The 1,153,433-nt window shown below is 38.8% G+C and overlaps 4 protein-coding genes across 47 annotated transcripts; 3 read left to right on the top strand and 1 right to left on the bottom strand.

Annotated features, from left to right (window-relative positions):
* Window positions 1–123,724: 123,724 nt before the first annotated feature.
* Window positions 123,725–138,337, top strand: Ogfrl1 (opioid growth factor receptor like 1). 2 transcript variants are annotated; one of them, XM_038343926.1, is made up of 7 exons: window positions 123,725–124,081; window positions 128,217–128,303; window positions 128,461–128,539; window positions 131,606–131,684; window positions 131,784–131,850; window positions 131,967–132,112; window positions 137,061–138,337. In XM_038343926.1, exons 1-7 carry the CDS (start codon window positions 123,839–123,841, stop codon window positions 137,725–137,727), a joined length of 1,368 nt encoding a protein of 455 aa, XP_038199854.1. In that variant the 5' UTR covers window positions 123,725–123,838; the 3' UTR covers window positions 137,728–138,337. The 2 variants fall into 2 exon arrangements, with proteins under 2 accessions (XP_038199854.1, XP_038199853.1); XM_038343925.1 differs by having other exon boundaries at window positions 128,458–128,539.
* A 376,748-nt stretch (window positions 138,338–515,085) lies between these two features.
* On the top strand, window positions 515,086–515,680 carry LOC119823116 (peptidyl-prolyl cis-trans isomerase A-like). The gene has a single exon (XM_042055698.1). It carries the CDS (start codon window positions 515,110–515,112, stop codon window positions 515,602–515,604), a length of 495 nt encoding a protein of 164 aa, XP_041911632.1. The 5' UTR covers window positions 515,086–515,109; the 3' UTR covers window positions 515,605–515,680.
* Window positions 515,681–662,253: 146,573 nt separating this feature from the next.
* Rims1 (regulating synaptic membrane exocytosis 1) lies at window positions 662,254–1,135,432 on the top strand. 43 transcript variants are annotated; one of them, XM_042055795.1, is made up of 34 exons: window positions 662,254–662,417; window positions 744,311–744,391; window positions 833,930–833,998; window positions 866,585–866,798; window positions 869,028–869,039; window positions 921,469–921,806; window positions 925,572–925,808; window positions 926,328–926,410; window positions 976,826–976,893; window positions 980,419–980,529; window positions 981,882–981,981; window positions 985,369–985,492; window positions 988,611–988,657; window positions 993,844–993,956; window positions 996,168–996,298; window positions 997,555–997,726; window positions 997,826–997,979; window positions 998,955–999,026; window positions 1,002,906–1,003,062; window positions 1,003,908–1,004,033; window positions 1,005,566–1,005,628; window positions 1,009,894–1,009,983; window positions 1,019,539–1,019,622; window positions 1,026,821–1,026,892; window positions 1,032,914–1,033,096; window positions 1,034,110–1,034,222; window positions 1,048,969–1,049,081; window positions 1,054,950–1,055,116; window positions 1,076,073–1,076,308; window positions 1,129,865–1,130,003; window positions 1,131,244–1,131,356; window positions 1,133,027–1,133,128; window positions 1,133,933–1,134,072; window positions 1,135,214–1,135,432. In XM_042055795.1, exons 1-34 carry the CDS (start codon window positions 662,254–662,256, stop codon window positions 1,135,430–1,135,432), a joined length of 4,407 nt encoding a protein of 1,468 aa, XP_041911729.1. The 43 variants fall into 43 exon arrangements, with proteins under 43 accessions (XP_041911729.1, XP_038200100.1, XP_038200102.1 ...); XM_038344172.1 differs by having other exon boundaries at window positions 925,572–926,410; XM_038344174.1 differs by lacking the exon at window positions 1,019,539–1,019,622 and having other exon boundaries at window positions 925,572–926,410.
* On the bottom strand, window positions 676,304–676,825 carry LOC119822452 (stathmin-like). The gene has a single exon (XM_038341780.1). It carries the CDS (start codon window positions 676,754–676,756, stop codon window positions 676,304–676,306), a length of 453 nt encoding a protein of 150 aa, XP_038197708.1. The 5' UTR covers window positions 676,757–676,825.
* Window positions 1,135,433–1,153,433: the final 18,001 nt, after the last annotated feature.

Raw genomic sequence — 1,153,433 nt, 5'->3', positions numbered from 1 at the left:
ATGGCTCATTTTTCTTCATGCCTTCAATCTATGACTGTTTGTACTCTATCTCTTTAAAGACTTTGCTTTATTTTTTAAAGCCATTTACTTTTTTGTACAATGGTCTATACATTTTTCTCTCTCTCCCAAGTCTACATACATTTTTTGAACACACTGTATCTCATTTATGGGTCTTTTATGTCTGAATCTGTCCTATTGTGTATCTGTAATCCTTTTCTGTCCAGGAGCACTTCTTAAAATGCTAAGTAGCATGACTAGGACTAAGACTGCTTTGCCTTTTGGCTTTACCCAGTCCAACATGGTGGAGGTCTGTTCAGCGCCAGCTCTGAGAGCCTTGCTCACAGTTCCATTTCTAGGCACACAGCAGGCTATGTTGCCATTAAGCAAGCTCACAAACCCCATTCAAATGCTTGGCCTTCTGAAAGAGCCAGAACTGCTCATGCAACTAGCACAAACCAGGAAGCTTTTTTAAAGGAGCCCAGCAGTTTTTGCTGCTACTGCTGAGTCAGGAAGCCTTCTCTTAGAGGAGTCATATCTCTGCTCCCTGCCAGCAAACAGAACCTATCTGAAAAAAAAATGTGGCTACCAAGAAGCTGTGCTTGACTCCCATTTTTATGGGTCTAGAAGTCCTCCTTTTTTAAAAAAACTTTGTTAAAGGTCTTATGTGGATCCATGCCTCAGATGGTGGGTGCCATCAGGCCTGTCTTTATTAGGGTTTATTGATGTGAAGAGACAACATAACCATACCAACTTCTATAAAGGAAAACATTTCATTGGGGATGGTTAACAGGTTGAGAGCTTTAGTCCATTGTCATCATGGCAGGAAGTATTGCAGCACACAGGCAGACATGGTGATAATAAAGGATCCAAGAGTTCTACATCTGAATCAGCAGGCAGCAGGAAGAGAGAGAAAGAGACCTTAGGCCAGGCTTGAGCATTTGAAACTTCAAAGCCCACCTCCAGTGGCACATTTCCTCCAACAAGGTCACACCTGCTAATAGTGCCATTTCCTAGTATCCTATGGACTACATTTTCATCAAAAAACCACAGGTTCCTAACTTCATCTATAGGTTAATCCATTGGTACATTCATAGCTAAAAGGATTATTGGGGAATGTACTAGTTGGATGTAGGTCACTAGAAATGTATATTTGGAGGTATTTTCTGATGCTGGATCTTTTTCTTTCTCTTGCTCTCTCTGCTTCAAGGATACTAAGAAATTAACAGTTTTCATTCCTGCGATGGCTAATCTTGTTTGTCAACTTGACATACCTGGGGAAGGGGAACCTCAACAAAGAGTTGCCTGAATCAGATTGATCTGTGGGGTAATTTTCTTGATTGCTAGCTTATGTAGGAGTGTGTGTATGTGAGAGTGTATACACAGGATAACCAATGTGAGGGATACCATACCTATGTATGTGGGCCTGGACAGCATGAGAAAGACAGCTAAACATGTGCCTGAGAGCAAGCGAGTGAGCAGCATTCCTCCATGATTTCTGCTTCAAGCTCTTACTCTGTGGGACTTCCTGCCCTAATTCCCCTCAATGATGTACTGTAACCTAGAAAATGGAATAAACCTTTTCCTCCTCAAGTTTGGTTTTAGCCATGGTATTTACCACAGGAACAAAAAAGCAAACTGTCTTTCACCATCATGTCTCTGCTTTGTCACAAATCTAAAATCATGGAGCGAGCTGTGAACTAAATTGTTGGAGTCATAAGCCCTGATACACCTTCTCTCCTTTGAATGATTTCCTCAAGGACTTTGTCACAGTGATGAAAACTGCTTGGCACACTTTCCAATTCAGGTGATACAGATCAGTGTCATGCTGATGACAGAGCATTACATGGACACATGGACAGTACAGGAAGTCACACGTCAGAAGACTTCTGCAACAGCCAAGACCCAACTTCAGATTTCCTAATATTAAACTTTCTTTAAAAATAGTGTCCCAAAGTTCTACTGGCTATTTCCAGAGTAACATCTGCTGATGAGGGTAATATCTATCTATATTTATATCATCTATATCTATGTACATATGCACCAAGAATTTCATATATGTGTTGTTTCACCTACACCCGAGAAGACTAAGGAAGACAGAGCACCTATCTGCCCACAGTTGGATAAATTTTCAGTAAGGAAAAAAGAACAGATGGCTTTGTCTTGTACCGTGAGGCAGACTTTGGATCGGAGTTAGGTAATGAGAGGGCAGAAAGCTTGTTCACACTGTAGAAGGCATGGTAAGGAAGGTCTATGAGAGTGAAAGAACCACCCCATACAGTCTTGAACTAAACAAATGAAGAAGCCATTAGCCCACCGGAAAACTTTATGTTCTGGCTGCTCTAAACTCTTCTCATGCACAAAATGTTCTTTAAGATCTTTCCCAAACCACATTCCTAAGAATCAACTCAATGACCTTTTCCCCATTAGTCATTTAACTCTGCACATTCGGCCCACAGACCATATTTCCAACCCATCTGTTTGTAGCTAAAGAAATTATTTCTAATTGAAACCTTTGTTACCATGATTCTTATTTTAAGTATCTATCACTTAACCATATATTGAACTTAAATATACATTTCATCTTGTAACATTTTTAAATGTTAATGGCTCATATACTAATGAAATTATGACAGAGTGAAATAGAATGGAATTGTTTTAGTTATTTCAGTTGCTGTGATAAAATACCTGGCAAAAAGTAAGTTATGGCAAAAAAAAAGGTTTAATTTGGCTCACAATTCTGGAGTGGATATATTCCACAATGGTGGGGAAGGGATATCAGGCCCAAAGTGAAGTTGGCCTGGCATTCAGGAAATCAAGAGCTCATGTTTTATCTGCACACAAGAAGGAGAGAGAGAGAGAGAGAGAGAGAGAGAGAGAGAGAGAGAGAGAGAGAGAGAGAGAGAGAGAGAGAGATCAGGAAGTGGGACCAGGTGACAAAAACCTCCAAGCCTGACCCCAGAGAAATACTTCCTCTGGCAAGGCTCCATCTCCTAAACCACCAAGCCCTTGTGAGTCACCAGATGTAGGTGCTGGGATCTGATCTCTGGGTCTCCATAGGAACAGTGCTTGCAAGCCAGTGCTTGTAACCCTTGAGCCATCTCTCCAACCCCAACTGGTATGTCTTGCTTGGGTAAAATGCACAGAATCCTGTTCTATTATTCTGAAACTATAAAGATAGCTATATAATCCCTGTTCTCAAGAAGTTTGAAGTCTTTTTACACTGCATAACATGGCAACTAAAACCCATTCAGTTATTCACATTTAAAGAATTTTAATAATTTAAAGTGATTTGTTAGTAATTTACATATTAGGCAATTTATAATAAAATGAAGTTTACACAATTTAAGTAAAATTAAACAAAGCCTAAAATTGTTTCTCAGTCATTCTGGCTGCATTTTATGTGCATAGTAGCCACATATGACAAGTCCATCCTTTATACTAGAAAACTCAGAGCCTGTGTTGTCTGTGTGGGTGGAGGGGAACATGAAAAGGGGGTGCAATGCCCTTGCAGGAGTGCTGTGCAGAGTGACGAGGACCCGGGGTTTATTTGAGGGGACCCTGACTAGAATAAAGCACAGGTCTATACCTTCCAGGGAAGATGAAGGCTAAGTCAAGACCCAGAAGGTTAAGTAGCAATTAAGCTGGCAGAGACAGAACAAATGGTTTTCTGGCCAATGAAAGATTTTAGTTTTTTTTTTTTTTTTTTTTTTTTTTAATTCAACATTGCACTGTCAGATCAAACATTCAGTACTCGTGTCTGTCCTCACAGAACCAGAAATATTAAGCAAATATCTGGGAACCACAATGATAAGAGGCCAGGGGCTGAGGGGAGAAAACGCCTACAGCCTTGGGTGTTTCACTCTGGGTTGCCACAACGCCAGCTGCCGTCAGCGGGTGTGAAGTCTACTCCTGCTTTGATCATGTGGCCTCACTAATCAGATTCCAACTGTCGCTTCAGCTTCACAGCACACTGATGCAAATGTTCCAGGTTCTGGCCTGGTCTTTTTAGAGGGTCATCTCTTTATTTGATTATAGTCCCATCCTTAAAAGAAAGAGTGTGTCTGGGAGCAGTGGCAACTCTAATCATTGCGGGGGTCTCTTTTCCTGCCATGGCAAGTTCCCAACTATGGAAGAATAGGTTCACAGCGCTCATTATTTTCCTAAGAAAGACTGTGGTAGAAAGATAATTGAATATGGAGATAATAATCTCATAACTTGTCTTCCATATTTCAAGAACATAAGTTTAGTGCTTTCATTAATATGGTAAAATCATAGATATTAACAAGGATTTAATAAGCTATCCACACAAAAATTCATTCTCAAAGGAACACATTTAGAAAAATATTATTCATTAATTCATTGGCAAAGGATTATATGAATTCAAAAAGGAATTAGAACTGATTGACTTAGGAAGCTAAGTAGGAGAACATATACATTTTCCCTTCTGAGGTCAGCAGTTTTTATTTTGCTGAGGTGAATGCGATTAAGTGGTTGGCGTTTTACTGAAAATAACCATAGGCACATTTAGTACACCCTCACCTAAACTGGCTCCTTCCTTTCCTTAATCTTTATTTATTTGAAAAGCTCCATGACAGTTCCTACAATTAGAATGAGATTTCTGTCTTATTCCTTCAACAAGACGGCGGTGGGGAGGGACAGGGATAAAGCCTGGCATTGAGTATTTAAATTGCATTGTCTCCTAAAATGTCTTTGCTTCCTGAATAACATGGGGCTGTCTGAACATTGTTTCCACTTACTGTTCTACTTGGAGTCTATTACAGACTTCTCCCAGGGCTTTGCATCTGCTAAGCTTCTGTGGGATACAGAGGAATGTCATGCCTATTATCACCTTGGAGCCACGCAAGGGCTCAGAAATATAAGCCACACACTAAGTATTACCTCGGCTTCAGACGGGGAAAACAAGTCTCAAGAGAGGCTGAAATGGGGATGCGAGATCAGGCAGCTGTCCCTCAGACTCACTCTGCTGCTCCTGAGAGCTATTGTGGGTAGTGTCCTTCTCGCTCTAAGTAAATAAAGTTGGGGGAAGGGGTGAGCACTGGAATGGTGTCTAGCGTAAAGGTTAGCCCGTCCTTCCAAGAGCTCACACAGGAAGGCACAGCTGCTGGTGGATTCTTACTACAATTACATATTTGGGCCAGTAGTTGCGGTGGTAACTGGAAAAACAAAACCAACCCAGAGGAGAAAATGCCCAACCTGTAAACAAAATAGAGGAGGCTCTATCCATTCTGGGAAAAGCAGTTGCTTTGGTTGTCCTTGATTACCATAATATATTATCTGAGATAATCAACTTATAAAGATTAAAAGGCTCCTTTTGCCTGTGGTTCTGGAGATTTCAGTCCAGCATCGGGTAGCTCGTTCCTTTAGACCTAGGCAGAGCTACAAAGTGTGGTGGGAGGCATCAGAAGCCAGCGAGGAAGAGAGATGGAGAGGGCTGGTGTGTGTCTCACCATTCCATGGAGACTTTTCTCTAACTACTCGGCAACACTCTTGAGGCCTCCCATCCTAAAGATCCCACCACCACCACCTCCTAAAGCATCTCCCGAGGGACCAATCGCCCAACACCCAGGCTTTCGGGGAGCATTCCTTCAAAGCATAGCATAGGTGATTTGCAGTGGGGAGAATGTGAGAAAATGCTGGGAGGCAGGGAACAGTCTGAGTGTGGGAAACCAGCCACACACTTCTGGTGCTTCTCAAAGACGTGGATTCTTATGGCACAAGAAACTGCTGTGTTGACTGCTATCAGACATAAAAGAATACAGTGGTCAAACACCCAAGACAAATTTTCTCTTATGTCTTTAGGAGAAAGGAACTGGAGCTGAATTATGTCCAGTGTCCGGCATCCTACGTCATATCACAATCAGAAAATGAAGGGTTAACTGCGATTTTAAATGCTTCATTTAATACACAAGTTCTCATACCCTTTAACACAGATTAATACAAATTATACATTTCTAAAAGCCATTGCTCTCGTGGATTTGATTTTCTCAATTCTTTTTTAAGCATTTTTTTTTCTAGAAAAAGCTATTACTATCTATGTCACATGGCATTAAATTTCCACAATACAGTTTGAGAAGAGCATCTCTTAACGTTATGCGACGTTCTCAATGGATTTCTGAGAATTCGTTTGAGTGACTTTATATTTGAAAAAGAGAAAAGGGTACTTTCAGCTTCTGGCAGCATACCCTCTTCAAAACAAGTAGAAAATAAATTTATTGAATTCTTGGTCTCGTAAAAAGTAAGGCAATGCGTCAGGCATGTTGTCCCCAATTTCCAAAAGGAGCCAGGGAGCTCACAACCAAGCACTGAAGTCATAAAGTCACACATAGGTACATGTACACACACACACACGCACACACACACACGCGCACACACGCGCACACACACACTCGGGGTGAGGGAAGACAGGATGCTGTAAGCTAATGTATCATTTCACTGCTTCTATCAGGAGACTAAGCTTCAGGGAAAGTCATTGAGGACAAGCCAAGCCTGTTACTACACTAAATTGAGTTGAACTATAGGCCTGATGGAGATGTTATAGTGAGCATGGGTACCATGCCCAGTGTCTAATAGAAACGAAAAGAAATAATCTCAGGAGAAAATATCTTCAACATAAGCCCTGGGTTCATCACAGGCCTGGACAGGCTAATTTTCTCTCACAGCAAGATCACCAAACACAAGAAAGCACATGAGATTTGGGTAAAAATCAGCAAAGAAAACAAAAAAGGTTTAGGCCTTTTGGGATTCTAAAATTCTAATAATAAAATAAAATCCTAAACTAATTGTGTGATTAAATTTTAAAAACATAAAATAATAGACTTCTACTTCCAGGAAGATTGGAGAGACACACTTTTCTTTCCACTAATGACTAAAAAGACCTGGGCATAAAAAACGAATCAAATAAAAGGAGCTGTAAAAGGCAGAGAAGGCAGACGAGCAAGGAACCCCAAGGACCCAAACAACAAACAGTGGTAAACCCCTGGGTACATTTGACCTCATAAGCCCCAGGCATGGAGTTAAATAATTCAGCAATCAAAAACACCAGAGTGTACAGGGGGAGCGCAAATGAATCTCTCCCCCTAGCCAAAGACTAGTAAAAAGGCGTCCCACCAAGAAAGTCATTACAAGGAAGCCTTGATCATTCTGCTCCTGCCAGACACCACAGGAAAACAATTAGTGATAGTCAAATGGGGGAGACAGATTTCTGCCTTCCTTGTGTTGTTAAGAAGTAACCAGACATCTGGGACAAGTTTTCATATGGGACCAGCAGCTACCTCCCCAGCGATACCTTCTGCAGAGAGCACCTGAAGTCCTAGACTTCCACCCACACCCAGAAAACTCTGCCCCAATTCTCTGTTGAGACAATGTTAAAGTGGCCTGGCGGAGTGGAGATTTTCACCATCATGGAGTGGGACTGAGACCATTGCTGCTTTGGGGTCATGGAGTCAAGTTGGGGGTAGGAACTACCACTGACTTCTGAGGGCAAGAAGACCCACCCTGGCTGCCAAGAGAAGCTGAATGGGGAACCTGGACTGATAATCCACCCAACTAACAGGCCAGAACCCCTCCTTTTCCATAAAGGATCAAAACAAAACAACAACAAAAACCAAAGAAACAAAAATAGAAAAAAAAACAAAACAAATAAAGAAAAAACATAAAAAGTAGGCTTAAAACAATTCAAAGTTTTATGATAGTGAAATCTGCAGGATTCAGTGGAAATTTTCTTGTACTAAGGACCAGGAAAATCTAATATTGAAAAGCCAATTGAGCCAGCTGGTGGTAGCACACACCTTTAATCTCATCTTTCAAGGGACAGAGGCCTGTGGATCTTCGGTAGTTCGAGGCCAGCCTGGTCTACAGAGGAAGTACTAGAACAGCCAAGCTATACAAAGAAATCCTGTCTCAAAATAAACAATCAAAAGGCCAAAAAATCAATTGAAAGAAAATTATAGAAATAATTTTGAGATATGAGAAAAACATATTGAGAGAAAAAGGAAGTGATGGAGAGAGGAAATGAGAAAATGAAAGAAGGGAGAAAGGGAGGGAGGGAGGGAGGGAGGGAGGGAGGGAGGGAAGGAGGGAGGGAAGGTCATAATAAACAAAACTATGAATAAACACTGAAACTTTTCCACAATTTTAAAAACTGTGTTTGACAGTAAAAGCAAAACACCAATACCATCTGTCATCACTTATAAAAGCATTGAAAAGCAATTCCAAATAGAAAAGATTAAAATGATATTAAAGTGAGATTTTTATATTGTACTTCATCTGGTAAAGTATCAGTAGGTTATAAATATTCCACATATAAAAATAGTTAGGGAAATCCCTAAAATCTTTATTTTATTCAAAAACACTATAGATTGAGCAAAATGGAATTCTGAATATGATCAGACAACCCACACACAGGAAAAAAGGAAATACTATTTGAAACAAAACACTCATACATTTGTTTAAACGTCATATACATGATAAATATAAAGATGATTACTTTAAGAAAATATGCCACATGGGGTGCTAATGCTGCCCCCAATAGTCATGAACTAACAGCAACTCCTATGAAACTTCCCTTCAAAGTAATCTTTGCCAGGAAGAGGCATCCTAGAGGTACTGCCATCACAGATGTGAAATTACAACATGACCCACATTGCTGAAACTAGAAACTGCAAGACAAGACATGGGCAAACATTCAGAGATGAAAACCAATGGAAAAAAACTCAAAATAATCTACAGCTGCCTTTCAACAAAGATGGCAAAAGTTTCCATGGGATAAGAGATAGCATCCTCAGCAAGTGCTGGGGGAACTGGTATCTACATGCAGAATGGTGAAGCTAGATCCCCATCTCTCACTGCATGAAAACCAATTACAAATGGATCAGAGAGACCCTCATGTAGGGCCTGAAACTCTGGAGCTCATAGAGGAAAGTACAAGGCAATCACTTCAAATCAGGAGCATAGGAAAGGGCTTTCCAACAAGGACTCTAATGACAGCGGAAATTTACCAAGAACTGTCAAACGAGACTGTATGAGAATTTCAAACCTCTGCTTAGCAAAGAAAACAAAAAAATATGAAAATGCAGCTTGTAAAATTGGAGGAACTCTTTGTAAACATTCAGCTGATGAAGCTTAGTACCTATAAAGAATTCCAAATAGTAAACTCTCCAAATAATCTAGTGAATAAATGGGTAACACATTTAAACAAAAAGTTCTCAAAAGAAAAAGTACAAATAGCCAATAAATATCTGAAAAAAAATGTTCGATGTCTGTCTTAGTTACTTTTTATACGTCTACGATTAAATGTCACGATCAAGGCACTTATAAAAGAAGAGTTTAATTGGCCTAACATTTCCATGGGGTCATAACCCAAGAGGGCAGAGTGAAGGTATAGCAGCAGGACAGCTGAAGGGTCACATGAATGACTGTCATCAGGAACGCCAATGGAAGCAAATGCTGGTATGGGCGTGGGAAGGCTGAAAACCTCTGACACATTGCAGGTGGCAATGTAAAATGACACGGTCCCTGGAGTAATCCAAAGCAAAACAAAACAACAGCAAACCAAAGTAACAACAAAGCTACGTAGAAATAGAACTCTATCTGATCAGCTATACAATTTTTGGGAATATTTTCTAAGAAATCCATGTTCATGCACAATGGGGTTACCCTCACATAATGTTTGTGGTTGCGCTACTCACAATAGCAAAGATATGGAACCAGCCTAGATGTCATTCACAGATACAAGAAGAAAAGGTGGCATGTATACACAATGGGATTTTAAAACATTCTTTATTTTATTTTTAAATAGCTGTTTTTGAGATGTTCATACACCAGAGTTGTATTTACTACCAAGAGTCATCGTTTTATATATACTTTAAATATAGATTTTATAGGCAACATCTTGTATTATTTCTTATAGCTGTATGTGAGTCAATAGGTTAAAAATGAAATAAAAAGTGTTAAAGTTTGTATGGACCATTCAACATCTACTTTCTCCTCCTTCTGTCACGAGATTCTCTGAGGAGTAAGACGTGAAAGTCACGACTCTGCTTGTAGACAGGCCTGAGCTTCTCCTTGGACTTGGAGTGTGAACGCGCACCACAGTCATAAAGCCAAAGGCTCAACCATCCTTTAAACTTGGTTGTTGCTGAATAATGTCTGTTGGAATCTAAGTCCTTTATTGGGGTTTCTAAGGATTTCTGACACTTCTCACTGAGTGAAGCCTCAGGAAGTGCTTTGTAAACTTCCTTAGCATACTCTGCATGGTTAGCAGGAGTCTAGGAAAGCCCAACTCCGCAAGGTCATGGGCAGCATGGTTAGTTTCCAAGAAAGACAAGCTAAATTAGCAACAGAAAGCCATAATTTCCAGTTTGGTCCCTTCAACATGCCATCTTTATTTTCACTTCTATTCTAAATGTCTAAAAACCATTCATCGAAGAGCAGAGACAGAAAAGCTTGTGAAGAAAAATACAGTTCTCACCGTAATTCATCCAACGCTTTCCATGAGATCTCTTCCATTATGTACAGCAATCTCTTATACCTGGTTTTCTTCCTAAATGCAAAAAAGACAATGGGAAGAACATCTGGTTTTTGTTTGTTTGTTTGCTTGTTTGTGTTTGCTTTTTTAGCATTTCAACAACATGGTAAAAAATAACATAAAAGAGCAAAGTGAGAGCCCACAAAAGTCTATTTAACAATTTATTTATAAGGAGTGCAATGGAAAAATAAACCCAGGCTTGCAGATCAAAATGGACACCACTGCTGATCCAGCTGCTGCCATCCTGTTGTTCTCCTGAGGGCACTGAGGACCAACTGCAAGGCTTGCTCTGGCTCAGACTCTGACTCTGACCTGGTGTAGGATCCTTCTGTACATCTGTTGCTTTCATTGGTTAATGAATAAGAAACTGTTTTGGGCCTGATAGGGCAGAACCTCGGTAGGCGAAGAGAACAGAACGGAATTCTGGGAAGAAAGGCAGAGTGAGAGACACCATGGATCTTCTGCTGAGATAGACGCTGGTTAAAATCTTGCTGGTAAGCCACAGTCACGTGGCGATACACAGATTAATAGAAATGGGTTAAATTCAGATGTAAGGATTAGCCAATAAGAAACTAGAGCGAATAGGCAAAGCAGTGTTTTAATGAATACAGTTTCTGTGTGATTATTTCAGGGGCTAAGCTAGCCAGGTGTCCAGGAAGAACAAAGGGGCCCTCCTTATAACACCGATCACCCAAGAGAGGTGTCTTCTCCTCCATTTTATTTGGTCACATCTCCAGAGAAAACCATTTCCATGGCAAGTCACCCCCAGAATCATTGGCTAAACCGATCCAGCTCCCAAAACCAAGAAAAGTAAATTTTATCATGTAAATAATAAGTAATTCACATTTAAATTGAGAACCTCTTAAACACATTCATTAGAAGGCAGGGATTTCTCCCCACAGAGAGAGGTGATCCAAAATTGCGGAACTCACGGATTCATGAACAGCTGGGAAACCTACATGGGACTGAACCAGGCCCTCTGCATGTATTGGACAGTTTTATGGCTTGGTCTGTTTGTGTGAGCCCTGGCAAAGGGACCAGGATCTATCCCTAGTACATAAACTGACTTTTAAAAGCCCATTCCATATGGTGGGATACCTTGCCCAACCTTGATGTGGGATGGTTGGGGTGGGGGTGGGGGCTTGGTCCTGCCTCAACTGAAAGTGCCAGGCTTTGTGGACTCCCCATGAGGGGTCTTATCCTTTCTGAGGGGTGGATGGGGGCGGGTTGGGAGAAGTGGGGGCAAGGGAGAAGAGGGGGAGTGATGGGGAAATGTGGTTAGTACATATAATGATCTAAAAAATAAAGTGAAAAAGAAGAGTGGTTTCCTGTGGAGAGTTTACTACATTCTCAAAGAATCGCGTTTTTATACAGCACTAACAGGTCCAAGGCTGATGACCTATGTGTCCATGTTTTGACGGTGCGGTAGCTTACTAGCCAGTCAATCATTTCCTTTCTATCTGCTTCAACTCCCAATTGAGTACGACCTGCATTTACTTATTTATTTTCTCTATTTCACACTGATAACATGGAATTTCACGTCTCCATCTCTGTGGTGGTTTCACTGGGCAATATGCTCCACAATCTCTTGTAACATGAGGGCCTGCTTCTTGGGGTTTCTGTCCTGCCCAGTTTCCACAGCCCTTAGCCCCAAAGAAAATCACACAGAGAGTGAATATTAGTTATAAACTGATTGGCCCATTAGCTCAGGCTTCTTATTAACTCTTGAAACTTATATTAACCTATTATTCTTATCTATGTTAGCCACATGGCTCAGTACCTTTTTCAGTGGGGAAGGTCACATCCTGCTTCTTCAGTGTCTGTACAGGACTGGGGAGGAATGGGCTTCCTCCTTCCCAGAATTCTCCTGTTCTCCTTGCCCCACCTCTACTTCCTGTCTGGTTGTCCTGCCTGTACTTCCTGCCTGGCTACTAGCTAATCAGCATTTATTTAAAACATAATTGACAGAATACAGAATTGTCCCACACCAATCTCCTATATTTGAAGACTTAGTCTGTAGTTGGTGATGCTCTTTGGGAAGGCTATGGGCTTGTAGCTGTAGCTCCAGGGGATCTGATGCTTCCTTCTGATCTCTGTGTGTTTCTATATATACAAGTATATGCTCAAGCAAAGACACACACATAAAGTAAAATCTCTGGGGAAGAAAGACATACTTGTCAACAATGTCCTGACTTTATTTCATTATTATCATATTGTGCTTTACAGCCAAGACTTAGGATGTTTGGAATATAAATTCTGGCTCCAACACATAACATTCTTTTCAAAGGTGACACAACCTCTGCCTCAGTATACTGAACATTAAAATGAGGTATCAATAGCACCTACTTCATAGAGTTATGATTACTATTAAAGCATTCATAGATTTCTTAGTTCATAAATATATTGATGACAATTAGTCATGCTGAGTGTTATAGTTGGGAAGCAGCAAATTCTACTATATACCAGTGAAAGAATACAAATTGGTCTTTTTTTCCTGTGTGTGAGGGGTACACATATATGTATGTGGAGGGGCACACATGTGTATATGAAGGGGTACACATATGTATATGTGAGGGGTATACATGTGTGTATGTGAGGAGTACACATGTGTGTATGTGGAGGGGTACACATGTGTATGTATGAGTGGTACACATGTGTGTATGTGTGAGGGGTATACATATGTATATATGGAAGCCAGATGTTGATGTTGGGTATCTTCCTCTATCCCTCTTCACCTCCTTCACTGACCTTTGCCCAGAGGGCCAGTGTGCTCCAGGGATTCTCCTGTTTCCACCTCCGCACTGCTAAGACTATGGGTTCTCAGCACAGCACTCGACTTATCATGTAAGTGCTGTGGATCCGAACTCAGGTCCTCATGTTTCTGTGGCACTTTACCTACTGAGCCATCTCCCTGGCTCCCGGGTTTGTCTTCTATTGGAAGAGGGATGAGAAAAGGAGGAAGAAGAAAATGAGAGAAAAGGTACCCTTCTTGTAGAGAGGGCACTTAACCTAAAAATTTCAGGGCTCTGAGGCATAAATTTTTCATAATTTATAACTCTTAAAAGGACTGACATTGCCAGGTATGACATCACATGCTTATAATCCCACATCTGGGGAGGAAAAAGGCAGAAGGGTTAAAATTTGAGGTCATCTTAGGGTACATAGTGAGTTCCAAGCCATTTTTAGACTGCCTGGACATTAAGCCAATCTAATCCATCTCTCTTTAGTGCACATTTACTTTATCAGTTTGAATCCTCTAAAATACCCTAACTATGATATATGATGAACCATATTTGGAGCGGGCTAATGGGCTGGTTCACCTGGTGCTAAAAAAATGCAGTACAAGAGAGTAATTTGGATATTGATGGGGTGACTATTTATAAGGAGGTAACAACCTTCCTATCATATATTCCTATCATATAAGGGACTTAATAATGTGTCTCACAAGACCTTTTAATAAGGGTGTGAATAGGACAAGTTTATCCCAGGACAATATTCCAATATGCCATTGCTGTGTGTTCTCACTGATGGCAAAAGGCTGGAGCTTCTCCGTTGCAATAAAAAATTAAATCACATTGTTTTCTTTCCTGATTTGATGTCTTTTTCTTTCTTTTTTTTGTGTGGGGGGTTGTTGACATCTTTTTCAATACACAGTTGCTGAAGGGAGTTTAAAGAAGCCTCAACTATTAAAAAGATTTATTTTTTAATCTTTAGATTGTTAATATGATTTATTTTCATGTCTATTTCTATTTGGAACTAAAGAAATCTGTCAGTTGTTCTTGGTTCAGAAAAGTCAGGCCATGCCCTTCCAAATTTGGGGAGACTTTAGGGTGTTATTCTCTATATTTAGGACAGAAAACCTAAATCATACAGATATGCTATTTTCTCAAATCCCCAAGGCTTAGTGAGCAATAGAATTGAAATAGCACCTGGTTTTCGTGACTTCCAGTTCAATGTCCTTTCTGGTGACTTAGAAGATGCTGGGTGAAATTAAAGCAGGGATGACGGAAAGGCCGTCCATCATCAGGTTTTACTCATTTTTAGTAGAATTAGCCTTTTAATTAGTTAATCTCAGCGAGAATATAAACTATTGATCATTTTTTCTTTAAGAAACCCACATGCTTGTTTTTCTCTGTGGTAGTTTCAAATAGCAGTAATCCCTAAAAGTTACACAATTACTTAAACATTGTTAATGTAGAAAGACTCTAGTTTCACTTTAAGGAATTTTACCTAACATCTGAACCTAACATATACATTAGTTGATGTTCTGCAAAGTGTGTTGGAAGCAGAGTGGTTGCTCACAGAATTCTGACAGGTTTTATCAAAAATAATTATCATAGGCATTTTTATTACTGTCATATTTGATGTAGAGGCATTACAAGTTACAAAGTTAGGATTTAAAATTTTTTTATTGTTTTGAAATAAGGAAAACAGTGTGTTTCCCCCAATAATAACCTTTAAAGTGATTGGTAATATCACCAATTATAAAAAGTTCTGTGTACTTTACAGTCACATACTTCCTAGAGAGATACTCTGGGTATAAAAAGTGAAAATGTAAAATGAATTAGCTATTTGGTTATTTCAAGCCATAAAACTGTGCTAGAAAAATAAAGATAAGGGACAATTTGGGATGCTCTTTAATAATATTGATATTTTAAGAATCAAATTAAGTAGCTAAAAGGAATAAAGAATTTGTGGTAGCTGGCTAGCAGTTCCCTTAAACATGGATGCCAACATTTATGAATCCAAAATTGCTAGCAGGGACAGCGTAAAAAAAACTAAAAAGATATTTTGAAGATTTTTTTTTTTTTAGCACTGGATTAGACTGCATTTTTAGTTTCACATTGGGTAACTGTGAAACTTCATTTTCAGAACAGGAATTTCAAATTATTTAACTGAAAAGTAAAACAGTTACAGGGAAGTTAAGGTAAGGGGATACATGTCCTTAGTAGATTTTAAAAGCGTGAAAGCATGCATGTATTTCCCATTATCTAAAATAAGTAGGAGATAGCTCCAGGGAAAATTTGATAAAACATATTCTATCTGTCATTGTAGGTGGTTTTCATTCTTTGAAAGGCACTTCTGGGGTGCCTTTTCAAATTATAATAGAAAATTTCAACTTTCACTGGTAAACTGTCTTATCTTGAAGAGTAAGGTAATTTTATGCTAAGAGAGGAAGACTAAATATTCATGTATGTTTTCAAAGTATTTACATGTGAAAATATTAGTTTATCATCTGCTGTTTAAGTACCTTTTATATGGCAGGACCTGTACCTCCCTCCCATTAAGAATAGAAAATGGGCGTGTTTCAACATCTTATTGGCCATAAGGAACCTTTCAGACCAGTGGTTCTCAACCTGTGGGTCTCCACCCCTTTGGGGGTCACATGTCAGATATCTTGCATATCAGTTATTTATATTATGATGTATAACAGTAGCAAAATTACCATCATGAAGTAGCGGCAAGAACAATTTTATGGTTGGGAGTCACCATAACATGAGGAACTGTATTAAAGGGTCACTTCATAAGGAAGGTTAAGAACCACTGTTCTAAATGAAGGGCAATATTTGATTCATGGTGGAATGACTTCAGTAGAGTATAGAGATGCATGCACAGAATATTGTAAATACAGGAGACAATGGTCATTCAAGGAAAAGGGATGTCATCTGGGTGGATGAGTGTGATACAAGTACAGGAAACAAAATGAGTAGAAGTACAGGTAAGAAACACTGCTTTCCTGGGAGCTGCTCGAGTGAGGAGGGACAGGTTCTTGCTTCTTCATAGGCCTAGAATGCCTAGAATCAGTGGGGCCAGGGGTATGGACTAACATCTCTAAAACAAGCTAAAGGAAATCTTTCTATTCTTGTGTTGTTTATATCACGTATTTTGTCATAGTGATAGTTATGTTTGACTAATACATAAAATTTGCATTTCTGATCCAGCTCAGCATGACCATATGGTTTTTAAGCTTTTGGGGTTGATTTGTAGGAAATATTTGAAAGGGTTTAAAAAGGCACAGAATCTCCCATTATCAGCTCAGCATATTTTAAGGCTCCTCTTTAAACAGAATTGTGGGCTGTAAAGTCTGTGTTCACGAGGTTCCAGGTAAGAATGAGGACACTATTGAGAATCTGACTCTAGTCTATCCATGTTACCTTAAAGCAACGACCCTGTATATAGTTTGTCAGTGCCTTGAGAACTCATGTAAGGCTGCATTTAAAGATAATGGACTAATTAGTTTGGTGGGAAGATTTCAAGACAACATGGATAGACTAGAGTCAGATTCTCAATAGTGTCCTCATTAGCCTGTGTCTTTTTATAGTTCTACTAGTTCAACTAGAGTTGAGCCCATTTATATTAAGGGATATTAATGACCAATGATTGCTATCTCCTGTTAATTTAGTTTTTGTTGTTGGTGATGTTAATTTGTGTGTTTTTACCTTCTTTGGGAATTCTTGCTGTGAGATCATCAATTGTCTGTGTTTTTGTTGATATAGCCAACTTCCTTGGGTTAGAGTTTTCCTTCTAGTACTTTGTGTAGGGCTGGGTTTGTGACTAGGTATTGGTTAAATCTATTTTTTTTCATGGACTATCTTGCTTTGTCCTTCTGTGGTGATTGAAAGTTTTGCTGGGTATAGTAGTTTAGGCTGACATCCATCGTCTCTTAGTGTCTGCATAACACTTGACCAGAACCTTCTGGCTTTCATTGTCTCCATTGAGAAGTCAGGTATAATTCTGGTAGCTCTGCTTTTACTTGTTACTTGGCCTTTTTCCTTTGCAGCTCTTAATATTCTTTCTTTATTCTGTATGTTTAGTGTTTCGATTATTATGTGGTGAGACTTATTTTTTGATGCAGTCTATTTGATGTTCTGTAAGCTTCTTATATCTTCATAGGCATATCTTTCTTTAGGTTGGAAAAGTTTTCTTCCATGATTTTGTTGAATATATTTTCTCTGCTTTTGAGTTGAACTTCTCCTTCTTCTATACCTATTATTCTTACATTTGGTCTTTTCATGGTGTCCCATATTTCCTTGATATTTTATGTTAAGCTTTTGTTAAATTTAATGTTTTTGTTGACCAATAAGTCTATTTCCTCTATTGTATCTTCAGTGCTTGAGATTCTCTCTTCCATCTCTTGTATTCTGCTGTTTATGCTTGCATTTGTGGTTCCTGATCACTTTCTCATGATTTCTGTTTCTATAATTTCCTCATCTTGTGTTTTCTTTATTGTCTCTATTTCAGTTTTCAAGTCTTGAATAGTTTCTTTCACATGTTTGATTGCTTTCTCTTGGTTTTCTTTAAGGGATTTGTTGATGTCTTCCAATTTTTTGTTTGTCATTTCCTGCATTTCTTTGAAGGAATTTCTCATTTCCTCTTTAAGGGCCTCAAACATTCTCCTGAAGTTATTTTTAGGTCATTTTCTTCTGCTTTATCTATATTTGATTGTTTAAGTCTTGCTGTTGTAGGGCCACTAGATTGTACTGGTGTCATGTTGCTCTTTGTAGTGTTACATGTGTTCTTACCTTGTCTACCAATCATTTCTTCTAATTGGTATAGTTGGAGCTGTCTGTTACTCTGGTGATCAATCTTCCAGGTGCCAGTGAATCCAAGGTTCAGATGGTTGCTCCTCATGGTGCAGTCAGTGCCATGTTTCCAGTTACCCCATTGGTCACTCCATGTTCCTGGAGGTTGCTCATAGCTCCTAGGGTTTGCCCCACTGCCATGGAGTTCACTGTCTCAGGCCTGCTCTGGCCTAGGTTGCTGACTCAGACCAGTTTCTGTAAATGTCCCTAGTCTGGATCCACTCCTGCAGCAGTTCCTGGTTTGGAGTTGGTCCTGCTAAAGTCTCTGGCTCTGATCTACTCCCTTGGAGGTCCCAGACTTGGGTTCACCCAGACCCACAGAGGACCTGAGTCAGGCCTACTCCCTCAAAGGTTCCAAACTCATGCCTGGACCCACAGAGGTCCTGGTTTAAGCCTAGTTCCTCGGAGATCCCAGACTCATGCCTGGTTCCACAGGGGTCCTGGCTCAGACCTACTCCCTCAAAGGTTCCAGACTCACACCCAGACACACAGAGGTCTCTGGATCCTGCCTACATCCTCATAGGTCCTAGACTCATGCCTGGACCTGTAGAGGTCTCTGGCTCTGGCCCACTCCTTCAGTGGTTGTTCCCCTGTACCTGCTCCTATGGAGTTTGCTGTCTCAGGTCTTTGCTAGCCTAGGCCACTGGCTCAGTCCTACTCCTGTGTAGTTCGCTGCCTCAGGCCCACTTCAGCCCAGGTTACTAGCTGCTTATTTATTTCAAAATCTCCTCCATTTTCCTTTGAACCAAAGCCTCAAGCATCTACCTACACTTGCTCCTTACTTGCTTTCTTCCCTTCCCTTTCCTGCCTCTCCTCCCTTTCTTCCTGCTTTTTGCAGGTGGAGCTCCTAGTACCACAACTGCTGAAGCCTCTGAGTGTGGCTCATAATGAAAAGAGTCTTAGAGAAAATGACTTCCTAGGTGTCACTATAAGAAACCAATATCCCAGAGGTGCTCTATTTGCAAGTGAAAGTTTTCAAGGTCAGTTTACAACTTTACACCTTTGATGCTATGATGGGTGGAATTTCACTGACACCTAAGATGGCTTCAAAATATTTTTCCTACTGTTCTACAACAAAGACACAGGCTAACAGATTGGATACAAAAACAGAATCCATCCTGCTGCATATAAGAAACACACCTCAACCTCAAAGACAGGCATCACCTCAGAGTAAAGGGTTGGGAAAAAATTTCCAATCAAATGGACTAAGAAACAAGCTGGTATAGCTTTCCTAATATCTAGCAAAATAGACTTCAAACTGAAATCAATCAAAAGAGACAAAGAAGGACATTTCATATTAGTTACAGAGAAAATCCATCAAGAGAAAATCTCAATACTGAACATCTATGCCCCAAATAAAAGGGCACCTTCATACATAAAAGAAACACTTCTAAAAATTAAATCATACATTAATCCCCATGTACTAATAGTGGGAGACTTCAGCACTCCATTCCCACCACTGGACAGGTCAATCAGACAAAACATTAACAGAGAAATAAGAGAACTAACAGATTCAAATATTATGACTCAAATGGATTTTAAGTGGATTTAGTCCATCATGTTGGAGTGCCAATCTGTAGATGGAGCGGCGGGGCTGCGTTCCACCACCAGGCTAGCTTTATACCCGAAATAATTACACAGAAACTGTAATTTTTTAAACACGGTCTGACCCATTAGTTTCAGCCTCTTATTGACTAATTAACCCATATTTAGTAATCCGTGTAAGACCACAAGGTGGTCGCTTACCAGGAGAGATCTTAACCTGCATCCATCTCAGAGAAGCATGACGACTGCATATGGCAACTGCCTGAAGTGTCTCCCCAACTCTGCTTCCTTTCTCCCACAATTTTGTTCTGTCTATTCCGCCTACTTAATTTTCTGTCTCTTAAAGGGCCAAGGCAGTTTCTTTATTAATTAACCAATGAAAGTAACATAGACAGGTAACTCTCCTCCATCACTGCCTGTCTCTATCTCCGGAGCACTGGGATTAAAGGTATTGCCACCACTGCCTGGCAAGACTGGTATTCTTAATATGTCACTGTCTTATTAAAGCTGAACTATCAACCCAAACTCTGCTCTAAACTTAGTATTTTGATGGTCAGACACAGGTAGCTTGTGGGAAGAGCAGTTCTGAGTGGTTACCAAGGCTTTGTCTGTGATGGCTTCATCACATCCCCCAACTCACTATGTTGTAACCCATTTCTGTTCACCATGTCCATCCTTGAAGCCCACTGTAAGCACTTAATATCTTCTAAAGCACCATCTTGATCTCACTTGGCATGTACTGCCAGTCTTACACCGGTCTCTTTCTCCAACTTTTCACTACAACTTTTAGAAATTAAGATCAAAGGAACCTATAGTGATTCATGAATAGATGACAATAGGATACTCTTACTAGTTTCAATTTTCTAAGTAAATAGGCCCATAAATTTCAATTCTATAAATCACTGGTGGTAGTGACACCCTTCATGTATGTTTCTATGATATTTATCAACTAAATAGCTGTAGAAATTTAACTCCTTTATGCCCTCAAATCTGTCACTGCATCTCTGCCATTTGATATGCAATAGGACACTGCCTGTATGCAAAGGGCCATGCCTTTTCTTGTTAAAGGTGTTTGTAGAGTTGGTGGCTAATGCTAGTTTGTCAAATAGCCCTTCTAAACTTATACTTGTAAAGTACACCCAAAATAAATGGATCTACCTAATTTTTATTGATTTAAAAAAAACAGACATCTACACAATATTCCATCTAAACATAAAAGAATATACCTTCTTCTCAGGACCTCATGGAACCTTCTCAAAAATTGACCATATACTCAGTAACAAAACAAACCCCAGCAGATAAAAAAAAAATGGAATAACACCATGTATCTTAGTGGATCACCATGATTTAAAACTAGAATTTACAGTGACACTAATTCTAGAAAGCCCACAAACACACAGAAATTAAGCAATGCTCACCTGAATCATCAATGGGTCAAGGAAGAAATAATGGGAGAAATTAAAGACTTCCTAAAATTCAATGAAAATGACCAGGAGCCCCACCCATAACTTGAGCTGGAGGCTCGCCTTACATCTTACACAGAAATGCAAAATTAAAGTTATGGGGCCATGGAAGCTGTCACCTGAATTTCAAAGGAAATACTTGGGGAACCTAACCGTATGACAGGCTGTGAGTCTCTTAAGGGCCATGCGTAAATCTGTGTGGGTAAAGCATATATGGAACAGCTGCCAAAGAAAGCCACAGGTACAAGGTGAGGTCAACCCAACAGGAGGCCATGTGGGCTACAAACAGCAAGGCCATAGGAGTTAGGCTGACCAAACCAGTTGGAGCACATGCCATGATAACATGTATACAAGATTAAATGTTTGCCCTTCTGGGGTTAGGCCTTGATTTGGTCTCACTTCTCCTTTACAGAGAAATGTTTTTTGGAGTAGAAATGTTTTCTATGTGCTGTTGTATATTGGAAGTGTGAATATGTTTCCTTTTATACAAAACAGTTTGCCCTGAGTCTCAAAAGTTAGAACTCTTAAGACTAGTATCCCTACTGTCTATTTGCTACAAGGTCAGTAGCTTCTCCCACTTGCTGTTCTATTTACAGTTCACTGATCCACAACCAGTTGACCAAGAACTATGAACTAAATGTCTGATGCTGTGAGCCAAAATAAGTATTCCCCTTAAATTGTTTATGCCAGGTATCTTGTCACAATGACAAAAAGTTTGATCAATGCAGAGGTCGTTGTTTCAAGGAGCTGCTTGTTTGACCCAGCTGCCCAGAACCGAAATAATCACTCAGAGACTGTATTAATTAAATTACTTCTTGGCTCATTAACTCTAACTTCTTATTGGATAACTCCTACTTATTAAGTTAACCCATTTCTATTAATATGTGTATCACCACGAAGTTGCGGCCTACCAGCAAAGTTACAGCATGTCTACCTCTGGTGGCAGATCCGTGGCATCTCCCTGACTCTGCCCTTCTTTTTCCCATCATACAGGCTAGCTTTCCCCACCTAGTTCTGTTCTTCCCTGCCACAGGCTCAAAGCAGTTATTTATTCATTAACCAATAGAAGCAACACATAGACAGAAGGTCCTCCTACACCAGGTCATCGTGAAGAAAAAAAGAAACTATGAGGTTAATAGGATCACCCAAAGAAGGCATATACAATAGGAAGGATGAAAGTAAACCCTGAGGATCAACATTGAGAGTCCATGAAAGTCAACAAAACCATGGTCTATGAAGCTAAAAAGAACACAGGCATATTGGGTGAGATTAGAAACCATAGCTGACATGGTGGCTCAAACTAGTAGTACCAACACTTAGGGGGTTAGAAGTAGGAAGGGCTGAAGGCTAGTCCCAGCTGTATCAGAAGTTCAAAGGTAGTATGGGCTACATTGACAACCTGAATCAAAAAATAAATTGAAATCAGAAATTTTCCTTAATAGTTTGATCATAATATAAAATTATGTTTAATCTTTCAAAGAATTAGACTTACTCATTTGTGTATGTGGTGGGGGGGTCAAATGTGTGGTATAGTGTTCATGTGGAGGTCAGAGGGCAGCTCATGGGAGTAAATTTTCTTCTTTTAGCTGTGGGTCTCAAGGATTGAATTTAGGTCAGGGAACAAGAGCTATCTCACCAGCACCTGTAATCTTTTAACACATCATTGAGTTTGATTTACAAGTATTCCACTGAGGAGTTTTACATTATATTCATTATTATTGGGGTAGCACTGTTTTCATAGATGAGTTTGGACGTGTTCCTTCATTTGAGAAAACTCATGATAGTTCTTCAGCATTCTTGTTGAAGCCAGTAGTCTGGATCCAGAGTTTTTTCCCCCCTGGAAGACTTATTGTTTGTCATTAAGCTTTCTAATTTTAAAATATCTTCTTTTTTTCAATTTTGATATCTCATATGTAGTCAGAGGCTGTTCGTTCATTCCCAGCTGCTCAGACCCAAAATAATCACACAGAAACTATATTATTTGCAATGCTGTTTGGCCAATAGCTTAAGCATATTTCTACCTATCTCTTATATTCTAAACTAACCCATATCCATTAATCTGTGCATCAACATGAAGTTGTGGCCTACCAGCAAAGTTTCAGCATTCTTCAGCTGAGGCATCTGTCTCCTGTGGCAGCTACATGGCTTCTTTCTGACTTTATCTACTCTCTCTCTACATCTTTGTTTGGATTTCCTGCCTTTACTCTGTTAAGCCATTGGCCAAAAGCAGTTTTATTCATTAACAAATAAAAGCAATACATATACAGAAGGACTTTTCACACCAGTCATATGTGTCTAGAAAATTATCTATTATTGAATATTTTTTCCAATTTATTGGAGCATAATAGTCCAACTTATTCTCCGGTGGTTTTCTGGATTTTGGTGCATACTATCCTCTTTCTCTCTTATAATTTTACTAATTTAGGTACCTTCATTTTTTGTGTGACTTTGGCTATGGATTTGACACTATTGCTTTGTTTTCCAAAGAACAAACTCTTTGTTTCAAAGACTCTTTGCCATGTTATTTTCCTTCTGTTGTAGTGATTTCTGCTTTGGTATTCATTATTGCTTTCCTTGTACGTATTTTGAGTTTTCCTTGTTCTTGAATCTTTAAGACCTTGAAGTACATCATCAGGCCATTTATTGGAGCTCTCTATGATTTGTTAGTGTCACTCATAATTGTAAACTTACCTGCAGGAACAGCCTTTGTGCTAGCTCACAGATTTTCATAAGTGATGTTTTCATTTGAGTCTTTTTAATTTCATTTGAGAATTTTAATTTCCCTTTAGATTTCTTCTGTGACCCACTATTCTTGTTCAATTTCTATATTTTTAATATGGTTTTGTATTTCCTTCCACAATTGACTGCTAGCTCTATTCCGCTATGATCTGATCACACACAAGAGAGTTATTTCAGTGATTCCCTATTTGTTAACACTCATTTTGTGGTTGAAAATATAATTAGTTTGGAGATGTGTTACTCAGCTGCTGAGACTTTATGACCACTTGATGTCTACCTGAGGCTGCCCTGTCAGCTTTTTGGACTGAACATTCTATCTCTACTGATAGTGGGATACTAAAATTTCTCATTGTTGTTGTGTCTGACATCTCTGTCCCTTTTTGTCCAGGAGTGTTTGTTTCATGAAATTTGGTTACAACATTTTATGCACTGATTGATCATTTTTAATGTCTTCCTGATGGATTACTCCTTTTGTTAGTATGCAGTGACATTCTTTTTGGCTTGCCTAACATAAGTATAGCTGCCCCACCAAGCTTGATTTTGGATTATATTTTCTTAGAATAACATTTTTCATTTTGTACCCTTCAGTCTATTTGCCAGTGAGTTTGTGTATTTATTTGCATGTTACTGTTCTACCTGTGTGTATCTGTGTATATGTATAGGCAAATAACAACTAGGGGAGTCAGTTGTCTCCTTCTATCAACTGTGTTTTTTCCAGAGACTGAACTTGGGATGTCAGGCTTGGTAGCAAGTACCTTTACCTACTGAGCTATGTCATTGGCCCTCTGAAGTATGTTCTTATAGACATCAAGTAGTTGGGTCTTGCTTTTTAATCCAGTTGGCCAATCTGCTTCTTTTAATTGAGAATTAAAAACTATTTACATTTGGTGTTATTTTCAAGACCTACCTATAATCCTTGTAGGTTTGTTGGTTTTTTACTTCCTGATACACACACACACACACACACACACACACACACACACATTGTTTATTTATGTGTGCTTGAGCATACCATGAATGCATGAATCCATGGAGGAAACAAGGGGGTGCTGGATTCCCTAGAACTGGAATTATGGACTACTGTGAACTACCATATGGGTAGTAAAAACTTTTAACCCCTCTGTAAGAGCATAAGTACTCTTAATTGCCATCTCTCCAACTCCAAATAGGGGTACTTTTGACCTTTTTTTTCTTCATTTATACTATAGGTTTGGAGGTTTGTAATATTTATAATATTTGATTCTTAACTAACTTTCATATGTTCAAATGTTGAGTTGTATTGTATTGTATTGTAGTTGTATTGTAGAGCAATATCAAAAGCTGTGTTCTCTCAGGGGAATATGAACTGTCACTTCCAGTTTAACATTAGTGTCTTTTGCAGACTCTACAAGCTGGGAGAGCTGTGGTTTGGAGTTTGTCCCAGAGTGAGGCAGAGGTCTGAGGTGCTGGTGGGAGCTTTTTTGCAGTTTCTCAAGACACAGAGTCCAGACATAGGGAGAAACAATGCAACCAGATATACACAGTTCAACATTCCTTCATGTCTTTCCTCTTCAAAGCGATCGATGTTATTGGTCTTCTGTGAATCTTTCTATTATTTTTATTTTATTATTTATTTTCATATGTATGGGTTTGTTTTTTGTTTTTTCCTACATATGTGCTTGTGCGTTATGTGTGGGCAGCGGCTATGGAGCCCAGAAGAAGGTGTCAGATCCCTTGGTACCAGAGTTACAAATGGTTGTGAACCCCTCTGTGGATGCTGGGAATCAAACGCAGGTCTCAAAGCAGCCAATGCTTATAACCACCAGACCATTTCTCCTGTCCTTCCTGTGCAGCTCTTAAGATCCTTTAAAGTGAGGACAAGAGGCTGATGAGGTGAAGCTATTAAATAGTCCAATACCACCATGGCAAGCTTGATCCAACAACCACAGGAATAATACAATAGTCAATCACTGTAAAATGTACACTTTCTTTTTTTAAAGGGCCCATAGACTATTTACACAAACAGACACATATTGGCTAAGAAGCAAATCTCAACAACTAAAAAGATTGAAATCATAGTGTCTATTTTCTAACAATAGTTAGAACTCAGTAAAAAACAGAGAAAGACTGTGTGTTTAAAAGTTAAGGAACATATTTCTAAATGTCTTACAATACATCAGGAAATATTTAGAACTAAATGAAATAAAATTCTTTTATTAAAATGTGTTGGATACACCTAAGCCAATGTTCAGAGAGAAACTACTAGCCTTAACAGTTGTATTAAATACTAAAAAAGTTAGGTACAAGTAATTAAATCATTTATGTTACAGCAGTATAAATAAAGAAAATAAAAGTAAACAGAGAAAGCAAAAGGATGCTTATAAAATAGTATGAATTGAGTGATGAAACACCAACAGCCACTAGAAATGTCCAGAAATATGCAGCATGGATTACTCAAATAGGATCCATTCAACAAACTGCTAATGAATCTAAGACAAGAAAAAGGAGCATAGAAATTGGGGATAGGAAGATATTTAAGAGAATCAAGGGGAAAAAAGAAAAGTAAGAGACTCAAATGAGGAATTTTAAAGCAGCATTTGCAACAGGACTGGACAACACTTAATAGATATCACTGGTCTTATAGCTGGTAAGTTAATTCAGTGATTAAAACCTTCTGACTCAAAATGCAGCTGTCACAGATTGTTTCTCCAGCTTATTACAACAAGTTTCACATGGTAAAGGATTCCCATCGGACATATTCCAGAATAGAGAAAAAAGGGAGGTCACTTGACAACTCATTAGAAGGTGTGAGCAAAGCCTTGCTAACAAGCCTAACAAAGACTTTGAGAAAGAAAAATCTAATCCATAAGTTTAGAAGAAAAAGCTTCTTAAACAATTATTAGCATGGGTCCCACAGTCTATAGGAAGCAGAAAGCAGAGGCAGGGAGCAGGTGGATGGAGAAGAAGCCTAGGGGGATAAGCAGGGGCAGTCGCCAAATGATCCTGGTGAGGGGTTGTCAGGCACCGGTGGGTGGCACAGAAGTCATCTTTACCTTCCATGTGATGCTCACACTTCTTGCCTCTTGTCCAAGGTGTGTGGAGGAAATAACACCTTCAACTTCTCAACTTGCTCATCAAATAACTGTTGAATCTCATCTAAGAAGTATGCTGACCTAAGAAGTAAAAAGTTAAGGTATGGGACTGGGTGAAGATGGCAGCCATATCCCTGCGCATTTCCCCATAAAACCCTCTGAACAACAAAGAAACCGTGGGTCACAGACAACTACCATCAGGTGACAGTATCCCCAAGGATCCAAGATTATGAGTGCCTGACGGCAAATCTCCAACAACAAGAAGGCAGCAGGTCAGCACCATCCAGAGGAAGGAAAGCAGTACGGATGTCTGGCCAATCAGATTTCAAAATAGCAGGCATAGGGGCTGGGGCATAGCTAAGGAGCCGAAGCTCTTTTTTAGCAGGGCTCTCTCTCTCTCTTATGTTCCAGATAAATAAAACACCATGATAGCAAGCATTTACCCAGAGAACTTAACTAGTCGGGGGAGCACGGCTACTGAAACTGGGAGGGAGAGATTGTTTTGGACCAAAGTGTCTGCAGCCAGGTATAGTCTGGACTAAGACTGAAGGACTTAGATGCTCTGTCTTTCATTACTTCTCAAAGCTGCCCAATAAATGCCCCTCCTGGACAAAGTTCGGGCTCTAATGTGAATTAAGAAAAAAAACCTGTGGAGATGGGGGTCCAAGTGTTGGGAATCTACTACCAGGTGCAATGGATGGAGACTGGTGAACGCAAAGTCTTGAAAGTGATGGGGGAAGAAGGGAACCCAAACCCTGCAATGCAAGTGTTCATCGTTCCTCAACACTTTACAAAAGCAACCAGAAGAGGGCAGCCCAGAGACAGTAATTAATTTAAAAACAATTAAAACTATTCTAAGTCTAGCTCTCTGTGCAAATGCTCAGAAAAATCTAATTATATGTAAAAAAAAAGAGCAACAATAAAATATGGTGTTCAAATCACATTTAAATATGTGAGGATAAAAGGGTGGGATGCTGAGAGATCATGAAGGCGTTCTCACAGCGGCAAAGAAGCACAGCCCAAGCTTCCAAATGAGCTAAGAGACGGAGGAAACGCAATACGCACGAGGATGAAGAAGCTTGGGAGTTAAGAGGGAGACACTGAGCAAGATTTAGGCATAAAAGACAGAAATCCGCTTAGAAACCAGCCGGAAGAGTAGCATCGACAGACAGACGGGTGCCTGACACAGTGGAAGGTAAAATGATAGTGGGGCTATCTAATAGCCCCCACTCAGCACAACAAGAATTGTCCCATTGTGTGAGGCAGACGTTCAGAAGGAAGAATCATTTCCAGCTGCTGCAGGGAACTCTGCTATTATTCATACATAAGGAAGACACTGACAGCAGAGCCTTTGTTATTTCGGTGTTTAGCAATCATACAACCGTTCTTTGACCTTCGTCATGACACTTGGGTTGTCCCATGATCTTCTTCATCCCCTGGTACCTGATGGGACGGTGGGCTCTGCCGCCCGAAGCTGGTGAAGAGAGACTGTGAGGCAATCTTGTGGGTAGAGAGCGACCTTCTTCCCCACTGAATAGGTTTCATTTCTGAGTGGCAGAAAATGCCTGGTGTGGACGGCAGAACTTCCTGCCCTGCTTCCCATAGCAGAGTCAGGCTGGCCACCCTCATTGGCCTTCCCATCAGGTTTCTTCATTTTCATAGGAACCAGATGTAGATTTGGAAAGCTATGACCTCTATAGACATCCTGAGTTTTCTGCAGTCTTGCAGAACCCCTGTCGTCTATATAGGGATAACAGCTACTCTATGACACTAACACAGACTACAGTGTAGTGGGTTTTTTCCATTCTTTTATTTTCACTCTCTGGAGGCTTTATACCCAGCTGCCAAATAGATATATGGAGACTTATTCTTACTTATGAATGCTTGGCCTTAGCTCAATAGGTTTCTAGCCACTCTTTCTGTTTAAATTGCCCTGTTTCTTTTTAACTACATTTTCCCTCTATGCTTTTACATTTCTTTATTCTTTATATCTTTCTTCCCTTCTTACTCCATGGCTGGTTGTGTAGCTGGATAGCTAGCCCCTGATGTCTGTTGGGAGAGGGGCCACTTGTTGGTCCCGACTGCCCAGCTAGCTTAGCCTTGAAATAATCACATAGAAACTGTATTAATTAAACCTGCTTGGCTCATTAGCTCTAACTTCTTATCAGCTAACTCTTACATCTTAATATAATCCATCTCCATTAATCTGGGCATTACCATGAGGTTGTGGCCTATCAGCAAAGTTTCAGCACATCTATCTCTGGCAGCAGCTCCATGGCATCTCTCTGACTCTGCCTTCTTCCTCCCAGCATTCCATTTAGTTTTTCCTGCCTACCTAAGCTCTTCCCTATCAACAGGCCTCTGAAGTTTTCTTTATTCATTAATGGTAATCACAGCACACAGAGGGGACTCCCACATCACCTTCCCTTTTCTGTTTAAATAAAAAGGAAGATTCTAACTTTAATGTAGTAAAATTACATATAATAAAATAGTTATCAAGCAAGAATTACAGTTACAATATTTCTGTTTACTTTGTCTTTTAGCATAACTAAGTAAAACTATAGCTATAAATTCTTCAACTCCATCAAAAGCTCCAGAAGGGTATAATATTACCTAAATAAACAGGAAGTATATTATAAGCAACTTCCAAAACTTTAGAATTGACAGAGATATCTTGCTACCTGGATAGTCACCCAAAGTTCTTCTGTACCGTTGGGGTTTTCATCTTTAGCCTTCAGGCCCATAGTATCCAGCAGACTTTTTCACGAAGCAGGAAATTTCAAAGATAGTTCAATCACTTTTTTCTATATCCCGCAGATCGTCTCACAGACTTCTTTCATGCTCCGTCCATGCTTCTTTCATGAAGCGGGAACCCTGAAGGACCATCTCACCTTTAGGCAAGTTCAGCAGTCATTTCTCTGTGGATCCTACATGTCCTCTTCATCTAACAAACTCCATAAAGAGCCTCTTTGATGCCCATCTTTCTCTTGGAGTAACTGGTGCTGCCAGGAGCAGATGTGTCTCATTGTCATGAAAATTCCTAAGCTCTTAAACCATTTTAAATGCTATATTCTGAAGGTCTCTGAAATATTTGAAGAATACCTATCTAACTTAAAGATATATCTATACATCTAGAAAATCTAACTAACATGACTACAATCTTGACTATTATAGATGATTATCTATTAACCTATATTTCTTAATTATATATTACATTTTTAAATGAGCTACACAATCACAATACCTTAATCAAGAGCAGAAATATACATATAAGATTGATCTGAAATTGTATCAATAAACCAAGATCCATACCAATGCAAATCTTTATAGCATATCCCCCTTTAAATGTAAATAAACATTTTATAGACAATATTTGGGAATATGGGCATAGTTTTTTCCATACTGCTTCCTACTGACTGGGACACTATTAATCAGGTATTTTTTTTTAATGTATTCTGTGTGCTAGGTTCATTTCAGTCACCAGTTGGGTGAAGTAATTCCTTGAGGGTGTTCACAGCAACCTTTCAGGGATTCTTGGTCTATCAAACCATATTGGTCTGGAAGCAATCCACAGGTTCTCATCTTCTATGAAAACAAAAGAATAAACTCTTTTTCAATACAACATATCCTTAGATTCAAATTTTGAAATCAAGATACCTTTATGTTGGTTTAACTTAGCAGTCCATAAATGAAATGTCTCTCTTTACTTAGCTCATTCATTGTCAAAAAATTCAAAGATAACACAATAATATACATAATTCAGACTCTCTGTGAATTTTCCATTTTTATGTGGCTTTTTTTTTACTCCTTTTAATCTATGACTAGCTGTACTTTATCTCTTTAAAGATCTTACACTTTTAAAAAAAAGGATTAGCTTTATTTTATGACTCTCCATACTTTTTTCTTCTCTTTTCCGAGCCTACATATATTTATCCAACACTATGACCCATCTGGATTTGTCTTTATTGCATATCTGTAATTATTTTATGACCAGAAGTGCTTCTTAAAATGCTAAGTGCTTCTTAAAACTTAAGCCATGCCATTATTAGGGGAAATACAGAAGTTCCTGCTTGCCTGCCCATTCTAAAACTTAAGCTGCGCCATTATAATGGTATATACAGTACTTTCTGCTCATTCTGCACAGTCCAGCATGGCAGGGCTGCTTGCATCCCCTGAGAGACATGCACAGTGCCCCATCTTTAGGCACACAGCTGGTCAATGTTGCCATTAGGCAAGTTGCATCAATCTGCTCACAAACCCACTCAAATGCTCCATAGTCAGACCTCCCGCCTAAAAGAGTCAGAGTTCTTGCAGCAAGGCCCATGGTGGGAAGCTGCTGTTTTGAAACTGTGTGCCGCTACCACTGAATCAGTAAGATCTCTCTTAAAGTAGCTGCAGCACACCTCCAGCAAACAGCAAGAAGCTGTGTTAAGCTCTGTATTTTTGTGTCTAAAATTCCTCTTCAAGCCCTCTCAGCTTTTACATGGATTTAATCCACCATGTTGGTGCCAATCTGTTGAAGGAGGGGCCACTTGTTGGTCCTGACTGCCCAGCTAGCTTAGCCCTGAAATAATCACAAAAATTGTATTAATTAAATCATGCTTGGCCCATTAGCTTTAACTTTTGATTGGCTAACTCTTACATCTTAATTTAACCCATCTCCATTAATCTGGGCATTATCATGAGGTTGTGGCCTAACCAGCAAAGTTTCAGCACGTCTATCTCCAGCAGCAGCTCCATGGCATCTCTCTGACTCTGCCTTCTTCCTCCCAGCATTCCATTTAGTTTTTCCTGCCTATCTAAGTTCTGCCTTATCAACAGGCCTCTGAAGTTTTCTTTATTCTTAATGGTAATCATAGCACACAGAGAAGACTCCCACATCAGGTGTCCTCCTCTCTTCCTTTTCTCACTCCTCCCTCTTCTTCTCCTATTTATTCTCTCTGCCTGGCAGTTATGCCTATTTTGCTCTCCTGCCTAGCTATATGCCATTCAGCTCTTTATTAAACCAATCAGGTGTTTTAGACAGACAAAGTAACACAGCTTCACAGAGTAAAACAAATGGAGCATAAAAATGCAACACATTTTTACATCATTAAACAAATATTCTGCAGCATAAACAAGTGTAACACATCTTAAACTAATATTCCACAATATTTCCCCCTCTTTTGTCTAAATAAAATAAAAGGTTTTAATGTTAACATAATAAAATTATATGCAACAGAACAGTTATCAACTAAGAATTACATTTATAATATTCAGTCCATTTCTATTTAGCAAATTCAGAAAAATACTCTATTATCTATCTTATCTCCGATATTTCAAAGTTTAATACCTAATTTGCTTCATATCATAACTAAGGAAAACTACAACTTTATCTCTATCAAAGATCCAGAAAGAGGTAATATTACCTATCAACAGAGACATCTGGCTGCCTGGACAGTCACCCAAAGTTTCTCTGCAATGTTGGGGCATCCATGTTCAGCCTACAGGCCTAGAATATCTGGAAGATTTTTCAGTGAAGCGGGAAATTTGAAGGACTGACCCACCTTATATTGGCAAAATTTGCCAGTTGCTTTCCTATATGTCCTGCAGAATATCTGTCAGATTCTTCTGTGAAGTAGGAAATTTGAAGGGCTCTTCTGACTTGTCTTATCAAAGTTCAACAGTCTTTTTCCCTGTGTCTACCTTGTCCAGTCTATCCAGGATATTTTCAGCAGTCAATGAAAGATAAGATCTTGCCCCAATGGCTACCCTTGCAACATTGAAAGCAAACTCCATATGGAGCTTCTTTAATGATCATCGTCCTTTTTTGAAGTGAATTGGTGTGGCCAGGAGCAGATGTGCTTCACTGTCATGAGAAACTTTAGGTTACTAAACATCTTAAAGGCCATAATCTGTAGGATTTTAAAGTGCTTGAAAATTATCTATCTGTTTAAAATAAATCTGTTTAATCTAATGTGACTATAAGTTTGATTATTATAGACTAATTACTAATGTCATTTTAAATTACACATTGCATTTTTAAATGAGCTGCATAAGCACAATATCCCAAACAAGAGTAGAAACATACATTCAGCACAATAAAAATAACTTTAAATTTGGTATCATTATACCAAAATCTGTTCCAATGCAAAATATCTGAAGTTTATAGTTGTCCTTTTATCCTAAATCTATATTCCCCTAAATAATAACAAACAACCATAATCCACCAAATAACCAAAAACCACCCACTCCATCTCTTGGGAACATGGGTGTCCTCTTTTCTAGACTGCTTCCTGTTGTCTGTGGGTGAAGGCATCTTTAGAGGACACTAATAAAATCAATATAATGGTCAAGTCCTGGGAGGACCAGCTGTAACCTTTGTTGATATGTATCTCTTGTCAAGATTTGAAGGTCTTCCCCAGTCAAACCTGGTTCATATCAACCCTGAAAGAATCCACAGTCTCTTGTTTCCTGTGGAAACAAAATAAATCCTCTTCTCCAAGGCATTTTTGACTTCCATTTGACAAATACATTTTTACTTCCACTTTAAAGTTAAAATAGCCTTAAAGTATCTAGGCTGGTTCAATTTAGCTGTCTTGTTCACAATCCCATGTCTCCCAGAAGCTGTTGTTAGCTCATCAGCCTTCAAAAATTTAACATCAACACAATACCATATAGGATCCAGTTTCCCTGTATGTTTTCCAATGTTACATGGCTTTTTTTTACATTTACCCTCTCTTTTAAGACTTTTATTATTTTTAAACTATTTCTTTCTATGACTGTCTATAACTTTGCTTTTTTTCTTAAGCCTACACACATTTTTAAACACATTGAAACCTGAGAAGAAGTTTTTTTTTTAATCTGAACCTGTTGTACTGTGTATCTCTAGGTTTTTTTTCTTTTGTCTGAATGAGCAAAAGTCTTCTAAGCAGTGTGGCTGGTACCTTTACTTTGGCTTTGGTGACTGGTTTCCCACACTTCTTGGGTTATTGAGAGCCAAACTTAAAGTTTGAAGTCTGTTTGGAGGTATGTGACCAGAAACTGATTCAACCTTTCAGAATAGGAATGTCAGTGCCCTGCACTGTGGCATGCATTTTTTAAATTTCGTTTCTTTGTTCCTACTGAGCATGAAAAAGGCAGTTTAAGTGCTCTCTTGTACGGCAGTTTCTAAAAGGAGCCATATATTTTTTCCAGCTTTCTCAGGCCCTCCATGGAAACATAGGCCCCATGTTGGGTGCCCAAATGCAGTTGTACTTTTGTCCCATTTGGGGGCTTACCACCCAGCTTCCAAATAAATTACAAAAGGACTTATTCTTACTTATGAATACCGGGCCTTAGCTTGTCTTAATTCTAGCCAGCTTTTCTAACTTAACTTAACTTTTTTCTCTTCTTCTACATTTTGCCTCTGAGCTTTTTACCTTTCATTATTCTGGTTATGTGGTTGGGTAACTTACCCCTGGCATCCTCTCCTTCTCCTTTTCTTCCTCCTTCTTCCTCTTCTCCTTTTTATTCTGTCTACCTGGCAGTCCTTCCTATTTCTTTCTCCTGCCTAGCTATAGAACATTCAGCTCTTTATTGTACCAGTCAGGTATTTTAGACAGGGAAAGTAACACAACTTTATAGCATTAAACAAATTCAACATAAAAGAACACAACACATCTTTGCATCACTAAACAAATATTTCACAGCATAAATGAATGTATCACATTTTAAATTAAGATTTCACAACACCAGAGCTTTCTTTTATGCCTTCTTTTTTATGCCTTCCTCTAGCTAGACCATTGCCTAGTTAACAGTTCTTTATATTGAATTCTACAAGCTTATATTACAACATTCTACAAGGTCGAACAACAAAATGGTGTACATATTGTGTTTCCCTGATCTTATATCAGTCCCTGAGACTACAGAGGAAAATCAAATATGCATACATATGTGTATGTGCTTGAAAATCAAATATATATATATACATATATAACATATTTATATTTGTATTATCTATATTTTAATTTGTGAGCTAGTGAAGGTTTTAAAGGAAGATTATTTTTAAAAATCCTTAATTTTTAATTGTGAGCTGACTGGTTATAGCTGTATTTATCTTAAAATAATGTTCTTAAAGAATCATATTCAAATAAGTTTAGACATGCAACTTTTTTTAAGAAAAGGGACAGCCAGGATGTTTGGGACATACCAGTCAGGGGTACTAAGAATAATTTCACAGGAAACCCATGGGGAGAGAGATCTGAGGAAGACTAAGGGGAAATGAGCAGAATTTTGGACTTCACAAGGTTGATACAAAGAAGACATGGAAATGTAAAGCTGTAATTGCCCCTATCAGGGGTAAGGGGAGTTTAAATCAAGGGTTCTGGGCTTGAGCATGTAAGCAGGAGGAGCTGACATTGGGAAGAAGGGGGAAGTTTGGATATTCATTTTGTCTTGGGTAGAAGTGACATCTGGGTCAAAATTTCTGGGAGGAATTGAAAATAAAGGCATGGAACATTGGGGGAAACTACCACCTTAGATGCAAGTGAGTCTTTGTACAGTGTTTACTGTATTTAGTGAGTGTCCACTGTTTTCCCAGATGGGATGGGTGTACAGCAGACTCATACATAGACATGGTTGTACCTCAGGGACACAGAACTATGGGCAAGCACACCCACCTAGAATGTGCACTCTGCTGTTCCCAGGGTTTAACTTGCTGTCCAGGCTTTTGCCAACTGAGTGGAAAGTTTAGAAACCAAATTCAGAAAGTCTGCTACACAGCCAAGTCCTTCCTGCTGCTTTTGTATCCTCTCTGGACATGGCAAGCACTTAGTGATGTTCCTTCTACTTCTTCTGTTTGGTGTAAGAGCTTAGCTCCTTATTGACGTGACTTCTGGAGCAGGAAAAGTGTTTTTCTTCTTCCTTTAGGAGTCCTAATTTTAACAGGTAGAGCATCTTTTCTCTAAAGGGTAAAGATTTGGCTATAGGACTTCAGACAGCAGCCAACTTTCAGTCTGAGTTCAGCGGTGTTTCTCGGTGCCCTGAAGCTGGGCTCTGTAAGAGGTGGGCACTGTAAACACCCCTTTGAGTATCCATTGGGCTTTCTCTTGGGCTCAAACCAAGTAAGAGTCAATTAGGCAAATGGAAAAATTCCCAAATCATGAAGAGAAACATCCATTCAAACTCTTCTTTTCCTGGGGGAATAACTAAATTTTTTTCTGGCGATGATATAAGAAATGCCTAGCATGTTGGTATTCATCTAACCAATGGCCACCCTATCAGATGCTGAAAAATGTATTGTCAGGTGCTAGAGAATGGATTGGCATGTCCAAGTGAGACAGTCCAAATACTCACTCTTTGGGTCTTAGAATGAGAAACCCTAGTTTAAATGTCATCCCAATATCTACTGCATTTTGCGACCCCGAGAGAGTCACCTAACCTCTCTCTGCCTTTGTTTCCTCCTAAGTGACACAGATATATGACACTCTAGTGGCTCTTTTCAGACATATCTAATATGGTTTGAAAAGTGTATGATCCCATAGTAGACACCATGTAAATGTTAATATTGTGCACACTGAGCATATTAGTACATCTCACATGCACATATCCTGTTAGTCTTGATTTTTGTAGCTGAATCCTTGGGCTCAGGTTTGCAGAAGGTTTCACACCCTTAAGGAATTTTCTTTATTTAAAAGACAGTGTTTGCACCTGTGAAAATACAGTGAAGAATAAACATAGTTTTTTTTTTTTTTGAAGCAGTTGCATAATTAGGATAACATTGTAGGGGAGAGGGTAGGCATGACTGGTGAGTAGGATTTCCCAGGACCAGACTATTAGTTGGAAAACAGATCTGTGCATGCAAGGAGACCTTTCACAAGAGGCCACACCTCCCAAATCACTTTTGTAACCCAGAGGAATGACCAGGTTTTCAGGCTTGAGTGGCAGGGGCGATGATGGTGTTTCGTAGCAAAAGCCAATGGAAGGAGGAAATGAGATGCTCTGCAGAACTCCTTTGGCACAGTGCCCAGCACAGAGATACTGCCCAAAGCATGTTAGCATCCTTACCTAGTCACACCAGAGCAAAGCCCAGAGACGGTGGATGTGAATTAATGTGGAGGCATGCAGGTTCTGTCTCCTAATTTCTGTATGTATACTTGGGTCCTTGTGCCCGAGGTAAGCAAAATATATTTTTACAGCCTCAAGATTTAACTTGAGTTCTCACTATGATTTAAGCTGTGATTAGAAAAAAAACTGGGATGATAAACCACAGTGAGACTATAGGCAGAGGCTTCAATAAGGCTGAGAAAAGAAAACAAGCCAACATTCTGTCATCGTTCCCTCTGATTACAAGTCTCCCTCAGAGTCCCCTTTTTCTCTTCTTTTAGAAGAAAGGAAAACAAAAGTCTTGACAGCTGTGGTTGAGAAACCGTCGATGGCATTGCTGTAACAAGCGCGTTCGTTATGCAGAGAAGCTTGCCAGCAGCACTAACGGCCTTCACAGAGCCAGTGCCTGGGGAGCCTTGGTTGCATTATGTCCTGCATATACAGTTCTGTGTGCTTAATTTGCGAAAAATAGACTTAATAATTTGTCAACTGTTGTCTTGTTTCTAGACTCTCCGCTCCCCATTACGCTTCCCTTAAAGCACCATTTGCTTAATCCCAGCCCGGGCGCAGGAAGTAAGAATGCTAGCTGAAGTTTTACACCGCTTACTCCAAAGTCCCAGAGCTCAATGGGAAAGAATAAACAAGCCCTAGCTAATGGCGTTGTTTCCAATGTTTTCATCAGAGCCAGTGTCCCTTTAAACATGGCGCATTGCCGTGTGATCATTTTTCTTTCGGTGTCAGTGCAAACTGAGCTCCTGTCTCAAAGAACCCTTGAGCGACAAGGTGGCTTAGTGTCGGCCTGGTGGCTCTGCACACTTGATAGATGAGGACGGGAGGACTCGTGGAACTCACAGCAGGCTACGGTAGAGCTCGGGATTCCACAAGGACACGGATTCTGTTGCTCTTTCCTTCAGTTGCCCGTGTTTCCATCCTCACTTTAACCCGAATGTTCTTTTCTGGGAAATGACCGGGACTATTTAAGGCGTCAAGGGATTTCTGAATTGGCAAGGGCCTTCGGGAGCATTTACTCAAACCAGAAACTAAGCTCAGATGTCCCCAAGGTGGTGAATAAGAATGAGAGAGAAGGCCCGTGCCTTGCTCATGGACCTGAATCTAGCCAATTTCATCCATTTAAATAAGTCAAGGCTGGCAGATGGAAAATCTGAAATGCTTCTGTCAAGATAAGGGTGACAGGGCCCATCCTTGCACAGACATGCTCACTTCCTGCTTCTGCTACAGCGATTCTCTGGGCCTAGGGTTTTTCTCTGAGATTGGAAATATTGGAATGGATGCTCTGAAGGTTTTTTTTTTTTTTTCAGTTCAGGCTTCTGATAGTCTCATAATCCTGAATACAGATATGAATCTGTCCCATAGGTTCTTTTTACAAATGTGAGAAAGAAGATTATTTTTCTTCTGAAGAACCTATGGTGTTTCCTGAACCCAACTTTTACATAGCCACTCCTTTCTCTCAGAACCTTCTTTACCCTCCCTTTTCCTCAACCATGCTTCTTCTGGAATGTAAGCACCAAGGGAGGAGGAAGCCATCACTGCTATAGTCTGCCGCTTGGTGAAACCATTGGTATATTAGGCACTCAATAAATATTCACAAACCATGAATTGAAATAGTCATGGGCCCCACTTGTTTCCTTTTCCTGAAGCTTTGTCAAACCACAGTTCAGTCTTCGGTCTTAACTTGTAGGCTCAGTCTCACTCTGAGCTCTCAGTAGTAAATCTGACACACAAGACACAGAGGTCTGTAAGGTCACTGGGGCTCTGTCCTTGAGACAAGCTCTAGACTTTGGTGCCTGTCTTTGTTACAGCCTCTAAAGAGCATCTTGCCGAAGAGTCGGCAGTTTGGTGTGCTTTGTTCATGCATGACTGGGTGTCAAGTTCTGTCTTTGCATTCACCTTCCAGGAACTGCCGATGACTTCACTCCCTATGGCTCTTACTCCACCATAGAAAGCAGTTCCTGCAGGCCCAGTTTTTCTCTGTCTCTCCCTTTAAGTCAGTTGCCTCATGATCTGGTCTGCCCACTGGGGAAGTCACTCCCTTCGTACTCTGATACCTTAAGTGTCTATTAAAATGTTTGTCTTGGGATGGGAAGAAATCTCCTTCAGTAAAGGACTTGCTTTGAAAACACGAGGACTGGTTCAATCACAGAACCTGTTTCAAAAAAGAAAAAGCCAACTATGGCATCACATGCTTGCAATTCCAGCACCAGGGAGATATTAACAGGAAGGTCACAGGGCTTGTTGGTCCGGTCAGTGAGAGTTCCTGCCACAAAAGAACATGAGTAGCAACTGAGCAATAAAACCCGAGGTGTCCTCTGGCCCCACACAGGCAATGCATGCACATGCATGCTCATCCACATATGTGTACACAGTCACAACCACGTGATATTTGTCCTGCTGATCCAGTCTATGTATCTGCTGGTACCTCAATGTTTCTTTTATGTGATGTGTCTTTTGTTAAGTTACTGCCAGCCTGGTGGCCCATACAGTGCTTCATCACAGCCTGGCATCGGTGTGGGAGAGGCAGCAGAAACAGGTAGATTCCACCAGATTGCTGGCCAGTCAGGGTAGCCTGGCTCAGTAAGAAACCCAAACAAACAAATATAACACTGGATAGCATTAGAGGAAGAAACCTGATGTCTGATGTACAGCATGTGTAACCCCTAACATATACATACACAATACCCAGTCCCTTAGAAGCAGAAAAGAGTTTCCAGCCAGAGAGGAGAATCAGATGTGTGGGGTTGCCATGGGATACTCCAGGAGTAGTCCTGGAGGCTACAGGTACAGGTTATAGAGGAAAGTTTGGACCTACAGGAAGGGGAACTTGCTAATGTTCCAAATTCTAAAACATTCTTTACAGACTCATAAAACTCATGCACAATAAGATTTGTGAAGACCTTCATAAACTTAAAATCACTGATAAGTATGAGGATGAACAAGATGGTTTTGTTTAGCAGTCTCCTCTGCATTTGGTGCCTGGCATGGTGACCCAGACAGAAGAAGTTAAGAGGTTCAAGCTACACTTTGCCAGTGGCTGCTGATGTTTGGCTAGAGATCAGTTTGATGTGGGATTCCCCTCTGTATGCTGTGAATATATTTTATTGCCATTGGTTAATGAATAAAGCTGTTTCAGGCAATGATTTAGCAGAGCAAAGCCAGGCTGGAAGAGAAATATAGAGAGAGTTGGCAGAGTCAGAGAGATGCCACGTAGCTGCCAAAAGAATAACCTGCCGACAGCAGTAAGCCACAGCCTAGTGGCAATACACAGATTAACAGAAATGGGTTACTTTAAGATGTAAGAGCTAGCTAGAAAGATGGCTGAACTGTTGCCTAAATAATGTTGTAATTAATATAGTTTCTGTGTGTTTATTCAGGCTGCACGGCCAGAAAACAAATGAGCAGTCTCTGTTTCCATCAGCTGATGTATAGGAGGCAAGGTATTCTGGGGACAAGCCTTGCTTTTCTTTATGCTGGACTTTCAAGTTCTGGTACAAGCATGCAGAAATGCTTATTCTTGGTCTTCTTAGAAAGAGTCAGAAGGAGACAACACCATGACCCCTTTTTATTCTCTTTCCATCCCACCCTCCATTCTTCCTAAATTGTGTTACCTTGAAGAGACAGGAGTAGGTAGAATGTGTGTTACTAGAAGGAGGATATGGTTGGCACAAGGAATGATGAACTTGATAACTCAATGAAAGAACATACCAATAAAACAGTAGAAGAAGCTTATGTGTGTTCGAGGAATGGAGGTAACACAACTTGTTACCAGCAGAGGCCTGGAAAGACTTCTGGATATTTCTAAGAAAGAGAAAGATAAGTACCTTTCTGGGATGATTTACAGGCATTCTTTTCAGAGTTTCTTCAGTTTCTTTGTTCACTCTATAAAGAATAAATATATAGAAACATATACACATTTGGAAGACAATGTGTTCAGAACTATTTCCCAGTGATTATTTAACCGTATAACTTTGTACTTTTAAGCATAGAGGCCTCTAAGAAATGAGAAAAGTACTGAATATTGAAAGCAAACTGACATGAACATTCATTAGTGGCTAGTTCATTAAGCATGCAGTGTAGTTTCCTATTGGTTGGTTGTCTCCGCTGTTAAGTCATGGGAGTACAGTTGTCCAATGTTGTCCTTTAATGGGAATAATGAAGAACCAAAAGCCAAATGAAGATAATTGCAAAGCTGAAGTGATCCACTGTCCCCCCCAGAGTCACTAAGCAAAAGTGCGAACATCAGATTGTTCTGCTTCCTCACGAGAAGGGGCAGCCTCAGTGCTGGGAGTGGAAGATCACAGCTGGCCTAGGTGGAAGCCCCAGGGTACAACAAAGCAACCTCAAGGCCTTGGGGATACACATAAGCAGCCTCAAGGCCCTGGGGTACATATAAGCTGCCTCAAGGCTCTGGTGTACACCAAAGTAGCATTAAGGCCCTGTGCACACCAAAGTAACATTAAGGCCTTTCAGCAGCAAAGCTGTACTGTATGGGGTTCTTTCCAAATGAGTTGATTTTAGCTGATTTTGTCACAAAACCAAACAAAAAACGACACGATACACTATGATGGATATATTAACTCACTTAACTAAAGCCAATATTTTCCTGTCTTCTGTCTGTCTGTCTGTCTGTCTGTCTGTCTGTCTGCCTGCCTGCCTGCCTGCCTGCCTGCCTGCCTGCCTGTCTGCCTGCCTGCCTGTCTGTCTGTCTGTCTGTCTGTCTGTCTGTCTGTCTATCATCTCTCTAGGCATCTCTTTATCATCTACCTATCTTTCTGTCTATCACCTTTCATCTATTTGTCTGTTTATCCCATAGCATTGTGTTATAAACTTTAAATATACAGCATAAAAGTTGCTTTTAAAGAACTAAAAACAGGCCAGTGAGGTACTTTGGTGATAACAAGTGCCCTCTGCAAAAGCCTAGCAACCGAAGTTCAGTCCCTGGACCCCACGTGAAGGTGGACAGAGAGAACTGATTCTATACAGTTGTCTCCTGATATTTGTGCCTGCACAGCCATCTCCTATAACAACAAAAACAATTTTAATAAAAAAATTGAAGAGCGTAAAAACAATAAAAATCAAAATAGTCTTAGAATGTTTCCAAAGATGTAAATGTAGAAATGTCTATGTTATCTTTTCAGAAAAACTTATTTTTCTTAAGCATTAAAGACTTTAAGGAATACTTCCCATCTCTTACATCTTGAGAGAAAAGCTCTTATCCAGAGGCAAGAAACAGTTTATTCTAGATGATCCATTAATCCCTGGACCAAGCCTATAAATGAAATGGTTTATGGAGAAAAGAATTAAAGAATTTACAGTCTTTGTCAAAACCTCAAAATAACTTCCATTACTTCTCTGTTTCAAATAAAGATTCACAGGCACATCCAGGGAGTAATGATTTTCAAATTAAAAAGTTTTATGTGCTTTTCAAATAGAGAACTAAATTGGGATGTCGGGCTCTTTCTCTGAAGAAATGGAAAGAATATTCTGGAAGGGGCTGTAAAAGCAAAGCGGCAGGGAAGGAGGGAGAACAGTCATTGAGGAAGGCTGACTGAAATGTTCACAGGCACGGTGAAGCCGGGTAGTCCTAACTCTTCACTGCTAAGAGAATGGCTCCCTGCGCAGCTCACATGGAGTAGAGGGTGGGTCTAGAACTCATTTGTGAGTATCAGTCATACATGTTAATAGCAAAACAGTCTATAATCCAAAATAGTTTCTCAAGCTTCTTCATTGCCAAGAAAGGGGGACATGTTCTTCAGTAGTGTACCCACGAATGAGTTTCCAATACTCTTGTATATAACCCTTCATGTATGTTTCTATAAGTAACTGTGAAGCTCACTGACACACACAAACACACACACACACACACACACACACACATGCACGAACGCACACACACACACGCACACACACATACACATACACACAGAGAGACCAGAAGTGATCATTATTCTCTGAACCAGCTTTAATTGCCAACTTGACTACCGTATAGTTGTCTGAAAGGAAAATACCTATTTAGAAATTGCCTCTATGATTGGAGTGGCCTGTGCTGCCACTTGGGACATTTGGGCCTGGCCTGTTGCTGAGGACCATGTCTAGATTCATAGTCTTATCACAGCTGGGGTCTCTGTTGTCTGTACCCCCATGTTGCCACCAAAAGGCACAGGGATGCCTGGGGTCTAGGTTATAACCTGTGGCCATGTTTATGTCCAAGGGTCATGCTACCACTGGGGCCTTGATGATCTGAGGGGCCTGTGCTGTCACAAGGGGCTATGGTAATGTTCAAGCCTGGGCTGCTGCCAAGGTCCATGTCTGAATCTGTGTTCCTGCCTCAGTTGGGGTCTGTGTTGACATACACAGCTTGTGTTACCACATGTGTCATAGGAACCATGAGTGTTGAAACCTAAGGGCCATGCTGAGTCGGCCCCACCCTTCACTGGCCCTGGGCTGGCTGGCTGTCCCTGCCCCTTGTTGGACACGAGAGCAGGAGACCTGGCTCTGCTCCTCATGGGAGCTGGCCCCCGTACTCAGGAGAGATGGCCTCACCCCTTACTGTGGGTATAGAAGAGTTAACTTTGATGGCTTGGGCCAGAGAGATAGCTGCGGTCTCTATGACTTGGGGCAACAGCAGTTCCTCGAGGGTCTAGTGACGACAGTGGGCCAGAGGCCTTGAACCAGACCGATGACTCATGGCCATGAACATTTGCAGGTGGGCTGATTGGACAAAAGGGTTTACTGCATAACACACTGAAGCCTCAGTGTTAGACGGATGTGAGATGAAGAGGTGGTGGAGAGACACGAAAGACAGAGTTTTGTTTTTAATTAAATGTTGGGGTGGTTCTTTGGGGGAGTGCTGCATGGGTGAGGGGGGATATGGAGGCACTGTGAAGTGAGTGGGATTGGGGTGCATGATGTGAAATTCCCAAATAATCAGTAAATAAGTTTATTATTAAACAAAAGGAATTACCTCCATTGGGTCAGCTGTGGGCGTGTTTGTGGAGGGTTGTCTTAACTCTTAATTGATATACATAAGAAGGTGTTTGGTTGAGGGTCTCAGTAGTTGGCAACAAGCTGAATCATGTTGAATATGTCCCTTCTATGTTGATTTTTTTCCTACCACAATACTTTGCTTTTAACAGACATAGAGATCCAGGTTAGAAAGATGACTAAAAATTCATCTAAATTTTTGGCAATCTTTTCATTGAAAAACAAGCACACATATTGAAAAGTCCACAAGTCTTTTGTCTCTTGATAGCTTTCCAATAACACATACACACACACACACACACACACACACACACACACACGTTAAGAAACGGGACATTTGTAGAATTGCAGAAGATCTCTTGAGCCCTTTTCAAGACACAGTCCACTCTACCCTCCTAAGGTCAAATATTTTCATCTCTACCTGGTAAATCAATAAACTTAGATCTGTGATGGATGAAGGTCCATGCTGTGTAAGGGATTTGACCAAGAGCAAATTATTAGTGAGAACCTGAAAAGATGGTCTTGTGTGGTCCAATTAAGTGTTTTCTTATTAACTAAATTAATTAATTAACTAACTGAAGATTATTTAATCCCATCTTATTTAACAATATGTCAACCCCAAACAATGTAAAACTACAGTAATGGTCCCCAGAATGTTTTGTTCATTGAATCAAAGTGATTATTCCTGCCCGGTGGTAGCCTTGTTCTTGAGTGTTTGTGCATCAACAGATACAGCATCTTTTCTTATTTTTGGATATTAATCATAGTTTTTGAAGTTGCTCCCTGACTTAAGTACTGTCTCTTTGTTTTCGGTATCTTCCCCATTCTCAGTGCACAGCTATGAGTGCTTTGAGTGAGGTGCTGGGGGCTGCCTGTGTGGGTGGCAGGGGCCTTTGTAGGGAGTTTACCTTGGGGGAAGTTGGATGTGAGCCACCCATCCTCCACGTTTCTAGATTCTCTGGGATTATTTTATTTTGCTAGGTAATTCACCTTTCAAATGCCTGGAGGAGGGCAGGAACTGCAAGTATTTTGAGAGCAGCTTGCTGGGGGGTGATGCAGGGCTGCTCATCATCCAGGCTTTGACGAGCTCCAGCTCCATCTGTGCCTCGTTCCCTTTCTCCTTTGAGGACGACTAGCAGCTGTCTCATTTCTGTGTCACCACAGCCATGATCAAACACTTACCTCTTGTTTAATCTTAAGTTGCCCTGGTTTGTAAAAAAAATGTGTTATTGCTAATTATTTTGGCTCTATGGTATTATACTTTACATACATACAGGTCATATAGTTTAAGCGGGCAGATAATGAATGTTTGTAATAGCGCACATTCTGATGGATTTTGATGGGTTTATCAAGATAAAGAATAAGCACCACTTTGGGAACTTCCTTCTGTACCTTGATCCGTGCCCATACAGCCAGCAGGATAAGAAACTAGAAACACTCTGGACCTACCTTTTCCCGACTGCCTTAGGAACTTCCCCTGCTGTTCTATCACGCACACACACACACACCACACACACACACACACACACACACACACACACACACACGGCGGGTAGGTGATGAAAACAACTAGGATCCAAACCTGTTCTGCCTAGGAAACTCCCCCAACTGTCCCAGTCCACACAGACCCCAAACACCCCATCCACATCCCCCTCTGCTTTCCAATCCCCATCTTAAAAAAAAATCTCTCCTGACAACAGAATAAGAGAACTAAACACCACAGAGTCTACTGCCTTGGGGTTAGACATGACAAGGGGGACAGTGATACCGATAATAAAAATATCTTTAAAAAAAACATAAGGACATACATTGAAAACCTTTATTCCACTAACTTGGAAAATCTAAAAGACAAGGATGCATGTATAAATACAACAAAATGAAACCAGGATGAGATAAATAATTTAAGCAGGACAGATCTACAACTGGTAATAAGAAGAAAGCAATAATAAAAAGTCTCCCAACTAAAAACCAAAAGCCTAAGACATGATGGATTTACTGAAGAATTCTACCAGACCTTCAAAGAAGAACAAGTCTCAATACTATTCATGTGTTTCCATAAAGAGAAAAGGAAAAAATGTACCATATTTTCTAGTTCTATCTATTTGCCTGAAAATTTCAAGATGTCATTGGTTTGTTTACTGTTGAGTAGTGTAAATGTACCACATTTTATTTATCCATTCTTTGGCTGAGGGGCATTTTTCCAGCTATTATGAATAATATTGTTATGAACCTAGTTCAGCAAAAGTCCTTGTGGTATGAGTGTGCATCCTTTGCGTATATGCCAAAGAGTGGTATTGCTGGGTCTTAAGGTAGGTTGATTCTCAATTTTCTGAGGAACCTCCACACTGATTTCCAAAATGGCTGAACAAGTTTGCCCTCCCACCAGCAATGGAAGAGTGTTCCCCCTACTCTGCATCCTCTCCAGTATAAGCTATCATTAATGTTTTTGGTCTTAGCCATTCTGACTAGTGTATGTTCATAAAGCTAGTATATTCCTCATGCCTGAAAAAGACATACACACACACACACACACACACACACACACACACACATTATTCAATACATATACATTAGATTTAAAATTAGTGCATCATAACCAAGATGGTTTCATTTCCACGGGTGAGCTGGTTCAACACATGTATTTTAGTGAGGATTCACTAGAGGCACAAAACCAAGGAGATTGTGTGTGTGTGTGTGTGTGTGTAAACGTTAGAGATCATGAATTTGAGAGGAAGTTGGGGCCACACAGATAGCATTGGAGAGTTAGAGTGGGGAGAATGTTGGGTAGAAATGATGGTAATAGAGCCCTCATATACGAAACTCTTAAAACTTTTATTCATAGAAAGCTATGCTTTAGAGGGATGTGAAAGGACAAGTCACCCATTTGGATAAAGTATTCCTATTCAGGTATCCAGCAGAGTTTATAACTGCCAAATATTTCTAGTCAATAATCAAATAAATAACAGATCAGTAAGAATACAAAAATATTAGAACACAAACTTAACAAAAATTACTCAAAGCATCAACTATACAAAGGAAGATACTTTAATCTCATCTTCAAAATTTTCCTTCAAGGAAATGAAATTGAAATCAAGAGATAGGACACACTGCTGACATGGGAGAGGGCAGGTTGGAAGTTGGGGCATGATATCAAAGACAAAGAGGAATAGGTAGACATTTTAGCATGGTGAAACAGTTTTATATCTTTTTATTAATTACATTTCTTCTTTTGAGATTTACATGCATGCATATAATGCATTCCACTTGTTCTCAACTCCACCCTCTGTCAACTCCCTCTCTTCCCTGGTCAGTTCCTCACCCCTACCGCCTCTCTTCCCTGGTCAATTCCCCAACCCTACCTTCCTCTCTTCCCTGGTCAACTTCCCATCCCTCTCTTCCCTCTTCAATTCCCATCCCCACCTCCTCTCTTCCCTGGCCAATTCCCATCCCCACCTCCTCTCTTCCCTGGCCAATTCCCATCCCCACCTCCTCTCTTCCCTGGCCAATTCCCATCCCCACCTCCTCTCTTCCCTGGCCAATTCCCATCCCTACCTCCTCTCTTCCCTGGCCAATTCCCAGCCCCACCTCCTCTCTTCCCTGGTCAGTTCCCCATCCTGACCTTCTTTCTTCCTTGGTCAATTCCCCAACCCTACCTCCTCTCTTCCCTGGTCAATTGCCCAACCCTCTTCTCCCTCTTAAATTCCACATCCCTACTTCTTCTCTTCCCTGGTCAAGTCCTCATCCCTACCAATCTTCTTCCCACATTTAAATCTTTTTGTTTTTGTTTGTGTCCCTCTGGGTTTGACACAAATGTCTTGTGGCCTTGGGGTTGGAATTATCCACTGGAATCTGGTGAGTACACAAGTGGGAACATAATGGAAGACAGTGGCTCCCCCTGTCCCAGAGTCAATCAGTAGTGTGTACTATATCAATAAAGGTGGGTTCCCATAACTTACTGCTGAGGACTTGTCTTGAGGAGACCTAGTAACACGCTGCTTTGAGTTCATGATTATATTTGCTCTGTCTTATCTAGAAAATGGGATTTCACTGCTCTATTCCTTGTCTTCTGACTCCTATATTTTTTCTGTCCTTTCTCTGTGTCTCTCTCAACTGTTCCCTAGCCTTTAGAAGACATAATATAAATGACTCATTTAGACCTGGGCCCTCATCTGTCACTTGTTCTCAACATGTGCCACCACTCTCTGATTAGGGTTGAAAGTAGCTTTTGACTAAGAGTATAAACAGATACATTATGAGGAATACACACATGTTCCTACTGAGTCTTTTTAGGGTTGTTTGTACATAACTGTGTTTGGGGATGCCCACCTGGGACAAACTTTCGGGGCATTCATCCCTGGAGAAGCCTTATTCTTCCTTTTTCAGAAGTCATCTATCTTCATCCGCAGCTCTTCATCTAGGGGTGGCAGTGCGGTTAGATTTTCCCCATCCATACTGCCACGTTGGCATCCGTATGGCACACTCACACCCGTGTTATCAGATAGCAACTGGTACTGCTCTGTTCCAGGTCTGTTTTAGGCAACCATATTGTTAAGGTCTCATGGGTGAAACTTCTGGTTGTATTTTGAAGGCAGGGCAGACATCCTGGCCCTCTAGTTTTTAACGATCTTTCTGCCTACTTCTTCCTCAGTGTTCTCTGAGCCTTAAGAGTAGGCATTTTACTGTAGATGGGTCAACTGGAGATGGGCACCTCATGGTCTGAATTTTATGGTTGTGGATTTTCAGTAGTAGTCTTTATTTATAAATAAAAATAAAAAAGTTTTACTAAGGGTGAGGCTATATTTAGTTTTGGATATAGGATAAATATTTAGAATGCAGTTATGGATTGCCTGGTTTATAAAAGTGGCAGAAGTAAGTTCTCCATTAGGGTCCATGACCCTACATGTAAAAAAAAATACAGAAAGTTATAGTTGAAAAAAAATTTTTTTTTGGTTTTTTGAGATGGGGTTTCTCTATAGCTTTGGAGCCTGTCCTGGAACTAGCTTTTGTAGACCAGGGTGACCTTGAACTCAGACAGATCTGCCTACCTCTGCCTTCAGAGTGCTGGGATTAAAGGCATGCTCCACCACCACCCCCCAGCTAGTTGAATTTTTTAATGAAAAACTTTAATTAAAGGCAAAAACATCTTTTATACTTTGTTAAAATACATTTTAACTGTTATTTTCCTACATCCTTTTTAAATAGTAATATGTATTATTTTAAAAATCTTTGCTTTACCTCAGTTCACAAAAAGTTTAGGACAGTCTTTTTGTAGAAGGATTATAGTTTTAGTTCCCAAGTTAATGTCTGTAGTCTATTTCAAGTTGTTTTTATATGACTAAGTGATGAAGAGTTGAGGTTCATATATTATATATACATTCCTGTGTGTCCCAGCGTAATTTGGAAGGCAAAAGTTTCTTTTGCTCTCTGGGTTACTGTGGGCTGAGAAATGAAGTAGGGTATCAAAGGAGCAGAGAGGAAGTCTATGAATAGAGTGAGGGAGAAATCAGTGTTGAGAGACAATGATGGATGGAGAAGAGGGGAGACCAAATCAGGACAGTCTTGTGAACCTTGGTAAGTTGTATTTTATTCTAAGGTCACTTAATTACCTCGAGGGTTTGAAGCAGACCTTGCGTGATCTGATTTGCCCTTTGTATGTGTTTAATATCTTCTGACTAGTTCAGTAAACTCACTCTGAAAAAGGTTGCAGCTGGCCATGTAATAGTAAACTAACTTTGCTTTGGTTCTACCTTTTCTTCAGTGAGGGATCATTTTGTCCCACAGTGCAGTAATTCTAATTAACCTTCTCTTTCTCTTGGAAGAGATTATAAAATGAGGCCAAAGCACTTTTTGGATGTTAGCTTATAAGCTGTGACTGCCAGAAGTTTTTTTCCCCCCAAGGCTATTAAAAATTCTACCTGGTGCTTTATGTCCTTCTGGCTCCCTTCCTTCTGGCTCCCTTCCTTCCTCCACTTTGTTGCCAAGGTAAATGCTGTGCTTGTGCCAATAAGGAAAGACTTAAGAAGACTTCAGTTATTCGAAATTGCATCACCTCCGTGATTATTACCTGCTTAATTTGAAGTGCATGAAATAATACAAACATGAAAATCTAAGACAGCATCTTTACACCAAAGAAAATTATCAACAGTATCCTATTTTTTATTTACATCATACAGCAGCTATTATCTATGCCTGGCATATTTTAATTAGCATAATGGTCTTTAGGCTTATTCACATTGTTGCAAATGACAGAGTTTGCTTTTTACAATAAAAGGATTGGATAGTGCTCAATTGTGTGTGAGAGAGAGGATGTATCTCTCTCTCTCTCTCTCTCTCTCTCTCTCTCTCTCTGTGTGTGTGTGTGTGTGTGTGTGTGTGTGTGTGTGTGTCTAGTTGGACTCAAGAAAAGCTCAATAGTAGGGAACTCATGCCTAGTATGTCCTAACCAAACACTGGTAACTAAAGGAGACACAAATCCTAGAGAAAAACCTGCCACTGGCTTTTCTCCAGACCAATAAAACTTCTAACTGTATCCTAAATACTTTACCTCCATAGGGACGGATAAATATAGCTCTTACCCATCATCAAAGAAACTTCATTTTGCAACATATAGAGACTGTTACATGGATCCACAACTGGTAAAAATACAGAATACACACACACTCACACACACACACACACAAATATATTGTTGTTAAAATGTGTATATATATCACTCTATGATGTATATATGAATAAGAACATTATATCATATCTAAAAATTATTGCTTGTCAAGTTGGGCAGTGGCGATGCATGCCTTTAATCCCAGCACTCAGGAGGCCAAGGTAGGCAGATCTCTGTGAGTTCGAGGCCAGCCTTGTCTACAAGAGCTAGTTCCAGGACAGGCTCCAAAGTTCCAGAGGAACCCTGTCTCAAAAAACAAACTAACAAGAGTCATTGTTTATCAATTAAAACAAAATGGTGCTTAAACAATGAAGGAGAAAAAAGAATGATGAGGAGGGACAAAAACTTTTTAAATTATGTATTCAAACTAGATAGACAGAAAGGTAAGTTTTTGGTAGAAAATGAAGAATGAAGAGACATTCGCTGTCTCTATATACCCAAGTTATGTGCTTGTAGCCAACAAATATCTGTATTTGCTGAAACTGCATTATTGTGACTGATTCCAGAGTAGCAGTTTAAAACCATTCTAGAGATGAGGAAAACTGGAGGTCCTGTGCACTTGACCGCAGTGCTATAGCTGGGTCATTTCTAGTTTAAAACGGCAAAAAGGAACCATTTGGATGATGTAGATATTTTATATTTTATTGAGAGAAGTGCTTAAGATGTACAACTCAATGCTTTTCATGTGAAACTTCTAAGATATATGTGTGTTTAATTAAATGAAAGTTATACCTCACCTATTAATAAATAACATGATTTCCTTATGGTAAAAACTGAATAATACTGTGTTGCAATAATCCACTGAATATGAAAATAAATAAGTAGATTTTTATTGGTCTCTCTGACCTGGGGCTCTCTCTAGGAGCCTAACACAAAGGCAGCCAGCATTTGAAAGGAGACTTAGTTTCCCCCTTCAGCTTCTTCCTCTCAGATTCAGGAACCTTTCCAGGTGCCCAGCCTATTGGGCTTCTGTGGCAAAAGAACTACTTGCCTTGGTTAAACCCCCTAATGATTTCCCCAAACCACCAAACCATACCTAACCTTGGGACTCTTCTTAGCCACTCACATGACCCCAGTAAGAAAACTGGTCTCCATGGGTCTATCCCCTTGAAGATCCCTCAGACTACCTAAGCCACTACTCAACTTCAAGCATCTGGACAGGTGGGATACACACATACACCAAAAGGAAGCCAACACCTAGTTCCAGATACCCAGGTTCCATTACAAAAACATGAACATTTTTTAAAAAGACAGTTTATCACCCCAAATATCAACTCCACTGTAATGGCACCTAATGAGAACAACTTAGATGAAACCCATGGCACTTAATTCAAAACAGCAATTATAAATATGTTCAAGGAGTTCAGAGAATCCAAAGAGGACATAAAGACCCAAATGAACTTAAAGAGGATAGGAACAAACATGTTAATGAATCCCAAGAAAACAAAAACAGTTGAATAAAATAGTCAAGACCATTCATGATATGAAAATTGAATTCAACAGAGATAGAAATATTGGAGAAAACCCAAAATGAAGTAAAGTTGGAAATGAGAAATCTCATTTAGTCAAAAAAGAAGTCAATGGAAAACTCCCTCAACAGAATGGATCAGGTTGAAGATAGATTATCAGGGCTTGAGAACAAAGCAGGGGAATTGGATCATTCGATCAAAGAAAATGATTTAGAAGAAAACTCATGAAGGCAATATGCAGGAACTTTCAGATACCATGTAAAAAACAGTGAATTATAGAAATGGAATAAAGAGAAGAATTCAAAGTTAAAGGCATAGAACATAGTCTGCAACACAAAATGATAGAAGTAAATTCCCCAAATCTGGGGAACGTTGTGGCCGTTCAGGTACAAGAAGCACATAGAATGCTAAGTGGAACTAGAAAAAAAAAACTCCCCATGCCATATTATACTAAAAATGCTAAATATACAGAACAAAGGAAGGGTCTTGGAAGGTGTAAGAGAGAAGGTCTAAGTCACAGATAAAGGCAGTCCTGTCAGAATAGCAGAACAGACACCCTAGAAGCCAGAAGAGCTGGACACCATGTTTCAAGTTCTGAAAAATGACAAATACCAACCCAAACTACTTTACCTAGGAAATCTGTCAATCCTAATTGGAGGGGGGAAGAAAACCTTTCCAGGATTAAAATCAGGCAAAATAATCTATGAACACCAAATCAGCCCCACGAAGAAGGATTGGCACAATCACAAGGCTATGGGGGAAAGTAAATTACTCTGGAACTAAGAGCACTGATTAGGCACCTATCTATTTATGGTAATTCTGAATATTAATGACTATAATTCCCCAATCAAATGATATAAATTGGCTGTTTGGATTACAAACAGGATCCAATTTATTGTTGCTTGCAAAAAACATATCTCATCAATAACTGTCAATACTTTAGAGTGAAAGGGGGTATGTACTGCAAAATAATACCAGGACACAAACAAGAAGGAATTGCTTTTCCTATATCAAACAAAATAGACTTCAAGCTAAAGTTAATGAAAAGAGATGAAGAAGAGATCACATTCTGATCAAGGAAACCAAGAGGACATTATAAATCTAAACATATATACATCAAACTCAGATGGACTCAATTTCATACAACAAATAATACTAGATGTGAAGCCACAGATTAACATCAACACAGGGTAATAGTATGTGACTTTAATGCCTTACTTTCCCCAATGGATAGGTCATCCAAGCAGAAAGATAGAGAACATCAGAGCTAAGTGTCATCATAGACCAAAAGCACTGACCCAAAGTCTAAAGACTATTCCACCAAAATACTATTCTTGGTAGTCCGTGGAAGTTTCTCTAAAATAAACCAGATGTGGGAGACAAAGAAAATCCCAATAAATTTAGAAAAATTGAAATAGCTCCATGTATTTTTATCTGATAACAGTAGAACAAACTTAAAATCAATAGCAAAAGAAAGTCCAAAATGTAGACAAACTCAATAAAATTATATAGCACATTGTTTAATGATGAATAAGTCATGGAAAAAAATCAAGAATGAAATCAAAAAATACTGGAATCAAGTGAAAATGAAACTACAACATACATAACTGAAGTCATAAGAGAGAAATTTATTCCTGTATATTGTATTACATTACAAAATCAGAATGAGTTCAAATAAACAACTTAGTGATATAGCTTAAGAGTTTAAAAAATAAGACTAAAAACTAACCCATAAATATTAGATGGTAAAAAAATAAAAACAGCATAGTAATGGCATAAAAACACACATGAGAAATCAGTAAAGTATAATAGAAAATACAAATTTAAGTACACATAATGATAACTACCTGATTGTTGATAAAGTTGTCAACAATACACGGAGACAGCATCTTCAATAATTGGTGTTTAGAAAACTGGGTGTCTACACGTACAGGAATTACCTCAACATAAGACCCAAAACTGAAATAAATGAGTGCAAGAACTATATTACAATATATACGCACAGATAGGTTTCTAAATAGAACTGTGGATACTCAGGAAACAAGCCCAACAATTGACAAATGGGACTTCATGAAACTAGACGAGACTCCATGCAACTTCTGTATAGCAAAAGAAAGCCAACAAAGACACAGTGCACAGAAGTGAGAAAAAAACTGTGCCAGTTATATGTATAAAAGAGAATTAATACTCAGATGTTGGAGAAGGGAGGCTGCTAGTTGGCTCTAGGCCAACCAGCTAGCTTAGACCTGAAATAATCACACAGAAACAGTATTATTTTAAAGCACTGCTTGGCCCATTAGCTCTAGCTTCTTATTGACTAACTCTTACATATTAATTTAACCCATTTCTAGTAATGTGTATATTGCCATGTGGCTGTGGCTTACCAGCTAAAGTTCTGGCATCTGTCTCTGGTGGGGCTACATGGTGTTTCCTGACTCTGTCCTTTTTCCTCCCAGCATTCAGCTTAGTTTTCCCTGCCTAGCTAAGTTCTGCCCTGCTATAGGTCCAAAACAGTTTCTTTATTCATTAATGGTAATCACAGCATATAGAAGGAAATCCCACTTCATTCAGAATACATAATGAGTTTAAAAATTAAACATCAGGAAAACAATCCAATTAAAAGCAGGATACATATCTGAACAGAGAATGTTCAGGTGAAGAAATACAGTTGGTGTTTAATAAATACTTCAAAAAGCATCCAATATCAATATCACAAACCATCACAGAAATTCAAGTTAAAACTACTTGGATATCCCATCTCACCCAAGTCTTATGACTATCATCATGAAATCAAATTACAAAAGAAGTTGGTGAGGGTGTTAGGAAAGAATTACCTTTAGTCAGTACAGATGGGATTGCAAACCTGTGCAGCTACTGTGGAAATCAGTGTGGAAATTCCTCAAAATTCTATAAATAGAACTAGATATACCTCTCTTGAACATAAACTCTCTTGAAGATATTCCAGTTTAATTGCAAAGGATATCATTTAAAATATATCTTTGCATATAAACTACAGAAGTTCTTATTATGCACTTCAACTTTCAGATCATCAAGCATATTGAAGTTAGGTGAAGAAACGAAGGTTAAATCAAGTTGCTAAAGGCCAGTGATAAGTTATGCACACATATCTGCCAACCCATTACTCTGACACTGAGGGAGAATGTCAAGTTCAGGGCCAGTCTAGGGTACACAGTGAATTGCCTTAAAATAAATAAAATAAAAAGGAAAATACAATAATAAATATAAACATACAAAAATAAGTTACAGATTTTTTTTCAGTGAATGAATTCTGTTTGATCAGTGTCACCTGTTTGTCACCATAACTAAAATTTGCAGCACATCTGTATAATTTGTCCAACACTGGAAAATATTGGCTGCTCAACGAGACTCATGTTAATAATCTCAGCATCTCTTCATGTCATTTGCCACACTTGTTTTGACTTCCACACTAATCTAAATTTCATTTTAAAGTTTCCAAAGTTATAGTATTTGCTGAAATCATATTGCTAGAATGGAAGTAGGATCTTTTTATATATTTTTAAAAAAGTAAAGCATCTAGAAATTATAATGGAAAAATGAAGACTGGATTGATAAGCAAGTATTGAGCCCCAACTTCCCTAGGGGTGGCTGAAGACAGAAGCAGAGCCCGTGATTTTGATAGATTCATAAAACAGCAGGAGATAAGGGTTTTAGTCTAGCAAGGCGGGAAGGAAGACTCGCATACTAAGTTAGGATACCTATGGGGATGAGAGCTTGAGATAGAGAGAAAGTCATCTCCTGGTGAACAGAGACAAAATGAAACAACAACAAAAATCTTAGTCCTTGGTGGGGGCCTTGAAAATAAAGAATTTGAGTCTCTCCACTCATTTATTCAGGGTTTAAATTTTTTTCTACACCTGTGCAGTTTAAGAAAGCTATACTAGGGCTGGGAGATGGCTCAGTAAAGGCAATGCTTGCTGTTCAAGCATAAGGACTTGAGTTTGAATCCTAGCATACCCTAGCTGACTGATGGCTCCCATCTCTACTTTCAGATTTCACAAGCAAATATATATATATATATATATATATATACACACACACACACACACACACACACACACACATTCAATCACGTGGGCCTTGTGGTGTAGGCCTGTCACTCCAGGCCTACAGTACAGGAGGCTGAGATATAAGGATAACAAGTTCAAGGCCAGTCTGGACTACAGGATGAATGTAGGCCAGCCTGATCATGTTAGTGACCCTATGTCTCAAAACAAAAGGTACAGAAGGATCAGTAAGGTAAGCCTTACTCGTTGCTGGTTGACTAGCATGTGTGATGCCCTAAGTTCAACCACTGATACCATCCCTAGAAAAAGAAGCAAAGGAAAATGTATTCAACTGAATTTCTTAAAAGTATTAGACACCATGCAAGATATTGCAAATAAATATAAAATTGAACAGAAAAGATGTTCTTGGCATTGTAGACCCTTAAAATCTACCTAGGAAATAAAACATTAAGTCAGTAGCTAAATGCTGTGGAATGTTTTTCTGTGTGCTCTGAATATGTGTTGCTCTCATTGGTTGATAAATAAAGTTGCTTTGGTCTATGGCAAGGCAGGATAGAGCCAGGTGAAAAAGACAGCCCAGACAGTCACCGAGGAAGCAAAACAAGCTGAAAATGAGGTAAGAAACCATTAACTACATGGCAAAGCATAGATAAGAAACATGGGTTAATTTAAATGTAAAAACTAGCTAGTAATAAGCCTGAGCCATCTGCCAAGCTTTTATAAGTATTATTTTTTATTGATTTTTCTTGAGTTCTACATTTTTCTCTGCACCCCTCCCTGCCTCTCCCCAAGCCTTCAATCCTCTCCCAAGGTCCCCATGCTCCCAAGTTACTCAGGAGATCTTGTCTTTTTCTATTTCCCATGTAGATTAGATCTATGTATGTCTCTCGTAGGGTCCTCATTGTTATCTAGTTGCTTTGGCTTATGGCAAGGCAGGATAGAGCCAAATACTAAATCTAATCAAAGTTACACGAGAAGAAGGGAGGAACCTGGGAGACATATAGGCCCGCTTTAGGGTTCAGACTGAATGCTACAGCAAGCAAAAAGAACTTCTGTTTTAGGGTATCCTAGGATGAATGATTGAATTCTCTCATTTTTTGTTTTTCTGAATCAGTCTCTTTTTTCTGCCTTTATTCTAATTCTCCTGTTTTAGTTCTAATTTCTATCCTCCAAATTTTCTCCCTTATAGGAGGATTGGAGTAATAATAAAAAATTATAAGAGTTATCTCTCACTGATCAAAAGCACATTTCTAGGGTAGGCAAATAAGGAGCCAAGCCATTTACCATGGTTGCAACATAAGGTTTTCAAGGTTGCAAGAGTAAGACTGTGACCTGATGAGGGTGCACAGTGCCCAGTGACAAACTTTTGTACTTAGGTCTATTGTTAGCAGACTTGGCAAGTGAAGAATTGGCATACTATTCTTAGCGTGCTTTGTGTATACTAACCTTGGTTGGACATCTATGACTCTGACCTTGTGCATAGCTGTAAAGTTTTAAATTTATGATCTCTTTACAAAATGCTTTTAGTCTAGTTTGAACTTGCTTAGAGGTGAAAGTGAGCTAATTGTATGCAGTTAGTTTGAGCAAAGGGACAATAATCAATAGTCATTGTGGGACAAAGAAATCTAGTTGTGAAGCAAGGCCTACTATATTTTCTATATATTAAAATTATATAGTTAAATGAAAAGTCATCTTTCTTGCATCCATGCCCAAAGGATTAAGATGTAATCATGACATTACATATAGACACCACATGAGTTTACACACTACAATGCAGGTATTGGGGAGACACTAAGCTGCATTAGTAAAAGTGAGAAACAGTTTACAGAATTGATGATTCTGTAGGTTTTACCTGGATGAGTTTAACCTCCATCAAAGAGTCACTCCTCTGGTGGGTTGGCATCTGAGCAATGGTTGTCATCTGCTGTAACTCTCACAGCCTCTGAGAAAGACACCAGTCAGCCACAGAGGAAGCAAGACATGTAGAAAATGAGGTAACAAACCATGAACCACATGGCATAGCATAGAACTATGGACTAATTTAAATATAAGAGCTAGCTAGTAATAAGCCTGAGCCATTGGTCAAACATTTGTAAGTAATATTAAGCCTCTGTGTGGTTATTCTGCAACTAGTGTGTGGAAGAAAAACCTCTGTTTACAGTTAACATTATTTCAGAAGCATTGCCACTTCCCCAAAATATCTTTTTTATAAAATATGACCTCAAGCCTTCTGTCAGTCCTACCTTCCCATCTCTGGTCCCATCCTCTCTTGTAGGTCTCTGGGAAATTAGTTTTCTTAGTATTGTTATTCCTTATTCCTTTTCTCTTTCATAATGCCAGGTATTCTTTTGCAATCCCCAAATTGTAACCAATTATTAATTTATTTTTCTGTCTCTGGCACTAGCTATGGTCTCCTTAAGAATAGAAGATCATACTTATTTACTAGTAAGCCATCATCATGGTTAATATAAGGCTCATGATGATGTTGAAAACTTTCACATATGTTACATACATGGTGAAGTGCTTAGGCAATCATGCAGTTAATACAGCTCCATAGGAAGGCAATGCACAATGGTCCTTTGCCTCAAAAAGAAAAAAAGCAAAAACAAAAAAACTAACATCAGAAGAAACCTAAAATGCTATTAAGCAAAAACATTTTAACTCTGAAATATAAATACTTCATTGTCTCTGGGGCTTTTGTTGCTGTTATTAATAACTTAGTTGATTGCCATTGGAGTTTTTCTTAGTCAAAATACTGATTTTCTCCCATGCATCAGAAAAGTAAATAAAGTTAGTGGGAATTCATAAAATACTGAGGAAAATATTCTTACCTATAGGGCAGTGGTCAATCCATGGATTGTGAACCCTGCAGGGGTTGAATGACTGTTTCACAAGGGTGGCATATCAGATATCTCACAATCAGACATTTATGTTGTAATTCATAACAGTAGCAAAATCACAGTTGTAAAATACCAACAAAAATAACTTTTTGGTTGGGGATCACCACAACATGAGGAACATTAGTAAATGGTTGTAACATTAAGAAGGACAAGAACACCACTGTAGAAGCTTGTTCATTGCTGATCAATTCATCTGGAGAAAATGCTGTTCTTTTATTGGCATGTCAGGAAGGAAACATTAGTATTTTATAAGTTAGTATTTTTCTCCTTGGGTTAATACACCATAACTTCTGTTTGACTGTTATATATTGACATTTTCAGAGCAATAATACTTTGAACTGCAACTTTGGTTACTATCTAGGAGAATGCATTGCTTTAGTATGTCATGTTTTCCAAACTACTCTGAAGAATTACTGAATAGCATTTATTAAATATATATTCTGAAGAACATGTGAGTAAAAAATTCAGTATGTAATTGTTTATTTATATACAAAAGCAACTTACAATTGAGATGTCAGCTCTGTAATCATATGCCTTTGGGTAGAACATATTGCTAAAAATCGGTTCTCTGTAGCTCTGAGACTGAATATTTCAAGATATCATATGAAATAACCTGCCATTTTATACAGATTTAAAAAGAGAGAGAGTCAGATACAATAAGACCATAAAAACAGATGGATCTAGCTGTCTATTACTGACCTGTAACTGCAATCTGGCCTTTGCCTGAAGTCTTGATCTCGCAAAGGCAAATTCTCTTGCTATTACCAGGACCTCTATGGTATTTATTAGACCTAGTCAACAACTAGAGAAAAAGGTTGCAATTTGGTACATGTAATTCAAAAGAATTTCTTTAAGACTTCCTTGAGGTAATATAAGGAAGTTCCTTTGATTTCTACCTTAAAAGAAAATTGGATCTTAAATTTAGCTCTGCAGAAACATAATCTTTCGAAGTATCACAAATAAAACAGGCATACTGCCCGAGGACTCTTGCCTATTGTTCTAGCAGATTGCACTAACTATACTACGGAAAATGAAACATTCCTATGACTATCTGTCTCAAAAATTGCCCCAAGAAGGAAATCCACTATCTCCACAATTATTTTGAATTGGAAGTATAAAACAATGCTTTCAGACAGACAAAGAAGCAGGGCCAAAAGAATAGAAAAAACTAAAGAAATAGAACTTTTCTACATGCTATTAGTGAAGTAACATTCTTGGAAAACCCAAATCAATAATGAACATGCATAAATTACATGAGATAACAGGATATGAGTGTGATGCCCAAAAATTAATAATTTCATGGATACAAATACTTGTTAGTTAGGAAATGTAGTAGAAAAACCCAGTAAAAATTTTTAACATATATTTTAATTATTTATAATAAACAGATATAAACAAATATATTAAATATATTTAAGAGAATACTTAAAATGGATCTGAAAAGTACAAAAGTAAATTTTAACTAACAGAAAGAAATTATTCATTTTTGGAGAATGAATGACTCAATATAAAAGCTTATTTCTCTTCAAGTTAATATAACAGACACAACAATAAAATTGATGTTCAATAGTTGCATAAATTGATTCTAAAGTTCATACTGAAAAATTAACTTACAAGAACAGCTTAGAAAGTTCATGCTGAAACAGAAGAGTAATTAGTTTTTTATCAATTTTTAAAGCTAGAAGAACTTCTGTATTTAAATTGGTAGCTGTAGTTCAGCTGTGAATGAATCATTTATGTCAACCTCACTCCATTCAAAGCTCTAGAAACATCTTAGAAGAGGGACTGGGAAGAGTATAAATCACCCAATAGGTGAAGAGCTCTGAAATGCTAACCTCTAGATGTGGCATGACTGTTGCATACATTAATTTACCACAGCTGTGATTACCTGCACACGATCTGATCAAGATCATGCCATTCGAAATCCCAGCATGATGGATGGAACAGAGTCAGGGGTCCTCTACTGTAACTCCCTTTAGAAGAGCTATTGGCAGTTAAAGGTTGCTGAGGGAGGACAGTTTTTCTCTTTGGTGATGTGACTGCCAGTAGGTTAGCCATGCCTCAGTGTATGGGTAGCCCACACCCATGTAGCAATAAACAGACTCGGGGCCTTATTCAGAATCAAAGCAACAAAACAGGACATGAAGTTGCAAGAGAAAAGGGACAGGATACTAAGGAGGGCTTGATAATATTTACTTATTTAGTTAGGTTTCTTGTTTATTTGTTTTCATACAGGGTCTTTCTATGTAGGCCTTATCCTTGAATTCACTATGTGGATAAGGCTGGCCTTGAACTCTAAAGATCTGCCTGCCTCCACCTCCAGAGTTCTATTATTAAAGGTATATGCCAACATTCCCAGTACTATTTAAAACAAAATAAAATCATGCTTTTGCAAGAAAAGCATCAGTAAAAGAAATCTTTTAATTTGAAATTTTAATTTTAAAAATAAAATTACCTACATATAGAGATTTAAAATAAAAGTACAATCTCAAATCATCTGGAAAAGCATGGACATTTAAGTAAATTATGTTGGAACAAGTAGGAGTTTGCCCATACTTTATATCTACCCTAGACTACACTGGAGTTATCAAAGTGGGCCAGAAATTTAATATTAAGAACTACAACTGGCAGAGAACTACTGGATCCTTAAGTAACCTGTGAATGAATTATGACCCAAATTCTAGAGCCATTATTAAACTGATACATTCATGGTCATTAGAAATACTTGAGTGACCAAAACCACTACATCTTAGCCACTGTTTTATTACTGTGAAGAGACACAATGACCGAGGTAACCATTATACAAATGAAAAGCATTTAATTGGGGTCATGCTTATAGTTTTGGAGGATTAGTCCATGATCATCATAGGGAAACAGAAAGGCAGGGCTCCAGAGCAGTAACTTACATCATGGTCACAGGCATCAAGCAGAGAAAGACTGAGGCTGGCATGGGCTTTTGAAACCTCAAAGCCCACCCCAGCAACATACCTCTTCTAAAAAGGACACACCTAACCAGCATGGACACACCTACACAACAAGGACACACCTAGTGCAACAAGATAGCACTTCCTGATCCTTTCAAACAGTTTATCAACAAAGGACTAAACAGGCAAGTATCAGGGCAATTCTCATTCAAACCACTATGCTCTATTAACAAAATCAAATGACAGATATGAAGAAAACATTTGCTACACTCAAATATTTCCAGACACCGGATGACCAAGACTTTTACTAAGCAGCACGTTAGTTTTTCATAGACAATTCTAAGACTGTCCCCTCATATTTAATTTTTAAAAAAAAATGGATCTCTTAAAAATATTAACAACGTAACAAAATGAGCAATAGTTACAATCCCTTCACAGAAAAGGTATGAGGATCCCAAATATATAATTTTATAACGTCTGGCATTAATAAGAAAAATGAAAATTTAAACTTTATTGAGATTCCATTTTTTGGTGATAGACTGACAGTTTGCATATAAGGCTATAAGTTATGAATTCTCAAATATTGTTGATGAGAATGTCAATGCTCCAACCTCTGGGGAAGGTATTTGGCATTCTGTAACAATACCACACATGCATTTACCCTCAACCCAGCAGCAATTCCCACCTGTGGGAATTTAACTTGAAGACTCATTTCCACAAATGTGAGGATGGAAAGGAGCCAGCAACATAGGCAGAAGGTTATTCACTGAAGGATTATTTATAATAGCAAACTGTTGGAAACAGCCCAATTGCCCAGCCACCAGCAACTGGTAGAATAAATTATGGAGCATTCATACATGGAATGCTATTCACTCTAAAAAAATATAGATTGGGGAGAGTTCTATAAATTGATATGAAGTGGTTTCCAGGATGCAGTGCAATTTGGAAAAGGTATTGTTATATATAATACAACCTTTTAAAATATTTATTTGTATTATTTTTATTTATATATATGTGTGTGTGGATGCTATGTGTGTAGGTACCCATGAAGGCCAGAAGAGAATGTAGGGTCCCTTAGAGAGTAACAGGTAACTGTGAGATACTGGGTGGGCCCTGCGAACTGCATTTGGGTTCTCTGAAAGAGCAGCAAGTGCTCTGAACCACTTGAACCATTTGTGATACACTCCATCAGCTGTAGAAAGAAGAGCCATTGATTAGGGGTGAGAGAATTCTAGAGAATGAAGTTAGAGATTACACTGTTTTAGGGAAATGGTAATAACAGGATCTCCTTTAGTGCCCGTGACCTTTCAGACATGAGCAGTTAACTGAATTTACAGTAAATTTGACATAAACTAAATTTGTTGCTATTTATTGCATGCGAATGTCCTTGGGATAATTGTATGGTGTCATGAGTAGAGAGATATTAAGGGTGTGATGGAAACACTGTTGTTTTGGGTGTTGCAGGCCCTTATGATGCTTGTGCCTTGTTTTCCCCAAGTGTAGAGCAGGGGAAGACGTAGGGAGGGAAAGAAATGGCAAATGTGGCAACAGCAAGCAGTGGGTGAATCTGTAATCCCCACCCTACCCCATCCCCGTGTGTGCAGGTGTTTCTACTCTGTAGAACATCTTAGGATAACTTTACACCATTTGTGTTCATGGGATAGACAACAACTTTTCCTCAAAACTAACTGCAAGCTCATGGCCAAATTAAAGAAGTGGAGACAAATGTTAATTTTTTTTCTGTTTGTCTGCATAAGTATCCTTTTCAACCACCTGGATTTCGCTAAGCTGAAACACTGTGGTAGAATAACTCCCAAAAGTCACGAGGCTTTGTGACATGCCTCCTAAATGTCTTTACAATACCTTAAGGAGACTTGAGGAAAGAGAACTGAGAGGTATTAAGACAGGTAGACAGACCTGCAAACAGACAGGACTCTTAGATTGGGGCAATATTTTGTAAGCTGTTCTCAGTTTGCATTGACACAAAATACCTGTGTGTGAACACTTCTGCTGCTGCAGCAGCTGCTGCTGAACATATCCTTGCCTTTGACTCATCACTTCTTACCCATTAGTTGTAATGAAGCATCACTAAATTAGAGGTTTTCGCTTCAGAAAATCTTGAGCTGCTCCATGGCAATTTATGGGGTCTCAGTGGCTTTTCCCCCTGACTTTACTGCCTCATGCATTTGTCTTAAATGCACTCATTACTTCGGCAAATGGCAAATGTGTGACTTGAGGTATCAACAGCTATCTATGTCCATGTAATTTATGACCGAGGCTAGATTCAGGTGTGAGAAGGAGAAGTGAGCCTCCCCCTCTTGTAATTAGTGACCTGCTGCCCTTGTCAGTAAGGTGAAGTACTACCAGAGACAACGTCCTTCACGTTTTTCTCCTACTTTTTATTTTCATCTTCTTCTAATTTATTTTCATCTGCTGAAAACAAATCTTAGTCACTTGTGTAATGAAGGAAAATTAGACAAAATTCAAAGCACCATTACTTCAGATCAGTAATTTTTATTCTGTTGAAGCTCTCGGAGCTTGGGTTTCGGTAGAGGGCCTGATGGGGCACAGGGAGGGAATACCTTCTTTTCTCCCTTTCAGTTTCATTCAGGGTGAGGCCCCGCTCCAAATTAGAATGTCAATCCATGGTAGTGGGACTAGGTGGTCATCTGAGGTTTCTGGAGCTTGAAACTTACATATTTCCATTACCATGTTAAAGAAAAATAAATTTTAAAATATTGACAGAAAATCAGATGCACGCATAAATGCTTACTTAGAAGAAAAAGGAAATGTGTGTGTGTGTGTAAAACACTTTTAAGAGGTAACAATTTTTTTTTTAAAAAGGTAACAATTACCATAGAGGAATTCTGAAATAATAAATTTTATTATGCAACTAAATATATTTAAAAATTGTTTCTCTATAATTTTTTGATCACATTTTCATGAACCATTAATTTTGTAATATTTCTTATAAAGGCCAAATGAAAGTAGTTTAATATTTCTCCCAGCATGGTTAATAGAAATTTATAGAATTAAATAAATTATGTATTTTCCTGGATTTGGGTAATATAATGAAATTTTTGGAATTACTTTCAAATTTGGAAAAATTTTCTACAAGTCTTCTTTAGATGCAAATGCAAAGACTTTGTGACATTATTATATGCATGTGGTGTCTTGATTAGTATTACTATTGATGTGATGAAATACCAAGACCAAAAGCAACTTGGGGAGGAAAGGATTTATGTGACTTACATATCCCAAGTCACAGTCCGTTGAAGGAAGCCAAGGAAGGAACTCAAACCAGCAGAAACCTGAAGGCAAGAGCATGGCAGAGGTCATGGAGGGTGCTACTTACTGGCTTGCTTCCCATGGCTTTCTCAGCCTACTTTCTTAAAGAACCCAGGACCAACAGCCCAGGGATGGAACCACCCACAATGGACTGGGCCCTCCTACATTAATCACTAATTAAGAAAATGACCTAACAGCTTGCCAGCAGCCAGATCTTTTTTTCTTTTTCTTTTTTTTTTTTTTTTTTTTTTTTTTTGGTTTTTCGAGACAGGGTTTCCCTGTAGTTTCTAGAGCCTGTCCTGGAGCTAGCTCTTGTAGACCAGGCTGGCCTCGAACTCAGAGATCCGCCTGCCTCTGCCTCCCAAGTGCTGGGATTAAAGGCGTGCGCCACCACCGCCCGGCCAGCAGCCAGATCTTAAGGAGGCATTTTCTTTATTGAGGTTCCCTCCACTCTGATAAGCACAGTTTGTGTGCTTAACCTTAACAGTTTTATCTGTCTGATAATCGGAACAGTATTTTATATGCTAATGTATATCTCCAGGTTGCCAGATCTGACTTTTCTCTGGATCACCTCATAGTTCTTGCTTGGAAATTTTTGGTGTTTTTGGGTGCATGCTCAGTGAATTACCATAGGAGAAAATAGGAGGTTTTCCTCAAAGCAAGTCTAAATTAAGTGATTTTTCCATACATGGAGTCGACTATGCTCTTCATAAGTATATTTCATTGAAAACAGTGCTCTCCACAATAGCTCTGAGACCTTCTCTCCAAGTGAGCAAGTACGATAAAGAAGCCACAGTAGAAATGGCTGTGATTGTGGATGATCATAATCAAGAGAACTTATTTCACAAATTTTGAATGTGTGTAGACAGCTCACTAGGGAATAATTGTTAGACTTATGGTAAACCCACCTCTGTCTGTCAGCACTATGGAACTGTCGTTCTCAGCCCAGAACCATATTTTGCGGCTATCTTTACTCTTCCTGTATCACAAACATCTAAGTGTAAAAAGAAAGTGTCAACGGAAGCAGGTCTTTACTCTCTTTTAGTGTGTTTTTATTTGCATTTGCTCTCATGCAACGCTAAAGAGATAGGAAAAGAATTAAACTTTGGGGGGCTCTGTGGTAGTGGTTATACAGTCTCAAAGTGGAGCCTAATTAGAAGATCACTAGGGTGTTTATAATCCTACAAAATAATATTTCAAAGGACATTTTCAAGAGTGATAAAAGTTTAATACCAACCAAAAGTCTGTTAGCTGAAAGGGATTAATTATGACATTAAAGGAAAGTGGGAGGGATTCAATGTAATATCCACAAAGGTAAAACTGCATTAATGGAACATTACAAAATCCAACAGAAATAATTGTAAACAATAAGAGTAAATATCACTTTGTACATTTCCTCTCTTCCCAGAGAAGGATTTCTGAGGAGAAGTTTTGGTGGAATATTTCCTGTGTGAAGGAGGTGGCAGGTGGCTGCCATTTGAAGTGTGAAAACTGCACAGACTCATGTGGATATAATTCTGAAAAAAATAATCAAATGACAAAATTAAATTTAGAAATAATTTTCTCTACCTCTTGTAAGTTATTTTGAGCAGAAATTTAGAAAGATATCAGAATAATAAGAGATAATAAATTATGTCTTACATAATAACTGCCAACATAAAAAAGAGATATATTAAAATATCTGATTATATAGACAATGAAATGTTTCCCTTTCAAATTATATTAAATGTAGATACTTTCTATAGCCATTAATTATATATACACATTTAAAATGATTTTCACACAAATAGCTGGTCACAGCTTAGTGATAGGACATTTGACTAGCATGTGCAAAGCTCTAGGTTTAATCTCTAGGACTGACAAAGAACAAAAAAAGATTCTCACACAAATCTTCAGCAGTACATCGCATGAAATATAGCTATCCTTAGAGCCCAAAGGAGTGTGTGGTCATAAACTTTCAAGCCAACAGATTAGGAAGCTCAAGCTTATGCTTTACCTTTATTTCTGTCACTGTATTAGATGCCTTTCTATTGCTGTGATAAAACGCCATGATCAATGCAACTTACAAAAGGAAACATTTGGGCTTATAGTTCTGGGGAATTAGAGTCTATGATGACAGAGCAAAGCATGCAGCAAAAACAGCTGAAACTTCACAACTCAAAGGAAAATCAGGAGGCTGAGAGCACTAGAATCTTTTGAAACCTCAAAGGCCACTCCCAGTAATACAGCTCCTTTACCAAGACCACACCTCCTTATCCTTCCTAAACAGTTCCACCAACTGGGAACCAAATGTTTAAACATATGAGTCTATGGGAGTCATACCCATTCAACCTACCATAGTCAACAACTCACTTTTAGGAAAACTTTAAAATTATCTTCAGCATCATGACAATTCTACTATAGAATATATAATTATTTTAAGTTCCAATGTTTTATGAGTGTCTGTATATCTACTTGAACATTAGTACTCTTTTACTCAGGAAATGCATTAAATCAGGGTACTGAAAAATAAACATGAAACAGAATGAATTAAGATTACTTATCTCATAGCTAAAGTAACTAACTGGCAAGGCTAATGACCCATAAGATTACTTTAGGCTATCTCATCTCTCTGTCAACCATAATTTTTTACTTCTTTTTACTCTTCTCTCCTGGAAGATGATTTTATCTTGTACTAGACTGAGAGCATTAACAGCCATTAGACCCTATCTTCTTACCCAGGAAGCTACAGAAGTCATTTGCACTTGTACTGCCTGCCTCTTCCTTCCTTGTTCTGATAAACCAGTGTCTCTTCTGCAAGAATAAAGAACTTCGGCTGGGTTTATAGCCCCTTCCCTCTCACTCTGACCACCATAGTGACATTTCCTACTTCACTCCATGTCACTGCACAACTTCGCTTTCCATCTATATGTTGACAAATACCTGATTTATATGTTCAGCGCAGACTTATCTGAACTCCAACTTGTGTGAATAGAGTATCAGATTATAATTTATGTTCCTTATATACTTAAACTTAGACTTTATAAAGTCAAACTCACCTACTGCCTCTCACCTTTCTCAGTTTGGGAATAACAGTGTATTCTGTCTCCATCTGTGGCATCTATACTTAGTTCAAGTGAGAAACCTCAGCCTCATCCCAATTCCCATTGGGCACCAACATCTAAGCCAATCAGTCCTGTTATTTCTCCCACTCTGTTATGTTGTGGTTCAGGCTCCTGCTTTTTTGTTTCCAGGGTAAGCATCTTTGTCTATCCCACTGTATTTTTTTTCACCTGGGCTTTTGTAACAATTTAATGAGTTTCCTGCTTATACTCCTCTCTATTTATGTCTCACTAATCTCCCAGAATTCAGAGTATACAAGAAAGGTGTTGGTATGGAAGTAAAACTAGATTTAAGTTATTCAAACAACATAGGAAATGATGGAGAACTGTAGTGTGAAGCGGCAGGGGCTGCGTCCTGCCACCCGGCTGCCGGCTAACTTTGCACCCGAAATAATTACACGGAAACTGTATTCTTTTAAAACACTGCCTGGCCCATAGTTTCAGCCTCTTATTGGCTAATTCTCATATCTTGCTTTAACCCATATTTAGTAATCTGGGTAGCACCACGAGGTGTGCCTTACCAGGAGAGATCTTAACCTGCGTCCATCTCGGAGAGGAGCAGCATGGAGACTCACTATGGCGAATGCCTGAAGCGTCTCCCCCACTCTACTTCCTTGTTCCCACAATTCTGTTCTGTCTACTCCACCTACCTAATTTTCTGTTCTTAAAGGGCCAAGGCAGTTTTCTTTATTAATAATGAAAGTAACACATAGACACTCCTCCATCACTTCCCCTTTTTCTGTTTAAACAAAAAAGAAAGGCTTCAACTTTAACATAGCAAAATTACATATAACAGTTATCAAGCAAGTATTACAGTTACAATATTTAAATCTATTTTATCTTTTATCATAACTAAGGAAATCTATAACTATCTATTTATTCTTCAACTCCATCAAAGACTCCAGAAGGATACAATATTACCTAAGTAAACAAGTCATATGCAACTTTCAAACTCTAGAAATGACAGAGACAACTGGCTGCCTGGACAGTCACCCAAAGTTCCTCTGTACCGTTGGGGCATCCATCTTCGGCCTTCAGGCCCATAGTGTCCAGCAGACATTTCCATGAAGCAGGAAATTTCAAAGACACAGTCACTTTCTGCTGTGTCCTGCAGAATGTCTCGAAGACTCTTTCATGAATCAGGAACCCCGAAAGACCATCTCACCTTTAGGCAAGTTCAGCAGTCCTCTCTCTGCGGGTTCTTTGTGTCCAGTCTATGCAACAGTCCAGGCAAGAGCAGTTTCTTGCCCAAATGGCTAACAAACTCCATAAGTAGCCTCTTCGATGCCCATCTTCCTCTTGAAGTAGATTGGTGCTGCCAGGAGCAGACGTGTCTCATTGTCATGAAAAACCCTAAGTTATTAAAACATTAAATGCCATATTCTGCAGTCTTTGAAAGATATGAAGAATGTCTATCTAACTGAAATATATCTCTACATATCTAGAAAATCTAATAACATGACTACAAGCTTAACTATTATCAATGATTATCCATTAACAACCTATATTTCCTAATTATACATTACAGTTTTTAAAATGAACTACAATCACAATAGCTTAATCAAGATCAGAAATACATATACATATAACAAATTGACCTTAAAATCCATACCATTGCAAATTATTCATCTCTATATCATATCTATATCATATCCCCCTTTAAATGTAAAAGAACATTTATAAGCAATATTTGGGAAAATGGGCGCAGTTTTTTCTCTCCAAACTGCTTCCTGCTGAATGGGGGCGCTGTTATTTAGGTCTTTCATGGTATAACCTGTGTGCTAGGTTCCTCTCAGTTGGCAGTTGAGTGAAGTAATTTTTTGAAGATGTTCACAGCAACCTTTCAGGAGGGCGTGGTCTATCATACCATATTGGGATAGAAGCAATCCACAGAGTCTCGTCCTCTGTGAAAACAAAAGAAGAAACTCTTTTCCAAAGCATCATGTTCTTAGATCCAAATCCTGAAGTCATACCGTTAAGATGTCCATTCTGGTCTAGCCTGGCAGCCCATATAATGAAATGTCTCTCTGTACTTAGCTCCTTTACAGTCAAAAAAATCAAAGAAAACACAACAAAATACATAATCCAGACTCTCTGTGAATTTTCCATTTTTACGTGGCTTATTTTTACTCTATCACTTTACTTCTTTTAATCTATAACTATCTGTACTCTGTCTCTTTAAAGACTTTAACCTTTTTTTTTAAGGCATTAACTTTATTCTCTATATTTTCTTTTTCTCTCTTTTAAGCCTATGTGAGCCATTTAAAGGCCTTCTATGTCTGAATCTTTTCTATTGTGAATCTGTAATTTTTTACTATCCAGGAGCACTTCTTAAAAGGTTAACCACTTCTTAAAATCTTAAGTTGCGCCAGGTAGGGGTAATACGGTACCGCCTGTTTACAGCCAAGTCCAAACCTTAACTGCGCTGTTATCATGGTAATTACGATAGTTCCTGCCTGAGGTCAGCACAATTCAGCGTGGTGGAGCAGAGCCAAAGCCGCTCCTGCCTCAGTCATTTGGTGCCCCTGAGCCGCACACAGTTACAGGTACACAGCAGTCCACATTGGAGCTGCACTCAGCAGTTTAATTTTGATACTGAGCGTGCAGCACAGAAGCTCTTTTAATCCAAGTTACAGCCAAATCAGATGCGCAGAGCACTGCGCAGACTGAAAACACCTCTCTCTCTATGGCGGCAGGAATCCGCAAACGCTGTCCCGCTCGCCTAAGCCTGATTCCGCCATCTGCCCAGGTGCAGGCAGGGAGCAGTGAGCCATTGGCATGGTCTCAGAGTAATTTCTTTCCGATCCCAAGCGGGCAAGGTTTTTAAGTGGATTTAGTCACCACGTTGGAGCGCCAATCTGTAGTGTGAAGCGGAGGGGGCTGCGTCCTGCCACCCGGCTGCCGGCTAACTTTGCACCCGAAATAATTACACGGAAACTGTATTCTTTTAAAACACTGCCTGGCCCATAGTTTCAGCCTCTTATTGGCTAATTCTCATATCTTGCTTTAACCCATATTTAGTAATCTGGGTAGCACCACGAGGTGTGCCTTACCAGGAGAGATCTTAACCTGCGTCCATCTCGGAGAGGAGCAGCATGGAGACTCACTATGGCGAATGCCTGAAGCGTCTCCCCCACTCTACTTCCTTGTTCCCACAATTCTGTTCTGTCTACTCCACCTACCTAATTTTCTGTTCTTAAAGGGCCAAGGCAGTTTTCTTTATTAATAATGAAAGTAACACATAGACACTCCTCCATCAGAGAACCATATCAAGCCCTTCTGAAATATCACTACCTGAAAACATAAAATGAATGGTTTTGTAAAATTATTCTCTACACAGTTTTTGGTGGGAGGACTGAGATGGTGTCTTGCTATATAGTCCAGGTTGATCCTGAACTCACAATAATCCTCCTGCTTCAGCTTCCTGGGTATCAAGATTCGAAGAGTGTGCCATAATATTCCTGGCTTAATTTTGTTTAAATGAGTGAATCTACAACATAAACTATTTAAAACATAGATGCTATAACATAACATAACATGCAACATTATATTTTCTAATACTAAAATATCTGCACTTGCTTATATTTATGTCTAAACATTTTAAAATGGGACAAAGACTATATAAAGAAAAAGTAGAAAAGGGGGACTGTCCTTGAAAAGTAACAACCTTTCATGTCCTGTATCTTCCTTAGTCTTTCATTAAAACTCTTAATGGTTTTTTTTATTTATTAAAAATTTCTTCCTCCTCCCATCCCCCCATTTCCCTCCCACTCCTCCCCCTCCCTCTCCAGTCCTAAGAGAAGTCAGGGTGCCCTGCCCTGTGGGAAGTCCAAGGCCCTCCCCTCTCCATCCAAACAGACTAGGCTCCCAAAAAGCCAGTACATGCAGTAGAATCAAAACCCGGTGTCATTATCATTGGCTTCTCAGTCAGCCCTCATTGTCAGCCACATTCAGAGTCTGGTTTTATTCCATGCTCATTCAGTCCCAGTCCAGCTGGCTTTGGTGAGCTTCCATTAGATCAGTCACACCGTCTCCATGGGTGGACGCACCCCTCACAGTCCTTCCTTGCTCATGTTCTCCCTCCTTCTGCTCTTCATCTGGGCCTTGGGAGCTCAGTCCAGTGCTTCGATGTGGGTCTCTGTCTCTATCTCCATCCATTGCCAGATGAAGATTCTATGGTGATATGCAAGATATTCACCAGTGTGGCTATGGGAGAAGGCAAGTTCAGATACCCTCCCCTCTGCTGCCCAAGGACCTAGCTGGGGAAATCCCCTTGGACACCTGGGAACCCCTCTAGAGCCAAGTCTCTTGCCAACCCTAAAATGGCTCCCTTAGTTAAGATATCTTCTTCCCTGCTCCCATATCGACCCTTCCTCCATGTCAACCATCCCATTCCCCCAAGCTCTCCCCAATCCTCCCCTTCTCCCTTCTTCCTCCCCATCCCCCTTCCCTCCACCCCCCCAACCCCCGTGCTCCTAACTTTTGCCTGGAAATCTTGTCTACTTCCAATATCCAGGAGGATAAATATGTTTTTCTTTGGGTTCACCTTCTTATTTAGTTTCTCTAGACTCACAAATTATAGGCTCAATGTCATTTGTTTATGGCTAGAATCCACTTATGAGTGAGTACATATCATATTCCTCTTTTGGGGTCTGGGTTATCTCACTCAGTAAAGTGTTTTCTATTTCCATCCATTTGCATGCAAAATTCAAGATGTCATTTTTTTTTTTTTTTACCATTGAGTATCTTTATGGTTTCTGCTTTTAGGTTTCTGAGTCTAATTTGATTATGTGTAATGCATTGGAATATCTATTTTAAACATTATTGATTTCTTTCAGTGATAAATGAAGATTTGGTGCACATCAATTTTTCTTGATTGGCTTCTCTTTTGTCTTTCACAGTAACTATTCCACTACTGTTAGTCCTTCTGGGGCTCTTGTTGTACATGGAACAACACACGTTTCCTTCTATTTCATGTTTCTCTGGGTGTGGAAAATCTATCTTGACTCTTTCAGATCCTTCACCTTTCAATTTACTTACTTTGTGAGAGTTATTTCACTTTTGGTTTAGCAAAACTGAAAATGGTTTCTACTGTATAAATGGTTCATTTCCCCATACTTTCACTTTTGATTTTAAGATCTTCATACTGAACAAGTGCTTCTCTCATTACAGTAACTATATGTTGTGGTTCACTGTTATATCATGATAACAAGTTCTTGTGTGTATAAGGTTCTTTCCCTATATACACAAATTCAATATTTTAAATCTACATATTGAAAAGGAGCTTATCCATTATCATAACTTTATGATGTGGGTCACTACTTGACAAAACAAATATTATATTATACAACAAGATGTTCTCTCCCTCTCTCTCTCTCTCTCTCTCTCTCTCTCTCTCTCTGGGTGTGTGTGTGTGTAAGGTCCTTTCCTATCTAAATACACAATTTAAATGTTATTTTCATCTGTAGTGATATGGCGAGCAGGCCTGCTTTTCATCCTGCCCGGATCCCACATGGCTAGCTTTACACCCGAAATAACAACACACAAATTGTATTCATTTAAACACTGCTTGGCCCATTAGCTCTAGCCTCTTACTGGCCAATACTCACATTTTGATTAACCCATTTCTGATAATGTGTGTAGCACCACAAGGTGGTGGCTTACCAGGAAAGATTCAGCATGTCTGACCTGGTGGCTGGCTTCATGCGACTGACCCAGAGAGGAGAGGCATGGCAATTCCTTCATGGTGGTTGCCTCACTTCCCTTCTTCCCAGCATTCTGTTCTGTCTACTCCACCCACCTATGTCCTAACCTATCAGGCCAAGCAGTTTCTTTATTAATTAACCAATGAAACAGCAGATAGATAGAAACACTCCTACATCATTCATCTTTCTTGGACAATCCCTCAACTGTGTTTGTAGTTTCAAGGCAACCATCAAGTATTCAGAATAGCTGCTACCTACCCTCTTTTATGCTTTTAAAGGTTGATGATTTGTTTTTGGAGCTCACCTTGGAACTGATCTTACCACACAACAGTTCCATTGTGTCTTTTATTATTGTCACCCCATTTTAGACTCCTTGTTTCCTGTGCCCTATGTCTTTATCATTCTTGCTTAGTTACTTTATTTCCTGTGTCCTGTCTTAAGTAACTCCATGGACAGTGGCGTCTCAAAGATAAACTTTCTGAGCCTTTGCAGATAAGCTTATTGCATCACGATACATGTCTAGGAATCTGGTAAGGAAACAACTTCCAAGTTCAAGTTCAGGTCTTTTGAAGGTGATTTTCCTTGCAAGCTAACAGTCAACATTACCATCTTTTCTCTCTGAAAACATTTACACTCTTCTCATTAACCTTGGTGCTGGCCAATCTCTTGATATTAGGTTTTGGAACAAGTGTTTATTTCCCCTGCTGTGTTCTGCACTCCTTGGTCCTCCCAGTCAAAATACTGTAATGGTATTAGCAGCAGGATGCTCCTTGTCTTTCAGTCTCTGGAACTTTTATCTGTCTTTACGTCCCTGTTTTAAGTAGTCACCCATACATTTTCTTTTTTAAAGAAGTTTATACATAAATACAAAGTGTTTTAGTCATATTCAGTTTCCATTTCCCCCAGATCCCTTTCAAAATGTACCCCTCCAAACTTCCTATCTTCTTTTTTTCTCTGTAACTCACTGAGTCCAATCAGTGCTGCTCATTTTCATATGAGTATCGTACCGTCTGCTGGCGAATAGGCAACCTATCAGTAGATATACCCCTGGAGACAAATGACTCTCCCTTCTCGTGTGGCAATCAGCTGCTGATACTTTCTACAGCTGAGTGTGGAGCCTCACGGGTCTCTTCTCCCTCTATACTTGAGTCTGACTGCATTGGTCGTGTGTTGGTTTTATCCGAACAACCACAGCAGCTGTGGGTTCAGGACTGCTCGTCACACCATGTCCAGAGGGCAGCATCTCACAGCACTTCACCACCCTTCTGCTCTTACACTGCTTTTTAACCCCACTTTTCATGATGCTCCCCAAACCTTTGGGTAGGGATTGTGTATTGGTATCTCATTTAAGGTTTTACTTTTTAAATCTACACTTTGACCAGTTGTAAATCTCCGCATTAACTACTTCCCGTTGCAAAGCTCTCTGACCATAGTTGAGAGCAGCACAGATCCACTGGTGTAAACAGAAAGTTTCAGAAGACAGTTTTGACAGCAGGTCATTTTGCAAAATAGTTATTCTCACACTAGGGTATAAGACCATCACCCAGTATGAGTTTTGGATCAGATTTAGAGTACCAAGCATGCCTTTCCTCCTACGAAACAGTACTCAGTTAAAGCAGAAAGCTGTTGGTCACCCCAATAACAGATGTGCCACTATTGCACCAGTGGATATGTCTTTCATAGAAGGTCAGTACAATGCAAGCAAGATCCTGTGCTCGGGATCATCAAAGGTGAGACCATTGATGTCTTCTCCCCACTAGTGGCCTATCTAGCACTTTCTAGCACCATGAAAGCTGGGCAGCAGGAAGAAAGTTTCCTGGTTAATTCAAGGTCGATTTCTCATGCCCTTATATCAAACTATGTTATGTCTTTACCAATAGGTTCCCATCATGTAGTTATTTATGGTGAGCAACCAAGAACAGTGGTGCTATTCTGTGTTGTTTTGTATATATCTGGGCTGTCCCAGAGAGTTGGTACCTGCCTGGCACTGGGATTTATGTGAAACATATAGGAATACCATCATCCACGCTTTCAGGCCCTCTTAATTCATACTTCTTTTTAGAAAGGATGTATTTTGTAATTGCTTTACAAACTAGTGAGTTTCTAATACACCCTCATTTCCAGGTAATCCTCCCATACCCTCCTCTTCCCTATCCCCACCCTCATCCCCACTTAAACCCTTAATCTCCAGTGTCCCTCCCCACTTCTTTCATATCCCAGGTCTCCAATTGTCTCCTCCAGTAATATTTTTAAATGGGTGCATTTAAGAGAGTAGGGTTTCATATCACCATTTCATAGACTTTATTTTTGTTTACTACCTCCTGACTTTCCTTATTTCCCCACTCCCCTCCCTGTAAAAACTTTTTTGTCCCCAAAATTCTTCCCATCTACTTTCATTTTACCTATCTTCTGCTGCCCCCAGGTACCCACTCCGTTTACCCATTTCTGGATTTCTGGCTTTCACGTGCACACAGTCATAAGCAAAGTGCACAGAGCTAGGGTCCACGTACAGGAGAGAACACACAGCATTTGTCTTACCAGACCTGAGTGACCCCACACAGGAGAGCTGCTTTCCAATTTCATCCATCTACCTATAAATCTCAGATTTCAATTTTCTTTACAGCTTCTAAGTGTTCTTTCTTACTTCTAAGAATAGCTTTTCGTGGCTCTATACTGCTATCTTGCTGTGTGTGTGTGACATCTGCTTGCTTATAATTGGCACGGCTGTTGAAAAAGTTCTTTGCTCTTCCTAATATTATCTATGTTTCCTTGGGGCACTACATCAGGTTTGCTCTGACCTTATTTGTCCTTGAATGTCAGGAAATGTCTAACTTTTTTTCTCTTTTTAGATGCTAAAAGAGTAGGTTGGTAAGTTTGAGTTTCCTTCAAGGCGAGTGGCTGGAGATACTGTTACTATGCTGAAGACTTCTGAAGTCAAACACGAGACTTGGTTTAGCCAAGCTGTCAGCATCTCTGCTCTGGGGCTCCTTGGGCTATTTCCCATGATGAAAGCTGTTTGGGTCTGCTCTTCTGGACAAGGAGATAAGCAGTGTGTGGAGACTGTTTTCTCATCATACTTGCTTACTTTTGTGGTGCTGTGGGTTGGACTCAGCCTGCCAAGCATATTAAGCAGGCATCACCATAGTACTATGCTTCCACTCTTTATGTCCTCACACTTTTAAAAATTAACATTTCAAGTTAGCCTACAAATGAAGGGGTTTCATCCTGGCACCTCCTTTCTATCTCCCCACTTTTACAAACCCTTCCTTTGTGTGGACTCTAGATTCTAGTCCACCTGTCACACTCGACTTCTGCATGCACAGGAAGGGTCCTTCGTGCACTTCCTCCTCTTCGTTCTTCAGTCTCCCAGAAACTTACTGTATCTCTTTTCGTCAGCTGCTGTCCCTTAGTTTACTCTCTTTGACCTTTTTTATACTTTTACTGTCGCTCGACTCCAATGCTGGGAGAGAGAAAGAGACCAACATATGTTGCAATCTGTTAACTTGAGCCACCACCCCGGTCTGCATTCTGTTTTCAATTAAAAGTAATAAACTGAATTTTATTTGACATTAAGAAAGGACATTCAAACATTTCAAACTCTTAAGGCAGCTTTGTTATGTTTTGTAACTATGTCTCTCACTATTGTTCTGATTCCTGCATTTCTGAGTTACTTATTATAAGTTTTAATCATGTTTTAGTTCTAAGATTTAAATTTTTGTTTTTCCTCTTGTATGCATTTTAATCAAAGTGAAAATAATTTGAGAATGCATTATAGTAAAAATACTTCATATTGGAAAACACTTTGAAAGTACAGTATCCCCTCCCAAGTTTTTTTTATACCCAGAGCCTATTGTCTCTATTGTCTTTCAAACGGAAGAGCCTCTGGCTGGTTTTAGAATGCTTGGGTCTCTATGCAGTACTTTCTAATTAAACTTGGAGGAATCACCATTTGCCACATGTTACTTGTAGCCAGTTGGAGTCTTCACTAACACCTATATTTCCAACGAAACAGTGAAGGCACGTGGTCACCATTATTTCCTTTCCCAGTATGCTCATCATACCCGACTTGAATGTTGACTGGAGACATATCTTTGTGCACATTCCTTCTGCAGAGCTCAGTAGACATGGCTTCTTTATGCTCTACTTTAAACTATTACTCTACAAAAGAACTCTGTTGCTTTTCTCAATGGTAAGCATCTATTGAACCTTATGTGACAGAGGCATTTTCCCCTTTCCCTTGAAGAAAATCACTTAGAATATATAGCACTGGATACACTTTTAGATTATGATATTTATTTTGGGCTCGGTGCCTTATTATTATTATACTTCAGAAGTATTTTTTATTTTTTATTGTAATGCTTATTCTGATTCATTGATTGGATTTTGAACTCGAGGACTCCTGTATCCATGAAAGCTTGTATAGCATCACCTCTGCCACTCTTCCACAGCGATTACCTTCAATCTCCCTTAATATGCTGATCTTTGCTTTTGATTTTCCTGAGCTTATCACAAGCCTTCCTATGCATAAGCAATTTGCTTCTCAGCCATGCCCATTCAATTCCTTTCTGCATGTAATTTATTTATTAGTTCCATAATGGTGTTATTATGGTTTCAATTTGTTTCCTTATATTTTCAATTTTCATCTACCTCATCCTGCGCTGTTATCATTTTACATTTGAGTTCATATTTTATTCAGTTCATGCTTTTAATATGTATGGCTATAGTACGCAATGTTAGTTAAGAGTTCTTGTGTTCTTTAAGCCTGGCTGCTGTGATTTCTCTTCCTTGTCGCTGTTTGCACACTTCTCATGCCACTACTTTTCAACTTGTTGGTGATCACAGTGAACACTGTGTCTATTTTTGTTTCCTATTCTGGCATAGACTGGCAAAATTCCCCTTCAGTCCCTTCCATGTTTCCTGCGTCTGGGGACTTTTCCCTGCAATACACAGCACAAGAGCTTGCTAACAATGTATCTTCATTTCCGAGCAGCTGGGGGAATTAATGTTGGCAGATCAGCATGAGTATGGATGTACTGGTACTGGGTACAACCTGGTAGTTCAAATATTCTACCTTTGGGCTTCTTATGTTTGATCTTCTCACTGGAGTGTTTAACATCTTCTGCTCCAGCCGGGACGTGTTGGCATCACTGGGGAGCCCTGTTGTATCCGCGGTCTAATGCAGAGTTCTACTCGGGAGCTCTCTCTGAAAGTATTTCACTCTCCTGAAGATTGTTTCTTAGCACATAGTGCATTTCTCTGTGAACATCCAGTTAGGGTTTTCCAAAACTACTTGTTCAAACTTACTTCTGGTTGTTGCCTTTTGTAGCTAGGATATAGATGAATTTCTCCTACTGTAATCCCATCTAATAATCTTTCTGTTAATGTCTGAGTTTTGTACATTTATATTTGCTCTGCTACCCTTATACATTTGGGCTTATTTGAGCCAAGTGTTTTCATGGCTTCTGTTTACCTTCCATTTTATTTGCATTATTTTTCCTGGATCCTATGGGATTAGTAAACATTCTGTATGATTTTTCTTCTTCCTTTTCTTCTCTTCTTCTTCACCCCTTTCCTGCTCCAAATTCATCTAGTTTTTTTTCATGTTCTTTTGATTCATTTAGGGTTTTGGTTGTTAGAAGTAATTTATGTGCATAAACATTGGGAGGTTTGGCTGCTAAGAGCACTTACTGCTCTTGCAGAGGACCTGGACTGGTTCCCAGCACCCACATGCAAAGACACATAAGACATCTTTTAAAATAAGTACAGAAGGAGGGAGCAGGAAAAAAGAACAGTAAGGATGTCTAAAAATGTCTTAAGGAAACATACAAATATCTATTTTCCTTAAAAATTATAATACACATAAGTTTTTATATAAATATACAGATATACTTTAATGAAATATTTAAATGAAATTTTATTATCTGGGTTGATAATGTTCCCTCAAGAGCCAAAGAACACCTAACAAAAATGCTAACATCAGATATGAGAAACACTCTTTTAATTTGTTAATCAGGGTATCCAAAAGACTCCAAAAACATACAGGCTATTGTCATTGCCCGTAATTGCCTCCCTGCATCCCAAGTTGTAAGGTAAATTCCTATTGCTGAAGACATCATGAACTTCAGACATGGAGCCCAGAGGCCCCTGAGTTGGAACTGACTTGAATGCCTCCTCCATGAGGACCAGCTTTTATGGTACATGAAAGCACCATGCCAGCTTCTAAATGAGGGAAGAAACCAACAGCCCTATCCTCTATGATTCTTAGGAACCACACCAACAAGCATGGCAGTGTATAAAGATAACACAAAGCAATAGTGGCACACATGCCTTAGTTGTAACCAACAGCTCTCTCATTGGATTTAAGCCCTAATCCACAAGAAGGAAACAGTTCCTGATGCTGGAAACCTAGGCAACTACTCCAGGCTAGTGGAGTCATGGACCTTGGGGAAAAATGTACAGTCACCACTTTACTAAACCAGAATAATTCCTAACTATATTCTAATTTATATAACTGTATTATAATTCTATAATAATTTGTTCTTATATCCATAGGTAAGTGTCTTCCTCGCTTCCTCATCAAGGAATATTTTTTTTGCAAAAAAACAGAGACCTTTATGCAAATCCACGACAAATCAAAATACACATCTGTGGAGCCCAGTCCCAACAGATACATCTACAAAACAACTCTTGCACCCAAGGCTCTAGGATCATTATGGAAGAGGGAGATGATAAGATTGTAAGAACCAGAGGAGCAGGAGGCTTGAGTGAGAGTCTACCTTCTGTTCATCTCAGAAGCTGCACACGTCAAGTCTCACCAACATGGCTGCTTTAGTCTGAACAAGGACAACTAGACATGTTGACATGGGCAAGGAGAAGTCCATGAGGCCTCAACCCAACACAAAGAACTATAGACAACTAAGGAATGCTGAGAGATAAAGAAATAGTCTTCCGCAGGGAAGAACATAACAATCGATTATCTAATACCAAATGGTCAGCCTTGAAAACATACATACAAGGATGTATAATGGATACATTCATTATAAAGACTGAGCATGTTGTATTTATGAATTTTATATATATGTATGTGTGTGTCTGTGTGGTATATTTAATGTGTATGTGCATATACATACACACACACACACACACACACACACACACACACACACATATATATATATATATATAAAACACCACTTATGAGAAAAGAGGCCATGAATTTGAAAGAGAGCAAGGAGGAAAATATGAGAGGTTTGGAGAGTTGAAAAGGAAGAGAAAAATTATATAATTATACGATAATCTCAAAAATAAAAGAAAAAATAAATAAAAATATAAAGTTTGTCTTATTTTTTAACACACAGCAAATAATGGAATTTGAATATATGTATCAACATGCATGCATTTAACAAATTTTATGGAGTAAATATACCTGGGTAACAAACACAGATCAAGTAGTAGAAGTTGTTCCTAAATCTGTATACTCCTTCCCGGTCCTCCTTCCCTTTCGAAAGCTGGCTTTATGTCTTTTTTACCATTATGGTTTTGCCTGTTTTAAACTTTGTATGAATGAACTATTGTAACATGAACCCCTTGTGTCTGCCTTCTCTTGCCCTTTGTTTGCTGTTAGAGTCATGTGATACTGATTGTACCGTGTGTGGTGACCCAGGTGCTTCTCTTAGGTTGAATATCCACCATATGAGAACTGCCCATTTTGCAGCTGCCCCACAGCAGGTTGGTTTTAGGTATTTGGTGATTATATAAGTAATCCCGTTTCAAATACACTTTCATTTCCTTTATTTATTGTAAGATCACTTTAGTGTAATTAACTTACAAATGATACCAGATGGTAAGATTAAGGTAGCAACCCAAACAAATACTTGCCTAGTCCCCAACTCTGTACATCCCAGTGAACTTCTTTAGAATGGCCATTCTGGAGCCATAGAGTATTTTACTCTTTCACTATAAATTTCATTATTATGCTTTTATCAGTCGCAAAGAGAAGAGAACAAAGTATCAGTGTTGAATCTAGAAAACCAGGCTGGAGAGATGGCTTGGAGGTTAAGAACACTGGCTGCTCTTCCAGAGGTACTGAGTTCAATTCCCAGCAACCACATGGTGGCTCACAACCATCTGTAATGAGATCTGGTGCCCTCTTCTGGCCTGCAAGTATGCATGCAAGCAGAACACTATATGTAATAAATAAATCTTTAAAAAAAACCAGTTTTATAGACTGCTTCATGACTCATGTCCTCTTGTCTACCTCACTTCCTTCCTCATTACCCAATCTTACCATTTTTGGTCTCTTTTCAAAATGTTATACTATTCACACAATTATAGCTGTTTACATGTAAACACGCATATATTGTAGACTAGGATCAACATATGAAGAAGAACATTTTTCTTTTCTTTCTGAGTTTGGGTGGTCTCACTTAGTATTATGCTTTCTAAATCCATCCATTTTCCTTCGCAAATTTTGTGATTTAATCTTTCTTTAGAGTCACATACAGTGTGCTGTGGATACATACTAATTTCACTTTCAATTCATCTGTTTATGGACATCTTGGTTTCCATTCCTAGCTATCATAAACCATGCAGTAATGAATTTGGCTGTGTAAACAGCTCTGGTAAGATATTGAGTTTACTGGGCACATGCCTAGTATGGGCATATAGTTTGATCATATAGCAAGTTCTATTTTCAGCTTTTTGAGGAACCTCCAGACTGATTTCTACAATGACTACACGAATTAGCACTGCAGCCAGCACTGTAAAAGGGTTCCTCTTTATCCACAGCCTTGCCAGCATTTGTCTGAATTCCTTGATGATCGCCATCCTGACTGGGACGAGTTGGAATCTCAAAGTTTTACCATGCATTTCCCTGATGACTTGGGATAGTGAACACTTTATGAAATAGTTTTTGACCATTTCTGTTTTTTTTTTCCTAATTGAGAACTGTTTGTTCATTTCATTGGCCCATTTGTTGATTGGAAGTTTTATTTTCTTGCTAATTTTTGCAGTTGATTGTAAATTCTGAGTATCAGCCCTGAATCCAAAGCATGGCTAGTAGTATTTTCTCCATGTTGTGGGCTGTTTGTGGTGGTGATAGTTTCCATGGCTGTGCAGAATGCAGCATTTTAATTTAATGTAGACCCATCTGTTGATACATGAGGTTAGTCTCTGTGCTGTTCAAGTTGTGTTCATTTCCTTCTTGGAATCTATCTTTCATTCATGTTTAATTTCCATTTCTGTTGGGTTTACGACTCAGCGTTAAATATCAGAGCTACTGGATCTCATGCTATATGGTCAATATTTATTGCTGAAAGTCTTTTGAGAGGGAGTTTACCAATTTTTATTTCCATGTCAGGTGCACAAAAGTTGTACTATGTGTTCACTGCAATGTCAACACAAACAAAGCACTTCTTGTTTCATTAGATTTTACCTGTTACAGGGAGTTGCTGATGAGAATCCTACTTTACTGTATAATTAAATAGCGAGTTATCACCTTTAGTCTGACTTCCCTAGCAGTTAGAAAGACAGATTCTCAATTCCTGTGTTTGGTTTCACTATGGTGAGTCTAACTGTGGATGTATGTTTTTGCACTCTTTCTTGTTTTTTATAGTTTACTTCCAGCTTAAGGAGTAATATTCTTATTTAATTTAAGAGGACTCACAGCTCTTTTAAAACAATATTTCCTTGTGATTAAACTTTCTATTTTCTTTTCAGGATGACAGTACCGCTTACCTTTCTGTTTGTGATGCATAGGGTAACTTGATTTTTGAGTCCAGAAACATACTTTGCATCTTTTCTTTTACATTTTTATATATTTTGTTCTCTGTTGGGTCAGAAAATGTGTGTTAAAGTGGAACTTCTGTAGTTTGACAAGAGTAGATAAAGTGAAGATGTACGTGACATTTATTTTAAACTAAAACAAGTAATTATAAAATATCCAGTTTTACCATTTTGGGGTATATTAGAGATGTATTCTCATTGGATAATCCTTTGAAATATGTTTTAACGTGCAGTAGTAATAGTTTAATGGAAAGAAAGGAAGCATTTGTTCATAGAATAATTTAAAATGGTTTTGGTCTGTATGAAATTATCTCCCATTTCTTCTAGTATGAAGAAATTTTCTAAGTAGAGGGACATTTCATTCTATATGATACTGTACTTTCATATGTTAACTTTTTATCTAATTAAAAAGTTAAAATTTTTATGTAAAATGCATGTGAATATAAGATATGCAAGAATGTATTGTGAAATACATGTGAGTATATATGTATATACATATACATGCATATATATGTGTATATATATGAAATGTAAATGCAAATGAAGGATGAAGGGGAGGGAGAGAGAAAGTAAAAAAATAAAGGAGCGCAACTAAAGAGAAAGAATGGGAAGGGATTGGAAGGAGAAAAGGAAAAAGAGAAAGAAATAAAGAGGGAGAGGGGGAAGGAGGGAAAGAGAAAGAAACAGAGACGGGGAGGGGGTGAGAGAGGAGAAAGAGCGATTGAATCACTGAGGCATGTTTACTTGGGTTCTTTGAATAGTGCCTGGTCTTTAGTAACTATTTGCATACAGAAAAGAAACGGATAAATAGTTGAGCCTCACGCCATTTCTTTTTAGTGCGCTTGGAGCAGAGGGGACATTGCAGCAGGCTCACAGGTGACGGATCATGTTGGTGAGAAATGAAAGGTAGGTAGGATTGTTATCAGGTGTTTGCTGCTTTGTAACCTGCTTATCAAAGGCAGTGTTCATTTTATCTTCTCATATGGTTGTGAGTTTCCTGAGTTACCATATGTCAGCTCAGCCTTCCTCCACATCCTGTATTTTTGATTCTTCCATTGATACTGCTTACAACTCAGGGTCAAAAACAGTCATGCTGGAGGTGTGAAGCCTTGCACATGTGACCTGCACACTCTGACATGAACTTATTTTGAGGAATAAGCATGGGAGCTCTCCCCCGCTGCTGCTCTGGAATGTGAACTTCCTGAAGAATGTCTGTCCAAGGCTATGTCAGGGTGCGTGGCTAACATTTCCAGCATACAAGACCTCTATACCCCACTCCAAGTCGTAAGGCTGAACACTGAGGAATAATGAGAGAAATGGAGGGACCCCGGTCACATCTTACAGTCTTAGCCCCCCACTTATGTGCCCACCCCTTCATCTAGCAATTTTGAATAGGCTGTATTAGAAGCAAGGATGTGTCTGCAGATTGTGTATGCCTAAGACTCACCTGCAAGAGAATATCTATTTAATAACTATTGATCCAACTGTGCCATCACATTTAAGGAGAAAAGATTTGCCAATCAGGTTACAAAAATATTTTGATGGTCAGGCCTTAGTCGACGGTGCCGTGTTTTCTGAGTCCTTGAGCGCCATGAGCCACAACACGCCCCATAACCGAATGTTCCCTTTAGTTTCTCGTCATTGATTTGCCCCTGCTGGCAGCTTGTCATCAGCCACATACTTGAGGACGGGAAGCTGAACTTTGGCGAACTCCTGAACGGATGACTAAGTGGAGAAGTCAGTTCTGGATGGTTGGAGTTGACTCGGCAGCACCTCCACTTCTAGCACCAAGGAGTCGGACATCCTTGTATATCTCTATGTAAAGAATCCACGAGAGTGCACATAGCCTACCTGAATCCAGCTTTTCTATGCTGTGTCTGTCTGTCCTTTCTCCATTCCCTCCCTAACCCTCATAAGGTTTCCAAGACCAAGGTGCATGCTTGAATTACGCCTTCTATTGTCATCTAAGACCTGTTTCTACCAGGAAAAATTCATTCTACTAAGTAGTTAGGAGGAATATTCATTTCAATAATGATATTTAATGAATGTTGACAGTTCAAAACTTTTCCTTTCTCTTGAGACGAGGAGGAAGCTGGACTCAATCATGGCTGCTCTGATCACCATTGATGCTGGCACGTGCTTTCCTCTCTTGAGTCTGTTAATCTTATTGCATTTCCTTCCTCTTCTTTGAAAACAGGCAGCCTCAAATGCATTAAATTAGATATATGTATAAGTAGAGTAAATTATAAAAGTGAGTTGATTTTCCTGTTTGTATTATTGTTTTTCCATCTCCCCAGGTTTCTACAGCTAAGCTACAAGTCCATGACATATGATTTTTTGGCTCAATCCAATTGCCATCTGGTCTCTCTCTCTGCCCTTAATCCTTTTCCTATTTTCTCCTGTTCCCTCCCACCAAAATGCTGTCACCAAATCCATCTTCCTTTCCCTTTGTTGGACTGCTGCTACCACCTCCGGTGCTTTAAGATGCTGCCCTGAGCCATAAGCTGTTGCTTTCCCTGTGTGCTCCTACTCCGCTGTCCCTCCCTCGTCCTACTTCCAACCATTGCATTGGCTTCATCTTCACATTCTCACATTCTTACTTTATAATATCTCTAGTGCTCCTGCATCTTACATGTCTACCAAAATGAAAACTCGTGTCATTTGTTTACTTTTTTCCTACCCCTAAAATGGATTTACTTCCACAGCAAACCGTTTCCGCCTCGCACTCATCTCCCACCTGTAAGGAACCCGAGTTTCTGAACTCGGAGACTGTTATAATTACATCATATTGCTTTGTTAATTGTATTCCAGAACAGTTTAATGTCACTGCAAATAAATCCCTTCGCCCCCTTTTATCTAAACTGCAAGCATGATTAAATAGTTGTGTGTGTGTGTGTGTGTGTGTGTGTGTGCGTGTTTGTCACAAAGCCCTTTGCGGGAGATGGAATCCCATAAATTTTTAGCAGAAGACACTATCAGGATGGTGACAGGCCATTAGAGAACCAAAAAGACACAGCACCAATTCAGCAACCAATTAACTGCTTCTCTACTGAGCGTGGGATGTAAATGAGGAACCCAGCCTGAGACCTGTGTGTGTGTGTGTGTGTGTGTGTGTGTGTCTGTGTGACTGTTGGGCATCAAGTCCCTGCAAATGTACAGGTAGGAGAATGTATTGCAATCGGGCAAGGGTTCCAAACTCATTACTTACTACAGAGCATAACAGGTACTAAACTGGATTGAAGAAGGAGACTAGAGGAGATATCGTAAGAAAATAAAGTAGTCTTACTGAATTAAAGACCCTATTTTCAAAAAAAAAAAAAACCTGTTTAGCAGGAGCTGTGTGACTGGGCACGTGGAAGGAGCCCGGAAAGTCTCCTTGCTTTATAAATGACGTGCTTCAACTTGACAATAAATCAGCCTAGGAACCTTTTACAGAAAGAGATGTCACTATAAATTAGCTTTTACATTTTTGTCTTAAGTAGTATCATCATAAAACATTTAATCAAGGCACTAAACCTGTCAAAGTAGGTAATTTGACTCATAGGTTTTTTTCAAGTTCTTTTCTTTCAGGTTGCATTTTTTTCTTTCTCCTCATATATAAAATGTGGCCTGCGAATTTACCAGATCTTGTTATGGTGGCACTAAGTACATAATCTGTTCTTAAATGATAACCTCCAAAGTCAGTAATCACGTGTAATAAAAAATATTTTGGCTGGAGACCCACATGAAAGGAGCAGTGAGAATGCCTTGTTCTAGTTTGTTCTGCCACAGGAAGGAAGTCATTCTCAGCACGCAGCTGTGGTTTGTTTGCTTGCTTGCTTTAGGTCTTGCAGGCTTTCTAGATATTTCTCAATTCTGTGTCAAGGTTTAATAATTAAAATGGATATGCATCAGACTTCACTTACAAGGTGAAATTTGATCTTCTTCATAAACAGGGAAAGCAGGAAACAGACAAATAAGGGACATCCTGGGAGGGTCACCGGGTGCCACACTTTGTCTTGGCCTCTCCCACTGCAAAGCAAAGCAAGCGCTCACCTTCTTGCTTATCTTCCATCATTACGGACCCTCTTGTCTCCTCTTGATAACAGGCCAGTGGTTTCATTTCTGCAGACTCTTTGATCTGCAGGCTGCCTGGATGAACCCTTGCCTGCCTCCAGGTTTTCTCGCCCTAGTGATTGGTTCAGCTAAGGCCTCTCTGACTTTGCCCTTGAACTTAATTGTTTACTGTCTGCCTCAGTAATTACTAAGGCTGTACTCCCTGCTGCCTGCATCATTCTCCCCAGCCCATTTGAACCAGGCCAACTCTATCTAGCTTCCCACCAGGACCTTGGGATCACACACACAGCAAGGAGCAATGAAACCCAGCTTAACGTCAAGCGAAAGCACCACTAGCAGATGTCCTTTAAGTTCTGGAAAATGGCAAAGATCACAAAATTGTGACTCTTTTCGGTTATTCCAGACAAGGCTAAATTGGTTAAAAAGAAGGAGGAGGAAGAGGATGAAAATAATTATCACGAGGGCAGATCTGTAGATGCCACTTCCTTTTAAAACCTGAAGTAATAAATTCCTCACTATAGACTTCATATAACATCTGTTGACTTCCTTAGAGAGGAAAGGCTTCAAGGATGAATTCCTTCTCTAAAGTCCATTGTCTGTTTCAACAGATGACACAGCCCAGACACTAGGTGGGGAGCAGGTGTGCGAAGCTCTGAGTGTTGACTTGCATTTGGCAAAACTCTGGGCTGTAGAGTGAAGCCATTAGAGACGTTGTCAGTGAGATTGATGATGCTGTGCATTTGGAAACTGTCCTTGACAAATTTCATAAAATGTGCGATTCTTCTCCAAAGACACACCATGAGTTTGGGGCATAATGCAGCCCACAGCATGCCCTTTTGCAGAGACAATGATTCGATTAGCTCAAGGAGGCACATCTGGATTGAATTAAGACAGGTCTGGAATAATTCTACTGAAACGTGTCACTGCAAACAGTGTACAGCCAACTGGAAAAGGGAAGCATAAAATGAGTTGAAAGAGAAAGGAGGGTTTCTTTAAATAACATTGTGCTGAGCGGTGGTGGCACACGCCTTTAATCCCAGCACTTGGGAGACAGAGGCAGGTGGATCTCTGTGAGTTTGAGGCCAGCCTAGTATATAAGAGCTAGTGCCAAAACAGGCTCCAAAGCTACTCAGAGCAAACCTTGTCTCAAACAAACAAACAAACAAACAAAAAACCCACAAAAATAACATCATGAATGTGTTGGACTTCCCTTTCTATTGGGTGGGAACCTGGCATGTTGGGGGAAGTGAACCTCAGAGATGGTAACTTAGTCCCAGGGCTCAAAAAGCATAGGTAATAGACTTGAATACTTGAATACAGTGTGCTGTTCAAAGTGTGAACCTTGGTGTCTTGATCTGGGCCACATTTACCATGTGCATAAAAAGAAACCAAAGAAATGCCTGCCTAGGTTGGGCAAGTTCTTCATTTCTTGATAACTGATAACTTCAAATATGATTTTAAGTTTAAACAGGTATATAATGAAGTACAATTGTAAACTCACTGAGATGTTTATGGTGAAGGAAAAAATAACTGAATGAGGTTTGCAACAACCGAGTTGTCCCCTTGCAGAGCTCTACTGGTACAAATCACCTGCATACAGTTCTAACATGACCGGAAGTATCTGAAACGGCACCAGTCCAGATAGGAGAAGCCAAAACTTAGGAAGCTTGGTGCAATTTACAGAGCCTGGGACTGAAAACTGTGTAAGGTTGGATAAATGTTTTAGGCCTCTTCCTCTTTCACTCCTTGTTTTCCTTTTTTCAAACAAACAAACAAAACAAAACAAAACAAATTAAAGCAGAGATTTATTTGAGTTTCAGACTTTGGACATTTTAAGTGTCACGCAGCCCATCATATGAAGATTCCACAGGAGTCTTAAGTGGTTTCAGGTGTCCAGTGGAATACCTTCAATGACAAGAGATGTTCTTTCTGACCCGGAGGAATACCTGTTCTGTAGGAAATGGGAGCTTGGCTTCTGAAGTAATAAGGAAAGTTGGTCATCAAAGTATAATTATCATCAAAATCTAATATCTTAAATATCTCACTCAGTGCTCCGTTTGGGGAGCTTTAGTAGGCATTCTTGATTTTAAAGTGGTCTGAAAGGGATAGACTTGCTTTAACTCTACAGGGCAAGTCCAAATTCCAGTCAAGATTAAAAAGCCAATGAGGTCACACGAGCTTGTGACATCTGATTCAGCTGAGAAACAAGCAGAACTTTTGAGCCCTCCTAAAGCTGGACAGAAAATTTTTACTTGCTTTTAGGCTAGAAGTGTTGTTGGTTTGAGAACATCTCTTGCCTTCCTCAATTTCCCCTTTCCAGTTTCAGAGTAAGCAAGTGACCTAAACATAGGTGGTTAGCTCAGAGAGAAACAATTAAAAAGCTATTGCAAACACATACATACACACCCAGAGAGAGAGAGAGAGAGAGACAGAGGGGGTGGGGAGGGAGGGAGGGAGGGAGGGAAGGAGGGAGGGAGGGAGGGAGAGAGGGAGGGAGGGACGGAGAGAATCCACAACTCTCACCCTAAAGAAATTGCAACAGACAATTTATTCTGGGACCAAATTAGAGTGACCATGGCCTGGAAACACAGAGTTAGGGTACCCTAAATTCCATGTTCAATGTGGAAATAGTTTCATGAAGTTGTATCATTTTGCAGAACAAAGCAAGTCAAATCAAGGTGAGTTTACAATACAGAAGTGCGTACATTTAGAAGGAGGCCACAGCAAGTGGAAATAGCTTTGCAGTGGCCTCAGATACTCTCAGATGACATTTGACATTCTTAGCTTTGGGAGTCTGGAAGCCAATGAACTGTTAATTAATAGATTCCCAAAGTTGGGGTCTTGCTTGTTTTTTGTTTGTTTGTTTGTTTGTTTTTGCTTTTGTTTTTAATCTATTAGTCATAGAATGGTGATCCCCAAATAGTAACATTCCAGTTTGAATCTTTTTTTTTTTTTTTTTTTTTTTTTTTTGCTTTTGGTTTTTTGAGACAGGGTTTCTCTGTGTAACAGCCCTGACTGTCCTGAAACTCACTTTGTCAGGCTGGCCCATACTCTCTGTAGACATAGCTTCCGTCCAGAGATTCTCATTGACACAATGTTAAGCATACAAAAAACAAAGTTTTCATCTGACTTCATTATTCAGCTGTACCCTTTCCTGTAAAATGTAGTTAGCACAAGGGCTACTTCTGCCAGTTCAATACTGCCTGTATTCACTTCTCACATCTTTAACTTTGACCTCAGGAGTAGAAAAACACCATCAGGCTCTCTCAAAGTGTAAGAAGTGAGCCCAGTGTGGCAAATTTTTTTTCTACCAGTGCATGCTAATATGCATGTTTATGGGGTCAGGGACACATTCCCACACACTGAAGATGGAGGGAAACCATATAACCTTACCTTTGCGATTCTTCTTCCTGCCAGTACTGACTGTAGAATATGTCGTAGAGCCACAAGGTGAGGAAGCCCTGGGCCCTGCTCATGAACTGTTTCCTGAAAAGTTAAAAGTGCAGCAGCTGCTGTGGCAAGGAGTCTGGTCGAGTTCTTATAGGAGGGAGCTGCCTCTCCAGCTCAAGTGCCCTCTTCCTCTGCAAAGAGCGAATCGTCCCCAGTGTGGTGAGCACTTACAGGGATCAGTAGAGGAGAAGACAGAAGAAGCCTAATGAAGATGACTAAACACTTATCCATGAGTACCATACCAAGAAGAGGGGGCACGTGGTCTTTGATCACCTAGAAACACACAGCCTTCAGAGCTAGGCAGAGAAAGTGCCTGCCTGTGGACAGACTACCAGCAAGGGAATAAGATTTTGAAAAATCCCTTCATCAAAAAAAAAAGGATATCAAGAATTCTGGGTATTTATAATTACCATAACTCCCTAAAAATGAGAGAGTGACAGAAAGATAAGCCTCATGTAAGGGGAAGTTTTAGTAAGTGTGTACAGTTTCTGACCTTAAAGGAAAAATTGATTCATTTTGCTAAACAAAAGGAGGTGGTGGTGGTGAAAAAGGAGGAGAAGGAGAGCAAGAGAAAGGGGACAATGGAAGAGAAAGAAGGGAAGAAGAAATGAATGAATAAGGATGAAAAGAAAGGAAGGAAAAGAAAGAAAGGAAGGAAGGGAGGGAGGAAGGAAAGGGGAGAAAGAAAAAGACAAATGGATGGGCAAGATGTGCCTGGGCAGTTGAAAGCTCTTACTGCTCCTGCAGAGGATCTAAGTTTAGTCCCCGGCGCCTACATCTGGTGGCTCACAAAACCCTCCAGGTCACAGTAACTCCAGCTCTAGAGGATCCAAACCTTCTTCTGGGCTCCATGTACACCTGCATATAATGCATATAATGCAGCCACACACCCATGCACAGAAAGTCTAGCTAACAAATAAATATTTAAAAGAAGAAAAAGTAAAGAAACCCAACCAAAACAAAAAGGAGCTTTCAAGTTAAGTGAAAGACATGGACTATGTCTATGTTCCTTTGTACAGACAAGAACAAGACCAAAAGTAGACTGAGGTGTAGCTCAGCGGTAGAACACAAGCTTACCATGCAAGGCATTTTTGAGTTCCATTTCCACATTTCCAACATCACACACACACACACACACAAACACACACACACACACACACAAACAAGACACACCTAGAGTCACACCTCACCAGTATATATGCAGAGTGTACTTTAGCAGTTTTCTGCATCTCTCCTAACCCAGACAGACTGACAACCAAAATTAACTCTCATACTCTCATGGGTGTTTGAGAATGAACCATGGCTTTAAATGAAGAGCAGGACACTCAAGAAAGGAATAAGCATGGATGGAGAAGATTGCTCTTAGAGGTCAAACTGTGAGTCCTCAGAATAAAATCACATGGCTGAGTGTTGCTATGGAGGCACACATCTAGGATCCCAGGGCTTGAGAAGCCGATGCAAGAGGATTGCCGAATACCAGGTAAGCTGGGGACACAGAACAAGACTCAGCCTAGCTCCATGCCCTATTCCTAAAAAGAGAAGATGGAGAAAAGAAGGAAGCGAGGGAGGGAAGAAAGGGGGAAAGGAGAGAGAAAGAGAACATAAAGACCAGAAGAGAGTTCCCAGAGGCTGTCCAGACAGTGGTTGTGCAGACTTTACCTCCCAGCAGAGATGGTGGCCTGTCATCAATGGGCACTGTTCCTGTGACTTAATAAATGTCTCTTGGCTTTTTCTGCTGCTACCTGGTGGCCTGAGGTGGCAATAGTCTTTGGTCCCTCATGTCACCTGAGAACACAGCTGACAGCCTCTGTCCTCCTTTCCCTGGGGACTCTTACCCTGGGGACTCCGCTGTCGCCAAGGATCACTGTGACATCTATGTGTTTGCAGCCTGCAAGTGTGGCGGAGTTAAACTGTGGAGTGCTCTCTGAGTAAAAGCACCCCCAAAGAAGATGCCACTGGGGAGATGGTCCTCCTTTTTTTTCCTTCAAACGGACTGAGGAGACAAACAAATTTTAAATTTGTTCTTTAGTCTCCCTGCAGAATTTGAAGCTGTGACCTTCTCAGGAATCCCCTTCATCTATTTTTGCTTCTTTCCCCTTCTCGTAGACTCCTGCTATGCCACGCTTAAGCAGTAAGATAGATGTCGTCTTTGAAACATAGGCTAGGAGAGCCATCTTCAGATTGGAGGGGCTCAACATGTCTCCAGAAACTAAGTGGGAAAAAACTGAGTCGTATGATATTAGAATATAAGATAAATAAAATAGAGTAATAGTAAATCACTTACAAAGGAAAAAAAAATACAAACTGGCATCAACATCCCAGAGGCTTAATGGTAAGGGCACAGCATCTCCAAGGCTGATAATCAGACAAACTACTCCATTTCAATAGAAGATACCTGAGAGTTTACTCCAGCAAAGCAGGCATCCAGTCGAGGAAAAGACAGTCAGGAGCCCACAGGGTCAACCTGGAAGGACAAGGAAGGAAAGTCGTAAGATAAAGGTATGCAGAGGCTAGACCCAGAGCCGGACAGGAGGTGAGCAGACTAAAGGGCAGCTGAGAACAAGGACGCACTGAACTCTGCAAGATTGTCTTTGTTACCAAATAATAAAGAACTAAAGGTAAGGGAAACTCTTAGACAGCTCTAGAAACCATGAACAAAACATACACCAAAAAGCCATTTAAAGAATATGAGATTACAGTATTGGGTAATTTGAAATGTTCTGTAAAATAAAAGGGCAACCATTGATAATGCAACCCCAGGACTTGGGAGGTAGAGGCAGGAGAAGGCCACTTTAAAGCCAGCCAAAAGTGACTTAAATTCAGCCAGGACAACACAGAGAGATCAAACAAAAACAAACAAAAAACAAACAAACAAACAAACGAACAACAACAACAACAGCAAAACCCTAAAGGAAACAAAACCAAGACGAAATAAAACAAGAGAAGCCCACTTGTTGGTAAATGGCCAGCAGTACCACAGAGCTCATGGATTTGGAGGAGGAATAGATAGTTTTGTTCAGTAGTTAGCCCAATAATAAAGTACTGTTGATATTTAACAATAATAATAACAATAATAAATACCATTTGTTGCTTTCCTTTAGCGTGAATCTCTCCGTACATTCTGGGAAGATGGCAACGATAATGGCAATGTCTAAGTTAGCGGGGAGAAAGTAGGAGATGGGAAAGGATGGCAGAGTGCTCCCAGCCTCAGCCTACGAAGTGGACAGTTGAGACAGCAAGTTTAAGAATTAGAGATTTACTATTAGTTACTTAAGTTCCATGGGCATAGTACCAATGATAAACACTGGAAATACGGAGGGGGAGGGCGCCGGGCTGAGAAGGCATCATCTGTAGCATGAAGCCGGCTGAGACAGGAGTAGAAGTGCGTTCCAGATGAGCTCAGCGCATCACAGCACGGACTGCGGTGGTCAAAACGACGCCTCGGAAGTTTGGCTAGGGAAGAGCTGGGCAAGAGAACACAGAAGGCTTTTTATAAATTTCAGGACTCTTGATTTGTTCACTGTGCATGTCTCACATTGACAAGCCTAAATATGAAGTTATTTTTAAAAGCTGCCAGCCTCTAGAAGGCCAATTAAACCATAGGAACTAAGAATGCCTTTGGCCTAGAGCCCAGTGCAAATTTAACAGGAGGTACCTGGGGCAGAATCGCAAGGGGCTTTACAAGAACAGTGGGGGCAGTAAGGAAGCTGGGAAGGCATAGGAAGATGGAGCAAAGTAGTTAGGTCGACTTGGCAAAGGGCAGGGAGAGGATGCGTTCAACTATACCAAGCCTGGGAATCACTGATGAGTTACATCAGTGATTCTCAAACCTGTGAGTCAAGACTCTCCGGGGGTCAAATGGCGCCTTCACGGGGATTCCCAAAGACCATCATGAAATGTGAATGTTTACATTATTATTCATAACAGTAATAAAATTAGTTACAAAGTAACAACACAAATAATTTTATGGTTGGGGGGGTCACTACAACATGAGGAACTGTATTAAAAGATCACAGCATTAGGAAGGTTGAGACCCTCTGGCTAGATGAACCCTGGTCTGGACTTGGAACCGTTTGTGTCTCAAAGATAATTTCTCTGTGAAAAAAGCAGCTTCTGCTGAGACAGAACAAAGAAGCAGACTAGAGGTGGGTTCGTTAGCTGAACTACCCCCACCCCTGCCGCACCCCCCTGAGTACTAAGCAGTTCTCTGGCAAGAGAGGGAGAAAGCAATATTCATTCAAAGTTGGAGTCTGGCCAGGTAAGCAAGAAAGGTGAGGTACAGGCATATTCTAGAAACCCAAGAGAAAGAGTGAAATAGCAGGCCAATTAGCAAAAGGTGTATTAATCAAAAGCCAATTTTGCAAATGGTAAAAAGCATTTCAATTATGTAATGAGCAATTCTTTTAAATGCAAAGCAACATGTAAAAAGGGTGTTACGTGGTGCAATTCAAATAACTAGCTGAACATAAATTATGCTTACACTATGTGATTCATTAACTTGGACTGAAGGTGAATGCCACAGGCTGCCTGCTGAGGCTGAGGCTCAGACTTCAACAATTCCTATCCCGACTCACTGAAGAACAGACAAAGACTAAACAGAGTAGCCTAGCTGGGGCAGAAACCACTTGGTTAGCTTCCAGCTAGATCTGGAAACATTTTATAAGTGCTGTGGGATAACTCCATGGCGTTAGAAAAAGAGTCATCCGAACTTGGAATGTTCTGGAAAAGGCTTGATGCTCTTGGAAGCAACCCATTAAGAACTTCAGGAACTAGATTCTGCTTTACTCAGCTTTTTTGGACTGGCATTTGACACCTCTGGTCCCTTTCCCAGTCCTTGGCGGGTCTTGAATGAAGGCCTAGGCTTAGAAGGAGTCTTGCCACGTGATGCTGAACTGTGGTTCAAACTTTTCCTTCTGCATTGAGTCCTGCTTCTGACCAAAGTCTTAAAACCTGACAGTCTTGAACTTGTGACATGAAACTACTCATACGGGATTTGTAGGGCCTATAGGGCATCCCCGAAGGAGGTTGGCATCTTCTACCTTGCATGTGAAGGCTGAATCAAAGTCTGTCTGGTACTAATTCTGGCCTTGTACTATGGTTCTTTAGAGAGACAGAACTTATAGAATGTATATATAAAAGGGGATTTATTAGAATGACTTGCAGAATATGGTTCACCTGATCCAACAATGGCTGGCTGTAAATGGAACGTCTAAGAATCCAGTTGTCAGTTCATGAAGCTGAATGTCTCACCTGGTCTTCAGCATTCAGCATACACTGGAATCCAGGAGAAGGAGGGAACTGATTAGTGAGAGTAAGCTTCCTTCTTCTGTGTCCTTTATAGAGGCTGCCAGCAGGTGTGGCCCCAGTTAAAGGTGGATCTTCCCACATCAAAAGATCCCGATTAAAAGTGGATCCTCCCATTTCAAATGATTTAATTAAGAAAATAAATCCCCCGCTGGTGAACCCAGCCACTTGGGTTTTAGTTAATTCTAGATCCAGTCAAGTTGACTACACAGGCCTCTGTTTCCAGCGGCTGTTGTGAGCAAGGGCCGAAACACTACTTACCAAAGCATTGACACAAGTATTTTGTGGTGAAGGAGGAGCTGACAGGGAAGGAGATTTTGCCTGTGTGACTCTGGCTAACAAAGGCTTCGGAGGTCTGTGTGGCGGCTTCCACTTTGGGCTTGGTGACTCCTGGGACAATTGCCTAGTTATTGACCGTATTTGCTCCCTTGCAAGTGAACTCTATATAGGGAGAGACACACACACCTTTGTTTGCTGCTTTATGCACTGGAGTATTTGCTTAGTATAGTTTTGTGCTCTGAACTTTGATATAGACATGAGAGGTGGAAAACCTAACAGAGACAAGGCTATTTCCTTTTCCTCTAAACCGCAATGCACTTTAACTGCATCTCCTTTGAGATTTTTTTATTGTTGTTGTTTTTTTCTTTGAACCAGAGTTATTTATTTGAATGTCATCTCTTATCTTGGGCTTTTGGCCAGACCTTTAAAAAATGGCTGTGGTGAGTATATTTGATATGAAAATGTGTTTTTCATAGTTCCTCAGAGAGAACTTCTTTAAAAACCAGGGTTGGTTATGTCATATAAAACTTTGGGGTTGTCCCTATGCAGACGTAGGAGACTGCCTTCTTTTGCAATATTAGAACATCTGCAGCATTGTGAGTCAATTAGAGTTTGTCCCTTAAAAGGCATGGCCTTTCCAGTGTATCTGGGTTAGATCTCCACGCCCACCATAAGTGTGTGAGACAGCCTGACTCATAAAGAAGAAAGGTCATCTTCGCTCGCGGTTTGGGAAGTTCCAGTCTGTGGTTAGCTGGCCCCATTGCTTTTGGCCTTTGTCCAGGCAGTCACATCCTAAAGCAAACTGCTTATTTTATTAAAGTAAGAAACAGAAGAGAGGGACATGAAAGAGACGGGTTCCCGCTATCCTCTTTAAGGGCTACGCTCGGCATCCAGACAACCTTCCACTAACACCTTCCACTTAAAGGCTTCATTGTTTTCCATTGGCACCAATGTAGGTGTTTATTTATTTATTTTTACCTTTTGCTCTTTGGGGGCCTACCACCCAGATCCCAAATAAATACATGGGGACTTAATCTTACTTATGAATGTATGAATGCCTGGCCTTAGCTTGACTTGTTTCTAGCCAGCTTTTCTTAAATTATCCTTCTATCTTTTGCCTCTTGACTTTTACCTTACTGTATTCTATATACCTCTCTTCCCTTCTTGCTCCATGGCTGGCTGTTTGGCTGGGTGGCTGGCCCCTGGAGTCCTTTGCTCCTTGTTCATGTCTCCTCTTCCACCTCCTTCCCTCTCATATTTATTCTCTCTGCCTACAAGTCCCACCTGTTTCTCTCCCCTGCCTAGCTATTGGTCATTCAGCTCTCTGTTAGACCAACCAGGTGTTTTAGATAGACAAAGTAGCATAGCTTTACATTGTTAAACAAATGCAACATAAGAGATTGCAGCATATCTTTGAATCATTAACCAAATATTCCACAGCATAAACGGATGAAACACTTCTTAAATTAATATTTTACAGCACATCATTAACTGGGCACCAGGTACTACATTTTTCCTTGGAGAACACATCAAAACAAAAGCAACATATCAGATACCACCAATGACTTCAATTACTAGAAGGTACTAGTTATTGCATATGGAAATTCTGAAGCTAGTTAGGAGAATGTGATTGTGGGATAAAAGTCTATCAGTTCTAGTAATGCTTAGACTACTCTAAGTGACAGTAAGGAATAAAGGAGAAGCAAAAGCTCTCAAAAATATGAAGAAGATGTGTAATGGAGCAGGATGGGCATTGTGATGCATGCCTGTATTCTCAGCATCCGGGAAGCACAGACAGAAGGGTTGAGTGTTCAAGGCTGTTTTGGGGAGAAATAAAGAAGCTCCTGGCCAGCCTTGGATATTAAAAACAAGCAAACAAATGTTAGTGAAAACTCAGGCGTGGCTTCACATCTAGTAATTCTGACCCTCAAGGTAGTGCTGGTGTTTTACTGGGCTTGTTTGGTGGTCAACCAGATGTCTCTATCAGCTGGTGTGCGGTTTCTCTAGCTGCTTTGTAGGAGGGCCACTGTGGTCCTCATTCAATCTGTGGAAGAGCAGGGGAACAGAAATATGGGGAATTTACAATAGCACCCTCTGGGATATAGTCATCCGTGCTGCATGGTTAGTTGACAGTCATGTACAGAAAGTACCCTGCCAGTATCCAACTAGAATCAACTCAAGGGAGTTGATTATTCTACAGAGCTACCCATAAGTCCACACTGCAGGTAGGGTCCAACAAGGATACAGGCCTTAGCTTCATTCTCTGCCCTGCTGACCTTGGTCCTTTCACTTTGAGAGCAGCTGCATCTCCATAAACCATGCTGCTGAAAACGAAGCCTTAGATACATAATTCTGTTATGACAGAATTGGGTAGTTCAAAAGTTGAGGAAAGACTAGTGTGGTAGGGAGACAGAGTCTGGGAGCTGTTCCTGGCGGCATTCCCTTCCAGACTAAGATTTCATCTCTAGCTCTTCAGCATAGTGCCTGGCATTCACAAAGCGTGCAGCAAATTTTATTTTCTCTGTCAAATAAATTCGACTTGGAGTTCATCGAGTTTGAAAAAACATCGAAGCATCCGCCTGAGACACAGAATGAAGACTGAAGAAGGCCGCTATGACTAGAAATTCAGAGCTTTTTACAGGCAAGGAAGCGATTCAAGAAAGGGGCAGTAATTAGTGTCAAGTGCAAATGAAATCTGACTCTTTTCAGTGTAAAGCAGCCAGCATTTGTCTTTATCTCAATTAGGTACCTAATTCTCATTACTCTTAATCGATGAGCTACGATTTTCTAGTAATGTCTGGGCACAGTTCCAATTAGTGAGTTTTGTTCACTGCTAGTAGGTAGGGTGGGTAGAAAAGGAAGATAGATGATAGGTTAGAGAAGTATTCATAGACTTGTTTTGTCTTCTTGTGACAAATAACAGAACAAGCTACCACCGAGAGTCTTAGAATAAGAAAGTCACCTTACACCAAAGAGGAATTCAATACTCATTTTTCATCATTAAAATATTGTATTTTCTAAAATTATAAATAAGGAAAACATACATAGCACTGAGTTGCTCCAAAGGTGACCATTTTATCTTTTTAAAGAAATCTTTCTTTTATATTTTGAGATTATAATGCAACTATATTATTTCCTCCCTCCAAGCCCTCCCATATGCCTCTCTCTGCTCTTTCAAATTCACAGACTCTTTTTTTTTCATTAGCTGTTGTTGTTGCATTTGGTGTATGTGTGTGTTTGTGTACTTTTATATCCTTTAATACATAAGTACAACCTTCTTGATCTGTTTAATGTTAGTTTTATGTACGTTTTCAGGGTTGACCATTTGCTAGTGCATATAAATATAGGTCTCCACTCTCTAAAGGAAGACGATTTTATGTGCTCTCAATTCTAGTTGTCCAGTTGCATCCCATAAACCCTAGCTAATTATAGCTCTTTATAACACCCCAACACCCCCACATTAGATGTTTACATTTTTCAACTATTTCTAGACTGGCATCATTCCTTCCTCATCCTTTCACAAATATGAACATATTTTATGCCTTTAATACTTGTTACTAATCAATTTCCTTAATATTAAGCTACTTTTCTTAGTTCATCCAATTTGTATCCATATTTTGATATAGCGCTAATGAAAGAAAATGAGTTACCTCGGGCACAACTTATCCAAAGATTTTTTTGAAAGTGTATAAACTTTTATCATCTAAGTTAGAATTTGTGACTTATGTGTACTGAATTTATTAATACTTTGAAAATTCATGAATAATTCTACATATGATATTCAAAAAATTCTATGCTATTTATTCCTTCTTTATCAGTAATCAAGAAACAAATAGGAATTACATGAATTTAGAAAATATTCCTGGGTTTTATTTCTAATTATGCAATATTGAACCACATGTTATTTATATCCATAAGCTGTCATTATCCCTCGTTATTCTTCCAAATGGGGACTATCTGGAAACTGAAAAGGTATTGTGCTTAGTCCAGATTGTTCACATGATAGCGAGTTCCTTCAGACTTCCTTTCCAGTCTTCAAGCACGTTGTCTTCCTTTCCATGGCACGTTAGTTGAGCACACAGGCTCATTATTTTGACAGCTTAATGATCTGATCCCTTTTGCTTATGGCTTGAGACTTGAGAATCTTAGGGCCGTCTTCATTTTTTAAACTTTTATTTATCTTATTTATTTGTGTGGGTGCAAGTATGTGGGCATGCACGTGGAGGTCCGAAGATAGCTTGGCAGAGGCGATTCTCTTTCTCCACCATGTGTCTCAGGGATCAAATTTGGGTTGTCGGGCTTAGTAACAAGGTTGGGATTAAAGATGTGCACCACCACTGCCCGGCAAGGTGATATTTCTTTACTTGCATAAAATACCCTTTTCTATATTGACTCCACATAAATCAGAAAATAGAAACCACCTCAGAAACCTCACATAGAGGGACTTACATACAAAAGACTGATTTTTAAAAAGTATTGTGGGGTCAGGTGGTGGTGGCACACACCTTTAACCCCAGCCTTCGGGAGGCAGAGACAGGTGGATTTATGTAGAAGGAGCAGCGGGCTGCATTCCCATCTGGCTCCGGCACAGCTAGCTTTACACCCCAAATAACAACACACAAATTGTAGTCATTTAAATGCTGCTTGGCCCATTAGTTCTAGCCTCTTCTTACTGGCTAACTCTGACATCTTGATTAACCCATTTCTATTAATGTGTGTAGCACCATGAGGTGGTGGCTTACCGGGAAAGATCTTAACCTGCGTCCATCTCGGAGAGGAGAGCTATGGCGTCTGACTGAGGTGTCTGCCTCACTGCCTTCTTCCCAGCATTCTGTTCTGTCTACTCCACCCACCTATGTTCTGACCTATCAGGCCAAGCAGTTTCTTTATTAATTAACCAATGAAAGAAACACATAGAAAGAAGACCCACCTACATCAGATTTGTGTGTGTTTGAGACCAGCCTGGTCTACAAAACAAGCTCCAGGACAGACAGGGCTGTTACACAGGGAAACAGTGTCTTGAAAAACCATAAAAACAAAAAGTGTATGGGACCAGCAAGATGGATCAGTGGGCTAAGGTGCTTGTCACCAAGCCTGGTGACCTGAGTCCCATCCTTGAAAACTATATGGTGGGAAGAGGCAATCGTCTCTGGCCCTTGTGCCTCCGATCTTCACAAGCATGCCCTGGTAAATGTGCACACACAGTCAGTCCATCAATAAACGTGAATGCTGGAGAGCATGATGGAGTACAAGCTATGGGAAAAAGAGCCTGTGACTGCAGGGAGTCCCTGCGAGCTCCTGACTGGATTCACACACACAGTGGAGACCTAGGATGTCACTCACCCAGGGACACTGCTGGAGGCAGAAACCACACCACTGCCAATTTTGCTGACAGAGTTGCCACAACACTGAAGGCCTTGGGGCTGGAAGTGTAGCTGGGTGACTGAACACTAGCCTAGCATGAACAAAGTTCTGAGTTCAGGCTCCAGCATTGCAAACCATGGGCGACCTGAGGAGGGCCTTGAAAGCCTGGGAGCACGCAGCTGGTTGACGTAGGACTGCTTTTCTGCCAGGACCCTCAACTGTGTCACAACCGTAGGCAGTCACTTAAGCCTCAGGCTACCCACTGCTTTCAGACACAGTCATAATTTTAAAGGGGAGAGGGGAGGTCTCCTTATTTCTGTCTTTCCAATATCCTGTGTTTGCCCCTTTGTGAAAGACTCCTTACTCAGAAGTCATTAGGCTAGGAAATTTGGGGAAATTCAGCTTTCTATGTTTCAGTCCCAGAGCATGAAAGAACAGAAAGAAAACCAAGGCAGGGGCGGGGGCGAGGGGGGGCGGAGCGGGGGACGGGACCAAGTGAATGTCACGCATGCGTAGTCAGCCAAATCTACGGCACAATTCCAGTTCTTTCCTGTCTGCCCTGGAAATGGCTGCAGCATGTTGAAGTCAAGCATCAGTGGTTCCATATCATGTGTAACCTGGCAAACTAGTTTTTCCTTCTTAAACTTTCTGGATACTTCTTTAGATCAGTATCTCCTAGTCTATATTTCATAATACACATCTGAAAAAACCAGCTCCAAGGACAAATGAGTTTTGGAATCTTCACTTTATACATCCCGCTTGGAATTTCACACTTTAGGTTAGTGTGTAAAGACTAGAAAACCATCTGTTCTAAAGCATGTTTGACTCTTCTTGGCTTTGCCGATGTGTGCCAGAGTGAACACAGTGGTCATGGTATCTGATACCTGGAGTTTAGGATGGCGAGACAGAGAATAAAGTGTGTGTGTGTGCGCGCGCGTGTGTGCATATGTGTGCATGTGTGTGCATGTGTGTGCACGCGTATGTGCACGTGTGTATGTGCACTGTGTGTGCGTGTGTGTGCATGTGTGTGTGAGAGTTACTGCACACTCACCATTGCACGTGTGTTTTCATTAAAGGGAGTGAAGTGATGGAAAGTTCAAAGGAATAGTCTGAAGAGAAGACATGGTCAGGGCATACCTTTTGCGGAAGGCTGAGACCTAAACAAGCAGATGGAATCTGATGCTCGCCGATGCTCCGTGTCCTCAGCAGACCATGCATCAGGCACCGTTAGCAAGCTGTTCCTGGATCCTGATTAGTTCCATTGAGAGTATACATTTATAACTTATGAAGCAATTTGATAAGATCACATTTATGTCTGTTAAATCTGAAACTAAAAGTCTTTAATCTTTTTCTAATAGTTTTTTTTTTTTTTTTGCTGTCTTTTACAAAGGTATAATTACACGGCAGATTCACAAGGGAAAAAAAAATCCTTCCCCACTCATAGTCTGAAAGGCTCTTTGTAAGCGAAGTCAGTCACAGCTGCAAAAGCCCCCAAGAAAGAGGCTGTGGAGTTGGAGGAGCTGACAGGAAGCTTGTGAGTGGGAGTGGAGCTCTGTGTTAGGTGCAGAGCTCTGAGGATGAGAGCGAGCGTGAGCGTGGGTCACAGTCCAGGCAGTGGAGTTCACTGAAGAATCGTAAATAACTCAAACTGACAGAGCACGGATTTTTAAAAAACAACCATTGAGTGCTTACTGGATAGTGATAGGAAAAGCACAAAACAGGTTGACCAGGTCAGAGCCTTTCACACGTTTGTTAGAGAGAGGAGGGGGCCGGATTGCGGTAGCGATGGACAGGAGTAAATTAACTGGGAGAACTGAATGAGCTGGCCCATGTATTGGAGACAAATCGGAAGAAATGGGACACATTTGAAGGGAGCAGTATCCGCACAGGACACCCCAAAACCAAGTTCTCAGCGCAAAAGAGACTTATTTGCCCCAGAGGAACAAAGGTCAGGAAATAAAAGGTAAAGATGGGAGTTAGAGGTCAAGGGAGAAGGGGAAGGGAAGGAGAGAGGGGGGAAGAGATATTTGTCCCAGAGGAACGAAGTACTATCTCTGGTTAGAGAGGAGACAGCCATGACACATAGGAAAATGGCAGTTTACGAAGGGAAAAAAAGGGGAAACCCAGTGATAGAATGAGGTGTTTAATTTTAACTGGGTATGTTAATTAGGGCAGTCACAGGGGGCTTTTGATTGCTGGACTTTAATACTTTGACAGTTAGACCTTGGTAGTCAGCCTCAGGAGGAGGAAGTGGCCAAATAAGGAAATAGACCTTGGTGGCTAGTTTTAGGAATATAATCTAATGGTTTTTTAGAAAGGCAGAGGGAATGGGGAGAAGGGCAAAGCCTGCCTGCCAGAGACATGTTTGCCCTGCTTGGACTGGCTAGAGCCCCTTCAATACTTTTAAGAATCTTCTATCTAGAAGGGTCTCTAAAAATATGTGCAAAAGACCATGACAGTTGTGATAATGTTATGGAAGAATTATAAATCGAACGAGGATCTGTAGAAGGCAGTGTGTGAGGCTTCTTAGAAAACATGACATTGAGCTGGCCTTGGGGTGCAAAAATTTAAAAAAAAATCCGATCTATAAGCACTGTGCATATTAGCCCCATCCACACACATATCCCTTTTGTATCTATATTAGTCTCTCTATATTATTCTCTGAGTTCATAGTTCTGATCTAATTCCAGTTCAATACAGACTTATCTGTTCTTTGGCAACTAGAAACCCGGTCCCAATGTATTTCCTTACTTGTATAATTCTATGTTACCCAAGACATCTCAGAACTGCTAATTCATATTCCTGTTGGAAACATTATTTAGAATGTATCTGAACACTTTTATCTTTAGTTTGTAATAGTATCCTACTAAAATACTGATTTCTGGGGCCGGCGAGATGGCTCAGCGGTTAAGAGCATTGCCTGCTCTTCCAAAGGTCCTGAGTTCAATTCTCAGCAACCACATGGTGGCTCACAACCATCTGTAATGAGGTCTAGTGCCCTCTTCTGGCCTGCAGACCTACACACAGACAGAATATTGTATACATATAAATAAATAAATAAATAAATAAATATTTTTTGAAAAATAAATAAATAAAATAAAATACTGATTTCTGAGATTCCTTAGTTAATTCTGTCCTCTGTTTCACTGCGGTAATTACTCAGAGGTAAGGTTGCTAACATTTGTTCGACTTTGTAGTCTACTTGGCAGTGCCTCCCCTCACCTGACAAAGAGTGAAATGCACTCCTGATCGGCTTTTCTTCCTTAGGCTTTGACAAATGCTTAGAGTTGTCTACCTACTGCCACAGTCACAGCAAAGAGTGGCCCTGTCACCTCAGTATACTTTGTGTCCGTACCTCTGCAGAGAGCCACTCCCGCTACCTCTAAACAGTTACCTGTTTTATTTTGACTTTGTATAGATGAAGCAAAACAATGGCCTTTCAATCTGGCTGCTTTCACTTGGCAAGTATATTTGGGATTCACCAGTGTGCTTACAAGTAGCAATAGCTCATTCTTTTTTAATGGTAACTAGTATTTGATTGACTGGTCATGCCGTGTTTTATCTGCTCATAGGCTGAAAGACATCTGAGCTGTATTATGAATAGAGATACGATAAACACTCAGGTATAGGATTTTCTCTCTAAATTCTTTTGGGTAAAGACGCCTAGGAGGGGTGGAATCTTTTCTCCCTGTTTTTCAGTCTGGTTAATTACCATGGGCAGGGGTCCAAAGTTAATTGGTGCTTTAACAGGGCTTGGGATACACAAAGGTTCACGCTCTTCCTGCAGCTCCCTGCCTGTGGCTCTCACCCCTTGCATGTCAATTTGACTGACTCATAGTTGGTTTGTTTCCATCTGTTGTCACCCGCTCCTACCAGTGTTTACCCATTTCTGAGTTCCTTTACCTTCCCTGTCACAGTTCCTACATCTGTGGACTGCCTGGGATTTTTCTATTTGGTGTCTCGCGACTTGTTTTATGACCTGTGATCTGCCATTAAAAGCCAAGCACCTGGTTTAGGATATATCCAGAGACAAGGAGACCCAGTGTCTGCTGGAAACAGGTACAGGCATCCTGCTGCTGGAATTCTAGAGCGAGTTTGATTAGAAGTTGGCTCTCCTTGATTTTCCTTGGTGCTGCACTGGGATCAGATTCCTTTGCAGAGGTCAGGTGGGGTGGCGTAGGCCTGTAATCCCAGCCTGGGAAAGATGGCCAGTTAGAGGCTAGCTTGAACTAATAACAGTGAGATCCTGTCTCAAATAATCAAAACAGCCCCCCTGCACCCATAAAACAGAGACGCACGCACACACACACACACACACACACACACACACACACACACACACACAAACACACACATCTTTCTCCCATGTAGCACACTGTTTTCCAGCTGGATGCTCTTTGCCTGGAGTTCCTTCTCAATATTTACTTCGCCGTCAGCTTCAGAACACCATCTAGCTCTGCATTTACCTGTTTACCTGTGATCTTGGTCTTCTTCTTGCAGCACCCCGCTGTTACCTGTGACTTACTTACGGGGGCTGGCAACAGGGAGGGTGGCTCTCCAAGGTAAACATTCCTCTTGGGTGGCACCGGATCTAGGGTTGTGGCCCTCTTCATCCTCCTACTTATCATGCAGCTGGAGTAGTAGGCAGGGCTCATCCAGGACTAGGGTGTCTAGGCTTTCTCATTTCGTCAGGGATTGCATCATTTTTTAGCACTGAATATTCTAGAAACAGAATGATTATTTTCTGTTTCTCAGTTTCTGTGAGTTTCCAAGCATCTTAAGCATCTCTGTGTTTCTTATTACTGCACCCCACGTAGGTGAAGGCTTTTGTTCCAGAGGATAGATGTAGGAGAAAGGTCCTGCCTGGTTGAGAATTCTCCTTGGACAGAGTTGGCAACCATGCCCTCTCTATGCACATGACCAGGAACACACATAAATAGTTGGGTTGATGGATTGCACCCCGCAGGAATGTGCACCCTCCCTTTTACCCAAAGTCCACAAGGGCTGAGCACTTGTCACTCAGCCCACATTCAACTTCTACTTATCCCACTGAGAAGCCGAGTGCTCTTTATCAGGGTTGTGCATGGTTAGGTTCTCCTTTCTTTCCCTGCAGCTGCTTTTCTTGCCTTAAATTGTAGATTTGTCAATTGTTAATATTCTTTCAAGATCTTCTTTGAATTTTGTTGTTTTGTACTAATAAAAGTAATTTCAATTACACACACACTCAGCTCATCGCTGCCATATGATGGCATCCTCTTCACTGGCTTACAATAGTCGGCTGTCAAAATTAGACATCACAAGCAGAGCTGGTTGTAGTTTTAAGGGACAAGCCTGAAGAAACAGGTTTCTTTTTCATGCAGCACAGGATTATGCTGTGGAGTCTTATTGGCTTGAAGCGCATTGGCCACCATACTGGTAATACTTTCCTAATGATGATAGGTACTTGACAAAGATTAATCTATTGACTAGGTTGGAGACCTTAGGATCCAATCCCTTCTCAAAGTTATTCAGCTGGTCACAAAGCCTTTATTGTGTAAGCTTACAAGATACATTTCAGATCTAAACTATTGTATGCAACTTTGGTTTTGTTGCAGTAGATTAATTCAACAAATGAAGAGAGAGCAGAGCAATTTGGACACAGAAATATAAAAGATACATTGAGTGTCTCGTAAATTAATTCCCAAGTATTTTCAATGCAGTACAACTGTCAGTCATGCTAACAGATCCACAAAAATTCTCTGCTTGTCTTTCTCCACCATAGTATGTTCTCAGATATCATTAGCATAACAATTTAGACCAACTAATGTGATGAGCATTATAATGTATCTATTAATTTATAGCTGTTATAACGCCACCTTGGTAAATAATGTCTGTCACATCACCTAATAGTAAATGAAGACTTTCTTTGACTCATAGGTATTATAAATATGATTTGCTGTTTTTGTGGCACTCAGAAATGTTTATCTAACTATACTGATCTTTGCATACCTTACCAAACATCCAGGCATACGATTTGATTGCAAAGAAAATCTCTCTTTAAAATGTAGACACTATCACCTTTAACTTGTATAATTTTTTATTAAATAATGTTCACATTACTAATTTCATTGTTGCTTTGGATACCAAACTATTACAAGTAATTGAAGTAACTATAAGAATGCTTCTGGAAGAATTATGTGTAACGAGTTAATTTAGATTTCTATTGTTTTCATCCCTAATAGAATTTTGTTCAGCTAGGCATGGTAGCTGTCAATATCAATATCAAATCTATGGACACCAAGGCAGGATAGTTACAAGTTTAGGGACAGCCTAAACTACATAGGAATAACAACAAATAAAAAAAAAACACCATGTTTGTCTTGAATATAATATAAAATAACTTTTTTGGTATGAATTCTATAAGATGCAATTCACGGAAGCACCAGTACAATCAGCATACATGAGCTCTGTTCCCACCAGCACTGCCGTCACAATCTTTCCCAGCCCCACCCCAACCCCCTTTTCTAAGCACTGAAGTGGATTCTCTTCTTCCTTGCTCTCATTTTCCTTTCCTCGAAGAGGATGTTAGTGGAGTCCTGGAGGCTGAGACCGTCTAAGACTGACTTCCGTTATTCAGGATGCTGCTCTTGAGTCCTTATCCTTGTTATGACAGTGTCAACAGTTTGTTCTAGAATCCTCGAGTAGTGTCGGTTGGGTGGGTGTGTTCACCAATGGCTTCTTCCGGTGGACCTCGAGAGCTGATGAAGCCAGTGAAGCCTCTGGGATCATCTGCTGATATCCATTATGGTTTTATTTCTCGAGGTTTGTGGTTGTCAGCTTTTACCACTTGTACCAAGTGCTTGAGAGGAACACCTTTAAAAGAGAACAGGTTTTGGGGGGCTCCATTAACACAGTTAGCGTCCTCATGATCCATTTGCCCCTCAAGAGAGACACCAGCTGAGAACCAAGCATTTAATAGATAAACTTTTTGAGGGGACAACTCTTACCTCCCATATCAAAAGGTTAAATAGAACTGCTGAGACATTGAGGAAGTACACGCCCAACCTTCTGATAAACTAACCACCTGCTCCAGACTCTATTAACCATTTTAGATTTTTCCCTAGCAACGCAAGCACTTGGCATCCCCAGGGGTTGATGGGTTAGCACAGGTGATAAAGACACACTGGCAAAATTAAGCTCCCACCTTAAAATCAAAACATTGTAAGGGTTGGGTAGGGAATAAAAAGATATTTTACATTGACATTCATCAATAAATGAATCAGGGAAGTATATATCTTAATTAAGGGAGCCAATGAAGATAGGCAAGAGATTGGACTCTAGAGGGGTTCCCAGGTGTCCAAGGAGATGTCCCCAGTTTGCTCCTTGAGCAGCTGAGGAGAGGGGGCCTGAACTGGCCCTTTACTATTGCCACACTGATGATTATCTTGCATATCACTATAGAACCTTCATCTGGCGCTGGATGGAGATAGAGACAGAGACCCACATTGGAGCACTGGACTGAGCTCCCAAGGTCCAAATGAGGAGCAGAAGGAGGGAGAACATGAGCAAGAAAGTCAGGACCGTGAGGGGTGCGCCCATTCACCGAGACAATGGGACTGATCTAATGGGAGCTCACCAAGGCCAACTGGACTGGGACTGATGGAGCATGTGATCAAACCGGACTCTGAACATGGCTCACGAGGAGGGCTGACTGAGAAGCCAAGGACAATGGCACTGGGTTTTGATTCTACCATATGTACTGGCTTTGTGGGAACCTAGTCTGTTTGGATCCTTACCTTCCTAGACCTGGATGGATGGGGGAGGAACTTGGACTTCCCACAGGGCAGGGAACCCTGACTGCTCCTTGGACTGGAGAGGAAAGGGGAGGGGGATGGGGAGAGGGGAGGGAAAATGGGAGGAGGTAAAAATTTGTAAAATTATATAATTTAATAAAAAATGAAAAAAACAAAAAAGAATATATAACATAAATAAAAATAAATAAATAAATAAATAAATGAATGATCTGGTGATGTTATCTGACACAGATCAGGAGAAAGTGAATGGGCAAAGCCACACCCATGTGGGATAGCTGAGAGACTATGGAAATACAACTGTAAAAGACTAGGAACGGGGACACTGAATATCGTATGTCAAAGATATAAACTAGCATGTGACATTTCACAGTGGACATATAAAGGACATATGGCCTTAAATGAAACCCCAGCACTGAAGATTTTTCTATATAAGGCACAAATAAGAAGCATTTATTCAGGGTAATTCCAAGGTTTTAAAGGAAATGACTAAGTGAATGACAAGCAAGTTGAGAAAGTTGCTGATTCCAGAAGGGAGAAAGATCAAGGGGTTAGCTTAGGATAGCTTGCTTGACCAAAGCTGAGGTCCAACTATCTTTGTATCAGTCTTTGTTTTCTACCCAATAGCCAACATATGATTTTTAAATAAGCAATACTGAAAGTCCAAGATGGCAGGGATGTTCAAGAGGAATTGTGTAGAGAGTAAAGTGGTCTTAAAGTTGGAAGATGTGAACAAAAGTACTTAATACGTGACCTATGGATGTCATATATCCCATGACATTGTATGCTGTTTTCCATGTGGCTGTCCTGACTGGCAATGTGTATCCATGGCAGAGGTGTAATGAAGCCTGTGCAGTTGCAGCATCTTCATCAATCCTACACACACAGAGCAGACACACACACACACACACAATCAGAACACCATAAAATGATGCTGTTTATTTTCTCAGAAGAGTTACAGTCCCAATTTTCACTATAAAAATTTTTCTTTGAGTTGCTAGAGAGAGTAGTCAATACAGTTCAACTTCTGAAATATGAGAATAATATAATCTATTTCCAGATGTTCTTGTCAATGGTAGAAGCTCCTTGGGAAGATGCAGGTACCAAATAGTGTCCATCGTGGAAGAGGTTTGGTATATTAAATTTAATATAGTGATACATGATGGACCCCTTAAGGGTGTCAGTGCAGGGAGAGGAGCAGGTGGATTGGGGATGTGGGGAGGTGACAATGTGGGTTCCTGAAAGCGGTGGGCATCGAGTGCAAAGGCATATCCAGTCACCGAAGTGGTAAATTTAGAAGGACTACTGAAATGTCATAGAAACTCTGAAGCATATTCAATGACTTCTAGCAGTTTCAGAAGAAGGCAGAGCAGTGGAACTCAGACAGCATGGAAAAAGATGCATAATGAGGTGGAAGCACTCAGAACGCCTGTCATTTGTAAGTTGGTTTTGAGCAGAAGGTAAAAATAGTGCTGTGGCTATAGGCACCTCTGGCCAAGTGGATCGCTTTTCAAACTAAGGCTGATGGTCACACTCTCGCCCTGTCTCTGTCTCATCCAAAGGTAGAATCACTCATAAAGGAGAAGTTGACAGTGTAAAAGAATGGTAGGTGCTGGGGCAAGGATGTGTAGGATTTCCCTAGAAAAGGACAGAAACCTGGATGCCAGGAGTTCTGGTTCAACCTCTGTCCTGAAAACAACTCAGACTAACTACCAAAATATTGATCTCTTTCCAAAGATGGCTAAAGTACTGTGGGATGCGCATGTTTCCACAAGTGTTCTTGGTATGTTTGGATCAACTTTTTCTACTGAATGTATTTAGTTTTGTTTCTTCCCTGAGAACATCTCATGCTACAATCTCATGTCAGTCATTATGAATAAATATTTCTTGTGAAACTTGCCACTGTATTATGCATTATACGCATGGTACACTGATTGGCCTCTGTTCTAAATAGCTAGAAGTGGCATTTTAATGATTAAAATGGAACCTCGAAAGTTCTTTATTGAGAATTATTTCATTTAGATTGCTACAACTCTTAGGTGCAAGTCCATAAATCTATTACATTCTCAATATTTTTCTTTTTATAAGAATACAAAAAATGGAGAAAAGTTTATTCTCAAATGGACTACTCAGTGAATTGAAAGGCTGACCATAACTTGGATTTCATACTGTTGTTTTGAGGTGGGGGCAGAAAGTGACAGGGTGACCTAATATTTATTCTCAAATAAAAACAATGCACTGACTTTATTTGTCAGGTGTGGTTGGCATACAGATGATCAGACACTATGTGTGTTGTGTCTCATATTTCCTACTGATCGTACCATCTCCAGTGAAGAGAAGAAGCAATGGTGGGGGGAGGGGTAAAACCAAGCTCTTGGATTCTCCCTCTCTCCTCCCTCCCACTAAGATTCATGAAAAATGGATGTGTATTTACACCCGCAGTCTCTCTACTTCCTCCTTCTATTCCAACTTGTCATTTTTTTTTAACGTTCTACAGAAACAGTACAACTCAAAGCTTACACCATTGTCCCTTAAGGAAGTCTTAAATTTCGTTGCACTTTCAAAATACAAAACAAAACCACCCCTTTCACGCTTTAAAGAAGTTACACAGAAAGCTAAAGACGCACATCTATAAAATCTGTAATTGTGCTGCTATTTAATCACGATTTTATAAGATATAAAAGAAAACCGGAGAAAAGTTTGCTCAAAAATAGATTACTCAGTGAATTAAAAAGCTGGTGGCGACGAGCAATTAGTGAGCTGCCTTTGTATCTATACTGTTTACCAGCAAAGTTGGTGGAAGCAATAGACAGCCTTATGAACCTATACGTATATTTAAGAATGTGCTGACCACTTTAGATTTCCCTGGCAGTGCAGCCACTTGGTTTCACCGGCGTTGTTTTCTGTTCCCAGTTTCTCAGGTATGTACTACTATCTCACTATAGTTGCAATTTTCATTTCCACAAATAGCTAATGAGTTGAAGCATCTTTTTATATTCTTGCTTGATTTGCCCTTTGGATACATGTGTATTTTTTTTCTGGTGAAGTCTCTATTAAAATCTTTTTAGATATTTTTAAATGTTTTTTTCTTTGATGTTGATTTTAGAAATTTTTCATATATTCCAGATACAAGCCTTTTTTGTGTATAATATGATTTTCTAGTATCTTTCATTTTCTCAGATGTGTTATTTGCAGAGCAAAAGTTTGAAATTTTAATTAAAAATTATGACTTTCCAGAAACTCCATAGAATGTGCTTCTGGTTTCGCATTTAAAGATCTGTGCCTAACACACAATATCCTTCGGAGGACAAGTGCACTCAGCAGGCATTGATGGGTTAGATCAGAGGTTCTCAGCCCGCGGGTGGTGACCACTTTGAGGGTCACATATCAGATATCCTGCACATCAGATATTTACATTATGTTTCATAACAGTAAATTACACTTATGAAGTTTCAACAAAATAGTTTTATGGCTTGGGGGGGGGGTCACCAAAACACGAGGATTAAAGGGCCTCAATGTTAGGAAAGCAGGGGACCACTGGGTTAGAGTGTTGGGTAAAGTTACACCCGCAAAGCAGAGCTCCAAAACAGAACTATTGCAAGAGCTGGGCCGGGAATTTGAAGATATTTGGTGTAAGGAATAAATACCAAGCTTATGAGTTTGCTGATACACTAAGCTACGTTGTTTCCTCACACTTATTAGAAAGCTTTGAAAACATGACTGTAATATGTCACCTGTAGTTCTGGGGAGGAAACTACAAGTTCCATTGTAATTTGTTAATGTTTATTAAAAGCAATACTTGGAAAAACAATATTATACTTTCAAAAACTGGGGAATCCAGATTTCCCCCGAGAACACCAAGTTTTGATTCAGCCTTAGATGGATTCAGATGGAAATGTCACAACAGAGGCTAGCTTCAACGTTCCCAACACAGTTACAACCCACAATGCCCCTGTGCTTTCTTTCTCTCAACTACGCTGTAACATCCCATAATCCAGCAGGAGACAGAGCAGGGAGTCGCCAGCAATGCACCTTCCTCTTGCCATCCTGCTGGCCCGTGGCTTACAGCTTGTTGTAGATTTGAAGGATCCTGCCTGGGTTGTCCACTCAAGCAATCAGTTCCTTGATGGGCAGAGAAGCTAGAGTCTGAAGTATGTTGTTGTATGTGTGGTATGTTGAATCCAGAAGAACGTTTCCCAGGGGTCAGAAAGCACATTGCTTTTCTCCTCAAACTGTATGAAAGGAGGTTGTGGATTTCGGGAGCTAAATATTTTGAAGATGTAGCTCCCATAATGTCCCCTGATTCCATGCTCACCAAGCTTAGTGGGGCAGACACTGGAGGGCCACAGGCCTAAGTGCATTAGAAATTAAGAGGTGGGATGCAGTTTCATGCCTTCTCTCTTGAGAGTTTCCCAAAGACCTGATAGGCGAACTCCACACACTGGTCCTTTAAGGTTCTGAGACTGTTCAGATGACTTCAGTGAGCTTGTCCTGGAGAGTACCACTCAGTGAACAGTAGAAGAAGCCAGCTGGGCTCTCAAAGAGTCGCTGATGCCTGAAAACCATCCTAGTTACTTATCATAGATTTGTATTATATCACTGTTGATAGGCAGCTAGGACACTTGAGACAGCCATTACATTACTTTGTAAAATTTACTTTGTAAATTTTAATGTCAAAAAGCAAGCCTTACTTGCAGAGCTGTGACTAGGTTTCCAGAGCAGTGGTTTTTTTAAAGGAAATGTCCACTCTTAGGGGTTTACTGGTGCCCTGAGCCTGCACCAAGGGAGCTTAGCTGTGCTGGATGTGGGCCAGCAGGGATGGGCAGCATGCTGCTGGTGATGGAACCAGCTGATAGAAGTGAGAGGCGACAAGCCCTTGACCTTTCTTTTCTCTCCCAACCACCAGCATTCACACGTGTGGTCTACACCAGCGGTTTCCCTGTCCTTTTCTATTCCAATTTAGTATCCATTTTTATCATTTTACAGAAATTGGTCTAAGGTCACAGTGTGCCAGGTCTGATGACCTCATTTTAACTTTTCTCCAGTCTCTTATCTCCTTAACTTTCCACAGTCCTCTTGCAGGCAGAAACCTGTCTTGTTCGGTGTGATTTTCTTTCTTTCTTTCTTTCTTTCTTTCTTTCTTTCTTTCTTTCTTTCTTTCTTCTTCCTTCCTTCCTTCCTTCCTTTCGTTCTTTCTTTTGTTCTTTCTTTTTTTGTTAGCATTTGTCACAGATCACAATGACTGCTTCCTAGAAAATACAAAATACATTTTTATTGCAAGAATCAATAACCTTTTCCCATTAACAGAGAAAAATTATTCCCTTGTTTTGTGCTTTAGCATTATTGTTCCAAAGAATCATATTTTTTTGTCTGTATTTACTCATGGACATACCCGGAAGTGAAGGACATGGCTCATATCACAGGAAATCAGTAGGAACGTGAGGAATGATTGACATTGGTGACTGGCATCAACTTTATGATGTGTCCGTTACTCTAGCAACTTTGTAACAAATCACCCCCCAAACACAACAGCCACAAACAATGATTACTTATTTTCTTTCCCACTTTCTGCTGGTCAGGAGTGAGGGAGGGCCATACTGGTTGCTTTTCTCTTGAAGTATTTGAGGAACTTACATGAGGAAGTAAGGTGTCAGCTGGAGAGGTAGGAACCTGAAGGTTTGCTTTTGGATTAGAGAATCCATTTCCAAGGGACTAGTCAGTCCTCACAGCTTGGCAGCTAGTTTTCCTTAGAGCGAGCAGTTCAGGACACCAGGGTGGAATCAACAGTGTCTTTAGAACCTTGTCTGTCATGTGTCATATGTCAGGGCACATACTTTATGAATCATACAGGACTCTCGGGTAGTGTGACAAGTGATTGAATGTCAGGAAGGGAGGCAGCTAGAGCTTGAACACGGGTCACAGAGTTGAGCCTGGAGGAAAACAGTTTGGAGCTGAGACAAAACTACACAGATATCATCCTAGGAAAGCAAATATCCAGTACAAAGCCTGAAAAGCAAAACAAACAAACAACAAACAAACAAAAAACCCACTGTTATTGTAGAGTGAATTGTACGTCTGGTGTATGTCACGTTCTCACGGCTCAGTTCCGCTCTGATGCAGCGGTTGGCTGCCTATGACGAGTTACCCTCTAGGTCCCCAAGCAACACACCCTTATCAAAGAATGTCAGGCAAGAGTTTGGGTCGGTTTAATCTTAAACTGTCTGGACTGTCCCTTAGGCAGAGTGTGAATGTTCAGAAGCTGTCAGCAAGTCCCAGATAAAGTCATACAAACTTGTCCTCTGACCGCATATCCCTGGACTGGGTTTCAGGGCTCTAAGACAGCAGAGCCACTGCTTCTGATATGTTCTCATAGCTGCACCTGCACAGAGGGTTGACTGGAGAAAACACATAGCTTGAGGATTATTTCAAAAGACAAGGAGAACAGGAACTCCCAGGAAGCCTGGCATACACCCACACAAACCACGTGTTCCTTGGTTGTTAATTTTGTAGCCAATGCCCTTCAAATCTGGAAGAAAGCCCAGCAGGGGTTTACATATAATTTTTCTTTCTTTCTTTTCTTTTTTCTTTCTTTATTTCTTTTTTGGTTCAGTTACTGAAATGCTTTTAAGTGATTAGAAAAATGTAAAGGACCAAGAATAAGAATTATGAAAGAAAAAATAATGAAATAATTTTTGAAAAGATTAAATGATACATATTCTTTAAATTCATGAGATCAAATATTCTTGTTTCATAGGTTTATATTTTTTCAAAATAACAATATGCAGATGAATTATCCAGATGAGAACTATTAACTATAGTTTTGAACAAGTGCTATGTTTAACTCTGAAGACTAGTCTACTCTTAGTTCACAGGTTGACTTCCTTGGTTTGGTTATTCAAATGATAATCTCTTACCTAGTTCTTATCATATTAGTTTCAGCTTGATTTCACTACCAGTATGTTTAATAACACCTTACTATGTCCTAATGCAAAGCACACATTATAAGACCTTTAACCTTGGTCTTAGTAGGAACTTTGGTTTGATTGGGCTATGTGCTGCAAAAATACACAAGGGGAGGGTTGAGGAGAACTTGAGGGAATGGGATAGTCGAGATGGAGGAAGGAAAGAGATAAGAGCAAGGAAAAAGGTATCTTGATTGAGGGAGTCATTATAGGGTTAGCAGAAACCTGGCTCTAGAAAAATTCCCAGGAATCCACAAGGATGACCCCACCTAAGACCCTAAGCAATAGAGGATAGGGGGCCCGATCTTGGCTTGCCCTGTAGTCAGACTAATGATTATCTTAAATATCACCATAGAACCTTCGTCCAACAACAGATGGTAACAGAGGCAGAGACCCACATCAGAGCACTGGACTGAGCTCCCAAGGTCTAGTTGAAGAGTAGAAGGAATGAGAATATGAGCAAAGAGGTTAAGACCATGAAGGGTTCATCCACTGAAATAGTTTACCTGAGCTAATGGGAACTCACCAACTCCAGCTGGACTGGGAAGGAACAAGCGTTGGACCAAACTAGTCCCTCTGAATGTGGTTGACAGTTGTATGGCTGGGACAGACTGAGGGGCCACTGGCAGTGGTACCAGGATTTATCCCTACTGCATGTACTGGCTTTTTGGAATCCTATTCTCTTTGGATGGATACCGTGCTCAGCCTAGATGTAGTAGGGAGGACCTTGGACCTTCCACAAAACAATGTGCCTTACCCTCTCTGAGGATTAGATGGGGATGGGGTGCAAGGGTGTGTGGGGGGAATGGGAGGAGGCGAGGGAGTGGGAATTTGGATTGGTATTTAAAAAAAATCTAATAAAAAAAAGAAAATACTCAATGGCCTTGGCTCTTGGTTTGAAAACTAGTTTTTTTTTTTAGAAATAAACCAGTAGTTTAACAGTGCTAAGTTTTCCCTAGTCACCTACCCCATGGTAGGGACTTTCAAATGTATAGGTTTTCACATTTAAGTGAAACAAGACTCATGTTAGGATCAGTATTTCTTGGATTCCCCCAAATGCAGAATTTTGTCTCCTCACATCAGCTAGTGCTGCAAGTGTCTCAAAGAACCTGTTGCTGGAGGGTCCCCTCCTCCCACCAGCACTTCATGACAAACACCAGAAGCCTTACAGGAGTACAAAAACAGGTTGTCTTGATGAAACTGACTAGCAAGTGGTCTTTGAAGGAAGGAAAACGAGCTGCTTTGCCCTGGTTACTCTGAATCCAGCTTGCTCCCTGCTTGCTTCTGTACTCCAGCCACACTGGCTGAGGGCCAGTCTTGGTTTTGCTTGATGTTGTTGTCCACCCCCTGCTGTAGCCAGGAACACTTTTCTCACTGCTCCTTGTTCTGTTTCTTCTCCTTCAGTCCCTCGCTTCTTCACTTGTGTGTCACCTCCCTCAGAGAAACCTCCTAAAGCCACGCCACGGCCGCTGCATCTTGCCTCTGTTGTACTTCCCATTTGAATGATTATTATTGTTTGTTGAATTGCTGTCTTCCCCAATGCACTCTCAGACTCTTGAGTCTGTGACCCTGACTTGCGCAATGGCCATCCCTAGTGAATGCTGGTGAAACAAATTAAGTGTTGGGAAACCAATCAAACAAACTAAAATCACATACTCATTATATTTTGTCATTTTGATAGATTAGAAGTGGTAATATTTAAAGTACCCCAGGCATGCCTCAGAATCTTGGCAGCAGTTTGACTGTCAATGAGAGAGAATTTAATTCAGTTGTTACCAAAACTTGATAGCATGATATTTGCAATTTTCTATTAATTATTAAAAATATATAAATTTCTTTGTTACCTAAAATTTGATTTCGTTAAAGCAAGGTATATGTTCTTTTATGTTTGTATTCCATTTACAACAACTTTGAGAGCTCTAATTCTGACCTAGAAAAATGGCTAAAATTGCTAATGAGAGAATTTTAGGAAAGCGTTAATGGGTAGAAAATACACCAGCAATGAAATCCTATAAAGATAAGAAATAACAGGCAGGATAAAAATAGCCTTTCCAAGTGCGGTATCCAGAGAGAGAGCAGATTTTGTGGGCGGCACCGTGGTGGTGATGGTGAAGCTGCACATGAAGAAGAGACAGAACTGGGAGGTGGTAGCTAATGTAAAAGCAAGCCTTAATTTGTCCTTATAAACAAAAACATTTACAATTTCCTTTTTTGAAAAGGGGAGATGATTTCAGGAAATTTCTAGCAAGCCCTGGTCTAGTCAAAGATGCCAGAAGTGGTTGCGTAGGTCATAGCCCTTGTGAAGGTGTCTTCTGGGTCCTTGGGCGAGGCCTCCAATCCAGTGGGATAAAGAGCACCTCCTTCTCAGGGGCACAGTGGCTCTGCAAGGGTTAGCAGAGATGTTTACTGTGGTGAGTTAAAGGACTAGCATAGCACACAGCTGTTTCTTTGAGATGCCCTTTTCTTCGCCCCCTCTAGGATTTTCTGGGAGCTGTTGAAGGGTTAACTGCTGAGGTTAGGCAAAGTGGGCCTTCATCTGACCTTTGTGCTTATTTGGAAGATTCTCAAAGGACATATGCACCAACAAGACCTCCTTTGTCGATATTCTTAAAACACAGCTCACTGTAAAATCAAATGCGAGCTATGCCAGCCGCATTTGGGAATCCATCCAAAGGCTTCGTTTCTGGTGTGTCCATTCTTCTTGAAGACCTCTCGATGCTTCCCAGACAAAAGCAGAAATTACACTAGAGAATGGCACTAGTGCCTGGGTGACTCCAGCGAGAATCTAGATACAGAGAGGCAGAAGTCATGCCTCATTGCTGTCCATTCTGACAGTCCTTTCTCCCCATTCAACATACAATTTACATTAGAGCTAAATCTGATATTCTTCAAGGATGTGTTAGATGAATGATGACTAGAAATAGCATTCACTGATAAATTAAGACAATTTCTGGTACAGGGTTAAGTGCTGAAATTTGTTTTGTTTTGAGACAATTTCTCCCTATGTTGCTTGGGTTGGTTTTGAACTTCAGGCCCCCCTAAATTGAGCCCCCCACCTAAGTCTTCCAAGTCACTGTAGGGCTTGTGCTGGCTAGTTTTATGCCAGCTAGACACAAGGCAAGGTTATCTGAGAAGGAGTCTAATTAAGAAAATGCCTACATAAGCTAGGACTGCAGGCAAGACTAGAACATTTTCTTAATTAGCGATTGATGGGTGAGGGCCCAGACCATTCTGGGTAGTGCCAACCCTGGGCTGGTGGTCCTGGGTTCTATAAGCAAGCAGGCTGAGCAAGCCATCAGATACAAGTCAGTAAGCAGTTCTCCTCCATGCGTATCAGCTCTTGCCACTGGGTTCCTGCCCTGTAGGAGTTCCTGTCCTGACTTCTGTTGATGATGAACTTTGATATAGAAATATAAACCAAATAAACTGTTTCTCCTCAGGTTGCTTTCGGTCATGGTGTTTCATCACAGCAACAGTAACTGTGCCTAAGATGGGGTCAGACTACCATATCCAGGAAAATGATAAAGTTTTGAAAATATGCTTAACTGTTAATTCAAAAATGTCATATACTCTCAGAGGTAGGAAAATTTTTAATTAGTTATTCATCAAGTTATTCCTTTTTCTACAGGACCTAAGAGACATTCAGAATTAACTATTAAGAACATATTTTGGATATAATGTAGGCAAATTATTGCTTTAAACTTACTTTAAGTGTTTTACTTACTTTAAGTTTACATTATGTTTTTATGATATTTCATATAAAACAATACTATTAATAAACACATTTCACAACTTGGCAAGTGATATATAACCCTAAAAAGCTGATAAAAATGCCAAAAAGTATAGGAAAATATAAGAACTTAACTGAAGCAGTTACTTATGTTTATGTATGTAAATATATATAGGCTTGTATACACACTTCCCACTGTATAGCAGAGCATTTCAGAATTTAGTGACCCAAAAACAATAGTCATTTTATTAAATATCATGACTCAGAAATTCGATCAGCGCTCCATTGTGTGCTTATTTTGTTCCGAGTAGGATCAATGAATCCTACTGAATGAGATCTGTCTGCTGAATGGATTCAACATGAAGTAATTCGCATTTAACAAGAGATACTGAGAGGCAGGGATTAGTTGGCAGCCCTAGTTAGAGTCCTGTTCCAGTGGCCTTTCCAGAAAGGCAGTATCAAGGGAGTTGAGTTTACATGTTATCCCCAACCTATCAGAGGAATAACCCAAAATAATATGTGGGGAATGCAAACTTCCTTGTGAAAATCTCTGAATATCTCTTATTTCAGGTTCTATTTTTCAAGGTTAGAAGCAATTCAAGAGTGAGGGTTGAAACAGTCTTTTTCTTTTTTAAAAAAAACTTGAAATTAAAATATGATCCCATCATTTTTGCCCTTCCCTTTCCTCCCTCCAGCCCTTCCCACGCACCCCCACCTCCTTGTTCTTTCTCAAACCGTAGACTACTTTTTGTGTGTTTTCTTTAATTGTTGGTACATATGGTGGAAGAGGAAGGGAAAAGTTTGTTAGAGCCAGAGGAATAGGAGTGTGCTGTGAGATTCCCTTTTCAGAAATGTCTGGGAGGCTACATCCATGAAGTCTCATGAACATGACTGTCTAAATAAAACCTGAACATGGATGACACCAACAGACATGTGAGCCCACAAGGGGAAGATTCCCACGGGGCCTTAACCCTAGAAAAAAAAAAAAAAAACAAAACCTGCAACCAAGGCATCTGGAAGGAAGGGAAACGATCTTAGCTGCAGAAAAGCAAAGACAACGCAACTGACTTTATTCTGCCCACAACTCGGCCAACTGGTGGAGCATCTGGGTACCTTATCCCTAGACTTTCAGCATCATCAACTCTGGACCAGATAAACGTCCACTTTTGCAGTATGTTCTAGTCCAGTACCAATGGATTTTAACAGTGTTGGATTGATTTGTTTTTGCAGCTACCCTATAATTTTTTTTTCGCCAAGTCATTGTCAACAAAAAGGACACGATGATGTTTATTTGGGAAGAGCAGAGCATTGAGGAGAGAGAAGGCACATCAGAGTAAACTGTGGATAAATCCAAGACGGATTGAGGCAAGATATGATTCTAAACTCAAAACGAGATGAACTTACATAAGCTTCTTGGATATCAAGATTTTAGGTTTTGGAGGTGGGAGGAAGGAGTTGAGATGGATTCAGTTGTATAGTAGGTAGGATTGCTAAGAAAATGTTCTGAAGAAGCATTTGCATGGTCTGCAACAATCTTAATGCTAAGAATAATTTTTTTCTCCAGTGGGAGAGGTGTGCAAACTATGATGATCTTTTAGAACAAATAAATCTTATGAGCCAAGAAACGACTTACCTCAGACAGGCATGAACACCATGTCCCCAAATAATACTGTCTGGCTCTAACTTTGTCTGGGTCTGACAAGAAGGATTTCATCTTAATATCATCAGTTTTTATGATATCCTGACCAGAAAACTCTTTTTGTGTGTATTATGGATCCATTATTAGTTTTAGAGCCTCTGCTAGTCATGAAGTCATTAAAGGTCAAACCAGATACCACTCGAGAGAGAAAAACCTGGCGTCATTTCAAAGATGAGGAAACTGGGGACTCAAGAAGCTATGTGATCTATCCAAAGTCAGAAACCAGTGACAGACACTCACCCCATTGCAATGTTTGAAAAGAAGCAACCTTGATTTATCTGTGGGGAGGGCACCCTGCTTCCCTGGGTAGTCCCCTAAGCAATACCCACCTACCTTCATTTGTACCTTTTTAATTACTAGTTTTGAGTACAAATGACTCATTTAATAAACAAACAAACAAAACTAACCCATTTTTTGTGTGCCTATTCAATAATGTTTTCTGAGCACCAAGCTCCCTGTATGAGCCCAGGCAATGCTCCACAACAGAAGTCCCATCCAGACTAAGAAGGAAGAGGGCCCCAGCTTCATGAGATTTGTTTTGAAGCACTCTTACTGAATGGTTCCCCTTAGAACTATGAGCCTGAACTCCACTTAGATTCTGAGAGTCAGATTTTTCTGCAGAGAGCTCACATGTGGAGTGGGTACTGTTAAAACTACACAGAGATGACCCATGCTGGTCGAGTTCTTACTGCTCCTTTGTTTCAAGGGAAGTTTACTCTTTGGCTGGGGTGACAGATAGCTCTGACTTTTATTTAGACCGCAAGGACTCTCGGTGGCCCTAAGTACTGTTCCTGAAGCTCGGATTTCCTGTTTAGAGGGTGCAAGGTCACCATTAGCTTTTGTCTTCGGCTGCTGCGGCTAATTTGTCTTCCTCTTGGACCAGCCAGTGGGGGCGGGGGTGTGGGCAGGACCCGACTGCTAATGGAGACACCTCCTTCCACTCTCTGACCTGGGCGGGATCAGTCTTCCCGCTTAGCTGGGAGGAGCCCCAAGGGGGCGGCACCCGGGCCAGACGGGGCGGGGCAGCTGACCCTTGTCGACTCCTGGGGGCCGGGGAAGGGGTGAGGGCGCGTCCCGGAGGAGCTGGTTGCCAGCGCTCTGGAGTGGGTTGGCTCCTCGGGGGCGGGGCGGCGGCGGGATGGGCGGGCAGGGACGCGTGCGGCGGCGGCCCCGGGGCGCCCGGCTCCTCCCCGCCTGTGCGCTGGAGCGCCCGCGGCCGCGCTGAACTGTGCCTCGCGGGCCGTGTGAGCTGCCGCCTGCGCCCCGAGCGGAACGCGGCCATGCCCGGGCCCTAGCGCTCTGCCGCAGCCTCTTCAATGGGCAACCTGCTCGGCGGGGTCAGCTTCCGCGAGCCCACCACCGTGGAGGACTGCGACTCCACCTGGCAGACCGATTCGGAGCCCGAACCCGAGCCAGAGCAGCCGGGGCCGGCAGGCGGTGGCGAAGGCCAGGAGCACGGCGAACCGGAGCAGCCCGAGCAGCCTCCCGAGAGAGCCGGAGGGCGGCCCCACTCCAGCTCCGTGCCCGAGGACAACGCCGAGGCGGCGGGCGCCGAGCAGGTACGCGACCCCCGGACCCGGACCCGGACCCGGACCCGGGGTGGTCCCGGCGGGGCTGAGCGCCCGGGCACCGGGGAGGGGGACAGAAAGCGGCTCCTTGGGGGTGCAGGGAGGGATGCTAGGCGTACATGGCCCGGGCATCCGATCTGGGGGAGCCTGCGGTGGCCAGGATTGCCTGGGTGACTCGCTGCTGACCCAGGGCCTTGCTGTGATTACCATGGGGAAGTCCCCCAAGGCAAACCCCGACTTCTCTAGGTGTTATCTTTGCTTCTGCAGCGCAGCTGGGTGATGCGAAGGTGGGGTGGGAGGAACCAGCCTAAAAATAGATGATTGTGAGGACCCGACCGGTGCGTTGTTACTGTTTTTTTTTTGTTGTTGTTGTTGTTGTTTTAATATTCAGAACAAGAAGGAACTGCATTTGCCCAGCGGCCCGCAGTCTCCCCCTCAGCGGGGGTACACGGCCATTAAAAGTATTGCAGAAAGGTTCCCGTGCAAACTTGATATGCCTGGGTTCGTTTCCCCAAGAGATACCTTTCAACGGCTTCAAGACATTCTTTAAACATTTTGTTTCACCCAGAAGACTTGTTGATCCAACCAAGCTTAAATCACTAGACCAATACCGTTAAGGAGGTTGTGGGGGAGGGGGAAAGGAGAAGAGAGCCCCTTTACCTCTCCTGGCCTCAGAAACTTTTAAATGGAAAGACTGTATTTTTAAAAAAAGAAGTCTGCAGTGTGTTTAAGGTTAACGTCCCCCTGTTACCACTTAAGAGAAAATGGAGCCCCAAGTCCAAAGTGACTTTAGGGGAAGTCTCATCTTCTTGGGAGCACGACAGAGCCTTCTTATAGGAGCTAGTTGAGCGTGTTATTGAAATGGAATGCAGTTTTTGGGGTGTGTGTGCTGTTTTAATTACCATTTTAGAGAACTATGAGCCTTCTAGGGAGAATCCTGCATAAAGCATAAAGGGAAAGAAAGCTGCAGACCTAAGTATGTCTGTCACCAAAGTGAGCGCTTTGGCCCTGATGGATGGGATGGGGCCATCCTTCCCTCGTGCTGTGGTGTGCATCTAACATTGTGTGCTGAACCCTGAAACAATATTACATGTCATATTTCAGTTTTCATATTTCCATTTGTCTCCCCAAGTAAGTAGCTATTGACAGAAGTTTGGAATAAAAAAAAGGTATTGATCTAATTAATGAGGTCAGTCTATGTTAAAATAGCATGATAACATTTCAGCCAATGCCCCCCCCCTCAACCTGAGTGACTAGTAGACCACCCATTAATGGTGACTTTTTCCTCTGTAAGTACCACCCAACTTCTTAAATAATCTCTTGGTTTCTGTTTGGCCCTTCACACTGTTTGTTCCTTGCTTGGAACAGCCAGCTCCCCCTTTAAAGTAGGTTGCAGACTGGTTTCTCATCACCGCCTTTGCTGATGTCCTCTTCTCTGTAAACATGAGACAAAGGATGGTACCATTAACTGAGAAGACGAAGCCTAGGGCGAAAGATGCTTTAGAGGTTAAGGCGAGTCTTAAGTTTGCCATCCTATTAAACATCCGAGAGGGACTGAAGAGTAGTTAATGCTCTCTGTAAATAGTTGGTCTAGTACTGGAGCTGTAGGCAAGCATTTAGGAGTAAATTAAAAATCAGTGCAAGATAAGAGGTCACCAAGGAGCCATGAGGGATGAGGACAAACCTTCTCACTCTAGACTAATGGTTCCCAACCTCCCTAATGCTGTGACCCTTTACTACAGTTCCTCCTATTGTGGTGACCCCCAACCATAAAATTATTTCATTGCTACTTCATAGTGTAATTTTGCTGCTGTTTGGAATGGTAATGTAAATATCTGATATGCAGGATATATGATCTGTAACCCCTATGAAAGGGTTGTGACCTACAGGTTGAGACCCACTGCTCTAGACAGAGGGTGTGATGAAGAAGAGGAGCCAAAAACGAGGGGACAGTGACCCGGGAAACAACACAGGAGGAGAGTATGGTATTCTGACAGCCAATGCTAACATTGCTTCAGTGTGGAGGGCCTTAAGGGGTTCAGTACAGCTGGGAAGTCACCTGGGATGGCCATTGAGACGTGATTTTTACCAGACAGAGATTTATTTGGAAAGTTCCTAATTGTCCCATTTTAATGTCATGGCTGTGGGCAGAGCCTTATTTAGGTTACGGGGTGGGCTCTAGAATATGATTCTAGATAGAGAATATGCACAATTCTTGGGTAATGATTTACATCAAAAGGGAGTGGAGGCATGGTCTGTATTTGAGGCAGACTTGGGTTAAGCGAGAGATTGTGTCTTAAGTTTGGAGAGACTGAAGCATGCTTGCTGGATTCGGGGAATGGCTTGAAAGAGGGAAATTTTGATGGCCCAGGGGGAAGGGAGTGGTATGGTAAGGTGCAGAATCCTCTCTGAGGAAGTGAAAGAGGCCAGAACTGAACAGGGCAGATGCTGGCAGGGTGAAGGATGCAGGCGTTTACTTAGCAGTCTGTCTTGGGGACCAGGCAGGCCATGAGCCATAATCTTCATTTCACAGATGATAAAACTAAGATTCAGCTAAGTGATTTGCTTAAATGCCTCACAAATATGAAGTAGCAGAACCAGGACTTACCTAGTCTCTTGGCTCCAGTTCTTGGGTTGTTGATCTTTGTAACAAGATTCTCAAATATTCATCACTTCCGTCACTTTTAGCAGGGAGGACACTGGTTCAGACCTAATTAGACAGGCGTGGAAGCAGCTAGTTCTTGCACTGTTGCTGGGATCCGAGCCTCGTTTAGTTCCTCTAAGCTCCAGCAACCTTGTTTCTAAGGTGCAAGCAATAGTGACGGTCAGTGAGCTATGTTGTAAGACCCAAGTGAAGTAATAAGGGACGTGGAAGTGTTCTGGAAATGGGAACGTGCTCTTGGCCAATGCAGGTGATGATTCATGTGGTTGTAGCTCGGGATAAATAGATTCTGGAACTTGCTAGGCAGAGCTATTTTGAAAAAGTGTGGCAAGACCCAGAATGGAAGCCTTTCCTTGCTTATGTAACACGACAGACAATGTAGCTGCCGTTAGATGTCGGAGGATTCGGTGCTAAAGTAGCTCTGTGCTTGTAGTAAGAGTGAGAATCACACCACCTCAGAGACGTGTGAAGATGGCTTAGAAGGATGCCAGTCTGTCAGCACTGAGAGAGGGCGGGAGATGAAGAGCGAGAAGGGACTGGGGGGGGGCAGCTTTCTTAATGACGATTCATATTCTAGCACTGCAGACTTTTCCGTGTTCCATCTCGTCGTCCTGCGTCCTGCGTGTCACCGGGCAAAAGCATCTTGTCCTACATGATGTGGTCTCGATAGCTAAAGGATGCCGGACCCGCGTCTTATCCACCGGCAGTGACCTCACAGGGGTGGCCCTCTGTTTAGCAGCATGAGTGACTTGCCACACAGAAAGTACCTCAGTCAACGTTCATCCCACCCGAGAATGAGCTCTGTCTTGCTTTGTGCATTTATCTCAAATTTGCTGATTTAGGTCCCTTTGATCATTGAATGGGCAGATGATTATTCATGCCTTGTGTTTGTTATGGTGCTTTGAAGGAGTTTAGAAAGCTAATTCAGTTTAAAACCCCCTTCCCATTCATAAATATTCCTTGACTTTCAAGTGCAGCTCCGAGATGCAGATTTAATGAGAATCTTCTGTGTGGAATTGAATTGCCAACTTAACCCTTTCCTTGTGGTGTATGAAATAAGTTTGGTCGTCGGCTCCGTTTCACATCTGGTGAAACATGTTTGCAATTCATTCTGAGTGCTGTTCCGGATCGATACTGATTCTTAGCACTTACCCCCCAAAGGCGTTGAACAGTTTGCTATTTAGTGAATTGAAAGCTTTTTATTTAGTGATCGAGCTTAGGACGGGAATTCGTGACACCAACAAGGAGGTCATGCCAGCCAGCACGGCTTATGGGCATCAGCAGAGAGACGTGATAGTTTCCTTCATCTGGACGGGCTGTCAGTGTTCAGGGCTCTTGATGGATGTTGAGTATTTTGGAGTTTGGTCTGGAGCTTTCTCAGTTCCTATCTCTGTGTCAGTGAGGTGAGGGTCTCAGTATCATGCTCTGTGTAAGTGCGTGACGGAGTTTCACTTTGTGTCTTAGGGTGGTGATCCCACGGAAGCAGCTGCTAAACCAAAGAGGAGCTTCTATGCTGCGAGGGATTTGTACAAATACCGGCATCAGTACCCAGTAAGACAACAGAATGCTTTTTCCCCCTTAAATGTAAATGCTTGTCTTTCTGTTTTTCTGATTTTACTCTGCTGGTAAGAAAATGTAACGGAAGGGTCCTTGTGCCTCTTTGTGTGTTCCCTTATACTGGAGATTAATTTATCTTTTCCTTTAGCAGAACTTCAAAGATATTCGGTATCAAAATGACTTGAGCAACCTTCGCTTTTATAAGAATAAAATTCCATTTAAGCCAGATGGTAAGTAAGCCACCTTGGTAAAAAAGCAAATTTTAAATCCTAACAGATATTTGGGTGTTCTTTCCTTATCTCGACTTTGTATATGTTTGCTGCATGTGTTAGCTGGTTACCTTTGTTTTGCCTTGTTATCTATGCGGGCTGATGTGTCCCTAGAGCCCAGGTTTTAGAGTTGTGGTCATCCATTTAGTGAACTGTGGAGAAATAGATACTGGTTGACTGTATCTTCTCGTTATCTGTGTGTCATGGCTGTTCCTGAAAAGGTAATGGGGCAGTTGTTTTGTTTGTTTGGTTTAGTTTATTTTGGGGGGGAAGGGTAGGCTGTAGAAGGAGACTGCTCTTTCATTTCTCAGCCACCCAGACCCAAATAATCACACAGAAACTATATTAATTATAACATTGTTTGGCCTATTAGCTCAGGCTTCTTATTTACCAACTCTTACATCTTAAATCAACCCATTTCTATTAATCTGTATATCACCAAGAGGCTGTGGCTTACCAGGTAAGGTTCTGTTCTGGCATCTTTCTCCTTTGGCAGCTACATGGCGTCTTCTTGACTCTGCTTACTCTCTCTATATATCTCTGTTCAGATTTCCTGCCTGGCTTTACTCTGCTAAGCCATTGGCCAAAACGGCTTTATTCATCACAAATAAAAACATCACATATACAGAAGGACATCCCACATCAGTAGGCTTGTGTGTGTGTGAGCAGAAAAGAGGAGAGACTCGAGGAGCCATGGACTTTCAGATGATTAGATTTTGAAGGTGGTTGAATTCAGCTTTTCATCTCGAAGCTGCAGTAACCGGGACGTGAAGCCTAAATGACTGACTTCCTGGGTCGTTGAATTGAGCTTAGAGAGAGCCTAAATTCCACTGTTCTTTCTGCTATGCCATACCTAAACATTAGAATATTAGTAAAGATATTGTTTGTGTCTAGAATTACCTTTGCCACTTTTCATAATCAAGAGCTAGGACACTACAGCAACCCCAGTTCGAACCCTGCCAAATAAACGTGCCTCCCTCACACCCGTGAAACCTCCTTCCGGGCATAGGAGCTTTTCCAAACCCAGAGCGAAAATTCACAGTTGCTATGGTAATTTGATTACAAACTTGAAAGCAAAAAAAAAAAAAAACCTGAGGCAGCACACTGTGCCCCTCAATGGGTGTCTGAATTGTGTGTAGGCAAAGTAGGAACCAGAGTCTCCTCGGAGGATCAGTGTGAGGTGACCAGGTTACCCTGATTCCTGTCATTTGCTCTCAGTAAGAGTGACATTCACAACAACATGAGTCAGCTAGTGGGGGTGGGGGGGGTCCTAGATCAGCGGTTCTCAACCTGTACATCATGACCGCTTTGGTGGTCAAACAGCCCTTTCACAGGGCTTGCCTGAGACCATCAGGAAACACAGATTCATTATGATTCATAGCAGTAGCAACATTATAGTTATGAAGTAGCAACGAAAATATTTTTATGCTTGGTGAGAGGGTGTGTCACCACAACATGAGGAACTGTATTAAAGAGTCGCAGAATTAGGAAGGTTGAAAACCACTGCCCTAGTCTGTAGACTGGGCTGGCTAGTTTTATGTTAACTAATACAGGCTGGAGTCATTTACGAAGAGGGAACCTTGATTGAGAAAATGCCCACATCATATTGGTCTGTGGGAAAGCCTAGGGCATTTTCTGCATTGATGTCTAAGATGGGAGGGCCTACCTCCCAAGCAGCTGTGTCATCCCGGGTCTCATGGTCCTGGACGGTATGAGTTAGCAAGCATGTGAGCCATGGGAAACCAACCAGTAAACAGCATTTCTCCATGGCCTCTGCTTCAGTTACTGCCTCGAGTTCCTATCCGAGCTTCCCTTCAGTTCCAGGCTATGATCTCGAAGTGGGAGGGAAATAGCCCTTCCCTCCCTACGTCATTTCTGGCCATAGGAACCCTAAGACATGAACCTTTAGGAGTCTTGGGATATCCGGTGATTAAACCGGAAAGGGAGCTCAAAGACTGGGTGTGGTATTTGGGAGAGGGAGTCCTGTTCTGATGCCCCGAGACGTGTTGCCAAAATGGCCAAATCCAATTAAACATTTTGGTGTCCCAGAAGTCTGGAGGCAAGCCTGTGGACATAGATGCAGTTTTATTTACTATTGATTAAGGAAAAAAATGCAGGAGAAAAATGACTCCAGCGTGTTAAACCTACAGTATGAACCTATGAACCTCCAGTTAAACCTACAGTATGGTGTGATTCAGTACAACTTTTCCCATTTCTGGTAGGGGCCTTGGCAACAAGCTGCTGATCTTTGAGGAAACAAGAATGAGATGAGCTGTGGGCTTGTTTGTTGTTTGTTTCTGTAAGATTAGCTACCTGGCCAGTGATAAGGACCCTGACAGACCTGAGAATAAAGAGGATTTTATTAAGTTCTTATAGGAGAACATGGGGCCATAATAAAAGGATTTACTTTCTATAGACACAAAGACCAGTGTTCTCTCCTAGGCTACTTTGTTACTAGTGTATGTCTGAAGAGATTTTTATCATCATTAATAATAATAATTTGTTAGTATGTGACTTTAGACAGATATATCACTTAACAGCATTGTTTTCATTAGTAATTTTTTGTTGTTATTAATCGGAGATGGAGATGATCGTGCTATTTGGAATAGTTTTTCTGCACAGAGGCAGATAGAAAATGTGTCAGACTTTGATAGTCCATTGTAACACTCAAGTCTGTGTTATAGTAAAAAGCACCCGTGGACAGTATATAAATGGTGTGCTTGTCTATGTTCCAGTGAAACTTTACTTACAAAATGATCGTTAGACCATCATTTGCCATCCTCTGCCTTAGAGTGCATCGCCCAGTACAGAATTTTGTAATTCAAGTTACTGCTATGTGTTTTTAAATTAGGCTTAATGCATTACAGAGTATATGCCGCTGAGTATTTATTCCTCTTTCAGGAGTGTTCTTGTGTGTTGTTGCTTTTAAACTAAATGTTTTATTATAAAACTCAGGTGACTTGTATGTTAAAATGCCATCACCGTGTTTTCAATGAATGGTTCATTTTCTAAATATTTGCTCTTTAGGGGTTTACATTGAAGAGGTCCTGAGTAAATGGAAAGGAGACTATGAGAAGCTGGAACACAACCACACCTACATTCAATGGTCAGTTAAATGCTCTCACCTTGATCTGCGCCCTTGTTAATCGTGTGTTCTTGAGACAGTGTTCATTGAAAATTTTTTATTTTATTTTTAACCAACTAGGCTTTTTCCCCTGAGAGAACAAGGCTTGAATTTTTATGCTAAAGAATTAACTACATATGAAATTGAGGTAATGCAAACTTAATTCATCTTGCATGAGGTAGCCAATTAATATCCTTTCTTTATTGTCCTGATAGCTACTGAGTCATGTCAAGTAACTTTTTTTTTTATTTCTTCTTATAATAGGAATTCAAAAAAACAAAGGAAGCAATCAGAAGATTCTTCTTGGCTTATAAAATGATGCTAGAATTTTTTGGGATAAAGCTGATTGATAAAACTGGAAATGTTGCTCGGGCTGCAAACTGGCAAGAAAGATTTCAGCATCTGAATGAGTAAGTGAAGCCCCAGTGGTAAGCCAGTGGCCTTCTCCTGTGGCCTTATTCTCTGGAAAGTAGGAAGAGCTAGCCATTGGGCAAAGGACTGGCTAGACACTGGGCATAGGAACAGCTAGCCATTGTGCATAGGACTGGCTAGCTGATGGGCATAGAACTAGCTAGATACTGGGCACAGGAACAGCTAGGCATTGGGCATAGGGATAACTAGCCATTTGGCATAGGGATAGCTAGACATTGGGCATAGGACTGGCTAGCTGATGGGCATAGAAATAGGAATCAAAATCTAGTCAGATATGCATTTATCCCTTCTTGTACATTCTAAAGCAAAGCACAGAAACTCCAAAGGACAAATTCTACACAGAACGTTGGCTTTTCTGCTCAAGAGCAGTTTCTTCTTGAATCCTCTGCCTGCAGCCCAACGTGGCTTTTCTCCCTCTCTATGCCACGTTTCATGGAGTTTATAGTTATTGCTTGCTTGCAGTTTTTTATGTCTTCTCTCCTAGGCTATAGGCTGCTTTCGGTACAAACAGTTTCTAATATCTTCATGCATGCAAATATCTTATATTAAATTTGTGACTGAGGTCTATCATGTATAAAAATGGTTTCATTCAATATGGCCATACTTCTGACTAAAATAGAGGAAAAGTTATTCGCATGAGTTAGGTAAAAGACAAATACCTATTTGTGGTTAATTCCAAAATCCACAAAGGAAAATTGAATAACTTTCTTGGATGGGTTTAGCTGTACTCTTTTGTTGAATATGTATATGGTAATTAATACTTATAACCAAAGTTTAGTTTTAAAAATATTTTCTTCATATGCACACTGGATTTCTTCCCATTTTTAATTATAGAGTGACTTAGGAGTACTGGACTATAAACCAACAATTTTAAGAAACTTTTTTTAGCACCTTGTAATTAGCTGAACTGGGCAAGTATTAAGGAAAAAAAAAAACTAACGTAAGTGATTTCTCTTTGGCAAAAACAATCAGAGTTTTGGCATCAGCTCTTTAAAATGTTTGCATCTTCCTAGAATTTTCCCTTGCTTTGGTAGAGGGGTGGAAATACTAGGGTTGGGCGTCTTTTTCCCGTGTCTTAAGTGACACTATTCAAATTGGTTCTGCTCAGGCCTTGAAAACGTGGGCATAAAGCTTTACGCTCCTCACTGGAGACCCGCTAACTTAGAACTCGGGATAAGTTTGCTGTGTGAGCTATTGAAAGGCAAGGACGTCTGCATCTGCCTGTGTCCCACAGACAGTCAGGTCTGGATGGTTTCTAAGCAACTTTGTCACGCTGTTGAAGAAGGCTGTGTGCAAGGTGGCCTTTAGCAGAGAGTGAGCACACCTCACTAATGTGTGCAAACCACTAGCACTTTGTCGCTTCTTGGAATGACAGTCGTGTTTGGCATATCGTGGCTGAAGTTGTAAATCCTAGACAGAATGCGATCAAAGGCTTGAGTCCTCCCCAAGGTATCGTCGTCAGGTCTTTTCATTTATAGCCAAAACCAGAGCCTCTTCTGAAGGCTTTATTTAATTAGGTTGTCTCTTAGCCTCGGCTGGAAGAACGGCCTGAATTTACAGCCCTTACGTACTGCCCCACCTAGCTCTCTCTCCTCCTGTCATCTAGTGTCTCTCTGTTTTCCCAGCTCTCGATGATCTCTCCGAGGAAAGCATTTTTTTTTATTTGAACAAAATACTTTACATGTATATGTGTATGCCTGCTTGTCTCTCTGTGTGCCACATATATGCAGATGCATGCAGAAGTCAGAAGATCCGATCCAGTGGAACTGGTATTCCCAGGCAGTGAACTGCCTACGGCAGGTGCTGGGAACCAAATATGAGTTCTCTGCAAAGACTGTTTTTGAGACAAGGTCTCCGAGTCCAGGCTGACTGCAAATCTGTCATCTTCCCAGCACTGCCTTCCAAATCCCGGCGTTACAGACGCATGCCACCGCATCTTCCTAATTGCCAGAAGTTTTTATTTATTGTAATTGGGCAAATGCTGTGGAATGATATAATCTCCTCCGTCTTCACTTTCATTTGGATTCCTCTGTGACTTATTCTTAAATGTCATTGCTTATATGTGACTGAAGCCGCGTGGCATCTTGAACGCTTTAGAATAGGCATGGATTCGGTTGTATTTATAGCTCAGCGGAGGAAAACTATTTAATCAGAGAAACATGAAGTAATGTCGAGCGAACAAGTGACCGTGGTAAAATATGCTGGTGAAATACGTCCAGGCAGGAGTGCACAGCTGTGCAGATCAATCTCCAGGCAGGAGTGCACAGCTGTGCAGATCAACCTCAAGAAGCTGTTCAGGTCCTGTTTGCAGCGAGCCGTACTGACTCTTAGCTTAGGTTTCATTTCCCTCCTGTGTTCTCCCTTTTCCTGTCTAGGCTTTTGGCAAAATCAGCCCTGCCCTTTTGTCTCTCGAGCTGCCCTTTCTCTGTGCTCAGGGCTGCGGACAGCTCCAGCAGGACTTAACTTCTTCTCTTTCCGCCACTTCGCCTTTCCTTGGGGCATTTATTTCAAATCATCCTGAAGCACCCGATGATAGAGAGTTTCATTCTAGAATCCTGGCCTTTGTTTTTGCTCTCTTTTTCCTCTCTGTAACATAAATACTTTAGCTTGCGAATTTGTGAATGTCCAGATGCAGATGAACGTGCATGCAAACACCAAGTTTCCTGTTCATCTTAGAGTGGGTTTTGTTGCAAACCTGGTATCTGCTTCCTCACATTTCGAGTTTTGTCAGTACGTTCTTTCAATTTAAGAGCTCTACATTGATGTGACCGCTAAATCAGTCCTGTGGTTAGTGGTATGGTTTCTTAATATTACCCCAGTCACATTGTCTCCAAACAAAATTTAAACTGTAGATTTGAGGCTCGGCAGTTAAAAGTTGCTGCTCTCGCAGAGGACCAGGGTGGGGTCCCAGCACCCACGTGGCACCTCGCTGCCTCTAACTCTGGTTCCTGCGAAGCTGGCATCCTCTTCTTACCTTCTTGGCTCCTGCACACACACGATGCATATAGACTTACACAGCACATATAAAGAAGCTTTAAGAAAATTGTGATATTACAGATCCATAATACGAAGACATATGTCTAAGTTTCACCTTTCAGACGAAGAGAAAATTAAAATGTAAAATAATACTTTGAGGACAAACATCCAAGAGAATGGAGAGAATAAAATTTGTGTGAGCTTATCTATCCCAGTCGTTGGTTAGCTCAAATAATTAAGATTTCTCTTTTATCTGTATTCTTCTTATTGAAATATAAGACCATGGAACAACGTGCACTTCCATATCTCAAATAATTTGACATCTTTCTGCAACATTCCCAGATCATTTGGCAATTACTTCTAATTTAAAAATTCAAACACTTTTGGAAACGGGGGCAGATACATGTAGCACTTTCAGGAAAGTCCGATGTCCGATACAAAATAGGATTTAGGAAGTTAGAAGCAAGTGCTAACTCTGTTGTGTAGCAATCTTGGTAAATGCATAGCTGACCTGTTACCATCCGGCACAGTTGTGTAATGGGGGATCTGAAGGCTTTGGTCAGGTGTGTGCATGCAGGCAAGTGTGTTCAGCTGAGCGGGGCTGGGGAGGTAGGCTACGACTTGAGACAAGGTAAAGTTGGAAAGCACTAATCCAAGAATGGCCTCAGTTTTGAAATAAAGTCTAAGTGCCTTGTGGGAAAAATGCATGTTTGGAGTCAGGGTTGTTATAAGAAAGATCTAAAGCTTTTTAATAAGGTGAGAATGGCCAAGATGGAAGAAATAGGTTCAACTGAGTGCAGTTACGGTGTTAATGCCAACTTCTGTTTTAGTAGGTAATAGTGTTAACAGTAGAGATGAGAGCTGAGGGTGGTGGGTGATACGTCCTTACAATCCCAGCACTAAGGATGTGAAGACAGATCCTGAGATTGCTGGCCAAGCCCCCTGAGGCCGATGAGAGGTCCAGTCTGAAAACTGGCTAAACGGTGGCAGAGAAACAATGCAGAGGACCCATATGTACTCACACATGTGTATACCCGCACACGCATGCACATACAAAGTAGTTCTGAGTTTGTCCCTGTCTTTCAACCTTAGCGTGTCATTGGGGTCTTACCCCAGTGCAGTTAGAGTGTAGGCTTTCCCCCATCTTACAGATGAAAACAGAGGCTTAGCTGGCCATCATAGTTTCACATTGCTGTGAAGTAGCAAGGCAACGGTGTGTGACCGTCTCTGAGGGCCGTGCTCTCTCAACAGCTCAGGCGGGCCCTGTCCAGTCAGATCTGTTTCCCTGTCCAGTCAGAGAGCCGTTCTAGCCAGATAATTGAGCATGGCTCTCTTTGTGACCTAACCTGTCTGGCAGATTTTGCTGGTCAGTTGGTACTGCCATTCTCCCTTGAGCTGCTAGCTAGTGCGTCTCTGGTTCGCCCTGGCTACCTGTGATAAATACATACATCAGTGATGTTGGAAGCGCCAGAGCTCCCCATGGATGCCGGAAGTCACGGGTTGTACAGAGCCCTATATGAACTCTGTTTTGTTCTTGTAGATACATATCCATGATGAGGTTTCTAAGTTAAACACAGTAAGAAACCACAAGAACTAATAATAAAGTCGAGCTGTTATAACTTTGCTGTAGTAAGGGTTTTGTGCACGTCTTATCACTCTTTCGTCTTTTTCTATACCATCCTTACTTCTTATGGTGATACCAGCTAAGCTGATGCTTGGCGGTTTGTTGCAAGCTGCTCTCGTAGATCCCTGCGCCGCCCCCCCAGATATGTTAATAAACAAGGTAACACCAGCGAGGATGCATTCAATTCCAGTAATTCTTTACATAGATAATCTTTTCAAGAGGAGAGTTGGTTTGTGCATTTGAGTTTCACATAGGTTGCATTGCGCCGAGACCTCAGAGGCAAATGCAGGCTGTTCTCTCTCACGGTCTGTAATTCTCTGTTTCAGGTCCCAACACAACTATTTAAGAATTACCCGGATTCTGAAAAGCCTTGGTGAGCTTGGGTACGAGAGTTTTAAATCTCCTCTCGTAAAATTCATTCTCCACGAGGCTCTGGTGGAGAATACTCTTCCCAACATCAGGCAGAGTGCTCTGGAGTATTTCGTGTACACCATTAGAGACAGAAGAGAGAGGAGGAAGCTCCTGCGCTTTGCCCAGAAACATTACACACCATCAGAGAATTTCATCTGGGGCCCGCCTAAGAAAGAACAGCCAGAGCGGGGCAAAGCCCAGAAGATGCCTGCTCTGCCCGCTTCAGGTTCGAATAGCCAAACGTCTATGCACAAGAAAACCAAGGACTCCAAAAGTTGCTCAGTCGCTGCTCACCTAAATAGCAAAGCTGTGGAAGAAAAAAAGGGAGCCCCTAGAGAGGCTGTGGAGGAGACAGAGAAGCTGAGCCCGGAGCCCCGCAGTGAAGATAGCAAACCGCAAGACCCAGAGCCAGCCAGTGCTGCTGAAGAATCAAATCCTCCCCCCGAGGAAAGAGTTACTGAGACTGCAGGGAAAAGTGAGTGTCCAACTTCTTCTGAAAACGTTGAAGATGGGGAAAACCAGAGCAAAGACTCGGAAAATCCTGAAAACACCAGTTGCCACGATGAGGTCGTGTCGCAGTGAACGTCACAAACCAGTTCCGGTTAAGAGTGTAAAAAACTCCTGTCTAATTTACCCTGAGGTCACGTTTAAAATGTTAGCCATCTGTGAATTTTGTTGTAAACCCTTTGTTCTTCTTTTTTTTTATTTTGGATCACAATGAAATTGGATATTTAATAAGAAGTTTTTAAGACCAGATCCAATAAAAGAATATATTTAGGATGTGTTTTTTTCCAAATTCTGTATATAATAGTTACTTTAAAAGTATTATCAAGTCATCTAGAACTAATTGAGTAGCATTTTGTATTCAGCCTGTTCTCTTGAGAGATTCATGTAGAAATCAGGACCCTCTCGTGATGCGGTCTTACCGGACTTTTAAATTCATTTCGAAACTGGAAGGATGAGTAGGTCTTCTTGAATGTATCCAGAAAGTCGTCTGGATTCTTGGTTGCAGCTCCTTGGTGTTCTTAGCTTTGGGTTCTGCAGTGGCAGTTCTTCCCGCTAGTCTTCGTCAGCATCCTCAGGAGTTTCCCAGCACACGTTAGGACCCATGTCCAGCTGGGGAGAGGGAAATTTTTAATAGTCTGATTTCAAGATTTTTTTAATGCTTAGAATAATAAAAATATTTTCAGTATTAAGCGTTTAGAAAGGACGTGTGTGTGTGTGTGTGCATGTGTATGTAAATACAGAACAAAAATAGACTGTTTTTTTGTGGCTGTTATATATAAAACTGGTGGTTGATTAGGACTACACTCACTGAGGAGTATTTTTAAAAAATCACAAAAATGTTTTCTAAAGATGTCTCCTCACACGGTCAACGAGCATTTTCGCCCTTTGAGCCATTCATGCATCAATGCCATGAGCACTGTGGGATTGCCCGTGTCACTCGTCCACAGTGTCTGTGTATGTGTGTATATGTTCATCTGTAGTTTGTCATTTTGGATCTGAGAACAGTTTGCAGTTCCATACACTCACTTTTAGTAAGAACTAGTATATTACAACGCATTGGCTAACAGTCTTGTTTTGTACAGTTGTTGCTAATTACTGCAGATCCGAAGACAATCGGAAACACTGTGATGGGAACTCCAAAACATTCATACAAACACAAACAAAGCAATGAACGGAGAATATTTTTACTGTTTTTTATTTAGCAAGGAATTGACTTTATAAAAATCTCTCTTCGGCTTTTAAGAAAAGTCCTATAGGCTTTCCCCGCCCCTCTCCTACCCCAAGGGATTTTTACTGTTTCCTCTTTCATACCACATCACATAATCATCTTGTTGGTTTTTTCCACCCACAGTTTTAGTGGTGATTCCTACAAAATACTCCCACCAATCTCATTCTTTTAGAAATGAGATCTTATTGTTTTTAAATTTACACAACACAGTCCAGTTGCTTATCCCGGATTGTGTGTGTGTGTGTGTGTGTGTTTGTGAGGGGGGGGGGGAGAGTATGCCGCGTATGTGTGTGTGCATATGCACACACGTGCATGCATGCATCATGGTGGCACTGGTGTTGTGTATCCATCCCAGTGAGTAAGATATGAAACACTTCAGCATTTAGTTACTGCAGTTCTGCAGAAACACTCCTACATCACAGCTTTAGCTTGTTGAGTTTACACAGGATTCAGGGAGGAAAGAGGACTACTAAATTAGGCCAAATTGTAGGGCTATGATCAGTTTAACTCAAAATATCTTAATTTTGAACACACAATGAAGCATTCAGACCACTTTAAGTGTATTTAGTATAAAAACCATGGTATCAGAGAGATGGCTCTTCCAGGGTTCAGTTCCCAACACCTATACTAGGTGGTTGGTTCACAACTACCTCTAGTACCAAGGGATCTGAGTCCTTGTTCTGGCTTCCAGGGAAACTCCATACATGCAGTGCCCATACATGCAGGTTTGTTTTTTTTTTTAAAGAAAAACATGGGCCAGATACTAAAAATATTTTTTAAATACAAGATACCAGGAACCAAAATTAATACAATCTAAATCACATAGAAATTATGGTATACCAGAACCCTTAGAAATGAAAACATTTGCCAGTTTAGAGTTTAGACTATTATTTCTTATTATGATTTGTTATTATGTTAGCTTGTGCTGTTTAATTTGAGAATATTGAGTCTCAAGAGGAGAACTCCCTGGCTTCCATCTAAAATAGTGGCCTTTTCTCAATGATGGTTATTTAAACTGCATATTCATAAAGTGGTAATGTTTCCTACATTTGATCTGTAAATAACAAAGAGAATAACTCAGTGAAGAACAAGTTAAAGGAACTCATTCCTTTTTGCTGATAAAAGTTGAACGTCTCAATTTTTTTCTATTAAAAGCACTTTGTACATTTAATAGTTTTTTAACATAAGATCTATAGGTGATGTATTTCTGTGTGTGTTAGATATCAAACAGCCCTCTGAATTTGACTTCTATGTTTTGTGTTTTTCAAACTACCATATGCTTACAGAAATTTACTAAAAAGCTGTTTCAGAAAATGCTATGTAGCATGGCCAAATAGCTAGACGCATTGCTGAGCTTCCATAGGTGTTCTCCTATGGGCTTTGTTGTACCATGGGCTGTAAGTGTTGCTACTGATGAAATTACATAGATGTCGTATTGCTTGATTAGCCTTGTGCATTTCTAATATTTTTGCTTTCATATTTCAGAGGAGAAAATATATGTGAAGATATTTTGAGATACTGTAAAGCAACAAATAGTTATATATTTCTGTATGGTGGAGATGTTTCTGACATTAAAGATTATTGTATCGTTCTGCATTTTTGAGCTTATTCTCACAGGAAATTCTAAATAATCATGGTAGACCTAAAAAAAAAAAAAAACTATGTGCTTCCCCTAAATTAAGTCTAGTTGTTGACTTCTAAAATTATAGTGTATAGTTTTATTTTGTTTTAGGTTTTGAGGACTATATTTTTTTTTCAGTTTTAAGGAGAGAGGGTGTATAACTCCAGAGTTACTAAGAAAGTTCTCAGGGTTTTTCTTTTCTTTTCTTTTCTTTTCTTTTCTTTTCTTTTCTTCTCTCTCTCTCTCTCTCTCTCTCTCTCTGTCTCTCTGTCTCTCTCTCGGCATTACATATATAAATACATGAAGATGAAATAAAAACTGTCACAGCCGTGATGCTTTATACCACGCTCTTCTGATTTGCACAGTTTACGGGAATGAAGGTAGGATGGGGTAAGAAGAAACCATTTTGGTAAATAAACCTACATGTTAAATGGTTCAAAACAAAACAAAGATTATTTGGTGGTTAGTTGTTTTAAAATCAAAGTTTCCCACTTATGCTAAAGTGATGGAGTTGAGCAAATTTAAAACTATTCTCTAGCTGCCTCTAAAATCTGTTATGTAACACAAGAAGGGCATTTTAAAAATCTAACTTATAACTGCATCCCTAGGCCTTTAAGTGCTACTTAGAATAAGATCCCTTGTTGCAGGAATGTTGGTGAGTAGTTGGTCTTCTGTTTTTCTATCCTTTGCCTCTCTCTCTCTCTCTCTCTCTCTCTCTCTCTCTCTCTCTCTCTCTCTCTCTCTCTCTCTCTGTGTGTGTGTGTGTGTGTGTGTGTGTGTGTGTGTATGAGCTGAAATCTGACATGCTAGAATCATTCAAGGCAGGGGTAGTTTTAGAGGAAGATGGCTGGAATGAGTGTTGGACCTAGGAACCTAGCTGTGCACATCTGCTCACCTCTTTGAGCATTGAGTTCATAGTATTTGTTGCAGGCACAGATTGGTGTGGGAAATCTCTAGGGTGACAGCGAGTAGAACCCTGCCTCCCCCATTGTTCTAGTACGCCAACCCACCCAGCAGATTGTGTTTCAGGGACAGGCTGCTTTGAGAAATCTCATTATTGAAGTTAATAATATAGCTCTCATAGGAATGCCTAGAGGTTTCAGATGTGCCTTAATGAACGTAAATGGTCTTCTCTCAGAAGTTTGCATTACTATGCCATTGTAAACTCTTGTCTTGGGGAACATCCCAAACCATGAGCATAAGTCGTGTTAATAAAACTGAAGTTGGTGCTTTATCATTTTGGAGAAATTGCCACTGAATGACAAGAGCACCAATTCTTAAAGTGTATTCATCGCAGTATTCAACAATATGTCACCTTTGCCCAAAGGGTTCAGAGGGACAAAGATTCACCTGTTGTTGTGTTAGCTTTAATGTTTCCCAGTTCCTTGACATGCTGGCTCATTGAAACATCCTTTGGTGACTGCAAACCATAGTGATCTGTTTTACTTTCTGTTCTTGCATTCGGATGGCTACATCAAATAGAATGTTATTAGAGAAATTATTCAAGTCTCTGTTCTAGCAGTTGTTTCGAGGAATCTGAAATTCGTTTGAAAAACCATGTTACTTTCTTAGTAGACACGTTTTAAAGGCTTGTTCCTGCTTCCTTTCCTATCAATTAGAGAAAGTATTCGGTGTCATCTGCCAATTCTTTTGTGAATGTTTTTCTTTTTTTTTCTTTGAATTAAAGTTTTCATGTGGAAAATCTTGTGATGGACTTGTGTGGTGACACTAACCCTGGCTGACTGAGAATGGACTTCGGAGGAGAGGTGATTAAGGATGTGAGCATCTTGGGAGGCATAGCAAACCCCTTTCTGTGTGCATTGGGGGGATCTTCACAGGTGTATGTGGATCATGAATCTTCTGGACCTGTGCCCTCTGCTGCCCAGCCGTGAGAGGCCTGCTTGAACCTCATGCCCAATTGCAATGGATGTTGTTTTTCACAGAATATTTGATGTAATTTATTTGCTACCACTTTATAGCAGTTTAGAAATTTATGCGCAAATGGGCACCTGCTATGTAAGTTAGTTCTGTCGTTATATCTATCCTGGGAGACACTAAAATATGACCCTTCACCTTGGTTCTTCAATCAAATTTCTTTGGAGCTGTTCTCCCATAGACTTATTGTATTAGCCAGGGTTCTCTAGAGGCACAGAGCTTATAGAATACATACATACATACATATGCATACTTATATATTCTTTTTGCTTTGTTTTTTATTATTATTTTTTATTTTTTATTTTTTGGTTTTTCAAGACAGGGTTTCTCTTGCTTTGTTTTTTGAGTCAGGGATTTTTTTGTAGCTATGGAGCCTATTCTGGACAGGCTGGTCTTGAACTCACAGAGATCCTCCTGTCTCTGCCTCCTAAGTGCTGGGATTAAAGGCATGTGCTACCACTGCCTGGCTATATACTCTTATAACAGAACTTTTAGAATACATATATTCTGTTGGTAGACAATGTTTGCCCAGGAACAGAAAGTCCAAGAATCCTGCAGTCCAGTCCATGAGGCTGGATTTCTCAGCTGGTCTTCAGTATACACTAGAATCTGTAAGAACAGTGAAGGAATTGACTTGCAGGCAGGCCGAGAGCAAGCCTCCTCCTTCCATATCCTTCACAGGCTGCCAGCAGAAGGGGTGGCCCAGGTTAAAGATAACTCTTCCCACCTCAAAAGATCGGGATTAAAGGCGTATCTTCCCACCTCACAAGTTTTTTTAAGGAAAAAAAAATCCCTTGCAGGTGTGATTGAAGCTTGATGTCAGCTACTTCTTTTTCTAAAATATGCTTTAAATCATAGCATCTTAACGATGCACTTTAAATGATGATGATTAAATAGTTTTAATGAAGAAGGCTGTGAACTATAGACAACTAATAAATGCTGTGTGAGAGAAATAGTCTTCCCCAGAGAAGAGCATGGTGATTGGTAATCCAGTATAGTCAGCACTGAGAACATGTGCGTGTAGATAGCATATGGACAAGAAGATTGTATTAATAGTATCTGTGTGTGTGTGTGTGTGTGTGTGTGTGTGTGTGTGTACACATATGTATATGTAATAGCAGGAAAAGAGGCCATGAATTTGAAGGAGGGAGAGCAAGAGGGTGAGCACATAGAAGAAAGAGTTTGGAGGAAAGAAAGAAAAGGTAGAAATGGTGTAATTGTTTTCTTAAAAGAAAAATTTTAAAACATTTTATGGAGGTTATATTAGCTAGAGAAACCAGTTATAGAAGACCCTTTAAGCCCAAGGAATGCTCAACTCCTGGGCTCATTGGCCAAAGGAGCATATTTTTAATGCTAACTGACATAGTGTTATGAGATCAAATATTAGAAGCTTCAAGAACATACCCGAATCAAAGTGACTGGAAATGCCAGGATTATCTGAAGCAGGTGAGGAATGGGTTAGAGCTGCGGGATATGTTATAAGCATCAGCTGGGCGTTCTCTGCCCGGGTGCTCAGCGATTGGCCCAGAAGTAGACCCATTAATGCTCTCCATGAACTGTGAGTTCCACGTTGACACCTTCAGTAAGGCTAATGGAATTAATCAAGTGAGCAGTACCAAATTAAATTCTTTTTACATGTAGACAATCAGGGTTGTTGAGATGGCTTGACGATAGGTCGCAAATGGAGTTCCTGTCTCCCACACTATCTGGTTGTCTGCATTATTTCAGGGTGTTACAGCTAAGAATCGAGGGAGGGCCAGAGAGATAGCTCAGTGGGTAAAGGTGCTTGCTGCTAAGCCTGATAACCTAAGTTAGATTCCTGTAAACCACAAGATGGAAGGAGAGAGCGGACTTCTCTGCAGGTTTCCCTCTGGCCCCCACACGTGCACAGTGGCACACACATACACGCTCGCAGGTGCGTATGCACAAACACAGAGTAAATGAATGTAATAAGAGAAATCACAAAAGGAAAAGCAAGTGAGAGCAAACGTTACATCCTTGGCTAAGTTTTTAATTCTTCTTTTAAAAATGCTTTTACTTGCTTCCTAATTGACATACTGGTCCATCCTTTATGTTCCCTAAGGAGATTAAAAAAAAAAAAAGGTAGTTGTTGGGTCTCTTGTATTTCCAGTATTTTGGGGAAATGGGTGTGATTCTTATAAAGATGTGGCCTTTCCTTGTCACCCAGCTCCCATCCTTAGGAGTCACTGGGCCTTCTCTGCACCCTGCATTCCGCTCTAGCGTGAACTACCCAGTGCTGTGCATGTTTGTTACTGCAAATACCATGTGTGTATGGTAGAAGTTGTAACCAGTTTCTGGATCTGTATGGTACTTGGAGAGTCTTCTTTTGTAATTCTGTGACTGCATAGCAGAGCTATGCCACACAAGTCTAAAGAGCAATAGTTTCTGCTGCTAATTGCTGAATGTTGTTTCGAAAATAATATATTTAGACTTCCTTTAGAATTGCTATTTTTAATAACTATTGTGTTTAATAACTATTAAACCCTGTAAATTAATAAAAGCCAGTTGACCTGAGGGGACAATTTAGTATTGTGCTAGATAACACTGTGTGTTGATTTTGCATGATTAAAATATGGAACGAGAGGGGTGCGTTCACTCATGGAAACGGTGGGACAGAACTAATGGGAGATCACCAACTCCAGTTGGAATGGGACTGATGATCATGCGACCAAACCCGTCTCTCTGAGTGTGGCCAACAGCGGGGGCTGACTGAGAAGCAAAGGACAATGGCTCTGGGCTCTGATTGTTCTTCATGGACGGGCTCTGTGGGAGCCTTCTCAGCTTGGTCGATCACCTTCCTGGACCTGAGGGGAGTTGGGAGGACCTTGGTCTTAGCATAGAGTGGGGAACCCTGATGGCTCCTTGGCCTTGAGAGGGAGGGAGGGGAGGTATGGGTGGAGGGGAGGGGAGGGAAGGGGGAGAAGGAGGGGAGAGAAGGGGGAGAAGGAGGGGAGGGAGGGGGGAGGAGGAGGGAAGGAGATGGAAATTTTTAAATATAAAAAAAATAAACCATGAGAAAAAAAAAAAGAAAAAAAAATATTTTTAAAGAGCTAGAAAAAAGACTTGCTGTTGTCCAATGGTTAAGTATAATTATTTTAGTGGTTAACATCTAAGATATCTCCTTGAACCTTCTAAAATCAATATTTTATTATGAAGGCTAAAATCTAACTGCTATGAAATTTTTAGTGTGAGATTTTTATGTGCCAGAGCATATATGCACACGCTTGAACATATATCTTGCTTTTCTTTTCATTTTTAATGCAAATTCAAAGATGTTTCTGTGCAGGTTAAGGAGCATAAGCAGCTCATGGAGATAACTTTTTTTCATTTCAGCGGGGTAAAATTTGTAAGAAATTAAGTTTTGTGTAAGAAAAATGTGGTCATGAGATACAGGTGAGGAGACTCTAGAAGTTCTCAACCTTCCCAGTGCTGCGACCCTTTAATACAGTTCCTCATGTTATGGGGATAAAATTATTTCATTGCTGCTTCATAACTGTAATTTAGCAACTGTATGAATAGTGATATAATGTCTGATATGCAGGATATCTGATATGTGAGCCCTGTGGAAGGGTCATTGGACCTCCCGCCCCAAGGGCTCACAGCTCGCAGGCTGAGAACCACTGCTCCAGAGTCACAGGGTGATCTGGATGGGTAAAGGTGAGAGAAGGCAGCATATCTGAACTCGGCCGCATTGACCTGTTTGGATGGGAAAATACGGGATTGAAGAACTAAGAACCACTTGTGCTAAGAGAACGAGGTCACCTTGTACACAGTGGAGAAGAGGACAGAAAAGCGGAGCAATCACAGCGGTGGCTGAGCAGGATGTTAACCACAGTCCTTTAGATGAGCCAGCAGGGAGGATGCACGTGTTCTAGCAAGAGAACACAGAAGGGCTTTCTTTTGCCCACAGACTGAAGGCAGTGTAAGATCTACTGCAAAAGGATGCTTTCAGGCTAGCCAGGGATGGAGGATGAAGCCCACCTCTCTCTCAGAGGGTAATATTTAATAGAGAGACCTTATAAAAAATAGTCACAACGTGTGCTTTATTTTAAGCTCCCAGTGCACACCACACAGGCATACTAGTACTTTAGAAATAAAAGGGAATCCCCACCTGGATAAAGTGCTGAGAGCAGTTTTGGGTTTTGTGGGGGTGGCAAGGGTAGGAGGGCTGGGGGTTTAGGGTGGGGTGGGGTGTTGTTGATTTTGGGTCTTAGATGGTGACTGAATCATCACACCATTACGGAGGAAGCATAAGGATTATCTTGCTCCTCAGATTATCTTCATGAATATGTAGGATTAATTGGAACAACATTTTAAAATAGGACACGGAAGAGAAAGATTAGAAATACAAGGCTTGGATTTGCCGGCTCGGGAGCACAAGGCTTACTCATTTTGCTGTAATCGTTGGCGTGTTCTATCTGGATAACACTGTTGTGTATTCAACAAAGAAATACGCAAGTGCTTAGAAGGTGTATTAGGTAATTTTGTTGGGGTTGAGCTGGCTGATTTAACCCACCCTCAGCTTTGGAAAAGGAGGAGGTGCGTAAGCAGAAAGGAAGGGGCAGAGCCGATGATCCAGTGATAGACTGTGATACTTTATTCTTTTGGCTTTTGGGGGGGGGGGGCTGCCATGCAGCTCCCAAATAAATCACACACGGAGGTTTGTTTTTAGTTGTGAATGTCCGGCCTTAGTTTGGTTTGCTTCTTGCCAGCTTTTCTTAACTTTAAATTATCCCGACTACCTTTTGCCTCTGGGCTTTTCCCTTTTTGTAGTTCTGTATATCCTACATTCATTCTTATTCCATGGCTGGCTAGGTGACTGGGTGACAGCTTCACAGAGGTAAACAAATGGAGCATAAACAAAAGAAACACACCTGAAAATAATATTCCCCAGCAAAGCGAGCTCACACTGAGGGGCCTGAAAGCCTAGAAATGGATGATAGAACAGTTAGGAAAGAGAAGCTCAAGATACCATCTTACACCTGTCAGAATGGCTAAAATCAAAAACACCAATGATAGCCTTTGCTGGAGAGGTTGTGGAGTAAGGGGTACACTCATCCATTGCTGGTGGGAATGCAAACTTGTGCAACCGCTTTGGAAAGCAGTGTGGCGGTTTCTCAGGAAATTTGGGATCAACCTACCCCAGGACCCAGCAATACCACTAATGGGAATATACCCAAGAGATGCCCTATCATACTACAAAAGCATTTGTACAACTATGTTCATAGCAGCATTATTTGTAATAGCCAGAACCTGGAAACAACCTAGATGCCCTTCAGTGGAAGAATGGTTGAAGAAAGTGTGGAATATATACATATTAGAGTACTACTCGGCGGTAAAATACAATGACATCTTGAATTTTGCATGCAAATGGATGGAAATAGAAAACACTATCCTGGGTGAGGTAACCCAGACCCAAAAAGATGACCATGGGATGTACTCACTCATAATTGGTTCCTAGCCATTAATAAAGGACATTGAGCCAAAAAAAAAAAAAAAAAAGAAGCATTACTGGAGCTAGAGCAGGTCCAGAGAGAGTTGTGAGGTCACTATGAGGCCTCCAACATCTGCTCTTCCTTTTCAGAGGCAGGCACAGATGGAATGGCTGGAGAGAGAGAGAGAGAGAGAGAGAGAGAGAGAGAGAGAGAGAGAGAGAGAGAGAGAGAGAGAGAGAAAGAGAGAGAGAGAGGGCTTCAACTGTGGAGTAATCTTGCTCATGTGTCTGCTGAGATCCATGTGCAGCTGCTGAATGCATCCTCCATCTTGGACCAATCCCTCAACCTGGAAGCCTTGAAGGCTTTCTACACAAATCCTGTCCCAAACTGATAGCAGGACCATTGCATGTGAATCTGACTATCTAATGATGTTTGATCCTTCCAGATGGTACAGCCTATCCATCTGGCTTAGTAAACTCAAACTTGGTAAATTTAAAAAAAGAAAAAAGAAAAGTCCTAGAGGAGAGAAAAGGAAAGACAAAGAGACGTTGCTTAACAGGCTGGGAAACCAGGTGTACGTGAGTACAAACACCTCCATCATCTCTTAGAATTGCCCAAGTTTGACCAAGTTTACAAGTGTGGCCTTGGTCAAGTTTCTCAGTCTCTGGGCTCTAGTGTGTGTGTGTGTGTGTGTGTGTGTGTGTGTGTGTGTGTGTGTGTGTGTGTCTGTGTGTGTGTGTGTCATCTGTGTGTCTCTGTGTGTGTTTTAGATTAGGGAGAATGTCAGTCTGGCTATGTATTCCAGGTAGTCCCTTAAAGGATTAGCTGCTGGTGTTCAGAGCAATGAGATGCACAGCAGGAATTGTAGAACATTGATCTCAGCGGAAATCAGTGTAATCTCATCTATGCTAATCAGGTGTAGAAACCAAAACAAATACTGTAAAGTTTATTTATAATTCCAATGGACTCCATGGGGTATATAAAATCGATGGTTTATCTCAGATGTGTTGATAAAATCAGGCAGGAACTTTTCCTTTGTAAATATCTGGATCAGCTCCTGATCACTTCATTAATAACTGGAATGGCTCCTAACCAGAGGGTGGTCTGGGCTTCTTTTGGGGCACTGTTTGGTCCCTATTGAAAGCGGGACATTTTAATTTGTAACTCTCCAAGTGGCTATTCACTTCATGTCCTAATGGGAGGCCACTTAAAAGTTAAGTTTAAAACTAGGCATATAATCGATTCTCTGAGCAGAACAGCTTAACTGCCGTCATTTTTTATAAAATTAGAAGGCTGAATAATTGTGGCTGATAGTAACACTTTGAAATTCTAAACTCTAGGCATCGGCATGCTGTGTATTAAAAGGGGGCTTATGCAGCCTTTTCAACACCATTATGAAACAAATTCACATTGATTCGGATAGAAATGTACCGTTTTCATTTCCTCTAGAAAACAAAAACCTCAATTTATTTCAGGCATTTGCCCTAATTTTCTTGTTTTTGTATTTGGAAATCTGAGGGGAAATCACAGATTTTCACTGCTGGCGGAATGTTTTATAATTTACAGGTAATCATGCTGAGACAGGAGGTGTACTGACTTCCTCCACACCCACGGGGCAAATGTGGGAACCCGAGGTAGAATTCAGGCAGGGAGGAGGGGCAGGGGTCTGCTCAGTGCGTGTGCTCTACGGCTCCTTTAACTCCGTCTACGTTTTTTAATAATCAGAGTAAATGTAAGAGCATCATTCCGGCAATGAGCTGGTCTTTGCTGTGGAAGTAATTTGAAACCGGAAGACTGAACTGAAAGAGCCTTCACTCCTTGAGCCATTTAGTCCCCAGCTAGCGCTTACAGTTAGCGGAATGTCAGATTTCCATTTGGGAAACAAACCAAGGGACCTCTAAAAATGGTCTTGGGATGCAATCGTCTCTGACAGCATACCATAAGACTGCAGTTAGCTCTCTGCGCTCGTCTGCAGAGTGATGGATCCTGTGAGCCTGTGGTACTGCTCTAACCCTGACATCCCCACCCCCACGTTTTATTTATTTACTTTTTCATTAGTTAAAATCTGGGAAGGGTACAGTGTCACCCGGCTTCCGTGTCCATAGATGCCTTTAAGAAGAGCCGTGTGTTCTCTTTGGTTCCAGAGACCTCACTTGTAGCCAGCAAAAAATGGCCTTGCACCACAGCCTTCCATACACAGTTGCCTTTCATAAGTCCTGTTCCTGAGAGGCCTCCGCAGACCTGACATTTCATCCTCTCCTCCAGCGGCATTGCCTTAGCTCCAAACTGGAAACCAAACTTCCTGTTCACCGATATATCCAGTGTGGTTTCGGATTCTACTGACTCAATTTGTCTCCACCTCGTTCGTGCGCCATTACTATTGCCACCTCCACGGCCTTTGTCTGCTCTTACAGATGCCAGACGGTTCTGCTTCCAATGGAGATAGCTTCACAAGATGCCATCGTGTCCCTTTATATTCTGAGTGAGGGAACATGACGCCGACAGTAAACACTGAGTTATTATTCACTGAATTTCACACACAGGACAATCACGTCTTGAGGCAAGATGTGTATGTGGTGGACAAATACTTGCGTTATATGGAAACAAGATCTCTTTCTCAAGGCAGATAGCTTTAATAATGAATTAGTTGGGGCTGGAGAGATGGCTCAGTGGTAAAAGATTTCCAGTACCTTCATGCCAGCTCGCAACAGTCTTTGGGGATCCGGCAACTTCTTCTGGCTTCTGTGAGCACACACACGGCACAAAGACATATATACTTGCAGGCAAAACACCCATACACATAAAATAAAATTTAAAAAGATTCTAAAAGAATTATTTTATGGCATTACTATTTTTTATATTGGGATATTTTATGAAATATCTAATTGGGAAGTGTTTGATGATTTGCTCTGTAAACTTAGGTCATGGTTCTTTCCTGCGTTCTGGGGTCACTTAGCAGTTACTGTTTTTAATATGATTTAGTGGCAGTTTCAGATTCAAGGGTCGGAAAAGAAAAGGGAAACTTGTGGTTCCACTTTTACTGCATAGCTTCATCTTAAATCAAGTCAAGTAATTGTAAAGCCACGTTCTGTAAATCAGAGGGCTACCTGGCTGTGTCTGGCTGAGTTACGTGCATGCAAATCAGGGTTAGCATGGTATGGAAATTTCCCTGGAAGAAAGCATCTGGACCATTTGGCAGGATAAAGGTAATTCCCTTGGCAATTCAGAGCAAAGATGGTTTGCCCTCTCTGTTTTTACAAGTTGGAAATCAGCAGAGACCACATGCATAGGAATACATTTCTTTCAATAACCTTTAATTTCCAGATAGTATTGTATCTTTCATTTGGGTTTTTTTTTTTTTTCTGGATGTTGACAACCAAATTAAAACAAAACTTTGACCTAAAGGTTCCCTTTAAGTAGAAACACCGTGGAGGTTCAGTGGATGGAAGCAATTGATTACTCAAGTTCCTCCAACGTGCAGAAACATTGTTAGAAGCCCTAAGAAAGGTTTGAGTGCTTTATTGACTTCAAAAAGCACTTGCGTTGAACATGATGTTGTGAAGAGGGTGAGTGTTGATTTTGTTTGTCCTTCTATTGCTCATAGTGATAAAAATCTAATTATAAAAGTTTGAGGAGCTCACAGACTCATGCTCACCCAACTCAGATTTGTAAATAAATGTGAGGCATGGGTTCTAGCACCTCCTCCGATCTCCAGGAGTCCAGTCCTGCTGATTGTCTGGGGCCCTTTGTGCTGGACAGTGAATGCTGTTTCTTTTATTTCATGCTTGCATTTCTTTTCCTGGTTTAAATATCCAGAATGTTCAGAACTCAAATAGAGCCAGTAAAAGGCCTCTTTGGACTAACCTGTCTTCTTTCCGCCAACTGCTAGTCATTTGGGTTTTGCACTCCGCTTTCTGGTCTTTACCAAGGCGGCTCTGGGGATGTTGGCACTAAGGAATTCTACTCGGCATCTATGTCAGCACGAACAACTGAAGAGGCCTGTACTGGTCTCAGGAGTGGCTAACCTGGGCTACTCTCAGACTGGAAACTGCTAGGGTTCCACAGGCTTTCCCTGGCTTCTTACTCATAACCCCGGCGATATTCATGGTACAGCCAGCCTTAAGCCGTCACAGGTAGCAGTCACATCCTTGGGGACCCAAGACTGTGGGCTTATGGGCAATATAGAAAGCATATGGATGATGGAAAGAAATTTAGTCCTGAAATCTTTAATCTCATTTTCCCCCAATTAGTCCATGTAGCCTTGGGAAAGGTTACTTATACATTGTGAGTGTTGATTAATTTATAAGGTGAAAATGATACTTGCCTTGCACAGACTAAAGGTTATAGAATTAGGATGTCTTTTCCTGAGGCAGAGAAGACAGCTACTGTTGTTGACTGGCACATATTTAATATTTGTGGCATTTCCCAAAAGAAAAGAGTCAAAAAGGGAAGAATAGGGTGGTAAGGAAGAAAGAAAGGGGACCAAAGCCAGAACCAGTTCTCCATATGCTTAGATCCCACTTGGACTTTTGTTTGAATTTATTTCCCAATTAGATAACACCTAGTCATTTCTTATCTAATATGATTGATGTGGAATAAATTGGTGCCACAAATAGAAACATTATATAAGTATGTGTGTTATATTTATTATTTAATTATCACAAGAATCGTGAAAAAAAATCTTTCAAATTAAGGAAACCTATAAAATCCCCATCAGGGGATTTAGCCAGAGAAATAATATGATTTTAATGTTTCAGGAAGTTACTTTCCTCTCCATCATCAATATTTTTGTGTGCAAAGTCTAAAGATGAACGAGGTATTTTAGATTTCCCAAAAGTGTTTTAAAGACAATTTTGTCCATGTAGGTAAAACTCTGCTGATAAGACATGGCTATCTATAGCCAATCTCTAGGCTTCCTTCAAGGATTTATAATTACATAAACGCCATTGCTGATTCAAACTGAAGTATGGGGGTTCTGCTAAAAGAAATGCCTGCAGGGAAACATTTTTATAGTGTCTATTACCATGATAAATCAGATAGGTTTTAAGTGGTGACTATGTATAACTGTGGATGGGGTCATCCATAAAACAGCTGAGCTCGGCCCCAGAGACATAATTATCTTGGTCAACAGCTTTATCACTGACACGAGGGAAATCTGGGCACCTTAGAGTCTCCCTTGCCTGTGTGCTTACTGGCATCCCTAACAGTTGTAGCTGAGGTAGGTTTCATGTAGATTTTTCCCCCTACTGTGACAGAAAATTAACTTTAAATTGGAAATGCTTCCAAAGTAGCAAAGTGTCTCTCCCCCATTATCACCTGTCCTCCACTGCCACCAAAGTGAAGGACTTCTTGTTAGAACAAAACAAACAAAACTGATAAATCCTGGAAGACATTATCTCCCATAACAATCAACTTCTAGGTCAGATGTCTAAAATAATCAGAGATTAATTAAGCAAAGTATTACAAGATCTGTACGTAGAGAACACCAATGGTTGTGGTGAAGAATTGGAGAGAGCGGTGGAAGATGGCAGTCCAAATTCTAAATGCTTTCTTGGAGATGCACAAGTTGTAGATAAAACATCTGCTGTGTGGCTGCAGAGAGGCGTGGAAGCCTTCAGACTTGGTCCAATGGTAATGACATCAGATTAGCTAAGTATGGAGAGGTTACAAAAACACTCCCACGGGAATGAGAGTGCAACAGTACACAGAGACTAGACGAAGTAGAGAAGTACTGGTTTAGATTTATAGGAGAAATCCTAGACCCGACCGTTGCTTACTAGGCATCATTGGGAAGGGCAAGAGTTCCCTGTAGCAGGGCTTCAAGGGAAAAAGAGAAAGGATGCTTCAGAGTGAATAACGTGGGTACAGAGTATGGTATTCTGAAAACTATAACTTAGAACAGAAGCTTTGCAGTCTGAGACCGGAGAAGGACCCCTTCCCCCCCCCAACACACACATACACACACACACACACACACACCCTCCCTTGTGCACTGGTAGAACCATTTTGAGAGTTTTCGGTAGAGTTCTTTGCTGCAAGTGGCCTTGGGGCAGACATAAAAAAGCTTTACCTTTTTATATCTTCCAGCTCCAAAGGCTTCCTCTTCCCACTCACTTGGAGAGACATCACCCCCAGGTCTGATTGTAATTTTAATGCAGGAACAGACATTGGTCTCTTGAGTGGGAAGTATATGCCTGCTCCCGATGCCAAATAAACTGCTACAGAAGGAAGTGGAGAGAGCTCATATTTGGAACCTGTAACTTGACCTCTGAGAAAAGAAGAATGAGAGCAAGTGGGTGTGAGCATGAGCTAAGAGGCTGCGATAGAGACAGGCATGGTAGGGCCAGAGCACCCAGGCTCACTCAGTGTCCGTACCCCTGCAGCCCCTAGCCAGCACGTTGATTGTTTGGGTTCCCTTATGTTCTACACTCCCTTCTGATTTAGGAGGGTCTTCTGTCTATGTATTACTTTCATTGGTTAAATAAAGAGACTGCCTTGGCTTTTTGATAGGACAGCAGCTTAGATAGGTGGAGTAGACCAAACAGAATGCTGGGAGGAAGAAGCAGAGTCAGGCAGACGCTATGAAGCTTCAGCCCGAGATGGACATAGGTTAGAATCTTTCCGGTAAGCCACCACCTGGTGGTGCTACACAGATTACTAGAAATGGGTTAATAAAGATGTGAGAATTAGCCAATAAGAGGCTGGAACTAATGGGCCAGGCAGTGTTTTAAACAAATACAGTTTCCGTGTAATTATTTCAGGTAAAGCTAGCTGGGCGGCAGGACACAGCCTGCTCACCTCATCACTACAACCTTCAAAGCACCGGATACATTTGCTGGAAGCTCAGCAGCTACTAGATAGAACATTTCCTATGCAGACACCTGCACTGGCAGGGCAGCAGGTTGTTTGGTATTGGGCCATTCAGCTGTGAGGTGTGCAGACTCAACTGGCAGGAACAGCCTGTGAGGTACTGCTCTGCTCAATGCACGGAGGGACTGGAATATGGAAAATGCTGGCAAGAATTCAGCCCATTGGGAGTCATTGTACCCTGTGTGCCAAGGTGAGAACAGCAGAGTGTTCTCAGTCTGCAATTAGTTAATATATGCCTGCTCCCAATGCCAAATAGACTGCAAACCAACGAGTTGGGGGTAAAAACTAAATGTCCATCCCCAGGCTCTTAAAAAGGAAGACATAATGACTGGTCTTGTGTAGCTTGTGTTTGTTATTTATCTCCTTATCCAAGCTGGTGGCTAGGTCTTAGTAATTATTTCAATGAATATTATTGTGGCCAAGCAAAGCAAAATAATTCATACTCAAACCCCTGGCACTCTGTTGTAGTGTCATAAAATTCAAAATGACTCTTTTCTGGGAGTCATAGTAAAAGAGAATAAGAACATCTTGAAGAAACAGAGAGAGAAGAGCGAAGAGATGCCCTTCTTAAATCATGAGCGAAAGGTAAGAGAGCTAAATGCTTGGCAGCAATGCCTCTGGACAGCCAAATGCAGCTGGTCTGTATCTGCAACCAGCTGAAGGGCACTCCTTGGGGCAGATTCTGCCCAGTACATATAACTTGATTAGATAGTACTTTGTCCAGGAGAAAATCAATCACTCCATGCCAGGGACCAGGGCCTGGCAGGCAGAATGCAGAATGACTTCATCCTTTGAAACTAGCCTTTTGCCTGCTATGTGAGTATGCCACCATGCAACTCCCAGCGAATGTGTAGGAAGACCTCTGAGGGATGACTCTCCAGTAGACACACAGGGAGACATCTGAAGTATTTTAGCAACAAGCTTATATCTCCATGAACTACGGAGCAGATAACCTGGAATTCAAAGGAAGAACAAATTTTGAAGTGAAACCATGCTATATATCATTTGGGGCAACAACAACCCATCAATAAGAAGCCTTTCTCCTGATCCCCCATATGTAATTTCTGAATACTGACTGACATGATCCACGGAGAATCAATAGCCTCAGTACTGATGGAATTTCATTCCCTGGAAGCCTTTGGGGTGTAAAACTCAGAGTCTGTTTTATTGATTTAAAGTCAATAAGAACCAAGATGTTTCTTATAGCTTGAGTTTACTTGCTATACTTGCCTTTCCTGAATTATAGAATTATAGTAACTCTTGAGAAATAAGCCTACAAGCACAACCTTCAAAATGATGATGGATTCATTCCTAATTATGTACATGTAAGTGGATTTTCACTTACTCCCTAAGAATGAACTGTCAGACTACAATCTGAACCTTGACTTTAATCCTGTACATTTTGATCAGCAAGATCCCTAACAAGAGGTTACCACACTCACCATATGAAATCCCAGTCATCCAGAGTTCTTAGTAAAGATTTGGCGTTTCCATGTGGCCATGTAAGCAGACCTCTTGTCAACAGTTTTAGTATAAGAAGCAACAATACATGAGATGTTGTGGTTGTTATATTAACAGATCCTCTGAACTACTAGTGTCCGCAATAAACATGTTGATTTTGTTAATATTCATAGTAACAACACAGAAAGGTACTTGAATATTGTATAATCTGACTTTGAGATGACCAAATTCACCTTGGCTGAAATTGAAGATTAACTTGTAATTCGTTGGGAAAAATAAAAATTTAAAAAAATCAAAGTCAGAAACATCCAAAAACAACTAAGAAAAATTAAATTAGTGGCATTGTCGTTTAATCTAGACTAAATATGATGTTTTTAAAAGCATTTCCTTGTGAATAGAAGTTCAGATAGAAAAAATGAAAATTAATTTAAGCATAACACCTAATAGCCTCTAACTCTTTCAGGAATTTTCTAGAAAAATATTTCATTTTGTAACAAGTAAAATCAAATATAAATATGGCAATATTTTTGTGTGTTATGTGCTACAGATTTTAGTACTATTTCCTCTAAAGAATTCAAGCATAGGAAAATGGATTCTTTTCCTCATACTCCTTTTTTTAGAATTATGAAAAACATCCCAAATTCATAAACAAGGAAATTGGAGCTCAAAAGTTTACATGATTCCATAATACCACAGCTAAGTGCACTTCAATGGCTTCAAGATTTTCTTCCATCATAGAATGTCTTCCCCTTATTCTCCAAGCCTCAAAACATTTCTCATACTTTCATCAAACTAGGACATTGTTTTTTCATGACTGCTTCCCGCTCTTCAGGCAAAATGAATGTTTAGAGTCATCTCTTATTGTACAGTTTCTGAATCCCATTCTTAGAATTTTGAAGGGTCTACTTAGCCTATGTCAAAACACAAGCCAAGTTTGTTCCAAGATATACCAGAGTAGTAGCCATTATGGCTGCAGCATACGTAACTCTTCAATTTCTTTTGTCTAGCTCTTTAAAGGTCACATAATTAATGGTTGGAACAAACAGCAAAGATGTGGAGGAACATATTATGACATTATGACAAATGAATACTTTGCTTTTCAGCTAAAATGTTTCAAGACTAGGAAACAGAAAAGGAGGGGGAAGTTACGTTGGACATAAAAGTTCAACCCTCACTAAATTTTACCCCCTTTTCATAGTACATCTAGGTGCTACTGTGTCCTGAGGTAACTCAAGATGCCAGCTACAGCAAAAGATTCAATAGAGGTCAAGTGAGAGGCAGATGTCTACCATGAAAACTGATCTATCTTCCTTTATCAAAAGGGAAGGAATAGCAGAGCCTTCTGCAGTGAAGATTCAGGGAGGTGTCAGCCTCAGATAGTTGATGCCCGATGCTTCCTGTTTTCAATCATGAACTTTAGAGGGGTAAACAATGTCTGCTCATGTACACTGGCAAGGCAGAAAGTCATCTTTGAAAAGTGTCCCCCAAACACAATGGCCAAAAACAAACAAAGTTTACCTTTCTCCTTCATGAGTAGTTTTACAGCAAATGGTTCAGTGTGTGGGTATATCTGCTTCACACAGCCATTCAGACACTAATGTCTTCCATCATTTTTATGGTAAAGGATGAGAAAAATGACATACTCTGTACCCAATCTGCCACCTATTCTTACAAATGCATTTTATTATGATACATCCATGACTGTTTGTCATCTTCAACTATTTGTACACCACAGATGGGGGCTGGAAGGTCACAAAGTTGCTGTGATATTCCCAGAAAACACCTGCATCAGACTTTCTGAGCAGCAGAGACTGGGCTGTGAGCACACTGAAGCTCACATCTGGAAGTGGAGAAGAACCTATCATCAGCATTTCAAAATCACCCTACCAACCAGCACACCCACTCCTATACATTCTTCTGCAAGAGCCTGAGTTCTATGTTTTCATGTATACTGAAGATGCTAGGAGTTGTGTTCTTGGCTACACAGCTAGGAGGCTGTCCTCAACCACAATGAAACAAAACGCAAGGATCTGAGGACATTAGCAGTCTCTACAGCATGATGTATTTATTTTGTCTATTTGCTTCAACTTTGATCATTCATGGCATGTTATAGGCAAATGTCCACCTTTTATTGTACATAAAAAGGTATTCTTGCTACAACAGAGACCAACGCTTTCTAATATTTGCCTGGTAGGACCCTGGGGTACAGTTCTGGGGGAGAGAACACTGTAAGCACTCAAATGAATATTGAGACAATCCAAAGAGAGCCCACCTTTTTTTTTAACCAAACCACACAATAACAAAAGAAAGTAGTCCATACACAGTTTGAAAGTCCTATTTACAAAGTATTGATGCTGAAATATGCCTGAAGCTCCCAACAAGGTTCCACATCAAAAGGAAGGAGAAAGGTGTGTATGGTCAAAGATTTAACAAATAGTCACAATTTCCAAAGGAGATCTTGCAGCTCATTTATTCCACTATCACCTAAGGTTAGAAGTCTAAAAGGCATCTAAGCCGATCTTCTGTTAGATGGTTCCCGACAGCAAGTTTTACTTCCTTCTTTGATTCCATTTTAAAAGCCCAAGTTGATGTACACTGCTCATCCCTCTGCTACGGTTAGTTTGTTGTCCCATTCCCAACACTTGGGTTATAAGATGGTGCCGAGTGAGTAATGAGGAGTCAGATTTTCTAGTCTTCTCTTCCACATTCTGGCACAAGAACGTGCATTCCTTCCACACACCTAGTCATCTTGTGCCTCTTCCCTTCTGCAGTCAAGTGCACTGTGTGAGAAAAATGGATATCTGAGGTGAAGCCGAAGTCCCTCTGAAGGTTATAAATTAACAAACGAGCTGCTGCAAGAGAACAAAATGCTGATTGCCTCCATTTGTTGAGAGTGAAAGTGTAGGAAGCAAATATGAAGTGGAAACCTGGAAAGCAAGGGAGAAAAGACGTGGAGGTAGGAAAGCAAGCATCCGAAGTAATTGTGCAAGGATATAAAGATGGTCTATTTCAGTAAGTCATGTGTCATTTTCTGGACCATAGGGTATTTTACCGGGGAAAGTATGGAACCAAACCTGGGAAGTGAACAAGTCTGACGTCTTTCTAGTAAGCACAGTAACTGAAGGTTTCTGAGGAGAAGGGTAGTTTGATATGAGAGCATCTTTACAAGGATGCTCAAAAGGTGCTCAGCACTTGGTGAATGGTTTGGTGGCATGGAGACAAGATGGAAAAGGAAGGGTATCATGAGGGACAACTTCAAGGAGTTATATTCCATGTGCTGAACAAAAGCTCATTGGTAATTTTAGAGATGCTATAATCAAACAGTGATGGATTAGGAAAGAACACACCAATTAAAATGGTAGTTGTAGGGCTAGGGAGTTGACTAAGTGGACAAAGCCTTGCTGCACTAGTGATTCACATCCCTAGCACCCACAAGAGCTGGCGTTGTGGCTCTTCCTAAATTGATTCCCCATAACGTTGAAGAGATAGGACACGGAGAGAGTGTGGCTTTCTCGGATGTTGGAGACATGCATGTGGTTGTTTTCAAGCAAGAAAACAACAACAAACAAACAAACAAACAACAACAACAACAACAAAATAAGTCATTTCTACTACAGTACATCAAAGTCCCACACAGTCTGATGGATATTACAGAAAGGGTAGTAGTTGACAATGATGGTACTTTCAAAGTTCTCATCAGACATAAGGATCCTAGATTTTGAGGTGAAGCAACAGAAATATAACTGACCAAACAGTTGGTATCATATGGAAAGAAATCCTGGACTTGGGGCTATGCTATCATGAAGTCTACCGAGGCTCTGGAAGCTACTCTGTGGCACTGGCAGAGCAGAGAATGCTGGAGTTAAAGCAATCTTCAAATTTAAACAGAGCCCCAAGAGGAAAGGAAATACTGGGTTAGCTATTGAGGCTAAAGTTCCTCCTATGAAAGACATTTCAGAAGCTAGTATTCTAGATATTTGCCTCGGAAAACATTAGATGGACTTTTACATTGGTGAAGAATACTCCAGTCACTCTACTCAGAGAAGATCAGACAAGGCAAAAGCAGCCACTGGGCTCACATGGTCAAAATGACTGAATGACTTAACTTTATTATAGCTGGAGATTGTATTTGTAGTATAGAAATTGCCTAAGGTTTCCATGGCCTTCTGAAATCAGGAAATGGTTTTGTGCTTGCAACTCCTGCTGACTGATGCAACAGGCAAGCTACTCTTTGAAAAACAGCAAGGAATACAGCGAGCTGTGTGGTTGTGTGTGTGTGCATTTGCAGTATGAATATCACACCTAAAGAAAAATTAAAGTCTGAGAATAAGTTTAAGTTTTGGGGGTTTTTGAGATAGGGCTTTTCTGTGTAGCCCTGACTATTCTGGAACTCATTATGTAGACCAGGCTGGCCTCAAACACAGAGATCCACTGCCCTCTGCTTCCCAAGTCCTGGGATTAAAAGCATGGGCCACCACTGCCCAGCAGGTTTAAGTTTTCGCCATACTTTATATATTATCTTTTTGTATTGGCTTTTAAAATAATATTTGGGAATTTATAATATAATTCCTTAATTTATCCCTCTTCCTTTTCTTCCCGCCAACCCCTTTCATGTACCCACATCCTTCCTCTCTCTCTCTCTCTCTCTCCCTCCCTCCCTCCCTCCCTCCCTCTCTCTCTCTCTCGCTCTCGCTCTCGCTCTCTCACTCAAATTCATGGCTTCTTTTTTTTGATTGTTGATTTGTGTGTGTGTGTGTGTGTGTGTGTGTGTGTGAGTGTGTGAGTGTGTGTTTCTAAGTATATATTTACCAAGTCTGTGTAATGTCATTGGTTTGTATATGGTTGTAGATAACCAATTGGAGGAGACCATTTCGTCCCAGTTTCAGAAGTGGGCAGAAACACTGTGAGAACTGGAGGAACAAGGAATTTGCTGTGAGATTTCGCCTCCTAGGAATGTGAGAGAAGCTTCATGTGTGAAGTCCCACAACGATGGCACTGATAGACATGAAAGAAGGAATATCTCATGAGTCCTCGAGAGAGGACTACAGGCAACAAAGCAATGCTGACAAATATACTGGTTTTTATAAGACGACAATTCTCTCGTGAAATTATTGCGTACTGGGACTGAATGATAGTTTATTACTGCTCCCAGAATGCTCTGGCTGAAAGAAATGAAAAATACCATTAGTTGAGGACTGTGGGGAAACAGAATTGCCTTTCTAGAAAGATACTAGCATGAAATATTCTCTTATAGCAATGCACTAATTATATGCAAAGAACCTATAAGATAATTTTTTAAATGGTGAGCTTAGTGACTGGTACACATACAGTGCACCAAATTTGTGAAACTTCCCTATTTAAGGGAACTATGTGGTCCTAGCGGTGAGGCACACATTCATCAAGAGGACATGTTGTAGCCCATCTGTACTGAATCTGGAGGGACTGGATCGTCTTCTTTTGTTTTGGGGCTCCAATAATAGTTTGTTGAAATGACTTTGGTTTTTAAGAGTCTAGATGAGCAGAAAGTCTGGCTACATTTTAAAATGTTTCTTTTATGCTTGGCACCAAACAAAACATAACTGATTGAAGGGGAAGAGAAATATAAATGAGGATATCCAGGGCTCCAGAGAGCAGTCTGTTGTTATTGCATAACAATGTAAATACTAGATAAAACATTTTTTCCATTGAATGATCCTCATAGATGTCTTTGTATTCACTTCCTTCATTTTTGAATTTTTAAAGTAGATATTATTATGTTTTAAAGACAAGAAAATGAAGTCACAGAAATAATCTTGACTCCACTTAGCTAATAAAAAATGTAGGTACTTTTTATATAAAGAATTAACCTTCCAAGAATTTTTAACAGAACAAGACTTTCAATATCACCAGATGATATAGAAACAGATGAACAACCCTCAACATTCCTTCGTTGGTTCGGGAGAACACAAAAATTTATGAATGTTTGTTTTTTTAAAAATAGTTGATTCTTTAAGATTGTCACCTGAAAAATCTTTCTATACATATTTGAAAAGCCCATCCCTCCACTTATTAACAAATCACTTTAAGAGGCATTTGGTTTTATTGTTTAAAGTTATCTTCATAGGCTGTGAATGGAGTTCTGCTGTAGAGTGTTTGCTATGCTCAAAGAGCCTCTTTCCATTAGTCCTTAACACTCTCCCATCACCCCCACAGCCAGAAGAAGGAAAGGAGCCCCATTGCTATCACGCCTCCATTACTTTCTAAAAGCCTCTCAGCTCAGTGATGAATGGCTGACTAGCCACTTTTGATGTAGTATGGCATTGCCATAGATACTATGCCTCTTTGCTCTCTTCTGGCTTCTTGGTTTCAAGTACCAGAGATGCAATCAAGCTAGTTCAAGAAACTTTGGTTTTTCTGGGTTACATGGAATGTGGAAAATAAAGCAAACAGGAACTCTTAACCAAAGGTTTTCTTTGGGCGGTACAAATGGAAAGAACTGAAGGAGAAAGTGGAGAAAGCACATGGAGGCTGGTGGGTGTCACCGGACAGGAAACACTACACTCTGGACCTGGGCCCTCTGATGGGAATACAGCTGGGCAGTCAGCAGGTCCTGTGGCTTCAGACAAGTCATAGTGAGCAATGCATAGACTCCCAGTAGAGGGTGGTTCCTCCTCCTGGCTCCCTCCTAACTCTTTATTGCAGATCACAGCTCGCTCCACAGGGTGTTAACTCCATCTCACTCTCCTACATCTGCAGTGTTTGCTTAGACCTTTTCCTTCAGCAGCCTGGAGCATCCAAGAAGACCTCCCGACAGTCAGGACTGTCTGACAGCTGTGAAGAAGGGACAATCTGAGGAGGCAGGTGAGATTTATGTTACAGTGACTTTTCTACCAACTGCTAGGATTGGATATTACAACTTCATCAAAATCCTGTAAGGTATCTATGAGATTATGACTCTCCAGTTTAGAGGTATGAAAATCAAAATAAGGAGTAGACTGAGATTCTATAGAGGCCGTTGGGCTCGAGAGGCTACATTTTGACTGGTATATTTTGATTTTGAAAGCACTTAGAAGTTTAGATTGGTGGTTCTCAACCTTCCTAATGCTGCAACTCTTTAATGTAGTTCCTCATGTTGTGGTGACCTCCAACCATATTTCATTGCTACTTCATAACTGTAATTTTGCTACTGTTATAAATCATAATGTAAATACCCATGTTTTCTGATGGTCTTAGGTGACCCCTGTGAAAGGGGTGTTTGACCCCCAAAGAGGTCAAAATCCATAGGTTGAAAACTGCTGGTTCATAAAGCTGAATAAAGTGATAAAGTTCCAGGAAAAATATACAGTGGGCTGTAGATAGAAGTTCATGTCCCTCCTGGTCCTGCAAGCATTCAGTCATAAATAAACACACAGAGATTTGTATTAATTACAAGCTGTTTGTCCTCTTAGCTCAGGCTTATTACTAAGTAGCTCTTATGACTTAACTTAGCCCATAATTCTTATCTATGTTTAGCCATGTGGCTTGGCACCTTTTCTCAGTAGGGCATTCTCATCTTACTTCCTTTGCATTTGGCTGGTGACTGTCTCTGCCTTTCCTCTCCCCAGAATTCTCCTAGTCTGGTTGCCCCACCTATACTTCCTGCCTGGCTATTGGTCAGTCAGTGTTTTATTAAACCAATATGAATGGCGAATCTTTACAGTGTACAACAGCATTATCCCACAGCAGTGGGCTGTCTTGAGAAGTAGGGCTAGACATTTCCACTGGGATCCAGGACAATGGTACAAAGTGTTCATACTTTCAGGGCATCTCTGTTGGTAGCTAAGGCACAAACAACACAAAATTCTGATCAATATTATAAATGAATTGATTAGAAACTATAGGTAGACCACAAAACATGTATCAGGGAATATAGGTTTCTGGAAATTCTTAGGAGCATGCTCTATGTGTGTACCAGCTCTGGAGTGTTCTGTTTCTGTGTTTCTGTAAATTCAAAACTGCAAGAAAGAGGGCAGGCTGTCTATGAGTTATCGAAGTGCTGGCTTTTAGGCTGCAGGCAGTAACAGAGAAATCAGTCAGAGGAGCCTGGAGTAATGTCTGGGTTTGCTTTCCCATTGGCGTGTACCATATAGGGCAAAAAATTACACAGAAGGATATTAAGATGCTATAAGGACTGGGAAGAATACTGAGCAGACACAACCACAAATGTTCTCATGCTCTTTTCATCCTTTTGTTTACCACAGCACATGGCTCATCGTTCATTGACTATTTATTTATATTTGCACCATTCTATATTGATGCAGCCAGCTATAATGCATTTCAAAGTAAAATATAAATGACTTTTAAGTCTTCTGTTCTGAATTATTTATGGCATGACTTCCTTTTTTTTGAGCAGTCTACATCTGATCATGGAAAATGGCAGTATTATAACCTTCTATCAGGCAAAATGTTAGCTCTGTATTCCTTTATTTACAGATACTTTGTGTGTGTCTGTCTCATATTTACCATTGTAGTGGGTGCTGTGGGAGACAGTGAAACCCTGTGCAAGATGGCATTACTGTATTCTAGTTGGTATTGGATGTAGGGAAAAATAAACTAGAACAGAAAAAGGTTTATAAATTCCACAATCAGATAAAAATATGTCCATGTAAATAAATGTAGTATGGTTGATAGTGTAGCTTGTGCTAATGTGTGAAGAGGTAGATACAGAATACATAATTAGATCTGAAAGGATATGTTTGATCTGAGAAAAAGATAGATTTGTGACTGGCAGCTAGTTGACCTACATCTAGACTGTGTTCATCTAAATGACAATTTCTGCTATTCATTTGTTCCAGGAGATAGGACAGAGATTGATTTAGACATCAATTATCCTTCAGTGTATCATATAAAAAAATTGATTCCAGGGTCATTCCCCTTGGCCATTGTCCTAGTATGTAGCCTTGCAGAGAGATGCTGTTATTCTGCCCTTTGTCACCATCACAGACTTGGTCCACCTGCCTACAGCAATCTTACCACTTGTTAATGTCATGAAATGCCTCTGGCAGCATAAATAACTTTACTACTAAGCTGTAAAGTAGAGCAAGGGATTAATATTGCATGAATTGCATTCCATTCACTATTTTCCCCTAATGGGAAGAGACCACAGTCTAATCTAGAAAACGTATCCTCAAAACTGCTGGGTAGCAGGTATTGAATGAACTGCATTAGCAAGCCCCACAGCTACCAGCGATTTTGATTGCAAGGTTGTTTTTAATAAATTCAGGTTTGCTTCTGAGGTCCTCATTTTCTTTAGGAATTCAATTGATTAAGGCAGCCTAACTCTCAGGAGGAACTACAAGAAATTAGATTTGGCTGTGAGGTCTAAGCAAGGCCCCAACTGATGATGTGACCCTCTCAGCATCATCGGGAGGCCAGCGTGACCTGCTCTGTTAGGGGAGGTAATTGACATGGAAAGCTTTTGAAAATTGAGGTTTGTAGGAGCAAGCCCAAGTCAAGGATGTTTTGTTTCATCCCAGGTATTTCAATAAGACATTAGTTGTCAGGTCCTAATGCCATATTATGAAACCCAAGTTTAGGGACGATATTAACCTCCTTTGCAAATAAACAGAAGTTAAGCTAGAAAGGATAAAAATAAAATTCCCTCTAGATCAGTGTGATTGTTCTTTAAGGAGAAGAGGAAGAAAAGGCTTAGCAGAAATAACAGACTCAGCTTCGTTTGATGTGAGTTTATTTCTCCTGGGCCATTTAATAACTACATCTTAAAATTTCTTCTTCTTTTTTTACTTTTTTTTTTTTGCTTGAAGACTGAGAATTCATTTTGCCTTTTATTGTAAATGATTTCAAACAAAACCTTCAACAAAATTAAAGATACTGGGGTCCAGTCTGAATTTCCCTGCCCAATGAGCTTCAGGCTTGCTATCCCCAGTGGAAGAAACACTTGACTGGCAGTATTGATTTGCCCATAACCATTCCCGAGGGCTTCCTAGGGAAGGCTCCTTTCCTGGATTATTAGCAGGAAAAAAAATTTCACCCTCTTCTCTGCTGCTTGAGAATGGATTCTGGAATGCAAATGAGCATAAGGTTATAGCGATAAGTCAAACTTCTGGTCTAGTTTATGAATAAAGTACTACTTTTCACCTACTATTCGATCATGATTGGCAACACGCCACTCATGAGACATTTCTAAGTACCGCGACCTACAAGGTAAGCACCTGGCGTCAGTCAAAAGCTATCACAAGAAATGGCTTTGCTTGGTAAGATCAGTGCCGCAGCTTTCAAATTCTGACTTTGACAATGACAAAGGAGAGTCGCTTGGAGGGCATCTTCTCACTGGCATTTCGGCGAAGGGAAGGGTTATGGCTTAGAACTACTCTAACCTTTAATGTCCATGTTGGATCTGTCAGACATTATTAATGCATCACGAATGAATTATAATACAAATGTTACTGTGATACAAATACAAAATTCTCATTTCCAGTCCCTTCCAGCCCTTGGGGAGCTAGGCTGTAAGTTTTAGAAACGTCTGAGCTATGGTCTTGTTTGTTCACATTTCTGTCCTCAGAACCTAACACAAGGAGATATCCAAAAATGTATTGTATTATTTTATATAAATATTTATATTCTTCTTAACTCTGTCAGGAACTCGACTTGTAAGTACTTAAGCAGAAAGGAAGTGGTCAGCCCTGGAACGGAATGTGCATGCTCGGCCTTAGGAGTGACATCAAGGGACCCAGATTCATAGGCTTTTCCCACTCAGTGCATTTTATTAGGTGGCTTGTGACCATGGGTAGCTTGTGGTGCTTATCAATCATCAAGAAGATTTCACTTCCCTTCTTTGGTTTGTGGTTTCTTTACACTGCTCTCAGGGAGTATGTTGCTTAGCTCTTGTCAACTCAAACTCGAGGCACATGAGAAGAAAGAACTTGAGGAATTTCTTCCACCAGACTGGCCTGTGGGCATGACTGTGTGGTATTTTCATTAATTTATTGTTGCCGTAGGAAGACTCAGGCCGTTGTGGATGTTGCCATCCCTGGGAAGGTGGCCCCAGGCTGTGTATGAAAACAGGCTGAGCACACATGGAGGGCAAGCCAGTAAGCAGAGTTCTCCTATGGCCTCTGCTTTATATACAGCCCCTGCCTCCAGATTCCTCCCTTGAATTCCTGCTTTGGGCTCCCTTGGTGATGGGCTGTAACCTATAAATCAAATCAAATAAGCCCTTTCCTCCCCATGTTTGTTTCTTTAGTGTTTTATCCCAGCAATGAAAAGCAAATGGGGACCGTGGGGAAGTTAGGGACCCAGGCAAAGTTGCAAGAAATTCTTTTATCAAGAATTTGTTAGTTTATATTTTAAAAATCTGTTATGAAAGGTTAAGAAAGAGTGTTCATAGACATTTAATTATACTTTTAGGTCGCTAATCTTTTAATGTGAAACAAGACCGTTCCTTTTGTTTGCAGAACCGTCTCATCTGATCCTGCACTTTCTAGCTGTGATTTCTTGAGTAGGGAGCCAAGATATAAAGACGCTTGCATCCAACCCCCATGGAGAACCTTTCTAGATGTTTAGGTTTGTCTCCTCGGCTGAACATAGTGGGGTTTCCTGAGATCCATTTGACAGGCTTGTTTGGTCATCTTTGTTTGGTGTTATGATTTCCCATTATGGGGCTTTGCCAAAGCTTTCAGGATACATTTGGCAAGAATCAAACCTTCATTTCTGCCACACTCACTTTAAGATTTATTGGAGTTGTGAACTTAAGATAACTGGTAAAATTGAAAGTAAAATGTGGGAATAAGACAGTAGGGCTGAGAAGCACACATCTCAAAGGGGTGAATGAAGCAGGCAGCTGCTCTGAACAGTGCCAGATAGCCACCATGGTTACTGTGTCCTTGGTGTCAGCCGATCTTTGAGAGAGTTCATGAGAAGCAGTGATTACTGATCTGCTGACTGGGTTCTCATAAGTGTAGCATCCTGCCTTTGCATTTTCATTGTGTGTGTGGGGGACAGACACCGTCATATAAGGACACACACCACAGTGTGGTGCGCTGTGGTAAAGACATGGGGGCAAAGAGAAAGGAGACAAATTGGAGCTGCTGCTTAGAACAGCAAAGGGTGGAAGGTTCTGGTAACAGAATATTTCAGATGTGAAGCCTCTTCCAGCTGTCCAGGAGTCCAGATTATTAAACACCGAGGAAAACACAAAGTTCTTCAAAATTGTTGCGTATTGTAGATGTTTAGATCAAGATCATTCATACCTGCCAGATGCTACTCATAGTTCACCAAGGATTTCAAGAGTCACCTAAGCAATAGGGCTCATTGAAAACAGCATGAATGATGAATACACTGTGAGAATATTTATGTGGTTCTATGAGTACATATTGTTTGGAGATAATGCCAGCATCCCAATGTTGAAGTAGTTCTAAATGCTAAACTGTGGCCCAATGGTTTTCTTCCTTATGACCTTCCACACTCATATGCACTTGGATAGGGCGTGTTAGGAGGAAGGAAAAGCAACCAGTGTGGATGATATACATCCTACCTCATGATTGTGTGTGTGTGTGTGTGTGTGTGTGTGAGAGAGAGAGAGAGAGAGAGAGAGAGAGAGAGATGTGTATGAGTGTGTGTGAGAGAGAGTGTGTATGTTTTTGAGTGTGTGTATGAGTGTGTGTGTGTGAGAGAGAGTGTGTGTATGTGGGAGAGAGAGTATGTGTGAGTGTGTATGAGTGTGTGTGTGTGTTTTAAAGAACTACAGCAACTAAACAACAAGGGAAAGTGAAAAAAAATCATGCAGGACCTTCACAGAACTTTAGAATAAATGTATCAAAAAATCCAACAATTTTCCTTCCCGAGAAAAAGAGCTGGCAATGAGCAGGCAATGCTTGCAGTTTTCCATTCTTTATATTATTTTCATGTACGGCTATTATCTCGTCTCAAGGCACTGAGTGACCTTAGAAGTAAACACCAAATCACTTTTTGCCCATCAAACCAGATAATAAAACACTGAAAAATGCCCTGAGTTGAGGAGCTTGGGATGTTGAATGATTTAGCCTTAAAAATGGAATTGTGGCTTATGTTAAACATGAAAAATGTTGAAAGAAAATACCCAATACAGTAGGTTTGAATGAATTCTGACCTAGATAAAGCATCTTAGTATCCCACAGACTCGGGGAGCTTCTGCCAGCTCCCACCTCCATCACTCATCACGACATAGTCTAAAGGGATTTGGCCAGCAGTGACTCTCCCTCCTGTGTACCGTGCTTTTGCCTGGCAGGTACGGCTCTCAGTGATAGATGTCACAAACATGCACAGCCAGTGTGGACATAAAAAGGCTGTGGCGTCTCAGAGGAAAAAAATAGCAGGGAAAGTGATAAAATGTGATGAACAAGCCTATTTTCTCACAGTTGCTAGCCACTTCACTCTTAAAAGGAAAAAAAGTATTATATGTTGGGAAACGTTATTAGGAGGAATAACCTTTAATTGAGGGTGATATATTTGACAGTAAATTGTGGGTGGGTGTTTAAGGGGATTGAATGCCACTTTAATGAGTTCCCATAAACTGGGAGGAAAGAATCATGAAAGAGTTGACAGTTATTCCATCATGACAACTTTCCTTTTAGCCTGAGTCACAGAGTTTGATTCTTTGGGCTTGACCAGGCACTGACAGGACTAATGTGTTGATTTAACATGATTGACTGAGTGGATTAAAGAAGATTTGAAAACATACTTGGCATGTCCAAAGGTCATGCATATACAAAATTTATTTACAATGTTTATTTATTTATTTTTTGCTAATCTTGTTCTTCCTATGGGTAAAAGCATTGACTTAAGTTCTAAAACTATAGGATTGATTATTGATCACTCATGTGTAATAAAATCAGAAAGCCAGTGCAAAATGGTAGATGAGGTAGAAATGATGAAGTGTGAAGGTCACACTGTGAGATGTAGCATTAACATGTAGACTCAGACAGCTGAGGTTGGGCATCAAGTGATGCAGTTGCACACCTGCCCTCAGTATGACAGTTTGCTTCAAGCTGAGAGTTTCTGATTCTGCCCAGTTCTGTATCTACTCTGCAGTCTTGTGTTTGGATCCCCAAATGGCATGAATGGAATCACAAAGAAACATTTACGTTATGGATGTGTTTTCCTTTAGTCATGTAAGTTTGAAATTATAGCTCTCATTGAGGTAATGCATCTTTAATGTTGAATGAGGAATTGTATATTGCTGCTCATAGATGGACTTTATAAAGTAATCCACACTAGCTCATAATTGAGTATAATAAAGGATTCTTTATTTAGGGATAGACTCACAGATCACAGTCCTTTGCATGAGCCAGGAACAGGAACCTGAATCCAGCAGTCAAGAGAGGGGGGGAGCATAAGGTTTACATCAGTATTTATAGTATAAGAAACAACACCCAAGTAGACTGGTATCTTAAAGGTTATTGGCCGAAGAAGCTCCCACAGCATCTCCCCATTTTGTCTAAATAAGACAGTTCTAAGACTAATACACAACTATATATAATAAGAACAATTATCAACTATTTTTAGAATTGCAACCAATATAAACAATATCAAGCAAGAAACATATGCTAAATGTTTTGATAATAATGCTATCCTAAGAAGTCTAAATCTTGTATTAGAAATGGGTTTACTAAGTCATGAGAGGAAAGTAACTGTGACTGTCTAGTTTTCAACCCCATCGAAGACCTGAGAAGGGAAACAATATCACTTGAGTAAACAGGAACACAATCAAGCAACTTCCAAAATATGCAATAAATGACAGAGACAACTGGCTACCTGGGCAATCACCCCAAAGTCTCATTTGCAACAAAGGAGCAACTAACTTTGGCTAAGGCCAAGAGTAACTGACAGACCATTTTCATTTGATGCTCTGGAGAGAATTTGGACAACTAAGTTTGGATAAATTATTTAGAACTACAGTAATTCGTTATGGACAAGGAAGATTTTATGATCCAGATATGAACATTGCCATTTCAACAGCCTGTATTAAAACACAGATAGCAGCAGGTGGGGACCCCCATGAGTCAAACAACTACTCTCAAGTGGCATTGACTATAGATGCAAATATCCTTGGGGTTTGAACTCCAGCTTTGAGATCCTCAGATCTCAAGGGTCATAGACAAGTATTAAGTCTGAGAATCCAGCAAATGAAAATGTGATTACTCAGAATTGTATGGGGAGTTTCTGGAGGAGATGGAGCTAGACCCATGTCTATAGCACCACGATACTTATTCAATGCACTAGATTTATAACCCTATTGGTGCTAAAAAATGCTTCAAAATGCCACAAGTCTCTTCATCATCATAATTAATATGATGCTCTCCAAAATAAAAGCACAATTTTTATTGCTCATGAGGCACTGCAACAGCTGGTTTGATCCTTTGCTCTGGATCTCATGTTCAACCAGCAGTCTGTAATTTCCTCAGGCACTCCTTTTTCCTTTCTATTGGGAATGAGAAGCATTTCCCTTATTTCATCTTCAGAGATTTTTTTGTGTGTGTCCTTTATAATTCTTCAAAGTGATTGAAGAGTGGCTCTGTAGTGACAGCAGTAAAGCAATTTGTGAGCCTTCAAAAAGATGTAGCTCAAGTAAAATTTATTTTTCTGTGTTAACAAAGTAACACATGACACCTAATATATCCTGTCCAGGTCCTCCTAGCCAGAACTCTGGCTTTTCCAGAAAGATGTCTCTGAAAGTGTGTCTTTAAAATGTGGAAGAGATACTGGTAGCACTAAAGAAAACCCTTTTTAAAATCTCTTTTTGTAAGAGCTATTAGGATTATGAGAGCTATTGGTTGGGCATACTGGTCCCACACTAAATATTACATTTCTCTTTTTGGATCTCTATCAAGACCCTGGTAAGAAGACTTTGCAGTTAACAGTTAAGAACTCTGATATGGCATAAATCATTACAGTAACCATTATCACACATGTAGACTACCCCATAAAATTGTCCTGCCTGTGGTACAACGAAAAAAACAAGAGTCCTTCAATGAAGCAAAATGGTGCAAAGCTGTAATCCTAGCAGTGGGTAAACTGAGGCAGGAGAATATTAAGGTCAGGGTTGTTGGGAGGTGCTACTGATCAGATGTTGGAGTCAACAATGGCCTGGCAGCTCTGTTGTAGGAAATCATACAGCCAATAGCCTTTAACCCACTGGGGTGTGGCCTCTTACACTAGTCATGCCGATGTAAGGCATGCGTCCAGCCTATTTTCCGGATGCAGGATTTGGTTTCTCTTCTCCGTGCCAGCAGAGGATTCTGATCTGTGAGTCTACCCCTAAATAAATAACCATCTATTATTCTAAATTCTGAGCTAGTATGGGATTTCTTTTAAGTGTCCTTCTTCATCAGCTCTCTCTGAGCTTGGTGCAAGATGGAGGATTTCTTTTCCCCCAGTAGAAGCTCCCTATTCTATCCCTGACCTTATCTGGAGAATGTCTCTAGGCCTGGATGTCTGACTTATCTCAAGAATGACTCTTGACACAATTCCCTGCAGAAGCTCCCCTGCTGCCTGTGTTAGATATTGTGCTAGGAGCTTTATGATAAGCTATGCTTCCACACGTGACAACTAAGACTTGTACTAGGAGCCTCGTGATAGGAGCCCGTTGTTTAATGCAGATTAGTTTGTGCCCCAGACACTGCCCTAACACTGTATGTCTGCCCTCACTCCTGAATAAAGTTGAGCTGTAATACTAAAGCAGGGTCCTGGGAGGCTATTTTCAGTGTACCACAGGCAGGACAACGTCCCCCCTTGTTGCTTCTGCACTCTGCCTTTGTGGCCCGTTAGCCAACAGATCATGAGGAAAGAAGGAACTCCCAAAGGGCCATTTTAGGATATTCATTGAGACCCTTTATCAAGATATAATTAAACAAGAGAAGAAAAAGTATGCTTTAAAATCTTTCTTCCTCTCTTCCTCCCTTCCTCCCTCCCTCCCTCCTGTGTGTGTGTGTGTGTGTGTGTGTGTACGTGTGGTATATACATACACATCTATACAAGCATTCCAGAACATGCATTTTGATTCATGATATAAAGTATGCTCCTTTCAAATGGAGCCCTAAGAGCTACTGAGAGGTAAGGAACTCAGGAACTTGTCTGACAGGATCTTCCGTGGAGGCACCAATTCTGTCTTGTTGGAAGTGAGTATCTGGTTGTCATCATAAAGAAATCTTTGATTTCCACTTCAAAAATTTTAGCTTAGTTTTAACTCTCCTCTGGTGTTTCTTCCTAGCATCCCAATCTTCACAGGAAGGCCTTCAATTAATTCTTTATCTTCCAGAACTAACTGGATACAATTCTTCCCTATATACATTGTCATCCCACCCCTACACAAGAAAATCTTTTGAGGTTTTCAAGATTTAACTTGGGCTGTTCTATCTTTACACCATCCTTCAGCCTAACTAAGCCCTGCGAAAGAGAGATGGTGGAGGAAGAATTTTTTTTTAAACTAAGGAATGGTCCAAACAGATTCAGCACTTTAGGGGGTAGAAGAGAGAGTTATGAAAATGTTCTTAAGCTTTTGGGCACTCACTGATTTCTGCCTTCAGAGAAACTTGCTGTTCCCTCAGGGACCTGCTCAAGCCAGCATCCCCTGGATTTTGTGTTGGCAGTCTGCCATTCAACTGGACCTCTCCGTGGAAATGTTTTCTCCCCCATTTAAATGGAGCAGAGAAACAAGACAGTCTGCTTTAGGATAAACATAGAGCACGATGATGAAGTTGGTAGCAGCAGAGCACAAAAGTCTGCAGGTGTCCTGACAAATTATTGATTCCAGTTCACTATAAATATTCCACTTGATTCAGGGGATAAAGTTATTGCTTTTTGAGAATAGTCTCCTAGAGGGAACACACCATGAGGGATTGGCTTTTCGAAGACAAATATTAGAAATTTCTCCAGGGTAGGGCAGGGATGTCTCCCTTGGGAAGCCATTACTTCCAGGTTGAGCTATCAACGAACTATTCCGGGGCGTTAGTCTAATTAAAGTGTCCACATTTTAGGGGGTGTAAAAGAGAGATGCTGACATGCCAGCACTTGTGCTGCTGACACAAATGTTCTGAGTGTACTTGATATAAATGGTGCTGACATAGGCCTTCTCCTTGAGAACAGCTGCTGGAGGTGCCTTCTGGCCAAATCCCTGTGGGTTAGCTCAGACCATTGTCTAGGCTGAAAAGGGGAGCATCATCTACCAAGAGTTAGTCCCTAGTCTGAAAGTTTGACCTACTGACTTCTCAATTACTTAATTTGCTCATATTAGTGAGTTCTTCTGTTGGGGCCCGGCTTCTCTTGCAGTCCACCATTAGAGGAAGATACTCATTTTCTTTACACAACAGGCTTCTTTTTCAAAACATCAAAGGTGAGTAGTACTTACTGAGTTTGGGGTAGAAAAGGAAGCCGTGATTATTATTGTGTAAAATTTGTTATTTTATGCAGATTCACATTACTCTCATTTGAGATTTACGGTGTTAACTGACACATTAGCCACCACTGCTGATAATTTAGCAGATGAAAGCAACAAAATGAAAGATTAAGATATTTATAGAAATTCACAGCTTCACTATAGTACACACTTAGACAAAGGGTTTAAGATATTCTGTCCCTGGGAACAGATCATGAGCCTCCTTCATTGATCCATTATGTGACCAGAAGTTGCGCTTGACTGCATTTGGAGCTGCGGTGACTTTTTGAAAGTGACCCCTTCATCCACAGTATTTTTCTTTAGTGCCTCTTACTGATAAAGCGCAAAGATCTCTGTCTGTTCTATCCTTGCCTGGAAGAAGCTCAGATGGAGCATAATGGACTTGAGAGAGCTGGACCCAACCCTGTCCCCATGCAGGATCTCTTCAGGAGATTCAGGTAGTGGTCTCTGAGGCCACCAACAGGGGTCTTTTTGTGTACAAAAAACAAAAACAAGACATGAACTAGAAGTTCCTTTCCTCTGGCATATCTGTTGTGCTACTATGGAGCCATTAGGAGTCCATCAGGCAATGCTTTGGGGACAAGTCATGGAATATTAAATGTATGGCTTTACTTCTTATCACTTTCAGAACAAGATCGTAGCCATGGTGATTGTTTTGTAAAGAGGGAGAGCAGATGGACATTATCCACAAAGTTTGGGCAAATCCTGAGACAGTATATAAAAGTTGGATGAACCATAAACAACCAAGAGCAAGAGGCTGTGTGCACGTTCTCTCCTGCTCACTTCCTGAGGGAGGATGGGTACAAGGAAGACCCTATTCTCTGAGCAGGGCAGCAGTAAATGAACTGCTCCCTCTGGAAGTCAGGGAGATGCATTACAAGCACATGGTATAGGGGCAGAGGGAGGTGTTCTGTGAAGGGGAAAATGGCAACAACAGGAGGAAGCTTTAAAGAGAGGTTTTTTTTTTGAGAAGGAAAAGGTCAAACTTGTAGAAGATGAGAATTCATAGAAAAAAATCACTCATTCGGGTAACAAAACTGTGGGTCGGGTAATGTGCCAAATACTGTTGTGGGTGCTTGGGGTAAGGCAGAAACAAAGCAAAAATTCCTTCCTCCAGCAGCTTACGTTTTAGCAGGGAGATACTAATATGTACATAGGCATTATGAAAGACCCACAGGTAACCTATCCTAATAAGTTTCATAAAGTTTTTTTTTCGGCAGCCTTTTGGCAGGAGTGCCTCACATGTGATTACTGGGAACCAAGTCTGTCCCCAGTTCCCCTGGCTCCTCTTAAGGTTTTCCCTGAGTTTCCTATGGCTTCCCCAGGAAAGGACTCATCTCAATTGCATAAGTTTATCAACTGTAATTTCTAGGAAGTCACTGGCAGAGTGAAATGACCCCGGGTATCTTATTTAGTTAGTACATTTGACCTCTGCTAAAGCCTCACATTGAATTGGATTTTAATTGTCTTTCCCCAAACTGTTTTAGAGACTATATTTAAAATGACATAATTGACTATTACCAAATCAAAACACACCAGTCTTTAGTGGTAAATTTAATGGAATAAGTCCACCAAGATGGAAATGTCACTAGCTTAAACGAGTCATGAGCTTTCATGGTCATGACCTAAAATGCCTAGATCTCTTTGGTCATAAATAGCAGATGACAAAATAAAATGTCTTTAACTGCAAGGATGGAGACATATCAAGCCCTCCTTTACTGCACTAAACAACAGTCCATGATCTTTGTTGACAGGAGGAGAAAGCCACATGTGAAATAATGACTTTAAGTGTGAAGGGTCACAGTCAGACCCTGACCCCAGCTGGAGCAGTAGACACATATAATTTTTATTAGCTTTAGTGATAGTCTGTGTCTGTGTCTCTTTGGAAGGAATTTTCTAAAGATCTTGGTTTATCTTTGTAGAAAAAACAAAACAAAATGCAGCACAGAATAGCCAACTCATAAGAACTGTGGCATACTTTAAAAGGGAGCAAAGATGGTTGGGGTGGTGGTGGTGGTAGAACATGCCTCTAATCCCAGCACTTGGAGGCAGAGGCAGGCGGATCTCAGTGAATTTGAGGCCAGCCTGGTCTACAAAGCAAGTTTTAGGGCACCCAGGGCTACAGAGAAACAACATCTCAAAATACCAGAGGGGGGTCTAGTATAATTGTAGTATCTAGTATAGTTTTATAGTCTTGGGCTGGGGAAATTGAGAGTTCATCCTCTCTCTCTCTCTCTCTCTCTCTCTCTCTCTCTCTCTCTCTCTCTCTTTCTTTCTCTCTCTCTCTCCCCCTCTCTCCAGCAATGATCTCAGGACATGGAATGCATCAGCAAGTGATCTCTCACTAAGCTGTATCTCCAACCCCATAGATTACATTATTAATTTCTTAGAGAAGCAAAACTTAGTAGCTCTGAGCAGTAGAAGCTTCAGATGGAGCTTGACTACAGTAACTCTCAATTCTAAGATGGTAGAGGTGACAAGTCACAGGACTTAGGGTAACACTGCCCATGCCTGTTACAACTGCTGCTCTAGGAGCAACCACCCTCACCATCTTTACCCTCCTCCGTGGCTCTTCTGCATTCTGTTCCATCATCTGGTGAAGCTGCGTTTGTGGGGGGTCGGTATGATGAGGGCTCCATGGCCCTTCTTCAGTTTGTACTCAACCTTATACAATTTGGTCTTCTTTCTGAGATCCTATGACATCCCATGTTCTTGGAGTACGTCATTGGTTTCTTCTCAGATCCCTTCACTTCCTCCTCACCAGCTCTTTACTTTTTACATAGAGTAGTATCCTGCCTAGTGACTGCCATGCTTCTCTTTAGTATATCTTCAATAACCTCCACTCTGTACTTTCTACTGCCATGCCCTTACAGTCTATAGCATTTCTGAAAGCTTCAGCTTCAAACACACTACTGTTTGCTAACTTCTGTCAATGGAGAACATCTGCCTATCAGTTTTAAAAGGCCAAAGCAGATTCATGTTCTTTTTCTTCTGTTCTTCCCATGTTTATTATAGCCTATACAGTGGCTTAGTCTTTTTAGCTAGGAAGTGTGGCTATAATCATCTTTTAGTTCTTATTATCTCTTGTCCTATATTTAATAACTCAGCTAATTGAATCTATTGTATATTCATGATTTTACATTTCACCCATATTTCCACTTTCTGAATTTAGGAAGACTGGACTATCACAAAAGCCTGTCAGCTAGAATCTCTCCTTTGCGTGTTTGAAGAAATGATCTATTTCTTACTATCTGCCAACATTGTGCTAGGAGCTGGGGATATAAAAGGAATTAGTCCAGCCTTCTAGGAATGCACAGTACTGTGGGAAAGAAGGATATAAGCTTTGGTGAACATCAGGCATATGGTTTGAAGTGAGGAGTGGTTACTTTTGCTTGCAGGAGGTAGGCAGAAGTTAACCAAAGCTTAAACGAAGAAGGTGATTTAGAGGCTACGGGTTTGGGCCGCACAGGGTTCCCCAGGTAGAGTGATGGGAGAGGGCTTTTTGGTTTGGGGATATATTACATCACAAAGACTCTAAGATTTGAGGAATGCTCAGCTGTCCATTGATCATGGATGTAAGGCAGATAATAGATAGAAAGGAGGTTAATATGTGGTGTGGGCCAGATAGTGAGGTGCTCAACAAAATATGGGGGTTATGTTCGACAGAGTTGGAATGATCAATTTCATCTCTTACATTGACTAAATACTGATGCTTCAGTAGGTTCAATAAACTATTATTCAATGCATTTCTACAATTGTTTTTTATCTTATTTCTGGTCCTGGTCTGAACTCTAACCAAAGTCCTTCTCCTAAGAATGAACAAATGCTTATATCTCACCTCTACCTTTCTTACCAGAAGCAAGTAAGACTGGCGATACAAGATGTATGCAAACATCTTAGAGAATAATCTCTGAATACTGATTTCTTTTTTCATTTTTACTAAGTTCCTAATAAATCTTGGTGTTCAGCCTTTTTGCCAGTTTGCTGTTTTAGTTTGGTTACTTGGCAGTGGTAAGTGTCTTCAGATGGGACTAGCCTTAGGTAACATTAGTGGTAAATCATTTTCACTAAGGAATATAATGGAAGTAGACAGAGCCCTCACCACTGGACTCGGATGCAGGGTATCAGCAAGCGAAGTTCTCCAGTCTGTCAGCTCTGTAGGAGTTCCTGTGTCTCATCAGTGGGTCAGCAGCAACTCAAACTATTGAAGTACTTCACATAGGAAAGGGTGTAAGTGCACGGCTGTAGATACCTTCCTATTGGTATAAGTGGAAAATGGGCAGATTATTATGGAATTGCATAACAAATTTTTATTGGGATTGGAAATGTTCTTTTGTGTCTTACAGCTTATTGCTCATGTTGACCCAAGCATATCACATAGACTTTCTGTACTCTGCCCCCAGAGATGTAGTAATTATGTAATTTGAACCTCTCTTGCTAATTCTTGACATGTGGTTTGTGGAATCTACTGATTGATTTCTGAAGGTCCTCAGGCCTGCCTCCTGAAGTGGATGCTCATTTTGAGTAAAATGTACATTTTAGCAATAGCTCCATCTCTCTCTCTCTCTCTCTCTCTCTCTCTCTCTCTCTCTCTCTCTCTCTCTCTCTCTCTCTCTCTCTCTCGCTGTCTTTTATCAAAACTCAAGTGGATCTTTCAACTTACTAGAATAAAAGTCTTGATAAATGTGCTAAAAAGTAGGGCACAGATCATTAAATCTCATAGAATAATACACAGAGTAAGAATGGATGATACTGTAGAGTTGGTAATAAATACAGAACTTCATTTATAAAATGTTAAAACTGAGGTCCAAGAAATTGTAGTGATTTTCCCAAGGTCAATTATACATGGAACAATATAATTTAGATTTAATTATATATTATCTTCTTTGTCAAGTTTTCTCTCACATTTTCATGTTTAACTTTAACTTTTTAAAATTTATTTTTATTGAGCTCTACATTTTTCTCTGTTCCCCTCCCTGCTTAACTTTAACTTTTGAGTTAAAATACAATTACATCATTTCAACCTTCCTTCTCCTTCTTCCAGCCCCTCTCATATCTCTTCTTTGTTCTCTCTTCCCTTTAAATTCATGGCTTTTTTCTTTAATTATTATTATAATAACAATTCTTTAGTGATTCTTTAGAAATTTCACATCATACACCCCAATTCCACTCGCCTCCTAGTCCCTCCATATCTGTCCCTCAATCCTACAGCAACCCCTTCTAAAGAACTTCCCCCCAAAATTAACAAAACAAAAAAACTTTTTTCTCCATCATTTTTCCACATATTGAACCTCACTTAATGATAGTGATTTTTCACTCTTGTTTTTATTGTGCTATACGTTTTTCTTTGCTTCCCCTCCTTTCTCCTCTCTCCCCTTCTACTCTCTTCCATGAACCCCATGCTCCCAATTTACTCAGCTCTTGTCTTTTTCTCTTTCTAATTTAGATCCATTTATGTCTCTCTTAGGGTCCTCTTTGTTGTGAATTGTAGGCTGGTTTTTCTTTGCTTTATGTCTAAAAGCCACTTATGAGTGAGTACATTATTATATTTATCTTTCTGAGTCTGGGTTACCTCATTCAATATTTTTTCCTAGATCCATCCATTTGCCTGCAAATTTCAAGATGGTATTATATTATTATTATTATTATTATTACTGCTGAGTAGACTTCATTGTGTAAATGTACCACATTTTCTTTATCCATTCTTTGGTTGAGGAGCATCTAGATTGGTTCCAGAGTCTGGCTATTACAAATAATACTGCTAGGATCTTAGATGAGCACATATCCTTGTGATATGAATGAACTTCCTTTGGATATATACCCAAAAGTGGTATTGCTGTGTCTTGAGGTAGATTGGTTCCTAATTTTCTGAGAAATCGCCATACTGATATCCAAAGACACTGTACCAGCTTGCATTCCCACCAGCAATGGAAGAATGTTCCCCTATCCCACATCCTTCGCAGCATAAGTTGTCATCAGTATTTTTGATCATGGCCATTCTTAGAGGTGTTAAATGGAATCTAAGAGTTCTTTTGGTTTGCATTTCTCTGATGGCTAAGGATGTTGAGCATTTCCTTAGATGTCTTTCAGCCATTTGAGATTTGGCTGTGTAGTGGTCTACTTAGGTCTGTACCCCATTTTTAATAATTGGATTACATGTTCTTCTGATGTCAAGTTTCTTAAGTTCTTTTTATATTTTGGAGATCAGTCATTTGTCTGACATAGAGTTGGTGAAGATCTTTTCCCATTCTATAGGCTGCTGTTTTGTCTTCTTGACCATATGTCTTTCCCAACTCTCCAATACCTGTTCATTTGGCCTAGTAGCATTGGGAGGTTCAATATGTCACACAGTATATCTTTTTGTTCAGTCAACCCCACCTACAAATGTTTATTGCAATGAGTCATTGGTCTGGTTCAAGACCTCTGGCCTCTGACATATCATCAATACTGGACTCTCACCAAAATTCCTCTTGGAATTCCTATTGTTGCCCAGAGTCAAGAAGATCCTGTGGCTATCGTTCTGCACAACCACTCCTTTCACTTGTTCCAGCAAGCCATAGATGGGGTAGATGTTAGGGAGTGTCAACCCAAGGGCCAGTATGGGGGTCTGGGTAGTAGCTGAGAGGGTCAATCTGGGCCTCTGGGACTAACTACACCCTCAGGCAAGGGGGAGGAGCCAATTCTCCTACACCCTTGGTGAGGGGTAGGATTATCTCTCTACAGTACAGGGAGGTCTAGCTCTCCCATCAGGGGAGGGGCCATCTTTCCAGCTGCAGTGTCAAGCATGGCACAGAGCCTGTTATCCCAGTGAAGGGTGAGCTGGCTCAGCGTGGCCCTCAGATTTCAACATGCATGGTTCCTATGGGCCCCTGTGGTAACATGGACATGGGCATCAACATAGACCCCAGCTTCAGCAGGACCACAAATGCAGACATGGCCCTTGGCAGCAGCTTGGGCCTGGACATCTCCATAGCCCCGGCGGCAGCACAGGCTACCTAGTCAGTATGGCCCCAGCGGCAGCATGGCCTTTGGATACCAATATGGCCCCAGGTAGGTAGCCCAGACTCCTGGCATTTGCAGGTGCTAGATGGTTTCAGGAGCTATAGACATCAATCAGCACAGACCCCAGCAACTATAGGGCCATTGACCCAAACATGCCCATGGCAGTAGCCCAGGCCCAGACGTCTCCCTGGCACTGCATGGCAAGCAAGCCACCTACATCAGCCTGCTCCTCACTGCCTTCGCTGCTTCAGTTCTGCCTCTTTCCACAGCACGTGAACCGCTCTTCTCTTTCTCTTCCACTTCTCCATCCTATACTTGCTCACCATCACAGCACCTACCCACCTGGCACTGCAAAACCCTGGGCGGGCCTGTGAATGTCTTCAGCTAGTCCAGACTCTTTACTGTTGTTACATGTATATGCATAAATATATAAATGCAATCCCATGAGCGCATATAATATTGCTGGTGTGCACATAACATTAGAATAGATTTGTAGGTGGTACAAGGAAGTGCCTGTCCCATAAAATAATGATTAATAACCAAAATGACAAAGGTGATAATAAAGAATGATTCTAGAGGAAAATATGAACATTTCTAAATTCAGGCCAAACATTAGGAGTGTCAAACCAAAATAGAAGAAATGTACTCTGTTACTTACCATTACTTCTTATGCAGCTAGAACATGCAAATTATGTCTTCAAATTCTGGATAATGTGAATGTCATGATTAGTTTTTGTCACCGTCACACAAACCTAGGCCTATATACAAAGAGAGAATATTAAAGGAATTGGCTTTATCAGTTTGGTGTGTGGGCACGTCTGTGTGGGCATTTTCATGATTGCCAAGTGACACAGAAGAGGTCAGCCTAGTGTGGGTTGGTGGCATCCCTAGGCAGTTGGGACGAGGCTGTATTAGAAAGGTAGATAGCAAGCCAGAGGAGCAAACCAGCAAGCAGCATCCTTCCCTTAGATCCTACTTCCAGCTCCTGTCTGGAGTTCCTTCCTTGACTTCCCTTTATGATGGACTATAACCTATGAGCCAATAAACACGTTCATCCCCAAACTGGTTTTGGCTACTGATTTATCACAGCAAGACACAGCAACTAATGAGCTTGCTGATTTTTTTGTTTTTATATTTATTTATTTTGCTGTTGTTTGTTTTTCGAGACCGTGTTCTCTGTGTAGCCTAGGGTGTTCTGGAACTTGGCTGTTCTGGAACTCGCTCTGTAGACCAGGCTGGCCCTCCAATTCACACAAATCCACCTGCCTCTGCCTCCCGAGTATTGGGACTAAAGTTGTGTGCTACCACTGTCATGCTTGCTCTTACTGATTTAAATCAGAAACATTTAGTATGTCAGGCAATTTGAATTGAATGTGAGTTTTTGTGTTTTTTTTTTTTTTTTTTTTTTTTTTTTTTTTTTTGGTTTTTCGAGACAGGGTTTCTCTGCAGCTTTAGAGCCAGGAATGAAATATTCTTGAAATGATGGAACCTCAATTTGTAGTCCTTAGAATAGTTTTCCTTTCTCTTCCATGGGGCAGCTAATTTTCTTATAGGCATGACTAAAGAAAGATACTTCAGCTAGCCTGAGCTATTTTTGCTTTGGCTACAGCAAGTGAAGAATCTTGTTTTATATCTCTCTTTAAGCCAACCATGTTGTCCAAACTGTATCCTCTATTTTGCTGATGTACAAAAGATTTTGGAATAATTTTGTTAGAGAACCAAAGTGCCCTCTACTGTTTATTTCCTATCATTACAGGTGAATGTCTGGTAAAAATCATTTAGATGCTCTCTAGAAATATAGCAATGAATTTATTTCTGATAAACTATAACTATTTGTGAAAAAAGAAATAGCTAACTAATGTCATGTGAGTTATTTATATGTCTTATAATTTGATCACTAAATAAAACCCAAGTATTTGCCTTAGTGACTTTCAATCATGTTTAAAATGTTTACAGTACAGTGTATACAGACATTTTCAACTTTTAGCATCAATTTCAATTCATTTTATAATTTGGTTTTCTTTCTATGCTACTTGAAATACTTTTAAAATGAGAAAACAGGGGTTTCCAATTTTAATTTCCCCAAACATAAAATTGTGAAAGGTTAATTATGACGTTCTCAATAGAATTATGAAATTTATTGAGAAAAGTCTTACAGTGACACATGGTTCACCAAACTACAGAAAATCAAGGAATACCAAGAATGGGAGAAATAGTCTCCCCAGGGGAGAGCACACCAACATTCCAACCAGCACTGAAGACACAGAAGCAAGTAACATCATACAGACTAATCATGATGTACTTGCGCATTGAGGAATACATGTATATATGTATTCATATATGTGTGTACCTATACATATATATGTATATAACAACACATTAAAAAAAGAGGCTATGAATTTTTAAAAAAAGAAGCAGCAAGGGGGCTGGAGAGATGGCTCAGCGGTTAAGAGCACTGACTGCTCTTCCCATGGACCCAGGTTCAATTCCCAGCACCCACATGGCAGCTCACAATTGTCTGAAAATCCAGTTCCAGGGGATCTGACACCTTCACACCAATGTACATAAAATAAAGTTAAATAAACCATAAAATTTAAAAAAAACAAAAGCAGCAAGGTAGGTATATGGAAGGGTTTAGAGGAAGGAAGGGGAAGGAGAAAATGATGTAATTATATTACAATCTCAAAAACAAAAAGTTTCAAAAGGATGTCATGCAATTGACATTCCGAACAACAGAATAGCCTTTCAAGGTCACATATTTGTTCATTATAAACATTTTTTTTAACCAACAGTATTGGCTGCCTCTCTAACGGATCCCAAGTGACTTCAGGTTTATATTGTCTGCACCGTACTAGCGGCATCTTGTAAATAAATATCCCCTGGTCTTAAAATTTCAGCCAGCTAACACTTAAAGGCTCAGGCTCATGAGAAAACTTTCTTTCAGAAACTCATGAATCTAATTCAGAGGCCTTCTCTCTCTTTTTCACTCTTTTCATATGACTCTTGCATCATTGCCAAGCATTTAGGTTTTTTTTTTTTTTCTAGCTTTTTAGTTCCTCCACAAAGAGACGAATCTTGGCTGCTGGCCTTTTGGCACTGCTAATATTTTCATAGACCTAGACTGAACTTTCGGTCTGTTCCTGGAACTTCGGAGGTTGACAATAGAAACAGTGTCTATTTGTCATTTCACCCCATGATTCCAATCCCTTTCACAAGCCTCTTGAGAGTATAGTAAGAGGCGGTTGAGGGACAGAGACAAGAAAACCTGTGTTCACTCCTCAACTGAGTCTGTTTCCATTTTATCCAGAAAGAAGAAGTGAAGCAAATGGGCATTATAACTGGTAGTGACAAATGCATCTGACTGGACTGCCGTCTGGCGAGCCTTGATCTCATAATGTAGTCACTGGAGCCTCTTTCCTTGTGCCAGTTACACTGCAGCAGCAGCCATGCAGGTTCAAGGAAAGAAGGGATGGGTTAGCAGTGCATGGCAGAAGCAGGAGGTACCTTACAGAGAGCAGGGGGTTCACATTTAACAAAACCACAGGGCTTAAACCTCCCTTGATGTGTGGTCCTTCTTGGGCCGTAAAACAGCACTTTCACTTCTTCTCAAGCCCAGGGAAACCAGCTGCAGGTGCCTTTCCCTTAACCTGCTGACGGAAGAGGCACTGGCTGCCTCACTGTTGGGTAACTGCTCTGGGCTTTTGTTCCAAAGTTCAGTCCATCTGGATAAGAGTTCAGTCTTCAACCAAAAAAAAAAAAAAAAAAACAAAAAAAAAAAAAAAAAACAAAAAAAACCAAAAAAGGCTCCAAAGCCACAGAGAAACCCTGTTTTGAAAAACCAAAAAAAAAAAAAAAAAAAAAAAAACAAGAGCTCAGTCTTCTAGAAAGGCTTCAAGGCTACTGGCCTTGTATGGCTGTGAATCTGAGTAACAGCAACTCCCCTGCAGGCAGGCTGCATTATCGCGGCTTCCTTTCTAAACCGTAGTATCATTCAAACCTACAGGTCATAAAAATGTCAAATGGATAGCTGGAAGATCACGAAAGGATAATTGATTGGAAACGAGGTTTTTCTGATAGATTTTCATGCCTGGTTTTTACTGTAACACAACCTAGGGTCACCTGGGAAGAGGGAAGATCAGTTGAAGAATTGCCTAGATCAGATTGGCCCATGCCCATGTCTGAGAGACTGTCTGGATTGATGATTCATGTTGGGGGGGCCTGCCCACTGTGGATGGCACCACCCTAGACAGGAGAGTCTGTGCTGTCTAAGACTGAGCATGAGTCAGTGAGTCAGTAATATTCCTCCATGTTTTCTGTTTCTGCCCTCAGCGATAGACTGTGACCCCGAAGTGTGAGCTGAAATAAACCCTGCCCTCCCAAAGTTGCTCTTGGTCATTGTTTATCACAGCAACAAAATGCAGTATGGAATAGTTTGTCACGTCTTCAGTGTGGCAGGTATATTCTTGGCTGCTAAGTCTCAGCACATCCACAGTGCAGACCATCTTGAGTTTTCCAGTGAGCCACACTGAGTGTTTTTTATAATGTGGGTAACTCATCCTGCTGTTGCCTGACATTTTGTGTGCCAGGGAAAAAAATAACTTTTATATTAGTTACTTTTCTGTTACTAATACAAAATATTGACAAAAGTATTCTAAGGCTGGAGGGCTTTATTTTGGTGCAGTCTGAGGGTATGGCCCCCTGTAGTAAGGAGGGCATAGTGGCAGGAGCATGAGGCAGCTGCTCACGCTGTGCTGTCAGGAAGCAGAGGGAGGTGGATGCAGTTCCCCAGACCTCTTTCTACCTTTTATCTGGTCTATTACCTCAGCATCTGGAATAGTGCCTCTTAGAGTTGGAAGCTTTTCCAGCCTCAATTAAGCTGATTTAGAAAGTCCCTTACAACCATGCCATAAAGTTTGTTTTCATGGTGACTTTAAATCTGTCAAGTTCACAAACAATATTAACCACGACAACATTCAAATCTGTAATGTGACATGCGCACACAGGAGTGAAAATGCAGAACCAACTGAACACAAGAAGAGCTGCTTTTGTGATTATTAAAGTCCTACTTTTTTTTTTTTTTGGTTTTTCGAGACAGGGTTTCTCTGCAGCTTTAGAGCCTGTCCTGGAGCTAGCTCTTGTAGACCAGGCTGGTCTTGAACTCACAGAGATCCGCCTGCCTCTGCCTCCCGAGTGCTGGGATTAAAGGCGTGCGCCACCACCGCCCGGCTAAAGTCCTACTTTTACATGGTTTTTGAAGATCATTTTCAGGCAAACAGGATATAAGTAAATGACAATTATAATTGGTTAAGTTCTTAATATCTTGAGGATCTGTATACATTTGACAAAAGCACTGATTTTGTTTTCATGAGAAAGTAGATTTGAACATTATGCAAAATACACATTATCACAGAACAATATACCTCATTAATATGGGTCATTTTCATGTAAAGATTAGAAATAAAATGAAGTAATTGTGGCTGGTTTCTAGGATAGAAAGGCAATGCCAGTGTTAGGAGCCATATGAGCAACTCTGAATTGTAGAGTTTGATTTCTAGATTCCCGGGTTTTATGAAGTTTATAGCTATTTTATTCCTGATTGTGAAAAGCTACTTAATCTCCATACAAGTTGAGTATTGTGAATCACTGAACATGACTGCAATTTAATACAGCCTTGAAGAGACATTGTTTCATTGTTATTCCTACTCCCTGTTCTACAATTATCTCTCAGGATGCCCACTCCTGTCCCTAACACCAAGGAAGGGGAAAGCGTGACACTGCCAAGGAATTAGCAGCTGAAAATGACCTGCTGCACCATCACTTTTTAGATTATTGTATCTCTCAGCAATGTCTACTCATGACAGTATCAATAAAGACAACCACAGCCAGGGGATCTGGGAAGACTGGAGGAAGGAAAACCATAAGCAGAATATATTGCATGAAAAATTGTTTATTCTTATGAAATTAAAAGGAAAAGAAAAATTAAAATCAATACACACATATAAAACTACAAAGAAAACATTGAAAGCAAAATAAGAAAAACTAAATATAATGAGGAAGTACTAAACACAAGTAATGACACAAATTATGGATGAGCATATAAAGCTAATAATAGTTCCTCTAGTTTTATGGACTTTTTGGTTTTGGTGGTGGGTAAGTCCACAAAATATATACAATACTGAAAGTTATGAAATATAATGTGAAGTTCTACAGCTTCAATTTTAAGTTCCATTTCTAACTGTGTAAGTTCATAAATTTGTAGTTTGGTTACTTTGGGTGTGTTTTTTTTGTATATTCAAATATTTTATAACAAAGTTTACAGTATTAAAAAAAAGACAACTATGCCAGGCACAGATCTCTGTGAGTTTGAGGCAGAGCCAGGCAGATCTCTGAGAGTTTGAGGGAGGCCAGCCTGATCTACAGAGCGAGTTACTGAACAGGCTCCAAAGCTACAGAGAAACCCTGTCTGGAAAAATCAAAAAGGGAAAAGACAACTGCAGTCTACTGTTTCTGCTTTGGGGGTGGGTGGATATACACCAAAGAGCTCCTAGCTGCTATGGAAGGCCAAGGAAAAGGGACCAATCCCTTTACATTACAATATAGTAATTCATATGGGTTTAGATTAGGATAAGAAATTCTCAGTCTAATTTCACTTCCTTATTCCAAAACAGTACATGGTTGATTGGGCTAGAGATATAACTTGCTTCCCTTGTGTGTGAAGCCCCAGGTTTGATACCACTAGAAAAGAAAAAGTCTAACGAATACAGTGGCAATCATATGCTCAAGGATAAGCATACCAAATAGTTGACCAATAGGATTGTGGACTCCACTGGTACAGTCCAATTATATATATTTTTCTTTTTTTGGTTTTTCGAGACAGGGTTTCTCTGCAGCTTTTTTAGAGCCTGTCCTGGAACTAGCTCTTGTAGACCAGGCTGGCCTCGAACTCACAGAGATCCGCCTGCCTCTGCCTCCCGAGTGCTGAGTCCAATTATATTTTTTAACACAATTCAAATGTCACGTCAACACAGATTTTAAACTTTATGTGGTTATGAGAAGGCAATGAACTGTCTCTTAAAGGTGGAACCTTCCATCAAGAGATATTGCCCTGAGCACTGCACAACTTACCTTGTGGACAGTTAAATATTTTAAGAGTTATGTGAATGTCTTCTTTTGTGAATTATTATTTCATGTATTTGTTGAAGTCTGTATTGTGGCAAGAGTCTTTCACACAACTGCTCATTTTCTCTTTAAGTGTCCAAAGTTCTTATTTGTCTTCATATTTTATCCCAATATGTAGTATATTCATCTATGCCTATATGGCTCTTTATTGTAGTTTTAAAATCTCTTAACACTTCCAAGTTTTCCATTTCCAAATAATATAGATATTCCACATCTGACCTTTTAAAAACATTTCATCTTCAGTATGTCAGTTGTCACTTTCCCTATTGAAGCTTATACAATATTCTACACCCTGATCACTGAGAATAAGAATGCTAATAGGGACACTATTTATATTATCCCCAAATTAGAAACAACTGGACACTAAGATTCATGAACGGTGGTATAGTCATATAATGATGTATTTCTGAGTAATCAGCAATGAACTTTAAATTTTCAAATACAAGTAGATTTCTGCCTTCAGGAAGTTTCTGGTCTGGTGAAGACATCTTCTGTGCTTTTTGCTAAATATATGCTACAGAGACCATGTAAGATTCTTCATGAATATCAACTTGGCTCTTTGGCCAAGGACAAGAATTGAGGTTCCTGTCCCTATAACTATCTGATCAGTATCTACCTCTGTCCTCACCATAATCGGATTAGATTCATGTGTGGATGGTGTGAGTGCATGTATGTGTATGCAGGTGCATGCCTGCTCACTTTAGAGGACAACCTTGACCGGCAGTCTTCACCTTCTATCTTGTTTGAGACAGGGTCTCTTGTTCACTGCTGCCTTGTCTATGCTTCCCATCTTACCATGGGGACACTGGGATTACAGATACCCACTTCTGTACTTGGCTTTACTTAAGTTCTAGGGATTTGAACACAGGACCTTATATTTGGGAAGTAAATGCTTTGCCAGCATTAGCCATCTTGCTAGCCCCAGGATTTAGAATTTTAATGTCAAGTCAATGATAAGAAGCAAGCCTGGCTTCTACTATGACATTAACAGTCACCATAGTCACCAACAATCATTACATTCCAGAAGTCTGGATGGGGTCAATAGCAGATAATTTCAGCACTTACTGTGCAGTGCATATTATCAATGTGGTAGATGCCATGGCTCAGCAAAGTTTAAAGTGATGGAGTGGATTGGGATGGTACAGCCCAGCATAACTGCTGACTGCAATGCAACTAACCATGTCTTATCAGAGGCATGGTATTTTTACACATATACACGACTGGCTTGTAACTAACCATGTCTTATCAGAGGCATGGTATTTTTACACATATACACGACTGGCTTGCAACTACATTAAGATTGTTTAAAAATTAAATGAGGTTTTTAAAAAAAATTTTATTAGTTCTTTGAGCACTGCATATTTGACCTTATTTATTTCCTCCAAGCCTTCCCAGACCCATGCAACCACCCCACTTCCTTATCTACTTTGTATCCTTTTCCCTTTCTATCAAGACCAATTATTCTTTAATGTGTGGCCTACAATGAAGTTGTGGTTGACTTACCAGGTACTACATACACAAAGGAGAAAAAAAACCAACAACAACTTACTAAGCTTCACGTTTGGAGTTGGGATTTGGTCTGGCTTGAGTTTGTACAGCTCCCATTCGCTGTCACAACCTCTATGAACAGATGCCCTACTGTGTTCAGAAGAGTTTCCTTGTCATCCACTGCAGGTACTTTGAAAGAGGTGTCTGTGCCTAGTGTTGAAAGCTTTTTAATACTGCTTAGCAAACTCATAGCTTTTTAAGAACTTAATAACATTGCCACCTAGTCCTGAATGTTGTCAGACTCAAGTGATAAGCATGATCATACTACACAAATATCTGGGTTTATCCCCATAAACTTTGGAATTTAAAATAGCATTTCCACTCTGAGCCAAATAACACTTTCAGAAACAGAGTTAAGGGCTGGAGAGATGGCTCAGTGGTTAAGAGCACTGGCTGCTCTTCTAGACGTCCTGAGTTCAATTCCCAGCACCGACATGGTGGCTCACAACCATCTATTACGGGATCTGATGCCCTCTTCCGGCACACAGGTATACATGCAGAGCACATAAAAGTAAATAAAAATAATAAAAGTAAATAATAAAATAAAATAAATAAAATAAAAATAAAATAAATAATAAAAGTAAATAAAAGTTAAAAAAAGAAACACAGTTAAAGTTTAAATTTCTTTTATTCTCTTAGCAAACTTGTTAAAAAAATTATACATTGAATTTCTATATCATGGAAACGAACACATCAGGAATTCACTCCTTTAAAACAGAATCTGTCTTTTCCCTCTCTAAAGGAAACTTAGGTCACTACTAAAAGTTAAAGTTTTAACTCAAACAAAACCAACAAAACTTTACTGATAAAAGTCTTTGAAAAAACTCGAGTAGGATATTTGGAGTGTAATATAAAAAGGCATACAATCTACTCAGAGAATTTTTCATCTTTAATTTGATTATTTTTAGATGACCCAGATCACATGTATCTTTTCCAGGCCCATTGTGTCCCAGGGGTACACTAAGATAGATGAGTAGTTCCCATTCTTCTGGAATTAGATTATCTGTGAGGTTGTGTGTCTTGGTTCTGCTGTGATCTGGGCTGAGATGGTCTATTCCTGAGTGGCACTGTACAGTGTTAAGTGGCATTGTTCAGCTACTGTAATATCAATGACCTGTAGGTCATAGAGACGGACAGTCCCCAGATGAGAAGTGCTCTGTGAAGCCTGATAACACCTCGGATTTGATCTATAAAGGGTCAATTTTTTTTCTTTTGGTTAAATATAGGATTAAAAGAAATTAAAGTGCTATTTGACACTGAAGAAATGTTTCCTTAATGAAAACTTTTAAAAGATAATTTAAAAAAATCATAAATCATTCTCCCTAGTAAAAATTTCAACTACAATAACCACTCTAAAAATTAAAATAACACTAAATGGACAGTCTATTTGTATCCCTGTCTTTTAAGAAATTTTACATTTTAATGAAATTTTAAATTTCAAAAGTTTAACATGATGGTGGACTAATTTAAATTTTTATTACATTTATTATCCAGTATGTGTATGTGCACAATGGTATGCAAATGAAGGTCAGAAGAACTTGTGGAAGTTGGTTCCCTCCTTCCAATATGCTGTTTTTAGGGATTAAATATCAGGCTTGGTGACACAAACCTTCACCCACTAACTAAGTCACGTCAAAGGCCTGAGGATGCTTATTTTAGATGGCTATGGAAACCCCTTAAGGTATCACAGGCAGGAGCTAGCTAGCAGTGGCTTCTTTCACACTTCCAGGAGTTGAGAGCTTCCATTTAGCTAGGTGAGCCAATCTGTTCTATCTTTACCTTTCCATGCAGTGCAGAAACATGCTACTCCCTCACCCCAAGTCTTCTTTGTTGTTTATATTAATCAACGCCAGAGTTACAGATATTGTAATTAACCTATTTATGATTTCAAAATAAAGAGTTTGTGTTGTATGTGTGGCGGGCTGCTTCCTGCCTCCCGGCTAGCTTTACCCAAAATAAATACATGGAAACTGTATTCTTTTAAACATTGCCTGGTCCATTAGTTTCAGCCTCTTATTGGCTAATTCTCACATCTTGTTTTAACCCATATTTAGTAATCTGTATAGCACCACGATGTGGCTGCTTACACGGAGAGATCTTAACCTGCGTCTGTCTCGGAGAAGAGAGGCATGGCGACTGCCTGAGGCTTCTGCCTGACTCTGCTTTCTTTCTCCCACAATTCTGTTCTGTCTACTCCACCCACCTCTGTTCTGACCTATCAGGCCAAGCAGTTTTCTTTATTAATTAACCAATGAGAGTAACACATAGACAGATAACCCTCCTCCATCAAGTTTGATTATACTCAAATTGAGAAATTTAAGTCAAACTAGTTTTGTAGAAATAGATTGCTCTAGACATACAATTAATGGCTTAAAGATTTACTCATTTAAAACAAGACAGAGATAATTGATAGATGAATGAAATATGCAAACCACTTATTTTTATTGAGTTTTAAACAATAGTCTTACAATAAGTTGTTCATTAAAGTTTGTTTTATTTTTCCAATAACATTACTTTTATTTGTAGTTTATTCTTTAAGTGTTTACAGCATTTTTAAAAGAATATACACATATGTGACAATAAAGCTATAAATTTAAAAACAAAGGTTCAAAGTAATTAAGTTTACTTGTACAGTTACAATGATATTTGCATTTATATTACATACACTAAATTTAATACAATTTTTATGTAACTGGTTGACAATATATTTTCAGCAAATACATGTGACATGTATATATAATACATAAAAAAATCCCCACTGACCTCTAAGCATGCTTACTCATACAAGTGCCACATCACATTCAGTGCTGTTACAATGAGAACCTAAGAGGAAGAAAATGGTTTACTCTTAAAGGCGGACCTAGAAAGGTTAATGATTCATCCAAGCTGAGTTGCTTAGCTAGTACTTCAACAATGTCTGTAACTGATTCAAGACTAGTTTGTCTAAATTCTTCTTTGAACTCTCATGCTGAAGTCACTGTATTTACATACATTTTTACTAGACCTACATGAAGCAATGCTTCTTATTGTCTTATATGCTGCATTTAGGGATCAGGGGAAATTAAGTATTCTAACATATTTAAGGCAATAGAATGTCTTTTAGTTTAAATGACTGAAGTATGCTAGTATACCAAAGTTATATACGTAAACAAATATGTACAAATAAAATTTAATATAAGCATTAAGTATTTTAACCTTTTAAGAGCCTGCTGTATAAGAACATACTTTATTTACATTATCTCTAAAAAGTCTTTTTTGATATTGATTAGAACAAAGGCAAAACTTGGGTTTGGGATGTAGTTCAGTGGCAGATGCTTGCCAGGATGCCTAAAGCAAAAGATTTACATTTTGGAGAAGTCTAAATTCTAGATGAAGTTAAATGACTTACTGGAAAAAGAATCAGGTTTCTATTTTTCAGGTTAAAATTGAACCTGGATGTTAGTTCTATAGATTGATTATTCTCTTCTTATATGTTCTAACTGTACCCCACAATTCTAATTTTTCTGGAAAAGTATAATTATATTGTTTTTAAATAGCAGGCTTTAGTCATATTGTTTACCATACCATTATTTCTCTATGATGATCTATACTGCCTCTGATCCCTGATAAAGTAACGAGTTCCAGACATCATAAAAACATAAATTCAGTGTATAAAATGCTAGCCAAGTTAATGAAAGACTGGTGGGCTAATGTGCAGGCATTTAGTGTTTTATTGCTTTCACACAGCAGACTACCATAGCAATCCATGAAATGAATATTGGTTAACTATTATTTCATCTTATGATTATATAGTAGTTTTTTATGAGATAATTTTTTTTGATATATCCCAGGCTAACCCCAGGCTAGCCTAGAATCTGACATAGTAGCCCAATCTGGTTTTAAATCACTACCCAACAGTCTCAGACTCCTGAGTATTGGTATTATAGGAACACACCACCATACATGTTCTTCTTAAAGAGTTAAAAAATAACCGATCTCACAAAGTGTCATGCATTTCTTATCATGAATGAGTTAGTTCACCCTTTTACCTCTTAGAGTTGATCTCATAACAGATCAGTGATAAGATTAGTTATAAGACACAGGTCATCTAAAATTCATTTCTCTTTAGTTGATTTCCAAGGCAGAGAGAGTAAACAGCCTTCTCCCAGCTTTCTTACTTTTCACAGCTGAGAGTGTAGGATGTTTACAGTATCTGTCACTCAGTGCTCTCTAGAGCAGGTTGGCGGTGAGCAGTACAAGCCTCAGGAAGCCCAGTAGCATTTGGAGAGACCATACATAATGCATTACAGCAGAAGTGTTTCTTACTAGGTCTGGAGTTGGTGAGAAGCTGCAGGCTGCCTACTTCCCTGAAGACTTCTCAGTAGCTCCTGTTCTGCACACACCAGGATTTTCCTGGGATCTCTGGGTTTGGCCCTAAACACGCAGGCATTTGACTAATTTTGAAATTTAATATTCTATGTTTTCCCAAAACAGTCTCAGAAGGTTCTTTTCTACTTACTACTATGCTTTCTAACTACAGGAAAATAAGTGCGCCTTCTCATTGTCTCAGCTATCTGACTTTGTTCTGCTTTACTCCTGCATAGAACTGAGAACAACTGTTAAACTCTGTTTGTAGACAGATGACCATCCAAAGGTTTAATTACTGATAGCCAGTTATTATAATTATGGGTTATAAACTCATACATCAATCAAATGAGCAGAGTAAAGATGTTGTTGGGATACAAATTACATGCATTAAAATGGTACACTAAATATCCTAATATAATGCTGGAAATTTAAAGTCTTACATGTAGAAGGAAACAAATCTATAACTGGAGGCATGCACATAAATAAAGCAAGTCAATTCCTAAGTCCTTCTCTAAGAATGAATGACTCAAATGGTTTGATGGAGGAGGGTCATCTGTCTACGTGTTACTTTCATTGGTTAATAAACTGCCTTGGCCCTTTGATAGGACAGAAAATTAGGTAGGCAGAGTAAACAGAACAGGATGCTGGGTAGAAGGCAGTGAGGCAGAAGACGCCATAGCTCTCCTCTCCGAGATGGACGCAGGTTAAGATCTTTCCCGGTAAGCCACCACCTCATGGTGCTGTACAGATTACTAAATATGGGCTAAAGCAAGATGTGAGAATTAGCCAATAAAAGGCTGAAACTAATGGGCCAGGCAGTGTTTAAATGAATACAGTTTCCATGTAATTATTCTGGGGTTAAGCTAGCCGTGCGGAAACGGGGTGGGACGAAAAGCAGGCCTGCTTGCCTCCTCACTACAATGGTTCTTCGAGTTTGTTTGCTAAATTGATCTGTTGGATAGTGAGAAAGAAAGTCCATCACTGATACGACACATTGTAAAACAAGCCTACATGATGAGACTACTACCTATGAGCCAGAATGGTGCACAACTCAGGAACGGACACAAATCATTCATTTATGCATTAGACAAAACATTTATAGGTGTCTGTCACACACCAGCAATGCTATAAAATGCTAGGTAAGATATAATAAATACTACCAATCTTTTTCCTCAAAACACAACCTAATCTGCAGGACATATGCAACAATCTCAGTGTAGGAGGTACTGTGATGGCTCAAGGCATACTCCTGAGTTAGATGATAACTGAGACAATGCTGACTATTCAATAAAGTTGTTCGATGGAGATGTGTTATGGGGACTTGAGAGGGCTGCACACTAAGGATAGCATATGTTGAAATTTAATAGAAAGAAGTCATGGAAAAATAAAAGTCTATATTGATACCTTCCAAAATTCAGCATCTAGATGAGGGGTGAGAAGTGAGGCTGGTGAGACAGAAGCTAGAGAAGGAAGATGGGTTACATAAATGTCAGGCTGTGTAAATGGGAAAATGGCATAGATTGTGGGTATTTTAATACTAAACCTAGAAACAAAGAGAAAGCAGAGAAACGGGGAAATCAAGTTAATTATTCACATAGGTTTTAGTGATAAGGCTTTCAGGAAAGAGAAGTGTTGAAAAGTCACATATCAAAAGTGACATACCCTGGAATCTGGATGGAAGGCTCCCAGATGCAGCTTGATGCATGTTGGATTCTGTTGCACCTGAAGGAATGGCATCTCAAAGAACTTCAAGAAGCCCATTCTTCATTCAACCATTTCTGCACTTTTGATCACCCATCTAGCTAGTCCCATAACGTCAGATCCTAAATCAAGCATCTCTCTTCCAAAGCAGTCCCCACTGACCTTTGGCTAAATCTGTCACCTGGAGGTACTGTCCATTCTGTCCTTGCCACATCACTATGCTCTGCATGTTTGTCCATCACTAACTCATAGTTCATGACCATCATTACTATAATTTTCTATCTCTTTATGAATCCAAGTTACTTAAAAAGTTTAGTTAAGTTTCATTCAACTTCATTCTATTTTTGAAGAAAATTCACAACATGGAGTCAGGGTTTATTGGTATAACCAATAAATATTTAAAGAATAAATATATGAATGTTGCCATCTAAAGTCTAACAATTTAATGACTTCAAGATAATTGATTTTAAATTTCTTTTAAAAAGAACCTAAAGAAAGAGAAAAGCAACAACAGGTTCTGAAAAATTCTTTTTAATTTCCAAGTAATTCGAAGTACAGCTACATTAGGTTTCTATGGCACTTGTGGCTAGGAGAAGAACTGACCACATCATAATCGATCTTTTCTTAAGTGACAGCAAGATCTTATGAAAAGTTAACATTCCAAGAGTCACTTGATTTTTAAATTTTACTTCTGTGATAGATTCCAAGTGAAGAAAAGTTAGGATGAAAAATAACTTCATAGAAGCAGTCCATGTAAACAGTTTAAAAATGGAGAATGAAAGGAAATGGCCTTAACAGTTCTTAATACTGAATAATCATTTAAGAATTTAGAAAGTTCTAAGTCCAACAGTCACTCAGTAACAACTAAACATAGTTCTGAACACAACTTCAGTTACAGTAACAAGGAATCTGGTCTGTATGCTTCACAAAAGCATCCTAGAAACTAAAACCTGGCCATTTTCAGTTATAAATAAAAAGATATTTTGGTGTACATTAAATAGAGTCATATTTGATAAGATTCTGTATTCCTTTCACCCATCCCCTGTGCTCACATGTAGAAAGAGATTTTTAAAAATACAAATGTAGCATGCTGTCTTCCCTGAAGAAACACACACACACACACACACAAAAAAAAAAAACTCGTTTTTGGACATTACTGGATTTTTAAAATTCTATATATATATATACACCCTTTCTAATTCTCATTTTTACACTTCAACTATAGCAGACTTAAAATAGGTATACATGTTGCACAAGAGAAAAACATGGTTATTAGCATTTTGAAGTTTGATGTATCTTGTATACTAGGACTTAGTCATGAGTAATTCCTAAAGAACCTCCCATCTAGATGGACAGTAGCTTCTTTGAATCAGATACCACGGGCTTATCTCCTAGCTACTGCACCTTCTGCTCCTTTTCTTTGTATATACCTCACTTAGGCTAAGTCGCCTATCATGTTCCATTTTACTTCCGCCTTGCCAGTGTAGAAAAAGAACACTTGGGCTGGTAGGATGGCTTAGTGAGTAAAACTGATTACTACCAAACCTGAAAACCTGAGCGCAATCCCCTGGACCAACATGGAAGGAGAGAACCAACTCTAGTAAGTTATACTCTGGTCTCCTCATGTGTGGCTTAGCACACATGTGCCCTCTTAACAACACACACACACACACACACACACACACACACACACACACACACAGAGAGAGAGAGAGAGAGAGAGAGAGAGAGAGAGAGAGAGAGAGAGAGAGAGAGAGAGAAGAGGATCATTAGCTCCTCATTGTAAACCCAAATATAACAATATCTCTGAGGACAATGAATTACATGGCTATTTCCAGGGAACATCTATGAAGAAATCACAAAAAACTTAATAGTACCCATTCTATTTAATAGTAACTTCAATTGTCACAAATTATTCTAGTTGGGTTACACTTACTTAGATGCTAACTGCAGTATAATGCACCTCACTACAGTACTATGTGTGCATAATCAGCAGTATGCCACTGTAAAGTGATTAAAAACAGTATTCTTACAAAATTCACAGAGCTTTATCTTACTCAAAAGTTCCTGAGTTTAATGAAAATACCCTTTGTTCCAAAACCAAAAGTTTACTGTTTAATTAACTTCTCATGTTCATCTCAAAGAAAAAGTTCCCTTCTCCTGGTCAGATGTGTTACCTACTCTGAGTCTGTTTGATGTGATTTTTCTGTCTAGATTCTTGCTATAACTGAAATTATCCTGTTTAAACCCAAGACTTAGCAAATAATATACTGTAAGGAATAGACAAAGTCCTGACATCTTTCTGCGAAATGCTGTGAACAGATTCAAATCAGAAAGCCATCATTTTGATGCAATATATCTGATCACATTTTCCTTAGCCTTGGGCTCTTGATTCCTTCCTGTTTTTTTCTTTTATACTTAACTGTTTCATTTATGCTATTGTGCTCAGAAGAAAACAATAACAAATGAACGCGTTATAACTGATTCATATATATTTTAAAATTCTCTATTGGTGTTTTCAGTGTGGAAAATCCAAGTTACACATACATACACACACACACACATTTTGGGAAAATCACAGTAGTATCAATCTTTTGGTTAAATCTTGTACATTAACTACAGGCATAGTGGTGCAACTTTAGAAACAACTGTCACTGTGATAGAATATCAAATTGTTAGTAGCATGACTTAGATACTGAGATTACTCTGTCTCTAGTGAAGGCTTTAGTACAAAGTAGCCTGTGTTTCAAGTCTACAATCAAGCAACAAAATAAGTGCATGCACACTTACAGAGAAAGAAGGGGGTACTGGGTAAAGATGATTTTAACCTTGTCAATATTAATTTTTAAAAAGAGAATCTATTTCTGCAACATTTATACCAGTTTAAAAATTGCATTAGTAACTGGTGTTAGTGAACTCAGGAACCTTTGAGTAAGATAAAGCTCTGTGAATTTTCTGAGAATACTGTTTTTAATCACTTATACAGTGGCATTAGTGAAATGGATTCTCATTGTCCAGCATTCATTTGAAAACTCTGGCGTCACAGGAAATGGAGTGAAACTGCTAACCCTGTCTTTGAGTAACCTCAGATGCTATAAGATGACAAAATAACATGGTGACACCTCACGATGTGTAAGGCATCTTCTCTCAGAGTATCTACCCTCAGAAGCATTTCTGTGATACTAGTAGTATACAGGCACTTCCAACTTTAACACACAACCATGTCTTCATTCTGTTGTTCTAATCCTTTCTGTAGGAAGAGGTTAGATCTTTCTCTCAAGACAAACGTAAAAACCAAATGTTGGTTGCTGCCTCCAGCAAAGCTGGAGTGACAGAAAGAGGGGCCTTTTATGATATTCTAAGGGATTAAGTGATCCCTTCTCAAAAAGTGGTCTTTCTAAAGAAACTAAAAAACATACCAGCAGGTGTCGCTACAACCCAAAGCACCTCTGCTTCTCCATCCTACAGGGAGGAAATGAGTTTTACATTGCAGAGGAGCTCAAGCAAAGCTTCCAGCACTGGTGGATGACACTGCCACACAGTGGCTGCGTAATCCAAACAGGAGAGAATATGCAAACCTCAGGTTAAAAATGCTGCACAGTAAATAAGGAATGGATGCTATAAATAATTTCAGATGCATTAAATAGATCTTTTTGGAGGTTAAGGACTTCGGAAGCTCAGGTTTGTCCTTTTCATAGGCAAACCTGAGGAATTACTATATGGTGATGCTTGATGAAGACAGATTTACAGGATTTATTTTAGAGGCAAAACTACCCAGGCATTTAGTAGCATTGTACATTTTCATTTAAATTCCTAAAAGCATACAACTACCTACAGAAATGTTTGTAACACTGCATTTTGGGTTTTAATGTAGATGTAATATAAGTGACAATAGCTACACAAAGGAGTGGCAAGGTAAAGCCACCTGTATGTAAATGCAAATAATTATGTGTATATAATTATTTTATCAGTGTTAAATTGACAATGATTTTAAATAGTTTCTATAGTGACTATTATAAAACTGCCAGGAAATATAGCATTAAAAATGGCAACAGAATTAAAATGTTATGCTAAAAATAATTTAATTTCTTTTTTAAAAAAAAGGCAGTTAGTGAGAGGGCTCAGTAGATAAAGTATCTGTTTTCCAATACTAATGACCTGAGTTTAATCCTGGGATACCCTGTAAAGGTTAAAGTAGAAAACCCACTCTATGAAGATGTCCTTCACACACATGCTGTGGTGGGCATGACCCCTACTCAGAGTGATAATACATAATGATAAAGGGCAGGAAAGGGCGGGCTAAAGAATGCAGACAAAAATAAACAGCAATAAAAATCAACACCACTACTTAGGGCAAGTCTAACCCAAAAGAATAGATGTGGTTGCACAAAAGCTAGACTTAGCTATATGCCTCCTATGAAGAACACACTATTCAGCCTCTGGTCCATGGCTGCTATATTTCCTTTTGTTTATGCTTTCATCTATTCATCTTACTTTTCCTAACAGCAGTTTGGTTCTTATCAACTTGTGACAAAGCAACTATCTCTGTATTGTACTGGCTTTTAAATTTTAAGGTCACAATGAGCAACAATCAAAGCTTACTTACTGCATTAGATGCACAATCTTCTACATGAGTAGGTACTGCACGTACTTCTCAGGAGATCATTTAATTGTCTTTATAAACTGATGCCAATCAATGTTACCACAGGCAACTGTGGAATCAAGAATGCCTGCTGCTAGAGCTATAATATGACTTACCATAGGAGAAAGTCAAGTAATAAAACACAGATATTACTAGGTTTTTGTAGTGATCAAAACTGAGGTCAATAAACATTCTGACTTAGTATTTTGTAGCTAATAAATTATATATGATGCTGGCATGGCTCACAAATTTGTTATGCTAAGCAAAGACCCCCCCCACCTCCAAAGCAAGCAAAGAAACAGTAACAACAAAACCCCCTATTTTTGACTTGAATATTTTAAGATAATTTATTCATGAAAGCAAACTGGCAATAACAAATATCTACATGAGAATATTAGTCAAAATGAAAGCAATTTCGTAAGCAATTTGGCATAATGTATTGTGTCAATGTAACACAGTTACTTAAGTCATCCACATGATATCCATTTGTGATACTTTTTAAAATATACTGTTACTTTCAATATTACACAATTGCATGGTTATAAAAATGGGCCAGTATTGAATATGTAAAAACATCAAATATTTATGTTTGAATAGTAGAATGGTAAAGCATTTTTCCTTTGTGGACTTTTTGTTATACGTTCTCAATGTTTCAATAACTTTTTATGACAAAGAAATACTGAGATCTCACAGACTCACGAAGCTGAATCTATGATGAAAATTCTTTTTCAGGAGATGAAGAAAAGGCCTTTGCTGCTGCCCAATAACCAGCTGCTTTAAAATAGCAGCAGCCATGAACACATTTCTCAGGTAACCTACTATGTTTGGTGGAAACAGAGCAGAGGATGTGTTATACTTTAGGAAACCTGACAGTGATCCTTGTCACAGCACCAAGGGCAGGATCCCAGGGCAGGATTTTGTGGCTATTGTATATTAACATGACACAATGTTTTCTTCTGATGAAAAACAGAACCGAGAAGAACCAAGTGAAGAAAAACATGCTAGGCTTATACAACAAACTAGCAGTGAAATACTTTGGGCACTGTCTCAGTGGGGAACTAATTTTTAAGTCTTTCTCATATCGACAAACATTAGAGCTACCAGTTTACCTTTTCCATTATATTAAAGTTGGAAACTCTTCTTCCCCTGGAAAAAAATAATGAGAAAAGGCACTGTGGCAAAGGAACAAGATTTTTATTTTCCTAAAATCAAAACTTCTAGCCCAGTCCACTCTTTTTCCTCTTTATTAAAAAAAAAGAAGTGAATGGTAATCCTGTCACTGAAATTCATGTGAGAACTGTATGTTTCCTTTCTAGTCCATCAGAAGACAGTGGAATTTTCAGGAAAAGCATGAAGAAGTCCAAGTACATCATACATACACATACATACACAAACCCCTGCCTGCTTCAAAATCTAATTGCTCAAGCCCAGTGCTAAAGTGTCTTTGGGCAGACACTTGAGAGGATGTAAGAGCAAACTTAGAAATAAGCAAGCTGTGTCCCTCCCTACCTCTCCTCCCACAGAGAAGGAAAGAAAAACCAACATTAACTGTATCTTCAGGAATGTGCAATTACCTTTAAAGTGGGCTAACGGAAGGAAAATACAGTCAAATTGGTTAGTTCTTTAACTGGTTGATCGTGAAGTACTGGGTTGGAGAAAGGAGACTGCCTGACTGACAAGAGATCTCCAGACTCCTCTAGGGTCCAACACACTTGGTGTGTTATCCTAGCTTTCTTTACCGATACAAGGCTGACACACTTCAGTAAGAGCTGCTTGTGAAAAACCTTGATGAATTTCCTTTATGCTCATTTTATTTCCTCCGTAAAGACATACTAGTAAGTATGGATATTATTCTCTTGCTGTGCTAAGACACAATAAGAGAAGTACAGAGACTGAATTTGGATTTTGGTTCCATTTACTATTTGAGTCACTTTGGGAAGCAATAAACTTTAGCACATATTCAGCTTTAAAAAGAGACACCATGGCCAACTTACATTAAGATATACCTCAAGTTTCAAAATGTAAAAAAGTGCTTCTCAATGAATGTATAAACAAAACTTAAGGACATATATATATATGTATATATAACACTGTTCTAGGCAATAGAGATCCAACTGAATTCCTGGCACCATAATACCTACAAAAAGACAAATATAATTATTTACAAAAATAATATATAATTTTACAGTGATGGTAAATTCTCCAAGTTATGGTATCAATTGGGAATGTCCACTTTAGATGGATGAAGACATGTAAGGCCATTCTTACTAAAGTGTTATTTGACTAGGAAAATAAATGAAGCAAATGTTTATCTGGAATTTTTACTGATATGCCTAACAGCATCTAGACATTTCCATATCTCTATGTGACATCCACACGTGTGCGACATATATATATATATATATTATATATATATATATTATATATATTATATATATTAGTAAGAGATCGAAAGGAGTCCAGAAGCAAACAGACCATCAGGAAACACAAAGGAATGCTAAAACATAGCAGTGTTAAGAAAAGGAAACATTTATTTTCCCTTGGGAAACTGGGTCACACACAGGCCTTCTAAATCTGCACAAAAATGCTCTAGCCTAGGATCCACAGAAGGTGGCAGGAGAGCTGGGAACCTAGAACCCAGCCACTTCAAACAGTAACCTCCAAGGGACCAAAGATGATTCTTTTCTCCAGTCTTTTAAAAGGGTTACAATGTATTAGACAAAGGAATAAGCTGTACCAGATAAGGGAGAATGAATTGAGAGATATGTTAAATATAAGTCCTGGCCCAAGTCCTTGTGGTTTTCCACCCACAGACCTTTTGAAACCTGTGAACAGGACTGATTAACTCAGAAGTCAGCTCAGGTATAGTGTGCATCTAAACAAAGAACTTTCAAAAGATAATTAATACGACCCCTTTGAGGCAACAGTGAGCAAACTGGTATTGCATAAGCAATTCTCTGAACACTCTCTAAAGAGCATCAGACTTGGGCAATGTAGTAAAAGATTGACTCATTGTTCTGCTAGGATTTTTGCCCTTGGTTAAAGAATCAAAATTTATATATGGGAGTTCTAAGTTTAAGAACATTGACTCCACACGGCAGTGCCATGTAAAAGCTATTGCTTGAATTACTGATATTACTATTAATCTACTAATATTACTAATAAATGTTTTAGAAAGCAAGTTGCTACAAATTCTAGTTTCTTGGGGTTTGTTTCACAATTCTACCAGCTACCCAAGTTGTTTATTAGACCTTGACATGACATTTAATTTTAGACTCTCAGCAACTCGAATGGCTTCCATTTCAGCATATACAATTTCTTGTCTCTGGTCTGTCCACCACCTATTCAGCAACTGCTTCTTTCCCCTTGGTAAAAGAATCAAAATTTGTATATGGCAAATTTATTCCACACAGCAGTGCCAACCTTACAATGTCTGCCAGTAATAAACAAGAGGAGAGGGCAGAGTGCTTGTTCTCATGATACCAATAACTCTTACCACAGAGTCCTACTTAAGAGGAAGAGATTGGCAAGTATTTATGAGTGAACACACATCTGACATCCTCTGCCTTGGAGCAGCAATTATGGTTTTATTTTTAAGGTATAAGAGAGAAGATAAGAGGAAATTTATGTAATTTGGGTGTTTGGTTTTTCTTTTTGCATATGATTAGTAGATAGAGAAAATGTGTTATGCAACACATATTTGACCAAGTCTCTCAAGATGTCCTTGTGGAGAAGTTTAGTCTGAATTTTAACAGTTAGGGAGAGTTGCATAAATGTGTCTGAAAGGAACTGATACTAACAGAAACCAGCCAAGCAGAGTGTTGAACTCTAGTCCGCATTGGCTGAACTTAATCTGGATATCTCCTATGTAACATGGCAAATTCTATAAGATTGCCAACTAAACTAGAGAATAAAGATTTCTTCAAATGGACATATACCTTAAAAAAAAAAAGCTTATGACTTTGGGTCTAGAAAGACATGGACTAAAGATTAGCATTGTGAATCAAATTAATGCCACTAGTAGGCAGTGTGTTCAAGAAACTGCCTATGCAGTAAAGGTGACGACAGCTCCTGGGAGGCTTAAGGATAGTTTTAAGTACCTACTCAAATTCTGGTAATGGAAGGACAGAAAAAGATGAACTGGGGCAACAGAGCAATTTAAGTGAGAATAGGGTGGTGTTTTTATTGCTATTAACCCAACCTGAGTAATACTGACTGAAAAGGGCAAAATTAAGGGAGAATCATGCTATCTTTAGAAATAAACCAAGTATTTATGGAACCTTTTCTGGCACTTTTCTAGTGCTGTGGGCACAACCCCAGGTTTTAAAGGCACAATCCCATCATCATAGGAAAACTAGCAGTTACAGTTCCAAGCCCAAACATCAGAGACCTCAATGTATTTAACAGGCACAGCACAAGTGCTGTCTATAATCACAGCCTACATCTACCAAAATGCTCCTGAGGAAGGGGGTCTATTTTTTTCTTTAGAGAAATCAAAAAATGCAAACATACTTCAAAAATTATCTTATTGGCTTAGCTGTTTTAGTTTAAATGGGATATAATTCACTTATCCAGAAAATGAAATTATGGGGGTTAATCCTTTCTTAAAAGCACCCTCCACCACAAATCAAAATGTACAGGCCAATCTACAACATCTGGGAAAAGAAAGAGAGATAGATAATGGTCAGAGATAAAAGGTATTCTAGATCTTTTGTAGACTTGAGGGCTTTAAGGTCATGGTGCAAGCAGCCTCTGTAGAGATAAGAAAGGATCACAGATATGGCAGATTATCTTATAAAACCCAACATTCTATTATACTTAAGTGAGATCTTACCTTAAGTGGGGTTCCCAATATACAACATTCTTTTTTGGTGCCTCTATTTGGATTTTATTTTAATACTAGAAAAAAGTCTCAAAATGAATATATGCCACCCCAAATTTGTGACCCTTTAGCTGGTCCTCAGTGAAGCAAAACATCTTTCATAGCAAGTTATTTTCTCTATGCCTTTCTGAATTTATGCCTCTTTATTCTCTTCATCCCTTTAGCTGTGACATTCCTCATTTCCTGTTACTGACAAGAATTACTGGCTAATGAAGACCTACATCATTCTTGTGTCCCAAACCTGAAACTACTTAGGTCTTGGAGGGAAAGGACTCACCGTGTTCCTTGGCAGATAGATATCCTTTGTACTACTAACCAACTCTGGTACTAACCCTAAGAAACTTGTGTCCACAGCTGCCTTGTAGAACTTATGTGACTAGGGCAAGCAGGAGACATTACCAGGAGTTACCTTTGCCTCTAGTTTGTATATTTTAAATTTTAATATAAAGCCATTTTGTACAAAGTTTTTAAAACTACCAGGTCTGTGAAAGAAAATAACTCCATTGTTTTTGGCCTAGCTGAAGACATAAGACCTGTGGTTGTTCAATAAAATCACCTTCCTAAGAGACAGTTACTTCCTCACTAATTCTCCTTAAGCAAAATATTTGAGATCAGTACGAAGAGAATACATACAGCTCTTTTTTTTCTACCAATTCCTTTTCATGCGCATGACAAAATGGAAAAAAAATATTACACAAAGTCAAATAAAGGAGGCAAATGCTCCCAAGTCCACAGACATCCTCACTCTTAAGGGCCCTTCCTTTACTGGGGGAAGAAAAAGAAAAGTTCCTTAGTTCCATTCAAATATAAAACCACTCATTACTACACTGAATTTTATAAAATCCCATTGTTAAATACTTCCTGTCTAACTCTTGCCAAATGGGAGGATTACTGCTGAAAGACACAAGGCATTATGTGACCTCCTCCCCTCCCTGATGAATGTCAGGTTACACTCTGGCATACATACAGCTCCATTTTCTACAGAGGATGCAGCTTTCCAGAGATGTGAAGGATCTGGAATGAAAACACTGGCCTTCATCAACCCACTTCCTCTATTGGAAGGGAGTCTCCCAAATAGCCACCTAAAGGAAACACTGAAATGAAGTCACCAGTTTAGTCATGGAAAAGTAGACTGACGATGTGACTGTCTCACAGCAGTGGCTCAGGTATAGCAGTCAGACCTACAAGAAGAGTCTCTGTGATATTTACTGCAATATCTGGGAATGAAACCCAGGGCCTTGTACACTCTAGACACAGACATTTACTAATTTTAGATGAACATCTGCACAGGTGCACACAAAGTCGGACTCCAAGTACTACTTGGAATTATAATGGGAAACATAATAATGACTAGAAAAATACAGTAATTATTTGTTAGAGTTGAAAATTTTTCATTTAACTAAAAAGGTACAAAGTTATGTACACAAAAGAAGTAAAATTTTCTAGCAAATATGGTTGGAAGCCATATTTGTTTAGTCAGCAAGGAAGTATCCTCACTCTGCTATGCAGTGCCAGGGACAATCTATCTTAATGATTACTATGTTAGAACAAATGTTTGTAACTACAAAAAAAGAACCTTCTGAAGCATTCCTTGAATATACAGCATTACATGTCTCTGAGATCTGTAAAGCATACAAGAGCCTTATTAATTCAGGAATGAATTTGACTGAGATGGCAACAGAGTACCTGCAAACATGTTAAGCGGTATTTTCAAGTGACCCATGTGTACAGCCTCCATATTCTAATTTGAACACATCCTTACAATATCCTCAGAGACAAAGCCACAGAAAGCTTGCACAATATCCTTTCTGACTAGGGTGTTTCACTCCTTATAAATATTTTTCTCATCACATGTTGAAATTAATTCCCCATCAGAAGGAATGTAAAAGGAAAATGATTGCTAAAGTATTCCTATATTACCATAGTTTTGAGGGAGATGTATGATCTGTGATGGTTAATCCTGGCTGTCAACTTGTTGAAATTTAAAACAACCATAGAAACCTCTATGCACTTCTGTAAGGGATTTCCCCCGACTAGATTTGGTTAAGAAAATGAGAAGACCCACTTTGAATGTATTTGGCACTGTACCATGGGCTGGGGTCCTGAACTGAGTGAAAAGAAAAAAGTAAGCTAAGGTAAGATCTAGGATTCATGTTCTACTTTCTGACTGTAGGTATAATGTGACCAGCCTACCTCATAACCCTGACAACATAATGATGGACTATGTTCTCAAACTGTGGCCCAAAACAGGACCTTCAATTTGGTCCTTGACTGGTATTTAATCACAATAAGGAAGATTTTAAAACAGTGACTGACTAATCAGAATAGTACTAGTTACTCACACTTAATTTTGCCAACAGCTAAAATGTTTAAATAATAAACAACTGGCCACTTATGGAAGAGCCATATGGAATCAGGGATAACATAAAAAATCAAAGACTAAAAAAGTGTAATTGTATGTATATTTGTTTATAAAATACCTTTGCGTCCTGTACTCATCTTCTGATTTTATGTTTAACTCTGAAATATAACTTAATTGGTTAAATTAATACTTTACTGCGGTTTAGATAAAACATTTTTTTTACACAACTGGCAGTCAAATATGTTTACCAAATATTTTTCTTATGGAAATGTATGTAGAAAAAAAGTATTTTTTTTTTCAGTGCAAGAGGAAGAGCTATATGCTTTCATTGCAGAGGAGCACTTAACACATGAAGAAGCCCAAGCTTGTTAACTCCTGTGCCTGGACAGAGCTTGTACTGGCTATGTCAACACAGAGTCCTGTTGTGGGACAATTGCCTGTATTCTGTCAATTATATTTTAAATAAACGCTGATTGGCCGGTAGCTAGGCAGGAAGTATAGGCGAGACAACCAGACAGGAAGTAGAGGTGGGTCAATGAGAACAGGAGAATTCTGGGAAGAAGGAATTCCTATTCCACAGTCCTGGCCCAGCCACAGAAGAAGCAAGATGTGACTGCTTCGCTGAATAAGGTACCAAGCCACGTGGCTAGCATAGACAAGAATAATGGGCTAATTTAAGATATAAGAGTTAATAAGAAGCCTCAACTAAAGGGCCAGTCAGTTTATAACTAATATAGACCTCTTGTGATTTCTTTGGGACTTAATGATTGCGGGAACTGGGTAGGACAAAAAAACCTCAATCAACAGAGTTCTTTTGTTTCTAGCACAAAGCACTAGCTATAGCCACCAGTTCTACCAAGGAGGTAAATCCCACAGAACCCAGCCCAGGGCAGGTAAGTAAAATGAGAAGCTACTTCATGGTGACACCAGGTTTACCTTTTTAAGAATTAGAGGAAAGTTGTCATCTCAAAGAAATATTTAAGGAAGACTAAAGGTTAAAGTTTGAATTCAGGGCTGGGGATAGAGTTGTGATATACAATACTTGTGTACTGTATACAAGGTCCTAATTTCAATTCATAGTACTGAAAAGAGAAGTTAAAATCCATATAAGAGATGAGAAGGCTACATGCCTACCCACGAAACTACAAAATAGGGGTGCAATAGAGAAACATCTTAGAGGAGAAAATCAAGTCTCATTCACATCCTTTACTCAAAAGTCTATGAAGGTCAAGTTCTAAACCTGAAAACTCAAAGTTCATGCACAATTTTATACACCATGCTTTGTTTCAAAAAATGTTTTAGAAAACAAAATGAGTTCCCCTAGAAATTTTTTTTAGATAACTTGGTGAAGAGGGGAGTTATGGAATAGAAAAATGATACCCACTATCATTGTCCAAAGGGTCCCTCTCTCTACAGGTCCTGTCTGAACCAGTCAATTTGGCCAGTGAGACTTAGAAGTAGCCTGGTGGTAAAGACACCAAGGCAGGCAGGAGATGATGGCAGCATGAAAAGGCCCTTATTGAACAGAATATATAATTTCATTCAACAGCTGCTGAAACTCATTAACTGTGCTGGCATGAATGATTCTTTACAACTACAAAAAGAACAGACAGCAGCCTATTTACAGATGCAGTAAGAGTGCTGTCCCTTGTTTGGAGCTTTGAAGGGACACAAAACAAGTCTGCATAATAAGTTTAACCTATAATTCAACACTCTTTAAAAGTGTAGCTTGCCATTGAGAGCTATTTTTGCACATTTTCAAACTTTACAAATATTCTAGCTTGTTTTCTCACCATACTTCTTCCAGACACCTTCTTACCTGCAGTAGGCCAGCCAATTTAGGCATTCTCTGCAGGTAAGCACTCACCTTGCACGCCAACATTTCTCTCCACACCTTCCTTGTATTTCATTTCTTCAACCAGGGGAGAGTATGCTTCATATGTCTTCCCAGCCCTTTCAGCTCAGACTGGTTGGTCTTTATCATGTGAGCCTCAGTAATTTACATTCTTACTTTGGATTCTGACACTTACTTAGAAGCTCTGAGTAACTCAATCTGTCTGGTTCTCAAGTTTCTTCATTTGTAAAAATAAGATTCCACTTATTTCACAATGCTACTGTGCTAATTCAGTTGTGACAGATACAACAAAGCACTCAGAACAGTGCTTGGCACATGGCATCTACAATTTTATTAATGCCACCAGTACTCCAGGGCACCAGGCAGCAACGTACTTTTGTCATAATCACTTCTACGTCATCTGAGTTTTCAGGTTTAGAACTTGACCTTCATAGACTTTTGAGTAAAGGATGTGAATGAGACTTGATTTTCTCCTCTAAGATGTTTCTCTATTGCACCCCTATTTTGTAGTTTCGTGGGTAGGCATGTAGCCTTCTCATCTCTTATATGGATTTTAACTTCTCTTTTCAGTACTATGAATTGAAATTAGGACCTTGTATACAGTACACAAGTATCCCTAGAGGCAAGAAGTGGCACTCGGGAGAAGTAAAGGTATATGTAAGCATCTTTCCTTGCCCTTCTTTCTCCCCTACCCTTTCTTTCCTCTCCACAGCATCCAACCCCAACAAACAACCAGAAGAACGTGTCCATGGTGGGTTGGGTAAATGAACACTGAAAGCTCAAGAACACATGGACGTTGTCCTTATCTCTTATGTTTAGAATTCCTCAATGATGCTCTTCTGCCTAAGTGTAAATCATATGTTGTCCAAAAGTCCTGATTTTTATTTCCCTTTCATTATCTAAAATGCTTTCTTGTTCTTTAATAGTCCATTTACAAAGTGATGTGAAACAAATTATTCTAACCTGGCTCATTTGCATAATATATTGGGGTTGGAAAAAATGCCCTGCTTAGTGGTGATAGTTTATTGTTTTTCTTCTTCTTAGAGTGGAATTCTTGTCAGACCTTTTCTGAGAGGACTGACTGGCCTCAGGTTGGATTCAGGCAATGTTGGCCACTGGTCCACCTAACACTGTCTCACTCTACCTATTAGTACCACGGGGGGATTTTTTTCTAGGTATATTCTCACTAGCCTTCCTACATGCGAGGCATTTACTAAAGCAAACTGATAATCATTAATCTGTTTTTTAAGTCACATTTTGGTAGAATTGACTTTGTAGAATCCTATGTCTAAGGTGTTATTAAACTAAATTCAAAATTCAAAGTATGTTTCATAGAAACAAATATTAATCTAATGTCGATTAGTACACTTTAACTGACCACTATTTCCTACAAGGATCAGGCTGCTTCTTACCTCTGGAACTCTCTTACTCACTGTATCCTTAAGTACTTTCCTTTTTCTTATTGACACAAATGACCATTTACTTACTGTTTCCTCTGCATTTCACATGGTGGACAGCTACTTGTGGATAAATGAGACTACAGTATGAAAAGGGGAATAAAGGAATTCTTCACCAAGAAAATGATATATAGAACCAAAAACAAAGTATGTGTGCATGCATGTGTGCAAGTAGCAAGGACATTATGTGTTTTGGAGTAGCGATGAGTTTGGAATAAGAACATGCATCTGTTCAGAGGAAGGACACAGTAGACTAGTGTAGTTGGGGCTTAAGGAGGTAAGGATAGCAGAAGATGGGTATAAGCCAGATCAGACTTGGGGCTCTCAAAATGAAGCCGTATAGTATTTACGTGTGTTGGTATTGAATGGACATCTACATCTAACATACAATCATTCTTACAACTCTAACTTCTCTGGCTCTAGTTCTACTACAGTCTCAGAGGATAACCTGAAGGATATTTTTAAAGTGGCTTTAGTCAAATAAAACATTCAATAATAATTAAATATACCAACAATGTGAACAGATTCTACTGTATAAAAAAGATAAATTATGCTTTAGTAGATTGCATTCTGATTAACTGAATTTACATTTTTAAAGTCTCCTTAAATTTTAAAAAATCCTAAGAACTCATTATGATTTTTAAAAAATTATTCATAGATTTAGACTGAGTTGTAAGAAACCAATAAAATCAACCCAGAATCTAAAGCTACATAGTGTGGAAATTTGGAAGATTTTGTTTCAAAACACAGTTAGACATTATGCTATGAGCAATCTATGCAGGTTTTCTACTTCTAGTTCATTTTTAGACTGTTGGAAACTATTTTAAGTAAAATACAGGTTTACTGATTAAAATTACATAGGTGATATGCCCACGAAAGCCATCAAAAATATATTTATAAAAATTATATTTCCTAGGTAGGCAGTTCATAATGATTAATTTCCAAATAATTTTAATGTAAGGTAGTAATTAAAAACTAAGCAATTTAGCAAAATGACTTCCTTGATATGTATTTAGAAAGCTCTACTATGTCAAAAACAGAATGCTCAACAACAAACATTTGAATTTGTAAATTCTACAAATTCCCTAACTCATTTCTGTACAGTTATAGTAAGAGCAAATATTCATCCAAACAGGACAAGGATGTTTTGATGACATTAACTCACATATCCTGCCAGTTTAATAAATACCTACTAACTGGGGAAATCATGACTACAAATGATAGTTTTATGACATTGAGTATTTATTTACATATTCACTGGTGGCATTTCTTAACTTGTTTATGTAAATTTTCTTTTACTTACAGACTTCTCATTTGTATTTTTCAAGAGTTTCACTCTTTGGCTAAAAATACACCAAATCAAAAATTTACCTACTGTCGTCAGCCTTGCAAAAAATCACTGAGTGTAACAACTTAAGATACAGTATCACACTGTTTTGTGTTTTCCAACAAGAAAAATTCTGATATTACTCAGAAATGAAAAAGGAATTTTATGGACTTTACTCATTAATCTTGCTACTCATGGGAGGCTGTGAAGTCTACGGAGACAATAAGTTCACATTCAGAAATTGTGCTGAATGACTCCCCAGTCTACTTTGTTTTAATTTGCATTTTGCAACAAAAAAACCCTTCATTCTAACAGTATTGCATCATTAAGCTTATATAATAATTAAATCTACAAAGTAGAAAGGCAGATTAAGTATCACTTGGCAACACTAACTTGATCATCACATTCACACTGCCAGACTTTAAGTATATATTAGTGACAGATAACTTGTCATGAATAACCACTAAGGAAGTCTATGAGAAACCAAGGACAATGGCAATGAACGTGAACTCTACAGCATGGACGGGCTCACTGTGAGCCTTGTCAGTTTGGTTGCTCACCTTCCTGGACTTAGGGGGAGCTGGGAGGACCTTGGACTTAACATAGTGAAGGGAACCCTGATGGCTCTTTGTCTTTGGAGAGGGGTAGAGTGGGGGTATGGGTGGAAGGAAGGGGAGGGAAGGGGGAGGAGGAGGGGAGGAGATGGAAATCTTGAATAAAAAAATGAGAAAAAGAAAAAAAGAAAAAAATATTCAATCCATTGAATACCATTAGCAAGATGCAATTGTCAGTGGGTTAAAAAATTCCTTTTCTTAAATGTATTGACTTGTGAATCCACAAATAAATGTTTATGTGTATGCAGTCTATAGTCTGCATGAGGAACTGAGGAAACAACTTTAGGAGTCAGTTCTTTCGTTCCACCCAGTGAAGCCCACAACTCAACTCAGGGCATCAGGCTTGGAAGCAATCACCTTTATCCAATAAGCCATTTGGCTGCCTCCAGATTTAGTAGATTTAAATAAACAAAAAAAGCACCACCACCACCACCAAAATACCCTTTTAATTTACTGAATTTCTGCCAATAAGAGTAATAAAAAATGAAGAAAAATAATAATCATAAAAACCTCAATCTCAAATGGCTTAGTTCTATATATGCTTAGCCAGGCATACAAACTATTATAATGTGTGTGTGTGTGTGTATTACATCACTAAGCTATATATGTGTGTATATAATATATATTATATATACACATATGTAATATACATACTAACAAGTCTACTTTCCCATCTATTTAGAATCTCTAGTACTTGTTCTGTACTATTTAAAGGGACATGTGGAAAAAATTTCATTTCCTTGAGCAAGTCTCTTAAGATAGTTCACTAGAAATCATCTTTAGGATTTTATTAAGACACATCAAAAGTTAAAAAAAGTAATTAACACCTTATTACTTTCCCAATAGACAAAAGTATCTGGCAACTTTAAATTAGAGTTATTAAATCATTAAAACCTGGTAATACTTAGGAAAGAGGTTTTTCTTGATAGGTAACATTCAGATAATACTTAGCATAAGAAAACAACACATTCTAACAGCCATGCAGGCAGATGGGGCTTAGAGGCCCAGATAAGAAATCCACATGGACCCTGTCAGGTTCAGTTCTCACAGCTTGCAGCTGTCTCTCAGAGAGGAGAGGAGTTACACATGTATGCTATTTATGGAGACATTCCTATAAAGTGCAGGTCCAAGTCAGAGTTCTAGGGTCAGGAAAAATTTTAAGTAATGTCACCTTCAGCTCTTATATTCCCCCCTTAGAAATCTCCTTTCAAAGGATGTTACAATTTCTGTTTTGGAAAATTACAAATAAAACTAAAATAAATATATACTACTTAGGGCTTTTAGGCATGCTGTTCACTCTTAAACCAACCTGAGTTCATTTCTCTAGCACCAAGGACGTTGTTTTAGTCTCAGTAACTGACTGGCTACAGGCTACTTGAAGACTCTACTGTGGCAGGGCATGTACTCAGTTTAAGAACCCCTGCCTAGCAACCACAGAGTTCAGGACGAAAGAAGTGGGAGGAGGAAAAGGAACACTGTTTTATGTTATGGTTCATGTAAGATGCTTTATTAAGCAGAATGGATGTGAAATTGAGCAGAATACATGTAAAAATAATGAACAAGTTAATTTATATAAAATGATACGTAATCTTAAGTGCATTGTAACTTTGACAATATAAATATAAACGTAATACTGCTATGTTTTAAACTTAAGTTTATTTTTATAAAATGAAGGGAAAAAATCCAGATCTTATTTCAACTATGAATAGCACATTGTTGATATTCTAAAATAGCATTTTAGATTATTACTGTGGAAATGAGGAACACAAAATGTAACAGGTATTAATTTCAAAATTCACCAAAATAGCTAATGGAGGTTTATATCTGTTGGCTTAGGGAATATCTAAGAAAATTTACAAGTTAAAAAAATTTCTCTAAGTAATTATTTATTGAAGGAAATAACCAAACAGAAGTGGAAAGTGGAAAATTTAGAAGTCAATGAAGCAAGAAAAGGAGTGTGAAATAATACAGGGGAGAATATAAAGAAAGTGAAGGTCAAAGAATTTCTTCAAACCTAGAGCATTTCCCTGGGAAAGACTACTAGGTTCCCTAGGACATAGCTGAGTTACTTAACAATAAATGTTTCAGTTTACCTATTAAATCAACATTGCGCTCGGTTCCAGACCCCAGGGCTCTCTGGCCAGCAGCCTGTGTTCCTGAGGTAGTCAACTAACTCCTAATGCCTGGTATGACTAATTAAGTTTTCTCACGTGATGGCTTTATGTATGAGGGAAACTCACTTCTATACACCCACCTCTCCATCCAGACAGCAACAGAGCCAGCACTTACGAAATGTAGCACAGTCCTTCAGTATGTCTTCCTTTAATAAGATCAGTGTGTTAAATGGGAGAATAGAAGCTGTAGTTTATAATGAAAATACTATCATTCAAAAAACTTATGTTTTAGAAGATAAAGATACTGCCTACTTCTCTTTTTATGGTTTCTCATTCCCGCAATTTAACTTAACAGTCACATTAAGTTATAAGAGGAACATAAATTTACAAAAAAGGCAAATTAGGAACTGTGTCCTTCAGAGATCTATGATAGGCTTCCCGTTCTGAATGTCTTCATAAAGAATGGAATTTGATACACTGACTATTTTAAAGACAGATGGCTACTTTATCAGTACAACTAAAATAAAAATCTCAAACAAAATCATACAGTATTTTTGACCAGCAAAACAAAGTCAAATATACTTTTTAAACACTTCATTAACTTAAAGATTAAATCAAGAAGGGATAGATGGTTTTTTGTTTTTTTTTTTTTTTTTGGTTTTTCAAGACAGGGTTTCTCTGCAGCTTTTTTAGAGCCTGTCCTGGACCTAGCTCTTGTAGACCAGGCTGGCCTCGAACTCACAGAGATCCGCCTGCCTCTGCCTCCCGAGTGCTGGGATTAAAGGCGTGCGCCACCACCGCCCGGTGGGATAGATGGTTTAATTCAAGTACTATGAAGCAGTAACTAATTATTTACTTTGGATTTTACTTTCTCTTTTCAAATAATTTAGCTACATTAACAGATTTTTTTATGAATGGCTCTAAAAATATCTACTCTGAGATTTAATATAAAAATAGTGAATCAAAGAGCCCATGCTTTAGAATGTGTTTTTTGAAACACTGTCCTAGTATACTTAAAAAATAATAATACTACATAATACCATACATTATCTCAAGAATACTGTTACTTTTTTAAAGTTCATATATTGCATATTCTAAGCACAGGAAGAACACTTCTGTGGTTTAGAAGTTGCTTGATTTATATCTTTTCCACCCAAGCTTTGTAAAAATAAATCAAAGAAAAAAGAAAGTATTGGTTTCAGCCAACAAGATAATTGCTCCTTGAAGTTGGAGGCAGTAGGCAGCTGCAAACATCCGACTGAAAGCCCATTTGTGGCTTCACAGCTTCCAGTCGAGGATGTTTACAGTCGCTCACTGTCAACATAGATATGCCTTCTTCAGCATTCTGTTTCACTGACCAGACAAGTCCCTTGTAGGTATTTCTGAAACATACAGGCAACATTTCTGTAAAACTGTAAAGCCTTGTTCACACAGACAGGCCCTAGAAAATGACTGTAATTCCAAACAGATAGATGATGCAGGAACATTTACTAAGTGTCAAACACGTTTACTAAAACAACATATGTAAATGTATTTCATCCACTCCTGTTGGCCATAAGAAACAAACAGGTAAGTGGTAAGGTGACTTACTAGGATTACAACATGAATAAGTTCATCAAAATCCTTCTTTGAGCAAACATAACCAAGAAAAAGTTTAATTATCTACACAGCATAAAGTGCACATTCAACATTAAACACTGAAGTAGAGGAGCTTAGTCTATCAAAACCAGGAAAGTTTTAACACACAAAAGACTTACGGGCTGCTTCTTCTGAAATCTGCTTCCATAGGGGCCTTGTACAGTCAGCTGATGTTTGAAAGAGTAAGCAGTAATCAGGAGAAATGCAAAAAAAAAAGAGCAAGGAGATGCAGGTCCACACGCTTCAGTCTGTGGATCACAATTTCCCACTGGAAAAACACAGAACCTATTGCTGGCAGCAGGGGCTGGCAGCGGTGACGCACATTAACTTCACATCTGAATGCTCTGAATTCCACTCCCATTCTCTAATGAAAATAAATGAGGAAAACGGAAGGTTAAGCTCTATCAGTCACTACTTTTCCTGAAGTAATTCAAAACCCTTCTGAGTCTAGTGAAAGATTAAGCTGATAGAGAAAAGTAGGTGTGCCTTTCACTGAGATTGGGTTTTAGGTCAAGTTGCCAGTGCCTTGGGATTTTATGATACAAAATCCCCACAGAGATCTTCATATTTGTGGAAAGTAACAAATGTGATGAGTTCCATAAATTTTCTTTTCAAAGCAAAGGGTAGTTCAATCCCATTATGGTTAAGAAAGTTAATCTTTGAGGCAGCAGGTGAAAACAAGCTGAATTATGTTGTGGCCATTCTCTTTATTAACTAAACACTTTGAACTATTAAAACTTCCTAGGGAACCACAATTTCTCAATGGGTCAAGTCACACAGAGGAACAAAGCAAACTCTATCAGTGCTGGCAAGTCTACATTCCAGACATTCTTAGCACTTGGCATTCATATACCACTGCTGCCCAGAGCTGAGTCAATCCTAAACTCAGCTACAGCCACCAACCTCCTGAACTTCTCACCAAGACACCCACTTTTTTTAAGTGGCCCACAAATAGAGAGGCATGGTGCTCTTTAATTAAAACATCAATACCAGAGCTGGCATCCCAGAGGATACTGTACATCAGTAACTGTTTACAAAAAGAATTTCACTCCCATAATTTTTCTCAAAATGAAGGATCTCAACGTTGCCTTGGAATCTGTTCACTTTTGAGTAGTAACTTTAAATTATAAATGATAAATCATTAATTTCCTGATATACATTAAGCAAACAACTTCTAATAATATGGAGAAAACATAAAACCAGCACCACTCCAGTCTTTTGCGCAACACTTTATGAATAAACATGAAAATATTCTTTAAAACATAAAAGACTAAGATCTACAGATACAAAAGCTCAAAAATGCAAGAGTATTTAGCAAGTATCAGTATTTCCCAGCCTATGAGTGCAGTTTTTTTTTTTAGCAAGATAAGAAGCATAGTAAAAATTCCTAACAAAAGTAAAAATTTATTCAAATGGATGTTGGATAACTTTGCCACTTTAGGTGAAGCTCTGAGTTATGTAGTTATTTTAATGACTTAGGATTTTGTTTTTGCTGTTGAGCAGCAGAGACTTCTTCACGTGGAACCATAATTCTTAAAGTTAGAGGCATGAGACAAGATAGATGATCTATTTTGTTTCTTCTAACACCACATACCTGGATTTCATTTTGCCCTACTGATTCCTCAACTCTTACTCAAAAAGATGGGAAACTGCTGGGTGTGTATACCTGGCAAAAGCTACCAAAGGCTTCTGCTATACCTTTATAGCAGAGAATCACTGACCTTATCTGAACTAAGTAAGTTTGCTTTTGACCAAAAATACTTGCCATTATCTGGAAAATATGAATATCTGTTTTTAAAAGTATGTGTTAATAAATGTGAAAAAAATAAGATTCAATTTTGTTCAGTACATCAGACTCTGTTTTTCTTACACAACCCTGCAACACAGAAAAGAAACTTCCAACTTCAGAAGTATAAGCACTCCAAAGCATCAGACCTGGGAGTCAAGGTCCCTAAGTCTACCAGCCCCAAAAATGTAGCTCTAGTGTCTTGGAATCTTCCTCCCATCCTTTTTGTTCTGGTGATTAACTCTGAGGATTAACTCATTCTGATGGAGGAGACTTTAAGCCTGGCCCTAGAATCTTTTAAAAACGTTTTCTTAGCTAGTAAAGGAAATGGAAAAGTACAAAGCGCCCTGCCCCTCCAGAAAATAACACTTTTCCTTCCACCCTTCTCTTCCCTCACCAAGTAACCTCCCAACTTCAGGTCTGCATGTTTATAGTGGTATTCTAAGAATGGGAGTCCCCTTGTAGCACAGGGTCCAGTGCTCAGGATCTGCATCCTTCTGTCCTTGGAACCCTAAATCTAGGAAGCCACATGAGCAGTACTGGTATTTTGCCTATCTTGTTTTGATGTTGACACACCAACTGTCTGTTTCCTCACGTGAAACATAATAACTAAATGTAGAAACAGAATTCCGAACTTTAAATTCAATCTCTACCTTCTCCCACTCATTCTTCTATGTCTCATTTTCCTCACAGTTTTAGTCTAAGGGTTTGTGTGAATCCTCATTACATTTCCTGCTAATCATGACACCAATGAATCTTCCTTGACTTTCTTTATTGCTGTTGAAGTAATACTAATAAAAACCTACCTGCTATCCCTTGTTTTGTGAAAACAAATAGAACCATGGGAATTTACTAGGAACATGGAGTTTGTTCATGCAAATAACTGTTAAGAAACTCAAATTCTAGGAAGAAAATCATTATCTTGGATAATAAAGAGTTTAAACTTATGAAGACTAAATCCTCTCCTAGTCTGGAAGTGAACATAATTATCTTGTTCAATTATCATTCTTTACTAATATGGCAGTACAAAATAAATAATTAAATGTATATTCTCAGCTTTATGACTTTTTAAATTTTGGGGTGTGTGCGGGTCCTCAGGTAACCTAAGCTGGCCTCAAACTATGTAGCAGAGGTTGACCTTGAAATCCTATTCTCTTGCCTCTACTTATCAAATGTTGAGCTGAAATTATAGGCATTCATCATGCTTAGTCTTGTACACATTTAAAACCTCAGTACAACTGAGGCTCACTTAAGTATTTATCACATGTCAAGGAATATCTACCATGCCATTTTCATCAGATCCCTGTCATAGCATGATAAAGCAGCTACCCAAATACATCATCAACATAATGCTGATAATGACACCAGACTTGCAGCACTGAAATCACATCCATGGCTTACTGCTCACTCCTCAATTTTGGTGTTCTAGATCATTTGAGGAGAATGGGAAGGTATGCATTTAAAATAAACAACAGAAAGTTAACAGCTTAATAATACTTGTATTTACATTATAAAATTAACATAAAATATTAACCAAAAAAAGAGTTAAAAACACCTTTTATGATGAAATAAGATGGGTTTGCTCTCCAAGCCAAGTTTTCAGGTATCTCAAAGGCATCAGGACCTTAGTCTCATCACTCATTCTCCACTGCCAGTAACTCTCCTCTGTTACTTTCCCTGGTATTCCTACTAAGGTGGAACCAACATTCCAGAAGGTCAGGCCTCCCAGTCTCCAGGCTAAAAGGGGACATTCCCACCCTATTCTATCTACCTCAGCTCCCTCCTTTTAGCTCCGTGTCAGCAATTTCTGCCTGGGCAACCTCCCTCAGACCACAGGCTGCTGGCTCAGCTCTTCTTTCCACTCTTGCTCCATTAGACTCCTTCCAAAAAACAGAAATACCCTCCTGCTTCTGCTGAAATACATACAGCATGCTTCTAAAGGAATATTAAGTACATTTAAGTTTTATTTTAACAATCACATGACAGAAATGAGCGCATATCCTGAACTACTTTAAAAAGAAACAAACTAAAGCTATAATTCCCACACTGTAAAAACTCAGTATGATCATTAGTATTATTATATTCCTTCAGGATAATATATTGTTTCAGATGTGCACAATTTTATAACAAATGCTGCCTTTTAAAAAATATTTATCTTACCAGGCATGGTGAAGCACACTTGCAATCATAGCACTCAGGAGGCAGAATCTGAGGCTAGCCTGGCTACGAAAAAATATATTGAGTATTTCAGGTCAGGCAGAGCTACACAGGGGAACTGTCTCAAAAATGAGTATTTGAGTTGGGGCTGCTTAACATTTGTAGTTTTAGAAGGACCAGAGTTCAAGACCGGCATGGATAACGGAGTAAGACCTTATTTCAAATAATAATAATAATAATAATAATAATAATAATAATAATAATAATAATATCTGTTAACCAAGATAAGTAACTGGAAAACATATATTTTTTAACTTAGGCTAATTGTTCAGAATTTATGTGTGTGTATGTGTGTGTATAAAATAAATATATATTATATATAAACAGACACATATATACATATACATAAAATATATGTATATTTATATTAGTAAATTAAGTAATCTGGTATTGTTAAGTAATCTGGTATTGATAAATATTATAGAGTAGTCTACTTCTTAACTCATTTTTTGGAAAGTATTTATAAAGCAAAGTTAATTTAGAGGTTTTTGTTTTGTTTTTCGAGACAGGATTTCTCTGTGTAGCCTTGGCTGTCCTAGAATTCAACGTTGTAGACCAGGCTAGACTCAAACTCACAGAGATCTGCCTGCCTCTGCCTCCTGGATGCTGGGATTAAATCTGTGCACCACTACTGCCTGGCATAATTTAGAGTCTTTAATAATAATCAATTGCCATAAAATACCCAGAATGCCATACTCCAAACTGATTCATTCTGTGAGCACTTATGATAATGCTTTCCAAATTATGCAATGACACAGTATTAGCCATGTTATCAAGTTAAAAGAAAAGTCAAGACAATAACCAAGTTATGTAAATATTACTATGTTAAAAACTCAAATTTCCTGCTTTTTTCTTTTTCTTTTTTTTTTTTTTTTGGTTTTTTCGAGACAGGGTTTCCCTGTAGTTTCTAGAGCCTGTCCTGGAACTAGCTCTTGTAGACCAGGCTGGCCTCAAACTCAGAGATCTGCCTCCCGAGTGCTGGGATTAAAGGCGTGCACCACCAACGCCCGGCAATTTCCTGCTTTTCTATATGGTGTACATGTACATGACTTAATATGAACTTTAACACAGATACTTAGAAAGAGCTGACCAATTTCATACATAGGGACTGATCTTTCACACCTCCCTACAAAGGCAAGTGTTTGAAAGGAAAGAAACTAGCTTTAGTCTTCCTTCTATCTACTGCATTTACTGAAGAGCCCAAGAGGTGTCCTGCAGAAAGTGGGTGCTCGGTATATGCTGGCTGGATCTTCAAGACATCAGTATGAGAATCCTTAAAATGTATCTTAATAACAATTAGCATCTTTTGAGAGCTTACAACTCAACAAAAACAGCCGAAATCACAATATGAAGAGGATGTTCCCCACTCTGTGTCCTGTGAGAATTCTTCAACAACAGCTGGTAAATCTTAAATAACAGGAAGACAAGGAGACACCTGGAGGCTAGAGGAGATCTGTTAACTTTAAGACTGAGCTACATTTTCTATGAAAGGCAACAGTAATACCTGCTCCTCGGACCCTCCTGGAGAAGTGACCAAGGTGTATGTAAAATGACAAAGGATATGTTCCCATACTATCATATTTTGATTATTATTGTTCTTAGGGAAGCTTATATAGAACAGTATATACTAATGGAAACAAACTACTAAAATGTTATTTGGGCTTTTAAACCAGCTGATTTAGACCAGCTAATTTAAACCTGATTTCATTAACTACACTGGATATCAATTTTCTCAGTAAGAGGGCTAATAAAATTTTCTATAAAATCCTTATAGCTATAAATTGCCATACTAATTTCTTGTTTTTTTTAATTTATGAGATACAGTGAGTACAGAGTACAGGAGGGTTGAAAGATTTTAAAATTAAAAATATACCAATCATGGAGGCAGATTTTTCTTAACTAGTGATTTTTTTCTTTTAATACAAAGTTACCAATTACCCGGAATTCATTCACCATCACTTTCCACACCCACATTTTGTTTTAAAATAGCAGCATTACACAGCTGTTTCAAAGTATAGTTACAGACACAGCACTTAGAAGCTAAATTATAAAGCTTCCTGTAGAAGAACTTATCTACAGTGCCATTTGGTAAGAAATACGGGATGGAAGCAACCACATGGTGGCTCACAACCATCTGTAATGGGGTCTGATGACCTCTTCTGGCATGAAGGCATACACACAGACAGAATATTGTATACATAAATAAATAAATATTAAAAAAAGAAATACGGGATGGAAACAAAGGACAAAGGAGGATTACATACCTTATGCTGAAGGTAAATAGCAATAAAGTACATAGAAAATCAGGACAAAAGTCTTATTTAACAGAGTCCAACCTTTAAATCAGCTTTCACAACTATATATCATTACATAAGAGAATAAGCAATTTACCTGGAAATAGCTCGCTTACCTGAAAATTAGACTTTCAGGAGAGTTTTATAGGAAGTTAATACTTGACTAAAAATGTTTATGGTTATCTAAAGCTCCGTGGCTCAAGTAAGAATTTTTAATTTTTTCATGAAATATCTATAAACCTGCAAGATAAAAAATACTCCTATTCAAAGAATAGTTATCCACTTAAGCACTCAGTGGATTTGTGATGAATATGAACTAAACCACTAGGGACGGCTGACATTTCCAGTGTGACTGGCTCAAATTTCACTTGTAAAGTTAAGCATTAAGAGTGGAAGTTAAAAGATAGTGCAGACCAAGTGAACAGCACAGACACAGGAACAAACAGCAGCAATAAACAAGCTGCACTTGTACAGCTCATGCTTCTGGGAGGAGAGTCCAAGAAAGCATGGGACCCTTTCTACATGCTGGTAAGCCCAGGCCTAACGTGGAAAAACTGGGCACAGTGGCGGTCTAAAGTCTAATGAGAACAGTGTCAGAGGAGGAGAAAAGTTTCCATGACAATAGCAAAGAATGGACAAGTACAAGAATTAGATACAAGGAAAAATAAGAAAGAAAATCTCCCTGCGCCTTTCTGTTTCCTAGAGTCCATGAATGCTTGAACAGAATGCCCAGGCTATGCAATGACTGGAAAAGCATTGCTAATTCACTTTATTTCATGGATGGGGAATTAAAAAAAATCTTGTCAGCTGTTTCTCTACTTGGGGAACAAACAATCACTTAGAAATTACTTTCTCCAAATCAACAGTTTTATGATTTAACTCAACATTTTGTTATTTAAAGGAACTATTTTTTCATAAATGTGAATGACTAACTTATTTTTTATACAACTAGTCAGATAAAAAGTGAGGGAGAGGCATAAAATTGAGTTACAGAAAGTTTAAAAATAAGACTGACAATGTATCTTAGGTTTTGTGAGTTGTCACAATTAATTAATTAATTCAATTAATTGGTCCTATTACAATTATAAATCAGGAAGAAACACTTTAAGGCACATGATCTGATCAAGGGACCTTTATACATGACCAAAATGGAATTTAAAAATAGGGCTAAAATCTCTCCAAATTCTTTCTAACTTTAATCTTATATTCTGTGGAACAAAGGTGCTGCACTTTTGCCTAGACAATTAAGAAGACAATATAAAAAAACTACTTTACATTTAAGTTTTTAAAATGTTGGACATTAATTTATACTCTCTGAAGAAAAACTTACATGGTAGTCAGCATTTTAAAAACACTAAAACTTAATTTCCTTTCTTTCTTTTTTACTAAAGCTATTCTTAAAGTTGCCTTTGGCGTTTTCTAAAAGTGCTCAGAAGTCTTACAGCTCTGGCAATTTTTTAACTAGTAAAATAAACAAAGCAATGGAGTACCTGCAGTCCTTCTAACAGTATCGTTTGTATTATAAGCTCCATCCACAAAGGCTACACAGAAAATATTCAGTATAAACAAACATTACTTAGATACCAGTGACATCTTAGCAGCACACCCAAATCTCAAAATGCAAAAGGAAGAAAATTTCCACTCCCACGATTCTCAACTCCCTGGCTCAGCACATGTCATGAAAAGAAAGTGACATTGCCTGTTACTGTGAATCTGGGGAGGAGGTGTGGGTGTGAAGCAAATCAGCAATTCTCTCCTTCCATTTCCCATCATTCTCCTGCTCCCAATTTATCTCTTCATTTCCACAGTCTTTTTTTCTTCCTTTTTTCTACATTTAACTGCTCTCTCACCTTCTCTTCTGAATTCAAACAGAAAAGCTGCTTTGCCTTTTAATTCTGTTACTATCAATCTCTAAGTTTCATATAATATACACATATAAGCCACTACTGAGTACTATTTTCATAGGAATATACAAACAGCAAGGGGAGGGTAAATTGGCCTGAGGTCAAATCTGGCAGAAAAAAAAAATTCCCCTATTATTTCCAAAGCCCAGGCCTCCAACTGAGGGAAAAGGAAAACCCTCCTGGGGCAAAACTGCCTGAGTCAGCCAGAAAATGCCAGGAGGAGAAAGACATGAGGGCTCCTGCGGCCCTAGAGCCGGAGCCTTCTGCACCAGGCAGGCTGAACCTTCAGCTGAAACCTGAGAGCCTCTGCCCTGTGCTTCCAGGGCCACTGGAAGGAGGGCATTCTGCTCTTTATACTGGGCCCAGCTCAGTTCCCTGTCCTTCCCTAATAGACCTGTCTTTCTCCAGATCCTGCACAGCTTTCTGTTGCTCCTGAGTACCAAATTGTTAGCTACTTTTCTTACACAGCTGTCTCCCCAAATAAAGATATAAATACTTGCACCATTACCTTCTCACTATAAAACGAAGACACCGTTTTACATGGAGAATATTAAGTAAACTAACAATGATGGAAGTGTTTAGGCCAGGGTTTAGTATGTGAAAACACATAAAGTGGTTAAATAAACCACCCATAAACATCTCCAATTCTGAATGACAGAAAATTCCTTATAACAAAAATAAAATAGTAAGTATTTACTTTGGTGAATGTATCACCCACTCAATACACTTACCAAAACGAAGAGAGTTTTCTGAGGAAACAAACCTTTATATTAAAATTATATTATTTCTAAATTTAAGATATAGCTATTGGTACAGCAATATGCTGAAATCACAGCATAGAAAAAAAGGAAGTTTGAGATGAGTATCCTTACATGACTGTTTACCACTGCACTGATTCACATTCTTTAGGTTTTATTGAAATAATATTATTTAGTCTGTTTCACTGTATACCCTCTATTCCAAAAAGGGAGAGTCTGAGGGGATGTCTAAGAGAAAATGATTACCCTTTTATTTGGAGGAGGTTTTATCAGCCCTAGTGGAGGACAGGGAAAAGCAGAAGAGAAGAGACAAAATACAGGACTGATGAGAAAAGAAGATCAAATTTTGTGGCAACATAAATGTTTGCTTTACTCATATTGTAGACATAAGTAGACGATATAATGGCATCAAAATTTACAGTAGAATGCATTTCAAATACGGAGGCACATATTTACAAAGTATAAAATTATCTTATGAAAGTGAAAAATCTAGATTAAACTTCAATTTACTTATTTAATAGCTGTTTTAAGGTAAAAACATTCAAAAATATATATGGAGCCTCAAAGATGAAGTATCAAAAAATAGCAGGTACATGTTAATTTTTCGATCATAATTTAGCAAAAAGTTAATATTTCCATAAGTATTAAATTATTAATTTAGGGACTGAAGAGATGGTGATGATATTCCAGAGGCCTGGGGTTCTATTCCTACTGCATAACTTCAGTCTCAGGGGATCTGATACCCTCTTCCAATCTCCACAGGCATCAGGCACATATATAGTGCAGACAAACATGCAGGCAGAACGGTAGTACACACACCTGATGCTGCAGGGTCATAATTTCAAAGACAGTTTAAGTTATGTGAAGATATTCCAAAGGAAAGAAAAAAACATCAATTTAGAAGTCATTTGAGCTAACCATATCAAAAAAATACTTCCATAGACTATTTTCATAAATGTAAGTCCCAGAAATCTTAAAATCTTAAAGCAGTTCAACAGATATTCTCTAGGTAAAGCAACAAAAGTTATCCTTAAAAAAAAGATTAGATTTTTTTTTGTATTTTTACAAATAGTTCATCTATAATAAAATTATACTCATAATAATTTAAGGAATACAATTTACTATGAAAAGAGTACCTTTGAATTCTTGTTCAATAAAAACCACTTGAATTGAAGATTTAAATCCATAATAGAATTAAAAGGCTCTTAAAAAGTTTGTTGAAAACTATACAATTTTAGGAGTTAAACTTGTTTAAATTTTAACACTGTATCTTAAAGAGCTCTAGTTCATGTATGAATCACTTAGGCAAGGAATTCTCATTACTTGTGTATGAAAAAGCAATACCCCACACAACTAATGACAGGAAAAGTCTTAAATTCAAACCTCTAACATTACTTAGCCTCAAATAAAGTTTAAGAAAAAGAAACAAACAAAACACAAGCAAAATTCACATTTTCAGAGAGACGAAAGGAAACTTTATCTAAATAAGTAGCAATTATGCCAGAGAATTTACATGCTAAGCATGACTAAAAGTAAAAATTCCAGAGCAGTCAACCATAGCTTTAGCACTTTGAGTATGATTAACAGAATGAACCTTCAAAGGTCAATTAAATGTCAACACACTTTAAAGAGATAGCCCTAAAGTCTGGTCAATGTATAATAGATCTCATAATTTCAGAGTATCCTTAACTTAGGTGTATGTGCATGTGATGTATGAACATATAGATGCAGTCTACAATACTGACCTGCCAGAGGAGTGGAAATTCACGAAGTATTTTTCACTCTAGAGTTTTTCTTTCTATGACATTTAGTTATACAATGATTTAAAAAATGAAGTCAGGAAATGGTGGTGTAAGCCTTTAATCCCAGCACTCTGGAGGCAGAGGCAGGCAGATCTCTGTGAGTTCAAGGTCAGCCTGGTCTACAAGAGCTAGTTCCAGGACAGGATCCAAAGCTACAGAGATACCCTGTCTCAAAAAACCAAAGCGGGGGAAAGGAGGTATATAAATACCACTGGTTTTCACGTGACATTGTAGTTTCTGTGAGTCAAGAGTAAGAGTGTGTGTGTGTGTGTGTGTGTGTGTGTGTGTGTGTGTGTGTGTATGTATAAGAGTGTGCCAAGCTCCATGTCACATATCTCAGAATTCCAGCATTTGGGAAGCTGAGCTACAAGAATTATAAATTCAAGGACAACACAGACTACATTGTAAGGTCCACTCCAGCCTGGGCTAAAGCAACACATTTTCTCAATAAATAAATAAAGCAAATAAATAATTTTACTTATGTTAAACATGTACGGACTTTTTAATCTTGTCACTGTTCCCCAAACAACACAATACAACAACCACTTACACATCATCACATTATGTTAGGTCTAAGTCATCTAGAAAAGCATCAAGAGTACACAAAATGTGTGGGAGTGATGTTCATATACTCAATTACTCTCCATAAAGGATTAAATAGTCACAGATTTTAATATCTACAGAGTGGTGGATCCTGGCATCAATTCCTTCCAACCCCAAGAGATAGTAAGAACTCACATCTACTATTTTACCATATGTGGGCTTTTTAAAAATTTTATCTCTAATGCCTACCAAGAAGCACTTAATTTGTCCCCCAACTAATCTTTTTGAATTCTTCTGGTTAAAAGGCTTTCCAGAAAAGGCATATGGAATTTAAAGGCAATAACCTTATATTTATAAATCTCTGGGCTAGAACAGGTCCTGACGCATTCAGTTCTTATAACATTTGCATCCAGGAATACTCAATCCCATCTTACCTATGCCAGGTCAAAATGTGCTAGAGCCTCAGAATAAGAAAGCTGGCTGATGCTCTGTACTGGCAGATCAGGAAAGTAAGTAACCTGACTTGGCTCATACAAACAGGGTTAAAGTCTTAAAACTTACTCAGTCCAGTGCTCTCTTATCAAGTACACCATATACCATTTGTTTTGCAGTAGGACTTTATAACTAGGTTATAATTGGCCAAATGGTTTTGGCTAACAAATGAATTCAAGGAGGGTGAGATTATTAAGAGTTTAGGAAACTGGGAACAGACTAGGGAGGATTAGAAAGTGAACAATGGACAGATTCTGGTTGGTGCAAAGAAGACAACACTAATGAGCTAAGCTACAGCAGTTAGTTGTTCCTGTACCTATGAGGACAGGTACTTTAGAGCAGAACAGGACTCCTTTTGTGGAGCAGCAATGAGAAGAGAAATGAGGAGAAAGGATTTGAGGGGCTTGATTGGAATCTGTTCACGTACGCTGATAGCATTTTAATGAGCTGCTATAAGGAGCAAACCAACTAACGCTAGAGAAAGTACTCTGACATAGGTAAATACTAACTCAAAGGACAAGGAGTGTTAAGTCCTCGGGTAGGAGCCTCTTTGACCAGAACCCATTCTTTGGTGGCAAACGACTGTATGAAAAAGTAACTCCTAAGCTGAATTCTGGATCTATTCCTAGCATCATGGGTAGAAATATATTCCTTTTAATAATTTCAAGAGCTAGACCCCCATCTACCTCCTCATAAGAAAAAGAGCTGTTACCCTTAGCCCAGAACGTTAAGAATCAGTGATACTAAAATCTAAAGCCACGGTTCAAAATTTGATGCAAACCACATAACCAGTAATTCTCAAAGTGGGTGTAGAAATATATGACTAAGTGACAAATACGATGGCCCCAAAGGAGATGAGGGTAAACAAAGTACCTGAGCCAGAGGCTGGACCACAAAACCCAAGATATTACAGCTGGCACTACAATCTATCTTTCTCCTGCCCTCTTTCCCTCTGCTCAACAATTATTGCTTAGTGATGTGACCTTCCATCGTGTTCAGATTACTTAGCTCATTCAGTGTTTACTTCCTCTTTTCCTTCTTCAGTGACTCTCCAGGGCTAAAAAGGAAAAATGAAAAAGTTAAAATTAAAAATTACATCTACTTTATACAGTATGCTCATATTAGCAGATGGTATTTTAATGTAAAATCTTGCATAATTTTCAAAACAACTCCCACGAGACAGCACTATTATCCTTGTATTTGTAGTAAAGGAGCTAGAGCATAGTTGGTCAGGGGTTCACCTGAAGCCACCTGGGCAGTAAATGTCAGCTAAGATTGGAATCGGGTCTGGTAGACTACTCAAGCCTATTCTATGAACTTTCTTTTACATTCCTTCTATGTTTCAATAAACATGAAACTCTTCACAAGTTGGAAGACATTTGAATACAGAGCTTAGAGAAGCCCTTACATAAATCAGTGGACAAAATGTGATACAAATAAAAGGCAGGATACATGGGTATACCCACACACTGCACCTAAATATTAAAATGTGAATGTTATAGGGTAATAAATGGACAGCTCTCTATCGAGTATTTTTGTTCTAGTCTCACAGGCTGCCATCCAAGGGTCCATTTTCAACCTTAAGCCTAAAATTTAGTTAACATGGTAAGTTCACTACATTACTCCTACAAACAGAACAGAAAGGAAGCGTCTGTGAACTCTAGCTATACTCTAACATGTCTTAACTTGGTTGCTATGCAAAGACAACAGATGAGAGATGAGACTATGTTTGGTGTCACATGGAAATGGTTAGGCACTGAGCCTCTGAGAAATTATCTTAAAAGAAAACACTAGCCTCAATAACACTGGCAAGGAAAAAAAACACTAATGCTTACAATTTTGTGTGACTATCTCTCAAACTGAAAGGAGCTTCTGAGTACAGATTCAGATTCCATTCCCAAACACTCTGATTCTCTACATATGCAGATGTTCAGGACAGTGAAGCTTTGCTAGCTCTGCAAGGGAATTTTGATACCAGTCCATAAAGAGCACACCTTGAAATATATTGTTCCCACCTCTGGCACTGTTACACAGCTAGGAAATCTGAGACGAGAACACAAATTCTACAAAGAAAGCTCCTTGTTACCAATGTTAAGTCCAGGTTGAGTGGTCACCTTGAAATAAAGCCACTCGACTTTCCCTAAGCATCTCACCTTCCAAATCGTAAGGCCTTACAATTCTCCTGACACTACCATTACTACACAGAGCAGGTCACACTGTAGTCCACACTGATCTTTCCTACACCCAGTGCCATCTGGGGCAAAGACCTTTGAAAAGATGCCATTTCTGGCATTTCATTTACATTTGATATTAGGCTGGAAATAATTTTTCTGAGGATTTACTTGATTTTAAAAATATTCCTTCGTACAAACAAATTGAAAGCTTTCATGTTATTTTCTAAATGAGTTTAAAAATGAGGCAGCACTCAAATGAAATATTACAGTTATGATTGGGACATTTAATTACACACCCAATCAATGCAAACAGATACTGATTATTTAAGAAACACACCTCTTCAAAGGCTCACGCTCAAATAAAACTAGGTCACGAAATGTGCTATGTTAATTCAACATTGTTATCATTCTCCTAGAAACACTACCAGTTGTCTTTGTCTCTAAATATGTATCCCTATTTTAAGCTATGAACTTTCAGGCTAGATACTAGAATTAAGCTTACTTTTTCTGTAAATTCTTTGATATCTCCCTTCTTTCCAGAAAAGCATGGTGATAATCCTCTTTAATAGGCAAAGCGAATTTTTAATTATTTTTATCTGGATACTGGGTATTTTGTGAGCAAATATTTGCTGAATAGCTAACTTCCACGCTTGCATTGTTTGTAAGCTCCATGGTGCAGAAAACATGGCAGTGGAGCACCTGACATCTAAGAAGCACTCTCACCAAGTGAGAGCACGGTGGTACTTGACATTGACAAACAGTTCCATTATACACTCCTGACAAAGTACATATGCAGTATGTAGAACAGTTCTGTTCGTGGAAAGGGAGGGTTTTAATTTGATGGCAAAATGTAGGTTATCGCGATAGCCAAAAGTTAAGAATTTCGTCATTTTCCACATCAATCTGAAATGACAACAGCTCAATGACAATGTCAGAACAAACCTTTTAATCATTCTTCAGAATTCTTCGCGGCACTCACACATCTCAACAAAGAAGATTATGTAAGTGAGCTGACTTGGCGTCAGTGATACGAACACAGTGGCTATTTTCAATCCTTCATTAAAATTAGATCAAGATGTACTAGCACCGCTACTGTGCCCGCCCGCCCGCAAGGGAGATTTACATTACTTTTAAGATTTACTTGGATTACAGATAAAGTTTTCTTTTCCTTCTTTGTCACAAGAGAGCCCCCCCCCCCTACACATACAAACACACACACACACACACACACACACACACACCCCTCACCCTTCAGCAAAACTTTTCAGCAGGAACCAGTAACACAGAAACCAAGGCCACAAACACAACACCTGCCCCGTTGGCTCTTCCCTTTGCGTAATAAATACTTCGTGCTTCTTCTGCACCGAGCGCAGAAGGGCTTGCAGGGGGCACCTGCCACTTCACCCTTAGGCTGCCTTCTGTCCCCGGCCCCAGGACTTCAAACGGCGCAGCGAGGGAGAGCAGTTTCACGGATGGCAGATCAAGTAATGGACACCTCGTTTTCATTCGAGACAACCTCTAAGGGCCGGGGCTTGTAAGCCACCGACTTAAAAGTTACTTCGGGAGTCAGGCTGGAGGACGAAGCCCGGGCGCCGGGAACCACGTCCCGGCCTACCCACTTCACAACTCCCGCAGCCCGACGAGGCTGCAGGAGAATCTCCTCCACCGGAGACTCTCGGAGCGGCTGTCGCCTCCCCGGTCACCCCGCGGTGGCGAGCCAAGCGCTGAAATCATTGGTCCAAGGTCAAGCCGAGCCGGTCGCCGGCAGCGCAGCTCGGCGACCTTCTAACCTCTCCACCCCGCCCCCGCCGGGCCCAGGGGCAGCCTGCGCCCCCGGAGGGTTCCCACGGCTACCGTCCCCGCGACAGCGGCACGCCAGCGCCTCTCGCCCGACCGCACTTGTATTTGTTCTCCCCGCCCGCTCCAAAAAAAAGTATTAAAGGCTCTCTCCTCACGCCTCCGGCCGCGCAGGCGCCCGAGCTCGCGGGCCCCGTCCCGAAGCCGGCTCCCCCGGCCGCGGCCCGGCCCCGGCCCCGGCCCAGCCCGCGGAGAAGCCGCAAACTTTTCCCGGCTCCGCCGCTCGCCGGGCGCGGAGTCCCGCCCGCCGCATTGTCTCCGCGGCCTCGGCGCTGCGGGCCCCGGACCGCCGCCACCGCCGCCGCGCTCTTTGTGTGTGTGGCGGCCGCGGCTGACAGGACGGTGGAGGAGGAGGGCTCGGAGCGCCGGCTGCCGGCTCGGTGTCCGCCGGCCGGGGACTGCGGCGAGAGGGGCTCGCCCGGGGCGTCCGCCGGCCCTGAGCCGCCAGCAGCGGGCCTGGAGCCCTTGCGGTCCGCCCGCCCGCACCGCCAGCACCGCCCGCCCGCCGCGCTCCCTACCTCCGCAGACCGCCGCGCAGCCCCGCTCCCGCGCCTCAGCCCCACTCAGCGGCCCGGCTCGCTCGCTCAAGAACCCGGGGGAACGCGCTCCGCCCCCTCGGCTGGCTCCCTCCAATGAGCTCAGGCTGCGGGGAGGCGGGGCCGTCAAATCAGATGTCGGGACGCCCGGCAAGGCGGCCAATAGCAAGCGACCCCGGATACACACCCGCCCTGATCCTCCCAGGAGCGAGCCGCTCAGAGGCCAGAGGTGGAACCTGATCGGGCCGCCCTGAGCGAGTCCAGTCCGGCCAGAGCGGCGTCGCGAAGGGAGTCGGCCTCAGTAGCTCCGCAGCCTGACTGCCCTCCTTGTAGGCAGGTGACGCGGGCGGGCTCTGTGGTTCAACAGAATCCCCACCCTCCACAGAAACTCCGCCCCTGCCAGACAGCGGCACGCATAGGTGGAAACCTTATTAATTTTTAAAGTTAAGTCAGGCCTTTCCTCTTTCCAAGACTGCATAACCAGATGGCACTCAAATCGGTGTTTCTGCAGTCTTGAGCATCTGTGGTCTTAAAGAATGACCCAGAACACCAGGTATCTTAGACAGGTTAGTTTCTGTCCGGAGACGAAATCCCAACCATCAATGGCATAGCAATGATATTTTCCCCCAAAGGAAAATCGCATTTAAGATTGAAAAGTGATGAAAGTACTTAAATCATTTTATTATGAACCTCCTTGTTATCGTTATGTTGTTGTTTTGAGTTAGGGTCTTCCTGTGTAATCCTATCTGGTTTCAACCATTATCCTCCCTCCACGTCGAGTGCTGGTATCCCAGGCACACCACAGTATCCAGTTGTGAACCTTGTTTCTACAGTAAAGTTGTACAAACTGCCTTCATGGCAACTTGAACGAAATACCCGAACTGAAGGATATAGATAGAGTAGACATGATCCTAAGATATTTCTAGCTACCTGGAAGAGGCTTGAGTAAGCCGGGAGTTAATGGTGTCCGTCACCCTTGCAATAAATAGAGGCTGCATAGTTATTTGCATATTTTACATGAGCCATGTGCTTGCGGTAATAAAACACCATGACCAAGGCGACTCACAGATGCAAGGATTACTTTGAACTTGGAGTTCCATGGGGATAAAAGTTCCTGACGCCAGAGCACAGGCAGCAGGTGGCAGTTCTGGCTGCAGGAGGAGAAGCTGAGGCCACAGGCACGTCTTGAACCATAGCAGGAAGCAGAGAGAGGAAACTCAAAGAAAGAGATCCTCCAGTGGGGCCACATTTCCTAAGCCTCCCCAACAGCATCGCTCGCTAGGGAACACCGTTTCAAATGCTGGAGATTATGGGGAACACCTTGTTCAAACCATTACAACCAGGATACCTCGTTTGTCATTGTTTCTGTGAAGTTAATAATTGCATTTTTGAGTTCCTTTCTGAAAATGGACTACATGGTGATGGAAAAAGTATTTGTTAACACATATTTACACATTTTAGAATAAAACTATCTATTTGTATACTTCAAATAGCTGACATGCTCATTTTATTTCTTTAGGCAATAAACTGCATTTAGGAATGTTTTTACATGTGACCTGTTCCTTTACATAAATTGTTTTGATGACTGCTGTCCTTTCTGAAAGCACAATTTCTAGAGTGAACGAAATGGAGACAAAAGGGAGGGAGGGAGAGAGGGAGGAGAGAGAAGAGAGAGAAAGAGCAAGAGAATAAATGCCAAGCAAGAAAAATATATTCTCTAACTACCCTTGTTTCACAACTGAAACTCACTATGACTGGCTTGATGAGAAAGGATGGTGTCCATGATGTCCCGGACTTAGTTTTGTCAAAAGATCCAGGTTCTGGCCTGATTTGGGGCACACTGGTTAATGACTAACTTTGTAACAGGAGAACAATATGCCAGGCTCTGCCTGCCTCTCTGGGTGAGATCCAGCCAAGATAGTTGTCAAGCACTTTGTTTCTCTAAGATCCTGTGCCAAGAGCGAAGCAGCCTAAAGTGTGTTATTATTCTCGACTTCCCTGTCAAAATGGGTGCCCACCAGCAGGCGATGAACAATTCCTCAGCCTTTGTGGTTTTTCAATCTAAATATTTTTGAACGCATCAGTTTTTTTTTTTCTTAAAATAGATTTGAATTGAGCTTCTGCCTACATGTTCTAGAAAAAAAAGCAGTACTTCTGTGCTAGGTACTGCAGCGTGAGCCTGTTGCCCCAGCCGCTGGAGAGGAAGGGAGCATCCTGTAGCTCGGCGGTTTGAGGATGATTTAGGCACATTGACTCACCTCAGTCTCTCCCTATCTCTGTTCTCCCTCCTTTCTTACTCTCTCTCTCGAGAAACAATCAGAGCACTATTTCTAACAGGTTTTCCTTCTTTTTTTTTCCCTCCTCCATCCCCACTCTTTTGAAATAGAAATGCGTTAAAAGACAAGAATTAAGTCTGGAAGAATTATAAATGGAAACCTTAAGAAATATTCTTTACTGATTGCTCTTAACATATGTCTCAAAACCGAGATGCGTCATAATGTCCAATGCAATACTGTTCTATTCATAATATTTAAAAATTCATGAATTTTTCAGCATATCCATATAAATTAATATATCTTATGCTTGCTAATGTGCATAGCTTTCCATGGAAATTATAGTGGTTGTGCCAAATTTATGCCTGTATAATCAAGTGCTGAGTTATTTTTGTAGGTATTTATTAGGGATTCACTTGAGGCTTTTGTGCTTCATTTTCAAAGAAGAAAGCAACATTTAGATATATGTTCACATGTTGGAATTGGTTAACTTTATTTCAAAACATGCAATCTAGTAAGAAGCTTAATTGTTTCCTCGAATAGACATACATATGAAACTCTAGAATATGAAATATACTAAGTTAAGTGGCTCCCCACTTAATTTCAGCTAAATATTATAATATATTATATATTAACATATATGTATACATGCACATAATTTTCTGAGTGGAAGTGATGGGAGAATTGGTCAATATAAGTACACTACACACAACTTATATATATATATATATATATATATATATATATGTATGTATATCAACGGCAGTGTTTGGTAATGTCTTACTAATCTATAAGTTCACACACGTTTTTTATAGGGAATGACCCTTTCATAAGTTCTCTGGGTAATACTTGTGGTTGTACTCAGATGTTATTCATTTACAAAATGGGATTTTGTAGTTCAGTGACTTCCATCAGTTGGCCACCATGGAACAAGAGAGTTGTCAAGTGAGAGAGGGCTAGTAGCTTTAACATACATTTAAATGTTTATTATAAAAACTGTGACTTTCAGATTAGGATTGCTAAAAATGATTTTAATACATAAATAAAGATCTTTTCTAAGTTGAGTCACATGTTGGTAGTAGTATTACTAGCCACAATATTTTGTGTACTTATTTTGAATTTAAGGTAAAATTTTCTTGGGACTGCATCGTCAGTGAGCATAACAAACAACTGGCTTTGGATTTTCTGGATCCTGATTATTGAAATGTCTCTGAGTTTTTGTGTCTTGGACAAAGCAGATTTCCACATGACTTGTCTTTAATTCACTGAACCCAGTTCATTCATATGAAAATGATGTTGTTAGTAAGAATGAAATAATATCTATAGAGAGAATAGAAAAATAATTAGCTCCATTTTTCTTTCTATTTCTGACATGGATGAAGGACAATTGCTTTTGTGAGGCATAGCACCAGATCCTTCAACTCTCCCTTTATGAAACTTACATTTTTTCCCCTGAATTCTTCAGTTTATTCATGCTGTTTTCTCCACTGTATGCTGTGTTTGTGCGGATAAATTGACAAATAACAGATTTTGAGCTGCATATAACACCTGGGTATGGTGAGCTAAACACAGTTTATGTGCAGTGAAGGCAATATTAAGGCTTTTTCTGTGGCTCTTCTTCACAGAGGAATAGAAGTCTGTTAGGTCAGGTATCACCCCTCAAAAACCTCCTCAGAGGATCGTGTCACTCTGTCTGAATTGTAGCATTGCCTCCTGGAGGGAAAAAGAAAACTCGAAAGATTCAGGAGTTACTGAAACATACAAGACTCACAAGCTCCCCAGAGATTACATAAGCAGCAAACCTTTGCTATTAGGTAGCAACAGTTCTATGGAACAGTTGCCAGCACATTCGCTGGGCAGGGAGCTCAATTGACCCAGCTTCCATGAGGCATTATGTGGGGGTGAGCTATTTGATGATGAACAACCTAAAATTATCTATTCCTGCCATTAGTAAACCAAGCTAGATGAGAGAAATCATTTCTTTGGTCTGTTGTTGCTCCTTTATTTTCCCAATAGATGTTTATTCTTATTTCCTCAGGGAAAAAAACAGTCTGATGCCCAAACAGACTGACAGAGAGATTCTATGCCCCATACTATGGGTGGAAATACATCCATTAGAGAATAATCTATCTAAGACTGGCATGCAAGCCTGGAGAGAGAGTCCCTAAAGAGCAGTCTTCCTTGCTGTGCTGGGGAATGGTGTCTCCTTACTGTCCTGGTGGCTGTGTAGTGGGGTGGGCTTTTATGTGACACAAGAACCCAAGTCATTCATGCTTCTTACTAGTTTGTCAAGTCAGACCGAGGTGGAATAGTTTCCTTGCTCTGTAGTGAATGGCCTTTCTGGGATGAGTAGATGTTTGACCATGCCTCTCCAGAGAAAGCACTACAACAGTGGTCAGAAAACAAAACAAAACAAACAAACAAACAAAAACCAGATGTGCTAGACTAGAAGAAGGGCATTAAAATGAGTTTCTAAAGTGACCTTAAAACACTTCAACTAAGTATGATAGTGACTTAAAATGTTACAGAACTTCAGCTTACATTTTTTTGTTTGTTTTTGGCGGTCATGTCTTCCTTACCGAGAACACGCACAAGGAAAATGCCAAGAGCTCCTTGGGAAAAGTTTTTGCAAGGATGCCGTCTGCTCTCCAGGTCAGCAGATCAATATGCAGGAAGATGTAGAGGGGGTAGGTTTCTATCAGAAAGGGTAGAAAACTTAATATCACTTAAATATTAAAACTAGTTTATTATAACACCAAGTTAAGGCAGACCGTCAGGTGGAGACAAAAGAAAGGACCAAAACTGAAAAGCTGGGTAGAGGCAAGATTAGCCCACTATCAAGAAGGCAACTGAAATTTCCTGGACCTGAAACAGAAATATACCAAATTAGTTCTAAATTGCAACCATCAAACTGAAAATAAAAATGTGTTTAATAAAATTACACCAATTACAGATTTTCTACAGTGAAAGAACCATCTGTATACACTCACTTTACACAGCTGACGATCAAGATGATAGATGATATAGAAATAAAGATAGAAATCTAGGGTAATTTCATCATTTAAATTTCACTTCTTTTCAATAGACGCTAAAGTCTTCTTTAGCTCTTTACATACAGAAACTAAAAGCATAGGTAGTTGAAAGATTTTTTTTTTTAATTTGGGAAAGCTTTTTTGTATTTGAATAAGAGGAGGGCTGTGATCTTGTTAGATTTTTGTGTTATCTCAAGGAAAAGATATTTCCATGCATTTGTTAAAAACTAGATGTAGGATATAATATATGCTGTATCACCACAACTGTTGGACTACAGTATGAAAATATGAACATGAAGAATATAGACGATGGCTTAAAAAACCCCAGCATAAGAGATATTTAATAAAATTATTATATGCACTTGACAAACAATTCATAATAAAGGGGTGTGTGTGTGTGTGTGTGTGTGTGTGCATTTGTACTAGAGAACAACTGTGTCCTTGGGTCCCACAGACTTCAGGGCAAGATAAGGATGGGGAAAGTGTTTGCTAAATGCCTATTTGTTTTTTTTTTTGATGAAGCGATTGTATCATTTAAAACTGTTTGACTCAGCATACAGGAAAACTCAATTGAAATTTTGCAAAGCGTGAGCTTTATGGCTTGAGAAATGAATGAAAATTATGGAGAAGATTCTGTGGAAAGTTACAAAAAGAATTAGAAATCTGGAACACAAGTGGTATGAGAAATGGTACTTTTTGAGCTTCCGAGCCTCCAGATTTTCAGATAAAATTCATTGGGAAATCACTATGCAAGAAAAGGAGACTGTTGTACCCCTGTAAAATGTTTTAGGGTCCTAGGGAGTATGTTAGAATATGCGTGTCTTTGATGGAGGTAAATCGGTCTGTTGGCGTGCTTGCTGTGCTGTGACTAGTCAAAGGCAAAGCAAAGCAGCACTTCTGGAAATCATGTAGTGTGTAGGTGTGTGCACGTCTTTGTGTACATGAGACTGAGCTGAATAAGCTTTGAATCACTGTCAGTTGATAAGAGGCAGAAGGGAAAATAAAGCAAAGCTGGGATAAGCAAAGAAGCATGGCAGAACTGCAAGGGTGCTGTCAACTGTGATGTTTAACCCTGGCATGTAAAGTTCTGCTATGTAACATATGTCATGTGGAGACAGTATGTGGAAACTAGATTAACCTGACTCAAAGCATTTTCATTTGATTGAATATCCCCAAAGTTGTCTAAAAGTCAAGACAGCAATAATGTTTGCTGTTGTGTGGTGTTTTATTCTTTTTGGGTTTTTTTTTTTTTTTTTTGGTGGGGGCACCACCTAGTTCCCAAGTAAACACTCACAGAAGCTTATTTTTACTTACAAATGTCTGGCTAGCTCAATTGGTAGAGCATTGAACTCTTAATACCAGAGTCATAGGTTCAAGCCCCATGTTGGACACCAAAATGTTGTGGGAAGATGTTTTCTCTTTGGGGGGTCTACCACCCAGCTCCCAAATAAATCACACAGAGGCTTATTACCACTTATAAGTGCCTGGATTTAACTTGGCTTGTTTCTTGCCTGCTTTCCTTAAATAATTCCATCTATCTTAGGCCTCAGGGCTTTTATCTTTCTGTTTCTGCATACCTCCTCTTTCCTTCTTATTCTGTGTCTGACTGTGTAACTGTGTGGCTGGCCCCTGATGTCCTCCTCTCTTTGTTCTATCTACTGCTCCTTCCTCTGTTCTCCTATATCTACTCTCTGACTACCAGCCCTGCCTGTCCTTGCTCCTGTCTCGCTATTGGCCATTCAGCTCTTTATTAGGGCCATCAGGTGTTTTAATTAGGCATAGTAATACAGCTTTATAGAGGTAAACATATGCAACAATACCCAAAAGTAACACAGCTTAAAATAATATTCCCCAACAGTTTCCCTTCTTCAATTATCTGGAAAGCACCTTCCTATCTATGCATGAAGACATTGACTAGTCAGAACTTTTTCCCATGATGTAGAGGCAGTTTGGTGTGATGCTTAGAGTTCCCTTATTTTAGTGACAAGCAAACAGGCCATCAGTTTCTCCAGGACATTAAATAAGGATGATAATAGTTATGGATGCTGTGTCACTTTCTTGCTATACTAAGGATAGAAGCACTTGGTTGTGAGAACACACTATGTGGGTTGCCAATGATCTTAGTTAATAAACTTTATTTTCCGTTCTCTGTGGGTTAATGGAAAGGAGATGGTATCCAAAACCAATTAACCAAGTTAGAAGTTAGATAAGCCCAATCTCTTGCCTCAGGTCCTTATATACCCTAATTATGAGCAAGTGTTCAACATACTGCTTTGAGCTATACACCGAGTGACGGTCCATAGATATAGAAGGTGGACTTGATTGTGGTTGCTTCAATCCCGCTTTTGAATCAAACACCCAGGTTAGTTGATTACCAGAATCTCCTGGCTGTAAACCTTACAATAATTACATACTTGAATCTCCGTCTCCCTAGAGGTCCTCATTGCTCTACAGGGTTTGCAGGCAAACAAGACAATGATGTGATAGCTTCGTGTAGAAAACAGAGAAACTTCCCTTGCCAAAGAAGGACAGAAAGAAGAAGGGCAAGAGGATGAAGGAAATGCTTTAAAGTTAGGAACTCCAAACCGTGAAACAATCTGTGAATATTTTCTTAATGTGGAGGTGGAAGGGTCATGAGGAAAAAAATTAAGGTTCAAGGGCAAGCTTTCAATGAAATCTTGAAAAAAAGAATAGCTTGAGAAAATTAAGGATATTTATCACCTCAAACTTTGATTTAATATGTCATTCGGCAAATATTATGTTTAACATATGAAAAGGGGTAGAAAATATGATTTCCCAAAGACAGATGATATATAGATGTCCTTGCCTGGAGATTTCTCTTTATATTTTTTTGTTTATTTTGTTCCATTTCATCAGGTTCATTTACAGCATAGGAAAGTAAGAGGAGATTGTGAAAATGTAAACACTTTCCTTTCTTCCTTTAAAATCCTAAGAAAAATGAGCAAATCTTTGAATCTCTGTCTCTAGATGACATATAGAATAAACTTAAAACAAAAAGCAGGACTGGGGACATAGTTCATTGGAAGAGCACTGCCTGACCTATGATAACCTATGATCCCAGCACAGTGAGAGAATAATAGTTAATGGATTAAAATCAAGGTTTAGTTACATTTTTGATACTCTTATCTTGCTATTATTAATGACAGAGAAACAGAAAAGTGCAGTGTACAGAGGGTTATGGCACAGAAGAATTTGTTATGTGCTTTGTTGCTGTATAGTTGCTTAAAAACGGTAAGTATATTTATCATTGAAAAATTTGATCTGTATGTATCATTCATCAAATGTTATGTTTCATTATTGTGGGATAGAGTATAAGTTGTTATTTGGAAGGATATAGTATAGGATACATTTATATGAAACTAATAAAATCTGGAAACATGTAATTATACATTTTTCTAAACTTTCTGACATGTTTCAAGTAAATCTGTTACAATTAAAATAATCACAAAGATGTTTTAAGGTGTGGGAAATCTTACTCCTCCTTTGCTACATAGTAATTAAACTTACAAATAAAAGAATAGTCATATGATATTATATCATACTAAAAACTCCTTACCTGGAATTTAAAAACAAAAGCTTAGTTGTCTGTTTTGCTAAAATAATTTAGATGACTTTTATGAGCAAATAAAAATAAGAATTTAATAAAGTAGAGATAAACAGAATGAAATACTTTAAATATCTTTTATTTATTCTTTGACAATTTCATATATGTATAAAATTATACCAGTAGTGCCATCTCTGTACTCACTGTTTCCTATTGCAAACAGAAGCTTATTTAATAAAGTTTGGGAGTAGCACTAACCAATGAATATAAACATAGTTATTTAGAAGATAGTTTGATAGTGTGACCATTTAGTAGGACAATAGTAGGTTCCATGTAGGGTCCATGACCTCCCCAGCCATGAACTTTTGGTGAGGTTTAGAGTTTCAGGCATAGGTTTCCTCTTGTAGAGCAGGCATCAAATTGAATTAGAAAGTGATTACTTACTCCCATAACCTTTGTGTTGCTGAACATATGTTTAACAATAAAAAGATGTGGTGCATTTGTTTATGTTGTGGAATATTTGTTTAAATATATAAAGATGTATTGCTTTTGTTTAATTGTGTAATGATGTGTTACTATGTTACCTTGCCTGTCTAAGGCACCTGATTGGTCTAATAAAAAGCTGAGTGACCAATAGCAAGGGAGGAAGCATAGGCAGAGCTTCCAGGTAGACAGGGTAAGTAGTAGGAGGAATTCAGGCTTAAAAGAGAAAGAAAAGAAGAGTACAGGGAGATGCCAGGGTCTGAACAGCTAGATACAGACAAAGTAGGATAGTAAGACATATAAAATGAAAGAAGGGTTAAAAAGCCTCAAGGCAAAACATAGATGAATAGAAACTGGTTAAATTAAGTTAAAAGTTCTAGTGTGAAAAGCTTAAGCTAAGGCTAAGCATTCATAATTCATAGGAAGTCTCTGTATCTTTATTTGGGAAGATGGTTGGCAGCCCAAAGAAGATGCCAACTCCATCTTTGTGCCATGATTGCATCAGTAGACACATTTTCCCTGGTAGGTCAGGGTTGCAGCAATCAGGATTTATCACTAGGTAATATCATTAAATGACTTTTCTCCCACAATAAAATTTAATGTTATAATTACTTCTAATGTTCTAATTTATTCTTGTTGGTTGTTTTTTCCTCGAAGGATATGGAAAATTATTGTTACCTGTAATATGACAAGTAAAGATTGTTTAAGGATTTTGTTTCATCCTAATCCATGATTAGGTCTCATTTTCTTCAGCAAATTGAAAAATTATACTTTGTGCTTGTTAGTGCTAGAATTCTTTTCTTTTTCATGCTACTTAAAAATTATTCTTTGAAAATGTCATGCATGCATTCAATGAAATATGAGTATATTCTCTCCCCCCCCCCCCCGTACCTCTCTAGCTCCCTCAGGACTCTCCAACTCATCCTTGTTCCAATTTCATGCCCTCTACTTGCTTTTTTCCCCTTTGAACCGCCGTGTCCAGTTCCAGTTAGTGCCGTCATATATACATGAGTGCAGGGCTAACCATGGAGTCTTGGAAACCAACCTGTGGCCACATCCCCTAAGAATGAGTCTTCCTCTAACTCCTCAGTTAGGGGTGGACTTTATGAGCTCCTCCCCCATACGTACTAAAATTCTGACTGACTTGATCTTTTACAGATAAGTGCAGCTGGTGTGAATTTAAGTGTCATGGCCATGCCATGTTCCGAATGCAGTATTTCACAGCTCCTCCCTATCCTCTGGCCCTATGTTCTTTCTCTTCCTCAAATTTCAGTGAAGGTTATCACACCTTATCCTTTTTCTCTAGAAACACGGTATTGACAAGACTGAGTAAATAATAAGACTTAATGTGCTTTTCCTGGGACCACACCTTGGCGTCCAGCACTCTAGGTCCTGTGTACTCTGTGTGTGGGTTAGTGCCCAGCCTGGCCACAATAAGGGAACTCAGAGCTGAGATGCGGGCCTCGCTGCACCCGGTTCTTGGCATCATAGTGTGGGTGCCTACCTCCCGCCCTGCATCTTGCATTCCTGGCTTCCTGAGGCACAAATGGAATGATGTGGAACCCCATGTCTGTTAACTTCACAACCTGAAGAGCTGAGGAGGTCAAACAGTCATGACCCTCGTGCCTTGAGCATCCAGGTGACTGCAGATAAAAAAATGATTGTTGGACCTCGATCAATATAAATAAAAATTAGGACTTAGCTAAAGTATACCTATTTGTAATTATTACCCTTTTTCTCAAAAACAAGTTAAAAATGGACTGATATTTAATTGTTTTATCATTTATGTCTAATAAATAAATAACTCTTCAAAGAGTCACAAAGATGTTTGGAGTAGGTTAGATAAGGACATGCCGAAAAAGAACTTAATAATATTTTCTTTGCAGTATGTGATAGAATTGGCTTTATGAGGTTAATCAGAAAGGCGTGTGTCCTGCTTAGTCTTCTGGTCGACTTGTCACTAGCTGGTGTTACCTCCATTGAAAACTTGCTTGTGGGTAAACCCAGGAGACATTTTCTTGATTGATGATTGGTATGGGAGGGCTGGGCCACTGGTACCACCCCTGGGCAGGTGATTCTGGGGTCTAGAAGAGAGAAGGATGATCAGCTCATGGAGCCATCCAGTAGGAAGCACTCCTCCACGACCTCAACTTCAGTTCCGGTTTCCAGGTTCCTGCCTTGGAATCCTGCCCTGCCTTTCCTCACTGATGGAGTGTGACCTCCAAGTGTAAGATGAAACAAGCCCTTTCTTCCCCACATTGCCTGTGGTCATGGTCTATCACAGCAATAGAAACCCTAACTAAGACAACAGGCAGACACTCTGGTAAATACTATGCTTTAACTGGTGTTGGGATCAAAAGAGAAAAAGGATTGCAGAGTTGGTTTGTGAATTCCTGTTTCCTTCTTTATACTTTCACGGTATTTTCTATTAGTAGTACTTTCCTTCTAATCATACAGTTGATAGTTGTTCACTACTTATCACTTGAAAACTACAAAAGAAAAAAGAAAGAAAATAACAAAAAAAAATTCAATAAAGTACAAAATGAATCTTTTCCCTCAGAGGACACCGTTTCCAACATAGGTCACTCACTTTAAGTTCTTCCTTAAAAGAAGGGTCAGTCTGTGCCTAACACCGACTTCAGGGCCCATCACACCGTGCAAACCATTTACCTAATCCTACCATCAAATTCCCTCCAAACCTAGGTTTAGCAAGGCTGTGCCGTGCATCTTACGTGGTTCTGTCTTCTTCTTCTCTCATGGCACACAGGGAAGGGAGGCTCCTGTTTTGTTTACTAGGCACAGCTCCCTTCCTATCTTTTCCACCTTTGAAGTGTGTAGTCACTGGTGAAAGGAGATAACAACCTTCACTAGACCCTAACGTATTGTGTGCTTTGCTCTTTTACTATTGGTAGTAAAATAAGTTATACAATACACCTGACAGCTTATGCTGCAGAGTTTTGACATCTTGAGTTATTAACACTGAGTTGAACTAAATACAGTAATAGCCCAGCAGTGGATGTAGGTCTGTGTCCTGAAATCCTTTTTTTTTTTTTTTGCTCCACCATAAGTTTATGTAACCTATATCATTTTATTTATTTATTTATTTATTTATTTATTTACTTACTTACTTACTTACTTATATATTTGGATCTGTCTGTAAGAAAATTACTGATTTGAAGGTCACATTACAGACTTCCAAACTTGTTTTACAGAAAAGCCCCAATTTCAAATTTGACTGAGTTAAGTGAAAAATACAATCTAAGAAAAATATTTCAAGACTCTTATTTTCCTTTCTTTCTACTTCACCTTTTCCCTCCCTATCTTTCTTTTTCTTTCTATCTATATCCCTTACCACTTTTTCTATTTCAGTTTTGAGATTCACACAAGGTCTTTAGATATTAGTTTATTATACTGTTAATCACAAATCTCCTTCAAATACTTTCCCGTGTGATTGTAGATTACATTTTCCCCAACGAAGATGGGGGTTTCAGTTTGATTTTTGTTGTTTTTTCTTATAAGGAAACTTAAATTTTACTCTCTATGGTCAAATTTATATTTTGAAAACAATACATTTTCATTACCTTCTGTACATTATCTGTATGTATATGAGCATCTTCATGGAGGTCAGAGGACAGCTTGTGGGAGTGGACTCTCTTCTTCCACCACAAGAGTCCTGGAAATTAAACTAAGGTTCTCAGGCCTGGCAGCATGCTCTTTCACCCACTGAACCATCTTACTGGCCTGGCAGTATTTTCCTTTCAGCATCTCTTCCAATGTGCTCACGTTTAAAGAAATGTTCTCCATCCCTGAGATAAACGTGTCCTAGTCCTGAGTGTCTAGGTGCTTGGTTTCAGTTTTTAATTTAGAAATATTTAATCATTCTATCATTTGTTTTGTTTTCTATTGTGAAAAATTGGTGGTGCTATTTCAGTTTGTTTGGGTAGGTTTTTTAATTATTTATATTTATTTTGTGTGCATTGGTGTTTAGCCTGCATGCATGTATATGTGAAGGTGTTGTATCCCCTCGAACTGGAGTGACAGGCAGTTGTGAGCTATCATGTGGGTGCTGGGAATTGAACCTGAGTCCTCTGGAAGAAGAGCCTGTGCTCTTTACTGCTGAGCCATCTCTCTAGTCCTTTATTTCAATCCATTAAATAACCGTCTCAGATCATTTATAATGAATTGCCTTTTATATCTTGATTCCAGTAATTTCACCTTTATTTCAGAATGAGCTTCTTAGTTTTGTTATTTTGTTTTATAGTCTAGTACAAGTGGCTTGTTGCACATCTTTTCCTTATCACTGCTAAATTTATTTTAATATCCCACTGAGAAGGTTTTCTTCATTAAGATTTTTGTTTTTTGCTGGTTTATCCCTCTGATAAATTTTTGGATTATTTTCAAAATACATTCTAGCACACTCATTGTCCTAGAATTTATTTGGAACCTTTGATGGATTGCATTAATTTCATTTTCTCACCGTTCAGGAGCAGAGAGCCTCTTGATGTGAAAGTCTTTTAATTTCCCTTGCGGTATTTTATAATTTTCACTGTTAGCAAAACACAATTATTTTAGAGATCAATTTTCTAATTGTGTGTCATGGTATTTTTTTTAATTGTGAGTGAGTTTTACTTCATTTTGGTTGAATGTTATTTTAGCAATATTGATTTTTATACATTTAATTTGAATTTGATCACTTAACAGTAGAGCCACTAGTCCTAGTGATTCCCAAGGTCATTTTAATTTCTTTAGATTACTTAAGTAATATATTATTTGAAAATTATTTAATCCATCCTCCTGTTTTTTTTTTTTAATTAATGAATGTGCCTTTTGCTTCTGGGTCTATTTGTATATATGTGTGTCTCGCTTGCCATGTCTGGAATATTTGGAAATGGTGGTAATCAATAATGATAAACTCTGGTTTCTTTTACATTTTTAATTTAATTTTTGAGAATTTTACATGTGAATACTGCATTTATATTATTTCTTCCTTCCCCCTCTCCAAGTCTTCCCATATCCTTTTTATCAAATTCATGGCCTCTAATTCTTTGTTATTGTTACACACACACACACACACACACACACACACACATCACACCTTCAAATACAACCAGCAGAGTTCATTAGTGTTGCTCATGTGGATGTGTGTTTAGGTATTATTCTTAGGATTGGGTAATTTATCAGGGCTCATCCCTGGAGAAGACTGAATTCCCCCTCTCTTAGCAGCTGTTAATTGCTTATAGCTCTTCATCAAGGAGTGAAGCCTTGGGAAAATTCCCCCATGTTAAGTTTATTTCCCCGTGGCTTGTAAATTGCTATTGTCATTTTTCAAAACTCTTTAGGCAGCTATATTATTGAAATTTCATGGGCCTACCTCAACAGCAAGAGAGCTGTCCTTGCAGGGGGAAGTAACCATGCCTGCCTGCTTTTATCATTTTCTTTAGCTTTAGTTAAATTTGGGTGAGAAGTTGGGAAAAGCTTCTTAGTGGCCGCTCGGCAGGTTCCCTGAAGTCCTAGTTCCTTAATTATGGAGGACACTTTGGAATTTTATCTCTACATTACAACTTATGCCATCTATGATGAGAATGAATAATTTAAAGAATTGATCACATACACGCCAGTCATTTGTGTTTTTCTCAAGCTTGGCGATTCCTGCTAATCCACTTCCTTAGAAAACAACATACTTTCTTGCTCATGCAGATGTTCCTGAAACTAAGAAAGCATGTCCTCTGCCTCTGTGTGGGGTGTGTTCTCCGTGCTCAACTCCACTCGTTCTGTGGAACACAAAGCACGTCACAATTTTATGTCATTAAGTTCCCCCCTCCCCCTGCCAAGTATTTCAGTCACAATGTGTGAACATTTCAAAACATTCTCATCTTACAGAAAACCAGAACTAGGCAAAAAGTACTGATTGTGACGACAGGAAGTCACTCAGAAAAATCAACAGTGTAATATAATTCAGATTGTTTCTGGGTAGGCCGTTTCCCCCTTCTTTACCCCCTAGCATACTTTATTTGGGAAAGGGCACTTGTAGCTGTTTGTGGAGTTCCTTCCACATCAGCTGCTCCTTCTGAGGTGAGTCCATGCCAGGCCTACCACTGTAGGTCCATCCAGAGGAGGGGGCAAAGGGAAGAGCTGCGGGTCCACTAACTAGGACACCCCTAAACCCAGTGTTGTCTGCATAATCAGTAACCCTGGTTAAATATTTCCATTCAGGAAGCTGGGAAGCATTTGAATGATCTTGGAACACTTATTTTTTATAATTGCAGAATTTTCAGTTGCTCCATTAGAGCAGGTTGCTTGTCCAGAAAATTAGAAAATAGGTTTAATGAAGATCTGTTACCTTAGAGGGAAAATGCACATGGATCTCTGGCTTTTATCAGTGCTTCATCGGTTTTAGCAACAAAATGAGGAGAGCTGCATATGGCTGTAGTACCTTGTGACTGAGTCACAGGCTGCATCGCCTCAGTTTAACCTTTGCTCCTTTGTCTGACTGAGAAGCTCAAAGTGGGAGATGTAGAAAGGAGCACTAGTGTCACGGTGTCACGGCAGCCAGCTGGCAGGGGGATAGTCCAGCCATATCACGCGTCCCCGCCCCTCACAGCTTTTTACTGCAGTTGTTCTTTGGGATGCACAAATCCAAAACTTGGTTGCTTATGTGCACTGGGATGTGTGTGGGGTAGCAGGAAAACTGTAACATCCTGAATACTCAAACATAGCTAGCTGGAGTTGACGCTCATGGATTTCAACAAGCCGTAGCAATTGAGAAAAATTCTGACAGTGCCTGAGTCAGAGACTGTTGAGTAATAAAGTTGCAAGACTGAGAAAGAACTATCGCCTTTTCTGTGGCTTTGGGGAGGCAGTGGGCTAAAGGCTACAGAACAAGCCCCAGACACAACTGCATTGTACTGAATGAACCCGAGCTCAGAACTGCTCTGTGACGCTGAAGTGTCTAGGGAATAAAGTCAAAGCATGTTACTTGGCATTTGAAGCATTCCGTGGTCGGATCAATCCCGCCTGTCTAGTTTCATCCCTCAGACATGCCAAGCTGTCACTCAGCGGCTGCACACTCCCGCTGCCCCATCACTGCCCTCACATACTCCCAGTGTTTGTGCTTTGATCAGGGTGAGAGCTCTTTGGTGTCACTCACGCATGCTTCATATCCTCTGCTTTTAGATGAACCACGCTTCATGGCTGCTGCTAGATTGTATATGTCTTAAAAATCATTGGTTCTTTCTTATTCCGCTTCCCACTTTCCACAATGCATAGATAGCATTGTGGCATTTCTGGGGGCATTATGAGCACTAAATACAATTGCAGGGTGCTCTAAAGAATCACAAATACTGGAAGATATTCTTCTCTGCTTCTTATGCTTCCTTGAAAAGGTAAAACAGCTGTGGGTGAGTCTGCAGGGGTGTGGGGGGGGGGAGAATGAAAGAGGGGAAGACACCTGGAGCAGGAAGATTGTGAATGTTGCCAATTCTTTATAAAGGATTTCTGGAGACTGTGATAAAACAGAGAAGCTTCAAGGTGGTTCTGTACCCTAATGGCAGTGAGAAGAGAAAAGCTCAGAATCTCAGCTAGATTTGAGAGAAAGTGGAGAAAATGGGCCAGGGTATAAGGAAAAACAGACATTGGGACTTGGTGAGTGAAAACTGTCTAGGGGGTTGTACACAAGATCATTGTGTACATTATTGTTTCAGCCTCAGGAGAAAAGAAACCCTTGCCTACTGAAGAGTCAAGAATAAAAAAAAAAAAGTGAGTGGAGGCATTGGCAGATAATAACAACCCCTGGGAGACAATGGCAGGAATCTAAAGCCATCTACAGCTGTGTAGTAAGTTTGAGAACAATTTGGAGTGCATAAGATTCTGTCTCAAACAACAAAACAAAACAACAACAACCACAAGCATAAATGAAGGCAAGTTACAATTATTTAATATTTATTGATACCTTCTAAAAGTATTATAAAAGCCAACCTTGTATTTTTGTGCCAGACTTCGTGGATTCAAATTCTGGTTCTCCCACACACAATGCATGCTATCTGCTTAACAGGATGTAGAAAACAAAGGGACTGTAAAATCAAACACTAATCACTCATAGAGTGTTAAGAATACAGGTTAAGGCACAGAAAACAGCATGCAAGCATGTAATAAAAAGAAATGTGAATTCAGTTTCCCATATAATCTTACTTATGTGGCACTATACATAATCCACTGTAATTCTATTTGGCAGCAACTTCAACATTAATGGTAATAGATGTATACTGTGTAGTTGAAAAGTTCCTCCTTTATACATCTACCTAACTAAAATGTTAAAATATGGTCACTGAATGTGTCCCTATAATGTTTGAGGCAGGACAATCATAGTAACATGGTATGGTGACCCCAAACTAGAAACTAGAGATGTCCTAACAGTAGAGTGTTAAGGCAATTGTTTTCTAGACACATGCAATGGCATGTTAAGTGTCAATGGAAATACAATACCTTACTTTACTTGTAAAATTATGCGTGAGACTGGAAAACACAGAGAGTGAAAAAAACAATAATACAGGAAATAATACAGAGAATAGAACTCTATTTAAATAATAATCAAGTTATAAATAAAATTTTTAAAAAATCAAGTATCACTAAAAAAACCTCGTAATGTTTTAAGTAAGTTTCCGGTTTTGTATAGTGCTGTATCCATAGCCATCCCTTGGCTACACATGGGTCATGGGCCAAGGGTTGGGCATGTCTGGACCAAATTTATAGCTCTAATAAATTCATTATGATGAACATAAGCTTCAAGCATAATGTGAACAAAATGACTCGTTATATTTTGAGGAATTTCCTTTCAAGTGATTAGATTTGTGGTTGTAGACACATCTCAGCTCTTCTAGATAACTAGCATTTGGAAAAAGATATAAAAGAGCCATGTGAACACCAAAAAGTTGACAGCCCCCCCCCCATTAGCATCTCCTAACTGGTAGAGCAGACAATTCTTCATTCTGTGAATATTTTACATATTTAAACAATCCTTAATTCTCCCCTCTGTTAGATTTTACAAATTACTTTTTACTAAAGAGAAAAATCAAGATTCGGTAAGTAACTTGCCCAGAACATAGGGCATTAATGCAAGAAGTAAGATTAAATGTATGTCTATATTGTTCAAAACCTATTTAGTTTCTACGACACAACACTGTCTGTAGATACAGTCAGATGGAAGATTACACACAGATATCTGTATCCTAATATAGAACCCCAAATTAGCATAAAAACAAACAGGTTCTTTATTATGAAGCAAGCAGAAAAAATGATTCTAGACAAAGCATATTCTGAACCGGGTTGAGTAATAGAACATGGCTTATTTTTATAATCATTTATCTGCAGTCATTTCATTGTGATTCAGATTGTAATTGAGGCACAGTGGGAGTTGAGAAATTTTGGGTGGTTCATTTCATTTACCTCTTTCTTTGTAAATTCACTGGTTGCTAGGAAGGATTCCCCTGTTTATACACCCCAATTCCTTTGGCACTATGTCATTCCTGCGATGACAGTGGCGGGTGGGGGAGGCTCTTGATGAGATCTTCTTTACACTTTTATTGTCAATGGAACTTAATGGAACAACTCTCCGGCTTCTTCAAACATAGTCTCTCAACTTCAAATGACTTCCAAGTATGTCACTACTAAATCGAAATTTCCAGGGAAAGAAATAAACCGTATGCTGCTTTTCCCCTCAGCTTATTCTAACCATATGCTACTAGGGATGGGAATGCAGCGATGCTATTAATTTAGACTCCCTGTGTTCCCAGGGCTACCATTCTCCTGCTAATTTAAAGAAATCTTTTCTTTTGGGCTGGAAAAATATTGTCTTTGAAAAAAAAGAATAGGATTAGTAGAGACCAATGGGACTGAAAGTTGTCCTCCTGTTCAAGGGGCCCCAACCCTAAGAACACCACACACAGAAGACCAGAGTTCACAGAGTACACATTACTCCATTGTGATGGTTGGGATGAAAATGTCCCCCTTGGTCTTGGGTGTTTGAACACCTGTCCCCAGTTCCAGTTGGTGGCACTGTTTGGGGAGGTTGAGGAGGTGCAGACTTGCTGTAGGACATAAGAGTTCAGAGCTTTACCTGACTTCTAGTCCACTCTCTCATCTCCATGTTTGAAGTGAGGATATGAGTGTTAAGCTTCTTGCTTCTGTTCCCATACCTATGGATTGCTATGCTTCCCTACCATGATGGACTCTTACACTTACCCTTCTGGAACCATAAGCTAAGCTACACTTTATTCCATGTGATGTTATGTGTTTTATAACACCTACAAAAATAACTAATATATGAATCTTGAAGCTTCATTTGGAGCTGTAGAACTCACAGGTTGGCTGTAGAATGAATGATAAAAGCCCAGAGACAAATATGGGAGTTCAACCTAGAAATAAGAAAAGCAAAGCAGGCAGCCATTGGCTCTTACCTCTACCTCAAACCAAAATGGTGATCCTGCCTCCACGAATCCTCAGAATGAGACTGAGTGTAAGACCTGTCTCTTCCTGTCTTATATTCCTCTCTAGTGCTGGTTTTAAAGGCATGCACTACCACCACCCGGCCTCTATGGTTAACTAGTTTGACTTCTGGGATTAAAGGTATATGCAAACACTGCCTGACCTGTATGGTTGACTAATGTGGCTACTTTGTACTGACCTTCAAGCAAGCTTTATTTACTAAAACACAAATAATATACCACTATATTTCCCCTTTTTGTCTAAAAAAAGGAGGGCTAAAACTAATATAAGAAAACTATATACAATAAGTACAGTAAGTATATACACTATTTACAGGCAGTAAATATGTCAACAATGTCTAGTCCACTTGCATTGACAAATTTGGAGAAAATATTCCATTATCTATCTTATCTTGATGAGTCCAAAGTCTTGTACCTAAGTTACTTACTATCACAATTTGCTTTCTGCTTCTAGTAAACAAGGACAACTATAATAATAGTTATCTGATCTTCAATTTCCTCAAAAACCCAAGAAGGAAATAATATTAATTGAGTAAGCAGGAAGTGTGAGCAAGTGTCTTTCAAAAACCATGAGAGATAATAGAAACAGTTGACTGCCTAGACAGTCACCCAAAGTTCCTCTACAATGTTGGGACATTTCTCTTTGGCCTACAGGCATAGAATATCTGACAGAGTTTTCTATAAAGCAGGGTTTTGAAGGACTGTTCAGCCTTGTCTGGACAAGGTTTGGCAGTCTCTTTTTTTTCCTGCTAGTCTAATTAGGACAGCATACTATCTGTAGTCGAGGCAAGGGAGTTTCTTGTCCAGTGATTTATATTTGCCACAAAGAAAGTAAGCTCCATGTGGAGTTCCTTTGGTGCCCATCATCTTCTCTGAAGTAGATTGGTGCTGCAAGGAGCAGACTTGTCTTATTGTCAAAATAAAAAGGACCTATGTTATTAAGACATCTTAAATGCCATATTCTGAAGATCTCTGAAGTGTTTGAAGATGACCAGTTCATCTAAAATATATCTTTGTTTGACCTTGAAAACATACCTAATGTGACTATAAGATTGATTGTAATAGGTAATTAGCTGCTTTACCTTATTATCCTAAACAGTTGGTAATAATAATTTTCAAGGACTAGAAATTTGCATTTCATTGTCATATGAGTTGTATAGGTGACTCTTCTGATATGAGACAAATATTTTAGATTTTACTTTAATAAACATCTTGGGTTTAGAGAAAAAGAGATCCACACTCCAACTCCAAAGTCAGCTTTAGGTTTTAATTAGACTGGGACTACAAAAGACCATTTGCATTATATGTCTGCTGAGAACAGCAGAAATAAACATATGGGAAGATTTATGAAATTTTATCCTGTTGGAATTATTATATACCAATAGGTCAAAGTACTCTTTCTCTTGAGACATTTTTTTCTGGGTCTTTTTTCATTTTTCTTTAGATGTCTCATTTGTCCAGTTGTCTTCAGATACCTGAACTGGATAACTTTATTTTGAAGAGACAGAAATTAAACCCTTCTACAACCCCTTTTGGGGAGATTCTCTTTGACAAGTTGTATCTGATCAAATGAAGAACATTTGTTAGTTTTATAAGTTAGTTTAGAATAAATGGCCATGATGTTTGACAAACTATCATCTCTTATAATTAGGAGGTGTTTCTTGTTCAAATTGAATCTTTATCAATTTTGATGGTGTCCATAGCTTTTCTTTTCCTGTGGAAACAAAAGCAAAATCCCTTCCCCAAGATAACACATTTTCTGATTTCCATTCTGAGGTCAGTATATTTTTAAAGTATATCAGCTGACTAATTTTATAGTTTTTCTACTATCCAATGTCTCTCTGTAGGTGTTGCCCATTGCTTATTAGCATTCAGAAAATTCAAAGTTAGTAAAGCATTGTGCAATCTATTTCTGGGTGTATTTATCATCCCTGTCTGTTTATTTAACATATCCTTTAGAGTGTGATTTGATCTTTCTATAACTGCCTGCCCTGTATTAAATACTTGTAATATGTTTTATATTATAATAAGTAAAAAGCGGTTTCATTTTCTTAGGCACATAAGCTAGAGCATTGTCTGTCTTTATTTGTACAGTCATACCATGATGATTGTAATTGCTAGTAAATGTGTGATTACCAAATGAGCCTTTTTCTAACTTAGAGCAGTTGCCCATTAAAAACCTGAATAGGTATCAATGGTATGTTGTACATATTTTAGTTTTTCAAATTCTACAAAATGGAACACATGCATCTGCCAGATTCATTCCTTTGAGTATCTTTTGTGTTATTTCCTGATGGCAGTGGTGTTTGGTTGTATAAAGGACAAGTAGGACATTTTCTTACAATTTCTTTGGCTTATTGTCTTGTGATAGAAAAGTCTTTTTTAAACCTTGGCTATTGACATGTTTTTATATGAAATTCTGAAGCCTTCATCATGCTTCCAATCAATAATTAATTGATTTCTATATTACCTTGTGATAAAGAACCTGGCAAACCTATATGTGATCAGATGTGTGTTACGTATATGGAATGATGCCTATTTCTGATTGTATCTTGTAACCTAATAAACAATGAAGTCAATTCTGTATCATCTGGCATACATTCAGTGGTTTCCATATGTAAATCAATTCTTTCTGCATATTGTAAATTGATAACTATGCTGAGAGGTTATTTAAAATTTCTTAGGACTATGAGAATAGCATGGAATTCTGACTTTTGAACAGAATCGTAAGAGTTTTGATCCACTTTACTTAAATTTTCTGATTTGTAACCTTCCTATTCTGATTCATTTGCATCATTATAGAATGTAGTGGCTTCAGTTTTTGGTATATCCCATATAATGCAATGAAGAATGCAGTTAGTTACTTTTAGAAGTTGAATTCTCTCGCTTTTGGGATAGTTGTTATTAATCTCTCTCAAGATCTTTGTCAGGGTTCACTTTCTTCCCATAATTTGTCAATTTCATCATTATTAAAAGGTACTATAATTTCTACTGGGTTTATTCCTGCTAAATGACAAAGTTGCAATTTTCCTTGTAGAATTTCTCAGAGACCTTTTGCACATAACTTTTTAATTTTTTAACTCAGTTTATGTGGTAAAATATCCATTCTAAGATAACATCTCTTTGCATTAAAATTACTGTAGGGGAATATTTGAAGGTAATATGACCAGAATACAGTTAAGATTCAGAGCCACACAATCCACTTGAACTTTCTGTAACTTTTCTTCAATCAAAGCCAATTCTCTCTCAGTTTTAGCTGGTAATTCCCTGGGACTATTTAAGCCATTTTCATCATCTAAGGTTTTGTTTAAATTAATCAGTTCATCAGGATCTATTTCAGTAATGTTCCATAGATGAGAAGTGTTTTCTGTAATCTTTGGAAGTCATTAAGAGTCTGTAATCGATCTCTTCTTATTTCTACCTTTTGGGGTCTAATTTTTGTAAGCCTATTTTATAGCCAAAATAATTAATAGAATCTCCTCTTTGTATTTTTTCAGGACTAATTTGTAATCCCCAATAAGGCAAACATTTCATTATTTTTCAAATGATCTTTCTAAAGTATCTACATTTGAATCAGATACCCAAATGTCATCCATGTAATGGCAAACTATAGTTTCAGGAAATTGCTTATGTATCATTTCCAATGGCTGATTTATAAAATATAAGCTAATTAACATTCTCTATGGGAGAATCTCCCATTGATATCTTTTAGCAGGTTGAGAATTATTATAAATAGACATGGTGAAGGCAAATTTTTCTCTGTCTTTTTCTTGTAAAAGTATATTGAAGAAACAAGCTTTTAAATCAATAACTATGAGAAGCCATACTTTTGGTAACAGAGAAGACAGAGGAATTACATACTGTAGAGAGCCAATTGGCTGATTCACCTTATTAATAGCTCTTAGGTCTGTTACCATTCTCCATTTTCTAGATTTCTTTTTAACAACAAAAACAGGGGAATTTCAAGGTCCATTTGTTTCTTCAATATGCTAAACATCTAGTTGCTTCTATACCAGCTGTTCTAAAGTATGAAGTATCTCTTGTGTTAAAGGCCATTGCTTAACCCATACAGGTTCGTCTGTCAATAGTTTTAGGAGTGTTGATGTCTTTGAAATATTAGCAGCTGTTTTGCCCTGTTCTTGTTCAACCTGAATGGTTGGTGACAGTTTTTTATAAAACTTTCTAATATTTTTCCCAGAAGCATATGTTAATTTATGGCTTTTATTTCTAAGATTGGGGAGTGTTAATTCATTGCTATTTTAGCCACATATTGTTTTAACATTTCCCTCTGTCGTTCTGGCCCTACACATTCAACCCATATCATGATCTGATTTATCTTAATATAAAAGTTCTGATCCCTAGAAACTGAACATTTATATCCTGAAGAGAACAATTTGGTTATCAAAGTTCTGATGAAATTATGTTACACCTGCACTCTTGTCTACCAGACCTTTAGTGACAATGTCATTCATTCATATTTTTAATTTTGGTCTTTGTATTTTTATAGAAGTTTGACAAAATACTCACTTTTTGGTTTCTCCTGAATTTTTTGTTCTCTCTTGTATAGGTGTTCTATTGTCTAGAGCAGTATGCTTTCTTACTATAGACATTAGGTTCTTTAATTGATCTGGAAAGGATCAATGATGGCAGGAAACAAATGAACCATATTTGGTATAGGGGGCTGCAAGAGGCCCCTCATGGAGTTTCCCAATGGCAAAGGATTACCTTGAATATTCCTCATTGACCTACATTCATTAGTACAATGCCTACCTTTGCCACATCTTCAGTATAATCCAGATGGGAGAAACATTCTGAATGGATTATTCTTTGAAAAAAAAAACATTGTTTCTAGGAATGCCCTGTCTACAGTCCCTTTTAAGGTGACCTTGTTTGCCACAATTATAACATTTGACATTTCATTTGTTCTCAAACTTCTGAAAAATCACTTCTCCTATCCATGCATCATCATGTTCATAAAATTCAATATTAATTGTATCTCAAATCCATTCCTCTGAAGATGTTGACCTTGCTTTTAATAGCCTAATTATACTTTTGAAAAGAGAATTGGCATTTTCAAAAGCCAGGATTCAATTATTATTTGTCTAGCTTCTGAATTTGGCATCACTTTATTTACTGCTGAAGTCAGTCTTTGTAAGAAATCCTTAAATGCTTCCTTCAGGCCCTGTATAACTTTAGTAAATGACTCAATTTTTCCCTATTTCTCCAATTCAGTCCCAAGCATTCAGTGATGTTGAATGACATATATCCAGGGTGTGGTCATCATATACAACTTGCCTCTCTATAGTAGCATAGTCCTCTTCTCCACGAATTTAATCTTGGGAGATTTCCCTACTTATATCTTTACTCCACTGTTCAATAATCTTCTCTGAACCTTCTCTGAACCAGGTATTTCATTGCATTTGTTGACTAGGCTCTAAAACAGCTTTAACTAACAATATACAGTCCTTAGAAATAATTCTATTACAAACTGACCACGAGTTTAATATTTGCTTCACAAAAGGTGAGTGCATACTATATGAAACTATTGCTTTCTTAAATATCCTTAAATCTAACATTGGCACAGAAGTCCAGTTAGCTGTAACAGAGTCTTTGCCTTTTGGCAATTCCTGTAAGGTTACTGGATATATTAAGGCTGGTTGTCTGAAAACCTTAGGCTGTTTCTCTCTATTCTTATAATGCAATGCTGAAATTGACTGTCCATTAAATTCCTCTATCTGGATTTGAATATCTCTGTGATCTGTTCTATTAGGATTTTTTTCCTAAGACCTGTATGTTAGCACTCAGACTAATCAACTTTTTTAGGGATAAGACAAAAATAATAAAGATGGTAGTGTTCACAATTGACATTACATAAATCCCATATCAATTAGATATCCTCTCATTAAATTATTCCATTTTCACACTGTCTATCATATCATCAAACAAAGACCCAAATCCCTCTACTGTAATGCTTTCCCCCATTTTTTAATATAAAGAAAATTTAATTCTCTTTTAACTAATTCCTCTCTTTAAGACTTCCCAATTGTCTTACCAAATCTACTCATGATATTGATGAAGACGTGGGGCTTATTGCTGCTCCATAGAACAGTAAAAGCCTAAGTGGATTTCAAGGCTTCTACCTTGTTTGGCAGCAGTCTGAGAATGGTGTTCAGGAAGAACCTGAAACCCCTGGAGGAGAGACAGAGAGAGAGGAGAGAGAGAGAGAGAGAGAGAGAGAGAGAGAGAGAGAGAGAGAGAGAGAGATAGAGAGAGAGGGAGAGAGGGAGGGAGGGAGGGAGGGAGAGAGGGAGGGAGAGAGAGAGAGGGAGAGAGAGAGGGAGAGAGAGAGAGAGAGATTATTTGAAAAACGCAAAGGAGTTCAGACAAAGCACGTGTACTAGGGGGCTGCCTGAAGACAGAACCAGCCAGTCTAGGGCTGACAAATCCTGTGGCACTTGAAGCCCATGTACTTCTGGAGTTTGGGTGGCAGATGAAGACTGTTTTAGAGAGGCTAGCTACAACAGGAAAATCCCAAATTCTTTCAGAAGCTTGAGGAAAAAAAGATAAGAAAGTCTAGCCAGGTAGGGTTGGAGCCCCATGTGCAGTTCTGGCCTGTATCAGTGGCTAAAATGCTACAGGAAAAATGATTTTTGGTGAATTCATACCCCAAATGTTGGGCACCAACTCTAGGACAAATAATAAAAACTCAAAGATGTTGACAGAGGTTTCTGTTCCACCAGGTCTCACAGCCATTTAGTTACAAAGAAAGACACAGAGGCTTACATTAATTATAAACTGGTTGACCTAGTAGCTCAGACATTCTTATTAACTAATTCTTACATCTTAAATTAGCCCATAATTCTTGTCTGTGTTAGCTACATGGCTTGGTACCTTTATCAGTGAGGCGTTCTCATCTTGCTTTCTCTGCAGCTGGGTGACAACTGCCGACTGAACCTTTCCTCTTCCCAGAATTCTTCTATTCTGGTCACTCTGCCTATACTTCCTGGATGGCTACTGGCCAATCAGCATTTTATTAAACAAGTACAAGAGACAAATCTTTACAGGGTACAGGACCATTGTCCCACAGCACAGAGACAGATATTGGGGTTCAACCCGAAGATCAGAAAAGTAAGGCAGCCAGCCACTGGCTCTTACCTCTACCTCAAAGTTAAATGTCTTTCCTACCTCCAAAAATCCTCAGAATGTGATTAAGTGTGAGACCCATCTCCTCTTGTTTTATATCCCTCTCTTGTGATGGGATTAAAGGTGTGAGCCACCATTGTTAAGCTTCTAAGGCTAACTAGTGTGGCTGTTGCGATTAAGGCATGTGCAACCACTTCTTGGCCTGTACGGCTGACTAGTGTGGCTACTTTGCACTGACCTTCAGGCAAGTTGTACTCATTAAAACACAAATAATATGCCACTATAGTTGGCCTTAGTTCACTCCTCACTGTCCATGAAAAGATTAAATCTAGAACATTGCATTCCATTTGACTGACATTGAATATATCAGAAGCAAAAGGCAGTCTTCATGGCACGCTAGAAGAGTATTTCAGTGCTAGAAAATGACAGTCTTTGAGGTAAATTCAACAGAATTTTAAGGTTTTACAGAAATATATGCAAAGTTAAGTTTTAGGCTTAAATATTAACAAAAATTAATTAATTTATCATGTATAGAAGCAGTATCCATAGATCAGATACAGCTGTTCATCTAGATAAAATAAAACAACAAAGATTACGTGAATTTTTTCTTGTAAATTAAAAAGAACAACTCAGACCTCTCAAGATGCCCCGGTGCCTAACGATACAAGCTTGATGACCTGAGTTTGGCCCCTTGAATCCACAGGGAGAAGGAGAGAAATACTCAGTGAAACTGTCCACCCAACCTCCCCATCACACATGAATAATGAAATATAAGATTTTAGGAAGCACAACTCAGAGATTTTCAAAATTCATGTTTCAGCTTCTAGATTAATTTTTTACTTTGTCCATGATGCCACTTATTATTTTAATTTTAATATGGTCATATTCATAAGTCTTTTAAGAGTATTATTGTTCTTTGAGTCTTGGGGAAATTTTCTATATTTTAAATTCATAAAGATTAATGTTTTCTTTTAGCATTGTTATTTTGTAAAAAAAATTGAATGTTTTTCTGTGTGGAATATATTTAGACACCTTTTTTTTCATCTGTGTGGGGAAAATTCAATAATGGTTATTCCACTTATTGGATAATTCACATTTTCCTGATTAATTTATAATGACTAATATTTTCTTAGGATGTCTCTGACATAGTGTATACTATGCCAATTTTTGGCCCCTGAGCTAATACAGATTTGTTCTGGTCAGTATGAGTACAGAAAATGGCATCCAACGGGACACATACACTTAACGCTCACTGTCAGGATTGCTTCAGCTGTTCCTAGCCTTTTAATTCCAAATTAACTCAAAGATGAATAGGTAAAATCCCTCTAAGCACATTATAGTTTGATTCAAATGCCATTGAACTTGTAGGAGAAATTGGGAAATTGTTCTTTTATTCTTTGGTTTTCTGACTTGAGTCTCCATAAGTACCTGTTATTAGAGTCCAAGAAGCTGTGGGTCTTGAGGGACCTTAAGGTTGAGTCTTGTTGTCCCCTGTTTTATCAGCAGCTGCTGTTGATGTATTGGCTTATGTTTACTTTGTATATTAAACTCATAATTAAGAAACTGTTGACTTCTCAGTATGCAAACTAATTCATACATCTTCATGGATGTTTTTATTCAATTATTGCATCTTGAAAATACACGAAAAAGTGAAAATGAAGAGTCATTCTAATTTTTGTATATTTCATTTATCCACTTGATCTTACTGCAACAAATGGGACTTTGGACAAACTATTCAGTAAAATGTTGATAATAATCACTTATGATCAACCTATAATACATATGAAAAGTGTATATAGATAATTCAATAATAAAGTAATATCTCTAAAAGTCCACAGCTAAAGACAATGCTTGCTTTCATCTTTTTACAGATAATTCTTATTAGAAAAATAAAACAGCTTTTCCTTCTGTGAGTACTAATTACTACAAGAGTAGGTGAAAATGTTATATATAGTTTCAGAATATACACAGATAAGTGTATTATTTACATTTATACTTGTTACTCTGGTATATAACAAATAAATTTTATGGTGTTGGATCATCCCAATGTTTGGATAAATCTGTCTTACTCATTAGATATTTATTTTTAATAGAAAACTTAATCATCTTTGCTTGTGTTTTATTTAGCATTTTTTATTTATTTTCATAACTATATGTTAATACTATATGTCTCCTTAACATTCTTTGCCTAGTATGCTAGTATTAATAGTTGGTTTGTTGTTATTGTTCTTTTTTTGAAACAGTGTTTTTCTGTAGCTATAGAGCCTGTCCTGGGACTAGATCTTGTAGACTAAGCTGTCCTCGAACTCACAGAGATCCTCCTGCCTCTGTTTCCCAAGTACTGGGATTAAGGGCATGTGCCACCACCATCTGACCTTTTTTCTTCTTTAGTTTTCTCCAATATTTTATATAAAATAATGTCCTAGTTTGGTTTCTGTTGCTATGATAAACCATGACCACAAGCAACTTGGGAAGGAAAGGGCTTATTGAGTTTATTACAGCCCATTATCAAGGGCAGCCACTTCAAGAACTCAAGGCAGGAACCTGGATCAGTAATGGAAGTAGGCACCTTGAAGGAGTGCTGTTCACTAGCTGGCTCCCCAATGGCTTGCTCAGCCTGCTTTCTTATTCTTTCTTATTTAATCCAGGACCACCTGCCCAGGGATGATACTACCTCTAGTGGGAAGGGCCCTCCTACATCAGTCATTGATGAAAATACTTAACAGACATGGCCAAAGGCCAATCAGCAATTCCTCAACTAAGGGTCTTTCTTCCCAGGTGGCTCCAGTTTGTGTCAAGTTGATAAAAACTAACCAATGCAAAGAATACTTGTTTTCTGTAGGAGCCAGATTACTCCTAAAGTGATTTGGGCCTCAGCTTTTCTTTAGGACTTAACAATAACCTTCTCTCTGCTTCCTTGGCATTTTGTGCTTCTCCATTAGATCTCGAGTTTTCCAGAGTGACTTAACCACTCAATTCCACTGAAGTTGTAAAGTTGACTTACCCAGTTTCTTCACTATTGTATGATGACCTTTTAGAATCTACTCATTATTTATATTTTCATATTGTTTATCATTTCAGCTCAGTTTCCTGAGTAACTCTGAAGGCTCTATCTAGTTTTCTTGATTCATTTTTATATCTATTAGCATAGTTTTCTAGTGTTTTCTATTATTTTCATTTTTCTCTTTCTGCCATATAGCTTTATAATATTGTTCTTTTGTTGTTGTTGTTGTTCTAAGTGAAAACACTTTGTATGTTAATCTTTTTGGGTTTTTTTGAAGCTTTTTGTTTCTTTTTGTTTCAAAGCATGCCTTTAGGTTTACTTACTTACCCATAAATGTTTTCTAGATTCATCACACACATTTTATGTCTATATTTCATCCTCTGTGCTTTTCAGGTCTCATATCTGCAGATTCAATAAAGCATGGATCAAAAATATTCTGAGCATCAGTAGAATATGTCATTTAACCTGTACTGACCTTTTTGTCCTTATTTAGCAAATAATGAAGTATACTAAAATTTAAACATCATTTACATTATCCTAATTAAGGTGATTTTAAAATATGAAATTGGGATGCTAATATACATGCAAACACAATGCCAGTTAATATAAAAGTTTTGCATAACTGTGACTTCTGTGTTCTGCTTTGGTTCTAAAGCTCACTCTTGCACAATATCACTATAGTATGTGCACATTATTTTTAAATATTTTGTGCTTTCTAGTATAATTTCTTATTTGATCCAAAGGTAACTTGGAAATATTTTTGCTGATGATACACATGCACTTCATCATAATTTTATTGGTAATTTACAATTAATATCAAGAACATGTTCTATATAATTTCTTTGCAACATATCGATGATGAGTATGGTATTGTAGATGATATTCTGAACATTATCTAATTTTGAATATATACTGATTATTTTATCTGCATATCTGTTCAAAGATGTTGTATATGTACATGTTTCCTAACTATGTTTTTTATATGTTTGCTATCTTTTTGTCCTGTTCTCTCTATTTTTAATAAAATTGTGTTAATTTTTTTGTATTATGGTAGGGACCAGGAGAGTTCCTGTGATTCTTTATGGTTGTTCCATTACCAATGATAATTTTTCTCTATCATTTCAACTAGAGTTTCATCAGAAAATCAGAAACAGCATTAATAATTGTGAAGAAGTGATTATTATGGGGCCATGTGTATACAGTTATAGCCCCTTATGACATGGCAGCCTCACATTGACAACACACACACACACACCCACACCCACACACACACACTTGCCTGTCTGTATGACACCATTTATAGTACCCCGTCTGAAAGAGGCAGGCCAGCAGTCAAGAATGAGAATGGATGTAAAATGGAAACAGCAAGGAGGAACCAGAAACTGGGAGGGCAAGAACAGACGTCTGTGTCTGTCCACTGACTTTATGGCTTTATCTCCTTGGTTGAAAGCTATAAAATATATTCACATTCTTTTAAATATTATTGCTTAATATATTTTAGGTACAGTTCCTTTATTATACTTATGCAAATGTATGGTGTTTTTTTTTTTCTTTGTTTTTTAAACCAGGATTGATCTAGCTGTCCTGGAATTTGCTCTGTAGACCAGACTGGCCTCAAACTCACAGAGATCTGGCTGCCTCTGCCTCACAAGTGCTGGGGTTAAAATGTGCACCACCATACCAGACTATTTTTCATTTTTAGAAGTTTTCTTTGATAACTGTTGAGATGTGTATAATGCATACTGACCTGTCTCTCCCTCTATCACCTCTAGTCCCCCAAATACCCGTTTATGCATTATTTTCCTACAAATCTATTTCTTACTTTTTTGTTTATTTTTATTGTCTACTGAATTCAACAATTTTTTATGGCCTTTGGGTTAAGAATAGCTGTTGGCAATTGATGGTTGCTGAAGGAGGGACAGTCACTTTTTTTTAAAGGAAGTGACCTCTGGTAGGTTTGTGTCCCAGTGGGAGAGCCTACACCTATCTGCATATTCCCAGCACTAATTAGACTCAGGGAGGTTTTTTTTTTTTTTTTTTTTTTTTTTTTTTTTGGTTTTTCGAGACAGGGTTTCTCTGCAGCTTTAGAGCCTGTCCTGGAGCTAGCTCTTGTAGACCAGGCTGGCCTCGAACTCACAGAGATCCGCCTATCCGCCTGCCTCTGCCTCCCGAGTGCTGGGATTAAAGGCATGCGCCACCACCGCCCGGCTTCAGGGAGTTATTAATAGTGATAATAGTTTTAAAAGAAGGCATGAAGTCCACAGGAGATATGCCACATCCTACATGGCATCAGGGACAGCCCTAACTGGGGTGACAAAAGAAAGAAGAAATGACAGTCAGACACATGTATATACAGAGAAGCTGGAAATGGGTGTAGTGGGTTGTTGCATACAGCTGAATGCTGAAGAAGGAGTCAGAGTTATTATACACTGTCAGACAAGGAGGCAGGAATAGTTAATGTCAGTAGGAACACTCTCTGTAGGGAGCAGTCTCCAGGCCATACATACCTGGGGGGAGGAAGCTATGGTGGGTGTTTTCTTCACACACTATCAGTGTCCACACATGGACCTGAGGAGGTTTGGTCATTGCTCTAAGTATTACCCCATCTTCCCTGGGAGAAGGGGGGCTGTGTCATTTTCCAGTGGGTCTGACAGGGTCCTTGACCTGGCTGGCTTACATCACACTTTCACTTAGGACACACTCAGGGCTTCCCTGGACCTTGCAGAGGTAGGTTTGGAGGTTCCGCATCGAGTTGGAAGAAGGCAAAGAAGGTATTTTGGTGTTGTGGATATGATAAAAATACACTACACACATTTATGAAATTTTCAAACAATAAAAGAATTCTGCAAAGCTTCCTTTCTTTCCTTCTCCCCTCTCCCCACTCCTACTCCTCCCTTCTTCCTTTAAAAGGCATCGATTTTCCTTTGAACTTTGTGTATTAATGTCTGTGTTTTTTTGTTTCCACTTGGTTTCCTTTTCGCATCTCCAGTTCCTCTTACATTCTGTCTTATCTCACTGCATGACATCATGGGTCGTGACCTCGGGAGTCTGCATACTATGGCCAGTGCTCCATATCTGCCTCTCCCTCTGCTAGCTCCTGTGGAAAGGTTTCCTGGCACGCAGCCATGCCCACTCAGTGGCATGCTGTCTATAGCTGTTTTCTTGCAACCGCAGCACAACTGAGTAGTTGAGCAAGAGACTGTATAGCCAAGCAAGCTAAAAAATAGTTATTACTCTTCACTTCACAGAAAAAGATTTATACTTACTTTAGACAAGTTGTAGTCCTTCAGTTTTGATTTCTGAAAATATACTTAGAATTATTTGTACAGCGTGATTTCCTCTGGAAGGCTGCCTATTTATGAACTGCATTTTTTGTGTACCTTAGAACCTTGGGTTGCAGACTCATTTTAAAGAGAAATGTGTTGGTTTTAGAACAAGTACTTTTCCTGTCTTCCAGTGTTTCCCTTTGCCAAGCCATCTTGTGGGTCCCACCTTCAAGCCCCAGAGCTATGGCACAGAGGTTAGTGTTGCAGTGGTCTTTTATGATTTGGATCAATGAGGCTTTCTTTCTTGATCATGGGACACTTGTGGGTCTCTTCATCAAACATGGGGTACTGTGTCTAGTTGCAAGATCACCTTCTTTCAGTATATCCAGATTCTCAGCTTGCCTTATGTCTTAGCCACTGGAATGCTGAGCAGTATGTTCCTAGACTCTTTACTAAAGAAGGCAGACCACGGTAGCTACTAGCTTCCATTCACACCGGTTCAGATTTTTGACACCATGAGGAAGTCTGTGCCTATTTCATGTTTACTTCTAAAATAAAATTTGGCAGGGCCTATAATTTACACCTGTTCATCTTTTTCACCTTGGTTGTTTCTGAACTACAGAATTGTTTACTACGCTTTAAAATCTGAGTGGTTTTATTTTTAGCTCTCTTAAAAAATAAATACAAATACTGCTGCTGTGCATTGAGTTAGAAGAATTCCCACAGACTCATGTATGTGAGCTTATGCTTGGACTAGGGGTGGTAGACTGTTTGGGAAGGATTAAGAGATGGGGCCTTGTTGGAGGAGGCATGTCACTGGTGATGGGCTTTGAGGATCCAAAAGACTCATGCAGTTCCCTTTGTTCTCTCTCTTTCTTCCTGGTGGTTGTGGATCAAGTTGTACGTTCTCAGCTATTCCTTCACTCTGGGCTCTAACTCTTTGAAATCAAAAGCCAAATTCAATTCTTTGATTTATAATCACCTTGGTCATTGTGTTTCAGAAGAGCAATAGAAAAGTAACCAAGACAAATGTATTTGGAGCAGAGGGACACATCAGAACATGAACTTATAGCATTGGCTTGACTATACATTGCCTCTCTTTTTCTCCCTGGCGCCCTCCCCCAACTGTGTATGTGTTTAAATTGTGTTGTGTGATAATATATACTTACCTTATAATTGAAGTCAGGGATTTAAAGAAACTTACTCAAGTGACTATGAAGGGGCCATTTTAATACCAAGTTGAATCAAAGTAACTTTTTTTGTAAATGCGTCATATTTTGAAAATTATAGTATTTAAATAGAATTACTCCAGTAATTATAGGATTTAAATTGAATTATTCAAGTAAATCAAATTTCTAATTCAACATAACATCAAAACAATTTCATAGTAAATTATATGAAACTGATTTCAGTAGAGAATCTTAGTTCTATATTAATATATGCCAAAAAATACAGAGTTGGTTTTGTCAAGGTAAAGAGGCATAGGGAATTACATGGAGAATGTATATGCTCATTTTGATTTATGCAGCTAACAATATTCATTAAGAGGCTCTTATTGGGCTGGAGAAATTGCTCGGTGGTTAAGACCACATAAGGGCATTGCAGAGGACCCATGTTCAGGTCCCAGTACTCGCAAATACTGTCAACTCCAGTTCCAGGACATCTGACAACCTATTCTGTCTTCCTCATGCACAGACACCTGCACACATAAGCATAAGCCTATACATAGATGCACATGTATGCACAGCTAAATATAAAGTAAATCTTTCAAAAATAGTTTCGCATGTAATCTAAACAGCTAATCATAACTCTTCAGCTTAATGTCTAGCTGTTAGGCTACTGTTTAATGTGTAAGGACACTAAGTAATCATTCACTGTCGGGAAATTGGTTATGATTTCCTTTTATAAATCTTTACTCTATTAGATTTCTGGATGAATCTGCTAGTATCTGTGAAGATCTATAAAGTGGAGGAGTCTGAATCATGAACCACTGCCTGGCTAGACACATCCACATTGGACTGCTAAGAGTAAGATGTGACTTGTGTTGCTCCAGTAAGACTTGGTTGTGGTATTGTCATTAATTAGTGTTATTGTGGTGGATGCAAAGCTGCATGCTACACTGACACCTTACACTTATTCTGGTAGCAAGTAAAAAGAGAAGGGTTTTCCTCTTTAAGCATAGACCTATGATTTTCTATAACTCTAATTAGTACATGTCAGAAGAAAGCAGAAATTTATGTTATATTCATGAAATGTATTTCCACACGATCAACTCATATGTTTTTAAAACTGAGAACAAGCTTTATTTTGGTAATGGAATTCAGATTTTATTTTCCATTAAAGTAAAACAGAACACTATATAAATATTTTCTTGGTGATTTGTTTCTGGTCGATGGCTGCTCATTTAATTACTTAAACTTGGTCTCATAAGCTGAAATGAGATTTGAATAAAGCTTATGAGAGTCTCAAAGTTTTCGTTTAGATGAGTATATGATATAGCTTACCAAATCTTAAGCTACCAGATAGAATTCTTGAGAAGAATTATTGTAGAAGTAGTAACATAAAGGATTTCAATAATTATGTAAACAATTTGCACTAGAATTTCTTGAAATTGCTTTTCCCTTTCTTCTAAGAGATATTTATTGAGCAGTTGCCATGTACAAAAACTACCATGATGGGTCTCTGTAGGCAAAGACGAAGAAATAAGAGTCATTGTCTTACAGCTTGTACCCTCCAGAATCTTAAATTTTGGAGACAAGATATACTTAAGTACATTATAAGAAACAATGCATGACACATACCAAAGGTTGTAGAGCAATAAATCAGGTAGGGTGTAGTTGGCATTTTCTTTGGGCCACCAACCAGCTCACAAATAAAGACATGGAGACTTATTATTAATTATGAATGTTTGGCCTTAGCTTAGACTGATCCCACTACTTCTTTTAACTTAATCTAGCCTGTTTCTATTCATCTACATTTTGCCTTAGAGTTTTTTAACCTTTAAAAAAAATTCTCTATGTTTTACTTTCCTGCTTCTTCTGTGTCTGACTTGCTGGGCCCTGTTATCTTTTTTTTTCTGTTCATAACTTCCACTTATACTTTCTCCTTCACTATTGGCTGCTTAGCTTTTATTGGACCAATCAGAAGCCTTAGGCAGGCAAGGTAAAATAGCGGCACATCTTTACATAGTTGAACAAATATTCCACAGCAGTAGGGAACTGAAGCAAAGGAATGATGCAGAAGATCCATCTGAGATAATCAGAGGGAAGTTAACCTTAGAGGAAAAATCTTGGGTGCATCTTATAGAGAAAAAGGAGGAGCATGTATACTTGAAAAAGTTTGAGCAGCTAGACACTAATGCTTCAAACTTAGCAAGATCATCTGGAGCAAGGTTTTCCAGATTTCCAATGCCAGAGGCTGAGACATTCTCATCACATTTTAGAGAAACACAATGCTGGGGTTGGATGACAAAATCATGATCCCTGAAATTAATAAATATTTATTTGAAATTCCTCTTTAACTCAAAATAAAAGTCTTTTGTGCATTATAATGAAGAGAGGAACCAGTATACATTTGGTTTTGGAAAACTTAATGGTTAGATTATTTATTTCCTTGTGTAATAAACTGGATTAGTAAATATCCCGAACCTCAGCTTTTTATGTTTACTGAGAATAATCATGACTCATTTTTTTAATAGAGTGATGGATCAAATAAGAATCAAATGATAAGGTATTTGGTGAGCTATAAACACTATGAAATTGTACAAAGGTAAAAGAGGCATGGCAAATAAAGGATAAATGGTTTGTTGTTACTTCTATCAAATGCAGGAATCCTTACTCTCTCCCTTCAATTTGGAAGGCCATACTATTTTGAGCAAGAGACCTGGCAGTAGTGGTGCTGAGTGTGCTGAGTGTATTGAACTGCAGTTTAAGAGATTGGTGGCTTCTGAATCTTATATATAGATTTTTCTTCTTAGGTCTGATCTGACATGCTCTATGGAAGACCAAACAGACCCATGAGAGATGTGTGTGAGAAACTCAAGGAAGCAACCACCCACTTTGGGTAAGACCCAGTCAAGAGCTATGACAAACTTGTCAGTTATGAGATTGAATCATCTTGGAAATGCATTCTTGAGCTCCTCAAGCTGACACACTCTGAGGGACACTTATGAACTGTCCTATAAGTTAAACTTTTGTGAATAAAGTAAATTATTATTGTTTTATTGTTTTAAACTACTATATTTATGCCATTAACATTCAGCAATGAATTAATAGGAAAGGGTACTAACATTATTTTAGAATATGCTATAAGAACTCATCATACATATTTTGTTTGCTTCAGCTATAATTTTATGCTGTGTTTGAAATTGTCTTCACTAGGTATATGCCCCAGCACAAGGAAAGAATCTTTAGTTAGTCTTGGCTTCAATCAAAGTAGATCTACCATTGAACTTTTAGCAGCTGATCCAATGACATTGAATTGTTTATGATAGATCACAGTGAGATATGAGGCCTGTGGTTAGGTTCAACAGAATAGCATCTTAGCAGAGAACCCATAGAAAACCCTCTACTTCTTTATGAGACATTACTCCTTTGGAAAGCAGCTTATGGTTTGCTATACACACTTTGTAGAAATTTATCATCTGAACCCCAGAATGCTTGATTTATTCAGAGAATTTCTTTCAATGTATCTTAAAGTATTTTTTGCTAGAGTCAAGCCCTCTCAAGTTTTTATCTCTTTCAAAATATCACTATTTTGCTATAGTTTTGAAAGAAAATTTTTATGAGTGATAGTTTTCTTTTGCCTTTTGATGTCTTAAAAGCATTATAGCATTGTGAATCAGTTCTCACTATTTACTTTGAGCAACCTACCTTCATTTCCATTGTCCTCCCTCCCCACATGCTAACTGTTCTTTAAGTATGTCTGTGTGCACGTGTGTCCCCTGTTTTTAAGATGTGTTTATTTCAGAATATTTATAAAACCTAAACTGTAGAATCAATCTAGGAATTTATGAACAGAGGAATGAATAAAGAAGATGTGGTGTATATACACACTGTGACTTTTTTAAATTATAAGGAATAATGAAAATTTGTCATTTTGTAAGAAAATGGATGAAACTTGTGAAAACCTTACTCAGAAAATCAAACCAGTTTCAGAAATATGGGTATCATATTTTTCTTTGATTTGAGGTTCCTAGATTTTATGTAAATGCATAAAATAGCATGTGACATGAAGGTAGAGAAAGTAGAAGTGAAACAGCTTAGTGGAATGTAGGGGACTAGTGGGAGGGGGAGGGCAGTAAGAAGGGTAGTAGGGTAGGAGGAATGTGTTAAGCAATTTGGGGTACTTCTTGGCAAACGACTCTTCAGATGTTTCCTTCACTGACTTCCTTTGCATGTACACAAGGATTCTCACACAAGGACATCTGACCATAGCTACCAACAGGATGGACATGCTGTGTTCTTTCTTTCTAGTCTAATTTCAATTCTTTGACAATTTGGAAAATTCCAATACATTTACCTCTAAATTCATTGATCCTTTCTCTTTTAATATGCTATAGAACAAATAAAGCAAGTTCTTCATTTTATTCTCTTATATTTCAAAATAGTGTTACAATGTATTTTAATCAAACTCAACCCTTTCAGTTCTTCCAAGATATCCACTCTTTCCATTCTCACCAATCAATTTTGAGTTTTCTTCCCTTCCTTCCTTCCTTCCTTCCTTCCTTCCTTCCTTCCTTCCTCCCTCCCTCCCTCCCTTCCTCCCTCCCTCCCTTCTTTCCTTTCTTCCTTTTTCCCATCGAATTCTGTGTGCATTGCAACTACTTTTGGAAGTAGGTCATGCTCTGGAATGTAGTCAACCTATCAGGGGGGTCACACTATTAAAGAAAACCATATTTTCTTCTTCTAGAAGCTACTAAATGCCAATAGCTCCTCAGCTAGGGATTGGATACATGTCCACCTCCCCTGACACAGTTTCCATGTAAGTGCATATGTTCAACTGCCCTAATGTGTCTGTAAAAACAGTTTTTTAAAAGTATCTATCACCTCTGACTCTTACAATATTTCTGCCCCATCTTCCCTGAACAGTCCAGAGCTATGTGTGATATGTATGTTCTATTTAGAGAAGAGCACCTCATGGCTTCTTACTCTTGGAAAACTGAACAGTTGAAGGTCTCTGTGTTAACTGTCATCTACTTCAAGAAGAATTTTCTCTGTAGAGGGTGGAGGGTATGGATCATTATAAGTCATTTTTTTTAAATACTATATACATTTAGTAGAATAAGAACTTAAGGTTTTCCACTAAGGCCTATAATATACCTTGCTAGGGATTATTGGCCCCATTAACAGTGCCAGGTATGGAGTAGGCCTTTGGCCCAATCAGGAAGTGATTGGTTACTCCCATGGCATTCATGCCACTATTGCATCAGTGGGCATATCTTCTCAGGCTAGACATTATTCTAACTCACAGGGTTCTTCGCTTGGTGAGATTGATAATTACTTCTTTCCTCTGGTAGAATGCAAAGCACCTTCTAACTTATGAAAGGTAGTAGTAAGGATTAAGTTTCTAGATTGTTACCAGTTTGATTTCTCCATGTTCTGTAAGTATGTGATATCTTCAGCAATATGGTCTTACCATCAAGTCTTAGAGGATGTTTTTCTTTGTTTTTATGTTTCTAGAGCTCTATTGAAATGACATTTCTCACCCATTTCTCCATGTTAACTAAGTTTTCCACAAGTTTATAATAATAGTTTTATTCTTTGTCTATTTCATATATGTAATGTACTTTATTTGTGTACTTGTCATCATTACCTTCTTTTACTACCACCTATTTCTACTGAAGATCCCTCCTACTTTCATCTCTTATTTTGGGAACCACTGAGTTTAGTAATGGTTGCTCGCCTGAGTAGGGATAAGGACATTATTTGCTAGAGCATGGGCAACTTAACAGTGGTTACACCAATGAAGAAACCCCAGCAACTATTTACTGCCAAGAACACTTTAAGAGACAGATGGGGCCACATGAGGTCCTCCCCATCCATGCTGCAATGTTAACAGATTGATCTTGCTCAGGTTTTATGTAGGCAACTACAGCTGCTTTGTGTTCATGAGTGCAAGGCTGTGTCATATCCAGAAGATGGTGTTTCACAGTATTTATTCCTGCCTTCTGGCTCTTACCACCTTTCTGCTCTCTTTCCCATGGTATTACCTGAGCCAACAGAGGTACCCTAGATGGGTGGACAGTGCTGTCCCCAGAAGCCAAAGGTTACTAAATGAAATCCCAGTGAAATACCTCATTGTGAGTTCTTGGCCATAGAGTCCCCAGATGCCCACTAAAGAATTCATGCTATTCACATTGTTTCTCTTTCCCATAAGAAGTATGTAAGACTCTATTACACCACACATATTGGCTGTAGGATATAGGGAACTCAAGCTGGAACTGAGCTGGAATCTCCTTCCCTGCTGCACATCTTGTGTAGCACCAGCAGGGAGAGCACAGGGCTGTTAAGGGAGTAACTGTGAATTCTGTGGGCTATAGTGCCAACATGCCAAGCAAGATGTGCCCACTGATACCACAATGGAACGATTATTATGAAGGTAACCAGGCCATTTTCTGATTCGATTTGATACCTACTCCATAAAAGGAATTCATGCATGGCATTGTAAACCCAGCTAAGAGTCCATGGCGAGGGAGGTCACTGGCCTCCGGAAGAACAAACAGCCTCTTTTTGCTAAAGGGATAGGCTCTCACCCTGCCTTCTAAATATTGATGTTTATATCCACAGCTTAGTGCTTTCTTCAGCCTTGATCAGAGAAACATCTCTTTTCAGGAGATAGTAAATAATGAAGAGCCTCAACTAAGTAAAGTGTTGAGAAGAGGTGACTATTGAGTGCCCAGTCCTAAGGAGGACACACATATTACAAAGTTTAAAAAATTAGGATATTTAAACACTGTTTCTGTTTGATATTTCTGATATTTTGGCTAAGTCCACATCTATTTCTACAGACTATTTACTGTTATTGTTATGCTTGATTTTATTCCAAATAATTCTGAATTGTGTGTCAGAAATGGTGTAGGGAAGAAATATGAATAATTCCTTGTTTAAGAGCAAAGTATGCCCATGCCTCTAACAGGCTATGTATAATGAAACTGAAATAATCTTATATAAAATGGAGTTGGGTCTTTGAGGTTTCTTGCAGCTTTTATTAGATTAAGCTTATTGTAGGTTTCAAGTGTTTTATAAAAGGGTTTGAGACTTGTTTTTTTTTCTTATTTTTTTCATGGTTTATTTTTTTTTATTTAAAAAATTTCTATTTCCCCCCCTCCTCCTCCCCCTTCCCTCCCCTCCCCTCCACCCATATCCCCCCTCCCTCCCTCTCCAGGCCAAGGAGCCTTCAGGATTCATTACTCTATGTTAAGTCCAAGGTCCTCCCAACTCCCTCCAGGTCCAGGAAGGTGATCAACCCAGCTGACAAGGCCCACACAGAGCCCGTCCACACCGTAGAATCCAAGCCCATCGCCATTGTCCTTGGCTTCTCAGTCAGCCCCCACCATCGGCCACATTCAGAGAGTCCGGTTAGGTGGCATGTTCCATCATTCCCATTCCAACTGGAGTTGGTGATCTCACCTTAGATCTGTCCCACTGTCTCCATGGGTGAATGCACCCCTCACGGTCCTGACTTTCTTTCTCATGTTCTCCCTCCTTCTGCTCCTCATCAGGACCTTGGGAGCTCAGTCCGGTGCTCCAATGTGGGGCTCAGTCATTTTCTTCATCAATTGCCAGGTGGAGGTTTCCTCACGGTCCTGACTTTCTTTCTCATGTTCTCTCTCCTTCTGCTCCTCATCAGGACCTTGGGAGCTCAGTCCGGTGCTCCAATGTGGGGCTCAGTCATTTTCTTCATCTATCGCCAGGTGGAGGTTCTATGGTGATATGCAAGATATTCATCAGTATGGCTATAGGAACTGGCCTTTTCAGGCTCCCTCTCCTCAGCTGCCCAAGGAACTAACTGGGGGCGTCTCCCTGGAAACCTGTTTATCTGAGCACTGGTACAATTCTGGAGATACCTTCAAGTCTTATTTCCCATTAGCAATCCTTTGATACTATCCTAGATTTTCAGTTTTCTGCAGTGGTGTTTGGCTTGATAGCTTGTAAAGATAAGGACTTCATCTGAAGCCCAAGCTGACAGTGATCCTGTCATCATCCTGTCTTAGATTCTCTACTGGTAGAATGGCAGACATAGACTACCATGCCTGGCTCCTTTGTTGTTCTTCTGGTTCTTCCACTTTGAATCTGACCATCTGAGCTTCATTACAACCAACACAACCTACCAATCCTTGGCTGCTTGGCTCTTAGCTTTTGTCATACTTCCATTCGGCAGCTAGGTGGAGGCTGAGGTGGATGTGAGGTGGCTTCTCAAATGTATTGCTATGCATCCAGTGTTTATTTGCTGCATATTTAGCCCACATCCCAGTGCATCTCTCAGCAGAATGAGGATCAACACTTTTGTGCCTTCAGTCATGTGGGAGGTGTAGGCAACTTTTGTTGCCCACCTGTTCTGCCTCATACTTCTGTGAGCTGTGCATTAGAAAATGTATTCTAACTGGACTTCCTTGACACATTTCATTCAATATGCCAGCCCCCATCATCATAAGATTCTGAACATAAGAATATTCTTCACCTGATAGAATCTGTCTTCTCATTGATGGGAGATAGTTGATTTATCACTCATTCAATCTGGGCTCAGAGGAGAGGAGACAAGCATTTGTTCAGTAAGTGATGGGAACTATAATATGATAAACCAAGGTGTGGGACAATGAATCAGTACTGATTGCCCTGTTCTTGAACACCACCACTGGCTATTGATGTAGGAGATTATGCTTCTTTAATGTCAGGTTTCATCATGCGAATAGCATAGATCAGTGAAAAGTAACAATGACATGTCTGTCCCCATCCTGGCCAGAAGTTTTAGAAATCATTGCATGGTTCTTCTCCTGCCCTCTTCTTCCCTATTATAAGATTAGTTGAGTCCTTGGTAACAGCAGAACCATGAGCCTTTTATAGAAAAGAAGACACATGGAAAAATATCTACTGATGTGGCAGGAGTGTTTTGTGGCAGGACCTCTTAATGAGCTGCATACTGAAACTGAATCAGAAAATAAAGCACTGTTATAAGCAACTAATATTTTTAAATTGTTGTGGCATAATTAAGTTAAATTTTACTTTCAGTAATAAGGAATTTAAAGGGTTCTGAACTGTACATTGTTTAGTTGCCAAAGTCAGCATGAAGTACCACTTCTGGAAATATTATATTTCTATACATTTATCCATGAAAATATATTTCTTGTAAGACTGGAGGTGGGAACTTATCTACAAACTAATTCCTCTGTCTCCCTAGACTTATCTAGATAAACTGCTTCATCTACCTTTTTCTCCTCTTCCACTTCATCCTACTGTTTTCTTTTCCAAATATAAAAAATATTATTTAATTACTACTCATATTTGTTTGTCTAGCACAGTGTCTAGCACAGCATTGAGACCACAACTTGAGCTCATACATGTTTATTCTTGTGTATAAGTGGGTCTATAATTTGAGGAAGCCAAAGTAATGTGGGATTCCCCTCTGTATGCTGTGGATGCCACTGGTTAATAAAGAACTGTCTTAGACCTGCACAGGGCAGAATAGAGGTAGGTAGGGAAAACTAAACTGAATACTGGGAGAAAGAAGTCAGACTGAAGAGAAGCCATGTACCCTGCCAGAAAAAGACACTGGATGGAACGTTAGTCAGTAAGCCTCAGCCACATAGCAATACACAGATTAATGGAGATGGGTTAGTTTGGGATATAAGAGCAAGCTAGAAATATGCTTAAACTACTGATCAAACAGTATTGCAAATGATATGGTTTCTGTGTACCTGCGGGTACCGGCGTGTACCGACGGTCAGAGGGGTTTGGTAATAACCAAAATAGTCCTTTTATAATAAATCAGTTTTAATAAAAGGGGAAATAAGGGAACTTACAGAACCAAGGGTCCAGCGGAGCAGAAGGTAACGCGGGGGATAGCAAACGGGGCTCCTCCCGGCGCCCCGATCCTTTTTTAAGGCTATCCTACTCCCCTGGGGCAGCCACACCCCTGAACGCAGGGATTGGGCCAGCTGCCCCAACATCTCTGTGTGATTATTTTGAGGCTGAACAGCCAGGAACAAAACAAGTGGCCTCTTACAACACCAAAGTGGCTAATTTGCAGCAGAATTTGACATTTTTATGACCTCATTTGACAACAGAATTTGATATAATCAGATTTATTTATATATAACACTTGGAATGAATTAGCTCATGTAAAATAGACCTTCACAATTTTTTTGTAATGGAAAACAAATTTTGTGGTAAGGGACTTATATACAATTTCTGGGTGATGGTAGATTACACGTTATATACATTGCTTTACATCACTAAACTCTGATTTCTAATGGTCATCTAGCCACAACTGTTTAAGATGAGACATTGTGGGCCTCTGTCATTAATGAGTTGTTTGTGGAATATGACTAGTACTTTTCCCTCACTGCTCATGTCATAAATACCTTCATATTTTATTTATATGGATCTTCCACAACCATCTTGAATACATGTGCAGCTTTCAGGAGCTGAGGACTTGTCTTCCAGAAAAGAATCACACATTTTCAATTGTAGCATCCACTGTGTGATTACAACAGGTCTCTCTTGTGATTCAGTTTTAGGTGATAACGACTCTTATTTAGAAAATTTGCCACTCTAGCATCAAATGATACATAGAAATATTAATATTATGCTTTTCATTTGCAGAGTGACTTCACTGATTAAAAAATACCTAATCTGTGAATTTAACAGAAAATTTAACTGTAAAGAAATACTATTTGTTTGAAGTGATTCTACTTACATCAGAAATAATCATGGGTTAGGGATTTAGCTAATTTACAATCACACAGTAGACAGCAGAGTCAAACCATTATCCATGCTTATGCAAAGACAGGAACTATGTGTTCCCTTGCATAACCCAAATAAGGATGAACATCTATGTTACAATGTAAATAATTTTTTTAAAAGCTTTAAATGGCATGGCTTAGTTAATGCTGGTCATGCTTAGTCTATAGAGAATTATGTTTTTATCCATGTGTTTAAAATTGTATTCAATCATAAGTAAGAGGAGAATAAGATATACCCCACAAGTTTCCTAATGAAACCCATGTCATTCATCATTTTTGATAGAACCTGCTTTATATTCTGATTATGTTGCTGCTATGAAATGAACAAAGAGTAACATGGAATTTGATAAAGACAAGAAAACTTTTATTAAACTTTTACAACTGTGACATAAATTATTCATGCAATTGCATGAATAATGGTCTCCATGCTGATTAAATCAGCCAAGAGGAGGCAAAATATTCACGTGCATGGCATGAGCTCCATTTTCAAACAGTTCTGAGATGAAAATGTAATATAAAACAACTCAGTAGTTGGTCCCCAAAAATGGAAAGAAAAAAAGTGGAGTACAGTATTAATTCAAAAGAAGAGGGAAAAGTTTAAAGCGCCCACACTTCTGAAATCCGTGAGCCAAAAGGAATTCCTCAAAGACAGAAAAAATAATGCCCAACTTCAAAGGAATTTAATGAAAGAGAGAAGCAGCAACAATGACTAGTGTATAAGAGAAGCAGACCCAGGGCTTAGTGGAGGGAAAAAATGGGCATTTATCCAATGACCCATTCATTGCACATCCCATCTGGGGTTTGAGTAAAATAGGATTCTCTCCAAATTGAGCTGTTGGGCACATGCCAGCTTGGGGAGGTGCCTTGAGAATGATCTGCTGCTGCAAAAGGTGTCATCCATGTCCCTTTCCCACCTGTTTTAAGACTCGTGCCTATCACGTATCCTTTCTTCAGAGTGTTCACAAAAAGAAGTGCCAGGGTTTATACTTCTCTTTCTACACCACTGAGCCTATAAAATGGAAGAGAAAAACCCCTGCCACCCACAGAATTCCAAAGAGCTGAGTGAATGCTGCACAACACACTAAGTGGGAAGGTGGAGGAAAATATCTCATAAATGAGCCAAACAAAGAAAAGGAGAGAAAAAGGGCAAAGCGAGGAAGGAGACTGACCAACATGGTAGCAGTCCTACCAGGAGGCATATATCCATCTACCTTAAGAAAGAGTCTTTTTAGAGGCAGGGGTGGAGGGGGCAGGCAGGATGTGATCTTCACTTCTAAGCAGTCCCTTGGGTTAGGAATTGAGAATGAGCCAATGAGGCTGGGGAAGTGTAGCTCAGTGCCCAGTCTCTGTGTTGCCCCACTAAACCATTTCATCTGTCCATTCTGATCATTAGACTGGATGTTTTGATTGGGTAGTCAGTGGCATGTCATCTGTTCCCTAAAACAACTGTCATCTTTACTCTTCTTTCTGGGTGCCGATGTTGCAGGGTGTTCTTGCTGCGTGTTCCTCCTTCTGTGTCTCCATGTCATGCTTTCTTATTTTTCTTCTTTTCTGACTAGATCGTTGATTTCCCTGGGGCATCTGCAAGCATAGGAGACCTCTAGGCCTGTCTCAAACTCTTTTGAGTGGTTCTTTCAGTATCTCTGTCTTGTTACATTTCCATTGCTGTAAAGAGATACCTTGACCAAGGCCACTTGTAGAAGAAACAGTTTACTGTGGGCTTACAGTTCCAGACAGTGATAGTCTATGATGATCATGCTGGGAGTATGGCAGTAGAAAGGTGGTCATGGCACTGGAACAAGAGCTGAGAGTTTACATGATGAGACTACAACCACAAGGAAGAGAGGTGGGAGGAAATAGAAAGAGAAAAGGAGAGAGAGAGAGAGAGAGAGAGAGAGAGAGAGAGAGAGAGAGAGAGAGAGAGAGAACTGGGAATGTCACCATGGACTTTAGAAACCTTAAAATCTACCCCCAGTGACACACCTCCTCCAATAAAATCATACCTTCTAATCCTTCCCAAGTAGTTTCACCAACTGCAGATCAAGTATTCAAATATATGGGCCAATAGGGGCCCCAGACTACTACAATTTCCTAGCTTCCCTGATGAGCGTGTCCCAGTTGAAAGGTTTTCCTGCCTCTACTTGTCCCACTTTCTCAGGATCTACAGCTCAAGGAGAGACATTTGGCATGGTGTTCCATTCACACATACGGGATAATGTTTGCAATGTTCAGGACTAGCACACCCACCAAGAGTCTCCAGCATTGAGCCCATCCCAGGTACTGGGAGATGTCTAGGGAGTCAGGGCCATCCTGAGGGGGGACCTCCCAGTGCAGAGTGGATGGAGGCTCAGGACACTGCCCAGCACCTACAGGTCTCTGGCTCTGGCAGTCAACAAACACATCCCTTTTACTGCTGACTGGTCACCCCATGAGAAGGGAAGGGTGGTGGTAACTCCTGGGACCACAAATAGGACCCAGAAGAAAAGACCGAAGTTAAGCCTCCTCATCAATACACCAAAGTCAGAGGCAGCCCTGTGGCTAGCTTGCATCCCTTACCATTTATGTGGGCGATCACAGTCACTGACATCTGTGGCTGGAGGCTACAGCTCCTTCTGTGACATAAAGATGGTGAAAGAAACATGGTGGAAGGTCTCCAGTAGACTTCAGTGCAAATGGAGACGGGGGGGGCAGCACTTAGTGTCTTTCACATAAAAACAACTCCTACCTGGGTCTAGCAGCATGGCTCTGTCTTTTCAGCTGTTCAAGAGGCTGGTGAGCTAGGACTGCCAATTCCAGGTCATCTTGGACTTCATAGAGACACTGTCTGAAAGCATGGAAAGTGTGCTGACCAATGAACATGGTGGCACATGCCTGTTACACTAACAGTGTACTCACCCACAAACTACCCCAAAGATTTTTTCCGGCCTTACTGCTACTGTCCCTCTAAATCCCCAAACACAAAAGCAGTATATGTAATCAACTAATCAGATTCATAGGATGTGAAAGGGCATTTGTAGTATTGAGTGGACACGCACTTCAAACTTTCCTGGATATCACCTCTCCAGCATCTTCCCAGCTGTGCACAGTAGAGTATGCATTCCTGTTAATAGCTCTGTCCTTAGGTTCTCTTCCTAGAACACAGAGTCCTCAGCACCCATGTCTGAGCCTATAGGAGAAAGAAAAAACACATTACTGACTATCATAATAGTTTCACAAATCTCACTCATTCTCAAGGAGGAAAAGGTTAATTAAAGACAGATGAACAAAGAGTGTATTAAATATAAATCCTTTTCACAAGTATGATCTATTGATGTTTCTCCACTCATGACTCCCCCAAGAATAGTAGTGATGATGGAAGTTATAAAATAATCCCACCCTTGTTGCCAAAGGTTTCTGTCCTGCCCGGTCCCACAATAAACACACAGAAACTATATTATTTGCAATAGTATTTGGTCAATAGCTTAAGTATATTTCTGGCTTACTCTTATATTCTAAACTAACCAGTCTCCATTAATCTGTGCAGTACAATGAGGTCGTGGCCTACCGGCAAAGTTTCAGCAGGTTCCAGCTCACATGTTTGTCCCTGGCAGTGGATACATGGCTTCTCACTGACTCTGCCTACTCTCTCCTCCTCTATCTTCTTGGAACTCCAGCCTTCCCACATCACATACTAGCTCAGAATTGATTATAATATAGGGTTATTTATTTAGAGGTAGAAGCACAGATCACAGTTATCTGTATGAATGGGAAACAGGAACTAAATCCAGCAGCCAGAAGATAGAAGGACGATGAACTTTATTTAGGCATTTATAGTATAAGAGGCAATGACAAGTGGGCTGGTATCTTAAAGGTTACTGGCTGAAGGAGTTCATACAGCTCCTCCCCCTTTCGTTTAAATAAGAGAGTTCCAAACCCAATACAAAACTATATACAATAAGAATTGATATGAATTGTAATTAGAATTACAATCAACATAAACAATATCAAGCCCAGGCTGTCTAAGATGAACTCCATCCTATCTAAGCACCCCAACTGCTGAAATCTCAGGCATGTGTCACCACACTCACCTTCCATGTTCAAATATTAATTCCATTTTAGATGGATGTTCAGTATTTGTAAATGTTAATGACTTGAACATCAAATCTTTAATGAAGCTGGTGAAAATTTTAAGTTTGTTAACTATGTCAGTGATAAATCTATATTTGCTCAAGAAAGACATGGTCAAACTGCTTGTCAAAGGGCACAAATGATAATTAAGTTTCTGATCTCAGAACTCATGCAATGTACTATTTGATAAGCTGTATAAAACTTTTATACAAGTTCAGAAAGGGAACAAAGTTGAATCAATCCAGTATAAATTTATAGATGCTATACAGATTGAAGTATGTTTGAAAAATACAAGAAGATATGTGATAGAAAAATCCTAGTTGAATATATCAATACATTAAAGTTTAAACATTCCTTTCTTATGGCAGATGGTCACAGGAGATTGTAGAACGTGCATGGATTGAGAAAGACTGTACATCTCCACTAGACATAAATGTTATCATTTTTCTTTACCCCTATCACATTTTCCATCTTGGAGGCCCAGCTTTGATCAGCAGAGAAATGAATATTGCTATAAGACTTAACTATATATAAAAGAGGGGCTTTTATGGTGTGGGGAAACTGTGTGTGTGCACATGTAGATATGATCAAGAGTACTCATGCATTTGACTTGTAGAAGCCGGGGTTGGTATGATGTCCACTGTCTCAGTTGCTCACCATCTGCTTTTTCCCCTTTCTTTCTTTTTCTGTCCTTCCTTCTTTCTCTCTCTCTCTCTCTCTCTCTCTCTCTCTCTCTCTCTCTCTCTCTCTCTCTCTCTGTCTGTCTGTCTGTCTCTCTCTCTCTTTCTTTTTAAGATATTGTAATTAGCTGTTGTAGCTGACAAGGCCCTGGTATTTACCTGCTTTCCCCAGTTCTGGGATTATAAGCATTCACCTCTCCATCTACTTTAAATATAGGTGTTGGAATCTGCACTTGGATCCTCAAGCATGTCTGGCAAGTTCCCATTCTTCCAGCCTGTGCTCTGAAATGTTTGGATGCCATTTTTTTTTAGCAGTAAAGTTTTAGTTTTAGGTAGCAAGGTGCTTGTGTTTAGCTGTGACTATAGCAAAAGATTATGAAAAACAGTCAAGAGAGAGACAGTTTGATGATTCTGCAAGGCAAACTGCTTGCTGAGCAAACCTGATGGCCAGATTGAGCCCCGTGACCCATCTTATGGAGAGAATCGACTTCCAAAGGTGTCCTCTGATTTCCTCACACTGACCATGGAGTGTGTGTGTGTGTGTGTGTGTGTGTGTGTGTGTGACCTCGTGTGTGCAGGTGCCCACAGAGAAGAGGGTGTCAGATCCTCTGGAGCTGGAGTTACATGTGGTTATGAGCCATCACTGTGGGTACTAGGAACTGGACTTCTCTCCTCCGAAAAAACAGAAAGTATGCTCAGTTGCCATTTCATCTCTCCAGCCCTCAATTTTAGTTTGACAGACTCTGAAGTAGGAATAAAAAGAGATCTCAGAGTGCCCTGCCTCCTGTGCTTCCCTGTGTGGTATTGTGTTTCTTCCACTGTCTTTGAGCTATGCTACAATGACAGAAGTTGTGAGAAACTGATAATGAAAATCACTCTTTCCATAGAAATAAAAGTTGTGTTTGTTAAAAGGCTATTAACCATTTTCTACGGATAGACATACTTTGTGTTTATTCTTTTACAATTTCTAATTAACATATAATTATGCTATTTCTCCTCCCCTTTTCTCCCTTTAACCCCCACATAGCTCCACTCCCTGTCAAACATTTTTCTTATCGAAGGTGATTATTATACATTTGTAAATATACACATAAAATACATAAAACCTCTTGAGTCTAGTTTTATTGCTTGTGTGTATATAATTTCAGAGCTGGCCCCTCTGTATTGGATAATACAGATAATAGAGGACTCATTCTTAACTCATCCTTTCCATCAGTTGCAATGTTTAAGTCTTTTTCTCATTAATCAATGAGTAAAATAAAATGTGATGTGGATTCATTATAAATGTATGTCATCATTTTCCCTTTGAAATGTATCCTTTATCAATTTCATTTCTACTAAAACATGTACAAGACCTTGAGATTCCTTGTGCTTATTCTTGTTGCAAGTGAAAAGACACTTTGGACGGTATGATAAACTGCCATGGAGCCACATATGTGAGATTATGACCATGTCTAGCAGAACGACACATCTGGATGAAACATGAAAACTCCAAGCAACCAAAACTCAGACAGTTGACTCTCAGCAGACAAAACATCTGGACTTTGAGAATTGATTAATTTCCATCTGTCTCTACTATTTAGGCTTCATTCAGATGCAGCTCTTTCCCTGACCCTAAAATCTTTCTTGGCACGAAATAATTTTATGTACTAGGTAAAGCAGATTTACCTTTATTTATTTGTTACTTTTCCTCTTTCATCCATATGATATACACGATTGCAATTTTGTTTTTACTTAATAGTTACTTAAGCTATTATTTAGAGCCATCATTAAGGACAAAGGAAAAGAAATATCAGCTTATATTTAGTGCACCTGAGCACCAATCATATCCTGGTCTTTGACAATAATTGATAGATCATTTATTTATTTTCATTTATTTCTGTGGATTTTTTTATTTGAAAGCTACAGACAAAAATAACATATTTTTCCGTTTTGAACTCAGTGTCACACACCTGGAAGAGAAAAAGTAACAGGGAAAAAAATCCCTCCAAACATTAAATTCTTATGACATTCTTTAAAGAGATTTAAGGAAGATACGTGGAAATATTCCACAAAGTTACAAGAATGACTAGGAAAGAAGTTAAGAGCCGAGGAAGTACAATGAGCCATGCACTTCAGCTCCTTAAATAGAGATCTGAAGTAGTAAGAGCCAAGTTGTGAAATCGATAACTTTTGCTTTTACTTTCTATTACCTATTTGCCACTTGGCCACCCTTACAACAACAAGGGGAGGGGACAATGAACGCAGAAAAAAAAAAAAACTCATGCAGTGGGTTGTCACACTTATATTCAGTTCCAGTTTATATTCAGTTTTGTCAATTTGACCTTCACAGGTCTGTAATTACTGTAATCACAGCTTGCTGAACATGCTAACAATCAAAGCATCCCAATTTGAACAGTTCAACAATAGCTCTTTTAATAGGGGGAAAGCGGTGCCAGGAAGCTTGCTTGATTTACTCCCAACCTTTCTGAAAACTCTGGAAAATGGGGAACAGGTATCAAATAATTAATCTTTGAAAAAAAAACCCCACAAAAAGCACTACACAGAGTGTATCTATTGCTGTCACCATTAGGACCACCATGTGACTGGAGAGAGAATTGCCTCCACCCTTCGCAGCTCTTGTTCTCGCTGAGGTTGCCTAATGAGGTACACAGAAACTCTGCAGTGCTTAAAAGATGCCTGAAAAGGTCAGCAAGTACCAGTGAGACGGGACATGGCTGCTGTTGTGGGTCCCTCCTCTAATTCCAGAGTGAGAACTAGGCTGGCTGACAAGCATGCTAGCCTCACACTTCTGCTGCCTGGTTGCCATTGTTGTCTTCTCCCTACACTCAATAAGCACATTTGCCTGAAGCTTCTACATCTTTCTCAAGGCCCTCCTAGAAAAAAAAATATGTATGAACACCGAAAAGAGTCTAAGATGAAGAAAACAGTCTTAGGCGGTGAAACAGTTTGCTGTCCATGTTTTCTGCTGTTTTATATTTCTCACTACTTCTTATAGGAATTGCAATCTACAAATCTTTTTATGGGCAGCTCTAGAATGTCAAGATTCAAAGGAGATTAAAAACATCGAGACAACATTATTTTTTTCTCTACTGATGTAAGGAAGGAAGGGAAGGAGGGGAAGGAGGGGAAGGAGGGGAAGAATAATAATAAATAATAAATAATATATCAATATAATAATAATAATAATAATAAATTGGGGGGGTGGGTAAATATGTCCTACCTGCCCAGAGGCCCCTTCTTCGGCTTTCTGCTATCCTCCTTGAGTATAATTGAGGTCTGGAGCTCTATGGAACACAGTGCAGAATTTAATGGCATATGATTCCATCCAAGGTCCCAGTGCCTAGAGCTACGAAGTGACTTAGCCAAGGTCATTCCCAACTCTCTGAGTCACATTTGTCTGACCAGCTGAGTCAACCAGAAACAAATGCTAAAAATATCCTGGTCAGCAATTGCTTGTCACTCTGAAACATTTTCCCACTGCCTCACTAAGAGAAATCAAGTACTTTCTCAGGGACTTTAGTGGTAGCAAAACCAGCCAACCCAGCAGTATAGGCCAGTGTCCACTCCCTAGGACCAGCCTTGGTTAGGAAAAAGATAGAATGCTCATGAGGCAGGTGGCACTAAATAGCAGCCAGTTTTCATGTAGGATACACAGTGCACATTTAGGGTAGGACACATGTGCCCACTGAGAAACACCTCCTTGGAGCCCAGACCCTCGATGCCAGAGTGCAGACTGTGCTGGGCAAATGAGAACATTGCAAATGTTCTATTTTCAATGTCTTTGTCAGAGAGTATGGAAAATTACCCTGATTGTTTGAGAATGTCTCTGTTGAAAAGTCTCACCAGTCCTGAAGAAAGTGATCAGAGACTCAACTCACCAGAGGTCCCCGTAACTTTTAATCAGTATTTTCTCCTTAGTTACTAACAGGAAAGATAATGGATGGAATCTACTTAGAAATTAAAGCTGAGTATCAGAACATTTCCGAGTTCAGAAGAGCCATTAAGCTGGAACAGACACAATATGTTGATTCTAAGTTATCAGAAGAGTCAGGCTAAAGAAAGTTTATTGAGTTGCTATCATATCCTTTATGACTTACAAAAATCCCACTATAGAAAGTACTACTAAAGTCCAAAGATGTTGACAGAAATTTCATTCCTCTCTGTCCCCCAGTCATTCAGTCCCAAAGAAACACACAGAGGCTTCTATTAATTATAAACTATTTGGCTTCTCAGATCAGGCTTATTACTGATTAGCTCTTACAGCTTAAATTAACCCATAATTCTTTGTCTGTGTTTAGCCAAGTGGCTTGGTACCTTTTCTCAGTGAGGCAGTCTCATTTTGCTACCTCTGCATTTGGCTGGTAACTGTCTTAACCTTTTTCTTCACAGAATTCTCTTAGTCTGGTCGCCCCGCCTATACTTCATGCCTGGCTACTGACCAATGAGTGTTTTATTAAACTAATATGAGGGACAAGCCTTTTACAATGTACAAGAACATTATCCCACAACATAAAGACACTGACAACAGAGTAACATACCAAACCTATCAAGGTCCCAGTGCTGTCTGCCAACTTAGGCTGCAAGCACATCATAGTATTTCAATGGTGGGGCTGGAGTTGAAAGCAGATATTGCTTTTCTAGAACAGCTGAGCTTCCTTCCTAGCATCACTGGGCAACTCATAAACACCTGTAACTACAGCTCCAAGGTGACCCAAGCCTCTAGCCTCTGTAGGCCATTCACAATCACTTACAACCCCCCAACACACACACACACACACGCACACGCACACGCACACACACATGCACACACACACACACTCACACACACACAAACACACACCCATGCACATGGGTGTTTTAAATTAAACTTACAACGGATTTCAATGGTAAGCAGTTGAGCGATGTTAGTGATTTTTGGTTTAGAATTTACCAACTACAAAGATAAATTTTGTAAATTTCCTTGTCTATCTTAAGAACACTGCAACTTAATAGAAGGCATGGGAGTCTGTTGCTCCAACAGAGCATGCTATTTATAGTAAGACCCATGCAACCCCTATGCCTCTCCTTTTTTTTCCTTGCAGAATGAATGGGTCCAGAAAAATCGGTGATTATAATAAATAAACATTTTAAGAGTGTCTTAACTGGACTGAAAGTGAAAGAATTCCCTCCAGTTTAACTCATGTTGTTTACTCTAAGTAGAGAATATGTTTCAGTTATGCTAAAGGGAGAAAATAGGTATGAATATCATTTGCCGTGTTCCACCCTGTATCTACCGCTACTGGGGATTGCATTATATGTCTGATTTCTCAGAGTGACAGACAAGTGGCCTACAGAAATGAGGAAAACTGATGTACAAAGCGAGGAAGGAAAATTTAAGACAAAGCAATTTCACTAATAAAATGCTCAAGTAGTCTGGAGTAATTTGGGTACTTGGTGAATCATTGCTTAGCAATTCATGAACACTGTGGGTGCCTGGAATGCAATTCCATTGTCCTCTATCTGAATTGCTTTGGGGAAAAAAAAAGGTCACATGAGCAGGAAAGGAAGTTTTGACTTTCACGTGCCTGTTATTGCTAAGGAAACCACTTCCTCGGCATTCACATATTCAGCATGTCTCTGCTTCTGGCTTCCACACAAACTGCATTTTGGTGCTGTGTTAAGAGATCAACAAGGGTGGGGAGTGTTTGAAAAGCTTTCCTCAACTTCGACATGTTGGCAGGACAAAAGATGCCCTTTCTTTTCTGAAGTTCTCGAAGTATCCTTGGATGGAGCCTCTCAGACCTAACAGGATGTCTGAGATCTGAGGGAAGTGGCCTGTGATCCGCCAGTAAACAAATGAGAACGGAGTGCAGCTTTGTTGGATTCTCTGGTTGGCAAAGGCTCTGAACTATCTCCTAGCTCTCGTTGCAGACAAAGAAACAGGAGATGAATTACCATGTTCTGGGACGGAGTGTTCTTTTCTAATTCAAACTGCAATAAGAAATAAAAATGATTAGACATCCAGTGTGTGGATTATATAACTCACTTCCTCTTTTTTCCCCTTTGTTTTGTTTTGTCTTTTAAAGGAGAAAAAGAAAGAATAAAGCTGAGTGAGCTTTTGAAAGACTAAACATATCAAGGACCTTCTTAAACACTCAACTGGGCTCTTATCTGAAGTGGCTATTTTTACCCAAATGGTCTCTACTATTTGATGTTATTTTTATTTTTATTTATAGTTTTAACCTAATAGAAAGTTTGTGTGTGTGTGTGTGTGTGTGGGTGAGTGTGTGTGTGTGTGTGTGTGTGTGTGTGCTGGTGGGTGTGTGCTTGCTCATGCGCACTGGAGAGATGGCTCAATCTACCAAACTTGCTACAAGCATGAGGCCCTGAGTTTCATTTTTAGCCCCTACATGAAAGCTGAATACAGCTGTGTGCAGCTGTAATCCCAGTGCTGGGAGGGAGAAACAGGAGGCTCCAAATATATCACTGGGTAGCCCATTGCTGAATTACTGAGTTCCAGGTTCAGTGAAAAACACTGTCCCCAAAACTCAGGTGGAGAAGCCAAGTGATGAGTCAGTTGTTCAAAGAGCTTGTCACAGAAGCTTGACGAGCTGTGTTTTTTGCCTGGAATCCAGGGTGGAAGGCAGGAACCGACTGTCGAAAGTTCTCCTCTGACTTCCATGTGTTAATGATCTCATGTACCCATGCTTGTAGATGCATAATAATAATACATTAAATAGTTTTTAAAATTAAGTGAAGGGTTGATGGAAGAATGATACCCGATGTCACCTTGTGGCCTCCACACATAAATGCACACATGCACACACAAGAAGGATATATATATTCATCTTTTATATGCTAAAAAAGAGGTGTAAACAACCTCTTCATCCAACAGTCTCTAAAGGTTTCTGGTTGAGAATAGGACACAGACCACAATTTTGCTAGAGATGTCTGCTTTCCTAATGTCTAGGCTCCATGGTTCATCCTCTACCTCTCTGTAACAAATTAGTTCATGAATCTTAGGTACTGAGAGGAACTGCTTTGTTGGGAAGAACAATTTGCAAACAAGGAGGCTCTGCTGAATGCACGGATGCTTTCTTGAGATGGCCTGGGGCGACTGTGGAAAAGGCAACTCTCCACCTTAGTCAGGCTGTCTCTGTGATAGGAGAGGCGCCTGGAAATCCCATGTGAGGGAACAAAGTGTTTGGTGATAGCTAAGTGGTTTAAGAAGCTTTGCTTCAGCAATCATGGGTTTCATTTTGATTTTTAGCATATAAAAGATGAATATATTTCTACAATGATGATCCTTGCTTACGCATAATCCCCAGAAGTTTGAAATAGTGCTTTATTTCTAAATAAAATAGTATAAAAAGTTTGAAAACTTGCAGCGCATTTTCTTTTCAGTAAGAACTCAGGTGATGATGTTGGATGTGGAGGGCAGTAGTAACAATAACAGTAGCATCTAAGGTACATAGAGAATTTACTATTAGTCACTGGGATGAACATTTTATATGTTGTTTCACTTAACCCTACAAGGACACTGTGATATTGGGTCTATTAGCATCCCCGACCTTAGTATGAAGATTGGAGGCTAACAGTGATTAATAAATTCTTAATTAGGTTCACTCAACTAGTAAGGGGTTGAAATTTAAAAGCTGGTGGCTTTTTCTCTCAAAGTCTGAGCTCTTTAGCTAATATGTGTCTGTAAAGAGAAGGCCTTTAACATAAACTGATTTAAGAGGCCAAAGGGCTAAAAAGGAAGGGAAGAACCCCACCCCTTCCTTCCCCGCTAAGTGCATAGGCACAACTCTTGTATGATTCTTTTGAACTACAAGAGGTGGATAATATAGTTCTCTGGAAAAGGAGGGGGTTGTCCCGGCCTCAGTCATTCAGGAAATGGAGGCTTCTACAAGAAGAAGGGACATGTGTGCCAGGCTAGACGAGAGCTGAGGTCTTGACCTGGAAAGCTGGAATGTGCTTGCCCTAAGACACTGACTGTCTTCTAGCATCTGATTATACCTGCTTCCTAGGGATATACTAGAATTTCAAAAGAATCCTGTGGTGGTCAGCCACGCTGAGGGAAAGCTGTCTTGTTGATCTAGAAAACTGTGATTCCTCACATCTTCAGTAATGTAATTGTAATGCTTAGTAAAATAAGACATGTTTGAAGAATACCAAGGAAAGGTTTACTGGACATGTTTGGACTATTAACTAAAATTACAATTTCTCTTCCTTTTTGATTCTTTGAACCCAAGGGAAAATTTTGCTAAGTGAAGGGCAAATCATGTGGTAAAACATGAAAGCCCTGAGGCCCGATCCCTACCTGCCTTGAGGAGATCCACCTTTCCATTTCAAATTAAGAGAGCCAGCTTTCTTCCTCCTTTCCCTCTTCCTCTTATTTTGTATGTGTCTGTGCATATTCATGTGTGGTACATGAATACACACATCTATAGAGGACAGAGGTCAACTTTGGGTGCCTTTCTCAAACATACTCAACCTTAGTTTTTGAGACAGGGTTTCTCACTGAGCATGGAGCCCACTGATTGACTAGCATGCCAGGCAGTCTCATCTTCACACACCTAGATTTTTATACAGGTTCTGGGGATCCAAACTCTGCTCCTCCAGCTTTTGCGTTAGTAAACTATGCCCAGTTCTTTTCTTTCTTTCTTTTTTTGGGGAAAGGGATTTTTAATTCCCCAATGTTTCAAAAACTCTCCTACTAGATTTGTATTTCCCCAAGGACTCAGAGTTCTGACTTAAGACATTAAAGTCATAATTAAACGCAAATGTTGTCAACACACCCTAGTTGACATCTTGCCCAGCTTTGTTAAAGAGCATGAACCTCCTTTCAGTTGCTCAAACCAAAAATTTCCAGTGATTTCTAAACTTCTTGTCCCTAAATTCAGTTACCATTAGAATGAGGCAACTTTGCCTTTAAGAAAACTGAGTCTGCTACTTTCCTTTCACCTGGGCTGGGGCAGTGCCTGGCCTAGCATTCCAGAGGCTTCTCCACTTGCCTCCTTGCAGTTCCCTTTCCGTCTATCAGTTAGGGTACAGCCTTTTCACAATCCAGTGTTTTATCCAAATGTGTTGAAATGTATGCAGTTCAGAATAAATCTCTAGCTTCTTTTAATCATGATGGTTAGTGCCACTTGGACCTGCCTGTCCCTCAAAAGTGGCATCTCTTCCATCAGTCCCATTCCGACTGGACTTGGTGGTCTCCCGTTAGATCTGTTCCACCGTCTCAATGGGTAAAAGCACTCCTCGCGGTCCTGGCTTCCTTGCTCATGATCTCCCTCCTTTTGCTCCTCATCAGGACCTTGAGAGCTCAGTCTGGTGCTCCTATGTGGGGCTCTGTCATTTTCTCCATCCAATGCCAGGTGAAGGTTCTATGGTGATATGCAAGATATTCATGAGTATGACAATAGGCTCTTTGTCTTTGGAGAGGGGTGGAGTGGGGGTATGGGTGGAAGGGAGGGGAGGGAAGGGGGAAGAGATGGAAATCTTAAATAAAAAACGAGAAAAAAAAATAATAAAATAAAAAATAAAAAAACAAACAAAAAAAAAGTGGCATCTCTTTACTCCCCACCCCATCCATCATACTCCAGTCCTAGTTGAGTTGTATTAGCCACTTTCCTTGATGCACGGACAAAATAGCTAACCAAAGTAACTTGAGGAAGGAAGGCTGATTTTGATTCCTAGGGCCACAGCGGAGACGGTACTGCCTCCAGCGTCTGTGGCCATCATGAGAAAGTAGAGTTGACATGAATACTGGGGCTATGCTCACTTTCTCATTTTTCTTTGCTTGTTTGTTTGGTTTTGGAGACAGGGTTTCTCTGTAGCTTTGGAACCTGTCCTGGAACTAGCTCTATAGGCCAGGCTTACTTCGAACTCACAGAGATCCACCTGCCTCTGCCTCCTAAGTGCTGGAATTAAAGATGTGTGCCACCACTGCTTGGCTCACTTTCTCATTTTTATTCAACCAGGGACTTCAACTAATGGAATGATAAACCCACCCATGGATCGTCACTCCTTCGTCAAGTCAAACTTCCAGAGTTTGTCTCTTAGTTAATTCTATATCTTTCAAGTCAAAAACTTGACATTTGAATAAATTATTTTAAGTCATACCATATCACTTCTGATACCTATAGGCCCGTTCTTATCTCATAATGTAAACTATCTTCAGTGTAACTTCAAAAGTCCCCACCTCTTGAACAGTTCCAAGATTTTTTGGAAGTGTAAGCAGAGTGTGTCTCTTCTAAGACTCGGCTAGTCTTAATAGTGACTGGTTGTAAAAATCAAAAGCAAGTTACATAGTTCTAATATATGATGGAGGAGGGTCATCTGTCTATGTGTTACTTTCATTGGTATACAATGATGCACAACAAATATTCCCATTCCAAAAGGGAGGAATAGAGACATAACAAGTAAAGATCTGCCAGGGCAAACTCAAATGCCAGCAGGGCAAAACAGCAATCCTGCAATTACGCGTTTGTTATCTGGAGCTCATGATGGAATCATGTAGTCTCCAATAGTCCTGAGTAATGTACTCCCAGCTATGCTGTCTATAACACATGTATCCTCTTTCTTGGGCTGGATCTATCCTACACCAACCAACAGGTTTCCTTCCTGAATGTCTCATCGTTTTGGCATTTCTAGCATCCTAAGATTTTCATTGTAATTATACTATGTCTTCCCAGACCTGTGCAGTGCCATTTAAGAGTTTCATGCCTCAGATTTTTTGGTGCCTTCAGTTTTCTGTAACCCTAGTACAAGCCTTGGTGACCTTTGTTCTGTTGACTAAGATTTCTGTCCTGCTCTGTTCCCGCAGGCATTAAGTTCCAAAGAAATCCACAGAGGTCTACTTTAGTTATAAACTGATTGGCCCATTAGCTCAGGCTTCTTATTAACTCTTATAACTTATATTAGCCCATTGTTCTTGTCTATGTTAGCCACGTGGCTCAGTACCTTTTTTGGCAAGGCAGTCACATCTTGTTTGCTCTGTGGCTGGGACAGGACTGCAGAAGGAACTTTCCTCTTCCTAGAATTCTTGTTGCCCTGCCTATATTTCCTGCCTGATTACTAGCCAATCAGCATTTATTTAAATTATAATTGACGGGATAGACCATTGTCTGATACCACTGTTCTACTTTGGTTTTCTCTTGCTGTGATAAACACTATGGCCAAATGCAACTCAAGGAAGGGAAGAGTTTGTCTGACTTACACTACCAGATAACAGCCCATCACTGAGGGCAGTTGGGGCAGGAACTCATGCAGAAATTAAAGCAGATACCCTGGAGGAATGTGGCTGACTAGCTGACTTCCACCTCTAATAAGACATGGGCGATACCTTAACTGACACTACCCCCCCTTCTCAGGTGACCCTTGGTGTGTCAAGTTGGCAGCAAATCCTGACAAGACAGCCCCTTTCGCTGTTGCGTTTTTCATGTCTGTACAACCTGTGCCACATGGATGACGCTGACAAGTTCTGCAGAAGGAGAAGCCAAGCTCTGCAGAGCACAGATGCAGAAGCCTCTCCATGCTTTAACGGGTGATCTGGGAAAATTACTTTCCCAGGCAGGAAACCTCTAGCATGGGATTCTTAATTTATGTTCTCTCTTCTCAAAAGAATTTACATGTTCTACAAGATGAAGCCTTTTATGACCTGGGCTTGCCTTGCAGATACCTTTTCTATTTTCCTTGGGCAGGGTATTTTTTTTCCTCTTTCATGCAACACATGTCTAACACTACAACTTCTTTTTAACCCTTCTTGTCTGCCCCTCTCAACTCCCTCATACCCTTTTCATCACCAATCCATACACCTTTTGCATCCTTTGACCCACTTGTACTCTTCCCTGTAGACCAAGATAAGAGAAGCTGGCAGTAACCACACCGCAGCCTGAATGGCAGTTTGTCTTGACCTTTCCTTTATCAAATTAATTAATCCGGTGCTTTCAAATTCAGCCTCACTCAGTTTCTTAGGCTAGGAACAGAGTTCAGGCAGATTATTTATCAGAATTGTTCACCACTCACCAAGGGCCCTGAGTCCAGTTCCTTCACCCTTTCTGTAACCTACGGCCTGTGTTCCCTGGGCATTCTGTCTTGTGAGTTCTGAATTCACCAGAAAGGGCCATTAATTTCTACTTACAGCACTTTAGGGGTTCTTTAGATTCACCTTCCAAATTTTTCCATGCTTCTCCTAGAAACCATATTCAAAGGCCTAAGAACCACAGGACCTGACATATCATAGTAGTGACCCCACTTCTCACTACCAACTTTCTGTATCAGCTACTTTTGTAGTTGCTGTGACAAAGGGTTGGCTCAGGACTGATGGAGGTGACATGGAAAGACAAGCTGGCAGGCATCTCCAAGAAGCAGACTGACCCTTTAATGAGAACGGACGGGCTGCTGCAGTCTCTCCGTGGGAGTGGAGACTGTGCACATGACCCAGGCCATTTAAAAGATGGGAAGCAGCTTTGGGGTTGGAAGAAGCCATTTTCAGTACAGTTCTCCTCCTGCTGACTCAAAATGGTAGAAACCACTCAAAGAGGCATGTAGATCCTCTTAGCTAAAGCATCCATAGGTTGTCAGTGAAATCAAGTTTCCTGTCCAGAGTGTCTCAGTCCACCTGAAACAAATGGTCATTAACTCTTCACAAAATATTTGACAAAAGTAACTTAGAGAAGGAAAGAGTTGTTTGGGCGTACAGTTGAGGCTATAGTCTATCAAGGTCAGAGGGCCTGGTGGCAGGAGATCGCATTGATTTCCCCATCAGGAAATAGAAGGAGATAAATGCTGGCATTTCGTTACCTTTCTCCCTTTCATTCAGTCCTGAGCTAGTCATTCCATGGGATGGTACCACCTACTTTTAATGGGGACATCTCTCCTCAGGTAAACACATCTAGAATTTACTTAAAGGTCTCTCTCCTAGTTGACCCTGAATCTGCCATGTTGACCATCAGGATTGATAGTCACATGGATCTTTGGATGTGCCAAACCGATTCCTGTGTTCGAGCACTTTACACAATTTGATCTCTTTACACTCTTGTATTTGCTTGTCTTCTTTAGCTGGGTTTTTTGTTTGTTTGTTGATTTGGTTGGTTCATTTCACTGTTGTTGCTGCTGTTAGTTTTTTTGTCTCAATTTATCACGTCTTTGGAGAACAATCCTCCAGACATCCTCAGGGATACTTTGGGAGCCCTGTCACTTATTTTATTACCTGCTAATGTGGGCTTCAGAGATCATGGACTTTACATGACTTGCTCATGTAGTTTGCTTGAGGGTTAAAAAAATGTGCAGACACAGGAGATGTCAATGAATACTCAAGGAGAAACGAACAGTTAGGTAGTTATAACTACATAACATGGTCCAGATCAACTGACATTACCACCTCAGTAACCTTCAACTCCAAGGTATCCCAGGAGAAAAGTGGTTGGACATAGGTTGAATAGAGGCTGGAAAGGACCAGGCTGCTTCTGTGTCTCAGTCACCAAAGATGAGTCTGAGAAGCAGCAGTAGAGGAAATGGTAGAAAGGATTCTAAAGTTATTGTTTCCTCTCCAGTGGCTCATGCTGAGTAAGCTGTTCAGTGTCTATTCAAACCAGTCAAGATTGGCTGGGGTAAGAAGATATAGTCCTCCAAACACTCAGCGATTTCAAACAACCGAAGTCTTCTCCTTGTGTATGATCTCCTTTCATCACTTCTATTTACCGTAGACCCCTACTGATCCCATCAGAAGCAGCTGACGGGTTGTAGACCAAAGAAGAAAGAGAAAAGAAAGTGTGATAAATTATAGGCTGCTTTTAGCACTTCCATCTAAAAGTGAAATATGTTGCATTTTATTTGTTAAAGCAAGCCATGCTACCAGCTAAATTCAATTGGATGGGAGAAAAAAACAGAAGAACAAGAACATATCTGATGTCTGCTACCTGCCAATTATCTGGTTAGTAAACACTCTGTTCTTTTCTCTTCCCACACAATATGTACCCTCACTGCCCCACTGAAGAAAAACATCACCTACATGTTATCCTGCCACAACAATGGACATTCAGCGTGGTTTCTTATGAGCCACAGAACTAGGAAATATAAAAACAAGCTGCCTGTCCTCTGCACTACTGACATGGGACATGGTATAATGATAAACACCTATTCAAAACTGGAAAGAATGGAGGTCACAGGTGATCACCAACCCAGAGACACTGTATGAACCCACTGGGTAAAAGAGATGGTCCTTGGGCGGAGTGAAATATTTGCTTGATTAGTTTCAAATTTTTCATGGAGAAGCCATGAGAAGTTTCCCTGCCTTTGATGTGTGAAACAACAGGAGCCTCAGGGTCATCTCAAGTCTTAGTGACTTCTTTAATCAAAGCCTATTCTTTCTTTGGGAGTATAACTTTGTAAAGATTTAGTAAATTTATGTCAGTTATTTCTTTTTCTTGTCTATGAAGACTGTTCTTTTCCCACCTTACAGTGCGTGTTCTGGTTTCTTCTGCTATGATAAAACCATGACTAAAAGCAACGTGGGGTGGAAATGGTTTATTACACCTTATAGGTTAGAGTCCATCATCAAATGAAGGGAAGGCAAGACTTCAAGTGGTAGCCTGGGGCAGGGACTGAAGTAGAGTAGAGACTGTGGAGTGTAGATGGATTTTTATGTACCTCTTACCAGTTCCCAAATCACGACAGAGAGCTTTATTAATTACAAAAGCTTGACAGAGATCTTATGTTTGTTCCTAACTAGCTCTTATAGCTTAAATTAACCCATATTTTTATTGATCTACGTTCTACCCAATTACTTTTACCTCTATCCTGTTTGTGTGTCTGACTCATTCAACATCTGTCTGGCTTCTCCTGCAGCTCCTGGTGACCCTGCCCTGCTTCCACAGTTCTCTTTGACTGACTCTTCCACCTATACTTCCTGCCTATCTAATGGCCAATTAGCTGTTTATTAAACCAATCAGAAGGCAACTTGGCAAAGAAACATCTTCACAGTGTACAAATAGTGGAGAGACACTGCTGGTTTTTTTTATACAACCCAGGACCACCTTCCCAGCCATGCTACCACCCACAGTGTGCTGGGATACCCACATGAATGATTGATCAAGAAATTTCCCATATGCTAATCTGAAAGAGGCAATTCCTGAGTTGAGGTTCCCCTTCCCCAAGTAACTCTACTTTGTGTCTAGTTGACAAAAACTAACCTTCACAGCTCAGGCCACAGGGACTGACTTCTATGATCCACATTATTCAGACTCGCTTATCCTCTGGATTTTGTTGCTTGGTAAATGGGAGACAGCGGTGATAAAAAAGGAAGGGGAGATGTGAATAGAACTCCCTAGTCCACTCTTGCAACAGCCTTTGCTATGGCTGCCTTCCTCTCTTTCTGGTTCCTGGTACCGTTTGGTCATGGCTTCAGGCATCCCCTGCATCAGCCACTCAGTTCCATCCCTTTGCCAGTGACTCCTGGAATGTGAAGCCCCGTGGTTGATGGTTCCCAAGAGACTCATTGTCCCTAAATAGCATCTTAGCACTGGCATACCTCTGTAAGCTGCATCATTGGTGAATGTTCTTCAGTTAAATGGTGTATATCCGGCTGCTTCCTATCAAGCTGTTGCATACAGCTGTTTGTCCATTTGAATCATACAGCTTGATGAGTTTGATATGTTTCTCAGGCTTTTCTCTTTTTTGAATTAAATTTGAAAACTCTTAGGTCTGTGGTATCTGATTGACCTGGAAACATTTACTATTCTTTCTAGCATATTTTCTTCCGTTAAACAGTAATATGACCATTCCGTTTAAATTAATTGTTGGCAGTTGACCCTATACTTGTTGTGTGAGTGATAGGAGATCTAGGGCTATATATTTGTATATCTGCCATTAATCTATTTAATATCTATCTATCTATCTGTCTGTCTAGCTCTCTTTCATCTATCTATGTGGATATTCTATTTATCATCTATCAATCTATCTATATCTATCTATAGTATCTGTCTATCTATCATCTATCTATATTATTATAGATACCTATTTATAATCTATCATCTGTTTATTATCTATATGTCCATACATGTTAATTTATCATATATCATTTTTATCCATCTATATACCTATTTATTATCTATCTATCTCTATCTATCTATCTATCTATCTATCTATCTATCTATCTATCTATCTATCTATCTATCTATCATCTATCTATCTATCATCTATCTATCTATCATCTATCTATCTATCTATCTATCTATCTATCTATCTATCTATCTCCATCTGAATAAGCTAATACAAAACAGAAGATGAGAGGTCTCACTATCTGCCATGGAAAGTTGCAGTCTCAGGAAGGAAGTGGTCCAAGGTAATCTTTATTGAAGTCTGTGTCTGGAAAGCTGAGAACCAGGAGAACAGATATGTAAACTCCAATCCTAGAACACATTACAGATATCTTAGCTTGTTCAGTGAGCCTCTTCCTCCTTCCTATCTTCTCTTTTCTATTAAGGCCCTTGGTTGATTTGGTTCATTCAACTATGTAGGAGGAAGACAGTCAACTTTGCTACATCCACCACTTTAGGGTTAATGTCATTTGCTAACCCTCTCATATATGCAGAATTCTGCCAACTACTTAAACTGACACCTTAGTTCAGTCATTGTTACATCTGGTGTTTCATCTCCCCTCGTAAAGGCATATTGGATTAAGTGCTCAGTCATATTGGATTATGACTTCATTTGAACTCAATCATCTTTACAGAGGCAGTATTCCCAAGTAGAGATATATTTTGAGATCTTGGAAGTTAGCATTTCAGTACGTATATGTCATGGCATTCACAATGCAGAGTATATGCCCTTTGAACAGTACTCTTTGGCCCTTATCTCTAGGACTTTAGTTTTACCTTTTGTCTATTAGGGAGATGAAGTTGCCTTCTGCTTCCTCAAGGGGTAAAAATTTGGAGAATTTTTATTTTCTTTCCTTATATATCATTGTAACTGCTCTGGCTATTTCTACCATTATCTCTTTCTGGGGTACCCTGTCAAATCAAAAGAATTCTATTCAATACATACTATCAGCACCTCTCATCCCTCCACTCTACAGATGCCTGGTATTCACTACCACATTGTGAGTACTGCCATCATTCTAGGTTCTGGGGACACTTGCTCTCTATGACTCAGCCCTTAGCCACTGACACCATTATTCACTGATGACACTCATGACTAACTGCTACTTTTTCTTTATTCAAGTCTGGCTGGTTCTACTGTAAAACAGCACACAGGTTTGTTGTCTGCACTCTGTACCTACCCATGTGTCATTGGTTTCTCGTAGACTGAGCATGCCCATGCATCAGGTTCCAGGGGCAAGGAAACTCCTGAGTCTCCGAGAGGGCTCCTCAGCTGAAAGTGGTGGTGGAGGACTGGGGAGGTAGAGGCAGAAGGACCAGGAATTCAAAGCCAGCCTGTGTTACATGAGACCCCGTCACAAAACAAACAAACAAACAAACAAACAAACAAACATTCTTTACTTGAACATATCAAACGGCTCATTTTCAGTTTATTTATTAAAATGAATTATATGGTTCTTTTTGACCAACAGGGACAGGAACCCTCCCAAATGCTTGGGGAGAGAACCCAAAATTTATGAACAGCACTAATTATTATTCTGCAGAATTAACCATTAGCAATTTGTATTTGGTTTTAGAAATTAAGGAAAAACTTGAGGGAAAAAGCATTTTTGATCATCTGTAAACCTGGGGTCAATGACAGCACCTTTGCTTTCTGAATGCTGCAATGTCTTTCTCCTCCCTTCCCCCTAAGATGTTCATCCTATTCCCTAAACCCACAGCTACCAGTGGCATGCCATTTGGTACTTTCCCCACCTTTTCTTTCTTTCTGCCAAATGGTCCAAAATCCTGTATCAAAAGAGTTGGGTCTTTTATGCTTATTGAACCTGTGATAGTCTGTGATGTAGTCTGTGTATCTTATTCTCTTCCAGATGCATTTTGAATGTGAAGTCATATTTAAATTTGTCATTTCCAAACACGAAAGGTATTATTGTAATGCACTGCCAAGCAGACTGGCAGATGTCAGCAGCAAATGCTAAAAAAAAAAAAAAATTTCTTCTAGAGCTCATTATTTTCATAAACGACTGTTTTCCAGCTATTATTTCGGGCACAGAATATAAATCCAACTGCAAATGGCAAAGCAGTGCAGTGGTCATGCTCTCGCCCCACTGCAGTGAGACATCTTTAGGAAGTTAAAGGATGTGTAGTTAATCGCACTACCTCACAGTCTGAAAGGATTCTTGATTCCGGGGAGCCAATTAGAGTCGTCCAGTTTAAAATAGATGTCTGCAGTGGGAATCGCTACCAGTCGGTTAAAAACGGAACCAGGTATAATGTGCACAGTGGAAAATGTGCATAAGATTACATTGTTTTGATTAGAGCAGACCTTTCCTCCGTACCTTCTCCAGGAAATAATTATTTTCTTTAAATCCCATCCCCCATTATTTCACTCTTGTCTCTCTTTCTAAATGATTAACAAAAAATACAATTTGAATCTTGTCCCCATTTCTCTCCTTAAAGGTACTGTATGTGGAGCTAAGGTATCAACAGGAAAGGGTCCTAATTCCCAGGCTCCAGACAGCTTAGCATCACCTCTCTATATCAATTCTGACCTAGTGCTCACATTCTTCCAGATTCACATGTAGGTATCTTAACCCAGAAGGGAAGATAATAATATAAAGGATGCCGTTGAGAAGCCCATATGTCATGAAGGAGATACGTAATGGAATTATTCCTCTTACAAAAGTTCCCAGGAAGCATGCTTTCCTTTGTTGCCACAGGAGAATATCGAGGGTAGGGGCCACCCACCAGCCAAATACTGGCTTTCCCGATAGCCAGAATCTGCCATTGTATTTGTTTTATACTTCTGAGCTTCTGTAACTGGGAAAAGAATTTTCAGCTGTGTATAAGCTGCCCAGTTTGTGGTATTTTCTTTCAGCAGCCTTGCCAGGCTGATACTCGCCCTGCTAAAGTTCTGTCCCAGGTCCTCCTTGGAGTATTTGCCAGTCAGTCAGAACTCTGCTTGAGTCTTCTCTCTGTTCAGCTGTTCTCATGGTTTTAACTTTTGCACGGTACATCTGATGCACTCACTATTCACTGTTTGTGATTGCTCTTTTCTCCCTTCCTAGATTTGGAGCAGAAATCTAACCTTATAAAAGAAGCATGAACCTCATATTGTGACACCTGGACCTTGTGATTGACACCTGGCATCATTGTTTTACAAAAGCGCCAAAGAGAACACAAGCTTCCTCATTTCCCTTGGTTTTGTGTGCTAAGAGAACTACATATGGTTTTTTTCCCCACACAATTTAGGTCATAATTCATCTCTACCTTACAGACAAGAAATCAGTTATTTCACTATTTTAAAGCATCTTACAAGGAATTCAAAATTATTATTCTTGTGACAAACAGTTGAGGTCAGGTATCCAGATATATTAAGCTGGTCCTGTGGGTTAGGGATAACTTTATCTTCCCAAATTAATATCACCAGGTAGGCAGTACACAAAAATATTCCTGAGCTACACAGCTTGCGAAGTGACTCTATTTCCTATTATTGTGAATGTTGGGTAGTCTGAGAAAGCCTACCAGGTCCCAGTGTGGGGATGCTACATGGTTCTTCTTTTCCAGACACAAGAGGCTGAGGAGACAGTGATGGAGGTACAGTTTCAACCTCTGCAGGTAAGAGGGAAATGGTTATTGCAGCCAGATCAGATTTCATAGCAGACTTTGTCAATGCCGCTCTCAATCATTTCCCTCGTTATTCCACAAGCTTTCTACGCCCTCCTATGATTCCCAGGCTCCCAATTGCTTGTCTAATTTATTCTTAAGCTTCTCAATAGAAAATAAAATACATTTTCTTAAAAAAAACCATACATTTGAAAAACGAGCCTTGCTTGATTTCCAATTCCTTAGTCTTCCACATTTGTAACCTGTTTCTTTTGTGAGAACTTTTCCACCCACAACTGCATATTTGCTCTAAGTTCTGGTCTGGGCAAGCTCTGGCTGCTACTTGCCTTCCTGGTTGCTGACTCATGAGTTTGCTCCATCCTTTTGGGTGTGGAAGCCGCTGGACTCCTGAGCATGCAGTCCCCAGCATCGCTAGCACTACCTCCATCAGTATGATGCTGGTCCTCCTATGTACCAAAACAGACACACCTAATCTGTTCCATGCCTCCTCAGAGGTCCTCTACCCAAACACTAACTCTCATTATCTAAATCAGAGATCCATTTTTTGTATGTGATCAGGTTATAAATATTCAGGCATACCTAGTTTTGACCACATAGTGTTTTGAGCTTTTGAAAGCAAATGCTTAAAAGGTCTTTGCTTTCTTAATTTCAAAGCCTTATACAAAGAGCTTAGGCACGGCTTTAGCACAGACATCTTACCTAATTGAAGTCACCGTAGTTCTGAAGGACTATGGGTTAATCTAAGCATGGCTGTCTGTGGAATGCCAAGAGGCAATTACACCTTATTGTCCTAAGGCATCCGTTGTGTGTGATGAATCAGCCCTTCTTGTTTGGATCCAGGTTGGTATTTTCTCCATGCATACTTGGGATACTTGAGTAAATGATCACATGCATTTGGTGGTTTGGATGACAACCCCTGGCTGGGAAAAGCTTTTGCATACATACACTTATCCACTCAACACCCATTAAGTCAGCAGTAACTGTGTGCTCAGGGTTGTATTACCCATTGTGAAATTAGCAATAAATGAGATGTGGGCTTTCGTTTACCTCAGAAGCATCATGCTCATTGGACTGGAAGAAATGATGGAAATAACTTAATTTCTCAAGTCATGCTCTAGCAGACGCAATGTGAGGACTCTAATGACTATTTCCTTTTCACCCGTGTAATAGCCATGCCATGGAAGGAGAGCAAGACTTTCTTTACAGGGCAGTATCTCTGTTATGCAGACCTGTGGATATTGGCTTAAGATTTGCTCAGCAGTACCTGCCCATAACTAGATAGAATTACACGTAATCTCTGCCTCGCATTGGCTAAGTGACTTTCAACAAGTGCCATTGTTGCATGAATTTAAGAGAGATGGGACATACAAAACACTCAGAGGGCTGAGGAGCCAAAGCTCAACAGAAGCGAGGCTTGCTCTGATATCAGGACCTTTAGAGACGCGTTGTTCATATCCAATACCAACCATGTATTTTAACTAAAAGCTCTTGATGGCAATAACATATCTATAATATTATCGAATTACCAATGCAATTAAAAAACAATCTATCCAATAGGTTATCTACCAATCTTGGAAACGTGTCCATTCTAAACTGTGGCAGACTTCATCTCAGGAAAAGAAACTGGCTGCAGCAAGGGAGGAGAGGAAAAAGGGGGGAGGCGTTATTTCAGCAAATTCCTGATTTAAACTTCTTTTCTGATTCTTTTAATGCTTCTCTTGAGCACAGCAGAACCAAGAAGGTCTCCAAGTCTCTGGATTCTGAAAAAAGAATAAAGCAACCACCTGTTACTGAATGTCCACTTTGTGCTGGGCTCTGCATACTTCACGTTCATAGAAGCTGTGAGTCAGGGTTCACAATGTGTAAGGAAATCTATAACACAGCCTGCCTGTGACTTGACCAAGTTCTCTTAGCTGGTGTAACAGCAGCCAGACTGTGAACACATGTGGATTTACTTCAGAGTCTGGCTTTTAAATCTTGTCCTCTTCACTTTTGTGAATTGAATATGCAATTTGAATTTTTCTTGCGTCACACTTAAAAGAAGAAAAGAATAATGCCTAGCAAGCTGGCACATACTTTTAATGGCTGCACCAGGGAGGCAGAGGCAGATGGACTGCTCTGTGAGTCTTCAGGCCCCTAGGTTGCAAAGGGAGATTCTGCTGCAAAACGACCACCACCAAAAATAAGAAATAAAACTCAAGAAAAGAACAGGTGCAAATTAACAATTTATTTTATTCAACCACTTATTTCTAAATGTTACCATTTCAATGATTAATCATATTTATTATATTGATTTATGTTCTTTGTTTTCACACTTAGTTTGAAAATTGACGTACAATTAACACTGCTTCATGTCTCAAGTGCTAGCCTGAGCCGCCACCCACAGCTGGAGGCTTTCACACTCGAAAGTACATCCCTAGTGATGACAAGCTGGAGTTACGAGAGCTTGTATTCATATGTCTTACAAGTCATCTTAGTTTTCTTATGTTATCTTCAAAAGTAGACAGTTCATGAGTATTAAAAGTGAAAGTAAATACTGGAAAAAGAGGAAGGGAAAAAGCCAAACAAACAGAAGTCATATTGTCATTGTTTGGGGCTCTGTAATAAAGCTGATTTTCTCAAGTGCCTCCCATCAGATTTCTAAAATATTTTGAGTCCAGCAGCATGCCCATTTAAGAACATAAGGTTCATTTACCATACTTCCCCCTTGGCCAAGCAGAAATCTAAAAATAAACCCTTAAGCTCTTAGGTCTGACCTAACTCTATATAAATATCCATTTGCAGTTGTTACTGTACCAAAAGAAAAATCCAGGGCCCTAAGTCATTTGTTGTAAAAACTGTCTCTGCCCTGAACACTTCCTTCCTCCAAATCACACCAAGACCAGGGGAGGGGGATGGGAAGAAGCAATGTTAGATTTCAAATGTTTTCTCACAAGGGAGCAGAAAGAGAAGTCTTCCATGGAACATTACTTCATCATTTTCCTTCTCATCACTGATTGAAACAATGATTAGTGTGTGAAAACTTGCTCCCCTACTATAAAGTTTTCATCTACAAACTCTGGAGAACTTGGGTCAGGGAAGCAAGGTCTTCTCTCCAAGTATGGAAACGCCCTGTGGGAGACTCCACGCTGTACAAGTGCCCCTGCTGGACCTTAGCCAATGTGTCCTCAATGCTGGGCACAGGGTGACAGCAACTAAAAGGAAGTGCTGTGGTAATTAATTTAATTTATTCCATAGGATTAGATTAAAAGCAGATTTCATACTCAAACTTTTAAAGGGAAAGGAGTGTGCATTATTTTCTAATATGATGGAAATACTTAAGGCGGGCCTTCTGGGGTTGGGGGAGAGGGAAAGAGACAGACAGACAGACAGAGAGAGTGACAGAGAGGGAGGGATGGAGGGAGGGAGGGAGGGAGGGAGGGAGGGAGAGAGGCAGACACACACACAGAGAGAGGCAGACACACACACAGAGAAAGGCAGAGAGAGAGTGACAGAGAGAGAGAGAGAGAGAGAGAGAGAGAGGGAGGGAGGGAGGGAGGGAGGGAGGGAGAGAGGCAGACACACACACAGAGAGAGGCAGACACACACACAGAGAAAGGCAGAGAGAGAGTGACAGAGAGAGAGAGAGAGAGAGAGAGAGAGAGAGAGAGAGAGCAGAGACGAGGAGAGGGAGGGAGGGAGGGAGGGAGGGAGGGAGGGAGGGAGAGAGGCAGATACACACACACAGAGAGGCAGACACAGAGAGAAAGGCAGACACACACAGAGAGAAAGGCAGAGAGAGAGAGTGACGAGAGAGAGAGAGAGAGAGAGAGAGAGAGAGAGAGAGAGAGAGATAAAAGGAAGAAATAGCTGTAAAACGTAGTTAACGCTCATGGACTTAAAAAGTTGCTGGACATCTACAGTTCCCTCTTTGAACCTGCCCTTAAGTGATATTTTAATATAAACAGAATGTGAAAATGAAATGCTAAAATATAACCAATACAATAATATTATTATGCTTTTGATCAGAAGGAGAGACGTTAAAATATGGCAGAAGCTTAGAAGACATTATCTTTAACTGCATATATTCTTTATACAAAAGCGCAAATATAGAAAAATATATTCAATAAGAATGCTATCATAGGGCTGATAAAGGGGCACAGGAGTATAATCCAGTGTTAGATAACTTTATTTTTAGCATGCACAAGGCTCTGTGTTCAATTCCCAGCTCCACAAAAAGGAATTATAAAAAAATGTCTGGTAATAAGTCTTGTTGTGAATATCCATATGGCTTGCAAAAATAAATAAAACTGAAAATAAAGAAAATAAAAATGGACAACAAATATTCTGTTTTTATGAGTAAAATGAAAAGTACAAACTATACAAAAATTACACAGAAGTTTTCATCCATGCAATAAACACAAACACAAAAAGGAAAAGATAGAGCTGGGGCAATGACTCAGCGAGGAATAAAATGTTCTTGCACAAGAATGAGGACTGGGATTCTGATTCTCCAAACCCACATAAAAGTTGTAAAGATAGGGAGGCAAGGTAATCACTGGAATTCCCAGAACTAGGGAGGGAGGCAGACACAGAAATCCCCAGGGCAAGCTAGATAGCTAGAGTGGCTGAATCTATGACCTCTGGACTCAGTGAGAGACCTTGCCTCATCAGCAAAGCAGAGAGCAATCAAGGAAGACACTAGATGTCAACTCCAAGTTGATACCCGTGAATACCTGCACCTGTGTTCATTCGCACACGTGTGTACCAAGCAGAGATGCACATAACAAAGACAGGCAGAAAGCAAGATGGAATAAGAGAGAAGAGAAAGGAAGGAAAGAAGGGAGAGAGGGCGAAGGGAGGAAGAAGGGAAGTAAGTAAATAAGGTTGGAAAGGAGGGAGAAGGGAGAATGCGAGAGAAGGGAGGAAGAGAGAGAGGAAGGGAATAGGAAGGAAGTCAACACCTTCCAGTACCGCTGAACTCAGTCCTGTACATGACTTCTGGGAGAAATCACCCTAACCCTCTTAGGGGTTACTGGGAAGTGGAGATTGCAACTTAAAACACAGAAATACTTTTAGGTATGATGGGGGAGCTAACCAATCCCCTTGTTTGAGAGGCGTGTCCCCTGGGGGGGGGGGCAAATACCTTTAAAACATCCGTGTGCTTTTGCTTTCGCTCTTTTTGTTTCCTGCGCTTCGCTGGAACTCTGGCTTTGTAAGTTTTTTTCCCTTTTCCTCCTTTTATTAAAGCTGAGTATTTTATAATAAAGCTAGTTTGGTTAATTCCAATTGCCGACCGACCACGCCCCTTCATAGGTAGCTATTTCAACTTTCAGCGTTACTTACCAGTGCATAAACAAGTGTACTACACTATTGATTATAAACATTCAAACATGGCAAGAGCCTGAAGTGAACTTGTGAATGAGTTGTGTGGCCACAGTATGGGTTACTACACACCATAAGAGTTAAGATTTATATGCGCCGTCCAGGAAGTCGGGGCTCTGAGCCTCTCCTGGATTTCCTCAAATACAAATCGGGGAAGGAAAGGGTGATGCTTCCTGTTGGTGCTTCACCAGGTACACAGAGACTTCTCTCCTACCCAGTGGCTGTGATCCGCTGCTTCATCTGAGTTCCAGCAGTAGCAGGGTGTGGATTGAAGGTTTCTTTGGGGATTTCAGGACTGATGGTGCTGCAGATCCGAGAGACAATGTGCAGGACACCCAGGAAGACCTTCTGGGTCTGCATGAGAAGGGCCCTGACACCTGGTGGAAGAGGATTATGTAGGGACATGCGGCCTGGTTTTTCCATCCGTTTTCTGGTTTCAGTTAGGCTGAGTGCCTGACATTGATTAGGATTCTGTTGTTCCTCCCTTTCACTTCATGCATTTGCAAACCACAACACCAATTATTATATATTTCCAAGTATCTTTCAATGTTAATTGCCTAGAAAATTGTGCGGGTGTTTAATCTAGCTATATTGTTTATTTCTGAGCTAGTAGAAATACAAATTAACGTGATTTTTTTAATAGTAGAAGATTTAAGAAATGTAATATAGTATATTTGATTTAGAATGCTTGAAGAGGATATTTGCTGTAAAAGTGGAATTTGAAGTGAATATAGCAGCCTTTATGGAGTGTCTACTGACTGATATCTATAAATAGCATCCATGCTTCCCTTCTTTGCTCAAAACAGTGGGATGAAGGATCTCTAATGACCGTGTGAAGGTAAAATAAAATTGCCTTCCTTGGACATGATGAGATATAATTTATGTATACTTTAAGATCCAAAGTAACATTTATTATCTCAGCAATTTGCTTTAGGCAACAAACTTAACTTTCAATGACACTTGGTGACTTCAATTAAATTCTTCCTTCTGGGTCATCTGTTTGTCATCATTCCAGAGAATAAGATGCTGACATTGAAGGATAACAAAAAAAGAAGGGGGAGGAGGAGGAGGAGGAGGAGGAGGAGGAGGAGGAGGAGGAGGAGGAGGAGGAGGAAGAGGAGGAGGAGGAGGAGGAAGGAAGGAGGAGGGGAGGGGGAGGAGGAGGAGGAGGAGGAGGAGGAGAAGAAGAAGAAGAAGAGGAGGAGGAGGAGGAGGAGGAGGAGGAGAAGAGGAGGAGGAGGAGGAGGAGAAGGAGAAGAAGAAGAAGAAGAAGAAGAAGAAGAAGAAGAAGAAGAAGAAGAAGAAGAAGAAGAAGAAGAAGAAGAAGAAGAAGAAGAAGAAGAAGGAAGAAGAAGAAGAAGAAGAAGAAGAATTCTCAATATCGATCAAATTAACCCATCGCCTGTAAATATGTCTGCTCCAGTTGAAACCTTGGTCATTTAGATGTGTGAATCCTGGCACACTTTTAAAGATTAGTGATACTGCTGTCTAATAAGAGATTAGAGACAGAGTAACGAGTGGTTGAAGCAGTTTCAGAGTTGGGAACTGCATTCTCCGGCTCCTCGTGTGGTGAGTGAGACAGTACAAGTTCTAATGGTTCTGGGTTGTGAAAATCCCTTTTTCTGGCCTTGTACCAAAGCACCGGGCCTATGTTCCTTTCATTATTCCTGTGTTCATGCACATTTTCAGGTCAGCAGCTAAGTTCTTTTATTAGCTCATTTTCACCTCATTACAAATAGAACACTATAGACAAAGTTCTGCTCTCATTTACTTCCCAGTTGTTATCTTCTTGATTCCTTAACATCAATTCAAAGCAGATAATGTTTTTCAATAAAGGATGAAAATGGATGTTTTGAGGCTATGGGGATGGCTCTGTGGTTAAGAACATCTGCAGCTCTCCCAGAAGACTCGAATTTGGTTCCTAGCAGTCACATCAAGCAGCTCACAGCTACCTGTAAGTCCAGCTCCAGGGGATCCAGTGCCTCCACATTCATCACACTCATATACCACGTACACACAGAAATAAAACATTTTAAAAGATATTTACCAAACAATGATTTTTTTTCCATATTGCTCAACCAGAGCCACTGTGTCCGTCCTGCACACTAGGGGTAGTTTGCCTGACTCTTCAAATGGCTCTGTGCCTTGCTTGCCTTGTGTACTGTAAATATTTCCCGTCCTATGGCTGTGGCAGCTCTCTCCACCTACCATTATTTGCTGTGTTTTATGTGAGATCTTTAGGGATTAAGATCAAAGGGGGAGTTCGCTCATGGCTGCTACTAAATACTATGTCCACAGTATTTCAAGAGTAACTTGTGCCCAAGGAAATTATTTTAATAAACTGTGACTCTACAAGGCGGTATTAATCAAATATTAAGCTCTAAGAAAATTCCACTTTGTTTCCAAAAGAAGAATCAGGAAGCCAAAGCACCAACGAATACATGCCAATCAAGGTACCAGTTGTTTGCTCCTAATAAAAATGCATGTGAAAATGGATGGTGTGCAGAGAGATTTATATCCATGGAAAACCTTTTGATTATTCCTACATGAGCAAGGTGTCCCAAAGCATTCATTCTGATTCAGGGCAGTACCCACCCTCCTTTGTAGGTCATTGACCTAGGTAAGTTCATGATCAAGGTAGACTGGTTTAACTTCAAGCCAAAGTTGCTGAATCTATTTCCTTTAGCTTTCTCATTTGCTGCAGTAGCCTGGAAAGCTGGGGGCTTCAGATGACTTCAGGAGTCTTCCAAGAAGACTTCCTATGAGGTACCAGATTCCTATGAGCAAAAACAGAAACCACTTTGTGTTTCAGTGCTGAGGTTTGAGGGCCAATTTGCAATCTTTTCTTAGAAAAATGACCTATGTCACTATAACTCTATTTTTAGAGACATCATATAGTATTTATTAAATGGTCTGTGGCATGGCACATAGCTTCTGAGTGCAGTACAAATTTTCACATTTCCAAATTATTATATGACAAATAGCAATTTTTGTGAATTATAGTAACATGTTCAATTTATCATTTGTTTTAGATTCCATGTTGTAATTTATCCTACATTATAACCTCTAACTTTCAAATATTTCATACCTAAGATAGCATTTACATATGATAAAATAAGTATTAAAATTTAGTTCTAGGTATATTTGGATATTTCATCACATGTGGCTAATGATTCTATAACTAGGAGCCCCTTATTCCATTTTTAATCATATTAGTTAAATGAATGCCAGTCAAAGTTTCTTTAAGGTATATCTACACATTTTCTAGAATTCTGTTTTGGCTAGCATCTCCCTGCCACCACACACATACCCCTTCTTTGGATTTCTGGTTCTATTACATATTTTGCCATCTTATTTTCTCAAGCCCAGTTAAATGATTTTTTTAAAAAAAATAAATTGCCTTTATCATGGTGCTTTGTCATAGCAATAGAAAAGTAAGACATCTTAAAATTTTGTATTCCACTAGACAAGAAATAGATACATTTCTAGATGCACATGGCCCAGCAGAGTTAAATCAAAGTGAAATAAATAGCTGAGACATATAAAAAACAGTGATATTTAGCAGAAATTAAAAATACCTCATCTAAAAAAAAAAGGCCAGGTCAAAATGCATTCTGTGAAGAATCCCACCAGCCATCCCGAGAAGAACCAAGACTCATGTTTTTCAGTAGAAAAGTAACATTTCTCAATTCTATACAAAGCCACATTATCCAAGTTCCAAAACCAGAGAAAGACACAACAATAAAAGAACACTGTGTATCAAGTTCCCTCATTGTAGATGCAAACATTTTCAACAAAATGTTCCCAAACCAAACTACAAAAACTCATCGAAAATATCATTTGCTATGAGTCTTAGTTGGGGTTTCTATTGCTGCGATGAAATGTCATGACCAAAAAGCAAGTTTAGGAGAAAAAAAGAGTTGTATTCTCAATGAAGGAAGCCAGGAAGGAACTCAAACAGCAAGAATCTGGAGGCAGGAGCTGATGTTGAATCTATGGAGGGGTACTACTTACTGACTTGCTCCCTCTGTTTTGCTCAGTCTCCTTTCTTATAGGACTCAGGACCACCAGACCAGGGATGGCACCACCCACAAAGGGATGTTCCCTCCCTCATCAATCACTAATTAAGAAAATGCCCTATAGCTAAATCTTATGAAGCCATTTTCCCAATTGAGATTCCCTTCCTTTCAGATAACTCTGACTTATGTTAAGTTGATATAAAACTAGCCAGCACACCATGTTCAAGCTGGCTTCATTTCAGACATTTGAGGATAGCCCAACACACATAACTTAGTAATTATAATTCATCATATAAATAGTATCAAAGACAGAATTCAAAAATCATCTTAATAGATATAGACTAGTCTTTGCAAAACCACAACAGTCCTTCTAATAAAACCACAGAGATGTAAGAGATGGATGGAGTATGTCTTAACTTAATAAAGGCTATATGACAACCCTACAGCCAACATCATGTTAAATGAAGAAAAACTCAGAAAATTCCCACAAGGTCCAGGAACAAGGAAAGAATGCATACTCTCCCCAAACCTACTCACTGTTGTGTTTGAAGTCTTTACTAAATCAGTTAGACATGAAATAAATGGATACTAATAGGAAAGAAAGAAATTGATGACACTGGAAAATATAAACACTTCAATGCATTAGTAAGGTTAATATTATGAAAATTATCATTCCACCAAAATTAATGTATAAATTTACTGTAATACCCATCAAAATGTCAACTCAATTCTTCACAGAAAAAGACAAACATACCTTACTTAAAGTTATACTACACAGCCATAGTAATAAAAATAGTGTGGTACTGAAAAAAGACTCATAGATCAGTGGAAATAGGATATATGACACAGGTACATGCCAATGCAATTATAGCCATTTGATTTTTTCATAGAGAAGCAAAAAATATATATTCAAGAAAAGATAGCACCTTTCAACAAATAGCACTGGGAAAACAATGTACATACACATAGAAGAATATAACTGGATCATTTTTTCTCCTCTTGCGCAAAAAAAAAAAATAACTCAAAATGGATCTAAGACCTCAATGTTAGACTTGAAACTACAAGAGATTAAGTCATGAACATACTTAAGTATATAGGCTTAATTAAGGACTTTCTCAATAGGATTCTGATTACAGAAGACAAGGGTAACCCTCAGCAAGTGCGAACTTATGAAATTAGAAGGCTTCTTCACTGCAAAGGAAACTGTTAGTTGAGTAAAGAGGTAGCCTACAGAATATCAGAAAATCTCTGCCAGCTATACATCTTATCAAGGAATTGTGTCTAGGAGATATGATGAGCTTATAAAGCAAACATCTAAAGAGCAAAAATGGTCAACAAAGCTGAACAGACAGTTCTCAAAAGAAGAAACATAAGCAGATAAAAAATATTTTAAAATGTGTTCAGCATCTTTAGCCATCATAAAAACACAAACCAAAACTATGATGTCAACTCATTGTATTCAGACTGTTTATTATAAAAAAAAAACCCAAAGAACTAAAAATGCTGACATGATGTGCAAAAAGCAGAATCCTTATTCACTGCTGGAGAGTGTATAAACTAATACAGTCACTATGGACACCAGTGTGGAGGTTCTTTAAAAATCTAAGACTAGAACTGCCATATGATATAACTGTACTATGCCTGGGCATATACCCAAATGATTCCATATTCTACAACAGATATGCCTAAACTGCCATGTTCACTGTGCCTTTATTCACAATAGCGCAGAAATGGAACCAACCCAAATGCCCATCAACTGATGAATGAGTGGGTAATGAAAACTGCAACACAAACACACAGTCAAATTGTATCTAATGGCAAAGAATAATGAAATTACGCGATTTATAGAAAAATCGATAAATGTGGTAAATATACTGATTGAAAGAGACAAAAATTACTAGTTTTCCTCCAGATGTGGATTCTAGCTGTGGGTTTTTAGAGCAATATGCTTAACACTGAGTTCTGGTAAAAGTCAGAAAGGTAGAAATGGGTTATTAGAGGGAGAAGGGAAGAGGCAAAGAGGCTTTAAAAAGGGGGAGTAATAGAACATGTTAATCATGAAAGCGAAAAGAAAAATACTGGATGGGAGATTGAAAAGTCTAAACAAGGAGCAGGGAATAGGGATAGGGAAGGAAATAGAAAAGAAGAAGTAACCAAAGGTAAGTATATTTATGTCTCTCTCTCTCTCTCTCTCTCTCTCTCTCTCTCTCTCTCTCTATATATATATATATATATATATATATATATGATACATGTTCCTGCAATATTATAAGGACATTAACAGACATATCAATTATGTATATATTAGTGCAAGAAAATAAGAGGAAATGTATGTTTGTACACTTTGAACTGAGTTTTTTAACTTCATGAAACTATGACAGTGAAGCCTAGAAAGATAAACCAGGCATGGTGGTACATGTCTTTAATCCCAGTACTCAGCAGGCAGTGGCCTGTGGGTCTCTATGAATTCAAGGTCAGCCTGATCTACATAAAGAGTTCTGGGCCAGCTAGGTTTACATCGTGTGACCCTATATAAACAACAAGGACAGCAAGGACAGCAAAATCTGACTAGAAAGACAATGCTCTATGTGGAAGGAAAGCATGAAATAATGACAAGAAGAGGGGTAAGTGCAGAGTTTTCTGCACCTTATGGTTAGACCTGGAGAGGGAGGGAGGGGGGTATGGGTGGAGGCGAGGGGAGGGAAAGGGGGGAGGAGGGGAGGAGATGGAAATTTTTAAATATAAAAAAATAAACCATGAAAAAAAAAAAAAGATCTCAGCCACAGTTGTAGAATGGGTAGCTGCTTTCAAGTCATGTTAATAGACATAATTTTTATTTTAGCAGACTGACTAGGGAAGGAGGGATGGTGGAGATTTTATTTCTTTGAGAACTCCGATGGAACTTAGAGACGAGAACATGGTGGAGTTCAAGGTTAGTCCTCATCACTGAGGCAGTGGACACAGGGCTAAGGAGAATGGTGAGGACACAAGGAGAACATTGTGCCACCGAGAAGTCCACTAAAACAGCAAGAGAGCATCATGGGCCGTGAGCTCTTTGCAGACATACTGGTGGATGCCCGGATGAGGCAGGAGAAGAGGTCAGTTTGAGTATGGTACTTAGCAGAGAAATGTCATTTGGATTGTCTTCAAATGTAGTCTCTTCCTAGGCTTTTGTATAATTTACAAGCAATTGTGCCAAGTTTGGACTGAAGCTGAAAGATGAGAATCCAAATACACAAGTTAAATAGCGTGTGTGTGTGTGTGTGTGTGTGTGTGTGTGTGTGATATAAAGAAAGTGGAAACTTCCTGTTTTGTGTTTTGAAAAAGAGTTTAAACAATCTCAAGTATCAATCAGTAAAAAGTAAGGCCAGAACCCCATCTCTGGAAGCTGCTCAAGCTGTGGTCAAATGGATGTGACTGGACAGCAACAAGGGACATGGTGGGCAGTTGGATGCACATGGTTTCTGAATCAAGGGGGAAAAAGTCTGATTCTCTGCTGCAGCTTTAGAGAGATTACTTTCTGAGTGTGGGCTAGGGAAACAGGCACTAGCATATAGGAAAACACATACAGCTGAGCTTAGGTCCTGCACAGGACTCTTTCCAAAACCCTGGGAATCCCAACAGCACGTTGAAGTTGAAGGGTATTTGCCTGTACTCGAGTTGGAATCTGCTATTGCCAACTTCTGATGGGCAATCTTCCTCAGATTCCATGAGCTTCTTGCATAAATTGTCTTCATCTGCAAAGGAAACTAGAACAAAGCAAAGCAACAATGACAACAAAAGCAACACAAGAGTGTTAAAAGGGTTGAATGAGATGGTACACAAGAGCAGAATTGTTTTTAGCAAGCAATGGTTAGCCATAGGGTACTAGAGATTATGATGACAACAACACTCTTTGTTCAAAGAGGTGGAAAAGTGGAAAATTCATCACACACACACACACACACACACAGAGAGAGAGAGAGAGAGAGAGAGAGAGAGAGAGAGAGAAATAAGTTAACGAAACAAACAAATCTAATCTACTGATATTTTTAGAAACTTTTAAAAATATTTCATTTTCCCATCAAGACCAGATTTTTATGCAAGCTAAATGCCCAGAGCAAAGGTATAAAAGTCAGACGGGGGCCAGAAATACAGATTTCACTGTGATATCTGCTTGAGCATTTAACTCCCATGAGGCTGACCTGTTGACTCACATCCGCTAGCACACTGCAAGGGAAAGAACTGTGTGCCAGTTAGGCTTTCAAACCCCTCTGAACTCCAGAGAGGCCTTGCAGTGGGACACTTCTCACAGACGGTGTCACAGTGAGGAGGGAAGAACAGAAAAACAAAGAAACTGTCTTCCTTCTGTGTGTCTCTGAGAAGTTTGGAAGTGATGTGATGGGCAGAAAGACACCTGGGAAAATGGGGAGAATTTAAACACTGGGCAGAGACCCGTAGCAGGGACCCAACACCATAGTTATTACTTTCACTTTGCTATTTTAAATGTTGTTATTTTTATATAAAACTGACAAGACCCAAGGACAGGTAGTTTTCATGGAAAATTAGAAATTTATGAGATGTCTCATTTCTATTTGAAAAATGAACACAATGCCCACTGTGTCATACACTGTTCTAGATGCTGGGCATATGATCAAGACTCACATAGTGATTCTGTGCTGGACCACACTTGTAAGAACAGCAAAGGGCGCTGCACCCAGCTTCTCTGTGGGTGGAAGTAGATGATGGCTCAAAGGAGTGACCATGAGTTCATGAGCTGAGGAACAGCAAACAGTGGTTTTTGTGTTTTAAAAGTTTTTTTTAATATTTTGATACTTCTTTTAAAATAAGTCATCACACATTTTCTTTCCATAAACAAATGGAAATCTTGGCAAAAAGAACTTAATAGCTGTCTTGAAAGAACCTCATGTTTTCCTCATACTCCAAGTAAATTAAAAATCTCTTAATTCTCCAATGAAAAGTCTCCCTCACTCCATTCCTGAGCCATCGCTTACCCAGCCAGCCGCTTCCTTTGCTCATTTCCCCTCCTCTCCCTCCACTTCATTTTGGGTTCATTTTCCTTTGAAACAAAGGTTTGTTTCTTTTTTTTTCAAATATTACTTTTAACAGTTTTTGAAAGCATTAATTTGTTTTAGGAGGAAATATTTTTCTTTAAAAAAAGGTAGATCTGTCTCTCTTCTTTACAGTATCTTGAAAATGAAGGAAATGAAAACCACCATGGCTTTTAAGGTGTGAGTCAAGTTCCTACATGAGGGATTCCAAAGGAGACAGTGATGTTGATCATAGTCTCAGATAAATCCAGAAAAACTAGATTCGGATATTCAGGTACATTTCAGGGGAAGATGAGCATGGATTAGCAACCTCAATTCATTCTTTCACTGCACACACACTTGCATGCATGCATGCACACATACATACATACACACACATACATACATACATGCATACATACATACATACATACACACAAACACATATGCACAAGAATTCAAGATGATGGACATAAAATGTCCCGAATTAGTCTATGGACTGACTGCAGGATAAAATGTCAAATTATTAGTAAATACAGACAATGCTATGAACCCAAACAGTAATATCAAATTTTCTCTCAGGAAATAGTTATTTTCTATTCATTTCAATGTAACTACAATGAGCGGTCTGTCTCAATGACATATATGTGATTTTCCTGGCTTCATAAGAGATATCTATTGAGTTGTAGAGTTATTGAATTGACAGAACAGTCTCACACACTCCCTTGCATGTTTGAACTGAGGAAGTTTTTAGTGATTGACACAATTCCAGACCACGTTCTGCCCAGCCCAGATTAGAGGCCCCAACAGTGGTTGTTGCTAGGGAAGTGGAACTTGCGAGAACGATGGCGGAGTGGAGAGTGGAGTCAAAGGACACAAGGAGAAATGACGGCGGGGGACCGGATAAAGCACACAAAGGCATCATCGTGCCATTTCATTTGCTGTGTATAAAAATCTATTCTGTTTTCTACGTATAGTCCCCCTATATTAACTCTTGAGCCAAAGAAAAATTTGCCTCAGTTATAAAGTCTCAATATTCTATATTTAAATAATTATGAAAAGTGCAGTATATTTTATACAAAAATCACCATGTGTGTCAAGAGATCTCTGCTAAAGATGTGTATTTCTGTAAAAATACTATAAAATTTCAATATGGAAAGAATTCATTAAAATATAAAAAGATTGCTTTAGTGAGAGTGAATTAAAATGCTCATGAATTTGTAAAAATTGTGACCTTCATGGCTGTATGATACAGTGTTTAAAATATAATCTTTTTGTACCTTTTTGGCTTAACATTTTTTAACAGTAATTCTTAACCTTAATCACCCTCTTAGCAAGTATAATTTGCCAAACTCAGTATATAGCTTCCAACATTAGCTTAGTTTGAGGAACATGAAGGTGTATGGGAATGCGCCAAAATGTTCTGTTAATTGGGTTGTTGGACACTGTTGGTTAGGGTCTTGACAAGTAATATTAAAGTTGACAGATGGAAACTTAAAATAATTTCAAAGTTATAATTTGTACTTAATTGAACAAAACTTATTCTGCTTCCTGACCATGAGAAAACCATTCTATTTATAATTCTGGAGCCAGGCAAATCTTACAGGCTCAGGGGATGGGGGCTGTGAGGACTTAAAGAAGAACCAGAGGACTTCTTCCCAAATGCAGGACACAGCTGAGCTGACTGCGTCCACTTTCAACTTTAATTCCCCCAGGGAAAGGGACAAAAAAAGGTTGGGAAGACGTTGAAACGCTTAGGAAAACCCCTGGTCACAGGGCCCAGGACAGCTGAGAAAATGTGTTTCTCTGTAACAGAAATAACTCCCTAATCCTATGGGACTTGCTCTTTCAGCGTTCTTGGTGGTTCCAGCACGCCTTCCAAGGTGGCTTTGAGGGATTAAGTAAGCATCAAATATGGAGGATGCACAGCGCCATGCAATTGGTAGCCCTGCTCAACTCTGTTGTTTGCTTTTGGGTCCCACATCCAGAGCTGTCTTAATGTGCTGCAATGCTTTTTAGCTGATTATAACTAGCTCTGGCCAAGAACACTGACAAACAATCCCCAAAGACCCTCACTCTTCAAACGGTCTACTTCTGCAAACAAACCAACGATACTTCTCACTCTTTGTTCAGATACATCCCTTACATCATTGTCTGGAACTTCACACCCGAGATCTCATTCTAAACAGTGAAAGATGGTGCGGGTTTCCTAAAAGCATGGGAATGGGGCATTCTTATGAGATTAAAAACCCCGAAATTCTATTAAGCATTAACTTTTGTGTGTCTCTCTGTCCTCGTATTTGTCTTTCCCTGTGTCTCCCATTTCTGCCTGCATTTGCTAGTCCTGTGGACTACTATGATGGTAAATGGGTTTCAGTAGGCCCTAAATGAAGCTTACTTCTCATTAAACAAAAAGTACGAGTAAGAGATCTCAAATGTTAATTGTTTTGACAAAATCTACACATTTTCAAGAGGGTCCTGAAGAAACATAGACCTAGCTCATAGAGGAACTTACTGCTGCCTCGGTCCCTGTCGATTTCCATCTGTTTTTTAAAACAAAGGCTGAGAGAATAAAGGAGATCTTAGGAGCTAGAAGTCCTAGTGAGAGTCTTCAGTATTTGGTGATTTGATGGCCCTTAAAGGCGGCTTGCAGTTTGGGGGACGAGACCATTCTTGGCTGAGGTCCCTGAGTCTACACAGGGCCCCAGGGAAACCAAGCAGAATTTCAAAACAAGCCAGTATTTATAGTATCCACAAGACACGGGTGACCTGCAGTTGGGGCTAGTTTCCTTTTCTTCATATAAAGGTGCAAGGGTGCCCCCTTGGGCCCCTGGCTATAAAAGAAAAAAATAATCTCATGCATTCTTGAATTTTCTGGGCCTTTAAGACAGGAACCTCAAAAGTCTTTGGCAATGTTTTAATTAGCTGAAGTAGCACCGGAGAGGTGATTGAAACTGGGTGATTGAATCACGTTGCTTTTAATTGCTATCTCTATCCTCGATTATCCTTTAGGTTCTTTCTAGCAGTGGGTGGCATCACTGTGGGCTTTCCCCATCTCTTGAACCAAAGCTTCTTGCTAATGCTGTATAGACGGGGTGATTGCACTGTGAGTTTGTCAGTCCTACAGTATTTTTTTTATAGAAATGGCATAACCTTGTTATTATTTCTTTCTTCTTAGCAGCCTGTAAAGGGTGTCAGAATATTTTCTGCCGAAACCACAGACACTTGAAATTCTGAGGCTTAGAAGAATGTTGTTTTAAGCTATTTCTTTTTCTCAAAGAGTGATGGAAGATTGGTATTAATACATCACACTTTAAAAGCCAGAGTTTTGGATCTAGAATCTGCTATCTTGAGACCAAGTTGAAGCTGCCATTTCACAATTCTTACAACAAATATATGGATGAGTCATAATAGATATTATTACCATTAATTGGCAAAACAATAGATGTCATGGAGACTAAGTGACATAAGAGGCATATGTGACAAAGGTGGGTCAAAACCAGGAAGAGACTCTGTCCCTTATGGTTTGTATTTTTTTGCAAAGACATACAGGAATCAAACCTGGAAAACTGGGCTCCAAATTACCTGCTAACATGATACTCAATGCCCAAACATTCAGTCTTGCTTTCTGGTTGGAGGGCACTTTATGAATAGAGAAAAATGAGTGATCTCCAGGGTGTGGTACAGAGCATCCCATATGCATCCTCCCTCAGTGACCACTGAATGATGATAGTCACATAGTCTAGTCTCTTCTCTCCCCAACTAGGGAGACTGTGTGTTATGGAATAAGGTTAGAACATAAAACATACTGCGGCTTCTTGCTCACTTTCCCTTACAGCACATGCCCTTTAAGAACCTCGCTGCTATATTGTAGGGCTCTCCTAGTAGCTATGGAGGAGCCCACGTGGTGAGAAACTGTGGGCCAGCGTAACCCTGACAACAGTGCGTATCCATTTTCTTGAACTCAAGCCTTCAGAGGACTGCAGACCTGGATGATCTCTAGCTGAAGGCTCAAATAGAACTGATCCAGCATAATCCAGATAAACTAGTCCCAAATTCCTAGCACAAAAATTATATGAAATTAAAAAATGTTTGCTGTTGCTTTAAACCAGTTGTTCTCAATTCGTGAGAAGTGGCTGTGACTGCTTCAAGGGTCAAATGACCTTTTTACAGGTGCCCCCCAAAATATCAGTAAACACATTTACATTACAATTCATGACAGTAGCAAAACTGCAGTTATGAAGAAGCAACAGAAACAATTTTATGGTTGGGGTTCACCATAGCATGAGGAACAATATTAAAGGGTCAAAACATTAGGAAGGTTGAGAACCACTGGTTTAAGCTGCTAAGTTTGGAAACATTTATCACAAAGCAACTGATAACCAATAGACAGAAAATAATAGACATAATTCCTCAATAAAATAATTTCAAGTATAAATGTCATGACAAAATAAAATTGGACAAATTTGTGAGAGGGATGAGGAAGATTCCTCTGAGAAGTTACGTTTGGGGAGAGCCAGGACCGATCCTGAAGAGGCAGCTGGAGAGATGGGGGAGAAGAAACTCAGTATGGAGCAGGAGATGCAAAGACCAAAGTAAAGAAGAAGATTCGCAAGTCTGGAATTAGAAAGAAAGCAAGCTTGGTGACCAAAGGAGAATGTTGAGAAAGGTGAAGGAAGATAGAGCCAGGGCCCCATGACAAGAGGCCCTGAAGGTCATGGCAAACCTTTGGCGAGTTTTGCGGTGGAGTAGTCAACTGATCAGTTAGACCTCAGAAAGGCTAGTCTGCCTGTCAGATGGGCACTGGGTGGGTGGAGGGTAGGAACTCACGCAGGAAAATCAATGAGAAGCCCCCGGAAGAGGGACAGCTGCTAACTGAACTGAGTGGCAGCTGTGAAAGTGAGGAGGGTTGGCTGGAGTTTGGCATATTTTAAAGGCATCACTGGGAGAACATCTTACGGAGCCTGAGATATAAGGGAAGATGCTCAGCCATGAGACTTGGAGCTGAGAAACCTGTTTGGCCTCGCTTTGTTATTTTGTTGATGCTTCTTTTCATGTTCTTTTTCAAATGACAGTGCCTCAATGTGTAATCCAAATTGGTCCCTAATTTACAATCTTTTTGTCTTCCCCTCGCAAGAGCTAGGATTATTAGCTTGTGTTATTGTACCTGGATACCTTCGGATTATTATGTGGGGCAGGAGTGAAGAGAGAGGTTAAAAACTGGACATATCCTTGTGGTCTAACATACTCTGTGGGAATTTTATTTAAGAACCATTCAATATTCTACAGCTTCAAGGACTTTTTACTACTAATGACCTCTCTCAAGTTCATAAGAGCTGGTCTAGTTGGGAAAGTCAGCAAATACCGGTGTAGACTTGGCTGGCAGGATGAACTCATGAATCAGAAGGAGTTTCTGCCATGGAGCGTACCTTGTTAACCTCTCCACAAAATACATTGTCCCCAGGGTCACAGGCCAGTGGAGTCTGAGTCCAGCATTAAGACTGCTTTCCTTAAAGGAGAAAATAATTTTCAGATGACTAATTCCTTTCCTACAGAAGAACAATTATGTATAGTATTACAACTTATATGGAAGTTCTTTATTTAATTTCTGTGTTATATAAACTCAAAGTTTCCTAGAGCCAGCAGGATGGTTCAGGGGGGTAAAGGTGCTTGTGGCCAATGCTGAAGACTTGAGTTCGAGCTCTATGGCTCACATGGTGGAAGGAGACCAAACTGCTGAAAATTGCTGTTTGATTTATGCACATGCACTCTGAGGTATGCATTCTCATTCCTGACACAAAATAAATAAATAATGTAATTTTAAAACAATTTCTGTATATTATCTACAGTCAATGATAAGGATTAACAAGTCATCTAAGACTTACATTCTTTTCCCATGGGCAATAAAGTTATGATAATACTAAAATCAAAAGGCTGTTGACACTATAATATAAACTGTAAATAACCTTCATAATTAAGTGCTAGACAGGCAGGATGGCTCATTGGATAAAGGGGGTTTCCACCAAGCCGGATAATTTGTGCTGGAATCCAGGGATCCACACATTGGAAGGAGAGAACCAAGTCCCAAAAGGTTTGCTCTGACCTTGACAAGTGTACATGGTACACACACCCCAACACATCCACAAACAGACAAACACATACATACACGTGATCAAATGTTCTAGAAAAAGAATTAAATACCTATTTTAATGCTAGTCGTGACTCCATGAATAAAACATGGTGATTTGCTAAGACACACACCTCTGTGTACTGTTTATGCTTGGGATCTATTTAGTAAAGAGTTCCGTTACGCTTTACCCCACAGACAAGGGTCATCGGAGGTCACTGTGGCGTCTGTCCTTCAGTCTCATGACAATCCCTCTACCAGAGGCTCTCTTACCATCCACATCCAGCCCCTGCTGCTTAACACACAGTCTAGCACATTTTGTAAAGCAAAATGAAAATTCATTCGAACACCAAACAGATGTGAATAAAAAGAAGAGGGTAGTTTAAAAATATTTCTGTTGCTGTCAGCAATTATTCTGTGCCATGAATGGCACTGGCTATTGGCACGGAATGTGAATGAAGCTGTCTGGTTACCGAGAAACTGGAAACAGAAAGCCTCCATTTTCAGTATATAAGGTTTCCGCTGGGAATTCATTAGACTTTCGAAACCACATTTTAAAGAAATCATAAAGTTTACATAAATCATGATTTTCCCCCTGTATTCTATCACAGATATGGCTTACACAAAGTGTTGCAAAAACTGTTTCCTAATATACTTAAAAAATATTTCTAGCCAGCGTGATGGCACTTGTCATTAATCCCAGCACTCAGAAGGAGGATCTCAGCGAGTACCAGGCTAGCCTGGTCTACAAATGATTTCCAGGACAGCCAGGGCTCTGTTACACAGACAAACCCTTTTTGAAGAAGCCAACATATATGATAAATGATATATGGTATATATGCATATATTTTTAAACACACACACACACACACACACACACACACACACACACACACACACACACACACACACACACAGGTATATATCTTAGAGTTGGAGAGATGACTCAGCAGTTAAGGGTGCCTTCCATTCTTGCAGGAGACCAGAGATAGATTCTCAGAATCCATGCCAAGTGGCTTGTCTGTAACCTCCCGCTCCACAGGATTTGACGCCCTCTTCTGGCTGTTGGAGACACTGCACTCATGCTCACAAGTGCACACATAATGAACAATGAAAATAAAACCTTTAAAGAATATTACTTAAACGTTAGAGTAACTGAATCCCTGTTTTTATTGATGCAAAAAATTTCCATTCAAACAGACACTTCAAATAAAACAGAAATTACTTCTCTCCTATGATATACTAACTTACTACAATGCTACCATTAGTGTATAGGAAAATAAAGAACCATAAATATACACAGCACACTGATTACATAGGTCAATCATTTGGTTACTGAAGTCAACATGAGTAAATTTTATGGGGAGAAACAAGTTTTTTTTTCTGCTTTCTTGAAGATGGATGTATATTGTGAGACTGCAGTCATACCCCTAACAGAGTCTTAACACTGCCTAGAATTGATAGCTTTTTTACAACTCTGAACCTGAAATAAGGACCCCTAAGTAACAGGTGTGACCCAGGTTTCTGTTGGAATTGTTCTAAGAGTGCTACATTAGTTAGTTAATGCAAAGCCCCACTATTTCTAATTTGAATCCAAAATACTACCATACAACAAGTCTTTTAAAAAAAATTACTTACACTTAGAGGGGCTTCGAACAGTGATCAGGTTGGGTGTGATGGCATGTGCCTAAATCGAGAGAGTCAGAAGTTCAAGGCCAGTCTGAACTATACAGACTTTGGAGCTTTTGTCTAAAAAAAGAAAAGAAAGGAAAAAATAAAAAGATCAATTTCTTGATAAAATTGAACAAAATCTAGTAAAACTATCACTTAAAATCTGAAGGTTACTTAGGACATTATTTATAGATAATGCCAAAGTCACTGAACTCTCAGCATCTCTTCGATGCCAGGCCTTCTATTTCTAGACAGTTGTTCCATTTACCCATGAGCTCAACCGTCAGTCTCACCCATCCTCCATGTATATTTACCCCCAATTACTTTTCACATCTTTTCAAACAATAAACCTTTAAATGGAGATGATCAGGATACCTAAAGAAAGCAAGAGATCCTTAGTGCATAGTGTCCAATGGAAACCTAGTTACTGGTAGACAGTGTATTTCAGCTCTGGGAAATGGCCAGAGACAGAATCTCATTCATGGTTTGTAACTTAGAGAATTCTGTGTCCTCGCTTTATACACAGGTGTCATGCATAATACACACACAAGTACAAAACTCACCTGCAGAATAATGATAACATATGGCCCTTCGATTAATCAGAAAACTCATAACTGGATCAATGTAAACTTAAATAGCTTAAAAGGAGGGCCAGGCAAATGGAATGTGAAGCTCTTAATGAAGTATAATGAGCAATATTGGAAAGCAACCAAGACTTTGTTCGTTTATTGACTGGTTTACTAAAACCATATCTATTAGACACATTTAATATAGGACTTTGTATACTGAAGTAATGTATTTTGCAAAATTGTTTCCCATTCCTTGGAAGCAGTCATGAGTTCTCGTTGGCTTCAGTGAGGAAGAAACAACCTGGGTTAATGAAAAATCCTTGAACATATTTACATAGATTTGCTTCACAGATTGCAGTAGCTGCCACAGAGGAAGGCAGGGTTCAGAAATGTATGAGCACAAAGTACAGGGCCCCTCTGTACTTCTATTTACATCCATGCAGAGTTTTTCTTTTTTGCAAAAAATTCTTCCCCTTATATGTGTGATATGCCACACAATGATAATTGTTTTTGTTTCCATTTGCTCTTACCCTTATAAAAATAGGCCATGCCACATTGTTTTCATTTCCTCACTATCAATTTACTTTCAAAATTAATTTATGGGCTTTGTAAAGAATTATAGTGGTCATTGTTATAATGAAATATAAGCAAAATAAAAGATAATTAAGAAAAATTGTCTAACCTTTTCATTTTTCAAATCTATAATGACAAAACACAAACATTATTCAACAAATGCTTAATGTAGAGCAAACATCCCTCATTTCATGTATTTATTAGCTTCAACACTCAAACACACACAATAAACAACAATCACAATGAAGACATAGTATATTCTCATCGCACCTGAAAGAGTCTGTTTGTCCTTTGGTGTTCTATTTCTTCCATCACCTCTACCCCTGGAGATAATTGATCTGGTGTTGGTGGAGGCTGCTTGATTGTCCCCAGCTGCCCTAACCTGAAATATTCACACAGAAACTGTATTAATTACAACACTTCTTGGCCAATGACTCTAGCATATTCCTAGAAAGCTCTTATATTTTAAATTAACCCATTTCTATTATTTTATATTTTTCCACAAGGCTAGTGGCCTACCAGCAAGGTTTCAGCTGGTGGCTTGTGTCTTCCTCCTCTGGCAGCTACATGGCTTCTCACTGAATCCACCTACCTTCTCCCAGGATTCTGTTTAGCTTTCCCACCTAGCTCTATTCTGCCCTATTACAGGACAACACAGATTCTTTATTTATTAATCAATAAAAGCAACACATATACAGAAGGACTTCACACACCATTTCCCCTTTTCTGTATAAATGAAAAGGAAGTTTTTTAACTTTAACATAGTAAAATTACATATAACAAAACAAGTATCAAGCAAGAATTACAGTTACAATACTTATATCTACTTTATCTTTTATAATAACTAAAGAAAACAATTATAACTATCTATTCTTCAATTCCATCAAAGACCCCAGAAGGATATAATATTATCTTAGTAAACAGGAAGTGCATTATAAGCAACTTCCAAAACTCTAGAATTGACAGAGACTTCTCGCTGCCTGGATAGTCATCCAAAGTTCTTCTGTAACATTGCAGGGACCAATCTTCAGCCTACAGGCCCATAGTATCCAGCAGACTTTTCCATGAAGCAGGAAATTTCAAAGTCAGTTCCACCTATATTGGAAGTTTCTTCTGTGTCCTGTACAATGTCTTGCATATTCTTTCATGAAGCAGGAACCCTGTAGGAGTGTCTCACCTTTAGGCAAGTTCGGCAGTCATTTTTCTGTGGGTCCTGCATGTCCAGTTCATACAGCACAACATCAAGCAGTCCAGGCAAGAGCAGTTTCTTGCACAAATGGCTACAAACTCCATAAGGAGCCTCTTCAATGCTCATCATCCTCTTGAAGTAGATTGGTGCTGTCAGGAGAAGGTGAGTCTCAGTGTCACAAAAAGTCTTAAATTCTTAAAACATTTTAAATGCAATATTATCTTAAGTCTTTGAAAGGTTTGAAGATTATCTAATTGAAATATATCTCTACATATCTAGAAAACCTAACTAACGTGACTACAAGCTTGACTATTATAGATGACTATTTACTAACCTGTATTTCTTAATTATACATTACATTTTTAAATGATCTGCACAAACACAATACCTTAATCAAGAGCAGAAATATACATATAACAAAGTTGATCTAAAATTTGTATCAATAAACCAAAATACACACCAATGCAAATCTCTATAGTAATCTGGTTGTTTTATTTTGTTTTTATTTTTTGCATTTTATGTAAATGAAATCATGGAGTATGCAACACTTTGTGTCTTAAAAAGAGATATTTCTATGTATATGATTCAATAATTCCCAATGAATTCCCTGTGATGTTTTGTATCTTTTCAGACCCCAGTGATTTTTCTTTCAGCTTATTTTTTTATTTTTTTATAAAAAGAAAACTATCTTTTCTCATTTTACATACCAATCCCAGTTCCCACTCTCTCCCTTCCTCCTATTCCCTCCACTTTTCTTCCCACCTCACTTCCATTCACTCCTCAGAGAGGGTAAGGCACATTGCTTTGGGGGAAGGTTCAAGGCCTTCCCTACTATATCTAGGCTGAGCAATGTATCCATCCAAAGAGAATAGGTTCCCAAAAAGCCACTGCAAGCGGTAGGGATAAATCCTGGTGCCACGCCAATGGCCCCATAGTCTGCCCCAGCCATACAACTGTCACCCACATTCAGAGGGTCTAGTTTGATCTTATGCTGGTTACTTCCCTGTCTAACTGGAGTTGCTGAGCTCCCATTAGCTCAGGTAGACTATTCCAGTGGGTGCCCCCATCATGGTCTTGATCTCTTTGTTCATATTTTCACACCTCTCACTCTTCAACTGGACTTTGGGAGCTCAGCCCAGTTTATATTCTATCAATTCTGCTTTGGCAAAAGTATTCTAGTTTTATAATCATTAACCATTGTATTCCTCTATGACTACTGAATTTTATCTGTGTGTGTTTTGAGCTATGCTATTGGGCACATATACATTTATGGTTGTCATATCTTACTGATAGATTTTGAGCTTTATGACAAATTTAACCTTCCTGATCAAATAACCTATGCAAAATCTTTATTTTGCATTTAATACTATGCTTTGTCTTAAAGATTAAGTTTTCATTGTCTTGCATATAATTTCCCTTAAGCTGAGTGAATTATTGTTAATATTCTTTTTGTATATATTTGGAGGCAGTAAGTTCTCTTAGGATTTTTGTTTCTTGTAAAATTTGGAAAACTTTTTATTTTTCCCTTTTTTCCTGGATTTAGAATTCTAAATCAATAGTGTATTCAGTTTAAATAAATTAAGGATAGTATTTAATTTTTTTTATTTTCTTCATGGTTTCTATTGTAAAGTATAGGGTCATTTAAATTGTTTTCCTGTGTGTAAAACACCATTTTCCTGTGTCTGATTTAATGATGTCCTTGTATTTTGCTTTCAGCAGTTTGATTGTGATGTGCTTAGACATGGTTGTGTTTTAACTAATCAGATTTGGACTTCCATAAGTTTCTTGGACATTCAAATTTATAGCTTTTCTCAATTTTATGCTTTTAGATTATATCTACACACAGTGTGTGCTTTACGTTTGAGGATGTTGAGCTTCTTCCTGTCTTTCCTCTCCAGAATTTCAGTTTTTCATATATATGTTTGAGATCATTCCACAGCAGGTCTCAGAAGCCTTCTTTTGTAAAGGATCATCCCTCTCCCCCTTCTTTCTCCTTCTTCTATTTTTCCCTGTTTTCCCTCTCCTTTTCTTTTTCTACCTGGATAATTCTTGTCAATTCACACTTGAGTTCACAGACTCTTTCCTCTGTTGCTTGCATTCTGTTATGAAGGCCAACAAGTAAACGTTTGCTTTGGGGAGATTGAGCAGAACTACACATTTTGTACAGTCTGCACGTGATCATTGCTACACTTAGGTTATCTCAGAGTTGACATTTCTTTGTCTTTTCCTTTGGCAGTCGTTCACACTTTCTAGACTCCTTGTTGAACAATTTTGGGTTATGGATATTGTGAGTACTATGTATTCACTGTTGGCTGCCATTTTCTTCTCATCCTGTCATCGTGTGGTTCAGAGACTGGCCAGAGATTTGAAGGAGAGAAGTTTGGGTTTTTATTTCTCTGTTTACTCTTTCTTGGGCCAGTAGAAGACATTCTGCTATGAGGCCTAATTCCTTGCTTAAGAAAAGTAAGACAAGTGGCCAAAGGATTTCTACCACTTTCCTGGTCATTCAGGTTTGATTGTTCATTCGCTGACGACTTTTCACTCACGAAAACCATTTGCATCTGTTTCACAGGTACCCAGGTATGATTTTTTTTTTGTGGCATCGGGATTTTCACTAGAGTTTTCAAAGGTGTTTTTTACATAGATTTTTTTTTTCTACCACTCACAGGTAAATATTTTCTACCCTGGCTCTGGGATATTAGTGTGCTGTGGAAGCTATTGAAGGGTCTAGAAGCTCAGCTTTCCATGTCCCTGTCTTGCTTATAGGGCAGCTGCCTCATTCTTTCCTGCATGTCAGGAGTTCAGATTCTGCCCACAGTGAGTTTCCTTGATAGTGTCGTCATCCGTTTTGAAAGGATCCCATCTTTAAGTAAGGTTTTCTATTCACTTCCTGTCACCAACTTTAACTTTGAGTTCAACTTTGGGTTTAATTTTATGGTTTGAGTGTGCTCAGTGGTTAAAACAGGGAAGGAATGTTTTACTTGGTATCTTTCTCTGTCAGGTCAACTAGAAGTCTTTATTCTTCTACTGCTTGTAGCCTATTAGCGAAGCTTTTCCTCCACAGCTGTCATTTTTGTCACTCCAGTCCCTGTTCTCTAGGCCCCTGTTTAGGCTTTATTAAACTTGTTATATATTGGTGCATTTATTTTCTAATTTCTTTTTCCATTGCCATTGTTTCATTATCCAAATTCGTTTTAGAGGCTGCTGTCTTAATATTTGTTACAGAAACTGGACTTGGTCCCGGTGCTAAACACATGGAAGTGTTTAGTGGCTCCTCAGTGCCAAGAACAAACTTTGCTTCCAAAGTAGCAATGACTTAAACCCTTCTACCCATTTGTGCTGTTATTCATAGCATGAGTCCTGGGTTTCAGGTGATGTCTCTGCACTCACTGTCTCTTTAGTTGGACAACTTCCTCACTGCTTTTTTGTGTTATTATAATAATGAGAAATGTCTTTTCCCAGTGTAAGTATGTTTTCAAATAATATATTTCCTTTCAGACAGAGTTAAGGGTCTCTTGTTTCCATGAATGGGGGGGGGGGTCCATGGACATTTTAAATGTTGCCTTTGTAGGTGTTATGAGTCCCTTTCTTTCTTCTCTCTCCCTTCTTCCCTTCCTCCCTAGATCTCTTCCTCCCTCCCTCCCTTCTTCCTATCTCTTCCATTTTTCTTCCTCCCTTCTCCCTCATTATATGAAGAAAAATTTATTTGTAAAACTTGTTTTTTTCATAGTTAAAAAGTGCTTTGCATATCAGAAAGAGAAAGTAAATTCTGATGCAAGAAAGGGGCATAAACAGAGACAGGAAGTAAAAATCATAATTGTCCCTGAAATTAAGAGGAAACTCGAGAATAAAAGTGATTGAAATCCAGCCACTTGATTAGCTATTGTGCTCGGGACAAGCCTCAATAGCTCCACGAAGGAACAGTTACTTAAAGCTAAACACAAACAACAAACAGCAAAGGCACAGCTCAGTTCTTATGCAACTGATAAATGCTTTTTTTTGAGTTGTGATTTGTTTCAAGTGGTTATTGCTTTTGTTTATCCTCATTTTTAACTCCCTTACATAAAACAAGAATGAACAACGAAGAGAGTTTAGTATTGGAAGTGTATCGTGTGGATAACACAATGACATATTTTGTTTGTCAGTCCCTAGTCCTTCATAAAGCTACAGTTCTTAACTCTCATGCCAAAGGCTTGCAAGCAGGTCCAGGTCTCAGCATACCTCAGCTTAGCTTAGCACCAAAACCTAGGAGAGTATGACCAAATAGGAAAAAATAATCATACTGCACTGAAGAATTCATGCTCAGATCCTTGGGAAAATAATCCTGAAATACTTTACATTTCACAAGAGCTACATAGGATTTTAACAAACTAACTTGATCCAGAATCATAATCATTTATAGTTGAAAAGTTTCTTTGAAATACAAGAACCAGGAAGGTGGAATTTCTGTCTAGTCTTCAGTGTTATGGTGGAAGCTGGGACTCATCTGTTTGCTTAGTCTAGAGTGCTCTCTCCACTGACTATGTGTTCCCACTAAGAACTGGCTTCTACTAGATGTATGTAATTTTCCCTATCATGGATGATGAAAATATTTTATTTATTTATTTTGAAATGGTGTCTTACTATGCAACCCTGGCTGGTCTGTAATTCAGAGAGACCTACCTGCTTTGTCTCCCTGGTTGTGAGATAAAAGGCACAAGCTGCCTTGCCCCACCAAAATTTTTAATTGGATGTTTTGCCTGCATGTATATGATGTGGGATGCCCTTCTGAATATGCGGTGTTTTCATTGGTTGATGAATAAAGCTGTTTCAGCAAATGGCTTAGCTGGGGATATGATATAGAAATGAATTCTTTACACGGGTATGGACTTTGGTTTATTGATACAAATTTAAGGTCAGTTTTGTTGTATGTATATTTACTCTTATTTAAGGTATTATGTCTAAACAGCACATTTAAAAATATGATGTATAATTAAAAATTACAGATCAATAGTGATTTATAGTAGTCAAACCTGTTAGTTAGGTTTTCTAGATATACCGAGCTATATTTCAGTTAGATAGATAATCTTTAAAAAGATGTTTTTGTCAATTCTAGAACTTGGGAAGTTTCTTACAAAGAACTTCCTGTTTACTTAGGTAATATTATCTCTTTCTGGGGTCTTTGATGGAGTTGAAGAATAGATAGTTATGATTGTAGTTTTCCTTAGTTATGATAAAAATAAATTAGATATAAAACTTTAGATTCACAAAGATAGGATAGATATTTTCCTTAATTTGCCAAATTTAAATGGACTAAATAATGTAACTATAGTTCTTGCTTGATAACTATTTTGTATATGTAATTTTACTATGTTAAAGTTAAAATTTTTCTTTTTAATTAGGCAGAAAAGGGGAGATGATGTGTATGTCCTTATGTATATGTGTTTCTTTTATTGGTTGATGAATGAAGCTGCTTCAGCCAATGGCCTAGTAGGTTAAAGTCAGGCAGGAAATCCAAACAGAGATATATATAGAGAGAGTAGGTGGAGTTAAGGAGACTCCATGTAGCTGCTGAAGGAGAAGAATGCAAGAACCTTACCAGTAAGATAAAACTTCATGGCATTACATAGATTAATAGAAATGGGTTAATTTAAGATATAAGAGCTAGCTAGGAATATGCCCGAGCCATTGACCAAACAGTGTTGTGTGCATATATATATATATATATATATATATATATATATATATATATATATATCTTTGTGTCATTATTCAGGTCTGGGTGGCCAGGAAAATGAAAGAACAGTCTCCCCTTACTGAATATTTGCACCACATGCCTGCAGTACCTGGGGAGTTCAGAAGGGGATGTATGTGCTTATGAAACTGAAGTTACAGATGGCTATGGGTTGCCATGTGGGAGCTGGGAACTGAACTTGCAACCTCTGCAAGAGCAACCAATGCTCCTAACCAATGAATCATCTCATCAATCCAGTGACAACGATTTAAAGAAAAGAGAACAAAAGAAAAAGATTAATTTTCTTTTCACGGTCCTCTTACTAGTTTCATGAGTCACCCCTCACTTCACACACACACACACACACACACACACACACATATTCACACACACACACACACACACACCACGCATATACACAAAGCAAATTAAATTCTATGTACCACATATGAGAGAAGGCATGTAGTATTTATCTTAGAACCTATCAACTATATACCTAGAAATTGTACAGTTGAGTCATATGGATCTATTTTTAGTGTCATCTAGAGACCTCCATAGGTATTGCCACCATATATCCACTTTATTGTCCTATTTCTTTATTGGGAGAGCTGAGCTATTTGGTATTTAACTTTAGTAGTTATGTTATTATATATATAATATATATGTATATATATATATATATGTCTGATAGATATGTCTTCTGGTTTTTATTTTTTACATTTTCTCCACACTATTCTATTTTACCTGAGCCTTTCCGATGAGACGCTGTCACTTAATTTGTGTCTTCCATTTGTGTTTAGGGTATCACCTGACTGCTGTGACAGGCCGACGTTGGGCAGACAACCTGGTGCTAACTTACAGTAGGAGACACTTGGGTAACTTCACTTGTGTTCTTGATAAGGTCCAAAAATGGCCCTACAGCACTGACTGACTTGGGAAGATGTAACAGGCTTTTAGGAGTAAATATATCAGTAATTAAGCAGTGAGGTGAGGAGGAGATTGGGGAAAATAAAAAAAAAAGAGGAAGTAAAAAGAAAAGAGGGAGTGTATGGCCTCGAGGTTGGATAAATTGTACAGAAACCATTATTATAGGGTGGATACAGAGAAGAAAAGTTAGTTTAAAAAGTCTATTCAAAAGAGATACAAGCTGAAATAGAACAACTAAACAAGCTGTCAAAGTCCAAACAAAAATAAACTACAAAGGAACAACGAAATACGAGGGACACCCTCAGTCAGTCGGGGTGAACTCGGTTTCTCCCTGCCTTCTCGCCGTCTTTGGGAGTGGTATTTGCAGGTGGGTTTGAAGCTCCTTAGAGGCTCTGAAATTCATGCTAGTTAAGTGGGTGTGTTCCTCTTGCTGCCAGAGGATTCTGGGTGCGATTCTGCTTCTGCTCGAATTCCCTAGTCCTAGACATTTCTCCCCCACTTTGTCAGTTACAACGTCCTTCCTATTTGGGGTTCGTGGGTTCCATTCGGGGTTCCTGTGACTGACACTGCAGGGTGGGGTTAAGAGGTCCACATTAGCTGCTGGGCGTTCCCCATTCTGAACAGCACCTTTACTAGAATGGCTTGAGGAGATTGTCCGGCATTTTTCCCCTTTATCAAGGTGTCACACAGCCCAGGAGATGGTCCGGGTGGTTTTTTCTCCTACTATTTACTCCAGGGTATAGGTGGAGAGCCTCAGCCTTAGACTAACTGGTCACATTGCTACATCCATCTCTCATTGTGGTTCCTCTAGGCCCTGGCCGGACTCTTTCCAGATAGCTGTTCTTGCAGGGTCCCCATCCAGGAGAAAGCAGGGCTTCAGCTGGATGCTTCTGGGTGCTCCTCTGTGGAATAACTCATTGAGGCTTAGTATTTTTCTCACCAGCTCCTCGCTTAGAAATAGAGTATTGGTTTTTATTCTCTTTTCTTTCACTGTGGTGCTCAGAGGCAGTTTCTAATCTATTATTTTATTCTGAAGGCCTAGATAGGAAATTAATAGTTAATTGCAGATTAACACATACTGGCTTTCCAGAAGTTTTTTTTTTTGTAATCATTTTCTTTTGTAATCATTTTTGCCCCTAATCATTGCATACCATTTCTGCAAAAATAAGGTTTTAATTATTCTGGCATACTACTTATATATGCACTTGCACAAAAATGAAGACATTTTAAAAACTCCTCCTTAAAACCATTTTCTCCTTTGCAGATAATATCTTTCCCACACCTACTGAGAATTCAAGACCACCTCTGACAAAGGAATTGCTTCAGCAACAGAGCTGACTCTCTTTAAAATGAGTTCCCCAGGAGACGGTTGCCCAGACACCCACCAAAGGTATATCCATGCATGTGAATCCTGTGTAGGATACAAACTGTACAGCTTACTTCTGGAAGACTCAAATGATTTGCTCCTGAATACTTTTCTCTGGCTTCTTTCATATGAAATCACATAGTTCTTGTCATTTCCACGTACTGTGTCTGCCTTCTTTCTGTGTGCTTCCGTGGCGAGTCTTATGGGGTTCCATCTATCAGAGTCCGCTTGCCCTTCTCCATGCATGTAACTAATTGAACTCCACTGTTGTTTTCATGGATGGAATTTCCTGTTTAACCCCGACTGCCTGTGATCCAAGTGTGCACTTCCAGATGCATGTGATGTCTGTACTTAGGTACCCAGTTGTCTTCCTGCCTCAGCGAGCCTAGCTCCCCCTACCAAGACATTGGGATTCGTCAAAGTCCATGTGACCTGCCTGGAGCTTACAATACAAGAATACAAACTAGTGACCATAAATGTTTCACAATGGTTGATATCGCTTTCTTGTGGTTATTAAACATCAGGGAAATAACAGAGTACATGCGAGTATGCCTTGAATATTTTTTTTCCAAAATCCTTTTAGCACTTTCAGGTCATCTTTCTCCATTTCTTCTTTTAATCCTACATCACAAAAGTCTTAATTTCTCTTTAGTAATGAGACTTTACTTCATGGAGGTTAGGGAAGGGAAAGACTTTGAAGGTTCAATGTTGTCAAACTTTTCACCAAGCAGGGGCCAGCAAAAATGTTGAACGATCCCATGAGCCATTTCCCATCAATGTTTCTATGTCTGTCACCTTACAGTGATGGATGCTACTCCTTTGGTCGTCTTTTCAAGCTCTTTTTTTTGACCAAACCCCTGGCACTCACCTGTTGGAGTAACTATCAGTAGACAGATCCCTTTTCTGTCTCCCTCCAGAACACTGATGACCTGTTGGTGTTGTTTTATAGAGAGCAAAGTCTACTGTATTGATAGACTCTGGTCACAGATAATTCGACTCAGATGTTAACTGGATCAATCAACCATGGAAAATTTTTTGATGCAGAATAGAAGTTCATGTATGCATGGGTATTGATCTGAGAAGCCTAAGATCATGACACTGGCATCCATACTGTATCAGAGTGTTGGGTCTGGTGGTACCCTGGCACCTGGTGGAGGCATCCTATGTTGACAAAGAGCAAGTGAAGCAACTTGTGTCTCCTTCCTCTGCTATAAACCAGTATATAATATAAACTAACCACCCCAAAGAGTCGCACCTCCAAATACCATCCCATCCAAATTTACAGGTTATGTTTCCAGCATATGAAGTATGTTGAAATATGACATAAGCTTTGGTGGGACACACATAGACTGTGACTCTAGGTTTCAACACTTGCCAGGAACTGTCTCTAGCAGCTCAACTCAACCTCTTACCTAGCCTCCTGTCTTCTCCCTTCCCCTTAACCATCACACTTGACCCCATGATCAGTAACTACCGTGTTATTTCAAAGGTAAATTGGACTGGATGGGGGCTCAATGGTGGACTGCTCTCTGGTATTCATAGCTATGGGTCCTTTTCTTTGTTTCTTTTCATATCATTTTACTTTAAAAAATTTATACTTCAATTTACATAGCAACACCAGTTCTCTCTCTTTCCCCTTCTCTTGTCCCCCCACCTCCCTCTCTTCCCATCCCCCACTCATCCCATACACTCATCAGAGTGGGTAAGGCCTTCCTTGGGGAGTTAACAAGTTCTGGCATACCAACTTGAGGCAGATTCAAACCCCTCCCCCGACATCAAGACTGAGCAAGGTATCTCACCATAGGGAACGGGCTCAAAAAGCCCATTCATGTGCCTGGGGTAGGTCCTGGTGCCACTGCCAGGGTCCTCCCAAACAGATCAAGCCACATAACTGCCACCCACCTTCAGAGGGTCTAGTTAGGTCTCATGCAGGTTCCTCAGCTGTTGGTCCATTGTCTGTGAGCTCCCACTAGCTTGGGTCAGCTGTCTCTGTTTTCTTTCCATCATGCTCTTGACTCCCTTGTTCATATGATCCCTCCTCCCTCTCTTCAGCCTAACTCCAGGAGCTCAGCCCAATGCTTGGCTGTGGGTCACTGCACCTGTTTCCATCAGTTACTGGATGTAGGTTTGTGTTTGTCTTTCTGGGTCTGGGTTACCTCACTCAGGATGTTTTTTTCTAGCTCCATTCATTTGTCTGCAAATTTCAAGACATCACTGTTTTTACCTCTGAGTAATACTCATTGTGTAAATCTACCTCATTTTCTTTATCCATTCTTCAGTTGATGGTCATTTAGGTTGTTTCCAGGTTCTGGCTATTACAAATAATGTTGCTTTGAACATAGTTGAACAAATATCATTGTGGTGTGATTGTGCATTCTTCAGGTACATGCCCAAGAGTGGTTTGTTGGGTCTTGAGGTAAACTGAGTCCTAAATTTCTGAAAAAAAAAACACCATACTGATTTGCAAAGCATCTATATAAGTTTGCACTCCCACCAGAAATGGAGGAGTGTTCCCTCTACTCTGCATCCTCTCCAGCATAAGTTGTCATCAATGTTTTTGATCTCAGCCACTCTGACTGGTGTAAGATGGTACCTCAGAGACGTTTTGATTTGCATTTCCATGATGGCTAAGGATATTGAGCAATTCCTTAATTGTCATTGAGTTTCTTCTGTTGAGAATTCTCTGTTTAGATCTATACCCATTTTTTAATTGTATTAGTTGGTATTTTGGTGTCTAGTCTCTTGAGTTTTTTTATGTATATTGGAGATAAGCCTTCTGTCAGATGCCCACATTTTCCACCCTGTGGGCTGCTGTTTTTTTCTTTTTGACCATATCCTTTGACTTACAGAAGCTTCTTAGTTTTAGAAGGTCCCATTTATTGATTTTTGCTCTGGTGTCTATGCTACTGGGGTTATATTTAGGAAGTAGTCTCCTGTGCCCTTATGTTCAAGGTCACTTCCCATTTTCTTTTCTCTCAGGTTCAGTGTAACTGGATTTATATTGAGGTCATACATGTCATTCATTTGTTTAGTTAGAGTTCCCCCAAGATATTTTATGCTATATGTGACTACTGTAAAGTGTGATGTTTTGCTGATTTCTATCTCAGCACATTTATTATTTGTATATAGGAGGATTATTGTTTTTGTAGTTAATCTTATATCCTGCCACATTATTGAAGGTATTTATCAGCTGCAGGATTTCTGTGGTAGAATTTTGGGGGTAACATATGTACTATCATATTATCTGCAAATAGTGAAAGTTTAACTTCTGCCCTTCCAATTTATATCTTCTCCATCTCCTTTTATTGTCTTATTGTTCTAGCTATGACTTTGAATAGATATGGAGAGAGTGGATAGCCTTGTCTTGTTCCTGATTTTAGTGGGATCACTTTGAGTTTCTCACCATTTAGTTTGATATTGGCTATTGACTTGCTGTATATTGCCTTTATTATGTTTAGGTATGTCCCTTGTATCCCTGATCTCTCCAATACCTTTATCAGGAAGGGGTGTTGAATTTTGTCAAAGGCTTTTTCAGCATCTAATGAGATGATCATGTGATTTATTTAAATAGTGGGTTACATTGACAGAATTTTGTACATTGAACCATCCCTGCATCTATGGAATGATGCCTACTTGGTCATGGTGGATATTTTTTTATGATTTCTTGGATTCAGTTTGTCAGTATTTTGTTGAATATTTTTGCATCAATGTTCATGGGGAGATGGGTCTGTAATTCTCTTAGTTGTGTTTTTGTGTGGTCTGTGTTATCAGTATAACTGTAGCCTTGTAAAAAGAGTTTGACAGGTTTCTTCCGTTTCTATGATGTGGAACAAATTGAGGAGTATTGGTATTAGATCTTCTTTGAAATTCTGGTAGAATTCTACACTGAAACCACCTGGCCCTGGGTTTTTTTGACAGTTGATGATTGATTATATTTCCTTGGGAGTTATAGGTCTATTTAAATTGTTTATCTCATCTTGATTTAATTTTGGTGTTTGGTATTAATCCACAAAATTGTCCATTCCTTTTAAATTTTCCCAATTTTGTGGTGTACATGTTTTCGAAGCATGGCCTCTTTGGATTTCCTCAGTGTCTGCTATTATGTCCCCCTTTTCATTTCTGATTGTGTTAATTTGGATAGTGTCTCTCTGCCTTTTGTGTAGTTTGCATAGGGTTTATCTATCTACTTGATTTTCTCAAAGAACCAAGTTATTGTTTCATTATTTCTTTTATTGTTCTCTTTGTTTCTATTTTATTGATCTCAGCCCTCGATTTGATTATTTCCTGTCATTTTCTCCTCATATCTTCATTAGGAAGGGTCTTCGTCCCTAGGGTTTCTATGTTGTTTGCAGGATTTAGTGTAAGTTCCTCACCCTATAGCCTCAGTTACACCACCCTTAAGGGTCAAGTGGAAATCCTAATTATCTGGATTTTCCAAGACCCTTTATTCCTCTTTTAGCACTCAGAGCTCTGATGGAACCATCAGGTAAAAGAAAAATCTTAAACTACCATATTTCTGTTCATTCAGCTACCATTGGAACCCCCATGCCTCAGCATCTTCTTTCTGTGACCATATTCCTTACTTTCATTCAGTCAGTGTCTAAAATCCTCCCACCATCTGGGGCTCTTGGACAGTCATCAGCACAACTCCATATCCTCATCACTTTTCTGAAATTTTCATAATTTTCTTTGACTAGTGTAGTTTCTCCAGAAATCACATTTTATCTCATATCCCTTCTGGGAGGTAGATAAACTTCCTCCTCCTCCTTGCTGCACTCAGAGCCCTGGCTCATCCTCTTAGAGCTCTCTAAAGCTTGCTTTCCTCTCGGATCCCAATATGCACTCTGCTTCAGTCTCTCCTCCTTCTGAGACTTCAGAACCTGCTGCAAACATACAGCTTAATGATTTCAGAACCCAGCTCTCCCCACCCATTTCTCTTCTTCTCCCACAAAGTGCCTTTTTAAATCCTACTTTCCTCTTGTTGGTAAAATAGATGTAATGAATTCAGCTCAGAATTTCTGGGGGAAATTATTAAGTGATGTTGAAAAAGCAGGCTGTATAAAGACTACCTGAGGTGCCTCTGAATAACTTAGCATTTTAAATTTGGAAACTGTGCCTTAAATAAAACCCCATGGAACAGGCTAAAACATGTAAATGTGGCACTACTTTTGTTAAGCTGTAGAAAGGTGATGAGGATGGGGAGCTCTCTGGAATAAGAGCAAGTAGCCTGGATGGAAGTTCTGAGATAGAATTTCTGCTGGGACCAGAACAGTTAGAAAACCATAGGGAATGTGGAGCTATATTCCTAAGTAAAGTTCCTGCCCTGAGTTTGGATCCCCAGAATCCATATAAAAAGAGACCGAGACCAGTATGCTGGAGTGTGTTTGTGACCCCCATGCTGGGAGTATGATGACAGGAGGGGTGCCTGAAGTATGTATCTCTCTCTCTCTCTCTCTCTCTCTCTCTCTCTCTCTCTCTCTCTCTCTCTCTCTCTCTCTCTCTCTCTCTCTCTCTCATCTATCTATTCATCTCTATCATTTATCTATCCATCCTCCTAATTCCTGTCTGTCTATCTATCTATCTATCTATCTATCTATCTATCTATCTATCTATCTATCTATCTATCTATCTATCTATATCATCTTCTGTATCATCTACATATCCCTAGAGCAGAGTTCATTTCAGCTATCTGCACTCACAGAACAGAGCCAATCCCCACCCCACACTCCCCAAAACCTATTCACACAAATGTGAAGCTGGGAATCCCTAAGAATTATGGGACTGACAAAAAAAAAATCAACATGGAGCAAATTTAAGAAGACAACACAACAGAACTATAAAGACTTGGGGAAGAGAAACAACGCTAAGCTAGTGATTCCATTATCATACATTGCTGCCAATCTCTTAGTTCCTCTACAGCTATTCCTGATCTACATAAGGCTCAAGGTCAAGGGAGCAAGGTTGCACTGTCTGCTCATGCTTTTTAACGCTTTTCATTCTCAATTGTGCTTTACTTTCCTTCCTTTTTCTTCTTTATTTCTCATACACTGTGTCTTTCCTCTTCCAGATACTTCTGTTAAAGTCCAGAGGTGAACATGGTTGACAGTATCTGAGTGTCTTTCTCTGCTCCTTGCCATTTTAGATAACTACTAACCCAAACTCCCATATCTCCTCTCCTTTTCCAACTTTTCCTTTGCCTCTTTTATTCCCGCTCCTATGTCTGCCACTCTCTTCCCCCTCTAACAGCCAAATACTAATCAATCATTAGTCTTGCTGTGACTGCTTACTCATACTTCTTTTCTTTTCCTTTCCACTCATGCCCACAATCAACAGCATATTAAAAGACATGGTACTATCAGGGTCTCTATGTCCTAAAACAGTCAGTTCCTACAGATGTCTCCTTTGTGGTTAACTGCTACTTCACCAGTGAGTGTATTAACCATGGAATCGTGACATTGCTGCAGAGATTCCCCAATTTACAAAGCAGGGACCCTAGTGCCATGGAGGAGAACATCACTAGGACCCTACTACAACCTTGTCTCCCCTTCACATTGCAAACAATTCGACTAAAAAGAGAGATATCTCAAATTAAAGGAAAAAGAAGAATAGGTTGGGGAGCATGTCTTAACGAATCCCTTTACTCCAGATGGGTAGATCCCATTCCTAAAATTTAAGTACCATGAAAAACAATGACAGTATGTCTCTCCCAAAAATTATGGGGAATGCCATGGAAGAGGGAAAGGAAGAATTATAGGAGCCAGATGGGTCAAGGACACCAGAACATGGCCCATTGAAACATCTACACAGGGCTTGTGGGGTGTCATAGAGACTGAAGCAACACTCAGGGAGCCTGTATAGGTCTGAACTAGGTCCTCTGCATACAAGTTATGGTTGTATAGCATGGTGTTCTTGTGGGTCTCCTAACAGTAGGAATGCGGATTGTCTCTGACTCATTTGGCTAATCTTATCACCCTTTTCCTCCTACTGGGTTGCCTTATCCAGTTTTGACATGAGTGTATATGCTTATACTTATTATAACTTGTTATGCCATGTTCATTTGATATCCCTGGGAGGCCTGCTCTTTTCTGAAAGGAAATGGAGGAGCAGTGGATATGGGGGAGAGAAGAAGTGGGAGTGTGGGGGAGGAGTGGAGAGAGGAGAAACTGTAATTGAGATATAATATATAAGAGAATAGATAGATAGATGATAGATAGATAGATATAGATAGATGATAGATAGATAGATAGATAGATAGATAGATAGATAGATAGATAGATAGATAGATAGATAGGTAGATAGATAAAATTGCCAATCTGATAGCAATGGTCATTGATGGAAACAACTTCTATAAAATATAGACATAGAACTAAGAAGAATGATAATGGATATGCTCAAACACTTAAAAGAGGATACAATAATGTTCAAGAGAGCACAAAAAGTTAGATGAAATGAGAAAGTCAATTACTGGTATGAAAATAGAATTCAGGGTTTGGAGAGTTGGCTTAGTGGCTAAAGAGCACTGGTTGCTCTTCTAGAGGACCCATGGAACCCACATGGCAGCTCATGACTGTCTGTAACTCCAGTTCCAGGAGATAAGACACCCCTACACAGACATACGTGCAGGCAAAACACAAGTGCACATAAAATAAATAAATAAATCATATATATATATATATTAAAAAAGAAAATAGAATTCCATAAAGAGGTAAAAATACTGATGAGGAACCAAATAGAAATTATGATGCAATGAAAAACATAATAGTTCAAGTAACAATTAACATTATACAGACTGAGTAGGCTGTACTCAGATTATATATATATATATATACGTATATATGTATATATGTATATATATATTTGCATATATAACAGGAATTAAATAAAAAGAAGCCCTGAATTTGAGAAAGAATGAGGGGATTGGACAGAAGAAAGGGAATGGGGAAATGATGCAATTATATTATAATCTCAAAAAACAAGGAAATACTTTGAAAACACTAGTTTTCTCTAGTAAATGGCTCTATCATGTTGAGTGCAGTGTCGAAAGTGCTTCCTGAGCACATTCAGCTACAGAAGTTCAGTGGGAACCCTCAACAATAGCACAGATAATGTGGAAGACAGAGTGTCAGGGTTTGTTTGATAAGGTAGAGCAACAGGCAAGAATTTTGGGATTCTACAGATTGCACACATAGAAGAGAAAAAGTTCATGCCAAAAGTATAGACAATATTTATAATAAAATCATAGAAGAAAATTTCCAAAATGTTGGAAAAGAAGAGGATTTTATTCAAGCAGGAAGAAACTCCCTGTGCCACACTGTTGTCAAAACAGTCAAGTACAGAACAAAGAAAGTATTAAACGCTGCAAGACGGAAAGGCAGAATCAAGAGAATAACTACTGACTTTTCTATTGAAGCCTTAAAATGGCTTAGAATGGTTCATTCAAACTCTTTGAAATACATAGCTGCCAACTCAGCTTAACATATCTGAAAAACTCTCTCTCTCTCTCTTCTTTCAGAGAAACAAAAACTTTCCATGGTAAAAACAAGATAAAGGAACTGTGTCCTCAGGGCAAGCCTACAGAAAATACTAGAGGGAGCTCTTTAGACTGAAGAGAAAGATAAACATAGCCATGATACTTCAGCAGAAAAAAAAAAGGATTCTAATAAACTCATTAAGCAAAGCAAGTCTAAGAAATCGCGAAACACTATAAAATAAAAACAAAATATCAGGAATCAATGTTTACTTTTCAATAGTAATTCTGAGTAATAGTTATCTCGGTCCCCACATCAAAAGATACAGACAGAGCTTGGGTTGGAAAATAGGATCCTTCTTTTTGTTGACTCCAAGAAACATCTCATCATCAAAAACAACATGATTGTAGTGTTTTGGATGAGAATGAGCCCCATAAGCTCATATTTGAATATTTGGTTCCTATTGATAGAACTGTTCTGAGAAGAACTGGGAGGTGTGGCTTTGCTGGAGGAGATGCTTAAGAAGTAGCTTAGCATTGTTCATCTTGACCTTCAGTTAACAGGAAGTGGTCTGAGACACTGGTTATTACTTAAGCACACATGAGACCTCAAAGCCTGCTTCTACAATGACAAACTTCTTCCAACAAGGCCATACCTACTTCATCAAAGCCACACCTAATAATAGTGCTTTTCTCTATGAGCTTATGGGGGCAATTACATTCCAACTATGACATATATTGTATAATCATAGCATTTTTTGTATATGATCTTGTCACTGTACTCTTAAATTTAGCTTTTAAGAATATTGTTAAAAAAATTTTGTGTTCATGGAAATTGAAATGTAGTTTTTTTCTTTTAAAAATATTTAATTTTTGAGATTATTGCATTATTTTCTCCTTTCCTTTTTTCCTCTTTTTGTAAATGCTGCCATATGCCTCTCCTTATTCTCTTTTGAATTCATGGCCTCTTTGTTCATCAATTGTTGTTACATGTATAATTGTATATGTATTTATATATATATTCCTAAATATAAGCCTCTCAGTCTGATTAATGTTGCATGTATGCTATTAGGAATGACCATTTGATATTGGATACTCCACGGGGAAGATTATTCCCCTCACTTTCAGCATTCCTTAGCTGTCTACCGTCCTTTGTGTAGGGTTGGGGCTCATGATCTTTTTCTTTTATTGTTCTTCCTCCTCCTGCTTTTCAGCCTCCTCTTCCTTCTTACTCTTCTCTTGCATTCCTTCCTATCACGTTTTGATGTAAGGTAATGCTAGCCTTGGAGAATGACTAGATGGTATCCATTCCTTTTCTAACTCACAAAACGGTTTGTTCGTTGGACAGGCATTCTCATCTCCCTGACACTCTTCAGATCCTACCCTATGACAGCTAGTGCTCAAACTGGGTGATGTCTTCCAAATATATTGTGAGCCTCAAAGGGAAATACAGTATCAACATCTTTAGAAGCAGAGAACCTTTCAAGACTGTCTTAGAAAGGGTTCTATGCTGTGAAGAGACTCCATGACCACAGCAATTCTTACAAAGGAAAATATTTAACTGGGGCTGGCTCACAGTTCCAGAGGACTCATCAGTTATTGTCATAGTGAGAAGCATGGTGGAATGAAGGCAGACATGGTACTGAAAGTTTTGCATCTTGGTCCACCGGCAGCAGCAGGAGGCTGTGTAGCACATTGGGAATATTTGGAGCATATATAGACATCAAAGCTCTTCTTCACAGTGACACACTTCCTCCAACAAGGCCATACCTCCTAAGAGTGTCACTCCCTATGGGTCAAGCACTCAAACACATTAGTCTATGGAGACCATACCTATTCAAACCACCACAAAGCCCTCCGAAGTATTCATTGCTCTGCTTGAAAGATACCAAGTCAACCGCTGGAGCTGCAGAGTTCTAGGGTTCCACATCAGAGAGGTGCCTTCACAATTTACTATGTTCACTGACCCCAGGTTAGGAATGATCAAATTCTACACCTATTCTCAGCTGATAAGATCTGCTCTGTGTATTTTCTTTTATTATAATTCTTCTTCTTCACCAGGACATACAGGTACAGCTTCTAGCCATCTCTACTACTTAGAGGTCAGAGGCTAACTATACTTAGCCTACACTGAACCCTTTCTTTTTTCTGTTACAGTTACCTTGGGGTCTTTTAAAACTGGCTTTCTTTTCTTTTCTCTATCTCCACATATTCTTGTTTTGGTTTTACTTTTTAAATTTGGAGAAAGGATCTTGCCATGTAAATCAGGCAGGCCTAGAACTTGATATAGTCAGACCTTGAACTCATGCTCTTCCTGCCTCAGACTGGAGGGACTACCCCTCACAGCTGTGTGTGTGTGTCCTTTTATCCTGATAACTTTAGTGACATGCTTTAATGTGAGCAATTGAAATCCTTTTACTATAGTAGAAGAAAACCTGTAGATTGTTGGTATTGTTCCTTATACTTGACTCACAGACTCAAGAGTCTGAGGCAGGAGGATTGCTGAGTTTGAGGGCAGTTTTGGCTATACAGTGAGTTTCAAGTCAGCCTAGACTACAGAGTGTCATCCTATCTCCCAAATCCAAAACCAAGCATAGACTGAGTCAGAACTGTCATTACCTAGGAGACTAAAATCATCATGGTGTACATGGTGAATTCCACCTCTCCTACCCCTGATAAAAAGAGAAAACATAGGGAAAATTGAATTATTATGTAGTTTTAAAATATACTAGCACTGAGTTTTCAATTGCATGGACAAGGAAACAAAAATGATTGTTATGATAAATAAAAATAGGCATGTAGAAGAAAAATTTTAACATCTGAAGACAAGTTTTTCCATAAAAATTTCTATAAAAATAACAGAAGCAATAGGTTACAATTAAGCAATATTTGACTTCAAATGAGATAGCAAGGATTGATCTTTTATACTTATTTGAGTCGATATATATTTGGCATATCTCCAGAAAGATTTTGGCTAGAAACAAAAACCTACAAAGAGGTCTATGTTTAAATACTATGGTTGTGACATAAACTGACAAATGCCAGGCCCTTCTGTCTGTCACTCTCCCAGGCAAAGAAAACAAAGCAGGGACCCAAGGGAAGAGTGGCACGTCCCTGGGAACACACAATTTTCTGGCTTTTGTCATTATGTCACACGTTGTTATTCTTTTAAGATACGCTCTTTATATTTTATACAAACCTCTCACGGATCTGGGGGCAGGTGACAAGCAGTCTAGAAAATAAAAAAAAAAAGAAATAAAGACAGTGATGAAATTCAAAAATATATCCCTTAATCAATCACATTGTGTGACATGAGACCTGTCAGTGTGGGCAGAATGCTAATATTGCAAGAGAGACTCGGAGAGAGTGGAAAACTTCAGCCTTTAATGGGCGGTACTTGGGCTTTGATCTGGTGGAAAGTAAAGGCAGGTTTTGCAGCTGACCCCTATTTCGCTTCCATTTGTAGCTGATAACAGATAAGAAACAGGAGGAAGAGACTGGAAAAGACAAAACAGTAGCAAATAGTACAAAATGTTAGCTGTTTTATCCACGATTCCTTCAAAATGTTTGAGGAAAAATTGTCAGAGTCGGGTAGCTGGAAGGGCAGAAGTGGCATGATGCCAACCTCCACCAAATGCCCTTAGGATTTAACCACTTTGAGGCCCATGGTCCAACATGGAGCAATGGTTGTGCAGTATAGGCTCACTACAGATCTGGATGAAGTGCTCACCTGGTCTTTGAAACTATTAATACATCTCTAAGTCTGTGAGGTGAACTAACTTAGGATGTTTATGATCTTTTGAAAAACTTTGGGTATCAACAGACAAAAGCAGATAAATTGTCAAATGGCATTATTAAAAGTCTGTTTGTGTATCTTTTTGGTCCTGCTTTTCCTTGTATCCCATTTTGGCAGGCAGTTTTCCCCTGCATAGTAGAAATTAGAGTAACTAGCAGATTGAGGATAATGTCTTAACAGTTCATTAACCCCAGCATTAAGAGACCTTCTCTTTCTAAAATTTCTAGAAGAAATTTTCATTTCTCCTTCTTGAAGCAATAGTCACTAGAAGAGGATGGAAGGTCTGCTCGCTCAGGCTGTATCCGGTCACTCACTGTTTCAGGAGTTAGGGTTGGCATGGATGTAGGCCTGGGACGTTATCCAACCTGCACAAATGGCAGGCTGAGTGTAAAGGGCCTAGTATGCCTATGGAAAATGACAGGCATAATCACCCTGCATTACCATCTCGGGCACCACCCATAATCTTTATTGTCAAGATGTCTCCAGTACTATAAGAGGAAATACCTTTATGTGAATAGTTAAAGGGAATTACTGTTAGAATGTTCAAGTAATATCTTCAAGGTACAAATAATTTTCTCTGAAAACATACAAAGACAACACCAAAACCAGTACTGTCGGCATATTATGCATTAGTTTCTACTTTTCAAATTAAAAAAAAAATGTTTAGAAAAGTTAGCAGATCACCCATGGAACTGTATGACCAGGCCACCTGTAACACAGAATCAGTGAGTGAGAGTTAGTGTCTAAATACATGGAATAGATTGCTGTCTGCAAGCATTTTAACTGCAAAGCAGAAAGGTCTATCAGTGGTTTGCCCAACTTAAAACAGGACAACCATACAATAGGTTGAATAGGGAACATTTAGCATAAAGAAATCCTAACTATGGCAGAGGCTAGCATTCAAGGGATAGTCAGTAACAATCAGAAAGACTAAAGACAGGAAGCTCAGCATAGGGGGCGGTCCCACTGCACTAGGAATGATCTGGAAAACTCAAGGGACAGTGCTCTTCAAGCTTCACTGGGAAGGCTTCATGTCCTGACTCCCTGGATAAATGCTGGTGACACGCATTTCACAGAGCCAAGGAAAGTTCTTCATAAAGTCTCTGTTGTGTAAATGTCTTCAGAGACTGAACCATTTGGAAGCCCCATAATCAGGAAAGTAAACCACACAAAATAGCTTCAGGAAGTCCCTGAAACTGACAAGACTCACTAGATCCTTCCACGTCAGAATAAGTAATAAAAGCTGAGAGTCTCTTTCAGACAAGACAAACTGCAAGGAAGATTCTGGAACTAGCCCAGCTGCCTGAAAGAAGCAGACACCAGCAGAGCTGCCTGGAACAGACTAGACCAACAGAGGCACCTGGAAATGACAATCTCCAACCTGCTGAGTTGCCTGCAGGCTGTGCAGTGTGCTCCAGTCTCCCAGCTTTTGTGAGCTGTCACCCATGCTGGGGTGGGCTTTGGTGACACAACTGTCTTTGAGTTATTTCTGCTCCTGTAACTTCTCACTCATACTCCTGTAAATAACACCCTTCCCAAAAAAAAACCTCTGGTTCACCACGTTGGATTTTGGTGGTATCTGCACTTTGTTCTGTGGCGGGCTCCCTATTTGGCGTGATGCATCTCCCCAGGAAAAGGCTTGTCACACATCTGTCTCACAGGAGGGACCCCACATCAGAAGCACGTACTGGGGAAGAAGAACTTTCTAGTATCATTGTCACTCTGCACTTCCGGAACGGGACATGGCAGATGCCACAAATGCTATAGGAATTAGAGACCTTCTGCCACAAATAATCCAGAAGGGTTGGAGAACTGCAATAGGAGCTACTCTCTGGCTCCTGCTGAGCGCTCTGCACAGGAGAAACTGCACACCAGCCCAGCAAGCCTGCAAGGCGCTGGGGAATGGAGCAGGAAGCTGCTGAGTGTGAGACCTGCGATCAGGAGACAGAAATCCACAGAGGAGCCACATTGCTGTTAAGAAGCCACATTGCTAGGCATTGTCATTAAGTCTCCATACCTTCACAAGAATAAGTTTCTGTTCCCTGAGCCTGATGTGTCCTGCAAACCATGTTTTCAGCCTGTGCTGAACTTGTAACCCCATGATTTATACCCACTCCTTTTGCCTTGTTAAGCCCCTGAACAACTGTGATGACTCTCCTAGCACATGATTTATTCTTGTACTTAACTCCCCTACAGACAGCCTTGAGACCCGAGTGCCCCCTCTTCCGTCCAGGTGTTCCTATAGCACAAATCTATTCCACAGCCTTGAGCACCCAGTCCCCCACTCTTTAGTCCAAGTGCTAAGAGCCAATTATCTCAGAAGCTGTTTTGAGGTCCTAAAGTTGACCTCAAAAGTGAGTGAGGGGCCGCTCTCTGAAATCCTGACTTGGGAGGTAGGGGCAGTCAGCTGTCCAATCCCTTTTGCACTTTTAAATGCAGTTTACTTTGATCAGACAGTCAAGTCGTGGAAATGTTTGTTTTTCCCCTAGGGTCTAACAGAAGCAAGACTCTTATCTCTTGGTATGTGTCTTCAACATCTCATTCACACAGAGCTTCAAAGATGAGAAACATATTTGAAAAGACCTGGATCCATTCTCATAGAGAAAAAAAGACAAGGTGAACTTGTAACTGAGACTCCATACATACACATTCAGAAGCACTGCCTGCATGCATTTCAGTGTTGTGTGTAAACAAACCAGGTTCACGTCCGTTGTTTTCTTTATTTTTTTTTTTCTGAGCTCTCTCTTCTAGTAGAGATGGTGAGGATGGACATAGAGCTCTACCTCTCAGTGGGTGCGGTGAACCCTGCTCTTCTAAACATCACTGGACCAGCTAGCCATAAGGGATGAAAGTGAGAAATGACCAACCAGAGTGGATTTCAGAAGCAGGAATCAAGTTTCAGTTATTATTTATTCTGTAGAATAACTTTAATAACAATCCAAGGGAGTTATTTACATGTTACCATTGGAGAGACTGGCTTTTAGTTTGCAGGAATGGCTCTCTGGCAAGCATGCAGGCCTGAGTGTGAACCTCCAGTACTAACTAAAAGCCTGACATGGCTGTTTGTGTCACTAACTCCAGTGCTGGGGTTGGCATGGGGGCAGGGATGGAGTCAAGCAGACACAACACAGAAGGTTCAGCTTGAAGCTTTGGTTTCTGCAGAACCCTAGGGAAGACCTACTGCATTAGAAAGTGAAGTGGGTTTTCTCTCCCTATAAGAACAGTCCACTCATTCCTCAGGGTTACTTACCTAGAGAAGCAATGATAAGATAATAATAATACTGATCCCATGGGCTTCTTGAATTACTAAATAGCTTACGTTGTACTTTATATTTTAACTGGCAATGCTTATTCAATAAGTTGATTCTAATTATAATTCTTTGATTAAAATAGTTTTTATATAAAATGGATTTTTGGTTGTTCTTTTAATAATAGATATATTAAAATATGTTTTGAGATGACTAAACAGTCTCATAAGTTTCTTATACTACATCTTCTTAAATTGCAATAAAAAATACAGATTATTATTTATATTCTTCATGGGAAAGACTCACCATAAGTAGCAATGCTAATATTCTCTATACTAAATTTATGTTATAAATTCTTCAGTATCTTTACCTAATTGGACATTTTCCATTAAAGAGAGTGGTTTGTTTTTTTTTAAAATCATAGATGGGACTAGGAATTATTACTTTGGCCACCAGATGGAGCCAATATTATTTCAGAAATGAGATGGATACCGATAATTTTCATACTTTTCTGTTGTCTATTAATCCAGAAGTTTTATATTTGATTCTGAGATTGGTGAAGGATTTCAGAACTAGAGTTCATTAAATGAATATATTCTCATTAACTGATCGCTATGTTCATCATTTTCTACAAAGAATCATCTAAACTTCTTAGGAGTAAAATGAACGTACTAAGAAGACATGAAGTGGAATTCTGTAACACAGGCTGGGATTGTTCTGTCTATGCCACTCAAATGTCGTTGTGGCATCTAGAAATCATTCGTTGGTGTTTTATTTTCCATAATCAAAGAATTCAATGCTGTTGCTATATATGAGAATTAAAGGTATATTTTAGGAACAAGAAATATTAATGGAGATATCAAAATGAGATTCAAAGGAGTCTTAAAATGGCTTCTGCTGTAAAAGCGTACTGAATATCTGTACAGAGTAATACTAAAAAGTGTTGACTGAGACAATGCAAATTTATGTGCTTGAGAGGGGAGCCTGAGGCTTCTTCAAGGTCTGAATAACCCCAAGTCAGTTCCCATCAGGCAGACCTAGACGTTTTCACAACTGCTAAAGTTGTTTGTAAAAGTTTGGATACATAAAAATTATAATGCTCTCAAATTAAACTTCTAAAAATGTGATATTCAGGACAACTTTTAGTATGTAGAAGAAAACATGCACACATATGTAGTACTAAGCATGCATTTATGAATGTATCTATCTTATGTTGTTTTGAGTTTACTTTTGTTTTTATTTCTCAGCAAATTTCAATATACAAAGTATGTCTTACAAAATTTTATTCATACATATGTGCACGTATGTGTGTATATGTGTTCATGAATGTATTTCTATGAATGCCTACATGTATATATTCATGTGTGCATACGTGTGCATGCATCCATATATGTGTATCTATGCACATATGTTTCATGTTCTATTCACACATTCTGACCACCACATCAGCACAAATGTCCGATATGAACATGGTATTACCGGCAAAAAGGACATTGGTACTGAAACACAGAGTATTAGAAAATGGTTAATTTAAAACAACGCTGAGGTGTCATCTTTGGAAGATTGTATGTGCTGATGGCCCTGTGGTAAGGAGCTCAACAACTTTTCAGAGCTAGTAACCCCAGGGAGTGGAATGAACTCAATTAGTCTAAGCATGTAGTGTGACAATGGATTTGACAATGAATTCATAGCTAAGAGGACAGAGGGAAATTGTAGGTGAACAGTAGGGAAAGCTGGGTGTTTGATGTGTGAGTTTAATGGACATAGATTTGAAGCATCGTGTGGTTCCTAGGTGACTATCAATTATAATGTAAAAATAGGGGGTTGCTGTTGCTAGGTTTATATCTAAATACAATTGTGCATTGATTGGGCTTTCAGGAAGCCCATTCTACAAATGTGAAATCGAGGCATGAAAAATGATGAAATAAACAAAACAAAACAACAACAATAACAACAGCAAAAATCAAGGAAATAAAGCCAGTAGTGAGGAATATGGACGAATATGGACTCAGGAGCAAAACTGAGTTCTTAGCCAACACTGTCTTTCCTAAGCTGTCTTCATTCAGTTCTCAATGCCTCTTCCTCCTACTGAAAAGTAAAACTGATACCACTGTAAGAAGGAAATAAGTGACCAAGCCATGAAAATTCAGAATAGTAAACATAAAGGACAAAAGTCTAACAAAGAAGACAGAAAATATATTGGCATGTGCTTTGTTTTGCTTTTTTGGTTAGTAGAGAGTGTATCTCTGTCTATAATATCTATCTATAGTGTATATAGATATAATAATATCTATTATATATTATAGATAAATAGAAATTTCTCTTTATATATGTAGATATAATTGTTTGTTATACATTTATAATCACATAGATGATGTATTCCTTATTTTGTGTGAGCAAACCAAATAAACTTGGCTATGAACTTTTGGTATGTTTAGATAAGTTGAACTGCCTGGTCAATTGTTATCCTACATGAACCAGAAGTGGTTGTCCCCCCAATGACCAAGTAGAAAGGCATCATCCCTGGTAGTGTTAGGACAATCTAACAAGGCACATGGTAGCCAACAATGTATAATAGCAAGTGCCATGCCTTGTCTTCTACAAGGGGAAAGAAGCACTGCTAATAGTATGATTGTAACAAAGCATATGTGAGCTTCTGATGACTTAGCAGGCCAGCTCAATGCAGCAGGCTGAGGTGATGTTTAGTGAATGTGCTATGTTTTAAATAGTAAGCAGAGAGACGATTCTCCATTGTAAGAAACTGAGAAGAAAGCATGAAATTTAAAACTTACAGTAACTTCAGATGTGTTAGGTATATTTCTTAAGACGAGCCTCTTCACCTACACAAATAATTCCAATCAAACCAAATTCGACCAAATAAAAAATGCCAGTGTTTAACGTAGCACTACTGGGTGACCCAAGAGAGAGCAGGGAAGACCACACGAAACCCAAAGACCACGTGCTTCTTTTCTGGGCCACAGCCTAAATAGACTATGGGAGTAGTCCACCGGTACTACTTGGTGGGCTTTTTTGACCCTCCCTGGGGAGGGGTCACTGTCTGTCGGGCTTTTCCATAGTTGGAGTCTGGACCAAGGCAACTCCCAGGGGAGGGGCTTGAAATGGAGCTACCTGTTCCATTCCTGCTCCATTGGTGCTCCAAGGATGAATGCCAGGGACTGGGGTGACGCTTCCAACCCGAACATTCCAGAGTTCATGGATATAGGGGCATCAGCTCAAGGCTGGCTACTTCCTGCTGGCATGGGGCAACATGGGAGAGGGGGAAAGCTGGAAGTTGGTGGGCTCACTCTCAGCGAGAGGTGTAGCTGGAGTGGTATCCAGTTTACTGTCATCCCGGAGTCCTCAGGCAGCTGCTTTTTGAGGGAAAGGAGAAGGTAGGTGGCTAGGAGAAAAAATATTGCTATTATTGGCAAAATATTGTTAATATGGTATTATTGTTATTATTATAAATGGGGCTAGCCATGGGAAGTCATTAACTTCCAGAAAGAATGGGACAGAGAAGTGTCCTGATTGTACAGGTGAGGTTCGGGTGTATAATTGGGACATAATAGCAGATAAAAGCAGATTTTAGTTGGTAGGTGTCCTTGATCCAGGAGAGTTGGTACCGATGGTGAAATCCCAGTAGCTGGTACAGGTGTTGGAGTTGTCTGGAGAGAGTTTTGTAAATTAGTCTTGGCCCAGACAGCAGGAGCTACCTGTACAATATGCTTGAAACTGGGTGAGATTAAAATTGGCTTTGGAGACTGTTGTTAGTCCTGGACTATGAACCCTGTGAAAGAGGCACACCTGTCTGTATTTTAGCAAGAAGCTCAACAAATGAAATAATGAGCTACCAGTACCTTAAGTCATCAAATGCCATTGGACAGATCTGGGAAAGAGAAATGAGCAGAAATGAGACAGCTTTTTAGCTATGCAGGCAATCTCAAGTCTTTTCCTAGTCCTTGAAAAACATCAGCCTAGAAGCAGTGCTTGCTGTTAGCTGCTGAGTACAAGAGGCCCAAAGAGTTTCCTGTGTTGGGGAAAGATTTAGTCTACCTGTCTCAGCAGGATGAGAGGATCTATTCCACAGGTGGCATCCAGGCAGCTGAAGAGGTCAAAGGCTGCTTTTTGCTATGTGCTTTTTGCTTCGCCAAACCCAAAGGCAAGCCTGGAGGAGGAAAGTCTTCTGTAACCATGCATCTTCTTGAGGAGCTATAAGATGCTGCAAGAGCTGACATGTCTCTGTGTTAGAGGCTCTTTTGTTAAATGCCATACTCTCAGATCTGTAAAGGCACTTGAGAATTGGGTACATTACCTGTTATTTTAAACTGAGCATATAAGCTAAATTGAGACATGTATTTTATCCAATTAGTTATAGGTTACCAATACTAGTAAATGTAAAAAGATTAAAAGGAATATTTTAATAAGTCAAAGAACACTAGCACACATGGGTACTCTTACACAAGATGACAGAGGTCAAAATGGAGGTTACCCACATGTTTATATTTTTCAGAGCTGTATTAGTCTAGAGTTATAAATTTTACCGATCTTAAAATGAGCACACATGCACACAGAAACATAAATTGAGCATACTATAAAAATATACCCACATTCTTTCAGAGACGTACTGTGGCCATATTATTCTAACAGACAGACAAATGAAACACATGTTAGAAACCCGTGTCAGCTGACCAACTTAAAAATCTTGTCATAGTTATGCAGCAGAAGCAGGGGAAGCACAGAGGTGGCCCCATTAATAACCAGATTAGCAGACGTTGTTAGGGGGAAACTGTGTCAGCTCACTAACTTAAAATCCTGGTGTAGGCAGGTGGCAGAAGCCAGGAGAGTGGAAAGATGGGGGAAACAGATCCATTTTAGAGAATTTTAGAGTGAGACAAACAACAAACAGCAGAGAGGGGGTGGGAGCTCGTGGAAGAAACTATTGGCTTTTGGGGCCTTGTTTGCATTAGATGTTAGATGGCCCCAATTTAAAAGGATTTTTGTAAAAGGCAGTCCAAGGGCGTTTGAGGAATTGGCTTTGAATCGCAAGAACCCATTTAGAAGCCCATGTCAAACTGTGGGACTCAAGCCTGTCGCAATGCATCCACCGCACAGTACTCCTGAGTCAAAAACTGGGTTCATGAGAAATGAGTGGCAGACGCCTATAAACACCCAAGTCTCGTCTGGTCGAGGCCTGGCTCACCATGTGGGTCGGACTTTCATGGCACAATTGCGACTTCAATGTTTGAAAGCACGGGAATCATTGACAAAAATAAACATGAATGGACCCCGTAGCCCTACATGCATAAAGCAAATAAAGGGGAACTCACTGAAACAAAGATGATCTTAGCCTGGCAGAGAGCGCGTGAGAAGGGCGATTTCCAGCATGTGGTTTTGGGCCGTGTGAAAAACAGACCTCCTCGGTGGAAACCTCCATATATTAGGTATATTTCTTAAGATGAGCCTCTCCACCGACGCAAATAATTCCAATCAGACCAAATTAAACCAAATAAAAGATGCCCGTGTTTAATGTAGCACTCCCAGGTGGCCCCAGAAAGTATGGCCAGGGGAAGAGAGCAGGGGAGACACACAAAATCTGAAGACCCTGTGCTCCTTTTCTGGGCGGCAGCCTAAATAGCCTGTGGGAGTGGTCCACTGCTTGGCGGGCTTTTTGATCCTCCCTGTGGAGAGGTCAGAGGTGGAGTCTGGACCAAGGCAACTCCCAGGGGACAGGCTTGAAATGGAGCTTCCTATTCCATTCTTGTTCCATTGGCGTTCCAAGGATGGATGTCAGGGGCTGGGGTGACACTTCCAACCCAAAGAGTAAAGTTGAGATTTAAACAAAACAAAACAAACAAACAAACAAACAAAACACTAAGCGCTCAGCTGACTGACAGTTTGTAATCCTTTCACTTTGGCAGAGGCGGTGAGATTTCTCAGCCCAGGCTGACTGTTTGGTTGCCAAATCGTGGCACATCAATACCCTGAGGAATTCATGGGGGTTAGAAAGCAGGGTAGGTCAAAAATGCCAAACAAAATAACAAGGAAATATCAAATAATGAAGACATATTGAGTAAAACAATCCAGGGTCTTAATGTTTGAGAAGTATGCAACAATATAGAAACAAATAATATTTCACTGTCTCTCTATATATTGCTTCTCATTTTTGGAGCTTAAGTATATTCAAAAATTATCACGGTAGATTTTTGATTATTATTTAAATGATTTAAGAGATTTTGATGAAGACTTCAATCAGTGTTTAAGTGTTTAATAAAATTGCTTTCCCCAAATAAAATTTCAGACTATCTTCCAAAAATAATTTTGGTCATCAGGCATAAGTTTAAAACACTTGACACTAGATAAAACAGAAAATGATGGTGGGCATTTCTTCTTAAGGAGCAAAGAACCTTTCCAGATATTAATTAACCTATCTAATAATTAAGTTCATAGAAGCGCTGGCTTGGAGACTAATTCAACTCTAGCATGGGGAAATAGGGCTACAGAGTCAGGAGGCCAGCTACCTTTCACATGTTAATTTCCTGCTTCTCTTTCTTCTGAATGTACAGAGTGATTCTTATGGGACTGGGACCTACCTGCTGGTTGTGTTGGGTAAGGCAGGAAGCAAAAGGGGTGGCTCAGCCCACTAATGGAGGCCTCCTCTGTGTACTTGCATTTTGTCTCCTGTTCTGGAAGCTGCCATATTCTGCAACAGGGGCAGAATTTCATTTGCATTCCAAAGCTAAGTTTGATTCATCATCCCAACAAGCAGCATCTTGACTCTCTCTCTCTCTCTCTCTCTCTCTCTCTCTCTCTCTCTCTCTCTCTCTCTTTCTTTTTTTTTTTTTAAAATCCTTTTCCTTGGAGTGCTAAGACTTTCAGCATTGAGCACTGATTAACAGGGAAATTCTTTTGTCAACTCAATAACCTCATTTTCATGGGAGGAAGGGACTTCTTTTCTGAGCCCTCTGGGAAAACAAGCAAATGATTCTCCTTTTGGTATTGCCTCCACAGTCATCACTGCAGTTTGCCCACCTGAGCTAGTTTCAAAGAGTTAGAAGTTATTTTCAATAAAGATCAAAATATTTTTACTTTAAGTCTTTGTTTGGCTAAGGAGACATTTTTGCAATGGCCACCTGTAAATCCTGTGTGCTGCAGAATATATTGAGGAATCTTGGTCACTTTGGTGTTTTCTTTATTCCCAGGGTTCTGAAGTCCCCAGCGGAAAAAGAGTAGATCAGTAATCAGAAAGTAAAAATAAACATAGTGGAAGTTAGACAAACCCTGTCATTTACACATTCATGAATAGTGGACAAAGTCAAGCCAAAGAAAACAAGCTAGCCACTAGCCTTCTCCCCGTGAAACACACCATCAAAGGGAAATGAGGGCTGAGGGAGAAGAGGAGCCACTAACTGCTGTGTTGCAGTTTCCTCTGAGATAAAAAGTTCAATATCAAAAGGAAAGCTCTTTAAGACTCTGGTTGTTCTGAAAGAAGGCTCCTCGGGAGTCAGGAAGTAAGCAATTCAAAAGCTTCAGGAAGTCCCTGAAAGGGAGCAGCTGCACCAGGCTTTTCTCTCCAACAGCTTAAGCAACCAGCATGAAATGCTGAGAGACACTCTCAGATAAGCACTCCCTTGGAGACACTAAAGCCAAATAAGCTGCCTGGAAGACAGAGCCCAGCCCAGCTGTGTGAACTGGGCTCAGATTCATTGAGCAGCCTGTTAAGTGCAGTGCACTCCAGGGTTCCAGCATTCTTGAACTGCCATCCATATCACAGTGCATTTTTGGTGACTCAAATCTATAAGCAATAGCTCCCCCCATATTCCTGTAAACAACCCCAGTAAAACTCATGGGTTTGCCAAGTCGGGTTCTTGTGGTGGTGTTGTTACTTGGGTCTCTCAGCGTTTTTCTGTCTGGGGAGGGCAGACATTTGTTTACATCTCCCTGGGAATTGGGTCACAGGACACCACCAAAGCATGTGCATTCCTGAGGTCTGGATGTCTCCTGCGAAGATGGCATAGTAGGGCTTTTAAAGGTCACACTGAGGACTGAATGAAGTTGTACAGTGTACAATGGCTACTATGGTACTTGGTATAGTAATTGTTAAATAGATGGTAACTGTTAGGAATATTTCCTAACGCGAGCTTCCTGCCGACATAAAATTCCCAATCAAGTCAAATCAAAACAAGCCAAATTAAGAAATATCCAGGTTTAATGGGAGTTCTGTGCTCTTGGGTGGCCCCAAGGGGGAACCGGTTAGCCCCACAAATGCAAACCCTGGAAGGAAGGAAAAGGGACCATGTGTTCCTCTTTCAGGGGATCACTTAAATACCTTGGGGAATGGTCCTGACCCCACACCCAGGGAGGGGTCAGGACCTGGCCTGCTGGGATTTGGAATCCAGACCAAGCTTGGGATAGATGTGAGGGGCTGGGGCCTCAGCTCCCAACTTGACATTAACTGTTCCTGTGATTTTCATACACTCAATAGAAAAGGTTCTTAGTCATATAATCCTCAAAAAATGAAATTTCTTCAGGTTTTTATGTTTAAGAGCACAATCAGTGCCTCGAAGTTTAGTTTACTAGAAATAAAGTAATATAGTTGACTAACCTCCAAATGTCTAAATGAGGCCAATTTTAGACGCTACTATAATTTGATTACATAGAAATACTTGAATACTTTTTAAAGTCAGGGTACACTCACAAAGGATTGGTCATCCACTAACAGGGCCTTAGAAGTGGCTGTCTTTGAGGAAACTATACCACGGTAGAAGCATATGTTCAGTGGCGCATGTCTGCACCACTGAGACTGAACACGTCTTTGCTGAGGTGAGAGTGTATGCTTTCAGGAAGACTCAAGTGTAAGACAGAAAGAACAGCAGATTTACAATGGGCACAGTCAGCTTTTATCTGATACAACCTTGCCCTGAAGCAAACCTGATAACAGGTGAAACCTAGTCTACTTTTGGCTTGAGTAGGAATCAAAGAAAGATAAACAACTGGTGATGGCGACCTGTTTGGGGACTGCTGGGTACCAGATGTTGAGGAACAGGCATCTGACTCAACAGGTTCACTAAGGTTCTCCATGGTCAGAACCATCTGAGGCCAATTTTATCCTGGAGGAAACTGAAGGCTAAGTGGCTGTGGAGGAAACATGGCTACTAAGAGGCAGAGCCGGGTGTCTTGTACTGTTTTGTTTTCATGCTGCCTCTATAGTCTCTCTCCTGCACACTACACACATACACACAGTCTTTAAAAAATCTTTTCTAGACCTTCGCAATACCTCCAGATTATAATTTTCCAGCATCCCATTTCTGTGAAATTACCGTGAAGCCACCGTCTTGCACTTGAATTCCCAAATCACCTTTTCAGCAGCCCATAGTTGAGCTCCACTTTTGATCTGGTTTCTTTTCTTCCTTCTTTTTATGTATTTTGTGTCTCTCACTTCATGCATCTCCATCCCATTCATTTTCCTGTTCCTTTGTATTTTCCCTCTATCCTTGCAACCTCCCACCTAAATAAAATAAAATTTAAGAGAAGGGCAAGAGAGGAGAGAGGAGAGAGGGAGAGAATCAATCAATCTTGTCATAGAAGCTGTAGTGTGACACAGTGAGTCACACAGTAAACCTTTTTATCCACGTATCTTTACTTGCAAGTGCTCATTGCAAAGAGTCATTGGTCTGGTTTGAGGGCTCTGGTTTCTGCTACACTATCAATGCTGGGCCCTCACTGGAACTCCTCTTGGTTATCCTGCTGCTGCACCGTACTGTGGAAATCATGTAACTTTGGGTCTGTAGGACTGAACCATCCCCTCACACGCTCCAGTTGGTTCCCAGTTTTCACTCCTTTCTTATCCTGGCCTCTATGGAATTCCCTACACATTTCTATAGTTGCTCAAACCATGAACTGATTTTTCTCCATACGGAGGCCTGCAAATTCTCTTGGTGCCTCCACTCACTTCTCAAATATCATTGCATATCAAAAATGTCTTAGCCATTCAAGTTACTAATGTCCTACCTTTGGTGGTTTGGATGAGAATGCCCCTCATTGGCTCAGATGTTTGAATACTTGGTCCCCAGTTGGTGGCACTGTTTGAATCGCTTTAGGAGGTATGGGGATTTTGGAGGAAGTATGTCACGGAGACAGGGATTGGGGCAGAGTTTGTGGTTTCAAATCCTCACTCCATTGTCAGCTTGCATTTTCAAAGCCTTGTGCTTATAATTCCAGATGTGAGCCCTCAGCTATAGCTGCTGCAACTATTCCACCATCTTAGATTCTAACCCTTTGGAACCAAAAGCTGCAATAAACTCTTTCTTCTATACATCGCCTTCACATTGGTGCTTTATCAAGCAGTAGAACAATAACTAGTACCCTACCCTTCCTCAAAAACATCCCAATTATTTTTAAAACAATATTTGTATTTGTTCCTTGAGAATTTACAGTGTATTTTGATAATACATACCCACATTCTTCCTCTAATTCCTCTGAGATTTATCTACCTCTTTCCATTCCTCCTAACTTAGTGTCATTCATATGTATGTATGTATGTATGTATGTATGTATGTATGTATGTAAGTATCTGTCACCAGATCCAATTTGTGCTACCTATATACTGACAAGTGTGGGGTCATCCACTGAGCTGTGGACAACCTATGAGAGGTCACATCCCTGAAAAAATAATTGATTGTTTCCCCCTTGGCAATCACAAACTGCCAATAGCAGTAAGCCCTCTCCCACCCACACTAGAGGGCTAACTGGATTCATCTAGCAAAGGTCTTGTGTGGGCATCTACATCTGCCGTGAGTTCATGAGAACAACTGTCCTGTCACTTTTAGAAGACATTATTTCATAACAGTTCTTCCCCATCTCAACCACCTAGGAAATCTTTCTTCACTTTCTTTTGTGATGTTCCTGGGGCCCTGTGTGCTCCCAAACATCTCAACCACTTCATCTTTGCACCCTGGCTAGCTGTGAGTCTCCGTGTCAGTTGCCATCTACAGTGAAGACCCCGTTCTGTTGTGTAGTCACCATCTCAGCAGCAGAACCTAAGGGATCGGATTGCTGTGCAAATGTCCTATTTCTCCAGGGGCTTCTCAGATGACTAAAGTGAGGGCAGCGTTCTCATTTCTAATCTTGACTCCATAATTTATCCTGACAAGCTCTCCACTGATACAGAGGAAAGCCTTTTATATAAGAGACGATTCTAGCATACCTAGAGTCAGCTCTGCATGGGTGAGTTCTTGTTTCCCTGTGTTCTCTGAAGTCTTATCTTACACTCCAGTTTTTACGGAGAGCCATACTTCACAGCATCCCATGAACAGCCAATATCTTAGTCAACACAAACTATGAAATCTGATGGTATCCTCAGCTTTCCTCAGTCAAAATTTCCTGATATCAAGACAGCATTCATTTTGCTTTGATCAAAATTTTGTCCAGATTTTGGATTTGGCAAATGAAATTATTATAAACACTAGTGACATATACACTAGTGATAATGTGATTGCTATTATCTAATTCTTTGTATATTTGGTATAGACAAGATAAACACTAGTTCCAAAAGAACCATCCCAGGCTACAAGAAAGTGGTTGTATACCTTAACCAGTTAGGGTATCACTGAAGTGAAGAGTCAAAAATAAGACAGGCTCACCTGCCACCGCCACCACCACCACCACCACTCAGATGTGAACTAAAGATCCTACTTGCATTGTTCCAGAGAGCATAAATGGCAACACCAACAAAGATCTCAGTATAACCAGGAAACGTTTTATTTAAATTCTGTCTTCCTTTTTCCAGGAGTCTGCTTTGATAAGCAAGGGAAGTTGTTAGGACATAGTAAAAATATCTAGGCAAGTTCAGTGGATACCCGCTGTTTGCTTTCCTATGTCCTGCATCCTTATTTTAGACAACACACGAGAATGCTGAGTGTGTTGTTCTTTTCCACACAGGGAGGAGATGACATGTTTGCACTGGGTAATCAGAGTGTTATTTTCACCTGGACACAGATTTGTCCAGTTGTTAACATGCAATCCAAATAAACCCAGCATCCACCTGGCAGACTGATACGGATACTGTGGAATGAGGTGTTGTGCCCATGGGAAATGCTAGATATGTGGGCGAGGCCTGAGGTTGATGGGACTGGTGGGCGCCTTCTCAGGTAAACGAGGAGAAATGCTTCAGACTTAAGCTGTCCCTGAAGAAAGCACACGAAGAAGGCAGAACAAGGGAAAGTTTCATCATCTGAATTTCCAGAGTTGGCTATGGTCAAAGTCAGCCAGCTCCATGAGACTAATTATATGAGCCAAATGAATTTCTCCCCTCTGTCTTTTTTTTTTTCTTTTTTTTTTCTTTTTTTTTTTTTTTTGAGACAAGGTTTCTCTGTAGTTTTGGTGACTGTCCTGGAACTAGCTCTTGTAGACCAGGCTGGTCTAGAACTCACAGAGATCCACCGGCCTCTGCCTCCCGAGTGCTGGGATTAAAGGCGTGCACCACCAACGCCTGGCGTCCCCTCTGTCTTAAATGGCTAATATAATTTGGAATTTCTTTCTCTTTTGACTGAAGTGTCCTAACTAATGAATCAGAGTTTCACACCAACATCTCCTAAATTATTTGAGATCTTATTCAATAACAACTAAAATTAATGTGCAAAATCATGACCTGACATTCTAAATGAGGAAAATTCAAATATGCTTAACTTCATGTTTTTCCTTGTCTCCCTCTCCTCCTTTTCTGTTTCTTCCTTCCTTCTCAGTCCCCATCTTTTTCTCAAAAAGTCCTAATGAGCTATAGGTATTGCATCAGAAGGTAAATGTTATAAACAGACATTCATTGTCAATAGTTAAACTTCACATTTTATAAGCTTCATATTTTATAAACTCCATGTTTCTTCAGACATCAAGAAAACTAAATAAAGGAGTATTTACCCTTCACATGCTCTACTACTTGGTTAACATATTTTTTACTAGAAGATTGAGTCACTTTTATGTATTTTTTCATTACTTTGTGTTTGCCCAGTTACTTCCTGATCAAATTATAGCCTTTCTGAAAATTTATTTTACTATCTGTAGTGAGAATTATGATATCTTATGCAAGAATGTATAAAATGAATGCTACCTACATGCATACACACATTACTTACACATATATATACACATATGCACATACAAGCACACACACACTACTTACATGCATACATGGACACATATTGCCTCCACACTGCCTGTACTAGGAGCAGGCGTGCAGTAATGGTAGTTATTTTTATATTATCACTATCACATTACTTTCACCCACTATTTTTAGAATCTGGAAGGAGAATGGCATAAAAAGGTATCCTTACTCAGTCTTTAAGAATAGCTAAGGAAAATAGGACATTGCTAAGTAAGCAAGAACATTTGTGTCTCCTGCCTACATTTGCAATAATCTGAATAGTCAACAAGAATAAGTTTCTTTTATGGGACTCTCCATATTTTCTCTCCTTAAGTCAATGACTTCTTATTTTCTCCACTGATTTTAAAGAACCCAACAGAAAGATAACACCGTTGAGGTGTGTGAGCACCAGTCTTAAAGGCCTACATAAGGGAGAGCCTTCTTCCCCGCAGGTTTAACCTACCTTTCTTAGAAGACAGCAAAGCAAACGTTCCTGGGTTAACTGCTCATTTGGCTGCAGATGACCTATAAGCAAATTTTTTTTACTGGCTCTGATAAAAGTATGCATTACTGTTTCATCATTTCAATTTGGAATACATATATTTTTCCAGTGACTTAAAAACTATAAATGTGCAAAGTACAGAATCAGGAAGGATGAGAGGAAGCTGGAATCAGATGGATGCAGGAAGCATCACCTAACATTTTATTAGCTTTTCTTAGGCTGAGCTCTTCTGGTTTGTTTATTATTTCAATGATTTTATGACAGATAAATGTTCATGCCCATGGCAATGTTGATCCTTAAAAAGAACTCAGAATTTTAAAGTACAGAGGCTTTTTTTTTTTAAATCATGCACTATGGCCTTGAAATAACCTTTTATCTTTAAACAAAAACAATGTGTTCTTTTGCAAAGGTTCGTGGCTTTATAAAATGCTTTTATGTACCTCAGATCACTTTATCTTCCACAAAGCACCAATTAACAGAGAGTTTGTGTTCATCTCGCTTTCTACTTTAAATATGTAAAATTTGAAGCTTTGTGAAGTAGTTTGCCAAAGCCTACAAAGTTATGAAAGGAGACAGTCAGGGAGAATCCGTGAAACATTTTTTTGCCATGTCAAATTTCAAGTATGGTTTTTGCTGTTGTCACTCATTTGTTTTAGGTTCTTCAACTTGAATATCATCATCTGGTTAAGAAAGCCTTGGTTTTAGTGAGTGTGGGACAATCGTCATTTTCATTTGACGGAAGAAAAGTTGATTAACTTTTTTTACTAGATCTGGCTCCTACGAGATACCCATTTGCCTCACTATCATTTAATAAGTAGAAACTACATTGGAATTAGTAGCAGTTCATAAATGAAGTAGGCCTCTGTCATGGAAGCATCTCAAGTAAATGATCCGTGTGCAAAGATTTGTTTGGCGCCCCTCTTTCATCAATAGTCAGTTGACCTTTGGGCCAATTGAGGCAGAGCACCATGGTGAAGAAAATGCCGTAGAACAAAATGCTCTGCCGTAGCATTCAGGAAGCAAAGAGAGAGGACAGGAAGGAGCCATGGGTCCCAAATTTTCTTCAGTATAAACCCCCATAGCACAACATCCTCCTCCTACCTCCTGAAGGTTTTACCATCTTCCCAAAGGCTACACCTGGTGACCAAGTACCTAACACACAGGCCTTTGTGGTAGTCCAGTTCTAAACTATAGAAGCTAGCTTATACAGTACACTTCATCTACTTTTCAGAAGCTAAAATCTCCAAGTTATACATGGTGGAGGCATAGGACTACATAATAACACCAGCGCACTCTTAGTATATGTGCTTCAGAGTGGCTGCGAATGAGGAAGACTCATGAATGTTTTTGTATCCTAAATTATTATAAAACATACTAAGGTGGTGAAAGAAAACCATTCTAAATGCTCATTACTTCTTTATCTTTTCTTTTTCTCTCTGGTTGAGTACTGATAACAACTAGATAATAGGATGCTATGCTGAACTATCCCATTTGGGCAGAATTGCTTATAGGTGATGCTGGATTGAAAATATAAGAGCTGGTATTATTTTATGATTCAATTTCTATATAATTTCCCCAGTATACTTTCTCCCACCTCACCATCTTTTCCAGTATTGTACTTTCCTTTTTTTTTGCTATTCAATTTTGATTTATCTAACCAGAAACATCACTAGCACTTCTCTGAAGTACAATCTACTTATCTCCCAGATGAAAGATTCTGAGGAGCTGACAGACCACCCGGAGCACAGTGCGCTTTTCTCAGCTCAACCTCGGGCACTTGGTTCAGCTCTGTTACTCTCGAGTTTTAAGTGGAAACTGCTACTCCACCAGGAAACACATGGAGATGTGGCCGTGGTTAGACTTAGCATTTGATGACTGAAATTTCAAATGTCGAAACGGGAGGATTCTCTGTAGAAATAACCACGAAAGGTAAAGGTTCGGGAAATGTCACCCAAATTGGTGATAAAAATGATGTTGTATATGAAAATGGTTAAAATCCCAGATGAAGCCAGGAAAAGCAAGCATTAGCAGATACAGAACTGGTCTCTTTAACGAACAGCTCGTTTACAGAGTCCCGTATTTCAAAAACATGTCCTTGGAATAACTGTCCAACTATTGTGAGCCGTTGACTTCCCCCTGCCCTCCTTTTTGTTCCTTTGGATCTGTCTCATTGACATTGTCTTCTACCTGTATTTCCAGTGTGGATGTGTTGAACGTGGCATGAAAATAACTCTAATTCAGTGACACACCTTTTTAAAGAGCTGCTCTCAGATAGCTGCTCTTGAGAGACTGGAAGCCTCATTTGCATCAGCACCTCCCAACATCACCAGGTTCTAGATTTACTTCATGCAGTGACAAGATAATTTGTGGAGTTCTTGGCAAGGAGGGGATGCATTTTACACTAAAAAAAGGTAAAGATCTATACAGCCAAAGCCAGGCTTGGAATACATTTTTATAATAATGTTTCCCAACAAAAATGAAACCTCCTATTTTCTAGGCACCTATCTTTTTCTCTCTCGTTTCACTCCGAGATTGGTTGTATTTCTGGCCAGTGGCGTATCAGCAAACACCATGACTACAGGTGCCTACTAAAAGCTCATCCCTCAATGCCTGTGCTCTTGTAATGATTCTTTCAAATAACATGGCACAGAGGAGGACAGCTCTGGTCTGGCCATCCTGCCATCTTGAGCTGTTCCCAGGTAACTGGGAAATGAATGCAGCCATGTGAGACTCAGCAAATCAAGTATTAAACAGTAAACCCACGGGATCAGAAATAACAAAGTATTATGGCTTAAGTAACTACATTTCAGAATGATTATTTAATCAATATTGCATAAATGAAATAACAATCTATAGGCTATTTGAAAAATTCACTCAAAAATGCACTTGCTGAAGAGAGACGAGCTTCCCAGTCAGGAGTGATACCTTTCTCTAATATATGTCTTAATTAAGAGATGGAACAGACCTGCATTTATGCATGTAGTTTTGTAATGGTTCAAAGCTCTTATGAGCAATGTCAATTTTAGAGATTTCAGCAATCTTTGCCTCTGGTTATTAGTAACTCTACTTTAAGAAATGTGAGTTACTACAAAAAATGAAAAAAGGAGAGAGAAGAAAAAAACCAACAACATCCTAAAATGGTCTGTTATCTTGGTCCTCCATTTGTACCTGCCAAAAGTTTTTAATATCTGTCTCCATCAAGGCTGATTATATTCATAATGTTTCTATGTACTTAGGAAAAGTTTCTTTTTAATACAACATAGGATCACATTTGGGGAACAAAAGTATTTTGGGAACAAATCAATAGCAAGATGTACACTCAAGGGAAATTATGGGTGAAGAAACAGGACCACTTTATAACTATTTGAAGTACTTCCCAGGTTAACTTTCTGAACTCTTCTAATACAAGGAAAAATACAAGTCAAATTATATAAAATAGTTTCTTAGAATTTCATGCCTGGGTTGCTATCAAATATACAGATAATAAGATTCTTGGGACAAATGAAAATGCAATTTTATTAACTCAAATTTTATTAACTCACCTTTTTATATTTTAAAACAATGTGCAGGTACCCGAAGTGAATTTCACACACATACAATTGCCCTAGTCAGCAAAAAGACAAGAAGCTACTTTCATTAAAAGCCACATCCACTGTCTCTGTCTTAGGAGAAATTACCCTTTAAAATAATGACAGTGAGAGAAGCATTTTGTATCAGCTTTCACCTACACAGAGCTTGGAAGTCACTGCAAACCTTTGGTCCCCTTTCTCATATATACAAAAGAAGAAATTAAAAATTAATTATCTTTTAGTACCGAAAATTCTGTTTCTCCCAGAATTTGGGTGAGTGGGTGCATCCAGAGTCCGAGTATGGCTTGCCTACCTTTAGCAGAAACTTATGGAAGGGACACATCAGAGGCAATTTGAGTGAATAATACAGGTTATGTCTGGATGCCTATGAGAATGAGATGATGAAATCTACACCTCCCGCAGTGTCCTAAAGAACCCTTTCAGATTCTTATGATAGAAACCCAGGGAAGTCCTATCGTAGAATGCTATCTAACTCCAGATCAGGGAATGCCTAGAAGAGTATCATAACAAGGCTTGTAGACTAGGTGTCTTTTTGCCCCTTTATTCTTCTCTCATACTAAACAACCTGACCATAGGCTCCCCTCCCTTCCTCCTCTTTTCCCAGTCTTCCATCTCCCATCTCCTCAAAATTCTACTGATCATCCAACGTTTCCCTTAGGAAAAGACTAGGACTCTCAGTAGGTGTCTCAAAAAAATCTAATACATTTCTTACAGTTCTTCAGATTGGATGTCCAAGGACAAGGGCCAGTATGGGTGGGCTGTATCAAGGGCTCTTAGTTGAAGTTGGCTACTGTTTCCTATGTCAGGGAGAAAGAGACAGGAAGAAAGACAGGAGGGTAGGAGAAGGAGAGGAGGAGAAGGAAAGGGAGGGAAAGAGGAGAGAAGAGAGGGAAGAAGGAAAGCGGAGAGGGAGAGGAGAGATAGGCAGGAGGGAGGAGAGGATAGAAAGGAGGGAAAAGAGTAAGAGGATGGGGAGAAGAGATACAGGGAGTGGAGAGGAAGAGGAAAGATAGGGAGGGGAAGGAGGGAGGATAGGGAGAGAAAAGATAGGGAGTAGTGAGGAGAGATAGGGAGGAGAGAGGAGAGATAGGTAGGAAGGAGGAGAGAGAAGAGATAGGGAGAAAGAAGGAGAAGGGAGAGAGGAGAGGGAGAGAGAGAGAGGAGAGATAGGTAGGAAGGAGTAGAGAGGAGAGATAGGGAGGAGAGAGGAGAGATAGGTAGGAAGGAGTAGAGAGGAGAGACAGGGAGGAAGAAGGAGAAGGGAGAGAGGAGAGGGAGAGAGAGAGGAGAGATAGGTAGGAGGGAGGAGATAGGACTCTCGTATCTTTTCTTGTAAGGTTACTGATCTCACCAACAAGGCCTCATTCTCATGACATCATAGAGCCTCAGTTAGCACCTACTAGATACTCACTGTCTCCAAGTAGCATCACATTAGAGATTAAACACATGGCGTTTACAATGCTGATAAGAAAAGGAAACCAACAACTTAACAAGTAGAAAATAGATTTAGATGTTATTATAATTTTTTAAAAAATCACTTTAAATGAGATTTGTCTAAACATACCAAATAAAAGCATCTTGTTCAAGATATGGTACCTATGCAAGTCACTTGACAATGTTATGCAAATTTCTAGTCCTTGAAAGTTATTATTGCCAACTATTTAAATAAAATAAGATAATAAGAAAATACAAGTTAGCAATTAGTCACCTATTACAATTGAACATTAGATATATTTTCAAGGTCAAATAGATATATTTTAGAAAGACAGGTGGTTTTCAAGCACTTCAGAGATCTAAAGAATATGACATTAAAGATGTTTTAATAATACGGGTTATTTTCTCTTTTTTTTAAAGTGATAATGAGACATGTTTATTCCTGGCAGCACCAATCTACTTTGGAGAAGATGATGGGCATCAAAGAAACTCCACATAGAGTTTACTTTTTTGTGGTAATGGTTAGTCACTGGGTAAGAGAAAGTGCTCTTGTCTCGACTGCTGACAGTATGCTATACAAACTGGACAAGCAGGATACAAAAGAAAGGACTTTTAAACTTTGCTAAGACAAGGTAGGACAGCCCTTTAGAATATTCTGCTTCACAGAAAGGTCTGTCAAATATACTAGGCCTATAGGCCAAAGATGGATGCCCAACATTGCAGAGGAACTTTGGGTGGCTGTCCAAGTAGCCAGCTGTTTCTGTCATTTCTCACATTCTTCTGGAAGTTGCTTGCTTGCACTTCCTGCTTACTCAATTAATATCATGTCCTTCTCAGGTCTCTGATGGAGTTAAAGACTTTATAGTTATAGTTTTCCTTGTTACCAGGTTCAGAAAAGAAATTCACTAAAGAAATGTAAAGTGTATAAGTTTGAGAGACATAAAAAGATATTTTTAGTAATGCAAGTTAGAATAGAAAGTGAATTAGGTACAACTTTTGGACTTACCAAGATAGAATGGATTTGGAGTATTTTCTTTGACTATCTTCATTGTTAGTGGACTAGATGTTGTTGATGTATTCATTGCCTGTACATATTATATATATATAGTTATCATACTTAATATATATATATATTCTTATATTAGTTATAATCTTCCTTAACTTATAGACAAAAGGGGAAAATATGGAGATACCTTGTTTGTACAAATAAAACTTGCCTGAAGATCAGAGGGCAGAGCTAGCCACTAGCTAACCATAGAGATCTGGAGGTCTGTACAGACATATAGGAAATGGCTTGGGGAGAGAGAAAGTGATAAGGTGCAAGGAAACAGGACCTCAGTCTCTTTATGGCTAGGAAGTTGAGAGGTAAGGTGGCTGGCTGGTGGTTTTGTTCCTCTGTCTCTCTGATATTCAGCATTTTCCCCAATATCTGACTCTGGGCATTTATTATTAAGACCTATCAGAACTTGTGCTACACCCACTAGCTTGGGTGGGCTGTTTCTGTGGTTTTGCAAATCAGATCTTGACACCCCCCTCCCAGTTCATATGATCCCTCTTCCCTCTCTTCAACTGAACTCCAGGAGTTCAGCCCAGTGCTTGGATGCCGGTCATTGCATCTGCTTCCATCAGTTACTAGACATAGGTTCCTGCAACCAGGCAGCATTATCCTCTCCCATCAACCATCCCCCACTGCACCAGGGACCACTGGCTTCACCGGTTCCATTCTGGAGGGACAAGTTCTTTTTTTTTCATGTTTGATAGCTTTATTTTTTTATATTATTAAAAGTTTCCTCCTCCTCCTCCCCTCCTCCCATTTACCTCCCCCTCCCCCATCCACTCCCCCTCCCTCTCCTGTCCAAAGAGCAGTCAGGGTTCCCTGCCCTGAGGAAAGTCCAAGTTCGTCCCCCACCTCCATCCAGGTCTAGGAAGGTGAGCATCCAATCAGGCTAGGATAAGCTTTTCATTTATTTCAGGTCTTACTCATTTACAACACTGCTGTAGCTTTCAGATGAAAGGCTCAAAGAAAGACCTCTGACATTTATTTTTCAGTGTTCCAATGTTCTAAATTTTATTGTATACGGTAATTCCTTTACTTCCTGTCATGCGAATTCAGTGATTCACATTCTTAATGTTTGAGAATTTGGTCATATGCCACCTACTTGTTTCAGTAAAACAGGCAGCTAGAGCACATTGCGTAAGACACCTTAGCTTCCTACAATGGTTTTAAATTTTTATCTATAATGATTTTAAAATTTATATTACATTGTGCATTTATTTGCATGTATAAACATGTCTGTCTCTGTGTGTGGGTGTGTCTATGCCATGGTCAGGGTACAACATGTAGCACAATAGTTGATTCTTTCCTTCCACCATGTGGGTCCCTGGTATGGTAGCAGTGACCCACCGGACCCTCTCAGTTTTTTCTTTTTGTCTTTTGAGATAGTCCTGGCTGCCCTGGAACTTGCTTTGTAGACCAGGCTGGTCTTGAACTCACAGTGATCCACCTGTCCACCTGCCTCTGCATCCTGAGTGCTGGGATTAAAGGCGTGCTCCACCACCGCCGGCTTGTCATTAAGTTTTGAGAAGTTTCAGTGCCCCAGTGCGTGAGACCGTGTTGCCTGGCAGAACAGATAGTAGAACAGTAACTGATATATGCCTAGGCCTAGGTCTTACAAAGCAAAGCCTAGAAGTGAGCAGGAACAGAGTGTAGAAAGGTGATAAAAGGAATGGATAATTGGACATATTTCCTTACAGATGTAAGCACTTTTCTGAGGCCAGTTCTAAAACTGAATTGATGGTTTAGGTGTAGTGGGATGATATTTATTAATATATCCTGTAACTGTAAATTTAATCACTGTTACATCTCCTCAGTTAAAAAATATAAAAAACAAAAATTCAAGCATACATAGTTACCAATCTCCAGGAAAAGACAAAGTATAGAACATCCTGATGTTGAAGAATGACATCATTTCAATGAAACTTTTGAAGCATTTTGACATTTTAAAGCTAAGAATTCATAAAAGGTCAAAGGATCAAAAGTTAATTCTAAATAAAGGTTGGCTTATGCATCTTAAGGCAGGCCAGCTTTATGTAACATTACTGTGGCCACTCAAGGCTGTTTGTGCTGTGGGATTGGTCTTTCCAGAGGAACAACCTTTGTCTGTATTTACTCGGAAACGTTCATAATGTGCTGCTGTCTCCTCCTGGTTTCCCAATTCCTGAGTCTTTGTACTGCCCTAGAACTCTTCAAAGCAATAGCTCATTGACATTTGTCTGTTTCTTTGCCTCTTCTGCTTTTTATTCCTTTATGTCTAATGTAAATGTGTTTACAACATTAAAAAAAGATCAAGAGAAATTGACATTTTCAAACAAGAGGAAGGATTTGCCTTCTGGCCTAAACAAAAGTACAACATAAATAACACAGTGATGTTCAAGATCTTGGGCATCTGGGGATGAGACACGTTGCTCCTGGCGAGCAAGAAAAAGAGGCAGGTGAGGCACATGTCTGCACTTTGTTTGACAGACACTGCAGAGGGATTCCAGGTCAACGAGTCACATGTCTGCACCGTGTTCATCCCCAGGGAAAAGCCTTGAATGAAGCTGTCTTCATGGTGGTCGGCTCTGCCGCCCAGGGTGACCCTAAGTGTCAGAGCTTGAGCCACAGGCCCGGAGAGTAAAATTACTAAGGTAGCTAGACAGAATGCTGCATGGGAGAATCCTGTGCACTGAAGGAGTTCTGCAGACATTCAAGGCACCCTTTCGATATTCAGGGGAGTCTTGGACACTGTACTCAAGCAAGCAACCATACAAGAGAAGAACATACAGTAAGGCTGGAGAAAACCAGTGCCTAGCATTCACACGGCCACGGATAATGCCAGTTTCAACCCGGCAGACTGCAAAATTGCATAATTAGTAGGTATATAGGGTCTTCCATTGTGGTGGATAATTCAGTTTAGACTGAGTACTGCTCCCTTTCCTCCAATATATCTTAGAAGCAACAACTGAAACAAGTTATCAGTGTAACTCATGCCTTTCTTAGAACAGAAGCCAAGAAAGTTTATAGTAATCCAATACTGATCACAGGGGCAAGACAGGACCTGGTATCTGTAACAGTCACTGATGTACATAATGTTATGGAAAGGCTATATTTCCAGCACCGGTAAGTCAATAGTTATACATGCGATGTCAAAATTATATTATATTATTATATAAATTTGACAGTGAAAAGCAGTATATAAATCAGTTATAGATTTGATATTAACATTGTTAAATACTCTGGAGGAGGCAGTTTTGTGTAAGGATTTATGAGACTGGTTTCATGTTTCAAACCGCCTGAGTTTTACTCCAGGTGTCAGGACTGGATGCTGGATGAGCTGCCATGAATACAAATATTCCTCTTGCCTCTCCTCTACTGGCCCCCTCACCGGGGTCTTCCTTCCTCTTTCCTGCACTGCGTCACACGGACTTAGCATGGCATCGCAGGGACTAATTTAGCTTTCCAGCAAACATTAGGTCACCCAGTCTCTATTTCTGGTTCCTTTTGTAAGCTGCTGCAGTTCTGGCTTCTGTGAGTCAAGGGGATTGGTCTAGTTCACAGAGTGTTTGCTTCTATCAGGATACATAGGGTGTAATCTCAGCATGTTTTCTTCACTCTTCTTTTTGTTTTTTGTTGTTTTTTTTTTAATTCTGAACCAGCAATATCTGCTCTTCTGCCCTCTGAAAGAATTCATAAATATTGGTCATTTGTCCTCTCACCGAACTTCTGCTGTGTTTTGTTTTTCAGAAAGTATGGCAGGTAGCATTTATTTGACTTGGGGACGAATCAAACTCTTCAAATTGTTTAAAAAATTAGAATCCAGATGAAGTTCACTTGAATATATCTGTGTATTTTAAGTTGCAGATAGATGATGTAGTCTTTCAGCAGTGAAATAGTTTTATAAAATTTAATGAAGTGCTTCCCTATACCATATTTGAATAAAACAATTCTGGCAGTCCATCCTCTCTCTCTCTCTCTCTCTCTCTCTCTCTCTCTCTCTCTCTCTCTCTCTCTCTCTCTCTCTCTCTCTCTCTCTCTCTCTCTCTCTCTCTCTCTCCCCTTTCTGTTTATCTATTATTATATCTTTCTGGTTACCTAACACATTTCCTTTCAGTGGTGAAAATTTTATAATTAAATGCCTTCCTATCTTATATGTGAATAATTTCCCTAACCCTGGAAATTGGTATATCTCTCTATCTATCCAACCATCCATCCATCCATCCATCCATCCATCGTCGTCTGTCCATCCATCATCGTCTGTCCATCAGTCTACTTATATACTTGCAGGCTTCCATATCCCTAGCTCTTGCATCTTCGGATTCACCCAATCTCAAATGAAAAATATTTTTTGAAAATTATACTGTACAATATTTTTCTTACAAACAAATAAATATGCTAATAGTTTGCACTGCATTTACATTAAGCTGAATATTAAAAGCAATCTAGAGATGATATAAAGGAGTCATGGAAGTTTGCACAGTTTATACACCTTCTTATAAATAGGAAAATGTACCTGGGAGTATTGAGAACAATTCTCCGACCCCCGTGCCCAAATATCAACAAATCTGAAAGTTTTACGGCATGAGAGGGACCTTGGTGGGTCCCATGGTGGGTGTGGGAAACAGAACACACCATGCAGAGAGAACTTGGGTATAGAGAGATTATTTAGAGGGAATTAGGAAGGTATAAGTTGGGGGAGAGGGAAAAAGAAAAGAGAGAGACAGAGACAGAGAGAGAGCGCGAGAGAGGGAGAGGGTGAGGGAGAGGAAGAGAGAGAGGGAGACGGAGAGACGGAGAGACAGAGAGACGAAGAGACGGAGGAGGAGGAGAGAGAAGAGGAGTGGGGAGAGACAGGACACAGAGAGAAAAGGGTAGAGAGCCTAGATCAGTTTGCCTGGGCAGAGGGAAAGACTGGGAATGGGTGGAGCTTGGCTCTTAAAGGGACAGGGTACTGACAGGGAAGGCCAGTATAATCACAAGACTACACATGTGCGTTCTGTAACAGCAGTGATACCTCTTGTTTCCTTTCATCATGCTCTTCAGCTGTCAAGTTCCTTCCACTATTTTTAGCTTTACCTCTTTCAGTTCTATTTTGAACCTTCATTTACATGTAAATAAGATATGGTAATAAAACATGATCTTCAATAAATGAAGTATTACTAATGTTGTGTTCACAGACTGAAGATAGCCTAATATTGCAAAGGCATGTTGTATGTTGAGTGAAATACACACAGACACACAAAGAGTACAAACTATCTTGTCACACCAAGATAGGGTGCTGTGCAGGAGTTCAACAGCTATATTTTGTGGTTTGGTTTCCCTCTTTGCCAGTAACCTACCATAAATAATTTAATATTGTGTCTCAAGCTCACACTTGTGGAAGAAACTCAATATCAAACCTGTTTAAACTGCAAGATGAGTTGTTGCTGCACAACTTTAGAACAGATGAACCATGTCACTAGTAGCCCTGCAAACAATTTGAATTCTTTAGCATTATGTCTGAGGTTAGTTACTTATTATATCCAAAAGATAGACCATTCATTGTTAGCTATATACTAGGGGTGCCAATGAATACATATGCTGTTGGGAGCCACCTTTTTGGGGTGACTTCTGCCACAATCCTCGGCATGGCGGGTTCATATGTTCAAGGATAGGGGCATGAGTATTAGAAATATTAGATAGGAGAAACAGAAACACAGAGACATAGGATAGTATCAGGAGGACAATTCAGTGAATATGGAACGCTGACTTCTGAGTTCTGTGTTTGCCATGTTTAATTGTCCATACAGTTTTATACCCCAATATAAAAAGGGGGAAGAAGACAAAAGAATGCTTTAACATGATACAAAGGACAACTAGAATGGTTACTTGCCCGAATACTTGAGATATCAAATCATTATTTCTTGAGAAAAGCATTCTGTTGTTTAGGCAGTGAACCCACCATAGACCAAGTATCCTAAAGGCAGCTACACCCTAAGCTAAACCTCCCATTTCAAAAGAAGAAACAGAAGTATGCTTGAATTCTCTGAACTTTGGTCAAGGTAGAGTGGATCTACCTTGAAGGGCCATTTTAATGTCCAAAAGACCAAGTAACCACATCCTAGTTCAGGGTGTGTAGCCACAGTTGTTGTCAAATAGCTTTGAGCAAGCTCAAACTCTCTGACCTTCAGACAAGGTGGGATGGGATAGGGTCACATTTTTGGGTCTCCACATGCAAAGAAAAGTATTGAGGGCAAGTTTAGGAGACAAAAGTGTTACCTAAATACACCATATAACCAGACAGAAATATATGTGTGCCTCAACATTGCTATTGAATTCTAGAAAGTGAAAAAGAAATGTCTTAAAAATAAACCAACCAAACAAACAATTTTACTGTTTGAAAAGCAGCCTAAGCAGAGTAAAGCAAATTGAAAGAGTGAATCACCAAATATTAAAAGTTGTGCCAAATCCTCAGGTAATATTAAACCTTTCTAAAGATACTTCTTGAGATTCTGTGGGTTGCACTTTGGGCTACTGATAATTTACTTTTTAAGTAGGGATGTTTTCAGGGTGAATGGAGATTACTGATTATTCTAGATAACAAGTGTAAACTTAAACTCTCTTGGGAAACTGGGAATATGGTATTGAGTGTCAAATAACAGATTTTTTGTTGCTTTTTTAGGTAGAGTTTCATTATGCAGTAGTGCCTGGCCTGAACTTTTCTGTGTAAGCCAACTGGATTCAAAGTAAAATGGTATATCTGGGGATTTATCTATGCTTGCAAGCTGACAAGTCAGCCTGTTAAATAATATATATGTATCCATAAATACAACAATGCATATGTTTATATGTCCATTTGTATACACAAATACACAAACTCATACAAAATTTCTGGGTGGACCAAGAAAAGAGTCTCCTATTTTATCACAAAATATTTCAAGTCAGCTTCCCATGCCAAGACTTCCCATATGGGAATTCTGTAAGAGCCGAGCGTAGCTGCACAGGAAGCATAAGAAAAGGAACACCAGACTGGAAAGCTCAGAACTTGCAAAGGGTAGCTGGTATGTTTGTCTACCCTCTTTTCTGGGTGTGTTTCGGGACATGAGGAATATGGTCAAGATATATTGTATACATGCATAAAATTTTCAAAGAATAAAATATGAAAGATGGGCTTGGCAATATGATTAAATGGAGATAGGTATATCTTATTCTGAAGTATATACAAAGCCTGTCTGGGAGAAGAGGGACAGGTGGCTGTTTTACCACTCTCTCTGCTCTGGATATAAATGAGTGGCTCTGGGGAGATAAATTGTGTCTTTCTCTCTGGAAGTTTCTATCGTTAGTGTTATTTGATGATATTTTAACCCAGATGCCAGCACTTTTTGCTATAAAAAAATACCATCAGCCGGGCGATGGTGGCGCACGCCTTTAATTCCAGTACTCGGAAGGCAGAGGCAGGCGGATCTCTGTGAGTTCAAGACCAGCCTGATCTACAGAGCTAGTTCCAGGACAGGCTCCAAAGCCACAGAGAAACCCTGTCTTGAAAAACCAAAAAAAAAAAAAAAATTACCATCAACAGTATTCAGAGTCTATACTCTATTGTTCCCTAGTCGATTGACAATAGAGTGTAGGACTAACTTGTCAGAACTAAGGAACGTTAAGGTCATGTTCAGAGTTTTCAGTGTGAGCTAATATTCTCCTAAATGTCTCAATGCCACTGAGGCCAAGTACATATGCTTGTGTTTGATTTGCACACAAAATGAAACCAGATGGGTTCTACACAAACTTCTTGGGTAAGAAACAGAAGCATTATGTCTGCTTTGTCATGGCCTATGAAAATCTGCTTGAACTAGAATAAAGAGAAAGAGTTTACCATGTGCCCACTGGGTGTCTGTCTTCATTTCTACCCCCATTGCTGTGATAAGGTGTTTTGACCAAAGAAATTTAAAGGAAAAAGGGTTGATTCTGGGTCACTGTTGAGAAACTTACTCAGCTCTAACAATCTATTCTTTCAGAAACACTGTTGTGTTAGTGAACCCTGGATTAAAAAAGCAAACCTCTTAAGTCCTCGATGTTTTGTAAAAATCCTTTGATCATCTGTAGTATTAGGTGCTAAGCCTCCATTTTCATGGCTTTAAAAATGGGAATGTTGACTCTCATTTGAGAAGTGTAATGAGACTCAAATGAGTCTGTAGAACTGAAAGAGTTTTGAGGGGCTGGAATAGGTGACTAGTCGGTCAAGAGCATTGTTACTCTTCCTGAGGACCGGAGTTCATTTCCCAGGACCCAGACTGGGTAGCTCACAATCACCTGTAATTCAGATCCAGGGTAATTTGATGCCACTTTCTAACCCCTGTTGATACCTACATACACATGGCATACACTCACATGAATATCCAGATACACATAAGGAAAATACATTTTTTTAAAGTTTTGAATTGAAAGGGTAGGGGTTGACATTCAGAACACTATAAGCCTAGATAATATTACATTGTATACTCAATGCTATCTGAATGCTTCTACTCTAAAATCTTCCAGCACTGCATTTTAATTAGCTATATTAATTACTCTATGGGGTATATATTATTACCATTCCGGTTTGTAGATGGAATTTTAATTCACCCTAGGGTTAAATGATGCAAAATTGCTAATAATATTTATCTGTCTTTAAGACTCGAATACATTTCTGTGGTAACAAACAGTCTCAAATATGAATTCCTCCAGTGGGTATATAACCCAGCTCTTCATACTGTTTTGAAGAGCTAATAATAACCTTAAAGAAAACCTCTTGTGCACAATTGATCTGGCCAAAGCTTCAGCACTTGCTGGTTTAACAAGATCGCTTTCATGTACTCAGTTCTGCTTTCCCATCTAGGTTAGAGGAGCTCTCTATTCATGCCAAAGAGCTTGTGGGTGTTGGTGAACTCTGCTAGGTATATTCCTGGATACAAGAGGTGCTAGGCAAACAAATTAAATCCTTTGATCTTTTGTAAAGAAAATGCCCTGTAATTGTCAACTCTTTAAAGAAATTCAGTTCCTTTCTAACAGGAGGGATCACAGGCCAAAGCAAACATTGATGATTTCCCTTGTTAATACCATGATGTATGTGTATAGATTCGAGATAAAAATCACTGAAAAGATGCTATTGTCCAGAACTAGTTCTATTAGAGTTATGTAGCTTCTATAACTGAAAGATTAGATGGGCAATTATTTTGTTCATCTCATTTTTACTTAGATTTTTAAAAATTAGATGAAAGAGACATTAATAACCAGCTAATTTTAAATTAAGAATCTGAAGAGTCCTCATTTCCTACAAATATGTGGTCCAAAGATGGGAAGACATACAGCCACATTAACTGACTATTATTTTAGTCTCAGTGTCTAATGGCTGCCACAGATTTCCTGGTTTAGGCAGTTTTAAGCCCTTCACAGGTATATTTGACTTAATCTCTGCAAGTCTACATCTTCTGTCTGTCTGACAGTTTATTGCTTTTTTTTCTCCAATTTATATCCTCTCCTTTTGCTAAAGCAACAGAAGTTTTAGCAAATCGTGTGTTATTTTTTAAAATTTGGTATGGTCAATGACTAGATTCTGGTCAAAAAAATGGGAATAGAAGTGGTACGTGTAACTTCTGAATCAAACCCATAAAGGCAGGGAAAACAGATTCTTTCTTTTCTTATTCTTTCCTGAATAGGATATAGACTTAATGGTTCCTGAAAGAGAAGAGATTAGAACAAGGCAAAAAGCCCAAGACTACAGAATTGTGCTATCACCCTAACAGCCCTCAATATTCCCACTGGAGAGGAATATTGAGTATTATATTCCCTCTGTTAGACAGTAGCTACTGTTCTTGCTTTGTTTATGCGTCCAAGGGAAGAACCAGCACGACTGATGTCATTTCCATTCTCATTTTAAAACAATTAAGCAGAGATACACAGAAATTAAATGATGGAGTGGTAGAGCCAGAATTTAAACCAAGGAGTCTGTTGCCAGATTTTGCCTTCGTAAACAAGCACCCTCCTATCAGCGATAAAGTATCATATTTGCACGTGTATGTATTACTTAATTTAACACATGAGTTATTGTGAGGGATTTTTTGTTTATTTATTTACTTTTTTGCTTTTCACTTATGTGTTTGAGAGCACATAGGGAATACATCTGAAGTTACCTTTAGTGTGGCCAGATCTGTGTAGGAAGCAGAAATCAGGGAGAAGCCTGGAATGGGAACCGATGAAGTGAAGAACTGAATGTGGTTCAGGAGATCCAATGCCGGCATGATAGACAAGGTCATAAAACAGGAGAGCTCTGTGATGAAGAGGACGTAGATCATAAGCCTTTTCATAGCATAAGTCAGCGACACTTCACAATCAGGGGAGCCCAACGTCTCACTGTTGACACTACCCGCTGAGTTCCACTGCACAATAAATACCATCTTTTCAAAGGGTAGAGGGATACACGGTGCTCTTAAAACTGAACCTTTGTCAGGCAATGCTGGCGCATACCTTTAATCCCAGCTCTCGGGAGGCAGGTGGATCTCTGTGAGTTCAAGGCCAGCCTGGTTTACAAGAGCTAGTTCCAGGACAGGCTACAGAGAAACCCTGTCTCGAAAAACAAAACAAAACAACAACAAAAGCAAACTGATGCTTCAATGACCTCAGGTTCTAGTTTGCTTTCTATTGCAGTATTGAATTGCAAGACCAACAGCAATGTGGGGAAGAAAGGGCTTATTTCACCTTATGACTTGTAGTTCATCAAAAAGAGAAGTAAGAACAAGAAAGAAAGCCAGGAGCCTGGAGGCAGGAGCTGAAACTGAGGCCAGGGAGAAGTGTTTGGGGATGGCTTGTTTCCCAGCATGCTTTCTTGCACTACACCGAACGACCAGCCCAGGGTTGGCATCAACAGTGGGTTATGCTATCCCCCACCAATCATTCGTCAAAGAAACGCCCTCACCCACTCACCCATAGGCCAATCTGATGGAGGTATTTTCTCAAATGAGGCTCCCTCCTCCCAGATGACTCTACCTCACGGCAAGTTGTCCCAAAAGTAAAGAGCACAGCCCTCGCCACAGCGGCTTTCAGTTTAAAATCTCGGCTTCCTGGCAGGCACCAAGAAGAATAATGGAAACTGCAGGTCTCCACCTCGGATTTCCTTAGCCTCTTCCGTCAGATTCTTGACAGCAAGGGCTGGATAAACTTTGGGGCTAGAAAGTTACCCTGGCTAAAATTAAGAGGCTCTTCAGTGCTTCAGCGTGACCTGCCGCTTCCCACACCAGCTGACCCAAATTCCGTGTCAGAGCAGAGGTGTTTCCTCTCGCCACCCTCCTTCACACCTCCGCATCTCATTCTCTGCAAGTGTGAACAGCCCCTTGAACTGAGCAAGTGCTGAGGTCGTCCGCAGGAATAGCCAGCCTTCCATGGCTGTTCCTCCTCAGGAACGGTGTAAAAGAGGTCATTGCCATATAGTTTCTTCAGTACATCTCTGTCCTTCCCTTCTCTAGTTTCTTAGATAATGGGAAGCTCCATGCAGCCCTGCCTTTGTGTAAGAAACCATGAAAAAGGGAATGTCTCATTAGGAGAGGGGACTTGCTTTTGCTTAGTCTGTGACTAAGGCATAGAAGAATTTCATGTTTAAGAAAGAGGAATTGACTCAGGGATAACAACAGGAAGATTCATCCAGGCCCCATATTTCTATCATCCATAGCTGCCTCATCACTGGAAGGAAATTTCTCAACTTCTAACTTTACAACTGTTTCTCGAGGAAAAGAGTACCGATGGCTTTCACTGTCAAAGAGTGCAATACAGTTTAGAATAGACTTGGCGCAGACTGTCATATTGGTAGCCCTCTGTGCTCTGTGTTTGGAGGAGTGCTCGGTGTGAGGCCCCCTGTCCAATGTGGGGTGAGATACAATGAATTAAATATGAGCCTTGTTCAAAAGGGGTCCATAAAGCTAAGGCAGAAAATAGACATATGCATAAATAATTCCAACTCAAGACAAATCCTGATATGTGCTTTAAAAAAAGGTACAAAGGAAACGCTAGGAGAATAGCAGAGAGGAAGGTCACAGCCCATAGCTTCTAAATGAGATCGCCTAGAAAAAGTGTGAACTTGTCAGCCCGTTGTGAGCAGTCAGTGCGAAGGTTGGTGCTGATTGTCAGCTTGATGGAATCCGGAATCACTTGGGATGGTGACCTAAATGAGGAACTGTCTAGTTTGGGCGGGCCTGAAAGCATGCCTGTGGAGAATTTTCTTAATTGAGTTCACTGAGCTGGGAATATCCACCCTGAATGTGGGCAGCACTGTTTCGGGGTCCTAGACTGTCAGAAAAGGAAAGAGTAAGCTGGACACAGGCATTCTTCCCTCTCGGCTTTAAAATAGGAAGATGTGACTTGATTTGTGTGTATGCATGTGTGTATGTGTCTGAGCATATGAGCACATACATGTGCAGGTGCCTGAGCAGGTCAGAAGAGGAAGTTAGATCTTCCAGAGCAGGAGTTACAGGCATATGTGAGCTGCCCCACCTGGGTGCTGAGCTCTGAGCTCTGCTCCATGCGAGTGCCATCATGATAATTGCCAAGACATCTTTCTAGATACATCTCTACTTTTGACCATGGAGGCAATGTAACCAGCTGTCTAAAACTCCCTCCACTGTGACTTCTTCAAAATGGGAGACTGTAACCAGTAACTGTGAACTAATATAAGCCCCTCCCCAATACAGTAGTCTTGAAAAAGCCAGCAAGTCCTGAAGCTAAGAATCTAGGTGATGAGCATCTCCAAACATATCTCTAACCAATGTCTACTGGGCATAGAGTAGACAATAAGAAAAGGGTAGTTACAGAATAGGAGAGGGGTGTCATATACGGTAAGTAAAGAGAGAAAATTTCCAATTTTGGATCAATTTACCTATGTGCTTTGATGTGGACATAAGGGTGGAGTAAAACAAATAAATAAAAATGGAAATCATTGGAGTTAAGAAGAAAAAGTGCTAGGAGAGAAGAATCATCAATAATGCCAATAGGTCACTTCTCTTTTATCTATTTGTTTTATTTTGTTGTTGTTGTTTGTTTGCTTTTTTGAGATGGGGTTTCTCTGTAGCTTTTGGGGCCTGTCCTGGAGCTAGCTCTTGTAGACCAGGCTGGTCTCGAACTCACAGAGATCGGCCTGCCTCTGCCTCCCGAGTGCTGGGATTAAAGGCATGTGCCACCACCGCCTGGTGAAGTTTTGTTTTGATTTTTTCACTTCTCTTATTTGTTCCTTCATTGATGGACATCTCTAACAAGGAAAATTTCCAAAGTGAAATGTGTCTGTAGAAGATATGAAGACACTAAGAGGTAGAGTGGGATAATTTGTAAGTTGATTTCCCTTGAGCAGAGACCCCGACTATCCCTGCATCTCTCCCATTTCTGACTGACGGATGGGGAAAATCCTGTTCTCAGTCTTTTCCAGAGGGATGGATCCACTATGGCAAACCAGCTCTGTTCATCAATATGTTATCTTTTAAAAATCCATCCCTGGAATAATTTTGTAAAAGATCTCAATCAAAGCAATGGAGACAAAAGTTTGTTTTTATTCCAGGAAATTAATAGATATAAAATATCTTTTAAATGTTATAGTCAAATAAAATCTGAAAACACTTGGATAAAAAGGAATTAAACACATTTTTTCCTTTCCTTAAACACTGTTTTAGAAAATTTTTGCAAAGTCCACTGGGAATCTCCAAATAGGATGAGAACATGAAATGTTCCCTGAAGGCTACTAACTCCTTTCTCAGTAAGCGTTTTATGAGCCTAGTGTTTTTTATCATAGACAGGTATTTAAGGAAATGCTGATCTAGGGTGTTTCGTCTGATCTATTTAGTAACGTTTTAGTTTAGAACTACTTTTTTTTATGGTTAACCAAAAATCTCATATTGGTTTTGGATAATTGCAGGTAACAAAACACTTTAATTAAGTATACAGAAGAATTATAATTCTAAAAAGTCTCCAACTCAAGGAAAAGAGGCAGAATAATCAAACATTAGTAATTTAGAAATTTAGAATAGATGTGTTTTGTTGTCTCATTTTTAAAAATTTTATTTCCAAATGAAATTTAAGAATGTCTTTATTTAGAAATAGAAAAATAGAAAATAAAATAAAAAATAAAAATGATTAAAGAGCTAGGAGAATAAAAACAAGAGAGTAGGGCACATTTTGACGTTGGCTTTCTTTTACAGTTTTTTTTTCTTTATGACTGAAGTTATTGTAGTCTGTGTGTGTTGGAGTTGTTTGCAGATACCACCAGGAAGTAGGAAGGGCTCTGATTCATACTTTAGAAGACTTAGGTTTTAATCCTGGCTCCCCTGGGGAAAGAAGTCCTTTAGCAAGTTGTGCTTATGTGCCATCTCCTCTCTCTTAAGTTTCTTCACCAGAGTCATGAGATGTTAGATGCTAGGAAGCCATTTCATCTGCTCTTCCCAACAGTTCATCTTTGTAACCAGCTCTCTTGAAAAGCAGTTCGATAAAATCAACTTGGTAAACGTAAGTCCGTAATGGATGTTAAAACACACTTTCAGCATAACTATAACACGCGTTTGTTACAGAAAACATGGAAAGCAAAGCTCAGAAAACTAAATATCCTCATAGCTTGTGTCACATCCTGATTGCTTTTCTGTGTCTCTGTTTCTGCTTTACAACGTCCGGCCATTGCATTGTGGTTGTGAGGAAGGAACCTGCCTCCTTTTCTTCTCCTCTGCCACCTGACAGAGGAAACCAATACTTAATATATATGTTTCATAGACAGGATGAAAGTCTGGCTTTTATGCTGTCTCCTCTCACCTTTTCCTATCTGGGTCACGTTGCTTCTCTCACTGGCCTTGAAAATCGGCTCTCTTTAAACATCACACGCCTCACTTTTTCAGGGTTTGACTTTGGCTACCACCTGGCTTTCAATCATCTTCCGAGGGTTCATTGATCCAGGACAGACCTTTTTCATGTGGACAGCTCAGGAGGAATGTTTTGTTTTTCTCTATAGTTTTCCATAAAAGAAACCCGAGACAACCAAGTAAATCGGCCCTAAGTAACAACAGTTGTTCTGAGTTGAGACCCGATTCACCTTGAACCTCTGGTTACTGCAATCCCAGACTGCAACACGGATAACCTGATGCTCTGTTTATTCTTGAGATCTTCCTGTCCACCTTCAGAGGAGTCGGCCTGAGGAGCAGTTACATTGCTATCCCTGATTCAACTTTGCTGATTCAAAGACTGATTTATGTTCTGCGGGCACCCTTCCCTGCTGACACTGCAGAGAAGAGCCCCAAGGGGTCATCCTCACAGCTGTCACACCGGCATCTGTGGGCTTGAGTTTTCCTCTCGGAAAAGTATAACTTGCTTTGCTAGCATGCTTCCCACCTCAACTTATTTTAGTATTAAATGCTCTGTTACATAAAGGGTGAGTAGCATCTTTCTCTCTCTCTCTCTCTCTCTCTCTCTCTCTCTGTATATGTGTGTGAGAGAGAGAGAGAGAGAGAGAGAGAGAGAGAAAGGGAGAGAGAGGGAGAGAGGGAGAGAGAGAGAGCACAGAGAGAGAGACACAGAGAGAAAGACAGAGAGCCAGTCTAGTAGTCTAATTTTATCAGTTGAATTACCTACGAGGGAGCTAAAAGAACGAACACCAGCCATTGCCACATAGGAATTGGTGAAAGGGATGGCCTCTTTCGCTTTCTTTTTTACTACTCCCAAAGCTCCTATTAGCACTTAAAAGCACCGTGTTCATTGTAACAGAATTGGATGGTTTTATACTCATTAGTGTTATTTTGGTGCACAATGTCACAAAAATTTTAAAATTAGTATTAAAAGTTTGTACATTGAACAATAGAGACTGATGAGACATAGTTTAGCCTGGAATGTCAGGGATACTGTACCTTACATGTTCACCCTCCATTTACTCTCCTGTGAACTCTAGGTGTGCCAAGGCCCAACTTTCCAGATCAGGAGTGGCTTCTCTCTGCTCTTCCTGTCCCCTCCTGCCCCTTGACTCAATGTACAATATGGGTTATAAATAAACCATGAAGGGATTTGGGAAGAATCTTATTATAAACATCCCTGTATTTCTAACTGTTTGAACCACATAGTTGCCATCTTTTTTTTGTTACTTTACATTTTCTAGACAAACAAAATTGCATATCTTTACTGTATATAGCATTTCTTGAAATACATATGCATGATGAATTGACTGATTCAAGTGAATTGACACACACATTTACGCCCATGCTTATGAGTGTTGAGCACACTTGCAGGTTCTCTTGGTGACTTTCAAGTATACAGTTCATTGTTGATAACTAAAGTTCTCCCTCAAGTCAGTACTAAAAATATTGTCTATATTCTGTCAATTATGTTTTAAATAAACGCTGACTGGCCAGTAGTCAGGCAGTACAATCAAGTAGCTTCCAAAGTGAGGAATATATGACGGAGACAATTAGCTACCTGAGCAATTATCCAAAGTCTCATTTTGCAACGTTGAAGCAACCAACTTTGGCTATGGCCTACCATAATTGACAGACCATTTTCAGAGGCAGGAAATTTTTCAAAACCATCTTATCCTATCTTGGCAAGATTTGACAGTCCTGCTTATCCATTTCCAAATATCATGTAACTTGTCAGTGGTTGAGGCATTGTCAGTTCCTTGCCCAAAGACCAGTCTTGCCAAGAAGAAAACAAGCTCCAAGTGGAATGTCTTCGGTGCTCAACATTCTCTCGGGAATAGATTGGTTCTGTCAGAAGCAGTCATGTCTCATGTCAACAGATCCCTTAGTTATTTAAATGGCATGTTCCACAGATCCTTGAAGTGGATGAAGATTACATATCTAGACAGAATACAGAATACAATCTCTATGTATCTAAAGAACCTAATTGATTTAACTGTATGTACACCAAGCGTGAACAACTATTGACCTATAATAATACCTGTGTAACTTAAAGACTAAAACTTCATGTCAGAATATTAAATAACCTGTAAACAAATATGCAACAAATGAGGACAATGACCTCAAAATGTAAACAATATATAAGTACCTTGATCAGAGGTAGGAGTAATATATAAGGCAATATGAAAATATATCCTAAAAGTTGTATCAATATACAAAATGTCCTAAACAGAGATAATAACATACATATATACAATCTGACAAAATAACTTTGTATAGGTGCAAATATAATTTGACCTTGTATCAATATACAAAAACTATACCAATGTAAATTATCCATGAATAATAGCTTACAAGTATTCACTCTATTATGCACTACTACTATCCCCCCTTTTTAAACATAGTTTTTACCCCAACCCTCTATATAATACAAGTAATAATCAACAACCCCTAACTAGTGTCCCCAACCCTATGGAAAACTTTTTTGGGATGGGGGTATCATCTTCTAGAATTGCTTCCTGCTGTCATGGGGGCGATGTTCTCTTAATGGGGGCCTGCAAAATTAAAGTGATGGTTAAGTTCCAAAATTACTGTCTAGTATAGTTGCAAACAATTTCCGAGCAGTTGATAGATAGGTTTTTTTTTTTCCAAGTTCTTATTTGAAGTTCTGGCCAGAATGTCATGAGAAGGTGCACCATTTCAGCAGCTGGTACCCAAATAAAGAAGCGGTCTTATAGTAGCACTGTCTGCATCACGATGTCATCTCAACTAGGTAGAGTTGTTGCTGTGGGGTCCCATCTTCTTCCTGGAAACTTCAAAGATTATTGCAAGAAAAGGATCTGTAGGAAAATCTATTGTTCATCATAAAAAACTTAAACGTCATCCATATAAACATACATTCAATGAAGAATATGATATAGACAAAAAAGACATGGAGAAAGTAAAATTTTTCCTAAAGTCTTTCTTCTGTCCCATACCACATGGCTCCTGATATGAGACAGAAACTCTGAATATTGCTTTTAACAACATGCTTGGATTTAGAGAAGTACAGAGCCATTGTCCAACTCCAAGACCAGCTGAATATATAGATATATATTCATATATATGTATATATATACATATATATGAGTGTGTGTGCATGTAAATGTAAGTGCAACCCATACCTGGATTCACAAACCATATTCTGTTTTCTAGATGCTCCTTAGTGGATAGTTTTTTTTTCTTCTGTCAGCATTCAAACAAACAGGGTCTCCTATATGGCTTTCCTTACCACATGTATGGTTGTCACCATTGTGGATGAGCTGTCATTTCTCTGTTTCAATAGGTTTCTCCTTTTCAAAGTGAATCTTTATTGATTTTGATGGTATCTATAATTTTTCTTCTCCTGTGGAAACAAGAAAATTAGAAGTAAAAATAAAAGAAATAGAGGTTAAAATAAAGCCATGTAAAAATAGGAAATACACAAAGAATGTGTGTTATTATGCTCTCTTTGAATTGTTTAAATGCTGAGGAAGGAGAAACAGCAGCTAAAAGATATCTGTTTATAAATGTTGCTGAATTAACCCAAGATAGGTAATTTGAAAATACCTTGACTTAAAAATTGAAGTCAAAAGGTATGTTACTTTAGAGAAGAGGATTTGCTTTTGTTTACACAGGAAATGAGAAGCTATGGATTCATTTTAAAGTAAGAAAAATCAGGTTTGGTCAAGGAAGACCACTGAGAAATCTCTGGTAGGAGCAGATTGCCCAGATGTCAGAGTTCTACATCCAAAACAGATACAAAACTGCTGCCTGAGGTGATCAAGACTCACAGGATACTCCACTCAGGACTTGATCATAATTCTAAATTTTCTTTAGGTCCTCAACCAGCAGGAAGTAGCCTGGAATACTATGCCCACATTCCCCCAAAATGGACTATGGATATTCTTGTGTTTTATTTTATTTTATTTTTTTAAAAGAGGGGAAAGTGGTGCAGAACAATTGTCTATATTCTGTCAATTATATTTTAAATAAATGCTGATTGGCCAGTAACCAGGCAGGAAGTATAGATGGGACAACCAGACAGGAAGTAGAGGCAGGTCAATGAGAACAGGAGAATTCTGGGAAGGAGAAAGTCCATTCCTCCCCAGTCCTGCCCAGACACAAGGCAGAAGATAGGTAGATGTGACCTGCCCCACTGAAAATGGTACTGAGCCATGTGGTTAACACAGATAAGAATAATGGGTTAATATAAGTTATAAGAGTTAATAAGAAGCCTGAGCTAATGGGCCAATCAGCTTATCATTAATATAGACCTTTGTGTTATTTCTTTGGGGCTAAATGGTTGTGGGACCTGGTGGGAGAACAGAAACCTCTGCCAACAGCTGTGTAAGATCTGGTCTAAAATAGCCTTTGTCCTTCAGCTTAAAGACATGGAAAACAAGTGCAGCTCTTTATTTGTATTCATGTGGCCACAAAGAATTCAGTTACGGGAATTCATGAGGCAGGGAAGGAAAAGGCTCCTCTACAGAGTGAAAGGATCATATGGGAAGGTCTTCCTAGACATTTAGAGGCTAGCTGTGTTTTCACAAAGTTCTAAAATACCAGGTGGATGGGGGGAGGTACAGAGAGACATGTTTTCCCTCCTCCGCTTCCCAAAATTTCCATGAACTACATGGAAACCACCCACCATATACACTTATTCAAGTCAAGTTTATAGATTAGATGTCCTTGTGTCTAGCCTAGGAAACAATTGTGCTTTACTTAGAGAAGGCCGCCTCTTGCTGTTAAGGATAAATCGCCCCCCCCCCCCCGGCTTCTCTCTGTACCCCCCTCTCTCTCCATTTCTTCTTTGGCATCAAGGCTTGGGGTAGTGATAAGGTTGAAGAAGAAGAACACATTTCTACTGCAAGAGCAAATATTTTGAAATATTTGGATGTCAAATCTCCTTGGCTGCCAAATTTCTTAGTTCAACTATCTTTTTATTTTCCTTAAATTTGAAGGTTTTTCCTACAGACAGAAAGCAGACTACTGCCTGCCTAACATGTATCACTAGAATTCTGTGCTGTTGGCCCAGGGCTTAGGTTAAAACAGATTACATTTTGACCATATGGTTGCCCGGGGGAGGGAGAATCGGTCAAACTTAGTTTCTGGAAAGAAACAAAAATTGAAATGGGGTTGGGGAAGTGGGAGCTGATGTCAGATGGGAATGCACACTAATTCCCAAGTAAAATCTGCAGTGAGACTGCAGGGTGGATACGGATACTTGCCTCCTAAATGTAGGCAGACTGCTGCGTGTTTTAGATGCAGGGATTACACAATCTGTTACAACATAAGTGGAAATCAATTTTAAGCTCAAAATGGATTTTCCTGGTGGGGCATGTGTGAAAGGCTCCTTCCAAATGAGAAAAAAAAAAAAAACCTGTGGCTATAGTTAACTGCAGCATATTTTAGCTGACTAAAACTCTAAAAAGATTGGTTCAGGTATGTTTCTCATACAGCTTGTTTTCCCAAAAGAAGAATCGAAACGTGGCCTAGTGAGTTGGCAGAGCGGGTAAAAGTGCTTGTTATGCAAGCCTGGAGACCTGAGTTCAATTCCCCTAAATCCACCTAAAGGAAGAGGGAGAGAACAACTTACTTCTCAATGTTGTTCTCTGACCGCCGTACACATATGCTGCACCGTTGCCCCCACATTGTGCATTCATACAATAGCGAATTAAAACACTTGCCAGATTTAACTTATACACAGCACATAATACAGAAGAAATGAGCGGACTATCTGAAACCAGATGATTGCTCATTTGCAAAGAAATGATGGAAGAGTTTCGGCCCAAATTCCCCAAAATACTGTTATACTGCCATTTTAAGTCTAAGCCCATCTTCTGCAAAGGCAAAAGGCCTTTATAAAGACCTTCCATGCTCTCCTACAGCAGCTATTCACCAAGAGAACTTTGAAGGGATGCTAACTAATTTATAATTTTCAGCCACATTTAATTAATTTTCCACCTCATTGCTGTTTACAAATGCTATCGCACATTGAGTAATGACTCTGTGCTTGGTTGCTGGGTCTCAGCACACTGCAAAGGAAAGCTGAAATGCAAGAGTTTAAGCTATGATTAAACCACAAAGAAATATGAAGACTTACTTACCTAAGGTTCCGAATCACACTGCTTTCATACAACAGTTTCTGATCTGTGGAATATAGATCAGATTTTAGGCTGTAAAATGTCTGCCAAATGTCTGACGTGTATGCATGCAAATTCTTTACCAGGTTTTGATTTCTTGCATGAGATCTCTGGTCGTACAGAAACTAATATATAGTAATTAGTAACACCAATTTTAAAAAGTTGCAAATACTATTTTTAAAATGATTATTTTTATTTTATGAGTTTTTGCCTGGATGTATGTTGACTGAGGTCTCTGTCCCACCCAGTCCTGCAGTCATTATTAAGTCCCAAAGAAACTCACAGAGGTCTACATTAATCATAAACTTGTTGGCCTAGTAACTTAGGCTTTTTATTAACTCTTATAACTTATATTAGCCCATAACTCTTATCTGTGTTAGCCACGTGGCTTGGTACCTATTTTGGTGAGGCAGTCACATCTTGTGTCTTCTGATTCTGGGTGATGACTGCAGACTGACTCTCTTCCCAGAATTCTCCTGTTCTCATTGCCCCACCTCTACTTCTTGCCTGGTAGCCCTGCCAATACTTCCTCCCTGGCTACTGGCCAATCAGCATTTTATTATACAAGTACAACAAACAAATCTTTACAGGGTAAAACCATTGTCCCACAGCATATGTTTGTATGTGTACCATGTGCTCGCCATTGACTAGAGAGGCCAGAAGAGTACAGTGAGTCCTCTAGAACTGGAGTTATTGACAGTTGTGAGCCACTACGTTGGTGACGGAAACTGATCCTACATCTTCTGTAAGAATATCAAATGCTCTTAACTCCTGAGTTAGCTCTCCAGCTCAAAATGACTTTTCTTTTCTTCTTCTTCTTCTTCTTTTTTTTTTTTTTTTTTTTTTTGCTTTTTTGAAAGAGAGGGGCAGTGAGGCTGGTGCTGAGGACTGAACTATGGTTTTGGGCATCCAAGACAAGGACTCCATCAACTAAGCTATGTCCCCAGCCATATGCATGTTAATTTTAAGAAAAAAAATAAGCAAATGAAACTACAGATAATCCTAAAAATTAGCATATCTTTTAAGGATATATGAGAGCATTTCTCTCAATAAATAGTCCTACATGTCTTACAGGAAATATTCTGAAAATGTGTCAATAGGAGATGTGGTCATTGTGTGAACATCATGAAGTACCCTTAATCCTAGACTATACAGCTTATTCATACCTGTACCAGATGTCATAGCTTACTGCTTTGAGTCATAAAGAACAAAGCAGCACAAGATAACATGGAGAAAAAAATGCTCCAGTGTGCCCACTGGTAACAAGAGGGAAGGCCAAGGGAACAAAGGATGAGTAATCTTCCTGGGCCATGCCCCTTCTCATCTGGGCTGCTACCAGGTAACTGCACTTGGGGTAGGTCTTCCCACATCAACTAAGGCAACTGGGACAATTCCTCTACTGAAGTTCCCAGCTAAGGTGTTTTTAATGTGTGGCAAGTTGCCATTAAAAGCAGTCTTCATGCCACAGTTTTGTCATAAGCCACACACACACAAAAGAAAGGATGGCTGCCTCTTCCAACAAGGAGCAGGTGCTCCAATATGTTTGTGAAATAGAGATATTGGAAAAGCAGTCAGACAATTTACATGTGCTTATTTTGTCTTATAAAATTATAGATTAAGGTTGAGCCATTAATCCGTCAGGCACACTGATGCACCTCAGGGGTGCCAAAGCATAATGAGGGAATCCTGCCCTCCCTACTCTCATAGAATTTATATTCCATGAGGAACTGTATATCTAAGATCTAGGCTGTGGTTCTTATGTATAGTAGCTTGTACTGAATATTGGAAGCTTGTGATATGACAGTAGCTGGGCTTTTTGGATATGGTGTACCACCTCCTTCTGCCAGCAGCACCAGACAGAGAGTCTGTGTCTTTCTATTTGTTTGTGTTTTATAAAATTAAACAAATGCTTCCTCTTGGGGAATACCACAATTTTTGGTATGTTCTTCCTCGACGGTTTTGATGGGCTTTAAAGGGAGTTGTAGAGGAGAATTTAAATATCAATGAGTAGACATTGACAATATTTTTGTCTAACTTGAGGTCCCATGACTTTCGACAAAGTCTTTAATTCCATATTGGCTTAGTATTCTTCACATTTTAAAATGAACAAAAAATATTGTGTCTATTCACATTATAGGATTGTGATAGATCTCTGAATAATTTAGCAGGTTTCTATTGATGTGAAATTGCTGAAGACAGCAATCTGTCCTGAAATTTTATTTTGCTTACTTATAGTTTTAGATTCTAGAAAAACAATCAATCATTTATAATCCTTTCTAAACTGGAAATTTTGTCTTGTTTCTATCCTGATAAAATGTCACTACTTTGAGAAAAAGTGATTAAATATGGAAGCATTAAATTCTCTTTATTGTTTGTTTATACGTATAACTAGAGGGGAAAAGAACATAGTTGTGTATTCTTTTTTAAAGTAGCAGATCAAGTTACAATTTCCATGTAATAAAATTTACATTTCATAAGTGACAGCTATATAAGTTTTGTTGAATTTATAGAATTGTGCATTTGTCAACCAAATCCAGTTTTTTGAACACTCCACCTTGCCCATGATTGTTAGCTTGACTGCATTTAAAATCTCCTGGGAGACAGGGACCTCTCAGTGTGCCAATGAGCTGGGTTCCTGATTATCAGAACAGTAGGGCCCACCCTGAATCCAGAGAAAGGGAGTTTCTTAGCTGAGGACTCAGAGTGACCAATGTCTTATGCTCCCAAAGACATGATTTCCCCACCATTGACAACTAAACTCCTAAACCGTGGCCTTCTTAAGTTGTTTGCCAGGTATTTTGTCACAGATACAGAAAGGTGTCCACAATATATCAATACTCCTGAAATATTTCTCAAACACATTTATTTTAAGTCTCTTCTTCCAGCTTTCACTTTTAGAGAATTTGCTCTGAGGCATGATTAATTAAACCTTAGAGAGAATTTGGAGTTCAACCTGAAGATTCAAAAAGCAAAATAACCAGCCACTGGTTTACCTCGACCTCATTCTGAAGTGGCAGTCCTGCCTCCAGGAATCTCAGAATCAGACTGAGACTGAGAGCTGTCTCCTCTTGTTTTATAATCCTCTCTAGTTCTGTACTTAAAGGCATGCACCACTGGGATAGAAGGCATGCACCACCCGGTTTCTATGGCAGGTAATGTGGCTACTGGGATTAAAGGTGTCTGTTACCACTGACTGGTCTATAAGGCTGACCAATGGAGCTGTTTACTCTCTGATCCTCAGGCAAGCTTTATTTAATAAAATACAAATGAAATGCCATTACATTGCTGATATGGATTCCCCTCTATATGGTATGAATATGTTTTATTATCATTGGTTAATAAAGATTGTGCTTTGGCCTATAGCAGGGCAGAATATAGTCAGGCTAGAAGATAGATATATAAAGAAGGTAGGTGGGGTCAGAGAGATGCCATGTAGCTGCTGAAGGAGACAGATGATGGGGAACCTCACCGATAAACCACAAGCCTCATGACAATAGATAGATTAACAGAAATGGATTAATTTAAGATGTAAGAGTTACTTAATAAGAAGCCTAAGTTAGTAGGCCAAGCAGTGTTAAAATTAATATAATTTCTGTGTGATTATTCAAGTCTGATCAGTCAGGAAACGAACGAGTAGTCTCTACCTACACATTTCTCATTTACTTACTGCTTTTCTATTGTTGCTATTGGAGTTTCATTTAAGTGGAACAAAACCATTACAGGTCATCAAATCTGGCCAGGTGTTTCCAGGTTCTTGGCTCACTCAGAACTTCAAAAGGAACAGCACAACCACATTACAACAAATCTACAGTACAGATTAAAGGGAAGTGCGTGTCTCTTTAATTAGATTGACAGTGACTCAAATAGAAGTACTCAAAAGGCCCTGATTGTTGTTCAGGGCTTCCTTCTATGAGATTCAGAAGGAGGAGTTGGCTCTTAAGGGGGGCATATTTTGGATGGTTCTAAGTTTTTATTGATAGATTAGGTCATATATTCATTTTTCTTGTTGTGCATATCTGCTACCATAATACAATACCTACTCATGCACAGACATAAGGTGGGTAACTATGGGGTTCTCCTTATGAGGCTACCAGAGGTCACAGATTGCCTTATACCACATCTAAACAAAGGCAGTTCAGGTTAGATACTGAGATATATTGGGAAAACAGTTCAATAGAAATATATAAATTTGATTGTTATTAGAGGCAAGATTAGAGTTCAGAGATTAGAGTACATGTACCCCTATGTGGGTGGGGGCCAAAGGGATTCTGAGCTTGCAAGAGGCATTGTTTGGAGAGGGGCATAATTGCATGACACATTCAGGTGAAGAAACTAGGCTGCCAATTATTTAAAGACAGAAACACATAACCCAAAACCAAATGAAGGTTCCAGAGTATGAAACTGTCCCCTATTCTTGCTTGCTTTCATATAGCCTGCAACCTTTAGTGTCTGGCCTTAGCCAGCACAGTGCTTTCAGAACCGCAGTACTATAGAATGTTCCTAATTCATTTCCTTTCCTTCCTAAGCAATAGCTACGGAATGGAGATTCACGTTTGTCAGGTGCACTCACCATTGGATGAACATTGGGAATTTTATCATTGCTGGGCTATTTTCAACAAAGTCCTATAAGCATTTAGAACCCAATAGTGTAGATGAAGCTTTTCGCTCCCTTGACTAGGTAAGCATATTGGATTAGAGTTACTGGGATTGATAAAACTTCACAGGAAATACTTCAAGAAACTGCCACAGTGTTTTCCACAATAGTTGCATCCTTCTTTATCCCCACCAATAATGTGTAAGGGTCCCACTCTTGCCCTGTGTTTTTTAGTATTCACCACGCATATATTTTATTATAGTCACTCTTGTGGCTGTGCATGGAAATCTCATTGTAGTCCTCAATTTTCATTTTTTAATAAATAATATTGAAATTTCACATGCTTATCAACTACTTATATATTTTCTTTAAATAAATATTTGTTCAAATAATTAGTATTTATTTTATTTTATTCTGTCCCTTAAAAAAACTTTTATTCTTCTCTCATACATTACATCCCTACTTTAGTTTCCCCTCCCTGCGCTCCAACCACCTCCCCTTTTCCCCAGATGAACTTCTCTTTTACATTAAAAAAGAAGAAAATAAATAAAATGATAGAGAGAGGAGGGGAAGGGAGGAAGCAAGGAAGGAAGAAAGGAAGAAAGAAAAAGAAAAGGAAAAAGAGCATGGTCCCAAGAAGATCCACCAAATGAAGCCTAACAAGATCCAAGACTGAGCACAAACCCTCATATGGCTGTAGGAGGAAATCCAGTAGCAGGAAAGTGTCCTAAGGACAGGCAAAAGAGTCAGCATCTCCCCCACTCTCCCATTGCTGGGAGTTCCACTAGAACACCAAGCTACACATCATAAGGCATCTGCAGAGGACCAAGCTCAGACCCATACAGGCTGCATATTTGTTGCTTCAGTTTCTGTGAGTTCCTACAAGCTTTGCTTGGTTGATTCTGTCACCATGTTCTCGTAATGTCCTTGACCCCTCTGGCTCCTCATAACTCCTCCATCCAGCTTTAATCCACGGTGCTCTGACAGGTTGTGGGAGGTTATCTATGTATTGTTGAAATTTGCTTTGTGACTGAGTATGTGGTCAGTTTTGGAGAATGTTCTATGAGGTACTGAGCAGAGCTATTCCTGTGTTTGGGTAAAATGTTCTGTAGACATCTGTTAGATCCATTTGGTTCATAACATCTGTTAACTCCAGGATTTTTCTGTTTAGTTTTTTTCCAGATGGACAGTACTTGGTGAGAGTGGGGTATTAACATCTCCTACTCTCAATATTTCAGGATGGATGTGTGATTTAAATTTTAGTAGTGTTTCCTTTACAAACGTGGATGCCCTTGCAGTTGGGGCATAGATGTTAAGAACTGGAAGATCATCTTTCCAATTAAAGAAAGCCCAGGGCCAGATGAATTCAGCAGAGAATTCTACAAACTTTCCAAAAAAAGAATTAATGCCAATACTCTTCAAATTGTTCTGCACAAAGAAATTGAAAGAATATGTCCTAATTCTTTTTATGAAGCCACTATTACCCTGATACTAAAACCACAAAAGATCCAACAAAACAAGAAGAAAATTATAGACTAGTATGCCTTATGAACAGAGATGCACAAATTCTCAATTAACTACTTTTAAAAAAATCCAAGAGCACATGTAAAAGATTATCCATCATGACCAAGTTCGCTTCATATATGAGATGGAAGGATGATTCAAACTATGTAAATCAATAAACATAACACAGCATATAAATAGACCGCCAGACAAAAATTATATTTTCGTCTCATTATATGCAGAAAAGAACTTTCACAAAATTCAACACCCCTTCATAATAAAAGTCCTGGAAAGATAAGAAATACATCTCAACATAATAAATGCAACTTACACAAGCCACAACCAACATCAACCTAAATGGAGAGAAACTCAAAAAGCATATTCACTAAAATTAGGAACATGACATGGGTATCCGTTCTCTTCATGCCTTTTCAGTATACTACTAAAGTCATATCTAACAACTGAAGGAGATCAAGGATATACAAATGGGAAAGGAAGAAGTAGAAGAATCTTTATTTTCAGATGGTATGATTTCACACATTAAAGACCTCCTAAAATCTACCAGGAAATTTCTACAGCTGATTAATACTTTCAGCAAAGTAAAGGATACAAAATTAACTCACAGAAATTAGTGGGCTTTCTATTAAACAAATGTAAACTTGACTCAGAAAAAAATCAGAGAATCAGTACCTTTTTGATTGTTTTGTTTTTTGTTTGTTTTTGTTTTTCAAGACAGGGTTTTTGTGTAGCTTTGGACCCTCTCCTGGAACTAGCTCTTATAGACCAGGCTGACCTCAAACTCACAGAGATCCTCCTGCCTCTGCCTCTCGAGTGCTGGGATTAAAAACATGCACTGCCACCGCCTGGCTGAGAATCAGTACTTTTTCAACAGTCTCAAAATTTATCTTGGGATATGTGTGTGTGTGTGTGTGGGCGGGGGGTGTTGAGATAACTCTAACCAAGCATGCAAAATGCTTGCATAATAAAAACTTTAAGACACTGAAAAAAATAAATTGAAGAACACATCAAAAATGGAAAGATCTCTTATGCATTGGTAAAATTAATATGAAAATGACCATTATACCAAAATTCAAATGCAGGTCTCCACAGATGTTGAAAGGACAATTTTCAGCTTCATATGGAGAGAGAGAGAGAGAGAGAGAGAGAGACAGAGAGAGAGAGAAACAGAGACAAAGAGAGAATAAACTTAGAGTTTATTAAATACCTAGTAAGAGGTTGGGGATGGGGCAGGGTCAGGAAAAAAGATCTACCAAGGTGGGGTTATAGAATATAGTGTTATGGAGAGAAAAGGGGGTGACCAAAATAGGACTGTTAAATAAGGGTAAAGGAAGGAATACACAGAGGGACAACTAACACTCACAGCCATTTGAGGAGCCATATGAAAACCTACTACTGTAGAAGCTTTTAAAATATATCAATATATGAAAGGAATTAAAATGTAGTGATCAAATACTGTGGAGAGGATGCTCCAACTGACACCTTTCCTACCAAATAGAACCTCCAGTACCAGGAATGGGTTATGTCTTACTGAATCACCAGCCGAAGGATCCCCCGTAGAATTCTCCAAATATCACATGCTCTTGCCAAGGTGGTTGGTTGGTCTCGGCAACCTGACGGTAAGGTCATATTGCTGAAGATAACATTCACTTAAGACAGTGAACCCAGAGAATCCAAGCTGGTGCCTAAGTAAAAGCTGCATCACTGCTGACTATGTCATATGTGATGCTGGAAGGTACACTGCATGGTAATGGAGGAGAAGAATAATCACCAATATCATCCATCTGCAAACCCTGCAATCTCCAACAGCTACCTGCCCTCAGGAGATACTGGTGCAATAAGGACACAGAAGTTATGAGAATAAGCAACCACTTCTTAATTAGTTTGAATTCCCACTTTGTGAGATGGAACTCATACCTGACACTGCTAGATAGAACATGACTTTCATTTTTATTTACTTATTTATTTTAATTTAAAATTAATCAGTTATTTTTTGTTTTATTGTTAAGAATTTTTTAATACCATCTTTTCTCATTTTACATAGCTATCCCCATTCCAACTCCTTCCCCTCCTCCTGCCCCAACCTTCTTACTCTACCACCCATCTGCTCTCCTCAGAAACAGTAAGGTTTCCCATGGCAAGTCCACAAATTCTGACACTTCACTTTGATGCAAGACCAAGGCCCTCCCCTCTATATCTAGGCTGAGCAAGGTATCCCTCCAAAGAGAATGTGCTCCAAGATGCCAGTTCAAGCACTAGGGATAAACCCTGGTAACACTGTCAGTGGCCCCACAGATTGTCTAAGCCTTGCAACTGTCCCTCACATTCAGTGGGCCTAGAGTGGTACTACATAGGTTCCTCCACTATCAGTCTAGAGTCAGTGAGCTCTCACTAGCTTAGGTCAGATGTTTCTATGGGTATCACCATCATGGTCTTGACCCGTTTGCTTATATTATCACTCCTTCCTCTTTAGAACTGGTCTCCAGAAACTCAGCCTGGTACTTAGCTATGAATCTCTGCGACTGCTTGCATCAGTTGCTAGATGAAGGTGCTAAGACTACAATGAATGTAGACATCAATCTGATTACAGAGGAAGGACAGTTCAGGTATTTTGATTTTTCTTATATCTGTTGAGACTTGCTTTATGTCCAAGTATTTGATCAATTTTGGAGAAAGCTCCATGAGCTGCTGAGAAGAAAATATACTTTTGTGTTGGGTAAAATGTTTTGCAAATATCTGTAGGGTTTGATTGATTTTTGACATGTAATACTAACTCCAGTGTTTCTCTGTTTAATTTTTGTCTGACTGGCCAGTCTATTGGTGGGAGTGTGGTGTAGAAGTCTCCCACTATCGCTGTGTGAAGGTTAATATGTGATTTTAGTTATAGAAGTCTTTCTTTTAGGAGCTTATGTACCTTCATTCTTGGTGAAGAAATATGAAGAATTGCAATATCCTCTTAGTGAGTTTTTTCCTTTAATGGGTAAGCAGTGTCTTTCCCTATCTCTTTTAGTTTTGGTCTGAAGTCTAGTTTGTCAAATATTAACATGGCTGCATCTTTTCCATTCTTGGGTCCATTTACTTGGAATATCTTCTGCGTTTTTACCCTGAGGTGATGTCTTTTCTTGATGGTAAGGTGTGTTTCTTGGATGACCCTGTCTTCTAATTCAATCTGTTAACACATGTCTTTTCACTCAGCAAATGAGCCCATTAATATTGAGAGCTATCAATGAGAAGTGTTTATTGATTCCTGTTATTTTGTTGTTATATTGTGAGTTTCCTCCCATCTTTTGAATTGAGAGATTGTTTAGCCCTTGTGTCTGCTGTGGTGTAGTTAGCCTCTTAAGATTGAAGTTTTCTATATACTGCCTTTTGTAGGGCTGGATTTGTAGATAGAAATTGCTTAAATTCAGTTATATCAGGAATATTTTACTTTCTCTGTCTATCTTGATTGATACTTGCTGGATATTGTAGTCTGGACTGACATCTGTAGTCAATTAGAGTTTGTAGAACATTTGTCCAGCTGTTCTGGCTTTCAGAGTCTCCACTGAAAATTTGGGTGTTATTCTAATGGGCCTGCCTTTACATGTGAGTTGGTCTTTTTTTCTTCCAGCTTCTAATATCCTTTCTTTGTTCTGTACATTTAGTGTTTTGATTTTTGTTTCTTGTGGGGTATTTTTTTTCTGGTGTGTCAATCAGGATGCTTCTTATACTTAGTTATGTATCCCGTTCTTTGAATTAGGAAAAATTTCTTCTTTGGTTTTGTTAAAAGCATTTTCTGTGACTTTAACCTAAGTTTTCCCCCCTTCCTCTATACCTATTATTCATAGGTTTGATCTCTTCATATTCTTAGGTTCCCTGGATGTTTTATACCTGTATCCTTTAAGATTTAACTTTTTTTCCATCTGACCTATCCATTCCTCTACCTTGTCTTCAAGATCTGAAATTCTTTCTTCCATATCCTTTAATCTGTTGGTGAGGTTTACCTCTGAAGTTCATGAATGACATCATAAGTTTTTCATTTCTAGTTTTTATTTCCATTTGAGTTTTCTTTATTTGTCTTATTTTTTGTTAAATTCTACTTTTGTGTCTTAAAGTGTTTTCATTCAGCTATTTGTGTTTTCAAGATGTTTGTTAAAGCTTTTATTCACAACCGCTTTTGAAGTTGTTGTCTTGGCTGTTCATATTTGTGTTTTTGTGCTGGAATCCAGGCATATGCAGTTATGATACCTGAAGTATTTCTTTGGTGTGGATATCTAGTCTTCTCTTTGTTGGGTGGATGTTCTGTTCTTTGGTTGCTTTTGTCCACTCTGGATTCCAAGAAACTGTGGTTACTATGGGATCCCTGACAGGAAGTGCTTCTGCTGGTAAGTGGGTGACAGAAAGGAATAGAGATAGGCTAAGAGGAAAGACTGAGACAGGTGTTGGGAACAGACCATAGGTCTGCACCTATAGGTAGAATTCCCCAGGCAATGGGGGTAAAGTGGCAGGATAGGCTTCTGCAGCAAGACTACAATATTTGCCTGGATTTGAATTCATATTTTGTTATATTAAAATTCAGGATGTTTTGTTATAGCTTTAACTTCATTAGCAGATATACAATTTGTAAAATAACTTCTGCCCATCTGTAGTTTGTCTGTTAATTTTTAAAATTTGACATTTTTCTTTAATTTTTCTTTTTTCTTTTGGGGCATGTGTGCTTCTGTGAGTATGTTTCAATTTTAAAGCAGCTATTGGAAGAAGAGTGATATTTGCCTATAATCTTTTCTTAATCCTGGGGATTAAATTTAAATTTTTTCTTAGAATTTTTATAATCTAAATTTTTGTATTTTTTCAATAACCTATTTTAAGTTAAGTTTTGCATGTGAAAGGTTTACAAAAGTTTTCAGGAGGGGGGGTCCTAGAGAACCAGTTGTGTGCTTACATAAACCTCATCTTTTCTATTAGAAAACAAGAGATTTTTTTTTACAAACAGCAGAGTCTTCAAGAGGGACTTCTGCATGGCAAAGTTGTGACAGTCGAGACCAGATTTACTCACCAACCTTGTACAACAACAACAATAAAAAGCAAAATACATAAGAAAAGATTGCCCAGTGTTTGGCTGTGGATCTGGGCATCTGCTTCCATCGCTTACGGGATGAAGGTGTATGATGACAATTAAGGTAGTCATCAATGTGAGTACAGGGGAAGGGTAGTTCAGGTATCCTCTCCACTATTGCTAATTTTCCTAGCTGGGTTCATCCTTGTGGATTCCTGGAAATTTCCCTAGTGCCTGGTTTCTTGCTAACCCCATAATGGCTCCCTCTTTCATGGCTTCTCTTTCATTGTTCTGCCTCTCTGTCCTTTACCCAACTTGACATTCTTATCACTATTGCCCTCTTCCTTTCTCCCTTTCTCTCCTCCCCACCTCCTTACCACTTTCTTCCCTCCCCTCTGCTGCCAATTTACTAAGGAGATCTTGTCTACTTCCCCTTCCTAGGGGATCTATGTATGTCCCTCTTAGGGTTCGGTGATATTATGACTAAAGGGATCAAGGGCATGATGGAGAAACCCACAGAAACAGCTGACCCAAGCAAGTGGGAGCTCACTGACTATGGAATGACTGCTGGTGAACGTTCATAAGACTTAACTAGGCCCTCTGAATGTGGATGACAGTTGTGTGGCTTGGGCAATTTTGGGGGCCACTAGCAGTGGAACCAATATTTATCCCCAGTACATGTACTGGCTCTTTGGAGCCAATTGCTTAGCCTAGATTCAGCAGGTAGGTCCTTGGTCCTGCCTCAAGTGATGTGACAGAATTTGTTGACTACCCCTGCAAGGCCTCACCTTCCATAAGGAGTGGATGGAAGTGGGTGGGTTGGGGAGGAAGCGGGGAGAGTAGGAGAACTGGAGGGAGAGGAAACTGGGATTGGTATATAAAATAAGATTGTTTTAAAAATAAAAAAAGTAAGAGAGAAAAGTTTGCTTTCCAATTCACTAAAATCCAGGCAAGGAAATACAGTGGCTGTAGAAGGCACTGAGAGTCAGGAGTGATGGTGCTGGGAAATGAGGTTTATGATTGCCTGGCTAATGCATTGAAGAAAATTCCAGGCATGGGGTAAGGATGTGTAGGCCAATTGGAGCCCAGAAAACTTCCAATGACTACCTAGATCCAGCAGATCAAGGCAATTAGAATTCTCAAAGGACTGTTAAACATGAGAGCTACTCACAGACAATTCTAGGTATTTGGAAGTTGGGGGGCGGCGTCCACTATGGTGTCTAACTGAGTATTTTTAGTATATGAATTTTAAGAGACTGGTGGGACACAGAGAGAATCTTCTGGTAAGATTAGAGGTGAAAAGTTCATGTGCCCCTCTTTTCTCTATTTCTTAAGATTTCAAATTTTATTTTATATGTATGGATTTTTTCTTGCATGTCAGTCTGTGAGCCGTGAGTATGTATGGTACAGGCAAAAAGAGGGCAAAAGATCACTTGAAACTGGGGTCAGAGATGTTTGTGAGACACCATATTGGGTGCTAGAAATGAAGCTGGGTCCTCTGAAAGAGCAGCCAATGTACTTAACAGCTGAGCCACCTCTCCAGCTCTCTTGTCTCTGTTTAGATCACCCACTCATAATTCTGCCATTTATGTGCTTTATTTCTATAGAGCTTTATTGGACAATTCCTGTAGTGAGGTCTGAAGGTGATGAATTCTGTTATAATAAGAAATTCCTTTCTCCTGAGAGACAAGCTAAAGGCTTATTTTAGTATACAGTTTGCTTCTTATATATTTGCTTGCTAAAAACACAATTTTCCAAGTTAATCTCCCGAGGAATTTTCCTCATCAATTTTCTAAATGGAGTCAAAAACATCTTTTCTATGACACCTATTGATCCTTTTAAGAACATAACAATTTAATTGATATCATCCCTTTTCGTACACAGTTTTCAATTAGTCCTGGCAGCTTCTCTCGTTGCTTTTCTCCTTGGTGGCTGAGTTGAAAGGGCTAGCACAGGACTCCACTTCTTTTTAATCAAAGATCCTGCTATAGATAATTTTCGGGGACTGATTAGTCTAAAGATGGCTCCTTCTTCTCGCTGTATCTTGAAGTGTTTGGCTGAAGAGAGACTAATTCATTTCTGCGACAGCTCAGAAGAGGGTTAAGGTCAGCTGCAGCTAATCCTGGTAAGATTTGAAGTTCAAAAGAAATGAAAATAGATTTTCATGGAGAGCCCTTAGATCCTTTCACATCCGTTCTGAAACTTAAAACCCACCTCAGGAAGCCATTATCCTGTCTTGTTTTGAGAAGGTGAGAGTTTTGCTAATATTCATTTAAAAATATTTCCTTTCTTGACATGTCTATTCCTTCATGGATTTTTGTGAGGATTATAGAGATTTTCTTTTCATTTTCTTGTTGTTTCTCCTTTTGTAAAAGACGGTAGATTCTCTAGAGGAAAGTAATACAATAAAATTCTTGTGTGAAGATGCAAAATCTAAAGGAGATCTGCTGGGGCTGGAGAGATGGCTCAGAGCATTCGCTGCTAGTGCAGGTGACCTGGGTTCGGTTTATAGCATCCCCACTGGGGTGTGCATCAGCTTCTAACTCTAGATCAAAAGAACCCAAACCCTCCTCAGACCTCCACCAGGCATGGACATGGTTCACACATACACATGCATGGAAAACACTCATACATCAAAAAATAGAATACAAATTTAAAAAGTAAAATAATAGGTATCTGTTGAAGAAGGTTATACAAGAAAGAAGGGGAGAAACGATACATACAATAAAGGTTCTTATATTTGAATGCACCCATTCAGTTCCTGGCTTAAGAATGACCGACCAACCCATTAGACCTGCAATAGAGACCTTGGCCTGAGAGCCACATTGCTTGAATTTGAATATTGATTCTTCTCCTTAAAAACTGCCAAGTCTTTGCCAAGTACCTGACTTCTCTGAATCTTTAGTTTGTCAAATACAAATGGAAATAGAATATTGTTCATAGCTTGTTATGAGGATAATTCAAGTCAACATTTATAAAGCACTTAGAATTGTTACTCGTGTGCAGAAACTATTACATAAATGTCACATAAAATATACATTGTAAATATATTTAGTGGGAAATTTGCTGACCCAGGAATCACCACATATTAATAACTATCATTTTATGCAAATATTAGAAAGGTTGAGCTTTAGTGGAAAATGTAATTTAAATATCTATGAAGTAATTTTTATAGAGAAATCAATTGTCTCCAAACATGGTAATTTAATATAAAACATGTTTCTATCAAAAGTGTGTTATGCACTCCTTGGGCATTAAGCAGAATGCAGTGTGTTATGAATTTAGATGAATTAAACCTCAGTCTTATTTAGGGAACACTCTAGTTAATGGAGCAATAAATGGATATTTTAAAAAGATTTTTAAAAAATTTTTAATCATGGAAGGAGTGTGCATGTGAATGTAGGTGTCCATGGAGGCCAGAAAAGGGTGTCAGATCTCCTGGATCTGGAGTTATAGGTGGTTGTGAACTATCCTACCTGAGAGCTGGGAGCTAAGCTTGGGTCCTCTGCAAGATCAGCAAGTGTCCTTAATCTCTGAACCATCTTTCCAGTGTCAAATGGATAATTTTTAAAGTGTTCCTATGAAATACCAACACTGTATCTAAGGAGTCTGAAGAAATGGCTCAGTGGTTAGGAATACTTGCCACTCTTGTAGAGGAACTGGGTTCAGTTCCCACCACCTGGTTACAACCACCTGTCACTCCAATTTTAGAAGATCTGATACCCTCTTTTGGTCTCTGACATCACCTATATGCATGTGATGCAAAAACATACACATAAAAAATAAAATAAGTCTTTGAAAAAGAGAATCCATCTAAGGAGTACAGGATAATATGTCAAATATAGGTGTGTGTGTGTGTGTGTGTGTATCTGTGTGTGTGTGTGTGTGTGTGTGTGTGTGTGTGTGTGTGTAGGAGTCCATGAAAACTCACTAGACTTGATGAGAGTAAATCAGTCAGGTGCAGAGGAGGAAAGCAGATTCCTGGCAGAGTGATAGTCCCATTTTGATTGGAAGAACAAAGTCAGGTGTTTGGCTTTGCTGCAGAAAAGGAAGGGAAGAGGTTTGGAATTAGTAGCAACATTACCTGTTTTTATTGTCATTTCTTAAATATAAATTATCTCTTTAGACAAGACAATATTGTATTTAAGGGAGTTAATAGCCTGGCGGTGGTGGCACACGTACCATCACTAGGGAGGCAGAGGCAGGAAGATCTCTGTGAGTTCAAGGCCAGCTTGGTCTACAGCAAGTTCCAGGACAGGCTCCAAAGCTACACAGAGAAACCCTGTCTTAAAAAAAAAAACACACAAAATTTTTAAAAGGAGTTAAAACGGCAGGAAATGAGAACACTAAATTGTGTAGACTGGATACTAATGTTGTCCATATCCTACATTTGTTCAAATATGGTCATAGCAGCATTATTTATAATAGCCAGAACCTGAAAACAATCTAGATGCCCCTCAACTGAAGAATGGATAAAGAAAATGTAGAACATTTACACAACGGAGCACTACTAAGCGGTAAAAAGCAATGGCATCTTGATATTTGCATGCAAATGGATGGCACTAGAAAAAAAACCATCCTGAGTGAGGTAAACCAGACCCAAAAAGATGAACATGATATGTACTCACTTATAGGTGGATACTAGTTGTAAAGCAAAGGAGAGTGAACCTATAGTCCATGACCCCAGAGAAGCTAAGTAACAAGGAGAACTCCAAGAGAAACATAAATAGATCCACCTGGGAAGGGGAAATAGGCAAGACTTCCTGAAAAAAATATGGGAGCATAAGGGTGGAGGTTGAAGAAGGGGTGGAAATGGAGGAGGAGGAGAAAGGGGGGAGAGATGAGGAGAACTTGAGGGAACAGGGTAGACGACATGAAGGAAGGACAGAGATGAGAGCAAGGAAAGATATATATTGATTGAGGAAGCCATTATGGGGTTAGCAAGAAACCTGACACTAGAGAAATTCCCAGGAATCCACAAGGATAACCCCAGCTAAAACCCTAAGCAATAGTGGAGAGGGTACCAGAACTGGCTTTGTCCTGTAGTCAGATTGATAATTATCTTAAATGTCATCATAGAACCTTCATCCAGGAACTGATGAAAACAGTTAGAGATCCACAACAGAGCACTGAACTGAGCTCTGCAAGTCTAGTCAAAGAGTGGGAGGAGTGAGAATATGAGCAAAGAGATCAGGACCATGAGGGGGATACCCACTGATAGCTTACTTGAGCTAATGGGAGCTCACCAAATCCAGCAGGACAGGGAAGGAACCAGCATAGGACCAACCTAGGCCCACTCAATGTGGGTGACAGTTGTATGGCTGGGGCAGACTGCAAGGCCACTGGTAAATGAGACCAGAGTTTATCCTGACTGCTTGTACTGACTTTTTGGAGCCCATTCTCTTTGGATGGATACCTTGCTCAGCTTAGATATGCTAGTGAGGGCCTTGTTCCTTCCTCAAAGCAATGTGCCTCACCGTTTCTGAGGAGAGGGTAGAGGTGAGGTGAGAGGGAAGTGGAGAGTATGGGAGGAAGGGAGGGAGTGGGAACTGGGATTTGTATGTAAAATGAAAGAAAAATAATTTTTTTTAATTAAAAAATGGAGAAAAAAAGAATCAGTTTAAAACCTGACTGGAGAGAAGCTCTGAGGTTGCAAACCTCATTCCCATTACCTGTCTATGGAAGACCTAAGTATCAGTGTTGACATGCAACAGCTAGATTCCAGAGAAGCTGACATTCCACATATGTGATATTGTGGATAGATACAGACCTCTAAATCTTGATTAATAGTTAACTGATCAGACATTCAAAGAACCTCCAATCCCTTCACCCTGTTCAATGTATTTAAGAAATCAAACTAGAGGTCAGAATGCTGATTGGGCACTGGACTAAAAGTCATGTGTCCTCTTAAAGGATACTCCCATCAATGTAGATTATAAAGGACCTTCTTGTTTTCTAACTTAATGACACAGATTGTTTATTTTCTGGAGACAGCTGAATAGTTCATGGGGTGTTTTGCATTTATTTAGACATAGGCCTATCTTTCTCTGATATTATTTTCATTATTTATTTTGATGAGTTTGGCAACAGCGTTCCCTAGTATCAGATTCATATTTATGTATATGGTCTTATATGTGGCAGTCTTTTTGGTCAGATACGGTGAATTCCTTTTAAAGCAAAATTGTTATAAGCCTTTATCACTATAAGTTACTTCTACCATGTTAATAGTCTTTATAACTGATAGAGTTGTGTTAGATTTCAAAGAATAAGTTTTTCTTTACCTTATCTCTCAATTTGGATGTTTTTAGTTTTTAAAACTTCTTTTGCATCAGACTTAATGGGTTATGGGTTAATGGGTTTAACTACACTTCAGCCTTGGATAAATGATTAAATCTTGCATCTCAGGTAAAAAGGAAGCTGAAAGATAAAAACCAAAACACCGTGAAAGTGAAAATTATGACACCTTGTTTTTAAACTTCACAAGCAGAAGAGAAACCCAAGTGTTCGATGTATTGCCACTCCTCAGTTCTTTTGCCTCAGGCAAAATTAATACCTCAGCATCCTCAACACCTTCGAGTCCGTTTCTGACCCATACACTTATTGGACATTTCTCATCGCCTCTGGATTCTGTCGTACAGGGAAGAGTCATCAGTGATTATGGCAGTTAAGCACAATAGCACCTACCATATGGGAAAAGAGTTATCAATAATATAGATAACTCCCTTTCACTAAAGAGCTCAGGTTGTCCAAAACATAAAATCTCATGTAAGAAAACACCAAATGACTTTCAGAATAATACTCAGCATATAGAAACTGTCTTACTGGAAAATTCAATTTGATAATTTGCAAAAAAAAAAAAAAAAAACCCAGAGTACAACAATACAGAGCAAACTGTGATGGTGGGTTATTTCTGGTGAGATAGGTCATGAGTACTAAAGACAATACAGAGATGGGAAAGTGGGAAAGAGAACAGTGTTGGCAGTGTATGTGCGGCACCATCTATTCGCTTCTCTCCTTGATTTCTTTTTTGTTTAACTCCAGGAACTAGGCTGGGTCTAATTTCTGTGGCGTTTGAAGTGGTTAGAGTAATGATGGGTGACTCTTTGGCGAGCCTGGGAAGGGAATAGATTATAACCTAGACACCTGGAGGGGATAATTTGTTGCTTAAAAATGCATCACACTCACTTCAAGGCTCATCTGCCCTGGCTGAGCCTAGAAATATTCCATCACTTTCTTACCTTAGTCCGTGGCTGTGGGCTGAGGAGTATGGCAGTGTATTTGATCGTTTTCTCTTCCACTTCCATTTGGCTGTCAACTCAGTACCATCACATTAAAGGTTTCTTTGAATTAATTGCACTTTTAATTTCTCCCTCCCAACTTTCATTATGATTTGATATTGGGAATTCCATAAAGCAATGTATGTCAAAAAAAAAGGTCAAGGAAGTGATACATTTTTCTTTTGAATTCAGCAGACAGCAATAGTTCACTAATTTCTGACTTTTTCCAGTATAGCAAATCATGCTTTTAAAGGGGGATAAGTCCTTTGAATTGTTTAAGTGCCACAATCTCTCAATTTTTCTGTAATAAGAACAACAAAATAAGTGTGTCTTTGAATGATAATAATGCCCAGACTTGAAATTTAATGCACAGTATTATTGCCAAGAGTAATTAAATTAGTCAGGGTTTAGTCATATGGAATATAGTTATAATAGCTGGTTTTAATGTCCTTTTCCATTAATTCTGTAATCTGTGATGTTTTATAGGCTTTCTAGTAATTGATTTTTCCTCTTTATAATGTGTTGTATTTTACTACTTTTTTGTATAATTGTCTTTTTTAAAAGCTGAATGCCAGATGTAAATTTTATTCTATTCAGAAGCAATACTTTTGCTTTCCTATGGATATTATCATATTTTATTTTGAATTAAAGCTAATTTTTTACTATCAAAAATATCTTTTAAAATATTTGCCTCTATCATTATCTTTTGTATCATATCTCCTTCTGTAACTTGTTATATTTGGAGATTATTCTCCCTGCTCCTTTTGGTGGTTCATTCTTTGCTTGGGATGGGAAGGGTTCACAATTGCCCGTTTGTACCTAGAGCCCTTTCTGCCAATTTTTGGAATATTCCCACACATTTCCATTTACCTGCAACTTTCTGATTGCCATGCAGTTCTCTAATCCCTTAGAATCCCTGTCTCAGCCAATCCTTCCGCCTATAAATTCTATCCTGCATCCCTGATTTCTCAGGTCCATCTCTTCAGCGCAGTAATGTTAACAGACATGCCTATGGTATTCGTCACTACCTGTGATCCAATGTGTGGAAACTGCTGTAGCAAGAAAAAAATCCAAGGAAGTATTCTACATCAGAAATTATGGGAGCAATTGAACCTTTAAATTTAAGGGTGTTACTATTGTAAACATTTAAAAGAGTTTAGAGGTATGAGCATTTTGATTTGCTTTTATAATGAACAATGAAGCTGCTTTCTACAATTTAGTTTGATTCTCAAGACAGATCATATTTTAATATAAATTTTATCTAAATGCAAATAAATAAAACAAACAAAATCCCCCCTTTGGGTTTTTTTTTAAATATATATTTTGGCTGGGATTCTATTTATATAAGAATGGGGTATAAATCCATTCCCAATCACTTGTCCTGTTTGGATGTGAAAGCTCAGTTATTAATATTTTATACCTGTCAAAAGGAAGATAAAAATCTGAAAACTTGTAATGTTTGCAGCAAATTATGAGCGACTCACTTGTGCTTAAAATTAAATCTGGAATCCTTTAGGAAATGTTCTGGAAGCTCTGTGAACTGAACGTGGATCTTGTCCAGATTCTCATTATATCTCTTCACAGCAAAATTGATGCTCCAAAATCCCGTTGTCTTATGCATCATTATTTTTGTAAGGAACAATCTAAAAAAAGATTCCTAGGCTAGTAATCATGGAAGTCTATTAAGCAATTTAGGACCAAAATAATGGTATGCATTATATATCTCCACATGTTTAGCTTTGAATGTTGTTATCTTGTAACTAACAACAATATGTATGTATATAAGTAATGAGCATTGTGATTTCATCAAATTTTTGGTTAAATTGACATCCATTTTACACATTTTCACCTATGATGAGATTTTTATTTTACTTGATAAACTGAGAAATTTTGGTAAAATTTGGTATTTTCCTGTACATCTCTGAGACTAGCAATATTTCTTGATCAAAGTGTTGAGCCTCAATTATCACTATATAGAATTATCTATTTGGTCAGTGTAGACTCACTAGGTCTCTAATGTCAATATCTTGGTCAGAAAGTTAAATATAGATGTATTTGAGGGTCATAGCTGGCATATAATTACAAGAATATCTCTGAAGAGCCAGTTGGGAAGGTTGTGGCTGATGGAGGTTTGACAACCAAGAACCAAACAGGAGTCAAACAGGTAGAAAGGAAGATATGCTCACAAATAGAAGAGTGTTCCATCTCAAGCAGAATGTGATTTGGATCAGACTGAATTTAAATAACATGGATAGACCCATGGAAATATGAATTTTAGACCCTAGAGAAGATTGTGTAGGAAAAGACGGACAAAAGTCTGTTCTCCAAATATCTGATGACCTAAGTAAAAGTGATGAACAGAGAAAGAAAATGTGGTTTACATAAATAATGGAGATTTTTCAAATATAAAGAGGAATGAAGTTGGATCACCTGAAGAAAATGGATGCTATTGGAGGTGCTGATATGTCAATTTTGCCAGTGTAAAAAAAAAAAAAAAAAACCACATACTTTTTCTTATTTATGGGCCTTATACTTTATAGATATAAAATGTATACACAGAAGAAAAGGTGGACTAATGGGAGAAGACAGGATATAAACGGGAGAGTAGGGAAACACAGAGGGGATAGATAAACTCAAAGTATACTTGCATGAAAATGGCCTCAAATAAACCTGGACTGTAAAATAAAATATTGTTAAAAAACTGCTGGGTCTCATAGTATTTGGCTTTGCAAACTCACTCTCTCTGATCCTCTTCCTATGGTGAGCTTTGCATGCCATCAAGAACTCTAGAAGAATGAAATGCTGTGTACCCTTGAGCCCCTTGACCAATGGACAGTCTTTACCTTGAATTATATTCTAGAAATGGCATGCCTAAAGAAATCTGTGGTGTGAATTTTGTTTTGTTGCAGCGGTTCAACACAGTAAGCATTTGTTGTGAGTTAGGGCACTGGCTTGCACCCTTGGAGCTACCAAACTGACCAAGTAGGCTGGGCCTTTGCAATCAAACAGGCTGGGCTTGCCTGAAGAAACGCATAGATAGCAGATAATTACATAAAAGTGTGGTGAGTGCCTTGACGAAATCTAAAAGGTGTATTTTCTGAGAGTAGAGAAACATTTAATAAAGAAAGAAGGGGCATTTGTCTGTCTTCACACTAACCGACAGCCTGAGAGAGAGAACGAACAGTTCATCCTTGTTTGCAAAGCAAAAATCCAAGTCAACTCTGACCACACAATACCTTGTCTCAAAAACAACAATCAAACAGAACAAAAATCAAGGAAGTTTAGAGGCTGGTGTCATTTGTTTCATCTTAGCAAAAATGATGACTATGCATCCTCATATTAATTTTTATTGTATGACCATAATTATAATGACAGACTCAAAATATAGAGCTACCGATGAAAAGATTTAAGAAAAAATTTTTTATTGTACAACTCTTGGGTTATAGTTAGAACCTAGTTTCAGGAACTAATTATCATTTATGGCTCTGGATATAATTCATCTGGCTCTGCATTTAGTGGCAGTATTCTCCCTTCTAGTTGGTGACTGTAGAAAACAGTTACTTTGCAATAGTATCAGTTGTCAATCCTTAGTTCAATTTTTTTCCTTCAATATTTGTTTAATGATAGAATTTCCAAATTGTTTCTCATTTAAATTGAACATAGTGGCACATTTTCTTAAGAGGTTGTTGCTGAAGAGAAGGTTCCTGAAGTTTCTGGTTTGTGCGGCAGATTTGTGTTCGAAGACCTTTGGAAGAGCCCAACCCAGTCAGCAACCCCAGATAGAGCTGCCTATGATCTTGCCTCTACGCACACTGCATAATGCCATAGCTGTTCGGAGCATCCTGTACGAAGCAGCCATTGCTTCTGCAAACTCTTTTATTTCTTGCACTCCGAGGGCCTCTTCCCTAGCCACCCATTGCCGTTCACCTGCCCACTTGCTGCATTCAGAAGAGTGGCCTGTCATGTACCGAAAATTTCAGATGAACTTTGCCCTGAGCAAGTCACCCACTTTCTCTGAAGCCTGATGGTTAAACCCTTTCCTTGAGCATTTTCTAATTTGATTTTCCTTGAGTGCTTTTCCAGTGCCATATAGTACTGCATTGAGTTTTCGTCTTATAATTGCTGTGGGTGTCACTGTTTAATTACCTTTTTATACTCCACGGTGTGATCTCTCTATCACCCGACTGTACTAATTGCTAGAGTAAGCTTTGTATAGTGAAGGCTATATGAAAAAATGAAAGGACAACTGGGAACAGATAGAGATAGCCTTGTTTCTCTCCTTCAAACCAGCTTCCTTATAAATCAAATATGCATTTAAGAACTCTCTGTGTGTGTGTGTGTGTGTGTGTATGTGTGAGTAGTTGACTCTCTGTGTACACGTGTGTATGCATGTATGTATGTTTGACTCTGTGTGTACATGTGTGTGTGACTCTGTATGCACATTGTTAGTTGTAGTTAATAAGATAGCCATTATTACAAGAAATATAGATTTTTATTGATGGCATCGAGATTTTGCATCACCTAGCTCAACTAATACAAAGAAATGAACAGGAACAGGCACTTACTCAAAGTCACACAATTAATTCAGGGTGAGACCTGTGTAAAATTCTCCTGTGCTAAGGACCTGCCCAGGACTTTCTCATTAAGGAACTAATTCTCTATGAATGTTTAAAGTAAGTTTAACATAAATTAATGTGTCTTTTCCTAAGGCTACCATAACAAATGGCCAGAGACTGGATGGTTTATAAAGCAGAGAACTTTTTACTACACAGTTTGGAGGTCAGAAGGTCAGGATCCAGCAGGGCTGTGCTCCTGGTAGGGACTCAGGAAGACAATCTTTCTCTGCTTTTCTCAGCTTCCAATTCTAGTTCAAGGTCACATAATCAATTCAAGGTGAGACATGTATAAAAAGTACGACTTGCCCCACATCCACTCCCCAGCTACCAGAATTCTGGTAGCTGTTTCCATTCCTGGCTTGTGGATGTATTGCTGACCCTCTTTTCATATTGCCTTCTTCTTCTCCTGCCTCTTACAAATGTGCTTGTTGGATTATCTCGACTGATCTCCCTCTCAAGATTCTTAACATACTTATAGCTGCAAAGCTCCCTCTTCCCAGCAGTCAAAGGTGTTAGCTAGTGGGGAGTTATTTAGCCAACTGCAATCTAAACAATACATTTTTTTTAGATCTCTAAAGTTCTATGATTCAGTACTTAGACTCAGTCAATAAAACCCAGAAATTATTTTCTAATGATTATTTATTCCATGGGCATATTATCTATCAATGTAATTTACTTACATTTTTAATAGCAGTTATGCTATGTGGATTTAACTTGGAAAATATTGGTCTTTTTACAGTTACAGGGTGTTGTGAACCACCATATGGTTGCTGGGATTCGAACCCAAGTCCTCCGTGAGAGCAATAAGCACTATTAAACACAGCCATCTCTCCAGCTCCCTCTACTTTTGGTGATATTTGTACTGATCTCCATATTTGCTGCAATAATTTATGTTCTCACTAACAAAATTTTTCCATAACATTTCTATATTTGTTTATTTCAGTGATAAGCATCTAACTGGGGTGAGATGTGATCACAAAGGAGATTTGCTGTCTTAGTCAGGGTTTCTATTGCTCCTATAAAACACCATGACTAAAAAGCATGTTGGGAGGAAAGGGTTTATTTGGCTAATACTTCGACATTACTGTTTATCACTGAAGGAAGTCAGCACAAAAACTCAAACAGGGCAGGATCTCAGAGACAGGAGCTGATGCAGAGGCCATGGAGTGGAGCTGCTTACTGGCTTACTTCTTGTGACTTGCTCAACCTGCTTTCTTCTAGAACCCAGGACCACCAACCTTGGGCTGGCACCATCACCATAGGCTGGGCCCTCCCACATTGATCCCTAAACAAGAAAACGCCTTGCAGCTGTATCTCAAGGAGGAATTGCCTCAGCTGAAGGATCTTCCTCTGATGACTCTTGTTTGTGTCCCATTGACACAGAACCACTCAGTGCACTTGTATAAGGATGATGCACACTATCTAATGTTCTTATTGGCTCTTTGTGCCTCTTTGGGGACTGTCTATTCAATCCATTTGTACATTATTGATGAGATGACTTGGGCTTTTTTACATTTTACTCTCTGTGTGTGTATGTGTGTGTGTGTGTGTGTGGTGTGTACCCCTGCATATGTATGGAAGTCAGAGAAGGATATCTGGTGCCCTGCTCTACTGCTCTCTGCCATATTTCTTTGGTACAGTGTATTTTTTAACCTTTTTTGATTTTTTTTGTGGATTTCCCATCATGTTTTTACGTCTCACCTATCTCCCCGTTTCTTTTCATCTGTCCTTGCAACTTGTTTTCCAAATCAAAACCAGGTGGAGGAGGACTGAGAAACCAAGGACAACGGCGATGAGCATGAACTCTACAGCATGGACGGGCTCACTGTGAGCCTTGTCAGTTTGGTTGCTCACCTTCCTGGACTTAGGGGGAGCTAGGAGGACCTTGGACTTAACATAGTGAAGGGAACCCTGATGGCTCTTTGGCTTGGAGAGGGAGGGAGTGGGGGTATAGGTGGAAGGGAGGGGAGGGAAGGGGGAGGAGGAGGGGAGGAGATGGAAATTTTTAATAAAAAAATGAGAAAATAAAATAAAATAAAGTGTAAAAAAAGAAAACCCCAAAACCAAACCAAAGACACCAAGCAAAATAAAAACAAGTACAATCAAGCAAATAAAAAATAAAAAATGATTAAGAAAAAAATGAATAAGAAGATTCTTGTCGTGGAAGCTGTAGTGTGGCCAGTTGAGTCATACAGTTTACCTTTTCATCCATTCAGCTTTAGTTTCAAGTGCACATTGCCTTGTGTCATTGGTCTGGTTTGAAGCCCCTGGTTTCTGCTACACTACTGATACTTGACTCTCACTGGGGCTCCTCTTGGATGGCCTGTTGTCCTGTGTCATGGCAATCCTGCTGTTTTGGATCCGTAAGTTCATCCCCTTCACACGCTCCAACAGTTCACAGATTTGTTGGATACTGGGGTGGGCCAACTCTAACCCTATTTCTGGGACTGGGTGCTAGCTGGGTTGGTCAGCTGGATAGTCTTCCCTCATTGTTACTACTAGGTGAGCTCTCCAGCACTGCCTAGGCTAGCTCACGTGATGAAGCCTGCTGCAAATAATGGGACCAGTTCTACTGCTCTCAGACCCTCAGATCTGGGTTCCCCTCACTCATATCACCAGGGCTAGGTCTATCGTTTGCCAAAGCAAGGCGCAGGACCCTATCTCCTAATTGTTGGAGTGGGATTACAGGGCCAGGAGGGTGTCAGCTCTCCTGCTCTTATGCCCTCAGGGCCAGCTCACCTGAGACTCTGACAATGGAGTCAGCGCTTGTCTGTAGCCCAGGTGGTGTGGAGAGCCTGCTCTCCTGTGCACTGCACTGCTGCTGGTGAGGGTCAGGGCTAGGTTTCCTATTCTTGCGATCATGGGACCATCTCTCTCACCTGCCACAGGTGGTAATAGGTGGGGGGAAGGGCATATTTCTTTCTCCCATGCCTCCATATGGCAGATAAGGGAAGGTAAGGTCAGCTTTCCTGTTCTTATTCCATTAGGGTAGGATCTCCTTCCTCCAGACCACAGGGTCAGCTCTAGTGTGCTTCCCAGGGGAGGTACATGCCTATGGTGAGGGGTGAGGTCATCTTTCCCAGGTGTTTGGGTGATCTCTTCCCATAGGTGTAGGGCTAGTCACCTGCAACAGTATCCAGTGAGGGACAGGGCCAGCACTCCCAGGACGAGCAAAGAGTTGAGGATGACTTAGCACAGCATGGTTCTAATGAACCCTGTGCTAACAAGACTATGGACATCATCACAGATGCCAACTGCAACAGGACCATAGACCCAGATATGGCTCTTAACAATAGCTTAGGCCCAGACACCACCCCACAGCCCCAGCAGTAGCATGTCTCCCAGGCACCAGCATGGTTCAAGGGAGCTGACTCAACCCCAGGAATCCACAGAGCCTTCATTGGCGACTGGAGCCAGGCACACCACACCAGACTCCAGTCTCCTTGGGCAATGGACCCAGACATGGTCCTGGGCATCGACCTGTGCCTAGACATCTCCATGGCTCCAGATGACAGCATCAGCCACCCAGAATAGCATGATCCCAGGCAGGACTTGTCCTTGCACATGGGTCTAAGTGTCCAACCAGACACTGTACATCAGCATGGCCCTCAGTGACAACAGGAGCCATGGATATCAACTCAGCCCCTGACTGCTATAGAGTCACAGACCCATACATGGCCCTTTGCAGCAACCCTGGCCCAGAAGACACCCATGACCCTGGGTGACACTGCAGGCCACTCAAATCAGGATGTCACCTGTGGCAGCATGGTCCTCAGAATGCTTCATGGTTTCAGGCTGTGGCCCAGACCCCATGTATCTCTGTGGCCCTTGACAGCAACATAGGTCAGGGACATCAGCACATACCCAGGCCATGGCGGGACCACAGAACAGGAGGACACCATCCTTGGCATCCCAGGCCAGGTTGTGACTAGGTGGCTGTGCAGGCCACCCATGTTGTGGAACAATCTTTTTGAACACTGTGAGAAATGCTACTCAGATTGGTTTAACAAAAAGCTGGATGGCCAATATCCAGGCAGGATTTTTGAGACAGAGAAGGCACTAAGAAGAAGAAAGGCAGAGTCACAGAGAGATGACATGAGACATAGAGGAAATAGGACATGCAGCCGGGCGGTGGTGGCGCACGCCTTTAATCCCAGCACTCGGGAGGCAGAGGCAGGCGGATCTCTGTGAGTTCGAGGCCAGCCTGGTCTACAAGAGCTAGTTCCAGGACAGGCTCTAAAAAAGCTACAGAGAAACCCTGTCTCGAAAAACCGAAAAAAGAAAAAAAAAAAAGAAAAAAAATAGGACATGCAGGGGGAGAGGTAAGAAGCTATGAGCCTTGTAGCAGGACTAAATTAATAGAAAGGGTTAATGGCTCAGCCGTTAAGAGCACTGTCTGCTCTTCTATAAGTCCTGAGTTCAATTTCCAGCAACCACATGGTGGCTCACAATCATCTGTAATGAGATCTGGTGCCCTCTTGAGGAAGAGACATGGTGAGTTGTCCTCATCAACTTAGACCATGAAACGCAGTATGGACAAGTTCAGCAGAACCACCATATACAGGCTGCCCAAGCATGCTTCAGTTTAAATTCAAGTTATAAGAATTAGTTAAAACCAAGTCTAAGCTGTAGGCCAAGCTTTTCTAATTAATAAGAATTCTCCATGTCTACCTACACTCAGATTGGCATGGCCCCCAAGGTTTGTGGATCTTGGATATCATTGTGATCCCAGGTGGCAACACATACCACAGGACTTTGCATGGCTCTATGCAGCAACAGGAGCCACAGACACCAAGAGAGCCCCCCACTAGGCTGCTCCAGTGCACCATATCAAGATCTGGCCCTTGATTGTAGCCCAGGCCCAGACATCTCCCTGGACTTAGATGACTACCTGAACATTAACTTCAATGTATTCCTTTCTACCCTCACCTCTTCAGATCCACCTCTTTCCACAGCCAATGAACCATCCTCCTCTGCCTCTTTTTCATCTGCCCACCCTGTATTCTCTCAAGGCTCTTGGTTGGGTCATAGATGGCACATATTTGAGTACAGGGCAGTGTATCTTATTAAGCCTAGAGATAGTCTGGTAGCCAGCAAGAGCCAGCAACTCCTTGTGGCCAACCTTGACAGTGTTGATGTTACAAGAGAGAATAGAACCCACTCAACTTTTTAAGGTGGGTTCTCAGGATTTGAGCCCAGGCTCTCATACTTGTACAACAACCACTCTTACTAAACCATTTTCAACCCTCTTGCTTTTTAATTAAAAATTATTTATAAATGCTAAATATTAATGTCCTTTCAGATGAATGCCTGGCAAATATGTCCCCCCTTTGTGTATGCTACATCTTTCCCCAGTTGTTTTATTTGGTTTGCAAAAGTCTTTAATTTCATACACCCTCATTTGTCTATTCTTTCTATAAGTTCTTGAGTTATTACAGTCATTCGCAGAAAGTCCTTGCTATGTCCATATCTTGAAGTGTTTGCCTCTAACAGTTTTGACATTTCAGGTCTCACATTAAGATCTGTGATACATTTGAATTAATTTTTGTTCATGGTGAGTGATGGACCCACTCCTTAATTGTGGCTATCCATCTCATGAAGAGGCTAGGTTTTTTATATTTGTCTTTTTCTTTCAATTCTTTATCAAGAAATCCTATGGCTCTCACTATGTAGGATATATAGCCTAGACAGGTCCCAGACTCAGGTCCTCTCTCTCATCCAACTGAGTGTTTGAATTACAGAAATGCAGTACCATGCTTGGCCAGTCACTTCCTTACATTGTGACTAGAAGGGTGATTTGTACATAGCTGAGAAAATTTAAACGTGTAAAATATTAAAGTGGTTCATGACATTTGATGGATTATCTGGCTTTGTGTTATCAGAGACAAATATGTACATGTAAAGATTTTTATTATATTCTTAATCATAAAAAATAGAAACATAGTCTTAAACATAAGTTATTAGATTAATATGCTATGAAATAGCTTCATAATTACTAAGTATGCACAAAATAAGCTGTATATATTTAGAAAAGGTAAATGTTTAATGTAAGTCATTAAAATGTTTACAAAATACAAAGTATAATTTTCATATACATAAAAATTACTGAGAGCTGAAGGGGTAAAGAGAAAAGTCAGGCAAATTTAGGAATTTTGTTGACAGAAGTTTCTGTGCTTCTCAGTCCCACAGCTATTCAGTCCCAAAGAAATACACAGAAACTTACATTAATTATAAACTGGTTGGCCTATTAGCTCAGAATTTTTATTAACTCATATCTTACATTAACCCATGATTCTTGTCTGTGTTAGTCACATGGCTCAGTACCTTTTATCAGTGAGGCATTCTCAGCGTGCTTCCCTCTGTATTTGGGTGATAACTGCAGACTGAGCCTTCCTTCTTCCAAGAATTTTCCTACTCTGGTTGCCCCACCTATACATTCTGCCTGATTACTGGCCAATCAGCATTTTATTAAACCAATACAAGTAACAAATATTTACAGGGTACAAGATCATTGCCCTCTAGCACCTTTCACCCCACTTTTTTCTTTTTAAAACAAGAACTCTGAATCTGATCTCCTTTGCTTAGCTTTTTTCCTGAATTTGGTGTATTTTTTACTAGCTCTTATATCTTAAATTAACCCATTTCTATTGATCTGTATATCACCACATGGCTATGGCTTACCAGCAAGTTTCAGGTGCCTTTGTTTCTTGAGGCATCTGAAGCAGGTACATGGTACAGGTACATGGCTTCTCCCTGACTCTGCCTACTCTCTCTTTACATCTCTGAATTTCCCATCTGGATTTACTCTGTTAAGCCATTGGCTGAAAGCAGCTTTATTTATTAACCAATCAAAGCAACATATATACAGAAGGACTCCTTATGGAGTTCGCTAGCCATTTTGTAAGAAACTACTCTTGCCTGGACTATTTGATGTTATTCTGTATGAACTGGACATGCAGGACCCACAGAAAAATAACTGCTGAACTTCCCTTAAGGTGAGATGGTCCTTTGGGGTTCCTGTTTCATGAAAGAGTCTGAAAGACATTGTGCAGGGCACAGAAAAAGTACCTGACAAACTGCCAGTATAGATAGAACTGTCTTTGACATTTTCTGCTTCATGTAAAATTCTGCCATATATACTGGGCCTGTAGGCTTAAGATGAGTGCCTGCAACATTACAGAAGAACTTTGAGTGACTATCCAGGCAGTGAGATATCTCTGTGAATTCTACAGTTTTGGAGGTTTCTTATAATGCACTTCCTATTAACTTAGGTAATATTATATCCTTCTGGGGTTTTTGATGGAGTTGAAGAAGAGATAGTTATATTTTCCTTAGTTATTATGGAAGACAAAAATAGATATAAATGTTGTAAGTATAATTCTTGCTTGATACATGTTAGATGTAATTTTGCTATATTAATGCTAAAACTTTCCCTTTTATTTAAACAGAAATGGGGAAATGGTGTGGGAAGTCCTTCTACATATGTGCTGCTTTTATTGGATAATGAATAAAGCTGCTTTCAGTCAATGGCTTAGCAGAGTAAAACTAGGCAGGCAAATCCAAACAGAGCTGTAAAGAGAGAGTAGGTAGAGTCAGGGAGAAGTTATGTACCTGCCCTTAGGAAGCAGAGGCACCGGAGCCTTGCTGGTAAACCACAGCCACATGGTGATACACAGATTAATAGAAATAGGTTATTTTAAGATATAAGAGTTAGCCAGAAATACACTTAAGCTATTGGCCAAAGAGTATTACAATTAATACATTTTCTGTGTGTTTATTTCTGGTCTGAGTGACCAGGAAGCAAATGAGCAGCCTCTGACTACAGAGTGTGACTTCCTTCATATTTTGTCGAATTTTCACATTTAGAGTTTGGCACATTGTCTCAGAAGTCAGGAAGAAGAAACACTGCATTCTGTAATGGCCATTCATCTGAACTTACAATAGTATCATTCAAGAAATCATTTTGCCCCAGAACAGCACATCCTTTTAGATGCTAATAAATTATAGGTGTTTGCTGTTATTGCTGATAATAACTCATTATAATAATTCTCCTTTACATTTCCTTTTACATCCCTCTTTAGTGGCCTTGTTCTTACAATTGAGTTTGTGTGTATATTTGGCTCCTATTTCAACCATGTATTTTTTGATCATGAATAATTGTCATTTTTCTCTTTCTGTTTACAAAGTCAGACTTCTGCTCACTCTGAATTTTTGCTTTCAGACCTGTTTAATTCTCTTGTGTGTGTGCTTTTCTGTTTGGAGATGAAAAGCTGTCCTATCTAAGAACACTGAGAAAAGCCTGAGCTATTTACTATATAGCTTTATGTTCTCCAGTAATTGTTTCCACTATGTGACTGGAGGATGCTCTGGGCAGAACATGGTTTACCTCAGTTATTATCCCTTTAAGCATTGCATTAAAAATAAATGCAGTGAGGTGAAGAAAGGTGAAGTCCAAAGTGAGAGAAAACATCAGCCACGGAGTTTCCAGAGCTTCTGAAGACAGATGCAGCATGGTCTACATACTCCTTCCTGCTTGGTTCTTCTGCATTGTCCTAATGGTGACAATGTTCACTTTTATAATAGAAATCATGGTACCAAGCTCTGACGTTATTCTGCAAGGTAAAATACCATCCTTCAAAATATACCAGAAATAATAACAGCACAGGGGCTCAGCATGGTACACGCCTTTAATTCCAGCACTTAGGAGACAGAGGCAGTTGGGTTTGTTAGTTTGAGACCACTATGGCTGGTCTAAAACCCAAGTCTAGTCAGTGCTGCATACTGAGATCTGTCTCAAAAAACAAATAGCTGAGGGAAAAAAATCTAAAATCAACACAGGTAACGTCAGAAACAAATACTAGAATGTAGATTATATTTAGCATCACCAAATTATTGATTATAATTGCTTAATATAAACTAATTTATAAATTTATATTCTTACTGTTATGATTTTAATATGACAAGATCCGAATTCTTGGTTTTCCTTCACAAACCTACCAGTGCATCATCTGTCAAACAAGACAGTGAAACCAGGTGGCTGTTCTCTCACAATTTTTTTTTTATCAAATCCCTCACAAAACTCTGCGATTTTGGTTTCAAATACCTCCTGTAAACATTCACTTCTTGCCTCTGTCACTTCTGCAAATATGTTCATCCTCCTGACAAGTTCATTGCCACTCTTGGCCTTCAGCATACGGGGAAAGCATTAACATGGTTGTCCACCCTGCTGTGTTTATATCCCACTCCTCTTCCTCTTGCTGGCGCTAGGCCCAGAGCACTCTGTGCTCTCTCTACCTCCCGGCTCTGCTGTGTACATATGTTGTTTGTTCTGCCCAGGGTACAGCGTGCACACCATTTTCCTCTGAGCATCTCCTACTCAGCCTTCAGAGTTTTGTGCAGCAGACTTCACTCCTACCCTGTGGGCAGCCTGCTCAGTGCATCCCTTCGAGGGAGTAAAGTCATTACTAACTGCCATTATAGATCCATCCTCTTTTCATTTACAGTGGGATCTCTTTGCAATTTCCCATTTATTTGTGAATTTGATTACTCTCTTATTCCCATTAGAACATAGGCTCTTCTTCTTTTTTTAACTTGTAGCATATAGAAGACATTGTAACCTTTTGTTGAATGGCTGAATCAATGAATGTGTATTTAATATTCCACAAGTGTTACCTTTATGTCAGATAGCCAGTCTACATTTTCCTCTCTTGGTGCTTCTTGTTTATAAAGAAGTCTGGCTTCCATTAAAAAAAGTAAATAAAGCCATTTATCTTTTAGTTTTAGAGAATACTAGAGAAAACCAGTTAGCCATAGGGCTGATGACCCACAAAATATACACAAGCAGAGCTCAAGAGAAGGAGGGACCCTTAGCCCTCCTTGACACACACTTGTTCAGCGATCTTTGCTTTCCCCTATAGGAGCTCTTCCAACTCTAAATTGTTCTATTTATCATGTCTACTCCATCTCCTTGCCTTCGACATTCTCAGCTATATGTCTCTCACCTGAGAAAATTGATTCTACCAAGAATCAAATCATTCCCTGTACACACATGTGCATCGTGTCTGCCTTCGTTTGAGACCAGTCGATGCCCCTGTGTCCTCAGGCCCAGATCCCCTCTTCACTTTAGGGTCTTGCTCAATCAGTTCATCTACCTGTTTTTCCTTTTCTACCTTTTAAAATTAATCCTACCCTTTAAAAATATGTAGTTATAAACCAATGTGTCACAAGCAAACTGTAACATAGTCAAAACCCAGGAATACCTCTTTGCAAAATGTGAGAAAATTAGATGTATTTATTCTAAATGTATGCACATTTGAATGTAGCCAACAATTTGTGCATCATCAGTGTAGGTTTAATGTTCGTTCTTAGTCTCTCCAACTTCTCTTTTACACTCCACATTATGATTAATTAACTTTAGTTCATCTTTCTTGGACATACCATCAAAACAAAATTTCTACAATCTCTATCCAGACAGGCTTTTCTTCTATGTATCTTCTGTGCAAGGAAAGATTTGAATCTTCCCCATCAACACAGAAGGCTCCATCTTGGATTTTTTTTAAAAATTTTTTTTGAATAGTCTATATTTGTTAATTTTCTCAAAAGAATTATATATGTAGTGTGCCCTTTTTTGGCAATGTTTCTCACTTTATAGAAAAACAACCGCGGCTTCTCGGGCTTGAACTTCACCTCCACATAAGTAGCTCTTGTTGGGACCAGTGCTGCCTTCTGCTTTCCTGAATTTCAGTTTCTCTTCTCAGTCATCACATCATCAGCCTACTGATAGGCTCTCTCAAGACTGATCGTTCTCTCCTGCTCCAGGTATTTGGTTCACCTTCCTCCCATTATACTTACCTCTTAGAAGCTGCTATCTAGTGCTTCCTGTCTTAGCAATGACTGTGATTTCTGCAATGACTTAATTTAATGAACTTAATTCCAGCACTTGGAATGCAAAAGACATTGGATTTTGAGGGTAGTTTGAGGGCAGCCTGATCTACATAGTAAGTGTCAGGTCAGCCATTGCTACAGTTTGAGATCCTGTCTCAAAACAAACAAACAAAACAAACAAACCTTAAAGCCCAAACCTTGTTTTCCTTGACTTCTGTCTCTCATAATGCCTTACAGTTCATTCATCAATTTTTTTTAAAAAATTGAGAATTTCATATGAGTACTGTATTTACATAATTTCTTCACATTCCTCAATGCCTTCCCTCTCTTCCAATGTGCTCCCACTCCCTCTCAAAATCATGACTGCTCTGTAATTATTATTGTTACCTGCACGTACTTACAAATATATGTATACATACATACATACAAATTCAACCTGCTGAATCCATTTGCTATTGCTCATTATGTGTATGTGTTTAGGTCTGACTGTTTGGATTAGGGGCCTGGTTCCTAAGGAAGACTGGTTCTCCCTCTCTTAATGACCACTAATTGCCTATAACTCTCCATCCAAGGATTGGGGTTTATTAGATTTTCTCCATCCGCATTGGCATGACAACCAGTTTTGTCATGTTTCAGGCCTTCTTTAAGTGACCATGCTGTTAAAACTTCACAGATACAGCTTCCCTGTCGCATATAGACAGACACACTATCTCCCAGCAGGTGCTCCATTACAGTCTCCATTCCCCCATGATGCTCCTGAACCAGTTAATGTTCCATTTGCTTTCTGAGCTAAATGGTGGGCCTGTTTTGTATGTACCAGCTGGGGTTGGAAGAAGACACTATGGGAATATTTATATTGTGTCTATTATTTTATCATAAGCCTGTGGGTGGGAGTGCATAGGGCTGTAATAACAACATTTAATATTAACTAATACTAATATTAATTTCATGTTAATCAACCATTGCCTCTTTTAAATACGCTATAGGCCACATCCTGTAATTTGGACATACCCCTCTCAGTTTACAACCTGATCCCTGTTCATGAAGTATCGCTTCGCCTAGTTTTCCATGGTAATGGGTTATCCCATGCTCCACCCTCCCTCTTAGCTGGACTTAACAAGCTGGTGGTTTCTATAATTCTGCACATGTGGGCACCTCACTGTTTCCCCAGCTCTTCACTGGTAAATCCTACCATGGCAGGACCCAGCAGGATCTGTGTCCACCAGTTCTCTCACGGCAGTGGTTTCCGTAAGCTGAGTAGTGCTACCCTGTTCATCATCCCTCTAGCTTGCATCTTCTCACAAAGGTTCCCTGGTCTTTACCGTCCTCTCCAAAGGACCATGTCTGTTCCATCTCTGATGAGGTCATTTCCTCTTTTGCCTCAGTTCCTTGATTTTTTTTTCTACTCTGGAAAAGACTGAAAACCTATCGTCTTGCATTGCCTGTAATATTAAAGCAGACCCTTTTTAAAGTAGGGGTCAGCACCCAAGAGATAAACCCTTCCATGCTGAGGTGATCTGTTCCCATTTCAGACTGTTGTGCTGTTTAATTGGAGGTTTTCAGGTGGGTATATCTGGCTACCACCGATGGGGTTAGAAATAATAACAGCAAGACATTCGATATTACAATACTAATAGCTGTTAGGAAACATTTTGATGCTTTCTCATACAGGCAAACGAGGGTGCGATGGAGCTGTAGTTCACAGTCACCACGCATGTGCAGGAAGCTGCAGTATCTTCGGCTCATCACCTGCTCCACACTGCCTAGTATTAGACTGTTACAATCCACTTTTATCACCGAGGGACCTAGTTCTAAAAAGATTTGGTGATTTCTCAAGGCCACATAGAGAGTAACCACAGAGGTGGGGTAGCACACCAAGAACAAGATGGGAAGTGGTCATCTACCCTGCCCCTGATTTAATCCATTATGCTATGGAAGGTGCTTCTGGTGAGGGTTACACATGTTATCAAAGCTTACAGAAACACCCACCCATCAGAGATGTATGCTATATTTAATTTCCTTTAACTGATCATGTTCAGATAAGCAAACCCAAATTCAAAATAAAGAATATTACTAGCAGCTCTTAAAAGTTCAAGCTGTTCCCACTATCAATACAAACTACCATCTTAAAACTTTTTATTCTATGTATGTATGTATGTATATGTATGCATGTATGTATATATGTGTATGCACATACCATAGCATTGTGGATATTGCGGATGCCAGAGGGTAGACAGCTTGTAGGAGTTAGTTCTCTCTCACTGTGCTACTCCCAGGCACCAAATCCGAGTCATCAGGCTCCCCAGCAAATGCCCCTCCCTGCCCAGCCATCCCTAGCATGATGCTCAATAAGTAGGTTTTGCCTATTTGTGCTTCTGATAAATGTACTCAGGCTATGATCTTGTTTCATTAATCTCGCTTATTATGCTTGGGAGGCTAAGCCGTATTTTCTATATTCACTGATCATTTGATTTCACTGTGATTTTTTCTTTTATATTAAGTAAAGGGACAAATGACTGTTTCCTTTCCTTGACACAGGAAAGTTTGGTGTTTCAAATAGAGATTCCAAAAATATTACCAAGTATGTTTAGAAGTATTGAAAAATAAGATTATTCTGTGCAGGCTAGAACTCACAGAGTGAACTTATAACAGTCCTAGTGGTGGATTTTACAGTTGATTTTAAAAGTTCAAAGAATTTACAATTGTTTGGTTTTAATAACATAAACATTTGTAATTGCTTGCTTTTCATAACTAATACATATTTATTTTGCTTAGAGAGGATCACTTATTCACTCCATTTTTGAAAAGAGTCTTCATATTCCTGATGACTCATACGTGATAGAATGGAAAAGCCAGAAGCAAAATTAATCATAAATATTTTCATGTTAAAATAAATCTTACATTCATATTTACAATAATAATATTAAATATAGGTTTGAAAATATGATGCTGTCTGAATTTTATAATTTAAATTATTCTTTATTAATTTAGGTTATTTCCTTTAATAAAAAGTGCCTTCAAATAGCCCTTTCACTATACAAACAAAAACCTGGGGGAAAGCAAACTTTTATATTTCATCAGTAATTCAATTTTTATCTCTTCAGATATCCTCCGCACTAGGCTTATCGTGGTATTCCTGTAGCTCCCTACTTTCCAGCCATAATTTGAACAAAGCAATAGAAACCAAGCTTCCAGTCGACTCATTCAAGTGCAGCCCCTTTCCCATAATAAATACTAAGACACGGAAAAGCTTGGCACACGATAATTGTTATTGTGGGTCAGCAGGGATTGCTGTCTTCACCTCTCTGGGGCATCCCAGGCTGATTCATGGAGCTTTTCCTCCTTGTCCCTGTGCACAGCTGAGCCCGAGTGCTGGTTTCCAGAAAGGCCTGACCATACCTGGCTTCCTCTGCTCGGAAGCTGATAGGCAGTTGGTGGTTTGGTAACCAGCCTAGGAGTCGGCACAGGAAGAGTATTAGGGTAGCTGTCTCACCCTAAAGCATAGCTTTTCACCTGTTTGGTGAGTCTTTTTAAGTTTTGAAGTTCAGGTCCCTGCTTCCAGAGATTCTGAATTAATCTTGGCATGAGATACAGCCTTTATGTTGGGGGTTTTAGACACATGAGACATGATTCGAGAAATATCAGCCTGAAGTTGTAACATTCACCTTTCTCTTTGCTCTGAAATCCAGGGCATTCAAAACATGGGACTCATTCCTCCTCTACTAAAGCTATTCTGCTGGTGCATCTCCCCACTCCACCCCATAACTAAATTTCTTGTCTAATTCTAAGAAGAGCACACATGCCTTCTTGCTTGGGTTTTGGCCCTGTGTCTGTCTAGCAGGGAAGAGCGGCAGATAGAAGGTGGTCAAGGAGTCAGTCTGAGAATGTCCCTGTTGGAGGCCAGAAATGCCAAAGAAGTTGCAGGTCTTCCTTTGTTGGCTCCTAAATGAGCACCTGTGCCTTCCTACATTTCTGAAAGTGAGAGGGCACACCTGAAAACCGCGTGGGCCAGGTGGATTGACTAATTTACTCTTCCATGCCCAGGGTCCTTCCAACAGCCTCTAGACTAACAATTGAATAGTGCCCTATTTCCGGGGACTCTCTCTGCTTCCAGTCTGCTCCGCACTCTCTCTCTTTCTTAGTTTCCAAATTTGAGTCCACAATAAACTCTCTAAAACTCACCCTCTGGAGTCCGTGAATTTTCTTCTTTGAATTTGCAATACCAAAACCCAAGAACCACTGGCTCAGGGCAGCTGTGACTGTTGTGAAGCTTTTGGGGACCATAGATCCCTCGAAAAGACTTCACTGTTTTCAAAGACACTGCCAGAGTCCTGCATCAGTTGGAATTTTCCCTCCTGCCTGGTTTTCACGGTAGGAGCTTCTTTACCACTACACCTGGCTCCTCTCAGGACCAGGTCACGAGAGTTCCATCCCTGATATCAGTATCAACCAAGCCTGAGTCCCATAGCTTTGTTTCTTCTGTGAGCCCTTGGGCCCCATCCATTTGTCCAGAGATCTTCTCTGTACATGTCAAACTGTTTGTACTTTTCATCTCTTGGTTCTTGCTTCCTTCTGAGCCTTATACGTGTGAGAGGAAGAGATGGGGAGCTTGTGCAGTCCAGGGCAAACAGTGAGGGAGTGTCTGCGATAAGGGTTTCTCTGTGTCAATCAGTGTTTGTTTCTGGTTGCTTGTCTTTTTAGGTTCTTGCCTTCTTTATGTCAACACATTTACTCACTGAGTATCTAGTGATTATGTTTTTCATTGTATAAGGTAATAAAAGGTTAATATTTTGAGCCTATTAAATACTTTATCTTCAAGAAGTAAGAGAGTTCACAGTGGATAAAAATCTTTTTTTTTTTGGTCATTTAGCCAATCAGTAGCATAAAGATATGATGCGAATATTCCATAATATCGTTGACACTGCGCAAACATATTCTAAAATCTCTTTTTCTTTAGCAGAGGAATAGTTAATAGTAATACAAAAGGAAAATCACCTCTGGAGATTAATTCCTTATTCCATACAACAAAAACTGAGTGTTTATTATATCATAAACATATAGTTGCCCTTAGGCTATAGTTTGATGAAATAGACAGACATTTGACTATACTATACATGAGTATGAGAGAAGGGGATAATAGAAAATGTGATGGAAACACAAGATCCACAGGCAGTGGAGGCGTCGTAGTGAGAAAACAGAGTTTTAAAATGTGCCTTGAAGTGTACATAGAATTTTAGCAGATGCAAAGGCGTATATATAGAGAGAGACATTCCTGACATAGGATGCCGAATAAAAGCCCGCAGCAGAGTGTAAAGGCCAGTGACTCAAGAGGCCTGTGGGCACAGTAGATACCGGGCCACCCAAATGAGGGACTGGTAGGAAAGATTCGTCGAGGAATTCACTAGGTGGCGCTCTTTCTTCTTTGGCAGTGGCTTCACAGTCATGCCAGAGTATTTAGAATTATTGCTGAACTTCTGAGTTTCCCGAAGTATGACGTCATAGTTACACTGTGAGAAAGCACAGTGTTTCTGCCCGTGTCCGTGAGGACAGTTCAGGAGCGGTGACAGTGTGGATTCTCACGTGACATACAAAACACGGACGGAATAATTGAGACTCTGGCAGGTGTGATTGCTAGGAATTTGTTTGCATGGATACAGTTTTGCCTTCATTCACAATTCTCCCATTTTATTTTAAAAATTTTTTCTGCTTCTCGGAAATGATCGCCTCTTGTTTATTTATTTATCTTTCAAGGCAGGGTTTCTCCGTGTGTTCCTGGCTATCCTGGCTCTGTAGACCAGGCTGGTCTCAAATTCACACCTGCTTCTGTCTCTCAAACACTAGGAATAAAGGTGTGTGCCACCACCTCCAGGCTGCTCATGACTTTTCAAAACTTACATTTGAAAATCTTTTACTAATTCTAGAATCAAACCTTGTTTTACTTTTCATTCGGGCAGCATGAATAATAAAGTCCTAGCTTTGATAACCTCCAAGCCAAACAAAGGAAAATACAGTGTGATGGGTAATGGTTTTACTAGTAAATAACTAGACAAAATTACAATTAATTCAGCCTTTAGAATTGAAACATAGACTTCAAAAATAAAATTATGCCACGTATTGAATACTCGGTGACTTCAAAACATGCAGCTCTTCAATCAGTTCATCAGGAATTATTTTTATCACTGCTTTTGACATCGTTGGAGAGAGATTGGCAGGTATTTGAGTAACATGTTCAGTGAACTGGCAATTTGAATTCAAAATTCTCTGGAATAATCACTCTTCCAATTACCTTAATCAGGCTTCAGGTCACATTTTGTTATTGCTGCTTCTGAATGCAACGAGAAACATTGTCCTGGTGTACCCTTTTAAAGATGTTCATTAAAAGAAAAAAAACAAATAGCCTGTATTTGTTTAGAGAAAACATTAAAAATGTTTTAATATCAATTCATGTTGGTAAGGTGATAATTTTATAAACTTCTAGCAAGAAAATGACAGCAAAGTTTCCTAAGTTCCTAAGTTTCCAAAGTATTAGTCAATATTCTCATAGAAGATTAAGGGAAAAAAATCTAGGGAAACGATAAAGATTTAAAAAATAAAATGAGCAAGCAAGTAAATTGTGCTGGAGTCTGTATGTCGTGTGTGGTCTGTTTATCACATGCAGCGTAACATAATATGCAGGCTGAAAGAATAATAAGAGAACAAATTAAAACTCACCCCGTGTGTACCCCAGTGGCCTTTGAGGCCCATTTCTGGCTTGTCTGGAAACAAGCTTAAGATAAAATATTTTAAGAAGCCGGTGTCCTCACATTTGGAACAGCGCAGCTGACTTCCTCATTTCTGCCCTTGCCCCGCCCTGCACGATCTCTGGATTCCTGGTCTATGAATGCTAGTCGAGGGCATCACTTACACTGTTCTTGAGGCCCAGAGTGCCTTCCCGACTGCCTACTCAACTGCTCTTTAACACTCAAGTTGGGTATGACTTTCTTTTGAAATATCCGAGTTTTCTCTTTTCCTTAACTGCTAGCATCTCACTGAATCAGCTGTTTGCTCTACAGGTGCGCGTTGATTCTTCCCAACTTCTGGGCTTCCCTTCTCCTCAGGGAACTGGTACACTTTCCCAACCTCCTAGGAGGTAAGGGGGTCATTTTGATTCGAGCCAATTAAGTGTGACAGGGAGGTCCACATGCTTGCTTACATCATAAAGGGCTTTCACCCAGTTTCACCCTCTTTGGCCAGGATGACTTTAAGGACTTCTACTGAGTGAGGATGGTGGTGGTACCTGGTGAGCAGAGCCTTGCTCCTATGTCACAGCTTGCACTCATTCTACTGTGAAGGAGAAATGAGGTTCAGTGTCAGGCCATATGCCAGTCTGGGCATATCTATGGCACAGGTTAGTATTGTTGGGGTTCTCCTTCGACCTCACTCCACTTCTTCTTCACACTAGTTTCCTCTGAAGCAACATTAAGACCCTAGGTGTGCTATGCATGGTTTAACACAGTGGACCATTTCAGTGGCTAGACACGTTCTTGAACACTCCATAAATAACACTGATACTAGTTAGTTTTTATCAACAGTTGGATTTGTGGGCATATCTACATGGGATTGTCAAGATTGCTTGATTTGGTATATGTATATGTGTGTGTGTGTGTGTGTGTGTATGTGTGTGTGTGTGAGCGTGTGTGTGTGTGTTGTGTGTTAAGGTTTACTTATTTCTTATGTATATGGTGTTCTGCCCTCATGCCAGAGAAGAGCACCAGGTCTCATTAGAGATGATTGTGAGTCATCATGTGGTTGGTGAGAATTGAACTCAGGACCTCTGGAAGAGCAGTCAATGCTCATAAACTCTGAGCCAGCTCTCCAGCAATGGTCAAGATTGTTAATTGATGTGGGAAGGCCCACCTTGATGGCAGGAGACACTCTTTCACAGGCTGGGCCCTGAATTATCTAAGACGGAGAAAGCTAGTTGAGACTAAGCAGCAAGTAGGCATCAGGGATGTGATGTGACAGCTGCCTGCTTCAGGTCCTGTCTTGACTTGGACCTTAACCTGAAATTGTAAACCAATGAAACCTTCGTCACTTAAATTGCTTTGGGTCATGGTTTTAACCGTAGCAACAGACACAAAGCTAGAATATCACATAGCCTTGTTTATGAGCATCACACAAATACATGAAGCACACCATTGCCAGTGACTCTCTGATACATAGCATGCCTTCAGCTTCTTCCTCTTTTGACCTGCTTCTCTCTCTGGGTCTTTACCTTAATTACTAGTTCCACATAGTCCACATAGTCCAGCCAGAAACTTTAATTTTTCTCCTATATTAATCCCCAAATTTTGTATAGGCATTATCAATTACTCTCCCAAGAGTTTCTGCATACAAGGACATTCTCCCATACTAACAACCATCACCCTAGCCCACATTACCAATTCCTCTCCCCAGACCAGTGAAGTTAGCTCTGAGCTAGTCCCCAACATTCAAGCCAGTCTGTGTTTTGTTCCCAATCAAAACTACTTTGATAATGTGCCACTGCCCTTAGTAACAGCATAAGCATTTTGTTGGCCTTAATGAGTGGCTCATATGTGGTATCTTTTTAGTCTACCAGGCTGCCTTTTCTCAGCTTAGACTTCTAAGATAAAAAATATTCCTTAACTTTTATTGTGTGCTGACTCTCTCTAAACGCTCATTTACACACATGCCAACTTCTTTGCTTCAGTTCTGACAAAATACTACCATTCTTTAGATAAAAGCTTATGATAATTTCTTTGTGTATGTCTACGTGGTGTTCTAGACATTTCCCCTATTCAAACTGTTTCGTGAATTAAGTTTGTATTGTTAATATTTACATAGATCGTGGCTACGTCTCCAGCTCTTTGTATGGTGGTTGGCACACACATAAAAAGGATTAGCTAGTTTCATTACTTAATAATCAGTAACCTGAACATTATTTTCAAGCATCATTTACTGTATTTTAAAGCTCTTAAACACAGATAACAAAATTTCTGCTGTTAGTGAAGTTCTACCACAATAACATAGAATGGGTGAATTAGAAAGACGGGCATTGTTTATCCTCTGTACTAAGCTAAAATGCGTGAGTCCGATGCTATTGGTGTTATCAGATGGACGTACAGTCTGGAGAGTCTGAAATATATCTGTTGTCATCACTGTGCATCTTCTCTAGAGCTATAGGCGTTGCATATAAGAGTTGAACATACACTACAAATGGATGCATAACGACAGGTGGTTTTTATTCTGCCTCTGAGCAGGCAGATGAAGCAAATGGAAAGTGGAGGGAAAGCTTGCACTGACTGCATAAGAGGATCAGCTCTTGGTGCCACATTGGAAAGGAGATGTGAGGACAGGAGCTTTGTGACAGATGCAGTAGCAAGCCATGTACAAGAGGGTGGTTTGGAGGGGGAGGGTTTTACAGAGCTGCTGATTGCAGACTCGTGTCAACTGAGGAACACATGTAATGTATTTGCTTATCTATCTATTGACTTATTTTTGAGAAAGGGTCTCATTGTGTAAGCGCTTAGGTGGCCTGGATTTTGCTATGTAGGCTAGACTAGACTCAAAATTATAGAGATCAGCCTGCCTCTGCCACACTACCACACCCAGCTTTTATGTAGGCACCCGGTCTCTGAACGCAGTTCCTCATGCTTTCATGGTGAACACTTTACTGACTGAGACATCTCCCCAGCTCCCTCAATATGCTTTTAACAAGTATTCAGTTGCTTTAATTGCTGGAGTTCTTTAAAAGCAAATCTATGCTGAGATGGGAACAAAGAGAAAAGAGATATTTAAGTAAGAAAAAATTGTATGGTATTTTCACCTGTCTGTCTCATTCCAGTCTTAACTGAAATCTCAGGAGAGATTTGCATTATGATAATAATTTTACACACAAGAAATCAAGACTCTGATAATGGATCTCAACAAATTCATAGCTAGAAGATGAGAAAGCTGGGATATCAGACAGGAATCTTACTCCTTTATACCACACGGTCTCCATTGTCCTTTTAAAGATACCACTGGGAGAAAAAGGACAAAGATTGTTTTATAAGTAAACTTTAAAAGTAAAAAATAGAAAACTAAAAGACTCCTTAATAAATACTTAATAAAGTATGCTTGTTTTAAACAGCCTTGTAGATCAGGAATCATTTTGGAAGAGTGAACAGGGAGTATGTTGTGAGATTGTGTATTCTAGAAATATCAATAGCTATACCCACAAATTCTCACCAGTGTAACTGCTTAAACATAAACTTAACAAGGACAATAGCAACAAGCATGTTAATATGTACGGGAGCAGAATGGAGCTAAGGAGACCTCAACCCTATGCGAAGAACTACAGGTAACGAAAGAATGCTGGTAGATGAAAAAAAATAAGCCTTCCTCAGGGAAGAGCACACCAATTGGTTATCCCAAATATGATTATGATTATGATCAACCTTGAAAACATATGTACAACTAATAAGATCATTATATCAAAAATTAATGAAAAAAGAGGCCTTGATTTTGAAAAAGAGCAAGAAGGAGTATATGGGAAGGTGGAGGAAGGAAAGGGGAAAGTGATATAGTTACATTGCTTTAAAAATGGCATTCTTTTCTAAGGCTTATAGTGGCTGGAGAGACAGCTAGGTAGTTAAGAGAACTTTGCTCTTGAAGGAAGCCCAAGTTTACTTCCAAGAACACATGGAAGCTTATGACCACCCATAATTTGTGTTTCAAGCTATCCAGAACTCCCTTCTGTCCTCCATGGGCACCAAGAATGCATGCAATGCATTTACATACATGTAGACACAATACTCATACATATAAAATAAAAATAAATACTTTTGAAAGCATTATAAATTGTAAGGCACAAATCTTGTCTTCCATATATTTTAAATTACAAACTTACGTGTTGACAACATAAAAGCCTGTTTCTATTCAAGCATGCTTCTTCTTGTAGGCTCCAAATCAACTGATATTGTCTTGTTAATTAGTTAATTAATTTATTAACCCATTCATGTTTTCAATTAACATTTATGAACACCGATGGGCCAACAGCCTAGAGGCTGAAATATAGATAAAATGGAGTCTTTGTTCTCAAATGGTTCATTCACAGTGGGCAAAAAGATGTGGTGAGAGAAAATGATACTAAAATAACAACAATCTGTTGATAGAAAATGGACTTGGTGTTCATGAGACACGAAGATAAGTCAAACAATTTAATTTAGAAGGAAAAGCATGAAAGGTTTTCAGTCAGTAAAGAAAACAAAACCATGGCGTGTGGAGGAACAGGAAGAACACTTTGGATGAAAGGTTGATCATAATCAATTATGTCTCTTGCCAAGCTGTTTGATATCCATATTTACATGATAAGGCATAAAACTATTGTCATGACATAAAGGGTCTTCTTTGTTGCATGACATTATACTATGAATGTACTGTAAAGGAATCAATAAAACATAGGCTGAGATTATAACTAAATTCAGATTGATGACCCTAGTTATTTAGCAAAACATGGTTTTGAAGAGCAAAAGATGGTAACTCCTCCATCATTATTATGGGCTAATTTATCTTTTGGAAAGCGTCATAAATTTCACTCATATGCTCATTTGAATGGAACAGTGGCAAAAAACATAATCACAAACATTACAGGGACTTAAAAAATTCATGTAGTCGGGTTTTGTGGTCATTGAACAGGGAAGATTTTGAGAGTTTACTTTCTTGATATGTATTTCAGGTGCACAATAATAATGATATTGTAACATGATAAAGTATTCAGCAATAATATCACTAAAAGTTGACATGAGGGCCTAAGAAATAAGGGAAAGGGGTAAAATTATGCCTACCACTAAACCTAATGAGCTGAGTTCAATAATTCCCAGGACAGTCAGGTGGAGGGAGAGAACCAACTCCCACTAGCTGTCTTCTGACTTTCACATGAATCATGAGGTGTTTTTGTGAGAGCTAGTGTGTGTGTACATGTACACCTATGTACACACACACAATATAAAATGATAAATAATTAGCTTCTCAATAGGGAAACGATGCTTTTTTTGTACACACGTTTCTGAAAACTTGAGAAGGAGAATTCATGAGAAAGAGGTTGAGAACCTATGGGATGAGATGATGAGCAACCAACATGGATGCTGGGAACCAAACTTGGGTCCTCTGTAAGAGCAGTGTGTGCTCAGAACCACTCAGTCATCATTCCAGCCTTGCCCATGTTTACTTGAATGCACTTCTGATCCTGAAAGAAAATCCAAGCTTCACCAACACAAGAAGATTAAGAAGCCTGTCAGTGCTTTAACACCTGAAAGCCAGCAGTAGTTGGTCAAAGTTATGCTTCTCTTCTATTTTTCATATATAAGATGATGAATAGAAATTCCTTTTAGAATTTAAATCCTACAACAGACTTGAGCTGCTGCATTTGGAATGACAAATTGTTTGATATTGATCAGTGTATCCAGAATCAGACAGGCTGGCAGGAGGGAGGATCAATTTCAGGTTCCAGGGCTAAGACCGACTCACTGCAAATGGTATTAAGCATCTTTGTGATGGATAATAGTCCCTCTATTATTAAAAAGTGATACTACTGAAAATAGCCCACAAAGATAAAAAATGGAGACATTTCTTTTTCAAGTTTCAGCCCAAGAATAACTGCAGTCCTCCATCACCTGTTGGGCTATTGTGAACAGAACTGTAATCTTCATACAGAGCGGTTTCCAGAGAGTTTTCTCTCTGCAAGTTCGGTGGCCAGAGTCAGAGGTCTGAGGAAACAGTTTTTATTTGAAGTCATTGCTAAAAGGAAAGCAGGGACATTTTCATTTAGAACTAAAAATGTTATTCATTTAAAATTAACATTTTAAAAAGTCAACCATTCTGCCCACTCTAATTGTTTTGAATTTTGTTTGACACAAGAAGCAATTGAAGAGTTTGTTAAATAAATATTCCTGAGCTTTGATCCAAAACTACCTGGTCAGATATTAGGGGCTGTGTCAGATGAAGGGCATGGTTTGTGAGATAAAAAAAGAGGACACTATGTGTATAGTTGTTTAACTCCAGAATTCCAGGCATCCAGAAGTGTAAAACTGGTCACAGTAATAAATAGTTGTGATTGTCTGGGAATCTAAGGGTGGCACTTTGTAAAAATCTGGATCAGAGGTGGGTGAACTGGTTATAAACTTGTACCTTTAGTTTGGAACAGCTAAGAAAAGGAAAGGAAAGCATAAATACAAACTGAGATTATTGACAGCGACATGCAAATTAGAACAGGGAGATGTCAAAGGTTATTGAATATTTGGTCATCAATCCCTGGGTAATAGAGGAAAGCACCCAGCATCTCTTGCTAATATAAACCTCTGGGGTTGTAAATGCTATTGCAGTTGTCTATTATGTCAAATGTTCTATATCATAATAAGTTATATGGTTTGGGGATTTTTCTGAAGTGTTTGTTGTTTTGTTTTGATTCTATAATCAGTACATGCTCCATAAACAAACATGCAATTTTTTTGTTTTAAAATTGTCTCTTACTTGCACTGAGATGGAGTAAAGATCATCATTGATTTTGTAGTAATTTTTTGTTAAGATTAATTGTCTCTGAACCTTTAGAGCTTCTCATCCATATCATGGGAAGCTATAAAGCAAAAATAAAAACTTTAAACAATCGTGAAATGATGAGTTCTGTACCTTTATTTGGTTTTAATAAATATGCACATTTGAACATCAGCCATGTGCAAACCTCTGTTGTTTCTCCATGTAATCTTTGACCAAGATTGCATTTGTGGGATATCTGTAAGATGGAGCAAACTGATTAAAAAGGAAATGACACATTTTTTAGAACACTCTGTCATGGCCTGTGAGCTGCAGAACATCACGCTTGTTTTTCACAAGGAAAACTTTCATATCCTGTATCAGGAAAACGAAAAAGAGGACAACAGTATGGTGTGGGCAGAGAAAAGCCTTTAACAGTGCCGAGGTGACCTCTGTGAACTTGTAAGAAATATGTTATAAAATAAGAAATGAAATGCATGCAGTTTTATGCCATGCATTGTTAATGAATGGTGCCAACACATGCAGGATTTAATAATCACAATTTTTATCTCTCTTCACAGCTCACACAGAGGGTAAGAAAAGAATCCAGGAAGATATGAAAACATGTGACTTCATCTACACAAAGGGTATACCTCTAATTTGCAGCGTGTTCTATTTCAATCCTTAAATAAGGGACACAATCATTTCAGCTCTGTGTGTCCTTCCTGCTTTGGCAAGCCCTTCCTAGTCTCCGTCTGTTACTCACTTGGCTGACCCATGATGGCCACTCACTCATATCTTCACGAATGGAACAGAATTTGGAGTGGTTTAAGCCTCTTGCAAATGCCAATGTCAGAACAACACCATTGATGGAATGACAGCCTCTGTGGGAAGATGTGGTGATCAGAGATGGTGAGGAAGATTTTAGGACAAAGAGACTGAATCAAAGAGATAATTGCCATCTGATGAGAATGACCATGGAATGACCAGCCCACAACCGCAGCTAGTAACATAATCAACATATCCCTTGAAGGACTTGTACCTTTGAGTACTAGGATTCTGCATTGTGTCTAGTAATTGTCAAACACGCTCCTCTTTTGGAAGAAATATTCTGGTAAAAGGCATCTTATTTTGATTTATTAACAGCAAGTTTGATTCACCAAATTTCACAGGTTTAGGTTTACCTATTTCACAAGCAACTTTCAAAGTAAAGGATAATGGTGAAAGAGCACACAAACTAAGTTATATATTCCTGCTGTGAGTGTGAGGGTCTAAAACAAATCTACTATAGCACTAGCTTTACTTTGGGAGGGAGATGTTAACATCAATTAAGTTACAGATTCATTCATTTATGGGGTATGTACTGAATTATTTATGAAACATATTTATTTCTTACAATGAATTTTGTATAACAAAAATATAAATATTCTGTGATATGGAACAAATACTTGTCTATCTTTAATAAAAAAAAAAAACCCAGAGCTTTAGATTTTTTAAATGGAGAGTTAAAGGCTATAACCAATAAAAAAAATTGGAAGAATGGCTATATTTTTAAAAAATGTAAAACAAATAAATAAATAACAAGGACACATATAATTTAGTTAATGAAGAAAATTGCATTAGGTCTTAGCAGAATTCAACTGTTCACATATTATTTTTGTTTTGCTGATGATATATTAATTCTGCTAAAGACAGTTTTGTTTCTTAATTTTCCCTGCCCATATTGCTTTTGCTATCAGATCATATTTTACTCAATATCTAATTAGAAGATTCTATTTTATCTCTTCCTTTTTAATTATTTAATATTCTATGTTCACATTATCTTGTTTGTTTAATTTCATTTTCCAAATGACTCTGGCACCCAGAGATAAAAATGATTTTGTATTTAGCCTTATGCTAAATTCACTTATTAATTATAATGGTTTGTGGAGTCTTTTGAATTTTCTATGCATATAAACCTATGTGGAATGATAAAGCAATTGTTTCCATTCAAATTTATAGAATTTTAACATTTTGTTAATCTTACCGCACCAATTAGGACACCAAGTATTTTGTCAAATAAAAGTAGTAAGAGCCTGTGTATTCTATATGATGTTCATTCTTTGACTGTTTTGTGGAAACCTTTTTCTTTCCCACATTCAGCGTATTTTAGAAAATACCCTTCAGAGGTTACTTTTATCATTGTTTTGTGATAACTAAAGCAATTTTTTTGTTTTGTTTTAGAAAGGTGTAATGGTTTGGATAGAAGTAGTCCCTGTAGACTTATGTGTTGAATGCTTGACTCATATGTGTGGCTTTGTTGGAAGAAGTGTGACACTCTGAAGGCAGGCTTTGTGTAGTGCACCGTGCCCATCTGCGGTCTATGCACTGCTATACAGTTCGTGAACTGGGCAAGGGACTGGAGATTGAAACACACAAAGACTCACAGACAGAGACACAGGTCATCCTTGATGCAAGAATGCCCCTTTTATTGTGTCCAGGGGCAGCTTATATGGGGATCCTTAACTGACAGCCATGCCCCAGCCAAACCCACCAGAAACCACTCCCCTGCCATCAGGAACTCCTGAGGGTCTCATGCTCAGATTAGCTGCAAGCTGTCTCAGAGCATAGGAAAACAAGTTGTATACAAGAAATTCAGAATCTGGGGGTTCACAGCTCCCAACATCTTTGAGGTCTTATATGCTCAAGCTACATCCAGTGTGGTACACAGTCTCTCCTTCTGTTGCCTGAAGATCTCAATGTAGAGTTCTCAGCTCCTTCTCCAGCATCATGTCTGCCTGCATGCCGTCATGCTTCCCGCCATGATGATAATGGACTAAACCTCCAAAACTATAAGTCAGCCTGAATTAAATAATTTATTGTTTTCCTTCATAAGAATAGCTGCGATCATAGCATCTCTTCACAGCAATAAGGCCGTAAGTCCAAAGGAAAAGTCTGTTTGGGCTCATTGTTTTAAGATGTCACGGTTCATCACAGTGGAAAAGTCCTAGCCTGAGGAGCTTGGAAGACTGATCACATGGCATCCATCTCTAGGAACCAGGACAGTCTGTAAAACCTCAAGGCTGGCCACCAATGATTGACTTCCTCCAGTAAGACTCCAACTTCAAAACATCCTAGAACATTCCAAAGCACCACTACCAGCTAAGGACCATGTGTTCAAGCACAGAAGCTTATAAGGGACACTGCACATCAAATGACAGTGTGTGAAGCATGTTGTAGAAAAACACAAATAGCTGAGTTAATAGAAGTCACTTTTGTGTGTTAAAGTCTTACCTTTGCCACATTTGCCTTTATGTGTCCAGTCTTACATAATTCAAGATGCCATCATTTTTTTCTGCTGTGTAGTACTCCATTGTATAAATGTACCACATTTTCCGTATCCATTCTTTGGTCGAGGGGCATTTAGGTTGTTTCCAGGTTCTGGCTATGACAAACAATGTTGCTATGAACATAGTTGAGCACATGCCCTTGTGGTACAATTGAGCATCCTTTGGATATATACCCAAAAGTGGTATTACTGGTTCTTGAGGAAGGTTGTTTCATAATTTTCTGAGAAATCACCACACTGACATCCAAAAGTGCTGGACTAGCATACATTTCCACCAGCAATGCAGGAGTGATCCCTTTACCCACAACCTCTCCAGCATAAGTTATCACCAGTGTTTTTGATCTTGACCATTCTTACAGGTGTAAGATGGAATCTCAGAGTTTTTTGATTTGCATTTCTCTGATGGCTAAGGATGTTTACCATTTCCTTAAGTGTCTTTCAGCAATTTTAGATTCCTCCATTGAGAGTTCTCTGTTTAGGTCTGTACTCCATTTTTTAATTGGATTATTTGCTCTTTTGATGACCAATTTCTTGAGTTACTTGTATATTTTGGAGATCAGACCTCTGTCTGATATGGGGTTAGTGAAGATCTTTTCCCATTTTGTAGGCTGGTATTGGCATAAGAACAGACAGGAGGACCAATGGAACTGAATCAAAGTGATATTAATCCACACACCTTCAAGCACCTGATTTTTGCCAAAGAAGCAAAAAATATCAAATGAAAAAAGGAAAGCATATTTAACAAATGGTGCTGGCATAACTTGATGTCAACATGTAGGACAATGAAAATAGACCCATATCTATCACCATGTACAAAACTCAAGTCCAAATAGATCAAAGACCTCAACATAACCAGCCACACTGAACCTTAAAGAAGAGTGTTCTATTGTTGATGGTCTGGGAGTGATTAGACACCTCTTCATGTCTTCACAGCAAACTGGACACCTCTTCTTAAATTTTTTTGTTGTAAGGGAGTTTGCTTATTGATTCCTGGCTGATTTAATAGCCCTGAAATAATCACACAGAAACTATATTAATTAAATCACTGGTTGGCCTATTAGCTCTAACTTCTTATTGGCTAACTTTTACATCTTAATTTAACCCATCGCCATTAATCTGTGCATCGCCATGTGCCAGTGGCTTACCAGCTGAAGTTCCAGCATCTGTGTCCAGTGGGGCTACATGGCTTCTCTCTAACTACTCCTTCTTTCTCCCAGCATTCTGTTTAGTTTTCCCTGCCTACCTCTATTTGCTGTGCAGGCCTAAGAGAGTTTCTTTATAAACCAATGGTATTCACAGCACAGAGAGGGGAATCCCACATCAAGTTTCCCCCTTTTATAAGTTTACTTTTTTAAAAAAAGCAAACTATCTTTTCTTCATTATACATACCAACCCAAGCTTCCACTCCCTCCCCTCCTTCCACATACCTCATACCTTATTCCCTCTACATACCTTCCATAACTCATCTTCTTAAAATTTTTGAAAAATATGACTTTTTTAGTTTTGAAAGTAAAATATAATTGCATCATATCTCCTTCCAATCTTTCACAAACAACATACCCCTTGCTACCTTGCTCTCTCTCAAACTCAAAACATCAATATCTTTAATAGTTATCTATCTGTCTGTCTATCTATCTGTCTGTCTATCTATCTATCTATCTATCTATCTATCTATCTATCTATCTATCATCTACCTACCTACCTATCTATCTTCCCAGTATATAAATGCAAACTGCTCGGCCTGTATAAAATCACTTGGGTATGTAGTATTTCAGGTCTGATGGCTTGGTTTTGGAGAACCAATTTGTGGGGCTCTTCCCTGGGAAAGATTATCTATCCAGCTCTTAGCATTCCTTGGTTGCCCATAGTTCTTTGTCTAGGGCTGAGGCTTTGTGAGCTTTTCATCATTCATGTTTGCTTATCCACTTATGTCATCCTTGTTCTGTCCTGCAATTTTTTCCAATATTTATATTGAGGCTACTTTAGTAAATGTATATAAATTCACAACTTCCTTGTCGCAATAACAGAACACTTTTTCATTGGGGGTATACTTCATATGTATTAAATTCTTGACCTCAATCTTACTTTCTGTGACATGACTGCAAACACAAGCTTTATTTAAAATGTTCACATCTACTTGTTAAACACAATCACCATTATATGGACATGCGCCCCATTTATTTTATGTTTTCTTTAATTTATTTAGGACACTTAAATATATCTTATATATTTATATATATATACATATATATAACTATGGTTATATTTGAATTAATGATTGTTGGTTGTATTTTATTACTGTATTCTGGTGTCTGATAAGTTCTGTTCTTCCTTTTTCCTCTTCTTTTTTTCCTTCATCATCCTCCATTTTCTTTTTCTTCATATTGAAATAAAAGAATTTATCCTTCTTAAAACTATTTAATCAGCTTCTTCTTTTTATCTTCTTTTAGGGTTACCTAAAGACCACTTGAACTATCAGAATATGGTAAAAATGAATATACTTACTGGTATATGGAATAAGAAAAGAATGCTTTAAGTCTAGAATTTTTCCATTTGGGGAGTTGATCACGGTTGTGTTTTCTTTTCATCCTATGTATAATTTAAACCACGCCAGAGCATTCTTTCACTGCCACATAGGCAATATATTGGCAAATGGACCCAACATTTAGCCACCCCCACTCCTTTATGAGCTTTCCTACATTTGCCATCTTTTGATGAGCTCCATTTTATTTTGCAGGCAATAAAATGGTTTTCACATTTTTCTTACTGTTGAAGAATCATCATAGTTTTTTTTTTCACTTTTGCTTTTAATTTCAGATACTGTTTTCAGGTTATATAAGATCCAATAGTCATTTATTTTATTTAATTACTTTAATGACAGTTTTTTATTTTCTTTTTATTATATAATTTCTGATGAAAAGATAAATTTCAGTATTATTGTTTTTCTTGAAAAAAATTTATATACCTTTTCCTCTTGCCTGTTTTAGTTGAAGAGGAGCAAGTTAGTTCCTAAGAATCAAACACAGGTCTTTTCACATGCTAGACAAGTGCTCTATCGCTTAACTAAACCGCAAGTCCTTTTTTTTGAAACAAGTCTTGGATATATTTCACAGACTGGCCTGGGGTTAAGGATCTTGCTATCTCAGCCTCTGGAAGACTGGGGCATCCTGCCAATCAAAAAAAGAAAAAAGTGTTTGATATTTCAGCAGTCAATTGGGACGTGGTATAATTATTTAGAAAACTTTAAAATAATTATTGTGTGAATGTGTGGGTATAAAAAGTATACCTGTGTGTGCATGCATGTGTACACGTGTATTTGTAAGCACATGTGCTATTGCATGCATGGGGAGGTCAAAAGACAACTTTGGTAAGTTCCCTCTGATGGGGAACCTCCTTTAGTCAATGACCTTTAAGAGGCTGGACCAGTTTGGAGTGTAACTTTTGGGTACCCAGAGAAAGCCGCCAGCGGGCCCAGCTCTCTCTCTTTCTTGTTCCCCTGCTCCACACTTTGTGGTTGGACCCCTGTTCCTGTTCCAAGAGTTTTTCCCTTATAATAAAGAATAAGCTAAAATACTCTTTCGGAGTTAGCTTGGGCTCATCTGACTCGCAATTTCCCTCACTGGATGTGTTCAGCTTTATCCCTCTTTTCATCTTTGCATGGGATCCGATCGAGGGATTGAACTTGGGTCGTCCATCAGGGTGAGCGGTAGACACCTTTTCCCCACCGAGTCATCGTTGTTTGATTGTTGTTGAGCAATCCTATGAATCGAGGTTCTCAAGTCTGTGACTTGATGTTTTTCTTCACTATGGAAAGCTGTGGTCATTGTCTCTTCGTTGCTTTAGTCATCATCTTCTGTTGCTTTTGCTGTTCTAAAACTTAAATTGTATTTATAATAAAATGTGTTACTATGCTTCATGATAGTTTCAGTTATTTTCATATTTTTTCATGCTTTAAGTTTTAATCTGGCTACTTTGTACTGACTTGTCTTGCATTTGACATTCATCCTGTTTAGGTATCTCTAGACTTTTCACCTTTTTTTAAATGGTCTTACATTTTTACATTTGATTTGTGTTACAATGACTTTTATAGATTTTATTAGATTTTTTTTCATGTAGCCCATATACTAAAATTCTGCATCTTTTCATTTATTCTTCTAGTATCTTCATTGCTGTCCTGTTAGAGTTCTTGTCTAATATGTTTCTAGCTATAGCATTCAATATTAATTAAAAAGTGCATTGTTACTTATTTTGGTTATTCCTTCTGCTAGACTTTTATTTTTCTTGTTTGTTGTACTTCCTACAATATTTACCATACCATATTTTAGGTAATGAGTATGAGAAAATATCAAAGTGATTTTGAGCCATTGGCTAGATCCATCTTCTGGAAGAGAACGTAGCTTGCTTTTTCACGGGTGGTGTGGTTATGCTGTAGAAACTAATTTAGATTTGTGAGATATGGTTTTTGTTTGCTTACTTTTTCACATTTATCTTCGTTGTCCTTTCTGCTTTTTCTAAAAAAAAAATGGTTCATGTCCATGAACACTGAATACAATTTCTTTTCTCTCAAGCATTATGAGTTTTTCTACCTCTCTCCATCTCTGCCTTGGGATCTTTTAATGCTTAAGCAATAGAACCTTTACTTTATGAAAATCTGATAGGATATTGCTTCCTCTAAGCACGTCCTATTTCTGTGTGTGCCAGCCTCACTGAATGCTTGGCCTACCTTAAAGCTCTGAACTCCAGCTACTGCCTCCCCAGCTTTGTGGTGCTGATAAAAGTTGGCCACTGATCCTATCTGTTAGCAGCTTTTCTGCCTTTGAAAAATATAGCACGTTCTTCCAGTGGGAAAGTAAGAATATACTGCTTTCCTCAATGTGTTTTCTCCTCTCTAGAATTCTGCTCCTCAGGCTCTGTCTTTGTGGGTAACTTGTAGCTTTTTTTAAAGAGATGAAATTCTGCTCTTTGGTCTCTGTCTCTGTTGGAAGTTCAATGATATTCTTGAAGATCACTGATTCTTTTTGTGGTTTGATCTGACTTTTGTTCTTATTCCTGTTAAGGAAACATTGATCACAATCAGCCATTCTATCTTTATTAAAAATGAAATTTTCCTTTCCTTTCTTTTCTTTCCTTTTTTTGCTATTGTATTTTGAATTCTAAAATTTACATTTTAGTTTTTTCTTAACATCTTTTTTCTTCAAAACATAGATTCTCTAGTTTTGTTTCAGGGGTGTTTTATAGTTAATCTTTAAAGCAATTTCTTTAAAGCTGCTTTAAATCTGCTTAGGTAATTTTGACACACAGGCATGTTGAATTTTTGTCTGTTTGGTGATTTATTCATTTAACTTGACATAGACCTAGTTCTTAAAATGACATGCTATCTTAATAGTATGTAGAACATCTTTTTCATTTAAACTAGGGTCTGAGGACAGTCCCCAATGACACCTACCAGCCAAGAGGTAGCATGGTTTGGTTTAGCTACTGTGAGGTTGTAGGGATGGTGTCTCTGTTATTTCTCTTTCTTTCTCCAGCAATCAGGGTTCCCTGCCCTGTGGGAAGTCCAAGGTCCTCCCTCCTCCATCCAGGTCTAGGAAGGTGAGCATTCAAACATACTATGGTGCTGGCATAACTGGATATCAACCTGTAGAAGAATGAAAATAGATCCATATCTATCACCATGCACAAAACTCAAGTCCAAATGGATTAAAGACCTCAATATCACTCTGAACACACTGAACCTGATAGAAGAGAAAGTGGCAAGTACTCTACAACACATGGGCACAGGAGTCCACTTCCTATGTATAACCCCAGCAGCACAGGCATTAAGGGCAACATTGAATAAATGGGACCTCCTGAAACTTAGAAGCTTCTGTAAAGCAAAGGACACTGTCATTAAGACAAAAAGGCTACTACTGACTAGGAGAAGATCTTCACCAACCCTGCAACAGACAAAGGTCTGATCTCCAAAATATATAAAGAACTCAAGAAACTAGACTTTAAAATGCTAATTAACCCAATTAAAAAATGGGGCACTGAACTGAACAGAGAATTCTCAACGGAAGAAATTCAAATGGCCAAAATACACTTAAGGTCATGCTCAACCTCCTTAGTGATCAGGGAAGTGCAAATCAAAACAACTTTGAGATACCATCTTACACCTGTCAGAATGGCTAAAATCAAAAACATTAATGATAGCCCTTGCTGGAGAGGATGTGGAATAAGGGGTACACTCATCCATTGCTGGTGGGAATGCAAACTTGTGCAACCACTTTAAAAAGCAGTGTGGCGGTTTCTCAGGAAATTCGGCATCAACCTAGCCCAGGATCCAGCAATACCACTCTTGGGGATATACCCAAAGATGCCCTATCATACTACAAAAGCATTTGTTCAACTATGTTCATAGCAGCATTATTTGTAATAGCCAGAACCTAGAAACAACCTAGATGCCCTTCAATGGAAGAATAGATAAAAAAAAAAAAAGTGTGGAATATATACACATTAGAGTACTACTCAGCAGTAAAAAACAAAGACATCTTGAACTTTGCATGCAAATGGAGAAAACAGTATTCTGAGTGAGGTAACCCAGACCCAAAAAGATGAATTTGGTATGTACTCACTCATAAGTGGATAAGTGGATTCTAGACATAAATAAAGGTTAGTGAGCCTATAATTCGTGATCCTAGAGAAGCTAAATAAGAAGATGAACCCAAAGAAAAACATATAGTTATCCTCCTGGATATTGGAAGGAGACAAGATTGCCAGGCATTCCTGAGCAAGGAAGTCAGGACTGCGAGGGGTGCGCCCACCCACTGAGACGGTGGGGCTGATCTAATGGGAGCTCACCAAGGCCAGCTCTACTGGGACTGAAAAAGCATGGGATCAAACCAGACTCTCTGAAAGTGGCAGACAATGAGGGCTGACTGAGAAGCCAAGGACAATGGCACTGGGTTTTGATCCTACTGCATGTACTGTCTTTGAGGGAGCCTAGTCTGTTTAGATGGGCACCTTCCTGGACCTGGATGGAGGGGGGAGGACCTTGGACTTCCCACAGGTCAGGGAACCCTGATTGCTGGAGAAAGAAGGTGAAATAAGAGAGACACCATGTTTCTGGGTCAATAGAATCTGTCCCTAAAGGAGATGCCACATACAATTTGTAGTGTGATGACCTCTGTGGCTTAGACCACACCAGCTCCCCTCCCCCATCCTTAAGCTCTAGAATCCATTCTTATGGAAAAGCTCACATGTAATTTGCAAAACTTTCAGTTGTGGTCTCATTTTAAATATTATTGTGATAGTTGTCACCAGGGAATTTTTCCCAAAGTTGTACAGTTTTTAAATATGTCAAGAGTGAACTGGTCAGAAGTTTAAACCAGCACCTGAACACTGTCTAAGTTGTTTTGAAGCAGATTTCTTTCTTGCCTCATGCTAGCCATGGCATTTGGGGGGACCCCCTACACCACACAGTATCAAATTTCTAAACTTCACACTCCTCTTTAGTTTCTACCACCTCCAAGTTCCCTTGCTAGTCAATTTGTCAAAATATTTCAATGCACTTGTGTTCCTTCAATCAGCCCTTTGTCCATTGTGGTCAAGCCTACCACTAATTAGCATTTCAGTAGTTTTTGGTATTTCCAGTCTTCTTCTCTTTTTGTTATCCCAGTAAAATAAAAATTGTTGCTTTTATCTCCAAGAAGACATCTAAATTTTAAAACTACATCAGAAACGCAGCTGATAGAAGGTATTCAAGATAAAAGTAAAACCTGGTTTCCTTATCCGCTGCCAGTGCACTGGGGAGGAGGGTGTGGCAAATTTTCTGCACAAAGTTTAACTCCTGAGAACGTTATATCTCCTACTATAATATTTTGACTTACGTAAAACCCTTTTTCCAATTCACTGCAGTTCTTTTATTGACATCTGTCAGGTCCCTTCAGGCAATGTCAGTGCCTATCTTAAGAGGGGGAGAGAAAGCAGAGGCTTGTCAAAACGATTCTTCCACTCTCAAGCTTTAAAACAGGCTGCGACACTTTATTAAAGTCATAGCTTTGAAGAGAAAACGAGATGCTGAGCTCTGACTCTGTGCTATCTGAGCTATGACCTACGTTCATAATTTTTGTCTCACATTCACAAGAGTTTAGTGATTCAGAAACCGTCGAGGCAGCCTGGCACCTCATTCACTTCCAGTGTGTTAGCAACAGGTCGGAGCATCACTGGGTCATCTCACATCTCGCATCTTCACTACCATTATGCTACTCTGAACTAGCAGACTCTCCTGTCTGGGCTCCCCAGGGCTGCAGGCATTGCTGTATGTTTCTTGTTTTCCTATGTGACTCATTTCAAAACTACTTTAAATCTGCATTTAGAATTATGCTTTTAGTAAAACGCAAAAGATTTATATGAACTGGCCTTTAGTGACTGCCCTAATTGTCAACACAGCCTTCTTCTAGGCACTGAGGGTAGCAGATGCAGAGATCCACAGCCAAGCACTGGGCGGAGCTCTAGGAGTCCAGTTGAGGAGAGGGAAGAGGGATTGTATGAGCTGCAGTGAGGGCGCAGGGGGCAGTCGGGGTCAAGGTTATGATGGGAAATCTACAGAGACAGCTCACCTGAGCTGATGGGAGCTCACAGACTCTGGATAGATAGCAAGGGAACCACCATGGGACCAGCCTAGGCACTCTGCAATTGGGAGACGGTTGTGTAGCTTGGTCTTTTGTGGCGCCCCTAGCTGTGGGACCCGGAACTGCCCCTGATGCATGAACTGGCTCTTTGGAACCTATTCCCTCTGGTGAGATGCCTTGGTCAGTCTTGATACAGGGGAGAGGAGCGTGGCCCTGCCTCAACTTGATATGCCATGCTTTGCTGATTCCCATGGGAGGCCCTGCCCCATCTGAATGGAGACAGAGGAGGAGTGGATGGTGGGGGGTGGTGTAGAGGGAGTTGGAGAAGGGAACAGGAGGGGAGAGGAGGGAAGGAAAAATGTGGTTGGTATGTAAAATAAATAAAAAATGCTGAATAAAAAAGAATTAAGTTTATAGAAAACAAGTATCACCTTATTTTAAAAATTTAGAACTCATAAGAAAATTCTCTTTTCCTTGGGAATGGAAGGGAAAAAATGGCTGTGGTGACCCACAGAGTGCCTCAGTTCCACAGTCGCCATGATAAAATAAGAAAGATGATACAGTTATAGAGAAGTCTACAGTAATGGTTGTTGGAGGAAGGCCGCTAATTTGGTTCCCGGCCACCCAGCTACCTTAGACCCAAAATAATCACACAGAAACTATATATATTAAGTCACTGTTTGGTCCATTAGCTCTAGCTTCTAATTGGCTGTTAATTTATCCCATTTCTATTAATCTGTGTATCGCCACGTTGCTGGAGCTTACCAGCTAAAGTTTCAGCACATCTATTTTAGGCAGTGGCTCCATGGTATCTGCAACTCCGCCCTTCTTCCTCCCAGCATTCAGCTTAGCTTTTCCTGCCTAGCTAAGTTCTGCCCTGCTACAGGTCCAAAGCAGTTTCTTTATTCATTAATGGTAATCACAGCACACAGAGAGGGCTTTCACATCAAATGGTAGCAGAGATACCGACATGCCCTGAGAGAAGAGGGCGTATCAGCTGACTCCCACCTGGGCTTCTGGCCATCGGCTCCCTCTTGTCCCACAGCTGCATGTGGTCTGAGGGGTGTTGGAGATATTGGAGTTGTAAGGCTAACTGAAACTGGTACTCCGCTGCAGCAGCTTTTATGAGGTTGCCACCCATGCTGAGATGGAACTGTACATTGATGAAGCTGCCCTGAGTTTGTCATGTTCCTGTAGGTAACCCCACTAATGTCATCGCTCCGTGATGGATTTCCGTGGAACTATTTCTCTTGTCTGCTCTCAGCATCCTATCTGAGGTTAATAAACATTTCCTCCTGACTTCTTGAGGTGGGGGTCAATGTAAAACAAATACATACATTTTACATAAGGAGTGAATTCATTAACGAAACATGGCAGTAAGAATACAGTTGTGATTCTTGCTTCACTTACTGTAACACGGCCATCTGTGTGCCTGCCCCATAGGCGATTTGGAGGTTCTTCTACACTTAATGTGCTTTGAAGGGAAATGATAAGGAGCCAGATGTTGACAGCTGTGAGTGCACACATCAGCCTTCCCATGGCTGATGGCAGAAACCGGATTAATGAGATGACTAGAAGAAAAGACAGAAGTGCAGAGCGTAACAGGTGAGCAGCTTTTAGAAGCCACACTGACTCCCTATACTTGATGGGATTTTATCCCTTTAAAATAAGTTTTACCTCATATCTATTCTACTCCCCTGGCCAGAAAAACCAAAACACCTCTTTTTTGAGATTATGAACTTTTCCTTGGAATGAGAACAGAAGACACTTTCAACAAGTATTTTTCTCATGTCACCTAAAACTCTTAAGTTCCTTTTCTTTAATAGCTATATTAATTCATTATAAATGAAAGATAATTTACTTAATGCCTTGCTGATGTTCAACTGACTTTTTATTATAGACATAGAGTTTAGTGCTTACAGATCTTTTTGTGCATTTTCAATGTATTCTATATGAGCAGGTATTGGGGTTTGGTGAGCACTTCTAGTGGAGTTCCAGGTTCTCCTGTCCCCTGTAAGGAATTGGAGGTCACTCATTCCTCTATTTCTCTGCCTCAGTTTCTGTATAATCTTTGAATGAGGTCCTGGTTCAAATATATATATATATATATTTATATTTAAATAAAGCTACTTATACTATGGCCAAATTATCTAAATTGCCTTCTGGAAACTTTCTGTTAATTAAAACTTCCATTAGAATGGATTCAGTTTCCTAGCTTTTCCTGTAATTACAAAGGGGGAAATGTCTTGGGGAAAGACTCTGCTGAACGGGAACTCAGACCACTCGTTCTCCCTCCTATACCTTTCTATCTCGCATCCACAATGGTGCTGAGAAGCCCCCCTGTGATACAGACTTGGGGCACCACTTGCAGAGACTGCAGTCTTAGAGCGGCGACTGACTCCTGGTACCCTGATAACAATATTGATGTTGCTATTTCTATTTCTGTCTGATTCTGGGACAAATGACAGCCGGTTCTGCAAACGCCGGAGCTGTTTCCCACTGCCAACATGTTCTAACAATCGCTGCAAACTGCCAGCTGCAGCTGCGGAGGGACAGATTTTTCTGATACTCCTGTCCTGAGGAATGGGGGAACAAAAAGGAATTGCTAAATGGATGTGGATTGGAAGCCAGTAACACAGAAGGCAGAACCTTTCCAGTCCCTGCTGCTTTCTTACTGAACTGGCATCCTGCACTTCCCGGGTAACACATACTGTTTGCTCTCTTTCCAGGTCTTCTGTTTACACTGTAGACATCACATCACATTTTTAAAAATCGTGGGTTTATTATTTGTCTTAAGAAACCAGAAGAATATTGCTGACTCCCCATCTCCGGAGCCGCCTTGCTCACTTTCTTCCTCTGAGGTTTCTGACAGGTTTACCCATGGAATGGATACTCCCGACAGCCGCTGCGTTTGGCACGCTCTTCTCTGTAGGTGGTTCTGACCAGAACCACAAAAAGGGAGTGGAAAAGCTGCTCAGAATTAGGAGTCAGAACCAAAACTCAGCCAGCGACAAGGCAACTGCCTCTCTGGGATCCTAGGGAGTGGGAGTGGGCAGGTTAATTGCACTCCACACTTCCCAAGGCCACCTGGCCATGGAGTTCTCATTTATTTCTGCCGTAGCCCTGTCAGGTTGATTACATACTTGAGGACGGAGCTGTTCTGCATAGGTTTGAGGAGCGGGTCAGCTGCTTAGCTCTTGGGAAGCATTAATGACTGGGAATTAGAGTGTCAGGAAAGTTCCAGGCTTAGTTGCCTAGGCTTCTGAGCTCCTGGCAGTGTGTGTTTGTCTTAAAGAGGAAGAGGCAAGTGGGAAATTGGATCATGGCGTTTCGTCTTAAATAATAAATGTGTATACCACTCCCCGAGGTCTTATTTTAGAGACCTTGAACAAAATTGCCTGCAATTCTCCAAACCTTACCATGTAGCTATTTTAGTTTCTATTTATTTAAGGTAGAAGTAGAAGATGCTGGGGACTTCAGGGGTTTCCTCTAGAACACTTAGCTAAATCAATGAAAACCAAGATTTTATTCAAGACTACCCGATGCCAGACCCCGGGCTCTTTCTCCCAGGAAGCATATTTCCACAGCCTTCATCATCAGTGAGAACATTGGGTATATCTTGTCTAATAACCTTGGCCACCATGGTAGAAGAAAGCACAGCAATTTGGACAAAGACAATGCCAGCTAGGTATGTTAGCATAAGGAAAGAGATAAATCATTATTTAGCGAGAGATGCCAACATAAGGAAGATCCTTATACTTGAAGCTATTAGAGCACTGTGGTAAAGATCTAAACCTCTTTTCATTCCTGTGGGCTCGGTGGCTATAACTCTTGTCCTTCCTGTCTGCATTACCAAGAACTTAGAAACCAGACTGTGTGTTCTCTTATCTACAAACCTTCCACACAGGTTCCCATTGCCTTGGTGATTAACCCCAAACTCAAGCAGCAAATTGAATTCTCCCCTTTCACTTTCCTTCCCATCCTCTCTTAATCTACACTTCCCTTCCCATATTGAATGGAGTCCCTGAGCAAGTCCCGCTGCTGCTGTCTCTGAGTCGTTTTGCATGCTGCTGCTTCACAGAGCATCTTCTCTTGCTCCATCCATCCTCCTCCAACTTCCCTCTCCAGAACTCAGCTATTCTCAGAAGCATTTCCTGCCTGGTCATCCTCATTGCTTCTCCTGAGGCTAAGAGTTCTTTGTGTTGCTCTAGGTTGGCACTGAGTGCTAGCTCCCTGCATCATGCCAAGATGTGACTCTCTGGAGAGACCATTAGCTCCCCATTTTACCCAATAGCACATGTTGGAGAGTTAACATGTGCTAAATTCAAAGACTCAAAGAAAGTTTGAGTGGGGCTCTTTTAGGTTACTTCTATAGTCTTCCCTTTCTTGGTACAGGAAGCTAAAAGGCTGATGGATTACTTTGCTTGAAAATATGTAACTTATTTAAACATAGACCATGTTCAAGTATATAGTGAACGTCTCCTTCAAGCTCCTCTTGGAGACTTGTTTTTAAAAGTTATTGAAGAATTCTGCATACCCCATCTGTACTCCTTTCTCAACTCTAGGAACTCCTTTCATTTAAATTAAAATGTAGTTATAATCATTTCCCCTTTTTCCCCCTTCAACCTCTCTAATGTACCATCTCCTTACCCTGTCTCAAACTGATGGCCCCTGACCTTCTTATCTTTAATATTTTATACAGGTATAATATAAAGTATGCTTTATGTAAATATACATTCCTAAATAGATAAATATAATCTTCTTAGTCTACATAGTGTATTCGTATGTATATACTTTCAGGACTGACCATTTATATTAGACTTTATTAAACAGGAAAACCTAGAAGAAGTGGATGGACTGCTAGATTCATCCAGAGCATCCAAGTTAAACTTAAAAAAGAAATAAAAAACCTACACAGACCCATAACAAATGAGGAAACTGAAATAGTAATAATAAAAAAAAACCCTTCTGACAAAAATAAAAAATCCAGGCCCAGGTGGATTCACAGCATAATTCTACCAGATTTCCAAAGAATATCTATATCTAGACCTTCTAAAATTATTTTTTAAAAATAGAAGCAGAAGGAGCCCTGCCAATCTCCTTTTATGAAATCAGTAGTTCTCTAATACTAAAACTAGGTAAAGACCCAACTACAAAGAAAATGGCAAGCCAGCATTGCTGATGAACATAGATTTAAAAAATCCTTAATAAAATACTTGTAAACCAAATACACACACACACACACACACACACACACACACACACACACAATGATTATCTGCTGTGCTGACTAATTTTATGCCAATTTAACACAAGCAAGAGTCATCTGAGAGAAAAGAACCTCAATTAAGAAAGAGTATCCAGAAGATCAGGCTATAGGACAATTTCTTAATTAATGGTTGATGCCAGAAAGCCCAGCCCATTGTGGCTGGTGGCCCTTTGTTCTATAACAAAGCAGGTTGAGCAAACCAGGGGAAGCAAGTCAGTAACCAGCACCCCTCCATGGCCTCCGTATCAGTTCCTGCCTCTGGGTTCCTGCCCTGTTGGGATTCCTGCCCTGAATTCCTTCAGTGATGGACCCTGATATGGAAGTGTAAGCCAAAGAAACCCTTTCCTCCCTAAGTTGCTTTGGCCATGATTTTCCAACATAGCAATAGAAACCCTTATTGCTAGTGGCAATAGAGTATTGTTGTGATAGACCTGACCATGTTGCTTTTGTGCGAATTGTGAAGAACTTTGAGTGAGAAAAGCCATTGATTATTTAAAGTTCGTGAGCTGTTCTGTGGGAGCTTAGATGCTGGGAGCCATCCCTGACGGTGGACAGGTCCCAGTAGAGGATGTAAAGAGTTGTCAAGGGAGGGTGGGAGCCAGGCATTGGTGGTCGGAGAATCTTGCAACCTGACTCATTACTTCCCTGCCAACTCCTCACATCCTCTGCTGAGACCTCTTCACCGTCTGGGATGGCTCCCAGCACTTGGAAGATATGATCGTTGGGAGTAATGTTGACAGTGAAAGCCTGGGCTGTGAAATTTCAGAGGGACTTTCGAGAGACCCTTAAAGACTCCATCAGGGATGTTTGCTATTTTGACTTAATTACCTGTGGTTCTTGTGAGCTGGGGTTGAAGAACCAGTTGTGATTCTCAAGAAAACAAAACAACTGAAGTAAAACCTTTGCTTTACTGGGACAATTGATTCTGGCTATCTAGAGTTGAGAAATCAGAGGTGATTAGAAAGGGACCAGCATCATTGACATAAAATCTTCTGGGAATATTTCTTCAGAGTCAGCACATGCAAATTGTGTTCAGAGGTGGCCAAGGTTGAACCTTGGACTAGAACCTCAGGCAATACTGTTTCTGAAGGCATGAAGGAGCTATGGAGATTAACCGTGGCTTAGTACTGTGAGGTCAGGAGAGACCATTGGTGAAGGTGTAGGCAGAGTAGCAGTGGAAACCCCAGGATTGAAGAGGTCATGGAGAAAGCTGAGGTTTTGTATCATAAAGAGAGCCCAGGAGCTGCTATTGGCGAAAGTGCTGCCCAGTTGCAGCAAAGACCTCAGTATTTTGGAGATGCTAATACCATGGGACAGCACCACGTACAGCAGCTATTTAGTGGAGCTGATCTGAGACTAGGAGGCAATCTGCGAGTTGCTGAGGTTGGAGCTGGAGAAGCGACCCAAGCCCTTTGGAGGAACCCTGGAGATTGTGAGTGAATTCCAGGTATTAGACATTGAGTTAATAATACACAGTTCGGTTTTGCTTTGATTTGATCGTGACTGTGTCCTGGTTCTTCCCTCTTGAAGAAAGAAAGTATTTAACTTACTGTGTATTTAACAGGAACCCACAGTTGAGAGACTTTGAACTTTTACAGTGATTTTACAGCTTTATAAAGACTTTTGGATTTTAAGAGGTTGAAATTTTAATGAGACTGGATTTTTCAGTTTTTAAATTTTTAAAGATTGTGGCACTTTTAAAATTAGGAATGTTTATATCATAATGTGGATATTCATGGATGAATTTGGGGTTAAACAAGAAAGGAAAGATTATGGATTAACAGTGATATGGATCAATTGTGCTGGTTAGTTTTATGTCAGCTTCCCACAAGCCAGAGTTATCTGAAAGGAAGAAACCTTAACTGAGAAAATATCTGGCTTAACTAGTGGTTAATGAGGGCAGGCCCCACTTCATCACCAATATCCCACCCCAGCATAAGTGCCAGCTCACAAAAGATGGGAAAGGGAGCACACTGCATAGTTGATGACAGCTCAGCAGATTAGAGTGTCCTTTCCAAGTGACTCTGGTCTAAACCACTTCCAGGCAGCTCAGCTGGTTTCAGGTTCTTCCAGGCCGCTGGTCCAGGTTCAGACTAGTTTCTTCATAGCTTGACTTCTCCGAGAGAGTTTCTCAGTAGCTTTGCTCGTTGCAGGGACTTTCTGAAGCTACTTTGAATTGCTTACCTTTCTGCTTAAGGACCTTCCCTACTGGGTATGATTCAATCTTTGAGGAATCTGTTTTATATGTTTAGTGCAAGACTCAAGACCCAATTTAGTCTATAAAGCATTGTATTTGTTGCTAGGTATAAGAAGTAAATGATACCATGCCCTGGAGGACTGAGAAATGAAAGCCAGACCGGCTTAAATATGCAATTCTGTAAATATTTGGAAACAAAATGGGTTTGTTGGTCTTCATGTGTACTTTGCTTATGTTTTTAGAATATAGGACGTTAGAAAACAAGGCTGGTTTAATGAAAATGATCAAGCTTGTGATTAGTATGTAATAATGTCAATTTCTTTTTCATGAACAATGTTCATAAATTCTCTTATCTGTTTAGCAAGAGTGACCTAAAAATGTATGGATCCATGGGTCAATATCAACCAGGAGTGACTGAACCACAGAGCAACCCAGGAAGCATGGCTTCTCAAAACAGCCTGTCACAATTTCAAGGTCTGCTCATGGAGTTGAGGCTAGATACCTGGAGGACTGATGATGCCCGGCGAATGGATGGTTCTCATGTATTCATGTGCAGTCCATCAAATCATGTCATTTATAATGCATTTTTGCTTATATTCATTTAAGAACTGCTCTAGCTGGGTGGTGGTGGTACAAGCCTTTAATCCCAGCACTGGGGAGGCAGAAGCAGGCAGATCTCTGTGAGTTTGAGGCCAGCCATATCTGTAGAGTGAGCTATAGGACAGGCACCAAAGTTACACTGAGAAACTTTGTCTTGAAAAGACAAACAAACAAACAAACAAACAAACAAAGAATTACTCCTTTAAGTTGTTGGAAAGATGGTTCAGAGGTGAAGATCACAATGCTGCTCTTGCAGAGGACCGAGGTTTGGGTCCCAACAAATTACACAGCTTGTCAAATCTGTACATAACTCCTTTCCAGGGGATCCATTGACTTCTTCTGACCTCATGTGTGTAGTGCACAAGATACGTGCATGTAAAACACTCATATACATAAAAATATCTTCTATTTTTTAAAAGCAGATCTCCTCTTTTTTAGCCTAACTTTTTAATACAGGACAAAATCGTGTATTACATATGTCTTATTTTCAGAATTATTTTAAATATTCCAAATATTTAAAATTCTTAATATTTAGTTTGACATACTAAACTCTCTATATGTTTGTCTGTTGTTCTGTGTATGTATGTATGTGTGTGTACAGACATACGTATGTATTATCTGCTGTAGAGACAACCCAATGCTCAGCCTCCTAACAATATGTGCCCTAGGAAAAGGCAGAGTTCAGGTATAGGAAGTTCACTCAGATTGGTCAGCTTCCCTTTAATTACAATAATATTTGCTTTGCTTCAATAAATGCTTTTATCAAGTCTTGAGTCCATATAAAACTTCACTTGAAAATACAGAAATTTATTTGTATGCATTTTAAAGTAAAATCCAACAAATTCTTAATTTCTCTACTTGGAATTAGTTACAGAATGAAACTTCATTCAGCCTAACTTAAAATACCTAATAACCCTGATTAATATTTGATATTTGAGAAAGTAAGTATTTTAACCTTCTACACCTTGGGGGCTTTTAGTTTGGGAATCTGTTTGCCGTTTCATTAGGTGAGCACTGCAATCAGACACCCATAGTAGCTATAGAAATTGCTACATTTAATGATTCAGGAATTCCCCTGAAGTGAAAGTAATAAGCAGACTGAATAATCTAAATTGATTAGTTTTGTTGGTATCATAACATCTCTTGAGACCACAATATTAAACTTATCACTTCAGCATTTTCCATTAATTCATTTCATGTCTAGTCTAGTATCCAAAAGCAATTCTGCAAATGCAGTTTAACATTTCATTATTTTTTTAAATTGCATTTAGCTTTAGTCTTTGGAGACTTTCAGTACTTAGAATTCAAATTCATTATGTCAATCTCATAACGAAATCAAGAGTCATTTCCAATATGAGGGCCATGTCTCTTGTTCTTGAATTATGTGATGAACTAATAGGAACCCTGTGCTGACTTCTATCAGTAAATCCAACAATGGCCTTTTCTTCGGGAATAAAGTTGTTTTGCATTGTGAATGACAAGATTATATGCATGTCCTTAGGGAGCTTACACACTTTGATCTTGAGAAGAAAACATACAAAATGATGATTTTTTTAAATGACATGACAAATTAAGAATGTTGAAAAATGAAATATAATTCATGTATTTAAATCTTGTCTCTCTGTGAGCCACTTAGTAAGCTGTCAGCTGATTCTGTGGATCATGTTGCAGCATTAGTGATTTTATTGTCATTTAGATTTATTTTCAAAGTGAGATAGGAAGTGCACAGAAAGACTTCATAGTGACATGTTTTCTTTAAACCTGAAGATACTGGGCAACTTGAATTTTACTGACTTTGGACTAATTTTCAAATCACATTTTTTTTTTCACAACAAGGATACATTTAGCATGTTAGCGTATAATGCTTTCGAATTTCAGCAGAAAGGGGTTCAGGTAGCAATCAAAACCGATGGGCGATACTGTGCGATAGAAAATGAGGAGGGGGAGGGACAGAAGAATGGGAAGAAAAAGAGGAGGAGGAATAGGAGGAGAAAAAAGAAAAAGAAAAAGAATTACAGATTCCCAAGGGAACTGAGAGTTTAAATTTTAGTTGAAGTGTTGACCCTCAGGGTAGAGGACACTTATGTGAGTCCCAATCGTAAAGCAATCTAACTTGAAGTTTTGATACCTGTGGTCAGATAAAGATGTGGCTCCTGCTCCAATAGAAATAGAATTCACTTGCTTGCTTTTTGTTTTGTCTAGATCACATCAGAGTAGATGGTTCCTACCTAACTATATGGGGGCAGACCTTCCTGGATTTACTGAGGAAAACATTAGCATCACCTGACACAGACACAACCAGAAATACTGTTTACCGGCTGTGTGGCTATCCTAGCACTGTGGATAGTACCACACCAGACTGGGTGCTATAAAAACAGCAGATTGAACAAGCCATGAGGAAGAAGACACCGAGCAGCATTCTTCTGTGGCCTCTGTACCTGTTCCTGCCTCCGTGTTCCTGCCCTGCTTAAATTTCTGCCCTGACTTCCTTCAGTGATGAACTGTGATGTGGAACCATAAACTGAAACAAACACCTTCCCTTCCCAAGTTGCTTTTGGTCATGGTGTTTTATTACGGCAATAAAAATTCCCTACTATGACAGCATCTAATAAAGATGGCACGTAAGCTAATCACACAAAACCAAGTGATTTTGTTTATGTGAAATGTTCTTAATAGGTTAATATATAGAGACAGAGAATAGATCGGGTGCTTTCTGAGGGCTGTATGATACAGGAAGATGTGGTGAGAGCTAGGGTGATAAAAATGTTCTAAGGTCCAGGTGAATGTGCATACCAGCAAGTGTGTTAAAACATAAATGCTGTATAGGTGACTTGCATATAGATTATTCACGTGACTTGTGTGTCAGCAAAGCTGGTATTACAAACAATATAAGAGGCCAATGTGATGGCTTAGCAGGTAAGGGCTCCTGCTACCAAGTCTTATGATCTAAGTTCAGTCCCTGGGTTCAACATGATGGGTGGGAAGAACTGATTCCCAGGAGTTGTCTTCTGACCTCCACATACATGTCATGACACATATGTCTAAATAAATACATGTAGCCTAAAAGTATAAGAATAAACAAATGTAAGAAAAAACCTTCTGATCTCTTTGGAAACCAAATCTGAGTTGGTCATTGTCCTGAAGTTCCTAGGAATCTGTCCATTCTGTTCCATCTTCTCCACCACACACATAGATGCACACATACATACGTGTGCACTACACGCACACTCATAACACATAGAAACATGCACCCTCATACATATGTGCATTCATGAACACACATACATATGCACTTGCACACACACACATGCACACTTCCACACATACATTACAAGAGCATAACTATACCCATCATCTTCTCTCCTTTATTCTACTTGATCACAATTTCCTTCCTTGCCCTCAGGCCACAAGTTTTGGACAGCTAGCGTATTTATATTTGAGTGGTTGAGTCCATGCCCTCTCTCTTCACAGGGTGAAGAGCAAATTGGGAATTGTTGTACAAGTAGCTCCAATGTCAAGCTCAAGTTTCTAGTATTTGGGTCTATTTTAGCTCATGAAAGAATCATTTCATTCAGAGACACAGAAAAGGATCTATCCTTCAGGAAGAAAAGATGAAAAGGGGAAGGTTCAAAATAATGTTTTGACAAAGAAAATTTACAAGGCATAAGACCCTTGTTAATTTACAGAAAAATTGATGGAATTGTAGAAGAACAGACAGGACCTAGACCACGAGGGCTTGTGAGTCCCATGCTTTGGAGACAGGGATCTCTGTCTTTGACAACTGAGATAGTTACAAGACAATTTTTCTTCTGTTTCATCCCAGGATCTCTTGATGGCTTCCTACTCTGATCTATATTTTCAGCGTAGGGTCATTTACAACTACTCTTTCCTCCAAACATTATTTCATGTTCCAACACAGTCATTCACTTAATTTTCCACCATGCTAATGGTAACCAAGGGTCACAAACATACCACCACTATTACTCTATGTTTTTTTGTTAAATATTAGATTGCTAAACGTTACTTTGCAAACATCTATAACTTACACTTGCTTTGTAGAGAAGACTATAAACAACTTAAAAAGTTTGCAGCTTATAGACAATTTGCATGAGTGGGGAGAACATGGTGTAATGTAAAGTTGCTATGTGAAACCAACACGAAAGTCTTAGGCATCACATTGATCGGATTGTTAGACTGTTAATTTGCATACGACAGCAACATCAGCAAATGGCTTTTAGTTACGGAATCCTGTCACACTTCACCTGACACCATTTTAATAAGATTCTGACAGGATCCAGAGAATCCGTTATGTTCCCTGCCACTCAGCTTACCCTTCAAGCATTGAGGTAATTATTAGGTTAGCTACACTAATTATTATCATGATATTTACAAGAAGTCTCAAGAACAGTCTCAAACAAAAATGGTCTCTACCTCTGGGTAAACTCCAGTATTTCAGTTGGTACTAGTACCCGTGTCTATCTCTCTAGTTATTATGTACCCTTGTTTCTTTCAGTGTTAATGCATCACTTATTTGTAGACCTGTGATGCTAAGGAGCACAGGTGAAAAATGAATGAAAGACTAGAGAGCTGTTTTCCTCATGGCCCCCCTTTTATTTTATTTTTTTAAACAATTCTATTTAGTTATCAAACATTTTTGCCCAACTTATTGATCTCTCATTGGGTTTCTTTGTGTAGCTCTGGCTTTCCTGGAACTCACTCTGTAGACCAGGTTGGCCTGAGATTCAGAGATCGGCCTGCCTCTACTTCCCAAGTGCTGGGATTAAAGGTGTGCGCCACCATTTCCTGGCATGCTCCCATTTTTAACACACTGCTAGCTGTGAATGGAGAGTCCTGTAGAGAGGATTAAGATGAGGTTGGAGAGATAACTCATTGGCTAAGAGCATACATTGCTCTTAAAGGACAAAAGTTTGGTTACCAGAACCCATGCTGGTGAGTTCACAGCTTCCCCTAACATTAGCTTCAGGGAATCTGGTACACTCTTCTAGTCATCATAGGTGCCTGAACCATGTACACATACACACACACACACACACACACCCACACACACACAATTAAAAATAAAAATAAATCAGTTTTTCTAAGAATAATTAAGGGTTACACAGACTAGCAAAGATATGACTATAGATAATAGACCATCAAGAATACACACACACACACACACACACACACACACACACACACACATCCTCAAACCACCCAGTGGGCTTTTGAAACCTCAAAGTCCACCTTCAATAATGACTTACCTCCTCCAACAAGGCAACACTTCCTAATCCCTTCCCAAATATTTCCACTCCCTGTTGGTTAAATATTCAAATATAGGGGCCTATTAGGTCCACTCTCATTTAAAACACCACAGTCTGGATTTTCTTTTTTTTTTTCTTCATTTTTTTATTAAAAATTTCCATCTCCTCCCCTCCTCCTCCCCCTTCCCTCCCCTCCCTTGCACCCATACCCCAAGATGGGGAGAGAAAAGCGTGAAGGGGAGAATGCTGGTCCTGGGGCTGGAGAGATGGCTCAGAGGTTAAGAGCATTGCTTGCTCTTCCAAAGGTCCTGAGTTCAATTCCCGGCAACCACATGGTGGCTCACAACCATCTGTAATGAGGTCTGGTGCCCTCTTCTAGCCTGCAGGCATATATTGTATACAGAATAAATAAATAAATGTTAAAAAAAGAGAGGGACACAGACTTAAAAAAAAGTTGCTGGTCCTAGAGGAAATTGATCACATTGCCTCTCTACTCAGGTACCAGCCCACGAAATGGTACAACCCCAGTAAGCTGGGTCTTTCTTCCCATCTCTACTATCGCAATGAAAAAAAATTCACATATGTTTGCCCACAGATCAAACTAACCCAGACAATTCCTCATTGAGACCCTCTTTTCAGGTAGTTCTAGGTTGTGTTGACAATGAAAACCAACAATCGTAATAAATACACTCATGTCATGTGACTGCACAGCACTTCATGTTATATTCTATGAAGGCTTCTTCTTTGTTTTAAATCTCTACTGTGGGCCCAGAGAGATGGTTTAACAGTTACGGTTAGTTATTGCTGTTCCAGAGAATCTGGGTTTGGTTCCCAGCACCCACATCAGACAGCTCATAACTGCCTGTAACTCCAGTTCTAGATGATCCTACACTCACTTTTGCCTTCTATGGACACCCTTATCCACATGTTGCTCATAAACTCATACACATAAAAAGTATTTATTTTGTTTTAAAAATTAGTGCATAAAATAATTAGCTTATTTACATTTCCACATACCCATGTTTAAATCTAGATTCTTCTGCTGAGAACAATCATGCAATATTTATTTTTCTGAGTCTGGCTTGTTTTGTTTAACATTCTATAGTCTGTCAAATATGTTTTAAATAAACACTGATTGGTTAGTAGCCAGGCAGAAAGTATAGCCCGACAACCAGACAGGAAGTAGAGGCCGGTTAAAGAGAACAGGAGAATTCTGGGAAGGAGGAAGCCCATTCCTCTGCAGTCCTGCCCAGACATGGAAGAAGGAAGATGTGACCTGCCCTGCTGAAAAAGGTACCAAGACATGTGGCTAACATATACTAGAATAATGGGCTAATATAAGTTATAAGAGTTAATAAGAAGCCTGAGCTAACGGGCCAATCAGTTTATAACTTATGTAGACCTCTGTGTGATTTCTTTGGGAATACCGGCTGTGGAAACTGGGCAGGACAGAAACCCTGACAAGCAGGCCCTCATGTTACAATGATGACTTCTAGTTTTATACACGTTCCTGCAAATGTCATAATTTTATTCTTTATGGTTGAATAAAGCTTCATTTATAATATATGCCTCATTTTCTGTATCCATATATATGTTGATAGACATCTAGGTTAGTTCCATATCTTGGCTATTGTGACAAGTGCTGTAATAAAAAGTGGTTGTGTAAGCAGCTCTGTGGTACTTAGAGTCTTAGAATAGTTAGGTTGCAGTGTATTTCTATTGACACTTTTTAGTATGGAGCCTCCATACTGATTTCCAAAGTATAAGTATTGGTACTTCACATAGAAGAAAAGTAATTAATTTGGACATGAATGCAATCCCAACATAATTTCACAAATAATGTCTAAAATGGACTCTCCATTTAAGGTACAAGCCAGGGTTTTGCCATGTATACAAAGCTAGTATCACCTCTTCACCACACTTCCTGTCACTGTCTCTGCACGGCTTCCTGTCTTGCTCCTTTGCTCAAAAGATCCTGGCTGCCTCTGAGTTCTTAGTTCATCCCGACCACCTCTCTCTGCATAGCTTTGTGCACGCTGCATCTTCCTACTGGGATTTTACCCACAAGTTTTGTATAGCTGGCTCTGTTGTTTGTTGCCTTAGTCGTCTACTCAAGTGTGATTTTACTGCTGGATACTTTCAGAGGTCGGTGTTTACAATAATATACCTTTGCTTCCCCTTCATAAAATGAACTTTGTTAGGAGAGAGAGGTGATCATGCAAACAACTGAGGCTATGATTGGACCACGAGGAGAGCATTGTGATGGCAAAGCCCCACATCAGTGGTAACACGATGGGCATGGTGTGGGAGAACATTATAGATGCCATAAAGCCATCGGAAACGTCAGCTTAAGGTAAAAGAACAGAGGAGACAGCCACCGTGGACAGCATGGTGGGGCTGAATGGGGACTTAAAGAGCAGGAGAGAGACAGAGAGAAAGGGTGCTTGCGGTATGCAGCCAGAGAGAGCTAACACAGCCTACACTCTACCAGTTTGGATCCCTTTGCCCTTCTTCATTTCCTTGTAGAAAATATAACTAGCATTATGGCTCTAATATATTACATACTTACGTATGCTTAGCTCTCCTTGCTCCATGAGGTCATAAACTTTGTCTCATCATTATAAATTTGGTGTCTGAACAATGTTTAGAACATTACAGCAGATTTTGATAATGATTTTCCAAATGAATAAATGACAAGCAGTGGCAGCATGTGTGCCTATTCAGTGGGAATATTGATTTTTTTTAGCTTGTCATAAAACAGCTATTATAAAGGGAGAATTTTTCTTGCTTAGTCATGAGAACTTCAGAATGCAAGAATAGTGGTGTGTGTGTGTGTATGTGTGTGTGTGTGTTTGTGTGTGTGTGTGTGTGTGTGTGATATTTATCTCTAGCATCTGGCATTGCTAGTAAGAAAGCAGAATATATTATAGAAGCAGACAGTTAAAAGCAAATGATTAATAGGTGGAAGAAACAGAGGCACAAATAACCCAAAAGAACAAGCAATGCCAGAATCTTTGGACTCATGTATAGGTACATAAACACACACACACACACACACACACACACACACACACACACATTGCAAATTGTGCCTTTGAAAGTATAGAGGAAAGTATTAAAGAATAAGGAAACTCTTTTGTTAATGATGATCACAAATCGTGTGTGTGTGTATGTGTGTGTATACTAGAGAGGTAGAATTTCTGTTTTTTGTTTGCATGTTTGTTTGTTTTCAACATTGGCAAAGGCACTCAGAGCTTTCTACATCCTGGGCAAATGTTCAAACAATAAGTTTCCCTCCCCCAACTCTTATTCCAGGTATTTTAACAGGGACATACGAAGTAGCCAGTGAGACCCAATAATCTGAACCATGCTTAATTTCCTTCAGACTTTTCATCTAGGTTAATTTTCACAGAATGTATCCTATAGAGAGTAATCACATGAGATAACAACCAGAATGGGGTAATTTTCATTTAAAAAAAAATGGGAGAGACCTAGGTTAACCAAAGTTGAACCATGTTTTATCAGAGGAATTCCTAGTATATTTAAGGTGTGTCTCACAAATCAGGGAAATATATACCAGGAAACCCGGGGGTCCACACCGTCCCCGCAGCTGTGGTGACTGAACACTAAGTGGACTCCCCTTCAAATTCTCCTTTCAGTGATTGTAAAATGTCAGTACTGAAAAACTACTGTGTTTTCAGCATGTAACCCGCACGAAAGAGTTCAGCTAATGTCGAGCAACCTTGCTCGTTCCTTATCTTCTGTTTTCATTTTCATTCTTGTGTGTGTTTTGGTAATGGAGCAGTTTATATTACCACTTTCAAAAAAATGTCTGTAAAGAATACAGCTCGCATTTTCTGTTCTTGGGTTTTGCAGCCACCATTTTGACCAGTCAGATGGAAAATCTGAAGAGAATCGTGTATCTCTGCTGAACATGTATCCTTATCATGACCCCAAAATAAGGCAGTACTGCAGCTAGTCATATGCCCGTTGCACTGTATTACGTATTACAAGTGATGTAGATAACATGTAATGTAATGCATAGTCCAAATGCTAGATGGTCCATCTAATGTAAACACTATGCTGTGTGTATGCATGTGAACATATTACATGGAGCCAATCTTATATATGTATGTAATCTTAACATACTTTTAACTTTTAGAAAGTCTAATATATAATGATGGAAAAATTTTCCCATTGAAGGAGGTGGTGAGGCCACAAACCTCTGGAAACAGATGAAAACTGACAGGACTTTGCGGTAAGTCACCCCCATGGCAATCAGCACCAGAAGACTCCTGTGTCTTTATTTTCCCCACCTTTGCTAATTTATAGGTTATGTGAAGAGGAGACCTGAGGCTGCTGCGGGCCTCTCTCCCACAGTATAGAGGCCTCCAGTAGATTATCAAGTCTGGCTCCAACCTTACCTTTTACTCTGTTCCCCACGAAAGAGGTGTGTGCCTTATGAGAGCTGCAATCTACTGAAACACCTTAGCAGAGGGGTCACATTCTTCTTCCTCTCTTCCAGTTCCCAGTATAAGGTAAAGGTCTAAGTCATTGGATTTGTTTTTCAACCACGTTTTCATAATAACCAATCCCGATTTCCAGAGAAAAATTATACATTTCCTGTGACGAAAGGAAAATGTTATTCTGCTCAACTGAAAAAATAATTTTATAAGGAGTTTTGGGTGTATAGAATGTCATAGTTCCTTTTCCTGTTGCTATTTTAAAACACGGTTGCAAAGGCATCCTAAAGGGAAGGGCATCAGTCTTCCGGGATCCAAGTTCAGTTCCAAGCATTTACTTTGGGCAGATCACAACCACCTATAATCTCAGTTCTAGGGGATGTAGCACCGTCTTTGGTCCACACATGACATAAACAGAGACACATGCATAAAAAAATATGAAACATAATTAAGGGAGAAAGTGCTTAATTTTACCCACAGTTTAAGAAATAGTAGCTCATGGTAGGAAAGTTATGAGAACAGGAGGTGGAAGCAAGTGGTCACATCAAGATCCAGAGTCTAGGACTTCAGCCAGAGGACGGTGCCGTTGACAGTGGATGACTTTCCTCTTCTCAGTTAACACAATCAAGGCAATGCTTCACAGGAATGCCCGTCTCCCACGTCTATCAAGCTGACAGCATTCAACATCATACAGGAAAGTCACAACAGTGCAGAAAACCCATAAAGTTGCATCTAGTTGCTTTTCACCTTATTACAAGAGTAGGGTTTACCTGCTGCTACTAGTGTATAAACAAGGGTCATGCTATTACCCATAGCTGTATGGAGAGGCTGCTTGTTGGTTTCCCAACTGCTCAGACAGACATAAACATACACTGTTTGAACTATTAGCTTAGGTTTCTTGTTAACTAACTCTACATCTTAAATTAACCCATTTCTATTCAGCTGTGTATCACCATGAGGCTGTGCCTACCAGTAAGATTCCATGGTGCTTATCTCCTTTTACAGCAACACACCATCTCTTAGATTCTGCCCCTCTCTCTCTGTGTGGTGTGTGTGTGTGTGTGTGTGTGTGTGTGTGTGTTCTGATGTCCCACCTGGATTTACTCTGCTAAGTCATTGGCCCCAAAAGCTTTATTCATCAACCAATAAAAGCAATATATACAGAAGGACATGCCAAATCACATAGCCTAATCACTGTTCAGAGATACTTAGGTTTTTACATAATGCCATTTTTCTCCCCCATAAGCATACCATGTTACATTGTGTCATGATTAGAGTGTTTGGGAGATGAAAAATAAAGATGAGAATAGCTATTCCTTCTATCTCATATAAAGAATACATACTAACAATATGGCCTTTATTGCTATTTGGTTTTCTTCTTTTGAGAGAGTCTCATTCTATAGACCAAATTGGTCACAAACTTATTTTTCATGCCAGTGTTCTTGTGGTCTTCAGGGTGCTAGGATTACAGGTGTGCACCATGCCTGGACCCTCAACATGATTTTTCATGATTGATGTTAATCTTGAGGTAGGGTGTGTCAAGTTTCTCCACCAAGAAGCCATTCTTTGTCCCCTCTTTCAATCTAATATTAATGGAAAGTAATTGCTGTGTACAGTGCACAATTAAGAATGAGGCCCCATCTAGAAGCACTGTGCATAATCTGATCAATTTTAACCATAGACTTTCATACATGTGTTCATTACCGAACAGCATTTTACAGAGGGAATATGCTGTTCTGTTAATAAAGATATTTATGGCTTTAGAAGGTAGCTGCCATAATATTACATTTTGGGCAAAATTATTTTCCAAAACCCTGAGTGAAGAAAACAAACTTGGTACTCTGTGAGAAGTACTTTGTGATCCTAGTCTCAAATCTGATGCTGTGGGTTTCAAAGCTTTGCTTTCAATTGCTTCATAATGGAGCATAATAAACATAAAATACATTTTTAAACAGCAAATAGAGACTAGGATACATCTGACAAAATTATTGAGACACACACCGAATTGGTTGTACAGCATGGAGATAAATTTCCACAGAATGTTATCGTTTTCCAGAATAATCTACCAGAAATAGACACCCTGGGCAGACTGGTCAAATATTTACCATTTGATTCCATTGCTGCCTTCAAAAAATGGCATGCCCTTCAGTCAGCCTTTATTGGTGAGTTCCCACAAGCCTCGAGGATGGCACGATTCTCTAAGACATCTGTGAGACGAGCAATAAAATTGATTGGGCTGGTGAAAACACACCCCCAATTTTATCCAAAGGACTTTTGCACAGGCTTCCTAAGCTAATTCATCTAACCTTCATTTGGAATAAAATAATAATTTTTCTTCATTTCTTTAATCCCCAACTTTAGCTTTGGATCTCCTGGTATCACCTGTGCAAGAAGTTCCCAAAGGGTATTTCTAGCTGCTACATGACAGAATGTTTAAAAATGGGGCAGAGACAGTGATTTTCATAGTTAATTAATCCTAGAGTTCATGGGTTTTAGTGACCTTGATGTTTATTTCCACTTTATTATTAATTATTCATGAAAGGAACATAGCTGGAACCCAAAGCACTCTAACAGAGTTCCAAGCAGCTTACCTTGCTCTTCTTCCACGTTGGCAGGGTCTGATTCTGTCTGGTGTACAGCCTTGGCCAGAATGACTCCAGGGTAAGTGGTTAGTGCTACCAACTTAACATTAACAGCACACTGTTGTCCCCGGGGCCTTGTCTAGGGCTCACACTTTCCCATTTCGGACTGTGATTTTTGAAAAACTTACCGAGAGTTAAAAGCTGGGGGATTAAAAACCACATGAGGAAGAGACGTTGCAAGTCACTTGTGGATCTGGATCAGCACCTGGCTCTGTTCTGACCATTTCTCAGACTGAAAAGTGCTGCTTTGAATACTCCAGAGGCTAAGAGTGGCAGGACAGGAAGATGAAAAGAATTTTGCTTCCTATAATAACACTGAGAAACTAAATTAGGAAATTCTACAGCCTTTTATTTGTGAGATAACCACCCTTGATTCTGATTGTTCAGACTTCTAGACAAAAGTTATTGTTATTTGAAACTCAATAACAATATATAAAAAAAATTCATGTGAAGGGATTTGGAACTTTTAGTTTTTTTTTAAGTTTTAATTTACTTTTGATTTGTGTCTGTGTGTGTCTCTGTGTGGGAATGTGCCCATGAGAATATGTGCCCACAGACCTCAGAAGAGGGGGCATTTCCACTCCAGCTAGAGTTACAGGCAGTTATGAGCTACTTGATGTGGGTACAGGGAACAGAACTCTGGTTCTCTGAAAGAACAGTAAGTACTCTTAACCATCAGCCCATCTCTCCAGTCCCAACTTGGGCCTTTTATTTGGAGTAGGGGATGGTGGTGGTATATATGGTTTATTGTCTTGATTGTGTTGCTTTGTTTTATTTTGGGAGACAGGGTCTCATGAACTCAGGTTGGTCTTGAGCTCCAGATCCTCCTGCTCTCTTTCCTAAATGTGGGATCACAGTTATATATCACTAAGTCTAACTTTTACTTGGTTTTTCAATGTGCGCTGGCTTGCTTGAGAGCAATTTTTATAAACAGGCAATTCCGCTAAATGCGTCTTAGTAGTTTCTTCTTGTTCTATATATATTTGGGGCACTGTCATAAACTATATTTTCTTTTCTAGGAATTCTGTACAACTCCATAATTGTGGGCCTCATTGTGTCTTTGGTCTTATCCTTTAGTTGTGGTGTATGCTAGGTAGATACGTGCAGCAAGGAAGATCACTTTTAGAGGCTTAAAGGATTTGTGTGTTTGAGGTGTAACTCAGTTGTATTAAGTTCTAGGTGACCCCTATGGTTTCAACATGACATGTCTCCTCAAATGCTCCTATGTTTAAGAGCTGGTACCCAGTAATTGTGCTTAGTAACGGAGCTTTTGACAAGTGACTGGACCATAGAGTTTCTGACTTTTTATTGTTCATTTTGTTATTGATGATCCATTGGGAAGTGGAGGGATCTTGGGAAGTGAGTACTAGTCAATGTATGGGTTTCCACACTTCCCCTTGGAGCTATATCTCGTCTCTAATCTACTGATTCATATTCCCATGAGGTAAGCAGCTTGCTTCTTCACACCCTCTCCACCCAGCTGGTTTGCCTCACCATACACCCATAAAGGTGGGGTCACATGATCGTGACCTACAACTTCCTAACCCATGACCTCATATACATGGTGTTGGTCTCTCTCAGGTATTGATCACCACTGCTGAGCCTTGTGAATACCAAACAATGCAAGTTGCAGGAATACAGGATAATTTAGGAACACCAAGCAGAAATAAGAGGTCTTGTGCCTCTGGAGAGACAGAAAGTCATTTTCTCTTTTAATTATTTGGCTTCTGGATCCTTTCGCTTCTGATGGTTGACCTTTGGTCCCATGGGGTATGTTTATTTTTGCAAATGTTTAACCCCTTTGTTGAAAGAAACGGAAAAGGTTTATGTTACTTGAAACCTTTAAATACTTGATACACATAACTGTGAATAGAATTAGATTCAGTAGGATTTGATTTTTTCTGTAATATTACAGCAATGAAAAATTTTAAATAGCACTAATTTCAATCTGCATTGAATTTGAACTACTCAGTGACTTGTGTAATCTATTTTATTAGTGTGTAATTGTTAAGAACAAAGATTTTACTTATTCATTTCTTGAAATCTACTAAATCATAAAGCATTATATTTTATCCATAACATGAGTTTAAAATGTTAATCGAAAGAAACATGGTCTGAAGAGGAGATAAGATTTTTGCAATCTGAAATAACTTTATTTCAAATATCTTAAGAATATCCCAAACCACTGAATAAAGACATGGTCAAATAAAAATAACATTGTTTATCCAGTTATTTAACACAATTAAATTCATTTTTAACAAAAATCAACACTTACTGAGAAATGCTTCAAAATCTCAAAGGATTCCATTAGAAGCTTTCTGCGTATTGCTGATGATTAGGTAGTTCTTTTCCAGATAAATGTGTTTCTTTCTAATTAACTTGAAGGCAGTAAATTTGAAATGGGATTTTATTGACCATGATTTTAGCACTTTCATCAAAAGGATGCATTGCTGTAGGGGCTCTGATCACCCTTCTCCAGGCAGAAGACAGGTTGGGCTACCCTCTTAGGATGGTGAGCGCCAAAGGAGCTCTTTAATAAATCCTGTGACCATGTATTCCATGTTTGTTGTATCTCCCTAGGCTTGAAAAATCTCTAGGCCTACTTATTCTCAATTGCAGGCCCCACCTCACTTGAAATGTAACTGAGTCTTCCCAAACCACAGAGAAAGCAGAAGCTAGGCCTTGCAGGTGGGAATGAAGGAACCTAGCCCCAGGCTGCGTCTAGAAGAGACCAGAGCCTCCCAGGCTTACATGAGGTCGGACCCTAACTTCCTCCAGCAGGTTGCAGTTAGAAACAAAGCCACTTTTTTTGTCCGAAGAAGGGAAAGAGTCAACTCTTCCTTTTCGTAAGGCCAAGTGCAAGTAAATATTCTCGATTACCAGCCCTTCCATTCTCCACTTTGTCTCCAGCTCTTAAAACTTCTCATCAACAGGGCCTTCAGCCCCAGATCCACCCTTCTCGGACATCAAGCCTTCGGGATTCAAGAGTCTGAATTTCTGGCCTCTCCAGCATGAGACAGCCATTGTTTGACTACCCAGATCACATTCTGTAAGCTGATCCAATGAGTTTCCTTTTAATTTGAGAGGAGGGGGAAATCCCAAACCTGTTTTGTATTGCAGAGCTGAATTCAAAGCATAGTTTAGGCTCTCCTGTAGTGAAAGGGTTAATGGCGGCTTCCCTATATGTCTTCCTCAGTCTTGCGAGTTTGCTTTCAAAGTTCCATAAAAGAAAAGGTATTTTTTCTCAGCATTTATAAACTGCTATTGGAAAATTATCATCATTAAGTGTTTTCCATTTTAAGGTATTTGACAGTTTTACATTTACATAATTTACTTGCAACATGATATTGCAGGAAGGGTGTGCTGCCAAGCTTTACAACACAGCCAGTGAATACCCTTCTCAGATTGCATTTGCCCGAATGGATTGGGCGCCTTTAATTCCCGGCTGGAACTGAGCCTCTAGAGAGCCTGTCGTTTATTTCCAAGACTTGGGTTGCACTTAACGATGGATGACACGTCTGTAACCGGAAGAGTTGTCCTGTTAAAACTTGTGACTCCATGTCCTCTCAGGGCTCCATTCTTTAACAAGCTCACTAAAAGACGTGTCCTTCTGTGTTAATGATTTTCTCCCAGGTTGTTAGGGACATTTTTTAAAGGGAGTAAGAGCATATCAGGGAATTATAAGAACACATTAGGGAAGTGGCTGTGGGTAAGGGGCTAAGGTGTTTTTCTTACTTAGAAATCAGTGTTCCCTCTTTTGTGGATTCTGAGAATTTATGAATGGACTTAGGGAGGTGCAGAAGTCTTTTGGGCTTTAAGCGTGCTCTCTGCTCTTCCAGGGGACCTGAGTTTAGCTCAAAGCACCCACACCCTCTAAATTTAGCTCCAAGGAGTCTGATGCCTCTTCTGGATTCCATAAGCACACCACATATGTGCCTCATACTCACATACACTCACATAAACATGTGCACACTCACGCACACACAATCACACACACAAATACACACACACACACACACACATCTTTCTCACACATAGGCACATACACATAAATACATTTTTTTTAAATCTTAGAAATGAGCTCAGATGGAAGCTCAAGAATCATGCTATTTGGACTTGAGAGAAAAGAGCAGGGCAGATAAGCTGTAAATCTTGGTAGTTCCCAAGACAGGGAAAGGGAGAGGGAAAAAGGTCAACTTTTAAAGTTAGGTATGGAGTTTAGTTCAATATACAGCTGTAGAAGCAGAGCATGGTGGCTTCAGAGAAACAAGGACAAACATGCTTAGGAATTTGGAATATGTGTGTGTGTGTGCGCGCGCGTGTCTGTGTATGTGCCTGTGTGTGTGTGTGTGTGTGTGTGCCTCTATGTGTGTGTACACATATATATACACACACACAGTCAGTCAGAATAGAAGCAGAACTCGGGAAGCAAGCAGGCTGAGCAGTGAGGTTCTGTAAGACACTGCCGCATGGGTGGGCTAATGGGGCTGATCAGTGTACTACCTCACTAAGGAGATATTTGTGAGCCACCATGTGGGTGCTGGGAATAGAAGCTGTGTGCTCGAAGAACAGCCAGTGCTCTTAACTGCTGAGCTGTCTCTCCAGCCTGACAGGTCATCTTTTAAGTAATGAAAACTACCACCATCTCATTATGCATTAAATTTCTCATGAGCACCAATTAGCCCGAATAAAGTTGATGATAAATGGAAAGAATTTCAATCCAACTATTTGGCGAATACTGCTTAATTAAAATTTCAATAAAATTTACAATACATCTTCAGTAAATTATAAATATTCAAAAGTGATGGCTACCTGATATTTAGGGATGTCTAATGAATTAGTTTGTTGAGTTTCACATTGTTGTTGAATGCTGAGTTAGCTACAGACTGATGTGAACAATGTCAACAGATAGCAACCTTATATGGCAATACTGTTTGTCCAACTTATGAGCCTATGTGTTTTCCCTCGTAACTTTTCTTTTTTAAAACGAAATAGTTTTTTAATTTTTAGCTTATGTGCATGAATGTTCTTTCTGTCTACAGGTATATCTGTGCATTATGTGCCACAGAGGCCAGAAGAGGGGGTCAGATCCCGTGGAACTGGAGTTACAGATGCTTGTGAACCACCATGTAGGCGCCAGAAACTAAATCTAAGTTAGCTGCAAGGACAGCAAGTGCTCTTAAGCACTGAGCTATCTTTTCAATCCCTAAAAATATTTATTTTCAAAATTCTTAATTTTCTTGGCCAATTTTCAAGACCAACTAACTCCAAGATGGAACTTCTTCCTGTCCCCCTAATAAGTTAAGGGGAAACAGTGTCAGAGGGAAGTTGAAGTAGGCACATATAGGGATAGCCTAGTAAGCTATATGGCATTATGGTTCTGCTTGGCTTGAACTACACACACACACACACACACACACACACACACACACACACACACACCTTTCCCAACAAGGCACTTAGCAACCTGAGAACCAACCGAACCACATGAGCTTCATGAGCTCCTCTCCAAGCACACTGACCACAGCTCCCTAGCAACCCTTAGTAACTCCCTTTTTGTAGCAAAGCACATCCCAAGATTTATCTTGGAACTGGGGGAAATGGGTGACTCTAGCCTAAACTGAATGAGCAATAATGACATTGTGTCTGCTTCGTGAACCTCAGGAAAAACTCCCTCTTTACCCATGTTATGCCTATGCATAATTGGACATGCATATAATTAAAACCAGACGCATCATGGCACCCTACATGCATAGTGAATCAAAACAGCAGAACTGTGATAACTCACTACTTGGGGGTAAATCCTCCTCTTCTAGGATCCCCCAACAACCCTAAACTGTGACAGGAGCTCTTGAGTAAACCTTGCTAAGAGCCTACAGCTCTTTTGGGGTATCGTCTCACCTGCACTCCATTTTACTTCTGAAGAGTAGTCTTGCTGCTCTGTGATTTGTGTGGGCTTCTTCAGTTCCTGGAATTAGATCCTTAGAACCTGGAAACACGGGGTCCAGACAGAGACCCCGGAAGCCTGTTTAAGTGAATCAAAGATCCCCTCTAGCCACAACTCTTGTCGTCTATGCTATGGAGTACCATTCTTCTCATTCCTTTCCTTTGCCAGCACGGAGAGGACAAACAACTCCACAGTGCCGCACTCAGAAGTCTGAGAATGTCCCCTAAGCCTTTGGAGGTCAAACCAAGGTTTCTGGCTTCTACACTGAAAAAGAATTTCAGGACTAATCAGTTTCTGAATTAGAGTTAGAGATTTTATTAAAGATCATTTAATATAAGCTTAGGCATTGGGGTTAGGAGAAAGAGAGGTGCTCAGAAGAAAGTGAAGATATGCCCGAGGGCATAACAGTGGGCTTCTCAGGGGAAGAGTTAGAGAAAGTTAGATATGCTTAAGTACTGTGTGCTCAGGAACAGCTAATTGTTTTTAGAATTAGCTCTAGTCCTGCCATTTTGTTGACTCTCGGGTTATGTCCCTAAAGACTGTTCAGAAACCCCGCCCTTTTTCTTTTGGTTCCATAATAACTCATGTAGGTGCGGTGGATCTGGAGAAGCTGTGGGTGGAATTCACATACGATAAAAATAAAACCAGGAGCCACTAGAGCATCACATGTCCTTTCCTTGTAAGCCAGAATTTAAATGTGATTCTTAGAACACAAAAGGTTTACAATTGAACAGGGAGAGCGGCCTTCATCATCAACTTTATTTGGGCTAATTGCTGCTCCATGAGAGATCTTATGCATAATGAGATGATAAAAAAGATAACCTGCCAGGCTGGAAAGCTGGCTCAGCAGGGAAGAGCACTGGGTGTTCTACTAGAGAACCCGGCTTCGATTCCTAGCAACCACATGGTGGCTCACAACAGTCTGTTATTACAGTTCCAGGGTGGTCTGACACCCTCTTCTGGCCTCTGTGGATTGCGTGCATGTGGTAAGATAGTCTTGCTGACAAAATATTCAGACACATAAAAATAAGAATAAAGAAAAAGACTGAAAATGAAAAACTTGATGTCCTGTCTACTGGGTCTGACCAAAGAGAAAAGGCTGATTAAGCAATGAGTGGGCCCTGAGCTGTGTTTGTAACAGGAACTATGTGGCTGGAGGTCCTCAGGGAGAGGGAGCATTGAACCTGTGACAATGAGATAAATTGGCTCAAATCTAGCAGATCAGCATGGCAGAAGAGGAGAGGAAGAAAGTATATGGGCTTGGCTGTGTGTGCGCAGTCAGTCCTTTGACCTTGAAAGCTTCAGCAAAAGATGCTGAAAAAAAATCCTTAGGAGACACTAGGCCGGTGCAGGTGGAAGACACCCTTGGGCCTGCCTTGTGCTGCTCGGCCTGGGCAGGTAGAGGACAGCCACGGGTCATACAGGTGCCTTATGGATCTGAGCCATTATCATTATGGTGAACTAATATATGGGGAAATGAGAGAGAGATGTAGAGAGAGAGAGAGAGAGAGATAGAGAAAGAGAGAGAGAGCCAGAGCACTCGTGCTGTGCAAAGAAGTAGATCTGAAGAAGCAAAGGTAGGGAGGAATCGGCTGACATGGGTGGCCTGCTAGCCACTGAGAGGGTCAGGGTGGACTTCCAATCCTGGGCTGCTGCCAATGGCCATGTCTGGATCAGTGGCCCTGCCATGCCAGAGTCTGTGTAGATGTCTGTACATCAGTCGCCAGCCAGGGTCTGTGCTGATGTCCGTGGACCCTATTGCTACCAGATGTCAATTCAGATATGCCTGGGATCTGGGATACCACCTGGGGCCGTGTTGGAGTCCAGGGATCACACTGACACTGGGACCATGCTGATCTGAGTGACCTGCTCTGTTACGTGGGGCCATGGTGACATCTTGGCCTGGGCAGCAGCCAGGGTCAGTAATGATGTCCATGACCTGTGTTGCCACCAAAGGTCACACAAATGCTCAAGGTCTTTGCTGCCATCTGCGGCCATGTTGGTGACAAAGGGCCATGATGCCACCAGGCCCATAAATATCTGAGTTGCCTGTGCTACCACCCAAGCCCATGGTTTCATTCAGGCCTTAGCTGCAACTGAGGTCCAGATCTGTTTGTAGATAATCTTACAGAAACTATATTATTTAAATTACTGCTTGGCCTATTAACTCTAGCTTCTTATTGCCTAGTTCTTACATCTTTTTTTTTTTTTTTTTTTTTGGTTTTTCAAGACAGGGTTTCTCTGCAGCTTTTTTTTTTTTAGAGCCTGTCCTGGACCAAGCTCTTGTAGACCAGGCTGGCCTCGAACTCACAGAGATCCACCTGCCTCTGCCTCCCGAGTGCTGGGATTAAAGGCGTGCGCCACCACCGCCCGGCTTAGTTCTTACATCTTAAATTAACCCATTTCTATTGTTTTATGTTTTATCATGAGGCTTGTGGCCTACCAGCAAGGTTCCTGCTAGTGGTTCACATCTTTTTCCTCTGTTGGCTCCATGGCTTCTCCCTGACTCTGCCTTCTTTCTCCCAGCATTCAGTTTAGTTTTCCCCCACCTAGCTCTATTCTGCCATATCACAGGCCAAAGCAGCTTTTTTGTTCATTAACTAATAAAAGCAACATATATACAGAAGGACTTCCTACATCACACATCTACAGTAGGTAACCCTACTGTAGCCAGGGTCTGTGTTGATGTCTATAATGCCTGTTACCATCGAAAGCCATGGGGATGCCTGAGGAATGGGCTGCCACCAATAGTCATGTTCGAGTCCAGGGATCATACTGCTGCTGTCCCTATAAAATTCTGAGTGGCTACCCAGGGCATGGTGACATTGGGCCCAAGTGTCTGCTAAGGGCAATGTCTGGATCTATGGTCTGGTTGCAGCTGCAGTCTATACTGATATCTGCTGCCTGTGTTAACACTGGGGCCCATGCAAATCATGAGTATTGAAGTCTGAGGGCTATGCTGAGCCAGCTCTGGTGGAGGGAGAGCTGCCCCAGTGATCCAACAGGGGAGACCTCCTTTAGTGTTTCAAAGTACTGCCATTTTATCTTCAGACTCCATTTTACCTGTAGGATGAAATAAAGTTCGCCTTCCTAAGCCCTAGGGGAGCTGAGAACTTTCTAATTGCTGATCAGTCTCCTACCTATCCTTAGAAATAGTCACCATGCAGCTTTAGTTTCTTAGAAACATCATGGCTGTTTCAAACAACAGAAGGAACAAATGAATCTCTTTGGTTGGACTGAAAACCTTGATTATATATCAAGTTACATATCAGTTGATAATGATGGAACATTCAAGGAGGCCCTAATTTCTAAATCCAGATTGCTGAAAAGTATACCTCAGCAACAAATGTTTGTGATCTTTGTTGTTATAAACCTCATTTTCCCCCTGCTCAGGGTGATGTGGGATGTCTTTTTATGTGGGTTGCTTTTATTGATTAATGAATAAAGCTGCTTTGGCCTATGGCAGGGCAGAATATAGCTAGGTTCGAATATATAAACAGAGAGAGTAGGCAGAGTCAGAGACACCACATAGTTGCCAAAGGAGGACATTCTGGAACCTTGCTGGTAGGTCACACCCTCATGATGATACACAGATCAATAGAAATGGGTTAATTCAAGATGTAAGAGTTAGAAATATACCTGAGTTATCATTAGAACAGTGTTGGAATTAATATAGTTTCTGTGTGATTATTTGGGTCAGGATAGCTGGGAAACAAAAGAGCTGTCTCTGATTACGTCCTACCTCCCTAATCTATTAGTGAGCCACTTTTGTGGTGACTTATCCATATCTTTGGAACCCATAAGTTTTGTCTCTCTCTTTTTTCGTGGCACATAAAGAGCTTGGTGTAACAAGTTCATCCATATATTGCTTTTCTTTTTAATTAAAATACATAAATATAAAGAAGTCTTTAGGGAATATTTACTTTTTCTGCTGCTGCGTTTGATTCTAAAGCATGCTTTGAAGCAAACAAACATGGACTGAAGTCTTCAGGAGGTTGTACCTGAGCCAGTCACATGACAGTTACCTCTGAAAGACTCCATGTTGAACTACTTCAGCAGATACAAATGGGCAAGGCAGCCTGTGCACTCTGTGGTTCCTTCACTAAAGCGTTGGCTGGCCAAATTCTATACCTAGTCAGGATCAACATATTCTATCGATGTAGCTCATATGTTATGGTTTGTCTTATCCATTTTATTGGATTGAGCGAGTCTAGAAGATTTGAGGACGCCTCTGGGCGTGTCTGTTGGGGGGGTCATTTACAGACAAGATTAGAGCAAAAACTCTTGTAATGGGTGAGTTCACTTATCAAGATTTGAGTAGACTGATGGGGGATAGGGGAATTGTGGACGATGGGGCAGGTTGGATGCTGTGGATCAACAGGAGTTTGACGTTGAAGGTGCATCTTGGTCCCAGCCCCTTCCTGTTATTCTTGTTTGCTTCCTGTACACTGAAAAAAATGACATGAACGCTGACACATCATTTTGCACATTGAATGAAATGGCCTGTTCCATCATTTTTATAGACACTGACTAGACATAAGTATATAAACATAGCTTTATTGTCATAGACATTGGTTATGGAATTACTCATTTAATCACCTAATGTTTTTTCAGCCTCTACTCTTCTGGATGCAACGGTGGCAGAAATGACATCCTCAGATTGCTCCTGAGTGAAGAGCTACAGCCTGACAATGATTAGGAGACGGTCCAACCTGCACACCAACAGGAGAATTGCTGAGGTGTGGTTTAAGCAGAAAGCAAGAAAGCTATTTAGATGCTGAGTGGATTGGGAAAGATAGCGACTAGCAACCTTTCTCACTCCTTACTTCTGAACCAGAGCTTTCCTATAAAGTGTCACAAAGGATTTCCAGCAAGGGCTCAGGGGTGGGAGCTTCGCTGATAACACAGGGAGAGCTTGTTAGGGCATGCTGTTTTTCTAGTAAGTTAACAAACATTGGCGGTAACATACTGGTTACAGAGCTTGGCACCTAAATTTCGGATTGGGGGGAGGCTTTAAAGCAATCTGCTTCAAAATGAAGCCAACAAGGTATTTCTGCCAAGACAGGATGACAGTGTTCTAAATGGAATCTTCTCATGATGGCACCAAGGTTTTTAATTTTTCTCCTTTTTATGTTATATCCTGTTTGCACTTGGTTAGTAAAATATAAATGCAATTTTCTTGAGCACCCAGCCTTTAAACAGCACTGTTTCCCAGAGAGTTTCATCTGGGGGATGTTTGACACACGTTTATTTATAGGGTGCTGTGACCCACCTTGCATGCTGCTGGGGATCACCTAGTAACAGAGCTAGTGTGCTTTAGCTGGGGCTTATGGAAAGCATATGTGTACCTGAGCAGCTGGTGTGGTTACTTATTTCATAATTTGCATTTTTTTCGGTTTTTCAAAACAGGGTTTCTCTGTGTAGCTCTGGCTGTCCTAGAACTCACTCTGTTGACCACGCTGGTCTAGAATTCACAGAGCTCCACCTGCCTCTGCCTCCCTGTGTGCTGGGATTAAAGGTGTGTGCCACACCACCTGGTATGATTTGCTTTCTACAAACCAATCAAAGTATCCTGTCCAAGCCTAAAGACCCTAAAACCAATAACCAGAGATCTCTCCCTTACAAGTCAAGACCAAAGAAATTTTAGATGTGTAAATATTTGAAATTAAATAGCAACAGTAAAGTTTTTGATTTTGAGAGGATTGAAGAAGTATTGTGGAAAAAGTCAGTTGATGGAATCTATGAAGAGGGGTATGTTTGAGTCTAGGATTCAAAGCTATGATTGAGAAGGAAATGTTTCCCTGCTTAAGAAGAATCTGTCTACAAATGTGTTTCTTGCTGCTTTGGTGTTAGTGGGTGTCTGCTGCCTGTCTATACTTTCATACTTGGGGAATTTAGTTTAGCTTCCTGTCTAGGGTCATTCGTTGTCTTCATTTTGTCAGACTAATATCTCTGGGCAAGTTCCAGTATTCAATATCCAAAATTCAGGAGGTTCTGGAAATATTTGTGAGTGCTTAACTGAAAAAAAAAAAAAAAAAAAAAACAACAATCCCAACTTGTCCTGTTGCATCCTTTGTCAGTTTGCTAGTATCTCTGTTAATATCCATGGGGAATCTATCTTCAGTCACTGTTTTGGGCATATTTTTATTTGCCATTTATAGTGTTTCTTTTATATGTTGCTTCTTTACCTTTTGCCAGTTTTTGCCTTGATAAAAATGTATAAAAGGTATATATTGTCCATATGATACTTTATATATTATTGTAACATGCCTATCTTAATAAATGTATATTAATTTTTCTCTTAATATGTATATTACAAAAATGCTTCTAGGTGCCATTGTCATACTAATTGCATATGTTTCTATGGGAGGTGGGGCATGTGTAGGCTTATATTCCTGTTAAGCAAGTAGGCAAAGACATTGTATGGCATATTCTAGTGATAGAGAGGGAGACCAAGAATAATTGGCTTCATTGGGACATTTTGTTGAAACAGTAACCAATTTTAACCGAGCTCCCCCTTGGCATTTCCCATTCCTCCTCGGTCCTCTACTTAACAATTCAAGTTTGAGAATTATTCTGAACTCATTGCATTAAGGAAAAGACACTGCCACAAAAGTAGCAGACGAGTCACTATTTCTGGCTTTTAAGTTTCCGGAACTCAGAACATGCAAGTATAAAGAATCCTATACTAGCCCTTCTATTTCCAAAATGTGCAGAATGGTACTCCTTGACTTTGGTGAGTGGCCAAAGCTTACTCACTAGGACGGTGTGCATGAACAGAGGAGTCCTGAACCTCCCTTGTCAGGAGTATATTCAGGACAAGGATGATAAAGTCTGATAGAAGAATGATTTTATAGTCTTATTCCACAGTAGACCCTTGTGTCTGGGGAAAGTCTCAAGAACGTTTTTCTATATTCTGTCTAGGAAATGAAGGTCCTAGATGTCCTATAAGTCTAGTTATCTGAATGAGTTCTATATTATTATTTGTTTGTTTCAAAATGTTTATTCTTGTGTGTGTGCATGATGAGTGGGTGGTGGCATATGTCTCCAATGCCTGTGAGGTGGTCAGGGGACAGCTCTGTCGGGTCACTTCTCTCTGGCTGTCTGCAGGTTCTAGAGTTCGACTTCAGGGTGTCAGGCTGTGTGACAAGCTCCTCAGTCCGCTGAGTTATCTCGCAGCTCACAGCCTTTATTCTTGAGAGTAGAGAAAAAATATCAGAGGTTGATCATGAATCTGTAGAAAACTTACAGATATCAACTCAGTGGTTAGTTAATACAACACTCAGGGATCCAGGCTCCTTGCTGCTTCTTCACACTACGTCTTCTAAATATGCAAACCTGATTCTCCAAATGAATACCAAGGAGGCCTCAGGAATAAGGCAGAGTGCAGTGTCCAAAAAAAAAGATAGATCAATTTTATTTCTAAAAACAGAAAGGCATATCTTGCATATACTCACTCTGTGTCCAGTGCTTGACTAGATAAGATGTCCAGTCTAGTCTTTGCAGGGGGAGAGCTTACACACATATGGTGGCCTTCTGTGACCTGGAGGCCACAGTGGAATCCAGGTACAAAAGGGAATCACATCTCTCAGCAGCATCCTCAAATCTAGGACACTGTGTTCCCCTCCTGATCACCCCGGGCATCAGGCAGCTTTGTGTTAGCTGCCTTGCAAAAGCTCCCACCTCATCCTCTGTGGGAGAGGCTAGAGCAGAGCTTTGGCTGTGGAAGGCAGGGAGCCTGTCTGCTGTCTTACGCCCATATCTGGTCCTGTGCAGCCAGCCGTGTATTTATAAGGCAAGCTGCTGGAGCTCCCACTTCATCTTCTTTTAATCTGCTCTCTCGCGGACTCTCTTTAAACAGTTCTGTGATTCTACAGGGCAGGCTCACTTTAGCTGCTATTGCTCACTGACCAGAGGCCATCTTTCCAGCTCCTTTATTTGGGCTATAACTCTGCCAGATCTGGGCTCGGCAAGCATTCTCTTCAAAGGGGAGACTGTAAATATTTTAGGCATTCCAGGCCATATGGTCCTTGATGCAGCTATTCAACTTGGCCACTGCAGCATAAAGCAGCCACATAAAATATGCAAATGATGAATGTGATGTGCCCCCAATAAAGCTTTATGAATTAAAGTCTTCTGGAAAGATTTGACCAGTGGGCTTAGTTTGCCAACTCTTGCCTGAATCTGCTCTTTTCTGGTACTGGGATGAGCTTGTATAGTTTTATATAGACTGGACACATGGTGTATACAAATATTATTTAGCATGAACTGTGAGAAGTAGGTTGAGCCCTGGTCCCAGGTATAGGAGGCAGACAGATCATAGGAGTGGGAAATGAGATTTTGGAAACTGCAGTGAATTTTATCTCATCCTTGGCATAAAGAATGGTATCTCTCTTCTTGGGATGTGAACACATAAATATTGGGCTTAGGGTCTGTGTTATCCCTAGAATCTGAGGCATGGAGACTCATGAAGATGTGTGATCCTGCCAGGGACCAAATGAGACTCTTAGACTGAATGCTCACTGTGGCTATTTGCACACGGCTACAGCAGCCACAGCTAACAGTTGCATCCTGGACTGAAACTCCCTTAGCCCCAAGCAACTGGAAGGTGTGGTTCTTTGAATAGGAATGGCCCCCATGGAACCCTATATTTGAATTCTTGGTCATGCTACTTGACAGGGACTAGGAGGTATGGCCTAGTTAGAGTACATGTGTCACTGTGGGTGGGATTTGGGGTTTCAAAAGCTCAAGCAGGTCTCAGTGTCTCTTTCTCCCTGTTGTGTTGTGGGGAGGCCACTTGGTCGTTCCATCCTCTCAGCAGCTCAGACCCGAAATAACAACACAAAAACTATATTATCTAAATCACTGCTGGGCTCATTAGCTCTAGCTTCTTATTGGCTAACTCTTACATCTTAATTTAACCCATTTCTATTCATCTGTGTATTGCCACGTGGCTGTGGCTTATGGGGTAAAGTTCTGGCATCTGTGTCTGGCAGGGCTACATGGCTTCTCTCTCACTCCTCCTTCTTTCTCCCAGCATTCAGTTTAATTTCCCCACCACTCGCCTACCTCCATTCACTGCACAGGCCCAAGACAGTTTCTTTATTAACCACTGGTATTCAAGGCATACAGAGGGGAATCCCACATCACTGTAGCCTGTGGATCTGGAGGTAGAACTTTCAGGTACCTCTCCAGCACCATGTCTGCCTAAGTGCTGCCATGTTTCCTACCATGACAATAATGGACTAAACCTCTGCACTTGTAAACAAGTCCCAATAAAATGCTTTATTTGATGAGTTGCCATGGTCATGGTGTCTCTTCACAGCAATGAAATAGTGACTGAGACAGAAGGTGTCAGTAAGTGTCCTCGTACTTGGCCTGGCAGATGTATGCAGAGGATACAGTGTCCTCCCCACAGAGCAGAGGAATATCAGTGATGGCCATTGAGTGTTTGAGTATCTAAAGGGGTCAAGTGACTGTAAGGAAGGCGCTCCTAAAAAGCTAAAAGTCTTGCTTGGAACAGGCTCCCAGGCAACGCCATGTTCTTTGTAAATAGGACCAGTTTTAGGCAGATATTTCTATGGGTCTGGATAATTGGGATCTACAAGGAAATGTAAGCCCATTTCAACTTTGAAGCAAGTATGGCCACTAAGATATTGGGTCAAGATTTATTTCTGCATCATACATGCACATTTATCAATGCACAGACTGTAGACTGTATTCTAAAGTCCCCTTGTTGCTTATCTTTTACAGCGGGCTTTATTTACTTATTTCCCTTAACATTTGAAAAGATACATGCTTTTCTATGTAGCAGTTTTTATAACTCTTTGTGAATATAGTCCTTAAATGACTTTTTGCAAATATATTCCTAAGAGATTTTCTGAGTTAAACTTCATGAACACTTCAAGATTCTTGGTATGTATTAACATTTTATTTCCAGTAGTGTGTGAAAGTACCTGTTTCCTTTAAGCCCAGTATTGGCAGAAGCCATTGCTAATTCAATAGATACTTAATCTTGCTCCTTTGATCACTAGTAATGTTGAACATTTATGTGTTTATCAGTCACTCATTTATATTTTATCTGGTGAACAATTTTACCTTCTTTCTTCAGATGAGGATCTTAAAGTTGAATGTTTATGCAAATTGCATGGAATCTGCTAGAAATACTTAGACCTTTGACCTCATTCCACTCTACAATAGCATTGTGAAGGAACGAGAACTGAAGGCATCCCAGCATTCTGTTCATTTTGGATTCTCTCAAGACATTCTCTCTCTCTCTCTCTCTCTCTCTCTCTCTCTCTCTCTCCTCTCTTTCCTACTCTCTCTTTATTAATTTCTGGAAATTACAACTGACACCAAAATCTCAGGAGAAATTTATAAGAGCTCACAAAGTCTTAGTCAAGGATGAAGGTCAACAGAGACAAAACAGGCACAATTCCAATCTGTTTTAATGAATTAAGACTGATGGAAGAAAATCCCTTCTGTGCAAGGGAGAAATAAAACTATTACTGACATATCCTCTCAAAAGAAAATTTGCTCAGTCTTTGACTAGTCTAAAAATGAGCCTAATATTTCAAGGACAAAACACATTTTTCCAGATGTAGCAACTTCTTTTCACTTGAAATCCATACTTATTTTCTATTTAAAATTAAATTTGTCAGCAGTAGGTATAAGGTTATTTTAAAAGATAGAATAAAAGAATAAGAATATCTTGGAGCAGATGTTTCTGAAAGAATGATTTTGTGTGTAATCCTTTTTATTGTCCGTTATAAAATCTTTCTAAAGTTTCAACCCCTGAGACTTTTGACTAATTTTCTGTCTTACCCACTGATAATTCTGTCTTTTACAACTCTTACTTCCTTCCCACTATAAATTTTTCATGCTGTTTTCCTCTAAGAATTTTTGTGTATATGAAGGGTATACAGGCTGAAGCGGGCACCATTGTGGTGGTTAGTTTTAGTTGTCAACTTGGTAGGTTCTAGAATCACCCACCAGATAAGCTTTTGAGCACATCTGTGAGGGATGAGCTGCTTACAACTGGCATCTGAGAAGGTCTGTGAGGGGCCATTTTGAACAGCTTGGTTTATGTAGGAAACCCATTTTAACTATGTGTTACCCTCTTTTGATTTTATCACTTTGGGTGGGGATCAAGGACTGTATTCCATGGGGAAAGCAAGCTGAATACCAGTCTTTATTTCCACTCCACCTTCTGCTGCCTCAAGCTCCCGCTTGCTGTCTTCCCCCCATGGCATTGTGAGTGTGTATCGACATTTCTCCCTTAAGTTCTATTTTCCAGGGAATTTCAGCAGAGAAACATAAAAGTAACTGCTACAACCACAGCAAAATGGTTACTACAGTGAAGAAAATGAACATGTGCATCATGTCCCAGAGTTATTCATTCATCCCTTTGAATTGTCATATAATAACGCTGTCCTGGTTAGTTTATTGTCAACTTGACACAAGCTAGAATAAACTGGGAAGAGGAGCCTCATTGGAGAAAATACCCTCAGTATAATGGCCTGCAGGCAAATATGAGGGACATTATTATTGTTATTGTTATTATTATGATGATTGATTGATGCAGGGTCCCAGTCCACCTTTGGGTGGTTCTGTCTCAGAGAAGGTGGTCCTGAAGGTGGTATAACAGGATGGGCAAGTCATAAGAAGCAAGCCAGTAAGCAGTGCTCCTCTTGGTCTATGCTTCAGTTCCTACCTCTAAGTTCCTACCTCTGAGTTCCTGCCTCTACATTCCTGTCTCTATGTTCCTGCCTCTACGTTCCTGCCTTGACTTCATTTAATGATGGACTGTAATGTGGAAGTGTCAGAGAACTAAACTCTTCTGCTTCAGTTGCTTTTGGCCATTGTGTTTTAAAGAGTATTAGAAATGATAACACAAAAACCCACAAATAATCCTTTTCAAATATTTTTTGAATTGGGGAATCTGTCCTAGATATTTTTCCCGTTTGTTCCCTTGGAGTCGATGGTGGGAACTGGCTTCTACAAAACATTGCTTCTGAAATATCTGGTCTTCCTGAGACTTGAAGTTCTTGAACACTTTTTTTCCTCATGATGAAACGCATATTTTCTTTCCAGTGTCTTTTCTTGAGTAGTAGTCTACTCGTCTACATTGGAAGGCTTAGGGACATGGGACAATGTGTAGATATTGGTTCATAGGACTTCAGCCTCTCAACAAGGAGCAAGAGTAGTTAGTTAGCAATGCCCAAGAGAAACCAAAACCTTGACAGCACCCAAACTCTGTTTGAATTTTAGGATAAAAACACCGTGGAGACTCATGTTTGGGCTCTTTCCAAAGGAGTGAAGCCAGGTGCAGATTTGGAACCATACCAAAGTGAGAGAGAAACAATGGCTTGGGAAGGTGGACTTTGCACATAATAGGAAGATATTCACTGCCCAGGTATCTGGAAGATACTTTCAAGTGTCTCCTACCCATGAAGAAGATTTTTTTTGAGGAACATGTGACTTTTCACCCTGCTTATGTTAGGAAGACTTAAAGGAGGGTATGAAATATGTAAGTGTATAACTATATCTTACATATATATGAAGAAATTACTTTGCAATTAATATTGAATATTAACTGTAAGAACCAATAAAGCACCCTGACTGCTCTTTGGACTGGAGAGGGAGGACGGAGGAGGAATGGGGGGAGGGGGAAGGAAATGAGAGGAAGGGAGGAGGTGAAAATTTGTAATAATAATAATAAACCAATAAAGCAGTAGTTCTTCAAAAACATCATGAACACAATAAATTTAAACTCCAAATTTTTAATTAACCAGTATATTTCACTAATACTTTGACTATTTTATAGTTCCTTCTTTCATAAACTAAACCTTGGAGTTCTTAATATAAATTATCTTTTTTATATTTCAAAATATTAAAAGAAACCTCTAAACTCAAATTCTGTTTTGCATCAATTTAGATTAGGCTGCTTGTTTCCTGATAGCTCTCACATGTATGCACATGCTCAAACTTTATTTTAGTGCAAGCTTTTAGTAGTCTAGACAGTAGCTATTAGTGTATTGAATACATTTCTCCTTCCTTAAAGAGAATTTCAATAATATGTAAATAAAAGAATAAAATAAAAAAATTAGAATCAAAATAAAGACTAGCATCAAAATTAAAGCTCAAATTAATGACTGGTCCTTTGAATCCATCTCTAGTTATTTGGAAATAGCTAAGTTATTTCCACTTTGTTACTGTCATCTGTCTGTGTCAATTCCAGCAAGAAAAACAACAATCCGAGCTACTTTTTCTAACTCTATTTTCTTTCTTAAGTGATGTATGATACTTCTAAGGTTAAAGTATTTGAGAAAGTGGTGTTCTTTAAGACACTAATAGCTGTGTATTCTCAATATCTGTAGACATCTAGAACTTTCACAAGGGGCTGCTCTGCATAATAAAGTTCCTATTAAGGATGAACTCTTCCTCATTGTAGTCTGAGCCATGTGATTTCACTTTAATTTAAATCTTATTTTAAAAGGTCCCTCTGAATGATGAGTCTTCTTAATTTAGCAGTTCCCAGCATCAATTAGAAAACTTCTGACTTTCTACTTATTGGTTTCATGCTGATTTCTTTAACTTAAACAATGAAATATTGATTTCATAATTAAAGGAAGAAGTCCTGAATGTTTCAATTGGTAATAAAGAAAGAGGACGTGCTTCCTAGTTCATAGAAGCCCATCAGGAAACATTAGAAGTGATGGACAGGGCAGATTACTGAGAGATGTCATCACTTTGGAGTTATGAGTAACCCACCACCTTGTTACTGAACAGACCAAGGGCTGGATATCACTTTGTTCTTCATCAGCTGGGTCTCTCTGCAAGTCAGTTTAATTTACTGAGACTCAAATTTATCACCATAAACAGGATGCACAAATAATCTTCAGAAGAGTTCTACAAACTTTAAATGTGATAATGACTATGGAATGTTATGATCTTCATATCCTAAACCAGGCACCCAACAGCTGACTTAAAGTTATCAATACAGTTATTATCTCGAAAGAGTATTTCTATCTTACTAAATGAAGAAAGTTAATTCCTAGAAGGTCAAGGGCATGCCCAAATTTCTTCAGCTTATATTTTCATTTGACAATAGATTTTACTAGTCTAATCCAGTTATTTAAGGTTAAAAAAAGGATTATATCATAAACAATGAGACATTTCTTGACATCTCTGTTGGCTAGTCTTATGTTTGCTTAATACACAAACTAGAGATATCTGAAAGGAAGGAACTTCTATTGAGAAAACGCCTCCATAAGATCCAGTTGTTAGGTACTTTCTTAATTAGTGATTGACATTGGAGGGCCAAGTCCATTGTGGGTGGTGGTATACCTGAGGTGGTGGTTCTGGGTTCTATAAGAAAACGGGTTGAACAAGCCATGGGAAGTACGCCAGTAAGCAGCATTCCTTCATGACCTCTGTATCAGTTCTTACTCTCATGTCCTTGCCCTTTTGAGTTCCTCTCCTGACTTCCTATGATGATGAGTAGCAATATGTAAGTGTAAGCCAAATAAGCCCTTTCCTCTCCAGCTTGTTATTCTGTCATGGTGCTCCGTCACAACAATAGACACCCCAATCAAGACAACATCCTTCTCTGTTCAGAAACATAAAAAATATAGTTGAAGGAGGCAAATGGAACGATAGTCTCATAAAGAAAACATATACTTATTTACATACACACAGAGAGAAACAAAATATATCTCATGCTTATTTCCAGTGTCGCTTTAGAGCACCTAAGGCCTGCATGATCAAGCTAATGTCTTTGTGTTTATGCTTTGGAGCATTCTGCCATGGAGAGATCAGCAAGTCCCTCAAAGCTACAATAGCTGAGTGCTTGGAGCACCCATGATTTAGTTGTGATTTTCCTCTAAGCTATGTGACAAGAAAAGAAAGGATTTCAAGGGGCTGTGTATATTTCTACATAGGGACCAAAGGCTGCCTCTTGGTACTATGATGATTTCAACTCCTAAAACTGAGAGGGATTAGCAAACAAGTTTTACAACTCAGTAGCTAGAGAGTAATTAGGACGGTTCATGTGAAAACGCTTCACTTAGCATGATGGAAGGAGAGCATAGGTGTTGGAGCTGAGGGAAGATAATCTATAAGAGTAAAACTTTTCATTTTCTTTTAATCTACTTTGCTACTTATTGTAGTAATTAAGTCTGATTTTCACCTCTATAATTGTATGCTGTTTTTTATTTGCACTCTTGGTCTTTGAAATAATTTTATGTTTGGATTTAAACCAACCATATAATTTTTTACTAAAAATCAACCAATTTGAAAGGGGAAATATGTCAAACATAGGCTGAAGAATAGGAAAAGAATAATGCTGCCTGAAAAACTGGAAGTGGAGAAGGTTTGAGAGGACAAACGACATCCTGAATATTTTAGTGATACTGAATTTGAGTTTGCCATCTCCTTGGCCACAGAGATGAAGTAATTTAGATACTGAGATCTGCATTATGCTTATTTATTATGATGGCGTTAAATGTTATGATGGCTAATTTTGGCTGGCAGTGTGACTACCTCTGGATCTAACTAACATCAAGCTGGTGGATGTTTCTATAATGGAGTTCCTTAATCAGATTATTGGAAGCAAGAACACTCACCCTAAATCTGGGCCACACTATCTGGTAGCATCCCATGTAAAAAGATGTAGAAGAAGGAAACTTCACTTTTGCTTGCTTGCCCTCGCTCTTGCTAACAAGGTCACCCGTCCTGTTAACTGTGAACAGTGTTGAAGCAAACTTCTTCAAGACTCCAATATAGACTAAAGACCAAGAGCTTTCCAGGAATCCTCCATGACTCCAGAGCCACGTGAGGTCTGCCGAGACATCTAGCCTCAAGAACTGAGCTGGAGTCTCTGCTTTTCCTTCGTAAAATAGCCATTGTTGGACTACTCACACCACATCCTGTAAGTCAGTACATATATACATACAACATCACTATATATTATATATCTTATATAATATGTATGTGCATATATAATCTGCTCTGTTCCTTCAGAGAGCCCTGACTAATACACTATGATTATAATAAATCACCGACAGTAAAACAAGGTCAGAGATTGAGAACAGGAAACATCATTACTATATTGCTTCTAGGCAATAATGAGTGAGGAGCAAAGATAATTATGGCAATTTCTTTAGTAAATCCAAGGCAACTGTCAGGATGTAGAAACTGCCTGTGAAAGGAAGGAGACTGGGGGGATGGAGACAAGTCAGGAAGGAAAAGATGTGGCTGGATACGAATGTCCTAATTTAAAGGCAGGTATTTGCAGAATGCTTGGAACTCATCCTGTTGTGATAAAATGAGTCTATCTGGAGAGCAGGCAAGCCAAAATAGGGAAAAGAAGGAAGGAATGCGTACAAATGGCATCCCAAGCTAAGTCCCTCCACTAGATTAACTCTCGTTAGTGTTTGTGAGAAAGCACCAACACACAGAAAACAGAAACTTTGTCGGCATTCTTCTCTTGTTTTCCAGGAAGATACCTTAATGAATATATTTAGATTTGACTCTGTGTATTTATAACGGCATGCTTAGAAGCTTTTAACATTTGTAAAAGGGCTACGTTCTTAAGGAGAATCTGCTAAACAAGTTCATCAAAATATTGTGCGTACAATAGGAAGAGATTATATAATAGTGTCTAGCCTGACAGTAAGATGAAATGCCATGTGTTTCCAAGGTGTTAATTGGCATTCTCAGAAAAACCACAGCATATTGGTATTTGGATTTTTTTCTATTAGATTATTAAAATAAAAGGCTATAGAAAAATGGCTCCCAAATGGCGAATATGCCCTATATTCAAGAGCTGCAATTTTGATAAACTTTTTACATGAATAAAACATGTTAATGGTTTGGTTTGTAAAAGCCATTAATACATGAAACATAACATTAATGAGAGTACGACATAAAAATTTATTGGAATTCATAAATTTGTTAAATATTTATATTGCATATATACACTAAAATGATTGCTTAACAAAAATGAAACAATTAAAAATATTAATTTGTAACAGTGAAAACAGTCTCAAAAACAACACGAAATTTACATAAAATTAAACAAAAAGAAAGTCAGCAAATCACCATTTATCCATTCACTCACTATGAAGCTACATGTTCTCAGCACAGATTGAAGGCAAGCTCTGTCCTGGGTACACCAGTATATGCAATAGATACACTCAGTGTGAGGACGTGGATAATAATCAAATAGGCATGCCAGGTAAGGGACATGGTGAACATTTAAGCAGAAAATAAATGAAGAGACAAAGGGTTAGAAGGAGTATTTTAGATAAACAGTTAATGAAAACCTTTCTAAAAAAGAAATGGTAGAATTAACAGTAAACCATCGGCAACCAGAACATGATTGGAATATTCCAGACACATTAGGGAAGAATGGGATGCAGGGAATGAGTGTGGGTGGGACAAGAAGGAGATAGAAAGTCAATGGAAGATTATCAACCCTGGAGTGAGAGGGGTCATAAGGAAGGCTAGGATTTATTTATTTGGAACTGGCAGCCATTGGAAATGTTAGTTAAGGAAGTGACATGACATAATGTATTTGAGCAAGAGTCCCTTGGATCTTGTGTGGAGAAGTGACTGGAGGGGGACAGGTGGAAGAAGGCAGACTTAAAGGATAGGATTTGAAAACAATAAACAACAAGATTTGCCCATTAATTTGTGAAGGGGAGTTAGATGTAGAAGGAGCTAGTTAAGCATGATTTCAAAGCTTTGAACCCAAGCAACGGGGTAAATAAATACCAATCTGGGAAGCACATGAGCCGTGGTGGCGGCGATGTGGTTTCAGGAGTGTGTGTGTGTGGGGTGGTGCACACAGGACTCTAGGGTCCATGAGCAAGGTCCTGAGTGGTGAGGGGACACGTGGCATTAAAGACGACGTTTAAAGCAACAGGTCTGAGTTTACCAATTAGAAACTATGCACGTGGTTAAAGAGAAGAAGTCTGAGGAGCCCATCCCCGCAGCGTCTTAAGGAGTCTCTTTCCACACTACAGTATGAAAATGTGAGAGGATCAGCAGGAGCAGTCAATGTGTCAGGAGATGAGAATGTGTTCCCAAAGGGAACAGTGACGGGTCAGGTTGAGTGAGCCACCACCATAATTGTCAGTGCAGAGGGGAAGAGAGACTCCTTGAAGAACAATGAAGAGACAGGAGGGTTGGAGAAGTAAAAGAAGAATCAACTCACTCAAAGTTTACTGTGCAAGGAGGCAGTAAAAAGGGGATGGATTTTTTTTTTTAGAGCAAGGTTTAGGGAAGGTTGAGTTTAAGTCACTAATGATTACTCAAATAATACATATGCCTGGGAGAGACAGTATATGAAACCTAGCTGCATTATTTTCAGTTATCCCAGGTGCTGCATTTGCATATCTGAAAATAAATTTATGTTTTATGCACACAATTATGATTAAAATTCACTGGGAAAAAAAAACTTGCCCAAAGGTCTGACAGCTCCTCTGTTGTTTCAAGCCCCTCTCCTGAGCTCTTTGTATCTAAATATTACACAGACTCCAGACGTGTTACAGGTAGTCACTTCATTTGCCTTTGCCAACACAACCCATCTCATTTTTAAATCATAAGATTAATGGTAGACATGGTTACCTGCCTGCCCAGCAGCCACGCTCCCTTCTTTCTTTTAGACAGAACTGTATTTTATTTTATTTTTGTTTTTGTTTTTCGAGACAGGGTTTCCCTGTAGTTTCTAGAGCCTGTCCTGGAACTAGCGCTTGTAGACCAGGCTGGCCTCGAACTCAGAGATCCGCCTGCCTCTGCCTCCTGAGTGCTGGGATTAAAGGCGTGCGCCACCACCGCCCGGCTGACAGAACTGTATTTTAAAGTAGAATGAGAAGTCATTTACTTCCAGCACTGCGAGCTCCCCTCCCCCTCTTGGGTATTATGTTTGCCATTGTGGTGGCCATCTTGTGATGAGAAGGCTAAAACCTTACTAGTTGAGGGGAGCAGAGGAAGAGGAGAACCTTGGTGTTTGGTGATACTGGTGAGCGCCTGCCACAAGCCAGTAAGCCTCTACTACTAGTCTTCTTATTGTCTGGAAACTAATTAAATGTCATCATTAATTAAGTCAGGTGTATGTGAGTATGCTGATACTATTACTAGTTACTGAAAGCATTAATTGTCATTTTTATATTAATTGGTGGCTAGAATTTGGAATCTCACTTACTCCCACTGAGGTAGGAGGCTATAATGTTATTAATAAGCATGTTATTATTAACAGTAGCTAATTGTTGTGCACACAGTACTTATGCACAAGCACTGCTCTGTGAACTTGAATTGTATCATTTCATTTATCCTAATAATGGAGGTCTTATTATGTTTTTCTTTTTTTTTCCATTGAGTTTTAGATCTGGAAACGGATGTTCAGAGAGATTAATAACCTCCCCAAGGTTTCGCAAGTAGTTATTAGCAGAGTTGGAATCAGAACCTATGATCTACCTCCAAAGCCTGTACTCACGGCCAAGTCTCCCCAGGGCTCTCAGGAAGGTCTGACTTGGCTGTTCCGTTAGCTTCCTTCGCAGTATTTTCTTGTTGTGCCTTCAAGCTGAATAAGTCCTTAATGGTAGATATTCTGTCTTAATTTGTTTTTTAAATTTACTTTTATTTTATGGATATGGCTGTGTGCCTGAGTATACATTAGGTGTACCAGAAGAGGCCACGGGTTTGCCTGTAGCTAGAGTTACAGATACTTTTGAGCCAACCCATGTGGGTGGTAGGAACAGAACCCTGGTGCTTTGGAAGAGTAGCAAGAGCTCTGAAGTGCTGAGCCACCTCTCCAGGCTCTGTCTTTGTTTATTCTTCCTTGTTAGTGAATTGCAAAGACTCAAACAAAACCCAAGTCCCCAGAAGGGAGAGGTTACTGAGATCATCAAGTCCCTCTTCCTCCTGAGAATTATTACAACTCTGCTGAGACCCTTTCCTCCCCTAGCTGTTTTCTGAGAGGATCAGGCTTCATTTGTCTTCCTTTCTTTTAGTGAACACCTTGTTTCCTGAATTTTATCAAACATCTTTGCCTTCTTTCACTGCTAACATGGGTTGTGAAAAATTCATAGACTATTTCTGTGCAGCAGGAAAAAAATAATATCTGTATATACCCACAGCAGGTCATAAAACACTTCATGTATCTGGATGCCAAATAGGAGGGCTCAATGGGCATGATAGAGTCCATAAAACATGCTGATTACCGTCATCATCATCATCATCATCATCCTCACCATCATCATATGTGACCTGCACATATATTAGTTTGTCTGCTGAGTTTTGTGAAATTGATGTGTCTCAACTACATTTTAAAAAGGTTCCAACAGGATAAGTAACTTGTCCAAGTTCAAGTTAGTGAACAGATGTGTATCATCTTAACACAATTTTTTTGCTTCTCCTCCCATGTAGTCTTCAGTTGTAATATAGACTTCTGTTATAATCTTTAATGTCCTTTTATGTTGCTTACTATTTTGTTAGCAACACTTAAAGTTAATGACTGACTCATAGTAACTACTCATGAAATAATGAGAAAGTAATTAAATTCTAAATTTATACTTACAATGTTACTAATATTCTTGAATAAAATGTTTAAAAATATTAATGTCAAACAAGATTCACACAAACCCCAACTTGCTTGTTGACCTCCTCTGAGAGAGATGATGCCTCCTACCCTCACTTTATACCAGGCTGAAGTCATCAGCCATGGACCTGCTAAGCCCTCAGAATTATTCAGGACTAAAGATTTTAAGCAATTATGGCAAATCAACCGCTGATGGCTGGGATATAAAAATGTATTTGCCATTCTGGATCTGAAAGACAGCAAAAGAGTTTGTCCTGTTTTAAATTGGATTTGTTTCTGTCAGAAGCTATACTGATACAGCAGAGGAAGAAGACCAAGGATGTCAAGAACAATTATCTAACATCATCACACTTGCTCTCAGGTTCTGAGAGTGGAAATTTGTCTGTCCTGGTGCCGAGGGTGGGAGAAATAAAGCCCATGTGACCCTCTTAAAAAAATTTCCCAGAACTTTCTCTTCTCTGAACATATTCCAGTCCATACAAAGTGGTACCCCTTTATCTCCAGTGAATATGTCTGTCCGTGAACTTGTCTTCTCAGGGAAGCTGCCATCTCACTTGACTTTTGCATTGCACAGTGATTTATCTTTCATGGAATATTACCTAGTATGCTAGTCCCACATTTATTCCCTCTTACAGACAAAACCTGGGCTCAGAGTGGCTACAAGGTTCACAACTCCCTGCTACAGAAACCTGAACATTTCCTGAGGAGAGAAGCAACCTTGCTGCCTGGTCCATGCTACCTGACCTCCACCCTTATCACAGATGATAGGATTGAATGAAGAAATTAATGCCTGTTTGGAAAATAAATACGCCAAAGTATGCATGTTTATAATTGTTCTAATGACCTAAAAATAATTTTTCCTACTAATATGCTAAGGTGTTTTATGAAAAACCAATATGCTTTTTAAATATTTTTTTAATGAATTACTTTAATGATCTTCCTAGTTCTAAAATTAAAATACATTTCTTTATAAATTCCAGGTTTGGATCTTTTTGCTCTTCCAGCAGTTAGTGGTAAATTGTTTTGTGTTCCTCAGAAATTCATCAATTCTGAGAACTCCCCTGGTGTAGTTTCCAGAGTGCCCTGCAGGCTAGCAAGCCAAGTGTTTAAACTGGCCAACAACAAATGAGAAAGGATGCCCAGTAGTTTAGGAAGAGGAATGGGAATGGGAAGAAAAGGAGAGGGTCACTGATTACATATGGGATGAGAATATAGTAAATGGGATTTGGTGTGTTCTGTCTTTATAAAGAAGCCAATAAGGAGAAGCACACAGACGACTGCGAGCTAGCATTTCCATCAGCAGGGTAACTGGGTATTAACCAGCGGCAGCTTTAGCCCTTCAAGAAATGGAGTATGCCCTGATGTAGTATGTTGCTTTTCCTGAGGGAATACATGACTTAGTTCAGGCAAGTCAGGAAGTAGTCGCGATCCATCTCACAATAACAGATGATGTTTGAAGAAGTTATACTGAAACCTACTTCTTTACAAGCTCTCTTACTTTTTCAAAGGAACGTTATGTAGGAATGAAGATCCAGCTACTTAATCATAGTCATTGCCACTGAAATATTATTGCTTTTAGGTCTCTATCAGTGAACCGAGCTAAGAAGTATAGTTGCTAATATATTGATATTAATGGGCATATGAGTCCACATAACTACTTACAAATATGTATTTAGAAATATATAAGTATCATCATTCAACCTGATGCCCTTGGTTCTAATCTAACTCCAGAATTTATTCTAGCCTTTTCTATTTGTAATCTATTATCTCTGACAGTGAGAAATCTATCTTATGTATTTATTCCCAATTCTGATTGTATCAGTTACTTTTCATTTCTATGAGAAAATACCATGCTCAAGGCAACATATAGATGCTTATTTGGACTCACAAGTCCATGTTGGGAGTTTCTAAGGTCATCACATAGGCAGCCAGTAGGGAGAGAACGAACTGAAAGCGACCCAAACTGTGAATTCTCAAAACCCACTGAGGTTCGTCTAGCAAGGGTTCATCGCCTAAAAGCTTCTTGACCTTGCAGACAGCACCACCAACAGGGAGCAAGTGTTTAAATGTGGGAATCCATGGGAGACGGTCCTCACTTAAATCCCATCCTCACTGTCAGAATTGCCATCTTCTAGCTCCATGAAATATCAAGTACATAGGTAAAGGCCGGTGTTAGTTGGCTGTTATGCCGGTGTTTTGCAATGAATACATTGCCAAGTGCATGTTCCAAAAGTTGTATCGGCTGTGTCCTTCGTCCCACTCTTCAAGTATGGTAGTTACTATTGCTCGATTGTATTTCTATCAGGTTCATTTTTAACTGTGACTTTTCATTCGGTGTTTTTCCTGAATCCTGCTTGATTTTTTTTCTTTTTTTTTCTTTTTCTCTGTTTTTCTTTCTTGGGAAGTCTAGCTCTGTGTGGGGCCCACCCAGACAATTCAGGATCATCATCTCACCTCAAACTTCCTAATCACACCTGCAAAGAACCTTTCCCCAAATAGGCTAGCATTTCTAGGATGTGGGAGTTAGGGTGTGAACTAATGTAGGCAGTCATTGTCAGCCTGCCATGCTGATACCACTAGTTTCTACTTCTCCAGAAGTTTCTTAAATGAATGAGCAAGCACATTTACATTTTCTTGTGCCATTTGCTTTTTAACATACAAGGTCACATACAATGGCTAATTTTTCCTAATCTGTCTTTATTTCACAACATATCCACAAAAATCCTCTATACATTCATGAAAACCATTTCATTTTTGACAACTTATAGAACACTGTTCTGTATTTATTCTATAACTTATTTACTCACTCTTCATGAATATGAGCATATAGATTGTTATTAATAATTCTTTATTTCAAATGGTAGTCTATGTGTGGGTGTGTATGCATATTTACAAGTAATATATAAGTGTATATTTTAGTATTGCTGGAGGTGTAATTTCAAGGATGTGTTTCTAAATGCAGTGTTGGGAGGATCAAGAGACAAATATTGACAGATAGAAATGAGGCGGCCTATCATAGGAATGACTCAGCAACCTAGGCCTTCGGGTAACTTGAGCTACACATAAGCTCTTTCTCAACAATGCACTTACAGAGCTGGGATTCCCCACCTGAAGAAAATTGCATGCACACCCCCTTTTGAAACAGAGCAGATCAGTCACGTAGATTGATAGTTCCACAGAAATTTTTAGTAAATCCCCTTTTGTGATCAAATACATCCGGAAACATGTCTTAATCCTAGAGTCAGTGAACTGGTCCAACATGAGCTTGTTTGGGGTGCATACATAGTAAGGCAAGCAGTGTCCCCAGAGTGACTTTTATGGGATCACCTGTTTATCATCTTATATCTATGCTGGATTGGATAGGCATATGATCAAAATCAGATGCAACATGGGAAACGACACACTCAGTACACAGACTTACATAACCCAAAGTGTCAGTCAATAGAGAAAGACACCCACACCCTACTTCTGCCAAACAACTTATCCTTTCAGGCCCCATAAGATAAGGCCTTATAAGCAATCAGATGTCCTCAAGCAATCTTGCTTAGAGCCTGCCGCTCCCTTGCAGTGGATTTAACTTGTACTTTTACTCTTCCTCAGGGTCAAATCTCTTATTACTTTGCTGTTTGTATGTGCTTCTTCACTTCTCTGAGTAGGAAGACCCCAGGAATCCTGAAATGCCCAGTCCAGACAGAGACTGACAGTAACAGAAGCATCAATGTCTCCGGTTTGCCTCCAAAAAGGGCTCATGCGGCTTGACACTCTGACCTACCACGGTGGTCCGTACTTCCCAGTATCCTTGTCAGAAATACCTTGGTTGTACTTTTCAAATATTCCACAAGTATGGTTGATAAAGAACTTTACAAATCGTTGTTCTTGCAACCAAGAAAATGATTGGGGTGTTGCTTCATTGAAGGACATTTTAGTGTCTTTTAATTTGTAACTATGTTGTGTGGATGAAGGACATTCTGTGATTATGTAAATTGTGCCTATATATAAATATAAAGACATAGATTAATACGTCACTGTTTATTCTATTTTAGATTAGAAATACTAAGATAGCTTTATGACTACTTTTATCCAACACCACATTTATATACTGGCTAGTAAAGTAAGCCATGAAAAAAAGTAAAAGATTAAGAATTAGGAAAAAAAAGGCACATTATTCATAGCTAATATCACTGTCTATGGACAAAAATACAAAGAGCCCAGAGTTAACACATTAGAGCTGTTGAGATTAAATGGTGTCATTGATTAACTGCATTCCACATTCCACAAAAACATAACTAGTAATTATGTGTGGCATGCTTGTCATTATTTTAAAATAAATTTGACAAGTACCTGAAAAAATACCATTAGAAGGGAAGGTTTAATTTTTAATCACAGGTCTAAGAGGGCTCAGTCCATGGTCTCTTGACTCCTTTACTTAAAATAGTTTAAAATGGGCACAAGTTATTACTGCAGAGATTTCCTTTTGAGCTATATACTCTAAAGAAATTATTTGATGTTTGTATTCTGAAATAAGAACAACACATCTGTGGCCATACATCCCCGAATGTGCCCAGTTTCATCTGAATTAAGTGCAGCAGTGCTCTGAATGGCAGCCTCTGTCAGACGAAAGCATTGCCTAGGAACGCAATTTCAGGCTTAAGACGTGGATCAGGGGTAGACTGCTGTCTAGCACTCACCCAGCCCTCGGTTTCTCTAAACATAGTGAAAATTAAGAAACATAAGCTAAATTTCCACCTACAGTGGAATAAATGGCAGCAGGCATGATGCTGAGCTTTGAGGTACATTGTGGTGTTTTCTCAAGAACAATCTGAGCACAAACAGGACTTTAAAAGTGTGCATACTCTATTGAGTTTACAAGTAAATAAAACTGAAGACTATGTTTAGGAATGTGCTACATAGATTATGTAGTAAAATTAATTTTTTATTGATTTTTATTGAGTTCTACATTTTTCTCTGCTCCCCTCCCTGCCTCTCCCTCTCCCTCTCAAGTCCCCACTCTCCAATTTACTCAGGGGATCTTGTCTTTTTCTACTTCCCATGTAGATTAGATCTATGCAAGTCTCTCTTCGTGTCCTCATTGTTGTCTAATTTCTCTGGGATTGTGGTTTGTAGGATGGTTTTCTTTGCTTTATGTTTAAAAACCACCTGTGAGTGAGTACATGTGATAATTGTCTTTCTGTGTAGTAAAATTAATTTTTGAAGTAAAGATCTGATAAAAATAAAACCTTCATTATAGTGATAATGATATGTGAGCTGGAATCATATACAGATTTAAGGCTACAGTCTGTTCTGTTTCTTAGCATGGTCTGTTTAGCTTAATTTTCTTCTTTCTTTTTGGAACTGAAGGAGAAAGTACAGATCTTATGATGCTAGACCTTCTACATGTATCTGTGCTGATTAGGTTTTTTGTCAATATAATACAATCTAGGTTTATATGAGAAGAGATAACCTCGATTGAGAAAAAATGCCTCCATCATATTGGCATGTAGGCATTTTTTTTTATTGTTGATTGATTAGGGTAGCCCCAGTTCTCTGTGGGTGGTCCAACCTTGAGAACCTTGAGCAAGTTGTCCAGAGGTGTGTAAGAAAGTGACTGAACTGTTGCAAGGAACTACTTGTTCATCTGACCACTTAGAACCAAAATAATCACACAGAAACTGTATTAATTAAATCTCTGCTTGACCCATTAGCTCTAGCTTCTTATTGGCTAACTCTTACATCTTAATTTAGACCATTTCTAGTAATCTGTATATCACCATGAGGTCATGGCCTACCAGCAAAGTGTCAGCACGTCTATCTCTGGCAGTGGATCCATGGCATCTCCTGACTCCCCCTTCTTTCTCCCAGCATTCAGTCTAGTCTTCCCCGCCTACATAAGTTCTGCCCTATCAATAAGCCAAGGCAGTTTCTTTATTAAACAATGAAAGCAACACATAGACAGAAGGACCTCCTACACCACTGAGCAAGCGAGTAATCAGCGCTCCTCTGTGGTCTCTGCTTTAGCTCCCCACTCCAGCTGCTTGCTTGATTTTCTGCCCTGACTTCCTTCAATAATGGGCTGAGATGCAGAAGTTGAAACCTAAATAAATCCTTGACTTCCAAGGTTGTTCTTGGTCATTGTGTTCATCATAGCAGTGAAAGCAAACTGTGACAGTTTCATATAAATAACAATGGGGAAAAGAGTGGCTACATCATAGCTCACATCGGTTTAGGAGATCGCTGCTATGGATCTTGTTTTACAGGGACGGGCACCCTCTGAACCTGTCCCACTTACTCTTAGCTATTTGCCCACCTCTGGATATTTTGCCTAGACTATCATTCTTCACTACGAAAATCTCAGATACAACTTTTTCTATATCTCAAGGTAAGAAAAGTCCCAGATACCCTGTAATATATTAACAGAGAGCAAGCAACTTTCTCAAGGAACAAAGAACTGTGTGGGTCATGTTAGATGAGCTGAGAAATGAATGAACAATGGTACAGTTCATTTTAAATAACTGGATATGGTATGGGAAAGGCTCTAGGTCAAACTCAAGAAACACAAAATGCTATGAGCTGCTGGAGAAGTTCATACATATCAATATAAGTCAACTTATTATGAATTTGATTTCTCATAGGTAAAGAAAGGGGTTAAGACATTTGGTCTAAAGAAAAATAGATTTCGATTAGAACAATAGTGGAAGTATTTGTGAGGTGCGCTTACTCTCTATTCTGGTTAAGAAAGGTCTAAGTGTGACAAAGAAGGATGAAGCCCCCAAGTTAATACACTGAGATATTGATCTGAGGACAAGGCTAGAGCTACCAAGGCAGGCCTTAGGCATGTTGGAAATGTTCCCTTGGGTACTGAACCTTCTGAAAAGAACTGCAGTGCACTTTGCCTGTGAGCAGGCAGGAGTGGAGCCAGGCTGCAGGAGGCCTGGGGAGCTCTAAGGAACATAATGGAGCATTCAGTTCCAATCAGGTAGAGCCACTGCTGGCTAGACCCTTTGTATGGTTGTGAAGGTAGCACTGGGCCCCTGTTCTGTGGAATTATCTATTCGATCCTTTACTTCCCTCCAAGTGCAGACATTCTTGGCCTGGCCCCTTCCTCTTCATCAATCACCGACACCGCTGTGACAGCCGTGTCTCAATACACTTCTTCTCGGGCACTTTGAAAAGTGCCCTTAAAAATAAATGCTGTTTTGAGATAAAATAAACCTCGGGAAGTTTCTACCAGTTGGAAATTAAACTGAAGTCTTTGAACGATTTTGCGTGCTCCTAGTCAGCTGTTCACTGTGATTATATCACAGATGCCATATTATAAGAAGTCTCTTTCTCAATTAATTTTGAGAGCAATGTGTTTGGGGAACCCTGGGACCATTCATCATGCAGGTCCTTCTGGTCTTTCTACCAGAAGGTCCAAGTTTACTAGAAAAAGTGCATCATCTTGTCCACATACATGAATCACGTGAATTGTTTGGGTGTAGAGTCGTCCTCTCTACATGCCTTCCTTCCCAGCCATATCCTTCCAGACCATTGGAAAGCAGCCTTTTCTTTCCTGTTTTTAGGCTAGAATTGGGGGTTGTTTGAAAAAGTTGCTGTGATGTTTATTGGATATACACAAAACAAAAGAAATAATGAAAATGTATTGGATGATATTAGAATATTTACCTTCAGAAAAGACTAATAGAGAAAGACTTCTTGAATATAGACATGATATGTTAAAGTACCAGGAATGAAAATATATATTTATTCAGAGAGCACGGGGAGGGGCTACTATTTAGGATAGGCATTGCATATTTCCTAAACAAATTAAAGATAATCCTAAAAGAGCTCATTCACAGCCCTGTGGAGACTTGGTCATAAATGCATAGTGCACAGAAGTATGATGGAGGTGTGTTGTGACACCTCTGGAACACACAAAGGAGAGCACACCTGAGCAGATTGTCATTCCTACTTAGATTCTTGTCATCCTCAGATCATATTGTTAGCAGGAGTCATAGGCTGCTCAAAAATATGCTCCCAATATAGCTCTTCATTCTTTCTGCCAATCACCCTCCAGACCTTCACAGTCTTCCTTACCTAACCTCGTGAATATTGTCCATATTCCACCAATAAACTTGAGGCAAAAATAAAGAACATTTTATTATTTGAGGAGAAATTTCTCCCCACCTCCCCCAAAAGAACACAAGTCCTCCTTTTCTGTGACACATATGTCTCTTTAATCTGGCAGCCAGTCCTCTTGTTTAATCTTAGACACCATAATGTTTCCCCAGGGATGTCTTAGTAATCTTTGAGTCTCTCTGTCTCCCTCCTTCCTATCTCCCCCCCCCCGTGTGTGTGTGTGTATTTGTAGTGTATGAGTGTGTGTGTCTGTGTGTGTTTGTAGTATATGTATGTATATGTGTGCGTGGTGTGTAGTATGTGTGTGTTTGTAGTGTTTGTGCTTGTGGTGTATGTGTGCACATGATTGGTACGTGTGTGGGTTCCAGTGCATATTCAGGGCCAAAACTGCCAGCAGGCACTTTCCCTTGTTGCTCTCTATTTACTGTACCAGTCTGCCACTGAACCCAGAACCCACCAAATCCAGCTCTCCTGGCTACCAAGCTTGCATGGTGTCTCCCTGTTACTGCCTCATAAGGAGCCACACCCAAAGTTCTTGGGGTTCAAACTCTGGTCCTCAGATAAATGCTTTCTCGACTAAGTCATCTCTCTGTTTGACTCCGTTCTTTGAAAACTCACCACTTTAGCATCTCTACCTAAATGTAGTTCTCTCTGAAGCTATAATTTTGTGAAAATGGACATAAAAATGTGTTTTCCTTGGGCTTGGCAGGTGGCTTAGTAAGTAAAGTAGTTTGCCATCGAACCTAATGTTTTGAGTTCTACCCCCCATGACCCACATTTCAGAGAGAATCACTTTGTTTATGTTGTACTTTAAACCTCTGCATATGCACCATGCCACATGTACACACACATACACACATGCACACACAAACACACGCACGCACACAAACACATGCATACACACACATGCACACATGAGCACACATGAGCACGCATGCATTCACACACATGCACACAGGTACATAGACTCACAGAAAAATGTTCTAAAACCATGTTTCCCTTGACTGCTATGATTTACTCATCCCTGGATTCTCATAAGGTGTAATTGACTCAAAACCCCTATTTAGACCTTGAGAGCTCTAGCTTGAGCTGCCGACTTCAGTATATCTCACCCCATTGCCCCCATCATTTACTCTGTTATAATCAAACATGATTTCTGTTTCTCCGTTGCTCGTACTCTGCCCTGTTTGATTTGATAACACTCACTGTTTACCTTCCTGGTTCAGATTTACCATACAAGAAAGAACTAAACTCTTATCTCCTTAATTAGATCCTTGCTCAGCATCTTGTACTTCCTTCCAATTGCATCCAACCATCATTGTGTCCTGTGGACATCTGTGCAATATATCCCTCCCCTTGTCCTGTGAAATTGCACTGATTATCTAGAGCTTACTAGTCAACAGTGAACTTCTTGGTGATACCGTTACATTATCTTATTTATTCCTCTACAGCACTCATCATAACCCAAATCATTATGGTTTGGGTATACTTACGGGCTTCTGATTGTTTTTTTTTTTTCTACCTGCTCCTACTAGAATGTCTCCCCCTGTAAAGGATGCACTTTGTCTATTTTTCTCCGTATTTACTGCACAAGCAGATGCTCACTGAATTCACAGTGAATGGAAGTGGTCAAAATGAAAGGCCTGAGTACATCAGTCCACTGGTTGATTTACCAAGGCAGGAGCAACAATAGGATATACAGTAGTCCCTACATATTGCAACGTGCATTGTCTCCTTAGGTTTCTATTGTTGTGATAAACACCGTGACAGAGAGAAACCTGGAGTGGAAAGGGCTTATTTCATCTTAAAACTCTCAGGTCACACTCACCACTCACAGAACCGTGGGCAGGAACTTGGGCAGTAACTGAGGCAGAGACCATGAAGATGTGGTTCTTTCTGGCTTGTTTTCCTGGCTTGGCCAGCTTGCTTTCTTATAAAACACAGGACCACCTGCCCAGGGTGTGCAACCCAGAGTGAGCTGAGCCCACTCACATCAGTCGTTACTGGAGGAGACTCCCCAAAATCTTCTCTACAGACCAGTCTTAAGGAGGTAGTTTCTCGACTGAGGTTCCCTCCTTTTAGATGCTTCCAGCTGTGTCACGCTGGCAGGAATACCAACCCTTGTACACGTCACTTCCCCTAACATTTTTAATAGCTTTATGAATTAGTGTCTGCTGAAGATGATGCAATGCGGTTAGGAGGGCTAATGAATTTGTCCCAAATAGAATTGACAGCCAGAAGAGGAGGAATTCCAGCTGAGGCCTTACCTTAATATTTGTGTTATTGATGCATTTTAGCTGAGCTTCCAGAGAAGAGTTGAAGACAGCAGAGGACTCCATCAGCAATGTATCAGACTAGTGGTTATTTCTGCTAATTTTTATGCAGGTAGGACTTCCAGTCTTCTTTTTTCATTTTATTTTGTTTATTTTTTATTTTTTGAAATTGAAAATAGAATCTTCTCTCATACAATCCATCCAGACTGCAGTTTCCCCTCCCTCTTCTCCTCCCAGGTCCCCTCACCCAACTCCCATTTCTCCCAGATCCACTCCTCCTCTGTTTCCTCTTCAGAGAAAAGTAGGCCCCCAGAAAGGACAGCCAAATAGGGACAAAACTATGTACAATAATACAAAGCAAAAGGCCTCATATTGAAGATGGACAAAGCAACTCATTGGAGGAAAAGAGTCTCAAGAGCAGTCAACTGAGTCAGAGACACACCCACTCCCACTATTAGGAGTCACACAAAAACATTAAGCTAACTACCATAACATATATGTGAAGACCTGGTACAGATCTGTGAACCCCGGTGCTTGCTGCTTCAGTCTCTGTGAGCCCATGTGACCGCTGTTTAGTTGACTTGTTGGGCCTTGTTCTCCAGGTACCCTCTATCCTTTGGATTGCATAATTGGGGGATGTTAAGATATTCGCTAAACTAGTTCACTTATCTAATTTGTCACTTGCCCTTTCACCCTATATCCAATATTACCCAACATAAAGGAAAACAGGGGTAATAGTATGGGTTCCTGGTCGCGAGCCACTGAAAGGTTTACAACGTAGAGATTTACATGAAGAAGTAAGTAAGCACTGAGAGATAAGTGGGTAAAATTCTGTCTCTCGATATACACATATTTCCCCAAATATACACTTGGGTTTCCATGTTAAAGTAACATGACCATGTGAAATTACCCTGTTCTACTTCCTACCTACAGCCAGTTGACGTTCTACCGATACTTGCGCAGTGAGAACTCAGAAAAAGTCACTGGTCACTTATTTCACTGGAGAGAGAACCACATCTAAAGGAAGTCATGTTCTGTGCATTGGTTCGTAGTGAGATGTAGAGCACAAGGTGTAGTCTCTCTCACCTGGATGTCTGTCCTAATCCCCAGAGCCTGTGGATATGCTATGTTATGACAAAAGGAACTGGGACTGGGGACCTTGAGGTAGTAACTCTGCTGGATGGCCCAGAAGGGCCCAATCTAGTCAGCAGAATTCTAGCCAACTGCAGTGACATCTGCTTTCCTTCTGAGGTGGAGACAAGCCTGCAGTATGTTGAAGGAGATACACAGTGTTTGCCTTTGATGATGGAAGGAAGGGCTTTTCAGACATAAATATGACCAACTTCTAGATGCTAGAGAAGACAAAGAACCGATTGTCTCCTAATGCCTTTGAAACTCTAGTAAAGCCTCCAGACACTTGGATCTTAGTTGAGACATTAGGTAGTCAGGCAGGCAGGTTTCCAAGGCATAACATACTAAATTGATGTTGTTCTATGCCAACCTTAAAATTAACATTTTAATCTTTGATTTAAATTTTACATAGAGGGCCTCAAAATAGAGTACATGTTAGTAACAGGTTGAAAGCTCTGGATGACTATCAACTGTTTATCAACTGTTTATCAACTGTTGGGACAGACTCATCTTTTCATTGAGCACTGGTTATCTCTGCTTTTTAAAAAGAACCTGTTTGCTAGCTTTCCAAACCCACTACCCCCTCTTACACACACACACACACACACACACACACACACACACAGTCATTTTTTCTTCATCAGATGATGGGTAAAATTTCATGAGAAAAGCAAGTAAGGACTCTGAGACTAACCTAGAGTTTATTTTATTTTTTTGTTATTATTAGCTAGAATAATATATCCTTATTAATTTGGAGTGCTCACTGAAAATTCAGAGTTCTTATGTCAATAAAAATAGGGCAAAAAAGGTTTCGAATGCAAAGTGGGGTTTTAAGGAGCTACCTGCTTTGCCAGTTTCTGGATGGTGTTAACTGTGTGGGAGGTATTGTTACTTTGTCTCCTTCATTACAGAAGGTATAATCTTCTGGTTTATGATTCATCTTACTTCCTCCCTTAGAAGAAAATAGAAAGCAGCTATACTGGGAATTAGAACTGTTATCAGGTGCAAAACACTTAATTAAACAATTCATTTGATTACTTCTAATCATGTTGAATTAATCTTCTTAGTTCTCCCCTTATATTAGTCAGGAAAGGTGAGGCTATGATGGGGTAATAAATTCTCAGTTTAACCAATTCTCTGTGGCTACACCAGCCCAAGTTATTTCTCACTTAAATATTGTAATTTTCCGAAATTATGTCTTCATACATAATGTGTAATCCAAGTTTTTTCTAAAGTATAGCTTGGTCTCTCATTTTGAGGCTTCTATGTATTCCTATGTAACAGAAGACAAAAAAACTGGGTCATCCTAGCAGATCCACATTTAAGTGCTTTGGGTTAAAAGTGACTGCTATATCTGCCTTAAAAAGTGGTCATAGGGGCCGGGCGGTGGTGGCGCACGCCTTTAATCCCAACACTCGGGAGGCAGAGGCAGGCGGATCTCTGTGAGTTCGAGGCCAGCCAGGTCTACAAGAGCTAGTTCTAGGACAGGCTCTAAAAAAGCTGCAGAGAAACCCTGTCTCGAAAAACCAAAAAAAAAAAAAAAAAAAAAAAAAGAAAAAGAAAAAAAAAGTGGTCATAGGGATTCTCTAGTTTCATGGCAGCTAGACATTTATGAAGATCACTAGATATTCAATTAAAAATCTTCCAGTTAATCTTAATACCCAATTTTACCAGTAAGTTCCCTGCATGTGTAAAATATCCACTAGCAAGTTAAGGAAAGAAAATTCATTGAGCTGTACTTTCTCATAAGATGCCCAACTTGGCTAGTTTTACAGTAAATTTCAAATGCAAGGAAAGAAAGTAAAAAATGTTCGCCAATGAGGTCTCAACGATCCTTTATATTACATACTATTGCCAATGCTCTCAGTTACTCACCAGAACTTGATGGTTAGACTCCATTGCTGAAGCAGAATGTGGAAATATCAAGCTAGCACTGATCTAAAAGCTCTATTCCTATTGGTTAGTTTTCATAACACTGAAAGGTGCTCTGTAGTCTACTAGAAGTAGATGATTTTCGTGATGTGCACCTATATTTGGTTTGCAAGGATTTCATGGATCATTTTTGCATCTATATTTTAGTTGAGATTTGCATTGTATACCAATATTTGATCTGTTTCAGAGAAACATCCAGGGAATGTGTATTCTGCAGAGTTTGAAAGGAATATTATGCAAACTTCTGTTAGGCATATTTCATCTCTGATGTTATTTAGCTTCAATGTTCCCATGTTTAATTTTTTTTTGTATGGCCAACCCATCAGGGTAAGTGGGATGCTAAAGTGATTGACTACTATTGTGTTGGCATAATCTGTGACTTAATGCCAAATTGGTGGGGATTTTTGGTATAAAATTGGATGCCCTGAAGTTGATACATATATGTTTAGAATTGTAATACCGTCTTTGTTGATGGTTTTCTTGATCAGAATGAAATGACTTTCTTTCTCTTTTCTGATTAGTTTTACCTGGAAGTCTCTTGTACATATTAGAACAGCATGGACTATTTTTTTCCTGGTCTGATTTGCTTAAGATACTTCTTTCCATTCTTTCACTCTAAGGTCGTGTCTATCCTTAAAATTGAGATGTGTTTCTTATTGACAACATAAAAGTAGATCATATTTTCTAATCCAATTGGTTAATTTGTGTCCTGTAGTTGTCAAATTTAGGCTTTTGATATTCAAACATATTACTGAAAGTCATGTAAAAATTGATACCATTTTATACATTTTTTGTGCTTTTTTTAACAAAAAAATAAAAGTCCTACTTTACAAAGTTACTTTCCTGGCTTCATTTACCACCTCCACCTCCATAACCCCTTGGGTCTGTTTATCCTTCTTTTCGATTTAAAGCAATCCAGGCAGTGTTCTCTGTAGGGCTGGTAAGGTGGTTATGGATTCTTTTAACCTACTTTTTATCATGGTATTTTTTTTCTTCTTCAATTTTATGCTGGTTCATTTTGCAGAGTAAAGTACTCTGGGTTTCCATTTGTACTCTTAAAGAATTTGAATATTGTTGCTCTAAGCTCCTTTGGGTTTTACAGCTTCCATTCAGAAATCTGTTATTCTGATGGGGCTTCCTTTAAATGCAACTTGGTCCTTTTCTCTTGAAACTTTGAATAGTCTTTCTTTGTGCTGCATATTAGTGCTTTAAATACGGCATGGGAATTTCTTCTCTGGTCCCTAGGATTTATTGTTCTGTGTGTCTCTTATTCCTAAATGGGAATCTCTTTCTACTGAGTAGAAAATATTCTTCTATGATTTTATCGACAATATGTTCTATGCCTCTGACCTTCCATGCTCATAAGTTGTAGATTTGGTATTTTTTTTATGTCTCCATGTTCCTACATATTTAAACCACAAGGCATTTAAAAAATTTATTATTTTAGTGAGTGATTCAATTTTGTGCATTGTCTTAAGCCCTGATATTTTGTCCTCTATATGATCCATTCTGTTAGTGAGGTTTTTAGTAGATTACTTTTTTTTCAGCTTCATTTCAGTTTGGCTTTCCTTCAGTATTTCTACCTTTTTGTTGGAATCGAGTTTTGTATCGTATATTGCATTTATTAATTCATTCCACCATTTGTTGGTGTTATCTTGGAGTTCAATCAATTTATTCCTCTACTTTTAAATTTTCTTCAGGTGTTTATTAGTGTCCTCTTAAAATTACCTGAGTTCTTGGAACATGTTTATAATGGTTCTCTTGAATGCTGTGTCTTGATTTTCTTCTAGGTTGTTCATTAGGAGATTTTATTTATTTTTTTTTTCTAGATAGAGTTTTTCTGTGTAGTTCCTGACTGTCCTGGAACTCCTTTTGTAAGCCAGACTGGCCTCAAACTCGGAGATCTGCCTGCCTCTGCCTCCCTAGTGCTGGGATTAAAGGTGTGCACCACCATTACCTAGCTTATATTTTTAGGTTTGTCATTCTGCTTTTGTTTTTGCAAAAGGGTTCAAGCAAAACACTCAAGCGTCTGGAGTTAGGTTGGTGTATGTTTTTTAACTTATTACATATATATGTGTATATATACATATATATATGTGTATATATACATATATATGTGTGTATATATATACACACATATATATACGTATACATATGTGTATATATGTGTGTGTGTATGTATTTTGCGTGTGGGGAAGTATTTATTTATGTTTATGAGCAAGGGGCTTTCATGCCAAGGTGCAAATGTGTAGGTCAGAGGAAACGATACCAATTATGTTCTCTCCTTACACCACATGTGGGGTCAAACTCGGGTCACCCGACTTGTTGGCCAGCAATTTTACCCATTGAGTTACCTTGCTAGCCTTTGATAGGAGTTTTTAGGCTGCTGGGCATAAGGTGGTATGAGAGAGCAGAGCTGAAAGGAGCATGTCTGTTTTCACGGCTGGGTGGATTGCTAGTGCGAGCCTCAGTGTCAGGCAGAGGGCTGGGCAGCCAGACTGGAACATAGAAAGGAGGAGATGAGGTGGTGGAATAGAAGCAGAGGAAGCTGGTTTTTTATTCTGTGTTGGGGACCATGTGAGCTTGGCACCTGGATCAAGACTCCTGGGTCAAAGTGGGCAGAGCTGAATTTTATTTCTTATTTTTATTTTTAGGATGTTTTAATTTTTATTTTATGTGTAAGTGTATTTATTGGCATATATGCATGTGTACCACTTGTAAGTCTGATGCCCACAGAAGCCAGATGAGGGTGTGTCAGATCCTCTAGATAAGGGTGTCATATCCCCTAGAACTGGAGTTAAATATAGCTATAAGCCACTCTGTTGGTGCTAAGAACTGAACCAGATCCTCAGTGAGAGCTGTAAGTTCTCTTAACAGCTGAGACATCTTCCTAGTCCATGAATTATATTTTTTAACTATGATACTAGACAACTTTTAGCAAAAGATATTTTTAAAACTTCTTTGTAGTAACACAAGTGGTTTATTCAAGGAATAAATCTATTTAGTCAATTATAAACTACATGGAAAAATTGGTTTTTAATCCTCTAAAAAGAAATTTGAGGCTTTGCAGACGCCGCTGTCCCCTCTCGCCGCTTGCTGCAGCCATGGTCAACCCCACCGTGTTCTTCGACATCGCGGCCGATGGCGAGCCCTTGGGCCGTGTCTCCTTCGAGCTGTTTGCAGACAAAGTTCCAAAGACAGCAGAAAACTTTCGTGCTCTGAGCACTGGAGAGAAAGGATTTGGATATAAGGGTTCTTCCTTTCACAGGATTATTCCAGGATTCATGTGCCAGGGTGGTGACTTCACACGCCATAATGGCACTGGCGGCAGATCCATCTACAGAGAAAAATTTGAGGATGAGAACTTCATCCTGAAGCATACAGGTCCTGGCATCTTGTCCATGGCAAATGCTGGACCAAACACAAACGGTTCCCAGTTTTTTATCTGCACCACCAAGACTGAGTGGCTGGATGGCAAACATGTGGTCTTTGGGAAGGTGAAAGAAGGCATGAACATTGTGGAGGCCATGGAGCGTTTTGGGTCCAGGAATGGAAAGACCAGCAAGAAGATCACCATTTCCGACTGTGGACAACTCTAATTCTTTTGACTTGCGGGCTTCTTACCCACCAGACCATTCCTTCTGTAGCTCAGGAGAGCACCCCAGCCCCATCTGCTCGTAGTACCCTGTAATCTCTGCTCTCACTGAAATTCTTTGGGGTCCATATTTTCCTCATTTCCCTTCAAGTCTAGCTGGATTGCAGAGTTAAGTTTATGATTATGAATAAAAACTAAGTAAGAACTGTAAAAAAAAAAGAAAAGAAATTTGATACCATATAAATTATGATCAGTGTATAGAATTCTATTATCTGTGATCTCTTTTTTCAGTATTCTTTTTCAAAGTTAAATATACAAATATTGACAGACAATATGACTTCACCTCTAAGAATAACTTCTGCTTTATTAATAAGATGCTTTTTGGAGCAGTTTTAAATTATACCATCACATTATACACAGAGTGGAGATTATGTATAAATAGTTGTGCTGAATAATTGATCCAGATTTTTCTCTGCAAGAATACATTATTTATAATAACTGTCACAGGTAGGCTTTTATTTCATTTTTAGGATATCTTTAAGCAAACAATATAAAAACTGACTTGAGAGATGCAATAGTGTAAATGGAAGATAATAATAATCCTTGGTCTTCAATGAACCTTTAATTAGCTGGAACTGGTGTTCTTGTTCTATGAGATTCTGAAATGCTGAAACATAGTACAGCTGAAATCATAGCAAACATCTCCAACCGTATGCATACTAATAGACCGGTCTCGTCATCAGTAAGAGCACAGAAAAAAGACATTTGGGGTTGGCTAAAATCATTAAGAGAAAATAACCAAAAGCTCTGCATTCAACTTTGGGTGATATTGATTTCTACCTGTATTATTGGAATCAATTCAATATTGTACAAAGTCTAAAGAATAATTTGCGGGCATGCAGTAGGTTCAGTGTTTCATATTCAGCAGGCTAATTGATAAATGCAACTAGAAAAATTGATTTCTACAAAAATGTATTCTGTAGTGTATTGTGTAGAAAACTCTAACAGAAACCTCTCTCAACAGTATGTGTTTTTTTTTAAATATTTTAGCAATTTATTTTAAAAAATACCACATTTATCATTAGGAGCTTTTATCTATTTTTTAATTTATTATTTTATATACCAATCCCAATCCCCCCAGTCCTGTTCTCCTATTTCCTCCCTCTTTTACATTTTACCCCTCCCCCACCCACTCCTCCTCCATTTCCATTCAGATGGGATAAGGTCTCCCTTGGGAATCAACACAGCTTGGCATATCAAGGAGAGGCAAAACCAAACTCCTCCCCCCTGCATCAAGGCTGAACAGTGCATCAGACCACAGGGAATAGGTTCTAAAGAACCAGCTCATGTGTCTGGCGCAGTTCCTTGTCCCATTGCTAGAGCCCCACAAAAGATCAAGCTACACAACTGTACCCCAGATGTAGAGGGTATAGGCTGGTCTCATGCTGACTTCCTAGCTGCCTCTGGAGATTTACCCCACCTTGCTCATATAATTACTCCCCTCTCTCTTCAGCTGGACTCTTGGAGCTTGGCCCAGCGCTTGGCTGGAAATCTCTGTATCTGCTTCCCTCAGATACTGGATGAAGGCTCTATGATGACATTAGATAGTCACCAATCTGCAGGGGAAAACCAGTTCAGGCACCCTTTACACTATTGGTAACCAGCAGCCTAAATACTGGGAAAATATCAACCCCACTTCTGACAGAGGACTGATCTCCATAATAGATAAAGAACTCAAGAAACTAGACATCAAATACCAAATAATTCCATTAAACATGGAGTACAGATTTAAACAAAATTTCCAGGAACAGAAGAATCTCAAACGACAGAGATCCACAGAGAAGAGTTCAGGATGTATATTTTTGACCTTATCATTCTTTGCAATAGCTAAGTTACCTTCCTCCATGTTTTTTATCCCCAAATTTGAGTCCACTAATGTTATTGAAATCATCTTACTTGTTGCTTTTTAGAGAAATAATTTTTAGAGAAATAACACAGAGTCCTCTGGAAATTTAATATGCTATGAAACTACTAAAAGCATCTTTTTCTATTCCATAAAATGTTCTGCTCTATTCAATGTAATGAATTAAAATTTTGTTTTCTTTATCTGTTGTCTTTTTCTATTCCATAAAATGTTCTGCTCTATTCAATGTAATGGATTTTGTTTTCTTTCTTTATCTGGTTGCCCTGTAACATTAAATGTTATTAGGATCTTTCTTCACAGACATTTTAATTTTACATACTTTAATCATCAACATTTGAAGAACAGCCAACCCTTTAGTTTCTAATCTTTAACCCAAGATTTCTAAACATGTTTGATAGTCAACACTGATACTATGGAAAAGCACATATTGTCTTTGCCATCTTAAAAGCACAGATATTACTGATGTATTTGGTTGTATATGATCTTCTTTTAATACCATTGGTGATAAATGGAATATGATTTCTGATGATTATATTAGCTTATAAGACTATATGATTATTATTGATTGGCCATTAAATTGTATGTGTTTTTCTGTGTAATCATCCATGTGTGCGAGTGTAGAGGCCAGAAGTCTTCTAGTGGCTTCCTCCATTCATGTCAGCCTTATTTATTTTGGAATAGGGTCTCTCACTAAACCTGGAACTCACTGTTGCACAACTAGCCTAGTTGGCCAGTGAGCCTCTAGGAATCCTCCTGTCTCCATGTTTCCAATGGCTGTAGACAATGCTATGCCACTGCACAGAGTTTTTGTGTAGGTGCTAGGGAAACTGAACACAGTCTTTCGTATTAATAAAACAAATTATTCTACCCCCGTTGCTACTGAATTCTACTTCATCCCTCTAAGCTTCAATTTTTGAGGTAGATATTGATTTTTTATTTGATAAAAAGACAGAAAAGATTCATTTGTATTGTACAATTTTGTTATGTTAGTGTCTTGGTTATTTTTTACTGTCAACTTGATATAACCTGGAGTCTCCTGAGAATAAGAAGTCTTAACCGAAGAACAGCCTCAATTATATTGGCCTGTAGGCATCTCTGTAGGGTACTGTTTTGATTGAGGATTGATGAGGGAGACTACAGCCCACTGTGGCCATCACCATCTCTAGACAGATGAGCCAAAGATGAAAAAGAAAGCTAGCCAAGCCTGATCCCTGAGTTAGCCAGCACAGTTTTCTTCTGTGGTTTCTGCTTTCAATGCCTGCTTAAACACCTCCCTAACTTACTTCTGTGGTGGAAATGTAAGCTGAAGTAAACCTTTTGTTCCCTAAATAGCTTTTGGCCAGTGTTTTTTTTTTTTTTTTTTTATCACAGGAACAGAAAAGCAAAAATGTTGCAGAAAGATGAGTATTGACTATTAAATTTCTATCTGTGCTGGGTATGGTGACTCTTGCCTGAAATCCCCAGCATTTGGAAGGTCAAGTCCAAGGAACCATAGAGAGTTAGAGGATAGCCTGGGGCATGAACCAAGACCCTGGCTCCAAGATTTTTTTTAACCTATCATCTTCAAAATATTTTTCCCTCATTTGATAGTTTCTATAATTTTTGGAACAAAATATTTGTTATAACATACATAGATCTAATCTACATGGGTAATAGAAAAAGACAAGATCTCCTGAGTAAATTGGGAACATGGGGACCTTGGGAGAGGGTTGAAGGGGAGCAGAGAAAAATGTAGATTTGCATAAAAATCAATGAAAAATAAAATGTATGCAAATATATATTCTTTAGATAGTTTGTAAACACTACTGGAGTTCATATTAGTTACTTAATTACGAATCTCAGGAGTCATAAACTGTACCTTAAAAATGTGTGTGTCTGTGTGCACATGTCTGAGTGTCCAATGGAAACTGCTCCAAATTTGATCCCAACACTTTGAACAACAATGTAAGTAAAGTAGCATTATAATATAGGTCAAACTATAAAATTAATACTTTGAATTTATACAGGTATAAAAGATTTAATAAATAAATTGAGGATAACAGAAAAACTAGGCCTACAAGAAAATCCCAAATAATGTACATAGAAAAAGAAAGGGAAGTAAATTTGTAGTGGAGAAACCTAATATGATAGATAGTATGTACTTTAACTGATAGGTGAAAATAGCGACAGACCTCTGCGCTCGCTAGTTTTTATGTCAACTTGACACACAGTACGATCATTCAGGAAGAAGGATCCTCAACTAAACACATAGACTTGTCTATGTTCTTATGCCTCCTCCATAGACTTGTCTGCAGGCAAGTCTGTAGGGTATTTTCTTGGTGAATGTGGGAGAGTCAGAACTAGAGTGGATGGTACCACCACTCAGCTGTGGTCCTGAAATAGAAAGTGTGTGTGTATGGGGGCAAAGTATTGAAAGAAAGCCTGTAAACAGTGCCCTCCATAGCCTCTGCTTCAGTTCCCACCTCTAGGTTACTGCTCTTCTTGAGTTCCTGCCCTCACTGCCATCAAGGATGTACTTGCAAGATTTAAGGTATAACAACAAGTTATTTTTGGTCATGGTGTTTTATCATAGCAATATAACTCTAGCTAAGGTAACCTCCATGCTTTCTATGATCTTTCTTCCCAAAGCATGAAATGCCAGTACAACCATGGGCAAAACATTCTAATCCCAGTGAAGGAGTATCTTATAACATTATAACATGCCTGAGAATGTCTTAAAACCTTCAAATATGTGAGATATATATATACACATTAAATATATGATATATATCACATATTATATATGTATATATATATTATATATATACATATTATATTATATATACCACATATTATATATGTATATATATATATCAAAGACTGAGAAGCCATCATAGGTGAAAATAAGTAGGCATGACAGTTGAATGTTATGTGGTATTCTCAGTGAGATACTGAGAAGATATAGTCCATTATTATTATGCATTAACTAAACCCCACTCTACTTTATATTTTTTTAAACCAATGTGATTTAACAAATGTATCATACTGATTAAGAGTGTTAATAACAGTTAAAATTGGCACGTGGTAATCTTATGAACTAAACTTATACTAAAAATTTTTAAATATATTTTAAATATTCATTGAAGAATCAACAAAATATAGTAGTTAAAGCATTGACTGGGGGTAACAGATACTAGCTTTCCAATCCCAACCAGAAAGAAACCTGGGACTATAACATTGACTTGTGCATTTGTGTCTAACAGACCCTTAATGAATTTGTCAAGGATAATTAATGAACATGCTATTTCATGCTGTGAACCTAAAGAGAAGACATAGTCCTTACATTGTTTGTTACTGTTTTGTTTTTGAAAGTGTCATCCTAGGCACTTAATTATTTAACAATCACATCAAGCCCATGAGAACTAAGCTGTTTTTTAAATGGAAAATCAAGCTAAGACAGGCAAGGGAACACAGACCACCTGCTCCTAGCATGTGGAAGGTAAAGGCAAGAAGATCAGGAAAAAAATCTAAGATCTGAAACTCCTGTTTGTAATAACTGTAACTGTCATAATGTACCTCAGACTGGTTAATTAAACAACATCAATTATTTTCTGATTTTTCTGAAGGCTGAGATCTGAGATTAAACCATTGACAGCATTGATTTTTTTGATGACTTTTGTTTGTATTCAAATACTAGTTATATTACATTAGAGCACACATGAGTGACCCTGTTTCAACTTTATTAAAAAAATCTATCTCAAAATACAGTCATATTTCGAACCATCAAGAGTCAGGACACTAACCTAAGATGGAAGTGGGTAACAATTCAGCTGATTTCTGCCCTGCCATCTCCCTGAGTGATAGAGCTATGGTTTTCCCATAGGTCTTTATTACTCTAAAGCCAATGCTTACTTCTCTTTATTATCATCGTGTCATAAGCTACCGATGGTTTATGTCTCCTGTAATAGTTTAGTTGTAGAAGAAGCTAAATTTGCACAGTTTATCTTCAGTTGTTTTTGCTTTACCTATTAATCCATAGACAACATTCTGTTTTAAATGAGATCTAGTGACATAGTGTTATAGCAGATTTCATTCAGATAGACTTTGGTTTATGCCGTTTTCTACTATTATGGAGCTATGCCTCTTCTCCCAGATTTGGAAATACATTAAATGACATAATAAAAAAGACATAAGTCTGAAACAAAATACCATGAGCAATGTCATATTCAGAGAGGATACTATCATATAGTTTTGTTTTGAAATTAAACACCAGATAAATAAGGGAAGGGTACAGGGAGGTGTTTTTGAAGCAGGAGGCCTGGTGGATACCTGTGGTTTATGCTCCTGCTGACTGGAAAGGAGAAGGAAGCTGCTTCATCAGTGGTATCTATGACTACACACTTACAGTTGAGTGAGACATAGAGGCTTCTGTGACAACCTTCCCACCACTTATCACATCCCTTCCACCAAAGTAACAACCTAGATGGAAGCCATCAAAGACAATGCTTAAAAATTGTGAGAAGGACACTGAAGTATAGCTCTTCACAATAAATGCTTACTGGCAGGATTGGATTGTAGGTAAGGAAGGACTCAATGAAGAAGAAGAAGAAGAAGAAGAAGAAGAAGAAGAAGAAGAAGAAGAAGAAGAAGAAGAAGAAGAAGAAGAAGAAGAAGAAGAAGAAGAAGAAGAGATGGCCACCGGGAGTTTGACCATGCTCCAGGAACTGTATGGACAACACAAATTGGACTTGGTGGTTTCTTTTGTGGGAAAGGCCACAAGGTATCCCCACTTTTTTGATTCATGACCTTTATGGAAGATGAGACTATGAAGGGTAGAAAAATGTCATTCCCTTGTCTATCCTAGGTACAAGGCTGAGGCTATTAGAAGACAAGTTAATAAGAAGGTCATAGATGTTTAAACATAATTTTTATTTATATATTTATTCATTTATTTTTCTGCATCAGTGTCTCAAGGCCCAGCTAACCTTAAACTCACTTCAACAAGGACCCTTTCTCTACCTCTCCTCAAAACCACAGGTCTCTCCTATACCACATCTAACCTTTCCACTCAGTCAGGTCTACCCCCACACTCCATACTTGGACCAGGAAGCACAGACCATACACAAGCCCAGTTCCCTCCTGACTTCATTCCACCAAGCCATTTCCAACCTCTAGAACGACCTGCTGGCCCATCTTCCCTTCTTCTCCAACCTGTTCTGACAATAGCAAAATTAGAACTATCAAAACAGAGCCACATGCATAGATCTCATTGGAAAAATACCAACAATGTGAAAGATCTTCCCTCCAAACTCACCAGTCCTGTGGAAATGTTTTCCAAAGAGTTTTACCCATATGAATCCCAGAACATAGAATTTAAAAGAACAATCACAAACTCAATCAAATAATTCAAGGAGTTTAAAGAGGACACAAAGAAACAGCTCAAGGAAATGAAGGAGAAAGAAGGAACTTAAGAATAAATGCCTGAGTGATGTCCAAGAAAACACAAAGGTGTGGCTGATGAGCATGACAAAGACAATCCAGGACTTAAGATGGAATTCAGTAAGGGGTCAGAAACATTGAAAAGGACTTATGTTGAAATGAAGATGGAATTAAAAACCAAATAACTCAACTATAAAATTCAAGGGAAATCCTTATAAGTTGAGTAAATCAAGCAGAAGATAGAATATCAAGACTTAAAGTAGAAGATCTAGACCAAATAAGAAAGAATAAAAAGTTAAACACATACACACAGAGACAAAGACAAAAAATGCACAGAAAATGTGGGACAATATAAAAACCCAAAATATCCAAAGAAATCTTCAAATTATAATAATAGATGAAGGAGAAGACTCTCAAGTCAATGACATAGACCTGATTTTCAAGATCATAGAAGAAAACTTCCCCAAAACATCATTTACCCCAATTCTCCAATCAAAGACACAGACTAATTGGATGGATCAGAAAGAAAAATCCATCTATCTGTTTTCTGTAGGAACCATATCTTAATTTTAAAGACAGGCACCATCTTATAGTAAATGGATGATTCAAAGTACTCAAATCAGATGAAACCAGGAAGCAAGCAGATGTCAATATCCTAATACTTGAAAAAAGACTCTAAACTAATCGGAACAGTTGAAGAAGGACACTTCATTTTAACCAAGGGAACAGTTAACCAAGAAGACATTACTATCTCAAATACATATGCCCTAAATTCTGGGACACCCAATTTCATAAAAATTTTACTACTGGATTTAAAGACACAGAGTAACATTATCCATTAATAGTTGGTGATTTCAACAGCTTTTGCCAATAGATAGGTCATCTAGACAAAATATAGACAGAGAAACATCAACATTAATTGACATCTTCCATCAAATATACTTAACAAATAGCTATAGAATATTCCACCCAAACACGAAGAAATACACATTCTACTTAGCACTATAAGAAAACATTTCCAAGACTTAAAGTTCTTGTCAAATAAATCCTTCACTTCCTTGGTTAGCGATACTTGCGTTCACTCATGGAGACGGTGGGACAGAACTAATGGGAGATCACCAACTCCAGTTGGAATGGGACTGATGGATCATGCGACCAAACCCGTCTCTCTGACTGTGGCCAACAGCGGAGGCTGACTGAGAAGCAAAGGACAATGGCGCTGGGCTCTGATTGTTCTTCATGGACGGGCTCTGTGGGAGCCTTCTCAGCTTGGTCGATCACCTTCCTGGACCTGGGGGGAGTTGGGAGGACCTTGGTCTTAGCATAGAGTGGGGAACCCTGATGGCTCCTTGGCCTTGAAAGGGAGGGAGGGGAGGTATGGGTGGAGGGGAGGGGAGGGAAGGGGGAGAAGGAGGGGAGGGAAGGGGGAGGAGGAGGGGAGGGAGGGGGGAGGAGGAGGGAAGGAGATGGAAATTTTTAAATATAAAAAAAAAATAAACCATGCGAAAAAAAAAAGAAAACATTTCCAAAATATGCAACATCCTAGAACACAAAACAAATCTTTACAAATTCAAAATTATTAAATTTAATAGATTCCAATGGATACATCTACAAAACACTTTCCACACCCAAGGCGGAAAGAGTGGCTGGAAGAAGAGGCAGAAGCTCAGGGAGTTTGCTGTGAGACTGTATCTCCTAGTAATGTCAGACATTACACTAATAAAGTCTCACAGACAACATGAGCTGAACAGAATGAGAACAATAGACATGCCAAAGTGGACAAGGGAAAGTCAACGAGGCCTTAATCCTCCACAAAGAAATACAGGCAAAGGTGAAATGCTGAGTGAGGGCTGGAGAAATAGTCTTCCCTGGGAAAGAGCACACCAATTGGTGATCCAACAACAAATTGTCTGCCCTGAAAACAAGCATGCAAGTAACATTATACAGATTGAGAAGGTTATATTTAGATGAATGTGTGTGTGTGTGTGTGTGTGTGTGTGTGTGTGCTCATGTGCACATGCATATCAACTGATAAAATTAGGAGTCATGAATGTAGAAGAAGGAAAGGATGGGTATATGAAAGAGTTTAGAGGTAGAAAACTGGTGAGAGAGAATTGTCTGTATTCTGTCAATCATGTTCTAAATAAATGCTGATTGCTATAGGTGGGTCAACCAGACAGGAAGTAGAGGCGGGGTAATGAGAACAGGAGTATTCTGGGAAGAAGGAAGCTTTTTTGCCATTCCTGCTCAGACCACTGAGAAGCAACATATGACCTGCCCCACTGTGAATGGTACCGAGCTATGTGGCTAACATAGATAAGAACAATGGGTTAATATAAGCTTCAAGAGTTAATAAGAAGCCTGAGCTAATGGGCCAATCAGTTTATAAGTAATGCAAGACTCTCTGTGTGATTTTCTTTGGGGCTTACCGGCTGTGGGAACTGGGCAGGGCAGAAATCATGTTAAAGAAAAGGGTATGGAAAATGATGTAATTATATTATAATCTCAAAAAGACAAAAAAACAGATGTCTCTGTGGAAAAAAAATCACATGTGAAGTCCCTGCCCTTCCCAGCCTACTTTAAAGAGGTGACTAAGATAAATGTTACCCCACTTTCTTAATTTCAGCAAATAAGATCAAATGGCTATTTAAATTATGTGCTTGTGGAGGGATTTGGTTGGTAAAGGCAAAGTGTGTGCCTTCTATAGGAAATAATTAACCTACCAAGAAGCACTTGGTTTCCTTTATGAAGTCTTAGAAGCCACTTTGCAATTACACAGCAAGCCGACCTACTTTTTTGTGGGGTGTTTAGGAATAGGAATGAACCGGTGGGATGTCTTTAGTTTTTCATGTCCAGACAGACGGGTACTATGAATAGAATGTGGGGAAAAAAAAGACTAGAGCTCAGGGAGCCTGAAAATCATGCGTGGTATAAAGCAAGCAGCTTGTTATTCTGACCTTATGCTAAAGCAGGGTCATACAGCTCTCACAAAGGTACCAACAGACTTTCTAGACATCCATCATTAACCAAGTCATTAGTGGGGTACACCATTTATGTAAGCACTGGGGTTGACCCACATTCAGTTCTAGGATGTATAAAAGAAGGGCTGAGCTCAGAAACCAACCACACCTAAGGGCACCTCACAGTGGGTTACTCCACCATAGCTGGTGGAGTCCAAGCCTGTCACTGAGGTGGGGCGAGGGTGGCACTAACTACAGGACAACAGTGAAAGCTGAGGTCAGAGGACTGGCAGAACAGAATGTGGCGGGGGGGGGGGCAGCTGTGGCAACAAACAGATGGAGCTGCTGTCACAACAACACTCTGTAAACACTATTTGCTTATTTATTTTCAATTATGTGTATGTTCATGTGTGAGTATATGGGCATAGGTACCTGTGGAAACCAAAAGCATCTACCTGAAAAGGCATGCAGGGAACTGAACTCAGGTCCTCTGTGAGCACAGTATACACTGCCGAGCCATCATCTCTCCAGCCCCCACCAACGGTTTCCAGAGCTTCATCTGGCTTTTTACCCCCAGGGAGCTTTATTTCTCTATTATAAGGGGACAAAGATAATTTATCATCTTCACCATCAATGATTTGCCTTTCTTACTACCATCAGGAGATCTGAAGAAAGTTCTGGAACATTTCCTAGAGATTTAGGTTTGGGTGTTTATCCCAAAAGTCCTCAAAGTTAACAATCATTTGAAAGGTGTGTGGGCAACCAGTGCGCCCTAATTTGGGGTAGGAAGCATAACTGATGAAACCAACTGTCATACATAAATTCATCTTCAAATCACTGATATTAAGAAGCATTTCAATATTAGGGTAGATCAGTAGTTCTTACCTAAGGGAAGTGTTGACCACCAGGGGATAGTTAGCAATCGTGTAGATTTTTTCTTTTTGCTACTTCTGAGGGTACTTCCGGCATCTAAACAGTAGAGGTCAAGAATGCCAACCCCACAATGCGGAGAACAGAATTGTCCAGTCACAATATCAGCAGCATTGTATCCTGCTGACCAGGGAGGCCCTGAATTCGATTATATTTCATTTGAGGATGCAAAGAGATGATTTGGGAAAGTTTTATGATAGAAAAATTATACCTAAATTAGGATGTCAGCACATATGCTGCAGGATGTGAGGGAAGAACCCTGTCAGGGCCAAATGGGATATGCAGCAAAGAACTCAGGGAGGAGGTGAGGCTTCATCTGGGCTTTAAGGATTACATAAGCAGAGAGGAGTCGTTGCTATTGGAGAAGAGCACACCTCACAACTAGGGAGGTTCACTGCTATGCAGCAGCATTCCACTGCTTCATTTTCATGTGAGTCATAGAGGGTGGGGAGACTTCAGGGTTTAAGCGAGAACCAGTGTTTCCCTCTCCTTTCCTGTACCTTCTGTATCCAATGAAGTGCGCTCTGATGGTCAGACTTGCAGAGAGGAATACTGTGAGAGGACTTGCCAGTTGTAAGTAGAAAGTGTAGGAGTCTTGAGGGCTTCTGTTATGGTGGCAGTGCTGGCTGGGTCTATGTCAACTTGACCCAACCTAGAGTCACCTTAGAGGAGGGAACCCTAGCTGGGAAAATGCCTTCATAAGATCAGGCAGTAGACAGGCAAGGCTGTAGAGCATTTTATTAGTTTTTTTGTTTTGTTTTGTTTTTGGGGGTGGAAGGACCCAATTTATTACGGATAGTGACACCTTTGAGTTGGTTGCCCATGGTATTATGAAGAAGCAGGCTGTTCAAGCCATGGGAGGGGGGATAAGCCAGTAAACAGCACTCCTCTGTAGCCTCTACATCAGCTCCAGCCTCCACATTCCTTCCATGCTTGAGTTCCTGCCCTGACTTCCATCAGTGATGGACTGTTACCTGGAAATATAAGTAAAACCAACACTCCACCCCAAGTAGCTTTGGGTCGTGGTGTTTCTTCTCAACTATAGAAACCCTAACTAAGACAGTGTCTAGGCAGGGATTTATTCCGTAAGCACTGGACCAGTGTATCCTAGTTCAGCTAGTTGGTTCTTCAAAACAAGATGTTATAAGCTCAGGCTTATAAGAAACAGGAATTTATTTCTAACATCTCGAGGCCAAGGAGTCCGATATTGTTGTGATGGCAGATTAGGTGTCTGCTGAGCGTCCACTTGCTGCTTATAGACAGGATCTTCTTTCCTGCCTCACATGGCAGGAGGGATAAAAGTCATTTTTCTAAGTCATTATTGCTGCAGGAGAAGGTTCCACCCTTGTGACCTAAACATCTCCAGCGGCCACACCTCCAACTTTACTTTGGGATCAGATATTAACATGGGAATTTTAAGAGGGAATAAACATTAAGTCTGTACTATTTAATCTAAACTTCAAATTTACCATTTCTTCAGAATATCCTGTAGTTGTGAACATGGGACTCTAACTCATTTGAGCTTATTAGCAGCATCTATTACATCTGTCTACATATATATTACATGTAATATATATATATATGTAATATATATTGTCTACATATATATTATTGCTCAGTAGCGAAAACTCTGTGACTCCCAATAATTCTGACATTTCAACCTGCTCAAAGACAGGGGACTTTCCCACTTCATAATTAGTACGTGTGGACACAGCACGGTAGGGACAAGGTTGGGAAAAGGGGCTTGTAAAATTGAAAGCAGTGATGAATGTGGCTAGCCTTTTGCAGAGGGACCTCACCATAGAACACAGTGGTAGTGACATTTTCCAACTTTTTACTTATTAAGCCAGAAGGTATTTTCAGGTAGAAGGGTTTTCATTTCAGCATTAGGATGAAACTTTTTCTATAGCTGGTTTGGACTACATGAATATCGTTAAGTTTCTGCTTAGTGGTTCCAGTAGTAATTAGATTATAGATAATAGTAAGTAGTGTTCATAGTGATTGGCTGTCCAGAAACAAGTGATCTGTATGTTCACAGAAGTGAAAACCAAAAGACTCAAGGGAGTAAGGGGAGGGAATAAATTAGTAATTCCTGTTTCATGACTAGAAATCCATTACACATTCTGGAATTCAATAGGGACAACCACCCTAAGAAAGGCAAAACATCTGCTCAGCTTTTTGCACCTGCTTCTTTCCTCTTTGCTCTGATGCTCCTTTCTTTAGAGTTCCTCCCATTTTGACTGTGTTATGTCAGGCCTACCTGGCAGAGAGAAATGCCCTGTGTGTGATAAAGCTGAGAGACCATCACTGTGAGGACGCTGCTCTTGTGGTGTAGCTTAAGTTCCCCAAAAGCTTCTCACGCAGATGTGAGTCCATGGTACTTTTTCCTTTCCTGACACTTCTCTTCCACCCTCTTTGCACTTGTCGCTGCTACCATTTCTACGGCTTCTGTGACTTTGGTTCCCATTCAGGAACATGGTGAGTGAGTCACTTTCCTCCCTTACTCCCCAGAGCCACTGGGGATGACATCAGAGATGAGGGGGAGAGAAACTGGCATCTCCAGAGACATACTTAGCAGAGGAGGGCATCCTCCACATATAGCCTGCCAGGAAATGAAGGCCTAGAAATGAGCATCAGAGTGACGTGAGGAGGTAGGGATTGGGAGACTTAGGCTGACCTTGTTCTGCTCGATGGACAAACTGCAAATTTTGACTGCTTTGGTGTTATTTATGATTCTGGAATGAGGGACGTGAGCCTGCTCAAAGAGCAACGAATTCTTTAAAGATTCTAAGGCGTCGATTAAACCACCCCGTTGTCATCACATTTAATCAACCAGGTATAATAAAAAATCACTGCCTACCTGTGCTGATTTCCTAGTAACTATTCCAGTTCTATTGAAAGGGTAACAAATACAAGATACTTGTAAGGAGGGGATGATGTTTTCCCTCATCTTTTAGTATCTCATATATATGTGTTCCTAACTATACTAACACATACTGAAAAAAAAAATCTCTTTACAGAAAATTCTATCTGATAACTGTAGATTTAATCACTCCTAATTACCCATATCCAGTTAATCAAATCATTCATTCATATATAAGGAAAATTAAACACTAACCTTAATTTTTCAATGTTCAAAATTAGACGAGAGGTTTGTGAAATTATCGGAGCGCTACAGGGCCTGTGGTGAGGATAAAACCTTCAGGAAAGGAAATCCCAGCTTGCTACAAGTTAATTACTCTTTCTTACTTAAACCTGCTGCTACGGCCCGCCCTATCTCCGCATTCCCAGGCCTCGCTCCAGAAATGCAGCTCTGCAACAGCTTTCCCTGGCGAATCCCCCCCCCTCAACAAAGCCCACCCCAGATCCCCACTCTCAGGCCTAGCTTCTAACTCAGCTCTCACGCCAGCATTCTTGCTGAGTTTGCTTCCAATCAGTCTTGCCAATGTCATCTTCTTCCCATCTCAGCACCGGTCACACATCTCTTGCGCTGGTCCAGCCTTTTCCAGGTGACACATTATTGCTGATTGTGATGGGCGCAGCTTCTCTGTCACATAGAGAAGTAACTATCTCACAGCGGATCCCATGGTCATCTGACTTTAGCAATCATTTACCCCACTCTTCCCCAGCGTTCTTTGAGCACTGAGCACAGGGGTTGTGTTGTAGATGCAGTCTATTTTCTGCATTTTGACCAATTGTTAAGGTCTTTAATAGTCACTATTTACTACAGAAAGAAATACCATTGGTGAGGAGGGGTGAGCCTTACATTCTGCGGGTATTTAGAATGCAGTTAGAGTTTTTTTTGTGAATTCCAAAAACGTTAAAAATAAATTGATTATATCATCCAGTTCTACCACTACACTGGGAATACAATACAAAACAAAACAAAACAAAACAACAACAACAACAAAAAACCCACCACGTGGGAGGAGAGAAGGATCTCTGGAGAGGAGGTTATTAGGACATGGTGATATGACGGGGGAAATGGGGTTAAGAGGACTTAACTGGGAAGAGAGGTCATCATACAGGCAGAAAGAGGGAGATGGAGAGGGGACAGGTAATTATCATCATGGATATGTGAAAAAGCCATAGAGAGAAAGATTATTTTATGTTTACTTAACTCTCTCTCTCTCTCTCTCTCTCTCTCACACACACACACACACACACACACACACACACACACAGAGTTTGTTCATTTTTGTGTTTGTTTGGCAGATTTTTTGCCACTAGGGAAGGCAATGACAATGCCCCTCACATGCGCCATCTTACAAAAACTCCAGTCATTGGCGTTCCTCCATTTGAGTTGCTGCATAGCTGAGTCAAACAGGTACCCACAGTCATATTGGCTGTTTCCATTGTCCTCTGTTTCCTCCCAGGACCAGAAGGTAAGATTCTGTTGCTGAAGACAACATACACTTCGAACACATGGTGTAGGGTTAAACCAGTACTGACCTAGAAGCATCTGCCTGAGGACTGGCTGGAGGTGAGATGCAAGCTGCAAGTGGAAAAAATAATCAACAGTTCAATTCTATGAGTAGTACAGCAAGAAATCTTTAAAGGTGCAGTATTGGTACTTAGTGTCTTCAGGATCACCAGCAGCCACCTAACTGGACTTAATAAATGCCACAAAAGGGGGGGCATTCCTGTTTATATTGTAAACCAGCCGATTACCCATGGCTGGTGATGCCATGCAACCTAGAGGAGACCCTACTACTGCGACTTCTGCAAGCCACTATAATTTATAAATACTTATTTTGATACCCAAAGCTACTTACCTTTGCTCCACATCAAAGAGACTTTTTAAGGAGCAGATGGAGATATTATAGAGAGCTACAGCTGGTGAAAATGCAGAAGACAATTGCTTGGTGTCCACGTCCCCCAATTACATTGTCGTCAGGGTTTCTGTCCTGCCCGGTTCCCGCAGTCATTAAGTCCCAAAGAAATCACACAGAGGTCTACATTAACTATACACTGATTGGCCAATTAGCTCAGGCTTCTTATTAATTCTTATAACTTATATTAGCCCATTATTCTTATCTATGTTAGCCATGTGTCTCGGTACCTTATTCAGTGGGGTAGTTACATCTTGCTTCTTCTGTGGCTGGGTCATGACAGCAGACCAAGTTTTCCTCTTCCCAGAATTCTTCTGTTCTTGTCGCCCTGCCGCTACTTTTTTCCTGGTTGTCCTGCCTATATTTCCTGCCTGGCTATGAGCCAATCAGCATTTTATTAAAATACAATTGACAGGGTACAGACCATTGTCCCACAGCATTACATCTGCAACATAACCTCAACACTTTAGGCTCACTTAACTTTAGGAAAGAAGAGGTGAAAATGGTAAGATCCAAAGGAGCAGGATTTAGGCTATGAGACTGTGCCTTCTAGCTGTGACAGGGAAGCTACATGCACAAAATTTCAAACATGGCTGCTTAAGGAAGACCTGAACTTTTGCAATAACAGTTGACATCTCAAGACAGAAGAATCTCACAGGGTCTCTCTCATAAATGAAGACTATAAGCAATTAACAACTGCCAAGACAGGGAGAATCAGTCTTTCTCTGAGACAAGCCACCTGATTGGTTATCTAATACTAAGTGCAGTTAGCCCTAAACTAGATGGACTTAGCAGGCTTGTGTGTGTGTGTGTGTGTGTGTGTGTGTGTGTCCGTCCAAGAATTTGAGAGGGAGTAGGACAAACACCAGAAGAACTGAAGAGGGTTGGAAATAGTATAAATACAGTAGTCATGTTTGAAATTCTAAAAACAAATTCATACTTAAATCACAAACCAAAACAAAACTGATGCCTATCAAATAACACACTGCTTTAACAGCTTTAAGGAAATGCACATTTCTTTAAGGCTATAGATGTGTCTTCAGATACAATTTCCTGTCACCTGCTTTCCACGCCAGGTGACTCCACTCCGTGTTTGTTTCTCTTCTCAGTAGGGGGAGGGTTGCCAAAGCCAAGTGCTCATGGCATTTTTCACAAAGCACCACATGCCTCTTGCTGCTCAACCGCCGGCCATGCTGCATATTGTGTTCTGTCCCTTTCACGGTGAGGCTCTGCTGAGTGGGGTCAGTGCAAGGATTTGCAGCAGTAACTTGTGAATGCACACCAGCATGGTGTATGGTGTTTGTGTATTTGTGAATGCACACTAGCTTGGTGTACTGTGTTTGTGTATTTGTGAACGCACACCAGCATGGTGTATGGTGTTTGTGTATTTGTGAATGCACACTAGCTTGGTGTACTGTGTTTGTGTATTTGTGAACGCACACCAGCATGGTGTATGGTGTTTGTGTATTTGTGAATGCACACCAGCTTGGTGTATGGTGTTTGTGTGTTTGTGAATGCACACCAGCTTGGTGTATAGTGTTTGTGTGTTTGTGAATGCACACCAGCATGGTATACAGAGTTTGTGTATTTGTTTGTTTTGCTTTAATTTTCCTTGACAAAAGACAGAGCAGTGCTCTGAAACTCTACGCTGTTAAGCCTTCCAATACCCCCTCCCCATATGAAGATGGGAATTTATAAGCCTCAAACTGAAAATTAAAATGTTAAGCTACTCTATTAGTGTTTGTTGTCTAAATTTAGTTGTAGTACATGGACAGGTTTTTAATTTAAAAAGTGTGAAAACAAATGGAATCCTAAACAAATTTCTTATTTTGGGGTAGTCTTGTGACTAGAGCCTCAAAAGCTGCAAGATCTTGCCTTACTTTTGCAAAACTTTTTCTAATAGAAAAGAATTAAGAAAGTGTTTCTACTTGTAATAATGCATGTATGTTTAATATCACAGAGTGGGCTCAACAGTTGCTGATTGGAAGTGGGCTCTTCTTTCTCCCGGTTTCATTCTGGACACCCTTTCAATTTAAAGTTGTATACTAACTTTACATGTCTTCCTTTTGTGAGATTAGAGGTGTGTTCTCTAAAGATCTTAACTTCAATTCCTGGCATGATCCATTATTTATGATTTCTGTTCCCCTTGCCTTCTTCGTGTGAGCCACAATTCTGTTTCTCTGCAATGACTCAGACTGAGTTTCAGAAATCTTTCTCAATACGTCTGTCTATGACATCTAAAAGCAGAGGTTCCATGACACACTCTGCCCTGGATCTCTTTTGTCCTATTATTCCGCAGTAGACATGGGTAGACAGCATTGACTGCTGCTTGCTGACTCTGGGCAGCTGCTCTTTTTCTCATTTAGAACAATAAGAAAGCTGATGCCTGGAAGGTAAGGCCATGGAACTGGCTTAACCAAACTGAGCCATGTTTTTCTCATTGTTGACAAAGATGTCCATTTCCCACTTTCTGATGTCATGTGACTTCCTAGGGTCTTGGAAAGATAAACAGAATCTGCCTGCTTCCCTGAGACCCTTATTCCCAAGAACATGGTGGTTACATGAACATGGTGGCAGAGAGGATGTGTGCAGGGGCTGGGACAGTCATTGAACTGACCCAGTGGCTCATACAAATGGAAGGACAAAAGGAAACTAACTGTGAGGCAGAGGCCATCACTTGCTGAAGTGTTCTCACCTGCATATCAAAATTCCTACTGCACCCTCAATCTAGGAAAGTTCATACTCGAGGCTCCTTTAAAAAGGAGGGCCTATTACTGCTTCCTAAGCATCCACCCTAGTACATCTTTCCTTAATTTTTAAATGATTTATTATGTTCTCTTGCTTGTGTGAGTTAATGTGCACTATATACATGGCAAAGTCAATAAGTGTGATTAGCAGCAAGCAAACCAGAATCACAGTGGCATACAAACATTTTTTATAAGTCAGATGTGGTCACCTTCAGTAATAATATGCTTTGGGAAACAATTTGAATATCTCAGAATGTTAATAAAGACTAGGCATAGAAAATATTGAATTCTCTTTGATAGAATCTTAAAATTTTTGAAATGATAACTACACACCATAATCAGTTATAAATTCTGAAAAATTTCCTTTTTGCCTTGACTTCACTTGGAAATGTTCAACTGAATTCAACAGAATTTAGTTTAAAACGTCTTAGAAGGATCAAAGACAATATAAAAATTAATCTATATGTTGCAGATTCCCATAGTAAAATGCTTCAAGCACACATATTTATTCTATTTGTTCTGCTTTTCCCTTCCTAATAGATTCAGGTTCTTTGGCTAGGAGGCAAGACCTTGCGCATCTTTGTGAAGAACTTTGTGAAGACTCCGGTATCTGGATCACAGCAGAAACTAGGATGATTTACTAATAAATGTTGACTTTGTATGGGGTTTGTTTAGATTTCTAAAGTTAAAACAATTTTGGGTGTCTGTTTTGTACTAACCAACCTCACTTAGCCTGTTAAGAGAATAATAAAGAAAAAAAAACAGTATCTTCAGGTCTTCTCTCCCTTAAACCAAGATCAATGCGATTGCTAGGATAACATCTAAAGGCAATTTGTTTCTTTAACTCAGCTCTGTTGACAATGAATATCAACCCATTTTATGTTCCTCCAATCACAGGTCCATTCATGAGGACAAACAGCAAGTGACAGAACAAGAGATGTGATCCCCAGTACCTTGTCCAATTGTCATCAAAGAGGCTTTCTCTGGCTAATGGGAGCAGATGCAAAGACCCACAGCCAAAAACACATGGCAGAACTTGGGGGAACCCCACAGCAGAAGGGAGGAAGTAGTGTAGGAACAAGAGGGGTCATGGACACTAGGGCACGACTCCCAGAATCAACTAAGCAAGTCCCATAGGGGCTCAAGTCCTGAAGTGGCAACCATGGAGCCTGTGTAGGTCTGCTCTAGCTCCTCTACATATATGTCATGGTTTGTGTGGCTTAGTATTCTTGTGGGAACCTAGCAGTGGGAGTAGGGGTGTCTCTGACTCTTTTGCCTACTTTTGAGACCCTTTTCCTCCTACTGGGTTGCCTTGTCCAGTCTTGATATGAGGGTTTGTACCTGGTCTTACTGCATCTTGTTATGCTATGTTCAGATGATATCCCTGCGAGGCCTGCTCTTTTCTCAAGGGTGAGGGATTGCATGTACATACTTCATCATCACCACCTCCCCTTTCCTCCAGATCCACTCCTCCTCCCTGTTACAAAGAGCATTCAATTAAACACACTAAAAATTACAATTTTTAATTAATATTCCTAAAGTTCTAAAACTGTACTTGACTGTTGTTGATCCTAAATTATCACTGATGGGTAAAGATACACTAATAGTGTCATCAGAGGGAAAGCCTTACATATAATTTGATAATCAAAATTTCATAAAATACATCAAAAGGTGGGTGTTAGAAAACATAGGTGGAAAAATACACCTTGACAAATGCACCAAATAAGACACTCTCAGGCACTAGGAAGTGGGATGCCGGTCCAGTCCTCTTGCTCTTTGGGAACTCAGCCTGTCCATCTGGTCATCTAACGGGAAGCCTGAAGTCTGTGGGTGATCTCACCGACCATATGTGCCACAATACCTAGAACAACTGGGGCTTGGGTAATGACACAGCAAGAGCCTAAATTTGGATTTAACTTGTTTGTGCAGAGCGGAACCTAAACCTCACAGTTATTTTTGCACGTTGCTCACTTTGTTTATCATTAAAGTTGAAATGGGGATGTAAAAATATATCCCTTTCCAACAGTGGCCAGCTGCAAGCAACCGCTTTAACCAATACTGTGGTTTTGGTTCTGTGGGCTTCTTTTTTCTTAAGTGGAAAATAATCTTGTAATTATCTTTGTACTGGGAAGTATTAAGGTCAGAGTCCATTGGGGGGTTGGCACGAGAAGTGTAGCTATAAATGACCTGGACAAGACTGTCAGCAAATCTCAGAGCTGAGATAAGAAAGCAAGAAGACACAGTAGTTGGGATGTGGCAGAAGCCTATAGGAAGTGATTAAACACAGAGCAGGCGTGAAGAAATTCAAAACAGATGGGAAATCAAGACCTAGTGTGATGGTCTTCGAGGCTGTGGGCTGAGTGAGCTCATTCTGTTTCTGCCCCTGTGCGTGCTCTTTTGAAAGACGGGATCTCATTTAGACGCTGCCATCTTCATGCATACTGGCACCATTTGTAAATACAGTGTCCATCACCGAGGAACTTGGCACTGGAGACAGCAATGTAAGAGAGTGTTCTGAACTTTGTGTCTTTGTCAAATCTGTTAAAAAATGCCAATTAGTAAATGTGTTTTATCTACAATTTCATGTTTTAATCAAGAGGCATGATTAACTAATTGCCAATAATACAAAGAATCTTAGATTTAAGATTGTTATAGGAGTTAGAGAGATGAATCAGTCATTAAGAGCACTTTGCTACTTTTCCAAAGAACTAGAGTTGAGGTTTTTTAGCCGACATGTTGAACAATTCTCAGCCACCTGCAACTCCAGCTCCAGGGCATCAAGCCCCCTCTACTAGCCTTCACACTTGTAAGCATTACACACACACACACACACACACACACACACACACACACACACACTTAAATTTTTTAAAAGGACTGATGAAGATTATGTTATAAAATGAAGAAAAATAAAATATTCTTTACATGAAAGGCAAACAAGGAAGTATCTTTAAAATGGCTGATGTACTCATTGTGAAAACAAATTTCGAAAGCTCCGAAGAGAGAGATAGGATATTTTCTATCTAGAGAATCATTTTCCATCTCAATATCTTTGTGAACAATTTGCACTGGATTAAGAAGCATTAAGTCTGATCCTCCCTTCTCAGACTTCATATACCAAAGAACTACATCCGATTGTGTAGAAGCAAATTGAAAGTCCAATTAAGCATTTTGTAAATACCAATATCTGGGGGTTTTGGTTTGTTTTTATAGGTTAGGAATCAGAAGCATCAGGGACTCCCCTTTCATTTGTATAATGTTGCTTTAAGTTCTAGGCTGGCCTGGTATCTAAAACCTGGCTAATCTGGCATGGAGATGTTATATTTACATTTGCACTGTATTTTAAGGTTAGGTTTTTCTCTATTTCTCTTACTGAACAGAAGGGAGAACATTTAGGTAGCATTAACTTTTATATTCAAAATCTACATGTCACCTTTAATGATGATCACAAAAGGAGGCAACTCATCCCTTAGTGTTTTAAAGGTTCTGAGCATGTTAAACATTGAATTCTCTCAATAAATATTTTCCAGTTTTAGCTATTATATTCCCATTACGATGATTTTTTTTTCTGTATTTCAGAAAGTGATATGGGAAACGAAACTTAGCATAGACCTGACTTATTTATGTAGCAGTGGTGTCAATGGAAAAAGGTGCTTCTGTAACTGGCTCCAGCCCCCAGAGACTGTGTTTCATACTGAAAGAGGATTCTCTGTGTTTTAGGTAGGCAGCTCTGGCTAAGGGGACAAGATTATACTTTAACTCAAGATGGATAGATGCAATGGAAATGACAGTGTCTGGGAGATGGCACGATCAATAAAGAGCTTGCCTCACATGCATGAGGGCCCAGGTCTGGACGCATTGGTTCAAACTGGCAAAGTTGTGCCATTACATGTAATCCCAAGGCCAGCGAGATAAATCTCGGGGTTTACTGGGAGTCAGTCTAGAAAAAGCAAGCACCTGGTTCAGTCAGCATCTCTCTCACAAAAATAATACAAAAAGCAATTAAGAGACACTCCTGATTTTGACCTCTGACCTCATAGGCACATAAATGCACATGCACCTGTACCACACTCTGTCTAACATGTATACACACACACACATGCACACACACACGGAATTAAATAAAAATAAATGACAATGAGTAAGTATAAATATGAAAAAATGGCCAGTGAACGACACGTACAAATAAAGAAAAGACTCCATGATAAGCACCTCTACACCGACAGTCCTATGACATTTCTCTGAAGTTTGTGGCAGAATTCTAATAAAATAAATCTCTGGATCCATTCACAGATATTAACTTTACTTATTAACTACAGCCCAGACAGAGAACAGAAATCACCTGAGTCATTTGATTGAGAAAATTTAATACTTAACCAGGTTTGCAGACATTAAGTAGGGTCTAGTTAATGTCACAGTTACCACAGTGAGCCATCAAGGACAGAATGGAACCCAATAAACTCAGATATAAAAAAAAAGTTAAGGGGATGTTTACAAAGACATGATCGCCCCAGAGGCTGGATAGATTGGAATCTAAGTTTTGTTAATTCATGTGACTCAAAGAAATTCTTAAAATGGGTGTTTAAAGAGCAAGACAGAAACTCTGACAATTGATAATGGAATCCAATCAAAAGAGCAGGCCTGTTGCATTATGATGGTCAGAGGCAGGAAAAACACACGACACATTTGCCTACCAGAGGTGTCTAACTTGACAGAAGCAGAAGAATGGGGAGCGTGTGAGAGCGTGTTGCAGCATGGGTAGGGGTCAAAAGAGAGGGAAAATTATAAACCATGCTGTGGGACATGTGTTATCCTGCTGCATTTTCAGTATGTGTTAAAACATTTTTTTCCAGGGGAGATTTATGGTGGGAAACATTCCTTAGAAAGATAACTTTTGTAAAATGGACTTCCCAGAGACACACAGCCTAAAATTTCACTTTTTTCATCTTTTCCAACATTCCACCTCTTCTTTATTCTGTAAATTTCATTACACCTATCAATAATGTATATCGTATACAGTGTATTTGGTGTATTGTCTCACTTCCCTACTTGCATAGCGCCGTTCTCTGCTTTAGGGCCATCCCCAGGACTTAGACAAATGCTTATTACTATCCATACACTATATATATATATATATATATAAAAATAAAGAAGCAAAAATATAATTGGCAAGGCTGGGGGATGACTCTGTAACTAAATCCTTACCACAGAAGCCATGAGGACCTAAGTTTGATCCCTAGCCTAAGAACCCTAGTTAATCCCAACACCCACCCAGAAGCCAGGTATGGCAGCCTGGAGAGAGGATGATCCCTGGAGCCGGTGTGTCTGGATTGTCAAATTCCTGGTTTAGTGAGGGATTCTGTCTCAAAAATAAGCCAGGGAGAGCCAGGCAGTGGTGGCGCATGCCTTTAATCCCAGCACTCAGGAGGCAGAGGCAGGCGGATCTCTGAGTTCGAGGCCAGCCTGGTCTACAAGAGCTAGTTCCAGGACAGGCTCTAGAAACTACAGGGAAACCCTGTCTCGAAAAACAAAAAAAAAAAAAAAAAAAAAAAAAAAAAAAAAAAAAAAAAAAAAAAAAGCCAGGGAGAGATTGAAGGAGCCACCTGATCTTTCTTTAGGTGTTTTCTCAGTCATGGAAAATATTTGGATAGTGAAGGAGTAGCTGGGGTTTTTGATTCCAGGAACTCGAAGATGATAGGATGATGGTGGAGTGACTTGTTACTATTTTTATGACCTTATTATGTCTGAGGAGTGCATGCCAGGAAAATCTTGCTATGGTGTCATTCTCTTTTATAGTAGCATAATGGGCTTTTGCTGAAACATGTTGATCTCTTAATAGAAATCCCAAAGGAAACATATGCCTACAGTCTTAGCATTCAGGAGGCCGAGATGATGTGAGTTAGAGGCTAATCTGGCTTACAGAGTAAGACTTTGTATCCCCCCAAAACAATAATATTATAAAAATAATAGAAAATAAAATGGTAGATCTCCTGCAGACTTTTAACGTGTTTTATAGATGCACTAGTGCCAGAGAGCATCGTTATAAATTGTTCAAATCTCCATCATCAACAGCGTGAAATGCATAGGACAGGTGTCAATGGGGCAGAAATGACATTCAGTGGGTGTGGTTAGAAAGGACATCCATTTCAGGAAAAGCCAAATTCCCTGCAAGAGCAACTTTTTCTAAGCCTGTTCTATAAAGCGACAGTGATCTAACACAGCTTGGTGTTGATTGGGGAAGAAGTCAACACTAACAGAAGAATAACCAACAGCAGCATTAATCCTGTGTGCCTAACTGCTTCGTGACCAGTCTGTAATTGGCACATGCTTTTGTGAAAACAAGAGGCTTATATTCAGGTTGAGCACCAGTTGTTTTGGGAATTTTTCAAAGCTACGATGTCCGTATTGTATAGGCACAACAATTAAGTCAGAAGTTTGAGGGGTTAAATGACAGCATTCAATAATTTTTTAAATCTCAATATAATTTAAATGGTAATCCCTCCTTCATGGGTTCACGAAACACTTTAAAAATGCCATGTAATATAGAAAATATATCTATTTTCTCAGTTTAATTTTGAATAAAGTTGCTCTTTATGTAACATTTGTACCTTTTCAAGAAACATTGGTATCATATTAGTATATGTTGAAAACATTTGTGCAGATAATTTATGGCAGACCTCTCATGTATGACAATCTGAAGGGATAAATATAAAATCACATCTCATTTGCTTTTTTTCCATTTGTGTTTTCTTGTTTACTATGAAGTGAACATCTGTTTGGATGGTTCTTTAAAGGTCAGAGAGCAGGCTTGTTCTTAGTGGTTATGGATAATTCAAATCATCGATTAGGGCCAAATGCCCTAAGAGGAGAGGGTAAAGGCGTTTGGGGAGATGAGTCACTTTTAAGCAGAATCTCGGGTTTATCTACTCTCACTGTGGCCTTGTGCTTTGATTTCAAAGTTTACTAAGGTAGTGATGTGGCCAAGTGTGATTCTGGAATTTCGAAGTCTAGGGACTCAATCTTGACCCTGCTGTCTTTTCTGGTACTGTCCTCCTAGTCTGTCTGTTCCCTGTGCGTTTATAGTCCGTACACATTTGTGTCTCTGCTGTTCTTATGTGAACACTCATAAAAGCAGCTCAGGACCTATTCATTTTAACTTGACTGTATTTTCAAAGACTCTAAAAATCTTAAATATAGTCACAAGTTAGGTCTCTAAGAGATGGATTAAGATTGGAATATAGCCAGCCACACTGAACCTTATAGAAGAGAAAGTGGGAAGTATACTTGAATGCATCTGCATAGGAGACCACTTCCTAAGCATAGCCCCAGCAACAAAGACACTGAGAGAAACAATTAATAAATGGGACTTCCTGAAACCGAAAAGCTTCTGTAAAGAAAAGGACACGGTCAACAAGACAAAATGACAGCCTACAGAATGGGAAAAGATCTTTACTATACCCACATTGGACAGAGTTCTGATCTCCAAACTATACAAAGAACTCAAAAATTGGTCATCAAAAAAAAAAAAAAAAACCGAAAACAAAAAACAAAAACAAAACAAAACCATAATCCAATAAAAACATGGAGTACAGACCTAAACAGAGAACTCTCAACAGAGGAATCTAAAAGGGCTGAAAAACACTTAAGGAAATGTGCAACATCCTTAGTCATCAGAGAAATGCAAATCAGAGCAACTCTGAGATTCCATCTTACACCTGTAAGAATTGCCAAGATCAAAAACACTGAAGACAACTTATGCTGGAGAGGTTGTGGGGAAAAGGTAACACTTCTGCAATGCTGGTGGGAATGCAAGCTGGTACAGCCCCTTTGTATGTCAGTGTGGCGATTTCTCAGAAAATTAGGAAACAACCTTCCTTAAGACCCAGTAATACCACTTTTGGGTATATATCCAAAGGATGCTCAATCGTGCCACAATTACATGTGCTCAGCTATGATCATAGCAGCTTTGTTTGTCTCATAGCCAGAATCTGGAAACAACCTAAATGCTGCTTGACCAAAGAATGGACAAGAAAAATGAGGTATATTCATACAATGGAGTACTACACAGCAGAAAAAATAATGACATATTGAATGTTGCAGGAAAATGGATGAAGCTAGAAAACATTATTTTGAGTGAGGTAACTCAGACACAGAAAGATAATTATCACATGTACTCACTCATAGGACGTTTTTAAACATAAAGCAAAGAAAGCCAGCCTACAAACCACATTCCCAGAGAACTTAGACAACAATGCAGACCCTAAGAGAGACTTACATAGATCTAATCTACATGGGAAGTAGAAAGGGACAAGATCTCCTGAGTAAATTGGAAGCATGGGGACCTTGGGGGAGACTTGCAGGGGGAAGGGTAGAGGCAGGGAGAGGAGCAGAGAAAAATGTATGGCTCAATAAAAATAAAAAAAAGATTAGAATGTAATTCAGTAACTAAACAATCACCATTCCCTACAGGACCTAGAGGTGGCTTTGAGGTTGATAAAAATTATTTAGCCTGAGTTTTTATGAACATTACAAACTTGATCTCTCTCTTTCTCTCTCTCTCTCTCTATATATATATGTGTGTGTGTGTGTGTGTGTGTGTGTGTGTGTGTGTACGTGCGCGTGCACATGCACACACATTTGTGCATATGTGTGTGTGTACTTGCACTCACACCTCATACGCACATTGGATGCTTTTATCCCAAAGAGAGATAAACTGCAGAAAGATGGCTTCAGGCTGGCTGACATTTGGTCAGCACAGGAGTTACTGAGTCTGAAAGGGAGGGGGTGACAGTTCTTTTCTTATGCTTAGTAATTCCTCTCTTGAAGCATTATGCTTTGACTGAGAGACAATCAGAAAATGTGGAATTGTTGATTGTCCATCCTGACTCAGAATACCCTCTTAACCTCACATCTTCCACACCAGTAGTTAAAGGTGGCATTGTAAGTCAAGAATGGATTTAAAATGCTGACAGATTGCTGAGATTATTATCAGAGCCCCACTTGTTTTTAGCTTTTGATTACTAGTATGTTGATTATTGTTATTTCTCTGATATTATTGGCTACTTTTACAGTGTTTGATAAAAGTAAAGTGCGTTGGGTGTAGTGTCACATGTTTTTAATCCCAGCACTCCGGAAGCAGAAGCGTTGTGGATGTCTATGAGTTCAAGGACAGCCTGTTCGACATAGCAAGTTCCAGGACAGCCAGAGACACATAGAGAGACCCTAGCTCCAAAAAATTAAAACAAGAAATTCATAAGTAGGTAAAATACAAGAGTATTATAACAGAAGACCATTTTGACCCACTATCTTCTTATTTTGAGTGGTACTTATGTATATCAATAGATACAAATACATTGCATTTGGTTTGTAATCCTCAATAACTTGACTGACAAATATTTATGTCTTTATGTGGATTAAACAGAGATGTATGAACTTTGGGAGCTCGGTCCGGTGCTCCAATGTGGGGCTCTGTCTCTATCTCCATCCATCGCCAGGTGAAGGTTAAGGCTCACAGTGAGCCCGTCCATGCTGTAGAGTTCACATTCATTGCCGTTGTCCTTGGTTTCTCAGTCCTCCTCCACCGTCAGCCACATTCAGAGAGCCCGGTTTGGTCCCCTGTTCCATCAGTTCCATTCCAACTGGACTTGGTGGTCTCCCGTTAGATCTGTCACACCGTCTCAATGGGTAAATGCACTCCTCACGGTCCTGACTTCCTTGCTCATGATCTCCCTCCTTTTGCTCCACATTGGCGCACCGGACTGAGCTCCCAAAGTTCTGATGAGGAGCGGATGGAGAGAGATCATGAGAAAGAAAGTCAGAACCATGAGGGATGCGTTCACCCACTGAGACGGCAGGACAGAACTAATGGGAGACCACCAAGTCCACTTCGAATGGGACTGATGGAACATGCGACCAAATCAGACTCTCTGAGGGTGGCTGATGGTGGAGGCTGACAGAGGAGCCAAGGACAATGGTGATGGGCTTGGTCTCTACGACATGGACGGGCTCTGTGTGAGCCTTGTCAGTTCGGTTGCTCACCTTCCTGGACCTGGGGGGAGTTGGGAGGACCTTAAACTTAACATAGTGAAGGGAACCCTGATGGCTCTTTGGCCTGGAGAGGGAGGGAGTGGGGGTATGGGCGGAAGGGAAGGGAGGGAATGGGGAGGAGGAGGGGAGGAGATGGGAATTTTTAATAAAAGAAATTTTTAAAAAGAAAAAAAAAACAGAGATGTATGGTGTGGCATCAACCCATCAACCATGTTCTACTATACTGTACTCAAATCCACGCTACAATAGAAGACCGCAATTACAATGCTTCTTTAAATTTGATAGAACATTTAGTAAAGAGAGTTGCTAAGATCTTAAAATGATCCTCTTTATGTAAATTTATTTGGCCATTGTATTAGGCAAGGTTCTATAGAGAAATATAACCAATGGAATGTATGCATGCTGCCAAAGGGAATCAATTAGCTTAACTTACATAATATGGACTGTGTAGTTCAGCCATGGTTGCCTATGAATTGGAGAGGCCGACGACCTGGTAGTATGTCTGTGATCCCATCTTCTCAGCACTTCCAGTCTGGCACTAGAGGTCTTTATGTTCCCTGTAAAGTTGTAAAATTGAGTCTGTGTTGAGGGTCTATGTGATGGCTAAACAGAAAAGAGGTCATGATTTCCCACCTAGGACCAGGGCCCTGGAATCCATGTGGAATAAGAGCACTGATCCTAAAAGCTGTCTTCTGATCTTCACACATGAATGTGTACACATATAAATGAATAAATAAACAAATGTAATTAAAATATTTTGAGTCCATATCGGAAGGGAGGGGTGGAAAAACAAACCTGTAGCCAGCAGATGATGGTTGTAGCATCAGCAGCTGCACTTGGAAAGGAACAGCAAAGTCAGGCAGTGTACACGATGCTTTTTTCTCGGGTTTCTCTGTATGTGAGCTGCCCTGTGGAAGGCGATGCCCACCTGGAGAATGGGCCTTCCCTTTTATCTAATCCCTTTTAGAAGCATTGCCAGAGGCTTGTCTTCCAGGTGACTCAAAATCACAGCAAGGTGAGAACCATCACAGTGGTGTATTTAATATTTAATATAATATAATATTTAACTTAATGCAATATAATACATGTAGTAAAAAGCTTATTAGCTAAAGATCACATCTTACAGCATTATATTTAGGGGAAGCAGAATGGAGGAGTAATCTAGGGTATGTGTAGCTTTGTTCATCATTCTCAGTTTAGTAAATATACTAAATCTGTAAAAATCTATTTGTGCTTCTTACTCTGGAATAAGCATAATTATACTTTTAATTCATTTCAGACCTAGAAGTCACCTGTTTTTTGCCAGCATCAATACAATGGTCTCAAGCAAGCTTGTTACCTTACAAACTGAGTAAAATTTTCCTTGTAATATTTCCTAATTCTATTACAAACATTTTGAAGATAAGCTTATCTGATTAATGTGCAAAAAATGTTTGTAGGAATAAAATAGAGGATTTTTATTTCATAAATGGTCTGTATAAAAAATGGTTTTTTAAATGCTGTCTCTATTATAGCAAGTCATTTAAATGTTACTATGAAGACAAAGAATATATAAAGATAAAGCCAGAGAGAGCCAAGAACCACTAAAGAAAAACAGGAAAATCAAGGTGTAGATATGCTCCTCTTAAAAACTGTCTTACTGGGGCATGGAGAGATGGCTCAGTAGCTTAGAGTACTCACTATTCTTTCAAAATACCTGGCTACGTTCCCAGGGCCTTCAGAACTACCTACAACTACCTGTAATTCCAGTTCCAGAAGTTCTGACATCCTTTTCAGGTCACTATGGGCAACTACACACCAATATAAAATCACACAGACACATTTAATTAATTAATTAAATCTTTAACTGGCTTGCAAGAGGACTAGAATGGGGGTCTAGTATGAGTTGTTAAACATAAGATGCCATGAGGGGACTAGGGAGATGGTACAACGGATAACAGCATTTGCTATTATGAAAATACTTGAGTTAAAATCTCCAGGACCTATATAAAAAGCTAGGTGTGACTGTACATGCACATTTGCACCCCCAGCACTGTGGAATACAAAGACAGGATAATATTTAGGGTTGCTGGCTCTCAACTAAATAGTTTTTTCTTTTCTTTTCTTTTTTTTTTTTTTTTTTTTTTTTTTGGTTTTTCGAGACAGGGTTTCCCTGTAGTTTCTAGAGCCTGTCCTGGAACTAGCTCTTGTAGACCAGGCTGGCCTCGAACTCAGAGATCCACCTGCCTCTGCCTCCCGAGTGCTGGGATTAAAGGCGTGCGCCACCAAGGCCCGGCCTAAATAGTTTTTTTTTAAGGACCTTGTTCTTGTTTTGGTGGGATAAGGCAGAGAGTGATAGAGCCAGACCCCTGACGTACTCTTCAGTCCTCTGCACACATGCCTCACTGATACACCCACAGACACACAAGCACATACAGCACACACATACACACACACACACACACACACACAAGAGATAGCACGAGGAAGCTAGACAGAGGCAGAGGACAGTAGGCGACAGTGAATAACAAGGGGAGTATCTCCTACTGAAATCCAACCACCTTTGACTTGTCTTTTTATGCCCAGAGCAAAACACATATACTTAATCACATCTTTTTAAAATTTAAAAGAATTTCATCCATGCCTATAATGCTTTTTTTATTAAATCCACACCTATTTCCTTTTCTTGAGTTCCTCCCCTAACCTCTTCACCCCTATTCTTTCCTGATTTTATATTTTCTACATCTAGCCCACTGGGTCCACTTAGTTCTAGAAGCTAGTATGTGCAGGGGTATATGGCCCTCTATTGGAACATGGCTAGCCTATCAGGGGCCATGTCCTTGAAGAAAGCTGATTCTTCATCTCTGAGCATCCAATAGCTCCTCAGCTAGGGGTGGGACTTCATAACAAGTTCATTCCTCCATGTTGAGATTTTTGTCTTATTCATGTTGTAACAGGACTGAAGAGATGGCCCAGTGGTTAAGAGCCCTGCTTGTTCTTCCAAAGGTCCTGAGTTCAATTCCCAGCAATCACACGGTGGCTCACAACCATCTGTAATGAGATCTGGTGCACTCTTGAAGAAGAGACCTAGTCAGTCATCCTAATCAATTTAGACCATGAAATCTAATATGGACAAGTTCAACAGAACCGCCGTATATGAGCTGTACATGCACGGTTCAGCGTTGCCAAGACACAAATTGCATTCAATTTCATTTGCATGTTGTAACAACCACTGTGAATTTTTACATGCAACTGCCCTGTTGTTTCAGGTAAACACTGCTCCGCTGTGGTCATCTACTATCTTTGCCTTTTGCCATCTTTCTGCTCCCTCTTCCTCTCCCAGACACTTGGGAGGATGGGTATAGTATAGACAATCCATGTAGGGCTGAGAACTCCTCATTCTGTATAGTCTTCTTGCTGACCAGTTGTGTGTGACCTCCTTTTGATTTCCATCTACTGAAATAAAAAGCTTCTTTGATGAGGTGATGTACTAATCTCTTGGTATAACAGGAGGCTGTTACAAGTCTGTTACATGCTGTCTATTTAGCAGAATACAGTAGCAATTTCTCCCCTAGGGCCTGCGCTCTACCTAACCACTGGAGCATCCCTTACGTCCTATCACAGCATGCTCGGTGACCCTCATGCCCTTTGTGCACTGTTGCGCCAGTGGGTGCATCTTCCAGACACATCCTCATGGTAGTTCACTGGGTCACAGCTGGGTAGGACAGGTAACTGTCTTTCTCCCCAGTAGTGAACATAGCACCACTCAGGACTATGAAAACTAGCATGCAAACAGGTAGTCTCATGGTTGGTGCCAGCTTGATTTCTCTCTGTCTGATTTCAAGTCTGAGATGTCTTTGGCAGTAGAACCTTATCATTAAGTTCTGGAGGACAACCAAGAACCAAGGCCTGTAAAGTTTGAATGTCTTTGGGACACCAATAACCAACAACTCCAATGGAGTAATCTTGCACTGGACTTTTTGTTTGATAGCCTATGGCATCTAGGAGAGGAATTATCTCCTGGAGAAGCTACACACACACACACAACACACACACACACACTCACACACACACACACACCCCACATATACAAAGTGCCTTCAGTAGTAGATTTCAAAGATCTTTAATGTTAGCTACCCCTGCCAATATCCATATCTTAATCTTCTACCACTAATCTGAAATCTGAAGGTGTACTATTAACCTTACTTTATATTTCATGTTTCAGTTTCGGTTGGTCTTTTCTAAATAAAACATTTAAATATGAAAGCCAATTAATGTTAGTTCACCATACTTTTATTTTCTTACAAAAAAAGAACTTTCGGATATTATCATAGAAGTTTTTAGCCTGTTCTTGTCCCTTTAATTTATTGTTCATGATTTTCATTGTAACTCATTTAGAGATTTCTTTTCCTGGTTACTAATCCCTTTAGAGCTGACAGCTGTATCATGAGTACCAATTCCATCATTATGATACACTAGTGTATCCTTCGGAGGAGAGTAGGAGAGGAAAAGCATCTAGATATTTTCCCCGAAGTGAATTCTAAATATGTTATGGTCAAGACTAACAAGTTGGAGTCAACAGAAACTCTTATCTCTAGACTCTTTGTAATGCTGAAGATACTATTTGGTTGGGAACGTATTAAAAAGCTTTAAAATTTATAATTTAGTCTAGAATTTTGCTTTTATCATTAAAAGATTTTAAAGTACCCCTAAGAAAACAAATGGAAAATGCAATTCTGTGGGTTTGTGTTGTCATGGATGTTGTTGGGTCTTGCCATGTTGGCTGATCTTTAGTTCTAGAATTTAAGAGATCCTCCTCTCTGGCCACACCCCCTGAATGCCATGAAAACAGTTGTACATGTCTGGCTATTCCCTTATCTATAAGAGTTAACTTTAAATTGTAAGATAAACTCTTAATTGAGATACTATTTGAGTTAAATGTAACCCTATGTTAGGTTTAACCAAGCATGCACCTGATTCTTTAAAAATTTTTCCTTGATAATTTTGTACACACACACACACACACACACACACACATATATATGTATATATATGTATATATATAATACATGTTGATCATAAATACTCCAATTGTCATCTCTTATCCCTTACCAATTACCTTCCCAGCTGCTGTTTCTTCACATGGTCCCTTCCTGCTTTAATATTTATTTAAATTATGAATCAATGCTGAAAATCACAAAGCTATCAAGATTCAGAATGTACCATTTCAAAACTATACAATCATAAAATACCTCAGGAAATGAATATAAGCAAAAACCTCTCAATAAAAGTAGAGTTGAGGGGTGAATATGATCAGAATATTTTTTATGTATTTAAGACATTTTAAAAGAATCAATTTCCAGATTCTGGCTATTACAAATAATGCTGCTATGAACATAGTTGAACAAATGCTTTTGTAGTATGATAAATTGATTTTCTTTTGTCTGAAGAGGTACTGATTTTAATGACACAGGTTTTGCCTCAGCAAACAACTTGAATTATTAGCTTTAACCACTTGCCACTATACAAAAATTTTAAAGACAATTTGTGAAAAGACCAACTTCCATTAATACAAGATATGAACAAAAGCTCATGCCCAGGGAGCCGGAAAATGGAGGCGACTCTGTTCTGGCCAGTGTGCTCCATCATGTACCCTCACTTCTAGGCTCAGATGGAAGCTGGGGCAGTGCTGGTGTGGAGAGATGTAGGTGTGTCCATGTCTGTCCTTCTGTTTATCTGTCCTTGTCCTCCCACCTCATGCCTTCTGGGTCAGCCTCAGCAAAGCTAGCAAGGGGAGTGCTACTTAGCAACTTGGTGGTAGACCATGCAAGAGGCTCTGAATAGACCTGATTTGGTTTCCACTCTATCTTCTATTTTTGTGATCTCCATTATCTATTTTCAGCTCTCATTTCCTTTACTATGGGATTGTGTAGTTTTTTTAAATACAGGAAAACCAATCTTTTCTTGACATGGGGAAGACAGAAAGAAAAAAATTGGATAATAGGAAATTTAAAAACTTGTGGCAAAATCATAATGTAAGACACATTCAGGTCAAATAGTGTGTGTGTGTGTGTGTGTGTGTTTGTGTGTGGTGTAGTGTAGTATAATTGCTACCTCTAGCTCTGTCTCCATTTGAATCATTCCACTCATGTCTCTACTGCTGGTTGACCTTTATCTGTTGACAACTTATGATGTATTTGTGACTATCAAATGTTGAGCTCTTTTTCCACTTTCAAGGGATTTGGCATTTCCATAGATATTTGATCTGGCTCATTGCAAGTTGTGTGTCACCCAAGGATAAAGGCCATGATCTACTTCTGTTCACAATCAAAAAGAATGTACAGCCTCCCAAGTTCTTGGGTAAGTTCATTTGTACAGAAATTGGAAGGAAAATCTATAAATCTGTTGTTCCAAAATGGCTTCTAAATTCATCTTTAAAGCAAGAGTCTGCATTAAGCATGGAACAGCAACATATGTATATTTTCCCCAGCAACTGGACCTGTAAACTCTTTCTGCAAGTGAACTGCATCTTCTTTATTTTACCTAATTGCAGTAACTGTTACCTGTGCCTGACAGATGTTGATTTTTTTAAAAAAATCTGGTTATAGGTGCTGCTAACTTTTGCTGCAAGCAACAGAATTCCAGATATAAAGCTAAAGAGCAAATATGAAATCTTTACCCAGAGATATTAAAGAAGAAAGAAAAGACCAAACATTGAAAAGGTTAAAGACATGCTGTGTTGTCCTTGAATTGGAATGATTGAAGATTTTAATATTATATGTCTCAAAATAACTTATATGTTCAATGGAATTCACTAAGAATCTTCTGAAGAAAAATTGATCATAGACAGCCAGTTCAAGAGCTAAATAAACGCATTTTAGAAACATAAATTCACAGTTCAAGTTTATCATTACAAAAGAACCACAGATTTTTTTGAATACATGTCATGACTGTGAAATAGCCTGCTAAGCATCCAAACTTAACTAAAGATGTATTGAAAGGGGATATGGAAAAATTGATATTTGCTAAGATAATCAGAACAAAAAAAATCTTCAAAAAGAATTTGTATGGAGATATTCCATGTGGGTGGATAAAGCTGCTACAAGACGCCAAAGTTTTTTCACCAAAATTCTAGTATAAAATTCAAAATTTAAGTATAAGCTGCATTGCTATGAGTTTTTGGTCAGAGTGGCCCTGAAACTTCAAAATCAACACAGACATAGGCCAATGTTTGTGATGATCCTCCAGAAGTGGTTGGTAAAAGCCTATCACTGAATATGGTATGCATGTTGGTTCTAGGACACAGACAAATCAAGAAAGAACTGGGGTAGAGTCTTCTTTCTGCTAGCTAGTCCCCAGAGAGCCAGAAGAGAGTTTGTCAGACTACTAGAAGAAAGTTTTCATCCACAGTCCTACTCAGATCTTGTGTGCGACAATACCAACCAGGCAGGGAAGACAGGGCCACTGGTGCCGTGGTGCCAAGTCTGTTATGAAGGTTACTAACCCCCTTCTGATTAGATTGGGTGGCTATTCCATGGAAAGGTATTCGTATCTGGTACTGTAAACCTGACCAACGTCCATAGCTGGGGAGTCAAAGGCCCACATAGGAAAGCTACTGTGGCTGTATTGTCAGATTGGCATTGTGTGCCTGTCCAGTTGCCATTTGAATGTTCATGCCAGTAGAATCATCTTTCTGCTAGCTTTGGTGAGAGAAGCCTCTTATTTCTTTACATTGAGTAGTCAATGTTAACTCCAGAGACTTAGAACTTGTCAATAATAGGGAATAAATAACTATTATATGACCAGCTATAAATGGGACATGTATACCTATTGATTTAAGACCCAGAGAACATTGTAGAAGGGACAGAAAGAATGTAGGAACTGAAGGAAAAACGGAGAGTAGTATGAGAAAGGTTGACTTATGGACACATTGCTCTACTGAGCTCACAGCTGCTTGGATTGCTTGCACAAGAGCTTCACAAAACTGGGTCTGTCAACATCCTGTCATGGAGTGGGGAAGGGCTTGTAGAGCCCTACCTCTCCCTGAAGATTTATATACAGGCAAAAATTGGTGGATGAGAGAGAGAGACTTTTCCTTCAGTAGTGTGGCTGCCAGTAAGTTGCAGAAGATCTTGTAAAGAAACTCTCATACTGCAATAAACAGCCAAAATGAAACACACTGAAACATACACACATGCACACACATATATACAAACACACACACACACATATATACATACATGTGCACACATACACATAAACAAACAGTTATGCAATATATACATATACATACACACATGTGCACACATACACATACAGATACACAAATATACACACATACACACACTCACACATACATACACACACACATACGACATGAAATTGGACTGGTTGTTAAGAGGGGACTAAGAGGTTTGGGAGGTGAGAATCCAGGGGTAAAGATGATCAAAATCCATTATGTATATAAGTGAAAATATCATAGTGAAACTCATGATTATGTATAACTAATATGTGCTAACAAAATACTAAAATTTTGAAAGTTACATTAGTTAGAAAGAGGCTGTTCTCAAAAAACATGTAAGAGAGAGAACATGAGACAGACTCTACAAAGACAAGGTAGAAACCTATAGTATCATATAGCATGACATCCCAGACCATTTGAAAAAAAAGTCTCATTATCTAACCTAGAAATAAGTGTATGATTAAATAACCACTTCTTTCCAATGTTGTTTTATTACAATTGATTTCAGAAACTTTAAATAGCTGAATGGGGGCTGAGGAACAGCTCTGTCACCAGAGTGCTTGGCTGGCATCTGAGTCTGGAACTCCAGAACTCGCATTAAGAAACACAAAACAAAAAATCCTGAGTTCACCTGCAAGTACCTATGAGATCCATGCAGAGGAATGGAGGTGGGAGAACCCCTGGGGCTCAATACAGCCACTCCAGCTAAATCCTCAGCTCCATGTATTGTGGAAAATCTGTCTCAAAGAATGAGATGAAGATCAACCGAGAAAGACATCTCATTTCCACTTATGACCTACAGTTGTATGTGTACGTGTGTACCCACCTATGCATGTCTAAACATACATGGACACATCCCATACACATAAAATAAAAATTAAAAGCTAAATTGAAGACATAGAACTATGATGGAAAACAAAAGCAATGTGTAAGGCTGTTTTACTGATCACAAATCCTTCATAGAAAACCATCTTTGTCAGCAAATGGCTATAATCCTAGGACATGGGAAGGAGAAGTAGGGAAGTCAAGCCTTGGCTATATAGGAGGCTAGAATCAATCCTGGGGTATATGAGACCCCATCTCTAAAATAAATGCAAAAAATTCAATAATAAAAGCACTTAAAAGAAGTGTCATATTTTTATGAGTTTCATGTGTTAATATGTTCAAAGGTAAACCATGGTGTATTAGAAAACATGTTATTGGCATGCAAAAGGAGCTTTTTGTCATTACTGTATAAAGAGTTAATAGCCAAAACCCATTAAATTTCACAGGGAAGGTAAGAAAAGGATGTCATGGCAGAGACTGCCAGCTGGGAAACCATTCCATCATTTTCTTCAAAAGTAACACAATTGTGATTTGCCTCATGGCTGAGTTTGTTTCAAGTCCCTTTTTGGTTCTAGAAGGGTATCTCTAGAAACTCCCCCAATGTAGAGAGCTGTTCCCCTACCCCAGCCTTCCAGGTTTTGATGGAGCCTGGGTGCTGCTCCACCATCATCCATTCCTGACTACTGAGGATCCTTTGGCAATGCTCAGCCTCAGCAGCAACATTTGCGATGGTAAAGCAACCAAGATCAGGACCCTTTCAGCCAGTCTGCATTTTTCCATTGCCTGCCAACTTTGCTCCTACTAGATAGTCTGATGATAATTCATTTCAAGCTTTGGCTTGGCCACCACCTGCTATAACAGCTCAGCTCAACCTAGTGCACAACCCACAATGCTTAAAAGGGGGACCACAAATGAATAGCATTCACACAACGAGTATTCATTTTTAGGAAAAATCAAGAAAATCTAGAATGATGAGATATATAGATTGGACCTATCAAATATTATTTATCAACCCTCTAGTATGAAATTAAATAAAAGAAAATGGCTAATTTGTGGCAAGGATTCAGGGAAATTACCATTATTACAAATGGCAACTAAGAATACATATCAATACCTCATCAATAATGTGTAATATACATTTTGGCAAGTCTTAGAAAATTTTTTATTTTTAGTCTAATAGTCAAAGTAAACAGTGCTGATATTTATGTATAAAGGTTGTCATAGACAGAATCTGGAAACAACCTAAATGCCCTTCAACCGAAGAACAGATAAGGAAAATGTGGTACATTTACACAATGGAGTACTGCACAGCAGAAAAAAAATAACGACATCTTGAAATTTTCAGGCAAATGGATGGAGCTAGAAAACATCACATTGAGTGAGGTAACCCAGATCCAGAAAGACAATTATCATATGTACTCTCTCATAAGTGTTTTTTAAACATAAAGAAAACCAGCCTACAAATCACAATCCCACAGAACCTAGAAAACAATGAGGACACTAAAAGAGACATACATGGATCTAATCTACAAGGGAAGTAGAAAAAGATAAGATATCCTGAGTAAATTGGGAGCATGGGGATCATGGGAGGGGGGTAAAGAGGAGGGGAGAAATAGGGAGGGGAGCAGAGAAAAATGTATAGCTCAATAAAATCAATTTTTTAAAAAGATGTTAGCTGCAATGTTCCATATGGTAAAAATAAAATTTGTAAGTAGATAAATGCTCTCCAGCAAGCTAGATTCCTAACCTTTAATGTAATCTTAATTATAGTCTCCATTCAAATTGTGTTTAGAAAGATTTAAACATTACATTTAAATACTCATCAAGTTTAATATAAAGTAGTATCACATGAATGGAGTATAGATAATTCATCTAGTCTTTGAACTAAAGACTATAATTGTGGGTGTATAAGTACATACAACTTTATATATAAACATTCAAAAGAATATGCCTCAAAATTATATTTAATATAAAACTTCCATAATCTTCCTTTTATCTTCTTCAGCTTCTAGAATTCTTCAAGAAGATATTCACTCAATCTATAATCAGGAAAAGAGTAATTTTGAAAAGGAAAAGTGGGCATTTGAAAAGCTGCAGTAGTTTTTGGAAATTGTATTTGTTATTACAGCAATCATTTTAACAATTAACTTAAAGCATGCTGTTATTTAGTAGACTGCATTGATTTTATTTTTGGTCTCTGGTTATGAAACGTTTTCCATTTTTAGTGCTTTAGAGAAGCTGCAGTTTCTACAGAGTAGCACGAAGCCAATACTTTGAGTGCTAAATATTTTTGAAACTTTCAACTAAGGGTAGCATTCACACAGAAATGTGTGCATTTAAAATGAAAAGTTTCATAAATTTTCCAAAACTGAAAACACCCAGGTAACCCATATGTAAGTGAAGGAACTGAAAACCATCAGAAATCAAGGGCTTTTCTTACACACACACACACACACACACACACACACACACACACACACACACAGGCCAATTTGACACATATATGTAAAGGTATGAACTATATAGTACATTTTCTTTTATGACTCGACCTTTGGTACACTGAAGCCGCTCGTGTGCCAGCCCTTTGTTTTAGTCTGATATTCATTCTCATTGCTATGTAGGATTCCATTCCAGAAGTTACCACACTTGCTTGCACATAGTGCTGTGTAAAGTGATGAGTTCTTTTAATTTAATTTTGACTGTTGCAAATAATGTCTAGAAAGTTTTCACAGATAACGTCTCTAGTGGATTAAGCGTATTCTTCAGTCAAGTGCATAACCAGGGGTGTAGCTGATTTGATTGTCATTATACAGATATTAGACATGTTTCAAAAGTTGCTTAGTAGCTGAAATTCTCATGTTCAGGGCTGGAACTTAGAGTGTTCCACTCTGCTACCCGAAAGCACCTTGTTTTCCTAAGTCATTTTGTTGGTGGTGCAATGGTCTCAACAACTTCATGGTTGTTGATTTTGTGTAACAGAAGCTTGCTTTTGCACTTAAGTTTGACCGAAATTTTTTCCCCATACACAATGAGCTGCAACTTAGTAAGGTGCAAACACACTGTAATCTACATTTGCAGCAGGGAACTAAGGTCCAGCCAGTGTTGAGCTGACAACTATTGAAGACATAATCAGCTAGCCGACAGCTGTATGTGCTCTTGCTCTGTCTGTCTGTCTGTCTGGGTCTGTCTGTCCGTCTTCCCTTTTCTCTAGCTGTTAGTATCAACTCCTCATGTGGTGGAACAAAGCGTAGAGAACAATTTTTGGTCAAAACTGTTGTCCAAATCTAAAATCGCAAAGCCATTTAAGACATGTAAACCAGCCTACAAATCACAATCACAGAAAACTATGAGGACCCTAAGAGAGATGTACGTGGATCTAAACTACATGGGAAGTAGAAAAAGGCAAGATCTCCTGAGTAAATTGGAAGCATGGAGACCTTGGGAGAGGGTTGAAGGGGAGGGGAGAGACAGGGAGGGGAGCAGAGAAAACTGTAGAGCTCAATAAAATCAATTAAAAAAGTGTAAACCAAATTTGTTGTCAAAAATTTTTAATTCTAATACTCTTCTAACGCAAGCTAACCAATTAATATGGTTTGGTGCTGCATTTCTTTGTCTTTTAATTATTTTCACAATCATATAAAACTGTGAGTAGATCCTGATTTTCAGAAATTTCAAAAACTTTAGTGAATTATTTTAGATTTATTCCTCCTTAAAGGTTTTGCTTTGTTTTTTTATCAAAACACAATGTCCATGTGGCACTTTGCTTCTGTGGAAAATTCCTCAAAGCTCAGAAAAGATGCTTTGATCCTCCCAGACCATTCTGTAGGTAGACTGGTTTTTATCTCACCAAAGCCTTGCCTCATTTGAGCCCTGTCTCACGAAGTATAATCTTTCGGTTCTGGTGTCTCTCTTTTTAAAAATTGCTTTCCTTCTCATAAATTTTATTACTTAGCATGTGCCTGATTGCTCCTAGAATGAGTACAAATGCGGTCTTTTTCCTACTTGTGCTCCAAAGCAGAAGAAACCAAGTCCCCCAGGGTTTGTTTCTCAAACTCTATGAGTGGATGTTCTTGCTCTCTTAAGCACCTGCCAGAGTTTTCAGATACATGATATTTCTGAGGTTGTTTTTAAGAGCTGCAGAGTCTCTCTTTTGAAAAGTTACTAAGCAACCTGCCTGTCCTCAGTGCTCTTTTTCCCTTTTGAAACACCAGCAGAGCAAGAAGTAGGAGGACCATTTAGGCTCAGTAGAGATTATGGGATAGGAATTATGAATTTTGTCACTGGTAAACAGAAAGAATAGATGGTCTGCTCCTTCACATGCACGCACGCGTGCGCGCGCGCGCGCGCGCACACACACACACACACACACACACACACACCCCAGATGAGATCACTTTAATATGAAAGTCCCTACAATCTTAACCAAACAAAAACAGATGACTCGTTTAGCATTCCAATAACACTACTTCTCCTCAAGTTTCTACACTCTTATAGAAAAGTCATATCTGCTCAGATATCATCAGAGACTAAAAATGGAGAGGACCCCAGCTTCAATCTAGTTTACAGGCAAGTAAGTTTGGAGGCATAAGATTATATACTATTCAGTGTTCTCAAGGTTCATTGTTATCTAACATTATTTCAGTTCTTACTTTTATGATTTAGTCAGTCACTAGAAACTCCTGAGTCTCAATCTTTGGCTCCTCTTATTTGTGTGTGTGTGTGTGTGTGTGTGTGTGTGTGTGTGTGTGCATGTCTCCCATCCCACTTCGTATGTATACAAGAATGTGTGTATTAAAAACCTTATATATAATATCTAAGGTAAAAATCCTAAAATCATAAAACTGAAATTTAAAATGACATACTAGAAATAAAGATCTGAACAACAGTTCATTTTACTTGAAAATCTATTCTCATTTTATACATCTATGTGAAGGTGAGGAAACACTGCCAGGCAGCCAAAAACAGGTAAATCCAAGGCTAAGCAACAAGGAGACTATGAAGACAGGCCGAATGATTCTTCTTGTCCTTGTCGATCCAAGCATAAAAGTTTAAAGGCAAGTCACCATATCAAACATAGATATTAATGCTAAATCAGAACACGAAGAAAAAGACATGTATTTTATTCATGCAGGTTTGAATTTTAACAGGTCATATCTCTAATATTTATGACTCATTCCAGGGCAAGAAACTGTGATTTGTGAAGCTCAGTTGCCTAATCAGTAATATTAAAATAATAAAACTCACAGCGACGGTGTGCTGGAGAGCATGTAACAATTGGTTCTCTAAAAATGTTTGCATATTTATACATGAATGTTTATTATACAATTTTAGACAGTTTACAAATAATAAGATATATAAAATTTCTTTTTGCAAATTAAAAGCAACCATAGTAATCTTTATATGATTTAATAGTTCTTTACAAGTTCATCATTTCTTTTTGATAATCCATAATGCTGCCACAATTTCAGACCTTGTTTGATTATAATTCAGCTAAGAAGCAGTCCATGTTTCTGATATGAATAATTATTATCATTTTATGCTCATAAAAAGATAAAAATGAGATAGCAAAGACAGGGTAGAATCTCACTTATTCATCAGTGAGGTAACTTTTCAAACACTGTAAAAATACGTTCTGCGTTTTTGTACTATTCACAATCTAGTAGCTGCTGGCACGCAGAAGCGATGCATGACTTGTTTAGTGTCTTAGTGAAACCAAGAGAAGGGTAGTGGTAGCGCAAGGCAACTTTAAACTACACCAATATCATCAATGTCTTAGATCTAGATAATCAACAATCAACAAGCTGCTATATTAGGAGTGGTTTGCAGCAAAGCTCATTTCCACACTCCAAAGACTCCCGTGGTGACAGACTCAAAGCTCCCAGTGGTGTTACTGAACCCAGGAATAAGGAAGATAATTATAGCAGCACACTCTGATATAGTAAAGGCCCTTTGTGATATAAGAATTACAAATAACGCTATGAACCCAATTTATAGAAAAGGTACTCAAATCACTAGAAGGCATTAAGTTCATAGGGTTCAATTTTGGCTAATAATTATTTTTATTAAGTGACTGAAAGTAACCTGAATATTTAAAAATTTAGTCTCATAAACTGGCATAATATAGTTCTAACACATGCTTGTTTAGTTACAAGACAGTAGAGGTGCTTAGAAAATATATAGACAGGTCTGAGAAATGGCTTAGTGATTAAAGCATCTGGCACGCAAGCATCAATCTTGATGGCTCAAGTTCAGGTCATTAAATTCCATATATAGTCCTGTCCTGACATGTCATTGCATGGCTGCCCACCTGCAATGACAGGGATGAGAAGGCAGAAACAGGATCTAACACACACACACACACACACACACACACACACACACACACACACACACCTCGGCAAAATGGCTTTGGAAAGTAGTTGTACTGGAGAGCTCTGGTTCAACCAAGAGACCCTGACTCTAGTTTGTTTCAGGTTCTGACTATTACATATAAAACTGTTATGAACAAGTGTCCTTGTGATATGACTCACCATTCTTTGGGTCTATGTCCAGAAGTGGTAGGGCTAGGTCTTGAGTTAGATCAATTCCCAATTTTCTGAGAAACTGCTACAGTGACTTCCAAAAGGGCTGTACATCCTCACCAGCAGAAACTGTCATTTGTGTGATTGGTCTTAGCTATTCTGACAGGTGTAAGGTGGAATCTCAGGGTCTCTTGATTTGCATTTCCCCGATGGCTAAGGATATTGAACATTTCCTTTGAAGTATATCTTGACCAACTGAAATTCTTCTGTTGAAAAGCCTCTGCTCAGATCTGTACCCCATTTTTAAGTGGATTATTTGGTTTTATGTGTCTAGTTTCTTGAGTTATTTATATATTTAGGAGATCAGCCTTCTCTCAGACGTGGGATTGGTAAAGATTTTTTGCCATTCCGCAGGTTGCCATTTTGTTTTATTAACAGTGTCTTTTGCTTTACAGAAGCTTCTCAGTTCCAGGATATCCCATTTATTGGTTGTTTCTCTCAGTGTCTATATGTCTATATTACTATTATTATATTTAGAAGGTGGTTTCCTTTGTCAATGCATTCAAAGTTACTTTCTATTTTCTCTTCTATCTATATATTTATGTTGAGGACTTTGATCTACTTGGTCTTAAGTTTGTGCAAGGTGATATATATGCCAAGGAATGGATAAAAAATACAGTATAGTCAGGCAGTGGTGGCACATACCTTTAATCCCAGCTCTCTGGAGAAGAGGCAGGCTTTTCTACAAAAACTAGTTCTAGGACAGGCCTCAAAGTTACAGAGATATTCTGTCTCAAAAAGCAAGCAAGCAAGCAAGCAAGCAAGAGCGAGCAAATAGATGGAACTAGAAAAATGTCATTGTTGGTGAGGTAGCATAGACCCAGAAAGATGAACGTTCTCACTTATGAGTGGATAGTAAGTTTAAAGTAAAGGATTACCATGCTATAATCCACAAACCCAGAGAGGCTATGTAACATGGAAGGTTCAAAGTGGGACACAAGGATCTTTCTGGGAAGGGGAGATAGAAGAGCTCTCATGTGTGAACTTGGGGGGGCAGGTGGAGATAGGAACATGAAGCATTGGATTGGGGGGGGTCAATGGAGGTAAGACTACTGAAGAGATGGCTGGAAAGGAGGCATTTAGGGGTCAGGTAGAAACTTGGTGCAAGGAAAACTCCCAGGAATTAACAAGGATGACTCCAGATAAGACTCCTAACAATAGTGGCTGAGTGGCTTTAACTGGCCATCTTCTGTAATCAAGCAAGACTTCCAGTGAAGGCTTAGGATGCTGGCCCAGCCACAGAGCCTTTGACCTACAGTCTGTCCTGCCTATGGGATATTTAGGGTAGCGGTTGAAAGGGTGACCTGGAGATTAAAGGGGTGACCAACCAATAACTGGTCCAGCCTCAGACCCAAACTACAAGAAGGAGTCCACTCTTGACACTGGTTGAAGTGCCAGGACCCAGAAGCTAGATGGCCTAAGAACCTAGAATAGAACCAAGCACAACTGGCGAAAAAAATGAACAAAGTGGTGCTTAATGATATTCTGCTATACTCATAGATTGGAGACTACCCCAATTGTCATCAGAGAGCCTTCATTCAGGAACTTATGAAAATAGATGCAGAGGTTCACATCCAAGCACTAGGTTGAGCTCAGAAAACCCTACTGAAGAGAGGAAGGAAGGATTGTATGAGCTGGAGGGTCAAGACCTCACAAGGGAACCCACAGAAATAACTAACCTGGGCTCATAGGAACTTACAGAGTATAGACTGACAGCGAGGGACCTAGGTGCATGGGACTGACCTAGGCTCTCTACATAATGTGTGACAGTTGTATAGGTTGGGCTACTTGTGGGATTCCTAGCATTGGCATCAGGATTGTCCTTAATGCTTGAGTTGGCTTTTAGGAAACAATTTCACATGATGAGTTGCCTCTCTCAACCTTAATACAAAGGGAAGAGCTTAATCCTATCTCAACATGATATGCCATGCTTTGTTGCCAGCCATGGGAGGCCTGCCCCCTTCTGAACAGAAACAGAAAACGAGTGGATTCGGGTAGGGAAAAGGGAATGGGAGAAGAGGAGAGAGAGGAAACTGTGGTCAGTATGTAAAATAAATTAATAAATTTAATTAATTTTAAGAGAGAGAGAGAGAGAGAGAGAGAGAGAGAGAGAGAGAGAGAGAGAGAGAGAGAGAGAGAGAGAGAGAGAGAGAGAGAGAGAGAGACCCTGCCTCACCACTGAATAAGGTGGAGAAAGGAAGGTTCTGGGAATTAGTCAACATCACCTTTGGCCTTCCATTCAACTGCACACGGGTGCCTGCATACTTGTGAGCAAACACACACACACACACACACACACACACATACACACACACTTTCATACATCACACATATACATGTTAAAAAAGAAATATAGGTAAAGTTCTTGCCCAAGGAAGATAAATAAGATCACCAGAATTATGTTTACTTTATAGCTAAAGGTATGCTGTGTTGGTCAGACAGTGGTGGCACACACCTTTAATTCCTGCATTTGGGAGGCAGAGTCAAGCAGATCTCAGAGTTCAAGGTCAGCCTGGTCTACAAAGTGAGTCCCGGGAGAGCCAGGACTGTTACACACTCAAATAAGCCAACCAACCAACCAACCAAACATACAAAAAAGTATGCTATGTTGTAAAAAATATCTGTGTCTGTTTTGGTGAGAAGGCAGAAGGTTCAGAATTGTTTGCAGGCCTAAAACTGTTCCCTGAGACTCTTGGTTTCTGCTTCTGTCAAGTCAGCAAGCAACCCAACATGCATCGCATCCCCACCGCAAGCATTAAGCACAGCAATGCATAATAGCATCTGCAGGGCAGTGCTTCACAGACAGCTCCGGCACTACATTGAAGAGATATATAGCTGCAGAGCTAGCAAAGCTATTCAAAGTTGTCATCTCTAAAGGAAAATGTTCCTGTCACTTAATTTGTGCTGACCCCTCCCACCTCCCTGACAATTCTGTACGACCTCTCCTGTCGCTACAGCTTGTCCCTGAAGCTTTAAGAACATCGTCCAGACTCCTTCCTACAGTGTTTGGACATGCTTATATTTGGGAGAAACAAGACATAAACAAATCAACATTTGTGTTCTAACACTTCTCAAACTGTTTTCCCAGTAGAACCACCCTCATTAAAATGTCACAAAGCCTGTATTTGCTGTTTAGATTAATTTTTACAGTTTGACTTGGTATGATTTTTGGAAATTTACAGTATAGTCATGAGGAAAGTGAGAACACTCCCAGTCAGTGTCACAGAAACTTGGCACAGGAATTAGAATGCACAGCTTGATCGAACCACTAGTAAAGGGTACAGAAAGGACTGAGCATTTAGCTACAGCTCTCGGTCAGACGGAACCTAGTATGGACCTTCAGTGACAGTGCTAAAGGTAGCTGAAGTAACTTCCCTCCTTCCTGAAGCCCTGTGTGGGTGGCTTAGGGATGTGGCGCATGCGGAAGAGAAAGAGGAGATAAACTAATACAATCTTTCCTATCCCCCTCTGGAGCTTCCTGAGTGGTTAAGGTGATGTACACACAACTTTCTGTATTCCAAATCTGATTGTAAGAGACTCGGACCTTCAGCAGTCGGATAAGAAGTGGGAAATGCTAGGAGATCTACTGTCAAGGGACTTGAAGCGGGAAGTCCTTGCATGTCTGCAAAGGGCGAGAACATCAAAGACGTACAATGGTCTTGGGGACAGTAAAGACGGCTCGTCAGCCTCTTAAATCATTGACAGACAAGTGTAGTTTATGGATGGGGTTGTGCTGTAGGTTTATGGATTGGTTAAGCTCAGCAGTGCACACTTTATTGTTTTTCTCACTGCCCTGAAATAGGTTCCACTAGATCTCTTAGCACCTGGCTAATGTTATCATATTTGCCACTTTCTGGTAAAAGACAATGGATGCAAATCCAGAGCGGTTCATATTTAATTATATTATTGCCATTTTAGAGCCCAAGATTGATCTGTACATTGGAATAGCAGTAGGAAGAGGGACGAGTTTTAATTTTAACCTTCATCTTTTCTCTTCCTTGAATCCTGTGCAGGAAAGAGGAAAAGGGAAGAGGAAATGGACAGGTGGAATCACTTTTTAGTTACCCAATCAGCTTGTGAAGGCAAACACGTACAAGTTCTGGAAAGATGCCCTCTGGAACTTCCCTACTGTGATCTTCCCTGGTATGAGTGATGCTCATCCTGGACACTTAGTCTTCTGCCTTAGGTAATACATCTTGACTTTTTTCCACCGGAGTCTCCCCTTCTCAATGCATTGCCCACGGGTCACTCTAGGTGCCTTGAGGCAAATTAAATGCTGTGGTGTATTCACTTGACACCAGATGAAATCAGACAGCAGTCTCTACGGGCTCTTTTAAGTTTGTGAGTGTTCTTTAATTAGGGTACAAAACAATGCATTTTCATACCTTCTTTGTTCCTGTTGGTCCTCGCCTCTGTCCCCGAATCCCTTCTCATCCCATAGTCATCCTACCGCCTTCGTGTTACATGCACTGTGTTACACCCCACCATCTCTTCTCTTTTTCCTGTAATCCTCATTCTAGGTTCATGATCCACACCCTCACATATGTGTACATGTGTAAAAATTTATACACATGCTATTAATATTTCTAGGCAAGGCGTAGATTCTCTCAATATTTATCTTGCTTCACTCCAAATAGTTTATGAGAAATTTCCAATTCCTGCAGTTCATCAGCTCTTTGGAGAGGTTGTGCCAGTCAAAGATGTCTTCCCATGTGCACGACACAAGAAGGAAGATTGATATGGAATACCTGAAAATGAAAATAAAACTGAAAATTATTTGAAAATTCTGACTAGAAATTGATTATTCTAAGCAATGTCAGTGATAAAGCATTTTTTTTCATGAAAAATACTTTGTTGGTCTGAGCTCTAAATAATTGCTACATTTTTTTTCAGTATTAATTATACATGGTAGGCTTCAAATTAGCATATTGTGATTACTTATCCTTCAGCAGACATCCTATTCTCTGAGAACACAAATTCGGAGAGTCTCAGATTGTACAGTTGCCCTCTGACAGACATAGAGTTCTTTTTTAGAGTAACTTCATAGACGTTTGCAATAGCAGGACTCATCTCGGGTATGGTTTGTATCTGTCTCCAACGTGATACTGTACATTCCTGATTTAAATAGTAAATTGAAATAAACAATGGCATAACCATGATTGTACAGGTTTTACCCAAGAACAGAGTTGGAACTGCTTCAATCTTTGTGACTCACTGGGATTTTATCTGTGTGTAAAGTTTAAGACAGTGAAGCAGATATAAACAGAAAGCACACATTTTAACAGTCCAGAGGTGTCACAGCTGGCTACAATATTAATTGCTTCTGTCCCTTGGAAGCTTACGTAGTTCTTTATGGTACTATGGAACCTAGGGAGAGCTTGGGGGAATGGGATGGTTGGGATATAGGAAGGGTGGATATGGGAGCAGGGAAGCATATATCTCAATTAAGGGAGCCATTTTAGGGTTGTCAAGAGACTTGACTCTAGAGGGGTTCCCAGGTATCCAGGGAGATGCCCCCAGCTACTTCCTTGGGCAGCTGAGGAGAGGGAGCCGGAAAAGGCCAGATCCTATAGCCATACTGATGATTATCTTGCATATCACCATAGAACCTTCATCTGGCGATGGCTGGAGATAGAGACAGAGCCCCACATTGGAGCACCGGACTGAGCTCCCAAGGTCCAAATGAGGAGCAGAAGGAGGCAGAACATGAGCAAGGAAGTCTGGACCGCGAGGAGTGCACCCACCCACCGAGATGGTGGGGCTGATCTAATCGGAGCTCACCAAGGCCAGCTGGACTGTGACTGAAAAAGCACGGGATAAAACCGGACTCCCTGAACATGGCGGACAATGAGGGCTGCTGAGAAGCCAAAGACAATGGCACTGGATTTTGATCCTACTACACATACTGGCTTTGGGGGAGGGGAGCTAGCCTGTTTGGATGCTCACCTTCCTAGACCTGGATGGAGCGGGGAGGAAATTGGACTTCCCACAGGGCAGGGAACCCTTACTGCTCTTCTGGAACGAGAGGGAGGGGGAGTGGACGGGGGATGGGGAGGCAAATGGGAGGCAGGGAGGAGGCAGAAATTTTTAATAATAATAATAATAAAGAGGCTTTGGGAGTTAATGAGTCCCATGACAAATTATCTATAAAGGTCCAGTAGATGGTGGCAGTACCAACAGTTTTCTAAGTGGACTTATGTTCACCCAACAATAGGGGAACCATGACTGGTACTATAAATCTAGCCCACTACTGAGGCCTGGTGAGCTCACAGACCTTAGAAGAGAATTTACTATGGCTATGTGGACAAACCAGCATTATTTCTTAACTACATTCTAAATATTATCCTTATACTGATAGATAAGTATAGCTGTTGTTCCTCATTGAAGAAGTTTCTTTACAGCAAATGGAAACCATTGTAGAAAACCAAAAGTAGACACAAAGCAAAGATCAATGGAATTGTGGGGAGCACAGCTCCAATACACACATCTGCATCACAGTTCTTGTGGGGACACTTACAGCAGGGGTCTGTGGGGAGGTGGGACAGAAAGCTTGTGAGAGCCAGAAGAGCAGGAAGTCCGTTGTGAGATTGTCTCTCATAGAAACGATTGCATAAATAAGACATGAACAATGGCAATACCAATAGTCACACATGCCAATGCAGAAAGGGAAAATCTCATGGGGTGCCACCATCTAGACAAAGAACCACAGGCAACTAATAGTTATTGCTGAGAGGAAGAGGATTAGCCTAACCAGGAATGAGCACACTGTTGGATTACCCAACACAAGGTAGTCTGCCTTGAAATTATACACAGACAAGAAAAAGGGACTCAGCAGTATGTACTTATATACTTATACATATATGTAATAATAATAATAAAAAGAAAAAATACCAATTTGAGAGTGAGTGGCATAGGAGGAGTTGGAAGGAAGAGAACTGGAAGGCTCTGGAGTGAGGAAAGGGAAGGAATAAGTGATATAACTGTATAATTATATTTTAATTAAAGTATAAAAAGAAGCACACAGTTTCCTTCATTCATGAAATACTTTACGAACCTTTACTAACTGTATTAAAATTCTATATTTGGGTTGGGAGATGCTCAGTAGTTAAAAAGCGTATGTCCAAGATTAAACTATTAAAATCCCCAGAACCTAAGCAAATGCCACGTGGTCATGGTGACCATGACAAACGGCACTCCAAAGGGAATCAACACTCACAGGAAGACATGACATCTTGAAAAAGGTGTTCCAGAGAGAGTCCAGGTCAAAGAGAAAACCAAACTTTCTATTGTCCTTTTATTTGGGAGAGGGAGCAAGCAGCAGCTGAGAGGCTTGTGGATTACAACTCTGTTCCACTAGTGTTCACTGTCCTGGATTTACAATGTACTGGAAAGGGATGAGGTTTAGTTCAATGTCATAGATACTCCCTCGTGTCCTATATACACCACAAAGAAGGCCATTCATTCTGGTGGCTTTTGTCCATAAAAGTCAGCATGAAGGTGACATTCAAGTATAAATTATTTCCCACATAGCCCCTAAAGTCCTCTGTTCAGTGCCAGTGAGCATTCGCCAAATCTGACGTAGGATGTTTTAAATTTTATTTATTTTCATTCATGTGTATGTGTGGGAGAGCCTGCATGGGTCTTTGTGTACCCCTTACATGTAGGAGCCCAAAGAGGACAACCCTGGGTTTCCTGGAATTAGTGTTACAGGTTTTTGTGAGCTGCTCTTTGGATTCTAAGAACCTGACCCAGGTCATCAACAGAAGTTACAAACGCTTCCGGTAACTGCTGCACCGTCTCTCCAGTCCCCATATAACATATTTTAATATTTTATACTTTCTTATTAAATGACTCTCATTCTCTGTTTGAAATCAAGTGTCAGTTCATCATTTAAACATTCCATAAACTCTTAAATTATCTATATATTTTTTTTTGAGACAGGGTTTCCCTGTAGTTTCTAGAGCCTGTCCTGGAACTAGCTCTTGTAGACCAGGCTGGCCTCGAACTCAGAGATCCGCCTGCCTCTGCCTCCCAAGTGCTGGGATTAAAGGCGTGCGCCACCACCGCCCGGCCAAATTATCTATATTTTTATTTGTGACATTCTGATTCCATTTTATGTCATTTTTATTTAACTTTGAATTGTAATTGATTGTTTTCACAGCTGTTCTCCTCACCAAACTTTAAACTTTTTGGGGTTGGAGCTCATATCCTATGCACTTCCATACTTTCTCTTAATGCATTTAATGAAACACATTTAAAATTTTCTCCAGTATGGCTGTGGAGACATAGCTTAGTCAGTAAAATGGTTGTTTTGCCATTACAGGAACCTGAGTTCGAGATCTCATGTAAGAACAGACAAGAGCTGGGAGTGATGGTATATGTTTATAATTCCAGTGCTGGGATTCAAAGACCAGCATCAGGCATGCTTGCCAGCCTAGCCTGCCTATTCTGCTTGGTGAATTTAAGACCAGTGAGAGAACTCATCTCAAAAGAATGATTTATTTACAAACCAAAGTTGTCATCTGGCCTTCACATCTATGCACACCCATGTAGACATGAACTTTCCACACTTGTGTGCCCAAACACAAATGAATACACACACACATATGTATGTATGCATGTATTATATATACATTAAATTCTCCAATTAGTTATCAATAATATATTTGAGGAACAGTTTGAGGGAATGACAAAATAATGACTATGTTGAGTGATGGTACTACTATAATAAGCAGTAGTAATAAGTAAACACTAGGTTTCTGAAAAGTCTTTAATAAATCTTAGAGTAATTTTACTTATCACACCCACACAGAATTTTAATGAAAAGAATGTGGAAAGATTTTTGCCTGACTTCAAAGATTCCAGCTGTATGAGACACCGGAATGGAGTACTTAGATAATGAAGGTGTTCTAGTCTGTGCTACTATAACAAGATACCTGAGTCTGGGTAGTTTATGAAGACTAGAAAGGGATTTTTCTCAAGGCTCTGGAGAACAAGAAGTCCAAGACCAAGGTATTGGCATCCTGCTACTTTATATCATGGTCAAAAGGACCACACAGGTGAGAGGGGGTGAAAAGTGGTAAATCTATGACAACCAGTCTAGGCTCACAAAGATAGTCTTTTTCATCCATCTCTAAAAGTTGTACTGAGCCATCGAAGTCCCTCCCACCAAGCCGCCTTTCCAAACACCACTGCATTAGGGATCCACTTGCCAGCACTACATTTTGGGAGATATACTCAAGCTACATCAGAGAGGTCCCATTCAGATGAATCACAGGAAATGACTTAATTAATTTATGTACAGGCTAAAGGTCAAGAGTCTTCCAATGCAACTGCCTCACAAAAAGAGTCAAACAGGAGTCAGAATCAGATTCCATCTTGAGTTCCAAATCAGGACAAGGAGATTGGGAAGTACAGGAGAATCAACCTATGGAAAAGCTGACCCAAGTCTGAGACCAGAGCAAGTGGGTAGGACAGAGGCCATCTGGTTCAGCCCTACTGAATTGGCACTGGTAGGAGAACAGAGGCATCACTGGGGTAGTACATACTCAGGGCTTTGAAGTCTATGGATGATGTCCACTTCTCTGTTTGCTTTGGCTACCTTTATCTCTTCTTTAAAGACTATACTCTATAAATTCCTATGTATATTTGGTACAGATAATTACATATGCCACCTCACTGTCCCCTCACTTGACTGCAAGTGTGCAGTTGTGTCCTGTTCTGTATTGGAGAACTGCAACAGCCAAGCAAAGGTTCAAATTCTCACTGTTAGAAATAGTTATATAATTTATAAAGAAATGTATTTAAAAATTGATATTATAACTAATTTTTATTTTATCTCACCAAAGATATTTTGTTTTGCTTTTCATATCATTTTAGTTTACAGATCTTCACCTAAGGACACAAAGATTTTCCCAGAGTAAAGTTTAAACATGATATGAGACAAAATTTAATGCAGCAGATAGGAAACTAAGCAATTGAATGTACTTTATATCCAGGATCTAAGCCACAACATGGCTCAACAGGTAGAGATATTTGCTGCAAAGCCTGATGCTTTCAATTCAGTCTGCACAAAGGACCCACATTGTGGAAGAAAAGAAAGAACTACCTCTTAAAAGTCGTGGCCCTGTGACCACCACATGCACACTATGAGCTGTACACATATGTACTAAATTAATAACTAGAATTGTTTTAAGTTATAAAATCCCAAATAAAATTTTACTTCTTTAATGAAGCCCTCCCATTTCCTAGTCAGAATCTCTTAAGACATTAGTTAGGAATAATATTTGAAGTACTGAAGTAACTGACAGACAAATATTTCTGAATATACTATAAAAGCAGCTATGTAAGAAAGTCAGGAACGTGAGGGGTGCGTTCACTCATGGAGACGGTGGGACAAAACTAATGGGAGATCACCAACTCCAGTTGGAATGGGACTGATGGATCATGCGACCAAACCCGTCTCTCGGAATGTGGCCAACAGTGGGGGCTGACTGAGAAGCAAAGGACAATGGCGCTGGGCTCTGATTCTTCTGCATGGACGGGCTCTGTGGGAGCCTTCTCAGCTTGGTCGATCACCTTCCTGGACCTGGGGGGAGTTGGGAGGACCTTGGTCTTAACATAGAGTAGGGAACCCTGATGGCTCCTTGGCCTTGAGTGGGAGGGAGGGGAGGTATGGGTGGAGGGGAGGGGAGGGAAGGGGAAGAAGGACAGGAGGGAAGGGGGAGGAGGAGGGGAGGGAAGGGGAAGGAGGAGGGGAGGAGATGGAAATTTTTAAATATAAAAAAATAAACCATGAAAAAAAAAAGCAGCTATGTACAACTTCAGAAGCCAATGCAGTGTGTAAGTTGTATATTAGTTTGCCTTCTGAAGTAATAAAATAATAAAATTTTGTCCTTCCAAGTGACCAATGACGTCTGACACACCAGTATGTTTGGGCTCCCAGCTTGTGTTATACACTTACAACCAGTGCTACACTCAGGGCCTCACTCACAGGTGTGACATTCAACCTCTCTTTTTAGAAAACAAGCTGACATCCAGTTATGCCAGCACCATTTGTTGAAGATGCTCTCTTTCTTCCATGTGTACTTTTGGCTCCTTTATAAAAAGTCAGGTGTTCATAGGTTTGTGGGTTAAGATCCGGGTCTTCTATTTGATTCCATTGGTCGACTTCTTTCTCTGTTTTTATGCCAATAACAAGCTGTTTTCAATACTGTAGCTCTGTAATAGAGCCTGAAGTCAAGGATGGTAATGCCTCCAGAAGTTCCTTTATTGTATAAGATTGTTTTGGCTATCTTGGGTTTCTTGTTTTTCCATATAAAGTTGATTATTGTCCTCTCAAGATCTGTGAAGAATTTTGTTGGGACCTTGATGGGGATTGCATTGAATTAATAGATTGCTTTTGGTAGAATTGCCATTTTCACCATGTTGATCCTCCCAATCCAAGAGCAAGGGAGATCCTTCCATTTTCTGGTATCCTCTTCAATTTCTTTCTTCAAAGACTTAAAGTTCTTGTCAAATAAATCCTTCACTTCCTTGGTTAGAGTTACCCCCAAGATATTTTATGCTATTTATGGCTATCGTGAAAGGTGATACTTCTCTGATTTCCCTCTCTGCTTCCTTATCCTTTGTGTATAGGAGGGCAACTGATTTTTTTGGAGTTGATCTTGTATCCTGCCATGTTACTGAAGGAGTTTATCAGCTGTAGGACTTCTTTGGTGGAGATTTTTGGGGTTGCTTATGTACACTATCATATCATCTGCAAATAACTAAAGTTTAACTTCTTCCTTTCCAATTCGAATTCCCTTGATCCCCTTATGAATCTGACAAGAAAGCACTGAATTTTTAAGGAAGGATCTGAGCAGCAGGCTTTTCTGATCTCAAGGTTGATAAAAAGTGAGGAAGTCAGTTGGCCATTCTGGGGTGTGATTCCTTGCTGGTGGCAGCATAGGTACCCACTTCACACAGCCTCTGTAAACATGTGAAGATAGCACATAGGAAGCCCAATGTAGCTGTATCTAACAGGGAATGCAGGTCGGCAAAACTCTGCCTGCTTGGGTTTCACTTTTGTAGAGCATGTTAGGGAAGTCTACTCTTTAACTTAGTAATTTCAGAAGATTTCAGAAGAAAAGACGAGAAGCACTGAAGGATGGTATGGAGTGTGTAAGCCAGAAAGGGGCATGTACTGTAGTATAGCATGGAAGTTCAGTAGCTGGGAAGAGCTATGTGTAGATCTAAAGAGTCTAGGTAAGGCCTTCTAGCATCAGGAGGCGCTACGTGTAGATAGATGGATATATAGTACTAAGTTTAATTACATCATTAAAAAATTGTTTGTGATTCCTTTCCCCATCTGTTCTGTAACCTCCTAACACACCATTGTACCATTCCACCCTCTCCACGTCCTCCTGTCTCCTTGCATTTCATGTTCTGCTAGCATCCTCTTTCCCTAACACATCTCTCTCCCCTCTCCTGGTCTCCTTCTTGGTTTCATAGTCTGCAATGCACACATGGATGCTGTAGACTCAGATCCATATCGGCTGGGACACTAACCTTTATCTTTCTGGTCAAGCTTATTATTTACTGAATGTATTTTCCAGGTCATTAATTTTTCCTGAAAATTTCCTTTTTCTTTACCAGTGAATAAAATTCTATTTTGTCTATATAATACATATTTCTTAACAGTTCACCAATTTATTTACACTCCTATTAATAGTAATAAGGGATCCTTTTTTCTCACATTCTGACTAGTATTTGCTGTCTCTTTCCTTCTTGTCAGAGGTAAACAGTATCTCAAAGGAGACACTAGGAAGCTCATACGTTATGATCAGTTAGGTTTCATCACAGGGATGTAAGTCTGAAATCAATTAATATAAAATACTGTGTAAAATCCTCCTGGACATGAATTACATAATCATCTCAGTAGATGTAAGAAAAACATTTGGAGGAGTTCAATACACCCTCACAAAAAGGTTTGAAGAAATTAGAAACAGATCAAACATATCTGAAAACAATGTTGTATGCAACAATGTTGTATGCAACAAGCATATAACCAATATTATATTTAATCTGGAAAAACAGAACATTCACTTGAAAAGCTGAACAATGTAAGGGTACTTGCTCTCTTCCTTATTTAATATAGACGTGAATTTTAGATAGCACTTAAGATAAAAGAAAGACATGAAAGAAATAAAAACAGAAAAAGGAAAACTAAAATTAAAGTTGTTCACAGATTGCTGGTCTCTCTGTACTTAAAAGACCCAACAAAAATCCACCAGAAGCTCTTAGTTCCAGCACACACAATCTGTATTTGTAAAATGGAGGACTTAGCATAACATACTGTAAGAGTTTCTTTGTTCTAAGACTGCCAGCTCAGCTCGTGTGATGTTGGCTTGAGCAGTCTCTGCTTTATAACCATAGCTCCTGCATCCTCTCCTCCAAGGGGCTAGGAAATACATGTATGCCAGTGGAAATGTAAGTTTGACTATTTATATGAGTCAGGGTTTTCTTAAATAACAGGATTTATAGAATGAATCTCTCTATATAGAAAGGGGCTTTATTAGAATGTCTTACAGCGCTATATTCCAGGTAATTCAATGTTGCTGTCTATGTTCAAGAATTCATTAGTTATTCTGTTCATGAGCTTAGATGTTTTACATGATCTTCAGTATATGCCAGAATCCCAAAGAAGTAGGCTCTCATGTCAGTGAAGGAATGGACTTGGTATCGAGGTGAGAGCAGGCAGGCAAAGAGCAACGCTACCTCCTTCCATGTCCTTCTATAGGCTTCCAGCATGTGTGGCCCAGCTTAGAACTGGGTTTTCCTTATTCAGATGAGCTGGATTAAAGGCGTGTCTTCCCAACTCAAAGATCAAGATTTGAAGTGGATCTTTCTACTTCAAATTAAGCAAATATCCATTATAGGCATGCCCCTTCTACTTTGGAGTTGTAGTTAATTCCAGATGTTGTCAAGCTGACAACCAAGAATAGGCATGACATTATTTCAACATTCATTCATGTTGGTTTTGTATATTGAGTTTTGTGAAAAGGAACTAATATAGTCCCAGTCTAATATAGTCCCCAATCCTTAAGCTGTTGAAGGAAGCCAAAGGCCAACTAATATAGGCTTTTCCCCTGATGCTACAAAGAATGAACGTTAATATTGTGGTCATTATTAGAAAAATAATGGGTCAGGCTTAAGTATCCTGTTGCTTGTAAAAATATACAAAAGTATAAAATTGGATTTATATGTGTCTCTTTAAACAGTATAAATGTTTCAGAGGATCCCGTTGCCATCACGGAGCAAGTCTCTGTTTGCAAAGGTTTGTCACTGGCAGAGAGCCTAAAAATAAAAAGAAGATTGCCTTACAATCTCCCTTCCTTCCCTCGTCACTCTTTCAGCCTTTCACTTAGCCCAGGTTAGCTTCCAATTTTTTTCCATCGTTGAAGATGGCCTTGGATGCTAGAGCCTTCAACCTGGCAAGTGTAGGAATTGTAGGTGTCAGACTCTATGCCTGGTGTGCTGGTTAGTTTTTATAAACTTAACACAAACGAGAGCCACCTGGGGTAAAAACAAAACAAAGCAAAACAACGACGATTCTTGATTAAGGAATTGTCCCAGTGGGATTGATCAGTGGAAGTGTCTGTGACACATTTTCTGAATTGTCAACTGATCCAGGGGCGCCCCGCCCACTCTGGGTGTTGCCAACTCACAGCAAGTCAATAAGAAAAGAAGCTGAGCAAGCCAGGAGGATCTGGCCAGTAAACAGTATTCCTCCACAGTCGCTGCTTCAGTTCCTGCCTCCTGGTTGCTCCTGTCTTTGCCTCCTGCCCTGGCTTCTTTGGATGATGGATGTTGACCTGCAAGCTGAAATAAACCATTTACTCCTCAAGTTGCTTTTGGTCATTATCTTAGCATAGCAACAGAAAGCTAACTAGGACACCCAGCTAAGTCACTTATTTTCATGCATCTACAACCATAAAATCTATTTTTGTTTTTATATTATAATAAAAAGTAAAATTGCTCCAGTCTGCCATGTGCTTGTTTTATTTTGGGTCAACTACCATGTTCTATATACAAACTAGCCAATTATTGAAATAACACAAAACTATCAACATAATACCTACCTAGCCCCACCCTCAATTCTTTCCTGGTTAACTCACATCTCTGAAGGTCATAGTACCACTATGGAAGGGAGTGAAAATGACTTATCAAGGACTATTAATTGAATGAGTGAGGCCAAGGTTGACTCACGATGGAAATGTGAAGTTACTTGAAGCTTCAAGAGGCCACTGGGGGCTGCTTTTGCTGTCAAATCAACCACATTTTTGACTTCTACTTGGAACTGGTGAGATACCGACCCTGGGTATTTGCACAGTGGTTATATTTATGGCGGTTACTTTTTGTGCTGTTTAAATTTTTTGGAAAGCATCCTCTGTGCCTAAACTTGCCTTCTCATTTCTTCAGTAAGTTTTTCTAAGTTATATTCTAAATTTCTATCCTTCATTTTCCAAGAAATAGCCAACCTTTTCATAAGTTTCCTAAGAATTCAGATATTTTTGTAAAATTTTAATGAAAAGAAATATTTGAGCTACCTACCCATGTAAAATATCCAAGAAGTGACCACCTTTTTGTGAGATATCAAAATATGTAAATAAGAACATCTCTGATGTAAAGGAGACAGAATATAACCTTCTGACCCACTACAGTACTCCCATAAATAAGGGCAGAAATTTCCTTTGCTGCTTTTATTTTATAATTTGAGACGACACAAAATATCTGTCATTAACACCCACATGTGAGAGGCTTGCTCAGTGCTTCAAGATGAATCGTCTAGAGAAAGTTCCCAGGAAGAGAATGTGCCTCATTTGCAGAGCACTGGCAGTGAGGTGAAGCCAACCCCAAACTTCCATGAACATCCCCAGCAAAGCAGAGGATCATGGGAGTGCTCAGACACCCTGTTGGTCCAGTCTTCTCTCATATCTTCAGATAGTCAATTCTAAAAGGAGGAGAAGGCACTGGACAACCAGAGATATACTCATTTGAAAAGAGCACGAGTTATCCCCAAACAGAAGCCACTGACTCTGCTCTTACTCCCATGGTCCCATGGTCCTCTTTTGGCATTAGTTCATGTAATGATAGAAGGGATTTTATAGTGTACTTCTGTCTCCACCAAGATTGCTTATAAACAAACTAAATGAAATGAAGAACAAAAACTGTCTTTTGAACATGACACAGCAGTGATGTAAAAGGAACTCACTGCAGCTGTGGTTATCTATACAAGTCCTGCATAAGATTGGGCTCATTTCACTGATGGTAGGGAAATGAACCATGAGACCTCACTCCTCCCAGAGGGACTATTGTTAGTTTGGGGAGGAGATGTCAGTTTCTTCAGTGGTGTGTCCATTGAAAATCAAGCAATTGAGCTAGTTTCACTGAATAATCTTGCACCCATACAAGGAACTTACTTTACTCAGGGGCCACACACAAAATGGAGAAATGAGAACAGAAGGGGGGCTTGTTGAGAAGAAGGGTGACAGTGGGAGAGATAGGGACTGAGAGGAGGGTATAAGACATGGAAATGACTGAAGTCCACTATATAAATGTATGAAACAATCAAGCAGTTTAACAATTTAAGATCACTTATGAAGCAAAATAGTTAAAATCCCAAACCTTCTTCTCCATGAATGCATGCGTAGAGCTAGGCTGCAGGTTTCAATGAAGTACCAACGAGCCACAGGCCCTGAATGACCTCTTCTCTGACATGATTGCTCACAATACCTGTAAGTATTCATGATATGCAACAGATAACTCCAATAGGTAGCTTTACTTCTATTTGTTGAGAAGAGGAAAAATCAAAACAAAAAACCAACCAACCAACTAAACAAACAAACAAAACCTTCAGGACTTGATTATAGTAAGACATTGGGTAGTGGGTTTGTTGATATATTATTTTCAATAAATCGAAAGTCTGTATAAAATATCAGTGGGTGTTCATGAAGGAGAATATTAGTGTCCCTGTTAACCTGTGGGAAATGTGTGAAATAAAACAGTGAAATAATTAAGTAAGGTAGTTTGTCTGAGAGTAGAAATCTGGTTCAGAGTCATTGCTTTTTCCCCCCCTCTCCTCTCACATAGGTTTCCACCCCAAGGCCATTCTCGCTTAGTGTGATCTGGTTACAGCAAAGATACTGATGTTGAGGCTGAGAGTTTATTGCATTCCATAAAAAACTTTCAACCAAATTTCTTGTTTCTTTGAGTTTCATGTCTTCTACTCTCCCTGGTTTGTCCTAGGAGGTCCCATTCACCCAGCTCTTTTCATAATTGGGTCTGTCATTGCCACACCTGTTTGGGCCTTGCAAAAGTAGTGCACAACACTTTTGCACAGCAACACAGGGCTCGTGTTGGATATAAGACATTTCAGGTCTGTCATGGTTTGTCTCAACTTGACAGGAACCTACCTGAAAAGATGGAATCACAACTGACCAATTGCCTCCTTCAGATCGGCTTGTGGGTATGTCTGTGGGGCATTTTCTTGAGTACTCATTGATGTGGAAGGGCCCAGGCCACTTTGGGCAGGGCAGTCCTTGGAAAGATAAGTATAAAAAGGTAGCTGAACAAGTCAAGATAAGAAAGCCAGTAAGCAGCATTCCCTCATGGTTTGCCTCAGTTTCTGTCCTGAGTTGCTACCTTGACTTCCCACAATGGTAAACTGTACAATATAAGCTGAAATAAATGTTATCCTTATGGCTTGCTTTTCTTGAGGTTTATCATAGCAACAGAAAGCAAATTCAAACAAGGTTGCCATGTAAAATAGAAATTCCTATTGCAGGGGGGCTGAAGGACTCATTTGGAAATCAGATGTTGTAAGTGTATTGCTGTGCTAGAATATCATTATCATAACTAGTATTAATTCTAAGCACTTATATCCTTCTGGAGTCTTTGTTGGAGTTGAAGAATTTATAGTCATAGTTGTCCTTAGTTATGATAAAATATAAAGTAGATATAAATATTGTAATTATATTTCTTGTTTGATACCCGTTTTGTTATATGTAATTTTACTATGTTAAGGTTGAAGCCTTCCTTTTTATTTAAACAGAAAAGAGGAGGTGATGTGGAAGTTCCCTCTGTGTGCTGTGTTTACCATTAATGAATAAAGTAACTGCTTTGGACCTATAGCAAGGTAGAACTTAGGCAGGCAGGAAAAGCTAGGCTGAATGCTGGGGGGGGAAAAGGCAGAGTCAGGGAGATACCATGGAGCAGCCAGAGTCAGACATAGCGAAACTTTGCCAGTAGGCCACTGCCACTTGGTGATACACAGATTAATGGAGATGGGTTAAATTAAAATGTAAGAGCTAGCTGATAAGAAGTTAGAGCTAATAAGCCAAGCACTGCTTTTAAATAATATAGTTTCTGTGTGATTATTTCAGGTCTAAGTAGTTGGGAACTAACTAGCAGACCCTTTCTCCTACAAAGCACCAATTTTGGTTGTTTTCCACTTAAAATTAACTTCACTTTATTTCTGTATTGGGGATTAATTCCCAGGCTTTGTGGATAACAGGCAACCACTCTACCACTGTGCTCTCTCCTCAGTCTAACTTCCCAGCATCTTCAATGAAAACTTAAAAAGTGTTCTGCAAACTGACACATGACTTAACTCACTGGCTTCCAAGCATCAGTCTTGGATTGTCCTCTTGATCCATCCTTGACTTTTAAATCTTTGGACTCATGCAATTCAACTCTTACTTCTTTTTCTGGCACCTGAGTTCATATTTTCAGCTAGTATTCTCATCCCACTATTTATTTATTCAGAGAGTTCACCAACTGAATTTTATCTGAAAAAAAAATGCTGCTGACAACACTCCAGGTCCATCTTCCATACTTTGACACATTCCCCATCAGGGTAGACCAGTATTCTGTGTATAATGGTTATAGCTTTGGGAACATTGCTCTTAGTTAGCCAACTGTGCCACGCCATAATTTATTTTCTTACACAAACTTTTATTATGCTGAAATTCGAACCTGGTTCGCCATCAGATTCTTTTTCTGGGCAGTGATTACTAACTTTACAGTTCTATAATCACTTCATGTAGTTTGCCACACAGTTTCATTTTCTTCTAGAGACTTCTTTTTCAGAGTTGGGGTCCTCTACTGCAGTGTGGATTGGTGTCTCCCTGTGTTTGCTCACAGCTCTCATCTTGTGATATAAGCAACTTCAGGATTCCTTTTGCCTCAGATTTTGGGTGGAGCCACCAGGTGCCAGTTCCATGCATTACTTTGATAACTTCTTTACTTTGTAGCTCACATTATTGAGAAACTTCCTTGGAAAGGACACACAAAAGATAGAAAATTGAGATTTTATTGATTTAAAAATATACTTATTTTACTTCTATATTATTTAATCAATTTTCTGAGTATATATAGAAATTTGAGATGAAAATTATTTCACTAAGACTTTTGCAAGTAGAGCCTAGAGAGATGTCTCAGCAATGAGGAACATTGGCTGCTCTTCCAGAGAATCTTAGTTAAATTCCCAGAATTTATATGGCAGCTCACAACTGTCTATAATTCTAGTTCCAGAGGATCCAATGCCATCATTTGCCCTCCAATGGAAAAGATGCGGTACACAGACATATATGTATACAAAACACCTAAAGTAAAGAAATTATATAAAAAATAAGTAAATTAAAAGAATGATTTTGTGCTGGGCGGTGGTGGCGCACGCCTTTAATCCCAGCACTCGGGAGGCAGAGGCAGGCAGATCTCTGAGTTCGAGGCCAGCCTGGTCTACAAGAGCTAGTTCCAGGACAGGCTCTAGAAACTACAGGGAAACCCTGTCTCGAAAAACCAAAAAAAAAAAAAAAAGAATAATTTTGCAAACATGGCTATACTGCTTTCTGCCTCTTAATGTAGGTGCTACAGGAAGTCACAGGATGTAACTCAGTAAAAATTTTTAAATATAGACTTAGGAGTAAAACTTTTAATAGGAGAAACAATAGTCAGTGTTCAGCCAGGCATATGTAAAAATGAAGAGAGCAGGTAGCCCTGGGAATCAACACTTGAGAGGTAGTTAGGAAAACGATTCTCAAAAAGGTTGTGATCGAGGAATGATCAGGAGAGACCAGCACAGCATTTTTCTCTGATAGCCAAAACACACTGCCTTTCAGCAAATGAGCAACATCCACCACCAAAAAGATGCCAATGAACGTGAAGGCTAAGTAGGATGAAACTGATAGACGTGTAGGAGCTCCGGCATAGACAAGTTAGAGATTGGTCGAATTTGGTCAGAGTTAGGAAAGTTTTCTCAAGTTCCTGATGTGGGCTCCCAGGCCAACAATCATACTGTTTCCTGAGATTAAGATAACAGGAGAATGGCTGATCTTGGAAAGTACAGTTTTGGAGAGTTCAACATACCTCTCAGACACCCCAAATCATTTTTAATGAGTGTGATTAAGGAGAGCAATCTTGATTCCTTGAGATGGTAGAAGATAAAGAGTTTCTTCAGCAAGGAGAAGCAGTCCTTTGTTGAGCACCAAATTTTAGTGATCAGGAGGAACATTGAAGGGGATGACCTTGGGGCAGCTGGTGCATATCACAGGCTGGCTATTTACACCCCACCCTGCTTCTCCTCACACTCTGTTCTCCCAATCTTTTCATGAATCTCTAATCTTTATTCCATATTCATAAAATATTGCAATTTCTTTTTATTATTATTAAAAATTTCTGCTTCCTCCCCACCTCCCATTTCCCTTCCCCTCCCTTATCTCCCCTCCCCCTCCCTTCCAGTCCAAGGAGCAGTCAGGGTTCCCTGCCCTGAGGGAAGTCCAAGGACCAACCCACACCATCTAGGTCCAGGAAGGTGCACATCTAAACAGACTAGGCTCCCCAAAAGCCAGTACATGCAGTAGGATCAAAACCCAGTGCCATTGTTCTTGGCTTCTCAGTCAGCCCTCATTGTCTGCCACGTTCAGAGAATCCGGTTTGATCCCATGCTTTTTCAGTCCCAATCAAGCTGGCCTTGGTGAGCTCCCATTAGACCAGCCCTGCAGTCTCAGTGGGTGGGCGCACTCCTCGCAGTCCTGACTTCCTTGTTCATGTTCTTCCTCCTTCAGCTCCTCATTTGGGCCTTGGGAGCTCAGTCCTGCACTCCAGTGTGGGTCTCTGTCTCTATCTCCATCCATCGCCAGGTGAAGCTTCTATGGTGATATGAAAGATATTCATCAGTATGGCTATAGGAAGGGGCCATTTCAGGCTCCCTCTCCTCAGCTGCCCAAGGAAATAGCTGGGGACATCTCCGTGGATACCTGTGATCCCCTCTAGAGTGAAGTCTCTTGCTAACCCTTTATACTTAACCCGAGAACCTCTAAAGCTAAATTAGTATAATCTCTATTTCCTGTTTTACTAAGCTGTTAAATAATTTAATGAAACATACACAATTGCAGTTGGGTATTGATTTATTTTGAATATCCCACCAACTCTACTTTAGTTTGCATGTATTATGCTACTTTTCTTCACACTTACATCATGAGTTATATTATTCTGTGCTTTAATATTCTTATAATTCTCTCTCTCTCTCTCTCTCTCTCTCTCTCTCTCTCTCTCTCTCTCTTACTAAAAGTCACTTTTACTTAAATCAGAAATGTCTATCAAAACATTGCTAGCAATTCATGATACAAATTTTGGTATATGAATTAATTTATGGTACACATTAAAAGCTATGAGACATTTGTTTTGTAATCAATAAGGCAGTGAAATTACTCATTAGTAGCCTTTTTAAGATAAGCTATTAGGTCTGCCCTTTCATCCTTCTTCTTAATTCCAGCAAAGATAATTTTTCATTCCAGGGATTTAGTTTCTGGAATTCTTCAAATACTCCCTCAAAATATCCTCTCCCTGGGTGTTACCTTTGCTAGCGTTAGCATCTATATAAGAGAATCCAACAGCCTGACTTATCTTCCTTCCAAATGGACCATAACTCCAGTCTTACGCTTGACTTCCTTTTCTACAGTGTGGCACTGGGCACAGTTCTGAGAAAAAGTCTTCTTATCTTTCTCAACACCACCCATTTTTAATTTGCTCCTGGCTGGTCAACACCAGAATTGCTATGACCCAAAGACGTATGTACTTTTCTCTCCTTAAAATTTCTTCATACACCTTTAACTTCAGAAAACTACTGACCTCAGGAAAAGAGAGGGGGACCCTGTTACCCTTTTCTGGTTGAATTTGGTAGAATACATAGGCTTTTATCTTTACAAATACTTTGTAAATTTCTAGTGAAAATTCCTAAACCTACATGTATATGTGTGCATACACATGTTCCTGTTCATATGTGTTTGCATATGCATATTTCCTTATGTATGTGTGTGTAGGAAAGTTTAAAATTTCAAATTCAATTTACTTCATAGACTGCTATGTATAGTATCTATTTCTTTTGAATGAGCTTGGGCATTTTGATTTTTAGTTACATACATAGTTACATATGGTTGTCATGTCACTTGGACAAATTGATGACTTTGTCATTTAAAATAAGGTTATTTATCTTCAGAATAGCCTGTGCTCAGAATTTTCCTTGGTCAGCTATTAATATGGCCACTACAGCTTGTTTTGTATTACAGCACCATGCTATATCATTTCAGTCATTTCTATTTGACTCATCTCTATGCCTTTGTAAGCTATAACAATTTATCCTAATGTGATGCATAGTGTGCTCAATGATACTTTAAAATTTTTACACTTAGAAAGCCTTTCCAATTTGGTTGTTGTATCGGACACTTTTATAGGTCACACTGAACAAGTACCTCAGAGGGGACAGGGAGGGGATTATTCTGTCTCGTGGTTTCAAGCGAGTTTGGTACCTGGTAGAACAAGAACAGAAAAGGGGAGGCATATAGGAAGAAGACAGGAAAGATACAGTCCTAAAGGCATAGTACTAGTGACCCATTTTCTCCAGTCTTCCCACCATGCAGAAGCATGTCATCACTGGTAGAACATGTTGCACTATATTTAATTGTATTGAAATGCTGAATATGGCAGGACACTTCAGGGTCTGGTTTGTCTCTGGAAAAAAAAAACAACAACACAGACTCATCCATAATATACTTAGAAATACCTTAGAAATCTCTTAAATTCAAACATAAACTTGTAAGTCAGAAATAACTAGAAAACACTCATACTAAGTGAGGTAACCCAGACCCAGAAAGACAATTATCACATTTACTCACTCATAAAAGGTTTTTGAATCATAGAAGGAAAGAAAACCAGCCTACACAAGTCAATAATCCCAGAGAACCAAAACAACAATGAGGGACACTAGAGAGACATACATGGATCTAATCTCCATGGAAAGTAGAAAAAGACAAGACCTCTTAAGTAAATTGGGAGAATGGGGGACCATGGGAGAGGGTGTTGAAAGGAAGGGAAAAGATGGGAGGGGAGCAGAGAAAATTCTGTATAAAAATGTATAGCTCAATAAAATCGATAAAATTGTTTAAAAAATAACTACTACCTATTTTATATCATAGACTGTATATATAACTGTATATAGACTACTATGTTTAATGTGGTTGTAGATTTGATAGCTGTTCATCTACTGTCACCTATTTCTTTTCCCGTTGTCTGATTGATTTATATCATTTTCTTGATCTCTGGTATTTTGAGCTATCTGCTGTATTTCCTTTGGTACTATATTTAGTCATAATTTGATTTTTCATTTTCTTTGTTTATCTTAGGGATATGTGGTAGGGATCTTTAGCTTACCATATTCTACTTTCAAATGGATATAACTGCTTTACATGTAAAATCAGGAATCTTACTTCCATTTCCTTGCCCTTTCATAGTCTTCATGATTTATTGTCATCTACTTCAATTGAACATCTTATGAATGCTGCAATAACTTATTGTTAAACAATCAGGTAGTCTATGAAAATAATGGTAATGTCAGGCATTTAGATTCGGAAGCTGGAGGATCCCCAATTAGAAGACAACTGGAGCTGCCAAACCAGTTCAGACCAGCCCTGGATGAGCTTAGCTAAACCCTGGGCAAACATAAAAAGTGGGGGAAGAGGAGTTGGAAGGTATGATGTCAGTTTGTATGCTAGAGTGCTTGCCTGGTGTATGAGAGACTTGGGTCCAACTCCAGAAGGGGAGTTCAACGAGGTATGTTTAACAGGTTTAAATAATAAGAGTATCCTACCCAGGCTAATGCCTTCCATTTAGATATGTATGTTTGTCTGGTTTTCATTTGCCCTCTTGCCTGGAGAATGCTCTGTGGACCTCCTCTTTCAGTAGCAGTTTTCTTGTGACAGGTTCATTCACCTTCTCTTTGTCTTCAGCTTTGCGTTTTAAATTTTATTTTTTATAGCTAACAAATCTTATATTGACAGTATTTTTCTTTCAGGATTTTCAATGTACCGCATCACTGGCATATTTATTAGCTTGAATTGTTTCCAACAAGAAATCTGCCATCATTATCCTCATTCCTTTTCAACAAAGTGTGTCTATTTTCTCTGAATGCCTTTGAGCTTTTTCTCTTTGTCAATAACTTTGAGAGATTTGATTAGAAAGACATGGATATGATCTTTTTCATCTCCCATTAAGATTTATTTAGCTTTGTCTGCCTGTGGGTTTGTAATTTTATCAACTGTGGAAAATTTTGGCTGTTAATCTTTAGACTTTTTCTATACCATCTACTCTCATGGCTATTTTGAAAGTGTGTTGTTGATAGATTATGAAAGATAATAGGATTACAGGTAGGTGATAGACAGATAGATATATAGACAGACTGACAGATAGCTAATAGAAATAGGGTAGATAGATGATAGAACACAGAATATATGTACGATAGAAGATAAATAGATGATAGAAAGGTAGATTTGTTAGACGAATACTTTACATATGCCTATACAAGTTTTATGTTACTGTTGTTTTTCTAGAAATTACTAGATTAAAAGTTTTTGTTAGTATTTATGTGTGTGAACGTTTGTCTGCCTGTATGGACTAAATGTTTACCTGGTGCTCTTAGGTGCTAGAAAGGGGTACCAGATTTCCTGGAACAAGTTATGGTTGGTTTTGAGTGCTGGAAATTGAAACTGGGTCTTTTGGAAGAATGCCTTAATTAGGATTTCTGCAGCTTGAAGAGACACCATGACCATGACAACTCTTAAAAAAGAAACATAGAATTGGCATAACTCACAGTTTCAGTCAATTATCATCATATCAGGAAACATGGTGGCATTCAGGCAGACATGGTGCTGAAGGAATAGCTAAGAGTCTTGCATCTTGCAGGAACAGGAAGTCAACTGAGACACCAGACAGTAACCTGAGCATAGGAAACTTCAAAGCCCATTCCCATAGTGACACACTTCCTCCAACAAGACCTTACTCACTACAACAAAGCCACTCCTACTAATGCTACCACTTCCTGTGAGATTATTGGGCCCATTACGTTCTAGCTACCACATTGAGCAACCAGTGTTCTTAACTAAGGAGACATTATCCAGTTCTGAGATTACTAGATTTAATTGAAAATTAATCTCAATCCTATCTATATGTTTGACATTTGTCAAAAGAAGCTTTAATTTTTTTCATGATATCTATGTTAATCCTTAACTTTTGAATTGTAAGAAATACATTTAAAAGCACCAAAATTCACTGCCAACAATAACAACTGTATTAATTTCAATAGTTTCTATTTCTACCTCATTTTGGTCCTATTTTCCTGCTACTTACTATTTCTACTAACTTTTGATTAGATACTAGATTTTGTGAATTCTACCTTGTTGTGTGATTGACGTGTGTGTGTGTGTGTGTGTGTGTGTGTGTGTGCTTGTGTGGTGTATATATGTGCAAGTCTATCTACTCACATGTGGACATACCACAAAGGGTTCTAAGGTCAGAACTGGTTGCCTTTCTAGGATGGCTCTTTATATTTTAAAGCAGGCCCTAGGCCTACCACTGTACTTGAAATTCATTGCTTTGGCGTGGCTGAGCAGCCCATTGAGCAGCAGGGATATGCCTGTCTTCCTTTCCTCCTGACCAATCCGAGGCTTACATGTTTCTGTAGTTCCCCTGGGCCTTTTGCATAGGTTCTGGGTACTCCAACTCAGTTCTCCTGGATTTCAAGTCAGGTACTTAAATGATGAAGCCTTTTCTCCAACAAGTAAAAAATTTACCTAATTATATCCCTAAATTACTTGGAATACAATGAGTTATGCTGATAATCCTTATAATGCCTCTCTTTGCTTGGTTTGGTGTTGTGCAAACTCTTGAACTTAAGATATTCTCCTGCCTCCACCTCTTGGGTAGCTAGGATTATTCATGTGCCAGTATGTCTGGTTCTTACGCACTTACTTTTAACAATTTTATTCAGTTTTTTTTCTGTGTGTACATTCACCTAAGAACTATATTCATGCATGCGGGTATGTGTGTACACCACAGAGCACCTGGGGAGGCAGTGGATAACTGAAGTTAGTTCTCACCCACCACCATGTGAGTGCCAGGATAGAACTTGGACTTGGCAGCAAGTACCTGAGCCATTTCTCCAAGACCGAATAGCTTATTTTTAAAGTTTGCTTTTTAAGTAACACAATGATTTTGTCTTCTTCTACACAGTTCCTGTCCACCAAGTCATTTTTTTGCTCACAGTATATTTTTGTTGTTTTTAATTGCCTTTTAAAAACTATACATTTTTAATTAAAATAGAATCACATTACTTTTCCCATCCCTTTCCTCCTTCCAACCCCTCCCAGGTCTCCGTCCTCAACCTCTCGCATAGCTTCACCTACTGTCAATTGAAAGTTCTTACTCTTTTATTATTATTGCTACATGCTAGGACAGTGGGTAAAAGATTTCTCAGGGTTCCACCCCTAGAAAATGAATTACAAGCAACTAATGATAATGACTACTGAAAGAGGGGAAATCAGCGTCTCCCAGGAACGAGTCTCCCGATCGCTTGCAATACAAAGTAGTCAGCCCTGAAACCATATAAACGCAAACAACAACAACAACAAAACAGATTCAGCAGGTTCTGTTTATATGGGTGTGCTTGCAGTAGGCTTTTTATAGCAAATGATAGTAGAATCAGTTTATACTTGTAAATCATTGATATGTCTTTTCTCTCAGGTTATTTCCCTTTACTATTATATTTTGACATTCCCATCCAATCATTTTCCGATTCAGAGAAAAGTATTTGTATAGAGTATAATTTTATCATAAAAAACTCCTTGGAAGTGTCAATATTACCACCTCCATCCATCTTTTCTTTTACAGTTGTTTTTACAAATTGCATAGCATCCTTTTGTTATTTTTCTTCTGTACTAACACCAACATAAACCTTGTAATAATAACATGCTGAACACTAATCAAAAATGGGAGTAGCCATTGGCTCCTACATGTAGTTTGTTATTAGTTGTTATTTTTTATTTTTTCAGATTTTTTTCTTTTCTATTGATTTTTATTGAGCTCTACATTTTTCTCTGCTTCCCTCCCTGCTTCTCCTCTCCCACCTTCAACCTTCCCCCGAGGTCCCCAAGCTCCCAATTTACTCAGGAGATTGTGTCTTTTTCTACTTCCCAAGTAGATAAGATCTATGTAAGTTTCTCTCAGTGTCCTCATTGTTGTCTAAGTTCTCTGGGGTTGTGGTTTGTAGGCTGGTTTCATTGCTTTATGTTTAAAAATAACCTATGAGTGAGTACATGTGATAATTGTCTTTCTGTGTCTAGGTTACCTCACTCAAAATAATGTTTTCTAGATCCATCCGTTTGCCTGCAAAATTCAAGATGTCATTATTTTTTTCTGTTGTGTAGTATTCCATTGTGTAAATGTACCACATTTTCTTTATCCATTCTTTGGCTGAGGGGCATTTAGGTTGTTTCCAACTCAAGTCCAAATTGATAAAAGACTTCAACATAAAGCCAGCCAAACTGAACCTTATAGAAGAGAAAGTGGGAAGTACACTTGAACACAATGGCACAAGAGACCACTTCCTAAATATAACCCCAGCATCACAACACTGAGAGAAACAGCTAATAAATGTTACCTCCTGAAACTAAAAGGCTTCTGTAAAGCAAAGGACACGGTAATCAAGACAACGGTGGCCTCCAGAATGGGAAAAGATCTTCACTAACCCCACATCAGACAGAGGTCTAATCTCCAAAATATACAAAGAACTCAGGAAATTGGTCACCAAAAGAAAACATAATCCAATAAAAAAAATGGAGTACAGACCTAAACAGAGAACTCTCAACAGAGGAATCTAAAATGGCTGAAAGACACTTAAGGAAATGTTCAACATCCTTAGTCATCAGAGAAATGCAAATCAAAACAACTCTGAGATTCCATCTTACTCCTGTAAGAATGGCCAAGATCAAAAACACTGATGACAACTTATACTGGAGAGGTTGTGGGGGAAAGGTAACATTTTTTCATGGCTGGTGGGAATGCAAGCTGGGGGAGACCCTTTGGATGTCAGTGTGCAATTTCTCAGAAAATTAGGAAACAACCTTCTTCAAGACCCAGCAATACCACTTTTGGGTATATATCCAAAGGATGCTCAATCATGCCACAACGACATGTTTTCAGTTATGTTTATAGCAGCATTCTTTGTCATAGTTATGTTTTTATTTTTATTGAGTGATAATAAAGCTATTTTATCTACAATAATGTTGAATTTTAATGCAAGTGAGGACGTTTTGAAATATCTATGTATCCTAATTAAAAACACATTTTGCTCTAGATTATGTGTTTATGAAAGGAGCTATTTCCATCAAATCTTTTGTTTTGTTGCAGCTGGGGTGACTTAGGAAGACACTTCCCTGATGACAGCTACCAATCCCCTTCCTGGTAACAGTGGAGATCATATTCATAGTAGGTATGCCATAGGAAAGTAAAGTTATCACATATTTTATTAGTATTTAATGATGAAAATATGCAGTGATATTTTTATCTTTTTTGTTACTACATTTTTTTTGTCCACAGACATATTGTAACTGTTTCTTGGGAATAATATGAAAAACAGATGGAAGCGTGTTTCTGTATTGTTAGACATTTAACACCTTGGTTATGGCAAGTCAAGAGATACCCCGGTCTTTGGTGTTCTTTCATTGATGTCTTTTGGTGTTATAAAATTGAAGGCAGAGGATGAGTCACCCTTCTCAGATTGTCTGTGTCTATTGTATGGTGCCAATCTAGATTTACTATGGATCAAGCTTCTAGATCTTTGCACATTCAAGAGCTGGCTTCTGCTTTTGCCAAATCATCTGGAAGACCTGACCTGCAGGGCAGCTATCAATAGCCATTGCTGTAACTTTCACATGTTCATCTATGCTCACTCGCCCTACTATGCGTACTAAGAAACATGTTCAACAAATATTGTGGAGACAAGAGAAAACTATGGTTCTTCAGGTTTAGCTCTGTACGAGAACAAAAAACCCTACATCTCAGGATCCAACAGGAATGGAGCTTTGAACGGATTCCAAAAGACCATGCCAATGTGCAATAATGCTGAAAGCACACCACTAACCTCATAGACAGATGATGTAGTTGTGGCCCTGCAGAGGAACTTGTGAACCACAAATGCTATCCTTTATTATTATTATTTTTAGTTGTATATACTCTCCTACCTGCTAGTCAATTTAAATTACTAAAGTCTTAATTTATTCTCAGGGCTCTTGGAGTAAAGGTATTGATAATGAAAAGACTGGACTTATATTCTCAGTCCAAATTTTTACTGAACCTCAGAAGGTGATGAAGTATCTTTGGTGCATCCAGAATTCCATTTTTCTGCTTCTGTACTCCTTCATCTATGAACTGTGTATTCATGGTGACCAGTGGAAGTGTTATAAAATGCCAAGTTTCATCCTTGGGAGATTTGCAGGCCATTAAACAACACCGAGCACTTTGGTTTAACCTGCAAATTGGAAATGGTGAAAAACTAAGTTCTACAAACTTTCAAAGTTCTGGAATATTAAATTAGAGGAAAATATTTTAAATGTTCTTACGCAATACTAGTGAAAATTGTGACAAGGCTGAGAAAATTGGCATATAAAAGGAATATACACAAAATGAATGTGCCACATGCCAATATTGTTAATTTTGGAATATCTACTAATTCCACCATTCTACAATATTCAGATAAAAGTATTCAGATAAAAAAGTATTTTGCTTCACTCAGGTATGCTTATTATTCATTCCTCTGTGAGTTTTTCCATTACCCATTCAACAGCTATGGTTTTTTATATGTCTGTATGTAAAATGCAAACATTCATGTGTCATTGCAGATACTCTATGCTTCAGATATTCTTCTACATGTTAATATAACATGTAGGAAAATTGGAAAGTCTGGACTGAGTTTTCTAAAATATAGGAATGATTCGGGTGTTTAAAAGAATATATTCTGCCCACTACCTGGCATCATCCCTCTTTTCAGCTGCCAAAGGCCTCCTGGCCAATATTTTGAAGGTTTTTTTCCAAAATACCTGGGTATAATTGGAGAAAGGGAATTGAAATTATAGAGCAGAGGTTTAAAGAGACAATATTGGCATAAACTCTTGAGTCTGGCCATCTATTTCATCAGGGGACAGATGTGAATGCTTCCAGAAGATGACATGAAGAAACCCCAATAAAAATATTTATGTTGCATAGGTTTGTCCTTATGCATCTAGAAATAACTCTTCTTTCTTTGGTGATAAAAGCACAGCCTGAATTCTTGTGTGTGTGTGTGTGTGTGTGTGTGTGTGTGTTTTGTGTGTGTATGTGTGTGTGTGTGCGTGCGTGTGTGTGCAGTGTAGGCACGCAGAATTTTGATCTCTGCCACCCTTTCCATATGGAATAAATGTCGTGAAGAGCTAAAATGTTTTGCTTTATGCCATTTTAAACTTTGTGACATTAAAACATTTTATTCAATTCACCACATTCATGGTAAGTCTTTAGTTTAAGAAAATCCATGTATATTGAACAGTAGCACAAGACCTAACACTAGAAATAAATGTATGAAGTAATATGTTTTAATAAGCTCAGAATTCAGTTCTTTATGTCTAAGTTTTGGAACCCAAGAGTTTTTTTAGGTTCCTCCCACTCTAAGGCTGTACATTTGTCATCTACATTTCATTGTTTACTGTTTATTTGTGGGAATGCAACATTTAGAAACTGAACCTGCTTTGGGAATATGATGTGAGAATTCCATCACAAAGTAAACACTGAAGTCAAGTGCCATTTATTATTCACACATCTTTATTGAATTCTCTATTTTGGATATTACCTTTTAGGGAGTTTTGCAATGAACAGGATATACAAACCAGTGAACCAACTGACAAAAGAAATTCATAGCTTTAAATTATGGTAAAAGTTTTGAAAATTTAGAATTGATTTTACATAGTCTTAAAATTTTATATTAGTTCTCTGACAATGATGTAAAGTGTGTTTTATCATATTCGCTCCTCCTATAGTTCCGCCTAGATCTACTCTAGCTCTTCCCTTCCACTCAACTTTATATTTTTCTCCTAAAAAATCAAACAAACAAAAGCCTCAAGTACAGTTTGTGTTGCCCAGGTAATTAATTTGATATATGGCATTCTATTGAAGGATGGTTTGACTTACCAAGGGCTATACTCTCTTTTTCTAATTTTCCTTTTTTGAGCTATATATATTTCTTCGCTTCCTCCCTTCATCCCTTTCTCCCCTTCTACCTTCTTCCATGATGCCCATTAGTCACAATTACTCAGGAGATATTGCCTTCTTCTCCTTCTATGTAGATCCATGTATGTCTCTCTTAGGATCCTTTTTTTTTTTTTTTTTTTTTTTTTTTTTTTTTTTTTTGTCTAGGTTCTCTGGGATTATAAATTGTAGGCTGGGTTTTTGTTTTGTTGTGTTTATGTCTAGAGCAAAAGTAAGTATATATTTATTTGTCTTTCTGGGTCTGTGTTACCGATCAGTATCATATGATTTTCATCTAGATCCATTCATCTGCCCACAACATATTCAAGATGTCATTATTTTTTTCATTTGAGGAGCATTTAGGTTTGTTTCCATATTCTGACTATGACAAATAATACTGCTAAGAACATAGCTGAGCCCATGTCCTTGAGGTATGATTAAGCATCCTTTGGGTATATATCAAAAAGTGGTATTGTTGGGTCTTGAGGTAAGTTGTTTCTTAATTCTGAGAATTTGCTATACTGATTTCCAAAGAGGCTGTACTAGCTTACACTCCCACCAGCAATACAGAAGTGTTCCCTTACCCTATATCTCTCCACATAAGCTGTCATCAGTGTTTCTGATCTTGGCCACTTTTAAAATCTCAGAGTTGTTTTGATTGCATTTCTCTGATGGCTAAGAATGTTGGAGCATTTCCTTAGTGTCTTTCAGCCATTTTAGATTTATCTGTTGAGAGTTCTCTGTTTAGGTCTGTGCCCCATTTTTTAATTAGATTATTTGTTCTTTTGATGACCCATTTCTTGAATTCCTTGTATATTTTGGAGACCAGCCCTCTGTCTGATGTGGACTTGGTGAATGTCTTTTTCTGTTCTGTGGGCTTGCCATTTTATCTTGTTGACCATGTGCTTTGCTCTGCAGTAACTTCTCAGTTTCAGGAGGGTCCCAATTTATTAATGTTGTTCTCAATGTCTGTGCCAAAGGGGTTATATTAGGTGTGGTCTTCTGTGCCAATACATTCAAGTGTACTTCCTACTTTCCCTTCTATGAGGTTTGGGTGTGGTTGGTTCTATGTTGATCAATTTGGACTTGAAATTTGTGCATGGTGATAGATAGGATCTATTTTTATTCATCTACATGTTGATATTCTAATTATGCCAGCACCATTTATTGAATATGCTTTCTTTTTTCCATTATATATTTTTGGCATCTTCCATATAAAAAATTAGGTGTTCATAGGGGTGTGGATTGATATGTGGGCCTTTGATTCTGTTCCACTGGTCCTCTTGTTAGTTTTTTATGCCAATACCAGGTTGTTTTCAGTAGTAGAGTTTGAATTCAAGGATTCGGATTGCCTCTAAAGTTCCTTTATGGCACAGGATTGTTTTGACTATAAAGGATTTTTTGTTTGTCCATATGAAGTTGAGTACTCTTCTTTCAAGGTCTGTGAGGAATTTTGCTAGAATTTTGATAAACATTGCATTGAATCTGTAGATTGCTTTTGGTAAGATTGTGCCATTTTTTACTACATTAATTCTGCATATCCAAGAGCATGGGAGATATTTCCTCCCTTGGGAGGTTTACTGGCTCAGTACTGCTCCCATGGAGGTCACTGGTTTGTGCCTGCTTCAGTAGAAGCCACTCTGATGGAGGAGGTCACTCTGTCTGTGTGTTGCTTTCATTGGTTAATTAATAAAGAAACTGCCTTGGCCTGATAGGTCAGAACATAGGTGGGTGGAGTAGACCGGAACAGAATGCTGGGAGGAAGAAGGCAGTGAGGCAGTCACCATGACTCTCCTCTCCAAGAAAGACACAGGTTAAGATCTTTCCCGGGTAAGCCACCACCTCGTGGTGCCTACACAGATTACTAAATATGCGTTAAAGCAAGATGTAAGAATTAGCCAATAAGAGGCTGAAACTAATGGGACAGGAAGTGTTTAAATGAATACAATTTGTGTGTTGTCATTTTGGGTGTAAAGCTAGCCGTGCGGGAGCCGGGAGGGAATGCAGCCTGCTGCTTCTGCTCCTTCTACACCACTCCCTCGAGCCTGATCTCAAGGACGGTTGCTGGCTTGGAACCTGCTTTGGTGGAGGTTGCTGGCTGGGCCTTGCTCTCGCAGAGGTTGCTGACTTCGACCTGCTTGGTCCCACATAGGTTGCTCACTCAGGCCTGCTCCAACAGAGGTTGTCAGGCTACACTTCTAAAACAAAACAACGTCATCAAAAACAACAAAAAACCACAACTGACTCTCCTTCTTGCAGCATCTAGCAATTGCCAATAGATCCTTTGGTAGGAGTGAGGCTTCATGCATGCTACTCTCTCCATGTTAGGATGTGAACTGAGCTTGAGAATTCACAGGTCTTGTGCATGCTGTTACAACTACTGTGAGTTTATATTTACAACTGTCTTGTATCTGGAAGACACTATTTCCTTCTACGTCCTCCCTTCATCCCATCCCTCCCTCTTCTCCTCCTTTCTTCTGACTTCAGATAATATGAAAGCGTCATTGTTAAGAAACAAAATAGAAACTTTTTCATCCAAAACAAAGGCTGACTATCCTAAGTTATTTATGTGGTAACTTATAGGTAATTTGTGGTGTCACATTACTTATTTAACAACTGTATATTATAGTAAGTGGAGGGAAAGCCCCAATGTGTTTTATTGGTTCGCTTGTACCGAAGTCAGAATCAAACCTCACAGCATCAACAAGGTAGTTTACAACCAAGCAATGACTCCATTTTTTAGTTCCATGTGATGTGCTGTCCTCTTCTGTAGCTTTTGACACCAAGGTATAGTTGTTCATTTCACACAAAAACACTCATAGACACTAAACATAAATCTAAAATAATTAAAACAAAGACCAAAACATATATAGAGAACTTTAAGACATGTGCAAGAGAAGTATTGGTTATATATGGCAAGGAGAAAAAAGGTAATTTCAATGCTATTTTAAAATAGACAAATAATAGACATCGAAAACAAGAATTACCTATTGCAACTTTATACAATGGGTATGGAGTAAAATATCAGTTACTTTAATATCTTTATTTCTTTTGTAAAAAAATTAATGGGCCTATTTTTCCCATGGCTTCATAATTGTAGCATTGAACAGAGTCTATCTACAGAGTTCACCATACAAAGTGGGGCTTCATAGAGGAACTCACTCTCCCAGTGATCATTTCAAATCTCCAGCTCACATAAAACACATACTAATAACAATGTCTACCTGGAAACATATGGCAATTGAGGGGACTCTTTTTTGACAACTAGCAAAGCGTGCCAGCATCTTATATTCTCTACAGTGTATTATATTGCTATGCTTTATACTCCATTATATGTTGCAAGCCCCCACTGAAATGGCTGATAAATATCAATACCTTCAGTTCCATGCACCAGTTCATTCACAATATCACAGTCACGCATTTCTAAGAAGATGGAGAAGGGGAAAGAAAATGAGAAGAAGGAAAGAGGGGAAAAGATAGGGACAGAGAACGGGTAATGAAGGAAGGAGGACAATAGAGAAAGAAGTAGAGAATAACTGAAACAGTTTTAGAGGGTAGTCAAAGATCCCTCCTCAACATTTTTATAATTAGCTTTGCAACACACTGTACTGAAGGGTAGATCTGAACAAGTCCCTATGTCCCATAAACCTTAAACATGGATATAACTAATTTGTTTTCAGACTATCACTTAGCCCCAAGCTTTCCTCTGATATTAAGAATACTGGAGATTCCTGAACAGAACAAGAGGAGACTTAAATTGTTATTCTACCCTCAGTTTTCAGATTATAAATAAAACCTATGTAACAACAATTTTCCCTGGAACACTGAATAGAATGGGAAAACCAGAGAATCGTTGAAGATAAGAGCCAAGGGAAATCGAGGAAGCATACAGCATTTGAATAACAGACATTTCAGATCTGTCATTCATGAAGTTGTAGTGGTCTTGGTACGCAAAAGGAAAATACAAAGTAAGCAATGGTAAAGAGCAGAGTGGAAGGGTAAATAGAGAGAAGCCAAAAACTCAGTCTGAATCCTAACTTGAGATGCAGCCTTGGGATGCTAGTGACAACATGTGAGACTAGAGCCAAAGGGAGCCAGCAGTTGTGGGGAAGATAGACAAGAATGTTATCTGATCTCTGCTCACAATCGTTCTGGTGAGGAAGTTTCATGGAATGCTTGATTTTTATCATCTGTTTGCTTTCCAAAAACCACTGCTCTGTTTTATATCCCTACTGATATTATTGATTTTGATGAAACCAACCCTTTTGCAGTCCAAGAATTATATTAGACATATTATAAAACACCATGCTTCATGCCTCAGACTTCTAAGTCTGTTGATATAAGACAATAATGGCTGTTCACTCTTAGAGTTTGGAACTCATCTAAGCGTAGAGAAGAGGGGCGGGTCGCCATCCACACAACAGTCAAATGCTAATCACAGTTAAGGGCTGACCCCACTCCCAGCAGTAGATGGCCAACACAAAATGAGGCTCAGTGATATATTGGATGGTTTGGATGGTTTTGTCTCATAATGCTTTGTCTGGGAATATTTTTTTTCTCTCATTTGTATTTTATTGTACTTGTTCTTTGTTTTTTTTTCCCATGGTTTATTTTTTTATATTTAAAAATTTCCATTCTCCCTCCCCTCCCTCCTCCCCCTTTCCTCCCCTCCCCTCCACCCATACCCCGCCTCTCTCCCTCTCCAGGCCAAGGAGCCATCAGGGTTCCCTACTCTATGTTAAGACCAAGGTCCTCCCAACTCCCCCCAGGTCCAGGAAGGTGATCAACCAAGCTGAGAAGGCTCCCACAGAGCCCGTCCATGGAGAAGAATCAAAGCCCAGCGCCATTGTCCTTGGCTTCTCAGTCAGCCCCCACCGTCGGCCACATTCAGAGAGTCCGGTTTGGTCACATGTTCCATCAGTCCCATTCCAATTAGAGTTGGTGATCTCCCGTTAGTTCTGTCCCACCCTCTCCATGGGTGAACGCACCCCTCACGGTCCTGACTTTCTCATGTTCTCCCTCATCTCATGTTCTGCTCCTCATCAGGACCTTGGCAGCTCAGTCCGGTGCTCCAATGTGGGGCTCAGTCATTTTCTTCTTCTATCGCCAGGTGGAGGTTCTATGGTGATATGCAAGAAATTCATCAGTATGGCTATAGGAACTGGCCTTTTCGAGCTCCCTCTCCTCAGTTGCCCAAGGAACTAGCTGGGGGCGTCTCCCTGGAAGCCCGGGAGCCCCTCTAGAGTCACTCACTCATAATCGGTTTCTAGCCATAATTAAAGGACATCGAGCCTATAATTCGGGATCCTCGAGAAGATAATAAGAAGGTGAACCCAAAGAAAAACATATAGTAATCCTCCTGGATATTGGAAGTAGACCACGATCGCCGGGCAAAAAATTGGGGAAACTGAGGGTGGGTAGGCGAGACGGGGCCAAGGAAGATGGGGAGAGAAAAGCGTGAAGGGAAGAATGGCGGGAGCTCGGAGGAATGGGATGCTTGGGATACAGGAAGGGTGGATATGGGAGCAGGGAAGCATATATCTTAATTAAGGGAGCCATCTGAGGGTTGTCAAGAGACTTGTCTGGGAATATTTTTGAACTTAAGATCTTTTGGTTATATATGATAGCTTTCAGTTTTGCAATTTTATGAAATTTCTTTGTATGTGGGTGTGTGTCTTTGCATCTATATGCTTCTTGTGCTTTCTCTTTGGCTCTTTTTTTATGTTTCTTTGTTTCTTCCTGTTCTAGTTTGCTGATTTTTGTTTTATCTTACACTTTTATTTTTTTCGAAGTCTGTTTATTTCTAATAGAGAAAGAAAGTGTGTAGATTTGTTAGTGTGGGGAAATGGGGAGCATTTGGAGGAGTTGGGGGAGAAGAAACCATAATCATAATATTCTGTATGCAAAAAATCTATTTTCTTTTTTATATATTTTATTTTTATTCATTTTACATACTAACCATAGTTTCCCTTCTCATCCCTTCTCCCACTGCTCCTCCCCCAATCAACCTCCATCCACTCTTCAGAAAGGATAAGGCCTCCTATGGGGTGTTGACAAAGCCTGGGACATTAACTTGAGGCAGGACCAAACCACCTTCCCATTCTTGTGGTAGGGTGCTGAGCAAGACATCCCACCATGTGGAGTAGTCTTCAAAAAGCCAACTCATCAAAGGGGTCAAGGTCATGGTTGGGAAACCCACAAAGATAAGTGACCCTAGTTAGTGGGAACTAACTAACTCTGAACTGATAGTTGGTGAACCTGCAGAGGACCAAACTAGATCCTCTGAATGTAGGTGACAGTTCTGTAGCTTGGGCAGTCTGTGATTTCACTAGTTGTGGGACCAGAAGTTATCCCTAGTGCATGAACTGGGTTTTTGGAGTCCATTCCCTATGAAAAGATACCTTGCTCAGCCCAGATACAAGGGGAGAAAGTTGGTCCTGCCTCAACTTGATATGCCAGACTTTGTACACTCCCCATGAGAGGCCTTACACTTTCTGAGGAGTGAATGGGGGCATTAGATGGAAGGGGGAATATGAGGAAGGGGGGGGGGGGGGAGAGGGTACTGTGGTTAGTATGTAAAATGAAAAAAAAAAAAACTTAAGAAAAAAGGCCAGCTCATGTACTAGAGGTAGATCCTGGTCCCACTTCCAGGGGTCCCAGAAATAAACCAGACTACAAAAGAGCTGCCCACTTACAGAGGGGCCTGGTTGCATCCCAGCTGTCAGTCTAGAGTCAGCGAGCTCCTATAAGTATGGGTCAATTGTCTCTGTGGGTATCCCTGTCAATTAAAAAATTCAAATCTGGCCTTAAGTCATGAATCCGACTGATCCTTTTGAGCAGCTGTCTCCTTTTTCACAACACAACCAGTGAAGCACTAGAAGGTACATGTGTGTATTTATAATCTTCACAATCACCTGCTATAATGTTAGCTAAAGGAAAGCAGAGTGGCTGGGTTTGTTACTGTTGCTATGATAAAATAACCAAAAGCAGCAGAAGGGAGAAAGGTCTTAATCTCTGCTCACAGTTCTACGTTACAGCCCACCATAGCACAGAAGTTCAAGTATCAGGAGATCCAGATAGACACATGATAATCACAGCAGAGAGAGCTGTGATTTCTCCATTCTTCTACTGCCAGGAGCTCCAATCTAGGGAATGGTGCCACTCACAGTGAGCAGTGTATTCATACATCAGTTTACTTAAATAAATCATTTCCCACAGGCATGCCCAAACCCAACCCAATGTAGATAATCCCTCATTGAAACTATTCCCATGTGGGATTCTGTGTCAAGAAAACAATTAAAGCCAGCCATCACACAGGGTCTAGCCCTTTTTTATGTACTTCTACATCCTTGTAAGTTTAGACATCAGCAGTTGTTAAATATTGAAAGAATATACAAATGAATGAACTTCTCTATTAGATATATGACATCTGCTATTTTTAACTCTAAGATTACTTAGAATTTCACATATAAACAAAAAGTTTATAAGTAAAGCCGTTTCTTAAATTCACAGGGAAAATTGAGTTCTCCAACAATCTTGCAACATGAAGAAATGTCAGTGTATAATTAAATATCTAGCTCTTTGCATTGATATATAAATATGTCCTTAATCTATTTACATATGTTTAAAAGATAATACCTATAGGAAAATTATTCAGTGACATTATTTTCTGTGACATTATTATAAAAGAAATTCAGGCAAAAGGAAAAAAGACTAAAGGTTAAATTAAACTCACTAAATTTGTAAATTCCCAAAACTAATATTTTATTTCTCTAAAATGTATTTTGAAGTTAAGACATTTATTTATGATACAAACCTAGCAGGCTATCATGTAAATGGCTTACCAATCATGTTTCTCCTTTGGGAATACAAGGCAGTTGGGCAGAGTGGGTGAAGAGTGCTCTGGTTGGCAAAGATCTTCCCTAGCTGAGCATTTGGCCCAGCCATTCAGGTCGACTGTGGGAATGTGGCTTTGTCCTTTGCTCTCACGTTTCACATTGTCTTCTTTTCTGGATCACTCCCCACACTATGTGGTTGTGCTAGTCTCTTCCTACTGCTTTCTGAAAGCCAAGGCTCCTTCAGGAATCAGTCTTCTTTTCGTCCTATAATTAGAAATTCTGAAAGGGCAATTCAAAAGTTTCAAGATGGGATAGCATCCGATTTCCTCGCTGCCACCCAGCAGGAACCTTCTTTCTCTGACCCATATTTACTAAGCAGTATATAGGACAGTGGCTTGATAAAGGGCCCCAAAGCCCAACAGCACAATTGCAGATGCTACAACATTTTGCCCTTGCTACTATGACATTCGGGTGAGTTTTTTTCATTTTTAGTGTTGTAATATCTTCATTTGTGTAATAGTTGTAATTATTACACCCCACTGATATGATTGTTGTAGCAGTTGCATGACAGGCTTTCTGTAAAGCACATAGAGAAGATATTGCCCATGACTCAGGATGCTCTGAATATAAATACTTCTTAGCTCAGATTTCTTCTAAACCCATCATCGGAATAGTCCCCCTGAAAAGACTGTGTTTTGTTTATCCCACTCAATCCCAGTGCACAACTAACATCATGGTTTAACATCAGAACCACCAGCCCAATTTGGAAATAGCACATATGAATATATTGATGATGCCTTTATAATTGAAAGAAATATGTAGATCTTTTGAAAATATTCTTCCAAGAAATTAAATAACTTGGTGTTCTGAATTTATCTTTCTTCTGATTTTATAATTTGAAAACAATGCCCATATCCACTCTAGCTGCAAAGACTAAGCTATAGACAACCTTCACATAGCTTTCTCTTGTGGCCCAAGAGTTCCAGAAGAGTGGTCTTCTCACACAATAGACCAAGTATATAAATAGTATACCACTTCAACAGTATTCTGTGATTATGGTGTCCATGAACAATGGACATCTGCACAGCATTCAGGAAATATCTATGACATGCCTCTACTTTTCTCTAAACTTCTTGAGTAGTTGGGCTTTGTTTTTTTTTTTCTTTAAAGATGAAGTATTATTGCTCTAGGGATAAAACATGACCTCCTTAATAAACAAAAATATTAAGGTACAAAATACAAAACTTCAGAGCTGAAAAATAAAATCATCCGTCTAACCAAGAATTCTATTGTACTTCATTGTGAAAAATACATGACTCCCTTCTTGAATCCTAACCCTATGGCACTCGATTCTTGCATTGTAAAACAGAGTGCTTTGAAATTGTGGAGCAACAAAGTATGCAATAACCAAAACACAATCCTTTGTGTGGAAATTCCTTTTAAAAAAGAGAGAGAAACATATAAATTGAGACATACTAATTATTTGCAGTAATGATAAGTCCATAGTTTTGTTATATAATGGGTATACTCCGTACAGTGCATTTCCAGGGAAATAAAAACTTTAATGCATCAGTTTAGGTCACTCTTAGATCATGTTTGTCTCTCTTAGGTTTCTTAAGTAAATCAAAGCCAAGCTAAGACTCTTTACAACCAAGAAAACTTGGGAGAAGAGCATCTCACGACTGTTACTTAAATCCTCTGCTACAGGCTGCAGCGTTATACAGTAAATGCTGAGCCATCTTTTCATGAGCAGCTTACCAGAACCAAGGGATCTGGTAAAGGTTAAGGCAAAAGGCAAGGCTTTTTGGTGTTATTGCTTTGTGGAAAAGTGTCTGTCCTTTGCTGTAGACTTTTTTGCTGTAGCTAACTCCTTTTCTGTTGCATATTTGGGGATTCAGAACAGTTTCCCACTCCTAGGCCTTGTTTCTCTCTCCTAGGTAAGCACAGAGATCTGCCTTCCTGCAATTATCTTTATCAGTGGGTATTTGGTCAATGCTTAGGGTCCAGGCAAAGAGCATCCCAGCTAAGATATTCACAGATCTCCAAGGACATAGAATTACTACCAGCCCAAGCTGCTCCTCTGGTTTTACATCAAAACCAGAATGGCTGATCACTGCAAAGGCCAGTATTAACAATTTAGAGGCTTGGGTCCCTTTTTTGTTTCTACCACCTAGAGCAGTTATGTCTAACTCCAGACCTAGGCCCATAGAAATGACAACATGTGTGTCTGTGCTATCTAATCAAGAACCATCAGCTTCTATCCAACTATTAACAAATTGCTTGGTTACTTGATTGAATGCATGCTGGGAGAGGAAAACAGTGGTGTGCTAGAAAGTAACGTCTTAGCCTTTTATTAACTAAATACCAAAAAATGGTGTATAGCACACTACCCTTCCCCTCTAAAATTCCCCGATGATTTAATTCCTTTTCTTAACTAACTTTCTCCATTAAGGAGTATACTGGATGTGCACTAGCCACTCCTAGGATCGATCTCTCTCTCTCTCTCTCTCTCTCTCTCTCTCTCTCTCTCTCTCTCTCTCTCTCTCTCTCTCTCTCTTTCTCTCTCTTCCTCCTCTCTCTCTCTTCTCGTTTCCTCTCTCTCCATCTCTCTCTCTCTCTCTCTCTCTCTCTCTCTCTCTCTGTGTGTGTGTGTGTATGGTGTGTGTGTGTGTGTGTGTGTAAACTCTTATCGGATTTTCTATGGGGCCCTGGAATCTGTTAGGGCTGGGAAATTACTGGATCTAAAGGTATATATGACTGGGAACATTTGTAATGAAGAAGATAAGGGAGAATGCAGAGCTAAGAACCATGTAGAGCAAGGAAGAACAAGAAGAAACATTGAGAAATGATGGATTGAAGAGAGAAGAATAAAGAAACATGGACAGATGATTCCCATTGTGAATAGATTTCTTATCCTTCAGATTTTAACCTTCAAATTTCTAAACCCCCTTTAGCTATTTGTGGTGTCTTTAATTGAACAATAAAATGTAGTCTTAACAGCGAAAACTTTTAAGGCTCTCAAAAATCCTCCTTTTGTATTTGGTGGCGTTTTCTGTAAATGTGATTCATTTGTCATCTCCAACATGTAGATGACCACTGTGATGGCGTAGTCAGAGTTAGAAAATGCATTCTGTTCCATTACTCTACTTGGGGGCCTTCAGCCTATATTAACACAGTAACAGAGTAGAATATTAGACACTCTGGCTCAAAGACTTGTGAGCATAAACCCAGCAGGCCACTAAAGCTCAAAATACTACCTTTTCAGCCATGCTTGTTTTCATATTATTCCAGCATTCTATTGAAGTCTTGTTTTTTTGTTGTTGTTTTTTTACACAAAGCCTTACAATTTTTGTTGATATTCTCTTTTTATTCAAATGAATTTTGTTTTATACTTTTTCAATAGTAGATCTTTTTAAAACAACACTAAACTTATTTATAATAGCATAATATAATTGTATACAAGGTGACTTGATGGAAATAATGTGATATACTTTTTAAAATGCTTCTCAGGATATGTGAAATGAACTGACAAGGGAGTGATGAACTTGTAGCCAAAGTCTGAAATACTGAGCATGCTTAGGACAAACATGGTTAGCAATGCTGAACTTTATGTACTTCTTTCTTTTTGAGATAAAATCTCACTAGATAGTTCTAGTCAGCCTGGAACCCAATATGTAGATCAGAGTGCCTTGAATTCAGTCTTCTTCTTCTCCTTCAAGTTCTGGGATTAAAGTAATATTTCACCATTACATGCCTTGCCTAACTTGCTGTACTTTTGTGTTTTCCAGTAAACCTATATTAATCAAATTTGTTCAAGTAAGAGGTTGACTATAAAGTTATGAGGAAACAGTTGTTGAATCTCGAGTTAAAAGTATGGACATTCCATTTGGGGCTGGGGAGAGGGGTGGAGAACCAGTATAAATTAAAATGTCAGAAGAGGAAATTAAAGTGATACTCTGGAGATTTCATGCTGGTTAGTGAGGTTCTAAAAAGGGTTAAATTGAAGAGTTTGCTTTTACAACATATGGAGTCCAGAATCTGGAGATGAAGCCTAGACAATGAACAATCAGCTTATTACTTGGTTTCATTTTGAACACAATGTCTGCATATAAGCTTTATTTCTGAAAAACTATTCTCACTGGGTATATACGTCTGAATAGAGGTTACTATTTTGTCTTAGCATTTTATTACCATCTTGATCTCAATATCACTTTTAAGAAGTCACATGACAAAAGATCAAAACTTCTTCAATTTTGAATTATTTTGAAGGAGAAAAATTAAGAAATTTTGAAGACAAAAAGCATCCCTTGTGTTAATATATGAATAACGGGTTACAAACAAGAAGAAAACTTCTAGTCTTAAACCGTGACAATGAAAATTCACTTCTGATTTTTAACTCTGAATGTTTTTCACCAAGGCATGAAAAAAGGATCCACAGGTTAAAAAGAGAACAAAGAATTCAACTAATAACTTCAAAAAATCATTCTTAGTTGGAAATATTTCTAGGAAATGACAGGAATAATACCGAGTTTCTCTGAAACGATTCATATACATCAGAAAAATATTCACTCAGATAGAAAATCTGAAAAAGACAAACTCGGAGTAAAAACATAGACGAGAGAGAGGAACACACGATAACGATGAAGAAATCCTAAAAACTCAGAGACATAAAAGTTGCAAAACCTTCATATTATTAAGTTAATATTCAAAATTATAATCAATATGTTTAAATAAATAAAAAGAAGAAATTTAAAATGTTTTCAACATAGATACTTTTGAGGTAAAGTGGTAATTAATGCACTGAAATGGAAATAATACACCCATATACCTATCTATAGTCCAAGAGGGAAAGAGATAATACATAAAGATTGTAAAGAGAGTCCGCTGAGGCCAAGCTATCACATCTTTTGCTTTTAGGCTTTAAAAAATATCCTAAAAGTGAAAGTTATACCAGGTAACATTATCTCTAACTGGAAAGCATCAAAGAAACTCTTGATGATCTTTTAAAAAAAGATTTTCAGATGTCATGTGACTCCTCAATTGCAACACTGAGAACAAGAAGGTAATGGAATACTGAGAGAGCACGGAAATAGTAACCTCGGTGCAGATTTATATTCCCAGTGAGAATATTTTTCAGACATAAGGCTTATATACAGACATTGCATACAAAATAAAACGGAGCAATTTGCTACCAAGAGACACTCATTAAAATCAACTCCATTTTTCCCGTTGTGGTAAGAACACTTAATGTGAAATCTCCACTCTTAACCCTTTTTAAGTGTTCATCAGAGCATTGTTATTACAGCGGCAGAGATCTATAGGAACTCACCTTATTCCTCTTGATGAAGAGGAGTCAGAACTTTATATCCATTCGACTACAACCTCCAATTTTCCCCACTGCACACTACTCTGCCTTCTATTTCTATACATTTGACCCTTGTATATAACGTATCTAGGTGGATTATGTTGTATTCGTGCTTCCATAACTAGATTATTTTACTTACTCCAAAAACAAAAAGCAGACATCACACAGAATATATGTGTGTATATGATGTATAATATGTGAATATGCACATGATATATGTATATATATCCCTTACACATATGTATAATTACATACATGCACACATACATAAGTCAGAAGCCTACAGACATGTTAGCATTTATGTGTTCATTAGAGCGTTATCCACAGTGTCCAAAAGTCTATAATTTTTGACATTTCTAAGAGACACAATCTCAACAGCGATCTGCCTGTTCCTCTGGATCTTACAACCTTTTCATAAAGTCTCACCTTCATAGCCTGGTGATGGTGGTGCACACTTTTAATCCCAGCACTTGGGAGGTAGAGGAAGGCAATCTCGGTGAGTTCAAGGCCAGTCTGGTCTACAAAGTGAGTTCCAGGATAGTCAGGCCTGTTACACAGAGAAAGCTTGTCTCAAAAACCCAAAAAAGAGAACAAAGGAAACCATCATAGCTGCCTAAATGTGAGTTGAGCATGTTTAGACTTCATCAGCTATAAATAGGGAAACAAAGGATTTGAAAGCAAGTTTTAAAAGAATGATCAGATGACTTGACGAGGAAATGTCTTTGTTTAAAGCTGTGTACTAACAGGGCAGGAGTAAGTATCACTTGAGCTTACTCAGTGTGACTCTAAATGTACCAGGGAACCTTCTGGTCTACCCAGAGCACACATATGGACCGTGAACTTGTGCTCATCTTTCAAAAGTTCTGTCATAAAGACTAAAATTTGCTTTTGCTTTTGTTTTGATAGTCTGACTACCTGAGTCGTGAAAAGCCAGCCAAGAATTAACATATGACTATCAAAAAATCTCCCCTATCAGAATGTACCCACAATGTCAATGTTATCAGAAGAGAAGACCTAGGCAAAAAGCCTTGATAACCCTAATTAGCTTATATCTGAATTAGGTAATGTAACGGAAATAATACAACACAAACCCTTTGAATCTACCTGCCAACTGAACCAGCTTGGTGGAGTATTGAGCCATAAAGGAAACATCTATGCAATGTTGTGGAAATAAAAGCTACTCAAAGTCATGATCCTACTGTATCAAATTCTGACCTTTGGAGGTTAAAATTTCAGTAGGTTGTGTGTGTGGAGGCAGGGTACCAATAATCATTTTGAAAGGGGAGATTTTGAATTTGAGAAGGAGTAGAAGGGACAAGAGAAGAACTGGGAAACGTGGGTGGGAGTGTTGTAGATGGTCTACTGCTCATTTGTGAAGGGCCCAAAATAATTTTTAAGTGTTAAGATTTTTAATTAGTTTATATCATAGATCATAAAATCTTTGTAACTTGAGTCCTTCAAATTCCATAGTCTAAAAATACTAAGGCTTATTTAGGCAGCTTTCAGTTTTAGAAGATGGGAACCTACACTCTAAAAGAATAGGAAAGATTTGAGTGTCCACTAGAGACATAGTTTCTGAGTATTGTTGAGTCAGAACTCTTAGTGCTAGTTCATAATTAGTATTTTTATCACTATTGCTCTTCAAAGTGCCTTGCCTAGACATTTTTCCTAATTATCTATTGACTAAAATTCAATGACACAATATATTGCATATCTATTTATATGCTCTATGTCTATTTTTATTTCATATACAAAATAAGCATAACTTGTGGTTCAAAGGTGAGTAAAAATGTGAATTAAAATAATAACTACATTAGGATTTAATAATTTTATACTATATTTGTTAACTTTTTTGGTTATATTAATTTATATATATATATACTAGTTTTTTTAGTGGAGACATCAGCCATTTCCTATTAAAATGGAAAATATTGATGAAAATGTTTTGCTTGTTCTGATCTTTCCCTAAGATATGCATTCAAATTTAGAAAATACAAACATACAGGATAGTAAAAACCTGACTTTGGGCTCAAAAGTATTATTTTTTTCTTTCTTTTTTAGTTTTTGATTATTTGTTTGTTTGCTTTTGCATCCCAGTCAAACTTTCCCCTCCCTTTCCTACCCCAATTCCTCTGTGCTCTCTTCTACACCTCCCCCAGTCCATTCCTCCTCTACTGTTTCTTTTCAGATAGAGGTGGGGCTCCCATGGGTATCATCCAGTCAAGGTATATCAAGTTGCAGCGAGGCTGCTAGAGACTTCTTCTCTTCTGTTAAGACTAGATGAGGCAATCCAGCAGGAGGAATTGGTCCCAGTGGCAGTCAACATAGTCAGAGGCAACCCCTGCTTTCACTGTTAGAAGTCTAACAAGAAGACTACATGCACTCCTATGGGATAGTAAGAAATTAACTTTGGGATCAAAAATATTTGATCACTGCTTTTAGCATAAGTACACACTGACAGGTAGGCTAAAACCATTGCTTATTGTGTTTTCATTTTGCTTATCCTTCCAGTAAGTCCACCTGTATTTAGGGATTGCCCATGAGTAGGAAACAATGCTCATGATCATACAACCTAGTGCTGACTTAGCAAGAATGAACCTGATTCAGGCATCCAGTCTTTGTCCAGAAAAGATATTAGTAAAGGATTTATAACATTAGGACATTTTATCCAAGCTTTGTTTTTGCATTCCAATCAAAGCTGGAACGAGGACAGGAGGAATTTGGCCTGTCAATCAAACTCATCCACCCTCTGCTTTTGTATCATGGGTGAGCTTACAACTGTCTTCTTTGTTTAAATGATGAGGGTAGGAGTAAAATGAAGACATTTTTATGTCATGAGTATTATATGAAATTCAAATACAAGTGTCTGTAAGTAAAGCTTTATTGGGACACAGCAACCACATTTGGCTATTTGTAGTCTTCTATCTCACTGTTCATGAATCTAGAGCACTCAGTTTTACACCAAAATAGATTTAATGAACTGCTTATGCAGAACCATTTATGCTTTTTTCACCAGTACCAAAATCACATTGGACCCCAAATGTCCTTACAAATAACCATGTGATGGAAAGAATTTCATGAGTCCTATTACTTAAAAAATAAATAAATAAAGTTTTGTTGGGTATATTAGTTAATTTTTTGTTGCCATGATAAAACACAATGACAAAAGGTACTTCGGGAATAACAGCTTTCGGTTCCAGAGGGATGAATCCAACCCCTATTGAAAGTTGTTCATATTTGTCACACAGGCCCGTTTTGAAGGTGGAGCTCTTTGCTCCGTATTTCTGTCAAGTCATGGTTAATATGGCATTAATATTACTGTATTTCTTACTATTTCACAACAGTTATTTAGCAAGCTGAGTGATTAGAACAGCCATGGCAGCAAGTGGCAGTCTTGGCGACGAGAGTAAGAAGCTGAGAGATAAATTTTAACCTCTAGCAAAAAGCGGAGAGAATAAACCAGAAATAGGGTAAAGTTATATATTCTTAGAGCCCACCCTCACTAATAAGCTTCCTCCAGCATGGCCACATCACTAAGCATCTCTAAATAGTGTCACCAATGGGGAGCCAAGTGTTCAAATATCAGAGCCTATGAGGACATTGCTCATTCAGCACACCACACTGAGTAAAACTGTAATCATTTGGGATTTGAGCACTTACGTTTTAATAATAAAATGTTGTTTTATTTTGGAAAATATTTAAGTAAAAAGCTTCAGTTGTTTGTGTAAGTAATTTGAAATTTTGTTTGGATTTTGAGTTTTCTGCATTTGATAACTATAAATATAACTTCTAAGAGGGAAAAAGACTCAAATTATATTTTCAAGAGTTTAACCATTTTTTCCAATGGTAAATTTAAAAAGTTATATAATGTACTTAATAGGGAAAGATAAAAACAAATAAACACTTTGCATTTTTGTTATTTTAACCACCACAGTCATATAAAATAAAATGATAATTCTGAAGCAGCAAACCTCCATGTCGTCAGAAGGTTGAGACAACTGAATGTCAGCTCTCCGTAAGATGCCACAATTAAAGTACTGATCTGAATTTACTAAAGATTAGAAAATTTGGTCATCCTGGTCTTTTCCCCTCTCCCGTCATCTTCCTGATAGGTTACCTGAGTGAAGTAGACTGACTAGCTTTCTGCACCAATTAAAACGTACATGCCAATTAACGCAGCTCGCACACTGAGGGCGATATGGGGCGAGGCAGGGGAGCATGAGAAGGGCACAGTGCAGCCTACAGATGCTGTTGGGAGTTGCTTGCATCTGCATGTGTTATGCAGGCCCCTTTTAAAGGTGGAGCTCTTTGAACCTTATTCCAGGAAAGTCACTGTTGACATGGTATGTATATGAGTTTCTTATGATTATTTCACATCAGGTATCTGGCAAACTGATTAATCGACATAAATCTCTCGGACTGAGCACACTTGTTTGAAGGATGAGCACAATGAAGTAATTGCTTTATTATGGTAATTTATCATGTCAAATGGTAGAAATTCATCAATTCTGTAATAGATAGCCGGCAAAAGGCCAATCTTTTCTTCTCTTTTTTTGTACATGTTCCAGTCATTTGATGACCTCTTAAGTCCAAACCAGTGAATCTGTGACTTTGACTTTTTTTTTTATATATCTATCACAAACCTTCTTTGGGAACTGTACAGAAATGTACATCCAACTGCCTGGTCAGTATTGACATCAAAGTACCTGTGAAAAATCTCAAACTCCACGTTTCCAAAGTCAAAAAGTCAAAATTCTGATCATCACCCAGAAGGTATTACTGTCTCAGCAAACTTCTCCTGTGCTCAGACCGAACGCTTGACCGTCCTCCTTAATGATTCTCTTTGTCCCTCACTCCAAGTCCAATTGGTTGGGAAATCCCAACATCTCCACCTTTAAATGACAGCAGAATCTGTTTATTTCCCATTGCTGGGTGTCGGTCACCGTCAGACCCTGGAGGACAGCAGCTCTCACTGCGAATGTCTCTTTTCCCTTTTGTGTTTACTCTGCACTTAACAGCCACAATAATCCACTTTGAGCCTGTCAAATCACATTAGCTCTGGGTTCAAAACCTGCAATTCTTCCTTTCTTCACTCACTAGAAACCCGCTCCTCACAGTGACATTCAAGAACCCTAATGACCTCTCTCATACTCTAATACATTGTGTTAGTTTTTTCCCATTTAGCCTTCTTTATTTTTTAAAAAGAAAACAATCTTTTTCCACTATACATACCAATCCAAGTTCCCACTCCCTCCCCTCCTCCCATTCCTTCACACACCCTACCACTCCAACCCCATCCAATCCTCTGAGAGGGTAAAGCACATTGCTTTAGGGAAGGTCCAAGGCCCTCTCTACTACACACACACACACACACACACACACACACACACACACACACACACACACACACATATATATATATATATATATATATATATATATATATATATATGCCAAGCAAGGTATCAATCCAAAGAGAATAGTTTCCCAAAAAGCCAGTACATGCAATAGGGATAAATCCTGGTGCCACTGCCAGTGGCCCCTCATAGTCTGCCCCAGCCATACAACTGCAACCACATTCAGAGGGACTAGTTTGGACCTATGCTGGTTCCTTCCCTGTCCAGCTAGAGTTGGTGAGCTCCCATTAGCTCAGGTAAACTGTTTCAGTGGGTGGTATCCATCATGGTCTTGACCCCTTTGCTCATATTCTCATTCCTTCCGCTCTTCAACTGGACTTTGGGAGCTCAGTCCAGTGCCCTGATGCAAATATGCTAGATTTTTATTTACTTTCTGCAATAAACTACCCAAAGTATGGTGCCTTAAAATCACACAACTTTATTTTTCATGTAAAATGCCACCCACGACCAACAGTGGGCCTCACTAGACTGAAATGGGGGCTTTTCCCAGCTTTCAGAGGTTGCTATTTTTCCTTGGCTCAGGGCTGCCTTTTTTTTCCAGTGTGCAGGTTAGTTTCACGTCATACCACACTCCTCTGCTGCTTGAGAAACTTGATGTTTGCCTCAGCTCACCTGTGTGGCTCTGCTCCCATTTTACACTTTGCTGTTTAGAAACCTTAATTTAATATGCAGCCTGAATTAATTTTGTCATCTAGTATAATGCACACACAGGGAATAGGACATAGTCATTTTAGGGGGGCGTTAAAATATTTGAATTACCATTTTACCCTTATTCTCATATTTTGTAGCCAAACCACACGTTTTCTAATCCCCTTACCTGCTACTGGGTTGCTGTACCCGTGATGTGTTACTTCTCATAGTCACACATGCAATCTCTGTCATTTTCTCAAAGGCTCTCTCCTGGCGTGCTGCCTTAAGTTACAATCTACCTGGCCTAAATTCTACAGCACTTATCACATTCTAATTCATATTTTGGTTACAAGTGTTTGTTATCTGTCTTATCTTGCACCTGATATCTGTCTGTTTTGATTTTCTTCATATCCCTAGTTTAGAATTCTGCTATTTAACAGAGCTGCCCTCAATCAATATCTGGTGAAATGCATAGAGGGGTATTTTATTGCTATAAAGCTTTAGTTATTCTGAAATGAAGTGTAATTACGACATCATGGTCGTGAGGTTTGTGGCCACCCTGAAGCCAGGGCAGAAATTTCTGATTATTCTTGCCATGTACTGGAATTTTCTATTGAAAATATAATTGTGCACATTACAAGAATTTAATTTATTAAACTCACCACCAGGGCAATTACTCAGCTTTGTAATTAAGTTGGGCCATGTATGCACTTGCTTTGGTGTTGAACATAAATCACAGTCCGCCGGCTTAGCTGGGCAAGTCACTTTCTGTTCTTCCTAACTCAAATTAATATCTGAGTCCAAGAGACCAATAGACTAAAGGAGTAGATAACCAAATACCCATCTGCTTAGATATATTTCTAAGATTTTTACACAAAGCCAAGACATTTCTGGGAGTGCAGGGGACATGATTTAGTCCATCCTCTTGGTATAACAGATGCAATGATGAAGCCTTCTTACTTGGCCTCATGTCTTCTCTTCTAGAGGTGGTCTGCTGGGATCCAAGGATCTCTTGCAAGCTCATGACCAAAGACATCTCTTGAGAAGGAGCAGAAGGATTCACTTTTGTTTTCCCTCTTCAGACCCATAAAACTGACTCTTGGTTCCACCTATGGAGCTGGCAGGAATCTCCATGTGATCTGTGTGTGTATGTTGTATGTGGTTCTATAGACATCCTGGATTTTCAAGAACCTTTCTCCAGTGTGAGGGCTCACCTCACTTGCATTTAAAGAATCTTTTCAGGTGCTAATCAGGTACCACATCTACTCTTTAAATATATGTTGATGTCTATTGCTTATTTTTCAAGCACATTTTACTATTTTAAATTCATGTTTCATAACAAATTGAGGAGGAAGCTGTCTTAAGTACTATATGATGCTGTGATAAAACACATGACCAAAAACAACTTGAGGAGGAAAAAATTAATTTCATTTTACGATTGCCAGGTCATGCTCCATTACTTAGGGAAGTCAGTGCAGAAACTGAAGGCAGAGACCTGGAGGAGGCTGCTTATGGGCTTGCTGAGGGTGCTTGCTTGAATAACTCAGAACCACTTGCCCAGGGATGGCACCACCTGCAGTGGGTTGGCCCTTCCACATCCATCTTAAGTAAAGAAAACACCTCATGGACTTGCCTACATGTCATTATGATATAGGTATTTTCAGAACTGAGGTTCTTCCAAATAATCTTAGCTTCTTCAAACTGACAAAAAAAGCCAATGAGGACAAAGGACAAATCTTTCTGTAATTCCTACCTCAACATTCATAGCCCCTCACTCACAATCAAAACCCTATACCAGAGCAGTAGGAGTAGGCTATTGATTATTTGATTGGTTGATTGATTGATGTTTTACATTGATGAGGCCTTGTCTCTCAAAATGTGTGATTTATAAGACAGTGCGCTCTTGGTATTGTACATTCCTCGGGTTTTGAGAAACGTTTAATGTGATGTATTTACCATTATGCTATCACACAAAACAGCTTTACAGAATAAATCATTCTCCCTTCAACCATTGCGAGCATGGATAATTTATCTTCTCTTTTAATTTTCGTACAGTATATGGGGTTTTCCTCTTAGAACAAAGATTGTCCTCTTTGCACCCATAATCTGCAGTTCAGTTTCTTACAAATCTTCTTGTCCCTTGAGAAATGTTCTTGAGAAGTTGACAAGGTTGCTCAGTGGTTAAGAGCACTGGTTGCTGTTGTTGTCCAAGCTCAATTCCCAAACCCACATGGAGGCTTACAACTGTCTATAACTCCAGTTAAAGGGATCTGACACATTCTACTGACCCTTGTGGGCATCAGGCGTGCATGTGGTGCACAGACATGCATACAGACTAAACACACATACACATAAATGTTTTATATTTTTATTATTAGTGTTTGTGTATTTATGTAAATATAGATATATGTATGGTGTATGTGTGTGCATGCATGTGTGTGTGTGTGTGTGCGTGTGCGTGTGTGTGTGTTTGTGTGTAAGCACATATACTTGCTGAGACAATCAGGAAAGAGCAGGTCTCCCACGAGTATCAACAAAACATGTCTTATCAAGATTAAGCACCTCCTCATGAATTAAGGCTCATGAAGGTGACCCGATAAGAGGAGTAGGGTCCCAAAAACCAATAAAAAGGTTGGAGACAGCCCCTGTTCCCACTGTTAGGAGTCCCACAAGAGGACAAGCTACACAACTGTAACATATATGCAGAGCGCCTAAGTCAGTCCCATGCAGGCTCCGTGGTTGTTGGTTGGTTCACTTACGTAGGATATTCTATTTACTGAATATACCACAATTTATTTATTTATTCATCTGCTGAAGGACTTTTTTATTGTTTCCAAATTTGGGCAGTTAAGACTAAAGCTTTGAAACACATTTGTGTTCTAGGTTCTATGAGGACAAACATAGTCAACTCCTTTAAATTTATACCAACTATGAAAATTGTGGGTTGTGTGTCATTTATGTTCAGTTTTGCAAGCAACTGACAAACTGTCTCCCATAGTGTTGTATCGCTTTGCATTCTTATCATCAATGAGATAATTCTAGTTTCTCCCCACTTCCCTCAGGACTGGATGCTGTTAAGACTTCAGCTTTTTTTAACCTTCTAATAAGAGTTTGGTAGGATCTAGTCTGCTATTTCCTCACCATACGTGATAATGAACACCTTTTTGTTAGGTTATTTAGAACCAGGATGTATTTTTCAATGAGACAGTGTTCTACATCCACTCTAAATAGCTGCCCACTTTCTCATCTGAGAATTTTTAAAATTCATTGTAAATTTGGATAACAGTATTCATATATATTTTACAAATGTACATGTTTCTCCAAGTTTGTTTCTTGTCCTCTCATTTCTCAGCAGTGGAAAGTTATCTTTTTTTTTTTAAGTGAGGAGTTTTTAATTTTAGTAAGGTCTACCTGATTGATTTTTCTTTCATGGTTTGTGTCTTTTGGTATTACTGTCGAGCCCAAGTTACTAAAGTTTTAGCCTACGTAAGAGAGGAGGTTTGTAGTTTGACACCTTTTCATTTAGGTCCCCGGATGTGTGTTGAGATAGTTTAGGGAACGGGTATAAAAATTCACTCTCTTCACTTCCCATTGTTATAGCTCCATTTGGAATGTCTACCTTCGTTGTGTTCCATTCTCTTTGCTCCTTTGTCAAAGATCAGACATTTATGTGGGCCTACCTCTGGGCCTACTGTTCCAGTCTGGTGACTTGTTTGCCTGCTGCTTGAATTATATCATGCTCTTGTGATTGCTATAGCTTCATAATAAGCTTTTGACACTGAGGATGTTGATCTTCCAACTTTTCCTTCAAAGGATGGCTAATCTAGATTTCACTTCCCTACATAATTTAAATCTAGTTCATTAATTACATGCAATATCTATCTGGGGTTTTCATTTTCTATAGACATATTTGTATATTATGTGTTTGTGTTTGTTAGCATGTATGTATATGTAACATATATATGCCTGGTGCCAGAAAAGGGTGAAAGATTTCTTGGAATTCAAGTTACAGACAGTTGTTAGCTGTCATGTGGGTACTGGGAATTTAACCCAGGTTATCTGTAATATGCTTAACTACTGAGCCTTCTCTTTTGGGATTTTAAAAAAATCTGTCAATCAAATTGGAAGAAGTAACATCTTGAATCTTCCTATCCATAAAGTATAACCACTCTCCATATATTTATTTATTTTATGTATTTCAATGATCCTGTAGTTTTTTTATATGTATTGTGCAAATTATACCTATCTGTTGGTGATTCCATCAATGTCATTCTTCCTTTGAGTTGCATTTTACCCCCATTTTTTTTAATTCTTTGAATTTCAGTTTGTCTGCCTCTGTTACCCATCAGTTCTTGCAATTGCTTTATCCTCTGAAGCCTTCTCAATAGAGCCTGTGCTACACTAGTTTTAGTGGTGTGAATGAGAATGGCACCTACGGGCTCATATGTTTGAACATGTGGTCCCAGTTGGTGGAACTGTTTAGGAACAATTAGGAAATGTGGCCTTGCTGGATGAAGTATGTCACTGGGGTAAGCTTTGAGATTTTAAGTCTCACACTCTTTTGAGTTAGCTCTCTCTATCTCCTTACTGGAGTTGGAGATGGGAGTTGCTCCTGTCTTCACTCCCATGCCTGTATTCTGCCATCATGGACTCTAATCCTCTGGGAGAAGTAAGCAAAATTGCACATTATTTTATATGAGTCACCTTGGTCATGATGTTTTATCACAGCAATAGAAAAGCTACTAAGTCACTAGTCATATACTTCAGTTTGATGTTTTAGGGAATTCACGTTTTAGCAGTTCAGTCCCTCATGGAACAGTGCTGAAGGTGTTCAGTTTAAAAGATGATTAGTTCATGAGCGTTCTGTCTTTAGTAAATGGATTAGTTTCTTTATAATGAGAATAGATTGTTTGTCCTAGGAGCAGTTCCTCACTAAAAAATGAGTTTGGCCTTCTTCTTGGCTTCTAAAACACATATTTCTTATCCTTCCACCTTTCTCCATGGTATAGTATGACAAAGCAAAAAGTCCTGCCTTCATCAAATCCAGATATCTTGGTCTCCGACTTCTAAGCTTCCACAGTTATGAGAAATAAATCTCTTCATCATCAAGTATCCATCTAATAACATTCTAGAAAGAAATATATTAAGCTAAGTGTGGTTGTTTTAAATTGTTAACCTAATAATTTTCACACCTATGATGCTGTATCTGAGGTTAGCTTTTATTATTGCTTTGCTTCTTTAAACTGCATTTTTGTTGTATTTTTTTAACCTTTTTGATTTTTGGAATTGTGTAGTTTGAATTTTTTATCCTGGAGGGCTATGCCAGGAAAGAAGGGCAGTAGTAGAAGGATGAGCAGTACTGATGCAGTGGGGAAGGAGATTTTCTGTAGTCTTTGATGACATCTGAAGTCTTTGCTCCTATACTGTGAGTTTCACAACTCCATCCTACATTTTCCCTCATTGAGACCGACAGGTTGACTAGAGTGGACTGGCATTAGCAATTTTGAGTCCCCTACATGGAAGGCTGAGTGGAATATAGTTCAATGATTCCCTTGCCTGAAGTTGGTGAGATTATGAATAAACCTATATAATTTAAGTACTTTGGAAACTGTTTGCTTTGAAGACAGCTTTAGGAACGCAAGCTTGCTTTACTGTATTGCATGTAATTCCCTTCCCCACTTTCTTCAGCCATGTAAGAGGAAACATGCCCAGTTTTCACTGTGAGAACATAGACGAGATTCTAGAAGTGATGGTTGTGAAAGCCATAGCTTTCTCATGCTCTGTCTGGGGCTCCCTGGAACTTTTAGCTTTCAGACTTATCAAATCTGAGCCTGAAATCATCACATTGGCAAGTCTTGGTATTCACTAGACAGTCTTTCAATTTGGCTTGTAGCATTTTGCAGCCCCTCTCACACCTCTAAGGGATCTGAGAATGCTGTGCTTTTTTTCTTGTTTGTCGGGTTTGTCTTTACTAGGAAGGACAGAGAATGAGATCCAACATCCTCACATGTTAGATCAGAAACCTGAAGTCTCTCCTTTGCCTATTTGACTTTGGAGTTTACATGAGATTTTTCTTTCTCACTTAGGGTCAAGGCAATTAGTGTGTTTCTTGGAAGAAGAGGTCACAGTTTTGCAGGATTGTTTTATTGGGTCGGATAGCTTGTGCCACTTTAATTTAGCTTCATACACCTTTACCCATTAGCTTTAAACCACCCTATAGCTTTCAGTAAAGCTAGAGTATTTGCTTTTCTCCTTAGGTTTGGGAAGTGATTCACGCTAAGCTTTGAGATTCAAAAGTTGCTTGTACAATCATCATCCTCCTGTTACTAATTTTGCCTGTCAACAGTATGACAGAGAGCCACAAAGTGTGACTTGTGTTAAAGAAGAAAATTCCCATCAGTATTTACACCCATCTTCCATCTTCCCCTCCCACCCCCTGAGAGGACTAAAACATCAATGTTTTATTTAAGGGGAGATGGCTCAGCAGTTAAGAGTACTTGCTACTGTTGTAGAAGACTGATTTGGTTTCCAACACCCACATGGAAGCACTAAACCATCTGTGACTCCAGGGCCAAGGTAATTACACTCTTTTCTGACCTCTGTGGGTATTGCATGTATGTAGTGCACAGATACACATGCAAGCAAAATACCCACACATAGAAAATAAACACTATAAACGTATTTTATTTCCATATCAACTATCTTAACCTTCCACCTGCTTAAAGTTTAGGCAGTTTTTTTCTTAAATCTGACAAGTCTGCAATGTGGGACAGTGGCATTCCTAACAAATACCAGCATTCTCCCTGTACCCACAGCAGTAATTTACAAATAAAGTGGTAGTAATGAGTAGAGCACAAATGTAGGAAAACAGCTGAATTCAGGATTTCTAGAAGTGCTTCATAATCCGTCCTCATGTTCCTGCTTATGTGCCTATGTAGTGATATCATAAAAGTACTTTTAAAGCCTGCACAACACTGTGTATATCACCAGATGAGACAAGGAACAAAGATGCAAAAGAGATGTGGTCTTTGTTTTCCTTCATCTCCTGTCATTTTAAGCATCAACTATTCGTGCCATATATGCCCAATCTACTTTAAAGGTATAGTATGAGAAAAATGACAACACATTAAAAGTATGGTATATAAAATAAGTGAGAATTGTCTTGATATTAAACCCTATTATGCCCAAATAGAATGACCAAGTCTCCTTCCCACGTGCACTTTGGGGTGTGTGCTTGGACATCTGTCTACCCGTACTAACTCCTCTAAGGATACTCCCTCCCCCTGAAGCCCTTCTCCAAGGAGGGTGGTCCCTCCCTCCACCTTCTCCTAAGGTGGTGACACTATATATATAATCCTAAGAGGCTTCTGTTTTACTTTCAGGATTCTATGAATCTTAATGCCTCTAATAAGAGCCTCCCCAGGCAGCTCAGTCTCTCTAGAACTGGATCCATGCTAGCTGCTTTTAGAAAGAAGCCCCTCTCTTTCCTTGACATTTGGTTACTGTTGCTGTGACTATATCACAGAATAAATCAAGACAAACCATGCTAATAAACAATTTAAAAAGAACTGTAATAATGTAACCATTACTGAACTGCTGTTTAAATTATTCCCACATCAAATACAAAGCTATGGCAGTTAACTCTAAGGCATAATAATTTTCTCCTTCTTCAGAAAAAGCAACATACTAAAACTGTCATTATATGCTAAGGACCATTTCCCTAAAAAATAGGGGTGGGGGTGTGCTGTCTCTCTGTAATTATGCTACTTTCACAAAACATTTCTCCAAAGATCCAAGTAGCAGTATTCCATCTGGAAAAGCAGTCATTTCAAATTCAGTATTTCTGCTAATTATTATGGTTTAGGCCTCCCAGATATAATTTAAGGATTCCATAAAGCTTTTTTCTAATGATAAATTAACTATGAATATTTTTGTTCATTATGTTTCTAAATTATGTTGTACCCATCTTTTACTTTCATAATTACTTGAAGAAATACGATACTTCAAAATAAAGATCTTAATGCAAGCAAGCAACATAAAAATGAAGATGTATACTATAATAAGTGATATACTTGCAATATATACCATCCAATCATCACTTATAGTGATTGCACAGTGACATCTATCTGTAATCCCAGTTCTTAGGAGGCAGGAGGATCATAAATTTGAGTGCAGCCTGAGCAATATAATAAGACCCTGTCCAAAAAAATAAAAATAAAAAAAGAAGAGCTCCATTGTTGCCTTTAATTGTAGATGGCCAGGGCTGATTATCTGTCATATATAATGAAAAAAATGCACATTATTCTTGCCTCCCTCTGCAACACTTCTCTCTTGTTATTAACATAATTGTGTTCATAACCTACATTTGTATTACCACAAACCTGGGTTTCTATTTCATAGTGCAGATTTGGGTGAGGCAAGGAATGTACGAAAGAATAAATTGGATTTTAGTACTTGTCTGTCAAAACCCACAGCCTTTTACCTCCTATTGTAAACCAAAGATACAGTACATTCCTGCTGAAAGCTTCCAGCTTTAAACCTATACAACCCTGTACCTTTTCTCTTACTGAATTAACAACACAAAAATGCACCCAAAATGCAGTGAAGTTGGGAACACCAGGCATCTGTGATGTGTGCCTTTCACTGGTGTTTTGCCAGAATCCTTGTTTGTATCCTTACCCATATCCACTCCCCATTCCCACTCTTCTGCCCTTATTAACTAATCCCAAGAGATACTCTTTGTCTTCTTCTAAGCCAAATAGGTACTTTCTCAAAGTCTACCTTTTCCCCTCCAGCTTGTACTAAATCTTTGTAACCCAGACAATTATCAGCTCTTCTTCCATTTCAAGACAGCACAGATAACACTGTCAAATCAAAACTCACTTGAGACGGAGACCTTACCCATTATAAGGCTTGCTCAGGTCAAGGATCTAAGTGACCGAGGAACAGAAGAGTTGAAGTCAAGAGGTACACCTGTGGGGGTCTCCACAACCCAGCATTTGATGTCTGAAGCCTGAAGCCTTCACTGTGTACCTGATCTCACCCAGGGCTTCTTAGTAGCCACCCTCCTAACTTCTCTTTGGTGAAATGGTGCCCTGCTACTTGTAAAACATCAACTTAGGCACCACTTCTTGAAGTAATCTTTCCCTGATTATGAACTTGTGAAGAAGCAAACGAGGAGGAAGGAAACCTTGTAAGAATCTGTCAGGAATGATGCTTTCAACATGTTCCCATGTAACCAGGGCTTGATTGTTCCCATTGCCTTACGAGTGCTTTCTTGTCTCCTCTGGGGTGGCAGGCAGCTTTAACAAGACTCACCTGTGTCCTTGTCTTCCATCAGGACACCAGCAGCAGATCAGTTGTTCAATAACTATTAGAAGTCGAAATAGCGATTCTCTCTGTTCTTTGATACACTATCTATTCAGAGGTACGAAGAAACATGGGAAGTGTTTGTGGTGCAGTGTGACAGAAGTTGAGAAAGATGCAGAAAGTAAGTGTAGGGGAGCCAGGGCAACTTCGAAATCTGCCCTCGGCAGTAAGGATTTTTAAAAGGCAAAGAAGAAATAAGGGAACTTCACTATGACAAGAAAACAGATTTTTTTCCAACTTGAGCTGAGGAGGATGTGTGAGCAGAAAGCATACGACATCTGAAGTCACGATTATCATTCTGCAAATCCTAAATAGAAAGATGAAAATTAGGTACCTCGTGATAAATTATTCAAGTTTTATGCTTTTGTTTAGTTATAGAAAGCATCTGGTAGTTCAGTATTTACAAAGAAATTGGATTTAACCTAATACTAGCATTATTAGATGATAAAAAGTACTTTTAAAATTATTGCATAATTTGAAGACAAGTCTTGGGTTGGTCATCACCCAGGGCTTATTAATGGGTGTACTGCGAATTATTGATTTGATAGGCAATTTAGTTTGAAAATTGATAAAACCAGATTCATAAGTACTTCATTTACTTGTGAATCATGCGTATGAGTATGCACTCCAGTTACTTATATGTGCAAGAGAACAAATATTTGGAATAATGCAGCATTTTCACACCAAGTTCCTAAAGTTCATAGTGACCTGAAAGCATTCAGGTGGCGAGCTGCCTATGGAAACATACTAGAAAGACCGTTCTGCAAAAACAAGTCAGCGCTCATACACTGGTGAATACAGTTCCTAGTGGCTGACACAGATATCAAAATCCTGCATGGTTATGCATAGCAAGCAATGATTTGCATTAATATTCTCATTCCTCAGTGGCTGCTGACATTATCATTGTTATTTATTGCTCATCCTCACTTCTGTCAAAGTTTCGGGAATAAATAACTTGGCAGAAGGCATAAAGGACACCTGGAGACGCCGGAAGTTTCTGTGCCCTTAAGTATTTACCAAGCAAGTTGTGCACTGTTTCTTAGGTCTCAGGTGACAAACAGCATGGGACTGACTCATCAGGGTATTTACAGACAATGGAGGCCAGACTCTGCCTACAGAGGAGTCTACTTTCTATATCCCCCGAGAAACTAGATACAAACATATACAATGGAAATCCTGTAGGATAGAAAAAGAACCTATAAAACGGTGACTTTTAATTAGGCATGTATTTGTACGCACACACAGACACAGACACACACACACACACACACTCTCACACACACATTCCTGCAGCAGATTTGCGGCTATGTCTAAAATATTTTTAGTTGTTACAAATGGAGGATGCTATTGGAATTTAACAGATCATGGCTTGAGATAATACTAATCATTGTATAATGATAATACATTTACTCCCTACAACAAAGAATTATCCATCTCAAAATGTCAATAGCACCAACGTTAAAACGTCTGCACCAGATTGTTATTGATTGCAGACATTTTTTAAGCATTGAAGAGCAAAGGATACGGGTGTCACAGTTTGAATGTGAAATGTTTTCACAAACTCATAAGTTTAAACACTTGGTCTCCAGCTGGTATTCTTCTCAGAGGTTCTGGAACTGTTGGGACTTGAGGCAGAGAAGGATTGCTGGAGGTAGGCCTTAGATATTATATACACCTCTGGTTCTAACCTGAGGTCTCTATACCCTCATCTGCCAAAATTTAAGAAACTTCTATCATACCATGCACCCTGCCAGGATGCAGTCCTTCAGGCTGTTCCCACCATGGTGTGAAATCCTGAGCCAAATCAACATCTCCTCCCACAAATTATTTCTGTCAGGGATTTTGTCTAAGAGGAGAGAGAAGTAGCTAACATAAGGGGCAGGCAATGATTTAGCATCCCCTTTGAGATTACAAATGCAAAGAGCTTTAGAATGTATGTAAAATAAAACTTCATGTGGCATATGCAAAACAGTAAAGAGGGAAAATGAAAATAAAAGTATTCTGTAATTATTCTACGAAGAGGAAATCACCATTAGATGTTCAGATTTATTCCAAGTTTCATACAAATAAATGGACAGGATAGCACTAATCAGATGCATTGGAGGAGAATGTGCTATCAAGGTTAATTGGTGGAAATAGCATTTAAGAAGTGAACAGGTCAATATGAACTTGTGAAGAGGCAAACGAGGAGGAAGAAAACTTTGCATGAATTAAACAGTGGTGACTCAAATACCCTCACCCTTCTCTCTGTGGGTCTAGCAATCGGGCTAGTATCTGATAATGGCATCTGGTTAAACAATAGAAATAAGTCAATTATACACTTGCAACTGAAATAAACAGTATAAGTATGCAACATCTTTTCTGGCAGGGAAGAGTGTAGAGTATAACATCTTGAGGAAAGATTTTGCATTATATGTAAATTTTTTTTCAGAAAGACCTGCCTGGAAGAGAACATTGGGATATGACATGCGCTTGTTTCTTCCAGCAGTTTGTCTCAATCATTGCCCATTACAGTAACAATTAAGAATTCATATATTTTCATCTAGCTCATTGCTGTTGTTGCTGCTCAAAAGACTTTGCACTAGGAAGTAGCAAGATGTCATTCTCCACCCTCTGTGTCAACTGGTTCAGAATCAGAACAACTAATAGTCATGACAGAACACACTTCTATGACATAAGAATTAGGAATACTTTGAAATGTTAGTAACATGTTCTATGTGCAAAAATTATATCCTTCAAAAGTTTTGAAGGCATATAAGGCATAGAGATTTAGCAGTATTTGAGCTTAGTGTATACCATGAACACTTTCCCACACTATTAGTCTTTTATACATGATTTTATCATTGTCTTAGTTATATAGAATTAATCACATGGCTCTACTATAATTTACTAGCCTCTTTTGTTGAACATATTAAGCTGCTTATAATTTTTCTCATAGAATAACCCTGCACCTAGTATTATTATATATTGATTTTTAAAATAATATATATTCTAAAATAAATTTTTTTTGGAAGAAATCCACAGATTTTAATCCTCTGTGTAAACAAAAGCAGAACCTTTTCCAAAGCAACATATCTTTAAACCCCAATTTTTTTTTCTCATGGTTTATTTTTTTTATATTTAAAAATTTCCATCTCCTTCCCTCCTCCTCCCCCCTCCCTCCCCTCCTCCTCCCCCCTCCCTCCCCTCCTTCTCCCCCTTCCCTCCCCTCCCCTCCACCCATACCTCCCCTCCCTCCCTCTCAAGGCCAAGGAGCCATCAGGGTTCCCCACTCTATGCTAAGACCAAGGTCCTCCCAACTCCCCCCAGGTCCAGGAAGGTGATCGACCAAGCTGAGAAGGCTCCCACAGAGCCCGTCCATGCAGAAGAATCAGAGCCCAGAGCCATTGTCCTTTGCTTCTCAGTCAGCCCCCGCTGTTGGTCACATTCAGAGAGACGGGTTTGGTCGCATGATCCATCAGTCCCATTCCAACTGGAGTTGGTGATCTCCCATTAGTTCTGTCCCACCGTCTCCATGAGTGAACGCACCCCTCTCGTTTCTGACTTTCTCCCTCATGTTCTCGCTCCTTCTGCTCCTCATCAGGACCTTGGGAGCTCAGTCCAGTGCTCCAATGTGGGGCTCAGTCACCTTCCCCATCTGTCGCCAGCTGGAGGTTCCCTCGCGATCCTGACTTTCTTTCTCATGTTCTCTCTCCTTCTGCTCCTCATCAGGACCTTGGGAGCTCAGTCCGGTGCTCCAATGTGGGGCTCTGTCATTTTCTTCATCTATCGTCAGGTGGAGGTTCTATGGTGATATGCAAGAAATTCATCAGTATGGCTATAGGAACTGGCCTTTTCAGGCTCCCTCTCCTCAGCTGCCCAAGGAACTAACTGGGGGCGTCTCCCTGGAAACCCAAAGTTAAACCAGGACCAGGTAAATGCTCTAAATCGTCCTGTTAGTCGCGAAGAATTAGAAACTGTTATCAGAAACCTCCCTACCAAAAAGAGCCCAGGACCAGATGGTTTCAATGCGGAATTCTACCAGAACTTCCAAGAAGATCTAATACCTATACTCCTTAAGGTATTTCATAATATAGAAACACAAGAGTCACTGCCAAATTCCTTCTATGAAGCTACAGTTACCCTGATACCTAAACCACACAAAGACTCAACCAAGAAAGAGAATTACAGGCCAATCTCACTCATGAACATTGACGCAAAAATTCTCAATAAAATACTGGCAAAACGAATCCAAGAACACATTAGAAAAATTATCCATTACGATCAAGTAGGCTTCATCCCAGAGATGCAGGGCTGGTTCAACATACAAAAATCTATCAATGTAATCCATCATATAAATAAACTGAAGGAAAAAAACCATATGGTCATCTCATTAGATGCTGAAAAAGCATTTGACAAAATTCAGCACCCTTTTATGATAAAGGTCTTGGAGAGATTAGGGATACAAGGGTCATTCCTAAATATAATAAAAGCTATTTACAGCAAGCCGACAGCTAACATCAAATTAAACGGAGAGAAACTCAAGGCTATCCCACTAAATTCAGGAACACGACAAGGCTGTCCACTCTCTCCTTATTTCTTCAATATAGTGCTTGAAGTTCTAGCAATAGCAATAAGACAACGTAAGGGAATCAAGGGGATTCAATTTGGAAAGGAAGAAGTTAAACTTTCATTATTTGCAGATGATATGATAGTATACATAAGCGACCCCAAAAACTCCACCAAAGAACTCCTAAAATAAATTTTGTTGAACAAGGAGTACTTTATACTTTTCTTTCAGTAACAGTTTTATTGAGGCATAATTTATAGTAATAAAAGTCACTCGTTTTGGGCTCAGGACCCAATGATTCACAGTAAATTTACAAGCAATGCACAGCTATCACTGTCATTCAACCATTCAACTTCAGAACAGTTTTATCATTCTAAAATTAATTCTCATGACCATTTATAATCCCTTTCCATCTTCTACCCTTCCTCTCAAACCTTTCTCTGCCCAGTCATAAAACGTAATAATCAACTGGTTTTTCTGCATCTCTATATATGCCTGCTTGAGATGCTTCATATAAATGAAACTATGCAATGTATGTTTTTCTGCGTCTGACTTCTCTTTACTAAGCACGATGCATCTCAGGGCCTGCCACACTGTAGACTGAAAAAGAACTTCATGTCAGGGCTGGAGAAACAGCCATTGTTCAGCCTATATATTGTTTTTCCAAATGACTAGAGTTCAGTTTCCAGAATACTGGATGGCTTATATCCACATGTAACTCCTCCAGAGTACTCAATGCCTCTGATTTCCATTGGTACCCACACTTACACACACACACACACACACCACATGAGAGGGGAGCCGAGAAATGAAAATAAAATAAATCTTTTGTGATTTTCATTTTGTACTGAACGTTTACAGTGCCCTGTTGTCAACATAAATATTTCTTCAATTAGTTGACCAAGAAAATTCCAATGTATCTTGTTATCTCATTAAGAAGATTGGTAATCATGTTTTATTGTCTTTATATATGATCTCTTGCCTCTTACATACATATGGAACATAAGATCTTTAATTCAATATTTAAATAGAATTTAGTGTCTGAGAATCTCTTTGTTTTTATCAGTTGCAATAGTAACAATTTCTTGTCTTTCCTTTTTCTCTCTTTATATATGTCATAGCATAATTGTGTTAAATCTAGAAATTATTGATCAAAAATACATTTGTTTAACTTTTAACTTGAGTCTAGCTAATGTCATTTTTCAGGTAATTAACCAAGAAGTGGATTTCCCAGGGTAACAGTATAAGGCAATGTATTTTTCAAAGAAGTTAAGTGTTGAGAAGTTATTATCAAGAATACTGAATGGAAAGCTTCTTGGAGGACAGTTGACTAAAACCTCATATTGCAAATTAGGGAAAATAGTAGAAAAATATAATATATGCTCTAAAATACATAAAGAGATAGTATTTGGAAGGATTAACTATTAAATGCATCCCAAATTAAAAGCAAAGAATACAGCTAAGGTAAGTGAGCTATACAGGAAAGTTGTTCCCTCAAAACTATGCAATCTTTGTAGAAAACAAGATTGATTGAGCTCATTCTCTTGAAATGAGGAGATTTTCCTAGAGTATTGTTCTTAGATGCAAGGAGGGGACTGAGAGACTAAGAGAAGATGTGATGGTAGAAGTTACCATCAGACCTATAGGCCAAGGAGTATAGAAGGATTCTCAAAGCTGGAACCAGAGTATCCTCTGGTGCTTCTGGGAAAAGCATTTTTGTTCTTCAGAACTGTAAGGAGGGGAATCGATATCTTTAGCCTTAAGTCACTAAATTTTTGATTGCTTGTCACATCAACAGGAAAAAAGTGATCAGAGGTATATAATTCAGGTGGAGGAAGAGGCCTTTTGCCTATGTTGATAAGAAATTGAAGATTTTGTTGGTGTGAGATTATCTGTTGCCTGTGTTTTTGTGGGTGCAGTTAGCTTCCTTGGGTTGGGGTACTTTCTGTGGGGCTGGAATTTGCATGCAAATGGATGGAACTAGAAAAAAGTATCCTGAGTGAGGTAACCCAGACCCAGAAATATGAGCATGGTATGTACTCACTCAAAAGTGGATACAAGCTGTAAAGCAAAGGATATTGAGCCTATAGTTCATGAGCCTAGAGAAGCTAAGTAACAAGGTAAATCCTAAGAAAAGCATACATAGATCCACCTGGAAAGAGGAAATAGACAAGATCACCTCACAAAATTGGGAGCATAGGGGTGGGAACAGAAGGGAGGGTGAAAGGGGAAGATGAGGAGAAAAAGAGAGGGGGAGAACTCGAAGGAACAGGGTAGTTGAGATGGAGGAAGGACAGAGATGAGAACAAGGAAGGAGACGTTTTGATTGAGGGAACCATTATGGGGTTAGCAAGAAACCTGGCTCTAGAGAAATTCCCAGGAATTCACAAGAATGACCCCAGCTAAGACCATAAGCAATAGAAGAGAGGGTGCCTGAACTGGCCTTGCCCTGTAGTCAGAGTGATCAATATGTTAAAAATCACCATAGAACCTTCATCAAGCAACTGATGGAAACAGAGGAAGAGACCTGCATCAGAGCATTGGACTCCCAAAGTCCAGTTGAAGAGTGGGAGGAGTGAGAATATGAGCAAAAAGGTCAAGACCATGATGGGTACACTCACTGAAACAGTTTACCTGAGCTAATGGGAGCTAACCAACTCCAGCCAGACAGGGAAGGAACCAGCTTTGTCAACTATCTTTGGTAGGAGATTTGTTTGTATTTGGCCATGAGACTGCCAATAGAGTGGACCGTGTAATTTTCTGGGCTTATTCAGAGGAAGCTAGAGGGACGCAAAGATAGTACAGAGGAGCTTAAAAGATGTGCTGCCTTTTCCTTTGGAGAAGATAGAGAAGAGGTTGAGGTGATTATTTCTCTGTTGTTTTGTGGATCCATCAGGTTTATTCCCTAATATTTGACTCCCAAGCTTTATTGAATAATAAAACATTTTTAAAAAGTCACAATATCTGGTGCCGAATGTGGGATGAGATTACAAAACGGAGGCAGATTTTAAGGCCAGCACTTTCCTGTCACCATGGGTCATCAGCTTGTTCTATCAGGGTTTTTTTCTATTGTGATTCCCCCAACTACAGCTGTGTACCCTGGGCCCCCAAGCACACAGTCATAGCTTCTGAAGGCTTTGCAGAGAACAATTTGATAATGGAAAAAACTTAATCAAATAAGCCTGTATACTTCAAAGATGTGTTAACCACAGAATGGAAGCCAGGATATGTGTTATGTTGTGGAAGACATTTTGCTTTATTTCCATAGAAGAAAAATTATGGATGCAATTAAGATTGATAAAGATTAGTTTTAAACAGGAGAGACATCTTGATTAGGAAAGATGATAGTTCATCAAACAGCTTGGTCATTCAATCCAAACTAACTTATAAGACTAACAAAAGCTTTTCATTTGATCGGATATAACCTGCCATATAGGGAAACACCCAAAAGTTAGGGTTGGGACAGGGTTTTGTTTTTCTTTCCAGGAGAATAAAAGCATCCAACTAATGAATCTGGAGAAAACTGGAAAAATGATATATCTAAACAAAAGAACAAATCATCCAGAGAAAATGTCCAAAGAAAAAGAGAAAATTGGTTTAATGGTATAACATATTTTCAACAGGATAAGATTTATCTTCCCAAATGTTTGTTTATTTTGTTCTCTACAGACATATGAGGCAAATGGTCTTCTTGAAGTCCCAATTCAATTAAAAATTAAAGCTGGCTTTGGAGATGGGATGTGGTTCTTTCCTTCTCAAAACCCAAGCATGCTTGTTAAGGAAAACCCAAAATCTCTGTCTCATTTCTGAAGAGTCACCTGGTCTGGGACAAAGAAAAAATAAAATTAAGGGATTATTTTATTGCTACTTATCTCATAATTGTTTGGTCTTATTCTGACTCTTTAAATTTTTTCTTAAGGTATAAATATTATCTCAAAATTTGTAAAATTTTTATAGATTCATATGCATATGCATATATATTTAAATGTTCTGTCATGATATTACTCTTCATAAAGAGCACTAACTAACTCTAGAAATAGGCTTTATCTAGTTTCCTGTACGCAATTTCAGGCTTTGAGTCTGAAACAGGTAACTAGAAATTAAGTTTGTGTACTTTGTATGTATTTAACTAATTGTGGTTCTTTTACCTTCCTGAGATTTGTTGCACATGACATTTAAAATGTTTAAGTTTTTTTGCAGTAAACCATGACTATTCCTAACAGCAACCTTTGAAGTCTCCAAAACAGATAATAGTGTCCCACAATAATGATGCCACCTAGATGTGGTAATGACATTAAGCTGACAAACAGCCCCCAAAGATCATTTTTGGACTATAAACTACTCAGGACAATTTTAAGGCAGTTAGTTAAGATGGTCCAGCCTCATAGACTGCTCTAGACAGGATCACAGATAAGCCCTATAATTCCCCACCAGCTGAGACTAGACAGCAGCTAGCTCTCAGGATTTGACCATCATCTCAATTTTCTCAGGATCCCCTAAAGATGCCAGCATCACCAGACAACAGGAAGTAATTTTAAGAACATGATACCCAAATTCCCAAAAGGTGGGGTGGATGGTTCCTGATCATTTGGTGGATTGTGGATGTTTATCATCTGTTAGGAGGGTTGGTTATAAGTTATTGGTCATGGTCAAGAAGGAAACTGTAGGAGGAGGGCCTCCTTGTTGGTTCCCAGACACTTAGACCTGAAATAATCACACAGAAACCATGTTATTTAAATCACTGCTTGGCCAATTAGTTCTAGCTTCTTGTTAACTAACTCTAACATCTTAATTTAATTCATTTCCAGTATTTTATATTTTACCACAAGACTCATGGCTTACCAGAAAGACTGCAACATGTCTGTCTCTGGTGGTAGCATCATGACTTCTCTCTGACTCTGCCTTTTTTCTCCCAGCATTCAGTTTAATTTTCCCCACCTAGCTCTGTTCCCCCATAGCTCTGCTATAGACCCAAAGTAGTTCCTTTATTAACCAATTATATTCACAACATTCAGAGGGGAATCCCACATCAAGAAACTAAGCAAAGGAGGTTAGATTATGAGATCTCATTCTGGGAAGAAAAAGGGGGGATATAGAAAAAATAGGATTAAAGGGTAGGTTATTGAATTTACTTTTAAACAAAAAGGCAGCTATTAATCTCAAATATTTTACATTGTTATGGATTTTTGTGTATTGTACAAAGTTAAGATTATTTTTGTTATATTATATACATGTTTCTACTCTTGTTTAAGATTATTTTGCATATTAATACAAATTTAAGGTTATTTTTGTTATACTGTATATATGTTTCAATTCTTGTTTGAGGTATTATACCTATACCTATGAGGTATTAAAAATGTAATGTAAAGGTTTAGTCCTTGAAAGCTATTTAGGATAAGAAAGGAAAACAGATTTATAGTTAGTTATCTATTACAATCAAACTTATTGTCATATTAGGCCAAACAGAGATATATTTAAAATAGATAGATGATCTTCAAATACTTCAGAGACTTATAGAATATGGTATTTAAAATGTTTTAATAGCATAAGGCTTTTCATGACAATAAGACATGCCTGTTCCTGGCAGTACCAATTTGCTTCAAAAAAGAATGATGGGCATCAAAGAAAGTCCATATGGAGTTTGCTTTCAATGTGGTGAAGCTAGTCACATGGGCAAGAAACATGGCTTGCCTCAACTGCTGCTGACAGTGTACAAATTGAACAAGTAGGACAGAAAAGAAGGTGACTGCCAAACTTTGCCAAGACAAGATCAAAATTTTAAGACAAGATAGGACAGTACTTGAAATTTTCATGCTCTGCAAAAAATTTTGTTAGATATTCTATACTTATTGGTCAAAGATGGATGCCCCAGCATTGCAGAGGAAACATGGGGTGACTATCCAGGCAACCAAAAGTCTCTGTTGTTTTAATAGTTTTGGAAGTTGCTTGCTCTACATTTCCTGTTTACTTGGGTGATATTATATTCTTCTTAGGTCTCTGATGGTGTTGGAGATTAGTTAGTTATAGTTACAATTGTCCTTAGTCATGTTAGAAAGTAAAATTGATACAAAACTTCGGTTTCATCAAGATAGGATAGATAATGGAGTATTTTCTCTGAATTTGCCAAATACTAATGGACTGAAAAGTGTGAATGTATTTCTTTCTTTTTAATTGTTCTTATTATATATAGTTTCATTTTATTAAAATTAATACTTTTCCTTTTTATTTTTATAATACCTGACAATTTTCTTATTGTATATCGTTTTACTATGTTATAGTTAAAACTTTTCCTTTTTATTTACACAGAAAGGGAGAAATGTTGCAGGAGATTTGCTTGTGTTTTCACTCTGAGACAACCAATGGAGTGGACCATAGAGTTCTCTGCTTGACTCAGGAAGAGAGAGGGACACAGAGATAATAAGGAGGGGCTTACAAGATGCGTGGTCTTTTTGATCAGAGAAGGTGGGGAAGAGGATGAAATGATCATTTCTCTGTCACTTTGTGGATCAATTGGGATTATTTACTAATATTTAACTCCATAGCTTTATTGAATAATAAAAATTAAATAAGTTATAATGACAATCTCTGGAATAGTACCAAGCAGTTGTGAGCATTCAACAAATTATGGAAGGTTGTTATTAATTATTGATACATATATAGAGAGAGATACATAGGTACAGATATGGTCTTGCCTTTTCAATAATCTAATCTTACTAGATTGAAGTAAAACTGAAAGTTGGTCAAAGTCACATTTGTTGATGCAAAAGCACAGCTATATAAAAAAAGAGATCACTCATTTTGAGCCAAATTATAAGTGATCATGGCCTAATATCATAGATTCAATATCGTGTTCCAATGTGATAATAGGTTCATTTAAGTTTTATAGTTACATAAAAAAGAAAGCTATAAATCATGGCATTTTTCAATAGTATTGGTGGGAACATCAGGTAGGTTATTATAGCAACAGGCAAAATCCACCTAATAGTTTTTAGATACTTTCTAATGACATTCAGGGTTGGTGAAAACTCATGGTCTGTTAAGATATTCCAAAAAGATTCACCCAGTACTCAGGAGGATATTGGGTCAGACCTAAAGATGAACAATGAATGTCTATTAAAGGGGATAGAGATAGCCCGAGATAAAGTGGCTCCAGATCTATAACATCCCAAACATCCCCAGTCATGGAAATTTCAATCAGTCAATGTCTTTAGTATACTTGCATGAAAAGTATAGGAAGCAGTTTGGTGACGGTTGTTAGAACACTCTTGTCTTTCTTACCAGGATATCAGCAGATTGCTGAGCAGCAATCAGAAAAACCAGGGGCAGCTAGGATGCAGCAAAATACAGAATGAATTAAATTTTCATAAAGCATTCTGAGTACTTATTTTCAGAAGATCATGCCTGTAAAAAAATAATTGTACTGTGGTCTAGGTGCCAGGCAAAGTTGGAGTCATATGATACAGTATTCAGGTAGACAGACTAGTTTATGTTTCAGAGACACCTTTGATTGTGGAGAATTAAGGAACCTCTTGTTCATAGCCTCTATACAGAAAGACAAGTAGGGGCTAGAGAGTTGAGTCCACAGTTAAGAGCACTTGCTGCTTTTTGCAAAGAACATGGCTTCTGCATCCCATATGGCCAATCATTATCATCTCTAACTTTTCTTTGGGGATCTGATTGATACTCTTTTCTGGCTTTTGTGGATGTTATATGTGTACATACATGATCACAAACATGCTTACACATAAAAGGATTGTAAAATAAAAGGGTTGTAATTCAAAATTTAAAATTTAAAGAAATGAAGGATGCATCAGTTAGGTTTTGTTAACGTGAGTCATCTGGGAAGAGCAGACATCAACTGAGAACAGCCTCTGCCTAATTAGGCTGTAGGCATGACAATGGGGGCATTTTCATGATTAAAGATTGATGTGGGAAGACTCTGCTCACTGTAGGTAGTGCCACTCTCAAAGATGGTCCTAGGTGTGAAAAGCAAGCAAGCAGAGCAAACTATGGAAGTGAGGCAGAAAGCAACATTCTTCCATGACCTCTGCTTCAGTTCCTGCCTCCAAGTTCAGTTCCTACCTTAAACGATGGACCATACCAGGAACTATAATTCTGGTCAGTGTTTGATTACCAGCAAAACTGAAGCCAGCAGGACAGTGAGTGACAACTTATTCATTGTTAAATGGCTTGGGGGTGCTCTGGTTATTATAGTAGAGAGAGCTGTGAACCTTGGGCATCAGCACACAAAGCACAGTTAGGCTACTGTGTTCTGAATTAAAACTTAACTAATGATGCACAGTGCCCTGCCCCCAAGCCTAAGCAGAGATATAGCTACTCAGGAAGGTGTCTGTCCCAGGAGCAAAGCCTCTTCTGCTTCCATCCAATTAACAATTAACTCAGCAGTATTCCATAACACGTTAGTGTTTAAACTCTGAGACTAACCTCTTACTCTTTTTCAATTGGAATATGAATAAAGTGCAACAATAGTTCAACTAAATGTTATCTTTTCTGTCTAGTAAATTAAAGGTTAGAGATGGCTGTATTATGTTATATAGAACCTGTCTCCTTCTGTTGCCCTTACCATGTGACATTCGTTCTCTTAATTATACTATGCTAACTGAAGCTCAGGCATGTCCTTGTCCCTTTGGGACCTTAGGGGGAGGGGTAAACAAGAGGGAGATGCTAGCAGAGACTGCCTTGTATTATCAGGTAATCAAGTCTTCCCTTAGATTTCTGCTGATCTCTCACTGCTTAGAATTGGACCACAGGGCACTCCTAGAGGCAAGGCAACATTAAGGCATTTTAAATCGGGATTGTCTTCTCCAACAAAATCAGAGTTTGTAGCATAAGGAAAAACATGGAGAATGCCAATAGCTAAGTGAAAAAGCAGATTAGGACATGCCTGCTGCTCTCCCTTACATCTCTCTCCACAGTATTCACAGCTCTGCTCCACTTGGTTTTTATTAACATTTTTTAAATTGATTCTTTGGGAAGTTCACAAAATGTGCTCACACCCAAATCCCACTCATTTCCCAGTCCTTCCATGTCTGCCTCCACCCTTATAGCCTCCCTTACAAAAGAAAAGAAAAAATAATTTAAAACAACAACAACAACAACAACAAAATCTCACTCCTGTATCTTTCCCAACTCTTCATCATATATTCATTTGTCGTAGTGGCCTTAGAGTCACACAGTATACCCTCTTGCCCAGACAGCTTTACTAGAAAGTGTTCACTGCAATTGAGGTGTTGGCCTGGTTCAAGGCTTCTGACTTCCGGTACACCATCAATATTGTGCCCTCACAGAGACTCCTCTTGGATATCCTGCTGTTGACCTGAGTCATGAAAATCCTACAGTTATGGTCCCCGTGGACTGATTCCTGCACGCAATACGGTAGGTAATAGAGGAGAAAGATATTGGAGTGTGCCAACTCAAAACTCTGGGTGTGGGCCCCGGGTGGTAACAACGGTTAGGTCCAGCTCCCCCTTGAGGATAGTAAGGGGTGCTGCAAGAGACAAGAGATTTGGTGGCAGTTCTCCCAGGGCTGTAGAGGGGCAGGACCAGCTCTCCTGTGCCCAGGCTATGGTGGTAATATAAGCCACAGACATCAACAAAGACCCTGGCTGCAGTAAGACCACACACCCAGACATGGAACTTGGCCCCAGCTTGAGCCAGGGCATCACCATGGCCATTCAGATCAGTATGGTCCCGGAGGCAGCATGGTCTCAGGTGGTACTGTTTGTTACACTTTCATTCATATTTTCCTCATTGCATCACAGAGCATAAGACATTGGCTAGAGTTATCTCTCCATTTGGCTTCACACTGCTCTCCAATGACCTGCTTCCTGTCCTTCGCTCAACCAAGAGCTCTCACGCATTAAACAAAGCTCTCCTTCCTTATTTCTGTATCTAAGGACCTCATCCCAGCTACAACATATCATCTGCTACTCGAGATAATACAAGACATGCTCCAAGCCAACTTGCAGTGTTGGCTTCCTTCAGATATTCACTGGGTTTTCCATACAGTTTGTGTGTATATGTGTGCGCATGTTCCAAGTGTGTGTGAGTGCACTTGTGTTTGGTAATGCTCACACATATTTGTGTGCATGCATATGGAAGGCAGATAACAGTTTCAGGTGTCAGGTAGATTTTCTGGCTAGCAAATTCCGGCAATCCACCTAGAATCGCCTCTCCACAGATGAGATTATAATCATGTGCCACCACGTCCAGCTTGTCATACATTTAATCAGACTGCTTCCCACTTGGAATACTTCAGTATGCATCCTTTACTCCAACTGTGACCAGAATTCACAGTTTTGCTCACATTTCTTTCCTTCCATAATGTACTCATAGTGTTCTCCAGTTGGAAACTTTCTCCAGCCATTTCTCTTCTGGGGTTCACATAAATTTAGCACTCTAAACTCCCTGGATCTAACTTTGATCATTTTGTTTGTTCTATCCTATCTCACAGTATTATGATAAAGGCCATGTAGTTTCTTTTAATAGATTCTACTTTTAAGACAGTTTTAAATATAGAGTACTTGAGATTGTAGTATAATCTCAATGCTGAGCCTACTGTTTATAGCATCTTACATTGGTGGGCACACTTACACTTGTTTCCATTAATTAGTTGATGTTGATATATCTTCCTAACTGCAGTTTACATTTCTATGAAATTGCTCTTTCCCTTTCTCACACTGTATTCTTTGGAAGGAAGCCACTGTATACAGTTGACAGAGGGAATATTCTTTCTCCTCCTTGAGGCTGAAGTAATGATAAGTTATTGTTACAAGTTTTCAGCATGGGATATTGTCTTCTCCTCTACTCATTTATTGCATGATTTTTATCATTTGTTTATATCTGTATGATCCATAGCTATTTTGTTTCATACTTTATGATACAATCTTACAAATAATTGAATATTGTTTCTCAACATCCCTTTATTAAATCACTTACCCTCATTGTAATGGTATTTTTTGGAGGCGAGGTCTCTGAGAGTTAAGGAACTTTGGAAGAAGTTATAGAAGTTTGGCCCCATGATAGGTTTCACATCCTTACCACAAGGAAGAGAAGTTAGAACCCCTTTCATCTCCACCAAGAGAGTACACAGTTAAAGGTGGTCATCTGTGATCTAGGAAGTGGGGCCTTAAAAGGAACCTCATGTTGCAGCACCTTACTGTTTGACTTTGCAGCATCGAGAACTGTGAGAAATGAAACTATATTGTTTAAATTACAGACTGCAGTGTTTTGTTATGACAACACAAGCTCATCTCAGATACTTTATTTCATTGTTCAGAATTTCAAGCATTCTCCATTAGAAGCTTGCTGCCTATGACTCCTAGACATAACACCATAATATGGGTTCATATTGCAGTTGTTGCTACTGAGGATGTTTTTCCTCTAGTAATAACTGATCTAGTTCCTTTACTGGTCTCAAGCATGCCTCTAAAGAGCTCCACTTCATTTTATTAGGTAATGGTATTAGAAGCAAATACCTGAGTCCTAGATGTTATCATTGCTATTAGGATATTTTTATGACCATTGTCACTCAGAAGTCATTTCTGTTCTCTGCTGACCAATAAAATGTATGTGTGTTTGCCTGATGTTGTATAGGCACACACACACACACACACACACACACACACACAGAGAGAGAGAGAGAGAGAGAGAGAGAGAGAGAGAGAGAGAGAGAAAGATCGATGACAGAGACAGAGAGACAGAGACAGAGTAAAAACTTCTCTATGTAGCCATACATGCTTTTTATTTCTAAATAAGTTTTTTATTGTTTTTATTGGGCTATACACTTTCCTCCACTCCCCTACTTCCCTCCTTTATTACCCCACACTCCCAATTTACTCTTGTCTTTTTCACTTTCCATGCATCTCCATGCATGTCTCTCTTAGGGTACTCTTTGTTATCTAGTTTTTCTGGGGTTGTGGCCTGTAGGCTGGTTATTCTTTGCTTAAAGTCTAGAAGCCACTTATGAGTGAATGCACATTATATTTTTCTTTCTGGATCTGGGTTACCTCACTCAATATTTTTTTTGTCTGTAAATTTCAAGACGTCATTATTTTTTGCCACTGGGCAGTGCTCCATTGTGTTAAAGTACCACAGTTTCTTTATCCATTCTTTGGAAGAGGGGCATCTAGGTTGTTTCCAGGTTCTGGGTATTACAAATAATACTGCTGTGAACATAGTTGAGCACATGTCCTTGTGGTATGATTGAGGGTCTTTTTGGTATATACCCAACAGTGGTATTGCTAAATCTTGAGGTAGATTGTTTTCTAAATTTCTGAGAAATTATCCTAGTGTTTTCCAAAATGACTGTACAAATTTGCACTCACACCAGGAATGGAGGAGTGTTCCCTTTACCCCACATCATCTCCAGCATAAACTGTCATCAATATTTTTTATCTTGGCCATTCTGATAGGTATATTATCTCAGAGATATTTTGATTTGCATTTCTCTGACGGTAGTCATACAGTTTTATGTTAAGCTAAACATATAACCTATTTCTTCTGTGTTACAACCTATCCAACTTTAATCCATTACTATGTGGATTATGGACTATTCTACTCCTTTCCTCTTGCCTCTCTAAAAATAAGTGTGTCAAAATGAAAGACCCCATTTTCATATTTTGCTATCCAGTGACTTTATTGTTCAATATTATATGCATACACGATACAGGTACAAACATAACAGAGTTAGAATTGGAACTTGTACTCTTGTGGTCTCCCAGTAGATACCTCCTTGATGATGAGACTAGAAATGACCAGGTAGGTCTTCTGACAAACTGGAGAATATAATACAAGGGTGGAAAAATGTTCATCTGGTTGGCTAAAGGCTACCACATGAAGAGGTAGAGACCTGGTCAGTCATCCTCATCAACTCAGACCATGAAACCCAATATAAACAAGTTTAACAGAAATACCTGAGTTAAAGTCCCAGAGTTTGACAGTGCCCCATTACCTCCATATCCTAAGCACAGGACAGATAGTGCTTCTCTCATACAACCTAAGGGGGCAGGGAAGAGAACGATTAGAAATGGACAGGAAAGATACTTTTTCATGCTGAAAAGAGTCACCACAATAAGGACCTGGAACATGAGAACACTAAACAGAGCCGGGGGAATAACATTGGATTGGCAAAAACAGATAGGACATGAATACAAGAACTTGTAGTAAAAAGATGCACGATTATAAACTCACTTGGAGAGGGAAAACATGTAGCAGGTATAGCTTTAGTTCTATCCAGTTGGTCCCAAAAATTGCTTGTTCAGGTATAGACCTGTAAATGACAGAAATATAGAAGCCAGATCTCAGACAATGACACATACAGTAACTATCATGTATCAACAGCAGAAGTAGAAGAGAATGTCATCAACTATTTCTACACAAATCTACAGAATTAGATTCTGGGCGCATAAGAATGACATATTAATTGTTACAGGGTGACTTTAGTGCAAGAGTAGGATCCAGAAAAAGAATGGACTATAGTGCCATGGGAACATATGGATTCAAACAAAGTAATGATAGAGGGGAACGGCTGCTTGACTTTTGCTATACAAATAATTTGTACACACAACACAAAATTCAAACAAGCCAAACCATCAAGATGTTGGACATGGGCATCCCCTGACAAATATACATACAACCAAATAGACTACATTCTGGTCAGCAGGAAACTCTTATCAGTCAGATCACCAACTTGTCAAGGCAAACATTCAACTTAATCCTAGGAGAGGCAGGACAGGCAAGATGAACCAGAAGATTTATAGTGAACAACCGACGAACCCATCTCTATGGAAACAGTATGAGAGAACCACTGAAAAGAAAGATGAGGGAAGTCAGTAAACAATCCTTTACAAATATAGAAATCAAATGGGAGAAAATCAGGCAGGCTTGTGGGAAATTCTCTATCAATTAGAGGATAGCATTTATGTGTTGAATTTCTCTTTTTTTCCTGCCTTAGTCTAACAAATTCCATCCAACTCTAAAACTACCTACACCCACATATTTACTTTCCCTCTTTCTCTCATTTTTGGATAGCCTTGATGGTAGTTTTGAGTCTTATTGATCTTCTCAATGAGCTAGTTTGGAGATCATTGATTATTTTCCTTATTGTTTTCCATTTCATTGCTTTTTTACTCTAATTTTTATTTTTTTTGTTCTTTTTGCTCTAGGATTAAATTACTTTCTCTTCTCTAGTTTCATAAGAGGAATGCTTAGTTGATATTATTCATTATGGATATTTGTATATTAATAAATGCATTTGATTCTATAAAATTCCTTTAAGCACTACTCTGTTGCAGCCCACAAATTCTAATATGTCACATTCTCATTATCATTGATTCAAAAGGCTTTTTAAATTTTCTGTTAAAATTTCTTAGAGCTATGCAGTATTTAGAAGTATATTATTGAATATCCAAATATCTAGGTATTTGCCAGGTATTATTGATTTGTTTTAATTGTATTGATGTGTAAGAATATTCATTGCATAATTAGTATCCATTTCATTTTTCTAGGTGTATATTTTGTCCCAGATAATGATTCATTGTAATAATCTTTCTTATTTTGCCATCATTGAGAGTGATCTATGATTGCCAAATTGGCCAAATTAATAGTGTTGTTCAGGTCAAAAATATTCTTACCATTTCTTTCCTTCTTTGATATAAAAGTTTTCTGAAGTGAGTCTATTAAAGTCTCCAATTATCATAGTGAATTGATTGATTTCTTGTTGAAATTCTATCATTTTTCCTCCCATTTGTTTTGATGTTGTGATGTTAAACTCATCTACGTTAAAACATATTATCTATTTTAATAGTTTATGACTGTATTATTAAGTAATGTTACTCTCTGACTTCTATAATGTCTTTAATTGTCAGCTATACTTTGTAAGAAACTAAGATAGCCATGAGTTTTCTTTGGAGATTTTTTAAGACAGGGTTTTTCTGTGTGGTCATGGCTGTCCTGGAACTCACTCTGTAGACCACATTGGCCTCAGTCGTAGAGATATGCTTGTGTCTGCCTCCTGAGTGCTGGGATCAAAAGTTTGTGCCACCACTGCCCAGCTAAAAGTGGTTCATTGTTGTCACTTGATAGTTAAGGTCTTTGGGCGGGGGGGGGTATGTTGTTTTTTGTTTGTTTGTTTGTTTTTTCTGTCTTTTGGGGGAAATTCTATTCTTTAACTGATATATATAGACCATTCATATTTGGAGTTATTATTGATTGATGTTATTGACATAGCTCTAGTACATACTCCAATCTTTCTTTACATTTTAGTTTGGAGGTTTTATATTGGACAGACTTTCAAATTCACTAATTTTCTCTTTATCTCTGTTTATACTACTAATTTGTCTATCAAATGTTTTATGTTACCTTTTGTTTCTTGCGCTTCCTTTTTATTTGTTTTTTTTTCTTTAAAATGATAATATTTGTTTAGTTGTTTACTAATAGGGTAATCTGTAAAGATTTGTCACTTGTATTGGTTTAATAAAATGCTGATTGGCCAATAGCCAGGCAGAAAATATAGGTAGGGCAGCCAGAACAGGGGAATTCTAGAAGGAAGAAAGGCTCTGTCTGCAGTTGTCACACAGACGTAGAGGGAGCAAGATGAGAATGCCTCACTGATAAAAGGTATCAAGCCATGTGGCTAACACATACAAGAATTATGGTTAATTTAAGATGTAAGAGTTAGTTAATAAAAAGCCTGAGAACCCACAATCAGCAGAAAGTAGCATAGAAAAACTATACCCACATTCCCCAAATATGAATTATGGATGCTTGTCTTTGTTTAGAGTGTTGGTTACAAGTTGTTATGGATAATGATCAGGATAAAAGCTAAACAAAGGATATTAGATGCAGAGTTCTTGTTTTGAAAAGAAAAAAATAAGGAAAGAACTATGGGATAATGGTCTTGTACCCTGTAAAGATTTGTCACTTGAATTGGTTCAATAAAATGCTGATTGGCCAGTAGTCAGGCAGGAAGTGTAGGCGAGGTGACCAGAGTAGGAGAATTTCGGGAAGGGGAAAGGCTCAGTCTACAGTTGTCACACAGATGCAGAGGATGCAAGATGAGAATACCTCACTGATAAATAGTACCAAGCCATGTGTCTAGTACAAACAAGAAGTATGGGTTAATATAAGATGTAAGAGTTAGCTACAAAGTATGTTTGGCTATTGGCCAAACAATGTTGTAATTAGTATAGTTTCTGTGTCATTATTCGGATCTGGACAGCCAGGAAATGAATGAGCAGTCTCTGCTTACAATAAGGTACACATAATAAATAGTCAACAAATGGCTTATGTGAAGTGGTTCTCTTCTTCACCTTGTGGGTCCCTGGCATCCAACTTAGATGCCCAGATTTGGCAGCAAGCCCCTATTCCTGCTGAGCCATCTTGTCAGGCTTTTCTTAGACTTTTCATCCTCTTATTCATGTATGTTTTTTATTGTTCCCATAGATATTATTTTAATTTTTTTCCTTTTTAAATTTTATTTTTTTTAAAAAAGAAAACAAACTATCTTTTTTTCACTTTATATACCAATCCCAGTTCCCATTCCCTTCCCTCCTCCTATTTCCTCCATCTCCCCTCCACTCCCTATCCACTCTTCAGAGAGGGTAAGGAACACTGCTTTGGGGAAGACCCAAGGCCCTCCTTACTATATCTAGGCTGGGCATGGTATTCATCCAAAGAAAATGGGTTCCCAATTATTTTCTTTTTGGGGGGGTATCTTCTTTTTTTAATATGGTTTATTTTTATATTTAAAAATTTCCATCTCCTCCCCTTCTCCTCCCCCTTCTCTCCCCTCCCCTCTTCCCATACCCTCCTCCCTCCCTCTCCAGGCCAAGGAGCCATCGGGGTTCCCTAGTTTATGTTAAGACCAAGGTCCTCCAATTATTTTCAATTTCTCATGCAATTCTCTAAGCTGGAATCATAGCTGATTCTGGATGGAGTACAGAAAGATGTTTTCCTTTTATTTTTTTGCTTCTTGCTCCTTTAGCAGCTTTCATTTCTTTTTTTTTTCTTCTGCATAATATTTTTAATTTTTTTGAAAGTTTCATACACAAGTACTGTATTTACATTATTTTCATCTGTCTTTTCCCTGGTTCAAGTCCTCCCATTTCCCTCTGTTATAAGGAGGGGGCCACTTGTTGGTTTCCAGTCACTCAACCCCAAAATAATCACACAGAAACTTTATTAATCAAATCATTACTTGGCCCATTAGCTCTAGCTCTTTATTGACTAACTCTTACATATTAATCTAACCCATTTCTATTAATCTGTGTATGGCCACATGGCTGAGGTTTACTGGCTATAGTTTCATCTGGCTTTGGCAAGGCTACATGGCTTTTCTCTGACTCGGCCTCCTTGTCCCCAGCATTCCATTTAGTTTTCTCCACCAAATTCTGCTATACACCCAAAGCTGTTTCCTTATTAATCAATAATATTCATAGCATATAGAAGTAAATCCCACGTCACCCCAAGGGTTTATGATCAATTCTTTAATATTGATACACACACATCCATTTATATAAATAAAGCCTAATCAGTCCATTTAGTGTTGTTCATGAATGTTTACTTATATATGTGGTGTAAGAAACTAAAGGAAAAGCCTTTAGTTGTTTATGCCTTTTTGACCAACAGTTGAGCTACATGTCCCTTTTGTAGATTTCAGAATACTCTAGGATGTTCCTTTCACATCTCTTGTCTTTGAGCTTCCCTAGGAAAGCCCTCCCAAATGGTGTGACTGAGCTCTGAGGCTTTCTCTGCTGTGATTTATAAACCCGTCCTGCTGGAACACTCTTGATTTGGTGATGAATTATAGAAGGGAGTGCTCTCTATAAGCTTATGATCAAATTCATCTTTCATTGAGCCTGTTTCCCTTGTCTATAACTTCCACAATAGTTTGCTATCTCTTGGATGGGATAAATATGCTTTGCTCTGGGTAACATAAGGCTTCAATGTACCTGTTACTCCTAGAAAATCATCCTTTGTAGAAGTGAAGAAAAATCTGGGCAGTTTTCAATGCTTACTTGAAATTTTTACCCTTTACGACGAGAGATTTTTTTTTCTTGGTTCCAAAATATCAGAACCTGGTGGAGACCATAGAGCTGCAATGATAAAACATAAGAATACTGCTAAGAATGCATCTCCTAAGAGCCCCACCCCCATGTTTATACTAACCAGTACAGTCTCCAGCAGTCTGTCAATGCTACCATTTGCTTGTTCCTACCAGTTACTAGTTTCAGTCACCCTACTCCAAGTGAGCTGATCTTGACTACAATTTTCTGAATTCATCTGTCTCTCCAAGTTTTAGGGTGGTAATGTACTCAGAGGTCTTATATATAGAAAACACTATTGGTCTCTATTTCCTATGTTTTCTCTTCATTGAGAGGAAGAGGATGATGTCGTCTAAGTTCTTTAGATGTCATGCTGAAAAGTCTCTGTAAAGCTTTTAATCTTTCTATTGATTGCCATTATGCATTATCTGTCCAGTGACATCATGCGTCTTCAATTAATATTGATGAAACTGAGTCAGGGACCATGTATCAATTATTGTAAAAGGCAAAGTGTAGACTACATGGTCTCATCCTGGTTTCTTTTCTTGAACAAGTAGGACAGGACAGGGTCCTATTTTTGTGGTCAGGGGTCTTTTGTTGTGATAATGCTCACATTTCTTCATTTCATTATTGACTTGTGATTCTGCATTGACTAAACCTTATGTGTAAACAGCAAAGGAATTTTTTTTAAAAAAAAGCATCTACATACCCAGCTCTTTGCATTAAAGTATGTGTTTTCTTATAGTTCCTAGAAAATGCTTGACTCAAAACAGGGAAGATTTCTCTCCTGGCCTGGGAAAGCAAGTCTATTTATGTTACCACAGTTGTATGAGAGGAAACCGTAAGACAGTTCCTTTCTTAGAAGTTCTACAGTTCTGTTACTTGCGGAGTCCAGAGACATTACCAGGAAAATGATATTTGGGACTTTGTAGTCTGGGCATGCTGTTCTTATGAGGATTTTCCATTGACACAAGTAAATAGTCTACAACACGTATTTTAATAATTTGAGTATGACTCAGCTTAAAGGCTATATTTATCTTAAAGTATATCATGGATAGATTAATATGCCCCAGTAATTAAGCATTATCTTAGGAATGAATGGTGTTATGTTTAACTAAGGTTACTAACTAGAAAATTGTTCCATCTTGAGACAGAGAAGTCCTGAAAATAGGAAAAAAACTAGGAGAAAAGAAAGTCAAGTAAGAGAGACAGACAGAAGTAAAGAGCATGAAATGTAGAAAGACAAATTCTCATAGTTTGAGCTTTGAAGAATAGTGGATCAGAGTAAAGATGGAGACATTTTAAAATGAAATCTTAGATTGTAAATATAGAGGTAGTCAATTAGGTACACAGGGTATCAGAGGACACTGGAGGCCCAGTATAAGTCTGTTGCCTATGACCCTAAAAAGTAGATTTCAAAGGCTTAGGAGGGGCTGTAGCCTAATTGAGGCAAATAAGACAATGAAGCGAATATGTAAAATATGGCACAGTTTACAAGTACATGTATAGTCAGCCTTCTGTATCTGTGGGGTTTGTATCTGTGAATCCAACTTACCACAGACCAAATGAAGACAATTTTCTTATTATCCCTTGAATTATAGAATAGATTAACAACTTACATAGCATTCACTTTGTGCTAGTTGTTGTTAAGTAATATACAGATGATTTAAAGCTTTTGAGATTAGATCATATCCAATATCATGCCAATTGCTATGAGGAACTAGAATACATTCAGAATTTAGTATATGAGTTAAGTCCAGGTACTAATTCACCACTGAAAAATAATTTTTATCTGGTTCAATGTCTTTTCTTCTTTAAATTATTGGATGGTGATCCTTAGTGAAATCTTTATACAATATAAGGTATCCATGTCACCACTACCTGATATTTTCTGTGGCTGCCCCTCCACTTATTATAAAAAATTCTTCATGTTATCTACAGACCTCAGTTCTCTGGCCCTAACTACTTCTCTAGTCTCCTCAGACCCATCCTACAGAACCTTCTAGAAGGATGTCATTGCAATTATGGTGATAGTCCATTTCTTTGGTGCACAATATAAAAGCCAGTTGTCACATGTAATCAAATTTGATGAAAAATAATTACAATAAAACAAAATTTAAACTTCAGATACTGAGTTTCACTAGCCACATCAATTACCCAACCACAGTCCCCAATGTATACACTCAATGTGCCATCAAGGATGAAGTCCTATTGGGCTGACCATTATTTCAGTTCCTTGTAGATCTAAGTTCACAAACAGAAAGCTTTCCAGGTGTCTCCTCTGCCCCACACTCTTTGGTCTAGCTATCTCCTATTCATTTGAAAGGAAGATTTTCAGCATAAATTAGGTATTAGATTTCTATATATTGCCTCCCATAATACTTTTAATAGTTATAATTGCTAATTTGTTGATTATTCTTAACTAAATTAATTATAAGCTTCATTTGACAGAGATCATACTCACATTCCCAGTTCTTACATAAAATATGACAGTGGATAGCCATTAAAATTTTACCTAATGAAATATATAAATGAACAATGAGTAAAAGAAAGATGACTTCATCGATCTGAGGAAGGATATTTCCACTATGATTGTAAATCTTTACTGCCAAAGATTTGGGGTCACTTAGGAAACACACCTCTGTGTGTAGTTGTGAGGGTTTCTCTAGAGCAACTTAACTGAAGAGGGCAGACCCACTCTGCACGCGAGCAGTTGCCATGTCAAGGGCTAGACACTGCCCTGAAAAGAAAGGAAAACAAGAGAAACTGAGTTGGGCACCAACATCTAGTCTATTGCATAATAATGATAGTCTGCCTGGGCCAGCCCAATGAAGCATTTTGTCTAGATGGGGCACTGAGTGTCCACATCGTTCAATACCACAGCCGTTAGCACTGTAGTTGGGTGACTGACATGTGGCTAATAAAACTAAGAATCTAATTTTTGTTTCTTATTTAAAATTTTGTTTCATTTTAATTAGTTTTAATCAAATTTAACTGCTTGTGAAAATTGGCTATTACATCACGACTGTCACTCCTGCAACTCTGTTTGAAGTTCTTATCACCATCACCACCACCACCACCCAGGAAAGACCATACGTGGAAACCGTGGGTCTGAATAAGCTCTTCTTTGCCTAAGCTGCCTTTTGTCACATAGTTTGTCACTTCACACTGGCCATGAAAATTACTTTTTTATTTTTTTAAACTTCTGTCCTCCTCTCTCCTTCTTTCCTCCCTCTCTCTTTTGAGCAAGCATGTAAAGGCCACTGTGATAACCTTATAGAGTACAGAGAGGACTCTAAGAGTCAGAAAAACATGTTTTGGTAAACAGTTTAGTGCTTGTGTGATATTTGACATTTCCTCTTTGATGCTATGCCTTGCTCAATGAACATGGGAACAAATTTTTGGGGAAACGATTGGGTCAGGAAATGTCGGTGTCTTTTCCTTGAATGCTAAAGCTAAACACCTATAATTTCATCTTGGACTTCATGATATTCAGAACTCTGATAGATTGATTTCTCTTATTTATAATTTACCCAGTGTATTGCATTTTGTTATAACACCATGAGTAAACTAATGAAAGAAACAAATAGGTGATATTATATATATCTTCCTATATATATGTAAGAGAGATTCTAGGAACTGGCTTCTACATTCCCTGCATTCTATTCTGTAACCTCATTGTGATGGATAGAATCAGTTACACACCATTCACTCCGTATTCATATTGAATTCTGGAAACTGATACCTCATCTTTTATGTTCTGCTCCCTTCAAGTTGGAAACACATTCAAAAATCTCTTCCACTGCTTTGTTGGCATCATAGTTGTGGATGATAGGAATGCATTGCAAGATTACATGCTTACTGATTTTCTTAGTCACTATTCCATTACTGTGAAGAGATGCCATGACCAAGGCAACTTATAAAAGAAAGTATTTAATAAGAAGCTTGCTTGCAACTTCAGAATACAAGTCTGGTGTGGGACAATTGTCTACATTCTGTCATTTATGTTTTAAATAGATGTTAATTGGCTAGTAACCAGGCAGGAAGTAGAGATGGGACAACCAGACAGGAAATAGAGGTGGGTCAATGAGAACAGAAGAATTCTGGGAAGGAGGAAACCCATTCCTCCCCAGTTTTGCCCAGACACAGAAGAAGAAAGATGTGACCTACCCAGCTGAAAAGGTACTGAGCCATGTGGCTAACATATAATAGAATAAGTTATAAGAGTTAATAAAAAGCCTGAGCTAATGGGCCAATCAGTTTATAACTATTGTAAACCTTTGGGTGATTTCTTTGGGACTTAAAAACTGCGGCAACCACACAGGACAGAAAACCCCAACAACACGAGTCCATGGCCATCATGTTAGGGAGCATGGCTGCAGACAGTCAAGTATGGAATAATTGAGAGCTTACATCTGGTGCATAAGCAGGAGGCAGAGAAGGAGACCCTGGGTCTGGATTGGGCTTTTGAAGCCTCAAAGCCCTTGCTAAGTGACACACCTTCTCCAACAAGACTACATCTACTTCACCAAGAGCACACCCCCTATTTCCTCCCTAAATCATTCCACCAACTAGGGACCAAGCATTACTATGCATGAGCTTTTGGGAGCCATTCTCATTCAAACTACCACACTGACTTTAAACTATGTTGTTCACATCTCAACTTGAAAAACTCTGGACTCTCTTGAGTAATTTATTTGCTGGTATTGGTATATGGTTCATTCAAACCACCATACTGACTTTAAAGTATATTGGTCACATCTCAACTAAGAAAACCCTGCACTCTCTTGAGTAACTTATTTGCTGGACATTGGTATGTGGTTTGCCTTCCATGACCCAGGTTTCTATCCTTTTCAGCTCAGACCTGATCTTGGCATGGCAGATATGCTGAGACCAAGAATTCAACCACTTATATAGTTTTTCTGGGTCTGAATCATATCACATCTTTTCTCGTCTCTAGCTTTCCTATATTCTGCTGTCTTAGTCTATTTTGTGCTGCTATAGCAAAATACCTGAGACAAGGTAATTTATACAGATCAGAGATTTATTTACTCACAGATCTGAAGGATGAGAAAATCAAAACCATAATATCAGCAAGTTTCAATATCTCGTGAAAGTAGTTCCTTGATTCTTTACAGAGAAGGAGGCTTGTAACCTTTCACGACACAAGGTACAAGGACAAATTAATCAAATGCTGTGTGAAGCTTCTTTTAAAAGGTCTTTAACCTCATATTCCAATAACATCTTAAAATTCCCACTTAATCCCTTTGTTATCAAGGTACTTTGAGGATGGTTATTTTTCAGCCATGGCAACCAAAGCATTTGTCAGTGATGCTATTCAACACCTATGCCTGGAATTTCATTAGTGACTAGTCACCCTAAGCCAGTCAATGTTTCTTGTGTGTCTGTTTTTAATGCTTTGATCAACACTGACAGCAGTCATCCAACAGCATAGTCCATAATTATACTTCTTCCATAGCTCACAATACCTGGGATACTGTGATTGTCAACTGATTTTCCATGTCAGTTCAACGTAAGGAAAAATTTTGTTGCTTGGATTGCTGCCAAGCAGCAAGGGTTATATATCCTCAGCCTCACAGTTATGGTCTCTGCATTACTAACTGTCCAGCAGATGGGTCAGCTCAAGTATCCCATTCTTGAGTGCACATTCTTTGTTCACTCTGGGAGCAACAGCTGCAGCTCAGGTTCCCTGAAAAAACAAAGTCTAATACATTACAATCAGCATATGAGAGTGTGTAGAGATGTACTTCGGAGAATACCCGTGAGGGATCAAGGATCAAGGAAGTATGGATGGGAGTAGTGAGGAAGTTTAACCTCTCTATAGTTAAATTAATTTAGTTAAATTAATTAAAATTAGTTAAATTAATTCCATCAATTGCATAAAGATCTCTGAAGCTAAGATATCCATTCTTTAAACAAAATAAAGAGGCTAATCTTTATTTCTCTCCTGCAGCATTGAACAGTCACTGAATGGAGACTCTCTCTTGGTAACGAATATGAGGTGAGTTAACTTCTTAGCCTCAGGCCACAGTTGATTCGTGATCAGCTAAACTCTTGATGTCAGAGGTAGTTAAGTATCTCAGTAGGTGCAACTTGAAAACACTTGCCACAGTACAAGTTCCACTGAAAATCATAGAAAACACTGTATTCTAAAATTCTGTTATTTATTGAAAATACATTTGTTAGGTTTGGGGATTGGTAAGAGAAGCAGGAATTTAAAAATCAAAAATAGTGGAGAAGAGGTTTCACCACATGAACCACAATTCCTTTGGACTAAATAAAAACAGTGATTTTGTGGCTTTTTCATTCTACTATGCTTGCCTTTATCTTCAAGAAGATTCAACAACCATACTCACTGCATATGCTGTGACAGTGCCACAGAGAAGATGTAAAATACACAACTATTTTGAGTGCTCTCCATCACTGTTCAGAACTTGAGGGTAAGACCTTATTGCTGAAATCAACACATAGTTGAACCATAGAACATGTGTTTACCTAAGGACTTCATCCACACTGCTGGAAGGTCCAATGCACATTGCTGGAGGAGAAAAGTAGTCATCAGTCTTACTAATATTGAGCCCTGTGAGCTACAATAGTGATTGGCCTAGCCAGACACACCCACTGCGGCAATAGTGGCATGAATGTCAGTGAAGTATCCAGCTACTCTCTTATTTAAGTCTTGCTCCACAGGATGAAAGCCATACCTGGAGCCATTATAAAGTCAAACACCTATGGCTAGACAGGTCATTCCTCAGAAGTGTCTGGGGAAGGAGAGTAAATAGGACCAAACACATTGTATAAGAATACTTAAAGAACTAACAGATGTTTATTTAAAATGTGAACTATTATACAAACAAATGTTTTCTAATATAGAAGACATGGCACTGTTTTCAATACTGTCTCTATAAAATTGATCGACTTTTCAAGGACTACATATCAGCACTAGGATCAGAGCTTATGGGCAAGGTAATGCTGTATTGTATACCATGATAAGAGGGATTTCACAGCTTGTCTAAGGCAACCAAGTCCCCAAAAACCTTGAAGCAACCTTCAAGCTGTATATCTTCCAAGATCAAATAACGATAGGTGAAAGAAGCATTTAGAGTAAGTAGGAGATAAGATTTATCAACTTGGGCTGGAGAGATGGCTCAGAGGTTAAGAGCACTGACTACTCTTCCAGAGGCCCTGAGTTCAATTCCCAGCAACCACATGGTGGAACACAATCATCTGTAATGAGATCTGGTGCCCTCTTCTGACCTACAAGTATACATGCAAGCAGAACACTGTACATGTAATAAATAAATCTTTAAAAAAATATAAATAAATAAATAAAGATTTATCAACTTTAAAAAACTTAACTCTGGTCATTATTTTATTAAAACCATTATTTTATGTACAGCAACAAAATTTAAAGCTTAAATACACTATAATAGAATGATTTGTTACAATTTTAAACAGAATAAAATTTTACATTTCAAAAAAAGGGGAGGATGGGGAGAGCTTGAGGGAATGGGATGGTTGGGATGGAGGAGGGGTGGATGTGGGAGCAGGGAAGTAGATATCTTAATTAAGGGAGCCATTTTAGGTTTGGCAAGAGACTTCACTCTAGAGGGGTTCCCAGGTATCCAAGGAGATGTCTCCAGCTTGTTCCTTGGGCAGCAGAGGAAAGGGTGCCTGTACTGGCCTTGTCTTAAAGCCACACTGATGAATATCTTACATATCACCATAGAACCTTCATCTGGTGATGAATGTAGATAGAGACAGAGACCCATATTGGAGCACTGGACTGAGCTCCCAACATCCTAATGAGGAGCAGAAGGAAGGAGAACATGAGCAAGGAAGTCAGGACCATGAGGGGTGTGTGACGGTGGGAGAGATGTAATGGGAACTCACCAAGGCCAGTTGGAATGAGACTGATGGAGCATGTGATCAAACCGGACTCTCTGTGGCTGACAAGGAGGGCTGACTGAGAAGCCAAGGACAACGGCGCTGGGCTTTAATTCTACTGCATGGATGGGCTTTGTGGGAGCCTTGTCTGTTTGGATGCTCACCTTCCTGGACCTGGTGGGAGCGGGGAGGACCTTGGACTTCCCATATGGTAGGGAACCCTGAATGCTCTTTGGCCTGGAGAGGGAGGGAGAGGGAGAGTGGGGGAAAGGAGGGAAGTGGGAGGAGGGGAGGAGGTGAAAATTTTTAATAAAAAAGGAACACATGTGCGTTTCTCAATAAAGCTTCTAAAGAAGTAAAAAAAAAATCCCCTTACAATTTTTTTACATTGCAATATTTTTCATTTATTTTTATTATTTTTTTAATTTTATTTTACATTTCAACCTCAGTTCTCCATCTCACTCCTCCTCCTAGGCCCCCTTACCTCCTCCCCAGCCTATATCCCATCTACTCCCAAGAGGTGAAGGCTTCAATGGGGAGTCACCAAAGTCTGGCACATTAAGTTGGGGGTAGGACCAAGCCCCTTTCCTCTACATTAAGCCAGAGCATGGATCTCACCATAGGGAATGGGGTCCAACAAGCTAGCTCATGCATCAGGGATAGATCCTGGTCCTACTGCCAGAGGCCCCTCAGATAGTCCAAACTTCACCCCTGTCTCCCACATATGGAGGTCCCATGCAGGCTCCATAGCTGTTGGTCTAGAGTTCATGAGTTTCTATGAGCTTGGTTCATCTCTCTGTAGATTTCTCCACCATGATTTTGACCTCATTTTTTTCTGGTACAGCAAATGATTTTGACTAACTTAGGTTTCAGTTCAAATAAACTGGCTGAGCTACTGTTTCTAAACTTTCAGCATTTAACTTTTAATTATATTATATTCTTATTTCACATGCAGAATGTTTAAAAAACTATCAGTTAATTACTGACTGTCATTTGTTGTTTATCACCTATTTATACTTGATAATATTAGAGATATGTAGACCACTAAAGAATGCTGGTAAGGGCCTTGGGCCTGCTTAAATTGATGTGACAGTCTTTTTTGACTCCTCATGGGAGTCCCTACCTTCTCTTAGAAGTGGATGGAGGTGGGTTGGGAGTGGTCAGGTGAGCGGGAGGAGGGAACGGAGGGAGTAGTGGAATTGGTACGTAAAATAAAGTTTTTTTTAAAGAATAATAGTAGAACATTTAATTTTGTATGGCTGGCTGGCCCTGTTACATGTGTACATGCATGTACTTGATTAATGGTTCCATGTTTACTATTTTCTCTAGCACTTTGTTGTTCTGTTACTTTAAAATGGGATAATAGCATATTATATATTATTTACTTAAAATTTTGAAACACTGCAAAGCCTACAGAGATGGATCCCTGGAAACAATAGCCAGGGATGACTAAAGTTTGGAAAATAACAGTACATGTGCAAGTTGCAAAAGAAGTAAGTGTCTCTGTGAAATACCATGTTTTGGCAAAGAGGATGGGAAGTAGATTTAAGGTCAAAAGAATTGTACAGTCCCTTAAGGTTTAACTTCCTGGTGGCATTTTAAAACTTAAAATTAAGCCGTGTGTGTGTGTGTGTGTGTGTGTGTGTGTATTTACTTAAACTTCTTTCCCTATGTTTTCCTCTTTTTCTATGGATGGAGGTCATCCAGAGACTTCCACATGCTTCATGTAAGCATCAAAACACTGAGCTACATCCTTAGACCATTTAATACTTCTAATATAGTACAATAAATCCAATGATGTCTCTGAATCTTTGTGTTCTACCTTATTTTCATGTTTAAACTTAATATTCAGTGTCATGAAATAAACAAATTAGGTGTTTGACATACAGTTAGATTAGGGTAGAACCCTCATGAGTGTGTTCAGTACCTTCTACGAAAGAGGACCTTGGACCCTTTTTTTTTCTGTGTCTGGATGTAGAAAGAAGACGAGTTCTATGTTGTAGCAAATAGTTCTTTCCATGTTCCAACTCTACCACCTTCATATATCATAATTACCAGCCCATGGAACTGTGGGCAGTAAACTACCCCATCTATGTAATTATGGCAAAACAACTCAAACAGACTAAGACATCAGTCTTGATGAAGCCCTAGGAATTTATCTATCTGTGGAGGAAAAAGAGAGAAGTAAGGGTTGTGGGCAAGTCCAGACTTTCCCAGCTTTCTGACTCTTCCACTCTGATGGTTCTGAAGCATTGTAAGGATGGTGCTGGAAGCTGGAAATCTCTTAATTTCATCTGGCCTTTAGAAGAGGGTACAGTTGGTCTTGGAAAATAGAAGAAAAAGATGCCAAATGAATTGCAGGAAAGGTAGTACAATTTAGAGAGCAAATATGAAACAGCATACTCTGCTCACTTCATTTCTCAAGCATGTTAGAGGGAGATAACCCCATGGATGGGGAGACACCTGATCCTTATAATACTTAATAGGTATTTATGCAGGGATCATTGCAGAAAGGGGGGTGAAAACATTATAAGAACAAGAAGATCAGGGAGTTTGCTGTGAGATTGTATCTCCTAGGAATGTCAGAAACTACATAATTAAATTCATCTAAACATGAGCTAAACAGAGACAACAACAGACATGCTAAAATGGATGGAGGGACAGACCATGAGGTTTTACCCTTACATAAAGAACTACAGGCAATTAAGGAATGGTCTTCCCTGGGCAGAGCACACAAATACAGAATAATCATCCCCGAAAACACAAATACAAGTAACACAATACAGACTGAACAGATTGAATTTATATATTTAGGAATATATATGTAGCATCTATGGGGCATTAATAATGCTGTCCTTGAGTGCACATAGATATTAGGGTCCAAAGGGGGATGGAACTGAACGTAACGCTCAGAATGGAGGGAGAACAATCAATAAAGGAGGAAAGAAATTGCAGAATAGGAGGGAGTTTGCAGGTTGGATGGAAAATAATTATCTAAAAGCTGTTCTTGAGGAATCAAAGAAAATATTATCTGTACCTCAAGACTGTATGGAAAGACCCTCTTCTCCACTAGTTGGGCTTAATATTGGCCCTAAAGGTATCACTACTGCATGCCCATTCTTTAAAGAGATTATGATAATCCACGTAGAACAATTAAAACAGGATTGGAACATTCCACAGACTCAAGAAATATTACGACCATACAAATGTTAAGAGCATTTATAGAAGATAATTTGCCTTTTCATTATAGAGATGAAGAAATTCAAGTTTATGAACATTTGAAGTCTTGTTTAATCTGTGGGGCCAGCACAGGGAGCTGAGGCTGTATTTTAAAAGGTTTCCCGCTTCCTTGAAAGAATCTTGGCAACATTAGTAAAAGTGATTGTCTACTCCAGGACAGGAATTGCCAGCATTTGGTGCCCAAATCACATCCCAAAACAAAGGAAGGACCATTTGTTTCAATCTTATTGTGAGGTGTCTCTGTTGAAATAAAACGTTATTTTAAGATAAATAAAATCAAATACAAGTCTAGTGAAATTATTTTTAACTTGTTGTAATGTAGTTGCCTACATAGAAATCTGTTTCTAGGAATTATCATCTAAATCTTTTCTGTTTATGGTGCCTTTAGATTTTTAGGTAGGTGAAATGTAACAATTTGTTTTAAAGTCAGTTAGTTTGCAACACTCTTTAAGAGAGAGATCAGTCATAATTGGGAAAGAGAACTCACGGCTTGACTAGATTGACTGACATTAATGCGCTGTCACTTCTGTCCACTTAATAGAGAATCTCAGAAGGCGTTCCTCAAAGAATCGTGCTAGGAAACAGTTAAGGAGTCTAAGACGGGACTATTCATAACACGTAATACCAAAACTAAAATTATTCCGGGCAAAAACAGAGTTGGGAAAAGATTATATTGTGGAGAAATTATTCTAAAACATTGCCGTTTAAGCTTTCTAAGTTTGGCAAGTATGAGGGTGAGCTGCCTCTGAAGGGGGCAACAGAGGCCATGAACTATGGCAGCGCGTCAGAAGATACGTACTACACAGAGAGAAGTGAAAGAGAGAGGAATATTAATTGTGGGATGGCCCTGCCAGAAGAAAAGAAGGTAATCATTCTTTTTGGTCCTAGGACAGAAACATCCCGCATTTGGAATTCCTCATGGAACAAACGACAATAGTGGAGCCTTACCAAATTTTAGATGAAAATAGGTATTTGCCTATTTGCCTGAATTTGAGCCCAAATCTGATATTCAGCCCCAGCCAAGCACTTTCAGCAGCATCTCGTGCGAGCCAAACGTTCTTTGAAGCCAGAAAGACTACATTTTAGCAAATTATTATAACTGCATATAAATAAAGTGATGTTTAATTTATCGCCCAAACCAGGGCATGTTTAGGTAAATGGCATTCACACAAATGACAATAGGATGGGTGCACATTCCAATGTCCTTTGAGAAGCTAGGGCATCTTATCATTACCGATAAAAGCCACTCTTCTGTGGCAGATCATGTTGGCATTCATGGGAATAGTGTAAGAATACACAGCAATAGCCGGGTGGTGGTGGCGCACGCCTTTAATCCCAGCACTCGGGAGGCAGAGGCAGGCGGATCTCTGAGTTCGAGGCCAGTTTGGTCTACAAGAGCTAGTTCCAGGACAGGCTCTAGAAACTACAGGGAAATCCTGTCTCGAAAAACCAAAAACCAAAAAAAAAAAAAAAAAAAAAATACACAGCAATAGATGTGAAAACCCTAACCTCTAGGAAGAAGTCCACCTGCTAGCTAAGTTCCACTTCAGCATCATGCTTGATGTTCGAAAATAGTTTTTTTTTTTTTACTTGAAAATAATTTAGAAATTAAAGCCAAATAATTCCAATGTATGTGCAGAAAATTGAACCACAAGTGTACTACTTATTTGTCACCTCAGAGAAGATGCTGACTAGTTCTTTGTCCATAGACCCTCTGTGAGTAGGCATATGTACGCTAACTTCTGTTGATTTACATTAACAGAGTCTTCACTTTTCTCATTGTCTTAAGAACAAAAAAGCCCCTTTGGCTCTCAGCCCAACCTTTGCTATAAAAACCATTGGGGACTGGAGAGATGGCTCTGCAGTTGAGAGCATTTGCTGCTCTTCTAGAGATAACTTCAGTTCTCAGCACTTGCACTGGAAGACTTATACCCAATTTTAAGTTTAGCTCCAGGGGATCTAGCACCCTTGTCTGGCCTCCTTTGGCCTGGTACATACTTGTCATGCACTTACACACACACACACACACACACACACACACACACACACGCACACACACATGTGTCTTTAAAAACAAAAAGGAAAACATATGTTTAAGTTTTAGAAAAACACTTTGGATAGAATCATCGATTGCCAATTTAAATTTTAAAATATTTCTTGTTTTGAGATCTTAGATTATGATAAAATGTTGGTGTCCTTACAGTACCTGCACTTCCTGGTCATACACACATTCTCATATCAGTAATAGATCCACAGCCACTGACTTACACCTTAGGCCAAAATGGGAATCTCATTCATTCCCCTCATCACACAGTCTACATTTCATCTCTACAGACCTCCAGATCCACGACTGAAGGCACATATTGAATATGTTCACGCTACTACTTCACATTACTCCAGGACATTTTCATTTCCTCCAACCAGACGACCTGTGCCCACTCTCTTTTGTTGCCACCCATTTCCCTGCCATCCATAGGTAATCTTTTAATAATACGAATGTAACTCCTTGCTAAGTTCTTTATTGGCTCCTGGGTGCACAAGGATAAAATGGCCACTCCTTGTTCTGCTAGACAATGTCCTATAGGAGCTCGTCTTGTCCCCCTCACAGTGATCCTGCTTTGCTGGCCTACTTTCTGTTCCTCCAGGACTGGCCTTTCGTGACTCAGGACCTCATCCCTACCACATCTATGATGATAATCTGTGTGTAGTTCTCCTCATGTTGGTTCTTTTCTCCCCTCAAGTATATGCTCACAGGACCCCTACCTTAGGAATAACAATTTCTATTGCATGTGGCAAGTTACTGTCTCAGTTAATTATCATGTACCGTTCTTGTGTGCTTGCTTAAGCTTGTCTCTCTCAGCAGCATTACAAGCATCTAGAGTAAGAGTCAATAATCTCTTTTCATAAAGAGGTGGAAAATAATTATTTTAAGCTTGGTGCACGTGGTCTATGCTGCATCTGCTAAATTCTACCACCGCAGCAGGAAGACGGGCACAGATAACACATGAAACAAAGCATGTTGTCTGCGTTCCCGTAAAACTTTATTCACAAAATAGGACATTGATTTCCTATTTCTATGGCCACCATTTTCTGATTCACACAGTTCTCTATCACACATTCTCTTAGCACTGCATACAAAACAACTCCTGGGTCAATGAACAGTAAAAGAATAAAAGAATTATTTCTACGTGCTGGGTACTGTGTACATGTCTACTATTTTTTTGCTCACTGAAACTCTTGAAGGCAGATGTTGTGCTGCTTATAGTTAAGCAAAATAGGATAGGACTCAGGGTTATCTACTGATACATCCAAATATATATAGCTACTGTATTGTGTGCTTCGGGGTACTTGATAACAATGCTACAAACCATGGCTTGAAAGAATGGACATTTATTCTTTTACAATTGCGAAAGCTAAGGATATAAAACCAAGTGTTTAATCAGGTCAATTTTCTTTTTCTGAAGTCTCTGGGACTGGCTCTGTGTTGGCTGCTTCTAGTTTCTAATGGCTCCTGGCATTTCCTGTCTTATGGCAGCATGATTTTACTCCCAGCCTCTGTTTTCTCATGTGGACTTTGTTCCCACGTGTGTCTCTGTGTCTTTTTACATGGCTTCCTTTTTCCTGGGTATCCATGTTCTTCTCTTATATAAGGACACCTAATCCAAAACGACTTCATCTAAGCTAATTCTGAGATGAACCTTTCCTAAATAAGGTCACCATTTGAATTTTGGATGATTTGATTTTGAAGGCAATAAAACTGACCATAGCTTTCAAATGGTAATGAGGGGCTCAAACTGACTTGTCTCAGTGGTTTTTCTACTCTATAGTTAAAACCTCAGCTAATTGAATTAAATTAATAATGAACTTCAGTGTCCAATTTTAGAGAAATGATGATTTTTTTTTTTTTTTTTTTTTTTTTTTGGTTTTTCGAGACAGGGTGTCTCTGCAGCTTTTTTAGAGCCTGTCCTGGAACTAGCTCTTGTAGACCAGGCTGGCCTCGAACTCACAGAGATCCGCCTGCCTCTGCCTCCTGAGTGCTGGGATTAAAGGCGTGCGCCACCACAGCCCGGCTGAGAAATGATGATTTTGAGAGCCTCAGTGGAAAGAATAGCATCGGTTAGTTTCAGACTGTTGTTCAAAACAGTGTTCTTGTTGCCTTCAAGGACATTTGAAACATGTCTTGTAAGTGGGTAATTTTGATTTCCTTTTACTAATACTGGTCAAACAAGAAGAATATATCAGTCATTTCATACTCTTCTAATTAAGGTCTGTAAGTCAAGTTTTTCTCCAAACCTTCACTGAAGCATGTTTTCGTATCAGGAAAAAATGGCCCAATGCATTTGGGAAATGACAACCCGCCACGTAAAGCAGGTTTCCTTACTACAGCAAATGATTATACCTTAGTACTTTTCTATTTGTTAATGTGCACATTTCCCCAAGTCCTTTGAACGTCCTTTGAGGGGAGTACCTCCAGGAACCAACTAGCTGTGTTGTGCACTTGGGAAAATATAACTTATCTGTTTGCTTGCTTACCTAAGTACAGGGAAGTTCTGTTTTTCTGCATGTAAATTTTAAAAACCTATCCATTTGTGTTCTCAAAATTTGCTTTGATCCTCTCTGCAATGGATAAAGAAGGAGAAACACCATGTGCTGGCATGTATACACACACTGACATTTATTCACTTACTAACTTAACACTCATGTACGTGGCTTGCTAAGGTGGCTATGAACAGAAGTATATTTGAGAAGCAAATTTCTTTTTATTGCTATTTAGATAATATAGGTAAGCAGTCAATTAATTCCCCAAGTAATTCTGACAAATTGCTGTGTAATGAATTATATTTTCCTCAAATTTTCTCATGAATTCCTTCAGTTCTCCAGTTCTATTAAATATAGCTATATTCAGAGACAAGAGTCATTTATTTATTTATTTATTTATTTATTTATTTATTTATTTATTTGCGTGTATCTGTTTGATTGTGTGATTGTGCATGCTGGTTCTCGATTTGACCATGTTGGTCCTGGTTACCATACTCAGTTGTCAGGTCTCACGGTGAGTACCTTTACCTGCTGAGCCATCTCATCAGCTCCCACAACATCTAAATTAAACAGGTAAATACTGCTAAATGAGTTTATAAGCATCAGGTCTTAATCTAGTAAGAAAAGTGTTCACGTCTGTGGAGGGAGAGACACCACGAACGTATACATAAAGCCATCTTTAAGACAAGGCAAGAGGTCTTGGGAGAAATTAAGCCTGCTGACATCGTGTCTTGAATCTTCAGCTTCTAGAACCTTCCAAATTCAAGTTTCTGTTACATAAGCCACTCCACCAGTGTTATTTTATTATAGCAACCAAGACAAATTAAAGCATCATTATTGTTTGTTAAATCGTTGCTGTCAAGTGTTATTCAAACAATTCTCATCTTTACTGAGACTTTATAGTCCCTTTCTTTACATTTTAAGAAAATTTCTGGAGAACCAAATTGGATGGGAACCTCCTGAGGATGTGGCCTTTGTCCCTGGCCTATTTGCATTTCCATGTTGACTCCCCAGAGGTGGGCATCTGGCCTGGTGACTGAGCTGTCTACACCGCAGCTCCTTCTGGCGTCTGAATAAATTAAAAAGTATTTCTTGGAGAGAGAGAAAAAATCCAAAGCATACGAAGTGGCTCTCACAGAGATAAAAACGCTACACATGTCTTATCATACTCATCATCCATTCTAAGTTACATATGTCTATTACATTTTACACAGGCGTGGTGACGGTCACTTGTCCAGGCTCATATTGTATGGGGTAGAGCCAGAATGCCAACCCAGGCCCGGTTCCCTTCCTTTTCTTTTTCTATCTTCTTAAATATGTGATGGATGAAGAGATGCAAGCATTTTTGTTTAGCAAAGAAAAGATGCTCCTCAGAGTGTTCTATCAGTTCATTGGAGAAAAGAGTAAATCTGGCTAGACATCAGCACTTATGAAAAATCGGAGGAAAGCTTAGTGGACTACACACTTACTTCAATGACACCTCTTAAGTGACACAGCTATAAAAAAAAAAAGAGCCCAGTATTGGGTGGCGCAAGTAAGCATGATGACTATAAGGTATTAATAAACACTTAGGAGCCAAAGATTGTTCTTGCTTATAATACCCTTGATAAGTATTTGAAAAAGAGAGAAGGGGAGAGAGAAGGAGGGCAGTGGGGGCAATAAGTGTGTCCAAAGTCAGACAGCAAGCATGGTCAGAGGTAGAAACGACACTGCAGCACATTGCTAGCTGGGTAAGCTGACAATAGTCACTCTGGGGAAGACTGAAGCTGACCGAGTCACTGCTTCAAATAATTCCAAGAGTTCTGGTTAGAGAAAGGTTTAGTTATTCACCAAGTTAATACAGCAGGCAGTGAGCATTTGATTACAGTGAAAATTCAAATTCTTGTGTCCATATTAAAAACAACTGCACTTACAGGCAAAATCAAGTAAATTCTAAGGTCTTTAAATTGGAAGCTTTTGGTGCCACGCACTCCCTTACTGCTATGCCAGCTCTTCCTCTTTCTCCTGCTCACAAAAGTTAGGCTTGGAGAAGGAGCACGAGTCCTGTCTTGTTTGTGGAACTACAGAAAGACTTCCCCAGGAGAGCAGCCCATCAGCTCTTTCATCACCATGGCTATGAGAGCCTTACTGGGAAATGGCTCAATTTGAGCCCTTCTCTCTATCGATTCTTTTATAATTGCATTAACAAAATTCAGTCGCCAAGTTTCAAAGCCGATAACATTACGCATTTTGAAAGAATTGTCTATTAATTTTTGCCGTTATCAGCAAGAGAAGCTCCTTCTTACTACCTATCGTTGCACCAGGCAATGAGCAGAAGCTTCTAAATACAATAGGATAGGGGTGGGTGTTTTTCTTCCCTTGGCATCAGTGTTGCTGAAGAAGTACCCACGGAGGCTGAGAAGTGAGTACACGATGGTAGCGAACATCACTGGAGGAATTAGAGTAGATAATCCACTTACAAGCACCAGCGAAGTGCAGTTATGCGGTCTGATGGGGCTACCCAGTGCCCCAAATGGCAAATTAAAGAGTTACTGTGTGGTGGGGCGTCTTGAAGGGGAAATGAGGATACATAGCAGAACAATTCTAGAGAGAACCCGTCAAGAAAGAGATTGCCTTGGAGAATATGACAATTCAGGGTTCATGTTGTTGGGTGTGTGTATGTGTGTGTACCAAAATTATCTAGAAAACCACACATTCCTTTGGCTGTGCACACTCGACGAGTTAAGGAGAACGACATGGTGGCAGGAAGGGGAAAAAATAGATCTAGAGGGTGTTCCATCTTGCCGTTCCAAACACTGTGGGTACTCAAATAACATCAATGAGGAAGACTGTAGCGAGAATGAAGATGATTAATGTAACCCAGGGGAAAATAGGGTTGGGAAGGATGACATGGACCAGGACCTGGAGAGGGAGGATGACTCAGGGTGAGGGGTACCTGGGGAGAGACCAAGCAGCAGAGTATGCACGTTGGCTAGCGTGGGGCTGGGGAGTGGGGGTGAGCGGCCAGGGCACGCGTGGCTCGGACCTGGGAGTGGGTGGGTGGTGCCTGTGGGCGGAGCGGCTCCCGGACTGAGTGGCTGGCAGCTTATGTCTGCGAGAGCAGCAGAATCACCCGGGAGCGAAGCTCCGAGACTCCGCCTAACTGACACCCAAACTCCCTCTCCCTCCCGCAGCCCCAAACTGGAGGCAGCAGAGCCCGCGAGCCAGCAGCGTCGGGTGGCCCCGGCCCGGCCCCGCCCCCGGCCCGCCAGCCCAGCCCGCGCCCGGCCGCGCTCGGGAGCCCAGCGCCAGCCCTCGCCCCCTCGCCGCGCCTCCGCCTGCCCGCCCCCGCCGGCCGAGGCTGGGTTGCGGGAGGCGGCCAGGCGGCCCCGAGCCTCGCCAGGGCGACCCAAACAAAGGCAGCATCCGGGCTCGGCGGGAGGCAGAGCATCATGAGAGACTGGGTCCTCACTGTCCCCGGCTCCGCTGCTGCCGCCGCCGCCGCCGCCGCCGCCGCCGGGAGGGCTTCGCTGTGAGCTTGGAAAGCAGGGGCGCAGCTGCGGGGCGTGAATTCGAAAGGTGAGAGCGAGAGCCAGCGAGCCGAGGGGGCGGGCAGGCCACGAAAATGTCCTCAGCCGTGGGGCCCCGCGGTCCTCGCCCACCCACGGTGCCTCCCCCTATGCAAGAACTGCCCGACCTGAGCCACCTGACCGAGGAAGAGAGGAACATTATCATGGCAGTGATGGACCGGCAGAAGGAAGAGGAGGAAAAAGAAGAGGCCATGCTCAAGTAAGCCCCCCCTTTCCCCCCCCCCCCGTGTAAGGCGCGCCATCCATCCCTCGGTGGTGGTGCCTCCATCCGTCCATTCACCGCTCACTCACCCGGTCCTCTTGGCTGAGTGTGGGGGAGGGGCTGCCGAGGGTGCAGAGGTGCGGGCAGAGGTGCCCACCTTGGGGCTAGGGTCCCCGGGCTTGAGCAGGGTAGAGACTTGGGAGTCCGGAGGAAGGAAAGGACCCTACAGAGCCAGGAAACCTAGGACCCCAGGAGGATGGCTAGAGACAGGAGTGCCTAGGAGGACTAGGTGGACAGAGCTACCACCTTAGGGTGAGATATGCAGAGCTAAGTGAAGCTGATCCCACCCAATGGAAGGGCCCTGGACTTAGGGCAGATTAGGGACTAGGGGATGAGTAGAGGAAAGGGTGGTGGTGGAGGTGTGGGGTGCAGAGGGCAAGCTCCTCTTTGGAGTTGTTGAGCCGATCTGAGTTACAACAGTGAGCGGGGCTGGTATTTATATAATAAAAATGCTTATTTTTAGTGTTCGTTTTGGTACTCACTCATTTACAATGCAAGATTGGGTCTTTTTTGGGCAGTTGCCATCTTTGGTTACCTGCCTTGCTGCTCCTCTTTAACCTCTTATTCCTAGTCTTCTACACAGAATAACTGTATGAAGACACATTTTCTTATTCATATGTGATACCACTGGCAGTACAAAGTTTTGATAATGACAGAGGCTGATTGAAGACTCTGGCCTGAATAAAACAGGGTTTCCTCATTATTGGCTTCCAAGAGACCTCTGGGGCCTTCTCGGTTCCCGAAGGATGCCGACAGGGATTGAGAATCTGCACAGCCCTGTCTTTAGAACCCACCCACCCTGCAGGGACCTCTGCCTGGTGCCCCATTTTCCTGGGGATGGGGAGAGGCCAGGGTTGCTTGTTAGTGGTGCAGGAGTGTGTGACATAGTGCTGCTGTTTGCTTCAGAACTGCTTGCAAGTACTGCCATCCAAGCTGAGCTTTGCTTGCTTCTTAGCCTCGCCCATGGAGTGAGGCTAAAGGTGATTTCAACTCTGTCTTCCCTTGGGAAGTCTTCACAAATTCAGTAAAGTTTTTCTCTCTGGGGTGGAGGTATGTAGATACCCTGACTGGTACTGATGTCTTGATATTGTCTGCTTATGCAGAAGGTGTGTTTGGGGCAGGCCATTGGCGTGAAGAGCCAAAGGGAACCTGTTGCATCTGGAGTTTGCTGTTTGCAGGGAAGTGTAGCGAGGGAGCAGGGGGTGACACCAGGGCACAGAGCACACCCAGAGTGGCCTTTCTCCCACTCCCTAGAATTGCCTGCTGAAGGGAAGATGCTGTCTGGGTAGATTTCTCCTTCCCTTCAGTAAAGCAGAGCCACACAGGAGAACAACAGGGCAAGCTGCATTCAGGCTGTGGGTCCCCCAAGCAAAAGCAACTGCAGTCTAGAGTAGAGAAGGAAGTGGTTGTGCAGCCACTGCAAAAGAGTAGAGATTTAGTCATTCTTCCTCGTTCATTGTAGACTCTGGAAAGATAAAAGGCCATTAACTTAGAAGGCCAAAGCTGGCCTGGCTCTCTAAGAGCAGCAGGTTTCTGAATTCCCTGCTCCTTCTCATCCAAAAAAACAAATACTTTAAGCCTGCCAGCTTGAGGGAGGCAGAACCCTTGCTAATCTGCTTCCTGTCCCTACTGGAAGAATGACGTCCCTGGTGCTGCAGGCTTCCCCTCTTCTGAGCCTGGAAGTAATGGATGGTGTCTAATGGTGCCAGTGTCTGTCTGTGTGGTTGTTAGTCCATCTGTCCTCACTGCTGCAGCCCCTGCCACCTGTCCTGGACACTATTCTGTTGGCTAACATTTGCAGATTTGCTGCTGTTTCTTTTGGTGCTTGCTGCAGACAGCAGGTCGATGGAGGCCTCCAGCAGCTAGTGATTAATATGCGCTGCTGCCTGACAGAGTCCAAATGGGAAAGGGAGGCAGAGTGCAAGTAGTGGCCATAATGCTTCTCCATTGGCTGCTGCAAGCATTGTGGAGAGTGGTGGAATTTAAATGGGAGTGGATGAGTTTTAAGACAGAATAGCAAACCTGCTGACTATCTAGAGTCAATGATACTATTATATGGGTTTACATGGACAAACAGAAATTAGAAACTGCCTAGTAGCTCATGTCCAGCATTTTCTTTTCTTGCTTTCCACGGGCTTGCCAATACTCTTCCTTTATGGCACTACTTCACATACTATTGCAGCATGTAATCGTGTTATACAACAGCTCCCGCTAATCCAGGACTTCTGCACTAACTTTATCAATCAGCCTGTTCGGCTAGTGTTGTGGCCTTTTGTGCAGTGGTGGGTTTGCGAGTGTTTGGGAATGCTGGTGTGCTTCCATGTAAGCCTGTCCTGGTGTCTGCAATTAGTGAGACAGCACTGCACTTTTTTTTTTTCCTAGAAGGAACTTTGTATCTTAGAAACTAGGGATCCTAGGAGCCATTCAGATGCTACATATGTAAGGGGCACGTAATGACATCTAGTCATGGGTGGTGCCCTTTTCTAAACTTGCCAAGGAAAACGATCAGAAAATAGGATGTTTTTCACAGACCTTTGAAATACTTGCTAAAAAAAAAGAGAAAAAAAAGAGGTTTTTTTTTTTTTTTTTTATCCAACTTACCACATATTTTATGAAAGACCCAAACAGAACTAAAGTTCTGAGAACAGAGAAATTAGATTTTAATTTTGTTTCTGTTTTCAGTACAAGAGAATCGCTTTGCACTGCTCACTGTGGGTTACTTCTGCTTCTCCACAAGGTGGAACAGTGAACATTCACGGGAGGATGAGAAAATGCGTGTGTATTGTAAAGCCATCGTACAAAATACAAATTAGAATATGTTTGTATAGTTAGCCTTGATTGAAATTGCTGCTTGACTCTAGATTTGATTATGACATTAAATAGGTATAAATAGAAAAAAAGATCTATTTTTAAAATGTTATATGAAGTTAGTTGGAAGGGCTTCATCATTATGATCACTTTTTTTCTATAAATCTTCTAATTTTAAGTAATATTGTTTTATAATTAGAAAAAAGTTGACTCTGTAAAATTGTATTTCATGATTGATGTATGTGTTTGTAAAACAGTTCTTAATTTTTGATTCTCTCTCCTCTCTCTCTCTCTCTCTCTCTCTCTCTGTGTGTGTGTGTGTGCGTGTGCGTGTGTGTGTGTGTGTGTGTGTGTGTATGTTCTGGAACCTTCTGAAACCTCACTTTGTCAATGAATGCTCTTTCAAGTACCTGTCACTAGGCATTATGGGCCAATATATTATATAGATAGAAAACTGTGTTATCTGGGACCTAATCAGAAAAGATCTCATTAGGGGTAAAATCTTATTCCTTCTCTTAAATAAAAGCTTCCAAGGGAAATGAGATTCAGAAAAAGCAAGAGAAGAGAAAAAGAAATAGAAGTAGAGATTAAGGGGATGATCCAATGATGTAAATTAAAATCCATATTGAAAGTTACTGAAATTGGCTAACATCTATTATTTATTGCTTGCCAGCCATTACTCTAATTTGTTCTGTTAGCACATGGCTGACCTGTACTGACTTACCATGTGTGCTCACATCCTCACCGTAGCCTGTGGAGAAGATATTCCAGGGGTCACAAATCTCAAAGTGTTACCCTATCCTGAGGGTTTCAGGGATATCCAAAAATGATTGACATGCACGGCTCAACCAGGATGCAAACACAGACCTTTTACAGCAGAAGCAGCTGTTTCCCCAGGCACTACGTTGTCTCTCCAAAGAGAAGCCTCTAACGTTTGTCTTTTCCTTACATGAATTTCTGGTCTTTCCTGCAATCCAGAGAAATGCTTTGACAGATTAAGGACTTAGAATATCAGCTGCTGGTCTTAAAGAAGCAGGGTTGACTTTATTTACACTGGTTCACAGAATTTTCCTGTGGATTGAGGGGAAGGGAACTGCCTCCAATTTAAAAATAATGAAAAGCATTATAGTCATAGTACAGCAGAGAGGCCTTTGGAACCGTGATATATATATATATATATATATATATATATATATATATATATATATATATATGCTTTCTAGTTCTTCAAGAACAAGAGTAGGAGAATTGTTAGACTTTCATGGAATTCCATATTTCTTCTCAAGATGTGACTTGTTCTGCGGAGACAACTTTGGGCATCTCTGCCTTCTTGCTGGTGATTGGGCCTTCCATTTTCAAGAATCTGTCAATATGTCCTGCTTGGGGAGAAGAGATGAAGTAGAGGTAGCCATTACATTAGGTTTACTGCTCTTCCTCTATGCGCGCATGTGCCATATTGTGCTTTGAAAATATTAAAAGGACTCAAGAAAAGAATGCCAATCAAGAAAAGAATGAAACATAGATTAGCGAGATTAGTCAGGGATGATGATAACGTAGGTCTGTTTCTATTGATGGAAAATTTCACATGTCCTACCCAGGCGCACTCGGTCCTACTGCTAAAGCAGGGATGGGTGAGAAGGAAAAGCATGAGTAGTGAAGAGTGACAGTGGCTGGAATGTGGGCGTCTGAATTCAAGATATTGTGTTAGGCAGAAAGGACTGTCGCAAAGCACACTTGCTGGGGTCAGTCCCGCTGCACACTGTCAGTAAGTGGGGACAGACCTTGGGAAGGCGAACCCTGAACTATGTAGGGACTTCTTTTCACTTTCAACAAAAACTTGTCTAAACAAATGTGCACACAGACATGAAGAAGTTCACAAATGTTCATGGGAAAAATATAGAAAAGAGAAGTTTAAAAAAGTTGGAAGAAATGTGATTGTGTTAAAGATAATAGAAAGATACAAAACCATTGGTTTTTGGTTGATCTGTGGTGATTTATTTTTAACTTGTGTGTATTCTTTCTTAATAGATCGCTGCCATTTATGTATTTACATGGCCAAATTTGAGGTACTCCATGGTATGCAAATCAGTGTGACCATTGGGCTACTGCCAACTTGAGTAATAGAAATACAACCTCTTCTGAAGGTCGTTTGTTCAACTTGTTCAACAGGAAGTCTGGCTTGTGGAAGCCAGTCCAAAACCTCCTAGAAAGATACCAGTGTGAATTCCTGAAACACTCTATTCTCCCACGTCTATAAGAAGCATATGGAAGAGCTTGTTTTGCATGGATTATAAAAGTGCCATTGTGTTGAATTTCATTTACCTCAACGGTTGATGTTCTGTTTTTAACCAGCTTTGAACATTGGATCTTGTAAAGTGAGTTTGGATATTTTATATTTGGTCTTGGGAGTTGAAGAAATTTTTTTTTGAGGCACAAAGCAACTAGAGTAATAGAACCTCAAACTCCTACACAGTGATTCCAGCCTTAACTGTTTACTAAAATTCTGTAATAGAAAGTGTGGGTATGGGAATTATAGACTCTTTGTGTTGGTTTGTTTTCTCATGAGTGAACTTTTTAGGATTTCCTGGTCCCTTGCTTATGGCATTTGGTCTGAGAATTTGGAGAGTAAATCTTCTAAGTAGCAGGATCATTGCGTGTGGCTGGTGGGGTTCCCTATGCCTTTCTGAACATACACATATCCCTAACTTCTGTTTTCCTGACCTACATGCTCTCTCTGACACAGAGGTCTCCTTAATCCAGAAACATTTTGCCACTTTTCTCCTTAACTGCGAGGCCCTCTCTTCTCAGTCGTACTGTTCTGATTTTTTTTATGAGGCAGGATACTTCTATTCATAGACTGATAATAGTTAATTCAAAAATAAGACCGAGTATTAAAATTTCATGCATTAAAATTGGGCCAAGCAATGGGCTGTGTGGGTAGAATAAGATGTTGTTCTTTTTATACGTTATTGTTGGTGTGGTTTTTACCACATTAAAACCTCCGTGCTCTGTAAGATTGGCCACTGACCTGTTGTATAGAATACTGAGCTAGGTTTTGGTCCTATTTTATTGCAGTTTTTTGTTTGTTTGTTTGTTTTGCCTCATTTTTGAGACAGAGTTTCTCTGTGTAGCCCTGGGTTTTCTGGAACTCATTTGTGGATGAGGCTGGCCTCCAACTTTAAGATCCACTTGCCTCTGCCTCCTGAGTGCTGAGATTAAAGGCATCCATCACCACACCCCACAAGGTATTGGTCTTTTTTAAATTTGATTTTTTTTTTTTAAAAAAAATTCATTTTACATTCCATTCACAATTCTTCCCCCCCCCCCCCCCCGCCCCATCCCCCACCCCCCCCCCCCCCCCAGCCTATGCCCATTCTACTCTGTCCATCAGGTAAGGCCTTCCATGGGAAGGCAACAAAATCTGGCACATTAAGTTGGGGCAGGACCAAGACCTCCCCGCTGCATTAAGACTGAACATGGCATCCTACCATAGGGAATGGGCTCCAATAAGCTAGCTCATGCACCAGGGATACCTGGTTCTACTGCCAGGGGCCCCTCAAATAGTCCAACCTTCACTACTGTCTCCCACATATGGAGGGCCTGGTTTGATCCTGTGGAGGCTCCACAGCTGGTGTTGGTTTTAATGCTATCATTTTCTATAGGTATAAACATTATTAGGCCATTTTATGCAGTTTCTTAGCTTGCCGTGTGCAGTGGGATTTGTAAGGTCTGTCCTTCTAACTCACAAGGCTTAAGCTTGGTGACACAGGAACACATTTAAACTTCAAATTCCTGGGCCCAAAGAAACTGCTCTTATTGCCTTTCCTCCTTGAAAATATAGCTGATCCTCAGATGCATCCCTTTTTGTGGTTTTAAAGATTTTTGGGCTTATGGGGAGAAAGTCTTTTTGGAGATGGCCCCACCCATAGTCTCGCGAAGGCCTTGTGACCAGGATTGCAGTTACACCAAGGTGGGAATTTGACAAGGGATTAAAAAGTAAAATAATCACAGAGCCTGACCTCAAGTTATAATTTTCATTATTCCTCATTAAATAACTCATACATATTTATAGCATAAAAAGTAATGGGAAAATAGCAAATTTTGAAATAACAGCAAGGCAAACCTAATTCAAAATGAAAAGAGACATTAGCTTAGGGCAATTTCATAGGGTAGTTTTCTTATGTTTTACTAAAAAACAAAAGAGCGTTAACTTCTGTAATACATAAATGTCTCATTCTTAACATTGAATGAGGAACTACTTGTCAAGTAGTTTATCTTTATAAGCTTTCAGTTGGATAATATAACATGCACATTAAATTTCAATACTAAATGCCCTATGTTTTCTGCATGTGTAGCCTCACATTCCTATATCAGGTTTATATGAATTTATTTTGACCTAGGTCAAATAGCTGACAGCACGGGACTGTACTACAAAATAGGCTTGCGGCTTTCCTACTTCCATTGCTATTTTGTGAAAGTTTCCTATACATAGAAATGTTAACTTAAAGAAAAACTAGAATTGCTTAAAGGGAGAGTGGCTTATGTATTGATTTGCCTTCATTTTTATACAAATTTCTTGCTATGGGTAGTGTTTCATACTGTCAATTTTAAGTATCAACTTAGATGAAAAGTTAGATTATCATTTCCGCTTTATAGATTTTTTTTCTGCACCAAATTATTTGTACCAAACCACCGAAAAGCAAGCAATTAAAACTCTTAAAATTTATCAGAGCAGTATGCAATGCCAACAAGGAGTATAGAATTTTAAAAATCATTATTTGACTAACAGTAATGATTTCCTGAAAACGAGACTCTGCATTTCACAGAACCTCAGTGGGTACTTCTTTTATGGCGAGGCTGAACGCAGTTTTTGAATCATTTCTCAAATAATAGTCATCAGTTACAACTGCATGCAGGACTGTCTATGAAAATTCTCTGTTGAGCCAAGCAGAAGTACAGCCTTCAGTTTAGAGACCATATCCCTGGAGTGGGAATTCATTTAAATAGATTTTAGAATGTAAAGTTTTGATAATCCCTTTGAAGTATAAGTAGTAAGATAATGTAATATTATTGAAAAGAATCTTATGTAATTTGTAAGTTGTTAAGGCATTTAATTAGAATATTAGCTGTTTTAAAGAAGCATGATAATGGGAATGAGATAATATAGATAATAATACCCAGTTTATGATTTATAGATTGTTTAGTACTTTTTTTATCAGTCATCCTTAGGCTACTTGTCTGGAAGATATTATTATGTTTATATAGAGAAGGCATGTAAATTGAAAACCAATTAAAGTGTCTATGCTGCCATGTAGATATCGTATGCTATTTAGAGTCTTTTAATGGGCTGTCATATTTAATATGGATATATATTCACAAGTGAGACTTAGTATAGTGGCCTTTACTGAGGAAGGCTCCCTGCTCTATCATTGCTCTCACATTGTTTATTTTATTACTTCTCAACTCGTATTTCTGTACCTGAAGTATTGTGCATCGATCTTTGAAGAATACTATTAATTTCAAGAAACCAAATGGTCAATCTAGGTTTTGGTCAACTTGATACAATAGAGGGCCATCTGGGAAGAAGGGACCTCAACTAAAAAAATGCTTCCATCAGATTTGCCTGTGGGCAGGTCTGTTGTGGGCAGTTTCTTGATTCATGAATAGTTAGAAGGGACTGACTCATCGTGTGTGGTGCTGCCCCTGCACAGGTGGTCCAGGGATGTATAAGAAAGTGGGGCTTCAAGCCTTGAGAAGCTGGTCTGTAAATAGTGTTCCTCTAATGACCTCTACTTAGTTATTGCCTCCAGAGTTCCTACCTTGAATTCCCTTCTTCCTTCTTATATGAACGTAACCTGAAAGGCTAAATAAACATTCACCTCCCCAAGTTGCTTTTGGTCATGGTGTTTGTCCCAGCCATAGAAATGTAACTAAGATACCATGTTATTTTTAAAGTTGTTGGTTATTGGTGCATAATCATTCTGGGTCTCGCGACTGTTCTTGTCATCTATGCTTATTTTAAGATTTATTTGCTTTTTACTTTTATGAGTAAGTGCGTATGATGCCCGAATGAACATGTGTGTACTGTGTGTGGGCGGGTGCCTACAGACACCAGGAGAGGAAATTGGGTTCTCTGTAACTGGAGTTTTATGTAGTTCTGGGTTCTGGCTACTGGACCTGGGTCCTGTGTAAGACCAGGGTCTTAGTTAAGGTTTCCATTGTTGTGAAGAGACATCACGACCATGGCAACACTGTCAAAGGATAACATTTTTATGGTGGCTTGCTTATATTTCAGAGGCTCAGTCCATTTTCCTCATGGCAGGGAGTATGGCACCATGCACACAGACATGGTGTTGGGTGCACCTTCATCAGAAGGCAGCAGGAAGTGGTCTGAGATGCTGAGCAGTATCCTGAACACAGAAAACTTCAAACTCTGCCCCACTGTGACACACTTCCTCCAACAAGGCCATACCCATTCCAACAAAGCCACACCTACCTATGAGGTTATGGGGGCCAGTCATAACTCAAACCCCCACATACTGCAAATGGTCTTCACTGCTGAGCCATCTCTCAAGCCCCTGCTTCTTGTCATTTGAAGAAATGAAATGAAAAACTGTTTAAATGTTAATTTTGTTTTCATGTTTCTTTTGCAGCTTTTATTTTTGAAAAAATGGGCTATATTTTTTTTTAGTATCAATGGTCGGTATAAGTCAAATATGACTTCTTTTCAAAAATATAATGTAGTATATATAATAATATATATGGACTGTTTTTTGTTCTAAGTATGAGGTAGTTTATGTAGACATTTAGAGGTCTGATGAAGTCAGAAAAATTACTTAGTGTCTGCATAGAAATAGATGAGAAGAACAGTAAGGTAATGCAGTGGTTTTCCCTTTTTATATTTCACACAGCTTAGCAGATTTATCTTTCTTGGTTGTCTCTGTATTGTAATATAGTAGAGCTTAAGTATTCTTTACTAATCTCTTCTTTCTGAAAAAAAAAAAGGATAGATCTTACATCCGGGTATTTGAAATGGAAGTATATTGAAATAAGCAATCTCTTTTATATTGGTTATTAAAACTCGGTCAAAGCAAAAGTTATAAATAGCTTCTACTCTGGTGTTATAGCTGAATATCATCACTGTTTTTCATGAGAGCATAATTTAAAAGGTAAAATTTTATACTGGTAATATGAATTTATAGGTGGATTTTTTTATCCTAGGCCAAATATTGCCATTTAATATAGCAATCCCAAATAAAAACTTGATGCCAGTGTGGAAAGATCTGAAATCTGTTTAGACACAGGCATGAGGAAAGACATTCCATGGAGTTTGTCTGTCCAATATTTTCAGGTAGTCCACACAGAACACAGTTATCATTGCTAATGCATACAGTGGCTAGTCTCTGCTTTCCATAAAGGCGGCATAGTCAACACCTCTGGGCCCTGCGCACAGAAAACCAAAGCCAGCAAGCGCATCCACTTCTAGACCGCAAGACACAGATACTGGATAGTTGGTGAAACTTTGAAAAATAATAAGAATAAGGTGAGTGGTAATTATAAAGTAAAAGCTGAAGGTCATTTTGAAGCACCCTCTTCTCTGCTGTCAGCATTTCCATTTCCTTCCAATTTGCCTTCAATTTTTCTAAATGTCTCTACTCTGCCCCATCCTGAATCTTAAATATTAGCCTTCTCAAAAGTTCTACCATGACCTATTAGTCCTTTCTTTCAGCTCCTGTTAAGTCTCACATGCTGGATTCAATTGCAAGGGCATGCCAAAGACTGAAATATCTAGGGCCACACATTCTGAATTCTCTGGTTAATTCTGAATTCTCATTGCAACATCTTTTTGATACCTCCTTAACTGGATGCCTTGTGAGCGCTTCGAATTTATCGCCACCTAGCATAAATTTCTTAGCATTTTGGCTACATGTCATGCTTTGAGCTTCACAGGTAGCACCTCTTCCATACTCCAGAATGAGGCTGGGACTTCAAGGTCTATATCCAGCTCATGCTGTCTTTCATTTGGTCTACACAGCCCTGACTTCCATCGTCTTAGTTGATTTTCATGGCTCCTTCACTACTTGACGACTCCACTCATACTTTACTCTTGATCAGACATTTTCCTTTGAATCTAAATTTATCTTGGCCTTTAAAATGATCTTAAATGGCACCTCCTCTGCTGCGTCGTCCCAAACTTCCCAGGCTGGTTTCAGTGCTTTTGCCTTCTGTGCACACATTTTCCTAGCGTTTCCACTCAACATTTTTTGTCTCAGTACGGAATACGCTGCCGAGGGTGGCATCAATTTTTGTTGTATTCATCATAAATGCATATAGCAGGTGCCCAGTTCTTTGAAATGGTGTATATGAATGAATGCGTAGATTCAGAAGGCGTGGACGAGAGTCACCTAAGGCTGCTAATGAGAAGCGTGGGAGAACACAGTGGGATGGTTATTCTAACCATGGAAATTCAGTCAGCAAATTCTGACAGCAAAGCTGCTTCCTTTTGACTATAGAGAGAAGCAGGATGACCAGAATGTATGAGGAAATAAATGTTTGGCATTGAACTTTACAAGGTAAAATTAAGATATATATTTTTTGGATGGCCTGTTGTGTTCTTGATTGATCTATCATTCATGGCTTTCTGAAAGAGAGGATTCTGAAGACATTTGACTGTCAGTGTGGGTGGACATAAATAATAGATTTTTTTTAAAGGTAACCCTCTAGAAAGGCACACTTAATTAGGAATGTTTTAATGAAAGCATGACTAACTTCAGTCAGAGTCTCAAGCATAACACATGTTCTGATTTGATATTTACAGTTAGACCAGATGATCACAATGTACTTATATTGATTTTATTTTTAATTAAAAATGCTCCTCAGTGAAGCCATCTTCTGTTCATCAAAGCTCCTTGAAGGTGGATGTCTTTGTATTTGCTTTACCTGCCCTGTGACCAACACATTATAAGATCTCAACAGGTGTTTGTTGAACTATGTGCCACAGTTGACGTCCCAGACACAAAAACATATGTCTTCATACTTTGCAGACTGAGCACCGTTGTTTACAAGTGAGTGGGAAGTTAGCATCTGTCCAGTCCTAGACTGGCAAATACTTGGTTCACTGTGGCAAAGTTCAGCACAGAACAACATTGGTGATGAATGCCAATATTCTCCAGAACCTTTATGAACATAGTGCTTTAAGGAAGGTATCAACCCAAGGACTGGCAATCAAGACGGCAGTTGACACGTTAGTCTCTGAAGATCACTGCAGCTCTCTCAGGCTTTCACTGCTAATTAGTGTAAGACCTGTGCATAACACATCCGCTAACTCGTCCTTGGCCTTAAGCAGTGCTGCCTTTTGTTTGCTTATTTTTGTCTTCTTTTCTGGCATTACATTATTATGTGGCATCACACCACATAGTTTCAGCAAATTTAAACGAAAGTTTTAAAAGCCGATTTGATTTGCTTTCTCTCTGGGGTTGTATTTGCTACAACAAACCCCAAGGGAATTCTATCAATTTTGCATGTTTTGAACATCAGTGTATAGAGTGTTATTTAAAGAAGTAGATCGTGAACAGAGATTATGAAATAGGATATGATTTCCTTTGCGGTGATACTTATTATGTTTACAGTCTATCAATATTTCATAATTGTGAGAATTTTATTTACAGATTTTAATTCTTCTCTGAGATACATATTTTCAGTTTAGAGTAACTTATGATTTCAAATAGCGTTTCCTATTACACTTGTGAGTTATAAATGCGTTCACATAAGGTTTTTGAGACAGGGTCTCACTATGTACCAAGCTGGTCTGGGAGGTTGTGAGCCCTGTTTCCTCAGTGTACTAGTGCTAGGGTTAGAGACTCACACCACTATAGCTGACTGCTGTTTATTATTTATGTTATTTGTTTTACTTTAATATTGAAATCCCTTTAGGAGAGGTTTGGTAGGACTCCATTAGTATTTTCAAAACATTACTCTGGATGCAGTATCATGAGCAGGTTGAATGAAAGCCCGGAACACACTTGTGTAAAGATTAGCTATTTTTCAGATGAGCAGACTTTCAGACAAGAGAAACTGAAGGGAGGACTTGGTGGTGGTGGGGAAATGCTAGGATTTGAGGGACATTTCTGAGGCTGAAGGTGCAGCTCTTCTTCCTGATGGGTTGAGCTTTAGTTGACTTCTGATTGGTACCACCAGTTTTTGCGATGCTCCAAGGGTTAGGTGGGAGACCCTATGATTCTGCTCAGTCATTTGTCTTTGTGATAACTTTAAAAGCACACAAGGAGGAATCAAGTAGGTTTTGTGTCAGGAAATTGGATGAGAGATTGGTTTACAATGTAAATGTGAGTCTGGTGCCTCATGGGTGGTCATTGAGTTGTACAGTTCAGAGGAGGAAAGGTAAAGAAATAAGACTTAAGGAAAGTTCATTTTTGAGAGTTGAAAGAGGACAATAAATCTGCAGTGACCAGAGAGGTGAAATGAAAACCAAGAGAGTTATTATACGTACATGCATATACATAAAAATGTATGTGACTTGTACATATATATATATATATATATAATGTATTACACATACATTCTCTGTGCGTTGTATTTTTTTTTATTAACCATTCAAGTACAATAGCATCTGATAAGATTGGGACAGAATTGGGATCGCAGGTGTGAACAGATATCAGTGTCTAACAGGTCGGAAGAAGCCACTACACTCCTCACAAACGTCTTCCACAGAGGCAATACAGTACTAGCCATTAACCCAGCACACCGAGTGTGCTCAAGTGGAAAAGATGCAACAAGAAAAATAGCTACGTTAGAAAGACCAACACATTAAAAAAAAGTAAAACACTTTCAGTTTCTCCCCTTGAGCCCCTAAAACATCTCACGGTCTGGATCTACCTCTAGGGTCCTACATCAGCTTCTAGAATATTTGTCAGGAGGGAAAAGTAAAATGACACCGGCCAGTACAGTCTTTGGATATTTAGGAAGGGGTCTGGGAGAAAGTCAGTTCTCAAAACAAATTAGTCAGCCTCGGTCTCATCCGCGGGGTCTTTGGATTCTTTGTTCTTCCGCACCTTTTCAACGTGCTTGTTCTTCTCTCGCAAACGCTCCAGCTTGGCAGCCATCTGCGCCTCCCGGTTCTCTTTGTTAGCTTCCATCTTGTGGGTCAGCTTCTCCTCTGCCATCTTGCTGAAGTTGTTGTTCTCCTCGATGGCTTTCTGCAGCACCTCTTTCTCGTGCTCCCGCTTCTCGGCGAGCTGCTTTAGGACTTCCGCCTCATGAGACTTGCGCCGTTCTTCTACAGCTTCTAATTTCTTCTGAATTTCCTCCAGGGAAAGATCCTTCTTCTTTGGGGGGGGGGGGATGGGGAAATCGGGGATGGACTCTTTTGACCGAGGGCTGAGAATCAGCTCAAAAGCCTGGCCTGAAGCACGCTTCTCCAGTTCTTTCACCTGACTATCAGACGATGCCATGTTGAACAGAAGACAAGAGACTGGCCGTGCACCCTCTACAATCCACTGGTAAAGAGAGCCCTGCTCGCTCTGAGCCGCCTGGCCACACTCTTGTGCATTGCATTTTTGAGTAGCTTAAAACCTGTGGATCTCTATAAAGTTCTTCATACATAAGTAGCTTTGAGTTACTACTTTTCCCCAATCCCCATCCCCCACTTTTAACACTGAGTATTTTTCCTTTCATGTGTCCTGTCAACTATTTTCTAATTTCTCTTCTAAATTAATTTTTCTTGGGGTAGGAGCATATATGTTTCCATATAGGGTTTACATGCACACTTCATTTTGGTAAACACCTTTCACCAATATCTTGTTCCCTCATCTCCTGTCCCTTGTCTCTGTAGTTTTCTGCCCCCAGTATTTCTTTCTCTGCTTTGCTTTTGCCTGGTGATTTCACTCAGTATAATTTTTTTTCCAGTTTCATTCATTTACCTGCGAATGTCATTATTTCATTTTTCTCTAAAGCTGAGTGATACTGCATTGTGTGTATGTCTGTATGTATGTATGTGTACAGCATTTTATTTATTAGTTGATATATATCTAGGCTGATTCCATCTTCTAGCTATTATAGATAGAACAGCAGTGCATAGATTTTGCAGGTGTCTGTGCAGTAGGTTGTGATGTTCTTTGGGTATGTGCCCAGGAGTGATGTAGACGGGTCATATTATAGTTCTATGTCTAGGTTTTTGAGAAGCCCCAGACTGATTTCCACAGTGGTTGCAGTGGTTTGTGCTCTCTCCAGCAGAGCGTAAGCATTTCCCTTGTCCCACATCTGTGGCAGCATCCGTTGTCATTTGTCTTCCTGATGCTGACTGTTTTGACTTGAGTGAGGTAAAAGGAATTAAATCTGCCTTTTCCTGATAACCGAGGACACTGTGCAGTTTAAAAAGAATTCACTGCTTATTTATACTTCTTGTTTGAGAACAGTTTGCTTAGGCGTGTAGTCCCCCTTTCTATTTTCATTTGAAAATATCTTGAAATTAAATATAATTACACCATCCCTTTTCCCTCTCTTCTTTCAAAACCTTCCAGTGGTTCCATATTCCCTCTCAAATTAATGGCCTCTTTTTCTTTTATTTCTGATTTATATACACATGCACACTACACACACAAGCATACAAACATACTACACACAAACACACACACACACGCACACAAATACAGCATGAGTCCATTAGTGTTGCTTATATGTGTATGATTTCAGAACTGACCATGTGGTATTAGATAACCCATTATGAGGCTCATCTTTGGGGAAAACTAATTTCCGTTCTCTCAGCACTCATTAATCATCTGTAGCTCACTAGCTCATGTTTTCAGTTGGGTCAGAGAAACTTGAATTCTTATTCAATATAATGCTATAATATGGTATAACCACTTTATAAAACTGTCTGTCATCGCTATTACTACACTTCACAGAAAAGAAAATAGAGAAATAATTTAGAACAAGGTGACACGGCAGAGTAGCCAGTGTTCCATGGAACTGACAAATAAACTTGACTGTCATTATAAAATAATAGCATCATGAAGATAATAAAAAGAACATCCTTAATGTAAACTGTTGCCACTACTAGTGATTATTATGAGGTACAAAGTGAAGTATGAATTTTAGAATGAAAGAGGCCTAGATTTTAATCCAGGGTTCTACCATATACTATGTAATGCTTAGTGGAGTAATCTAAGCCTCTGTTACCACCATTTTCTTACCTGTGGAATAGGATAAGAAAAAAGAGTAAATAATAAGGAGGTGGTCAGTGTGGTAGCAATGTTGATGCAATGCGCTTGGCACAGCTTTTCATTCCTAGGCAGCCACTTTCAGCTGCAATGCTATTTTGTGATGGTTTGGCTTTAGATTGTACTGTGCACCCAGCATTCACATTCCTTAGAGTATAAAGTGGGTACATCTACACTGCAGGAGCCCTGTTCTAGCTTACAGGTCCAGGCCTTGCTGTGTTGATTCTATATGAAGGAATTTGGACCACAGTTAGAGCTGTGTCTCCTTGTGCTATGTCAGAATACTCGTATTCATTGTTGTGACTTTAACACAATGTGGGAACATGGAGAGGAAGCTGAGAGCTTTCTTTTGAGATAAGGCAATAAGCCTTATTTCAGCAGAATGTCAAAATAAGTTTGCCCTGTGTTGTGTTTATAGATGTAATTCTTCATATTTGTTATTTTGGCAAGGAAACGTTGTGGCGCACCTCTTCAGTTTATCATCATAGATGAATGTATGAGAATTTACATACTTCACATGGCCTGTGTGCACTGGAGAAAATATGCCATCTTCCGTTTGTAGCATGAACAATGCCTCCGACTGAGAATACTCAAATTCTTTTCTCAGGGATTCATTATTAAGATTTTTTTCTAATCCACAGTAAATTAAATTCCTAAGTACATACTCATAATATTTTCTAAATGAAATATTAAATATAAACATTAAAATGAATTTTATGGGCTAAGTTTTCTGTGTGAGCATGATGGCCAGAGTTTGGATGCCCTGGAATCCATGTAAAGCCTTCTATGATATCACATATCTGTGTTGCAGTGATTCTCTGGTTACATGGCATCAGAGACAGGAGAATTCCCAGCTATCCTACTATTTGTGGCAGCAAACAAGAGACCCTTCCTCAGTTAAGGTGGAAGGCAGACTAACACTTGAAGCTGCTTTTTCACCTTTACATGTACACCCATATTAGTACACACATACACACACACACACAAATGAATACACACAGAAGTACACACATACACACAAAGATGTATTAAAAATGCTGTTGTTTAAAGTTGTTCAGAGTAGCTAATGCCTTGTCTTCATTAGGGTTTTCTATGGCTGTGAAAAGTCACCATGACCATAGCAACTCTTGCAAAGAGAACATTTAATTGAGGTGCTGGCTTACAGTTTCAGAGATTCAGCCCGTTATCATCATGAGGCAGGCAGTAGTGGTGTTGGAGCTGAGAGTACTACATCTTGCAGGTGACAGGAATAGACTGAGTGTCACACTGAGAGAAACTTGAGCGAAAGAGACCTCAAAGCCTGCCCCCCACAGAGGCACATTTCCTCCAACAGGGCCACATCTACTAATAGTGCTACTGCCTTTGGGGACCATTTTCTTTCAAACCACCATACGTTTATAATTTCAGCCCTTTGGTAGGCTGAGGCAAAGGAATTGCTGTAAAATTGAGGTTACCCTGGGCTACAGAGTGAAACCGTGTCTCAAATAAATAAATAAATAAGTAAAAACATTTAAAAATATGTTGCTTAAGTATATATCTACTGTGGATTTAGACCAAACAAGTATTGACATATGTTTGTTGATATTTTCATGCAGAATTAGGAAAGATACAGATATGTTTTAAATATTTTAAAGAAATATTCATTATAGTTCTGCATTTGTTGAAATCAAAGATATAATAAAATAATAAAAAAATCAAAGGATACATCAAAAACATTCAACATTATTATCCTGTTCTAGCTCAACATATATCCGCCCAGTTCTAGATAGCTTAGTGTGTATATGTATGTGTACATGAACATATATATGTGTCAAACTACTTCTAACTCAAGAAGACTGAATGTTTGTAATAGAAGTCTGTTTTGCTGATGAAATCATGGTAGACTATATTTTTTTTCTCTTTTTGTTTTTTCAAGACATAGTTATTCTTGTAACCTCAGCTGTCCTGGAACTCACTGGGTAGACCAGGTTGGTTTCAAACTCAGAGATTTGCCTGACTCTGCTTCCTCAGTGTCAGGATTAAAGAGAATATATTTGTTATGCCAGTGGTCTGAAATTTTCTGAAAGAGAAAATGTTTTCTTTATCCTTGGGATGGAAATGACAGGAGACTCTTAATAACCTTAGAAACCTATCCTTACCTTTGTCCTCAGCTATGAGATGAAAAGACTGGCATTTGCCCTTATCACACCAGGTACAGCTACATCTCCCTATAGGATCCATAGGAAGATTTTGGGGATATGAAAGATGGAGATGTTCCTTTTACCTTTTTGGACTCTAGATTCAAGTGAGACTGATGATACTCCATCCCTGCCCCCAATTAAAAAGTGCACTCTTTGATTTACAGTTTCTGATTTTATGGTTTTTTCAGGAAGAATTATTGGGAAATTTGGGGTGCTTTGGGCATTTTAACTTCTTTTAACCCTTCTTTGCTTTTTATCCCTTCACATTTCAGGAGACAGAACTATGAGAGTTTCTCTGGTGAATTTTCCCAGAAGAGAGAAACATCCATACTATAATGCCAGTCATTTCCAGAGAGGAGTGATTTTTCTCTCCTTTGGCCCTTGGGCTCTCTTCTACTGCTGGGCACATCCAACTCTTTGCATCTTCCCCATCAGGGCTGCTGCAAAGGGAGAGGTGCTGCACAGATGTGGGTAGACAATACTTGGTATGAACGTCCCTTCTTAAAGAGCTGGCCTCTCAGGGTGCAATCAGCCCTTCTCATTTTGTGTGCGTGGCTGCATATAGGTTATTTAATTTACTTGTAGGCTCTGAGGAGTTACAGACCAAACAGAAACTGTGGATGTGGCAGAAGAGTGTATTTAGAAAGGCAGAGGATGCTGCGTTGGCTGTGCAGTAATTGGTAAAGTTTGAGCACCCCCTATTATTTTCCCTTCAGCATGATGTTACAATATGCTTTGTTCAAGCCTAAATGAACCTTTTCATCTGGTAATTAACATTTTTACAGTGTCTCTCTTCCACCATATATTTTTGTTTAGAAAATTAAGACCCAGAGCCAAAGTTAATGAGTAAAGTGTTTGTTTCGTAAAGATTGTATTTAAACCCACAAGAAATGATTAAAGGGTAAACAAGAAAGTTAGAAATTGTTTAGTTTCAACTTCCTTGATTTCTACCATCAATATTTTGATCCTTTTCTTGTATTTTATTTTACATTTGATATTTATTTTAAAAATGCTTCTGAGCTGTCTTTTATTGATATTAAGCGATAGAGCCATTGCTTGTTTTGTGGCTTCTGCTGTGGCATGGGTGTTACCTAAGAGTTTGTAAGGTCTGAGGCCGGCTGACATTCCTATCACAAGCTAGTTGAGGAATTTCTAGATTCTGGTTGTGGATTCCATTTTCTCTAATCCAACCCTCTAGGGTCTCTGGGTTTTTAAGAATGTTTCATTCATTGTAATTAATCAGTTGCTTAATTAAGATAGTGTTTTTGCTCTGGCTTGCACCAGGAAATACAGAGGTGTAGTAAAATTAACTACAATTATATGATTCTGTAATTTATTGCCAAATTTATTAAACTCTCAGGAAGCCCCATTTTTAATGTACATGTCATGGTAGTTTTTAATTTATCTGAAGTGGGTTTTAATTATTGGTAATGCTGATAATAAAATTTATATTGTTTGGATCAGATAAAAAATTATATGGGCTCAACCTTTGATTAAAAGCAATTTGGGCTCACAAATGTTCTTCCTGGCACTCCCTGTATTATTGATGCTATCCTCATGTCCCAGAACACAAAAGCAGCCTGGATGAAGAGCCAGTCCGCCTCTTTCTAATCACAGATGAAGTTCTATGAGGGGGATGGTCAGACAGTGTCAGCATGATTTTTCAGATATGTCTTTAGACATCTAAAGGCGGCAGGGGAGAGTTAATTTGCACAGTGAAGAACTTTTAAGTAGGAGCGTTATCTGGAAGGCTGTGAGAATCGGAGAAAGACACTTCTGTGCACATACTCTTACCCCAGTCAAGAGGAAATTAAAAATAACTGTTCACATGACCGAATGCCCATTAGCTAAGCTGGTAGCTCACTGTTTAAGTGAAAATACAGATTTTATTTTAAAGTTCACTATTTTAGGAGAAGGTGAAGGAAGGAAGAATTATAGGTTTCATTTGCCTGATTCTGGAAGCTTGGAACATACTGAAATATGGTTTCTTCTTGGACTGGACATATTTCTGTCAATATGCTGACTGTAGGATCCTTGACTTACTATGGGGTCTGGCATTGTTAGTGGTGTCCAGTTGGTACACAGTGTTTATTCTGTGGATACATACTGGGACACATTTTGCTTACCACTGTCAAGGAATATAAAGGTTTTATAATTGGCCTATGAAGTTTTATGTTCAGTATTGATAACATAATGATTAACACTGTCTATTTTTCTATGCTTTAAGTGGTATTTGAAGGTTACAAAATGATCAATATATTTATTAGGGCCTGGTTGGCGAAATCCATCTGAATACTTGCTACTGATACTTCAAACTCTTGTCCAAATTTTATGATTGGAATTATTCCTTACTGTTCAGGTCACTGACGTGATGAGTACCTACCCCTCCACTGTGTTTCATACTTTTGTAATCTGGGATGGGTTTTGGAGAAACTACGCTGTGATATGGCCTCAAAACTTGGTGACGTGAGTTCAGTCCCTGGGACCCACAGAGTTGAAGAAGATAACTAACTCTCATCCGTTGTATTCTGAAGCTCACATATGTTGCCATGGTGCATAGGCTCCCACTGACTGCCCCAAATAAAAGATGAAGTAAATGTAATCAAAAATAAAACATATTTAGAGATACTACACATTTGCTTTTGGTATATGTGGAAGAAAGAGTAATGGTTTGGGGTGCATGTGTGCTCCGAACCTGTAGTACAATGCAAATGCAGGGGTGCCAGGTGATAGTTGAGGGTACTTCTGTGTGAAATCGAGCGTTCCTGGAATGTTCTGCAAAGGATGTTCCCCATAGTTTGAGACTTTATCCCCATCCAAAGGTTAATTGTTTACTGTCCTCTGGTTGAATAAACAACATCAGCAAAGGGAGCACTCAGGGAAGGTTTCCAGCTCCCGATAGTGGGACAAGGTCCCTCAGTCTCGCTCTAGGAGGAAAATTAGATTTGAGGGTGAGGTGGTCACATCAACATGGGGATTTTCTGAAGTTCTGCCAGGGTCAAAGGAGTCAAATTTCATTTGGTTATAAGGTTTTAAAGGAAAAGGATATATAGTTAGATTTGAATACGGTTGAATTTACCTTTGAAAGTCCCTTTGGAAAGAATCATATTGAAGTTTCACACAGGAAGTTGATACTTCAGCACTGAATTGGATATAAAGTAATCTTTGTGAGACTGGATTGATGGGATACTGTGAAGTCTTCTGGGGATAAAAGGAACACAAGCACTACTTGAGGTGTAAGAGGCTCATGTATAGTGAGAGCATTGGTGTTGAGTGGCTCCATGCCCATCCACACTGTTTAGATGACTATCTGCCATATGACCAGAAGTGAATTACTCTAAATAGAAGCTTCCCCTAGCCCCTTACACACGAAGGTGCTGGTGGGTTTTACACTGAATATTACAGTCAAGATGAAAAGTTTCTCTTTGTGGCCAGAGAGATGTCTTAGTGGTTCAGAGAGCTCGATGCTCTTCCGGATCTACAGTTTACAGTACCCACATCATGCAACCCCAATAGTCTAGAACTTGAGGTCTAGAGGGTCTGAAGCTCAGTGCTAACCTCTGTGGCAATCGATACACTTGTGGTGAATTTACATGTGACTGGGTACACATTTATACACATAAAATTAAAAACAATAAACCATGAACAATCGAACTTAAGTCCTTAAAACTTGGATATTCCATCTTCTTTAATATATGTCAGTCAAAGGTATATGTCATTAAATGACACTTATTTACACAAGGCCTCAATACCACACAAAGAGCTACAGGTAACTGTGGAACGCCGAGAGTGAGAGAAACCTTCATCCGCGGGGAAGAGCGTATTCAGTACCAAATGGTCAGCCCCGAAAACATACACATACAATCTGCATTATACAGACTAAGCAGGATTTATTTGTCTATTTTGGAATAGTCATGTATATATGCATGTTCATATACATACACAGTGATAATTGATTTTGAAAAAGGGCATGAATTTGAAAGGGAGGAAGAGGAATACATGAAAGAGTTTTGAGCGAGGAAGGGGAAGGGCGAAATGATGTAATTATATTATATAATTATATATTATTTATTATTATATTATTATTATTTCTCAAGAAATAAAAAAAAACAATCAGCTGGGCCTGCAAAGTAAGAGACATCTCTGCAGTGAGACAGAGTTTATCAAGGGACACTTGTTTCAGGCTTTTGTGAACTTTCCCTTTGAATTTGCTTTTGTTCTGATGTAGCTATCTGCCTAGAAGTCCAGTGGACTCATAGGGTCTGTGTGCTAATATAAAGTCGGAAGCCCCCACTTTCAATTCTTCCCGTCTATGTAAGTGTGCAATAGTCCATTAAAACTTAGGTTTATATTCAGAAAGAAGTCTGTTGAATCAACAAAATCTGGAGTTTCATCTCATTGGAAAGATGTTTGCCTAGTGAGTGTGAGTCCTGAGGTTCAGTCTTTGGTACTGAAGTGTGGGTGGGGAGAAGGAAGAAGGGGGAAAGAATTTGGATTAGGTATACAATGACTTCACAGAAGCAGGCTGAAAACTAGATCCCTGTTGCCTGTTCTATAACCAACGAGTTATATTAGAGTGGAGTATAGCGATGGACTTTAAAGCCAGGGAAGCTCTATGCTTCTTCCTTCACAGGACATGCGTGTGTCGTTATCACTGCAATCAGTCCACATGTGTGATTCATTTCAAGAGTCTACTTCTTGCTATGTTGTCTCAAAATGACCCTACGCACTGAAATGTGAAGTTCTAGACTCTAAAATGTTCTACTTTTATTGCTCTTTACCTCTCACATTTCTTCTCAATATAGTAATGACTTTATCCGCAAAGTACATATGCCTTCGGTGACTCTCTTTGGACAACAGCCTATTTGTTGAGCATATCACAGGATTCCTGAGGGTGGTTCTCTCATAGCAGTGACTTGCTCCAATGAGACTGGTGCCTCTTCCATGGTAAAGAAGATGTTCAAAGAGCCCTTATGAGACGCTGGCCAAATATTGGGCTTTAGTAAAGAACACAGGCTTAAAAATTCAATTAAATTAAATAAATACTTACTGAGCAGGTGTTATGTATTAGATACTGAATTATATTACCCAACATAAAATCAATTAACAGAATAGATACAGTTTTTTTTAAATATTTTCAGTCTAAACTCAGTGGCATCAAAAAGAAGTTGGCGTTTTGGCTTTATGTTGCACACCAAAATCCTTTATTGCAAGAATGGGCTTCATGAAAGCTTGTGATAATTTACATATTCTCCTTTGTTCTCAAAACAGTTGACTGCAAGTGGTACAGATTAAAGTTTTTAACAGAAACACCGCAGACTCACTCTTTCCTTATTTGACTGAAGATTTCTTTGATCTTCTTACTAAATCTACTGTGTGCTGGTGTCTAAACATTGATCCAATATTTTTAAATTCTGTTGTGTCTTTTAAGAAAAATTATTTTTTTTATTTGAGTTGTGATAAATAGTTGTTAGAGATTGGTAGTTTATGTTACAAAATATTTTAAATGAAGTTTGTATTCAAATGTTCCTTGTATGTGTCATTGGCTTATCAGCTTATAGACAAGCAGACATAGATAATGAGACCTGAATGTGTAGTTAGTTGGTGAACCAGTGAGTGTGTTTTGAAAAACACTAAACAAGTTTTGGAGATCATATGTTGTTACAGGAGATCATTCTATCTTTTTATGTTTTGTAAGATTAACTCTGCTTGTATAATAGAGCTACTATCTCCCATCCCAGATTCCCACCACCCCATCTCTCATTTTCATAATGTAATGTCTTGATAAAACTGCATCTATTCCTATTTCTAAGGAAACTTAGGAGTTTTGACTCAGGAGCTCCCTTGAAAGGGTAAATTAGAAAAAGGTTTTAAAAACTCCAGTGAGGATGTTCACATGTAAACTTCTGTCAAGCAGGTCTCTGGCATTCAGGAATGTAGGGTTTTTTTCTCAATCTGTGGAGGCCCTACATTCTCTGGAACGCTGTGTACAATCTCCCAATCTCCCAAGGACTAACATGAGAAACAGGTTTACAGAGCAGAATTAGAGCCCTGTTTCCTTCTTCTGCAACATGGGTGTGGTTAACAAATAACCATAGGAGTCAATCTGAAACTGTACTGACCAGTCCTTAAGAAGAGCAGTTATGCTATTGGGTAGGGATAAGACCACCAGAAAAAACACACTCAGTTCTTTAGCTCCCATTTTAGGAGACACACTAGGCTTTCCACATTGCCCTGGATGTCAGGTTTCACCTTTTCATTTCTGGATGAATGCATGATATGTATTTTTTCATTCATCTGCGAGAGTGACTTGTATATTCCTTTTTAACAAGAAACATATTATTCCAGTTTGATTATGCCTCCACAGTAAATAGTGCCTTTCATTCTTTTCCTCGTTGCAAACATTCCAACATTTATTTGATGACGCTCTGAATACTAAGCCAGGCATTTCTTCTCACAACCAGGAATCCAGGAATCTTGCAGCGTGCAGCATGCATAGAAGTGCTGCTCCAGATCAAAACAGGATCATTGCATAGAGGGATTTTACTTAGAAGTTTTTTTTTTTTTTTTTTTTTTTTTTTTTTTTTTTGCAAATTGGCTCTCAGAACTAAAGATGGAACTAACAGGAAATTAAATAGCAATGCTAGTAATAAAGATGACAAATTATTCTTGAATACTCTTGGATGATACTTCTTTAAAGAGGAGTTTGTGCATTTTGTAATTTGTTTCTAGAATAATTTAGATGTGCATATACCAATGGGAATGAATGTTTGTGGATTGTAAGATGTGGATTAATTTCTATAAAACTGTCTAAATCAAGCTGTAAATTGTTAGTCTCCATTGCAAGTAGTTAAATAATTTTGTGTTTTCTCCAAGACACTATGGTTTATTATTTACTCTTTGAGGAGTAACTTAAACTCTTTAGGGTGAAATGACCGCCGATGGCAGCCTCTCAAATCCAAAAACAGAAAACACATACTATGAAATAGCCAACATGCTATGAATTCTCAGCGACTTTGGATAGTCTGGCTGCACAAGAGTTGTCTTTGATGGTCATTGTGTTTACTACATAATTCTTGGAGTTAATTAACATAGTAGAAGCTCAGCAAATAGTAGTTGTCTGGGTAAGTTTAAAAATGTGAATACATACACTACTTCAATTTAATACTATGGGAGGAGCTTGCTTTTTATTATGTTGAGACCAATTTCCATGAAGTAGCTCCTCTTCACCCAAATGATACATAATGAGACCTGTGAGATGATACCTCTCCTCCTGTGATACCTCTCCTCCTGTATATGGATTATCTGCTGTTTTCCTGTCATTTTGAAACAGTGTATTTTGGTCATATATGTATATATAATGTTTCCTATCCAAACTCATTCTTTGTATTTTCCCAATCTTGATGCTTATACTTTTCATCTTTGCCTTCATTTTCTCTATGACGATGGTTAAGTTGCTCCAGAAGAAATCAGTCAATTTGGCATATGAGAGAGTCTGCCCTCCCTCTAAACAGACCCGGATGTTGTTCCTGGATACAGAAACCAGAATTATAAAATGAACTTGCTAGTGTAGGTGGCCTGATCTATTATGCAGTTGTTCATACCCCTTCTATTCAAGCACCTGTGAGCCTTCTTCATTCAGGAGTGCTTCTACCTGCTGCTCTGTGGATTTGCCGCTGCCTCCTCCAGTGGGAACATGGAGTGATGTAACAGAAGACCATCCAGCTTTTCTATACCTGAGCTAACACTCCTCACAGAGGTGTTTGGAGGATGACATGAGTTGGTATTTATAGCACACAGACAACAGTTTTAGATATGTAATAAGAACTACTAAGTCATTTGACAAATAAAAATAAAGAGTGTGGAGGGAAAGGTTAGTAATGGTGATATTTAAACAAACTGGATGGTTTCTGTTTGTTTGCTTCTAAAGCAAAGATTTTTTTTTTAAAAAAATAATGTAGGCTAGTGTTTAGGAAAGTCTCATGGGTTCCAGAGATACCGTTTCAGCCTAATAGTTAACATACTTCCAGAAAAAGCCTGCAAACGTCATTAGCATTCAAAAATATTATTTCTCAGATTGGAGTAGTGGTTCTCACTCAACCTGTGGGATGTCCTATCTGAAATTGCAGCTTTATCATTCTTGACTTTCCTGTTCTGCTTTCCTCCCTATTTACATACCCTAATTTGAGGTGAAGCCATGCAACTAATCAATAATAATAATAAATGCTTTCAAAGCACTTGTGTACCAGGCCCTTCTTTGAACACTTTGAATATATTAACTCAACAGCCTTATACTATATTTGTATTATTTTCATATCATATATGAAGACCCTGAAATGGCAGAGAGGTTAAAAATCTAACATCGTCACATAGTGAATGGCAGAATGATAATGACCCTGTTATGTTGTTGAATGACTGAATGACCCTTTCACATGGGTCACCTAAGCCCACTGGAAAACATAGATATTTACATTATGATACATAACAGTAGGAAAATGTCAGTTATGTAGTAGCAGTGAAAATAATTTTATGGTTGGAGGGTCACCACAACATGAGAAACTGTATTACAGGGTCACAACATTAGGACGACTGAGAACCACTGAATTGGAGTGTTTGAGGGAGTGTCTATGCTGTTCCTAAGGTCCGAGTGTTTTCTAGCAGACCGTAGAGCTAAGCCCATTGTCCTACCAGTCCTGAAATTTACTTCTTTGTTTCTTCAAAAAGTACCACTGCCTGCTCATTTCCCAGTGGCTAATGGGTCATTTAAACCCTTTGTGTTTATATGTCTAAGAATTCATTCTAACTTTGTGTAATACTAAGGTGAACTAAATAGTATTAATTTGTTAACAGTCTTTCTAGAATCGTGAGGAATCATGACTTAAGCATTTTAAATATCTTGTCAATGCAAAAGTTTTTTAAGGACATATTATCTAAAGGGTTTCTGGTTTCACATCAAACCTATGTATTCTGATCTGTGTAGGCAATGAAATAATTGCTTGAGTTAGCTAATGTTAGAATTTGCTGATTAGGATGGTGAGGTTGTGGGGATCTGAAAGAGACATCTTAGCTTCTCTACCTCCATCCAGTACTTACCTATGAGTGTCCATAATGAGGATGACAGTACAGTAATGGCACCCCAATTCCTATCCTCCTGCAGCTTAGATTCTGGTGAAGCAAGTGTACAACACGGTGGGTTTGTAAGTATATACAGTTTAAAGTTTGAGTACAGAACTGCATTATCATTCTGCCATTCACTATGTGACGATGTTAGATTTTTAACCTCTCTGCCATTTCAGGGTCTTCATATGTGATATGAAAATAATACAAATATAGTATAAGGCTGTTGAGTTAATATATTCAAAGTGTTCAAAGAAGGGCCTGGTACACAAGTGCTTTGAAAGCATTTATTATTATTATTGATTAGTTGCATGGCTTCACCTCAAATTAGGGTATGTAAATAGGGAGGAAAGCAGAACAGGAAAGTCAAGAATGATAAAGCTGCAATTTCAGATTGGACAATCAGGTGGCTCTTCCTAAGGAGGGGATAGTTAAGTTAGAACCCTGAATAAAAGAGAGAAATAAATAATTCTAGCATCAGAGTAGAATTTCAGGCAGAGGGAACAGTTAGGGTTCACAGGGACAGGCACTGTGTGTACTTGTGCCGAGTTGCATGAGTCTATGGGACAGAAGTTCAGGGAGCTAGAGAGAGAGAAAGGGCTGGAGAAAATGAAGGAAGATTGTGTAGGTCTTCATGAAGCAAAACGTTCAGCTATGAGTTACGTCCAAAACCATGAAAAGCCAATGGGCATGGCATAGTGTGGTGGTTTGAAAGAAAATAGCCCCTGAAGGAGTGGCACTATTAGGAAGTGTGGCCTTCCTGGAGGAAATGTGCCACTGTGAGTGCAGGCTTTAAGGTCTCTTTTGCTCAAGCTCCATCCAGTGTGACACTCAGTGCACTTCTTTGAGTGCAGGAAGTAGGACTCACAGCTGCTTCTCCAGCACAATGTCTGCCAGCATGCCACCATGTCCACCATAATGATAATCAACCAAACCCCTGAAATTTTAATGAGCCGGCCTAGTTAAATGTTTTCCTTTGTAAGAGTTGCTGTGGTCATTGTGTCTTTTCACAGCAATGGAAACCATACCTAAGACGGATGGAATCTGGAGGGACAAGATTCTGTATAACAGACATACATGGAGAGGTCCAGCATGGACAGGAAGAGACTGGATTGTTAAGGACTCTATTCTAAAATCACTGTAGCTCAAGACCCAGCAAGACCAAGGATACGGTGACAACTAAAAATTGAATATATGATGCATTTGAAAAGTAAAGCTAACAATATCTTCTTAGGTTAGATTAGGGTGAATACAAGAAGTCACTTCTATTTCCCTTAGAGGCCTGTGCTCTTTCTTGTGATGGTGTGTACTTACAGAGGAGGCCCAGTCAGACCAGGGCTTCATTTTGGGGCATAAGAACTAAGGTATCAGCTGAGAGTTTGTTTTTGATTACACAATGTGGGAGCCAGTCATCCAAAAACATGCTTCTTAAAGAGTAAAATAACCCAAAATGTGGCAGAACTGGGTTAAACAGAGAGGGAGAAAACACGAGGTTGGTTTTCTTTTGAAGAATTTTGATGTAAGTAGAATAAAATATGGAGTATCACTTAGAGACCATGTGTTTTTCAAGATAAATTAAATCATAAGTTTATGCACTTTGTTGATGTGCAGGAGTAGGAAAAATTTCTGAACTGAAATACTTGATTAAGTAAGAGGGGCTAAGTTTCAACAGAAAGAAAAGTGTGGGCTATAGGGATGTTTGGAAGTAGGCTATTTGTATCTAGAGAAAAAGTGATAGATACAGAGGTTGTGAAATCCAGAGGAATTCTCTTTTGATTCATTTTCTCCTCCAAACATCATGACAAGCTGAGACCAATGTGAACATATGTCACAAGCCTTCTCAGCTTGGTCGATCACCTTCCTGGACCTGGGGGGAGTTGGGAGGACCTTGGTCTTAGCATAGAGCGGGGAACCCTGATGGCTCCTTGGCCTTGAGAGGGAGGGAGGGGAGGTATGGGTGGAGGGGAGGGGAGGGAAGGGGGAGAAGGAGGGGAGAGAAAGGGGAGAAGGAGGGGAGGGAGGGGGGAGGAGGAGGGAAGGAGATGGAAATTTTTAAATATAAAAAAAAATAAACCATGGGGGAAAAAAAAAATAAAAAAACCAAACAGAAAAAAAAAAAAAAAAAAAAAGAAAGGAGATAAAGGGGATAATAAGAAACAGTAGCTTCAGACAATGAGTAGATGAATTAAGTTGTCAGCAATACTAAGGGTTTATTTGAGGTATGAGACCACACTTTTAATTGGACTATGTGTGTATTGCATATGGTGTGTTTGTGTTTTATATACATACATGGAGGGGGTATGCATGCTCATTTCATGTGTGAAGACCAGAGAAGGGTGTGGGTTGACCTCCTCTATATTTCTGTCTTATTCTCTTGAGATTGGGTCTCTTGTTGAATCTGGATTTGGCTGTTTCATCTGGACAGACTAGCCAGCAAACTCCAAAGGTCTTTCTCCCTATACGTTACACAGTGCTGGCCTTATAGGCACATCTAAATATTTGAACTTAGATCTTTATGGTTGAAGAGCAAGTGCCACTACCCACTGAGTAGTCTCCCCAGCTCCATGTTTTGTTTTGTTTTCGTCAGTGAAGTTATGTATAGGTCAAGTATATAGTTGGCTTTAGCCAGAGCTGACAATTGGTCAAGTGGATTAGGACACACGGAAAGGGAAGATGTACCAAGAGCCTATGATGTGCTTGATTCTACGGAACCACCACCAAGGATTCTGAGTGAGAAAGCGAAGTCAGGGAATTATAGATGCTTTTGGGCTGAAGGACTGTGTGGGGTGGATTGTTGTGTAAGTGATCAGAATAAACAAAAATGATTTTGAGAAAATAGAACGTTTAAAGTTGAAAATTGACAACAGCAAAATCTGGCAGGTGACTGCCACGTGACTGACTGTGTTGCTACAGTGGACTAAATTTCTAGAAATAGATATTTGCCCCCCCGCCCCAGCACCTGGAAGTCAGATGATTCACCCACACATGTCTTCACACAACTGAGACGAGTGAGAAAAGAAACTGGAAAGAGAAAGTGAGTAAACATCTGGGTGGGGTCAGTTGCAGGAAAGGCCAAATCAGGTCGGGGGCAGGGGGGTATGGGTTCACCTATCCATTTTGACCCTTTCAGGGTTCCCTAGAAAGAAGACAGTGTAGCACCTACAATACCAGGGTAACTTTCTTTAGGGTATCAGAAGTTGCATCAGACAGCTGTTACAAGCGGTTTGAAGTCATTTTGTATGGAAGATGAGAATTCTACAGAATTAACTGAAAATCAGGGTAACACCTTGATGCATCAAATAATAGAAATATACCTAAAACACGAGGGGTAAGCCAAAGAGTTACTTTCAGGTGAGGAATCTAGAAGTTGCCTTGTATGAAAGGACTGGCTTTCAGTAGTGAAGAAGGAATAGGATTGGAGCATGGGAGGGCAGCTTTATACACTGGAAAGAGACTCAGTGTAGAGATGAGTGAAGACTTCCAGGAAAACAGCAAGGAGTCCATTTTTGTTCACAACATGTAAAAGAAACTAACGGGAGATCTGGAGAATCTAACTGTGGCCCGGTAAGGATTTAAGTGCAGTGAGGAAGAAGTGAGGCAAGAATTAAAAACGCAGCAAAGGATTTGAGGAAAACCATGACACATGGTCGAACGTGGGCTTTAGGAAGATAAACTGCAGCCATGTGTCCAGCGCGTGGAGGAGGAGGAATATGGAGAACAGACAGGCAGTCTGGGTGTTTGTTTTATTTGTTAGACATGTTTTTTTGTTTCTATTGTTTTACAAGGCGTAGAGACGAGTATGGCTGATGGTAATAGTGACAACGGCACTGAAAAGAAGTGGGTGGGGACAAATTAATAAAACTAACGGATTGTTCCATAAATGCCCTGTTGATTGGAAGTGACACCGACTGAAACAAGGTCAGATCAATATCAAGGGCGTGAAGATGTTTTGACCTTGACTGACTCTGAAAAATGTGTCTTAAGGATTAGTGCAGGACATAGGAAGACGAGGATAAAATATGTTTGGAAAGATTATGAATCTGGTTTTGATATATTGAGTTTGTTGGCATCCCAATAACGTTATTGGACAAGGGGTTAGGGACTAAAGAAGTTAGTGACATTAGTGGTAGAGTCCTGTGGCATATTTATTCTGCAAGGAGCAGAAGTCACAGTTGAGGACAAGATTAGAAAGTGCTGGTTGGAAAGCAAATCCAAAGTACAGTGGTAGTCAAACCAGGAGAAAATGAAGGATGAAAGGGACGTGCAGTACTGTGAAAAGATCCATCAAGTCTAAGAACAAAAGCCACAAATATGCAGCTGGATCTTATACCTAGAGTGTCCAAATTGATGGGAGGTAGCAGAACAGCATCAATGAGAACCGTGGTAGCCTTGCCCTGATCATTGATCAAAACTTGGGATCAGAATAACAATATTTCACCACCAGGAAGGATACAGAGAGTATGCCATGATGAAGATGGGTGTGTAATAGTATTTCTGATCTTTTGTAACCCATTATCATAACATTCAAGGGTACAACTCATTCAAACAAGCCTTGATGGAAAAAGTAAATTATGGCTTCATATAAAGGATGTTTGTAATACTGGAACATGAGTCATTAAGACAAGATCAGTTCACACTAAATATACTTAGTTGAAATATCTGTGTCACTGCATGCAATGTGGGATTCTGAGTTAGTCCTAGAATAGTAAAAAGATGTTAGTAGAAAAATTGGTAAAACACAAGTCAGTGTGTAGTTACACAGTAAATGTAATTCCTCAGTATAGTGTAGCATATAAGATTTGTTAAGAGAGAAAGCATGGAGGCCAGGTGGTGGTGGTGCACGCCTTTAATCCAGGCACTAGGGAGTCAGGTAGGTGGATCTCTGTAAGTTCAAGGCAAGCCTGGTCTACAAAGTGAGTTCCAGGACAGCTAGGGCTGTTACACAGAGAAACCCTGTCTCAAAACATCGAGAGAGAGAGGGGGGGGGGGAGGAAGAGGGAGAGGGAGAAAAAAGAGGGAGGGGGAGGGAGAGGGAGAGGGAGGGAGGGAGGGACAGAGGGAGAGAGAGAACATGATTTGTAATGGAAATGCCAAACAATTTTTGTAATATGTCTATAATAATATCCCAAATTTTAAGGCAAGTTTATCCTTCAGAAAAAGACCCCTACCCCAAAATCCCATGATGCATGCAATGTGAAAAAGATTCTTTACCAAATAATTAAATAGAAAACGTGATCTCATGTAGAGATAGAGTTCAGATCTTAGAAAATGTTAATTGTGAGAACTAATGCATTTCAAAGGTACTTGTGTATAAATGAGACAGTATTAGAGTTCTCTAGAGGAAGGACAGATAGAATGAATTTATGCCTATTAAATGGAGATTTATTAGATTATCTCACATTACATGATTTGGATCCAATAATATTTGTCTTTATCTTGGAGAGGCTGGGAAGCTGATAGCCATTTAGTTCTTGAGGCTGCATCCCTCGGCAGACCCAACTTGATGCTGAAGACCTGGAGGATTCCTGGAAAGCAACTGGTCCACAGTCTACTTTGGAAGCCTCAGGGATCAGAGTTCTTGTACCAGTGAAGTGTTACAGCACCAGCAATGGCATCCACAGTAGGGTTAGATGAATTCACAAATTGGGTAGATGTACTTCTTAGAAAGAAGCAAAGGCAATGAAGCCAAAAGCAGAGCTTTTATCTTTAGGACCTTTAATTTGGCTGCCACTAGAGAAATGCTGCCTGCCCCCAAACGAACTGATCAAAAAAAAATCTATTATAGGTATGCCATATGACCTACCTGTTAATTGATTCCAGATCCGGTTTGTTGACAAACAGGACTAAACCTCACCCTGGTTCTTAGAAGAGCACAGTCTCCTTCATGTGTCTGTGTTCTGTTGATTTCTATCAGTAGCCATGTCAACTGATCCTCTTCGCAGAATTAAATCAGTGTTTCCTTTTTATTTGTATTTGGTCATAAAATACTTGTCATTATCATTTTCCTTGCTAAAAAGATCAAAAGGAGAAATAGTGCCTGCCGTTTATGAAAAAATTACTGATGCATCGGAAACAAAAAAGTAATTATTATTTCTTCCTGGCAATGATTTCACTTTAGAGGATGGTGTTTTGCTCAATAACTCCTCTTATAAAACACTATGCCATGTTTTGGAAGTCCTGGATATTAGGATGTTGTGTAGGTGAGATATGAGTTTCCATCTCTAGTCTCCTCTCTCTGGTCTTACCTCTGGTCCTTCTAAGATTGAACGGTTGCAGAACTTCCTACCTATTTTTATGCTTTCGGTGTAGGCAATGGAAATTGATTCTGATTTCTCTTCATTTTTGTTAATTAGTTAATCATCTGCTTGTATTCTCAATAGAAGACATTTCTCAACTGCCTTCGCTTGCCTTGCATTCTTTTACTCCCTCTTATTTTATGCTTAAGTGTTCATTGAACTGAATTTTGTCAGCTTAAATGCAGTTCATAATTGATATGGTTTATTTTATTATTGGATTAACTTGATCATCTACATACTAAGTAGTTGAAAACTAGGTTAAGGCTTCTAATAATAAGAACAGAAAACACATCTAATATTTTTAGTGTTCTACAAACCATTGATAGACTGTGGCTGAAGAGATATTCATCACAAAGAAAGCTGTTTCCATCTTGGCCTCCACAGGAAGTAGACCTCATTGACCCAGGAAGCAGTGCAGTCGAGTTATCTGCACAGCTTCATTCTTGGGCTAGTTACTGTATGGGAATGTAGAGCTATATAGTTTGTGGCGCTGAGGTCATCACTGAGGACATCAATAAAAAAATAAGGACTTGCTCCATTGCTGTATTTTACCCTTTCATCTGATTCATGCAAATAAATGTATTACCGGACACCTTTGGGAGTGTTGCCTTTATGATAGCACAACTCTTCCTACCCTAATGTGTTATATTCAGGTCCGAGATCCCCAAGGAAGGTACGGTGTAGCCTGTCTTGGTTTGTGAAATGTTGTCTTGTAGACTCCGAATTATTAGTGCTCCTGGGAGTCTGTGACAAAGTGTGATTAATTGCTTATGGTGTTTTCTTATAACTTTAAGAAGATTGCCATGTTCTTTTTGGTGTTTTCCTTTTATTTTATTTTGGGATGGTTGTACTTCTCAACAGTCGAGGAGCTAGTGTTGTGGTAAACACTGTTCACCATTCTCAACATTTGGGAAGCTAAAGCATCAGGATTTGATGTCTACCGAGTAAAGAATCTGCCTCCCACCTAACCCCTTAAAGATGAGATCAATTTAAATAATTAAAAATGCATGTGTCTGAGCTAATCCACCTATTGCTCTGCTCCCTGTCTGTAAATATATTAAAATCAGTGTGCTCATGTCTAGGTCGTAGCCCCACCTCTTACTTGTTAAAAACAGATTTAAAATAGTGTTTATGGAGAAAGAAGCAAGAGAGGGTGAGGCATATATAAGTGATCTCCTTTTTTTTTATTTGATATGAATTTGTAGGGAGAATTCCAGTGGGGCAAAAAGTCATTAAAAGTCTGCAAAGCAGGTAATTAAATATAAGTGAGATGGAGGAAAAGCACTGTAATAGATAATCGGTGTTTATTAAGTTGGGCTATTTGTTTGTTGTGGTATGTAAAACTTGGGTATGCAGAGAAAAATGTCTTTCAACAGTCTTGCTTATTAATATAAAAGCCCAAAGTCTTGTAAGAAGATGTAACGCTCTGAAGTGGTCCAGCTTTCTAAGTGAATGCCTAGATTACTGTATGTTGCTACTGGAAGTAGTACAGTTTAGTTAAAATGAAAGCATTGCCAGGACTTTGTCAAAGCTTTGAAACTTAAGAATAAGTCTTGGTGGTTCTCAGTGTAGGTATTAGCCAATTTCTTGTCTAAACCTGTGATATTATTTTATACATATTTGTCTAGTTTTAGAGGCCATATATGTGGTATGTAGTTAGAGGTATCATAGTTTCTGTTGTGTGTTTAATCAGGTAGAGGATTGGTAGTATCTAATTGATTCAGTTCATTTAGATATGAACTTCATATGATTAAAGTCTAAACCACTTTCTTCTTCTGAAACCCTTTTTCTATTTAGCTATGCAGATATCTCCCATCGTGGTTTTACGTGAGGCATATAGATGCAGATTTAAAGATCCAGTATCACCAAGTATAAAAGCTGTAGCATATTTCAAATATCTTCAAAAGTCACATGCAAAGTGTGATCTTTAAAAATACTTTTTAAAATTTTAATTCTTTGATAATTTCATGCAATGCCTTTTGACCATATTCACCCCCAATCTGTTCCCCCTTAACTGCTTTCAGATCTATCTCCTTGCCTCTACCACCTAAACTTCCAGTCATACACACACACACACACACACACACACACACACACACACACATATACACACATGTATATACCATATATACTATATTTCTGCTTGTGGAGCCTTTCAGTGGAGCACAGCCTACTGGCAAGAGGCAATACCATTAAAGAAAACTGACTTTTCCCCCCAAAAGCCATAAGCTTTCCATAGTTTTTCAGGCAGGGGTGGATGTTCATGAACCCTGTCTCTCTCCATGCTAGAATTCAATCTTGTGTGTATAACCGGCTGCTGCAGGTTTGGGAATACATGACATGACCAGAAAACGCTGTTTTGCCCCAGTCTTCTCTGCCCTCCAGTTCTTACAGTCTTTCCCACACCCTTGTGCACGGGGATCCTTTAATGTTGGGGATGGGTTGTGATACAGATTTGCTGTTTATGGCTGTGCACTCTGTATATTTTCTATAGCTTTCCAGTTGTGTCTACATTAACCAAAGAAACGTCACTGTTGAGATGTGAGAGATGCACTAATATAGCGGTAAAGAGAGATGATTTTTGATCTTTTTGATGTCTACAACTTTTGCTGCTCCACATTGTACTAACATACCTGTAGCATTCTCTGATTCCTTACCAGAATTAAAGACCAAGTACTGTTGTCATTCCAAGGATGGGGTTGATGTTCCTCAAATAATTTAATGAGCACGCCTATTACAGAATTCAAATTTAATATACACACATACATATACTCTCACTTTCACACACACACACACACACACACACACACACACACACACACACACATATATATGAATATGTAGACAAGGTTTCTCTATGTAACAACCCAAGCTGCCCTAGAACTAGCTCTATAGACAAGATTTGTCTCAAATTCATAGAGATTCACCTGCCTCTGCCTCTGCCTCCTGAGGGCTGGGTTTAAAGGCACGCACCACACCACCCCACCCCATATAAATATTTTTATTTAAGCAGGTATCAGCCTGATTACTTTTATGACCTTTATGATGTGAGTTTTAACTACATACATACATTTCAAATTATCACTTATAAAGAACAAGATATTGTGTTAAATACCATTTTAACAACTACAGTTTATGGGCATTGTTGTTGGCATATATGTTGCATGTATGTCATTATTAAATTCATTTCAGAAGGTAAAATAATTGTATTTTTAAAATACCCAATTAATTGAAAAATCAAAATGTACTCTAAGCCTGTTTAGATCTGAAGCAATGCCCTCTTTACTGTGTAGCATTGGCTTCCCAGGATAACAGCATTAAAAAACTAGCAGTATCTGAAATGATTATAGGTAGAGAAATAAGACAGAATAAATTTTTAAATAAATAAATTACAATAATAATTAGCTTTTCCTGCATAGATTCTTTTTAAAATGGTGAGAAGTTGATAATGATATTCCTTGGTATTTAGTAGTATCTTACCCCTAGTTTTAGAATCATCTATTTTAGACTAATAGAGTTACTCTGAAGGATAAAGACATTTAGACCCTAACGATTCAGGTTTTTTTTTTCTTGTTACTGCTACAATGTTGTGCAATGGTTTGTAAAATTATTGCAACTAACTGCATGACATAATAAAACTCAGTATTGAATATGGATTAGTGTATCCTGTGAAGAATAAACAGTCACAGTGAATTCAAAGTGAAAATTTAGTTTTCGGTGGATAAAAGCAGATGGCATTAATTGACTGCTAAGGCAACATCCATCGAATTTCCAAAGGGTGTGCAGTTAATACCGTGAACTTGGGCATGTGAGTACCTGCTAGGTCATTTTTTTATAACCTATATGAAAAACATCATTGAATGGCACTAGAGGACAGTATTTAATTGTTAGACAAATTACATTCCCTAAGATTCTGAGTATATACCAAGTAATAGCTTTCATTTTGAAGTTTACCAACCATTTTAAAAGGGAATATTTTGGCATTACCATCCAAAAACCACAGTATAATAATAAAACTCAAGGACCATTCATCATTTAAAAAATAGCATTTCAGTTGTCAGGTAAATAGAATGTGGTTATAAATTTCCTCTTGGATGTTTTATTTTTGCAACTAAAAATCACACAGGGTTTTACAAAATTCTACACTTGCTTCACTGCTGAAGTCATAGAAAATGCTTCTTATTTTTTATGCAGTTAAAAGTTAGCAGATGCCACAGAGATCGTGAAGATAAGTTCCCAAGTTCTTCAAGTAAGAAATTTGTGCGTCTGAAGCACCTAATCAGTATACAAGTACATGTGTTAAAATTTCACATCTGCACGCCAATCAGATTCTGCACAAAAGTGGTGCTTACTGAGTACATGGTCCTCTTTGCATGCATAAGCCAAATTTCGAGTGTTTTTATGTATGTACATTTTTGTGAACACATGCAGGCACATGAGAGAAATCATTTTGTTCAAATTGTTAAAATTCTGGTCTTTTTATTATTACCATTTAACAATATATCCTAATCTTTCATTCAGAGTATAGGAAACAGCATTGTTTATATATTTGGTTGACCAATTCTGAGTTCATAGTTTCTCCTCTTCGCCATTTGAAATAATTCTCAAAGAGCATCTTTCTTCATATACTCTCTAAAGTGATTACGTTCAAATTGATTTTCTACAGTTTTATTTGATTATCCTATATATAAAAACTAATGTGATATACTGAATTATGGAAAATTATGAGCAAGAACATGCACAAATGAAAAGCTACCCACGAATAGCGTACATCTATTCCAATTCTTTATTAGTCTGCCTTCCATACTGTAACCCCGTGAACCTTCCTTATTTCATTATGCAGTTCTGGCATTTCTAGAAAGCGCTGCAGAGAACAGTGCTTCTCAATCTGAGCAGCATGTTAGGGTTATCAAATTTTGATTCTACACTGCAGCAATTAAATCAAAATCTCTAGGGTGGAGCCCAACCTCGGTGAGGCACACTAGATGATTCCAGATGCAGCAGATGCTGAAGATGCCTGATTCTGAGAGCGTTTCCTGGGGTAAAACAGATGCACAAGACAAAAAAAAAAGTCCAATAAATGCCAGCAGAAAACATTCCAGTAACTTAATCAGTCATCAAAAAGTTAGGACACGTGATGCACATATCTATATAGTGCTTTTTCAGAATCAGAAACTTCAGGTCTGTATTTCTAGGCTGAGTCTGGCTGGTGGAAATAGAGGGAGACCTGGTAGAGTGTTGCTATTCCTCTTGTCCGCTGGCTCAGCTTGTGGCACTTCTTTGAAGTATTTGTCTTAGCCGCATGTTACACGTTCTTTTGATGCGTGCCACTCTTCAGTTTGTGTTTCTCTCCCGAGGCTCCTTCAGTCCCTACTCCATCCCTAGAGGTTAGGTGTAGTGCTGCCACAATTGGCTCTGCCTCAGTGCTAGCCCTGTGAATTAATGATTAGCACTTTGAGAAGTAAACAGAAATCTGGGGCTAGAGATAACAGCATGGGGCCGGACTATTCCTGCTTTTGCCTTTTTAAGGCTCTCATATGTCAATAAAAACAGAGTGTGTTGGATTTGGAGAAATCACAAACGATTTCTGTTACATTTATATTTTGTACAGGAAAACACTTTAAACAGTATGGGGTAACTGTGAATTTTCATTGATATATATACATATATATGTTTGTGAGTATGTATATATGTATACATATACATATATATAGAGAGAGAATAACAATAGCAAAAAAAGACTATCACAGAGAAAAATACATTTAATAGACTAAGAAAAATGTATTAGTAAGGCAAAAGATCATGTAGTGTTTTATTTCCAAAGCTGACTTGATATTTCAAACAGTAATTCGGAAGAGATGTGGATCTCATGAGATCCAGAAAGCTGGTAAGAGATGCACTGCAAATGGAGTGAAAATGGGGAGACGTTGTTTGATTTCTGTTTCTGTGGAATTTATGCGTAGGTATAGGTGTGGTTTTTTTTTCTACCTTTTTTTAAAGAGAAAGAACAAAAACTTGGGTGAATGAGTAAGATTTAAAAGGAATTGATGGAGGGGAAACGGGATCAGAATACAGTGTATGAAAAGGGTTTTTCCAAGAAATAAGGGATAAACTTTCCCATTCCTCTTCCTCTTCCCCAGTCACATCATTTCTGCCTTTTTCTTTCCTTTTATTTTTGTTTGTTTGCTTTTTGAGACAAGGTTTTCCTTGTGTGACAGCCTTGCCTGTTCTGCAGCTCATTTTATAGACCAGGCTAGCTTGAACTCACAGATCCTCTTGCCTTTGCCCCGACAGGGCTGGGATTAAAGGTGAGCATCACCAGACCGAGCCTGTGTCTTTCCTTTCTTAGTAGTGCCTGTTGAACCAAGGCCACCTTGTTCATGACACACACGTTTATTCTACCACTGGCTGAAGTCCCTGTCCCTTTCAATTCTAGTTTTAGATTCCAAAAGTTGCCCTACAAGGCCTTGAAGTCCCCTTGTCACTCAGACAGACCTTCAACTTCTGTTCCTCCTGCCTCGGCCTCTCATTGGTTGGTGATATTGGATATGTAAAAAGATAAGATAAAAATATTGGTTTTCAGGTAATAATCACATTTATTTTAATAAAGAACTTATTCCATGTACTTATATGCATACTTTTAGATATATACTTCTAATTTTCTTTCAGATTTTCATGAGAAAAAATCCAATCATCAGATAACCTCATGAGGTCATTTTTATATGCCCTCTCTATAAAAGAATGAAGCTATCTTTGTGCAGGTTAAATTTATCCTTCAGTATTTATTCTTTGAGCCTCTTCACTGTGCTTGTGTTGTCATTTTTACACTGACTTACCAATTCTGTAAAAGTGTCACTTAGAAGGTCTCTTTCTCTCAGAAGAAGAAAGGTGATATTTATGGTGTCAAGTAGCCATTAAAGCAGAGTGTATAGACAATACTGGTTTGTTGAGATTAATTTCCTTTAAAAAAAATAAGCTAAACAACCTATTGAAATATACAAATACATACACGATGTAAATTCTGTTAGTTTCAGTTAGTTGATTATAATTTAGATGAATGGCTTCTTCAAAGACTCAGGTATGGAAGACATATTCCCCAGTGCAATGTGCAATATTAAGAGGTGGCTTCATTGCAAAGTAATTGGATTCTGAAGGCTGTGACTTAGACACTGGTCTTATCAGTTGCTGGTTTCATCACTGAATGGACTGTGGGAAGAGGGTGGGAACTGTAAGATGCAGCCTGACTGGAGGATGCAGATGGCTGGTCCAGGGCCTCTGGGGCTGTGTCCTGTTTCAGGCCTCATTGTCTCATTCTGCATCCTCGCTGCCATGAAATGAGCAGATTCACCTACATCCTCCCATGATATCACTTGTCTGTCAGCCCAGCAACACTGAGCCGTGTGACTGTAGATGGAAGCCTTCTAAGCTGTGGCCCAAAATAACACTTGTTTTAGCTTTGGCTTTCTCAGGTGGTTTTCACAGTCTTGAGCAGCTAACACATACATCATGCTTTTTAGCATTTGTTCTAATAATACCGCTTCCCACTTTTTGACTATAGAGCAATCGAATCACAGTGCCAGATGATTATCATTCAGAGATGTAGTCTAGAGTTATACAACTATAGTATCTTCTATCCTAATTTTTGAGTCTTAAGTTGACAAATTTAGGATTAATAAATAGTATTTTCTTAATAAACTTTAAATCCAGCGAAAAATAGTATCATTTTTTATAAGGACAGTATCACAGATTTTATAAGGTTTGAAAATATCATTAAAGCAGAATTCTGTTGCTGGTGTACTGCCCTAGAGATTAGTCACCTATTCTCCCATTTTACAGATGAAAACTCTAATCCCAAGAGCTAAAAGATCAATGAGCCATTTACAGACTCCGGAGTCTCTTTACTCCATGTTCACTGAGCTTTTAGTTAATCAGGGTCAAGTGTTTGTTATTTATGATTTCCCTTTCAAGTGGCAAACTCAGAATTTATTTTTCTTTAAGAAACCCAAAATTACGCTCGTCTTGTAGTCTGAAGCTAACCAGGGGATTTAGAAATGGAAATGATGTTAACACAGTCCAAATCTGAGGATACCTGGTCCAAGAATTTAGATTCTATCGAGGTAAAGGTCAGGTCTAGAGAAGGAAGGGTAGGTTTTGTGAAACCACTGCAAGTATGAACATAACACCCACCAAATACATACAGATGGCCACATACTGACCTTTATATTAGGAATTCATTCCAACTAGATAGAACTACCTGTGTAATTCAGTTACCTATTTTCTGCTGTCTTATATTTATTGTGTGTGCGTGCATGCATGTGTGTGTTTGTGCGCGTGTGCTCATACCCTCATATATGATATAGTACACATGGAGGTCAGAAGACTGCTTAAAAGAGTCAGTTGCGTCTTTCAACTGTATAGGATTTAGGGTTGAACTCAGGTCCTAAATTTTGGCGGCAAATGGTTTTACCTTCAGAGAACCTCTCGTGAGCCCTAACACACTTATTTCTGACTTTACTGTTTTTATCACCCAGAGTAGATTTGCATAATTATAGCTTCAGGCTTTCACATATAACTTCTATTTAAAAACTCAAATACATTGACCCTAAGGAAGTTAATTCATTATAGTTCAAAATCAGGGAAGCCTGAATAATTTCATCAAAAGGTTAGTAGTGTGCCATGTGCCTGCTTTTAAAAGGGTCATGGGAGACCTCAGGAGAAATACTTGCTTAAGGTCATATACTTAAATACAGGACATTTATATCAAAACTCTAATTTACATATTCTTATAAAATATAGAGAGAATAAGAAGAAAAACTGAAGGGTGATTTTAATAAATTATCCAAATAAACACAATGTTATTGTGCATTAGGCTCTCTCATCTAAGAATAGAATCAAAGAATAAATTTCTAGGTAAAATTTGATAGTGTTATCTTCTAATAATAAATTCATTATTACTAGTGACTAATGGATATAATTTTAAGGCACGGGTTGATATTGAAGTGTTTCACAGCTTGTGTTTCTACCCTTTATAAATGTGAAGATGTCAAATAAAAAAATTATAGTGTGAGTTTGAGAAGAGTTTAGGAAGAAAAGATATTGTATAGAAGTGGTGCCTTTGAATGAAGTTATGGAAGGATGTAGAAAGTCTGAAGAGTCTCTACTGGGCTTCTACTTCCCTTTTAAACAGATACTTAATCATTTATGTCTTTGTGAGCCAAGCAGCATCCTCGCTATTGTAGGATCTAACAATGATCCAAAATGACAGTTTTTCCTGCCACCATGAATCTTGCTTGATTGGTGATACGTAGGCTACTACAGGCAACTCTTCAGAACTAGATAGAGGGGGAGAAGGAAGTCGTGGAGAAAGCGGGGAGAGCAGGAAGGGTGAAGGTCTGCGGTGGATGTTTCTGTGACTATCTCAGGAATGAGCTGTTCCTTCATGTCCTCTTACAGCTCGGTCTGTTTACCTCTGCGTTCTGCAGTATCGCCTCATTCTGATTTCTAGTGTTAAGCCCGAGTTAACTTATCACCAGATGAGTTCACTGAGCCAGACTTCTGATGTAAAGAGGTCTTTAATATACATACTCGAGTTTGGGCCTCACTTTTCTAGCACCCCAGCATGATGGTTACAGAAAGTGTGTCAGTGAGCCCTGGGAGGGTAGGACTTTTAAAGGGGAAATGCCATAATTAGGGGAGTTCATGTTGTCACCTTGGGTTTGAGTAAGGAGGGCAAGGTAGTTTCTGAAACTATTGATCAGTTTGGGGGCACAAAAACCGTAACAAAGAGCCATTAATAACTGACAAGGTATCTTCAAGGACAGGATGCCTCTTAGGAACATCTGGACCTTGTTAAATTTTATGACCCTGCTCCCTAGCTCCTTAATTGGCTATTTTCAGGATATCTGTTCATATTCTGCTATCACTGCATATTTCTGGGGCTGAGATAAGCCCACACTCATTATATGGCTTCAGATAAAGCCCCTTCATTAAAATGGAGTTTGTAAAGTCAGATCCTTGCACTCACAGGTGGTCAGTCCTCCACCCCTTTCTGCCTCATTGATTCTGGTCAGTTAGGGTCACTGCTCTTTGCATCTCAGAGCTCACTGTGGTCCTGATCTATGCAATGCTCTTTCAATGAGCAAGGATTGACTTTTCTGGAAGGATGATTAGTTATTTGGAATCATGCATCTTGGGACTGACCATTCTACTTTGAAAAGTGAAAATGGAATTTGCGGTTGGTGTACAATTACCTGCTAAAAGTGCAAGCCCCAATACTAGAACAAGAAAAAGGTTTGCAGAATGAGGTTCCTCCACTTCCCCAAATGATGTCCCTCATCTTTGAGCTCTGCCTTTTATGAACTCAGCTTCAAACACTTCATTGTCAAGACATGAACTTCCATAGGTCTATTATCTCATATCTTTATTACAATGCAGTAATTGCACAAATATGATCAGATTAATAGCTGTTTTAGATCCTTTTTAAATTGTAGGGGAATCTCACTGTAATTTTTAGATGTTTTATATAAACATATTTTGAATCACAGAAGTTTGTCAAAAACTGCTAGCTTTGTGGGTCTTCTTGGACATTTAAGGGAAATTCCTACACTTGACGTCTATGAGTATAAATATTCTTGAGTTAGTGCCTGAAGAACTCCTCCAGATCCTCAAGTTTCCATGACAAGTACCGCTTCAAGTTCTTTCAATTCCCTGCAGATCTGTAGTGTGGGAGTAAGAGAGTGAGCATCCGTGTGTGCTTTGTTCAAACAGTTAAAATTAAATCCCATGAGTTCCCTACAGCAGTTTCACGTTTACTCGACCCAGCATCACCTCTGGTATTTGCTTCAGCAAACCCCTTGAAACACAGAACTGCTGTGTTCATTTAAAAAGTGTATGCAGAGTAGTTTGAGCGGTATTGGCACCTACAGTAAAGGCCAGGGATGAAAATGGAACATTCTAACTCTGAATATGGGCTCTGATGAAACACAGTGTGTCAGTTCTCAAGTATTATAATCTTTTACCTAAAGATATCCAACTGTACTGTCACCTCCTCAAGCTGTTTACTCTGCTAGCCACTTAAGAATTTAGTAGAGCTATGTTTGTGTCTGCTACCGCATTGCCACTCCTCAGGACTTTTTACGTAGCAATTATTTTAATTACCGTATGACCTTCTAAGATAAATGTAATAGTTCAGCAATCACACTGTTGCACGTCAGAATCGATGACATTGCTATAATATACAGATTTGTCACCATGAGCAGCAGTGCTGCCCATGTTTGTTGGGTTGTATTAGTGTTGGATAACTGAAGACATAACTGAAGAGATAAAAAGTAATAATATAGACTTTGATTCGGTCATTCTAAACATTTCAGTCACGCCTTAGCGTTAGAGATTGCAATAGCCCTGCTACTGTCATGCGTTCCCACAAATAGCTACAGGATAAACACTTGTGCTTTCGTGATCATGGGATGGGGTGCATGTTAGTCTGCAATGCGAAAAGGATGAAGCAGAATTCAGTATTTAATCTTTCTAAATCTTAAACTATAGCTCACACTGAGACCACTACCTGCAGTGAGAGAACAGAAAAAAAAAGATGTGTGCAGAGAAGAGGAAACCAAAGATAGCAAAGCGAGTCACTTTCCTGGGAGGTTTTCTTACAGTTCTGAGTAAGAGAAGAGATTGACAAAAAGAACTAAGCCTTGTTTTTCACATCATGGAAAAATGCTCAGCTTGGTATTATACTGAAAACTCACAAGCTCAAACAACAATGTGGAATGAATATTTTATAGAGCGACATGAGTTTACTAGTCAAATAAATTTCCTTTCCACAGTCTCTATATTTTATTCTGTAAATCAGAAGAGAATAACTTATGTTCCAATTAACAGTGTGTCAGAGAACAATCTTAACCGATTTAAGTATTATGGATTATTTGTCTAACTTCATGTATTTCACATAGGCACTGCCTTAGCTGTGAGAAGAAAGAAGAAAACATTCAGGGACCAGGCATAATCATATAATTAATCTCTGGAAAATATTTTGAAAAGCATATAATTTTTTGCGACAAACTAGTGCTTTGACTTGCACATTATAATATTATTTCTTTTAAAAAGAGCACCGTGACTGGGTTATGATGGCTGAGTAAACAATGCTGTAGAAATGGAGGGAGAGAAGAGCTAGTCGGGGAAGGCATGTTTGCTGCTCCCCAGTTGATTGTACTCATCCTCTCTGGGTTGAGACACAGCCTAAAATGCCCCCCCCTAGAAACCTAAACAAGTGACAGTCATGACCTATGGCTGTAGAACTTGGCAGGACTTTGCTCTGCCCCATTAAAGCCATGATGATTTCAAATGTTTAAAACAGAGTGTAGACACTAATATGAATGCAGTTTGGAAGTGTCCCTTCCTCAAATCCTTCTGTCTTAGATCTTACCCAAGCAGAACTTTCTTGATGTAATTCATTTTGAACACCAAGAAATCAATCACAACTGAATGGATGAGCTATTGAAAATTAATCATCTTTATTTGTGCAGGAGGCTGACCAGGTCACATCTCCAGTTCGTCTATCAGGTTGAAAGGATGGGGAAGACCCAGCACCATATACTTTGGGTTCTGCTAAACAACAATCCTGAGCTTTAAAGAAAGGAAATAGTGAGAATGGATTAAGATCTGAATACTGAAAGCTATGAGTAGGTGTATTTTTGGCTTCTTGGTCTGTCAATCAACTGCCTATCTATGACTCCCGAAGCAAAAATAATCAATAAAGAAGGAAATAAGGCACTCACATAACATATTCAGCTCTATCCTTTAAGTGGAGACTGCGTTTCATTTTCCAGCCACCCAGACCCAAATAATTAAAATACTCTTTGGCCAATTGTTCAAGCATATTCCTTACATCTTAAATTAACCCATTTCTATTAATCTTTGCATTGCCACAAGGCTGTGGATTACTGGTAAGGTTCTGGCATCTGTCTCCTTTGGCAGCTATACGGCATCTTTCTGACTCTGCCTTCTTTCCTCTATCTCTGTTTGGATTTTCCACCTTGCTGTATTCTACCTTGCCATAGGCCAAATTAGCTTCTTTATTAACCAATGATAATAAACATATTCATAGCATACAGAGGGGAATCCCACATCACCACCCCTCCCTTTGGAAAGAATAAGCTAGACCAATGAGAGACTTACCAGAACTTCCTTTATGAGAACTTGTCCTAGATTTTTGTAACTGGAGTTAAACCCATAAGCAGTTGGGATTCAAGAATTGATAGATTGGAGACATACTGGAATAGTCTCTGGCTTTTGGGAATCACATGTCTTTACATGACTATTCCTCTGATTAGCTCTACATCAATTGTGTAAGACTTGGACCAGTCTTCTCCACTCCTCTCCTCAACAACAGATGCTTAGCAGTTTCCTGTTATCATCAATGTCTACGTCTCAGCTTAGCCTAATTCATTGTTTGAAGGGAAGCAAGAATTTTCAAAGTCAAACTAACAGGGGCTATTTGATAACACTGCCATTTGCACCTCAACATCAGTTCAAACATCCCAGGTTTTAAAAGCAATAGCAGGATACAAGTAGAGCTATTGGACCTGAGGCCGTGTGTCCTGTGTGCTCCTAAGCAACCGTGTAAACTTAAGAAGGGTGATATGTGAAGTGTCTTGTTTTGCTCCTTACCCTATTGAGTGTAAGTGGCATGCTTGCTTCACACTGTGACGTGTTCCTAATTGACACTCGAGTAATCATCATTGCTCACTGACCCCTAGAGGTAGGTTGGTGGCCAGAAAGCCCCAGGGATCCTTACTTCTCTGTCCCCACCCATTCTTTTACTTGGGCACTTGGAATTTAAACTTAGGGACTATCTAAAAAATTACTACTACCTCAAAGGAGATAAGAGAGTTTATCCTGGAACTAAATGTGAGTCACTGTGGCCTGGGCATAGGGTTCTAGGTCAACCCAAACTCCTTATTCCAAGACATTGCTGGTTTGGTGGAGTTTTTATTAATAATAAAACAAAGGAAATCATAAAGCAAGGCTTTTTTAAAAAAATTAGTGAAAACATTAAGTAGGTTGATAAAGGCAAATCCAGAAAATCTCTGCTGCAGGTATTCTTAGCCATTTGATTGGTAGAAACTACATTTTTGGTGAAGATATGCTAAAAGATTTATCTGTTAGTTTTAGGATTTGGGCATATTGTAGAGGTGGACAGGTCATGGTGGTTTAGTGGGCTAAAGACAGTTTAAGATTAACTATGGTTTTGTTGTGGACTCTACAAAGTACCAACCTCTTCGTTTTCTCTGGAATTCTACTCAGCTAATCTGTTTTGCAGAGATTTGAGTCAAGTGGAAGTTAGTTTCTCTTTAGGACTTTGTCTCAGGGACATAATCACTGCTTCTGAGCTCAGCTCCCGACAGAAATGTGGGTAAGGGTGGCTCAATAGGTAAAGGCACTTGCTTTCAGACATGACCATCTGAGTCCTCGTGACCTGGTGACCAGTGGACCACAAAGAAGAAGAAGACCCCACAGTGTATGTGTGGACACCACACACACACACACACACACACACACACACACACACACACACACCAAGTAAATGTATTGTTATTAATAAAAATGGGTTGAAGTGTGTCCTTAGTTCTTAGATGACCATTTTCAGTCTTTTACATCTTAAGCTTTGCAATATTTGACTCTGTGTTACAATCCTAGGCAAGCCAAGGCTTCTTGTCGTGAACACAGACCCATGAACACAGAGGAGCTCAATAGCCCCTTGCCCTCAGTACTCTTTCTGAGTATACTTTTAGATTCTCTAAACTATTCTTCCAGTTGCCAACCCTCCCTTGAAATAATAAGTTCTTGGTAGCTTTCTGTGAAGGCACTTCTGGTCTTTTGGGATTTGTGACTATGATTCAGATGCCTAGGCAAGGTGGGCACCACTGTGCCAGGGTGTACTGTGCATTATTTTGCCACACAGGTCTTCCTGGCCTTCTTGCTGGAATCATAGTCTTTGCATAGGAAAGTCATTTCCTGTGCCTGTATGGAAGACACAGGCCACTCCCCTATGCTCAAAGTTCAGACATATTTGCAGCCAGTTCTGTTTATTGCTCTGTTATTAATGTTAGTATTAAAAAATAAACTGTAGCCGGGCGGCGGTGGCGCACGCCTTTAATCCCAGCACTCTGGAGGCAGAGGCAGGTGGATCTCTGTGAGTTCGAGGCCAGCCTGGTCTACAAGAGCTAGTTCCAGGACAGGCTCCAAAGCTACAGAGAAACCCTGTCTCGAAAAACCAAAAAAAAAAAAAAAAATAAAAAATAAAAAAAAAATAAGAAAATAAACTGTAAAGTTCTGCTTTTACTAGATTCTCTAAAGAAACTATAAATGCCATCTAAAAATTAACTCCACTAGATTTAGTTTATCCTGTTTTTCCTAGACATTGTACATAGATTCTAGTAATTGGAATTTTTTATTTGGTCTTGAAAGCATTCATAATTTTATGATATTTTTTCTAACATATTTTGTGTGTCTTGTATATATTGTGATAGTTAATATTTAATTGTAATATCTGTTAAGCAACAGGAATATAAAGATGATGCCTGGAAAACCCTTGGGAATTTTTTTTTGCTTGTTTCTACTTATTTTTAAAACTGTAGTCTTATATAAAATAGTAATAATAAAAACTGTAGTCTGTTGCTATATTGTGAAGCATTATCTGATATTTTGTCAAAAGATGTTGGAAATAGCAAGAAGTAACTTTGAAGGTAAAAGGAGAGTGTCTCATATAAAAATATGATGCTTGTGAATTCTAATTTGTTCAGAACCTTTCAAGATTTTTATCTACATCCACTTACACTGACTTACAGTATCACTAATGTCTGATTTGCACAAAAGTAGATATAAGTGTGTCTTAAAACTAAGTGATAGGCAAGTCTGGTGAGACCCTATGACAGCTCAGTGGGTGTGTGCCCCTCATATGGCTGGGCAGGTCTGTGACGCTAGTGCTGGGGGCAGAGGGCAGGCAAGTCATCAGAGATTGCTAACAGCTAGGTGATGGTTGCCAGGTCCAGAGAGGGATCCTGTGGAAAATGATCAAGGAAGACATCTAGTCTCTGGCCTCCACATGCAATGGGACATATGTGCAAGTGTGCCCATGGGCATGTGTATACACACATACTATACACATGCATACATTTAAACAGAGTGACTCACATGAACTAACCATAGGTATGTAAAGACTGTGTATTAGATGGAGAATGTGTGTGTTCGAAAGGAAAGGCAGAGACTGCAAGATCAGGTCTGAGTAAAATACAACCGGAGGTAGCATTTTAATGGAACAAGATATCAGGTTGTTTGGGCTTTGTTTGTTTGTGTTGTATGTATTCTCACAATCCCACAATAATAGTGGCATGCATTTTGTTAAAAAAAAGACAAAATAACACTGGGTTGTAAATAATTAATATTTCTGCCTTGAGCTATTTGCAGGTGACATCCTAGCTTCAGTTTTAAACCATAAATGTTGAGTTTCCCTATGGGTGTTTTCTGGCTGAGCTTAATGGTATGAAACCTGTAATTTTTGAAACAAACAAAGCAAATTCCTCTAGGCAACACTGTTTTGTGTTCTGCTTAAGATGGTGAAGGATGCAGGAAGGATAATTTGTTATCTTTTTCATGGGATCACTACAGATATTGTTTACCCCATGGCACTTTTGAAGGAGTCAGCTTGCAGTTTCCTTGAAAACAGAACAAACGCATAGATGGAATAAAGTCCAGGGCATCTTGGCATGGAAAAAAAAATTGCGCTTTAGTATTTTCAGTTTAACGTGTGTTCCCAATTATTACTGATTTAATGACTCATGGTGATAGTTATACCCATAGTTCTGTGCACATAAAATGGCCAAATCAATTCTCTCTCTCTCTCTCTCTCTCTCTCTCTCTCTCTCTCTCTCTCTCTCTCTCTCTCTCTGTATGCCTGTTTGACCATGTTTTTGTAGGTGCATGTGTGTGGGGCCAGAGGATGCCACACATCTTGTTCCCTGTTTGGCCATGAGGCAGGTCTGTCTCTAAAACCTCCCCATTTTTGGCAAAGTTGAGAACCAGCAACTCCCAGCTCTCCTCATGCCATCTTCTCTTCTCTGAGTGCTGACGTCATAGTTGCATGGTTAGACTTAGCTTTTAACATGGGCAGTGGGAATCCAAACTCAGGTCTCCACACTTAGAAGTGTTCTTACCGGAGAGCTATCTTCCCAGCCACAAGGCTGACCTCTAACTGATATTTAAGAGCAGTGAAACTTTTCTGACATGTATAACGTATAAGTAATAGGAAATAATTTTCTTCTCAAAAATAGTGGTTAATTGTAACTCATGCCAAAGTTGTGGCTGCCATTGCTGGTGACCTCTCAGATTGTTAGAGCCTGCTAGATGGAGTAACTAAACACCAAAGCTGTGACTGTTCTTGGGGCTTCACCCCTCACATGTAAAACTGGCAGTTCATAATCTTAAATCACTAAGGAACTGAGCAATACAGAGCTGCCATTGATGGACACAAATTATCTCCTATTGCTCCATACTTGAAAATAGATTATTAGTTAGAAACTTTAATGTACAGTATAGAAATTTTGTTAAAACTTTTGATTACTTTAAATTGTGTTTATTTTTTTAATGCAGCATTCCTATATTAAATTCAGGGCATATAAGTGAAGCATTTCAACTCCATAAACATTATACAGATTAGTAAACTCTCATAATTAATATAAATTTGAGAATTGTCAGGATTTGGATATTTTCAGATGTGACTATAAAAATGGCAAGTAATAAAGTGGTCAATATTATTTTCTTGAGACAATATTATATATAAATATAATATATAGGTATGCCTTGTTATATTCTTCAATAATTATAAGTGAATTATTACACACATACTTCACAAAAGAAAAATCTCCAGTAAGCTTATGTGTAAATATGTAGTCAAAATTTGGCTTCATACAGAAAAGTCTTAACATTAAAAAATCTTTTATTTTATGTTATGTTTATTAATGTTTTTCCTGAGTGTGTTTCTGCTTAACACATGTGTGCAGTGGCAGCAGAAGCCACAAGACAGAGATAGCGCCTCTAGAACCTGAGTTATTGTGAGCTGCCATGGAGGTGTTGGGAATCAGCCCGTGGTTGGTGAAAGAGCAAGCAGTGTTTTTCATCATTGAGCTGTATCTGTATCTCCAACCTGGAAACCGGAAAGGCCTAACCTCTAAAAAACGTATATCGGAGTATACTACATGAACATTTTCAATAATTCTAACTGAATTGTATTCTAAATAGTACTCTCATAGGAATCAAGGGGCATGATAAAATGGATCATTGAAAAAGATTTTATTAAAATACTAGTTAAAAATGTGGGCAGTGTTTAGGATAGGCAACAAATGAGAAAATAATTTAGACCAGTAATAGAGAAAGACTGTGGCTCCTGAAGCTTGAAGAATGAGAGGGAGATTAACACGCAGGCCAGAAAGAAAGCCACAGTTGAGAGACGCTGTGGCTTGAATATGAAGTACCTCCCTGAGATTCATGCATTTAAAAACCTAGCTCCAGAGAGTGATGTTATTTGGTGAGGTGGTGGGACGAATTTATCTCTGTCTGTCTGCCTGCCTGTCTATCTATCCATCTATCTTTCTTTCTTTCTTCTTCCTTCCTTCCTTCCTTTCTTTCTTTCTTTCTTTCTTTCTTTCTTTCTTTCTTTCTTTCTTTCTTTCTGTCTGTCTATCTACCTGTCTACCTACCTACCTGTCTATCTACCTAATCTCTCTCTCTCTCTCTCTCTCTCTCTCTCTCTCTCTATCTGCTTGCCTCTCTCTTTGTCTATCATCTGTCTATCTATCTATCTATCTATCTATCTATCATCTACCTATCATCTATCCATCCCTATCAACCCTCTCTCTCTCCCCCATCTATCTATCTATCTATCTATCTATCTATCTATCTATCTATCTATCTATCTATCTATCTATAGGACATAGCTGGCATATATAGTTCAAGGGGTGAGGTTAGTGTCACCCCCATCTCATCAGAGGAGTCTGCTTCCAGGAGGGCAGCATGTGGCAGGCAGCTGCTTGTTGATGGAGCTGCGGGGCTACGTCCTGCCACCCGGCTAGCTTTACCTAAAATAATTACACAGAAACTGTATTCTTTTAAATACTGCCTGGCCCATTAGTTTCAGCCTCTTATTGGTTAATTAACCCATATTTAGTAATCCTTGTAGCACCACGAGGTGGTCGCTTACCAGGAGAGATCTTAACCTGTGTCCATCTCGGAGAGGAGAAGCATGGCCACTGCATATGGCGACTGCCTGAAACGTCTCCCCAACTCTGCTTCCTTTCTCCCACAATTCTGTTCTGTCTACTCCGCCTACCTAATTTTCTGTCTCTTAAAGGGCCAAGGCAGTTTCTTTATTAATAATAAAAGTAACACATAGACACTCCTCCATCAGCTACTTCTATGGACTGAGGACTTCTGTTGTGCCTTCTGTGCCATATTGGATTCTAACCTCCAAACCCTAATCCAGCATAACTTCCTCCTTCAAGTTGCACTGCCATGTGTCTAGTCATAACCCAAAGGAAAGTGACAAACACAGGGGCGTCATGCTCAAGGGACACAGGAAGGTACTGTGGAGTCAAGTCACATCCATCTTCAACCCCAGCCTTCCAGCTCTTCTGCAGCTGCCATGTATTTGCAAGGCAAACCCAGACTAGAAGGGATCTCATTGATGAAGTTCAAATAGAAGTGCCTGCTAGACCCCGGTGTACCGTGAATAGGAGTAGGGATTGGGTCTCTAAACATTAGGTCTCCTCACTAGATGCCAAACACAGCCTGTTACTCATCAATCACACACAAATCCTCTATTGTAATTGCTATCGTATGTTAACTTTACCTAAAGCTGTTTAGATCCTTATAGAGACTATGCTTATCTCCTCTCTTTGTGAAGAATCTCATCAAACTTATTTTCACGGCCATCTCTAGCTCTTTAACCATGATATCTACACATGATACCCAGGAATTTGGTGACAGAATAAATGAATTATTTATTAGACAAATATAAATTTAGAAAGACAAATAAAGCCAAAGTTAGCAAAAGAAAGAAGTAGTAAAGAACAAAGGACTAAAAAATGAATTAGAGAACAAGAGATCAATTTTAAAAAATCAACAAAACTGTTGTTTCTCCTGGACAAAATTTTATCTAAGGCATCAAATAGGTGTGTGTGTGTGTGTGTGTGTGTGTGTGTGTGTGCTATAAAATCATTGATAAAAAGTATGAAGCGAGTGAGGTAGCTTAGGTTATACAACTGGGTTTAGATAATGAGCACATGCATATATGTCCCAAAATACCATGCTGTGACATACTATAAATCATAAAAATGTAACATTTTGTCAATTAAAAAATTTTATAATATACACTTGTACAATTGTATTACATTATAAATTTGATGCACATATTCATTATGTCTATAAGCCTTCTTAAGTGTTTAGTAGACCAGCATTTTATTTTGTAACTAATATCAGCATACTTTTTGGCAAGCACATTATCTCTGAAAAATAGCTCCTCATTAAGTTCATCTTGAAGAACTGTGTGTCAATATATCAAGATGGGAACAGTGACTGTAGACATGATAGTACTGCAAATAAGGAGATTTAGTTCTCATTACATCAACTGAAGCTGATATTAGAAAATCATTGCAGTGCAGTTCATGTGCTCGTCATCCTCAAGTAGCTTTCACATGTGTTATTATAGCTGGACGACATTAAGTAAGGCAAACATTAGTGCTGTTCTCTGGGTTTTCTTCCTCTGGACATTTGATAGGATTATTATTATCTGAGACTTTAAATTATGTGTGGTCATGTTAACCAAGCAGGTATAAAGAGAGGTGATGCATTTCTGAGGACCAGCAATTAGGAATCACATCGTCTTCATGCATCCTGGCAGTTTATGCTAAAGTAGTGGTAGGGGCCTCATGGAAGGAAGATGAAGTAGAAGAGAGTCCCTGTCTCCCAGAGACGAAGTATAAAATGTGAGAGGCACTGAAACCACTAAGACTTAGTTCCCATCTGTCTGGTCTCTGTTGCGTGATGGAGCCGATGTGAAGTGAAGCAGTAGGAGCGTGACTAAGGTAGATCCTCAGGAGTCTCAGCAGTTTGATTCTGTAATGAAGGAGACAATAAATTATATTTATTTTATCTTTTTTCTCCATGGCCCTGGCAGGTCTGGAACTTCTGGACTCCAGTGATCCACACACATAGCTGAGAAAACAGGTGTCTGCCACCATGGGCAATAATAGCAGTCATATGAGTGGATTATCGAACAACCCAGCAGGTGCCCGCTACAGCTGTCAGCATCTGCAGAGAACAAACCAATTGGGTGAGGTTAGGGGACAGAGTCATATGGAGTTGACACTGGGATTTGGTCTTGAAGAGGACATTAATAGATTTTCAGTCAGAACACCCTTAAAGAAGCATCCTGAGAAGAACAGTAGCATGGGCTTTGGCCAATTTTCAGAATAACAAAAGACTCAACAACTGGTACCATATTTATACTTAACAACAGACATTCGGATCAGATCCCAAAGTGAAGGATGCACTAGAGTTCCAGTGCCGGGTTTGAACACTGACTTCCTATCTGAGCCATCTTGATAATGTTAACAATGCCATCTACCACTCAGTTCCATTGGCTGAAAATGAGGGGGTATGAACCAGTCACCTAAAGTGCCTGTGGAAGTTACAGGACATGAAATGTCTTATGGTATAACAAAAATGCTTTTCACATATGATGTGATCTCGGAATGTTCAAAGCATGGGTCTTACCGTTATCATTGCTAAAACTGTACAGGTCTTAACTTCAGATGAGGAAACGTCTGAATAATGACACAGATGTGGGAAACTTGGGGCAGAATTGTCCAAGAGGAATGGGAGTTTAAAAAACACCTTGACCTGGGAACTCCTCTGAACAGCCAGACCTTGGATACCCCAAGGATTAGAAGGATTCTGGAACAGTTTATGAAATGATAGCTAACCAAATCCCCTTATGCCTGTAATTTGTTTTTTACAATAAGGAGAATCTAATTTTACTCTTAAGACTATAAATAAAGGGAGTGCTTAAGTGAATTCAGTCCCCCAGAGCAGAAGAAAGGGATGATTATAGGGTCCCAAGTATCCCTATCACATATAGAGGCCTGCCTTGTCCTTGGCAATCAGACAAGTGCATTTCAATCTTTGCTGCATACATTATTGCCGTAGAATTTGTCTGTTTAAGTGCTTATGGGTGTAGTTTTATGACTTACAGTGCAATATCTTAATGCAGATGCAGGGTATAAGTAAGATAGGATCAGAAAAATGAACATGGCTTGCAGCTTTGAACCCTGTACCATACAGCTAGGTATGCTCTGCTTTTTGGAATCATCTCCCATGTCTCTGGGTCTGGGTATCATAGTTAACAGAAAGACCTCCAAGTAGATCGTTATCTCCTCTTCTTTGTCCAAAGACCAGGAGCAAGCCCAGTGGAAAAACAGCCGTGCATTCTGTTTACCATGTATGGCTAATTACACTTTGGTAGGCAATCAGCCATTTTGTCTACACACTGCAGTGGGCTTTGGAATCAGTAACTTGGGTGCTGACAGAAAATGTTCACCTGTGTTAAAGGCCATGTTAGAAACAGAGTCTTTTTCATCTCTAGTGTTCTCATCTAAAAATAAAAAAATGAAGATATTAAACATATCATCTTTGAAGCGACCCTTAAAAGATGAAATGATAAGGCAAGCTCATAAACTCCCAAAATTGTTAAACGAAGTTGACAATTTGTCAAGTCATCAATATGGAGTTGCATGTGTTGTGAGAATTTCCACTTCAGGAGACATAAACAATTCCTGTCCCCTCCATCTAAGGTCCCAGTGACAAACCAAAGTAGGATTCCTCCAGGGTTCACCTGGGGACCCAAAAAGTTGGCTAGGCTAACTTACAGAGCACTGAACTTATTTATGGAAGTGGTATGGACTGAGGGTCATTGACAGAAGAAGCATGAGTGACCACAAACCAGACACACTGGAAAGTCTTCACCCAGTATAGATGACAGCTCTTCCCATGGCCAGTGGAGCTTCCTTGTTCACCTTCCTCAGCCTGTGTATTCTAGTACCTTTCTGAGGCAATAAAATGTGGGCCCTTTTGCAAGTTAATTGCTAGAAAGAGTGTCTGGGTAAGGTAAGGGTCTTATTGCTGGGTCCTATGGCTCTTCTCACCCCTCCTCCTAATAGGCATTGCCAGCAGCGGACTTATCATAATGGACACTTGCAGGTAGACATAGCTGATCTTCTGGAGGTGACAGTTGTTTGGCTGGAGGAAAAAGTCCCCTAGAATATGCCACTCTTTCCTCTGGATCTTAACATTCTTCCCTCTTCTGAAATTGTTCCTGAGTCTTGACATAGATGCCCAGTCTCCTCTAACTCCAGTCTCTGTCTCTGGAATTGGGGAGTCTTGGAGGCAGTCCTTCTACTCTAAAACACACGCGATCTAAAGGATCAAAACTAGAGAAAGAAAAATATTGACATAACCTATGGGTGCTCTCAGCCATTAGATGTGAAGTCTTTTTTGTGGAGTTTAGGTTCAAACAGATAATGGGTTTTATCCTCAACCATTCATGTCACTGTTGTACTGACTGGCACATTTGGCCTGGTGTTTCTATCCCATAGCCTGTGGCATCCATATATCAGTAGGATTTTGCTGGTGATTTCCCTCAGCTGCCTTTATAGCACCTTCTAACACTACAAAAGTTAGCTATAGGCAATTCCTGGCTTAGTCCTCGTTCTGTTCCTACAACCTTATCATAAAGCTCCAATAGCTTCACAGTTATCCATGGCCCCTGTACCCTTAGTAAAGTGATTATTCACTCTTACTCCTTCAAGTGTACTTGTTTGTCTCTCGAAGGGGCTTCCAAATTTGTAAAATCATGTAGAGGTTGGCATTATGCCATCAACACTATGGAACATTCTTACAGAGGATGGGCAGAACTAAAGCACAATACCCTGGACCACCATCCCACAACATATGAAAGGCTATGAAGATGATCCTGGTGAGGCATTCTTAAAGTCCATTGCCACCTATTCCAAAGAAGTGATATCAGAAGTTGGTGACTAGGGAGATACTAAGGTCAAACAGAAGACGGTCTAATAGAGAGTGAAAAGATTTCATCCCTCATGTCATTGGTCTCCTCAACAGATCAATGTTTGCTGCAGTGGCATTTAGTGTTCTGTAATTCTTGGTCATTCCCACACTCCCTTTATTGCAACAAGCCATATATAAATTCACATATACTTTCCATATGATCAGTTGTTGCCAGAAATGAAAATAAACATCGTCACAAAGACCCTTCTTTGATATTCATAACTATTGTTTTTATAATAAGGAACATTGAACAAAGGAAAAGTCAATGTGTAGTTTGTTCTAAATTCCAAAGATAGAGCACCAATGAACAGTAACAAGAAATCAACTACCAGATACATACAAGAGTATCAAAAATGTAAAGCTTAAGATGTCCAATGCAAACATCTACATGTGTAGCAATTTCATTTAGTTAGTGTGCTCTAGGATATTCTTCTGTACTCTGTGAATATGTATTGTTACCATTGGTTAATAATAAAATATGCTTAACCAGTAGCCAAACAGGATAGGGTTAGCTGGAACAGTCTAACTGAGGATTTGGATGAGGAGGGGCAGAGTGGAGAGACTTGAGCAGCCGCCCAATAAACAACATGACAGCAGACCTATAAAAGCCACCACCACATGGCAATACATAGATTAATAAAAATGGGTTAATTTAAATGTAAGAGCTGGTTAGTAATAAGTCTAAACTATAGGCCAGTTTGTAATTAATATTAAGCATCTGCATAATTATTTAGAAGTAGTGCAGGATGAGGTAGGAAAGAGAAACCACTGTTTACATTAGTGTTTTAGAAAGTGAAATGTTGTAGAATTAAAAGACATCCATGTTTATTTTAAAGTCTAATGGGAGAAAGCGAGGAGAAGAGCGTCCTGAGTAGCAGGAAGTGTCCCACACTGTGAATGTTGTAGTTACAAGGTCATATGTTACATATGTTGGAGCATGTGCGTTAGACACAGGGAAGTTTTATTATAGGTAATTTTAAAACCTAAGCAAAGGAATTGTTATTCCTAGAATGAATATGAGACACTAGATGATGCCACACATTTGCACATACAGGTAGCTAAATGGACTCAGCCGGGTGGACAACACAATGTTCAATTGAGAGACCCAACCTCAGTGGACCAGGTGGAGAATAAGAAAAACTCCCTATATCTTTACAGCATGCACAAAGACCACACACATACAATACCGGTACCACACAGAGAGACATATTTAAAAAATCCTTCAATTTCTAAAATAATTTATGTAGAAGAAACCATGAATCTAGATATTAATTATTTAGCCTTCTTAGTAATACAGATTTGCATATTGGAGCCTGCCATGAGAACTTGGTTATAGAGAAGTCAGACAAAATCTGAAATGGAAACAAACAGGTGGGTAGGAAGGTCGCACGTGTAGATTTACCGGGGCCTTTTTGCAATGCTCTTTTACAGTATGTTTCTATGTCCTGTGAGCTAACGTTTGTCCCAACATTTTTTGGATCTACTTTTATGTAGCTTGCAATTTTAGCATCTCACAGAAATATTTGTCCCTGAGATTCTACCTTTATAGCTGTGTTTTAAGTGCTATAATACTGACACATCTTTGTCCAAAGTGACAAAATCATATACATTTCATTGTAAAGAAAAGACAGCTCGAGAGAGAAGAGCGCCTGTAGCCGGCCTTTTGTGTGTTGTCTGCTTGTCATGTTTACATATTATATTGAGCTGCTTTTTTTTTTTTACAGAGAAAGCTAGTATTCTGAGATAAGATAGCATTTAAAATGAAGAATCATACAAGAAGGATCTGCAAAACTTGACATTTTAATTCTTTTTAAAATGAGCATGCAAAAGTCAAATACAGTATTGGTTAGCACGCCATGGAACACTTGAAGGCATAAGAAATCAAAATTAGATACGTGAAAGTTAGAACACTTTTATCATTTTTTTCCTTTGTGTCTGTGAGGCCTATTTGGATTATATGTACTTTGGTGGATTGAACACATCATAGAGACATTTTTCCTTACTTCTTTGTATTGTAAGACTCATTTGTCTACAGCTTGTTTAGTTGTTTATTAAATGCTCTTTTGTTTGGGCTGGGGGAGATGGCTACATGGTTAAGAGCACTTGGTATTTTCCAAAGGATGCAAGTTTGGTTTCCAGCACCCATTTCAGGAAGCTGGAATGGGTGTCTGGCTCCAAAGGGGATGCAAATGCTTCTGTGCTATAGGGCACTTACTTTCATAGGTACGCACGCACACTTTTTTCTAAGTTAATTTTAAATATATTTTGCTTGTCTCACTCTTAGAACCATTGCTGACACCACCATCACATAGTTGGCAATGATGAAATTTGTTGCATTTTTACATTCAATGATTTTGGAGTCCTTTTTTTTCCAATGTAGTATTTTAAAGCTAGTGAAAGATTGCCTTTAGAAAACAATAAAACTGCATGATGTTTGTGTGTGCATAATGCAATCTATGCCCAATATAGTTCCATCATTGCAAACAATTTTCCAGAGCAGAGTTCAGAAATCCACCATGCCTAGTCTGATGAGAATGAAGAATAAGTTGTTTACATAACAGTGTCCACCCAGGGGCGTGGCAAACTCTCCCTCAAACTCTGCCTTGTGACTTCCTGTCTGGCTGCTTCACCCCACTACTGTTAGAAGAAGGTATCCCTCCTTCCCAGTAAGATGGTAGTGAGACTCTGAGGTTCGACTTGTGGCTGTCATCCTGTCTGAGTTGCAAGGGTTGAGGCTAGACAGAGTGTTTAAAGAGAGGAGTGGAGTGGCAGCTACATGGAAACCCGCCATGGGCAGACCCAATCCCAATTCCTGATGAACAATGATAATGTACAGAATCAATGTTGTGTGCAGTGCTTGGGGCCCTTTATGCAATGATTTATGAAAATCCAGTAAAACAACAGTTTTATTTCCTCATCTCTAGTTTTTACACATAGTCCTTACTCCAACTCAATTCCAGTTTGGTTTTTTTTTGCCATTTTGGTGAATATATTAAAAATGATATAAAATATAGTCTTTATGTCTATTAGAAAAAGAGACTTCCAGCATATTTACTTGTGAAATCAATACTTAGATATTGTGTATAATGGGTTAGATGATAGTCAAGTAGTTAGAGATGAGTAACATAAGAAACAAATGATGGCCCCTTCATGGAGGTTTGGGTCATTCTGATTGATAATTGTTATAAATTTGCTTCTGCCTAAATCAATGTATTTTGTGAGGACCTTGAGGTTAATGAGATCAGTAGTTAATAAGGAGGGTATGTTCTGTCCTCAGAAAATCTGGGACTCGGGTATCTTGAGAACATGCTTGGTAGATTTTGAACCTGCCACAGTGAGAGGAAAGGTCTACGTCGAAGTTTTACACAAAACTTATTCCCATGGGCCAATCTATGACTTCCGAGGAGAGAGCAGAAATGAGTCCTACAAATTATCAGGCCATAGTATTTATTTCCCCGGTGCCTGTGCGAGGCTGAAGTATCCCTGCTAACTGCAGCTGGGCTTCCTCATGCTTCTTTGGCTCGGCGAGATGATGTGATTTACCTGGGGTTTGGCAAGAACCTAGCTTCAAGCTTCAGGTTGGGTTCAGGTTTGTTCCGTAGCTCTCAGGTTTGATTCACAGTAATGGCAGTTCGAGAGGGCAGGCTGTATGTGACACAAGAACAGGTTTGCAGCTTCTCCTTGTATTATACCTGCTATCACGACATATCCAAAGCAGGTATCATGCCCTAGCTCAAATCAAGGGCAGGAGGTACTTTAGCTACCACGAGGCTACAGCGAATGGGATAGTTAAGCAGGGTAAGAAGCAGAACGGTGAGGTGGGAGAGAAAGGATAAGTATTTAAACAATAATTTAATCAAAACAAATAGTAAAACAAAACCTTAAGAATTATACTATCCGATATACATTGTTTATGAAAGCATGTTAAGATTCTGTTTTTTTCTCTTTGTAAGCTGTTTTATTTAACTTTGCTCCAGTCTATCTTTTGTTTTAAAGAAATATTCTTTTATTTTTGCAACTATAATTACATCAGTCATAAAGCCAGTAAACCTTTAGAATTTTTCAAAATCTTTTTTTTTATTATATGGTTTATTTTTTTATATTTAAAAATTTCCATCTCCTCCCCTTCTCCTCCCCCTTCCCTCCCCTCCCCTCCACCCATACCCCCCCCCTTCAGGCCAAGGAGCCATCGGGGTTCCCTACTCTATGTTAAGACCAAGGTCCTCCCAACTCCTCCCAGGTCCAGGAAGGTGATCAACCAAGCTGAGAAGGCTCCCACAGAGCCTGTCCATGCAGAAGAATCCTAAGATTCTGGTTTTTTTACTCATTATTTTGTCTGTCTATCTTATAATCTCCCGTTTCTGCTGTTCTTTTCCCGTTCAGACCTAGTTTCCTTCCGTAATACAAAGCCACACTTCTTAGACAAATGGTACAATTGAAATAAGCTTATTTTAGTGACTCCCAGCTGAATCTCCAGGATTCCTAAGCCAGTTAGGGCTGACTTTCCATCAGGGAAGCAAGCCAATGCAAGCGCACCTGCTGGTCTGTTTGATGCCATTAGGTTGAAGCAGCTCAAAGGACACCACAATTATAGCGCTGGGAGCATCTTCACGCCTCTCCCCAGCTGAACAGACTGAAGGTCTAGAAGTGTTTCTGTGCAGTATTGCCTTTTAGAGCCCTGTATGTGTATGCAAAAGGTTCATGAAAGAGGTTCAGGATACAGTTATGGATGCTCACTATCACTGACAGAATTTTAAATTTTGCTTATTTGTGTGGGTGTGTTTGCATAAATGTATATAAATGCTAAAGTATGCATGTGACTCAAGACGTGAGACTTGATAGCAAGCACCCATGGCTACGTAGCTATCTTTCTGCCCACTGTTTCTGGAAGTTTCCAAAGTAACAGGTTAGTTGTGACTTTTCATGAGATTATTTATTTCTAGTATGTTTCTAGCCAAAAAAAAAAACTAAAAAATTTTGGTATGAGATATTGATCTTAAAAGCAACTAAGGTAAGACTTTCTCACAGTAAAAGCATTTGCTTTATCATCTGTCATAAGTCATGTTTTCAATTTTACAGAGATTATATATTGATTTATTCAAATATCTTTTCAAATAGATATTTCAAGTATATATTTTAGTACATTCCCAGAAATATACGGTCTAAGTAGAATTATGCATTTTTTAAAAGAGTTGTTCATTTATTTTATGTGCTTGAGTGCTTTCCCTACATGTATATCTTTACACGACATGCATTCCTGGTGCCAGAGTAGGTCAGAAGATGACCTCGGATCCCCTGGAGCTGGAGTAATGGGTAGTTGTGAGGCCTTTGTCAGTGGCCCGACGTGGGTGCTGGGAAACAGCTCAGCTCCTATGCAAGAAGAAGTGCTCTAAGCCACCGAGGCACGTCTCCAGTCCCAGTAGTATAGTTTGTAAGAAATATTTCCTGGGGAATACTGTATGCAAATTTACCATTTAAATAATCTGCATATATTTTTCCAGAGGGAATGCTTTTTCGTCTGTCATGCCACAGCTTGCCCTCTTCCTGAACTCTACTTAGAAAGCTCCTTGAAGATTTTCATGTGTATTTAATAATTCATCACGATGAACAATTCTTCTGCACGATATGCTTTCTTAGCTTCAAGTATATTTACATTTACCTATGGGTCGCTGATTGGATAGAAAGGAATAAATTGTAAATGTGAAAAAGTATGTTGTTTAACTCTCATGTTTGTTTTTTGGGATGGTTGTTTTATTTTTTTGATGAACATTAAATTATATTCTACTTCTGTGGAAATGTCATGTTCTCAAATTGTGGCAATTCGTCATTTCTTTTGTGTTTTTATTTTAATGACACATGACTTACATATACTACATTTGCAGATCCGACATGCTCAGACTGAGGAGTGTTGACAGTTGGATACATCTACATTCACACAAATCATACAAGATCCAACAATCTCCTTCCCTCCCTGACGCTGTTCACCTCCCACTATTTTCTGAGTCTTGTTCCCTGTACTCACTTTTTACTGCCTTTTGGACTTTATAAAAATTAAATTATACCTTAAACAGTACTGTGTCTGGCTTCCTTTTTAGAAGTGTTTTTGAGATTCATCCACATTGGCACCTGTCATAGCACATCCTGGTATATGAACACACTAATCTGGTTTTCCATTCCTGAGCACCTGTATTCCCTTCAGATTTACTGGCCATGATTAAAACTGTGATGAGCATTTTCTGTAAATAATTACATAGACATGCTTTTACTGCTCTGGCAAAAATACCATTGATTACATTTTATTATGGAATTATATAGATTATTTATCTATTCTGGGTTCAAGCCCAGTATAAACATTTATATTTCATGTTCATATACATTCATTTGTTTACCCATTGACAGGGAACATCAGATACTGCAAGTATTTTTATCTGTCTATAATTGTGTATTTGTATCCTCAATAATGTCTCTTAAGTGATATTCAAAATTGAAATATTTGAGTCATAGTCTTCCTGTCTAACCTAGACTGTCAAAGTACTATGTAACCCAGGCTGGCCTCAGCCTATATCAAGTGGTATTTTGAGTTAATAGCCAGAGGATTGCACATGGGTAGTGCTGATGAAGATTGGAACATTTGTCTTTTCTTACTAAGGTTCCCATTCTTTAGTTTATTATTCAATTTTACATGTAAGAAAAACGGAAAACTGCCAAAATAAAGCAGTTATGTGGTTTTAGAGAAAATATCTTTCTGTCTTTAGAAATTTCTGTATAGAAAATTTCTGGTGTAAAAATATCAGAAATATTGCATGTTTAATATTTATTGTCTGCTAATATCATGACAAATGCAGTGTATATTCTGAAAAGATTGAATCAATATTCCCTTATTTCTAATTTAGAAATTTAAAAAAAACATTAAACTTTCCTATGTCCTTCTTTTTTTAATTTACATAAGTATACTACTGTTTTCTCATGTGGAAAGAGACAGAATTCTGGGCTTTGTATAAAATTGCTAGTTTCAGTCAAAATCCGTTTCTTTGGTGAGTTGGTATTTACTGTTTATACATTAAAAATACTTATCCGGGAGCTTGTGTGCTGTTTATGTGTGAATTTAATAAATAACCTTGGAGGAAAACATACTTTAAAATGGTATTTTCTGAAGAATGAATATCATATGTGATGAATTTTGTGCTTATCTTCTAGACTCAAAATTTTTCTTCCTATTTTTACAGACAGAACCTCTTTATGTCATCAGACTGGCCTTCATGTATGGATTGCCAATATGTCTTAATGCTTTGAACTTCGTTATGGTATAGCGTCCTTTGTAACAATTTACCAAACAGTGAAGTTGAAGAATCCAAATATCTCCGGGGGTACAGCACTGTCCCATCTTTATCCCCGAAACTGAACACCAGACTCTGAAATCTGCTACATGTTACACCAATTCATTAACTTGTTTAACAATCTTTCCCATATTGGTCCATGGAATCATTTTCTATGGTGACACTTATTTTGAACATAGGGAATGTTTCCATGACTTAATCTTTTAAAAGTGCTAACCTTGTACTCCATTTACTGACTGCATTCAGAACATTTATCCTAAGTTCCTAGGATGGTGTGACAACTTTAGGAAAAACTGAACTTTTAATTTTTTTCTTTTAAAAACATTATAAGTTTCTGAGGCTCTTTTAAGATGAGCAATTCTTTATCTTTTTCTTCATATTACTGTATTTTTCCCTAAAAGTATCTCACATAAAAGACAAGGTAATAGACATTGACACTTAGTGTTTGCTACATAAATATGAAGGTATGAGACCAGATCCCAAGCCAGTATGCATACAAACGCACGCACACACACACACACACACACACACACACACACACACAAAACAAACAAACAAAGACAAAACAGCAAAATGAATTAACACTCATGATTAAGAAAAACATGAAATTTTAAAACACACATCTGTGTCAACAGGGTTGACATAAAGTTGAATTTTGTTCTGCGTTTTCTAACAGAATAATGTCTTTTTCCTACTGCTACATAAAATGATTAATATAGAGTTCAACAAAGCAAAATCCAACTGTCTAATACTTGGTGACCTCACTGAGGTAGAAAATGATATAACAGCTTTTTCTTATAATGACTGTCATAAAAGCTAAGGGTGTAACATTAAAATGCAATTGAGAGAAAGCTGCTTTATGGGAGAATGTGACCATGTGGCCCAGGCTACTGAGATTTCTTATGGTTTCATTTCCTTTAGAGACTCATACATTCTAGTGCAAAGAATGTAGGGCTTACTTCTCAACAGCCTTTCCCAAACACCCGAATGACACATTATAATCAAATGGTGAGCTAATAGGATTAACATTCCTAAATCCAAATTCCAGTTTTTTCAGTCTGGCTTGGGACAAAGAGGACAAAGAGAACCCCTTCGTGGGATTCTAATGTATAAGAGTCTCAGGAAGTAACTGATTTCCCCTGAATATTCCTTTTGTCTGTTAGTTTTTTTATGTGACCTGGCCCTTATAGAGTGCTGTAAAATTTATGCTTGTATTCCTCCCTGTGGACTCAGAATGACAATAACTGTCCAACAAAGGATGTCAACTTTTAAGAGACTAGTTATTTGAAAGAACTGTGCCTAGAATTTAGGTTTCTGGAGTACTTGTTTAGTAAGAAAGAATTGAACAACTGATCAATAACAAGAGAAGAAACAATAAAGGGGAGCTAAGAACTCCAAACCCAGGCATGTGCAGGCCACTGTGTGACAAAGGCAGCCCAACTCCCCCATGCAGCTGTTCATGTGGGATTCCTGCAGTAGGTAGTGGGATCAATGTCCTCAAGTTACATAAGTCCGCCTTCCTTCAGCAAACACTGCGGAGAGAATAATTCAGCAGTTGGAGATATTTAACTGTAGAATTAACTTTGTCAAGGCAAATTCTCTGTGGCTTTAGGTTTGCTTGGATAGAGAGGAAGACAAACTCCAGTCTTACAGTTTTATAGTCTCCAATGCGGTTCTGCATATGTGGATCTGTAACTGGGAGCTGAGCACCCAATGTGCCCTGGAGTTAGTTATAATTCTACGAGTACTGCCCCAAAGCAACATGAGCGTTAGTCATATACACAATAGTATAATTGAGATTATAACCTCTGAGACCATTAAGTCACTCGACAGTGTACAGACATTTTAAAAGTGTAAGAAACTGGAATTTGAATTTTAGAAATATACTTTATATTTAACAGATGGGTGAAAAAGACACAGTCTTGACTGCATTCTTAATTCTATACTTAATATTATTTTTGTGGGTACAGTGAACTTTATTGGTGGTAGTCAAGAGGGTGGGCATCCCTAAGCCTCACCCATTCTCCCTGGGCTTTGGGATAGAAACAGTGAGAGGCAGTGTTGGAGGCTGAGTTGGGACAAGACTCCTCAGCAGCTGAGGGTCTTTGTCTTCCTCTCTGTTATTGCTGAAGTGAGAGTCCAGGTCTTCTTACCTCTTGGAGGTGGTGAGGTCTACCACCCTTTGCTGTAACTGTATTCGTTGTCTTACCAAGAAATGAACTTTCCAAAGCTGCCATTTAGAGCTATGCCGGCCTCAGCATCAAAGGCGGGAAGAGTGATCATTACTTCTAAAGTCTCAGTGTAACCCAGGATGCCCTTTCGTGGACCCTCCAATACATGCTTTACCACCTTCTTGGTGTCATCAGGCACCTCTCAGAAAGTCGGCATGTCAGATCAAGGATGGACACATTGCAGATAGGACCATGGAAGGCCTTGTCAAGTTCACTATTCAGCTATGGGAAGACCGTGCCCACAATCTTGGTAGTACAAGTGGATGCAGGGATGATATCCTGTGCAGCCCCATGGCTTTCATGCCATAGCTTCTGAAAGGTGCCATCTACAGTCTTCTGAGTGGCAGTGATGGCATAGCAAGGAACACTTAAGCATTTGGTGGTGCAAGAAGCATTGCTGACAATCTTGAGGTAGTAGTCATACTTCTCATGGTTCACACCTTTCACAATCATAGGGTCATCAGGTAGAAGGGACAGACATGATGACTGACCCTTTGGCTCCCTCTTTGAGTCCCGGCCATCTCCATGGTGATAAAGACACCAGTAGGCTCCACAACATATTGGGCACTGGTATCATCCCGTTTGATGTTGGTGGAATCTTGTTTCTGGAAGATGGAGAGGGCCTTCTTGTTAATGACAAGTTTCCTCTTCTCAGCCTTGATTGTGCCATGGAACTTGTCATGAGTAGAATCATACCAGGACATGCAGACCATGTAATTGAGGTCAGTGAAGGGTCATTAATGGCAATAACTTTGGCAGAGTTGAAATGCCCAATATGGTGCCTCAAATCTCTTCACTCTGACCTTCCCCATCATGTCTCAGAGTTGAGACTGGCACTACATGACAAGATGCCGCTGTCTCTGAATCAGGGAAGAACAGTGCACCCTTTATATTATCTTAACTGTATTTGAAGATAGTTTTTAAGTAAAATTAATTTAAATAGCTTCAACAAGATAAAATACTACAGCAATATAATAGGGGTCTACTCATTCAACTAACACTCTGAGAAATCTACAAAACAGGTCAGTGTAAATGCCATGCCAAGGAGTAGTTTCCTATCTGCTCATCACACAGAGTTGGGGTAATGATCAAATGAGTTAGCAAATGCAAAGAGAATTAGCAAGTTTCTATTATAAAAACTAGACGGATGTGAGTTATTATTATGGTCATGGCTGTGACTGATGGGCAGACTAACTTGCTTGTGGGTTGTAATTATAGCAATTGGCACGGAGTATGGCATAGAACAGGTGTCTCTAAACATTCATTGTTCATCAGTTACACTGGCCTTTTTAAACAACTCAGACAGATGTCATGATGGCTCAGGCACCCTAGTAGGACTCTAGAAAATCATACTGATTTATGTCCCGTTTTTAAGTAAAAAATTTTCAGCTTCTTCCCAATATTTAGGCATATGTTATTAAATAAAATCTTATATATGATGATAAATAAAATGCCAATATATGATGTGAGTTTTTAGAAGATACATGTAAAATATTAATCAGAGTGCTAAGGTTGGAAGTTGTAATGGAGGTCTGGATATATGAGTTGACTTTTGAGAAAGACTGGAAATTAAGAGACAGGATGTGACAGACAATTTGATGGAAGGGAAATGGGATATGGGAAGGAGAGGAACCTGTCGAGCATGCTCTAGAAATGTGAAGCTGACTTACCTGCGTTGGTGAATGACCTGTGTTGGGAATTAAGAGGATGAGATGGACAATAGTGATATGTATGGATGAAAGAACCCAGAACAAGACAGCTGTGAAAGCACTGTCCATGGTAGGGAATGTGAAGAACTTTCCTGGACTCTGTGAGAGGAGAAAAAGGTCTGAAGGGAGCACTCCAGCCTCTCATTTAAGGACAAATAAATTTTGAATTTCTAGCTGTAAGAATGGATGACTTTGAGAGATCTTTCAAAGGAAGGGTCACCATTAGAGAGCCAGAAAGAGAGCATCACAGCAGCACTGAGATTGTGAGCATCAGTTGTTTACTGCTAGAGCTGAGGGCTGGACCTGGGAGAATGAAGCTAAGTGAGGCACTAAAGTCTCACACAGTGTCAATGGACATCTTTATTGAGAGCATCAGACAACTTATACCCTGAGGGTAGAGAGGAGTCATGAGAGTAAAGTGTACAATCGAAAAGGCATGCCACGCATGGCGGACAAGTCACACTGTGCAAACAAACAAACAAACAAACATGTTTTTTTCTTAGAGGCATATAAACAAAGAACAATAGTCATTTGTAATAAATAATCTGAAGTAAAACCACTCTAATCTGCTACTCCTGGGAGAGGCACAAGAACACAGTCTAAGAAAAAAATTGTGTTTTGAAGAAACTAAGCTCACAAGACACTTGACTTGCTTTTCTTGGAGTTTTCTTCCAAGCATTCAGAATTCTCATGAAACTCCATTTCTGGACTGTGTTCCTACAACCAGTGACTTAATGCAGTGCCCTAAAGAACTTGGAAATTGTATGGGGATTTCAGCGGAGGACAACTTAGATAATTTTTTCTCTATTTCTTTTATTTTCTAAGATTATAATTTAATTATATATTTCTCCCTTTTCTTTTCTCCCTTCAAATCTTTCCATGTACCCCTCCTTCATCTCGTCGAATACATGGTCTCTATTTTCATAAGTTGTTGCTATATGCATATACGTATATACATACATATACCTAAATACATAAATACAACCTACTTTATAAAATGTTACTTGTATGTATGCTTTCAGGGCTGGCCATTTGATGTTAGATAACCAAGTGGTATACTCTTTCTTGGGAAAGGCTACTTCTCCTGCTCTCAACGTTCCTTAGGTGCTCGCAGTTCTTGTGCAGAGTTGAGGCCTCCTGGCCTTTTCCATATCCATGTTACTATTCTATTTTTTTTTTGTCTTTATTCAGCTCATGTTTAGACAGCCATGTTAGTGAGGCTTTATGTGCGAAGCTTCCGCTGTTCCTAGGAGACATGATTTCACAGCAAACTCTGTTCCTCTGGTTCCTATCTCTTTCTGCCCTTTTCCACTGGAGTGGTTGATGCTCAGTGCTTAGTCAAGTTCAAGGCTGATGCAGATTTGACACCTGAGTGACGTGGAGTCACCTCTGCAAAGCCATTGGCATGATAGTCCTGCTATATCAAGAAAGAGCAGAAAGCTTGGAGGATGTACCTCTGTCCCCGTGAGTCTGAGAAATCTTGTTTTCTATGTATTTGATCATCCTAAATGAATATTTCCTAAGTGACTGGGGATAACTTCATCTGCTTGTGTGAAAGGGGTACAAAAAATAATTTACAATATTTGGCTGCTTTTTTTTCTTCTAAGCACAAAACTCGTGACAAAAAGCAATTATATTCAAGCATTAGAGTAGCTACCAAAGTGTCAAGCTGAATTGTTCTGTCCTTTTATCATATTCAGGTAAAGCAGGCATTGTGGTCTCTTGACACATTAAATTATCATTTATTTACAACAAATGAATAGTGTCTGTTTCTTTCAAAGCACTTACGCATCCACACGCATTACACAGTGCAGCACACATTCTTGTTTGATGGGCCCCATTAACTCTTTAATTCTCAAGGCAGGTGAATCGGTTGCAAAATTGGTTAGCATTAATTGAATGTAATGACTGAAATATTTCATTAATGCCTTTGTAAGTTTCATTTTCCAGCTCATTTTATCTATTTAAAAATCCACAGAAATCCCACCAAGGAACTGTTGTACTCTCTGAGTAGCTATTTATTAGTTATTGGCTCCCAGATGAGAAGAAAACGAATGACTTGTGGAGAAAAGGCTTTCTTAGATCCGCACACATACCCTAAAATGTTTCCTGAAAATCAGAAATCTTGTAAAATAACTCCAGCATTTTACTTTACTGCTATCCATTTTTTTTTCCATCAGATTTTATAAGTTCAGCATAAGCACGGAGACAATAGCAAACTGTTATACAACTGTCTTTTGTTCTTGCACAGCATTCAGACATGGCCAGAAATGTCTGCTGAACATCAGTGCTTACAACTAGAAAGGCTCAATTATAATTATAACTGCTGGACTTGGAATGTAGCTCATTTGGAAGAGTATTAGCCTAGAGAGCCCAAGGCACTAGGTTCAATCCCCACTACTGCCCAAAACAGGTGTGGTAGCACACTAAAATTCTTGCTAGAGGATTTGAAGTTCAAGTCCTGGTGAGCTTGAGGCCAACTTAGGCTAAATGAGGCTCTCTATCTAAAAAACAAACTATATTGAGTGGCTATTACTAACAGTTAAATTATAAAGAAAAATATTTCACAGGTATCATGTAGTTTCCAAAACTTGTCCTTCTGAGAAGGAGTTGTGTTATTTTACAAGTCAGTTTGTAACTTGAATATCACCAGTTTTGTTTTTCTCATAAAGCACCAAGTACAATGTATAGTGGCTGATTGTTTTACCTGACTAAAGAAATGAATGCCATGTCCTAATGTTCACTGGAACCATTAAGGAATGTCTGCTAGTATTATTAACTGCTATTTTCTAGTTATACTGTTCTTCAGATTTCATATGTAAATTCATCCCAGTTTTCTGAGTTGAGTTGCCTTTTTAAGTAACTGAAGACAGTTTTAAGATGTATGCCTCTCTTTGAGACTGTTGACATTTCTTTTTAATGTTGGGTTATTGGAGAGAAAAATGTCTTCTCTTTCACTCTTTCAACTCAGTGGTGGTTTCAATGCAATGGTGGTTTCTATAGGCCATGCTCTGTCTCTGGCTGGATCACAGCCAGCAGTTTAGACCCCTGAGTCTCACTAGAGCCACAAGGCAAATAAATCAACTGTCAGTACACAGTACACTTCACAAATGGAATGAAAACACTAGACTGTAAACTGTTTTGTCTTTAAGATAACTGTTGGTAGGCCCATGAGTCTTGCAAAAAGATTGTATGATTTTATACCAGTATGCTTTCTTTTATTTAAAAAATGTATGTGTTTTATTTTTGAGTGCAGATATTTCTGAGAGTGAATGTGGGCATGACAGGCTGTGGTTTCCAGATGTTTCAGTGGACATGAATGGGCGGGACTTAGGCTTGTGCAAATGGAGTCCAATGTGTTCTTCACAGAAGCATGCTCTCCCTCGGCTTCCAGAGGAACACAACAAGTCTGGTGCCGACTGTTCCTCCATTGCTAGATGAAATTAGATGTCCTTTAGTTTTTCCTGGATTTCTTCCTAAATACTATGGATTGTGACTTTTCAGGTTAATTTTTTTCCTTGACAAAACAAAACAGACAAACAGAAAAACAGAAACCCCAACAGTTTCTTTAAATCTTCTGAGAAGTCTCTAGATAGACTTTGCCTCATTTGTTCCAGTGGGTTTATGAGGAAGAATTAGCTGAGGTTAGAATGCTGTTGAACATGTCCACATGAGCATGCTGAGGGGGGTGGGGGCTTACCATAGCAAAATGTGATCTAGAAGATAAAAGGTTTCTCTTGTATGAAATAAAAGAGGAACCTGCTAACTTCTTCCTGCTTTCCAGACTTAAGGCCACAAACCGTACTGTTTGGGAGCCGCAGCTGGGAGAAGAGGCAGCCCACAGAGTTTCTTGGGCCTCTGGCACAGGTCAGCAGAGATGTTGTTAGACAGAGTTCTATCCCTAGAAAGTGAGAGCCATGAGGGCAAGTGGGGATGTGGTTGCACTCTCCAATACCTTTCCAAAATGAATCTCACCAAGTGTTGCCTTCTGGGACTATTCTGGAAGAAGGTGGAGATGGTAGCTATAGTTCAAACAAGGGTGATGGTTGATAAAATGATTACCTGTTTCTGTTGTGCTACCCTCCCACCTCCTCAGTAACATAATTTCTTTTTAAAACTCCTTAGTTTCTCCTTTTCTTAATTTTGCCCAGCACTTACCTGTTGAACGAATGGTGGGGCTGCATCCCACCACCCTGCTAGCTTTACACCCAAAATTATCACACAGAAACTGTATTTTTTTAAACACTGCTTGGCCCATTAGCTCTAGCCTCTTACTGGCTAACTCTCACACCTTGATTAACCCATTTCTAATAATCTGTGTACCACGAGGTGGTGGCTTACCAGGAAGGATCTTAGCCTGCGTCTGTCTTGGAGAGGAGAGTCATGGCGACTGCCTGAGGTGTCTGCCTGACTCTGCTTTCTTTCTCCCACAATTCTGTTCTGTCTACTCCACCTACCTAATTTTCTGTCCTATTAAAGGGCCAAGGCAGTTTCTTTATTAATCAATGAAAGTAACACATAGACAGATGACCCACCTATATCACTTACCCTCCTTTGTTCCTGCTTCAATTTCTGTCTTGAATTTTCCCTCTCTCCTCTATAATTACCTCTTTTCTCAATGCAGGTTTTCAACAAATTATCAACATTCACTAGTTTCATTATTACAGAGCCATTTTTTTCCTTCTGAACCCACTGATATTAAATTGACAGGTTCTATCTATTCTCATCTTAAAACCAGTCTTGAGGCCTCAACATATTGGATGCTTCCCCCTGCTCCATTGACAATGCATTCACATGAGTAAGAAAATGCAAATGAGAGGACACATGTGTGGGGTATGAAATCAGATGAAATTTGTACATGATTATAATATTTCAAGAATGGTGAATGGGGAAACACATTGATTTTGTTAAAATAATAACTTGGATAAAAATAGGCTGCTTGGGAGACTGGAGAGATGGCTCATCATTTAAGAGAACTTGCTGCTCTTTCATTGGGTCAGAGTTGAGATTTAAGGCCACAGCTTCAGGCTTTTTATGCCTTCTTCTCACCTCTGCAGACTCCTGTGCACACGTGCGTGCGCACTCGCATACACACACACACACACACACACCAGCATTAAATAAATCTTTAAAAAGAAGTTAATTGGAAATTATGCTGATATCCTTTGAACAGACGTAGGATTTTTCAGGGTAGAACTTGTTAGAATAGTGATGGCTCTTAGGGCAGGGCAAAGAGCAAAGACTTAATTCTTATTATTTTCTTCCTTCCCCTGTCTTTGAAAACAAGTTTTATTTTTCAAATGTTTAACTATTACATTAATCTCAATAGCAGATCATCTCTTTTAGGAACCTCTTTGTCTAGTTTTCTGAATATCAATGTCTTGGCCTTTGCTGGACAAGGTCAGTACTCTCGGGGTTCATTGTGAAAGATGGCCAGATGTTTCGCTTTCTTATAGTTAGAAATCAGCTTCACCTGACTTTGTGGTTTTCTTAAAATAAATCCCATGTGGCTGCTGAGAGGTCCCAGAATGTGCATCGGTGGCAGAAGAGGCCCTGATGGTTTCTGATTAGTATATCTAGCTTTTTTAAACCCCGACACACATTCTTATCTTGGTGGAGAGTTTCATCTGCTCCTTCTTCATCTTATGGGGAAAAGCCATTATTCTCATTTCTTCACTGTGGAATTGACATCACTATGCAAATTTTAATATGAAACGTGACTTAAGATAATATTTTTGAAGCTTTTCCTCTTTCAGAATTTGTGAATGGGAATGAGATCACTTCTGAAGGCTTTTTTTGCAAAATGTATCTGAAGTGATTTTATCAATTGTACTCTGCTGTAAAGTTACTGATCTTTTATCTTTGATAGATTTTTGTATAAATCTTTCTTTATGTCAGATAAGCTTCATTGCATATTAAATTTTACAGTGTTCCATTTGGATTAAAGTCACTTTATATTTCTACTTAAGCTAATCAGTTGCTGTCAACACTGCTGTGATATTTGAAGAGTATGGTCTTGTTTCGAGAACACACACATGTGTGGGATTATTCAAAAGCTCTCAATATGCACCTGCATTATAAACTACTGATACTGAAAGGTTATTGAAGACACTGGACACCTTATTATCCTCTTAGCCTCAAAGAACTGCAAAATTCATATATATATATATATATATATATATATATATATATGTACACACACACATATATATAGAATTACATATATATATGGGGAATATAAGTCATTTGGTCCAAATCCTGGCTTTTTAAAGTAACAACACTTGCTGGTTATCAGTATCAAAATTTTAAACATTGTAATTTGTTTATTCATTTATATGTGGGGAAAAGGGAGACGTTAATGTGAAATTCCCTACATATGGAAGTTAGAGAAAAGTTTGAAGACATCTATTCTCTTCTTTTACTGCTTGGTTCCTCCTTCTGTTCATATTCAGGCTTGGTGGCAAGTGTTTTTACCCTCCAGATAATCTCCTTAGGTCTAGAAATGATATGGTATCTCTAAAGTATTCAGTTTCTTTTTCTAAGTTCCCATTTCTATCAAGTGGGATATCTGCACATTTTTTTTTTACTTTTTTATTTTATATTTTTTTACTTTATTAAGCCTCTGCCAACCCTAGAATGGCTCCCTTAAGTAAGATATATAATTCCTTGTTCCCATATCCACCCTTCCTATATCCCAACCATCCTATTCCCCCAAGCTCTTCCCATCCTCCACTTCACACTTTTCTCACCCCATCCCCCCTCCCCCCATCCCACCCCACCCCTATGTTCCCATTTTTTGTCCGGCAATCTTGTCTACTTCCAGTATCCAGGAGGATAACTTTATAGTGAAAGATGAAATGTGTACACTTTGGTATGTGATTAATGTTGAATATGAAGTTCAGATCCTGTTTGGAAAAAGAACAAGCCAAAAGATCTATTCTTTCTTCATTAAAAGATATATTCTTAGTCACAGTTTTAAGGTGTTATTTCCTAAAATTTGTTGTATAAATATTTAAAGCAGGAATTTGTCATTGAAGGGTTTTGTTTCTCCCATGGGATAAAGAGTTGGCTTAGTTGGCACAATGCTTGATGTGAAAGCATGAAGATCTGAGTCCCACTCCTGCATTGGAGTGGTCCTAAACAGCTGGGCATGGTCCTGTGTATCTGTGTCCACCTGCTCTGGCACTGCAGATTCCTGGAGAGCACTACTTAGCCTGTGTAGCTGAATTTCAGAGAGAAACCCTGTCTCAAAACTACAGTAAAGAGTGATTGAGGAAGACCCCTGATACTAATGTCTTGATGATAACACACACACACACACACACACACACACACACACACATGCACACACACGGATAAAAGGGGGAAGGAGAGAGGAAGGGAAAGAGGAAGAAAGAGCGAGTGAGAGAGAGAGATTCCTACTTACTGTATCATATGCTAAGAAATAATTTTTTGTTCAGAAAAAGAACTATATCAAAGCAAACAGTGGTGCTAATTCAAATAATAATGCTGTTCATTATAATTATATTTTGAAAATATTTGACAGAAATGTGATATAATTTCAAAAAAATGTTCTATGTAGTTTATTCTGAATCATATACTTTCGCATGTTAACTTAGTTACTCAAGTTTGAAATCTATAGCGCCTAAAAAGGTATGCTGGAAAAGCTCTACAGTTGAGCAGCTCTTCATTTTAAGCAGCGGGAAACATGAAATATGAATTCTGTAGAGTAGGGAAATGAAGAGGGTGCTTGGGAATATGTCAGTGTGCTGAGGGAGACCACATTGTAGAAGTGAGACTTAGTGGGGTAGGAGACCTCAAAGACTGACATTTGAATCAAGTTGTAGAAATGTAAAAAGTTTAGTCGTACAAGTATAGGAGAGAGCGCTCCAGATAGAGTTAAAGACTGGTACAAAAAAGGTAAGAACATTGTTAGAATGGAGAATACTTGGGATATAGACCGACAGAGGGTGAGCTCCCAAAGTTATGATCAGCTAGAAGATATCTTAAAGACTCTTCATTTTATCATAAAAAGACTGGGATGCTAATGCAGAATTGTTGGTAGTGATGTCATATATGACTTAGTTTTCAAAAGAGTCTGAGTTTGTGCTGAGAATAAACTCAAAGACCAGGTCAAGGGTAAAGACTGAGCAATCCATCAGAAATCCATGGGTAGGGTCAGTGAGACAGATCCATGTGTAAAGGTGCTTGCTTTCAAGGCTGATGACCCAGATTTGATGTTCATGACCTGTATCGTGGAAAGAGAGAAGCAACTCTAGCATGTTGTTGTCTGACCTCCAAATGAACACCGTGTGCTCAGAATCAAAGTAAAATGATGTCTGTAGAGTGGAGAAGATTAGACACAGATTGTAGACTCCTTTTGAAAATGTAGCTGGTATGGTATGGAGTGTGAGGAAAAGAGAAGCAACATCCAAAGTTTGGACCTAACAGCTAGAGAGAGATTTTTACTCCCAGCCAAGATAGAAATACTGGGGAATCAGGTTTGGAGGAATGACGTATTACTTATGAGATGTTGCCGCTAAGTTGCCTGTAAGATATTTAGTGCAAGAGAGGCAATTGCATGTATGACTGGGAGTAAGGAGTACCAGCCCAGAGACAGGAAATTTGCATATATTTATGTACTTAGTGGTAAAGGATGTGATTGAGAACAACTTGGAATATTCTGAGGACAAGAAGGAAAGGAAGGCAGTGAAAATGCCTCTGACCAGCAAACGAGAAGACTGTGTATTTGAAAGATTTAATTTTTCCCATCCTTACTTTAACATTCTTATGCATTTAAGGCAAGTGTAGGTTAGTCCAGTAACCTGTCCAAAGTTGGCATAAATGTAACCTGTTTCTCCTGTGCTGTTTAACTGGAATTGTCTCCACTAATAATAAGAAAATCAGGTGACTGAAACCAAACATGTCAACAGCTATAGTCTGCTAGCGGCAACTTAGAGCACAGGAAGTGGCCGCTTGATATTAACTATGAAACATTGAACAACGTAAAGTTTAAATTTGGATAAAGTTTTATAAAGTAATCATGGTGGTTTTATGTAGAAGCCTGGTTGAAGGTAGTGATTGCAAGAACCAAAATGGGAAGTCAAAGAAGGGTGTGGGGCAAGAGAGGAAAAGAGAGAGAAGGAGGGAGGGAGAAGAGTGAGAGAGAAATTATGTAAATTGTGTTTCTTGAAAGCATTCAGAATCTTTAATTCACATACTCTAGTATCTGAAAGCACATTCAGCTGCTGTGTGGAGAGATGAGAGCCTTTCCTTGGTCGCATCTGCTGGCTTGTGGCAGTGTGAGTCTCTCTCTTGTGTGTATGTGCATGGAAGGGCAGGAGTGGTTGAGTGGGCAGTTGGCAACCATTCCTTGAATTGATTGCAATTGTTCTAAAACCCAGCAGTGCTGAGGGTGGGATCAGGAGGAGCATTCCCCAGAGGTAGCTGCAGAATGCCTCATTTGCATAAGGCTTTCGTGATGCTTAAGGCATAAGCGAATGCTTACATACAAGGTTGTAAGAGTTCAGATCTGATTTTTTCACCATGTAATTGAAAACGTTACAGAGTTAGAGGTCAAATGCCTCAAAATGTTGCTCAGACTATAAAGATTAGAGGAAGTGAACACCATGGCAGGATTTGTGGTCTCTGAATATATAGTTGAAGTGAATCAAGGAGAGAACATGACACTGAACTACCATAGGATTTCGTAAAAAATGAAGGAACCTTATTATAATGTGTCTAATGTCTTGAGCTAAACAAATTCCATACACTAATACTGTGAAAAATATTAAGATTTTAACTCTCTAAACTGAGATTAATTTGAATCATAATTTTAAAGGAATGTTAAACCTTATAGGCTAACAAAAACCTTGAAAATATTATTTATTCAGTATGTCTTGTTCTGAGCATTGGATATTTTTTTTCTGTTGTTATGGGTAGCCCATCAGAGATGACCACTCAAACACAGTTTAGAAACTGTGTAGCCCATTGAAAATCTTCATTTCATCCAGCCAGAACTACACTCAAGTGTTTGGGACCTACACGTAGCCCCAGTGTCTGGAGCACAGGGTTTTTGAAGGCAAATATAAATCCTGGCATCTCACTGGCAGCTGCAGGGGGCTTTGCAGAAGCAAACAGTTTAACAGAAGCTAGGATAAACAGACAGTTTAATAGAAACTAAGTTAACTGGGGCATCTTGACCTCGGCTTCCTACAATAGAGTTTGGTCATTTTCCATCGGATTCTTCATTGAGATGATCACATTCGAGTTAAATCAAAAATGGACTCAGCAAGGGTGGAGGAACCTCTGCACTGTCTTGCCTGTCACCCTTTCTTGTATCTAGAATATATTTTATCTAAAAATATTTCAGATTAAAAAAATATAGAAATATTTGTCATCATGACTAAGAGTTCTTTTAAACTGGTTGAATGATTAGCAATCTCAAACAAATAGTTTCTTCTCTCAAAACTCAGATTTTGTAACTAACTCTATCAGTAGAAAGAATGTCTTATGGATAAAGATGAGTATGGAAATGTGGTGTTGTCTTTTTCTTATGAGTTATGTCTAAGTTAACTATGTTTAGTTGCACAGGTCTCTAATTCCTGCTGCTCAGGAAGCTGCCATAAGGTAACAGGTTGGAGGGTCGCCTGGGTTACAGAGGGAGTTCAAGACTAGCTTGGGCAATGTAGTAAAAAGCTGGGTTGGAATTACAGCAGTGGTAGAATGCTTGCCTAGGCTTAATCTCCAATACCAAAAATAAACAAGGAAATAACTTAAAATATGGATCTTTATTGAAATAAATTCTAAGAGTATTGTGTTTGTAGAGTGGTGTGTTTATTTTTATGATTTAATGAAGCTTCAAAATTCAGAAACTCAAATCAAGTTTTTTTTTTTTTCTTTTCCAGAAAGGTTGAGTAGCAAGTGCAGATGGAAGAAATATGCCCCAAGTTTTAAAACCAAATCACAGGGTCTTGACATTGTATGACAGTTTTCTTCCAAAAGCATGGTTTTGTAGTTCTTTTTTTTTTTTTTTAAGTTTGGCTTAGAAAACTACCTGTGGTGTATAATATTCTGCGATTCTTAGAAAATAGTCACTTCAAAGAGTAAGAAAATCTTCGTGTGGTAGATTTATTTCAAAGCTTTCTACAAGTACTTGAAACTCAAAAGAGAAAAGGCAGAATCTTGATTCTCAAATTCTTCAAAAATTCTCGAAGTTGGTGGTATTTTCAGAAGCCAGCCCGTGTAGATCAAACAGGCTGCATGTGCTATTTTGGGATGAGTGAGAATTGTCAAAGATTTTTCCACTGCTATGAAATTTAAGCTACTGGGCATTCTCCCTTGTGAAAGTGAGATTGAAGTCCCACGGCTGAGAAATCCTTATCCATGGCTTCTAACAGCTGTCTTCCTGCAATGGCGCTACATGAATAGCTTCTTCATGAAGCTGTGACAATAGCATAAGGCTTTGTGGTTCCTGTGGATATTTCTCACTGTTCTTTCTTGTCCATCTATTGGGCATTCAGCGAGCCCAGATTTAGCCTTCATCCCAGGCGGAAAGTGTCGAGGTTTTCACATGACTCCTTCCTTCGCTCACCAAGTTTGCGTACTGATTTCTGAGTGTTCTTGCTGGTGGAATGAGCAGTGTGTGTCTGTGTGTACACATTTTGTGTCCACGTCTACCTGTATGATATCTTTCAGAAGTGGAGAATTTTGCCATGCAGCTTTTCCTCTGACAAAACAGTTTATTACCATGGCCTCACCAGAGATCTCCTGGCATTACCTAATTGGCCTTAATTTTGAGTAATGTAGCCAAATCTCCAAGAAAGTTCTTAGGGACCTGGCTCATGCTTGGGGGTCCTAGAAACTCAGGGCATTTACGTCTAGCAAATTCTATAATGTCAGGCCTCCGTATTTATAACCAGGCTTCTCTCTTTAAAGCTGTGTTTGATTTACAGCTTTGAGAAGTATCTAAGTCATTTAAGTACAGTCTCAGCTGGAGGCATTTTCTGATTTTGGCCTATGGATCCCTTCGGTGCTCTAAGCCCTATTAACATGAGAGTAAGAATATCATCAACTTTGGAGCTTAGCTATCTTGTCTACCTTCTGCATTTATTTTATGATGAAGGGCTCAAGGTACAGCGGCTTTTCAAGATTTATTACACGTGAATCCATACATACTTCCCGTGTAAATCTGCCCTTCATTTCTTCCTCCTCCTCAGCTTGAAGGGAATTTGGAATATGGGGGCGGGAATCTAGAAGCCTCTCAGGTCTCTTTCTGTATAAGCAGGAAGACATATGTGGTGGTTAATGATGTGAAACAAGAATGCGTATCTTCTAGTGAGACAGCCAAAACCACAGAAAATTCTGCTTGATTTTTAACCTAGCCACACATCAGTGGTTCCTATTTCTAAGCTCTCAGATGTCTTTCACATGGTGAGACCAAGGCTTTCAATAGCTTTTCAGCTATGGGAAAAGCTGCTGACAATCATTTTATTGATGCTGAAAGGAAAGTCAAATATTGAGGCCAGCACAGAACTTGTGTGGGTGTATTTGGGCCTGTGGAAATCCAAGGAAAAGAATTCCACCTTACAGGACCTTTTCAGGGCCCAAAATTAATATTCTTGGGGGCTCACCAAGATTTGCCTTTAGATTGTGTTTTCAGTACAGTGTTTAATTTCCAGAAATGCTCTTCACTTTTATAATTAATAGTGCGTTGTGCTGTCTATCATGCGCCCCAGGTGTGTTGTCAGGGACATGGCGAAGCCTGCTGCCTGCAAAACACCAAGGAATGCTGAAAGCCAGCCCCATCAACCACCACTGTAAGTATGGCATTGGTTTTATTGACTGAAAATGTCACATCTTACCCAGATCACTGGTTACAGATTTATTAATGATTTTGCATGTGGGAGTAGATACACTAGTTTCTCTGGTATGTGTATAAAGGAAAGACTCCTGCTATTCAATTAGATGAAGTTATCTGTAAACAGAAGCTCTGGAATAAGTATCCTTATTAAATGATGTTTCTAATATATTGCAGGAAGTAGACTAATTAGAAGAGAGGGAAATGTATCAGCAACTCTGATTTTTGTTTCCAGTTATTATTATTATTATTGGTTTTGGAATTATTAGAATCCCAGGAAGTGTGGAATCAAGGTATAGGTGCCAAGTAGGGACTGGAGTGTGTTAGAGAAGAAATGAACAGTAGTCTACCACCCAACCCTCACACTATAATGTTTAAGGGTAATGGGCACTCTTCAGAGGTCGGCTTATCTCCCTAGTTTCAGCTTTATTATTGCATAATTAGGTGTAGGTAGAAATGATGATTAAATGTGAGCAACAAAGGGTGACATCAAGGCTGGGAGAATAAATCGAATATGTAAACTTTTAGTTTCCCATACGGAATTTGAGGAGTTTTTTTTTTTTTTATGTTAGAATTCTGCAGAGTAACACGATGTACTCAATCCTTAGAATATAAGTATTCTCCTAGTGAGAAAAGATGAAAATGTCCTTAAAATGCATAATCAGCGGCAACTTCCTTAGCAGAAGCATTACAGTGAACCAGATACTATTGGGGAATGTCTCCTTCCAACGTTTATAGCAAAATCCTTTAAAGAAACATGTTTTCAAATCATTTTTAAATATCTCTTCAGCTATCTTAGAAATATTTTTTAATGCAAAGTCAAAATTAACTAATGAAGTAGTAAAAAGTCTCGGAGGAGAAAATTAAATTCTTCTATTTCTTTGGCAAGTTTTTATTAGCAATGATGAAAATTAAACAAAACCCAAAGTTTTCTTTGAGCAATAGAAATCTCTTCTGAGCATTGCATATTTCATTATACTCTGAAAGCTTTTTACATTTTACCTAATCAAAACCCACAGTAAAAGTTGGATATTGTATGTCTATCTATTTGATATCATCTCTGCTCTCAACTTTTTCCTTTGATTTGGCCATTGAAATGCTTATGCTTGGTATGTTATATACAAGAACAAATAGTTATAAGTATTGAACTTTAGGATATTAACATTTTACAGCAAAATTTAGGACACAAAGTATATGTTAAGGATTTTTATCTCAAATAGTCTTGGATATCAATTTCTGCATAATCAGTATTTTCCAAGAATTAAAATAGTTTTGATTTAATCATAGTAAAAATGATTTATAATTATTTTGATAAAAGTAAAAATTCACCAATACACTAAATGATTATACCATGTACTTACTTTATAGATAAATATTTGTGTCTATTATATAGAGTTTTTTTAATAGATTCATATGGGAATATCACTGTTTTTTCAGGCTTGTCTGAAAATCCTAGGCTTAAGCTATCCTCCTGCCTCAGTTTCCACAGTAGAGAAACAGGCATGAGCTACCATGTATGAACTTTCTTTTTTAAAAAATAAGTCCTCTTACTGTAAAGAGCTTTTTCTTACGATGGGATTAGTCTTGATAATTCCCAGAAAACTTCTGATCTTCTCGAACTACCTTATGTTTTAAAACTAAATGTTGATTTAAAATGTTTTGCTCCACACACTGAAATGGCTTTATTTTTATTTTATGTGTGTGAATTCAGGTATACATGTTTTTATTTGTACATGTGTGTGCAGGTGTGTATAGATATTTAAGTGCATAAATGCTTAGATCAGAGTATGATATCAGGTGTCTTTTGCTAATGATCTCTACCTTACATTTTTTCTCTCTGTGATGTGTGTGTGTGGTTGTGTGTGGTTGTATGTGTGTGTGGACATGTGTGCGTGTATGCGCACAGGTTCTGTGTGCATGTGTGTGTGCGTATGTATGTGTGAGTGCACAGAAGCCTGGAAAGACCCTGGTGAGTCCTGCTCTATTCTCAGCTCTGTCTCCTTGAGACCAGGTCTCTCACGAAGCAAGGTGTGGTGCTAGGCTGGTAAGCAGTGAGTCCCAGTCACCCTCCTTACTCTTTGCCCTTTAGTGCTTGAGTTACATGGCCTTGCCAGGCATTTTCATGTAGGTGCTAGGAATCTGAACTCTCCCCAGCCCATCTCCACCTTCCTTTTTTTGAGTCAAGGTTTCTCATTGACTGGGAGACATTTCTGGACAACAAGCTCAGAGGACCCTCTTGCTTTTTCTACCATCACTGGGCTGTCAGAAGCATCCAGCTGAATCTATCTGATGTAGGTGCTAGGGATAAACCTCATATCCTTATGCTCACGAAATGTCTATAGATTGCCTTATTATATTAATTGAGGACAGGAGATTGAACCCCAGCTCTGCACACAAAAGGCAATTGCTATACTACAGAGCTTCCTCCTAGCCTGCACAATGCCATTTTAACTGGCTTCATTCTTTCCAAAGTTTATGCTCTCTGGATGTTAGGCACAAAGCAACAAATGCCGTCCTGTCCAATTAAGACTTAGACTTTTTTTGTATTACCAACACAGGGATTAAGTCCCCCAGCTGTCTTGAAGGTCACTGTGTAGACGAGTTTGGTCTCAAACTCTCAGTGATCTGTCTGCCCCTGTCTTCCCTGGCATCTCCCCCACCAGTGCTGAGATTAAAAGTGTGATATTAGGCTAGACGATGATTACATCATTGATTTTAGTCATTAAATTTGCTTATACAGCTATAGTTGTGGAAGTCAGTCGTAACTTGAGTTGAACCTAATTAAATGGTGCCAGTGGTGTCTTTGGCTTTATTGGACATGAAGCAACAGTTGTGGACTCCTTGTATCCTTCTTCCTAGTCATGTATTAGCTATAGATGAGTTGAAATAGTGAAGTCATGCTGTTAGTGGGTAAAATGGACAAATATCAGTGAGAAGATTTGTTGTAAAAGTTTGAATGGAATAGAATAGAAAATTATAACAGTACATCTTAGATGAAGATTTGAAGACACACTTTATTATTCAAGATAAATGAGTCGAGATATAAATTTTAATTTTCATTACATTAAGTTATGAGGCTTTCATTAATAGAGTTTAATTAGATTAGCATAGTCAGATATGTGTATATATGAAATTGCTATTGGTATCAGTGGGGAAAATTAAGTATGAATATGATATATATTGAACCAATGACAAATCAATCAGCAACCTTTTGCAATAGTTTAAGGAGAGATGTAGAGGCCTTAGATGAGAAATTCAGAACCTGAGTCATTTCAGAGCTAGAATCTAGTACATATGGACAGTACTTTCTAGTCAATTAAATGTATTTGTAAGGAAATAATTCAGTGGATCTACCTTATTCATGCTTGAGTGATAGTCACAATGACCAAGAAATTGAATTTACGATATAAACCAAATCTAGAATAGATGAGCAGTACAGATTTTGTGGTATGTGTAAATTATCCAATTTTATTAACATACACTCCCACCAGCAATGCAGAAGTGTTCCCTTTACCCCACATCCTCTCCACCATAAGTTGTTATCAATGTTTTTGATCTTGGCCATTCTTACAGGAGTAAGATGGAATCTCAGAGTTGTTTTGATTTGCATTTCCCTGATGGCTAAGGATGGTGAACATTTCCTTAAGTGTCTTTCAGCCATTTTAGATTCCTCTGCTGAGAGTTCTCTGTTTAGGTCTGTACTCCATTTTTTTTATTGGATTATTTGTTCCTTTGATAACCAATTCCTTAAGTTTTTTGTGTATATTTTGGAGATCAGACCTCTGTCTAATGTGGGATTGGTGAAGATCATTTCCCATTCTGTAGGTTGCTGTATTGTCTTGTTGGTTGTGTCCTTTGCTTTACAGAAGCTTTTCAGTTTCAGGAGGTCCCATTTATTAATTGTTTCTCTCAGTGTTTGTGCTACTGGGGTTATATTTAGGAAGTGGCCTCCTGTGCCAGTGCATTCAATTGTACTTCCCACTTTCTCTTCTATGAGGTTCCGTGTGGCTGGCTTTATGTTGGGTCTTTGATCCATTTGGACTTGAGTTTTGTGCATGGTGATAGAGTGCAAGCTGGTACAGCCCCTTTGGATGTCAGTGTGGCGATTTCTTAGAAAATTAGGAAACAGCCTTCCTCAAGAACTTGGGGTGGAGCTAGAAAGCATCATATTGAGTTAGGTAGTCCAGACGCAGAAAGACAATTATCGTATGTACTCACTCATAAGTGAATTTTAGACATAAAGCAAAGAAAACCAAATCAAAATCACAGAGAACATAGACAACAAATGAGGATCCTAAGAGAGATTTACATAGATCTAATCTACATGGGTAGAAAAAGACTATACTTTAGCTAGCCTGGTTATTTCCTAAATCAAGCTAATTTCTACACAGACTGCCCTATACTCAATGAGGCTGATATAACACTGTTATGAAATTAACCCAATCAGAAGTCTGTGCAGGCTTGTACACATGTAGGTTTTCAGGTCAGCTTCTTAAGAACATTTTTTTTCTTTTGGCCATGGAAAATTATTATTTTGTGTCAAGTTGCATGAGGAGAATGGGAGGCTGCTTGAGACAAAGCTTGGGCGTCAGATTCAAAAGTGGCCTGTGTATGTGTGCTTACTGATAGAATCAAGGAACAAATGAAGTACAAGGGGAAGAGAAGATGCTCTACAGGATAGCAGAGGCATTTGGGCTCAAATGTTCTCTACAAAGAGACTGAGATAGAGAGAGATGCTCACACTGAGAGAACGAAATAGAAAGAGTCAGAGAGACTGAGGGATGGAGAGCTCAGGCAGACAAGCCCTCTATCTTAAGGGTCACCAAAACAAGAACTACACAGAACCATTAAGAGATGGCCCGTTGCTATTAACAAGGCAAAAGTACTAACCAGCTCATGGCAACTCCTAACACTTTTAGAAAACCAAAGAATTAATACACAAGAAATTAAATAAGTTATCTTTTGCTGAGCATGCAGAAGGAAAGAGACCCAGGGCTATTATTCACAGGGTGGCATCAGATAAAAGGGGCTCATGGAGACTTGGTAAATAGGCACAGAACGCTGTGCATTGGCCTGCAAATCACAAAAAGAAAGGAAGACTATGAAAGCCACACTTTTTTTTTAAGTTCTGTCACTTTCTAATTATAACTATGAATTGGAAATGTCAGTGTTCCTTGTATTCTTTATTTTCAAGTTACTGGCTGTTCTGATTTCATTCTAAATTACAAAAATATATAATTTTCTACTTGGATCTCTTATTGCTTCTAATATCAATAGAAATTTTATATTGATCTCTACTGCACATGGTACGAGAACAATGACACTTATTATCCCACATTGTGTATGAAAAATGCCTTATGATTTTGACAAATATCTTTGACTAAAAATAATGCATGAAAAATATGTTCCTGAAAAATGCATTCATTTATGCTAGAATATATGACTAAAAAATTTTCTGCATATGACAGACAAGTAAAACAAATATCGGTTTAAAGTAAAAATACTTTATCTTGTGTAAATTATTAAATACTTATTTTCCTAGGAGTATTTAAACAATGGCAGAATTATTCAATCTTCTGTCTCAATAGAGCAACATGATGGGAAAAAAAAACACAAAACAAAACTGTTTAAAATGGAAAAATCTAATACTTTCTTTTTTATTTAATTTTTCTATCCACATATATTTTGTTAATCTGCGAGACTGAAGTTTAACACTAAATTCCTGAAGTAATACATGTAAGATTCCTAAAACATTTAGTTCCACGTGTGTTCTACATTTGTGTGGATGTTTGCAATTTTATGAGGAAATATATCAACGTAATTGTGACTCAGAGAACACAAGGCACTCTAGAAAGCACACCGTGACTGGAAATCCCCTTCCCAGGACCTGCTCAATCTTTAAGATCAATTTGACACAAACTAGAGTTGTCTGGGAGGAGTGAGCTTCAGTGGAAGAACTACTCCATCAGAATGGCCTGTGACTATGTCATCAAAGAACTGTCTTGGCTGGAGATTTATAGGGGACAGTGAGTGGTGTGGCCCGGGGAAGGTAGTCCTAGTGTGTATAAGAAGAGCAGCCAAAGTTAGGTGTGGTGGCACACACCTTTATTCCCAGCACTTGGGAAGCTGAGGCAGGCAGATCTCTGTGAGTTGAGGCCAGCCTGCTCTACCAAATGGGCTCCAGGACAGATAAGACTGCTTTACAGAGAAGAGAGGAGGAGAGGTGGTGGCAGTGGCAGCAGTGAACACAAGCCAGTGAGCATCCTTTCTCCATAGTTTCTGCCTCCAGGTTCCTGCCCCTGAGTTTCTGCTTAGACTTCACATAATAATGATAGATTAAGGAATGAAGTATTACATCAAGTAAAGCCATTCCTCTTCAACTAGTTTTTGGTCATGGAGTTTACCACATCAGCACAAAAGCCAACTGGAATACTCTGTTTCATCGTTTGAACATTGTCTTGACTAAATTCCACTTGCTTTACCTTAACGCTCTCGCCACAACTCCACGATAGTGTCCCCATGACTACTTTACATTCTGCCAGCCTGTTTGTGGCTTATACTGTGTGATAATTCTTCTGTGACTAGCTTCTCAGTGAATACTTTCCACAGACTCAAAGGCCACTGAGGCCTTACTATCAGGCTTGCTTGTCTATTCAACTGCTGTCCTTCTCCTTGCTTTCTTATGTCTTGCTTCAGCTTCTTAAACAGATACTGTACACACAAGAACTCTGGAGAGAGTGTTGTGCATGCCTTCTTTTCTGCCTGGAATTCCTTTCCCCTGACTCTTCACAAGGTTGGCTTCTGGTTTCCAAGTCTCTCTTTAAATGCCCACCACTTTTTCGAATCTTCTGATAGCCACCTCTCTAAATAACCATCCAGCATTGCCTTCTATGCCTCAGCTCACTCAGTTGAGCTCCGTGATACTTTCTTTATGGTTCAGATTTCCTCCCACCCTCCAAGCTCTGCGATTACCTGGCTAATATGTAGACGCTGACATTATCTATACAATCCGTGCAGACAGGTATTCTCTGCGAGGAGGACGAGAGGAGGCCAATGAATCACAGAGGAAGTGGTGAGTTGCTTATCCTACTGCACATGCCGCTGCCAGCTGAAGACATCCACTTCCCTTCCTCTCAATGACTCTTTTGCCTGAAAGCTGATTTAACATGATTTAACTGAAGGAGTGGACCGCATCTGTGCCGAGAAAAAAAAAATCAAAAGTGTTTGGGAAAAGACTGAGCAGAAAATTTGAATAACTTCAGGGGCAGAAAAGATGACACAGCTCAGAAAGGACAGAGGGATGAAGGCTCTAAAAATAGGGAACAGTGAACTTCCAGTACTAAAATGGTCGTTCTGAGACACTGGAAAGAGTCACTGTATTCACGAAGGGAAAATGTCTATAGACTAGCAATGTGCCAGTAGCTTAGCCGTTCTTCTGTGTGATCCATTACCATAGCAAGGCTTAGCTCTGAGCAACTGACCACATAAACTAAAGGTCATGTGAGATATGCACAGCTTTAAGACACAATGACACAGTGATAAGAATGCCTGTCTACACTTTTGGAGACATTAGGTATTAAGATCAGAGCTATAATGATTAGATATATGATTCTAAGTGCATAACCATAAAACACACACACGCACGCGCACACACACACACACACACACAAGTATGGGAATCATGATCGGTGTTATATTTTTAGTGTTTGAGGTTGACTATTTTAAAAATAGGTTAAATATATACTTCTGCAATTTAATCTAAATGGTTAAACTGGTTCTGGACCCATATATGTTGGTCCTCAGAAGTTTCTGTGTTATGATTAAGTCTTCACAAAATTTGCTATGGCTGAAAGAAGCCATGCCCTTGAGATCTGAAAAAATGAGCCTATTCAAAGAAAACGGCGATGGCAGCCTTCTTATCACTTCAAGGCTGACTCATCTAAGGCACTGGAGAAAGGGAAAGACGTGTGTGGCACATGCGCCTGTATCAAAGTCCTCATGCTGGTGTACCTAGAGAGATAAGTGCAGTCTACAGATTATCCATGCTCTCAAGGTGATTTCTAGAAAAGAGTAAGAGAGAGAACAAAGAATGGCCACAGAAAATTCTGAAACCACATAAATGGATTCCCTAGGAGAGGGACACTTGGTCACAGATCATGCATTTAGGATAAGAAGAATCCCGTGAAAGGCTTGACCACCAGCCCTATAGCTCTATCCGGGCAAAAAAAAAAAAAAAAAAAAAAAAAAAGCTTTCAGTGACTCCTAAGAGCAACCTCAAGACAAAGGTAGAGAAAACATAGCACTTAGTCATGGGCTGTAGCAGCGAGAACATGTTCAAAATACCCCAGTATTGCTTGATGCTTTGAGAAGCTAGTCTCTTTCCAAAAAAAAAAAAAAAAAAAAAAACACTAACCCAAACTTTCCTAACTACCTAACTCGGAGTTCTTATGAGCTATCACAGGCTCTTTAAACCCATCCCTGGTCAAAATAAAACAAAAGGGAATAGACCAGTGGTTCTCAAGCTTCCTAGCGCTGCAGCCCTTTAATATAACATCACATGTTGTGGGGATCCCCAATCATAAAATTAGTCCATTGCTACTTCATAACTCTAATGATGCTACTGTTATGGATAGTAATATAAATAACTGATATGTAGGCTATCTGATATGCCATCTCCCTCCAAAAGTGGTAGAAACGCCCAGGTTGAAAAAGCACTGGAATAAATCATTTCTTTTCTTAAACAGATTTCTAGACTAGCAGTTACCAAGAGGACTGATTGTTTGTTGGATTATGCAATTTCTTCCTCTTCTCCAATTTGAAAAGAAACCCTTTAAACAAGAATTCTATCTTAATTTTACATACATACCTTATACCCAAGGAACAGGGTATAAGTTAATTTATTGAATTCTACTAATGTTTTGATATATTTGCTGCTTTGACTAAATGTTAACTCATGTAGCATTCTTAAAACATGATTGAGTGACATTGCCATAATATATTAAATGAATAGTTTACAAAGCTATCAAAATATAAAGCATGCTGATACATGTCTCTGTGGGTCTTGAATAAGAGAGCAACACACGTAGACATAGAGCCCTCTGCTCCTGCTGATCAACCACACAGACACTAACTCTCTTGAACACATTTTGCTCTCAGGATAGTGTACTGGAAATTTCCTCTTCATATACCATCTTCTGCTTCTAGCTTCTCATTTCCTTCTCAAACCCTAATAAATACAGAATGTCTGTCCGCTTATTATGGAAAACTGCTACATCAATGCTATCAGTCACTTGTATGTGACCCAAACCATGGTGCCTATTTCAACTCATGTGGTTATTTCTTGATTTTATATTTCATGTAACAAGTTGAATGAATCTCATGAATCTCTGTACTGCCTTGCTTCTGGGTATACTGTTTAGTTAGTCTGTGACTTCTCCACTAAGCTGGATATATTCTTTCTTGTCCTATTTCAGTGATATTTTCTTTTTTTCTTTTTTTTTTAGGGTTTTTTTATTTATTTTTTTCTCATGGTTTATTTTTTTTATATTTAAAAATTTCCTTCTCCTTCCCTCCTCCTCCCCCCTCCCTCCCCTCCTCCTCCCCCTTCCCTCCCCGTCTTTCAGTGATATTTTCTTACTCAAATCTTTCCTCCTACTTTTTCTCATCTTCCTCCTCTCCCCAATTCTTGTTTTTTTAATTCAAAGATCCTTTGTGATGTCATCTACTACTGTATTTACTTGAGTACTTCAGATAATAGCCTCAACTATATATTAATATTTTCCCTTTTTAATTGATTTTTATTGAACTCTACATTTTTCTTGGCTCCCATCTCTTTCTCTCCCCTCCCCTTCAACTCACTCTCATGGTCACTGTGCTCCCAATTTACTCAGGAGATCTTGTCTTTTTCTACTTCCCATGTAGATTAGATCTATGTATGTCTCTCTTAGGGTCCTCATTGTTGTCTAGGTTCTCTGGGATTGTGAATTGTGGGCTGGTTTTCTTTGCTTTATGTCTAAAACCCACTTATGAGTGAGTACATATGATAATTGTCTTTCTGGGTTTGGGCTACCTACTCAATGTGATGTTTCCTAGCTCCATCCATTTGCCTGCATATTTCAAGATGTCATTATTTTTTTCTGCTGTGTAGGATTCCATTGTGTAAATGTGCCACATTTTCTTTACCCATTCTTAGATCAAGAGGCATTTAGGTTGTTTCTAGGTTCTGGCTATGATAAACAATGCTGCTATGAACATAGTTGATCACATGTCCTTGTGGTGCAAGTGAGAATCCTTTGGATATATACCCAAAAGTGTTATTAGTGAATCTTGAGGAAGGTTGTTTTCCAGTTTTCTGAGAAATCACAATACTGATATCCAAAGGGGCTGTACCAATTAACATTCCCACTAGCAATGGGAGAGTGTTCCCTTTACCCCACATCCTCTCCAGCATAAGTTGTCATCAGTGTTTTTAATTTTGGCCATTCTTAAAGGTATAAGATGGAATTCAGAGTTGTTTTGATTGCATTTCTCTGATGACTAAGGGTGTTGAATATTTTCTTAAGTGTCTTTCAGCCATTTTAGATTCCTCTGTTGAGATTTCTCTGTTTAGGTCTGCACTTCATTTTTTTTTTTTTTTTTTTGGATAATTTGTTCTTTTGATGACCAGTTTCTTGAGTTCTTTCTATATTTTAGAGATCAGTCCTCTGTCTGATGTGGTGATGATCTTTTCCCATTCTGTAGGCTGTCGTTTTATCTTGTTGACCATGTCCTTTGCTTTACAGAAGCTTTTCAGTTTCAGGAGGTCTTATTTATTAATTGTTTCTCTTAGCATCTGTGCTACTGGGTTATGTTTAGGAAGTGGTCTCCTGTGCAAATGTGTTCAAGTGTACTTCCCACTTTCTCTTCTGTGAGGTTCAGTGTGGTTGGCTTTATGTTGAATTTCATGCATGGTGATAGACATGGATCTGTTTTCATTCTTCTACATGTTGATATCCCTTTAGGTCATACTCATTTTTGTTTATTATGTGATACCCTTTACCATGTTAGGATACAGCAAAAATTTTATCAAATCTTATTAAATGCTAAATAGATGACAGAACTATATTCTTGAGTATGTTAACCTTTAGAATCATAAACCCAATAAATTCTTATACTTTATATGTGACATGGACTCTAGTGTTTTTTTTTTTTTTTTGTAAAATAGAAACTAGACCAAGTCATAATCAATGAGAAAAATTTTCTGGTTTTGTTTGTTTTGTGAATTAATGATTTAAATCAAAAGTATATATTTTATTTATTTTAAAAGATTTGACTTTTAGCCAAGGGTAGTGGTGCATGCCTTTGATTCCAGAATTTGGAAGGTATAAACAGGCAGATCTCTGAGTTTAAGGCCATTCTTGTCTAAATAGTGAGTTCCAGGACAGTCAGAGATACATAGTGAGACCCTCTCTTTAAAATATATAGTAATGTTGCTGATGATGATGTTGATAAATGATAAAAATCTAGATTTTTTATGTGTATGAGTATTTTGCCTACATGTATGTATTTGCACCAAGTGCATGCATGATACCCTCAAAAGTCAGAAGAGGGTGTTGGAAACCATTCCCTGGAACTGAAGTTATGCATGGTTATGAAATACCTTGTGAGTTCTGGGAACCAAACCTGGGTCTTTTGCAAAATCGGTAAGTGCTTTAGGGTCATATATATTATCACTTCAACAGAAAGATTGTTATCTAAATAATAGAAAGAAAATTAATGTCAATCCATTTAAATTTTGTCGATGAAATTAAATGAATATCTATTAAAATGTTGAGTTATATGTTTGTAAAGCCCTATATAATATTTACCTGTTCTTCTAAAGTAACAGTAGACAATCTCTACTAGTTTAAAATCTCATTCATTTATCAAGATTTTACCCAGATCTTAAGTATTCCCTTACTGGCATAGTTTGGAAATAATATTTAACCAACTCAGAACAGTGTAGGTTTTGCTTTTCATCTCCTTATATTCATTATTGAAAGTAGTGAAATAGACGTCACAGGGACGATATTGAAAGGCATGACTCTTATGCTGTTGTATATCAAATTCTCCCTCCTATGCATACATAGAGTCTAGGAAATGGGCAATAGGTAATTTTTCTCAAATGATTTGGGCATGCCTTCTTGATGCAGAAAATTTATATTTATCATGATTAACTGAGATGTATGATAATTCCTTGAGTAAAAATTAATATGAACACCACTGAACTGGACTTTATTTTTAAAACTCTTGGACAGAGGTTGCAAAAAGTGAAATTAATATTGGCAATATTATTATTATTAGAAAGTAATTGAGCCTCAGGGCCCAGATTGGTTGCTCTGTGAATCACTGCTAAATCCGCTGTGCCTCTACAGAGTCATTTGTGCAAATGTGACCGGTCTGCCTGTGCCAAGAAAATAGATGTTTGTTGTACAAAAACAGGAAGCTTATGGCCAAAAAAGAATCTGTACTCCCTGGGTGGTACTGAACTGGCCTTGAGAAGAAAGTGAGAAGAAAAAGGAAAAGATCATCTTAGGACCGTAGGCAAGTGTGCATAAAGAACATCATTATTTGTCTGGTGAAAAAGCATGATGATAAATAGACAAATGCATTCACCTATTATGCATGCAATAAGTACATTGCAAATGTATCCGAACTCTTCATTAAATATAGAAACCATTATATAGATACATTTAATTAAGATCATTGGTTAAATAAATACAAGAGAGAGAATGCCAAAGCTGATCTTTTAGGTCTTATTTAGCTTCCGGTAACATTAATTCCCATTGTTTTCCAATAACCTGTATATGTAGCATGTATTTCGATATTCATTAATTTTTATTCACACATTATTAGAAATACAAATGAAGAGCTGTATCTTCCATTGAGAGACAAATAAAGAGACCATATAAGCACATCACAGCAAGGCTAGGATGGGTTTTCAAGAAAGCATAGAAATATAGCATCCATTCTAAAACTGTAGATCAAGGAAATTTTCTAGGGCCAAGAACACATGGTATTTTGCTTCATACATTCTATGAAATATACTGTTTGAATTTTTCTCTAATTATATGAAATATAAATTTTGAACATAACCTATATTCTAGAACTATAAATTACAGAATGAGGAGATGAAGCCTCCTAAAATAATAAAAAATATTTGCTTTGCCTTCAAGTAAGTTATCATCATATTGTACAAGATTAAAAATGGTTCAATGGAAAAAATTGGTGGTTAAGTTTATGACTAAGTAGTTAGATAAGGTAGAAATTGTGCTTTGTATTATAATTAAAATATCATGTTATAGTATAAACACAAACTTTACTTTAATAATGAGTCATAATCATATAGAAAGGGAAAATGGTGGAACCCCTGGCTGAGAAAGTAATTTGAGCACAAAATCTGAAGAGTGAATGAAGCCACCAGGCAAATGCATCTTCGGTTCATGGTCTTGCTTACAAACCTGATGAAGTTGGTTGGGACCAGTTTATGAATGTCCTTAAAGTCTAGCCTCTATAAATTGGTTCCATTCAGAAGGAGGACATGAAAGTGTGTGAGCATGGAGCTATCCTCCTGAAAGGTCTGCCTCTGGATGATGAATCTGTAGGAAGTATACATAATAAATGAGGAGAGGGTATTCCTGGAGAGAAAGGGGCCAATTAGTAGATGATTGAAATAGACCAGACATGGTTATTAATAGGAAGGATAATGACAGTGGTTACGGAGAAGATGGATGAGCAAGATCTGAAAGGAGAAAGAGCAGGCCCCAGTGACAAGGAAATGCCGCCATGAAGAAAGTAGAGTAGACTCAGGGCTTTTTATGAGGATAGAACTTGGTTATCCTGGGAAAGACACTGATAAACAAGGCGGTACAGGAAGTCTAGCAGAGAATCGTGTTCCCTCAGAGAATCATGTCTTTTCTTATCCTTTGAAGAGATGCACTAGGGAAGAAGAAGATGGCATCATGGTGGGAGGAGGGCAGAACCCACCTTAGCTGGTACAGCACCACGCCAGCTGAAGGTGTGAATTAGGATGATAGCAGGCCAGCATTCCAGTCTTAGCCCTGGGCTGTTGACTCTGTTAATGAGAATCCCACCTACAAATTACTCAGTTTCAGGTACTTGTACATGTAACTCTCACAGATGTTATCAAATGCCACCATTGCCTCTGTTTTCCATATGAGGAAACTGAGGCCCAGAGGTGTGATTTGCTTGCCTGTGTGCAGCCACCCTCTAATGGCGGGGGTAGAATTTGAATTCAGGCAGGCTGATTCCAGAGCCTGTGCTCATACTTCAAATGTATCCCTACAGGTGATTCACTTAAGCTTTCCAAGTGAGGACCCACAGATGGCTTCTGACTCCTTAGCCCAGGGATAGGAAATAACCAAGGTTAAAAAAAAGTGGTCTCCATTTAAAGGGCCATTCTAAAAAAAAGCGTTTTGCATTTCCTACAAGTATTGGTCATATTCACCCCCTTCCCACATATCTTCCCAGACCCACTCCTCTTCCCTGCCCATCAGCTTTGAGTCTAAAAACAAAACAAAATGAAAGCTTTCAAGAGTAATTTATGCAACCCAAATATCCCTGCATATGGTCTCTCGTCCATGGATTTTAACCTTAAATCTTTAGTTAAATGTTATCTTTAGCTCTTTAGCTGCGTGTTTCATTTGGAATGCCCATACAAGTCAGAAAGTTACTAAGGGACTGTGGTAAAGAACTATAAAGGAAACAGAGTTGCAATGCCCTGGCCTGGAGCAAATGGGAATAATGGAATAAGAAGGGTTAACACAAGATGGGGTATAGAGGGTAGGATAGAGAATGGAATATTGGAAGAGATAGATTGCAGTAAAGACATTTTGAAAAGAATATATGAAAACCTATTAGGGTAGAATTGTAGTGAAGAGCTGCAGGCAGCATGCACGACCGGCTCCCAGCTACCTGGCTAGCTTATGCCCCAAAATAACAACACACCAATTGTATTCTTTTAAACACTGCCTGGCTCATTAGTTCTAGCCTCTTATTGTCTAATTCTCACATCTTGATTAACCCATTTCTAATAATCTGTGTAGCACCATGAAGTGGTATCTTACCGGGAAAGATTCAGCATGTCTGATCTGGTGGTTGGCTTCATGGCGACTGTCCCAGAGAGGAGAGGCGGGGCAATTGTCTGAGTCATCTACCTCACTTCCTTCATCCTGTTCTGTCTACTCCACCCACCTAAGGGCTGGCCTATTAAACTGGCCAAGGCAGTTTCTTTATTAACGAATGAAATCAACACAAACAGAAGACTCTCCCACATCATAGAATCTTCATATATATACACTATACACTGTAGAGAATATTCATCTATACATACATACACACACACACACACATATACACACATATAAATTAAAGTGGTCCTACCCTATAGCACAACACTAACGTATTACTAAATATAATCAGTAACTCTACTAACTAAAAATCCCAATGCCAGCAATCGGTTCTTTTGGAGTTGTTGACCATGGCGTTCCCATAAGCCCCCAAGCATTACAAGCTGTTGCCTTGGTTACTTTGGTTACCCTATAAAATGTGTTGGTAAGATCCCATTGCTAAGGACCCCACATACTAACGCCATAGATGAAATATATGAAACTTGATGGAACCAAGCTGGTTCAGCCCTACTGATTAGCTTAAATAGTTCTGGAACGTGGTATGCTGAGGAGCATAGTAACTGTCAGTCAAACTCAGAGGTGAACCCTGCCAGCTGCAATGGTGACTGGCCTAGAAGGTCATTCCAACAGATACAAAACTCCATTCTTACATTCTAACACAGTGTAGAATCAGTGAGGAAGTCACTCCCTCTGCAACATTTAGCCCAAGGCATAGTGAATTCATAGATGTGCCATCCGAGAGTTGGAAGTATATAAAAACTTTTGACTGTTGACCCATCATCTGGGACTTTTTATGAAGTAAGCAGGCATTTATTTCTTTTTTTCTAGCCGACAGGAGCATTACTCTTTAATTCTGTGATACTTACTCCAGTTATTTGGTAAAATCTAGTGTGCCACCTTGCAACATCATTATCTCTAAGAGAATTTTCTCGGGAAAACAATTCCCATTCTCACTTGTATCTTGTTCCCTACTTGCAATACTTCTACGAATAATTTACATTGTATGGAAGTCTTCGATCTGCTCTACTACAATTATAATATATGCTACACCATTGAGGTTGGCACAAATAATTTTTCAAAATTTGAACCCTGATGTGATTAATCGGTGCCAATTTACAAATGATTATAAGATAGATTCTTTTATTTCCCACATTAATAACAGCAAACAGAGAATAGGAGGATAGAGAGGTGAAGGAAAGGAGGATAAAGAGGGGAATGAAAAGAGGGTAGAGAGGAGAAAGAAAGCGTCTTTCCTTTTTTTTCCTTTGATTTTTTTTTTTAAAAACAAAACACTGCCTACCCATTCAATGAGGAAGAACTGTTTTTACCATCTGTTATCTGTGAAGTGGTGAAAACCTTAAAATACACATAGGAGGGCTCGGAGGAAGGGGTGTGGAAGGCTAGAGGGAAGAGAGAGGGAGTAGTAATGTAATTATACTTAATTAAAATTAAAAATGTATGGAATGGATTTTGACCTCGTTGGGAGCACTCGAGCAATCCTCCCATTTCTGAGAAAAGTTCAGACTTGTAAAAAATTTTACTTGAATTCTCTCTCTCTCTCTGTTTCTATCTCTCTCTCTGTCTCTCTCTCTGCGTGTGTGTGTCTGTCTCTCTCTCTGTCCCTCTCTCTCTGCACATGTGTGCATGCATGCATGTGTGTGTGTATGTGTGTGTGTGAGAGAGAGAGAGAAAGAGAGAGAGAGAGAGAGAGAGAGAGAGAGAGAGAGAGAGAGAGAGAGAGAGAGAGGTGCGTGTGATGGAGAACAGGTAAGCTTTGTGCACTCAGGATTAGAGAGAATTTAATTGATCGCTTTCAGCACAGTGAAAGCTCTCATGCACCACCCTGCTCCAAACAAACCCTGCCTCATCTATCAGTGTGCAGAAACACCTGATTTGATCTGCACAGAACTGAACCCAGTATCCCTTAGCACATCACACCCTACAAACGCGAGCTCAGTCACACATGCATCCTTCTGCACCTTCTGTCTCCCATTTGTGACATTTTCCTTCTCTAGTCACTCAGACAGAAAAACCCCTGAGTCATTTCCAACCTCTCACTCCCTTAAATCAGTCGCTATGTCCTGTCAGTTCTAATTCTGAATAGTCACTCACATCTGTGCCTTCTGTCGGTTCTCCCTGGCATTCCCTTTTCTGCACTGCATTTCTTCTTCACACAGAGCTGGAACTTAATTGACCTTTCTTCTCCTATTCTTTCTGCTAGTGTAATCCACACCCCCCCAACCAGGTTTCATCAGAGTGACTTCCTAATCAGAGGACTTTAGGCTCAGTGGTTCTGTGATGCCCAGCACCTGGGTTACCTCTTTTCAATAAAGCTTCCTTACTTTTAACCTGCCCAGAACCACCTCACCCAGTAGCCTTGAAGATGCCAGCCACTTTTTTTTACATTCAATTTTAAAATAGGTATTTTATTTTGGGCAAATGAGTGTCTTGCCTGCATCTGTGAAGACGCACCGTGTGGTGCCTGGTACCCTTGGAGGCTGGCAGAGGAGGTTGGAGCACCCAGCATGTGAGTTGGGGATGGCAGTAAACTGGGACCACACCCTTTTTAGTCTTCTGTGAGAGCAGAGAGTGCTCTCAGGGACACATGGATTTACAAAACCCATTTTGTTCCCCATTGTCATCCTAACTTTCGTGAAGATAGTCACTTATTATGACATGGAGCTGCACACCAAAATCAAACCAGCTCCAACTTAGGCATTCTCTTCCCTCACACATTGTGACACTAACTGTACCTCTTTTAGATGTTACATATCAAGATTCTGGGTCTCCAAGGGAAGGCCCCACCAGTGCAGTGCAATCAGAAGATAAGAACTGTTTTTATTGATATGGACTTGTTTTTTTCTCCTTTTCTTCTGTACTGACATAGAAGTTGACATTTGATTTCCTTGTGAGAGAGTTTCAAATTGTAACGCTAGTTTAGTAAGTTCTTAGATGAAAATGTAAATACATTGTTAAATGTCTTTAAAGTTGTCAGAATTGTCATCAACACTTAGATCATCAGAAGATTGATGTTCAGTCTCACAGGTTGTTTTTTGTATTTTTGGCAACATGTCAGTATTCATAAAATAGATTAATTTTGCCTGATAGTTAATTGCTTATAAATTACTATAGTATATTATTTCAACAGCTATGACTCGATTGTTTTAGAAGGAGACCATGATTTTCAGTTTAGCACTGGCTTTCTGTGTTATGCTTATACTTCAGATTGAGAAGACTAAAGGACAGAAATATATTTTTATTCTGAAATGCTAAATAATTCATAGAGGTTATAGATGGAGGGAGAAAGGGAAATGGGAGACAAAGGCCATGGAAATGCCTAGAGGGACTTAAAACCAATTTTAAGAGGTCAATCCACAGAAATCCAGCAACAGGAAAAAGAACAATTGCTGAACCTACAAGTTAAGAATTGAAGGTTCCTAGAATAAATGATCCAGACCCAAATGGTTAGTCTCAAACACCTATGGACAATACTAAATGAAGTCAGCAGCAGGTTGTATTTATAAAGTTTATTTGTGTATAAATGTAATGGTAATTTATTATAAATAAGAGGCCATGGATTTGAAAAAGGAGTGAAAGGCATAGGAGGGAAGAGAGGGATGCAGAAATGCTGTAAATATTCCTGTATGTAAATGACAAGCAGAATTAAATTCTCAGTAAATAGATACAGGTATACCTCTGCTTGGTACAGAGTCAGAGTGTGCAAGCCCTGCCTGTTGAAAAGTGCTGTTATGTTAGCCTGGAAAGGTACAATTATGACGGCTTTACCACGTTAAACCTTAGTTAACTTTCTTCCTGAGAAGGAAGGAAGATGATATTATCATTCAGTATGTCTTTTTTCTTGAGAAAACTGATTTTCAAGCTGGTTACTGGTAAGACATGGCGCTAAGACTTCAGACATGCATTGCACTTGATTTCAGTGTACATGGTAGAGTCCCATAATGTAAGATGATAAATCTTCATGTTCCATGACTGTTTATTTATCTCTTTATTCTCTGTCACCCTTTTATCCACATATAAGCTATTGGTGATTATGGATGGGGAGTGTCACACACCTCCTTATACCACACTCATTCGTACCTCCATTCTGTACGTATATAACTTTATGCTTCATTGATATAGATTCATGACGCACCAGCGTATAATGCTTTACACAAGATGTCTCAAAATCGATTGTAAGTCTCCGTCAGATTTCGCAAGCTTATTGTTAAACCTAGTTCTTTATAAAAATGAAATTATTAAAGCTTATAAATTGGTGGACTGCATTAAATGAAGGTGTTCCATACTCAAAATCCACCATACCCTATGTTTTTATCTTTTTTTCTAGATGTCATTATCTGTGCTCTCTAGTGATTTTATCTGTGTTATATTTGTATGTGTGAAATGTCATGAGAACTCTATCTTGTCATGAGAACTCTATCTTGAAAGGGTTGTTTACATCATGGAAACTGTAAATCAACAGACTCTACCTTTCATACTTTCTGTGTTGTTTTCTTTTGCTTTATTTCTTGGTCATTTTTTTTTCTTTGTGAAATAAGCAGGTTTGTTTAATATGTGTCGGTGGGTGACTGCGAGCCCATTCTTGTCTACCTATGACCAAACTCTACTCTGCTGGAGACATTTTCTATATGTCTGATAGACACATCTATGGACTGACAGAGACACAAACACATAAGAACATGCAATATCTACCTATAAATTCCCTGTAGTGACATAAGGGGGGTTCTCTTTTCTTTTTAATTATTCTTCTCTTATACAATTCTTCTGACCACAGCCTCCTATCCTTCCACTCCTGCCATTTCCCCTCCACCTCCTCTCTCCCCAGATACCTTAGTGGATGTCACTCATTTTCAAAGACTTGGCAGACCCTTCAGATGGAGTTTTCTCAATTAGTGATCAGTAGGGGAGGGCCCAGTTCATGATTGGTGGTGCCATCCCTGGGCTTCTCAATTAGTGATCAATGGGGGAGGGCCCAGTCCATGACGGGTGATGTCATCCCTGGGCTGGTGGTCCTGGGTTCTGTAAGAGAGTGGACTGAGAAAGCTATGTGAAGCATGTCAGTAAGAAGCACGCCTCCATGACCTTGACATCATGACCTTGACTCCAAGTCCTATACATAGCTAAGAAGCTGTTGGCAATTGACACCTGATGAGAGGAGAGAGAGTAAATTATTTTTAAGAGATGGGGCCCCTGAAATGCTAACGGTGCTCCAGTATGTGGTCCTGTATCCTCATATGAGCAGCCAAATTAGACTGGCTGCTACTCCTCCTCCTCCTCTTCTTTGCCTGGGGGGGAAGGAAGAGCATGAAGTTGCAATGGAGTGTGAAAGGGGTTACATAGGTGGTATAAGAGAGAAGAAACTAGGGGTTGATATGATTAAACACATTTTATAATGTATGATAATCTCAAAACAATTTTTAACGTTTAAAAAATAAATATTATCTTAGTTTGTACAGTATAAGTGTAGTAGATGACTTAATAAAGAAGCAAATTAACTAACAAGAAAACGTAATGTTTACTCTTGTCCCAGATGCTAAAATCTGAGCTCAGGACACTATTAGAGTTGGGTTCTGGTGGAGGCTTTCCATCCAGCATAGGGCTATCTAGTGGCTCTCTTTTTGTGAGAGAACACAAGGCAACTGAATGCAAATATTTTTTGGTAATTTTAGAATAGGAGTAATCCCAAATATCAGAGATTTACCCTTATAATACCATTTATTTCCAAGGGCCCCATCTTCCCAAACCCTGACACTGGGGATAACACTTGCACATACTAATTTGAGGTGGACAGCCATTGTGAGTACCAGTTACCACAGACATCTGGAGACCTGACTTTCCTTGCTACGGCAAGAGCATCTACTGGCTGGGCAGACTGACTGGCTAGTGACGGAGTACTGTTATCACCTCAGGAGGTCTGGTAGGACCCAAACCAAAAATATCCAGAGAAGAAGGAGGGGGACATTAATAGACGGACACCCAAACTTCCCTGGCCCAGCAGCCTTTCAAGCTTCGGTCTGTGAAAAGACAAGAGAGGGCTGTGAATAGGAAGCTGCCTGTGGTGTGCCATTGATTGTGTCCTTAGAGGGCTTCTGCTGTTGTTATATTTCTCAAAGTTGATAATAGGAGCAATTTTGAGCTGATGAGGAAGCATTTGCATTTGAACAGCTAGAGCTGTTCTAGTTTTGTTACTAAGGAGTTCCTGAGGAAACTCAGACTGCCAAAGTCCACATGGTCTAGAAAAGAACACTGTGCTCAAATGTGTGCAGGTCAGCAGATCACAGTTTAGGATTTTTTTTTTTTTTTGAAAGGGTGATTACTCGATTCTCCCATTATTGGAAATGTAGCTATAAAAATAATTATGTGTTTCTTGCTTCCAATGGAAGAACATCTAATTTTTTTCAGTAAACATCAAGACCCAGGCTAGCCTACCAACAGTACCCCATTGCTCATGTCTAAATGCCCCCAAAGTATACCATCAGCTTAAAGACTGAGTTCTTGATTGACACATGGGCACCTCACATCATTTATTTTCAGTATCCTCGCCTATCCCTATTGATTACTTTCTTTTCTTTGCACTTTTTTATTTTTTATTTTTTGTGAAAATGTTTCTCATTATGTACTCCATATTAACCTTGACTGAGTAAACAATTCCCCTGCCTTCTGTATTTTGAAATTATAAGCATGTACCATCACACATGGCTATCGCAACTCTTTATCAAATTTCTTAAATTTAATTTCTTAACAGAATTTCTTAAATTCTGTTTTGTTTCTCCTGAAAGTTTGTCGCAATGAAACTAAGTTATATACATTCCAGATCATATTTTAAGAATTATCTTAAAAAGCTAAAATATTTATTCTCTTTAACTTAGTAGTTTTATTTATAGGAATGGTTTAGGTAGTAATAAAGCACTATTACATAGCAACACATGTATAAGACCGGTTACATTGATGAATTATAAATCTTTGAATATCTACCAACAGAAACGTGGCTGAATAAGTAATGATAATACTTTTCTGTAGAATCCTTTGTATTCTTTATAGCTGTTGGAGAGAACAAATATCTTTACTTCTCCAATAGGTAAGTCTTGGAGAATTGTTGCAACTAAATTCTGAATGACTTCCTGAAAAATGGCAACAAAGATCAGCTATTGCCAGCAGAGGTGTGAAACCCCTGCACCATGAGAAAGGGTTTGAGTTTGGTCTCCATCACCATGAAAAGAATAGAAAAGGGCTGGAGAGATGGCTCAGAGGTTAAGAGCATTGCCTGCTCTTCCAAAGGTCCTGAGTTCAATTCCCAGCAACTACATGGTGGCTCACAACCATCTATAATTGGGTCTGGTGTCCTCTTCTGGCCTGAAGGCATACACACAGACAGACTATTGTATATATAATAAATAAATAAATAAATATTTTAAAAAGAATAGAAGAGAGAGGAAGTGAGGGAGGAAGAGAGAGAGTGTTTAGCCTTTACTATTGGTATTATTCCAAGGAAATCAAGCAACAATATGATTTTTAATAAAGTTATCTATATATTCATATATAATATATTATGTATGTATGTACATAAGGGGAGCATTGATTGTAAAATATGAAACATTTGGAAAATTATAAGCATATGTCCAGCAAAAGGGATACTGCTCTGTAGGATGCAGTTTATGACAGCAGAAATAACTAGCCCAATAACAGCTCAGTTTGCATAAACAGTGACAGAAGTATGGAATTATATATACCCCTGACATTAGTGATGATGGTCACTCCAGTTATCCAGTCCTTGATGGAATCATTAAAGTAAGATTGTATCATTTTTATAACTAGAGAGTCTGAAATATAAAATCAACAGGTATGTAGTATTTGGCCAATATTGTCATCATTGTGACTGCCTCAAGATGAGTTGTCAATATTTTCCCTAAGAGCATCTACCCTAGTTTCTGCATTGCCAAGGCACTAATATGTTATTTCAAACATCTATAATTATATAGGTTATATGCCATACACTCATCGTAAGCTATAGTCTTACCATCATTGAAGCTCTGCTTTGCTACAAGAGTGTAGTTAATTTTAAGATGAAATCGTGCTTTATACTTTTTTTTGCTTAATTTATCATTTTCTATTAGGAAATTTATTATAAAATATTGGCAGATATTGCTCAGTTTATTCCAAGTTGCTAAGATATTTTGAGTTATATATTCTTGATTACCTTAGATAGTAATTGTTGATCAATTGATTTGTTGGCAGATATCTGCACTTAAGATTACCCATTGTCAGGCTGCCAGAAATAGAACAGTGGCCGTGAAAGCTATGGGACTCTCATTTTGGCATTACATTCTCAGGGTGGTGACACTGAAATAAAACAGACCAACATTGTCAGTGTCTTAATTGCCAGTTGATGTGGAAGGTTCCAGCCCACTGTTGGCAGTGCCATCCTTGGCCAAATGTTCCTGGACTGTGTACGGAAGAGAGCTAAGCAAGCCATGGAGAGCACAGCAGTAGGTGGTGATCCCCCACAGTGTCTGCTTCAGTTCCTGCATCCAGATTCTTGCTTGAGTTCCTGCCCTCATTTTTCTCCATGGCGAACTTTAACATGAAAATGTAATCCTAATGAACTTTTCATCTCCCAAGTTGAGTTGCTCAGTATTTTTCTGACAGCAGCAGAAAGCCAACTAGGACAGACTGTGATGGGAACTGGGATTGAGTAGGTTCAATGATAAAGGATACCAAAGACTCATAATTCAATTGGGAATCAGAAATGCCCCTCTGTGAGAGAGGAGAAGCTGAAGAACAAGAGCCTGTACTTTGTGACAAGCTAGGATGTGGGTGCTGGTGGCTTGGACAGAGGAGCAGGCAGAGGTGAGAAGGAACATGGCCTCGATGAGACAGCACAGTAAAGGTCACTGTGGCCCAAGGTGACTGAGGAAGCAGGCTTAGGCCCAGCTGTGCAGGGCTCAGTGACGATTGAGTTTTATTTTATGGTTGAGAGTGAAGTTTGTAACAGCATCATCTATGCGGAAGATCAGATCTTAGCCTTGTAGACTTCATGAAGTGTACTTTACAAGATTAAGATACAGTGTATCTCAGAGGCTTATCAATTTAAGGTGTTTCAGTGTATTAGATTTTAGAATTAAATAATGCTTCAAGAACGAAATGAAAACAGCAAGACCAGTGAGTCTTTTGCAAGGCCATTGTTGCAAAACCTCCACTACATTCTCTCCCTTTTATATCGGACTCCTTCTGTAAGCCATCCCGAAAGAAAGATAGTAACTGCTTTCCTTTTGCAAATTCCTTTAAAATGCAGACTCTAGTTTTGAAATTACTTCATAATTATGAGCCATTTGGCTTTTAAATAAAAAGTAAATTAGTTTTAACTTTTTGAGATTATAATATAATTACATCATTTTCCCTCTCTCCCTCTAAACCCTCTCATGAAACCCCTCCTTGATCTTTTTCAAACACATGACTTCTTTTTCTTTAACTGTTGTCATATTGCATATACAAGTCTCTCTCTCTCTCTCTCTCTCTCTGTCTCTCTCTCTCTCTGTGTGTGTGTGTGTGTGTGTGTGTGTAAATACAATCTGCTCAATCTATATAATACTTATACCAACTGGTTAACCCAAACCTTATATTTACAAATTTAATTATATCTTTTATTTTTTATATAACATAAATTACATCATTTATCTCTTCCCCTTCCTTCCTTCAAATTCTCTTATGTATTACTCCTTGCTATCTCAAATTCATGGTCTCTCTCTTCCTTTATTGTTCTTACATACATACGTGTGTATATTCCTAAATACATGTATGATGTTACTGAAATGTATATGCGCTGACCCTTTAACTAGATAACCAGTTGGGATGCTCTTCCATGGGAAAGATGATTGCTCCCTCTCTCATCATCTTTAATTGCCTGTGTTCTTTGTGTAAGGTTAAGGCCTCATGGGTTTCTTCTGTCCACCTTGGCATGTCGGTTGTTATGGTCCTTGTTCAGCTCATATTGAAGCAGTTATGTTAGTGAGACTCATGAGTATAGCTTCTGACATTACTAGGAGACAGTCTCACAGCAAATTCTCTGATTCTTTTGCTCTTATATCCCCTCCTTCATCAGGGTTCCCTTAGCTTTAGGTGGGGGAGTTGGATTGTAGATTTATCCATTAGGACTGGGATCAATAGCTGGCTTTTTGATTGGTTGTAGTTTTATGTAATGATCTCTATCTGTTGCAAAGAGAAGTTTTCTTAATGAAGGGTGAGGACTAAACTTATCTGTGGACATAGAAAGACAAATATTAAAAGTTTAGGTGAGGATTATGCTGGTTTAGTAAAGTGGCAGTTGTAGATAATCCTTCAAGATCCAAGACTAGATCACCAGTCCTGTGTAGCTGGCTAACTTTCCAGTGTGAGATATGGCTTCCTTTATGTTAAATGGGTCTTAAGTTCAATTAGAGAGTCATTGGTTATAGCCAAGGTGTAGGTGCCATTATTACACTCTTAGAATTATAGTGCCATGATGATCGTTATGGTTCATATGTGTCATAGCTTGGCAGGACTGTTGATTTCTTTCCTCCTTTGCAAGTTTATATAATATCTGCCTTTGTACCATAAAAACTGGTCCTCATGGAGGAGGCATTCAAGTCAGTTCCAGCTCAGGAGCCTTTGGGGCCCAGGTCTTAAGTCAAGGTGTCTTCAGCAAAATGAATATACCTTTCACTTCTGGGTATTGTGCAGAGAGAGAACTGAATGAATGACAATAGCTGTTATGTTTTGGGAGTGTCTTGGAAAATATCACCTACAACTAAAAAGGGGCTTCTCATGCCTGGTTGTTGGGGGTTTTGTCAGATAGTCTTTGTCTGGTAGGGAGCATTGTCAGCCCAGATGAAAAAAAATTTATTTAAACTATTTTTGTATATTTATACTCAGATTTACATGTATTATAGGTGTGTTTAGGAGAATTGTTAATAGCATGATTCTTTATGACTTTTTTCTGATATTCTTAATGCTGTTTCACCCTCTTCCCTCCTTCTTTTGTATTTATTTCCCTCATCCTCCCTAATTAGACCCACCCACCCTTTTTTTTTTTCCCATTTCCAACATCAGATCCCTTGTATCCCATTATTCCTTCTCTATTGCTTCCTCTCCCCAAGTTTAACCTGGGCCCTGGCCCCTTTTGACTTTTCTGGTTTCTGCAATTCGTCCTGGAAATGTACTTCTATCTGAAGATTGGGAGCCAGGGCATAAGATGGGAGAGGACCTATGACATTTGTCTTTCCGGGTCAAGATTATCTCACTAGATATGATCTTTCCCAGCTCGATCCACTTACCTGAAAATTTCATGACCTCATTTTTACTCACAGCTGAATAATATTCTGTAGTGTCTATGTACCACATGTTCATTATGCAGTTGTCACTTGGAAGACATTTAGATTTTTTTCCATTTCTTAGCTGTTATGAGCTAGGTGGCAATAAACATGGTTGAGCGGAATTTTTATGGAGTGGGATGTCCAGAGTTTTGAGGACATGTCAAGAATCGATTTAATTTAGCAATATGGTAGGTTGATTCTTAGCCGTTTATGAATTTGCCACACTTATTTCTGGAGTGGCTGTACTAGTTAGCAGTCCTATCAACTGGATGGGACTCGGTTTCCCCTACGTGCCTCCAGCATTTGTTGTCAGTGAACAAACACTTTGTTCTTTGTTTGATCTTTGCCATTCTGACTGAAGTAAAATGAAATCTCAAAGGTATTTTGGTTTGCATTTGCCTAATTACTAGAGACAGTGAACACTTTATTGCGGTATGTCTTAGCCTCTCTCCCCCCTTTGTCTTTTGAGAATTTTCTGTCCAAGTTTCAGATCCAATTTTTGAATTTGCCATTAAAACAAAAACACACAAAAAAACAGTGTTTACATCAAATTTCTCAGCCTGTAAGGATGTACCTTTGAAAAAAAATATCTAATGCTATACAATTAAAAGATTTGTTTTTCAGGAAGGTTCATCTTATAGCCGCACATTCCCCCTAGACCTAGATCCTGTGTGTTATTTAGGTCAAATGAAGAACTATGGCTTCAGTGAATATTTCTGAAGTTCAGTTTTGTTCATTAATTATTCATGTGCTGATCAAATGTAAGCACATGCTATGCATGTCAGTGTACTGAAGTCATTGAAGGCTGTCGGACCGATTCTTTTTAGATACTCAGTTCAGCAGCAAGCAGTCTGTCCAGCTCTCAAATGATGAGTATAACTTCCTCTAGGGGGCAGGGGCATGCCAGGGTGCATATGTGGAGGTCATAGCAACTTTCTATTCTCCCCTTCCACCATGTATGTCTAAGGGCAGAGCTCTACTCATCCGACTCAGTGCCAGGTGTCATTTCCAACTCCACCATCTCATATTCTAAGGGTGCTTCTTGATGTGAACATATTTATGACACAGAAGGGCCAAATATAGCACTGACATTTAGGGAAGGCAGTGATCAGGTGGAAGGTAGACATAAATCATACTAGCTGTTTATAGAGCAAGTTATAGTCACCTAAACATATACAAAGGTATAGCAATCCTAAAAATCACATAGACCAGAGGGCAAGACTTTGAACCTGGAAGAGGCTTAAGGAATCACTCCGTCTGACCTACTTGCCAGAGACAGAATGACGCTAAGGTTCAGCGAAGTCAGCTTTAAATCCCTGCCCAGTGGTACCCACTGAACTCACAGAGGAACCTAGTGGAATCTCTGCCTAGTGCAAGTCTTGATTGAGCCCACTGTGTAGGATCATTGGTGTCATTAACAACAGTTGTTGTGTGTGACAAGAAGCATTTATCCAGAGGATATGCTTTTGTTTTTTTTTTGTTTGTTTGTTTTCTTTCATATAATTGTATTTTATTTTCAACACATCACTGATTAGAATTTAAATGAGCAATTGCTTTAAAACCAGATTCTTCTTGTCTAAGCAGAGAGTTAAAGAAAAATGAGATTTAATAAAAAATAGTTGCTATGTTAATTACTCATGGATACAACTACTTAAGAAGAGATTTAAATTCCATTTATTTGTTTTGTGTGGAGTGCAGGGGAAGTACATGCATGCCAAGATGCATGTGTGGGGATCAGAGACCAGCTTTAGGCTTTCTCCTAACGCCATGTTGTGTGTACAAGGGTGAAACTCAGCTCACCCGAGTCAGGGCCAGGTGCCCTAAGCAGTTCAACCTTCTCACCACAAGTTCCTTCTTGATGTGATTTTTCTCATATTCATGACACAGAACAAAATACTCTGCTAAGGAAAATATTTTCAATTAGAAAATAAAATAAAAAAGAAAGGTTTGGATGGAGATTTCCAACATTTTTTTAGGTATTAGAATATGTCTCTTTCTTAGTCCAGCTTGGCCTCAAACTCATGATCCCCAGCATCAGCCTCCTGAGTAGATAAGATTATAAAACATGCATAACTTTCAAAATGAAAAAGAGGGAGGGAGGGAGGGAAGGAGGAAGGGAGGGAGGGAGAGAAGGAGAGAGAGACAGAGGAGGGAGGGAAGATAGACTATTTTCTCCAGTAAGACTCAGATATTTACTTGCCACAAGGTCTCTCTAGGCCTCTTTGTCTGTGATGTTTAAAATCTGTTTTGCTTTTTGTTTTGAGCTGTGAGGAGAGCACAGGCTCCAGGTGGATTCTGTGCTGTGCTGACATCTTTTTGTTCTCATGCCCAGAGTTCACCGGGGCCAGAACAGAAGCACAAGGGACAAGGGGCCTTGCTATTTTTGTGTGATTGGCCTCTTGACTTCTCGGTGAATATTTCTCACATGGGAGACTTCCTGGGAAGAAGTCAATCAAAGAGTAAAAGGTCTCTGTTTCTCCTTCCGATCTGTGGCCCATGAAGACAGACCAGCCACAGACATGAAACAAAACAGCACAAACACTGTCCTCCTCCCCACCTGCTGCATCTAAGGTTAAGAACTTTACAGAACTTATATGACGAAGTTATGGAAGAAGTGGTTTCCCAAGTTTATAATTACACGCAAATTATAAAGTTTACACAGTTTTGGGAGAGCATCTAAATTTTTATATAATGATGTGGGAGAGGGCTGTTTCCTTTTACATTTTCAACTAGATTCATTTCCGAAACCATGGCTCAGACAGTCACATAGCATGTTTTCATGGCCAGTACGTGGCGTACATTGAAGTTCTCTTACATTGTCATCCATTGAATGAGCACTACCCAAGAAGTCTTGATAGCCAGCATCAGCGTTGCACGGGTCTCCCAAGTGCTTCCCTTTGTAATTCTGGATTCCCAGGGGACCACAAGCCAAAGACCTTAAACCTAAGTCAGCGACAGTGGTGAATGATCACCGAGGCTTGCGGTTTGTTTTATCCCAGCACTTTGTGGAGGACAGTAATGTGAATTCCCCTGCCTCCTTTTGTTTACTTTTATCTCCCTTGTCAGTTTTAATACAGAGGATTTATGTGGAGAATTCAGTGTTATTACTTTGAAATTGATCTTCAGAAAGATAAACCAAAATCATTTGGGGGTTGCTAACATTTTATTACAAAACAGAGAAAGTGTCTCCAGCAGACTGTGTGGCAGGAACCCTCTTTGCTCCTACCTTGCTGATCAGCCAACTCCTGTAAATCAACAGTTCAAACAGGTTAGGGAACTGCCGAGAAACAGGACTGGGAAGGATAGTTGTGCCAACAGCACTTGCCTTAAACAGCGTAAAAGTAAAACTGAAATGTGGTATTAGTGTAAAACATTTCAGCAATATTCTTCGTTTAAGACATTTTATGAGTACTGTGGGGACGTTTTGCCACATCCTGAACATGGTTTTGTAATTGTTCAATACACAGGCTAAATCACTCTCCTCATGCTCTCCCTGCATCTTGCCCCCATTCAAATAAAATCATATGTTCTTGGGCCTGGGCTTCCTTATAGTGTTCTAGTGTGCTATCATAACTCTTCAAAGTCAACACTGGATATACTAGCCAAAACATTTTCTCTGATGTGGGGACAGCATTTTGACCTGTTGAAAGTTTGCATGATAATTTCTCTTTAGCACTGTGTTGGTTGCCCTGTGGGCTTTGGTCACTAAAAATGAAGTATGGTGCTTCATGACCAGAAAAGGACAAAAGAAGAGTTGTGCCATCCTGAGACAAAGTCTTCTTTCTGCCTTTGCATCTCAAGCTACTTCTTTTAGAGTCTTAAGCAAAGAAACGATTTTAAACTGTAACTCTCATTAGAATGGAATGGGTACTCTATGTTATCATAGATTCATCATATTTCGGCCATTTAACTTTAATTCAGTCATACTGGGGGTGAAAACTTCAATCTATAAAATGTCTAAATATCAAAAGATTCATCCTGTAACACCTTCAAAATTAAATTGTGTTTTTAACACATAGGTCTATATCATTTACATGTGCTAAGGTTGGCTATAAATAGCATGTTTACCAAGTTCATAACTATATTAAAGTATTAAAACCTGAACTTTGGTCTACTGCTAAGTACTTCCACCTTCTGCCTTGAAACTCTATACTTCTATGATTATAATTTTTCAAACCTTCAGCCAGAAGAATCTGATTTAGAATGTCTTACTACAGGATTTAATAGAGGGACCAGAGGCAACCCAGGAAGTATTATCAGGGTCTGAAGCTCTTTCATGATCTGTTTCCAGTGTATGTTTTCTCACACTGCAAAAAGCCATAACTACATCCATGAGTCCACATTTCCCACCTGCTGGTACCACAGATCACACAATGGAGAGTTGCTATCTGTGTATATTGAGATGGTCAAAGTATGGAACGAGGACCCAGACTGAATGAAGCCTATAGATGGACAGAAATATGGCACATTATTTTGAACACCCACCATGCTGCTGGGTTTCAGAAGTGTAAGGGCCAATGTTGTTTTATAGTCTGTGCCTTAAAATGAGAATGGCTTTTGTTAATGATACAGTTCAATTGATAGTGAAATTAAGTGGTAGAGTGTACAATTGATAACCAATAACTAATCAGAGGTAATAAGTGCTTTATAATCATAAATAAAATTAAAGTTCTAATATGGATTCCCAGACCAATTTCATTAGTGTAATTTTATTTGAACTTCAAATTTGGTTGACAAATCACTTTGTTCTTACAGTAATAGCAGCATTTAGTCTGAGATATTTCTCAGTGACTATTTGGCAAAGAATATGAAATGCTGGAGTCAACTAATTGCTTTCAGATAGAGACAACGATCAGTTACATGTAATTTTAGGAAAACAATAAAATAAGTTTTTTCAACTTAATGAAGAATTCCATAAACGATTAAAGCTAAAATGATTAAATCGCGATGGGAGTTTTAAAAATTGAGCCTCAAGTTTGCATAATAGAGACGAGAATAACACATTCATAAGCTGGAGGATACTTAGGTGGAAAAAGATCTCTTTGAAGAGAGATTCAGATTTCCTAGTTATAAAAAGCAAGCCAGCTAAAATCCAAAAGGAATGCAAAAGCTATAAAGTAAAATAGCCATTTAAAATATTTAATGAAGTATGAACAAAACCCATGTGTTTTAAGTAGCTGTCCCTTTCATTGCTTGCTTCTCTGAAGCCTAAACAATTATGCTGGGATGTTAAAAATCATCGAAAAACTTAAGTAGCACTTTGGGAAATGAAGTGTTTTAAAGGCAGTGTTATTACATAAGAAGTGCAAACATGAAAATGATTTTAGCATAGATAGAGAACAAGGTATGTCTTCTATTGAGAGAGTAACAAGAGAAGAGGGAAACTTTTCTAGTGTTTGAAATCAAGAACCCTTACAAATGTGCCTCACCTTGTTGGCGAAGATGATGTGTGTGATGTATGTGTAATTTTATGTGTGAGTGTGGGCACATGTGTTGCCAGAGCATCCATGTGGAAGTTAGCAGACCATGCCAGTTATCAGTCTTTGTCTTCCACATTGGTAGAGGCAGGGTCTGATTTTTTGCTGTTGTCATTATTTTGTGTTTGTTTGCTTGCTTTGCTACTGCATACTTGAGGCTAACTCATGATCTGATCCCCTGTCTCCACCTCCTCTCTCCCTCTCTAGGAGCTCTGGGATTATAGTTATGTGTTACCTTTGGTGCTGGCTTTATGTTGATTCTGGAAATGTAAACCCAGGTCCTCAAACTTGCCCAACAAGCATTTTGTTCACTAAGCCATCTTCACAGCCCATCTCAGAAATTTTAAAGTGCTAAATCAAAATTGAGACGTAATCGAGATGGGTACAATATATCCAACAGCCTCTTCAATCTCTCTGTGTGGCTAGTGTTGTGCTTCTCTCTCCTGGGAAAACCAAAGCTTGCTCTACCTGGACCTTTCCCAGTTTTCCCTTGTGTGTCGTGTGCATGTGTGTATGCATGGCTTTGTCTGGAGGTGAACACTGTGTAGGGAGTGCATGCATTGGTATTCATATACATTTGGAGGTAGGCATCTGGTCCTGCCTGTCATGCCCAATGACTCTTCCACTTTAATAATTGAAGAAGGATCTTCTAGTCAACCTCAGAGCTTGCTAATGAGCCAGCGTGCTTTGGGAATCTCTGCCTCCATTTTCCAAAACTCGAATTAAAGATGGGCTGCCATGCCCACAAGGCATTGACAGAATTTCTGGGGACTGACAGGTCCTCATGTTTGTGAAGCAAGTGTTTGACTCCTGAGCAATCCCTCTAGCTCCTGCCTGGAAACTTCTAACAGTGAAATAATGCAGACTTGTCTAGGCATTGAAAGATGCCATTTATTTGAATGTAGAGTTGGTGAAAGACATAGTGTCTACAGTGTTTGAGAATCCATTGAGTAAGTTCAGAAACATCAAACTCAGAGGGAGATGTTTCGGACTCCTGCTCCCCCTTTAAAATTTGGTTTTATGCTAGAATACTGCTCAATATTTATCATTCACAAACATGTCTCCATGTTGTATACGTTTTAAAGATTATTTGGTTTCATAAATTTAGATATTTTTGCCTTGAGTTTTGATGGCGCACTACTCATTATTGCTCCTCTGTCCTGGACACTCTTCAGCCTTCTGTTGAGGTCCTTCATTTAGAAAGAGCTTGATAGCTCAGAGTTTAAGAACATTGCTTGCTCTTCCAAAGGTCCTGAGTTCAATTCCCAGCAACCACTTGGTGGCTCACAACCATCTGTAATGGGGTCTGGTGCCCTCTTCTGGCCTACAGGCATACACACAGACAGAATATTTTTTATACATAACAAATAAATAAATAAATAAACAAACAAACAAATATTTTTTAAAAAGAAAGAGCTTTTCTGATATCTTTGTCTAGAGTTGTTCTCAACCTTCCTAATGCTGCAAATCTTTAATACAGTTCCTCATGTTGTGATGAACCCCAACCATAAAATAATTTTATTTGTATTCCATAACTGCCATTTTGCTGCTGTTATAAATTGCAACTTAAATACATGCCATGCAAGTTATCTGATATGCAACCCCTGTGAAAGGGTTGGTTAACCCCGTAAGAGATTGAGATGCACAGGTGGAGGCTTGTCTTCTTCATCAGAGTGAGTGTTTTAGACTGCAAATCTAACCTTGATCTCTTCACCAGAAGCACTGCTTCCCAAGTGGTTACCTCCCAACACCCTCTCTGAAGGACAGGCTAAATAAGTTCAATCTGTGTTTCCCTATTGATTTCAACTCCACATTTGCCACATGGCTTGGTGTACTTTGATAATATACAGTATTTTTATTTCTTGTGTATTTTTGGTTTGGTCCATATTGTTTTTTGGATTAATACTTGAGACAATTTTTTATACCGTCATAAGCAAATAGACACCCATTTTTTTTTTTTTTTTTTACTATTTTAGATGTATTTGAATTTTCTAACTTATTTTTCCAGAATGGGGACTTTAGAACATCTTTGGTCATATTAAAATGAAACTTCTGTAATTATTGCTAAACTTTGTTAGATTGATGCTAAAATTATTGGGAAATTTCCACCTTTCAAGAGGAAGACTTATATTAAACGCGGTTATGTTTTATTTTCTCTAGTGCTTTTTTTAATTTTTGGAAATTTCATACATGTGTATCTTGATCATATTCATTCTTCAGCAACTTCTCCAAACTCCCTCTAGATTCCTAAAACACATTGCCCTATCAGCTGCATGTTCCCTTAAATGAATAAAGAAAAAATAACCAACTGAGTCTTATTAATGCTGCCTATATGCACAGGCGTTGTGTGGCCATCCCGCAAGTTGTGGGCAATTTACCAGTGGCCACACCGCCAAAGAAAAATTGCTCTTCCTCCCTCTCTTCACTTACACTTACCCCTATTTTTCTTTAAATTTCAATAGGACTACTTTTTATAATATTTTCCTCATTATCATAGTCCTTTTTATTTTTGCACATATATGTGGGGCGTGTATATGTGTGGCTTTACCTGCGTGCATAATTTTGCTCTTGAATGCAGACGTCACCAATTTGGATAGTCAGGTTAGCAAGCTTGTCCTAAAGGTCCCCGCTCTGACCTCTGTGTGGTCACACAGTTGGGAAAGTCTCCAGCCCAGCATTTACTCTGATGGTGGTCCAGATTTCAGTCCTCTTGCTTGTGTGGCCCTTTCTCCCCACTTGGCCTTCTCCTCAACCCATATTTTTTAGGCTTTCCTGCAGTGTGGCTGAGCAGCTGAAACATCGCACTTCAGAGTGCCATTTTGCTTTCATTTGTAAAGTTTTTGAGACAGCCATGCCAAAGTTTCACTTCACTTTCTTCTGATTTTTTTTAAATTTAATATTTTTATTTAAATGTATGGGAAGGACTTCTCAGAACAATACCAGGTAATGATCATGGTGAGGATTTGCTTTATTTCCTCATGATGTGTGTGGAGAAAGCACCAGTGTTCCTGATATACATGGTTCAGCCAGTTGGCTGTTCTGATAAAGAGAACTACCGGCATTCAGACGCCAGGGTGGAAGTGACTAGCTAATTTTGTTCTGTCAGTCATGTAAGTGGTGTTCTCTTTGTTAAATTTTCCTTTCAGGATTCTGCCTTGGATGCTCCTCACTTCTCAGATGGTTTCCATAGCAAACGCTTTGACAGGTAGACATGGTCAGGGTGCTGCAGCATTCCTAGGGGACCAAGTAGAGTTCTGTGAAAAGCTCTTTACATTGACTGTTTTTAAGGACTGTCTTGTGAGCCATTATGGGAGTGCAAGGAATTGAACATGAAAAATCAGCAAGTGCTCTTAACAATTGAGACACCCCTCACCCCTCCAGCTGCCCATAATTTAAATATTATATATTTAAATTAATTTCAGTAAAATATTGGTATTTGTTGTAAAATATTGATTTGTTGCCAGAGTAGAGGCATGGGAATTGAAGAAATATAAGTGAAAGATACGAAGACGCATAAAATAATAAGACTGAAAACAGGAGGGAGTTTCGGGGATTACTCATATCCAAAAATCACCCATGTTTATTTTTTCACAGCTTTTAATGAAGGTAAACTGGGGGAGCGGGTAACAAAAGACTTCATTAACTTCCTGTTGCCTAGGTAGCTGGATGACTCAAATCACATTTTATCACCTTCACTTGGTCACCCAGACTTAAACCACCTCCCCAGGTGACCTCAGAGTTACAATGGAAGGAGCAGAATCGCATTAGCATATCCTGACCACCTGTCAGGATGGCTCTGAGTTTCTTTCACTCCAAAAGAACCAGGTGACCCCCTCCTGTGTAGAAGGTGCAAACTGCACCTGTTAGTCTCTTAAATTCTTTCACCTCCAGACAATGGTGAGAAATGGGCCTGCATTTCTCAGCTCCTACAGTTGGTTTCATTGGTTAATAGTGGGTCAGTTTGTCATTGTGTGTTGTATGTGATGTGCATGTTTGTATTATGTGTGTGCCGGTGCGCATGCACATGTATTCATACAAGTGTATAAGTTTAAGGTTGACATTAGCTATCTTCCCTGCGTTCTTGCAGCTTTTATTATTGAGCCGGGGTCAGTTGTTCTTCTTTTGTCTTAAAACATGTTGTCCATTTGTAATGTATGAAAAAGCACTCCTAAAATATCAAAATGCATTCCAAATATGATTTCATTTCCCAAGTAAGCATATTTTCCTCTTTTATCCCTAGTACTTGATCCATATTCCATTTGAAAACTACTTCTACTAGTGTTTATTGTTTCTAATGCCTGTGTTCCACCTTGTCTCTTCCACTCTCCTAACTTCATTAGACTAGAACATATTCTTCCTGAGGACAGGGATGATAGCTAATGGTATTATGTTTTATAAACAAGAGAGGATCACAAAATAGGCGATTCAATAAAGCAGGGTAGAGAAAAGGCAATCAGACAAGTAGTGTAGTCTAAATCTTTGACTAACATTAACGTCTCTTATATATTTTGTTATGATTTGTTATATCAAGTCTATCAAAGTAAGTAGTTTTCTAGGCGTGAGTCATTTGTGTGCTTTGAGATTATCAGACTGTTGGTAACCAGGAACATCGCTGTTGCATTCTGGGTAGTCGAAGGATCTTACCCCACTGAAAATGCGGCTCTGAAATCTCCATTAAATAAGTGAGTAACTGAAGAGTCGATGAGTCTGAGGACACAGAAGCCTTAAAGAGAGATCAGGATGAAAATTGTATTATCTCAAATCCATGTGCTTTAAGCTACACAAGTAATTTGTAGAAATCGCTAAGAAGTTAGTGAAAACCAAAAATACCACAGGGACAAATCAGGTAACGTTTCCCACCTGTGAGCAGGAGGTTTCAGGAATGTGTGGAAAGTCTGTGTCCTCTCCCAGGGGAAGCCCATCTTAGTGTGCTTTGTGTCCAGTGTTGTGACCCGTAGAAAGTTATAAGAGCCGGATAAGAATCCAAAAGGAAAAAAGTGCAAACATGTAGAGCGTCAAAAGGCTTTACAAAGTTCTTTGAAACTTACAGTTAGCTAAGACTTCCACAGGAAAAAGAAATAATCTTATTATAAAAAAGTTTTCAAGTGTATAGAGTATGAAGTGTGATCCAGCACCCCTGGCACCATTATTGTAGACTTGGCAACAGTTTCCTCGAAGTCTGTGAAGTGTTGCGGTGGGGGTTGAAAATAGCATCCTAAAGATAAAACGTTTAAAAATCCCTCCGCGGGACTGGTGAGAACAAAAGAGCAAAGTCATACAGAGGTGGGGGGGGATGCACAGGAGATGCCTCAGCATACATCCTCCCAGGCAACCTGAAGAGGTGGCAGAGACAGTGTCAGATTCCAAAGAACAAAGGCAGACAAAGCCAGTGCATTCAGAAACAAGATCACTAGAAACTACTGCTGCTCCCACAGGACTTGGGGAACAGGTAGCTCAGGTCAGAATCAGGTGGAACATAACAAAAATAGGATTGGGTAGGCTAGGATTGCTTAGCAGATCAAGAAGCTGAAAGAGCACAGGGTCAAATAGAGCTCACCTGGAGTGCTGTTCGCCCTTTCATTCTAGGAAAGAAAGGGGCTAAATCCATATCAGAAATCCCACAAAGGAATAAAAACCCAGTGTGGTGGTTGTCCCCCCACACAGAAAGCCTAAGCTGTTGGTCTCCCACCTCCTGCCTCTGTTCCCTGCACCAGTAGGCTTGTGGGTGTGCTTTCTGGAACCTAAGGAAACATCTGATATGATTTTATTTTTCCTCCACAGCAGTTGGCTTACTGGGTAAGCAGATCCTGAGAGACTTCAGCACTCAGGGGTGAGGGAAGGCTAAAGTAATTCTGGAAGAGATTATGGAGTGAGTGTGAAGGAATAATCTCAGCCACACCTTGTTGTGATCTGGGCCTCGCCAAGACTCTCTCTTTGCTGTATTTAGTTCTCACTGATATTTCAGCAGCACGTGACATTGTTACTTATCCTTATTCTCCAAAGCACTTCATAGACGGAATGTCTACCTACTTAGATGCATGAATAAACAAATGAATGAATGTCACAATTCACCTGTTCTGTCTACTGTACACTACTTAGTATTTTCATTGACTTAATTTTGACCTTACTGAAATTACTAAATATACGCATTTGTTTGTATATTTTTGTATATTTAATATATATGTTTGTGTATGTGTGTTATGTATTGTGTGTATGTATGTGTGTTAAGAATTTACTTTTTACTTAAATCATATATATATATATATATATATATATGTACCCAATGTATGTCTCTAACATCTCTAACACGTGTTTTCAAATGTTAATTAGACATAACTACCTACTGTCTAATTGACTATCCATGATGGTTGTTTTCTTTCTTTAAGCAGATTTTAAAGATAGAGATGGAGATTATCTTTCTTAGTTCTACCTGTTAGGATCTAATATAGAGCTGATCAAATTTTATTGATTTAAAAACTTCTGGAAGACAACTTATTTCTTTTAGTTAGAAATATATCATTTACCACTTGAGAGGATTTTACCTGCTTTTCTTTAGCACTGAACTGTATACATACCATAGCCATGAAGGAAAAAAACCAGATATTTTATCATATCACTTGTCTTTACCACAAGATCATCTGGAACTTGATGGCTGGTCTTCTGGTAATGATGGCTTTTTTGGACACATGTATTTTTTTTACATCTCAGAAACACTGCTAGAGTAAATAAGGACTTAAGTAGACTTGCGATCTGCTGACATGGACTGTGTAGATCAGTTGGAGATAAAATGAATGAGGAAAAAGATAAAAGAGATATGTAAGGATGTTCAATGTCATGATCATTAAGAATTTAAGACAATAGGCGAAGTAACTTCCTTTGGCAATTCATGTGGCTGTAACAAAATACCTTAGGCTGCATGACAAACACCAGCCAGCCAACCACCACCACCAGCAACAACAGCAACAAAAACAAAAATAATCAGAAACTATTGTTTACAGAAGACATTTGACATCAAGGCAACAGTGTGACTGGGTTTCAGTAAGAGCTCTCCATGTTAAACATGGTTGCCTCTTTACTCTTTTCTCCTATGGTGAAAAGAGACACATGCCACCACTTCTTTAAGGACAATCATGCCATTCTCAAGAATGTCTTATTATGTCTTGCTTACCTCCCCAGTGATCCACCTCCTTATTCCATCTTGTTACACAACAAAGTTTCAAAATACCTATTTATGTACAAATGGATATCCATTCTGAGGCATGGAGAGAACCTGATTCCAGTGGAAACTGAGAGGAAGCACTTGTGTTTGGTACCCAGCTGTCAAGAGAAATAGCGATGCAAAGTGAGGCTGGAGAGCCATGTGTACTGCAGTTACAATAGTACTTGGCATTGGTAATAATTTACAATAATTTACAGTGTGGTGTGACGCCTTTTAGGGAGGGGCGGGGAGAGAGAAAGAGAGACAGACAGACAGACAGACAGACAGACAGACAGACAGACAGACAGACAATGTGATGCAAATCATGTATTTTCCCTTTTTAAAAAATTATGTTTATTTTACATTCCAGCCACAGTTTCCCCTCTGTCCTCTCCTCCCAGTCCCTTCCCCACCCCCTTTATATTCCCACCCCCAATCTACTCCCCCTTAGTTTCTGTTTAGGAAAGGGCAGGTCTTCCATGAGTATCAAAGAGCAAGGGATAACAAGTTACAGTAAGACTGACCCCCCCTCCCCATGTATTAAGGCTGGGCAAGGTGTTCCAGTATATAGGTTCCCAAAAGCCTGGAATAGAGTTGTAGACAGCCCTGTTTTCACCGTTAGGAGTTCCACAAGAGGACCAAGCTACACAACTGCAACATATATGTGGAGGGCCACAGTCTCATGCAGGCTCCCTGGTTGTCGACTCAGTCTCTGTGAGCCCCAATGAGCCCAGGTTAGTTGATTCTGTGAGTTTTCTTGTGTTCTTAACGCCTCTCGTTCCTACAATCCTTTCTCTACCCAATCATAAGTGGACATTAACTATAATGTAAAGGGTAACCATGCTACAGTTCACAGACCCACAGAAACCAGGTAACAAGGAGTATTCATGGGGGAACGCCTAGGTCTCCCTGGGAAGGGGAAATGGAAGAGATTTTGTGAGTGGACTGAAGGCAGGTGGGGATGGGGACGTGAGTGATCAGGTTGACAGAGCTAAGGTAGCGGGGAGACTACTGAAACAGGAGGGTTATTTTGGGGTCAGACAAAAACCTAGAGCAAATCTCCTAGGAATCTGCAAGGGTGACCCCAGCTAAGACTCCAAGCAATGGCAGATATGTAGCCTGAACTGGCTATTTCCTGCAAACCATGTTTTCAAAGAGATCTTTCTGTTATACTTGAGCTGTCATGGTCTATGATGATAATTTGAAAATGTTCGGGTTTAGTTGTGTATGAGTAGTATACCCATTGAGCATTGATGCATCCCATGCTTATTTAGGCTCAGAACATTGATTCCATTGTATATGTGAGCTCTGCTCACTGCCATGACTTTGTAGGAAGAACAAGACCACAAATATGACCCTTCCAACTCCCTACAATAATAAAGACAGATAAGGAACATAGATGTTTATACAGTATTTGGTTGTCATATGAAAGTATGGACTGAGCATTTGAGAATCCAAGAGACATGAAAAGGGCGTGTCATTTACATACCTAAGCCCATCATTTTTATTTTTGGCCCAATTTCTCCTTTTCATGTTTGTTGTAGTAAAAACCCAGTCTCAAGCCTTTTTTTTAAATAAAAATTTTTGACATATATTGTATATTCTTGTAACTCACCCTGCATAAGTATATAATTCTATTATTAGTATATTCACAGAATTTTGTAAACATCACAAATGTAAAATGCCATATTTTCCATAGCCCCAAATAAAATGTAGTTTTATCAGCCACTGTCTTATATAATCTTACAGATAACTGTAGGTGCATATTTATCTACTTTTTCCCTTTATTGATTACTGAATCTAAATTTTTCAGATAGACTAATACAAATGTAGTTTTTGTGATTCGTCATTTCATTTAGCATATTTTTTTTAGTTCATCCTAACTCTAGTATGTTTCTATATTTTATTCATTTTTATTTCTGAATACTGTGTCATTTTATGTTTATGGCACTTTTATTTATGTGGTAATCAGTTAATAGAAGTTTGAGTTGTTTCCAAGTAATCGTTATTCATATGGGAATTGTGGATATTTGTGTGTGAGCACATTTCTTTACTACATATATAACTATATAGTAGTTCTGTATTTAATGTTTTGTGGAATTGGTTAATTTCTAATGCCTTAGGCACCAAATTTAGTTTCTTCAGTCTTACTATTGCTAGTCATGACTATCTTAGAAGGTAGGACGTTACACTTCATTTTGACTTTGATGTACAATAATTGTGCATGAATAAGGGGATTGAACAACTTCTGTGTGTTTATTGACCATTACGTATGTTCTGTTTGCTTTGTTCCATTGTTCTGCTTTTTATGTTAGTTGACTGTTATGTATTGAAACTGCATTGCATGACTAGACTCAATTATTGTTCACAATGGTATATAATCTTCCTTGTTCATTTTTAGGTTCAGTTTGTTAGTAACTGATGATTTTGATGTATGTATCCATGAAGAATATTGACTTCTAGTTTCCTTTAGGGGTCCTGTCTTGTCTGCTTTGGATGTTAGGGTGGTAGAGTTTCTGGTTTCTCACATCATTGGATGCCTCTCTCATCTTATCTTTCTATCCTTTGATTTGCTCTTGGTTCATTTTATGCTCGGTTTTCTAACAACTAGATCCCCGACTTCTGGTTTTTATATAGACTTTGTTTCTGGGACAGATGATTTTTGCAGACTACTGTGAAGCTTGTCAAGAAATAAAGGGAGTAGGGCAAGTGAGAAATAACATGAAGCAGTGTGGTTCTCACCCTTCACAGTGGTCTCCTGAGATCGTTAGAAAACACACGCATTTACATTACAGTTCATAACAGTTCAAAATTACAGTTATGAAGTAGCAATGAAAATAATTTTATGGTTGGGTGTCAACACAACGTGAGGAACTGTATTAAAGGGTCGCAGCACTAGAAAGGTTGAGACACAGCCACTGGCATAAAGCATACTTTTCCATCCAGGGTTGAGTCCTTTCCTTTAATCATCATTAATCGAGATGCTGCAGACTTACTGTTTTCAGAGTCTTATGGTGAGAATTTTCCAGATTACCCACTGTTCTCAGTGCTTCAGAGTTTTGCTGTCGACCTTTGGAAATGCTTCTTCTCTGTAGTGTTATATTAACCGTATTTGAGAGGAGAATGACCCATGAAAATTTTAAAGAGACATTAGTTGTATGTTCCTGTGAACGCGAATTAGATGCCGTTACTATGCAGATAGTAATTAGAATTGTTCTCGTGTCTATTATGGGAAAATGTAATATTGACAGAAGGTTGGTGAGTATGTGCCAATGACATCTGTCCCTGACATTGTCTTAAAATGAGAGTTCTTTTTAATGTTGCTCCAGTGAAGAAAATGTATTGTTTTCACAGACTCACTGAAATACTTTCTTTTATTAACTCATTGGAGTTCATCATTAAAAGATTACCTTTCGAAAAGGGCATGTGCTCTAACACACACGATGGTAGAGTCCTGAAGGTCTATAAATTCTCCGTGGACATGTGAAGATGCATTGACCCTGAATGATACAACAACAACCACCTCTCTTTGCTAACATTTATCATACATTTAGCACTGCTATATGCTGGTATTTAATTTAGTTATTGCCAGTTTCACTCTAATGTGAACACACTAAAGCTGAGATATATTGCCTGTTAGACCAGTACTAGACATTATTTTTTTCCTGTGGCTAAGGGCTATGCACAGTATGACTGTGATGCTCCACTAGGATTGCACTGTGCTTCCTGAGATCTCAGATTAATTGTCTTCAGCTGTCTCCAGATGTAGAGACTTTTGTTCCTCCATCTTTCTAAAGGGCTGTAAAAGAGCCTCATTGCTTTGTTTGTATAAGCAGACTTAATGAAAACTTGAAAACTGACCCTAAAAAGTAATTTTTGCAGAAAGAGGATCCACATAGCACAATATTACACTGTCAGTGTGTATTTTTTAATAAAATTATTTCATTTAAATATATTGAGTGAAGTAAGCCAGACTGAGAAAGACAGATGTCACATGTTCTATGTTGTCTGATGCTTCTAGTTCCAAATCTTTAAATGTGAATACATATCCTGGATTAACTTGAGAAACCAGTAAAGTGAAAAGGAGCCATGGCTGGGGTGGGTGTAAGAGAAAAATAGAGAGGGCAATGGCAGGGTACCAGTAGAAATGGGGGAAACAAGAGTAGACTCTAATTAGGGAGGGAGAGAAAGCTGAATACCAAAGAAAAGACCAATTAGGGTGTTGGAAAAGTCATAAGGAGTAATACTGTTAATGATTAACTACAAAAACCTATAATACACATAATCTGTATTCTTATAGGTTTTTAGTTTAAATGAAATTTTCTCATTTATTCAGACAGTGATGTTTCCAAGGACCAAAGACCACCTAACAAAACCCCCAGCACCAGACATGATAATCCTTCTTTTGAGTTGTTGGTCAGATTGTCTAACAAACTCCTAAAACATATTGGGTGTTGCTATTGCCTTTGGGTTCCCCCTAGAAGTGCAAAGTACGTTCCTATTGCTGAAGACATATCCATTTTAGACACAGAGCCCAGAGGCTCTTCCCTGAGACTAACTTTCACAGTACCAAAATGCGCCATGAAAATTTTCCAAGTATGGAACCAGCAAGGGTCCTTACATAGCTAAAACACTAATGAACCATAACAATGACCAGCTGGACAGGGTAACCCTGAAGGTGCAGTAGCACAATGCAGTAATCAGTTTCTCTCTCCTTGGACTTAAACCTCTCTCCACATAGGGAAATCATGCTTGGTACTGGAAACCTAGCTAACTGCCCAGAGCTAGTAAAGTCATGGATCTTGGAGGATAATCCCAAACCAGCACAATTACTAATTACACTCCAAATATTTGTTATATTCATAGGCAAGGGTAGTTCCCACCTTTCATCAAGGAAACTATTCTTTGCAACTGATAAGGAGTATTATAGAAAACAGCAAGAATCAAAACGCAAAGTTGTAGAGTTGGTCCCAGTGGATACATGTACAGAACAATTCCTGTACTTAAGGCAAAGAGGAGGTGAAAGAATGTGAGAGCCAGAGGATCAGGAAGTTTGCTGTGAAACTGTGTCTCCTAAGTAGGAGTGTTTGAATCTATACTCCCAGATTCTTACCCATATGACTGCATAATAAGTTGAACAAGAACAGCAGTTGATATACCAATGAGGATGTGGAAAAGCCCATGATGCCTCAACCCAGCACAACCTAATGCAGACAGCTAAGAAAGGCTGAGAGAGGGAGAAATAGTCCTCCCAAGGAAAAGCACAACAATTAGCCAATAGGAAATGCTCGTTCCTGAAAATATGCATAAAAGAAACATTATACAGCCCGATCAGTTTGTATTTATTGACATACCTATATATATGAATATAATAATATTTTTAAAAGTCTGAACTTGAATGAGAACTAAGAGAGGTATATAAAAGGTTTGGAAGGAAAAAAGGGAAGGGAAAACTATTATAACCTCAAAAATAAACAAAAGTAACTATTTCATATATTCCTAAGTTACGCTATTTGTCAGAAACGTTTTTATTCTAAGGGCAGAACAGTGAGCTAGAATCTCTCTTTTGTTGCTTATATCCTCTTAGAAGAGACACACAGTAAAATAGTGTTTATAATATTTTCTTAAAGCTTTAAAGGAAACCTTAAAAAGAGAAGAAGGGCAGGATATGCCATGGTGAGATGTTGCAAGTCTTAAGAAATGGCATTTCAATAAAAGCCAGACAGATTATAAATCTGATCCATTCTAGGCACCAGCAGGAATAACATCCCCTAAATGGAACTATGCCAACATTTTCAAGAAGCAGCAGGGAGGCCTAAGTGCCTGCATCAGAAGTCCAAGGCAAAGAGGTTCAAAACGACAGATCTTTATCAGTGCGTGGAAGGTTTTTCAATTTTCCTCTGGGTTAATGGAGGAATATTACAAAGCTTGGTCAGGAAATAAGATGGTCCTAGATACATTTCCTCCCCAGGTCACTCTACTTGCTGTGGTAAGCCTGGCGTATATGTGTACAAGGGTATACATATACTGTCATAATTAGGTGAGAGCTAGGGTAATAGCTGAATAGGTAATAAGAGATAGGTCGATTAAAGATATAGTTTAGAAATAGAGCTGAAGAATTTCATGACTCATAAAATATGGTAAGATTTGAGCCAAGCATGATCATTTTGATTCACATATACAAATGGAGTTTCCCTTTACTGATAAGACTTATAGATGGACAGATCTCTCTCTCTCTCTCTCTCTCTCTCTCTCTCTCTCTCTCTCTCTCTCTCTCTCTCTCTCTCTGTGTGTGTGTGTGTGTGTGTGTGTGTGTGTGTGTGTGTGTGTGTATGTGTACATTAGAAGAGGAGAAAGTAACTCTGTTTTACACAAGGTAATTTTGAAGTACCTATTGCCAGAATGGAGATAAAAAAGGTATAAAAAGGTTCCTTTAGGTACATAAGTCTAGGCTTAGGGAAATGGTTTAGGTGGAAACAGATTTTGAGAGTAAAAAAGATTATCAGCAAGGAAATTGCAACTAAGTATATGAACTGGATACGACCACAAAGGATACGGCAAGGGATAGAAAACCAAAGGTCCCAGCATAGAGCCGTGGATATTTGTCCATGTGAGACTAAAGCAACAGCAAGAAACTCAGACAGAGTGATATCCGGGACCAGCTGAAGAAGATCTCGATGAAGACAGTGAGAAAGTTGGGAATAAAAATGGGTCATTGGATTCAGCAGTATAAGGGATGGGAAAGCAACTTCATCAAGAATGAAGAACTTAATATTTCAGTGAATCATGAGCTATACCTTAGACAGTTCTACCAACCATTTAAATAGAAGGTTCATTGAATTTGAATTACTAATCACAGATACATAGACCTCATGAGTAGATAAGGGAAAACCCAATAGGGGCCCATGCGATTCATGCTCTCTGAGGGTGCCCTGTAGAGTTCTAATGTAAGAGGCACAAACAACTATGGCTCATATATAATTTTATACTGAAAAGTCTCTGATTCTTTAATTCATGTCAGAGCTTTGAGATGTCTGAATTGATCAGTTATAACATATTGCTATGAAATTTTTAAGTGAAATTGGATTTATGGGTGTTTGAGTAGACGCATGTTTGCTCTCAGAATGCTGGCCTTTACTTTTGAAGTTTAGCTGAGCGTTAAACCATTACTCTATCTGAGATTCCTTTAGAGAGTATAGTCAGCAAAGAATTCAGAAAGCAAATGAGGCCATGAATCCTTGCTATTGTGATGCTGCAGTATAGATCAAATGAGAAAACTAAGAGAGAAAATATGTACACCATTATTCTGTCAGATGAAAAGAGCATGAGCTATTATGGTTTTTATAGCATGCCACGATTTTTCTTATTTGAGAGTATCTGATATAATGGTAATATAACCCAGAACTAATTAAATTTTTAATTTTTAAAATTTTTTTACTTTACATCACGACTGCAGTTACCCCTCCCTCCTTTTCTCCCATTCCCACCCCCTACCTCTGCTCTGCACCTCCCAATCTACCCTTCCTCCATTTCTATTCAGAAAGAGCCTGGCCTACCATGGATAAATTTTGATTTTGTTATTATTAATTTCAATGGATACAGGCCTAATAATCTGGATTATTATTTTACTGTGAAAATCTGGCATCAGGAAATTAAATGTATTTTCACTTTCTTGTCTTCTTGGTTTCTATTTAGGAGGATATAAGCTCTGGTTGGGAAGTAGATGAATAGTTCTTTGAAACCTAGTTTTTTTCCGTTTTTCTTTTTGGTTATTATTTGTTTGTTTCTTTGATTTTTCCTCACAGATAGGTATGCGCATTTGGGCTCATTGGTCAGCATTTGTTTTGGCCTTTCAGTCTGTAAAATTCTTCAGAGAAGAAGTAAATCTTCTGTGTCTTGTTTTCCCTTATTGATTTTTATCACAGGGATTCTGACAACCTTGGTGAATTGAAAACCATTGTAAGAAATTATCAGAGTGTAGACTCAGAAGGTGTAAATTCATAGATGAGAATCGCTGGCTCTGTGATATTTTTCACACTCACTCAGCCTCTCAGAGACTTTCTTACTTAAAGACAACACTTAAAGATAATTGTGTTATTTGGAAAAAAAAACACTCAAAATAAGTTGTTTTTATTATATTAAAATCTTTATTCATGAATTATGATTAATTAGTATTAATAATTTCTACCATTCTGTATTAAAAACAGTCTATGAAACAACTGATAACCTCAATAGATAAGTTGTTCTTCCAAGGCACTGGGAATACAAAAATGTCTGCCCTGTAGAATTCTTTTAAAGTAGTGTATATAATAGTCAGAAAGCTTTTCACAAATCAGAAAACTAGATTTCACTGTTTCAAACCTCTGAGTAGTATTTTGGGGCAGAATAAATCTTCAGCTCAGGTGCCTGGGCTCTGAGCCCGAGGCCTTGGCCCTTCAGCTCCTTATGGGCTGTGTTTCAGTAGCTCTGTTGCTGTGTTGCCTTCTGGCTGTGAAGTCCTTTCTCCTGCAGGGGAGGGACTGCCTCTCTCTCTTCCCTCCTCCTCTCTACCACCTACCTTCCCCTGATTCTACTTCTCAATAGTGCAGTTGATATTCCACTCTCACTGGTACGATTTGGAAATCCGCAGGAGGTCTGGAATCTTCCGTCTATGAATTTATCAAGCAACAGTAACATAGCACAAGACAATGGACTGCTCTCTTCCTTAAGGTCTAGGTTGTCTCAAGAGAGCTTTGCTAAAGCCAATTGGCTCAGACTAAAAGGAGGAATGGAAGAAGATGCCTAGGATGATTCTCACTCGATTTATCCTCAAGGAATAAAAGTGTCCAGCTTGCTTGTCCTCTTAACATCTCATGACAGTATGAAAAGCAATGACACGTCTTCTCATGAATGAGACCCAACAGTGCCATAGCATAAAATCTGCTGGCTTCAAATTGAGCAAAAGAGGGTGGGTGAGTAGTTAGACAGGCGCTTTCCTTTTCCCTTCTAACAAAAATCTTCCCCTTGCCTCCCTAATGGAATATTCTGTTCTTTAAAATGGTCTTGCTGACATGAATGCGGCTAGCCTTTAGGTTAGCTACTATAAACACTACCTACAGATTTCCATAGAGACTGAGTGCATTTGGTGGTCTTGCTATTTTGCGTATTTTAATGGGGACTCTACTAAGAACTCTGGGGTTTCCTGCTAAGCTCCCTTTAGAAGGGCCTACTTTCCCCCCCACATTTCTTCTTTCCTTTAGGGAGCTTGGGAGTCACCTGAGTGTTTTCCTCTCTCACCAGGGAACCTAGAATGGTTCTTTTCCACGGGGCCTCACAAGATAGCTAACTAATCAAAACAGGGTCAAGGAAGTTCCTCCCAAAGCTGATAACAAAATGAGATCAAAGGATTTTTATTAGGGTTAATGTGTCATATGAGAGAAAACAGGGAAAAAAACGACAGAAAAAGGCAAGACTATTTCTTAGCTACACCTCAGGCCCATCAAGGAAGGAACAGGGAGAAGAAAATGTCTACAGTTATTGTGTAGGCTAAAGAAGGTTGGGCGAGGTTGTCAGAGAGCTGAAGATCCAGTGTTGGTGGCCAGGTGAGTGAGACTCTTCCTCCAGGTGTCCCTGCCCTGCTCAGGGATTGGTTAGAAGTGGCCTGGGAGACAATAGGCGGCCGTACAGCAGTGCTAGACTTTTCAGAGCCCTCAGCCTAAGATTCTCTGATCCGTTTACACCGCCTGCTAAAACGCTTGCCTTAAAAAGCAACAAAAAGAGCTAATAATGAGTGTGAGCTCTCTACCTCCTCTGTTGTATCCATTTAATCCCCGCTCCTCAATTTAGGGGTTGCAGAATAGTAGGGTTCTAGGCTTTTTACCTGAGAGGTGAGGATGTTGCCACTGCATCTCTAGGCATGTGTCATAAATGCAATGGTCCATGGAAACTTCTAGAATAGCTATCCTGGCACAAGGTAACCTGGAATAAGGAGTAGATAACACCAAGTGCTAATGTCAGCCACACTAGGAACAACAGCAGCATCCCTACACAATGTCTCTTTCACACAAACATTTCCTAACATTTAGTATGCTGTTAGAATAGTAACCACTTCTGAAATTAACATTCGCTGAGCGTACACTTTGTGAAATACTGTACTGAGTGTTGAAGAGGGGTTTCCCTTAGTACCAAACTACTCCATGTCTGCTTTCTAATTAGAATTGCAGTGAATATGATATAAATTTACTACTATTGTCCAGATATTCCACAGATACATAAATGTTAATGTTCTTGCCCCACGTTACATAAAAAAGACTGAGCTTAAATTAAATTAAAATTGCCTTTTAATTCCCCATCCAAGAAGGATTTAAACATGAGACTATTTTAAAATAATTTCTTAAAAATGGAAGCAGTCAAATGTGTAGACCTATAGAAATTATTTCTTATCAATCTACTAGAAATTTTGAGGGTATTGTAGAGACTTTTGATGCTTAAGTTAGTAGATTATTTTATTATGAACGAAATTGACAGTAATAGATTCAATATATTACATAAGGAACATTTTCAAATATTTATCAGTTCTATTCTATTTCCCACATACCTTGAGGAAACACATGTAAATATGACATAGTCCCTCCCCTTGAGATTCTAATATAGACAGATTTCCACAATAACACATAGGAAGTGGTTGGAGAGCCTTAAGAACAGAACGTCTAGTATACAAGCTAGCTGATGTGTAGATAAAATCAGCTGAGATTAGATTAACCCAGGAGAAATAATAGTAACACTGCAAATAAAAAATCAAACTGTACTCTCTCTGGTCCATAAAGGACATCATTATCTACCCTCTCGTGATTCATCTTTTTTTAGATGTTTCTTCCTTGCTAACTGTATTCTGTGTGTAACTCTTATTTCCAAAGTCACTCTGGTTCAGGGTGTCTTCTGTGTTCAGTTGTGTGTGCATCAGGACAGCAGATTTGAGGAGGGATGTCTGCTCTCACATGGAATGGTAACTACATGAGGTTGTGCATAGTATATCCCATTGATCCAAAAGTGTCTACAGGGCCATGGATACATACAAGAAGAATGTGAACTTACCCTAAGGAACAATGTGCCTAGGGAAAATGAAAATACAAAGCAGGGAAATAATAGGACTTGAGACCAACTGGAAACTCTGCCATGGACTAAACCCAGTTAGAAGTAGAAGCAAAAGGTGGAGAGGCAGTTCATGGTAATGAAATATTACTGTGTTATATTTTAATTTTTAAGGTACATTGACTTTCAAAAATATTTACAGAAAATTGTGACCTAATAAAAAGCCAACGATAACAAATGTGTTGCCATAGCAGCAAAATTCTTCTGTTGTTTGTAAGTAAAAGTGATGGGGAATAGAGCATTCTGTAGGAGGAGCATAGTAATTCTCACCACAGAAACAAATCCTCGACCCACGGTCCTCAGACTTGGGCCTCATTGTTATTAGTCCGTCAGACCATGGTATTTAAATGCTTATGTGAAAATGTGAGAGGCTTCCGAGGAAACTGCAGAAGATCTATCTTTCTAGCCCCTTCACATTTCTGGACTTTCCAGTGCTAATGTGTTGCAACACAAATAAGAAACATTTGTCATACTAGTATTTGGAGTATTGGTGCCCTGTTGCTGACTTCAGACAAAATACCTAGTAATGAGTTTATCTAACATTAATTAACTGGATAATTAATATCCAAAGTGCTTATGTAGAAATTTTTACACACATTTCACCCATATTTGGTGAAATTGAGGTGTTTGGGGATGGCATAGAATTGTTTACATTTTTTTTTTTCATTTAAAATACTGAAAATATGGTCAGGGAGAAGGATCCATTTAAGAACACTTGCTGCTCTTGTAGAGGACTGGGCTTCAGGATCTTGCCCCATAAGGCAGCTGAGCACCATCTATAGCTCCACTTCCAGGTATCTCATGGTCTCTTCTGACCTCAGCAGGCACTAGGCTTGCAAATGGTGTTCAGGCAGGCAGACTGTCATATGCATAAAAATAAATAAATATTTAAAAATATTGGAATGTAATCTAATGTGACCTCACAATCAATATATTATGAAAATATAGATAATGAGTATTTTCTTCTAATTATTTAGGGAACCAGACACTCCCAGTAGACTACAGACACCAGAAAGGCATATTCTTTCTTCTGACAATGTGTTACAAACATAGGGTGAAATACTGAAAGGGGGTTTTAGGAGTTCTGTTTCTGTGTTTCAATGACCCAAGCACACAGATGCATGTAAAGTTGCCCATTTTACTTCACAGCCCAGTGATTTTGTCAGCCTGTTTTCTGATGCTTCTGCTCGTCACCTACAGGAATAGTTGAGCACTGCAGACTGATTTCATATAGCATAGTTCAGTTTCTAGTGATTTTGCATGTCTTTGCTTTCAATAACAACAAAAAACTACGTCAATATAGAGACAGGAAAAAGACAGCTTAATGTTACTCAGGCAGCTTTCCAAGGGACCAAAGTAGTCCAAAAACATGGAAAGATTTGGAAAGAACAATGAATGTGTTACTAAATGTCAGGGCTGTTAGCCGACACAAAAATATTAGGTCCAATTCATGATACACAATATGGCTGTGCTTTTGTGTTGGAAGTATCAAATGTAATGAACGGTTTCGGGACCAAGAAAAACATTCTAATATTCTTATGTTATTAAAACAGGGGAACACAGATAAAGTCTTGGAATCTATTTTACTTTATACTGGACAGGCTTCTGTTTCCACTCAACACTCATCTCTCTCTCTCTCTCTCTCTCTCTCTCTTTCTCTCTTCTCTCTCTCTCTCCCTCTTTCTCTCTTTCTGCCTCCCTCCCCCTCTCTCATACACACACTCACCCACAAACACACCCACAATATACACACTCACCCACAAACACACACACATAGAAACAAAACCCATTTCTTATTAAAAGAATAAAGAAATATATTTGTTTATATTAAATCTATTTCAGTAGCTTAAGTGCAATTGAAAATTTTCACATGTTAAGAATATGATATTTCAGGCAGTATACTGAATATTCTATGTTCATTAATTTCACGAAAAGAAAAAAAATAGATCTATCAGGTCATAACATGGTAGAACTAAAATAACTTCAGAGTCAAGCAACATACATGAAAAGCCGTTCTGTGTCATGTGGTCTGTTGGATAGGGTGGGTCCATGCATCTTGTTTATCTCATATTGCCTCCTTTGTGTGAAATTCAGAATGAGTAATGCATAAAATGTTCCATAATCCATCAGTGATGTGCGTGAGCTTTGAAGAAGCTTTTCTTAATTCTGTGTTCTTCTTACTCTTGGTCCTGGCATGTATTTCAGACCACTGCGTAAGGTTCTTCCTTACATTTTTTTTTAATGCAGTGATGGTGAGTAGAGCCCCCGCAGTATGAAGTGTAATGACATAGGCGGGTGGCAGAGCTGAAATTCAAAGCACATTAATTAACTCTCATGCTCTCTGTCTGTTGGTTCTGCCAAGTAAAGATAATAGCCTCACAAAACTTTCTTATATCTCCAAATGATAATTTAATTGGAATGTACGTGTTCCATCACACGTCTTTATTCTGCGGATAATAAAATGTGTTTAGCGTTACTCACAGAAACAAAATTGCTCTTCATAAAATAAGGTTTTCTCTAGAAAATATACATATTGAGTTTACTTAGGATTTCTTTGTATTATTTATTGATTATGCCCTGAGATTTGGTAGCTTAAAGCCAATATAAGCATATGTGTTTTTTTTTTTTCTGATGGTGTCTGTGGATCAAGAGTTTGAGAATATTGTTTGTGATTTCTTGAGGACTAAATTTTTCCATGAGTGTAATCACAGGTTGATGGTCACTGTACCAGTGCTTGATAAGAACTCAGGATCCAGTTCGAGAGACTCACAGAGCTGAAGCTGATGCTAGCAAGCATGTTTTCTTCTGAATGGGGAGCTATCCATAACACTACTTGTGCATCCTTGCCAAGTGGTAGCTAGCCTCTATTGGTGTGAGGAATCCAGGGAATTAGAGGGGCCGAAATACTTACGTCCTCAACTAAAATCACATATTGCTCATTTTTTTATTCCTTTTAGGTCTAGAAGCCGACCCTGATTCACTGGGGAAGGGAACTACATAGCAATGATATGGTTTATTGGTGGGAATGTGAAGACTGTCTAGCACATATATCAAGAGGAATTGCAGTATTTTCCCAGTTATTCAGCTTTGTGCTTTGAAGTGGTATTTTATGCCTGAGAGAGTACACATTTTGCAAACTGACAACTGCGTTTTTTATATCAGATTTATCCTATAATAGCCAAATGGACTCTTATCTATTATACTTGAACCCTTTGTACTTTGACGACAAAACCTTGCAGTTCTCTCTCGTAACATGGATTTATGCTGGTTCCAGTAATGCACACCTTTACTTTCAGAACCCAAAAGTCATACGCACAGGCTTATGTGAGTTTGATATGCATAGCAACTTCCAAGTCAGTCTAGACTGCATGAAATCCTATCTCAGAAAATTATTATTGTCTGTGCATGGTGTGTTTGTGTGTGCCTGTGCACTGAATATGGGCATACACATGTACCTGCCACTGTGCATACATGGAGGCCTTAGAGCAAGTTTTTTAACTGGTTCTCTTTCCACCATGGATTCTTGGGGTTCAGTTAAGGTCATCAGATTTATGAGACAAACACTTTTATCCACGGAGCTATGTCCCAGGCTTAAAACCTTGTGTTCTCAATTGCCAAGCAGACAGAGCATAAATACTCTAGCTTGGCATTGAAAGCTCTCCAAACCTTTGTTTTACTTATTTCTCCTTTTATTCCCACTATTCTTTCTTTATCAATGAAAGAGTGTACTTATCTGGGAATTAAGGAAGTCCTCAAATTCCAGAACGTGTATTAAACCGTATATTCAGGAGTATAAGGATTATTTGTTTTAAAGAAAAACTTAGTCAGATTCTCATAATTTCTTCTCAGAAAAACTTAAATAAAAACATGATACCTTCACTAATAACAGGCCATTCCACATCGCCCATGTTACCCTCCCATGTTACCATCTTGTTTGTACTATATGATGATTCTACTCTGTAATGCCTTGTATCATCATTTTATTTGTTCTTGCCTCATATCAAAAAACACAGAAGAAATACTAGAGTTCTTTATAAAAATTAAATTATTTTCATGCAGTATATTCTGATCATATTCCCTCCTCTCCCTGAACGTCTCCTAAACCCTCCCCATCTTCCTACCCACTCAATTTCATGTTCTCTATCTTTCTCAAATAACAACAAGAAAAGAAAATTAAGAACAAATAAACAATACCAAGAGAACATGCAACCACAACCCCACAAACACCACAGAATCTGTTTCGTGTTGACCAACTGCTCCCATGAATAAGGCCTGCCCTGGGATATGGTTGATACATTCAGTGACACTCTGCAGGAGGAAACTGATTATTTTTCCTGCCTTAAGAAGTGCCAGTTGCAATAGCTTCTGGCTTAGGAGTGTGAATTTACACCCATTTCCCTTCCTTGGTGCTGAGATTTTTGTCCAGTTGATCCCTGCACACATAGTGTGAATGCTATTGCAGTCTCTCTGGGCTTATATGCACATCTGTCCTGTCATTTCTGGAAGACAGTTTCCTTGGGTCATCCACCATCTCTGGATCTTACTATGTCTCTGCTTCCTCTTCAGCATAGATTTTTTTTCAGCCTGGATGGGAGGGTTTTAATAAAGACCTATCACCTAAGATTGAATGCTCTAAAGTCTCTCACTCTCTGCTCATTGTCCAGTTGTGGGTCCCTGTGTTAATCCCATCCACTGAAAGGAGCTTCTTTGGTGAGGTCTGAGTGATACACTGATCTATTGTTATAGATCATGTCACCAGGATTCATGGGATTGATATATTGCTTTAGCTGAGAAATAGGAGCAGGCTTTTCCCTCGTGCCCATGACTTATCTAGTTTCAAGTTCTTCATCACCTTAGCAATATTGGGTATGGATTCTATCTCACTGAGTAGGCTTTAAATACATTTCTTAAAAAGTACTTGTCTGCTCTCATATTTGTGCCACTGTTGTACCAGTATATGTTGTAGACACGGAACTACTGTAGGTCACAGGGTCTATATCTACGTGATATGGATGATTACTTTTCTCTTTCAGTAGCATGCAGAGTATCTTCTAACACCATACTGTGAGTCAGTAGGGTAAAGCTTCCAGCTGGGCACAATCTCTGTTTCTCTATGTTTGATGACATAAATAAAGTGGTACCTTGCATTAGGAGAGATAGATCAGCCCTTAAAGGCTAAAGCTCACAACCAAAGTATCAAATTTTAATTCTCTCAAAGCATCAAATTTGTTTTTAATTCTCCCAGCACTTCTATTTATTTTTTCCAATAAAGTAAAATATGTTCATAATATGAAAATCTATAATATGAAAATATTATCTTCTCTTGTCTCCTTCAGTTTGAACTCTTTAGATCAATGAATAATTGAATATATTAATTTTTACCACTCATACATTTAAAGATCTGTTTGCTTTACTATGTAAAATTTCAACAGAGAAGTATACATTAATATTATTTGGTTGTTATAAGTTAACTATGTGAATATTTCCTTTAAATATTGTATTTTAAGACATGCATCTACTTAGAAACCTGAAACTATATCTAGAGAATTGGGAGTTCAAATGTAATAGGGGAATTTTCAACCTCATGGAGAGGAGGTTGAGTAACTTATGGAAGTCTCATTTTTATAAATGACATTGTCAATATATCAGATAATGAAATACTTCTTTCTTAACTATGGCATTATCCTATTGATGACGAGTCAACACATTTCTGCCAAATCTCCTAAAAGGACAATTTAAATTTGAACAGTTTTAAGACATTTTAATTGAATTTGCTCATATCAAACTAGGTTTCTCCTATAAGTATGTTAGAGATGAGGGTCTTGGAATTACCGGGAATTCATATTTATTTTTCTAAACATACATATTCTTAAAGGTATTTTGGTGCTGGAAAATGACATGCAATAGAATGGAGTTTTAGTAAAATTTCTATATTTTGTGTCTTCTATAAATCTTTAAAGCTGTATGTCTGTGTAAACCCTGCAGAACCAAACGTAGACTTATTTTAAGTACAGTCCAAATTATGCAGATGTAGCACTGAAGCATTAAGGCTAGTACAGCTCTTATGGTTTTATCTTCTCACAAATGGACAAAAGCTTTTACTGAAATATCTAGAATAACATCTTTAAAATGTTAATGAACAGATGGAGTCTTCCTTTGTATGTGCTGATGATACAATTGGGTCTACCACATTTTTTTGTGCGTTTTGCACACAAGAGTCTCATTAAAACTCTTAACTGTTTGGCCAAATATTGATCAAATCCAAACAAAAATAACTAAAAGTATTTCTCTCTCTCTCTCTCTCTCTCTCTCTCTCTCTCTCTCTCTCTCACACACACACACACACACACACACACACACACACAGAGAGAGAGAGAGAGAGAGAGAGAGAGAGAGAGAGAGAGAGAGAGAGAGAGAGAGAGAGAGAGAGAGAGAGGAGAGAGAGGTAGCTCTCTGTGTTGTTTTCTCTATGTTCAGTTAGGAGCAATAGCTTTATTCAGTACAGCGGTGACGTCTCCAGTGCTAAGATGACAGAGACGGTGGGATAGCAAAGCATCTGTTCTAGAGGCCCACATGCTCTAGTTCCCAACATCTCATTCATTCCGGAGTTGAGATTTTATTTTAGAACACCGTTTGGGGAAGTTACCATTTTTGTAGCTTTTCTGGCTTTAGGCAAAGCAAAAAATATGCTCCATAAAAAGGGGAAATTTGGAGTGGCCTTGAACTGGTGCATTTTGAAGAATGGCAGGATATGTGCAGCAAGTGATCTAGGTGACACGTGTTGTCCCCAGAGCACATGGTTAAATAGAAATTCGAGATGCCTCCCAAAGTTTACTTAGGGACTGGGTGTCCTAGATGTGAGTTCATGACTGACTCAGTGACATCAGCCAGTATTTTAAGCTTTACACAAATCAATTTAAACTCCTGTTCAAGTGCAGAATTTGATTTAATAGCAACTGACAGTGCCCAAGCATCTGTGTTTCCAGGAAGAATCACATAGTGCTGTGGTTTGGTCCTTGGATCACAAGTTATAATGATGACCACTTGTTACAATTATCTTATTTTGATAAAGGAAGATTTTTCCATCTATTAATCACTATATATTGAGCTCATATACTTTCCATACAGCATTTATATTATATTTAAATTATAATTGACATAACATTTTCACAATTCTAGTCATTTGCTTACTTTTATGTTTTTGCAGGGCTTACCCCAGTTTCTGTCTGTGCATCAATACATTCAGTGCCCAAGAGGCCAGAAGTGGGTGACAGATTTCCTGGAACTGGATAGAGTTGACAGCAACTCTGTGGGTGCTGGGATTCAAACTCAGGTCATCTAAAAGAGCAACAAGTATTCCCAATCACTGGACCATCTCTCCAGACCCTCTTTATATGCTGTAATCTACCAAGTGTTTGACTATCATTTACACAATTACTCCGTAGTAAGAATTTCAAGACACGCAGCACTTACACTTGAATAAGTTTATGCTTTAGTGTAAATTAAAGCTTTAAATTTATTTCAGGTTTTGTTAACACTTTAAATGATGTAAAGACTCTTGTAAAGGCAAAATAGAAGTGACCTTATTAACTACATAATACAGCTAGGCAAATAAAACTTTGGAGACGTTATTTTGGGGTCTAACAACTGCTTCTGTTCATATTTCTACCAAAATAGACCATGGATCAAAGAAAGGGAATCTAGCTCAGACTGTTTTTTGTTCAACAGCTTCATGACAGGAAAGAGGATATACAGACTATAGAACATAGATCGAGCTGAACATCTCTTAATATGGTTTCTTAACCTGATTATACTATCAGCTGTCCCTCTCTAATTGTTGTAAAGAGAAAAATAAATACAGTGTGTGGACAAGTGATTTTGGACTACTGAGGTTCCCTTTGCCAACCTTCAAGTTACCTGTGATCATTCCCGTGTGGCCAAAGATTACACAGTTGGTCATAAATAGCAGTGAGAACAAACCACAAGATGACAGCTGGAGGCTACATTAAAAGAATCGCTAAAAGGGGAGCGAGCTATCACCTCCACTTTTCTCTCTGGCGGAAGTGTGGAAATTTTAGTTCCAACACTTCCTATATATATTTAGCAGCATATAAATGATTAAACAATACTTCCGTCACCAGGCCCGTACCCTATTCTTTATTTCAATGTAGCTGCTCAACAAAGAATTTTCATTTACAGCCCAGAATAGTGGCTTATGTTTGAGTGTAATTTACCAGCGGTTCCAAAATAGGATGCGTTATTTTTATAACTGGATTAAAAATATAGAAAATGTTCCTCGGTATGGAAAGGTAATTACAGAATTCAGATGCTTTTGAATTGCTATAAAGTAAAATCTGAGGAGGGGGCATAATTGGGCAGGGGAAAGCAACATCCTGGTAAACACAGAAGCATCGGTAAACACAAGCTGCAGCATGGTGGCTCAGCTTCCAGGCTGGGGGGTGGCTACTGCCAGACAGACATGAAAGCAACTCTCAGTGTTATTAGCATGAATTTGTGGGGAAATCTGTAAGTCTTAGAATCTGTTTATTTCTTTTTAGTCATTTATTTATTGTTCAGATGCTTATTAATGGCACCTATTATGTGGGCGCCAATGTGCTGTGTGTTATTCATGAAGAGAAAAGAAAGCCCTGGCCTTTGAAGCTACAGTGACAGAGGCAGGAAGAACAAGTAGATAGGCATAAAAGAATTTGAATACAAGAGCAAATATTTGCTGATAGAACTCAAAATTTTGACTCACACATGGTGAGGGCTGTGTTCAATATAGTCTTCCTCTGAGGGGTCATATTTGGAATCAGGGATGCACACACATCAAAAGCAAAGGCCTGGTGATGATTTCAGGGTCTCTGCTATATTGGGAAGGAGATGGAAGACAGAAAATTGAAACTGAGTATAACCATAGTTTTAGAGGTCATGTATTTAGGGAATAATTAATAATTAAGATTACATACGTTATTTAGATATGTCACCCATAATTTACTCCTGGGAGACTTTCAGGGCAGGAACAAATGAAGGTTGGTTGTTGATTTTTTTTTTTGTTTGTTTGTTTGTTTTTTCTTTTTCCAAGACAGGGTTTCTCTGTAGCTTTGGAACCTGTCATGGTACTAGCTCTTGTAGACCAGGCTGGCCTCAAACTCACAGAGATCCATCTGCCTCTGCCTCCCAAGTGCTGGGATTAAAGCTGTGTGCCTCCACCACCTGGTTTATGAATGGAGTTCTTAAAAGTCACATGTCCTTGCCTGGCTGCATATTGTCTCCAGGGCTGCCAGCAAGAGAGGTATACGAGATGTCCCACTTTGACTTGGGACCTTGAGAATCATGTGCCAGAAGGAGCCTGTTTCTTTATAACTAAGTCTGATTATTGACAACAGAAAATGGAGGAATGCAATTTGCTTGATAAGAGGACCAAAGGCTGTGTGCAAAGAATTTGTGTGCAGTCAAAGAAGCAGCAAGTTATCCTAAATTAAAGCGAAAGAATAGATTAATTGCATGACTGCATAGAAAATACAGCATAAGCTAGACTCATTGTTCTTTAGAGTGGCCTCTGGTCTTTATGGCTAACTCATGGTCATCCTCTGTTGTTTCATGTGCAGATATCCAGATTCAATAAGTGATTTCTGATGTCCTTCAGCTCTTAGTAGTACTCACCTCACATCAGTATTAGAGTGCACGGTCGGGCTTCTAGAATTCCAGTCTCTTTCACGTTAGCTAGCAAATGGTTTCCAGAAGGAGGAAACAGGCTACCCCAGGAACATGAATTTATATTCATTCATGAGTTAAGAAGACTTCTGTTTGTGTAAGTCTTCTGTAAATAGAAATGCTTTACTGAATTTCAATCAGATTTCACCCTAACTCCTTAGGACACACTGTACATTTTCTTTTTTACATAAAAAGTGTAAAAGAAATTCATTATGGAAAGCAGCAGAGCATAGAGTAATGACACCTGAGTGAAATCCCTCCAATGTCGGATTCTGTGACTTATGTCTGATTATCTCTATGCTCTGTCTCACATGAGCATTCTCATTCGTTTATTCAGAAAGGTCTCAGGGATGCTTATGAGTGCTCCAGTTCTTATCTCAAGTTGTCCTTGCTTTGTGGGAAGGAGATATGTGGAGCCCTGAATTAACATGATGAGTTGCTCGCTAGGTGAGATCATCTTGAGGGTCCTTTAAAACTTTGGCGACCTAAAGGAAGTAGGTGGCCAGGCTGTGGAGATCTGTGTAGATGGCATGACAGAAAGCTAAGGATAATATGCCACGGAAGTAAAGTGGAGGTAAATCCTCAGAAAATCAGTCTACATTTTCTAGGAAGTGAAGAAAGGAAAAGAACTTTCTGGACTTTGGAATCTTCGTAGCAGGGTGTTACCTTATTCCAGAAGTCTTCTGTTTTCCTTGTCTGTCTTAGAACACCAGCAACTGTTTTCTTTCTGCCGTGACTGCCCAGTTACTTCCTGTTCAGTAACCATCCAGATGGAAGTCCCACAGACAAGCCATAACTTCTGTGATGACTTTCACAGCAGTGTGGGTTGATGCGGGGATCCTTTGATCTCTGTGCACCAGTCAAGCTGAATCCTATGGGTTTCTCTTTCTTGGCCAAGTGGTAGTTTTGTATTGATATCTGTGCTGTGTCAGCTGGATTACTATTACCGGTGTCTGTATTTAGGATCTTACTCTGCCACATGCCTCTTTTCAATAACAAATTTCAACAGTCATTCTCTAACTCCCAAGCTGTGAGATCCTCTGTCTTTTGTTTTGCATGGCAACTTAATTTCTACTATTGTAATAGTCATTAAATAAAAGTAACTTGGCAATTAGAAAACAACTCTGTGATTCCTGCCTAAAAAAAAGACTTTTAAGAAGATTTTGCTTCCCGTGTTATAGTTAAACAGTATACAGAAATACAACTTATTCATTTCCCCATAAATATAATAAATTTAAAATAAATATAAAGACAAACATTAAATATAAATATGTGAAATAATTTGCTGTTGAGTAGGCACAGATATCTGAGGGATGAACAAAATAAGGCAGTACCGTGGCTAGCATATTCCAGATTCATGCTCAGTAACTCATAATTATTTTCTTTTGGTTTGTGTTTTTTCAACACATGGGTGATTCATTTATCAGTAAGTTATCAAATAAAATACAGGTGCCTAGTTAAATTTCAGAGACACAAAGAACTAATTTGCAAAACTGACTAATTTTATTATGTCTCAAAATATTAATGTACTTATATTAAAACATTGTATATACCTTATATTAAAACCTTATACCACTTAACAACTTATAAACATGTCATTTTTAATTTATCTGATATTTGCATTTTACTACTGATGCTCTATTTTTGTTAAATCTGACAAAACTACATATTAGTGATTAATACTTAAGTTCCTCCTTTGTGGGATAATTCACAATTAACAGGCATGTTTGTAGTATACAAGTTGAGATTCTTTTGAATCAGCATTTCTCCGACTAGGGAACCAATAAGATATTTTTGTTTGGCTCTTCAATAGCTCTTTTCCAGGGAACTGCCCAGTACCAAGTCTTTAAAATACCCCAGGAAAGTGCTAAGTTACAGAACTGCCTTTTCATTATCTGAGTCAGTATCAAGGCGGGGAGAGAGAAATATCAAGAGACTATAAAATTCCAGGAATTTGAAGCTGATGGAATTTTAAAGACTACTTAAGTCTAAGTGAATTTTTTATTAGCATTAAAGAGCTGAGTCATAGCATTGATAGTAACAGAAAGAACATGTTAATCAGCTGAGACCCGGCCTGGATCTTCCAGCTCCAGGTCTGATGCTCTACAGGTATGTACAGTTGACGGGGTGTCCTTTTTCTGCTACACGGCAATTAAGATGCATAATTGTTAGGTAATTAAAAGAAAGAAATTAATTCAGTTCAATAACTCTAAAGTGCACTGTGTTGGGCATTGTGGACCGTAACTAACAGCTTCCAGGAGCCTTCATTGGTGACTCCAGTGAAGAGCCTCCACGGTCAGCCTACAGCAGCTAGACAACATGCTGCTTAGCCCTTGTCTTGTCGCAACTGGCCGCCTTCTGTTGGCCAACTTACCTGTCTACCTAGGTACGACTCAATGTCTTTATCCTTAAAAGGGGGTTTGGCGATTGTAATTACATCAAAAATTGTGGTTACATCCGAGAGCATGGAAAGACTCAGTGAAGATCTCTGTGAAGAATCTCTAAATATACCTGACAATAGTAATGGCCCTATAGGAGTTGGTTATTAGTATCTTTATTATTAATGCCCCAGGTGCTAAAAAGTGGTAAGGGCTATCAATTTTGTATACTCCATCCGAGTAAATGTGATTAAGAATGTGATAGAATCTTCTTGTGTAAGTTCAATAACTTCAAAGATTCAAGAGAGAGAGTGTGTCTTACTCAGCTGCTGTTTTAGGGATTTTTCAAAAGCAGTGGCCCCTCCTTTATTTCTGCCAAGCAGAGACAAATACTCAGAGTCCTCTCTTATTCCCCAGTCATGACATTCCTGAGACTGGACACCAAATTTTTCTCATCTTTTAAAGGTTAATTGGAATTAAAATGCCCTCAATTGGAAGTTAGTGTTTGGATTTGTGAGGGGTCGAAATCAGTGTAGACACCGTAACCAGAAGAGAAACCACCTGGTTGTGTTCAGCTTCCATTTTCTCAAGTGACTTCCCAAGAGGTTCAGTTCACTTCTCTGAAGAGAAGACAATTCAGGGTTTTTTTTTCCCACTTCAATTTTGAGAATTCCAATTAGTGATTTATTATCAGTAAGGTGTTGGATCAGTTCCCAAATTTAGTAACTGTGGCATGTTAAATTTCCAAAGAACTACTGGGGAATGGGCTATACTGACCTCAGAGACAACTTTAGATAGCAAAGTCTTAGGAAGGCATTTACTTTTTTTTTTTCTTGAGTAAGGGAAAATCGTGTTTCTTTTAAATTTAAACGAGGAGACAGCTGGTGTGCTGTTACTCCGTGGATTCCAACCCATTAGAATATCCTGAAAGGCACAGGATAGCTGCACTTTCATTCCTGAAATACTCAGATTCACAAAACCCTGCTAGCAATTTATGGCAACATGTTCTGGGTCCATTTCCTTCCGGTGTGGTTAATGGCCTGACTGTGGTACAGTGTGTGGGTTCCTCGTCTCCAGTGAAAACCACAGCCCACGTCCGAGCACCAAAGTCGTCTGAGCATGAATTCCTAAATTTGTTCTCAGGAGGCTTGCCCTTAATTTTCAATCCATCACACTGAATTTTAGTTTTATAAGTACTCGAGGAAAGAGGAATCAAGGAAAACAACCAAGGCAACAGTTTTCTTATTTTCTAACAATATTATCTTATCTTCTGTAAAATTAGGCTTATCTTCTGTAAAAAGCCCTATCTGTTTGCTTATGTGCAGATCTGTGTATTCGCTCATGCATTTCTGCCTTTACCCATTTATTCATTCATTAGGGCCCCCAGCCATGCATGACTAGAGGACAGTACTGTGTTCAGGACTTGGAGTAACAACGACTTGGGTAATTTCTGAATTTGAAGTAAGGTTCTGTTAAGTTTACCACTGAAAGAAGCCATCAAAATCTTGGAAATGTAATCATCAGAAAACTGGTCCTCTCCACAGTACCACTGCAGCTTCTCCATGCATGGCAATTGGTAAGCAAACAGTTGTTCAAAGGACAGACGAGTAACTTACCCTAATCTTCATAAAGGAGCATAGCTTTCAGGCATAAACAAAGTAGGGCTATCTAAATTAAGGAGCTGCTTACGTTATCACTTTTATGAAAACTTCCCAGGCTTTAAATGGATGAGAGAAACATGGGTTTTTCTAATGAAGTGTGGGAAGATATAACCTTTGCATTTGCTGTTTGATCAATAAATGCATCTTAGCCTGAGCTTTCCTGTGGCTGGATCTATGATTAATATCACATTTACCCCAGAAACAATTCTTATGATTTGTACAGATTCAGATGATGGATTCTGGCTACCTGGACCAGTACCTTCTGTCCCGAGCCCCTTTGTGGTCTCAGTTGTGTATAATTTGTTTCCTTATTTCAGCTGTGGTTTGGAGGTTGAGGGTGGGGGTGGCAGGCAGGGTTCTGTGTTGGCATGTGGCTGAGGTGACAGGGGGATTTTAGAAGCTTGTAGGCGGGTGTTCAGAGAACAGGAGGTACTGGAAGAAGGAAATGACTGTCAGGATTTGGTGGCATTTTGGGGTGTATATAGACAAGCATTTTTGGAAAGTGGGGTATTCTTTTTCAAAGTGTAAAAACACTTCAGTGTCCTCAGGATGAGAGCGACAACCCAGAGTTTTACATTAAAGTGAAGACTGTCAACTTGTCAGTCTGTAAGACCCCTAAGAGTTAGTTAAAAAGGAAGAGCAGCTTCATTGTCATTGTCATAGCAAATGGAAACCAACGCATCTGTATGAGAGCCCCTGCATCTATGGCCCAAGGAACTTCATGGAAGATGGGGTAGAAAGACTGTGAAAGCCAGAACACCAGGAAGTCTGCTGTGAAAGGCTGCATACGAAGACAAGAACAGTGACAATATCAATAGGCATGCTAACTAGAAGGGGAGGAGGAAATACAGGTTCCCACCCCCTACACACAGAACTATAGGCAAATGATGCCTGATGGGAAAAACAAGATTTAGCCTCTCTCAGGGATGAGCCTCATTATGGTTTCTTCAATGCGGAATGGTCAGCCCTGAAGCTATCTATATACATGTAAACCAAACCAAACAAGAAAGTGGACTCAGGAGGTTGTGTGTGTGTGTGTGTGTGTGTGTGTGTGTGTGTGTGTGTGTGTGTATATATATATATATACATACATGTTACATGTGTGTAACAATATCAATCATAGAAAAAGAAGCTATCGGCCTGAGAGCGGGGGCCATGGCAGGGGTTGGAGTTAAGATTTCCATGAGGGCCTAGAGAAGATGACAGGCAGGGAGATGATGTACTTTGGTATTAATGAAAAACATAATTTTAAAAAAAAAGTAAGAGCAGTGACCAATGCACAGGATGTATTGATGGTTGCTCTAGGTTGTGGTTTGTTTTTAAATAGTTTTAAGTTCTCATTAACATGCAGAGCATCAACCTCATTTAACATCTGCAGCTCAATGGGATATACAACATGAGTACCAGCATCAGGCAAACTAACCACTCAACCCCTTGAGTTTCTTCAGGCACCACATGTTCTGGGGTGGGTTTTTTTTTTTTTTTCCCCTTCCCCCTTGGGGAAGGCGTGCAGAGGATGTTTGTTTTGAGGTAATGCTTTAGCTGTTCACTAATGGGCCTTTTTCTGTTCCTGTTGTCCCAGAGAGTAAACAATTTTCACCTCATTGCTGGTGGATTTGGGAAGTACCACTTGACTCTAACAAAATGAAGCTGTGGCTGTCTATTGCTTGTGACACGCAGATCTTTAACTTTGCCCAGGGTTGTTCATCTCCTATAAAATGTGAGCACCGGGACGCACTGTGGAAGAACTATAGCTATCAGTAGCCAAGGCCATCCCAGCCTCTGTAGGATTTGGCAAGAATAAAAGCTCTGATGCACTTTACTATTAAACTAACAAAATACTCCCTGCCGTCTTCTGAGTTCCAGAAGACAGTGCTGGAATCTTTAATATAGAAGGTTATATAACAAGAATGTAAACATCCTGAATTCAATAGCCACAACAGCATGGTAAAGATAAAAGAGATAGGAGTTAATAGTTTGGTATAAATATTAGCATATCAGAACCATTAATGAACAAACAGACCAAAAACAGTAGTAAAACATTTTGAATAAGAGGGTTTTTTTAATTTTGCTCTTTACAATTCAATATAATGTTTAAATATAAGTTCAGCCCTGAAAATCACATTCAAATAGCATTATGCAGACTGATCAGTTTATAGTTAAGAATATATATCTATCCCATATACATATATAAATGTAACAACAATTTTTTAAAAAGCTACGAATTCGAAAGAGAGCAAAGTGGGGTATAATGAGATGGAGGAAAAGGAAGGAAAAATTATGTAGTTATTTATATCTCAAAAAATTAAAGCAAATAAAAAATAAGTCATGTAAATATTCAGCAGAAAGCATGATAGGACTAAAATACCTAAATGTGAGGGTTCAAGTTGAGATAAGAATATTAGATTTTAAACACTCTACATTTACAAAGTCACATTGTAAAACAGAAAATGGACCTTTTTCATTTGCGTTGTAGTGTTTTCAAACAAGGTCTTGCCTTGGAGCCCATTTTAGTTTTGAACTTGGGCAATCCTCTGGCCCACACCTTCTAAGTAGTGGGATTACAGCTGTAAATTTCCATATCTGGTTTATGATACTTTTCTTCTCTCCCTCTCTTTTGTAAAATAGTGTTTCAAAGCAACACTTAACTTAAAGCATTTATAGACCAAGCATCTGAAAGGGGAATACTGAGGCTGGGGACACAGAAACTCCACAGTGGTGTGTGTAGAGTTGGCGGTAGAGTCCCTACAGTGTATTTTATTCCTCAGGGGAACAGTGTTCACACTGTGAGAATATTGGAAAGAATGAAAACATCACATGCTAATACGGTCTTTGGGGAACCTCCTGGGAAGGGAGCGTCTATGGGTCTCTGACAAATTTTGCATTGGGATTTCTTGAGGTTACCATAATGAGGTGTTTTCCTATTGCCAGGAGCTGACTGGGTTGTGAGTAATTTTCAATGATTGTCTTACATTATCTCTTCCTTTGGTATCTTTAAATATATTTTATCACTTAATAACTGATATCCTGGAAAATATTTTCACTGTAAATTCAGCATGAAAATGATTTCAACTTGACTCATCCTAAAACCTTCAAAGTATTACAATGCCTTTTCATTTGTATCCATTTATTCCCTAGAAACCATTATTCATTGCTTTCTAATAAGCAATACTAATGTTTTTGTAAGTGCCAATTGAGCTAGCACCGCTCCCCTTTGAATAATAATTGTTTCTCAGCATTGGTCCTACAGTGATTTATATCAGACAGGTATTATGAAAGCCAATTTAACAAATTGTATATAGTTTTGTATTCAGTGCATTATTTTTTCATCTCACAAAGAGATTGAAAAAAATTATTTTTTAGGGTAGGACATCCTTTGTAATTGACATTCATTTTTACCAATCTCAAGAAACTATGAATCCACTGATCAGAGTCTGTAGACAAGGTGGTCAACCTCATATGCTCATTGATATTCCGCAATTATTATTAGAATGTTAAATATTGTTACAGTCATGAAACACTCCACTGCCATATAGCAAAAATTCATTTCACTAAATGCCCCAACATGCCCAGCATCTCCTATCCCAGGACCCACTGCAACACAGGCTTGGGAGAAACTTTTTATATGATTATTTCTAGTTCTATGATTTAAGTAGCTGTAATTTTACATTTAAAGTTCATATTTCGGAGTATCAGTGGATGGTGATCAGTTTCAATAGTCTAAATGGTTTTAACTCCTTGCTCATTTACCAGGTAACATCCTTCATACCGATACAATGATGCAGCAAATCCACAGCCCTTTAACAACTGATACTACTGGTAACAGGCTTTGGTATGAAGGTACTAAAAGAGAAACACTAAGCCACATAAATGGTCACCATACGTCCTTTGCATATTAAAATTATGTACATTACACGTGTGTGCATGCATGTGTGTACTCATGTATGCACTTGCCATGATTTGTGTATGTAGGTCATCATCAGACAACATGATGGTGTCTATTTGTTCTTTCCACAGTACACGTCAGAATAGAACTAAAGCTGCCCAGCTTGGCAGCAGGCTGTCTTTACCCATTCAGCCATAGGCTGGCCCTTCCCTAACCTTTTCAAATTATTTCTGGTTTTGAATGCTTTTATACTCAGAGGCTGCAAACCAGTACTGTTAATAGCACAGAGCTCTTATTACTAGCATAAATATTTTAAGGTAGTCTTTGGGATTTATTCCTAATCACTGTAGGGGGTGAAGTGGTGTGTACTTGATGCTTGTGGACTTGAGTATTCTCATCTGCAAAATCATACTCAAGCTAAGTAATACCTGCCTTCCACTGTTTGTGTCCTTTGTTGTCATTTGTCGTTTGTGTGTTTATTACCACTAAACTAAGCAGCAGAGACTTGAGGTCCACTTATCTGTTTTGAGAATTCAAGGACAGACAGCTGTGACAACATGGGACAGGTGGAAAGCATGGATTTCCCCAGGCAACACTGATAAGAATAGAATGGGTAAAAATGACTGTGTAGATGCTGAATCCTCACAACCATACTGCCTGTCGTAGTTTACAGATGAAAACCATTGAACATTCAGTTGGGTCTCGAGTAAGTCATGGAGTTCCCTAGGCTAGAATTCAGCGCTGTGGAGTTGCACTTTTGGCAGACATAATAACAGTTTGAAAGTGGTATCTGCAGTGTTTTCATCTATTATTAATTGTATGTAAAGTTTTCAGGTTCCTTTGTCATGGAATGTTTGAGAATACCCTTTCATACGGTTAACGTCGTCACTTAGCGTACCCTGGGAAGTAAAATGAATTTATTAAATAGTGGATTGTTTTGTTAAATTCATTGTATTGTTTGACCTCATAGTTGTTTATGTACTTTGATACTTTTTATTATTACACCAACATACTTGACACAAATTGTTTATAAAGAAAAGGAAGTTTACTCAGATCAACATTAGGAAAATCCTAAGGTCAAAGTTAGGCATAGAGCAATGATTCTTACTTGGATTCTATACCGAACAAAGGCATAGATAGCATCATTATGGGATTATCTGAAAAACAATCAGGTCCTGAGCCCTGCTGGGGATAGAGTGGTCAACGATGGGACTTTCATAACAGCCTGCCTTCAAGAACTACCAAAGAGATCTTGCAGAACCACTGCATGCCCCATGACTTAGCTCCTCTCCTTAAAGCCCACCCTCTCAAATGTCACCCAGTAGCAATGCCACCACACAGCAGACACCACCTCAGCTTCATGGGTCTAGGAAGACACTGAAAGAGTATCCAGACAGTAACATTTGTAAATGTTCTAATTTAATCCATTTTTTACTGAAATTCATCATTTATTGCAGATATACGTTTTAGGTGTTGAAAATATTTGATTCATTTTTATTAACACTACTTAGTTTTTAAAAATCTCTTCAACAAACCCTAACCCTGTTACCTATTGGAACATTTCAAATATTTTAAGTCATTCCTTTCTGCCAACATAAAATAGCGTTCACTTTTTTTTTAAGATTTGGCTTGATATCATGCTCTGCTATTTCTTCATTCATTGTGTGTATGTATGTGTGAGTGTGCATGTTTGTATGTACGCATGCATTACATAGCATAACACCAGAAGGACTGCATGTACATGATTTTTCAGTGTTGGAAACAAAACCCTGCAACGGTTCCTTTGGCCTGTTTGGTTTCTCTGATTAGTCTGACAGTCACTGAGAAGCAGAGAGGGGCTTCTAGGTGTGAAAAAAAAAAAAACCTGAATATTTTTCACAGCTGCCAAAATCAACAGGTACACTTTTATCATCAGTAATGAAATGATTTTTCTCATTATTTTTTTGTATACTGATACTAACACATGACACTGGATTTCTAATTAGTTTTGAGTAAATCAGAGAATTTTGGGAGTTATATAGCATTATAGGGAAGTAGTTTAAGGGAAATCCTACTAAGTTGTCTGAACACATTTTCCAACTGACATTAAAAGTAGTCATTTTCACCTTAATGCCTTACAATAAGTGAGGGATAATTACCCACTAAAAATCAGAAAAATAAAAACCTGGGGGGAGTTGGGAGGACCTTGGACTTAGCATAGAGTGGGGAACCCTGATGGCTCCTTGGCCTTGAGAGGGAGGGAGGGGAGGTATGGGTGGAGGGAAGGGGAGGGAAGGGGAAGAAGGAGGGGAGGGAAGGGGGAGGAGGAGCGGAGGGAGGGGGGAGGAGGAGGGAAGGAGATGGAAATTTTTAAATATAAAAAAAAAATAAACCATGAGAAAAAAAATTCAGCATTTCTTTATCAGGTGATACCGCAACCTAGCTGGACAAAGGTTCATATTTGTGAATATCTGCTGCACCACCATATTGTAAACTGCTATTGCTGGCTCTCATCAAATAAACTATGGTCTCACTTAGCTCCTCCTCTTCTGCAACCCAGAAATTAATTGAACGTGCATTAACTGTTGCATGTATATACATTTTTCCAGGTACATAATTCCCACCTCGTGTGTGTGTGGTTATTTTTTCGTTCTTCATTGAACACACACTGTTATAGAGGCATAAAACACACATCTTCTTTCATCTTTCTTGCTTTGCCTCATTTAACTCACAAAAACCCTGTGTGAAATATGTGAAATGTTTAATAGATAAAGATTTGAAGCTTAAATGATTTGACCAACAAAGCTTTCGCCTATTCAGGAAAAGTTCTGAACTAGTAGGGCACTGACTCAAATTGTGGCCGAGCGCATAGTTCAAAGTTAGTTAAATATGCCTGGCATTGTAAAAATACTTACATAAGCCAGAGTATTTTAAGATGTGAACATGTGTAATTCTGTCATTATTCTCATCAAAACTTTACCAGATGTTCACTCTGTCAGCGCAGGCCATATGCTGAGTAAAACGCTAAAGTCTTAGCAAAATACAGTTTGCTGGGGCATAGCCTTACAGTTGAAGTCTCCCCATTAATCCCCTGATGGTGAGAAGGATTATGCAAAAGATATTTACAGAAGTGGAATTGTAATAAATGAACCTGAAGAAATGTGCAAGTTTGTGTAAATATAATGTATTCATTCAAAAGTAAGCTCTAGTTAAGTAAAATCATATTATTTTAAAATTTGATCCTAATTCTTCCTTTACATACAATCAAGGCAAATTCTTCATGACATGTTTACATTAGTAAGTGTTCTCTTTTGCCCTGCTTCATTTAATGTTTCTACAACATTCCACTGTCAGATATGTTATAATTTATTTAAATATTCTAATAGCAACAGACAGAGAATGTCCAAGTTTTCTAAATTATTAATGATGCCACATAAAACACTATCGTATTTTCCTCTGCATGCTCCTCTCTTCTTCCTTTACCTCTGCTGAGGTTAGCGGATTTTGCTTAGGGATTAGACATAATGATCCAGCCTAATCTATCACTGTTTCTGCTGTGGCTGCTCTCTCCTTCACATGACAAACACTATTAAGATGATCAGAATAGCAACATTCTTCAAACGTCCCCAGTATTTCAGCAACTGGCATTTTAGTAAGGGACGAGATAGACATCTAAAACACTTTGTCAAAGATTATTTTGCAGGATTAATGAGTGAAGCACCATCTTTTAATAATAAAAACACCTGAAAGAAATATAATTTCACTAATCAGTGATCCCCATGGAAGGAGCCTCAGGCGATACTTGAATTGGACTTGAACAACATTTTTACTTGTCTTTGCTTTGTAGCTCTTATTACACTTATTATACTTGTTACAAATTACAATGTTTGCCATGTTTTAATTTTTTCTAGAAACTGTGGTATATAGTATATTAGTCAAGAAGGAACACACACACACACACATACACACACACACACAGAGAGAGAGAGAGAGAGAGAGAGAGAGGACTTATGTCACTAACACTGAATGCAAAATAGAAATGCCTGAAAAGGGAAGCTCTGCCCCAGCAAAGCTGTCACTCATAGAGGAGAGGAAAAGGGAGGTGATAAGGAGGTTGAAGCGTTGAATCTGAAAAAACACTGTTTCCAAATATACATATATATAAAACTATTGCTCATGAATACTTCTATTAATTATCTGCACTATGAAAAGAAGAAAACATTCCTCCTAAATTGAATATGTGAACATGTGATGCTGAAACTATATCAACATAGAAAGTGCATGTGATTGCAGAATAGAATTCTGTGCCTAAATTATCCACTGACATTTTTTTAAGGTGTGTGCTCCATTGAGAACATTTGAGTTAACTCTAAAACATTGAGTCTGTTCCTTCAGAATATTCAATTTAGCTTCACAGTTGTCAAATGTAGTCTGATGCTGGCTTTAATACTGATAAGCTATTAAACTGACATTTCTTTTACACATATTATTCTGTATCGAAGTTTTAGCTATCAATGTAATTATTCCCCCTTCCCCCCATGATTTAGAGACAAAACTCTGAGGGAGCATTAAGTCAAACATTTAAATGAATAAAATATAAAAAATTCCTTCTAATTTATACCTATTTGAAAAGGAAAGTTCATATGCACATAGGAAATTAAAATCACCCATGAAGTAGCTCTTCCCTAAAATGACTGCCTTGCAAAGATGAGGACATGGATTTGAATTCCCTGAACCCACGTGAAAGTGGGGCATGTTGGCATACATGTGTAACCCCAAGGCAGAAGGTATTCAGAGAAAGGTGGATACCCAAAGCTTACAAATGCAACCACATTTACTTTTATATTCATGTACACACATCCACACTAATATGAATAGATAGCACACACATAAATGGACACCTAAACATACACACAAATAAAATAGTCCATATATGTTCAAAATAGTAACTTCTGCATGTGTGCATTTTTTGATATGGCCTGTGTGTACACAATCTTTTGATTTTCTTGATCTTCAAAATTTTGGTATGCACTTCACCAATTATCATTAACATTTTAATGTACTACTCAATAAAAGCATTCTCCTAAAATCAGTGTGCGTTTCTCTACATTATTAACAAATGTTAAAGACATGAGTTCATTAAATGAGTATGAAAAGCGTTTTAAGCAAAGTGGTCAGTACTGAAACTAAATATACAAGTCACACTAAATGCACTCAGCTGGCTCTATTTATATATTAATCTTTATATGTATGTATATACATACACACAGGCATGCACACATCCATGATAATAGTAATCAAAGAAAAAGAAACCAACAACTTAGGAGCATACAAGGGGAAACAATGGAAGGAGTTGAAGGGAGGAAGGAAATGGGGGAAAGTGATGTAAATATATTTCAATTTTTAAAAATTTGTTTTGAAAGTGCCAACTTAAGTCATTAGTGAAACAACTGAGCCCCTGTTGACAAGTGAACAGGCTAATTTACATCTCTATTTTATACTCTGCATAAAAATTAACTCAGGATGTACTAAAAACCTAAATAAGACTAAATCCAGAAAAGAAAATAATTTGAAGAAAACACAAGAGAAAATATTTTGACTTTCAATTTTGCAACAATTTCTTGGAATGGACACAAAAACGTTGAAACATTAAAAAGGAAAACAACTGATTAATTTCATCGAAACTAAAACTCTATTCTTTGGATGACACTGTTCAGAAAATGACTGCAAGCCACAAAGTTAGCCAAAACAAAAGGAAAAGAAAACATGATGAGGCACGTTTCTAATGCAAGAAAAAGAGCACCAAAATTGACTAAATAACAATGAACCAGCAAGTATAACAGGCAAACGATTTGAGCAGACTCTCCTTGAACAAGCAGGAAATGGGAAATCTCATGTGGAAAGATGTATACCCCCTCTGTCATTAATGAGATGGGAGTCAAGGCCACAGGGATACCCATTAACCCCTCTTGGTATAAAACATTGAAAGAAAGGTACCAAGTGAAAGAGAGTATGGTTCAGTTGGACACCATTGTATTTATGCTGAAAATATAAACTGATAAGCTACTTTGGAGAAGAGAGTGCCAATTTTATTTGAAGTAAAATATGTCTACCAGTAACTAAACTTTTAAATACAACACATTTAATAAAGATAGGCTTGGGGACAAAATCCTGCAATTCCTTCTCAACTCATTAGACTCAGCCCTAATTGCAGAGCTACTGACAACTGATAGATGCTGGGGAGGGAGAGTGGGGTTTCATTAAGGGTGTGGCCCTGATAGATCTATCACCAAGAGGGTTTTGAGTTTTAGGCCAGCCTGGTACTGAAGCTCATTCTCAAGGCAGGGTGGGAGTAAGGAAGAAAAATAATTAAAAGTTTGTGATTGCATACTTCCGTGCAAATATTCATAGTAATTTTATTCATAGTAAACCAAATTCTTGAGAGAGCTGAGCCATGTGTCACCTGGTGAATTGAAAAAGAAACTACAGCATATGTTGTCCACCTACTGATTAGCAGTAAAAAGGGGAAAGATATTGACCTGCACGCCAACATCGGTGAATTCGCTCTCAAACAGCATTATATTAAATAAAAGATGTATCTCAAAGGGCTTCAATAGGCTTCCATCTTATAATACCTAGAACATCTGAGATTGTGCAAAGTGAGGAACTAGGAACTGCCAGGTTTTAAGAGGATAGAGAGCACTAACTGAGGAGAACAGAGGGAATGTCTAAAGATTCTGGTAGTCACTGTTGAACTGTTCTGGAGATGGATGCACTTCATTGTACCACTGCAATTTACTTGGTCAACTTTATTTACCCAAAGACAGAGAGAGAAAAGAAAGATAATTCCCTCTGAGTTTCCACAGAGCATATTCATTATCTTAAGAGCTATAATGTGAAGAAAATAACTTTTATTTTACTTTAATATTTTAAAAATGCATAATATTTTATATCATAGATACTATATGACATCTAAAATACATTCAATATTCTGTGATTATGAAACATACCATTATATTATTTTATTAAAATCATCTTGAAGAAGTCATGAACGTAAGCGTTTGAAGCTGTTGCTATACACTGACAAGTGTGCCTCAGAAAGGCTTTTGCTACATTCTTGAGATATATAAAATTGAAGGTTTGCATGGCTGCATATATTGTTTAAATGGTGTATGCTGATAACACAAGCATTTTCTAAATGTTGATTGACCAGTCTGTAGTTTTTCTGTTTTGAATATTTGAATCTTATTATTTGTGCCTATTCCACTGTGATTTACATTACTTATATACTGTTTTATTAATTTAAACAAGGCATAGAATGTTTTTTTCTAAAGATAATCAAGATTAAGAGCAAGATGAGAAATATACTTCCCTTCCTCCATCCCAACTGTCCCATTCCCCCAAGCTCTCTCCATCCTCCCCTTCTCACTTTTCTCTCCCCATCTTCCCTTACCCCCACCTCACCCCCACCCTCGAGCTCCCAGTTTTTGCCTGGAAATCTTGTCTACTTCCAATATCCGGGAGGATAACTATATGTATTTCTTCGGGTTCACCTTCTTATTTAGCTTCTCTAGGATCATGAATTATAGGCTCAACATCCTTTATTTATGACTAGAATCCACTTATGAGTGAGTACATACCATATTCATCTTTTTGGGTCTGGGTTACCTCACTCAGGATAGTGTTTTCTATTTCCATCCATTAGCATACAAAATTCAAGATGTCATTGTTTTTTACCACTGAGTAGTACTCTAATGCATACATATTCCACACTTTCTTTATCCATTCTTCCATTGAGGGGCATCTAGGTTGTTTCCAGGTTCTGGCTATTACAAATAATGCTGCTATGAACATAGATAACAAATGTTTTTGTCGTATGATAGGGCATCTGTTGGGTATATTCCCAAGAGTGGTATTGCTGGATGCTGGGGTTGGTTGATCCCGAATTTCCTGAGAAACTGCCACACTGATTATATCTTAAATAAGGGAGCCATTTTAGAGTTGGCAAGAGATTTGACTCTAGAGGGAGTCCCAGGTGTCCAAGGTGATGTCCCCAGCTAGTTCCTTGGACAGCTGAGGAGAGGGAGCCTGAAATGGCCCTATCCTATAGCCATACTGATGAATATCTTGCATATTACCATAGAACCTTCATCTGGCGATGGATGGAGATAGAGACAGAGACCCACATTGGAGCACAGGACTGAGACCCCAAGGTCCAATTGAGGAGAAGAAGGAGGGAGAACATGAGCAGGGAAGTCAGGACTGTGAGGGGTGCACCCACCCACTGAGATCGTAGGGCTGATCTAATGGGAGCTCACCAAGGCCAGCTGGACTGGGACTGATCGAGCATGTGATCAATCCAGACTCTCTGAATGTGGCGGTCAATGAGGGCTAACTGAGAAGCCAAGGACAGTGGCACTGGGTTTTGATCCTACTGCATGTACTGGCTTTGTGGGAGCCTAGTCTGTTTGGATGCTCACCTTCCTAGACCTGGATGGAGCGGGGAGGACCTTGGACTTCCCACAGGGCAGAGAACCCTGACTGCTCTTTGGACTGGAGAGGGAGGGTGAAGGGGGTAAGGGGAGGGGACGGAAATGGGAGGAGGTGGAAATTTTTAATAAAATTTTTAATAAATTAAAAAAAAATAAGTTGAGAGAATGGTGAGAATAATCAGAATGCAATATACTTGAAATTTTCATCAAGCAAATTGGATCAATGAAAAAAGGAAAAAATGATTTGATGTTTAAATCTTGGTATTTTTTTCTATTTTTTATTCTGTAATTTTCATAGAATATATTCTGATTATGGTTTCCCCTTCCTCTATGCATTCCAATTCCTTCCCACCTCTCATCTGGATCCATGCTCTTTCTCTCATTAAAAAATAAAACAAAAAGAAAAAACAAAACAAACCAAAAAAAACCAAATAGGCGTCTAAGAGGTAAAAAATAAGAAAAAATAAAAAAACAAACAAGTCAGTATATGACAGAAATGACCAAATAATAAAAAAAACAAGGGAAAAACAGAAGAAACTCATATAGACACAGAGGCAACACACATTCACACACAGAGAAATCCCATAAAAAAATTCCAAACTCGAAGCAATAATATACACCCAAACATCTTGTAAAGTTCAAAATAAATGTTCTGACGTCACATTATGAAACAGAGATGCCTGTTAGTTCCTAGTCATCTGCTGCAGGGGGTCAGGTCTACCCTTAAAAGTTGTTTGTTTCTTTCCCTCTGAGAACTGTCTGGCGGTGGGTTTCTGTATTTGTCTACAATTGCTGCTGGAGAAAAGTTCTCTGGTGCTGTCTGAACAAGGCCTGAGTCTATTGAGTATTGCAGAATGTTATTCGGGGTCATTTTATTGCTGCTTTCCTGTAGCAGAACAATAGTATTTGTTTCCTCCTAGGTCTCTGATCTCTCTAGTCTCCATTTCTTGGCCACCTAGCAGCACTGGGTATTACTCCATCCCATGGAGTGGGCCTTAACCCAAATCAGACATTGGTTGGTTACTTCCACAATCTGTGCCACTATTGCACCACTGTATCTTGCAGGGAGGTCAGTTTTATAGACCAAAGGGATTGTAGGTGGGTTGGTGTTTTCCTTTCTCCTTTGCTAGCATGCAAGGGCCCTTCTAGTACCATGATTACTTGTTCATCGCTGTGAAGGCTCTAGGTACACTTGTTATTTTACAAATATACTTATTGATGATTGAGTAAAAGAAAATTTCCTATGTAATGTGTATATCATTGGACTGTTTTAAAGAGTTAATTTTTTAAAAGAAAAACAATTATCTTTAAAACTCATACATATATACAATGTGTATTTTGGTCATAACATACCCCTACCTCTCTCCCAGATCACACTCTGCCTCCTCAGTTCCTCCAAATTTTATGGTATTTTTTGTTCTTTTATAATTCACACAGCCCATTTGTACAGACTCAGTGGGTGTGAGGCTATCCACTGGAGCCTGCTGGTTGGACTGCCAGAGCCCACATTCTTAATGAAAACTGACTCTCTCTCCCTAGCATCCATCAGCCTTTACCTGCCCCTCGGGGATGGAGACTCATTAACCCCACTTCCGAAGCTAGGATGGCTGTTGTATTGGTTTTCCACATCTTTTACATGTGCAACTTCACAATCCTGCGAGTATAGCCATACTGTCATGTCCGGAAGACACTGTTTCTCTCATCCTCCCTGGACCTCTGGCTCTGATTGCAGAGATCATCGATCCCAAAGGGTGAACCTTCCCCACGAATTTGGCTAAGTTGAGAGAATACCAAGCTGTCTTCTTTTTATTTATATAATCATAGATTATGGCATCTCTCAGACTTCATCTGAAAAGATTCTTTGTGCAGTGGAAGAGCAGTCAAGGCAGAAACTCATAACTGATGAAACTTTGGAGAATCGGTGTCTTTGGAGGTTCAGCCACAAAGAGGACATCTATGTCACTCTCCTAAGTGGTTCAGAGATCATTTTGGAAAGAGAGGCAAGAATGTGTTTTCTTAAAAATTATCACTTATAAACCATGCGGGGTGCCACACCCTTAATCCAGGACCGTGGGAGGCAGAGGGGGCAGGAGCAGGAACTCATGTTTTTCTTCAGCTGTATAGCAGGTATGGGCTCCTTCAGCAGGCGTGGGCTCCTTCAGCAGGCATGGGCTCCTTCAGCAGGCATGGGCTCCTTCAGCAGGTATGGGTGCCTTCAGCAGGCGTGGGCTCCTTCAGCAGGCGTGGGCTCCTTCAGCAGGCATGGGCTCCTTCAGCAGGCGTGGGCTCCTTCAGCAGGTATGGGCGCCTTCAGCAGGCGTGGGCTCCTTCAGCAGGCATGGGCTTCTTCAGCAGGTGTGGGCTCCTTCAGCAGGTATGGGCTTCTTCAGCAGGTATGGGCTTCTTCTGCAGGTATGGGCTTCTTCTGCAGGCATGGGCTCAGTTGGGTTATACCAGACCTTGCCTCAAAAAGCAAAACGAAACTATCACCGATTACACAAATAAAGAGTAAAATATTTGGAGCAGTAAAGACCGAGTCGATGTTCCTGTGTTTCTTTTGAACTCTCAGGAAGTTTTTGGACCTCTGAGACAGTTCAGGAGGCTATTAAACGCATTTCAGGTTGTGTATCTGCATATCTGTAAAGTATGTTTGGAAAGGGCTATTCTGTGCTTGTTGCATCTCTACTATGAATATAAATAAACCAGGGATGAAGGAGAACAGGGAGAGATACATGTAGGTGAAGCATTCATAAACCTAAAAATATGCCTTAATATTTGTTTCAGGCCAATGAATCATATATATTTCTGACAATTCTAATGATTTCTGTTATTATGTTTGTATTTTCTATGCTCTTGTACTCTGCTGCTTCTAATGACTTTGAGTCCACAGATTTTTTTTTAAAAGTGAGAATAATGCAAATACATCACTCAGAAGAGTGCCTTCAGCTTTATTTTAGGATATCAATGTTGAAGTCATAAAACTCAAGAAAGAAGAGAATTATTGAATAATTTTCTCAAATATTCCTAATCACTACAGGAAGACTGTTATGTGCAATTAGCAAAAAATATATGTATAAATGTAATGTTTTGTTATTTACACTGGACTACATGAAACATAGTTCTTAAAAGCAATGCAGGTCTCCAGTTTTAGCCATTCTTGTTGTTTTTTTCACTTGATCCCCTAATTGCAGAAATTGATATTCACTTTGTGCTTCCCATTGAGTTCCAAGAGTCTATGAATTGGCTCATCAGACATAAGCACTTACTAGAGTGTTATTTCTGAGAAGGGCCATTGTGAGACTCATCAATTTCCAATTAAATCTATAGCAAACTGTGGAATTTTCAGTTTCACAGTTTGTTTGAAACTTGATAAACAGAAACCTAAATTCTGTGACAATCTGTCCCCCATGGTGCGAATGTGTGTTCTGTCTTAGGTATGACAATATTTTAGTGATGACTGCCAGTGGCACCATATGGATACTGAGAGTGTCTTTGGGGTTGGGGAGATGGCCAGATGGTTCAATGCATGAAGACCTTGGTTTGATCTACAAAGTCCATGTTAAATGGCCAGGCATGGGAATGCTCATCTAAATCAAACACTGTGGAGGAGGGGACAGAGGAGACTAAGTTCATATACTAGCTAGTCAATTTTCCTTGATAAACTTCAGACCAATGAGAGAGCCTTTCTTACAAAGCAGGATGGGTGGTGGAGAGATAGCTCAATAGGTAAGAAAGCTTTTGTTGACAAGGGAAATTTGGAACCCAGCACCTCAATCAACTCCTTATAGCTCCAGCTTCAGGGATTCTGATGCTTTGTTCTGGTCCCTAGAAGTACTGTACATAGGTTCTCACACACTCATACATATACACATACATAGATTTTTTTTTCAAATAGTATTATATTTTTCAAAAATCCAAGATAATGGCTCACAATGATCCACATATATTCGTGATTACCCTCTGGCCTCCACCTGTGTACACACATGCACACACAAACACACCATCTTCATTTGACTCTATATGCAGGCCTAGAACAGTGTTTGAGGAATGCTTACATCTAAAAAGAAAGGATTTCTCAACTAGAGACCTTCATATACCCAACCACATTTGTGACAAAATGTAATCTTTCCTCTCAGGGTTTTGCCTTTGCTAGGCTTAGCCAACCTAGACTTGTTCCTATTTGCCCTAATGCTATGACATTCTCCGGGGCTCTGAGACTGCAGCATATTGTTCCTTAAAGTTGACAGTAATGCTTTTTCTATTCATCGGGGACTTTCGGCAAGATGCAGTCTAAGTGTTGATCTCCGAAGAGTTAGATGATAGATTTTATTTTTCCATGTTCATAGAATTCATAACATAAAACAGAAAAAAATGTGTATACATAGCTGAGGGGAAAAAAAAAAGCAAGGCATACTTTCCCAGGGTCTATATAGTATCGTGAAGAAGGAACAAGGCTAAGGAGATAATATGTATCAGTACTCTGCGGGGAAATGGCACTAAATGTAAGAATGTTAATGAAAATGATATTAGCATAGCAAAGTTATTTTAAATACCTTCTAAATATTATTTATGAGAAATAGTGTGAGAACAGCAAGTTTATTAGTCATGGATAAGATTAAGCAGGCTGATTTTTTACTGGAATGAAAATATTTAAGGAAGTCACTGAACTAGCGTAAACAATTTGACCTGCTAGCCTCATGCTGTGCTTACCATAGCTGTCATATCAGGTATTGACCAGTGAACCAAGAAAGAAAATGTGTAGCTGCAATGAAAAGAGAGTGACCCGACAGCAGGGGTCAATGAGTAGTAATGCATTTTTAAGCCCGGTGCTGTAACTTCAGGCTCTGGAACCCACTTAAAGATGGAAGGAGAGAAAACCTCCACAAAGGGATCCTCTGACCTCCACGTGTTTACTGTGAATTGTGTCCCACACATACATCAAGTGGCCTAGATACATCACAAAAAAGCATTAACAGCAAAACGTGAGCACAGACTGTAAGGGAGAGTAGGGTGGGCTGCAGCCTCTGCAGAGGATGCAGGATGTGCTAGAAGCAAATGCTGAGCCTCCAAAAGACCTATGCCTATACCTACACCAGACCTACACAGTGGGAGGATGTGGTTGGTGCCAGCAAACGCACCTTGGACACAGGATCCAGAATTAAGTTAAAATATTTAGGAAACAAGAGTATGTGAGTACCAGTAGCCTAAATAACATAAAGAACACACACACACACACACACACACACACACACACACACAGAGGAATCTGCTTAATGGGGGAGGGAGAGAGTAAGCGAGAGAATGATTGATTTATCAAATGTTTATTAGCCAGATAGGAATCAGCCTCACAATGTCAGAGCCTGTGTCTGGGAATGGACCACTTCTGATGGTTTGATGGAAGGGCCGAAGTGACTTTATTACAGAGGAATGACTTCTGCGGCATCTAATTATAATTCATTTGAATATAGTGCAGTTAAACAACAGCAAGACAGTGACCATTCTGTTAGCATCAGGAAGTCGGGAAGTATGAGTCTTTATGGATCCAAGTACAGCTGTGCAAGGTTAACCAGCGAAGAGTGGTCTCCCAGATTGCTCAAGTTTACCTAATACTGGGGTATAGGATAGAGGTAACTGACTGTACAAAAGGAAATAGGTTCACACCCCACTCCTAACTCGGTGTAATGTTTGCTAAAAGGTATAGCCTTTGTTTTGGGGAGAAATAGAAAGTTTTAAAAGGGCTATGAAAGGCTAATTAAGGACATCGAATATATGAAGTCATAATTTCTCAGGACTATCCTTATTGATCCTTGCTGTCTATTTGCAGCAATTTCTTCTATTCCTCCAGTTTCGTTTTTAAAGAAAGTGCTGACTTCCTGCTGGGGATGTTCAGTTAGGCTCCATGCATACTGAGTAAGTGTGTGCTAGTCTGGTGTCTGTTACCCTGCTGGTTTAAGCCTTCCTTCCTACCTACCTAAGTGAGGTGTCCACGCTGAAGGCATGCTCACAAAAGCTAAGGAAAACCCCGTGGCTTTACTTCCCAAACGTAGACAGTCATCTGAGTAAAGGACCAATGAGTGTGTTAAAGGATAAGTTGCTGATCAAGATTTTACAATATTTCTATTGTTTTGCCCAGGGATGTCTGGAGTACAGCTTTGTGTAAGTAACGGCTATGGTAGACCTCTGGTTTTCTCTTCTCTTTTCCTTCCTCCCTTCCTCCCTCCCCCTCCCTTTCTCCCTCTGTTCACTGTTTTTCTCTTTTGTTAAGAATCTGTTTTGATTGAGAAGTTTCAAGCCAGAAGGATGAAATTTCACGTTATTCTTCTGTTTCATGTCAAAACTCCCTTCTTGAGACTGATGGAATCTGCAGCTATGAGTTCATCTCTCTGGTTGAGGTCCCTGTCCAAATTTCACTTTACAGATGCATTCATTTCTGAGATAGCCCAAATGTGAGCTGAACAAGTATGACACCAACAGTCCTTCCAAAGTGGATGGGAGAAAAGCTCAAGAGGCCTCAACCTTAGACAAAGAACTATAGGCGACTGAGAAAAGCTAGGTATCAGAAATTTGGTCCTCCCCAGAGAAGAGCAAAGCAATTCCAGTACCTCATGGGCAGCCCTGAAATTGTGCATACAAATAACATTATATGGACATAGAAGTTTATTTTTAGGAATTTATGCACATAAATATACATACATGCATGTAATATCAATTAATAGAAGAAGTGGGCATGTATATGAATCAGAGCAGGGTGGGGCATATGGGAGGGTTTGGAGGAAGAAAGGAAAGGGAGACATATAGTTATAATCTAAAAATGAAACAGTAAAAAGAGAGAGAGAAGACTAATGTTCAATCTGTATGTATCTTTCAATGTTTAGTGTAACATTTGGCTCCAGCTTCTTTGGCTTTTTGCTGTTGACCTGTATCGCTAGTGTAGGACACCCATGGTATAGACCCACTGTCTACAGTGTGGGCTTTATGGTTGATTCACCATCTGCTCACATACTCTTAGCTCCGTCCATATTATATTGTCACTCTGGTGCTAAGCCCCAGGGTAGGAAAGAGAAGAGTCTTATTGCGACATCCACAGTAAGGCTGCCTGCTTTAGGGATTCCTCCTTGCTTCTCTGTCCTACAATGGGCACCCTTCAGCTCACACTTTGAGTGGGGGAAGAGAACTGCTTTCTCATGGGACTTTGGTAGCAGCTTCTTAGGAGGGAACCTGATAATTTCAAAGTGTTCTGCTATGAAATATTCATCTTCTTCCCAACCACTGGAATACAGTCTGTCAACACTTTTTTCTGTCTATTTATCTGGTGACAATGGTATTCGGTCTTCCTCTTTATTGGGGATGAGGTTTAGCTATGTAGACCAGGTTGGCCTTGAACTCCCTTAACCTTAGTTTCCCAAGTACTGGGGTTATAGGAATCTAGTATGACTCAGTCTACTGAGGCTTTCATCTGTTCCCAGTGGTTAGAGCATACTCATCTTAAGGAAAGGGAGTATGAGAACAATCCCCTGAACATCCCCACTTCCTCTGGAAGTCTGTCTCTTCCTTCTGGACCCCTCCTCCCTCTTCATTACTTCACTCTGACAAAGGCCAAAACAGGTCTGGCTTCTTTATTTGATAATAGGAGGAACAGTACCTGGTTTGCCCTTGGCCTTGGATGTTTCAGTTTCTTTACTCAAGGGAATATTCTTGTAGTATGTTCAAGAATGAGGAAAGAATGAAGAATGACACATTGCTTTTCCAGCAGTGATGATCTTTATCGTGTGTTTGGAGGTCCTGTTATAACTCCTTTGAAATAGAGCCCAAGGAAAATTAAGACATGTCTCAGAGGTTAGTCGGTAGTATGTGGCAGGGCCTAAATTTAAATTTGGACTGGCTGGTGGCAGAGACCGTCCTCTCAACCCTGCCTCTTAGGGCTTGTAAGATAAGATGCCCTATACTCCTATACTAATTTGTGGATTTTAAGACAAGTAAACTGAGATGCCTAGCTATGATTTGTGGAAGCAGGATCCTAAGATATGAGGCTATGGACCTTTGAGAATAAGCCTGAAAAAATTCAGGGTGGAGCTGAAGTTTGCAGTGCTATGAGTCGCACTGAAGTTTCTCACTTGCTGTAAAACAGAGGTGAACACTTACTCTAGGGATGCTAAGTATCCAAGTTTAAATAATAAGTTTGTTGACAAATATAATCATCCTTATCAACTCTGTCCTGTGAACTGATCTGGTTATTCCGTCTAGTACAGTATAGTGTCAAGAGAGCATTTTAGGTAATGCTAATGTATTGGAGTACATTCAACACAGGTGTGAATGAATGGATAAATTTATATTCTTTCACAGGCCATGATAAATCTCCCAGGAGGCAAAGCTATTTGTTGGTAAGATAGAGGTGCACTAGTTGAATTTTAAGATGTCAAAATTTCTTGAATTCCCATATCATGTATTAATTATACAACAAAAAATGCCCATGGATCTACTTGAAAGAAATACTAATCTTGGCAACAGAAAAGGCAAGTTCAAGTCATTCTGTATGGTAGAGGGCCAATAAAAGATTTTAGAATGGTGGTGATAGCGTAAAAACTGTCAAATGCCAGCATGTTGTGTGGAACTTCCAACGTACAATAGCTTTCACAAGAGCCCTTAGAATTATGTTCGTTGCCCTGTAATTCCATGTTCCCAGGTAGTTAAAATCCTTAGAACTGCAACCTATGCACTAAAATGTTCTGGTTTTATCTTTGAAATCATCTAAAATACAATCAACTATAATGTCAAATGAAGCAAGCATTCTTTTCCAGCTTTCTAAATGGGAGAGTGAGAATGTGTGTGTATGTGTGTGTTTGTGTGTGTGTGTGTGTGCACATGTACACATTATTGGAAAACATCTATAATCCCAGCATTCAGGGGACAGAAATAAGAGAATCATCAAATTTGAGGAAAGGTTCTTTTATATAGGAAATTCCAGAGAGGCCAGGTCTATATAACAAGACCCTGTCTCAAAATACCAAACAAAACAAAATAATTAATAATAATAATAATAATAATAATGAAAACCCTATGCAGTGGAAAAGAACACACCAGTATTACCACATATTGGCACCAATAACTGAAGAAAATAGAAAATTCCAGTCGTCTAGTTTTGTGTAACAGTGAATACAATTGGGGTTACTTACAGGAGTTGTGTGTAGGATTGCTCACAGGAGCATGGGAAACCTATGGCTAAATACACCACTGAAAGAACACTTCCCACAGCCTCTTTGATGAAGAGTTTGGCTAGTGACCCCCTCCTAGCAACCTTTATCTGCAGGCTTCACTCCTGGTACCCATTAACAGTATCTTTGGAAATGGAAAGGAACTTGGGACTTCTTTCCTTTTTTGTGATAGAAGTTACTGTGTCCCTTCAGCTAATCACGGCAGCTGATGATTAAAGCTGGCAATGGTTCTATTAGACCAGAACACAATATTTCATCAACAGCTTTCTGCCCCTTTCTTAGTTCTTATGGTCTTCCTTCTGTGGTATCACCTCGGCCTTGAAGAGAGTGATGTAGGGATGACTATTCAGTGCATCCATGTGGGTCATGGGAGGGTAGGCACACACATGCCACTGTATGTGTGTGGAGATCAGAAGACAGTCGAGTGTGAATCCTGCCTTCAGGCTTGTTTGGGACCATATCTCTCTGTTGTTTACTGCTGCTTAGGCTGATTAGCTGACCTGTGTCATTTAAAGATTTCTCCTGTCCTTACCTCAAATCTCACTGTCAACTCATACCAGTGTCCTTGGCTTTACTTGGGCCTTTGAAATCAGGTATTCATGTTTATACTGCAAACAATTGACCCACTGAGCCATATTTTCACCCTAGGGAAGTTTTCAGAGTGAGATTCCAGTTCAACTACACCAGGTCTACACCACTGGACCAGTGTGTTAACCTAGCAGGTTATTTGTGTCCACCTGCAGTGTGGCGAGCCAGGAAGACTTGTTTGTGTGCTTATCTGAAAGTGGAGTGAAGAAAATTCTTCAGATAGAAGCAAATATCTATTCCGGGTTTGTTCTGAACCTAACCTGAATCCTAACCAACCTTAATATAGGTCTGGCTCCTGTCTCTAAATTGTCCCCTATTCACTTTGTTTTTTAGCACAAATGAAGACTCTCCTCTGCATTCTTTTCCTCCTCATGTTTCATGAGCACATGTATGTACATGTATGTACTGTAGTTTATACAGGTGTCTTTGTACTGTAGACATCTCCAGTATGAAAATCTAGAGGGTGATTCTCAACCAAAAACCAAACCCACAAAGAAACATCCACCAGGCATAGTGGCTTTCATATTTTAATCCCAAGATTTGGGGTGTTTAGGCAGTAAAATGGATAGTATATGTTCAGCAACAGGCAGTCCTATAGCCTAGGGTACACAGTGAGACTGAATTAATAACAAAAGAAAGGAAGAAAAGGAGGAAGGACATAAGGGATGGAGGGAGGGAGGATGGAAGTGAGGGGGCAAGATAAAAGTACATGGGTAGCAGGGAGGAGAGAGGAGAAAAAGAAAACCAGATTTACTCGATCCTTGATTGTTGTGGAGAACCATTACTTTTCATGAATGACCCCCAAAATGAGTTTCTATAGAATTTCATACACACAAATTTGAATTCTTTCTTAACAAGTCAAACTGTGCAAGAATGACGATTACAATGAACAATGAAGCCTTGCCATTATTCAGAGTGTTTTGGAGTCTCTCAGAGTGGCTTGGTTTTGCTGGTAAAGACATGCAGTCAGTTCCTTTCTAGGTGCTATGACCAAACTCCCTATGAAGGCAGCTTAGGGTAGAAGGAGTTTAGCCTAGCTCACAATTCCAAGTTACTGTCCTCACTTCTGGGAAGACACAGCCAGAAGAGGCAGAGAGAGCTATATTACATCTGCAGGCAGAAGAAAACAACAGGTGTGTGCTTGCCAGGACTCAGCTAACTCCTCATCAGGTTCAGGGCCCATCCAGTTCATGAAATGGTGTCATTCATTCTAAGCTGAGACATCCCTCATCCATCAATCAATGTAATCAAGATGAACACCCTCAGGCCTTCCCACCTGTCATAAACAGACTTTTCATTGAAACTCTTTGCTCAGGTGATTCTACACTAAGCAAGTTGACCATTAAGCATTATGGCATTGCGGGATATATGCAGTTAATGTTTTCAAATGGGGTCATTTCATCCGTGTATGTGTGTGTGTGTGTGTGTGTGTGTGTGTGTGTGTGTGTGTGTGTATGTGTGGTATAGTTGCATGTTTGAATTTGGTAATTGGATTTGCCCTCCACCTTGTTGAGTGAGACAGTATCCCTCTTGCTGTTTCTGTTGCCATATGGCATCCAAGTTCATACTAGCTAAACCATGTGCTTCCTGTTAGAGACAGTCCTGACAGCACATCCTACTTCACCACAGGAGTGCAGGAATTACAGGCGAGGACCACATCGTCTTGCTTCCAGGGATCCAGCCTGATCAGGTTTAAGTGGCAAGTGCTTTTATCTGCCAAGACCTCCATCCAGCTATTTATTAAGTATTTTGTTTAATTTATTATTTATTTAGTATTATTTATTTTAGAATTTATTTTGTATTTTATAATAAATTTTAACATAGACTATTTTCCTATCAAATCTATCTTTTTAAAAATAATTTAGTTTCTATTTTTCATTATAACTCTTGATTTCATACAAATATTTAGAAGAATTTTGGCGGTTTTCATGTCCTGTTACTCTCTCTAACCCCTCCCCTCCTCTGATCAGGAAATGTATTTAGACCTACAAAAAGTTGTAGTTCAGCGTCAGATTGGATGGCAGTACATATAAACGTGAATACATTTACAACTTTCTGTAAATGGAGTTAAGAAATAATGAATAAAAACTGTTTCAATGAGTATTAAATCCAACCCTCACATTTTAGAGAGGAAATATGAGAATTGAAAAATTCAGAGGACTTGGGACTCTAGTTCGTGTGAATGTTAAGTATTTTGCTTGTTTATTTTTTGCTTTATTTTTTTCTGTAAATACACAGTCAATAAATCTTTTACAGGTTCTATTTGCAGTAAATTCAGATTCTCTGACCTGTATGTAATTGTTACAGAGATAACTTATCTAGTAAAGATTAAAGGTTCCAAGGTTACAAAATTTATTGGGCAAATGGGTATCTATACTTTTAAAAAGAAAACTAGCAGTAACGAAAACCCAAAAATAACAGAGACAGTATTTTACAAATTAGGAGCCAGAGTACTGGTATGAATAGTTAGTCTTCGCAGGTGAGAGTCTCAAGGGTGACTGTTCCTACTGTAGAAAAGTCCACACTTACATCTTCACAGCCTGTGCAGAATTGACTGCACTTGCCCTGAACTGAAGAAAATACAGTAGCATTTCTTGCAGACTTGCTTCTCATGGATGCTTGCTGGATTCCTGTGATACTGAATATTAAGTTATAGGGAAACTGTCTGGTTCTCTTAAAAAAAAAAAAAAAAAAAAACCAAGCAACTGCCAAGCTGCTGGTGGCGACTCACCTATAATCCTAGTATTCAGGAGGCCGAGGCAGGAGGATTACCATAAACCTGAGGCCAGTTTGGGGTATATAGTGAGTTCTAACCCAGTTTGGGCTTCATAATGAGCAACTGTCTTGAAAATAAATAAATAAATAAATAAATAAATAAATAAATAAATAGAAACCAAAAGTACAATTAACTGTGATCTCATAGAATTTATACAGAAAGATTTCAGAGCATGATTCCTGAAACTGGTCTTTCTCTCCATTACTTCCTCTTTGGAAATAGCCTGCTCCTCACTTTTGGCTGTTACAATGATCTTCTCAGAGTTGACCCTTACCTTAATTATCTAAATAAAATTCCACAAGGGACTCAGAGATAACAGATGGGAAATGCAGAAGGTGACAAGTGTCTTGCTTACCTGCGTTGCTGAACAGAGTTGAGCCACCTTGAAGCCCTGCTCAGATTTGGCAGCTTGCTGAGCACCTGGTTATCTCCAGCTGACTGAGTCTGTCTTCTTCTCCCTTGCCTTGCAGGAACATTTTCAGATGTGTCTGTGTTCCCCGAAAGCCAAGCAGCGAAGAGGGAGGCCCAGAAAGAAACTGGTATTTCCTCTCCTTCCTGCTTTGGTCTGCTTTTAAAGTTCTGTTTGTGCCCCGCAAAAGGCCTCCTGAATGATGTGGGTCCATTCAGAGGAGTCCTGTGTGTCCTGTGTTGTCCAAAAGCCTCCTCAGTCTTGTAAATACACAGTGATTACTAAAACAGAAATTTCGGAAGTCTGTTTTGTAGATTATATTGAAACATCACACTTTGACCAGAAAATACTTATTAAAGCAGCTCTGCCTGCCCTCCCTATCTCTGTCATGTGACCTGAGATATTTACATAATTAAAACTGACTAGAGGAGGGGAAACAGCCTCTGGAGAGTTTAAAGAATTAAAATTGAGCTATCAATTTTATTATGCATTTAAGTATGATAATGGTGATGGCAAAAGGAACCCTAATTCTGAATGGGTTTCCTACCCACACAGTTTTCTTAACTTAATAGTTCTTATTTTAAGTGTATGGATACCTCTGGGAGCAGCTGTGTGGAACATGGCACATACCTGTGACATGGCACATACCTGTGACATGGTTCCATTAGTAGCATTTCATACAGAATATATATATTTTTATGATTCTATCCAAGTGTTGCATGTTTCTACTGTGTATTTAAAACATTTCTGAATCGTATTGGTTCAGAATTGTTAAATAAAATTTATTAAAAGCTAACATTGATTTAGCAGGGGGAAAATAGATAAACATAGAATAATGTCACTGTCCAGTTCAAAGCTTCATTAATTTGTCTCCAGAATTCTCCAGTATTATTAATAGTGATCTTGTTGAAAATATGCAGCCTGCTCAGTAAGGTAGTCAATTAGATGATCCTTTTAAGTAAACGTATGGCTATAATTTGGGACCCAACCTTTGCTGAGCTACTAGAACACGTATCTTTGCCCTTTGACCTCCAACAAGACTCCATTTTGCAGTTTTCCAGACCCTGAGTTTGTGGCTCATGGTCTAGATGCCACTCAGTGCAATTTATACTCTACCGCCAAATTTAATCTGTGCCTGGAAGTGTGGAGGATTTTGGCACCCAGCATCCCTGAACCCTCCCCAGTGCCTCCAAGGCATTGACCTGGGCTTTATGGCCTCCTCATGCTGGCTGCTTCCTGGGTTTTGCTTCGCTTTAGTTCTATCCTATTGGGTACCACTATTTTAGACAAGTGGGCCTGTTCATTTAGTGGATCATTGTGTGTGCTTTTACAGATCTTTGCTTTCTGTTTTTTTTTCTCTCTCAAATTCCTGCTGTGTTCATGTGTAGATACTGTTCCCTCCCTTTTTAGTTGGATGTGTTTGTCAATTATATCTTCTCTGAATGGCAAAGTTAGTAACGAGTAATGAATGATTCTTATCTCTTCTGAAAAGACTCCAATTTTCAAATTTCCAAGTATGTATTGCATTATATTGAAGTGGCATGCTTGCAAAGATTATTCTACCTCCAGAATATCGGAGAGTGATTTACTGTGAATCCCAAATATTCTTGACACAATTCCATAGATCTATTAGCCAGTAAGTAATTCTTTATTGAATGATAAATTTTTCTTCCTTGTTCTAAAATACATGATGTAATGAACATCTTCTGGGGTATACAGATGTTGGTATTTATATATTTATTATTAACATCTCCTGGGGTATACAGATGTTGCTATTTATATTTTTATTTTAGTTAAGCACATGGCAGATTTATTTGAAATCTGTATCTTGGAAAGTGCATAATTATTTAGAATCCTAGAACATTTTGTATAATCTAATATTTGACCTACCATTTAATCATTATTCTTCTTGTTTTTAGTTTAGTTCTTAGGAGGTCTTAGTGCTTAAAATTGAAAAAATATCAAAAACCAAACATGAAACACCCTACAATGAAATACCTGTATTTTATTTTTATCAATATCTTAAAGGTATCATGTACAAACTTAAAGAACAGTTTTTGACCCACCGGGCAGTCATGGTACATGCCTTTAATCTCAACATTCAGGAGGCAAAGACAGGTGTATCTCTATGAGTTCAAGGACAGCCTGATCTACAGAGCGAGTTCCAGGACAGACACCAAAACATCACAGAGAAATCCTGTCCCGAAAAACAAAACAAAACAAAAAACAAACAAAAAAGTTGTTGTTTTGTTGTTTCCATACTACAATGTAGTATTACAAGGATTAAATGTGGCTGGGCAGTGGTGGCACACCCCTTTAATCCCAACACCCAGGAGGCACAGGCAGGTGGATCTATGTGATCTTGAGGCCAGCCTGGTCTACAAGAGCTAGTTCCAGGACAGGATCCAAAACTATAGAGAAACCTTGTCTCGAAAAACAAAACAAAAAAAGGATTAAATGTGAGGCTTAACTGGAAAGTTGCAGATCACAGAAGTCTTCAAGAATACTACCAGAAAATTTTAGTTACACAGTTTCTACTACGGTCACTACTCATTGTTACTAATCAAAAATGTACTTTTATTTAGCAAATACTACATTTAATGTCTGGCCCTCAGGTGGGTGTAGATCTCTGGTGGAACAGTTGCTGAGCATACGCAATGCCTGGAATTTGATGCCCAGTAACTACGAGATCCATTTTCAAGTGTGGGCTGGTGACTTGGGCCCTCTAGGAGGCTGCTACTGTTCTCTTTCCTGGGTGGCAGCAGTAACTCAGGTGCCCTGCACAGGCAGCTCTGACTCTGACCCGCTTCTTGCTTTTCTTCTCTTTTCAAACTTGTGTCTGGATGTGGCCAAGTTGGTGGCAGGTGAAATACAAGAACAGCTCTACACTCCCAGATGTACCACTCTCATTTTTCTGTTAGTCAGTTTCAGTATGTCAGACAGAGCAGCAAACTGCAGAACGAAGAGTCGCCAAAGGGGCTCAGTGCATACATTGATCAACTTCAAGTCAAACTATTTTTCTCTTTTAAAATTTTAATGTATTGTTAGTTATTTTCAAAGAGATTTACAACACAGTAACATCTTCATTTTTACCCTTGAAGGAATCCTTTTTTTTGAAAGGCAAAAACAATTGCATTCTTACATTCATTAAAATGTGCACGAATAGTTATTGAGTAGAGCGGTGTTGACAGAAGCTGTCGCTGTGCTTGTCCATGAGGTAGGAGTAGCACTCTGATTCGCTGCTTTAAATCCCTCAACAGACTATTGCATGGGCTTGCTGCTTACAATGAGGAATACTCAACCTTATGCTCTTAAACCATTTAAAATCATGCAAAAAGGTTTGTATTGGTTTGTTCTATCCATATCTTAATAACATTCCTTATTTTATTAAAAAACTAAATGAAACAATGAGGTGATTCTGATCCCATAGCACAACAGAAACTTGAACTTTCCCATGTTTAATCTGTTTAATTGAGATTTATTTTTCATTTACCTGTTTACATGTGACAACTACATGTATCCTTGTAGTCTTTGCTTTATTATTTTTATTACTTCCTCCTTTTTCTCCTACCCCATTCTTTTCAAATCCACAGAGAATATTAGACTAATTATCAGAAGTATTAAAAAGAACAAACAAGGTTAGAGAGATGACTCAGCCGTTAAGACCACTGGCCGCTCTTCCAGAGGATCCAGAAATTAATATGAGGACTCACACGGTCACTTCCAACTATCTTATACTTCAGTCTCAGGGGATCTGATGTCCTCTCATAACCTCTTTGGGCACCTGGCATGCATGTGATGTGCAGACATACATGCAGACAACATATAAAGTAATGGAATAATATTTAAAATAGAAAACAGCAGGGTGCTGATTATTTTTATAAAAGGACATCAAACTCTATTGGGAAAATGTATTTTCGTCATATAGCAATCAGAAACATTCAAGCGCATTCAGGTATGGTGAGTGGTCCTATTAGTGTAAATTCAGTAGAAGCAGAAGAATTGCAAGGTCAAGGCAAGTTTGAACTACAGAGACAGATCCTATTGCAGAAGAAAAAGAAAAGAGGAGAATAAGGAGAAATAAAAATTAAAGTAGATTAGGTACAATTAGTTTATTGGAAAGGCAAAGGAACTATGAAAGGTAACAAGAAAATACGTCTTTTAAATAAGGGAGAGATAACCTTAAAGTATTACCAAAGATTATGTGCCTTAAAGCAATAGTGAATCATTGTCCTGAAGGCTGGGAGTCAGGAACGAAGGCAGCAGCAGCATCACGCTCCACTGGAGGCTCTAGGGGGATGCTTGCACATACTTTTCTAGCTTCTGTGGCTCCCACCTGCCCTTTGCCTTGGAGATGTAGCTGTGCCTCCACAAGATGCTCTCCCTGTGAACCTTCACACCACCTTCTCTCTCTACGCATTGCCTCTGTGGCTAAATTTATCCCCATTTTAAAAGTCCTTACGGATTAAAACCCGCTCTAGCAGTCTCATTTATCTTGATTAGTCTGCAAAGGCTGTACGTTCAAGGAATATTCTTCTTGGTGCTGCAAGTTGGAATTCCAACGTGCCTTCTTTGGGGACCCTAATGCAATGCATGGCAGTAAGGAGAGGGGGACAAAGGCTGAGATACTTCATTCATTCCTGTAAACCCTGGGGACAAGAATGAAACCCCATCCTCAGGTATCCCACTCAAACAGAAAGCCTGCAGCAGGCAGTGGATATTTATAAACTCCCACTAGTCCTAGCAGAGGGACGGTTGAGTCCCTTACTTCATAACTGTTCTGCACTTCAGGCAAGCAGTCTTCAGTGGGTAGAGAAAGCTGTGAAAGAAAGACCTGCAGAGTGGTGGTGGGCATTGGAAATTATGGGCCACACTGGATTTAGGGAGGAAAAATGAAAGGTGTGAACGCCAGCGGCTGTGGTCAGACCCGTGAAAGTAATGAAGCATGGTACTCAGCTGATAAGTTCAAAAAGAAAACATGGGAGCCAACTGTGCTAACGACCCCCACGGCAAGTTACAAACCAAGAGCAGGCTTGGATGGGAGAGACGGTTCAGTAGCTAAGAGTATTCACTGCCTTGGAGGGGACAAGGGTTCAGTGCCCAGCACTGAAGTCAGCGTGCTTACAGTGACCTGGGACTCCTATGACTTTCATAGGCATGTGCACATCTTAAATATGTGTTTTTATAACTCAGCCATTGACCATTTCTCAGATATCATTTTTCTATTCATTTTTTATTGGTTTCATTTGTAAGATCTGAAATTGATTTGAGTTTTCCATGTGTGCTATAACAAATACAGAAAAACAGACTTTTATTTGCTCAGAGTTTTGATTACCTCTGTGGAAATTAAGAAAAAAAATATATTTTGAAAGATGCTGTTTCTCAAACATGGTCTGATTCTGAGATTGTGACCCCCCAAAATAGGAAGTTTTGAAAGGACCTGAGTAAGCCCATCCATACCCTTTGGTCACTTGGAATCCATCACCTTCTCAGATATCAGATACAGATACGACATTATTAAACACATTATTCTTAAACCTCTATATCTTTACCCCTTTCAGCACTAATACTAAATTCCAAATCTCATCTAAATAACAGGTGAATCTATAAATGAAACAAAATTTCCCAGTGTTGGTTCTGTCCCTCTGAGAGATACTGGTCTGCTATCTTGAATTTCCTTCTGCTCTCTAAATTGTCTGCAGGTCTTGTCCTCTCTCTCTTCTTGGGACACCCTTCATGCTCTTGACTCCTTCATCAAGCAAATGTCTATGTGGTATTTCCTCCCATGTGATCTTTCACGGTCCCTATCTCTTGCTTGTTCCTTCAAAGCCACTGTCATCTTGCTGTGATGTCACAAAGTGAACCCTATTTCAAGCCTATTAATAGTGATTCAGAATCCAGATAGGAAACTAAGAACAAGGACCCCACGGGTTGATCTTGCCACAACTGTAGCTCTGGGATAATACTAGAAATACAGGAAGAGGATAATACATTCTCATAAAGAGTTGTGGCTTAGTGCAGGAGAACTGGCCTGGGGCTTAAGGGTGTTTGTTACTCTGCCAGAGGAGCGAAGTTGTCTCTCAGAACTCAGTTCTGGTGGTTCTCATCAACCTGAAACTCTAGTTCCATGATATTATCACCTCTTCTGGTCTCAACATGTCACTGCATGCATGTGGTCACATATAAGCACACACACACACACACACACACACACACAATGAGAGCAAAAGCAAAAGTGAGACAGAGAACGAGGGTACAGAGGGAGATAGAGAGGTGGCAAGGAAGAAGAGAGGATGAGAGAAAAAGGAAAAGAACAGAAGGGAGAGAAGAGAGGGAGAGTAGAAAGGGGAGGGAGGGAAGCAGAAAGAAGAGGGGAGATAGTAATGAAGAAAGTGATACAAAAAGGAAGAAGAGGCTGAGGGAAGAAAGGAAGCAAGGTATGAGATAGAGGGGGATGGAGCCAGAGACGGAAGAAATCAAAATTGGTTTCTACAAAGGGAAGAGATGAATCCCTTTGGGAAGGACTTGTAAATGCAGGATGATGAACTTCTTTTCCTTTTCTGGATGTTAAATTATATATGTGTGTGTATGCATGTATGACTGAGGATATATCCAATGTTATATCAAGGCTCTGAAGGACCACCTAGGAGTCTGTTGTTTAAATACAGGTACGAAGTTTTGTTTGAAAGGAAGTTAAAATGATGAATTGGTTTAAGGCAACTGTTTAGATATTGAAAGCCTGGGCTGTGTTCCTTTTTGTACTAGTAAATGCCTCTTGTAGACATGTGTTTGTTGTAACATGTGTGATGTATATCATTTAATACCACTGTCACTTTGAAATTATACTAGTTCAATATATAGGTGAGAACACTGTTGTAAGAATATTTATTTCAGATATTGCTTAAAATATCCATTTGTATTTCGATCTGTTAATATTCTCTATTATTAATCGTTGGTCTTTAAAAGACACTTTATTTTAGTGAAAGGCCAAAGAAATCCTCTGAGTTTTACATGGAATAGAGAAGCCAAGGTTTCACCTCCAAGCTGAGCCTGAGAATGACTTTGTCGTGTCGTGTTAGTACCAAACTCTTGCTAAAGAGCATATCTTATCTTCATCCAAGATGACCAGTAAATTGTTAGAAAGAACAATTATTGTATCAAATGTTGCAGCCTCATATCCACAAAAATACACTGATACCACACGAAAATGTCAGTGTTGCTTAATTTTACACATGAAAATGATGAGACCCATCTGAAAATCTCTTTAAATTATATTTCAAAGGGGTTGTTTGTAACGTTAATTCTAAAGCATTGTTTTATAATATTTAATTCGTTGAGAAGCTGATACAATGAATTTTAATCATCTTCACCCCACCCAACTTATTTCAGATCTACGCTTTCCATTTTCACGTTTTTACCACCTCTCTCAGCTTTGAGTTTCTTCCTCCTCACCCACCTCCTCCTCTTCTTTAAACACGTTAAATCTACTGTGAGTTGCCCAACTACTTGGGTATGAGACCTGCTCTGGAATCTAGTCAACTGCTCTAAGGCACAGTACCATTCCAAAGTCTTCTGGCAGTTACCAAATGCCAGTGGCTCCCCAGCTCATGGTGTGGTTTTTGGTCTACCTCCCTTCCTCTAGACTGGAATTGCTTTGGCTTGAACATACATCTCATAGGTCTTGTTTATGCTGTCATAACTGCCGTGAGCTCATTTGTACAACATCCATGCTGTCTGGAAAGCACCATTTCTTGATGTTATCTAGCACCTCAGTCTTCCACTATCAGGCTCTTCCCTCTTCCACAATAAGGCCCGACTCTTGGGAGGGTGAGAGGTGATATAGTTGTCCCTTGGAGGGCTGAATACTCTGCAGCCTCTTGTTCTCTTCACAGCAACTAAATAAGGGTTTCTGTGTTAATGGTTTTCTACTGCAAGAAGAAACTTATCTGGTAACAGTTGAGAAATGCTCTAATGAATAGGTTGATACATTTTTTTGTCTTTTTCTTGTTTCATCCTTTCCTAGAAAAGAGAGAGGGAAAATCCTTAATTCTAAGCACATACAGAAATAATAGTAATAGAATAACGTCACACATTCATACAGTTTACTCTTTATTTGATTAACTTTTTTCATTTATTTTGTATACCAACCACAGTTCCTCACCCCCGCCTCTCTTCCAGTGTCCCCCTGCCTTCTGTCTATCCCACTCTGTATCCACTCCTCCTCCATATCCATCCAGAAGGGGGCAGGCCTCCCATGGACTTGAACAAAGCATGGCACATCAAGTTGAGATAGGACCAAATCCTCCTACGGCATTAAGGCTGGACTAAGTAATCCAGCACAGGGTTCAAGTTCTCAAAAGGCAGACGAGCACCAAGGATAGGTCTAGTTCTCACTGGTAGGACCCTTAAAAACAGGCCAAGCTATGCAGCTGTCATAAATGTGCAGAAGTCCTAGTTTGGTCCCATGCAGGTTCCCTAACTATTGGACCAGAGTCTATGAACTCCCAAATTTACTCTTTATGTAATTTTCAGGAAATAACCCTTTAATATCTAAATTAATGCTCTTAACAACTTTATGATAAGGATTCGGTGCTTTTTGTGTCTTTGTATGCGGCATATAGCATAGATATTATGATACTCATTTGACCACAAAAGAAAAGTGATGGATCCTACATTGAAGCTGAGGTTATCTGAGTGAAGAAATTTTGCTTCCACCCACCAGACACGGGCATTTGTAGTTATTGGTAAATAAGTACTTGCTGAATAGGCATCAGAAGTCATGCTCCCAAAGTAATAATAGAAAGGACACACAGTGAGGGGTCCTGGTGCTGAGACTGATAATTCAACTGGATTTACATTATGCTGGAAATATTCCAGGCTTGTGTAGAGGAATAAGAAATAATTTTATTCTGAAGGCTAACTTTGCATATCCTGGTGAAAACCATGGAGAGACTCAAATAAGGGTACAATTGTTGAGCAATTCCTTAAGTGTCCTTTGGCCATTTTAGATTCATTTGTTGAGAGTTCTCTGTTTAGATCTGTTCCCCATCTTTTAATTGAACTATGGTTTTTTGATGTCTACTTTTTGAATTATTTGTGTATTTTGGAGATCAGCCCTCTGTCAGATGTGGGGTTGATGAGGCTATTTTCCCATCCAGTAGACTGCTGTTTTTGTCTTGTTGACTGTGTCCTTTGCCTTACAAAACTTTCTCAATTTCAAGAGGTCACGTTTATTAACATTTGATCTCAATGTCTGTGCGATTGGTCTTATATTCAGGAAGTGACCTCCTGTGTCAATGCATTCAAGGCTGCTTCCCACTTTCTCTTCTGTGAGGTCAGTGTGGTTGGATTAATGTTGAGGCCTTTGAGCCATTTGAACTTGAGTTTTGTGCGTGGGGATAGATATGGATCTATTTTCATTCTTCTACATGTCTACATCCAGTTATGCCAGCATCATTTGTTGAAGATACTTTCTTTTTTCCATTGTACAATTTTAGCTTATTTGTCAAAAATCAGATGTTCATGGGTGTGTGGATTAATATCACTGTCTTTGATTTGATTCCATTGGTCCACCTGTCTGTTTTTGTGGCAATACCAAGCTGTTTTCATGACTATAACTTTATAGTAGAACTTGGTGTCAGGGATGGTGATGGCTCCGGAAGTTTCTTTATTGTACAGGATTGCTTTGGCTCTCCTGGGATTTTTGTTTTTCCGTATGAAGTTGAGTATTGTTCTTTCAAGGTCTGTGAAGAATTCTGCTGGGATTTTGATAGGGATTGCAATGAGTCTGTAGGTTGCTTTTGGAAAGATTGCCATTTTAATCCTGAATATGATCTTATTTTTTTATTTTCCTGGATAACAGCGTATTTCAAACCTGTTCTCCTGGGGAATTCCTCTTTGTTTTCCCTGACCTGACTTCTGACCCACATTAAAGCTTTTGTTTTTGTTTTCTCCATCATCAACAGCCAAAGGCATCCTGTCTATCTCTTACCCACACGTTCCTCCAGTTAGAGACCTTGGTTAAGTTCCATCTCAGCAGTTATGAAATCCGTGTAATTTACCATCAGGGATGAGCTCTGCAGCGCAAGCCACATGGTACATCTTGTATGTTTTACTAATGCTGATACTGCTCCTCTGACCTTGCAGATAACCGGCCACATTCACCTCACATTTGCCAAAGAATCAGAAAAGTTGTACTTACTTTCTCTATGCTTGGGATTTTCCCCTATGGATATTTCTATGGTTTACTGCCTGTTCGGTTTGCTTCTCTGATAAAATTCATTTGCTTATGTAAGGGTAAAAGTCAATTTTTAAAGGATAATTTATCTATAAATGCCCTCCTACATACCCAGTGGTGTTCCAACCTCATTCTTTGCAACTCTAGCTTTTATTGTTTGTGATGCAATATGTTTATTTTTATATACACTTTCCTGATGTGTATTCCTTAAATTTAAGTATTTTGTTACATCTAACACGGCATCTCTGGTGTTTATAGTCATCCCTGTCACACAGTACTTTTTAAACATGGTTTAATAAATAAAGAAAGTGACTGACAAAACAATCTAACATAGAACTTCAGTGTACTGAATCTTTATGTGTTAACTATTGCCACTATGCCCTCTTTAAATTTTCACAATAGAAAATCAGCCCTTACAATAGTCTACAATGATATGAATAAAATATGTTTTTAAGTCACGTGCATGTTCCCCATGAGATGAAAACTCAGGAAGAGTATGGGGTCCTTCAAAATCATAATATCATTAAGAAGCTGAAGAGTTGACCCAAATTATATCTCCAATTACCACCGCTTACCAAACAGCAACAAGAGGTGTTTTAAATTAAACTATACCACTCATAAAAAGAAAAACAGTTGATTTTGCTGATATCATTGCTCCTAATGTGAGTCTTCTCATGACTACATAGCATTCATGTAGTCATTAAAAAAAAAAACCTGGGAAAAGTGTTTTTTTATTTATTTCGATAGAACAAGAGACTATTTTTTGATTTCTGGTATCTAATATTTTAGAGTCAACATATTTTAACATTTAGTGATATTTTACTATACTCCACTTGCTTCCATCTTTATTGCAAAGTCTCTTTTTTCATTTTTTTCTTCATTTGAAATTTTAGGATTTTTTTAGTTTAATTTTTCCATTTACAGCCATGGAAACTATACAAGCCAATTTGAAATAATTTTGCTCCCAAAAATTCAACAGGTTTAAACATGAGAAGATACAATCCTTCCTTTATTCTTTGCCACTAAATGTGGACCTGTTTACTTGCAATTGGAGACAGAAAACTGTTTCAGGAAAGCAAGTCAATTTCAATAAGAGTGAGAGAAGGGGAGAAATGTAAAAAAGCAAATGCAAGAGAAACAGTTCAAAACAATGAGATGACCGAAGGGCAGTGTTCAGAATACAGCAGCAGCGTCCAGATGAACAGAAAGAAAGGGGGTTTGCAACAGATTTGGGAGATACCATGAAACATTCTAAAGAGCCTAAGCTGACAAGAGCAGAGAGTGAAGAATGTTTTAGAAGTTATGGCTAATAGAGAGAGTAGTGGAGGTTACTCTAACAGTAAAGTATTTGGAAGTAATTCATTAATGGAGTTCAATGGAGGTTCGCCATGGGTGTAGAGTTAAGTATTTAAATGTAATATTGACATGCCATAGTAGAAGTCTGAATTTAGTACTGCAGCGAGTTATGGGGAAAATGTGAAGCTGGACCTAATTTTCCATAACACAGAACTTCTTCTGACAGATTCATGTGGCATCCTCGGGTTTCTTATATCTTTGGACCCTGTCCTGGCACTCGCTCTGTAGACCTGTCTGACCTCAGACTCACAGAGATCTGCCTGCCTCTGCCTCTTGAGTGCCGGGATTAGAGGCACGTGCTACCACAACCTGATTAGTTCTTATTGTTTCTAATGATACTGTAGAGGATGCATTTGGAATAGCCACAGTTTCTTTGATTACATTATAAAAGGGAAAGACAGTTGAATGTCCTAAAGAGTCCAGGATCTTGGATACTCTGGAAAATTTTCCTAGTTGAGCTCTTGTAGTAAAATGTGTATGGACAAACTAAACCATGCCTGTAATAAAGGTCAGATAGCAGCTCCCTGGGGACACTCTGCAGATTTGTGCTGTGGTGAGGACAAATGAGAGCTATAGATCAGCCTTTCTCCGACCTTTGTGATTGCTTTTATTTCTTTCACATCCAAACCTCTGTTCTACATCTTTACCCATTAACATAGACCATCCTTTAGTCTGCACAGTGCAGCCCAGAACTGCTGCTCTCCCTGATGTTCAGAAGAGATGTGGTTCTGTTCTCATAATATTTTGAGCATGGCACAAGCCACGTGATTCAGTGCTTAGCGGAGTAGACTGAAGCATAGAGTTGAAAACATCATCCTCAGATCAAAAGATTTTGGGATCCAAACATTCTTGCTTTTGTTTTTGATCCAAAGTTGATTTACTGTGGTCTCATTTGTCTGTGTTCAGGCAAGGTGGGCATGCAGATATGTGTGCAGAATCCTGAGGATTTTGTTTTGTTTTGTGTTTTGGTTTTTTGAGACAAGGTTTCTCTGTGTAGCCTTGGCTGTCCTATAACCCTCTCTGTAGACCAGTCTGGCCTTGAACTCACATAGAGCCACATGCCTCTACCTCCCCAGTGCTGGTATTAAAGGAGCGTGCCACTGCTATCTGGCCTGATTATTTTTAGTTTTATATTGATTGACAATATTTTAATTTTTATTGTAGACGATATGGTATTAGCCCTAGGGTTTAGAATTGATTGAGGGAAAGCTATTCTTATAAATCTATTTCACCTCAGTACAACTCCATGGAAAAGTGCATTAGGGCAAGTGAATTTCTTACTCATCATCGTGTTCTCAATACTAATTATAAAAGCAATGAAGTTGTACTTTGAAAGAAATGTATACATTTTTTTGTTACCAGAAATAGACTGTTTGGAAATTTGTGCTGTAGGTAAGAAACATCCAATAGATTAACATTCATGAAACATCTGAACCACTGACCTAGTTTTAGAGAATTAGTACTCAGTATTTATATGTTAACCTTTCTTAGTCAGTTTCCCTGCTAAGACCTGATTGTGAAGGGTTGAGAATAGGCAGGTTTCTCAGTGCACACCAAGGACCTCTGTCAGAGTTCACAACACTGGTAATGACTTAGAGTTAGCACACTGTGTCCCCTGTGCTAAATCCAGCCATTACCTGGCTTGTACACTTGTGGGGCATGGATGACTTTTATATTTTGAAACGATTGAAGAATATCAAGAGTAGGATAACACTTCTAATGAAAGTTACATGCGTTTTAAATTTTATTGTGTCCAAATGAGTTCATTGGAACGGGGCTGCCCTCTGTTTTGTGTTAAAGTGGCTGCTTTCCTGTGACAATGGCAGATAATCAAGAGGGAGAGATAATGGCCTGCAATCCCTACAACATTTATAAGGTCACCTTTAGCAGGAAGTGTTTCTGTTTCCCTGCAACAAGGACATAGTCACTGTATTTTCACATAGGATTGCTCAGAATTCATTGAGGTTTCCATCGTCATTATCAACAATCTCATTGGAATGAAGAGCTAGACAGTGCCTGGCAAAATAAAATGTGATAACTAAAACAGCGCCATTGTGTATGATAACCCAAATAAGACAATCATGCAATTATGAGCAATCTAATTTTTTAGACATCTGAAAAATGATACAAAGGATTTAGTGAATAGGGATAGTAAGTTCAAGTATATGTCCACTCTATGATTTTAATTAACACAATTTATAACTCTAATATGATATAGAGTTATAAACAGAAATATGGCATATAAAGTGTTGAATAGGAAGGATGCACTTTAATAATTTATTCCAGTGCAGGCTGTCCTACTTTCATAATGGAATAGATATGTGAAGCATTTTTAGAGAGACTATCAGGATGGCAAAAAGGATATGAAATCATGCCAAATGACAAATGACTTAGCCTGAAGGAAAAGAATGTTTGGAGGGGTTACAGCAAGGAACAGTTTTTACCTCTTTGGATGAATGTCATGTGAACAAAGGATTCAGTTTATTCTAAATGAGCCAAAAGGTTAAGGCCATTTGTAGAGATGGAGAATATAGGGGCACTGCTAGACTTGATAGAAAACTGCCCACAGTAATGACAGTAAATAGTAGATAGAAGATACCCTTATAACTTCCAGGAAGCCTTCTGAAGAGTTGAACAAAACTTTGTTCAGGGTGTTGCTGATACATCTCCCTCACTATAACGTGTAATTGAGAGAAGTTTCATTCAGATGTGCACACTTTTACATATTTAGTGAACATCAGCTATTTGCAGAGTACTGCTTTTAATCTAAGTGTGAAAGATGAAAAGAGACCCTTTCTGGGAAGGGACAAAGGAAGTTTGTGCACAGTATATCAGTGTATAAAACACAGGGGTGAATTATGTATAAACAAATTCTATTGTCATTGAGGAGATGGTATCAGTGGTCATGGATCATCATAGGCTCTGCATGCAGCTTAAAAGAGTGACTTAAATTTGAGAGTTGAGATGAGGCAAGGGGGATACAAATAATGCGAGCAATGTAGGTATCAGACGAGTAGACACTAGAGACAAATGATGGAGACAAAAGAAATACTTGCACGGGCAACTCATTCATTATTTATGCAGCACTGAAGGACAGTCTACTATCAGAAGCCACGACTTGAAGCAAGGTAAAAAGGGGTTGCAGATGTGAAGAACAGAATTCCTGCCCTGAAGGAACTCCTGGTCCAATAATGGGAAAATCAATGTCAACACCCTTGTGCAGTAGCTCAATTTCTGAGCAATTCCTCAGAACAATGAATTACTGGAAATTTCTTGGCCTAGCATCATCCCATTTAAACGGTTACCAACATCCATTCAACAAATACTGTGCATATGCATTGTTCTGCCCTGGTGTGCAGTTTAGACAAAGAACCTGCACTGAGCCGACAAGAAGGCAAACACATCTTTGTTGTTGCTGTTGTTACTTGTTACCTTCAGACATACAAGGCAGTAGTTACCGTCTGAACAGCTAAAGAGGGCTAAATCGAGACGGAAATACCTTTTAGGGGTTTTCAAAGAGTGTTTGAGAGTCCTGTCTAGAAAGAAAATGCCGTGAGACACTCTGCGGTGCCTCTCGAAACCTGGGCTGCTTTGGAGTTTCTGTTTGTTTTGCTTTTATGTTTTAGCACCTGCATAATTTAAACTGGAAATCTCATCCTTTGAGTCCCCGCTCTTGTCACTCTAAATGTCTCTTGTTGTGTGAATCAGTATTGGTTCTTCGCACAAATAAAATGCAAATCGTGTCCTTCCCAGAGCTAAGCACTTATCTCAACGAAATCAGAACAAATACTTGAAGGTTAAAACTGAGATTCATTGCTAGCAGAATAAAGAGCAAAACACTGAATGCAACATGAATTTTCTACTGAGATGAATTCAAATTGCCAGCCAAAAAAACCCCATAGAGATAAAAATACATCTCATGCCAAGTGATGGATGTTTGAACTGCAAACCACATATCAGACTTAGTTCTCAACAGTTACTCCTCTACATGAAATTTAAAACTGAGCATCTGATTGCTTCTCACTGTTAAAAAAATTCCCATATTTAATTTCACCAGGAAAGCACATTAACTCTGGTGTCCAGATCAAATGACTGTCTTATAGTAGGGTCTTTCGCTAGCAGTCACACAGAACCCACGAGTCTACTACTCAGGGAGTGGCCGGAGTGTATTCAGTCTGCCCTTTTGGTGCAGTTGACTTCTCTGGAGTGCAGTTTACTCCTTTAACTCTGCGAGTCTATGAATACTGCCATATTCGTGAAGGTACTTTGGCTCATACAATAAAAATCATGTTCCATATTTTTCTTGATGCATTGTTCTCTCTTACATCTTCAGGAAGGTAAAAGTGACTGCACATAAAAAATGTTTTACAGAATTCTCCCATGAAGTCTATTCTTTTAGGCTACACTTTTAAAATATCTGCACAAATAGGGGTGCAGGGATAGGAAATTTAGGCCTTTTTTTTTTCCACGAAAAAAGGAAATGAGCAACAGTTTGAAAAAAAAAACCTCAAATTAATGTTGTTTACTTTTTAATGTTATAATATCAGTAAGATACATTTTTATAATTGTTCATATGAGACCCTTGTGAGTGTATGACCCAGTTGTTTATTCATCATTTAAGAAATGCTCCCAAGGGAGAGTACCTGCTAACATTGTGACTTGAGATTTTGGTGTACAAATGTTTTCTGTCCCTTTTATAACTATCCTGGGGGTACATTGATTTGCGGGGTACACGTGATTTGTAGGCTGCAGGTTGGACACACCTGTTAGACACTGTACTAAGCCTGTCACTTAGCTTGTTTCATTTAATTCTATAATAATAATAATAATAATAATAATAATAATAGTGATATCACTGCCATTTCACAGATGAGGAGACTCGGGGTATTAGCCCAGGCTTTCATAACAAATTACCATCTATCTCCTAGTTCTGGAAGCTCCCACAGTCTGACATCAAAACTGGAAGAACAAGGAGACCACCAGCTTTGTTCCCTGGTGATAGTTCTATTTGTAGCTTGGCAAGAGAGCATCACCTTCTCATCTTGTGTTCACACAGGGGAGAAACAGAATCCTGGTTTCTCTTTGTATTCTATGAGCTCATCCCACCAAGGTAGGCAGGATGCGCATATCCGACATCCTCTCAACCTAATTACCACCCAAATGCTCTGCCTCCAAGCACTGTAACATTGGAGATCAAGGCTTCAGCACACAGCTTTTGGGAGGGACAAACATAACAGTCCATAGCATCAGAGTTTAACGAGTTAGAATAACTTGCTTAATGTTGCAGAACTAATACTGGTTACAGCCGAAGTATGCTCCAGAGATGTGCTGTAATAATTCTTTTCATTGGTGCAGTGGCTAAATGTATTATCAATTGGAAATTCCTTTTACCGCATGCACTCTTTCAAAGAATTAGTAGCTCCTGTCTCTCCTGGTCTACTTAACTGGTAGTCTGTTCCCGCACACAACAGATGGTTTTTTTTTTTTTTTTTTTTAGCTCTCAACCTCATCATTCCAGTTTGTCACTCACAACCCTGTGGTGAGCTTCCAACCCACTTAGGGGAGAAATCAAAAGTCTCCATGGTTCCTGACATTGTTTGTCTGTGATCTCATCTTCACTCCCTCCCCTCTCTACCTTTTTTGCTTTTCCTTTTTGCTTTTTAATTATGCCCAGATTTCGTCCTCACCCTTTTGTCTGCCAGTAGTCTTATTCTTAAGGTGGCAAAAGCACATTTATTATTGGTCTTCAAGATTTCACCCTGTTCTGTAATTCCCCATTATCTTATCTACATAGGTTTGCCTACCTGGGTCAGTGACCAGCTTTCATTTTTTTCTGTTAGTCTCATAGCCCCAAGAGCTGTCTGATCTTTCTCTGTTGTGTGTTCTTTCCTTAAACACGCCTCAGCACTTGCCAATCATCGTTGAATACAAATTTTCCTATGAACAAAGAATTCCGTTTTGTGTTTATGTAACCACTTGGCATGTAGTAGATGCTCGGTCATTATTTATTGATTCTGTGAATTAATAAGTGATAGCTCTAAGTGGCCTAACTCTATCCCTTTTATAAAAATAGAGGAGCTTGATGTAGAGATGCCAAGAAGCTTCACAGTGTGAGACAGAAACCCATGACTCAAAGTCAGGTCTTCCACTTTACTGTGGTATTTCACTGTTCTGTTTTATAAGGAGAACCCATGTTCTTCGGAAAGAAGAGGTAGGAAGGAACACTGAGATTATTGAGTGTCCAGTAGGTGGCATATTGTGCACTGGTGTTGTCCATGTTCCTAAGGGGTGGCAGTTATTATTCTCAGTTTATAGAGAATGGAAACAGATCTCAGAGAGAAGAAGCATTTTTCTCATCATACCCAACCATCTACTAACAATCATTGTTAAGGTTCTGCTGTGCTGCCACTGGGTGCCATGTTGGCATCTGTGGACCATGTTGCCATAGGTGGCCATGTTGATGTCTATGGCCTGTGCCCTTGCAATGACCAATGATGGTGTCCCTAGCCCGTGCTGTGGTTGAGGACCATGTTGATGTCTGTGTTCTGTACTGCCACTAGAGACGATGCTGAATTCTATTGCCCTTACTGATGTTGTAGGTCATGTGGATCTCCATGGTCTGTGTTGTCTCAAGAACCTATGTGTAGGTCCATGCCAGGGTCAGGGGGGAAGGACTGTTTTATTTAAGGGACTGATGACTGGGAGTTTGACCTTGTTCCAGTGAATATTGGAAATGCAAAAGGCACGAAATGGACTTGGCATTTCTTTCTTTCTTTCTTTCTTTCTTTCTTTCTTTCTTTCTTTCTTTCTTTCCTTCCTTCCTTCTTTCTTTCCTTCTTTCTTTCTTTCTTTCTTTCCTTCTTCCTTCCTTCCTTCCTTCCTTCCTTCTTTCTTTCCTTCTTTCTTTCTTTCTTTTTTTCTTTCTTTCTTATTTTTTTGTCTTGTTTTAGTTTTGGTTTTTTAAAATTTAATTTTTAGTTTTTGTTTGTTTGTTTGTTTTCAGGGGAAGAGGTCACAATTGTGATGGGGTAGACCTGTAATGGCTGGAAAATGAGTGTGATCAGGGTGCACTATGTGAATACCCAAATAATCAATAAAAATATTACATTGGATATAAAATGAACTACGGAAAACTTGCCTCTGGTTTGGTAGGAATGTCCTCATGCAAGGCATGGTGACCCCAGAGCTTTGACGAAAGAGTTCTCTGGGCAGCCGTTCTAGACTGAAAGGAAAAGGACGGCTTCGCTTAGATGCTAACAGAGTTCTGTAGAATTTTCACCAGACATTTCCACCTTGCCTGCTGCCTTTGCTGATCTGTTTACTATGATGGCATTCAGAGTAAAGCAACCCTCGGAGACCTGTGTTTTGAAGGAAATCTGTTTATGAAAGCTATAATAATTCATGCATCCTCCCCTAGAGCGGAGGGCATTTCTAAATGAGGACTGCAATCTGATCAGTTGGTAATGCTCAGATGGTGTGGTTAGAGCAGCCTGGAAAATGTCTTCACACAGCTAATCTAGAAAGGTGACCAGCAGGATGCACGCGGGGACAAATCAGCAGTGCTCCAAGCCAGGCTATTGAAATTATTTTTAGGCAGGAGACATACTGAACACACCAGGTTTTAGATGTGAGTAATTAATAAGAAACGTTGCCTCTCGCTTTGCATGTAGTTACACCAAGCCTGCTCTTCTTTTCTCTTCCCTGTTAGACTCCATTCTTGGGACTGCACCTACCATCCCTATTACAGATAAACCTTTTATCGTGAAAAGACTTCCTTGCTAAGTCGACCAGGCTGCATCCCTGACATTAAAGAACAGGACATTGGCTGAAACGGTGATGCCAAGCACTCACTATGTAGGGTCGCTGCCTGTCTCTGATGCTACCCCTCTGAGTTCGAGGCTCCCCTAGTAGGATGTGGCAGGTGTTTGTTCAGGTTTACCAGCACTCCTATAGACATGAAGGTTGAAACAGATTGCTAAGGCAGAGCTTTCTGAAGTCAGTAACCTGCTTCATACATGAAGTGGAAACTTTCTTTTAAATTTAAGAGAGAGAAAATAAAATGAACCCGAACAGATGAACAACAAAAAAGAGAAGAAGGCCGTGATCATCCAGTGTCTGATCATTTATCACTCCTTCCACAGCTGTGTTTGCAGCACCAGATTGTGAAAACTTACAGAAAAATCAAGACGTGAAGCTCTGCAATAACATGGATCAAATACACACACACACACACACACACATGCACATACACACACAAGCACACATGCACACACACATACACACGCATGTACACACATGCGCATACATACACACACGCACACAAACAACTAATGCACTTCCTAGGGCATTTAGTGTCTTCAAGAATTAACTTCATCAGGACTTCACTATTTCAGTTTTTGTAACCAATTAAGGGAAGAAGTAATCTATTACAAAACAAATAGAAAAAAATAGTCTCTGCAAGTAGATGTTACAGTTCTAAATATTTCTGATTTCGTGTTGTTCTGAGGTGGGGTCCTGCTATGTAACCTGACTGACTTGAATCCCCATATGCAGCCCCAGCTGGCCTCAAACTCAGAATGCTCTCTCTTTCTCAGTTTCCTGAAGTTAGCACTCATTTTAAAACATCTGAACAGAAATACAAAAGATTTTGCCAGATTCTGCATTCTAAGAACTAGTATTTCTACTTTTATTGGATCATGGATTCAAAAGCTGTGCCCAGTGTGGTTGGCATTGGTAGAAACAGTATTGCCCTTAGACTGTCATATGTGAGATTACTGCATGTTTGTGGTGTCTGCTTAGTATTAACTTCGCACATATAAATAAATGAAGCTCCTCGAACTTTATTGATACAGGTGTGCCTTCATGTTATGGTCATTGCCAAGCTTTAGAAGTGTACTAGGTGCCTAATGGTTACTTACACTGCACTTGTGTCTGTTTTCCTCTGAAAAAAAGATGTCATCATTTTCTGCATTCCCTCCTGATAGAGATGATATTCTTGTGTCATGGCGCCTGAGGAAGCCTTGTTGGGTGCAACAGACTGTGACTGCTTTGGTGTTGAGGAAGGAAGCCAGATGCCAAATGATAAATGCAGCTCGAGAATGAAGCTCCAAAGGTCTATAGTCGTCATGACCATAAAAATTTGCCTGTCTGCATGGGTTATGTAAGACCCAAAGCAAGGAGCGTGCAGAAAGAATAGCTGAATGGTTTCCCACAGCCACACATCTTTTCCAACCCAGGTGCTCAGAGACCTCATGACTGCCATCTGTACCTTCATTCCTATCTTCTCATAAGCCATGCGTGATTTCCACCTAAGATGATAGCGTGTCTGTTATTTATATCTTCCTTGTTTAGGTCTTGTTTAGGCATCCATGTTGTGGAGACTTCATGGGTGTGGCCTCTCTGAAATATCTAGGAGACTTGATTTCACTGCATTTGAGTTGGTAGTAGTTTTCTGTAATGGTCTCTACCTGCTGCAAAAAAAAAATATTTGATGATCATCGAGAGCTACCCTTTGTGGGTATTAAGGATGGAAATTAAGAATGCAGTTCAGAATTCTTGTTGGTTCAGTAAAGGGGTGATTATAGGATACTCTCCAAGATTCGTGACCTCACGAGTCATGTAACCCTAGACAGAAATTACAAACAACTAAGAAACAATGGAGAGAGAGAGCTTTTCTTCCCTAGGGAAGGTACCACCCCACAACCCCAGATTGATAATTCAGTGCCAAGTGGCAGCTCTCAAATAATTGACATCAAATAATGTTATTTAAATTAAGTAGATTACACTGACATAGGAATATGTGTGTGTGTGTGTGTGTGTGTGTGTGTGTGTGTGTGTGTAAAATGACAACTAAAAAGAAGACATCGATTTGAGGAGAAAAAGCAACGGGAGGGTACATTAGGCGAGTGAGGAAATTAAGGGGATGGGGAAAATGATGTGATTCTGTTTTCATCTCATTAAACAAACAAACAAATGAACGACAGAGCTACTGGAATCTAGTGAACATAGAAGTCCACTCATCTCATTTTCTCACTCACATTCTTCTTGCTCACCAGGTGTGAGACAAACTATCCTGTGGTGGGCTGTGAGCGCTGCACTCCCTGCCTCCCTCCTCCTCCCTGCTCTTACCTGCTTCTACCCCCCCAGCTCCACCCCAGAGTTCAAGCTTCTCGTCCCTTTGCTGTTACACCCTTTATTACTGGTTCTCATCTTCTTCAAGTCTTTGCTCAGGTTTTACCGATTTGGTGTTGCCTTCCCAAATACTCGCTCCATTCATGCTTTATAAGGTATTCCTAGAGTAACAATAGAGCTGCTTAGCATTCGGAGATTTCAGCCGAGAGCGAGCTATGTTATTTCCTCGGCAAATAATTATTTATTTAGATAATTTCACTATGCTACCTTGTTTAATCCTAAAAGGTACAAAAGTCAATAAAACTTTAGAGGATGAAGGATAAGTAGATTTCTCCTTATCAGAGTATATTCCTGGGTCACTCTACTGAATAGTTTTTTAATTCAATTCAATTTGAAATATTTTCTGGTTGACTGTTCCATAGGCCTTATGCAGGAAGATGGAATGGGACCCATGCTTTCAGGTTACTCTGGAAATGAGCAATAAAGTAGTAAAGAAAATGAGTGGCACTTCTATAGGATGGGGGATTGCTTATAAGTAAAATATTGCAGTGTTTTCTTTGTGGCTAACTGCTACAAAATTAATGACTTTGTTGATTTCAGGTTTGGCCATGCTTCTCGTGATTGGATCATAACAGTGACAAAAAATAGGTGTTCTGTCCAGACTTGTTGACATAGTCTACTGAAGTAAAAACAGTTCATATTCAAAATAGCTTGATACCACTTAAAGTTTTGTATAGGAAATGCAATAGTATGAAAAGCAAAAATGGACTATTCCTAGCTTCGTGTGATTAATGAGAGCTGGATATGACACATTGTTAGTGTCTAAAGATAGCATAAGATGGCATCATTTAAAAATAGACTAATTATTCCCGGCTACAGCTGGAAGGTAGAAGAGGTTGTCTGGAGTTGATTAGCGAGGGTTGCATGTTCTAGGGCACATGAGACAGGTATGAGCTACGTATACATATGAGGACATTAAAAGCTGTACCATTATTTCGATATTTGTTTTCCACACTTCAAGCATGAAATACTTGCTTTATCATTTCCTTTCACGGGTATATAATAACTCAAGTTATTTACAGCACCTGTTACATTGCTTAGATGATAGCTGGTCTTATATGCATACTAACAGTATGTCTCAATGAAAGGATGAAAACAGATGTCACCATTAGCAAATATAATGGAAAGGAGATTATGTCTTGTCACTTATCTTGAATTGCACTCTGGAATGCCTGAGAAGATACTGCACCTAATGATGGCTGACTAATTCAGTACACTGTGCAGGGAAAACCCAGGAAGCTTGCATTTCTCTGCTTTAAAAATGAAAAAGAGGAAGCCTTTTAGAGAACAAATTTCTTATTCCTCTGATATTTAATTTGGGCTCTAAAAGTAGGATGTTTGAAGAAACTGCTTTTCACATTCTGATTCAATTTAGATAATTTATTTCATAGTACTTTGTCTTAATGATATGCTTCAATCCATTAACAGGTTACTAGAATGGGACAGAACACAGGTTCTGATTTTATGTTCATTATTTTCCATGCATTTCATAGCGGCCAGTATTTGACTGACAGCTTAGTAATTGTTCAGTAACTTCATTGTGTGCAATAGCTATTTTACTTCTTATGGAACTCCAAAAGTTGGCAGGGATATGATGATGATGATGTATACAGATAAAGTAGCGAAGTCTTAAAGCTTTGATACACTCACTTTTTGGGTGCCCCGAATAAAATTGGTCTGGCTTCATCATCCACCTTTAGAGAGAAGTGGGTGAGGCAGAACCTCTGTCCAGACCACTCTGCGGTGATGGAGTGAATGAGTGAGAGCCAGTAGCTGGGATCAGTAAATATGAACTTGACCAGGAAAAGAAGGGATCGTGGAAGGCAGGGTCATCAGACACGCTGCAAATAACTCATCACAGCTTGTACTTGATCCTGTACGTCTCTGTTGCTCCTCAGAAACAAAGCTCAAAGAGCTTCATGGGGCCACTGCTGTCTGAAGGGAATTATTGTGGTCTAGCAATGAAAAAAGAAGTTATTACTTTGCCAGCTATCACTGAAAAGTCCTTGCAGCAACCTTGTTGCAGCTAATACTTTATCATGAGAAAGAAGACAAAATAAACAAATTTGCTTGAGTCCGTAAGAAGAACGAACTCCATGTGTGTAAATTCATTCAAACTGAAAGCAGCAAGTGTTTGATATGTTGTCAGTTTTTCAATTTTGTTACTCCATCCAGAATTTTTAGAAGGCAAGATCTATCGTGTGCTTGGCCTTGCAGAAGTTACCGGCATGAACCTGTTACTTAACACTTTAGCTTCATCATCTCTGTGACGCCACCGTTGACTAAATTGCCGGTACATAGAGCTTTTCAGTGAGTGAGGTAGTTTGAATATTTAAGTTCAAAATAACCCATTGATAATATATTCAAAAATACTAGATCTTTTTGATTTTTTTTATTTCTTTCCCTCCTTCTTCCTCTTCTTCCTTCTTCTAATTGTGTATTAGTAATAACCATAAAAAATGCTAGGAAATTTTTCAGAAAGTATTTTTGTTTTCTCCCATTGGCCGCAGCTCCCAGGCTTCCAGCAGGACTGCTCAATCTAGTGGGTGTGTCTTTCTGACTGACTTTTGCCTGATGAAATGCCCTTTCTGGCCTTTACATTTGGTCTATTGATCAATTATCTAAGTCACTTATATTGATACCCATATGCCAAGAAACCCTGCCAGTCATAGATGCTTCCCAAAGTTATCAGCTAAGTGTATTCTGAAACGTAAAAGCAAAGTGCTTTCTTCCCTCATGCATTATCCATATCCACGCATAATAATAGCTCATGTGTGCGGAGCTTTCCCATGTTCTGGACATCGTACTGAGCACTTAACATTGATTATCTCCACTGGCTTCCTAGCGATTCTTCCTAGTCGCCCACACGTGGAGAAATTGAAAATCGGGTTTAAATTATTCTTCATATTCACAAAGCTAAGAAATAGGTAATGCAGATCTGTTCCCAAGGAAGCCAACGTTAGGCTTAGGTTCAAGAAGGTGGATATATTCGTTTTCAAAAGTGTCCAATTGTGTAATTGGTTCATTCATTTTTTTTTTTTTGTACTACAGCACAGCCAACAGTAAAAGTTGTCAAGGATTCAGCAAAAAGCAAGGTTTTTGCTGTGCTTGGCACGCAGAAGATGCAGGCACAAATTGATTACTCACCAGTAGATCTTGGTCATATCTGTGACACCACTGTTGACTAAGTTGCCCATAGATGGAACTTACCTGTTACCTGTCCTTTAACGCATCTGTCAGACAGTTGATACCAGCAGTAATTTTACTATTATTATTTTAAGGACTTTCATGTGTATGTGTGTGTGCATGTACAAAGTGCACCTGTGTTTTATCTACATGTATGTAAGTGCACCACATTCTTGCCTGGTCCCTGAAGTGGCTAGAAGTAGGGGAGGGGGATCAGATTCCTTGAAACTGGAGTCACAGATAGTTGTGGGCTACCATGTGGGTGCTGGGTCCTCTGCAAGAGCAGTAACCACTCTTAATCACTGAGCCATCTCTCCATCCCCTATTATGATTATTTTATTAAAATTTGACATCATATATTTATTCATTTCTTATTAATTCCTGTGTAATGGTTTCTCCTTATTTTACATGTTTTTTTTCCTCTGGAGTGTAATGAATGTTAGCATACCTGTTTGCCAAAACTTTAAACATTCCCCAATTCTTTTTTTTTTTTTTTCTCATGGTTTATTTTTTTTTATATTTAAAAATTTCCATCTCCTTCCCTCCTCCTCCCCCCCTCCCTCCCCTCCTTCTCCCCCTTCTCTCCCCTCCTTCTCCCCCTTCCCTCCCCTCCCCTCCACCCATACCTCCCCTCCCTCCCTCTCAAGGCCAAGGAGCCATCAGGGTTCCCCACTCTATGCTAAGACCAAGGTCCTCCCAACTCCCCCCAGGTCCAGGAAGGTGATCGACCAAGCTGAGAAGGCTCCCACAGAGCCCGTCCATGAAGAACAATCAGAGCCCAGAGCCATTGTCCTTTGCTTCTCAGTCAGCCCCCGCTGTTGGCCACACTCAGAGAGACGGGTTTGGTCGCATGATCCATCAGTCCCATTCCAATTCTTATCCCAGATTTTCAGTTTTTGAGCTCTGTTATGTTGCAGGTGGCATTACGACATAACCCAGACGCAGTGTTTCTGAGACCTGTCACTGAAACCTGCTAAGCCTCACTACTTTCTAGAGCACAAGGGCAAACGGTAGGGAAAGGGAAGAGAGCAAACATGCAAAGGCGTGTGAGCAAGGCTCCCTGTCCTGAGAAATCTCCATTTAATGCTCACTCGGGAGTGGCCTCCTCTGGTAAATTGAAAACGGAATTAAAAATAAATGCTTGGCCGAAGTAACAGACAATAAAACACTAATAGCTAATCACTGGTTCGGCTCTTGCTTGCCCTAAGTGTCATCGCTCCGTGCTTTCAGAACACTGTGGGACACTGATTGGCTGATCTTCGCCTTAACAGTGCTAAGGGGGGGGACGAAGGATTGACAGTAGATAAATATAAAGCAGACCCCATACTATGCCAAATATGCGTGCCATGTGTACATTTGCATGTGAATGTATGTGTGTTAATATGTGTCTGTGTGCACATACATACAGGCCTGTATTAACTCTACATAGAAGGAAAATCCTCTTTAAAAGAGCAGAAATGGCAAGATTTTATAAATGCCTCTTGTTCTTTTGCAGTCACCTCTAAATACACATATTTCTAATAAGTTACACCCCTGCTGATTTTACTAATTTTCTTTAACACATTAGATGTTTTTAAGAAAATTAATTTAAATAGCTGAGAACTAAATATAAAAATAAAAGCCAGTAGTGCCATCTGCTGGATGGTTACATTAAGCAAAAAATATATTTATTTTAAACTACAGATAAATCATGTTTTTAGGTATAGGATAAAAATAGTTTTTGAACTATAGTAACTTTAATTATCAAGACTTGGATGTGTTTCATTATCTAACATACGCAAAGCCTTGTTGGACCTCCAGAACCAGGAAAGAAATGACCAGAGTAATTTAGCAATATTATTTGTGAAGTTTTGAATTATTAAATGCTTTAAACGATACATTTAAATCCATGCATATGGGGCTAGAAAGATGGATCAACTATTACATATATGTTACACACACATACACATATGTCATAATATTTGATTTTTTAATTTATTTTCACAAAGGCAGTGTTCAATGTTTATGGTTAAAATATAGTTGTTCAATTATGCTAATGAAATGAAATGCTGTTAACATACGTATCATAGATACTGCATTTTCTAAATAGACTGTAAACATGAAGAAAAAAACAAAAAAGAAATTACAGATTGTCTTACATAAAAATATAATGTTCACATTTTAAATAGTATGCCTCCAAAATAGCAGTCAAGTAAGGCATGTTCTCTTAATCATTGTCATGTCTCACTGGTTGGGCATCTGCTATGATTTGGGGGAGCTTTTAATTAGTGTGACAATACTAGAAGATTTCTCTTGTCCTTAATCTCTATATCTTCCATTTCATGGGCTCTTGATGGTGTCCACTTGCCCGTATAGTAAAAGGAATACACAATAATTTCTATCTATATTTTTTTCTGCAGTGGAGAAAGGAAACATAATCCATACCTATTGTTTTCAGGACTCACACTCAGTCACCATTCCGCACACATTCCACACCTGGTCTGCTGCATGTAGATTCCCCTAAACCCCATTCCTCCCTTAATCTTGGGGCAAGCTGTCAGTTTCCTTAAGTATCCACTTGGGAAAGCAGCACTTACCCTTCCCTCCTCTCCTATGGTCCAGTTCTGTGTGCCTAGATTTTGTAAAGGCAAGACATGAGAAAGATGCGGTAGTCTTCTGATTTCTCTGTGGATGGGGGAGTGAACCACACAACAGAGAAATAAACTTGTGAGGACCAGTGCTAACTCCAGAGCATTCTCTGAAGTGCATGCTTAACAACTGTTCACGATCGTACCAGGATGTCTTCAGGTATATATTTTAAAGTATAAACCATTAATCACTGAACTGACTGCTTCATCCCCAGAATCACAGAGTTTCTTGAACTGAATGCATTTATGGAAATAACTCAATGATTTTATATAGTGACAAAAATGACTCCCATACAGAAAACTTTAAATTTCAATATCATTGTTTTTATACTACTTCATTTTTTGTATATATAATTGAAATCTGTGGTTTTGCCAATCTTGCTAATCAATAACAATATGTCAATTCAATATTAAAGACTATAAATAAATTTCACAGAAGTTTTTATAGTCGCTGACTCATTTGCTGAAATTCCATATAATAAAATATGTATGTTCACTCATTATTTGTGGTAGAACACTGTCACATATTAAAAATGGATTTAAGTGTTAAAGCAACAGATGCAGAAAACAAAAATAAATGTGCATGTTATTGAAAGGTTCACTAGCAGTATTTTGGTCCCAGAATTCGATTTCATTTTTAAGATAGTGTCTTGAGAATATGAAATGTGAGAACATTCTCAAAGGAGTGTGTATTGAGGAAGGTCATTAAGATTGTGCGAAGAGACCAATTGATTAGAGTGTTACAGGTGACGGAGCAGTTTTGAGGGCATGAGTGCAATGAATCACTTCCCTCTCTTCTATCCACCCATCCCTCTCTCCTTTCTTCTTTCTTGCTTTTTTTTTTATAATAAAAAGAAAGCCAGTGAGCTTGATAGGGACCAAAGTTACTGTGTCTTTCAGTACTAAATAAGGGATTTACCTGCAATTAAAGGAAGAAATGTCAGAAGAAAGCAGTTTGAAGGTGTAATAAATTTCCAGCCAGAGAAAGATCATGGTCTTTGCCTTCTCGGATGTTTAGAACCCTTCTGTGAACATGGTCCATTCGGAACCCATTGCTGTAACACGTATGAGAGGAGTTAATATGGATACAGGCTGCCTAGGGCCAGTGGACAGGAGGCCTTGATAAATATGAATGTTGCCTGTCTGAATGGTTTTCTCAGCTTTTGTGCAAAGGCCTTGGGAAAGAGCTATCCTGATCCTTTATGTACCCACTCTGGGAAAAGACACTGCACATTGGTGGCTGTCTTCCTTGCAAGAACCCTCACTTCTCCAAAAGAGAAAGTAAGACTCTTCCTAGTAAAACACTTGAGTGTGTTCACTCATGAAAGTACTAATAATATTTACTTCTTTGTCATGATCTAAGAGACCACATAGTATAAGAAGCAAAAGTATTCACAACAGTAGATCCCGGGACCTCAAACCATTAAGATTAGGGTTGTAGTTTTGAAAAGAAAACAGTATCTTGAAGTCAGTTTGGTAAAAAGGGAGTGTGGGGACAAACGCTATGAATCACCATTGTATTTGCTTTCCCATTATCAGGTTTTGTTTGTATAATTCACTTTGCTTGGTAAATTCACACTTTCATGGTTCCAGAAATGCTTTAAGTTACAAGTGCAATCTACATTAGTTGTCGCCCTTTATGTGAGCTCAGGAGAAGTTCTTAAGAAGGTGAATTTAGAATGTTATGTCAACATAGAAAGTTAAAGCCTCAGACAGACGTTGGTTTTCCTGTCAATAAAGTGGAAATGGTGCTGTCTATTTCACAATGTTATTGTAGAGTCAAATGTTTGTATTCCTTCTGAAAGCTAATTAAATGGATTATCAGTTCTTTTACACCTGTCAATATTACTAAATGCATTTATCTCTATAATTCTGTTGAGTTCATTTGCTATTCAGTGACAGTTGATAAGCTAGAAAGGGTGTTTTCCTCTTTAATATGAAATATTTCACAAACACAGCACACACAGACACATATATACATTTATGTATGGAATGTGTGTATACACACATACATATGTATTATTACATATGATGTTGTATATATTATATATATGGAGAAAGGGAAATAGGGAGAACAAATATCATGAACTAATTCCACCTCAGCATTAAAAAAGTATCTCAGACACTCCTGAAGCACAGAACTTTCTACATACTTTGAGAATCTTCATATATGAATTTAAACAATGTGAGAGGGAGAAACAGAGGGAATTTTACCCAGATTGATTAATGTGCTTGATGAAGAAATTTACACACTTGTCTATGTAGCACAACCCACGTGCATACATTTCATATGCATATATGCTTCTGTATATTTGATCATTAGATTACACTTTATATTTATCTTATAATAGCCTCTATTGTGATATATTTTTATCTACTTGTCAATTATAAGAAAGGGTTGAAATTTTGAAGTTGAATTTTTCTATTCTTTATATTTTATTCACTTAAGTTCAAAATTTTTATTTAGATATTAAATTCATACTTTTAGATAATAGGCTATTTTTATTATCATTAAGTGTATGTGTGTGCGTGTGCATGTGCCTGCATTCGTGTGTGTGTGTGTGTGTGTGTGTGTGTTTGGTTGTTTAATTGAGATGAGGTCTTAACTTATAACAGAGGCTGACTGTAAACTCAATCTGCATCCTTCATCCTTCAGAGTGCAGAGCATATAGCTGTGAACCCTCCACCTGCCTTAGTAATCCTTTCTGAGTTAAATGTAATACTTTATTTTATTTACTCAGGGTTTTTTTTCTTTTTTACTCTTTCCTCGAAATATCTTTTTTTTACTCTTATTGAAAATATTCTGTCTGTGTTTGTGTTTAATGTAAATAACTCACCTCATTAGAAATCACAAATCATGCTATATTTGAGCCTGTCTTTTCTAAGCCTCATTTAACTAGAATTCTAACAATCTGGCATGGGCATCTTTGTCTGATACTGATGCTACACTGCATTCTACTTATGATTCCTAATGAGTTCATTATCTCTGTTATCTCCTGCAAAAGTCATTAACCATTCTTTCTCTGTAGTTCGTGTTTTTATTTTTAAATGAAATATTTTGTCTTTTTTGGAATTTTGTATTTTTCTACCACAGAGTGGAGAAATCATACGTTTTATTTCAAGTGCTTTTGTTGGCTGCCTATTTAAAGCATTTACTTTCACTGTACAACAATTAAAACAAAGTTTTTGATCACCAAGCCTCAGTGCCTGCTCCCAAACAGATCTCTGCATCTGTGTTATGTTACCTTGTTAAATAGTGTCCCTATTTCATTTTACCCTTTATGGACTTTGCACACTTTATTTCCTGCTCCAGCATACATTTTAAACTATGTTGAAAGCATTTCACCAGGGTTTTATGATTTTATGCGAGTAAATGAGTTTTTTCAGAAATTTTGTCATTATCAACTCATTTGTTAATTATATGTGATTCCCCTCAGTGTGCACAATGCAAATTATAACTATATTTAAGTATTATACACACACACACACACACACACACACATATATATATATATATATATATATATATTGCATGTTGGTTTTCATCAAGAAGATATTTATCTTCATTATTGGCCAAATTCTTCATCTTTTATATTTACTAATTGGTTGGAGATCGGTATCATATACAGAAATAGTAATGACACATTATTAAGAAATATGAAATGACTCATGAATGAACACATTTTATTAGAATGTATCCACAGTCATTCATTTAAAGCCTATCTATGGCTCCTTTCCTAACAGAACAGTGGAAATTACAACAAATACTCTATTTAGTCATAAAGACTAAAATATTTATTGTCTGACCTTTTACTGAAAAGTTCACTAACACCCATACTAAATCATACTCTATATTACAGAATAAATTTATAAGAAAACTCTTTCTTCGCCTGACTTCTGAAAGACTTTTTTGATTGCTTAGTTGATTTGACATAGTGGCCCTGATGGTAAAGGTTTGACTTAGGGGCTAGATAAGTGTTTATTCTTGATTCCCCTTATGCTGGAATTTATTTCTGTTTATTCATTGGGGTTGTTTATTTTCTTTCATCCCTCACAATCATTCTATTTACTAGAAGGTATTAGACTCCCAGTGCTATTTTTTACACATCCTTAGAAATAATCGTCATCCCTGATAGTTTCCTACTAACCCAAACTTACATTGATGGCAAGATATGAAACGGTGAATTTAACAAACAATTCATTAGCAAACGGACCAAGTATTTGTACATTCATTAAGTTAAATGCCACGTCCATTATTCTTTTATAAAATGAAATTATCTGATTTGTCGATTGGGAATGCGGTCAACACCATAATCAGCTGGGTTATATGGGAGTTTATACACATCCGCTTTAAGTATGGATTAAATAGAAAAAGTATCAGTAGGAAAGGAGAAAGTAATGATTCAAGTTCAGCTTGAGAACTGTTAGAGTTTAAAAAGAAACATGTAACATAATCAACCCGCAGCCGAGAAGCGCTACTGAGCATTGATGGGCTTGGCTCACCACCTTGTATGTCTGGGGAGTGCAGCTCTCACGGCTCCCCTCTGTGCACTGCAACATTAACTGCCAGAATTAACAGTGTCATCTGTGCATTTGTGTTTTAGGGAGCACTCAGGGCAAGCCCACTAGCTCAAACACACTGATGAATTTGATCAGCTATATCCCAGGATGGACTCCTGGTAAGATGGTCCAAGATAGCCAACCAGGCTTGGTGCAACACTCTTCATTCTCATTTACAATGTGGAGAAATCCTTAACCCGGGAGACTCTCTGTAGGTTGGAGGGTTTTCTTCCCGTCGATCTGTGTATAGCAATTTAAGACTGAAGGACTTGAATTGAGGAATTGAGGAATTTGAGTCTTACTGTAAATGCTCTTTTGGGAAAGCAGCTGTGGATGATGCAGAGCAGAGTAGTAAAAGTAAGATCTCTTGTTGAGATCAAGAAAGATCAGGGTTTGTGTAGCCCTAGATAGATTGCCTGTTTTCACCCTTTTGGGGAAAGTAGATTTGCATGCACTGCTTTTCTCCAAGCAGCTCAACTTTAATTCTCTTTAGGCAAAATCGTTGAGTTGTCTCTCTTCCTTCATTTACTTAGTTTATTCTCTTGTCTCTTTTGCCCAGGAGACTGCATCAACAGTTTGAAAGCTATAAGGAACAAGTGAGAAAAATCGGAGAGGAAGCCCGGCGGTACCAGGGCGAGCACAAAGATGATGCCCCGACATGTGGAATTTGTCATAAGACCAAGTTCGCTGACGGATGTGGCCACCTTTGCTCCTATTGTCGCACCAAGTTCTGTGCACGCTGTGGAGGCCGTGTGTCTCTGCGTTCGAACAATGTGAGTGTCCTGTGAACGCACCAGGTGCCCACGAGCTGAACAAAGCCACCGCGTTTGCCAGCATGTAATCACTTGCATGGTCTGAGACTAAAGCATGTGTGCAATATGCACAGGAACACGTCCTTCTGCGGCTTGTGTTTTATAGTGATGAACGTAGCACCGAATAAGATATTTTGCATATGTGGAGCTTTTTAAATGATTCCCATCTCAATCCAAAACAATACATGTCCAAAGCACTTAATTTTCCAAGGAAGTATAAACTTAGTATCACTAAGGGTTATACAATCCTTGAAAGTAGCTATAATATATTAAGTAATGGTTAGCTACAATAATAGCAATTTAAGTTTTACTATCAAGACAAACAATTAGCACCATGTTCATCTCACAAGAAGTGGTCAGATATTCAAAGAACATATGGAATAAGCCATTTCTATATGTTAGGGTTATGAGATGTATTTTCACCTGAAGAAAATTTTCCAATTTTGCTCAAATGAGACCACTGTATTTTGCTGTACCATAGTTTTAAGTTAGCACAAATATTTTCTGCTTTAAGATTCTAAACAAAGAATAAATAAATTCTAGTGGGACAGACCCTAACATTACAATTTGTGAAGTTCAAGATCCATATTAGCAAGTATTTACTCTAGAATACATTTGAGCATAATGTGCCTCTTACATTACCTGTGCTAGTACCGTAGAATTATTTGTAGAGAAATTCAAATGAATTATTTGGTTGAGATCTGTGATATAGCACTGAACACTTGTGATGAACACTGCCTTAAAAATTTACCAGAATTTAGTCTAAGTATTTATCATGTTGTCTAGCCATGTACAGGATGTGATATAAACGTATTTTAAATCATTAAAACTTTAACTACTCTTGAAGTTCTTCGAATTTGGAAAAATCAATTAAGATTGAGAGCAAACTTCTCAGGTGACCATATATTAATTAGTTGGTTGTCTGAATTTTAGTAGGACATTCTAGAATTTCTTCCAGGGGAATTAAGACACTGAGTATAATAAGCACATTTTGTAACTTAATGTAAGGCCACTGTCATCTCTAAACAAGTGTTTCCTTAGCTATAAAAAAACAAAGACTAGTGATCAACTTTTATACTTGTTATCAGAGTGAAATAAAAAGAATTTAAGCGAATGTCCATATAGAGAGTTCATAAGATATATTGTTAGTCCCTCATCCAATTTTTAGCGTTTGTAAGTACATCCTTTGGGTTGGGTTTTGCAGGTGGGTCCTGGAAGTGATTCCAGTACGTACCAGTCTGAACTCTGCTGGCAATGCAGTTAGTGCACACCAGCCACGGGTCAGTGCTGCCTGAGTACCCACAGCTGCTGAAGCTGTTAACATCCCATCATAGGGTTGAGGCAAGCCAGCTGCCACACAGCTGATCGCTGGTATATTGAAGTTATTAGGGTCAAATTCAGGTTGTTTAAAGAAAATTGAGCTAGGAAGTGCTTAAATTCTTTGATAGAGATACAAACACATGTTTTAGTTCATCCTTCTTACACTAAAATTACCACAACTTAAAATAAATATTTAAAGAAGTAAAACTTAAGAAGGTACAGCTTAAAATTTGTCTTATGGGTAAGAGCAAAATAGTATTTAAGCCTGTTTTCTCTTATGGTAAGATATTGAAATACATCTAAATAAATACTATTTTTACTGTTGAGATAAGTCATCATGCCTAAGGTACTTGTATTTCTCCTATTTTTATATATGACATTTTATTAGATATTCTTATAAATTTTGTCTCTAACCATTTTCACTGTAATTTTAATAAAATGTTGGTATCGTTCTATGTGTTTAATAAAGTATTTTCAATAATAGGAGGTAGCATGTGGCGAACTGACATTTTTTTTTCCTGAAGATTTCCTTTGTTTTTGCTTTGGAGATACTGCTTGCTCTCTGAAGCATATTGCTGTTGATTGATAACAACTTTGGGATCTTTTCGGGCCCAGGCTCCTGAGAGCTAGGATTGCAGATATGTATCAGTATGCCTGACACCAAATAATACTTTAAATGTAGGACTAGTCGGAAATCTAAAACTCAGGAGAGTGGGCTCAGTTCTTGCATCAGCATGTGCTTTATTTTCTGTGTTTTAACACTGAAGGAATGTATTTGTTTGCATTGACATCACTTTATTAATGTGAGGCTCATTCTTGTTTCTCTCTTTCTTCTCTCCCTGCTCTGCTTCGCTGGATGTTTTCCCAAAGGAGGACAAAGTGGTTAGAATCCATGCTTTCTTTTCTATGATTTAATATACTGTAATTGTTTTGTGAACTTGGTTAAGTGACAGCTGCATATAATACTGTCAGTCACAACGCTTCACAGCTCGGTTTCACAACGGGAGGAGCTCATCCCTAGTTTTCATGAAAATGAAACTGAGACGAGCATCCAAGAGCCCAACAGAATTTTACACTTGTATATCAAGTTTGGAGAGACTGAATCCATGGAAATAGTGAGATTTTGCTATAATTACCAGCCCATTGTCCTTAGCGCTAGGATTTGGGGATTATTCTGTTTTAGGAACAGTAAACTCTAGTGGGCTTTCTCTTCTGAATACCTCTTAGGTGTGAAGGCTGGTGATTTGAAACTCCACTGCAGAAGGAGATGAGGTATACACACGTGGTACAGACAAGAGATAAAATGCAAATCAAATATAAGTCAAACCGAAATGATGTTGCTTTTCTAGAGGACACATGACATTAGAATTGTCAGGCTGAGCCCCATGTTGCCCCTTTCCTCACCCTTGTGCATAACAATTGCTTCTTGAGCATAGGAGATCACCTTTAACTCTTATTACTGTAGAACTCACAAAGGCTCTTTGTCTCTGGGAAGTGGAGTTCAAGTGGCATCTTCCATCAGCATCATCTCTGTATACTCTGTAAACCTCCCTCTCCTGTCAATTATATCTTCCTCATGGCTCATTAATTTATCCAAGTAACAATGAGGCGATTAATATTTTGGATTAAACGTCATTTCAGCTGCCTTTGTTAATATCTTTTGAATGTAAGTGATATACAGCAGTACATGATGAACAAGCTTGACATTTAACTGAACATTAATCTGTGTTTTCAAATTTAATGCACTTGTCTGGCCATCAATTTTTCCATACAAAAGAAACAAGTTTGAAAATGTATTCAGCACAGTGATTTTCACTAAATGTTTTCCCTCTGTTATTGGTGTGTGGGATCACTGCTATAATGAGTGATACATCTCATTAAGCAAAATAACTGGATAATCATACACAGAGAATTTAATAAATAGTATCACTTTGGACAAGTTGACATTTAAAGTGTAGACTTGAATTACATCAGAGAGTAAAATGGTAAGTTTGTAACGGTCATGTTGTTCAGACTTGATATAAGACCTGGCTCATTCCTTCGACCTTCTTCATTGGTAGGTTGTTTTGGACTTGTTGTGTGTGCTGTGATTGTTGTCTGCATAAGATAATCCAGGCAGGCTTTATGGTTACAATGGAAATACTATAAAATCGGACCACTTTAAACTATCTTACTCACTTCGATTGGAGAGTATACATTAATTCACCTGCGTTTAAACTAATCAGTCAACATTACTCTGAACACCTTCAGACCGTGAGGCACTTCGGTGGATCAATGAGCCAGTCTCAGAATAGCAACACCAGATTTTGTCCACAGGCATGTTAAGGAGAATAGCTGAGTGTTTTTTTTAAAGATTTGTTTAAGTTTGAGACTGTATATGTGTATGTGCATGCCTGCACACATGTGCAAGAGAGCCAAAAGAAGCTGTAGTTAGAGAAAGTTGTGAGCTGCTTGATGTGGGTGCTGGGACTGAGCTCTCGTCTGTGTAAGGGCAGAAAGCGTTCTTACCTATTCTTAATTAAGTCCAGCTAAATGTTAATTATCTTAATTTCCCCATAACTATTTGAACTATCATTTCAAATGTTATCCTTAGCCTAAGTCATATGTAATGGTAACTTGGAAAACTGAATTGTGGAAAAGAAAGAGCCACGATACAGAATGACTTTGAGGTGGGCGTGTGTAATAGCTTATAATACGAAAGGATTTTGTGCACATATATACTTTCATTGGCAAAATTAGTATCATGCCTTTATTTTGTTAAAACCAACCCTCTTCCAAACCTAAAAATTAGTGATATTATGAAAATTTCCCAGAGCCTGTTTAAATGAATTTTATTTTTGTTTTACTCCATTTAGTAGCAGAGAGTGGAATTTGGATCACTCCCTTGATACTCACAGTGTCTGCTGGGGAATCAGTGGAATGATTCATCTGTACTGAGTTCCCTTGTGGTCTCCTCTAAATCTCCATCAGTGTTCTAGTGTGAAATAGTGGATTATGAATACAGTAAACAAAATGAGCTTGTTCCTTTCTAGTTCATCCAATTTTCTAAAAATGTGTCAGGCTTTATGTTAAGAATATTTTATAAAAAATATTGGCATTGCTCTGAATACAGGACCTTATCATTTTTGGTATTCTCTCAAAATGTAAAAGCATAGATATATATCTTCTAAAATGTATATATAAAATTACTTACATATTAAGCTCATTATAATTGATACTATATAGCATATATAATTATATGTGTTATGAATTATAATAATTAATGAGATGCTATGCTTAGGAGTCACAAATTTTTAAAAAATTCTTCCTATTAAATTTTCATTAGTATTTATAAAAGTTATGTTAAAGGTTTTATGTCAATGAAGCAAATGTGCTTTTGTTTTCTGAAATCCTTATATTAGTAAGGTTCACCTCAAAATAGGACAGTAACAACTTAATGTGAAGCTAGCCTTATCATATGGTCTCATTTAAAGAATGGGTAATTCTTAAGAGAATAGAAACCACCCTCACACAGACATGCACACAAGCACTCTGTTATTTAAGTAAAAAATAAACAGCTTCTGAGAATTCCCCTTGCTAGAAATAAATGCAAGCAAACCAGAAAATTACAACTATTTTAAATAAGTGATGTGATTTGCATGATTACATTAATTATTAATTATTGTGAAAAATACACCCAGAGTTGTCCATATTTGGTCCATTAGGTGACAAGAGAGAGGCTTGTAGTATACAGCCTTCACTCATTTGAAGAACACGATTTTCAAGAATATACTTGAGATCTGTTTATTTCCTAGAAGCTTTGGATTTTGTGACATTTCTCTTAAATTCATCCCACAAAAAAGTACATATATACAGAAGATATACCAATAAAAATCGTAGGTTATATGAAAGGAGAATTTATGCAAGTCAGTTGGTTCAAGTTCTCAAGTTTTGTCTGGTTTTATTGAAGTTACCCTAAAGAGAAAACAATACATACATAAATATTCGTCTATAAGAGGTTTCGGAATGCGGTGAATTTGCGTCTGTCTGTTTGTATCTAAACACTCATGTGTATACACTTGTTTGTGTGAGCATGTGGAGTCCAGAGGGCAACACTGGATGTCTTTCTCAGTTGCCCCTTTGTTTTATTTTAGTTTTGACAGTATCTCCCTGTGTAGTCCTGGCTGCTTGAAACTCTAGACCAGGCTGGCCGAACTCACAGAGACCAGTTTGCCTCTCGCTCCCAAATGCTAATGCTGAGATTAAAGGTGTGTGCCACAATACCTGGCTCCAATTTCCTTTTTGAGGTGCAATCGCTATTAGATTAGATCCGATTCTGCTAGACTACATACCCAGCAAGGCTGAAGGATCCACCTGTGTGTATATCAGAAAGAGGATTATAGCCACATGCCACCACCTCTGGCTGTGTAGGTCCCTAGGTTTTCGTGGTAAGAATTTTACTGAAGGAACTCACTCTCCAGTTCCAGGTGTCTACTTCTCATACAAATATGTTTTAAGACTTTGACTCATTAGAGGCTGCAATGTGGCTCAGAAGTTAAGAGTACTGACTGTTCTTCCAGAGAAGGTGGGTTCAATCCCATCACCTGCCTTATGGCTCTCAACTATCTGGAGCTACAGTTCCAAGGGACATATCGCCCTCTTCTGGTCTCTGTAGGCACCAGGCACATTCATGATAAAAATTAATTATTTTAGTTACTGTTTTTTAGTTTTTAGTAGTTCACACTCAATACCACTATTCTGGAAATGTTTGATGGTATTCAAAAGCATTAGAGAGTTTATTGGCTTGCTTAGTTTTAATCTCTCTTCATTAATTTGTCTTTCAATACATAAAAATGTGTTTCAAATAATTATAAAAATCCATAGTAAGATTAGCAAAGCTATACCAGGCTGTAGAAAATGAAAACTTTCTAGTATAAAGAAAGGAATGTTAACAATTTTCACAGAGCTAAAAACTAAGCTGGAAAAACTGCTGAATTTTCTCTTTATGATGTTGCCAAATCCCTGTTTATATACCTAGTTGTAGAATTTCTGGGTCTTAAGATAACTCCACATTTTACTTCTCGAGAAGTTCCAAAACTGTTTCCCAGAGAAGAAAGTTGTCAATTTCTCCAGTTTTGGTCACTGTTAGTCATTATGTTACTATTGTTCTCCTCTTGCTCTTCCCCCCTCTTTCCTTCTCGACACCCCGGTGTGTGTGTGTGTGTGTGTGTGTGTGTGTGTGTGTGTGTGTGTGTGTGTCTGTGTGTGTGTGTGTGTGTGTGTGTGTGTGTGTGTGTGTTTATGGGCATTTATGGGTATACCTCCACGTGGATGGTAGAGATCAACTTCAAGGATATTTCAAGAGATGAACAACTCTTCAAATTCAAAATGTCTCTCACTGGGGTCTTGCCCATTATTCTAGGCTGGCTGGCCAGTCATCCTGGGGATCAGTTTAGTTGAGTCTCCAGAGGACACCATGACTGACATTTTTATGGAGGTTTTCGGTTCAAGTGCCTTCACTCTTCTGTGATAGACACTATAGTGACCGAACCATATCCTCAGAGCCCTGGCATAGTTTTTATTATCTTCTTTAAATTAATAACATCATGTATGAAGTGAAATTGTATCTCATTCTTGGTTTCATAAGTCTATTTAACCATAGATACATTAGTTTGTTAGCTGCAATAGTTCAATTTGATAGTGCTATAATTTTCTGCTAATATGTTTCTGAGTTAAAAATTCCTTGGGCACATCCTTTTCAAAAGGCTGACATATTCGCTGCACTGGGAATTGGTTTCTTAGTCAGTGGTGTCAGGCACCTGTTATCCTGGCACCTAAGGGCTGAAGCAGGCAGGAGGACGGTGACTGAGGCACCAGCTTCAGCTCTGTTGAGTTTGATGCTGTCCTGAGCTGCAAGAAAGAATCTGTCTGCCCCTCCCCACCAAAATCAATTTGTTCAGAGAAGATTCTGTTGAATTTGTTAGATCACCATTTTATAAAAGTTGTTCAAATAGACTTTTCATGGCTCTGTGCACATTCATCTTTACTTGTATTCCCTTTTATTCATTTGTTTATTTTTTATATTGAGTCATATTCCTAATTACTTTAAAAATCATCTGTCTTTTCAGTAAACATAATTTTGTTGTTTATGCATACCAATATGCTTTCTGATCAGTGTAGTATAAAAGTTATTCATTATTAAAAGAATCAGTTGCATCCCATAGCTAAGCTTAACCAAGCAGGCCAGAAAGTAATTATGATGATTAGAATATAGTCCTTTCCCTAGGTAACATGTACTCAGTCATTCACTTGCTTATTCTTGGACTTGCAATAAATTTTTAGCATGAATTGTTAAGTTCTGTATTTAATATAAAGTACATAAACCCTTTAGTCTACTAATGTGGTCTTTAGTTAATGCAGCTTAAAGGTGCATATGTATATGATGTGTGCATTTGACTGACATTAATCATAATATTTATATATTATAAATTTGGGAACTATTTTAATAAGGAATAAATTATGTTTTCACACTGATAGTGTGTTTGTTGATGATGATTGAACTGCACCTTTAATCAACATTTCTGAGTACTCAAGCCATTTAGTACCAAATGTATCTTTTACCCATTTGCATACAAGCCATAAGTCTGTTAGCTCATAACCTCTCCTAATAGTGTTTATTACAGCAGTTTTAAAAATAGTCCTAAGACACACCAACACTGTGTTTGCAGAATATAGTCTAAAATGCTGCAGTTTGAAAATAGTTTAACTTTGAAATATGTGTTCAAAATCTTATTACTATTAACTTGAAAGTATATTTGGAATTTAATAATTCCTTGGTTTCATACATCCTATTATTATAGTATTTAGCAAACAACAGCATAAATTAACAATTTATTAAATTGTTGTGTAATTTGTCTTTCTAACACTTTCTGTATATAGAAATCCTTTCATAGCAGGTAGTATTACAAATCTTTCATTTACTTTGCTTTATAATAGTAGAGAAATAATTTTGTGTGTTTAATCAAGAGCATCTTTGTTCTGAAATAATTTATCTCCATAAAATTAATCATGCTTTTATTGACACTAAAGTACTATTGCACCAGATTACTTGGATAAAGGGAGAGAACTACATCTTCTATGGAGAAACATGCTTTGAGAGTCTTCAGTCAATTTCAGGGATTTTAACATGTATGTGTACTTTAAAGTACATAAGAGTTGACCAACCATGTCAGTCATTCAGTCATGTGTACACTCAAAAAGTTAATACAAGCAAGTGTGCATATGATAGTCACAAGGAAATGCCACACAGCATGTATTTGAAACCAAGGTGATATCTTCAAATGAGTGCATAAAAGTAGTCAATTCAAACATCACTGGGACATATGACTGTAACGATATTTTAGTTTACTCAAACTAAGACTTTTTACTTTTAAATCTGATTGTATTTTATTATTATCTCATTAATTTGTCAAAATTGGTAATTCCCTGGCAGTCTTCCTAAGTCTGTACATTCCATTTCTTCTTGATATTTACAATTCCTATAGATGCAAGAATTATCATTAACATTTTAGAATGACTTATATGGATTTATTCACCAGCTGGTTAGATTAGCTGTCAGCTAACAACTACCAATGTCCCTGAACTTATATTGTTCTTTATTATTGCTGCCTGGGGTATCAGCCTCTAGACAGTACAGGACCTGAAAGAAATCCATGATGTTGCTGTATAGTAGACTTTTCTACCTAAGGGGAAAAGATACACACTCTCTCGATGGTTTCCTTCAAATATTTTCTTTATTTTTTTTTTGCATTCTTCATCCCTTCTCTCATTCTTGATCATTTTTCTATGTCTTTATTCTTGATGTTTCCCCTCTAATTCTCTCGTTCTTGATGTTTCTCTTGTAATTCTCACATATTTGATGATTTCTTTCTTACTCTTTCATTCTTGATGTTTTCCTTCTCTCTCATTCTTTATATTTTTCTTCTAGTCCGATTTAATTCTAACACTTCTATTTTTTTCTTACAGCTTATATACTCCAGCAAAGTCTTTCAGGCAATATAAAAATTACAATGTGGTCACATTTTGTTTTTCAAGTGAATGATTACAATGAGGACAAAAGAAACAGTAAAAAAACTACACTATCTTATATCCCTTAAATGATTAAACAGTTTAAATATTATAGGTGAAATCAAATTATCCCAAGAACCTATGTACATTCATACCCAAGCAACTTGTTATAGATTAACAATGTAGGCAAGCGAGCTATTCTTCTCAGTCATATCTTTTACTGTCAGGCTGCATTTTACAGTTACAAAGAAAGGGCCGATTACTTTATTACTTATCTTGAAAGGTAATCTTATAAGGAATCTTAAATGAATCACAAATCAAAACCTTTTATATGAAAAAGAACCAGTCAGGTATACTTTAAAACTTTAGGGTGCATACCTACTCATCTGATTTTTATATCAAGAGATTGAGGGCAAAAATGGGTATAAGGAGTTAATCATCACATTTTAAAATCAACCAACCCTAGTGAGGAAAGTACTTCAGCTAGTAACACTTGGGCCACTTTGTATTTTGTCTACAGCTATCTGTTCATGTGAATTTGAGATTGTTTTTAAGGGTTCTTCATCTCTATTATCAAGATATCAAATATAACCTGAAGGTATTTTAAAGCTATTTCAGCTAATGATGCACACCAGATCCTGTGACTGTTTCTTTCAGCATTAAGAGAATTAGAGATAGTCTGGCTTCAGGGGAATCAATTTTTTCTTTTTCTTTTCCTCATTTTTTTTTATTAGAAATTTCCATCTGCTCCCCTCCTCCTCTCTCTCCCCTCCCCTCCCTTTCACCTATACCCCCACTCCCTCCCTCTCCAGGCCAAAGAGTCATCTGGGTTCCCTTCACTATGTTAAGTTCAAGGTCCTCCCAACTCCCCCTAAGTCCAGGAAGGTGAGCAACCAAACTGACAAGGCTCACAATCATTATCTTGGGTTAGAGCCTATGCAACTCCTTAGGGGAAACTCATAGGCCCTGGCGGTGTAGCAATTCCTTGTATTTATTTTTATTCATTAAAACTCTGTATAAACTAACATTATTATTATCAACTAGATAGTACACCTTAGGGAAGAATCTTCTTCTTGACGATTGACACATTAAAGTGCCCAGTAGAGTGGGATGTTTCCATGAGATAGCACACTACATTACAGGCAGTGGGGAATCTCCCCACACTCATTCAACCATGCCAAATACCAGAGAAAGGTAGCAACGGCAATCCTATAAAGGCACAGCAGAAGCAAAAGACATTCTGTTGTAGGAGGAGGTTGCTTGTTTGTTTCCTGGCTGCCTAAACTGAAATAATCACACAGAAACTATATTATTTAAATCACTGCTAGGCCCATTAGCTCTAGCTTCTTATTGGCTAACTCTTACATATTAATTTAACCCGTTTCTATTCATCTGTGTATTGCCACATGGCTGTGGCTTACCAGCTAAAGGTCCAGCATCTGTCTCCTGCATAGCTCAATGGCGTCTCTCTCTGAATCTGCCTCCTTTCTCCCAGCATTCAGTTTAGTTTCTCCCACCTATCTAAGTTCTGCCCTATCAACAGGCCAAATAGTTTCTTTATTCACCAGTGGTATTCACAGCATACAGAGGGGAATCCCACATCATTCTGGGATCTGTGGTCTTGAGACCTTTCCTAACCAAGACTGACCATTCAGAGAGTCTCCTTCTGGTGGACTGACACCTTGATCTTTAGTTGCCACCTGCTGCTCCTCTAACATGGCCACCTGCACTTTATACTTTAATAACTTCTGTACTTCCACTAGCATTAAAATGCTTAGTAACTGTTCCAGCTAATGAAAGTCTGATTACAATGCAACTTCAGTGTCCTTCCCCATATGGGATGCTCTCAGAGTGTCTCACAAAACTAGTTCTCAGCCGGGCGGTGGTGGCGCACGCCTTTAATCCCAGCACTTGGGAGGCAGAGGTGGGCAGATCTCTGTGAGTTCGAGGCCAGCCTGGTCTACAAGAGCTAGTTCCAGGACAGGCTCCAAAGCTACAGAGAAACCCTGTCTCGAAAAACCAAAAAAAAAAAAAAAAAAAAAAAACCTAGTTCTCTCCATCTTTTCTATTTATTCCTTTACAACACATTTTACTCCTGTTGGGAAACCTTTGCAGGTTTGTAGGTTTGTATTCCATGATGAACATGTCATTTGACACACAATAGCTAAATTGGATTTCTTGGACAATGATAAATAAATGATATTTATACATGTGTTAATATTACTAATATCTATTAGACCATTCTTCCTGACAACACCTCTCCTATCATCTTATTTAGGTAGCATATAAATATTGTCATCTGAAGAGGTGGCATTTCTATTACATGCCAGGATACAATTTTTCTGATTTTTCAATAGCTCTGCCTATCTACATTCTTCTGGATGTGTAGAAACCAAAACATTCTTCTCCATTTGTTATTGATTAGCAAGTACGTACTTCTCATTTCCTGTCATTTTTTTCTCCTTGTTTTGTTTTCCATCTTCTGTTTGTTCCCAGTGTTTGATAACCTTAAAGATACTTAAGAGTATTAAATATGATATAGAAAAGGCACCAGGATGCCTAAAATAAATCAAGAAATTTAATAACCAATCCACCTGGATTTTTATCTTTTAAAAAATACCTTTTTAAAAAAACAAAACATTTTTAAGACTTTTAAAAAATTTTGTTCATCTTCATGATAACTGAGCATAACAAAGCCATAACCTATGCTTAACTTTTGCTGAATAATGGCTTGCATTCTGTCCTCAGCTGAAGTGATTACTTTCTTGGCCATTGTTGGGTCTGTTGGCACTCTTAATAGTTAAGATTAAGATTAGCAGTTAGAGTTTAATGTTAGGGGTTAGTATTAGGGCTTAGGGTGTGAATTAGGGTTCAGGGTTAGGATTTGAGTTAGTGTTAGTACATAAGCTGAGTTTTCTATGTATGTCCATCGTTTCTATCTTTTTCTTTTTCTCAGCTTTACCCTTTTTCTCAAACTTTCAACACTGGTTTTTACATGATTATCTTTCTCAGTGCATTCTGTATCATCCGAAAGCCAACTTTTCTTACATCAGATTTTTTCTATTTTTATGAAAAAAGTCCTTCCAAAATTTTCACAGATTTTATTTTTCCTGGAAGTTCATTCAATATTTTTGTGAGCATGTAATAAGTCGTACTGTTTTGTGGGAAACCATTTGTTCCCATATTCTGGAAAAATCCAACTTTTTAAACAATATCATTTTCATTCATGTTTCATCTTTGGGAAATTTGAAAGTGTTCTTTTTCTAAATTCCAGTTCTAGACAAATAGAAAAGTGATTTTTGTGTATGTGAATTCCACTTGTCAGCTTCCTGAAGGTTGAGAAAATGGTGCCATGGGAACAGCCACCCAGCAGGAACTAGAAAGCAGATCTCATGGTTCTCAGTGTCTCTTACTCTAGCATTTCTGTCTTCTTTCCTTTTTATGTGATTGTACTTAGTTCACTCTCACGGTTTCATTAATTATGCTTACATCCAGCCACTCTGAGTGCCCCTTACCTCCTAATATCTCTAGCACTGTTGCTAAAAGTGGACACCAGAAGGCCTTAGTCTGGGCATCTATTGCATTAGTTGACACTCAGTAAGCACCTGTGGTGACTCAGTTGCCACAGTGCTTGCTATGCAAGCACAAGAGTCTGGATTTCATCTCCACCCCCCCATTATAATAATAAATAGATAAAATGGGGAAAGACAGGTAGCACACACCTGTAATCTCAGCACTGGGAATTATCTGGCTTACCAGTCTAGCTAAATTGGTGAGCTCCAGAATCAAGAAAAAACCCAGTCTCAAACACTAATCTGGAGAGTCGTTGAAGAAGATGCCTTACCATGACCTCCACACACATGTAGAACAACATGTAAAGGCACCTATCTCCACAAATATGTACACAGACAAACACATCACACCCATACACAAACACCATGTCGTACATACAACACCAACTCTGTTTCTTACTATAAACTCTGGTTCCTTTTATACTCTACTGTGGCAAATGTATAGTTTATGATATAAGATGCACAAAGCAATAGAATGCTTGAGTGTATAATTCAGATGATACGGTGTCTCTTCTCTTCCCCAAATGATCTTTCCATGACATTAAAATCATGACAGCAGGACTCTCCATGTTTTGGGTGCCCTATTCACTCTTAACATCTCCCATCTATCTTCCTCCCCATGCCCATTACTGTTTGTTTGCCCTGTCCATCGTCTTACCTAGTCATACTTAAAATAAATATGATTTAAATCAAGCAAAGTTCTCTCCTTGAATAATCTCAGCATTTCCCATTCTTAAACTGTCTTCAGTCTCTGTGCAAGTGTTGCCTTCCAAGGGCCTCTACCATTGCTCCATTTAAAATTTTAACCACCTTTCTGTCATAAAACTTCACTTTGTATTTGCCATATTTAAATTTTCTTCAGAATAATGCCTTCTGAAATATATAGTTTATCTATCTATCTATCTATCTATCTATCTATCTATCTATCTATCTATTTATTGACATTTATTCATTGTTACCTTTATGAAGATGAGAACTGTCTTAATGTCTTGTTTCCAATGCCAGCAAAGTTACATGGCAGGGGTAGACTCAAAAACTGTGATGAGTATTGAGGAATTCCTAAGCTCAGGGCTTATGGATTCAGCTTCATGTGGCCAATGAAATTTGTAACTTACCAGTTGCCACAACCTTCCATCCTTGAGAATTCCACTAGCTGTGGCACTGATGTAGTTTTTATTCCATGTTCACTGTTAAAACTTTTTAGCATAGAGCAGTATGTAAAGTCATACCCAGCTATAAAAGACTTTTTGTTATTTCTTAACAATTAGCCGGGCGGTGGTGGCGCACGCCTTTAATCCCAGCACTCGGGAGGCAGAGTCAAGCGGATCTCTGAGTTCGAGGCCAGCCTGGTCTACAAGAGCTAGTTCCAGGACAGGCTCTAGAAACTACAGGGAAACCCTGTCTCGAAAAACCAAAAAAAAAAAAAAAAAAAAAAAAAAAAAAAAAAAACAATTGTACCCTAGTTTGTCCTTATTCTGAGATCCTGTATTATTCATCTCAGAACTTTCTGAAGAGCCCTATTTACTTCACTGGCTTTCTTCTGTCCATCTTGAATAACAGAGTAACTATTGATTATTTTTAATCTGCATTATGTATTGCAAATATTTTTGAATTATTTGGCTTACTAAATATACCAACCAATATTCCTTTGACTGCATATACATCGTATTCATTCTTGTTCTTGTTTTCAAGCTTTTGGAAGATTAAAATATTATATTTTTAAAGTTAAAACTTAGTTCTGTCATTTTGAAAATATTGAACTTTGGATAAATAATTTAATATCTGCATTTACAATAAATAACAGATTCCTTCATAATTTAATGAAAGTTAATAACTGAGTTTATATGATGATGCTCTACATTAAAAACTAAAATGTATAGTCAACAAAAATTAATTACAAATACCTCTTTTGCAGACTCTTTTTTAAAATTGCTTTCATTTTAAATAGTATCAAATGAACCTAATTGAGTTCTTTATGTTCTCATGTAAACCATTCTGGCCTAAAACTTTAACAACTCTGCCTTGAACCCCTAAACTTACTCCCATTTCCTCCCAACTGCAGTGAGCCACTCACCTACATCTGTTCTGCCCAGCTATAGGCCTAAATCAGTTGTGGGTTTTTTTTATTTATTATTAATCATTGGTAATCACAGCATACAGAGAGGAATCCCACATCACATCAGTGAAAACTTGGAATAAATTTTTTTCAGTGTATCTTGAAATCTTTTGAAAAGAGAAGAATATTGGAGTTATATAAACATATTCCTGAACTCTAACTACTTTCTCATTGGTAAAGTAAGCCATTTTGATAACTGGATAAAATTAGCAAGTGAAAAGTTTAAATGGCACAATTTAGTAAATATACACCATCCCAAAGGGACAGCTTTGTGATTTATTTTTAAAATAGTATATCATTTTAAATGTTTTCAGAGAACTTTGCAATATGCATTATTATCTGAAATATGCCTCACACTGTTATTATGCAGTCAGTGTTGATCAGAGTCTTTACAAGCAGAGAAGAAAAGCCAGGCTACAGCTTAGTAATTTTCTGTCCATCAAACTCTTGGCAGAATGTCATTGGAAACTGAAGGCACCGTCTGAGGTCTTAAAACTTTTTTTTTTTTAAATGTGATTATTGGCAATGCCTTCTGAGACATTCTCATTATAGACTAGCCTATGCTATTTAAAACAGATTTAGAGGAAATAATAAATATTTCATTTTATATGTGAACATATTTTAATCTCTTATTTTTGTTTAAATTGCTTGATGACAGAGATCATGTTTTGTCTGGTTTGTGTTCACTGCGATGCCTTGATTAGTGTTTATCACAATGTTTCATAGATGGTGAGCTCTCAGTGAACTTTGAAGGAATGAATGAATGAATGAATGAATGAATGTACTCACAAGTGAGCACTGCTCCCTGTGCTCTATTCTGTCAGTTAAGGTTGCATTTTCCTTAACTTTAGTGCTTGAAACTCTTAAAAATATGTTTTTGTACTTTAACATTTATCTTACCTCAAAACAAGTAGAACATGTTTCTTCTTCTTTGAGGACAATTTTATTATAGTTTTTTTTTTAAAAAAAAAAAAAGAAAAAAGAAAAGAAAAACAACAACCCAAGGCAGCCTAACTGTAAATCTCAAGTTCTGCGTGGAGTCTAAGAATGGAGAAGAGAAGAGTCAAAAAGTCATGACATGTAAATTGGAATCAATGTAATCTGCATAGGAGACAAGCAGGTGTGTGGTAGGCAGGGAGCTTTAGAGACAGCTTAAGTAACCCAAAATCTCAGGGGAAAGATGCACTTAGCCTATGACCATTATCTAAAACAAAAAAAAAAAGGAAAAGAATCAGAAAGGTGGTTGTGTCCAGCTGAACCCTTGGCTACTCAGTATGTAGCCTTAAGGGTAGGATTCTGAAAAGGAAAAGTACAAGCCAAAGTTTAGCTAAACCCGAGAACATGTTCTAGTGATTGGCTACTGACTTAGACTATCTTTGTCTCAAGTCTTTTACAAGGGAGTGGGCAGTTCCTAAGACCTATTAATTTACAGCTTGACTTGGTCCTCAGAGGGCCTTGTTATGTTAGTAACAACCATGAGTAAGATGCAGTTAATACAAGTGTTCAGGAATAGAGTGTTGTCACATGAGAAAGCAGTTTGGGATATAAGTGGAGAAGCACTTAAAGCGATATCAATTGAGACTAGATTGAAGGATTGTTGTCAGTACCAACCCCATAAACATGCCAAAACCAAAACTGCACTTTGGAGACATTTTTCTTTGCAAGGGTTCACTGTGATTAATAAGTACATCTAAATTGTAATTAACACATGCATCAACACTTGCATAACAATACATCTGCGCTGTGATGCAACACATGCATCTACACTGTGACATAACAATGCATCTGAACTCTGATGTAATGCATGCATTGACACTGTGACATAGCAATGTATCTGCACTGTGATGCAACACATGCACCTACACTGACATAACAATGCATCTGCACTGTGATACAACACAGGCGCCTACACTGATATAACAATGCATTTGCACTTTGATGCAACACATACATCTACACTGTGGCATAACAATGCATCTACACGGTAATGCAACGCATGCATCAACACTGTGACATACCAAGGCATCTGCACATTGATATAAAGTATGCATTGACGCTGTGACATAACAAGGCTTCTGCACTGTGATGCAACCTATGCATCAACTCTGTGACATAACAATACACCTGCACTGTTATACAACATATGCATATGCTGTTACATTACATGCATTTCCAAGAATTTTATCCACGCCACCTATTCTGTCAAACTCCCACTTCATTCCATTGATGCAACTGTTTAATCTTCTGAATCCTGGTCTCCAGTGGTAAATTTACTTCTGTAAAGTAAAAAATAGTCAATGTTTTAAGCTTTGTGGGTCTTACAGTCCATATCATAGTTATTTTAATCTACTATTGTAGTGTAAAAACAGCCACAGACAGTAAAAATGGGTGTCACGTTGAGTGAGTATAATTTTATATGTGAACAATGACATTTTATATAGCACTCATGTCTAATGAAATTAGATCTTTTAGTTCTTTTTTTATTCTTCGACAATTTCTTACATTTATACAATATATCTTGGTCATAGCCAACTCTCCCTCCCTCAATTTCCCTGAGACTCCATCAAATCTTTTTCTCAGCTTCATGTATTCTTTCTTTTTGATTTATTTATATGATATTTTGCTTATTCATCTATTCATTATTTAATCCATTGAGTCCAACTAGTGCTATACACACAGGTATAGAGTCATTCATAAGGGCATGGACATCTTTCCAGTGGCTTCTTTTCTTAGTAAAACCTTTATTTAGTGTATGTGAAACTTTAGGTTCTCTCTAAATAAATACACAAAATTTAGCAGAGAACATAAAAGAGAAAATAAATTTTAAAGATTGCATATGTGGAATACATTTTGTTATTACTAATAAGAAAAATATCCTGAGCAAAAATATTGATCAGCGTAATTGCACATCTTGTGACAGATGAAATATTATTGTATATGTATTGAAATGTCCACATGAAAATTGGGTAGGTGGTGGTGAGCTCGCTTGATCATTAAGGCTAATGATTTGGAAACGGATGGGTTAGAACACACCACAGAAAGACACAAAGATTCTTAAGGTGTTGCATGATTCCCAAAACACTCTTCTTTACATATAAGAAAAATCACTGGATGTACTGAGCAGTCCTTCCTAGGGAATGAGAGCTTAGGTATGCTACCAGCAGCGACAAGGTGAGAAGCTGTTTGAAAATCACCAACAATTTAACAGAATCCCAGCTGCTTCAACTTCTAGAAGTCATCCCATCTTTTTCATTAAGGTCTTGAAATTACCCATGACAACACCGAAAAAGAGACTTTCAAAAGCATTTCTCTTAAGCCTTTCTAATGTTTCTCTAACATACTTTTAAAATTGGGATAATGTCTCTTTCACAAGGAAACATTCCATAGTAGATGCTTTCTCTTAGTGGCTTCTTCTTAAGAGAAGTTTTCTTCTTTCACTTCTAAAACAGTATTCTTCATAGCACAAGACACAGCCAGGAGAAGTGCCTGCTTAGCATGGGTGAGGCTCTAAGCTCTTTTACTACCACACTTTTTAACTTGTGGACAGTCCAGAGCAGACATCAGATGGAATTGTGTCTCTAGACCTCAAGTTGCTGACTCTTGCTGTATCTACCAAACAAAAGGAGCAGTCTCACTGCAGAATTAATTTTACCTAGTGTCTGCTACTAAAAGTGTGCATAAGTGAATGATAATATCCTGTCATTAAATGAAATAATTATATAAAACAGCAGTTATTCAATAAACTGTGCATTATAATTATGAAACAGTACATATAACATTAATGTATGCAAAATAATTTATAACCTGTACCAAAGTAATTTTCAACTATTAATACATGATATGAATTAAAGAAATTATGTGCATATATATGTGAATATGGATAAGATGTATGTATATCCTTTTGAATATATCATAGATTTCTAATTTACCATCCAAAGAGAGTCTCTTTTATTAGCCATAAAATGATCCTAAGACGTTAATATGTACATTTTAAAGCCAAATAAAGAATTATCATTTGATAAATAACAGTTGATGCCATTTAATAATAAACACATATCATTTTTGTACTCTGCTTAAGAATTTTCTATTTTATCATAAAAACAAACTAGGAACATCTTTTTGATTATGTATTAAAATGTGTATCCCTGGCTTTCACTCTTAAATTATCTTAATATTTGAACTTTGATTAATTTTGGCATCATTTTAGAAAAGTAGAAAGAGACTGAGCCCTCAGCTACATTAGGAAAGATCTTTCTTTTCTTATTTTTGGGGTTACAAAACATGAATTTATAAATGCTAAGCATACTTCTGTCTTTTTGTTGTTGTTGTTCTCTATAAAATTTTGATGGTGCCTTTCACATTATAGACACATATGCTAACACTATGCTGTACCCTCAGCCCCAGATGTCTTTTTTGGTAGTGGGAATTGAGCTCAGGGTCTTACGAATGCAGGGAAGCTCTCCACCACTCAAGCTCCCACTAAAGCCTTTGCTCTTGTTTATAAAGTCAGAGTTGCCTTTCAGTGACAGGAAACATAAAAGTAAGACTAAGTATCTAGAATCCCATCAAGTTCATTGGCCTCCATGTTTGATCAATGCAGAACATCTTGTCAAAATCATCATACTGATATTTATCAAAACACACTTCTGTCTGATTTATTTGTTCTTCCCAAAACTTCTCCTATAATGTCTCCTCTGTCTCTCCCACTGAAGAGGAAGCTCTTTCTCCACATGTGTCATCATTACCTGAAGTATTTGCCCACATAGTTCAGTGTTTAATGGTATTGTTGAAACCTTTTATTTGTCTCTTGTCTGTAAAGGAAAATGTTTCCATCTCTCTTCCGTGTTATCTGCCTGCTTCCATTGTGTGGACTATACTAGAACTGCTACACAGGTTGTATTCTTCTATTAAACTTTATTCATGGTGTCAGATATTCTGCTCGAATGTATTCTACTCTTAAACTTTCTAATTGAGTCAACTTGGGTGAATGCACAGCCACTGCAAGCATCGTCTTTTGTTTTTAGCTTATGATTACAAGACCCTATACTTTGGGGAAAGCAAGAAATTCAGTCTTAGTAATTAATGAAGTTTAATTCTCCCAACTTTATGTCTTCTACAACCTCCAGAAGTGTATCCTCTGCTAAAGCATTATAAAATCATCTTCAGTTAGCAAGTCTATCCTGGCTAACGGGGAACTCCCTAGAGATTATGTGCTGTACTTGGTCTCAGAAGGGTCTCCTCTCTCTCTCTCTCTCTCTCTCCCTCTCCCTCTCCCTCTCCCTCTCCCTCTCCCTCTCCCTCCCTCCCCCCCCCCCCCCCCCCCCCCCCCCCTCCCTCCCTCCCTCTCTCTCTCTCTCTCTCTCTCTCTCTCTCTCTCTCTCTGTATGTGTGTATATGATATATACTTCCTAGTGTGTGTATGTGATTTATGAACGTGTGGATGTGCATGTGAGTGGAAACCAGAGGCTGATGTTGGATGACTTTCCTTAATTGCTATCTAACTTCAGTTTTTTGAGAAAAACATGCTGAGACCTCAAGGCTTTTTATTTCATTATGATGCCTGAACTCTGAGTTTCAGGAGTCCCCTGTCTCTACAGTTACCACAACAGTGGGGTTACATATGTGGTCCACTGGGTCCAATATTTCCTTGGGTACTGGGTGTCTGAGTTCAGTGTGTCATCTGTCTCCGCAGTGTAGCATGTAGCGATCTTTGATTAAGCTGAATTCCTGCTCCTCTGGTCCAGCTTTTGGGCTTTGAGGACAAAAGATTTTAGAATAAGGTGTCCTAACTAGAAGTCCACTCCATTAACGTAGTCAGGAACAATGCACACTTAAGAAATAAGCACTAAATCAGGATGAAATGCGTGTCCCTGGAACTCACCGCAGAGGCAGAAAGAAATGGAACCTTTCTGTAGCTAAGCGGATAAGACACATTCCATACACCTTTTCATGATGAACAATAGGATGCATTCGGTAAGAGGACTTACCTGCATCCTCTCACCCACAGTTCGTCTTATGATAATTTATCAATTGTAGGGATGAACTTACTTAACCTGGCAAATGTAGGGATGGACTAAGTTAACCTGGCATTGGAATGGCCACTTGAGTTCAATCACTGTCTTTACAGAAAGGAAAGAAGAGCTTCCTCTTTTTTGATAAAAGCTTCTAGCTGAAAGTGAGCTGACACCTGCTCAGGTTAAACCCCTGACCTTCAGTAAATTAGGGATGTCTTCTTTGATAACTGTATTTCAACTAGATGAGCTCCAGATGTCAGGACATAGCTCAGTTCCTACAGAAACCAGGCAAGTTTCCACTGCCTTAAGAGTAACTTCGTGGGCTTTATAGCTATGTGAAGTTTACCTAATTTGAAAAAGATTTGTGTACATAAAAGAACCAGAATTACTTAGAAGTCCTGAATATAAGGCTCAAGATAAAGCAGGGGTGATGGAGTCACCATAGAAATGTCTCCTATTTCTCTTCTTTTTTTTCTTCTATTTCCTTGTCTTAACATTTTCATCTGTCCTTAACATAGTTCTCCCACCCACTCCTGCACAACCCATCCATCTGCTTAAGGTCTGACTCCCATATCCAGGCCGTACTAGTCAGCCAGCCCTCAGTAAGTCCCTAATCTCCCTTGGCTGTCAGACTATGGCTTCTCCAAGACTGAAGTATTTTCCAGGATTCCCCTCATAAATGAATTACATGCTTTTTATTTTTTGAAAAAGTGATTGAGATAAATAAATAGAGTATTTCACCATGTATTAATATTGTTTTCAAAATGAAGAAATAATGAGCAGGTTACCGTCTTCAAATACCATACTACAACTTGAAGCATGATTAATAAAAGCTCAGGGTCAGAAATTGGAGTTCAACCTGAAGATAAAAACAAACAAACAAACAAACAAACAAACAAACAGCCACTGGCTCTAACCTCGACCATGGTCTGAAATACTGATTCTTCCTCCAGGAGTCTCAGAATGAGATGGTCTCTGAGAGCTATCTTGCCCCGTTTTATATTCCTCTCTAGGACTGGGATCAAAAGCATGCACCACTGGGATTAAAGGCATGCACAACCTGATTTCTATGGCAACTAGGGTGAGTTCTGGGATTAAAAGTGTGTGCCATTTTTGGCTACTGGGATTAAAGGTGTGTGTTACCATAATCTGGGCTGTAAGGCTGACCAGTGGGACTGTTTTACTCTCAAATCTTCAGGCAGTCTTCATTTATTAAAATATTTTTGAAATGTCGCAACAACAACTAATATTAAATTTATTTCATAAACTCATTTTTGAACTGAACAGACTGTATTAACAATTGCAAAATGAAAGTCATTTTCTGTACTTATTTCTTTATTCCTTAATATTGCACTATTTTCTGGGATCTTACTTTTTGTGGTTATAACATTCTATCTTTAAGATTATTACATTGAATGTAATCATTCCTGATCATCTCATGACAATAAATTAATTCACTGGCGTATGTAACACACCAAAATTATCAATTTCACAATAGTTATAGCTTTAAAACTTTTTTATAGATGTTTCTAATGTTTTGGAATATTTTCAAATATGTTTCAGTATTGATTTTTAGCTATTCTTTGCTTCGGGAAGTCAGTACCTTTATTCAATCTTGTTTTAAAATGATCTTTGGAAAGTTAAAATTTGCCAGCAAAAAGTTCAGAGGGGCTAAATAATTTATTGATCTGTCCTTTAAACATATTATCAATGATGAATCATGGTTATCCATAGGTACCCATTAATGTGTGATTCTGTGCTAAGAAATTGTCTTAGGTCTACCATATGACAGAGATATGACTTCAAGGGGCTTAGAGACAACTATGCTTTGGATTATAGTAATGGTCTTCCAGGGGAGACTGGAATGACTGGCAAAAAGGTTACTATTTCTCTTCCTTGGTTATGCTTACTTGTAAGAATTCGCACATGCCTGGGCTTTGCAGCAGAACACAAAGTATCAAGGTATTTTTAGTCAGAACAGCGAAACTAGTGCAGGAACCTGGACTCCTGTTCAAATTTCTCTTCTTAAAATTTGTTGAGTTTCACTCATTTCAAATTGGGAAAACAAAAGGACAAGCTAGATGCCAGCCTGTTGTGACTTAGTGACATGGTAAGTGCACCCAGACATGACATTGGAGCTGCCCGACTCTAGAGTTTCTATAGTATCACCCATGGCTTGTAATGAGCAACACGTGACCTGGAAATTTATATGGAAAAACGAGACCTTTCACTGTTAGTGATTTTTTTTCTTTTTCTTTTTTTTTTTTTCTTTTTCTTTTTTTTTTTTTTCGAGACAGGGTTTCTCTGCAGCTTTTTTAGAGCCTGTCCTGGAACTAGCTTTTGTAGACCAGGCTGGCCTCAAACTCACAGAGATCCGCCTGCCTCTGCCTCCGGAGTGCTGGGATTAAAGGCGTGCGCCACCACTGCCCGGCTTGTTAGTGATTTTTAATCATATAAATATCTAACACAGAATTTTCTGCATTTCCTTCTACATTTATTTTTCTCTACCCAATGTTTTTCTCATGATGAGATCGCTTTAATTCTTGGAAAATCGTGAGAAAAAATTAAAAGCCATGATTACCAGTCAATTTTAATTGCTAGAAGTTTAAATAGATCTTATTTCCTGGCTCTGGGAATGCAATTTTTTATTGTTATACTGCTGGCTGTTCTTAAATTGAAATTACTTTTCACTCTGTCTGTGCCAATGTTCAGTATAATTCAAACCCCTTGGCTAGTTGACTATTTCAGGAACTGTATTCTTCAGTTCTAGAGAGAATTTCACTTTTGTGGTATATAAGTCATAGCTACTATTTTGTTTTGAGTTTGTTATTTTTCATCCCAACTTTATTTTTCAAATAAAAGCATATATTACTTTATTCATATATTCATTCCTTTGCGCTGGTTTGATTATTTTAGGTCAATATTTTATTAACTGCTTCTGTTGAGCAGCTATGCATAAGTAATATATATTCCTCATCCATTTTAAAGCAAAATTTCAAGGAAGGAAGTGATTATGAAAGTAGGTTATAATGATGGATAATGTCCTTAGAGGAGTGTTTTAGAAAAACGCTAAAGTTTGATCCACTAAATTCCATGACTGCAGCGTCAATGTTATTTTGTTATTATATGTGGTCCGTCTTATAGCCTTTATTTTAGCATTTAACCTTCTACAAAAACACATTATTTTAAAAAGTATTTGGAACCTATGTATGAGAGCCATTTAGCATGTAGAGAACAATTCAGACTTTATGGAAAGTTCACAAGGCCAAAGGTCTGAAATTTTAATGATCTTTGGAGAAGTGACTATTAAAATTTCCTATTAATAAATGGAAAGTTGGGTGTGATGCTGTATGGTGGAAAAAGGAGTTTCAGAAACTCAAGGTCATCCTCAGCTACATAAGGGGTTCCATACCATTGGACTACATGAGACCCTGTCTTTACCCACTTTCTCCAGTCCCCCCCCCCACAAAAAAATAATAGAAAAATGGGAAGTTATTTCTTTGTAAAGCAAGTGGTTTGCAAAATATTTTTATGATATTGAGACACTCATGAGGATATATGCTCTATATTATTTCAGGAAACTGCAACAGATCAGAAAGAACAAAATTAAAAATGAGAGGTTATTCTAAGAAACAAATAGGAATTGATCAATTTGGCTTCTCAAGGAAATGATGAATTACCTGTGATAGTCTTCATATATCTCTTTGACTCCTGCTTTTATTTTATGGAAAAAGAACTACTCCCTACATCTGCTGATAATACAAATTGTGATTAGTAAGGAGAAATTCATCAATCCTCATTCTCTGGCACCAAGGGAGTTATTAGCCTCTGATAATGAGTAGAGTAAAGTGCACCAGTTTCTCCCTAAAGATAAAAAGGAATAGGATGCCCTTAATATAGCTAAATTAGCAGTGGTAACAATTAATGCCAATAACATCAGACATCTAAGTATCAAAAACACCTCATTAGAAAATATCACAAATTTTAGGGCATGCATCTCTGAGCCTGTGCTGAGCACGCAATACTCACTTGTGGGTATCCATCTATGGACTTTATTCAATCATCAAAATCTAATTATTTCTTCCCATATGACAGGATGAAAAAATTGAACTACAGCACAGTTGTTTAAGGTCATGTGTTGCATGCTTCCTTTAGAAAAAAAATAATGCTACTTGTGTCTAGTGACCTTAAACTCTGCAGGAATGCATGCACATTACTTTTAAAGTTGCTGTTTTATGATTTTTTATAATTTTACCTGCAGTTATTTTTATTTAATCCTAAGAAATTCCATTTCTTTATATTTCCAATGATGTTAAGGGGTTGACATTTCTAACCACCTCTGGCAAACCCGTCTTGTCCACAGACTGTCCTTGGAGTGACACGGGCCCAATCTACACTAAGTGTACTATACAGTATCTTGTCACATCCTTGACAGAGTGTGGTTTAGTAATAAAGCAATATATCATTTATCTAAAACCTTGCCTTCCAAGTCAACCTCACCATTCAGAAAAGTGGTTGAGAAATATCAATGAGGCAAAAATACAATATGAAATCTCGTAAATAACTTTCCATATATAGACAATTGAATCTGTGGTATCCATTTCACAAATGCTTGGTATACTCATGTGTGTGTGTGTGTGTGTGTGTGTGTGTGTGTGTGTGTGTGTGTGTATTTGTGTGTGTGTGTGTTTACATCTCTGAGGAAGTTGGTTTTACTCTTAGACTTGAATCCATAAATGACTATGGTGAGGGGAAACAATGAGGAGATTTTTCCAGTTAGTAGGTTTTCTGTGTGAGAAGCCTCTAAAACTTTCAGAGATAAGTCAAAACAAGAAGAAAGAAAGAAAAAAAACTAAAGATAAAACATGTAGTAGTTTCAGGCTATAATACTGACATGTAAATGGCTCAGCATATCAGTTAGATTTTATTGCAGATCTTAGTGATTTCAACTCGCTAAATTATGTCTATTCCTGACAGTGGCAGCTCTTGGCAGAGAAAAGCGATTAGAATGAGGTGTCAAGTAAAATAGCTGCAAATTCCAGCTACTCTGCTTGTTTGTGCAGAGTGCATTTGGTTATCTGCACCTAGGTGTTCTTTAAGTTGGTTTTCCTCTCCATGAGGCATACATAGAGGCCTATGGTAGGTACATTGTCTATTTTGTTACTTAGTACATGTTTGAAATATATGGCACGCCCTTGCTATTTTTTAAGGAAATGAAACATTCTGAGATGGAATTTTTTGTAGATGGACCTCCACTCACATACTGGCTGCCTACCTACTAGATGGAGAACTTTACACAAATTACATTAATGCTTAGTAACTGGTCTCCCATGTAGAGTGGAAATAGTCATATTTACCTTTGTGGTCACTAGAAAACTTGCCAATACTATTTCTTCCTGCTTAGATCTTCAATGAAAGGTAATTTTAAAGAAGTATTTTGCATTGTCAATATCTTGCTTTTTTTGTTTTGAAGAGAAACCACCTTTTGGCCAGTAAGAAATTAGCTCATTGTGTCATTGCTGACATATCTGTCCAGTTCAGGACTGTTCAGACATGGAATGGAATGTGTCATGACTTATATTTTCCATCTTTAAATAATCAGACATTTGAGACCATCTTAGTTATTATTTACAATTTGATATCTATGAATTATCAAAATGCACACCTAAGTATAAATGGCTTTTATTGGTATTTTGATATCAATAAATACTTATCTTTGAGTGTGTTGTTTTTGTGGGATTGAGAAGATTGAGAGAAAGTGTTGAAGTATTAAAGAGTCACTACACAGAGAAAGGAAGCTGTCTCTCCTTCCCTAGTACTAAGTTACCAGCAGCTAAGTCATAAATTATCTATATTTGGGTGTCATAGTTTCATGATTGGCAGCAATATTCTGGAGTGGATGATTATGTTTCATTGTTCCCACTAGTAAAGAATTTAGAAAATTATTGGGAATTGATTGCTAGAGTCAGCTATTAGATATATTGTTGACTTGGATTTGTGTGAATGGAAACTGCGTGTTCATTTCTTGGCTATAATAATCACACAGAAACTATATTAATTACAACACTGTTTGGCTGATGGCTCAGGCATATTTCTAAATAGCTCTTACATCTTAACTTAACCCATTTCTATTATCTATGTTTCACTACGAGGCTGTTGCCTAACTGTAAGTTTCTGGTATATTTCTCCTTTGGCAGCTAGCTACATGGCATCTCCCTGATGCCACCTTCTTTCTCCCTGCATTCAGTTTAGTTTTCTGTCTAGCTCTATTTTGTCCTACAATAGGCCAAAGCAGCTTCTTTATTAATCAATGGTAATAAAACATATTTACAGCACACAGAGGGGAATCCCACATTATCTCCCCTTTTCTGTCTAAATGAAAAGGAAGGTTTTAACTTTAGCATGGTAAAATTACATATAAGAAAACAGGTATCAGGTAAGAATTATAGTTATAATATTTTTGTGAGTCTAAAGTTTTGTATCTAATTTATCTTTTATCATAACTATGGAAAGCTATAACTATAACTGTCTGTCTTCAACTCCATCAAAGACACCAAAAGGATATAATATTAATTATCTATGTAAACAGGAAGTGCATTGTAAGAAAATTTCAAAACTATAGAATTGACAGAGACATCTCTTGCTGCCTGGACAGTCACTGAAAGTTCTTTTGTAATGTTGGGGCTTCCATCTTCAGCCTAAATGCCCATAGTATCCGGCAGACTTTCTCATGAAGCAGGAAATTTGAAAGATTGTTTTGTCTATATTGTCAGTTTGTCAGTAACTTTTTTTCTGTGTCCTTCAGAATGACAGACATTATTATGAAGCAAAAACCCTAAAAGTTTATCTCACTTTCTTTAGGCAAGTTCAGCAGCCATTTCTGTTTGGGTCCTGCAGGTCCAGTTCATACAACATACCATCAAGCAGTCTAGTCAAGATCAGTTTCTTGCCCAAACAGCTAGCAAACTTCATTAAGAGCCTCTGTGAAGCCCATAATCCTCTTGAAATAATTGGTGCTGCCAGAGTCAGACATGTTTCACTGTCAAGAAAAGTCTAAGTTCTTAAAACATTTAAATGTCATATACTGTAGGTCTTTGAAGTATTGACAATAATCTAACTGAAATATATCTCTGCATATTTATAAAGCCTAACTAACTTGATTACAAGTTTTACTATTACAAATGACTATTAATTTATAATTTTCAATTATATGTTATATTTTAAATGATCTGTATAGATATAATACCTTAAACTGGAGTAGAAATATACACATAACAAAATTAATCTTAAGTTTGTATCAATACACCAAAGTTTATATCAACATAAATTATTTATTTCTATATCATATCCCCCTTTACATGTAAACAAACATTTATAAATGATCATTTTGTGAATTTGGGTGCTGTTTTCTCCAAACTGCTTTTTGCTGTTTGTTGGGTAAAGTATTTTAAAGTTCATGCAAACATTTTAGGGGTCTTATTCCATCAAAACATATTACCTTTGAAGAAATTAATAGGTCCTCATCTTCTGTGGAAACAAAAGCAGAACCTCTTTTCCAAAGTAAGAGATCATTAAACTCAAATTTTGAAGTAAAGATACTTTATATATGTATATGTATGTATATATATATATATATGTATATATATATATATTGGTTTAGCTTAGCAGTTCATAGATGAAATATCTCTCTGTAGTTAAAAAATTTAAAGAAAGCTGGGCGGTGGTGGCACACACCTTTAATCCCAGCACTCTGGAGGCAGAGGCAGGCGGATCTCTGTGAGTTCGAGACCAGCCTGGTCTACAAGAGCTAGCTCCAGGACAGGCTCTAAAGCTGCAGAGAAACCCTGTCATCACCTTCTTTTTCCTTGCATTCAGTCTAGTCTTCCCACATAGCTCTATTCTGCCCTGCCATAGACCAAAGCAGCATCTTTATTAACAAATGGTAATAAAACATATTCACAGCATACAGAGGGGAATCCCACATCAGATTTTCTTTAAAGATTTTCTTTCCTTCCTGGGAGACTCTTCTACTTCTCCCACTCTCAGCATTCCCCAGGTGCCCATAGTTCTTTGTCTGTGTTCAGGCCTGAAAACTTTGTTTTTTCCATGATAGCACATCCTTTGCTGTAGCTGTCATTCTGGTCTTGTGTAGGCAGTCATGTTAATGAGTTCAAGAATTTCCATAGAATGAACTCTGAACATATTCTCCCTTCAACTCCTCCTATCACTTCCCGCCTAACTCGTAGATTTCTTTTTCCTTACCAAGTGAAATTTCTTGGCGATTAGTCTTGAGATGAGGTCCTGCCTCGTGTGTATTGTCAGCCTACCAGGGGTCACAGCATTAAAGAAAACTGACTCTTTCTCTCCCAGCAGCCATTTTATGTGAGTACCTCCTCACTTTGTTGGTCGGTTTCATGCCTGCCTTCTTGCCTCTATGCTGGGACTTTTGTTAGTGTTGCCCTTGCACATGTCTCATTGTGACAGGCCCTGTCACAGTCACTGTGAGTTCATATGTGCTTCTGCTTTGGAGGTTTTGGAAAACAGTTTCCTCAATGTTACAGCAAACTTCTATACTTTAGAACCCTTCCATCCCTTCTACACAGAGCTCAGAACCTCGAGGGAAGGGTGTCATATGAGGTCTCATGTAGGGCTCAGCACTCCTCTTGTATTCAACTTTGGCCAGTTTGGGGTACTACATTTGAAACTACAGTTTCCCCCCAGAATTTAAAGTACTTAGACTACCATTTAACCTGAACAAGATTTGTGCCAAAAAATGAACAGCTATCTGATTGAGTTAAAGTGGTCTTTTCTCACCTCTACTGAGCTGCTCATCAAATGTGTCACTGTGGTGATTGATGATAAGAGCAGCTTATTAGGTTCCTCTATGTTCTAACATTCTATTAATGAAATGTTTATAATTTTCAATATATATCTTATTTCTAAAATCATTTGTAATTTTAATGTTCTAAACCTAGTGCAGTGTGTTTGCATTTAATCCAGTACTCAGTGGGCTGAGAAAGGAGGACTGTGAGCTCAAGCCCAAGCCTGGGCCACATAGTGAGTTCCAGAATAGCTTACTCCACATAGAGTGGCCCCACTTCACACTGTATCTGCTTTAGTTCTTTATGTATATTTAATTTTTAAATGACTTATAACAAACTATTTTAAACCCCATAAACTATGTGAGTGGAAATGGTTTATTTAGTCTTCCTTTCATTTTCAAGCACTATAGGAGACACCGAACATGTTATCTCAACTAAATGATCAACTCAACTATTGTTGTCTTCTCCCTATTGAGAAGGAAATATAAGCCAAGAAAGGTAGATTGCATTTCCCCAAGCAATAAGTCAATCATGGTACTCTACGCTATATTTTTCCTCACTATAACATTTTAAATGAAAATAGAGCAAATTTTTGGAGCAAACTATGAGATACTTTGCTACCATTTTAAAATAATTTTTCTGATGGATGGCAGGGAGCAAAAAATTAAACAGTATGTATTTTAACAGGTTGGAGAGTAAACTTCTCGCCTATACAATGGCCTCTTTTCATTCCCTTGGTGGAAAAACAGGCAATTGCTCATACATTGTTTCTTAAATGTATCAGTTCACTCCTCCAGATCATAGAAAATAAGAAGGAAAAATAGGTTTTTATGACGGGTTGCGGATTTCTCTCAGCATGAAATCTCTGTCAAATAACATTTTCCATTATGTATACAGAAATGAGGTTAAATCCAGCTTAAAATTAAGCAGGCATCATCTCATACTGACAGGTGTTTCTGCTATGTTGTGATACCATTTCCAAGGTAACTAAACAGAGCACTATAAAGGAAGGATTATGTTAGCAGGTGTGAAATACTCAGCAGGGGAACGCTTTACAAAAACTGTACAAAACCTTAAAAATAGATGGCATTTTTTCATAAACACTGCCATCAGCATGAATGCATATGGATTTAGGGAGGGAAGCAAAATGTTAACTACTATCGTGGAAGAGCCTGGTGAAAACCAGGCCCATCATGTGCTAGAAACAGAAGAACGAGTGCAAATAGCTTTCACTTTGTTGTAGTTCATTAGACAAGGTGTTTCTGGAAGTTTGTTGATGACCATGATTATGCGTATTGCAATATGCTAGTATGAAGTGAATAAAATTAGTTCCAGAATACAATGCTAGCAGGGACAAGAGTGTTTGTGTATTTTTCTGTTTTGATAGATGCTTCCATTTACTTCCAACTTTGTAGGTTAGTAATGGAATTCTCTTGAATATGGTTTTTATTTCAAGACTGTGAGCAGGACAGCAGGTAAATTATTTTAATATACAGTTAGAAACATTTCTTAGTAGGGAAAAACCATTCTGAAACAAACATAAGCTGGTCTTGTTTCTGTTTCAATAGTAGGGAAAATAAAACAGTAAATTATTTAAGAGCATTATTTAAGGGGAAAGAAGGTCAACACTAATTATTCTGTGGGACCTGGCACAATAAAGGAATTCCAGTGTAAAATAGTTTGTTTAAACATCTCAGCATTACTGGGTGTGTGGTGGCACACATACCTCTGGTTCTAAAGCTCATGAGGCAGGAGCAGGTGTTTATCTGTGAGATCAAGGCTATCCTGGTCTACATCATGAATTCCACACCTGCCAGGACTAGAGAGTGAAACTCTGTCCCAAACAAGTAAGCAAATAATCAAAAGGTCTAAACCATATAGGCATTTATTTGAAAAGTGGCAGATTCAGAGTATAGGACATCATAGATAAGGTAGGGATGGCGTCACAAGGCTGTGCCACACTATGGAATCTGTTCTTCACAGCTTCTGTAGACACGGATTATACTCTGTAAGAAGAGTGAGCAAGGCCTTCGAGTAAGACCTCGGTGATGAAGAGCTTGTCTTCCTTTGAGCTGAGACTCGCTCATTGATGGCAGGGCTGTTGATGATGACGAGAGTCCAGCTTCAGCAGTAGTGGCTTTCAACTGTCAACAGAGACATGAAAAATAGCCCAACACAGTAAATATTTCTACATGGTCATGCTTCTGTATCTCGTTCTCCAAGAATCATGACACCTCAACAACAATTTTTTTTTTGGTTTTTCGACACAGGGTTTCCCTGTAGTTTCTAGAGCCTGTCCTGGAACTAGCTCTTGTAGACCAGGCTGGCCTCGAACTCAGAGATCTGCCTGCCTCTGCCTCCCGAGTGCTGGGATTAAAGGCGTGCACCACCATCGCCCAGCAACAATTTTTATATTATTGAATAAAATCTTATTTCTTAGATGCAAACTTTGAGCCATCCATGGCATTTTATCAATTAAGGGACAGCAAGTGAATCCTGGATGTGAGGATAATGACAGAGAAGAGTGAAGAAAACAGATTAGATATAGTCAGCACTTGCTGGAATTCAGTTTTCTAGTGGCTGATTAATAACTTCCAAATGTCTTCCTATACAGTGTCTGATGCAGGATTCCAACACTAGAGAAGTCATCCAAACCTATATAAGATACAACAACATGAACAAACACTCTAGCAACTATTTTCTGTGCATTAGCAGTTGTTAATAAGGTTTTAAGCTTAAATTCATATTTATTTCTGCTAAGTAAGGCTCATAGCAGAATGAATAGCTAATTGATATTTGCAACTTTTATGAAATTAGTCAATACATATTTTGTCAGAAAATGAATTAAGGATAGTGAAGCTTGCTTACTATGTCTCCTGTATCTTAAGAGTTTTAGGTGGCAATTCTGAGGAGTGTGCCTCTGGTCTCATAGATGGAAAGTCACAAAGTTTGACTCTGGGATATGGGACATGAAAAACATTGTGTTTATGAAAAAATATTACAAATACCTGAGACCTTTGCCCTCATGCATGATAAGCCTATTTTTGTTTTATCTTACTTAATTTGATTGTACGAGAGATGCGTGTGTATGTGGATATATTTACTCAGGTGTAAGCATGTGAAAGGCAGAGGATAGCCTCAGAATCTTTTCTCTCTCGCTCTCCTGAATAGTTTTTTGAGATGGAATCTCTTGCTTAACCTGGAACTCATCATATTGGCTAGACTGACTGTCCAGTGAGCTCCATAGATCCACCTGTCTTTCTGTGCCCAGGACTGGGGTGAAGATACATGCTACTATTCCTGGCTTTTCCACAACTTCAGAGCACAGGAATCCTTGCTTGCACACCAAGCACTTTTCCCACGGAGTCACATTCACAATCTGCATATTTTATCATGTAGAAATATTTGAGGCTAACATAATCATGAGCATTAACCTGAAGGATGATCTAATGTCACAACCCAGTTTTTCAGTAATGGATGTTAAAAATATTTTTTGAGATATTAACTACCTGTTGCTTTGCTTTGCTTGATGTTATTTGCATTCCTCATCTCACAAGCCTGACCTTTTCAAAGTTAATTTAACTTACTTTGCTGGTACTAGCATTAGAATATGGGGCTTTCCTTCTCTACCTCTTCCCTCCTGCTCTACTTCTTATATCCATCCATATTCTATCTTGTTAAGGACATTAACTCTAAGGTAAAGGGTTATAGTAGTCATGGCCATCAGACTCCCTTTTCTGCTTTTAAATCTTTAAACTAATAATTACAGCCGGAATTTGAGTTGTATTATGTCTAGATGAACCTAGGGTCAGTCATAAACGAATCTGAAATAATTTGCTTGACATTTGTGAGAGCATTGCATACTTTAAGCTGGAGAGGTACTCTTACCACATTGATGGGGGAAGTCTAGAGATGGTGTAGAGGGGAGATTTTGTGAAGGTGTCTTGAGAGCCTTTCTGTGATCTCTTCCATCACAGCCTCCTTAGATTAGTGTAGAGAAAATGATTTATAAGCAAGAAAAAGTCTTTATTTCAACTACATGTCTTATTTCCAGTTAATTATTGTATTAAATGCTTTCCGTGGTATCATGGGGTATTGTCTTTAATTTTTTACTTCTCTTCCCTCCACTCCATTCCTTTCATTTCCTAACTTCTTTCTCTTCCCTCTCTTTTCCTTTTCCCTTCTTCTCCTTGACATGGCATAATACCATGCTACTGCCTAGAAAACATAAAATTTACTTAAAAAGAAGTAGCCTTGATTGGATGGAAAGTGTTCATTTTTAAACCACATAGACCATCCCCTTAACCTTTATCTATATAGTGTTTGCAATGTATCAGACATTATTTTTAGACCTTCATTAGTGTTAACGTGCATGGAAACTGGTCCATAGAGAATTTGGGCAGTTTGTCTGAGACCATAATGAAAGGCTGGGATGATTATAATCCACTCTTATATGCTTCCTCACAGAAAACTGTTTTTCTTCAATCCTTAAGAAATCTTTGTCTCTACTTTGAACTTCATCACCAACTACATATATTATACCACATCCTTTTGAATATTGTGGACATGTTTCTTTATTGTATGTGTACATTTTTATGTATGATTTGTGTGTTTGATATTATCTGATAACTTAACAGAGATTCTAGTATTGCATTGCAAGAACCTTAAACTAGGAAATTAGACATATATCTTCTCTATTCTGTGACAAACAAAACTTACTGCTTGGGACAAAACCTTGGAACATTTAAGATCACCTGAAATTAATTTACATAGAATCAAAGAAGGAGTTGAACTCACTGACTTTCTTCTTTAAGTTTTATACAGAACCTGAATACATATTGATTTCTACAGGTTCAGTATGGATCTTTTGCTTCCTCACAGTACATACACTTGACATTTGAAAGAACTATATTCTCAAACTTTAATACATTTTTAAATTTGCAGAAAACACACAGCATATTATTTTCATAAATTAACTTCTTACAAGGATTAACCCTTAATCCTTAATGTTGTCAATCATGAAACCATATACACACAAATAACAAAAATGGACTTAACAAATTGTATTTATATATCTGTGAATATACATATACATATATATACATTAATAAACAAAAATAGGCTACCAATTTGAGAGTAGGCGGGAAATGGGAGAATTTGGAAGGAACAAAGAGCAAGGTGGAAGTGGTGTTATATATATTTTAAATTTTTTCAAAAGAATAAATGATAATAAAATAAAATAATACCCATCACATTAAAGTTGACCAAGGTAAAACCACAAAAGGAAAATGTCCCAAGAGAAGTTACTAGAATCAGAGACTCACTCATGCACATATTCAGGAGTCCCATAAAATACTAAGCTGAAAGCTATAATCTATATGCAGAAGACTTATGCAGACCCATGTCTGTCTTATGCTTGCTACTTTAGGCTCTGAGTTTATATGATTTTTGTCTCAGTTGATTTGGAGAGCCTTGTTCTCCTGGTGTCCTCCATTCCCTCTGGTTCTTAGAGTTTTTCCACCTTCTTTTCTGTGGAGTTTCCTGAGCTCTGAGAGGAGAGAGTTGGTGGAGACATCCCACTGAGAGCTATGTGTTCCAGGGTTTCTCCCTCTTTGCATAATGTCTAGCTGCGTTTTTCTGTATTTGTTCCTATCTGCTGCCCCACACATGGAAGCCTTGATTGTGAATCTATAAAACCAATGGGAAGATAAGTCATCAACAAAAGTTATATGGGGAAAACAGACGTGCTTTAGGGATTTATTGACAGTAGATATAACAACAGAAATGGGGCTCAGGAAGCAAGATATGAATATAATGACAGACATGGACTGATAACTGATATGAAAAGTTGAAGAGAAAGACCCCATTGAATTGAGGGAAATCAGTGCGATTAGAGAAGGAAACGTGTGTGGTATGTGGATTAGGGGATGTCTGAGAGGAAGTTTCTAGATTTGTTTAATTGATATAGGTAGACCAATCCTAAACGTGGGTAGAGTCCAAGGATTAATAAAGAGGAGAAAGCTACCTGACTATCAGTCATCATTCTCTGCGTTCTTACTCCGGGCACCCAATGATTGACAAGCCTCTGCCTGCATGAAGACTGTACCAGGAGGAACTGAACTCTGGAAAGGTCAGCCACCATAAACTCTTTCTGCTTGCGTTGTGTACTTTGTCATAGCAAAGAGAAAAATAATGACTACATCAATACGCTTATTTAACTTTACTCAAATGAAGAACTACCAATAGGAAACAGTTATATGAAAATCAACAAAACTACAATGAGATTATTATCTCACCTAGTCCAAATATTTTTTTTCAGAAAGTATAAATATTAGAATGTGGTCAGGAGGACCTAAAGAAAGGGAATCCTTTTATATTACAAGCAGCAATACAAATTAGTATTACTACTCAGCATCCTGGTACTGAGAATATATACGTTTGAAGATATCTGTACTGCCGTGTTTACTGCAGCTTCACTTCCAAGTGTGCTGGAATGTGAATAACCTTAGTGTCCATCCTGGATGAACTGCTGGAAGCAATGAGTTGTGTGACAAACATTGTTCATCTATAAAACTGTGACATCCTATCATTTCTAAGAACTTGGTTAGAGCTGGGAGTTATTATATTAAATGATTTTAGCCAGACACAAACAATAAATATGGTACCATCTCAGTAATACTTGTAATCTTAAAATTCTCATCTCAAAAAGTGAGAATGAAGTAACGTCAACTAAAGACTGCAGAGAGCCAGAGAGAGGAAGCCTGGAGAAGGGTTGGTGAGTGGGTGCCAAATTATAGTTAGATAAGAGCAAATTCTGGTGTAGTCTTCTACTGGAGCTTAAGTATAGAAGACAGTTATTGTAAATTCAAAAAGTTAGAAGAAAGCAACTTTGTTGGACCATGAAGAAAAGATAAATGAAAAGATGGGAATGTTTTATCAAGTTTTAAATGTATATGATACATGCATTTAAGAAAATAGCAGTATGATACCCACACCAATATATACATATTCGTTTTCCACATCAGGTACAAATTAATTTTTAAAACTCCACTATGATTTTTCAAAAATTGAACATGTCACTTGCTTGCATCCTGTGTAATTGGCACTGTTTGTGTTTAAATTTACTATTGTACTTTACATTTTGGCATCTTTATTACTATCGTTTGAAATAGTTATATTTATTATTCTGTGTCTCCATTATTCTGTCAATAATACATTCTTTTGCAATTCTTTTGTTATTCATAAATTCTTATATGATCAATATTTAATGTATGAATATATTTACTACTTCCTGGAAGATATAAGAACTCTACGGCACATTATATTCTCTAACCTTTTATTGTACTATGATTTATTCTTTATGATAAATACTTTATTTCTATTTATCATTAATATTCATTTAGACTTACCAATTCTTACTGTAAGGAGAATCACCAAGTCAAAGATTCTTTTATGTCTGTATCTATTTGGTCTTTTTCTTTCTTCTAAAAATGTCCTTTAGTATTTCCTTTCCTATGGTTCTTCTTATGTCATTCACTCTTTGGTTGAATTAAAAATAACTTTGTTTTTAAAGGATATTTTTTTTACCTCCATGGAATTTCATTTGATGTCCATTCACCCAAGTATAGCTCAACTCGCTTCTCAGTTGGCTTTTGTTGAGTTGCCTGTTATCCTCATTCCTATATATCTTTGGAAACAGAACTTTTTGTTCTGGCTATTTTCAAGTTTGTCTTCAGTCTAATTGCTTTGTTAGAAAGCACCAAGGTGGTTTTTTTTTTGTTTGTTTGTTTTGTTTTGTTTGTTTCTCAATTTCAGAGTTTTTGACAATTCTTAAATGTATAATGCAGTTCCTTTTATTGGTGTCTTGGTCTAGGCTGTAGTAATAGAGTATTATAGACTAGATGAATTTAATAACAAACATTCAAAGTCAGTGTGAGAGACAATTTAGTGTTGGAAGAGAGCTGACATCCTGGCTTTTCAGGATGGCAGGGGTGGGATGGTGGGTGAGAGCAGTGTGAGAGAAACTATCTGGATTCTGTCTAATTGCTCTGTAAAAGCTTCATCAGCATGGCCTTGTCTATGCCTATTTGCCTCTCTAGGTGCCCCAACTTTAAATACCATCATATTAAAATAATATTAGGGCAAGAGCCTATGAGCTCATGCTGATACTGCCTATTCAGTTCTTCGTAAACATTCTGAAAAACTATACATCGATACTGCTCTGTTTCACATTCTGCTATATCTTCAAGGATTCCAGTAACACACCTTAGACTTTACCATCATTTACTATTTCTGAGATTTATCTCTGTTTTTCACTTTGACTTTATCTTTTCATACTTTATCCAAAATTGAGTTCACTTAGCCTATCCTCAACTTGTGTAATTTCAAAGTAAACCAGTTTCCTGCCTTCTTGATTATTTCAGTCCATTAAAATTTTGGTTCTAAAATTTCCTTCTAGCAAAGCTTTCTGACTTACTGCCTAACGTACTGATCTATGGGAGCACATATTGAAATGTGTCGTATGAGGCAACTACAAGATCTTCTAGGCATTTTGTGCATGCTGTCTCTCCCTCCCTCCCTGGTTCCTTCCCTTTCTACACTCTTTTTCCTCTGCTCTCTCTCTCCCTCTCTTCTGTCTCTCTCCATGTTTTTTGCACTGTCTCTACCTCTTCATGCATAGGGATTTATATATGATGTATTATATTTTTCATGAAATTTGTGGGTAATATGATGCTCTTACACTTATGTCACTCATCAGAGACAATAGCACTATGGGAAGGTTCAGATTCCCGGGATCCAGTCAAGGCTTAACTGAAAGGCAGAAATACATCTAGGTCTAGAGCAGTGGTTCTCAACCTTCCTAATGTTGCAACTGTTTTATAAAGTTCCTCATGTTGTGGTGACCCCTAACCATAAAATTATTTTCCTTGCTACTTCTTAACTGTATTTTTGCTAGCTATGAATTATACTGTAAATATCTGATATGTAGCATATCTGATATGCAATTTCTTTGAAATAGTCCCTTGATTCCTTCAAACGAATTGCAACCTGCAGATTGAGAACTACTGGTCTAGAGGAATTAAAGGTAAGAAATGATTTTACTTGCCCAGAGGAACATAAGGTAATGAAGAGACTCACACAATAGCACATAGGATGAAGTTATTGTCATAGCTATCAAGGACTATAGACAAAGAAATACCTACATTTTTCCTGACCTCTAGAATCTTATTTTTGTTGCCTTATTTAATTTTTTCAAATCTTATTTAAATACAGTTGCATCGTCTCTTCCTTTGCCTTTCTTCCCTCAAATCTTTGCCATATCCTCCTCTCCAACCCCCTTTCCCCGACTCCTCACATTCATGATTTCCATAATTATAATTATTTCATCCTTGTTTTCTATGGTTATTACTGTGCACACACACATGCATAAACACGTGTGTTTATGTGTGTTTGTGAATATAAAACTACAGCCTATTGAATTCAGTTAATGTTGTTTGCATGTACATCATTTCAGGACTAACTGCTTAGTGTTAGCTTACCAATTTGTGAGCTCATACCTGGAAAAGACTAATTCTCCCTTTCTCCATTAGATCAGGTCCTGTGAGATGACTCCCGTGTTAACATGTCTATTGGTATTGTCACTTTTCAGGTCTTATTTAGATAGCCATATGATTGCAGTATCACAGGCATAGTCTCCCTATCATTTCTCATCTTACACAAGAATTCCTATTTCACAGGCTCTTACAATCTTCATGCCCATTTTCTGTTATGACCCCTAAGCATTAGGAGTCCTACTGTATACACACACACACACACACATATATCCACAGGCGTTGTGCACTCCATGGTTAGTTGTTATCAGTACTGTGATCAGTTATTGTTTTCTGTTAGGATCTCTGTCTGCTGAGAAGACAAGCGTCTTTGATGAGGATTGAGAGCTAACTTATCAATTGGCATATGGATAAGTATTTAGAAAGTAGTTAGAAATTATGCTGCTTTAGTAAAGTGGTGGTAGCAGACTCTCCTCTAAGATTCATGGCCTTGCTATTTCCAGGCAGGTGGCTTGGTCTCTAGTACCATGCTTGATTTCCTTTCTGTTGAATGAGCCTTGCATCTTTACACTACTTTAATATGTAATAATTTATGATGGCTTGTATGTTTGTACTTGGTATTTATTTATATTTATATGCCTGTAGTGTAAAAATACCACAATCTGTGCAACTTATGCAGTATATGTTTGTTTATCTCTATTTATAGTTTTTAAGATTGGCAAGACAATTTCTCAGTATCAGCAGGGTTGGTTTATAGTGAAGCAGTTCTTCCTGTCTTGTAGCAGGCCAACCTCCCACTATTCCCACGGGGCCTTCTTGTTTTCTGCTTGAAGATGAGTCAGAGACTTATACATGTATATGTGGATGTGGATGTATATGAGAGGAGAGAGAGAGAGAGAGAGAGAGAGAGAGAGAGAGAGAGAGAGACAGAGACACAGAGACACACACACAGAGGGGGGGGAAGCCCTGACATTAATTCTATTTTATTAGAGCTTATTCCCTATAACTGCATTCAAAGTTACTAAACCTCTCCCTGTAATGCAATCATAGTGCAGGTTAGAACTGGGCTTTTAGAACAACACAGCCCCTCCATAGCAATCTTTATATACTTTTTAAAGCAATAGCTTGTAATTATACTGAATCCTGTAAATATTTTCTTAAAGTCTTTAAGCATTTCTAAGTTTTTAAAATAAATTATATAACAAATTAGTCCTTCAAGTACTTTGTTAGTGAATGGATATAAAATTGATGTTTTATATTAAATTAGAATCTTGTTTATAAGTAAAATCATTTATTAGTTGTGGCAGTACTTCACAAATTCTTTCAAATTTTTTATAAAACAGAAACTCCTTAATGTTTTTTTTCCATCTTTTTAGTCTTTAAAAGAAATTAAACTTCATTATCTCTTTTCTTCATTTTCATTAGTACACCGAGAAGTCATACAATGTATTTTGTTCATATGCACCACTTCCCCTGACTTCCCCAGATCCATCCCCAGTTCTCTGCTGACCCAACCTTGTATTCTCTTTTAATTAAAATATTAAGAATTCATGAAGTGCAGTGTGTGCTCCCCATGTACTCTTGAATGTAGCCGCACTGAAGGGTGACCCATTCCCAAGACCCTGCAGTTTCTCTATTTATCTATTACTGTATCTCTGAAAATCATGCGTAATGGTGGGATGCAATTTTTTGGTTGTTCATGTCTCGGGTATCAGGCTCTGAGCCTTTTGTTATTAACTGTCTTGTTAGAAGCAGTTATTGGAAACACCTTACATCATAGTTAGGGCATGTTTGAAATGTGTTGCTTTTTCTCTTTTGTGGAGTTTTTTTTATAACTAAAAGGTGTTGGATTTTGTCAAATAGTTTTCATACATGTTTCTTAAATGTTTTTGTATCTAAATCTCATAAATATTTTAATGTATAATATCATATTCAATGATCAATATCACTCTGTTTTGGTGAATAATGATTTATGTAGTTGTAGAGTGCTGGATTAATTTGCTTACTTTGAAAGAGCCTGATTGGATGTGGCATTGTCTCTTAATTTAATTTTGTACAAGTTTCCTTATATCATGATTTTAGTCCCAGAATTAAGTTGACAGAAATAAAAGTTCAGAAGTAGGGGAAAATTTCTTCTTTTTTTTGTGTAATTCAAAAGAATCGTGTACCATCAGCTCCATTTACTTCTTAGACAATTTTATGAAGATTTCTTGTGAAAAATAATCTGGTTCTGGGATTTTTTATTATAAGGTAAGTCTTTAAATATGGACTTAACTTCTGAATCATTGGGGTCATTAAGTTACTTTACTTCCTCTTGTGTCAGTGCCAGAGGTTTCAAATTTTTTTTTGCAATTTCTGTTTCCTGTATCTTCTTGAATTTGTTGGTAAAAGTTAATCTAATTTTTCCTGTTTTATGATTTTTAACAAATTCTAGTTTTGCAGCATTGTAATTCTTTTGTTTTTTTTTTCTTTTTTCCCTTAATCACACAAGAAAGAATTCATCAGTTTTAGTAATCTCTGCAGAGAGATAATCCTAGTTTAATTGATTTTTATCTTTGGCTATCTTGAATTTGCAATTAATTGTCAATTTTCATTCTCATCTATTTTACTCTCATCCTTCATTTACTCTGAATTTTTTATAAGGGGATAACTTATGCCATTGGTGTTTGTAATTATAATTGTTTTCAGAATTCCTTCAATTGGGTTTTCTTTATTGATTTTATTTCCAATTTCGGGTATTGAGCATTTTTGTTTATTTCTTTATACTGATTGTGTCTTCCTGGATTTCCTTAAGAGATTTATTCATTTCCTCCATAAGAAAGTCTCTAATATTCATAAAGGCTCTTTTCAGGTCTTTATATTGTGCTTCAGCTGTGTTGGAATATTCAGGGCTTGCTGTGATAAGATAGCTGGGCTCTAGTGGAGACATATTTCCTTGAATGATCATGTTTTTATGCTGGTGTCTAAGCATCTAGGTTTGTGGTTGGCTAAAGTTCTGGGTAGTAGTTTCTGGATTTGTCTTTGTTGGGTGGGTTTTGTTCTTTGCCTTCTGTCTCCTCTCTGAATTTTTGGAGCCTGTTCTGGGTGTGTATTGCTTGTTTTCCTGGCCTGCTCAGCTGGTATGTTCATAGGGGATGCCTGCTGATGTTGGAGGCTGGGATACTGGGATGAGTTGGGGAAAAGTAAGTTGGAGAAGAAAGTTTTTGTGATCCACTGGGAATGGGGTCAGAGAGAAAATGGAGGCCACAGCAGGTTTCCTACTACAGTGACCAGGATGTGACTGGGGGATCGGATCTTAGAAGCATTAGGAGAGGTTTGGCTCTCCCTTCTTCAGCCTGCTTGTTGCCCTAGGAGGAGCAGCCCTTGGGTTGCAGGGGGTGCCTGCTGGAGTTGGGGGTCTGGGTCAAAGCAACAAGTAGGAGAGAGAAATTAGGAGCGGGGAGGTCTGTGGGATCCACACGAGATGTGAACAGGAGGAAAGAAAGGCTCCAGCTGATGTTCTGATGCAGTGCTAGTGATGAGATTGGAGGATTAGCTCTGGGGGAAGCAAAGATAAAAAGAAAGTTTGTGCGCAGCCTATCACCATATGGAAATTTTATATCATCAATGTACATATGAACTAATTTTCAGATATAAATAATGAAGTAACTGTAAACTGTATTAATTATTTTGGAAATAACCTGAAAGTATTATAGGTTGACAAATACTATATACCTGGCATGATATTCATTCAGAACACTAAAATACACATGTGTGTGATATGTTGTGTTTGTTCATGTAGGAAACATATTAGGGTGGAAGAGTTGGCAAGAACTACTGTGTGTCAAAGGGTTTTAAATCTAGGTGGAAGGAAGCAACTTTAGAGGCTGGGTCTATAGCTTAGAGCAGGACTGTGGAGCATTCATGAAGTCCAGTTCAATGCCCAGTACCATCATAGGAGATAGGGAGATAATTTTAAAGTTTGTAATATCTGGAAAAGGTATTCAGTATTTACTTAATAAACAACGAAAGCTAGAAAACTCGGTTAAGACACTGGCTTTAGAAATCTTGGTGGAGAAAGACGATTGTTTTTACTTTGTCAGTAGAAACATGAGGCGGTAGATAGGAAGGAGAGTCATGATTTTTAGGAGTCAAAATTAAGAAAACTTGATGAACAGCTAAAGACCAAGTAAGCTAGGATAAATCTCATATTAATGAGTTGGGTTATTGTGTGGATGGGACAGGTAATTCATTTTGTAGAAAGCATAACCATGTCTATATTGTACATTTGGAGTCTGAGGTTTCTGTCATTCAAATGGCCACATGTTACAAATGACAGTGAATGTGTTTGAGTATTTTAAACGGTGACTAAGCTGGAGGCAATGATTTTAAGACATTGGTTTATACTGAAAGGTAATCTCTTTGAATAGCAAATATAATTAAAAGCTAAATTATACTTTATCTTATTAAATTTCTATTGTATATGCTCTATAATGCAGATGTCATGTTTGCATAGTAGGCATGGATATTATTTATTAATCAAATATGTATTTATTTTATAAATCCCCTAAAGTACATTGCTTTCAAAGGCATCATGGTGAAAATGGAGACTGTTGAAATTTCTCATGGAGCCTATTAGGATATAAAATTAAGTGAACAATAATGAAATCCCCTGTGCGACATCATTTAATATGAGTGAATAATAAAGATTTTAGTTAAGGATGTGTGAAGCGGCATATAAGAGCATGGCCTGAAGAAGACATTGTCTTTGCATTTTAGAAAGCAGCAAAGAAAACTGGTCAGAGCATTCAGACACTGAAGAAGAGTTCAGTAAGGGAGGAAGGTAGCTCAAATTTACCAAAATGGATTATCAGTGTTAGAAAAAGAAAAAAGGAAATGTCATCATGAGGATGGGCATAGGCTTCCAGAATGTGAAAACAGATGAGGCATGAGGAAGTAGAAAAGGTATGAATTTAGGATACTCTGAACTTTACCTTTAAAGGGCAGAGAAGGACATGACTAGAAGGACAATAGTTTGAAAAGCAATTTCCCACTGGAAAAAGTTTTGCTGGTTTTGTATAGACCTTGGCTATTCATCAAGAGGAGCACAGCCATGTAGACCACTTGAAGACATGGAGAAGCGATGGAGAGAAGCTCTCATTGGGCAGAGGGATGACATCAGTGAGCAGCAGAAGCCATTAATGTCGATGAGCGGGTGGGTACCTTGTATTGTAGACAAAACATAGGAGATAAGCATTGGTCTAAGTTTTAATGCTGTGAAAGTACAAACCGTGTCTGGTAAATAGTTCAACTTTGTTCTGTCCGTGAAAACGACACTGGAAAAGATAACTCTAAAGGTTGGGACATATTGGGGAAAGACAATCCAAAAATAGCAGTGTCAAATCCAGTTTACAGAACCCTGACGTTTGATTCCTTCCATTTGATCTTCACTGCAACACCCAGAGGAATCCTGTTAAACCCCAAGGTCTATCAGACCACCGCTCTGCTCCGAGTCTTGCAATGGCTCCTTATTAGTTGCTTCATCAAAGCAAAGGTCTGCGGCACAGAGATTGATTCAGTTTGAAACAGCTCTGTGCCACCTGGCCTGTCACATTAACCTGTCTCAGCTCTTCCCGCCCCCCCATGGAAAATCTTACCCAGGGTTACCTCACTCAGGATGGTGTTTTCTATTTCCATCCATTTGCATGCAAAATTCAAGATGTCATTGTTTTTTACCGCCGAGTAGTACTCTAATATGTATAGATTCCACACTTTCTTCATCCATTCTTCCACTGAAGGGCATCTAGGTTGTTTCCAGGTTCTGGCTATTACAAATAATGCTGCTGTAAACATAGTTGAACAAATGCTTTTGTAATATGATTGGGCATCTCTTGGGTAAATTACCAAGAGTGGGATTGCTGGGTCCTGGGGTAAAAAAAAAAAAAAAATCCACATTAGAAGTGGCTGTTCTCACTTTTTTATTACACATACAAGAAAAGAGATGTTTTAACCAAGAAAAAAAATTGGACAGGCATGCCAGCCATTTGGAAATTAGATAATTACAGAGGTAGTCAAGTTGACAACCAAGAATAGCCACTATATACCCATTTATAGTATCTTGGGATCACATATATTAGGCTTCCTATATAAAAGGGGTATTTTTTTGTACTTAACCCTAGTAAAAGTACAGTTATGTATAAAACATACTCAGAGATGCATATTAGTAATCTATTGGTGATCACTATTGATTATCATGCAGTTATGAAATTAATTTCTTCATAGTCCCAGCTCTAAAAGTATGGAAAAGGTGACAGAATCAGTAATATTATTGTGTGTTGATGCTAATTACTATTTTAAGTTCAATAACTTTAGTTTCTTTTTGTCAACAAAATAGATTTATTATAAAGTAATCATATGTCACTCATGGAAAACAAGGAAATAAATCTTTCTTATCCACTTTGCTCAAAAAAAAAAAAAAAAAAAAAAAAAAAAAAAAAAAAAAAAAAAAAAAACCAAAAAAAAAAACTTACCCAGGTCAGTTCCCTGGCTGTGTTTGTAGCCTGGGCTGCCTTTCCCGTTACATGCATAACTTAATCTTACTGATCAGCTTTCTTCAAGTCAGTTTCAAACTCAAGCCCCCGCTTCAACGGAGTGACTTTTGTCCTTTCTCTAGCCACTTGTGCCCCATATGCCTCTGCTGGTCACTTTACAAATTATGTTTGGTTCTCTCTGTCTTCCTTTAATTTGACATAAGTTCCTAGGAAGGCTTTCCCCAACCCCCATGTTCACTGCTCTGTTTCCGGTGCCTAGAATAATGGGCTAGCGTTGAACTGAGACCTAAAATCATTTGTCAGAATTACAAATTAGTAGCGCATGGAGCATTTCACATTACAAAAATCGTGAAGATACGTCTGTGGCTGATGTACATATGTTAAATAACATAAACGTCAGTGAGTATTTACTATGTCTGTTGTATGTTTTCTCTCATTTCTCAGAGAGATTTAAGATGCAGATCACATTTATTTATTTACTTACTTTTGTGTATTGCGGTGGGCGAGAGGACAAGTTGCTGAAGTCTTTTCTGCCTTGTGGGTCTTGGGTGTAACCCAGGCTGTCAGGCTTGGCTGTGAGCTCCTTAGTACACCGTGCCATCTCACCAGTCCCTATGTTAAATGAGGAAGCTGAAACACAGAGCTTCACAGTCTGTGCTCAGGAGTTCAGTGAGGAGGTTGGGAGAAGGTAATCAGGTCCTGGCATCTACCTCAGGGCCTGCTTCAGTCACTGTCAGTCATAATGGCAGTGTTGCCTCTCAAGTGTTATGATCTACGTAGATTCTAGATAATGTAAATTTTAGATGCTTACAGAGCCATGAGCAGAAATACATGTAAGACATTTTCAGACATTATATAGCAATAGATGGTCTATTTAAAACCAAGTGAAAGTCATACAGACTTTGAATCTTTTTAATGTAATATAATTAGCATGATCAAATTGGTAAGTGAATTTACATGTTTGTACCTCTATGGAACAAACTAATTGTCTCTGTATCCTACCTGCATGATATTAAAAAAAGACTTATACTGCATAACAATAACTGTAACAATTAGTTATCAGTCATGTGGAGACAGTAAGCATCTTAGAAAAAAGTAATAGTGCAGTTCTTCCCAAATATCAAAATCAACGCTGATCGATCCATTCTAAATACGGAACAACCATCTATGTGCATGTGGTGACTGACACTAAAGGTGGCCTGTGAGGACAGTGTGAGAAGACACAGAAGGATTCTAGACTCAGAGAATAGCAGATTGAACGTTATTCTACCTTGAATTTACTTCTCACCTTAGTCACAGCAGCTGCCATCTCAAACCTAGAGATCGCTGTGTTTTAAAATTGACTCCCTCTATTAAAGAAATATTTTCATTTTATGTTTGCAAGTATTTTGCTTTTTTGTATGTCTATATGCCATGTGTACATGGTGGTCTTGGAGGCCAGAAGAGGGTGTTGGATCCCCTGACCTGGAGTTAAGATGTTCTGGGCTGCCCTGTGATGCTGGGGAACAAACCCCATCCTTCGGAAGAGCAGTCAATACTCTTAACTACTGAGCCATCTCTCCAGCCCCAAGCTCCATTCTTTATAAAAGCCCTTCATCCTACTACCTTTTCCCCATACACGGAGCAACTCCTAAACATTTGTTATCACCTTCTTTGAAGTTTCTATTTGTGGAACTCATGGCTCTGTAGCCTTAGTTACTATTATTCAGTGAAACCTCACTGTGTTATTTGAAACAAGGAACATTTCCAGGATTCTAGGAAGTGGGCAATATTAAAGTGCTGAAATTCTAAAGGCAGAAATTCTCCAAACCACTTTTGGGAAGTAAATTTGCAAAATTTTAAAATAAAACCTTCACTATGTAGTGTTTGGAGCAAGAGAACATTTAACATGTATTGAGTTTCACCAAGTAATTGCTATCTTCCATTGTGCTCTTAAAAATAGTCTTACGTATAAAAAAGGATTTGATCAATAGGGTTTCACTGCAGAATTCTGTTTCATGTAGGAAAATATAAGTAGTTTAAGAGTAAATCAGATGCTCTGTCTTATTTCTATTCAATAATGTCAAATATTACGGAATCATGTAGAATTGCATGAACACACTTATTGCATTATTAATAAAAGTAATATATAAATTACACTAGAATTGCAAGTATTTTAAATTGCATGCAAAATTAAATGAAAATATTCTCAGTGAGTAAGTGAAACTGAAAGTGTTCTTTTCATTAAAAAGAAATGTATTAAATCATATTTTAATTATTAATTCACCCACATTAATGTGCAAACATTTCCAAAGGGAGAAAATAAACCTAGGAAAACGGGACAATAAAATAGGAGTAGATTTGGAAAATACACCCCCATTTCCAGAGCAACAAAAATGAAAAAGAACCTTTCCATCTACTGATATATCATCACTCAATATTTCCTACTATCTCATTTAGTTTTTAACATAGTGAAATGTTCACTTCATAATTTGTCCCCAATTAATACTCTCCTGAATCTTTCACAAGAAGGAGAATTTGACGAGTTCAGCAATATAAAGAAAATTTAGCAACTTTGTTTATATTCTTTTTTTCTTTGTTTTTTTTTTTTTTTTTTTTTTTTTTTTTTTTTGAGGCAGGGTTTCTCTGTGTAGCCTATCCTGGAACTAGCTCTTGTAGACCAGACTGGCCGCAAACTCACAGAAATTCACTTTCCTCTGCTTTCTGTGTGCTGGGATTAAAGACATGTGCAACCACTGCCCGTTGTTCATATTTTCAAAATATTGGAGTGATAGAAGTGCTGTACTAAAGTAAGTCATAAAATTATTTGTAAAGATACACATTAGATTTGAAAAGTCTGCATACGTATTTTTGATCAAAAATTAAAATAGATTTCATAAGGGAAACAATTCCATTAATATATTTCCAGATTCATTGTGGATATCTGTAAGCATACTGTGGAATGCAGTCCTCTGGGGATGGGGTAGCCTTTGTCTTCTTGAGGTGTCAACAGTTTTGATTCCCTGAAGGAGATCTGCATGAGGTTGTGCCCCTTGGTCATGGAAAAGAGGGTGGATTACAGGTCCTGCCTGTACCCATAGGTTGATAGACACTGGACGATAGGGTTGGGTTTACAAGACTCTTCCCCATCTGAATGGCTTCCTCGGTAGATAAGAGTTAGTGGAGAGAAAGACATTTTCTTCAGTATTGTAGTTGCCCATATGTTGTACATGTTCCTGTAAGTAAGCCCTCACCCACCTCCAGAAAGCAACCTCAGATAAACTTGTTTCATTAACTAGACTGAAGTGGAATTCTTTCTTTGTTTACAACTGGTGCCCTATACGGGGTATTCCTTCCCTAGCAATAGTGCACACAGTTATAAACACTTCATGGAATAGCAAGCGTAAAGCACTTCCTACATCTGAATATGTTTATATTTCTCCTGAGCATGTAGTGTGACCTATGAGATTCCTTATCTATACTTTAAGAAGTGTTGGGATTTCTGTTGTTTAGGTAAATGTCCTGATCTATTGTTTGCCCTGGTGATTAAGTGTGAAATAAAATTTTAGAACCAAATATCAGTATATAATTTCTGTTTCCCCCCATGTTTCTGATGCATATCATGGAGTTTCAGAAGCCATGTTACAGCACAAAAATCTTTCATTCCACTTTGTAATTGATTGCTAAAGATCTGAGAATTTGCTTGGATCAAATCCCAGGACACTAAATCAGGATATGTTCCTGCATGGTATCATCTCTAAAAGGAGTGTGTGCTTGTCTTTCACTTTCTGTATGTGTAAGGTTTGGTTTTCATAGTTAAGTCTTATAAGAAATCTGGTGTAGAATCATTTGCACACCAGTTTTGATTATTTATAACTCCAGATAATTTTAATTAATAATTGAAAATCAAAATGGAATATCTTACATGTACATGATATGTTGCGTCTTACTACCTTGGTCTCTTTGTATATGGGTCTTATATTTAGTATGAAATATACGATGTTTCTACTTTACTTTCATAATTTCTATGTATCTAATACATACACACAAGTAATTTTTATAGTAGCAAATATTTTTTAATTTATGAATAATTTATAGAACCAAAAGTAGAGATTGGGAGTTATTATTTTTCCTAAAAATAATTATATTAGTATATTTTTATAGTTAATTTTGTTTCACATGACTGAATAATCTCATCCCACATAGAAAATTCTGAAGCAAAGTTTTTGACTTATGATAGAGAAGGAAATAAGACATTAGAGTAATTTTGAATAAGGAATATTTTCTGAAAGTGTTAAAAATAGACAAACATCACAGACACTAAAATTTAAACAAAATGTTTTTATTGAAAATAGATTTTTCTCTCAGACAAACATCCTGACCACAGTTTTGCCTTCATCCACCCCTTCCAACTCCCACCCCTCTGACTTCCCTGCTCCCCTGGAACCACTCTCCCTTTGTTTTCTCTTCAAGAAAGAGCAGGCCTCCCTCCAAGAGATGACATCCAAACAGCACAAATGCATTAAGTCCAAGCCAAAGCCCTTGTAGTAAGGCCTGTCAAGGCAACCCAACAGGAGAGAAAGAATTCCAGGAGCAAGCAAGAGCAAACCCACTCCCACTGTTAGGAGTAGCACAGAAACACCAAGCTTACAGCCAGAGGACCTGTTCCAGACCCATGCAGGTCCCATACTTGTCACTTGGGTCTCTCTGAGACTATGTGTTCTCTGCTCAGTTGATTCAGTGGTCTTTGTTCTCCTGCTGTCCTCCCGCCCCTCCCCTTTGACTCCTATAGTCTCTCCTTTCTCTCTTCTGCTGGGTGTCCTGATATCTGAGGAGATGGACTCTCTGGTGATTACGGAGACCTCTGCATTAGACTCTTTCACTGGCTGTGCATCTCTGCGTCTCTCATCTGATGCAGGAGGATGCCTCTCCGATGATGACTGGATAAGGCATTGATCTATGAGTATAGCAGCATATCATTAGTATTCATTTAATTGATTTCTTTCTTTTTCTTTTTTCCTTCAGTCATGAATCATGTTTGCCTTTTTTTTTTTTCTACACTAAAACTCTGGACTATCTAGTCTCCCATACCAGGCAGCATAGGACTTGTGCTCCCTCTCTTGGTGAGAGCCTCAAGTTAAAACAAACATTGGTTGACCACTTCCACAAGTTTTGTGTTACCATTGCCCCAATACATTTGTCAGGCAGGACAGATTGTAGGTGAATAGTTTTCTGGCTGGGTTTTTGTCTAGGTTTTTCTTTTCATATCCTAAGGAGTACCTTCTAGTGCCATAGAGAGTAGAAGGCAGAGGTTTAGGCTCCATACTGGCACCAGTTAGAACTCTCTACATTCAACAAGCTGAGGTTGATGTTGTCCTCTGCAAATGGGCCTGCTGTCAATTTTCAAAGAATGACTTTCTGTCCTAGCATCAGGCTGGGCTGTTTAGGGATCTCCTTGGGATCCTCTGGGCAAATAACCCAACTGAATGCAACCAGGTCCCACCACTGGAAGCCTTCCCTGGCTAGAAAAGATGGTCAGCCCAAACTCCATACCTTCCTCTACTATAAGTCCCCACTAAGGTCACCATAGTTATTCCAGGAAGTTCATACTGCCCTAGGTTGCCACACGTACCCCCCAATGCTCCACAAGTCCAGCTGGCTCTCCAAACTATTTCACCCTCTCTCTCTCCTACATCCCTCATCCTTCCCACTCAATTTCCTACCCAGCCCACAGTCCACCAGCGGTATTTATTCTATTTTCCCTTCCCAGGGAGGTTCAAGCACCCTCACCCTCACGCCAGAACCTTCCTCTTTATCTAACCTCTCTGGGTCTGTGGATTGTATAGCTTCATTATCAATTATCTAACAGCTAATACCCACTTATAAGAGACTACAAACTATTTGACTTTTTGGGTCTGGGGTATCATCTAAACTATGGATATTACTTGCTCAGCAATTGTGACATGTTTATCATTAGAAACTACGTTAACTTAAATGGGATTTAAAACTTAATTTAAATAAATATTTTATTGTTCAAAATATTTTTAAAATTGGAACTCTCCCCAAATCTGTCAATTACCTTTTATTGACCAGTTTTTAATGCTTAAAATCAAATAACACAAAGAAAACTGTAATAGCATTCCCAGAAATTATCCAGTGAAAATTATCCTTTCTGTCGGCATTGCTACTTTCTTTCCTTTGTGCCATTTTATTTAAGTGAAGGCCATTTTGTAAGCTCTGCAATAATTGTCAAAAGTGATTTTGAATGAAGTGCGTATTTGTCTCTAAACATGGTTTTATTTTGTAGAACATGGCCCTTTCTTAATGACTGCTGATGAACTGCTGTTTGCAAGTTTAAGATTCTCTTACCTAGTACTTAGTTGCTGTAAATTGAGAAAGGTTCCTATCAGTCTTCGTGAATCACACGATTTCAGGTCTTATTGCTGTCTTGTCAGCTCAGGTGGCAGTAAATGAGTACCTCACTCTCCCATCCTGAAAGCTAGGTAGCGGGAGGCATAAATTGTCATGGGAGTTCTGGTTCTGAGGTGTATCCCTTATTATGTTATGCTTTTAATACATTCGTAGCATCAGACCTGAGCAACTTTATTTGTGAGGTTTAAAGAGATGAGGATACAGGGTGCCACTCACAGCCACCTGTCTTACCTTTTAAATTGAGGCTGCAATATGTCCTAACTATTTTGGTCCATGCTTATGAAGTAAGTTGTTCATCCAGTTTTTTTTTTTCTAAATCACATATTCAAAATGATGGTTCCTAGAAACGTCATCATCTGTCTTTGTCCTTAGTGCTGGTCATTGCTCACATTCTTCAATATTTTTTTTTCTCATGGTTTATTTTTTTTATATTTAAAAATTTCCATCTCCTTCCCTCCTCCTCCCCCCTCCCTCCCCTCCTTCTCCCCCTTCTCTCCCCTCCTTCTCCCCCCTCCCTCCCCTCCCCTCCACCCACACCTCCCCTCCCTCCCTCTCAAGGCCAAGGAGCCATCAGGGTTCCCCACTCCATGCCAAGACCAAGGTCCTCCCAACTCCCCCCAGGTCCAGGAAGGTGATCGACCAAGCTGAGAAGGCTCCCACAGATCCCGTCCATGAAGAACAATCAGAGCCCAGAGCCATTGTCCTTTGCCTCTCAGTCAGCCCCCGCTGTTGGCCACATTTTTGTTAGGATTGATTCTTGTGACTGTATTAATTTTTTTTACATGTTGAATATTTATTCAGGGGGTTATGGAGAGGAAAAGGAGAAGGGGGGATGGAGAGAGAGAGACAGAGACAGAGAGACAGAGAGACACACACATGCCAAGAGAGGACAGGAAGCGACTGTATTAATTTTAAATGTCATTAAGAGTAGCAAATTAAATGTTTATCTTAAAGTGATAGTTTATCATTTATAAATGTAAGAGACTGGTATCAGCTCAAGATCCCGAGAGCAAGTTCTCAGCACAAAGGAGATTTATTTGCTCCACAGAGACAAAGGGTGGGTAATAAGAGACAAAGACAGGAGATAGAAGATGAGAAAGAAGGGAAAGGAAACAAGGGAAAAGGTATTTGTCCCAGAGGGTGACAAAGGATAAGGAGGATAGAGAGGACATTTCCCATAGGCAAATGGCGGTTTATAAAGGGAAAAAGAGCCATCTCTCATGGCAGCTCACAACTGTCTGAAGATCCAGTTGCAGGGGATCTGACACCTTCACACCAATGCACATTAAATAAACCATAAAAATATATATTTAAAAAAACAAAGGTAAAATTCCACGTTAGAATGAGGTGTTTAATTTTAATTGGGAATGTTAATTAGGTGAGCTGAAGGGGGTTTTTGATTGCTGGACTTTAATACTTAGATAGCTCAACCTTGGTAGTCAGCCCCAGAAGAGGAAGTGGCCAAATAAGGAAATAGATCTTGGTATCTAGCTTTAGGAGTGCAATCTAACTGTTTAAAACAGGCAGAGGGAATGTGGGGAAGGGCCAGGCATGCTGGAGCCATGCTGCCCTGCTTGGACTGGCTAGAGTCCCTTCAATCAGCATGTATGTTACTCAGTGTTCTTTAAGAAACACTGTTGTCACATTTTAATAAACCCAGTCTTAGATGTGTTGCTGTAGTAAATACGTGCACGAATACCATGTATACCACAAGGCAAACTTGAGTTTAACACATTGCTGAGAAAGCAAAGGAAATACACATATTTTCATTTTGTTTTGTCTGCACTTTTTTCCATATTAAATAGCTTTCATGAATGATTTTAATAATAGATTTATTTCAGAAGAGAGATATCTATAAAATCTTTTGAGATACTGAGGTCAGTGCATGGAAATATTGGTGTTAGAGCTCTTTACAATAATTTCTGATCAATTATCTGCCTCACCTAGAGCACTTATGCTAACAGATATTTTAATGAAACATCAAAATCAATTATACAAAATATGACAGGCATATGGTGAAATGAAACAGAATCATTAAACTAAAGTGAGAAGAAAATTCTGCCCTAATTGTCCAGAGCACTCCTCAAGCCCTGGCATTGATATACTTGACTGTGTATTGTATTAAAAAGTATAAGGAATGTTCAAGGGTACATAGAAAAATGAAGACATTCTTAATATGAATTTTAATTAAGTATTTGTAAATAATGTGGGAAGTTTATTTTATATTACTCTTTCTCTCCTTCAAATAGGTTATGTGGGTATGCAATTTATGTCGAAAGCAGCAAGAGATCTTAACCAAATCTGGAGCATGGTTCTTCGGAAGTGGCCCTCAGCAGCCCAGTCAGGACGGGACTCTGAGTGACACAGCTACAGGTGCTGGATCTGAGGTGCCAAGAGAAAAGAAAGCACGACTCCAAGAGCGATCAAGGTCTCAGACACCTTTGAGTACAGCAGCTGCCTCGTCCCAGGACACTGCCTCCCCTGGTGCACAAGTGGACAGGAGTAAAGGGGCGGAGCCCTCACAGCAAGCCGTGGGACTTGACCAGAAGCAGACATCGAGGTCTAGAAGTGAGCCACCAAGGGAAAGGTAATATTCACTAACATGCTAAGCAAAAGTTGAGGGCTGCCAGAAAGAGCACCTGTTCCCAAGACGCCAGCATGTATTGGGAGGCATATGTGGAAGGATTATTTCTTGGGCCCCATAGACAAGGCAGCAACAGGCCTGAGATTTCTGTCTACATCTAGAATATATCATACCATAAAAGACCTGTTTTGAGAAGCTTGTCTTTCATATCTTACACAGATGTCAATGAAAGATAGGTCAATTATTTGAGTTATAAACTTCCAACTTTGAGCTGAGAAAAGCCTTTAGAAACACTGTTTATTATAGGTTCAGCACGTTAGCAACAAGTGTGCTCTTGAAGTATATGAGGCATGCTCTGACCTCCTGAAAGGCGTGGTGTGACATCAGAGATTGCTTCTCTGTGTATACTTTAAGCTGCACTATAAAAGTAGTGAGGAATTTATGAAGTTAAAGTTAAGGATGATGCAGTGGGTATCTGTGTAGGCATGTGGTCTGAAAGAAAGATTACTGCTTGAGGGGTTTCTATAGGCTACCACTGGCTAGAGTACAACTAGCCAAGGAAGATAGAGGAGAGGAAGCTGGAAAGGTTGTAAGCAAAAGGGTTAGCTATCATGTACTTTTATCCAGGCATAATGGGAAGCTGTCAAAGATATAAGCAAGGGACAATATGATCAGATAACATACAACAAATGTTTCACTATCCATCCATTTATCTGAGTTGATGCTGTCCACTAGAAAACACAGATGTCAAATTGGTCCTCCTGTTGTGTGAGCCCGGACTGGTTGGACCTGACTAGGCTTGATTGCTTCTGTTCCTGTAACTCTTATTTATGGCACTAGGTAAGGAGTAGTCTCCACCCAACGGAAGTGTTTCGAACCTCATTTTCAAACAAAATTTACACAAGATCAATGACTTCAAAGTAAAGTGTGTCTGGATCACAGTCCTGATTCTGCCATAATAGGCAGTGATAGCACACTTTGCAGGGGTGTGCCAAGTATTAACAGCCAAAACAAGGTCCCAGGACGCCATGTGGTGCCTACCTAACTAAATATGGCTGTGATTTCAGCCAGCACTCATGAAACAATCACTATAATTAAATTCAGTGCTAGGAACAAGAGGGAGCAGAGATGATGAGGACATATCTCGTTTCTCACAATATGGGCAAACAATATCCCAGGGAAGATAGACTCCTAGGCAACTAGTCAAGATGTTAATTGATTGATCAGTGCTAGAATATATGTATAGTACTTTAGAAGCTCTAGAAACAAAAAAAAATGGCTTTGAGTTGAGCTTTATAAGATTCCAGGAAGTAGACAATACTAGGGGAGAGTGTGTATGCAGATCTTCTTTGAAAGAAGAAAGGAAGGGCATCAAAAGTACTGCAGTGGCAATAGAACGAAGCTCACTTGGTAATAAAATGTAATGGGTTAAGAAACAAAAATATTAAAAGATGAATTATGGTCAGCAGATGGTGCCTTTAAATATGACAAAGATGGTAGAGCTGTCATTAGTAAAGAAAAAAATAATGAAGTTTGGTTTATGGTAAAAATCTAAATAACATTCCAAGGAGTGCAGAGGCACGAACACTGAGAAGATAAGGTGAGAATACTGGGAAATACAGCATGAACACTGAGAAAAGCAGTGGTCTATAAATAGATAATGAAGACTTGTGTGCTTAATCAGAAGATGGCCAGGTGACAGTTAGGACTCAGGTGACAGTGTGGATTTGGGCAGCCATGGAAAATAGACTGAAAGCATGACTAGTTACTTGGTTGAAAGAATAACTAGTTCCTTTATTGAAAGGATAACTAGTTCCTTTATTGAAAGGATGACTAGTTTCTTGATCAACAGGATAACTAGTTGCTTAGGTTGAGAGGATGACTAGTTCCTTGATTGAAAGGATGACTAGTTGCTTAGGTTGAAAGGACGACTATTTGCTTTCTGTTATTGAAAATTACTTGACCATATTTTGAGCATTAATCAGGAGCTAGTGGAAACAGACCAAGTTAGTAATAAGAAAAATGTATAGCTGGGCGGTGGTGGCGCACGCCTTTAATCCCAGCACTCGGGAGGCAGAGGCAGGCGGATCTCTGTGAGTTCGAGACCAGCCTGGTCTACAAGAGCTAGCTCCAGGACAGGCTCTAAAGCTGCAGAGAAACCCTGTCTCAAAAAAAAAACCAAAAAAAAAAAAAAGAAAAGAAAAAAGTATCATTAGTTGAGCCCAAAACGCAGAATGGAGAATCCTACCATAGGCATAATAGCCAACCTTACTTAAAGCACCCTCACTGATGGGTCTCCTTTAATGACATCATGGACTCTGCATTGTAACCAACCATCACAGCATCTCCAAAAGAGTAAACTGTTTTGACATAAACTTCTACCAAGTGCAAAAAAAAAATGTTAGAAACTAATGAGCTATTTGTAAACAATACATTCACGGCATTTTGAAAATTGTAGGTACTAATTACCAATCCGTGGTGGTGTTAGATCCCTTCCATTGCAAAACTGCAACCCCATACTTTAAGGTCCACTTTGAGGTCCATGCCCTCTTCGTGTTATAGTGCCATGGAGATATAAATACCTCGAGCAGAACTCACCATGCTTCTGTCTTATTCCTTGCCACTCATTCCCCTTCTGATACTTTTTTTTAACTTGTGAGCAAATGCTACTGCCCTAACCAGATCGCCCATGGTCCTTAGAATTCCAAAGCAAGTCTGGGTCGTCTCCACTTTAACTGCACATTAGAAATAGCACAGAAGGCTAATTTTGCCGAGGCAAAAAGGTTTTCCAGCCACTTCTGGAATAACATCAGAGACATCCCGGACCAGGTGCTTTGTATGGAGAAATGCTGAAGTATTCTTTTACAGGATTAGAAGACCCACCGAACCCCTTTCCTTTAATTTTATCTTTGCCTGCAAGAAAAATAGAACATATAAGAAATGAAAACTTCAAAAACTCGTTTCTTCTTTGGGACATTTGTTCTCTTGAAATAAAAACGAGTAAAGGAAGAGAAAATGAAGGGCTCTAAACATAGCAGTATGTCTGAGCTGAGGATGCTTGGCTGTAGAGTGCCTTCCTGGCATGCGCAGGTTCTTGGCGTGCAGTCCCAGTGCTGTAAGAAACAAACAAGTAAATAAATATCAGTATTTCTATTAATGGGAGCCGAGAAAGTTAAAATATAAGCTATAGCTCAGCCATTGTTTTCTGATTAATGCTATGATATATGAAAGAAAGGCTTGGGTGTCCACAATCAAGTCAAAATGAATTTGCTCTGTTATCAGAGTGCTACCAGATTGGATTTCTGAAATAAGCATATTTGTATTTATGAAAGTTTCATTAATTAGTCGAGAATTGTTAAGTACACAATGCTCATATATGCGTGTGTGGAAAACGCATTTGATCTTGCAGTGATGTATATTTATCTTTAGGTCTTATGTTATTATTGTCCATATTATTTCTATCTGTATCATTTTAAGTCTCAAGGGAATGTAAGCATTAAAATGTGCTTATTGAATTAATACTCATGATTTTTTATTTAAATGCAACTTTAAAGGTGAAAATAAGTTTTTGATCCTAAAGTCATGCAAAGGGTTCACATTTAAAGTTAATCAGTACATAAATTTAACTCCATTCTTTACTTCAAATTTTAGTCAGTCACGGGATTCTAACTAATCATAGGAAATAATCTATTTAGGCCTGAATGCTGAGACAAAGATGTTTCTAGGTGTGCTGTTTAAATTTTATCAACTGTTCTTTGCACACCACAGGAAGAAGGCTCCAGGGCTTTCGGAGCAGAATGGCAAGGGAGGCCTGAAGAGCGAGCGCAAACGCGTGCCTAAGTCCGCGGTGCAGCCCGGGGAGGGGACCGCGGAAGAGCGGGAGCGGAAGGAAAGGCGGGAAACCCGCAGGCTGGAGAAAGGGCGCTCCCAGGACTACCCGGACCGGCCGGAGAAACGAGAGGATGGCAGGGCGGCGGAGGACGAGAAGCAGAGGAAAGAGGAGGAGTACCAGACCAGGTACCGCAGCGACCCGAACCTGGCGCGCTACCCCGTGAAGCCGCCTCCTGAGGAGCAGCAGATGCGCATGCACGCCCGGGTGTCCCGCGCGAGGCACGAGCGGCGCCACAGCGACGTGGCTCTCCCGCACACCGAAGCTGCAGCCGCGCCGGCCGAGGCCACGGCGGGCAAGCGCGCGCCAGCCGCCACCAGGGCCTCTCCGCCTGAGTCCCCACGCGCGCGCGCGCCCGCCGCCCAGCCTCCCGCCGAGCACGGCCCGCTGGCTCCACGGCCAGTCCCGGGTCCTGCAGAGCCGCCCGAGCCGCGCCTCCCCGAGCCGCTCCGTAAGCAGGGCCGCCTGGACCCGGGCTCGGCCGTGCTCCTGCGCAAGGCCAAGCGCGAGAAGGCAGAGAGCATGCTGCGGAACGACTCGCTGAGCTCCGACCAGTCCGAGTCCGTGCGACCGTCCCCGCCCAAGCCGCACCGGCCCAAGCGAGGAGGCAAGAGGCGACAGATGTCGGTGAGCAGCTCGGAGGAAGAGGGCGTGTCCACACCAGAGTACACCAGCTGCGAGGACGTGGAGCTGGAGAGCGAGAGCGTGAGCGAGAAAGGTGAGCGCGGCTCAGAGGTGAAGATGCGCGCGGGTGCCTGGCTAGGAGATGCTGGGGCGGGGGTAGCTTTGTGCCTGGCGCACCTGCGCCTGAGAAATGCGCTGGGATGCCCGCCGCGGAGATGCTGCCCTCCTAGGTTCCTGTGTACCAGGCGCACATGAACCTCCATCAGCCTTCAGCCAAGTCTGTGATGGGCGCTTAAAGGCGCGTGGCCCAGGGTGGATGCATGCCTACTGGCTTTAGAGGTCCACCTGCTGAGGTCACAGTCAAGTGAAGGTGTTTGTTTTCCTAATTGAGAGGTGGAAACATAGAGCACTCTCAGGTGGAGACGCAGGCAGTGAAAGGTTGTACTTTTCTTTTTCTTGCCTTTAATAAAGCCCTACTGCCAGCTCCCGTTTTGAATGAGGAGAGTTTCTTATTGATTTTGTTTCCTGTTATTTAGGGAACTAAGAGTGCAGTCTTATATTTTGAAGTCATTATTTGGGGATGAATTTGTTTATGGGGTAACTTATTTTCTAGAAAACTAAACTGCGTGTATAAACGAGTGTCTATGCCGTAAAAAAAAAAAGTTCATTTGTGCATATTCCATTCCTAAAGGTTTTTTTCCGATTTCAATTTGATCCTTCTCAAAATTTGTAAATAGATTCTAAATGATCTCATTTGAGGTCCTACACATTATGATGCATAGTAACTTTGAGGCATGAAGTTCACATTCCAAAGTAACTGAGACAGTATGAGGCTTTTCTCTCCAAAGCAGTATTTTACAGTCTATTTAGGCTTAAGTTAACTGAAGTTAAATAAATGTAACAGTTCTGTTCCCTAATCTCACCAGCCATATTTCAAGTGTTCAAAAAATCTATTAAAAAATGCTGGTCTAGGAAGTGCTTCAATTTAAAATTAAAATTACATGCCTCTCTTGGAGGGTATTCGCATTTTGATGCTTTTCATTCAGATAAAGCTGACTGAAATTCTAACTTTGGTGGTGAACACCTTCCTTCTGGTAGTTCTGTTTGGGGTTTCTGTGTGTCTATTAATATGTTTGTATTGGGTAGGGCTATTCTGCTATGTACCCCCTCTTAATTTATAACATCTAGTTTCATGCTATAATATATTCTAAACATAATCAATTTTATTTAAAGAATATGCTTGTTTTTTCATTGTCTGACTGCTTTCCTTTGATGACATCTCTTAGTGTCCACACAATGTAGAACTCTATACAGGAACAGTTAATAAACTTCATTCTCTCATTAGTGTTACTGCAAACCAACTTGGAAAGTTGTCTTTGGGATTTGTATGTGTCTAAGTTGAATTTGTCTCTTTTAGCTTGCATTCACATGGCATCTCTTTGTAAGGTGCACACTGACTTCGAACTTTTACTGTCAGCTGATGAATAATCCATGGTAACTGCCTTTGAATTAACTACATAAACACTGTGTTTGACGGGTGTGTTGATAAGTACTGATGGAGGGGTAGACATGTATAATTTCCATAAAGGAAAGAATCTACACCATCTCTTAATCAGTTTATGCTACATATTAGGATGAGTGTGGACTCTGGTAATCACCCTCCACATTACTTACAATAGAAAAAAATGATTTAAGGAAACCCGACAAGATGCATGGACAATCAGATGCCAGGCATGGTGTGATGTGTGGAGTTTGTTACCTCCACAGGCAGCCTTCCCTGGGACTTCAGTGACCTCTTGGAACAGACATAACCTCACAATCCAGAGTGCAAGCTCCTCTTCTGGAAACAGAGGAGGAACATCTACAGGAACATTATAAATCCATACTTCTTAATTTGTGTTCAATCTCATGTTCAAGTGACTTTTTAAATTCCCCAGCCCCTAAGTTCTACTCTGATATTTTAATCCTAAATTAATCATTATAAAATGAAATTGCTAAGTGCATTATAAGTAACCTCTTAGCAGTACACCATAGGCATTTCCTTGCTCAAACTTTATTTATAAGTGCTACCATACCCCACAATTCCCTAAGGACCATTTCGGCAGCCATGACAGTCTGACCTACCCCGTGACACTGCCCAAATTACCTAACCTTCACGTGCCTTCATTTTCTTACTGGCATGAGTGTCTAACTTGTAGGGTTGCTGAATGAAAGATGATGCATATGTATAAAAACCAGATGTTAAATTAGCATTCTGTTTGCCTTGATTTTTTCCTGTGGTGTCAGCCCTACAGACATCTGTGTCAGTTTTTTTTTTTTATTTTTCTTTCTTTTTTGTCACAATGACAAATACCTGAGATAAGCAACTTGAAAGCCCAAAGATTAATTTTGGTTCTTAGTTTCAGAAATAGCCTCCATGGCTGGCTGGCTAAGTTGCTTGTGTAAGTTTTCTGTAGTACGTAGAGCACCATGTCTGAGAGAACATGTCACATGGTGGCAAGAAACAGAGCAATAGGAAAGTATCAGCATCAAGGGACATCTTTGCAAGGCATGTCTCCAGTGACCTATTTCCTCCCAACTAGAACCTACCTCTTGATCTAATTTATATCACATTTCAACAATAATTTTTGAATTTCAAATCTATGAGAATAGTAGTTGATAGAGGCATTGTCCTCATGATCCAGTACTTCCCGAAAGTTCTTTCCTGACACTGTTGAAGTTAGAACCAGACTTTAAACAAGTGAGCCTCAGATGGGTACGATGGCTCCTGTCTGTCATCTCAACCTGTTCAAGAAGCTGAGGTAGGAGAATTGCCAAAAAGATGATGACAACGTGGGCAGCATAGTGAAGAACAACGTGCAAAAGTCTCAGGCCTTTAGGAAGGGTGATTCATAGGCAAACTGTAACAGTATCTAAAATTGTAGTGACTGTGGCAAAATTACTTGTGTCTGACATGTACAGAGGAGAAAACCAAGCAGCTGTCTATGACAAAGGACCCCATGGGACAAGCAGGAGATTAGCTGTTTGCAAAGAGGCTTCTTGGGGACCAATAGAAGCCATGTTATATATTTCAGAGTCAGAGGACAGTGACCACCATAGTATATGACCTAAAGGGACAGTGGGAGACACGGCTGTAGTTGACTGTATCTAGGTCATTGTCTTGTCCTATTTGAAAGTTTCCCAATTAAGATAAATATTTAACATGATACCTACTGTATTGTAACTACTTAGTATATTGCCTTGTTGATCTATTGGCATTAATGCCAATTTTAATTTTAATTTTTAGCGAATGTATAGTTAGCACATTCTATGGCTGTACCAAAGTTAAAAAGTGTACGTATGTCCCCTTTCCTCACAGAGTTTTCATTCTTTTGAGAGCATGAGCGATACATAATTATAGTTGGCTGGGGTGATTCATGACTGTAGTCCTGGTACTTTGAGGTTAAGATTGAAGGATCGTGAACTAAGGCTAGCTTAGCCTAGTCTGTATAGAAAGAGCCTGGCCCACCCATGCTACACAGTCAGACCCATTTGCACAAGAAGGGGTGGGTGAGTATATAGGGCACTGCCTAGTATTCTCAAGGCACTGGGTTGGTCGCAGCACCACAATAGTGATAAGTCTACCATATTCTACTATACAATTACACAATAGTGATAAGTCTACCATACAATCATATTCTCTCCCTTCCTACTATCCTTAGATTATCCCACCTCCCATCCACTCCAATTTGTCATACTAGTGTTTTCTCTCTTCGTCTCTCTCTCTTCTACCCCTCCCCTTCTCTCTCTCCCTCTCTCTTTTGTGTCTGTCTCCCTCTTCCATTTACCACCCTCAAAATTAGTAAGATAAATATCAAAAACAAAAACAAAGCAAAAAGTACACAAAAATCATGGAGTAAGTTTTTTTTTTTTTTTTTTTTTTTTTTTTGCTGGCCAACTACTCCAGTGTTGTGCATGCCCTAGACTATGCTTAATATACGCAGTGATGCTCGATTGGAAAAACTGATTTTCCCTTTCCCAGAAGTTATCAATTGCAAATATATTCTTGGTTAGGTGTGGGGCATTTTGTCTACTTTCCCCTTTCAGTGCTGGGATTTTTTTCTGGGTGTCTATGTTGTCACAGTCTCTGTGAGCTTATATGTGCATCAGCCCTGCTGCATCTGAAAGATGCTCTTTCCTTAAAGTCATCTACCACTTCTGGCTCATAGAATTTTCATGGCCCTTCTTCAGCATATATCCCTGAGACTAGACTGGAGGGCTTTGATAAAGACATTCGAGTTTGGTCTGAGAGCTCCAAAGTATCTAACTGTTCACGTTTTGCCAAGTAGAACACTTATGTATCTCCTTTCTCATAGTTTATGGATACTAACAAATATAAGTATTTCTTCTTAGAAAAGAAGAGGTAAACAGTAAACTCAATCTTGATATTTAGTTTGCTCTTAAATTTAGATGAAATTTGTAATATAGTCCCTTGTCTGGAACTCAAGTGAACATTTGTGAAGATGTCTATGTGGAGAGAGAAGCCAAGATGTTGCCATCTCTGAGAAAAGAAAGAAACGGAGTCAGTTTGGGGATGAGAAAACACTGCTGATTTGTTCCAAGGAGTTAAGCCACTTATTCTAGCAAGGAACTTACTGTGGAAGTTCTAAGTCATGAGGAGTTGGAAGAAGAAGCTTGATCTCATCTTCCCTTTGAGTGAACAATACAATGCCATTTCTTTATTCCTTTAAATATGTGTGCATACATACTTTTTTATTTTATGCATTTTGTATGTTTATTTTGTGTTGGATCAAGTGGCGTATTTTGTTTATTCTTCAATGTATCCAATGAGCTTAAACATGGAAGACCTTACCATGCGATGACGATTGGACAGCTGAAAATGAGCATTAGCAGCCAAGCAGTTTGCTCGTCTGATTTCTTTTCTTGTTTTTGCTATTACAAATAATGCAGAAAAGGGAGGAGAGACCAGTGCCTGCCTTTGATGAGGGAAAATAAAATATGATCTGTCCTCCTAACCTGTCTCAATGAATGAGCAGTGATTTTAGTTGCTGGATGCTTTGCTTAGAGGAAGGAGGAAGAGGAGAGGATAGACAACTGGGACAGGAAAGGTGGAGATGTAAAATGGATATGACATTGGCCTTAGCTGCATGATCATATGTGAAATTTAAATATTTGAAAGAGATTGAAAGACCATAACCTTGTCTCTTACTCTGTCCTTGGCTGTTTGACTGTCTGTCTGTCTCTGTCTTTCTCCCTTGTGTAACATGATTTCTATTTTCTAATACTATCTTGAGAAAATGCGTTCATCGTAAAAAAGGCAGACTTTTAGTATCAGATTCTTACTGATACATTAAGTGACTGAAAAAATTCTCCTTGGTTCTAAAATCAGAGTTATGAATAAAAAGGAATTCTATAAAAAGGAAAGAAACTCTATAAAAAGGAGAGAATTTGAATCTTTACATCTAACATAATTATGTTCCATAATATTTCTTTCCAAATTAGTCCTCAGCTAGGGATATTAGTCATTTGATGGCATCTGATATGAGTTTCTGTTCTTGACTCAGGAAAACTAAATTAACATCTGCACTATATCCTTAAAAATAAACATATAATATTTACATGTGCTATGTGATAACTGTATCAATACAGAACATCTTAAAAATAAGTAACTATCAGTCATTTGAAGGGGAGTTATTTCTACTCCCAAGTCCATTGAGAAAAATACTTGCAGTTGAAGATTTTACTGTCACCTATTTTATCTCAGGAAGGTTTTCTTCAGAATCTTTGCAAAATGCAGAATCATACTGCAGTGTTCTGGCCCATTTTATCCGGTGAAGGAAAAGGTTGTCCTTACTTTTGGTTCAATTTAGGAGAATCACAAGATCTCAGAAACGAAAGATAATCTCTCCATTCATACCCTGCTGGACTGAGGAGGGTATGTGGTGGTCACAACTTCCCGGTTCCATGCCCTTGAGGCTTCTTGCCTGTCCTAGCTCTTCAAACATGGAGCACATCTTGTTTCTAGTGCTACCCTAAAGTTTTGAGAAGTGTGTATTATCAGTCCAGCTGCTTGTCCTGCTTGTCCATGGGCCAGTGTGCCTCTCTTGTTTCTAGTGGATTTCTGAGACTAAGTATGGAATTTGAACCTTATTCTGGTCATTACTCACGTGAGGGAGAGGCTTGTGTCTGAGTCTGTTCAAGGCCCTCTAACTGAAGTTTGCATGGCTTGCCATCTATGATCCATGTCTAAGATTGAGAGGCTCCATCTCCAACTGTTGTCAACCACTGATGGGAATTACCATACTAGGAACCCAAATATGCCTTCCATTTTGTTCTTTGTATACTGAGTGGTATACAAAGGTCTGATTCTCTGTCTTTCTGGATTTAATGTTTATTGCCTATGCCTGTCATCTTTGCCTGTCTTCTTTTATCTACTTCCTATCTATTGGTGGCAGTACTTCTTCTTCCTTCTGCATTCCAACAGACATATCTAAATTTAGTTTCAGAACACTGAGGCTGCTATCTTCAAGATGACATCGAGGTTATATTAGTCTTCTAGCACTGCAAAGAAGTACCATAGATATGGTGGTTAAAGCAGCAGAAATGTATTTTCTCACAGTTTTGGAGGTCACAAGTCACAGATGACGGTACAGATAGGGTTGATGCCTTTTATGTTTCTCTGGCCTATGTTTGGCTCTTCCTGTGTTTTTATTTTACTTTCCTCAGTGGGTATCTATAATCTTCCTTTCCTTTTTCCCTAAAGACATTAACCACAGTATTAAGAATCCTTCACATTGTTCTCATTTTTGATTTACTCTCTCTCTCTCTGTTTTTTTTTTTTTTTTTTTGGTTTTTCGAGACAGGGTTTCCCTGTAGTTTCTAGAGCCTGTCCTGGAGCTAGCTCTTGTAGACCAGGCTGGCCTTGAACTCAGAGATCCACCTGCCTCTGCCTCCCGAGTGCTGGGATTAAAGGCGTGCGCCACCACCGCCCGGCTTGATTTACTCTCTTAAAGATGCTCTAGGATACTGCATTTAGGATTTTATTGACTGAGGACAGTGAGCAGTCCTGTGACAGAACAAACACTTGAGAAAAGAAGGTTAGAGCGAGGAGTTATTTTGTCTCAAGGTATCAGTGGTGTTACTCAGTCTATTGCCCCAGGTCTGTTGGTTCTGGGCTTAAATTTAGGGAGAGCCTGTTAGCAGGGATATGTAGCAGTGGCTGCTCCATTCCTGGCAATCAGAAAAGGGTAGAGAATGAGGATGAATGGATATTTCTATTACAGGTTTTCTTTCTGTAACACCCATTTTCCATCTGAGCCACTTGACCAGGGGACACTGCCACCCAAATTTAAGACTGGTCATCTCCCATGGTTAATCCTCTGCAAATACGTGCAGAGACACACCTAGTTGTGGGATTGCTAAACTCAGAGATGCGTCTCAATCCAGTTGACAATCAAGGTGTCTGCCCATGTGTCTGATACTCAAACATATTTACTTAAACCATAACATTTTAACACTTGCTCGCAAAAGTTCCATATCCATCTCATTATTGCAAAATTTATTTAGATTATCTCCAAGAGTTCCTTTGTTACTTTAAAAGATACTGATGATGTATGCTTGTATGTATGTTTGTGTGGGTATATCTGCCATGGCATACATGTGAGGTCACAGGACATGGTGGTGAAATCAGTTCTTTCCCTTCTCATTTCTGTGGGTTTCAGGTATTGAACTCAGTTGACAAGCTTACTTGATTAGTACTTCTCAATGATCCATTGCACTAGACTCAAGTCCCCCCATATTCTTAACAGATCCTACAATGTTCAAAAGTTGAAAATCAAAGTCTCCTCTGAGCCTAAAGGCAAATGCTTGTGAGACTCTGCAAACCTAAAACATGTTACATACTTGCAGTGCACAATGGCACGGAGTGTGTATTTCCATTCAACAATGGGAGAATCATTTTATATTTGAGTCGGTGCTATAGTTTGGCAGTGAAATGTTTTCCCATAGGCTCATATGATAGAGGAGAGTCATCTGTCTATGTGTTACTTTCATTGGTTAATAAAGAAACTGCCTTGGCCCTTTAATAGGACAGAAAATTAGGTAGGCGGAGTAGACAGAACAGAATTGTGGGAGAAAGAAAGCTGAGTCAGGCAGACGTCTCAGGCAGATGCCATAGCTCTCCTCTCCGAGATGGACACAGGTTAAGATCTCTCCTGGTAAGCCACCCCTCGTGGTGCTACACAGATTACTAAATATGGGTTAAAGCAAGATGTGAGAATTAGCCAATAAGAGGCTGAAACTAATGGTCCAGGCAGTGTTTAAAAGAATACAGTTTCCGTGTAATTGTTTTTGGTAAAGGTAGCCGGGTGGGAATGCAGCCCGCCGCTCCTTACTACACTCATATAATTTCATCCTTGGTCCCAGACAAAAAAGCTGGGTTCATGAGATTATTAAGCCTTTGGGACTGTGCTAAAAGAAGTAGATCACTGAGAATGAGCCCTGAAGACTATAGTCACTCTGGTTCTAACTTGAATTCTTTGTTTCTCATCAATACCATATCTTACCACAGCCTAAGTTGAGACCACATTGTATGTTCCACATCCTGATAGGAACCAAGTTGGTTGCTTCATAATTCTAGTTACTTGGTCAGGTATTTTGTTACAGGGTTGTAAAAGTAACTAATACTGTGAGTTTTCTTTGCTATGACCAAATATAGTAGGCATAGCTTTAAGACAGAATTCCTTTCTGTGGCTCAGATATTGAGATGTTTGGGTTATTGTTGGCATGACTTAGCTATATTTTAGACATGAAACAGGGTGACTATTGAAGAGCTAGGAACACGTAACAGAAGTTACTTCATGGAAGGGAAAATATGGATGGGAGGATTAATTAATTGATTGTTCAATTGGAAGAGAGATCTAATAGTCGTTTTCTCATTTTCCTTTCTGTATTCATATTAAATCAATAGTGTGATTCACTATATGGGTAAACATCAGTCCAAGCAAGTTCAAAATCAAGAACAACTATCACTGTATCATAGTAAGTTTTTCTTGTTGATAAGTAGCATACTTATTTAAAAATCCATGTATCTGAAGAAAGGATAAAAAATCAATCAAACTATGTTTGGGAAATTAAATAAAGAGGACAAATATCCATCTATATTTTTGAACTCCAGCCCAACACTTGGATTTCATTGCTTAACAGACTAACAGAAGTGAATTCTGCCTATCATGGCATTGTGGATCTTGAAAATTCACAAAGGGGATTGAGGAACAGAACAGAACAGAAGCCTTTAAAATGCTTGATAGAGGGATAGAAAAGATGTCCCAGAGGTTAAGAGGTTAAGTGGTTGCAAAGTTCTCAAGTGTCCTTCCCAGCATGTTGAATGATTCACAGAGGCCTGAGTCTGGCTTCAGGAGATATAGCGCCCTCCTCTGTCCTTTGTGGGAACATCATATGCACATTACCCAATTTTAAAGTTTTAAAAATTTAATTTTAGGAACAGAAACATTTAAGTTATCCAACTTTGATGTAAAGATTGGAAAAATAGAAGCTCATTCAATACAGATGTGTTTATTGTTCTCACAATGTATCATCCCAGTTAGTTTGGAGGTAGAAATCCTACTGGGTAAAATCTGAGCCACCAGTCCTTTATCTTCCCACCATAGTCCAAGCCTGCCTGTCTTGAGCCTCACCTTTCCTGGCATTCTGCTCTTGCTGACTGATTTGTAGTCCTTCCCCGACTTTCACATTTATCACCAGCTTCTCTGACTCAATTTCTTGACAGCATTCTGCCCCTTAAATGCCTCCAGTGCCAGGACATTTATTTCCTACTCCTTATTTCTTTTGAAGTATCCAGTTTTTTTTTTATTTTGTGGATGTTTGTGTTCCCAGATGGAAACATATCATAAGTTTGAGTGGGTGTATTATTTTTCAATACTTATGTTTAGTTTTACTAATGAGACAACTGAAAATAACTTACGTGGAGATATAGTTTTCAAAGATGGATTCATTTTTAACTCGTAGAGGTGCACACTTGAGTAAAGAGAAAATATACACGAAAATACTACTGTAGATAACTGATTATGAAAACAATAGTGTTTCCTATCTTCTAATTCTTTGTGCATCTCTGCAGTTTATTGTTTTAATGCATTCGGAAAAAGCACTGCAGACAGTAAGTACCAGGATGTTGAATTATGGCAAATTAAATTTGGGAGTGTTGCTCAGTGGTAAATCATTTGCTTACCATGTGAGAGTCCTTACTTTCTAGTTTCACAATTGTGTTTCTTTATTTTATAACTTGAAATCAAATTCTTTGAACTATAAAGGAGCTGTGATAGCTCTGCCATTAAATATTTACTTAATGAATATTTTAATGCTGTAGAAAAATTAAATATCCACAGGTAAATTTACGGCATGCATTATAGAAGAGAATTGCCCTTGGAATCGGAAAGGCTGTAAACTAACGTTAATAACATAATATCAAAAATAACAGTAAAACACTCAGTATAGTGTAAACTTCCTAACTGAATGGCAAGAAAGAAAGAAAATTGGAAATGAAATTGGTATCATACCCCTGAAGAATAGAGAACAAACATTAGATTTGGGGACTGCAGAGTATTTGTTGTTTGAGAAATTATGGATTACTTTGGAAACTAAGGACCTTTAGGGAGCCATCCATTAAATTAAGCATGTAAGACTGTATTTCTCAGTAAAGGGTAAGTTGAAATTATCTTGGGAATTGCTAGATTCAAGTAAACTTGATGTTTGGAACTTTCTTTAAGGGTCATTTTTCTCTTTCATGGACTGCTTTCCCATTTCCTGGCCTCTTCTGCTACTTCTGCTTCCTAAATATTCATATATGGAAATCAGAAGCTAGGGCCTACATATTGAAAGAATATACACTATTTGTCTTTCTGACCCTTTGTCCCTTTACTTAAGGTGATGTTTACAATTCAGTCATTATAACTACTTAGACCTCTCCTTTTCCAACTTTATTCTTTGTAGAATATGAACAGTATTCATTCTTCTGTTGAAAGGCTAAGGATAGTAAAATGGTATTGATTAATTTTCATCTTTTAAGTAATAGTGTCTTGGAGCATATAGTCAGTGCTTTAAATCTAACATTGTTTTCTGTACTGTGTCACAAAATGCCAACACAGTCCTGGGAGATGAACATGAGCTTCTTCCATCCCTGTTGAGTGGAGGAACTTTGGTCAGGGATAGCATCCTGTTGCCTGGCTATTCATACCTGGCTCCCTATTTGTGAACCAGTCACACCATTGGCTTTTCTCCAGATTTGAGCCCAGTATCCATCTATTGACAATTTGTAAATATGCTTTCTGCTTAGAGCAGAGAAGAAATAATTACGTGTCTGTTTATATTTTGAAAACCTCACCATTTTATCGAGAAGAAAAATTTAAAAGGTAACTAAGGGAAGAATAAATAAAACACCAGCACCCCCCACACTATTTAGACTAAAATAAGCCAGAGAAAACACTGCTCTCTGTTTGATTTACTAGGTAGTGTCTTAGTTGTTTCTCCTATTGCTGTGATAAAATACCCCGACAAAAGCAGCTTAAGGGAGAACGGACTTGGTTTGAATCGCAGTGTGAGATTTCCAGCCATCGTGCAGGAAAGTTGCAGTAGCAGAGCTTGATGCATTGAGTTCTAATCCACAATCAAAACACAGAGAGTGAAAGCTGCTGCACAGCTAAATTTCTCCTTCTTGTTTAGTTCAGGGCTCCAGCATAGAGAATGATGCTACTCAGTGAGGGTGTGTCTTCCTGCCTAAATTAACCAATCACGATAATGCGTCACAGGCATGCCAGGACATTCATCACTTGTTAACTGAGCAGTATAACCATTACAGCAAGTCAATTGCCGATGACTTGGGGGTATGTATCAGTCACTTTTTTTTGTCCTATGTCCAAGGCAACGCATAGAATGGTCGTTTACAGTTGGGGTTTACAGGTCCAGAGAGATCTGAGTTCAATACCATTATAGCAGAGAACATGGCATGAGGTAGGCAGATGTGGTACTGGAGTTCCAGCTGAGACCTCAAATCATGATCCACAAAGAGGAAGCAAAGAACACACTGGGTATGCATTGAAACCTTAAAGCCCACTCCCCATGATGAGCCTCCTAATTCTTCACAAATAGTCCCACCAACTGGGATCCAGTATTCAACACCATGAACATTTGGGAACCATTCTCATTCAAACCACCGTATTCCACTCCCTGGACTCCTCAGGCTTTGACCATGTCATACTGCAAAATGCACTTACTCAACTTCAAAACTCCCCACAGCCTTTTAGATTTAATGGGGTTTAAAGGTTCAAATTTCAAAAGATCTGATGAGAATCAAGGCAATCTCATAGCTCTTGTCTCCATGTAAAAAATCGAAAAGCAAATTACATACTTCTAACATTCAATGACACAGCGTACACAACACTGTTCCAGAAGAAACTAGTGGGGACATAATGATGAAATAGTGGCAGAAAGCAAGGCTGAAGCAACAGGAAGACTCCAAATCCCTAGCTCCATGTCCAGTGTCAAAGGGTTTTACTGGCTTCATCCACCTAGCTGTGCTGCATACAACATACATTGCTCTCTTGAACTGGTTCCACTCACTGTGTGCAGCTCTCATTAGTAGGTATCCCACTGGTCTGGCAGCTCTTATGTGTGGTTTGAGCTGTAAGCCCTCAGCTGTACCTGCTACCATGCATTTAGTTCACTATCGTTGGGGTCTCCAGGACAGTCCAGTCTTCACTTTTCATAGCCGTCAGCAGTGGCTTTCAGGGGCTTTTGCACTCTCAGGAATTTCAGGCAAGAACTACCTTGCCACACATTGCCTGACCTCAGTGGCTCTCCTTATTCATTGAGGAAGATTCCATAAACCTTCCTTTCTTGTGTTCTTCGTGACTCTGGAGCCAGAACCATATGGGCTTTGCTAATTTTGGCTTTGTACTTGAGTTGGAGGCTGGCCCTTTGAAATAAATTGTTGTTTTTAGGAGTAGAAATTTTTCATAGCCCTTTGTCTTTTACATGGGAAGTTAAGCTGGAGGGTGGGCAATGACAGGAAGTCACCATTTCTTTTGTTTCAATATGGATCTGGATTTCCCTTAATATCCATATGTACTTCATCACATTAAATTTCCTGAGGCTCTTTTTCTCTTCAAACTATACATTTTGTATTTGTTTTTGCCTCATTTTCTCTTATTCAACGTGGATCTACATAATGTGAGTAATTATTAATAACCATGCCACAGAGTCAATATTAAGCCATCTTTACAGTTCCTCCACCACGGAAATTAGTCCCATTACTTTTTACTCTATCCTTGGGTAAATTCTTAGGACAAGGCCAGTTGCTGTTTAAAGTCTTTGCTGCTTGTAGCACAAATAATAAACACCCAGAGACAGATACTGGGGCTCAACCTTAAGATCAGAAAAACAAAGCAGCCAAGCCACTAGAGAGTCTTCCCTTTATGAAATCTTCAGACTGAAAGAGAGTGAGTTCCTATCTCATCCCGCGTTATATTCCTCTCTAGAGTTGGGATTAAAGGCATGTACCACCACTGCCTGGACTCTGTGACTAACTAGTGTGGCTGCTAAGATTAAAGATGTGTACCACCTCCTGGCTTGAAAGGCTGACCAGTGCGACTGTTTTGTGTTCAGATCTTCAGGCAAGTTTTATTTATTAAAATAAAAATGAAGTATAACTATATTTCCCCCTTTTGTCTAAAATAAAAAGAAAGCTATAATATAAGAAACACTATGTACAATAAGTGTAATAACTAATACAATATATATAAGCAATGAATACTTCACGAATGTCTAGTCCATTTATATTTGACAAATTCAGAGAAAATACTCTTTATCTATCCTATCTTGGGGAGTCCAGTCCAAAGTTTTGTAACAATTTACTATCTTTTATAACTTGCTTTCTGCATCTGGTTAGCAATGAAAATTGTAACTGTAACTGTAACTATGTAGTCTGCAACTCCCTCAGAGACTTAAAGAAAGAAATATTATTAACCAAGTAAGCAGGAAGTAAGATCAAGAGACTTCTCAAAAATGTGAGAAATGATAGAAACAATTGGCTGACTGGACAGTCACCCAAAGTTTCTGTGCAGCATCCATCTTGGGCCTACAGACCAAGCATATTTGCCAGAGTTTTCTGTGAAGCAGGATATTCTGAAAGTCTGTCTCTAACTGTCTTGACAATGTTTGGCAGTCACTTTCTTTTGTGCCCTGATTGTCCAATTAGGACAGCATACTGTCTGCAATTGAGACAAGGGCATTTTCTTGCCCAGTGGCTTACTTTTTTTCACAAAAAAACTGAACTCCATGTGGTGTTTCTTTGATATTCATCATCTTCTCTGAAGTAGATTGGTGCTGCCAGGAGCAGACATGTCTCATTGTTATAAATAATGATGAACCTAGGTATTAAAACATCTTAAATGCCATATTCTGTAGACCTTTGAAGTATTTGAAAAAGATCTGTTCATCTATATCTTGTTTGACCTTGAAAACATACCTAATGTTTGATTATAATATGTGATAAATTATATAATTTTACAATATAAGATTATATTATATGTAATATAATATAAATACAAGTTTGATTATAAATGAGATTAACCACTAACATGCATTTCTGTATTATCCTAAGCACCTGGTAATGATGATTTTCAAGGGTTAGAAATTTGCATTACATTGTTAAATGAGTTGTATGGGTACATTAAATATGGGTTAAAGCTAGATATAAAAATTAGCCAATAAAACCGGGCGGTTGTGGCGCATGCCTTTAATCCCAGCACTCGGGAGGCAGAGGCAGGTGGATCTCTGAGTTCGAGGCCAGCCTGGTCTACAAGAGCTAGATCCAGGACAGGCTCTAGAAACTACAGGGAAACCCTGTCTCGAAAAACCAAAAAAAAAAAAAAAAACCAAAAAAACAAAAAAACCCAAAAACTAATGGACCAGACAGTGTTTAAATAAATACAGTTTCTGTGTAATTATTTTGGGTGTCAAGCTAGCCGGGTGGTGGGAAGCAGCTCACAGCTCCTTCTACAAGCAAGAGTAGAAATGTATGCATGGTATGTTCTTGATATGGAATGGCTTTCAGTATATGTGTTTAGATTAAATGGCCATGATGTTTGATAAACTATCATCTCTTCTAATTAAGAGATGTCTCTTGTTCAAATTGAATCTTTATTAATTTTGATGATATTCGTAGCTTTTCTTCTGTGGAAACAAAAGCAAAACCCCTTCCATGACATATCAAATGTCCTGGTTTATGTTCTGAGGTCAGTACATATTTAAATTATATCGGCTGATTTAATTCTGTAGTTTTTTCAACTATCCAATATCTCTATGTAGTTGTTGTTTCTTTATCATTAGCATTTAGAAATTTCAAAATTAATAAAGCATTATCCAACCTATTTCTTGGGGTATTTTCATCTCTTTCTGTTTGTTTAACATATTCTTTAGAGTTCTATTTGATCTTTCTCTAACTGCCTGGCCTGTAGGATTGTGTGGTATACCCATAATATACCTTATATCATAATAAGAAAAAACTGTTTTTCTGTCTTTATTTGTAATGGTATACCTTTGATGGCCATAACTTCTAACAAATATGTGATTACCAAATCCACCTTTTCCAAAATCAAAGCAGTTGCCCATTGAAAACCTAAACAAGTATCAATGGTGTGGTGTACATATTTTAATTTTCCAAATTGTACAAAATGAAGCACATGGCAGATTTCATTCCTTTTAGTACCCTTCTTGCAGGTATTTAGTTGTGTGAAGAGCAAGTGGGACCTTTTCCTTATTTATTTTTTTTTTTTGGCTTGTTGCTATGTAAAGGAAAAGTCTTTTTTAACCCTTTGCTATTTTCTTGATCTTTTTTATGAAATTCTGAGGCCTTCAGCACATTTCCAATTAATAATTGATCAATTTCTGCATTACCTTGAGCTAGAATACCTGGCAGACCTGTATGGGATCAGATATGTGCTGCTCATATGGGATGATTCCTATTCCTGATTGTATCTTATAATTGAATAAGTAATAAAGTCAATTCTGTATCATCTGACTTAAATTCAGCAGTTTCAATATGCAAAATAACTCTTTCTGTATTGTGAATCGGTATCTACGATGAGAAGTTCTTTAAAATACATTAGTAATTGAGAATAGCATATAATTCTGACTTTTGTTTTTTTTTTTTAGGGTTCTTAAAATTCCTAGTTGAACAGTATCAATTTCATTCACAGCATTGATTAGTAGAGGACATTTTCATTTATAGTAGTATATGATTTACAAAAATAGAATAATTATATAATGAAAAACATTGCCCTCCATTATGAAGAATACATGTATGTGCATGTATGTGTGTATATGTGCACATTTTCTTTTTAAATTTCACAATAGCCCTTATTCAAGTACTTTTTTCAGGTTTCTCTTGAAATAGTCATCTTGTTATATTATTTACACATACATAAAGGAGCAAACGTTTAATCTAAGAAAAGGTTAAGTTTCAGTGCAGCTCGACTTAAAACCCAGTCACTTACTTCAGTGACTGAATACAACACTGAAAGACCTGACTTTTGTTTTTTTTATGTTTTTAAAGGTCACAAATCTTTATTTTAGATTTTTAAAAAAATTTATTAGTAGAATCCAAACAAAACATGGAAAATGAAAATAAAGTAGTTTTTATTAGAATTATACTTTTGTGCAATGTTTCTTACGTTTTAGCAGTTTTGTACATTACACAGTGGACACTAATTGATAACGTTTTCCCAGCAGCATTTCTTATACCTTTCTTCTTGGTCACCAGGATGGTGATTGATTGGTTTTATCTTCTTAGAAACTATGCAAACTAAAATAATTATTATTTTAAATCGCATTTGTAGTAGTATAATTCTTATATAACCATTAGTCATTTTTAGATTTTACAATGACATTCAGAAAGAATCCAAGTTAAGTAGAAATATTGTTCTTGAGCATCAATGAAATTTGTAATAGGTGTGGATGTGGAGGGAGTGATTTAACAGAAATGTTTTTCTGGCAGAATCTCAAGTACAATATAAAGAAAAGATGGTTAATTCTACAGTTAAAAGAAAAAGTTAAAAATAAGTGAAATAGCACCCAAACAAAGAGATATATTAGTTCACTGAGATATATCAACTTTATGAAATGTTTAAAAGAAAGAGAAAGTGATGTTTTTCACTGAAAGTAAGCCTGAACAAAATAAGCCTAAAGGAAAATATAATATCTTTTTAATGGGTACAGATGTTTGACATGGAATTTTATATTAAAAGAAAGATAGGGAATATTTTAAATACCAAAACCAAACAAGTGTATTGTCCAAAATTATTGAAGTTAAAAACTACACTATTTGTGCTTAGATAATGAATATAAAAGGCATTGAAGTCCTTATTTTAATACCCTAATTAATTTTCCTTTTTAAAATACCTTCTTAGCAGGGGAAAAATACTAGCTATTCTACCCTCACATATATTTTTACAGTTTTACCCTGAAGAGTTATAGCCAAGGTGATCATAGCTTCAGGCTTCATGGTGATTAATTTGAAACTGAACTGGAGAACACAAATAACCTTCAACTTTTATCAGTGAATAACTTCCAGAGACATCCATCTCCCTACCAAAAATCCATCTTCCAGAAGGACAGCAGCAGACTTTTCTGACATCCTTCAAAACACACAAATGCATTAATTCTGACTTTTGGATAGAATCATAAGGGCTTTGATCACTTTACTTAAGTTTTTCTGTTTTGTAGCTTGCTTTTACTGATTTATTTGCATCAGTATAGATTCATGGGCTCCAGTTCTTAGTGTGTTCTTTACAGTGTGAGGAAGGATCCAGTTAGTTCTTTTTATAAGTTGAATTCTTTGTCTTGGCATATTTGTTATTAATCTCCCCCATTAAAATTACTACAAGCTCTTTGTCAGGGTTTACTTTCTTCCAATATTTGTCAATTTCATCATTATTAAAAAGTATAATTTCTGCTGGATCTATTTCTGCTAATTGATGAAATCTCAATTTTCCCCTTAGAATTAACTCAGAAATCTTTTTCACATAAGTTTTTAATTTTTTACTTGTTTTATATGGTAAAATGTTCCATTCTAAGATAATATCTTCCCTCTGCATTAAAATTCCTCTGGGGGCATGTTTAGAGGGTAATATGACCAGAATGCAGTTAAGATTCAGCTGTGCACAATCTATATTTGCCTTCTGTAATTCATCTTCAATTAAAGACAATTCTTTCTCAGCTTCAACTGATAATTTCCTGAGACCATTTAAGGTTTTGTTTAAATTAATCAAGTCATCAGTACCTATCCCAATAGTGCATAGTGCACTGTAAATGGGAACTGTCTCCTGGCAATCTTGGGAAGTCATTAAGAGACTGCACTTGATCTCTTTTAATTTGCAGCTTTTGGGGTCTAATTTTTGTAGACTTATAGCCTAAATAATTAATGGAATCCCCTCTGTATTTTTCAGGAGAAATTTGTAAACCCCAAGAAGGCAAAATTTTCTTTACTTCTTCAAACATTTTTTCTAAAGTATCTACATTTCAATCAGATAGTAAAATATTATTCATGTAATGGTAAATTATAGATACAATAAATTGCTTATGTAACATTTCCAATGGCTGACTTAAAAATATTGGCACAGGGTAGAGCTATTTAACATTCCCTGTAGGAGAACTTTCTATTGATCTCTCTTAGCAGGCTGAGAATTATTATAAGTAGGCACTGTGAAGGCAATTTTTTTCTGTCTTTTTCTTGTAAAGTTATAGTGAAGAAACAATCTTTTAAATCAATAACTATAAGAAGCCATGCTGTGGGCAATAGAGAAGGCAAAGAATGCCAGTCTTTAGGGGTCCATTGGTCGAGTCACCTTATTAACAGCTCTTAAATCTGTTACACTCTACATTTTCCAGATTTCTTCTTAAAAATGAATACAGGAGAAATCCAAGGACTGGTTAATTCTTTAATATGCAGGATATCTAGTTGCTCCTGTACCAGCTGGTTTAAAGCCTCTAGTTTCTCTATTGTAAAAAGCCATTGCTTAACCCATACAGGATTTTCTGTCAACCATTTTTAAGGCAGAGCTGTTGGTGCCTTTGAAATATCAGCAGCTGTTGTACCCTCTTCTTGTACAACCTGAATGGTCAGTGACTGTTCTTTATAAAACCTTCTAATATTTTTCCCAGAGACATACATTAATTTATGATTTGTTTCTAAGATTGGAGGAATGTTAAAATCTGAATATGTCATTGCTGTGACAAATCACATCCCCATAAATTCATATTTCTATGTTTGTTACATATTGTTTTAATATTCCTCTCTGTCCTTCTGGCCCTATACATTCGAACCCATCTTGTGCTCTGCTTTACCTGAGATAAAGTTTCAATACCTAAAAGCTGAAAATTTGCCTCCCAAAGAGGCCAATTTTAATACCAAGTTTCTTATGAAATTATTGGTACATCCGCACCTGTGTCTACCAGACCTTCAATGACAATGTAATTTATTCATATTTTTAATTTTGGGCTTTGTTCATTTATAGAACTTTGCAAAAATACTCACTTTATGGTTTCCTCTGAATCTTTTGTTCTCTCTTATATTGATGTTCTATTATCCAGAGCTATGTGGTGTCTTGTAATAGGCATTAGGTTCTTTAATTTCTCTGAAAGGAGATTTCTCTACAATAACAGGAAATGACTGAACCGGATTTGGCATGGGGCTTGCCAGAGGCCCCTCATGGAATTTCCTTATGGCAAAGAATTACCTTGAATATTCCTTGTCAGCTTGCATTCATTAGTCCAGTGCGTGCCTTTGCCACACTTTCTGCATAATCCAGAAGGGAGTGGTGTTCTGAAGGATTATTTTTAGGAAAAGAAAAACATTGTTTCCAGGAACGCCTTGTCTACAGTCTCTTTTAAGGTGACCTTGGTTGATGCATTTATAATATTTGACATTTTGATTTTTCCTCAAACTTCTGGAAATCACCTCTCCTGTCTATGTATCATCATGGTCATAAGATTCAATATTAATTGTATCTCAAATTCATTCCTCGAAAGGTGCTGACCTTGAATTTCATGGCCTAATTCTCTTTTTGCATAGAGAATTGGCATTTTTAAAAGCCAGTGATTCAATTATTATTTGTCTAGTTTCTGAATTTGTTATCATTTTGTTTACTGCTCAAGTTAATCTTTGTAAGAAATCCATGAAGAGTTATTTGGGCACTGTACGACTTTAGAAAATGATTCAATATTTTTTCCTACTTCTTCAGTTTTGTCCCAAGCATTCAATGCTGCTGCACAGTGTAAAGCTGTGATCATCATATAGAGATTGTTTTTCTATAATAGCATAATTTTCATCTCCAAGAATTTGGTCTTGGAGATGTCTCTACCTCTAGCTCTACTCCATTGTTCAATAGTCTTAGCCTCTTCTCTGAACCAGCTACTTTAATATAATGAATATAATTTGAATTTCTATCCGTATACCAGAATCTATACCAATGTAAATTGTCTATAAATAATAGTTCACAAGTTTCACTCTATTATTAATTTTATATTATTATTATTATTATTGGTGTGAGTAAGGACTGCCTGACCTCTCTGGTTAATTAGTGTGGCTGCTGGGATTAAAGGTGTGTGCCACCATTGCCTGGCCTGTATTGCTGACTAGTGACTAGTGTGACTGTTTTGTTTTGTGTACTGATCTTCAGGTAAGCTTGCTTTTATATTTATTTATTTATTTATTTATTTATTTATTTATTTATTTATTTATTTATTATTTTCAAGGCAGAGTTTCTCTGTAGCTTTGGAGCCTGTCCTGGAACTAGCTCTTGTAAACCAGGCTCGCCTCAAACTCACACAGATCTGCCTGCCTCTGCCTCCTGAGTGCTAGGATTAAAGGTGTGCATCACCACTGCTGGCTTATTTATTAAAATACAAATGAAGTATCAGTACAGCTGCTCACATAGCTCTCACCACTATGATTTTTCCACGTATCTAGAATGGCCTATTAATTTCTGCTTGCTGCATCTGATTTTTTTCATCAAAAGTCCATAAATCTTCCACATTTATTAAAACAAAAACAAAAACAAAAATTCACCAAACAAATAAAGTAAATTAAAAAAGAAATGACTCCGAAAAACAAACAACAAGCACCAAAAGCTACACAGTCATATCCATCACAGCAATTCTCCATGTGTCATATCAGCATCTGTACTAGTTACTTTCCTGTTTCTGTGACTCAGCCCATGACCACAGAAACTCATCAAAGGAGAGGTTTGATTGAGATTTTAGTCCCAGAGTTGTGAGAATCCTCCACTTTTATAGTGGGGCACATGGCAGCAGGCAGGAGCTTGGCTGAGAGCTCACACATGACCCACAAACTGGAAGCTAAGAGCACATTGGGAATCGCCCAAGTCTTTAGAAATTTCAAAGCCCACCCCAGTGATTTATTTTTCCAGGGCCATAACTCCCAATCTTTCCCAAACAGTTCCACCATCTGGGGACCAATTATTCAAGGATAGGAACCTATGAGAGTCATTCACATTTAAACCATCATGGGAGAGTTCTATTCTGAGAAATCACTGGTTTTGATTTACTTTGTTGAATGCTTAAAATATTTTAATGAGCTTCAAATAATGAAGGATAGAACATATATTCAAAAATAATAAGTAGGGCCGGGCGATGGTGGCGCACGCCTTTAACCCCAGCACTTGGGAGGCAGAGGCAGGCGGATCTCTGAGTTCGAGGCCAGCCTGGTCTACAAGAGCTAGTTCCAGGACAGGCTCTAGAAACTACAGGGAAACCCTGTCTTGGAAAAAGAAAAAAAAAAAACAAGAAAAAAGTACTATATACAAATAGTGAAAACCTGCATTTCCTTCCATGCAGCAACAGAATAGTCAGATTCTCTTTTTTACTGGCTGTTTTCTTTAAAACTTATTATTTGAAATCTGTCATATTTTGCCTAACACACATCTTTAAGTTTTTAACTTTGTTGTTTCCTTAGTGAAGAAACAAATTCTGCCTGTGACAGTAGTAACAAGTGGAATATCTGGGTAACACAGTAATAAACAAAGTACCATTGATCCAGCCAACATTACTTAAATTGTAACCCAGCAAAGGCAAATGAATGTATCCCTTTAATGGCTTTCAAATATACAAGTAGCATTTACAGTTGCCAATATAACAAAGAGAAAAAGCTATTCAGGGCACCATTTGAATCTCTTTATAGCTTATAAGAATATGGTTACCTAAGATGGACAAATCAATAACAAAGTAAAATTGTCCTGCAGAAAAATAAAGGGAAAGATAAAGATGATTTTTAAAAAGACATTGTTGAATGAAAACTTCCTAAGATAAAAAATGAAATAGAAAACAAAAGTCAAAAATATGTGAGATAAAGTTTAAATATCTGCCTGTGTGTGAGTCGATGCCTATAATGGCTAGGAGCTTAGGACTCAAAACCATATAGGGCCAGAAAATTTTGTCCTCCCTTTTGTGGGTACAAAATGTCTGTAAAACTAGACTAGCATTGCATTGTAAGTCCAGGACCATTAAAAATGTTTTTTTTCCTATAGTGGAAGGAAGATACATAGTAAAATTTCACAGACATAAGATAAATGCATAATCTCATTTCTCACTTTGCCCTAGATAAAAGACTTCAACATCTTATTCTTTTCCCACAGATTGGATTTATTATGTAGGCATCGTTCTATAATACTAAGACAGGATATATATGCTTGATTTGACTTTTGACTGGTGTTATCTTGTTCTGTCGTAACTTTCTGATCTAGCCCTGAATATGAAACTCTTCCTGTTCTGCTGATGTTACAGAGAGTAAGCAAGATGCCCAGAGAGTGTATTTTATGGCTTTGTCAATTGGACTATATGAATGTTATATATGCTATAATTATTGAAACTAGACTACAATTCACACCCAAGTACATTGCTTTGAATTTGAGAGATGTGGGAAAGAGGTCCTGGATGGCATCAATTACACTGTCATTTTTACCTTTCCTAAAATTTCTCAGGCTACAGTCTACAATCAGATTTGCTTCTAGTGTTCAAAGCCCCCTTATGATGAACATAACCTAAGCCTTGTGTCTCAGAAAATTACAGATATGAACAATGCTCTAGATATCAAAAAAGTGAACTTAATATATTAGTTACCCAAATCTCAATTTCATCCTCCCATCTTCAGAACTAAGGTTGCCCTCTCTCCTGCTATTCTACAAAAATGCTGCTTTGAATGCTGGCTTAAATTTTTAGACATATTTAATTTGAACTACTTGTAGTATGTCAGTTTTTCTTTCTTTCAGTAGAATCTTTATTTTTTATGGCTTAGACTCAATGCAGTTATTTCAGTGGTCATGCAGTGTTGAATAGAAAGAAGACATTAATGCACATGTGAGCCAGGATGCAGAGAGCTGGACTGCTATGTTGGAAGCATGGTCACAGACATTCCCATGACAGCAGGACATGTGACAATGGCTGCTCTTAAAGAAACCACTGCAGCATGACCCTGGACACCATTTCTAGATCAGTTAAAACCAAATCCAGTTCTTTCTTGTCTTTCTAGTTAAGTGCCATATATGTAATAATTCAGAAAAATGAATTAACAATGCAAACATTTCCCACCTGCTACTAATATAAATCAGTTGCCAAAAGAAAAGATAAACATGTATGATCAAGTTTGTTTGACTAGTATTAATGGGCTAACAATGTCCTTGATATGGTATTTTTGAAGCCTGAGTGTCGATGTGCGCTGAAACTATTTTAGAAATGAATAGAACATGCAGCCTATTCCAAACACAGTTAAATGGAGGTCCTTTCATTTTCATTTGCACCCTCATTTCTTCATAGACTGGTGTTACGATATCACAACATGGCAGTATTGTCTAGAGTTTCAGGAAACACCTAAGTCAGTAGCATATAGTGTGTTATATTTCATGGACATTCTGTGCTTGAGTGGTAAATCTCCAAGAACACAGTCCATGTTGGACATGAGGTAGAAGTTACTCTTCAAACTTAAGGAGATTGTGAGCTAAAGCATTGTTAGCATGGCTGGTTGCTATTACTGTTGAATTCAAACTCTGCCTGTGCTATTGACTTGTTATGTGTGATATCTGTAATACTGAAATATTATTGAATGTTCCAAAGCAAAAAGCTTGGTCTGAATACTTTTTCTTTTTACTCTACTGCCTAATATTGCCAATATTCAAAATTTGGGCTTGATGAAAGATACCTATGAGACATATGCATGCAAAAAATGTTAAAAAGACTACAGAACAGTGTCAATGTAGAACTTTCTTTTGAAGACATCCAGAGAAGCTTAAAAAATGAAAAAAATATCCATGTACTTTAGGTTTAGTTAGGGAAACTAACTCAGAATAGCTACTGGAAATTTGAATTTATTTTTCTATATAATTTTTTGTATGTATGGTGTTTATTGATTGTAAAAGTTTGTAATACAACCAGTATGTGTTAACTGTAAAGATAAACAATGCTGGTATTTCTAAGGAGATCTGGTGCTAACACAAGTACAGATATGCTTTTTTATATAAAGTTTGTCTTGCTTCTGTCTCTTAAGTGCCAGTGTACTAATCTAGTATAACATGACATGGAAATATATATAGCCAATCAATCAATAGCAATGTATTATAGCTGGATGACCAGTCAAAAATTCTGTATCCCCACAATCAGATTCTTAAGTCATATTCTCTAGGCACACTCATTTAAAACTGCCTGGCAATGGAATGGAAGCTGTTGAGTTTCATATTAAAAATTTCTCTTGACAACCCTCAGGTGGCTCCTTAAATTAAGATATATGCTTCCCTGCTCCCATATCCACCCTTCCTATATCCCAAGCACCCCATTCCTCCGAGCTCCCCCCATTCTCCCCTTCACACTTTTCTCTCCCCATCTTCCCTTGGCCCAGTCTCGCCCAACCCTCAAGTTCCCAATTTTGCCTGGCGATCGTGTCTACTTCCAATATCCAGGAGGATTATTACATCTTTTTTTTGGGAGTTCACCTTCTTATTATCTTCTCAAGGATCCCAAATTATAGGCTCGATGTCCTTTAATTATGGCTAGAAACCGATTATGAGTGAGTATATTTCATGCAAAGGACAGTGGCGCTGGGCTCTGATTCTTCTGCATGGACGGGCTCTGTGGGAGCCTTCTCAGCTTGGTCGATCACCTTCCTGGACCTGGGGGGAGTTGGGAGGACCTTGGTCTTAGCATAGAGTAGGGAACCCTGATGGCTCCTTGGCCTTGAGAGGGAGGGAGGGGAGGTATGGGTGGAGGGGAGGGGAGGGAAAGGGGAGAAGGAGGGGAGGGAAGGGGGAGGAGGAGGGGAGGAGATGGAAATTTTTAAATATAAAAAAATAGACCATGAGAAAAAAAATTTCACTTTTAGTATTGAATATATTTTATGTACTTATCTATACACCATCAGAAATAACCATGAAAGAATTGGAACTTGAAAAAAATAATTGTATATCCTCTCTCATAACTAATTCATTACCTGCAGTTTCTCCCTCCTCATTCCCTTATACTCAGCCTTCTTTTTTGTCTTTTTCTTTGTATTACACTATCCACATGTGTTAACTTTTCACATATATGTACACATATTGTTTAGCTATATTTTATATATGAAAAAGAAAATGTGGGTTTTTGTTTTTGAGATTTTGTGATATCACCTAATATATATTCTAAGTGGATCATTTTTCTTCATTTTTTTTAACCTTCATTTTTTTTTAGGACTGAGTTATGTAGGTTTTGCATCTGATTAATTTTTGTTTGTGGTGTTTTTATTTATTTGTGAGTTTTTTAGTGATGAAGTTTATAAAAGTGAAGATAAACTACTGAAAGAAATGAAATAATTATGCAGAGATAATTATTTTTAAGAAAACTGTTCTTTGTCTCTAAAGGAGAATCTTTCACAAGAAACGATTGTAATCTGCAGAACACTTTCCCCGAGTCAGTTAGAGAAAAATAGAGGCAATTTTAAACTTTTAAAGACATTGGGGCAGTAGGAAGTGATTGGCATTTGGTGCTCATTGCTCTGTCACTACCTTTCTCAAGACTTAGATGACAGTACTGTACGTTGATAATTACCTTAAAGTGCACTGGAAAGGTATCTGGGATCTGGAAACCAGAGTTCTTTAACAAGTACAAGGACAAGCATTGTAGCAGTAAAAGAACTAGGGTGTGGTTAATATATCAACTTTTAACACAGGGACTTTTAAGTATGTGTAACAGGCTGCACGTGTGTTGGTTGTATGGCTGTCAAATTTGAACTAAAATTTGATTTAAAAAGAAAAAGACTGATTAATTACTTGTGAATTCAACTTTAATGATCGTAGAATTTTGTTATAGGGCTATAGAGGTGACTCAAGGGTTAAGGACACTTGCCCTTCTTTAAGAGGATCAGAATTCAGTTCCTAGCACCCACACTGGGTCATGCACAAACATAACTCTAGATGCAAGAGATCTGGTACTCTCTTTGGGCTTTTGCAAGCATCTGCATATACATATACGCATACACATGTTCCCATTAACACACACAGAGACATACAGAAAGACCACACACACAAGAAGAAACCGTCTAGACAGGAAGCCATTGAAGAGAATTCTTAAAAATTGTGATAAAGATGCTGAAGTGTAGCTCTTCACAGCTGATGTCTTCTGGAAGAGCGCTGGGGAAGGACTCAGTGACCTTTAAGGTGCTGACCACTGGGAGTTTGGCTATCTCCAGTGAGTATATGGGCAACTCACATTGGACTTGCTGTATTTTTTCTTTATTCTCTCTCTCTCTTTGGGAAAGCCAGAGGGGTGGGATGGATGGGAGACAAGTGTGATCATAATGAATTGCAGGAAGTTCCCAAATAATCAATAAAAATAGTATGTTGGGAAAAAGGAAAAGAAGAAAGGGAGGGAAGAAGAATAAGGGAGGGAGAGAGGGAGGAAAAGAGGGAGGGAGGCAGACCCTGTGAGCAGACCAGCTTCCTGGAAGAGGTTTATACCAGCTGTGGCATCTGGAAAGGACACTTTCCAACCTGTTGAGCTTCCTGCTGGTGGTGCAGTGTGTTCCAGGTTCCAAGCTTTGTGAGCTGTCATCCATGCTGGTGTGGACTTTGACAATGCAGCTCTTGTTGAGTCATTTCTGCTCTTGTAAGTAACCCCTCAACTATATTCCTGTAAGTAACCCCAATAGAACTCATTGGTTCACCAAGGTGGACTTTGGTGGTGTCCATACTCCAGATTGTCATGGAATAGATGGGTATTGCCCCACTCCACAAAGAATTTTGTTACACAACTCTTCATCTTGGATGCTTTTCAGACTTACAATGAAATACATGAATATTCTTTCTTTCTTCCTTCCTTTCTTTCTTTCTTTCATTTATTTTTAATTTATTAGATTTTTTTTAAAAAAATATACCAATCCAAATTCCTACTTCCTCCCCTCCTCCCATTTTTTCCACACACCCTCCCAACCCACCCCCATTTAATACTAAGAGAGAGCAAGGAACATTGCTTTTTTGTAAGATCCACTGCCCTCCCTACTATATTTAGGCTGAGCAAGGTATACATCTAAAGAGAATAGGATCCCAAAAAGCCAATACAAGCAATAGAGATAAATCCTGGTGCCATTGCCAGTGACCACTCTATCTGTCCCAGCCATGCAACTGTCAACCACATTCAGAAAGACTAGTTTGGTCCTATTCTTGTTCCTTCTCAGTCCAGCTGGAGTTGGTGAGTTCCCATTAGCTCAGGTAAACTGTTTCAGTGGATGGACTGAAGAGGTCATGGTCTTGACCTCTTTGCTCATATTCTCATTCCTTCTACTCTTCAACTGGACCTTGGGAGCTCAGTCCAGTGCTCCGATGTGGGTCTCTGCCTGTTTCTGTATGTTGTTGGATGAAGGTTCTATTGCATGCAAATGGATAGAATTAGAAAACGCTATCCTGAGTGAGGTAACCCAGACCTGAAAAGATGAATATGGTATGTACTCACTCATAAGAAGATACTAGCTATAAGCAAAGGACATCAAGCCTATAGTTCATGATCCTAGAGAAGCTAAGTAGTAAAGTGAACCCAGAGAGAAACATATACAGACACACCTTGAAACTGGAAACAGACAAGATCGCCTGACAAAATTGGGAGAGGGGTAGAAAGGTAGAAGGGGAAGAGGAGGGGAGAAGGGGAGGGTTGAGGGGAACTTGAGGGAATGGGATAGTGGAGATGGAGGAAGGACAGAGATGAGAGCAAAGAAAGAGATACCTTGATTGTGGGAGCCATTACAGGGTTAGCAAAAACCTGGCTCTAGAGAAATTCCCAGGAATCCACAAGCATGACCCCGCCTAAGACCCTAAGCAATAGAGGAGAGGGGGCCTGATCTTATCCTGTAGTTAGACTGATGATTACATGAGTATTCTTTAGGAACAATGAAGTATATTCAACCACAAGAGATTGCGGCATTTTAACTTTTATAATACCTGTAATAAAAGTCAGAAGTAGTGTCAACAGAAAAGATACTGAACATCATATACTGCCATTAGTTTTGGTGAAATAAATCACAAGGAGAAAAGTATTTTTTCAAAACTTGGGATCATGAATATCACTTATCCAGGTATCAAAATATTTTATCTTGGAATTATACTATTGACACATATAATATCAAAATTCTAGGGACATATATTTTTGAAGATTCCACTGATAGGCAAACAAAACCAAACCTATTTTTATATAGTCATATAATGAATAAAATACTATATATAAAATAAATAGCAGATACAATTACCACTTAATTTCATTCATTTCTTCAGGAAGTAATGCAGACGTTTTTCTTTATAAATCTAATATAAAACCATAAGAAATGTTTCCATTTAATGAATTTTAATAGTACCGAGCAAAAACTGACAACTAATGTTTCCAGAAATCATCCTGTGGGATAAAGGCCATTTCATTGTCATAAAAATCCTTTATTTAGCTCTCTCTACAAATAAGCTCACAGCGGGAGAAAGGACGCTAGTTAAAGTAATGTGGGCGATAAGTAAGCATAAGGAATGGCTAGGAGCATAGTGTCATCTGGCAGAGAGCTTATTTCCTGAATCCCGTGGATCTGCTTAAAACCCAGCAGAGATGCCAATATGCTTCTCCTCGGTAAATGCTACCAGCCTTCACACCACCAGGCCCATGGAGGTTTGCGCGCGGTATTTCATCCAACCAATCTTTGGGGTAGCTGCAAGGTGCCTGCAGTGACCTGAGTCAGTCATGCAAGGAGACTTTCCCATGCTTACACCAATGCTTTCCTTCAGTTTGCATTTCCTGTTGCTCCTCTCGTTCCATGATAAAAGCATGGTGAAGGAGGAAGCGAGACACATGCTTCTCAGATAAGATCTTAGGCAGCAGAGAGTTGCTGTTCTTGGACTGGATTTCTTTGCAAGGTTGTTATCATGTGTGCATCTGGGATACCCCTCTCCTCGGAAGGATGGGAGGAACTGAGCTCTGTTGATTCAGAAATGGAAACAAAGGAGATCGGACAAGCATGTGCGGGTGAGTCTGGGGAATAGTCATTCTGCCGTATTTTCTTTCTGGTTGTTCCCAAATACATATTCAATACACCATCGTATCCATTTTCTTCTGGTCTAAACATTAATGTGTTTTGTATAAGGTACAGAGCAATTCCGTTGCATTTTCTAAATGGATCAACTTTTCCAGTTGTCAACTTTTATCTTTAATCTATTTCTCTGAACTGATATCACAGGGTTTTATAGCATAGCCTGAAGGTTGTAGGAAGCAATCCTATTTATGATTTCTGTTCTTCTGAACTAGTCAAGTAAAGATTTAAAGATTAGGAAGTCAGTGTTCTGTGAGGCAAAAAACAATAACAAATTGCTTAATTGTGCATGGGCTTTGTATTTCAGTCAATGTGTTCATGCTTCATGATCCCCTGCTAGTGCCAAGGCCATGGAACGTGACACACCCGTGCCATCACTCACGGAAATCAATTCAACAGTAGGATGTTTGTGTCGCCGTTTCAAAATAATGGATGCTGGATTTTAGATCAAAAGAAAACGGAAACGTTAGCAATCTCAGGCCTTCACATAGACTCTAGTGCCACTAGGTTCCATAATTGGAGTGCTGCTTGCTCAGAATTGCTAACGGCATTAGTATGTGTCTGTTCTCTCAGAGGAAATCAGTGTGCTGGGCTTTGGGTAGCTGTGGAGTCACAGGTGAGGGTTATTTTGTGTAGTCTGTCAACCAGAGGGATTCTTGTCCCTCACGTGGGAAGAGTTGTTTCAAATAAGAACGATTTGAAGTAAGTAAATATTGTTGGTATGAGTTTCTAAATTAATACAATCATGAGGGAGGGATTGTTTCTATTATGTGTTGTCAGTTTCAGAGAATGGCATCTGTCACTTTGCATGAGATCTCATGGGATGCATGAGATTTAGAAATGACTGAAAGACTGTTTTACAAAAGGGTCAACAATGGGCTTTCTTTAATATAGATTCTTTGCTCTTACTCTGTAAACTGGATGCTGTGTATACCATTTCAGAGGCCTGTTTGCTTCAGTAAGGTTTTTTTTTTTTTTTTCTGTTAGAAACAAAATTTGTTACCATTTGATGTATTTCCTTAAGTCAAGAAAATTTAGGGAATTCAAAGACACTATACATAAATAATATTAATGTATGAGATAGAATGAGGAATAAATATCCGATTAATACCATTGATACTTGGTTGATCATTTGAAGTTATCACATCCTAGGAAGTACATAGGGTGAGAGAGAATAGGAACACAGAATTAGGTTTCGCATAGACTCAGCAGGAGGCTGTAAATGTTGTTTAATTTGTTGACTGGGCTTGTGAAATGCATGGAAAAAAACCCACGAATGTTTTTAACTACAGAAAATGAATAAATTGCTGAAAGTTTTGGCTGTCTTCTACTCCTCATGTCTGGTGCTGTCCTAAGGTCTGTCTGTAGACTGTGCCTCTGTTGGTCTTCTTTAGGACAGTAACACAGAAGAAGCTTAAGTTTAGCAAGCATGGCCCCCCATCTCCAGTAACTACTCTCAAACCATCTCCGCTGGAATCAGGATTGGCATGGCAGATGTGTAGCATGATAGACCCCCCACCAAACCAGCCAGCTTCCCCGCAAGCTACCAGCACCAAATCCTGGGCCCTGTTGGAAGTAAAGATCAAAAACTTATACAGTCGCTATGTAGGTGTAGGTCCAGTGAGATTTCATACGAGGTGAAGCCAAGTTCAGATTCCAGGGCCCTAGGTTTAAACCAGATGACCTTGGGCAAATGAATAAGCTTTGCTAAGTGTCACTTGTAGTGTGTAATGCAAGTTTATCATATCCCTATAAAACAAGTGAATTAAATAAGATTAGGATAGTACTGTGTTTGACAGATAAAGGCCTTCAATTAATGTGTGTTGCTTTTTTCTTTCCCTTGCTACAATTTGATTAACTTTTGCCTAATGTCAGTTTAAAGTGTACCTGGTAGTTTCTGAAAAGAAACGGAAAATTTCCTGAAGATCCTGTGTGGGCTAACTTTTATTCGTTACCAGGGGATATGTATCAAGTAGTCAGCTTGTTAGAGACTGGTGTTTTTAGTTGGTTAACCTGATTAACAGTTCTGTGCTGATATTTTTTTCAACTGATAGGACTTTTTTTTTTAAAGGCAAGCTCACACTACTTAGGTAAACCCAGCATGATTGTTTTAAATTAATGGGGGTCTGTCCTGTTTCTCCCTGTGTTATCATTTACCAGTTCACATTATGAAAGAAAGTTGAAGTGGCCTCCATGTGCTTCTCCCGCCCCTCTGGTGTGGGTTAGAGGAACGTCTCTGTATTTACTACTGCTTTTTGAAGCTGAACATTTTACCATGATTAAATATGACTGGGAAATTTTTTTCAACTCATTTACTTTCTTTTGCTAATGTTATTATTGTTCCTTAATACAAGATATGATCTGGTCGGAGTAAATGTAGGTGAATTACTGATAAAATAATGATTTTGCCTTAATGACAGCTCAGTTACAGTACAAATTTTAAGACCATGGTCACCTGTCTTTTAATATCACAAATAGAAGCCATCCCCATCTCTGTTTCTTGTATTTGCGATTGTCCTTTTGCCCTCTGGAGAGGAGCCATCATCAGCAGTAGGTTGATCATACAGGAGACTCTGAACAAGCAGTTTTCTTCTGTTCCGAACAGTCTCTCCTGGCTTCGGCTTTATATGTCCTAGTGCGGTTGTTGCCACTGAGTGCCGTTCCTCATTTAGGGAAACTGCAGAGGAAATGATCTGTTACGTTGGACTTGGCAGGACCATTTCCAGGGGTTGATAATGGGATCGAATTATTTCAGGTGAGTTTGGGGGGTTTAAAATCAGCTAGGGTCTGCTCCAGTCTGTCACTGGAGATCACGGTTATCACAGGGAAGTAAGTGTCCCCGTGAGAGGAACAGGAGATCAAGAGCATCTTCCTGAGGCTTTCTCCCCCACTAGCTTTCAGGGACTACAGAGTTTTGTCTCCGGCTGCAGGGGAGTAGCAGCATCTATGCACTGTTTTAGGAAATGGTTAATTGTGTGGCGAGAGGGCTCTGCTGTCTACTGCCGTGAGAGTCACCTCAGTACAGCACAGAACGGCACAGATGAATGCAGTAATCAATGAAGATCTGAATGCTGCAGGGATCTGAGCTGATGACAGCAGTACTTATGGCCTTGTTTAATGTCAACATTGTGTAATGTTGGGCACTGCAGGCTTTGGAGCGGGGTCGTTGAGAATGCAAGGACTATGGGAAATTTTATTTCAAATTTGCACGTTGGTAGATATATATATTTTTAACTGTGTTGTGGGCTTCTGCCATTCCTAGCTGGAATTTAATGACTTGGTGTCTGTAGCACTTACTTAACCATTCTGATGCTGCCCTTTGATTTGCTGCGTTTCTGCAGTTTCTACTACTTCATGCATTGCATTCAAGAACAGGTAAACCAAACTATGATATTAATCATAAGATGAATCTAAAGCTAATGGGATTCGTTGTTGAATTATTCAAAAGGGTGACATATTAAGATGCATCATTTAGATTCTATCAGAGAGTAAGGAGTACTTTACTTTGAAAATGGAAACTACATCAATATATAATTTCCAAATGTAGATGATCATCCGGTTGCATTCTATATTGTTTCTCAAATTTTGAATGTATATCTGAAGTGATCATTGAGTTGTATGTTTTTCAGTATTCTATATAACTCACAACTTGATGTATGTATATAGTTAATTAGGGTGCATGCCTTTTTCCTTTTCTGATTAATCAGATATTTTATTTTCATTGTTTACTGAATTGCATAGACAGCTTCAATGCTTAGTCTTAAAAATAGAAAAACTGAAGCTGCATGCAGATTGTTCTTTTCAAGGGTTTAGACCGAGGCTGCTGAGGCCTGCTTTCTTCTGATCGCTAGGGCAGACTGTAGATCACTTCTGTAGCCATGCCTGCGTTTTGTGTATGGTGTCAGGCTGTGCACTGAGAATGATGACCCTGTAAGGGGGCAGAGACTGCAGACACTCAATGGAAAAGAACAGCATCATATTTGGGGTCAGAAATGTGAAGGTGTGACCTTGGGGATAAGTGAACACCAACCTCCTGCCCTTGCTTCATCTTCTGCACCCAGAGAGAACACTTTCCTGCTTCAGTGGGGATACATAGCAATTCTAAGGTGTTCGAAGTTGTTACATGGTGATATCGGTGTAGAAACAATACTGCTTTCAGACATTTAAATGGATGTGGTTTCCTTAGTAACCCCCCACTTCATCCCTTGGTTTTTTACACTGTAGCCTGCAAGATTTTGTAGAGGTTGGGAATAGCTTTTTGAAAGTTAAGCTGGCAAATCTCTTGGTGCCATTGTAACTACTTTTCCCAACAGGGATTTGTGGTGTCCTGACAGCACTTTCTGTCAGGCTGCACTGCATGGGAGGAGAAGGCATCACATGATATGCTGCAGTGCTTTGAGGGCTGAGTGCAGACAGGCACAGGAAACATCCTAGCACCTGGCAGGGCTGCACGCTGCCTGGATGCTCTCTTGCTCCCTCCCAGGCTCAGTGACTCTCTTATTAGAGACTGTTATCTTTTCCTAGTGAATGATTTTTCAGACGTCTGCATCCAGCTAGGGGCAATCTCAGAATCCAGAGGATCCCAAGCAGATGGGAAGGTAGTAGCTACATTCCACTCACAAGGTTCAAGTAACCAAATCTGTCCTTTTGAATTAATATTAAGAGTTTATTGAACATGGAGGGATGTACTCATAGACTGGCTTATAAATTGCTTGTTGGTAAAGGTCACACATGGCCATGCTCACATCATGTTACTCCTAGACCTTTGCCATCATGAGGGCAAGCCTGGGGCAAGGGATGATTTGTGGTTCTCTCTGTGTGTGCATGATAGAGAGGAAAGCAAAAGGTGATGTGGCCAATGGCCTGCCAAGCTTTGTGGAAATGGAATGATTTATAATTTATACTCATAAACTCAGGAAGTTAGTAACTTTCTTAGTAAAGTGACTCTTCCTCCTCTGGAGTTATGTGCTCCAGGATCTGTCAACTTCCTGTTGTTTTATGTGGTCCTGTTGTTGAGTTGTTAGCAGGATCTTTGAGAAGAAAGTGATGTTTTCAATTTGAAGTACTGGGGGCTATGAAAAATGACAGAAGTCAGTTGGAAAGAGAAAATGAAATAAGCCAACGTTTCTAACCTTCCTTGTACTTCACCACATATTTAGATACTTTGGGCAAATGAAACAAAGGCATGTTGCTCTCAGCTTTCCAAGGCCACAAAGAATGGACAGCAATATGCCAGCTTATACATGTAAAGCAGTGAATTAGAGAATTATTGGTTATTTTATGATATAATTATTTTAGAGTGTCTATAAATACTACTGTCTATCTATAATTTCTAGGCTAGTTGGTGCATTCAGAATTTGTAGATAACCTGCTTCAAGAAGATTGTGTAAAGGAATTGTCAGACTCATAGGGTCGATTATTGGCCAGAATATAACCACAATACTGAATACCTAGCTAATTTGAGGAATTATTTGGGGGAATGTACTTCATACATTACATTTTTTAGGACTTGTGATATAAATTCTTACTGTGATAAGCCACAAACTTTGAGTATATTTCAAAGCCAAATTCAGAAAAGTTGGTTATTCAACTATGAATTTTAACAGACATGTTTTCAGTAATATCTATCATTAATTTGGATTCAGTGATAGTTCAAAAGGGGCCAGATACATTAACAGGCAATGGTACCAGGTTCCATGCCTGACCACCTGTGTTCGATTCCCAGGTTCCACAGTATGGAAGGAAGAATAGACTCCCTAAAAGTAGTTCTCACTGTGGCATGTATGTGCCCTTGAATAAACAAATGTAATTTTTAAGAAGTTTGATTTCCTAATTATTATTTCTGATAACTTATTTAGAAAATATTAAGGTCTTACCAATCATTTTAAAGAGTGTTCTGTGTAGCATATATTTCTGAAATTGTTGAAGATGCTAATTGTGACCAGAGATCAACACACCTGTTTCCAGTGACATCCTTGCCTTAGTGGACTTCTAAGGCTTATCAGAGTGCACGTTGTTGCAGGTACTTTCTTGGGTGAGGTCCCTTGCTTTCTGTGTGTATCTCCAAGATCATTTTATTTAGGAACCCTTTCTTGGATTCCTAGGTGTCTACCTTAAGCAGGAATCAAACTGAAAACATACTGCTGGGAGCTTGCAGTAACAGATAAGGAGTCACCAAGCCAAAAGAGCAATGCCTCAGTCTAAGTCACTTTTTCATCCAGAACCTTCCAACATTTATTTTTACTTTGAGAGAAATATTAGAGAGGAAACAGACATTCAGAAGAAAAACATCAATAAACATAATATTTTACCTACAATTTTACAGAATGCATGATTGCTTAAATGTGCTTATGGACAGTGGGTGAAAGACTGAAGTTACTTAGGTTACAGACAATATCTAAAGGGCAATAACAACAAAGTGCTGGAATTCATTGGTAGAAATCATACTTTTCCCATACATGAAGGCAAATCATTTCTCCTTTATCCTTGGGAAATAATTCAAAGACTACCTTAAAGTTGCCCTTGCTTTGAAAATACATTTGACATCTTACATTTTCATCTGTGATGCCATTTTGCATCGATATAAATATATTTTATTTATCGATATTTATATTGATGTAAGTGTGTGTGTGTGTGTGTGTGTGTGTGTGTGTGTGGTGTGTGTATTTTCAAAGCTTCAATCCAAAACATAGGTAAATGATGATTACATGCATTTAAAACTCTAATGAAATAGATTAGGAATGACTGAAAAGTCAAAAGTAGAGTAATTTCTGAACAGGTTTGCATTTATACGGAATGATATTATGTCACATGTACCTGAGAGCTCGTTGCGGGCCTCTTTTGACCACAGGCACTCTGTTGTAATTCCTTGACTTCAGAAACTGGTTCTATTTAAAGAACAAACATTTAGTTTAGTGATTATTTCTCTTTTGTTTTTGTTGTTTATTGATTTTTGTTTGTTGTTGTTATGTTTATTCTTATGTGGGATTCTGCTGTGATCAGAACAGTCTACTCAAGACATAAAAGTCATACATAAGTAAGGCACAGACTAAGAGACCCCCGAATAGCTATTTAATTTGAAAGTTTTTAGAGTATTGAAATAAATAAATGGATTTTAATGAGAAAAACAAAAGATCTGGAGTCTCTATGTGTGTGTGCTGTGTGCATGTGTGTGAGTGCGTGTGCATGTGTGTGTGCGCGTGTGTGTGCATGTGTGTGTGTGCATGTGTGTGCTATATTTTGCTATTGAAGTGTTAATGCATCACTTTTAAAAAAACAATAGAGCTGTAAGTTCTCGGTTGAAACTATAATAACTATCAAGTTGATACCTTTTCTTGATTTTAATCCCTTTAATAGTAAATAGTGAAAACTATCCAGGCTAGCATAATATCTAGTTCAATCAAAATTTAATGTTGAGACATTAAAATAAGTTGAAATTTTTTACAGTTACATCTCAAAATTGGATCACAGATATTATATGCTAAACATTAAATGGTACTCATGTTCCCACTAGCTAGAATAAAAGATTTTGTTTAGAGTACAACTTGTTGGCTTTTAGTTTGAAATTGAGATCAGTCTTTAATTTTATATAACTGTAATGTAAATGTTGAAATAGACATTGGGGGTTGTGACTCCGGGTAGAAGGCTTGATTTGCAAATGTTAGACCCTGTTTTGAGCCTCATAAGAAAAGGTCTAGGTTTGTTTTCAAATATGAAGGTAAATTAATATTTTTATTATTGGGTTGATTAAAATATTTTACTCATTATAATTTAGCATTTCTTGTGGCTTTTGTATTTCTAGGGCTCGGCCTTGCTTTTAGTCATTATATCTAACTTTATAAGTCAGACACAGTTTATATGCTTAGTAGACTTGTTAGGTCAAACATGACATACATATTTTATTAGGACATTAGCTAAATGTGCCATCTTTATCAATAACCACAGTGTATCTCCCTTGAGAAATATTTTTTAAATGGAATTTTAAGGCTTTTATCAGCAAGAGACATCAAATGGGTATTGTTCATAACACTGAATTAATACATAAGTCAATGTCTGAAAAAGTAATTTTAATTTCACATTTAATGCCACTGAATGTATTAGGAGGCATTGCTGACACTGCAATTTCAGTCACTTTAACCTTTCTCCTAGATTTTCAGTGAAGATGAGATTGTTTATTTGGTTTGCTTTTACTGGAGAGGCATTAAGTTTGATTAAGGATCTTTAAAGGACTCTTTGATTGCTGACAATGTATGACATTATGTAGAGAGCACTTAATCCTGTTTTCCCTATTTTTCACATTTCATTCACAAATGTCAGGAAGTAGAACACTCAGTGGGAGAAAAATAACATGCGTGCATTCAATTTTTTAATGGAGATGAATCTGACATATTATTTGATAAGCACTGCCTGGCTGACTATTTTGATTGTGGTGTGTTGAGGAATAATTTACTTTTAGGATTTTAAGGTATTAGTTACAAATGTCCTCAGGATTGAGAGCTGGCTTTTCTAAGTTGGTAATTATTTTGCCAACTAGCTTGAGTTATTGTCTCTATTTTTTTTTTTTTTTGGTTTCTTTTAACATTATTTTAATTAACATTTTTCTTGCTAGAGTTGTGATTTTTTTTCTACACACATAAGGAATTTCATGTGTTTTCATACATGTTCGGCTCTTTTTAGTTGTCATCTGATGGATGCTGTTCTAACATTGCGCTTCCACCCAACTGTGTCTGTACCCTGTTGTTGAGACAATATCATCCACATTTACATATATAAAGCTAAGAATAATATCAATTCTGAAGGCAGGTAGGCTTGTAATCAATTTAGTTTTCTGTCTTCTTTTTGTGTTGTGTCTTTGTTCCTTCCTCGTTCATTCTTTTAGTTGAAAGGATGCCTCTCTGAGCTCTCCTATTTTCTCTTGTGTAGGATGCATCATCAAGGTTCCTGCTGGGCTGAATACCAAAGACTGCAACCCAAGTGGGGCAAGCCTAATGGATTTCCAAGAAATAAAGCCTAGGGATTTAGAATTTGTGATGTTGTTTTATCCCAGAAGGGACGCCTTTCTTCAACCGATTTCCCCCAAAGATGTAGAAAACTTGATTATGGGATTGTGCTATTTAAATTATACGTAAATGAATACTTTCACATTAATTCCACGCCAGTTGTTTTCCTTTGAATCAAAGACATTTTGAGATTTGTGAATGGAAAAAAAACTACGTTGTTTTTGCAAAAATAATGTTACAGCAAATATTTTAAAGTACATTTGTGCATACTCAGTGAAACAAGTTTAACATCTAACTTTAAAACTTACCAATTTGCTAGACTATAAATAAATAAAGTTCTAGGAAATAAATTCAAAATGCATAAAATATTCACTTGGGAAAATCAGGGTAGAGCACTAGGCTGCAAACTTAGCTGTTAAAATCTAACACATTAGCTTTCGGAAAAAGTGCTATGGATTACAAAATGCACAGCTTTCATAACAAAAGTAAAAGCATTTGTTCAAGCGCACATATGTTCTTCCTGATGTTGATGTGAGAGAGCTTTGCCTTCCGCACCATTTCATAATGACAGGGGCAATCACTACACATTTTAAGAGCTATGTCATCCCCAAGATGCCGTGAAATGCCTGGTGTGGTAGTGACGAAGGACATAAGAAATAGGGAGGCATAAGAATCACAGGTATAGGGGCTGGAGAGAAGTCCCAGAGGTTAAGAGCATTGCCTGCTCTTCCAAAGGTCCTGAGTTCAATTCCCAGCAACCACATGGTGGCTCACAACCATCTGTAATGGGTCTGGTGCCCTCTTCTGGCCTGCAGGCACACACACAGACAGAATGTTGTACACATAATAAATAAATAAATATTTTTAAAAAAGAATCACAAGTATACTGCAATTCAGATAAGTGGTCATGTAATGGAGTGTGATTAATTCCTATATATTTTATAAAGTCTAAATTGACATTCTGTATATGTTCTATAAACATATTATTAAACTAAATATTAAAAGCACTAAGGTACAGTACAATAAATAATGGAGTTTCTGGGTTGCTTTCTGGAGATCACTGTAGCTGTGTGTTGCAATTTGTGATTTCAACAGGTTGAGGAACTGGAGATAGAGCTGCCAGGGTTTCTGAATGAAAGGTCATCTCCTCCCCAAAGAACAGCTAAACAGGACAGAGAAACTAATTTCGAGCACTTTAAGTCTGGCTTAGTGATGTTTTCTGCTTTCTTTCATTTTCGTTTTCATTGTTGCTTTTTGGACAGAGTCTTATAGCCTGTCTTACAGTCTTATATTCCAGGTTGACCTGGAACTCACAGAAACCCTCCTGCCTCATTTTCTTGAATACTAGGCTATAGGTGTGCGGACATGCAAGGGCCAGTCTTCTAATGTTTTTCTTATAGAAATCAAACCTCAGATGAAGTGTTAAGTCTCTGGTCAGCCTTAGGTTAGGAGACTTTATAAATTTATAAGACTTTATAAGATACACTTGGTATGCATGCCTGACATGCATACACTCTGCGTGCATATGTGACCATTACTTCTTTGTCTCCATTTCCTCTGTGCCTTGACATATCAGAGGACCAGCTGAAAGAGCATGCCTTTTTCAGTCCAGCAGCCTTCGGCCAGTGACCTTACAGTACTCTGCAGCCCTGCTTTCCCATCCTACAGTTCGGAAGGTGTGTGAATATGAACACTTAGCAATTTTCTCAGGAGAAGTGATGATGCATAAAGCAGAAATGCCCTCCAAAGTTCTCACACCAGTGATTTCTCTTTGCCAGCCAAGAAGCTGCCAACGTGAAGAGATAGTTCCCTTATATAGCTAGAAATTGCTTGCTGTGCCCCCCACACACACACAAAAGGCAGGGAAATCAAATTAATATATGATGGAGTTAAATGAAGCATAGAGGCAAAGAAAAAGACTTTAGGGGAGGTCGCTGGCTTTAAAGTATGTTTCTATCTGTTTGCTCCTGATTCAACTCATCCTGTGCTTGTTATAACTTATTAACGTGACTTAAAATAGTAAGATGCATCAATCCCTCATATGCATTTCTACTTGTTCTGTATGCTCTTAATATTTATCTGTATCCCACCAACCGTTCTTCTTGTTCTTTACATCACTCACACTTGACTGACAAGGTCGCAGGCTCCCTACTTTCCTTTTCCACATTTTCAGATGCAGAGGCAGGTAACATTCAGCTTGACACTCAGAATATTGAACATTAGTACTGTTTGGATTGGGCAGCCTGGGTCTGGACAAACACTAGCATTTTCCTTTATCAAAGAGAGTCTTCTAAAATGCTATTTGTGTTGTTACAATGCTTCTACTGTGAACATGTCCAGCACTACAGTGTCTTAAACCTGTGGTTTACAGCCAGTCCCCAAACAATGAAAACAAATAAACCCCAATTTTTTCCACAGGGTATCCTGGCTGGATATTATTCCGAGGCTTTGCACGTCACAACCTGTTCTCCCACGTGAATGGAATGCTCAGTATCAATGTGGAAGCCTGGTCAGTTGGAAAGTTGCAGTGTAATATTTTCCTCCTGGGTACAGCACTACCCAAAATCTGATGTATTGAGAATTGCTGTGTTAAAAAAAAAATTCCCCTAGACTGTCATTTTGTGATTTGTTATCCGGTACACCCCACTATTCAATGTTTAGATTTGGGGGGAGGAGTAATTTTTAAGGCATTGCATCTCATGCTATATTTCCACATAAAATTATTCATCTCTACACCATTACACAATCAATGCTTTTGTTCCGCAATCAGTGGCCTTGGCAAATGTTCTCGAACCTCTTTTATTGTCATTTCTAATCATATGTTACAGATCAACTGAAAATCATGAACAAATTTACTTCATAAAACTAAGTCTCAGAGTTGTATTGTCAATGCATGTATATGTGTGTGTGTGTCTGTGTGTGTGTATTCATACATGGGTATGTCTTTGAGATTTTTTGTTGAATGAATTCTGGAATTTTAATTGATTAACTTTCTCTAAGTCCCCCAGCTCAGGGCAGAGCAGTCACAAAGGGCAAGAGCTCCTTGCGCATCATGGCCTTTAAGGAGTATATCTGGATTTTGAAACATTTTCTTTTCTTTTTTTTTTTTTTTTTGGTTTTTTCGAGACAGGGTTTCTCTGCAGCTTTAGAGCCTGTCCTGGAGCTAGCTCTTGTAGACCAGGCTGGTCTTGAACTCACAGAGATCCGCCTGCCTCTGCCTCCCGAGTGCTGGGATTAAAGGCGTGCGCCACCACCGCCCGGCTGAAACATTTTCTAGTGTCAAAAATCTAAGCTTATGTAAATTAGGATTACTTTCAAAGGTAGAAAGCACAAAATAAAGAACTTTGCTTAATCTCTCAAATACATTTTAATTTCTCAAAATCTATAAGTATTTAAGATAAATCCCAGTTTTTCAGTGCTTTCTCATTGCCTCCTCAAGAGATGATATTGTATTACATCTTGAAGTCTTCAGTGACTGTGGGGACAGGGTGGTGGTGTGTGTACACACTTGTGTGGGTATGTGAGTGTGATTGTGGAGGCCAGAGGTCAATATCTTAAGTCTTCTTAGTCACATTCCATGTTATTTTGATCCATATTCTTTAACTGAGCTTATTGATTTGATTGACAGACTACCTAATGAGATCCAGGAATCTATTTTCAGCTCCCTGCCACTGGGAGTTCAAATGTACCTTTCCATCCCTGGCTCTGGTGTCTGTGTGCTGGGGACCCAAACTTAGTTCCTCATGTTTACATGGCAAACACTACCACCTGAAGTATCTCCCCAGGCACCTCCATGATTGTCTTCTTAACACTTAATTCTATTATTGATTAGATGATATTGTTGGGCTTTTCGTTTAGAAAAGGAACTCTTATGCATGTAGGTCATTAAAAACTTTACTGAGTAACCATAAAATGTATTTGTTACCAAATACCTATCCTACTTAACATTAAAGATATTGTTAAAACTATTGAAATATTGTTAGCCATCTTTAGTAACAACATTTGATAATTTTATAAGCAGAAAGGATTTTAACATTTTTCTAAGGTACATACATTTCAGTAAGTTGAAAACCGTTTCTCAGTAATCTTATTTCCAACACTGATTTCATATTTTCAACACCATTTATGCAGCTACTATACATTAAACTTTACTTCTAAAATTGTTGGAAGTTGAAAAAAATGATGTAATTTGTCTCAAGCTCTTGAAACCTTTTATGTGCAAATTAGGTTATGCCTGATATATAGAAGAGGATAGAGTTTATAAAAGGTGGATAGATAATTTCAAGAGAATGTACCCCATAGGGTTAGGTTTAGAATTATGAGTCCCTGATTTTATGGGCATTTCTCTTTTTACTGTAAAATGGATGTTCTTTTTAAGTGTTATATAAAAAGTAGAAACTCATAAGATAAAATACTGTTAATAGATAAACTGAAAGATAATGAAATTCTGAGGTTATTCCATTTAAATATAATAAATTAATTAAATTTATTTAATTTAAATTAAACCATGAGGCAGAAAAAAGTATTGTTTCATAGTTTTCATGTTATTAGGAAAAACTGAAAAGAATAATATATATATATATGTATAATTGGATGTAATATATAACATATAATTATATATTATTAATTATTAGATTAGAAAATGTTTGTAGAAATGTTTCTATTGATGTCCGTGATCTCCGTTTACGTCTTAAAGAACAACAGATGCTCTAGTGTTTGCCGTGAGACTGAGGTCAGAGTTCAGCCAGGAAGTTCATGTTTTTCAGAGTTATACAGAGCATGATGCTGATATCCTTCCCATACCCTCTCAAAAATCACCCAACAGTTCCTAAAACAAGGAAGGGATGTGTTGAAGCCTCCCCCTTACTAAATGTCTTAAAGCACTGCACTCTCTTGGACCAGTTTCTGAACCACTTTCATGTGTTCTAAAAAATTACAAATCAGAACTGCACTGAAGGCCTTCAAACAAATATTTGATCACTGTCTAAAGTCTGTTTGGCTTCAGAGAATCTGTGGATTATAAATAATTTCTGAATATAAGCTTTGATTTTGATACCTCATTAGAGTAATAATTAGTAATTGATTCACTTATTTGAATCATCTTACTAACTGATAATTTAATTAAATATTGAGTTTATATTCCAATGAGGAAGAGTAATATTATTAATTCTATGACAAAAAAGAGATTAAAGGAAAATTTAAAAATTCAATTTTTCTTTCTTAAACCACATTATTGACTTATGAAAGCACCATACCTGTTTATTTTATGCACTTTGATGAGTCTGGAGTTATGTATTACCTGTGAAACTGGGACCAAAATCAGTCCTGTGAACCTATTCATCTCCTCCATCATTTTCTTCACTTTCTGAGACACATATTTAAAAACTAAGCCATAAGCAGCTCTTTGAGTATACACTGCAGTGCTGTGAACTTTGTTGACTCTTCAACAGTAGATCATCTCCCCCTTCCCAGCCCTGGGAAGTTATCCTGGTACTCTCAGCTTCTGTATATGACTATGTTGTTTGGCATATGGAACGATATACCATGCACATATCTTTCTGTGTCTGACTTCTTTCACTTAATGTTATGTCTTCTGCGTTCAACTGTGTTTTGTTCACAAGAGCAGGTCTTTCTACACTGAGAAAGTTAACATTTCATTGTGTGCTCATACCCATTCTCTTTACCTCTTAACCTACAGTGTACCCAGATTGTCTTTATGTTCTGGTTATGGTGACCAGTGTGGTTATGAGCATGAGGGTTTAGGTTGTATTTATTTATTTAAGATCCTATTTTCAGTTATTTTATCTATAGTCCCTGAAGTGTTCCTGCCAGATCATTTAGTTGTGTTGGTTATTGGGGGCATTCCTTATTACTCTTTTAGAGAGCAATTTTACCAACTTGTAGTCCTACCAGTACATACACAGATTCTAATATTTCTCCATATTTTGCACATTGATCTCTTAAAAAATATGGAGAGCTGTTTTAACTGGAGAGAGTTGAGGTCAAATTTTTTGTCTTAATTTAGATTTCTCTGATGATCTGGGATCTTTTGGGAGTAAATGTAGATTTAATAAAAATGATTTCTTCATTTTTTTAAACATTTTTTTGAATAATTCCATTATTCTGATCTGAGAATAATGCTCTTATGACAAGAAACTGCAGCTATCACTTTAAAACACTAAGTACCATTGACAGTGAATTTGGAAATGAGATTCCTAAATATAGGATATTGCTACTTCTAGTATTTGTTTGTATTATTTATATTTTTTAGAATTTCTTTTCTTTCTTTTTTTTTTTTTTTGGTAGGGAGGGGTCTCATGACAGGGTTTCTCTATAGCTATGGAGTCTGTCCTGGAACTTGCTCTGTAGACCAAACTGTCCTCGAACTCACAGAGATCTGCCTGTTTCTGCCTCCAAATGCTGGGATTAAAGCTGTACACCACTATAGCCTGATGACTTTTTTAATTCCATACATGAATACTGTATTGATATAATTTCTATCCCCTTTTCATTGCCTACTGTGTCCCACCAAATTCATGACTTCTTTAATTATTATTGTTGGATGCACATATGTATATCTAATATAAACTGCTGAATCCATTTCCTCTTGTTTTTAAATATATATGCTTATGTAAAACCACGTTGATTGGATAATTTATTTGGGGTCTCATTCCTGGAAAAGAGTGTATCTTTATCTCTGAGAAGGCACTAATTGCCTCTAGCTCTTAACCTAGGGATGAGGCTTGTGAGCTTTCTCTCACAGACCTTAAATGTCAACTGGTATTGTCATTTATGCAGACCTTGTTTAGACAGCCATATTGTTCATACGTCATGGGTTCAGCTCCCTGTGTATATAGAAGTCACCACTTCAGAGTAGACATGGTCCTGTGTCTCTTAACAATCTTTCAGTTCCATCTTGCATGATTCTCTGCAAGCCTTAGGTGTACAGGTTGTGTTGTAGATGAAGCAGTTGGATCTGGACCCCCATGGTCATCAACAAAGAAGCTTTGTTGATGAAAGTGAAAGCTATACTTTTCTGTGGATATAAGGATAGTCATGGAATCTCTAATACGCCATTTAAAATGTCATAACAAAATACCAAGCAGCTGGAAATACTATAGTTCTTCTAAGAAAGGATGCATCCTATGTGTGTGTGTTTACAGCATTACTATGTGTAGCATGTGCCTTATATGTGTATATGTATGCATGATATGCACTGCATTTGCTTATTTTGCTGGGCTAAATCTAAATTTGGTTTTAAGTTACTTTTCATTATTGAAGAGGTTCATGCTATAAACACCAATGGTTTGAATAAGCTGACTGCTTCAGGTCTGGAGTTCAAGAACACAAACTTTAGAGATTTTATGTAGTAGTTGCCTTTAAATATGTTTGGGACATCAAAACTGTCATGGAGTCTGAATGAAATTACCAAAAAGTATTTGAGCACTGATATTTCTACTTTCATCAGAATTTAGACTTCTTGTAATGAAGGACATTAGTTAAGTCATAGCAGATTTTCTAATTTTAAGATAGTGTGTATATATAAAATAGTCTTATTTTACAGGTTGTGTGATTAATGATTACATGTAAACAACATGCATTCCCATATTTTTGATGACTAGAAACTGAATCCTATAAAATGTGTTTTCTTACAATTAACTGTTAACTTAAAGGATATTGAGGATATTTCTATATAACAAAATATTGCCAATTTATTATATAGTACCATTAGTCTATTGTGGAAGAGGGCTTTTTATCACTTCAGGAAAATGTCTAAACTATAAGTAAACTACCTGGAATTTCACACCTTAATTTTTAGTTTCAGATTTTAATTCCTGTCTATAAAATGACTTTTCTCAAACAAATGTTCCCATAAAACATTTAAATATATTATTGTCATATAAACTCAAATGATCTTTTCTGTTTACTAGCCATGCATTTGGTGTGGAGAATCCCATCCTTATCATTGAATTGCAACCAAATATATATATATATATATATATGGCATGGACACATTTAGAAAACAAATTTTATTGAATATTTAACTTCTATCTTGTGCTATATTTAAACATTTTTACACCTATTTTGGGTTGATTTAACACATATTTTTATAGAAGAATAAGCAAAAGGTGGAACAGTTTAAGGGATTTAGGAAATTCCTCGGATGTACTTTTGATTTTAAGTCTGTGCAGTTTTCATTGTATGTATGACAGTCACATAGTCTATTGAGGAAGAGTGGTTTGTTTCTTGAGATGGTGGAAAGACAGTTATAAATATGTATTGGAAATCATGCAGAGTTACTGAGAGTCAGTAAAATTTGTATGGGCTAATATAATTCATTTAGAAGATGGCAGAATATACCTTGTATGTATTCTTGAGATGATGATGAACTTAACCTTCCCTAATACTTCACTAGTGCAAGCCTTTGTACTTTTTCTTGGATAACTTTATCTCTAATACTTGTACACTGTGTACATACTCAACTTGGGCAAGCACCTATCACATAAATTATTAAATACTTACTAAATGAAATGAGAAGAGTGGTTTCTATAGCAGTTTTAATATACATGTCTGATCGAGCATTCTACTTGGAATGTATTTATGTCTAATGATATAGATTGGTTTTATTGGCATCCATGGTGCTTTCACACCAGAAACCAAACTACAAAATTTGGAATAAAAATACATGTTAATACCTTATTATAGATCTTAATCATGCTGAATTATTTTATTTCTATTTACATAAGTTTCATGTTCCACTTAAAATGACATTATTCATTATTCAGCCTTGAAAATATATTTGTGCATTGAGATTGCATACTGTTTGAAAATTCTTGCAATGGAAACTTGATGCTTACCATCTGAAGAGAGTAATTTTAATTAGCCTGCTATTTCCAAGGTGTAGAGAGCTAGTCTGTCTTAAAATGTCCCACAAAAATAAGCAAGGAATTATAAAATTACTTTTAACATAACAATGTATGGATTTTCAATGACAACTGATGTGATTTATGGTTCTGTATTAGTGGTAACAGTGGATTAGATCTTGTAGATGTATACTGAATATACAGTCAAATGTTTGCATGTATTCTACAAGAAAAATTCATTAAATTATTATCATTTTGAAGCTCCACAACCTAGCAATCAATATCTTTAATTATCTACTAGTTATCAAAGTAAATAATATAACATGTACTCACTCAGAAGTGACTTCTAGACAAAAAAAACAAAGAAAAAGAAACAACCTATAGTCTACAACCCCCAAACACCTAGACAACAAAGAGGACCATAAAATAGACATACATGGATCTACATAGGAAGGTGAAAAGACAAGATCTCCTGATAAATTAGAAGCATGGATGTCTTGGAGAGGATACAGGGGAGTGGGGTAAGGGAGGAGAGTAGAGAAAAATATATAGCTTAATATAAACAATAAAATATATTTTCATCAAGTAGTATTTTTCAATAGTTTAGGATCAAATTTTGTTGGATTTTTCTTAACTATCAATAACAAGGAAATTTAAGTTGAAAGAAATATTGTAGTATTTAAAAATTTAGTCTCTCACAAACTCCATAATTATATATAATTATATGTATATTAAAATTACATGTTATTTCTTTATTCTTTTTTAAAATGTTTAAGTAAAAATGTGGCAATTAAATGGATGATCATAAAACTATAAAAAATGTTCAGAATACAAACATGTTTGATGTTCTAAAATAAATTTTGCGTGGTACAGTATTGATATTTTAATTCTTCATTTTCCATTACTATTAGTATGTGTCTCCAATACCATGTATAAGCAAAGGTTGCCAAAACATCTGGCTGCAAATTCTGTAGCATTCATAATGTCATAAGATAGGATAACTAGTTAGGAATTACTAGACATACTTTTAATAGTATGCCTGCCTATCTGATTGTCTGCATATTCCCTATTTGGAATACTCAAGTAATTTATCTAACCTCTGTTCAAGATGTTTTACCTAAATAGCTTGTAGGTGATAGAAAACTATTGACTGAAAGGTATGTTTTCATAATTTGAGGAGTGTCGTTATTGAATTTTACTAAACACATTAACACATAGTTCTTTGCATTTGAGGAACACTTTGCCCAGATATAGTCACTGTATATGAGTGTTTAGACTTATTTCAGAAAAGAGAAGTCAAATACAAAGCTGAACCATTAGAAGAGAAAGGGAGGAGGCAGAGAAGGAGCTCAAGTGTATAGATTTGTGAAAGTAGCTATCCCAGCAAGGACTAAGTGTAACTGAAAGTTTCTCTCTTGCCCACCAGTTACAGTTACCAGATAACCACTCTGAGGCTTAATATTAATTAAAAATCATTTGGCCTATTAGCACAGGCTTGTTATTACCTAGATCTTACAATTTAAATTCACCCATTTCGATTATTCTATATTTTACAATGAGGATTGTGGCTTGTTACTTCACATCTGCTTCCCTGGCAACTGCTAGCATCTCCCTCGACCTCATATCTATTTGCCTGCAAAAGTCCTTGCTTTTGAAATTCATTTTTTTTGAAGTTCAAAAAATGATTTCTGTAACTGGAGGTGTTCTGTAGATATTTAGAAATTCATAAGCTGATATTGGACCATCTGCATTCAAATACATGATTTTTGAGAGAGGTTTAAATATCAGGTGAAGTGATGGCCTCATTTCTAACATGAATAGCTACACAGAAACTACCATTATCATTATGAATATTTAAATAACATTTCAATATTTATTATATCATTTATATCATTTTTTAACTCTAGAATGTGTGAAAAGAAATCTGCAGAAAGCATTGAAGTAGAAATGTGTGGATTTTATGACTAAGGACTACTTGAAATTATTATGTATTGCATTTCTCCAGTTCCCACGTCTCCCATACTTGCCACCAATGATAATGTTTTTGATGCTAAGATACAATTACAAGCCAAATTTTTGTTTTCTTGTTAGCTAGTAGTGGCTGTGTGCCTCAAGATTAGCTGGCAGAGTTAGATAACTCTTTGATATTTTTTATTTTCTTTGGAGATCCATAGAGAGACCATTGAAAAAGAGTTAACCTGGTATTTAAAACATGAAGGCCATTTGATTTTGACTTTTCTTAAAAAGCTGTTCTCTCCCGTCTTTTATCTCATACAAATACTGCGAACATTGCTATTTCCTTTCTATATTTTACTAAATTTCTTTCTTTGGCATTATGATAGAAGTAAATATTAAAATACTCTTTTTAAAATTAAATAAATATTAAGTTAGACTCATATGTACAGTGCTAGAGCTTTTTAAGTTCCTTATGGCTCTGGTAGTACTGTTGAGTACAATGTCATTTGCTGGCAGCCTTTGCTAATTTTTTTCTTGGTAGTTCATTTATTGTTAAGTATTAGGTATGTTTGCCATATTATCAGTTAATGAAGGCAGATATAGATCATCCTGTGATTTTGAAAGATAGGAGATAGTGCAGGTGAGTTCCAGAGAGCTTAAATTTTAATGTTTCTCAGCTAGTGGAGCTAGTGGATAAATTATTGGCCACTAGATGGCAGGCTGCTGCCTGCTGTGGAGTTTTTTGAGGCAGACAGGGAGGGAAAAATCCCGTGGCTTCCACTATTCTGTTGTCAATGTTCCTAGGGTGACTGGTAGTTCTTGATTGCAAGGGCACGTCTGTATCACTCATTTCCACGATTCAAGCCCTAACCTTTACGTGTCAATTGTGTGTTAGCCTGGAGTGCAAACATACAAGATTGTAGTACCCGAACACTTATCTCTTGGGTTTGAAGAAGTGACGCTGAGATCGGTGTTGCACTGCTGAAATCTCCCACCTCAACCCCTTTTTACTCTTTCCCACTGCACAGGTGACTTGGATTATTACTGGCTGGATCCTGCGACGTGGCACAGCCGGGAAACGTCTCCTATTAGTTCGGTAAGCTCTCTAATAGCATACACAAGTCAAGATTCATATGTGGTATTCATCATCTTCAGTTATGTGATCAATAATCGTCTTCCTGAATCAAGTACAGATTTTATTACAGCTATTATTTACTTAGTTTAAAAGGGCCACTTTAAAGGAAAGGAGTTATCATCTTTGAACAAATTTGGATAATCATAGAGCTCTACCAGAATCTTCCTTTCAACTGCTGAGATTAAAGGCATGCGTCACCACCACCCTGCCTCTTGAAATTATTTTGTAAATGAAGAATACTTAAAGTGTTTCGCAAGAAGTCTGACAATGTTTTATGTGTCCACACTGAAATGGCTTTTCTCCATATTAATAAGACACTTCTATATACCTCGATAGACTGTATTTAGATGTTAAGATTCAGATTGTGGGGTCAATGTAAGATAACAGTGCTGCTTACACAGTTTATCTTATTAAAAGTAAACAATTAAATTTGTTGCTTAAAACAAACAGAGTGATATCAATGGCTGTGACAGACAGGCATGTCTGCTCCTATAACAATAGTTAACTAATACGATGACCTCTGGTTTAAATCTAAGTGCATGCATTTATGTGTTGAATTTCCATGCTGAGTTTCCCATTGCATGGGGTTTGCAACATTTCTTCAGAGATAATGACAAATGAGAAATGAGAATAGCCTCGGGTTGAGGTCCTACATTAGCCTGGGTGACATGACTTCACTTCTGTAGGTACAGAAGAATGTCACCGCGGTGATGAATTAGTTTGGCCTCTTCTTATTGGAGTATTTTTATAGAGCACTGAGCTTTATTGGAAAGAGTTTCATCCCCTCAGTTCACACACACACACACACACACACACACACACACAAGCACAAACATGCACATGTATCCAATGCACAAATATGCACATAAACACACCCAGATATATAACAAAGACAAGGAAAAACAAGCATGCACAGTGCATACAAATATACACACACAAACCCACAAGATTCATATCCATTGCATTGAACATGGCAGGTTTTGCTGTTAGGCCACACACGTCCTTAACCTAGTTTTAACTTCTGTAGAAAATATTTTTAAATGCTGGAGGAGAAATCTTCGAAACTTTTAACATCATTTGACTATAATACAAGTTCAAATAAATATTTGAAATTTCAACATCGGGAATTCAGTCTATGCTGAGGTTGAATAGAACCAACCCCACCTTAAAAGCCGGGTTATGTCTGTCATAGTTATAGTGTTGACCAATATATATCTAAAAAAGATGTAAGCTTCCTAGTGATGTTCATACTCCAGACAAATATATTTTGAGTTTTCCTTTCTGTTGTGCAGAATATTAATTTCCAGTGTGATAGTTTCATTCATGCATATATTCTTGGATTCTATTCAGACTTCCATTCCCGTCTCTAACTCCCTCTCCCTCATGAATCACTTTCTTCCCATTTGTCTGAACAGTTCCACATCCATGTCTCCACCATTATTTTCTCTAGAGCTCTTGCATGTGAGAAAACACACAAAAATATCATTCAATAATGACTCCATTTTATATGGCTAAGACTGAAATATTCCAGGGGCTCCCTGAGTTACTGTTGAAAAGCCTTATAAGCCCACTACAGAACGCACCTAAAGAAAGAATTCCCAATCTAGTGTCTTTTAGCTCTCCCCCCCAAAATTGCCTCGTGCTACAACTGCTGATTATTTAAGTATAGAAAATAAAACAAGCCATTCACTTTTCATTTTTATGTTTCTTTGTATAAATTGTGCCATTATTAATTGCTACTTTAAAAATCTTTTATTCATTTTACATACCAACCACAGTTCCCTTTCTCTCCCTACCTGCTTTCCCCCACCTCCTCCCATCCAGTCCTCTGAAAGGATAAGGCCTGCTGTGGGGTATCAACAAAGCCGGGCACATTAAGTTGAGGCAGGACCAAGACCCTCTACCCTGCATCAAGGCTGAGCTAGATTTCCCACCATAAGGAATGAGTTCCAAAAAGCCAGCTCATGCACCAGGGATAAGTCCATGTCCCACTGCCAGTGTCCCTCAAACAAACCAAGCAATACAACTGTTGCCCACATGCAGAGGGCCTGGTTTGGTCCCATGCAGGCTCCCCAGCTGTCAGTCAAGTGACCCTGAGTTCCCATGAGTTCAGGTCCACTGTTTCTGTGGATTTCCCGTCTTGTCCGACCACCCCTCATAAAGTCCCTCCTCCCTCTCTTCGACTGGACTTTCAGAGCAAGGCCTGGTTGTGTATGGCTGTGGACCTCTGCATCTGCTTCCATCAGTTATTGGATAAAGGTTCTATAATGACAGGGTATTCACCAATCTGATTACAGGGAAAGGCCACTTCAGGTACCCTCTTCACTATTGCTAGGAGTCTTAGTTCAGTTCATCGTTGTGGTTGCCTGGGGATTTTCATAGCATCAGGTTCTCCTAACCCTGGATGGACTCCCTCTATCAAGATATCTCTTCTACCGCTCTCCCATTCCAGTCTCTCCCCCAACCCGACCATCCCATTCCTTCATGTTCTCATCAACCATCCCCTCCTCTCTACTGTCCCCACCCCCAGTTTACCCAGGAAATCTCATCTATTTTCCCTTCCCAGGGTGATCAGTGTGTCCTCTCTCAAGGTCCTACTTGTTCCCTGACTTCTCTAGAGCTGTGGATTGTTGTCTGGTTATCCTCTGCTTTATATCCAGTATCTACTTATGAGTGAATACATATTGTGTTCATCTTTCTGGGTCTGGGATACCTCATTCAGGATGATTTCTTTTCTAGTTTCATCCATTTGCCTCCAAACTTCATATTGTCATTGTGTTATATGCTAAGTAAAACTCCATTGTGTAAATGTACTACATTTTCTTTATCCTTTCTTCGGTTTAGAGGTGTCTAAATTGTTCCCAGTTTTGACTATTACAAATAATGCTTCTGTGAACATAATTGAACGGGTGTTCTTGTGATATGATTGAGCATTCTTTGGGTATATGCCCAAGAGCAGTATTGCTGGGTCTTGAGGGAGACTGATTCCCAGTTTTCTGAGAAGTTGCCATACTGATTTTCAAAGTGACTGTACAAGTTTGTACTCCCAATACTAGTAGAGGAGTGTTCCCCTTAGCCATTCTGACTGCTGTAAGATGACATCTCAGAGTCATTTTGATTTTTATTTTGATTTTTTTGTTTTCCTGATATTGAGCAATTTCTTAAATGTCTTTCGACCATTTGAGATTCTTCTGTTGAGAAGTCTCTGTTTAGATCTGTATATTTAAATTGGATTGTTTGGTATTTTAATGTCTAGATTCTTGAGCTCTTTATATAGTTTGGATCAGTCCTCTGTCAGATATAGGGTTGGTGAAGATCTTTTCCCATTCTGTAGGCTGCCATTTTGTCTTATTGACAGTTTTCATTGCCTTGTAGAAACTTTTCAGTTTCGGTAGGTCTTATTTATTGATTGTTGCTCTGTCTGTGCTATTGATGTTATAGCTGGGAAGTCATGCCATTCATGTTTTAAACTTTGTGTTTTAATAGCATCCTGTAACGTGGCAGCCATCAAAAGAGGGAGACCGATTAATTGGCCGCGTTATTCTTAACAAAAGAACAACTATGCCCAAAGAATCAGGTGCATTATTGGGTCTAAAAGTAAGTATTATTGTTTTAAAATTTCTCTGACAGGATAAAGTACAGCAAAGACAGCATTCACAAAGTTTGCAACAGTTAGTTTTAAATATTTTCCTCTATTTCTCAAAGTAAATTCTATCCAAGGAATTTAGTTAAGGAGAAATAGGGCATAGGTGATCCTTACAATAATGTTTAAAGTGTAAAATGTTTCTTTTAATCAAATAATGTCCCCTGATTGAAATAACAATATGTTAGCTACACAGAGATATTTCTATTTTATAGAACAGAACAGTGTATATATGTGCACACATGCACATGTGCAAATACATGCATATCTTGCATTATGTGTATCCAGACACATGATTTTGCTGGCAGTTTCCTAAATTAATATTCCAAGATTTTGCTTTAAATATTGTTGTTGTGTGTCATCTCTTGAGAATTGTTGGCTATAAATTTATGGAATATGTTTAGTTATCTGTAGAGTTCTTGCCTGGCATACATGAAAGCCCTGTGTTTGAATCAAAGGACAGCCAAGCAAAAATTAATTCATGTACTTATTTGTATTTTGTTGATTATTACTATTAATTAATCTTGCTATGAAATAACTCTGGCAGCCTGTATTCAGAGCTACATTTCTAAGAACTGTGGACCACTCTCACCATTCCATATTATTATTTTACCTTTCTTTTCTCTTCTCCAAGCATCTTTAATTGTGTATATTTGAGATTCCTGCGTATTGTAAAATTGAGCCTAGAGTTGTTTTTCATATATATTGACTTTAGGTAAAATGGAAAATGTTGAGTTTTTAGCAATATAATTCAGGCTTGGGAGCCAAGTGTTCATAGCAGGGTAAGGGAATGACATTTTCCTGAGGCTTTGTTGTAGATGTGCTGTAGCTATGATACTTGTAGAACAGAACACTTTGTACAGTGTCACTTCCCCCAGGAGGCCTTTGCTTGGGTGGAATCTCTAGAATGTATGAACTCAGGTCTACCTTTCTACCACAGTCATAGAAAAGCGGCCGAGATTTGAAATGGACAGTGGGGCATATCTTTATGCAAATAGGCTGATTCACATGGTAGGCATGATGTGAAAGACCAATGAACTCAGTGCAAACAGTGCCAACCAGTAGATGAATAACCATGAATAGGGACTTGTTCCCCAAGGTCAGTACACAAACTTCCTTACACAGCCGACCCAAGTATAGTGACTCTTAAAAATAATGTTACTACTATTTATTTCTATCAAAAATGAAGTTCATGAATGTCCCCTCACTGGATTGTAAGCATGTTAGAAGACAGTGTACCTTTCGTTCTGCTTACCTATTTATTCCTGGATATCACCGAGGAACTCATGAGTTTGTAATTATCCAGGTGGTTGGAGGAAAAATGACAGACTTGGGACGTCTTGGTGCTTTCATCACCAAAGTAAAGAAGGGTAGCCTGGCAGATGTAGTTGGACACCTAAGAGCAGGTAACTTTTCTCTTTTCCATATAACCAATTTGTTCTCACTGTATAAATTGATGGGTTTCAGTTTGTGTCAGTAGTTTATATGTGACTTTTCACCAAGTCATTTTAAAGCATGGATACAGCTCTCTTCCTGGTGAAAACGTTCTCCAGTTCATTTATAGGAATCTGTACATAAGCAGCAATTAAAAGATAGTAAAATTAGTCATCTTTTTAATGAATAAAACAACAGATAGAAATGAAAGAATGCTTATTTTATAGATGACTTTATAATATTATAGCAGAAATATAAATAGAAAGTAGATTAATTAACATCGCAAAAAATGCATTCCACATTGTTGTCTTTCATAATCTGTCAAAACACTAATTTAGGATTAGTAACTGATCTTTGGCATATAACCCAATGATAATAATGATTCCTAAACAGATGATTTAATGAATTGCAGGTTAATTTAAGTGTGACATATTATGCCGCTTTTATAGAATTTGGGAGGTTATTTTGCTCTCTATAGCCTTGAGTAACATAGTAAAAAAAATGATACTGAATGTACTATAAATTCAGTAGCAACACAACAAAATTGATAGTGATGAGTTGTTTATTTTCAATTTTAGGTAAAACCATAATAACATTTTTAGTGGATTTCACTGTAGATAATGGGTAACTGTGCCAATAAAGGTGATTGTTGACACAAGAATAAATCTGAAAATGTGTAGGAATCCCAAGGTAGCTAAATCTAGGAAACCCTTAGCTACTCATTTTATTTCAGATGAGAATAGTATAATGGCTTTTGAATTCAGTTGTGTTTTCTTGAGTGGTTACTGAAAAAGTGAATGGAGTTGTTGCTCGCTTCCTTAAAACCCTCTTGATGAGCTGGGAACCTGATGACTTAAATCTAAAATAGATAAAGCACAGCTAAAATAATTGTAAAAGCTTACAAGTATGCGTTTTACTTTAAGAGACAGTTGAATATATATTTCAATCCACAAACTGGCTTCTCTTCTATTTTCATATAACAGCCTTAGCTCATAAACATCACCTGTGACGTTATTTTTGACTTTTACTTGGGGTTTTTGGAACCTTTCTTCCATCGTCCATGGATTCATACAGACTGGTTCCCTTTTAAGTCAATTCAGTTTGCTGTTGCTTTCTTTAACCATCCAAAACACAAAACTGACACACGCACACTTGTTACTCTAGGTCCATCTGTGTCTGCTTCTTGTTTTTCTCCAACTCAAAGCTTTGTAGCTCTGCCCACTATGAGCCTGCAGAGCTCCCTGGCCGTGCCACTGTACCTGTGTCCTGGCCAGCTTTCTCCCTGCCTGCCACAAGACTTGATCAGCACCAGCTGTCAACCTGCTCTGATTGTTAAAATCTTTTTCATCCTTCAGTGCTCATAATTCAAATGTTTTTTGATAGCTCACCTAGAGCAATAACTAATTACTACCCTCCTGGTACCACCTGGCTCGACTTCTGTTCCTCATTGGATGCTTGTGATTGCAGGAAACACATTGTTAAGAGATTTTTACACTGGTATCTGTATTATATTTCCACTGTGAAATATAAAGACAAAGTATTTTTTATTTTTTCCTTTTTACTCCCTCATTTACTACATCTACTGGGGATAAGCAAATGGTTTGAATGTTATTAAATACTTTCTGTATTCAGTTTTATAACACTATAAAAACATTAACTCATTGTCAGTTTAATATTAAAAGTTATGTGCTCAGATTCCTGTCAGTTGTGAGGAGCAATTTACAATGCATAACTTGCAAAACAATGGTTGCAATCCACTGTTGAGTATTAAAGTCAATCTATTTATATTCATCATTTTGTAAAAAAGTGATAGAACAAAATGCAGTAGGAATTGTCAGGGTAAGTACTATTTTATAAAGTATTTTCTTATCATAGGTGTGAATATATACATATTTTATATATTAAACATATAAGTCTAATGGACTATGTCTAATTATGTATGATTCATTAGATATAAATATATGTCTAATGAACTTTAATGTTAAACTTTATTTCTTTGGTCAAAAAACTTTTTGAACATTGCTAAGGTATTGTGAAAATGAATTTGTTTCCTTTCTTCTTATCAGTGGAGTATATCAGTGAAAATCTCTCTAGGTATCTTCTTAGGTCAACTTAGTAAGACTTACTTAATCATTGTTAATAACCATATTAGTAACAAAACTTAAGCAGACTCATGCTTTTTACTTTTAAGGAAAGAAATTTTTAGAAAATAAGAATTATGTTAAGATTTTTTTCTATCTAATATAAAATGACTTGACTTAAATACAAATCGTATTTGTATCTACCTTTAAGTTTAAAATGTTACTAAGTAATCACTGATTTTGGTTATGTGCTTAGTTACTTTAAGACCTAAAATGGTAAGAACAAGATAATAAACATGGGCATGAGGAAAGTAAGCCACCTCAAAGAATCACTAATGCAGAGATATCTCACTTGAGTCTACCCTTGTGAGCTAGAAGGTCCTGTCAGAAGGCCGTTTAGGCTCTAAAATATTTCTGAAAATAAATCTTTGTTTTCAAATCATCTGCTCTTAAAGCTGGAGTTAAATATCAGCCATCAGTTGTCATATTTATTCCCATGGGACATCATATTTCTGTCCTTCATTGATCTTAGATTATTTCACAGAGAAATCAGTATTATATGAATTCCCTATTGCCTTAAATATGTCCTGCTGCGACTTTAGTCCTCACTACATGCTCTGTGTAGAATGCATGTGTGATTAACATCTGGAAGGGGGTTAACTGTCATGCAACAGTTTTTACATCTGCTTGCTTTGTAACTGCCATGGCTACCTATGTTACCTTCTATGGATATGAATTCAGATCCTTTCATGCATTTTTATTCTGTTGTGCATCAGGTAAAGACATTGGAGCCTGACTTAAAGATGGAAAATCCATGCTAGAAAATGTCTATTGCTATTTTTACCAAAATTAAAACAAAAGTTCTGCTTAATTAATATGAATCTATCATATGCAGAGCCACCTGCATTTGTAATATTACAAGGCATGCTGCTAACCATTGGTTTTAATGTCTCCAAATAGGCTGTGCTAATTTCCATCCCATAGCATGAGATTATTTTTATATTATTTCTGGTATATTTAAAAAATAAAGTCAGTTTTGTATTGGACTATTTTCAGTGACCAGTGATATTTGGGGAGGAAAATAAAAGAAGAAAGTAAAGGTGGTTAGAAGAAGCAATTAGCTGACATTATATGACAAGTCATTTTGCTTCTGAGAGCAAAGCCTCAAGCATTCAATGATTGGTATATGGTTTGCATTTCTTTGTTAAAAAAGAGAAAAGATAAGAAAAGTAAACAGAATATATAAGGTAAAAAAATACCCTTTTTTTTAAATTCAAGGGGATGAAGTTCTAGAGTGGAATGGTAAACCCCTGCCGGGAGCAACAAACGAAGAAGTTTACAACATTATTTTAGAATCAAAATCAGAACCTCAAGTTGAAATTATTGTTTCAAGGCCTATTGGGTAAGGCTAAAAACACTTACTTCTTAAGCTTAGTGAATGACATGTATTAGCAGGGTTTGACAAAGAAGTGTTTACATTCATACAGTACATGTTAACATGGATAGCTTTTTTCATCTATCATGGGCATATATAATAGAATATATAAATCATTCTTAACTTAAAATTAGAATAGGGATTTTCTTCTTTATGTGTTAGAAGCTCCACATGCACCAATATGAAAATATCAATATGTATTTTTCAAAATAACAACTTGTCTTTTAGTGATTAACTCTTGATGTTTTTGTAATTTCTAATGTAATCAATGGTGTTTCCTTTAAGGGAATAACCAGCCAGTTCATCCTGTGACATTTAAATTATTAAATGAGATTATACATCTCCAATAACCTCTTACTCTATAAAGGAGAAAATATTTTTTCATATACTTACAAACGAGTGTTTTCAGCTTTTGTTTAAAACTAGGCAAGGAATATTGAATATTTAGATGTTTGAATCACTATAATATATGGTATTTATAAAATTTCAGTTTTAAACATGATTCAGTAATCTATAGACAGTAGAATATTTCTGTTTCTGTCTTCAGTTTCCTGTAGTATTATCTTTTCCCTACAAACTCACTAAGTCCAAAATCAAACTACATTTGCCATTCTGTAAGTTTTAGTAGACATTTTGAACTATGTCATTATAGTGAGCTCACTATATAAATTAATTCTTAGAAATAAATTTTATATCTATTTGCCAACCTAAGATATTACAGAGCTCTGATCAAGACATCTTGTTGAAAACTGTTTAATCTTCATTGTTTCCATGGCTGTTTATCAATGTAAAACACACAAGAAAATATCCATCCTAATATTGACAGAATACCAAAGGATGATCATATTTCACAGAATATTAATATATAAAACTCTAAAACAATGCCACGCTTTCAATTAATTTTAAGTAGTGACAAAGAATAACCATTAAAGATATTTCCAAAAATACCATATATATCCTTGTAGGCTTTTAAAATAACACCACAATTTGTGCTAGTTTTATGTGATACATGTTTTAGTTCTGAGGTACATATGAGATTGAAAAAGAGGTAAGTAAACTGGGAAGTAATTAAAAGTATAAATATAACATTTATACTTGAGCCTTGCATACATAGATATTTTGTAGTTATGTAGTGTTTCCAGAGTCCTGGGTAAAACATTAATTTACCGTGACTTAAGAGAACAACAGACAGTTAAAGTGGACTGGAGCAACACTGCCATCACTGTTGCGTCTGCCACCACATTGCTTCGAAATAACCATTGGCAGCTCCAAACCTTAGCCCATCATGGAGCATGGAATTCAGAGGGGTATGACTTCAAAGAATATGTCCGAATAAACTTCACAGCTGTTGTACACATCATTAGAATAATTCTAGTGACATTTTCAAAAAATATGTTTAATGTTGTTAATATTTAATTGGTGGACATAATGATTTCAGGAATCTTCATGGATGTAATTTGTAACAATTGATTGATACAAATTAAAAGCTAAGTTCCTTTCAGATGTTTCGGGAGGCCCTTGACTTTTCTATGCTCCTAATCATTATTAAAATTATGGGTCACAAGACTTGTGAGTAGAAATAACTAAGAAAACCCGTGTTAAGAAATGAAACTGTATGCATGGGAATCTTACAAAAGCAATTAATGTTGAATGTTGATCCAAAAAAAATGCATGCAGAATTTGAAAAACAACTTCCCACTGGTCCTTCTTTCAGGAACACATACAATATTTCAGAGTCATACATTCTGAGTTTTTAACTGGCTGTGTAAAATTGTCAAAGACTTTTACAATCTAAACTGTCTTCATCATAAATTCTTTCCATTTCCTCAGATGAACAGTGAGGAAATTGTCGCTGTGAAAATAGTTGGATTTTAGGAATTATAAAGTAATCTCAATTATTAGTTCATGGAAAGTATATAAATTGGTAGTTACATTAAAATTTATGATAAAATATATTTATAAAATATGCAGCATAAGGTCTTACTGTTAGTAGAAAAATTTGGATGTAGTTAATTATAAAATTAGTATTAATTAACACAAAAATTGATGAGGCATTAAGACCAAAAAGAGAAAAAAGAGAAAAATAATCCAAGTGAATTTAGGCTGTAAGGTAAGTAATTAAAATAATTAATTGATTTGCTGAAAATTCTATTGACAATAACTCCAGTCTGCTTTAATATGTCATATTAATACTTGCATACTATTAATCTTAAATTGCTACTAAAATAGTTTTGAAAAAGGTGAGGCAACATATTCATATACAGTATTTATGCCCAAAGCAAGGTGGCCCAGGGTTCTTATGGGATAGTAAGTTCTCAGTGTAAAATAGATTCAACTGAAGTTATCTTAAGTATTTTTCAGAGTACTTTGTGAGGGTGGCAGGAATGGGTGCTCTCATAACTCACTTTAACCATGTAGTGCAAAAGCCATGTATCTAGCAAACTTTAGCAGAGAGATACAAATATCTATCAAGGGCATTTGTTGCATTCATATTACATGTGCATGTTACATGCACATACATGAAATATTTTGGCTTTTTTGTTGCAAGCTTGCACCATCATTAATTTCCAAAGCAATTCATCCTTTTAATTTTATTAACTTTGCCCATGATCTTCATCAATTCATCAATTCATTTAATTATGAAGAAATATTTTCATCTGTTTCACTCAGTAAACTCTTTCAGATGTGTTTGTAAAGCATATTACTGATTTGTAAACTTCTGTGTCATTTTGATTTTCTAGAATTGAAATAAAATATAATCTTTAACATTTTTTTTAATTTCCAAAACCTGCTGTTTTGGTAGTAAAAATATTGTGGTGACCTTATCCACAATATTAATGTGATTGTTGTCATGTTAGAGTGTTTTGCTATTAAAACGATATAAAAACTTCTTTTTTATTGCAGTTTCTTTTATGTGGTGTTTGGCATTCATACACATCGGTAGTTACCTAAATAGTATCTCTCCTTCATTTCTATGCCCTAAAGGCCCCCAAAGACTTTAGCCTCACTGAAATAAAATGGTCTGTGGTTGCCTCAGGCAGGGTAGTATACCTGATTGGATTTTCACTGTACCTGTTTCTTTTAGTGACATCCCCCGGATCCCTGAGAGTTCCCATCCTCCCCTGGAATCCAGTGAGTAAAAGAATTTCCTTCTTATTAACATATATTAAACAACGTAGAAACAAGATCGATTGTTTTCCTAAGTTATTTCATATAAACGACTGTCTTTACTAATGTCAGATGTTGTAAATAACTAAAAGATGGTTCTTTACCGAGAATTTTGTTCTGCTCATTTTTGTGGCCACACCAAAATCTTTGTGTATCAATATCCTTCTTTATAATATAAAGTTGGAAGTGTTATGTTTGGAGGCAGGTGTTTTGAGGGAAACTGAGACTGATGACTGGGAAGTAAAGAGTTTATTAGAAAAGTTATTAGCTCTATGACGAGACAGCAGGGGCCTCACAACTTGGTGAGAGCATTACGGAGAGCTGAGACCCCAGTAGCAGTGGCAGATGGCAAAACAGGGACATGCCAGAGTCAGAGCCTGCATGGCAGAAGTTGGGGGGGTGGGATTCTGTTCTTACAACTTTTTGAGGATGGAGGAGGTCTCAAGACCAAGAGCGCTTGCAGCCAGGCTCTCTAATTTCCAGTCAAGAGACAAAGAAGGGAGTGGGGGGGGGGGACTAATGGGTGAAGCCAATACCCCCTTTGATGTTAACTAGCTCTTCTGGTAAGAAATCCTGGCACCTAATGCCCTCTTGTGACTATGAGCCAAGACCTGAGCAGAGAGGCCAGATTCTGGCATTGCACTGTTACTAGGAATAAATCTGTCAACAGTACAGAAAAAATTATTGTGGGCTGGATGTTATGACACACGTTTAAAATGTCATATATTGAATTGCAGAGGCAGGAAATTGCAGGTTTAAGACTAGCCTGTGCTACTTGGTGAGAATCTGTCACAAGAAAACAAAACATAGATAGGTAGGTAGAGAGAGAGAGAGAGAGAGAGAGAGAGAGAGAGAGAGAGAGAGAGAGAGAGAGAGAGAGAGAGAGAGAGAGAGAAACTGGACTATTCAGATTGCTTGATGAGCAATCTCAGAAACAATTTAGACTAGTGGTTCTCAACCTGCTAGTCACAATCCATTCGAGGGTCAAATGACTCCTTTATAGGAGTAACCTAAGACATTCTGAAACCACACATATTAACATTAAGATTCATAACAGTGGTGAAATTACAGTTATGAACCAGCAACGAAAATAATTTCATGAGAAACTACACTAAAAGGTTGCAGCATTAGGAAGATTGAGATTCACTGTTCGAGACACAATAATGAATAATTGTCATACCACCATGGGATAGTGTCACATATCAGGAGTCCATGGGTGTAATAGAGGTCACTGATGCGGATTATGACAAAACTCTTAGTGTACCGTGGTGAAAGAACTTTCTGAATAATAAGTAGAGTCACTCAGAATGGGATAAGATCATAGTTTATGTTAATAATACTTGTAGATAATGAAATTTTGTTAATATCCTGGAAATTATTGGCATTCAATTAAAACAGGGGCTTGATTCTTTAGGTCTTATTACAGAATCTATACTATAAACTTAAGTTGGTTTAAGGATAATTGGTGATAAGAGGGGAAGAAAAACATGACCATACTGGAGTAGGGACCAGTGGACAAGTTACCATCATGATCCCATACCTGTTGGATCTGGGACTAGACTCAATTTTGGGCTTTCTGATGATCAATACTAAGAAATACATGGATAAAGTCCCATAAATAATAATAGTCTTGATAAAATTAAAAATAAACTCATTTTTATAAGCCAGCATTATCGTAAGAAACATATTCTAAGACTTAAAATGGTTAGTGGAATTAGGCTAAAGAAACCTGATTAAAGAGAAATGACATTTTATAGCTTTATTCCATGTAGTTAAAAGTCTTCTTTTCAGGGCATAAAATGATGGAAGTGGTCTCATTGAATCCTCATTTTGGAGTGGCTGACACAAAACACACTGCTCTCTTACAGGGAATAGAACATAGTTTATTCTGGAGCCATTTTTAGTGAACATGGCTAGGAACACAAATTTAGGTAACCCCAAATTCCATGTTCCAACATGGGAGCACTCTTCTGTAGTTGTATAGATTTATAGAGCCAAGAAAGTTAATAAATTATGAAAAGCTTAAAATGCATAGATGGGTACATCAGAGGTGGTTACAGCAAGATGGAGGAGGCTTTTCTATAGATTTAACAATGCCAGCGGCACCAGGATTGCTCCCTATTGCTTGAACTGGCTTTTATTTTTATTTTTTTCAGTTTATTCCTTTTTTATTTTTATTAAAAATTTCCACCTCCAACCCTCCTCCCATTTCCCTCCCCCTCCCCCTACTCCCTCTCCCCCTCCCTCTCCAGTCCAAAGAGCAGTCAGGGTTTCCTGCCCTGTGGGAAGTCCAAGGTCCTCCCCCCTCCATCCAGGTCTAGAAAGGTGAGCATCCAAACAGACTAGGCTCCCACAAAACCAGTACATCCAGTAGAATCAAAACCCAGTGCCATTGTCCTTAGCTTCTCAGTCAGCCCTCATTGTCAGCCACATTCAGAGAGTCCGGTTTGATCACATGCTCTAGCAGTTCCAGTCTAGCTGGCCTTGGTGAGCTCCCATTAGATCAGCCCCACTGTCTCAGTGGGTGGACACACCCCTCATGGTCCTGACTTCCTTGCTCATGTTCTCCCTTCTTCTGCTCTTCATTTGGACCTTGGGAGCTCAGTCCAGTGCTCCATTGTGGGTCTCTGTCTCTATCTCCATCCATCGACAGATGAAGGTTCTATGGTGATATGCAAGATATTCATCAGTGTGGCTATAGGATAGGACCACTTCAGGTGCCCTCTCCTCAGCTGCCCAAGGAACAATCTGGGGACATCTCCTTGGACACCTGGGAACCCCTCTAGAGTCAAATCTCTTGCCAACCCTAAAAACGCTCCCTTAATTAAAATATATACTTCCCTGCTCCCATATCCACCCTTCCTCCATCCCAACCGTCCCATTTCCCCCAAGATCTCCCCATCCTCCCCTTCTCTCTTCTCTCTCTCCATCTCCCCTAACCCCCACCCTACCCCCACGCCCAATCTCACAATTATTGCCTGGCAATCTTGCCTACTTCCAATATCCAGGAGGATAACTATATGTATTTCTTTGGGTTCACCTTCTTATTTAGCTTCTCTAGGATCATGAATTATAGGCTCAATGTCCTTTATTTATGGCTAGAATCAACTTATAAGTGAGTACATACCATATTCATCTTTTTGGGTCTGGGTTACCTCACTCAGGATAGTGTTTTCTATTTCTATCCATTTGCATGCAAAATTCAAGATGTCATTGTTTTTTACCACTGAGTAGTACTCTAATGAGTATATATTCCATACTTTCTTTATCCATTCTTCCATTGAGGGGCATCTAGGTTGTTTCCAGGTCTGGCTATTACAAATAATGCTGCTATGAACATAGATAAACAAATGCTTTTGTAGTATGATAGGGCATCTCTTGGGTATATTCCAAAGAGTGGTGTTGCTGGATCCTGGGGTAGGTTGATCCCGATTTCCTGAGAAACCACCACACTGCTTTCCAAAGTGGTTGCAGAAGTTTGCATTCCTACCAGCAATGGATGAGTGTACCCCTTACTCCACATCCAGGATTTATCCCTATTGCTTGAACTGCCTTTTTGGAACCCATTCTCTTTGGATGGATACTTTGCTAAGCCTAGATATAGTAGGGAGGGCCTTGGTCCTTCCTCAAAACGATATGCCTTACCACTTCTGAGGAGTGGATGGGAGGAGTGGAGGAAAGGTGGAAGGAATGGGAAGAGGAGAGGGAGTGGGAACAAGGGTTGGTATGTAAAGTAAAAAAGATAGCTTGTTTTCTTTTTTAAAAATAAAAACAACTCAAGCAACCAATAAACAACCCAATTTTCAAACACTAATCAATGAAATACAAATTGAAACAGCAATACTATCTTTTAAAAAAAGATTCTATGTGATAGTAGTCTTAGCTTTTGGGGCAGTTGAAACTGGATTTCAAAGGTTTTCTTTTTTTTCCTCATTTTTTTATTAAAGATTTCCATCTCCTTCCCTCCCCCTCCCCCTTCCCTCCCCTCCCTTCCACCCATACCTCCTCTCCACCCCTCTCCAAGACAAAGAGCCATCAGGGTTCCCTTCACTATGTTAAGTCCAAGGTCCTCCCAGCTCCCCCTAAGTCCAGGAAGGTGAGCAACCAAACTGACAAGGCTCACAGTGAGCCCGTCAATGCTGTAGAGTTCATGTTCATTGCCGTTGTCCTTGGTTTCTCAGTCCTCCTCCACCGTCAGCCACATTCAGAGAGTCCGGTTTGGTCCCCTGTTCCATCAGTCCCATTCCAACTGGACTTGGTGGTCTCCCGTTTTCAATCTATTAGTTATAGAATGTTAGTTCTGTCAAGGAATGGCTGATGTAGGTGCTAAAGATAGTACAAGGTAAGGAAGGTAGCTTTTGGACCTGTAACATCCCTACCCCTCTACATCAATGCAGTTTCTACCAGTCTTTGTGGACACAGCTTTCCTTCACAGACTATAGAAAAGAATCACATGGGTACAAGTGCAATTCCACAGAATTTCTCAGTGAAGCACTTACTGAATTTTTACTTAATTTTTGAGTACTCAGGAACCTAACAGGATAATTGTGTTTCCTAGCATCTCATTTTTCTGCATATGCCTGAGCTCAGAGGCACAGCAACCTCCATAGAGGTTTCCGTGAAAGTGAAGGGGATCCCCAGCAGTAAATTAACGAGAAATACTATTCTCAGAAGTTTGAGAGATTTATTTGTGACATAAAATTTAAGACATATAATCCTTTTTAAAAGAGTGATGAAATCTGAATTTAAATGGAGCTCATAAACTATATCAGTTTGTTACTGGAGACAGTGCATGGCAATGTTCATCAGGGGCGATCATTAACACAACAGGTATCATCATCTTTGTAGTGACATCAGACAACTTGTTCAGTGACGTCATTTATGACACAGCTGATAGAGAATGATTTCCTTCAACATGTGGATAAGATCTTTTATGCTGAAACAAATGAATACAGTATCTTCTTATATCATTTAAAGTAGATAGTTAACTAAGGAAGATGCAGAGAACATTCTCGAGCTATCCCATGACATGAAAATCCCACATCAGATATGATTAACTATGTCTTCATTCAGGTTACAGGTACAATTACCTTTTGGTTAAAACATGTATTCCTTACACTATCCCTTGTTCATTTTTATTCTCGTTTTAGGTTCAAGTTCCTTTGAATCTCAGAAGATGGAAAGACCTTCCATTTCTGTAATTTCTCCAACCAGCCCTGGAGCTCTGAAAGATGCCCCACAAGTCCTACCTGGGCAGCTCTCCGTATGTACTTTTTAGACTCAGTGAATGTCATTAGGATTTGTTCTTTGAATCGCCTGGCTTTCCAGAGCCTCCAGTGAATACATAGTCATTTGACACTATTATCCACTTCACCATTGTGGGTATATTTTTTTCTGCTTTTCCTCTAGTTACGTATATTGGTGTACCAATATTTATTGGATGTTTACAATGTGTTAATTGCTCTAAACATTCCTTGGTAAATGGTAGCATCTGGAAAAATATTCGTAACTTTTGGTATGTTACGTCAATGTTCCATGGTAGATAAGTAGTCACATACATTCATAGAAAGCCACATTCAATCATCTTAACCACTTTATGATCCTAGACCTAAGAAACTTAAATTTTAAAAAAAATCTCATCATCTTCTTAGGGCATTTGTCCATAAACAAACAGCACAGATGACCAACATATTTTCTTTGGGTTTACTCTGAGGAAACCTGGAAAAATAAACTGACCAAGTGTTATGAATAGCTCATAGATTAAAAATAGAAACTGAGATATTTGTATTAATAACTAAGAAGAAATCATGCTTCCAATTGTTCTATGAGTAGTTGAGTTTTTAATCTTTAGTGCTGTGTGACTTTATCTAGTCCCTCTTGATACTCTTTTGATTGATATGTCAAAGGAAATAAATTTATAGTCACGGTTGTTCCCAAATCCTTATAAGAAATAGCATAACCTGTTTTGTTTAGCTGCTTGGACATACTTTTTCATTGTACTTATCCCTGGCTCTTCACCTACACCATTAAAGGGGGAGGCTAAAGCCTAAACTGGTTTGTATAAAAAACAAAATTGAGGGTTGGATTCATGCATCCCCAAACCCTTGTTCTGTTCATGGCAGCAATGAAGTAGCTTCTAGATTCAGAGACCGAGTTGAAGTGAGCACCATGAGTTTAGAGGCATGTTCTTCCTATCGGTATGAACTCTGCCCTTTGTGTTCAGATCCAGTTTGAGTTACCTTGTGTTTTGCCATTTGTCTGCAGCATGAAGAATTCATTATTAGAAGTGTCACTCAGACTTCATGATATCTGATGTGTCACTTATGTGTTAAGCCTTCCCTTTGATTTTCCCTTCTCTCATAATAGCTAGCTTATTACAGAGAAAAATGTTAGGATACAGCAAAATCTGCCTGGTACAGCGTGGACCTGTGGTAAATACGTTCCCTGGCTATCTTAATCAGCTCTTATTTCAGCTACCCTTAGATCTAGAAAACACTTTCTTTAAACATTTTCATTCAATTTTTGGTGTTACAATATGATTATATAAGTTCTTTCCCCTTCCTCCTTCCAAAGGCTCCCATTTACCTGGCCTGCTCTTTAGAAAGTACTTCTACCAACCTTAGAATAAAACCTTTAATGATAACCAACTATTGTGTTTGATATCAAAAAACATGATGATTTCAATATTTCTAAAATTTAAAAAGTAAGATTATTTGTATGTATAGACTTTTCTTCTGGGCCACCATCCAGCTTCCAACTCATGATAAAAACTTAATATTAGTTATGAATGCTTAGCCTATCTTAGCCTCATTTCTGACTCTCTCTTTTAACTTAAGTTAACTGTTTTTTCTTTATCTACATTGCCTTGGGCTTTTTACCTTTCTTCCTTCTGCATACTATACTTCTCATTTCTGTCTGGCAGCTGCTGACTTCTTGCCCTGGGTGTGCCCCTTTCTTTCTCCCCTCTCCTCTTTCACTCCTCTCTTTTCTAGATTTCTCCTCTTATTTGTTCTCTCTGCCTGCCAGCCCCACCTATCATTTTCCTGCCTAGCTGTGGCCATTCTGCTCTTTATTAGACCAATCAGTTACCTTAGACAGGCAAGGTGAAAAAGTAACATACAGAGTTAAAGAACATATATAGTTAAACAAATGCACTGCAAACAAATGGAACACACCTTTACACAGCTGAAGTGATACCGTTGAGCATAAACAAGTGTATCACGTGTTTTCCTGGTAAAAATAACATTCCACAACAGTTGCATTTTCATGCCGAAGATGTCAGATTTGCAGATTTTGAGTTATACACAAGATGCTTACTAAAGGGAAAAAGTTAACTTCTTGATGGCTGTGGTTTCAAATCACTGTAATTCCAGGACACTTCAAGTCAAAGCATCATTCCTTAAATAGAGTTATGCAGAATGTATGTTATCTCATGCTTTTGAATAATAGGAAGCACTCTGTGTACGTCTCCTAGGTGAAGCTATGGTACGATAAAGTGGGACACCAGCTGATTGTAAATGTGCTACAAGCCACGGATCTGCCCCCTAGAGGAGATGGGCGCCCCAGGAATCCCTATGTGAAAATGTATTTTCTTCCAGATAGAAGGTAACGAGTGACTTTTGAAAGGTTTACTAAACTCGCTATTAATTAGAAAGATAGCATTTCCTTTCTGGGATGGATTTTCTGATTATATAGTAAGTAATCCCCTGTAGGAATTAAACTGTCTTGTCCCTGAAGACAGTGTCTCAGACATTTTACTTGAAAACAATACTTTTAAATATGCCCATTAGTAGAGACATTACATTAAGAATGTACCTTATATATATGACCTACAGTCAGAACCATTGATGCATATATAATTGGAATGAGTTCTATTAAGTAATAACAGTATCATGCCCCATGGGATCATTTGGATTTTGATGTTACAAAATAAACATAGGAAAAAAGATGTGCTAGAAATAGAGTTCAGTGACAGAGCACTCCTCTAGCTTGATGACGCACTGGGTTTGAATCTCATCTCCAGACACTGATAATAAATCACAATTCAGTTGTTCAGCCATTATAGGACAGTCATACAATTCCCCTCTAAGGCTTGTGGAACATTGTAGAATAAAGCAATGCAAATAATGCAAAAGATATACATAGATATGTTATAAAATTCCAAATTCTAGGTGAGAAGGAACATTTTTAATCATGAACTCAAAGAGTCTTAGTTTGCCTGCACTGGACACACACAAACATACACACATGCTCATAGGCCAGGTACACATGCCACACACACATCATTCACATACCACACACATACCACACACACAACACATGCATTCACAGAGCACACAAACACACAACACACATACATATACAACACACACGCATGCTTACACACAACACACACATATATACACAACACGCAAAACACACACACATACACACGGAGGGAGATCATTCATCAGTCAGGTATGGATTGGGGCTCAAGGACTCTATTCCTCATAGAAGAACTATTTGCTACAGAAAAATTTCAGATTGGTGAAGTTTCCCAATTGGGAGCACAAGCCAGTGGGTACAGAGGCAGCTCTGGTTAAATGCAGGGGGTTCTAAAACAAAAAGTCACAAATCTCAGAAAAAGACATGTAGGGAGTTGGGAGTGAAGGTTTATAGGGAATGGGATAAGGTAAGTGGGTGGAGTCAGATAGTAAACAGAATGCCGTATCTATGTGAATAAAGTTATCAAAGAATAAGCTTAATACAGAGAAAGAAAAGGGAGAATCGTGGAAATCCTGGTTTAAATGGCACATGACTGCACTAGAGAGCAGCACATTCTGGTTTCACTTGCTCATTTTGAAAACATCTTTATTTCTCAGCGACAAAAGTAAAAGGAGGACCAAAACCGTAAAGAAAATTCTAGAACCAAAATGGAACCAAACATTTGTCTACTCACATGTACATCGTAGAGATTTCCGGGAGCGAATGTTGGAAATTACTGTGTGGGATCAGCCAAGAGTCCAAGAAGAAGAGAGTGAATTTCTTGGAGAGGTGATGTTTAGAGTCAAGTCAGCTGCATGCTGTGGCTTTTGACATATATTACTCACGAGACCTTGCAGCTTCTGTTTCATTTGAGAACTGCCTTTTCAGATCCTCATAGAGCTGGAGACAGCACTTTTGGATGATGAGCCCCATTGGTATAAACTCCAGACACATGATGAATCCTCACTACCTCTGCCTCACCCATCGCCGTTTCTGCCAAGGCGGCATATCCACGGAGAGAGCTCCAGCAAAAAGCTGCAAAGTAGGTGAACCTCATTTTAGTTGGAAGACAGTAATGGTGTTTCTGGGTTCTGCTTAGGAATAGATGCTCACAAAGATAGCTTTGTAAAAGTTTTATTGTAGAGCAAACTAGTGGGGAATTGCTCGTCTCTATAAAAGAGATTTAGCTATGCTATTTTCTACATGTCACAATAAAATAATCTATGTAGTATAGAGGAGTAAGAGATGAAAGCTGCAAGTCTCCCAGGGACCACCTTGGACATTGTTTGAAACATTGAGGGGCTGACTGATGGAATGATTCTCTTTTTAGTAGTGGGTGGCTACATATAAAGTCATAACAGCTTTATCATGTTTAGGGTATTTTAATCTCATTGATAAGAAAGATATATATTTCAGCCTTGATATTATAAATTTATTTCTCTGCATGTGGTAATTAGGAAGATTCATTTTCTCTATAATATTTTTGGGTTATCACGTAAATAAGTGCTGCATCAGATGAGACTTAGAAGCATTGTTTTGGTCACCTTGATTTAGGTTTTGCCTTTTTGTTGAATATAATATGTCAATAGTACCCTGACCAATAATTTCCTCAAAATTAATATTCACCAGTAACATGGCTAATAAACATGTGTTTTAACAATGGACTTGATGCTTCTGAAGCATCCTGAGGTGTGCCAGGTGGCTGACAAGGTAGGTCTTTGAGGCTGTGCCCTCAGCCTCATTCTTCCCCCTACAGGGCACAGTGTATGCACTTCATTAGACGCTGTCAGTGCAGCATTTAAAATAAAGAAGGACATGAATCAAATTATATTCCGTAAGAGCCCTTCAGTGAATTTCACATGGAGGAAATTCTTAAACTATTGTTTTTAAAAAGCAAACAATGTTTCTCGACAAACCAGACCAGAGTTTACTTTGAATTATTCTTGTTCAACTATGTCCTTTGCATGTTGTAAACCGAGTAGACACAGAGGTCTCTGTTTGCCTTACTGTTGTGCAGGATCTCAGCGAATCAGTGATAGTGACATCTCAGATTATGAGGTTGATGATGGTATTGGAGTAGTGCCTCCAGGTGCGTGGTGAAGAGCATGGCTCTGCTTCACTCTGTCTGCTTGATTCCGCTGCCCACTTCCAGGCTCCTTCCGGATGCTGAACTGGAGGTCTTTAGTGCAGAAACATCAGTATTTTGTTATTCCATGGTGACTTAAGTTTCAAATTGTTAACAATGTTTAAAATGGACGAGCATCTCCGAATTCACACTCTATTTAATTGACATAGTCAGGTTCTCCCGTAAAAGTATGCCTAAGTAGGATAAACAGAAACCACTATTCCATAATACTCTGAGCATTGTGGAAATGTGGATTTCATTACGAAAGGATCTTGTTAATTTTATTACATCCAATTCCATTCTCCTGTGTTTTATATTGTATTTCTATGATTTTCCTTCCCCCATTTCTCAAAATACCATAGCCTTCCATGGAATATACTGAGAAAGGTGCATGGCAGGGTTTAAAATTGCATGTGGCATGGCTGTAGCTTTTATTGCTTTTGTGGTGTGCTCACTACTTATACGTGTGTGTGTGTGTGTGTGTGTGTGTGTGTGTTTTGAAGTAAGACAATGCGCTAGAAAGAGTCACCATTCCTTTGAAGTGTTTGTCTTCTTGTCTTTGTATAAGTTGGCAAAAGTTTTGTGAAATGTGAAAGTTTAGATTCACGTTTTCCCCTCTGAGCTGTCAGAAAAGCATTTAAGATTAAGGAACACTTACGTTCTTTGCGTTAGTCCTGTTTGATTCCCTCTGTTTAGTAAGGGGGAGCAGTCTGTTCCACTGAGAATGGAAAGAGAGATTGCAGTATATAGGAATGAAAGGTAGTTGGTTAGGACAGTACCGGCACGTGTGCCCTTTGTTTATGCAACGTCTGCCTTGGGGGTGCACTTAGTTCAAGGAGGGTGGTCTTAATAAAATTGGTAGAATCAGCACTAGGGAGAGAGTTCATGTTTTTGAAAAGGTGCATTGAACTTCATTCAGGATATGATAAAAAATACAGAGAAATTTAAAAAATCACATATTTGTTATCTGTCTTTCAAAGAAGGTACTTATTTGTTAAATCAACAGTTCTATGATTGAGACTAGATTATGTAGTTTTGTATAATAGTGAGTAACATTTTTCTATTTGCAGATTTTATTTTTAAAAGATTATAATAATTATGCACATTCTTAAAACACTATTTCACAGAATAGAAAATCGTAAAATTGAATGAAATCTAATTACTAAAATGATTATAAATTTAAATCTATTGACACATTTAAATTCATATGAATGATAGTATTGCTGGTAAGAAAGTAATCAAATATTAATTGGGGTTGATCAGCTTTAAAGTTATTACAAACTTCTCTAAATACAATTTGCTACTATGGGTATTTTCCATGTTGTACTCACCTTTTTCACTTTTTAAAATGAGGCAGTAGAGGATGAATGAATAGCCAGCTAAAAACAGTTATTCAAGTGGTGGGCTTCTCATCCTTTGTCTGAGATAAACGTGTACATCGTACATCGGCTCCTAAGAAGTCAGCATGGGTGATGAACTCACTACTCGTGCGATTATGAATTGGACAACTCATAAAACACTGAATTATAAATATATCTCTGTCCACTACTCAAATGTATTATAGTTGTCCTAGTGTTTGGTAACACATACAATCTTTATTATGGAAATCTGATGCTTAACCTGTTGCTTCAAATTGTGTTGTAAATTAAATGAGCAGCCTGAAAGATAAGAATTTATATAACAAGTAACAGTTTATGTTTCCGATCTCATTTCTTAACTAGTAAGCAGAATCATCAATTTCCTAAAAATCCCAGACATCTACTTCTTTGATCCAATATAAAGATACATGGAACAAATATAATTTAGTAAAGATATGTATATTATGAATCAATACACAAAATAGTTTTTAGTAGAAGAAAGATGAAGCATTGATAAAATGAAGATAAGTGAGCATGAAGTGAGGGGTTAAGTTAATGAGTACAATGTGCTCCTAATACTCTGGGTGACTATGAACTTGCTCTTGCCTTTCTAACGTCCTGTGTGAAGACAGAAGGAAGTTGCTGATTGTAGATGACCTGAGGAAGCTTGAGAGCTTCATTCACAATGTTCTACAACAACCAAGTCTCATACTTCCTCATTCCTCATCTACTTAATAGTTACTACAACCATAGCCATTACAGCAGTTAAACCTATGGTTTTGTAAACTAAGTACTTCCAGCTGCTTAAGAAGAATGAAACCCATATTGCAAAATGCTGTTATTTGAAGGGTGGCATCCTCCACTTTTGGAGCATCTTAGTAAGTTCAGGAAATGAAAATAAAATCTCTAGTTTATAACTGAATAAATGAAAAAATTAAGATGCGAGTTAACTCTCTCTTTTATTTAACTCATATCTTAAGGCAGTCTGTGTGCAGCCAATAATGTAAAACCAAGATAAATTAAGCAAGATATGACTATATATTATTTTATATGACCAATATGACTATCCTATAATTAAAATTAAATAATTAATAATTAATAATTAATATAGGTAAATTTTAATATAAGTGGATATATAGATAAAGTAACTTTAAATATGAAGTCAGATTTTAAAATGTTAATGATTCATATAATTATTATGCAGTTATAAACTAAAGTACCATGTCTTTTCACCTCACATCGTTTTCTATTTTCTTTGCACTAATGAAAATTAATGACCATCATAAAAACCTAAAAAATACACCACTTTTAAATTGTGAACTGTTATCATAAATTTCAGACTTTTTAGTTTGGACACAGACATTTTTATCCCGAATACATCACAACTGGTTTTTCTGTGCTGTGGGGTTAACTGTGTTCATTTAACAATGGTTCATGAACACAATGAAGGGCTAGTTTTAGATATTCTAGATAGGTTTGATGACTTCGAAGTCTAACAGACTCTATTTCACTGCCATCAGGATCTCCACTCATATATTATGTTCCTTTGACATTTGTATTTATTGGCTGCAAACGTCACAACCAGCGTTTGTCATAGTAAAAAGCAACTGCTCTTCTTTGTTCATAAAAATGAGTGTGGGATGTTTTTATATCCAATTAAAATGGTTAGAACGTTTTCGTGATGACTACATTTGTAATATGACTAAGTGGTTTATCCTTTAGAACAATTCAGGGGTTGGAGTGATGACTAAGGCCGTGAAGTTTGTAGCACAAGCCCACACTGTTATGGTGTCATGCATTTGTCAACGTAACGCTGAGGCAGTGCAGATAGGAGGATCTCTGGAGCTCATTGGACAGGCAGCCAAACAGAATAGATGGTCTCCAGGGTCAGTGAGATGCCTTTTCTCAATAAGGTGAATCACAGTAAAGGAAGATATTTCATGATGACCTCTGGCCTTTTCATGCCCACATATACTCATACAAGGGCAGCTGCATATACATACACACACATACACACATAAACAGGTGCAGATGCACAGACAAATATATACCACACACAGAAGAAAAGAAAGAAGAACTAAAAATTAATTCAATTTGAAGAAACACCAGATCTAATCATTGGCTTGTGTATTGACTATAGTTCTCTCGCTGCTTGGTTTATGTTGCTGAAAAGTCACTAACTCATTCGTTCTTTTAAATTAAAATTGTGCCCCAATTCATCATAATGTCTGAGGCATAGACTGTCATGTTCCTGTTTAGTATCTTCATGGTAGCTTTGAGCCTAACTGTAACTGTGTTCTTCTGCATGTCTTAGCTTACACTTTGTGTATGTAGACGCAAAGCTTTGGGCAATAAGACTAATAATACTGATTGCATGGCGTTTAACATTAGAAGGTTGGTGGCTGCTTTGATATAATTTCATCATTTCCATGTTAATTTATGCCATACAAAGCACTAACAAGTTTTTTCCATATACTTTTGTCAGTGGGTTATAGATCTAGTGCTAGAGAAAGTAAAGCCACAACATTAACAGTGCCAGAGCAGCAAAGAACCACTCATCACCGTTCACGTTCGGTGTCTCCTCATCGCGGCGATGATCAGGGAAGGCCGCGTTCACGTTTACCAAATGTGCCATTACAGAGGTAGGTTGGGAGCAGGTTAAAGTTCTTGAAAGCTCTTTTTTCTTACATTACAGTGGATTTTACTCTAGATCAATAACTGCAATGAAATGATGGTTTAGCCAATCAAGTTAAACCATTTTGCCATTTGTTAGCAGAGTCCTTGCTTATCCCACATGGGTTCAAAAGGTTTAACACTGAAAGAAAAAATGAACAACAGTTTACTGAAAGGGGAGTATATATATATATATATATATATATATATATATATATATATATACATATATATTTTGGTTTTTCGAGACAGGGTTTCTCTGTGGCTTTGGAGCCTGTCCTGGAACTAGCTCTTGTAGCCCAGGCTGGTCTCGAACTCACAGAGATCCGCCTGCCTCTGCCTCCCGAGTGCTGGGATTAAAGGCGTGCGCCACCACCGCCCGGCAGGGGAGTATATTATAAAGACATACAATATTATCTCTGAAGCAGTTTAAGTGCTGGAAAATGTCTCTCTGTCTCTCTCTGTCTCTCTCTGTCTCTCTGTGTCTGTGTCTCTGTCTCTGTCTCTCTCTCTCTCTCTCTCGTGTGTGTTCTATTTCATCTGACTCTGAATATACTTCTGAAGCTGTAATTATACAGATAAAATATAAAATCATGGGCCTTTTTATACAGTTATAAAACCAGGTTGGAAAAATGCAACACAGGCAAAACTGAGAGTCTGTTCTCTTAGTTCATTGAGTAAAATTGGCTTCAGTGTTTGTTAGCATCTTTAAACCAGGTCATTTGTTAGCCAGTTACAGTCCCTTTTTTCCGCTTTAGTATGTTGATAGTTTGGGAAAATACTTTGTCACATGAATTTTTGTGGAATATTTTAGGAGCTTAGATGAAATTCATCCAACACGAAGGTCACGTTCTCCAACCAGACACCATGATGCCTCCCGAAGTCCAGTCGATCACAGATCCAGACATATGGAAAGTCAGTATTCCTCGGAACAAGACAGGTACTTTTCTAAAGTATAATCTCAATACTGTAATCTTTCTATATTCTGTTTCAATACATAAAGTATTGCAGCATGATATATGAAACCGTTAAATTACATCATTCAAAACTGAACTCTCTAACAGTTTTGACATTCTTAGACATATGCAAATCTGGAAGTTATTCAGTCAAGGTTATATGAATATTCATAGTTTTTCAGTTATGCTTATCTACTTGTGAAGTTTCATTGACTTGGATTTTGACCTAAATTTTAGAAGACAGGCTACATGAACAATTTTGAATAACTTTTCTCCATGAGTCACGTTTGTTTGGATTGTTGTATTTTTGTAATTATAAAAGATACATTGTTTATCTAACTGAAGTGTTCTTGATAATGGTCATCTTAAAGGTTGTTTTCACTGCAGACTCTGAAAACGTCAATAATGTTTTGTTATATACTAATTTTTTTAATCAGGTGTCTTCTCATAGGTCTCTGTAAAATACTAAATATGCAGATAGATTAGTATATGGATGTGCACATTATTAGTTCTCCACTTATTAATGAATGAATATCGTGTGGAAAATTGTTAGTTGGAATCTATATAATAAACATATTTTTCTTCATGCCCACAGACATTCTCATCAAAGTAACCACATGGATGTGCTGGATTAGCCTAGGGGTAGTGTAGGATCGGAGTTAAAGTGGAATGAAACTCACCTTGTTGAATGTTCTCTTCTGGTGTTTTGAAGTGGAGGAAAGTTCAGGGAGGGCGAGAGCGAGGAGAGTGGTGTTGAATGACGGATGTGAAGGACTCAAGGACACAAAACCCAAGCTGAGCATCTTAAGTTCCTATGGGAAGTGCTGCTGTGACCTTCAAGTGTGAATCACATTGGATACTGGGGGACAGAATTGCTCTAAGGAATAGGATTTCTTATTGCTCAGTTGAATGAGTGAGTGGGTCCTGCATAGCCAACCCTATTCTGGGTCCCGGTGAATAGTAGTGGGATTGCAATCAGCAATGGGTTACATGGCTAAGGAAACCGACATATTTAAAACAATTTGATTATAGAATAAAAACCCTAGTTAAGAAAAAAACATAATATGATACACATTCTGAGTGGCTACTAATGACTAGGAAATGATCATGTTGCTAAGTTGCTAAAAAAAGAAATAAAACCAAGTATTTTCCATTAATATCTGAAAGGTCAAACATGCATTTTAGTTACAACTGTACTTGGAAATGTGTTCCTATACTTTTTGGGGGAAAAGATTGTTTTTTCTAACCTTTTTATGTTTTACAAAATTGTTTTGAACCACTAAGTAGTCAGTCAGCAGCAATTAGGACTTCAGCCATAATGTTTGTACTCTATTGTTTGAATCTTTTAATGCTGTCATGTTTATTTTTTGTTTAACCTCTCAAGCAAGTACGCTAGTGCAGACAATCTGGTTTCTTCCCCTTTTCATGTTTTCATTGGCATACCATTGGCACAATCCATGTCATTTAATGCCCCATGATTTATCTGTCTCACCCACCACCCATCCTGTCTGTGCAGTGAGCTTCTCATGCTGCCCAGAGCAAAACGAGGACGAAGTGCAGAATGCCTACACACGACCAGGTAAATACAAGCATTTGGTAATGGTGACTGTGTGTGATGATTCGCTTTCCATTCTGCTATTCCGTCTCTCCCTTGGCAGTATTATTCCTAACACAGAATTCCCCAACCATTCAAATGCGACATTATTTCATGTGGAGGTTAGGCAAAGACTTCAAAATCATTTTAATCAAAGCAGACCACTTCGGCATCTGTGTTTTAAAAAAATTCAAAACTGGTGAGCCTCGTTGGAAATATTTTCACACCCATAAAAAACGAGGAATCAGTTTCTCCAATTCAGATTGCAAAGGTCCGTTGTGAGCTCAGTCTCTTCACACGCGGACTTAAATACCTGTCTAGTCACAAAAGCTCTGATATCCCGTGCGTGGCAGCTTAACTGTGTTTATAATTGTGGTTTTGTTTGTTGCGATAGCTTTTCAAGCATTTCCTTTTGGAACTTGCTATCATTTACATTCTGTTGTTCTGTCTGTTTTTATTTAAATGTTTTCAGTTCGTTTTTTAATGGCTTGGCTTCAGGTCCCTTAATGCCCCTGCCCCTACTAGTTCAGAAAGGCTGAACTTCCTCATGAGGAAATGCATACATGCATGTAATACCTCTTAAAGTTAGTTAGAGGAGAGAAGACGGTATACTCCTTTGCTGAAAGCATGATGCAGTATGTTAAGCTTGTATCTTGAATTTCAAATCTGATAAAAAAAAATAACTCTTTAAGGATCACTAGTAGATTCGAGCTAGCTAATCATTGCTGTCAGTTTGAAGTCAACTGAATGTTGAGAAGCAGATTCGTGAAAAGAGAATAGATTCTCCCAAGTGTGAAAAAGGAAAGAAGCACAAAGACCTCACCTGCAGTGCAGAGAGAGTTTAAGGATTCATTGTGTTCCTGCGGGACATGTGGTTCTGCTTGAATATGTGATTATGACTGGGCTATCAAGAGTTATTTAAAAAGTACTCATCTAAAATTATCCAGCTGCTAGTCATTATTGAGTTTATTTTGTAGGGCCACATGATAAATGAGGAAATGTTAATTCTGTGTATCAGCTGATGTTAAAATGGGAAATCATAAAGGTTTTAAAATTACCTTAAATCATTTATTAGGCTAAACACTTCAGGCTTGTTAGCTGCTCATCCCAGCAAGTATTTCTAAATAGCAATGAATTATTTACAAGTTCTGTAAATTTTCTTCTATTTCTGTCTATTTCCTTTCCTAAGAAAGGAGAAAAGATCCATCCATACTTTTCTATTTATGGATCTGATTTGTGCCTGGATGCACACCAGTAGTCTAAATAAAATGGTGTCTCTTCATTTCTTTATCTTGTACATATCAAGGTGAAGTATCAGGGCCTTTAAAAATATGTCATGCCTCCAGTTGCATCATTTAATATAATCTCATTTTTAATATAAATGTTTCGCAAATTATTCCAAATTCCGTGTATCTTTATTGCTTAAAGGATAGGATCAACTAATGATTTTATAGGTCTTGATATAGGTAGTCAGTCATCTTCAAATTAATAAATGTCAATCTGAGACTGATCAAGCCCATTGACTGATACCTCCACAGATGTAGAGAAGAAGCAGTTACAGCTGACCACTTGGCCTCTTATTTTGATAATGGTAGTGTTGGTTCCAGTAAAACTACTTACTGCTTTATTTATTGCAGCTGTATTGTTATGCTTACTTTTTTATTCTAGAGTTTTCAAAAATTTCCCTTCCTTCTACCCCTTAATACTTATTACTAAATTTCTAAAGGCAGAGAAAACCTGAGTTCAAATATGTGTACATGCATGTGTATTAAATTATATCCTGTTTTTGTACCCATGCATTTTAAAATTATTTTATATATTTGTATAAAGATATATACAAACATAATCTCATTTTGTATGGATATACCATATAGTTTTATTTCATATAAATTTTAGAAATTTATTAAGAATATCTTTTTATGGCCAAATTGTTAAATAACACTTTCAAAATAAAACATACTAAATTTACTGTAATTTTATTTCACAGAATCTAACAATTCTCTGAAGTATTGTACTAGCAATAGTTTGTGAGCTAAGACGAGACTGAAAACTGCGAATTAAAATCACTGTTGTGCATATTTTAAAAACTTAAGTATTAAAAAACCTATCTCATGTTAATCAATTTTTAACAAACTATCATAAATTACGTTGTTAACATAAAAGTTCTCAGGTGGCATAGTGTGCCGGAAATGCTGTACATGCCTTAGCATGTCCTAGATACTTCATAAATGTTATCCATTTATTTTATACAGCACGCTGCCTCAATGATGATATTTCTTCCATTTGGTTTATGTAGAAATCAGCTTAAAGTCTTGACCTGCATTTTCTAAATTTCAATCAGTATGTTGCAAAGCCAAGATGTTTATACAGCAAATTTTATGTCATTTTCCTTTTTGATTCTCACTTCATGTAGATCCCTATTACAAAGTTCCTGAAAAAAATAAGCAACTCTTTTGAAAAGTTTTACAGAAAATTGTCATTAAAGAGTCTTTCCCACGGGCAGGAGATGGCAAGAATACTTTTAAGGAGTTGAACACTTCGGTATTGTTTTCCCTAGTACGGCTGCAAAAAATACTCTTAAGACATCATTAAATTGAGGCTTCAAAAACTTTCCTCTGATATGCCCATTAGTGCAACATGGTTATACAAGGAGACTGTTAAAACTTAGGGAATTTGGTAAATACATCTTCCCTCCATTTGTCATGCTTTAGTATTAACCAAAATGGATGGTGCAATTTTGTAGTTAACATTATTATATTATCAATAAGAAAACTATTAATTAACTGGAATTACCTTGACCCTTATAGGACAGTGCAGCTGCCTGACAGGTTTTGTAGAAACTTGGACAAATTTGGGCCTTGTTTCTGCCGCTTACTACCAATTACTTCCCTGCATCAGTGTTTCCTGGTTAAATCTTTGCTTTTCAATTGCGGTTTCCTTTAGTCTATTTCAGCTCCGAAATGACATCTATTTGTGTGCTTGTAGTTTCAACACCGAGCTGTTCTGTTTCACATAGGCAGTGTATATTTGACCAGGGATTAGAATTGTTTTAGCACTGGTTTGTAGTTCATGGAACCTATCAGATATTTCCCCAAATAAGATGATTAAATTATAACTTAAAGTAACCTGAAATAACACGTCACTTCATATTTTATTAATTCTGATCCTTCCTAGAAATAACTATTGTGGCTTCTCTATGAAAACCAGCAGAACCCCTTTGACCTAGCTTTTGTCAGGCCTCCCACTTCCTCAATGCTGTAGTTAAATTTATTTCGTATTGTTTTGTTTGTTTTCCTGCGTGTTTGTGTTGCCATGTTCCAGACATCTTGCTAGGTACTCTAAATCTTTACCACCCAAGATGCCTTTGTTACAGAACCCCTGTCGTTGCATCAGCAGGTAACAGCTGCTGCAAGCGTGCTCTGCTTGAGCTAACCCCCAGCCCCAGCCAACGAAAACGGGAAAAGGGACGCCATCGCGTGTCATCCACCTTAGGCTTTGAGTTCATTGTCCAGGAAGCTGTCTTTATATGTTTATAAATTATAAACATATATTCTAAAACAACTATCTAAGTGAAACACAGTTCAGAAGTCAGAACTTTGCTTACTTATCATTTCCTTGTTGGTTACCATTGTGGTGATTAATTGCGTTTTCTTTTGTTTGGGTGACTTTGATTTGTAAAGCACCGACCTGCCTGCACACACGTGGACCAGATGAGTGACTAGACAGGACATTCCCCTTCAGCCTGATTGCTGTAATTCGAGAGTGCTGACATTTACTGAGGAGCTGTCTGTTAGGTCAGAGCATCAGGGAGTAAAGACTCTGACTCCCCTTGTCTAGTGTGAACCAAACTAGTACAGCTGTACAGTTATTTCTCCTATCATGTCCTTCATTTTGTTTTGGTGTGGCATCTGTCCTTGGTAATAAAGTTTTAGGCATTTTGTTTTAAATGCTTCCTGTATCCAATTTTTTTTTCATAAGTAGGTGTGATTTAGTGTCATATTTCAGTCTGAGATTCTTTTCTTTTTTTTTAAATTATGCAACGCAACTTGAAGCATAATATTTGTTTACTTTCTAAACAAAAGTTTACACTGTCATCCTGTGGCTCTCTCACACCCTTATGAACTGAATCGCAGTGATTCGACATTCTGTGTAATGAGAACATTATTTTATGCTTTCCTCTCTAACGTGGTCTTCCTTTCTTTCCTTTGTCTTTCTCTTCTCCCCCCCTGGATGTTATGCACTGGCACTAGCGAGCTGCAGCCCTCCCTTGGCAGGGCTAAGAGTGCTAGTACCAACTGCTTGAGACCAGACACTAGTTTGCATTCACCAGACCGAGAAAGGTATAAAATAAAGACTTTCTGAATTTCTTATCATTTGTACAGTGACTTTTTTTTAACCACTCTGTTTTGTCTCATGTGAGTCTCACAGACTTATCCACTCATGCCAACTTCCTTGCTCTCTACATTTTCCTCCCTCAGTACGCATCGGTGTAGGGATATGTGTATGTGGACCTGTGCGGAGCACACATATGCATATTTCTATGAATGTGGTTGCAAATGGTTTGATGTAACTTGTAAATGCTTCTGGCTGCTGCTTCTCTTTTTGTTTCTGTTCAGTTTCGTGTTTCTGTGACTCAAGGAGCCTTCAGTATGCTGATAAAGCCATAGGATAGTGAGTTATCAGAGGGGTTGAATATTGTTTCCCCATTAGGAGTGGCAGTCAATAATATTTATAGATCTCGTAATAATTTTTCATAAAGTCAAAATAAAAATTCTTTCAATACAAACCTTATCCTTTAATCCCAGCACTCGGGAGGTAGAGGCAGGAGGATCTCTGTGATTTCGAGGCCAGCCTGGTCTACAAGAGCTAGTGCCAGGACAGGCTTAAAAGCTACAGAGAAACCCTGTCTTGAAAAGCATAAAAAACCCTTATCTTTAGCCCTTTTAAAATAACCTACTTTTTAGATAAATTATATTAAATTTTATTTTGTAAAAAAAATTCAGATTTCCTGAGATCTTTCAAAAGTAAATACATATAACATGTATACACATAGATCATTTTTTGTTAAAGCTTTTGGATGATTGATGAACAAGTACTAATTTTGATCTAGATGCAGTCAGTAATAGTGTATCAGAGTGTCTTCTAACTATAAGTGATTGAAACAATTGTTTCCTTATCATGAAACTTTATAATCCTGCAAACTTAGTTATAACTGACGGTCTTGGTTATAGTCACTGTCCTTGTTAAGTTAGATGTCAATCACAGGAAATTTATAAATGACTTCTGCAAACTCTGAAGAAAAGCATTTGGTTGGACTAACGTAGCCCTGGTCAGGCATTGTTTAAACTTTCTTATTACTAATCTTTGTAGTCTATGAGGTGCTTATTTCTTGTGAATAAACAGTAGATCTTCAGAAGATTATATTACAAACCTTTTTGCATTATAAATAGGCATAAAATTTAAAATAGGAAAAATGAAATCACATAATTATGGTTTCTATGGCTGTCACAAAACACCATAACCAAAAAGCAAGTTGGAGAGAAAAGGGCTTATTTTGCTTACACTTCCACAGCATTTTTCATCATAGAAGGAAGTCAGGATAGGGACTCAGACAGGGTAGGATTCTGGAGGCAGGACCTGATGCAGAGGCCATGGAGGGGAGCTGTTTACTGGATTGCTGCTCCTGGGCTGCTCAGCAAGCTTTCTTATGGAATGCTGGACCACCAGCCCAGGAATGAGCCCACCATGGACTAGGCCTTCCCCCACCTTGATCACTAAATGAGAAACATCTTACAGCTGGATCTCAAGAAGTCATTTCCTCAGCTGAGGCTCCTTCCTCGGATGATTCCAACTTATGTCTGGTTAACACACCAAAACAGCCAATACATGAAATTGATTTATATTGCATCCCTTGCATCAGTTTTACCCCCATTTAGTGGAAATAGCCGTAGACCGTTCAAAAACCGTGGTTAAATAGTCTTACTTTCTATTTTGTTTTATATTATCCTACCCCCAAAGTAATTGCAATGATACCATCAGTTAATTCTAATATATTTCATATTATCATGTGTTATTTATTTATGATAAATATTAAAACAGGTGTAGAATTAACAGGTTAGTGAAATTTAGAGACTGTAACAGTCCCCTGTATTTTTAATAAATAGATGAATGCTTCCTGATAAAAAGACAGTTGAAGCCATGCGTGAGCAATTTTAAAATCTCTGTAGCCATACTAAAAAGTCAAAATAAAGCCTAGCCTAGCATTAGATAGCATTATGGCATGTCGTGTATATTCTTCTTTGTATGGTAAGTCATGAATATTTCATTTATAGCACACCATAATTTGGACTTGTCAGATTCTTCTGGCTACATTATTGAACAGCGTAGGTCTCACATATGTGCCCTTGAGATACTGAAGCCACAGAGTTCACAAATCTGTGTTTCCATTAATTTAAATCTCTCAAATAATACCATTAAAGTAGGTCAGTCAATATATAAGAAGGCTAATCATTAATACACAGGTTGTTGTGAAATCCGAGTGCAGTACGCCTCTTTAGTATAAGACAAAAAAAGTAGATTAAAAACCTATACTCCTGTATGCTAAATAACAAGTAAGTTTCCATTAAACCATCTGGAGAGGGTAGTCTCAACACTGCTTCTCAATTTAATGCGGTCACTTGACTGATATGAAAATAAGTAAGGATTTGTTGTTGTTGTTTGTCAAGGAAAGCATACATGTTAAAGGCTGTAGGTGAATATTGTTTTAAAGACAGGACCCTTGTACATACATCCATGGGCCATTCTGAAGAAGGCGCAGCCGTGTGAAAGTGGTAATTGTTCACTTTACAGGATGTCTCTAAGGTTGTTTGGAATATAGAACAAGGGAACCTTAGAAGCCTTTGGATTCTTCCTTCCCTTTGTTGATTAAAAGGTTTACTATATTAATTTCCAACATGCACCCATATGCATACATATATATATGTGTGTATATATATATACATATATATATATATATGCACATCACATACAGATACAATCAAATGCCAAACACATTCTTAAACTTTAAGTTCATTTTCTCAAGATAGTACTATTTTTTCCAGTCTTTTCATATACAGTTTTAACGTTTAATATTCTGATTCATTTTGCAGTTTGTTATAATAGCTACAATTTCCTTAAGCATCCTGTCTAATTTGAAAACAAATTATGATTGATATTAATTAACATGAGGGTGCAACTGTCAAACAGACCCAATATCTAACAGCAGAATTCACTAGGCTTTTGAAGGAAAATCAATCTCTCTCTCTCTCTCTCTCTCTCTCTCTCTCTCTCTCTCTCTCTCTCTCTCTCTCTCTCTCTCTCTCTCTCTCTCTCTTTGCTCTGGAGCATTTTGAGTCCCAAGAGTCTTGCATATAGGAGTGCTGTTTGAGAAGTGAGTCCTGCCTGGCTAGAAGCTTCTCCCTGCACATTGTCTGTCAGATAATAGCCAGTTTTCTTTATTCCCTGACTAGGAGGAAGTTAGCCTGATGGCTCTTAACTTTTTCTTTACCCGATTTAAAAATGAACAAGGGTCTTATATACTCATAGACACTGGTGCTGGGAGAGGCAGAAGGGTGCTTACTTTTTCTGAAGGATGAGGATTACCTATGACCTGACTTCATAATCTCTACCTTACTTCAAGCTCATGCAAGTGTTTTCTACTTGCTACCTGCATTTTTAAAGCCTCGCCCTGGTAATCGCTGTGTCAGAGGCCCTGCATGGACTATGCTGTCGCCCTGACTTTTAAAAGTCATCCTCCTTGTGTTATCCAGTCAGTTGAACCTGTGCTCCCTAAACAGCTCCTCATAGTGGCTGGTAGACACAGACCCTTCTTCAAGCTTCTTTGCCTTCTTTATTTATTAATGGAAAATTCCCATCATGTCTCTGCCCCTTTTTCTACTCATACCTTCCCTTGAATTATATTTATTTCAAAGATTCCACCCAGCTGCTTTTAAAGACATGCTGCCCTCTGGCTTGACAAGGCACGTTTTCTTTCCTAAGAAATGAACCCAAACTTTTAAATGATGTCTGGACTGCTCAGTATATTAAAATGTTTAGCTAACATTCATAATTTATCTTTGAGTTTTATGTGTTCTTCCCATTTGATGCATATGATACACAGCTAGCTAGATGAAGTGGTATAGGCTTGTCATTCCATAACTTGATTGGATGGATCTGGTGGAAGATGAATTTGAAGCCAACCTAGGCATCACAGATAGTTAAAGATCACAAACAAACAAACAGGACAGTAAACAAGGCTTATAACTAACCTCTTAATTTGTAAATATTTCTCCAGCCCTTGATTCAGAGAGCCAGGGGATGCTACTGATTTCACCAGTGTACACTCTTTCCCTTAATTGAATGCTTCTCCAGTTTTAGCTCGCAGTCCTTGCAACCCCATTAGCTCCCTAGTCTGGTTTAATCGTAATGTGTATTGTAATGTTTTATCTTGCAACTCTCCCATTCAGGTTGAAATAAACTTTTGCTTTTGTTGTCAGTTTAACAATATTTTATTCTTTATAAGTTTTTCTAAGACCACTATGGTTGGTATGTAAATTAAAAAAAAAAAACTTTTAAATTAAAAAAGAATTATATATTTTTTCTAAGACTTCTTCAATTACTTCTCCCCCCGCCCAACACACACTAATTAATTTTTGTTTCTGGTCATAGCTGTTTACCATTTTCTAGGTCCACATGTATTTTTCTTGGAAAACTAAATCTGCCCAGATATGGTGATGTATGCAATAATCACAGCACTTACTTGGGAGGTGGAGGCAGGTAAATCTTTGTGAATTTTAGGTCCATCTTTTCTACAAAGTGAGTGCCAGGCCAGCCATACCTACATAGTAAAGACCCAACCTAAAAGAAATGAAGGGAGGGATAAAAAAAGGAAGAAAGAGAAAAAGAAACCCAACAATAAAAAACACACAACAAAATCTAAATCTGTATTCATATTTTAATTAATCCATTGCTGTCTTTATCTAGAAACACTGCTTCTGTGATGTTATAAAGCTTGGGTCAGAGAGAACATGATATTTGTATTTTTTATATCTGCTAATAGCATTATTCTCTTCAATTTGTGTGTAATTTGAGGTCTTAACACTCTCTATTATTTCATCCCTAAATGTGGGTCCAGGTGAGAATTAGATCCAAGGAGGTAGGAATGGGTGTGATCTAAACTATTACCATAAATACAATGAGGAAGTTTGCAGTCTGCAGCCATAGGGTTGTTAGCTGGTAGAAAAGTCAGAAATTCACCAACTTGCAAAAGCATGGGATGATCCCATTATAAGATGAGGTTCCATAACTAATGGCAGCTAAGAAGGTCTGTTTGCTGGCGTGTTTACTGTTAGCAGCCAGCCTGGTTAGAAAAGAAGAATTCATAAATGACCAAGTCACTGGTAGCTGATCCTATAACTTGGAAGTTAGGAGTTACTTGAATGAGATCCAAGGGAAAGGAAATTCCTACCAAAACATCAAGCACTATAAATTGACATGACTCTTATAAATCATCAGAAAACGTATTTAGTATTGAAAATATATGTATTAATTTAAAATGAAATTTAGTTTAAATCAAGATTAGAAAAGTCAGTATATATAATCAATTAATTCACTTGGCTTTGGTTTTTATTTTAATATCTCAGAAATGGTTTTCATGTGTGTTATTTATGGTATGAATAATATACATCTCTGTATCCTTTTTATAGATAATTAAGATATTTTGTAATGCTCTCCTTAAAAATATGCATTCATGGAAAATTGTATGTATACAAGTATGTGTGCTAATTATACAGTAAGCTACACACAAGTTACCTTATACTACTGCTAGAGAAAAATACCTTAACAATAACTTAATTCTTGTAGAAATCTATTAAGTCCAATTTCTTCATATCTCATTATGAAGTCCTCTTATATATGCATCTGTCCCTACTTATGTAAGGTACTCATTGTTTGTAATCTAATAATTAAGCCTAGAACCTTTTGTACTTACTGACTCCTAGGTCTATAAAGATATAACTGGAGAAGGAGCCATACCTAAAGAGTGTACTTGACCACAAAGCCCAAGATCTCATACTGCTTATTAATTCCATGTTATATCTACTGAAAGCTGTTGTAGACTATTAGAAAATAGGAATCCTGGCTTTTTGAATCTACAACATTTATATAAAATATTTGTTCAACACTAGATGCTCTTACTTTGGTGAGTTTAGAGTACCTTGTAAAATATACTGTAATTTCCAAAACATGAAGCTAATTTAAATAGGCTATCCAAAAATGAAACCAAGAAGAGGCATATTTACTTCAGTTTGATATTTGAAATCTAAAATTTCCATCCTTATTAGCTTGTGACATGAAACTAGAAGTTGAGATTTGTTTCTTAAAATATGAGAATAGGAGAGGCATGCAGAAATAGATCTTAATTGTTTTCCTGAAAAATTACAAAAGACAAAAATGGGCTAGTCTATTTAAAACTTTTAAATATGTGACACTGAGAAATGATATTTATTTGGGGGTTAAAATGTGGATCTGAATTGATCCCGCTCTTTCTGTATTCAGCAACGGTAGCAGGGGAAATACAAAGTTTGTGATGATTACACCTATCGGCATATTCAGAAGGACTCTGAGAACTAAGGACGCGTGTTATGCTGTCTCGTTTGAAGTTGCCTCTTGAAAGTTGCATTCACAATTGCTCGTTCTAAATGTACAGCTTTCTCCATCACAGCTTTTCACGGCATGTGTCATGGTTGTTATTTTTCTTCATTTTTCCCTTTACTTTTATGTGTAAACAAACATAGGGACTGGAATCCCGCCTTCAGAAGCAAGTTCACTCACAATCCTGTCAAGTTAAAATTACGGCATCAAAAGAAGCTGTTAACTTATTTTTATGTTTCCAATCGTCCCCAGATGCTTGAATACAAATTCGGATATGTAGAAATACTCTAGGTATAGATAGTGTTCATGTTTCTTAAAATAGCTGACGTTAGTTGATCTATGAAACAAAGTTACTAAGTTGAAAAGAACATATTTAAGAACACACAGGCTGGTCCTGCTGAGACCGTGCCTACACACATGGTGCACAGTAAGGTACTGCATCACCTGGACCCCTCCTGCCTTTGAACTCTAATTCTAGGTGGCATTGGGCTAGAATATATGCTGACATTTTTTGCTGCCTCACTGAGTGCCAGGGTCTGTAGACCAAGAACTACTTGAGATGTATTTTTATACTCCTTGAGGTGTATACTCCAGTAAAGTAATAGTTATAGGCTCATTTTACAGTTGCAGAAACTGCATAAATATAAAATAACTGAAGAAGAAGAATTGCACAGAGAACATGAATGCGTTTGGTTACAAGGTCCAGGATCTGATGCTACTGATTAGTTCTATAGTACATCTTCTGAAGACCACGTTCCAGCATTAGAAACCAGGAATCTTCACTTTCAAAATCTTCAGTAGCGTTAGAGTTTATCAGTCAGTAAATATATGTGATTTAATTCGTTATCACTTTTATATGTATTCTAAAGTTTTTTATAGGGACCGTAAGTTGGGCATGACAATCCAACTTTCTTCCTACCTAGAGAAAGTGATGCCACCCCACACTATGGTTACTGAACAACACCAGAACTAAAATTTTCAAGAGGCTTCTATTTGAGTCATGAACAAGGAGTTAAGCTTTAGTGTTTAAAAATGAATACTTCAGTAACATATACTGTGACTTCTTTCTTATAGAACTGTACTAAATTTCAAACATTTCCTTTAAAACAAGGAAGCAAAAATAAATAAATAACTACATGCCAGCACTCTGCCTGGCATACTTGGTATCTATAAATGTAATCCTTATAACTCTGAAAGGGTAAATTTCCATTACTTGGAAATTCCAAGTAACAAGGGATGACCTGAAGTTCCACTTGCTTTGAAAGTTACTTACGTTGAATGCAGATAGACAATTTCCTGAGCATACAAAGCAATGAGAGTTTATGCAACTCACGTAACATTTTATATCAACCCAATCCCAGTTTCCAGTGATTTCAGTGCGAATTAAAATATCAAAGGATTTGTCAAGCAGAGACCAGATCCCTCTCCCCACCCAAAATAAACAGCCTGGAGTTTTTTCTGGAATTGACAAAAATTGTGAATTGTGAAACAAGTTTACCAAATAAATCAGAACAAATTGACCATTTTTATAAACTACCAAATGATTAAGTAATTAAAATTGGCTAAAAGTATTATAAATATAATAATCATTCTCCAAACAGTAGAGTAAATGGCACATCGATTTTTCTTCAGTTTATAACCTGTTATTTTATGTCTGCAAAGAACAATTGAATAATGCTGAGTTTATCCAAGTCTAATGAAAGAGAGCTGTCTGGGAGGCTCACAGTCACCAGTGTCTGCGGACCTCAGATGTCTCAGTCACACATTGATAGATTTACTTCTTGTATTCAGATTGTCAAATAAATCAAAAAATGTAAGTTAGGCAGCAGGGATGAAGATTTATTTTCTAATTCATCTGCTACCTTAATTTCCTCTCCATAGTTATAAAATTTTTCAAGTTAGTCCTTAATGCATATGAGAAAGTCAATATCCAGATACACCTTCTGCTGTAATATTGGTATCAGAGTTAGTATATGAAATGTCTAAGCCTGACCTGTTCAGTTGCTTTATTTCCTTTAACCATTCAACTAGATTTTTTTAAATGATTGTGGATATACACAATCTGAATCTTGAAATGATTTAATAGTAAAGAAGCTTTTGTTCAAGTAATTGCCCACGAAAATGCTATTCTAAATGCTGAAATAAAAGAGAAGTATTCAATGAACTGTAAGACACACTTGTAAATACAGATTGGCAGAACTTTTAACGTTTCATTTCTTTTTATCTTTACTTTTCACTTTAATTTGTTGGTAATTGATCCCGTAGTTTTCTACAAGAAACTTGTTGAAGACACTATCAGTAGATCTCTTATGAATTATTTTTTGTCATAGTTTCTACACTAAGTAGGATTTATAGTTTATCTTACTTGTTCCTTTGAATTAAATTTGCATACTTCATATTGTCACTAGTAATTTCAAGGGCTGATGTCAGTTACCGTGCGTGACTCATTCAACTTAGACAAGAGTGAAGTCCTTAAATATTCATCTTTTCAAATTTCACCACATTCATGCTTATATTTAGATAGATATATAGATGATAGATAGATGACTGATAGATAGATAGATAGATGATAAATAGATAATTGATAGATAGATGATAGATAGATAATTGATAGATAGATAGATAGATAGATAGATAGATAGATAGATGATAGATAGATAGATAGATAGATAGATAGATAGATAGATTCACGCTTATATTTAGATAGGTAGATAGATAGATAGATAGATAGATAGATAGATAGATAGATAGATAGATAGATTCACGCTTATATTTAGATAGATAGATAGATAGATAGATAGATAGATAGATAGATAGATAGATAGATAGATAGATAGATAGGCAGGCAGGCAGGCAGGCAGGCAGGCAGGCAGGCAGGCAGGCAGGCAGGCAGGCAGGCAGGCAGGCAGGCAGGCAGGCAGGCAGGCAGGCAGGCAGGCAGACACATTTCTGAAAATGAAACACTTAATAGATATGTTCCAAAGTTTCCAACATATTTTGTCAACTCACTTGTAAGGCTTCAGATTTCACATTTTCATATTATTATTATAACTTATCTAAGTTTATCTAATATTAAATTATAGAACAAAGAATGAACATTTTGACTTCTGATGGCATTATTCCAGTCCTGTTGTTCCGTATATTATTTTATTTTAAGAGTTACTAAATGTCCTGTTTTTTTCCTGTCTTGTTTACTGGGCAAGCAGGGGTAGATGGTCCCCCTCCCTAGATAGGAGGCGACCTCCTAGCCCCAGGATTCAAATCCAGCATGCATCTCCGGAGAATGACAGGTACTAGTCACATCCTCACAAACAAGTGGCACTAGCGACTCAGAAGCTACAGAAGGAAGGAAAAGGGGTGGGATGTTGGCAATAACATTATTTTATTCAAGAGCCAGAGTCAGATATGCGATTCCTCCAGTGACTGCACACAAGTCTGAGAGAGGGCCTCACAATATTTAGGGGAACAAGGAAGGCATAGAATATGGTATTTGAAATACCATCAGGGTCCAGTGAAGAGAGATCTGTTTTGATATGTCTTCATTTTAGGATTTTTAATTTTTAGAAACATTTATGGATCATTTAGGTCTATAAAAAGATATGTAAGAAATTTTGTGCGCATCAGAATATATTAAAATGTGCCACAGAACATACTCATGGTTATACTGCCTTTAATTTAATCTCAGCTAGTTTGCTTTATTACCATGTATACTTGCTGAGAAGAAATTGTAAGATTTGGGGTGTATTTCAAGCATGGTGTAAAGAAGGACATCTGGTTCTTGTACTTTTTGTATTGTATTTAAAGTATTCTCAAGAGCTAGGGTCAGTCAGCTAGAAAACATTTTCAAAACAAAGCCTCTCCGCATCGAATCCACTCCATGCTGATCTGTGAAAGTGTCACAGTAGGTTCTGCCCATCATCCCTGTCCTCAGTTTGACATTCTCGTGTTTTGTGATGTTTAAAAATATGCATGCATATTATTTCAATAACAGAGTTTTCCTACGAATGGTCACAGAAGTGCTGGGATGTGTGAGACATTTCAGTTGAAATTCAGCAGACACAGGCATAATATTAGTTAGACAGAAGCATTCTAAAATGCAGCCAAATAGCAGAGATAGTTTTACAAACACACCTTTTTGCATTAATTATGTATGTATGTCACAGCAATTGTAGCCTTATCATAGTGGTAATGTTTATTTCTGTATACGTGCACAATTTGTATTCTGTATATGTCTCCACAATTTGGTGTATATAATATCTAAATTATGCAAGATAAATGTGTATCATTGAATAATGATGAGAAATAGCATAAACTGGCATTATAAAAGTTCCATTTTATTTTCACACGTTAAATCTAAACCATCTACCACTTTGTTTCATTGATTTTTATTGAGCTCTACATTTTCTCTGCTCCCTTCCCTGCCTCTCCCCTCCCTTTCAACCCTCCCTGAAGGTCCCCATGCTCCCAATTTACTCTGGAGATCTTACTATAGTTTGACTTTACATATTTAGAACTTAAAACTAATCCCTGTGTTACTGTTAAATTTCTAGAATTGAATTTATGGATCTAGAATTAATAAAACTTCCAGTCTACATGTAAAGCAAGGTCATTTAAAATAATAAAAGAACGTAATTTTAAAAGTAAATTCAGTAACTTCAGTACCCGCACTGTACTCTGATGGATGAAGTCAGGTCAGTTATTATGACAGCGAAGGCGATGGCCATGAAGTAGTTGACAATTTCAACTTAGAACAAAAGTCTTTGAATATATGCAAAATCAAAACAGTGATTTAGTCTAAAGCAATGACTGATCCTTACTCAGATTATAATGAGTTTAAGTGTACTTAAGTGACATTTATTAAGCAAAATACATAAAGTAACAGCTCAGATCTTAGCATACACAAGATCTCATGACTTCCAATTAACAACATATGAATCCGTTATAAGATTACCTAATTTCTGTATATGTAGGTGCAAGATAGATGTTTGGGAGTGAACTTTACAAAATTTGATCTTGGCTTTTGCTTCTCTGTAATGATATAATCACAAATAGTCCCTATATTTAACTATAATAAATGGATTTAAAATAATTCAATTATTATTCATTGCTATGGAAAATGAAAATATTTTAGAGTAATCTTAATTCAGCTACAAAAATAACATGCATCCATGAAAATGAGAGGGTAAATACTCTTAACTAATGACAGATTGGTAAGCATTTGTGACAACCTCTTGACCAAGCTTAATAAGCACAAACCACCTCACATGAGTGTTACTTAATCATTTAGAGTTATCCTAAAAATGTCTAAATTAACTGAGTATAACATTCAATTTAAGTAAAAGGAATTATTGGACATAGGCATTAGTTCACCTTTAACATTGGTAGCCAATAAGTACTCTTAATTCAATAATGACGTATACAATTGGGACTAGATGTTTCATCTAGGTGACAGAACACTTCTTAGTCCCCTTTTCTCCCCACAGCACAAATATGGGCATAGATATGTGTGGACATATGTGCAAGTAACTTTTAAATGAACCATGTCTACATAATGTAGTGTCAACAAGAGGCATGCTTCATGCCTTTTCAGGTGATACCATACACTTGGATTGAACATGGTCTAAAAATAATTCTGGATCTTGTAAGATATTTAAAATGAAAATTAAAAAAAAAACTAGTTTTGACCCTTAGGGAACATTTCTGGCTTTAAAATTGTGAAGATTTCCTAGAGGTTTTATTAAGTTAGTAGTTCCAAGATTTGTATTGGAATGTTTTCACATTGGTATATCTGGTACTTTGAATGTACCGGAATTTATACTGACTCTTTGAAAGAACTGAAAATATTTGACAAAAATCACTATTTTCTTGAAATTTAGTCAAATGGTGTCAGTTGAGTTTTTCAGCTGCAGAAGCTCTCACCTGTTTTACCAATAACCATATTTTCTTTCTCGTCCTCCCCAACAATTTTTACTTCTTTGCAAAATGACCTGACTGATCATATCAAGTGATTCATTTTGACTTAAAATGAACTTTCTCTATTGACTATTTTGATGGAGTCAGCAAAAATCTTACCTTTTGATTCGCACAACACACATCAGCTGCTGTGCACAGGCAGCTAGTATACAACTCCTCACCAATGAAGTGTGCTGTCGTTTACTCGCTACTTTGCTGTGTGTATCAACAAGGTATTAAGATGTGCCAGACACTGAAACCTTAGTGTATGCAGTGGCTATACTCCCCACATGAAATCAGGGCCATACAAGAATGCGAACATATCTTAGTCTCGTGCATGTAGATGTTTATCTCTAATCTTGCTTTAATTTATTTTTTTCTTCCCAAACTGATGAAAAAGTAAGATAGTAAAGGTAGGCATTCCACTTTCAAACAGCATATGTCATCAAAAGCTATATACAACATAAGCATCTTAAACACACCGAGATTCATTCTTACACCACTATTCTATATAATGAAAACAGCCACTGGTAGATTTATGTTACATGTTATCCCAACCAAAACATGCTATAGCATGTCAAATTTCTAACAAATATTATTAAATATTGTAACATGTCTGGCAAGTCGTTTGTATACTATGTAACATTTTATTATTTTTATTATGCACACATATAATAATTTGGTGATGGCTTCAGAAAATATTTTCTTACTCATAACGTCATGAAATTGAATCAATTATAATTTAAAAAGAAAAATAAAGTATTCCCCAAATAAATGTTAATTATTTCCTGTTTCATTTATACAGTAAAAATGAGAACACTAAAAGTGTTATAAATAAAAATAATATTTCAATGGAATTTCAAAATTGCAAGTTTGATTAGAGATAGATCCAGTCTTCTAATTAAAGCTTTTGCTTCAATTCAATAAGAAAATAAGCATGTACTTTATATTTGGATGTGTCTTTACGGCTTTTAAATAACTTGATCTCTGCCATATGGTTACAAGATTTTATATTTCTGAGCAATCATAAGGCCAAATTAAATATGAAGCCTGAAATATAGGAAAAATTCAAATTTTAACTATTTTTAATTTTGATCCATGAAACATGAACAACGTAATAGTAATGAAGACTACTAGGTCTTTTTGTAAAGCTGAAATCATGAAAACGTGGTTGTTGTACTAGCTAATTAAGCCGTGTGGTACACGGGCTAAGTCACATGACATTTTCTAGCTTTTTTTTTCATTTGCACATTTAGCTAGTTGTAAATGGAGTAGCTGAATTCTCAAGTTCTGTTAAACTCTAAGAGTGAGCCTGAGTCCCTGGTAACATTGTGGTAAAACATAGGCTACTAACATAAAATAGCTGATGATTATTTATGTATAAAGTATTGATAAAGCAGAAATCATGCTTCATTTGTGGAATTTTCTGTTTTTATTGAAACCCAGAAAACAATACATTTGAATTGCTACATGTGTATTTGATGTAAAGCAGATTTTATTTTCAGAATTACTTCTTTTTGCTCAGTGTAAATTTGGACTGTCAAATTACACTAAATATACAAATAACATTCTATAACCTTAACTAATATATAAAGGCATAAACATTGTATATATATTTTGGGTAACAGTCAATATTCTGCTTGTATGTATACATTATTGAATGCTTAAATCAAGGTTAATAATAATCTGTTCCTGCAAACATTATTTCAGCAGTGAATATTTTCTTGTCTCTAGATTTCAGATATATAAAGTATATTATCATCACTTTTCACTTTTGTCAAAATATAGTCTACCTCTTGATTTATCAACTTATAATTAATAATATTGATCATACTTCCCCCTTCTCCCTTAACCCTATAGTTAACCCTCAGATTCTGGCCAAATATTTGTTGCTGCAATTAATCATTAAAAATTTAGTCATTGTAGCAACAGTTTTCAAACAAAACATTTAACAAATAGGAAAAACATTTTGAAAGAGTAACATTACATTCAAAACCCATCTAGACCAAGATCCTGACAGTAAAACCTTCAGTGGTTAATGTATAGCATGAAGTCTTTCATGCCCCTGTGACCTGTTTTCTGACCATCTGAGCAGTAATTTTGATTGTATACAATATGAATAACATTTCTACTGTGCCCATCTTAACCCTCTGTTTATATCAGTGATGGGTGTAATTAAATATACAATGTATCCATAGCTATGAATATACATTGACTCTGGATTATATGCCAATTAAGTAGGTGTATTTGGGGCCATATAAATGTTATTACCATTTAATATTCTATCTTTATAGCAGTCAACATTTTCTTGCTCTCAGAAGTGCTTAAACAACCACAAATCCAGATTCTGTGGAATACTCCAAAACTACCAATCCAAATGCTAAGTAATAATTAATGTATTTAGAATCCGTGTGCCTGGGGGTGGTAGTATTATTAACTGTAACTTTGCATGCAGAAGGAAATGAGACACACGGAGGTCAAGTTCCTTGACCCAATTTACTTCGTTAGCCAGAACAGCTGAGTTGAAATCCTGTCTGACACTACAATTCACACTGTAGGCTCCTCTGTTATGGTTAAGTCATGGCAGGGACCGCTATACTGCGGCCATGGACTGTCTGTTTGCCTCCTGGCTTCCAATGATAACTGTCAAAAGCAAAGGAGCTAACATCCTGAAATCTCAGTCTAAGGATAAAAGAGCTGTGCCTCCCCTTTTTGATTGGTCAGATTAGATGACGCAATAAAGGCCAAATGAGTGCTGAAGTCTTCGTAAAAACCATATATCCTTAATATTGCCAGTGTAGCTGGCATCACTTTGGTAACCATTCTGCTGCACGACCCCACTAAGTTTTAGGACATGAGAAGGGGAAGAAGAATTGGAGAAATTCAGAGATAAAGTATAATCTCATTTAAGGCTAAAAAACTTAATATATTTTGTGAAGGACAAGTAAATTGGGCAATTTCTAATAGATGCTTATAGCTTTATATTTTTGAACAACAGATCTCATCCTTCTCTTCCCTGAAGATGAGAAAAGGATTCTTTGTCCTGATCACTGCTGGGACCACACACAAACACTCCATAAGTCACGCATTACATTTATTTTGATCTCATGCCCTTCAACCTGTTTTATTCACCTCTCCCTTCCCTACCCTTCACTTCAAGCTGTCTTGTGGCCTCAGGCATGTCCTTTATTTCAGAAACAAGCATTAGTGCCTAGTCAACATGACACCTGCCTCCCCTAGATTCAGGCATGTACTGCATGTTCCTCCAGCTGAAGAACATACACTTGTGTTAGAGAAGTAAAAATATGTGAATACAGCTGTAGAGGTGGAAGAGGGTAGAGAAATGAGCAAGGAAATGTGTCCGTTTGAGAGAGAATACCTGGAGCTTTCCTGTGGGTTTCTAGTGTCCAGGGGGCATTTAATTAAGACGCCTGAAATTCTAAGTAAGAACAAATACATCCCTCAACCTTTTCTGAAGGTAGGACTTTGGTAATGCACTAGGCGTAAATTATGGAAGATTCAGCGATAACACAAAAGCACATATTCTTACAATTTTTGAAATGTATGTGTTTGTATGCCATTATGCTTTATATTATTTATGTAAAATATGTAGTGCTACGAGTAACTATGTGAAATCATGTTTGACTTATTCAATTGTAATAGCCATTTAGATATACGTGCCTAACATTTATACACACATTTTATCGTGTTTACACCTTAAATACAGAGCTATCATAAGTTTTCTATCCAGATATACATTATGAACGCCCACACATTATAGTGATTTTGTTCACATAATAGTTCAGGCATTTAGGCTAAATAAGTATTTGTAAGTTACATTAAGGAATATCTCACCCTCACTTTCTCTATAAACATTGCTCTTAGGAGAAAACGATATCTTAGTTTCCAGATGTTAAGTGTTACCTGTGCTTTCTGAAAGTAAAATTGGAGGTATTGTTCTGTTATAGCATGTGTAGCGAGCTTTCATATCTCTCCCTACTTACCTAGGCATTTTTATTATTGATTAGAAAGCAATTCTCATGATTGGTTTAAATGTTTTCACTTCTGTTAACATCTTTCATGTTTTTCATAATTTGGTGGTGGGAAAAAAATCCTCTCGAGCACAAAATAAATGGCCACTTAGGCCCTCTGTGGTGTTTCAGCACCAAATCATTACCGCTGAAGCACTTATCGTCATAGATTTCATCACGTTTTGTTTTATTCATTGGCGGAAGCAAAGTCACCGAGTAAGGGTCTACACCAGATCATTGCTGTAGATGTACTCATTTAAACCAATGTGGTGTCAGCTTCTCCTGTCTCCCATCTGCCGCTGTGTCTTCCACCCAGCATCCTTTCTGACTTCAATATTTGATTTATTTGTGATTTTTTTTAAACTGTGAAAGTGTTGACTGACAGAACCATTTAGGTAAGCTAAGTTGTCATTGCTCATGTCTTGTTTTTCTTTTTCATTGTTTGATGTGACTGTCGCCTTATTCATCATCTATTCTATATTTCTTGAACATTTCATTCCCGCAGGCACTCCAGAAAGTCTGAAAGATCTAGCATCCCAAAACAGACTAGGAAATGCACAGCCTCTGATGCAGACAGGTAGGCTTGTTGTCGTGCTGTGCCGCCGTCTTCCTTTTTACTTAGACCGGTAGTGCCCCGCCTCTCCCTTAACATTCCAGGGTACAGACACAAACTGTGATGTTTGACGTGTCTCACGGAAATGAATGGACAGCTATGTGAGGAAAGCGGCTGAAGAGAAAGACAATGTCACTCTGTGGGATGCTCTTCTATAGTAGGTGTTAAGGGACAAGTAATCATGGTTTTTCTTCATGATCAATCTCATTTCTATGGAGGGCTAGACACATACTCATTCTTACACACGTGTTAGAACTTGGATGTTTTGCTTCTGTGATCACATTAAATGCATCTAGTGAATCATAACGGGGAAAGTATGAACAATTTGAGTGTATGTTAGATATTTGAATAATATTTTTAAAACGTCTCATTTTCTACAAGGGTGTAATCTATGATTCTTGTTTTTTTATAGGTGTATTTATTTGTTGTGTTCATGTAAAGAAAAATCTAAGGAATTATAGATGATTTTCAGTTTCTCCAGTTTTAAATGTGTTGTGTAACTTTAGGTAAAACATATTGACACTCCTCTTGGCACATCCACAGAAACACCTAGAAAGTCATAGTAATATACATACTGAAGAGTTGGGCATTAGACAGAAGATCCTCAAAAGTATTAATGAAAGCAGGTGAATGGGTATGTTCAATATCAGATGTATTTCAGGCATAGTGAAAACAGAGGTAGGAATAGGGCATCTGGAATTTGAAAATATTCAACACACCAGCCTTACTGAACTAAATCAATAGGTAAAACTTCGTGTAAATTTGAAACGGGAAAATATAAGAAAACATATGAAACTAGAAAATAACTTTTTTTAGTTTAAGTACCTATTCTTGAATGGAAAATGGGAATCAGAGGACAAGAAAAAAAAGGAAACTGAAATTTGAACTGTAGACTTCTTGAGATTTTAAGACTGGCATTTTGAGTTTCAGAAATATAGATCCATTTGGAAACAGTTTGGGGGGATGGAGAAATGACTGAGAAGTTATTAGCACTGACCGTCCTTCCAGAGGTACTGGCTTCAATTCCTAGCGCCCCCATGGTTGCACACAACCATCTCTAATGAGATCTGGTGCCCTTTTCTGATGGGCAGTCATGAATGCAGGCAGAACATTTTACATAATAAATAAATAAATCTTTTTAAAAAAAGGAAAAGGGAGAAAGAAAACCGTTTGGAAGATGCATCAAAATATCCAAGAGTAGATGATGGCTACCATGGCTCAGAGCCTGTGCAGTTCAGTGATTTATTCAATCCATAAACTCAGGCCACCTTGAGTTCTGGTGTAAGGAACAAGTAGTGGTCAGCAAAAATGAAGGCATTTCTGTTTTGCCAACATTAAATATGAAAAAAAAATAGGGGGATGTCAAAGGATTAGTTAATATGGAGAAAGAGAAACACTGTTTAAATCTATTAATCCACAGAGATATTGATCATTCAGATAGACACTTTACAATACACAGGAATATAGGGGGATGCAAAAAGTATCAATAGCCAAAAAAGGGCAAAACTGTAATTGGACTGTGAGTCAGAAATTGAAGCATTGGATACTACTAGCAATGAATGCACGCCTTTCCAGCCTTCAATCTCAGCTTAGCTGCAAACACCGGCCTCTGATACGTGTGGTTTTCTTTGTTTGTGATTAACATGCTTGACTGATTTTTATGGGAATCTAAGTTATATGACTAACTTTTAAGGAAACTGTTGAATGCTTGCTACAAGGGAGTTGACCTGTATGTTCTAAGTCACATTGACGGTAGTTACTGCAGGAGCTCTGAGTTAATCTGTAGCGAAGGTTAATTAGTTCACTCTGTGAATGTTTTGTGCACTGGCTCTTTTTTTTAACAGTCTTATTTTATATACCAACCACCATGTTCTCTCTCCCTTCTCTCCTCCCACTCCCTCTCCCTCCACGTTCTTCCCACCTCATCCCCCATACACTCCTAAGAGAGGGTGAAGTCTACCACCGGGAGTCAACCAAGTCTGTAATCACTTAAGGCAGGACAAGGCCCTCCCCACTCTATCTAGGCTGAGCAGGTATTCCTCCATAGGGAATAGGCTCCAAAGAGTCAGTTCATGCACCGGTATTTATCCCTAGTGCATTGACTCTTTTTCTATACCTTTTCCCTCTTTTTCCCTCCTCTCTTTCCTTTCTCCTCCCTCTTTTCTCCTCTCTTCTTCCTTCCTCCCTTCATTCCTCCCAACTGCTTTTGGTGAAACCCAAGGGCATGTGATTGTTAGGAAAACAAATGCTCTACCACTTGGCGATATCCCAAAATTAGAAGTTGACCCTTGACCTTTAGAGGCTAATAACTGTACACAGAAACCTGACATTACAGTTATGCAGTGGATTCTGAAACATGTTGCTGTGAAATTATCATGGTTTTAAGTTTATCTGAAGCAAACTTGCCGTTGGGTGGGAGAGTCTAACAAGAAAACCTCGTGAAATAAACTGTGACCTGTAAGGGGGTGGAAAGCAGGTACGGCTTCCACTGTCTTCTGCTTCTGACCCCTCTAAGCATGGCCTCATCCTCTCATCCTCTCTTTTTTCTTTTATATAATAGATTGTGTTTCATACAAAATAGTCTGATATTAAGGTTTCTCCTCCCCTTTCCTCCCAGTTTCTCCCCATAGCCTCTGCCATCCAGATCCATACCCCTTTTGTCCCTCATTAGAAAACAAACAGGTCCCCTAAGAAATAAGAACAAAATGAAATAAGATAAATAGAAAAGCCAACAAGTTGAAATATGACAAAATGGCAAAGCAAGAAAAAGAGCCAAAGAGAATTTTCTAATAGAATAATGTTTCTCTTTTCACCTCCATGCGAGTTCAGCTGAGAGTATCCCTGATTATTATTATTATTATTATTATTATTATTATTATTATTATTATTGGTACTATATCCTGAGTTTTGCCTGTTGGGTGTTTTGTTTATCATTTAGAATTGCCTACAGGTGTGCTATTTTATGTGTTGGAGCAATGGGAAGGAGCCTTACAGGCCTGAAAAGGCTATCACAGAAGAAACCGTTTTGGAACTTAAATGCTGTGTACATTCTCACCTCTTCAGCAGGTCACTAAAATACAGAACTACCAAAATCATAGTTTAGAGCTTCAGCTGGGAACATCTGAAAACTAGAACTCTCTGGCTAAAGAGCTAAGGTTTTTTGGCTAGTGCGTTTAGTTCAACTTAACAAAGTGGAGTTCAGTGAAGGAAGTCAGGCTGCGATTGAACCCAGAAGTAAATATTTAGATGCACACTTGCAGAGGTGAGCTACTGCATATGTGTATGTGTATACCCATGGCAGATTATACAAAGCAGATGTATTAAAGGTCATTTGCCTACATTTTTATCCTGTAAACTCTGAGATTCCTTTAAGCCATACTAAATCATTCAATTTTTAGATGTATATCTGTATATTGTTGTAATTTTTTTTTGTTTTGTCCCTTGGTATTAAAACAAGTCCTATTACAGTAAATATTGTCATGAGTAAAATTTCCATCTAGCATGTTGAAGCCTTAGGTTCAGGTATTCAGAACAGAAGTCAAGAAGAAATCGCCCACACCTGTAACCTGCCAGAAAAGAAGGTCCCTGTTGGTTCTCAGCAAACCTGTGCAGATCCTGTCTCTAGCATTTTTCTTTCATTGTCTTTGTGCAAGTTATGGATGAGCCTCAGTTGTTTTTATAAAACAGTAGTAATTATGTTTCAAAGGATGAAGAGCACCAAAGTTCACAGATACATACACATACGTTTCCATGTAAATGCTCACACTTTCAGAGCTTAGCATGTAGCTGTCACCATACTAACATTAAAGATCTTACTGTTATCTCACTGTTTCTTAGATCTTGTTTCTTTTTTCTTCCATCCATTCTTGGTTTCCTTCTCTAACATGTTCATTCTAAGTCTCTCCCATTCTTTTAACCTCCTTTCTTTCTATTATATCCCATTCTGTTAAAATGACCAAAGCTCAACAGCCTTGACTCTCTCGTCTCTATACTGTTGTACCTTGAAATTCTTGACAAGGTCTCCTTTCCATCTGCCTAAACAAACCATTCTTAATTCCATTGCCTCTTCTCTGCAAAACTTTGTTCACCTCTTTACAAGTTCACCCTCCTGGAACTCAGTGACCACATCCCTCTCTTGCTCTGAGTGACTTTACCATTCCTCTGAACTGTACTCCGTGATTGACATGTAGCAAGATTTTTTTTTTTTGCTGATGGGACAGTGAAAAGTTATTTTGTGTAAAGGAAAAAGAGAACCAAAGGTTTTTGTGAAAAATCTTAAACTTGGAACAACTTGGGCTCTTTTCAGATTCTGCCAGCCTCCTTCCAACTCAAACATGGCTCTCCAAGTCACATATTTTAAGCAGTAAAGTATTCACCCTGAATCCATTCATGACTTCTGAAAATGGTTGTTATAGCATTTTCATATTATTGGCTGAAGCATAAAGTCCACCCTAATTATTCTTATCTAAAATCACACTCTGGTTGTTCTTATGGAGTTAGACATTTCACCAAGGGATAAAGTAAGATTATCATAAAATTGTAGTGCCCAAAAGACACTCCATTGCTTATGTGAAAATTGTACAATTAAAACTTCAAAGCACAACCAACACATCTATTTTGAACAATCTGATTCTCACAGTAATGACTTATAAAGGGGTAAATAAACATTGTTTAGCATTGGAAATATGTCATAGACATTCTTCCCATCTCAGTTTGGGCTAGTTAAGCTCATGAGCAAGTCAGTCAGAATAGGTGAACTATTTTAATGTGTAGGATGTCAGCAGATCCTTTTTGGGTTCTAAGTGGCTATGACAGGTGAGGTTTCAGGGCAGGACTCAATATCTAATAAAGCTGTAATCTGCAGCCCAAGAGGATATAATGTACCTTTATTCCAAGTGTAAGATGCACTTTCTTGTTCTCTGAAAACTGATATTTTATTTTTCACTGTTGCAAAATGAAAGACATATCTCTAAGCAAAAATTAGGCTTGTTGTAAAGAATATTTTACTTAACAGGAGTATTGAGCTAATGGGGTAAAGTTTTCATAAGTAGATGTTGGGTGACCAATATGTGTTATTCTCACACATGTAGACAATAAACACATTTCCTAATATTGCTATGAAAAAAATGAGATTGTGTCAAATTCTTGTCATTATGATGCATAACAGGAATATTAACCATCACTTAATTAAAATAATACTAACATGATAAAAGAATCAAAAGCATTCATCTGTTTTATGGAGATATGCACATGTATGTATATGTATTTATTTAATTTTCAGTATTTATTTTAGAAAATTGTTTCATAATTGTTTAGAATACCATATGAAGATAACTCGTTATATGCACAAAGACATTTTCAGATACTGTCACATCTAAGAGAACCTGTTTTACACACATCTACCATTTGTGCTTAATTAGGTGTATAGGTTTATAAATTAAGTACTGTTCAAGCTTTATTTTTATTTCTTAGTGTTGGACTGAGATGAAGAAACATGCTCTTTTGGTTTTCTATTTATCATAGACTTACTTCTTGCACTGCAGAACTATGAACATTGTAAAAGAGTACATACATTTAGATTTCACATCCTTATATAATATCATGGAGATACCCCAGTATTCAAGTATTCATCATTCTAATTTCAAACAAGAAATCTTTATTGTATTCCTGTTTTCTATTCTCCATTTTTGGCACACTGGACATAGAGTTCAATAACCCCATCCCTACCAAAAGAAAAAGACTGAATTCTTTGATTCTGGAGGGTTCACAAGAATTTGATGATATTAGGGCAACTTAGGTTGGCCCTTTATAACACAGAGATGCTTGAATAACAGTGACATTTGATCTCAATAACTGTGTGATGAGTGTTCCTCTTGTACTTTAAAACTCACTTTAAGAGTATCCAGGTTTTCCTTGGACAACTGTGTTGGAATTAAGTTAATGAAACCTGCTGACTGAAGATCTCTTTTGGCACTAATGTTTTAGGGTTCTCCCATCATGCCTTTCTAGAAGGGGATACGCAATCCCAAGAGCAGCTGATCAAGCAGTCATTAGGGGAAAGCATCCCACTCGCTCGCGGTCGAGCGAGCACTCTAGTGTCAGAACCCTGTGTTCTATGCACCACCTTGCCCCTGGAGGCTCGGCGCCACCTTCTCCGCTCCTGACAAGGTTGCTATTCAGTGTCCAGCCCAGCATTCGTGTCCTGCTGCTGGGTGTTGGTGTGATGTTGTTCCTTCCTGAGCACTCGAAGCTTTCACTCATTATGACACCATGGTTCCTCCTCTTTTCCCTGTGACCCGGTCCTCACCCACATCCTCCCGCAGTGGCATCTCTCTTCACTGTGCTGGCGGAGTTCTCCAGTTCCTGCCAGTTCACTGCCATCGACAACTAAACCTGGCTGTGTTCTGTCCTCTCATCTGTCCGTGGCATATCATATATACTTTACCATGTGAAATGCTTCATGAGGAGTTCACTCACAATTCAATATGTATTTGTTCATTAGAGTATCAGAGAATTTTATAAAGTAACCTTCTGTATGTGTTTATAGAGCCATATAGTGTTTAATACTTCCTCAGTTACAAAGCCAATGCCAGCCGGTGGAGGTCAGCTTTATCTGGGTGGGAATGAGTATCTGCATGCCTCACATATTCTCATTCCCAACGTTAATCCTCACATCAGGATATCCTGTAGCATGTGTCCAAGGTTATTTGAAATCCTTTTCAAGGGTTGTTGCTTGTTTCTATTGAAAAAGAATGCACAGCTTCTTGGTAACTCACATCTGGCTGTGCATCGAGAACTTATTATTATACATGACTCTAAAGCGTGTGTGAGTGTAGCTGCAGCTGTCTGGCCACATGCCTTTATAATTCTTTACATACGTGTTTATAGAGTTTAAGATCCAGAGGCTGTGGTCATTTCTGTCATGGTACTAACACAATGGATGTCTTTAAGAAAGCAAGCCTCAGAGAAAGTCAATCACATTCTGCTTAATTCAAGAAGCCACTCTGTAGAATGTGTACGTGCCTCCTTCAGCCTCATATAGTAGCTCTTTTACATGTGTCATTTACAGTATTGGAGTTGGCTTCCAATAACCCAGTTAGGTGTTTTCTGCCTGTTTTAGTAAAGACTGGAAAAGGCCGGACTGTACTGGAATTTCACCCGCCTTTGCTGTTTGCCTACAGAACGCACCGACAAGGAAGCCCGACGCGGTCTCCGCCAGCAGACACATCCTTCAGCAGTCGCCGGGGAAGACAGCTTCCACAGGTGCCAGTTCGAAGCGGCAGTATAGAACAAGGTATCCAAAAAGAGAGATCTTTGTCCAAACACCTGGAGTTGATAAACTTCTCCTCTTGCCACTCCCTTTTATGAAATGACACGGTTTTGTTCATAAACAACTCTCTAATCCTAAGCATTAAGTTTCTTAGAATTTTACCCTGGCACTTAGTTTCAGTGGTCCATGCCACACAGCAATCAGCGTTTGTTGAGTGAGTGAGTGAGTGACTGAATTTAGATGAATGCTGAACAATTCTGCAAAGTCATAAATCTAGGTGATATACACTCTGAAAACCTCAGTACTGACTGCTGTTTTATGTGCTGAAAAAGGGCTTACGTTATCCTTTTTTTTAAAAAAAAATTAAAGTTAAATATGATCATTGAGTGTTCTCCATTTTAACTTCATTAATCATATCTTGAGTTTTAAATAGTTTGGTGGTAAAAATTACTCAGAACATGTATTTGTCATTTTGATATGAGCCACATTGTCTGGGTTTCTTACATTAAATATACATGGGTTGTTTTCCTAAAAGAATGTCCATGTATGTGTTTGGGGAAGGGGAGATTTGTTCTGACAATAGAAACCAAGATTAAAGGGTATGTGTTAAATGTTTGAAATGCTGGACTAAAATACTATTTCTCCTGACCCGTTTCTTAGTAGGTCAATGACATTAGGATTTTCTAATGCATATATTAGCAGTGAGTAAACGAATTACTGAATTTTTTTCTTGTTCAGGGCTGTGGTTCAAGAACAATAACATAGTAAAACATCCATAGCTACTCTGCATCCCCATGAAATAGCCTGATGGTTTGCTTCCTGTGTACTTCTCCAACACTGTTAGTTGCTGCTGCTGTAAAACTCGCATTTCCCCACAGATTGCATGGCTTCATGGATCGAAGTGGCCTGTTTTATCATGCAAAATACTTGATAATAGGAATGTTAGCATGAATAAGTGGTGTTGACTTACTAATACAATACTGCAAAGGGTACCATAAAAGATATACAAACAGCCAGATTTCTGTTTTTAAAATGATGTTTCTTGTGGGTACAGCATGCTTTAGTGGTCAAGGATGAGGTAAATGTATACATTTAGTCAATTAGCAAAAGGCAGTCTTGATGAAAATTCTTTCTAAAACACCAGATTTCGATGGTAGAATCCACATTTCTAATCGGCGCTGTTTTGAGATGATTGAGGGAAAAGTAATGTTATTTGAACGATACTTATACTAACAATGCTTCTGTCAAAAGTTTGATTTTTTTAACAAATAGATGACGGCGTTTTAACTTACTCATTGATGAACTCTTGTTGCACAACTGAACAAACTGTAAATTTGGATGCTTCACTAGAAATCCAGTGTTGCTGGTCACACTGAAACTCAGCAAGTCATGTGTTTCTGAAATTCTTTGCATTTCCTCCAGTTGCAAGTAAAACACTCCCTGCGACACTATAGTACTGTTTCTGCAAGGTCAATTGGACTACCTGTTTATTTTCTAAATTTATGTTCCATTGTTAATATCTACTCTTTATGATACTCGTATTCGCAGCTGTCTTTCAGTGAAAACAACCATGTGTAAGGATTGGATTGAGGTGGGAAGAATGGGATGAGTGGGAATGACCCTGCTGGAGTTACTGTGATATTAATTATGGCAAATACTTTAGTAAACACGGCTTGTCGTTGAAGATTCTGAGATAGACAAGCCTGTAAATGGGACAGTCATGATGTACTATCTAATCTAAGCATTCTGAGGTGCACTTCATGGAATTGGGACATGGCTTGGGGCTTATGGTAAATGGTAGCAGGGTCTCCTGCCATCTTTTTAGGGGTGTTTTCATACTGAACAGTTCACGCGACACATTTGTCCCTAATGGGTTTCTGAAGTGATTTGATTGTGGGCTAGACAATACTTAATGCATTTTATTTATGATGAATTTCATTGTTCTTGAGGTGATATAAGTATGTCATTAATTTCCTTTTTGATGAATTTGTTAGACAGCAGTCTAACAAATTTCATGTGGGAATTAACATCAGCTGAAATTTATTTGTGACTGCTTAAGCTCACTTGACTTTTGCTTTTGTTTAATCTCTTAGAAAGGGATGACTTAATGTTTTTAAAAGTAATTCAGTTAATAAACAACTGATTGGTAAGAACAAAGTACTTTCAGTGGATTAGTTTCCTAGACAGATACAATTTCTTGATATAATCATAAATTAATCTATTAATACATTTTCTGTATACAATTATCTATATTACTGTTTTAGGGTGACTACAAGGATAATTTGATTTGATGGATATTTTAAAAATTTTTATCAGTGGTATTTATTGTATCTTATGTACTATAAACAGATTTTCCAATTGTAAAGACTGTCATTTTAAAAGATATATTTATTGAGTATTTGAAAATTATTTTAAAATTTCCCTTAAGAAATATAACTATGAACACAATATGTGAAATCTGGGTATATAAAAGTAGGCATCCAGAAAAATAGATGATTATAGTATATACTTTGACATAAATACAGATTAAAATATAGTGTATACTTTAGTCTTAATATGTAAAAATTGAAAGTAGAGAGTTCCTTGAAATTTTTTGATTACATGGCAGTATTGAATGTAACATAGTATCATTTTACATAGAGTAAAGATGAAGGCAGCTGTGAGTGATGGTTTAAACGTGTGATTTGTCTGAACAGGTCAGGTAGTTCGGCTTCATTGAGGCCTCTTAATGAAGCATGTAACAATCATTCATAAAGTTAAAGGCAAGCCTGTGGGTCTGTGTAGACATCACATGTACTGCTTGACACATGAGACCATCCTGACACCTCCCTTCCGATGGGACAGCCAGTTATTTTTCAGTAAATAATGTAACAGCAAAGAGGGAAGTATAGTTCTATGAAATATCTAATATATGCAATCTGTAAAAATTGTTAGTAAATTGTTAGTAATTTTGTCTTGAGGTATTTACTATAAATTTGAGGAAAAAAGATTCTTATATTGGGATATATATATATATATATATATATGTATTTTTTCACACAGAAATGCTACAGAAGTGTTTTCATGCCATAGGTTATATGCTTTCTACTCAATAGAGGAAAAGGGATTTGTTCACATGGAGTTTTAAATCATAGGAAATGGCAATTATACAATTAAAGTTTCTATGTAGATGAAGTATGCTTTCAATAGTGTGAGACAGTGGTGGGTTTAAATTGTAATGTTTTAGTAAAACTGTTGCCAAACTATACAGTTCTTAAAAGTCAAGAAGATGTATTGTAGCATATGCATTGGGAATATCAAGCGAGTTATTTTCTCGATATTTTTGTTTTGTTTAAATCTTTGAATTGCTGTTTTCATTTTTGAATTAATTTCAATGCCATATGTAAAACTTCCTCATGGTTTATCATGCAGTTTACCATGTCACCTTATGTGTTATGCATTTTAGTATTCATACCATTTTCTTAATTCACATTTCCATGTCTAACTATAAATTTGCTGATTTCTTTCTTTTGTTTCCATCATTATGTGCATTTAATTCATTGAAGAACAAGAAAAATATAACTCTTCTACTAAAGGTAAATATTCATGTAACTTTTAATCATTCATACTGTATCTTTTATGATATGTAAGAGCTATGCATCCATTAGTATAATGATCAAAATAATTTGATAGTCATTTCGCTAGAGGGATTGTGTCACTTGTCAGTTCTTTCATAGTCACAAAGTATAGATCAAGGAGGAAAACATCTTAAAACTAAACATAGCTTGATGCAAAATTCATTTATCTACATTGATAACTAAAACATTTCTATAAACTAGCAATGTATATCTTACATGCTAAGTTTTTATTTTATTATAGGAATTCGTGACATATTCTTTATTTCTTGCTGAGTTTCCTTGGGTTGATTCTATTTTCTTGCTCTCACAGATAGAGGATTTGATTATGATTTCCCAGTATCCTCTCTGGCTAACATCGACTGTGCAGAATGGAAAGTCCCTACACTTTGTTGTCTTGATAGCATGAACTTCATGAACTTTCTAAACTTCACTGTACTCATGCGTGTTTAGAGCAGTGACCTATATTAGTGGTCTGGGTTTCGAGATTGTTTTGTTATTCATCCTGTCTACCAGAGAGACATGGGAAGCAGAATTCATCCAACCCATTCTCATGGGAAGTCTCTGACATTTACTATGACTTTTTAATCAAAAATTATTTTTGAACTTTTCACTTAAATTTGAACTGAGTTTCTGGCTTCCATCTTTTGTACTCCCACATCAATTATATTTCAGAATTATATCTGGCCTGGTTATTAAATTTTTGAATATAAGTTCATAAATCAGAATAGTAGTGTCTTAAAAATACTTTAACCATGTAATTTGATAGGTGTATTTATCAGATAGTTAAAAGCAGTTTGAATTGAATTGCTTATTTTAGTAACTCTCAGCACTAGTCCTGTTAACAGCTTTATCCTTAGTCAAAAGATCTCTGTCCTTGGCACTGGAAAGAAGTCTCAATGGTTAAGACTACTTCTTGGTCTTGAAAAGGGCCTGTGTTCACTTCCTAGCACTCACATCAAGCAGCTCAAAATCTCTTATAAGTCTAGTTTCAGGGGCACAGTTCTCTCACCTGAACTCTTTGTGTAAATGCACACACTCATAGACACACATAAATCTTAATATTCCTAGCATATGTTGCGAACCTCAGAATGGGAGATTATATTCAATTCTGTTTAGTCTGAAATGACAGAGAATGGAATTATATGTCAGACACATAAAGTGCACATCTGAGCAAATACTGTTTGACATACTAGGAACAAATAGTAACTAAAGGAAAAGGCTCTTCAATGAAATGAGTAAGCTGTTGCCTTAGGTTTTAATAAGCTCATGACTACCATGTATCCCTATCTTAGGTATCAGAAGCAACCTTTTATTCAATAGTACAAAAATAACCAGTGTGTTCTTTTCTTAGATTCAGAAGAATATTACTTGATTTGGAAGGTTAACAGTGTGGTAGACTCCTTTGAATGTTTCTTTAAATCTTTTATTTGTTTTGTTAAGATTTATTTTTATAATTTTTAGTTATGTATGGTGTTCACATGGGTGCAGGTATCCTTGGGGTTATCAGTTTCCTTGGGAGCTGGAGTTGTCAGCTCAGACTGTTGTGAGCCAACTGCCACAGGTGCTGGGAACTGAACATGGGTCCTTTGAAAGAACAGCAAGTGCTCTCAACCTCCGAGCCATGTCTCCAGCTCCAAATCATTTGGATTTTATATTGGAAATGAGTCTCATTCATTTTCCAAAAGATACAGACCAACAATTACTTAGAAGAACATTTAATTAGAGGTCCAGATTACATTCTTATCAACCAAAAGCCAGGTTGGCTACTAGAAAATCTCCATGTAATACAAAAGAAAGTTTGTATGCAGAATCCACATTTAAACCATATCAAATATTAAAGTTTTCATAGGTGGGTGTTACACTCATCCAAGTCTTTGAGGAATGATGTATCTATGCTTCACAAAACAGACCATGGAACTGGAATCAACACAAGAGACAAATAGGAAAGTTCACCCAGCAAGACTCAGCAGCCAGGATGATGTGTTTTTCGTCTAGGGTTTGAACCAGTGTAACCACTAATAGTCACCCGCACAGCCTAGAAGGAATTTAAGAATGTTCAGTCATGTTAGAAGCTGAAAATGAAAGACATATTTACTGTAAAAAGAAATCCCGTAGCTATAAGCTGCAGACCCTCTTCTATAATCTATAATAGAGAATTCATGTAGTTTGAATGATTGCTCCCTGAGAAAATATGCAAGAGGACTGACTGATCATAGAGGCCAGTAAGCTCATCAATTTGCCTTTGTTTTGATGACTGTATATAAAATTATCTCACAACTAAAGACTCCAATTTTCCAAGGATTATGCAACACTGTGAGTGCTAAAATTGCAACAGATTTTGGAAAAACAGTTGACCACTCTACCTATAGAGGAATAGTCTGGTTGTGTTCCAGAGCATAATTCATGATAAACAAAATATATCATTCACTATGTATTTATCACACAACTAAGGGTGTTGTGCATTATCTCATATTTTCATAACAACCCAAAATTTGAGTACTAAGGTCCTTTATTTCCTGGACATCTAAGTCTTCAAGAGATTGGAAACCTGACCCTCTTGTCAGTCACTCACTTGGTAAGTGGTAGGCCCTCCCCTAAGGACCCTATTCAAAACCGCTTTGTGGTACAGGAACTCAGCGGCCTGTTTTTACTGATGACCGACTGTGCATACAGAGTACTTATACTGTGTAGAAACAGAGCCTTAGACTTACGTTGGACTGCCTCAGGTGCTGTAAGGCAGGCCCAGATTTTGATCATGTAGTCTGTGTTCTGTCCTCTTTGCCCTCAGCATGCAACAGAGGCTTTCATGACACAGTGATCTTGGAGAGAGCTCCTTAGTTTAAATATAGCCACCTGTGGACGCAGCTATGGGGCCACGCAGCTAAATCTAGACCTGGTTTCTCGTTAAATCGCCCATGCAACAACGACAACAGCAACAAAAACCAGGTTCTTTCCATGTGACTGAGACGTCACAATCTGGGGTTGAAAATCCAGGTGCCGAATGACAAAGAAATGTTCATACAGCGTAATTACCTTTGCCTCTTTCTATGCTGAAGGCTGAGAGACGATAGCACTTTAGGCTACACGGACTGCTTTTAGGCCTATTTCTTAATCATTCATTCTAAAAATAAGCCACTTTTTCCCTCTCTGCTACATTTCCTGGACAGTTTTAAAGAGCCCATGAATGTAGTTTGGGGGCATCGAAATAATGATATAAGAAGATCAAAAGTGAACCAGAAATTAAATGACTTCAAGGTGAGAAAAATGTTATTATCATGATACATTTCTCTTTTCTATGCCTCTAGATATTTCTTAACTGCATTAACTCTGGCTCCTGGGAACAATTTTGAATCATAGCAGAGCCCATTATGTTATGTTTTCTACAAATATGCTGCCCTCAATTGTAAAACATGTGTAATTTATGCACCTGGATAATAAAAGACATTTAGAGTCCAAGGAATTAAATTATTTCAAAGGTACAAGAAGCAAATGGCGTTTTGTTGCTTTTTGTTTTCTACCTGACTAATGGAATATACAATAATTATTGTAACAAGATTGTAAGAGCTGACTAAGGCAGGCCTCTAGTCAACTGCTCTTTTTATCTAAGTTCTGCCATAAATGCCAAAGCTTATTGCCTGCTCTCTTTCCTCCTAAATTATGACAGAAAGAGTTTGAGTGTTAAGTTGTACAAAGTAAAATTTAAGCAAGTATGGCATTAATCTTAATTAGATTGAATTGATATAAAAGTGAAAGCTGAAAATTTTCTTACTTTCTGTTGTATTAATTATAATATAGTTCATTCATCATTTATAATACTGGTAGGCTAGAGTGGTAAAATGGATAGAAATATGCCTGAAGTTCCATGTTTACCAATTTGTAATTTTAAAATTCCACATTTTCTTAACTGTCTTTAAATAGTAACAAAAGATAGTAATTATATTTTCACAAGTTATTATTTAATAGATAGCATAAGACACCAGCTCAGTCATTTCCTGTTCTTATAGGTTAAGATTTATGATACGTAGTATTGAGATAAAACTCTATGGTAGTGTGATTGCACAATGTATATGAAGCTCTAGGTTCGATCCCTAATTGTGACTTCAAGGGAGCAACAGACAGCTGTGGGAGGGGCAAAGACAAGCCAATGGAAAGAGAGAGAATAGTTTTGAAGGTTAATGTTCCTTAATATTCTGGGTTGAATCATTCTGGTGCAATGTTTTTACTTGAATATATATCATAAGTAATGATTTGAACTTTCCGTATTAAAAGGGTGTTTAGTTGATCATTGCCTATATATTATCCTAGCTTCTCAGAAAGTCACACCACATAACCGAGAGGATGTGGTTTTGACCTCCCGTTCTGTTCAGTTGAGTGTATTTACTAGCAAAGATATTATGATAGGCATTAAAGCTACTAGACATTTTACACATAACAGTCCTTGCAAGATATACCTAACTTATCAAAGACTTTGTTCACTAATTCCTCCTGAGATTTGTAAAGGAAGTGAAGAGGAAAAAAATTAAGCAGGTGTCCAATCATGGATGGTCTCTGCCTAGTTTAAGTCCTTCAAATAGGGCAAACATTGTAAAGAGACTATGCCAAGGAGCTGAGTTTATCAAAGTTAGATTGCATCAAGTCTGCCAAATCAGTCTAGTTTATGTTAGTGTTGTTAGAACAATGAGTAGGATGGCTAAATATTAGAGGTCATTTTTGATAAAATAAACGTTCTCCAAAGACTGGTTCTCCTACATTCCAGAGGGCTAATTCCTGCTGCAGGCCTTGGCCAAAGGATCAAGGGTTCCTATTAAGGAAGAGTACTGTTCTAAAACCTCATTTCTTCCTGGCAGCTGTTTGACCTTGAGCAGAGCAGAGAAGCTTGATAAATGATTCTTCCATCAGCCGCTGGCCCAGTCTGTTGAGGACAGGTGTTTTGGTGTGCTGGAGCCTGCAGGTTTTCACCTGGGAGTGGCTATCTGGAACTCTGTGGGCAGTCTACTGGAAATAAGCATACTAAAACAAAATGTGAGGTCATGTGACTGCGGTGAGATTTGAGTAATTCTTTGTGTAAATAATCTTTTTCTCACCCATGCCACTGCTCCATTTCAGTTATCTAGACCAACGAGATGGTCGTGTAATTTTCCCAAAGCCAGTGTGGTATTTTCACTCCACAAGTGTTAGTTTGCTTGTCACTGGTTTTGATTCTCATGTCGGATAATCACAAACTTTGACTGTCTCCATTAATACTAAAGACTAGTTAGTATCTAAGAACACTGGCGGGTCAGCTTCTTATTAGACCAACCCACGTGACATAGCTTTGCAGTGGACAAAAGGATTATTCCACAGCACTCTAAGAACAACTAAAACCATCGTTGTACTTCCAAACAGGAATGTATTTTATTTAAGGCAAGTCACTAGGATTTGGGAACTTGTACAGAGTGAAAAAACTTTACGGATTTTATTTTTACATATAGTGGCTATGACAATGATGATATAGAAGTTAAGTAAAAATCTGTCGACTCAGTAGCTCGTGTAAGTTTGAAAGTAAGGTTGATCATCAAGGGAAGACGCTATCTCTTCAACTTAAAACACAACAGAGATAATAATGTAGCGTTCAGCTCGTTTTTCTCATACCACCTACAGTCTGGGTAAGGTGGTGAATTAAAAAATTTTGGAAAGAATGTAATGGACCCAAAGAATGAGTCATTATAGTTTCTGTATTACAAGTGTGAAGATAATATTGCAAGAGAGGTTTTCTGAGGATTCTCTTCTCTTTACAAATAGAAACTCTGAATAGATGCATTTTAGGAAGCACGGAGCTGATGAAGAATAATGAGCAGCTTTAGATTTAGTCAGTACTCCCGCCCTTTCTTAACTCTCTTGCTGTATTGCTTCTAAGCAAGAAAGTATACTTAAAACACATAGAGTTCTTAAAAATTCAAGTATTGCATGTTAAATCGTCCAATACCATCCTGATAGACTATTTTGAGATAAAGTTTATGTTTAAAATGTCTTTCTATTCAGACTTTGTATCATTTTTCCCTACTGAAGTTCAATTAGCAGGATCTTCTTAACGTTTTACTACTTTCTATTCTCTGTCTTATGTTGCTGTTTGTCTCTTTCTTACTTCTTAAAATACAGTGCATGAGATAATGAATTCTTTACACTGTTGTCAATACCTGAGTCACTGTAGGTGTCAACAGTTAAGTTACATTATATCTGACAACTTTCCGGTATGTCATTTACCAGCCATACCATAACTATGTTGCCATGTAAAGAGGAAGCAGGGATTTCAATTCGTTCAACTATGAAATATGGTAGCACATCAAAGTGAACTCAGTTATCCTGTGAGAGGTTATTGTGTTTTAGTATTGACTCATATGAACTAGTGTTTGCAAAATGAATGTTGAAAATCTTTTCGATACCAAGAAAGTTAATGTAGAAATTCACTTTGTCCATTTAAAATTCTAGCACACAAGAATCGCTTAACAACGTTTGTCAGGTTTTAGTGTGGGTGTTTTACCTTAGCCTGTGCTTACGCATTCACTACATGCATGCAGTGTCCACAGAGGTCAGAAGAGGGCGCCAGGGGCCATGAACCGGAGTTACCGATGGCCAGCAATTGAATGAGGATTCTCAATAGAACAGCCCGTGCTATTAATCTCTGAGCCATCTCTCCGGACTCAAGTATCAAAATTTAAGCTGGTGTTAATTTTTAGCTTTATAGATTTTAAAATTGGTACAGACTCATTTTTACATAAATGTAAATGCATGAAAACTTTAACTTGGATTGTTAATAAATCACACATTACTATAATATCAAAAATATCTCAAAAATACCATCATCTTTGGAAATGACATATAAAAATCACAGTACTCAACAAATATTAAGAATTGTTCATCTTTTTCAATAGTATTTTTATGAAATAAATTTTAAAAATGGAGAACGGGACAGTTGTGTCAACATTTAATGGTGCTGGTTGCTCTTGCAAAAGAATTCACTTTGGTTTCCCGTTCATAACTGTCTATATTCCAGCTCACAACTTCAACTCCAGGTGATTCAGTGCTCTCTCCTGGCCTCTCTGCACACCTGAACATATGTGTGTGTGCAAACACACACTCGCACATACCTACACATAAATAAAAATAAAATCATACTCAAAATTTTATCCTTGGCTTTTAAAGGAATACAAGAGGCAGACCTATTTGAATACATAAAGGTATAGGCAGAAATTCATAAATGGTTTTAGCTTGTTTGGCGATTCACAGAAGCCATCACCCTTCAATCATTATCAAACTATGAATGAGGTGAAATCATTTGCACATTTTTAATGGGTTAAGAAATGTGGGTCCATGAGATGGTTCAGTATATAAGGAAACATGACCACAAACCTCAGTCTATGACCTGAGTTAAATCCCCAGGACGCCTATGCTGTCAATTATCCACTGTCATTTATTCGTAGGCCTTTGTACATGTGCGTGTGCACGCACGCGCGTGCACACAAAACACACACACAGAGAGAGAGAGAGAGAGAGAGAGAGGGGGAGAGGGAGAGAGAGAGGGTGTATATATAAACAAATCTTAGCAAAGTACATAATATGAAGAGGAATGTCTTTTAACACAAGACTTTATTTTTAGTACCCTAGAATTTTTTCCATTAGACAATTATACTTAGTACTTTGTAAATTACAGTTACTAATCTTACCCTATGTGTTCCGATTGGAATTCTATTTGTTGAGTTTTAGAAAAAGAGAAGTCCTAAGGGTGGCTCCTAAAAGGAACTTCTGCTCCTGGCCATTCTTGATTGTAATTTTTAGAAGGATATGTTTGAAAAACCTGAATTTGCACAGAACAAGACATTAGTGTTAAGGAAAAAAGGATCTTTTTTACAGTTCTGCACATTAACATGTGCTTGTGTTGAGCTGCAGCTATCCAGCATAAGCACAGCACCGAGGCTACAGTTTCTGGGACAGATGTCAGCCTTTCAGCTCCTCAGGAAAACAATTTATAATAAAACTGCAATGTTAACTTCAGTAGGTGAAGTATTTAATGTACTGTAAGAAATTTTAGTGAGGGGCTGGAGAGATGGCTCAGAGGTTAAAGGCATTGCCTGCTCTTCCAAAGGTCCTGAGTTCAATTCCCAGCAACCACATGGTGGCTCACAACCATCCATAATGGGGTCTGTTGTATACATAATAAATAAATAAATATTTTAAAAAAGAAATTTTAGTGAGCTATCTAAAATTATAATTAGTCTATGGCATATAAGCTAAATTGTTACTAAAACTAAATAATACTGTTAGTGTCAGAATTATTTGATTCTAATATAATCACAGTGATGAAAGATAATACCTCTGAAGACTTTAAATTTTTTTAAAAATCTTTTTGTAACTAAATGACAGTTCTCCTATTAATTCTTGTATTAGTTTGAATTGCTACAAACCATGAGAATGACTTAAAATGTAAATTTAATGAATGGTCTCAATTGGTTCTGTTAAGTGTTTTATTTCACATTTAAATTTTGCTGTTAGAGTTAAAATTGGCAAAAGAGTAGAGCCCTTTAAGTGATAAGGAAAAATTGTTCTTTTCTAAATAAGATATTGGAAATTTTGATATGTGACTAATTGGGATATTATTCCAAGGACAGAGTTTGCTTGTGATTATTTCTATTGTTCTTCCTATTAATAACAAATATCAGTGGACACATATTTTTGGATGGAAGTTTTAGAGATTTAGCTTTTCATATCTATAACCCATATGGAAAGTCATTTTACTTCACAGTGTGCATTTTAAGGAGAAATAAAAGCATGTCGAAAAGTTAAATAGCACTTACATTCACACCAAGGGTGTGGTTATAAAGTAGCCTTTCAATGGCATGTGATAACTTGTACAAACAACTGCTTCATAATATTAGACTAATCATAGTGATATCAAAAGAGGGCACAAAAAGGAGTCTGAGCAACATGATGCAATTATACAACCTTCTGATTGCTCAAGTAAATGTTCAGGCTTATTTGAATGTGGTTTCTGTTTGGAATCTGAGCTCAAGCAATGAAGATGGAATGACAGTTGTATTTGCTGGAAAGTTGAGTGGTTCGCGGGTGATCTTGGGTTTAATACTAATTTGGAGATTTCGTCCTGGTAACATGTAAAAGCTGCTTTGTTAGCCTTTCCTGTGAATAAGTGCAGTATGCTGAGAAGTTTTGCGAACTAGGAATAAAGTCTCTGAAAACTGGACATTCGGATCACTTATTACTGGTACGTTAGTAGGGTATAGCTTTGAGTTTTGCAAAGTGAGTATTAATATGCAGACGCCGTAAGGTAATGTAACCCTACTTAGAGAAAGGGGGTGGAATGGTGAGGTTCACTCACTATGACTATTTCTAGGTGTTTGGGGCCTGTACCTTCTGGGAAGGAATATTAAGAACTGCACAGTACTAAATGCAAATATAACAAAGTTTTCATCTAGCAAGTGTCATAATTGTTCTTTAAATGTTAATGTGTTTGACTAGGATGTTAAACTACCATTTAATTATCTATGAAATTGAGGTTACAGTGTATTGCTTTAAGCTTTACTTATACAACTACAGATTTTTTTTAGCTCCCTTAAAGCAAAAAAGAAAATGAAAAGAATGGTACCAAGAGATATTTATGACAAGTGCAGTACAGAAAATAGATATATTTACATATGACTTTCTGTACTGTTTATGGCATTCTGTACATAAAAATCTTAATTTTCATAGCTTTCTTGCAGTTCCTAAGAGCTGTCTTATTGGAGCTTGCTTCATAATGCTACCTTTGGCTCTGTGTGCTGTCCAGTAACTAACAAACCTTTCAAGCTGTTTGTGAAATGTCTTCTAGTTAAAGGCAATCACCATGTATTGTCTCTTAGGGTAACATTCAAAGCAAATGTGTGTCGTGCTTAATTTTCAGAACTTTGCTGTAATAGAATGAGTCTCTCTAGTTTACTAACTTCACTAAGGTAGAGGTTAGAATGGAGCTGGCCGGCGGGATTCAAATTATGACTCAAGTACAGAAACTGAAGTTCCAGACATTCTCACACATGCACACATGCACACATGCATGCACTCACACACACACCTTAGCATGTGTTTTACAGGCCGAATGGTACAAAGGTCATGTATACATTTTGATACACACACACACACACACACACACACACACACACTTCTACTTTATAAGTCCAGTTAAAACTTGTTTGAGAGGTTAAACACTCTAGGAAATCAATACTAGGTAAATTGTAAATAAAGCTAATTTAGGTTTCACTCAGCACAGTTATGAGCTTTTGAATGATTTACACACAATGATAGCCTTGCCTCTTTCCCCTCCATGTGTGAAAACACAATAATCAGAGACAGAGTTTCCAAGCTAGATGCTGATGGATTCTGGCTCTAGTCAGCTTGGATACTAGGTTGCCCTCTATCACACCTGCTTCTTATCACATAAAGCCTTAAGTGGAATACGTGTCTGTACATGTTATATTGTAAAAGAGCTAACAAGTAGAGCGTATCATTTTCAAAATTTATGAGTTCATGCAAGCCATAAAGAGATTGCAATTTTTCTTTTCTCTAAGTAAATGCATTGTTATAGGCAACAAATAGTGGTCAAAAACTGTCGGTCAGAATTTATGACATAGGAAGAATACCACCAAAGAACAGGTGATTATTAATAAAATAGTTTTCAGGAGACTTCTCTTTAGGTGAAGATACCAAGTGGGTGTGCATGCATGCAAGCATGTGCATATGTGTGTGGCGTGTTTGGTATGCAGATTTGTTTATAGCCAACCACCAGCAGCCAGTTGAATACACAGAAAACACCATCTCACAGTTAAAGTTGATTCTGCATAATTACCTATAAAGAGAGTTGAAAATATTTCACATCAGATGAAGTAGGGTGCTTAATTTTTGTTGCTAACATTCGTGTTCCCCATTCTGTGTAATTTTATCATTTTCACCTGTAGATTAACAATTACCAGTGCCGTCTTTGCTGCATTCTGCTTAATCTATTAATTGTGGTTTATTTCAAATTTTGTTTAGTTTGAATTATTTTCACAAGCTTTGAAATCTTAAAACCAGCCATTTCCTTAAAAGGTGCTTTCTGTGTTTTAATGGGCTTCCATTATGTGTTTTTGCAGCGAGCTTAGTAGTGGAGGAGCGAACAAGACAGATGAAAATGAAAGTTCACCGGTTTAAGCAGACAGCGGGGTCTGGGTCTAGTCAAGAACTTGATCGCGAGCAATACTCCAAGGTAAAATTAAAAGTGTCCTGCCAATAGTATCCCCCTGAGAAACAGGCTATATGCACTGGGCATATATGTGTATGTGTGTGTATAGATCGCAAAGCTAGAGAGCACCGAGCCATGGAAAGGAGATTATCGTTAAATATTAGTCTTGCATTATAGTTATTTATACAGCCTGACAAATCCCTTCCACATCTTTATATTTTCAGAAGGTAGATTAAATTATCGAAATAGCAATTATTATGTTTAATAATCTCTCTGATGAGAAAAATAGTGGTATTAAAGATGAGGATTGTCCATAGTTACATTAACAAAGTAAGCAGCGTATATAGGTCAATTTGTCAATGAAATAGTATTCATTTAGTATTAAATGTATTTATGTGGTTTTGACTAGTGAATTAGTGACAAAACCCATACGATGTGAGAATCTTGCTTATTTACTTATCTGTCTTTAGTAAAGAGCATGTTGTTGTAATCTCTCAGAAAATGGCATCAATGCTAATAAGCATTTAATTCATATTTCACTATTTTATAAGAATATACTAGATATCCATAGGTGTAGAAGCTAAAGTTTAATTAAAATATACAACCTTATACTATATGAAACACACTGACATCATTATCTGGTTTATTTTAAAATTTCTCTCAAAATAGCATTAGGTTCTGCTTTATTTCAAATTGATATCAGGAAGCCTTTTTAGGAGTAGTGACATTTCAGAAACTGGAATTAGTAAAACTACATCAAATCAATACATTAAGCCTCAAATAAATAAGGCCTCAAAGTTACTATGTTTTTAAAAATAATCAAGTTTGCTTCATATATTGTCAGGGAGGCAGTGGTTCATACAAACAGTAGAGGTCAAAACAAAATATGGTTTGTCACCTATATTGTGCCAGCTGGGCAGTTGGGTACAGCGTATCACATTACACATTCGATACAGAAACCTGCTTGTAGCAGCAGAGAAAGTCCACTGATCCAGGGATGCCACAAAGAGTTTGAGACACCTTTTAAAAAAGGTAAAATCAGTAAAGAAAAGTATGAATACATATATACATACACACGCATGCATGCACACGCTAAGGAAAACCTGACTACTATGGAGTAGCTGGATCCAGCTCTGCACATCTGTCTTCTTCTGGTTTGTGGTGGTGTTCTCAGCTGAGCAGTGTGCTCACACTGCAAGTTCACTAAGAATGAGACAACAGGATAATTTTCAGGGTAGAGTTTTCGTCACAGTTAGCTTCTGTTAGTTGAAATTAGGGGAAATGCTAGTTAATTCAGAAATCTTTTCGTGATTTTGTAACCTTCTAATAGTTGAAATCAAATAGAATGAATAGGGTGGTGGCCAGAGTGGGCTGCAGGAAAGAGATAAGTAAAGAATTGGAATAAAATACTAAAGGCCACTGGGATCATTGTGAGCCAGGGGTCTAATTATTAATCAGACCATCAGAAAAACCTGTGCAATGCGCTGTTTCACAAATCTAAAGTATGGGTGTTCTTGTAAACCAGGTAACCTACCCTGCAGAAAGATCTCAGGTTTTCCGCTCAAAGCAAATTAGGAAGGACCTGTTTTCTGTTTCAGCATCAGTGAAATTGCTCATTGTGTAAACATGCCTGCCACTAATTCTAGGGACCTAAACTCAGTCCCCCAGAACTTATTGGTGTAGGGCAAAAAAATCAACTATAAGCTGTCTTCTGGCATTCACATACTTGCATGCCTGTACACACACACACACACACACACACACACACACACACACACTCAATATAAAGCAATGTGGCAAATGTCCTATTTCAGCCTAAACACTTACATTGTGAACCCCAATACTCACTCAAAGAAGCAGAATTCATTTACCAAAGTAAGTAGACTCTGTGCAGAGTGACTCAGAGCTTAGGTACCACTTGATTCTGTTGTCACATCACTAAGGACACACTGCAGTCTAGCCTGCCCCCAAGCCTTGCGTCCTCAATGGCTTTCATTTGCATTTATCTATTAATGTTTTCCTCTTTATTTGTAAAGGCACCCCTTGTCCATATTTCATTGAATTTGAATATCTTAAAAACGAAATTATTTTGGGGTGGAGAACTGGTTCAGTGGTAAGACCTGAAGCTCATATTGTTCTTCCAGGTTTGGTTCCCAGCACCCTTATTAGGCAGTTTCCAACTGCCTGTAACTGCAGCTCTGAGAGGTGTGCGGAGCGCTGCTAGCCTCTAAGTGTACATGCACACATGTGCACAAACCCACATAGGCACATACAAACACATAACTAAAAATAATTTTCAAAAAAAGAACAGCTTTCATTTTTAATATTTTAAGTTAACTTCGAAATGTAATGTTTCATTGTGACCCAATCATATACATACATCAATGAACTAGGCTCACATTCCCATTTCTCCCCATACCTGTCTCCTTCCTTCTCCCCAAGGGGGCCATTTATGTTTTCATTTACTTACATGTGAGATATATGAATCTACATAAGTATAAATGCGCCGTGGCATGCCTTTAATTCCAGCACTCAGGAGGCAGAGACAGGTGGATCTCTGTGAGTTCGAGGCCAGCCTGGTCTACAAGAGCTAGTTCTAGGACAGGCCCTAAAGCTTCAGAGAAACCCTGTCTTGAAAAACAAAACAAAACAAAATAATAATAACAATCAAAATAAATAGATATAAATGAAAAATATGCATCTAACTTTCCATTTGCATGTGAGAAAATATGAAAAACATGACTTGCATATAATATAATTGTATTATTAATAATAGAATTATACAGTTCAGTTATAGTTGTATAACCAATAAACGTGAGATCAGAGGTGTGGCATTAAAATGATTAAAGAACGTTAGAAGTGAAATTGTGAAGCAAATAACAATTGCTTCCAGTGTTTTTTATGTATCAAACAAAAAAGTTACATTCTTCCCAACTAAAATATTTATATTCTAGGCCAATGTTTCTAACAAAGTTGTAATTGAATTTATTTTACAGAGAAGAAAAATCATTGCATTCATGAGTGGTGGATAGTAGCTATTTCAATTGGTCCAAAACTCTTTTTTATATTTTCAGGGTAGCGTTATCTTTTTATCAAAAACATTTTAATTTTCAAAGGACTTCTATAGCTAAAAATAGTGTCAGTATGTAGTATATATTAAATTTTGAACTTTCCCCTTAGAGTAATTATGCACTTAACATATTTGATAAAATAATTAAAGTTCAATACTAACAAATTTAACAAACAGTTGAAAATTCAACCGTATGAGAAATTAGGTGACCATTCTCGGAATCTTTTTACTTACCAGCAAGGCTAGATTATGGTTCTCATGCTAAAACATCACCAGGTGAATATAATCCCCCCACCTTTGTCAGCTGGTCTTTCTCTAAACTATCAAATGGTCCTGCTCTTCTTCCTGAGTGAGGAGTTCACACTGGCTTGACTGCTTTAGAACCTTTGAAAAGCACCACTATGCTTTTCTTTTCCTCATTTTTTTTATTAAAGATTTCCATCTCCTCCCCTCCTCCTCCCCCTTCCCTCCCCTCCCTTCCACCCATACCCCCTCTCCACCCCTCTCCAAGACAGAGAGCCATCAGGGTTCCCTTCACTATGTTAAGACCAAGGTCCTCCCAGCTCCCCCTAAGTCCAGGAAGGTGAGCAACCAAACTGACAAGGCTCACAGTGAGCCCGTCCATGCTGTAGAGTTCATGCTCATTGCCGATGCTGTTTGGAGTTAAATGCCTCTCTGATGGGTAGAAGTCATTCTAAAGGATAAAGTCACACTTAGGCCCTCACTTTTTAAAGGATTCTTTTTCTATAATCCTGGAGCACCCATCAAGATCGCTGCAAGGGTTCGTGGAGATACCTGCAGTGTTTATTATTACTAACCTCTGAAAACTATGATCCTATAATTAGGAGCTTCCTCCTGGGAAAGAAAGTTTGGCTTACTTCCCTGAAGCGTGGCCAAATACATTCCCCCTGAGGATACTTTATTCTTTGATGTATAATAAATGTATTTTGATGAAAATATTAAAATATTAAAAAGGAAATTTAAGAAATAATTCTTGATAAAAAAAGTAGAGCATATTTCAAAGGTTAACATGTTATTGAAAATCAGTAAAAAAAAAATAGTAAAGAGTAAATATAAAGTCCTTCATTTCCTTCAGTATTTTGGGAGAAACTGTAATCTTAAAATAATTATGGTATTATTATATATCCCAGTAGAGTAGAACATGTGATGACATTTTCATTCTGTTTTCTAGAAGAGCAAAGGTCTCTATAGAAGAAGGCTGGGATAGAGACAACTTGTAGAAAGGATAGAGATTTCACTAATCAGAGCAAAATTTCCCTTTATGCTTACAAGTCTTCCCGCTACTGTCCATAAGCTTCATACCGCCGGCTGTTTGTTCTGGCTGAAAAAACAGTGGAAGAACATACAGTATACCTGGGTAAAGTCTCAGGGCATTGGATCTCACTTATTTCTTGTCCTAATATTTGTAGAAATAATGAATGAATATATGATGCATCTTTGGTCACAGAAGTTTAATCTAGAATTATGTTTAACACTGTACTATTGTTCAAATCAGGTTCTAGTCATTATCATAAGTTTTCCTACAAATCTGTAGGTTAGAAATTGTTCTGCGTAAAATCAATTGTATTGAACAGAATCATCTATCAGATATAACAAGAGTTTCCTGGTGAACTGAAGTACCATATTGTATGGAATACATGAATCATATGAAATTGAGAGTAAATAGTGATTCGGCTTTAGACTTAACAGCATATGTGGATATCCTTTGTGTCTTAGTAGGATCTATGCCTTTCAAAGGTAAACATTATTGTGATAGAACTTTAGAAAATCTATTTTGTAGATAGACCATAAAATGTATATACTTTTCATGACACAAAATTCATAGACAAATTCATACACATAAGAGGCAAAGAATTTAAATGAAATTGCTTCAAGAAGAAAGTTCTCTCATGTAAGGGATCATGAAATAAATGTTAACACCATCTGTGGAATTACTTCAATTACTCCATAAAATTTATTTTCTTAGATGTTTTGTATATATATATATATATATATATATATATATATATATATATAGAGAGAGAGAGAGAGAGAGAGAGAGAGAGAGAAGAGAGAGAGCGACTTGGATTTTAGAATTCGCTTATATGGTATATTTGAGAAAGATAGTTCAAATTAATCAAGATTCATACAGAGCGTTAGAGGATAGGTGACTGTCCTAAAGACCAACAAGCACTTCTCCATTTATTGTTCACAGTCTGACATTCACTTGCTTAGTGAGAAATAATAGGGATAGTCATATTTTATTTTATGTAAACAAATGTACTTCTTTTCTTCTGATAGCAAAGAAAACAGTTACTTGAATATTGGTTGGAAAAACTTGTCTTTTTCTATAGTTATAATATATACACCATATGCTCCATTCCAATAGGACAATAAAAATCGATTATCTCCTTTGTGATTTTACAGGGTGTCTTATTTTATCTAATGATTTCTAAACATTGGGAATAAAGCCCAAAAAGTAAAGATATGTAGATAAGAATATGATGAAATGTCAGTTTATAAAATGAGTAACGCAATTTCAGGCTTTTAGCACATACAAGTGATTCTTAGACATTTTCCATGCAAGCACTTTAATTGCGTGTTCACTCTTCATAAACCATATCCCATCACTGAAAAGATGTCCGATTTTTATTGAGATTCACATGTAATATTAATGCTGGCCTGGCCATTGGCTTCCATTCTTCCCTTGATAGAGGTATGCTTTGACTTGCTTTGTTTAGGCAGTCATTCTCCTCGAGGTCACTTGTTTCTGTTCCGCGATCCGATGGTGGCGCTCATCCTCTCTTGTTTTTAATCTTTAGTATAACATACATAAAGATCAGTACAGAAGCTGTGATAACGTCTCCGCCAAGTCATCAGATAGTGATGTCAGTGATGTGTCCGCCATTTCCCGAACCAGCAGTGCCTCACGCCTCAGCAGCACAAGCTTTATGTCCGAGCAATCTGAGCGCCCCAGGGGTAGGATCAGGTGAGTTGGCAATGCTCTTTATCTTAATCGTATCATTATTCATCTATATGGTATGAAATGCATCCAGCTTCCAGGATATTTTTTGGAGAGTACTGTTTAGGCCATGTAATGGAAACACCTCATTATAGCAGCCAGGTGGGGTCAACATGTACAACCCATTCTATGTATCACTAACAGAATGTTCTTATGTGTGACAAGTACCCTGAAGAAAGCCAGGTAGAAAGAAAGAACCTCAGACATCAGGTGCTGTCCAGCCTGAGCCTTGTTTTTGAAAACAGAAGTTTATAGAAGCAATCTGGGGAGTAGAAGGGCTTTCTAACTAAATATGAAAGCTAAGAATAGGAACAAATACCTTTCTGTAACTCTAAATTCCAAATTTTGCTGCTCATTAAATTGTAGCCTGAAGTTTCCCCTTGGATTTCCAGCCCCATTACTTCTGTGCTGAGGGAAGAACCATGATCTTGTTAACAGTTTTATGATATCATGATCTAGATGAGCAATTTCCAGGACTTTATCAAGACAGGGGAGAAAGGAAAAGAAACCACAGGCAGCTTAACAATGGACTGTGATTTTCTTTCTTTCTTTTTTTTTTTTTTTTTGTTTCCTTTTAAATGTTTTATTCATTTTACACACCAGCCACATTTCCTCCTCCCTCACCTTCTCCGGCTCCCCTCTACCTCCCCTAACTCACCCCCATCCACTCCTCTGAAAGTGTAAGGCCTCCCATTAGGAGTCAACAAAGCTTGACTCTTTAAGTTGAGGCAGGACCAAGCCCCTCCCCCACCCCTGCATCAAGGCTGAGCAAGGCATCCCACCATAGGGAATGACTTCCTATTAAGAGTGTTAGGTGGAAGGGTTGATAGAGCAGTTGAGGGGGAAATTCCAACCATAAAGGAAAACTGAGTGTTTGACTAAGCAAAGAGTAAAAGCACAAAGATCTGTTTATCCTGACTCCCGAGCTTTCTGATTTGAAACGTGTAGGAGGAAGGCTTCCTCTGAAGAGCTCATAGAAGACTTCCTTCCTGGCAGCCCATCTAAGCTTCCTGTTTCTACCCTTCCCTGATCTGTAGCTTAACACCCTTAGTTACTGGGATTTTAAGTAAACTCATGTTATAGCTAAGAAAGTTTCCTCTGTACCTAGGATGAGAGCTACTTTTCTACCAACCCCATGTTTTGTGTCACAGTCTCCAGACTCTCCAAAGCTAGAAAATCTTTCACATGTTATTCTATATTATTTCCCATATGCACCTACATAAATGCAAAATACACGTGGAACTGGAGAAGTGACTCAGAGGATAAGAGCCCTGGCTGCCCTTCCAGAGGGCCAGGATACATTTCCCAGCCTCCATATGGTGGTTTCCAGCAGTTGGTAATTCCAGTTCTATGGAATCTGATGTCCTCTTTTGACCTCTGTACATAGCGCACAGTCATTTGTGTAGGCGAAACACCCATACCATAAAATAAAGTTAAATAAAAAAAATCAACGCATACATAGAGGCCCTCGCACACCACATCACTGGAGACCACATTGCTCTTTGCTGCCAACACCAACCCTCTCCGAAAAGCTTGAGCTGAGTGCGTTTGTAATGCAAAGCAGTTACTAACCAGGGTAGAAGTAGAAGAGGCCTGGGGTGTCTCCCGTTGAAAATACTCTCTCTGCTCTTATTGCAAACTATGAATGGTGACCGTTGATTCTTCCCTTTTTTCTTTTCAGTAGTTAACATCTTCATGGATTTTTAAATACTTTATGTTTAAAGCCACTATTGGAAAAAAGGACAAAATCGATCAGTCTCAGTGATAGAAAGAATTTAATATCAACATTTTGAGTTCCTATTATATATATTATATGTACTTTATTCCTCTAAAGAGTATATTATTGTGTAAGACTTAGGCCAATAACTGAGGGGGATTTTAAATTGTTATGCCTAATATTTGAACACTTACTTTACATTCCAGAGACCTGTGTACACCCCCTGCCATCCTAACACGATGTAAACAATTTTCTTATGTGCTGCCTCACATGGTCTTCATTGGGAGAGTTAGCAAAAGAATTCAAAGGACAATATAGGAGTTCTTAAAGATCAATTTATTGCCCTAAAAGTCACCCTAAAATCTAATGTGTCAGGAAGGTCTATAAATAGAAATCATCTAACATGGCCTTGATTTTTTTTATATATAGCACAATCAGATATTGTCACTTAAAATACCAAATTTTTCCCAAACCTGACTACTGCATGTTTAGCACACAGGAGGCACTCTGTCCATAGTTCATTTGGGGAGTCATCTGGATATGACCAGGCAGTTGCACATGAGCTGAAAGGGATCGTGCCTTCCTCCAGACATGTCCACTTCTGGTGTGCTCAATCTGAAGTCCTCTTGTTGTTTTCCTCTCTAGATACAGTAAATATTTTATTCAAAACAATGCAAAGCATAGTTTATGTTTTCAATTACATTTTCTGGGAAAGTGCAGAAAAAAAAAGAAACCAGACTGAATTATTTGTTTTAGGGTAAATATTTTGAAGATATAATTACCTAAAAGTTGTAGAAATGGGTTACAAACTGTTCACAAAGGTGAAGATGTTTTAATAAGATAGAATCAACACTTAATACCCCAAATAATAGGCATCAATGAGGATTTGACTTCTAGTATCTCTGATGCAGTCTGTGTATACTTGTATTTGGAAGCTTCTTTGGGCCTAACTTATTCTCAAAGATGTTTCTGTGTCTGAGAATAATATATGATTGGTATAGAAAGCAGTATGTGTCATAATTAATAATAAAAATGTATACATTAAGGCTGGGGAAATGGCTCAGTCAGTAAAGTACATGCCATTTGAACACAAGGACCTGAGTTGGGGTACCCTGAAGCCAACAAAAATGTGGGTGCAGCAGTGTGTGCATTATCTCAGAGCTGGGAAAGCAGAGACAAGAAGATCCCTGGGGTTTATTGACCATCAAGTGCAGTCAAAACAAGAAGCTTCAGATTCGGTGACTAATCTTATTCAGAAAAGAAGGAAGAAGGAATGGAGAACTAGCTCAGTGATTAAGGGTTCTTTATGTCTTGCAGAGGATGAGTGGGTTCCCACCTCCCAACCGCTTGTAACTGCAGATCCTGGGTATTCATCACCTTCATAAGCTCCTGTTCTCATATGTATGTGCCTACACACAGACACATACCCAGAAAAATAATTAAAAATAAGAAAAACAGCTGGTCGGTGGTGGCACACGCCTTTAGCCCTTACACTCGGGAGACTGAGGCAGGCAGTTCTCTGTGAGTTCAAGGCCAGCCTGGTCTACAGAGCAAGTTTAAGGACAGGCAGCACTGTTACACAGAGAAACCCCGTCTTGAAAACCATATGCATGTGTGTATGTGTGTGTGACTATATTAGAAATGATTCCTTTTTAAAAAGCAGAGAGTGATTGAGATAGATGGCTGACATTAGCCTTTAGCATCTACTCAATCATACGATCTATACTTCCTGTGAGCTCATAAACACACAACACAACATTTACTAGAAGTCAAACATTTATATACCTTCTGAGTTCTCTGTCTTCATCTTTAAAAGGAGGTCAGTTTTCATGGATAATCTGAGTATGTTTTCACCTTTATATGCATCCCTTTCATTCATGCCAGAGAAATTTCAGTTGTTTTCTATAACAACAAAATTTAAGAGCAAATGTGAGCATAATATTAAAGTCACTCTCAGATCTTACATAATTCTGTTTTACTTTTTTCTTTGACAGTTTCATGCAATGTGTTTTGATCATAATCAACCCCTTCCCACAACTCCACCCTGATCCACCTGTATTCCCAACTCTGTGTCCCCTTCCCTCTTTATAACTCAAGTCCAATTTATGTTGCCCATATACTATTAGATGTGTAGCTTTCCAAAGGCATATGATTGACTTACCAGAGGCTATATTCTTTTTTTTATTTTTTTTTTCATTTATTTGCCTACCAACCTCAGTTCCCCTCCCTCCTTTCTTCTGGTTCCCTCCCCCTGTCTCCCATATACCCTTTCCCCATCCACTCCTCCTCCTTTGACTCCACTCAGAAAGGGGTAAGTCTCCCATGACTTGAACAAAGCATATCACATCCAAGCTCCTACCCCTGCATCAAGGCTGGGCAAGTTAATCTAGGTTGGAAAACAGGTTTCCCCCCAAAACAAGTTCAAGCACCAGAGACAGGTCCTGACCTCACTTCTAGGAGCCCTACAAACAGACCAAGCTACACAAATGTCAAACACATGCAGAAGACCTAGTTCTATCCCATGCAGGTTCTCTATGGCCAGAGTCCATGAGCTCCCACAAGCTCAGGTGAGCTATCTCTGTGCATAGACCTTGGCTATAGTCTGAAAGAAAACAGATTTTTCCCTTTCTCCTCAGCAAGCAATTGCCAATAACTCCTTGGCTAGGGTAAGATTTTGTGTCCTCCTCCCCTCCCCATACTGAGACTTGGTCTGTCTTCAGCTTTCTTGAGATGCTGTCACCACTGCTGTGAGTTCATATGTGCAGCTGCTCTGCTGTCTCTGGGTGACACTGTTTCCTTGTTGTCATCTCTGACTCTTACACCCTTTACATCCTATCTTCTCCAATGATCCCTGAGCCTTCAAAGAGGGTAATATGATATAGGTGGCCTGACATCCTCCTTATGGTTAAAAATCTCTAGTTTCTTATTCTCTGCACCTTGGATCCTTATTAGTCTTTGTGTGAATCATCATCAGCTACAAGAAGAATCTTCTCTGATGAGGGTTAAGAGATGCAAGAACCTATGGTTGTAATGATAAATCAAAAGAAATTGGTTTAATACTGTGTCCACTTAGAATAATAGTAGTAGTTTCTCCTTAGGTGCTTGACCTGTCTAGCCATGGGTTCTTGGACCAGTAATAGTGCCAATTATGGGTTTCATCTTGTGGGGTAGGACAAATCCAATAAAAACACAAGTTGGTTGCTCACAGATGTTCGTGTCGCTTTTGCAAGCAGTGGGTATGTCTTCCCAGACCAGTCATTATTGCAGCTGGCAGAATTCACAAGTGAGTAAGAATGATGTCTTCTCTTCTCCAGTAGTGTGACTAGCACCTCCCAGCACTATTAAAGCTAACCAGTAATTCTGAAGCATCCAGATTACTACCAGTTTGCTTTCTTCAAGTTCTATGGCCCAAGTATCTGGTGACTACAACAATAGGGTCCTGCCTTCAACCTCTGGAGGGAAACTAATAGCATAGGCAATAGCCTGTAATGTATGAAGATCGATGGGACCTCATTGGCCAATAGCTCCCAAAGAGTAACCAATTCCTATCACTGAGCTTTTTATATATTAGCTTATGGTGTCTGGTAGGGACACTGCTACCTCATAGTAGGAAAACTGTGTATCTGTGTGTATGAGAGAAGGGGGTGTTTTCATATGACTTTTATGAAAGATCTTCAGTGTTATTTAGCCATCCATATATTCCCAACAATATCCTGCCCTCCCAGTCAGCCAACCAGATTTAACACTTCCTATTCCGTTATTTCTTTTTAACCCTTTCTACTGCTGCATTCTATTTCTCCCCCTGCTTAATGGTACAATCATTTCGCATATGGTATGTATGCAACATTACACAATTTTAGAAGATTTGTCAAAACCAACAATTTAGCAGCAGCAAATTTTATAGTCTATTTTCTCCTGTTTTACCGAAGTTGACATTACATTTCAGGATGGATTTTTAACAAACAAACTGACAGAACAGTCTGATGCAAATAAATTTTTGTTCTTTATCATCCACTTCTGGAAGAGTGGTTTCACTTTCATTGAAAGCAATTAATTTTTTGGACTCAGATTTTGAAAGTTATAAAAGGATTTAAAACCATTATCACCCATGGTCAAATAGCCATCTTATAACTTTACATTTACAGGTTTGTTCTTTGATATCAGGAAGCATACACAAAGGAGATGTGGTTTCCTGTATTTGTGGCTTTTCAAATGAGTGTGTGTTAATATATTTATCTTAAAAATTAAAAAATTGGTAACAAAAAGGTTCATATCTTCTGGAAATCAATATCGTTATGTATGCAAATGGATGCAAAAATCATTTTTTACCCTAATAGATTGTTCATTTATTATAGAAATGCAATGAAATGGTCCTTAAGGTTTTTAAAAATTGCATATGAATGGAAGTGAAACTGTTTTAAATAGCTCCTAAATAGATAAAACCGTTTTGCTTCCAATTGTTTTATCTAATAGAATCAAATGTACTCAAGGGTGAGTAAGAGGGACTTTTACTTTACTAATCCAGAATTAATTTATATGTCTAAAACATACTAATAAACAATTAGATGGCAAAGAAAGGATAAGTTTGTACAGGGAAGATATTAGATATGGCACATCTGAGAAAAATTTTTTTCTTGATTTTCCTGTCTTCCTCCATAGCGTCTTCTGGGTTTTAGTAGTTCATAGTTGGTAAATTATTATCAAGTTTATTCCCTAGTAATAAATTCAAGCTGTGAGGTGGAAAGAAAATTCCATGTGCTCTCTAAAACCACTTCACCTTTATAATAAATACAGTAATAACCTGTTACAGCATTCTTCTTTACCCTATGAATGCGGCATTTGCACCTAACTTATTATGCCATGTCATCTAATAGCAAAATATTGCAGACATATGACTCCAAGTAAGCAACAGTCTTGACAAGGACTTGCAGAATGTTTGGGGTGAATGGGCAGTTCTGCTAGGCCTTCCTTGCAGATTAATGTATACTTTGAAGCAAAGCAAACACGATATAGTTAAAAACCAATCTGTCAGCATTAATGTTACCTTTGTGTTCTACCAGTCTGTGAGAGATTAACCAGGTTGTCTTGTTGAATTCTGTGATGTTAGTGACTGCCTGTAAAATAGACAACAAAACACTCAGTCACAGTTAATGAAATGGCCAAACTTTGAAACGACCCAGCACTATCTTATCAGGATGAGATATATTTGTGGAAATGGCAATTAGATCTTAGTGAGTGCCCTAATTACTCTTCATTCCTGTGACTGAATACTCTGACAAAAGCAACTTAGAGGAGAAACGGTTTGTTTTGACTGACATGTCGACGGGGAATCCAGTTCATCACGATAGGAAAGGTATGATGGCAGGAGAGTGAGGTGGGCCTGACAGGAAGCAGAGTGGTTACATTTCATAACTACGTAAGAAACAGAGAGCCAGTGTGGGAGAAGGAGAAAAGGAGAGAATGAATGATTGAATGAATACAAGCATGACTGAATGAATGCATGCATGCATGCATGAATGAATATATGCATGCATGAATGGATGAACAAACGAACAAGGACAGATGTAAGGCCTGGCTGTAAACCTCAAAGCCCATCCCCAGTGACACTTTGTCCAGCCAGGCTCCACTGTGTCCAAATTCCATAACCTCCCAGGACAACCCCACCAACTAGGTACCAAGTGTTCAGACACACAAAACTCAACAGTGACTGTATCTAAGTATGAAGAAAATAACTGTACAGAGGAATTTTATACCTCCACAATACTGGTAGAACTTTATCTCCTCATAGTTATTTTTGTAACAAGTTGGGCTTTCCTTAAGCTAGCTGTTTGTTGTTTGATGTAGCTTTGTGCACCCTTAACATAGCTGATCTGTGTGGTGACTGAAGCAAAGAAAAATAGTTCAGAAAGTAGCATTTAAGGAAATGTTCATGTTCTTTGAACGTGAATATATATATATTTTCATATTTGATTATTGCTGATTACAGTACAGTATAACACTGGTAGCTCATTATTTTAATGAATCCGTGCATGAATCATTATCAGTATTGAATGTTCATTTGCTCGGCAATAAAATTCTTATTTATGTGGCTATTTACCTGCTATGTAGAATGCTTACATTGTTATTCTTTCGTTTGGACTCATTGCTTCACAAACATCGCCCTCTTCATCGATCATTTTCATAATTTGTGCCTCAATCCACAATGTCTACATTACTATCATTATACACATGATTTAAAATTATTTTTACTAAGTATGTTCTTCTACAAAATGTACGTTGGGAGTGTGTGTGTGTGTGTGTGTGTGTGTGCACTTGTTAGTATACTAGTGTGTGCACATGCCAGTGGAGAGCAGGGGTCAACCTTAGCTGTCCCTTGGGAGCTACCCACATTGGTTTTTGAGACAAGGTTTGTCAGAGAGTCACGGGGCTCAAAGTTTGTTTAATCTGGCTGACCGTCTAACTGCAAGGATCCTTTTATCTCTGGGTCCTCGAAACAGGAATTAGAAGTATACTATATCTCATGCATCTTTCTATATGGATGTTGGGGATTAAACTTGAGTCACCATGCTTGTACTAGATATTCTAACAGATAAATTATGTGCAGGATCACTATTGCTATCATGCAATTGTTAGTAATATCATTTGAAAATAAACATAAAAGGAATTGCAGCCTGTTGAACTCCTGCGATCTGCAGAATGAAGGAGCAAGAGCGAGAAGCACAAGCTGCAAATTATTTTCCTCTATTTCACCTGAAAATATTTTAATTTACAATATAGGAGTTAAAATAAACATAAGATATTATTAATAATAAGTGTCTATACATACACCAGCCATCAAGCTTAAAAATCAGTTATGATCTTGATGCAAAAATAACAAATAAAATACTGGCAAATCGAATCCAAGAAACACATCAGAACCATCATCCACCATGATCAATTCAGCTTCATCCCAGAGATGCAAGGATGGTTAAACATATGAAAATCTGTCAACATAATCCACTACATAAACAAACTGAAAACTAAAAACCACATGATTATCTAATTAGATGCCGAAAAAGCTTTCGACAAAATACAACATCCCACATGGACAAGTGCTTAACTATGTTCATAGCAGCATTGTTTGTCATAGCCAGGACCTGGAAACAACCTAAATGTCCCTCAACCGAAGAATGGATAAGGAAAATGTGGTACATTTACACAATGGAGTACTACACAACAGAAAAGAATAACAACATCTTGAATTTTGCTGGAAAATGGATGGAGCTAGAAAACATTATTCTGAGTGATGTAACCCAGACCCAGAAAAACAATTATCACATGTACTCATTCATAGGTGGTTTTTAAACATAAAGCAAAGAAAACATGCCTACAAACCACAATCCCAGAGATCTTAGACACCAATGAGGACACTAAGAGAGAATTACATAGATCTAATCTACATGGGAAGTAAAAAAAGGCAAGATCTCATGAGTAAATTGGGAGCATGCGGACCTTTGGAGAGGGTTGAAGTGGGGAGGGGAGAGGCAGGAAGGGGAGCAAAGAAAATGTAGAGCTCAATAAAAAATAATAAAAAAAATCAGTTATGATCATTCTAGCTACATCTTTTTGGTACCCACCCTACCTCAACTCCCATACATATGACATGCATCAGCATCTGAGGATTCCAGTGGCAGCTCTCTGATTGGCCAGGTTGTCACCATGCTCCAACCATTGTGTTGCCAACATTTCCTGTGTCTCATGTCTATTTATGTACCTGTGTTTCATTACCATAATCAATACAGTTTTTTGGAGTAACCATATGACAAATACCACAGGAACACCCCCTCGCTTCATCCTTAGTCTTTGTCAGTAGCATCACAGTTGTTTGGTGCCTTTTCCCCTACATACTAATTTTAAAATAGGTATATTCCATGCTTTAAATTATACCTTGTGATCTATAGCAAATATGAAAATTGATTTGAGAGGAATTGGAGCCATTAGCATATTGAATGCTCCATTGTCAACTTCTGAATTACTTTCTGATTCTTTAGTGCCTGTCAATGAAGTCTAAAGTGTTTTCTTATCATAAGTTTGTAGCTGTTGTTATGTACATAATGTGTCTGATGCTGGCCTAAACGCTGGCATTTATTTTTTTGTCATTTCTGCGTAGTTTTCCTTTATAACTTAAGTTAGTTTATTTTCATTCTCTAGTATTGTTATTTACCTCTAACTTTTCCTCTGCTATGATCTATATCCTTCTAAATTAATGTGTAATGTGTTCATATTTTGTGAGGTTTTAGTTTAATTTTTATCACATTTTTTTCTTTATATTCATTAATTATCTAGAGGTAAATTAAAATTTGCAAAAGTATGGGATACGGAATACTGATGATAGTTTCTTTTTTAAAAAGATTACTGATAGTATTTTCTTTTTGACAATGGATTTATTTTATTATCTTAAATCTTGTGTATCTAAATGTTGTGTATCTGTGTATGTCTGTATGTTGGTATATGCACATGAGTGCAGAGACCATAGGCATTAGATCTCTAAGAGTTTGAATTATAGAAAATTGTGAGGTGTCTAACAGACATGGGTTCTTAAGCTGGACTCAGATCTTCCATAAGAGCAATATATGTATGGTCTTGGCCGATGAACCATATCTGCAGCATAGATTATATATATTTTTTATGCTGGCTAGATGTGGTGGTATACACCTTTAATCCAAGCATTCGAGAGGCAGAGGCCTGCAGTTATCTATGAGTTCAAGGCCATCCTAGTCTATTTACAAGTCAAGTTCCATGTCAGCAAGGTCTTCCATTGCTTTTCTAATGACTTTCAACTCTTTGCTTTGATGCTTATTCAGATTATTCCCATTGAAATCTCAACTCTTCAACCTCTTTTAATGAGAATCTGTCAACGTCCTTTTGATTCTGTCTACTTTTACTTTATATAAAATGACTTAATTAGCCTTGTATATAGAATTCATTCATTTTCCTGGTCGGCTAACTTCTATTATTATGATTTAAATGTCTTTAACCCTAATAATGCATTTTGCATCAAAATCAAATTTTTATCTATATGAGAACATTCACAGTATTCTTCCTGTGACCAGATGTATTTGTTTAATCTTGTGAACTTTTACTGTTTCTCTACATCTTGACTTCCCCACCATTTAGGGCTCTACCATCTGTTTGCTTATTTTGAAGGGTGTTTACGGAAAGGCATTTGTTTTGATTTCTGGTAGATTTAGAAGTATTTTCTCCTTTTAAATTTTATTTTTTCCTATTTAATTTTAATGGAGTTATTCTTATTTCATTTCCATTCCTGACTATTCCAGTAATGATACCATTTTTGCAGTTTTTGTGGGTATTTCAGTGTTTAATGCTTTGTTAACAACAAATTTAAAGTCAATAACTACCTGTGCATGCTCATAGGAGGGTCAAATGGGGCTGTCTTACACCTTAGATTCACGAACACCTTCCTTACTTAAATAAGTTATGTGATGTATTTATTATATTCTTTTTCATTATTTTCTATTAAATACTTCCCTACTGACTCCTCATTTTCTGATGGTCACTGTTTTCATACCTCTTAGATTTTCATTCTGGAATTTTTGTTGAAAAAACATTCACTAGAAATGGTGGCACAGAGTACCCTTAGCCTGAGGTGCATAGTTTTTCGTATTTTACCTTGCTAATCTAGAACAACCTTTGAACACATTCCTCATCTGATGACAGGCCTGCATTTGGCTCTCTTTTGGTCCTTTGGTTAAGGAGACACCAGAATTTATCATGAGCTCAGCTCTATGCTTCAGCTCCTCCTCCTTACTGCATCCTGTCATTTCCAGATATACGGAGATGAAGTAAGTCTACATAATATCTCCCAAACAAGCTTCTAGAAAGGGGTACATATGTGCTGTGTCACTGTTTCCACCATTTTAAAACAGTTGCATACAAAGTTTTAATATTAAAAAAGGAAATTATAAATTAGAAAAGCATATACTTGCTAAGCATGAGAAGAAGCAATTCTCAGGAGCGTTTATCTCAAGGAAACAACGACCAGGGCAGAGCTCCAATGCATCCTGAAATGGACCTTGAATCCTTAGATCCTTCAGGTTTGAGAAAATAACCATCAGGAAAGTCGAGGGTGAAGCTGAAGGGAACTGAGGCTAAAAATCACTGAGGATGGAAAGATGGAGGAGCAGAGGTGGGAAACTGAGTCATGAGGAGTAATAGAAGCAAGGGAAACAAGATATAACGTGAGGGATGGGGACAGAAGGAGCTCATATCCAAGTGAGGAAGTCATTGTGGGAACAGAGAGGATTTCAGTTCAGAGAGGATAGCAGGCGTGAGATAGTAACGGTTGAATAAGGAGGACCTTGTAATCAGAAGTCCCATGACAAGACATCATGAGGGCAGCCAGCCTTCCCCACAGGCTGCTTTCTTCTCAGATGTCAATCTCGAGCGCTCCTCTTGGTGCTGCCACGCACTGATAGTGAGAGTGTAAACTAATTAGCAATTCCGTGTGCCTTATTTTTTGTTTATTGGTTTAGTCATTCATTTGTTGAATACTTCCATGCAGATATTATAACTGAAAGTGACTATCCCAGGACATAACAAAGCAGACATGATCCTGAGCTCTACGGAGTCATATGTATTTTCTTTTCTATTCTTATTGCCATACCCAGATGCTGTTTCTCTATTGTGTTCTATCACTTTCTAAGACTATTCTGTATCTCTCCCCAGTAAGAAGCAATTATCACCTTGTGGGGTCCATGTTGTTGTTGCATTTGAAATACAGACAGGTTCAAATGATTCATCAATGTCTGTAATCACATAAATATACCTTACAACTGCAGATTTAAAGTTAAAAATGATTTATTTTTATTAGGCCTCTCTAATTCTATAAGAAAATACTTAAAACTTAATCTGACATGAAGCTGAAAATCAACCACATCACTAAGTTAAAAATTAAAGAAATCAGCTTTCAGATTTGACAAATTGACATCAAAATAAGCAGAGATGTCAGGAATATATGGTCTAAACAGGTATTAAATAAAATGTAGAATTCACTAAATTAAATCTTATAACTTTGAACAAAAAGTACCTTGCTGGTGTCTGACACTAAGAAACCTGGGAATAATGCCTTACCCGTAATAGTTACAGATTTGCCATCTAGTGAAGCAGGGCAGGTCTGACATTCTGTGCAGAATCAGGATACCCTGATGAGAACAACTCAATAACAATTGCTGAGAAAGGAGGCCATGAATGTGAAGGGAGTGGGGAGGGTTGTGCGGGAGAGTTTGGATGGAGGAAAGGGAAGGGAGAAATGATATATTAAAATTATAATTTCAAAACGAAAGAAATGGAAGGGAGGGAGGGAGGAAGGGAGGAAGGGAGGGAGGAAGAAAGGAAGGAAAGAAGACAGCTATTGCTAGAGCCTGACTATACAATATATGTTTTCACTACTTAGGGTATGAAAATTTCATGAAAAATGCAGCTGGTCTAATAATTCTGCCCTTATTAAAAATGAACAGTGTAATGTATGGTCTAGTCTACCCCAGGGATGACAACACAATTTGAGGCAGAGTACTCAAAGCTCTAAACGCTAAACAAGAGCAAAGAAGAAAATCTGGCAGAATTTGTAAGCAACAAAATAGTAATTTGAGGTTCTCCAAACACTGGAAGAGAAGGAAAACACAAGATAAGTGCCACACGAACCCCACTGTGGTCTGAGGGTGCTTTCCATGGTGGGAGCATGGGAAATAGCACCTGAGCAGAGAGCCCTGGTTTTATGAGGCTGAAGAAATGGCTGGCTCAGTTCAGGAACTGATAGAGAAAGTGGTAGCTGGCAAGTGAAGAGTTTCAGAATTTGCCTTAGATTTCCTCTGGCTAGTGAGTTAGTCATGCAGAGGGAATGTTTTCCATAAACCATACAGATGCAGTCACTGAAGAGCAGAAGCCAAGCAGAGGCTCCAAGCCCTGCTGGGTGCTGGGGAGACAGAATGAGCTCAGGCCCACAAAGACAGGCCGGCTGAGATAATGCCTGTTTTTCTCTAGGAAACTTAGAAGAGTTGGGGACTGGGACAACACAGTCCTAAAGTTCTTTTCTTCCAAGCAAGAGGAGCTGAGTTCAAACACCAACACCTTTGTTAAACTCTGGATATTGAAAAAGGACATGGTGGCACAGTTAGGCCTATATCACAGGACCCCAAACAAGGCCACCACTAGCCGGTATCCGATGCAAACACACTGGGGCTTATGGATTACAAATTAGCTAACAAGGACTGTAATCCATCACTTCGACACAGTGGGTGGAGGAGAATGGCCACGAGCTCCCAGGATAATGGGTTTTTAAAGGGCAAAACCACAGGCAGGGTGGTACAAGCCTTGGCAATTTAGGAGTGGGTAAAAGTATACAACTTTTGAATTTGTTAGTTGGGGTCTAGGGGAATTTCAAAACAGTCAAAACAGTGATTAATCAGTTACCTACAAGGCAATCTGAAGTAAATAGATGTAAACAGATGCTTAGACACCCTAGTGGGTCACTGTGACCAGGGCTGGCACAGTTTCTTAGGGATGTTTATGACGTTGCTGGTCTGCATTCAACCCCTTATTTAGGTCCTATCTAAAATGGAGTTCTTTCTCAAAATGGAGTTTTTCCTGCTCCTTCAATACATGCTTTTAGTCCCAGCCTCAACTACATAGCAAGTTTTAGTTCCAGACAAGCCCGATCTAAAAATGGAGAGCCAATTTTTTTAAAAAAAAACATAATAACAACAACAACAAGCTGGCTGTAGTGTCACACATTTGCAAGCCTAGCTCTGGTGAGGCTGAGGCAAGAAAATCCCCCTACTTGATGTGTTCCAGGCCTGTGAGAGACCCTGTCTTAGAAAGTGTCAAATCCATGCTTCCCTCCCTGGTGTGTGTGTGTGTGTGTGTGTGTGTGTGTGTAACTATTGCGCTTTCATGTGTGTGAGAGCAAGAGTGAATAAATAAATGTTAGAAGGCAACCTCAGGAACGTGTCTGCTGCTCACCACCTGATTTGACACAGGGGATTCTGGGCACTGTGGTCCCACATTCTTTGTGTCTTTAGCCTTTTTCTTCCCATCGGTATGAGTAGGGAGTAATGCAGTTTCACTCCTGTGTAGTGCTTGCACAATTCTGAAAAGGGTAAAACGTATCATGTGAAGAAGTATTCAGTAACTCAGAATGCACATTTTAATCATCAAAGTAGGAAATTCCACGATCCAAGTACTATGAGTGGAACAACTGTGAAGGAATACAATTTTGACTTTAAGCAAAAAGAAGGGGCGTGGTTGATTGGCAGTTATGATTAACCAGACTAGCTTTAATATATAATATTCAGCTTTAATAAAGGAAAGAAAAGGGAACTTACAAAAGCCAAGGTTCCAGCGAGGAGTGCAGGAAAACAAAGAGGAAGCGGGAAGCACACCCACAAGTTTTATAAGTAAACTTAGCCTAAGGGGAATGCACCCCACAAACAAGGTGATTGGCTGAGGTTCCCCTTCAAAAAGAGATGTGGAAGAATAAGTGGGGAGGACAAATGAAACTTAATGGGCAGTAGTAGACTTTACTCATGCCTCCAGCTTTTTCAGTAATTGTGACAGAACTAAATACCTAGGAGTGGGGTGTAGCCCAGTGGTGGAATGCTTGACTACCACATATAAGACCCTAGGGTTAATTCCCAACATTGCAAGGGAAACAAAATTATAAAGAGAGAGAGAGGGGTGGACATAAATACAATTATTTAATATTCATAGCATGACATGGGAAAAATTAATAATAGAGATATATACATATATATTGGTAATATAAAAAATACTTGGCAGTTTATAAATACATGTATATCAATAATATTATAAAAAATTCATGATGGCGTTTATAAATCCAGTCAAGAGAATAGAGATGCGTGCAGCTAAGTCTGTCTCACAGCCTTGTGTATGAGTGGATGCTACATAGTTCTTTTGCTTTGAGATTTCCCAGAACACACACACACACACACACACACACAAATGTGCACATGTTCATTCAGAGCAAAGCACACAAAGGGACAGATGCCCCAGGGTGGAGAGAGCAGCAAAAGCCAATGTCCCTGACTATGTGAAAGGTCAGAGCTTTTGTGTGGTTGGAGGTAGAATGGGTTCCCTTTCTTTATGGAAACTGGCTGTGTGTGCCATCAGACAGATCTGGCTAATCTAGATAAAGATGGGGAGAAGGGCTAGAGAGCCAAGATAAAGGATAGAATACATTAACAATAAGAACCTGATCTTATGTGTTACAGTGGTGACTTTGATAGCCAGTTTTTGCAAAGTAATAAAAACAAACCTAACATAAAATTTAGGTTTGTAAAATGACAAAAGGTGAGGGAGAGGTATAGAGAACTTCTGGAAGAAAAAATTTAAAAGAACTTAAGAAAAAGCACAATAAACTCACATAGATGCAGAGGTACACATATTTTCACAAACATATGTCTTATCAAAACACAATAACAAAACCATAATATATACATAGAGGACCTGTAAAGGGGGAAAAACCCTAACACACCATTATAAAACAATCTTCAAAAATGTCATTGAGTTCATTTTGTGTTGTTCATCTATTGCTGGACATGGGAGACTACCCTTAACAGTGGTTTGTATACCCAGGGAGATTCCCTTGAAGTGGTTTTCAATCAAAGTTAACTTCTGTATTAGGGACAAAAGGGGGACTGTGTCCACTCCACCTCTCAGGACTGGGACCCTGTCTGGCCCAGTCCTGTGCATCTTTTATGCTTGCTACCATGGTCTTTGTGTCCTTCTGTGTTTCTATGACCTTGTTGACCCAATACCCTCTTTCTGCCTCCTCTTTCACAGGGTTCCCTGAGGCCTGAGGAGAGTGATTTGTGGAAGAAATCCCAGCTTCTTAATTGAAATTATGTTTTCAATTCAATGAACTCAGTCAATTAAATTAACATGCATATGCGTTCACCTTATTATGTCCATAAAATGGAATTCTATTATTGCCCTCAACTTTCATTAAGGAAATAATTCATCACTTCTCAGCCTTTTGGCTGATATCAAGTTTTACAAGTTCTGAGCGTTCCACGGTCTCAGACTCTCTGCCCATTGTTCATTGTGGGTGTTCTTCTCTAGTTCTCATCTATAGCAAGAAAACATGTCTTTGAGCAAGACATTGATCTGAGTTTGGCAGAATGTCCCTAGGAATAATTTTATTTCTATGTTCTTTGAGCAGAACAATAGTATTTGATTTTCCCATAGGTCCCTGTCGATAATGGTCTCAGGTTCTTGGTCAGCTGAGTATGTTGGGGAATTAATTCTGTCTCATTGAGTGGGCTTTAAATTGGATCAGATATTGGTTACTCCCACAATATTTTTGCCACTATTGAACTAGTGCATCTTGGAGGTGACCATTGTACACCAAAGGGCTTGTAGCTGGGATCATGTACCTTTCTCCTTTGGTAAAGTGCAGAGTAGCCTCCAGTCACATGACCACGAGTCAGTAGGGTGAAGATTCTAGTTATGCACCAGCTAGACTTCTCCATGTTCAATGACTTTTGTAATCATTGTCTTTAGCAATAGGGGCTTACCATCCTTTTGTGGAGAGCTACAGAAGCAGGGTGAATAAAGTTAAGAAATGGGGCAGTGTGTCGTAGAAAGCATATTTCTATTAAAACCTTAAACTTGTATTCATGAATCTGACTGATTATGTTGGTAGGTCAGTAGAACTGAAAACGCCTGACCTCTCTCATAGAACAGCACTGGTGTTCTAAGACGTATAGAGAGCTATAGATATTTTTATATAAAAATTACTGTAAGCATCTAAGCAAATACTTCAGATTTCAAGGAGAAATAATTTTTTTATAGAATTATTTACCATAACTTAAAAATGTAAACCTATCAAATGGTACCATTGCAACCCAAACTTTTGCTATTCCAAAAAACATTTGTCAGCATGGTAAAATATTTCATTGCTATAATCAAATATCCATAAAAGGTTTGAACCCTCCCAGCTTATCCTAAATGTGTTTCACAATACGAATATGCTTAAAGGCATTTGATTTAACTTCTAACTTCTCTCTGGCTTAAGGGAAGATGCTTTGAGTTTCACAGTACTTCTGATGGTGAAATGACAGTTCGTAGTTGATCTTAGCCAAAAGGCCAAGAAGTAATGAAATTATATTTTTTTAAAGATAAGTTGATAGCAATAATAGAATTCCATTTCTGGATATAATAAAGAAAAATCAGATACATGTTCATTCCTTACTATAATTATTTGCCTACACTATACCTTACTACAAAATTGAAAATAATTAAAGAGAGACTTGAAAAACCATTGGATATAATATGTTAAAAAAAAACAAAACCAAAAACTAGTGAGTGATTAGGAAGGTGGTTCAGCTGATGAAGTGGCTGACACACAAGCATGAGGAACTGATGTTGATTCTCATCACCTGCATAGGAACCCAGCAAGGCATCTTTTAAATCCCAGAGTTTGGGAGGCCTAGACAGGCAAATTTCTGGAGCTCTCTGGCCAACCAGCCTAGGCTAATTGGTGAGCCTCAGACTCCAATGAGAGACCCTCTCAGAAAGCTGAGTAGAGAGCTCCTAAAAAAAGTAAATGCAAGGTTTACACATGCACACACATACACATGAACACATGTACACACTCATACATGCATACATGAAAACCTATATGCATACACACATATAAACATACATGTGTACACACATGATACATACCCATGCACAAATGGACATACAAACACATATACATGCACACATGCATATGCATACTCATGAACACACACATAAACAATGGTAGATGCAATGCCGTTGATTTCTTAGTAATAAGTTTAAGGTGCATAATTTATGATCAAGAAGTTGAACAAGCTTGATAGTTTATATCGATCCACCACAGAATTGGGCAAGTCAAATACAGGATAATAGGAAATAGAGATAGCAAGAGTATGCCTAAAGAGGATATAGAATTATAATCCATTCAGATAAATTTATGAGGGCACTGTGGTAACATGTATTAGAAGATTAATTATTGGTGTTGTTGTTATTTTTTCATTCAATATCTTTTTCTTTTATTGCAAGTAGATTCATTTCTCATGCAATATATTCTGATTATAGTTTCCTCTCCCTCTACTCTTCCCAGTTCCTACCCCATGTCCCCTCCCCTCTGGATTCACTCTCTGTCTCTCATGAGAAAAGAGCAGACTTCTAAGAGATAACAACCAAACATGATAAAATAACAAGATGAAGCAGAAACTATCATATCAATGTTGGACAAAGCAACCCAGCAGAAGGAGAAGAGTTCCAACGGCAGGCAGGCACAAAAGTCAAAGACCCACTTATTCTCAGAGTCAGGAGTCCCATAAAAATACTATGCTAAAAGCAGCAATATATACATAGAGGACCTTGTACAGACACATGTCAGCCCTGTGCTTGCTGTTTCAGTGAGAGCTGCTATGATAGACCACATACAAGTCAACTGTTGACCATTCCCATGTGGTTCTCTCCTCATCAATGTTTTGAAAAGCAAGCGAGAAAAGCTGAAATCTGCAAATGGTTTAAAACTTTAAAAACTTTGTTTGGAACAAAACTGGAGATGATAAACTCACTGCTGATTGGGGGTGGGTATAATTCAGTGGTAGAATACCTGTCTAGCATGTCCGAGGTCCTGAGGTTGACCCCAGCACCACAAAATGTCTTCATATTGCTCAACTCTGATGTCCTGTGAAAATAGCACAGCTAAGGGTTAAATATTCCAAACAGTTCCCATCAAAAGACAGTTTCGTGGGCGGTGGTGGCGCATGACTTTAATCCCAGCACTAGGGAGGCAGAGGCAGGCGGGTCTCTGTGAGCTCAAGGCCAACCTGGTCTACACAAACTAGTTCCAGACAGGTTCCAAAGCTACAGAGAAACCCTGTCTTGAAAAAAAAAAAAAAGTCATTCTCAGTTATTAGTATGCAAGTCCTGTAATTCGAAAGCCCCAGTCTTTCTGATCTTTCTGGGTCACTCCCTTCTGTCTTCCTGAATGCATATTTTGATAGTTTCCCTTTAATTTAAATGACATCATGTAGGTGTACACAAATAAGTTACAAAGCCTCACTGGTTTCATTTTATTATTCATAGAAAGACTAGGATTTGTTATTATTAACATAAAATGTAGGTATTCCTATTAACTCTCCCGTGTTACTTCTCATGTGAACTTTGTATTGCAAAGTGAGAAGGAAAGAATGAAAGGACTAATACGTGATGGCCAAGTTGGTCTTCGTCACACGACATTGTTAGAACCCAAAAGACTCAGAACATTATGGGTTGTTTACCCTTTCCTAGAGACAGCACTGGAGATATTTCTCTTTACTGTGTTTAAAAGTCTGTAACTTCGAGGCAGGCACTGTGATAGACGGTCCACAGCTTTAATCCCAGCACTCGGGAGGCAGAGTCAGGTGGATATTTGTGAATTTGAGGCCAGCTTGGTGTACTTAGCAAGTTCTAGGACAGCATGGGCTACAGAGTAAGACCTTGTCTGAAAAGGAAAAAGAAAAGGTAGAAGGAAGGAAGGAAGGGAAGGAGGGAGGGAGGAAGGGAGGGAATGAGGGAGGGAGGGAAGGAAGGAGGGAGGGGGAGAGGAGGGAGGGAGGGAAGGAAGGAAGGAAGGAAGGAAGGAAGGAAGGAGGGAAGGAAGGAAGGAAGGAAGGAAGGAGGGGAGGAAGGCATGCCATAGCTACTTCTGTGCTTAAATGTCATAGCTTAATCTGTGCCCTGCCATCATCTTAAGAAAAGTAATGGGGCTGTAGGCAGACGTGGTTCCACAGTTATGAGCTCTTACTGCTCTTGTCCAGGACCCAACCAGGTTCAATTCCCAGCATTCATATGACAGCTAACAGCCATCTGTACCTTCCAGATCCAGAGCATCTGATGCCCTCTTCTGACTCCCATGAGCTCTTGGTGAACACACAGGTCTTCTCTAGCCCTCACACATGCACATAAAAGGAATATTTTAAGAAAGAAAAATGATGTAATCTTAAAACTGACATAGTAGGGCTACCACTCAGCTGGCTCTTTCACCTGAAAATTAAAAAAAAAAAAAGATGTATCTGGATTACTTCAAAAAATAGCTTAGTTTTATAGCTTCAGTTATGCTGACCTGTAATTTATGGATGCATATATGTTTTTACTTTGTAAATATAGTTCATTTACCCCCAAAATGCAAGGCAGACGGATGGGGACTTCAGGAAGAGCCATCATCAAGAGCACCAGTGTAAGTGGAGAGATGTACACCCTGGAGCATAACGATGGCAGCCAGTCCGACACTGCCGTGGGGACCGTTGGAGCAGGCGGAAAGAAGAGGAGATCCAGCCTGAGTGCCAAAGTGGTAGCCATCGTCTCTCGAAGAAGCAGAAGCACATCGCAGCTCAGCCAGACGGGTGAGTACCGTGCTCTCCACCTCGCACATGGGCGTTGTGCTGGAGATGCCCGGGTTGCGGTCTTCATGCCAGGACTTGAGACAGGATCATGCATGCATTCAGTGTTCTCTTTTCTGTGTCTGAAAAATCTGCTAAATGCATGGTCTTAATTTTTTCTTCTGTGCAGCTCCCTGAAGAAGGTATTGTTTGTTAGCCTGTAAAGTGATCAATTATTTTCCTTTAAGTGAAAAAAATACTAAAAGCCATGTTTGCAAATATACAAGGAAATGCAAAGAAGTGTTTGACATCTAAATTGGTTCTTGTACAAGAAAAGCAACACAATTCTTTGTTTCAAAGTGTTCCATAATGCACTTGTGTGCCTTTGAGGCCATGGATGCCTGTAAATTTTTTTTGTGGAAAAGGTCAGTTGTGCAACTTGAAGGATAGTCTTCAAGGTTCTGTGAGGATACAATTGAGCTCTGTTTGTTACACTCTCAATGCAAGTAGAAACCCAGAGGCAGTATTTCAGAAAAATGGGTCAGTGGATCCATGAAAGGATGTTTGAATATAAATGTATGTTTCCAGCATTTTCTATTATTGGAAATCTTAAAAGAGTTGTATCCTGAGGGTTTGCTTGTATGTGCACACACCCAAACAAGGGGCATTGATGACTTTTTCATTTCAAAATACAAGAAAGCATGGCTTAAGATTTCACCTTTGATTTTTGCATATTACATAAACCATTACTACGCTAACTCAATATTAAGTCAAAGCAATGGTAAGAGAAATTGTGAAACAATTTAACATGACAGCCTTTTTTCTCCTTCTGTAATTGTAATTGTTGCTCGCATTTTTCCTCAATAACAATAACCTGTGGTCACAATATTTACTTGCATAAGAAGTTTTCCATGAAAATTTAAAGCTCCTTTGGCATTCTAGAATAGGTATGTTAAACAGCATGTTGTTGGATTATGTTGACAAATAAATTGGAAGACTTTTTCAGCCATTTAAGCATTGAAAACATTGAACTAGTGCATGCAACTTATGGGTAGAAGGTCTGAAACTCCCAAGAACATAAAGAACCAGATTGATTAGCATCCTGGTGGACTAAGTTGCTCTTCTCTGTGTTGTTAAGAATGATCACTTGTCTTCCTTGGTGTTTGATGTCTTAAGAGGAGCAGAGCAAGCAACAGCTCCTCTATGTGTTATTTTCTAGCACCTTCTTTATGGTAGTGTTTCCTCCTTCCTCTGTGTCCTTAGGCTTTGTAGGGTAAGGTGCAGAGAAAGGCTTGACTTTGATTATCAGACTTCACACTCAGGCTGAGGGGATCGAATGATATAAAAGTTCTTGCAGCCAAAGTCTGATGGCTTGAGTTCCTTCCCCAGTATGCACATGGTGGAAGGATAAGACCAACCCTTCGGTTTGTTCTATGACCTCTACTTGCATGCCCTGGCATGTGTGCATCTATGTGAATGTGCACATACACACAGGAATACACAAAAATAAGTACGATTTTTGAGGCAGAGTGTCTCTACGTCGCCATGGATGTCCTGGAACTTGCTATATAGAGATCTATATAGTGGATCTAGAGCCATGTGGCTCTACTTCCCAAGTGCTGGGATGAAAGGCATGCACCACCCACCTAGCTACTAGTTTGGTTTTTTTTTTTTTAAGAAAAATGTTATCACTTGGATTAAGTGGAGGTGTTATTTAATGCCATATAAAAAACCTGTATTTCCTATGTGAAATGCTACATGTTGGAAATATTCTCTCTCTCTCTCTCTTTCTCTCTCTCTCTCTCTCTCTCTCTCTCTCTCTCTCTCTCTCTCTCTCTCTCTCTCTCTCTCTCACTTTCCCCTGACCCTCTCTTTACTAACCTGTGCCCCTGCTCCTCCTTGTCTCTATGTTGCTCTCCCTCCTCCCTCTAGTTACCTCCTTCACTAGCTGAAAATTATTTTCTTAAATTTCCATAGAACCTATTAAAATGCATCTTCTTAGGTACTACGTTTAAATAATATAGAAACACTTGCTTTTCTAGTTTAAGTTGATTCTAACTGTGGACATGTATTGACTTCCACATATGTCCTACCTTACAAGAAACACTTACTATTAATAACTTCTATATATAGTACACTGCTTTAAGAAATTTGGTTGCAATAAATAGGTGCAAAAAGCATATTTGATTATGAAGACAAGATGGCAAACATCTCTGCCTCGATGCCTTCCTTACTCAGACATTTGCTCCAATCACCAGCAGTGCATTGGACTGGGCATCCTCCTCTGCAATTCTTAGATGTAAAATGTCATGATTTTCTTAAAGAGGATTACGTGAATTAATAAATATGTCAACTCTTTAATTGTGCTAATAGTGTGCCCTTAGTCCCATCTGATTTTACTGAAACAAATGGCAAATGTTGGGAATACTGCTGCCTTTCCTCTGACCTCGGACGAAGCCTATTTTCCTTCTTTTCCTGTCCTGGGCTCATGGTTTCTTCTCTCTCAGTAAAGATATTTTGTCACTCATATTTTAATTTACTGAAATTTTCAGCAATTTCTTTATTTATGGTTTCATGTTCTATGATCACCATTTGATTTATGCTTCTGGGTTCTTCCTTGCCCAATAATTACTGCTTTCTTTTAATTTCCCCTTTGTACCAGCTGGGATATCCACATCTCTCAAGTTTTAGCCCACCCTTTGTGGAATATGGCAACTTTTGTAGTTAAAATCTTGTAGAATACTTTTGTCTTTTTAAGGTTTCTTCTAGACACTTTTCTAGGACTTTTATTCCCCATTCCTTACCTAGCATGCATCAAGTCTAGTGTTACTGACTTGAATTTTTCTAGAAAGTGAAGCCATTAATATTTGACTAGACATGGATTTCAGAGAGACTTCATATAAAATTGTCATAGATGCTTTTGTAATGGTGTCAGCTGATTGATGGTTGTAAGGAGACAATGCATATTACTAATACACGGAAACAGCCTAGAACTTGTATTCAATACAAATGTCTAATTGTGTTTACCATAGAAATCAGACTTGGTTTAGGACCTCTTGCAGAGAACCTGGATTGCCCTTGGCTCACCTGTTCTGCCACAGATGGCAGACAGTGTGGGAAATGAGAAGCATTCAGAAATGGACTTTAGATGGGGCATCTGGATTTATTGATTTAAGTGCATGACTTACTAGTTTTGTTTCTACAGCATCAAGTATACACATAAGAGTATTTTGAATCTTTGTTAAAAATTATGTAAAATTACTTTTAAAAATCAAAGAGTACAGAAAATGTATATAGTATGCAATTCATTGAAATATTATACATTAATTTGCAACTTACATTTAGTAATTTTAATACATATTTGTTTAAATTTATCTGTGTAAATAAAAAGATTTATTTTTATGTAATTAACAATGTATAAACTTTAATTACATAAGTACTTATTTGTTAGAACATTTTAATTTTTTTTTTTTTTTTTTTTTTTTTTTTTTTTTTTTGGTTTTTCGAGACAGGGTTTCTCTGTGGCTTTGGAGCCTGTCCTGGAACTAGCTCTTGTAGACCAGGCTGGTCTCGAACTCACAGAGATCCGCCTGCCTCTGCCTCCCGAGTGCTGGGATTAAAGGCGTGCGCCATATTGGATATATATATTAAGATTTTAAAATAATCCCTACAGCATTATCCAATATTAAGGTAGAAATAAGCTTTAAGAGCACAGTAGTTTTTTTTAATTAAGCAAATATAATAGTGTATAAACAAGGAAAATTACAAATAGTGAATTTAAGTACCAGTAATGCTTAATGCCTTCAACTAATCAAATGTAGCTAAAAACAAATTTTCAAAGAATTTTTTAAAAGGAATTAATATGATCAGGATAAAGCTCTTGGTTCAACCTTATCTAAATTTGAATGAAGTGTGTAATGAAATGGAAAAAAAACCAGATTTTTTTAAAAGTTTGTTTCCTTGCACCTGTAGTGTCTCTTCTGTCACTTATGCAGGAAGACATTACTTAGAGCAGTCCACAGATCTGTGAAGATTCATACTTGCACTGTTGGAAGTATATTAATGAATCTCGTGAGGATTCCAGTTGTTGGGGACAGGGGAGATGGCTTGGTCAGTTGTTCTCTGTAGAAGCATGGGGGCCACATGAAAAGCCATGCATAAGCACGAGTACTTGTACTCCCAACAAGGGATCAGGGGACATATTGCAGGTCAGCCTAGTCCAGGTCACATGAGAGTATGGGAAAATAATCCCTATGGTAACTAAAACTTAAAAAAAAAAAAACTCTTTTATTCTAATAAGACACTTCTTTTCAAGAAAAAAAAATGTTAGGTTGTGGGTCAAATAAGAATCGTACTAAGTGTATGATTTATGAGCAAGGTATTATTTGGTATTCTAATGTCAGGTGTAACGGTTATTAAATAACACATATACAAAAAACATTCTATAGACTGGGCAGGTTATGTTTAAGAATGCATATGTACATAGTGAACATTTATGTATGTAATGACAATTAATAAAAAAGAGACTACGACAAGGACGGGCTCTGTGTGAGCCTTGTCAGTTTGGTTGCTCACCTTCCTGGACCTGGAGGGAGTTGGGAGGACCTTGGACTCAACATAGTGTAGAGAACCCTGATGGCTCTTTGGCCTAGAGAGGGAGGGAGTGGGGGTATGGGTGGAGGGGAGGGGAGGGAAGGGGGAGGAGAAGGGGAGGAGATGGCAATTTTTAATAAAAAATAAATAAACTGGAAAAAAGTGTTAAAAAAAAGAGACCATAAATATAAAAGAAATCAAGGATAGTTATATGGAAGATTTTAGAGGTGAGAAAGAGAAAGATGAAGTGATGTAATTATTTTATAATCTCAAAAATAAAAAGAATAGTGAGAAAGGGAGAATGAGTAAATAATAAACGCACAGAGAAATATCCTGCTCAGAAGGAAGTCATACAGATGCCACACACGTGACTTGGGTGTGTAGATGAGGAAGTACTCAGTGCTGCCAGCCATAATGTCCGGCTTCATGCCTATGTGCTGTCAAAGAAAATGAGAAGGCACACCAGCAAGGCTGAAAGGACCCAGGATGGATAAATGATTGTTCCAGTGCTCAGTAAAATGACCGTCTGTTTTGCCGTTCACAGCTGAGAGGTCCTCCTTAAATTACCATTTGTCTGTATTCTAAGAGGATTCTGTTCTTTGTGAGTTGGTGTGGAAATACTGCAGGGCTTGATCATTATGCTATGATTTCCACACACCCAGGAGTCAATGCCAAGGTACAAATGACAATGGATTAAAAATCATCTCTGTTTTTTTTTATGACAATTTTAATGTTCTACTTCAACAGACTTTTTCCTCATCTTGAAATCATTCCTTTAGGAATTCAAGACTCTCTAACTGTCCACGACCACCATCATCTCAATACTTTGAAGTGTCTCTCCTCCTTTGAATTCTTACCGTGAGATTTCTAGCATTACTTCCAACTTACGAAAAACCCAGCATCTGAGGCCTAATTCTGTGAACAAAATAAAACACATATATTGGAAAAAAAATGTTCCAGACACACATAGGCAAAAGATTTCTAGTAACTTGAAAATGCCCTGTACTCATTCCTAAGGAGAAGAATATGATCCTAGACAAACCTTATGGTTATATATTTCCCACATTTTATATTACAAAAAGGCCCTTAGCTCAGGGTCTCTGTCACCGAGGGTTTAATTGGTGGTGTCACTCCACAGTAGAATGTTTATCAAGCATGCAGAAATTCCTACCCTCAAAGTCCAGTACCTCTTCACACTAAAACTTGCTTCCAAGATGTACTAGGAAAAGACTCAAGGCCCGGCTTTAAAAGCCACATAACAGACTTGTTTACCAATTGGTGATATTTTTAAGTAGCAATGAGGAAGAAAGACAGCTGCATTTGTGGAAGTTGATGGGGAAGCTGGTACAGAAAGCCCGCGAGGAGCAGCCTGTGTGAATGATCTCGGGTAGAGACTAATGGAGAGAATGTGAGATTGGGTTTTAGTGGGCTAGTCACCTTGAAATTAGGAAAAAATGAACCCACTCATGAGAAAAATTGGGCTCACCGGAATACAAGATGCCATCCACAGCCAATGCCATGTGTTGAAAAGAGTTGACAATATAGGAAATAGAATAAGGAGCTTCGGGATCTGGAAAATGAATGAATCATGACGAGTTAGTTACAAGGAAGGTATGAGCTTAAAGAAAAGCTTGGCAGTCCTACAGGATTCTGAAAGTGGCTAGAGGCTTAGTGGGTACCTTACAATTTAGGGCCTGAGCTCTTTGTCCTGACTTCATTTTAGAGGAACAAATGAGGGTAAGGATAGAGGGTACCACTAGTGGCGTGCAGGCTTTATCACAAATGGAAAATTTGTCTTTCTTGTCTACTTGAATGTAAAGGCCCAGCCTTGAGAGATTCGTATGTACCGTGGTAGAGGCATGTGGATTAGAAATGTTAGGCACAAATAACAGAGACACAAAGTAGAGTCATGAGGGCAACCTAGTGAATATTGAATCTGCCCTTGTTTATTTAAATACCCTAATCCTAAGAGAAGGGGGAATGCAAAAGACTTCTTTGCCAAGATTCAATGAACAAAGTAATCACCTTTTCAAATACCCAAAACCACCAAGTTAACTACACCCTGGGTCAAACCTCTGGTCAGTAACCTTGAAGGAGCAAGAATAGGCCTGAATTCTCTGACCTTTGGTCAAGGTGGAATGAATCCACATCCTCTCTAACCATCATCTCACGTCCACTTTCACTCTAGAATCAGAATGAGGATCTTGTAGGGATGAAGGAGATACGATAGGAGATGGTCCAAGTGGGAAGAGTCCAAAATTACGGGGCTAGAGTGTCATGGGCATCTCCATCATCTCTGAAGGTTGTGCATCCAGATGAGTTCAGGGATAGAGCAGTGAACAATAGTGATTTTAATGAATGATTGGCCAGTCCTCCTTTCTTCAATTTATCACTACTTACTAGGAAGTTTTTAATTTACTACTCTTTGTAACTGAGGAAGATATCTCCCTCTCTCTTCCTTTCTACTCCTCTCATATGTATTGGTGTCTTTCAGATTGAGATTTAGAGAAAACGGAATGTCTTTTCAGGATAAATTGTATATATATATATATATATATATATATATATATATATATATATATATAGCCTCTCAATGGAGAGAAGGAAAGATAAAATCCACTAAATAAAACAATAAAGAAATAGTCTAAATTCCAGAAAATGGAAACAGATAAAGAAGCATTGCAGCAGTAATGTCAAAAGCTAATGGAGCTTGAGTCAGCGATGCCTTTGATTTAGTCAGTGCTCACAGGATAAAGCAAATGGAGACAGAGGAGATGGTAGAGTGTTGGAAGAAATTAAATGCAAATCGCACGTGTTGCTGAACCACACTGGAGTTCTTCTGAGCCAGAATAATGCAAATCACCTGAATAATAAATTCAAAACAAGACAGACAGTAAAACAACTTTACCAGAGATGACCGCCACCCTTCCCAACAGGCAGCCAGTTCACAGTACTGTCCATTTGGTTTTCATTCTGTGATTTTGGAGATAGGGTCTCACTGTAGAGTACATTGACTTATAAGTCACTACAGAGCCACAGTTGGCCTCAAACTCAAGGCATTCCTCCTGACTCACCCTCCTTAGTGCTGGTATTACAAATGTGAACCTAGGTCCTCAAAGCACATACATACTAGGCAAGTATTCCACCTCTGAGCTACATCTCAAGCTTTCTGCTGCTGCTGTAGTTTTATTTGCCTGTCTTTTGCCCTCCCCACCACCAGCATCCACAGTGTCATTGCTGTGATTTATTAAAGAACATTCCAAGATTCCTGAGGTCATGTTAGTGTATTCTTATGGCTAAGCAATAAAGCATGATGGGTCTAGATGATGAAGCTTAAGGTGATGTTTTTAAAGAAGTTATGGGCATAGACCCTAGGTGTTTGAGCATGCTAAGTGGATTTTCTATCATTCTACACTCCCAACTTGAGGTTTAGACTCTTGAACTTACTTTGCAAGTCCATCTGTTTGGGGTTGTTATTTACTATTTAGTTTGACTCTTAGTAGCCTCACTATTTTTTCTTACTGGAGAAAGTCAGTGTTCTTCCCTTGGCCGCCTACTTTTCAATGAGCAAATCTTCATTCATATCTTCAATATGACTTTGAGAAACTTTATATTTCTTTTTGCTAATTTACCTCTGTGAAACAAATAATCATTTCACTGTAATCCAACGAATGAAACATTCCAGGAGGTCCAATGATGGAGTAGAACAGTAAGCCCTGTTCAGTATTGTACAAGAATATTTTCAGTTAAAAATAGTATTTTAGGGAGTTCTCTATAGATTTATGGGTATTTGATTTCAAAATTGGTTAATCAGACTTTCTCATTTCCCATAGCATGGGGCAACCACTCAAGATGAAATTGTAAGTAGGAAGTAACACAATTGCATGTGTTCTACCCACTGGAAATATAATTCACACCCCACAAAACTGTGCTTGAATTAGTTGATATCCGCAAGAGGTCAGGGATCATTTTAAGAGTCTCACTGTCCCTAGATGGAAATTATGTTTAGAAAATGTTGAGAATATTAGATCCCCTTCTACTAATCTTTATTCAGTTTTCTTCCCTAGGGGAGTAGAAAGCAAATCTTAAAGTAAGTTGTGTGAACTCCTGCCAAGTCACACTTTCCTTACCTCAGGGAAATAAAATGCTCCGCACCAGACTCAGTTCTCGAAGCATCCCAGGCTAACACACCCTCTCTGTCTTAAGTGCAGTCCTGATTTGTGATGATGCTCTGTCTTTATTTTTACCAAAGTAAGTTTATAAGTGCTGGCAAGAAAGGCTAAAATAGGCTCTGGGGGCTTTAAAGGAAAAAAAAATCTTCTTGAATCCAGTTATTATTTACAGAAGAGGCCGAAAGCACTTACAAAATAAAGTTTAAAAAAAAATAAACAGAAACTGGAAGCTACTGCGGATGAAAAATCTCACTTAAATTTAAATTCTTCAAACGTGCCTCATTTGTTTGATTCATGTAACTGCACAAGGCAAACATTCTAAGGAACATACTGTTTTGTGTGCTTTGTTTCCTGAACGTGGAATAATGGTGCCAGAAACACATCTCCAGTCTGCAAAACCATCAAATGAATGTAAGCACGGGTTCCTTTATTTACTGTTGCTGTCTGGCTCGGGAATTCACTACTGTTAATAGAGGTTCAATTCTGCTCTAGTAACTCATCTTCAGAGGAGATGTCCTAATAAGGAGTAGTAATTTCAAACACACTCCCACTGTTCTATTTTTGTTCTTTTCCTTGCCCTCAACTATAAATTTTGAGTTTGGCTAAGATGTAGATAGAGTTTTAGATTGGCTTGAGAGAGTGAAAAGAAACTGATTAGACTAGGATTGATTTCCATAGTGAACTCACTCCTGAGGAGTCTGAGGGTGAAAGAAAATTTATGAGGTGCTTTTAATGAACAATACTCAGAAATCAACCAGTTGTCTGTGGTGGCAATCATTTTCAGCAGGTAACTCTTTAACATGAGGTCAGCCTCAAACTGGACATGATCCTTTGTGCAGCTGAAGAGAGACTGAGAAATTTGTGTGTCATATTTAACTAGATGAACAATTTTACAATATCTAAGTTGATTATCAATATTATTGCATATGCATTGAAAAGCATGATCTTAAAGACAGTTTTATCTATTTATTAATGTTTACATCTTAAACACAGAATAGCAGAGTGAAGATATATAGAATATTACTACTAATTAAGTATTTTTGGTATGAATATATGTTGCTAGTCCATGTTTTTATGAGTTGGTGTGAAAATTGATAAAATCATCAACAGTAACGAAGGTTTATTGAGTATTCACTACATCTGCGTTTGTTTTTAATTGCTCCACTTTTATTAATTTATCTCATCTCAAAACAAGGCCCTAAATCCTTTGTAAGTATGATTACCATCTTGCAGGACCCAGGGCCTTGTCCAAGGCCACGGATCCCTAGAGATGCAGGTAAAGTTAGCCACTTCACCAGACTCCTTTTGAGTGTTTCTGCTCACTACAAAACTTGTAAAGCTCTCTTCCGAACAACTGTAGACTAACTGCGCTCAATTTTGTCCCTTTATCTTGTGGTTCTTTGCTTTAAAAACACAGGTTGTTTAAGATTACTTAGGGCACCATGCTTTGGGGATGAGTTGGACAAGTCCATGACAGATTGGGGACTTAGAATAAAGCCTGGTATCTGAGAGCTGGTAGGAGGGAGGCAAAAGGGCTAAAAGGCAATGATGAAAGGAAAAGCTCATGGTGCTTACTGGGAACAAGCCATGTTTATAAATCCTGATTGTGTGGAAATTTAGTGATTTCTTGGACAAGTTTTTAGGGCTATTTAAGGACCACCTGCATGTGGGGAAAAAAACCGACATCATTAAAGTTGTTTTACTAAGTTTAATATGTATGGAGAGAAGGATCTAGGAGAAGCAAAGAAAAAAAAAACTCTTTCAAGGATAGTTTTTCAATGGTTAAATTGAATAAATGCTTTCTATTTCAGGAAGCTGGAATGAGAATTAAATGAAAAGGTTTGTTTACAAATGAGCAAGGTGCCTGACACACAAGTACCTAATGGTGATGATGACATCACCATCTCAGGATCCAAATAAAAGAGCAATAAGTGAGAACATGTTAGGGTCTGTGGCCTCTGGGAGTCCTTCAGGAAAGGTGACTTTGTTTATTGGGGTGTGGTACCAATTTCAGATCTAATATTTGAGTGTTTTTCTTTTTCAAACCAAGTATTTTAAAGTTCTTTCAGTCCAGTTCACTTTTGAGATCTAGTTAAATGTGAAGCCTAGCCTCAGCCTGTAGTCCTTGCTTGTCTATGGTACCCATTACACATACTGGATGAAACACATGGACTCCTTGAAGTCTTGTGTGTGTCATTTAGGATAATCTGCAAGAGAGTGATCTAGGCTATCTCTTTACTGACCCTCTCTGCTGTTTCCCCCCAAATGTACTGTATTAGGTCACATTGCAGCACACAGGTTTAGAAATTTTTTGTGTGTCCATGAGGTAAGCACAAGTTTATGTTTTTAATGATTGGTAGCAATTATAATACTTCATGACACATGAAAATTTTATGAAAATCTTTTTTGGTGTCTCGAAAGAAAGCTTTACTGATAAACAGCCATGTTCTCATTTACATGAGAATGTTAGCTGCTTTCATGATCCATACAGACTGTGTGGCTCACAAAAACCAAACATACTTAGCACATGGTCTTTTCATAAAGTTCCATAGCCTGACTCTTCACTAAGAGCTGAGTACCTAGAAGTAGGAAACCCGAGTGAGCAGTGATCATTTCTGTCTTTTTCTCCATTCTTCACAATCATGAACAAAATCCCCCAACTTCCATGATGTCTTTTAAAAAAAATACTTGTCTAATACTTTTTTGATTCATACTGTGTTTATTGATACCATCTCTTGATTAGTTATAGTGATTCTACAGAATGATGGCTACCCTAATTGAGGACCTTCAGGCCTTCACCTTTGACTCATACGGTTCACTGAAAAGTCAATAAATTTAAAATTATTAGACTAAATTTTGACTTAGGATATTTTCACATTTTTTTATAAAACTTTGTTTGTTTGTTTGTTTGTTTGTTTGTTTGTTTGAGATAAGGTTTCTCTGTGAAACAGCCTTAGCTGTCCTAGACCTTCCTTTGTAGACTATACTGTCCTTGAACTCACAGAGATATGCCTACTTCTATCTCCTGATTGCTGGTATTAAAGGCATGCACCACCACCACTCAGCCTTGTGGCACACACCCTTAATCCCAGGACCCAGGAGGCAGAGGCAGTCAGATCTCTGTGAGTTCAGGGGCAGCCTGGTCTACAAGAGCTAGCTACAGGACAGGCTCCAAAGCTACAGAGAAACCCTGTCTTGAAAAACAAAAATAATAGATAGATAGATAGATAGATAGATAGATAGATAGATAGATAGATAGATAGATAGGTAGGTAGGTAGGTAGGTTGGTAGGTAGGTAGATAGATAGATAGATAGATAGATAGATAGATAGATAGATAGATAGATAGATGATAGATAGATAGACAGACACATAGATAAATAAAAAATAAAACTTTTTTATACATTATATTTTGATGTTTTATCCTCCAACCTTTCTACCTACACAACTTTGGTGTTTAATCGTTCTCTTTCTGTAAAACAAAGCAAATAGAACAACAAACAATAATAAGAAATATACACAAAAAACCCACAAAAACAGAAATCAAAACAAAGAAGCAAAAGATCAACTAGACAAAAAAAATCCCAAATAAACCAAAATAGACAGAAAGTCTATAAGAATACAATTTTGTTTTGTGTTGCCATCTATTGCCTGACATAGAGCCTGCCTTGAGATGTGGTTAAAATACCCAATAAAATTCCGTTGGAGAAAACTTATTTTCCCTCTGTCAGAAGATATCACTTGTACATGGGTTCTGGGTTAGGGGATCAGAGCCACCAAGCATTTCTTCGAGTCAGCTCTGGGACCCTGTGTAGCTTGGATGTATGCAGACATCTCATGCATGCTGCCACAGTCTCTGTGAGTTCATTTGAGTGTCAGTTCCGCTGTGTCTGGAAGACACCATTGCCTTGCTGTCATTCATCACTTGTGGCTCTTAGCTCTTTCCTTCTCCTCTTCCACATAGCTTCTTGAGATCTGAGAGGAGAGATTTGTTGAAGACATCCTCTTTCGGTCTCTGAACATTTTCCATCTATGGGTCAATGGATTAGTCCCCTTCTACTGTAAGATGACATGTCTTTGATGGGGGCTGAGAAAGGCAAGTCTAGTTGGGGATTTCTTCTCCCTATTATCTGGTAACTGCATTTATATTCCTTCCATATATATTTGTAGTATTAGGTTTTGGTATGATTTTTCAATTGTCATTTAATGTTAGTAGTCCCTTCCCATATACTTTCCATACCCTTTTCTTCCACCCCCTCCCTAGCTAATCCTCCTATTCTAATTTCCCCTTTGTCTTTCCTTAACAATGTGTTCTAGTTCCTCTCTCTTGAGAAATCCTCTCCTCCCCCTAATCCCTTACTAGATCCCTAACCTCTGTGGTGATTCAAACTGTAACACACCTAGCAAAGGCTTAAAAGCTAACATGCAGAAATAACGATATATAAACATGTAGTATTTGTCTTTTGTAATCTAGGTTATCTCACTCAGGATGTTTTTTTTTTTTTCTTGCTCCATCCATTAACCTGCAAATTTTATAAGTTTATTTCTCTTGACAGCTGAATAATATCCCAATGTATAAAATATACCATATTTTATTATTCATTCATCACTTCATGAACATCTAAACTGTTTCTAATTTCTGGTATGATCAATGGAGCAATGAGCACAGATGAGCAAGTGTTTCTGTCTTAGGACTTAGAGTCCTTTGGGTATAGATTCAAGATTGGTTGAGCTGGATCTTGAGGCAGATTGATTCTCAGCTTCCTAAGGAAGTGCCACACTGCTTTCCACAGTGGCTGTGTAGCTTGCACTCCCACAAGGAATGACTAAGTGTCCTCTTTCCCTATATCCTCACCAGTGTACACTGTTATTTTTCTTCTCTTAGCCATTAAACACATCTTCAACCAATGAGCACAGCAAACCAGAAAGGCCACTTTTTCTTTTACCTCTGCAAAGGATTCTTATTTTTTTCTCATCTTTCACATATGTAGTTCATTTCTTCAGTGTATCAGCCAAATTTCTCTTCCTCAGATTCAGAAATCACTCCTTAAAAGCTTCCTTTTTTACATCCACATAGTCTTTTCTCTGGAAAAAGGTCTGAAATTATCTCAGTTTTCACTGTCTGTCTCTTGGTTCTAGCCTTTTCCAAATTTCCATTTCCGGTGTGAGTCATTTTTCAAATTTTCTCTAAGACAGTATCTTTTCAGTATTCATGCGATGTTGGTTTTTGCCTATCGATATCTGTAGAGGTCTTATCAGAAAATGAATGTTCAAGTTATCCAAGAGCCTTGAATTTGGATGCTTTTTTTTTCTTGCTTTTGAATAACGTGCAGTAAATATATGTCAGAAGTGTGTTCCTATCCGGTTCAGAAAAATCAACCTACACAATGGTTCAGTGTGTAAAAGAAGCACTTGTAGTGCAAGCCTGGTTGTCCGAGCTCAATGCTAAGAGTTTATGGTTTAATAAATGACTCTCATAGTTATCCCCTGACCTCCACATGTGCACCGTGGCACATGCTAACTGCACTCACACAGATATGTGCACAAACATGTGATAATATTTTCATTTAAAAAATAAAACCAGTCCCAGGTGATAATCACATCATTGTGTATAATGATGAGAAATACAACATATATATATATGTATATATATAGATATATATATATATTCTTCTAGTAAAGAGACAGATATATATATATATGAATTTTTTAATTTTTTAAAAATTTCTCTCTGTATGAATGTATAGGAGTGTGTGTGCAGGCGTATATTTCATGGCTTTTCTCCACATTCACTAAGGAAAAGTTTCTCAATCAAACTAGAACTCAGAAGTATAGCTAATCTTGCTAGACATCTTTCCTGAGGATCCCCCATGGCTGCCTTCCTAGTAGGAATTACAAGTGGATTGATCGCCATGCCAACCTGGCTGGTTTACTTGGGTTCTGGGAATCCAACTCTGGTTCTTCTATTTCTGTGGCAAGTTCTTTAGCCACAGAGCCATCCTCCTGGCTCCATTGCTGGGTAAAATTTAAGGCCAGTTTTCCTTCTGTGCTCAGTTGTGTTCATTAAAGGAAATGAATACCTTTAAGAATATTTTTAGGGCAGAATTTGTTAGCACATGCCTTTAATTCCAGCACTTAGAAGGCAAAAGCAGGCAGATCTCTGTGAGTTTAAAGCCTGCGTGGTCTATGTAGTGATTTCTAGGCTAGTCGTGGCTTTATAATGATATCCTGTCTCAAAAATACCCCAAAATTATTTTCAGTAATTAAAAGTGATTTGTCTATTTTTTTCTGAACCCCATTATCCCTTTCTTTCTCATTTTTTGTATACCACTTTAAAACTGGACAAAGCTCCAGAATTCCAGAAGAATCCACTGTTCATTCTATCATGTTACTCATAGCTACTAACACTTACACAAACAAAAGACAATAAAAAGCACCATCTTTTTTGAGGAAATGAAGATGTTTTTGCTGATCATAAAGATTTAACCTTTTAGGTAAATGTCAAAGTAACATTAGGAAGATTCTGAAGAAGTGTTTTTATTTATGAGAAACAATAATGATTTATAATATATTAATCTTCAAAATCTTGTAAACATTGCTTAATTTAATGGCAATATAATTAACCTCCTTAAAGTAATCAAGTTTCTAATACCCTTAAGAAAGTACTGTCAACCTTAACGACATAACAGTATTAGGTATGAAAACATGCCTAAGATGTAACTTTCATTGGGGTGAGGAGAGAGTAGAGATTTGGAATATGAATGAATAGAAGCTGTACTTTAATTGCTAATAAATTCAAATTTGAGGGATAACTTACACAAACAGTCCAGCACATTGTGATACTTATTGCAAAGTCATTTACATTGTGAAAATTTATTCTTAGGACCAAAAACTGTGACGTACACAATGACAGGCCTTAGTGAGACCTAACAGACTAGATTTTCTAGAACTAAAATGCAGTGAAAGAATTCAGCACTAAAATGCACAGCCTGGGAACCTTTGTCTACATATAATTAGCATATTTTTAATTTAATTTTTTAAAAAAAATCCAAGGTTCCTATTAAGTTACAAAAAATTAGATAACCAGTATTAAAAAGCTTTATAAGCTTATAGTAGTATTGAGACATTTGTTAATACCATACACATATATTAATTTAGAAATGTAAAAATACTAATTACCATCATATTTTAATGCATTTGCTCATTGGTAATTTGCACCTGAAAAAATAGATCTTTGATTGCCAGTCTTCACTGCAAAAGTGAAAATAGATGCAAAGCCTCCTGTGAAACAATATTCCGCCAAGGAAAGGATATTGATTAGAAATCTGCAGGAAAAAATTGAAGCCCAGAGACGATCAATACTTAGGTGACACCCCTTGCTGCTAACATTGACAGTTCCCATTTGCTGCTTCTACCTCAAGAAAGTCACTCAGGTAATTATTTAGTCTTTTATAAAATGAAAGTTGAAAAAAATCAAAAATAGTTATATAAAACTTCAGGAGGCTTATTTGTAGGCTGGTATAGGATACAGGTGTGGAACGGATTCTGTGATTCTCAGCAAGTCACTGAAGAAAAGGACCAGATGGCATCTTTATAGGAGTTTGAGAAGGCTGGTGTAAATAGTAAGATCAGAATAGGAACAACTTATTCTCAAGCTAAAACTTACCATAGTTCATGTCTCTGGCTTCTCTGATGCTTCATAACTACGTTGCCTTCTCAGGCAGCATTCTGGATCATCGTTTTCAAAACACACAGAAGCATTTTCATAAATCGTAATTATATTTCTGTGATTATAAAATTAGACGATATTTTAAAATACTGATTGTGCTGGCTGATTTCGTGTCAGCTTGACACAAGCTAGTCATTACAGGAGAGGAAGCTTAAATTGAGAAAATGCTCCCATAACCTAGGGCTGTAGGCAAGCCTGTGATACATTTTCTTAATTGATGATTAACGTAGGAATGACCAGCTCACTGGTTATAGAACTTCCCATGGGCTGATTGTCCTGGGTGCTATAAGACTAAGCAAGCCAGGAGTAGGAAGAGAGAAAGTGGCATTTCTCCGTGGCCTCTGCATCAGCTCCTGCCTCCAGGTTCCTGCCCTCTTTTGAATTCCTGCCTGGCCTTTCCCTGGTGAGGGATGCAATGCAGAATTGTAAACTGAAACAAACGCTTTCCTCCCCAATTTGCATTAGGTCGTGGTGGTGTATCACAGCAATAGAAACCCTAGCGAAGACACTTGGATCCAGATGTTCCTTCTCTTAATCTGCTGTGGACATTTTCTCTGTTGAGTTCCCAATGACTCTGATTTGTGTCATGTTGACGTAAATCCCGCCAGCACACCATGGCTTTGTGTTGCTTTAAATGCTCTGACCAGGATGAGAAAACAAATTTTTTTTCGTATTTGCTTCAGAAGTGTCATTGAAGGTAGATCTTGGCTTTTTCCAAATTTTAATTTACATATCATATTTTTTAAATATTTATGTGATGTCATAATTCAACATATGGATATAACATGTAATGATAGAATCGGGCTAAGTACAATTTTCATCTTCTTAAACCCATACACTATTTTAGTAGTGGGTGTCCTAATTGTTTTATGTGTATATGTGTGTTTTTAATAAGTGGGGCTTAAAACCAAGGCCTTTTGCATTCTCAGCACTGACTCAACCATTGAGGGGGACTCCAGCCCAAAGTTCTTTTTTCTGGCTCTTTATAAGACCTATGGGCTTTGTATTGACTTCATTGTACATTTGGTTAGTCATGTATGATTGTACTTTGAAACACTTTCCCATTGTCCCTCTAGCCATTCTCACTTCTCCCTTTTCTGAATTTAAGTCACCAGTGTGGTTCTTTCTGTTTCTCTAAGTCAACAATGGTGCCATAGTATGTCCCAGTTCATGGGTGCTTTTCCTTCTGTATCTTTATCCTAGTTCCATCTCTGTTGCTGTGAATGACCAGGTTCTACTGAAATTATTACTTTTAATCAAGTTTGCTTGTGACTTGAATGGGTATGCCTCTTTCCAAGAAGTGTCACAATGATTGAGCGCCATGGTCTCCCTTATGCCCATGCCACTGGGGACAGGCGTGCATCTCCCAGAGCCCTTTTGTCCTCATATCCAGGATGTCCTACATTCCCTGCTCCAGATAGCACAATTCAGCCCACATCTTTTTCTGCTCTCCAAATAAATGGCTTAGCAGTGCTCCCGAAAGTAGTGCCGTGTTTTTCTGTTCTTTTGTTCTGTTTTTATAGATATCGCTTATTACATACCTTTTAGCTGAGCGTTTGAGAAGAGCCTGTGCCCTTTAAAACTCAGCCTTGAGTTCTCTTTGTGGTACACAAGAGACAGAAAGCATTTCCTGTGCCCTGGAGTTGTTTACAAACTCATTTCCTAAACCACATAACAACCAACAAAGAACCACTCTCTTTTTATAGAACTTTATAGTTTATGTAAAAAAAAAAAAAAGCTTTCTGTGCGTGATCTTTCATGTGCATGATCTCTTAAGTGCAAAACGATGGAAAGACTTTAAAATAAGAGCCAAGTCCAATCTGGGGAAAGACTGGGGATGCATTATTGAGGATGGTCCCTGAGGCAATGCTTTTTAGAGTTAAATGTTGATGTTGTATATGTATAATATTGCTTCTCAGACTTTCTGTAAGAGTTAATGTGTTCTTAATGATTATTTTTCTTCCTATCCTGATTCTTGTGATGACTGCTCTTTCAAAGGAGCAGGGTTATTTTAGAGTTCACATCTATGTCATCTGCAGTTTTCTAAGCCTTCCCAGTGGTAAATTACATACCATTTCCTTTCCTTACTAGTTTTTAGTTACATCCTTTCTACCTTCCCAAATAATACTCATTTCTTCTTCTTCTTCTTCTTCTTCTTCTTCTTCTTCTTCTTCTTCTTCTTCTTCTTCTTCTTCTTCTTCTTCTCTCTCTCTCTCTCTCTCTCTCTCTCTCTCTCTCTCTCTCTCTCTCTCTCTCTCTCTCTCTCTCTCTCTCTCTCTCTGCCTCATCCTACTACTACTGCTACTACTAAATCTTAAATCATTTTCCCCAGCAGACATAAATGACTAACGCTGTGGCTCCAACACTTCACTGGCAGTAATTTGATGTAATATGCACGATTTATATCGTCCACTCCTCAGATATTTGAAGGACAGCTAAACACAGTTAATATTCAGCAGGGTTTGGTCACAAAATCCTATAATGTCAGCACTGGGAAAATGGAGGCAGAAGGACCAGAAACTAAAGCTTAAGGCCATCCTAGGCTACATAGTTCAATATTACTGGGCCAACCTGGGCTATATAAGATCTTCAAAAAGAGAAGAGAAGAGCATTTGCTGATTATTGTTTATTTGACCAGCCCATACTTTGTGAGCAGTTATTTAGTAAAAGATGGGGTATTACATTTAGCCCTCTCAACAATCCTATTAGCCTGCAACAAGACATCACAGCATAATACTGTGTTTCGCTTGGAATTTCAAGTAAGAAACAATGCTAGATATCGTCATTTCACCACAGTCATGGAACTAGAATTTGAGCCTTTTCCTCCAGACTCATTCATTCACCACTCTTTCATGGTCTGCATATATTTAAAGTGCTATCACAATAGTTGCAGGCGCAGTTACCTATAGAAATCCAGAATGTTTAGTGCCAGTGTTTAATATTTTATCATTTCCATGGAAGTTTATAAACGTGTAAAAATATACAATTGGCCATCTTTGTCTTACAAAGAGAAAATTAGAAAACTTGTCTACACAATTTTGGACCCCAAGTCTAAAGACTGAAACACACTGGTGTTTTTCTTCTTTAATTATATGGCTCACTTTGTCACTCCAGCTTGACTCACTGGGAAACTAAAATACAGCGATGTTAAGTAACCTGCTTGAGTTTTTGTAGTAAGACAGGAACTGGAACTTGAGCCCAGCTGTGCAGAAGACTGTTGAGCTGTGTGCTCAGAAGGCTGTGTCCTCAATGTCCAGGAAAAAGACAAGTCAGTCAGGGTCTGATCCTTTGTCTCCTGTGCCATCGACCACCCCAGTGTCTGGCTGGACCAGCTTAGCACATGCTTTTGAAAAATGGACATAGACTCAAACACAGCGTGATTTTGTTTCATACTCATTTAATACAGGTGAGTTTTTTGGGTACCAGTAAGTTTAGTTAAATGCTAGTAGGATTTCCTGCAGACATGAGATGATTTTTATAATTTAATTTTTCCTTTTATTAAAAATAGAAAATTGATTTTTTTTCTCCTGTAATAAATCCTGATGACAGTTACCCTTCCCTCTGTGCCTACCAGTTTCTCCTAACCTCATCTTCCATCTGTGCCCACTCTCTTTACCTCTTATTAGAAAACTAAGAGGCTTCTAAGGGAATATAATAATGTGATGTGGTATGATAAAAAATATGACACACTGGAATTGGACAAAACAAAAGGAAAAAAGATCGAGAAAATGCAAGAAATAAAGACCTACTTGTGGGCACAATCAGGAACCCAATAATAACACAAAACTGGAAGTCATAATACATATGCAAAGGACCTAACCTAGACGTGTGCAGGTTTCATGTGCACTGCTTCAGCTCTGTAAGTTTATATGTGCATTGATCATATTGATTTAGCAGACCTTATTTTCTTGCTGTCTTCCATTCCCTTCTGGCTCTTAGACCCTTTCTCCTTTCTATTCTAAAGGGTTCCCTGAGCTTCAGGGTGAAGGGGCATGGGTTTGATGGAGAATCCCATTTAGGACTAGATGTTTCAGGGTTTCTCCATCTCTGAAAAATATCTGGCTTGAGTGTATTTGTTTCCGTCTGCTGCAGAAGAAAGCTACTCTGACGATGGCAGGCTGATCTATGAGTACAGCAGAATGTCATATGAGTCATTCCTTTGCTTTGTTTTTGTATTGCTTGTTCTAAAACAGTAGTATTTGGTTTTACCGTAGGGCCCTGTGTTATCTAGGCTCAGGTTCTTGGTCACTCAAGCAGTGTTGGATATAGATTTTAACTTATGGAGTGGGCCTTGAGTAAAATCAGGTGTTGGTTGGTTACTCCCAAAAGTTTTCTGCCATTATTACCCTAGTATATCTTGCAATTACAGAACATTTTATATCAAAAGGTCCATGGCAACATGACTGTTTACATTTTTTCTTTGGTAGCTTGCAGAGTACCTTCCTGTACCAAAAGTGCTAGAACCTAGGGATAAAGGCTTTATGTAGGTAACAGCATGATTTCTCCGTGTTCGAGTAATTGTGTAGGTGTTGTCTTCAGCAAAGGGGTCCTCAGTTTGTAAAGAGCAATAGTCTGACTTGTTAGGGTATTCCCCTCCCTCAACCTCCATGTTTGATGCTCACTTTCCACTCCTCCTTCACCATCCATGACTGTCTATTTCCCTTTCCCAGGGAAATCTATCTACCATGCTCCAGCCCTTCACTCTATGTCTAACCTTTGTGGTTCTACAGAGTATAGCTTGGATATTATTGTAAGTTAATAACAACATGTAAGCAAATATATACATGGCTGTCTTTCTGGATCTGGGATACCTCACTCAGGATGACTTTTTATAGCCCTATCCATTTACCTGTGAATTTTATGATTTCTTTTCTTTCATGGCTGAGGTATCCAGGTATTCTGGATTTGTTTAGCTGTCGTGTGTGTGTGTGTGTGTGTGTGTGTGTGTGTGTGTGTGTGTGATTCCATATAAAGCTTAGTTTTTTTTAAGATCTGTGAAGAATTGTATTGGAATTTTAGTGAGGATTGCATCGAATCTGTAGGTTGCTCCCTTATGTAAATGTACCACATTTTCATTACCCATTCTTCTGCTGGGGCACATCTAGGTTGTTTCCACTTTTTGACTACTATAAATAGAGCAGCAATGAACATGAATGAGCAAGTCTTCTGTGGTAGAATGAAGCATCCTTTGGGCATATGTCCAAAAATAGTATATGGTAGACCAGGCTGGTCTCGATCTCAGATCTGCTCATATCTGTACCCCATTTTTAAAATGGATTGTTTTTTGGCATCTATGTTCATAAGGCAAATTAGTCTATAATTCTCCCTTGTTGGGTCTTTATGTTGTTTGGGTGTTAGGGTAACTGTGGCCTTGTAAAAATAAGTTGGACAATGTTGCTTCTCTTTTTATTTTGTGGAATGAATTCAGGAATATTGGCATTAACTCTTCTTTGAAAGTCTTCAAAAAATTTTTCACTAAAACTGTCTAGCCCTGGAGTTTTTGGTGGAAGAAATTTAATGACTACTTCTATTTCACTAGGGGTTATACGTCTGTTTAAATTGCTTATCTTATATTGATTTAACTTTGGTAAGTTGTATTCATCAAAAAATATACATTTCTTTCATATTTTCCAATTTGGTGGCATACAGGTTGTTAAAGTCTATTCTTGTGGTTCTCTGGATTTCCTCAGCATCTGTCATTATGTCCCCCTTTTCATTTCTGATTTTGTTGACTTGATTAGTTTCCCTCGTCTTTTAGTTAAGGGTTTGTCAATCTTACTGATTCTTCTCAAAGAACTCTTTGGTTCATTGATTCTTTGTATTTTTGTTTGTTTCTATTTTATTGACTGCAATTCTAAATTTCTTATTTCATGCTCTCTACTCATTTTGAGTGTGATTTATTCCTTCTGCTCTCAAGTTTTCAGGCATGCTGTTAAGGTCCTAGTTTGAGATCTCTCCAATTTTTATGTGTAGGCACTTAGTGCTATGAACTTGCCTCTGGGAATCATCTTCATTGTGGCCCACAAGTTTGGCTATGCTGTGCCACCATTTTTATTTAATTCTAAAAGGTCTTTAAATTCTTTTATTCTTAATTTGTCTTGACACATTTTCATTCAGTAGTGAGTTTTTAAGTTTCCATGAGTTTGAGGGTGGGAATTCATAAAGAAGAGATCAAATCTCAAGTTTTTCTTTTATCAAAGTGGTAAACAATATTCTGGACAACCTGACTTCCTCCTGCACAAGTAGCCACTTTTGTAAGAATAAGAATGTCCATTAACAGAAGAAAACAGCTTCCTGAGATAGATAGGAAACAGTTTGAAAGAGGAAGAGAAGGATGCAAATATTAATAACTTTTCAAACAAATAAGAGACTCTGCTGTTTGCTTTATGCTATCTGAACCATTTATAGTGAGACTACTGTTTCTATAGGAGAAAGTGGTATGGGTAAGGAAGCTTCATATAGGTTTCCACAATTATGTTGTTACAGTACTAATCAAGAGCAAGCTAGCTGTTTCAGAGTATCTTAGTTACGAGGTTCCTATTTCTGTGAAGAGATACCATGAGCATGGAAACTCTTATAAATGAAAACATTTAATTGGGGTGGCTTCCTGACTGTTTCAGAGGTTCAGTCCATATCATCATGGTGAAGAGCATGCTGACGTGTAGGCAGACATGGTACGAGAGAAATAGCTGAGAATCTTACATCTTACAGGCTACAGGAAGTCGACTCAGACACTGGGTGGTATCCTGAGCATAGGTAACCTCAGAGCCTTCCCTCACAGTGACATACTTCCTCCAACAAGGCCATACTAACTCCAACAAAACCATAAATCCTAATAGTGCCACTCCCTATTAGATTCTGGGGGCCAATAACATTCAAACTACCACACAGAGAGAATGGCAGAGTTCTAAGGTGAACACTGAGTGGGTTAAGGTAATTTTAACCACTGGCACCTAGCTGATATTCTCTTTATTCATTTATCAGAGTGAGTCAACATCTATTGCTGATAACGAGTTCTTTCTCTGTGCTTCACAGTTCAGGTAAATGGCATACTGTTGTTGTTGTTATTGTTGTTGTTGTTATGTTTTAGTTTGGGTTGGGTTGTTGAAAACAGGTTATCACATTGCCAGGACTGGACTTGCGCGTTGTATCATCTCTATGTATTCAAGGCTGGCCTTAAACTCTGGTCTCTATCCAGTGTTGTGTTACAGGCATGTACCATTATATAATTTTGGAAATTATATTAATTTTCAGTTGTGGAAGAGAATAGACAAAGAGAATAGACAGAATCAGAAGAGAATGAATAAATATATCTGATCTTAAACCTTATTACTGAAGAAGCATCTCTTGACCTGCCAATGTTTTATTAGGAGACCATCGAATCACATGGCTGCCTCTGCTGAGTGCTGGACATGAGAGCTAGAAAATATATTGCTGGTTTTTAGCCACTTTCCATTCTACACAAAGCAAGGAACAAGTATTAACTACTACTCTTTTACACTACACGGCCTTAAATAGTTCATTGTAATGCATCAATATTTGAGCATTTAAGTTATTTTGAATCTGAAAATAGTTGCATCAATATTATTATTACTGTAAGATGTTGGATTGTTAATATAATTGAGTGGCCTCTTTACCAGAAGTTCCAGTCCTTACAAACTCCAAAACCAATGCTGAAGTTTTCTCTTTATTCTTTCATTTACTGTTTTCCTGGTCTCTTCTAATTCTTGGTTGGAGCCTAGATTCCTCTTTTCCATACTGCACAGACTGCAGGAAACTGTATTTCTTGTATTTCTTTTTTTAAAGAAAATTTCATGATTGTTTTCTGCCTGCTATTCCCAAGTTGCAAAGACCTGGATGGGCACCCAGTAGAAGTGGGGAAAGCAGAGGGAAAGAGACAACTAGGGACTGCTATGGTTTAGAGCACACAGTCCTTGACTGTCTCTATTTCTCTTCCTTCTCATGGCTGCTATTCCATCGTCTTCCCTGATTGTCCTTTTCTACAGAGACATCAATTGTACGTCACTCTCATGGTTGTCCTGTTATCAACGTACTTAACCCTACAGCAGGCCAATGAGAAGCTCCCTTGTCCTTTCTCCCCTCACCAGATTGAGGTACAGAGCCACCCATCTGTCAATAGCAGAGCTTCCCCTCAGAGGCAGGCTGCTGATGGCCAGCACCTGCAGTGATTCCAGCTAGTAATGGGGCAGGACTCTCATGAAGGATAATCCTGTGTCAGCTCGTAAATTAGGGCTATCGTTAAATTTACCTTTGACACAATGCCAGATTTTAGTTTATCTCATGTCTTCTGTAGTTAAGATAATTACAATAAACACACACTACTTCTTTGACAGAAAACTAAACTGTGTTTATAATCTAACATCGAAATCTCTTAACATTTCATGGCTTAGAAACAATATCCTGACTTCAGGGTTTGTGCCTGAGAATGGGAGCGTTTTAACTATTTTGGTTTTATTCACTTGCTTCGGAAGCATTTTTATGTAATCTAAAAAAATGGATATATCAGCGTACATTTAGTGTCATTCACACTGTATCTGTGCGCACTTGAAATCTGTAGCCATTGTTAGACCTTGTAGGGGTGGAACTAATTACACAGTGATTGCCCTATCCCTTGTAACCTGGTCAGTGCTTCTGTGAGCATCGAGACTAGCTGTCAGCGTGACCTTTGTTCATTCTTTCTCCTCCTCTGTCTTTCCCTCCTCTTCTCACTCTGCTTTTCCCTCCTTTCTTCTACCCTACGCCATCTTCCCCTTCTACCTCCACTTTTCCTCTCCTCCTCCTTCTCCCTCTTCCCTCTCTTCTTCTCCCTTCCCCCATCCACCTCTTTATTTTTGTGTTCAGTGTTAAGTTCAGATATTCAGCATGTGAGAAATGTTCATAGACTTATATGATCAGATGAGGACGGAGAAACCTTCGTATTTTGTGCTACCAAAATGTCACCAAGCATTAAGAACTGTACAGTATGAACAGCGGAGGGAATAGATTTGCATGTTTAGCTAAATTTTGTTTTAGTTTTTCTAACAGCATTTGTGTCACTTTGTATTTTTTGGTAAAAATATAAATATGTAGGTAAAACTTTATGCAGTTTGTTTAGTCATCTCATGCATTTTATTTATGTGGTCTGTAAAGTTTGCATATTTTGATACTATCACATAAATCTTTCATCTCATTATCAGTTTATCTAACGTTACAGCAGTACAGTTAGGGGCTCCCTTGTCGTTGCTCCCCCTCACCAGTTTGGAAACCAGGTACAGAGCTATGTGCTTGTCATAATGAATGTCAGATTAGAATGCGTCTTTGCTTTTTGAAAGAAAGATTGATCATGAAACATTCGCTTTCTAGTATTATTATGACTAAATCACAGCTTCGAAAAACAGGAAAGTATCTGCCTTCACATTCTCATCAAAACCAGACAGACAAAGTAGTGTTGGAGCTGTGTGAATAGCTTATTTGTAAAGTCCTTGTCAAGTAATCCTGAGGACCTGAGTTCAGATCCCTGGCATCCACCAGATGCTAAGCATAGAATTGTATGTCTGTAACCCTAATGTTGATGGTAGGAGGCTAGCTGTCTGTGTTCAGTGAGGTAATATAGGGATCCCCTACAACATATCCAATTTATGCTGACTACAGACGTGAAAGCCGTGTTTAGATTGTAGATTCCCCCCTCCCATATACATAATAAAAGAAATAAGTACTAATCGATAAGATTCAAAAATATCTAGGTTTCATTTTCAGGAAATTAAAAATGTACTACCAGAATAGATGGGAAAGAACAGCAACAAAAGTACTTCCTGAATTATACCTTAATTAAAAATCAAGAGCACTTTCTATGAAAACAACATTATCTGAGTTCAAACCCTCAGTATTATCAAAGACGGGCATGATCACTTGTCCTGGCTTTTCCAGCACCAAGGGACAGAGACGGGTGTATTCTGGGAGCTTGCCGAACAGATGCAATAAGAAATGATAAGCTTGAAGTTCAGTGAGATGCTCTTGTCTGAGAAAATAAGGTGGGAAGGAATAGAGAAAGATACTTGATGTCTGACCTTCACATGTGGCTTCATGTGCACACATCACACACACTCAGAGAAGAAAACAAGAAAAATCATGATGCTGCCACTTACTACCCATTCATGGTTTATTCTAAAATTCTCTAAAAATATTTCAGTAGCTGTGGATGTGTATTTCTAAACTTAATATTTATTCTTTCTTTTCATCCATCCCTTTATATTTGTTTTAATTCTTCCACGAACATTGAACAGAAATTTAATACCAAGCTTAACACATTTACACCTGAGATAGCATAGATTTCACCATATGGTGTCCAAGGCTACAGCAGTGCACACGGTGATGGATCACCATTTCATCGAACACTGAAATCTGACTATCTGGATTAACTCGGTAATTCACCCGGAGTTCAGCTTAGCCTGTAGGGTAATGACTAAAAAGATCCCTTTCCAAAGAGCCTCCCGACTATACAGGTTCCCAGCTGGTGGGTCGCTAGAGTTTTCCAACCTGTGGGTCATAACCCCTTTGTGGGGAGTCAAATGACCTATTCACAGGGATTGCCTAAGACCTCCAGAAAACACAGATATTTACAGTTCAGGTCATAACAATACCAAAATTACAGTTATGAAGTGTCAAGAAAAATAATTTTATGGTTGGAGGATCACCAAAACATGAAGTACTGTATTAAAGGGTCACAGCATTAGGAAGTTTGAGAACCAGAACCCCTACAAGAGAAAGTCTTTCTCCTCAAGCTTTTATGCCTTTCATTGCTTTGCTACTTAATCCTTAAGTGGCAACCAGCAATCTGCTCTGAAAAATTCACATAGCACAGCAGCCATCCCAGTGCCTTGTAGAAGAACCTGTTCAGCTGCTGAGCAGAACAGGAAAGAAGAGCCAGCTCTGCTTGGGTTCATCCTTGGGGTGACTAACCCAAGTATAGACAGTAAAGTTGTGGAAATGCTTTCTACGTGTCTGAGTTAGAGTCTATCCTCTACTGAGATCGGCAAGTCTGTAGTGTAGACTTTCCTGTCAACATCCCCCTCTGGACTTGGATAGTATGTCCCATTTTCCCAGCCTGTTTCCTGAGCAGTGCATAATAGGTCTGGCTTATGATGATCACCAGTATTTCTACACTGTACTCTCTGTGGCTTGACATCTTGAGTTTAATAAAAAAGTTTCTCTAATTATGTATATGTAAAATTCAAGATTTAACATCTTTGTAAACTGGAAACTAAATCTCCTGATAGTCTATCTGCCATGCTTTTTTGAAACTGCTCATTAACAACCATTAAACTGACTTTTATTTCTACATGTAAGTCTGTAAGGTTGTGTCCAGTTACCTGTAGAGACAGAACAACAAGAGGAAGAGGAAACCGCTAGTAACTTTTGCAGAAGGCGATGCTCCACTCTTCAGTGCTGCAGTAGTACACCGCTGTGTCCTTCCCACGTGACAGATAGATTTCCTGGAACCACACCTGCTGCCTGTTAAGAGCAGCTTGTGTTCACCAGTACTACCCCACCGCTGTGTCTGCAGAGCACAGAGCAGGGCAAAAGCTTTGTTCAACGAATGCATTTGCTCTTTTGCTCTGTCCTTCCTGGCCATATGAACAAGAGGCTGCAGAGATGCTCAGTGTTTCAGAGCACCTGCTGCTCTGCTGGAGGACCTGAAACCCACATGGAGCTTGCAGACCTCTGTAACTCTGGTTCCAGGGGATCAAGTGCCCTCTTCCAGCCTCTGAAGGCACCAGACATGAATGTGGGCAATACAAACATAACATGTTTACATGTAGAAATAAATAGATTTTTAGATGCAGGTGAATAAGACAGAGGAGAGAAAAGACAGCATTGATATTATGGAAACATACAATTTAACAGAATGTGACTGAGGAGCATGTTTAAGAGACAAGCTGGGTGAATAGTAATAAAATCATTTCTGTAACATTTAAGTAAATTTTTTTCTTAATGCAAGGAAAAAGCCACAAGTTTCTGTGAAACCTGAAAGAGTACTTGGAAATGACTACTTTTTTTTTTATTGGGGAGGGGGGTGAGACAGGGCTTCTCTGTGTAGCCCTAGATATCCTAGTACTCCTTCTGTAGACCAAGCTGGCCTCTAACTCACAGAAATCCACCTGCCTCTCTGCTGGGATGAAAGGCATGCACCACCCCTGCCCTGCAGGAATGACTTCTAAGATACCAGACTTTCAATTAGCAAAGTCGACTAAGATAAATTCAAGGGAAATTTATGTTTACAAAATATGCAATTCATTTCAGAATGTACGGGGACAAAAGAGAAATTATTATCTAAGTGTTGATCACAAAGATAACTGGTGAGTGCTCCTAAAATATCCGTAGATAGGTTTTCAGATGACACCTCATCTACTTGCTGGAAGGAGGCCACTTGTTGGTTGCTGGCCTCTTAGCCCCAAAATAATCACACAGAGACTGGATTAATTAAATTACTGCTTGTCCCGTTAGCTCTAGCTTCTTATTGGCTAACTCTTACATCGTAATTTAACCATCTGTATTAATCTGTGTATCACCAGGTAACAGTGGCTTAGCAGGTAAAGTTCCCAGTGTCTGTCTCTAGCCACGGCTCCATGGCTTCCCTCTAATTCCACCCTTCTTCCTTCCAGCGTTCAGCTTAGTTTTCTCCACCTAGCTAAGTTCTGCCCTGCTGTAGGTCCAAAGCAGTTTCTTTATTCATTAATGGTAATCACAGCATACAGAGGGAAATCCCACATCATCTACCCCCGAGTGCATAGCAGAGCCCAGCTAAGAATGCCAAATGAGACATCCAAGGGCTGAAGAGTTAGCTCAACACACAGCACTCTTGCATAGGACCAGAGTTCCATTCCTAGCATCCGCCTCAAGCAGTTCACAACCACTTATAACTTCAGTTCCAGGGGATCTAATGGCTCTGTCTGGTCTCCACAGGCACACACCCAAACATACGTGTTCATATATTCACTAATACTCCCAGCATTTTAGATGTCACAGCCATAGTTTGGATCGAGAGCACCAACATAGTGGTTGGGTATGTTTGCCTGGAGCTCCCTGGTCAGACAGTCAGTATAGATAAAACAGAGCTGCAGGTTCAGAGACACTGTCTCAAACACCAATATGGAGAACAATAAAGAAAGACACATGATCTCTAGTCTCTGCACATGCTTGGGTACACATGTACACATGTATACACACAGACAAACACAACATCTCCGTATGCTATTATAAACGATTTTATGGTCTAGATCAATGAGATTATGGCATTTTAATCATTGTAAAATGCTAGTCAGATTGCTAATAAAAAACATTTCTTCTCTTCCTCAATATTGGCTCAACTAATGCTGTCCATTTTTGGCAAAACAGAATGAAGAGGTTCTCTTTGATGACAATATTGGTTGGTTCTTCTAAAAGAGAACCTCAAGACACAATCCAGGCAAGTATACACATGACAGTCAGGCAGTGAGGTGGGGAAGGGAAGGCAATATCTAGCATGTTCTTTACAGATAACCTTAGTAGGTAGTTGGAACTTGATACATTAGGGATCCCTGGAAGACAGGAAATAGTCGCTGCTGAGAGTAGGGAACCTGTAGTATTCCTCCAGTGGCCGCATTTGTCAGCCATCTGCCCAGGTCTGCTTGTGGAGCCATTGACTTTCTGGCACCTCAGGAGATAGAAATTTGGACGCTGCTGACCCCAGGAGCTATAAGGAGCCCTGAGTAAAAACTCACAAGTGCTTACAAAACATTGTTGAGAACAGGAAAGTAAGCACTAAGAGGTCAGGATCCCAGTAGTGTCTTTCTGTAACCTTAGAGTCAAGTCCTGTGTAGTCTTATCGTTGAGTTCAGCACAAAGGTACCAGAAAGTAAGGGAAGACAAGCACAAAAGAGTTTCTCCTCCCCCCACCTCACCCCTGCACCAGGAGAATAAGACATTGTGGTCTCCTCTTCACTCTCTCTTTCCCTCCCTTACTCTCTCCTCTCCTTTTCTTTTCAATGTTGTTTATAGCTCATCTTTGTACATATGCCTCATATCGAAGGCAGTAATAGGCAGAAATTTGAAGTTAGCCAGACTTCCATCCCTTCTCATTTCAATTAAATTGCAATTAAAATTCCAGAATATCACTTGCAACGATGTTGAGGCAATTTTCATGCATTATTCTATCCTTCCTATGTACTATCCTGGAAGAACAAATAGGAAACCACTAAATATTTTGAACCCCCATCCCTCTGATTCTTCTGTTTCATTATGGAGTAGGGGCAGCCACAGGTGGGCACTCTGTTATGGAGAAATGTCCATTGGGGTTGTTCTTGATCCCTGCGGCAGGCTACCTCACAAGAACTTCTGGAGTGTACAGAGGATTTAAGCAACTGGCCCAAGAATCTGCTTTTATTTGGAGGGAATTCATGTTACCTGGTCGTGGTAATTCTGTCACTTCGTAGTCCTAAACTTCTTGAGCCTCCCCAGCCAGACTTGGGCACTACGACAGAATCTGAGTTCTCTGGTGGAGGTCCTCGCAAATGTGTCTGAAGCTCAGAAAGCAGAAGGCAGGGGCATGAAAATGCTCAAGAGAAGCTGGGTCCCCGCCTTTCCCCTCCTGCTTGTTTCCTGGCAGAGGACTTGGCTATGAAAGCGCCTGAGAAAAACAGCCCGAGTCTAGGAGTGTCTACTAGGTACATCTTCAGAGTCATGCTTTTGACAATTTAAGTCAGAATAAGTTAAATCTGTTTTGTAAGTACCAAATGGATTTGATATTTAAAAAGCAAAAAAAAAAAAAAAAAATGGTAAGGAAACATCTGCCCCCTGTGAAAATCTTTCAGACAGGTTTATACTAGAAATCGCACATTAGTTCTGAGCTCTGCCTCACTGCTTCGTATGTGCTGAGAGACCCTTAAGGTATTTAGTAAAACAGGCAATATACGTTAAATTAATTTACTTTATTTACGTGTATCTTCATTGCATAGCTTGTTTAAGATGTGACCGCATCATGGTTTTCAGTTCTTAGCTGTTGAGGAGTTTTCCCATGTACTTGTTTGATAACATAGCAAATTGCTCAATGATTTTGCACTTCGTGGCCTTATTCCATAATAAGCTGTAGAAAAACACTCTCGATAGAAGCAGTTTGATCGTGCTGTGTTTCTGTGTGAGAAACGGGGAGGGAGCAGGAGGGGGAAGGAGGGGGGAGAGGAGAGGAGAGGGAGAGAGAGAGAGAGAGAGAGAGAGAGAGAGAGAGAGAGAGAGAGAGAGAGAGAGAGAGAGAGAGAGAGAGAGAGAGAGAGTTCCCTGAGAGGTCTGATTAGTACCCACCCAGACACAGAAGGCATCATTCAAGAAGTCAGGTCAACATTTCTTCCCTGTTTGCTTTTCCCCTGGGAGGACTTACTGCTGATACTTAATTTGATTCAAGAGAAACAAGGTAAGTCAATGTTCCATGTTTGTATTTACTAAATTCTAACAGAAATGCAGAAATGTGTGGGCTAACTTGTAACTTTCCCCTAAAGCTTAAACTGGAAGTCAAATTCCTGTAATTTCCTAAGTCCTCCAGGGGCACAGAAGTGTTTTCAAAGGTGTTGTTGTACTCAAGATCACCAGAAAATAAATTAATGAAAAGAGAAAATAAATATACTATGCCATTGCATGTCTGAATTACTTACAGGGGGATGTTGCAATAGCCAGTCTGCTCGTATAATCATACTTGTCAGGCGTGCTTACCTTTCAAGCTAGACTCAATGTTTTTGAAAGCTGAAGTTGAAATGTGCCTTACGCTCGCTCACTGCTGCTCTTGTACTGTCCCAGAGTTAGCAATGTTCTAGAAAGCAGTTTTATTTCTGTTCAGAATTCTCAGGTCTATTACATGTAACAGAGCTGTTTTACATACAAGTGAATGTCACTGCTTCATATGGGCATTTCTTTTCAAAATCAAGAAGTGTATTTTACTTTGCATTTTGAAATAAGAAGTCACATTTTCCTAGCTGGAGTCCAAACTATCCTTCGCTTTTGTTATGCTCAGGCAAGGAACAGAGAAGTGTAACTTGGTAGATCGCAAATTAACAAGCATGTGAATAGCTTGATGGAATCCTAAAAGTGGATTTAAGGAAGGTTGTCCTTGGGGGTGGGGAGGGAACATAAGGTGGGGTGAGTGTAATCAGAAAGTATTACCCACATGCATGAACTTGTCCAGGAATAAATTTAATAAGAATTTATCTCTTTTGTCCTTGAGATAATGTACACAGAGAGGTAGACTCTGATAACTTTATCCTGATTCTTCTTTTGCGAGTTCATATGCTGATGTCACAAACACTGGGAATGAAATTGAAAGTATCTTATTGTCATCAGCAGCGCCTGTGCTGGAACCATTCTGAGAAGCCTCTTTAAAAAGGCAGTTTCATATCTGTGTATTCGAAACCAGTGCTCTTCCCTAACAGCTAATCTGCATGGTAACATCAATATTTACCAGCAGTTCCCTTCATTGCTCTTAAGACTACTTTAAAATCAGACTCTAATGGGAGATGCTTTGCCTATTTAGGGTTTTATAACGTATTAAAGAAGAGTCTTCTCCAAGCAGCTTCTATTTGTTTATACTTCTGATACTCTGGCTAATACTTGCATGGAATTAATTCACAATTTTTAGCTCAACATTTAACATCTACCTTCAGAAGTAGGGATTATGCGCGGAATGAAAGCATAAATACACTTAGGATGGCTGTAATACGTTTGGGATTTATTCGTTCCCTCCCCTAATTCCCAGTGTAGTTCCAGGCATCTGTCTTGAAAGGAATCCTAACATCTGTTTAGTTTTACACCATCTTTGCCCTTAGCCAACCCGGTGAAATGCCTCTTGCTTATTATCTGAGCTTGCGTATAAGTAACAAGAAATCCTTTTTTCCACCTTAGTGAATAGGATCCTCTTTTTTCTCCCTCACATTTTAAACTTGGATAAGAGCAATAGTACAGAATCAGTGCTGTCTGCATTTTTTTTTATCCTAAGTGAAAGGTAGTCGTTGTCTTCGACTCCTCTGAGGAAATTACAAAGACAATGCTCTTTGTTGTCAAAACTGGAATCTAGTCAGTGGCTGTCATATTTGGGGTTTCTTCTGCTGTGACAAAACACCATGATCCAAAGCAGCTTAGGGAGGAAAGGGATTATCTGGCCTATGCTTTCCATCACTGTTCATCACTGAAGGAAGTCAGGTAGGTACTCAACCAGGACAGGAACAGAAGCAGCAGCTGATGCAGAGGCTATGGAAGAGCATGCTTACTGGCTTCCTCGGGATGCTATCTTCTAGAACCCAGGACCACCAGCCCAGGGGTGGCACCACCTACAATGAACTGAGCCTTCCCCCATCAGTCACTAATTAAGAAAATACCCAATGGGTTTGCCTACAGCCTGGTCTTAAGGAGATGCTTTCTTAATTAACATTTTCTCCTATCCAATGGCTATAGCTTGTGTCAAGTTGACATAAAACTAAGCAACACAATTAACACCTTGTCAGCCTGACACACAAATACATCATTATTAACACACAGCCTTTCCTTTCTTATTCATCTCCAAGATCAGGCATTAATATCTTTAAGGGATTTATTGGTTTCCTCTTATTTTTTGTTTGTCTTTTCCTCCATTTCTGTAAGGGATTTCTTTTTCATTTCCTCTTTAAAGATCTCTATCATCTTCATAAAGTTATTTGTAAGGTTGTTTCCTTCTGCTTCATCTGTGTTGGGATGTTCAGGTCTTGCTGTTGTAAAACCAGTAGTTTCTGGAGCTTTCATATTGCTCTTTATGTTGAATGTATCTGTTGTCTACCTATCTATTCATTCAGCGGTGCAGGTAGAGTTCGTGCCTCCAGGGCTCACTCTTCCTCTAGGTGCAGGTGCAGGCAGACCTGTGGCTCCAGGGGTTTCTTTTCATCCAGGTGGAGGTGGGGCCTATGGTGCCCATGATCATTGAAGCAGAAGGGGATGGTTGAGGGAAGGATGCTGTTGCCTGTTACTGGGACTGTGGTAGGTAGGAGGGGGCACAGTTCCACTGAAAAATGTGTCAAATAGCCAATAGAGTAAAGACTTTCATTGACAAGATAGAACCTCTGCATTAGATTTAAATTTAGAGCAGAGAAAGCATTCTTAATGAGTAGACGAAAGGAGAATTAACTAAAAGCAAAGAGGCAGAAGGTCAGATATCTAAGAACCACAAAAGAATATAGTCCTACCTATCTTTCTCTTTGCCATATTTCCTCACTGACTGTCTGAGATTTCTAATTGTTGCTTGTGGTTCCCCTCCTTTCCTCCTAATTTGGCAATGTTGCTGCCAGATTACCAAACAGATTTTTTTTTACTAAAAAATAGGATAGTAGTTTTATCTTTTAAAAATGATTTCTTTATTTTTATTGATTGTAAACTTTTATTAATATTTTAATAAAAGTAAATACATCACTTTCCCTTTTTCCATTCCTCTCTTTAATCCAAGCTTTTCTCAACCTGTGAATTGTGACTCCCTTGGGGGAATAACAATGTCTTTCACAGGGATCACCTAAGACCATCAGAAAACACAGGTATTGACATTAAGATTGATAACAGTAGCAAAATTACAGTTATGAAGTAGCAATGACATAATTTTATAATTGAGGCTCTCCACAACATGAAGACTGTATTAAAGACAGCACAGCAATAGTAAGGTTGAGAACCACTGCTCTAAACCTTCCGATGTACCATCCTTCCAAGATTGCTCATGTCTTCCGCACTCCTCAAATGTATGTATTCTTTTTATCTGAATATTATTGTTGATTATGTATGCATAAATATATAGACACAACCTTCTGAGCTTGTTAAGTGTGGCCTGGGTGTATATGATTTCAAGGATGACCAGTTTGCATTGGGTAAGTAATTAAGAGGCTTATTATACTCTAGAGAGACTAATTCTCCTTCTCTCAGCAGTCAGCAGCTATCTGCAGTTCTTTGTCTAGGGATGGACCCCATGAAACTTCCCACTTCAGCATTAGCATAGCTGTTGATATTGTCATTGTTTAGGCAGTGATATTGTTGAGGTTCATGGGCGTAGCTTCCCTGTCTTCTAGGAGACAATATCTCACGCTTCCCTATATATTTTTTTAATTATTTCCTTTACTTTTGGTATTATAATATAGTTTAATTATTTCTCCCTTCTTTTTTTTGGTTTTTTGAGATCGGGTTTCTCTGTTGCTTTGGAGCCTGTCCTGGAACTAGCTCTTGTAGACCAGGCTGGTCTCGAACTCACAGAGATCCGCCTGCCTTTGCCTCCCGAGTGCTGGGATTAAAGGCGTGCGCCACCACCGCCCGGCCCTATTTCTCCCTTCTTTTTCCCCCCTCCAAACCACCCATATACCTCTCTTTGCTTTTTTTCAAATTCATGACCCATTTTGTTGTTACATGCATATAACATATGCATATATATTCCCAAATATAACCTGTTCAGTCTGTATGCATGTACGCAAGAAAACATGTATGCATGTTTTTAGGGCTGACCGTTTGATAATTGGATACCCAGTTGGTATGCGCTTCCTTAGGGAGGCCTGTTTCTTTGGCTTTCATCATTCTTTAGTTGCCTGTAGTTCTTTGTGTAAGCCTGAGGTCTCAAGGTTTTCCCATCCACTCTAGCATGTTTACTGCTGATGTCATTCTTCAGCTCATGTTAATGCAGCTGAGTCGAGGAGACTTTATGGGTGTAGCTTCAGACATTAGTGAATACAATCTTACAGAAAACACCATGACTCTCTGGCCCTTACCTTCTTTTCTCATCCTCTTCTTGCAATATTCCCTGAGTCTGATCAGGTGCTATGTTGCAGATGTATCTGTGAGGACTGGGCTCTGCAAAATACATTGATTTCAACATTACAGCCAGTTGTGGTTTTCTGTAATGGTCCCTGCTTGGTACAAGAAAATATCAGAATAGAATTGAGCACTATACTTATCTGTAGGTAGAAGGATAAGTTCTAGAAAGCAGTTAGGAATTATGCTGGTCTAGTAAAGTGGTGAGTGGTACTAGGTTCTTTTCTAATCTTGTATCCTCACCAGCTCCACGAAGTTGGTTAGGTTTCTGGAATGCCAGACGTGATTTCCCTCCTGCTGGGTGAACTTTAAGTCCAATCAGATAGCTGCTGGTTTCCACCAACATGAGTTTCACTATTGCACCTTTAGGAATTTCTGCCTATGCTGCTCATTATTATAGTTCATAGGTGTCACAGCTGTGTCTGGCAATGATTTCCCCCCTCCCTTGTTAGTTTACATAGTCCTCTGTGGTATGGACTATAACAAAATATACTTTCTATTATAATACTGGGAAAGCTAGACATCAGGAAGGAGGTTTTCAGGCTAGACCCTGCTCAAATGTTCTGAGTCCTATGTCCTGAATATTCCCAGTCTTCCTCAATAGGAATGAACCTTCAGTGTCTGAGAGGCAACCAAAGCCAATAGCAATAGACTGTATTGTGTTTGGAGTCATTTACCCTACCCTGAACAACAACAAGCATAGATGTTTCTCGTGCCTGGTACTGGGACTTCTGTTAGATAGTCTTTGGCTCTTTTGGGGAACATTGAAAGCCCAACTGGCATAACCTTGTTTAATATGTATGTAATATACATATATATATATATGATATATATGATGTGTGTATATATATGTGTGTATATAATATATATATGCATTGTAGATAATTTTAGTTAATATAAAATGATTCAATTCCTTTGCATCATCAAGCATCTTTGGTATCTTTGTCCCATTCTTTTTCATCATGTATGTGAGAGATATCTACATGTGAATGCAGTGCCCATGAAGACCATAAGAGGATGTTGGAGCCTGTATTCCCATGTGCAAAATCACCACAGACATCTTTACACACACACACACACACACACACACACACACACACACACGAGCTAAGAATAGATCTTGTAGCTTCTGCTAGAACAGTATATGGTCATACCCTCTGAACCATCTCCAGTCCCTAAAGTAGTAGTTTTTACTATGAACGTGGACAGTGCAGTCAGAAATGATCAATAAGATGACTCTAGATGGCAGGTGTTTCTTTTTTTTTTTCTCATGGTTTATTTTTTTTTTATATTTAAAAATTTCCATCTCCTTCCCTCCTCCTCCCCCCTCCCTCCCCTCCTCCTCCCCCTTCCCTTCCCTCCTTCTCCCCCTTCCCTCCCCTTCCCTCCACCCATACCTCCCCTCCCTCCCTCTCAAGGCCAAGGAGCCATCAGGGTTCCCCACTCTATGCTAAGTCCAAGGTCCTCCCAACTCCCCCCAGGTCCAGGAAGGTGATCGACCAAGCTGAGAAGGCTCCCACAGAGCCCGTCCATGCAGAAGAATCAGAGCCCAGCGCCAATGTCCTTTGCTTCTCAGTCAGCCCCCGCTGTTGGCCATATTCAGAGAGACGGGTTTGGTCACATGATCCATCAGTCCCATTCCAACTGGAGTTGGTGATCTCCCTTTAGTTCTGTCCCACCGTCTCCATGAGTGAACGCACCCCTCACGTTCCTGACTTTCTCCCTCATGTTCTCGCTCCTTCTGCTCCTCATCAGGACCTTGGGAGCTCAGTCCAGTGCTCCAATGTGGAGCTCAGTCACCTTCCCCATCTGTCGCCAGCTGGAGGTTCCCTCACGGTCCTGACTTTCTTTCTCATGTTCTCCCTCCTTCTGCTCCTCATCAGGATCTTGGGAGCTCAGTCTGGTGCTCCAATGTGGGGCTCTGTCATTTTCTTCATCTATCGTCAGGTGGAGGTTCTATGGTGATATGCAAGAAATTCATCAGTATGGCTATAGGAACTGGCCTTTTCAGGCTCCCTCTCCTCAGCTGCCCAAGGAACTAACTGGGGGCGTCTCCCTGGAAACCTGGGAACCCCTCTAGGGTCAAGTCTCTTGACAACCCTCAGGTAGCTCCTTAAATTAAGATATATGCTTCCTTGCTCCCATATCCACCCTTCCTATATCCCAAGCACCCCATTCCTCCGAGCTCCCCCCGTTCTCCCCTTCACATTTTTCTCTCCCCATCTTCCCTTGGCCCAGTCTCACCCAACCCTCAAGTTCCCAATTTTGCCTGGCGATCGTGTCTACTTCCAATATCCAGGAGGATTACTGTATCTTTTTTTGGGAGTTCACCTTCTTATTATCTTCTCAAGGATCCCAAATTTATAGGCTCGATGTCCTTTAATTATGGCTAGAAACCGATTATGAGTGAGTACATCCCATGTTCATCTTTTTGGGTCTGGGTTACCTCAGAATAGTGTTTTCTATTTCCATCCATTTGCCTGCAAAATTCAAGATGTCATTGTTTTTTACCGCTGAGTAGTATTCTAGCATGTATATATTCCACAGTTTCTTCATCCATTCTTCCACTGAAGGGCATCTAGGTTGTTTCCAGGATCTGGCTATTACAAATAATGCTGCTATGAACATAGATGAGCATATGCTTTTGTTGTATGATTGGGCATCTCTTGGGTAGATTCCCAATAGTGGAATTGCTGGGTCCTGGGGTAGGTTGATCCCGAATTTCCTGAGAAACCGCCACACTGCTTTCCAAAGTGGTTGCACAAGTGTGCATTCCCACCAGCAATGGATGAGTGTACCTCTTACCCCACAACCTCTCCAGCAAAGGTTATTATTGGTGTTTTGGATTTTAGCCAATCTGACAGGTGTAAGATGATATCTCAAAGTTGTTTTGATTTGCATTTCCCTGATAGCTAGGGAGGTTGAGCATGACCTTAAGTGTCTTTTGGCCATTCGAACTTCTTCTGTTGAGAATTCTCTGTTCAGTTCAGCGCCCCATTTTTTAATTGGGTTAATTGGCATTTTACCGTCTAGTCTCTTGAGTTCCTTATATATTTTAGAGATCAGACCTTTGTCAGTTGCAGGGTTGGTGAAGATCTTTTCCCAGTCAGTAGGCTGCCTTTGTGTCTTAGTGACAATGTCCTTTGCTTTACAGAAGCTGCTCAACTTCAGGAGGTCCCATTTATTCAATGTTGACCTTAATGTCTGTGCAGCTGGGGTGGCAGGTGTTTCAAAACAGAACAAACAGGAGAAGAGGAGCCGTGACAGGACACTTAACCAACTCGTACTGAACGGTTATTCAACAGTCCTGCCTAGCCTTTACCATCCTTATCTGTCTAGCAATTTTCTGTCTAGAAACCAGACAGACATATCCATAAGAAGTTCTTAGACCCAGCAGAAATGTTGATATGGCCCTTTGTCCACTAAAGGCAATTTGGTCCTACCGAAACAGAAATTTTTACCTGGTTTCCTCCCAACGTGGTCATCAGCTCTCCTTAGTTCCAAATCCATTAGGCTTATAATAAAGTGTATGTGCCTGTTTGCGTGCATGCATCCATGTGTGAACCTGGGTGTGCATGAATGAAACAAAATTGTTGGGAAGGGACGGAAGCAGAGAAAAATGTAGAGCTCAACAAGAATCAATTTAAAAAATGAATTGAGTAAGGTCTTCCTTAGGACACCAGAACCTTGGAGGAGTCTATGATCAAGCACAGAGGACAGAGACATAAATTTACTGCTGGAGGTATGCACGTTCTGAACCTCTGGATGGCTTTCAAGGGGCAGTCAGAGGCATGGGGCAGGATACCAACAATATGCAGACCAATGGACCCGTTAGAAGCAGCCTCTACAGGGCTCAGTAAATTGAACACCAAATAGTATAACTTAAAACCACTGGGTTTGAGTTTTAGTTCTGCCATACACCTTGTGACTGTGACAAAATCATCTAACATCTGACATCCTCAGTTTCTTTATCAATAAGCAGAAATAATTTTTGAAAATAGCAGTGTTTAGTATAAACATAATAATTTTGTGCTGGGCAGTGTACCCCGGATGTAGTCTAGAGTGGCTTGAGCTCACGGTTTGTATGCACATATAAGAATAAGGTAGTAATTGAAATAGTTATTTCAAAACAAGCATCAAAAATGCCCAAGCTCAAGATTATAAGTCCCCTGGCTCTGGAATCCAGTGGAAAATGACTACATTGGAGCTCCAGTCTCTGGACAGTTGTACCTTTGCGCTGGTAATCATTGCTTCCCACGTCAATACTGCAAGGCACTGAGAAGCGAAATCAAGAACAGCACGTCCTTCTATTGTTCTCTGCTTCCCTTGTGTTTAACTTTTACAAACTTAGCCACAACCTTTTATTAGAATTATGTCGTCATATATTCCCAAGAGAGTTATTTTTCAGTGTGTGTGTGTGTGTGTGTGCGTGCGCACACACGTGCATATGCGTTTGTGTTTAACCTAGCAAACAGTAGATAGAGATTTCAAATCCAGGAGGAAGCACCTTTTGAGTTTGTTTGTTTGTTTTCAGATTGATTTAGACAAAGGCCACTTATTTGCATTTGAGCAAATGTAAACTGATACTTGCAGAAGAACTGCTTTGATTGGCTTGCCTAGAATCAGCTTATCCACACAGAACTTTTATTTGTTTTGCAGTTTTTAACGGGGCATTTTAAGAGCTTAATTGCTGCTAACTTTCCCACTTTCTAGTTTCTTAGGAGAACAGTGGAACCTAGAGTGGCTTCACCTGATGGCAATGTTTTACGGCGGCCAGGCTAGGTTTCACTATGGGAACACTATTGAGGACCGTAGTGAGCTAGTACCACTTTTTACTTAAGAACTGAAGGTTTGAGCTGCTGAAGTCCTTCACGATTAAACTTATCCTGATAAAGTGTGAACAGGTGGAGGGTGACAGTGTCTGAAGACCATGAACTATGCCGAGGGGGAAGAGAAGAACACGGACCTCTGTTTTCCTTGAGTGTGGCTGGCCTGCAGTTGAAATGATCAGCCACTGCTTTTCCACTGTAGTGGTAAGGCTTGCTGAGACCAGAGGCTTGCCACCACTTTGTCTTGGGATTTTAAGAAAATTTCTACATGTGGACACTTTTTATTTTTAAAGTATTAGGGCTGTTTCAGACCTATCCTAAATTAGTTTAACCCACTTGTCCATTAACATTTGAAGGTTTTCAGCTCAATATCAATCTTCAAAGTGTCTTATAAATACTGCAGGAATCTTAAAAATGCATAAAGACAAATATGCTTGTAAATTTTCTTCTGTTCCCGTGACAAGGTGATTCTAGCTTGAATGATAGTCTCTTCTTTTTTTTTTTTAAGTGCCAAACAAAACTTTTATTCAAAAATTGCAAAACATTAGGGTTAAAATTCTCAGCACCCACAACCAGGAAACCCATGCTCATACTACAGAAGCTCCCACTGCAGCTTAAAGTCTTTTCAGGAATGGGGGAGCCTGAAGGGTGCTTCACAGGGGTGATAGTCTCTTCTTTCTAAGAACAGCTCCATAGTCTTCAGTAAGTTGATTGCTTCCCATTTGTTTAAGTGCAGCTAAACCAGACTACATTTCTGTGGTTTACAGAGCGCATCTCTAACCCATCAAACTGTTAGAACTCTCTTTGCATACAGCGAAGTTAGATGTGTCTTCAGAGCAGTAAGTAAAGTGTGGATAGCAGAGACACAGAAAGTAATGGGCTTTCTAGGAATGTCAAATTAGCCACAGCAATGTGTTTGCCACTGAACTGTTTATATCCTTATATTGTTGGCATTTTCAGTCTGTTAATGCTCATATGTCTGCTTAGAAATATCCATCGATGTCCCACAGAATCAACAAACCCAGTTCTTGGCTCAGTGAAGTTAATTCGCTAGCATACAGGAACTGTAGTTCTGGAGAAAGGGAACTATCAGTCCACCATGCTTTCCTTTAACTTTTTAGGCACTATATGTATCAACTTATTACCTAAACTCAAAAGATGGAGGTAGCATGTATGTAAACATGTATGTAAACACATGATATTACTAATTCTGAAAACTAATGTTCTTAACTTTAACCTTATTAACTCTTTAATTTTTTTATTCTGTATGCTTAACAGTATTCACCACCAAATATTTTCATCTTATTTCCTGAGTTTTATTCCAGTCTTGGGATAGGCAACTGCATGTTTCGCTTTTTAATGCATAGTCAGGGAAGAAGTAGTTTCCAGTGGTTTCTTAAATCTCCTAGGAAACCAAATGCAGTACAAATCAAAAACATGAGAGTTAAAAAAGTACGATAATATCTAATTCTATAGTTTTGAAAAGATTGGCCCTACTTCCTCAGTTTACTTACAATCGTTACTTAAATCAGGTCTTGCTAAAATGCACCAATCTTTCATTAAAAGTATTTAGGGAAATGATTAGGTAAAAATCATAAAAGAGTCTTTACACTGTGGGTCTGCACATCTATTCTTATTCAGGGAAGTGTTAGTTGTATTAGACCAAACCTCTCTCTGCTCTATTTCATAGCCTTCCTGGCTCCCCCCCCCCCCCGCAACTCCCAATGAGCAATGGTCTATCCAGATCTATGTTTTTTTGTAGCTCCTGTGGCTATGGTCATTCCATTAGAGGCAGAAGGGAAGAATGGGCCTTCAGAGATCCACATGTCCTGTAGAACTGGTGACATTTATACATCCCCTCACTTCTGTATAGGTTCCAAAGTGTTCTGAACTGGAGGGAATGCTCTGAAAGACAATAGAATTTGCAATCCAGGGGATTTTCCCGTTATTAGTTTTTTCTAATCTTAAGAAAGTATTAGAATATTTGGAATTATAAAATCCCCAAACAACACCTAACAAATTCGTTCTAGTGTTATCATCTTCAAGTATATCAAGCAATGGATTTGTGTTACTATGAAACATGGTGGAGGGAGGCAGTTCTACTCACGAGAGCTTCTGAGCTTACCCATGACCTTAAGCAATACATGAAAGCCCACACACGACCAAATGCCGAAACTCATTTGGTTTTCTCCCTAGCAAACATCTGTGTTCACACCGTCTTCTCATAAGATCCATTATCTATCCTCTTCCATATCCTACGATTGGCACCACCACATTGAGGGATATGGTTTTTGTAGAAGGAGCGGCGGGCCTGCTTTTCGTCCTGCCCGGCTTCCGCACGGCTAGCTTTGCCCCAGAAATAACAAGACACAAATTGTATTCATTTAAACACTGCCTAGCCCATTATTTCAGCCTCTTATTGGCTAATTCTCACATCTTATATTAACCCATATTTAGTAATCTGTGTAGCACCATGACGTGGTGGCTTACCGAGAAAGATCTTAACCTGCATCCATCTCAGAGAGGAGAGGCATGGCGTCTGCCTCACTTCCCTTCTTCCCAGAATTCTGTTCTGTCTACTCCACTCACCTGTGTTTTGACCTATCTGACCTATCGGGCCAAGCAGTTTCTTTATTAATTGACCAATGAAACAACAGATAGATAGAAGATCCTTCTACATCAGGTTTCCAGCTTTTTCTAGGTGTACTTGAACTTCAGAGTAAGGCACACTGGTGGAATGACTTACCCTTGGAAGGGTAGATCACAGGAGGATATTCATGAATTCAAAACCACTTTAATCAGAAATTTCTCAGTTCCTTGAGATCTAGAGAATAATTCTTAGGAAGGACAGAGAACCTGCATAGAGGCATTTTCACTGTTACTCTTGCTTCATGTGGAAGGGATAGCTGACTGCAATGTAAAGATTATACAATGCAATGTAATGGGTACAGAGTGGGTCCTTTAAAATATGGAAGTAACAGAACCCCAGACAGAGGTTAAATGTAGCATTGAGACAGTATTTTATAGTGTGTGTGTGTGTGTGTGTGTGTGTGTGTGTGTGTGTGTGTGTGTGTGTATTATGAGACAGGATTTTATTGTTTAGTCTGGAGTAGACTCAAACTTGTGATCCTTCTGCCTACAGCTTCCTGAGTGTTGTTCACTGCAAGCATACCCCACAAAACACATCTTCATAAATGACTTGAGTGTAATACTTTCTTATTATCTGTCTATTGATTAAACCATTGTGATTTGATCCCTGTGAAGTTTTGTTTACATGTCTATACGTACATATACTACTGTATCCATCAAGTTTATTAGAAAATCATAGCCAACACTGTTATGAAAGATGAGCACAACTGAAAACATTGTTGGAAGGCCACAAATTGCTCTTCACAGGAATGTTGTCTCTCGAAGATAGTCCAACACATGGTATTCTGTCATCATATCATTAAACAATATCAAGTGGATACGGGTTCTTCTTCCAGTAACTATCTTCTACAAAGACAACTGAACATCCAGTCAGCCTCACTTCATTGGACTTGGAAAATAAGTCCTCATAGATTCTGCTAATGATTTAAGCTACTTTGCACTCCAACCTCCCCTACAAAACAAATCCATGTAGCTTCCCATAGGAACCCAATCATATGATCTCTTGACTTTGCTTCATGCTGGACAGTAACTTTTAAGGTGGAATAAATTCTTTCTTCCCCCATGTTAATTTTGGTCATGGACATAGATGTCAAAACTAAGGCACTCATCACTATTCAGAATAGACAAATGAGCTAACCGTTTCCCCTTCTGTGGGTTAGAAAAGGGAGACCTAGGGAGGCTAAGCTGGTGACCTAGAGGCATAATAGGTAAGAAAGGAGCTGATTCCAAAGTTCCCCATTTCCCATTCTACTACTACTTAGCATGTCAGACTGTGTTGAAATTGGATAGAAATAAAATTCCCCTGCATAGTAATTCATTGAGAATAAATGTTCTTAAAATATGAAGCACACAATAAAACACTCACATCTTTCTGTATTTCAGTCTGGAATATTGTTTTACTTTATCACTGTAATAGTGGGTAGAAGGGAGATAACATGCACTTCTATTCCCAAGAAATCAAGCAGCCCCTGAGGAGTCTGCTTAACCCAAAGGAGAATAACGAAGGCACTAAACTAAATGGGATAGTTTTATATAATCTGTACCAAATGGGACAGTTTTACATAATCTTTGTAGCAAGTTCTTTTTATTTTCAACCTCAAGAGTTAATGCACAATTTGGGCATGCTCACATTAACAACACTTGCCAGCCATTTTAATCACACCAAGCTGAAAAACAAGTCTATCCTGGCACTGAATGCTCAACCTCATCCTTAGACTGCATGGTTTAAGTTGACTTTAAATCATCACCTTTGTAAATAAACTGAGCTCTTTAGAATGTGAAAATCATGATCCATTCTTTAGGTCATTTGTTGTTACAAAGGGATACAGAGTGAGTAACTTAAGCCCCAGAGTCTCAGTAAGAGCAGATGATGTCAAAGTTGTTGGTTTTTTTCTGGAGGCCTAAAATTAGTGGTCCTCTCCTGCTTCCTTCTGGTGTGACCCCTCTGCAAGAGTGCCAAAGTATCTCCCCTCCCGTCTCCTCTGTTCTCCTTCCCTCTCCTCACTTCTCTTCCCTTCCATTCCCTTCCCTTCCCTTCTCTTCCCTTCCCTCCCCTCCCCTCCTCTCCTCATCCCTCACATTCCCTCCTTTTCCCCTCCCTTCCTCCCTTCTCCCACCTCTAATCTAACCTTGTAATTATGCTATATTGAAATATGTCTATCCTAAAGTACGTTTTGTTTTTTCAAATAGGGCACATTGGAAAGTACTTGTGGGTAAATCCTCAAGTTTTACATTTTGTGGGGGTCGCAATTCACACCATGACATTGGACTTGGAAAGACAGAGGCTGTGAAATCAGTCAGTTTACACAAGGGTGTTCAGCATTTGACTCTTCAATCAGACTTGGCTATGGCCAAACCAGTGTGTGTGTGTGTGTGTGTGTGTGTGTGTGTGTGTGTGTGTGTGTGTGTGTGTGTGTTACACTCTTAAATACTGTTGGGCAGGGCTTTCTACTTTAATATGCAGGTTGATTATCATCCGTTAAAGGCTATCTGGAACTCTGTTGCTTACAATTTGCCAGCTAGGCAAGGGGAAGGACAATAATGGCGCTTTGCTGGGAAGGCAAGTGTGATAGACTGAAGATGTAATAGACAAGCACGTGTTCCAAGATGTAACAGACAGGCATGTGTTTAGGAGAAAAGGGAGATCAGGTGCAAGCAAAATGAAGCATGCAGCCATTTGTGTTTTGCAGAGGGGAGTGCAGTGCCATTCTCAAGTTGTATCTGCACAGAATTAAAGTACCAGACAGAGAGCAAAGGAGAGCATTTACCTCTCAGGGTTATGAAAGTAGAAGAAAAAGGTTATGTACATAATCACAAAATATTTGAACTATTCTTTGGAGGAAAGTATTGCCTAGGGGGCTTATTCCCTCTTTCTTTCAAGACTATATCAAATAATTTCATTTAACTTTACTTCATGACTGTATTGATTTTGTTATAGATTTCTTTGGAAAATGAGTAGTTAAAAAACAATAGTAGGCTTCTCAGTTTGTTGAAATAATTTGGAGAATAAGTAGGCAAATGGGAATACCAAAAAAGTCAGAGAAAGTCAATTTTCCAAAATAAGCCTCAGAACTATGAAATTTTTACAAGTAATGCTTATTTGCCTGAAAATAGAATGTAGCTTTAAATAAACCTTGGCACACCTCAAAAAGAATATTTTTGTTATTTGTTTAAAAACTAAAGAATATTGTGACACTTTAGGGCAGTCCAGCTAATAAAAGTCTTTACTTGACCTGCAGGGCAAGCCAAGCATCTTCCATCACAGCTGGGGAATATTCTGTTCCTAGGTCTCCAGTTCACCTTGTCTTCTTCCCCTCTCTATCCATTTCTCTGTCCCTATCCTCTCTCCTTCCCCTCCTTCTCTAGTCTCCTTTCTTTCATCTTCTACTTCTCCCCTTTCTGTATTTCCTCTCCCCCTTTGCCTTCTCTTCTCCTCCTCTCTCATCTTCACTCTCCTTTTCCTCCTTTCTCCTGTCTTTTTTCCTGAGTTACTTTATGCGGATTTCATATTTACTACTTAAAATTACTATATAAATTCCTAGGCAGTGGCTCAATTGATAAATAGGCTTGCCTCACAAACACCAGGCCCTGATCTGATCCCTATCACCGATGTAAAAGGGAGAAATGGTGGTGCATGCCTGATGCCCTCCTCTAGGGAATGGGGAGTGGATATAGGATCTGGGAGCCATGCTGGCCAAACCAGTCTAGTCAAAAGGGAGAGAACCAGATTCAACGAACCACTCTCAAAATCTAAGATAGAAAACAACAGAAGAAGATACCTACTAACATCTGGCCTCCATGCACAGGCTCACACACTTGCACGCACACACAAACATACAATTGTATAGACTAATGTTAGTCCCTTTATAAAAAATTAACATTTAGTTAGCATAAATTAATTGTTGCATAACTATACATTACTTTATTTATGTTTGTGAATTCATCACACAATACCATGTGTCATCCCTTCTCCTTCTACTGACCTCCTCATCCCCCCAATACTGTCGTTTTACTTTTATATCGTATATATTTGTTTATGGCATGAATATACTTGCTTTTTATTTTAAAAGTTTTAAAATCAAGTTCACCTATGAAATAAAATATACGCTGCTTGCCTTTCTGGGGATCTGGGTTATTTTCTTCCCTTTTATTATATATGAGGGAAGTGAGGCAGAAAAGAGCCTGTGAGGGTCTACAGGTATAGACCAGTGGTGAAGAATATTGTCTGTTCTTCCAAAAGACGTGGGTTTGATTCCCAGAGCCCACTCAGAGCAGTATGTACCTCCATTTCCATGGGATATGATGCCTCAGGATATTCAAGGGATTTTATGGCCTCCACAGACACTGGGCACACAGGTGGTACACATAAATCATGCATGGAAACTCTCACACATACACACTTGTTTTAGAAGGTATCTCACGTAGTCCAGGCCTGGCCTTGAACTTATTAGATAGCCAAGGATAAAACTCGTGATTCTTCTTCTTCCACCTCTTGAGTGTCAGGATTAAAGGATGTACTATCATGCCTGAATGACTTTTTTTTTTTTTACTTTGTTTTGTTTTGTTTTGAAATTGTAATTTAATCACCATATTTCTTCCTTCTGTTTCCTCCCTCCAAACCCTTCCATATACCTTCCCTAAAGTTCTTTTCTGGGTGATTACACTTAGAAACTTCAAATTGCACTTCCTCTATGTGTTGTGTCTTGTCCTTCTTTCTGTCTGCATTTCTCTGACTCCAACCTTTTGCTTATGGCTGCCACTCATACATAAGCGTTGGTATGCTCTGCCCTGTCCGGTTACTGTTGTTTTGTCAAACCAGAGCGATGCTCGGCGTAGTATTGCTTGTTTTTGTTTAAAGAGTACATGATGAATTAGTGAGTCAATAAGTGTTTGTAAAACATTTGCATTCAAATATGCAGAGGGAGTTCACATGCAAAGATGACATATTTGGTAAAGTCCTTTGAGAGACTGTTTGCTTTACAACAGCTTGATGTTACTTGAAGCATTACATGTTTTACTAATTCTTCATGAGTTCATGATTTATATGAAATGCACTGTTTTCTAACCTTTACAATTGTAAAATACTTAAATCAGGATTTTTCAAATAAAATCATGCCATAATTGGATAAGGTGACTACATGTCTTTATCAGGTGAACAATTCCTCATTAGATGTTAATAGTGAGAAAATATAATATATGGATGTTATCACTGCAGATGACTGAATGCATTTTTGCCTATGCAGATTGGGATTTTAGCAGGTTCACAGATGAATATGGAAATACATATATGAAAGGATACACAAAACTATCTACCGCAAAACCATTTATTGTTTACTAAGCAGGTAAGGCCAAACTTTATGCTTTCCCAAACTGTAGTATTATACAATGATCACAGTCCTGAGATTCCCAAACCTGGGTTTTTAGCCGTACATTTACTGCTAACTCAAGTGATTTGAACAAGTTGTTGTGACTTGTAGAACGTGTGCCCTGTTAAGACCAGGCTTTCTCTCTTGATTCATGGCTATATGCCAGCATCAAAAAAGAGTCTGGGTCTAGAATAAATACTGCACAGTGTTCTTTCCTGGACTACCTTTCTGTCTATTTACAACCTCCTTATACATAAGACAAAATCCCTCCAGCTCTTACATTCTAAATTAACATTAAGCCCTGATAGCCCTTATGAATTTGAACAAGGCAGAATCAAAGCTGAAACTGCTTATTTAGCTTCTAGTCAGGCCTATCTCAGGCTCAGTCCAATGGCATCTTTTTGTTGATATTTGTTAATATAAATAAGTCAACCAGTGGGTGTCAGTTCTTTGGCTGGCTTCCCGACTAATAATTAAACAAGACTTGAAAATTATAAAAAGCATTATTAGAGTTTACAGAATTGGGTAAATATAAAAATTTAATAACTTACCTCTCAAATGTAATATTTTTCTTTTTCCAAAGTTTGTAGTACGTTCAATATGAAAATTATTGAGTTTAAAACAGCCCTAAAATTTCTATAGTTATACCTTGCTTTTAGAAAAATGGATATGTCAGTTTAAAATTGCAAACAAATTGGAGCTGGAATGTGGCTCATCAGTAGGAATTCACTCTAATCTTGTAGTGGACCTGAGTTGCACTCCCTATTCTTGTATCGTCACAACTGCCTGTAAATCCGTTCCAGGGAATCTAACTCTTTCCTCTGACCTCTGTGGGCGCTGAACATACATGACACACTCGGACACATGCATGCAAAAAAATTTATAAGTGAAAGTACAAACAATAAAGGTTATTCATTTCTAAAGTTTTTTTTTTACATCTGCCAAACAAATGTGTAACAGGTGTTAAATATTTAAACCTATGTTTAAATAGTTTAACCTGTGTTTAGTAGATTTTTTAAAAAAAAAAATAGGTTTGGGCTGTCAACCACTCGGTTACCTGGATAACCAGATACCCATGGGGTCCTGAGAACTGTGGCAGCAGATCTCTGGGCCAGAGTCAACATCATCATCAAAAGAGGACCTCGGGGACCCGAGAGCTACTGTCCAAACCATCTCTGCAGACTGCTCACCAGCGTGCTCAGCCTCCCCATCGCTGTATTCACGACCCACCGTACAGGATGGAACTTCCCTTCTCCTCCTTGGCTTTGCAGATGAAGTCACTGCTGCTCCACCCCACCGCTATCTGTATCCTCACTCTGTCCAGTGTTTAATTCATAGCACTTGTTGCCTTCGATAATATATCTTGGTTGTTTTCTTCCCTTGTGTATACAAAGTACAATGTAATCTTGATGTCAGCAGAACATTTATATTTTTAATATGTGTCTCACACCTTGGATTGAGTATGAAAATAGGAAAGTCTTTGTAAGCAATTACTGTTTGAAAGATGAATGAAGGGATGAAAAATTACAGTAACCCAAGACTCCTACTATTAATCCTCTTAAGAGTTGTTCCTCCAGCTTCCAATAGAACCTCACCACTTATAGACTCCCCTAGGGCTCTATTTCAGTATGAACTGGTACTCCACCCTGGCCGTATTGCCTCACAAGCCCTTGGTAAACAGTCATCATAACTCCAGTTCTCTTGACACTTTGATAATACAGACCAAATATTATTCATCTAAGGAGCCTGGATACAGAAGTATGTCATGTTTTGTTATTTTTTTATACATTTTGTGGTATTAACAAATATCATAATTAGATCGTAAGAGTGGGACTAAGTCTCAACATGATTTATTCATGTTTCATATGCATTCTACCCATATTCTGGAAACTTTAATATAATACTTTAAACAATTTTAAGAAATCCATATATGCATATAAATAAGTAAATATACTTATTTACCCCATACTCCTCCCCATACCTCACTCCCACCCCTCTCCAAATTCATATTTTCTCTATTTTTATAGCCCATTGATTCTTCTTTGTGCTGTTCATATGCTCATGGTGTGGGCTATCTTTTGAAGTTTGATTGACATACGAGGGGCCAATTCTTAAAGAAAACTGACTTCCCCTACCCCAGAAGCCCTTTTAATCCACCTCTATTTTGATTACACCCTATCACATAGGAATTCTTTGCTTGTAACATCTATCAGCACCCATAAATCTTGGGAATTTTGAGGTGGTTATGATTTTTGGATTAGAATATTCATTCAACTTGTATGCCCATGACTTTCTCCTATCTCTGAAGTGGGATCTAACCAATTCATAGGCAGAAATGAGAGATGTTCTAACAACATTCTAATTTCTTAAATAACTACACCTAAGAAGTAGGCATGGTATATAAACGAATGCCAACAGTAGTTACAGTGGCCGTGAATGAAGTTCCTGTCCTCAGTAAGTAGACATGTTCTATAAAAATAAGTCACATGGGAAAAAAACAAGATACCCAAAGGGGGAGATAAGAAAAGAACTCCTGAGTCTCAGGTGGGGAAATTGGGGCATGGCTGTGAGTGTTGGTAGCACTGTAAATACCACGTCCTTTTTTGAAGGGTAATTCAGAAATTACAATGGCGGTCACTAGCATTTCAATTTCTTGGGGTTTATTCTGTAAAAACTTCTCTATCATCATTGGAATGCCTATGAATGAAGACATAGTGTAGTTTGAAACCTGCATTGCTATTTAACACAGCAGCGCTATCATTTTAGTGTGTTATATTGGCTATAATGAGAAAATTGCATGCTAGAATGTGTAATATCCCATTGTTGAGTTTAAAAGTATCCTTCGTGACAAGAGGGATGGCAGTGAGCAACAGTCACGTATCATCTGCACTCCCAGATATTGATTTATCTGCAAAATAACAGCAAGTAGACGGAAGTTTATGATGGATAAGGTATGAGAAAAGAAGAATCCTGAAGTCGGACAAGGAGATAAAGGCCATCTTCAATGTTTGCTATTTCTGTAATACTGAACACTTTGTAATATACATACATTCTCTTTAGCAAAAATAGTAATAAGAAAGTGAGCAGTAAAAAAATGTAATAAATCCATCAAAAGCATCTATAAGAATATGCCGCATTCTTATATGTGTTATGTAAGTTTATTATATATTTGATGACACAAAATGCAAAAGAGACACAGTGGCCAAAATGAGAGGGTAAAATGTTACCATTTATATGATGTATTTAAGAATGTACTTAAATACCCATATTTGTGAAAGATAGTGGCAAATGGAAATTTTCATATGTAAACATATCTTATATATAAAAAGTATTTATAGGTTTCTAATGAGTCTTAAATTATACAACACAAAAAGGTAAAGGAGAAATGTATGTGGACTTGTCTATAGAAAATCAGCTTAGTAGTTTGTAAGCATTTTAGATGTTCATTGTCAAGCTGTGAGTAGAATACTGGGTAATGCATTGCACAGGGAGGGATCAAAGACATTGCTCTGGGTTTGGTTTATGAACAGCTGAAATGAGCCTGGTATGGTGGCACATGTGTAAAATGTCAACATGTGGCGGCTGAAGCAGGAATGTTGGGAGCTCAAAGCTGGTCAGTGCCACCTCAGGAGGACAAAACGAACCTGAGCTACAGAATAAGACACTACCTTAGGAAAAAAAATGAAATGGAAATGAGCTAATATACAGTTCAAATGATCACAACTCCCCCTAAATGCCAGGCAGGTCATAGAGCTGAATCAAAAAGCTGGAGAGAGCCATGCTTCCTTAGAATGAAGATAGTTTACACCTGTTCTACCTGATTAGGTAACCCATATTCTATCCCAGGTTAGATAGCCTAAATTAAGGTATTGTAAAAAAAAAAAAAAAAAAAAAAAAAAAAAAAAAAAAAAAAAAAAATCAAAAAAACCCAAATAATTAATATTTCTTTATATGAAGGTTCTTGATACATGGATGCACCAATGCTGTCGGGTTTTTCATTTTGGGAAATCGCGTGTTTGTAGGATATGGCCTTTCTTTAGATCTACTTCCACACAGTTGTACTGTTTCAGACTAGGAGTAACCTATAAGTTGCTCAGTATTATTTTCCTTGTAACAATCGAGTGCCAGATCTATTCTTTTCAATGAAGTTGCCATAGCAGTACCACAGTAGTTCACTTCCATTCACAGGGTCAGAGATGCTCGGGGGACACGCCTGGAGCTGTGGGCTGTTGTACCTACTGCTAACCTCTCGACGAAAGAACTCTTCTGAGAAAGATTGATTCTCTTAGGTCACGGCTGTTCTTATTGAACGTGTAATGCTAATGAAAAGTAACCATTGCTTTCACAGAGTCAGTTGATATTCAGGGAAAAGCTGGCTAAGTAAAACTTGGTGCTTGTTTCCATTCTTTCCGATCAGAGTCGGGCCACAAGAAGTTAAAAAGTACCATCCAGCGGAGTACGGAAACGGGAATGGCAGCCGAAATGCGGAAGATGGTGAGACAGCCGAGCCGAGAGTCCACGGATGGCAGCATCAACAGTTACAGCTCCGAGGGGAAGTGAGTGGCGTCTTGCTGCCTGGCACCAAGGGATATGGATTGCTTAGGATTTCCTGCTGTGTCACTTATTCGCATAACCGGAAGTTTCACTGTCTGTTTCTAGCCTGACATTCTATAAACACCGGTGGACACATCCCTGGTCAAACCTATCAAAGAAAGAAAGTGCTGTCCTTCACTGAACAGATAGTATGGAACTGCCACATTTAACGACAGTTTTTCATATAGGAAACATACAGCCTAGCTCTGCCACCAGAAGCGAACGAAACTGATTTCTGATTCCCCAATTTCTAACCCAGCTTTTCTGAGCTTTATGATGCTGTGAACCTGACATGTTTTTACCTATAAGAATTTACATTTTCCTGTTTTTAATATGCCAATAATTCATTTTTATCTCAGCATAAAAGAAAAAGGACTCTATCCTACCTCATTTTTCCAATGAAATATTTTTAACTCTAAAATGGGGTAATTCTGAAAGCGTATAAAGACCATTTGGGGGTTTTTTTATTTGTGAGAAGGTTTACTAAGTTGTGTGGTTACTTAACAAAATCAGCATTTTCACATGCTTAAGAACTTTGGGGTTAGAACTATATGCTTTAGTCACTAACGTTTTGTGAGATTGCAAGAGATGAACCACTTAACAAGTTTTTCATAATTATCCGGTCACCATCATTTAACCCCCTTAAAAAAACTCAAATTGGATAAATTACAGTCTGTAAGGTAGCCTCATAGGGAATACATGTGCCTTATGACCCGAGTTTGTCCTCTGACCTCTATACACAGCCACGGCAATGGCATGTGCATGCCTGCATTCACACACACACACACACACACACTAGTAATGATAAGTACAAATTTTCAAAACTGAAGGCATTAAATGTTTTGATTGTAAACAAGAATTTGTACTTTCCGATAATATTTATTAAATATACTAGCAGCTCTTTAAAGATTTTGCATTCATGTCATGTAATGCTCATGAATAAACATGTGAGGCTAATGATATTAAATTATAAATATCTAGAACAGTTGTCATATTAAAAATTGTTAGAGAGTGCTCCTGAATGGAGCCTCAGGTCTTAAGGTAAAATTCTAAATCTCCTCTCAATCGCTATTGAGCCTTATCTGCTTGACTCGTAGGTATCATGGGTAAACAACTGGGGTATATCTGCTGATCAGAACTGTTAAAAAGAAACTGTCAAGAGGAGAAGTCTAAATTGTGTTTCTTCTCTTTCGTTTGTTGTAGCTTAATATTCCCTGGAGTTCGAGTAGGACCCGACAGTCAGTTCAGTGATTTCCTTGATGGACTGGGGCCAGCTCAGCTTGTTGGCCGCCAAACCCTCGCCACCCCTGCCATGGGTAAGGACTATTCTTGTGCAGTTTTATAGTTGACAAGGTCGTTTAGAATTGTATAGTAGTATTACAAATGAGAGTTTTACTATTCTCAAATATAAGGCATAGGTGACATTGAAGGAACACAACACAGTTGTGTGTTAGGATTCACAAGACACAAGCTTAAACAATAAGGAACAAAATCAACCACAAATGATTGAAAGAAGTATGATCTAGTCACCACCCTTTTCCTAGTTCAGATTCAATGGTTTGTCTCTACTTTGAAAATATAGGCAAGGTGGATGTAAAATGGGAGGATATTTAGAAAGGGGAATTAGAATTACTTAAACCATTCACTAAACTGATCAGAGATTGCACACAGTTTATGGAAAAAAGTAATTAATTTCCAAAAAAAATGATTACCATAATAACATATTTTTCTGAAAACAGTATTGTAAAGTCAATCACCAGGTATCAAGCACAGATAACCAGATGAAAATAAAAAGGGAAACATTGATTTTAAATACAAAAGCAGTAGAAAATAGATGTCAAGTCAAACTGAGTCCATATATGAAAGTTAAAGAGGTAGACTGAAAAAATTAGAGAGGGATGTCAGGGGTTAGAGCACTCACTGCTCTCCCGAAGGACCCTAGTTCTCAGAACCCATATTCTGTGGCTGTAACTGCAGTTCTAGGGGATCCAACACATTCTTATGGGCTCACAGGTCATAAGGCATGCATAACCATAACTCCCACACAGGTGTGCACACATGCACAAAGTAAAAATAAATCCTTCAAAGATTATATGGCTCAAGGAGTAAAGGGTAAATTTGAGAAATCTTATGATAATGAAATTATTTTTTAAAAAAAACGAGTTTTCTAGAACTAAGAAATGTAACAAACTTAAGAATTGAAAGATTACATTATTTTAGAAAAGCCAGGGAGAAAATTGATTAACTGCAGGATAAGCCTTAAGAGGGTATCCAGAATTAATTGGAGAAACAGGAGAATGAAAAGTATAAGTAAGAAGACATGGAGAGGGAAAAAAATAATTCTAAAGCTTATATAATCATTGTTCTAGAATGAGGGAAGAGAGCATATGATAGAAGCCATATTTTAAAATTCAGTGATTAAAAACAATTCCCAAACCAGAAGTCTGATTTTAATTGATAATAGATTCTTCTCTCATGCAATACATCCCAAAGTAGTTTCCCCTCCTAACTCATACTTCCAAAAAGTGTCTACAAACTCAAACAACACAAATATGTTAATATTAAAAGTAATGCTAATACAACCAACTTCTTATCACAAATTCATGATTGATTTAATACCTGAAAGAATGTAATTAACCTCATTAATCAAGAAGAAAAATACCCATATTAACATATAGAAGCACATTTGACGAAATTCCATATTAATTCACAGTTTTATAAAACTTAACAATAATTTTAGAATAAAGAAAAGCATCCTAAATTGATAGCTTTACAAAATATGCATCATATTAGTCCCCAACATTTAAATGCCATACAGTGCTGATAGAAGTTTGATGCCAGTACATCATTGGCTAGGATAATATGGTGGTGTTCATATTAACCATCCCAGAAATCACACTTCAGCATTCGCCAATGTTCCTCCACCTTTTTCCTTGTCTCATGATTTGAACAGAAGCTGCGATTTTTCTTTTGTCTTCACTTTCAGGTGATATCCAAATCGGAATGGAGGATAAAAAGGGCCAATTGGAGGTTGAAGTTATCAGAGCCCGGAGCCTTACACAAAAGCCTGGCTCCAAGTCTACCCCTGGTAAGGAAAAGTAGCACTGATGTGGACTGGGCTCTTCTCAGGTGTATTTATTTTAATGTGCAGGTTGATTTGCATGCACCTCTATACCTATGCAGTGCTCAGAGGAGCCAGAAGAGAGCACTGGACCTCCTAGAACAGGAGTTACAGGTTGTTGTGAGCTGCCCAGTGAGTTCTAGGAACTGATCCTGGATCCTCTGCAGGAGGAGTATGGGCTGTTAACTACTGAGCCATCTCTCCAGTCCCTGGGCAAAGCTTAAATATGGAAAATCTTGAAAATTTTGTTGCATTTTGCTTTATCATTGATCTTAGCTAAAGGGTGAGAAAATAATGCATTTGAAGCTTGATTTTTGCTTTAAGCGATCATTTTCCTTAAAAAGCACTTTTCTGTGATATTTGATTTTATCAAAAAGGATCTGGGTTTTGTTCTCACAATTACTTTGTTGAAAAGTACTAGGGAAATGCTGCTATTCTCAAAAAAAATGTAATTATAGCCATTGTCTGTGCTACATAGTTTTTCTGCATAACCAAAACCACGAAAGAAAACACAAAACACTTAAGATGTTTACCTGCACTGTGCCAGCCCTGACTCAAGTAAATGAGTCAAGACCACTGAATGGACATTTCTTTGAAATGAGGAAAGACACAGTAGTGGTGATGTATGTATGGGTTGTAAGGAGTAGAGTTTTTAGACCTATGAAGATGTCCAGATAGTAAGAATCTCCAAGTCCCCAGTGAAGCATCAAATCATCGACACAGAGTTAGTTCGAGCAATCCATTCTTACATGTCTACTCACCTTTGTTTAGCACCCTATGTGAAAGTCTATCTTTTGGAAAATGGAGCCTGTATTGCCAAAAAGAAGACAAGAATTGCACGGAAAACTCTTGACCCTTTGTATCAGCAGTCCCTTGTTTTTGATGAAAGTCCACAGGGTAAAGTTCTTCAGGTCAGTAACACTTTCCTCAGCTGCTTATGGTGATATCTATTGGTCTAACTAAACATATGGATAGCACTGAGGAAAATCAATTCAGTAAAGCCTAATTTACTAATGTCATTATGTAGACATATATAAACTGGTCAATTTATAATGCAATATCTATAGTATTAGCAATGTCTGATATGGAAGAAAACGTCTTTAGTGGAAGGAAACAAAATGTGATATCTTTGGCTTTCCCTCCTTGTCTCTAACCTCTCCAAACTTTGACCTTTTTGTCACGTTTTTTCTCTTCTTGATACATAGCCATAGCCATACTGAAGATAGATGATACAGAGTTAGATAGATTGATGATAGATGGAAAGATGATGATAGGTGTTAGATAGGTGATAGGTAGATATATAGAGATAGATAGATAGATAGATAGATAGATAGATAGATAGATAGATAGATAGATAGATAGATTAGATAGATAGATAGATAGATAGGTAGATAGATAGATAGACAGACAGACAGATGATAGATAAACTTATACATAGATGATAAGTAGGTAGATAGATACATAGAGAGAAATATACCATGGCAAAAAATAACAATTATTAATTGATCATTACTCAATATCAGACATAAGCTATAAAATGGAAGAATGTAGAAGAAAGAGAATAGAGACCAACCAATAGCTGTTTTGTAGGTTCTTCCATACATACCTCTTTCAAAGTTTCTAACACCTTTGTTCCCTAAATATCATTATTTCTATGATAAAACATATATTTTAGGATCACAGAAATTAAGTAATTTGTCAGTGTACATTAAGAAAGCAGGGTTCAGTGGAGTGAATGGTTAACAAGGAAACGTTTACAGATGACCGCAGGGTTAAAACACCGACCCCAAGAATGTGTGTACTGAAAGGCTTGTCTGACACCAGTATAGTTAAGTAGTAAAAGTGTTTAGAGCTTCATCATTATTTCTTATATGAAAGTCCTATAAGGGCAGTACTGACTTAAACATAAGTGTAGATATTTGCTCGCATGCTTTCTCATAGATAGTTTTGTGTCTTAACCTTTACCTTTCCTACACTTTTACAGAATGAGAGATGTGACCCTCTGCCATGTGGAAAAAGAAAGTTCAAATTACATTGTGTTTCTGTCTACAGGTGATCGTCTGGGGTGACTATGGAAGAATGGACCACAAATGCTTTATGGGTGTGGCTCAAATCTTGTTGGAAGAACTTGATCTGTCCAGCATGGTGATTGGATGGTATAAATTGTTCCCTCCGTCATCCCTGGTGGATCCCACCCTCACTCCCCTGACCCGTCGGGCTTCCCAATCATCTCTGGAGAGTTCATCTGGGCCTCCCTGCATCCGATCATAGTAAACTCTGACCCTTCCAACCAAACTTCACATTTCAGGATAATTATCAGAACCAGATATTTCATGATCAAGAGCATTGTTGGAGACAGACAATCAACTTGTGTTTTGCCTGTAGTAGTTTTTCGGTACTACGTCCCAGTTGTTGTTTAAAACATGGCTTCGTATGGCAGAATAAGGCAGTCATTGAGGTTACAGTAAGAAGACATGCTAGTGAGAGTCACTAATGCGTCCAGCAAATAGGAAAAGAGGAAACGTCCATTTCACACACACACACACACACACACACACACAGGCACACACACACAAGCACACCAAATAGAACAAACTGGAAACTCTCACTCTGAAAAGTTATACGTCACACGTTTCCGCACAGACCACAAGCGGGCTTACTTCCCTGGTGTTTGAGGTTCCTTGGTTGTCGGTTTGCTTTAGTTACCTGTGCGCTGTGTGCTGCTTTCTTTTCTCCCCTTGTCTTTGTTTCTGTCTTCACTGTCTTTGTGGTTTCTGCTAGCTTTGGTTTGGGTTTTGTTTTTTGGGGTTTTTTTTGGGTATTCCCCCCCCCCTGCTTTGTCATAACAGGGTTAGTGGTGATAACAGAGGCCCTTCCTTTCTTTTTCCAAAAGCACCAAAAAGGGCTGAAGCAGTTTCTGTAGCATTGTCCCCCCACCCCCAGACGTTTTCAAAAGCTGGGTGATGTGAAGTCAGGGAAGGGCATCACTGGCAGACCGTTCACAGTTGTATGTACAACCCCTCCCTACCCCTTCCAAACTGGTAGGCACAGAATCCCATTTCAGTGAAGAGCACATCTGTTTGCATTCCAAATGGTTTGTTCATGTTTTCCATTGTTGACAGGAAAGACTTTCAAGTCGATCTGCAACTAATGCTGGGGATGAAGGCTAGCCACATAGTAGTGCTTCAGAAACCATTTTGCAATGCCTTTTACTTCCAGATAACAAAAGAAAAATGCTCACATGTAGGAACCATACTCTCAACTTCCCAAAATGGTGACTAAAAGTGGATTTGAGCCTAAGACACTTTCAGCTATGCCCAGGCTTCTCAGCCATGCCTCAGTGTAGACTCTCCTATCTGCCCTGGAAAGAGCATGGTACGAGCTGGCTACTATTGCCCTGGAAATTCCAGGTCATATACTCTGCACTAAACTAATGTTCTTATTGGATTTTAGTTTATATTCTTTAAGGTCAGTGCAAGCACAAAGCTTGATTTTTTTTTTTTTTTAATGCACAAGATCTTACTTTTGGGGAAGAAAAAGAATACAGTCAAATTCCAATTTGCATATTCTTCATTTGGGTTTTCTTGGCCTTGGATCCCCCTTGTGACCCTCTGTGTATGTGCTGCAGGCACCTGGCCCTGTAGCTGCATCAATAATACTCTCCCTCCTTTTATGAGTCGTTCAACTTTTGTGATTCCACAGTTAGAGCAGCATGACTTGGAGCTGTTCAAAGCTGCATGCATATTTTGTATAAAAAAAATGAAAAAGAAAGAAAAAAGCAAAGAGACAAAAGGTTATTTAATAATGTATGTTAGCTCCACATAGGCCAGCTTGTATGTTGCATGTACTTGTACAGTTTGCTCGTTAATAAATATACTGAAATAATCAAGAAATCTAAGCCATCCATTTTTGTTACAGACATTTTGCAGGTTTTAGCCAGACTCAGTATGTGGGTCTGGGGTGAAATGTCTATAGATGGACTTTATTTTTTACCCTCTGGAAAACGTGATGTAGTACGGACCAAATTCCTTCTAATAAATATTTTGGTGTAGATTCCTCCCGTGGGGCTGTAACACATGTAGACACTGTGTACACATTAGGTTTTAATCCATAGACATACTGCCTGCACCAAGTGAATTATTTATTATGATTTACACATGTCAGAAATACCTGCCCATCATTCCACAGGGCACAGATTGACCACCACTCACCATGCTGTGCAGGAAGAACCGAAGCAACTGGTGCACTTCTACTAGATTCCGTTCTGTCTTAGTGGCCAACGACCAACTGATTATAATTGGGTAGTATCTTTCTATTTTGACCACTTGTCTTAACACTCCCCTGTGCTTTTAAATGAACTTCCCACTCATGTATGTAAACATGTTTAATAAAATTTACTTTTCATGTCAGTCGGTAGCCATCTGTGTTCTATGTTTTGCCAGCTTTCCATTGTGGGTTCTTTGGTGCAAAATGAGAGCCAGTTGATGGGAAAGGGAGGCTGGGGTTTGCTGTCTGCTGCGGGCGTTTGATTGACCTGTCACTGCACTATAAATGTCTTAACTTATGACCTGAGAGGTACTTTGCATTACATATGAGTATTCACTTTGTCAGCCTGTCTAAGTGAGCACATGACTATACTTCTGAAAAGTGGCATTATTAAAAACAATAAATCTCAGTAAGAATCGAATGAAGGTTGTTTTCTCTGCTGCTGTTTGAATGTGCTAATAAAAGAGGCAACTCTGTTGTCCACTTGACAAATCATTTCAAGTTATATGACATATTGAAGTATCAATTCTTGCGCCTCTTGTCATAGTGTCTTGACCTCTCAGTCTTTCCCTTCTAGCCCTTTACCTAGCTTATGGGACCTTGCCTAAAATAGGCTGACTTGAAATAAACTAAGTCTGCGTTGACTCCGTCACCGAAATAATACCTTTAATATTCATAGATAAGATAACTTGTATGTTAAAAGAGACAATAAACTTCTTTACTCAGGCTACACTGACTTCCATGTACTTAGGAAAAATATACACTGTGGTATCAATATCGTGTGTGACATAAACAAGCACCTTAAGATTTCACACCAGCATTTGTCTGTGATTTTAAAATAATTGTCTGACTTTTGCCCATGGAGTGATTAATTAGCCTACAAAGGATGAAATTATTTAATATGTTAGATTGAAAGGAGGCTGAAGATATATTCAGTTCAATTGACAACAAACTATCAGGGAAGCTGTTTTAAATGTTTTTATTAACATATGGCTGGATGAGGATGGATGTCAAACATGCCATTGACACCAGAGGCAGCTGAAGGTAGCTTTAAGATTCTTTGTCTAGACCAGAAGAGAAAATAAATCTCTCCTTTCAAGTCAGAAAAAGCTATCATGTCCTATTATTTCAGGTTTACACTGATGGAAAAGGGAGCATGAATTTGAAAGAGAGTTCAGGAACATATTGGAGTCTTTAGAGGGTTGGAAGAAAAGGAAGAAATAATGTAATTGTATAATAATTTCAAAAAGTAAAAAAAAAAACATCTAAGCCTTTTAAAAAGCACACTTGTTAAGATTTAATGGTTTTTTGCTGGCTTTCTTAAAATTTCAGGCTGACATATGTGACTTCATAATAATTGGTGGACAGATAAAACTTAAGGTATAAAATTAAATATTTGGAATACAAAAAAGAAGACAATGGGCTTACTTCAAAGAGTTACCTTCTATTAAAAGAAATGATTGCATAAACAGCCAATCCTGATGGCATCAGTTTATATATAAAGGGATCCCATGGCACTGTGCTGGGCTCTCACAGATATTATATAAGAAATACTATGACTCCTGATTGGTACAGCAAGCTTCTGCAGGTTAGATCCACTAAGAGCAGGAGATGATGCTGCTGATTAGGAAAGAGATCAGACAACATCCACACTCAAGGCAAAATCAGGCTCCCACCACAATATTATTATATTAATAATATTATATATTAATATAATATTATATGGTTATTCTTCACTTTGTTAGTGTTCCACACTGACTGAACTTGACTTCGATCTACTTCTTCCCAGGCGGGAAGGACCTGAAGCCAGTTCATTCTTCTTTGAAGCATTCCTGTCCATCTTAGCTTTCTATATGCTGCTTACGTGACTGGGGCTACCACGGGAGCAACGAGGAAAAAGCCCCTTTTCAAGGCTTCTCCTCTTAACTGTCCCTCCCCCACTCTCGTCAGCACCTGCATTTTGCAGCTTCTTGAGTGCATACATCACTTACAGCTCTCAGGAACAGTATTAGTGATGGAGATAAAGCTTCTCCTAACTAGATACCAGTCTTATCCTTAGTTTTAAACTTAACTTGCTTTTTCAGTACCCTTACCTGGCTTGTCTCTAATCCAACAATGGTCCCTCAATCTTGCATCAGCCATAAACCTACATTATGGAGTTGAGTTGGCCATTCTACCTTGCATCTGTAGAGCTTCAGGGTGCTTCACGGGACCTAAAATATAAGTTATTTCCTCTCCAAACAAATTCAATGACTATTATTCTGTTTCCAGGGCACTGTCTCCTCTTTCAGGCTTGGAAGTCATCGGGGCTTTTCACAACATCCATTCTCTATACGGTACTTCCATCCCAAGTCTAGCCACTCAAAGGAGACAAAAATACTTTTTTACACTTCTGAAAAGTAAACCAAGCCTGATCAACTGGAACCAGTTTAATTATTTAATTGTGTGTGTGTGTGTGTGTGTGTGTGTGTGTGTTATAAAGTCACAGATTAACCACAACACAGCAACACCTCAGTGGCTTCAACACCCCATTTTGACTATTTAAAAGATTGTCCAAACCAAAGAAAATAAATAAAAGAAACATTGGAATTGAATGGCCTCATAAATCAAAGAGACACTTAAAGAATATTCTATCCAAACACTACATATTGCACATTCTCCCCAGCAGCCCATGGAGCATTCTCTGAAACTGATCACATATTGAGACAGAAAGCAAGCCTCCACAAATATAGAAAAACTGGAAAAAATCCTTTTATTTTATCTGAGCACAATGGAATAGAGGTAGAAGTCAACAACAAGGGAATCTACAGAAAATACTTGAGGTCATGGTGATTAAACAATACCTTGTTGAATCATGCATGTGTCATTGTAAAAATCAAGCTACAAACGAAAATTCCTAGATGTGGTTGAAAGTTAAAATACAACATACTAAAACATATAAGATACAATAAAGGTAGCTGTATGAGGGAAGTTTATGGCTCTGAGTACACACATGGAAATAGCAGGGACATCTCAAATAATTTGCTGTCACAGCTTAAGGCTGTGGCAAAGTCACAACAAACCAAACCTAAAAGCAGCAAGTGAAGAGAAGTAATTAAGATCATGGGAGAAATTAATGAAATAAAAATTATAAAATAAAAGGAATAAATAAAAGGAAAGTTCTTTATTTAAAATATTAACAATAATTAATCTCGTAGCCAAAATAACCAGAAAAGATAAAGAAGACCCCAAATTAATTAAATTAGAGATGAATAGGGAGACATAATGATGGGTATCAATGAAATTAAAAAAAATTCTCTAGTGCATATATTAGAAATCTATATCAAATTGGGAAATACTGAATTGAAAAAAGGAGTGAATATATTTCTAGATGAATATAATTCTTAGCCAAAGTTAAAACATGAACAAGGATGAGACCAATAAACATGCAAATGTAAAAGGATGAAATCTTGAGGCCTCCGTCCTAGACAGCACTACAGGAAATTTAAGAGCTGAGAGCAGGAGAATGTGACTTTTCTAGGGAAGGGACCCCCAATCTGTGATTCAATACCAAGCCCTAAAATCATATACACATTGATACATATACATAATACACATAATCATAATACAAACTTATCAGAATATATTTTGTATGTTTAGAATGTGTGTGCGTGCGTGTGTGTGTGTGTGTGTGTGTGTGTGTGTGTGTGTTTGTAGAAATTTAAGAAATAGATGCCATGGATTTGAGTGAGAACAAGGAGATACATGGGTAGGGCTAGAGGGAAGGAAAGGAAGGGGAATGATGTAGTTACATTTTAATTTCCAAAATAAAAAATGAAATAAAAACTTCAACAGATCTATAGAAAACAATAAACTTGAAACAGTAATTATAAAAACAAAACAAGATAGCAAAAAGAAAAAGTTCAGGTCCTCTGCCAGACAAGATATCCTTTCTTGTGTAATTGTGGCATAACAGTTGGGAGAGTAGTTGACCACATTCTAATTGGATATGTGGCCTGCTCTAGAGGAGGGAATTCATACATGGTCCCAAACCTAGCTAAAAGTCCATAGATTAGATCAGCCCCACCATCTCAGTGGGTGGGTGCACCCTTCGCGGTCCTGACTTTCTTGCTCATGTTCTCCCTCCTTCTGCTCCTCATTTGGACCTTGGGAGCTCAGTCCAGTGTGGGGCTCTGTCTCTATCTCCATGCATCACCAGATGAAGGTTCTATGGTGGTATGCAAGATATTCATCAGTATGGCTATAGGATCTGGCCATTTCTGTCTTCCTCTCCTCAGCTGTCGAAGGAACTAGCTGCGGGCATCTCCCTGGACACCTGGGAACCCCTCTGGAGTCAAGTCTCTTGCCAACCCTAAAATGGCTCCCTTAATTAAGATATATACTTCCCTGCTCCCATAGCCACCCTTCCTATATCCCAACCATCCCATTCCCCCAAGCTCTCCCCTTCACACTTTTCTCTCCCCATCTCCCCTTACCCCCATCCCACCCCACCCCCAAGTTCCCAATTTTTGCCCGGCTGTCTGGGACTGAAAAAGCATGGGATAAAACCAGACTCCCTGAACATGGCAGACAATGAGGGCTGCTAAGAAACCAAGGACAATGGCACTGGATTTGGATCCTACTACATATACTGGCTTTGGGGGGGGGGGGGCTGGCCTGTTTGGATGCTCACCTTCCTAGACCTGGATGGAGGGGGGAGGAACATGGACTTCCCACAGGGCAGGGAACCCTTACTGATCTTCGGACAGGAGAGGGAGGGTGAGTGGAGGGGGAGGGCGAGGTAAATGGGAGGCGGGGAGGAGGCAAAAATTTTTAATAAAAAAAGTGCAAAAAAGTTCATAGATTATGCACCTTTGAACTTTTGTCAAAAAAGCTTCTTTATACCATGGTCAGCAGCCAATACCAAGGCCCATTAAGCAGTCAAAGTGTTAAAATAAGTGATGTTGAGGCTCAGCCCTAGATGGGACATTATAACATTACTGTCATTACAAAGACTCAAGTGACCTCATGGAAGAGGTGACAGAAAGGACATGGGAGTTAGAGGAGAGGACGAATGCTGTCTTCCACACATGACATAATCTTTTCACTCCTTACTTAGAACAGTTGTCGTTACTTTCTTACACAACGTGCGCACCATCAAATCAGTCAGTATTCCAGCCCAGATGGGAGAGGGAGTAAGAAGACTCCACCCCATCTGAGGAACTTTTGGCAATTGATGGGTACAGGAGAGGAAGTCATATTCCTTTAGGGATATGGCTACTGGTACGTTGTCCATGTTCTGGAGGATGGCTCTACACCCATAGCCATCCAGACAGCAGTAACTGAACTCATGTTATAAGAAGAAGAAAGGAGACAAGAACATGGACATGGACGGTAGACATATTAGGGTTATTAGTGGAAGTAGGAGAAGGTATTTGTGTGGGATGATATCAAGATACATTATTTATATGTATCAAATTGCCAAAAATAAAACCTGAAAATATTTTTTTAAAAAAACCCAGGTCCTGAGAATTAATTCACTGCAGGAGTCTTTAAATTAGAACCAATTTAAATCAACCTTTAAATTAGAACCAACACCATAACTTCTCAAATTATTCCATAAAACACAGAAAGAAGGAAACCTTCTGAACTCTTGTTCTGAAACAAGTATCCTCATATTAAAAAAAGATAAAAACACAGCAAACAAAGAAAGTTATACACTCATCTTCCTAATGAACGTAGATATAAAAGTTCTCAATAAAATACTTGCAAACTAAATACAAAAATATATCAAGAAGTGTATTTATCATGATCAAATTGATTGCATTCCAGAGATGCAGGAATGATTTGACATCATGTATTAAAAAGAAAAATTCATAATATAAATGGATTCAAGAAAAAATGTCACATGATCACGACAGTACATGCAGCAAAAGACTTTGACAAAAGCTATTTTATCTTCATGATAAAAGCCTTGAGAGGCTAAGGGTAAAAGAAACCATCACAGAATAAGGATGGAAAGAATCTAAGAAGTAGAGAATGGAAATGGGTACTGTGAGGAGGAGAGCTGTCTTCTGAACACAAAATATCGGTACATCCTTGAACTCACAGCAGCAATGACTATCTTCACAAGACCATGCCTATCAGTATTCCATATGGAGGATGTAGGGATCATGAAACCAGACCTCTTCCTGGGAAGCTATAGACAACTAATTATTGGGAGGTTTGAGCAGGGTGCAAAGTTCATGTACCTCATTGATATCCACAGGAAGTTTGCCCTTGTTCAAGCAAATCAACCCTTACTAATGCTCACGCAGATAACCCAAATTAAGTGTAGTGGGCCACAAACACAATAGGTATGAAAATAGGATGGGTGTTTGTTGTCAAGAAGAAGGTATTTGGTAGGTAGGTAAGAGAGGATATTGGTAGAGAATATATATGATCACAGTACATTATAGACATGTGTGATAAAATTATAAAAAATTATAAAAAGTAATGATATGGTCATGTGTAATAATGTTACCATGAGTTTACCTTATTCAGGTTATTCTAATTTCACATTATGGATAAAGTCTTCAGATTTTAGACTATTTTGATTGTGTTTCAAATGCTCTATACACACTTGTTTCCAATTATAGATGGTTCCCTGTCAGTTACTCCAGTGTGGGCAATCTCCTTCATACACATACACATGTGTATGAATCTCTGGTACTCTGGTAGAGTGGTCAGGTCTCCACTGCTACGAGAATTTCCAGTTTGCCCCTCTCCTCTCTCCTCATCTCTCAAAAGTGATCTTTTCCTTCTTGCACCCTGAGCTTCACCTGTTCCTCTCTGGTTTCTCCAACTTTGAGTTGTCAGATCAAACACATGGTGCTCAATTAACTCTGAATTAAATAAACAAAGCATGTTTAAAATTAAATGAATGATTTTACCTGCTTATCTGAAATTAAAATGTAACTCGAAATTAAGTGTTTTTATCAGCTAACTTTGGCAATCCTATCCATATCACTGTATCTTTTATACCTCCCAATATTTTGCTGAAGTATTCTCTCCAGTTGTACTTAACCACTTAAGTTCCAGCAACCTTTTCTCAATAACCTCGTTGTCTACTATTGAAGATTTCCTCCTTGGAGATTTGCTTCTCCTGGTGGTTGCATTTCTCTAACTTTGAGTGAGATTTGATTTTTTTCTGAAGTCTTCAATAAAACTGAATGCCCTACTATTGCCAGAATAATCAGGGCTTATAGGCCTGTTTCACTGACTTTGTACTTGGCCCATGTTGTGTGTGTCAAAGAGTCAGTGGTCATCACATATACAGAAACTTCCACTATTCTGTAGCATTTTGTGGATAGTTTCCGTTCTGACAGCATTGCCCTTGAACAAGAGACACATGGTATGGATTTGAACTTACCTGCCAACCTAAGACAAGATAAAAATGTTTTTTAGGACCATTGACTTTGAGTTTTTTCTTTTATTAAAAATTTCTGCCTCCTCCCCCCTCCTATTTACCTCCCCCTCCCCCTCCACTCCCCCTCCCTCTCCGGTCCGAAGAGCAGTAAGGGTTCCTTGCCCTGTGGGAAGTTCAAGGTCCTCCCCCCTCCATCCAGGTCTAGGAAGGTGAGCATCCAAACAAGCTAGGCTCCCCAAAAGCCAGTATATGGAATAGGATCAAAATCTAGTGCCATTGTCCTTGGCTTTTCAGCAGCCCTCATTGTCTGCCATGTTCAGGGAGTTCAGTTTTATCCCCTGCTTTTTCAGTCCCAGTCCAGCTGGCCTTGGTGAGCTCCGATTAGATCAGCCCCAACATCTCGTGGTACTGACTTCCTTGCTCATGTTCTCCCTCCTTTTGCTCCTCATTTGGATCTTGGGAGCTCAGTCCAGTGCTCCAATGTGGGGCTCTGTCTCTATCTCCATCCATCGCCAGATGAAGGTTCTATGGTGATATGCAAGATATTCATCAGTATGGCTATTGGATCTGGCCATTTCTGGCTCCCTCTCCTCAGCTTCCCAAGTAACTAGCTGGAGGCATTTCCCTGGACACCTGTGAACCCCTCTAGAGTCAAGTCTCTGCCACCTTGGTGGCAAAAATGCTTTAGCAACCTCTATGTGTAACTATTGAGCTGGGCACAAAGAGGAATGAACCACATCTGGAACGTTTCTTTACTTTACACATGCCCCATGTTTCTGACCTACTCCTGTTTGGTTTTGCTCTCTTTCCATGATGCTATCCTTCAAGTACTATCTCTTTAGAGTCACTGGACATTTGACTAACAAGTCTAAGCTCCAAACCAATTCTACAGCACCTGTTCCAGTGATCCAGCTTCTCAAATCAAACAGATTTAAAAAGGTAGTAACCAATAGAAACCCAAAACCATTTTATTTGTTTGTATAGCTTCACTTCCTGTGTTTCAAACATATGATCATGATCCATAGAACATTTTTGTCAGCAATTAACTGCATATACAATACTAAGAACTATGTAATCAGGGTGGATTAAATGTACATCTAGATTAGTGTAGGTACATTCTATCTTGTTTGTAACTGCTTTCATCTCAATCATTAAGTCATGTGTGTTTGATTTAGTATTGAAATTAATAATGAAGCTTGTGAGAACATAATTAAGCAAAGTCAGGGATAGAGGGCTATCTGGTGTAGAAATTTGTTTAACTATACAAAGATGTGTTGCATTTGCTTATATTCCAGAATATTTGCTTAGCTGTCTAAAGAGGTGTTACTGTTTACCTTGCCGGCCTAAGACACCTGAGTGGTCTAATAAAAAGCTGAACAGCAAACACTGAGGGAGGAGGTATAGGTGGAACTTCCAGACAGGATGATTAAGTAGGAGTAGGAATCTAGATTCAGGATGGAGGGAAGAAAAAGATATGTCAAAAAGATGCCTGAGGCCAGACAGCCAGAGACAGAGGAAGCAGACAAGCAGGACACACAGAATGAGAGAAAGATAAAAAGCCCTGAGGCAAAACGTAGATGAATAGAAACAGGTTAAATTAAGTTAAAAGAGCTAGTGAGACAAGCCTAAGCTAAGACCAAGAGTGGTGATTAATAATCAGTATCCATGCCTTCATTTGAGAACTGTTTGGTGGCCTAAAAATAAAATCCAACTACAGCCATGAGAACCTGTTGTGTATAGGCAGCATGGGCCAAGATTTCTGTAGTGAGGAGCTGCGGGCTGCGTTCCCGCCACCCAGCTTTCTGCCTCCTGGCTAGCTTAACACGCGAAATAACATCACACAAATTGTATTCTTTAAAACACTGCCTGGCCCTTAGTTTCAGCCTCTTACTCACATCTTGACTAACCCATATCTAATAATCTGTGTAGCACCACAAAGTGGTGCCTTACCAGGTAGATTCTAGTGTACGTCCATCTTGGGCTGGAGCTTCATCGCGTCTGGCTTCTCTCTCAGGAGAGGCACAATGGTCTGTCTCACTTAGGAGAGGTGTGGCATCTCACTGAGCCATCTACCTCACTTCCTTCTTCCTGTTCTGTCTACTCCGCCCACCTAAAGGCTGACCAATCAAATGGGCCAGGCAGTTTCTTTATTAATTATCCAATGAAATCATCAGATAGATAGAAGACACACCTACATCACAAGATGGCAAATGCTGAGTACTGGGGCTGGGGAACTTGGACTCAATAAAAAATGGCTGACAATGATTGGGGAACGCCCCAAAGTAAATAATTATATAACCAGTTATCTAACTATTTGGAATGGAATAACACTTTTGTGTGAGTTTCATATAAATATGACTTTGAGGTCAGTAGCATGAGTCATATTTGGATCTTTGGCTTCTATAGGCCTTTATTTCTACCTCCAAATAACCTGTGTGCTGGCCTCCCTGTATGCTATGCCTGCCTGTGTGCAATCCATACGTGTTGGCTCATGCCTGGGTATTTGCCAGAGGCTACCTGTCTGTGTGGTGTCCCTCATCAAAAATAAATAAAATATGTCTTAAATGCCTGTGACTTCTCAAAATCCCTTCAACCTTTTGGTCTCCGGTGACCTCCCTCCTTTTCCTGAGCATTGGTGTTTGGACCTTGTAAAAGTCCATGAGGATATGGACAGCAGTAGTCTTCCTTACTTTATTTGTTTAACACAAAGACTTTAGAGTGCTTTAGCCTAGTTAATCACCAGGCAGCAACATACATAAAGGAAAAGAAAAGCTTCCCTACCCAGAACCTAAATGAACCTGTAAATTAGCCTGAGTTCAGAGAGTGGTATGGGCATAATATGATGGCTTTCCTAAAGAAATAAGATATCTGCTGAGAACTTTATCAGGGGGTAAACATTCATCAGACAAAAGCCTGTGCAAATGACAGAGACAAGATATCAGAAGTGAAAGGGTGATGGAGGAGTGTCTATGTATTAATTTCATTGGTTAATAAAGAAACTGCCTCGACCCTTTAATAGGATAGAAAATTAGGTAGGCAGAGTAAACAAAACAGAATGCTGGGTAGAAGGCAGTGAGCCAGATGCTTCAGGCAGTCGCCATAAGCAGTCGCCATGCCTCTCCTCTCCGAGATGGACGCAGGTTAAGATATCTCCTGGTAAGCGACCACCTCGTGGTGCTACACAGATTACTAAATATGGGTTAATTAGCCAATAAGAGGCTAAAACTAATGGGCCAGGCAGTGTTTAAAAGAATACAGTTCCCGTGTAATTATTTCTGGTATAAAGCTAGCTGGGTGGCGGGACACAGCCCGCTGTTCTATCAACAAAACGAGGCAACTAAAATTGAAACAACAAGGTAAAGAAGCAAGTGTGGCTTGATCATGCAGTGTTGCTTTTAATTTCTGGGCAAATTCTGAAGGTATTTATTACCTATCTGCACGTACTAGGCACTCAGTATTCCTCATAGCAGGAAGCCTGTAACTGTAGTCGGAGACTGCTTCTTCATATCCCAGCCGCTCAGACCCGAAATAACCACACAGAAACTGTATTAGTTAAAACACTGCTTGACCTATTAGCTTATGCATATTTCAAGATAGCTCCTACATCTTAAATTAACCCCTTTCTATTAATCTGTGTATCACCATGTGGTTGTGGCTTACTGGTAAGGTTCCATCCAGCCTCCAGTGTTTGTCTCCAGCAGCAGCCTTGTGGCTTCTCTCTGACTTCACCTACTCTCTCCTCCTCTATCTGCTTGGTATTCCTACCTTGCTCTATTCTGCACTACAATAGGCCCAAAGCAGCTTCTTTATTAACCAATGGTATTCACAGCATACAGAGGGGAAATCCCATATCATGTAACCAGTAGAGAAAACATAAACCATAAACATCATGTAACCACTAGAGAAAACATAAACCATAAACATCATGTAACCAGTAGAGAGAACATAAACCATAATATCTAGTAACTCATGTAGTGGTATATTATTTGTATTTTGATAAATAAATCTTGCCTGAAGATCAGAGGAAAAGCTAAAGCCACTAGAGGTCAGGTAATGGTGGCACACACCTTTAATCCCAGGATTTGGGAGACAGAGGCAGATGAATCTCTGTGAGTTCAAGACCACTCTGGCCTACACAAGATCAATGCAGAAACATATCCAGGTGGTGGTGGTCTACACCTTTAATACCAGTACTAGGGAGTCACACACCTTTAATCCCAGCACTAGAGGGAATATGAAATGGGAGGTGAGAGGGGCTTAGGCTTCTTAGTCTGTGGTGGCCCAGCCTTGGTAGAGGCAAGAATCATCTAGTGGCTTTGCTGTTTTGCTTTTCTGTTTTTCAGATTGGACCCCAATTTCTGTCTCTGGATTTTTATTATCCATGCTACAAGCTAAATCAAAGCAGAAATTTCCTCTGTCCTGACTAACACTACTGCACAGGTGAGCAGATGAGCACAGTATTTGCTACCAGGTTGACAGAAAACCTGAAATCATCAGCGCATGATTTTCAGGTCCCCTGGAAATTAGTGCCACATCATTCCTGTAGAATAGGAAGTGAAAATAGAGGGCTACATTCTGGAGTCATTTATGCACCAGACAAGTGTGACTTAATGCTGCTTTAATACATATTTGTCTTCTGCAACTCTTATCACATGAATTTATTTAGCTCTAAGGGAGATTGGGGATGCCCAGAAACATGGGAGCAAACTCGGAGATCAGAGATTGGTGAGAATTAGCAGTCTGTGCTCCAGAAAATAAGTAGAAGTCAAAACATCCTGTTTCTATGGCAGTCTTATGAAAGTCAGTTTGAGTAAGGTCAATTTTCATTATAAACTTGGTGGGTTTTAGAATTACCTAAAAGATGTATCTATGTAAGGGTGTTTCTAGAGAGCTTTCACTGAACAAGAAAGACTCATTCTAAACATAGGTGACTCCTGATTAACCAGCGTGCCTCCATCTTGGACTTGAATGCTGTCTTATAATAATAACAAACTAAATTCATTCCAGTTTGCAATTAAATCTGTTTCTCAAGGATTGGGTAGTGTCCCACTTATAACTTTAACTACAATTGGTTCTGTACTGCCTGTTCCAAGAAAGGACAATGATGCCTTTGTCTCAAAAGGTTATTAAGACCACCTGATGTTATGACTACCTGTTCTTCTGACCACCTTGTTATAACTACCTTGTTAAGATTACCATATTATGTCTGATTTACAACTATGTCTTTGTTTCAGGAAGATGTTAGGACCAACTTGTTATTCTTATTTCTGCCGTTATAACTCTGTCTATTTGCCTGCATAATCCCCCATTTGGAAACCCCTAACTCCTAAATTATAAATTCCCCATGTCCAATGCTGAATTCTTGAGTCCCACCTTAAGGAGAAACATCCCATATACATGAATTTTTTAAAAAGCTTGCTTTAATTAATTTGGCCATGATTTGGGGTCAGTGGTCTTTATCCTCTTGTTTGTGGAATTAACAGCTTCATCCCTTGGGCTGGGGATGCAGATTGAATAAGATTTAAAAGAAAAAAAAAACAGAGTAGAATACCAGAGTTTCTCTCTGCTTCCTGGCTAAGGATGCAATGTGACCTGCTTCACCTGCTTGCCTCCACACCTAAGAGTCACTCTGCCTGTCATGCCTTCGCAGGCATGAGTGACACCTTTCCACCCGAAGTTTCTTCTTGACTGTTATTTTGTTCCGACAAAGACTAAAGCAACCAGTGAACATACATTTGAAAAAAAAATTAAAAAAAAACATACATTTGAAAAAGAGCCCTGTGTTCTGCCTTCACTCTTCACTCAACAGAACAACCAGGTGATACCAGTTACATTTTGTTAGCCATTTATATCGTTTTAATTTGATTAGAATTAGTAATTTGATGTGAGGACAAGGCTTATGAATTTCATTTATTTTTTTGGGAGCCTTTCAAGGAACATTTTAAAGAACTATGGAATATTCTCCCCACATGTCTCTAGTAGTGATGGTGGAGGTAGGCCATGGAACATTCTTTCTTGAGAACTTCAGCCACAGCCTGATTAATATTACTGGAGTCTGGGGAACAGAGAGTTTGGTGAGTGTTAGTCAGGTAAATCTACTAAGTGAGAAAGTAGCCTGGTGTCTGAGAATAATATAATGGCAACTCTGTACCAAATAGGACTCCGAGGTATCTTCATCCTCTTTCCTAGAAAATTAGACAACTAAAACTCTAGCTGACTGAAAATCAAACCTAACCAAAGGCTCACCAAAGGGTGACTAGATGCCCGGGACAGCACCAAAAATAACAGTTATGCCACAGACCGGCTAGGGATCAGCTGGCCTCCTACACCTCTGGCCTTCCACATCCTCTCCCTCCAGAAGTGTGTGTGCCGAAGACCACAGAGCACAAAATGAGCAGAGACTAACAATTAAGTTGAAATTCTCATTGAGTATTCTCCTCTTTCAGGGAGGCAGAGCTATTTGTGAATTGCCAGTAATTATTAGCAGTTGCGTTGCATTGTTCTGCTCGATTGCCAGCTAAAAAAAGGAAAAGAGATGCTGCCTCGTTCTGCCACACCAGCTGAAGGACAGAAGTTCAGAATGATAACCTGGATTTCACTCTCAACCCCTGCTCTCTGCTGGCAGGAGACTATTAGGAACAAATAAGTGTAGTGGAGCTCTGCTGCCACAGGATGGCAGCAGAGCCGCATGCAGCTTAGATGACCTTCTGCGGACCGTTGCCTGAGAAAACTCAAGAGCCTTTAGAGCTAGTATAAACCAAACTTGAAAGTTTGAGGACAGAGCTAGATAAACTTGCTGTTTCATTAAATAAAAATATCAAAGTTTCTCTTTTGTAGTGGCGTTTCATTTGCATTTTAATAAATAAAGCTTGCCTAAAGATCAGAAAAGTAAAACAGCCACACTGACCAGCCTTACAGACCAGGCAGCGGTGACACCTTTAATCCCAGTAGCCACACTAGCTTGCCATAGAAACCTCATTCTGAGGTTTCCTGGAGGCAGGATCATCATCATTTTTGGACTGAGGTCGAGGTAAGAGCCAATGGCTGACTGCTTTGCTTTTCTTGTCTTCAAACTGAAGACCAGAATCTGTCTCTGAGTTTTTACTAATTGTGCTTCAGTTCTTAACTTTAACTATTTCATAATTTTAACTACATCCTAATATTTTTTTTTATTTAATACCGTGTTGTCTTATCCTCAGGATCAGACTATAAACAACCCCGAATGCCCAGATCACATGGCAGAAACACCGAGGAACAAGGGGAAACATCCAACGCCAGGATGGTAAATGCTTGAAAGCTTAAAGGGATGAATAAACACATCCAAAGCTAGACTATGTTAGACGCTGGTAAGCTCTAAAGGCTTGGGTATGAATTTTCTAGGTCTGCCACACAAATTACAACAGAATAGGTGGCATAGCATGACAATAGCTGTCATTTTATAGCTCCACGGGTCAGATGAAACCCAGGATACAGGGAAGCTCCTTTCAGGCCCCTTATGGCTTCTGATGATCCAGATGGCCCTGGATCATGGCAGAAGCTCCGGTCTCTGTCACCACATTCCCTCACCATTCTTCCCTGGGTCCCTGTCTCTTAGAAGAGGCTTTGTCATTGGAGTTTGGGTATGGCCTAATCATGATAACCTCATCCCAGGATCCTTAACTATGACAAAGACTTACAAGCACAAGTCTATTCTGATATTACAGAGAGACCTGTATCTGAGGTAAGTAACACCATCCAACCAAGTTTAGGTGGGGGCAGATTGTCTTATGTTGTCTCCCTAGTCTCTTCTTTATTATGGACTGCCAGTCAGTCTAGAAGAAGCCACCCTGGAGCAGATGAAGTATAAGTGCCTTTAACTATGGTGGTAGAATTTATGGGAGCTTGTCATCGATTAAAAAGACAAAACAAAACACTCATTTCAAGATATCTCTGAAAACCCTTTGGCCAGTCTGTGAAATAACTTGCTGTATATGCATTATTAAGAACTGATAATATCCAATTTATACTGTTATAATGATAACCAAATATTCAAACTGGATAAGTCTTTTTCAAAGATTTATTTTTAATTTTTATTATGTATATTCATGCATGTCTGTGTGTGGTCATATGCACACGTGTGCAGTGCCCACAGAAGCCAGAAGAGGATATCAGATATGCTGGCGCTGGAATTACAGGTGATTGTGAGCCATCTGATGTGGATGCTGGGAACCCAACAAAGGTCCTGTTTAATACCCACACCATCTCTCCAGTCCTGGATTGGTTTTTTATCTTCTCATAATTTTTATAGATTCTTTGGGAATTTCACATCATATACCCCAACCCCACTCATTTCCCAGTCCTTCCATATCTGCCTCCACCCTTGTAGCCCCCTTCACACACACAAAATAAATAATTAATAAATAAATAAATATTTTACTCTTCTATCTTTCCTGCCTCTCCTTCACATATTCATTTGTCATAGTGGCCTTGGGAGCTGTGGTGTGTCACACAATGTACACTTTTGCTCTAACACCTTTACTTGTAAGTGTTCATTGGAATGAGTTGTTGTGGCTCAAGGACCCTGGCTTCTCCATCAATATTGGACCCTCACTGAAACTGCTCACAGGTATCCCGCTGTTG

Source organism: Arvicola amphibius, chromosome 9, assembly GCF_903992535.2.
Source record: "Arvicola amphibius chromosome 9, mArvAmp1.2, whole genome shotgun sequence".
In the NCBI taxonomy this organism is placed as follows: domain Eukaryota; kingdom Metazoa; phylum Chordata; class Mammalia; order Rodentia; family Cricetidae; genus Arvicola; species Arvicola amphibius.
Note: the sequence above shows the minus strand (reverse complement) of the source record. Positions and strands in the feature narration are given on the sequence as shown.

Coding starts and splice junctions, on each gene's coding strand:
- Ogfrl1 (XM_038343925.1), top strand. CDS start 123,839: ATGGGCAACCTGCTCGGCGGGGTCAGCTTCCGCGAGCCCACCACCGTG. Junction 128,304..128,457: donor AATACCGGCATCAGTACCCA/GTAAGACAACAG, acceptor CTTTTCCTTTAG/CAGAACTTCAAAGATATTCG. Junction 132,113..137,060: donor AGATTTCAGCATCTGAATGA/GTAAGTGAAGCC, acceptor TCTCTGTTTCAG/GTCCCAACACAACTATTTAA.
- LOC119823116 (XM_042055698.1), top strand. CDS start 515,110: ATGGTCAACCCCACCGTGTTCTTCGACATCGCGGCCGATGGCGAGCCC.
- Rims1 (XM_038344172.1), top strand. CDS start 662,254: ATGTCCTCAGCCGTGGGGCCCCGCGGTCCTCGCCCACCCACGGTGCCT. Junction 1,026,893..1,032,913: donor ACAGCCTCTGATGCAGACAG/GTAGGCTTGTTG, acceptor CTAATGTTTTAG/GGTTCTCCCATCATGCCTTT. Junction 1,130,004..1,131,243: donor AGTTACAGCTCCGAGGGGAA/GTGAGTGGCGTC, acceptor CGTTTGTTGTAG/CTTAATATTCCCTGGAGTTC.
- LOC119822452 (XM_038341780.1), bottom strand. CDS start 676,756: ATGGCATCGTCTGATAGTCAGGTGAAAGAACTGGAGAAGCGTGCTTCA.